At 54.4% G+C, this 965,538-nt stretch overlaps 95 protein-coding genes, 8 long non-coding RNA genes and 4 pseudogenes across 174 annotated transcripts; 44 read left to right on the top strand and 63 right to left on the bottom strand.

Moving 5' to 3' along the window:
* Positions 1-1,248: 1,248 nt before the first annotated feature.
* VPS51 (VPS51 subunit of GARP complex) lies at positions 1,249-6,642 on the bottom strand. The gene is made up of 10 exons (XM_068194440.1): positions 6,427-6,642; positions 5,831-5,960; positions 5,130-5,276; positions 4,730-4,946; positions 3,856-4,585; positions 3,460-3,678; positions 2,919-3,140; positions 2,633-2,754; positions 2,097-2,184; positions 1,249-1,771 (listed from the first exon to the last, which is right to left on the bottom strand). The coding sequence occupies exons 1-10, from the start codon at positions 6,625-6,627 to the stop codon at positions 1,511-1,513; spliced, it is 2,337 nt and encodes a 778-aa protein (XP_068050541.1). The 5' UTR covers positions 6,628-6,642; the 3' UTR covers positions 1,249-1,510.
* A 4-nt stretch (positions 6,643-6,646) lies between these two features.
* LOC137476281 (uncharacterized) lies at positions 6,647-7,427 on the top strand. Its single transcript, XR_011000302.1, has 2 exons — positions 6,647-6,864; positions 7,190-7,427. It is a non-coding gene; the product is annotated as an uncharacterized lncRNA (long non-coding RNA).
* Positions 7,160-10,608, bottom strand: BET1L (Bet1 golgi vesicular membrane trafficking protein like). The gene is made up of 4 exons (XM_068194449.1): positions 10,463-10,608; positions 9,702-9,793; positions 8,963-9,019; positions 7,160-8,738 (listed from the first exon to the last, which is right to left on the bottom strand). Exons 1-4 carry the CDS (start codon positions 10,479-10,481, stop codon positions 8,571-8,573), a joined length of 336 nt encoding a protein of 111 aa, XP_068050550.1. The 5' UTR covers positions 10,482-10,608; the 3' UTR covers positions 7,160-8,570.
* RIC8A (RIC8 guanine nucleotide exchange factor A) lies at positions 10,523-22,624 on the top strand. 2 transcript variants are annotated; one of them, XM_068194441.1, is made up of 11 exons: positions 10,523-10,649; positions 12,086-12,259; positions 14,475-14,522; positions 16,574-17,188; positions 17,529-17,623; positions 18,393-18,543; positions 19,149-19,244; positions 19,394-19,538; positions 19,899-20,043; positions 20,691-20,810; positions 21,557-22,624. In XM_068194441.1, exons 2-11 carry the CDS (start codon positions 12,176-12,178, stop codon positions 21,675-21,677), a joined length of 1,620 nt encoding a protein of 539 aa, XP_068050542.1. In that variant the 5' UTR covers positions 10,523-10,649; positions 12,086-12,175; the 3' UTR covers positions 21,678-22,624. The 2 variants fall into 2 exon arrangements, with proteins under 2 accessions (XP_068050542.1, XP_068050544.1); XM_068194443.1 differs by lacking the exon at positions 10,523-10,649 and adding an exon at positions 11,755-12,002.
* Positions 22,625-23,910: 1,286 nt separating this feature from the next.
* Positions 23,911-29,288, bottom strand: SIRT3 (sirtuin 3). Of its 4 annotated transcripts, none has more exons than XM_068194447.1 (7): positions 29,277-29,288; positions 27,328-27,521; positions 26,807-27,039; positions 26,589-26,689; positions 26,225-26,386; positions 25,684-25,893; positions 23,911-24,418 (listed from the first exon to the last, which is right to left on the bottom strand). In XM_068194447.1, the coding sequence occupies exons 2-7, from the start codon at positions 27,372-27,374 to the stop codon at positions 24,398-24,400; spliced, it is 774 nt and encodes a 257-aa protein (XP_068050548.1). In that variant the 5' UTR covers positions 27,375-27,521; positions 29,277-29,288; the 3' UTR covers positions 23,911-24,397. The 4 variants fall into 4 exon arrangements, with proteins under 4 accessions (XP_068050548.1, XP_068050547.1, XP_068050546.1 ...); XM_068194446.1 differs by lacking the exon at positions 29,277-29,288 and adding an exon at positions 28,730-28,831 and having other exon boundaries at positions 27,328-27,519; XM_068194445.1 differs by lacking the exons at positions 25,684-25,893; positions 29,277-29,288 and adding an exon at positions 28,730-28,816 and having other exon boundaries at positions 27,328-27,519.
* PSMD13 (proteasome 26S subunit, non-ATPase 13) lies at positions 29,257-36,223 on the top strand. Its single transcript, XM_068194444.1, has 13 exons — positions 29,257-29,395; positions 29,669-29,747; positions 30,340-30,374; positions 30,451-30,506; positions 30,856-30,899; positions 31,099-31,185; positions 31,730-31,901; positions 32,406-32,485; positions 32,569-32,694; positions 33,188-33,250; positions 33,950-34,030; positions 34,708-34,824; positions 35,524-36,223. Exons 1-13 carry the CDS (start codon positions 29,301-29,303, stop codon positions 35,617-35,619), a joined length of 1,131 nt encoding a protein of 376 aa, XP_068050545.1. The 5' UTR covers positions 29,257-29,300; the 3' UTR covers positions 35,620-36,223.
* Positions 36,224-37,460: 1,237 nt separating this feature from the next.
* LOC137476280 (uncharacterized) lies at positions 37,461-39,851 on the bottom strand. The gene is made up of 2 exons (XR_011000301.1): positions 38,668-39,851; positions 37,461-37,682 (listed from the first exon to the last, which is right to left on the bottom strand). It is a non-coding gene; the product is annotated as an uncharacterized lncRNA (long non-coding RNA).
* A 1,167-nt stretch (positions 39,852-41,018) lies between these two features.
* PGGHG (protein-glucosylgalactosylhydroxylysine glucosidase) lies at positions 41,019-49,417 on the top strand. Of its 3 annotated transcripts, none has more exons than XM_068194435.1 (13): positions 41,019-41,307; positions 41,728-41,938; positions 42,384-42,819; positions 43,082-43,201; positions 43,404-43,535; positions 43,811-43,922; positions 44,323-44,395; positions 44,842-44,978; positions 45,204-45,349; positions 45,513-45,608; positions 46,396-46,493; positions 48,541-48,752; positions 48,839-49,414. In XM_068194435.1, the coding sequence occupies exons 1-13, from the start codon at positions 41,058-41,060 to the stop codon at positions 48,901-48,903; spliced, it is 2,088 nt and encodes a 695-aa protein (XP_068050536.1). In that variant the 5' UTR covers positions 41,019-41,057; the 3' UTR covers positions 48,904-49,414. The 3 variants fall into 3 exon arrangements, with proteins under 3 accessions (XP_068050536.1, XP_068050537.1, XP_068050538.1); XM_068194436.1 differs by having other exon boundaries at positions 45,216-45,349; positions 48,839-49,404; XM_068194437.1 differs by lacking the exon at positions 43,082-43,201 and having other exon boundaries at positions 48,839-49,417.
* A 1,841-nt stretch (positions 49,418-51,258) lies between these two features.
* Positions 51,259-53,660, bottom strand: LOC137476271 (interferon-induced transmembrane protein 5-like). The gene is made up of 2 exons (XM_068194438.1): positions 52,326-53,660; positions 51,259-51,594 (listed from the first exon to the last, which is right to left on the bottom strand). The coding sequence occupies exons 1-2, from the start codon at positions 52,482-52,484 to the stop codon at positions 51,376-51,378; spliced, it is 378 nt and encodes a 125-aa protein (XP_068050539.1). The 5' UTR covers positions 52,485-53,660; the 3' UTR covers positions 51,259-51,375.
* Positions 53,661-53,951: 291 nt separating this feature from the next.
* On the bottom strand, positions 53,952-55,066 carry LOC137476689 (interferon-induced transmembrane protein 5-like; annotated as a pseudogene).
* Positions 55,067-57,368: 2,302 nt separating this feature from the next.
* Positions 57,369-59,080, bottom strand: LOC137476688 (dispanin subfamily A member 2b-like). Its single transcript, XM_068194986.1, has 3 exons — positions 59,007-59,080; positions 58,133-58,364; positions 57,369-57,677 (listed from the first exon to the last, which is right to left on the bottom strand). The coding sequence occupies exons 1-3, from the start codon at positions 59,063-59,065 to the stop codon at positions 57,489-57,491; spliced, it is 480 nt and encodes a 159-aa protein (XP_068051087.1). The 5' UTR covers positions 59,066-59,080; the 3' UTR covers positions 57,369-57,488.
* Positions 59,081-60,235: 1,155 nt separating this feature from the next.
* B4GALNT4 (beta-1,4-N-acetyl-galactosaminyltransferase 4) lies at positions 60,236-79,483 on the top strand. The gene is made up of 20 exons (XM_068194401.1): positions 60,236-60,596; positions 67,638-67,741; positions 69,310-69,420; positions 69,496-69,591; positions 69,804-69,894; positions 70,224-70,324; positions 70,626-70,693; positions 71,031-71,109; positions 72,353-72,419; positions 73,775-73,918; positions 74,088-74,197; positions 74,434-74,534; positions 74,785-74,867; positions 75,476-76,658; positions 76,766-77,073; positions 77,236-77,389; positions 77,691-77,763; positions 77,857-78,010; positions 78,225-78,351; positions 78,698-79,483. Exons 1-20 carry the CDS (start codon positions 60,446-60,448, stop codon positions 78,810-78,812), a joined length of 3,420 nt encoding a protein of 1,139 aa, XP_068050502.1. The 5' UTR covers positions 60,236-60,445; the 3' UTR covers positions 78,813-79,483.
* Positions 79,484-84,196: 4,713 nt separating this feature from the next.
* Positions 84,197-91,246, top strand: PKP3 (plakophilin 3). Its single transcript, XM_068194394.1, has 13 exons — positions 84,197-84,507; positions 85,495-85,571; positions 85,688-86,394; positions 86,798-86,921; positions 87,064-87,268; positions 87,456-87,630; positions 87,779-87,896; positions 88,129-88,296; positions 88,621-88,806; positions 88,965-89,118; positions 89,314-89,506; positions 89,903-89,990; positions 90,226-91,246. Exons 1-13 carry the CDS (start codon positions 84,288-84,290, stop codon positions 90,259-90,261), a joined length of 2,451 nt encoding a protein of 816 aa, XP_068050495.1. The 5' UTR covers positions 84,197-84,287; the 3' UTR covers positions 90,262-91,246.
* A 405-nt stretch (positions 91,247-91,651) lies between these two features.
* On the bottom strand, positions 91,652-96,764 carry SIGIRR (single Ig and TIR domain containing). Its single transcript, XM_068194393.1, has 10 exons — positions 96,618-96,764; positions 94,773-94,878; positions 94,311-94,497; positions 94,089-94,219; positions 93,800-93,940; positions 93,562-93,705; positions 93,388-93,490; positions 93,158-93,308; positions 92,380-92,560; positions 91,652-92,239 (listed from the first exon to the last, which is right to left on the bottom strand). Exons 2-10 carry the CDS (start codon positions 94,777-94,779, stop codon positions 92,037-92,039), a joined length of 1,248 nt encoding a protein of 415 aa, XP_068050494.1. The 5' UTR covers positions 94,780-94,878; positions 96,618-96,764; the 3' UTR covers positions 91,652-92,036.
* Positions 96,765-98,847: 2,083 nt separating this feature from the next.
* Positions 98,848-115,709, bottom strand: ANO9 (anoctamin 9). Its single transcript, XM_068194407.1, is given in 24 exon segments — positions 98,848-99,304; positions 101,581-101,693; positions 101,790-101,883; positions 101,978-102,088; positions 102,525-102,672; positions 102,903-103,055; positions 103,483-103,649; positions 103,778-103,875; positions 104,039-104,096; positions 104,264-104,375; positions 104,865-104,974; positions 104,976-105,145; positions 105,863-105,967; positions 106,232-106,314; positions 107,184-107,244; positions 107,531-107,627; positions 107,727-107,861; positions 108,561-108,643; positions 108,853-108,911; positions 109,163-109,212; positions 109,492-109,628; positions 109,875-109,991; positions 110,185-110,250; positions 113,908-115,709. Coding segments are annotated over 24 exon segments (2,361 nt in total). The 5' UTR covers positions 113,914-115,709; the 3' UTR covers positions 98,848-99,276.
* MYRF (myelin regulatory factor) lies at positions 112,530-345,493 on the bottom strand. Of its 6 annotated transcripts, XM_068194398.1 has the most exons (29): positions 345,235-345,493; positions 327,780-327,867; positions 326,699-327,025; positions 324,079-324,140; positions 321,372-321,690; positions 320,834-321,006; positions 320,472-320,595; positions 315,308-315,503; positions 314,612-314,688; positions 314,021-314,131; positions 313,657-313,747; positions 312,634-312,834; positions 311,900-312,008; positions 311,343-311,452; positions 310,728-310,888; positions 310,226-310,298; positions 309,567-309,655; positions 309,170-309,238; positions 308,576-308,656; positions 307,369-307,454; positions 307,106-307,267; positions 306,306-306,411; positions 306,133-306,206; positions 305,959-306,046; positions 305,585-305,659; positions 305,359-305,461; positions 304,771-304,845; positions 301,993-304,563; positions 253,427-253,474 (listed from the first exon to the last, which is right to left on the bottom strand). In XM_068194398.1, the coding sequence occupies exons 1-28, from the start codon at positions 345,278-345,280 to the stop codon at positions 304,477-304,479; spliced, it is 3,363 nt and encodes a 1,120-aa protein (XP_068050499.1). In that variant the 5' UTR covers positions 345,281-345,493; the 3' UTR covers positions 253,427-253,474; positions 301,993-304,476. The 6 variants fall into 6 exon arrangements, with proteins under 6 accessions (XP_068050497.1, XP_068050499.1, XP_068050496.1 ...); XM_068194396.1 differs by lacking the exon at positions 253,427-253,474 and adding an exon at positions 112,530-112,551 and having other exon boundaries at positions 306,133-306,411; XM_068194395.1 differs by having other exon boundaries at positions 306,133-306,411.
* PTDSS2 (phosphatidylserine synthase 2) lies at positions 117,819-147,882 on the top strand. Of its 3 annotated transcripts, none has more exons than XM_068194390.1 (12): positions 117,819-118,120; positions 126,218-126,319; positions 130,941-131,023; positions 135,693-135,760; positions 137,326-137,460; positions 138,262-138,312; positions 139,752-139,865; positions 140,508-140,626; positions 141,306-141,420; positions 143,030-143,175; positions 146,018-146,203; positions 146,982-147,882. In XM_068194390.1, exons 1-12 carry the CDS (start codon positions 117,933-117,935, stop codon positions 147,124-147,126), a joined length of 1,452 nt encoding a protein of 483 aa, XP_068050491.1. In that variant the 5' UTR covers positions 117,819-117,932; the 3' UTR covers positions 147,127-147,882. The 3 variants fall into 3 exon arrangements, with proteins under 3 accessions (XP_068050491.1, XP_068050493.1, XP_068050492.1); XM_068194391.1 differs by lacking the exon at positions 117,819-118,120 and adding an exon at positions 119,285-119,310; XM_068194392.1 differs by lacking the exon at positions 143,030-143,175.
* SYT12 (synaptotagmin 12) lies at positions 150,775-159,969 on the top strand. Its single transcript, XM_068194413.1, has 8 exons — positions 150,775-151,110; positions 153,717-153,780; positions 155,052-155,245; positions 155,551-155,943; positions 158,036-158,251; positions 158,339-158,459; positions 158,628-158,761; positions 159,335-159,969. Exons 2-8 carry the CDS (start codon positions 153,744-153,746, stop codon positions 159,506-159,508), a joined length of 1,269 nt encoding a protein of 422 aa, XP_068050514.1. The 5' UTR covers positions 150,775-151,110; positions 153,717-153,743; the 3' UTR covers positions 159,509-159,969.
* IGHMBP2 (immunoglobulin mu DNA binding protein 2) lies at positions 161,955-185,231 on the bottom strand. The gene is made up of 15 exons (XM_068194406.1): positions 185,134-185,231; positions 184,380-184,549; positions 183,941-184,133; positions 183,353-183,450; positions 178,784-178,947; positions 177,924-178,124; positions 175,789-175,936; positions 173,882-174,056; positions 169,100-169,282; positions 168,560-168,678; positions 167,520-167,614; positions 167,112-167,235; positions 164,353-165,216; positions 163,798-163,970; positions 161,955-162,399 (listed from the first exon to the last, which is right to left on the bottom strand). The coding sequence occupies exons 1-15, from the start codon at positions 185,205-185,207 to the stop codon at positions 162,202-162,204; spliced, it is 2,979 nt and encodes a 992-aa protein (XP_068050507.1). The 5' UTR covers positions 185,208-185,231; the 3' UTR covers positions 161,955-162,201.
* Positions 185,260-196,667, top strand: MRPL21 (mitochondrial ribosomal protein L21). Its single transcript, XM_068194424.1, has 7 exons — positions 185,260-185,345; positions 186,548-186,608; positions 187,805-187,890; positions 190,102-190,265; positions 191,916-191,968; positions 195,891-195,994; positions 196,449-196,667. The coding sequence occupies exons 1-7, from the start codon at positions 185,315-185,317 to the stop codon at positions 196,511-196,513; spliced, it is 564 nt and encodes a 187-aa protein (XP_068050525.1). The 5' UTR covers positions 185,260-185,314; the 3' UTR covers positions 196,514-196,667.
* LOC137476240 (ras-related and estrogen-regulated growth inhibitor-like) lies at positions 203,131-209,846 on the top strand. 2 transcript variants are annotated; one of them, XM_068194387.1, is made up of 5 exons: positions 203,131-203,414; positions 205,577-205,698; positions 207,036-207,092; positions 207,817-207,890; positions 208,546-209,846. In XM_068194387.1, exons 1-5 carry the CDS (start codon positions 203,146-203,148, stop codon positions 209,029-209,031), a joined length of 1,008 nt encoding a protein of 335 aa, XP_068050488.1. In that variant the 5' UTR covers positions 203,131-203,145; the 3' UTR covers positions 209,032-209,846. The 2 variants fall into 2 exon arrangements, with proteins under 2 accessions (XP_068050488.1, XP_068050489.1); XM_068194388.1 differs by lacking the exon at positions 205,577-205,698 and having other exon boundaries at positions 203,209-203,414.
* Positions 211,166-214,974, top strand: LOC137476239 (uncharacterized). The gene is made up of 2 exons (XR_011000297.1): positions 211,166-211,241; positions 212,812-214,974. It is a non-coding gene; the product is annotated as an uncharacterized lncRNA (long non-coding RNA).
* Positions 216,034-226,228, top strand: LOC137476238 (SITS-binding protein-like). The gene is made up of 11 exons (XM_068194386.1): positions 216,034-216,200; positions 216,974-217,474; positions 219,430-219,601; positions 220,295-220,499; positions 220,588-220,738; positions 220,827-221,006; positions 221,407-221,675; positions 222,161-222,297; positions 223,326-223,447; positions 224,510-224,689; positions 225,477-226,228. The coding sequence occupies exons 2-11, from the start codon at positions 217,016-217,018 to the stop codon at positions 225,648-225,650; spliced, it is 2,049 nt and encodes a 682-aa protein (XP_068050487.1). The 5' UTR covers positions 216,034-216,200; positions 216,974-217,015; the 3' UTR covers positions 225,651-226,228.
* DNAJC17 (DnaJ heat shock protein family (Hsp40) member C17) lies at positions 229,899-243,868 on the top strand. Of its 3 annotated transcripts, none has more exons than XM_068194417.1 (11): positions 229,906-230,053; positions 231,449-231,518; positions 232,401-232,459; positions 233,194-233,281; positions 233,662-233,744; positions 234,127-234,223; positions 234,598-234,647; positions 235,157-235,234; positions 236,252-236,332; positions 237,208-237,336; positions 239,886-240,152. In XM_068194417.1, the coding sequence occupies exons 1-11, from the start codon at positions 229,976-229,978 to the stop codon at positions 239,949-239,951; spliced, it is 879 nt and encodes a 292-aa protein (XP_068050518.1). In that variant the 5' UTR covers positions 229,906-229,975; the 3' UTR covers positions 239,952-240,152. The 3 variants fall into 3 exon arrangements, with proteins under 3 accessions (XP_068050519.1, XP_068050518.1, XP_068050517.1); XM_068194416.1 differs by lacking the exon at positions 239,886-240,152 and adding an exon at positions 243,660-243,868 and having other exon boundaries at positions 229,912-230,053; XM_068194418.1 differs by lacking the exons at positions 237,208-237,336; positions 239,886-240,152 and adding an exon at positions 243,660-243,868 and having other exon boundaries at positions 229,899-230,053.
* On the bottom strand, positions 239,846-242,723 carry C6H15orf62 (chromosome 6 C15orf62 homolog). Its single transcript, XM_068194428.1, has one exon. It carries the CDS (start codon positions 241,080-241,082, stop codon positions 240,567-240,569), a length of 516 nt encoding a protein of 171 aa, XP_068050529.1. The 5' UTR covers positions 241,083-242,723; the 3' UTR covers positions 239,846-240,566.
* On the top strand, positions 243,772-272,444 carry RMDN3 (regulator of microtubule dynamics 3). Of its 2 annotated transcripts, XM_068194409.1 has the most exons (13): positions 243,772-243,792; positions 249,128-249,338; positions 253,874-254,066; positions 254,809-254,955; positions 258,123-258,381; positions 259,035-259,137; positions 259,942-260,002; positions 266,688-266,763; positions 267,531-267,608; positions 268,823-268,921; positions 269,481-269,534; positions 270,496-270,576; positions 271,177-272,444. In XM_068194409.1, the coding sequence occupies exons 1-13, from the start codon at positions 243,787-243,789 to the stop codon at positions 271,228-271,230; spliced, it is 1,422 nt and encodes a 473-aa protein (XP_068050510.1). In that variant the 5' UTR covers positions 243,772-243,786; the 3' UTR covers positions 271,231-272,444. The 2 variants fall into 2 exon arrangements, with proteins under 2 accessions (XP_068050510.1, XP_068050512.1); XM_068194411.1 differs by lacking the exons at positions 243,772-243,792; positions 249,128-249,338 and adding an exon at positions 252,840-252,978.
* On the bottom strand, positions 244,138-249,758 carry GCHFR (GTP cyclohydrolase I feedback regulator). Its single transcript, XM_068194421.1, has 3 exons — positions 249,613-249,758; positions 248,384-248,478; positions 244,138-244,965 (listed from the first exon to the last, which is right to left on the bottom strand). Exons 1-3 carry the CDS (start codon positions 249,646-249,648, stop codon positions 244,842-244,844), a joined length of 255 nt encoding a protein of 84 aa, XP_068050522.1. The 5' UTR covers positions 249,649-249,758; the 3' UTR covers positions 244,138-244,841.
* LOC137476237 (uncharacterized) lies at positions 282,724-286,800 on the bottom strand. Of its 2 annotated transcripts, none has more exons than XR_011000295.1 (4): positions 286,694-286,800; positions 284,358-284,651; positions 283,889-284,005; positions 282,724-283,176 (listed from the first exon to the last, which is right to left on the bottom strand). It is a non-coding gene; the product is annotated as an uncharacterized lncRNA (long non-coding RNA). The 2 variants fall into 2 exon arrangements; XR_011000296.1 differs by having other exon boundaries at positions 282,725-283,176; positions 284,358-284,435; positions 286,694-286,789.
* LOC137476236 (cobalamin binding intrinsic factor-like) lies at positions 289,491-292,782 on the top strand. Of its 3 annotated transcripts, XM_068194384.1 has the most exons (9): positions 289,491-290,831; positions 290,913-291,095; positions 291,202-291,345; positions 291,419-291,562; positions 291,638-291,813; positions 291,901-292,138; positions 292,248-292,389; positions 292,467-292,585; positions 292,668-292,782. In XM_068194384.1, exons 1-9 carry the CDS (start codon positions 290,762-290,764, stop codon positions 292,727-292,729), a joined length of 1,278 nt encoding a protein of 425 aa, XP_068050485.1. In that variant the 5' UTR covers positions 289,491-290,761; the 3' UTR covers positions 292,730-292,782. The 3 variants fall into 3 exon arrangements, with proteins under 3 accessions (XP_068050485.1, XP_068050484.1, XP_068050486.1); XM_068194383.1 differs by having other exon boundaries at positions 289,491-291,095; XM_068194385.1 differs by lacking the exons at positions 292,467-292,585; positions 292,668-292,782 and having other exon boundaries at positions 289,492-291,095; positions 291,901-292,183; positions 292,217-292,334.
* On the bottom strand, positions 296,375-299,223 carry FEN1 (flap structure-specific endonuclease 1). Its single transcript, XM_068194414.1, has 2 exons — positions 299,129-299,223; positions 296,375-298,245 (listed from the first exon to the last, which is right to left on the bottom strand). The coding sequence occupies exon 2, from the start codon at positions 298,242-298,244 to the stop codon at positions 297,084-297,086; it is 1,161 nt and encodes a 386-aa protein (XP_068050515.1). The 5' UTR covers position 298,245; positions 299,129-299,223; the 3' UTR covers positions 296,375-297,083.
* On the top strand, positions 299,176-299,942 carry TMEM258 (transmembrane protein 258). The gene is made up of 3 exons (XM_068194432.1): positions 299,176-299,320; positions 299,412-299,521; positions 299,678-299,942. The coding sequence occupies exons 1-3, from the start codon at positions 299,195-299,197 to the stop codon at positions 299,802-299,804; spliced, it is 363 nt and encodes a 120-aa protein (XP_068050533.1). The 5' UTR covers positions 299,176-299,194; the 3' UTR covers positions 299,805-299,942.
* A 9,650-nt stretch (positions 345,494-355,143) lies between the features above and the next one.
* On the bottom strand, positions 355,144-409,488 carry DAGLA (diacylglycerol lipase alpha). Its single transcript, XM_068194434.1, has 21 exons — positions 409,333-409,488; positions 406,849-406,938; positions 384,686-384,824; positions 383,839-384,050; positions 381,794-381,895; positions 381,185-381,323; positions 377,815-377,902; positions 374,126-374,260; positions 373,415-373,492; positions 372,401-372,525; positions 371,299-371,455; positions 371,017-371,100; positions 370,820-370,897; positions 366,787-366,867; positions 365,357-365,499; positions 364,013-364,081; positions 363,002-363,074; positions 362,013-362,209; positions 361,065-361,194; positions 360,461-360,642; positions 355,144-359,824 (listed from the first exon to the last, which is right to left on the bottom strand). Exons 3-21 carry the CDS (start codon positions 384,778-384,780, stop codon positions 358,897-358,899), a joined length of 3,096 nt encoding a protein of 1,031 aa, XP_068050535.1. The 5' UTR covers positions 384,781-384,824; positions 406,849-406,938; positions 409,333-409,488; the 3' UTR covers positions 355,144-358,896.
* TMEM138 (transmembrane protein 138) lies at positions 386,511-478,811 on the bottom strand. 2 transcript variants are annotated; one of them, XM_068194431.1, is made up of 6 exons: positions 478,675-478,811; positions 477,663-477,884; positions 477,419-477,590; positions 476,569-476,644; positions 476,364-476,485; positions 386,511-386,521 (listed from the first exon to the last, which is right to left on the bottom strand). In XM_068194431.1, exons 2-5 carry the CDS (start codon positions 477,788-477,790, stop codon positions 476,373-476,375), a joined length of 489 nt encoding a protein of 162 aa, XP_068050532.1. In that variant the 5' UTR covers positions 477,791-477,884; positions 478,675-478,811; the 3' UTR covers positions 386,511-386,521; positions 476,364-476,372. The 2 variants fall into 2 exon arrangements, with proteins under 2 accessions (XP_068050532.1, XP_068050530.1); XM_068194429.1 differs by lacking the exon at positions 386,511-386,521 and having other exon boundaries at positions 476,161-476,485.
* On the top strand, positions 431,831-457,854 carry SYT7 (synaptotagmin 7). Of its 4 annotated transcripts, XM_068194377.1 has the most exons (13): positions 431,833-432,030; positions 441,954-442,057; positions 444,143-444,222; positions 445,524-445,655; positions 446,214-446,429; positions 448,753-449,124; positions 450,827-450,952; positions 453,156-453,291; positions 453,705-453,975; positions 454,302-454,471; positions 454,879-454,993; positions 455,074-455,273; positions 456,079-457,854. In XM_068194377.1, the coding sequence occupies exons 1-13, from the start codon at positions 432,000-432,002 to the stop codon at positions 456,181-456,183; spliced, it is 2,058 nt and encodes a 685-aa protein (XP_068050478.1). In that variant the 5' UTR covers positions 431,833-431,999; the 3' UTR covers positions 456,184-457,854. The 4 variants fall into 4 exon arrangements, with proteins under 4 accessions (XP_068050479.1, XP_068050478.1, XP_068050480.1 ...); XM_068194378.1 differs by lacking the exon at positions 450,827-450,952 and having other exon boundaries at positions 431,831-432,030; XM_068194379.1 differs by lacking the exons at positions 448,753-449,124; positions 450,827-450,952 and having other exon boundaries at positions 431,871-432,030.
* Positions 459,853-461,496, bottom strand: LRRC10B (leucine rich repeat containing 10B). Its single transcript, XM_068194381.1, has one exon. It carries the CDS (start codon positions 461,421-461,423, stop codon positions 460,575-460,577), a length of 849 nt encoding a protein of 282 aa, XP_068050482.1. The 5' UTR covers positions 461,424-461,496; the 3' UTR covers positions 459,853-460,574.
* Positions 462,267-464,271, bottom strand: LOC137476261 (uncharacterized). The gene is made up of 7 exons (XM_068194423.1): positions 463,851-464,271; positions 463,570-463,781; positions 463,050-463,129; positions 462,935-462,973; positions 462,709-462,789; positions 462,562-462,634; positions 462,267-462,488 (listed from the first exon to the last, which is right to left on the bottom strand). The coding sequence occupies exons 1-7, from the start codon at positions 463,940-463,942 to the stop codon at positions 462,358-462,360; spliced, it is 708 nt and encodes a 235-aa protein (XP_068050524.1). The 5' UTR covers positions 463,943-464,271; the 3' UTR covers positions 462,267-462,357.
* On the bottom strand, positions 464,518-466,531 carry SDHAF2 (succinate dehydrogenase complex assembly factor 2). Its single transcript, XM_068194425.1, has 4 exons — positions 466,432-466,531; positions 465,736-465,944; positions 464,905-465,014; positions 464,518-464,824 (listed from the first exon to the last, which is right to left on the bottom strand). Exons 1-4 carry the CDS (start codon positions 466,519-466,521, stop codon positions 464,694-464,696), a joined length of 540 nt encoding a protein of 179 aa, XP_068050526.1. The 5' UTR covers positions 466,522-466,531; the 3' UTR covers positions 464,518-464,693.
* Positions 466,978-474,268, top strand: CPSF7 (cleavage and polyadenylation specific factor 7). Its single transcript, XM_068194412.1, is given in 10 exon segments — positions 466,978-467,291; positions 469,680-469,898; positions 470,341-470,444; positions 470,691-470,836; positions 472,059-472,228; positions 472,230-472,465; positions 472,540-472,658; positions 472,732-472,897; positions 472,989-473,162; positions 473,243-474,268. Coding segments are annotated over 9 exon segments (1,383 nt in total). The 5' UTR covers positions 466,978-467,237; the 3' UTR covers positions 473,158-473,162; positions 473,243-474,268.
* TMEM216 (transmembrane protein 216) lies at positions 468,323-475,925 on the bottom strand. Of its 4 annotated transcripts, none has more exons than XR_011000300.1 (7): positions 475,800-475,925; positions 475,512-475,613; positions 475,337-475,429; positions 474,881-475,127; positions 474,089-474,289; positions 472,766-472,930; positions 468,323-471,895 (listed from the first exon to the last, which is right to left on the bottom strand). XR_011000300.1 is itself a non-coding variant. In XM_068194426.1 (5 exons), exons 1-5 carry the CDS (start codon positions 475,810-475,812, stop codon positions 474,205-474,207), a joined length of 540 nt encoding a protein of 179 aa, XP_068050527.1. In that variant the 5' UTR covers positions 475,813-475,925; the 3' UTR covers positions 473,950-474,204. The 4 variants fall into 4 exon arrangements, 2 of the variants coding, with proteins under 2 accessions (XP_068050527.1, XP_068050528.1); XR_011000299.1 differs by having other exon boundaries at positions 472,766-472,844; XM_068194426.1 differs by lacking the exons at positions 468,323-471,895; positions 472,766-472,930 and having other exon boundaries at positions 473,950-474,289.
* Positions 478,095-481,173, top strand: CYB561A3 (cytochrome b561 family member A3). 2 transcript variants are annotated; one of them, XM_068194419.1, is made up of 6 exons: positions 478,095-478,177; positions 479,715-479,920; positions 479,985-480,193; positions 480,266-480,420; positions 480,634-480,790; positions 480,904-481,173. In XM_068194419.1, the coding sequence occupies exons 1-6, from the start codon at positions 478,110-478,112 to the stop codon at positions 480,925-480,927; spliced, it is 819 nt and encodes a 272-aa protein (XP_068050520.1). In that variant the 5' UTR covers positions 478,095-478,109; the 3' UTR covers positions 480,928-481,173. The 2 variants fall into 2 exon arrangements, with proteins under 2 accessions (XP_068050520.1, XP_068050521.1); XM_068194420.1 differs by lacking the exon at positions 478,095-478,177 and adding an exon at positions 478,735-478,888.
* A 454-nt stretch (positions 481,174-481,627) lies between these two features.
* TKFC (triokinase and FMN cyclase) lies at positions 481,628-485,223 on the bottom strand. Its single transcript, XM_068194408.1, has 17 exons — positions 485,082-485,223; positions 484,806-484,996; positions 484,624-484,734; positions 484,357-484,538; positions 484,208-484,286; positions 484,020-484,109; positions 483,873-483,907; positions 483,692-483,776; positions 483,528-483,617; positions 483,328-483,444; positions 483,038-483,157; positions 482,817-482,954; positions 482,465-482,571; positions 482,278-482,381; positions 482,166-482,199; positions 481,970-482,059; positions 481,628-481,882 (listed from the first exon to the last, which is right to left on the bottom strand). The coding sequence occupies exons 2-17, from the start codon at positions 484,954-484,956 to the stop codon at positions 481,712-481,714; spliced, it is 1,704 nt and encodes a 567-aa protein (XP_068050509.1). The 5' UTR covers positions 484,957-484,996; positions 485,082-485,223; the 3' UTR covers positions 481,628-481,711.
* Positions 485,224-485,849: 626 nt separating this feature from the next.
* On the top strand, positions 485,850-497,639 carry DDB1 (damage specific DNA binding protein 1). Its single transcript, XM_068194433.1, has 27 exons — positions 485,850-486,010; positions 486,638-486,786; positions 486,888-487,004; positions 487,880-488,101; positions 489,301-489,415; positions 489,514-489,611; positions 490,305-490,463; positions 490,828-490,911; positions 491,063-491,179; positions 491,499-491,601; positions 491,697-491,772; positions 491,852-491,960; positions 492,180-492,358; positions 492,439-492,602; positions 492,683-492,790; positions 493,002-493,209; positions 493,305-493,400; positions 493,572-493,683; positions 494,132-494,255; positions 494,492-494,656; positions 494,994-495,088; positions 495,212-495,382; positions 495,854-495,963; positions 496,127-496,296; positions 496,407-496,509; positions 496,731-496,854; positions 497,144-497,639. Exons 1-27 carry the CDS (start codon positions 485,950-485,952, stop codon positions 497,225-497,227), a joined length of 3,423 nt encoding a protein of 1,140 aa, XP_068050534.1. The 5' UTR covers positions 485,850-485,949; the 3' UTR covers positions 497,228-497,639.
* Positions 497,640-498,664: 1,025 nt separating this feature from the next.
* Positions 498,665-505,105, top strand: VWCE (von Willebrand factor C and EGF domains). 4 transcript variants are annotated; one of them, XM_068194403.1, is made up of 20 exons: positions 498,671-499,426; positions 499,923-500,017; positions 500,091-500,180; positions 500,446-500,574; positions 500,661-500,777; positions 500,843-500,959; positions 501,366-501,494; positions 501,594-501,901; positions 501,976-502,069; positions 502,158-502,240; positions 502,439-502,526; positions 502,611-502,720; positions 502,854-502,971; positions 503,357-503,442; positions 503,613-503,709; positions 503,778-503,860; positions 504,011-504,101; positions 504,194-504,276; positions 504,377-504,467; positions 504,572-505,105. In XM_068194403.1, exons 1-20 carry the CDS (start codon positions 498,975-498,977, stop codon positions 504,988-504,990), a joined length of 2,880 nt encoding a protein of 959 aa, XP_068050504.1. In that variant the 5' UTR covers positions 498,671-498,974; the 3' UTR covers positions 504,991-505,105. The 4 variants fall into 4 exon arrangements, 3 of the variants coding, with proteins under 3 accessions (XP_068050504.1, XP_068050505.1, XP_068050506.1); XM_068194404.1 differs by having other exon boundaries at positions 498,672-499,426; positions 502,635-502,720; XM_068194405.1 differs by having other exon boundaries at positions 499,291-499,426; positions 499,881-500,017.
* A 332-nt stretch (positions 505,106-505,437) lies between these two features.
* LOC137476256 (pepsin A-like) lies at positions 505,438-507,845 on the bottom strand. Its single transcript, XM_068194415.1, has 9 exons — positions 507,454-507,845; positions 507,217-507,361; positions 506,916-507,033; positions 506,685-506,803; positions 506,403-506,602; positions 506,166-506,282; positions 505,948-506,086; positions 505,778-505,870; positions 505,438-505,690 (listed from the first exon to the last, which is right to left on the bottom strand). The coding sequence occupies exons 1-9, from the start codon at positions 507,507-507,509 to the stop codon at positions 505,541-505,543; spliced, it is 1,137 nt and encodes a 378-aa protein (XP_068050516.1). The 5' UTR covers positions 507,510-507,845; the 3' UTR covers positions 505,438-505,540.
* Positions 507,846-511,144: 3,299 nt separating this feature from the next.
* On the top strand, positions 511,145-515,899 carry VPS37C (VPS37C subunit of ESCRT-I). Of its 2 annotated transcripts, none has more exons than XM_068194376.1 (6): positions 511,145-511,323; positions 512,743-512,872; positions 513,460-513,564; positions 513,634-513,805; positions 514,024-514,106; positions 514,378-515,899. In XM_068194376.1, the coding sequence occupies exons 3-6, from the start codon at positions 513,472-513,474 to the stop codon at positions 515,095-515,097; spliced, it is 1,068 nt and encodes a 355-aa protein (XP_068050477.1). In that variant the 5' UTR covers positions 511,145-511,323; positions 512,743-512,872; positions 513,460-513,471; the 3' UTR covers positions 515,098-515,899. The 2 variants fall into 2 exon arrangements, with proteins under 2 accessions (XP_068050477.1, XP_068050476.1); XM_068194375.1 differs by lacking the exon at positions 511,145-511,323 and adding an exon at positions 512,358-512,423.
* A 283-nt stretch (positions 515,900-516,182) lies between these two features.
* CD5 (CD5 molecule) lies at positions 516,183-520,950 on the bottom strand. The gene is made up of 10 exons (XM_068194374.1): positions 520,802-520,950; positions 520,225-520,263; positions 519,682-519,963; positions 519,539-519,601; positions 519,121-519,420; positions 517,793-518,080; positions 517,486-517,617; positions 517,043-517,096; positions 516,685-516,789; positions 516,183-516,606 (listed from the first exon to the last, which is right to left on the bottom strand). Exons 1-10 carry the CDS (start codon positions 520,845-520,847, stop codon positions 516,521-516,523), a joined length of 1,395 nt encoding a protein of 464 aa, XP_068050475.1. The 5' UTR covers positions 520,848-520,950; the 3' UTR covers positions 516,183-516,520.
* Positions 520,951-523,420: 2,470 nt separating this feature from the next.
* On the bottom strand, positions 523,421-527,519 carry CD6 (CD6 molecule). Its single transcript, XM_068194985.1, has 12 exons — positions 527,311-527,519; positions 526,082-526,132; positions 525,684-525,992; positions 525,316-525,615; positions 525,160-525,228; positions 524,925-525,062; positions 524,705-524,827; positions 524,525-524,620; positions 524,354-524,434; positions 524,118-524,258; positions 523,709-523,864; positions 523,421-523,627 (listed from the first exon to the last, which is right to left on the bottom strand). The coding sequence occupies exons 1-12, from the start codon at positions 527,363-527,365 to the stop codon at positions 523,530-523,532; spliced, it is 1,617 nt and encodes a 538-aa protein (XP_068051086.1). The 5' UTR covers positions 527,366-527,519; the 3' UTR covers positions 523,421-523,529.
* Positions 527,520-528,483: 964 nt separating this feature from the next.
* Positions 528,484-534,699, bottom strand: TMEM132A (transmembrane protein 132A). Its single transcript, XM_068194373.1, has 11 exons — positions 534,488-534,699; positions 533,467-533,675; positions 532,804-533,391; positions 532,372-532,727; positions 531,790-531,948; positions 531,521-531,713; positions 531,307-531,450; positions 531,031-531,233; positions 530,519-530,795; positions 530,119-530,310; positions 528,484-530,042 (listed from the first exon to the last, which is right to left on the bottom strand). The coding sequence occupies exons 1-11, from the start codon at positions 534,540-534,542 to the stop codon at positions 528,963-528,965; spliced, it is 3,456 nt and encodes a 1,151-aa protein (XP_068050474.1). The 5' UTR covers positions 534,543-534,699; the 3' UTR covers positions 528,484-528,962.
* A 567-nt stretch (positions 534,700-535,266) lies between these two features.
* Positions 535,267-537,506, bottom strand: TMEM109 (transmembrane protein 109). 2 transcript variants are annotated; one of them, XM_068194371.1, is made up of 4 exons: positions 537,369-537,506; positions 536,340-536,567; positions 536,135-536,237; positions 535,267-536,051 (listed from the first exon to the last, which is right to left on the bottom strand). In XM_068194371.1, exons 2-4 carry the CDS (start codon positions 536,550-536,552, stop codon positions 535,681-535,683), a joined length of 687 nt encoding a protein of 228 aa, XP_068050472.1. In that variant the 5' UTR covers positions 536,553-536,567; positions 537,369-537,506; the 3' UTR covers positions 535,267-535,680. The 2 variants fall into 2 exon arrangements, with proteins under 2 accessions (XP_068050472.1, XP_068050473.1); XM_068194372.1 differs by having other exon boundaries at positions 536,340-536,569; positions 537,381-537,471.
* Positions 537,507-537,540: 34 nt separating this feature from the next.
* On the top strand, positions 537,541-541,601 carry PRPF19 (pre-mRNA processing factor 19). Its single transcript, XM_068194370.1, has 16 exons — positions 537,541-537,736; positions 537,879-538,028; positions 538,272-538,348; positions 538,419-538,560; positions 538,647-538,720; positions 538,831-538,893; positions 538,979-539,020; positions 539,106-539,180; positions 539,304-539,379; positions 539,534-539,643; positions 539,782-539,937; positions 540,015-540,084; positions 540,355-540,440; positions 540,667-540,837; positions 540,947-541,052; positions 541,144-541,601. The coding sequence occupies exons 1-16, from the start codon at positions 537,718-537,720 to the stop codon at positions 541,239-541,241; spliced, it is 1,515 nt and encodes a 504-aa protein (XP_068050471.1). The 5' UTR covers positions 537,541-537,717; the 3' UTR covers positions 541,242-541,601.
* On the bottom strand, positions 541,453-546,788 carry ZP1 (zona pellucida glycoprotein 1). The gene is made up of 12 exons (XM_068194368.1): positions 545,836-546,788; positions 545,522-545,643; positions 544,007-545,450; positions 543,764-543,907; positions 543,491-543,675; positions 543,202-543,299; positions 542,909-543,036; positions 542,650-542,839; positions 542,423-542,573; positions 542,097-542,181; positions 541,896-542,017; positions 541,453-541,800 (listed from the first exon to the last, which is right to left on the bottom strand). The coding sequence occupies exons 1-11, from the start codon at positions 545,993-545,995 to the stop codon at positions 541,899-541,901; spliced, it is 2,826 nt and encodes a 941-aa protein (XP_068050469.1). The 5' UTR covers positions 545,996-546,788; the 3' UTR covers positions 541,453-541,800; positions 541,896-541,898.
* A 343-nt stretch (positions 546,789-547,131) lies between these two features.
* LOC137476224 (acyl-coenzyme A amino acid N-acyltransferase 2-like) lies at positions 547,132-549,368 on the bottom strand. The gene is made up of 3 exons (XM_068194364.1): positions 548,691-549,368; positions 547,994-548,196; positions 547,132-547,791 (listed from the first exon to the last, which is right to left on the bottom strand). Exons 1-3 carry the CDS (start codon positions 549,151-549,153, stop codon positions 547,204-547,206), a joined length of 1,254 nt encoding a protein of 417 aa, XP_068050465.1. The 5' UTR covers positions 549,154-549,368; the 3' UTR covers positions 547,132-547,203.
* Positions 549,369-550,418: 1,050 nt separating this feature from the next.
* On the bottom strand, positions 550,419-552,613 carry CCDC86 (coiled-coil domain containing 86). Its single transcript, XM_068194367.1, has 4 exons — positions 552,262-552,613; positions 551,811-551,940; positions 551,407-551,481; positions 550,419-550,797 (listed from the first exon to the last, which is right to left on the bottom strand). The coding sequence occupies exons 1-4, from the start codon at positions 552,462-552,464 to the stop codon at positions 550,678-550,680; spliced, it is 528 nt and encodes a 175-aa protein (XP_068050468.1). The 5' UTR covers positions 552,465-552,613; the 3' UTR covers positions 550,419-550,677.
* Positions 552,614-552,748: 135 nt separating this feature from the next.
* LOC137476225 (membrane-spanning 4-domains subfamily A member 15-like) lies at positions 552,749-555,223 on the bottom strand. 2 transcript variants are annotated; one of them, XM_068194366.1, is made up of 6 exons: positions 554,892-555,223; positions 554,580-554,699; positions 554,311-554,367; positions 553,253-553,408; positions 553,017-553,136; positions 552,749-552,870 (listed from the first exon to the last, which is right to left on the bottom strand). In XM_068194366.1, exons 1-6 carry the CDS (start codon positions 555,045-555,047, stop codon positions 552,862-552,864), a joined length of 618 nt encoding a protein of 205 aa, XP_068050467.1. In that variant the 5' UTR covers positions 555,048-555,223; the 3' UTR covers positions 552,749-552,861. The 2 variants fall into 2 exon arrangements, with proteins under 2 accessions (XP_068050467.1, XP_068050466.1); XM_068194365.1 differs by having other exon boundaries at positions 554,883-555,218.
* A 4,560-nt stretch (positions 555,224-559,783) lies between these two features.
* On the bottom strand, positions 559,784-562,033 carry LOC137476223 (membrane-spanning 4-domains subfamily A member 12-like). Of its 2 annotated transcripts, none has more exons than XM_068194363.1 (7): positions 561,862-562,028; positions 561,535-561,654; positions 561,153-561,209; positions 560,908-561,039; positions 560,456-560,569; positions 560,289-560,372; positions 559,784-560,029 (listed from the first exon to the last, which is right to left on the bottom strand). In XM_068194363.1, the coding sequence occupies exons 1-7, from the start codon at positions 561,949-561,951 to the stop codon at positions 560,009-560,011; spliced, it is 618 nt and encodes a 205-aa protein (XP_068050464.1). In that variant the 5' UTR covers positions 561,952-562,028; the 3' UTR covers positions 559,784-560,008. The 2 variants fall into 2 exon arrangements, 1 of the variants encoding a protein (XP_068050464.1); XR_011000293.1 differs by having other exon boundaries at positions 559,965-560,029; positions 560,456-560,562; positions 561,862-562,033.
* Positions 562,034-565,531: 3,498 nt separating this feature from the next.
* On the top strand, positions 565,532-567,069 carry MRPL16 (mitochondrial ribosomal protein L16). 2 transcript variants are annotated; one of them, XM_068194357.1, is made up of 4 exons: positions 565,532-565,883; positions 566,134-566,199; positions 566,296-566,444; positions 566,537-567,069. In XM_068194357.1, the coding sequence occupies exons 1-4, from the start codon at positions 565,670-565,672 to the stop codon at positions 567,020-567,022; spliced, it is 915 nt and encodes a 304-aa protein (XP_068050458.1). In that variant the 5' UTR covers positions 565,532-565,669; the 3' UTR covers positions 567,023-567,069. The 2 variants fall into 2 exon arrangements, with proteins under 2 accessions (XP_068050458.1, XP_068050459.1); XM_068194358.1 differs by having other exon boundaries at positions 565,718-565,840.
* Positions 567,070-567,537: 468 nt separating this feature from the next.
* Positions 567,538-574,252, bottom strand: STX3 (syntaxin 3). 3 transcript variants are annotated; one of them, XM_068194362.1, is made up of 11 exons: positions 573,985-574,251; positions 572,573-572,650; positions 572,395-572,494; positions 572,226-572,300; positions 572,040-572,107; positions 571,420-571,528; positions 571,158-571,231; positions 570,939-571,073; positions 570,048-570,158; positions 567,874-567,974; positions 567,538-567,679 (listed from the first exon to the last, which is right to left on the bottom strand). In XM_068194362.1, the coding sequence occupies exons 1-10, from the start codon at positions 574,012-574,014 to the stop codon at positions 567,897-567,899; spliced, it is 858 nt and encodes a 285-aa protein (XP_068050463.1). In that variant the 5' UTR covers positions 574,015-574,251; the 3' UTR covers positions 567,538-567,679; positions 567,874-567,896. The 3 variants fall into 3 exon arrangements, with proteins under 3 accessions (XP_068050463.1, XP_068050460.1, XP_068050461.1); XM_068194359.1 differs by lacking the exons at positions 567,538-567,679; positions 567,874-567,974 and adding exons at positions 568,843-568,949; positions 569,437-569,544 and having other exon boundaries at positions 573,985-574,252; XM_068194360.1 differs by lacking the exons at positions 567,538-567,679; positions 567,874-567,974 and adding an exon at positions 569,119-569,544 and having other exon boundaries at positions 573,985-574,252.
* Positions 574,253-574,338: 86 nt separating this feature from the next.
* Positions 574,339-582,737, top strand: PATL1 (PAT1 homolog 1, processing body mRNA decay factor). 4 transcript variants are annotated; one of them, XM_068194349.1, is made up of 19 exons: positions 574,339-574,386; positions 575,621-575,732; positions 575,818-576,029; positions 576,112-576,186; positions 576,764-576,958; positions 577,051-577,152; positions 577,325-577,414; positions 577,550-577,761; positions 577,834-577,920; positions 578,050-578,233; positions 579,214-579,337; positions 579,426-579,523; positions 579,606-579,665; positions 579,773-579,921; positions 580,242-580,401; positions 580,571-580,720; positions 581,114-581,205; positions 581,344-581,493; positions 581,650-582,737. In XM_068194349.1, exons 1-19 carry the CDS (start codon positions 574,354-574,356, stop codon positions 581,669-581,671), a joined length of 2,307 nt encoding a protein of 768 aa, XP_068050450.1. In that variant the 5' UTR covers positions 574,339-574,353; the 3' UTR covers positions 581,672-582,737. The 4 variants fall into 4 exon arrangements, with proteins under 4 accessions (XP_068050450.1, XP_068050449.1, XP_068050452.1 ...); XM_068194348.1 differs by having other exon boundaries at positions 576,109-576,186; XM_068194351.1 differs by lacking the exon at positions 574,339-574,386 and adding an exon at positions 575,007-575,150.
* A 352-nt stretch (positions 582,738-583,089) lies between these two features.
* On the top strand, positions 583,090-589,013 carry OSBP (oxysterol binding protein). 2 transcript variants are annotated; one of them, XM_068194346.1, is made up of 14 exons: positions 583,091-583,414; positions 584,523-584,731; positions 585,319-585,566; positions 585,639-585,837; positions 586,138-586,243; positions 586,323-586,377; positions 586,472-586,603; positions 586,674-586,919; positions 586,999-587,119; positions 587,202-587,305; positions 587,395-587,490; positions 587,573-587,754; positions 587,838-588,058; positions 588,134-589,013. In XM_068194346.1, exons 1-14 carry the CDS (start codon positions 583,107-583,109, stop codon positions 588,274-588,276), a joined length of 2,370 nt encoding a protein of 789 aa, XP_068050447.1. In that variant the 5' UTR covers positions 583,091-583,106; the 3' UTR covers positions 588,277-589,013. The 2 variants fall into 2 exon arrangements, with proteins under 2 accessions (XP_068050448.1, XP_068050447.1); XM_068194347.1 differs by having other exon boundaries at positions 583,090-583,414; positions 587,838-589,013.
* An 841-nt stretch (positions 589,014-589,854) lies between these two features.
* Positions 589,855-592,975, bottom strand: LOC137476218 (calcium-binding protein 2-like). Its single transcript, XM_068194354.1, has 6 exons — positions 592,491-592,975; positions 591,290-591,320; positions 590,949-591,092; positions 590,765-590,874; positions 590,202-590,349; positions 589,855-590,107 (listed from the first exon to the last, which is right to left on the bottom strand). The coding sequence occupies exons 1-6, from the start codon at positions 592,740-592,742 to the stop codon at positions 590,079-590,081; spliced, it is 714 nt and encodes a 237-aa protein (XP_068050455.1). The 5' UTR covers positions 592,743-592,975; the 3' UTR covers positions 589,855-590,078.
* A 642-nt stretch (positions 592,976-593,617) lies between these two features.
* CORO1B (coronin 1B) lies at positions 593,618-597,816 on the top strand. Its single transcript, XM_068194352.1, has 11 exons — positions 593,618-593,714; positions 594,501-594,703; positions 594,785-594,907; positions 594,982-595,111; positions 595,181-595,362; positions 595,581-595,700; positions 595,774-595,878; positions 595,947-596,092; positions 596,177-596,234; positions 596,530-596,814; positions 597,236-597,816. Exons 2-11 carry the CDS (start codon positions 594,503-594,505, stop codon positions 597,356-597,358), a joined length of 1,473 nt encoding a protein of 490 aa, XP_068050453.1. The 5' UTR covers positions 593,618-593,714; positions 594,501-594,502; the 3' UTR covers positions 597,359-597,816.
* A 140-nt stretch (positions 597,817-597,956) lies between these two features.
* PTPRCAP (protein tyrosine phosphatase receptor type C associated protein) lies at positions 597,957-599,395 on the top strand. Its single transcript, XM_068194355.1, has 2 exons — positions 597,957-598,074; positions 598,650-599,395. Exons 1-2 carry the CDS (start codon positions 598,072-598,074, stop codon positions 599,154-599,156), a joined length of 510 nt encoding a protein of 169 aa, XP_068050456.1. The 5' UTR covers positions 597,957-598,071; the 3' UTR covers positions 599,157-599,395.
* Positions 599,396-599,600: 205 nt separating this feature from the next.
* On the bottom strand, positions 599,601-603,517 carry RPS6KB2 (ribosomal protein S6 kinase B2). Its single transcript, XM_068194356.1, has 15 exons — positions 603,395-603,517; positions 602,722-602,756; positions 602,518-602,638; positions 602,364-602,432; positions 602,152-602,299; positions 601,826-601,883; positions 601,648-601,748; positions 601,483-601,573; positions 601,308-601,398; positions 601,097-601,204; positions 600,937-600,999; positions 600,786-600,863; positions 600,603-600,710; positions 600,416-600,528; positions 599,601-600,023 (listed from the first exon to the last, which is right to left on the bottom strand). The coding sequence occupies exons 1-15, from the start codon at positions 603,464-603,466 to the stop codon at positions 599,855-599,857; spliced, it is 1,425 nt and encodes a 474-aa protein (XP_068050457.1). The 5' UTR covers positions 603,467-603,517; the 3' UTR covers positions 599,601-599,854.
* A 1,915-nt stretch (positions 603,518-605,432) lies between these two features.
* On the bottom strand, positions 605,433-612,027 carry CARNS1 (carnosine synthase 1). Of its 4 annotated transcripts, XM_068194342.1 has the most exons (10): positions 611,491-612,027; positions 610,672-610,724; positions 610,022-610,253; positions 609,546-609,940; positions 608,779-609,266; positions 608,377-608,557; positions 607,792-607,877; positions 607,209-607,440; positions 606,855-607,126; positions 605,433-606,763 (listed from the first exon to the last, which is right to left on the bottom strand). In XM_068194342.1, exons 5-10 carry the CDS (start codon positions 609,259-609,261, stop codon positions 605,537-605,539), a joined length of 2,481 nt encoding a protein of 826 aa, XP_068050443.1. In that variant the 5' UTR covers positions 609,262-609,266; positions 609,546-609,940; positions 610,022-610,253; positions 610,672-610,724; positions 611,491-612,027; the 3' UTR covers positions 605,433-605,536. The 4 variants fall into 4 exon arrangements, with proteins under 4 accessions (XP_068050443.1, XP_068050442.1, XP_068050446.1 ...); XM_068194341.1 differs by having other exon boundaries at positions 610,672-612,027; XM_068194345.1 differs by lacking the exons at positions 610,672-610,724; positions 611,491-612,027 and having other exon boundaries at positions 609,546-609,635.
* A 1,957-nt stretch (positions 612,028-613,984) lies between these two features.
* On the top strand, positions 613,985-616,770 carry PPP1CA (protein phosphatase 1 catalytic subunit alpha). Its single transcript, XM_068194338.1, has 7 exons — positions 613,985-614,134; positions 614,630-614,761; positions 614,846-615,076; positions 615,297-615,401; positions 615,489-615,712; positions 616,159-616,293; positions 616,417-616,770. Exons 1-7 carry the CDS (start codon positions 614,080-614,082, stop codon positions 616,525-616,527), a joined length of 993 nt encoding a protein of 330 aa, XP_068050439.1. The 5' UTR covers positions 613,985-614,079; the 3' UTR covers positions 616,528-616,770.
* Positions 616,588-623,089, bottom strand: RAD9A (RAD9 checkpoint clamp component A). Of its 2 annotated transcripts, none has more exons than XM_068194340.1 (11): positions 622,949-623,089; positions 618,657-618,727; positions 618,426-618,560; positions 618,224-618,338; positions 618,025-618,124; positions 617,794-617,903; positions 617,605-617,711; positions 617,469-617,533; positions 617,292-617,393; positions 616,999-617,212; positions 616,588-616,927 (listed from the first exon to the last, which is right to left on the bottom strand). In XM_068194340.1, exons 3-11 carry the CDS (start codon positions 618,429-618,431, stop codon positions 616,829-616,831), a joined length of 918 nt encoding a protein of 305 aa, XP_068050441.1. In that variant the 5' UTR covers positions 618,432-618,560; positions 618,657-618,727; positions 622,949-623,089; the 3' UTR covers positions 616,588-616,828. The 2 variants fall into 2 exon arrangements, with proteins under 2 accessions (XP_068050441.1, XP_068050440.1); XM_068194339.1 differs by lacking the exon at positions 622,949-623,089 and adding an exon at positions 618,806-618,940.
* A 208-nt stretch (positions 623,090-623,297) lies between these two features.
* CLCF1 (cardiotrophin like cytokine factor 1) lies at positions 623,298-631,550 on the top strand. Of its 2 annotated transcripts, none has more exons than XM_068194336.1 (3): positions 623,298-623,483; positions 629,474-629,640; positions 630,067-631,550. In XM_068194336.1, exons 1-3 carry the CDS (start codon positions 623,369-623,371, stop codon positions 630,556-630,558), a joined length of 774 nt encoding a protein of 257 aa, XP_068050437.1. In that variant the 5' UTR covers positions 623,298-623,368; the 3' UTR covers positions 630,559-631,550. The 2 variants fall into 2 exon arrangements, with proteins under 2 accessions (XP_068050437.1, XP_068050438.1); XM_068194337.1 differs by lacking the exon at positions 623,298-623,483 and adding an exon at positions 624,241-624,404 and having other exon boundaries at positions 630,067-631,548.
* A 350-nt stretch (positions 631,551-631,900) lies between these two features.
* LOC137476208 (glycine N-acyltransferase-like protein 3) lies at positions 631,901-633,841 on the bottom strand. Its single transcript, XM_068194332.1, has 5 exons — positions 633,709-633,841; positions 633,168-633,275; positions 632,943-633,069; positions 632,747-632,864; positions 631,901-632,312 (listed from the first exon to the last, which is right to left on the bottom strand). The coding sequence occupies exons 1-5, from the start codon at positions 633,784-633,786 to the stop codon at positions 631,910-631,912; spliced, it is 834 nt and encodes a 277-aa protein (XP_068050433.1). The 5' UTR covers positions 633,787-633,841; the 3' UTR covers positions 631,901-631,909.
* Positions 633,842-633,851: 10 nt separating this feature from the next.
* On the top strand, positions 633,852-636,518 carry LOC137476206 (glycine N-acyltransferase-like protein 3). Of its 2 annotated transcripts, none has more exons than XM_068194331.1 (6): positions 633,852-634,072; positions 634,176-634,257; positions 634,679-634,786; positions 634,881-635,001; positions 635,612-635,732; positions 635,804-636,518. In XM_068194331.1, the coding sequence occupies exons 1-6, from the start codon at positions 633,852-633,854 to the stop codon at positions 636,222-636,224; spliced, it is 1,074 nt and encodes a 357-aa protein (XP_068050432.1). In that variant the 3' UTR covers positions 636,225-636,518. The 2 variants fall into 2 exon arrangements, with proteins under 2 accessions (XP_068050432.1, XP_068050431.1); XM_068194330.1 differs by having other exon boundaries at positions 634,173-634,257.
* Positions 636,519-637,065: 547 nt separating this feature from the next.
* On the top strand, positions 637,066-638,323 carry POLD4 (DNA polymerase delta 4, accessory subunit). The gene is made up of 3 exons (XM_068194333.1): positions 637,066-637,388; positions 637,468-637,579; positions 637,737-638,323. Exons 1-3 carry the CDS (start codon positions 637,151-637,153, stop codon positions 637,759-637,761), a joined length of 375 nt encoding a protein of 124 aa, XP_068050434.1. The 5' UTR covers positions 637,066-637,150; the 3' UTR covers positions 637,762-638,323.
* A 359-nt stretch (positions 638,324-638,682) lies between these two features.
* On the bottom strand, positions 638,683-644,722 carry SSH3 (slingshot protein phosphatase 3). The gene is given in 18 exon segments (XM_068194335.1): positions 638,683-639,395; positions 639,398-639,538; positions 639,540-639,673; positions 639,676-639,802; positions 639,804-640,094; positions 640,146-640,395; positions 640,646-640,846; positions 641,153-641,299; positions 641,380-641,426; positions 641,500-641,628; positions 641,710-641,803; positions 641,925-642,113; positions 642,515-642,580; positions 642,670-642,741; positions 642,805-642,923; positions 643,320-643,485; positions 643,593-643,630; positions 644,566-644,722. Coding segments are annotated over 18 exon segments (2,403 nt in total). The 5' UTR covers positions 644,617-644,722; the 3' UTR covers positions 638,683-639,254.
* A 631-nt stretch (positions 644,723-645,353) lies between these two features.
* ANKRD13D (ankyrin repeat domain 13D) lies at positions 645,354-651,578 on the bottom strand. Its single transcript, XM_068194329.1, has 15 exons — positions 651,394-651,578; positions 650,410-650,545; positions 650,205-650,329; positions 649,623-649,668; positions 649,397-649,540; positions 648,748-648,937; positions 648,419-648,485; positions 648,265-648,346; positions 647,989-648,050; positions 647,782-647,912; positions 647,402-647,559; positions 647,175-647,321; positions 646,781-646,944; positions 646,623-646,702; positions 645,354-646,226 (listed from the first exon to the last, which is right to left on the bottom strand). Exons 1-15 carry the CDS (start codon positions 651,481-651,483, stop codon positions 645,986-645,988), a joined length of 1,863 nt encoding a protein of 620 aa, XP_068050430.1. The 5' UTR covers positions 651,484-651,578; the 3' UTR covers positions 645,354-645,985.
* A 933-nt stretch (positions 651,579-652,511) lies between these two features.
* GRK2 (G protein-coupled receptor kinase 2) lies at positions 652,512-659,766 on the bottom strand. 2 transcript variants are annotated; one of them, XM_068194328.1, is made up of 21 exons: positions 659,442-659,766; positions 658,593-658,669; positions 657,943-658,016; positions 657,606-657,707; positions 657,341-657,415; positions 656,829-656,890; positions 656,557-656,608; positions 656,329-656,420; positions 656,010-656,109; positions 655,858-655,936; positions 655,640-655,770; positions 655,256-655,350; positions 655,073-655,180; positions 654,932-654,998; positions 654,658-654,758; positions 654,501-654,567; positions 654,319-654,414; positions 654,080-654,242; positions 653,863-653,999; positions 653,654-653,764; positions 652,512-653,422 (listed from the first exon to the last, which is right to left on the bottom strand). In XM_068194328.1, exons 1-21 carry the CDS (start codon positions 659,552-659,554, stop codon positions 653,261-653,263), a joined length of 2,064 nt encoding a protein of 687 aa, XP_068050429.1. In that variant the 5' UTR covers positions 659,555-659,766; the 3' UTR covers positions 652,512-653,260. The 2 variants fall into 2 exon arrangements, with proteins under 2 accessions (XP_068050429.1, XP_068050428.1); XM_068194327.1 differs by having other exon boundaries at positions 653,654-653,767; positions 659,442-659,764.
* A 2,150-nt stretch (positions 659,767-661,916) lies between these two features.
* Positions 661,917-694,633, bottom strand: KDM2A (lysine demethylase 2A). Its single transcript, XM_068194325.1, has 22 exons — positions 694,521-694,633; positions 694,172-694,199; positions 692,859-692,963; positions 679,708-679,846; positions 679,028-679,106; positions 677,811-677,857; positions 677,519-677,697; positions 676,662-676,768; positions 676,256-676,349; positions 675,624-675,777; positions 674,811-674,926; positions 674,570-674,696; positions 673,330-673,754; positions 668,631-668,714; positions 666,755-667,021; positions 666,502-666,633; positions 666,334-666,423; positions 665,032-665,744; positions 663,915-664,078; positions 663,499-663,657; positions 663,191-663,406; positions 661,917-663,090 (listed from the first exon to the last, which is right to left on the bottom strand). Exons 1-22 carry the CDS (start codon positions 694,538-694,540, stop codon positions 662,909-662,911), a joined length of 3,627 nt encoding a protein of 1,208 aa, XP_068050426.1. The 5' UTR covers positions 694,541-694,633; the 3' UTR covers positions 661,917-662,908.
* LOC137476203 (uncharacterized) lies at positions 681,439-687,237 on the bottom strand. The gene is made up of 2 exons (XR_011000292.1): positions 687,059-687,237; positions 681,439-686,932 (listed from the first exon to the last, which is right to left on the bottom strand). It is a non-coding gene; the product is annotated as an uncharacterized lncRNA (long non-coding RNA).
* Positions 694,634-695,415: 782 nt separating the features above from the next.
* On the bottom strand, positions 695,416-697,666 carry RHOD (ras homolog family member D). Its single transcript, XM_068194984.1, has 5 exons — positions 697,223-697,666; positions 696,651-696,738; positions 696,326-696,435; positions 696,104-696,238; positions 695,416-695,992 (listed from the first exon to the last, which is right to left on the bottom strand). The coding sequence occupies exons 1-5, from the start codon at positions 697,349-697,351 to the stop codon at positions 695,825-695,827; spliced, it is 630 nt and encodes a 209-aa protein (XP_068051085.1). The 5' UTR covers positions 697,352-697,666; the 3' UTR covers positions 695,416-695,824.
* Positions 697,667-699,124: 1,458 nt separating this feature from the next.
* LOC137476197 (mas-related G-protein coupled receptor member H-like) lies at positions 699,125-700,643 on the top strand. The gene is made up of 2 exons (XM_068194322.1): positions 699,125-700,178; positions 700,502-700,643. The coding sequence occupies exon 1, from the start codon at positions 699,157-699,159 to the stop codon at positions 700,075-700,077; it is 921 nt and encodes a 306-aa protein (XP_068050423.1). The 5' UTR covers positions 699,125-699,156; the 3' UTR covers positions 700,078-700,178; positions 700,502-700,643.
* A 1,107-nt stretch (positions 700,644-701,750) lies between these two features.
* On the bottom strand, positions 701,751-703,270 carry LOC137476196 (mas-related G-protein coupled receptor member H-like). Its single transcript, XM_068194321.1, has 2 exons — positions 703,132-703,270; positions 701,751-702,882 (listed from the first exon to the last, which is right to left on the bottom strand). Exon 2 carries the CDS (start codon positions 702,769-702,771, stop codon positions 701,839-701,841), a length of 933 nt encoding a protein of 310 aa, XP_068050422.1. The 5' UTR covers positions 702,772-702,882; positions 703,132-703,270; the 3' UTR covers positions 701,751-701,838.
* Positions 703,271-703,915: 645 nt separating this feature from the next.
* On the bottom strand, positions 703,916-705,364 carry LOC137476598 (proto-oncogene Mas-like; the record flags this gene model as incomplete). Its single annotated transcript, XM_068194962.1, is given in 2 exon segments — positions 703,916-704,851; positions 704,853-705,364. Coding segments are annotated over 2 exon segments (858 nt in total), but the record flags the coding sequence as incomplete, so codon positions are not given.
* Positions 705,365-707,345: 1,981 nt separating this feature from the next.
* Positions 707,346-709,437, bottom strand: LOC137476484 (mas-related G-protein coupled receptor member A1-like). Its single transcript, XM_068194842.1, has one exon. The coding sequence runs from the start codon at positions 709,435-709,437 to the stop codon at positions 708,457-708,459; it is 981 nt and encodes a 326-aa protein (XP_068050943.1). The 3' UTR covers positions 707,346-708,456.
* Positions 709,438-710,309: 872 nt separating this feature from the next.
* On the bottom strand, positions 710,310-712,423 carry LOC137476190 (mas-related G-protein coupled receptor member H-like). Its single transcript, XM_068194310.1, is given in 5 exon segments — positions 710,310-711,294; positions 711,297-711,369; positions 712,139-712,173; positions 712,176-712,241; positions 712,244-712,423. Coding segments are annotated over 5 exon segments (1,143 nt in total). The 5' UTR covers positions 712,257-712,423; the 3' UTR covers positions 710,310-710,338.
* A 1,139-nt stretch (positions 712,424-713,562) lies between these two features.
* On the bottom strand, positions 713,563-721,799 carry LOC137476192 (mas-related G-protein coupled receptor member H-like). Of its 2 annotated transcripts, XM_068194313.1 has the most exons (3): positions 721,779-721,799; positions 717,400-717,516; positions 713,563-714,712 (listed from the first exon to the last, which is right to left on the bottom strand). In XM_068194313.1, exons 1-3 carry the CDS (start codon positions 721,782-721,784, stop codon positions 713,777-713,779), a joined length of 1,059 nt encoding a protein of 352 aa, XP_068050414.1. In that variant the 5' UTR covers positions 721,785-721,799; the 3' UTR covers positions 713,563-713,776. The 2 variants fall into 2 exon arrangements, with proteins under 2 accessions (XP_068050414.1, XP_068050413.1); XM_068194312.1 differs by lacking the exon at positions 713,563-714,712 and having other exon boundaries at positions 716,402-717,516.
* A 1,030-nt stretch (positions 721,800-722,829) lies between these two features.
* On the bottom strand, positions 722,830-758,501 carry LOC137476195 (proto-oncogene Mas-like). 4 transcript variants are annotated; one of them, XM_068194318.1, is made up of 3 exons: positions 757,694-758,501; positions 731,652-732,503; positions 722,830-724,091 (listed from the first exon to the last, which is right to left on the bottom strand). In XM_068194318.1, exons 2-3 carry the CDS (start codon positions 732,390-732,392, stop codon positions 723,858-723,860), a joined length of 975 nt encoding a protein of 324 aa, XP_068050419.1. In that variant the 5' UTR covers positions 732,393-732,503; positions 757,694-758,501; the 3' UTR covers positions 722,830-723,857. The 4 variants fall into 4 exon arrangements, with proteins under 4 accessions (XP_068050419.1, XP_068050420.1, XP_068050418.1 ...); XM_068194319.1 differs by lacking the exons at positions 722,830-724,091; positions 731,652-732,503 and adding exons at positions 748,061-750,673; positions 750,857-750,972 and having other exon boundaries at positions 757,694-758,499; XM_068194317.1 differs by lacking the exons at positions 722,830-724,091; positions 731,652-732,503 and adding an exon at positions 748,061-750,972 and having other exon boundaries at positions 757,694-758,498.
* Positions 734,910-737,012, bottom strand: LOC137476193 (mas-related G-protein coupled receptor member A1-like). The gene has a single exon (XM_068194314.1). The coding sequence runs from the start codon at positions 737,010-737,012 to the stop codon at positions 736,032-736,034; it is 981 nt and encodes a 326-aa protein (XP_068050415.1). The 3' UTR covers positions 734,910-736,031.
* LOC137476191 (mas-related G-protein coupled receptor member H-like) lies at positions 741,578-747,532 on the bottom strand. 3 transcript variants are annotated; one of them, XR_011000288.1, is made up of 3 exons: positions 746,556-747,409; positions 743,351-743,467; positions 741,578-743,053 (listed from the first exon to the last, which is right to left on the bottom strand). XR_011000288.1 is itself a non-coding variant. In XM_068194311.1 (3 exons), the coding sequence occupies exons 1-3, from the start codon at positions 747,455-747,457 to the stop codon at positions 745,293-745,295; spliced, it is 1,149 nt and encodes a 382-aa protein (XP_068050412.1). In that variant the 5' UTR covers positions 747,458-747,532; the 3' UTR covers positions 744,269-745,292. The 3 variants fall into 3 exon arrangements, 1 of the variants encoding a protein (XP_068050412.1); XM_068194311.1 differs by lacking the exons at positions 741,578-743,053; positions 743,351-743,467 and adding exons at positions 744,269-746,310; positions 747,427-747,532 and having other exon boundaries at positions 746,556-746,655; XR_011000287.1 differs by having other exon boundaries at positions 741,578-743,467.
* On the bottom strand, positions 754,874-755,533 carry LOC137476597 (proto-oncogene Mas-like; annotated as a pseudogene).
* A 3,229-nt stretch (positions 758,502-761,730) lies between the features above and the next one.
* On the bottom strand, positions 761,731-769,595 carry LOC137476198 (mas-related G-protein coupled receptor member A1-like). The gene is given in 4 exon segments (XM_068194323.1): positions 761,731-762,205; positions 762,524-763,831; positions 763,834-764,371; positions 768,883-769,595. Coding segments are annotated over 2 exon segments (900 nt in total). The 5' UTR covers positions 763,916-764,371; positions 768,883-769,595; the 3' UTR covers positions 761,731-762,205; positions 762,524-763,013.
* LOC137476194 (mas-related G-protein coupled receptor member D-like) lies at positions 766,025-778,605 on the bottom strand. Of its 2 annotated transcripts, XM_068194316.1 has the most exons (3): positions 777,063-778,605; positions 772,617-772,733; positions 766,025-767,893 (listed from the first exon to the last, which is right to left on the bottom strand). In XM_068194316.1, the coding sequence occupies exons 2-3, from the start codon at positions 772,620-772,622 to the stop codon at positions 766,973-766,975; spliced, it is 927 nt and encodes a 308-aa protein (XP_068050417.1). In that variant the 5' UTR covers positions 772,623-772,733; positions 777,063-778,605; the 3' UTR covers positions 766,025-766,972. The 2 variants fall into 2 exon arrangements, with proteins under 2 accessions (XP_068050417.1, XP_068050416.1); XM_068194315.1 differs by lacking the exon at positions 766,025-767,893 and having other exon boundaries at positions 770,570-772,733; positions 777,063-777,893.
* On the bottom strand, positions 772,743-775,303 carry LOC137476201 (proto-oncogene Mas-like; annotated as a pseudogene).
* Positions 778,606-781,378: 2,773 nt separating the features above from the next.
* On the bottom strand, positions 781,379-784,976 carry LOC137476199 (mas-related G-protein coupled receptor member A8-like). The gene is made up of 3 exons (XM_068194324.1): positions 784,841-784,976; positions 783,156-783,255; positions 781,379-782,912 (listed from the first exon to the last, which is right to left on the bottom strand). Exon 3 carries the CDS (start codon positions 782,802-782,804, stop codon positions 781,830-781,832), a length of 975 nt encoding a protein of 324 aa, XP_068050425.1. The 5' UTR covers positions 782,805-782,912; positions 783,156-783,255; positions 784,841-784,976; the 3' UTR covers positions 781,379-781,829.
* A 1,756-nt stretch (positions 784,977-786,732) lies between these two features.
* On the bottom strand, positions 786,733-788,013 carry LOC137476684 (mas-related G-protein coupled receptor member H-like). Its single transcript, XM_068194983.1, has one exon. It carries the CDS (start codon positions 787,972-787,974, stop codon positions 786,985-786,987), a length of 990 nt encoding a protein of 329 aa, XP_068051084.1. The 5' UTR covers positions 787,975-788,013; the 3' UTR covers positions 786,733-786,984.
* Positions 788,014-789,918: 1,905 nt separating this feature from the next.
* Positions 789,919-790,977, top strand: LOC137476683 (mas-related G-protein coupled receptor member H-like). Its single transcript, XM_068194982.1, has one exon. The coding sequence runs from the start codon at positions 789,958-789,960 to the stop codon at positions 790,945-790,947; it is 990 nt and encodes a 329-aa protein (XP_068051083.1). The 5' UTR covers positions 789,919-789,957; the 3' UTR covers positions 790,948-790,977.
* Positions 790,978-792,564: 1,587 nt separating this feature from the next.
* On the bottom strand, positions 792,565-798,730 carry LOC137476188 (proto-oncogene Mas-like). Its single transcript, XM_068194309.1, has 2 exons — positions 796,520-798,730; positions 792,565-793,905 (listed from the first exon to the last, which is right to left on the bottom strand). Exon 2 carries the CDS (start codon positions 793,887-793,889, stop codon positions 792,933-792,935), a length of 957 nt encoding a protein of 318 aa, XP_068050410.1. The 5' UTR covers positions 793,890-793,905; positions 796,520-798,730; the 3' UTR covers positions 792,565-792,932.
* A 1,722-nt stretch (positions 798,731-800,452) lies between these two features.
* On the top strand, positions 800,453-801,518 carry LOC137476189 (olfactory receptor 4S2-like; annotated as a pseudogene).
* A 1,349-nt stretch (positions 801,519-802,867) lies between these two features.
* LOC137476187 (olfactory receptor 4D5-like) lies at positions 802,868-805,702 on the top strand. The gene has a single exon (XM_068194308.1). It carries the CDS (start codon positions 804,530-804,532, stop codon positions 805,454-805,456), a length of 927 nt encoding a protein of 308 aa, XP_068050409.1. The 5' UTR covers positions 802,868-804,529; the 3' UTR covers positions 805,457-805,702.
* Positions 805,703-807,826: 2,124 nt separating this feature from the next.
* On the top strand, positions 807,827-812,108 carry LOC137476185 (olfactory receptor 5AR1-like). Its single transcript, XM_068194307.1, has 2 exons — positions 807,827-808,723; positions 810,382-812,108. The coding sequence occupies exons 1-2, from the start codon at positions 808,673-808,675 to the stop codon at positions 811,396-811,398; spliced, it is 1,068 nt and encodes a 355-aa protein (XP_068050408.1). The 5' UTR covers positions 807,827-808,672; the 3' UTR covers positions 811,399-812,108.
* Positions 812,109-816,034: 3,926 nt separating this feature from the next.
* On the top strand, positions 816,035-817,063 carry LOC137476184 (uncharacterized). 2 transcript variants are annotated; one of them, XR_011000285.1, is made up of 3 exons: positions 816,035-816,329; positions 816,615-816,792; positions 816,882-817,063. It is a non-coding gene; the product is annotated as an uncharacterized lncRNA (long non-coding RNA). The 2 variants fall into 2 exon arrangements; XR_011000284.1 differs by lacking the exon at positions 816,035-816,329 and having other exon boundaries at positions 816,557-816,792.
* LOC137476183 (uncharacterized) lies at positions 817,062-819,089 on the bottom strand. Its single transcript, XR_011000283.1, has 2 exons — positions 817,812-819,089; positions 817,062-817,493 (listed from the first exon to the last, which is right to left on the bottom strand). It is a non-coding gene; the product is annotated as an uncharacterized lncRNA (long non-coding RNA).
* Positions 819,090-824,319: 5,230 nt separating this feature from the next.
* Positions 824,320-827,743, top strand: FTH1 (ferritin heavy chain 1). Its single transcript, XM_068194305.1, has 4 exons — positions 824,320-824,570; positions 825,920-826,066; positions 826,507-826,632; positions 827,415-827,743. Exons 1-4 carry the CDS (start codon positions 824,460-824,462, stop codon positions 827,571-827,573), a joined length of 543 nt encoding a protein of 180 aa, XP_068050406.1. The 5' UTR covers positions 824,320-824,459; the 3' UTR covers positions 827,574-827,743.
* LOC137476182 (bestrophin-1-like) lies at positions 825,714-835,527 on the bottom strand. The gene is made up of 9 exons (XM_068194306.1): positions 835,374-835,527; positions 835,108-835,202; positions 834,360-834,593; positions 833,624-833,778; positions 832,836-832,913; positions 831,254-831,406; positions 830,740-830,820; positions 830,012-830,163; positions 825,714-829,731 (listed from the first exon to the last, which is right to left on the bottom strand). The coding sequence occupies exons 1-9, from the start codon at positions 835,523-835,525 to the stop codon at positions 828,552-828,554; spliced, it is 2,280 nt and encodes a 759-aa protein (XP_068050407.1). The 5' UTR covers positions 835,526-835,527; the 3' UTR covers positions 825,714-828,551.
* A 5,096-nt stretch (positions 835,528-840,623) lies between these two features.
* On the top strand, positions 840,624-854,505 carry RAB3IL1 (RAB3A interacting protein like 1). Of its 11 annotated transcripts, none has more exons than XM_068194292.1 (12): positions 840,624-841,231; positions 845,049-845,283; positions 845,469-845,564; positions 847,001-847,078; positions 847,657-847,872; positions 848,721-848,849; positions 849,589-849,717; positions 849,805-849,917; positions 850,219-850,242; positions 851,526-851,625; positions 852,209-852,275; positions 852,627-854,505. In XM_068194292.1, the coding sequence occupies exons 1-12, from the start codon at positions 841,089-841,091 to the stop codon at positions 852,707-852,709; spliced, it is 1,413 nt and encodes a 470-aa protein (XP_068050393.1). In that variant the 5' UTR covers positions 840,624-841,088; the 3' UTR covers positions 852,710-854,505. The 11 variants fall into 11 exon arrangements, with proteins under 11 accessions (XP_068050393.1, XP_068050392.1, XP_068050394.1 ...); XM_068194286.1 differs by lacking the exon at positions 840,624-841,231 and adding an exon at positions 841,309-841,967; XM_068194297.1 differs by lacking the exon at positions 840,624-841,231 and adding an exon at positions 842,058-842,448.
* Positions 854,506-859,486: 4,981 nt separating this feature from the next.
* Positions 859,487-876,254, bottom strand: LOC137476178 (acyl-CoA 6-desaturase-like). Of its 3 annotated transcripts, none has more exons than XM_068194299.1 (13): positions 875,808-876,254; positions 872,266-872,376; positions 871,076-871,273; positions 870,861-870,962; positions 870,237-870,362; positions 868,961-869,021; positions 868,553-868,629; positions 868,291-868,388; positions 867,625-867,721; positions 866,636-866,715; positions 865,474-865,599; positions 864,518-864,591; positions 859,487-860,644 (listed from the first exon to the last, which is right to left on the bottom strand). In XM_068194299.1, the coding sequence occupies exons 1-12, from the start codon at positions 876,012-876,014 to the stop codon at positions 864,540-864,542; spliced, it is 1,335 nt and encodes a 444-aa protein (XP_068050400.1). In that variant the 5' UTR covers positions 876,015-876,254; the 3' UTR covers positions 859,487-860,644; positions 864,518-864,539. The 3 variants fall into 3 exon arrangements, with proteins under 3 accessions (XP_068050400.1, XP_068050402.1, XP_068050401.1); XM_068194301.1 differs by having other exon boundaries at positions 859,487-860,641; XM_068194300.1 differs by lacking the exon at positions 859,487-860,644 and adding an exon at positions 860,918-863,791.
* A 7,792-nt stretch (positions 876,255-884,046) lies between these two features.
* On the top strand, positions 884,047-893,234 carry LOC137476179 (acyl-CoA (8-3)-desaturase-like). Its single transcript, XM_068194303.1, has 12 exons — positions 884,047-884,308; positions 886,245-886,355; positions 886,631-886,828; positions 887,590-887,691; positions 887,823-887,951; positions 889,096-889,156; positions 889,267-889,343; positions 889,826-889,923; positions 890,232-890,328; positions 890,531-890,610; positions 891,004-891,129; positions 891,336-893,234. The coding sequence occupies exons 1-12, from the start codon at positions 884,111-884,113 to the stop codon at positions 891,385-891,387; spliced, it is 1,329 nt and encodes a 442-aa protein (XP_068050404.1). The 5' UTR covers positions 884,047-884,110; the 3' UTR covers positions 891,388-893,234.
* Positions 893,235-901,129: 7,895 nt separating this feature from the next.
* On the top strand, positions 901,130-911,875 carry LOC137476180 (acyl-CoA (8-3)-desaturase-like). Its single transcript, XM_068194304.1, has 11 exons — positions 901,130-903,719; positions 904,109-904,306; positions 905,295-905,396; positions 905,560-905,688; positions 906,829-906,886; positions 907,247-907,323; positions 907,776-907,873; positions 908,167-908,263; positions 908,930-909,009; positions 909,118-909,243; positions 909,553-911,875. The coding sequence occupies exons 1-11, from the start codon at positions 903,543-903,545 to the stop codon at positions 909,602-909,604; spliced, it is 1,194 nt and encodes a 397-aa protein (XP_068050405.1). The 5' UTR covers positions 901,130-903,542; the 3' UTR covers positions 909,605-911,875.
* A 3,794-nt stretch (positions 911,876-915,669) lies between these two features.
* On the top strand, positions 915,670-939,494 carry LOC137476174 (acyl-CoA (8-3)-desaturase-like). Of its 3 annotated transcripts, none has more exons than XM_068194285.1 (14): positions 915,670-916,797; positions 920,118-920,196; positions 921,434-921,557; positions 932,842-932,952; positions 933,695-933,892; positions 934,269-934,370; positions 934,528-934,656; positions 935,520-935,580; positions 936,279-936,355; positions 936,642-936,739; positions 937,380-937,476; positions 937,740-937,819; positions 938,496-938,621; positions 938,869-939,494. In XM_068194285.1, the coding sequence occupies exons 3-14, from the start codon at positions 921,531-921,533 to the stop codon at positions 938,918-938,920; spliced, it is 1,158 nt and encodes a 385-aa protein (XP_068050386.1). In that variant the 5' UTR covers positions 915,670-916,797; positions 920,118-920,196; positions 921,434-921,530; the 3' UTR covers positions 938,921-939,494. The 3 variants fall into 3 exon arrangements, with proteins under 3 accessions (XP_068050386.1, XP_068050385.1, XP_068050384.1); XM_068194284.1 differs by lacking the exon at positions 915,670-916,797 and adding an exon at positions 917,548-917,789; XM_068194283.1 differs by lacking the exons at positions 915,670-916,797; positions 920,118-920,196; positions 921,434-921,557 and adding an exon at positions 931,155-931,409.
* Positions 939,495-943,765: 4,271 nt separating this feature from the next.
* On the bottom strand, positions 943,766-957,459 carry CAT (catalase). The gene is made up of 13 exons (XM_068194298.1): positions 957,175-957,459; positions 953,405-953,576; positions 952,419-952,529; positions 950,930-951,060; positions 950,230-950,334; positions 949,776-949,901; positions 949,169-949,360; positions 948,289-948,441; positions 948,034-948,172; positions 946,881-947,011; positions 946,468-946,575; positions 945,840-945,926; positions 943,766-945,415 (listed from the first exon to the last, which is right to left on the bottom strand). Exons 1-13 carry the CDS (start codon positions 957,238-957,240, stop codon positions 945,350-945,352), a joined length of 1,587 nt encoding a protein of 528 aa, XP_068050399.1. The 5' UTR covers positions 957,241-957,459; the 3' UTR covers positions 943,766-945,349.
* A 4,556-nt stretch (positions 957,460-962,015) lies between these two features.
* Positions 962,016-965,114, top strand: LOC137476172 (uncharacterized). The gene is made up of 3 exons (XR_011000281.1): positions 962,016-962,489; positions 963,514-963,716; positions 963,876-965,114. It is a non-coding gene; the product is annotated as an uncharacterized lncRNA (long non-coding RNA).
* Positions 965,115-965,538: the final 424 nt, after the last annotated feature.

The raw sequence follows: 965,538 nt of genomic DNA, 5'->3' as shown, positions 1-965,538 counted from the left end.
CCCAAAGGGATTCGTCGCTCTGTTCCCCACCTGTGTGGTGGTGCCCATCAGCTGCGCACGGCTGATGTTCGCACAGCTGGGGCAGGAACACCATGAGGGTCTCACTGACGTTCCGCCAGCTGTGGAGAGAAGTGACCAAGGTGTGACCATGTCCCCGAGGACCCGCAAGTGTGAGCCAGCTCTAGGCCTCGATAGGAGAAACTGCAAGGGTTTTGGCAGATTTTTTTTTTGTTGTTTCTCAGTGAAATTCCATCTGTGAGGCCAGATGGGATTTGAGAGGATGTTTTTAACCTTAATCCCTCTTGTTCACCCTTGGCTGTGGCTCAGCATCAGCTCGTTGTCTCTTGGTCTGTTTAGCACTTCCTGTTCAGTGAGCCACTGCTAACCGGACTCTGGCCAACCCAATTTCATTGAACCAAAAATTCCAGCTCAGCCTTCCCATTCCAGGAGTCCGTGGTGGTTTAGTCATTCCTTCTGCACCCAGCCCAGCCCTGTAAAACCCCTGTAGATAAATAACTGTGCTTTGTGTGAGGGGACATGATGCTGTCTGTGTGTCTGTAGCCAACATACTGTTTGCCAGCAAATGTTCTTCAAAAGAAACAAAATACTACATTTTGTTTTTAAATTAAATACAAAAGGGTTTGTATTTAAATACACTGGTGTCTGTATGCTGGGGCTGCTCTGTATGTGCAGATCTGTATCTGTGGAGAGTCTGTGCTGCTGGAATTGCTCTGTAGATCCAGGTCTGGCTGTTGCTGTCTGTACCCATGAAGTGCCTGTGTTTCCACTGGCTGTCCTGTGCATCCAGGTCTGTATCCGCGTGACCGCGATTTCTTGTACAAAAGCTTCTGAGTTGGCCAAACACTGTTGGATAAAGTGAGTTTAATCATTTCTGGGCTCCTCACAGCTTTTTGTTACAGAAATTGAGGGTTTGGAGTCTCGTCTCTTTTGTGCCAATTCCTCAAAGCAAGAATGTCCTGTCTGGGGAGAACTGATCTCCAGTGGAAAATCTGTGTCCCTGAGGGTTCCCCAGCACTTTGTAGCACCCATGGAGGCTTTTGATTATAAGGCTGATTTTTGGAGGCTGATTTTTAAGGTTTGGGGCCCTTGTGGCTGTGGGTCCATTGGGGACATCGCTCAGCACCCAGCCCCTGTCCCTGTGCTGTCAGTCCAGCTGCAGGTGGGACCCCACTGCGTGCAGGGCCAGCTCCCAGCCCCCAGGCACAGAGAGAGACACAGCACTCAATTCAACTCACACATAATTTATTTGTGACAAAGGGGCTGTCTCCAGGCATGAGGGGATGTCACCAAGGTGGGGGGATGTCTCTGTGTCACTGGGCTGGGGAGGCAGTGGGGAAGGGGGGTTTGAACAACATGGTGTAGCCTGGTGTGAAGACAAGGTATCCTCATTTTGGGAAGGACACCTCGTGTATGTGTGGGGACTCACAGGGCCCAGTCTGTCCCCAGAGGCGTAACGGGCCCCAGGTGTGGCACGTCCCTGTCCCTCATGCTACCCGCGCTCGCAGATGAGCTCGACGACGCTGTGCTCCATGGGGACGGGGTCAAGGCAGCGGTGGGCGGCGCTGGCGGCCACCTCATCCAGCAGCCCCTGCACCACGCGCTCGTCGGACGCGAAGCGCCACAGGTAGAGCTGCAGGTAGTGCCCGTCCACCTGCACCTGCTGCAGCCCGAAGCGCCCCAGCGTGCGCAGCCGCACGCACTCCAGCAGCGTCTTCAGGCTGATCTTGATGATCCCCGTCAGCACTGACACCTGTGTGAGGGGACAGCGAGGACACGTGGCACGCAGGCGCAGGGATGGTATCCACACGGGATGTGGGGACCCTTGTCCTGACTGCACTCCGCAGGTAGAGCACGGGGATGTGTGGCACATGGACACCCTTGGCCTGGTTGCTACGCAGATCCCACTCTTCCCCCCAGAGTCTTAGGGCAGGGGACACTGGGGACACCCTTGTCCTGGACATTAGCTCCCAGGGACACCCTGAGCCCTGACACCAGGGACATGTGGCAGTGGGAAGGTAGGCAGTTAGGGACTTCTGGGGATGTTTAGGGACATGGTGGTGTCCCCATGACCTCACCTTGTTAAACTCAACAGGGCTGAAGATATCGATGCGCTCAGAGAAAAGCTTCTGGATGTTGCTGAGCAGGTGGGTGTCCATGGGGGCACTGAGGACATGGACACAGGGACACTCAGGGACTTGACAGAGCCAAGGATGTGGGGATGGGAACACAGGGACCGTCAGGGACCATGGAAAGGGTCAGAGGACACAGGGATGCTTTTGGGGACAGAAAGGTAGGGGAATGTGAGGATGGCCCCAGGACACGGAGACACAAGACAACTGAGGCACTCAAGGATGATGGGGATCACCAGAGGATTCTGGGACAGCTGTAAGAACACAGGGATTGTTGGGACAAACAGGGATCATCATTAGGACAGTCTGGGGATATGGGGACAGCTAAGGGCTGTCAAGACAGCCTGGGACAGTCTGGGATCATGAAGAGGGTGACGGGAAGATGCAGTGGATACTCAAGCAGTGACAGGTGCCTGGGTGGCCCAGGCAGTGACACAGGGAGCCTGGGGTTGCCAGGGTGACCCAGGGGTGGTGGGGCTGACCTGGGGGTGTAGCTGGGGGCATAGCGGCCAGGTGCCCGCGAGCTGCTGTAGACGGAGAAGGCACGCCGGCTGGAATCGCTGCTCTGCGCCCGCCTCACCCCCTCCTCGAAGAGCTGCCCGACCTGTGGGTAGCACCACACCCTCAGCACCCACAACCCCCTCCTGGGATCCCCCAAAGCACCCAGCATCCGTCAAAGTCTTTGCGAACCTCCCACACCCGTCCAGAATCCCCAAAGGGCCATGCAGGGATCTTGGACAACCCCCTCAGCCCCGGTGTCGGCCCAACCTGGACGTCTATGGCGGTGATGTCCTCCACCACACGCTTCATGACGGCGCGCACGTTGCGTGGTTCGACGGTGCCCAGCCAGTCGCGCGTCTCGACGCTCTTGCGCAGCATCTGCGCCACAGCTGCGCCCTGCACCTGCACGTAGTGGTCCAGCAGCCGCTGCGCCGCCGCCCGCGCCTCCGCACACAGCGCCGGCCCCGGCGTCACCGCCAGCCCCGAGTCCTGGGGGACACACACAGGCAGGATCAGCCCCGCACCTCCTCTGCAGCACTGTCACCGCTGGGAATACGAGGGGCATGAGCACATGTGGAGATGCTTCCCCTCCCTGTGACTCTACATCTGATGTCCTGGGGGCACAGGGACACTGGGGACAGGTGGGACATTCTGCCTGAAGCAGCATCACTGCCCCTCTTACAGGTCCTTGAGGCTTCAAGGGCTCTTGAGGCCATGCAGAACCCCCCTGAAAATCCCTCAGGGACATGCAGGATCCCCTTAGGGCCATTAGGACCAGGAGCCCTTAGTCCCCTAGGACCAGGCTCACCTGGGGCGGGAACTGCTCATCCGTGAGGGTGAGGATGTAGCTGATGGTGGAGTTCTCGTAGTCCAGGCAGAGACGGGCGAGAAGCAGCAGCAGGGCCGGGGGGGCAGCGGGAGCTCCCCGCTCAGCCGGGCCATCAGCGAAGCCACGGGCGGTGCGGCACAGCCAGCGCACAAAGGCCACCACCAGTCCCTCACGCACTGCTGTCACGCAGAACTCCCCCTGTGCCACAAACGGGGGGGCAGGTCACACCCCAAAACTGCCTTGTATGGGCTCCAAACTACCCTGTGTGACCCCTAACCTGCCCTGTGCCACCCACAGATTGCTCCAGTGACCCCCAAAATGCCCCTAGCCCCTTCAGCCTGTCCCCCCAAAGCACCCCACCCCGTGTTACCCCACCTTGAAGTAGGGCAGGCTGGCAAAGGCGACGTCCCTGGCAGTGAAGAGCTGCACGTAGGCCAGCACGGCCTTGAGCTGGCCCAGCACGGAGGCGGCCAGCGTGGCCAGCAGGTCGGGCAGGCCGGGCCCCTCTTTGCCAGGGGGCCGAGGGGCAGCCAGCGCCTGGCGCACGTCACCCAGGCAGCCCAGGAAGAAGGTCTGCAGGGCGCGCAGGTAGCGGTCGACGCGCTCGCGGGCGGCCCGGGCCACCAGCGCGGCGGCAGCGTCGGCGCCCGCGGGCAGCAGCTCGAGCAGCGCGCGTAGCCGGCGGTGGAAGCGGTCGAGCGCCCGCACCAGCAGGGACGTGTCGCCCAGGCCGCGCTCCAGCGCCAGCCGCCGCTCCAGCAGCGCGAAGTAGCAGGCGGCCAGCGCGGCGGCGAAGGGCTCCAGGCGCCCCGTGTCCCCGCCGAACAGCGCGCGGTACGAGCCGGCCAGCTGGCACAGTGTGCCCACGAAGGCCGAGCTGCCGCGGTCCACGAAGTCCAGGATGTCGGAGGCGGGCGGAGGCGGCGTGGTGGCCGTGCCCGAGGGGTCGGCCGCGGGAAGCTCGGCCTCCAGCGCCGCCAGCTCGGCCTCGAGGCGCGTGCCCGCCTGACTCAGGAACTCCTCGCTCAGCTCCTCGGCCGGCTCCTCCAGCTGCAGCAGCATCTCCACACACTCGGTGAGCTCCTTGGGGTCCAGCGTCTCCTCCCTGGTGGTCGGGAGGGCCCGGGGTTAACAGTGGCATGGCAGAAAACAGGGAATAAGCAACAGAAGTCATCAGTAGGCTCCGGAGTGAACAGCCCCAAACCCGCATTTCCCGGCGCTGCCTTCGGCAGGCTCCGGGTGAACTCACCGGAGGCGTGTGCGGAGGCGCTGGGCCAGGTCGGCCATGATGGCGTGGCTCTCGTCCTCGATGGCGCGGAAGGAGGGCAGGTGGCGGTAGTGGCGCAGCACGGCGCGGGCGCGAGCGTGGCAGCGCAGGGCACGAGCCGGCTCCGTCCCCGCCCAGCGCCGCAGCCGCCCCGGCACCTCCACCAGCGCCTGCAGCTTCCGCAGCAGCGCCTGCACCCCTGCAGGGACACGGGGTCAGCGGTGGGGACACAACGGGAGCAGGATGAGACATGGCGGTGAGACCACCTGCTGGATCTGCCCGCCAAGGGGGACACCCACCCCGTAGATCCGCCCCTCTGCCCCACATGATTCATCCCAATAAATCTCCTTGGATCTGCCCCCCGGATGGCCCCGCTCCGTACCGGCCAGCTGGGCGCCGCGGCGGTGCCGGTCCTGCAGCGCGGCGCTGACGCGGGCGCTCGAGGCGCTGATGGCCGCCATGTTGGCCGCCAGGTCGTCCATCTCTGCCTCCATGTGCCGGAAATCCACCTTCATCTTCCGGATGGTGTCTGGGAAACACGAGCCAAGTGCCAAGTCCCTCGGCTGCCTGGGAGTCTCCCAGCCCACCCAGGATTAACACACCACAGCCATAACCCCCAGGGAAAGCTGGTTGTCCACTGGCTGTCACTGGTCTCCAGAGTGAACCACCAAGCTGCTCCCCAGGGCAGCTTCCCAGTGCTGCCGGAGCGAGCACCCCCAAATTCCCATTTCCCACGGCTGCCATCAGCGGATTTCAGAGCGAGCACCCCCAAATCCCCATTTCCCACAGCTGCCATCAGCGGATTTCAGAGTGAACACCCCCAAATCCCCATTTCTCACGGCTGCCATCAGCGGATTTCAGAGCGAGCACCCCCAAATCCCCATTTCCCACGGCTGCCATCAGCGGATTTCAGAGTGAGCACTCCCAAGTCCCCATTTCCCACGGCTGCCATCAGCGGATTTCAGAGCGAGCACCCCCAAATCCCCATTTCCCACGGCTGCCATCAGCGGATTTCAGAGCGAGCACCCCCAAATCCCCATTTCCCACGGCTGCCATCAGTAGGCTCCAGAGGGAACAGCTCACCAGTGGCGGAGATGAACTTGTTGTAGTTCTCGTAGAGCAGGGTCTGCATGTCACTGTCCAGGGCGCGGATCTCCCGGCCCAGCGCGGCCTCGCGGGCCAGGAGCTGCCCCAGGGGACACTCGCTGCGCACCTGAGGGGACAACGGATGCACATCTGCCCCTGGATCCCTCACTGCCCCCTCTGGAGCCCCCTAATTGCGCCCTCCATAGTCAGTCTGGGACCCTCAGCTGCCCTGCAGGATCCCCAATTGTCCCCCCTGGATTCTCGGGATATGGAGGTGTTCCCCAGGAGCCCCCGCTGCCCTCCGGGGCTCCCCCCCGCGCAGGGCTAACTGCCCCGATCCAGCTGCTGCCCAGCACCTCAGTACCCTTCCCACACTGTGGGAACCGCTGTGCACAGGGAAGCACATCCATAAGCTGCTCGAGAGGGCTCTTTCTGGGATCCCCTCAGGATCCTGGGGGCTCGAAGGTTCTGGGGACCCTGCGGTCCTCCCCCACCCATCGAGATCGCTCGTGACGGGGACCTCCCGGGGCCCATCGGAGTCCCGGAGCCCTCGCCAAGGTGGGGGTGCCCGCGGGAGGGGTCTCCGTGCCCACCTTGGTCATGAACACCTCCGGGTCGAAGTGGGGCCCGTTGATGTCGGTGGGGTCCGGGACCGCCTCGGCCTCCTCGGCAGTGGACGGGCCATAGTAGCGCTGGAGCGGCCCGTGGGGACGCCGCCACCCGCCGCCCCCGGTGCTCCCGCCGGTGGCCTCGGGGCTGCCTGCGGCCCCGCTCCCCGTTGTCACCGCCGCCATCGCGCCGCCGCTTCCGCCCCAGCAGCCACTTCCGGCCTGTCCCTTACGTCACTTCCGACGCGACGCCGGGTTGCCATGGCGACGGGAAAGCTGCGCCGGACATGGCGGGGCCCAGTTACCTGGGCCTGGGGTGGCTGCCACGGGGACGGAGACAGCGCGGCCCGTGTCATGCTGCGCCATGGGGACAAGAACTCTCATGAGGACGCTGACATGAATGCAGACACCGACCCTCGAGGGGTGAGCGGCCGCTGGCACCCTTAACCCTGGGCCCGTGTCTCTCACTGTCCCTTTTCACCACTGTCCACCTGTCTGCAGGCCTCCCTAGTGTCCCTGTGAGTCCCCGTGAGTCCCCAGTGCATCCTCGTGCTCATCTCCCCGTCACACCGGGTGGGGTCCTGGGGACCCCCACCCCACCCGAGGGTCCCACTCCAGCCCCGGGGTGGCTCCGGGTGACGCTGGAATTGGGCTGTGAGGCCGCAGGTACCACCAGGTGATCGGCCTTGCACCTTGCACAAGGAACAAACGTCTGGGCTAAAAGGTCTAAAATCAGCTTTATTTACAGCAGGAAAGGCAAAACAAACCCTGCCACGGTGAGGGCCGGGCTGCTCTGAGGGCCTTTCGTTGGGAGTCACCTGCTCCAGGAATCACAGGCCACTGATTGTTCCCAAGGGAAAGAGCCCAGAGCTGCCACGTTGCACTAGGAAAGCAGGAAGAGCCAGAAGAATTTCCTGCTGCCTCCTTTGTCCTTGCCTTTCCTGCACGTTTTTTCCCAAATGTGGAAAAGAGCACACCTAATCCAGCCAGGGTGTGTTTTTGTGAGCAGTTTGGTACATGGGACAACATTCCCTTCATAGCTGTGGACCCGAGTTAGCCCAAGGGCAAAGGAACACCCAGCCACCCATCCATGAAGAGTGTTTGCTGGAGAGTCTAAATCAGAGGAGGAGGAATGCCTGAGCCCTGGCTGTTACAGGAAGAGAGAAGCAAATAAGCAAACACACCCCCCAAGGTAAGGCAGGGGTTCCTTTTGTACCTTCTAAATGCATAAACAAATCAGCAAATCCCTCCTTGACCCCCCCCCACTCCCGATAGCACGGCGGGGGGAATTCCACCTCACTTTATTGGCACTACATCTCCCCAAAGTGCTCTAAAACCAGGATGCCACAGTAACCACAATTAACTGCACCTTCTGCCACCAGATTTCTTTACCCCGATTTAGTAAATTAATTTGCACATGTGTGGGAAGGTTCTGGAAGGTTCCACACAAGTGCAAATCCATGTGGTTATGGACTCCCTTCCCACAGGGTCCAGCCCGGTTTGCCCTCCAGGATGATAAAGACAACCGAGCCAGGATTTAATAAAAGCCCTGCTCCCCTGCATCTCTTCCCTGCTACAATGTGAGAGTATCCAGGCCCAGATCCATTGCTAATTCCACCCGAATTAGCAATGCACAGGTTTCCTTTCACAGGTTTCCTTTCAGCCCAGGGATGTGGTCTGCAAGTCCCAGGGAAATGGAGAGTGGCCACATGGAATGTAAGTCACACGTTGGTACTCCCAAATCCCCTAAGTCAGCATCCTAAATCCTACAGCTCACGAAGCGCAGCTGAGTTACGGAGTACCCACAAGTCCCTGGATTTGTTAGCTCCTGGTTTTCATTGAGGGAGGTGATGTGGAAGAGGCCCTTAGAAACAGCCCACAGGATGCGGACAAGGCAGGAGGTCACGACCATGGTCAGAGCCATGACCCCAAAATCCCGATAGACATGAAGATCCCTTCGGAGCCAAACTTGTTTTGGAAGAGCTGTCTGGGCCCAGCCAGAGCGATGACGAGCTGGAAGGAGGAAAAGTCACTGGGAAGGTGGAGGTGTGGCTGGAGGCTCCTCTGGAAAACGTGTGGACAGGTCTGTGGACGGTGGGGTCTGGCCTGTGCCACCTCCCAGCCCGGGCTCAGGTCCCTGCCCGGGACACCAGGTAGTAGAGGATGAAGAAGATGAGGATGAGCGCCACGGACACGGCGAGGAGCAGCCGGCGGTTGTCGCGGCCGGAGCGCGCCATGCCGGAGAAGCGCTTCACGCTGCCCGTCAGCAGCCCTGTCACGCTCAGGAAATCCGAGTCCTGGCAGGAAAAGACACCTTGGAGGCCTTGCAGAATCACAGGACTTCCTGAGTTGGAGGGACTCACAAGGATGAGCCAGTCCAGCTCCAAGCCCTGCACAGGACACCCTAACAATCCCAGTGCTGATATAGGGCTTCTCCCTTAAGGGCTTTTGCTGTCCCCCCTGTCATCCCAATTCCCTGATTTGCACAGAAAGCCCCGTGTCCCGTTTGCCAGGTCCTTACCATGCCATCCAGGTAGCGGTTCTGTTCCTCAGCATCCTTGTCAATATCCAGAGCCAGCTGCAGGGCAAGGCAGGAAATGGGCATTAATGAGCTTTTAATGTCCAGAGGACCTCTAAAATCTGAAATGCAAATTATTAAAACAAGCTGCTCCTTTCCCAGCTGCAACAGACACACAGGGGCTTGTCTGGTGCAGGAACAAGGAAAATGGCATTTCCCTGTCAGGCAGGCGAACTTTTCCAGCTCTGAAAATAAAGCCTGGTTGTCTAAATCTGCCAGCTAGAGAGGGGAGTTTAAACCCTGGGACACAATGGCAGGAATTCACCCTGCCCTTTTACACAGTGAGTCTTCGACTTCTTTCATGGTTTGTACTACACGTTTAATAATAATTTAGAGGTTAAAGCTCTAAATCAAAGTATTTGATGTGAATAGGAGCAAACCAGCTTTAAGAACAGTTACACAGAGACACAGGTATTTTCCAAAATTAATCTACCTGCCTTTTTTCCATTAATTTTTCCCCGAGGAGGTGAGCTTAGCAACACCCCTGTGTTCAGGTTGGACAGGGCTTGGAGCAACCTGGTCTAGTGGAAAGTGTCCCTGCCCATGGGAAGGGGTGGGACTGGATGAACCTTAAGCTCCTGTCCAACCCGAACCTTTCCACGGTTCTGTGATCCCCTGCAGGACTCCCAGGTAATCAGAGCCTGTCCTTCACCTCAACACCTGCTGTGACCTCAGCACTCACCGACTTCAGCCTGGTGACCTTGCTGGCCAGGCTGTCGGCCATCCGCTTGTTCTCCACATCCAGCAGGTCCTCCATGGCGCTCGGACTCTGCCCTGGGGAGAACGAGGAGGACACATCACCCCTGCCCTGCCACAGCACAGCTCTGTTCCCATCACAGCCCCTCCTCGCGTGGTTTGCGCCGCGGAACCTTCTGAAAATGTGACCAAAACAGCACAGACTTCCCCCAAACAGGCCAGGGCGAGAACCCAGACTTGCACCCTGAACTGCCACCACAGCCCAGCAGCGGCTGTGGGGGTTCCATGGCCAGTGACCTCCAGGGGTGAGATTTGGGTGAAACCCAGCAAATCCGGGGCCCTTTGCCCCTCGGCCGTGTTGGGGTCTCTCGGCATTGCCCCCCATTGTGGGGCAGTTGGGCTCCGGGGGGGATTAGGATTTCCGGGGCAATTAGGGGCTATGGGGGCAGCTGGGGGCTCAAAGGGGTACTTAGGGTTTATGGGGGGCGCTTAGGGGTTCAAGGGGACAATTAAGGGTTAGAGGAGGCAATTCGGAGTTCGGGGGGGGCAGCCCAGGACCCCAAAAGGGGACCAGGTAGTCAATTATGGCTTGCGGGGGGGGTTATTCCCGGGCTATAGGGGAGAAATCGGGGCACTGCAAGAGGCCCCGTGGGGTTCAGTGGGATCGGGAGTTCCTCCTCCCTCTGACCCGCTCCAGCTCCTTCTGCCCCCCAAACCTGTCCCTGTCGCTGTCCCTTGTCCCCTCACCTCGGCCCCGCTCCGCCATGGCTGCCCCGGCCCGTCCCGCCCCGCCGGGCGGAGCCGCCACGAAATGTCCGCCCGCTCTTCCTCCTTCTCCTCCTCCTCCTTCCCCCCGGCACCGGGACCCTCGGGCCGCTCGCCCGGGCCGGGGCGGAAGGGCTGGAACCGCCCCCCGAGGGATCCCGGTCCGCAGGTACGGCCAGCGCCCTGCCCGGGCACAGGGGCGGGACTGGGGGCTGGAGGAGAAAACAGCGCCTTGGGGACAAAACCGGGGGGGATTGGGGACAAATACAGGGCTCTGGGGACAAGAATAGGGGTCTGGGGACAAAAAGAAGTTTTGGGGAAATAATTAGGGGTTTTGGGGGTGGGGAAATAGAGGTTTAGGGGAAAAAAATAGGAGCTTGGGATAAAATTAGAGGTTTGGGGGGGAAATAGGGTCTTGGGACAAAAATAGAGGTTTGGGGGGGTGGGGGAGTAGGGGTTTAGGGACATAAACAGGGTTATGGGGACAAAAAAGGGGGTTTGGAATCTACCCAAATGGTGAGGGAATGAGGTGCCAATGTGAGGAGGCAGAAGGAGTATGGAAATGGGGATATGCCCAATGATCCATTGGTTAATGTCATCCCTCCAAAACCAGAGGTGGATCCCCTCTATCCCAGCCCCTGCGCATGGGGATGCTGTGTCCCTGCCGCGGGCCAGCCCAGCCTCCTGTCTCCACAGCTTTCTGCCTTCCAAAATGCAGGATCTGCCTCTTTTGGTCCCCGCAAAAAGCCCCTCTGGGGCTGCGTGGGCAGGAGGGGACAGCCCGTGTAATTCCCAAACCCCGGGGGCCCTGAGCCTGGGATCCCGGCGTGTTGAGGTTGGTGTGACCAGCTCAGCCTCATCCTCATGGCAACACGGAAGCCGAACACATGTCCGTGCTCAAATCTGCTGGATTTCCCCCCACTGCGAGTCATGTCCCATCTCCCTGGGCTCGCGGGGCTCCGTGAGCCGCTAAACCGGTGCCGTGTCCAAAATAATCCCGCGGTGCTGCGCATCTGTTCGCTGGCAGTGTCGGCAGGGACATCCTCTCCCGGGGGTGGCCGGCTCCGGACGCTCCTTTTGGCCGCGCCTGCAGGGATCGGCCATAATCCAACCCGCCACCAAACCCTCCTGGGTCTGCTTCCCACCACCTGCCAAGGTAGCTCCGCCTGCAGCCGGAGGACGCTCTCCCGCCTGGCTGCCTTGTCGCTCCATCCCTTGTCACTCCACGGCGATGTTTCTTGTTTTATTTGTTATTTTTCCCACTGTGTGGCAGTAGAAATCAGGGCAGGCGGGGAGGAGGAGGAGGAGGCAGGGAGCTATTTCAGGGAGCTGCTGTTATCTGCTCCACGTTAATCTCCAGCTGGTGGGGGGAAGGTTTTCCCTGAGTGCTTTCCTGGGAGGGCATATATTCAACATTGAAAAGCAAAGCGAGGAAGAAGAGGATTAGCAGGAGAGAGAGAGGAAGCTGGCTGCTGGCTTTGCTCGGGTTATCCATCTGCTCCACTTTTATGGATGCAGCAGTGTGAGCAATATCACTTGGGATTTTTTTTGTGTTGCATTTTTTCCCTCCTTGTTCTCTCCACCCCTTTCTCTCTTCCCGCTCAGAGGTCTGTGTGCTGAGCTGCTTTTCCATCACCCTGGAAATCCCCTCGCTCCTCTTCCTCTGGGCTGTGTCATAGCTGAGCTGTTGGGATAATGGAGCTCCAGGCTGTGGTATCCACGCTGGAAAGTGGGGAGCAGGACACGGTTCTCAAGGTGCTCCAGGTCTACAACCAAGAGGTGAGTGAGCATCAACGCTTCCCTCATCTCAGGAACTCCTAAAAAAATTATTATCCAGATCCCAAATAAAGCCTGGCCAGGAAATAAGAGTCAAGGTGAGGACCGAGTAGGAGTATCTTTTATGTTAAGGCAGTTTTGGAGGTGCTGACATAGTCCAGGGAGGAGCTGCAGGTGAAACGGTGTTGGGATTTGCAAGTCAAAAGATGATTGGAGGTGACTGCTGGGATCTCGTATGGGCACGGCTCTGAAAGCCGTAAATAATGAATGTAGAATATCAAACCCCAACGATCTGGAAGCAGAGATGGGAGTGTTTCTAGCCTTAAAGTAGGAAAAGATTATCCGTGGTAGTAAATCTCTGCTTGGAGAAAGGCGACTGAGGGGAGACCTCAGCCGTTTACAGCTTCCTCCTGAGGGGCAGCGGAGGGGCAGCTCCAGTCTCTGCTCTCTGACCAGTGGCAGGATCCAAGGGAACAGCTGTTGAGGTTTAGGTTGGATATTAGGAAAAGGTTCTTCCCCCAGAGGGTGGTTGGCACTGAACAGGCTCCCCTGGGAATGGGCACAGCTGCAGTGCTGCCAGAGCTCCAGGAGCGTTTGGACAGCGCTCTCAGACACAGAGTGGGATTGTTGTGGTGTCTGGGCAGAGCCAGGAGCTGGACTGAATGGATTGTGTGGGTTCCTTCCAGCTCAGGATATTCTATGGCTCTGTGAAATACAGACTCTAGTTGTCAGAGAAACTCGGAGGTTTCCCCTGAGAGGGGCTGGCCCTGTGGATCACTCTGACTCACTCTGCACCATGCTGGAGTAGGTGGAAGCCAGCAGGGAAAACCTGAGGAATATTTTGCAAGAGTGTGAGAGAGTCAGTGTGTGGAACTATTCCTAACAGTCAGATTTGGAATGGGGAGATATTGGCCAAGAAGGAGCAGGTGTCTGTTAAGGACAGCACTGAGGATTAACAGCACCAGCAGCAGGTGCAAACAGTGCCCCCAAACCACGATATTTCCTGTTGGATTCCCACAGCTGGGTCCTTCCTGGGGTATCGAGCCTAGGGAGCTTCAGCTACAGGGGTTGCTGGCCTGTCTGGAGGAAATGGAGCAGTCAAAGAGGATTATGAAACTGCAGATAAACCTGGCACAGCCTGGCATTGCTTCTGCTGCAAGACTGATGGTTCTGTATGCTTTTCCTGCGGATTTGTTTTAATTCACTATTGTGCACGCAGTTTTTGCTTGCTGGGAACATAATACAGCTAAAGCGAAATCCCAGGTGTGGCCAAAATATCCCCGAATGGGATTACAGCCTGAAAAGAGGATGTGCTGAGGGATGAACAAGCAGCCTGCTTGTGGAACACGGCGGTGCCAGGACTGAGCCATCAGCTCCTGGTAGTGTGGATGGATCAGCTCATGGAGCTCACACTCAGTCTGGCTGGAGTACACCTGTCCTGCCCCCACACCTGGGGCTGCTCCAGGCACTGTGTCCATCGCTGCTTCCAGGCTGAACAGAACCAGTTCTATCCCTGGGCTCTTGGTGACTGCACACACATAATCAGTGTTTTATGGATTTTAAACGTTTTTGTTCTCCAAGCTGGGATCAAACGCTCTCTTGGTGTGAACAAGGATTGCCTCAATCACTGGGAGGTTCTGCTTCTCCCCAGGCACCTGTGATCTCCAGTTCCATGGGAACAGGTTTGGTCAGGAAGGAGACTGTCAGTGAAGAACAAACAAAATAGCAAGAGAAACACAATGAATAGAGATCAGGAGTGTTTGTTAGCATGGGGACAGGATGGAGTGTGGAGATAAAGTCCCTTGTGTTTAGAGAATCACCTGGATAACCACGAGGATCCATTCCCATGTACCAAGGAGACAAGACTTCTTTTGGTCAGGAAAAGGAATAATAAATATCAAGGGGAGACGTGTAGGCACAGCTCAGTGGTATCACTGAGCAGGGGAATTACCAGCTCTTACAGGATATTGGGATTGGGATGAATACCCACTGTGCTGCTGCAGTATTTAAACTAAATCCATCTGTCAGCTGGCCTGTGGCATTTCACTGGTGCTGTGGAGCCAGGGGTGATGCCCATGATGTGGGGGGGACTGTCAGGACATGGTGTGTTTGCTGTTGCAGCATGTTTTGGACCTGCTGCTTTCCAGCTGAATGGCTCTGCTCTGGTCCCATGGAGTTAACCTATTCCTCTTTCTGATTGATTTTGTTTTTCCCACAGAAATCTCAGTGTTTCATCTTCGAGGATGAGGAGCGGGAAGAGAGGAAGGTAGGCACACGCTGCTTGCTTTCCTCCTCTGGTCAGTGTGTAAATCTGCTGCTCTGTACTCATGTCCAGCTGGGCTTGGCAAGCAGCTCCCACAGGAGAAGAACTGAAAGTTTTCCATTAACTTGGTTAGGGAATTGTGTGCTTGGAGTGTCTGGCTCTGTTCTTTCCATCAGTATTTGGTGGTTTTGGATAAAGATCGGCATCCAACTGCCACTAGCAATGGTTCCATGATCCATATAGTCCCAGTTATGGATGTGATCTCTGGTGCCTCTGGACAGGGATCACAGCAGTGCTGGCTCCGGGGGAGGGTGAGGGGCTCTGCTGGGAGCCAGCAGTGGGATTTGCCAGGAGCTGTGTACTAGCAAATCCTTTGAGCTGGTGTAATCTGGCACTTGGAGGGAAGGAACACTCTGCCTGCTCATTCCTGCTCCTGCCTGGCTGTTCTAACATAAGAATGCCTGTTTTCCCTGGGTTATTTTCCAGCTGGCTCAGTTCTGTGGTCAGTTCACTGGTGGGTGGTGCCAAAGCCTGTGTTAGCACAGCAAGTGCAGGCCAGGCGACCCGGGTGGGGAGTTGGACCTCCTTTGGCTGTGCCAGGGCCAGCAGCTGCCACATGGAGCGTTCCAGGCACAGCCTGAAACGTGGGACTGGATCTGATGAGATCTGAGCTCTTTGTCTTGCACTGACCCGCTGTGTGAGCTGGGACAGTCACACAGGACGTGGCTTCAGGCACAGTGTCCCACTTTTGGGATGTATGCCATGAAATATGAGAAGAACATCACCACTACTTCCTGGTGCTTGGGTGTTCAGATGGTTCAGCTTCCGGCACACACCCTGAGATCTCTTTCCCCTGAGCCAGCCTGAGGCTTTGGTTGCTGGGACTGTATCTAAAACTCTGTCTCCCTGTGAGGTAGGAGAAGAGGAACAGCTGTACTTCATCATTTCTCCAGGATATGAGTTTGGGGCACACCATGGGCCTCTGAAGTTCAGTTTTGCTTCATTCCTTCCCTCGGTAGTTTCATTTCACCAGGGTAGAGTGAGGTTGGATATCAGGAGGAATTTCTTCCTGGAAAGGGTGGTCAGGCATTGGAAGGGGGCTGCCTAAGGAGGTGGTATAGCCAGCATCCATCTCTGGAGGTATTCAAGAAATAACTGTTCCATGCTCTGCTCTGGTTTTGAAAGTGCTGATTGGTCACAGGTTGGACTTGATGGTCTTGGAGGTCTTTTCCAAGCTGGATGATTATGATTAATGACTAATGATTATGATTAATGATTCCAACCTTAATGATTCTCTGATTATTTTGAAGTGTAACCAATGAGGCTGTTAAGCCAGTTACAAACCTCATTTTTTGGGTTCTTTCACTTTTGTAACATCACAGAAAGACACGTGCTCTGAGCTGCGTTGTGTTTGAGGTCTGGTGGGCTCCCCCAGCAGTGTGTGTGGGTTACTGGTGTGATGAGAAGTGTTGCCACACGTGGTTCAGCCTTGAGCTGCCCGTGTCTCTGAGGCCTTACCCGTGCTTTCGTGCTGCTCCGTGACTCACCGTTCCCCGTGAGCTTTGCAGCCCCTGTGAATTGTGTTAGTGGGGCTCTGCCAGTCTGTACTCGTGGAAGATCTGGGCCAGTAGGTCTCCAGACAGCACTGAAATTAAGGAGATGCTGCTTATTTGAATCTCCTGAGATCTCTTCACCTTTTTTCCCAAGGCATCAGGTGCTCTCCTCACCTCCCTTGGGTCCTGTGTCCCTCCCTTGTGCAGTGGGCAGGTCAGCCCTGTCAGTCTGAACCATCCTCACCAGGGCAGAGCTACAACACTGACCTGTTTGTGCTCTCCCTTTGCACCCAACACCCTCTGCAAGATGTTTTTTCCTGGTTGTTCTTGCCCAAACTGGTCAGGATCAATGCCAGAGCCAGACAGTTCCTGAGTACTGCCAAGTGCACACTCGAGCAGGCCCAGGTGACACTGCTGTTGTCCAGGGCAGAACGTGCCAGGGCCGTAGGGAGCCCTGGGAAGTGTCAGTATCCAAGGCATTGCTTGTTTCCAACTGCACAGAAAATGGCCCAGCTGCTGATCAAGTTCCTGGAGAGGGAGCTGCAGCCATCCTGCCAAGTCACCTGCCTGGAGAGCATCCGCATCCTGTCCCGGGACAAGCACTGCCTCGACCCTTTCACCACCAAGGAAGGCCTGAAGACCCTCTCCAGGCACGCTGGCATCGATTACTCTGAGGAGCTCATCCGGGAGGTCCCAGACTTGGATGTAATCCTGGAATCCCTGAAATGCCTATGCAACATTGTGTTCAGCAGCACCATGGCGCAGGAGCTGACGGCGGAGGGACGGCTGGTGGTGGGGCTGGCCCGGCGCATCAAGCTCTACAACGAGCGGAGTCTTCCTCATGACATCAAGTTCTTCGACCTGCGCCTGCTGTTCCTGCTGACGGCCCTCAGGGTGGACATCCGGCAGCAGCTCGCCCAGGAGCTCCGGGGAATCAGCCTCATGACAGACACCCTGGAGCTGACCCTTGGGGTCAAGTGGTTGGACCCCTACGAAGTTGCCACTGAGGAGGGACTTCTCCCACCTTTGCCTCGGCAGGAGGCGGAGCGAGCCATGGAGATCCTCAAAGTGCTCTTCAACATCACCTTTGATTCCAGCAAGAGGGAGGTGGACGAGGTGAGCTCCTTGGTCCCGTGGCATTCGTGTGTCTCTGGGCTCTGGCTTTGCAGGTTTTCTCCTCCCTTGCAATTTCTCGTTTCCCAGACTGATCCTTGTGCACCCTCAGGGTGGTGAGGGACTCGGGTATCTTTAGGGCACTGCCTCTGTCCAGTGCAGTATTGTCCCTTACTTTGCCTGTACTTTTAGCGTTCCCAAATGGAGAATTGAGAGTCTGCTTTCCCTGGAACGCCCTGCAGTCCATGATCAGGCTGCTGGAGGGGAAAATGGGCTGTAGGCTCTGGGATGTGTGGGATCCCCTTTGCTGATTGAGGTGTTTCTTTCTCCATGTTGGAGCCAGGAAGATGCTGCTTTGTACAGGCACTTGGGTGCCCTCCTGCGCCACTGCCTCATGATCTCTGCCGATGGTGAGGACCGCACCGAGGAGTTCCACAGGTCTGTGTTGGGAAGAGCTGTGCCAGCTCCCCCAGGCACATCCTGCAGGACCTTGGGCAATTGGGAGGGACTCTGCAGACCAGCAGCTTTTGGGTTTAGCCTAGGGATCCCTCACACTGCTGAAGCTCAGAAACAGGCTTTCCTGCCCTGGGAATGCCATATGGGAATGCCATGGCCTCCTGACCCCTGAGATCTTGTTTCATGTTCTGTGTCAGGCTGTCCCAATGGTGACATCCACCTCAGTGGGCGACTGGCCAGGGAAGAAGTGTACTGCTTTAAAACGTCCATGAGGTGGCCTTAATTAGTCTTAAGCCATGCTGAGAAATTGGCTGTGTCATGTTGCCAAGCATTATTGGTGCAGGGGTTTCAGCTTGGAGCAGGTGACACCACCTTGTCCCCAAGACTACATAGTTGGGGGGATCCCAAGCAGCGCTGGTGTGGAACATCAGGATTAGGAGTGGCCAAGGAGACTCCAGAGGCAGACCTTGGACCACCCAGATTGGTCCTGCTTGGCTCTGTGTGACATCTGTGGGTTCTCAGATGTCACTAAAGTATCTCTGGACTCTCAGCATATAGTTAGCTGCCCAAAAAATATCTTAAGTTATCCCCTTTCAGTGGTGTGAGGAGCTTGAGATGCTCCAGGAAAACTTGGATTGCCGGGTCCTCACACTCCTGCAAGTTAATGACAGGCCTTCATTTCTGCAGAGCTGAAGGACTTCTGTGAGCAAAGCTCCACCACTGTGTCTTCTCTTCTCTTTCACACGTGCAGCCACACAGTCAACCTGCTGGGCAACCTGCCCCTAAAGTGTCTGGATGTGCTCCTGACTCCCAAAGTGCAGCCTGGCTCGCTGGAGTACATGGGCGTCAACATGGATGCGGTCAGCATCCTCCTGGACTTCCTGGAGCGGCGCCTGGACAGGGTGAGTGGTGGGGCTGCTTCTTCCCACGGGTCCAGGGCACCTTTCCCTCAGCCTGGAAGAGCTTGCTGGGAGCAGCATGCTTGGTTTGAAGTTAGCCCTTTGTGGGAGGGACAGGTTTTGGCAGAGCTGTGGTTGGTGGGACTAAACCAACATCCCTGAACTGGGAAGGTGACTGCCATTGCTATTGAGGACTGCAGGCAGTGAGATTGGTGGAACAGTGGATGATTAGCTGATAATTAACAGGGTGATTGACAAATCAGCCCTGTTTCACTCAGCAGTGATCCAGTGGGCAGTTCTGGAAACCAGAGTTCCTGTTATTTTTAAGCTGACTACAGTTTTCAGCCTCTGGAGTTGTTCCAAAGGGCCTCCAACTTTTACCACTGCACTTCTCTGCCCTGGATGCCCTGCTTAAATATTTCTGGCACTGCCTGTGCCACAGCAAGTGGTGTGGGGAGGAAGGAGGCACTGAATGCCTGTGGCAGAGATTGGGAAGCTCCATGTCCCTCCATCTCCCTGATGGTCTATGCTTGTGTTCTCCAGCATGAGCCAGACAAGCTGAGCTCAGCACGACTGACGTGCTGCTCCTTCTGGGGATGTTTCTGCAGGGCCACAAGCTGAAGGAGAGCTTGACCCCTGTGCTGAACCTGCTGACGGAGAGTGCCCGAGTCCACCGGCAGACCAGGAAGTTCCTGAAGGCCAGGGTATGCTGTGCTCAGCCCCACATTCAGGGGTGCTGCCCTGAGGGGAGGGGAGGGGAGCAGAGCCCTGCTTGTGGCCACCCTCCAGACGCCTCTGCTATGGGTGGCTTTGGTACCCACAATGACCTGTCACCCTCACTGTGGCCCTGCAGGTGCTGCCGCCGCTGCGGGACGTGCGGAACCGGCCGGAGGTGGGGAATTCCCTGCGGAACAAGCTGGTGAGGCTCATGACACACATCGACACCGACGTCAAGCACTGCGCCGCCGAGTTCCTGTTCGTGCTCTGCAAGGAGAGCGGTGAGTCCTGGGGGGCTTCCACAGGGAGACCCTGAGATTGGGACCCTCTGCAGGGCTTCTGCCTTCCCTCAGGACAGCCCTGCTGAGTAGGGATAAGGGGAGAGCTCCAGGAGCTCTGTGGGAAGGAGGTGGTGTCTCTCAGGCCAGCGGTGAGGGACAAGCTGTGCTGGAGGACACCCCAGCACCCTGCTCACAGCCTGGCCCACATTCAACTCCCATGCACGGGCCTTGCTCCCTGTCAGCACCTCCTTGTCTCCACAGCCTGGAGACGTGGCAAAACCATGCTGCTGGGGCTGGTGGGAACACAGGGCTGCAGGCAGGAGGGGAGCACAGGGTGGTCTCTGTCCCTTCTCCTGGCAGTGTCCCGGTTTGTGAAGTACACGGGCTACGGGAACGCTGCAGGGCTGCTGGCGGCACGGGGCCTCATGGCCGGCGGCCGGGAAGAGGGGGAGTACTCGGAGGATGAAGACACGGACACGGAGGAGTACAAAGAGGCAAAGCCCAAGTAAAGAGATCCACTCCCCATCTAGAAATCCCCTTCTCCCACACCTTCCTCCCTCCCACTCCTGATCCCTCTTCATCCCTTTTCATGCACCTGCTGCCATCTCCCTGTTATGCTCTTCCACCCGCAGCAGAGGTGGAAGAGCCTGTTTTTCCTACCCCTCTCCAGAGCTCAGTGTTGCTACACCCAGCTGGTTTTTGGTTCCTCTTTTTCCCTTCCCTCTATTTTTTTTCCTTTCTCCTTTGTAGTGGGTGGTATCTTGAGGGTGGGGGTTCCCATGGCCACCCATGCATCCCCCACACACTGTTCAGTGTCCCTGCAGGTTGGGTTTGTTGGGATTTTCTCCATTAGCTTTTGTCTCCTGCCTTGAGGAGAGGGAGGAAATGTCACCTGCCCTCATGTACCCCATTTCCAGTGGCACTGTGGCATTGGCAGGAGGGGATGTTAGAGAAAAGGGAGGTGTTTGTAAGGATGTAGGTCAGAATCCCTAGTAGCACTGTGATGGCACTTGGGGCTCAGGGCACGAGCAGCGGTGACAGCCAGTGCTGCTATGCCATTCCTCTGCTCCATGAGGCTCAGAAGAATTCCAAACAGCCCTTTGTCTCCTGCTGTCCCTGCCCTGAGCCCTGGCTTCACTGCTCTCTGTGCAGCATCAACCCTGTGACGGGACGTGTTGAGGAGAAGCTGCCCAACCCCATGGAAGGGATGACGGAGGAGCAGAAGGAGCATGAAGCCATGAAATTGGTCAACATGTTTGACAAGTTGTCCAGGTACTGGGACATGGTGTGTGTCAGGGTTACATCTGTCACAAACCTTCCCTTGGCTGCGTTCCCAAGGCCTGGAGGGATCTGGGAGTGGGAGTGGCAGGGGATATAGGGGGCAACTCTTCCCTCAGCAGGGCTCCATGATGTGCAAGGGAAGCACTGCCAGCTCCTCCAGCTTTGGCATGATGGGACACTGTGGAATTCCTTGCTGTGCCTGTGCTGTTCCCAAGCTCGCCAGCTTTGTCTTGGTGCTTGGAAAGGACAGCAGCCTCTGTCCTGGGAATGCAGCTCGGGGGGAAGCAGCATTTTATGGAGAGACAGTGGGGACAGATGGCAGCCAGTGCCACCAGCCACTTTTCCTGTTGGAATGCTTTCTCCAGTTATCTCTGACCCACAGGAGCCCAGATGAGTTCAGGCTTTCAAGAGTAGGAGGGAAGTAAGTCCATCCTATGTTGGAGGGAAAGGAACACGGACACCACTGTTAGTTTTCCTCTGGGAATCCTGAACCACACAGAAGAGGACTCTAGAAAGGAGCCTATTCCAGGGAATAGGATTGTGCTTCCAGGCCATTGCTTCACCATGCTGGAAGTTTTAGGGCTGGGACCGTGCCCACTTCTCAGAAGGGATCTTTAGCGGTGCCAGGGGTGTTCCAGGCCATTTCCGCAAGCCCCACTTTTGCTGCCATATTCCTGGTTTGTTCCCATGCTGTGCTGCAGCTCTGCCTTACCTTTCCCCTCTTCTCCTGGCTTCAGGGAGAAGGTGATCCAGCCCATGGGCATCACTCCGAGCGGCAACCTGGCACCCATGGAGAACGCCATCCGCAACATCGCTGACGAGCGCTCGTCCTCCGACTCGGACCTGGGGCTGGACTGACCCAGCTCCCGCCCCAGCCACGGAGAGCCGGGCTCCAGCCACTCTCCCTCGGAACTGGTGCTGCACCCAGGGGCTGGCACTGCGCCAGGACTCTCCCTGTGGGATCTGGATCCAGCCTGGACCCCTCACAGCCCACCACATGGAACACCTGCCTCCTTCCCAGCTCCATAGCCACCTCTCCTTCCAGAGGTCTCAGTGACCTGGCTCCACCTCGGTCTCTCCTGTCAGCAGCCTTGAGGACTTCACACTCCAAATTGCTTCCAGGACTCTCCAGTAGGATTTTTTGGTTTTAAATATGTGCTGTTTGGGAAGAAGGGTCAGGGGGAGGTTCTTCCTGCCACTCTATCAGGGTTCAGTGATCCTCGGGGCCTCCTGTGTGCACATGGCTGTGTGTGTGCCCAGCCCCAGAGTGGGGGCTGCTCCCCAGGAATGCCGTGGGAAGGGGGGCTGCCAGAGAGGGGGGTGGGCCTCCAGTGGGAGTGGGATCCGCAGGCACGGTGCAGGCGGCTGTATCCATGTCCGTGCACACCCAGAATGTGTGGGTGAGCAGAGCAGAGCCAGGGAGGCCTTGGAAGCTTCCAGCATTCCATTGGCCGCAGGAAAGAGCGCGCGGGCAGCTGCTGGGAATGCTCTAATGTCCCTTCCCTGGCACCGGGCACTGTCCCTGTCACCACCCAGCTGGGTTTGGGCATTCACCTCTCCCCACCTCCCACTTTCCAGACAAAAGGCCAATACCTGTGCTCTGTCCTTGGCTCATCCTTGCTGTCCCCAGGTCGCTGTGTCCCCCAGGGGCTGCAGCCAGCCCGGTGTAGAATTGTCTTTATTTTTATTCCTGTTTTCTTTGGAAAGAAAATCTTCTCATCTGTCTCATGTATCCGAGTTCCCAAACCTCCCATCACGAGTAGGAATGCATAAGTGACGCTAGAATAAAGCCAATCTGATATGTAGGAGTGTGGCAGTGATTCCTCCCAGCAAGGAAATCCCCGTGGCAGAGCATCCCAGGTGTTTCTGCCCATGTGTCCTTAAAAGCTGGGGGTGTTCCTGAACATGGTCTAGGAGGTGAAGAGCTGGAGGGAAGCTTTGCTTGGTTTTCCAGTTTCCGCTGCTGAGGCCCCTCGAGTGCTGTGTCCAGCTCTGGGCCCCTTGTGGCAAGGAGGATATTGAGGGGCTGAAGTGTGTCCAAGGGAGGGAACAGAGCTGGGGAAGGATCTGGAGCACAAGGAGCTGAGGGGGCTCAGTCTGCAGAAAAGGAGGCTCAGGGGGACCTCCTGCCTCTCCACAGCTCCCTGACAGGAGGGTGCAGCTCCCAGGGAGCAAGGGATGGGACAAGAGGAAACAGCCTCAAGCACTGCCAGGGGTGGTTCGGGTTGAACATCAGTAAGAATTTCCTCATGGAAAGGGGCTGTCAGACATTGGAAAGGCTGCCCAGGGAGGCAGTGGAGTCCCTATCCCTGGAGGTGTCCAGGGAAGGCCTGGATGTAGCACTCAGTACCCTGGGCTGGTGACAAGGTGGGGATCAGTCACAGGTTGGACTCTCTGATTTTGGAGGCCTTTCCCAACCTGCATGATTCTGTGTTTCTGTTTAGTTCCTGACTGACCCCCAAGTGCCATTCCAGGCTGCTGGGCTGAGGACAGCCCTGCTGTGTCACAGTGTGAGATTTTAGGCCAATTGCATTTTCTCTTTTTAAACTAGCAACCCCCCCACCCCGTCCAGCCCTTCTGTGTGCAGACACAGACCCTGATCCCTTCCCAGCTGTTGAAGCTTTCCCAAGCTTTATGTGCAGAAGGAGAAGGGGGGTTTGGTGTTTTTAATGCAGCTGCTTCTGATATTGTTTCAATTTTCCGGAGTGCTTTAATCCCTAAGAACAGCTGCCAGGCCTGGCCTGGAATGCCCTGGAGCAGGGGCTGAACTTGGCACTAGGTGTTTTGGGAGGAGGTGTTCATAGAATCAGGGAGCTCTCTTTTTGGGGGCAGCAGGGCATAGTTAAAAACTAAGTCCCCACCATTTCCAGTGTGGATGTGCCACAAGGCTCTGCACTGTGTTGTGGCAGGTGTGGGACAGAGCAGGACGTGGCTGCAGCCCTGTGACACTGCCACCCCCCAGAATGGCATCTACAGCAGGGAAAGGCACTTGTGTGCAGGGGAAAAAAGGGGGAAAAGGTACTAAAAAGCAGGTGAAAAAAGCAGTGGTGGGGACAGAAGGTGTGACTTTAGAGAAACCCCTCAGGTGACATCCAGAAACGAATTGTCTCTTTATTATTAAATAATTTACACTCCAGTGATTCAAAAATTCCCCAGCAGCTTGAGCTGGAATGGGAATGGGGGGCAGCCCCCCCCACCCCTGGTTTGTCCCCTGATTAGCAGAGATTTTATGGAAGACTAAACACAGCCTGCAGCAGCTGAGGATCATGGCCAAGGGAACAGTAGCTGGGGAGGAGCTGTGACAGGAACTGGATGCTCAGCCAGTGGGAGCTGGAAAACACTCTCCATTCTGTCCTGGCCTGACCTTCATGGCATTCCAGCTCCTGCTCCACGGAACCAGTGCCTCTGAGGGGCTCTGGGATGGATGGCTGGGAAGGAAAGAGTTCCAAACAGCCACTTGCAGACACAGAGCTCGTTGGATGTGCTGGCACGAGCCCCCAGGCCCTCGGACACTTGCTGGTGACACTCATGGCTGGACATCCTCAAGTGATGTGCTGAGGGGTGACAGGAGCACCCTACTACTTGTCCTTGGCATCCAGCTGGAAACAGAGACCACAGTGCTTGCCAGGGAGCATCCAACATTCCAGCCCCAGCACCATCCCCACAGAATCCTGGAATCCCAGCATGGTTTGGCTTGGAAGGGAACTTAAAGCTCATCCAGTCCCACTCCTGGCCATGGACAGGGACACTTTTCACTAGTCCAGGTTGCTCCAAGCAACTGGTTTTCCTCCATCACTGTTGCACCAGCATTATCCCTCAGGGACTCAGCAGCACAAGCATCAAGCCAAGGGCTGGCTGGTCCCCAAAATGTTGGTACTGAAAAATCAAAAACTTATCGAAAAGGCTAAGAATTCCTACTCATTCCTGCTGCATAATCTGGAGGAAGTAAGAACAACCTGGATGTTACAATTGGAATCTTGAAGCCAGATTTTATGAAGTCACGTTTGGACAATGTATGCCTAAAAAATACAGCTGTGTTTGATGTCAAATGTGGAAAAAACCTCCCAGTGGTCTAAAGGAATGTAGTAATTAACATCAGCACTGAGCTCCAAGTAATTACAAACTTGTTCCCCTGTAATTTCTCACTCTTGAAGATCCCAGAGGGTTAGAGATATGAGAATGGTGGGGAAAAAAGTCAATTTAAGGATTCATCACTGCCAAATGGAGTAGGAACCCCATTCCCTGTCTGGCCATGGCAGCACTGGTTGGGTCTCAGCACAACTGGAGCCTCCCTTCCCTTTCCTACTGCTTATTGCTCCAGAGGAACCTGTGGAAGTGGAAGCACAGCCATGAAGGGACTGTAGGGGTGAGAGTTTCCAGCCCCTCACAGCCACGGGAAGTGCTCCCTGTGGAACATCCCAGTTCTGTGTTGAGGATCTGCTGCCTCATAGCCTGGCAGTGCTGGCCAAGGGCATTTCCTGTCTGGTTACTCCACCCCCCTGGCATGTGCACCTCCAGCTACAGCTACAGGGTTTGCCTGAGAACTAATCACACACCAGGTGATGTAACTGGAAGCTTCTCAGTCCCTGAGAAGGTCACTGCTTTCAGCCCAAATCCTGTCCTTTTCCATGTTCCTAACTCATCTGGGACTGGCAGATCCACGTCTTTCCACAGACATAGTCACAGCGCAATGCCCTGGCACACTGGTTGTGAAACAGCACTCAGGTTTGGGTTGGAATGGGGATTTTTTTGCACTTTTCTGTGCAATGTGACCCCAGCAAGCACAAACCCACTCCCGTGCATAACTCCAGCACAGGGAACGCAGGGGCTGAGGGGGAAGCTGGGGGTCTGAGCCTCTTCCCACCTTCTCTTTCTCCTTCTGGATCAGTGTTTGCATCTCATCGTTCCAGCCTAGCAGCTCCACCAGCTTCTCGACGCCGCCGACCACGTCCCCGAGCTGGGCCACGTCGTTGTGGCGCTGCTGCCACGCGAAGGGGCCCACAAGCTCCCGGTTGATGAGCACCCGGGGCACGGAGCTGCGCACGGCTCCGGCCAGGCTGGCAAAGGGCTCCACCTGAGGGGGGAACCCAGGGGGCACAGGGACAGTCACCCTGCCAGGGGCACCAGCTCCCGGCACTCTCGGCTTGGAACTGCTCAGCCACCCCTGCTCTGAACTGGTCACAGTATCACCAGTTACCCAGTGGTCTTTCCTCAGCTCTCCAGGTGCCCACCTGGTTTCCAGAGGGTCTCTCAGAGCACCTCCCCCCTATTTCTTACCCTCCACCTCAAATTTCACCTCCCTAACCCATTTTCTTGCCTTCTCTAAGCCTTCTCTCCCCTCAGGAGTCCCTTCAGGCCCTGTTTTCCATGTGAGTTTTTCCCAGGGGTTTCCCTTATTCCCAGACCTCCAGGGATGTCCCGATGACGAAGAGCAGGTCTGCCATGGGGAAGTCAGTGAGGTGCAGGAGGAAGCGCTGTGGGAGCTGCTCGCCGAAGAACACGATGTCAGGCTTGACAACTCCGGTGCAGACAGGGCAACGAGGGATCCTATCCCCCATGACATCTCCCTGAAAGGAGAGCCCCCAAACCTGCCTGTCACAGGGGTTCAGAATCACCACGTGTCCTCAGAGCAACGCCCAACCCCAAACCTGGTCTCCTCCATAAACCTCTTGTCCCCAAGGGCAAAAGAACAGGTTTGGACCTGTCATTGCTGTAATAATTAATGCCTCCTTGTGTTAATTGTGTTGATGCCCGGCTGGGCCCACTCACCCTGAAGTCCTCTCCAGGGAAGTTCCTCTGACACACCGTACAGGTGGCAGTGGCAAAGGTGCCATGGGCTTCCACCAGCCTGTCAGGAGGGATCCCAGCCACTGGAATACAATGTGTGGGAAAGGACTGAGCCAGAGCCTCCCTGTGTGCATCTCCCCAGTCCCGCTTCTCCCCTCAATTCCTGGTGCTGCTGCTGGAGATGGGAAGAGGGAGCTCACCTCTCTCCAGCCCGTCGATGTTCTGGGTGTAGAGGCGCAGGAGCAGCCCCTTGTCGTGCAGCAGCCGGAGGAAATAGTGGGCGAAATTGGGGCGGTAGTTGCCGGGATAGAGCTCCTTGGCCAGGGTGAAGAAGGGCTTGGGGTTGACGAAGAAATACCCGAGCTCAAAGATGGCCTCGGGGTAGGGGATGTTGTACTGCTCCAGGTTGCTGTACAGGCCGCTCCCGGGGGACCTGTGGGGACAGGGGGCAGCTGAGAGGGGCTGCAGTAGGACCTGGGCTGGAGACAGAATCCCAGGATCAACGAGGTTGGAAGAGACCTCCAAGTCCATCAACCTGTCCAGCCTGTGATGCATCATCACCTTGTCAACAAGAGCACTGAGCGCCATGTCCAGTCGTTCCTCGGACACCTCCAGGGATGGTGACTCCAGCACCTCCCTGGGCAGCCCCATCCAATGTTTAATCACCCTTTCCATGGACAAGACCTCAGCCCTCCAAGGACACAGAGGATGAAGGCATCACCTGAAATCCGGGATGCCGCTGGGCGTGCTGATCCCAGCGCCGGCCATCACCACCACGCGCCGACATTCCTTCTTCTGGAGCAGCTTGGCCACGTCCTTCAAGGTGAGCTTCTGCTTCCCCTCATCACCTCCCCACCTGCCCAAAATGGCTCTGGTAGCTGTGCTCAGACAGAAGGGCCTGGAGCCTTGGATCCTGCTCGGCACAGGGGGAAGCACAGCACTGAGAGAACTGACAGTGACTTTGGTTCAGGGGGGAAGAATTACCCAAAAATTCCACAGAAAGCTCTTCTCTGGGCAGGACTGTGCTCGGGCTTCACTAGGAGAAAGCTTGGCTGTTAGTCCAACCCAAACCCTGGAGCAGACATGTCCCTCAGCAATTCCTTAAGTGGATCTAAAATACCAAATCACCAGTATTCCTGTGAGGGGGTATTTTTGGACAGGGATGGACACAAGGCTGGACCCACTGGGAATCACCAGTCTCGGTGTTGATTTACACTCCTCTGGGATCCAGGAGACCCTGCTGTGTCCTGACTTCAACAAGTTTCTCTCAGGGTGATGTGTCACCCTGCCCAGGTGAGCACAGACACTGTCGTGTCCCTGTTCCCCCCTCGGGCTCTGTGTGTCCTTGTCCAAAGGAATCACAGCTCTGTGCCCAGCTGGGCTGGGAACAGCCATTATCATGTGGGAACAGTCATTAGCAGTTCGGGAACAGTCATTATCAGCAGGGAACAGCTTCTCCCAGAAAATTAGTGCTGCTGGAGTAGGGCATTGTGCACAGTCCAGACCAGGCATGGGGAGAGCCAGGAGAGCTTGGCAAGCCCGAAGAGCAAGGACAGAGCTGGAAGTGTTTCCAGGCCTCAGAGTGGTCAGCTCTGCCTTCCTTGGGATGTGACAGTTCCTTTGCAGGGGCATGACAATGCTTTCCCAGGGATGTGACACTGCACTGGCTTAGCCTGCTGTCACAGAGACGTGGCTCTGCCTTCCAAAGGATGTAAGACTGCCTTCCCTGGGATGTGTGACACTGACTTCCTAGGGAGGTGTCCCTGCTCTGCCTTTCCCTGCTGTCGCAGGGATGTGGCTCTGCTTTCTCAGGGATGTGACCCTGCCTTACCCTGCTGTCAGAGGGACGTGACACTGCACTGCCCTTCCCTGCTGTCACAAGGATACGGCTCTGCCCTGTCAGACCGGGTTCCCAGGGAGCTGAACTCAGAGTCTTGGAAAAACACTGAGCATTTCCCTGCTCTCCGGGCTCCCAGGCCAGCCCTGGCTCCCGGAGCGCTGTCCCTGCTTAGACGGGGACGGGACATGCTCCATCACGGGAGCACATCCCATCCCAGCACCGATTCCCATGCTCCCCTTCCCGCAGGGATGTTCCAGCCCCCAGCCGGGCATTCCCCACCTACCTCCCGGTTCCGCCGCCGGCCAGCCCCTTCCCGTCCCCGCCGCCCCGGGCGGCCCGTGCCGCGCTGCCGCCGCGGCAGGGCCCGCGCTCCCTCAGGCTCCTCCAGGCTGCAAGAGAGCAGAGCGGTGCTGGGGGCGGCCCGGGGGTCCCGGGGCTCCCCCCGCCCCCGGCGCTCACCGGCCGCCAGCAGCGCCCGCGCCCCGCGCTCCATCGCCGCTACCGCACTGCCGCGAGCGCGCGCGCCCGCGCTCCCGCCGCCCGCCGCCGCTCACCCCGCCCGGGGTCGGTCCGGCGGTGCGGGCGCGGGGAGAGGCGGCGGGGGAAGGCCCGGGGGTTGGCGGCGTGGCGGCGTTGCCGTGGCGACCGCGGGGCGCGGCGGGACCGGCGCGAAGCGAGTGCGCGGCGGCGGCGGGCGCGGGGCGTTACGGTACCCGGCGTGCCCCGCGCGGCCGGAAGTGAGTGCGCACGGCGGGGACGGCGCGGCCTCCTCGCTCCGGTCCCGTCCGGCCCCGTCCCGGTCCCGGCCCCGGCCCCGGTCCCGGCTCCGTCCGGGCCCCGCCGCCGCCGCCATCATGAAGGACGTGCCGGGCTTCCTGCAGCAGAGCCAGAGCGCGGGGCCGGGCCAGGCCGCCGTGTGGCACCGCCTCGAGGAGCTCTACAACAAGAAGTGAGCGGGGACGGGGTGCGGGGGGATCGCCCGCCCCGGGTCCCGGAGCCCGGCGCGGCCGGGCCCGCCCGGCGGAGGAGCCCGGCCGGGCCCGCGTCCCTTTAGCCGCCTCGTTAGTCGCCCGGGAGGTGACTCGGCGGTGTTTGCCCCTGTCAGGGGGTCCCAGCCCCCGGGTCGCCCCCGATCCCGCCCTCGTCAGCCCCTGCTCGGCACGTCCCGGGCTGTGGCACGGTTTGGCGGCGTTGGGCTCACGGGGCTGTTCTGTGTCCCCAGGCTGTGGCACCAGCTCACTCTGCAGGTGCTGGACTTCGTTCAGGACCCCTGCTTCGCCCAGGGAGATGGGCTCATCAAGGTGAGCGGACTCTTCCCGGCTTTCCTGTTTTTTTGTACCACGGAAAACTCAGCCTGCGGCTTCTCTCTTTCTTCATTCTCTTGGAGGATTACTGACCTGGGTGGGCTCAGCTCCTGGGGTGTTTGCACTGGTGACTGTGTGGAAATCCTACTAAAGTTAAACGTCTTGGGTTCAGAAGCTTCACAGTGATTCTTTACTTCACTTACCTAAAATTTTTACGTTTAGGAGTTGCAGGGAGATTTTTTTTTTCCACTCCGTGTTTTAGCAAGAGGTTTGCAAGTGCAGGATGGGTGTTCACTGGAAGAAGCCTATCAGGATACAGTTAGATAAAACAAGCAGTTCTGGGTTCTGAACAGTGCTGGAATTTCTGTATGGGATCCCCGATTTTCTGGAAAAATGATAGGAATGAGGGATTTGAATGGTGTGGGTTGGAAGAGACCTCGAGGGACACCTTCCACTAGCCCAGTTGGCTCAGAGCCCTGTCCAGCAGTTCCAGGGATGTTCAAATGAGCTGGAATAGAGAGGAAACATGGTGAGGAGCTCTGGACCGGGGTGTCCTTTGCCATGAGTGTCCCTGTCCTTGTCCCTGCAGCTCTACGAGAACTTCATCAGCGAGTTTGAGCACAGGTGAGTTACTGGGGGGGCTTGGGGGTCACCTGGGGGGCTTGGGGGACCCGTGCTGACTCTGAGCTGCTCCCTGCAGGGTGAACCCCCTGTCCCTGGTGGAGATTATCCTGCACGTGGTGAGGCAGATGACAGGTGCGTGTCCTCCCCTCTTCCCTGTCCTGTTGTGACCTCTGGAACGTGGCCAGGGATGGGTCAGTCTTGGATGGGAAGTTGTTGTGATGCTGCTGTGTCGGGAAGGGAAAGTGCTGGCTTACAAAGCTTAAGTTATTGTTGATTCCTGGAGTAGGAAGTCCACAGATTCCCTGGAGAGGTGGTTGGTGAGGAAAAGCCCAGCTTACCTGGCAGCAGCTGCTGCAGGTTGAGGGTTCACCATGGAAAACCCATATTCCAGCCATCAGGAATCCTGTCAGAGGTGGATTAGTAGGCGAGATTTAGCTCCATGAGAGCTGCTTATTTAAGTCTGTTTTTCCCTCTACTCCAGATCCCAATGTGGCCCTGACTTTTCTGGAGAAGACCCGGGAAAAGGTATGTTGGAAGTTGCTCTTGGGCACTTTTGCCTCTGAGCAGGCCAAGAGTCACTGGCATGTGTGTCACCTGTGCTGGAGAGCAGCACCTTTCCACGGGGATTTGGATGCAGGAATATGGTCACAAGTGGCATTTGTCCAGCCCCTGGAGCACACCTGGCTGCAGGTGACACTCTGAACAGGTCCCTGTGTCCCTGCAGGTGAAGAGCAGCGACGAGGCCGTGATTCTGTGCAAAACAGCCATCGGGGCCCTCAAGCTCAACATCGGGGACCTGCAGGTCACCAAGGTGAGGGGTGGCCTGGGATGGGGAGTTTTGGGGTGCTGTGACATTCCTTGGTTATTCCAGCTCCCAGCCCTGAGGGGCCGTTGAGCTTGCCAGGACGTGGGAGCTGCTCATGGTGACCTGTGGTGTTGTTGCCTGAGTGAAGCACATGGGGTTTGTCATCCTAGGCTGGTTTTAAAACCATTTATTAAACCCAAAATTATGTTTTTCGGGGAGGGCAGCTTTGGTTCTCTTAGAGCAAATGCAGAGAGATGGGTTTGGGTGATGGAATCCTGGAATGGTTTGGGTTGGAAGGGATCTTGAAGATCACCCAGTCATGGGCAGGGACACCTTCCACTAGCCCGGGTTGCTCCACCCTGGCCTTGGACACTGCCAGGGATGGGGCAGCCACAGCTTCTCCGGGAAACCTGTGCCAGGGCCTCAGCACCCTCACAGGGAAGGGTGTGGGAGTGATGGTGGCTTTGCTCGGGATGTCACCGGGGATCCCTTGGGAAAGCTGCCATCCTCAGAGCTGGGAGTTGTAACAGCCAGGTCTTATCCTTCCCAGGAGACCATCGAGGAGGTGGAGGAGATGCTGAACACCCTGCCCGGGGTGACATCAGTGCACAGCCGCTTCTACGACCTCTCCAGCAAGTACTACCAGACCGTGGGGAACCACGCTGCCTACTACAAGGATGCACTGCGCTTCCTGGGCTGCATCGAGGTCAAGGACCTGCCAGGTAACTCCTCTCCAGGGCAAATCCCACCTTCCATGCTCTGCTTCATCCCCCCAACCCAAACAAGTGCCCTGGCTGAGGTTTTCCCTCAGTGTCATTTTGGCTGTGCTGTGGTGGATCCGAGGTCTGGCTGGACTGAGGAGTGACCCCTGAGGACCTGCTCCTGAGTTGTACTGGGAGGAAAAGGGGCAATGCCCCTGCCAGAAGGACAAGTTTGTTCCAATTCCCAAAAATCTTCACTCTAGATCCAAAAAGCAGCTCTTTTGTGCTGTGGTTACTGCAGGCTCCTGAATTTCAGGCACCATGGAGGAAGATGAGGGCTGGGAATAGTTTAATATAGGTGAGGGATGGCTTGATAGAGCTTAAAGTGGTGCTTTATCCAAATTGTTTTTGGCTTGGGTTTTGTCATCATCCCAATTATTTTTGGTTGGGGTATTTTTTATCCATAGTGGTTTTGCTTTGGGTATTTTTTAATCCAAATTATTTTTGTTCTGTTTTTTTTTCCAGTATCAGAGCAGCAGGAGAGAGCCTTCACCCTGGGGCTAGCCGGGCTGCTGGGAGAAGGCGTCTACAACTTTGGGGAGCTGGTGAGTGCTGCCACATCCTTTCATCCCTGGAGCCCCAGGAGCAGGTTTTCCCCTGCTGACACCCTCCTGCCTGTTCCCTGCAGCTGATGCACCCCGTGCTGGAGTCCCTGCGCAGCACGGACCGGCAGTGGCTCATTGACACCCTCTTCGCCTTCAACAGCGGCAACGTAGAGACCTTCCAGGCCCTCAAGTCGGCCTGGGGGCAGCAGGTGAGGGCTCTGGGACTGCTGAAGGCCCAGGCTTGGGATTTCCACCTGACACTTGGAGTCTGTGTACTTTTTCTTAATCATCTTTGTCTCATTCCTGGCTCTGGAGCACTGGTACAATTCTGATCGGAGCCTAGGAGTGGTTATTCCATCTTGATACACATAACTAGTTTTCTTTTGGCTTCCCTCTGGAGTTCTTCCAGTGGAAAACAGTGGTTTTCCTTCCTGTTCTGGGAAGTGTGGGAGGAAACAGTGATGTTGGATGTTACCTGCACTGGCTACACCAGGAATCACTGGCATAGCAATGGATTTGTGAGTTCGCTGGCACTTGGATTGTTTTCTGGAACCATTCCTGGCCGGTGGGTGGGCTGTGGTAGCCTTCTTCCTCTTAAATTAACCCTCCCAGGGATTTATTCCTGTATGTAAAGCTGTTCTGCCTCAGGATGGGGAGAAAATGTAACCCTGACCTGATTTGGTGCCTTTTCTCCCCTCACAGCCCGACCTGGCTGCAAACGAAGCGCTCCTGCTGCAGAAGATCCAGCTGTTGTGTCTCATGGAGGTGAGTTGGGATGTGCTCAGTGTGTCTGGTCACTCACCTGCAGGAACTCCTGGATACAGGAATTTCAGTGTGGATTTGACCTGTAGATGGAGCCACAGGCAGGTGCCATGAGGGAAAACACCTCGCTGCTTGTCCCTCGGTCCAGGGGGGCTCTAGCGTGGAGTGCCACGACCAGGGGGAGTGGCTTCTCTGACAGAAGGTTAGGTGGGATATTGGGAAGAATATCTTCCCTGTGGGGTTGGTGAGGCCCTGGCACAGGTTGCCCAGAGAAGCTGTGACTATCCCATCCCTGGAAGTGTCCATGGCCAGTTGGACAGGGCTTGGAGCAACCTGGGATAGTGGAAGATGTTCATTCTGTGATATGGAGGAGGAGGAGAGCAATCCTTCAGAGATGGTGTCTGCAGTATGTTCCGGGATAAAAAAAGACTTTTAGAACACAGTTGAACATCTGTTTCCTGAGGACTGCAGGTCCTTTCCCTGATGGATAATCTGAAACAGTGCCTTCCTGTCACTGGAAGGCTCTGTTGTCACCATACTAGTGTAAAACATTCTTGTTTGACTTATTCTGATTAAATCTGAGAAATGCAGTTGCCAGTGCAGAGTGAGACTGGGCAGGGCAGCTTGGGGGAGGCTCTGTGAGCTGTGGGAATCCCTAAAACCCTGTGGGGGTTGTTTTTTTGGTTTGTTCCCTGGATCCAGATGACTTTCACCCGCCCAGCCAACCACCGCCAGCTCACCTTCGAGGAGATTGCCAAGAGTGCCAAAGTCACCGTCAACGAGGTGAGTTTGGGGTTAGACACCCTTAGTAATGTCCAGGTTCTGGAGCTCTGAGAGTGCCTGGATAGACCTGAACCACACAGAATCCCAGAATCATTCAGACTGGAAAAAAACTCCGAGATCATAGAGTCCAACCTGTGCCCAGATGAGTGCCACATCCAGTCATTTCTTGGACACCTCTAGAGATGGGGACTTCAACACCTCCCTGGGCAGCCCCTTCCAATGCCTGACAGCCTTTCCCATGAAGAAATTCTCCCTGATTTTCCACCTGAACCTCCCCTGCTGCAGCTTGAGGCTGTTTCCTCTTGTCCTGTTACTTGGTCCCTGGGAGAAGAGACCAACTCCCACCTGCTGCTTGGGGACAGTTGGGCTCTTTTGGCTTTTTCCAATTGCCTTGTTCTTCCTTGGATTTCAGAGAAAAGAAAATAACTCTAGTTTTTTAGGGGGAAAATAACTAAAAAAAAACCCCTAAAATCCAATTTTAGGGAAAAGTTTTAGGGAGAAGAACTCTTTGCCGAGGTGCTGAGTCTCGAGGCAGTTCTGTCACCTGAAACGGGACAGCTGTGAGAACTGCTGCCCTGGATTCTGAGGGGATCTCATGTGAAGATGCCAAGTTTTATTCATCTCAAGGGGGAAAAGGGGTGATCTGGGTCATTTCCCAGGGCTGTCTGTGTCCCCAGGTGGAGCTGCTGGTGATGAAGGCGCTCTCGGTGGGGCTGGTGAAGGGCAGCATCGACGAGGTGGACAAGAGGGTGCACATGACGTGGGTGCAGCCACGGGTGCTGGACCTGCAGCAGGTAATGGCCACCAGCTCCAGCTGGGCCAGGGAGAGGTGACCTGGGAGTGGCACCAGAGCCAGGATTAGTCATGGCTTGGGAATGAGCCTCCTTGGGGGCTTTGCTTTGCCCCTAGGGTGTTTCACCCAGAAACCTTCCAGGAGGTGGGACAGGACAGGGCTGGCATGTCCCTTGTGAAAGCCACACAAACACCATGGAACGCAGAAGCCATGGCTGTGTTTTCCAGAAGGATCCAGGCTTCATTCCTAAATGCATGAAACAACCTCTGGGAGTTTCAGGGATGTAGGAGGCACATTTGTCTTAGGAAGAGAGAAGTCCAGGATACAGTGATACTTAAGGAGACTGTGCAGGGTGTCTTTACCTTCAAACCCAAAAATCAGTGCCTGGAATTTCAGCTGCAGACAATTCCTTTGGTGCATTTCAGTTTAGCCCAGCTGGTAGAAGCTGTTAATCCCAGAATCTCAGGATGGTTTGGGTTGGGAGGGACCTTAAAGCCCATCCATGGGCAGGGACACCTTCCACTAGAGCAGGTTGTTCCAAGCCCCATCCAACCTGGCCTGAAACACTTCCAGGGATGGGGCATCTCCCTGTCTCAGTGTGTGGGGCTCTGAGGGATGTTGTGAGCTCTCAGGTGTGAGAAGGAGCCTGTGGGCATTCCCAGGAGCTGAGGCACTCTGTCCCTGTGGCCTTGCCTTGCAGATCAAGGGGATGAAGGATCGCCTGGAGTTCTGGTGCACGGACGTGCGGAGCATGGAGATGCTGGTGGAGCACCAAGCCCACGACATCCTGACATAGAGGAGAGAGTGATTCCTGCTGCTCCTGAGGCCGGCAGCACTCAGAGCACTGACTGTACTGAATCCATGGAGGGGTGGGTGGGCAGAGCAGGAGCAGCCTGGGATGTGGCGAGCAGGAGGACGAGGACGTGGCCTTTTGCTGTGTGACCCTTTGGTGCTCGAGCCAAGCTTTCCCTCTGCTGGCACGAGTGACTCTGATCCCTGATCCCAGAGCTCTGTCCTGGGGGGGATGGATCACTCCTGATCCCTCCTGCCTCCAGCTGTTGCAGGAGGGTGGGATCCTAGTGCAGGATCCAAGGGGTCTTGGCCTTAGGGGACACAGCCTGTCCTGCTGCCTCTCCCCCTGCCCCTGCAGCAGCCTGAGGCAGCATTCCCCAAATCTTCTTCCCCAAATCCTCTTCCTCCCCTAGCCCCGCTTCCCTCTGCCCCTCATCTGCAGCAGAGGGAGTGTTTGCTCCATCCAAGGGTTTTCCCGGGATTCCTGGTTAGTGGGTGTGTCCGTACACTTGAGGGGGTGGGTGTCTTTCACCAATGCTTTGTGCTCAGGTGAGGTGCAGTGGCATTGCCAGAATAAACGTCTCTGCCTTCCCTTTTTGGGAATTCTGTGTCATCTCCGTCCCTGGCAGCTGAGCTGCTGCTGATTCCTTTAAAAATGTGTTTCCATGGTCAGACCTTGCCCCTCCTGGGATTCAGGAGCTTTCCTCACCAGTTTGGTTCTCTGGTGTCATTAGCAAATGGCACTGCTGGAATTTTTGTACTTTTCCTGCTTTTCCTGCCTTGACTGAGGGTGTTAATCCAGCAAGAGAAAGAAGGTAGCATGTGGCTGATGCCAGACTGGTGCAGAGATGCCTCACACAAGGGAGACAAACTTTGGAAAACAGGACAAAATGGAACTGCTGGAGTCTGTACCTGCTCACCCTCCTGGTGCTCTCCAGACCCCTCTGGCTGAAATTCCCTCCTGGATGGGGGTGGTTCAGTGGCCAGTGCCTGCCTCTTCCCTGCCCAGCCGCTTGATTTGACTTGCCCAATTCCTGCTGGATCCTGTCTTCCAAGGCTTACTCCTGGTTCCACTTTTACTGACTTCAGGAGAGCGTGTGGAAGAAGTAGGTGTTCCAATCAGGAATATATTCCCTTTATGTCATAGCTGAGGACAGGAGAAGGCTTAAAGGAGCACAGTCTCCTTCCCAGTGCCATGTCAGATCTCATCCTCATTCCCAGGGCTGTCACTACACCTTACGGAACAAAGGAAACTCCACTGGAGTCACTGAGGTGTGGGCTGCTGCTGCTTGAGATCAGCATCCAAAATCTGGAATGTCACTGTGGGAAGCAGTACCAGCTTCTCCCAGGAGCACAGCTCCCATGCTGTGGAAGCACTCTCCTGGCTGTGAAGCTCTGAGCAGCTCCTGGGAATGAGGGTCAGATCTGTGGACCCGTGACAGCTCCAAGAGGCTTTTCCAAGACACCTGGAAGTACCCCTCGCTACCCAAACCTTCCACGTGCTGGCTGCTTCCCTGGCACAGATAATTTGGGATGTGGTGGCTGGAGAGGCCCTTCCTGCAGGGCAGGGAGGGGACAGGCGTGCAGCCCCCAGTCCGTGGCACCCTTTTAATGTCACTCCCAGCCTTTGGGTGTTTTCCTGCTGGGAATTTACCTTGGAATGCCTTCCGTGCTTGTGCTGGGAGAGGTGACTGGGTGCACGCAGCGCTGCAGCTGGTAGAGGCTCCAGAGGGAATGTGCCTTCCCATTGGGACCTGCTGGCAGCCCTTGAGGGAATGCTGCCATCAGGGCAGCGGGCACAGATCCGGTTTGTTCCCTACAGGATGGAGCAAACCCAGTGAGGCCTTGTTGAATGCCAAGATGGATTTTAATGAGCAGGCTCGGGGGGTTCCATCCCGGCGAGGCTCTGTCCCGAGGCCTCTTCCCTCGGGATGCTCTCGGCAGGGAGCAGGCTGCTCCTGCCACTCCTCACTCGGGCCTGCTCCTGTAGTTGTAGATGTTGCTCAGGACCCAGGCTGTGGGCAGCAGGAAGGACGAGAACATCAGGGTGAGGGCGATGACTTGTTCCTGAGGGGGACAAGGAGCAGGAATCAGCGGGATGGCTGCGCCACAGCCATGGCGCCCAGGGCTCCCGGGATGGCTGTGCTGCTGCTGCCATCCAACACCGTGCCCAGCTCACTTCCCTGTGCTCTTCCCAGTCCTTGGTACCCGCCCTGGGGCTGTGGAGGGAGGTTTGGGGAGCAGAGCCGTTCCCACTGGCAGTGGATGGAGCTGCTGCTCTCCAGGTTTGTTGTTCCTCTGGGACACTGGAGCAGTGTTTGACCTTGAGGCTGTGGCTGGGGCCTGCGGTGCTCCTGACTTTCAGGTGACTTTGGGATGGGAATTGCAGCCAGCAGCAGCCCCTCATTTCCCCAGTGCAACCAGGACAGCATTAACCTCCCACACTGGCACCTTCCTTTGATTTATTTGCCTGGAAAAAGCCTCTCCAGGCTCCTGCAGCTCCTTTGTTGAAGACCTTGGAAAGGCAGCAGAGGGAAAACCCCAAATAAAGGGGTGGAGGGAGAATCAGGCACGATTTTGGGGGAAAGCTCCTTTTTCCCAGCTTGTTTCACCCGGCCCAGGAGGGTCTGGTTTAGGGGGGACTGTCCCCACAGGGGGAGTGTCAGAGGGACCTTGGGCTCTGCGGTGACAGCAGCCCCTGTCCTTGCCTGTGGGGTCACCCCTTTGGGGTGGCTGTCCCAGGAGAGGGGGACAGGGTCTGGGTCTGGCCCTGAGGGACCACCAGTGTCACTGCTGCGCCTTGCCCTGGGCTGCAGGGACCCCCAAACCTCAAAGGTTAAAAAAGGGCCTGAAAGGACAAAATCAAATGGAAGCAGGAGCCAGCGAGGGGGGAGCAGGACACGGACACCGTGGGGGTGTGAGCACATTCCTTCTTTTCCTTCCCCTCCCCTTTTGCTTCCACCCCCTTCCAAAACAAATTGGCCCTGACACAGAGGGTTTGGGCCCCTCCAACCGGGCTGCTCCCACTTTTTCAGCCCCCCAGGATACTCACACCGGCAGAGAGTGGGTGCTCAGCGGGGTGGGAGCGCAGCTGTGCCCGGGGGACCTGGATGATCCTGAGTGCAGCTGCCAGGAGCTGGGAGCCCCTCTGGAAACCCCTCATGGCGCTCTCAGGGCGATCCCGCTGCTCCTCGCTCTGCAGCTGCCCAGCTTGTCACTGTCACTGCTGCCACCACCCCCTGCCACTCCTTGGCACAGCCCCAGGGGCGCAGGGAGGAACAGCCTGACACAGACAGGTTTTCTCAAATTGCTCTCTGCTTAATTTTTCTTCCCTTAATTGTTTTGGGATTTTTTTTTTCCTCCCTCAGCACTGCCCAGGACTCTGAGACCAAAAGCTGTCCCCAGCCAGCACAGGGGGACACTGAGATGTTCCGCTGGAGAGCAGAGACCTCTTCTTGGATGGGGCCTTTTCCCTTAGAGCAAAACCCCTCCTTGGAGCAGAACTCCTTTCTCCTTGGACCCCCTCTCTGTGGGCTTTTATACACTTTCTAACACTCAAAGCACCATTCAGTGGGAAAGGACTTTCTGGAAAGGGCTATTTCCAAATTCCTCTGATAAGGGGAAGGAAATGGGATGCCTGCCACCGGGATCAGCTGGGGAAGGAGCTGCTTGTTCCTGTGTGCTGGTGGTTGCTGGAGGAGGATTCCAGTGCCCCAGAATCCCTATGGATGCCCACTCTCCAGGGGATGGATATTCCTGCCCTTGCCATGGACTCAGCCTGTGCTGGAATCAGCAGCTGGTTGTGAGGAACCAACCAAAGGGGAAATTAATCCTGCTGGGCCCAGGTGGGATTAGACCCTGGAATACCAAAGGAGTAGAGCTGGGAGCAAGTGTTACTGCTGGCTCTGCCCTTTGTCAGGGTGTCCCCAAGGCGTCCCTGGGGCATTGGCAGCTGCAGGACTGACCCAGCCAGGCTCCATGGGGGCTTTGCCATGGATTTACAGCGGAGGACAGATGTGTGATGTGTTATGCCAGTCCTGTAAATGCTGGATCAGGCAATAAAATAATCCCGGTGAATGCCGGGACCGGTGGCTCGGAGTGCCCAGTGGCACCTGGCTGCAGCTCCAGCCCTGGATCCCTGACCCACCAGGATGGGGCCAGCTGGAAGTGGCTTGGAAAGGCATGCCAGAGCCAAAGTCCAGATGGAATTTTTGTCCTCCCTGGAAAGAGGCGAGGGGAAGGGCCAGAGCGTGGCTGGGAACACGGGAGGTCAGTGGGGTGTGCTGGCTCTCTGCCAGCGGCTTTGGGATCATAACTCATCCAGCTTGGTTTTCCTCTTTCAGTTCCTCCTTCCCAGGCACAGGGCAGCCCCGGGACTGCCGCGCTCCCTCCGCGAGTACTCAGCTCAGCCGAGCAAACACCTGCGTGTCCAGGATCATTTTTCCAACTATTTCTTTTTAAGGAGTCGAAAGAAAAAAGCGATTTCCTTCCTTCTTTCTCGGTTGGGCAACTTCCGTCCTTCCCTGGAGCAGCCTCTCTCCGCCTGCACAGGCTCAGCCCGGCCTCGGGACAGAAGGCAAGACCCACCTCCTCCCTTCCGCACCCTGGGGTTTGGGCTGGGTCGGGATTTTTCACTTTCCCGAAGGCAGGATTTTCCTCACAGCTCAGTCTCGGTGAGGAAACCGAGCTGAGCTTGAGCTTTCCTGCATCCGGCTACTGTCAGGGAGGGATTTGGGGGCTGGGCACCCTCCTTGCCCCTGTGTCACCCCGGCTGGATTGCCAGCTCAGCTCAGAGTCTCTCTGAGCCTCATTTCGTCATTCCTGTGTTTTTCCTGTGCCCGGCATTGCCAGGAGCCTGCTGCAGCTGCCTTTTGTCAGGGGCAGCTTACGCGTGTCGGTATCTGTACATATCTTTAGTCTGTCATTATATAGATGTTTGTACGTGACACATCAATATAGTTTTATGTATAAAAAGCAGAGTAGAAAGGTCCTGCCCCACGAGGCTGAGCTGGAGATGTGGGATTGAGGAGGAACCGAGGGGTGCAGTGAGCTGGGAGAGGGGGAAGTATCAGGAACTTTTCAAAGTGTCACGGAAGCAGCACTTGGAGGAAGAGGAGACCAGATGGGGAAGGTGGCTGTGTGTGTTGGGAGAAACTGGTGCAACCCCATCCTGCAGCAGAAGAGGAAGAGGGAGGAGGATGAAAAGTGATGAAGCCTGTGAGCTGTCAGGATTTGGGACAGCTGGAGATGGGGTGAAGGGGCAGAGGGGATGCACCCCAGGGCTGGGAGGAAGCTGGGATGGGGGAAAACCGCTGGAGGTGACCAGAGGGGACACTAAAAGGGGCAGAGACCGCTGGTGGCAGGCGGGGGGTGACAGGGAGCTGACTTTGTCCCCTCAGCCCTTGTCCCATCCCTGCGGCTCGACAGGTGGGGCCTGCGGCCATGGATGGTGAGGGCGACCCCGGCGTGTTCACAGCCACGGCCCTGCCCGGGGACCCGCGGCTGCTGCCCACGGTGACCAACGCCTTCCTGGGCACCCGCGTGTTCCGGGACATCCTGCACGCCGCTGGCGTGTACAGCGGGGCCGCGGGGGACACGCACCGTGCCGATGTCCCCAGCCCGCTGGGGCTGCACGTGGCAGTGCCTGGAGCCTGCAGCCCGGCCGAGAGCTTCACCCTCAACACCTGGACAGGTGAGCAGGGAGCCGGCACCTTCCCTGGGGGCTCTGCCGGAGGCTCGATTCTCTCTGCTTCTGCTGCCTCTTCTGCTCAGTCACATCTTCCTTCTCCTCGTTCTCCATTCGCCTCGGGGTGCTGCTCCTCTGGAACAAGCGGAAAATGCCCCTTTTGTGTGGGAATAAGTGATTTTCAGGCTGTAGCTCTATCCCTGCTGGGGCCAGGCTCGGCACGCACTCTTTAATCACGGAGCCTGGTAGAATGTTTGATGGCACAGACCATCCCTCAGCAGCTTGGCCAGGCTCGCTGTCAGCGGTGTTGTCCAGTCCACAACTGGATCTGATCTTGGGAAAAGCAATTCCTTGGCCAGTAGGAAGCAGTCGATAGGGCAGAATCCAAGTGTTTCTAAAGGCTGGTGGCTCTGGCTGTGCTTGCAGGGACCTTCAGCCATACGATTCAGTCCCCTGGCTACACGGCCACCCACCAGCTCTACGCCCACCACTCCCTGGTGCACCTGATGGCCTTCAGCGTCACCATCCGGCGCTTGGATGGCTCCACGCATCCCATCACCGTCCAGCTCCAGAGCCTGTTCGTGCCACGGAGCCAGGACCTGCACTTGATCCCAGGCCCAGACTTCCAGGGAGCACAGTGAGTGTGGGGAATGGGGGTCCCTGCCCTGAGCCCACCCTCTGCGGGCTGTGGCACAGTGCCCTGCTCTCCCCTGGGGAATAAACTGCAGATGTAAGGCTGGAGTGGGGCTGGCATGGTGAGGAGTGTGGAGGCTTCTGCACGCCTGCTTCGTCCTGGCAGGTCTATAAAAAGACCCCTGAAATTAAGCATAGAAAGCGTTTTTATTACTTGCAACTCCAGAATTATGCCTCACACTGATGTGTGAGAGCAGTGAAGGTGACGGAGGCTAGATGTGATTCCAAAGAAGTGAGGTTGGGAAAACAGAAGATTTGTAGGAGATGACCTCTAGAACAGGATTCCTGGGACCAGAGGCCGTTTGCGATGGCTTCCCACTGCCAGAGGGTAGGGTTAGATGGGATATTGGGAAGAAACACCTTCCTCAGTTGCTTCCCGTCTCCCACAGCTACATCTACGGGCAGACGCTGGTTCCCGAGGTGGAGGGGGGCCCCCGTCCCACTGTCCACATGCTGTGGACCCCCATCCCACGGTCGCTGACGCTGGGCGGGGAGGAGCGGGAGCGGTGCTGGCAGTTCCTGACGGCCGTGGCCGGGAGCGAGGAGGAGGCGAAGCGCAGCTACAGCGCGGGGCTCTCCCTGCTGGCCGCGGGCTCCCTGCACCGCTCCCACGTCCGCGCCTGGGCAGCGCTGCGCCGGGGCTGCTCCGTGGAGCTGGACGGGCCCCTGGCCCTGCGCCAGGCGCTCCACGGCTGCCTCTACTACCTGCTGAGCGCCATCCCGCCCCGGGACAGCCCCGGAGTCCCGTTCCACGGCATCAGCCCCGGCGGCTTGTCCAACGGCACCCGCGGCGAGGACTACTGGGGTCATGTCTTCTGGGACCAGGTGAAGGGGGCCGTGCTGATCTGGGGGCTTGGCACGGCGAGTGGGATGGAGGAGACTCCATCCTTCCATCGGGATGGAGCAGACTATCCTTCAGCAGGGATGGAGAACGCTCCATCCTTCCACTGGGGTGCAGCAGGCTGTCCTTCAATAGGGATGGACAGGACTCCATCCTTCCAGCGGGATGAGGGTGTACTTGAAGGGTGGAGCTGGCGGGAGCATTTGGATGCTTTCCCCCAGCCAATCCCGCCCCGCGGCCTCGCAGGACACCTGGATGTTCCCGAATATCCTGCTGCTGCATCCCGAGGCTGGCCGCGCCATCCTGCAGTACCGCATCCGCACGCTGGAGGGCGCCAGGCGCAACGCGCGGGAGCAGGGCTACGAGGTGGGACAGGGACACCGGGCCAGGGGACACCGGGCCGGGGCGGCAGCGGCCCGTCCCCAGGGGACACCGGGCCGGGGCGGCAGCGGCCCGTCCCCAGGGGACACCGGGCCGGGGCGGCAGCGGCCCGTCCCCAGGGGACACCGGGCTGTTTCAGCGGGGTGCAGCACCAGGTGATGTGCTCATGGATGCCTTCTCTCTGCAGGGCGCGAAGTTCCCGTGGGAGAGTGCAGCCACTGGCAGGGAAGTGTGTCCTGAGGAGATCTACGGAGCCCAGGAAATCCACGTTACCGGGGATGTCCTGATGGCCTTCGAGCAGTATTACTGCACCACGCAGGTAGAGGGAGGGTGCTCCAGCTGATGGCCCGGTGGCAGGACACCTGGACACTGTCACTGTCCCTTCCCTGAGGAACTCTGCTCTCTCTGCCCCGCAGGCTCCCTCCTGCAGCCCTGCCTTCTCTGTCCCTGCTCCTGTGGGCGTCTCATCATCTTGTTGGCTCAAACCAGGCCAGTCTTTCCTCCTGCTCCCTCTATCTCCTCAGAACTACTCTCCATCCTCCTGCTGACTTTGGGTCTGCTGGAGTCTCCCTCATGCCCCTCTTTTTCCCCCAGGACCAGAAGCTGTTCCGGGAGGACGGAGGCTGGGAGCTGGTGGAAGCCGTGGCTCACTACTGGTGCAGCAGGATGGTGTGGAGTGAGGAGGAGCAGCTCTACCACATCAGAGGTACCTCTGCCATGGGAATGGCATGGAAAGCACAGGTTTTGAGCCACCTGGTCTAGTGGAAGGTGTCCCTGCCCATGGCAGAGGTGTGGAACTGGATGAGCTTTAAGGCAACCCAAACCACCCTGGGATTCCATGATTTGAAGGTCCCCTTCAGGATGCCCTAAGGATGAGGTGCCTGCATGCACCAGCCAGAGCTGCATCCCAGGTTGTTCCGGCTTCAGCACCAGCACTGTGCGTGTTCTCCACTGAGCACCCCGCTGGGACTGTGTGAGACCCTGCCAGCAGGATTCAGACGGGCAGGAGGGTCCCCTTCCCCCAGCCGTGTCCCCAAGGAGGGGCCTGGAGCCACGGCAGCCCCTGGGTGTGCTGGGGTACAAAGTGTCCCCTCCTGTGTCCGCAGGTGTCATGCCCCCAGACGAGTACCACAGCCAGGTCGATAACTCTGCTTACACCAATGCCGTGGCACAGCGCAGGTAATGTTTGAGTGACCCCTGGGAGCATGGCCTGGCTCTCTGCTCTTCCACCTGGCACTCTGCAGGGATGGGAGCAGCGGGGCTCCCGAGGAGATCCTTCCTCCCTCTCCTCCCACCCCTCTCCCTGTCACCTCTCTGCAGTCAGAGGAAGAGTGGGGGCTCCCCTGGCTCCCCCAACCTGTTCAGTGCCTATGTGAGGCTGAGAGAGATGTCCATTCACAGCAGGGCTTCTCCCTTGGCATTCCATGGGGTGTCTATGCTGTTGGCCAGCTGGAGACATCCACAGCCAGGGAAAGGAGCTCCCGGCTCCGTGATGGAAGCTGTTACCCCGGCTCAATCTCTGCCCCTTGTTCTTCCACTGCAGCTTTTTCTTGCAGCTCCTTCTGTCCCCTCTCTCCTCTCACCATCACCCATCCCTGACATAAAAACTTGTTCCTCCTTTCCAGCTTAAATTTTGCCGCTGCCCTGGCTCGGGACCTGCTGCTCCCGGTGCCAGAGGAGTGGGAGGACCGTGCCAGGAAAATCAAAGTGCCCTTTGATGAGGAGAGGAAATACCACCCTGAGTATGATGGCTACAGCCCAGGTGAGCAGGGAGGCAGTGGCAGGAGCCCATGGAGCTGGCCATGGATTACACTTTTAACCCTGGAAGGATCAGAGTTTCAACTGGTTCAGACTTGGGAATGGCAGGAGAGTCTCTGCTGTTGCCGCAGTGCAACAAGCTGGGCTTAGGGGTGGTTTTCCTGCCTCACTGGATTGTTTCTCACCAGTGGGCTCAGAAACTTAGGAAATTTGGAAACTGTCTGAGCAGCCCTGTCCCCAGGTGAGCCGGTGAAACAGGCAGATGTGGTCCTGCTGGGGTTCCCACTGATGCATCCCATGAGTGCCGAGGTCCGGAGGAACGACCTGGAGATGTACGAGCCCGTCACCGACCCGGCCGGGCCAGCCATGACCTGGGTGAGGAGAGGGCAGAGCCCAGCGTGGGATTCACCCCTGGGAGGGGGTGCTCCATCCAGGGGACAGTGCAGAGCTGGGATGTGCACTGGAAATGTTCACTCTGGACGGAGGGGTGGGGAGGTGCTGCTGCTCCACCGCACTGTCACCATTCCCTCTCTTGCAGAGCATGTTTGCCGTGGGCTGGCTGGAGCTGAAAGAGCTGCAGAGAGCCCAGAGCCAGCTGGAAAAGTGCTTCAGCAACATCACGGAGCCTTTCAAGGTGAGTGGCAGGGCTGCAGATCCCTCCTGCTCCCAGGCAGGTGACAATGGGATTGAAACCCACAGAACTGCCTGGAGCATCTGTCTTGGTTTGGAAAGACAGGTGTCTGCCAAGGAAGGTAGGAGCTTCTCCTGAAATGGAAAAAATGTAGACCCCGTCCTTCCAAATTGTTATAAATTTGAAATTAAGGGAGGGTATCAGGCAAAAATGTGGGAGCAGGAATACCAGTTCTTTATTAGGGAAGAAAATAAAAAGATAAAATAAACAATGTAGTGAACCAAAACACCACTGACAGAGTCAGAATACAACCTGACACCCTGGTGGACAGGGTGTTGGCAGCAGCCCAATTGGAACTGTGGCTGCAGTCCTCCTGGAGTGTCAGGTGTGGTTCTGTTGGAGCAGTGATCCTGTAGAAAAGGGTGCAGTCTTCCTCTGAAGAGGCAGTGGAAGAGGCAGCTGTTCCTCTGGGAAATCCAGTGGAGAAAAGCCGTGCTGGTGTTCCAGAAACTCAAGATCACGTCCAGGTCGGAATGCTTGGCTCCTCCCTCCGGGCGGAGCCTCTCCCAGTGGGATGTTCTAGTTCTTATCAGTCCTGCAGTGACATTCAGTAGCCCATTATCAACAGATGTCTCCCCGGAGGGAGGATTGGTTGTGGAGGAGATAAGGAAAACTGCCCACTTAACAGAAGACAACTGCCATACAGATGGCAAATGGAATACATCTTGCCTCGAAATCTGGGACAGCATCCCAAATCAATTCCTGCACCATCTTTCTCCTGTTGGAGCAGGTCTGGGCGGAGAACTCGGATGGGTCAGGAGCTGTGAACTTCCTGACAGGGATGGGTGGATTCCTGCAGGTCATCCTCTTTGGCTTCACGGGGTTCAGGTGAGACCTGTCGTGTCACTTTTATCTCCCAGGCTTGTCCCTTAAGATGTCCCTGTTTGGCTGGAGTGAAGTTGGGAACAGGTAAAAGGCTCATGACAGGTCACATTTGGGAAGCAAAGTGCCATTCCCTAAGCCTGTGCTCTGCTTCAGCAGCAACATCCTCCAGTCTCCTTTGGACGTGGTGAGGAAACACCTCCTGCAGCCTCACTGTGGCCTCCCTGCTCACATGGGGCTCCGGGAGCCTCCCTGGAGTGAAGTGCTGAGCAGGCATCGCCTCAGCTTTAAAATATCCTGGGAAAACATGGAGCTGTTCATGTAATTTCAGAGCTGTGGTGGTGTCCACCTTGGAGCCGCTGTCTCTTCAGCCTATTCCTGGTTTAATTGAGGCTGGATCAAGCCTTTTGGTTCCCAGTGAAAACGTCCAGCCCTAAGTACGTGTTTTCACTCCACGTGTGTGGCCGGAGCTGCTGGGAAACCTGCCCCATTCCCTGGTGGAGCTGGGTGTGAGCTTCTGTATTTCCAGCTGGAAATCTGGGCTTTGGCCAAGCTGGGAGGTCCCTGGGCACCCAGTGTGTGCCATGTTGGGCCCCTCGTGGCACAGCCTCAAGCCACAGCTTTGGAGCTCTGGCCAAATTCCAGAGGTGGTGACGACGCTGTGCAGCCACACTCCTGCCTTTCCTGCCGTAGGACACGGATCCTGTGCAGTGCTGGGGCTCCCCAGGCCCCCAAACCTGCCTCGAGCCCCCTCCAGTCCCTGAAGCCCTCTCAGCCTTCTGGAGCTGGTGGTGGAGAGCTCTCGTGCGCCAGGATTTGGGCCGGGGACAAGAGGGGCCGTTGTTTTCCCTCACCCAAAGCCAACGCCCACACAGCAGCTTGGCTTTGGCTCAGGGTCAGGGGGAGAGACGGGATGTTTGTTCCATTGTTTCTGGGGAAGGAGCAGACTTGGGATGCAGAGCAGACTGGGTCGACTGATGAGGCAATTAAAAGATGGTTTATTGATTGCAAAATCAGTCTCATGGGAGGCTGAGACCGTAAGGTTGTGACATTCAATGCCATTGCATCAGAAGCCATTTAAATTTTAGTTACAATGTCTTTATATTTCTTATCATATATTTATTATCATATCCTATATATTTCTTAATCAGATGCTTCTACAAAGCTCACTAGCATCTTCATAAACCAGCAATTCATTTGCCATCATTGCAACAAATGATGGCAAATTGTAGCAAATTGCTACAAATCATTGCTACATTTTACACAATTCTGCCACAATGTGCTTCTTTTTGTCCAATCATATAACTCTACAGACACTGCTGTATCTTCTGCTTTTTGCCAACTCTATAACAAGTTCTATTGCTAGACTTTAAAATTTTCTACTATCTTGCTTAACATATTTATTCGCTTCCATGAGGCACATTTCCACCTGCTTGAGGCATATTTCTGCTTGAGCTACAAATCTTTATTCTTACTTCGTGTCTGTTTCACTTTTCTGTTCTAAACCTTCAAGCCTTCTCCAAGGCCTTAGGTCAAACACTGCATCCATCCCTATGTCTGAGCCTTGGGAGCCCTCTGTGCCTGCATTTCCCACAGAGCAGCCGTGCTGAGCTTCCAGCCCTCCATCCCGAGGGAGTGGGAGCTGAGGTGGGTGTCTGAGGGTCACCTGCTGTGAGAGGAGCAGGGCATTCCCCAGGTTCTGCCAGCACAGTTCTGCTGCTGGAGCCAAGCTCGGAACCGGAGCAGGGAACTGAGCTGTGTTTTTGTAAATGTGAAATCTGACCTCATGGAAAACCCAGGCCCCAGCTGTGGAGCTGGAATGGGACAGGAATGTCTTGGGGTGGGCTGTGGAATCACAGCCTGGTAGTTACTCACCAGGTGCTCCATCAGTGTGTTCAGGGATTGCCCAGAGATCCTTGGATGCACTGAGGACCCTTTCAGGCTCCTCTGGTGTGACGTGGTGATGCCTGGAGAGGTGGCTGCTCCCCAGCCCTGAGCTGGGCTCCTCTGTGGCTCCTGCTGTTCCCACCCTGATGCACTCCTGCCTTTCCAGGATCACGAGGTCTGGCCTCCTCTTCGATCCCGCCTTTCCCGATGATATCACCAAGCTGGAAGTCTCCAGCGTCTCCTACTTGGGCAACAAACTGGAGTTCACCATCACCAGGGAGGAGATCAGGATGGAAGTGACTGAGACCTCCCAGGACCCTCCAGCATCCCCCCTGGAAGCTGTGCTGGAGTCGGGACAGCGCTTTCCCCTGTGGGAAGGTATGGCAGCAGCGCCTGCATCTGCTCCCTGAAATAATTTGGGAAGAAACCGTTCCCATATCTCACACAAAGCTTTTCTGTTGCAGGTCAGAGTGTCTCCTTCCCCACAGCGCCTGGATGGATCCAGAGGTCACCCAGCAGGACCCCCTGAGCCCTGGCTGATCCGGGTGTTGCCCACTGCAGCAGCAGATCCGGGATGTTGGTGGAGGGGGAAGGTAACAGTGGGTGGAAAGGCGGTGCCAGGCTGTGCCAGGAGGCCTTTGCCCCCCCAGGACTGTGTGTGTCACCTGTCCTTGTGGCCCCAGGGGGTCAGTGGCTGAAGCTGTCACCATGGCTGGAGCTGTCACCACACCTGAGCCCTCCCACTCCCCTCCACACATCTCTTCCTCGGTGCAGGAGAGGAAACCAAGCCTGAAAATGACCATTTCAGACGTGTTTGCTGAACACCCAGGAGTTGTTTATGCTCTTAACATGTTTGTGTTTGTAAGGAAGCCCATTCCTGACTCCAGGATCCCGACTCCAGCTCCTCCAGCATGTCCTGCCCCGGTCCTTGCCTTCCCCATGTGCTGCTCCGTGGGCTCAAAGGGTTGTGGAGGCTCAGACAGTGCTGTTTCACCAGATTGTTATGTGTATTTTGGATAATTCGTGCTGATGGGAAATAGATGTATGAAATATGTTATATTGGAGAGAAATATTCCTGTAAGTTTTCTTAAGCACTCAAGCCGGGACAGGAAGGTTGCTTCACAGTATTTCGAAACGTGTTTCAAAACCGCAGCTGGCAGCAGGGAGAAAAAGACCTAATTTGCAAGGGAATAAATAAATAAAGTAGCTTGGAGATGGGTGCTTCACCAAGGTGATCCGAGGAACACCCAGGCATGAATACTCGATGAATATCTCAGATTGAGATAGGCAGAGCCATCAGGAAGACGCATCTCAATGCCGAGTTCCAGTAACTATGATTGGCATACATGGCTTCCCAGACACGGTTTTGTTCAGCTCCACGTGGAACCGAACAGGTTTTGTTCAGCTCCACATGGAACCGAACAGGTTTTGTTCAGCTCCACGTGGAACTGAACAGTCGGTGTGAACATAGGAGACCCTGTGCTGTAGAGGTCGGACCTGTCTCACCCAGCGCCGATCCCCCGGCTCGGCACTGTCCTTTTGATTGTGGCTGTCTTGGACCGAATCTCGGTCGCAAAATAAAAAATCTATTTTATGAATTATTAAATTCGGCTTGATCATTTTTACCTATAACAAGATTAATTATGTTTTGGCACTAAATATTACTCCAAAATATGCAGCCAAAAGCCTTTTCACCCCGTGTGAGCAGCACAGAGCTCCATTCCTGTAAATTGGTGTGTAACATCCCTCACATGTTTTTAAACCCTTATCTACACTATTGCCTCTCTTTTCAAGCAGTTCTGGAGTTAAATCCTTTCTCGCTTGGCCTCTAAAGGGCTGCAGGAAGCCTGGACACCAGAGATCTGTAGCATTATCCTGTCAGATGGTGACAAGGGCAGCATTTTTCCAGGCCTGAGCAACTTCGGGGCGAGCAAAGAGCTGCTGTGAGTTTGCTCAGGGCGTTTTTGGTGTCCCAGAAATCCCAAGGAATTCCGGTGCCTGCACAGGGCGGGCACGGTACCCCCAGCCCCTCACTCTGGGCGGCACAGCATCCTCCCCTCCACACCCTCCCTGTCCCCGTGCAGGGCAGCCCTGGGTGGGAGCAGGGAATGCCGAGGGCGTTCCCTGCCCGGAGGGGTCTGTCCTGACCAAGCCAACCCCAGGAATCTCGGCTGGTTTATAAAAAGCCCCGCGGCTGCTCCGCGCCCCGAAGCATCTGGGAGCGCTTAGGGCTGGAGCAGGGACTCTCCCGCTGCCGTGTAATTACTTGGGTCCTGCTCCGGCCTCATCAGAGCCGCCAGCCCCTAATTAGCGGCAGCTCTTGGCGCGACAAAGGGACCGTGCTGTCCCCAGCCCTGTGCACTGCACCAGGATTGGGATTCGGATGGGGCTGGGATACAGCCCCACTCTGAGCCAGGGCTAGTTGGCAGTAAAGGGGGTTTATCCCCAGAAAAGGGGTCCTTGAGCCCCCAGATGAGCTCTCTCCAGCCCAGGCACGGAGAGCAGGGAGGAGTGGGAGTGCTTCCCAACTTTCCCCCTGTCCTGACTGGGACTGGCTGGGGATGTCTGTGTTGCTGTAATGAGTTTGCAGGTCTCAGCTCTATTTGGGGTGGGGAGGGGACACCCCATTTGCTTCATCCCACGAGGCCCAGGCATGTCTCTGCTTCCTCCCTTCCTCAGTCCTGGGGGTTCCAGTGGCCAGAGGTGGCCCTAAAGGCTGTGGAAAAAATGGAGTCTCCTGGCTGCCAGGACCCCCATCAGAGCCAAAAATCCCAATTTATGTTTTCCCTTTGGCACCCCCCTGCCCCTTTCCACACGCAGAAACTCGCACTGTGTGAAGCATTTAATTATTTAAATAGCGACCACGGAAGCTGGGGCTTCACATGGGATAACGGGATGTAAAAAAACCCACGGGATAAACAAAAATAACTGGAGATGGGGGAGTGGGATGGCAGAGAGGGGTGGTGGCCTTTTGGCGGGGCCACCAGCCCTTCTCCCTGGGTCACTGGTCCTCGTCGTCGCTCTCACTGAACTGGTAGGTGAAGAAGCCAACAGACTCCTGGGCCAGCTTGGAGAGGTGGATGACCCCGGTGACAATGAGGGCACCGAGCAGGAGTGGCAGCACCACGCTGCCCGCCGTGGCCAGGGCGTTGTAGCACCGCGCCTTGGAGCTGAAGTGCCGAGCAGCTTCCACGTCCCCGGATACTTTCCGGTCCCGAGCCTGCAACAGCCGAGGAGAGACCCTTCCCTCAGCCCCTTCCCAAAGCCCCTTCCCACAGCCCTTCCTGCACCCGCTTCCTGCAGCCCCATCCTGCTCCTGGGCTTTGTCCCCCTTGCAACCCACAATTTATCCATCCATCCATCCATCCATCCATCCATCCATCCATCCATCCATCCATCCATCCATCCCAGGCTGTTCCTGCTCCCCTCCAACCCTGCATCCTTTCCCCCTTGTGTTTTCCTTCCTGCTTCATCCAGAGCCTTTCTGGCTCCAGCTCTGCCTGTGCCCATTTTTCTATCCCAGTCTATCCCAGGCTGGGATTTTCCCTCCTGCTTCCTCCGGAGCCTCTCTGACTCCAGTCCCTGCTTGTCCCCATCTTTCCAGAGCTGGAGCTGCTCCTGCCGGTGGTGGGGGGGGGGAAGGGCAGAGGAATCACGGTCCCCATGGCAGCTCAAGCCATGGGGATCAAGCAGCTGCTCCTCGGGTGGTGGGCAGGGGGCTGAGGTTATCTACGGCTGTCCCACAACCTCCGAAATCAGTGGCAGGAAAAGCAGGGAGGATTCACCGGCGGCAGGTGTCACCTGCCTGTGGAGAGTGTTGGGATCTGCCCGCCCCAGCCCACCCGGGATTATCCCAAGCGCTCGGTGCCTCCTTGGGCATCCCTCCCTCGGCGTCTGCGTGGGGAAGGACTCCTGGAGCCCACGGGCGCTCCGGTGCCGCCGCTCCAGTACCTTGACGGCGAAGGCGAGCGCCACGAAGCCCAGGCAGCAGAAGTTCATGTAGAGGGTGTTGAAGATGGCCCAGACCAGGTGGTCGCGGGGCGCGGGGGCGGCAGGGGGCGGCCCCCGCTTGGGGGGCGGCCGCTCCTCCCGCGGGTACGAGGTGTCCATGGCCACGGAGAGGGGCACCCGTGCCTCCGGCAACCTCGCGGGAGCGCAGCTGGAGCCCCTTTTATATCCCTGCTCCGCTAAATATAAACCTGGGAAATTACAGCCCTAAGGGATGTGGTTGTCCCACAGGCCGGGCTGGGAGAAACGCTGGGGTGGCGAGCCCACGGGCTTTTAATAGCCAGCATTCCTCCCGGGATGAGGAGCGCGGGTGGCTCCGGCGTGACTCTGACACCGCAGGAGGGTCACTCCAAGGCGGAGCGCAGGACCGGCACGGCGCTGGCTGGCACAGGTACCTCCGAGCCCACCCTCCAGGTGTGCTGGGCAGGGCAGAGCCCCCCTCGGCAGCACTTCTGGGCTGCCGGATGGATGAAATGGGAAGTTAATATGGAAAGGTGGAAGAGCCACATCCATGGCGCTCCCCGGCAGCGGGGGGGACACAGGGCTGCAGGGTGGAGGGCGTGGGCAGCCAAAACACGCGGAGGGGCTTTAATTTCCTTTTCCTGCCATCTCCAATGTGAAAAACAAGTTTATTTTCTCGTGAAAATTTAAAAAGTTGAATAAAGGATAATAGGAGATAAGGAACATAGAGTAAAGATTGTGGCTGCGTGTGTCTTAGAACTTAGTTAGGAGCACGCTGTTATTTTCGGAGATACTTCTTAAACACCTTTTTCCTCATATCAACCTGTTGTATATTTATAGACTCTTATTCATGGCAAACGCTTTTCTTAAGTGAGTTTACATATTTTAAGAATTGTTTAGTATGACTTTTTTGGTTTTACTTTCTTAGAGAATGTGTATTTTTTGGTTGTGGTTTTGGGGTTTTTTTGTTATTACTTTTAGTTTTGGTTCTGTCTACAGACGGTGAGTGTTGATAGTTGGTATATCTGTAAGCAGCTGTCTTTTTTATATGTTTATTGGGTGTTATCTAAGCAGGCATTTTAACACAAGCACACTTATATTAGCTATTTTACTACTACGTCTAAGCTTAATTAACAACAGAAATAAAACCTGTATCTTTATAACAAAGTTACTTTAACACTACGCATATAAAATCCATTTCAATATCTGCGAAAAGCTGATGTTATAATATGTATCTATAACATCCAAGATGTTGGGAAGAAGCTTCCCTGGGCTTTGGGCTGGAAGCGCTCTGCTCCGCGGCAGAATGGAGGCGGGGGGGGGGAGCAGGAGGAAGAGGGGGAGGCCACAAAGATGCCCGAGGACTCTCAGACATCCTGCGGTCAACGAGGCGACAACGAGGGGGTTCGGCGGGACGAACTGTATCGGTGGCAATGGTGACCGACAGGTGTGTCACAGGTGTCACGAAGCGCGTGAGCAGAGCAAAGCGGGAGGGGATGGGGGCTGTCCTCCGCGCCCCGGCCTGGCCGCCCCGTCCCCTCCCGCGGCCGTGCGGGGACACCGGCGCTGCTGGCAGCGAGGGGACCGGGGTCACTCCCTTCGCCTTCGGGCACATTTTGGAGGCAGGAGGAGGTGAGGGGGAGCACCCCGCGGGTGGGGCCAGGCGGTGGTCAGATGGCCCTGAATGTGGAGATGAAGATGGCCGTGATGATGATGAAGATCACCAAGGCGACAGTGACCACCACGGAGCAGACGATGTTGACCACCTTGGCGCGGTCGCTGTGACGCCGGGCACCCTCCAGGTCCCCCACCACTTACAGTCACGGGCCTGGGGGGCAAATGGGGGGCAAACGGGGGGCTCGGGATGTGTGAGGCACCGACTGGGGGGCCAACCCACTCGGGGTGGCCACGAGGTTGTGCTGGGACCCCGGGGACGTGTCACCCAGGGCACGGGGCGAGGCCACCGGGCGCTGCCCCGCGGTCCCGGCACTCGGGGGGTGTAGGCTCAGGGGGGGCACACGGCATTGGGGGGTGCCACGGTGGGAGAGGAGATCTGGGAATCCGAGGGTGGGAGAGGCGTTTGAAGGGAGGTGGGCAGGGGGGAGCGGGCCGGGGTGGTGCCTGGGAGGGCTGGGGGGACGGGACTGGGGGATCCCGGGGTGAGGGGAAGGTGCGGGTCGGGTTGGGTCGAGGGGGTGTCGGGTTGGGTGGGAGGTCCGGATATGGGGAGGGAGCCGGGACACGTCGGGGGTCCCGTGCCGGGCTGAGTCGGAGGAGGGAAGTCCTGGGAGGGGTTAGCTGGGGGTCAGTCTGGGTGGGGGTCCCGGGGCCGATCAGGGCTAGATGCGGGGGCCGGCCCCCCCCTCACCTTGATGGAGTAGACGAGCCCGGGGAAGCCGAGGCAGCCCAGCCCGCCCAGCGCGCAGCACATTGGACACCGACCAGAGCACGTAGTCCCGGGGCTGCGGGTCGGACCGGGGGCCGGGGGCGGCCGCCCCCCACCCGGAGGACTGCAGTGGGATGGACACGTCCGCCTGCTTGGGCTCCATGACCGGGAATGAATGCCTGGAACGGGAGCGGAGCGCGCTCAGGGCGGGGGACCGGCCCCGCACCGCCCCGCAGAGGGAGGGGGGGCACGGCCCTCTGGGACCCCAACCCCACGCAGTCTGGGGGTGCAGGGCAGCTCTGGGGACTCGTGGGGGGCTTAAGGGGACTTGGGGGAACCCTAAGGTCTCCGAGGGGACTTGGGGATGTTGGAAGTGATGCAAATTTTAATTTTTTTAATGTAACATTAATCAGGAGTTTGTTCGCCTGTGCCAAGAGGGAGGGGAATTCAAGTTTTTCTTCGAAAGATTCTGTCCACTGGGAGAGGGCTGTTGATCTGAACATCCACAGATTAAGAGAAGCCAGAAGACCATTAGCGGACATTAGGGAGTATTAGCGACCATTAGCGACCATTAACCAACATCACCTCCCTGTCTGGGAAATTAATCAGTGAGAGAACCGAAACATGAGGTTCGAAGGCGAAGGGATCAAGAACCATAGGAGATCGAATACTAAGAATTGTAATTCTTAAGCGTAAGTGTAATTCTTAAGTGTAAGTGTAATTCTTAAGTGTAATTTAAGACGTGTGGACGAGAATTTCTTTGGGGTTTTGTCTGCATAGATATGGGAAACTTCAGCTAAGGAACTTTCTGTGGATGGGAATGTTTTCCATGGCGCCTGCTGGCCAGGACAAAGTAATGCCTCGTTCTCTGTCACGTCGTGCTGAAGGGTTTTTATTCTCCTCCCGAGTTTCGCTGACAGGCGGGTTGCGGGGAGCTGTCCATGGCAGCCTGGAGTGGTCACAGGCAGGAGGGAGGCTTTGCCGGTGACTGTTTTGGGCTGGGAAAGGGTCAATTTTTTCCGTGTTGGCTTGTGTGGGGCTACCCTTTGCATTTTTGCTGGAAACCGTTGATAAAAACGGGAGAAGGAGTAAGGGGATCTTGGAGCAATGGCCTTTGTTGGCCTGAGCTCCCATTGGATGTGCTGGGTTTCCGCAGGCCAAGCCTGGGGCTGGCCAGGCAGCAGATTCCGTGGAGGAGGCGCCCGTGCAGCGAGGAGCCCGTGTTTTCCAGGAAAAAAGCAGAGCAGAAAATGATTCAGCAGAGGCTCAGTGCCAGGGATCCTGCAACAAATATCCGCTGTGTTTGTGAGTGGGATTTCTGACATCTTACGAGTGTGGTGCCTTGGCAGGAGCCCGATGTTCGTGGGGAGAGGAAAAAACACGGTTTTGTTCCCATCCTTGTGGGGCCCCAGCCCCGAGGACCGGGCCCTGCCGAGGGCGAGTGCAGAGGGGAAGGGGGAAGCCAGGCCAGCAGTAGAGCTGAGGCTCTGCCAGATGGGGTGGGGCCAGGATCTTCCGTGTCCCCGCCGGGGCCTCTCCGGACTCTGCCGGGGCCGGGCAGGGAGTGGCAGCCCCGAGGCGCGAGAATCGCCGCCCTGCCAGCCCTGCCAGCCCTTCCAGCGAGGGACAGGGACCGCTGGTGCTTGGTGTGGCTTCCTCCAGCCGTAGTTCCCTCCCCTGTGGGATGAGGAAAGAATCTGGAGCATAAATGTGAGGAAACTGCTGGGCTGGGATGAGTTTGATAAGGAAAGTAAAGGCTGCGCATGCCAGCAAAGCGAGACACGGAATTCATTCCCTGCTTCCTGGTGCAGGCAGACGGGGCAGCTGTGCCCAGGAAAACAGGGCTCCAGGCAACTGGGAGGGGGGCTGTGAGGATCCCACAGCAGGATCCCAGCTCACCCGGCTGCAGGGGGAGATGTGGTGGGGCGATTGGGGATGGAGCCACAGAACCCACCGGCCCCTTCCCTCTGGGAGCCTCTCCAGCGCTGCTGACCCTGCTCAATCCCATTCCAGCTCATCCTGCTCAAACCCTTTGCACATCCCGCCCCACCAAAGCCACCTTGCCCTCAGCTCTGCTTGCTGCCAGCCCTTCCTGAGGGCTGGTGAGGATGGGCGTGCTCCTGGTGACACCCCAGCAAGGATCAGGTTCCACCCTCAACCTCGGTGTGACCCTTCCAAGAGCTTCACACCCCATATGGATGCAGTATCCAGGTTCATGGCACCTGGGGTGGCCCCTGAGCATCGTCTCTGTGATGAGGGACAGTTTCCATCTCCCCCAGGCACATCCCACGGGCTGACATTGTTTCTTATCCTGTCAAGCTGTTGTAGAACAAACCCCAAACCACATCCTCATTATATGAAACCAAGACGGGGCAAAAGTGAAAGAAACCTTTATTTCAGGGGCCAGGGTCTGTGTGAGCCGGGTGCTCCTTCTCAGAATTGTTTTGATGCAGCTGGGGTTCCACGCCCGGAGCAAAGCAGCAAGCAGGCTGTGGCAGGGTCGGGGGTGCTCAGCTGCTCTCTGGGGAGCAGGGTCCATCTCAGGACGCCTCCAGCGAGGGCAGCCATCAGCGAGGGCTCCACAAAAGCTCCGAGTGGGGAGGGAAGAGGGACAGGACAGCAGCAGGAGCCGGGTGAGGCATATGGATTGTCAGTTTGCAGTTTCGGTGGCAGGAGGGCACTCCCCGGGCACTCCCCGGGCATGCCCGGCTCCAACTCCGGGCAGGGAGGGAAGCGCAGCCCGCGGGGCGAGGAGGGCACTAAGTGGGGCCGTACCCGTACCCGTACCGGGGTGGGTTTAAGACCCCTGCGACGGCCAGGGAGACGACGATGATGACGATGACGACGATGAGGATGTTGATCACCAGGGCCGTGATGTTCAGGCACTTGGCCGTGGAGCCGTAGCTCAGGGCCCCGCTGTAGTCACCCAGCACTTTGCGGTCCCTGGACTGGGGACAGGCAGAGCCACAGTCAGGGGGCTGGAGGGGGACACCCCATGGGGCTCAGGGCTGTGGGAGAGGTCCTGGAGGTGCCAGACGGGGCTGAACCCCCCCAAAACACCAGGGATACCGTGAGGTGCCCACTGCCCACCCCAAACCCCTGTCATCTCCAGAGCTTCCAGCCGGGACACTGTGGGGTCAGTGGTCCATGAAGTGGGGACTCCGTGGGGTCTGTGGGGCACCCTCTGGTCTGGGGTTTGTGGGGTCCACGGGACACCCCTCAGCTGAGGCTCTCTGGGGTCCATGGGTCACCCTGGCACCGGGAGCTCTGCGGGGTCCACGGGGGCTCTGCGGGGTCCATGGGGCATCCCGGGCTGGGGGCTCAGTGGGTGTCCCTGAGGTCAGGGACTCAGTGGGGTCCCCGAGGCCGCCCCCACCCCCGGTCTCCCCCCCGGGCTCCCCACCTTGACAGAGAAGATGAACGCCAGGAGGCCGAGGCAGCAGAAATTGCCGTACAGGGTGGTGAAGAGAGACCACACCAGGTGGTCCCGAGGTGGCGGCGGCTGCAGCTGCTGCGTCTCCTCCACCAACACCGTCGTGCTCCGGGGCAACTCATCCATCTTCACCTCCGCCGGCAGCATCTCGTACGGCGGGAGCTGCTGCATGCCTGCGTCTGGGGGACAGTGGCGAAGGCACCTGGGGAACGTGTGGTGTTTCGGGAGGTGGAGGCTCCGCGGGGCGGGCGCAGCGGCGGCGGTTTCGTTTCCTCGAGATTTAGGACGGAGCGGGAATAGACCGCCCCTCCGGACGCCCCTGTAAGGGCAAGGAGACTCCTCCTCGGCGGCGGTAAAACCCCGGGCTCCCTTTCCTCGTTCCCTGCTTTGTCCCTCTCTTTACGCCTCTCCCCGCTTTCGTTGCCCCTTCATTGCCGGCTTCCTTCCTTGTCTCTATCTTTACCTGCTCTTTGCCCCCTTTTTGCTTCACCGTTTTCTTTCCCTTTTCTTTCTTCAGCTCCTTGATTCCCTGTCCCTTTCCTTGTCACCTTTTCTGCCTCCTATCCTCCCTTCATCCTTTAACCCATTCTTTCCTTCTTTATTTTTACCACCTGTGTTGTCCCTTTCTTCCTTTTCCCCCTGTTTTGTCTCTTCTTTGCCTGCTTCTTTCTTTGCCCTGTTCTTTCCTTCCCCTTTCTTTTTTTCCTCACTTTCCCCCCTTTCTTTGCCCCTTTTTTCCCTTGGCCCCTTCATTATCCCCTTTTTCTTTCCCCTTTTTTCCCACTCTTCCCTCTGTCCCTAATCCCTGTGAAATCCCCAAATCCTGCTAGACCCCCAAGCCCACCCCCATCTCCCACAAATACAGGGTTGAGGCCAGTTGGTGCCACTTTTTGGGGATGCCATTTGGGGTCCCGGGAAAGCTCCAGCTGCTGCCGAGGGCTGCGCGCCCTTAAAGGAATCCCCCTCTCAGGCTTCACGGTGTGAGAGTGATTGAACTGTGTTAATGCATTGGAATCCGCAGGATACGTCGTCCTGGAACCTTTTCCTGGCAACTCCGGGAATGTTTCTGATTAAATAAACCGAACAAGTAGGGACCCGCCCTGGAAATTGGGATTTGGTTTCTCGGAGTCGCGGCCCAGGGCATTGGTGTCCTCTAGTTTTCCCAGCAGTGAGTGTATTTCTTCATTTAATAACGGATTTCTCCCGTGGTTTTGCCCCTAGCCTGAGCCGCAGCAAGGAAGGGACGCTGTCTCAACCTGTGCGATGGGAGAGCAGGGAAAAAGTCCCGTTGTTTTCCATCCCTGAGCTGCAGAGGGAGGAACCAGCCCGCACGTCAGTGCACGGAGCTGTGGCCGGGGTGAGCACAGGCGGCCGAGGGGGGCACAGAGCCGAGCCCCCCGGGGTCTCTGCACCCAGCGAGGGCGATCCTGGGGATCTCGGCGCCCGGCAGGGAGGATCCTGGGAATCCAGCCCCCATGGGACTCGCAGCGAGTGGGAGTCGGGGGATCGCAGCCCCCATGGGGTCCCTGCACCCAGCGGGGGCATTCTCCCAGGGATCCCCGCACTCATCTTCCCGGGACGATCCCGGGGATCCCGGCCCCGATCCCAGGGATCCCCGTGGCTTCCGTGCCTGCGGGTAGCGCCCCCCTGCGGACCGGGCCGGGCGCTGCAGCCCCCGGCGCTGCCGGGCGGGAACGTACCATCCTCGCCGCGGGGGGGAGAGGTCGGGGAGCGACCCCACCGAGGCCCGCGTCACCAATCGCGCCCACCCCTCCGTCCCCTGGGCACGGATACCCCGTTAGGTTCCGCCTCGCCGCCGCCCCGCTCTCCCGCCGCGCAGGGCCGGGGGCAGGGCCGAGGGCACGGCTCCCCCCCGCGCCCCGCATGGCCGCGCCCGCGGCGCCCCGCGGGGATGCCGGACCGTTGGCGTGGAGACGCGCGGCGCCTCGGCAGGCCCCGCCCCCGCGCGCGCCCATTGGCGGAGAGCCCGCGGCGGGCGCGCTGCGATTGGCCGGCGGGGCCGTCGCTCCTCGGCGGGGGCGTGGCCGCGCGCAGCGCCCGCTCATTCATTCCCCCCGCGGGCGCGGCGCGGGGGGGGCGATGCACCGGCGGGCCCGGGGCCGCCGAGCCCCGCACCGAGCCCCGGCCCCACGAGCCGCAGCCGCCCCGCGGCCGGCCCGGAGCGCGCGGGCTGGACGGGCGGGGGACCCCATGGGCCGGGGTTAGCCCGGCGGTGGTGGTGGCGGCGGCGGCGGCAGCGGCGGGGGCGATGCGGGCGGCAGGATGCCGCGGCTCCCGGTGAAGAAGCTCCGGAAGCAGCTGAAGCTGCTGCTGCTGCTGGCGCTGCTCACCTCGGCCGCCTGGTTCACCTACCTGCACATCAGCCTGGTGCGCCAGGGCCGCGCCCTGCGCCTCCCCTTCGCTTACGGCAAAGGTAACGGGGGGGGGGGGGGTGATGTCCCCGGCAGCGCTCGGAGCGGGGCCTCGGGGGACTTTGGGGGTCCCTAATGGGTGGTGGGTCTCCTCTGCCACTCCGGGGTACCGGAGCACCTGGGGTTTGGGGGTCCCCAGGGAGTGCCTGGGCTCCCCCCCCGCACTCGGAGCACCTGGGGTTTGGGAGTCCCCGAGGGGTTTGAGGGTCCCCCTGCCACGCTGGGGACCCGGAGCACCCCCCTTTCCAGCGCTGGGTTTCTGTCCCGTATCACCCGCGTGGGTTTGGGGCGAGCGGGACCCCTCCGTGGGCTCCTGGCGTTGGACCTTCGGGAGGAGGGGACACCCAGGAGGGCTCCAAGCCGGCCGGGGCGTTCATCGTCCCCCCTCCAGCCGCTCCGTCCTCATTTTTCCACCCGCTGCCTTGGCTGAGATGACAAAGAGGCCATTTATAGGCGCTCGCCGCTCTGGAAGGGACAATCTCTTCTTTTCCATCCCTTCCCAGCGTTCCCATCCTTTCCCAACCCTCCCCATCCCAACGCTTTCTCAGCCTGTACTTCTCTCCTGTAAAAAAAAAACAAAACAAAATTCCTTTCTTCTCCCTCCCTCGGATAGCGGCTGGGATGGATTCTGGGATGCTCCTGAAAAAAAAAAAAAAAAAACAAAATTCCTTTCTTCTCCCTCCCTCGGAGAGCGGCTGGGATGGATTCTGGGATGCTCCGGAGGGGCAGGTGCCCTGAGGCTCGCTTCGTGTCCAGTCACTCCCGGTTTTTCCGTGGCAGATCTCCCTGGGCTGCCCGGGGAGACAAAAGCCACTCGGAATATTTGCCGGGAGAAACTCGAGCCGTGGCGTTCTCGCTGGGACCGACCTCGCCCAGCGCGTTTAGTCCGAAAAAATGAGAAGGGGACGGGATTCAGTGCCTGTGGAGGGAGGGAAAGGCTTTCCCGAGGGGGTCGGAGCGGTCCCGGAGGTTGGCAAAGCCTCTCGGCTGGAAAACCCAAAGTTTCCGAGCGGAGCAGCAGCATGATCCTGCAAATTTTTGGGCCTTATGGTAAAATCGGGATAATGCGAATGAGCGAGGCAGGAAATGAGGCTGCTGAGGGAGGGGGGGGCACCGGGGGCTGCCGGTTCCCTGCGGGATCCTCCGTGCTGGGAAAGCCGCGGGGTCTGCCCGCTGTTCCCGGGGGTTTTCCCCTGTGTTCCCACCATCCTCCCGAGGCGCTTCCCCCGGCCCCGCCGCTGTCTCGGTGTTCGGGACGGCCATGTCTGGCCTCGGCCAGGGGGAAAATGGCTTGGGATCGCTGTCCCCATCCCTGGGAATACCATGGATCGGGGTCCCCGCGGGTGTTGGGGGGTGAGCCGTGGTTTTCCTGCGGGGAGGGTGCACAGGGAGGGATGTTCCCAGGTGCTGAGCCTGGCAGGTGCCTATCCCTGCTCTCCCTGCGTGCCCTGCATCCCAGCCGGCTCTTCGGGATGCTCCAGGGGAAAAGCAGAGGTTTTGCTGTGGAAGGGAGGGGGTGCAATGGCTGCAAACTTGGAATGAGGGGAGCTGGGCTTTGGTGGAGAGCGGGGTCTCTGGGAGGTGGGAAGAGAGATGGGAAAGTACATTGGGTGGGGGAAATGTTGCCCCTTGCCGTGGAGAACATGGGCACCTTCCCTGGCTGAGGTTTGGAGAGGTGGGGGATTCTCCAGGGAAAGCTGGATTCAGCTGGGATGCTCCTTGCACTGGGATTTTCCAGCAGGCACCTAAAACCCGGGTGAAGGTATGGGAAAGGCAGGGTTTAGGTCCCACTCGGCCTTTTTGGATGCGAGGTGATGGAACAGGGTTGGATGGAGGTTGGGGAAGGGTTTAGGCCATGCAGAGATGGATGCTCATCCTGCTGCTGCCAGAGTGGGAGAGGCAGGGAGTGTTTTAGATGGAATGGAGTGAAAAAAAACCCCAAAACAAACCAAAAACCCCCAAATAGATCATAGGAAATAAACCATGTTAAGGAAAAAACTTGTTGCCAGGGTCTGGGGGAAGAGCATCACCCCAAGGGTCTGTGCACCAAAAGGAGTTTGGAGATGACTTTTGGGTTTGGCCACCATGAGCCAGGACCTGTCTGCCTGTGCCAAGGGCACTGCCTGCTTAATTAACAAGGAAAAAGGTTAATTACTCATTAAACAGGATGTCAGTGAGCAGCTGGACGCTCTGGAGGCTGCAGGTGCAGGGCATGAGGATTTTAGGTAGTTTTGGGGGCTGTAAAGTGGGGAAGACCCAGCCAGGTGGGGTTGGGAGCACAGTGGGATTATCCCAGGGCTCCCTGTGTCCCCTTGGCCCTTGGAGCATCCAGGGGCTGGGCTGGGAGCTGTGCTGGTCCCTGATAAAACACCTTCCCCTCTTCCTCATCTTCTGCAAGTAGATAATTACCCTTCTCTGCCTAATTGAACACACGGATTCCTCACTGGAAATAATGAGGCCATTGTGGTGCTCTCCCAGCTGGAAACCGGCACTGAGGCAATGGGGTGGAAACGGGGATGAGCCAGGTAGGAAGGGAAAGGATGAAAAAGGAAAAGAGAACTGGGAAAAAATGATAATCGAGCCCTAAAGGGGCTTGCAGTGGGGGTGTGGGCCTTGGGGTTTGCTGGGATTTAGCATGAGGTTTTGGGGGATTGGGTGAGCACGGGATGGGTGCTCAGGGGTGCTAAAGCCAGTTCAGGGATGAAATGGGGCTCTCTTTGCCTGCTGGACATGGCATGGCCTGGGCCATGGTCCAGAGGGCTCCCAAACCCCCTGATCCCAGCGGTGGGATGGACGCTCTGTGTCCTGTCCTTGCTGTTTTCCCCCCAGAGACCCGTCTTTGGGGAGGGCAGGAGGGAGAAGGTTTGGGATAATGTGTCCCTCTGGGATCCATCTCTGCAGATCCTTTGATTTGAACTGGGAGCCTGGAATGCTGCAGCCTGCTGTGGGGCTCATCCTTTTTGTCAGGGATGCCGGGAGCAGGTAGGGAAGGGGATGAGGACAGCCCTTTGAAGATGAAGGGCAGTGGGATTTGGGACTGGGCTGGGAGCTGCTTTTTCTTCTGCTGGCATCACCCCACTCTCCTATCCCTGCTGGGAAAGGCTGGTTCCCCTGGATGGACCCATGTGGGGTCCTAGTGCCAGAGAAAGCAAGCCCCATCCCTGCTGCTGAAAGGAACGTTTGGAGCTGGGGGAATGGGCTGGTTTGGGTGTCACTGAGCTCCTTTTTCCACATGGGAATCCCTTCCCAGACTGCCCCAGGCTCCATTCCCTGCTCCTCTGAGGTGCCCAATGGGAAAAATTTGGCAACTGCCTGGTTTGGGTTTTTCAAAGGCAAAAATGTGACTCTGCAGAGGCACGAGTGGCTTTGAGCCACCCCAGGGTGGCACCTACCCCCAGCCTGGCTGTGACCCGGCCCCCTTGGCACCCGAAGGGTCCCTTGAAGCCAGGGGAGGTGAGAAATGGCTTTTCCCAAGCACCAGGAGCTCTTGGTGTTGGTGTTTGGAATCTTTATCCTTCCCAACACTGCCCTGGATCTCCCCTCCATCCCTTCCCTGTGCCTGCAGCCGGGGCTCTCCAGAGCTGCTCCTTGGGAGGGGCTGAGCAGCCCCCTGGGGTGGCAGTGGCCTTGGCACTGGCAGGACACTGGGATTCTGACTGGGTGAGGAGCCAGGTGGGAGCCAGCTGCTGGAAGAGGCTGGGAAGCTGGATCTGGGATGGTGACCCCACAGGCAGTGCAGAGCTCAGAGGCTGGAATGTTTCTGGGGTGAAATGCACCCTAAAATTCCCAGCATTTCACGGTGACCTTCTCCAGAGGCCGCATCCCAGGAAGCCAAATCTTTGTGCTGAGGGCTGTGAGTTGAGCATCATCCCTGTTGGGATGGAGTAGGGTCTCGTGGGAGCTGCTCCAGCTCTCTTTGGGGCTGGAGCAGGTGGGACTGAGGGGCATTGGATGCGCGGTGAGGGAAATGCGGGAAGTCTGGGAGCTGTCCAATCCCGGGAGGGATTTCAGATGCTGATTATGAGCATGGAAGTGTCGGAGCTGCCTCTCCTGGTGGGTGTTTGTCAGCTGGAGTGGTCTCATGGCAGCTCCATCACCAGCCAGAGCGATTCCGCATCGATTTCCATGGCTCCAGCTGAGAGGGCTGCCACGGAGTGGGAAAACAGCAGCAAAGGAATGGAGGAGGCAGCAAAAATCCCTCTCACTCCTCCAGTTCCCTCAGCAAGGCAGTGACAGGTGCCAGCAGGCAGCAGTGCCGAGGGAGGCAGGGCAGGGCTGTCCAGGGACTGGTCCCGTGTCCCCATTTGTGGGGTGGTCACAAACCCCATTCCCCTCGGCCCCATTGGTGCCACCAGCTGTCACCCAGCCCGTGCCACCACCCTCTGCCCTGGGGTTGTGGCTGGGATTTCTGTCCCGTGTTTCTGTGGCACTGACAGGGGGATTTGTGGTATTGATTCCTTTCTGGCTGACTGTAATTACTTAACACCTCATTAGGAGGCTCCTACAGGGATGAGGAGGAAAATTTGGGAATGGAACCTCTGGGTTTAAGGAAGGCGCCGCCACCACCACCTCTGCTGCAGCTGTGTCAGGGTTTAAATGTCACCTCCCCCCTCCACATCGCAGGGCTTGGAAAAGGGCCAGGAGAAACCCCGGCGTGGAAGAAAAGGGCTGTGTTTGGAGGAGGCAGGAGGGGGGATGTGAAAGGCTCTCTGTGCTCCCCAGCAGAGTTACAGGGCCGGGATAACGGGATTCGCTTCTCCCATGGGAGGCATCGCTCTGTGCCCTGCCTGGGTCCCTCGTATCCCTGGCCTCCTCTCCAGGATGAGGATCCTGGCTCCCTGTCTGGAGGCTGCTGTGACTCAGAGCTGCTTTGTGCTTCCTGCCCCCTCCTCGCTGCTCCCAAAGCATCAGCATCGCTCCAGGGAAGAGCTTTTAGTGCTTCCATCCCTTCCCTGAGCATCCCCATCCCACAGGCAATGGTCCCTGCTTGTCCTCAGACCTTCCCCTATCCCTGTCCTGCCCTCTCTGGTCCTTGAGAGAGGCTGCCCGAGGGAATGGACACAGCAGTGCTGCTCTGCATCCCGGTGGGATGCTGGGAGGAGCTTGAATCCTTCTTCCTCCTCTTCTTCTCCTACCTCTGAGCTGCTCCTCCCGCAGGGCTGTGGTTGGGACCCAAGGAACTCGGGATTTTTGGGAGCAGTGATGCTCATTGGCACAAGGCAGTGCCCTTCCTCACCCTTTAGCCCCTGGCACTGGTTCCCAGAGGTCCCCACAGCCTGACCAGAAGCCACTTTCCAATATTTAAATTGTCAGGGAATTGCATGGAAGCCCAGAAGCCTTTTCTGGAGCGTTGCTGGTGCTTTTGCCCCTCCCTGGATGTGGGAGCCCCTTGGAAGGGATGGGGAGCAAGCAGGGGGCTCGTGGCTTTGGGACCTGAGAGCTCCAAGGATGAGCCTGCCCAGCTTGGATTAACTCCTGTTTTTTACCCACTTTATATCAAATAATGTCCCACCAGTTCACAGCCCTGACATGGAGGAGGATGAAGCAGGATGACCACATCCCGCCATCCCTGTGGATGCAGCCAGGGATGCTGCTGGCTCAGGTCGCCCTCCAGGGAATTTTGTCCCTGGCAAATCCCACAGGATCCCACGGGAGGCAGGTTTATCTCCTCCAAGGCCGGGAGAGACTCCCTGAGCGGGTACCACAGAGCCACTCCCACCTCCCAGCCCTGGGCTGGTTCCCTGGGAGCGCTGAGCTCCTCGTGGCCGTGATGGATGCTCAGATCAGTGCGGTGGGAATGCCGCTGTCCGTGTGTGCCGCACTGGCTCCCGTCCCGCGGCTCCCCATCACCCTCCTGCCGAGGGAAGAGGGATGGCTGCGGGAATGAGGCTGGGCAAGGGGAGGGAGCAGCCTGGGGAGCTGCCAGGAGCGAGCTGGGGCTGCCAGGGGCTGAAGAATGGCCGAGAGCAGAAGAAGGGGCTTTAGAGCTTAATTTCCTGTCCCTGCCGTGGGGATGGGATTTGTGCTGCCATCTCCAAGGAGACGCCGGCTGCGCGGCCGCTGGAATACTAATGGTGCGGGAGGCGTGTGGCGGGGGGCTCCGGGCGCCCCGAGCCCCTCCCTCGCTCTGGCAGTTGCTGAGGCTGTTCCATTTTGGGGAGTGGGAGCCCCCAGGACTAGCTGGTGGTGGGAAGGAGGGTGTGGAGGGACAGGGACATCTTTCTGTACCCTTGGGAGCGGGTCCGTGACCCCTTTCCCGCAATTCCCACGGTGGGGGGTCGCTGCTCGGCGCACCCTCATTGCCACGCGGGGGTGGCTGGTTTTTGGGGAGCCACAGGTGTTTGTGGAGGTGGCTCTTGGACACCCACCTCTCCAAGCATTGCCTTGAGCTTCCCTTGACTCTGGATTGAACTGTGAATCCCCCTGGGTTTTGGGGGTGGAAGAAAAAGAGGATGTCCCCCCACAAAGTAACATTTTCCAAGTCTGTGCCGTTCTTTTAGGGGAAGTGGGGGTAGCTTAAAATTCCCTGCCCAAGGAAAAGGTGCTGCAGAGGGGAGTCAAAAGCTGGGGATAATTAGCTCAGCACAGTAACTGAGCTGATGGGTCTGGGAGCAAGGTTTTGATGTGAGTGTGATTTTGAAGAGGGGCATGGTTTGAGGGGATGGTATCTGGGAGGGTTTGGGGCTGGTGTGCTCTTGGCAGAGCTTCAGGAGAGCTGGGATGTGGAGGGGCAGGAAGCAGGGATGCATCCCAGAGGATGGAAGGGGAGCAAGACCCCAACAGCTTGTCTCAGCATCTCTTATGTAGAGGGCTGGGAGCTGTGGGGTGTAATTAAACCTGCTGCTGACGAGCTGCCGCAAAGCTGCTTAGTGCAAATGGAATGAGGGGAATTGCAGCCAGGGTCCCCCCGTGTCACCCCCCTTTCCGTGTCCCTGTCCCCCAGTGCCAGCACCTCCCCTTCCCAGTGCTGGGGAGAGGGGTGTCCCCAAAAGAGGTGCTGGGGTGGGGGGCTGTGGTGTGACCCCCCTCTGCTCCCCCGGCAGATGGAGAGAGGCCGGGGGAGGTGACGGATCCCGGGAGGCGGCAGGCGGCGGCGCGGCGCGGGAAAGCCGAGGATTCCAGCGAGAGCCGCGAGGAAGATCCGATGGTAACGGGGCGGGAGGGGGCTTGTGGAGGTCACTGCTCCCGGGGCAGAGTGCTCCAAGTCTTGTCCAGAGAGGGGATCCAAGGGTTTGGGGGAACATCAGAACCTCTGCTTCTGCCCAGCAGCCCTGACAGTGGATAAACCCTCTCATATCCCATTGAATCTGGGTGGGATATCCCCCCAGTGTCCCACACTGTGCTCCATGTGTCGCAGCTTCCCTGGGAAGGGCCCAGCTTCATCTGCTCTGCAGTTCCTGCTTTTCTGGGCAAAGCCACCTGCTCTTGTGTGTCCTCCTCTGTCCTGGAGTGGAGAGCCACCCCAGGTGGAGCCTCCAAGCAGGAGGCACTTGGAATTGTAGCCACTAGGACACCCTGCTGTGCCCTGTCCAGCAGGTCACCAAGGCCCCGTTGAAGGCCCTGCTGTCCCTGTCCAACCTGTTGTCACCAAGAGGCCTCATAGCAGGGCAGCCAGGTGGGATGGCAGGAGGGGGACGCCACAGGGTATTCTCTGTCCCCTATCCCAACAGTGGGTCATCCTCAGAAATAAGGGACAGATGGACAAAGGAGGAACCTCAGTGCCCAGAGGAGGCACAGGCTAGTAAGGACAGAGGGCACAGCAGGAATTGCATCTTGGCTTTTCCTGGCAGGAGGGAGAATCCTTCCAGTGAGCTTGGCACAAACCCCTCCCTTGTGAGGTCTTCCAAGGGCACTGCTCCCTCCTCCCAGGCTCTAATGAGTTTATTTAGGCAGTTTGGTAATTATTTCCCTGGCACTGTGCATCCAAATGGGCTGTGCTGTGGTGACAGTTCTGTGCCTGCCGTGGGGGGTGGAGGAAGAGGGGGATGATGCTCTGGGGAAGCTGAGGAAGAGGGGAATGCTTTGGAGGGACCCCAGAAGTACCTGGCTCTTCCTTGTCACCCATTAGCGAGCTGGAGGCAGGTAAATACTCACTTAATCTCTAATTTACGAGATACAAGCCATGGGATTAACCTAATCCCCTTTAAAGGAAGAGGGGGAGTGGAGAGGCATCCTGCTGCCTTTGTTCAGGATGTAGAGATCACCTTTGTGCTTTTAGAGAGAGAGCCCAAAATTCTAGCAGCCCCCAAGACTGGCCAAACATTTTGGATGAACAGAAAACTCCAAACTGTTTTGGAGCAGTTTTGGCAGAAGAAGGGAAACAAGTTTAGCTGGAACATTTTGAAACTGCTGCCTGGGACACCTTGCCAATATTTTTGTGCCTCCTCCTGCTTTCCTTTGCCGTGAGCCGTGAAATCTTTCGCCTTGGTTTGGCAAGGCTCAAAATGAGGTGTTTAGATCGTGGAATCCTGGAATGGTTTGGGTTGGAAGGGATCTTAAAGCCTATCCAGTTCCAGCCCCTGCCATGGGCAAGGAAACCTCCTGCTAGCCCCGGTTGCTCTGAGCCCTGTCCAACCTGGCTTTGAACTTTTCCAGGGATGGGACAGCCACAGCTTCTCTGGGCAGCCTGTGCCAGGGATGCACAGAGACATACCACAAGCACAGGATGTGCTGGCCCTGATCACCCATGCCACCTCTCCCTCTGTGCCTCCACAGAGCGACGGGCAGGACGTGGATGGCTGGTTTTCCAGAGGCCAGCGTTCCAACCGAGCCAGCGCCCACCCCAAACTCAACCTGACCAAGCAGGCCTTGCCCTGGAATGAGCAGGTGGGTGTGGGAGCAGCCTGGGAGGGGATGGAGGAGGAGGAGGAGCCCCACTCAGCTCCCTCTCTTCTCCCACAGTACAAAGGGAAGGCAAACCTGCACGTCTTCGAGGACTGGTGTGGCGGGGCCGTGAGGCACCTGAGGAAGAACCTCCACTTCCCACTCTTCCCCCACGTGAGTCCGGGGACCAGTGCTCAGGAGTTGGTGGGAGGGTCCACCCATCCCTCCCTGGGTCTCCACTGCTCCTCAGGACCTTGGCTTGCAGGGTTTGGCTTGGGGAGGTGATTCCCAGCTGAAGGAGAGGTGGGTGGTGATGGGGCTCCCTCTGTGGGTGTGGGAGCCTGGGATAACGTGGAGGAGGTGATCCACGCCCGTCTCCTCGGCAGACCCGCACCACGGTGAAGAAGTTGGCTGTGTCTCCCAAGTGGAAGAACTACGGGCTGAGGATTTTTGGCTACATCCATCCCTTCAAGGATGGTGAGTGACGGAGCGTGGCCTTTTCCCCCACGCAGCAATGCGGAGACGCTGTGTCCTTCCCCTTCCTGGCCACAGGAGGACAGAAAGGCTTTTGGAGATGGTCCCCAAATCCTGGCTCCTGGGCAGGAGGGTCCTTCTGGAGCAAAGACCCTTTTTCCTGTGTTTTTGAAAGGAAGCAAAGCCCTGATCCCATCCAGGACAGAGCCATGACATGAGGTCTGGGGTGGCCCCATCCCTGTTCCCCATGTCACCACCAGGCAGCAGGACCGAGCGCACGCCACCAGGGTCCCTGTGTCCCTCGTGGTGACCCTCTCCATGGCTCTCTGCAGGGGATTTCCAGTTTTCCGTGGCATCAGATGACAACTCAGAGTTCTGGCTCAGCTCCGACGACAGTCCCTCCAATTCCCGACTGGCCGCATTTGTGGGCAAGGTATGGCAATACCTCTGCATTGCCCTGTTCCAGGGGGAAGGATCCATGTGTGGCTGTGCTGGGGGCAGCTCTCCTGCCTCTCTGCTCCTTTGGGAATGCCAGGCTGTTTCAGCCTGCTCCCATCCCTGGCCAGGCCTGGCTTGGCTTCCAGAGGAGCCCCTTGGTCCCTTCTTGCTTGGAGCTGCCAAAGACCAGGAGATTTAATACTTATTCCCAGATTTTCTTGGGGTTAATTCCTGTAATGGGAAGCTGGTGGGCTTTGGTGTGGTGTCCTGCTGCTCTCATGCTCCTTTCTTCCCAGCTGGGCACCGAGTGGACGGCGCCGGGAGAGTTCACCAAGTTCAGCTCCCAGGTCTCCAAGCCCCTGCGGTGAGTGTCTCCCTGGGGACCATCCCATGGGCCTGGAGTCTGGGACACACAGTTGTTGCCTCTGACCTCCCTGGGCTGTGGTCCTTTCCCAAAAGGCATGTGGGGCTGGGCTGGACCCCAGATCCATGGTTTGAAAGGGCAGGTGACGAGGTGGGGCTGGGGATGTCACAATCTTCCCCCAATCCCATAAAACCCCTCAGCAGTGGGATGGGGGAGCAGACACCTTCCTCAGCTCCCTGTCTGCTTGCCTCAGGAAGGTTTCACCCACCCGTGGGCAGGAAGGGAAGCTTTCCCAGGCTGGCCCTGGGCTCTGACAGCTGTGTCCCCTCCCCTGCAGCCTCATGTCCTCCCGACGTTACTACTTTGAGCTGCTCCACAAGCAGGATGACCGAGGCTCGGACCATGTGGAAGTTGGGGTGAGTAAATGCCCACCCCCCATGCCAGGCTCCTTCCAGGACCAGAGAGCCAGGGCCAGGGCTTTTCCCATGTGTGTCCCCCAAGGGCTTTATCCTGGAGCAAAGCCGGGTTTCCCCCTCCAAGGCTGCCAGTGGGGACAAGTCACTGTCACTGTTTCCCTGGTCATTCCAGCACTGGGACTCATGGAGTGCTGTTCTCCTTTCCTGCTGGTGGTCTTTGGGCAGCCGAAGGCCCCGCTATGGACTCCCATGGGCAAGAAGAGCCCAGACAGGCAGGTCCCACCGTGCTGGCTGCATCCCAGCAGTGGGAGAGAGGTGGTCGAGGTGATTGAGCAATTCTCTGTTTTCTTCTTTTTCCCCCTTGGAATTACCACGGGTTTCAAATCTGAACTTGCCTGCCCTGGCAGCACAGCCCTGGCAAAGCCTAGAGCATGTGTCAGGGGCTCAGGCTGGCTGAGGGGAAGATGTTGGCTCGTTAGCAAAGGTTTCCTTTCTCCCAAGAACTCATTAATCACTGGAATCAAACTGGTGCCAGCAAAGCATCAGGGAGGCAGGCAGGCAGCACCCCTTCCTCGCTGACTGCATCGCTCCCTCCCTCCCTCCTCCCCATCCCCTCTATCCCGATAAGATCTGCATTTCTTTGGGCAAAAACAAATAGTGGGGAAAACAAATAGATGGGGGGAGATGTTTCTGAGACGGGATGTTTTTGCTGGAGGGAGGCAGCGAAGCCTTTCAGCCATGCAGAAAAACCTCTCAGCTGTGCAGGGAGAGACAACAACAACATCCACAACAAAAGCAGGACCCTGATGTGTCTGCCCCGGGGGCATTGAAGGGCTTGTCCCGACAAGGGCTCCAGACTGGCTTTTAAAACGCTGGAGTTAAATCAGGGCAGGCAGCTCTGGAGACCCTCTTAAATCAAGGCAAACACTTCTTTTTAAAGCACTGGAGTGAGGAAAGGAGCCCTTTGGTCACAGGACTTGTGACAGTCCCAGAGGGAACCAGCATGAGCCTGTATCCTCTCCACAGGAGCCTTTTCCTCTCTAACCCTGCAGGGATCCCTGCTAATCCCAAACCCTGCAGGAAATGGGGCAGGATCAACTCTCTCTCTTGCTTTTCTTTTGCAGGGAAGTTTCTGGGAGCTGTGGACAGGGAGGACCCATCCTGGGGTGCTGGGGTTGGGCAGCTGCATCCTGACCCCTGCCACCCCTTTGCTCATTCGCCATCTCCTTTTATTTTTTCCCAGTGGCGAGTTTTCCTCCCTAGCCTGAAGTTTGAGGTGATTGACTCTGCCTACATCTCCCTGTACACAGGTAAGGGTCGGGTGCCTCCTGCAGCCACAGCCAGCAGGCTCTCCAGGGGCGGCGTGTGCTGGGAGAGATGGGAAAGAAAGCAGAACCTGGGAAACTGGGTCCTGGGGGCACATCTCAGCCTCTGAATCCCCCACTGGATTTCTGCCTGCTGTAAGGAGGGATGCAGGGGCTGCAGTGGGTAGGAGTGATGCTGGGAGCAAGAAGAGGTGCTGCTAAAAATGGGATGTGGAGTCAACACACCATGGAAGCACAGCTCTGCTGGTGCTCCAGCCTCGTCCTGCCTGCCAAGACCCCTCTGGCTCCAGGGCCTGGCCCTGAGTTACGAGGAGCTGTCGTGGAAGCGGGGATGGATGGCACAAGGTTTAATTAAATCTATAGATCTTCTGCTTCCTGCCCCTGCCCTGGCAGCAGGAAAGGCCTTGATGGATGGGTCCTGCCCTGGCGCTCCGCACGGAGCGGGAGCAGCCATCATTCCTGCTCTGGGAGGTGTCGATAAGGAGGAGGTGGCAGGCAGCAGGCAGGATCCGTGGGGAGAAGAGGGATGAGGGGTGCCAGTGGTGCTGAGGCAGGTGCCCATGAGACGGATGATGTGCAGATAAATCCCTGTCCCTCAGCACTGGCTCTTCCTGCCTCTCCTTCCTGCTTCCCAGCTCCCTCAGACCCAGCAGCACCCTGAGGCAAAGCCATGTCACCGCTGGGGAGCCCATCCCTGCTGGGGGCTGCCAACAGCAGGCAGAGCTCCTTCCTTCCTTCTTCCCATCCTTCCTTCCTCCTTCTGGACTTTTCCAGGGGCTTCAGCCTAACCCCAGCCAGCTGCAGGGACACATTTGGGAAGCCTTTCCCTGCCACAAGAAGAAGAATTTGGGGCTTGGGAAGGGGGATCCTGCTTCCCTGTGGCTCTGCAGCAGGGAAGGGAGCACCCATGGGAGGCAGCTTGGAGCATGGCCGAGGTGACAGGAGCAGGGTGACCTCCTGTGGGAGCCTGGGGGCTGGTTGGTGGCCAAGGGTGACACATGCCACCCTCATCCCTGGGTAGGAGGCAAACCAGCTCGAGTTGCAGGTACCTGCAGGAAGGACATCCAAGGTTTAACCCCTGTGTGTCCTTGGGAGTTACAGCCCTGAGCATCCCCTCGTTTTAGAGGCCGTGGTAATTGGAGCAGGAGGCCTGGCTGGGATCAGCTGTGCCCTCATCCTCATTAGTGGATGCAATAATCATGAGGCTGATTAGTCACAGGGTCTCAGAGATGGCTGGGAGGGCAACATTGCCTTCCCCAGCAGCAGGAGGGACTGGGAAAGGCCCCCTTGAGGATGCCCCCGGTGTGCCCGGGGGGGTTCAGCCTGGCCCTGTCCCACAGATGAGTCATCCCTGAAGATGAACCATGTGGAGCACATCCCGCAGACCTTGGCCAGCCACAGCGGGAGCCACCTCTGGGAGGCCCAGCAGGACGAGCACGGGGCCGACATGCTCAAGGCCGACCCCAGGGACACGTTCTTCCTCAGTAAGTGCCTGAGGATGCATCCATGCTGATCCCTGGTGGGCTCTGGGGGAGGAAAAAGGCTGCTGTGGGCACCTGGGTCATCTCTGCCACCCTCTGCCCGTCTCTTGAGTGGAGGCATCTCTGCTGGGGTCTGTGGGAGCATGTTGGGATGCTTTGGGCTTCTCCACAGCCCCTGCCATCGAGGCGTCCCGCGTGGAGAACGTGCTGGTGCCCTGTGCCTACAGCCCCACCTACGTGGTGAAGGATTTCCCCATCGCCCGCTACCAGGGCCTGCAGTTTGTAAGTGACTCCCTGGGGACAGGGCCACGCTCCCACAGGGACATGGCAAGGATGTTCCCCGGGTAAAATCCAGCAGGAAGCATCCCTTGCTGGAGGGTCGGGCCGGGCTTGCACGGCTCAGCCTGAGAGGGTTGGGGTTAAATCCCTGTGTTTGAGGTGCTGGAGGTCACTTTGGTGTTGGTGGTGGCCTCGGGTCCCCAGCTCCTCGGTGTGACGTGGCACCGTTTACCCGCCAGGTCTACCTCTCGTTCGTGTATCCCAACGATTTCACACGCCTCACTCACATGGAGACGGAGAACAAGTGCTTCTACAGGGAGTCCCCCCTCTACCTGGAAAAGTAGGTACTGGGGGCTGGGATTTTGGGGCGCTGCGCAGAGGGGGCTGATGTCAGCAGTGCTGAAATGATGCATCCTCAGCCACGTGTCCCTGTCCCCCGTGGAAGGGCCACCCTAGGCTGGCTCTCTCCCCATCTCCCAGGCACACAGCAGCTTGAGGGCTGGCAGTGCCCCTGGATTTGGGAACCTCCCTGCACACATCCCCTCACACCTCCCTTCTTCCAGGCCCTCACCCTCCCTCTCCATCCCCAGGTTTGGGTTCTACAAGTACATGAAGATGGATGAGGAGGAGGAGGATCCGCGGCAGCGAGCGTTTCTCTTCCTTGGCCCTGACAGTGAGTCACCGGCATCGCTGGGCGCGGGGCCGAGCTCCCGGCGTCCTCGCTGCTGGCAGCTCATCCCTTCGGAGCTGTGGCTCATTGGGATGACTCCAGCAGCGCCAGAGGCTGCAGGAGGGCTGGGCTGTGCAGAGCAGCACCCCTCCAAGCATTCCGCTTGGCATGACAACAGGGTGGTGTGGGGTGTGGGAAGCAGGACACTGGATTGGGATTTTCTCTCCCTCCAACATCTGTTAGGTTGGCCTCGGCAGTGGGCAGCAGGAACCAGACCCAGTGTGGAGTCTGGGGATGTCCATGGAGCCTGGGGGTGCTCCTGGGGAACCAGAGGCTGTTCAGAGCCTGCCTTGGTCAATTTGCATCTTGGCAAAGCCCTGGCAGGTCGGGTCTGCTCCTGGATGGAGTGGGATTGGTGCTGAGATTTGAGGTGGGGATAAGTGGCAGCAACTGGAGCTGCCAGCCCTGTGCGGGTATCCCTGTGTGGGCATCCCCTGGTGCCCCAGCTCTGCTCCCTCACCTCAGCCACTCACAGGTTCCTCTCCTGCTGCGATCAGGCTCTGCCTCCTCGTCTTGGCCTCAGGGTATTAATCTCTGCCTTCGCTGCCTAGATTTCCTGGAGGAGGAGGAGGAGGAGGAGGAAGGAGTGGACAGCCCTGAGCCCACAGACGCCCCTCCTGAGGCCAAGGAGCAGAGCTTTGGGCCGGCGCCCAGAGCCAAAGGGAAGGATCCTGCGCCGCTCACCGGGGATTACGGAGATGACCTGGACTCTTACAGCTTCCGCCGGAAGCGGGGCCGGGCGCAGGCCGAGGCAGGCACCCCTGGGCAGCTGGGGACGTGGGGCACATCCAGCCCACCGGCCGCTCTCCAGGGGGATCCCGCGCCGGAGTGGGGCCCGGGCCGGGCGCTCCGTTGGCTGCCCCAGGACGAGGGCGAGGAGGATGAGCTGGGACTGTCGGCATCTCCAAAGCACCTGGGCCTCCAGCCCCACCTCTCTGTGCCCATCTTTGGTGGCAGAGCCAAAACGCCGGGTCCCGGCAGGCCAGCAGCTCCCAGCGAGGACAAGAAGCCCCGGAAAACCCAGGAGAAGGTCTACGTGACCCGGCTGCAGCCCGGGAAGCGCAAAGCTCCGGCCCAGGAGCCGGCCTTCCCCGGCATTTTCCTGTATCCAAAGCCTGTGAAGAGAGTCCACCTCCGCTCCAGGACCCCACAGAAGCATCCCATCACCCCCAGCAAGCTCCGGGCCATCCCCGGCCGCCGCAGCCCCTGGCTCCTGAGCAACATCTCCAAGGAGAGGGACCCTGCCAGGCGGAAGAGTGGCAGGAGGTGGGATCGGCCGCCCAAGCAGCGGGTGCTGCCTGGCCTCCTCGCCCTGGGGACTGAGGGACTCTTCAGCCACGAGGACACGACCCCTGCTCCGGGCAGGACGGCAGCCACTGCTGACTACAACTCTTCCGAGGCCACTCGCTCCGAGGGGACGAGGGTGACATCCTTTCTGAAGGTGTCGGAAACGACGGCGTCACAGCAGGAGGAGGGAAAGGGCCAGGAGGAGGAGGAGGATGAGGAAGAGGTGTCAGACTATTCCTACGAGGCGGGGGAGCTGCAGCAGGGCTGGCTGGAGGACTCCATCAACTGGCAGCGGACGTTCAGCGTCAGCTCCGTGGACTTCGAGCTGCTGCGCTCCGACTGGAACGACCTGCGCTGCAACGTGTCGGGAAACCTGCAGCTGGGCGAGAGCGAGGTGGTGGACGTGGTGGCCCAGTACATGGAGAGGCTCAACGAGAAGAACGGGGGGTACGGAGGGAGTGGGACACTGGCGGGAATTCAGGGGGTTGAGTCCTGGATCGTGGGAAGCAGAGCTCAGGATGACGGCGATTTCAAGGCTTCTCTTTTCCTGGCAGGATCTACACCCTCCTGAGGATCATCAACGTGGAGAAGCGGCGGGACACGGCGCGGGGGAACCGGTACCTGCTGGAGCTGGAGCTGGCGGAGCGGGGCCAGCGCACGGTGCGGCTCTCCGAGTACGTCTACGTCCTCCTGCACCAGGGCAAGCAGGACGACAGCGCCGAGGCCAACCCCGACGGGCTGGCCCTGGGGGCCACCGAGCCCCAGCCCAGTGCCTGGAGCATCCTCTATGGAAAATCTGTCCTATGCCAGCCGCTGCGGCTCAGCTGGAGGCAGGACGTCATGGTGCACTTCGTGGTGCCGGGTAGGTGACAGCAGGACGTGGCTCTGGCTCTCCGAGGTCTGTGCTGCTCCCTCAGCATCCTCCAGCGGGATGAGGGTGTCACCTCCCCTCAGAAGGGGTTGGTTTGGCTGGGGGGAGGTGCTGTGGGTCCACCTGAGAGCCTGAAGGACGTGTTTCTGGCAGTGAAGAACCAGGCCCGCTGGGTGCAGCAGTTCATCTCGGACATGGCCGGCCTCTACGGGGCCACGGGGGACGCCAACTTCAACGTCATCCTGGTGGACTTTGACAGCGAGGACATGGATGTGGAGAAGGCCCTGCGGGATGCCTGGCTGCCCCGGTAACTCCCAGCCTGCAGCTTTGGGCTCTGGGGGCTCCCTGTGGTGGGACAGGTGCTCACACAACCTGCTGCTCCTTCCCCACCTGCACAGTCCCTGCCTCGCTGCCCCTCCCTCCTCCTTTTTGGGGCATTAAACTACTTTTCCATGTGGATTTGGGGGTGCAGACTCTATGGGGGGGACCCTCATCTTGAGCTGTAGCACCTGGGCCTTCCTCAGAAGGCATCTTTCCCCATGCGGTGTCCCCTCCTGGCTGTGTCCCTGTCTGTCCCCAGTGCTACCTGCCCTGTCCTCTCTCCCCAGGTTCCAATACCTGCGGCGCACGGGGAATTTTGAGCGCTCTGCTGGGCTCCAGGCCGGTGTGGACATGGTGGAGGTGAGTGGGGACAGGGACCAGCTCTGGCTGTGGCTTCTCTCCTGGGGCTCTTCCTCTCTGATTCCCCTGACCCGTGTGTCTGTCCCCTCCCAGGACGAGCACAGCATTGTGTTCCTGTGCGACCTGCACATCCATTTCCCTGACAACATCCTGGACAGCATCCGGAAGCACTGCGTGGAGGGGAAGCTGGCCTATGCTCCCATCGTCATGAGGCTGAGCTGTGGCAGCTCCCCCCGGGAGCCCAACGGTGAGCAAGGACCTCTTTCCAGCTGGGAACACCCCCAAACCAGGCCATCACCTGGGGCACCTCCGCAGGAGGTGGCATGGATGGGGATGGACCTGGGCTGGGGGTTGGGATGGGGAATCCCCGTGGCTCCCAGGTGGTGGGGAGAGCACAGAGGAGATGAGATGGGCATTTGGGGGGTCCCCCACCCCTCATCTCATTGCTCCCCCTGCTCCAGGCTACTGGGAGGTGAACGGCTTCGGCCTCTTCGGCATCTACAAGTCAGACTTTGACCGTGTGGGAGGGATGAACACGGAGGAATTCCGCGACCGCTGGGGCGGGGAGGATTGGGAGCTCCTGGACAGGTGAGCCGGGGGTCCTGCAGCCCATAGATCCCCAGGAGCAGGGTCAGCCACATGGATTTGGGCACATCCATCAAGCTGGCTGGGGGCTGGATGATGGGGCTGTGAAGGGGAAAACTTCCCTTTGGGAAGGCCAAGTCCATTTGTCCACCCATCCGGAGCTTTGTCCCTCTGTCCATCCATCTCTTGAGCCCCATCCCTTCCTTCCTTCATCCCCTGAGCCCTGTCCCTTTATTCCTCCGTCCCTTGAGCCCCATCCTTCTTTCCTCCGTCTGCAGGGAGCCCTCTCCCTCCATCCCTGACCCTTGTCCATCCCTCCATCCCCTGAGCCCTTTCCCTCCATCCGCAGGGTGCTCCAGAGCGGGCTGGAGGTGGAGCGCTTGCGCCTCAGGAACTTTTACCACTACTACCACTCCAAGCGTGGCATGTGGAACACCCGCAGCAAGAAGCCCTCCAAGGACTAGTGCCCGAGCCCGGCCCGTAGCCACCGACCCCTGGCACCCGCCTGTCCCCCACTACCACGGTCACCGTGCCACCACGGGGGGCACCCAACACCCGCCGCGGTTTTCCTGGGGAAGGGGAGAGGGTTGGGTGGTGGTGGTTTTGTTCTCAAGGGTCTAATTTAGTCGGCAATGAATTCATTAACTCCTTAGTGCCGGTGGGTCCCGGGGGCTTTGCTGGGTCCTGGAGGGCTGTGCCAGGCTGGGCACACCGGAGGTGGAATTGTGGCATCAGGATCCCTTTGCAGCCCCTATCCTGTGTTGCCCCTCCCTAAAATACCCAGTACCTTGTCCCGGTGTCAGGCTGGGGAGCTGAGCTTTGGGGACGGGCTAAGAACCCCCTGGGGCTGCCCAAAGCCTCCTGTTTCCCTTCCAGGACTCATGAAGGGAAGGTGGGTCTGGCACTCGGGACACGCTGTGGGTGGGGGGCAGAGCCCTGAGGCTGGCACTGCCCGTGCCGGGGGGGGAGCTGGGCTGGGTGGGACAGGCAGAGCCTGGAGCAGGTACGGGCAGATGACATTTCCAAGCTAATTTCTGTGAAATTATGAGGTAGGAAGCTGTTTTCAGGAAGTTTTTGTCTGTTTGGTTTGGTCTTTTTTTTATTCTTAAAAAATTAAAATCAATGTATTGGCTGAGATTTCCCTCTTCTCCATCACCCCCACACCTGGACAGGGATGCAGGGCATGGGAGCCAGGTTGGCCTTTGTGCCCTGGTCCCCGAGGGTCCCCTGTCTGTGGTGGGAGTGGGCAGCAGCGTTCCGTGCTGTTTCCATGCAGGGAGGAGGAGGAGGCAGCACCCTGTTTGATGCCCGGCCACACGCCCGGGCTTGCTGAGCCTCCACCCCACACCTGGGCTCCACCCAGCTCCAGGGGGGGATGCCCTGGTTCCCTGTGCTCCTGCATGTCCTGGCACACTTGTCCCTGCCCACCCCTGCCCCAGCCCTGTGCTGGTGCTTCCCCTCACCTGTGTCTGTTTGTGGTGGGTGTCTCGAGGGTTTTGTCGTGTCCCACCTGCCATGGGCTCCTGCTCCTCAGCCAGGTCCCCTCTCTCTCAAATGCCCTGTGCTCCTCTCTGAAATAGTCTTGGAGTTCCCCCCTCCCGAGGTGTTTCATTCCCCATTTGCATCCCCCAGGCTCACTCCAAGCATCCCGAGTTTGAGGTGAGGGCTCAGCCACCCATGTGCCATCTGCAAACAGCCACAGCTAGGGGCTTTTTGTCCCAAATTTGGTACCTGTGGCCCCAGGCTCTGTTGGGAAGGGACCATCCTGGCAGGCAGGAGTTATTTCTCCCCTCTCCTTGCCCTGCTCCCTGTTTTTTTTGCAGCACTTTGGGAACGCTTTGTTGTGGGTGAGGGCTGTGCCCGCTGCGCTGGGAGCTGCTCTGTGGCTGGGCAGAGCGGGTGGCCCCACGGCCCCCGGGCCACCAGTCCTATCCCGAAACCAGCCTGGCCTTAGGCACAGCTTTTCCAGCAGCTTCCCAGCCGGGAGAGCTCCAAAAGCCACCGCCATCGGAGCGGGCACTGGACCCAGTCAAATCCAGAGCTGGTGCTGGGAGGGACTGGTGCCAGCAGTGCCATCCCCACTGGTGCTGGGGACAGTTTGGGGCCAGCTGATGGTGTCTGCTTGGGACAGGGCCAGCAGCACAACGCCGGAGGGTTTGTTTCTCCGGTGGTGGCTGAGCTGTGGCCACGGGTTGACACAGGGATCATGGGGATTGCAGGAGCCACAGGGAGCCTCTCCCGGGCCAGGTGTTGGAGGTGACAGCAGGGTGCAGGCAGGTCCCCACTCCTGGAGGATCAGCCCTGGCCCTCCCAGCCCCGCGGGGACACTGCAAGGGTGTCGGGGCTTGTCCGGGGCGCGGAGGCAAACTTCAGCCTGGAGTTCCCTCGCTGAGGGGCTGCTCCAGCCGTGGGCCTGGGAGGGGAGGGAGAGAAGGCTGGGGGGAGCACAGGGACCTCCTGACACCCCCGGGCTAAGAACGGGCCGCAGCAGTGGCCATGTGGAGGGTCCTGGCACCTCCTGCCCTGCAACGGCCTTTGCTGGGGGGCTTCCTCCTGGCGTTCCCTGGTGAGTGTGGGGTGTGGTGGGGGGCCTGGGTTAGTGGTGGTAGGAGCTAAGCGGTGACCCCCCCAAACTGGTTTGGCCCGTTTCAAACGCTCCCTCTCAGCTTATCTGGCTTCAAAGGGCTCCTGCTTCATCCCACGCACACAAACACGCTCCCTGAGAACCAGGGGGAGCCCCCTGCATCCCAAAAAATGTCGGTGCCCCCCAAACTCTGCCTCTCCTCCATCTTGTCCTTCTGACACCCCCAAACCCTCCCTGTTACACTCATGGGTGCCCCGAGCTGGGTGTTCAAGGGGCTGTGGCGGGAAGGACACATTGGATCATGGCCATGGTGGCGGTGGGGATCCCTGGGGACTCTGTAGCATCACGAAGGTGGCTGAGACGTGGCTCCGCTGTGGGGCCTGGCCCCCCCCGGACCCCTGGCCGTGCTGAAGATTTTGAGGAGCCCCGGTGAGCCCCGAGATCCCAGCCTCGGCGGGGAGGTGAGCGTGTTCCATGCAAAACCCCGGCGAGGAGACTGGTTGGGCGAGGTGCGGGGCGGGCCCGTGCGCCCCACGCCCGCCGCAGACGCCGGCGCCCACCCGCACCCCGCAGCACCCAGGGGTGCACCTGCCCGCCCGAGGATGCTGCAGGACAACGGCCCTGCGGGGCCACCCAGCCAGGTACGTGCCAGCCACTCCCGCGGCCACCGTCGCCACCGTCCCCACCGTCGGTCCCTGGGGAGAGGCGGTGTCACTCGCCCTGCCACGCGCCCTGTCCCCTTCCGCTGGCCCGGGTGGTGCCGGGGGTCTGGGGCTCCAGCACGTGGGTCTGATGGCTGTCCAACAGCGGCCAGCTCTGGCCAGGAGGCTTCTCCCTCCCTCCCTCCCTCCCTCCCTGTGCCTCGGTGTCCCCAGCGTGGCTCCTGGCACGTGCGCGCGGTGTCCGCGCTGCGCGGAGCCACGGCGGCCACTCCCCGCCCCAACACCGGTGGCCCCGGCGGGCACGGCCAGCCCTGGGGACCGGGGCGTGGGGATGGGCACTCGGTGCTGCTCGCGGGGTGGGAGAGGACGCGGCGCTCCCAGAAGCCGGGACTCCCCGGGAATATGGCTCTGTCACCCCGCGGGGGAGTGACAGAGGTGCCTCCAGGCTGGCGGTGGTCAGCGGCTGCTTTAGGGACCCCGGATTGGGTTTATTTCACTCTGTGTCATTCCAGCTGTGCTCGGATCCCCTCGGGAATCCCTCAGTTTTGCTTCAAAAGCTTTCTTTGTGCTGATTTGCTGTTTCTAAGCCCCCTGGTGTATCCCCCTCCTATCCGACCTTCCCTAGTTAACGAACTGCTTGATGAGGCAAGCGCTGCCCATTCCAGCTCCAAGCAGTCCTTGAATCCCCCCGGACCCCCGAATTTCCAGTTGTCAGCTGCAGGGCAGTGTTATGGTGGGGGAATGCGAGTTTGGGAGGGAGACAGAGCTGGGGGAAGGTGGGGGTGCCAGTGGGCTCAGGGTTGTCCCCGCAGCCCCTCTGTCCCCCGGAGCTGGGGGGCTGCTGGGATAGCCCTGATCCCCCGGGATCCAGGCACGGGGACGGCGGGCAAGTGTTGGCTTGCAGAGGGAGCGATCCACCCCCTCCGCCCGCTGCGGGGGGAACCCATGATTCATCCGGGCTCCGAGGCTTGGGAGCGCCCGCCGAGCTCTGCCAAGCTCGGTGCGCCCGTGGGGTGGTGCCGCGGTGGGAGAACGGGGGGGGCCTCAGGGGTTTTCCTGGGTGCTGTACCCCAAAAGACACAGGGGTGGCCCCTGGGCAAAAGGGGACTCCCACAAGCCCCAGATTTGGGGAGGTGGGTTGCCCCCATCTTGGTCCTCAGCACATCGGGATGGTGCCACCAAGGGGGATTTGGGGCGGCCACCGGGGGACTGTCACCCCAAACTGCTGGCCCGCAGCTCTTGCCACCCCGCCCCTGCCGCGGCTCCTGCTGACGGCGGCACATTCCTTGGGGACAGCCGCCCTTTTCACCCTCGACCGAAGCACGCACGGTGTCACCGCCGGGTGTTGTAAACCCGGCCCAGCAACGCTGCTGTCGCTGCCGGAGCGGTGACGCCAAGCGCTGAGCCGGGGCTGGCCACAGAGCCAGGCCCGCGTGGCCACGCTCACCCCAAACCACCTGGCCGGTGACACGGAGCCACCGTGACCCCGAGCAGGGGCTGAGAACGGCCACAGCTCGGGTCAGGAATGAGCCGCTCGGTCAGCGAGCCGGGGCTGCGGGACGGCAGCGTGGCCGGGCAGCGGGGGGATTTTGGGAGCTGATCCCGAGCACAGCGGGACAGGGGGACGTGGTGTCCCCAGTCTGGCTGCAATGGGGCGGCTCGGCAGCTGGGGCGAGGCTAATTAGTACCTGTGGTGGCAGCGGGCCTGAGTCACCGCGTTCGTCACCGCGGGCCCACGGCGTTCAGCCGCCCCTTTTTTATTATTGTTGTTTTTTCATTCCCCGGCTGATTTGAAAAGCAAAGCAGGGAGGGCTCAGCCAGGAATTACTGCAGGGAGCCCCCACTCCAGGCTGGACCCCTGTGCCAGATGAGGGTCCAGAGTGCTCCTGGAGAGTGGCTTGAGTGATCTAGGGGTCCCTGTGGAGGTGGCCTGTGGCTTTGTGGTCAGGGCTGGTTGAGAGGTCTCCCTGGTGGTCTGGGATGCCCCTGGGACCCCATGTGGGGGTCTGGGGCTCACTGGAGTGACAATCTGGGAGTCCAGAGTTGGACAGAGAGGTCATATGGGGCTCCAGAGAACTGTCCTCAGAGGTTTCCTGGGGGTCTTGAGCTCATTGGAGGGACATTGTAGGGGTCTGGGGCTCAGTGGCAGGGCCATGTGAGTCTCTAGAGGTCAGTGGGAAGGTTCTCCAAAGGTCTGGGGCTCTCCTAGGAGACCACATGAGACTCCAGGGCTCACTGGAGGAACAATGTGTGTGTCCAGGGTTCAATGGCAGAGATGAATGGCGAGGCTTTGTGGGGGCTTATGGTTGTTCTGGGGGGTTTCCTGGGGGTCTTGGGCTCATTGATGGGACAGTCTGGGGATCTGGGGCTCACTGGTGTGGCTGCCCAGGAGTCAGGGGGTGACTGTCTGAAGGGATCCTGGCTTTTCCCAAGGTAGGACCCCCAGACCCCTGGGCCACCCCATCCCCGAGGTCACCCCTGGGCACCTCCACCTGTGGTGGTGACAATGGTGACGGTGTCAATGGTGACAGTGGCCCCGGTGGGGCCCCCTCCTTTTCCTGGCGAGGCGTGGCGGCGGGGCGGGACGGACGGGCCGGGACGGAGCCTCCCTACGGCTGGGGAACGCCGGAACGCCGCCACTGCCGCCGCTCACCTGCGCAGGGCGGCCGGGCTGGCCACGGCCCTTCGGCACCATGCAGGAGACTAACGCCTTCCTGCTGTCGGCCCTGCAGCCCGAGGCCGGCGTCTGCTCCCTGGCCTTGCCCTCGGACCGGCAGCTGGACGAGCGTGGCCGGGAGGCGGCCGAGGCCCAGCGGCTGCGCAGCGCCCGTGTCCAGGAGCAGGTCCGCATCCGCATGATGCTGCGGGGGCAAGCGCCCGCCCGCCCCGAGGAGCTCGCCGACGGCACCAGAGGTGAGAGACCCCCCCGGGAGCCCCTGGGAACACGCGGTGGGACGGGTGGTGGGAGCCCCTCGGACCGCACTGGGCTCTGGGCACACCCTGGCAGCGGGTTGGGGGGTGCCCCCCATTCTGACCGAGTCCCCCGAACGCCCCCGAGCACCCCCGGCGCTGGGACCAGGGGTAGCTCAGCCCCAGCGTGGGCTCGTTTTACCGCACTCGGAGTCCTGCCTCAGTTCCCCCAACTGCCCTTGGAGGGCTTTGCGCTGGTGGGGTCCCACACCCCGCAATGGGCTGGCAGGGGGGAGGATTTTAGGATTTTCCCGCCCTGGCAGAGCCCCCCCAGCCTGAGCGGCGGCGCTGGCCGGGCTCCAGCTCCTCCATTTAACGTCTGCGCCGGCGGCCTCCGCCCTGCCGCCCCGCCCGGCACCGCCGGGATCCCCGAGCCCCGACCCCCGCGCTGGGGACCCCAGTGGTGGGGACAGACCCCTCTGACACCCCGAGGGCTGCCCCAGGCGTGAGTCACGCTCCTGGCACCGCCAGCACTGGCGGCGTCCCTGTCCCGTCCCTGTCGTGTCCCGCCGGCGGCCCTGGGGCGGTGGCAGGGCAGGTGGGCAGCGTGAGAGGTGCCATGGGGGGCACTGGGGTTCCAGGTGCCGTTCCCAGGGCGGGGGAGCCGGGACTGGCTGTGGGGGATGCCTGGGCTGCTGATCCAGCTGCGGCAGGGGGGACTGGGCTGAGCCGCGGCATCCCCGCCAAGGTGGCAATTAGTGCCCTCGCCGTCGGGGCACGGGGCAGGGCGGGGAGGCCACTTCTGCTCCCCGTGGCCAGCGGGCAGGTGAAGGCGGCCTCCTCCCACCCCTCTGTCCCCCCAGCTCTGCTTGCGGTGTCCCGGTTCCCGCAGCAGGTCCCCCTGGGATGAGCTGGGGCGATCTTTGATCTCCAGATCCCTCCCTGCCCAGCCCATGTACTTACTCTGCCTCCTCTGCGGCCGTCCTGCAGGCGGTCAGTACAGCTCGACCCTGCGCTCCTCCTTCAGCTCCCGCTCCCAGAGCAATGGCGTGGACCCCAAGGCCTCGGTACGTACCGGGGCTCTGTCCCCCTGCCCACCGCCTCGGCTGCGCTGAGGAGAGCTCTGCGCTCCCCTGGTGGAGGTGGAGGGACCTTCCATTCCTTCCATTTCCCCCCCCTGCAGCTGTACCAGCCGCTGGCCAAGAAGGATTTCGGCACGCTGCGGGGCAGCGGCTGGTCCTCGCGCTCGGCCGTGGACCTCACCCCGCACAAGCGCATGGCCACCATCAGCAACGGGGGCCTGGCCAAGGGCCGCGCCTACGTCGCCGGCTACGCGGCCTCGCAGGCGGCCACCGCCTCACCGCGGCCCAGCTCCTTCCACGAGCGCAACTTCCGCTGCCGGCAGAACCTGGACACGCTGTCGCTGCGCTCCCTGCGCCTGGCCGACGGGCCCCTCCCGCTCTCCGACGACCGCTACAGCGTCCTGTCGGAGCAGCTGGATGCGCCGGGGCAGCGGCAGCTCTACAAGAGCCAGGCCGGTGGCGGCTTCGGCCGCTCCTTCACCTTCGAGCGGCAGCTGAGCGCCGGCACGGCTGCCAAGGCCGCCTGCGACTGGCTGGATGGCGCCGAGGGGCCGCCGAGCCGCACCATCCGCGCACCCGCCATGCGCACGCTCCAGCGCTTCCAGAGCAACAACCGCTCGCGGCTGAGCGCCGGCTCCTTCGGCACCGTGTCGGCGGGAGGCGGCGGCGCCTTCCTGGGGCTGGGGGAGCACAGCTCCCGCGCCCCATCCGTGCGCAGCCTGGCCGAGTCCGGCCACCACCTCACGGAGCCGCGCGCCATGGAGATGTACAACGGGCACAGCACGCTGCTCGGACACCACGCCAGCGGGTGAGGGCCAGGCTGCTCCGGGGCATCTTGGTCCTTGTCCCCACTGTGGGAGGAGTGTGTCCCACCCTGCTGGAGGAGGGCGAACCCCTCCAGCTCTCACTGGGCACAAGGGATGTTGGGAAGAGGGGTGGGATGGTGGGCACAGCTTGGTCCTGTGGTGATGGACCACAGCACAGGCTGACTTCCAAGTGTGTCCTGCCCCGACCCTGGCACCTCCATGGACACATCCTGAGACATGGCAGGAGGATGTTGCTCATCCCACTGGGAATGGAGTCCCATGCCCAGAGCGCAGTGGGAAGGAAATGGGTTCATGTGACTCCTTGGACATGGGGGACATGGTGGGGCGCAGAGGTGGAGGATCCTGTGGGATGCTCTGCTGGGACTCACCCAGCTGTGGTTCCAGGTTTGACGACATTGACCTGCCCTCAGCAGTGAAGTACCTGATCGCCAGTGACCCCAACCTGCAGGTGCTGGGCGCTGCCTACCTGCAGCACAAGTGCTACAGCGACAGCAGCGCCAAGAAGCAGGTGAGCCCCAAGAAGGTTGGGAGAAGAGGTTTTCCCAGTGGGAGCAGGGGTTTTCCCAGCCCCTGTGACACCACGGGCAGGTGCAGGGGCTGGAGGGAGCCCTGGGAACGCAGTATGTCTGACCCCCCGGGCTGTCCCCCAGGCCCGCAGCCTGCAGGCCATGCCCAAGCTGGTGAAGCTGTTCAACAGCCCGAACCAGGAGGTGCAGCGCCACGCCACCGGCGCCATGCGCAACCTCATCTACGACAACGCCGAGAACAAGCTGGCGCTGGTGGAGGAGAACGGCATCTACGAGCTCATGCGCACCCTGCGGGAGCCCGACGATGAGCTCCGCAAGAACGTCACAGGTTGGGGACAACAGTGGGGTGGGCAGGGTCCCCCTCCCCTGAGGGTGGCCTATACTCCCTTCATGTGAATGGAGCTCCACGGGGATGATCCCTTTCCTTGGTTGTACCAGCACAAGCCCCCCGGTGGGGGAGTTGGGGTGGGTGTGCTCTCCAGCTGTTCCAGTACTGAGGGTCCCCCTCTGTGCAGGGATCCTGTGGAATCTGTCCTCCAGTGACAACCTGAAGGATCGCCTGGCCCGGGACACACTGGAGCAGCTTACAGACCTGGTCCTGGTCCCTCTCTCTGGGCTGGGGGCCTCGGGTGTCATCCAGCAGAACCCCTCAGAGGCAGAGATCTTTTATAACTCCACGGGCTTCCTCAGGTATCTGCTCCAGGTCCTCCCACTGGGAGCAAAGTTTTGGAGGGAGGAAGAGACAGGAGCACTGTCTGCAGGGCTCTTTTTTGGGCTCAGGAAGGGATGGCTGTGGGGGATCCCCTTCTCTCCATGACAGAACCCTGTTCCCATGCAGGAACCTGAGCTCTGCCAGCCAGCAGACCCGGCAGAAGATGCGTGAGTGCCATGGGCTGGTGGACTCCATGATCCATTATGTGAACAGCTCCCTGGAGGTGGGGAAGTCGGAGGATAAGGTGAGCCCCCGAGCTGGTGGTGGAGGGGCTGAGGTGCTGCTCCCCCATCCCGTTGTGCAAAGGCACATCTTGGTGTGATGCTGGGAGAACCAGTCCAGCTCCACGGAGTTCACCAGCTGGGCTCACTGGGCACAGCCGGTGTTACGACTCTGCTATGGAGCCCCTGTGCCAGCTGGACACACCCTGCAGGTGGCCCAGGGATGACACCCTTGTGTCCCCTGTGCCCTCCCAGAGCGTGGAGAACGCTGTCTGTGTCCTGCGCAACCTCTCCTACCGCTTGTACGACGAGATGCCCCCGTCCTCGCTCCAGCGCCTCGAGGGCCACCGGAGGAACACCGGTGGCACGGTGACAGGGGAGCTGGTGGGCTGCTTCAGCCCCCAGAGCAAGAAAGCCCGGGAGGTCAGTGGGGGCACATCCTGGCCGTGTCACCGGGGTGGGGCTGGCACTGGGAAGCGCTGGCAGCAGAGGTGATGCCAGGGCGGAGGTGGACGCCGGCCTCAGCTGGTGGGTGGGACACACGGGTGAGCTCAGTGGAGGGTGAATCAGGTGTTTGGGGTGAATCAGGGTGCTGAACCCCTGGTTTTCCATGACATGGGGCATGATGTAGCCAGGGTGACCTGCCCAGCAGTTCAGGCCAGGCAGGTAGGGAAAAGGCAACAACTGGCAGGGAGGGACACTGCAGAGGGGACATCCCTGGAGTCTAACAATGCCCCTGTCCCGCAGCACTACCTGAACGCGGACATCGTCACCTTCACGGAGGTCTCCAAGGATCCCAAGGGCATGGAGTGGCTCTGGAACCCTCAGATCGTGGGCATCTACAACCGGCTGCTGCAGCGCTGCGAGCTCAACAAGCACACGACGGAGGCGGCTTCGGGTGCCCTGCAGAACATCACGGCTGGGGACCGCAGGGTGAGACCCGGGGAACACCGGGGGTCCCACAGCCTGCCCATCACAGCCGTGCTGGGAGGGGGGCACCTGGGCAGGGTTCATCCCGTCCTGCTCCCAGTGAGTGGGAGGAGGAGGAGCAGGGAGCTGGCGGAGTCTCCAAGGGGGTGTTTGCCTTGCAGTGGGCGGGTGTGCTGAGCCGGCTGGCGCTGGAGCAGGAGCGCATCCTGAATCCCGTGCTGGACCGTGTCCGCACTGCCGACCACCACCAGCTGCGCTCCCTCACCGGCCTCATCCGCAACCTGTCCCGCCACGCCCGCAACAAGGACGAGATGTGTGAGTGCTAGGGGTGAACCAGGGCTGGGGGGTGCTTCCCAACCTTTTCCTTTGCCTCCCGTTACCTCCAGCTACATCCCAACCCCATCCTGCCTGCTTCATCCCTGCTTGCAGCTGAGCCTGCGGGCTGTTCCCAGACATGGCTCTGTCCCCTCTGGCTCTGGCCACCAGCCCTGATGTGCCCTTTGCCCACAGCCACCAAGGTGGTCAGCCACCTGATCGAGAAGCTGCCAGGGAGCGTTGGGGACAAGGCCCCGCCCGCCGACGTCATCGTGAACATCATCGCGGTGCTCAACAACCTGGTGGTGGAGAGCCCCATGGCCGCCCGCGACATCGTCTACTTCGACGGCCTCAGGAAGCTCTTCTTCATCAAGAAGCGACGGGACAGGTGGGAGCTGCGTGTCCCAGCTCACACCTGGGCTCCTGTCCTGCTCTCCTCTCCCTCCCTGCTCCAGCACAGTGGAAGAGGCTCACAAGTTCCCTTTCTCAAGCCTTGGTGTTGGGACGCTCCACACTAGCTCAGAGTGGCCTTGTGGCCACCTGCCAGCCCTTTGTCACCCCCTAAGGACACCCCACCATCACCATAGCTGCCTGTTCCCATCAGGGAAACCCTCCCTGCTCCTGCCTATTATTGTGGGATCCAGCCATTCACCTTCTGCCTCTCCCCACCCGCACTAAGCCCCCAGTCCCTCCAGGCCCCTCTGGGGTGGTCTCCTTGGGCTGATGGGCACTGTCCCATGCTCAGTGGTCCCCAAAACCTCATTGCATCCTGTCCCTTTCCCAGCTCGGACAATGAGAAGTCCTCCCGAGCCGCTGCCAGCCTCCTGGGAAACATGTGGCAGTACACCAAGCTCCACCGGGACTTCAAAATGGTACGTACCCATTTCAGAGCCCCCTGCAGCCAGTGGGAGGATCCCTAGGGAATCAAGGCCAGGGGAGTCATCCAAATGCTTCCCAGGATATGGTGGGGTCCCACTCCACCCCTGTTTTTCTTCAGGTTTGGGGACAATCCCAGAGCATTGTCCCTGTGCGGGTGGGGTGGGGACGGCGTGGCCCATCAGTGGAGCAGAGGGGCTCCGTGTGCCTGATGGGGCTGTCTCCTTGCAGAAGGGGTACCGGAAGGAGGACTTCCTCAGCCTGTGAGGACACCCTGGGAGCTGGAATGCCTCGCTGGGATGCTCCGTGCTGCCAGCCATGCTGTGGGGAGGCTGCTCGCCGCCAGACCCCCACTCTGTAGCGTAATCCCTACATCCCATGCGCCTCCCCCATCCGCCAGCTCCCCTTTCCTAGCTGGAGGACACTTGTCCTCCCTCCTGCCCAGCCTTAAAGCCAGTGGCTGCTTTTAGCTCTGCTGTGGGGCCCCACTGGGACCCCAGTTAGGGGGGGCTGCCCCATGGCACCCCTTGGGGCCCCTCCCCACACTCAGGCAGCTGTTTGCAAAACTTGGCTTGTCCTGGCTTGACAGGGGGGCAGGAGCTGTAGGGAGTTGGGAAGGTTCCTGTAGAGCAATTCTGGGGCAAGGGGGCTTCTGGGGGTGCTTCATCCCAGCTCCCTGAGCTGGGGGTGTCCGTGCCCTGTGCCAGTGTGGGATGAACTGTGGGTTACACTGTTGTTCTGCCCTGGCTGGGTGGGGATAGAGCTTTGCATGGCTTGGGGGGCTCTGAGGTGGCTTCTCACAGTTTATGGGGTGGCACAGTGGCCGCAGGGAGCTGGGAAGTGACGCTGTGACAGCGCTGCATTCCCTCTTTGCTGTGGAGGGTGGCCAGGGGGTTGTGTCTGATGGGGCTGCCTGTGTCCTCACTGCAGGAAGCCTGGGAGGGCCTCAGGCCCATCTGTCACCCTGTGGGGACTGTCCCACTGTGGCAGAGTCGCTCCTCACCAGCTGCTGCCAGGGCTGGGCCCTGCTGGCGCAGCAGGATCCGGGCAGGGCCGTCCGGGTCGTGTTTGCTGAGCAGCGTCGCCCCGTGGGTGGGGAGATGTCCCCGGTGTCCCTGGTGCTGGGTGCAGACGGGTCCAAAGCTCTCTGTGCCACAGTGGTGGCCGGGACGGGACACATGGGTGGGCTGGGGGTGGCTTTGGGCTGCCGGTGGATTTGGGGCTGGGGAGCCCCCACGCTTGGGTGGCACAGGGCACCCCGGGGAGGGGCACGATGTAGAGTAGGTAGAGGGGTGGGAGGATGGGGGGAGCGGGCGGAGGGGCTGGAGCGGCCCCCACGGTGAACGGCACCGGCACGGACCAGGCTCGCGGTCACCGGGTGTTTGTCTCTGCAGCTCTCTGTGTACAACCCCCCCACCCTGTGTACCCCTGAAATAAAGGCCTTGAGTGATGCCCACCTGCACCTGTGTTTGGATGGCACCTGGGAGAGGGAGGACAGTGTCCTTGTGACACCAGCACAGGGTGAGGCTCTGTGCCTGGCATGGCTCAAGAGTTAGTGTGGCAGGGACACTGGAGTGGGAAGGACAGACCAGAGCACTGCCTGTGGTGAGGAGACACCCCCCCTGTGTCACCTGTGTCCCCTTCACGGACAGACCCAGTGGGTGCAGCAGCCTTTTATTGTCACGGGGGTTTCCATATGGGACAACGGTGCTGCCACCACTCCTGTCAGGCACTCCCTGGGGCTGGGGCACGTTGTTCCTTGGAGAGCATCACCCATTCCAGTACTTGTCCATCATGTAGGAAGAATGTCCCTGCCACCCACGGCAAGGGAGAGGGCCCAGCCACCTGGGTGGCACCCAGGGGTGGCACTGAGGTATTACAGGCAGGGTGCTCCTGGTGATGGTTTTCCAGTTTTCCACTTTGGAGCCAGCTCCTGTTTTCCCAGCACAGCTGTGGCTCTGATCCCACCACAACTCCCGGGCTCCTCGGCCCTGACCTGGTCCATGTGTCCCCACAGGGCTGGGGGACACGCGTGGTCCTGCTCAGATGTCATCCTCCGTCACCAGGCAGTAGAAGTCCGTGCGGGCACCGTAGTTGCGCGATCCCAGATCCGAGACGTCGAACTCGGAGCGCTGCCCGTCCCGCGGCTGCGCGTCCTCCATCCCGCTGGATGCTGGATCCCCGGGAGTGCCGCGCCCACCGAGGCGGGGGGGCGGGGGGCTCCCGAAGACGCGCCCTCGGAGGCCTGGCAGGAGCAGGGAGATGGGTTTAGGTGGAGGGGGAAGGGGCTGGACCCACTCTGCCGCCACAGGAGTGGGAGGCAAAGCCCAGGAGTGACCTCCAGCACGCATCTGTCCCCTCGGGAGAAGCAGCAGGGACACGGACCTGTGCCCAGGTCCCCGTCCGGGTCCAGGTCTCCCGCGTTGTCCAGGTAGCTGCTGTGCAGGATCAGCATGGGGTCCTTGTCCTCCTGCAGCTGGGTCTGCGGGTCCCCCACGCTGCCCGGGAAGGACACCTTGCGTGGCAGGGCCAGGCACAGCTCCTTCCAGAAGTCCGATGATGGGGTCTGCAGGAGCCCAGAGGGGATGAGCAGGGCCGGACCACCAGAGCACGGCCTCAGAGGGTTCCAGGGGCTCGGCTCGCTCTCCCCGGCGCCGGGAGCTCGGCCAAGGTGAGGGCTGTGCTCCGGCGTGGCACCGTGCCCACGCGCCGGCGGAAAAAACCTGCCTGACCTGCTGGAACGCTCCCCAGGGCTCCGGCTCCCAGCCTGGCCCCAAAATGGCCGGAGTGGCCCCGGGCCAAAGCTCCGCTCGGGGAGCTGAGGCTGGGGAGGCCCTGGAGTGTCACGGGGTCCTGACCATGCAGGTTTGGGGGGTGAGCTCCCAGATCCGGGGCTCTTCTGGTTGGGTTTTTAAATGTCCTCCAAAAGGCGAGTGCCCCAACCTGCTCTTTAGCACTGGCGCCCGGGGCACAGCCCCAGAGGGCAGCAGGGAGGTTGACCTAAAATGGGGAGCTGGGAATGGAAGGGGGTGCTGGTGGGTGGGTCCTGCGCAGCTCTCACCATGGGGCAGCCCCAAAAGGCAGCAGGGAGGCTGGCACTGTGGGGTGCTGGGGAGGGAAAGGGGGCTCTGGGTGGGGGGTCAGGATCCTGCTCGGCACTCACCATGGAGCCGGCTCTCCACACCAGCAGGGTCACTGCACTTCGGTGCTGCTTCAGGAGGTTGATGGCGGGGTGAGTGATCTCCCGGTACTGGCTCTCAAAGACGATGAAGATGGGTTTCCTGGAAAGCTCCAGCAGCCTCCAGAGCCCTTCCCTGTGAGACAAATGGGTGACAGGACAGTGAGGGACCTGCCAGCCCCTCTCCTCTCCTGTGGGAGCTGCTGTGCTCCTACCTGAAGCTGCTGTTGCACCACTCCAGCTCCAGGTACGCGACTGAGAGCACCACGATGAGGCGCCGGCACCGGCTGACATTCATGATGAGGTCAGCTGACGGCTCTGTGGGTAAAAAGGGTGTCAAGCCCCCAGGTCCCTGTGCCACCCCCTGCCCAGCCCTGCCTGTTGCCTACCTGAGTTGGGCAAGATGTTCTGCTCGTCCAGGAAGAGCTTGTAGCCATGGCGGTTTTCCAGCTGCGGCTTCATGATGAAGTGGATGAACTTTCGGTCATCAGGGGCAGTGGCATGGGAGACGTAGGCATCGTAGAGCTTCCCATCTGGGGAGATCCACGGAGCAGGGAAAACATGGGAAGGGCTGTGTGAGCCTCAGACCGCGGGAGGCTGTTCCCAGTGGGAACACCTCTGGCTCACCGTTGATCTCCAGCTCTCCGTAGCGGTCCCGGTACCAGAGGAGCACATTCAGGCGGCACTGGACATAGAGCACAGCCAGGAGCACCAGGAGCACCAGGACCAGGAGGGCTGCCAGCACCGCTGGCACGTGCCCCACCGCCTCTGCCAGGACGGGGAAGGGCACGGTGAGCAGCATACCTGGGTTTGGTGCAGGTTTGCACCTCGATGTGGGAGAAGCAGCAGGGCTGCACTCTCCTCAATCCCCCCGTGCACCTGGGCTCTCCATGGGATGCCCCCTCCCTGTCCCTACCTGCTTGCCGCAGGGTGAAGGTGGCTGTGGCGTTGCTGACCCAGCAGGCAAACACCCCGAAATCGGCATCGTGAGTGAGGTTGAGCTGCAGGATGCTGGCCAGGAGCTGCTCCGAGGAGTTTTGGCCAGACCTGACAGGACATGGGGGATGCTGTGGGTCGGGCTGTGTGGTGACACCCCCCAAAAGCAGGTGGACAGATGTCCCCAGGGCAGGCTCCTTACCAGACAGTGTCCTGGCTGCTCCCACTGCTCAGCCACTGCCCATCCTTGCTCCAGGTGGGAATGGGCTGGCAGCGCTTGGTGCCTGCCCAGCGCACGGTGCAGTTCAGCTCGACCCGGCTCCCTAGCACCAGGTCCAGCGTCTCATTGGCAGCCGGCACCAGGATTTCGGGGGGCACGCTGCAAAGGTCTGGGGGCACAGAGGGAAGGGGATTTGGATGGGAAAGCTGATCCAGCTCCCCTCAGGGCACGTGACTGCTGTAGCCATCCTGGAAAAACAAGCTCTGCCTTGGGGGTCTGGCAGTGAGTGGTGTTCGTGGCTGTTTAGCAACATGCAGAGCCGGTTTGGGGGACTGGGAAGGACCCTTGGCACCCTAAGAGGTGACACCAGAGCAGGACTCCCGGCTGAGCTTGCACAGGGATCCTTCCCAGCTGAGAACAGGGGAGGATTGGGATTTCACCTACCTGCCATGGTGTGTTCAGGTGACAGGCGCGGGCGCTGCCAGCATCTCACGTGGCGTCTTTTGTGGGGGACAAAGTCCACCTGCCTCTGCCACAGGGCAGGCTGGGCCTGGGACAGACCGGGAGTAGCTCGGTGAGTGCTGGCACAGGGAGGGCCTGGCCACCCTCATCGGCCCCCACAGCAATTCTGACTGAGGGTGGTGGGTGCTGCTCCACGGTAAAGCCAAACCACGTCCCACCCACAGCCAGGTGGCCACTGTGTCACCTGCCCTCCCTGCACTGGCTCCCAGCCTGGCTTTCCCAACCGTGAATTTTTGCGTGGGAGGTGATTAATGACCAGCTGGGGGTTGCAGGATTAAAAAAAAAATGTAGCTTCAGCCCAAATCCAAAACCAAGGTGGGGAAATAAGCTCAGCCAGGGGAGACCACAGCTTTGGGCGTCTCACTGGTACCTCCTTCACCTGCCAAGCCCCTGCCTGGGCTGCAGAGCTGCCTCCAGCCTGACATGCCCTTGAACCTGCTAATTACCAGCGCTCTGGTTTGTTTATGGAAATGCAGCCTCCCACCTGGAGAGCTCCCCGGTGGGTGCCGCGTTCTCGGCGTGTTGGGAGCTACCTCGTGGCTGTGCCCAGGGAGTGGCACAGCTGTGCAGCATTCCAGGCAAGTGGGGAGCACAGGGATGGCACACGGGGACCCCCCAGTTGACATCACCGGTGGTGTCACTGCGATGGCCCCGTGGGAAGAGGCGGATACTGGGAGCAGAGCCCAGCAAGGCTGGGCTCCTCTGTCCCCACACACCTGAGGCGGGTGATGCGGGTGCTGGGGCTGAGGTGGAGTCTCAGGGACGTCACGGTGCCAGTGTTTCCATGGTAAACACTCGGACTAACTCTGGGAGTCAGGAGGGGTGAAAGCCTCTCCCAGGGCTCCTCTTTGCCGTGGAGCTCCAGCACTCCTGGCTGCGCCCTGATTGTGGGTGGGAGCAGGGCTGGTCCCCTCGTGTTTGTTGGTGTGGAAGGGGAAGGGGAGGTCTGTGGTGCTGCCTGGCTTGGAGCAGGGATGCAGGCACGGTGCTTCCCTCTGGAGCAGCCTAGTGCCAGGCGTGGGTGAAACCAGGGATCAAGGTACGCGAGAGACGCCCAGTAGGTGTTCAGCTTGACCAGCTGGAAGTGATTTATACCTAAAGGATTAACTGAGTTTCTCCATGGTCAGGGAAGGAAGAGGACGGGATGGAGACGAGCCAGCCCACCTGGATTTCACATGGAGAAAGGGTGGGAGACGCTCATGAGGATGGCATGGGGCTGTCTCTGCCTGGCGTGATGCTCCAGCTCTGCTCCTGGATGGGTCACTCCTAAGCCATTTCCTCTGACGGTCGGAATAAGGAAGCTCCAACAAGCTGCAGCCTGGCCAGGGGCTGTGGGGAGGCCCCAAAAGCCCCGGAGCCCTTTGCTCCAGGGAGGGACAGTGCTGGATGGCTGGAAGTGGGTGCTGGGGCTGCCGAGGGCCAGGGAGGGAGGAGCACCGGCTAACGGGCAGCAGTGGCTCCCATTTCCCACATCCTGGCGTGGGGACACCCCGGATTTGAGGCAGAGGACCGTGTGGACGTTGTGGGGTGGTGAATGATGGCTGGGCGCAGCATTCCCTGGAGCACGGCCATGGGGAAAGCGAGCAGGGCAGGGAGGCACCGTGGCCAGGGAGTTGTGGGGTGGGTGTGCCGAGGCAGCAAGCGGGACGGAGAGCGAAGGAGAGCCAGAACGGGAATGCACAGGGAATGGGGTGAAGGTGAAATCCTGCTGACCTCATCTGAGGCGGCTTCAGCATGGAAAGAAAAGCAGAACAGAGCTGCATTTACCTTTGGAGCTTCCCCAGCCGCAGGCTTCCTGCTCGTCGCCTCCCGCTTGAGCCGACCCGACCGGCCAGATCAGTGCTTGGAATTTCTTTTTTTTTCCCCTTCTCTTTTAATAGTTTATCTATTTCTCCTCCCAGTTCAGCTCCTGCCCTCGGCCGGGCGCTCCTGCTGCCCCAATCCCCGGGCGCCAGGCCCGTGGGAAGGGCTGGCTGTCCCTCCCTCCCACTGCTCCACCTCCACCTGAACCTGCGGGTGAAGAATTCAACAACTCCGGCTTCAGGGGAGGGGAAAAGAGACGAGAAAAGAGGAGGGGGACAGCAACTCATCCAGTAGGTGTCACAAGGCTTCGGGGTCAAGGCTGAGCTCCCTGGTTTCCCAGGTTGGAAGCACCCACAGAGGTATCAGGGCGAGAAGAAACCGGCCATTAGCTGTAGGGTCTCCTGTTTGTTTCCTTCTCCTCCCTTTCCTCCTCTTTGTGCCTTTAGAGCCTTTTTGCCAGATGAAGCTGGTGCTGGAGGTGGTTGCTCCAGCTGGCACTGGCTGTGGGGAGCCAGATCTGGCCGTGGCCACTGGTGGAGAGCAGATATCCCCTGTGCTAATGACCATGGAGGTGATTAGAGCCTTGGCACACCCCGGGCATGGAAGTGGTCACAGCAGCACCAGCAGCCTCTGGACAAACATCAGTCTGAGCTGCAAAAGCATCAACCAGCACGTGATTTGAGGTCAAGAAGGGAAGAAGACGGCCACGGGTGCAGTGTATGTATTTATGTATATTCAAATATATATATATAGTATTATATTTAATAATACATAAATATATATAGATGTATATTGAATAACTATGTATATATAAATAAATAGGTACAGGTCACAGGTAGGACTCTGAGCCTGTTCCCATGGAGAAACACCCTGACTCTGACTCCTCATTATTTAGGATATAAGCCACCAGTGCTGTTGGCTTGTTGTGGGAGGGAAAGAGACAGATCTCTGTTGGCATCTCTGGGGAGAATCCTCTGCTCCTGGGCCCCACAGCCACTGGCTGTGTGTGTTTTGGAGCAGCCTTTTTTGAGGGCTGCACACTTCTCATGGACACTGTGATGCATCAGCTGGAAAATCCAGTGTAAATCTGTTGGATTTGTGGGATGGTGAAGGATTGCATGGAAGAAGCCCAGGTCCTGGGGATGGCAGGGGTGTGGGGAGGCTTGTGAGCAAACCAGGAGCTGGTAAGATCTTTCTTGTCCATCAGGGTTATCCCTGTGGTAAGTTACATGGAGGAGCAGATCCAGTTTTGGCCACAATGGTGCAAAAACAGGACAAGCCTGAGGGCTCATCAAGCTCCTTTCCATTCCCTCTGGGGTTGTTACTGGCTCTTCATGCTCTTGGGAACGAAGTTCTGAGGCTGAGTTAACCCTGGTGCCTTTCACTGCAGTCCTGACTGGAATGTGTCACCTCCAGGGCACAGCCCCCAGGACTGACACCTTGGCAAGCGTCTGTGGCGGGATCCTCATGGGACACGGGCAGTGCCAGGGTGGTGTTGGGGTCACTACCGGTGGGAAAGGAGGGGAATGCCCCCCCCCCCCAGTGTTCTGCCTCTGGGATCCCCTGTCGGAGCCCCCTGAGCTGTGGCACATGTCCAGTCCTGGGGTGTCACCCCGTTCCTGCTGCAGACAAACTCATTCTGTCTGGAGTAGGGTGGCCAGCCAGTAGTGATGTCTCTAAAGGAAAAGGTGGGATAACTTGTATAATTTGGGATTTGCTGTGTTTTTCCCATTTCCCCCATGTATTTCCATTATCCTGGCTTGTTTACTGGGCTGTGTTCCCATTGTGCACAGCCAAATCCAGATGTCCCACCAGCCAGCTCCCACACACAGTGCTCCTCTGAGTGCCCTCAGAGTGAGCACTGCAGCTGCCACCTACTGTGATTGTCCCCTCTAAGACAAGGAACGGTTTTGGGGGATGATTGGGGATGGCAGAGGATGAAGGCAGGAGCAATGCCAAGCAGTGCGTCCACGTGGGTGTTGTATTTATTTACTGATGGTTGGTGGCAGCTGAGCCAGGAACAACTCCCAGGACCCGGCTGAGCCTGGAGCTAAACGCGAGATAACAACGGCATTTTCCCAAAGACCGTGGAGCTGCGTCCATGGAGACAGCAGGGCGGAGCTGCAGCCGTGTGGGAGTCATGCCGGGAGGGAGTTCGGTGAAAGAGGGACTCAGGTTCCCCAGTGGTGCGACAGTGGAGAGGTCACGGAAGGCAGTGGAAAAAGAGGCCAAAGTGCAACAAAAGGGCTGGAGAGGGAGCCTGGAACGAGGTAAGTGGTGTTTCCTGTGCTTAAGGAAGTGAGTGACAAGGACCCAGGTGATCTCCTGCAGCACAGCACCTGGGTGCTGCTCTGGGATTGTCCCCAGCGCCGTGGCTCTGTCCCAGCCACTCCCCATGCCGGGGAGGCGCATCCCGGCCCTGCCACAGCACCCTTCCTTCCCAAGTCAGAAAGCAGCCTGCTCCTGTGAAGCCACCGTCTTGTCATCACTTCCCAGCTCAAGTCCAGCTCGGTCCTGGGTGGGACATGTGGCACCGTGTCGTGGGGTTCATCTGGCACCCCTGGCACTGCCAGGCTGGGAAAGGGGCTGGAGTCCGTGTTCTCCTTTTCCTTGCGAGCGGTGGCTACACCTCGGTGGAGTATTCTGTCGTGCTGGGGAGAGAAGAGAGAGGCGTTGGGAGGTGTGGAAAAACACTCCAAGTAGGAACAAGGCCTCTTCCCCAAAATAGATGGAGAAAGAATGACAGGCTGTTTGTGGGAAAGCCCTGATTGTGGGAAATCCCAGTCGGTAGGAAGGCAGAGATGGAAAGCTGTGACAGTGTGGTGTTGTGGGTTTTTTTGCATGGCCTGGTTTTTGGTACTGTGGGGGCACAGAGGTGACTTCTGTGAGAAGCTGCTGGAAGCTTCCACCATGTGTGGCAGAGCAAATCCCTGATGGCTCCAAGATGGACATGCTGCTGGCCAAGGCTGGGGCAATTAGAGATGGAGGTGTTGATAGATAACGTATTTAAGAAGAAAGTCAAAACAATAAGGGGCACAGGTTTTTTTGCTAGCCAGAGAAGAGGAGGAGATGAGAACATGTGAGGGAAACAAGATGCAGACACCAAGGTCAGTGCAGAAGGAGGGGGAAGAGCTGCTCCAGGCGCTAGAGCTGAGATTCCTCTGCAGACCGTGGTGAGGCCCTAGTGAAGCAGCTGTGGCCCTGCAGCCCATGGGGATCCACGGGGGATGCAGAGATCTATCTGCCGCCTGTGGGGGAGATGAGCAGGTGGATGCCTGGAGGAGGCTGTGATCCAGTGGGAGACCTGGTGGAGAGAGGGGGCCCTGCTTCCAGGCTGGAGCAGCCTGTCCTTGAAGGACTGACCCTGTGGAAGAGTGACCCACACCGCAGCAGCTTTAGGACTGTGCGCCCATGGGAGGGACTCATGTTGCCGCAGTTTTGGGACGATTCCTGCTCGTGAGATTTGAGTCATGGTGGAGAGGATTGCAGAGAACTCTCTCCTGTGGGAAGGGACCCCATGGTGTAGCAGGGGAAGGACTCCTCTCCCTGAGCAGTGGAAGAAAACCTTGGGTGATGAACTGACCAAAATCCCCAGGCCCTGTCCCCTGCATTGTTGGTGGGAAGGAGGGAAGGGCTGGGGGAAGCAAAGGTGTTTTTAAGGGCTTATTTTACTTCTCATTATGGTCCTCTGATTTTGTTAGTAATAAATTCACTTTGTACTTCTAAGTTGAGCCTGTTTTGCCCTTGGAGTGTTTTCTCCTAGTCCTTATCTGAACTCATGAACCCTTTGTTAATTTTTTCTCTCCTTTGCCCAGCTGTGGCAGGGGAGGGTGAGTGAGTGGCTTTTGTGGGTGCCTGGAGTTTGGCCAGTTGTTAAACCATGACACTGTTTGAATGATGTTAGTGGGGGTGTATATTCTATTTGCCATCTGTTAGAGGTGGGGCAGTTATCTTCTGTTAATTGGGCAGTTTTCCTTATCTATTCCATAACCAATCCTCCCTCCAGGAGATATCTTCTGTTCATGGGTCATGGAATCTCATTGCATCACTGATAAAACTAAAGCATCCTGTTGTGAGAAGCTCTGCCCAGGGGGAGGACCCAAACATTCCTACTTGGATATAATCAGAGATTTAGAACACCACAGCAGCCTTTTCCCACTGCATTCCCAAAGGAGCAGCTGTCTTCTCCACTGGATTCCCAGAGGAGGACCAGGCCTATCTACGCCACCACTGAACCTTCAGAGGAAAACTCCACACTCCTAGAGGATCCCTGCTCCAACAGAACCACAGCTGTCACTCCAGGAGGACTGCAGCCACCAGTTAATTGGACTGCTACCGACACCCTGACCCACAGGCTGTCAGGTTGTATTTTGACTCTGTCAATGGTTTGTTTTCTTGTTTGTACTATTGTATTTGTATTTTTAATTTTCCTAGTAAAGAACTGTTACTCCTATTCCCATATCTTTGCCTGAGAGCCTTTTAATTTCAAAATCATAATAATTTGGGGGGAGGGGGTTTATATTTTCCATTTCAAGGAAGGCTCCTGCCTTCCTTCGCAGACACCGTCTTTTCAAACCAAGACACGGGTGTTTCCTGAACCCTGCAATCTGCTCCCATCGGGATTATGGGTGGCAGCTGGGATGGGGTGGCCATGGAGAGGGGTCAGGCTGAGCCCTTCCCAGAGCAGGGCTTAGTCAGTATGGGACAGCAGCACTGGGCCAGCTACAGTGGCTCTGTTTCCTACTGAAATACTTAATCCTTTTTCTTTAAGCAAAGTTTAGATGGAAAACCTGGACCAAGTCCTTCCCTGGGCAAAATCACTTCTTGTTTTAACTTGGAGCTTTTTTTTCTCTAAAGGAAAAGGGGCTCCAGAGCAGACAGATCCTGAAACCTGGCAACTCCTGGCACCTTCCAGGGCATCACCCACCTCAGTTCATTACGGAGATTGCTGTGTTTTTCCATCAGAATTTTATTCTTGACCTTCTGGGGGACATCGGGGATGTACCAGGCTGCGATCAGCTTCACGCACAGAGCCACATGCTGTGGGAAGCAAAGGCAGTCAGGGTCTCCCAGCCTGGGCATGAGGCACAGATCTAACCCCTTTCCCAGCCCTCTCCTGCCTCCCTGAGTGCTCACCTCGAAGACGATGAGGAAGGCGAGCCGGGCTGCGAAGATGTGCCAGAACTGGACGGTGTAAGTGTAGTCGTCAGCATTCCGGTAATCCCGGTACCTGCAGCACAGCTCCGTTGGTGCCAGCCCAGGCCATGCCATTCTGGCTTGGATGTCACGGTGAGGGACAGGGGGTGGCAGGGGGCTGCTCTTACCTGCACTCCTTGATCTGCTCCCCTTTAAATTCTGGCAGCACCTTGGTGTGGGGCTCGAAGTCCTGGATGCGGAATACGGAGAGGCTGTTGTTGATGTACCCGGTGGAGCAGCTGTGGGGAAGGACCGGGTTGAGCACGGATTGTACCTCCTGTTCTGGGGAAAGCAGAACCCACCTGGGGCTCTCACTGCCCACTTTCACAAAGCCTGGTGGAAATGGAGGGCTCAGAGGCTTCTGTCCAGTTTGAGTGAACTGGATCAGTCAGCCAAGGCTTGGAGAAATGGCGGGGGGCAGGAGAGAGCATGTGCCTGCATCCTGGGAATGCTGTAGCTCTCTGATGTTACACACTGCCCTTTCCACTCAGTTCACCCACCACAGGGATGATGTGATGATGCCATGTGGGAATGTTCCCCTGCTCCCCTTTCTCTGCCACCCTGCACTGGGGGACAGCTTAGCTGTCTTGTGCTCCTGCAGTGGTGGCACTGAGGCAGAAGAGGACAGGGCTGTGGAGATGCTGTGGGCAGGAACTGTCTCAGAACTGAACTCACTCCATGCTGGTGTGGTTCTCCCTCATGCAGGGGCTGTACATGTACTTGTAGACCTGCACGGGGATGAAGTCGGAGGTGATGGCAATCACCAGCCCGTTCCCAATGACAGCCAGGATGCCAATGGCCTCGAGGACCTGCAGCCAGATCCCTGTGGAAGAGGAGCAGCCAGTGAGGTCCCTCTGCCAGCTCACTGCCACCATTCCAGCTCAGGGACAGCTTTAGCATGGCCAGGTCAAGGAAGGAGCCTCCAAGCTGCGCTTCAACCTCTGTCAGAGTCTGAAGCAGCTTGTCCTTCTCCGACTTGTGGCTCTCCCTGTGCTGTCCCACGGCCATGGGGTGCTTAGGGGCTCAGCCTGGTGCTGGCAGGACCCCTCTCACCGATGTCTTTGGCCTTCCTGGGCACCATGCGCCGGCGCAGCCGCATCATCTTGATGGCGTCCATGTGGATCTCGATGACATTGTTGATGAGGGCCAGCAGCGGGGCCAGGGGAAAGGCTGCCACGAAGATGGTGGTGAAGCTGTACTGGATCACTGTGGAGGGGCAAACGCCAGGTGCTGGTGTGAAGCCACGGTAGAGGGGACGTCCCACTCTGCTTGGGTTTGTCCTGCTTTGTGCCGTGGGTTGGAGGGGTTTGCAGGGGTGGAAGGGGAGATACCCACATCTTGGGGATGCCCAGCTCTCACAGAGCTGTCAGAGAGTGGGATCTGTGGGGATAGTTGAGCCAGCCAGGCATAGGCACACCTTGGGGTTACAGCTGTGGCCCAGGAAGGAGAGGAAGGTCTGAGGCAGGGCCAAAGGCTAGCACAGTTGCTTGCTCTCTGTTTTGGGAATGATCTTGGTGTCCCAGGGCTCTCAGAGCAGGGCTGGGTGTGGAGCTGTGGCTCCTTGCCTGTGTATGGACTCCCTAGCATCCATCACTCCCCAGCCAAGGAGTGCACATGGATCTGCCCCACGTACCTATCTCCAAGTACTCGTTGAACAAGCTGAAGACGTTGACCTCGTTGAGTTCATAGTTATTCAGCCACTGCCTTTTGCAGGGGTCCTCTGCCTCCTCCTCCTCTCCTAACACAAGACTTCTCTTCTTGGGGCGCTTTTTCTTCTTCCGTAGCTGATGGGATATCAAGCTGCAGTGGGAGAGAGGGATTTGTGTGGTCCTCCAGGGCTGGGCTGCTTCCAGCACATCCCTAGAGGAAGGGGAAAAGGAAGAAGACCAGGGTTCCTCTCCCTGTCAGGGTCAGTGTGGGCAGCTTACGGGATGAGATACTCCATGATGTTGCTGATGGTCTGCTTGAGCACCATGATGACAGCCATCTGGATGAAGAGGTCGGTGATGCAGCCGCTAGGGTGGCACTGGAGGGGACAACAACACAGGGGTTGTGCCCTGCAAGCAGGGTGGGTGGGCTCCAGGGCCCGTTTGGCAGGTGCTATGGGAGAGAGCTGAGCTTCCCAGAGGCTCCCTGGGCAGCAGGGAAGAGGAGGAGTTGTCTGTGGGGTGAGAGAGTGGGTGCCTCACCTCCTCCAGCCTCCAGTGGCCAGCGATGCGCACGTAGTGCCCTGGGTGGCCATTGATCCTGAGCAAGGAAGCAACAGTGATACCCATGGGGTCATGGCCCTTCTGAGTCCCAAATGGGGTCCCTGTGCCTGGTGGGGAGGGCAGAGGGGCTGGGCTGTTCATACACCCTGAGGAGAGTCAGGAACACCCATCCCAAACCCTGGCTGCCCTGTGTTCTCCACTCACCGTCCCAGGAAGAAGGCAATGTAGATGAGCGAGGAGAAGTTTGTGAAGAACTGAAAGAGGAAGATCTTCACGGTGAAGTTGTTCTCCCGCTGGGAGAAGGTCCGTGGTTTCTCTAGGAAAGGAAGCAATACCCAAGGGCTTGGTCATAGAGCAGTAGGACGACCTTGCCCTGCTCCCCCAAGGGTGCCACAACATCTCTGAAGGTCCAAAGGGCATCTACCATTCATGAAGTCTTCCCTGCCCTCCACCTGAGCCTTCTGATGGAGGTGAGGCCACCCAAGCAGGGAGGTCCCTCGGAGCCAGGAGCTGAGGGAGAAGGGGCCTTAGAGCTGAGAGGAAATCCATGTTGTGACCTCTCTTGGAGCTGGGGGGGCTTCCTGCTCATGCCACGTCTCAGCCCTGTAGGGCAACTGTCTCTGCAAAGCTGGCTGTGGGACAGCATGTGGCCCACAGGTGAGCGTGTGCTGGGGGGCTGCTGGCCTCCCTGTCTGGAGCTGCCTGGGAACTGCCTTGTGCTGGTGGAGGGAGGGCAGGGGACGGGAGGCTGGCTGTGCTCAGAACAAAAGGGTGCTGCAGGTGGGACAGACCCCATTTCCCTTACCCAGGTCACAGAGGAAGAGGGCCACGTGCCAGTTGACCTGCAGGACAGAGAGATACGATGAGCAGGGGCGGTTGGCCGTGGAGAAATCCTGCCAGGCAGGCCGTGTGGCTCCTCACCTTGGTCATGATGACGATGGTGATGTAGTGCAGCACGGCCCCTGTCATCACAGCCACGATGTCGGCGTGCTTGCTAAGCAGGTTCACTTCGCTCTGCGTGAACAGAGCCATGGCCACCGCCCGGTAGATAACGAGTGCGTGGGCAATGCCGATCAGCACCATGATCTGTGGAGAGGGAGAAGAGGGGTCAGGAGCCACTGAGGGCATGTGCTCCATAACAGCTGATGGTCCCCTCAGGAGGGACCTGGTGGTGGCCTCAAAGGCAAACCAGCGCCCTTCGGTGGAGGTGGAGGCCGACAAGTTTGTGAGGTGGGTGTAGTGATGGGACAGGGAGTAACAGGTATAAACTGAAAGAGGGGAAATTTAAGCTGGGTGTTAGGAAGAAATTCTTCCCTGTGAGGGTGGGGAGATACTGGAACAGACTCCCCAGGGATGTTGCAAATGTCCCAACGCTGGCAGTGTTCAAGGCCAGGTGGGACAAGGTCTTGAACAACCTGGTGTAGTGGGAGATGTCCCTGCCCATGGCACGAGGCTTTGGACTAGATAAGGTCCCTTCCAACCCTTAACATTCTGTGATTCCAGGATTCTATGTCTCCACCTGAACCAGCCTCCATTGACCCACAGCAGGCACAAGTACATTGGGATTTGCTTCTTCCTGCTCTCTGTGTCACTGCCTTGATCCTCACTGCAAGACCAGAGCCTTCAGCCCACGTCCCTGAAGGGTGGGTGGCCCCTGCCATCAGCACAGTGAGGTGTGAGCATGAGGAAGCCCCGGAATCGTTGTGATGGGCATGGAACTGCCCTAAAAACCTGATCTGTGCCTTTGCTCCTTTGGTCCACGTGCCCTCGAAGCAAACGTTCCTGTTGTCACCTGGCACATACCATTAGCAGGGCCAAGATGAGGACAATGGTGCTGCGGAAGTAGGAGTGCTGGTATGGCCGGGGTTCGTGCTGTGAGTTATTGATCAGCTGCAGAGCCAGCTCCTCCTTAAAAAAAAAAATAAAATATATATATTAAAGTTAAAAATGGGAAAAGAATGGACCCAGCAGTGCTTTGTGCCCCTTGTGTCAGTAGACATATGGATGAGCAGTGCTGGAGAAGGACAGGGGTGAGCACCCAACCCACAAGAGCATGCCCAAGCCTGATTGAGTTCAGTCTGGGCAAGGAACCCCTCTAATGTGTCTTTTATAGACCCAGGTGACTCCTGCCCTGAAAGGGGAAGCACCAAGCATGAAAGATTATCTCCTCACCTCTTCCTCATCCCACCCGTACAGGTCCCAGCTGGTGGCCACATTGGCTCTCTCCCTCTTCCACAGCTCCAGGAATACAGTGGCTGGATTGGGAAGGAGAAAGTGCAGTGACACTTAGGAATGGCTCTGAATGCCACCCCTCTGTCTCCCAGAGAGTCACATCACATCCAACCTGATGGCAAACCAGCCTGGACTGCCCTTGGTCCATGGACAGGCAGTCCCCTCTGCGCCTTGGTGACCTGGAAGGGCCCTGGACAGGCAGCAGTGAGGGAACAGGGATGGTGAAGGTGAGCTTTCACTGGCCTGGTCTAGTGTGTCCACAGGCAATTTGGGATAAATCACTTTTCAGGTGGAATGGGTGTCCTGCACTGCACCCCTACAAGGCTACACCTCTCCAACTCCAATTCCAACGACCCCTTATGTTAATTGGATGGACACTCCTGATTGTGTCCCTCTGTGACCCAGCCCACAGACACACTCAGGACTGTGCCATGGCTTCACAGGTGGGACACCCGGCCCACTCCTGAGATGGCAGGTCAGGGAACGGGCTGTGGAAAAGCCAGATGAGCGTGTAACTGAGGCAGTGATGGCATCCCATCATCCCACAGCCAATCCCACGAGGCCCTGCAGTGGTTTGGGAAGGTGGAGGAGGAGTCTGGAGGCCACTCCTTCCTGTGGTTGTGGCCATTTATAGGCAGCTGCTAGAAAATTGCCGGGTGCCTTTGGGGAGGCTATGCTGAGCAGAAGCTTCAGGTAAGGAATATTTTGGGAGCTGGAGGATATCACCAGGGTGGTTTTGTCTCTTGCGGTGTCTGGAAGGGGAGCTGTAGGCTCTGGAAGCATAGGAGATATAAACCCCTCCCAAAGGGTGAAGTTACGTTGGTGTTAGTTTTTCCACCTTCTGCTTCCTCTCCCAGCCACATGTACTGGGCACCCAGGCATGGACACCTACCCCAGATGGCCATGAACATGGCAAACACCACCGTGGCCTCATTGTCAATCATGTGAGTGACCTGGAAGAGATGAAGGAAGAGTGTGATGGGGCACTGAGGTGCAGGGGCTGTGGTAGCTTGGGGTCTTGGCATTTTTGTCTCCCCTGACGCAGGTAGAGGTGCTACAGGAGGGCAAAACACAGGAAGGTGATAGACACTGGGGCTTGTTACTGGTAAAATATTCCGTGGTGGTGATGGAGATGGTGATCTGGGGTGGAGCTTCTTTTTAGTGGTGCAGGAACAGCATGAGGTGGGAGTGTTTCCCCATCCTTTACCTTGAGCCTGCCCTGGAAAGGGGGTTCCCTACCTTGGCATAGGTGCAGGTGTCAGAGAGGACCCAGAACGAGCAATTCTGGTCACAGAGCGGGCACATGATGGTGTTGTTGGCATCACAGATCTCCTTGCTGGAAGAAAGGAGAAGAGAAGCCAAGGGGGACAAGGGTGCCTCAGAGCCACCTGCAGAGCTGGATGGGATGTGCATTTGGCATTCCCAAGGGCCTTACCTCACCTGGCTGGAACTGAAAACAGTAGCCCCAGCTGCGACGGTTGCCAGCCCAGCCAGGGCAGCGAAAATCAGCAGGTAGGTGTACCACCCCAGCCAGGCGAAGTACAAGGCCACCTTCTCTCCAAAATAGCACCTAGGAGGAAAGGTGAGGTGGGAGTTGCAGCCAGAAAGGAGATCAGATTTTGGGAGTCACTAGAAAATGCCCGTGGTGGCAGTATCTCAGTTTTTATGGTGTGGGGAGCAGGTTGGAGTCATGGATAAGAAATGACCTACAGACTGAGGGAGTGGGAGCCCTGTATCCCGTGCCAGCTGTCAGAGGTGCACCACTGTTTTAAGATCTCTCCTCTCTACCAGAGCCCCTGGCAGGTTTATGAAGTAACACATTCTTTTTGCCCTCCTGCCCCTGCCCACAGAGTTAGTTTACAAAACCAAGAGCTGTGCTCTCTCCTGGGATTTTGTGTGGTTGTAGAAGTCCCATGTTGCCTTTACTGCCCCGAGTTCAGCCTCGGGCTGGCTGTGCAGCACTGATGCTCCATTCCCACCTCTCCTGCCTTCTGAATGTGGCTGAAAACCGAGCAGATTCATTACATTCCTCACAGACACGGGGGTTGTTTCATGCTGTAGGATTAGCAGATGGAGCTTGGAGCCACAGGGATAACCCTCAGGCTAAGAGCTTTGGATGCTGCAGAGGCAGCCCAGTGCTTGTGAGAAGAGCCAGGTTCAAACTAATGATTTTTAAGACAATGCAGGAACCTGGCAAAGGGCATCGAGCTCTCTGGGTTTCAGGTGGGACCTCTTGGTTAGAAAGATCTGCCTCTTGTGCCTGTGTTACCTTATCTCCTCAATTGGCTGTTCCTTAAATAGAACTCTCCAGCGAGCCCACTTCTTCTTTAGTATTTCCCTTATCTCTTCTTTCTGGAGAGCAGAGAAGTTGGTTGGATGCAGGAACATCAGGGCACCCTTAATGCCCTGCCCAGCTCCAAAACAGCTGCCAGAAGCTTTGCCATGCCCTTCACCCAGTGAGCTCCTGGTGCAGCCTCAGTCACCCACAGGTCCCCCCCACTCCATCCTCCTCTTCCATCTCTCCTGGATTTTCCTTCCAGGCACTGTGTGCTCAGCCTCACCTTGTGCAGGGGAAAGGCTGCCTCAAACACCTTCTTCTTCATCAGGTCATGCAGCTTCTCTGGGAGCAGAGCAGAAGGGACAGGGTTAGACTTAGGGTTTTGGGGAGACAGAGCAGAGGAACTCCTGGTCCCTGCAGTCCGAATTTCCCAGCCTCTGGATGCAGCAGCAAATTGACTTGCCTGAGCTCCCCCCTTTTCTGTTCTCCCCAGGATGGCAAGGCAGCTGGGATACCAGTGCCCAGGATTCTTGGGCAGGATTCTTCCTGCAGATCCAGGTTGAACATCACCCCTGTGATCCCCATTCCCTTACCTAAGTCGGACGTCACAGTGTTCTGCAGGATGAAGTGCACGACCCGTATCCTGAACAAGGAGAAACTCTGCTTAAAGGCTGCTCTGGGATACAGACTTGTGTTGTGTGGCTCAGGAAAACAGGGCAGAGAAGGCAGAAGGTGTGCACTAAAATCCAGGGAAGCAAGGGAGGGAGAAATGTGGGCAGTGAGAAGCCATCAGTTTTGCACGTGGGAGGTGAAGGATGGTTCTGTGGAAAGTGAAAAGCCTGGCACAGCTGTGAACCGAGCTGGAAAATGGATGCTGGTGTGGAGAGCAGTGAGTGCAGGAGGAAATCAGCTCAGCACCCACCTGGTGGTCACTGGGACGTCCTGGTAGGCACTGGAGTTTTGCTGCCTGCTGTTGGGGTTCGTCAGGAGACACTGGTATTTCCAGAAGATGTGCTGCGGGGCACGGACTCCATAAAAGAGCTTTGTGTCCTCAATTTTCTGGTGAGGGGAAGAAGAAGGGCTGTTAAAACAGAGCCAGAGAGGCAGGAAAGGGCCAGAGCTGGAAGGGCTGGGGGCTGTGTGAGTCCTGGGGCTGGGGTCTTTCTCTGCTGGTTGAGCAAGTGGGTTGTTTTCCTGCTCTGATGTGGTGAACAGCTCAATGATTCAAGCCTCTCCCATTTCCTGGGATGCAGGAGCCCAAGTCAGGCCAAGTATCTGCTGCCTTTTCCTCCCAGAGCCCCTCACCTTGATAGTGAAGCCCTTCTTGCTCAGCTCATCCAGGAACTTCTTCCTCTTGATCTCTTTCTCACTGCCCATTTCGTGGATGTCACTCACCAGGACAAAATCCCACTTCTCTTCATTCTGCCCACAAAACCAGCAGGGAATTACTAGGGATGGAAAGCTGAGACTCTCCTTCCCAGCTCCAGCCTCTTGGAGGTTTGGACCCTCATTGTGGCTGTGTAGAGGGGAGCTGGGAATGAGCAAGGGAAATGGGGATTTGTCCCTCTCTGAGCTGGGCTGGACTCGCTGCAGATGCAGAAGGAGCAGAGCTTACCGGGGAGGCAAAGGAGTCCGTGTCCTCAGCAGGAAATTCCCTGCAGGGAGTCAGCAGAATTTCATCCTGGTGAAAAGAAAACCAGTGGAAGGAAGGCTTCAGCAGGCTCCCTGGGAGATGCCATGTTTTCCTCTTCCAGCAGCCTCCAAGAGCTGCCCAGGGAGGAAGGTAAGAGCAGGCTTGTGTGAAGCCTTCTCCCACATGCTCCTGATCACCAGTCTGGGGTCTTGCCAAGCCAGCCAGGGATTAGGAATGCTGCAGGGACTGCTGCCCTGGGAGGGTGTGCAGCCTCCCCTAGAACTCATCGTGCCCAATGGTGCCCTGGGGCTGTGAGGGATCTGAACCAGGAGAAAAAAGCCTCTCTCAGCTCTTTCACCTGATGCCCTGACATTGGTACTGGGGAAGTGTTCACCTTTCACCCTCTCTCTTCATGCTAGAGTGGATTTTACAGTCTTCAATCAGCCTTTTCCATTTGTCAGTTGTTCCTGTCAGATAGGGCACTGTTGGCTTTTTGGGGAGGGTGGGGAAGTAGTTGTAAATTCCAGTAAAGGGAGAGTGGACCATGGACACTTGGAAGCTGGCACAACCCTGCTAAAGCAGGTGAAAAAAGTCCTTGGAAAGCACATTGGATGCTTCAGGCTGCAGCCAAGGGACAGAGTGGGGAGGATGAGCTGCTGATCATAAAATCATAGAGTATCCCAAGTTGGAAGGGACACACAAGGATAATTAAATCCAGCTCCTGGCCCTGCACAGGACCACCCCAAGCATCCGTGTGCCTAACAGTGTTGTCCAAACACTGCTTGAACTCTGGCTTTTGCCTGTTCCCCTCCTGTGTGTGTGGCTCTGGAGAGAAGAGCTGTGCAGCTCCCACTTCCTGGTTACAGGTAATTACACTCAGATATCCCAGGGTGTGGATGTGGGGGAGCACATAATGGAATGGTTTGTGTTGTAAAGGACCTTCATGCCCATCCAGTCCCCCCCCAGGGACATCTTGCACTAGACCAGGTTGCTCCAGCCTGGCCTTGGACACTTCCAGGGATGGGGCAGCCACAGCTTCCCTGTGCACCCTGTGCCAGGGCCTCAGCACCCCCACAGGGAAGGATTTCTTCCCAGTATCCCATCTAATCCTGCTTTCCTTCAGCTTAAGCCATCAGCTGCCCCTGTGGGGGATTTTTCCACCCTTTGATGTGATTTGTGGTGTGTCCCCACAAACAGCTACGCCACTGTTCCCGAGGGAAGGTGACACAGCACAGCAGCGGGAAGGGGAATGGGAATTTCCAGGGATGGGAATACTGTCACTTGGTGTCACCAGAGACACTGTGACCTAAAAGAGCAGCCAGCCAGACGAGTTCCTCTGGCTGTAGTCTTGGCAGCAGAGCCATGGTGGTGCAACTGTGCCCTGATGTAAGATCTGCATCCCGAGCTTTCACTGGAGAATGAGGCCATGGGAGCAGAGAGGTCGGGATGAGGAAAGGGCTGAAATATTCTGCCAGATGCTCGCTCACATAGATCAGCCAAAGCACAAGAGCCATGAGGAGACTGGCTGACAAGAATGAGAAGCAGGAAGGCTTGAGAAGAGGGATGCTCTCCCCCAGGGGTGCTTTTGGAACAAGAGCCAGAACTTCTCTTGGATAAAAGGTACCCCAGTTTATAGCAAGAGACAGAGGGAGGGTTCTTGTGCTGTCATCTGCTCTAACCAGGTTTGTGGGGGCAGGATTGGGTGCAGCAGTTCCCTGTATCCCAGTCTGAGCCCCTCTCTGGACACAGGGGAGGGGGTGGGAACCTCTCAGGGATCTGCCCACTGCCAGTGCTCTGATGCTGGCATGGATCTGGCCTGGCACACTCTGCTGTTGTGTTGGCTCATTCCTGCCTGGCTGGTTTCTCTCAGCCTCCATGTGCACCAGCCTCATCTTGCAGCAATTCCCTGCCAGTGCCACCTGTGATCTTGTGGATGGATGTGGAGGGGAAGTCATCCTTAGGGTATGGGAATGTTTTAGGCTATTCCTAATGCCACCTTGGCACACTTGGCACGCTTTTCCTGCTGCTGCTGTCTCCAATAAAGCTTAAGATGAGGTGAAGGGACCTGCTGGCATCACACCTTCTGTTCCCAGGTGGCTCCCAACTCCAACACCTGTAGGGACAGTCCTGCTTGGGCATGCGAGCATCCCAGCCAGCACATCCACTTCCTTGGGAAGAGGCTGAGAGGTTACCAAGGTGTGGCTGCTGGGGCTCAGGCTGCCATGCAGATGCCCAGCTTGCTTTTGGGGCCATATGGGGTGTGTATAGAATCCCAGAATCCCAGAGTGCCTTGGGTGGAAGGGACCTTAAAGCCTGACCAGTTCCACCTTCTGCCATGGGCATGGACACCTTCCACTGGCCTAAGTTGCTCCAAGCCTTCCCAGACCGGCCTTGGACACTTCCAGGGATGGGACAGCCACAGCTTCTCTAGGAAATCCATTCCAGGGCCCCACCACCCTCACAGGGAAGGATTTCTTCCCAGTATCCCATCTAATCCTGCCCTCTGGCAGTTTGAAGCCATCCCCCTTGTCCTGCCGCTGCAGTTCTTGATGGGAAGGCAGGGATGTGTGGGCAGGGATAGCTTCAGCAGGCAGGGACTTTGGATCACTGCTACTCTCACAACTAATTGTTTTTTCCTGGGAATTAGGGACGCTGTCTGACAGTGGCTGCTGTGCTCTGGCCTTGCGGGGCAGCGGGATCAGGTGCAGGTAAGGCCACCTGGGCTCTGCAGTGGTTGTACGAACCCTGGGCTCTATCCCTGCTCTCGGGAAGGACAGTTTCAGTTTACTGCTTCCTGCCCTGTGGTTGGAACAGGATGTGGAGGTGCTGCTGTGCAAAGGTGTGGAAGTGATCAGCACAATGGGAAGCAGGAATTTCCAGGTTTGAAAAGGGTTTCCATGCCTCCAAGGTGTATCACTGGTCTTTGTCCCCAGCCAGGTAACCTACTGCCCTGAGTGTTCCTTCTGGGAAATGGCCACAGGCACCCTGGGGCTGTGTGCAGAGTCACCATGTGAGTAACTCAGGACAAGGACCTGGATAGGATCTGGCATCCTTGTTTTCCTTTCCAGTCATGGATTGGTGTGGGGTTGGGTGGTTCCCGTCACCCACACTGAGATGATCAAATTGGTCTTATCTCCAGGATGTTTCTTACACAGCTTCCCTTGGAGCACTTCCACCTTAGCCCGTGGCTTCCTGAGAAGTGGGACAGCCTTTGCTCGGAGAGGCAGACCTGTATCTTTTCTACCTGCCCTGAATTTGGAGAGTTTGCCTGGCTTTTCCCAGGAAAAACCCCCGCATCTTTTCTTCCAAATTATAAAAGAAAAAGATCACAGCTCCCCCTCTGTCCTTGCTGTATTCCAGGTGCTCCTGGAACACCTGGGGCTGTCACCTCTGCAGTGCTCATTCCTAGGTTTACATAAGCTCCATCCATACCGTCCTTCTCTGCTCCATGCTCTGGCACCTTTGAACTCTGGGACCAACATGTGGGGCCAGTGTGACCCCACTGCACCTTGGGATGTTGCATGGGACCGGCAGCACATCCTGCTTTCCCTGTCACACACTTTGTAGGAATTTTGTACCTTAAAGGCTGAAAGCAGGTGAGTGGTAGAGATTGGAGGTTAGTGTAACCTGTGTTTCCAAGCCACAGGTGCTCAGAGGTGCTGAAAAGCAGCATCCTGGGAATATCGGGGCAGTTTCTGTTCCTACCTGCATGGTGAAGCGGAGAGCCTTCCTCGATGCCCCTCTCTCCCGGAGCCCCTCGGGGCAGATCCCTAAGGAGAGGGCTGGTGTGCAGGATGGGCTGTGGAGGCTCCTGGGCTCTCTCACACTGTGGTTTCCTTCCCCAGCTCCTTCGCCTGTGTTCTCAGAGGTCTCATGTGAGCCGAGTGGTGCCGTGCCTTCCGCGTGGCACTCGTGCTTGCCTTGGGAGGGAGCTGCCTCTGCCTAGCAGTGGGCAGATATCGGGAGGAGGTGAGGCAGCTGCCCTTCACCCTCGCCCAGAGGAGTGGCAAGCCCAGAACCGCCCCGTGCAGGTAACAGTGCCGAGCTCCTGCCAGCTCCAGGGCGCTGCTTTCTCCTCTGCCCCTCCTGGTGCCAGGGCCGTGTGCGGTGCCCTGTGACATCCCCAAGAGGTGCCATAAAATGGCCACGAGGAGCTATTAACAGAAGCTCTGGAAAGCTCTAGAAATCTCCTCTTGACACCTCACTGGTGGGTAAAACAGCTGTGGGAGTCGTGTGCTGTTTTCTTCCCATGTGTAACAGTGCTGTCAGCCTGGCCATGAACACTTCCATGGCTTCTCTGGGCAATATGTGCCAGAGCCTCACCACCCTCACAAGGAGAATTTCTTCCCAATATCCCATCTAACCCTGCCCTCTGGCAGTGGGAAGCTATTCCCCCTTATCCTGTCACTCCAGGCCCTCGTCCAAAGCCCCTCTCCAGCTTCCTTGCAGGCTCCCTTCAGATACTGGAAGGGGTAATCAGATTACTCCAAAGCCTTCTCTTCTGCAGGCTGAGCAATCCCAATCCTCTCAGCCTTTCCTCATGGCAGGGCTGTGCCATCCCTCTGATCAACTTGGTGTCCCTCCTCTGGACTCTCTCCAACAGGTCGATGTCCTTCCTGTGCTGGGGACCCTGGGGCTGGATGCAGAAGTTCAGGTAGGGTCTCACCTGAGCAGAGCAGAGGGAAAGAATCAACTCCCATCTGGATCTATGGCTTGGAACAGGGAATAACTCTTACTATAAAAAGTGAGTGAAAATGTTATGTGTAAGCCAGATCTATTTTTGAGGGGAGGGGTAGTTGCTTTCATTTACAAATAAGAAGAGCGTTTCCTGGGAATAACAGGAGGGTCAATAACTGCTCTGGATTCCCCTGTGCCCTCCAACAGCATTCCTGTGGGCTGCTATAAAATAAACCAAGTCCTGGGGGTGGTAATCCATCTGTGTTCTACTAGGAAAGGCAGCCAGCATTTCCAGAGTGGTGCTCCCAGTCAAGCCCCCATCATCCTGTGGCTTTGCCCAGTGCCTTGAACAGGTGCCAAACCAGACCTGGCGATTATCGGGGGGAAAGATAGAGTTATCTTCCCAATATCCTGCTGTGTGTGAAACCAAGGTGTGGGCAGACCTTTAGCCTTCCAGGGGTGATCCAACTGCTGGGAGCGGAGAACAGGCTGTATCTCTGGGAGAGAGTGTGTGTTTACCCAGAGAGAGTGAAGCCCTGCCAGGCGGTGCTTTCCACCTGACGGCAGGGCAAAGGCCTTTGCAATGGGAGCGCTGCCGTGTTCCAGGGAAATGGGGTAACCTGTGGGAGGAACAGCTGTGGCACTCCTCCCATGCTCCTGCTTCTCCTTCCTGAGAAGGGCTCAGCTCTCCAGACAGCCCAGGAGGTCATGCACCCAGCAGCAGTTCCCAAAGCCCATGGATGTCGCAGCCAGTGGGGAAGGTGAGTCTGTGCCTGCAGGTTGGCTTTGGCTGAGGTATCTCCAGCCCCTGCAGGATATTTCATGGAGACTACCATGCTGCTGCTGCTCCTGTTTAGTAGGAGAAATTTGGTTTTGCTTGATTTAGCTGCAATTGCAAGGCAGGTGAGCAAGTTGATGCCAGTGCTTCCCTCTCCTCCTGTGTTTGCTGCTCTCGGGTGACTGGGGCTGAGTAGGCAGCAGGAAAAGCTGAAACTGGGGAGGGAGCCACATGATCGCTGGGTGAGCAGAGGAAGTTACTTAGGATGTGATCAGCTCTGTGGCTGCTGGGTTGGTCACACACCTGAACCCACTGGACTCCAGCCGCCTTGGGCAGTGATTTGACCTGCACTGAGCGTTGGCAGGAAAGCTCCAGGAGCATTCCCTGAGCTGTTAGTCCTGGCTGGGTGTGGAGATGGTAATTCCCACCTGAGGAGACCGCTGAAGGGTTTTGTGTGTGAAACCACTGTGGCTGGATAGAGGCTGCCTGTCCACCTCCGGCCTGGCAGCAATGCTTCTGGACAGGGAGCTCCTCTTCTGAGGGTGCAAAGGCACTGATTCAGGATGGTGCTAAAATGGCAGCAGATGTCTGTGTTCTCTCAAAGCTGGGGTGTTTTCACCCAAATCCTGGTCTGTTTGGATCCGTGGGTATCCCTGGAGCTACAGTCAATATGTTAGGGCAGAGGATGTGGTTTGGGGTGAAGCCCTGCTTGTAATTAAAGTACTGGGTGCTCATTCCAAGCAGGGAAGGCTTAGACGGGATATTAGGAGAAGGTTCTTCCCCCAGAGGGTGGTCGGGCACTGGAACAGTGCTCCCCAGGGAACGGTCACGGCCCCAAGGCTGCCGGAGCTCAAGGAGGGTTTGGCAACGCTCTCAGGCACGGAATGGGATTGCTGTGGTGTCTGGGCAGGGCGGGAGCTGGACTGGCTGATCCTTATGGATCCCTTCCAACCCGGGATATTCTGCGATCACTTGGAACAAGGTGAGTGCCTCCAGCTCTCACAGAGCATCGTGGGATGTGCAGCAGAGTGTTTCAGGCTGGATGGGGGATTGCGCAGCAGACAGAAATGTCCTTTATCTGTCCCAGAACGCTCTTCTGCTGGGGTTTGCCCGCTCCTCGCCCAGCCCGCTCCTGCCCTCCTGTGGCCAGCTCCGTAATTCCACAGAATCCGAGAATCCTGGAGTGGTTGGGATTGGAAGGGACATCAACGCCTGTCCAGGGCCACCCCCTGCCATGGGCCCTGACACCTTCACTATCCCAGGTTGCTCCAAACCTTGTCCAGCCTGGCCTTGGACACTTCCAGGCACGGAGCAGCCACAGCTTCTCTGGGCAGCCTGTGCCAGGGCCTCACCCCCGCACAGGGAAGGATTTCTTCCCAATGTCCCGTCTAACCCTGCTCTCTTTCAGTACTTCACAGAACCATGGAATAGCTTTGGGTGGGAAGGGAGCTCTAAAGGTCATCTCGATTATTTGCTGTCCTGTAAAGGTTTCCTCTAATTTCCTTCCCTGTTTCATGTCTCTGCTCCCACAGGACTTTGCCTTCCCTCCACACAGTATTCCTGGAGCATGCCAAGATCTTTCCAGGAAGCCGGGGCTCCCTGCCTGCCATCTGGGATCAGCATGGCACATTCCGGATGAGGAGCCTGACCAAGGTAGTTTGGGAAGGGCTGAGGAATTTTGGAATTCTTCAAATCCAAGGGCACAGGGGCACCCTGCAAGCACCCCCAGCCCTTGGCCAGACGCTCCGGGGGGGAACAAAAACTTTCGCCGAGCAAAACACGTTTCATTTCGCCAGCAAAACGCACATGGTTAACAGCTACCGACCATTTCATGGCACAAAGACGCGGGAATCGGGACAGCCGCGGCGTCGGGCATGGGGTACCCAGCGTGGGGTACTCGAGAGCCGCACGGCAGCCTGGCAGGGGACACTTTGGTGGAGACCTTTTGTTTAATTGCCCCTCCCTGAGGGGCTCGGGCTCCTCCTCATGGCGCCGCCTGGCGGTCACGCGGAGGGGGGGGGTAAGGGGGGGGGTAACGGAGGCCACGCGGTTGCCACGGCAACGGGGGGCGGGGACGCCCCGCCCGGCCCCGCCCTCCCCGGGCCCGGCCGCCCCGCGCACGCGCCGACGCGGGGCCTCGCGCGCGCGCGCGGCGTCACGCCTCCCGCCCCGCCCCGCCCCGCCCCGCCCGCCGCCGCCCCGGCCCGCGTCCCCCGCGGCGGCCCCTGCCCGGCCCCGCTGCGTCCCCGCCGCCGGTCCCCCCCCCCGCGCCGCCATGAGGCGCGGCGAGCGGCGGGCGCACGGCGGGAACGTGGGCAAGGCCGCGCTGGAGGAGCAGCAGCCGCCGCCGCCCCCCCCCGCGCAGCCCAACGGCGGCGCCCCCGGGGCCGAGCGGAACGGCGCCGGACCCCGCCGCAGCACCGAGTCCGAGGTGTACGACGACGGCACCAACACGTTCTTCTGGTGAGAGGCGCCGGGCGTGGCCCCCGTCCCCCTCGGGGCTCCGCGTGGGCCGGGGACGTCCCTAAGGAATGGGATGTGGAGGGGCTGGGGTATGGGATGTGGGGGTCCCTAAGGAATGGGCTATGGAGGGGGCCCCCAAGGAATGGGATACCCAAGTTATCTGCTGCCCGTTATCTGCTGTTCATGTGCCTCTTCTGTCGCCGATAGCGGTGGTGGAATCAGCTGCAAGTGTTTCCCTGGTGTGGCCCTACTGCTAATTGTTTCCTGGCAATGTAACGGGAATTCAGGGCTGGCTTTTGGCGGTGGCACCTCTTTTCCCAGTGCTGGTCCCCACTTTTCCAGCAGCAGGACCCTTAGGGCTGAGCCCGACGGCTTGTCCTGCCTGATGGGTGCTTTGGAGGTGTTTTCCAATACCTTGGGAACCCACTGTGTTCGGGCAAGCATTCCTGCCTAATTCCAGTTATCAGCATGGTTTATATGGACTCCACCTCCTCTCCTCTCCCTTCATCTCGGAAGAGGCTTTTTCCTCTTTTCCTCCCAGTGATCCTGGCAAAAAGCTGAAGTTGTCGTGCCCCACTCCTGCTGGGCAGGCGTTGAGTATTTTTGAGTGTCTCAGTCCATAAAACAGGTGCTGGTGTTGGGCCAGCGGAGAAAATCAGCTTTTTGTTAATTTCAGTCCTTGCAGGAAGAGGTGTGTTCGTACCTGGAAAAATGCTCCTAAATCCCGGCCTTGCTGGAGATGTTCCATAAATCCCCTCAGCAGCACACGTGTGTGTAGGCAGAGTTTTTTTTCTGTGTGTTAAACACACGTCCCTTTCCATGAAGAAAACCAAGCCGACACTGAAGACGCGCCTTTGGAATTCGAGCCGAGGGAGATGGGATTTGGCTGGAGCCTGGCATGGAGGAGTGGGAGGGGAGGGCACTTGGCTCTCACCCTGCCAATCTGGGCAGCAGCGGAGCCGAGGGTGTTGATCCCCGATGAAGGAGGTGACATTCCTGCCAGTGCGAGCTGCGGAGGAACGCTGGGATGCTGCTGGATCTGGCGTGATCCCTGCGGAGCCCTGGCACAGTGCGGGTGTAGCCGAGGGACGTTGTGGTCTCGGGGACAAAAGGACCTTTCCTGGTGGGCACACCACGTGCAGGCTGAGCGAATTGTGGGATCCCGGTGCCAACCTTTAAATGGAAAATGGGTAAAGCTGTCCTTTCCTTACTCCCTCGCTAAGATGGCTCTTGCCAGCTGTTTTGTGAAGCCTTAAAATACCTGGCTTTGCTGTAGAATCTCGCCTCGTTGCAGCTTTTGGTGCTGGTGACAGGGCTGTCACCCCAGAGTAAATGCTGTAATGCAGTTAGTGTGGCCACATGGATTGTTCTTTTGGAAATCTGGATGTGCCTTGTTCTCCCAGGAGCTGCCCTGTGTCAGGTGATCCCTTCCAGGAGGGCAGCGTGGACAAGTGTGTTTCTTAACTTCCCTATTTATCCAATTTTCGTTTCCCTAGTAGCTTGTGCTGCCAACCAGGAGTTTAAACATCTGGAAAAGTTCCAGTGTTTTTCCTCACGTTACTTTTGCCCTGTATGTGTTAGAGTATCCTTTGGCAATGACTCAGTTCCTACCGTGTCCAAGAATAAAGATTATCCAGAGGAATGATTTTCTTCCTGTGACCCCTGGGACTCCTCTCATGCTGGGGAGGTGGCCACAGGAAAGAGAGATTTTTAAGAGTGGCTGCCCTCTGACTTTGGAAAAACACAGAATGCACCTTTTCTTTGGAGTTCAGGAGTTAGGGATAAGGTTACTCTCGTGGCTCACTCCTTTTGGGAAAATGAGAGGATTTGGGATCTGTGGACACAGAAATCATTTCAGAACTAATTTAATTTGCAGAGGTGATTTTCCTGCTATAAATGTGGTACTTGAGAAAGGTGGAGCTTCCTAGCTGGCTTCCTGCTCTTTAAAATCTGTTTGGAATTTTGGAAAACCACTTGTATGCCAATATCTCTGGTCTTATTCCATATAAATTACTTGGAACTGGAAAATGCTCCCTTGTGGGAACCTGCTCAGTCAGCATAACCTGGCAGCTCCCTTTGCCATTAGGAAATGCCAAGGGAAGGGAACAGGAGGGAGCTTTCTGAGGCGGATCCATGGTTTCTGTATCATTTATCCCTGAACTAATTTCCTAGCGGAGAGCTGGGAATGCCAAGCTTTCCTGGCAAGCCATTGGAACGTGTTCCCTGTTGTTTCCAGCACCTTGGATTGTTCTTGTCTGTGTGCCTTCAGCAGGAGCTTTCACACTAAGCCCTGCTTGTTCTGGGGTCATTTAGTTGGATATTGTGTATGATGTTCTCCTAAAATTTCTGCAGGTATTTCATAGCTTGTCTTTAACCAAAGAAGATTTTCCAGGAAAACGTCCATCCAGTCTTGATTTGAGGGTGTTGGGAGGTGCCAGATGCACTTTTACCACCACATTGTGACTTGGTGGGTTAATTGCTCTTTCAAAGCCTTACATTAATTTGGATTTCATTAGCTTTAATGTCACCTTTTGATTATTAACGTGTTTTATCTCTCACACTAATAATCTCACGCTGCCAGCACGTGGATGTGATATTAATTCCCGAAGTCATGGTGCGGCAGCAGGGATCTGTGGAGCTCAGGACGTTAAAATTACTAAGAAAAGAACTAAAAAAGAGGGAATGGCAGTGACTCTATAGGCTAATGGCAGTGTTTGTAGGAATTATTTCCACCTTTTTGTGCATAAAGCGTGGAATTTGCAGCTAAGGTAGAGGCAATCCCTGCTGGCGTGTTCCACTCGGTGTGTTCAGTGTTGTGACTCTTCCCAGATGGCCTGGGAAATGAGGATATGTGTGGGCAAACCAGCTGGTGTTGGAAATAAGGGATTGCTACTCAACCCACAACATTCCTTACCCATTCCTTGTGGAGATTGCTCTTATCTCTGAAATACCTGGGATTTGCTAAGGGTGGTCTGCAGGAAGAGGTAGGGATTTATGCAGAAGAGAGATTAGGGAGATGGAATATCTACAGGCTGGCAGGAGCTGCTCCCTGTGCCCTCTCCTGAGGGGTGGCCATGGCACTTCCAAGGCAGCATTCCTGGAGTTTGCTGGGAGCTGAATGTGGGACTTTTCCCTGCTTTAGTGGTGCCATGCCGAGCCACGCTGCCAGCTCAGGATTCACCGCGCTGGAGAAAAGGAACATTGCTCCAGAGTCCTGGGTCACCCTGCCATGCTTTTCCAGCCTGTGGGAATGCCATGGGCAGGGACCAGGGACATCCAGGCCTTGTGCAATCCCACTAAGCCACATTTGCCAGCTGGTCATGGATGAGAGGGCCTGTGCCTTGGGAATTGCGCCATGGGAGTGGCATTGCCCTTCCCTCAAAGGAAGGGGCTGCATAGTTCTGCCAAGTAAGCTGGAAATGCAGAAGGAATATCTTTGTGGAGAGGGCCTGTCAGAGTTCAGTGCCCCACCTGGATATCAATCAGGTCTCTAGATTGCCTTTTTTTTTTTTTTTCTTTTGTAAACACATTCCCAAAGTTGTAAGGAGAAGAGGGAAAAATGTTGTGCTCTAGGAATATTACCTGTAATTCCCTGTCACTTGTCTCAGTAGAACTGCCCTAAACTAACTCCCAAGACACACATTTCCATAGGTTTAAGCAAAAAAGTGTTTAATAATCGAAATAGGGCATTTGTGGAACTTGCAAGCTCTGTGGAACTGATGGAAACTTCAGGAACTTTGGGAACTCTGTCTTTCCTCTTGATTGGAAGGAAAACCCCAGATTTGCCAAAGCTTTGCTGTTGACCTGTGGTTCTGGGTCTCTGGAGGTCTGTGCTCCTGGGCTTCTTTGGGGAGATGGCAAGGAAAAGGCGCGTTGCTATTTTGGAGTGTCACAAGTCTGTACGGAAATTTAATCGGCGTCGGGTGACTTCAGGGATGTGCCGAAGATGTGCGACTGCTCTAAGAATAGGGGCTGTTTTTTATTGACTCTGAGAGTTTAAACAGATTTTAAAACATAACTTAGACCTTAAAAGCAAACCACATTTGTATGGTTTGGTTTGACTTGAAGTTTTCCAAACCGTCTGTCTATCCCCAACAGTTTGCCTGTTAGTTACAGTTTTTATTTCAAATGTGGTTGGTTTTAAATGAGTATTAATTTTTGTTGTATTTTCTTGTGTCCTGTTCTTCACACAACCTTCTGCTGCATTTGGAGGAAAGGGTTTGTTGTACTATTTGCCATATTTTCCTAGACTTTCCAGGTGATGTGTTGGTTTATGGAGGGTACAAAGCTTTGACATCCATTTAAAAATCTCTTTCAGGAACGGTTTAATGAATTTTCCATTATTTGGAATAAAGAATTAAATAATGAAAAAGTCACTGATGGGACTAATTGGGTTTGCTGACAGATGCTTTCACCAGCAGCCGCAATTAATGCAACTTTTTTAACCCAAGGGGCAAACTGGACTGGCTCTCCTTTGGAATTTTGTTCCACTTAAGAGGACTGACCAAAATATTAATAAATAAATTCTTTGCATTGTGTTCCAGTGATTGTTATTGTGTTTAATGGAGTTGTTGCATCACTGGTGACAAACAAGCCATGGATAACAAGGGTGCGGTCCCTGCTTAAACTGATTTTAATTTGTGGGAGATTGAAGGAGGCCATGGGCCGCCTGCTCCTGGGTGTTACTCTCTCCTTTTCACCCAAAGATCTGCCAGAATCTCCCAAAAAATGACATGTTTAAACAATTTCCTTACATCGTTTCTGTCATAGACCTCAGCTGGAAAATAAAAGCGCTTGTAGTCATTTTCTTGACAGACTTGCAGCGTCTCAACGTGACAGGAGAATGACCTTGCATGGAAAAGAGAATTTGGGATCAAACTTAATCCTATTAACTAGGAAAAAACCCACTTTCTTGTGATCTGCAGTGCAGGAGAGCTTCACTTGCTCTCACTTGGTGTTTGAATTAGCAGGGCAAGAGCTTGTGTGAAAACAAACCTGATTTATTTCATTTCAGTCTCCCAGGGCTTCAGTGGGGAAAGAGCCAAATGTGTGGTGCAGAAAGGAAGAAGAATAAGCCACTTAATATTCCAGCTTTTTAACAGTTTGGGATTTGTTGTGAGTTCTCTCCCTGGCCTTAGATTTTTTTGTTCTCAGGTAATGTCAGGCCCTGCTTTGCAGAATTTTTGATGTGAAACCTCCCATATCTGGCTGCAGCTTGTACCCCCTTTGCTTCGGGCATGTTGCCCAAGCTCCTCTGTGTAATTCTAAGGGGAAGATTCCTAGCTTAGCTCTTTTCAGCCTCCCAGGCTCCAGGCCAGGAGAACATAAGCCTTTCCATGTAATTCCTGCCTTGCTTACCTTGCTGGGGTGTTCTTAGCTTGCCTTCCCCTGGTGTGTTATTTTAAAGTGTGTATGGAGATGAAAACAATCCCCTTGTGCCGTTAAATTCATCCTGGTCTCCCAGATGAGCCCTTCCTTAAGAAGAACTGTTCCTTTTTGTGGAATTTTATTTTAGTTTTAAACTCCTGAGCTGTGAGAAGACATGGTGTACATCCATATTTCCTGGCTTGTTTTCCTCTTGGAAGTGGATTTGTGTGATGCTATGCTCCCTCTCATTGCTGTGTCACTGCTCACAGCTCTCTGGCAGGGCTGCCAACTTGCTCTTTCCAGAAGTCAAGACCATCTCCAGAGTCTTTCATCCCAGCTCCTGGAATTCACGCTGTGCTGGAGGCACCTTTACCTTGAAAACCTGCTGGGAGGGAATCTGGCAGCATCTGGAGATGAAAGCTGAGCTACAAGGGAAGTGATGAGAGAGCAGCCTCTTGTTTCTCCCTTAACAGGGCAGCTGGTTGGGTTTCAGGCTGGTGGCTGTGGCACCAAAGCTAAATGGGAAATGGGATGCATGGGGCTCCCCAGCACCGACCCTTCCCTGTCCTACAAGATCCTCATGGGGAGGAACGCAACTGAATCACCCTTGTGCTGGGAGAGGGGCTCTCGAGGTGTTTGTCCAAGGAGGGATGTGTAACAACAGATTTTTTGGCAATTCCTGGGATCTCAAGGCATTGAAATAGCAGCTGACTTGGTGTGGGTGTTCAGGTGGTGAAACAGCAAGGTGGGATTCCTAGATTTGTTTTTGTAGCTTCTTCAAAAATAACAACGGTGTAACAATTAGATATAATACATAATATCCACAACTCTACAACAATACCTATAACTATGTAACAACATAACAACATAATGATAAGTTTCAAAACCAAGCAGCAAAAGAAGGCTTGAGATACCAAAATAGCCTGGAGTTCATGTAACCTTTCTGGTGTTGGCCGTAGAATCCATTCATTACATCCACATGTAAATGCAGCGAGCAGGAGCGTGGTGTGATTGGAGCGTGGGTTCCTTGCTGCTGTCCTGCCTCCTGGGAGAGGCTGGGTTTAGTTCTCCAGCTCCTGCAGGATCCAGGGCAGGCCCCACGTGAGCTCCGATGGCTGAATCACCTGTCCTGCCACCTGGGAAGATGCAGCTGCCAAGCAGGAGCTTGTGGCTCCCAAGCTTTTCCCTGGTTTTTGGCACACTCATTCCTTGCTAATTCTGGAAGCACTCGTGGGTCCTCGTGTTCTTCTGCTGGAGCTGGTGGTCTGTGTCCTCAGGACCACGAGGAAGGAGAGCCTTCAATGCCAAACTCTGTTCTGGCAGGGGCAGAAGAGGATTGTGTCTGCTTATGAGGTATTGCGTGTGTGGGATTGCAGGGATGCTGTGGAGAACGTGGGGTTTGCAGTAGGATGGAATTTTTGTTCACTAGCACCCTTTCTTGGACTTTCAGAGCAGTTTTAGATGGATTACCGTGGGGTTGTTTAAAGGGAAATGAGTGGATGGTTTGGAAATTCAAAGGTTTATTGTGCACCATGCAACCTGAATATACAAACCTTGGAATGACTTGGAGGTGGGATGTGAGCTGCTGTTACAAAAGTATAAAGAAAATGGAAATAGAGCCAAATATGTCACATACAGACACTTCTTTTACAAGTTTACTCTTCCCTTAAGCTTCCTTTTTATACATTTTTTTAATTAGTTTGTGTTGAGGAATGTTGTCCTCTAAACCAAAACTCATGGTGTGTCCTTTGGCCTTATTTGAGTTCCCATGCTTCCCAGCTGGGGCCAGAGGAGTTTTCCAATGAAAACAGTAAGTGGCTTCTCATTAGGAAAGGAATTTTCAACTTGAAGTAAGAAAAGATGCAGGCATTGTAAGAATATTGTCTGTGTGGTGATCAGTGGGTGTAGAGTATGGGTGTCACCTGGCTGGGTGTGGTCTGCTCTCCTTCCATAGAATCACAGAATCCTGAAATGGTTTGGGCTGGAAGGGACCTTAAAGTTCATCCAGTCCCAAGGGCAGGGACACCTTCCACTGGCCCGGGTTGCTCCAAGCCCAGTCCAACCTGGCCTTGGATGCTTCCAGAGATAGGGCAGCCACAGCTTCTCTGGGCAACCTGTGCCAGAAGAATTTCAACAAAATCCATATAAACCTCTGGGCTCCCATGGATGAGGATGTTTTACTGCTATGGAACAGCCACCCAGCCTTGCTGTCGTGGCTGTTCCCACAGAAACCCCTTGTGCTAAGTGCTCTGAAACTGTAGGAATATCCCTGGAAATCTGACATATTGAGGTGGCATCAGAGTTCTTACAACAGCAACTGTTCTCCTTTAGAGATTAAAAAAAATAAAATTAATGACTAGTTTTTCTTGTGTAATTCCCATGTCTGGAGTGAATTCCCTTTGGTTGCTCTCAAGGGCCTGTTCCCTCAGCTGCAATTTTGATTAGTAGGCTGTGAAATAGAGCAGCACTGTCAGGTGTGGACCTGCCAAACCTGGGGAGACACCTGGAGCTGTTTAGATCCGGGTGTTTGCACTGGGTGCTGTTTTTTTCCAAGCTGCTGCTGATCACATGCAGTGCCACTGTAAGTTCTGCTCTCTGTGCTCTGCAGTACAGAAAACCTCAATATTCCTGACTGCTGGCCGTGGTTTTGGCCTCCTGAGGCTGCACTGGCAGGGCGAGATGTGTGTTTTCCTGCTTCTTAATGTCAGTTTTCTCTGTTCTGAATTTCAGGAGAGCTCATACCCTGACAGTCCTGTTCATCCTCACGTGTGCGCTGGGCTACGTAACCCTGCTGGAAGAGACTCCCCAGGACACAGCCTACAACACAAAGAGGTGAATATCTGAGGAATATCTGAATATTCCCAGGTGTGTTTTGGAAAAGGGACCTCCAGTAACCCCTGCACTCCCTTGTGGAAGTGCCTGTTCCCTGAGGAAGTTACAAAACCAGTCATAAGTCTGTAAGCTTCTCTGATGCTGATCACTGAATTCAGTTTCTAATCAGTTCAGTGTCACTGTCAGGTCTGTGGCTGCTCTGTGATGTGATTTAAAGCAAAACACAAAAAGCTTGCTAAAGCCTTCTGGCTGGGTTTCTTTGGCAAGGGTTCTGCTGCTGTTTCTTAAAATAGCCTTTTCTTAAAAATAACATTTCCTTAAAATAACCATAATTTTAAAATGCTGGGAGCTATGACTAAATTTTTCTGGCTCAAATGCTTTTTGTCAAATTCTGTTCAAGATTTCAATACAAGTCTTTGTTTGTTGTTGGGAATTGCTGTGAGAGCGTGTAGCCCAGGGTGAAGCTCTGGGGAAATAAGAATGAATCTTACATGTGTGGTCAATTCCTACTGTAATTTAAACTGATCCAGTGTGGTTGATTTTCTCCACTTATTTTAAAATACAACAGGGAAGAAAAAGGAGGTAAGAAAGTGGTGTTTTAAAAAGCAAAATATGTTTTAAAGCTATGCTGCAAAGCGTCATTGCTAGAAGGAGGAAAATAATTGTTTTCTACCAGTCTGGTTTCTCAAATATGATGAAATTTTTCCCCTTGCTGTTGAAGGGTTTTTTTTTTTCCTCTTTTTTGTACATTTCTGAAGTGACTCAGGATATAGCATCCATTGTCTTGGAGATGCAGGAACTGGGGTATTTCCTGAGGTAATCTTGGCTGTTGTTCTGGCAGTTACACAATGCCTGGGGGTAATGGAACTCACACTGTGCCCCACTGAGAGCTGGGATTTCACACGTGGGGGTGACATGGGACAAGCTGGAAGGTGTCTGGAGCTGGGAAAGGTTCTGGAAGACTGCTGTGTGAACAAATGCCATTTTATTCCCAGTCATAATGAGGGAGGCCAGGCTGGAGGGGTGCTGTGGCCTGGAATGGCCACTCAGAATTGGGAAGGGGAAAAGCTGAAAGAGAAGTAATCATGCATCCTTAAGGAGTAATACAGAGCTAAGGTGACTCAGTGGAATATCTCATTATTGAGCTTAGAGCCTCGGCTGCCTTAATCAAAACAAACCCAGGGAAGATTAGTCAGCAGGTGGATCTTTCTCTCAGGAAACACGAGTTGCTGTGTGCTTATCCAGTGCCCAGTTGTTAAAATCAATTTACAGCATCATGCCAGGGAAGGGGCAGCAAATGGGCTTTGCTCACTCCTGCAGCTCTGCAAGGTCTTGGCACAAAAATCCTTGAAAAGCAGCATCCTGAGGCTTGAACATGATCTTCCAAATATTCCAGGTTTCATGTATCTCTGAACAAAAGAAGGTATTTTGTCCAGAGCAGGGTAAGATGGGCACAGTGTGCATCAGTGTATCCATAGCCGAAATTATCACAGATTATTTATTTTTGCATCCATAATTTAAAATCCCTTATCCTGCCCAGAGATCTTTGTCAGTCCCGGAGTGGAGCTGTGTTGTCCTGCGGTTCCAAGCCCCACCCAGCACGAGGCTGTCCTTGTGTGCTGGTATTCCTCGGGAACACTTGGTGCCTAATGACCAGGAGGGGTTTTGTCACCAGGGAGCAGAGTCTGGAGCTGTCCCGGGCTTTTATTTCCACCTCCTGCACACTGACAGTGGAGCAGTGTCTGGGGTAGGTGCAAAGCCTAAGTACACACTTCCAAAGGCTCCAGCCTCCTTTGTTTCCATGCCCTGGCTGAGGTGTCCTTGTGAGTTGCAGAAGATGCTCAGAGCAGTAAATTGAGATGAACTTCCCAAATTTGCTGGCTCTGGAGTTGTGGGATGGTCCCACCTTCCCCCCTGTAAAATCAGGATTATGTCACCTTATAAAATGCTCCATCCAGTCACTGGCAGGAGCAGGGTGAGAGGTGGATTCGTGGAATCACTGACAGGAGAAGTGATGGACAAGACCCAAGTGAGAGCAGGAACCTCTGAGCTCACGGGGTGTGGTCTCTGTGGCTGAGATTGGTGTTTGCATCTCTTACAGGACTTTTTCTGCCCTGCAATAGGGCAGGGCAATGCAACAATTAAAGGAGGATTGTTTGGGGTTTTTTTAAGATAAGGTTGCAGGAGCTTTTTATATGTAAATGTAGTAGGAGTTCATTGGGATCACCCACGTGGTCAAACTGCCCCTGATGTAAGAACAGTGGAACATTTCCTTTGTTAGGCAAGGAGAGATTGTGCTGTGAACCTGTCTGATCCATGAGAGCTTTATTCCCACAGTTCTTCCAGCCATGGGATAGCTCATCCTGACTGACAGCTGTGACATTCTCCTCTGTTCAGCCTGGACTGAGCTGCAGCTCTGAATGTAGCCAAATAAATACTGAGCACCTCCTCTGCATACCATGGAAGAAATCCACAGCTCCCAAATATTTTGAATGCTGAGCAGGCTGTCTTGGGGGAAAAAAAAAAAGTTTTTTTTTTTTCTATAAAAACACTTGCAGGTTTAAAAACACCGTTGTGCTGCAGGGTTGTATGTTGAATTTCTAGCTGGGAAATGTCTCTCCTGAGATGCTTTTTACACAGCTCTTGGCAATCCCTGTTTTCCATGGGGACACATCCAGGGATATATGGGTTTGCTTGCTGATCTCCTGCTGCTGTGGCTGAGCACCCACAGGGAAATAGAGGTAACAGGAGGCCAGAACCCTGTTCCAGGGCTTGTGGTGCCCCGAGGGGATTGTACCAGCTGTGCCAGCATGGATCCAGCCCGGGAAGGGACAGGGAGTGGGAGCTGGCTCCTTGAATCCCAAGACAAAGGGCCATACACAGCTCCTCATTGTCCTGTGTGTCTGAATCGACTCTCAGCACAAACAAGGGTTTGTTTGTGCTGATGGAGCTGCTGCCAGCCTCTCCTTTTTTTTTTAAATACGGTTTGATATTTTTTTTAAATTTGCTAAAATGAGTTTTGTGGGCACACTTTGCTATTTTGTGCCTTCCTGATTTGCTGCTCAGGGCAATCCATTGGCTGTGTCCAGCCAGGTGAGGAGAGGAGAGCCCCTCTCAGGTGCTGGAGCATTTCTGCCTCAGGCCAGGCTGCTGCTTAGGCATTGGAAGCTTCCTAAGGAGGTAGATTTATGAGGATAAGAGGTAAAATTTAGTTACCACCGAGGGAAAAAAAAAATGGAGCTGGTGTGGTTATTTATGCAAATTTGTGATTTGCTTCCAAACTTCCTGTGGTGAACTTGAAGTAAGTGAATATATCTGGATCCCCAGCATATTTCAGCACAGCAGCTCTGGGGCCAAGAGTGGGTTTTAGAGGAAGGAGAACAGCTAAGCTCCTGTGGTGTTTTGGATCCAGGAGTTGAATTCCACCTTTGGGAAGACAGCCCTCCCAAGCCCAGAGCAGTGGTCTGGACCCCTCAGTTCATGGCTGAGCTGGGATGGGGTTGTCACACCACACAGGACTGAAGCTTCCAGATGCAGCCAGGGACTCAAAAGGCAGAATATTCTCATTATTGGAGGTCAGCTGAAAGGGTTTTGCCCTCCAGATCTTTGGAAATCCCCATGGAACTGTCTATTCACAGACCCGTTCAGCACCTATTTCTGGTGTGCTTCCCAGTGTTTAAAGCAAGCAAAATTACTGAGTTACATCTGTTAACTAAACCCCATTTTTGTTTTCAGGAAGCACAAACACTTATGCTCAGAGGTGAATGTTACAAAATAGCTTCTGTAAATCCTTTAGTCTTTTATTTTGAAAGGTTTTTGACATGTTTAAAGCACAAACAGTCTCCTGTTGCTTCTGGCAACAAAATTTTCTCTCTGGCAACAAAATTGCTGGGTATTTTGTGCGACTTCTGCAGACTGAGCCATTTTATTTGCAGTCAGGGTTGCATCATTTTCTGAAAACAGGGAATGAGCTCTTTCCCAGTTGTCCATCCTTTCAGCCAGCTCTTAAGCAGGTGATACGAGACAGCAAGCAGGATCCAGTGGGAGTTGAGGTGCAGTAAAAGGAGCACTTTTGGATTGATTTATGCCATTTAATCCATTAAAACCAAAGGAACATGCCCAGGGTCGTAGGTCTTTGGTATATTTGGGCTTCTGGTCCGATAATTTATTTTTATTTAAAATCTCTGTTGTGTTCCTTAGGCTCTGTGTTATGGTTCCAGCTCTTGAAATAGCAGCAGTGCTGGGGTGGTCTGGAAAGCTCCTGCTTGTCTTTAATTGGTTAAGAAGCTGTTTTGGAGTGGTGACAAGTCTGACAGCTCCTTTTTAAATTCCATGGAAATGTCGTGGAGCAGTGAGAGCTGTCTCACTGCTAAAATCCTGTGTGTCTTTGTGAGCCAGTGGGAATAAAAGCTGCTCCCAGACACAGGGAAGTGTTTGACTTGCTGTGATCCTCGGCCTTTTTTTTGTCTGTTTTTTCTGGATGGTGACTGGATCTATTTAAGAGGGACACATTCAGCAGTTACAGAACAAGTTCTAGACATTTCTGACATCAGAGAACATAATTTGCAGTCTCAGGAGGCGGATGAGGCAATAAACCAGAGTGTTCTGTTTTTCCTTGCAGAGGAATCGTCGCCAGTATTTTGGTTTTCTTGTGTTTCGGGGTGACACAAGCTAAAGATGGACCATTCTCAAGACCTCACCCAGGTAATTCACCTTGCTGGGCTCACTCAAATCCTCCTGAGGAGCTGCCTGGTCTGTGAGGGAGGTAGATGTTTGTGTTGCCTGGAGAGCAGGTAAGTTGTAATTTCAGTAATCACGGGTTCCTCAACACTGCACACTGATCATGCAGGCTCCTCCATAACCACCCTGCTGAGCTTCCATGGAGCCTGGAGATCTGTTTGGACCTCCCTGGTTTGGCTTCTTGTTGTTGCTAAAAAGCTCTGTGAGAACTGCCAGGTTCTTAAACCTGAACTTCCCCTGTTTATCCTCATTTTTTCATCCTCTCTGTGCTGGGACTACACTTGTGACCTTTTATGCAGTGCAGGAGCACTTCCTTAGCTCCATGTCCCTTTTCCATGGGAAATTAGAGGCCCTTGATTTATGATTTTAAAGGTTTCTTGTAAGACTGGAAGTCTTGAAAGCATTTGAAAGCACAACACAAACCTCTTCCAGGTAATGAAATAGCAGGTGAAACATGAAAATATTTAAATGGCTTTGGTCTTTTGCCTGTTTTTAGATGTGAATTGTTGAAAGAGGAAGAATTAAGGGAATTCATATAGGCTTAAATAATATTCCTGAAGGCACTGGGCTCTCCTACAGCCAAATAAAGCTGGGTTTTATGCCAGAAATTTAACCCAGCAGCCACCCCACAACCCTCAGCCAAAGCAGGCGTGGTTCCAGAGCGGTGCCCTCAGCACACCTCTGCAAACCTGGGGCTTTGCTAAATTTGCCTTTCTTATTAAATAGCAGGTTTTGTTGTTTCCTTCTGTTCCAGTTAATTGTGATTCCTTCTGTAAAATCAGTTGCTGCTTTTGAGGACACCAGTGACACTTGGGTACACCTGCGTTTTGGGGGTTTGTCTGGGCTGGCTTTATGCCCTAGAACAAAGCAGGGAAGTTTGGCTTTTAGTCTTGCCCTCAGTGTAACATTTCCCCATAACATTCTGGCTTTGTTTTGAGCTTTCTGCTTTCAAATGTCCTCTCCAGAGCTGCAGGGTTATTTTGGGGATTTTTGTGATAATGTGATGCTTCCCAAATTCCTGATTCCAAAGCGTGAAGCTGTGTTAGGAGCTCTTCTGTCGCTCCAGTCGCTCAGGATCATCTTCTCTGCTGTGCCTGCCTTCCCTCTGCTCCTGCTGTGTGTCATTAACCTACTTTTCATTAAGGCCATTAAAGAAACTGATCCCACCCACTACCTTAGTGGTACCTGTCCAGACTGGTGGCTTTATTTCTTTTTTTGGCTGCCTTCTCAGCATTCCCAGCTTTAGCCAGGGACTCATCCAGCTTTGCCATTTCCCTACTGATTCCACACATGTTTTTTGCAGTTTAATAATTTGCTACATGGACAGACACCAGTTGCCTCCCTGCAATTCAGAAATGTAGGATTGTCATGAAAATAAGTAGGTATGATTGTTCAGACAAAACTTCACCAACTTGCCCTGCTTTTATCCCATTTTCCACTGGCTGTGGTTCTATCCAAACCTTCACTGCTTTAGCCCCAGGGGAACAGTACAGAGCAAGGGGCAGATCTTAAACTCTGCTTGAGGATCCATTTGTTTATTGGTGGGTGAACAGCCAAATTTGGGGAGCATTTCCTGGTAGAATTAATCCTGGATACAACCAGCATCAGTAGCCTGTCTCCTTAGGATTTACAGATAAGAGCTATTCTTCCTTCTCCGTGCCAGCTCCTTTTCTGGAGCCTGCTGTTGTAGGAGCCCAGGGATGCTTTATTGCCTCTGTCAAGATAACATGTCCACGCTGTCATTCCAAAGAAATTTTCCATGACAGTTATTAATGCCCTGAGAAGCAGCTTTTAATATTCCCAGCCTTTGCCAGGAGTTATTTTGACTTAATACAGGCTGTGTGACAGGATGAGCTGTTGGGGGAGTAAAATGTGAGGGTCTGGAGTAACCTGTGGGATTGAGGGCTGGGATAGTTGGGAATGTGCAGGCAGGGACCAGGCAAGGGCAGCACTGGTGACACTGGAAGGAGCAGCTCCAGGACAAGTGTTTTCCTTGGGCAAACAACCCAGATTTTTGTATTTTTTACTCTTTTAGTCCCGCAGGCAGAGTGGGCCAGACTCTGAGCAGAAGTAGGGAAAGAGGCTGGGTGGATTCAGCTTGCAGGGATGTTCATGCCCTGTTCCCAAATCCCTGCAAGACAGCAGTTTAATGTTTGATCACAGGAATCACTGGGTTATCAGGTGTGTCAATGATTAGTGGAGACCTCCTTGCTCAGGAGGAAAGCCCTGATTGGAGGGAGGCAAAATGACAAGTGAATTAAGGGAAAACAAGTGTTGGAGGTGTGCCAAAAGTAACCTTACAGCTAAAGCTGAGCCTGACCCAGCAGGAGAGAGAATGGTTTTTGTACAGCCTTGAAAATATTTGGGGTGCAGGTACTGAGTGTGTTCAGACCCTCTGGGGGACCTCTGTGAGCTGGGGAGAAACCACAGCACTAAATCAGAACCAGATCTCAATTTTTAATTACCTTTTTTTGCTGAGCCTGCTCTGCAGCTGCCACCGCTCTGTGTACAGAGGGGAATAAAATCTCAGACAAGGATTTAGGTTTCTCTGCTTTCTGTGTCTACATCACTTTCAGGACCAATCTGTCACTTTGCTGACTGTGAGCAATGTAAAATCTCTGGTACAAGGTCTATGGGTTAGAATAAATGTCATTTTTAGGTGTCTGGCAGTGACATTTGAAGGTGGGAGAAGTGTGGTGATAAAAGGTCAATTCTCCCTGCTGGCTTGAACATGGGAAGAGGCTTCTCTCTTCCAAAATAATCCTGTGACAATGGAGGATTTTTTTTTTCCTGAGATGCATTTTGGATAGTCAAGTGGGTGAAAGCTGTCACAGAGCTCTGAACTGCTGTTCTGCAGGCCACGCCAGCCTTTTTTATTTTCCCTTTTTCTTTTTTATCTCCCAGAAGTGTAAAATAGGTGATTCTGATGAAATTAATTTAACAGGTTTGCTGCAAAAAGGTTTCACCTTTCTCATTGTGGTCTCTTTTAATGATGATGTCAGAGGCTGCTTTTAAAAATATGTGGAGTTTGATGGTATTTTTGATTTTGGGTTTTTTTTTTTTTTTATTATTATTTCTTTGTTGTTTTGGGTTTTTGGATTTTTAAAATAATTTATTTCCTGCTTGAGGCTGAACTGGATACAGACATGTTTTGGGAGAAAACATCTTTTGAGGAGTTCAGTGGGGAGTTGATTTGGGGTTCTGAGCTGATAACTCTGTTTGTAAGCCTCTGTTTGTTTCATTCTCGTGTAATTTATGCCTGGCCCTGCTTTGAACATCAAAGTGCCTGCATTGCCTTGGAATTAACGGAGAGAAATTCCCAAGGCAGGCCTGAGGGTCTTGGTTTCCTGGCAAATCCTGCTGGGATTCCTCTCCATCTCCCCCATTGACCTGAGGAAGGAGAACTCCATTTATAACCAGGAAACACCTGAAGGCAGGTCTCATCCCGACGGTGCTGCGTGACGTTTCTGGCATTTCAGTGTCCACCCAGCATGTTGTGAGTTTTCCTGAATTCCCTTGTGTGGAATCTTTGGATCTGGGTAGGGAAAACTGCTGGAGCTGTGTCTGTACCCACCCTGGCTCTGCCTCAGCCTCTCAGGGCAGGAAACAGAACCACTGAGGAGTTCAGAGCCCAGAAGTCACTGCACGGAACAGCAACCAGGCTCTGCATGGATCAGGGGCATGGATGAGCCCGTGGAGCACAACACCCCCATCCAGGATGGCCTGTGACCCGAGGGCTGAGCCGGTCAGGAGAGCTGGAAGTGTGCAGACACTGTAATTTGGGCACCCTTTGGATTCAGGTGTCGCTGGGTGTGTGCAGATCTGTAATCACACGTCTGGGGAGGGCTCCCAGCAGCTGAGCTTTGCATGGCATTTCTTAGGGAGAGGCCTTGCATCCAGCACCTGCTGAACCTTTGGTCTGCTTGGTTTTAATTTCATTGCAAGTAAAAGTGGGATTATCTTTGGGGTTTTGAAATGCTTTCTGCCCCGTGGGGACACGACCTTGTCCTCAGGCCGAAGCTGGGCTGCCGAACGCGACTCCGGCCTGCCTTGGGTGTGTCTGGTGCAGCCAAGGTTGGACAGGTCAGGGCACCTGAGACCAGGGAGAACGGTCAGGAAGGATCAGGTTCTCCTCCAAGGACTGCTGGAAAGCATTGCAGGTGGCACATTCCTTTCCTTCCACTTCTTAACTGCTGAGTTTGTTGGGTTGAAGTGTTCTGGATCTGGATCCCTTCTCCCAGATCCGGGTTCAGTGCCTGAGCAGTTCCAGCAAACTTAACACAGCAGCTGTGTGGCAGTTGGAGCTCCTTGCTGGTTGTATCCCTGACGGAGGGTGGGGAGCACTGTGCTTGGGAGCTGGGAATTGTGATTCTCTGGTGGGAACATCTCTTGAAATGGAATTGTTTCCTGAGAAGCTGTGGCTGCCCCATCCCTGGAAGTGTTCCAGGCCAGGTTGGGCATGGAGCAGCCGGGGACAGTGGAAGGTGTCCCTGCCCTTGGCAGGGGGTGGAATGAGATGGGCTTTAGGTCCCTCCCAACACAAAGCTTTCCAGGATTCTGTGATACTGAAATAAATGAATAATTAATTTACGGTTTGCTCCAAAGCTGCTGACATCCCTGTGTCTCTCTGCAGCTTACTGGAGGTTTTGGCTGTGTGTCAGCGTGGTCTATGAGCTCTTCCTCATCTTCATCCTCTTCCAGGTAAGTGACTGACACCTCCAGCTCCTAAATGCCACTTCCATGTGGGAATCAACTCCTTTGTAGTGTTTTATTTCCTGCTGACTACAGGAGATGCTTGTTTTTGTGAAATGGAATCAGTAGGTGTTTAATGAGACTATGAGGCTGAGGGAAATGATAATATAAAAATATTTCACCTGCTCTGACCTCCGGTCAACCTCAGGCCAGGGTAGACACCGTGTTGAAGTGGTTTTGGATGTGCTGGTGAGGGAGTTCATGTTCAGGAGTTGGTGTTTCACAGTCCAGTCTCTGCCCTGCTGGGCCATGTGTGACTCAGGGGGAATTCACCTGGTTTCACCTTTGGAAATACCTTTTACCTGGAGTGACAGGTTCTTTGTAGGTGTGGGGGTTTTGTAATAAACCAAAACTTCACACCCAGCTTTGTGTGGTGGCAGGAGCTGAGGAGGAGGCTTTTCATAGAAAGATGTGCCCTTGGTGCTTCCTAAATTAAACATTTTACCATATCTTGTCCTTTAGCAAACAGAGAACTTCCCCCTGACTTTTACAAATCTCAGAAGTTAAAATTAAATATTTTGAGACAATATACTCATCAGACAGCTCTTAAAATAATTTTGTGTGAAAGAAAGGTGAGGAATGCTTTTTTGTTTTTAAAGTTTTGCTTCTAGAGGCCATGTGAGCTTGAGAAAGTGGGACTGGTCACCCTGTTTTTTTCCAGCCATCCTTGAGCATGATATTCCTGAGTAGCTGCAGTCAGACTGAGTAATTCTTATTGGTTGTACTGGTGTTGTTCTGAATTCCAACAGAAAAGCCTGGGATGGCTTTTCTTCCCTGTGGCAGCGTGTGGTGTCAGCAGAGATTTAGTGGTTAAGGAACTCCCTGCTGTTGCTCAGCTCTTTACTAAAAATACATCATTGCCTTGCCCAGGTTTAAATAAGGTTAAATTCTGCTGAGTCTGCAGGTGTCTGAACTTCCTGACAGCAAATCCAAGCTTGCTCGTGGCTGAAACTTGTCCCAGAGTTCATGTAACTTCTGCAGTTTATTCTGTAATTTTATTATTGCTTTGTTAATTCATTTTGGCTTTGTCCAGCTTTCCTGTTCCAGGGTCGAGCCTTGACCACAACACTGAGTGATTCCATTGGGAAATAAATGCTCAGCAAATGTGTGGCTGATTTAGTGACAGATGAATTCACGTTTTGGTCATTTCGATAATTTCTTTTTGCTGTTTGCATGGGACCTTACTGGAAATGAGTGTTGGGACGAATGAGCTGTGTGAAGCTTCTGGGAGAGATGGGGAGCACAAAGGAGTGACTTGGGGTAAAGTGTTAAAGATCACTGATTTTTTCATCTTTAAGGTCATTCTGTAGTCATTTTTTCCCCTTAATATTTAAGATTAAAGGCTCCAAGTCAGGTGTGTGTGTGGGATGCTCAAGGCCTGGCTTTATTTCAGGACTTGTTCCTCAACAAATTTGAAAAAGGGTTCATTTGAAGATCAGTGTTGGCCTTAATGCTGTTTGTGCCTCCTGTGTGTGAATCCTTCAGGGGATCCCAGTTTCTGTGTTCCCTTGCAGACCGTGCAGGACGGGAGGCAGTTCATGAAGTACATCGACCCCCATTTAGGGGTTCCTCTGCCAGAGAGAGACTATGGGGGCAACTGCCTGATTTATGACCCTGGCAATGGAACTGATCCCTTCCACAACATCTGGGTAAGGAGTAAACTCACTCATGAGGCTATTTTTTGGGTAAAAAGCTGCTTAATTGAACTCTTCAAAGTGCAGTTTGAGTCTGGCTGAGTACTGAATCAGAGCACAGCCTGTGACTGACTCTCCAGCCTCTTTAGTTCTCTTCTCTTGACCTTTCTTATCCATCAGATGGGGGTGTGTCTCTCTGGATCCCAATTATCTGATTGCCCAGGGCTGAACTGTTCAAGGCCTCTTCTTTCTCAGCTCCTGGGTGTCAAATTTTCCCCTCTGAGTTTGGATTTCTTGGTGTGCTTGAGGAGTCTTCTCCTCAGTCACCCCGAGGCACAAAGCCCTGAAGCTGCACCACAGAATCCCAGAATGGTTTGGGTTGGAAAGATGATGTAACCCCACCTCCTGCCATGGGCAAGGACACCTTCCACTAGTGCAGGACTTCTCTGAGTCCTAAAAGCCATCAGGTTTCTCACTGGCAGAAGTTCCAGGGCAAAGGAATGATGTTATTTACAGCTCCCTGACTGCATGGAGTGAGGAGCACCCACTTTGGTTCTACCTTGTGATCCTTTGGGTCTACCCTGTAAATCTTCATTGCCTCAAAAACTGGAATAACTGGGATCTTAAAGAGGTAGAGGGAAAGGCACTGTGTCCAGGGACTGGCAGGGCTAAGATTTAAGGAGCTCTACTAAATTCCTTCCTGACGAAGGAGTGCAAGTATTCATGTGTGGAAAAAACAGACATTTATTGCTGCATTTTTATTGGAGGAAAAAAATATAAAAAGGCTGTGACCTTCACTCTCTTTTTGGATTTCAGGACAAGCTGGATGGATTTGTTCCTGCTCACTTTTTTGGGTGGTACCTGAAGGTAAGAATGGCTCGTTTCACCTTGGTAACTCTGCTTTTCTGCTCCCAGAGCCTCACTGCTGCTGCTTTTGTTGTGCTAGGCCGTGGTCAGTTAAACTAGGCTGTTTGTAATATATGAAAATACATATCAATATGTGAAAAGCCTTCTTTCCCCTTTTTTTTCTGTCTCCTGCCCATGTTAGGCCACCTCATTTCTTTCCAGTGTTTTGTTGCATCAACAGGCTCCTTCCTTTCTCCACAGGGATTCATCCTGGGGTCAGATAAATAAAGAACTTAATTCCTGTAGCAACAGAAATGCTGGAACAACCTTTGGAAGTGGAGTGTGAGGCTGGCAGTGACAGTGATATTCCCAAAGGCAGATGTTGTTTCTGCTGCTTTCCCAGTGGCATCAGATCAGGATTTTAAACCATTAAATGGGCAGTGGTTTAATTTTTGTTACTTTTTAGTCGGTATCAAGCAACTGCAGAAAGAATTCCAGCTGTGCCTGTCTCTGCCAGAACATTCAACAGTGTTTTGCTGATTCCTTTGGTCTAAATATTACCTTTTTGAACCCAAGCAGACTGACTAACTCAGGAGATTTTGCCCCCTGCAGACCTTGTTTGGGTTTGCTATTTAAGTAACAAACTGACAGAGCTTGGCTGTTCTACAACAAGCTGGAACTGTTGGTTTGTATTTTCATTTAAAGGTGCACATGTGTTCTGTGAGTGGTGCACCTCAAAACCAGAGGTTGAACTTGCTGGGCCTAGGGAAACCTGGACTTGTTCTTCTAATGAACTGAATTCTAAATTTGGAAAACTTGGATCCTTTTCTTCCAAGAGAATTGTGTTAGAAACTGGGCTGTCCACCTGGAAGGAGACTGGCTGCTGGATTTCCTCTGGGCCATAGCATATTTTTCTCTTAAATATGTTAAATATTAGCCTATTTCTCTATTAAAAGCTGCAGGTTGAGTGTGTTATCTCAATAAACAGAGATGGGCTTGTGTTTCCCAAATCTCAAAGCACCAGTATGGCAATATTGAGAATGAATGGGCCTCATTCATCAGAAATTATTGTGGCTTTGGAGTCGTTTAGAGCCCATAAAAGGCTCTGCAAAGCCTTTTCAGAACACTGTAAGAATGATGCTGCCTGTGGTGGTTGAGCACCCAGTAATTCCATGCATTTAACTCATTTCCCTCCTGCTGAATCCCATTTTACCAGAATTTATAATAATCTGTATTCCTGTGCTGGTTTTGGCTGGGGTGGAGGTGATTTTCTTCAGTGTCAGTCCTGTCTCTTGTGCAGGTAATGCTGATAAGTTGAGAGGCCTGTGAACACTTAGACCATCATATGACAAATATAAAATCGTCCTGAGTTTCCTGATCTTTTTCTGGATACTGGAGACAAGATCTACAACTGTAGATGTTTTTTAGCAGCTGTTTGAAAGACTTTTTTCTCCCTTCAGACTCTGATGATTCGGGACTGGTGGATGTGCATGATTATCAGTGTCATGTTTGAGTTCCTGGAGTACAGCCTGGAGCACCAGCTCCCAAACTTCAGTGAATGCTGGTGGGATCACGTATGTACTGCAGGGATCAGGGTTTATTTGGGAATACAGATTTTACAGGGAGGGCTAGGAAGTGATGAGAGATGAATTGTATCCCGTGTGTGACTGCTCCCTGTTGAGTTTGTGACGTGCTTGTCACCATGTCTGTAATTTCGTGTGTTACAAACACTTGGACATGGTTAAATATTTGTTTGGGTTCGTTTCACACCAGAGGGAGAATCTAAAGCTGTACCTGAACATTTTCAAATATTTGCTGATAAAGCAAATAAAAGCAATAAAGTCTGAAATTCAGAGAAAGGCAAAATTGGTGTGAGCTTAAAGGGACACCCTTTTAAAGTTGTGTTTTATTTTCCTGTGAGGTGTAAGTTGGTGCTAGAGTGATCAGAATTCCCTGCAGTCAGGGCACACAGCTCTGGGTCTGTGTTTGGATGGATTTTGGAAAAGACCTAAGCTTGCACTGATTTGCTCCATGGTTGTATTTCCAAAAGTCAGTGCATCATTAGAGACATCAAGCCAAGCTTTTTAGCCTTCAGGAAACCTGTGAAATTAACACTCTGTCGCACTCCTTGGAATGCAGAGCTCTGCCTGTAGTGATTCCCTTTCCCAAGCTCTAGTGTTCCTTTCCCAGCATCATTCCTGTGTTTCTCCTTCCAGTGGATAATGGATGTGATCTTATGTAACGGGTTAGGAATTTACTGCGGGATGAAGACCCTGTCCTGGCTTTCCTTGAAAACCTACAAGTGGCAAGGGCTCTGGAACATTCCGACCTACAAGTAAGTTGGGGAGGAGGGAACTCCACAGGCACAGCACAAAGGCTAGGCCCCTGTATAAGAGCTTGGTTGTTCTGTTTGGGTTAATAGGGATTAAAGAATTCCCAGGTGTTCAGGTGACTCCAGGATCCAGTGACTTATTGCTGCAGGGAGGTTTGTTGGAGAGTTTTATTCACCTTGTGAATAGGATTGTTGGAAATACACCTGCGTGTCCCAAACATTGCCTGATGGCTGGGAGTGAGGGCATCCTGTGGAAGCGAGCTTATTTGATGAAATGGTTTAAGGAGGTGCAGGAATCCAAGTTGGCATCGTACTCTCATTCACAGCAAGGATCTGTTTGGTCTTTTTGCATTCCCTAGTAACCAGAACTTCACAGGAACTGGGACACTGGGAATTAAAATTTAATAAATCCCTTGTAGTTGTGTACCAGTAATGACCCATCGTGCTCTGTAGTGTCCTTGCTGAGCAGAGCAGAAGTGCTTACAACAGTGGGTGTAGTATATTAAAGCTTAAATTGATAATTAAAATAACAAGCTTAGAGCTAATCTCATTAAGTTGTGATTTTAATGGAGTAAACGGAGGCATTTTGCATATCTGAACTGGTGTCTCAAATGGAAATGCTGGCAGATGCCGCTTGCCTGCTTTCCCTTCAGGCTGCAGTGGTTATTTTGCTTTTTTCCAGAGGCAAGATGAAGAGGATTGTGTTCCAGTTCACCCCCTACAGCTGGGTGAAGTTTGAATGGAAGCCAGCCTCCAGCCTGCGCAGGTGGCTCGCAGTCTGTGGCATCATCTTTGTGGTGAGGACACCTCTCTGGCCCTTCTGTCCCCTGCTTCCAGGTTCTGTGACTCAAGCTGCAGCTCTGGGGATGTTCCTGAAGCTGAGGCCAGGAGGGATCCCTTCCCAGTCCTGCAGAACAGGGGATTGTGTCCGTGTCTCTGGGACAGGTGACAGATTCACTGCTTGCTGCCCACTGTTGCTGGTAATGAGAGCAAGATAAACTGGGATCTTCAAGTTCTCAGCAAGTTGCTGCTCCCCAGAGCACTGGCTGTGAAAGTAGCTCAAATCCCTTGGTTTTATGCAGGTACAGGTCACATTACAGCTGGAAGGGGCTGTATCCAAGGCCTCGGGCTCCTCTGAGCTCACTCCTGAAGCACAGACCTGTTAAAATCATTAAATTCTCCTAGATTTTTTTTTCTTTAACATTTCACTGCACACACAGCACCTGAGTGGGTGGAATGGTTTTATGCTGGGAATGCAGCATCTGAAATTCATACTTGTGCCTGTGAAACTGAACTTGTTGCCCATGTGACACTGATAGGGAGGGTAAATTGGGCAGTTTAAATGCCTTTTCCCCACTTCTGCCCCTTTGGCAGCCAGGGGACTTTGGCCTTTGTGCCATCCATGGGATGTCACTTGGCTCTGCTCTGAGCAGCTCAAACTTATCTCAGCCCAGCAGCTGTGAAATTTAACTAAATCCATCCCCGTGACACTTGTGGTGATCCAGAGGCACTGGGCATGAACCAGGTTCGGTGGCACAGGACAGAATTCTGTGTTTTGCCAGTACAAACTTTCAGCACCTGATTCTTGACACATTGGACAAGCTCACATGGCACACCAGGCCTGCTTTGTGGGAGGACTAAAAGAGCATTTATAAAATAGATGTTTCCCCAAAACCTTGCTGGTTGCAACCTGAAGAAATTGGGATTTAGGTGCTGCTGCAACGGAGATCCCAGTGAATTTATACTGGACTGTGGGATTATGTTTCTTTTAGCACATCCCAGCTTCGGCTGACAGGTTCTAAGCAGCTTCAGGTTCTGGCTCACTCCTTGGGCTTCAGCAAGGCTTAGTGCCCTTTGTTATCACTTCTTTTGAAGTGACAGTCTGGTGTCTCTCTGCTCCCTTAAGCACATTGCCTGCACATTTCTGGGGAGAACATTTTGCTCTTAATTTATAATCAACTTTGCCAAGTTGGCTTTGAGGGTGAGTTTGCATAATTGAGAAGAAACAACCCAGCCCAGCCCCCCAGGATGTGCAGCTCGTGCCTCTTGTTATGGTGGGGCTCCCTCAGCTGGATTTTAAAGGACAGGGAAAGGAAACACTGTGCTTTTGGGATTTGCCCTCAGTGTTTGTGCAGATACTTTGGGCTGTTTGTTTGAAATTCAAAAACTTGCTTGAAATTTGAGGGTACTGCTTGTCCAGCTTTTTGTCGTGATTTTTAGTGCCTCTTCCAAAGTAGAGGAAATGTTTAAAAACCCAGTTGGTTTTGGGTTGGTGCCTGGTGGTTCACTCGGTGATACTGAGCAGGGCTGAGAAATGCATAGGGGGAGCCATTCAGGGAGAGAGGGGCATTCCAGGCTCCATCCAGTTGTGTTTTCCAAATGTAATTCCAATGTCCCTTCTCCCAGTTTTTACTGGCAGAGCTGAACACGTTTTACCTGAAGTTTGTGCTGTGGATGCCCCCTGAACACTACTTGGTGCTGCTACGCCTCGTGTTTTTTGTCAACGTGGGAGGAGTGGCCATGAGGGAGATCTACGACTTCATGGACGACCCGTAAGCCCCACCTCTCTGTACTTCCCATGTCGAGCTCCACGTGCTTTGTTTTGAACTTGCTCCAGCTTGCTGGCATCCATCTCGGGCACCAGTTCAGTTCAGCTTGTCAGGGACAAAAAGGCCTAATCCCAAAGCATCCGCTTCGTGTTCCTTTGTTTTGGACGTACCACTCTCACTCCCTCTGGTCAGAGAGCAGCTGTTGTTAAGGGCGTTGTGAGTGCACTGTGTTAACCTCAGTGTCTGGTAAATGATCTGTCTGTGGAGAAGGGAATGTGGAAATGAGCTGGAGTGCCCCTAGCTCGTGGGCAGAGGAGCGCTGCGCTCCGATTCTAGACCGAGAGCCAGGGACTGCAGTCCTTGGATGGGCCCAGACTAAAAAAAATGTGATTCTTAAAGGCACTTCTTTCCTTGAGCTGTCTTCCCCCCGGCCCTCTGGGGCTCTCCTGGCATCCTCTTGCAGGTCAGAGGCCCTCAGTAGCAGGATGTGCTGCAGGCGATGCACCACACACAGCAGTGCATGTATTTGAGACTGTTCCCACCTCAGCATCATATTTGTCCTCGCTGCTTTTGTTTCTGCAGACCATGTGAGAGCTGAGAAAGCTTTGTTCTCAAAATCACCTTTTCTTTTAATGTCACAACCTGCCTGAGCCCACATCCTCAGCCTGAGGCACCGCCTGGCTTCCAGGGGTGTTCATTGTCTGTCACTGACCAACGCAAAAAAGTGTCTGTGTTCAGAATTTAGGGTTCCAACATGGTCTGAAGATCAGTTTCCCTTGCAAGGCTTTGACTCCTAGAACTGGGAAGAAGGGCCAGCCCACATTGCTTAGTCGGAATTCAGGACATTCCGCAGGGGCAGGATGCCCTGCCCTTGGTGTTGGACCTACTGGTTTGGGACGTGCCTCCAACTCACAGGTAAGAAGAGTCTCTGCCTTGCTGCTGAGCTCCTCTCCTTAGCACCATTCATCTTCTTGTGTTGGGGTTGGAAAAGGTCCTTTGCCCTCTGTCCAACCACGTGGCATAACACTGGAATTTGGGAGAGCCATCCCTGGCCAGTGCCTTATCCCTGGCTCCGATTGTTGCTGTTCTTTCCGTGAGCTGGAGCAGCTCATCCCGAGCTGCATGTCCCCATCACTGCCACCACCTCCTGCCGTGTTCCCTGCTGGGGGAGGTGACTGCCCCCACATCCTGGGGTTCCTGGCTCTGCTTGATGCCCCCCAGAGCTGAAATGAGGCTGCTCCTGCAGAAGGGCAGATCTGAGCACCTGCTCTTACCTGGCACCTTCTCTGCAGAGGGTTTTGTAATTCCTTCCTTCATTCCAGGCCATTCAGGCAGAGAGGATCTGTCCCCATCTACCAGCATCACTTGCACATCATTTCAAGCCAAGGATCCTTCAGGATTCTTCCCATGGTGTTGTGGGGGAAGAGCAGGGGAAGCATGATTTTCTCTGTGGTTCTGTTTACAAAAGTCAGTGCATTATTCCTGCTGGGAAGAGCAGGCTGTACCAGAGGCTTCTGGCTTACATCACATGGGAAACCTTGCTGACCTTTTCCTTTTGGGAACTCTTAATGCTCAAAGATTGGAATATTCCATTGCCCTTCCTTGACAAAAACATGGCTCACTGCCTTGTCTGGTGGTGATGGGATTGTCTGGGATGAACTGATGAGGTCTCTTCAGCCAGCCCTGCAATGCTGGGTCTAGAAAGCAGTAAAATTCCAATGTGAAGAATTCTTTTTCCCATCCAGCATTCTGAGTATCCGCAGGCAGTTGTGGGGCTTTGCTTGCAGGACCTTGGACTCAGCATGGTGACAGTGTAGTGCCTGGAATTGTGGTAGTCCCCGAAGAGGGGTGAAGCTTTCTCCAGCCCTCACACACCACACGCTGCCCTCGAGTTCCTGAGGACTGGATGTGTGAAATGTTCCTGACCAGGAGTGTCTTGATGCATTTGAAGCATTTGACCTAGTCACACATTCCTGATTGGAGTCTTCCTATCACCTCCAAGGAGTCTGCATCAAGGCCAATTTTTATCTCCTTCATCACAAGAAAAGTCTTTTGCATCTTTCCTGAATATTAGGGCAGGAAACCAGCTCTCTTCCTTGGCAGCCTTAGGGGCTGCCCAGCTCTTGTGTTGGGGTTATTTTGATTCTTTTGTCAGGAAAAGGATGGCAGAGGAGGAAGCAGCCCAGCAGAGCAGAAAGCTGCTCTCATCATCCCAGCAACTGGAATTCCCTGTGAGAGATCTGCTGCTTCTCTTTTCATCTCTCTGCCTGTGGGTTAGGGCTGGTCTCTGCCCATTTAATCTGTCACCCCCTGGAGCAGTTTCTGCAGCCCATTTATCCGAGCTGATCCAAGCAGGATACCTTTTAAGAAGGAATGCACTCATCCCCTCTTAATCAGCATTCACCTACATTTGATTTATTCCATATTTTTTCCTAGTGTATTTGGATGGTTTGGTGTAGCTTGAACTACACTTTGGTGTCAAATATGGCTCTGGGCCTCATGTGTGGCAAGCTCCTGTTTGGAACCATATCCTGAACATCAGCTGGTCTCAGGCTGGTCAGAGAATTGTTTCATGTGCATTTACCTGGGAATGGGGACACTTCCCTGCATTGTGTGGTGATTAAGTTTAACTTTTTTTGCTTTTAGAGCCTCTGAGAGGAAACTGAAGTAACACCGACATGAAAGTGTCTTAGTGCAGAGCCTTAGTGCATGTGTGATCTGAACTACACTTGTAGGACTGTGCAAAGCTGAATGAAATCACTGCCCCAGCTGTCTTTTTCTGCAGATTTCTCCACATCCCAAATTTTACAGCAATGAGATGTTTTTGTCTGTGTTTCTCCTGCAGGAAGTTCCACAAGAAGCTGGGCCAGCAGGCCTGGCTGGTTGCTGCTATTACTGCCACGGAGTTCCTGATCGTTGTCAAGTACGATCCCTACACGCTCACCCTCTCCCTGCCCTTCTACATCACCCAGTGCTGGATCCTGGGGATTATCCTGGTGCTCACCTGGACAGCCTGGCGCTTCTTCATCCGGTGAGTGGGGCTGCATTTGGGGCTGGCCAGGGTTTTAGGAGGATTTGTTCAACCCCCATCCTCAAATGTGCTCCCTGGGACTGCCTGGGGAAGAGAGCGCAGCTCTCCTGGGTGGGTGCAAGTTCTGAAATAAACAGGGAGTTCCCCGGGCCTGATCCTGGCAGTTTCCTGTCTGGATCATGGAAAGCAGCTGCACAGGGCCTAAGGAATTATCAGCCTTCCAGTATTGGAAGGGACCTACAAGGAAGCTGGAGAGGGACTCTGCATATCAGGGGCTGGAGGGACAGGACAAGGGGGAATGGCTCCGGACTGACAGAGAGCAGGGTTAGGTGTGGTGTGGGGAAAAATGAGGGTGCTGAGGCCCTGGCACAGGCTGCCCAGAGAAGCTGTGGCTGCCCCTGGATCCCTGGAAATGTCCAAGGCCGGGTTGGATGGAGCAGCCTGGGATAGCAGAAGGTGCCCATGGCAGGGGGTGGAACGGGATGGGCTTTAGGATCCCTTTCAACCCAAACCATTCCACAATTGTTTGAAGTGCAGTGCTTTGTGGAGGGGGCAGCAGTGGCTGCTCTGGCAGGATTGGCTGTTGTGCTCTGGAAGAGGTGGGAAGAACCAGGGCACCAGCCAGAAACACAAACTACCAGTGAATCAGTGCCATGAGCAATTGTAGAAATGCCCAGCCAGAGGCTCCAGTGAGTTGTTATCCCCAGGAAGCTCCGTGCAGAGAGGTTCCCTTGCCGTCCTTCCTGCAGGCTGGAGCTGTGTGCTGTGTGTGTTGCAGGGACATCACCCTGCGGTACAAGGAGATCCGGCGGCAGAAGCAGGAGCACAGGCACGAGAAGGACAAATGCCTGAGCAACGGGGATGGACACTCAGCCCTGCTGGATGAACCCGACGGGAGCAAACTCCGGGAGAGGAAGCTCTGAGCACGGACACGGCGCTGACAGAACTCGTGGTGCCCGAGCGGGCCTGGTGCACAGTCCCGACCTTATCCTACCTAACTCCTAATTGTCATTGTTAGCGTTCCAGCGTGTGGGAATCTCGCGGGGGAGGATGGCACTGACACAGACCCCTTCTCTCCTCGTGCCACGGGGCAGGGCTGGAGAAAGTCTGTGTGGAGGGAGGTCAGTGCTGACCCCGCACACGGGGCAGGGCTTCACCGGGTGCTGTGTGTCTTCCTCGGAACCAGGTGTGGAGATGGGGCTCAGAGCACGGCACACAGGGATCTGCCGCTCCATTCCCAGGGAACTGAGAGCTCCATGGGGTGTTTGGGCATTAGGAACATTTGTTTTGGAGTGTACAGAGACCAGGCATGGGAAATGAATTCTGTTCTTCCTGCTGGAACTACCTGGAGCTGTGGAGGAGGATTGGGTGAAGCGTTCAGCGAGGTGACCGCGGGTACACGGGGACGTGTGGCCAAGCTGCGTTCCTTGCACAGGATGTACCACACTACACTGCTGTTCCAGCCCCTCCACGGGGCATCCCTCTGACTTCCAACGTCCTGGAGCGGCCTGCGGCACGTGGGTGGTGTGCCCCAGCTCTGGGGAGACAGACAACTTCTCCTTAGCTCTTATTTTTAATTTCTCTTTTAGTCTCGGTCATCTCTTAAATGTAAGGGAAGGTGAAGTGAGAAAGGTCAACCTGCCTTTGCTCTGCAGAGTAAAATGTGTCACAAGCAGAAACCGGGAGTGTCCCATCAGTCCAGAGTTTTTTGCTTTATCCTCAGCTGGGTTTGCCTCCTCGCCACAGGGGCTTTGCTCTGGGGTCTGACAGGGGCGCGTCGGGCTCTGCCCCCCTTTGTCACTGCCCTATTCCTTCCAGGATAGCTCCAGAGTGAGGGGTTTCTGGGAAAGCTGATCCCTGCAGTGTCACAGCCCCCATCTCTGTCCCCCTGCCACCAGCAGGCCCAGGCCAAGCATGTCCCTGGCACAGCACAGCCAGGGAGCATCCTGAGCCAGGCAGTGTTTCTGCTGGTGACTCAGCATCCTGGAAAGGGAACTGGAAGCCTGGGCTGCTTTGTTTCCCCAGGTCATTATTCCAAAATGTGAGAGCTCCACTAATTCACTGGATTCTGTACCCTCTGTTCTGAGCCCTCGTGTCGCTGCCCCGGGCATTGACGTCACCCTGTCACTGCTTAATCCAATCTGGCTGTTTTTCAGGGAAGTGTTTATCCAGGAGAAAATGACACAAACACCACAGTACAATTCCAAGAGTGCTACTACAAACTTCTGGAGTGGCAGGAGCTTGCGGAGCTGCTGCCCGGCACACGTCTGGGTTTTTAATCTGGTTGTGTCTTGTGCGGGAATGACAGCCAACATCTGCATTTCTCCCAGCTTTAGTGTCTCAAATGCTTTCCACCTGTAAAAAGTGGGCAGTGAGCAGCTGGGAAGCCGGGAATCCCCAGATGGGGAGGTGGCCAGGTGACACAGGGGACTTGTCACTGCACCCCCCTCCCACCAAAGGGCCACTTACCTGCCCTGGCAGCACCTGGTGAGGAATGTCCAGAAAGATCTGGGAGCTTTGACCTCATATGTGAACCACTGACTCATCTGTCTGCATCCAGGGGATCCCAGGGACAGTCTGGATCCTGTCCATGTAGTTCTGTGTGCTAGTTTGTCCCTTGGGACAACGTGTGCCTGTGGGTCCTCTCTTGTCACCTCACAGACAGAGCCAGGGGGCTGAGGGGGCTTGGGCTGTGTCTCCTCCAGCACACAGGATGGGTGCGTGGATGCTGGGCCTTTAGGTAAGGAATGTGTCCAGGTTTTCAGGGAAAAAGGTGGGCTCTGGTTATTGCAAACTCGCCTGGATTTAGGAATCCTTTTGTCATCGTGTCAGAGCAGTGCTCAAAGCAGCCTCATGGGGAGGAGGTGGAAGGAAGCCAGCAGTCCTCATGGGAATAACGTTTGGTGTGGTCTGAAATGGGACCCTCCCCGTGGGAGGGCAGAGGTGGCCAGCTCCTGCTTCCACACACAGGAGAGTCCAGCCCACCTGGAGCAGGTCTCCCACCTGTGGTCACACCGATTTCATGAAGAGCTTGGCCAAAGGTAAGTGTTGGCTTTAAAAAGGAGGGGTTTTTAATTGGTGAGTTGGTGTCTGTGTGAGGCTGGATGAATCCAGGTGCCCAGCTTGGAAATTTCCAAACCTCAACCTGATCCAATCCCATCTGGAACATCTCTAGGGGTCACTTTTGCCCAGAATCTGCAGTGGTGAGCCCTGAGGTGCCATGCCAGGAGGGTGCTGGGTCCTGGGCTGTCCTGGGCTGTAGAGGGACATCCTGCCACATCCCTGGGGATGCAGAGGAGCTTTGGGAAGTGGGGAAGGACCATGGCCTGCTCTTTTCCAGCTGTACCCAGAGGAAGAGCCAGGAAGCCTCATGGGAAGGAGCCTTGGCTGCAGGAGGAGGCAGCTCTCCCACCCAGGCAGTGTTTTGGGTACAGTCAGAACTTGCTGTGTTTTCCCCCTGAAAGTGAACTTCTACCAGGAAGATCATGGGAGCGTCTCCCAGTGCTGCCCTCCCTGGATCTTTCCAGAGCAGGGAGCCTGCAGCCAGCGTTGAGCTGGCCCTGTGGCTGGATGTGGGTGTTCCTGGGAATTACAGGGCCTCTGGAATGTCACGATGCTCCGTGGCCTCTGACCCCAGCTTTTCTCAGGTTGTGTGGGTGTATTTTCCCCACAAAATCGCAATTATTCCATTTTCTCCAAGCAAGGTGTTTCTTCTGCTGTCTGAAACTGCTCCTTGCTGCCCTGGAAGTCGCCTGACATGAAGGTGAGGTGGCTGAAGCCATAGATATGAGGGCAGGGAAAGGGAAGATCCCACAGGAGGGTGTGAAGGCACAGTCTTTCCAATGGCTGTGGTGTGGTGTGCGTGGAGCCAAACTGTCTGAGGGGTTTGTGGGGCCAGATCCCAAAAGGTTTCACTTTCTGCTGCAGAGAGAGAGGATCTGATGGTTTTTCTTAGGAAGATCCAAAGCCAAGACCTTGCTGGACAGCCCCAGGTGTCCCCATGGCCAGGAGGGACACAGCTGGAAGCTGTTTGGAACAAGGGAGAACCCAAGGATTCGGCTTTGGGGTGGTGATCCAGAAACCCCAAGGGGCTCTGCAACCTTTGAGGGACAAGGGGAGGGGACATGGGACCCCATGGAGAGAAACCCTCGTCAGGGTCCATAGGGAGGAGCAGCTGGAGATGCAGAGATGCGGTGGGATGGACCAGGGAGTCCCTGGGACGTGGGATTTGGGGAAGCCTGGTATGGCCAAGCCCACAGCAGAGGGTTTCTGCTGTGGGATGAGGGATCTGGCATTGTCCCTCCTCACTCCTGGCTGGGATTTGGGGTGCCTTTGCAGGGGTTTAGGGTGAATTTTCTAGGGATTTTTCTTTATGGCAACTTCCTCAGGAAAGCTGGGAGCCTGACAGGCGAATCAGAGTGAGAGACCCCCGGGGTCCCCAGGCTCTGCCGGGGTGGGGGGGTTCGGGCTGGGCTGAGCCAAGCCCCGGGGAGGGTCTGGCGGGCGCTGAGACCGCCCAGCCCATGGCACGGATGAGCGGCGGCTCCGCCCCGGGCTGGGCTGGGCGAGGGAGCGGAGCCGCTCCCGGTCCCGCACCGCCGGGAAGCATCCCGGCTGCGGGGGGGACATCCCGCATCCATCCCGGGGCTAGGCTCTGGACCCGCAGGGACCCCCGGGCAGCGGCGGGGGGCCGGGAAGCATCCCGGGGTTGGGCAGACCCGTGGATCCCGGGGCTGCGCTCGGGGACCCCCGGGCGGCGCGGGGGGCTCTGCCCGGTCCCCACCGCCGGCCGGGCCGGCCCCGGGGGTCGCAGGGTCCCCCCTCCCCCGTAGGAGCGGACACAGCTCGGCGGATGCCGGGGCCGCCCGGGGATCCCCGCAGATCCCTGAGGATTTATACCTGTCCAGGTAAAGCGCGGGGGACGCCGGTTTGGGTGGGATGTGTCCCCTGCGGGGGGCTGGGGGAGCGCGATGGGTGAGAGCAGAGCCCAAATCCTTCTGTTTTGGCAAGTTTGGGATGCCTCTTTATTGGTGCCGGGAGCAAACTCCATCCCGCTTCTGTGCCCTGCGGGCGGAGGCCAGGCAGGGCTGGAGAGGGGTGGAAGGGGCTGGCACAGCAGCGCTGCAGGACCGGCACCACCGTGAGCTGAGTTTAGCCCGGGCTCAGCACAGCGGCCTCGGGTGCCTGGGGCAGGACAGGGAGGGAGGATGAGCACGGAGATCGCCGGAACCTGGACTGGGACATTTGGGGACTGCAGCGTGCTCGGGGGGGATGCCAGGCTGGTCCAGGTGCTTTGGGAACAGCAGTTGGGATTTCTGTGCCTGTGGCCTTGGCAGCAGCGAGGTGACAACCCCATGAAGGCTAGGGGACCCCCTTTTCCAGGGGGGACAGGTGGCTTTGATGCTTTCTGTCCCTTGTTGAGCTGTTTTATTGTCCTTCCAAGCAGGAAAAGGAACCTGAGCTGCTGTTTTATTGTCCTTCCAAGCAGGAAAAGGGACCTGAGCTCTGCAGCAGCTCCCAAGGAAAATGAAGCTGCCCTGGCCCTGGCATTAGGGTGTTGGGGTGGATGGAGAGGGCTCTGCACCCCTTTCTGGGGCTCTGCACCCCAAACCAGGGCTCTGCAGCCTGATCTTGAGGTCTGTGGGTGAAAAATCCATCAATCCCTGTGCTGCCTGCAGCGGGAGAGTGGTGCCTCTTCCCTTCCCAATGCCTTCGGCTTGATTTCCCAGGGATTTGAGCAGCAGGTCAGGGAGATGTTGGAGTAGCTCGGTGCAACGCTCCAGGAAAGAGCTCAGTTAACAAAAAAAAAAAGCCATAAATCCTTCCCCGAGCACCTCCACCCCCGTTTCCTCGCTCAGGAGAGATTGATGCTGTTTTCCTAATAGGAAAATACCTCGGGGTTTCATCCCAGTGCTGAGCACTGCAATCTCTTTCCAGGTGATTCCTTGGAAATCTGCTTAACTTGCTGCTTAGAGCTCATTAGAGAGGGAGGTTTTGGGGAGAGAAGCTCTGAAAGGAAAGAAAAATTAGAAATTCCTTCTAATTTCCAGAGGAAATTGGGAAGAGGTGGAGGGGGGTTAAAGGGGATGCTTTTTCCTCCTGCAGGGAAAGTCAGTCCTGAAAACTTTGCTATTCTCGTATTAAAAATAGTTGGGAAGCAGGGAGAGGAACAGAGGGCCTTGCTTGGGCACAGGGGCTTTTCAGGGCATAAAAAGAGGCAGTTTAGGGTAAATCTCCATCTCATTGCTCTGTTAAGATGTCAGTTTTCAGCACTAAACAGCAAAGTGGGCCTTGAGCTCAGCTCAGCCCATAACATGAGCTCAGCACGTTCCCAGCCAGGGTAGGACTGTTTTATCCATTGCACAGGGAGATTTGTGCCAAAGGGAGGAGGCGGGGAGGAATTGGGCATCTCCCAGCCCCATCCCAGCATCGCTGTCACTTTGGGTTACATTCAGGGCTCCCCTTCCTCCTGTTATCCCAAGGATGGGCCGTGTGCCCCTGCAGAGGGGGCCAGGCCAGCACAGCTGATATTCCATGCCATGAAATTCCCACTTTTGACTGTTAAAATCCAAGCTTGGGTGGTTTTGGGGGGAGCTGATCACCGCCACCTCCCAGTGCCTGAGGCTGTGAGCACCCAAGGGGAGCTGGAAGGTGGGGCCCAAATATTGCAGAACCATCTGTCTGAGGCCTATCCAGCTCCTTGAGTGGGCTTTGGGAATTCTGGAGAAGGGCTGGGGGGCTCTGAGGGAGGTGTGTGGGGGTTTAGGTGCAGTGCTGAGGTTGGGTTTCTGTGGGATCCTGCCAGCTCTCCATGGTCTGTGATTCCCCAGCACAGATGTCAGGAAACAGATTGTCCTGGTCAGTTCACGTTGGATTTGCTTGTTGGGTGTTTTTGGGGATCCTAAACCCCCCTTTTTGTAGCAGGAGTAGCTGGCTTGGATAAATCCCCCTCAGCATCCATGGTGCCTGTGCTGGGATCTGCCTGGGAGAGCAGCTTCCATTCGACTTGACTGGGAAAAACCCTTTTTGGGGGGAAAGGCGACAGAGCTTTCCCGCTGCAGGAGCTGATTCCTGGGGAACAAAATCCCCTAAACTCCACAGTGACCCCAAAATGGGGGAATAGGGCTGCCCCTCTCGGCTGGACCCAGGGCAAAGCCTTGGGAGAGGCTGGGAAACTGCAGGAGGCAAAGGAATATTTCAGCCGGAAGAGCAGCAAAGGGTTTTGAGGGCTCCTAGAGGGGGTATTCCACACGCACAGAGGTTGGGAATGTCGCCTGTTAAAAGGTTCCCGTGTAAATCGAGCGGCTCTGCCCCTTCCCGAGGGTTCCCGTCCCTCCTTCAGCTCCTGCCGGTGGCTGAGAGGCTTCAGCGCGTTTGCTCAGTGCCTGCAAGAGGAGCCAAGGCCGGGAGCGATGGAGGGGGAGAAGTGATGGAGCATCCCTGCTGGAAAATCACAAGGCATTTGATTTGAGTTCTCCCCGTTTGTCGTAACGCTGTGTCTCGCTCATTCCAGGCTGTCCCCTCGCAGGAAGCGTTTGCCATGGACACTGGGCACGTAAGCAGATCCCGCTTCAGCGGTGAGTCCTCCCCAGGGAGCCCGGGAAGGGTTTGGGGCAGAGATGCTGGTGCTCACACTGAGGTTTTTTTGGGGAAGGGTTGGCTGGCCCTCGCTGCTTTCCATGTGGGGAACCCTCTGCTCCATGTGCCCGCTGGGTTTTGTTTTCTAAAGCAAGGGTAAAACCCTTAAAACCTCCAAGTTTTCCAACATGAGCGCTCAGCCCTCGGAAACGGGCAGGGATGAGGGGGAAGCCAGTCAGTTCAGCTGGGATTTGCACTTGGAGTTCCTCAGAGGTAGGAGCCAGTAAAAGATTATTCTGCTATTTTTATTTTCATTCCCAATTTTGCCCCTCCACCATAGCAAGAGCCTGGGAGCTCTGGCACGGGAAGCCTCCAGCTGCTTCCCATAGCGTCCTCAGCCAGGATGCAGGGATAAAGCAGAGTCCTTTAGGCTTTGGGTCGGGGTGGATGAAGCGGGACCCGGGTCCCATCCCAGTGTTGAACCTCGGAGGTCCCTGTGGGCTGCTCCCGGGATCCAATTCGCTTTGGATGCGAATACTCAGTTCCTTCTGCTGTTCCCGCTGGAGGAGGGCTGGGGGGAGCAGCAGGTTGTCCCTGCGCTCGGATGCGATGTGGGAGTTCAGCCTGGCTTTGGGCTTTTTCCGGCTCCGAAGGAGGGAGCGCTGCGGCGTGGTGATGCCGGAGGAGCGCTCCGGGATGAGAAATCCTCTCTTTGCCCCTTTTCCCGTGCCGCACGGGGCGCTTGGTGCCCGTTCGGCGCGGGAGTGATGGAGGCTGGTGCAATGCAGCAGGAACCGCTCGCAGCCGAGCCCGGCGCTCCCTCCCCGCTCGCTCCGGCGGCACCCGCGGGGCTCTGCCTGTTTCCAGCAGCTTTCCGTTTGGTTTTTCCCTTCTCCCGGCTTTTCCTGGCATCCCCAGGCAGCAGCTGGGCCGAGGGCGATGCAGATGCGCGCTGGGCACATCTGTCAGTGGGACAGAGCAAAGGGACCCCCGGCACCTGGGGAGTGGCACAGCCACTCGCTAGGAAGCGGGGCTGGGACACAGGAGAACTTCATCTCCCGGGAAAGCCGAGCCAGGGCTGTCATGTTTTGGCTGGCAGAGCCTCTGCCTGGCCCGTTTGCAGCCACCCGGGTGGGAGCTGCGGTTTATCGGCTCCTCGGCCCATCCCATCCTCGGAGCTTGGAGCCGAGTTCCCGGCGTGGAAGCAGCCGAGGCTGGAGGCTCATTCCCGGGATTGTGACCAGCTCACGGAGCCCCCTGTCCCCTGCAGTGGCCTCCAGCCCGCCGCGGTGGGAGATCGGGCTCTACGCCGCCGGCGCCTTGGCGCTGCTGGGAATCGCAGCCATCAACCTGTGGAAGCTCTGGCGCTCCGGGAGCTACCCGGCCCCTTCCCCCTTCCCGAACTATGACTACCGGTACCTGGAGCAGAAGTACGGAGCGGCGTGCCCGGACATCAGGAACAAGGTAAGGGGAAGCTGCGTCTGTCTCCTTCCCTTCGCAGCACGCGGGATGCTGGAGGGGTGGGAATATCTCCTGGATCCCCTCGCGGGGGGAACTGCCACAGGCAGCAGCCTGGTGCTGCTGGAGCTTTTGGGGAGATCGCTGGAGCTGGGAGCTGCGGGAAGCTCCGGGCTCGCTGCCGCGGCAGCTTGAGGCCAGGCAGGGGCCGGGATGCATCCAAGGAGGCGCCGGAGAAGCCCAGCTGTCCGTCTCGGCACGGAAGGATGGGATGGGATGGATGACAACGCCAGCTTTCCTTTCCCTGGCAGCGAGGGCTGGCCCCGGGCTCGCAGCGGGCGCCAGGTCGGAGCTCTTCGTCCCGCAAGAGCAGCCTGAGGGCAGAGGACACCTTGGAGAGCATCCAGGAGCTGGGCAGCCTGGAGCTGATGGGCAGAGACCTGGGCCTGGCCCACTACGGCCCCCTGCGGAAATCCATCTCGGCCGACTCCCTGAACTCCATCTCGTCCATCGGGAACAACTTCGGGCAGGATTTCACGGTGGGGCAGGTGGAGGTGTCCATGGAGTACGACGGGAGGGCGGCCGCCCTGCACGTGACGCTGCTGCAGGGCAAGGACCTGCTGGAGAAGGAGGACGCCCGCTTCGAGTCCTGCTTCATGCGGATCAGCCTCCTCCCGGCCGAGCAGATCGTCGGCATCTCCCGGGTGAGCCCCTCCTTCCCAGCCAGACCCCCCCACGGAGCCCTGTGTACGCGTGGGTCACCCCGGGGTTCTGGGTGGCAGCGTCCCCTGGCCACATTCCCCACGGGAGTGGTGGGGTTTGGGAGCAGGGAGGTCTAAGCATGCCAGAATCAGAAATGGTTGGCACAGGATTTGGGGGATATCAGCTCCCCAGGGCAGTCGTGGGGTTTGGGTGCATGGAATTCCAGGCTGGATGTGGTTGACATGGGATTTTGGGGTGGGTCTCAGCTCCCCACAGCAATGATGGGATTTGGGAGCAGAGGGCTCTGGATTGGCAAAGGATTTTGTGGGATATCCCAGGCGGGTTTGCACATCAGAAACCCGGCAGAGGCAGGAATGTCGCCCCCTTGGCTGGGATTCGGGCTGACTTTGTCATCTCCGAGTGTGGCTGGTGGCAAGTTTTCCTGCTCGACTGTCCCTGCTGTGGAAAGGATGCTGTGGCACGTGGAGGAAGTGGCCTGGGGTGGGATTTGGGTGGCACTGGCAGTTTGGGCAGGTGCTGCTGGTGTCTTGCCATGGCCCCACAGTCCCCTGAGTCCCCACAGTCCCTCTCCTTCTGACAGCAGACCCAACACTTTTCCCTTCCCACAAAGGACGCGGCAGTAGAAAATCCACGTGGCAGCAGTGATAGCCACAACCAGGGTTGGATCTGGGGCAAAATCTCCCTTTTTAAGTGCCTCAAAAGCTGCTTTTGGAAAGCAGGAGCCTCAGTTTTCTTCCAGCAGCTCCTCTATTGCAGAGTCAGTTGGATTTAATCAGGATATTCCAGCAAGGAGTGGGAATTTGCACCCCATTAAGGCACTTCTCCACTGGGGTGGAGGTGCTGTTCCATCCACACAAACCGGCTGCTGCCTCCAAAATATTTCCACAGTGCCCTTTTAGACAATTTTTCCATCCAAATCTCTGACTCTTTATTTATGCTCTGGAGATATTTATTATTTAGTGTCATTATTTATAATTCACCAGTACAATTTATCTCCTTTGCTGCCCCAAGGCCACGGATAAAGGCCCAAGCATTTTTTCCCCCCAGTGCTTCTGGAGGGTTTTTAAATAGCAGCTCCTGTTTGGTTGTACTTCTTCCAGAGCTCCCAAAAATACAGCGTGGGCTGCAGACAGACAGTCTGTAAAATCTGTAGGGCTTTAAAATCTGCTCTTCACACAGAGGAACTTCAGTCCCCCAGGAACTCTGGAGGTTGGTGGTATCCCGTGGGAGAGCGTGGACTAAGAAAGCAGGAATGGCAGGTGCTGCCTTTGTGTCCTTTAATCCAGGGATGGGGCAGGGTTAGGAGCAGTGAGACAGGAGAGAGTCCTTGGAGGAGATGAACCCTCTCCTGGGGGGCATTTGGGGTGACAGAGCCCCACAGAGAGGTCCCTACTCCACCCAGATTTGGGTGGCTTTGGGGAGCTGGTGGTTTCACTTTGCTTCATGCTATCCAAGGCTGCAGCTTTCCATCCCATGGGACAAACCCCTTGTTTGCCTGTGACATCTTGAATGCTGAAACGGGGCTAGAGTAGGGGACAAAACAATCCCTAAATTCATGACTTCAGAGCATTTCCCCTCGGCCAGTTCTTTGGGATCAGCACCAGCAGGATGAGCCATAGGAGCTGCTGCTGCCTCTGCTCCCAGGGAATGACCTGACACAGGGACACCATCAGCCAAACAGCTCCATTCCCACTGGGCACATTCAGGAGTTGGTTCTGCTTGGAGAAGGGCAGGGGGTTACACCTTGAATCCATAAATCCTGTTGCCTGATACAGCCAAGCTTGATGTGCATCCGCACTCCCAGAAGCTTGGGATGTATCTGAGAGCACTGGGCCAACGCTGATTCTCTAATTGACAGAATTAACAGGGACTGGGGCAGGTCACAGCCCTGATTTTCACCCCAGTGGCCGAGCAGTTGCTGTGGTCAGGTCAGGAATAAATCATCCCGATTGGATGGGGCGTGCCCTGGGGGTGCCCTCCCTGCGCTCCCGGCAATCCCCACAAAATGGGGCAGAGACGGGATGCAGCCCCAAGCCCCAGGGGTGCCAGGGCTATGCCCCCTTCCCACGGCAGATCCAGAGAAGCTCCTACTCCGTGGCCTTCGACGAGCGCTTCTCGGTGCCGCTGGATCCGGCGGCGCTGGAGGAGAACAGCCTGCGCTTCTCCGTCTTCGGCATCGACGAGGACGAGCGCAGCGTCAGCACTGGCGTGGCCGAGCTCAAGCTCTCCGACCTGGACCTGGCCACGCGCCCCTTCAACGCCTGGCTCTACCTGCAGGACACCAACAAGGTGAGCCAGGAGCGTCCCATCTCCCAGCTGGGTTTTGGGACGTTGTTGCTGTGTCCTGGACGTTGTGTCCTGACTTGTGTCCCTCAGGCGGTGGACACGGTGGGGGAGATCCTGCTCTCCCTGAGTTACCTGCCCACGGCTGAGCGGCTCACGGTGGTGGTGGTCAAAGCCAAGAACCTTGTGTGGAGCAGTGGGAAGGTGACCGCAGGTGAGGGGGGCTCCGTGGTGGGGTTTGTCCTGATTCATCCCAGTTGCTAAACGGGAGTGGCTCTCCATGAGGACAGACCTGCTGGGAAGGGACACCGGAAAGGGTCCCCTGCTTTCTCCACATCACTGGGAACACGTGGGACTGATCCCTCTCCTGCCCTCCGAGCAGATCCCTTCGTCAAGGTGTACCTGCTGCAGGACGGGAGGAAGATCAGCAAGAAGAAGACAGCGGTGAAGAGGGGAGACACCAACCCCGTGTTCAATGAGGCCATGATCTTCTCCGTGCCCGCCATCGTGCTCCAGGTCTGGCCCAGCCCGGGGGGCTGGGGAGGGGGACACATCCCAGTGCTCCTCAGGCTCCCCAAACCCACTAGTGGGGAGCTCCTGGGGGTGTGGGGTTTGCAGGTGTGTGTGGGTGTGGTTTGGGGTGGATGTATGGGGGTTGTTTGAGGGACGTGGATGTGTGGGGGCTGTTTGGAGAGGTGTGGATGTGTGCAATTGGCTGCCGGAGGGGGGATGTGTGTGGGGGACTCTTGGGGAGGATATGGATGTACGGGTTGGGACATGGCAGGGTGCACAGGGATGGTTTGGTATGTGGACGGGGCAAAGATGGGTTTAGGGGATGTGGGGTAAAAAGAGGGGGATGTGTAAGTGTGGAGGTATACAAGGGTGGGTATTTAGGGACTTGGGGGGCTCAAGAACAGGGGGTGGGTTTGAACAGGGTGGGGGCACAGAGGGCCGTGTGTATGTGGGGTATGGCAGGCTGGGTGGTGATGCAGGGATGTGCTGGCTTCGTGGGTGCATGTCCCCTTGGAGAGGGCACAAGGACACGTGTCTGGCTGGGTCTGTGTGTGGTGACAGCCCTGTGCCCACCAGGAGCTGTCCCTGCGCGTGACGGTGGCCGAGAGCGGCGAGGACGGGCGCGGTGACAACACGGGCCACGTGCTCATCGGGCCCGCAGCCAGCGGCATGGGCACCACGCACTGGAACCAGATGCTGGCCACGCTCCGCAAGCCCGTCTCCATGTGGCACCCGCTCCGCAGGAATTAGGCCGGATCCTGGGGACAGCGGGCCTGGAGTAGGGACTTGGTGGCACCCCACAAGGCAGAGCTGCTGTGGGGCCCAAAATACCCGGAGCACGGACAGAGCGGCTCCGTGGGCACGTTCCGGGTCACCCCTGGATGCGCTGGGCCAGAGCTGTCAGAAAGGACCCAAATGGACCAAAACCAGCAGGAACCTCCTCGAAGCGCGGCTCACGAGTGCTCCGCGTGCTCCCAACGGCCTCGAAATCCGTGGAATCCTCAAATGGGGACTCTGAGCGAGGGAGAGGGGGGATTCCTTTGGAAGGTGGTTTTTGGGTGGGAATCCTGAGGGGGTGACAAAAGCCAGCCTGGCATTGGTGGTGATCCTGAGGGGATCTTTTGTAGTGACTTTGGTGCGCTGTGCCAGGGTTGGAATGTCTCCAGCGAGAATGGAAAAAGGGAGCAATAACAGCAGAAAATCAATTGTTACATACAGCTTCTCCTCCCGTCTGTTCCCTCACGCAGTAAATCCCTGCCCATCTCCACTGGCTGCATAGGCAGGGATTGGTTTCCAACCTCTTGGGTTTGAGGTCAGATCCACTCTGGGAATCATCCCCTGAAGGTCCAGTAGGATCAGGGACAGCTTTTCCCACCCCAGACACTTTTCCAATCCAAACTCACCCTCAGAGAGCTCAGGACAGCACTGCAAATTCCTGCTACTTAACACAACTCTCACAACTGGGGATTGTTTTTTCCAGCCCCTAATCCTGGACTTGGGCTGTGACTTATCCTATAACTCATTTTATCCAAGATTCGGGCATAGAGAGGAACATCTTGGCCTTGTGACCCAAGGCAGGTGGGAAAGGACCCTAATTTTATAATTTTAAAGCCCAACTCCTGTTTCAGGAGGAAGGGAGAGGAAAAGCCTGTGTGGATCCTCTCTGCTGGTGGGCTCTGGCCCAAGCCAGGTTTGGGATTTTTGGGGTGCTAATTCCCACTCTGGTTTGTGGAAGGTGATGGAACCCCTCATGGCACAGGCTGGAGAGCAGAGGATGCACCGGGACCACATCCCTCCTTGCCTAGAGCCTTGGCTTTTCCCTGCCTGCAGGGTGCTTGTGGGAAGCCAGGCTGGGAAATCTCAGGGTGTCTGGGGCCCCCTGTGCCATGAAATTGGCACCATGGGATGAGCATGGGCTGGGATGTGGCTGCTTGGATGATCTGAGCAGGGAAAAAGGTGTGAATGAGCCATTTATCTGTTTTTCCCTGATTAAAAAGTAACTCCAAGGTGAGTTATCCCCTGAGCTGGTGGCACTTTTCCCTTGCTATCTGTCCTGCCTGACCTTCCCTCTGGGACATGGCTGTGATGTCCCTGTTCCACCATCCCACTCTGCTCCGGCTCCTCCCCATGCCTGTCTCCACTCACTGATGCCCAGATTCCCTTCTCCCACACTTCCTCCTCCCCACCTCTCCCTCTAGGAACCCCCTGTCCCACCTGTTGCCAGGGGAGCCAGTGCCATCCCTCCATGGGTGATGCACAGCACCAAGGCACAAGCTAAGGATGGAGGGGTTTGAAGGATGAGGAAGTTTTTGTGGGAAGTTGTTCACAGCCAGTACTCACAGCCCATGAGGTTTTGGGGAAAATTTGCTTATTAGCTATCCCAGCCAAGTATTTGGGAAGAGATGGACACAGAAATCCTTGGTTGTCTGGCAGCTCCTGCCAACTGCTGAGCTTTACTTGGGATGAGGTGAGTGACTTCCACAGGTGCTGGATTCTGGATTGTTTAGCCCCAAAAGGATAGGGAATGTGTGGATTAGGCATTTTTATAGTGCTCCTCTCCAGCCATTCCTATTTGGAGGCACCCCTGCACCTTCTCCTTCATCCTGGGGACAAAAAATGCTGCTGGAGCCATTCTGGGGGCGGGATGGATGGACCCTGTGTGAAGGATTAGAAAAGGGTCCAGGATGAACACAAGGCTCCCTCCCACCTGTAAAGCTCATGTGGCTGGACCTGCTGTCACTATGGGCTTTCCCAGTGGGAATCAGCCTCCAAGGAGCTCTGTGGGAAGGACAGGACAGGTCTGGGAAGGGACAGGCAGCAGTGAGGAGGGAGAGACCTCCCAGTGGCACAGGAAGGCTCTCCCAGGGAAATGGTTCCATGTGCTGGAGCTCCTCATGGTACCAACACGGTTTGGGCTCGAGACCACCCCTTCCCATCCCTATTCCCATCCCCAGGCACACCTGGAGCAGGGCTGAGCCCCCTGCTGAGCCCCTGGCCCAAGTGGGGAGGGAATGGCTGCAGTGTGGACAGGCTGGGTCCCTCCAGCTCTGAGCAATGCCAGATTGCTGGGCTGGGACGCATCCATTTCCTCAGCCACCCTCCCTGGAGAACAGGGTCACCCGTGTGACCAGGGTTTTCCGTGCCTCCCCTGTTCCTGCTCCCGAGCATCCATCGTGTGCTGCCACAGGGACCGATGTGACAGTGACACCTTTGGGTGTTTAATGCTCATTTTACCAGCGTGCTCTGGACCCTGAGTGCATCCATCACCGTGTCCATATGAATAACAAGGACAATGCAGCAGCTCTCCCTCCCCTGCCTTAGCCCTGCAGCTCGGGAAGGCTCCCAGCTCCAGGTTTTCCCCCCTATTCCACCCAGGCCCAGCACAGCAGCTTTGCCCTGGGGGGGCTGAGGCTTTGAGGTTAAAAAAGCAGAATTCGGGTCCCTCATTTCTCCTTGTCTTTCTTTTTGCCCTTCCTCTGGCTCGTCAGCTCACTGAGCTTCTGGTCCAGGCGCCGCTGGAGGTGGGCTCGCCTGGTGGGATCCAGGGATTTGTCCTTGGAGCCGCTCCCAGGGTACAGGATCCCCTCGCGGCTGATCCGCTGCCGTGCCTGCGCCTTGGCCTTCTCCCCGCAGCCATGGACCTGCGGGAGAGAACGGACACCGGGCACTGGGGCACGGATCACCCACGTGGCAGCCAGGGGCTTGCACTCCTTGAGCCTGGAGCTCCTTTTTGGCCTGCTTTGCATTCCCCTAAAATCATCTCCCATCATTTACAGCCATTATTATCATTATGTTATTATCATTATTATCATTATTACTGTGCTGTTACATTGCTTTATATACTTACATATTTTTATAATTTCAATTATTCATTATTTTATTCATTCATTATTATTCTATTCTTTATTTATTATCTTTGTTTACTATTCATTCTATTTATTTTTGTTTCATTTTATATTTAGATTCTATATTTTTATGTATTCTTCTACTTTTAGTTTAAAATTAGTAATTAATATTTGTTTTTCTGTGTTTTATTAAATGATCATTTATAGCTCCTCTCACACCGAACTAAGTATAAAGATCCAGGTCCTGGGCTCTGAACAGCAGGCAAATCATCCTTTGGGATGGTTCGAGTGGCTCCTTCCACCTCCTTTCCAGTGAACTGGGAAAGGAGTTTTGGGGAGCAGGAGACTTTTTTTAGCCATGAATCTGCTGCTTTAATGAGCCAAGTCCAATGCTGGAATTATCTCTCGCAGGTGAGATCCTAAAATCTGATCCCTTTTCTTGGCCCATCCCAAAGTCATTTATGTTTCCATGGAGTGAGGTCCCAGCCTGTTCCCTCGGAGCTGTGACAGCCCTTCCCAGGGCTGACATGGATTTGAATCCCTACAATTGTTGGGAGCCTTTGTTGGTTACCATTCAGCAGGGAGAGGCCATTCTGCAGGGAACAGATCTCCCTCCCCCTGGATGCCAGTGACCATAAATACAGCTACTCCTTGCCATGGAAACAGATAGCTCTTGACAGAGGGAAAAGCTTGCCAAGGATTTATAGGGCTGCTGAGCTCCTGGGTGTTCCACAGGGTGAGGAACAAGGACACAGGGAATTCTGAATTGCTGGCCAGGCAGCACTGCACCATGCCTGACCTGTCCCCAGGATGCAGAGACAATCTGCAAAGGGCTGGGATCATCCTCAGAATGCAGAGGGAACATGCAAAGAGCTGGGAATTGAGTCCAGGCTCGCTTGAGCCTGAGACTCGTGCTTCTCCATTTCTGCTCTCTGCCTCACCTTATCCACAGGGCCTCAGAGTATAAGTGCCAGAAAAGGGTAAAGAAGGGCACAGAATGAGAGGAAAACAGAAAAGCCCTCAGGAAGAGGTGAGCAGAGCCCAGGTGGCAGCACCTGCCAGCCCTGTGTACCTGAGCTCAGCACAGGCTCTGACAGGGAGGGCTCTGCTCAAACTCCCTTCAAGGAAACCCTCCCTGCCCGGGGAGCTCCACGGGGAAGATTCCCAGGCTAAGCCCATCCTCCCCCTCCTTACCTCGGGGATGTGGTGGCTGAGGCAGAAGAGCCTCTGGCAGTGGTGGCAGAGCTGGCCCAGGGTGGTGACAGAGGCCTTGCAGCGGAGGAAGCCACAGGTCCTGTCAGCTTCGATGGCAGCGGAGATCAGAGCGTCGAAATCCTCTCCGGCCGCGCTCCCGATCGCCGGCTTTCCTGGGAAAGGTGAGCACACACCCGGATTGGGGTCTGGGAACAAACCCACCCTCCTGCAGCCACAGGGCAGCCTCTGTCTTTACATCCTTCAGTGTGGGCCAGGTACTTCCCTCCGCTCCTCTCCCTACTCTTGGGAGCCTCCCATGTGATTGCTGAGACTCTCCTGGGAAAGGGTGTCCAGTGTTTTTCCTGGCTTAAGGAATGTGCCTCCAGGTATCCAAACCCCTCTACCTGGATGCTGCAGCCAGTTCCCACCTCCCTGCAGCTTTCCAAGAGCCACGTGCTCCACGCCCAGATCCCAAGGTCTGGAGCAAACCCACCAGGATTAAGATCCATTCAAGGAAGCACATTAATTGAGCTGGTTACAAAAAGCTTCACCCACCTTTGGCTTCGCTTTTGTCCTTTTTCCTTCTGCCACACCTGGGCTCCTGCACCTTCCTGGCCGCCTCCTCCCGCCTGGCTTTCTCCCTCTGGACTCTCTCCAGGTGCAGGGATTTCAGGTCCACTTTCCCCGAGCCCTTGCTGCCTTCCCCCTGTTCCACAGGGCCAGGGGTGTTCCCGCTGGGATGCTGCGGCTTGGGAAGGGGCTCGGAGGGCAGCGGGGACTTGGAGGGCAGTGGGGGCTCAGAGGGCTCGGAGGGCAGCAGGGACTTGGAGGACTCGGAGGGCAGTGGGGGCTGCTTGGGGAGTCTCTTGCGGACACTGATGTACCTGTCCCGGCCCTCCCCGGAGCTCAGGTGCTGCAGCCCATACTCCTCTGCCAGCACATGGACCAGCATCCGCTCGTGGGAATTCAGGGATGCCGGGAAATCCAGCTGCGCCTCGCTGCTCGCCAGGAAGGCCACCAGCATGGCCCTGAACCTGTCCCCACCCTCCTTTGACCCTGAGCTGTCTCTCCCAGCTGCGGCCGTGCTCGGGGAGCTCCGTGCTCCCGGTTTCTGGCTCCCCGCTCTGGCTGCCGCTGCCTTGAGCTTCCCAGCCGGAGCCGGCCGCGCTTTGGGGCCCGGTGGTTTGGGGCCCTGCTGGCGCTGGGCCCAGCCCTCCCCGGGGTAGTTTTGGGGCACGAGGTCATCCAGGTACTCGAAGGCGGAGCGCACAAGGCCGTGCTGGGACAGGTGGTCCAGCAGGCGCCGCAGGAAGGGGCGGCTGCCCACGGTGTGGCTGTCACACACCACGGCCACCTGGCGCCGCGCCCGCGTCACCGCCACATTGATCCGCCGCTCCTCGGCCAGGAAGCCCACCTCACCTGGGAAGACAGGAGGGAAGGGATGCCAGAGGGGATAGGGCTGCCTCCAAGAAGGGGTTTGGTCCAAGGGATCCAAGGATTTATTGGCTGGAGGGTGAGAGTTGGCGTTTATGGGGCTCTGGTCCCTGCTCACACCTGTTCCTCTTCCTACCTGTGTTCCACAGGCTCCACACTGAGCTCTTGGGGTTGGGAAGAGGACGGAAGGCACATGGAAAGGAGAAATATCTCCCTGCCTGGCCCAGGACACAAGCTCACCTTGGAGCTGGGAGCAAACACAGGATGGAGCAGCATGGAGAAGGCTCACCCTGCTACACAGGAGGGACTGCAGGTAAAGAACTCCCCCCATCCTACAGAGCTCCCCCCTGCTCCCAAATTCCCTGAGGGTCTGTAGGAACAGCCATTTGGGAGCTCGGGGAGGTTTTGCTCTGCTCACAGACAGCATGAGAGCCGGCAGTGCCGGGATGACTCAGGCAGGATCAGGCAGCGAGAGCGGAGCGTGGGTGGCTGCGAGCTCACAGCTGAGGGAACAGCGAGGAGGCCAGGCTGGAAGAGATTAATGCCTCTGCCAGAGCAGTGCCCAGCCTGGCTCTGCCTCAGCAGCCTCATTCGTGCTGCCTTTGAGGGGACAGGCTGAGGGGGAGCCCCTCTCCCTGCTCTGCAGCTCAAAGAACAATTCCCAGTTTCTCTGATGAGGTTTAGTCCAGCTGCAGGGGCAAATCCAACTCCTTTGAATCCTGTAAGGGTTTGGGTTGGGAAGGACCTTAAGGCCCATCCAGTTCCACCCCCTGCCAGGGATACCGTCCGTTATCCCAGACTCCCAAGCCCTGTCCAACCTGGTCTTGGACATTTCCAAGGATGGGGCAGCTACAGCTTCTCTGGGCAACCTGTGCCAGGGCCTCAGCACCCTCACAGGGAAAAATTTCCTCTTAAAGGAATGTTTCCTGCTGGATCAGGAATGGCTGCAGAGGGACAGGTCAAGAAGAAGCCTCCCTGTGCCCTCAGGAAAGCAATTCCTGCCCCACACCTGAGCTTTGCCCTCTCCCTTTGCAGAAGGGGCTGTGGGACACTCACCCTCCCAGGGCCATCAGCACAGGGGTGAGTCACTCCTGGATCAGGACTATGCTTAGTGCTATCCCCACCTCTGTTCTCCCCACAAGGCTGCTTTTCCTCCTCTAGGCTTGGAAAAAGAGGCACCTCCTCCTTCCATGCATATTTCCCCCCTTTTTTTTCCCCTTCCAGCCCTCAGCATTTCACCTCCAGCAGCACAGGTAGGGCCACAGGGCTGTGGGTTTGGAAGGGGAATTGATCCCAGCATGGAACAGAGGTGATCACAGAGTGATCCTGCTCAGCCAGCTCCACCAAACCTTTCAGCTCCCTGCACAGGAGCCTTGTGCCCCCAGGGCAGTAGCTTTTTTTCCAGCTATTAACTTTCACTGCAGCTGCTGATAGCAAAGAACTTGATTTTCTGCTCTAGATTTTGCTCCCAAATGCAGTATTTTCCATGCATGGCTTGGGATGCCAGCTCCTGCTCGCTTTCTGCAGGGAACTCACCCAAAATGGGCTCAAAACCCAAGAAATTACCCCCCAACTCCTCAATATGTGGGGCTAATGGGATGTGACATTCTTAGGGCCCTAGTTTAAATAATTTCTGAGGCCTCAAGGGCCAGGAAACCATCAAACTGAGCAGTCCTGGACCTGCTGTACCACGGGAGCCTCCTCTGCAGCCCTGACAGCACATATATTCATTAATTAAACAAAAAAGCCTGAAAAGGGAGGGTTTGCCAGTAAATCCATCCAGAGCCAAGTGTTAGAGCACTGCAATTAAACCACAGCACTTTGCTACATGACTTCCTCGCCATTCTCCAGGGAGCAACACTCCAGCAGCTAGGTCTTACCTTTCCTGTTGGATCTGACAAAGGACAGGATCACTGCCTCCTTCTCCCTTCCTTGGAAACCATCCACTGATTTAATTTCCAGCTCGGGGTGCCTGTGGCAAAGGTGCTGTCGGAGCATGTCCACCTGAGAAACAGGCCAAGAGTAGCTTTTAAAGGAAATACATGCGTGAAAAGGATTAAAATGGCAGGGTTTTGGGGGAAATACCTCCCTCCCAAACCCACAAGGATGAGCACTGGCATCTCCTGAGGCTGTGAGTGGAACACCGCACTACCAGCTCTTCCCTCCACGGCCCCAAGCCGCTCAAAGGTGCAGGAGTTGGTCCCAAATGCTGGTTAAATTTGGCTCTGCAGGTCTCTGGGGTCTCTGTGTGCAGGGAGAGGGGGGATGCCAGGAGAGGGACAGCTCACCTGGAGGTTGTAGGGGGCCACCACAGCGATGTCCTTGGCCTTCACACCAGCGTCCACCAAGGCCTGGACGTGCATCCCCACCAGCTGGACCTCCCCTGGGACAGGAACAGAGTGTGACAGGGGATAGAGGCCAGAGGAATGTGCCCACCTCCCCCAAAACAGCAGGAAAGGCTGCCACAAACTGGTTATCCAAGATGGTGCCTAGTTCAGAAGGACCTAAGGGGAAAAAATTATATGAATTATGTCATGGTTTATTGGCTGGGCTTCTGCTTTGCAGCAAAACACAGCAATAAACATCAGGACTCTGCAGTGAGCTGTGCCAAAAGGCTGCCTCCCAAATTTGGGGAGATGTGCCTCTAATCCTCTGCTCCAAATCCCTGAGTTCTCTCAGACCAGGCTTTTTGGCTTTCTGTGAGGGAACAAGAACCTGTTGTGTTCAGCAGGGCCCTGGGAATGGTGCAAAATAAAATGAGGCACTCAAATGATGGTGGGGGTCAAACAGAAGGTAAAAGATATTTAAACTGGTAAAAACTGCCCTTGTATTTTCCAGTCTGACTTTGCACTCAAGCTCTGTAATGAAACTTATTTTTTCAGGTGAAAGCAGCAGAACTCTGTGTCCCAGGAAAATCCATGCAGAAGAGCCAGACAAGATTTCATGGAAAGGAGCAGAGGACTGGGAGGCAATTCTGAGCTTTATCCATGGCCTTCCCAAAACAGGCCTGTGCTCTGCCTGCTGCTATTTGCCCTTCCTCGGCGTAAAGCACCTCCACAGGGATTCTCCACCCTGTCCCAGCCCTCAGCACGGAGAACTGTCCCTGCGAGGGGACACGGCAGCCAGAGAGGTCACCCACAAGCTGGACACTGTCACCAGAGCTCCAACACAGCTCGGAGTCCCTGGAGGTTGAGGATTTATGGAGGGAAGACCACTCAACTAAGCAAAGCTCTCTGGGAGCCCACCTTCCCCAGGGAGACATCTCTGGGATGTGGCCAAGCCTGTGGTGGGCTGTGCACCTCAGTCCATCCATTCTGGCCAATGGTACCTGGATTCCCCTTGGACTGTTCATCCTCCACTTCCAGCTCAAACAGGCCACAGCCAGCGGTGTCTATGAGCAACAAGGGAATGCCGGTCTCTTCCGTGTCAGAGACACCTGGCAGGTCCCTGCACAAGGTATTTGGGAAAGGGCCAGTTACCAACACTAATGTTACAGCAATATCCACACAAGCTGTGGCTGCCCCATCCCCGGAAGAGCTAGGCTGGATGGGATATGGAGCAGTCTGGTCTAGTGGAAAGTGTCCCTGCCCGTGGCTGGGACTGGGTGGACATCCAACCTTCCAAGCCAAACCATTCTGGGATTCCACGATTATCATAGCAAAGGAGGACACGGAAGACAACTCTGCATCGCTTCCGGTTACAGAGCAAAAAGGACAACCCCCCCCCAGGAATGTCTCCTCAATGAAACAATGGCTGAAACAAAAACACTGCCCCAACCTCAGGAGGAGCGGAAAACTCCGCAAGGAAGGGACAAACAGGGATGAAAAGGACATTTCAGCTCCTGCAGCAGCGGAGAGCAGGAACCCACCTGAGCAGGTGCTGTGCCACGGAGGGGTGTGCGCTGAGACGGCCGCCGTAGAGCTCCGAGGACGCCCATTCCATGATGTGCTGGTGCATGCGGTACTGCACCGTCAGCATCCGCACTGCCTGCTCCCCGTAGTGCCCCGCCAGCCGCTCCATCAGGCTCAGGGACAGCCCCTCGGCCGCGGCCCTGCAGGGAGAAGCAGCTTAGAGTGGGAGTGTCCACCCCCCAGGGACGGCCCAGGGCGGGATGGGGCTCAGCCAGCTCCTCCAGACACACGCAGTGCCGAGGGGGTCAGTGGGAATGCTCTGGGAGCAACTGCGCTCCAGCCCTGCTCAGCATCTTCGTGGGGCTCCCCTGCGGTGGCACTGTCACCCCTGTTCCACCTGGGTGCCAACAGTGCTGTCTGTCAGACCAGACTCCATGAGATCAGAGAAGTTTGGACACGGATCCTGCCCCTGTAACTCAAGCAATTCCAACAGTATGGCCTCAGGAGTCACCACCCCTGGAGGTGTTCATGGAACAACTGGATGTGGAATTCAGTGCTCTGGTCTGGTTGACAAGGTGGGAATCAATCACAGGGTGGACTTGGTGGTCTTGGAGGTCATTTTCAACCTCAGTGATTCCATGATTCTGTGATCCATCAGTGTAAGGCTACACTGGTGTTACTGCAAGCTCAGCCACAGCATCAGCATCACCCAGTGCATTAGGATCGGAGCTCCACCCCAAATTTTGGAATGCCTGGTGCTCACACAGCCAACCCTTGCTGCTTTCATCAAGACGCCCTCTGCTCCAGCATTTCCATCCTTCCCTGACCACTCACCCTGGACTAAGGCACGGATGCACCGCTCTCATTGCTTTTTCACCCATTAAATCCCCATCACATCCAGCAGCACCCCTTATTCATACATGTGGCACAAATTAATCAAATTCCTACAAAATTCAGCCTTTCAGGAGCCTGTTTGCTTCCTCCTGGCCTCACAGAGGGTTTGCTGAGAGGCACCATCTGAGGAAGAAGGATGGAAATCATTGCCCTTGGATTCTGTGAGCGTACAGAGATTCTTCATACTGAGGCTGACACTGAGGGCTGCTGGCGGCTGCCAGACACAAGGAAGCAGCATGAAGATGATGGAATGATGACAGGGAACAGCTCTGGAAAATGTTTTCCATCGAGCTCTGGGGCATAGCACGCATCCAACCCCTGCTGGGGGAATTCCAGCGCTACACGGCCCCACAGCGAGCGGATTGTTGTGGCACCAGCCAGCCCTGCCACGCTCACCACGGGCACTTGGGAAATGTGACAACAGACTGCCAAGTCATTAAACCTACAGAGGGGACAATTAAGGACAAATCTTTCCAAGAAGCCGAGCCTCATTAGCTCTCCTCGCTGAATCATAGGATGCAGCACACAGGCAAAAAGAAAAAAAAAAGGAATAACCTCTGGATGGACAGGGCTGCAGGATGTGGGAGGCAGCAGTTTGCCAGAGGGGGGCTGGGGTAGATGGGATGAGAGGACATAGCAAGATGTGGGGTTGGGGGATGCATTCTAGTTATCAGGAATTTGATTCTCCCAGCTCTGCCCTACCCACGGAGCCTGGATCTCCTGGACAGGAAGGAAATTCAGCAGGGAGAGCTGCTGGCACTCAGGTGCAAGCATATGCCTGAGACAGCTGTTAAACCTCAGAGCAAGCCTCAGGAATGATGCTGCTCCCTACCCTTCCAGCAGCATTCCCACCGCAGGGATCTGCAGGAGGTTATATGCTGAATTAATAATGAGGAATTAATCTGCTTGGGAATATTTCACCTGTTAATAATTTTCTGTTATTTTACCACTCAATTAATTCCTATGGTGGTTGATTTCTCTGCCAACGAAATCCTGAGTGCCCTGAGCAGATGTTTCTTACCTATTGATTGCTTTAGAGAAATACAATTGGGATAAGAGGTTGGACAGACAGAACCATGCATGGGATGCTTGGGAATATCTTCTTTAAAGTACCTAAAGTACAGCTGGGAAAAGCAGAATTCCCAAACCCAGCCCACAGCAAGCAGGATTTGTTGCTAACATGGTTTCACCTTGTTTTGCCTGCAGGAAATGCTGTGATTCGCCAGCCTGCCCTGTACGTGTCCAGAATGATCAGTACTAGGAGAAAAACAGGAATTGTTTCCCATGGAAGGCTGGAGCTGTGTCTTCAGCCATGGCATATTTTTTTCTTATTCATCCCTGTGACAGGAGATGCTGGTGTGACTGATCCCTGCAGTACACACTGGATTTGGCTGGAAAAGCTTGGAGTAGGAGGTCACTGTGGTTTCCCACCTCAGGAACTCCCCATTAATGGAGTTAATTCATGGATGTGCACCAGGACATTCCAGCTGTGGAGGCTACCAGAGAAACGCAAGGCCTGGCACTTCAGTGACAAAGTGAAAGGAAGTCCATTCAGACATGCCATGGCAATCAGCACATGGATTTGGGATGGTGCAGACATCCAGACTGACCACTGACAAACAAGATGGCAAAATATCCCTGTGTTTGTCCAGGAAACGGGTTGAGAGCAAGAGGTTTGATAAGCTTCTGCCAGTATCTGAAAGGAGTTAAACCAAATTAATACATCAGAGCTCTGATGTGTAGACAAATTCATTGGGAAAAGGATGGAATGAGGGCTCCAACAAGGCAAACAAATATTCCTGTCACACTGCAAGAAGTGCCCTGGCATGAAAATGCCCACAGGGACAAGGACAAATTGGAGGAGGAGGACCTCCAAGCTGGAAGCTGCTGCCTGTGAGCCTCAGCTGGAGCTGCCATGGGAGGATTGGAGGGGGTTGGAATTTGCCAGCATGGACTGCAAGGTGTGTGTGGGGATGCCCTCTGCATCCTGGGAGAGCTCCAGGTGTGTCAGAAAGCAGGGAAGAGGAGCAGCTTCAGACCCTGTGTCAAACACTCCCTAGGCCTCATGGGGTCACTGCTGATAGGAACAGGTAAATGCTGATTCCATGGAGGAAGAAGCAGGTGACAGGAAGGTGGATAGAGTCCCACAGCATTCCTGCTGGACAGAGGCTTCCTGCCTGAGCAGGGCTGACTTCCCCCTGCTGTAGTAACAGCCGAGCCTCCTGCCAGCCTGGATTCATCCCAGATAACTTCAGACCCTTCCCTGTGGCCCCAAAAATAGGAGCCCACCCACTCCAGGCCCGCTGTCATCAATGGAGAAGGGGAAGGTGGGTGGAAGGGTTGGAGTCCTCTGCATGAATCATCCCTGGAAATAGCTCCTTGCTTCCCCTGAAGCACAGAGGAGGTGGCAGGTGATTTGGGGCCTTTGTGGGAGCTCTGGAAATACCCATGGAAGGAGGTGGAAGGGATCTGCCACTGTGCCACTTCCTGGGCCTGCAGGGAATGTGGAAAGTCCAAAACAGGGCTCTCCAGCATCCCATGTATTTCCATCACAGTTGTTCAGGCTGAAAAAAATCTTTAAGATCATGGAATCTGATGTTCCCCAAGGCCACCAAGTCAAAGTTGATGGAGAGAAAAGCACAACTCCTCAAGCGGGAGCAGGAGAAGATCCAGGAGGAGCTTTTTGCTGCCAGCTCCAGCCAAGGCTCCTGGCAGCAGCCACCGTGACAGAGCAGAAAAAAAGCAGCTGCTATAATGTTTCTGGAGTGAAGAAAAACTGCTTTTGTCTCAAAAGAGGGAGCCAAAAGGGACACCAGCTGAGTGTCAGCCCCATTCCAGAGTAACAGAGCTGGGATTTTTACTGTGTTTTCATCTGACAGTCTGGGGAAAAGCCAGACTGAGGCTGCTGAGGTGCATCCAGCTGGATGGGTACTATGGAGCATTATGGAACCATCATTGAAGTTTTTCTGGGGGAAAAGAGGAACTTTATGCACCACTCACAGAAAATAATAATAACTCTGAAATTAGAAGGACCAAGTGGCCAATTTCTTCTTGCTATCAACAAGATATTACTCCAAAATGTGCCTTGCTTGGAAAATCCAGGCATGGAGAGCCGGCCTGCAAATTCACAGGGAATAAACAGCAGGACACCAAGAGTGGAGGGCTCTGGAGAGGCTTTGGAGCTCACCAGTCTGGACACTTCCAGGCAGTTGAGCATGTGTTTATCACCTGCCAAGATCTGCAGAACAGCAAGCTTTTGGGCACCTGAGAGAGGTAAAATGAGAGGATGCTGCAGCCCCTGAATGTTGTCCTCACTATCTCTGGGCCGTGTGCTGGGAGCTGCTGCCTGCCTTGGATCCTTCATTTCCTGTGTTCAACATCCAAGTGAGGTGGTGGATATGTGTCTGGTTCATTATTTTCTGGAAGCAGGAGAGGATGTTTATGAAGTCAGGCCTATTTCTCTGCTTCTGTGGTTCAGTAATTCCAGATCTGGAGCTGCCTAAACCAGATAAACATGAGCATATTTATGTTTTAAATTACTCAAAGATTCCTCAGTACTCTTTGCAGCATCCCCCTGGAAGCACAGGCAATTTGCACTATCCACAGATCTTTTCCACAAACTAACTGTTCTTATTATCCCCGTTGTAGGGACTGGGAGGTTTTATAATCCCTGAGGTGTGTGATAATGCAGCATCTCACTGGGCCAATTCACATATTAATACATTAAATATATAAATGTGAAAACCACAGAAGCAGAATTAGAGGGAAGACTTGGATTAGCCTGAGGATGAGCCCAAATGCATTCCACAGAGCCTGCAGGCAGCACACATCTCCACCGTGTGAAATGTCTCCCATCAGCAGGATTCGGAAGCTGCACAAAGAACAGGAGGATCCAGGATTTTTACCTGTGGGAGATGATGGTGGGGGGCAGTTGCTTGTGATCCCCAGCCAGGATGCACTTGGGAGCCTTCAGCAGAGGGATCCAGCAGCTGGCTTCCAGAGCCTGGGCACACTCATCAATCACCACCAGGTCAAAGTGGGTTTCAGGCAGCAGCTTCAGGGGGCCATCTGAGGAAGCACCTGGTGGAAGGAGAAGGTTCCCAAGTGAGCAGGGAAGCAAGGAAGAGCGAGGAACCTGCTCTGGAAACAAACCTCACAAGCTGTAATGGTGATTGAGGCAAGTGAAATAATGTTTCTTTGCAGAGATGTAGGAATTCAGCCTTGCCAAACATGTATCCATTGATATGTGTAAGTCAGGATTGTTTTTGCCAGTTCCTTTTTGTCCTTTTTTTCCCCTGGCATCTGGGCCCAGAAGCTTCCAAGTATCTTTGGGAACAGCAGTAAAGCCCAGATGCCAAAGAGAATAATATGTGCTCCAGTGCTTCATCTGGAGCAGAGCAAGGAACACCCACCTTCCTGCTGCCTCCCAGTGCCAACAGAACTCCTCATCCCCAGCACCCAGAGGGTGAGGGACTGGGGATTCACCTGTCTGGTAACTAAGGGACACCCTGAGAGGGGGAGATGGGCTGACTCTGCTCCTCCTCGTGGCACTGGGGAGAGGGAAAGGAGACTGGAACCAGACAGCCACATCAAGGGCTAATTTTTAACATCAGAAGTCCATTTGTAACATTTGTCTCCTTACAGACACCCTGCTCTAACCCAGACCTACTGATGCTGATCCATACATTGATCAGAAATCTGAATTCCAGGGGCATCCAAATCTCCCTGCAGTTCTCAAAGAAGAAGGATGCAAAAGGAGGAGGGCAGGGTGAAGAAGCCAGTCTCCCAGACCAGGGGATTTTTATTTGCAGAAATGTTTTTTCCAAAGCTCCTGTGATAATGCAGCTCTGAGAGCAGGGATTTGGCTTTGCCACTGTAAATCCTGCTGCCTCTGCAGCTCTGCACGACTTCAGACATTCCAGTTTGCCACCAAAGACACTGTTTTCCTTCCAAAACTGTTTTCCAGCCTGTATGAATCTGCTCTGGTGAGTTATAGTCGTAACTCGACTTCTGCCACTTGCACAGACCCCCAGCTGGCTGGCAAGCTCCACTTCCAGGGAGAATCATAGCTGATCAACAAAAACACCAGTTTTACTGGGAGAAGGAAATCTCCCCCTTTCTTTCAGGCAAGTAAAAAGAAGTGAGAGGCCAGCTCCCAGGGACTAAGACACGGAAGGATTTATCTGTCCACTAACCTTCATTCCAGTCACTTGCTGTTTTATGACCTAAAATTATTGATGTTTCCTTTCAACAAATGACCCTTGAGCAACCACATCTGAAGAGTGTAAATGGGCCCTGGAGTATGAAAAACCTGAGCCAGTAAAGCCCTTCCACATATGCCAAACCTTCCCACCTGCAGATGCCTTGATGGACATGTGGACCTGCTCCCTAAAATCCTGTGTCACAGGCATTTGGGTGAGTGCAGAAGCAGCCACATGCAGCCTGGGAGCAGACTCTGGAAACACGTGCTGGGTTTCATCAGTCCTGGAAAGGGTCCAAGCAGGGAAGCAATCCCATGTGATTTATGCAATGGGGAGCAGATTGCACACCTCCAGCAGCACTTGTTTACTCACTGCACTCCCAGCTCCTACTCAGAGCTAACAGGGGCCCTTCCAGATCCATCTTCTGTGCTCAACAACATCCTGTGCCACAGTGGAAGCTGGGAGAATCCCACTGGGGAGGCATTTGGGAGACTTTGCTGAGCTCCCAGGAGCTGGGAGCAAGTGTGCCAGCCATCCCAGGATAGCAGCCTTGCAGAGAAAGAGGTTTACCTGGCAAAGGGAGGAAAACACTGAGCAGGAGGGTCTCACACCTGTGTTGGTGGCAAGGACAACGCTGGCCTGGCTGAGGGCTGCAGCCATGGCAGCCTCTTCTCTCTCCTTCAGCTCCTTCCTCAGGGTCTTGATCTCACCCAGAAAATGGCTTCGCTCTCCCTTGTCTTGGGCCTTTTTGGTTTTTGCCTAGAAAACAGAAGAATTTGGATAGAGCCAACTGCTGGTACTCAGTTCTGTCTGTGTCTGTGACCAGCCAAAGCATCTGGGCATGGAGCAGGGAGGAATGTTTGGGAAGAGGGGTCTTGTTCCTCTGCTGGGGGAGAGTCTGGGATTTCCTATCTTGTTCTGAGGAAGCAGAACCCTCCTGGAAGCAGGAGGGCTCCCCAAGCCCCAGCAGCAGCTCTGCCACCTCAAACTGGCCTCTCTGAGCTGCTGGAAAGGATCCAGAGCAGCATCCAGACATGCCCAGGGCTTTTTTTAGCAGGTATTAAATGTATCTACCACACCAACCCACCAGCACTGGGCACCAGCACTACCAGAGCAGCAGCCATGGGGACCACGGCTCAGCTACAGCTCACTGAGCAATCCCAGATGGAAACTGGGATTATTTCCCTGGAGCTAAGGCTGGGAAGGATGCAAAGGCTGCAGACAGAAGCTGTTACAGGCAGCCAAAACAGTAAGACAGGCTGGCTCCTATAGTCATGCCATGAATGGATGGATACATTTTCCAGGGTCTAACACGGATCAGCTCAGCCCCGTTTTGGTTGAACTCACGGGTATTTAAAACTATGAAACCTCCATGTGTCTGTCAAGAGTGGTCCAAATGGGCTCAGGAGTTCCAGGTGTGGGATCACAGGCCCTGAGGATGTGGTCAGTCTGGATGTCACCCATTCCTAGTTAGGGATTAGGAATATCAGCTCTAATCATCCCCACCTGCCTCACAGGGGCTCTCTCATCCACCCATTGGTCTGGGAGTCTATTTAAGGCCAGCCCATGGAGTGAGCCTGGATTCTTTCCTGGATTCCCTGCCTCATCCTCCTGGACTGCTCCCTGATCCCGCTCAGCATCCCTGGAGCTGGACTGGCCCTGGACCTGCTCTGCATTTTGTTCTCAGGTACTGTGGGGCTGAAACCTTGCTGGGGCAAGGAGTATCCAGAAGCTGAGGTCCTGGGAATCTCAAAGCCAGGTGAGGGAAGGAGGCGCGAAGGGGTAGGAAATGCCTCAAGAGGGCACAGGTTTTCATTTCTGTTACTGCTCCTTCTGTGGGCTGGGGTGAAGCGGAGGAGAGAGAGGAGTCAAAACATGGAGCTGCAAAAGGAAAAAATTGTTCCAGGGAAAAGTAGGGAATGTAGCAGTGGAGAAACAGAGGCAGGAGGAAGAAAAGATGGGTCAGGACCTTGGAGATGAGCTCTCTGCAGCCAAGGGCAGCTTCTGTGACGGGCACTTCCCAAGGAGATGAAAGTGAAAATTAATCACCAGTGAGAAAGATGGAAAATAAATTAAGAAGCAAAAAAAAAAAAAAAAAAAGGCTTTTGGACAGTGCTGCCACCAGAAAAGGGAAGGAAAATAGGGAAAATAACCTAATTAGCATCAAATCCTCACCCCAAGTACCAGAGCTACGCTGTAAGAGAATGTTAGGAAAATTAGGGTGAGAAAGAAGAAATTAAGGATGAATTTTAAAATGTGCTCTGCTTTCTACTTGAGGTGGCTGAGAGTGGGAGGAGTATCAGGACAGGCAGACAGCTTGTTAGGAAGTGAATTAATGATGGGAATGTTTCCCTGGTAAAGAGGCGGGCACAGATCAGGCCAGATAGGTGATGTGAGGGGCAGCAGCAGGGACTGGAATTTTCCCCACTTCCATGAGGAATTCAGGCAGGAGAGGTTCTATCCTCCAGCACATGAAGATCAGAGAATCCCAGAATGGTTTGGGTTAGAAGGGACCTAATGGATCATCTCATAAGGGAGGGACACCTTCCACTAGCCCAGGTTGCTCCAAGCCCTGTCCAGCCTGGCCTTGGACACTTCCAGGGATGGGCAGCCACAGCTTCTCTGGGACATCCGTTCCAGGCCCTCCCCACCCTCACGGGGAAGATCTTGCCCCGATATCTGCCCTTCTCATGGGATCACTCCAGGCTCCACAATTCCCCCCCACCTCCCCCGCAGGGCCACGCACCCAGGCCTGGTCGATGTCCCTCCTGATGTCAGCCACGAGGTGGGCGCTGTCCCCGCGGGCCAGCACGGCGTCCAGGGAGTGCTGCTGGATGGGCTGCAGCAGGCGGGCGGGGTGTCCCAGCCGCAGCAGCCGCGCCCTGCAGCCGGCCAGCCGCTCCACCAGGTTATCCACGGCCACGTTGGACGGGGCACAGCACAGCACCTGCCGGGGACAAACACTGCCTTGGCACCTCTGAGGGCACCCAAAGGCCGCAGCAGGGGGTGTCCAAGCAGAAAGGAGTAGAGAGAGGGAGACCAGAGTGTTTCTGTAGGGTCCCCAGTGATCCCCAAACCTGAGCTCTGTCAGCACCTCCTTGGAGCTGCTGGGGAACTCCCTGGTTCCTGCAAGCCAAGCCAGGCTCTGGATTAGCACAAATCCAACAGGAGCTGCTCCAGCCCAGGAGTGTGCAAAATAATCACAGAAACCTGGAATGGTCTGGATGGGACCTTAAAGCCCATCCAATAACCCCCTGCCATGGGCAGGGACAGCTTCCACTATCTCAGGTTGCTCCAAGCCCCATCCACCTTGGCGCTGGACACTTCCAGGGATGGGGCAGCCACAGCTTCTGTGGGCAACCTGTGCCAGGGCCCCACCACCCTCACAGGGAAGGATTTCTTCCCAGTATCCAACCTAAATTTCCCCTCTTCCCATCTGAAGCTATTTCCCCTTGTGGTACCACCCCAGTTCCTGATGGAAGAATCCCTGCAAAGCTTCCTTGTAGGCCCCTCCCATGACTGGAAGGCTGCTCTGAGGTCTTCATACAAGGAGAGGTGGTCACTTGAGGTGGTCCCTGTCACCACAGCCCCGGCAGTGAGCCTCACCTTCAGGCCCTGCTGCACAGCCTGCAGGATGATCTCCACCAGGGTCGTGGTTTTCCCTGTGCCCGGAGGCCCGTGGATGATGGCGAGCTCCCTCTGAGCCAGGGAGAAGGACACAGCTTCCCTCTGAGACTCATCCAGGGAGGCATTGAAGAACTCCAGAGGCTCTGGGGAGACAGCAGGAGAGTCACTGGGACCTCAGCCCCAGCTGGGAAGAGGCTGAGAAGCACAAATCCAGAAATACATGGTGCTTTCTGCAGCCGGCCCAAACCTATTTGATAACGAGGAGAACCTCGGGAGGAAAGCACTGAGGGGGCTGTAAGACCCCAGAAGGTAAAAATAAGCTTTTTATGCTTCCAAAACAAACAGGCTCTCTCCCCATCCTGCATCCACACTTCCCATCCCCTCCCCAGCCCTGATACTTGGCCTTCAGCCAGTCAGTGGTGGAATTCCCAGAATTTAAGAGGTATTTAGCTGTTCCAGCATCAAACAGGTAGATTTTCCTGGCTCTGGAGGGAGCTCTGTTTTGCAGGGGATTGTTTTGCAGGAGAACTAGCATCTTCAGTGAAATCTTCAGTGAAAACTGGGGAGGAAGTAGCAGATCTGGCAAACAAATCCCTGCCAGTGAACAAACCCAATGCAGCACCAGTGAAAAAGCAGAAAAACCTACAGAGTCTTTGAGCAGAACAGAGCAGCCCTGTGGTGGTCAGCCAAGACTGGGAATGAAGGCAGGAAAAGGTACAAAGAGCAATTTAAATGATAAAACTAAAATTAGTTTCTGCTTTAATAAGGGAGGAAAAAAGAGAAAAGAATATGCAAATCACATTAGAAGAGAATTGGTTTCACTGCAGAGACTGAATTCTCAAAAGCTGCTTTTTAACCTCCCAGATTTATCTCATTTAGGCCCAAATTCATTCTCATCCCCCCACAATCCTAATGCTAATCTCCCTGTTCATTATGGGAGTTAATTACAGCAGGGATGATGACTCATTACACTGAGGTTTCCCGAAAATAACGTTCCCACAAAAGCTTATATAAGACACATCTCTGGGCATCCTTCCCTGCTGGGCATCATGTGGTTCATGCTTCCCTTTGCATTAAGGGCTGGGTGAAAAACATGGGAGTTTCTTCTGGTTTTAGACAGGTGAACCTGCATGTGGCCTGTGGCTTTTGAAGCAGCACCACTAAATGAGGTCAAACAAAAGATGTTCATTGAGAAGGTGATGATGAAGAGAAAAATTGGGCTGAAGGTGCTTTTTGCTGTCACTCTGCCTCTTGGTTTATATGTAAATTTTGGGTGAGTGTGTTAATGACGAAGACAAAACCAGGAAGCATCCCAGGGGCTGGGGAAAAAGCAAGAATAGCTTCAAACCTGAGAGGCTTTTCCCACAGCGAGCAACAGCTGGGATGTGGGAGTCATTGATGCTTCCTTGCTCAAGGATGAGCAAAGGAACTTCTCCAGGCCTGTGCCCACCCTCATCCTTCCCAACCACACGCTGCCAGGAGCTGCTGTGTGGGAAGGCCGGCAGTGTGCCTCTCCTGGGCTGGCCACACTGGTGGGGAGGAGGGAAGAGCCTCTTATGGGATGCCGGGGCTCCTCCAAATTCTTCTCCCTGCAGCAGCTGGGCTCCAGGTATCCTCACCTGAAAAAATCCCTGGAATGTGTCTCACTGGTGGCCAGGTAATTGTGCACTGATGCACAACTCCATTTATTAGTGTTGAAAACCAAATTTTCTTGGCCATCCAGGCTGGTGCCCCAACATTCCTAGGACTGAGATGCTTTTCTGCACAGTACCAGCAGCTCTGGTGAGGCAGTGGGTTGAGGGGGGTGATATCCAAGCCCAGGAAAGGGGTCTTTGCACCAAAAACGGACAGAAACAGCCCTTCCTGGGAGGAAGAACCCAGGTTTTCCAAAGCTGGAAGCCCTTTCCAAGGTGTATTTCTGACCAAGAGCAATTCAGACCCCCATGCCCAGCAGCTCCTCCCTGATACAACCTCACTGCAGCCTACACTGCTGGGCAAAATCCAGCTGGGTACTTCAGCCTGGATCAGAACTTCCCCTGGTCTCCAGAGGAAATGTCTGACCTGCTTAGTCTTCCCCAAGAATCTCAGAGGCTTCTCCATGGTCCCTGTGATGACAAGAGGTGTCACAGGGCAGAAGGATAAGGAGCACTTCAGGTTCTTTTTTGCAAGAGACTTGTGCCAAAAAGCCAAGGAAGTGTTGCTGGAAATCCCTGGTGCTTCCTCAGTGCTCTGCTGCCAGGTTGGCTTTTTCTGGGGACATTCCTGCCTTTTTACCAGGATTGCTTCTTTCCCTTTACAAATGTTTTGGCAGCCATGGGCAGAGTTGGACACAAGCCAGGCCTTCTGGAGCCAGGAACAAAAATGATCATTCCTGACTTTCTCCAGCCCAGGAGGACAGGAGAGAGCTGGCAGCCACCACCTGCACAGGTACAGCAGAACCTGCTTTCCAAAGGGAAAAGGGACATGTCCCTCTTGGATGGCCAGGAGGAGCACAGCAAGCAGAACAATGCTGGCCTCTGCTGGCAAAAAAGCCTCTCCACTCCCCTCCATTCCCAAAATGTAGGGGTGCAGGGATCCTACATGGATGCTGGGAGCAGGGGAAGATTGTTTGGAGGAGATTTCAGGGGTGGAAGGTCCAGCAGGGTCACGGGTGCAGATCAAAGTGGAAGGGAGACAAGGAGGGCATTTTTGATGGGTGAGCACTTGGATTCTGCTTCCCAGGGAGTCTGATAAGGGCAAAATTCCTGCTCAGTTCAGAGTCTGCCCTTTCTGGAAAAATTGTTCTCCTACTTGGAGCCTTCCTGGAGATAGCAAGGTGAGGTGTGGAAGTGCTTTGTGCCAGTCCCAATCTTTGCTGCAGATTCCAGCTACCCACTGGAGATCCCTTCCTCTCCTTTTGGCTATTCCTTAGGCTATTTTTCCCACAGCCCGTTCCATGTTTTTGTCTTATGCCAAGGGTACTTATTGTTGCATATTTAAGTGTTTTGAAAGGACTTGGGCTTTGATGTGCTGTGTTGGGCTGCTGCCGTCTGGTAATTAATTACTGAAATGCACAGTGGTGTCAGAACCCACCTACAAGATTCCCTGATTGAAAAATCAGGATTCTCATCTTTTCCCCCACCAAAAAAAAAAAAAAAATCAGATTCAGGCTTCTGCTGCTGCACACTGCACCTGCTGGAGTAGATTTTGCCCTGTCTCCCACCCATGGCTCCCTGGTTTCTGCAGGAAGCGAGCTCCTCTCACATCCCCGAAAGGTGTTGACACAGATGTGTGTCTAGACAGCCAATTTCAGGAGCTGTCCAGGGCTTATTGACTCAGCCTGCTGCTGATGGGTTTGTTTGAAATCAGGTAATGGATGGGATGAGACAGATCCCCAAAGAAACCAGGCTAATGGGTGCTTTGTCATGGAAGGAGAGGCTGTGACATGGAAAAGCTGCCTGAGTGCTGTGAAGTTTGTCTGGCAGAGCCCTTCAGCTCGGGGCACGCTTATTCCAAGTTATTATCCCTTAATTCCTGGCTGGTACAACATCTCTCTAGCTGGGGAGAAAGCAGCTCTGAAGGGAGGAGGTAACTGCAAGGCCTTTGAGTTCACGTTGCACCTCCTCTGTCTGTCTAACGTGGCTCAATCTATCCATCAATATTCCCAGTGCTGAGCAGATGGAAAATTCATCTCTGCCCAGCCTGGCACAGCTGAGTGATGTGGTGAAAAGGAGCTTTCCTTCATTAGAGGCAGTTCTGCTCCCTCAGGGGTAAAAGCACTGTTGAGGAAAGTTGATTGATTAAAATTTAATTCTTTTATTTAATATTAAAACCTTGAGTGCACCAAGGTTCCTGGGCAGCCAAAGGGCTAAAAGGTTTGATTCAGACTGGGATCAGTGCTTAGAGAAATGGGGATAGGACTCATTTACAGCCATTTTTTATCCCTGGCACATCCTATCAGAAGTCAAGCCTGGCTGGAGGGGATGGGAGAGAGGCAAACCATGGTGGGCAGCCAAATCCAGGAATCCAAGAAGACAAACAGTGCAGGGAGCTGTGGAGGGGAGGAAAATGGGCAGAACCCTGGCAGGGATGGATGGCACGAGTGGGGACAGCAGCCCTGAGCTCTGTGCATGGCTTAGACACAGCCCACCCTGCCGGGCAGCCCAGCCCTCCCTCAGCCCTCATTCCCTGACTTTTGCACCCTTCCTTTCTGTCAAGGGATAATATCCATTAGCAGGTGTTGATATCTGACACGGCTGCTGATCAGAGGCTTTGCTCTCCCCAAAAGGTGAAGCTGTGTAATTTCATCTTTGTTTCTTCTAAAGAAGCACAACAGAGTGGATACTACTTATATCCAGGTTTTTGTCAAGGCTCTTTCCATGAGGAAAGTGTGCCCAGTATAAACCAGCATGAACACAATGCCACCGGTTGCAGCACCACTGATGACTCTCATTGAACGTTGGGGCAAAGTGGCTGCATGTGTGGATAAAAACAGGGATCAGAACTATTTGTGTTCTCGTGGGCAATTCCCAAGGATGCCCATCAAGCCTGATAAAAAAGGATCCTTACTTGTTTCAGGGAATGCCCTGGGAGCAGAGGCAAAGAAGAGGACGTCGATCAGGTCGGAGGCTGGGCCACCCCGGTACTGCTTGAGTGCAGTTAGAGCTCTGCCAAGGAAGGGAAGATCCAGGTTACAGGCACAGCAGGAATTCTTTGGAGACTCCCAAGTGCCCAGAGACAGGCTGAACTATTCCAAAGCTGAACAATGTTACCCCACAAGACTAATCCCACACAATTCCTGCATCTCCCAACCCTTGCACACACATCCCTGTGCTGGTCAGGCTTCCGCTTCCCATTGTCCCTGTTTGGTACAGCCAAATGTGCTTTTTTGGGATGTTTATCCAGCAAGGAGCTGTTCACTCCTCCTGCCAGGATGGAAAAGGCCCTACACAGAACCCAGAGTGTTCCAGAGGGACCAAAACACAGCCTGGAGAGGGAAAGGGAAGAGCAGGACCAGCCAGCAGGTGGGTAAACTGAGGCTGTTGTGAGGCTCTAGAATGACAAATCCAAACGGGGAAGGGACTGGGAAGAGCTTTTCCAGACTAAACTTGGCTCTCCTCATCCTGCTGGGCAGAGTGAGCCTGGGTGAGCCCTCACCTTTTGAGCCTGTTGTAGGTGACGTCGTTGGCCAGCTTGAGCAGGCGGAAGGAGCGCTCGTGGTCCACGGCCAGCTCCCCATCCCGGGGCTCCTCCAGGGCCACCGTCACTGCCTTGGGGGTGACACGTGTCACCACGCCCGTGCACAGCGGGTCCCCCTGCCCAGCCGACTCGTAGAGCCCCACGATGTCCCCTGCAAAGGTTGGAAGGGAGACAGTGAGGTGGGGCAAATGCGTCGCTGCCCAGGGAAGCTGCGGCTGTCCCATCCCTGGAAGCGTCCAAGGCCAGGCTGGATGGGGCTTGGCGCAAGCTGGGCTAGTGGAAGGTGTCCCTGCCCACGGCAGGGGGTGGGACTGGATGGGCTGTAAGGTCCTTTCCAACCCAAACCATTCTAGGAGTGTATGATCTCTTTCTTTGGAAAGACAGGAGTGTCACTGACCGGGCCCAAAGCTGTTGGAGGGCAGCTCGGTGTCCGAATCCCACTTCCTGGGCTGGAATGTCACGAGGAGACGCCCGTAGAGGCCGGTTCTCTGGCTGCTGACCTGGAGCTTGAGCAAGCAGACGCCTCTCCGCTGCAATTCCTTCAGGGAGACGCTCTCCTGCCATGCCCTGGGAGCCACACACAGGTGGGAACAGCACGGGGTGAGGCTGGGGTCACAGCTCCAGGGGACAGAGCGGAATGACCTTATCCTGGCTCCCGGCACCTCCATCCTCACGGCTGGCTAAGTGTCTGTACCCCCAACAACGGCATCTAAGAGGGTGACTCGGTCCTGTGGGGGCGAGCCCAGCAGGATTCCCCTGGGATCAGAGCCCCCAGGGGTGACAGCGGGTCCCAGCTGAGGGTCCCTCAGTGCTCCCCAGGGCTGACAGCGGGTCCCAGCTGAGGGTCCCTCAGTGCTCCCCAGGGCTGACAGCGGGTCCCAGCTGAGGGTCCCTCAGTGCTCCCCAGGGGTGACAGCGGGTCCCAGCTGAGGGTCCCTCAGTGCTCCCCAGGGGTGACAGCGGGTCCCAGCTGAGGGTCCCTCAGTGCTCCCCAGGGCTGACAGCGGGTCCCAGCTGAGGGTCCCTCAGTGCTCCCCAGGGCTGACAGCGCTGCCGTGCCCCCCCCCCCCCCCCTCACAGCCGCACGTGTCCCCGGCTGTGGCCGCCCCGTAACCGCCCGGCGGTCGGTGCCGGTGCCGTGTGTGCCGCACCTGCTCTGGGCCAGCTCGGCCTCCCGCTCGTCCCGCAGCAGCCCCAGGTGCCGCTCCGCCGCCTCGGCCGCCATGGCCCCTTCGGCGCGCCAGGCCCCGCCCCCTCGGCGCCCCAGGCCCCGCCCCCGCGGCGCGCCAGGCCCCGCCCCCGCGGTTCCGCGTCCGGCGCGAGGTCACCGCGATGGCGGCGGCGCGGGCGCGGCGGGCGGGAGGTGAGCGGGGAGCGGGGACGGGGACAGGCAACAGGGAGGAACAATCTCTGCCCCCGCCGCTGGGAGGGAAGGCAAGGAGGAAGGAAGGAGCTCTGCCTGCTGCTGGGAAGTGGGGAAGGAAGGAGAGGAAGGAGCTCTGATTGCTGCTGGAAAGGACGGACGGACGGACTGGGCTATTGCTGCTGCTGGGGGGAAGGGAAGGAAGGAAAGAAGGAACGAAGCAAGGAACCCTGCCTGCTGCTGGGAAGGAAAGGAAAATGCTCTGTCTGCTGCTGGGGTGGAGGGAAGGAAGGGAGGAGAGGAAGGAGCTCTGCCTGCTGCTGCTGGGAAGGAAAGGAAGAAAGAATGGAGGAAGATGCTCTGCTGGGAAGGAAGGAAAGAAAGAATGGAGGAAGATGCTCTGCTGGGAGGAAAGGAAGAAAGAATGGAGGAAGATGCTCTGCTGGGAAGGAAGGAAAGAAAGAATGGAGGAAGATGCTCTGCTGGGAAGGAAGGAAAGAAAGAATGGAGGAAGATGCTCTGCTGGGAAGGAAGGAAAGAAAGAATGGAGGAAGATGCTCTGCTGGGAGGAAAGGAAGAAAGAATGGAGGAAGATGCTCTGCTGGGAGGAAAGGAAGAAAGAATGGAGAAAGATGCTCTGCTGGGAGGAAAGGAAGGATGGAGGGGCTGCGCTCTGCCGGCTGCTGGGATGGGAGGAGGGAAGGAAGGAGGCTGACAGTAGGTCAGGGTTCCCACTGCTGCCTCCTGGCCCCTCGGTATCCCTGCCCTGCACCTGCAGGATGAGCTCCGGAGCTCTTCCAGAGGCCTAAGGGATCTGGGTCTTTCCCAGCATCAGCCTCGGAGCAGCCCGAAAGCCAGGGAGCGTTGACAGAAAGGAGAATCAGCTTTACACAGTTCTCTCCACCTTGGCATAAACACTTCAGCAAAATCCAAGGGATGGGAGGGAGTAGGGACTTGACCAATCTCCTCAGGGGCTGGGAAGGGGCTGCCCAGGGAGGTGCTGGAGTTCCCATCCCTGGAGGTGTCCCAGGAATGCCTGGACGTGGCACTCAGTGCTCTGGGCTGGGTGACAACGTGGTGGTGACCAGTCACAGGTTGGACTCGATGGTCTTGGAGGACTTTTCCAGCCTGAATGATTCTGGAATTCTGCAAAAGCCCAGCAGCTGCTGCCTGTGTTTAATTCTCTTTTTTCTCCCTTTCAGCCTCGCTGCTTTGGGCTGCGGTCCGGCACCGGAGTTCCCAGAGCTCATCCCCACAGGCAGGGTAATGTCACACATCCGTCACTTTGCCTCTTCCCCCTGGAATGCTGGCCTGCTTCAGAAGGCTGGGGAGGCCAGCTGGTTTTCCTCTTGGAAGGAGACTTGGCTGCCCCATGGTCACTTTGGCTGCCCCATGGTCACTCCCCAAAGTTTTGGGCTCTGCCTACCTTCAGTCACCTTTCCCAGAAGGATGCTTCTCTTCATTTTTTGGGTTTTTTTTTTTGTCCCATCCCTGGAAATGTTCAAGGTCTGGTTGAACGGGGCTTGGTGCAACCTGGTCTGATGGAAAATGTCCCTGCCTTGGGTTGTGACTGGATGAGCTTTAACATCCCTTCCAAGGCAAACCATGCAGGAATCCTGTGACACCTCTTCCAAAGGCACCTTCAGGCTTTGCTTTTTCCAGCCCTTTGGGACCTCTTGTTGTGCCTTCATTCCATTCCCTGTGCCGGGATCTCCTGCAGGACTGAGCTGCTGCTGGCTGTGACCAGGAGGGGACACTGCAGGAGCAGAGAATTCCTGCCGGGGAGGATGGCAGGATGTACTGTTCCCTCTTCCTGCTCATCCTCAAGGATCAGAGATCCTTGGATCTCTGCCTGGATGATGCAGCACCCAAAATCCTCACTAAGCTCCGTGAGGCCTCGGTGCCTGTGGCCATGTACTCACAGGTGCTTGCAGTTCCTGTTGAATTAAAGCCCTTTGGGATGTTTGGCTCAGGGTTGCAGAGAAAAATCAGTCATTGCAAAGGATTTTGAGTCCATTTTGCTTTTTTCCACTACATCTCATGTTTATTCCTGAATACTTTATGCATTTGGTGTATCCTGTGTTGCTTAGGCAAAGTGTGGATTTCTGCATGCAGGAAAACCTGAACTGCCCACTGCTGAGAGGGATGGTATTTGCTTTTTATTTTGGGGTGATATTTGCAAAATCTACTAAGTTTTCAGATTTCAGAAACCACAACCTTTCATGTTCATCTCATGGAGTTTTCCATGGCAAATCTCCCTCCTCTTTACATCGAAGATTGCTTTTGTATTATTGTAGATTCTTGCCTAATTGTTAACTGTAATCTGATGCCTTTTTGGTTGGATGTTTGTGAGTAATATCCATTTCTACTCCATCTCCTTTTTCCTTCTTTCCTCTCCCTGTTTTCCATCTCTTGGCAGTATCTGTTTGCTGCAGTGCATTTTACCTTGTCCTTCACAGACTTGTTGCCAAAACTTCGCTGACTTCGCCCCCATGGCCTGAAGTGAAACTTCCAGATCCAGTGGAAGAAGCCAAGTATCATGCAGGTAAAGGTCTCAAATCTGGTCTTCCAGCACTGCCTCGAGGCCTGATTGGGCATAAATGTCTTCAGTTGGAAGTTTGTGTTCTTCACTTCCTTTTTTTTTAAATTTAATTTCTCACGTGTTTTCGTGTCGCTGGTGTTGTGCTCTAGCTGCTCTCCAGGTTTGGGAGATTTGGGTACAATGTGATTTCTCCTTAGTTTAGGGCAGCTTGACACACTCCCAGAGGAACCTTACCTGATGTGATATGTGGCATGAAACGATACGTTAAAAAAATTAAAGCATGAGAGAAGCATTTTGGGCAGGAGAAGTGAGTTATTTTCCATTCACTAGCTAAATCAAAGCCAGCAGGAGCAGTTGGATGGTGGGCACACGGAGAGCATTTTGGTGCATGAAACAGAACATCCAGCCAGCAGGAGCAGTTGGATGGTGGGCACAGGACAGACCCGCAGAGGTGGGACGCAGCATGACAGAACATTGAGGGTCGTGTCCCTGTCCCCTCAGCTTGTCAGGACTGCTGGGTGAGAGGAAACAGCCTCAAGCTGTGCCAGGGAAGAGTCAGGTTGGACATCAGGAGGAATTTCTTCCTGGAAAGGGCTGTCAGGCGCTGGAAGGAGCTGCCCAGGGTGGTTTGGAGTCCCCACCCCTGGGAAAGTCCAAGGAATGACCAGACCTGGTGTTCAGTGCTCTGGGCTGGGTGACAAGGTTGACCAGAAGAGCTGAGCTCACCTTCCTGCAGACGTCGCCCGTGACGTGGCTGGAGTGTGTCCCTAACTGAGGGATGTGCTTTGGAGAGAGCCTCCTGCTCCACATCTCCTGCTAGCCTGTTTTGACCCTGCTTTTTCTCTGCTCTGTGATAAAAAGTCAAGTATCAGTAATCTCTCAAGTGACAGATGGGTGCCTGTCCCTGCGTGTGAAATAACCCAGCAGTGAACCACAAACTGCTCCCTGCCAGCCCTGTGGGGAGCAGGGTCCCATCCTTGGGGATTGGTGCCATCCTGCTCCCATGCCATTGCCTCCTGCTGCTGCTGAGCACTGCATCCTTATCTCCTGGCTGTGCTTACCCAAAGGGAGCAGCAGCAGGAGCTTTCCAGTTTTGCCTCCTGCTGGCCGTGGAAACAGCCCCGGATATTTTAGGATGGGTCTCTCCACATGGTGCTGAGATCCAAGCCAGCAATCACTTGATGTTTCCTGGCACTGGAGGTGTTGGAAGAGGTATCAACAACTCCTCATGCTGGTGGGAAGTGCAGCAGCTCTTGCCTTGCAAATAATTTGTGCTCCTACCTCTACCTTTGCGTTTGTATCCTAGGGCTTGAAGCTTGGACCTTTTCCAAGCATTCCTGTAAGGATTGGGTTGGGTTTGCCTGGCTGTTGGATTCCTGTCTGTCCCAAAGGGATGTTCTGTTTGCATTCCAAGAAAGAAAACAAAAATGATTCAGCCGCTTTTTAATGTGTTCTTCTGAGCCGCTTAGGAGGGTGGGAAGCTGCTGTTTGGCAGTGGGATGGTGTCAGGGAGCAACACCTTTTGGTGTTCCCATAAAAACTGGGGTTGGATTCACTGCCCAGGAAGCTGATCACAGGGAATGGAGTTTGTCCATGCGCAGGACCTGGTCTCTGGGATCTGTCCTGCTCCTGGCAGCACTCTGCATGCATGTGAGAAGAGGTTTTTCTGGGAAAGAGCGAGGGACAGGTCTCTCTTGTCCTTGCTGCAGGTACAAGTTCTGGGGCCAGGCTTTGCCATGTGCTGGAAGCCTCTTCCCTGGTACTCTGCCAAGCTCTTCAGGATGTTCCTGTGTGCTTTAGGCACCACTCAGAGCCCTGGGCTGACTGCATATGACTTGGAAATGGAGGGAATTTCCTCCAAACACGGGGTGCATGCACAAGAGCTCTTTTCTGGAAAGCTTTATATGCAAGTACAGTATATTTTGGGATACCTAAGGAGTGGGCTGAGAGTCAGCAGTGTAGAGAAGCTGCACAGTGTATACAAGATGTTTACTTATGTCTGGCTTTGCCAGCACCTAAAATACAAATAAATCATTAATTTTAAGAAAGGGAGGCTCACACATCTGGGAAGCAACACTGCTGTTGATCCTTGCTCAAAGATTCCCAGGAGATAAGAGTGCTGGGGGGGAGAGCAGGATGGCTGGGTGAGTTTTCCCAGCCCTTCCTGGCTCTCTGGGTGTGCTGCCCTGATCCTGGCCCGCTGTTTGCCAGCAGAAGTGGTGCAGAAGGTGAACGGGCTGATCTCGGCGGGGCAGTACGGGCGCCTCTTCGCCGTCGTCCACTTTGCCAGCAAGCAGTGGAAAATCACCAGTGAAGACCTCATCATGATGGACAATGTCCTGGAGGCTGAGTGTGGAGACCGAATCCGGATGGAAAAGGTGAAAAAGCCAGAGCAGATTCCCTGCAAATGTTCCTGGAGGCAAAACCCATCACTGGTTTTAATGCCACGTCCCAAAGTGCTCCTGGGGGTCTCCCACCTTCATTCCAGCCCTTTGTTTTGTTCCAATTCCCTTAGTTTTGTTCCAGGTTCAGATGTTATTGTGATTTCTGTTCAACAGGGCTGGAGTGAGTCTTGCCAGACTCTGTGGGGAGACAGATTTTTGTTGTCCTAACTCCTTCCAAAAAAAGAAAATGACAGTTGTTGTTTCCAGAGCCGGCAGCGAAAGCCTGTGTTTGCCTTGAGACTCCAGCACCCCAGATTACAGAATCATTTAGGCTGGAAAAGACCTCTAAGATCATCGAGTCCAACCTCTTAATTCCTTGCAGGTCTCCCAGAGGGATTGTAAACTCCTCAGGGCTCTGCCAGATCCTTATCGTGCTGCGCTGGGTGGAGGCAGAGGGATGGGGCACGGAGGGGAGAATTGCCAAGATCCAATTAATATCTTTATCCTCAGCCTTGGACAGCCAGCAGGGACTTGCAGAGGCTCATTAATCCAGACTGAAGGAAAATATTGTGGAGTGGGATTCTGTTGGCTTCACCTTCGTGTTGTTTGTTAGAGCTAAGCAAGTAATTAAGGAGAGCTGCGGAGTTTTTGTGCTTGTCCATTGCATTGAAGCCCAGTTTTGAAGCAGCTTTTTAGGGATGTCCTCAGCTGTGTCCCACATCCCTGTGTCCAGCAGAAAAGAGGGATTTCTGTGGTGTATCCAGCTCAGAATGCAAAGGTCTAGGTGGGAGTGAAGGAGAAAATTTGCCTGAACACCAGAGCCCTTTAGGTTGGTTGGTTTTTTTTTTTGTTTTGTTTTTTTTTTTTTTTTTTTTTTTTTTGTCTAAAACAAAAGCCAGGACTTCTCATGACCAATTCTGTGTGGTTTTTAAGTGCTGCCAGAGGATTTGTGAGGCAGCCCTGGGAGAAGTGACTCCGGATGTGGCACCTGGAGGACATGGTTTAGGGAAGATTACGGGAGTGCTGGGTTTGATGGTTGGATTCCATGACCTTGAAGGTTTCTTCCAAACTCGATGATTTCAGTGAAATGCAGCCTCTTCCTACTGTATCCTCTCTTATCCTGCCTGTTCCTTTGGATGTGGCTGAAATGCCCCAAAACAGCAGGGGCTGATGAGCCCCCAGATGTTCATTTCTTTATTCCCCATCTGGAGGCCTTACAGAGGAGAATGAGGGAATTGTTTATCCACTGGGATTTGTAGCAATTGCTGTAAAAATCCAACGGTTTAGGAGCTGCCATTTGTCCAGATCCCACACGAGGCACGTTATTCTTCTTCTCTGATTGCTTTTCATATTTTTTATGGCTGCTGGTAAGCCAGGACAGAGAGGTTCAGTGTGTTCTGATCATGGAGAAAGATACTTCTGCAGCCTGTTGGAGTGGGATGAGCTCTCTGGAAGAGTAATGGCTCTGTCTGCAGCCTCTTAGCAGCTTTCCTCACTAACCCTCCAGTTAGTGTCAGGTTTGAAATGTGGGAAGGCCTGGTTTGAAGCAGTTCGACTCCTTTATGGCTGTAGAATTTGAAAGGTCTTGTTTGCATTTCTGCCAGGACAATGAGCAGTGATTTGTGCCTGATTTATTTCCCCCAGGTTTTGCTGGTTGGTGCTGATGACTTCACGCTCATTGGAAGGCCGCTGCTGGGGTAAGATGCTTCATAAAGGAATTATATGACATTTTTGTACTTAATTGTGGCTTCAGGGCTCTGCAGTCCCTGAAATTGGGATTTAGCAGCACTAACTTTGATCCCAGGCTTTTGAAAGAATCACCAGTAAAACAACTCATCAGCCTCTGGTGGCTCTCCCCCACCCCAGTGCTGGGAGGGCAGCAGGTCTCAGCTCTGAGGTAGCTCAGAGTGGGTGTTCACCTCAGTGGGATCTTTTCCTTCTTGCACAGACCCGCAGGACACGTTGCTCTTCAACATCTCTACCCTCCTACCATGATTTTGGTGGTAGTCATCTTGAAATAAGCCAGAAATCCTTTTCCTTAGTCCCTTAAGTTGGGTTTTAACCCTTTTCCCTTTGCCATTGACTTACTCCAGCAAGCCTTAACCCTAATTTCAGTGTTCCTTATTTTCCCCTTCCTCTTAATCACACAATCCAGCAGTCACAGAATTTAGGAGAAGTTGATCCCTTGGCACTGCCTCCATCTCACTGCTGTAGGACTTGCTGTACAGAGCCCCTGGTTCCTCAGCCTTTTCCTTCCCAAAAGGAAGGGAGGTGTGGGCCAGGTGTTGCTGCTGGTGGTATTTAGGAGTTATTTGTGCAGTGGTAACATGGTTTGAGTGGTACCTGCCTCGGGTTCCTGTGTTGGACAGGATTTTGGGAGCTGCCAGTCCTTGTAGCAGCACTGGAAGTGGATCTGGAAGAGCAGATCATCAGGATTCTCTGAGTTACTGCCAGATATTGCCTGTGGGGAAGGCTTTAGGAAGGGGAATCTCATTTTTAGGACTAGAAAGGGGCTTTTAGTTTTGTGATGTGCCATGTCAGGCAGCTAAGGAGCAACTCCCTTCCCCAGCTGATCCAGGGGCCCTGGGGTGGTTGTTGGCAGCTCTTTGTGCTGGATTTGGCACGGGGATAGCCAGGAGCTCCAGGACAGGAAGAAAACCAGCTGTTGGCTCCTGCAGGTGCTTTGAGGGTGTGGGAAGTGTTGGCAGCTGCTTGAGGCAGACCAGGCTGCACATCTGGCCTGGCCTCCAGGGCCTTTGGCTGAAGGGAGTCAGTGGGAGGAGGAAGAGGCTGGCCAGGAAGAGTGAAGGCTGAGGGGGAGATGCCATCACCCTCTGAGCTGCGGGGAGCCACCCAAATCCCAGCTCTCCGATAGGGGATGAGGAAAAGGAGAAGGGGGATGGGAAAAGGGTGTCACCAGCAACGTGCACTGCAGTTCTCTCACACAATCCCCTAACCCACAGACATTTTGGGGAGGAGAGGAGGGGCTGGATGAGAAGAGAGGCAGTTCTGTGTTCCTGTTGTTGTATAAATAAACACCCGGTGAGTGCTCGCAGCCCAAGACGCTTCACCGGGGCCGCTTCCTGTGGGCTCCCAAACGTGTCCTGTTTGGGACAGCTGGACAGGCTCTGTTCCTCTGGTACCTCCCAGGATGACACTTCTTTAAATCCTAACACACCACATCTGCATGCTGGAGGCTATTCTGGGAGCTTGTGGCTGGCTCCTGCCCTGGAATCCGCTGGGCTCCGTGTTTGTCCAAGTCGCTGCCAGCCCCGGCTGGCACAGGGGCTGGAGCCCGCGTTAGGCATGAGTGCAGGGAAAGTTTGGCTTATTTCTAGACAAAACAGAGCTGATGGGAATTTTCCCTCTAGGAAAGCTCACTGTTTCTCCTGCTACCTGGCCCTTTTTGCAGTGGAGGTGCCAAAGGCTTTGGACCTGTTCTTGTCCCTGGCAGCTGGGCTGGGATTCAGCCCTGCGGGGAGCGAGCTTGGCAGCTGGAGCTGTGATCCAAGAGTTATCATCCTCTGGGCTTGTAGCTTGCCTGGATCTTTTTTTCTGCCTCTTTATAGCACCTTTCAGCCCAGCTCAGATCCATGAGGTTCCAGCCTGAGTTGTTCTCACCCTCTGCAAAAATCCAATCCGTGGAACATTTTGCTGCTGAAGGCAGCAGGCCCAGCTGTGTCGGGCTCTGGGAAATGTGTGACCCCCTTCTTATTTTTATGGACATTCCAGTCATACCTAAAACGTTTGATAGAGATTTTTATTTTTTCCTTGGGCTCTGTTTTGCTGAGAACTTGTCCTGCCCACGTGCTCTTCTCCAGCAAGTTGATTTCTGTTGTGCTTCAGCCTCCTGCCAGCAGTTCCTAGAGCTGAGTCCCACAGAGAACCCATCAGGGCCCTGAATCCAGGAAGTTCAGTCCCAAATTGGTGGTAAACCATGGCTGGAGTGCAGTTTGCTTTCTGGTTTCTCCTCCCTCAGGGTTGCAGGGTTTGTGTGTGGTTCAGTGGTGCTGGATCTGGAGCAAATCCTGGAGCTGGGATGTCGGGGTCACACAGTGGTTTTGTAAAATCTCTGTTGTTTTATATCTCTTTTCTTCTGAGCTGGTCACTAACTGCAGATAAATCAGTTTCCTCCAGAATCCGATCTCTGATTTAATCACACCCCCAGGGTGGATTTTAAGAGATGGTGGCTGTCTGAAGCCTTTGGCCTCCCGGTGACCTTGCTGGAGCAATTTCAGCTGGATGGGCTTCCCCCTCTGCCCCCCTCAAGTGCAGACAGAGCCGTTTGTCAGCAAAATGGTCTTTAAATGTCCTCCTGTGGCAAACTTAACGAGCTTTTAATGGAATTCTGCAGTGCTGTGCATGGAAGAGCAGCTCCTCCTCCTTCCCTGTAGCTGCTGACTAAAAACCCCCTATCCAAAGCTCCTGTCTGGATCCTGCCTGGGGGTTCTCACCTTCTGAGAGTCTTGAAGCATATCAAGGTTGATTACAGTTGTTTTAGCAAAACGTAGTAATTGAATGTAATTCTCCCCAAAATTGCGTGCCCACAGCAGCAGCAGCTTATTGCAAGCCTTGCTAAATGCAGGCTGCAGTGGAAAATTGCTTATGGTTCATTAAAACAATTAATTAAAAAATTATTGGGAAAGTTATAGTGTTTCCAACAAGGTGAGATTTTCTTCCAGCTGTCTGTGATACTTTAGAGGGGGAGGAAGGATTTCTTGGTGACCAGGAGCAGGGATGGGCTCATCCTGTGCCAAAACCAAAGCAGGACACATGAGATCACCTGGAGGTGCCGGGGGAATTTATCTTGCCTCAATCTTACAAGTTCCTGCAGGTCCCTGTCTCTGCTGCCTGCTCTGATGGAATGAGCTCATCCCTCACATGGCAGGGAAGTTGTGATCTGTCACATCTCCTGAGCCAGGTACAGCACCTGGAGGCTTTTGGCTGTGCCTGGGCAGGTGGCCCTCCTCCCACGGAGGATCTGGAATTCCCAGGATGCGTTATCCCTTTGTCTCTTCTCCCAGAAACCTGCTGCCCAAGAGTAGGTCGTTGTGAGAATCAGAAAAACAGAAACTTCCACAGACACGAAAAAATTTGATCTACAGCCTTCAAAGAAGCTTAGATTGATGTGAAAATGCAATGCACAGATATTAAACAGAAATTTAAAAAACCCCTTATGTTTCTATAGTTGTAGGTGAGAATATACCTTAAGTAAGTGAGAAACTGTACAAGACAGTGAAGAGTTTATAATATAAGGGTGTAGTTGTTTAAAGTTATAATAAAAACATATGTGTGCCTGTCAGTTAGAAACCCATTGGATAAAAGAATCCAATGCAGTGCAGCAGAAGTAAAGGTGGTAAGTTAGAAAAGTAAAATAAACCCTGTGGCAACTGTCTATTGAGTTAGAAAGTTAATATATTGCCTTGTAACAAAGAAACTTGTGACTGCTCTTGAGCTATGGCCGAGTACTTACTCCTCTGAAATCTCACAGCCTCTGAGATTGATGTTTATCTGAACAAGAAATCATTCTTAGCTTGAAAACAGTCCCTTCTTTTCTAGCAGTGACAATGATAGGACGTAAATAACTAAAACCTGGTGCTTCTAACCCTCCTTTTTAAGGAAGGACCTGGTCCGTGTGGAGGCCACGGTGATTGAGAAGACGGAGTCGTGGCCCAAAGTCAACATGCGCTTCTGGAGGAGACACAACTTCCAGAGGAAGAAAAGTAAGGGGGAAAGGACACATTTCCCTCCCTGCTGGCTGTGGGAGGGGAGGTTTCCCAGCACAAGGACCTGAGGAAGGGGCTCATTCTCCATGTCCCCAGAGCCCCTCGGGGGCCAGCCCCTCTCCCAGGCGCACCCACAGAGGATTTAATATTCCCTCAGTGTTCCCTAAACTTCCTGGGCAGGAAAGCAATCCCAGTCTCTTCCCAAAGCCTTGAACGTTGGATCACAGCTCCCAGCAAGCCCAAACAGGTCCCTCTGAGAGAGGGAAGAATTATGGCTATTTTTATATGGGATGGATGGTAAAGCCCTGACCAGGCTGCCCTCTGGGACCTGCTGTCCTTGGCATCTCTATGGAATGCTGGGTCTGCCAGCAGGAGCCCTGGCATGAGGTAGGCACCAGGTTTATGCTGTTACCTGATTTTTTTTCCCCCCACCCTTTTCCTTCTTTTTCAGTCATTACAAACCCCCAGACCGTCCTCCGGATCAACACCATTGAAATCTACCCCTGCTTGTCCTGACTGGGGAGGTGTTCCTGGGAATCATTGCTGCTCCAGGCAATTGTGGAAATAAAACTGCCTCGGCACTGGGAATTTCTGGACTTGTTGCTGTGGTGGGAAATGGAAATCTCTATATGCTTTATTTTTAAAATAATGAATTTTTTTTTAAAGTGTTGCTTCAGCCTTGCTGGTGTTTATTTGCCAGGAGTTTTAAACTACCCAGGATCCATTGCTGGCTGTCCAGCCTTTTTATGCCTAATGGATCCTTTTGCCTCCGCACCTCTCTGAACTTTAGGAATTCAGGAAATTCTGGTCATGTAATTCCTGGCACTGTGTGGCTCCAGGGAATATCCTGGGGTACAGCATGGCCCTCAGCCCGTGAGACTGAAGAGAACAGGGAAACCAAGTGACTGCAGGGTCTCAAATCTACTCCCAAATCGTGCCAAAGGTGAAAATTCATCTTAATGATTACCACTGGGAAGTGGAGCTGAAAAATTCCCCTCTTGAAGGTGAGCAGTAATAAATTGTGTGTGTGTAACTCCATCAAAATGAGGCATTGGTGGCTCAGGAGGGATTTTATGCCTATTTCAGAGTTGAGTTTTGACCTGCTGAGTGTATTCCATGTCTAGATCCTGGTCTTTTCCCTCTTCTGTGGCTGCACATTGAGCACTGTCCTTTCCTGAGCAGCACATACAAGGCCAGGTGGATCCTGCTGAGGTCTGCTGCTGTTTCTGGGCTGGATATCCATCAGGAGGAGAGTTTCCTGAAGTTTCCTGGAGTTTCTTGTACTGTGGGGCTCCTAATAGCCACCATGGGAAGGAATAACGGGCCCTGCTCACCCTGTCACTTTCCTAGAGAGTACCTTGCTTCACATTGGGAGTAAAACCACATTTGGGAGTCCTTTGCACTCCCACCATGGCTCCTCCTGGGACAAAGATTGCCACAGCCTTTTGCTGAGGGAAATGGGAGTTTTGTTCCCTCTGGAGCTGGCTCTGGCTGTCCAATCTCACAATTCCTTTGGGAGATCACTTCAGGCACCACTGTGGTGGCTATGGCTGCATCTCAGCTTCAGCTGGAGAAGGATCCAGGTGTGCCAGGGTTGAGCAGGTTCTTCAGCCACTGGAGACAGCTGGATCTGCAGGGGTGGACTCAGCCCTCCCCATTTCAGATCCTCTGGCACAAATAGCCCTTGGGCAAGCTGCTCTTTCCCTGCTGCTGAGGTTAAACACACTTTTTAGCAGCTGGTGGAACGTGGAGGCAGGGACAGCCTGGGTCTTCGCATCCTTGTTCCCAACCTCTTCCCAACAGAGAGGGTGGGGAGGCCCCTCCAAAAATCATCTCCCACCTCTTCCCCTTCTCCCACAGGTGATTGCAGTTCCATTCTGGGACCAGCAGATCCCAGCAGCAGGCAGAGTGTGCCGTGGGCTGGCACAGGGACCACAGCCTCCGGATGCAGACTGCTCCCGGTCCACAGCGGAAGCGGCATTGCCAGCCGAAAGAATTGGACTGGAAACCCTCAGTGCCTCTGTGTTTGAGTGCTGAGGCTAAGAAACAGCATGTCTTGGCTTTCAGGGGATGTAGCAGGAATGTTCTGTCCTTCCCAAATAGGAAGAAACACTTGGAAATAACACGGGATTCAGGGCTCAACAATACGGAGGGCAGAGGCTGCTGTGGAGTCAAAGGAAAAGCAAAGGGCTTAAGTTCTGTAAGTCTGATCCCCCAAAAAGCCCTTGGGAATGTAGTTCTGATCCTAGTGAGATACTACACAAAATTAGTGTGGTTTCACAGCATTTTGGGGGGACAAAAATTGAGGAAGGGAAAATCCAACCAGTATTAGGAAGTTTTTGGTTTAAAAAAGTTTGTAATGCAAAATAGGGAGGTTTTGTTGGAATTATTTATTCAGACAGAGGTAAAAAGGGATTATTTTAATGCTTTCTTCAGGAGAATTTGAATCAAAAGCTTTTTTTCATTCCAAGTGGAAGCAGGAATGCCCAACTCTTAGGGATGAAGTCACAGGTCTCCACGGGGCTTCAGGGGGATGATCCTTGTCGCCCTTCCTGGTGCTAAATAGCACTGAGATAGTTTAAGAGCAGGAATTTTTCAACAAAATAGGTCGAGAAAACACAAGGATTTTTTTCCTTAAGTACTGATTCATGGTGGAAATTTCTCTGCCAGGACCAAACAGATCCGGGTGGAATTTGAGATGCTTTGCCCAGAGCTGAAGATGCACGTGGGTCAGACAAGAAGCAGGCCTGGGCTCCGGCCACCCCTGTGGCGTCTGTCCCCCCCGGGAGGGAGGCTGGAGAGCCGGAGCAGAGGGCATGTGCTGGGAATTGGGAGTGAATTCCAGCGCTGATCCCTGCCCGCTGGCCACAAAGCCGCTGCCTGTGCTGCTCCTGCTGTGCTTTCCAAGAATGCCGGCAGGGCTCGGCGGCAGCAGGACAGCTGGCTCCGCAGCCCTGACATTTCCCATCATAAGGAAGCGTTGTTTTCTTGCCAGCTGCAAGGTTTGCTCGGGAATAGCTGGCGGGAATGATTCGGGAGGTGCCCTTGCTGCTCCGTCGGCTCCCCGTGGCATCCCTTGTTTGGGGCAGGAACGCCAAGCGGATCCCCAGCCCTGCTGCTCCCTGGATCCCAGGTGTGTGTCCCCCGAGACCCTTCCTTGCCCTCCCCTCTCCGGGAGAGGTTGAATCCCTGATTTCTGTGTGCCATGCACTGATCCCAGCCCTGACCTCCTCCTCTGGCCTTTCGAGAGTGGCCTATGGCACCGGAATTCCTTTGTGGCTCCAGGTTTTTCCCTCCCCCTTAGCTCCAGCTGCTTTAAGAGCTGCTTTGGAGCGAAGTTTCCATCATTTCAAAGGCTGGTGCGGTTCCAAACCCCTCCAGTGCTCTGGATGTTGCAGCTTCGAGGGGCTTGGACTTGTGTTTCACATAAAATCCTTCTTGTGGTTGAAGGTAAAACAGCCCCACCCTGATCATCCCACAGGATCGCTTTTTGCAGCATTTCTGGAGGTTTAAGTTACTTCCACGATGGGATTTGTCTTCCTTCCCCCAGCATGGTGCTCTGTGTTCTAAAATCAACTTCCCAAGCAGAGTCATTCCCGCAGCGGGAAGCTTCCCGCCGTGAGGAGCTGTTTGTGGAGTCTGATGGAGCCTGACAGACGGGGTCTGTGGCTGTGTCCTCCTTCCCAACAGCCAGCTCCTGCGGGAAAACAAAGTGCAGGACACTCTCTCTGGAAGCCACGGGGCAGCAGAGGGATTTAGCAGCTCCGTCAGGACATTCGGATCGCATGCTCTGCCAGCCATGAGCTGCCGGTGTTTATCCAGTGGCAAAGCTCTGGGGACATGTTGTTCAGGCCCTGGGGTGGGGAGGGAAGTGCTGTTAATTTGCCCCTTCCCTGTGTTTTTTATCCCTCACAGTTTTGGGAAGGAGTCCTTGAGCTCTGACATGGAGCCAGATTTGTTTTCTCAGCGTGATCCAGCCGCGTGTCAGAATCCATTTCAGCTGTCTGCACAGGAACAGGACATCAGGAAACTCTCTTGGTTGGATTTCTCTTGCACCAGAGGTTTTATTATCTCCTGTGACTTAAAAAACAGCCTTTTATTTAAAAAAGAAAGGGAACGTGTTCCCAGTGGGTCCGTGCTGATGCAAATCCCACACGGAGAAGTCTGGCTGTGGCCGGCACGCCTGGACATGAGGCATTTCATCTGTTTTCCCTCTCCCTATTTCTAGCAAATGGAGAAGCAACTGGGATCTGTGTCCCTGTGCCTTGTCCTGGGTGTGAACGCAGAAGCTTCACAGCAGGATTGGTGTCAGAAGGAACAGAGTGAACCAAGGAAGGTGAGGGGCTGAAGGCTGGGAGGACTCTTGGGTGTGCTGGGTTTGCTGCAGCAACCCAAAATATGTTTATGGGCATGCTTTGGGTTGCTGCAGCAAAGGGCAGTGTGGCTTTGATTATATCCTTGGAGAGCGCTCCCTGATGGAGCCGTACACGGGAATGTCTGTGAAGTAATTAATGAGTGGTAATTAAATGTGGTGGATGAGCTGGAAAAGGGTTTGAGCCCTTCAAATGGAGGCTTGGGAGAGGAGCTAAGCCTTGGGGAACCAAAGTTTGAGATACCTCAATCATTTTTGAACGGGAGTTGGCTCCAGCATGGATCCGTTGGCATTCCGTGCCTTTGGATTTTCTCATGGAGAGAAAAGGGACTGATGTTCCTTTATCTTCCTTTCCTAAGTAAGAAAACAGCATTGCCCAGTTTCAAAAGCCTCAAAGTTCAGTTTCTGGGCAGCTCTCAAAGCAGCTGACGATCCAGTAGGGAAGTGGTTTGGACCATGGAACAGGATCCCCCGATCCGAGGCTACGGCCTGAGGGATTTGGCTCTTTGCTCTGGGCCAGCTTTTCATTTCAGCTGATTTTCTCTTTGCAGGGCTGTGATTCATGGGAGCCTCTGGCTTGGTTCCCAGAGCAGACTCCTTGTGTCTTGGAGGACCGGCAAGTATGGAAGAGCCTGACCACAAATATTTCACCAGGACACAACACCTCCTGCACCTTTCCCACCTGGCTCTCCTGCAGAGCGCTGGAGGTGGATCATGCAGCGATCACCGGTGATAAAGTCCTTGTTTCCACTGTCACCCAGCCAAATATTCCCTGGCAAACGTGGGACGTGGTGCTGAGTGCTCCTGTGGGAACGTGCATGTGGTTTCCACCACGCCAAGGAGAGTTGGGCCTGAGGAGCAGAAGTTTCTCCCAGCTGTGCTGTCAGGGACACAAATTCCCCAGCTCTGGGACTCGAACTGACCCTTTTCCTAAAGAATCCAGGGATATATTTTTCTGGAGCAGCTGGTATTGGATTGGAAGGTCACAGTGCTCATGGAAGTGGTGGGAAGGGAGCTGATTTTCCTAAGGTGACATTGGAAGTCTGTGGCATGAGTGCAGCCGTGCTTCCATTTTAATTCCGTCCTTCTTGTCCCTTTATTCCCTCATCCCCAAGAATCCATGTGCTGTTAACACACTTGGAATTAAGGCAAGTGTGACTGCCCAGCTGCCAGGGTTGTGCTGCCAAGGTGCTGCACCTGAGGCAAGCACAGCAGGAACCTGGAGCAGCAGGAATTGTTACTCTGCATTCCCCCAGCCAGTTCCTGCCTTCCAAAGTGCAAGGGTCGATTTTCCATGAAATTTGCCCATTTGTTGTCACACAACTCGCAGGAAAAGGATTTTCTCTGTGGCTTCTCCCTCATTTGCCTGGAATCAGGCAATGTATTAAAACTGGTCATAGAGAGGATCAGGCAAGAAGAGGACTTGATTGCAGACATCTCATTTCCGTAGGAAATGGGGCTAAAAATAGGGAAGGAATGTAACGGAGACTTCTTTTTCTTGATGCCCCCCCGTTCTCCAGCTGGGAATCAGCTTTTGTCCCAAAATCTGTTTATTGCCTCACTGTAGTTTTCTGGGCCCCAGATGTACCCAGGAGTCTGATTTTTGCCTTTGGAGAAGCCGGAGCAGGGCTGTTTCCAGGGGCTGATGCACAAGGAAGACACACATGATGGCAAGATGGATTTCTGGGAGAGGTCTGCTGGCTCTCTAGGCTCTCTACCACAGTCCCTGTGTTACCCAGGGGCTCCCTCCAGCACTGATCCTACTGGCAGCAGCTGTGATCCCGATAACCCTGTGGCTGGTTGAGTGCCGGTGTCCCTGTCGGCACTGTGACATTCCCTTTGGACACCTGATAGGGGCTATAAATACCAGGTGGGTTCATGTTCCCTCAAGCACCGAGTGGGCTGTGCCAAGTCACCCCAGATGGTCAGGCTGAGAGATCCCTGTGCCAGAGAAATGACTGCAGCCTTTGGAAAAGGGACTGAGTCCCTGATGTGGGCGTTTGAAGGCTCCACACCCTTGGCCAGGTCCCTTCTCTCAGCTTCTTTTTTTTGCAGCACTGGTGTCACCTGGGATCTGTGTCCCACGGGTCAGAAGCGTTCTGGGGTCTGATGGACAGAGTCAAGATGCTGCTCAAGGTGTTCCCAGGATGCCCAAGGCACATCCATGCCAGCTCCAGGGACTGATGCGCGTTCCCTGCACACCTGGGGACACCCTTACTTAACTGCTGCTTAACAGCCTGGTGGTGCTGCTGCCCCAGAACACACAAAGTTCAGCCCCAGGCCTGGAGTGGAGTCCTTGCTCTTGGATATCCATGGGGATTTAGTTGCTGGTTTGTGCTGAGCCAGGATTCACTCCTCGCCCTGCTCGTGGGACAAGGGGGAAAGCCGGGGCTACGTCAGCTCCTCTTGTCTTTACTAACTTGTCTCGTGCACAAACGTGGGGACAATTTTGATTTCAGGCAGCGGTTTGGGGACAGGCAGCACTCTGGCTGTGTTGCTGTGCCTGGGGAGGTGTTGCACCACTTCCCTCTTTCCTCATTCTTACAGACTCAGGGAATCCCAGGAAGGTTTGGGATGGAAGGGACCTCACAGCCCATCCAGTGCCACCCCCTGCCATGCACAGGGACACCTTCCATAGCCCAAGTGGCTCCTAGCTCCGTCCAACCGTGGCTTTGGCCCTCTCGGGGGAGCAGCTTTCCCGGTCCGGGAAGCGCTGCCCGGCGCTGGTGCGTGCGGGGAAACTGAGGCACAACTCCCGAACCGCCTCCGGGACAGGATGAGGACCGCCTCCGCTGGCCAGGGAGGAGGTGGAGGTGGAGGAGGAGGAGGGCATCAGCCGGGCCCGCCCGGGGCTGAGCCCAGCCCGGCCCCCGGGGCGGAGCCGGCGGAGCAGCGCCCGGCGGAGCGGGGAGCGGCGGATCCCGGAGCAGCCCCGGCCCGGCTCCGGGATGAGCTTCCCGCGGCCCCTGCGCCGCTCCGTGAGCCTCAGCCCGGCCCGCACCCTGCGCCTCGTCGTGCTGGGACAGAGCGCCGTGGGCAAGACAGGTAGGATGGGGCTCCCCGGTATCCCCCCGGTGTCCCTCGGTATCCCCCGCGTCCCTCTGGCATCTTCGTGCATCCCTCTGCTACGCGCCGGCACCCCTCTGGCATCGCCCTGGCATCCCCCCAGCACCCCCGCGGTATTCTCCCTCCCGGCCAGCGGGACCAGCCTTCCCATGTCCCATAGGAAGCCGGGACGAGGGACATTCTCCCGGTGCGCCCCCAGCCCGTGGGGTTTAAGGGCACTGAGTTTCCTTCCCCTCGAGTTTCCCACCTGGACACTTTGCACCGGGGCTCGTTCCCCTTGCCCGAGGGGTCCCCGGCTGCGTGGGGGCACGGCGTGGACATCACTGACCAGGAGAACTTTCCTACGAGACGGGCTCGGGATTGGGTTTTCCCGGGTGTGAGGAGTTCGCTGCTCATTCCCAGCGCCCACAGCAGCTGTGCGGAGCCTCCTCCGCAGCACCGGGCTGTTTTCCTTCAGGAAAACTCCCTTTCCCTGTGCCTTGTTCAGCGCTCTCCGTCTGTGCCTGCTGAGGTGGGGGTTTGGGATACTGTGCTGGGAGTATCTCCCTCATCTCCCTCCTTCTCCCCATTCCTTCCTGGGGATCATCCTTCCCTACTTCCCACTCCTCCATCCCGAGCTGTGAGCACCTGGGGGCAAAGGTGTCCCCTGTAGTACTTGGAGTACCAGGACTGGGGTCAGAGGCAGGGAAAAATGTGGATCTACATTGCAGTGATCCGTGATCCATGCAAAGCCTGGTAGGACGCAGCTATGCTGCCGTGCCTTTGGGGACAGGGAATGTCCTGCCCCTCTGGAAAAGGGAAGGCACCACAGCAGTGGCACCTGTGCCGGGCTGTCAGAGCCGCTGGAATTGTGTTTCCATGGACAGCAACCGGCATTAATGAAAAATCCTAATTCCCTGATTAAATTGAAGGAAGCAACTCCCAGCTCTCCCTGAGCAATGCTGGAGCACGGGATGGGGCTCAGCTCCGGGGTACCCAGAGCCCCGGGGGGGAGCCCCGGGGGCGTTTGGCCCCGATGGAGAAATTGGTTTTATGGGGTGTACGAAGCCTTTGGCTCGCCCCCACCCCAAACCCATGTGTCTCCCTGCTGCTGGCCATCCCGCCCAACACACAGCAGATTCCTGCCAGCTTTGGGCCCCTCCTGTGGGCAGGTGCGGGGTTTTTGTGCCTCCTCCTTAGGGTGGGATCATGCCCAGGATCTTTAAAAGTTCCTGCAGTTAGGGTCGGCTGTGTGTGCCTCACAGCAGTGGGGTTTGTGACAGTGGGACAGTGACACAGGCCATAGAGTCGGGGCACAGGGGGGTAATGGATACGTGGCTCGTGCAGAGGAGAGCTGGAGCCTGCCAGGAACAGGAGCAGCCCCCGGGAATGGCAGGCATGCAGCCCCCCTGAGTGTGTCCCTCCCCATCTGTGTCCCTTGGGCGCTGTTCCGCACGTCCTCCCCTGCCAGGGGACATCCAGGGGACATCGTGTCACCTTCCCCGGGGGCTGTGCCCCAGCTGCTGGGTCCTGCTGCCCGCCAGCCCCTGTGCTGGGGACGAGGACACCTGTCCTGCTGTCCCTGCCCAGCTGGCAGGTGACATCCCAGGTGATGGATAGAGCGTGGGAGAGGCGAGGAAGGAGCCAAGAGCAGCAGCATCATTGCTTCAGCTCCTGTGGGGAGAAGGGGGGAGGCAGCTGTGTCCCCAAGGTTGGGGGTGGCATCTCTCCTGGCCAGGGTGTGAAGCAGAGGAGGCTGAAGGTGGATTTCATCCCTGAGCTGCCAAGCTCCCATCCTGGCAAGGCCCCACTCCAGGGCATCCCCAGGAGGAGCTGCTGCAACCGTGGGATACATGAGCCAGGTTGGGAGAGTTGAGGGGTGGGAACAACCAAAGGGCAAATCCCATGTGGGCAGCTGCAAAAGGGAAAAATAACCCTTGATTCTCAGCAGGAGTTTGGGGTTTTTTGGAGCAGTTTGGAAACCTTCAGGATCTGGTGACCCGAGGTCTCAGACCCTCCGAGCAGGGGTGGGTTTGGGTGCAGCCGTGTGGTTTAAGGATCAGGGCTGTGTGAATCAGCAGCGGGGGCTGGAAATCCAGCCCAGCTGGGGCTTGTGCTGTGCTCTGCTGCTGCTGCCCAGCGTAAACTCTGCCATAATCCAGAGCAGAGCTCTGCCTGCAGCACGTGGAGCAAAGATGGATCGGTGCTGGGGCCATTCCGCAGCGGCACAAACAGGGCAGCGCGTGGGCACTATCCCGAGGTGCCCAGCCTGACTCCGCCGCAGGTAAATCACCCCCTGAGCTCCCACCCCACATTTAAAGCACAATTAACCCTTTCAGCTCCAAGGAAAGCCCTTCCCGAGGTGACTGATGTTCAGGATGGGGAGAAAAAGCTCCTTATAAGGCTGGGTGGCTGCAGCCGCTCCGCCTGCGGCCACTTCCCCCACTGGCAGCTCCCCTCGTGTTCCTGCGCTCCAGCCAATTTTTAATCAATCTAATTGGCTTCTCTTCTCATCCCACACCATGTGCTCCAGCTTTGGGTGGCTGCCTGACATATGACACACAATCAGGTGCTTTCTAGAGACCGAGCCTGCCTGTCCCGCTCCCCCGATAACTCTGATGCCTCTTTGAAGGTGTCTGTAGGTGCCTCCTGTGGGATCCCTGGTTGTCTTCTCAGAGCAGTTTGGCTAAATTATCTGTTTTTTTCTTCAAACCCCTTCCCTGCTATGCAGGTTTTAAAGCTAGAGACAGATTGGGGGGGGGGGGGGAGGGATGAGAGGATGGTGAAGCCCCCGAAGAGGAGCCAAGCAGGTGTGAGAGGCAGGAGAAGTTCCTGCATCCCTCTTTCCCTTTCTGTGGTTATTTAAGCCTGGTCCATGTGAGGTGACGCAGTCCTGGGATAAACACACAGATCCTGATCAGCTTGGTGTTGGTCTGTGAGGGCAGGACAGCAGCAACATCTGCTGGTGGGCAGCTGGGACAAACTGACCCTGGGTTGCAAGGGAAAAGGAGCTCCAAGTGTTGCTCCAGCTTGGTGTTGGCTTTTCATTTCCACTTTTTTTTCTGGAGGGGTTTTCATCACACCCTGGTTCTGGTGAGGTTTATCGTCCTGTCACACTCCTTGTCTGTTTTCCCTTCCTTCTCTCCCTCCTGGCTCTTTCAGGGATTTCCCCCCCCCCACCTGTTTTTTTCCCCGTTCCACTAATTTCACTTTCCACTCCACTCCAAGCCAGCTCTCAGCCTCTCCACCAGCTTTCACTCTTATCTCCATTATCATCATTTACACCTCAAAGGGCTCAAGCACCACTTCCACTCTCCACTCCTGCACTCTCTTCACCCTCCCAACCATAGCTTTGTCCAGAAATTCCCTCTCCAGGCATCAGCACTGCATTTCCCAAGCAGCTTCCTGGAAAAGATGTTAGGGCCAAAGGCCCCAGGGAGGGTTTTGCCAGGGATGTGGGCTTTGCCTCGCTGGGCTTTGGTGCAGGGAGATGCGTAATCAGATGAGGGGATTTAATTGCCTGAGCTGTGGCTGCTCCTGCTGCTCCTTTGCCCTTGCAAGGAGGAAAAATAAGTCCAGAGGACTGACAACTCCAACAGGGTTTGTTGTGTTGTTTTCCAGCGCTGACCGTACGATTCATCACCAGGAGATTCATTGGAGACTATGACCCAACCCTAGGTAGGAAAACTCCTTTTCCTTGGGGCTGTCACCATGGCAGAACCAACTCTGCTCCCAAATTCACCATATTCCCTCTTCTTCCTCCTCAACCAGACAGGCAGCCCGTGGACATCCTGACACCTCCCTGGGTCCTGCATGCCTTTTTCCCTTTCTGGTGTTATTTAGGCAAAATCTGTTGGGATGAGCCATCAGATTGCACAGGGAAGTGCTGCAGGCTCAGTCATGGGGTTATGGAATCATGTAGTATCATAGGATCACAGAATCATTTAGGTTGGCAAAGACCTCTGAGAGTCCAACCATCAAACCAACAGTGCCTCCTCAGTTCCTCAAATTCCTTCCCAATCCACTGGGAGGTGGCTTTTAAAAGACAGGAGGCATTTAAGCCCCTGGAGCCTGTTCTCTCCTGAATGCTAGGATTTTGGATTTTGTTGTTTTGTGGGTTTTTTTGTTTTGTTTTGTTTTTGGTTTTGTTTTTGGTTTTTTTTTTTTTTTTTTTTTTTTTTTTGCATTTGGGTTGTTTTTTGAGCACTGAAGCCATATCCCTGCTGGAATGTCCCAGAAATATCCCCTCCTCCCTCCTGTGAAGCCCCTCTCCCTCCCTTGTTGCTCCCACACTTTGGTCACTGCTGCCCTCTCGGCCACCCAGGTGACCAAAGCCACCTGGGCTGTGGCTGCTCCCTGGGGGTTCTCTCACACCCCTTCCTTCCCTGTGTGTCCTGCCCAGAAATGATCTACAGGCACGTGGCTGTCATCGATGGGGAGATGGTGCACTTCGAGATCCTCGACACAGCCGGACAGGTGAGCTCAGCCCGGAAAACAACACCGAGCAGAGAGGCCCGCCAGGGAAGGCAGTCCCTGCTCTTCCACTGGCCTAATTCCTGGTGTCTGGGACTTCATGGCGGCTGCCTCAGGAAAAGGGTGTTTTGGTGAATTTATGTCTAACCTCAGTTCCAGTGTGGCTTCAGGTAATTGTTCCCCCATTCCCATGTGGGGCATAGCTGTGCTTCCTGTGCCAGTGGAGCATCCCAACAGCTCAAGGGAGCACTGATTCCCCCAGCATCCCTGCCAGGACAGGGCTGATGGCTGTCCCCACCTGCCACACTGCCTAAGCCATCCCATCCCTGCCCTGGGCTGCTGGTGTTACCACTGCTGTCCCTTTTCTCTCCTACAGCTCCAGAAGAGTTTCCTGGTGCTGCTTTTATCTATCCAAGGGGTTTCCCTTCAAGGAAGGGGATTCATTATATTCCATTTCTCTTCATACGCCCACATTCTCCTGTGGGGGGGGGGGGGTGTGGGAAATGAGCCCCATCAAAGAGCTGGGCCAGGAAAGCAATTTGGGGCTGCTCCTTCTCAGCCTTCATGGAGACGGCGGCGGCCTCGGGAGGTTTGCCGGGCCGCATCCAGCAGTGCCGGCATTCCAGCGGTGCTAACAGGAGCCTGTGTGCCCCGGCAGGAGGAGGACTCCCTGCAGATCGAGGAGAAGATCAAGTGGGGCGATGGCTTTGCCGTGGTGTACTCGGTGACCGACCGCTGCAGCTTCGACGAGGTGATGCGGCTCTGCTTCCTCATCAACCACCTGCACGCCAGCCCCAAGCGCAGCGGCGCCGCCGAGCAGCCCCCCGTGGTCATCGTGGGCAACAAGAAGGACCTGCAGTTCGACAGGATGGTGTCCACCGAGGACGGGGAGAACCTCTCCAAAGCCCTCAAGATTCCCTTCTACGAGATCTCCACCCGGGACAGCTACGAGGAGCCGGTGGCGGTGTTCAGCAGCCTCTACCAGGAGCTGCTCAGGCAGGGGCACTTCTCCCCGGGCTCCTTCAAGAGGAGGACAGTGTCCAAGCTCATGGAGAAGATTCCCAAAATGCAAGCCAGCTCCACCCTGAACTCCGCTGGCCGGAGCCTCAGCTTTAACTCCTTCAGGGACTACATTCCCGAGTGAGCGCCCGGCTCCAGCCCGGGATGGGGGCGGCTGCTGGGGCTGGGCCGGCTCTCAGGAGGGGAAGGGCAGGAGTGGAGAGGGTGGCACTGGGGTACAAAAGCCTGTGGGTTCTTCTTACAAGGAGCTTGGTGCCAGCAGGGAAGGTTTTCTTCATCCATCTGATCCCTTTGTTCCCTCCTCCCCCTCTGGCCTAGCTGAGGTGGCCCTGGTGACTCCAGTGGTATTGGGACAACCCTTGGAGGGAGGCTCAGCCGTGTTTTGGTGGGGCTCAGACCCAGCACAGACATGTCTGGGGGGGATGTCCCCCTCCCCTGAGCTGGCTGGGTGTGTCTGCACCCCAAATCCAGCACCCACCGTGCTGGGTGACCCCGAGGGCCGTGCTGGCTCCCGGGCTGGCAGCAGCCATTCCCTGGGGATGGAGCCTGCTTCCTCGGCATGGCTGGTGAGTAAAACCCCTGGATCCTCGAACCCTTCCAGCCCATCCAGGCTGTGGTCAGTAGCATGGACACAACGGAGCCGATTCCAGAAGCTGCTTGCAGGTCCCCCTCTGTGTGCCCATCAGCTGTCCTGTTCCCAGAGGGAAAACCACCATGGCCTGAGGAGTTGTTTTGCACAGGGATGGGGCAGGAAAGGCGTGGGAAGGAGCCGGGCTCATGGCTCATATTCCTCCCTCCCTCTGGGTGTTGGGGCTGTGTGGCTGGTCGGGGTGGCTGTGCTGGGACCCTGTGGTGTGACTCCCCTGTCCCCTCTGTTGTGACCGACCCCATTGTCTGCTGCCGTGTCCTGTGACAATAAAAGCCGAGTTCCCAACCACCTGTGGCACTCCCAGGATAGGTTATTTTAGGGAGCATAAGGGAAGGAGTGCATGGTGTGGGATCACCCTTAAGTTAGGGCTGGGCATCCCCCTTATCGTCCCCCCAAGCCCAGGCACCATGCGCCCTCCTGGCTCCCTCCACCCCTAAAAGGGTTCCCTGGAGGATCACAGCCTGGGAAGCCACTTATCCCACCTCCCCAACCTGCTGCAGAACCCATCCAGGCACCCTTTGCCCTCCTACAGCTCCCAGAGGTGTTTCCTGGTACTGCTTGTGTCTGTCCAAGGGGTTTCAAGGATTCATTATATTCCATATCTCTTCATACACCCACATTCTCCTGTGGGGGGGAAAAATGAGCCCCACCGAAGATCTGGGCCGGGAAAGCAATTTGGGGCTGCTCCTTCTCAGCACCTTGATTAAAATCCCAATTTTACTGAATTAAATTTAATTTAGTGAATTAAAATTCGCTCAGAGCTCTGTGCATGGGCAGAACCCAAATGGGGTTAAAACGCCTCAGGGGGCTGGACAAGGAGGGGGGGGGGGTGTTTATTTTTAGGGGGTTTATGGCATTCCCAAGGGAGTTGAACACTGGGAGTTGGGATAGGGGTTTGTTTTCCAGCAGCTGGGGTGGGTGTTGCTGCCCTGGCTGGAGAAGAGGCAGTTTGGGAAGTGCTGGGATGGGGAGAGAAGAGCTCAGGAGGGATTAAACTCCACTGGGACGCTGAACACACACTTGAGCCTGTCAAACGAAGGATTTGGGTGCTCTCATTCCACGTTGCTCAGTTCCCAAATATCCCCAAGGCTTGTCCAAGGGGATGGATTTAGCTGCTGGCTGGAGCCGGGCATGGCAGAATCCCACAATATTCAGCAGGAATTATTCCAAGTGATGGATGAGACAGGAGCAGCTCGTGAGCAGGAAGCCAGGCCAGCCCTGGAACAGCATCCCCAGTGCTCCTGGCAATGGAGGAGCACTCGGCACGGCCGGGATCGCTGTCCTGGAGTAACCCCGGCCCTTTTTTATATCCCAAGGAATCCAGAAGGCTCCGTGTGGTCGCTGCCGCAGCCCCTCACCAGAGCTCCTGGCCCTGCCTGCTATAATTAGCACCAAACCTCATTAGGAGAGGCAGGGGCAGCTCTTCAGGACTGGTAATTGCTAATTACTGGAAGCCTATAATAGCTCTCCAGGGGCAGTTTCCTCTCCCTTATAAAGGAAGGTCTTGAGAATGCAGCATTCATTGGGGTGGGGAGAGGTTTTTTGTGTGGGGGGGAAATTCTGAGGGGCATAAATCCTAAATTCCTGTGGTGAGAGGTCTGCAGGGGTTGGGCAGGGGAGAAGGAAGAAGAGGAAGGTCTAAGCCTTACTTGGAGCAGAGCCTGGAGTTTCAAAGCCCTGGGCAGGTGAGTCCAAGCCATGTGGAGGAAGGAAAGGAGATGCCCAGAGCCTCCGTGGAGGCACCCGTGGTTCCGTGGGGATGTGGGATCTGTAGCCTCCTCCCTGCCAAGCAGGGCAGTGCCACTAAAACAACACTTCAGGGGGGGGTTTGGGAATGAGGGCTGGGGTTTGGTTTGCCTTGGAGGCCTCCCAGAAGAACCACAACTGTCCTTGGGGAGCACCAGGTGCTGCAGAGAACTCCCCCAGGGAACAGCGATGGATGGAGCCCGTGCTGATCCCCTGGGTGGATGTTCCTGTGTGTGGCTGGGAAGTGCCACCTCTCTGGGGACCAGTGAGTGTCCTGAAGGTTGTCCTGCACCTTTCCAGCCTGCAGTGGCTCAGCTCCATGGAGAGAAGCTGAAGAATTTTGGTCTCATCATTATCCAAACAGCATCTCCAGGGCTGGGATTGAATTTGGCAGCAGGCAGGCTGCAAATCTGCTCACCAGATTTCTGGGAAGCTTGGGAGAGGCCGATGAAGCAGAAAGGTCCTTTCCAAGAGCTCCCTCACTGTGCTCACCCCCAGCAGCTCCCTGGCAAGCCAAACCCCCCGACTATCCCCCTTTTGTCCCCTCTGCCAAGGGGTTTCCTGGAAAACCAAAATCGTGAGCTGAGGTTGTAGGGTGCAGCTGTTCTCTCTTCACAGCCACAGCTTTTATCATCAGTTGTGCTTTGTTTTCATTTAAAAACTAGAGGTTTGGGGCATTTTGAAGGCTTCTCCTGGAGGAGCAGCACATGGATCTGGCCTCAGCACAGCCCTGTTCCTGGGAGTGGTGGGGACAGTGGAATTGCCAACAGCCCTTTTCAAGTAGGTGCTGCCTTCGGAGATCCCAAAACAGCACTTTCACCCCTCTCTGAGGGATTTGAGCTTGGAGCAGGAACACTGAGGCTATCTGGGTGCTGCAACAGTCCCTGGATTTAAGGTACCTGGGCTGGGTTTGGAGGTGCAGGGGGGTGAGTGCCCCATGAAGGGGGTTTTCCTCAGCACGGGGGGCTCCTCTCTGCCCAGATTAAAAAATTTACTGAATATTGTGCTTTAGGAACTTGGGTTTGGTGCCCCCAAAATATTAGGCTTTGCCTGAAGGGAAAAGGGGGGGCAAAGGGCACACAGGGGCTGTTCCCATCCCATCAGAACCAGCCAAAACTGGCAGCTGGAGCTGGTGACTTTCCAGCTGGAGAATTATCCATCCATGCATTATTTCAGGTACTCCAGGCTGTTCCCCAGCCCAAAATCTGCTGCTTAACATGAGACCCTCCTGAAAACGTGGATTGGCTGTGGATGGACTCCAGGAGCTCCCAAATCCAGGCATTCCTGGTTCAGGGCACACAGGTGGGACGGGAAAGGACAATGGTAATTTCCAAGGGCTGATGCTGTTTACAAGGCCACGTTGTCAGTGCAAGTCCTGCTGCTTGTTTTTTCCCTTTATAAAATAGCTGTGGAGTTCGAGGAAATCTGGGCTGAGATTTGGAAATTTAGGAACCAAATCGCTCTTTTTTTTTTTTTTTTTTTTTTCCTCTCCTTTTAAGCTGAGCTCAGCTCCAACAAGGAGTCCAAAGCTCTCTAAGGCACGGAGAATTCCAGCACAGCCAAAAGCTTTTGCTGGCCCTGAAAGGCAAGGCTGGGAACTGCAAGGGGAAGGAAAACCCAAGGAGAACAGCCACCATGGCACATTGGCTGGTTTGTTCCCAGGATGGACTCTGAAGGTATCTTTTTCCTTTGGATAAACTCTGGGAGGGCAGGAAGATGGGATATCCGTGTCCATCCATGCTGCCAGCTTCAGGGAATCCACTCTGGCTCATCACTGTGTATCCCAGCTTAGAGATAACATGGATAAATGGATAAAAATGAGAGGTTGGTTTAGGCTTTTGAGGCACCGTGGGATCCGTCCCCACATGGAGAGTTTTAGAGTGAGACTGCTCCCCACTGAGGAAAATGGAGGAGAAATGCCAAGTCCTGGAAGCACTTTGCTCCTCCCACCAGTTTTCCTTTGCTCTTGGCCAACCCATACAGCTTTCCTGTATTTTTTTTTTTTTTAACAATAATATTTAAGAAATCCCAAACCAGAAACCTCAGGAGGGTCTGGCTGGGAAGCTGTGGCTGTATTTGCTGGTGCTTAAAGGCTGTAGGAAAATATTGATGGAAAGGGCTGTGCCTTCCCAAGTGCAACCCCACAAAAGTGGAAAATCCCTGTGGCTCTCTGTGCTCTCCCTTTTTCCAGCCAGCCCAAAAGGTGATGACAGAGCTCTGGAAAGGAGTGTGATCCACAGAGTATGCAGTGATGGAAGCCCCTCTTAGGGGACAGTGATCCTAAATCCCAGTGGGAATAACCCTTAGTCCCTGTTTTCTGGTGTTTCACCAAAAAGCTTGGACTTTCAAACTCTGGCTATGGATGCTGGTGAGTTAAATGTGTTTCCAGCTTCCCACTCCATCCCTTCCCTGGGCATTAGCCACCCATTGTCCACATCCCATGCAGCCCAGCTAACCTGGAGCATTGGCAAACCCCTCAATCCTGGAATGATTTGGGTTGGAAGGGGCCTTAAAGCCCATTCAGTTCCAACTCCCTGCCACGGGAAGGGACACCTGCCACCAGATCAAGGTCCCTCAGCAACCTTGGAGCTTGGAAAGCCCCACTGGATATAACAAAGTGACCTCAAGGTCTTTTCAACCCTGAAAAGTCATGAAGAGGGAAAAGATGTTCCATTTTGCATAGGAGGGTATTTTAAAATGTTTTTTAAAAAACCCTCTGGAAGCAGAGGAGCAGGACACCCTTCTGGAATCCAGGGAGCCACCCCGAAATATTTTTTTTTCCCTGTGGCCAGTCAAGGCTAAGTGGTTTTTGTTGGCAGTGGGAGGAAGATGAAGGGAGGTTTCACTCTGCTCGTGGGAGCCAGTTCATGCTGAGATTTGTGATGGGCAAGAAAACTCATAGATCCATTCCTCCTCCCAAAAACCAGGAGTTCTGGGAAGGTGGGAGAGGGCTTGGCCCAAACCCCCAGGCCACATGCAGAGTTGAGTGGGGCCCAAACTTGGCCAAATATTGAGTTGCTAAAAGCTCTAGCAGGATTTTTTCCCTGGGATTTGTGCTGCTTTTTAAGAAAAGGTTTTTCAAACCATCCCCATTTCCTGCTCTCCCACCTAAGCATGGCCCCCTGTCCCTGCTTATCCCACTGCATCCGCGCCATCCCGGGTTTCCCTAATCTTGCCTTGGGGGCCCCTCTGCCATTCCATGGATGTGATTTAATCTTGTACCATGTGACAGAGCTTTGCCTTCAGCTGCTGCAGCCAAACAACCTCATCAGCATCACCCCCTCCCAGCCCATTTTGAGGTGGGAAACAAGGAATTGCCAATCCTTGGGCAGATTTTGGGTGCTGCTGCCACGTCCCTTGCTCTCCCTTGGACAGAGCATTGAACTTTCCCAGTATACCAGGATCCCAGACCATCCCAAAGATCCCTTTTTTCCTCCCCTCTGCCCTGTTTCTGCAGGTTTTGCAGCCAAACCGAGCTCTCCCTGGGGCACATGGATCTGTAAAGCCTCACAAGTAATTCCATTGGCTCCCGTGATGCCGTGGGTGAGCAGCTCTGAATCACCACAGGGTTTATTCACTTCTTGTTCCTCCTTTCCAGGTCATGAGGAGTGTTGGGCCCCTCAAGTGCCTCTAACACCCCTGGTGGAAGGAACTCTCCTCCGTCCTTACTTTTTTTTTTTTTTTAAATTCCCTTTATTTTACATAGATTTGGGGTCCCATGAGTCCATCACCGACAGCTTTGCTATAACCTCTCCTGACTCCATTCCCAGGGGATTCCCAGCCCATTTGAGATGGACGTCACAGTCTCCTGGCTTATATATACTTGTTCATCCTTTCTCCTTATCCTGGATCCACCTCCTCTCCCGCTCTGGAGTCCCTCTTTGTCCTGTTGCAATCCACCATTTTCCCCTCCATCCAACACTGGATAATGCCCCACCTGCAAAGAAAAAATAATCCTGGAGAGGAAAGGCCCCATCCAGGGGCTTATTTGGGCCACAGATGAGAATTTTCTTAGTGGATCTGGCGGTCCTGGGACTCTGCTGAAGTCTGGGGTGAGCAGAGCTTTGGCCTTGGGATTGCTGGGGTTTTGCCTGGATGCAGGATGGGGAAACACTTTTAAATCCCAAGTTTTTTTATATCTTGGCAGCCACCAGGTTGTAATATCACTTTGAAAATCCAGGTATTCCCTGATCACCTGTAGATATGGTGAAATGACTGTGAATGGGGACTGGAGCGTGGAAAAGTCAATGGAAGTCTCAGATTTCCAGAGTTTTTGCATTGGTGGGAATTACAAGTGTCTTGGGAAGTGTCTCCCCAGTGGTTTTGGGTGCAGGCAGCACCCTTAGCTGCAGCCCTGGAGTTAATATAAGGGAGGGTCCAGTGGCTCATGTGAAGTAGGAACAGGGATAAAATCCCCCAAAACTGGATAATAAGAGCAATAAAAGCCAAAGCAGGAGAACGAGGAGGCTCAGCACTCCCAGGGCTTCACGTGTGGATCCACAGGTGTGGAGCAAAGACTCAACCAGAGCCACCTCAGCAAAAAAAAAAAAAAAAAAAAACAAAAAAAAAACCTTTAAAATTACTCCCTTATAGGTAAAAGCCTTTAAAAATGAATATTTTCAATGCCCTGCCCCTACTGGGGATGCAGCCACCTGTGGCTATGTGCAGGCTGCAGGGGAGCAGGCAGGAGGGACAGAGGGAGGGAGGGAGCTTGGCTTAAGTAACGCTCCTGGGTTGGTCTGGATCAAGTTCCTTCAGCTCCACGGGTCTCAGACTCGGCCAGGAGGGAAAACTGCCCTGGGAAAGAGGAGGAAAACCTGCCCGTGGTGGGAAAGCCACTGGGAAAAACATCGAGGACGCTTCGGGGGCTGTGACAGCACCTCCGAACCTATTTTTAGGTAAGGGGGTGAGGGGGGTGTAGGGGTGGCTGTGCTGTGCCAGGGGAGGTGGCACCATTCCCAGCTTGCCATCAGGCAGTGGGATAGGGCCTGGAACACAGGGACAAGCCAGTGCCACTCCATGAAGCTGTCCCCACAGGTGACCCCTCACCTGAAGGAACAGCAGGTGCCCGCTCCCTTGGGCTCAGCCAGCGCCCAGACCCTGCCCACGGGCGGTTTTGCTCTGTGCATCATCCAAACGCTTTTCCAGCGAAGAGAGAGAGGAGATGGAAAGAGGATGTTGCATCCCCTCCTTTCTCGACCCACCTTGGGATGTTTTCCTGCACCCCTGGCTATTTGCTGCTGCTTCCAAACCGAGCAGGGAAGTGATGCCAAAGCCCACGGAGCAGCGGAGGCTGGAGCGCGGCCCCGATTCCCACTGTCCGTGGCCCCATCTCCCTCCCGGGCTCTGGGCCACGTGTGACACCTCCTCCTGCTCGCTGTCACTGGGTGCTGCTGGCTGTGCCAAGGGGCTGAGCCCCTGGGTTTGGGGGCTGAGCCAGCGTCACCGAGCCTAGCAGTGGGATTTGTTGTGGAGGAGGCTGTGGAAGGGACTCCCTTACCTTGGGATCAGCACAGAGAGAAAAGAGTTGCAGCTTTTCCTCTTTTAAACGATTTTAAAAATTTCCTTATATATACATTATATTCATTAGGTTTTTGTGCCTGCTTTTGGAGCTATCCCAGAAGATCTTTTGGAGCTATCCCAGAGGGTTTTCTTTCCTGTGCTGCTGCAGGAGGGGAGAGCAGCAGAGCCGCGGCATCCCTGCGATCGCACCATGCCCCTGTCCCGCCACACCGGCCAAATCCCGGAGTCCACCTGGACTTTGGGCTTCAGGGAGATGACGGAGCCCTGGAAAGGCGCCGTGGGCTGCCTCGGCGTGGCCGTCTTCTTCGCCATGACCATCGGCATCATCTCGTGGCAGGCGCTGGAGCAGTCCCCGGAGGAGTGGGTGCTGCGGGGCCGGGACGCGGGGATGCTGTGGGAGCGCGGCCGCGGGGCGCTGCTGCTGCGGGCGCTGCCGGCCGGCCGGCCCGTGCTGGCCATCGCCGTGGGCAGCGTGCCGGCCACCGAGCCCCCGCCGCCCCGGGACCGCTGCTGGCACGACGGCGGCCAGTTCTGCTATTCGTGGGAGGAGGACGCCGAGCTCCGGCTCTCCCTGGAGCCGCCGGCAGCCCCCGGAACCGAGTGCTACGGCGTCCGCTGGACCCCGCTGCGCCCCGACGTGACCCTGAAGGTAACGGGGACCCCTCCGTCCAGCTCCGAGCCCTTTGGGATCCAACAAGGGAGGCTCCGGCCTGACCATCATCCCCCAGCTCAGTTATGGGGTCGCACTGTGGCCGTGGTTCCCTGCCTTCCGCAGCCGGAGGGTGCCGGGTGGGGAAAACCTTTTGGAAGCATCGTGCCCTGTGGCTGAGCCCCGAAATCCTGTGGCGGTGCCATGCTGGTGACCCCGGGGTGGGAGAGCTGTGTTTATATGGAGACAGAGTAAATACCCACTGGAGATGACAATGCTGGCGAGAGCCTCGGGAAGGTCTCTTCCAACACAGACACAATGGGCAGCTCCCGCGGGATGGGAATAATCCGTGTCCGCTGCTGCAAACATTTTTGGTATCATTCCCTGTTTTCTCCCTCAGTTAAATAAAAGCAGACTCTGGGAAGGAGCCTTAGGAGGGGACGGAGAAACGCTGTCAGAGCAGGGTGTCCAGTTGTGGGGAGCCCTCGGAACAAGGAGGGAAGTGGGATGGGATTCTCTGGGATGGAGGATTGTCCCCCTTTAGCCATAAATCACCTATTGGCACCGTTTTGGGTGGGTGGAAGGTGTTGCCTGAGCACAAACCCTCGGTCTCCTCCACTGACATTGGTGTGAGGCATTTGAGAGGATGAGCGAGACAGAATAGGCTTTCCCCCACTTTTTAAAAAAAAAAAACCCAAACCATTGGAAAATATGATCCAGTGAAATCTGAGTTCAGAACAGACTGTTTTCCCTCTTTCCCAGCTGGTGTAACGAGTTCAGCTGACACCTGGTACAGCTATTCTGAGCCTCCAGGGTTTCCACTTTAATAATTTACATCTCCTCTCCCCACCCCTTGGAGAGACTTAACCTCTCTGCGCCCCCGAGATCAGGACTCCAGGAGGCTCCGAAGCCTTGGGATTGGGAATAAACGTGGGGTGGGTTGAGTGGGGGGGCTCTGGGTCCTCTCTGCCACCTCAGACCCCCTTCACGGCCCCAGATCTCTGGGCTTTCGGGGAAGCCCATCCTGCCTGGGAAGTCACGAGGATGCTAAGTCCTGCTGATCCCTTGATTTGGCAGAAAGGGGAAAGTTTGAGGAGCTGTGAAGTGAAAACTGATGATTTCTGGCAGGAGGAGGGTCAAAGATGGGGATGTTCCCCATCCCACAGCCCTGTCAGGCCTATGAGAAGTGCCCAAATCCCCAAACTGAGTCTCTTGAGGGAATTTCTTGTCATCAGCCCTCGGGAAAGAGGGAAGCTGTGCCTTGGGAGGGAGGATGTGTCACCCTCAAGATGCTGGTGCCATCAAGGTGAGGGCTCAAGATGGGGCTTGTGAGAGCTCAGGTGGGGACAGCTGCACATGCAGATTCACTCCAGAAACTCTGGGGAAGGCGGGTGGAGAGCTTAATGTGTTTTTAAGGTAAAACAGGGGAAAAAAAAAACAGAGAAAAAAAAAACATTGAACAAAAAGTACCAACCAAATAAAAAACCTGACCAAACCAAAAAGAAAACCTCACCAAACCAAAAAAAACCCCAAACAAACCAATAAACCAAAATGCATAGATTTTCCAGTTGGGTTTCTGAAAGTGTCCTCAGTGCATTTTAAAGCTGTTTCCTTGAATGTCCCCCTCTGTTGTCCTGTCCCACAGCCACTCACACCTGCAGAGTCTCTTCACTCTCACCTTTGCAGCATCTTTTCACCTGCGACTCAGAGGTGTTTGGTAACTGTGGTGGGGTACAGAAGCATGATTGTCGTGGCAGTTTGGTTTTATTTGTGCTCTTCCAGCAAAAACTGGCAGGCTTTGGGAAGCACGTCTTGCTTTTCCTTTGTTTTTGAATGAAACCATAATTTTACGCTGTAAAAGAGGACACCTTCCACTAGCACAGTTTGCTCCAAGTCTGGCTTTCCTTCTCCCCCTGAGTTTTCCTCACTCTTTGATGATGCTTTCCTGGCTGCAGGATTGTTTTTCCATGGCCAATGTCTCCTGGTATGGAGGGCCGAGCATCCGTGCCCAGCGCTGGCCCCTCAACGGCGCCGAGAGCCCCGCGCAGCCCTTGGTCAGCGGCGACCTCAGCGCAAACCCCGCCGGCTTCGGGCCCATCCTGGAGAGGTACTTCCTGGGATCCACAGGTAACCACCTCCTTCCCTGGCCAGGGTCCAACAGCTTCAATCCCTGTGCTTCTCTGCCCCTCTCCTCACCTCTAAAGCAGTTTAAGAGCAGCGCAGATGTCTCTGGGAATAAAATATCCGGCAAATGGATCCCACACCGCCTCATCCCTATGGGAAAGCTGATACTGAAGCTGAGTGCCTGAGGATGGGGTGGCCCAAGTCACTGCCGGGACATCCCGTGCTCTTGGTGTGCCTGGTTTGTTTTAAAGCCCAGGTCTGTGCCCATTGCTGCATCCCCAGCTCCACCGAGCAGCTTCGTGGCTCCCTGATGCCGCTCTAGGACGCAGAATTCAGGCAGGAGTTCAGCTGCTGGTGTCATTTTTTGGGGTATATTTGGATTATTCTGCAGAACATTAAACTTCAGGTATTACCCCAAATTAATCCAATTGACCTGCAGCTGCCCTGCTCTGCTGAGGCCGCTGAATGCTGAGCAAAAAGGCCAGGAAAGGGAGAAATCCAACCCTCGAAAGGCATTTTGGACTCTACAAGGGAATAGCAGGAGCAGGGTGGGGATGGTTGGCACAGCTGGATCTGTGGTGGGATCAACCCAGATCAACCTTGGCACCAGTCAGGCTCTGCTCATCCCTGCGGCTCCCAGGACCGGGAGCAGCCGGGTGCTTGCTGAGACACCATTTTCCCACTCTTCCCCAAAAGGAGTGACAGTGACAGTGGCTCCCGACGTGTCTCTGCTCTTGTCTCTGGAGAGCCACCAGCAGTTCTGCCTGGAGACGCCGGCGGGACGAGCGGAATCCCTGCACTACCGGCTCTGTGTCAGCGCCGACGTGGTGGCTGCCCGCCGGCACACGGCCAGCGCTCCGGTGGGAGCAGCTCGGACGCTGCCGGACACCGCGCTCCTGGGGTGAGCGCTCCTTCCCCGACGGTGGGAACCCTTCCGAATATCCTGCTCGCTCTCCCAAGCATCTCACACGGGATTTCCCACCCTGCAGGTCTCCGATCTGGCGCTACCACGGCCCGGAGGGTTCTGCCGCCAAAATCAAGCGAGGCCTGAGGTCGCTGGTGAGGAGGCTGAAGCGGCATCGCCTTCAGCAGGGCGTCGTGGCCTTGGGGGAGCACGGCACCGCCGTCCTTGCTGCCACGGTACGGCCGTCCTGCCACCCTCCGGGCACTTGGGGAGCGTGGTGCTCCTCTCCCACAAACCCCTTATTCCTGCCCTTCCCGCCCGCAGGACCTCGTGCCCTCAGAGCGCAGGAAGAGGCAGGCCCTGGCGCTGGTGGAACCTCTGGAGCTCTCCATCACGCTGTCCCCATACGCTGGCATCACCTCCCCGCTCTTCCTGCGCTCCCTGCGTGGTGGCGAGGCCGCGGGATACTGGCTCAGCCGCCAGCCCCGACCCGGGGCCAGCTCGGTATGGGGACCCCCTCAGCCCCCAAACCAAAATTAAAGCTGAATAAACCCCCTCAGGTTTATTATTTTATCAAGAGACACAGCCCGATCCCACTGTGCTGGGACACAGCAGGGCTGGGGGAAGCAGCGTCTCTCCTCATTCCTACAGAAGCAGCTTTAAAATTTCCACTTCCAGTGTTCAGAAGATTCCCCTGCTCCACTTTGTGTGGTCATTTTAATGATCCCTTTTGCCACCAGCTCAGGGATTTTTGGGGGGTTGAGGGAGAGTTTACCCCTTGATGCGCTGCGTCACAACAGGGCAGGGTGGGACGGGGGCAGCATGGCATCCCCCAGCCTTGCACCCCGGAATCAGCAGGACATTCTATGGATCTGACAGGGATTTCCATCCTCCCCCTCCACAGATCCCGCTGCTGACCACCTGGAAAGGGCAGCTCTGTGCCCGCCTGAACGTCACCAGCAAGGCAGCGCTGGGCTGGTACCTGGCTCGTGCCCGGCACCTGCGGCAGGTGCTGGGGGCCACCTACATGGCCTTTGAGGGAGTCGAGGGCAATTCCTTCCTGGAGCAGGATGTCCCTGCTCCCGCTGAGCTGGCGGGTGATGGATACACCGAGGTGCTGGCGGCGGCGCTGGCGACGCTGGGCAATGGCACCGTTATCAGCGCCGGGAGCAGGTGGGTGGGCAGCAGGGAGAGGCCTCGCTGGAGCTGACGGGCACAGGAGCTTGCTGGGGGACGGTGGAACTGGTGCTTGGAATGCGTTCTTGGTATTCCCAGATGTTTCTTGGCACCCAGGGAAGTGAAGAGGTGAGGAAGTGGGATAGGGCAGCGTGCTGGAGTCAACGATCCTTGTGGGCTATGAGGATGATGCAGCCCCGGCACAGGGTGCCCAGAGAAGCTGTGGCTGCCCCATCCCTGGCAGTGTCCAAGGCCAGGTTGGCTGGGGCTTGGAGCAACCTGGGATAGTGGAAGCCCTCCAGTCCCACCCTCCCTGCCCATGGCAGAGGGTGGGACTGGAGGGTTTTTAAGGTCTCTTCCCATCCACAACCATTCTGGGACTATAACCTGGCCCCAGTGACTCCAAAGCCAGCTGGGCATCATGGAATTTCACCTCCTGTGAGCCCTTTAAGCACCTTGAAGGGTTTGTGCTGTTTCTCCAGATCCAGTCACCTCCCGCTGTTCATCCAGATGAGTCCCCTGCACTCTGACTGGAGCCACGCTGGGCTGAAGGGACTCATCCCCTCTGTGCTGCACTACAGCCTCCTGGGCTACAACTTCTTCATCCCTGATGCAGTAGGTAAGGATTGGTTTTCCATTTTTCCCTATTTCTGGCTTCTCTGTGGTGAATTTTGCAGCTTTTTTCCAGGCACAGGAGGTACACTTGCACCTTAGTTGTGCTATGAGAAGGCTTGGAGTGTTTTGCTCCCCAGTTTTCTGTTGTGCTGGCTTGATTGGGATGAATGTTACCAGGGAAGAAAGTGAGGAACTAAAAACAAAAGGACATGCTGTAAATATTGCCAGGGAGCTCCAGCAGCAGCCAGGTCTCTGGGGATGCCCTTCCCAGAGTTCCACCACAGCCCACCCCTGCAGGCTTGACTTGGGCTAAATCCCACCTGGCACAGGCAGGATCTGCATCCCCAGGCTCCTGGCTGGGGAACGGATGTTCCTAAAACCCCAGCAGCTCTGCTCCAAGTCTGCATTTCTGCTCCAAAGCAAAATGGCTGCAGAAATCCTGAAGTAAAAGCATTATAAAAGGGCAAGAAACAGACTTTAATCAGGGCCAAGTGAATCCATTTCCCTTTTTCTTGGAGCTGATGGAGTCAGTGGTGGTGAAAACATGCCCTGAGTGTGCAGGGGCTGTGCAGAAGTGTCAAACATGGAGAGCTGAGCTAAACGACAATCCTGAAATAGGGGTTGAGAGCAATATTTCAATTTGGCCTCTATTTTTAGCCTGTTTTCCTTAGAAAATGAGGCTCAAGCAATCCCAGCACGGGAGTTTGCTTCCCAAAGAGGTGCTGGAGCCCTTGGCTTGTGTGGATGGGAGCGCAGATCCTCCTGCACACAGAGGGCCGGGCAATTCACTGCCAGGGGTTGTGTCCCAGCAGCCTGGGAGCTGCAAGAGCTGGGAAAAGCCTCTGGAAGAAACAGGAATTTGTGGATGGCTGGGTGAGCCCTCGGTGCTGGGGGGTTTGTGCCATTTCCAGGGAAGCTGTGCCAGGTTTTCAGAGCGATGGTGATGCTTTAGGCACTGGGAGGAGCTCTGAGGTTTCCCCAGAACCTTTCTATGCCATGGGAGGTCCTCACTCCAGCCCCATGTTCCCACAGGAGGGAGCGTGGCTGGAGCCACCCAGGGGGACACGGAGCTGTTTGTGAGGTGGCTGCAGATTGTGACATTCCTGCCCGTGATGGCCTTTGGGACCCCGCCCTGGCTCTGCTGTGATGCCTGGGTACGTATCCCACACTCCAGAGGGGGACACCAGGATTCTGACATGGCCAATGCCCCCAAAAGCCATGGAAGGCCTGGCAGGGATCTCCTGCCAGCTGCTGTCCTCAGCTTTCCACTGAAGTGGGAATAAATCCATTATCAATGGCTTTAGATTCAAGTACCAATGGATTTAAATCAAATGGATTTGTGTCCGCTATCAATGGATTTAATTCTATTTCAATTCAGTGGATTCATATGCATTATCAGTGGAATTTAAATCAAACTGATTAAGGTCCGTTATTAACAGACGTAAATCCATTCAAATACAATTAATTAATATCCATTATCGATAGATGTAAATGCATTTAAATCCATGGGTTTATATGCATTGTCATTGCACCTAAATTCACTTAAATCCAATGGACTCATATCCATTATCAGGGGGCTTAAATCTATTTAAATCCAATGGGTTTATATTCATTACCAATAGGTGTAAATCCATTTATATCCAATGGATTCATGTTCAATATAACTGGACTGAAATACATTTAAATCTCATATCTATTATCAATGTATTTAAATCCAATGGATCCACAACTATTTTCAGTGTAATTAAATAAATTTAAATTCAATGGATTTACGTTCATTAACAACAGATTTAAATCTATTCAAATCTAATGTGTTTATATCTGCTATCAATAGATTTAAATCCAGCTGATTTATAACAATTACCAATGGATTTAAAGCCATTTAAGTCCAATTGATTTAAGTCCATTATCAATGGATTTAAATGTATTACCAATGGATTTATATCCAAATCAACTAATATCCAAATATATCCAATATATCCAATTAATCCAATTAATATTCATATCAATTTATATCCAAATCAATTAATATCCAGTATCAACCCCATTTGCATCATAACTTGAGCAGGACATTCAAATTCATTCAAATTCCCATGGGAATAGAAGTTTTACTTTTAAATATTTTTTTTTAATTTATTGTTGGGATTTTTTTCCCCTTGCCTGCTTTGCTGTTTCCTGGATGTTGGGCTCCTCATGGATTTGTCTCCCACCTGCAGGTCCTGAATCTGACCCGCCAGTGCATCCAGAGGCACCGAGACTTCGTTGTGCCACTGCTCCTAAAATACAGTGAGGAGTGGCAGAGTTTGGGATACCCCATCTTCCGTCCTGCCTGGTGGCTCAGCCCCACGGATCCAGTTGCATTCACCATAGAGGATGAGTTTCTCATTGGAGATGAGGTGGGAATTCTGCATTATCCCTGTAAATCCAGCACTGCCCAAGCACAAACCAGGACTTGGATTTAAACAGATTTAAATCCAAGCCAAAGCAGCTGAGTTTTGTGGGTTTGGGGTTTTTGCTTTTTGGAAAAGCTTGGCTTTCCTCATGAAACTCTTATTTAGGACCCTGAAACCTTCTATCGGCTTTGGAAGTGAAATGATTTAGCAGGAATAAAGAGTTTCAGAATGCTGGGAACTGCTTTTGGGAACTGCTTTTCCCATGAAACAAGGGGGGAAAATGCTCCCTGAGGGTGGAATTACATTGGCTCTATCACTGGGAAGGAAGTTTTGCAAGAAACGCATTTCTGATGGGGTTTTTGTTCTGGTTTTTGAAAATATAAACTGGATGGAATCTTGGGGCAGCTGCAGGCAGGGATGATCCCAATCCCAGTCAAAGGAATGTCACTGCACTGCATTAATGTTTCTAAACTGACAGAAGGCAGGGATAGATGGGATTGGGAAGGAACTCCCAGTGAGGCTGGTGAGGCCCTGGCACAGGGTGCCCAGAGAAGATGTGGCTGCCCCATCCCTGGACTGTCAGGGCCAGGTTGGATGGGGCTTGGAGCAATCTGGGCTAGTGGAAGGTGTCCCTGCCCATGGTAGGGAGTGGGACAGGATGGATTTTAAGGTCTCTTCCCACCCAAACTTTTCCAGGATTCCCTGATGACCATCTCATCCCCACACGCACATCCTAGCTAATCCTCCCTCTGCTGAAGTTCTTTTTTCTTTCTTTTTCTTCTCCCTGCAGGTCCTGGTTGCTCCAATAACAGAAAAGGGACAAACGTGGAGGGATATCTACCTGCCAGGAGAGGGGCACCTCTGGCTGGACACCAACAGTGCCCGAGTGTTTGATGGTGGCACCACGCTCAGGAATTACTCTGCCAGCCTGGCCGAGGTGCCAGTGTTTGTAAAGACCTCCTGAATCCAGGCTGAGCAGCTCTGGGACAGAGACCTCCGAGGGCAGCACTCTCCTCAGACTTCCAGCCTCTTTGCACTTTTCCCAGATCCTTTTTTTTTTTGTTTTGTTTTGTTTTTTACTTCAGCAGAAATTGTCAGAATTTTCTTACTCTTTATTATCCTAAAGCAGTGGCTCTGCCACCAACATCCATCCCCACTGAATACTGCATTTTTTTCCAGGGTTTTCCCAGTGAAATGTTTGTGTGTGTATGTTCAGGTGGGCATATCCAGCATTTCCAGGTCCCTGGCACCATGCTCAGAGAGGCAGGGATATGATTTTCCACGAGATAAACAAATATCGGCTCATACCTGAGGGAAAGTTTTGTATTTAATGAAAAAATTAAATCTAGGGAAAAACTACCAGGATAGTTTTGGTGCTGTGTGTGGCCACCTCCTGTGCTGAGCAATCCTTCTCCCACCCGAGGCTGTGTGTGGTTTCCAGGTAGCAAGAGCCCACCTTCTGAGTATATTTGGGAAAATGAGTGGATTCCAGTGTATTTAAAGCAGGTTTCTGTGGAAGAAAAATAAACTTGATCAAGCAGAGGAGTGGCTCTACCAGAGCATGATGTGGATATCGAGGATCCTTGCCCACCTCCTGTGTGCCCAGGCTCCTGCTTTTCACCATTTGTTGAATTTTATGGCTTTTTAACAATTATTTCTTGCAGTGCAAGAGGGATCCACTGTGACCAGGCTCCTTCCATCCAGCAGAGAATGTATCCATAGGCAAAATCCACATCTCACATGCTGAATATGCATCTAGGGAGATGATCAGCTATGCTGATACCCCAAATTGGAGATCAATGGGACACTGCAGGTTAGTGGGGTGATTCCAAAGGCTGGCATTTGGGGACAGGGACTGGATGACAACTGGGAGGGAAGTTAAGGGCAAGTTTTGGCCCTGGAGCTGGGCTTGGGCACCTCCAGCACTGATTTGTATCAGCCACACCTTGGGTTTTTGGGGAAAATATTCCTGTACCAAGCTGTAGCTCCGCTGAAAAAATGCTGAGGGGTACTAACTTCTCCCAGCAAAGCTTCCCTGGATAAAACTGTAGGCAAAATCTAAGTCAGGTTCAGCCATGGAATGGCTGTAAGGGCATGGAGAAGGGAAGAGCCCCTCAGCTCCTTCCTTGATCCACAGAGGCACTTAACGATGCTGGGGAGAGCTCACAGAGTGAAAGGATGAAACTCATGAGGGCAACCCAAGGGCGTGGGATGCTCCAAAATATCTGTGGAGGCTCCTGAGGTGGCAAAACCACAAAAATAACAAAAGGGGTGCTGGCTCAAGTGGCATTTGTTTATTTGCAGCAAGTCAAGCCCTGGAACAGGATGTCCAGGTGGGATCTGGTGGCTCCATCCTGGGACATCACCAAAGCCTGCCTGGACACCCTGGGCTGAGCCTGAGCATGGCAATTCCCATTTTGGGAGGGTGGGCTATGTGTCCCTGCACCGGTGCCGGCTCCTCCTTGAGGAGCCCAGGATGTTCCGCTGGGACCTTGGAGCTCGTTCCTGGTCATCATTCCAGCTCCTCCACTGCCTCTGCCTTGTGGAGTGGTTGTGGGGCGTTCCCTGGGCAGCTCTCTGGGAGTTCTGGCTTCTCCTGTGGGATCTGCCCCGGGTTCGGCTCCAGTCTTCCCACTGGTGTCTCTCACTCCTCCTCGAGGGGGTGTCACACTGGGGCCTTGAAGCACGTCTGTCATCGGCATTCCAGCTCCTCCAGCACCTCTGGTTTGTGGAGTGCTCGTAGGGCACCGTTCCCTGAGAGCCTGCCTGGGAGTTCTGGCCTCTCCTGTGGGATCTGCCCCGGCTTTGCCTCCTTCTTGTGTGCCGTTGTCCGGAGGAATCAGAGTCTTCCCACTGGTGTGTCTCACTCCTCTCTGAGGGGACACCGTGTTGGGGCCCTGGAGTGTGTCTGTCACCAGCATTCCAGCTCCTCCAGCGCCTCTGCCTTGCGGAGTGCTCGGGGGAGCCTGTCTGGGTGTCCTGCTCTCTCCTGGAGGGCCTGTCCCAGCCACGGAAACGCTCCCTGCCCCTGCTCCACCTGCGGCAGCCCAGTGACCGTTCCCGCTGGCTCCATGACCTGCGGGACCTGCGCCGGGATCGATGTCCCTGCGAGGAGGCTGGGATGGCACACTGAAACCTCAGAGTCTGTCCCTCTTCAGCTGTGTCCTCTCTTCTCTGCTGCTGCCACCACCTCCTCCTCGGGGAGCCGCTGCCTCGGGAGTGCCAAGACTGCCGGCGGCCATCGCGGGGCCACCTCACGGATCTCCTTGGCCTCCTCTCCCAGGGCCCGCCGTGCCCGGAGTGTCCGGAGCAGCTGCGCGGCTGCCGCGCCGAGCGGCCGCGCCATCTGCGCTTCCTGTCGTAGGCCCGCTCCTGCACCTCGTGGTACAGGGCCACGTGCTGGGGGTAGGGGTGGCGCGTGGGCCGCTGGCACCGCGGGCACACGGCCTCGCCCAGGCTCCAGTCCCACAGGCACAGCTGGCAGAAGCAGTGCCGGCACGAGCTGGAGCACGCGGTGCCGGCGCCCCGGCACTCCGGGCACGCGGCGTCCTCCCGGCTGTCGTCCTGCGGCGCGGCCGGGGCAGCCTGGCTGGTGCTGGCAGCAGAGGTGCCCGGCTCTGGAGTGTCCTCCCTCGATGACATCTCGCCCTGCAAGAGGCACAAAGTCTGTTTGCAGGTACCTCTCCCCGAAACCCCGCAGCTCCTTGTCCCGCACCTCAGCAGCGGGGCCGTGGTGGGGCCGGACTAGCGGTGCTTGCGTCCCACGTGTCTCACCATGGGATTGCGACTCTGGGCCCCCGTCCTGCTTCTGTGACGTGGCCCCTGTCCTGTGGCTGCTGTGAAGTCACTGATGGTGCCCTCACAAAGGGCCACTGTTGAGGCGTGGGACAGCCCCGAAGGGCTGAGGCGCTGCGCTTGGGTTTAGGGACAGGCGTCGGGATAAATGTCGCGTCTTGCAGGGCAAGAAGGTGTCACAGGAGGGGAACCCAGAGGGGAACCTCAGGCGGAGGCCACAGGAGGTGCCCAAGGTGGCACCACGATGGCCACAGGTGGCCTTGGCACAGCCAGGGCTACAACTCATCAGGAACTGCAGGGTTGGGACAAGGGGAACGGCTCCAAAATGGAAAAGGGGAGATTTAGGCGGAAGACTGGGAAGAGATCCTTCCCTGTGCAGGGGTGAGGCCCTGGCAAAGGTTGCCCGGAGCAGCTGTGGCTGTCCCATCCCTGGAAGCATTCCAGGTCAGGTTGGACAGGGTTTGGAGCAGCCTGGGCTAGTGGAAGGTGTCCTGGCCCGTGGCAGGGCGTGGGACTGGATGATCTTTAAGGTGATCTTTGAGCACAAACCACTCCAGGATTCTCATCAAGAAGAAGGAGGTGGCAGTGGAGCGGGGCTTGGAACAGCACTGACGATGACTTGAGTCTGCACCCTGAGAGACGAGGCTCTGCTTGGGTGAGGCTCCGTGGGGACACACCAGGAATCTTTCAGTTTATCGCACTACTGGATAAGAACACCTCTCTGAAGCAGTTCATTTTTCTGGAATCACGGCTATCCAGTTTTCTTCATGATCGCAGGTTGATCTCAGATTTGTTGCTATTGTGGATAAAGTAAGTTAAGTAACCTTCAGCCACGAGGACACAAATCCTACTTGAATAAAGGAGTTAAGGGCTGAAAAATTCCGTCTCCTGCATATGGGAATAATTGGATCGGCTTTCTTCTACAGTGCTCCCTCCTTAGAGCAGAAGGGGGAAAGGGAGGTGTCTTAGATCAATAAGACAAGAATTTCCCACGGAGCTGTGCCTTGGGCTGAGATGGATGCTTTTTGGGGACAACAGAAACAAGTATGTTTTTCGGAACAGGCTGTAGCTGGGCTCGCACCTCCCCCCACTGCCGCAGGCTTCCCGAGGAGGTGGTGGAGTGCCATCCCTGGAGGGATTTAGTGCGTGGATGTGGATCGGTCTGTGGCACTTGGGGACACGGTCAGCGGCGACCTTGGGGGACAGGGGGACCTACGCGCTGTTTTCCCGAGGGTCTCCGTGCCCGCGCACGGCCCCACGGGATTTGTAGTTTTCCTCTCGCTTCTCCCCGCTCGCAGCCGCCGCTAAAGAACTACAACACCCATCATGCCCAGCAAAGCGCCGCGCACCCTGACGGTTCCCGTCCCCGGGGGCCGCGCGGTGCATCACGGTGCTTGCAGTCCAACCTTCCCAGGCGGCGCGTGGCGCGGCGGCGTGCGGGGACTACATTTCCCAGCGACCGCGGCGCCGGGAGCGGAACCGGGAAGCGCGAAGATGGCGGTGGATAAGGAGCTGCTGGAGCGGGACCTCTACGGGCTGCTGGGGATCGGCGAGAAGGCATCCGAGAAGGAGGTGAGGGGCGCAGGGGGGCTCAGGACGGGCTCCTTCTCTCCCCTCCATCCCTTTCCCCGTGTCCTCGGGAGCGGTGGGTTCCCGGCGCGGCGCTGCCCTCCAGCGCCGAGCTGAGGGGCTGCTCCAAGCGCGGCTGCGGGACCGGGGCTGTCAGACGGAGAAATCCCGTTTTTACCGATGTCGGGGCTGTAATTTCCCGGTGTTAGTGGAATTGGCCTCGTTCCCCCAGTTCACCCCTCAGTCCTGCGGGGCGGAACCCGCCTTTGGAGGAGGAGAGAATTGCGGAGTGTGTCTGGGACGGGTTGTTCTCGCTTTGTTTATGTGCTTCCAGAAGGGGGAATTCCCGTGCTGACCCAAAAATCCTGGTGTCAGACGTTTGTCCGAGCGCCCAAAAGTCACGCAGTTGATGTCGTGGGTTCGGAATTACACGTTGGCGGTTTTTAATTGAGTTTACTTGCTTCGTCGGTGCTAAACACGGGAAGGAAGCTCCGAGAGAGCTGCAGAGGGGACGGGGAAGAGCAGGGTAAAAAGGGAACGGCTGGCACTGCCAGGCAGCGGGCTGAGATGGGACAGGGGGGAGGAATCCCTGGCTGAAATGGGAAGCTGGAGGATGGAGCCCGCCCAGGAGACGCCTCTCCCTCAGCTGGACTCTTATGCAGGAGGTGGGGTCATCTGCAGGGCTTTGCCTGCACCTTCCCAGTCCCGGGAGCTTTGTCCACCAGGTGGGGCCGGGACACAACTTTTCCCACTTGTTGTAGCAGGGAATTGGTTGGGAGTGGGATAGAGTGGCTTCCTTTTTTCCTTCCTCCCCTTTTTTTTTTCCCTTTCCACTTTTTTTCCCCTCCATTTCCCCATTTTCCATTCTCTTTACCTCTTTTATTTTTCTTTTCCACTTCTCTTCCATTCCCCATTTGTTTTCATTTCCCTCTTTTTCTTCCTTTCCCTCTTTTTAGTTCCCTTTCCCTCTTTTTGGTTCTCTTTCTGGGTTTTTTCCCTTCCCCCATTTTTATCATCTCCCCCTTTTTTCCCCCCTTCTCTTTTTCCTTTCTTTTCCCCTCTTCTGTTTTGTTCCTTCATATTTTTTCCCTCTCCTCCCTTTTTCCCCCTCTCTCCTTTTTTTTTTTGTCTCCCCTTTCTCCTTCTCTTCTTTTTTTTCCCTCTCCCCCCTTTTTCCCACCTCTCCCATTTTTTTTTACCTGAGGTTTGACTGCTGCAACGCAAGACACTTGGAAGTAAAAAACAGCTTTTAAAAGCTCCAACTCCTTCCAGACACGGCCATGTCCTGGGCTCAGCAGGTTACCCTTGAAGACAGGGATTATTTTGGGTTTCCAAGCTGCTTTTCTTGGCAGAGACAAAGCAGTTTCCCCCCAGTAACACCCAGTGTGGCCCCTGCAGGTGAAGACAGCGTTCCGGCAGAAGGCCCTGACCTGCCACCCGGACAAGAACCCGGACAACCCCCGGGCAGGTGAGATGGGGCAGCTCTTCTTGCTGGAGTTTTCACTACTCCAGGCTCCTGGAAGTGGCTCTGCTTCCCTAAGTGCTGAGGGAATGGCTGGGTGTGTGTCCCTGGGAATGCAGACAGGGCTGGGAGTTGCTCCTGTTGGTGTTAACTCTGCTTTTTAAGGCTGAACGATCCCTGCTGGGTTTAGAAACACCAGCATTAAGTCAGTGCTGGAATTACACTCCAGACCTTCCCAACCTTTGCCTGTTTGGACACTGCTTTGATCTGTATCTCTCACAGTCCAAATTTCACCAGCACTCCATAAGTTCTGTTATCTGTGGGCAGGGCAAGAGGGAATTTCAGCTGCCTGCAGCGAGTGATTGCTGTGGATGAATGTCATAGAATTAGCAGTTACTTTGTATTTTGTGTGTCGAGACTGAGAATTCATCTTTATAAAAAATAAATAGTTTGCCAATGTTTGTAATGGGACAAGAGGAAAGACTTTTAAAGGATAGATGGCTGTAATGCAGCAACTTCCAGTACAACATAAGCAGGACTTCTTGTTGAAGGAAAAGGACTGAGAAGGAGAAGGAAATTGTGAAGCTCCAGCTAAATGTGGCATGAAGGAGATATTGCCACACATAATAAAAAGAATCAGTAAGAAAAAATGAGTTTGTGTTTTCCAAGATTTCTCTTAAAATGAAACAATCCCAGATTTTTTACTCTCGAGTCTGTGTAACACCTTTGAGCTGAGGTGGCCCTGGATAGAGGCTGGCTTAGAAATCTCTTGGAGAGGTGATTTTTGTTCCTTGGAGAGACCTTCCTGCAGGAATTGTCTTTCCTGCTTCTTCCCCAGGTCCCTCACCTGGTTTCCCTCATCTTGCCCTTATTTCTTCTTGTTCCCAGCGGAAATTTTCCACCAGCTGTCCCAGGCCTTGGCCGTGCTCACAGATGCAGCAGCCAGGGTAAGGATGCTCCTTTGGGAAGGGTGGGATTTTGGGGTGGTGCTGGGAACTGTAATCCTGCCTGTCCTGCTCTCTGCTCTGAGAGAGGCTCCATGAATACAAATCTCAGCTGTTATTCCCCCTGGTTCTCCATGAGATCAAATCTCAGGTGCCAGGTAAAAGCTTGGAGAAATGTTGTGTTTGGGATTTGCTGCTGGGAGCAGCTCTGCCCTGAGATTCTGCCTTTAATAACGTGCTGGACTGGGCATATCCCATTTAATAACACCATCCCTGATTCAGGAACACCAAATTCCCATGGCAAAATCTGCCATTCCTGTTGAGTCAGGGGCTGACAAATCAGTAATACCTGGATGCAATTCCTGAGACTCCAAGCTCTGCTGTCTGTGGGACACAGGAGAGCTTGGATCCTTCTGAGGCTGTGAGGAAGTGGCAGAGAGCCCACTGCCCAAGGCCTAAAAGAACCTGGAAATGTCCCTGGAAAGAATAAAACCAAAAAATTAGCAAGGAACTCTTTCCAAATTAGCTCAGGAGAGGGAAAAGTGTTGATTCCAGTCAATGAAAGCCAAAAACATGAACTCCTCTTTTCAGGTACTGGCAAAGCTTGTAATCCAAGAAGCAGCAGATGCTTCAGCCCTGCTGACAGGGTTTCAGTCCCTGATGTTGTTGTATTCCCTGTTTTCCAGTTTCTCTCCTGGTTTCTGTAGTTTCCCACTGTTGTGCTGGTTCCTTGGCAGGCAGCCTATGACAGGGTGAGGAGAGCGAAGAAGGAGGCTGCAGCAAGGACACAGAAACTCGATGAGAAAAGGAAGAAAGTGAAGCTTGGTAAGAAAATCAAACCCTCACGTTCTCCTGCGGTCTCCCCTAGCTGGCTGTTTGCATTTCTCCTTCCACGGGGGTCAGTCCATGGGGGATGACTCTGATTTCTTCATCCCTAGTACAGTCCAGTAGACCTGGAATCTCCTCCCACAGCTGTAGCTGGGGTGGTCCTGCTCTGGAAGGAGGGAATTCTGTGCTGCTGTGGGAATTAGGGGGTTGAGGACTGTTAAGGCTCCTTTGGTGTGTGGGGCCAGGGGAAAGGCAGCAGAGCTGTCAGGATATTGGTGTAGCTGCAGCCAAGTTTGTGATCTATCCATCTTCCTGTGGCCAGCAGGGAAAATTCAAGTTCTCTTTGGATTGTTTTAATTTTGTTTCTTTCTCTGCAGATCTTGAAGCCAGAGAACGGGAAGCCCAGTCCCAGGAGAATGAAGAGGAGGCGATCAGGATAACGAGATCATTAGAAGAAGAAGTAAGGATAAATTCTTAGTTCTCTCTGCTATTTTTGAGAAGAATTATTTCCATTCATTATGAAATCCATGGGATGAGGTGCAAAAAACCTCTGGAGAGCAGCCCTTCAGCCTTTGGGATTAAAAGGCTCTGTGAATCAGAGAATCCTGGAATGGTTTGAGTGGGAAGGAACCTTAAAGCCCATCCAGTTCCAGCCCCTGCCATGCTCAGGGACCCCTTCCATCAGACCAGGCTGCTCCTTTTGGAGCTGTACCAAGGGAACTGGCAGGAGGGGTGTCCCAGGAGATGGGTGTGAGGCCCAGGCTGTCCTTGGAAGTGTCCAGGTGACATTCCAGCCCTGGCTCTGTGCCCCAGGTGCCCATGCTGTGTTCCCTGTGCCGTAGATAATCCGCCTGCGTGAGGAGGGCTCCCGGCAGCTGGAGGAGCAGCAGAGACTGGTCAGGGAGCAGATCCGCCTGGAAAGGGAGCAGCACAGCCGAGGTGAGCACAGGGGAGCACCTGCAGGTGGCATTGAGCTCTTTGGCACCTGTCCACCCTGAATTTTTCCAACCTTCTTGCAGGGAAAAATGCCTCAGAACACGTCTCCTGCTTGTGTTTTTGCTGACCTGTTTCTAGCCTTGATCGTGGCAAGTCTGTGCTTCCTAAAAGGGAAAAATGCTGCCATGGAGTATTCAGTCTGTGCTGCAGTTCCTGTTGCACGAGATTTTTGGGACTGGAATGGTGCAGTGGAAATCCCAGATTGTTTCATCATATGTATGTTCTCAGGAAAAACAAAAAAAAGCAAAATGAATTTTCACCCATGAATTTCATGTCCTTTCCATCTTTTTTTTTTTTTTTTCTTTTTCTCTCTTTAGGCAAGCAGGAAAGAAACGGAGTAGAAGGCAAAATAACTCCTAAGCTCAAGGTAAGACATCCTTTTAAAGCTGTGTTTTGGTGAAAACTGATAGAACATGGTGGAAAATAGAAGGGACATTTCAACCCTGCTGAGCTGGCACATCCTTTTTTGTACTGGAGATGAAATTCCTCCATGGAATGTGCACCATCAGGTGAACAGCTCCTGTCCTTGCTGTTAGAATTCCTTCCTCAGTCACCTTTTCTTTGTCTGCTCCAGATTTCTGAGTCTGGGATTGAGTTGTCTGTGCTTTCAGCACAGGGAGACATCTGCTAATTACCCTGGCAGAGCCATTAGCATCCTTTCAAGTGCGATCTTTTTTTATTCCAGTGAGCAGCGTTTCTCCCTGTTCCCCAAACAGTTTGTTCCCTGTGCTCACTCCCATGCTGAGATCACTGTCTTGGCAGGCCTGGGAGTGTGGCTGGAAATAGCAGACGTGGTGAATGTGCAGGGGGGTGGGAGCTGCTTGAGCTGGCAGTGCATCCAAACGGGAGAAGTTAACTCCTGCCGTTTGTTTCCAGCTCAGGTGGAAATGCAGGAAGGAAGATGAGACTGGAGGGGGATACTCCAAAGATGTGCTGCTGCAGATCCTGCAAAAGGTCCTGTCTGACACTCTTCCCTATTTATTACTGGGTCTTCCCCTGATCTCAGTGCTGTAAGAATAGTGAACTCTGGGAAGTTGCATATCACAGAATCATGGAATGATTTGGGTTGGAAGGGACCTTACAAAATATTCCGTTCCACCCCTTGCCACAGACAGGGACACCTTCCACTTGACCAAGTTGCTCCAAGCCCTGTCCAACCTGGCCCTGGACACTTCCAGGGATGTGGCAGTCACAGCTCCTCTGGGCAACCTGTGCCAGGGCCTCAGCACCTGCACAGGGAAGGATTTTATCCTAATAATCTCATCTAAACAGGTAATCTCGTCTAAACAGCTGGTTTAGAGCCATTCCCTGTGTCCTGTCACTCCATGCCCTTGTAAGCTGTAAACTGGAGTGGCTCATTTCCTTACCTGTTCAGCTTTCTCATGCAGTTTTCAGAGCTCATCAGCATGATCGTGGAGTCATTAAGGTTGGAAAAGATCTCTTAAATCATCAAATCCAACCTTTGAACCAAGTTGGATCCTTTGATCCCTTAGCTGGGAGCTGTTTCCCAACTAACAGTTCTGGCTGAAACAGAGCAACTGCAGACTCTTCCCACTGGATGCTTCCTGCCCACTTAGTCTGGCTCTGTGGTTGTGGTGCACTCACCCTTCACTTCAAGCACTCCACATCCCTGCTGTGGGAAGTGCAGAGGCAGGCACAGACAAAGACAAGCCTTTGATCTGATCAATCCCACCCTGGCATCTTTCTTTTCCCTCTGAGCTCTGACTCTGAGCTCAGCAGCCCTCTTGCACTGGGGCTTGCTGGGAGCCAAGTGTGTAGCTCCATGCCTTCCCAGATTATTTCCTGGAGGGACAGAAATGGTGGGATCGGTGGAAGCAGGACAGAAATGGTGACAGCTCGAGCCTCGTCTCTGTGAAAACACATGTTTTCTCTTTGTGTTCATTTGATAACTGAACTTGACATCTCTCCTGGCTCTGTAATTAACTTTCCTTCCTTTCTTTCTTCCCACAGTATGGTGATGTGCTCAATTTGTTGATCTCCAGCAGGAAGACTGGGAGTGCGGTGGTGGAATTTGCCACGGTGAAGGCAGCTGTGAGTGTGCAGAGCCCCCGCTGGGTGTGCTGGGGGTGGCACAGGACAGGTGACAGCCAGGACACTGCCCTGTCATTAAGGCAGTGGAGAAGGGTAATGAGAGTCAAAAGGCACGGAGGGAGTGGCATAGCTGGAGGCACAAACCCAGAGATCAGGCACATAAACAGGTTGTGCGTGGAACAGGCTGAGGGAAGAGGCACTGCCTTAAAAGTCAGGCACTGCGTACTTACTCAGCTCTCTCTGAAGATGAAATGCCTTGGACTTGGGCTTATGTGTTTTGGAGGTGATATCAGGCATTTGCAGTGAAAAACAACCCAGAATGTCTCGACTCACTATGAGTTATAACAATTCATGTGGCTGTGGGAGCAGAAGTCATCAGTTACCCTAAATTTAGTAGCTCCGTGAGCTTGGGTTGTATGAGAGTTCCCTTGTTAGCTTTTCTTTCACTCATATCCAAATGATAAAAACCCCCAGAATTGTGTGTGACCTGTATATCAAAAGTGCTGGCAGGAGTATGGACCATAAAGGTGCTTCTCATGTAGGACAGCTGTGAAATCTGAGAGTCATGGAATGGTTTGGGTTGGAAAGATCCTTAAAGTCTTACAGAGTGGAATCATAGAATGGTTTGGTTTGAGGGGACCTTAAAAGACCATCCATTTCAAACCCTCAGCCATGGGCAGGGACACCATCCGCTAGCCCAGGTTGCTCCAAGCCCCATCCAGCCTGGCCTTGGACACTTCCAGAGACAGGTCGTGTTTGTGCCCTACTTGGCCTTGAGGCCATTCTGAGGTGGGAGCATGATTCTCAGGGACTTGTGAGGGAAGGGAGTGGGATCTGAACTTCAGGTGATGATGGAAGGATGTTTTCCCTGCCAGGAGATGGCTGTGAAGAATGAAGTTGGTCTGCTAAATAACCCCCTGAAGATTTCCTGGCTGGAGGGCCAGCCCCAGAGCCAGCCCAGCACCATCCTCCCTGACAACACCAGCCAGCCCAGGACCTCACAGGTGAGGAGAATGGGCTGTGGGATGGAAATCTGGTTCTGTAACAACCTAAATCTCAGAGTGCTGTCACATAGAAGCTCTTGGGGCCAGGCCTGGCTTTCCCTGCAGCCCTTTCTGTGCTGGATCAGTGGCTTTCTAAAGGACCTCCTGCCTGGGCAGCAGCACACTGGAAGCTATTTGGATCTTCACACATCCCCTTTCTCCCAGGTGAAGAGCAAGGATGTTCCTTGCTCAGCCCAAAGCCTCCAGTGCCATTCTGATGGGATTTTTGAGTATGTCTTGACTGTTGGAGTCCTGTGAGTGAGAGCTGCTGAAAGATTCATTTAGAGAGTCTTGGTTGCTCACTGCATTTCCAGGAGGAGGATGTTTCAGTGCTGGAAGCAAACCTCTATTCTTAGGGTCTGCAGGTGGGAGGAGACAGCAATATCAAGCTAAATACCCTTTTGTGTGTTCACTCCCTAAATATTTTAAGCTTGTGAGATTGTTCAGTGCATTCACTCTCTTGATGTTGCATTAAGTATTTTATTTATATTATTTGTAATTATGCATCAGAACACCTGATTGTTATCCTGTCCATGTAGGACCAGGGAGAGTCCTGCAGCCACAGGAGATTCACCAGAGTGTTAGGAAGGGAACTGGGGCAAAAAGCAGAATCCAAAGCATGTTATTTGAGAATTTCTCACTAGCAGAGAGTGAGAACTGACTCATTCCTACCAAAGGGGGTTGCTGGTGCAGCTGGAGCTTGGTAGTGGGTTCCAGCCTCTGTGGGTTCAGATCCCTGAGTTTGTCTTGGCCTGTTTCCATGCCCAGAGCTTGTTAGTGTGGAAGTGCAGCGTCTGCCTGCAGTGCAGGATTAGTGTGGTGGGGCAGCAGGGAGAGCAGGAAAGCAGCACACGGTGCTGGTGACTCACCTCTGCCCAGCACGGCCTCCTCAATCCCACCTGGCTCTGGGAATGCTGAGGAGGTGCTGCCAGGGACCTGCATCCTTCCCAGGAGCTGCACAGCTGGTGCTTTGCTCCTTTCTGCTGCTTTTAGCTGTAAGAAGCTGCACTTTCTGGGATTGCACTGCAGCCTTGCATCTCCAAGCTGCTCTCCTTCCTGTTTTTCCTTGTTCCTGCTCCAGAGCCTCCCCAAATCCTCCTGCTGCATCCACTAGGATGCTTCTAAAACCCATAGAGTGTTTACAGCTCCTCTTGGCTGATCTGCTTCCAGCTGACTTAGCTTGTGCTCTCCAGTTCAAGAGTGTGCAGCGTGAGCTCCCAGATCCCTGTTCCCTCTGCCTCTTCCCTTCACACCCAGCCTGGCTTCCGAGCCACCAGGCTCCACGTTCTTGCTTCCAGGCTGCACTTACCTCATTCTGATTTAAGCTGCCCTTGCTTCCTATTCGCTTCCCCCGCTCTGTTTTTGTCTGAATCCACCCCCGTTTTGTTCCCACTCTGTGCAAAAGCAGCTCCTCTGCTGCTCTGCTTCAGGAAACAGCCCAAGCCTGCAGCGTTCTCATGGCAACACGCTCACTACTCATCCTCTGCTCCCTGCCTGGGACCTCCCTGCAGCCAGGTACTCCCTGCCTGGGAGAGCCAGCCAGGACCTGAGAGCCAAAATCTGCAGGTAAAGGACAGCCAAGACCCCAGCTAGGGGGTTTGGAAGCAGTTCCCAGGTGGAAGCTGCTTGTCTTCCATAGCCTCATTGTCTCTTACAGCATGAGGTGCACATTGTCCAGCAGTTCCTGGAGAGCTGCTGCAGCCAAGGAGGCTCCAGTTCCCCTTGGAATTCAGAAGCTGTGGCTTGGACAGTATTACTCCAGGCTATTGAGAGCAGTGGCTGTGTGATGGTTCAAAGCACACAGTGGCTGCAGAGAGCTTGTTTTGCCATTCCAACAGCATGCAATGCTTAGTTTTGGGAAGATTTTCCCTGCTCCTGCAGTGGAATCTCCCTGCCAGGGCTGCTCAGCCATTCAGTCCTGAGAAAAGACTCCTGCCTGGTGTTCATGTACCTGTTCTAAGCTTCTTCAGAGGTTCCAGAGGGTTTATTTCCTATTATCTGACTTTGGGAGGTGAATCTCGCAGGGTAAGAGGCAGCTGTGCCTTCCCTGGAGTGTACCTGCACTTTGCTGTGGCCACTTCCAAAGCTCCTGGTTATTTGGGGGCATGGAGGTTTTATTATTGTTGTTTTTTTAAAAGAACCCTAATAGTAAAAAAGGTAAGAACTGGTAGTTTCTTTTAACAGTTTGTCCTAGTGTCCAAAATATTCTCAGCCCGGTAGAACCTTTCCCACTGTCCAGCTCAGGGTGGGGAGCTGTTCCTGTCTTGCCCCGAGCTGTGTGAGCTCTCCTCAGGGGAAAATCAAGTCCCAGCAGCTCTGTCCTTCCCTCAGAGCCACACAGGTGTCCCTCCCCCCATCATAAAACCCTGCAGTGCCAGGGAGGATGGACCTGGGCCACTCCAGATACCCTGTGCTCCTGGTGCCTGGGATTTCTGAGGCTTGTTCCCAATGAAATGAGGCAACCAGACACTTCCAGTCACAGATACATTTATTCTTCTATGTCTGTACAGCTGGGAGCTCAGTGCATGCGTAAGGCAGCAGTGTCAGAGACATCTTTTCTCCTGCCAGGAGGATAAATCCACTGCTGGTGCTGTATCAGGAGCCTACTTGGATGCTTACCTGTTTCCAGGCTGGGAGTGCCACCTGCACTGGAGTTAAGGGAAAAGAAACCCACAAGGAGGAAGAGAAAAAACGGAGGAACAGCTTTGAGCTTTCACATCCAAACATGGTGGGAGGAGAAGCCCCAGTTCCCGTCTCTCAGCCCTCAAAGCTTTGGCTTCGGAGTGCAGTGCTGCTGCCTCCTTGCAGGCTGCCTGCTGTTCCACAAGTAATCCATGATGAATCCCTGTGTGTCCCTGCCCCACAGTGTCACATCCCCAACATAAGTCTTTCCCAAAAAATGCCAGTCTTCCCTGAGGATGGGACACGCAGTCTGGAGTGGGAAATTCCCAGGGTGGAGAGTGGAAAGTTGCCCACAAGACAGCAGACAGTGCTCTCACCTGAGCACAGAGCCTGTGAGCTCTGCTCCAGAGGATTCCTTGGCAAGGACAGGGATGGTCTGTGGTGGGCGAGGCGAGGACAACGAAACAGGCCACACACAACAGGCATGCTCCAGTATCCTTCCTCCTGCTGGAATCGGAGGAACTGGCAGCAGCAGTGAGTAACTGGGATGTGACGGACAACGAATACCTTCAAATGGCGTAATCCCTCGGGTTCTGTTTCCTGAGGGTCTGCAGCACATCCTCGAGGAGCGATAGCCCCAGATCCACTTTGAAGGACAGGAAGGGGTCAGCCAGGTCAGGTAGAGTGGTGCTGTTTGGGAGACCTGCCTCTGAGGTGCCGTGGTCCGTAGCCTGGTCCTTGTGCGTTGGAGTGGCTTTGTGGTACGGAGCAGCGTCGGAAAAGGAGAGGTCGGAGTGGGAATCTGTGTGATCGATGATGTTGGGGCAGCTGGAACTGTCCAGGTACAGCCGGGGAGGCTTGGGAGGGGCTTGTGCCTTGGCCAGGTTCTGCTCGCTCTGACAGGACAGGTACTCGGACTTGTCCTTCAGATCCCTCAAGCATTCCCTCTTCTGGCTGTCCGTGTCCAGAGTGTGGCTGTTCTGGTTCAGGATGATGACTTGATTGCCCAGCTTTTTGTGCCTCCTGAGGGAGAAGCGTCGGAAGAAGGTGGTGGACTTGATGGACCCCCTGCGCCAAGTATCCATGGTGAGGAAAGGCGGCGAGGAGCAGGAGTGCTGACTCCTCACAGGCGGGAGCCGAGGGATTAGCAGAGAGCCACGCAACAGGATCAACCTCTTCCTGCCCCGTTCCCAGAGCTACAAGGAACACAGAGAGGCTGGTAGTGCAGGAAATGCAAACTCCACGCTGTGGCAAGGAGCACTTGGCTTGTCTTGGATCTCTAGGAGTCTCCCCCTGGAGTGGAGAGGAGCAGTGGTGTGTGAGCGAGCTCGTTAAACGTGTGCTGCGGCTCCGGGCTGGAGGGGAACAGCAGAGGCACAATCACCATGAGAACAGATCTAATCTGGCATCTAGAACAGAAGGGCACTCGGGTGCCATGGTAACCAGGCACCTTCTGTGGAGGGGCACCACCAGAAAAGCGCCGTGGGTGGCTGGGAACGAGACGGTGACTCAGTCCCACCGAAGGAACCCAGGGAATACAGGAGAAGGGGGATGTAGAAAGTGACAATGCAGGAGACAACGTTGGGAGAACGGAGTGCAGAAGAGACTTACACACTGTTGGAGCAGCCCGGAGTCCAGGAGCAGAGAGGAGAAGCTGCTGGAGCACTTGGAGACCAGGATGAAGAAGCAAGTCCAGGGAGAGCTCAGCCAGGAGTTCAGGAATTCAGCCAGGTTGGACCCAGAATGCCAAAACTCCCAGCGCTGCTGCCGCCGTCCCTTCATGTGCCACCCGTCACTGCTTCCCGGGCTGCGGCTCCCTGCGTGGATGTGTTTGTTTTGAGCCAAGCCCTTGCTGAGTCAGCCACGTCAGGAACTGGGTTTCACTCCACTGGTAATTGCCAGGATTGCAGGAAGTAGGTGTGTGGAGTGGTGGAGCCTCAGCCCACGCTCAGGCACCCGGGAGCACGTGCTGGGAGCCCACCTGGATCAGGCTGTTCTCCCTCCCGCTGCTCTGAGGGCTCCTTGTGTCAGCAGAGCTCCCAAACCAGGATGCAAATAATCTCCTGGCTGTTTTAAATTTCAATCCCAGTGTGAGGTGGGGCTTCAGGTTTGTGTGGGTGATTCATCTGCATGAGTCTCAGGCAGCCTATTCCATTCAGCCCAACAAATTTCTGGGGTTGGTGGATGGGACTTGGAACGATCCCGGCTGAGGGCTGATACCATCAGTGCTTTCTCAGACACTGCTGCTGCCAGTACCCAAAGGTCATTTTGCTCAGGTGGCTCCTAAGACACCAATTAGACTCTTAATTTCCCTCTTGATGTTCCTTATCTGTTGTGGGCTTTCATTGTGTCCTTGCAGCCGGAGGAACCACTTTGCTGGCACAGGATAAGGAATTGCACTCGTTGTGTTTCCATGCAGAGCCTTATTTAGGCATTCTATTGCCTTTGTATCCCTCCTGCTTCCTAAGAAATCCTTCAATATCTGGAGAAGCTGTGGCTGCCCCATCCCTGGAAGTGTTCAAAACCAGGCTGGAGCAGCCTGGGCTAGTGGAAAGTGTCCCTGCCCATGGCACGAGGTCAGAACCAAATGATGTTTGAGACCCCTTCCCACCCAAACCATTCTGGGATTCCGTGACTCTCTGTGATCACCACTTAACCCACTTCCTAGAAAAAGGAATAGGAGGGTTTTTTTTTTTCCATTCACCTTCTGTCAAGAAACTCTTACTTCCACCTGAACTATCAAGGAACGAGCTCGATGTTTCCAAGCCTTGCAATGCTTTCATACATCCAAAATAGCACGGCCACCTACTAGTGTGGAATGGCTTTGGAAGCAGCGCCAAAGCACCGGAGCAGCTGTCATCTGCTGCCCACATTCATTAGGCAGAGTCTGCAATCAACTGCCTTGACGTGACAGTTGCTGCCACACGCAGCAGGGAGGCTCTGGGAGCTTTGGAAAACTGTTCCATTCCTGTGTCAGGTTTGGAAACATCCCTGGTGGTTTTCTTTCTGCAGCTGATTAGAATCGGGGAATTGTTTGTGGTGGAAAAGACCTCCAGGGTCATTGATTGCAGCTGTTAGAATCATGAAATGGTTTGGGTGGGAAGGGACCTTAAAGTCCATCCCAGGGCAGGGACATCTTCCACTATCCCGGGTTGTTCCAAGTCCTGTCCAACCTGGCCTGGCACACTTCCAGGGATCCAGGGGCAGCCACAGCCTCTCAGGGCAACCTGTGCCAAGGCCTCAGCACTGTCAGACAGTTGGAAGTTAGTCACTTCCATGACTCATCCACAAAGGTTTGATTTTTTTATGGCATTAGCCTTTGTAACAGGTGAAGTGTACGCTGGACTTCGGGCAACAACACTGTAGGTGCAGGGTGATCTTGTCATCCAAAATAATGCCCCATCCAACCTCATGGAATGCTGGCTCTGTGTCTGCCCTGCTTTCCTCATCAACCACACTTATTGCTGGTTATTTTTAATAATCATTTTAATAACTTCTCCTGGTTATTTCCTGTAGCCAGGCAGCTTTCACCCGCCTCACCCAATTTCTGTGGGATCAAACTGTTTCCTGCCCAGAACGCTAGTGTTGTGAGGGGGATCTGGGGAAGTCTGGGAGTCTGTGCTGCCCCTGACAGGTTGTGTGTGTTTCCTGCTCCTTCCCAGGCGTCGGTGGTGTCAGAGCGGGACTACGAGAGCCTGGTGATGATGAGGATGCGCCAGGCGGCCGAGAGGCAGCAGCTCATCGAGCAGCTCCAGCGGGAAGACAAGGAGGAAAAGTCCCACACTTAGCATGAGAGTATGGATTCTTCCCATCCCTCCGTCCCCTCTGAGCTGTTTCTTAATTTAAGTCAATAAACCTCCTTTTTTCTAAAGGTATTGTGGGAATAGAAACTCCCAGGGACTGCAGCCCTTATCACTTTCCAGGTCTGGGGAAGGAATGGCTGCCTGAGGTTCACAGAGTGCAGGTGTTACCCTGTCAGTGTGTGTGCCCAGAGCAGCTGCCCCATCCCATGGGACAAGGTGTGAGAGGTGCCATCAGAACACCAGACCTTGGAGCTTTTAATTCCTGAAAGCTCATTCAGGAGCCGTGCATCCAGAGGGATTTGGCAACAGCTTTTAACAACCCACAGAAGGACACTGGTCTCTTTGGAGCAATGTTTTATTGGTGTTACCCCACAGCAGAATCTGTGCACAGTCCCAAACATTCCAGCAGTGTTGGGATTAGAGCCCTCACCTGGAATAGTCACACAACAACATTTTCTGTGTTATTTTGGGAATCCCGTGTTAGGCTTGGATGGCAGTCTGGGATCTGGAAGTTCAGTGGTGCTGCTGAGATGGAAACAGGCCTTACTGCCAAGGGAAGGGATTCTCAGAGCCCTGGGAGTAGGTTTAGTGGTTCCCTCTTGGATTTCAGGAATGAGATGGGATGGTGCCCATGCTTGCTGTCCCTTCCTAACCCCCTGGCTCAGGAGAAGGCACGGAGCTCTTGGACAGCCTGAGGAGGCAAACAGGGCTGTTAGTGAGCTTCCTCCAGGGCATGCTGAATACATGATTAAAATGTAAAAAGCTGGAATTTGCCAGACTGCCATCCCGCTGAAGGCAGAGCTGGAGCCATCTGTTCCCTCTGCTTGATTCTGGGCATACCTTCCTCCCTCTGCTCTTGGGAAACGCAACAGGGATGGCAAAATTCCACTGGGTCCAGCTCTGCCTCTGTGCCGTTCCTCCCCCTGCCCGAGTGCCTGGAGTCTGGGACAGGAAGGAATTAAGGGGGGAAAATTTGCTGCCAGTCCTATAAGATGATCTCCAGCAGGATGTTGTCCGGGTGGAATGCAGGATTCTCCCTGGCTATTCCCTGTGGAGGCACCAGACCAGAGTCTGGCCCACGCCGGTCATGCTGACCACGCGGTAGCCAAGGCTCTCCAGCTTGTCCAGGACCACACGCGGAGCGTCGTTCACGTAGTACTCACAGCTGCACCCAGGAAAGATGGGAATAAGGTGAGCTGGGGGAGGAGGAGATGGGAATTTCCTGGTGGAAGTGAGCCTGCCTCACTCCTGATCCCTCTAAGACCAGCGGCCACACCTGGCACAGGTGTGTGTGACACAGGGCCTTGGTTAACCCCGGGGGAAGGCACAGCCCGCGGTGCCAAACCACAGGAATCCTGTCCAGGAGGGAAGGATCAGGTTGAATGGGAATGTGGCTCAGGGGCTGGTGTCCAGAGCCACATGCTGCTTGGTAATTGGGCTGACACTGCAGCAGAGGGTTCACAGGTAAACACTGCGAGCACGTTTTTAGCATACCTGGGAATTCATGGAGGAGGAGAGGAATGAGTCAGGTGTTTCTAAGAAATGAAATCCCAGTGTTCTACCCATGTCAGAGTATGTCTGTGAGTTGGGTGGGTTTGAGAGACTGTTAGAATTTGGGGATTGGAACAAAGTGATGCTTTCAGGCAGGTGGGAAACCTTTGGAAAGCCAGTAGTCATCCATCCTGCGTGGATGTGCCAGGCGAGGTGGAGCCCAGGCTCTTCTGTTCCAGCAGTGCCTGGGAGCTGGTACTGGGATCCTTGTCCAGCTCTGATTCCCTGTTGGTTTGTGCTGGCTCTATGCATGGAGCAGAAGCTGTCCCACATTCCTACCCCTTGATCCCAGAAGCTCCAGGGCTGTGACACTGCTCCCCAGTGAAGGGACCAGGCACAGACTGCGCTGAATTGGGACAGCCGAGCTGAGCTGGCCAGTGGGACCTTTGGATGTGCCAGCCTCTCCTGTGACATGACTTTTGGGACAAGGCCCAGAGCAGCTCGGCTGTAGCTGACTCGCAGTGCCGGATAAGCAGATAATGATGGGCTGCAGGATCACTGGGGATCCTGTTTGGGCACCTGAACAAAGCTTCTCCTGCTTTTCCTACTAATAATGATAAAGAAATCCAAAAGCCTTTCCAAAGCTTCTCCTGCTTGGATTTCAGACCCATGCTGGAGCTGGGAGTGCTTTAAAGCACGAAATAACCTGAGATGTGAAAGATTTTCCAGTTTCTCAAGACTGTACTTGGCTGTAATTATAGATGTGGTGTAAAGATAATGTGCATTATTATAAGTGTCTTTGAAGTCTGTTCTTTCTCCAGGAGGGTTGCCACATACCCTTCAGATTCGCAGTGGGAGCTGGTAAATATTATTCCCACTATTCAGAGGAAGTTGCAGAGGCAGGGATTTGTAGAAACCTAAATAAATGGAGTATCTGAGCTAAAAGCAGGAGGCAAGAGTTCCCAGGGCTTTATCCCAGCTATGTGTTGAGGGAAATGAAGACTACACACTGTGGGTATCAGATCTGCTGCCGTCTCCGTGTGCATCCAGTTGGGATGGAGGGGCTGGGATATCTGCAAAGCCTTTTCTTCCAGGTAAACCTCACCCCACCCCTTGCCCCACCTGGCTGCCCCAAGGGCTCTGACCCCGAGTGAGAGGGCAGGGACCACATCCCTGCTCCCCACACCTTGTGGGACTTAATGAGGGGCCGTGTGTCTGTGCAGAGCTGCGGAACAGGATCCGTGTGCTCCCTCATTACAGGGATTTCAGCTTCACCTCTACATCCCAGTTTCCAGCAGGTCTGTGCTGCTCGGGCTTTTCCTTCAGGCTCCCTTCAAAGTCGTGGCTGAAGTTCTGGGGCCCAAGGTGCTACAGGAAGGGGGTTTGCAGCATCCATAGCCAGGCTCTGCTCATGAAGGAATTGGGGATGGAAAATCCTGCTCGGCCACGGTGCAGATCCTGGAGCTCCCAGCCCTGGTTGGGATTCTGGAGGAGGTGGCCAGGCTCGCCCCCGCTGGCACGTGGCTGTGCTCCGGGGGGTGCCAGCAGCCACATTCCAGCCAGGGGACTTCCCCCACTGCTCCAGGCACACACGGGGAGGGGAGGACGTGCTGTGCCGAAGGGATGTGCCGCAGGGACACAGCGGAGCTCCCAGCTGTGACACAGGCTGGGAGCAGGTGGGGCAAGAGGAGCTCAAAACGCTCCGGGACACAGGGAGAGGAGAAAGGTGGTGAATCCACCTGGGAGATCCCATAGGAAGCTCGTATCCTTTCCCCAAAACAAGCAGAATGTGGTGCTTCTGTTCCTTACAGTGCTGCAGCTCCCCCAGCTGCTGGGCCAAGCACCACAGAGGCTTATATCTGTCTTTGCCTGTCTTTTCCACCTGAACCCCAGGGATCCTTGACCAAATCTCTCAGGATCCAGCTCCTTCTTGGAGCCTGTTGTGTTTCTCTCTGTCTCCCATCCCGTTGCATAACTCCGTGCTCCACACTGCGAGTGGCAGCACGACTCTGATGCTGCTGCCAATCTCTGCCCCACCCACGGGCTTGGGAATAGCAGCACGGAGGGAGATCTGTCCAGCAAACCCCCCAGGAATGCAGCTGGGACGGGGGGGGCCTCTATACTTATATTTTATCTCCTTACTATTGACATTTCCCACCCCACTCAGATTTTTAATGCTGCAGCAGCCGAGGATCCAGCCCTTGGTGTTGGCCAGGCTGAGTAGGAAGGGTTTCCCAGCTCCATGGATGGAAGCTTGGGAACATTTGGGATGAGATGCACCTTCTGTTTTAATGCCTCATCCTTCTCCTCCTCCTCCTTTTCCTCCTTCTCCTAATCCACACCACGGCACATGGGACACAGCAGGAATTGAGCTGCTCCTCTCTGTCAAGTTCTTTTGCATTTGGGGGTTTGGTGCTATTGTGGTTTGGGTTTTTTTTCTCTCTCCCCCCTCCCCCCCCCCCCCCCCCGGGAAAACCAGGAAGTGGGAGGAAAAAAAAGGAAAAAAAAAATGGGCCAAACCATGAGGAAGATGGTGGTCACCTCTCTGAGTGGCACTTGGCCAAAGGCTGGGGTCAGAGGGGGCGTCAAACTCGGCGTGGTCAGAGGGGGGACAAATATCCACGGCTTGGGAACATGCCAGTGGAGGAATTGGAGTCAGGGGTGGCACAATGGGAAGCAGCTCCAACCAACAGGGCTCAGCTGCCCATGGAAAAGATTTGGGAGCTGTTGGGAAGGGCTGGCTCAGGTGAAACCTCGAGCTGCACTGGAGAGCGGGATGGGATGGACAGACAGGCTGCAGCTCGGAGGGATGGGATGGACAGAACTGGGTGAGCATTCTGGTGTCTCAGCACCAAGAAAGGCACAGGCAGAGCAAGGCAGGGATGGCACCGAGAGAGGGGAAAGGGTCAGGTGCTAAAACAGGGTCAGAGCAAGGAAAGATAAAGAACCAAGTGAAGTATCAGGCAGCATTTCCTCGTTAACAGGATACATGTGAGTCCTGGGATTAACTGTACAGCTGGAAGGTGCTGTAGGGAATTCCGGGAGTGAAAATGTTCTGCATTCCTTGGGAAAATAACGAGAGGAGGACTTACAAGTTGTTCCCCAGCGTGGTCCTCTTTGTGGCCCCCAGGATACTCATCAGGTGGGGATCCGAGTGCTCGTCGCCCACCATGGTGGGGCCAGCCTCCTGTGGGACAGGACAGAGTGCTGAGTGACACGCGGTGACACGGCCACCTCCTGTTCCCAGCACAGCTCCAGTGAGAGCCCTTAAGGAAGGGAATTGCCATCAGCCCTCCCTGGGAGGAGGGGCCCTCAGTCCTGGCCACTGCCAGGAAGGTGCAGCTGCTCACCCGGGAAGGTTCCAGCCTCAGGTCAATGCCAAGTTTCATGCTGGAAATGTTTGCTTCCAAAGTCTCTGAAGGGCAGACTGAGCCCTGCTGCTCCAGGCTGTTCCCTCCAGTGCCATAATCCATGTGTCCCTTCCTGTACCTCATCCATAATCACTCAATCAACTTGATTGAGTGATCCCAAATGCCACTGCCAGCAGGTGCTTTGGTGCTGCAGCATCCCCACACATCCCCATTCCCAGTCCACTGCTGCTTCCTCTGGGACATCTCCAGTGGCAGTAGCAGCAGCGTCCATCACAACTCCCTCCCTTTGCTCATTTGCCGTTTTCACTGTCCCTACTTCCTGCCCCAAACCACACCAGCAGATCCAGGATTTCGGGAAAAGGGAAACCTCAGATAAACACCCAGCTGTGAGTTCCTAGAGCCCTGCAGGATGTGGGTGCTGCCAGTGCCGGGGAGTAACGTTTGCTTTGTGGCTTTATCTGATAGGGACAGGCAGCAATGCCACCAGTGCTCCTGGACAATGATCCCAGCCAGAGATCCCAACCACTGCCCGGCTCCCGTCTGCCCCAGCCATGCCCACTCCCTTGGCCGCCTTTTCCACCCTGGAACGGCTGTGAGGGGACGAGGGAAAACCAACTGCGAGGACAAGAGGGGCCGTCCCTTTGGCGTTCCTGGGATCCTGCCAAAAGTTTCCCAAGTGAGTCGCTGTTTGGGACAGGAGGCTTTGGGGGCAGCAGAGCCGGGGTGGGGGCTCTCACAGGCCGCTGGAGCACAGCCTGGCCGTGCTGGGGTCCCTCAAGTCTGCATCACCCCCCGACCCCCCAGCAGCAGCAGGGCCAGCCCATGCCGGGATCACACCGGGACACCGGTGACGGTGGCACCGCGGGCTGAGCGGGTCTCACGGCTCGCCCCGGTCGGTCCCTGCCCGCCCCCAGAAATTCCCCACTCTCGGGGGTCCCGCCGGGACTCACCAGGCGGATTTGGGTGCTAACGAGCAGGTACGGCATCTCCGCTCCGCCGCTCCCGCCGCCGCTCCTGGGGGACCGTGCCCGGGGCCGCTCCCGGTCCCGCCCCGCCACCACCGCCCCCGGGCAGCGCGGGGGGAAAGGCTCCCGAGGGGCTCGGGGGGGCTGGGGAGCGGGAGGCACCCGGGGGGCTCCGACGGATCCCTCGGGATCTCGGCGCTGCCGTCCCAGTAAGGGATGGGCAGGAGGTGGAGGGCTGGAAGGTGATGGAGCAGGAGGGGACAGACAGAAGGTGATGAGCAGGGAGGAGACGGACCAGGAGATGATGGACTGGGAGACAGAGGACAGGAGATGATGAGCAGGGAGAGGATGGACCAGGAGATGAGATGCAGGGACGTGGAGGACAGGGAGATGATGGATAAGGGAGACGAAGAAAACGGAAATTAATAGCAGGGAGATAAAGGAGCGGGAAATAACAGCAGGGAGGTGAGGACTGGGAGATGGTGGAGCAGGAGCCAGGCAGGTGGGCCCTGCAGAGCATTCCCACTCCCACCCTGCAGTCTGACCAAACATTCCCCTGAAGCAGAATGTTCAGCATTGCCAACATTTTTTGGGAAAAATCTGTTTTTCTACTGGCTGTTGAGTTATTATCTGAGAACACGGGGGATTTAAATCCCTTCATAATTGGAGAAGTTCCCTTTCCTGAGACTGGGACCAGCAGAGGTGCTGCATATCCGTTATTATTGATGTGTTATTAATTATTAATTGTTGTTGTTGTTATAATTGTTGTTGTTATTGACATTGTCATTGACCCGTTGGTTGGGTTTGGTGAGATACAAGAAACCCCGGAGGCTAATGGTCTCCTCTTGCTAAAGCACATCCCACAAATCCCAGTATGTCCATTAGGAGCTCCCCGTGGGATACCTCCCACCATGGGTTAAACATCAGCTTGTTCTGATCACTCCTATCCTCAGCAGAGCCTCCTCCCCAAGTCCTGGAACAGCTGGAATGTTTGCTCATTGCTCTCCTGTCCCAGTGCAAACCTGTTGCCCAATGAAGCAAGGGCACATTTCACCCAGCTGGGTTGGATTTTGACAGAATTCCCATAATCCATTACCCCTTTGGACCTCTGCTGGACACGTGTGGTCTGCAGTTACGCAGGGAATTATATGGATATGAAACCCAGACCTTTCCAGAAATTAAAGGAAAACTAGCCAGGGTTCTGGCAGCCTGCCCAGCTCTGGGTCTGACTCTTATGTGGCTCTTTTCTGGGGAAAAAAGATAGGAAAGAAAAAGGAGGGGAAATGAGAGCAGAGCTATACGTAACATTTTAATATTGAATTTCTTGAGGAGATACCGCAGTGTGGGAGGCAGACAGATCTCATCCATCATCCCAAAGCAGCTTATCACCCTCTGGCTCCGAGCTGGCTGCTCCCAGCTCTCCTGAGCCAGCACTGGGCTGGCTCAGAATTGCTCCCAATAATTCAGATAAAGGGAAGCAGAAGGTTCTTTGGCTCTGCCAAATCCTGCTGTCACCCAAACCCCCAGGAGTGGGGAGCACAAAGGGCTTGGTTTTCCTCTCCTGACTGGCACCTTTCCATAAGGAATCCTTTGGGTCTTCCAGAAAAAGGTATTTCTAGTTTCAATGATTCTGGGGTAAAGAAGTTCTTCCCGGGGGATCCCACCAGGAATGGAACCGCCCACCACATTTCCTGTAGAAGGGAGAATTCCAACCCCAAATGCTTGGGATGATTGTTTGGCCACTCCTGTCTCCTTGGCCTATTCCACCTAAAATCCATTATCTCATCCCCAAAACCGCTCCCACAGCCAGCCCCATGCCCAGCTCCCTCACTACAATAACCCTGTCCCGCTCAGCTCCCTTGGGCACCCCAAATTTCCATTTTTGGGGGCACGTTTGTCCCTCACTGCTGGGAGCCGAACACCAAACCCAGTGGGGTTTCCTCCCGCGCGTGGGAGCGCCGATGAGCATCGGGCTGTGTGGGGATACCTGGCCTGTCCCCTGCCCAGCCGGGCTGTCCCCTGCCCAGCTGGCCTGTCCCCTGCCCAGCCGGGCTGTCTCCTGCACTCCCGGCCTGTCCCCTGCACTCCCGGCCTGTCCCCTGCATTCCCGGCCTGTCCCCTGCACTCCTGGCCTGTCCCCTGCATTCCCGGCCTGTCCCCTGCACTCCTGGCCTGTCCCCTGCATTCCCGGCCTGTCCCCTGCACTCCTGGCCTGTCCCCTGCACTCCGGGCCTGTCCCCTGCCCAGCCAGGCTGTCCCCTGCATTCCCGGGCTGTCCCCTGCCCAGCCGGGCTGTCCCCTGCACACCCGGCCTGTCCCCTGCACTCCCGGGCTGTCCCCTGCACACCCGGGCTGTCCCCTGCACACCCGGCCTGTCCCCTGCACTCCCAGCCTGTCTCCTGCACTCCCGGCCTGTCCCCTGCATTCCCGGCCTGTCCCCTGCATTCCCGGCCTGTCCCCTGCACTCCTGGCCTGTCCCCTGCATTCCCGGCCTGTCCCCTGCACTCCTGGCCTGTCCCCTGCATTCCCGGCCTGTCCCCTGCACTCCTGGCCTGTCCCCTGCACTCCGGGCCTGTCCCCTGCCCAGCCAGGCTGTCCCCTGCATTCCCGGGCTGTCCCCTGCCCAGCCGGGCTGTCCCCTGCACACCCGGCCTGTCCCCTGCACTCCCGGGCTGTCCCCTGCACACCCGGGCTGTCCCCTGCACTCCCGGCCTGTCCCCTGCACTCCCGGCCTGTCCCCTGCACTCCCGGCCTGTCCCCTGCACTCCCGGCCTGTCCCCTGCCCAGCCGGGCTGTCCCCTGCACTCCCGGCCTGTCCCCTGCATTCCCGGCCTGTCCCCTGCATTCCTGGCCTGTCCCCTGCACTCCCGGCCTGTCCCCTGCCCAGCCGGGCTGTCCCCTGCCCAGCCGGGCCGAGGTGTTGTCCCCACGGCGGGACAGCTGCCGAGGTGGCCGGAGGTGACAGCCGGCGGCCTCGGGGGGTTTTTCCCGGGACACTCCGCGGATTCGGGGCCTGGGCGCGGGGCCGGCTCCGTGTCCCCGTCCGCCTCCAGGTGTCGCCGCCCGCGCGCGCCCCGCGGTGGGCGTGGCCTCGCCGTCCCGCGCGGCGATGACGTCACGCGGCCATACACCACCCCCGCCCCGCCCCATTGTCGCGTCTCCGTGACGTCATCGCCCCGCGCCGCTGGCGGTGCCGCGCGCCCGGAGCGGCCATGGCGGTGGCGGGGCCGGGCCGGGCCGGGCCCCGGCTGGGGATGGCGCTGGGGCTGGCGGCGGGCGCCGGCCTCTGCCTCGGCGTGCTCTGGGTCATGCGCCGCCGCTCCAGGGAGGCGGCGGGGCGGCCGCGCCGCGGTACGAGCGGGATCGAGCGGCGGGGAAGCCGGGTCGGGGTGCGGGGAATGGGGCTGGAATAGAGAGGAGTGTGGCTAGAGCTGGCTCTGGAATGAGGGAATGGGGCTGGAATGGGAAGAGTGGAGGGAAACGCGATTAGAGTAGGAAGAATGGGGTTGAAACGGGGGCAGTGGGGTTGTAATGCGGGAAATGGGGCTGGAAAAGGAAGAATGGAGCTGGAGTAGGAGAGAATTGGGATTGAATGCGGGGAATGGGATGGAAGGGGGGAATAGGGCCGGGATGGGGGGAAGTGAGGTTTGGGGTGTTGGGCTTTCAGAAAGTGCTGATTCGGAACCCTGAACTTGCTGCGTTTCATCCACGACTGTGCAAAACTTCGGGAACAGAAAAGGAAACCGTGGTTTTCAGTGATCACAGAATCATGGAATCCTGGAATGGGTTGGGTGGGAAGGGACCTCGAAGCTCATCCAGTCCCACCCCCTGCCATGGGCAGGGACACCTTCCACTAGCCCAGGCTGCTCCAAGCCCCAGCCAACCTGGCCTTGGACGTGTCCAGGGACGGGGCAGCCGCAGCTTCCCTGGGCACCCTGTGCCTGGGCCTGAACGCCCTCACAGGGAGGAATTTCTTCCAATATCCCATCTAAATCTCCCCTTTGTCCTGTCACTCCAGGCCCTTGTGAAGAGTCTCTTTTCCATTTTTCCTTCAGGCTCCTTCAAGGGCCAGTTGGGTCACTGCAGATCCTTCGCTTTTCCAGGCTGAACAATCCCAACTCTCCCAGCCTTTCCCTGCAGCAGAGCTCTGATCCCCTCGGTGTCCCTGCCGACAGAGCCGTGGCCACACTTCCCTCCCCCTGGAATCTGGGGGGGATTCTAAGGGCCTCCTTGTGCTCTGCTGCAGGCCAGGCCGTGCCCGGGGCGCTGCTCCCGGCGGGCACGGGCGATGGAGCCGTGCCCAGCTCCCTGCTGAGGCAGGACGAGCTGCTGGAGCGCCTGGACTTCGTGGTGAGGAACGTGGCGGAGCTGAGGAAGGAGGTGGAGGAGCTGCGGAACAGCCTGCAGGACCTGGCGGTGGACATCGTGGGGGAAGTCAGGTGCTGCAGCAATCCCTGCCTGCACCGGGATTCTCCTGGGCTGGGAGGGAGCTCAGAGCCCTCCCACCCACGGGCAGGGACACCTTCCACCTGCCCAAGCTGCTCCAAGCCCTGTCAACGCTCCCAAGGGATGGGGCAGGCACAGCTCCCCTGGGAAATCCATTGCGGTGCTGCACCAGCCTCACAGGGAGAGATCCGTTCTCTGCATCCAAGCTGAATTCCCCTCTTCCGCTCTGAACCCGCTCTGTCACTCCAGTTCCTGTTGCAGAGGCTGGATGAGCAGCACATCTGCGGATCCTGTATGGATTGTCCATGGGTTGTCCACGGAGGAGGATTTGCTTGACCTGCAGATATATTATATTAGATACATTATAGTATATAATATATTATATATCATCATAATTATACATAATATATACATTACATATTATACAATATGCATTATATATTATATAATAATGCAATCATAATACATAATATAATAATACATTATATGATGTGATCTATAACTATAATTGCATATACAACACATTATATATTGTATAATTATATATTATATGATAGATGCCATATATTACATATTATACAGAATACAAAATTAGCTCCACTCGAGTTTGTACAAACACCTCGTGAATTCTTTGCCTAGAAAGGGAGTTGGGTGGAGTCTGCTGGAGAGGAGAAGGGGAATAGCAGATATTTCATTGCCAAATATTTATTTCTCTTCCTTTTTCTTTCCCTCCAGGACCCACCTGGAAGAAACCCAGCGTGTGACTCGCCGGAGGAAGTTCCCCTTCTCCAGGGACAGAAGTGACTCCACATGCTCCAGCTCTGTTTATTTCACAGCCAGCTCAGGGAATCCCAACACAGATGATGGAGAGAGTGAAGGGGGGTAAGCAGAGCACTGGGACAGATGTTTCAGGGGATTTGGTGCCACATCATGTTTGGAACATAAAAACAAGGGAATTTTCTTCCCCTACAACCTGTTTTAACTTGTTTTAATTTGCTTTTGTTCCAGTAAGTGTGTTACTGCCAGGGCCAGACTGAGAGATCTGGAATGATCCTGACTTTTGAAGAAATCAAAAAAAAAAAAAACAAAAAACAAAACATTTTTGAGGGGTTTTAAAGAAGTAATTTGATTAAGGAACCTTGCAGAAGGAAGGGAAGTACAAGTCCAGCCTGGCAATGGAGTGAGAGAGTTTGGAAATCAAATTTCCAGGCAATATATATTACATTAAAACAATCAGATCATCGAAACAGCAAATATCCTGAGGTGGAAGGGACCCAGGAGGATCATCCAAGTCCAACTCCTGGCCCTGCACACCACAGAAAACTTCTGTGTGGTGTGAGAACATCATTAAAAATGCCAATGTAGCTGCAGGTTTATTCCTGTTAGACAGCTAACAAGTTCTCCTGCACCTGTGACTGCTCATTTTCTGAGGAAATGCTGCTCCTTTGTGCCTGAATCTGACCACTTCTGTTGCCTGTGGGGTATGGAAGTGTGTCCCAAAACAGCTGGTGCTGCTATGTACATTTTCCCAGAGCAGTTGGGATGAAATACCATTTAAAGAGGGATTTTAGAGCTGTGGGAGCATTTCAGGGGGAATTTGGGCAGCCAAATGACCTGGGGGCTGGTGCCAGCTGCCATTTCAGCAGGGATTTGTCCTGCCAGGACAAAGCACAGGGATCTGGGACTGCCCTAAGCTCCTGTTTGTCTCTAATAACTAGAGCTGGTGAGGGTGATCTCATTGGGGTTGTAGAGCTTCATTCAGCTCAAGTGGGTGTTGGGATGAGAGGGAAATTAAGAAGGGAGTGATTCATGGTGGTGTAATAGGGTAAGGAGGCTGCAGAACAGATTTTAGAGCTGTGGAGTTGGTTCTGAAGGCAGGACTTGGGTGTTTGGATAACAGCAGATGCACTGAGTCACCAGGGGGACAAGGGTTTGTGTAGAACTGCTGGAAAAAGGGGGTTTGGCCACACATCCCAGCCCTGGCTGTCAGAAAACTGTGAGTTCAGATGACAGAAAATTGTGAGTTGTGACAGAGGCTGAGAATTCAGGGTTGCAGAAACGACACCTCCTCGGGGGACAGGGGTGTATTTTACTGCAAAACCCCATTAATTTATTGGGAATCCAGTGGTGGTTGGTGGAGTCCTTACCTTTTAATTAACATCTGTAATTAGCTGTAATGACCACTCTGGGGATTGGTGGATTAGCAGCTCTCACCTGATTTAAAACTGGAATCTCAGGTAATGCCTCACTCTGATCCTACACAGAGAGGTGTAAAAATATCAGTCAGGCCAGGACCAGCTGCCTGTAGTGTGCAGTGTCATCTGCTAGGGATGTAAATGTGCTTGACAAATAACATTTTCAGGGTAGGAAATGTAAATTTTGGGAAAAACCACTGAAGCTTTGAAGCAGGCACCGGGAGGAGGAATGAGCCTGTTGCCAACAGATGGATTTCAGCTGGGCTTCCTTGCTGACAGCTGAAGTCTTTCAGTGAAATTCAGAACAAAAACCCCCCACATCAGCTTTATTTTGTGAACCACCAGCTTCTCCAATTTCAGACACAACTCCCAAAAAATCTCCCAAGAGTTTTCAGGGGGGTTGTGCTGCTTAATTTCCCAGTGGGGTTTTCGGTTTCTTCACCTCCTCTTTTTTCCTTCAGGGTCGCCATATGAAAGTATTCCAGAGCTTTCCATCATTGTAAACTCAGGAAAACAGGCTGATAACACCTAAATCCCAAAATCTCCCTGAAAACTTTGGGTTTCCTTGTGTTTTTGAGCTGGCAGAATCTCGTAGGGGCTGTCTGGCAGAAAACACTGTTGGTTTTTGAGCTGAAGGGCTGAAATCTTGCCAGCTGCTAGTAAAATGTTGGGGGTTAGGATGGGGAAATCAGGGAATTCGAGGAGTTTTTGTTTAATAACTGGAAATGAGGTGGTCTAGAGAGCTAATAATGTCATTAATATTAAGAAGTGTAAATAAATGAGGATTTTAATCTGAGGCAGAGCCATGCCAGTGTCACCTACCCTTGCGTTGGTTATCTATTAATTCAGTGTCATCTCCAGCCTGGCATCCTTGCTTTCCTGCCTTTGCAGTGTGAGGCTGATGCTTTATTTCTTGCCTTAAAATGTTTCAGGACAACGTGGTGGGGTTTTGAAAGTCTGGGTGAGGGTTGGAGGCTGCAGTGAGGGAGCAGAGAGGGGAATTCCTGAGAATTAGGGATGGTTCTCAGGAAGCTTTGATAGCCAAACGTGTCTTGTTATCTGTGTGTGGGCAAAGCCCTGTCACTGCCTCCTTCAGATAGGGGCTGTGGTCACATATCTGTGTCCCCAGACAAAGGCAGGGCCACAGGGCTGTCCCTGGGAGGAGGAATCAGCCAGGACAGAGGGAAGCACAGCTGGAAGTACCCAGTGCCCCCAGAGTGCAGGGAACTCAGCAGAACTGCTGAAGTTCTCTTGGGCAGATACTGACTTAAATCAGCAAAGCCCCCGTGTTCAAATGCACATTTTGAAATGACTGGCTGATTTGTGCCTGTTTGTAGTTAAGAGCTTGCAGGTGAAAGTGAGGGGCACAGATAGTCTTGTTTGGAAGGGAATCAGCTCTGTAAGTAGACTCCCTGCTGCTGTGGTACCACTGTGTGCCCTGGTTTAAATTTTAAATTCCCAGCTTGGGTGCTGGGGGAGCTTAATTTTCTCCATTTTCAGGAGCTTTGATCTGAGCTTTACAGGATCACTGAGGTTAGGAGGAGCTGACAGAGTGTGCAGGGGAGGTGGGGACAGTTAGAATCCTGGAATGGTTTGGGAGAGAAGGGACATCAAAGCTCATCCAGTGCCACCCCCTGTCCTGGGCAGGGACACCTTCCATAGACCAGGTTGCTCAAAACTGACTTGGCACTTAGCTTTGTTGTCACCTTCATCCTTCAGCTTTCTGAGGGTGATAGGAGAAATGAGGTTGTGTGAGACACTTGGGTTGTGCAGTTTTCTCTGGGATGAGCTAAGATACTCTTTCTCTCCTCTCCTCTCTTCAAACTGCTTTGGTGATGTTTTTTTCCCCCGAAGTTACACCACGGCCAACGCCGAGTCCGACTACGACCGGGAGTCGGAGCGGGAGAGCGAGGACGAAGTGAGCTGTGACACAGTGAGGACCGTGCGCAGGGACTCCCTGGACCTGGTCCCCGAGGATGAAAGCCCTCTGCTCCTGGATTCCTCGCTGGAGGAGGGGCTGGGGCAGCTCCTGGAGCAGGCTGACCGCCTGCACAGCGGCGATGAGCAGGACAGGAGAGAGGGCTTCCAGCTGCTCCTCAACAACAAGCTGGCGGTATAGGTGCCTTGTTGTATTTTCCAGCACTAGGGGAGGGTCAGCGTGGATGTCAGGAGGGATTTCTTCACTCAGAGTCCAACCTGGAACTGATCCCCGGAGCACTGAGTGCCATGTCCAATCATTCCTTGGACACCTCCAGAGATGAGGACTCCACCACCTCCCTGGGCAGCCCCTCCCATTGCCTGACCACTCTTTCCAGGAAGAAATTCCTCCTGGTGTCCAGCCCAAACCTGCTCTGGCACAACTTGAGGCCATTTCCTCTTGTCCCATCCCTTGCTCCCTGGGAGCAGCGCCTGGTCCCCCTCGGCTGTCCCCTCCTGTCAGGGAGTTGTGGAGAGGGAAAAGGTCCCTCCTGAGCATCCTTTTCTCCAGGCTGAGTCCCCCCAGCTCTGTTGCCTTCCCTGGACGTGCTCCATCCTCCCCTCACTGCCTTTCTGACTTGAGGAGCCCAGAGCTGGGCACAGCACTGGAGGTGCCCCTGCAGGGAACTCTTCTGCAGCACTGACTTCTAAACTTGCACTCGCTGTGCTTCCACTTTGCTTCCTTTGGAATTGGGGCATTTTAAGGCTTAGAAAAATCCCTGCATGACTCCTGCTGTGTTTTGCTGCTGACCCGATGTGGGCTGTTTGGGATGTTTGTGTTCCCTGCAGTACGCGGGGCAGCGCGAGTTCCTGTGGCGCCTGGCGCGGGCGCACTGCGACATGTGGGAGCTGACGGAGGACGAGGACGAGAGGAGGTCCTATGCCACAGCGGGTAAGGGATCCCCTGCTGCCCCAAAGGAGGGCTGGCACTCAGCTGCACAACCCCTCCACCTGCCAGCAGGGCCGTGGAGTCACTGGTTTTCCCTAGAATCTGGTTTTTAGGGGAGTGGGAAGCAAGGCTTTAAATGAATTTTTTGTGTTTAAAAAGTGAGCTTTCTGAAAGAGTCTAAATAGAGACCTACTTAGAGCTGGGAAAGATGTTTCTCAAACCTGTCATCCATTTCTTTGTGATACTAAAATCAGTCATAAACATGAAATAAACAAGCTTTGCTGTAGCACACTGGATTTTCTCTGTTGCTAGCACATGCAGATATAAAAACAATGCCTATTTTTAAATTCCCTTTAACTTCATTCCCTCTTTGTTCTTTACCACCTCAAAGGTGTCTGCAAGATTTTAGGTGAGTCAGAATAGAACAAAAATCATCTTCATTACAGTTAAGATGTGCAACAAAATATACTAATCTAAATAATTTCTGTCTTGTTTATTATGCACATAACTAAATTTAGTTAATACTGTAGCTAATATAATTACTCTTTTCCGGGAATCAGTGGAGCCATTTAAACATGGAATTCTAAGTTTTGTATTGTCCTTTTAGCCATCAGCAGGTGCTTAGTTTTCAGCCTTTTGAACCTGCCAGAGGATAAAATTATGTATGGGATGTTTCCAAGCCAAATGCATTATCAAGCTGACAAATACATGACTTTTATGCTGTTGTGTTACTCTGACAGACTCAGAGAAAGAAACTGGGAGAAAAAGCAACTGGATTTCTTATCTCTGACTACTTTTTTGTTCCAGGGAAGGAAGAGCTGGAACTTGCCTTGCAGAAATGGGATCAAAGTGCTGAGTGCCACCAGTGGTAAGTGACTTTTTACTTCTTGCTTTTAAGAAGCCTAGGAAAAGGACCTGGAGGTTTTTGTGAGCTGAGCTGCAGTTAAAAAATAATAAATACAACCCCCCCCCCCCCAACTTATTTGCTGTTACTTGCACTGTGCCACACTGGTGGTGTTTTCCCATAAAAAGCCATTTTTAGCAGCTTTGCTTAGTTGGTGTAAGGAATGACTTGACAGACAGTAGGTTTGGTTGTGATGGTAGGAATAAATTTGGGGTAACTTACAGCAACTTAATTATGAATTTCTCTTTGAAGAGTTCTGGAGGAAAAGCTCCCAAGTGGAGCTGCTTTTGAGGCAAGAGGGGATGTGTTTGACTCCATCAGCCAGGCCTGCGAGTGTGGGCTTGGTGCTCTGCCAAATTCCTTGTTTTCCACTTAATTCTGGAGGAAGGAGATCCATTACTCTCACCAGACAGGCTTTTAGAGTCCCCTGGAAGTGTTTTCTGGCACTGCTGGCTCTGCTCTCATCACCCTGCAGGGCCCTTGGCTTGGAAATGAAGGGACACAGCAGCACATGGCTCTTTTCTATTTAAACAGAGATATTTTGTGTATTTGTTCCATGCTAAAAGAAGAGATGATCTGCAGTTCAGCCAAGCAGTTGTGACCAACATTTCTGCACAGGGTTTCAGGGAGGAGGCAGGAGAGGAGGAAGGCTGCCTTCAGCAGACTGGATGAGCAGGCTGTGCTTCCAGCTCATGTGTGGAATTTTTAAATGCCCTTTAATAAATCACTCCAACAGAGAGTTTGTGGAGTGGCACAGATATTTAGAGATAAGGGAGTGTGCTTTTCTGTTACTCTGGTGAATTCCTCTGTGAATGGTGTTTGAAGGATTGACAGCACTTAAATTAGAATAAAAGGGATTTTTTTTTTTCTTCTTTAATGAAAATTATTGGGAAAGGAGGTTGCTGAGTGTCTTTGCCAAACAAGATCTGTGCTCTTGTAACGAGTAAATGTGCTTGAAGGATTGTTTTGAACTACTGGCATCTGAATAATGCCGTTATAATCTTAAACTGTGTTTCATCTGTTGGTAATGAATTACTGCTCTCAATTAAAGCTTTGATTGGAAGGAGGAATTTGAGAGCAGGAAAATCTCCAGCAGATCAGGGTGCTGAGCTCTTGTCTGCTGGCTTAACATCTTTGACTGAATGGGGTTCAGTTGCCAGAGTGAATCTTAAAATTTGTATTTTGCAAAGCCAGGTTCTACTCCAGTGTCCAAATATTGACAGTTTTGCCTTGGAATTCCAAGTCTGGGACAATTCTCAGCCCCTCAGACCCCTTCCCCTAACAGGGATAAGGCTCCTTCCTGCACATCTTGCTTTTAATTCTCCAGGGCAGCTGGAGGAAGGAAGCAGCAGAGCAGCATGTGGGAGGTGTGGGATTTCTTGGGGATGAATATGTAGCTCCCTTTATCAGCACGCAAATTACTATTTTCTGCCACGAATGGAACAGGAAATTATTCCCTTCCCAGCTCTGAAGTGGTCACAAGCTGGCTTAATTGCAGTCTGTCTTTATGCTAATTGAATTTACCCTGGGGATAAAAAGCAGCAGAAGTTTTAAAGCTTTTTTTGGGGTGGATTTGATGCCCCAAATGTTGGGGGAAGCGATCAGAGAACATTGTTCACATTTATTTAAATTACAGTTTTATTCTGTCATATTTCTCTCTAGTGACTAATTTTCTTGCTGAAGAATCCTTTATTATCTTCTGTCACAGGGGAGTAATTTATTATGCCTCACCACCCATGTTGTCTTTGCAATATTCTTCTCCCTCTTCCTTGTAGTAGTTTTTCAGACAAAAGTGGAGGGATTCAGTGCAGGACACAAGCTGTGGGAGTGGCATGGCTTTGTGCTGGTGTGGTGGTCCTTTGCATTCTTTCTTCTACACACAGCAGTCACCATCATCTTTCTCTCTTCCACTGCATCTGGAATGGCCACTTTAATAGAAATATTCCCAGTTCTTTTGCTGCCTCTCCACACAGGCTGTGTGAAGCTGATGGTGCAGGTCTCCTGGGCTGCGTTTTTTCTCTGTGTGTGCATCATTTCTTGTTCATTTTCTCTTTTATCAGTTGCCTCTTGAAAGTTTGAGGATTCCTTCAGATGAAATTGTGCTGTTTTTTTGGTGCTTATTCATTGTCTTTTGTGCTTGTTTTTTCCTCCTGCTGCCCACATCATTCCCAGTTTGTGAGGTGCCAAGGAAGACAAGAGGTACTTTGCCTACAGTTATCATTGCGAGGAAATAATTCTCCCCTCAGTGCCTCATTGTTGTTCAGTCATCACTGGCATTTTAAAGAAACAAAGAAAGAAAATAACTGGGGAAGGGAAGGATTTCTGCTGGGAAATCAGTGCTGGCTACAGCTCCTTTCGGGCTTGGAAGGACTTGGCAGCAGGAGGAAAAGTGGTTTCTCAGGAGTGCCAGGGAGAGCAGTGTGGGGCTGCGTCTGGCCTGGCTTTGGGTTCTGCCCAAGCACACAGGAGAGGCTTTCATGGCTCTGCTCTGGCCGGCGAGTGTGGACAAAGCTCTCCTTGCAGCTGTTGCTGTTGGAAGCTGGCCGGTGCCAAGGGAGCCGTCTCCAGGCAGAATGGAGCAGGAATTTGGTCAGGGCTGCACAGACAAGCCAGCCTTGTGCAGAGGGACCGACCTCTGCCCCTGCTGCCCTTGGGAGGTTCCCTTGGGAAATGTGGGATTTGTGTTGGGCATTAAATGCATTTAATGCCTTCAGAGTTGATCTGTGTATGGGAAGTGAGGGATTCGCAGGGAATGATCTTAGAGCCTCTCTGCTCCTGAGTTACAGTGACCTGGCTCTTACCTTGGATTTAGACACCAGAGACTTTCTCTGCTTTGATTGTCAGAGATCCCTGAGCAGGTAGAGCTTTTGTCCATTTAAACTGATTTCTCTATGAGCCGATTTCAGCTCCTGAGTAGGACAGAGCAAGTTCCCAAGTCTGTACTTGGATGGATGCATGCATGCATGCATGGATGGAGCATCAGTGGCTGCACAGACCTTTCCGAAATGAATTGAGAAACAACTGTGGCTTTCTAGAATTCCCAGCCCATTCCCTATGGGTGTTTTCAGCACAACTGTAAGCACAAGGCAGCAGCTTTAGGGATCAGGAAAGGAGAGCAAGCTCTGGATTTGCCTTGGCTTCCATTCCTCTTGCTAAAAGTAATACTGGAAATGCAACCAGAGGGATTTCAGAGAAACCTGAGGAAAATGGTGCAGGTGCTGTGTCAGGAGCTGTAGTTTGAGTTGGACATTTTGCCCTGGAAATGAAGCACTGCCTACTGAAAGCCCTCACTGTGGGAGGAATCATCAGCTCCAGCCCCCTTGGAGTTATCCTGTGTGTTATGGAGAAGTGGGTTGGGCTTGGATGAGTCTCCAAAATGTACTCTTTCTCCTGGAGAGTCTGGCAGTTTGGTGGAACATCTTGATCACCAGCCCTTTTCAGTTCCGTGGGTACATCTGGCTGTCCGTGGGCAGATCCTGGATTTTGGAAAAGTCACAGCATTCCGGATATGCCTGGAGATGGCCTTCATTTAACACCTGGCAGTGCTTCAGCATTTCACTCTTGCTGCATCACTGCCCAGATCTGGCCAATTCTGAGCCAGGTTCTGGATTTATGAGCTGAGCATTTTCTGTTCTGCAGGCAGATTAAACAGGGAATTTGCTGTCAGTGTGATATGGGGCAGGAGCAGCTCTGGGAATAGGTGTTAGGAAATAGTTCAGAATGTAGTGGAGGGAAAATAACATGGAATTAGAGCAGTCTGGATGCATTTCCCTGACTTGTCTGCCCTGGAAGGTGAATTCAGAAATGTGAACATCCAGAATACAGGAGCTCTCCTAGATGGATGTTTGTGGGCTGTAAGGAAGGGGGAGCATCAGCTTTTCCCACTATTTCCTTCCATCTTGTCTCCCCATGGAAGAGCTAAAGCTTTTTTCCCCAACCTCTTCAGGGTCAGCTGGTCATTAATTTCAGGTTGAGTCACTGGGAGTTCTGCTGTCTCTCTCAAAGCACTAATTCCCAAATAAATTCTTACTTTAATTTTTGGTTGTTGCAGTCTAAATACCTGCTTGCTATTTCCCTGTCCCCTTACTCAAGTGCAGGGAGTCACATACATCTACCCAGTGCACAGGAAGCTGAAAAACTGGGAATGCTCACAAAATATTGGAAAATCGTCTTTGAGGTGGTTAAAAGAGCTAAGAGCTGTGTTTGGGCTAGCAGAGCCCCCTGACTTTAGAGGGGAGGTGCTGGAGGCTCTGTATTCCATGGCAGAGTCCTGCTTCCAGGGGAGTCAGAGTGCAGAACCCAAAAAGTCCTTCACAGTCCTGAGCTCAAATCCTGGGGATTTAAGCTGGAAGATCAGGCTCTCTCAGCTGGGGGTTCTACAGAGTTTATTTTCTAATAAATGGGGAAATCCTGAGCTGAGATTCCAGGGGGAACTGGTGTGTCAGCAGCTTAATGAGAAGTCTGGCTACTAATTAATCAAGGGATATCCTAAGGAAAGCTCTGGATGGATCTGAGCAGTATTGCATAGGGCACCCACTGGTTACAGGGGATGAAAATCCCCATCATCATTACTTTTAATCTCTCCTGGTCCTGCTGCTCAGCCCTCTTGCACCTCCACAGTGCCTCTGGTGATGCTCATCCCGAGGCATCTCATGGAATGAGCTGGAATAAACCACTCCACCCTGCCAAGCTGAGCAAGCAGGGGGAGAACAGCAGAAAGCAGAGCCTAAAATCCCAGAAGTGCAGAGCTGTGGGTGTGAAAATCCCCAACAGTCCAGTGGCCCTGAACCTGGGATCAGCAAAGCTGGGTTGAGAAGAATCATCTTTCCTGGGAATACAGTGAAAATCATATCAGGCATCTCTTCCCATATATATTTTTTTAGTTTATTTCATGGCACCAAAATAGGACTGAAATTTAATTTACTGCTGCTTTTATGGCTTTTTCATCAACGTTTTACCAGGCTGTTAAAAAAACCCTGCAATTTATATTTGACATGAGACAACTGTGTGATTTATTGTCTAGGAATATTTTATCTCATGATCTTAGAAAATAAGCTTTTTATTGGCTTGTATTTCCAACCTCTGTCATGTTGTGGTTAGGAATGTTTAGTCCAGGCTGGTGTTTGTTGGGAAACAAACTGGAGAAGATCCTAAAAACACTTACTCCATCATCTGCACACAACAGAGTGGGGCAGTGGAGCCCCAGCAGCAGGAAAATATTTTTTTCCAGCTGGCAGGAAAAGTTTTTTGTCCCATAACCCACTGATCTGGTAATCCTTGCCATTACCATGAAAAATAAGAATTTTAGAGCTGATCTAAGAGCCTTTCCTCAAGAATGTTAACAAATTGAGGGAAGAGATTTATGGCAAAATGCTAAATCGTTCGGGAATTGTGATTCTGTGCTGTCACTTACACACTGGAAATTGAGGTGTGAGGGGATTTGTGGGATTTTGTGACTCTGAGGAAAGTGTAGTTGGAGATTTAAAGGTCTCCTGACAGATTCCTGCACATCTGCTGTGGTTAATGATCCTGAAGGATGCTTTGGGATATCGATGTTGGTATCTGTGGCAGCACTGGGGTGTGGGTGTAGGAAAGGGGATTTTTATTTGCATCTTTCTGCTTTCCAGCTTTATTTTTTGCAAAAATGGGCCGTGTTATTTATTTGTCTGTCTGTTCCACTTGATGTTTTTTGAGCCAAACTCAGAGAAGGGATGGAAATGTCCTCCACTCCCAGAGTTCTTCACCCAAGCAGGATAGGAGAGGCCAAACTTCCATCTGCATGTTCTGTCCCACTTGAGAGCTTTCTGATCTGTTGCTGTTTCTTGGGAAGTGATGCAGGGAGGGAGGTTTTGAACCACTGTGATGCAGGGAGGTGAGGTGGGAAGGTGCAAATCCACAGGGAATTGATCTTGAATTTCATGGCTCGTGCAATAACTGCTTTTGCTGGGGCCTTGCTTCTCAGGCTCACAACTCACAGTCTCTTACTGGACAAAAGTAAATGTCTTTGCACTTTCCCACTGAACGTGTCATTCTGTTTCCCAGCTGCAGGATGCAGGTAGGTTTTCCAAGTATTTCCCTGGAAGTAGAGCCCTGTGTGCTGCAGCTGGGCTGCTGTGTAAGGAGGTCGCTGCGCCCCGTAGTTGATTAGAGCTGCTCTTAGTCTGCCTCTTGCTGCAGTAACTTCACTCTGTACTGCTCTGGGTTCTGGCACAGCTCTCCCTGCTCAGAGAAGCAATTCCAGGTGTGGAAGTGTGCTGCTCCTGGTTTTTAGCCATCAGTGCAGTGAGTTTGTGTCGCGCCCAGCCCCCCTGGCTGCCTCGTCCTTCGAGCTCATTCCTTCCTGGGTGCTGCATTTTTGCTGCTTCTGTCTCTTCCTGTGAGAGATGTGCTGTATTCCTTGTTTTCCCCACTAAGGGGTGAAGCTTTAATGCACTTCACAGAATCCTGGGATGGTTTGGGTTGGAAGGAACCTTAAAGCTCATCCCATTCCACCCCTGCCATGGGCAGGGACCCCTTCCACTACCCCAGGCTGCTCCAAGCGCTGTCCAGCCTGGCTTTGAGCACTTGTAGATCTTCCTTCTGCAGCCATGAATGGCAGGTAAATGTGGATTCAATCCCAGCTGGCTCATGCAGGTGTCTCCCCATGCAGGTTTGCCATCCTTTGTGGGCAGGTGTCGGAGCAGGAGAGCATTTCCAAGCGCATCCAGGCTGGATATGTTTTCAAGGTGAGTGGCCAGGAGGTGCTGGGCTTTGTCTCAGTATCAAACAACACTAATTTTTGCAGCAGGAAATCGGGAAAATTGGCTCCAGTTCTTCTTAGGGAAGCAGTAGATTTCAGAGGTGCCATGAGTGGGTGGTTTGGGGTGAGGAGGCTGATTCCAGCCATGCCTTTTGGGAGTGACCGGGCTGAGTGCAGTTTTACACACTGTAATTGCAGAAAAGAAAAGAAATCTTGCAAATGAATTTAGGAAAAGGATGAGACTTAGAGCTTGAAACATGGAGTTATTATGTGGTGACAACATGCAGCACCAGCTTGTCTGCAGTCTGTGCCTGTGAACGACCCACACCCTCCCAGGAAGCAGTTACTGCTCAAAGAGGATTTCATTTGCCTCAGATTCCTTTTTTTTAATCCCTCGTATTATTACTGTTGTTATGGTGCCTTGTGGATGTTCCAGGGGAAAAGGATGTACATGGAACAGGCCACAGGTTATTGTTTCCCCATCGGCCTTTGGCATGATTAGTGAGGTTATGGCAAAGCTCTGGAGCAGGAATAAAATGCAGCGCAGCTTCTGTGTGTATATGTGTGCAGAAATTCCTGTCCCTGAGGCTGGAGAAATGCTGCTTTTCCTTGCTCACTGAATGCAGTCTAATTTTACTGTTTGTGACACTTAAATTGTGGATTCCTTCCTTTCCTCTTTCTCCACCTGCTCTGGTGGATTTTTTATTTGCTTTTGACAAAGATGTGACACGTGCTGGTGATGCTTTCCCACAGGAGCACATTGATAAAGCCATTGCCCTGAAGCCACAGGACCCACAGCTCTACTATCTGCTGGGCAGGTGGTGTTACCAGGTAACAGAATTTATCATCACCTCCTGGGCAGGCCTCTGAAGGGTTCAGAGCTCCAGCCTTGGCTTTTTAGTCACTGCTGGTGGCATGGGAAGGGAAACGGCAAAGGGTGGGTTAGGAAAATCCCAAGCTGCAAACTCCTTTCCTGCTCCCCGTGCTTTGCCTGGTAAAAACAACCTTCCTTCCATCCTCTGAGCACGCAGGGATGTGGTCAAGGCCAAGTGAGGAGCTTCTGCTCACAGTGTTGGTGTGTGATGTGTTGCATGTGTCCCCATGCCCCTGCCACACACGGAATTGGAGGCACTGGCAGCACGTGCCAACTGCTTATTACTTCCTGACAGGGGAAAGCTTGGAGTCAGATGCCAAGCTCTCAATCAGATTTAAAGCCTAAAAAAGGAATAAAAGTCTGCAGTGACTGCTGCTGTTCCATTTGTGCCATTGGAAAGCACTTTGTTGGGAATGGAGCCACGGTGCAGAGATTGTAGCTGGGATAATTGACAGTGGGAATTACAGAGCAGCCCTGAGCTGAACTGCTGGGAGCTCCTGGCTCTTGTCCTGTGTGGAAAAGGAGCCTTCCTTCATGCTCAGCCTGGAGCTGCTGAAGCAGTGGAATGAAACCACGGATGGTGAAGTATGGTAGTGCTTCATCTAGTCTGCATTGTTAGAATTTTACAGGATAAAACAGGGTATTGTCAGAGGGAGGTGGTGGAGTCCCCATCCCTGGAGGTGTTCAGGGAATGCCTGGAGGTGGCACTCAGTGCTCTGGGATGGGTGACAAGGTGGGGATTGTCACAGTTTGGCCTCCATGGGCTGGGAGGGTTTTCCCAACCTAAATGATCCGTGATTTTCTGGTGGGAAGGCTTCAGCCTGCCTTTCCCAAGGAATCACAGGGTGGGGGAGGAGCAGGATCTTGTGGAGGTTTAGGCTGGGAGAAGGGAGAGCACAAGTGGGGACCGGTGTGGCTGCAGCATGGCAGGTTGGGATTTGGGGCCATCCAAATCCCAGATGTATGGAACTGCAAAAACTGACCTGGGACAAGGGAAAGCAAATCTGGTTAAATTCTGTGGCTAGACTTAGATACTCCATGGGAATATTCCAACACTGCCGAGGGGTTTGGCTTCCTCCCTGCTGCAGGAGCAGCTCCCAGGGGCTGGGCAGGCCCTTGTTCCTGTGCTGGTGTCGGATGGATGGGCCGGGTTGCCCTTTTGTCTGTGCAGGTTGCCCACCTGGGCTGGCTGGAGAAGAGGACGGTGTCGGCGCTGTTCGAGGCCCCGCCGACGGCCACGGTGCAGGACGCGCTCCAGAACTTCCTGCGGGTAAGGAAATGTGGGAATGTGCCAGGAAGGGGCATCACTGACCTGCCCAGCTCACAGGGATGGCACTGGGCTGCTTGGATCCCTCCTGGTGCTTCCCATGGCCTGAGACCTGGGTGGAAGCAAAGCTGGTGAGGGGGCAATTTGAGAAGTGTCCATTCCAGAATAGCCAGACAAAAGAATGGGACGTTGAAGATGTCAGAATTGCAGCCCAAAGTGTTGGGAATTGGTTAGTGGGGGTTGGTTTTCCTTTCTAAGGCTGCACAGCAATTCCCTGCTCAGTACTGGATACATCTGGGCTGTGCTTCCAGGGTCTGGGAGCTGGCAGCTCCTTCCTCAGAATATTTTACCTAAAGCCTGGCTGCCTTTTCCATTTCAAACTTTTCCAGACAACGTGCTTGAAGGTATCAAGGGCATAGTGCTTTATGTATTTATTAGGATTCTCCTTCCTGCCATCTATTTCTTTTCCTTTAAAAGCTGCAGTGAGCCTGATGTAAGAATTAACTGTGTCCTTATCCTTATGTCTGCTCTTCCCTGTCACACCCTCCCTCTGTTCCTGTAGGTCGAGGAGCTGAGCCCAGGGTTTTCCAAAGCAGGAAGAGTTTACATTGCCAAGGTAAACTCACTTCTTGTTTGTTCAGGGGGTAAGAAATATTTGTATTAAAAATGATCTTTGGCTGTAAAGTGCTGACCAGGTAGAAAATACTCCATGCAGGAGCAAATTTTTTTAGGATGGTAGTATTTTCTTTTATCCTTTACATCTTTTTAGGCCAAATCACCTCGTGCAGAAGTTTTAAAATTCAGGGGCTTTGCCTTTGAGTCACCCAGTGGAGCATCCCTGGTTTTTAACAGATGAAATTCTGTATAAAGCAGGAATGGTGACTTGGCAGCCATGGGCTGGAGGTTTAATCCTTCCCTACCACGACTTCTGTGGTGATAAAGCCAGAGAATCATGGAGAGAAGTAAAGGATAAAGGATTTCTCTTTCCCTGTCCAGCATGGGAGTCTTGAGCCCTCTTGCTGAGGGGTTTTTAGCACCCACTTCCTTTTTCTGGGTGTATTTCGTAGTCTCCAAAATACCTCCAAGACTCTCTGGGCACCCAAGATCTTCCTGTTCCCGGAGGGATCACTGTGCCTCAGCTTCTGGTCACGTGGAGAATATTTCAGATCTATTTTGGGACCAGACACTCCTGTAGATAATATTTATTACATTTTCAGCAGGCTGGGGAACAATGTACTCCCAGGAGAGAGGTTTTGTAGAGAAAATGGTGTGAGGAAGAGGGGAAACAGCAACTGAAAATCAAAGTAGAGCTTTGAAAAGGGTGAAAACCACAACGACACCTTAAAACATCCAAGCAAAACCCAGTCTCCTTCCCCACAATGAAAGAGAGTCAAATATAATTTAGTATTCCAAGATCTGGTGGTGCTTCTGACGCCTCGTGGCTGAGGGATACTGCAGGACATGCCAGTGCAAAGGGGGAAGAGGCAGAAACAGCTCTTCTTAGCAGTTGCCCAGTTCCATTTGCTGCCTGCTTTCTCCCATTTAACTCCTCTCCCATGGCCATTTTCCCTCCCCAGTGCTACAGGGACCTCGGGAACGCCTCGGCGGCGGTGCTGTGGATGGACCTCGCCGCGGAGCTGCCAGGGTACACCAAAGAGGTAACACTCAGCAGGAGCAGAAATGGATTCTGCACCTCTGCTCCACTCCTGTGGGATCCCAGCTGGATCACTGCATCCACAGGCAGCCAATCCAGAGGAGGGACAAATTGGTTGGAGGGATGGAGCACCTCTGCCGTGAGGAAGGGCTGAGAGAATTGGGATTGTTCGGCCTGAAATAAAGAAGTTTGTGGTGCCCTAATTGTGGCCTTCCAGTGACAGGAAAGAGGGAGAGAATTTACAAGGGTCTGGAATGATAGGAAGAGGGGGAATGGCTTCAAACTGAAAGAGATTATGCTTGGATCAGGTATTAGGAGGAAATTCTTCCCTGTGAGGGTGCTGAGGCCCTGGCACAGGTTGCCCAGAGAAGCTGTGGCTGCCCCATCCCTGGAAGTGTCCAAGGCTTGGAGCAACCTGGGCTAGTGGAATGTGTCCCTGCCCAGGAACTGGATGGGCTTTAAGGTCCTTTTCAACCCACACCATTCCAGGACTCCATGATATGCTAAAAGCTGGTTTGGGGTTGGAGAAAAAGAAGGGAAGTGGTGTTTTTTTATTTGTTTTAATCAAGCTGTACATTTTTGAATTTCCCTCTTGCATTTCCAGGATGCAGAAAGCGAGAGGGAACTTGAGGAGATGCGCTCAGTCTTAGAGAAATAATTTTGGAAAAACTCATCCCACTGCAGAGACAGTAAAATTCCAAATGGATTTCATGATCCTGACAATTACAAGTACACTTCATGGATAAGCCACAAGAGCTTACAGGAAAACACCCAGCAGCACATCCAGGAAAACATCTTGGAATTAATGGGATAAAATAGTGATTTATTTTCCTTTGCAGAGCACTGCATGTGTTTGATTTTAGGATCCCTAAAAATGTTACATTCCTGGAAAAAAAAAGGGGGGGAAATGTGGGGGTTTATAGGTAGAGTTTGTGATATAAAAACATTTGTGAGTTTTTTATATATATATATATATATATATATGTCAGATACACGTGAGATACTTTGTGATATAACTATGTATTATATATATTTTTATGTATGTGTGTATAAATATATATATATTTATTATATATATATATATCCACATATATATTTTATATCACACTCTTTGCCTGGCAGAAATCCTTGCTGGTGAGCTCCCAATTCATTCCTGAGGAAAACTTGATCCAAATTTTTTTCCGGTTCATTTGTATTGTCTTTTCCATAGTAATTAATGGAATCAGTTGTAATAACTGTTTAATGGCTTTTGTGGATGTTTTGGGGAGATCAGTTTCCAAGTGGAACCAAGGAACTTCTCTGCACAATCCAGACTGGATGTTAAGAGGTTCATTAGTCAAAGAAGTGAGGAATAGGATTGTAAACTTCAGGATTTTCTCCCAGTGATGTTTCTGTCTTCCTTCACACGAGGCTGAAAACTTCTGTCCTTCCAAACCGTGCTGCTGTGGTTTAGATGCAATGACTGAGTTTGGGAAGTAGTTCTTGATCAGAGAACAGGCCACAGGGGTGGGAATGTCCTGTGGCTAAGATGCTGTTTCGCTGTGATGATCTTCTGCCACTGACCAGATTAATTCTCTTCGAATTAATTATCTCCTGGACTAACGAGGCGACGCCGAGGAGGTGAAGCCGACACTGACATTCCTCTTGCTGCTGCTGGGGACCAAACAGGAACAGGGAACTGTGCTGGATGCTGACACAGATGGGGAAGGAAAACGTGCTGTGGAATTCCCCACATATTTATCAAGGCTTTGTTGATATTCCTTAAAATTCCAAAGGCAGCTACTGAGCACTAATTCCTGAATGTCTGTTTCATGCTGGGGTGGTTGTGAGGGGTAAAGTGAGGAGTACGTGAGTAAAACATTCCTTAAATCACCTTTTTTTTTTTCCCTTGCACTGTGGTGGGTTTGTTTCTTCCTGAAAATAACACTGAAGGGGGAAAGTGCAGCAGACTCCAGCATTAAAACTTCCTGGATTGCAGGTGTGGGTGCTGCAGGGCTGGGTGACAGCCTCGGGGCAGGCACTGGCCAAAGCAAAGATGGGGAGGTTCGGGAGGATTTGGAGCCACGGGAGGAACTGGCTGGAGTGCTGGGCCTGTGCTCATGCCAGTGCAGGTGTGGCCTTTGGCTCCGTCAGGAATGTGGTGGCAGCCCCGGAGCAGTGGGAGCTGAGAACTGGGGCAGTGGCCGAGGCTGAGGCAGGGCAGGGCAGTGTTTACCTCGGGGGGTTGGCCCCACACGCTGAGTTTCAGCAGGATCAGGGTCACAGCTGCTGCACTTTGTGCACCCAGGGAGTTTCTGTCCCCCCTGGAGATTTCCTGCCGGGATGTGGCAGCGCAGGGGGCAGAATGAAACCCGCAGCTCCCGTGGCCATTGCTGGCCCTCGTCCCTCTGTTGTGCCATCAGACTGTGGGAATGTGCTGCTGCCACTGCCACTGCCACCCCAGCTGGGGGCTGTGTCCTCCTGGCAGCCCTTCCCAGCCCCAACACGAGCTCCAGCGGTGCCTCTGTGCCGCGTTGGGAGCCTTTGCTGGGAATGTGCCTCATCCCTGGGAGTATCCTTTTGTTCCAGAGCAGACAGACTCCAGAGCTTTTGGGCTTGTCAGCTTCAGAGTTTGATTGCCAAGGTCCCTGAAAGGAAGAATGACAATGAGGTTTGTCCAGGTGGTGCTTTCAGACCCCGCCTGACAGTGTTTGCTTTTGTTGGAGGTGGTTGTGCATTTGCACTGCAGGGAATGAATGTCCCCTTCCCAATTCAGCCCGGCAGATCCCAAAGGCTCTTACAGGAATATTTATCCTTTACTTCCCTCTGTGATAACTTAATCTCCACCCTGCCATGAGCCATTCCTTGAGTTCTCCTGGAGAAAACCTCGCAGCAGAGGAGTTTGCAAAGGAGCCCAGAGCTGTGTTTGGAGCAGAGAGAGCTGAGAGCTGCATCTGCCTGTGCTGCCCCAGCCTGGCAACATCCACACGGAGCAGCCTGGGCAGATGGGATTTGATGGAGCAAAATCCCATCATGGAAGAGGTTTTCTCCTGTGCAGATCAGGCATGGGGCAGGCAGTGAACTTTGGAAATCAGCTGATTTCCCCAGAAAGCATCACTCCCATCAGCAGGAATGACAGGACCTGTGCCCACTGCTCAGGATTCACCCAGCCAAAATCAAGGGTAAAGGTTGGTTTGGGTCTGAGAACTTGAAATAACTTTGAAAGAGAAGAAATCACCTTTTTCTTCTGCCTTTCTTCCTTTCAGGTGCTGGAATTGCCTCTGGATGTGTGCTGAGCTCTCACTGCAGGGAACTGCCAGGCCTTAATGGTTGTGAGTTCATGTTCTTCTCACTGGGGAATTAATAATTATTAATTATTAGTTGCAGAAATGTTTTCTGAAACCTTCCCCCCTTGCTGGTAGATCTTCTCTTTCTGCCTTTGAATTTACAACTGTTCCCTGCTGTCATTTGCCCTGCCTGAATTCCTTGCAGCTCCTAGCTGGGAAAACCTGGGATAACTCAGAGGGGACAGAGGTGACATTTGTAGCTGAAAACCTGGGGCAGTTGAGAGGGGACACAAGAACTGCTTGTGCAGGAAAATGTGAGGGGATGTCAAGGGGAGCAAGGTGGCACTTTTGAGGGAAAAGCTGCGGTGATGTTTAGGGGAGAGAATGCAGATTTGTGGAGTAGAAAAGAGCTAATCAATATTGTACCACAAGGAAAAATTTTGGGAGTAAAACGCGATGTAATCTGTAAGGGACAGAATGAATGTATTGCAGTAAAAATGAGGTATCAGTAGTACACAAGGAAAATTTCAGAGGCAAAACTTGACAAAATCTCAAGAGTAGAGAATGAACACTTTGAGGGGAAAATGAGGTGATGAGTACTGAGCATGTAGGGAAAATCTGGGGGCTAAATCTGAGCTAATCTCTAGAGGAGAGCATGAACATGCTGAGGTAACATGAGGGAATCAGTTGTGGGCAGATGGAGAAATTTTTGGGTAAAAATTACATGGAATAATCTGTAGAGTGAACATTTTGAAGTAAAAATTAGGTACACCTGGAAAATTTTGGGGGTAAATCTTGACAAAAGCTCCATGGTAGAAAGTAAATCTTACTTTACTTAAAGTAATGGAAAAATGAGGCAATCAGTAGTGGACAGGTAGGGGAATTTTGTGGGGCAAAACCTGAAATAATCTAAAGGTTGAGAAATAATATTTTTGGGTAAAAACAAGGCAATAAGTTGTGGACAGTTAAGGAAGATTCTGGGGGTAAAACTTGAGGTAATCTCAAGGGAGAGTGTAAACACTGACAAACTGAGGCAATCACTGGGGGTAGGCAAGGAAATTTTGGGGGTGAAACTTGGGAAGATCTGTAAGGAAGAGAATGAACACACTGAGGTAGAAATGAGGCAATCAGTAGTTAACATTAGGTAGAATTTGGGGGGCAAACCCTGAGGTAATTATGTAGGAACAATAAGTGGTTTTGGGAAAAAATGTGACATAATTTGTAGGGGACAGAATGAACATTTTGGGGATAAGAGACATAACCTGTGTAGTTTTGGTTTTAAAATCTAGTTGGCAAAGAGGGGACAAAATGGACATTTTGGTAATAAAATCTGAGGTAATCTGTAGAGGAAACAATGGATATTTTGAGGTGAAAAGGAGGTAATCAGTACTGGGCAGGTAGGGAAAATTGGGGGGTAAAATGTGAGATTATCTCTAGGAGAGAGCAGGAGCATCCTGAGGTAAACTGAGGGAATTGCTGTGGACAGGTGGTTAACTCTAGGGATAAAACTTGAGGGAATCTCCATGGTAGAAAATGAATATTTTGAGGTTAAAATTAGGTACTTAGCAAAGGAGAGGTATGGAAAACTTCAGGGATAAAATCTGAGATGATCTGTAGCACAGAGGATGAACTTCATGGGGTAAACTGAGGTGATCAGTTACAGACAGGTAGGGAAATTGCTTGGTGGGGGGAACTGAAAGCATCCATAGGGTAAAGAAGGAAAATACTGAGGTGGAAATGAGGAAATAGGGAATGGATAAGTAGGGAAAATAATGGGAGTAAAGCTTGTGCTAATCTCCAGAGTAGAGAAAGAATGCTTTCTTGCAAAAAGTGAGGAAAACAGAAGGGGACAGACAGGGAAAATGTGGGGGGAGAACTCTCAGGTAATCTCCAAGTGAGGGAAGGACTGTTTTGAGGTAAACTCAGGACTCGCTGTGTCCTCCTCCTTGGCAACAGCCAGCAGGGAAGGGAGAAGAGGCCTCGAGCTGGAGAGGGGCAGGAGAAAGGCACTGTGGGCAGAGGAACCCCCCTGGTGTCACCAGGGCATTTGTGGGGAACAGAATGGACACTCTGGGAGCAAATGGAGGTGATTGGATTGTCCCTTTGGGGGATGCTGGCATTTAGATAATTCCATCCATTTGGCTGCTGAAACTTCCCAGCCAGGGCTTTGGCTGACAGGGCAGCACAAAGATTGTTCCCTGTGTGGTGCCCAGATTTGGGATTTAGCTTGGCTAGTCCAGATGAGTTAGAGCTATAGCCCTGAATTCCTGCTGGAATAATCTCACAGTGCCTCATGCAGCATGGATATTCCCACACAGAGCTGCCTATTTAACTCCAGCTGTGCCAGGAACCAGCAGAGGTTCCAGGAAAGCTCAGTGGGATCAGGACAAGGACAGGTTGATATTCCACAGCATTTCCTATTTATAACCCTTTGCTATTTATTCATCCCCCAGCCCCACCCATGTCCCTGGGGGCAGCTGACAGAGTTCCCTGGAATTCAGTGGTTCCACCCCCTGAGCTCGGGCTCCAGGTGATGTTTGGAAGCAGCAGAAGGCGGTGGCCGGACGCGCTCCCGGCCGTGCTGAGGCAGCCCCTGTGCCCAGGGGAGGACATCTCTCCCTGCAGAAGCTGAGCTCGTTCCAGAGCCTCGGGAGTGGCCTCTGGGAGTTCTTTTCCCTGAGGAAAGGGATGCACATCCCTGCCTTCAGGGCACCTGCACTGTGACCCACCTGTGAAAGCTTCCCAGCAGTTCTGCAGCTCCAGCTGGCTCCCTGAAAAACTCCAGACTTCATCCAAACCAAACTTCATCCAACTCCAACCTTTTACTTTACAGCATCTCCGAGGGCATTGCTTGGGATTGAATTTCTGTGAGGGAAATTCCCTTGGCTGTAATGCTGCTGCTGGAGGATGTCCCCAGGCTGGAAGGGAAGGGATTGGGGTGGCTGGGACATACCTGGTGGGTGTGTGGGAGCTCCAGGAGGCGGGCACGGGAATTGCTGTCTGAGCTCCTCTGCAAAGCCAACATGCCGACATTCCCAGGCAATGCCAGCTGTTCCTTGGGCTATTTTTGGGATGTCAGTGGGCTCTGTCCGGGCTGCAGCATCTCCAGGTGCCTGTTCAGAGCAGCCCCTGGCCGAGGAGCCGCAGGCAGCCCTTTATCTGTGCCCATCCCGGCGCTGCCCGGGCATCCCAGTGCCCATCCCTGGGATGTGTTTGGCACGCTGCCTGCCACGGGCAGGACACTGAGGCACAGCTCCTCCCCTGCAGGTACCAAGGACAAGAGGGGCTGCTTCCCTTCCTGGGGCTCGGCCTCCTCCCGCCCCGCGTTCCCGGCCAGCTGGGACGCACCAAGGGAACACCGAGGAACATTCCTGGCAGGGAGCAGGAGTCCCCGAGGGCTCCGTGCAGCTCTGGGCCCGAGAAGAGCCCCGGCCTCAGCCCCCACCGTGACTTCGGGCTGTGAACACTCACCTGCAGGAAACGCCCCTCTGCAGGGGGGACCAGCCCCGACACTCTCCAGAACTTTGGCCATGGACCAAGGGAACCCTCAGGACTTGTCTTGCTCATTTCTCCCTGGAAAGGGACATGGCACAAGCACCTTTGCAGCCATCAGGGAAATGCTGGAAAGGGCAGAAAATCAGGGTTACTGCAAGAGTTTTGTGCTGTCACACAACTGCTCACCTGTGTTGTTCCACAGTCAGATGCTGGCCGTGGAGCTCTGCCCTGTGGATGTTCCAGGGGCTGGCTGGTGTGTAAAGGAGCATTAGCATAACAGAAGGAGGCATACTAGCATAGGAATTCCCTTGCTGGCACTTGGCATTCCCATCCCAGGCAGGACATTGCCATGACCTGACACGGGCTTGGTTGGAGCAGGGTGCTGAAAATGCCCAGGCTGTGGGTTCAGTCCCCAGATGAGCCGTTCACATAAGGGCTCAGCTTGGTGCTCCTTGTGTGTCCCTTCCCACGCAGGATATCTGATGACCTGGAAATAAAGACTAAACAGTTTCCACTGGCTTTTTGAACCCAGAGGTTTTTGCATTGGAGAGTGCGAGCCACAGGGAACCTGGGGGGAGGAAGGAGAGCATCAGGTCTCACCTGGGAGGTGTCAGATGAGCAGCCCGAGCAGAACCGAGCCCCAGCGGGGCCCCCGTCCAGCACCAGGCACAGCCGGAGCAGGAGCGGCAACGCCGGGCTCGGCCCCAGCGCCCGGCCCGGAGCGGCTCCTCCGGCCCGGAGCGGCGGGCGGCGCTGAGGGGTCCCGGGGCCGGCACGGGCGGTCCCCGCGCCCCGCCCGCTTCCAGCCGCGATCCAGCGCCTGCTCCGGGAAAGCGCCGCTCTCCTGCCGGGCCCGGCAGCGGCACAGCCGCGGCTCCCCGCGGCCGCAGCGGGACCTGCCCGGAGCACCGGCGGGGCCCCAGCTCCGCGCCGGCCGCGGTCCGAGCAGGAGCGGCAGCGCCGGGAGCGGCCCCAGCGCCCGTCCCGGAGCGGCTCTTCCTTCCCGCCTGCAGTGAGCCCAGTCCCTGTTCCAGCCGCAATCCCGCGTCCGCTCTGCGGCCCCACGGCTCGCAGCCCGGGACCCCCAGCAGACACCGGCAGGACCCAGACCCGAATTCCCTGGCCCGGGTCCCGTTCCCACCTCAGCGCCTCGAGCTCCTCGCAGCGCCGGGAGCAGCCCCCGATCCAGGGCTCCGCACAGCGCTCCGAGCGACGGCCCCGCCGCATCCCGGGATGAGCACCCACCGCACAAAGCGGAGCGGGCGCGGATCCGCCGGGATTTACGGGAGCGGGCGGGGCGGGGCGGGGCCGGCCCAGGTGTGAGGGGCGGGGCCTGCTCAGGTGTGAGGGGCGGGGCCGGCCCAGGTGTGAGGGGCGGGGCCGGCTCAGGTGCGCGGCCCCAGCGCGGCTGCGCGGGGCGGGACCGGGGGGATTTAAACCCCGGGAATCGGCTCAGGAGCCATTTGCCCCCTCGGCGCTCGGTGGGGAAGGTTGCGGCCGTGCCGGGCTCTATATCTTTCTATCTCTCTATTTCTTTTCTTTTTTACTTCTCTTTACCTCTTTTCCTCTATCCCTCCCTTCCTCCCCTCCCCCACCCCCCACACCCTCCCCCCCCTACCCCCCCCTCCCTCTCCCCCCTAGCCCTCCCCTCCCTCCCCCCCTGCCGGACCCCCCCTACCCCCGTCCCTACCCCCCTACACACCCCAACCCTGCCCTACCCTTCCACCTTTCCCCTGCTTCATCCACGCTTCCTTCCCCCGCCACCCCGGCTCCCACCTGCCTCCTCACCCTGCTCCCCTTCCCCCGAATTCCTCCCCACCTGCCCTGAATCCTTCCCCTCCATCTTTCACATTTCTTTCCCCTCTTCCTTCCCCTTTTCCTCTTCTTCCCTCTGCACCTTGACCCTCCCAGCTGTGCTCCATCCTCGTCCTCCGTCCTCCACCCGTCCTGCCCCCCTCCCTGCTCCCCTGCACACCTCGACCCCCCCCCCTGCCCTCCTTCCTTGGCCCACCCTGACCGCCCCCGCTGTTCCCCTATTCCCGTCCTCTGTCCTCCCCTCCCTCTTTCCCCCGCAGCCGCGGGGCTCGGGGCGCCGGAGAATAAAGCCCAGAGGGCCGGAGCCCGGCGCCCCCCGCTGTCCCTGGAGCCCCCACACGGGGCCGGGCCCGCTCGGCGGGTCCCCCCACACCGGTCAAATACACCGCCCGACACCGCCGGGGCTCCGGCCTTCCCTACATCACACTGGGGGCTCCCGGGGAAGGGGTTGGGGGGCTGGGGTCGGGTGGGTCAGGGAGGGCCCCCTCCTCGGGAGGGGGTCCGGGGGGGGTTGGGTTGGGGTGGGATGGGACCCCTCCGGAGGAGGGGGTCCTGGGGGGGGGGGGTCGGGAGGGCCCCCTCCTCAGGAGGGGTCCTGGGGATGGGGAGGGGTGGGTTGGGGGGGGGAGGGCCCCCTCCGGAGGAGGGGGTCCCGGGGGGGTTCGGGGTGGGCCCCCTCCGGAGGAGGGGGTCCGGGGCAGGGGGGTGGGGCGGAGGGGGGCATTCCCCCCTCCAGTCCCCGCCCCCCTTCCCCGGATCCCCTCCTCCGGACGGGGCTCACCCGGGCCCCTCCCCGGGACCCCCTCCTCCGGACCGGGGCCCGGGGGAGGGAGGGAGGGGGCGGGTGGGGTGGGGGGGCAGGCCGGGAGGGGCCGTTTGTTTGTGCGGTGATCGCTGTGTGTGCTCACGCTGCAGAGTGACGTGACCCCCTCCGCTTCCCCCCCACCCCACCCGCCCCCCTCCCTCCCCTCCCCCGGGCCCCGGTCCGGAGGAGGGGGTCCCGGGGAGGGGCCCGGGTGAGCCCCGTCCGGAGGAGGGGATCCGGGGAAGGGGGGCGGGGACTGGAGGGGGGAATGCCCCCCTCCGCCCCACCCCCCTGCCCCGGACCCCCTCCTCCGGAGGGGGCCCACCCCGAACCCCCCCGGGACCCCCTCCTCCGGAGGGGGCCCTCCCCCCTAACCCACCCCCAGGACCCCCTCCTCCGGAGGGGGCCCTCCCCCCCTAACCCACCCCTCCACCCCCAGGACCCCCTCCTGAGGAGGGGGCCCTCCCTAAACCCCCCAGCCCGGGACCCCCTCTTCCAGAGGGGGCCCATCCCACCCCAGGACCCCCTCCTGAGGACGGGGCCCTCCCTCAACCCTCCCCCAGGACTCCCTTCCTGAGAAGGGGCCCTCCCTGACCCCCAGCCCCACGCCGCCGGGGAGCCCCCACTGCGCTGTGGGCAAAGCCGGAGCCCCGGCGGTGCCGGGCGGTCCTTGAGAACCGCACTGGGGGAGCCGCCGAGCGGGCCCGGGCCCGTGTGGGGCCCAGCGAGGGCGGGGGCGCCGGGCTCCGGCCCTCTGGGCTTTATTCTCCGGCTCCCCGAGCCCCGCGGCTGCGGGGGAAAGAGGGAGAAGGGGACAGAGGAGGGATCAGGGATGAGGGGGGGACGGAGAGGGGTTGGGGAGGTTGGGGAGGAGGGGGAAAGGGAAAGGCCGGCTGGGGAGAGGGATGATGGACAGAGGAGGGGTAGAGGGGGAAGAGAGGGGAGTCGGGCTGGGGAGAGGGTGGGGAGAGGGCCGAAAGGAGGAGGGGACGTGCAGGGGAACAGGGAGAGAGGGCAGGGGAGGCTGGGGAGAGGGGAGAGGGCGGGAGGGGGCTGGGAGGGAGGGGGGATGGGGGGAGAGAGAAAGAGCTGGAGGGGTAGAAAAGAGGGGATAAGGGGGGGAAGGAGGAGGAGGATAAGGGCAGGAAAAAGAGGGGAAAGGAAGAGGGGTAGAGGAGGCCTCTCCGAGCCACGCCGGAGAGCCCGGCCTGCAGCAGCCTGCCCGCGCTCTGAGGGAGCAAATGGCGCCCACCGGGCGATTTCCGGGCATTAAATCACCTCGGCCCCGCCCCGCGCAGCCGCGCTGGGGGCCCGCGCACCTGAGCCGGGCCCGGCCCCGCCCCGGGACCGCCCCAGAGCCCGGGACCGCCCCAGAGCCCCGGGACCGCCCCAGAGCCCGGGACCGCCCCAGAGCCCGGGACCGCCCCAGAGCCCCGGGACCGACCCCGAGCCCGGGACCGCCCCAGAGCCCGGGACCGCCCCAGAGCCCCGGACCGCCCCTGAGCCCGGACCAGCCCCAGAGCCCGGGACCGACCCAGAGCCCCGGACCGCCCCTGAGCCCGGGACCGCCCCAGAGCCCCGGGACCGCCCCAGAGCTCCGGCCCCGCCCGGCCCCGGGGCCCCGCCCTGCCCGGGATGGCGGCGGGACCATCGCTGCCGGCCCCGCCCCTCTCACCTGGGCCGGGCCGGGGGCTGCGAGCGGCACCGGGACCGGGGCCTCGGCTCCGGGTCCCGCCGCTGTCTCTGGGGGGTCCCGGGGCGGTGCCGCCTCTCCCCGCCGGGTGGGCTGCGGGGCCCGGCCCTGCAGCACTGAGTTGGGCTTGGGGCCGGCACCGGGACCGGCACCGGACCGGCAGGAGCGCTCCGGGCCGGGCGCTGGGGCACGAGCCCGGCGCTGCCGCTCCTGCTCCCGCCCGCGGCCGGCGCGGGGCGGGACCCGCCGGGGCTCCGGGCACGGCCCCGCCGCGGCCGCGGGCAGCCGGGGCTGGGCCGGGCCCGGGCAGCCCCCGGGATCCCGAGCTCGGCCCGGACGCGCCGGGCCGGGCTCCGCTCGGAGCCCTGAACCCCTCCCGGCTGCCCGCGCCGAGCCCCAAACGCGGCCCTGGGGCTCCCGCCGCCAGCCCCGCCCGCGGCGCTCGGTCGCTGCTTCGGAGCTCTCGCTGCGGCCGGGGGAGCCCGGGCTTTGGGCTGTGCCTAAGGCTCGGCTCGGAGCTCAGAGACACGGACTCGCCCTGGCCGAAAGAGCCCGCCTGCAGCACCAAAACACGGCCTTAGGGCTTTCAGTCAAGCCCCGCAAAACGCTGCACTTCGGCTTCTCTCGGGGAGCCCAAACACTCAGCATTGGTCTCCTCCTCAAGCCCTGCAAACACAGCATTTAGTCCCTGTTCCTGAGCCCCAGCTCTGGCCGTAGGAGCCTGCTCTCAGGACTCCAAGATGCTCGATTTAGTCTCTGCTTTAAGCTCGGAGCCTGATTTAGCACCCCCAAAACGCAGCACTGGCTGTCTCTTTGTGAGCCCCAAAACTGCCCCAGTCCGCTGCGTTCAGAGCCCCCACAAGTGCCCCGGGCCATGGGCGGACCCAGCTGGGCACCAGCAGCAGCTCCCTCGCCCCCCGTGGGATGGGGAACACATCAGAGACAAAAATCCAGCTCAGAACACTTTAATAATGGAAACCAGTCAAATACAATCATTTATATTAATGACAACACATAATAACAGTGAGAGCAACAAGAGCACTGAGAACAATAATGAACAGGAAGGGCAGAGAAAAACCCCTCCACATCCCCCTTTAACATTATAAATCCAGAACATAATCCAGAGCACCACAAACTCCCCATGTGGGGGATTTCCATAGTCCTGTTAATTTCTCTGTGGCCTATCCTGGGGATCTGTGGACTAAGGAAGGCACTGGCTGCTCCTCTGGGCAAGAAGGGAACGGCTCCTGTGCTATTCCCAAAAACAGAACACCTGGAATTAGTGCCCTGGGAGCCCAGCCTGGTCCTTCCAGTCACTGGGGGTCACCCAGAGGGTCTTTACCTTTATAAAGTGAAAATGACATCCTGGTCCAGTGCATTCCAGCAGGACTGGACACTCCTGGCCACAGTGACCACTCCATGGAAGCTGGACCGGTGACAATCCAGGAGGATTTTAAGTTGGATTCCTGCAGATTTCATTGTGCAGAAGCTCCAATTCTTTTTGGCACCTCTTGTTTAAATGTTTCCCTGCTGGAAGAGGTCAATTAGTCTTTTTCATGCCCAGATTGCCAGAGGCATGGAAAACCAACCAGCATTCCCTGCACATCTCCATCACTTCCACGTTCACCTGCAAGGAGTGGCCAAAGGACAGGAGCCAGCCCAGGACAGGCTCAGAGATGAGGCTTCCAGCCCAAACCATTCCATGATGATTCCACAGTCTCTCCCTGCATTAATTTTGCATTGTTTCCTCTCAAATTTAGATGAGTTATTAAAGGAATCACTTAAAAATTATTCCAGGAATGAAATAGGGAGCATCAAACATTCAACAATCATTCCCATGTCCATCAAATCATTATTAATTGGGAGCCTATTCCCTTATCTCTGTCCTTGTTTAGCTTTCCTGGAGATCCTTAGGATCCCACAGTTTCTCAGAGACATCAGCTGGGATTACTGGAAGGTTTGCTCTGTCAGAAATCCAGGGGGGTTTAGAACACTTGTTCCTCTGCATCTTTATCCCTTGCCCAGGTTTCCCCCAGAATGGTGTTGTAGGAAATGTTTGGAATTACTAGAAATGCATCAGGTTCTAGTTGAGAAGCCCTCTGCTTCTCAACTGTTCCAAAATTATTGGAATTACCCTCAATGTGCCCTAGAACACTGCTGTGAAAACACCAATCAGAGGAACATCCTGAAAAGAGAAAACCGCCTCCAGCAGCAGCAGGAATGATCCCATTTCTGTTCTTACCTGGTCTCCAGCTGCTCCTGCCAGAGCTCCCAACAGCCACTGCCATTCCTAAACAGGAGCTATGGAAGACGCTCCTGCTGTCCATGAGGGTGAGGAGGCAGTTTGGGATGTTCTTTGCTGTGCAATCAGACAAGAGCGTGTCAATGATCTTGTGGTCCCTTCCAAGCCAAAGCAGCCCGTGATTCCATGGTATGATCAGCACCTCTCCCAGTTCCATTCCAGAAACGTCCTCCCACTAACCCCCTCCTCTTTTTGCTCCACATCAGGGATGTGCTGCGAGTGCCACAGGCATGGGATGCCTCAGCATTCCCTGGGGATGCCATTCGAGGCTGAACTCGTGGCCTCAGAGCTCTGCACTGACTGCTCAGCCCCAGCTCCAGTTGGGAATGTCTCAAAGAGCAGTGTGGGGTGTTTGCTCCCTCTCCCACCCAGCCATTGGGACAGCTCACACAGAATGTCACTGACTTACCGGGTCTGGAATTCCTGGCTTGAAAGGCAGGGGGTGGAATATCCTGTCCTGGGAATATCCAGGATACCAGGAGGGTCCCTGGAAGCCACAGGTCAGGGGCAGAGTCAGATGAACAAACCTGAACTGCTTTTCAGGAGATGGATCCCCAGCCTGTGTTTGCAACAACTCCAAAGCTGTTCCTTCCACTTGGCACAGCCAGGGAAAACATCCCCATCATGGATTTCTGACAGGAAAAACCTCACAGCTCCAGGATACTTGGGTCCTCCCAAAACCAGGTCAGCACTCCAACAGGCTCTAAGGAATAAACAACAGGAAAGACCATCTCAGCCTGCACACCACAAGCTGGGCACCACATTCCTCACTGGAACTGGGCTGTTCCCACATCTCTGTGACAGTTGGTTGGGAGCATCCCCATTTCCTCACTCCTCCATTCAGAAAGAGACATCAGAGCCCTTAAACAACCAGTGTGCAATCCCAACAACCCAGGGAAAACCTCCTCACTCAGGGAAGAAATGTAATGCCCAGTTTTGGAAAAAAAAACAAATAGCAGGACTGGAAACATTTCCAGGCATGGAGCCTCTCAGCTCTGGAAATGCAGCTCCCAGGCTTCTTCCCATGGAAGCCCCAAACTTACCCCTGACTGGGCTCAGGGAGAAAACCCCACCCATTTCACCAGCCTGGTACAGAACAAATCCCATGCACATCCCAGGAAGGTGTCCCTGACCATGGCAGGGCAAGGAAACAGGATGATCTATAAGGTTCCTTCCAAATGGTCCAAACTCCAAGACCATTCCAGGAGTTTAAGGCTACTTAAACTTGATTTGAGCCACTTCTCAGCTCACAACTCCTTCCCAAGCCTCATCCTCTGGGCTGCCTTTCCCAGACCTTGCTGGGAAGGGAAGCAGTGGCTGCTCTCCCCAAACACACCCCTGCCGGTTGCTGTGCCCTGCCCCAAAACACCGGGTGACACGAGGGGCTGATCCACTGTCTTGGCTGTTTTCCACAATCCAGCACTTCAGGGACTCCAGAGTCTGTCGGAACCCAGAATGTCCCTTGGACACTCTTGGATGTTCTGGGCCCAGGTCAGAAGCATTTGAGACCCTGGAATGCAGCCACAGACCCCTGTGGCTTTGAACCTGATCCATGGAACAATTTACCAACCTTGCAGGAAGAACAAGAAATCACAAAAGTTTAGATATTATAGTAGAAGTAGTCACAAAGTGAAAGGAAGAATCTTTGAGTGCTGTACAGGGGGGTTTTAGGCCTTGTACAGAGGGTTCTGAGTTTTGTGCATGGGGGTCAGAGGTTCTAAGATGGAGGGATTTGGGTGTGCCCTGTCCTCTTTCCTTCTTCTTCCTAACCTCCATGTTCTTGGTGATGTTGGCACTCACAGGTTGGTTTAGAGTAGAAAGTCACTGTTCAATGTAGGTGATGGGCATTGGGGAAAAACCATAAACATTTAACACGTAATGTATGATATAAAAGAGGGCACCAGCCCCCTGGGAGTCAGTGTCTGCCCTTGCCTGACTGCTGAACGGACCGCAGCAGCTCAGGGAGAAATCTTTTAGATAACACACAATAAACTACCTTGACACCGGACGACAGAAGACTACTGAGTCTTTCTTTGAAGGCACAGGTTGGAGGAGAGACTTTTCCATCTTTCGGGGTCACCCCAATCTGGGGGTGAGCCCTGTCAAGAGTCCTGACAGGATCAATCAGTTCCAGGCACTGGCTCAAAGCAGCTGCTGTGCTGGAAGGGGCAATTTCAGAGGCTCCTCTCCCCTCAGCTGGGAATTCAGTACTGCAAAGGGCCTGGCAGTGATTGAGGATTTATCTGTTCCTATGGATTAATCCCCAACATTCACTGCAAAGTGCTGCTGGAGCATGTCTCCACAGAAAAAAGCTGTGCCCAGTCCAGAGGGTCCTCAGTGGGGTCCCTGCCCAGTTCCCCAGGATGGATGGAAAGCTGCTACTGACAGGCTGGATATCAGGAGAACTTCAGTAATTTGCTGAAAGCTTCTAAAACAGGGACTTGTTTCCAAGTCTAAGGCAGCTCAAATCCAATAGCTCGCCAGGATTCCTAATAAAGTGCTGCCCAAATATATCCGTGTGCCAGAATCTCCTTTTAATCTGATTTTGGGGAACAGCTGCCTGGGATTTTAGTTAAAATTTACATCAGCTTGTGACAAATCAGACAGAAAAAATACCCAAAATCTCAAGGTTGATTAAGCATGAAGAAAAAAAAACACAGGAGCTCAATTCCTGCACAGCCCAGACCTGACACTTTGGCTCATATGGGAAATAGATGGGAAGTGCAGAGCCAAGTTCAATCCTACCTTTAAGGAATTCCCAAGGAGCTGATGACCCTCCAATGAAACCCAGGCTCTCCTGCCTGTGCCATTGATCCAGGTGAGCACAGGTGCTCCAGCTGGGAGTGACAGTTTTTGGATGGCAATATCTCCTGAACTTGTGCCTTCCCCAGCTTTGGTGGCCGCTGTCTCCATCCTCCCACACCTCCTCATCTTCCTCCTCGGCAGGGTTGGCTTCCTCATCCTGCAGAGCCAGCACAGGGACAGTCACCAGCCTGCTCATCCCCAGCCTGGGCAGCAGGGACGGGCTGGTGGCACCCTCTGGATGTCACCCCTCTGCCTGGCGCCATCCCTGCTCCGCAGCTCGTTCCCATTCCTGGCTTGGCAGCTCCTTCCAACGGGGTGTTCAACCACAAACGTTTGCTCTGCTGCGTTTTGGGACAGCAGAGACTCCCCCGAGGCAGTGGGCAAAGCTCCTGTTCCCACATCCTCTGCCTCCCACAGCCCTGCTGGGGCTGGACAGAGCAAAGGAAACTCCTCAGTTCCTGCTGGAAATTTCCTCCTGTGCCCATAAACCCCGAGAAATTGTGGCTGCTCCATGCCTGGAAGTGTCCAGGGCCAGGCTGGATGGGGCTTGGAGCAGCCTGGCCTGTGGATGGAATGGCAGGGGATGGAATGAAATGATCCTTAAGGTCTCTTCCCACTCAAACTATCTGGGGATTCCAGGATGATTCCATGATTTCTCCATGCATCTATTTTGTATTGTTTCCTCTCAAATTTAAATTCCCAAGTTTAGATGACTTATTAAAGAAATCACTTAAAATTACTCCAGAAATAAAAAGGGAAGCATCAAACATTCAAGAATCATTCCCATGTCCATCAAATCATTATTAACTGTAAGCCTGTTCCATTATCTCTGTCTTTCTTCTTCATTCCTGGAAATCCTTAGGATCCCACAGTTTCTCAGAGACATCAGCTGGGATTACTGGAAGGTTTGCTCTGTCAGAAATCCAGGGGGGGTTTAGAACACTTGTTCTTCTGCATCTTTATCCCTTACCCAGATCTCTTCTAGAATGGTGTTGTGGGAGAAGTTTGGAATTCCTAGAAATGGACCAGCTTCACATTTTTCCCCTCTGCTTCTTAACTGTTTTAAAATTAGTGGAATTACCCTCAATGTGTCCTAGAACACTGCTGTGAAAACATAAATCAGAGGAACATCTTGAAAAGGGAAAACCGCCTCCAGCAGCAGCTGGAATGATCCCATCAGACAAGAACGTGTCAATGATCTTGTGGTCCCTTCCAAGCCAAAGCAGCCCGTGATTCCATGGTATGATCAGCACCTCTCCCAGTTCCATTCCAGAAACATCCTCCCACTAACCCAGGAGGTGTTTTTCTGCACCACACCAGGGATTGTGCTGCCGAGTGCCCCAGGCAGGGGACGCTTCAGCATTCCCTGTGGTGTCTCAGCATTCCCTGAGGTGCCTCAGCATTCCCTGGGACACCTCAGCACTCCCTGGGACACCTCAGCACTCCCTAGGATGCCCCAGCATTCCCGGGAGCCCCCAGCATTCCCGGGAGGCCCCAGCATTCCCAGGGATGCCTCAGCATTCCCGGGAGGCCCCAGCATTCCCGGGAGGCCCCAGCATTCCCGGGATGCCGCTCCACGCCGATCCCGCGGTCCAGCGCCGTCCCGGGCTGCAGTGCCGGGCGCTCCCCACGGGGCGGCAGCACCGGGCGCTCCCAGCCCGGCCGGTCCCGGTGTCTCGGGGCCGGTCCCGGCTTTAACCCGCCCTGGCCCGGCGGGGCCGCGGACACCGCGGGCAAAACCCCCCCTGATCCCCTTGATTTCACCCTCCAAGGCACAGGATCACAGCATTTCCTGAATCAGAAGGGACCCACGGGAAGCATCGAGTCCAAATCCTGGCCGCGCACAGGACCCCAAGAATTCCCCCCTGTGCCCGGGAGCCTTGTCCAGACCCCGGCTCCTTCCCCAAGATCCTGAAAACACAGCGGGGCTGGGAGAAGGATGACGACGGGGTTTTTAAATACATATCTCGTTATACGATCGTTCTATAGATCCGTTATGTGTCCTTATCGGTAATCCTGCAATCAACATGTCCCTTACATCTCGCTACACATCCTTACACGTCGCCTTCACGGCGGCGGCTCCAGTGACCGACGGAAGCCCCGCCTGGCCCCCCACTCCCATTCCCGCAGTCAGACCAGGTTTCCTTCCCGGCTCCAGCCCCGGATTCCCGCGGCAGTCTCAGGTGTCTCCGTCCATAAAGCAAATTATTCACAGCAACACAGAGCCAGCCCGCGCTGGTCCCTCCGGAGAGCACCGACCACCTCATCCTTACCCCAAACTGTGCATTCTCCCCTGTGCCGGGACACCCATCCCTGCACCGGGACACCCATCCCTGCACCGGAACACTGCACCGGGACAGTCATCCCTGCACCGGGACACTGATCCCTGTGCCGGAACAGCGATCCCTGCGCCGGGTCACCCACCCCTGTGCCAGGACAGCCATCCCTGCGCCGGGACACCCATCCCTGCGCCGGGTCACCCATCCCTGCGCCGGGACACCCATCCCTGTGCCAGAACAGTCATCTCTGTGCCGGGTCACCCATCCCTGTGCCGGGACACCGATCTCTCCACCGGGACAGCCATCCCCGTGCCGGCACACCGACCCGCGAGGCCCCCGCCGCCAGCTCAGGGTTCTCCCCGTTCCCCGCTCACCTCCGAGCCCGGCGCCGCCGCTCCCGGTGCCCCCGGCCCGGCGCCGCTGCTCCCCGGGCTCCGCCATTGCCGCTCCCGGCTCCGCGCCTGCGGCGTTTCCTTCCAGGAGCAGCCCCGGCCTTGGCCCCGGATAGAGAAATGTATTTGTATTTTCAAACCCTCTAGCTCCGTAATCAGAATTCTTTACAGGGTATATCCTGTCTATAACACAGCAGACACAAGGTTTTATTTCGGAATCAGTTTTTAAATGCATTTAAAATTCTCAGAATATCCAAAAATGGGAATATTTGCAGTTTTCAGTATTTTACACACAAACCCCTCATGATTTTTCAGGCATTTTGCGGCTGTAACCTCCCTTTTTTGGAGGGATCTCACTCGGGCCCCCTCGTCCCTCACTCACCTGGTCCTCCACCACAATGGGCTGTGCCAAGTGACACCATCATCCTCCAGACTCCCCCAGCCCTTTTTCCTCCCCGCCCATAGAAGGCACAGGGAATGTCCCTGAGGATGGTGCCTTGTCCTGGATTGTCCCACGGGACACTGCAAAGTGCTTGAGGAGGGCAAGCTCTGCTCAACAACCACCAAACCTCCCGGATGCATCCGCACTATTACCATTCTGAATCCAAATCTAGTAAAGAAAAATTCCCTATTCCAGTTAAATCCAGCACAGCAACCAGCACACCCTGTCCCTGCTCCTCTCACAGCTGGACACCTCCAGAAGGATTCTGTGAGGGACAGGGCCAAAACTCCTACTTACAATCCCAAAAATGAACAGGCTCTGCCTTCCCATCACCTCTGAGCCAGGAGACCTTACGGCAGCAGGATAAGAAACCAGTTAGACGGGAATTTCTCTCCGTTATCCTGAGCTGCCTGTGCCTGACGCAGGCACTGTCCTTGAATTGCTTTCCAAGCCGGGTCCAGTATGACCTTCTCCAATATTTTTCCTGGTAAGAAGTTAGATTATCAGGGCTGGAGTTTCCTGGAAAAGTCCAAGCGGGATACAGCTGGAGAATGCCCAGCCAGCAATGGAGCTCCTCAGGCTTCCAGGACCTTGGGTGAAAGATTGAGGTGGTGCCTTCTGGGACATACTGGGATGAATCCCATACAACATCACAGCCTCATGGATACTGAAGTGGTCCAAGTGGCCCCCAGTGATCTCAAGTGGAAAATCACCGCCCTTCCTCCCCCACTGGACACGCAGATAAGCCAGCGGTGCTTGGCAGAGCCAGGGCAGCTGTGGGAGGGCAGGTGATGGGACAAGGACACTGGAAACAGCTAAAAGCAGAGAGGACGTCCAGAGAGCCGAATTCCCACAGGACTCTGCCACCCTGAGTGGGTCAGCTGGCTCCAGAAGAATGCTTGGTGTGGCTTTGGGCATTGGGGTCCTGCTGGCCCTGGTGGGCTGCACAGCCACCGAGGGCTGTGGTGAGTGTCAGCCACCCACGGAGAACCAGGAGAGAACACGGATGGGACACAGGATCCCGCTGACCTCCCCTCTCCTTCCAGTGGCCCCGCAGGATATGGTCTCCCAGCTACTCCAGCGCTTGGAGGGATCTGTAAATCTCGAGGAGGCGGCGAATCCCAGTGTCCTGCTGGCCATGAACCTGGCTGGGGGGGACAGTGAGGGTCCTATCCACAAGTGGCTGCTCCAGGAGATCAAGGAGGAAGCAGTGAGGAGAGCTCAGAAAGGTAGGGAGGGAAAGGAGGGAAGGCACCAGCTCCTGGGGGACCAGATTTCCACCAGTTCTTGGGGTGCCCAGCCCAGCACAGCCTGGCTGCCCCCTTGTCCCCACAGACATGACCTCGGGACAGGTGGCTCTGCACGTCCTCGCCCTCCTCTCCTCCTGCCAGGATCCCCAGCGTGTCCATGCCCTGGAGCAGACCCTCGACCTGATCCGTGTCCTGCAGCAGAAAACAGATGAGGAGATGGCCAAACTGGGTTTGTTGGGACTTGGGGGCCTGGGGGTGTCACTGTCCCCACACCTTGTCATCTTGCCACTCTTTGCTTTCAGAGGCCGAGGGGATTCCCAAAACTACCCTGTACAGCGTGGGCCTGGACACCCTGGCCCTGTGCCTGGCTGAGGCGGGTGGCGCTCAGGGGCCATCGGTGGCCCTGGCCAAGCAGGTGCTGAGCCCTGAGAGCCACATCTCAGTGGGTAAGGAACTCTGCTCCCACAGTTCCACTCCTGGGGTCTATCCTGAGCCTTGGCAGTGACTCCAGGATCCCACAGACACCCAGGCCATGGTGGCACTGGCGCTGGCCTGTGTCTACAACTACGTGGAGCTCCAGGACGTGCAGGATCTGCTCTGGGAGGCACTTTGGACAGTGAGCAACAGCTTCCTGGATGAGCAGGAGAAGGGGAATGGCATGATTGGGAATATCTACAGCATGGGGCTGGCTCTACAGGTAGGGGAGGTGCCAGAGGAGTGTGGCATCACAGCCACCTTGGTCCCACTCCCAGATGTGTCATTCCATGTCCCACCTGCTCCACAGGCACTGGAGGCCACGAGGAAGTTTTACGCCCCACGGAAGTGGGACTGTGCCCAGGCCTTCTCCGTGGTGTATGCCCACGACTACCAGCAGCCCATGGCCATCGCCCAGGTGCTGCCAGCCCTGGTGGGCAGGTCCTACCTGGATGTGGCTGGCCTGGACTGTGCTGCCACCAAGAATATGTCCCCAGGCCGACAGCTGCCCCTGTCCCCAATGCTGGGGACACACGGCATTCCCAGAGGTACGCCGATCCCACCTGGAGTCGCCCAGACCCCGCAGGGATGATGTTCCCACCCTGTGCCTGCTGAGGGTGTGCCAGATGCCCACCCTGCCGCTCTCTCCCTGCACAGCCCCCATCCAGGTGCATTACTCCATCACCAACACGCTCCAGGGAAAACACTTCCACTACACCACCTCAGTGACAGTCCCAAGTGGCTCCACTCTGCTCCAGGTGATGGAGGTGGCAGCAGAGGAGAACCCCCAAACCTTTAGGTGAGAGCTAGGGTGGCTTTGGAGGTGGGAATTGGCATTTCCCCAGCCAGGCCTGAGCCTCCTCAACTCTCCTGCAGCTTCCAGACGGAGCAGACATCCTGGGGTCCCTATGTGACCTCCATCCACGGGCTGGCTGGCAGCACGGAGGACAGAACCTACTGGCAGTTCCTCAGTGCTGGGGATGCCCTCGATGAAGGTGGGGGAGGGGGTCAGGATGGTGCAGGGGAGCCAGGGGTGGGGATTTCCATGTCCCAGCCTCACACATCCCTCTGCTGCAGGGGTTGGCACCTACAAACCACACGATGGGGAGCACATCCAAGCCATCTTCAGCACCTACTGACACCACCAAGACACCCTGCACCCCTCCACGGAACAATAAAGTGCCATTCCAGCATGTCTCTCTGTGTGTCTGTGTGTGTGTGTCTGTCTCAGGAAGAAAACACAGCTCACATCCCTTTTGTCTTTCTTACTGCTTAATTCCATGAGCTCAGCTCCTCTCCTTCTCTTCCCCAGCACCACACACAAGCACAGCCTCACCCAAACTTCATGGAGTCAATTCCCTCTTGGACATCAACAAAGCCTTTCCCCAGCAGCCACAGGCTTGTTCCTCCAGCCACATTGCTGTGCTTCAGTTCAACCTACTCTGATCCCCACACAAACTCTCATGGCATTAATCAGATGCAATTATCTCCGTTTGATTATTACAATCCCAATTAGCACCAGCCTCAGGCCACCAGTTGCATTTCCCCCCCGGAAATCCACAGGTGGTGGCCTGGGGTTGCAGCTGATTTTAATCCCCATTCTGTGACTCCCTCTCTGGCCAGGAGTCACCAGCACCTCCCAGTTGGGTCCCAACTGCTCTCTCCCAGCCAGCCCCATTCCCTAAACCCACTGGGCCTTGTCCAGCCAGACCATCAAGCCTGGACCTGCTCCCAGCTGGACCTGTCCCACCCAAACCATTGTACGATTCCACAGACACTGTCTCCAGGAGCTGGGAGGGACGGGATACAAACTCTTCCCAACAGCCCGAAAACCAACATCCACCACCTTCCATCACCTCCGGTACATGTGGTCTTATCCCAGACATCAAACCAGTCACACAGAAGCATCCTGTCTGATTCAACCCATGGTGACGGTGCCACCCTCCAGGTCCTTCCCTGACCACACAGATAAGCTGGCACCATGTGGCAATGCCACAGCAAGTGTAGGATATCAGCTGCTCCACTGGAGATGACATTCCTGCCCTGTGCTGCATGGGATGTCCCAGGTACCCAGTCTGCCCCTCTTCCCCTTGCTAAATCCCATCTTGATGCAGTTCTCCATCACCATCATGCTCCATGGAAAACATGCTGCCCCGCCTCAGTGGTTTGGTTGTTTGCTTTTAGTAGGATTCACAGGGTTCATTATCTTCGCAGTGTGTGGCACAGCCCTGGGTTTGGATTCGGGATGGGAATGCTGTGAATAACACAGAGACAGTTTGGCAGCTACTGAGAAGAGCTTTTCCTCCTCCAGCACTTTGCAGCATCCCATGGGACAATCCATGTCCCTGGCTCTGTAGCCAGGAGGTGAGACCATCATCCTCCTCTTCATCACTGTGTCCTACTACTTGCCTGATAATCTTTTCATCTGTTCTGCTCCAGAGGGCCACCAGTGCCCGCCAGCCCCTTGCCCCTGGAAGCATTGGGGTGCCCTGGGGCCATGAGCGCTGGGGTGAGGCGGGGCTGTGATGTCACACAGGTGTCCCACCCGCAGCACTGTGACATCAGCACGGTGTCTCTACAGGACACACGACACCACCCCCTGGCTCCCAGTGTGCCCACGAATGGACACGGATGAAGACATGAGTTTCCTGCTCCCCACGCTTGTCCTGCTGGTGGCCAGTACGGCCGTCCTGCTGGCCACCCGCATTTGGAAGATGCGGAAGCGCCTCGGGAGCCGGGCCAGGGGGTCGCGGTGCTGCCGAGCGGTCCCGGGGGCTCCCGGTTCCCCCCCGGCTGAGACCCCTCGCCACGGCCCGGCTGCCCCGGAGAGCCCCCTGTACATCCCCTGCGGCTGCGGCCCCTGCTGCACCCCCTGTGTGACAGCGGCCCGGGAGCTGCAGGACCTGGTGATGCCGCTGTGGCCCGAGGTGTCCTTCCCACGGGACTCGGAGATGTGGCAGCTGTTGTGGGAGGACCTGGAGCAGCTGCTGGAGCAAGGCCAGCTGCCCTGCTGCACCTCTTCCAGCTCCTCTGGGAGCCCCCAGCCCCCCAGGAGCAGGCGCCCAACAAGACCCCTGATTCGTCGGAAAACATCTGCTGCTGGAAAAGGCTCAGTCCTCTGCAGAGCCCAGCGCTGGTTGAGATCCTCCACCCTTCCAAGAATGTCCATCCCTCGGAAAGGCTCCTCCATTCCCATCCAGACCCTCTGTGACCTGTGTTGTGCTCCAACTGGAACTTGGCCTGTTCCTGCCAAGAAGCAAGTGGAAGTGTCCTGGAGCCGCCGGTGCCCAATCCACGGCTCCCAGGATCCTGCGGCGGAGCCATCTGGGCAGACTCTCCGCACACTGCTGGACAAGAGGCTCCAGCGGCAAAGACAGCAGTTCCCATGTCAGGGCTGCTCCCTGGAGCTGGCTGTGAAGGACAAGGCTAAGGAAGATCTCCACACCTGGGATATTTATAGCAAAGGTCTCCATCCCTGCCAGAGCCTCCATGAGATCTGCAGGAGTCCAGATGGAGAAGCCCACATGGACAGGTCTCCCTGCTGCCTCGGAGCCATGGCTATCCACAGAACTCACCAGATACCCATGGCCAGGAAAAGCCTGGACATACAACTGGGAGCCCAAGCCATTCCAGCAAAGCATTCCCAGCAGCAAGTGTCCCTGAGCCGCTGGTGCCCAATGCACGGCTGCCAGGACACTGCAGCAGTGCCACAGGAGAAAACCCTCCGGGCAGTGCTGGACAAGAGACTCCGGCGGGAACGGGAACACAAGGGAGCTCTCAGGAGATGGCTGGCACAGCTCAGGATGCAGCTTGTGGCAGCAGCTGACACACTCCGTACCCTTCTTTGTGCTGGATAAATTTGGGGTTTCTCCAAAAGCTGTCTGAGAGTTCCCACTGTTCTACTTTTCATTGGGACAGGGTTCCTCTTCCCAGGAGCTGGCACATACTGGGTTTGGATTCAGGATGGAAATGCTGTGGGTAACACATGGGTCATGGTCCAGCCAGACGGAGAACTGGGATGAAGAAGTTGAAAATTCATTTAATTAGAACTAAGAGGTGGAAACGGGGAAAAGGTGGAAACATATTCCAGTCTTCCCATGGGGAGACCGCCCACACCTGAGAGCCCGAAATCCCCTGTGCCCTCTCTGATTGGCTCTGCTGGGTCCCTAGCTTCCCACAACACTTGCTCCCAGGATAAAGAGTGGAACTGGAATTCATTAATAATAACATCAATGTCAGAAGCAGTGAGAATCTTTGTTTGGAATGAGAAATGGAGGAAAGACAGAGTGAAATTCCACGAAGCACCAGCTAGGGAGAGTGTGGTGGAAAAGCAGCTTTCAGAACTGGTAAATTTCCCAGACTTATTTCCAGATATTATTATTTTAAAATAATTTTTTATCTCTCCGCCACAAAACCATTTCTGTACCTGTGAAGATACTTGGAGATAAAAGTTTAAAAACTTCTGGGGAAAAACCCATTATGGATTGAAACATGGAAGAGAACCCACAGCAAGGAAACACTAATCCCAAATTTAGCAAGATTAATGCATAATAAATATTAAATATTTATTTCCCCACAAAACAGGCCAGCTTCTTATTTTCCAAACTAGCAAAGAGCGGGCTCATGGATTTTTGAGGTCTACAAAGCATCCAAAGAGCTCAAAATTGGAATTCTTTGTGTTCCAGACTGTGTATTGTCAGCTGTTAAGGAATCACCCCTAAAACTGGGATTTTCTTTTAAAAACACAGTTTAAGCCACTTCTCTAGAGAAAAAGAAACAGTGTCTTTGTGTTCAAATTTTATTCTGAAAACAAAACTCATCCTGTGGCTCTGACAAGCAAAAAACTATAGAAAAAACACAATAAAATAAGAAATAAAAGGTTTTAATTCCCACCCTGGGACCTGTAAGTGTGTATACAACACGGAAAAATGTCTCTGGAATTCAGGGACTAAATAGGCTGCAGTTCTAGGCTTATGGATATTTTTATTTTTAAGCATTTCTAAGCAAATTTCAGTCTAGGAGAGCTGCAAACTGGGCTCAGCTTTCCTTGGATTATGCACTAAAAGTGGGCTAGGACATTGCTGGAATTGAGACCACAACTGGGTTTTGAAGAAGAGGAGTGACTATGAAAAGGGAAGGAAAAACCTTAATGAACTCTCGTTAAAGGGTGAATTTTACCTCATTACTTGAAGCCTCCTTCCCAATTCCAGCTTGCCTTCCACTCCTATCTTTCCAGTTTCTGCTTGCATCTACCTTTTCTGGGATGGATGGGATCAGGCTGAAATCTGATTTATCCTGAGTCTGCTCTGGAGGTGTTCAGCTTCGGAATTTTGAAATCTGGGCGTGTTTGCGCCCAGAAGCTGTTCCACTCTGCCGGCCTCATCCGTTCCTTCCCAGCACTAACACGCAGCACTGACACACAACTGTCAGTCTAAAATTCCTCATTAAGCCCCCAAGAACCCAATCCCAGAGGTCTGTGGGCACCCAATCTGGTTATTTTGCCTTTTTAGTCTTTGTGGCCGCGGTGCCGTTGGGCTTGGAGTTGGTCTTGGCTTTCTTCTTGGCCCCTCCCTTGGGCTCCGGCTCCTTGCGCTTGGCCGAGGTGATGGATCCGGTGACCTTGAAGAAGTCGTCGAGCCGGCCCTGGGTGCTTCCCTGGCGGCTCTTGCTCAGCCTCCTGACCCCGTTGCGGATGCGCTCCTCGTTGAACTGCTTCTCCCCGCACATGAACTGCACCAGCTGCTCCTCGTCCGGCTCGCTCCACTTCAGCTCCACGGCGTCGGGATCGATCACGTCGGGCTCCAGGAAGAGCTTCTGTGCCTCCCTGTGCAGCCAGTTCTCGGGCAGGGGGTACTTCTTGGTGTCGAGCTGCTGCACGATCCTCTCGATGGATTTGTGCTCCCGGATGAGCTCCACGGCACGCTTAGGCCCGATGCCGCGGATGCTGGCGCAGTAGTCGCAGCCCAGCAGGATGCACAGGTCCACAAACTGCTCCCAGGTCAGCTGCAGATCCTGCAGGATCCGGTTCAGGTGGAACTCCTGGATGGGCAGCTTCTTGGTCTCGCTGGCCGTGAGGTGCCGCATGAGCACGGGGCTGCCAAAGGTGAGGCAATCCATGTCCTCTGTGGCGGCGGCATACACCTTCCCGGCCTTCACCAGGGCGGCACAGCTGGCCTCTGCCTCTCCGGGTGCCTCCACGTAGGGAATTCCCATCAGCGTCAGCAGCTTCTTGCACTCCTGTGTGTGCTGTGGGGTCACCTTGACCAGCCTCTTGCTGTACTTCTCGATGTTCTCCTCCTCCCCGGCCTCCTGCGCTTCCTGCAGGTGCTTCTCCGCCTCGGCGCGGCGCTCCGTGCGCTTGGCCAGCTCCCCGGATTTCAGCTGCGGGGGCTTCCCATCGAACACGTACACCGGCTTGATGCCGTTCTCCACCATGCGGATGGTGCGGTAGAACATTCCCATCAGGTGGCTGGTGGTCTCTCCATCCTCGTTCTGGAGCACGTCAGCTCCCTGCCGCACGGCGATCAGGAACTGGTAGATGCTCATGGAGGCGTCGATGGCCACTTTCCGGCCAAAGTAGGCCTTGATGTCGTTCTCCCGGATGGCTCCGGGAGCCACGTCGGCAATAAGCTTAGCCAAGCCATGGATTCCCATCCTGGGGAAGGGAAAAAGGGGATGTTGAGAGTGGGCTCTGCATGAGGAACGCTGGGCCACCCCAGGAGGGGGAAGCAAAGAGGGCAGTGCTTCCCCTGCAAACCATCACTCCAAGGGCTGCCTCAGGCCACCCTTATCCCTCACCGCGCCCCTCTCGGCCCATCATTACTACCCTTCCAACCTCTGCCCCTCCCATCCCAATCCCCCTCCCCAACATTCGACTATATCCATCATTACAACCATCTAGACAGCATCACCTCCCCATTCTTATCTCCTTATTTCCCAGCTCCCCAGCCCTGCCATCAATCCCTCCTCCCTCCCCCTCAGGGTCCCCGTTCCCCCTCAGCCGCCATTACCCCTCAGGGCTCCCGTTTCCCCTCCGATCCCCGTTCCCCCTCAGCCGCCATTACCCCTCAGGGCTCCCGTTTCCCCTCCGATCCCCGTTCCCCCTCAGCCGCCATTACCCCTCAGGGCTCCCGTTTCCCCTCCGATCCCCGTTCCCCCTCAGCCGCCATTACCCCTCAGGGCTCCCGTTTCCCCTCCGATCCCCGTTCCCCCTCAGCCATTACCCCTCAGGGCTCCCGTTTCCCCCCCGATCCCCGTTCTCCCTCAGCCGCCATTACCCCTCAGGGCTCCCGTTTCCCCTCCGATCCCCGTTCCCCCTCAGCCGCCATTACCCCTCAGGGCTCCCGTTTCCCCTCCGATCCCCGTTCCCCCTCAGCCGCCATTACCCCTCAGGGCTCCCGTTTCCCCTCCGATCCCCGTTCCCCCTCAGCCATTACCCCTCAGGGCTCCCGTTTCCCCTCCGATCCCCGTTCCCCCTCAGCCATTACCCCTCAGGGCTCCCGTTTCCCCTCCGATCCCCGTTCCCCCTCAGCCATTACCCGGCCGCTCGCGCGCCGCCGCTCCCGCGCTCCGCCGCCTAGCCCGCCGGGAGCCGCCGCCGGCCAATGGGGAAGCGGCTCGCGCTCGCCGCGCCTCGTTCCCGCCCTCACTTCCACTTCCGGCGGCGGAGGGGGGCGGACGTGCGGCGGCGGGAGCGGAGCCGACGTGTCGCAGCAGGGACCGGCGACATGGTGAGGGTGGGGATGGGGGGGCCGGGGTTTGCCACAGGGGGCCCGGCCCGGTGGCAGGCCGGCCCCGCTGAACTCCGGCGTGTCTCCGCAGGAGCTGGAGGCGATGAGCAGATACACGAGCCCGGTGAACCCGGCCGTGTTCCCGCACCTCACCGTGGTGCTGCTGGCCATCGGCATGTTCTTCACCGCCTGGTTCTTCGTGTATCCCCGCGGCTGAGCGGGCGGGGGGTGCCGTCCCCTTGCTGTGCCTCTCAATCCCCTGGGGATTATCGCCCTAATTCCCGGGGGCAGGGGAGCGGGTGGGGGTCCCCTCGCCTTGCCGTGCCTCTGTTCCCACCTTAACCGCCGGCCTGGCAGCTATGAGGTGACATCCACCAAGTACACCCGGGACATCTACAAGGAGCTGCTGATCTCGCTGGTGGCCTCGCTCTTCATGGGCTTCGGTGTCCTCTTCCTGCTGCTCTGGGTCGGGATCTACGTCTGAACCCCCCGGGGAGACTGGATGGGGGATTCGGGAAAGCTCTTTTTATATTTCTTTTGTATTTCAAGGAGAAAACGCCTGTAGCAGGTGTGGTCTGCGACAGGCAGTGACCCACAGGTGAATAAAAGTGGCTCTGTGACACACCTGCCTGGCGACTGCTGGTTTGTCTTTTTTTTTTTTTTTTTTTGGATAGAATTATGGGAAGTCTAAGGCTGGAAAATCCCTCTAGGATCACCCAGTCCAACCACTCCCAGCACTGTCAAGGCCACCACTACCCCATGTCCCCAAGTGCCACAGCCACACTGCTTTTAAATGCCTCCAGGGATGGGGACTCCACCTCTGGAGCCTGTTCCAGTGCTCTAAAACCCTTTCCATGAAGGCATTTTTCCTAATGCCCAACCTAAACCTCCCCTGGTGCAGCTTGAGGCTGTTTCCTTTCATCCTGTCACTTTCCCGGGGAGAAGAGACCAATCCTACCTGGCTGCACACTCCTGTCAGGGAGTTGAGCAGGGTGAAAAGGTCCCTCCTGAGCCTCCCTTTCTCCATATTGGCACAAGATCCAGGTACTTTGGGATCTGCCCAGTGTTTTCCCAGCTTTCTGTGCTGTGTGTGGTCACAGGTGTTCCAGTGCCACCTTGTGTCCTGGTGCAGCCAGGCTGTGCAAAATAAATCCTAAATCTGCTTTTAATCCCTCAGCTTTCTTTGCCGTCACAGCCCCTCACCCTTTTTCTGGGAATGCTGTGCCTCTTCTCATACCTAACCAGGAGTTTTGTGGTGCTGGATATGCCCTTCATTAATTCCTGAATTATGTGCCTGGCCTAGAAACAAGGAATTGATTTATGTGTCTTTAGGAGGGAGATTGGAATTTTAGCCCAGCTTTCAAACCATTCCACTTCCAAATCACAAATGCAAGCCCCAGTTTCCTATTTGGGAAGGCAGGTTTCATTCTGTGGACTTTTGAATCCTTCTGGATCTGAGTCTGCCCTTTGATGTGAGCGATGAGAGGTCAGAGGCAGGTTTTCCCTTCTTTTTCCTTCCTTTCTTCTTTTTTCCCCTCATTATTTCTTCTTTCTCCTTTCTTTGTACTTCTGCGTTCTTTTTCCTTTTCCCCTTGTCCATTTAACCTTTCTTTTCCCTCTTCATTTTCTTCATTTTTCTCCTACTTCCTTTATTTTCTCTTCCTAATTTCTTTCCCCTTCTTCCTTTCTTTTTCCTCCTTCCTTTCTCCTTTTTATCCCCATTCCAAAGAACCATGACTGGGCATATCCAGAAACTTCCACTGATTCAAGACTTGCAATTCCCTCCATCCCGTGGGCAGTTTTACTCAGCCATTCACCTGAGTTATTCCCTAGAAAGGGAGGAAAACACCAGGAGCCATCCTTGGATACAAAGCAGTATTTATATATTTTATTCATATGGGCACATTTACCTCCAGCATAAAACAAAGTCTAAATAAGCAAAACAAAACAAACAAACAAAAAAAATCCGGGGAATCCGGAAACTCAGCCCTCAAATTAAGCAAAATATAAATATAAATCAGGAAGAAGAGAGGGAAACCACGCTTGTTCCCCACAAATAAAAACCAGGAATCAATAATAACCTGCTACAAATGCGACTCTACGAACTGGCTGGCAAAATACAGTGATTAAAGCTGTGGCAGCAACATTTAAACCAACAAAATTAGTGCTTTACGTGGTGGGTTTTTTTTCCTTAATTCTTCCAGTGGTGCCATAGTCTCTATTTACAGGCTTTAAGCTCCAACAGTAGGACAGAAGTGTTGGGAATTTGCTTTTGAAACAACTCCCAAACAGCCTCGTTCTCCACCCTTTTGTCTTCCTTCCTGCCAGGAATGTCTCTTTGCTTCCCTCTGGATAGGGAGGGATTTCCCCAAGCTGGAGAGGTCGGCTCAGAATTCCCTCTGTCCCACGCAGGGAAAGGCCTGATTGTGAACTCTCTTGGTACTGATTGGGGACAGGGAAGGGGCAGAGATGTGTTTTGGGAGGGAAATCCATGCAGACAGCTGTTTCCATGGGCCTGGAAGCAATTCCATGACTCCTTCATTTCACAGTTCGGAACCCCTTTGGAGCTCGTTGCTGCCTTGCTGGGAAGCAGCTGATGGATGATTTTTATCATGGAATCCTGGAATGGTTTGGGTAGGAAGGGACCTCAAAGCCCATTCAGTCCCACCCACCTTCCACTAGTCCAGGCAGCTCCAAACCCATCCAACCTGTCCTGGAAGACTTCCAGGGATAGAACATCCAAAACTTCTCTGGGCAACCTGTGCCACTTTAAGACATAAGGTACTATTGACACAAAAAACTTCATCCCGAATCCCCGTCCTCTCCTGGTCCCAGGGATTTCTGCCAGCTCCATGTGGGTAGGGCTGCCTTTGGCACTCTAGGAATTGCCACATCCCAGTTAAACCACCCGGGTACCACATCTGAGGCAGCATTTGGGAATATATATGGGAAAACACTGTTCCTTGGGGCTGTTCCATAAGGAAAAAGGCAGTAGAGATGTTTCCAGGCACTTGGTTGGTTTGGAGTCTCCCTAAATCCCATGGCTGAGCATCCTGGGGACACCTGAGAGATCCCAGCTCCTCCTGGGCCACCACTGATTGATTCCTTCCCTCAGGAGTGGGGTGGAATGTACTGGGGTGTCTTGGCTGAGGGTGGGGGGTGGTGATTGCAGGCTCTGGCCCCCTCAGCATTCCCTGTTTCCTCTTCCAGGGGCTTTTATCCCAGCTTGGCATCACTCACCTGAGGAAGGATGTGCCAGCCTGAGCCACTGATTGCCAAGGGAACAACAAACCTGCCAAGGAAGTCACTTCCCAGTTTAAAACCAGGAAAAACTGCTCAGGGCAGGTGGAGGGAAGAGCACTCAGCTACATCCGGGTGTTTCCTTCCTAATTTCAGGGAAAAACAGAGAATCCTACTGAGCATGGAGCCCCCCTGCTTGTGCATAGGTATTCCCAAGCCTTGGGGCATCCTGTTGTCCCACCGACCTTCCCAAAACTAGGTTTTCCAATTGCTTGGCTGCTCGGAATGCCCTGCTCACCCACTACCGCCTGCTTCCCAGGATTCAGTGGATTTTAGTAACTGTAATTCAGTGTTTCCAGGCCTCGAAAGCTCCCTACAAACAGTTTCTTGGGGGCAGATGCCAAATCGAAGTGACGTCACCAGGAATTTCAGGGCTGCTTTGTTGGGATATGCTCAGGAGGGGGATGATGGGAGATAAAAAACCAGATGTGCCCAGGAACCACGACTTTACCTGGATAAAACCCATCTTTGTTTTTCTGGAGCAGATTTAGAGTGTCCTTAGGCTCAGCATGTGGCATTCCCCTCTCACTTGTTTCCTCAGGGAAATCCATCTTGGAATAACCTGGAGGTGGCTGAGCCTCCAGGAACGCAGCCAACTCCTCTGTAGCACGAGGAGCAGGACAGGGAGGAGGAAGCACAGGGAGCCACTTGGCTTTCCCACAGGACACATGTGGCTCAATGGGGCCAGAAGGAAATTCCTGTTTTTTTTTTACGGCTTAAACCCCACAAGAATTCAGTAGTTTGGCAAGTTAAGGACTTGTAACAGTAAAATGTCCCAAATCCCCCCAGCGTAACTCTGTGAGGGCAGGGACAGCCTGCAGCTGCTGCCATCCCAACTTCTGGGAGAACACCACTCCTCTCCTGAGGCAGAGATCCCGCCTGGACACAGATCCTGGTGTTCCCAGGGACTTAGCCTTGCTCCGCAGGGCACTCCAGGCTTTGCCAGTGCTGCACATCTGGGCAGAGGTTGGCACTGGCTCCAGAGCCGACCAGGCAGCTCCGCACACACCGCTTCCAAGCGGATCAAAGCGGATCCTACCACACTTAATGTGGGTAAGTCCTGGTCATTTGTCACCCCTGGCTTGGGGACAAGTGTCCTCAGGTGTGGCATGGCCTCAGCAGCAGCTTGAGTCGGGGTTTTATCCATCCAGACCTAGATATCCCCCATGGATATGGGATTTAAGAGCACAAAGAAGAGGGGGGATGACGACAAAGCTGCTCCTTCTCCAGTTGTTCCTAGAGGAACGTGTCCATTGGCAGGTCCGGGAGTCTCTGGGAAGTCTGTGGGAAGTGGCCCTGGGCCAAGCAGAAGGAACAGCAACTCCAGTGTAGAACTTCCAGTAGGTCCAGGCACAGCCATCCTTTCCAGGCCAAACTCCAGCATTTGGCTCTTGGAAAGGGCTCCAGTGTTGAAGCAATTCCAGTGTTGTGAAGAACTGATGTGGGACATCTGGGAGCACCGGGATGGGGCTCCTGACCATGGAAGGAGCATCCCTCTGAGATGTGGCAGAGCTGTCCACGCTCAGTCCGGTGTGATGCTTCCAAATCCAGTGTTGGAAGGGGAAGGGGAAGTGATGGAGGACACAAACATCCCCATAACGGAAGGAGAGGGGTGTGGGATGCTGGGAATTGGTGCAAGGTCCCCCCAGGAGCCACCACAAGGCTGGTGGTGGCTTTTAGGTCTTGTCTGTCCTGAGCTTCAGTGTCTCCAGCCATCATCATTCCAGCTCCGGAGCTGCCGCAGGACACGGGGATGAGGTGGGGCTGGGGGCCAGCGGAGCAGGGAATTCGGGAGGCTCCCAGTGGCACCAGTTCCCCTCCTGTCTCTGAGCAGAGGGCACTGGTGCTGCCGGGACTCACTCACAGAGCCAGTAGAACTGGAAGTAATAGTCAGTGAAGAGGTGTCCCAGCTGCTCTAGGGAAGTGCCGCAGTCGGCTCGGCCCTAGGGATGGGAAAAGCAGCTTAGAGAGAGAGAGGGGTGCGACTCCAAGGGCGGAATTCTGCCTGGATTATGGCTGGGGCAGGGACACATCATCCTCCACCCACAGGACTGTGGGAAGCTCCTGGTGCTAAACCTGCATTTCCCACCTTTCATAAATCCCACATTTCTCTCCTTCCGCGTGGCCCTGGACAAGCTGCAGGTACTCACCGGCTGTGCCACTCGGAAGTGGTAGGAGAACTCCCGGAAGGACAGCATCACCAGAGGCCAGCGGTGCGTGGTGTCCTGGGGAAGGAAGGGGAAGAGCTGGCATGAGATCAGGGATAAGCTTAGGGGATGTTCTCCAGGCTGGATCTGTGAGGAAATGCACAGCCTTGTGCTGTCAAGTGACCCCATGGATGTTTCCTGGAGCACAAGTGGGATGAGGAAGGGCTCTCGGATCTGGGGTGGGGCTCAGCCTGGAGAAAAGGAGGCTCCAGAGGGACCTTCTGGCTCTGCATAACTCCCTGACAGGAAAGGGCAACCAGGTGGGATCAGGCTCTGCTCCCAGGGAATAAAGGACAGGATGAGAGGAAACAGCCTCAAGCTGTGCCAGGGGAGGTTTAAGTTGGGTATTAGGGAAAATTCCTTCATGGGAAGGGCTGCCCAGGACAGCAGTGGGGTCCCTGGAGGAATTTAAAAGCAGTGTGGATTTGGCACTTGGAGACACGGCGGCTTTGGCAGTGCTAGGGGAATGGTTGGACTTTTCCAAACTCAATTATTCCATGTGTATTTTGTGAGCTGTTCCCTTCTCCCTACCTGTGCATCTGTGGAGTCAGTGGAGCTGTTGCCACTCACAGCGTCCTGGCAGGGATCACTGGAGACAAGGTCACAAAGGGAGATGGACACAGTGGAGGAGGAGCTGGGAAGAGAGGACACCATGAGAGCCTGGGAGGGAGAACAAGTGTCTCCTTTGCCATGGAGACACTGTGGCCACGTCAGGCACTCCAAGGGCTCCCAAAGGACATGAACCATGGGCACTCACTTCATCTCTAGGGTCAGGTTGGTGTTCACGGCCGTCTGCTGGCTCACAGGGATGCGGTAGCTGAAATTCCCAGTCCTGGGAACACAGAAAGAACATTAGATGTCACCAGGCTGTGGGAAGGCCAGGACAGGACTCAAAATTTCTGGCAGGCTGAGAACTCAGAGAGGAGAACTTCCCAATGTCCCAAGGACAAACCCATCACTAAACACAAACCCTGAGGGAAAGCTGGGAGCACCAGCTCCTCTTCCCATGGAGCAGCATGAGGTGATGGCAGGAAACACTCAAGAAAATCTTGGAAAAAGTCCCAGATTTTCCTATTTGCTGCTCCTGCTAAAGTGCCACCAAGGTGCCACCAGCCAGCCCTTCCCGCTCACCTGCAGGCGTCGGCAGCGGCACAGTACTGGGAATGAATGGCCAGGTTGATCTCCAGGATCCGGATGGATTGCAGCACCGGGCTTGGCCCTGCTGGGCAGACAACAGGGTGTTTAGGAACAGCAAAGGGTGGAAAATCCTGAGGCTGGAAGGGAAAGAAGATGGGATGCACGTACCATCCGTGCCGGGCTGCTCTGTGCGGGGCCGCTCGCTCACCGGCTGCCGGAGGCTGCGCTGCTGCCGGGAGTTGCTGCGGGAGAGCGAGAGGTTGGAGATGTACTTGGATTTGCCCTGGATGTGGGAGAAGGGGGAGGAGGGGCTGGCATTGGGGCTGCCGAAGCTCTGAGACCTGTCAGGAGTCTTTGGCCACTTGGTGTAGGAGGTGGATTTCCCGGTGATGCCCCTGGATTTGGCTTTGATATTTGTCACTGGCAGGAGGGAGGGCTGGCTTTGGTCTGTGGAAAAACAGGAGAGAAGGTTGTGCTGAGAGGCAGAGAAAGGCTGGGAGCACTGGGATTGCCCTGTCCCCATGTCACCTCCTGATGCTCCCTAGGTTGCCCAGAGAAGCTGTGGCTGCCCCTGGATCCCAGGAAGTGTTCCAGGGGAGGTTGGACAGGACTTGGAGCTACCTGGGACAGCGGAAGGTTCCCTGCTCATGGCAGGGGTGGAACCAGATGGGCTTTAAGGTCCCTTCTGACCCAAAGCATTCCAGGACTCTGTGTTTCCATTCCCTCCGTGCCTGATGCAACTGGTGATGGAATGAGGAGGGAATGAGGTCAGACCTCAAGGTAGGGCTGCTCAGGTGAGCTGTGCCTAGTGTAGCTTCCCATGATTTTTTGCTGGCAACAGGGGAAGTTCCAAATCCTTTCCCCACATCCCCCGGGGCAACAGGATCCAAACTGCACCACATGGGCAGAGAAGGATATAAAGTATACATCCAAGGATAAGGATAGAAAGAGTATCAGCAATTGGAGAGCTTCCAAAGGAGTGGAGTGAGGATGACAAAGGATCTGGAGGGGAGAGGGAGCTGGAATTGTTCATCCTGGAGAAGACTGAGGAGACCTTCTCACAAGGAACACAAAGGAGACATGAGGTGACACAAACCTTGGAGATGTCCCAGCATTTCTGGGAATCTGGGCTGGCCCTCACCTGTCCGGTTGGTGGCATGGGCAGGGCTGGTCTCCGAGGGGACAACGGAGGAGATGCCAGTGGGAGCAATGGAGCAGCACGTGGAAAAACAGGGAGGGCTGAAACAGGCCAGCACACCGTGACCGGGAATGCCAAGGGCTACTCCATGTGTCTCATCTGGGACTGCAGGGACACAGGGGATAAGTCAAAGGATGGAATGGGAGCAGCACCCGATGTCCTGCAGCCCTTCCATGAAACCAGAGCCATCCAAATCCATCACCCACCGTGCTCTGGGGGGGTCCTGCTGCTGGCTCCATTGGATGTGGCTGTGGATCGTACTGTCTGCGTCTTGTCAATGTTCTGGCTTGACCTGGAATGTAGGAAAAGATGCTGGAAAGCTCCTGGATGTGGACAATGGGGTCACTTGTAGGTGGTGAGAAAAGCAGCTGCAGCAGGAGGATGGGAAGAGGGGCATGGAGTAAGTGGAGATGTGGAGAACAGAGTGATCTGGGAAAGGCAGGAGAAAGGCACACAAGCCATGAAGACAGCAAGGAGAGCTCAGAAATTCCACAAGGAATCGTGTGGCAGTTCCATGTCTGGCAGGGAAAAATCTCAGCTGGTTCAGAGGACACCAGCAACCCTCCTGGAACATGGTGCACATGGTGGATTTGACTCCCATCAGGAATCTCCTGGGTGGATTTAGGTGCTTGGAAATCAACAGTCTTCAAGCTCTCACCACTCCCTAAGGAATGTGCCCCTTATCCCTTGAAGACAGACTATTCCTCACCTTGCTCCTTAGAAACACAAACAATCCCCCCTCCACCAAATTCACCCCATGGAATTCCAGGTGTTTCACTGCAGCTATTCAAGACCTGAGCTGAGGACACCACAGGCATCTCCTGAGGGTAAGGGAGATGGGAAAGGGAGGGAATATTTCTCCCAGGTCTGCAGAACAAGGAGCACTTCTGGACACCTGTGTCCATGTCTTACCTGTCCTGGAGCATCACTCCAGGTTTCTGTGGGATTAACAAGCTTCACTCATTTAGAGGAATTAACAAACCACTTTGTCATCTCCAAGATTTGTCTAAATAGAGGGATTTCATTTCCAAGTGAAAGGAGACTCAATGCCAGTCTTCCAAAGAGAATGTGGGCACAAGCCTCTGGAGCTTCACCTTCATCCCAGTCTAAATCCAACCCTTATCCCTAAAGCTCCTCCACTGCCTCATCCATTTTCCTTACACAGCTTTATCTTGCTCCTGCTCTCCCTGCAGGATTCAATTTCTTTATTTAACCTTTAATTAATTGATTTTTCCATCTCCTACTCCTAATTTCCCTTCCCTGACAAGACCCATAACCCTTCCTCCTGGAATCCCACTGGAAGTCTCACATCCCTTTCTCTGTTTTCAGTTTCTTGGTCTTTTGTGGTGCAGGGAAAAAAAGAGGAGACGGGATGAATGAATTAAATAATGAAATAATGAAACAGTCACATACCGTGGACAGAGAGCAACTGGAATTCCGGGACCCCCATGCCGAAAGAGGGCCAGGAGACAGGCAGTGGGTACAGCAAAGGAGCTACAGGACAGTGCAGGGAGACAAGGAGAACAGGAAAGTGGGAAGATGACCAGGAGGACAGGGAATGAAAGAGGATATGGAAGATAATGGGAAGGAAGAGACAAAAATGGGGAAATCAAAGACAAAGCAGAAGGAAAATGGGTTGGATGAGAGAGGTAAGGAGGAGGGGAGGGAGAAAAATGGGAAAGGGAAAAGAGAGGGAGAAAAAGAGACTCATTATCAGGTTATACGAGCTTCCAAAGTTGATCCAGCCCTGTTGCACCAGTGCGATGAGGCTGTTTAAGTCCAGCTGGAGGCATCCAAGGAACATTCAGCACATCCTAACAGGAGATTCCCTTTTCCTTCTCTATTCCTCACTTCTTGCTCCAGATAATTCAACTGCCATCAGACTGGGATGTGTGGCTGTGCTTGGCAGGGTCTGCAGCTCTAGAAGTGTGCTCAGTAATCCCAGTTTCTGTGCTCCAGCCTCTCCCAGGTGACCTCATCCCTCCCAGCAATTCCCAAAATACCCACCCATCAATGTCCACGAGATCCTCCTCGCTGCGCAGGCTCAGCACGTAAAGCGTGGACATGGACACCACGCTGGAAAAGAGAGAAGGACAGGGTGAGGAGGAGCAGGGATCAAAGACAGGGCATGGGATCGATCCGCTTCTACAGGATTCCAGCCCAGGAGAGATGGATGCCCCATCCCTGGAAGTGTTCGAGGCCAGGCTGGAGCAACCTGGGACAGTGGAAGTTCCCAGTTCATGGAACCAGATAAGCTTTAAGGTCTCTTCCACCCCAAAGCATTCCAGGATTCTCTGGAAGAAGCCACAGATCCACAGTCCCTCACTGCATGCTCCATGGACGGCACGGTCCCAGCGGATGAGCCGGAGGGAGCCGATGCAGAAGCCCAGGAATGGGATCTCACCTGAATGCCATGATGATGACCAGGGCAATGATGGTGCCCTGCAGGAAGCGCTGGCTGATGCAGGCCTGCTCCGGGACAACCGACGGAGACTGCAACGGAAAAAATCCTGGATCAGCTCAGGGCCCCCTGGATCAGCTCAGCTCTCTCACTGCTCTGCTCCTTGCACGGATCTCCCCCAGCCCATCCTGAGCTCTCTTCCTGCCTCCCTGAAAATCCTGAACTCCCCAAGTTTAGAAGTGATTTGATGTCTCCATTAGGAGATAGAAAGGGAAGATCATGGGAAAACTGAGGTTGGAAAAGCCCTCTAGGATCACGGAGTCCAACCCTACCCCCAGCACTGCCAAGGCCACCACTAATCCAGGTCCCCAAGTGCCACATCCACATGGTTTTTAAGTCCTACCAGCAGTGGGGACTCTGGAGCCTGCTCCAGTGCCTGGCAGCCCTTTCCATGAAGAAATTTTCCCTAATATCCAGCCTAGACCTCCCCTGGCACAACCTGAGGCTGTTTCCTCTTGGATAAGGCAGGGAGGAGAGCCCAGTCTCCTGGCTCCAACCTCCTTCCAGGGATTTGTGGACAGTGAGACTCCCCCTGACCCTCCTTTTCTCCAGGCTGAGCCTTCTCTGCTCCTGGCACTGCTCCTTTGGGATCCATCCCTTACCTTGCTGGCGACTTTGTGGGGTCTCTTTTTGTGAGGAACGCTTCCTGCCCGGCTGAACTGGCTCCCAGTTTGGCTGCAAGGAGAAAGGAGAAATGGAGCTAAGCTGGGCAGGGATAGCTTTCCAAGCCATTCCCAAGATAAAATGGGATTTTCTGGGAGGGAAAAGATGTTTCTGTGGTATGACAGTCACAAACCCTTTTGGCGCTTTGCCCCAAAACTGGCATAAGCAAGGTCAGGATGGAGATTTTGGAAGCATGGAAAACTCTTTGCCATGAGAAAGCCACTGACTTTAGGGAATCATGAAGACCATTTAATCCTGGGTGTTGTTGGGCTGGTCCTGTGGGAATTCCAAACCTCCTCAAGCTCAGCTCTTTAAATCCACTCCAGGCCAAGCAACACCAGCCAACATCCCAGTCCTTCCTCATCTCCCTGTTCCCAATCTGAGCTGCCCCTTGGAACTTCCGGGGATGAAAGGGGACATTCCCTGTGGCTCCATGGGTACCTGAAGGCTCCAGAGCTCACAGTTGACTTCATGCTGTCCAGCCTCTTGAGCTTGGCCAGCTTGTGGCTCCACCTTTCCAGCTCATCAATCCGTGTCTCCAGGTTATCTGTGAGCTTGCACAGCTCCTTCACGGCTCCCACGTTCTCCATGAAGATCCGCTCCTGCCAGGGAATCAGGCCAGCAGGCTGAGGCACACCTGGATCTGGATGATCCATGCCCTCCATGTGTGCTGTGGGAGACTGCCCCCTGGATTCCCAGAGCAGCAACCAGGCTGCCACAGGCTGGGAAAGGTCAGGAAACCAGGTGCTCCAGGTTATCCTGACATAAGCACCTTATCTTATCTAGGAAGGGGAGATTAGGACTGGGAGCCTCCCTGCAGGAAGCTGCCAACAAGGAGCCCTTCCCGAGGGAGAAGCTGCCAAATTTCACCAGCATCAGGCTGGTTCCTCCCTGCCGGTGTCCGATATCCACCCAGGACTGCTCCCGACTTCTGGAAGACCAGCCAGGTCTGAAACTCCTCTGGGAGCATTTCCCAGGCATCCCACTTTCCCGCTCCCATATCCAGCTCCACAATTCCCTCAAGCCAGGCTCCCCAGCCTCCTGACTGCCACCAACCTTGTTCACCACCAGGAAGTTCTCCAGGGTTTTCCCATTGGAAAAGACCAGGTCCCCAGTGTCCTTCACAGCTTCTGGCAGAATCTCCTTCACTTCCTGAGCGATGACACCTGAAGACGTGGAGATGGAACAGTGGGATGGGATGGGATGGGATGGGATGGGATGGGATGGGATGGGATGATCCTGCACCCCCTGGATGCCCTAGGAGTGACACCAGGATGTCCCTTCCTCATTCCAAGCTCTGCAGGGCTCCTTGGAGACCCTGAAGGGCAGAGGATGGTCAGACAAAGCTGCTCCCCAAATTCTATGGATAAGGATCATCACCCCACCATAGTGTACTTAGAGAAACCTTCTCCCTGTAGGAAGTGCCACCTTCTCTCCCGCTCACTAAAGAGGGAATTTCATTAGATTCCTTAATTTGGGAGGTTAGAAGGTCCCTCTTGCCCACCCCACACCTGGGGGGCTGCTCTGGTACAGAACTGGGTACTGCTCCTGGGAAAGGCAGGGAATTCCTGTGGGACATTCCTGTGTCAGAGGCGTATTCCCATGGGATGTACCTGTCTCAGAGGTGCTGTCAATGCCCACCGTGGCTGCAAACTCGGGTTTGTAGTTGTAGTGCACCAGTCTCATCCTGGAGATCCGCTTCAGCTGCTCCGTGGTGTCCACCTGAGACAAAACACGAACATAGAATTCCCAATGGGATATTGCTTCTCAAATCCCCACCCCTCTGCATCCAAGCAAGACAACACACTATGGCCCATGGGAATTCTTTTGGGAGATAGCCCTGAACCCTGCTATGAGCAGCCATAAGGACAAACACTGGGATTAATGTCTAGATCGGGACAAGATCCTTGGATAGGGAAATCAGGAGACTGAGTTTCCTTGCAGAACTAGACACAGGGAAGAGACAGTTCCTAAAAGCAGGTGACATGATTATATCCAGCTTTTCTGGACAGGCAAATCCAGCCGAGAGGAATTCAGAGCAGAGCCAAGCCTCTCACCCAGGCTCTGGCAAGGCTCAGTGTTGTACCTGCCACAATGACCTTTTTTACACTTATTTTCCACCTTTTTCCCACTGTTTGCTACTTCTGGCTAACCCTGGAAGAGTCAATATTCCCTACAACACGGTGGACTGGCTGTGCTTGGAACAGAAAGAATCCTAAGTCGCTTCCCTTCCGCTCTACAGTCATAGGATCATGGAATATCCCTAGTTAGGAGGGACCCACAAGAATCATTGGAGTTCTTCAGACTCCTGGTGATCCCAAGCCCACCCTGCTTTCCAGGTTCTCACCTCCTGGATGTCCTCTTTCACTCGGACATCCGAAGGGTGCATCAGGGACCCCATGACCTTTACGTTGCCATGGACCACCAGGGCTTCATCCGGGCGGTCCGTGTTGATTCCCACGCGGCCGTGGTGGAACACGGTGTCTGGGAGCTGCGCCCGCTGCCAGAGCACGTCACTGTCACTCTCAAACTGCCCCGGGTTGGAAGCCTGTGGAGAAACGGGACAACAGGGACTGACTGAAAAGCAGGGAGAGGAGGAAGGTTGGCCCTTCCTGCTCCTCTCTTCTCCCTAAAGGAATATCCTTGCTTCCTTCAGCTGCTATCCCAGCTATCAGTGTTCCAGCCACTCAGGACTGTAGGAAACCAAGTGACATGGATGATATTCCTGGGCCCCAAATTCAAAGCATTCCAGGCTGCCCCCAGTTCCCTGAAATTCTGTGCTGGGCATCCTGGAAGCTGCCTAATCCATCGCGGACTTCTTGTCTGAGGTCCATGTTTGGGTTTTACTACCTGCTTTCATGTTTTGGACCTGAGTGCTCTAGTGAAACCATGGGAGAACCTGGGAATGGTGCCTTTCTTTTCCTGCTCCTCTGCCTTGGTATATGAAAAAGTGATGCTCTGGGAGAGTGCCCAATTTTCCTGCATCTTCTTGTTCCTGCTGCAGAGTTTCAACAACACTCTCCCTTCATTCCCAACAATTCCACTGGACACTGATCCCATCTGGAGAATGGGATTCCTTCCTTATCCTGTAACAGGTGCTTCAACCAGGTATGGAAAGTCTGAAGCCAGAACCCAAGTGTGGACAGGGAAAGCCACAAGCAAGGCAGGGAGAGCTTGGAGGAGGTGGGAAAGGTGGGAAATCAAGTTGGGAGAAGACCTCTAAGAAAATCAAAGCCAACCCAGCACCTCCACCACATTCACCACCAAACCACGACCCCAGGTGCCACATCCACACATTTTCTGAATGTGGAATGTGGGAAACAGCCCAGGATGGTGCAGCAAAGGAGTGTGGGAGGAAACAGGGATTTACCCGGACGATGATCCGCTCTGAGATGTGGGCTGCCAGCGTGTAGTTCTGGTTCTGGGCGTGTGCCTGCAGGGCCACCACCAGCATGAAGTACCTGTGGAGGTACACGGCTCAGGGACACATCCTGTGCTGGGAAGAGCCGGATATCCGTCCCCTCTGGAGCACTGGGCACCACGGTGGGCTCACAGCACCCCCTTTCCTTGTGCTGGGTGTCCCCAACCCCTCCCAGAGCAGGGACACCCTTCTGGTGTCCGCAATCCAAGCCCTATTCCCACATCCCACTCCAGCCACTCTGCCCAACCCAGGGACAGGCAGATCCACAGGATTCTCAGGATGTTCTGGAGGAGGCCCCCATGTCCTCCCTCACCTCTGGTCTGGGTTGGGTTTGCCTTTTTTCCTCATGTTGTTGGCCGTGGTCTCGCTGAAGTGCAGCCGCCCCACAGTGACCTTGGTGACCTGCTCTGGGGGGAGGTTCACCCTGGAAGGAAAGGAAAACAAAGGAATGAGTGAGGATGGTGGCTATCTGGGAATGGTGCCTATCTTTTCCCACTCCTCTCCTATCTCTTCCTTCCTCAGGTGGGAAGTACAGTTTTCCTGCACCTGGAGACCTTGAACCCAACAACACTCTTCCCTCATTCCCATCTGGACACTGGTCCAATCTTGGGGCCTGCCACACATACTTCATGCCCTGAAGAACCAGGTATGGAGAGGCTGGAGCCACAACCTGGAGAGGAGAGCTTTTTTGGGAATGGCCATCTCCTGGCCTGCTCCACCAGTCTATGACCTGGGCACAGAGCAGGGTTGGGAATATAAAGAGAGGAAAACAGAAGAAAACTGGAGAGTGTGACACTCACACAATGGAGTGGGAGACCTCCAACTCCACCATTTCCCCACCTTCTCCTGCTGTTGCTCATTCCCTGGAAGCACAGGATGCTCATTCCCACAAGGACACACTCACGTGACGGGGTTGAAGGGCCGTTTGCTGCGGTCCGACTGCGACTGCTCGATGTTGATGGACTGGTTCAAGGCCTCGAGCTGGAGAGAAGGATTTGGGAATGTGGCACAGATCACAGAGACCTTCCCCTTTCCACCTCCTCCTTCCCAGCTCTCTGCCCACCCTTGCGTGACAGGGTACATCTGACTCTGAACACCCAGCCCGAGTGTGGGCATTGTCCCAAGTGTCAAAAAAGTTGAGGGTGGAAGCATCTTCCTGATGTGCCTTTATCCCTCCTGAGTCAAAGGTGAGGGGGAAGCAATCCTGAAGATAGCCAGACTGAGCCCATCTTAGGACTTGTATTTCAGTGGCTTCAGGGGATGTTTAGATCGGATATCAGGGAAAACTCCTTCATGGAAAGGGTGGTCAGACATTGAAACAAGCTGCCCAGGGGCAGTGGTAGAGTCACCATTCCTAGAGGGATTTAAAAGCTGTGTGGACGTGGCACTTAGGGACATGGATTAGTGATGGCCTTGGCAGTGCTGGGGGAAGTGTTGGACTCCATGATCCTAGAGGGCTTTTCCAACCTATCCAATTCCATGATTGTGTGATTCCACACATTCCTCTACCACATGAAGAGGTGCTGTTACCTGTTCCCAGTCACCTCCCAACCCCTCTTTTCCCAGCTGGATTCACCACGGTCCCTCAGCTCTCGCTTACCTTCACTCCGTGCAGCTTCAGGTAGAAGCATTCCAAGGGTTTCAGGCCCTCGGGTGTCTTCACGTACTTGGGATCACCGAGCATTCCGATGTACACGGTGACCTGGAAGTGGTTCTTTTTCTGGCACACGAAGGCGTCATCTCCCACGGAGAAGTTGAAGCCTTTGTCGGCATCCACGCGGTATGTGAGCATCGGGCTGGGAAGAGGGAGCAAGTGAGAACAGGAATTTCCCACAGAAACTGTGGATGTCCCATCCCCGGAAGCGTTCCATGCCAGGCTGAATGAGGTTTGGAGCAACCTGGGCTAGTGGAAGGTGTCTGTGTTCATGGATCATCACTGGATGATCTGTAAGGTCCCTTCCAACCCACATCATTCTACAGCTCTTCCCATTCAACTGGGAATGAATATGGAGATCCCAAGTTCCAAAGTCTGTCCAAAGCCTGGAGCATTCCTTTAACGTGGCTCACTGGGAGTAGCAGCTCAGACTGACCCACACCTTGTGGCATTCCCAATGTTACCTTCTACCAGCTGTAGCCTTGTACCCCGAATTCCTGCTGAAATCACAACCACCTGCTCTGGCTGCTCTGGAAAAGCTTTCAGCTCTCCCAGTGGACACGTCTGGAGGAGGAGGAGAGGGAGGGAGGAGGAGGGGTCCTGGCTGCTCCATGAACACACACCAGCTGGAAAGGTTTAATCTACATCTCCTTAATGGGCTGGTTTCCATGGGAATCAGGGAAATATGTGGCCTTTGCAGTGAGTCCGTTTTCCTCACTATCCATAAAGCCCAGTCCTGGGCTGGTGGGCCCTCAGAAGGGGGGGAAGGAGCTGCCTCTCATCCCACAGAGCACCCAAATCCCATTGTTTTTAATTAAGGAACAAGGGATGAGATAAAGGGGGAGCTCAGCCCAGCCTTGGATCTCAGGCTTTAAAATTATGGAGTACTTTTCCCCCAAAACCAAACCACTTCTGACTTCCACCTCCAGAAGGACTGGAGCAATGGGAGGGGAGGTGGACAGACTGACAGTAAGAAACATGGCAGAACTCAGGAGACTCTGGGATGCAGGAGACAGGGATTCTTCACCAGTATCCCTCATTTTTTTCTGGAATAAAACCATTCTCCCCCTGCTGTCACCTGAGGAGTTAATGTGGATGAGAGCTGGGGGTGATTCCAGGTTGTCATGAGTTATTCTGGGATAGCCACGAGGAACTACTCACTCCTTACACCCCAGGGAGTCGGGAATGCTGTGCCCTGCTCCAGACACAAACCAGGCGGTGGGAGCAGAGCACTACCTTAGCCCAGAGGCACGAGAGGAATTCCCCAACCTCCTCCCAGCCTCACCCCTGGATTTTCCATCAGGATATTCCTGACTGGGACACGCAGCTGAAGCTGACCCAAGCAACCTCATCCCAAGGGGATCCAAGTGAAGCCATTCCCAGCTGTTTTTATGGCTCCTGAATGTTCATCACTCTTCCCACTGTTTTTTAACTGGCAAAGTCAAGGAGAGGGAGGGTCTGTCTGAACTTCTAAACCATGGATGCTTCCCAAATCAGAAAACTGATGGCTGCTAAATGTGTGCTGACAGAGGGGAGACAGGCACACTCCCCCTCCTCTCCCTTCTGGAAATTCCAGGTCTTCCAAAATCCCCTTTCAGAGGTTCCTTTTCACTGATTTTCCCATTTTCCCAATGGCTGTAGCTGATGCATCCTCCAATTTGGGATCCCTGCACTGGGATTGATCAGAAGGAAGAAGCTGCTTTCCATGCTGGCTTTTACAGGGACAGGGCAGGGGCCAAAAGGGCAAAGTGTCAGGAATAAAAGGTCTGGGGTCAAATGGATTATTTGATCCCGAACATCCCCACTGACAGGGGCAGATTAAGGCAGGACAGAAGGGCAGGATCAGAGGAGGTTTTTCCCAACCCCAGTGAGGGCAAGGGGTAACAAACTCCCCACAGGGAATTGTACTGGGAGTTGGCCAAGAGCAGGACAGCAGAGGGATGCTCATGTTCCCCCATTCCTTCCTTCCTTCCGTCCAGGTTTCCCCATATCTAAACTGCTCCTAAAACATAATATTGGGAGACCCCTAATCCAAAGACATTCCCTAATTCCATGGATTCCCTGATTTCTTTTGCTTCCAGGATACAAACTCCAGCTGAGCAGCAGGACACTGTCACCTCTCCCACACAATCCCACCTGTGTGTCCATACTACGTATTCCCTTCAGCTTCCTGGGATACATCCATGATCCATCACCAACCCCCCCATATCACATACCCCAAAACACATCCAGCACATCTGGACCACATCCCACTGGTTTCCACTCCCTTGGTGAGATCCAGGATGTGCAGCACAGCCAAGTTTGGAGCTGTTTATCCGGACACTTCTATCAGTCAAGGGGTGCAACCCCAAAACCCCAGGATTAGCCCCCAGAGAGCACCAGTTTGCTGGATGGGAAAAAGAACAGCACCTTCCCATTTTCCCAGCTCCCAGTTCCAAGGCTCTGCCCTCAGCACAGAGATATTTCCATGAAGGGCTGCACTATTCCCAGCTGCCTTCCCTCAAACTGGGAGAAGGAGGAGGGAGCTGGAATTTATCGGAGCCTGCTGTCAGGGAGATGAATGGCTCCTTCTCCCAGGAGTAAATTAGGGAATTGCCCGGTTCCAGGCCTCTTTGGCTCTGCTGCTGGAAACCGGCTCATCCCTGGAAATGTTCACTGAGCCTAAAACCACAAAATCAGAGCAAAAGGCCAAAAACATTGTATGTTATCCATAAAATTAATCCAGGGATTTCTGTCTCCTTCAACAACACAGATTCCTTGGCAAAACCTGAGACATGGGCCTGGAATGGAATCTAATCCCTACCCCATCCCTTTATGGAACCTAATTTTTTGTGTGCAAAGGGAGGAAAACATGGAATAGCATTAATTGTACTTTTTGCCCTGTAATCGCTCCCAAGAATCTGGTAAGAACCTGGACAGCTTCCCATGCTCTCCCTCCTTCACCTCCTCTCTGGACTCTTTTCTTAGGATCAAGAGCAGGAAAAATCAGATAATTCAGATGATTCACATTCCTGAGGCTGTGAAAAGGTTTTGGGCACCTGGATCACAGGGAACTCAAACAGCATATCGAGACTGGGGACAGCTTCCAGCAGAAACCAGACTGGGAATGGCTGCTCCTTGGAAGCTAAACTGGGGGAATAACTATGGATTCGCATGTGGATGCTGATCTTTTGCTGAGGGCACCCAAAAGCAGAAAGGAAGGAGACAATCCCCACCTGCCAAATTTGAATTAATCAACCTAAAAAATGTTATTATAGGAGCAAGGAAAGATGGACATTTTTGTGTGTTTCTCACAGATTATCCCAGGAAAGTGCTGCACCAGGAGAATGAAGGGATATTCCATTTAAAAAGAGATGTAGGTCCAGCTTGGACAGGAGCAGGAAGAGTCCCCTGAGGTAACGTGGAGGTAAAAATTAATTAATCAACCTTTAACACTTAATTCTGCTCAAATCCAGCACCACAACAAAGCCCACGTGGCTTCCTCAAATCCCCATGGAGTCACCTCAATGGAATTTATTCCTTACACAACAGGATGACGACCTCAATGCCCCAAGAGTGGGTTTGCTATGGCTTTTACCCTAAATCCTGAAAGTGGGAATTAGGGAAATGATCCCAAGATCCAAAGAGCAGGGCTGGTTTTGTAGATGTTCTCCAGCAAGTCCTCTTTGTCCAGCATGGAGTTTGCCTCTGCCAATCCACCTGGGGACAGCAGGGTACATGGAAAACCTCTGGAACTGGGATAGAAATGCCTGGAAATGGCATGGGACAGGCTGTGATGTGTTTGGGATGGAAAATAATTTTCCCAGAGCAGAAAGCGGTGAGAAGGAAAAGGGAGGCTGGAATACCAAACAATAAGAGGTGACATGTCCAGACAGAGGTCAGAGGAGGTAGCAGTGGAACTCCTGCACATGGAAGATGGATGTGGGGGCAGGATCCGTGGGAGATCATCCCATCATCCAGAGGGAGCAAACTAGTGGTGGAGAGCAGGGAAAGGTGCAGGATGGCTTTCGAGCTGCTGATATTCTTTTATGGAAATGGCTTGGTAAATCAGAAGGAACTGTCTTCCCAAATTATCCCTCTCCTGCTGTGGGTGGGAAAACAGCCAGAGTCCAAAAGAGGCAACTAGCTCCAATAGAGAATTCCTTGGTCCGGCACTACCATGAAACAGGGGATAAAGACTGGATGAGCAGATCTGTGTGGGAAAGCTGGGACTCTGCCCCCCCCCATCCTTGGAGTCCTTGGCTCCCATTCCCAGACAAAGTGTGATCATAGTCCCAGGTTATCCACAGGTACCAGAGCATTCCTTGCTCCATGTCCCCCACAGGACCCCAGCTGATTGTGTGGAAAGAGGAGGGATGGAACTGGGAGGGAACAGAGGGTCCCTGAGAGGTTTCTGGAAGCCATCCCACTGCTTGCCAGCTCTTTGTCACCTCCCAGGAATGCAGGGAGGATCCAGAGTGGTTTCCTCCTGAGCACTCCTCCTTCCCAGTGTGCTGCCTCCACCCTCTACTGCCTCAATCCCAGCCCACCTTCCCAATTCTCTCTTCCCTGTCTTGGTCATCCCAGCCTTCCTCTCTGGCCTGTCTGCCACTTCCTAGATTTCCTAAGCCCCTTTTCTCTCTTTCCTTCCTCCTCTGTTCCCCCAGCCTCCTCCTCCCACTCCTCCTCCAGCTCCTTTCCACACTGCTCAAGCTGCCCTGAAGTGGCTCTGGATGACCTCCAGCCACCCACACTAGGAATTCTCAATCCTAAATTTAAAATCCTAGAAAACCTAGGGATGGGGAAAAGGTGCTGCTCACCCCAACTTTCCTCAGGACAAGGCTGGATTTGCCAATAAAGCCTTCCATGGTGAGCAAGGTCTGAGTGGCTGCGGAATTGGCACCAAACCTGCTGAAATGCCTTCTGATATTCCTTAATTACCCACAAAAAGTGTGGAGGAGTAACATTCCCAGTAGGGAAGGGGCAATGGGGAGCATTACCTCCACCACAAATCCCAGCCCAGGGAGATCCTTATCCCATATTTCGAGTGGGATGCTCCCAACCCCAGTGGTTTGCCACTTGCTTGAGGAATGTGAATCCCACTTTCTCCAGTGGTCAAGGAATTACTCACAGCTCCTTGTAGTTGGCATCGTACAGAGTTGCCCACTTGTTCTGCTGGTGTGGCTGCCACTTGATGGACTGGAAGTTGGGATCCAGGTAGGAGCCATTCAGGCTGTCGTTATCCTGAATCAGGCCTGTGGGGAACAGTTAAAATGGATTAAATTCCGATTTTACTCACTGGGCTGAGTATCCAGAGGGGTGGGAGCCCAAGGAAGCAACTGGCACTGCCTGAAGCTTCCCTCCTGACTGCCAGGGCAGCACCAGATCCAGGGTGAATCCCAAAGGTTGGCAACCTCTGGCAACCATCTTCCTTCCTCCCACGCCCCTGGCCCGGCGGGAGCGGGGCTGGAATTCAGGGGATAATGGGGGTACCTGGAGAGAGCGCTCCCGGCTGGTGCCAGGGAGGCGTCTGGACGCGATCGGGATTGAGTGGCACCGATCCCATTCCCGGCTCCTGCTTGATCAGCCCGTTGAGCATCTGGGCATTGAGGGTGTTGGGGGGGGACTCGGAGTGTTTCCGCTTCTTGGCGGGATGCACCGGGAGGCTGTGGAGACCGCGGGAAGACTCAGCAGGGAACGGAGAGTCGCGAGGTGACAATCCACAGCCCGTGACCAGGACAAGCAGGATGTCACATGGAAAACACAACATTCCCCCAGTGCTGTCCCACCTTATCCCACACTGCTGAGTCTGGGTCACTACTCATGTGCTGAGCCACATCTTTAATTCCACAGAATTCTATAGTGGTTTGGATTGGAAAAGACCTTAAAGTCATCTGGTTCCAACCCCCTGTCATGGGCAGGGAACCTTCCACAGATTTCCCTTGTTTGTTTCTACCACCAAACCCCACACTTCAGGCAATCCACACACCTCCAGCTCCCATTCCTCACCCCCGCCATTCCCAGGCCTTACTCTGCTCCGTGCTGCTGGAGGAGCTGGTGCAGCATCTGGGATTGCTGGGCATGGTGGAGCTCGGCAGGCGCCATTCCTGGCCCGACACTGTACGGAGGCATCAGGGGCTCGGCCTTCAGGAACATATCCCGCTGCAGGCCAGGAAAGTGGGAATTGTGCTGTGGCTGGAGGGGGTGAGGGGGCGGTGGGGGTGGCGGGGGGGGACCCTGGAGGTGAGGGGGTGGAGGAGGAGGCGGCGGAGGAGGCGGGTGCTCCAGGCGGGAAGGGGGAGTCATGTGACACATATTTTCGGGAGTCATGGTCCGGAGGAGGTGAGGATCTGGAAAGGGAGAAAGAGCCAAAGTTAGGAGTGTCCTGATCCCAGGTGTAGAACTGACCCAGTTATCTTGGATTCTCAGGCTGGATGATGCTTGGAACAACCTGGGCTAGGGAAAGCCCATGGCAGGGGGCTGGAATGGGATGAACCTTTAAGGCCCTTTTCCACCCAAACCATTCCAAGATTCTATCCTTCCGTGGGACAATGAGGGAGAAGAGTCAGTGGAACTACCTGAACATCGCCAGCACTTCCAGGGAGGATTTCTGAGGGGGCACTTTAAACATTTTAACTGAAACCAGGAGGAGACTTTGATCCCTGAATTTAAATAAATAAAAGGGACATTCAAATGTGATTCCACCTTTCTGCTCCTCCATTTGGAATGGGATACTAAAGCCATTCTATAATTAGGGTGGATTTGACTACACCAGCACCAACAGAAATGTTTTGTGTATGAAGGGACATGCAAATCCATGTCCCTTCCTGCCCTGCTCCTCAACACCTCAACATTCCAGATCCACTCCCTTCCATGGGCAGGGACACCTTCCACTTTCCCAAAGAGGTTGCTCCAAGCCCTGTCCAGCCTGGCCTGGAACACTTCCAAGGATGAGGCAGCCACAGCTTCTCTGGGAAATCCATTCCAGTGCCTCACAGGGAAGAATTCCTTCCCAATGTCCCTCTGGTAGTGGGAAACCATTTCCCCCTGTCCTGACATTCCATGCCCTTGTCCAAAGTCCCTCTACAGCCTCCTTTTTCTTCACCAAGACAAAGCCCATCTGTTTTTCCAGCCTTTCCCTGATATTTGCATCAACCTGTGCCTTCAGGTGTTTCTACAGAACACCACAATCCCAGCAGGAATGAGGGACTGACTCCTGGGACGTGAGGAAACCCCGGAGTAGGAAGAGAAAGTGATTTTGTTTTAAATGCAAGACAAAGCTTCTTCATGCTCCAGTGTGGAAAACCGGCCGGAAAACGCATCCAGGGACCGGCCAAGCCAGGCACAGCTTCTGGGAACACCAAGAGGGACAGCAGGGAAGGACCTGTTGGATCTTTCCAGGCTGAGCTGGATGGACTTTGGCCTCAGAACACCCAGGCAGGGGTTGAGTAATGAGGCCAAAGCGCTTGACCAGGAATGGGAAAACTCCTCCTGTCAGAAAGTCTGGAAAATTGGAATGTGTTTGCACTGGGTCCTCCTGCTGAAGGCTGCCAGAGCAGGGCTGCTTTCACCCATCCTGCTCCCTTCCAAGGTTTTCTGCTTCCCGCTGGGACCTCTCAGTGCCTTTTCCACACACATGGAACCGGATTCCTCTTTTCAGGCTCAGTCCTGGGACAGCCTTCCTCCGGGAGCTGCCTCAGGGACAGCCCAGCCAAGGACAGGCAAGTGATGTGCTTGCCCAAGGCATTCCCAAACCCAGGGAAAATCATCTCCAGGAATGTGATCCCAGCTTTGTGGGTGCCCTCCAGAGCCTCCTCTCCTTCCCACTGAGCTCTGAGCACTCCAAAGCTGCTCTCCCCATGGTGAGTAACCCGGCCTCTTTGTTATATTTAAGGAAGGGCCAGGAGGAATTCCAGGGATTTTTTTTAGCAAGATAAACAGAACTCTTGACCTCTTCCATAAAAAAAAAAAAAAAAAAAAAAAAAGAGGAGCAGGCGCTGTTCCCGGTGGGGACTGGGCTGGAGCCTGGGGAAGAGGGTGCTCCTGCTGAGGGGGAAGGGAGACCAGGACAACCTTCCCTCCTTCCTTCCCAAGGAGTTTTTCCATGGTAGAACAGTGAAGGTCACCAGAGGGACCAAAGAACCCTCGGTGGCTTTCCTGGGAGAAGCCAGGAGTACCTTGCAGTGACCCTGGAGGGGGTCCCAGCTCCCTGTGCCTTTTCAGTGGGAGCAGAAGATCCTCGGGATCAGCTGGAGGGGAGGGAGAGGCTGGGAAGGAACTTACTGGAGAATGGCGGGTTCATGGCTGCTTCCCAGAGCCAGGTTCCATGTCAGGGACGCGCTCCCGCTCCGTGTTCCCGAGGCAGAGGGCAGGATGAGGCGGATGGCAGGTTCCACATCCCACCCTGCCACGATCTCCCCACGCCCACGGATTCCCACCACGGATTCAGCGTCCGTGGATCCTGGATTCCCACCACGGATTCCGTGTCCGTGGACTCCCAGCTCTCCTTCTGTGCCGGTCCCTCTCCCCTTTTCCACAGCCGGGAGCGGAACAATGGGCGAAAGCTGAGGGATATTTACTAACTGATAATCTCCCCACGTAGTGCAGCCGCCTGTTTTCTCCTGGCTGATAAAGATTGCAGAGCCAACCACTTTCACGGAATAAAAAGGGGGTGGATGCTGGATTTGGGGCTTGGATTAGGATTTTTTTTTCCCCTTCTCCCTTTTTGAAGCACTTACCGTTCACCTGCTGAGGGGAGTAGGCTTCCGATCCGGAATCTGGGGGAGAGTCTGGCAAAGTGCTGTGGAGCAATGGGAAAAGAGAAGGGAAAGTCATTTTAATCCAGCTTCCAGCACAACCAAGAGGTCCAAGTGGATTCAAGCACCCTCCAGGATCTGGCAGGGGAATCCCAGGTGCACCTGCAGCAGATCCTGGACACCTGAGTGCGTCCAGCTGGGATTGCCATCACTGTCACTGTTTCCACTGGAGCTCGGGAATAGGGACGTTTTGTTGAGCTGACAGTGAGAATTACAGGGAAAAGAAGCCAAACAAATTTATCTGCTTCCCAGGGAAAGGTGTGCTTCCCATGGAAATGTCACTGATTAAGTGGAATGCACAGAGCTCTCTCCCCATTCCGGGAAGCTGTTCCAGGCCAGGTTGGAAAAGGCTTGGACCAGCCTGGGATAGTGGAAGGTGTCCTACCCACAGCAAGTGCTGGGACTGGATGGGCTTTACGGTCCCTTCACATCCAAACAATTCCATGATTCTATGAAATGAGAGGCCCTGGGAGATCTGGGAATCCCATGGATGGATTTTGCCCATATAAACCTGAGCACCACCACAGTTCCTGCTGTATCCCTCTGGATATATTCCAACATCACCAGGAGCAGGATTTGGCCCCGACTGTGAAACACAATCCTAAAGAAAGTGGGAGTTCCCAGCTGCCTTTTCCAGCACATCCATGGCTAGGGATGGCAGGACGAGGTCATGTGTGGTGGCACAGCAGGGACAGGGAGGGAGACCATGGCACATTCCCATTTTCCATGGGAATTATTTTCCATTCACCCATTCTACCCCATCAGCTTTATGCATGTGAAATAATCCCAGACAAATTACAGTGCTTCTTGGATGAAAACCAGCCAAAAAGCAAATGAATTTTGGGAAAGGGAGGAAAAGCACAGGACACGCTGCACCAACTCTGCTCCTAACAGCACCCACAATTCCAGCTGGGAACCACAATAAAGGATCTTCCTGGACCAGAGAAGCCCAAGGCCCATTAATTGGATTATCCATGGGAAGTTGCACACAGCAGGGGCTGGAGAGGGATGAGGTAGGTTGATCCCAAAAAAACCCCTCGCCATACTTTCCTCATCCTCCACCTTCCCTTGGAGCACCTTTCCACCATTCCCTTCCCATGCCTGGCTGGAGCATCTATTCCCAGCCTTATTTCCAGGCTCCTTGCCATGCGGGACCTGAATTCATACTGTATTTCCTATGGATGCACCAGCAAGCCAAGTCCTGGCCAGTAACAAAAGGGAACAGCACAATTCAAGGAATCCAGGAGGCTGGAAAAGGTGGATACTGCAGAATTCCCACTGGGAGGTGGCGTGGCTGTGCCCAGTACAAGGGAAGGGTTTGTTGGTATCCACCACATTATCCCTGAGCACATGATGGGATGCTTGGGCCAGGAAGTGGACTCCATTATCTTTGTGTGTCCCTTCCAGGATATTCCATGATTCTCCACTGTAAAAAGCCTGGCACAAGGGGGAAGAGTTATTCTGGAATGCTGAGGGAATGCTGCCATCAAAGCTGATCCAGTTCAGCTACATCCAAATGAGGTCTCCACCTCTGACAGCAAGGTGTGATCCTTACTCATGACATTCTGCAGAATTCCAGATACATCCAGAAGAAAAGGACATAACAAAGCATCACTTCATGCTTTTGATTCCCCCCAAGCTCCAGGCATCCTTCTGGGATCACTGCAAGGGAAAACTCCCTGGTCTGGGAATAAAAGAAAGGCAGATTTTTTTTCTTTTAGCTTTCTGGGATCTCCTTCCAAGTTCATCCAAAGGGTGAAAGTCATTGGCTGAGTGTTCCCAAATTTGGGAATCCCCACATTGTGCTTGCTGGCAACAGTAGAGGGCACAAGGCAGAGGGAGAAGAGCCAGTCCTGGAGCCATCCTGGGCTCACTGTCCTTACATCCATAATCCCATGGGAGAAGGCTGTCCAGGGCCACCACCACCCAAATATCCAGGTTGGAGCACAGTACAGCACCTTGGGATGTTACTGTCCCCTTCCTTCCATCCTGGAGAGCAGGAACCACATCCTTTCTCCTCTCTGGAATAAATCTCCAGCTGGGTCCATCAGCAATCTTAAAACCTGCCCTTCCTCTTCCCCAGAGCTTGTTGAAAAGGACACATCCACCTCAGATCCATCTTCTCCTTCTCTGGAGCGAAGCATCTACAACATCAGGCCATGAGAAAAACATCTCCCTGCCCAGTGTAGCAAATATCCTCTGGGATAGTCATGGCAACACCCCAGAGACTTAATTCCATCCCAGAGACTGAATTTTGTCTTGATCCAGTTTATTCTGTGTCTCTTTCTCCTTCAAAAATGCTCCGATGTTCTCCCACCTGCAGATGTCCAGCAGAGGTATCCAGTACTATATGATGGCATGGGGGATGGTCCCAAAAAAACTCTTGGGAAGCTTGAGGAGCTCCACTCATCCAAAACCAAGGACTTACCACAGAGCCATGCTGCCACATGTCACAACTCTGTGGGACCCTCTAGGTGCCACCAGCCTGGAGGAGCCTCCATGCCAGCACCCACCTCTATCCCACCATCCCATTCCCACTTACCCAGGTGCGTAGGAGGCCTTGGGCTCTGATTTGATTGGAGGGACCACGTTGTTCAGGCAGTGGCCACCCAGGAAGCCCTTGGGCACCACCATCCCATTGTTGTTGTTGCAGTTGAGGTGAGCTCCGTAGGCGGCTCCACATGGATTGGCCAGGAGAGGACCATGCCGGATGGGAAGCTGGCTGCCGGCAGGAGGGAGGTGGAGGGGAGTGCTGGGAGAGGGATTGCTCACGCTGCTGATGGAGCTGGCAGGAGGTGCGGGGATGCCGGCGGAGCTGGAGGGCTGGGGGTGTGTGTAGCTGGTGGGAGCAGGGATCTCAGGGAAGCAGCTGAGGGAGAAAACGGGACAACATCAGGGCAACAGGTCAGTGGGACTGATGGAAGAGTCCAAAATCCACCCAGGAAATTTTGAAGTGGACAGCAACCTCAAGGAATGTGTAGCCAGCAGGATCTGCTCACTGTGCTCCAGTTTTACAGGCCAGCTATAACAAAGATCCCCACCCTGCTCCCAGGTTCTCTTGGTGCTCTCCAGGTCTACTCCATCCTCCTTCCCAAAGCGGGGGTACACAGGGAGATCCTTCCCTTCTCCAAACTCATGTAGTCCTGGGGATTTAATCTGAGCTCCCAGTGCTCAGATCAAGGAAGTGTTTATGGTGCCCTTGGGGGGGCTAAAGAGAGGGAAAAAAAAGACTAGGAAAACTTGAAGGTAAGAAGCCAGGAAGAGACAGGACAAAGATCTGGGAATGATAAAGGAGCAAAGAGAAATCCAGGAAGACTCTGGAGGGGCAGAGGTGATTCCTAAATGATTCCTTAAATTTCAGGGCTGCTAACTGCTCAACAGGTTTCCAGAGAAGCTGTTGCTGTCTCATCCCTGAAAGTGTCCAAGACAGGCTGGGCAGGGCTTGGAGTAACCTGGAATAGTGGAAGGTGCCCTGCCCATGGCAGGGGTGGAACTGGATGGACTTCAAGGTTCCTTCTGACCCAAAGGTTCCTTCCCACCCAAACCATTCCAGGATTCTGTGATATCTCCATGGAAAACCACAAGGACCACCGTTCTTGCTGCAGAGCAAGGGAAGCACTTACATCTCTGGAGAGTCTTCCTTGCTGATGTACTCTTCCAGGATGCTGGTGTCAATGTTAGATGGTTCCAGAGCTCCATTAATGTCGTGACCTGGAGGGGAGAGAAGGTGGAGGCATGAGCCAGGAGAAGGACAGGAAAGGGCCTTGGAAACACCACAGACCCTTACACAGTCAAGGAACTGATCTGAGCTATACGGAATAACGGAATGGGTTGGAAGGGACCTTAAAGATCATCTCATTCCAAGCCCCCACAATGGGCAGGGAAGACTCACTAGATCAGCAGATCCCTGGGGATTGGCAGCTGTCCATACCCACTGCATCCCAGTGTAAAGCCTCATCCCAGGAGATAAGGCACGTGGGATAAGCCAGGGCGGGGACATAGACACATGGTGGGAACCAGATCCTTTGGGATCCCTTCCAACTCAGGACATTCTGTGATTCCCCTTGGACCTTTTGCAGAACACTGGAATTCTCCACCACAACCTGGATCAACTCCTGACCTTCCTCCCTCTCCTCTGCTCCATGGGCAGGCAGTGGATTTCCCTGTCCTTTCTCCAGAGGGCTCCTCCTCCCCTCGCTGCCCTGTTCCAGGGAAGCTGGGCAGGGTTTTGTTGACAGAAAATCCTTCCTTTATCTGTCTCTCCCAAGTGGGAGTCCGGAGGCCGCCAGGGCCGGAGCCAGCCCACGGTGCCAAAGGCACTGCCAAGAAAGTGGAAGAGAAGATCCATCTCCCCCTGCTCCGATAAGAAAGTCAGTGAAAGACCATCCTGAAAGACCCCACGTGAAAACCCAGGAGAAGCCCCTGACCGCCTGGATCCCCCAGGTTCCCGGGAAAGGTCACCCGCTGATCCGCAAAGGCCGGCCCGGGGGGCTCCACTCCACCCCGGCCAATTGCAGCTCTCCCTCTGCAAATCCCTTTCATACCAAGACAGGCAAATCGGCAGAAATAAATCCAGCTAGGAATTCTGCCAAGCGGGCAGGGCGTGTGTGGATACAGGGATCTCTGCCTTAGAAACCTTGGCTAGATGGGGGGAAAATCCCGGGTAACTGCTCATTTTTGGGACATCTCAGTGGCAGAGCCCAGGGACCTGGGGGACAGGGTGAGGATGTTCTTGCATGTGAACATGGGATCCGTCTGGAGCAGGTACACACGATGCTGCTCCCAGGTGAGCACTGAGGTGAGGATGGAGCAGGCAGAGCCTCCAGGATCTCTAGTTGTGCCAGCACCTCCAGTATGGAGTTGCAGATCCCAGGGGAGCACAGGGGTGGCTTCTGTCCCTCCACTGTGACAGCCACATCCTGTCCTGAAGTTCCTGGGATGTGGTAGCTCCACCCTCTTGTCCTTGGAGTTATGGGAGCTCATCGATGGCCATCCATGTGTCCCTCACTCACCCCTAAGGATCTCTGCCACAGCCTGCTCCCAGCACTTCACCACAAACACATCTCCCAAGGCACCTCTTCAAGCCCTCGCCATCATCCCATAACATCCCGGAAACCTCCTGCCAGGGATGAGCACTCCAGGAGGGTGGGAATCCTCCCCATGCTCTGTTGCCTCCCTCTTAGCCAAAAAACTCCTGGGCTGTAAATCACAGGATGCCTTTGGCAAACACCCACCCCAAAGGCCATCAGGAAACTTGTTTTCATCCCAAGTTTCGGCACTGGGATCCATGATCAAAGCAGCAAAAAGAGCACTTGGCCAATTTTTGTGACTCAGCCTGTCCAAGAAAAGTCCAACCGCAGCAGGTTTCCCTCACACCTCCAAACTCCAGGTGCTCCTCCATGGTGGAAGAGAAGCCCAGGAACACTCCAGGAAGGATGGGAAGCTCTCTATAGACAGAAGGATGCTGCGCTTCCCAATTTTCTGAGGGCGCTGAGGCCCTGGCACAGGGTGCCCAGAGAAACTGTGGCTGCCCCATCCCTGGAAGTGTTCCAGGCCAAGATGGATGGGGCTTGGAGCAACCTGGGCTAGTGGAAGGTGTCCCTGCCCATGGCAAGAGGGCAGTACTGGATGAGCTTTACGGTCCTTCCAACTCAAACCATTCCATAATTCCTTTGCTTCCTTGAAGTCACCTTGGGGAGGGCGAGATAAGCCCAGTGACGCGAGAGGTGTGTCAGGGCTGGAGGGGAGATGTGTCTGCCCACCAGAAATCAAGGACCTTCCTCTGCTCCAGGACAGTGGGATTTGCACAAATCCAGGGATATCAGGGCAGGGACAAGGAATGTCCCACCGCCCAGAGCTTCCATGCAGCCGGGCTCTTACCAAAGCCAGCTTAGGTGATTAATGAAAAGCTAATACTGCTCCATAGTCACGAGATCCCAACGGCACCAGCATTCCCTCCCCCTCCCAAGTGGGGATTAGTGGGAAGCCACTGAGGAGGGAAAGGGAAGCTCAACACCCACATGGCTCCACACGGGACAGGCTCCCACATCTCACCCCAGCAAAGAAAGATGGAGGAGCCCAGGGAAGCACTGAGCTCATCCATCCCAAACCTGCCAGGTCCCTACCTCCCATCCTCCTCCTGTCCCTAGCATTGCCACCCTGCTCTCCCACCATGTCACCGCTCCACTTTCCAACCCTTCTCCAGGAAAAGAGCCATGGCAATCCCAAAAAACCCCAACCTCTGCCTGAAGAAGTTAAAACCCTCAGCACCCTCCTTGTGAGCGGAGCTGGGCGGGCTGAGGCCCCCGGACGTGTGAGAATGTCAGGAATCCCAATGTTTGGACTGGTTTTCTCTGCCTTCCTCAAACCTCCAAACACGCTCCACATCCCAATGGAGGTGCTTCTCACGCCGCCGCCTCCTCCCTGCCCCTGCTCCGACCGGCTCGTCCCTCCTGGTGGCACCTTCCCAGCTCCTTGTCCCAGTTTTGGGTGCTCCCAGAAATGGGCATGATGCCATGGGGCTTAGAAAGAGTTAACAGAGCCTGGCCTCTGTGAACTGTCATATTTACAGGTCTGAGGGATTTAACCTGGAATTTTCCTGGAGTGATAGGCTGAGAAGTTTATGGAATTTCTATTTATAACAGTCCCCCCTCCCTCTTCAATTCCTACTCTGTTGCCTGTCTTCAAATCACCCATAATCCTGCCTGGGTCACCTGGGGGTGGGAGGAAGGGAGAGAGCTGGAGAACTTCATCCCGGGATGTGCTAACACGAACCAGATGTGGGAAGCTGGAGATGACGACGAGGTCAGCACTCTGCAGGGGCTGGGGAACATCAGCCAGGGGTGGGGGCACACTGGGGAGGAGGAGGAGGAGAAGGGGCAGGAGAAGAGGCTGTGCCAAGCCCAGAACTTCCCAGTGCCACTGGAGACAGGTACCAGAGAATTTTCAGGGAAAACTGAGGCTTGGAACAGCCTGGGAGGTGATAAAATATCCAAACTGGTGCACGGTAGAATAGGATCAGGAAACCCCAGGAGCTTCTGGTTCCATGTGGTCCCCCCTCCTCCTAATGGTCCTCCAGCACGTGCTGGAGCAGCAGTGGGATACACGGATGAGCAGGACACACGGCACGAAGCTCCACCAGGAATTACCTGGGATGCCACAGCAGTGCCCATGCTTGGCTAGGTGGAGAGCCCCAGCACATCCCTGGGCTCATCCCTGTGTCCGTGCACCAGGGCTTGGTTGTGCAATCCTCAAGCCAGGCTGCAGCATCGGCACATTCCCGGGGCCCCGCGCCGCTCCTCACCCCCTTCTCCCTCCTGCCGTGTTTATCCTTCGGCCCGGGTGGATTGGCTGCTGGCCTGGCTGCGAGCACCAGGAATCCGGGCCATGGCAAACAAACCAAACACCGCCTAAGCCCGGGGAGCTGCAGGGCCAGTGCTTGGCTTTGGAGCTTCTTCCCATCCTGGACAGCTCTGCCACACAGGGAGAAGCTGCTCCAGCTGGGAATAGCATCCCTCCTATGCCTGCCACATCAGCAAATCCAGAGACTTGGGCTGCACACCTGGACTAAGCTGCTTCCATAAGGAACAGCAGGATGATGTCCCTATTGCCCCCTGTGCCCAACTCTGGGCTGCTTCCATCTCCTCTGGTGACCCTGGAGGAGCCCCTGGCTCCCCCTGGATCCTGGCCAGCATTCCTGCTTAATTAATGCTCTTTATTACCTGACTGGGATGATAACCAGCCCACAAACAGGGCTCCTGTAACTGGAGCAGGACACGGAGCCAGCGCTCCCACAGCTCCCCAGAGACCACCCCAGAGCAAAGTCCCAGCTGCCCAAGGCATTTCCAGGGGATCCCAAGCCTTTTCTCTGATCCACAGCCCCTCCTCATCCCATTACTGTCATCCTTTGCTCTGCCCAGGAATATCATCCTTGAGCAGTTTCCTTTGGATTAGGACACCTTTGGTCCCCACATTCCAACCCAGCCCATGTCCCTTCCCATCACAAAAGGTGGGACTGTCACAGGCAATGCTGAGGTTCATCCGCCCCCTGTGTCCCATCCAGGATTGTTCCCAGTACCTGACTCCCTCCTTCCTGGGAGTTCTTGGTGAGCTCCCAGCCAACATCCCAAATTCAACCCCTCTGCATTCCTAGAGAAACTATCCCATGCCAGACAGGGCTGGAAGCAGGGAAAGCAGTGATCAGGGACAGGGATACAGGACAGCAGGATTTGCCCAAACCCCCATGCTGAGGGAGAAAAGAGCACCTACAGAGTGTCCAGGAAGACTCAGGAGCAACAACCTGGGTAAGAGTGAGCCAGCTCCAGAGGCAAAACACTTGGAATAATGAACTGGCCTGGTGGGAAGTACAACCAAACCCATGGCAGGGGGTTGGAACTGGATGATCTTCAAGGTGCTTTCCAACCCAAACCATTCCAGGATTCCCTGAATACTCAGTGTCCAGAGGCAGCAGCATCTCCCTGTTCCTTGGAAAGCTCTCTCTGCTCCTACATAATCCCACAACTCCTTATCTTACATCCACAGATTAATACACTTGGCAAAAGCACCTTTGGATGAGGTGGACAAGACCCTGGGAAACATCCCAAACTCAGGGATAAGGAGATAAAACCCTTCATTACCCATTCCCAAGAGGACAAAGTGTTGGTGGGAGTCATCCCAAGTCACAGGAAGTGTGAGGAGCCAGAGGAAATTATCCTGCTGTGCCATGGCAGGCCATGGGCATGTTCCTTGGGAAACTGCAGGAAAAGGAGGCAGAAAGGATGATCCTCCCTCCCAAACATCCCTGAGCCCTCCCTCTGAGCACCTTCTCTCCTCCAACCCTCCTGGAATTTCCCCTCATCTCCCATCTCCCCTCACCAAAGCTGTTCTCCCTCCTGCGTCCCTTTCTCCTGGCAGCTCCCCACCCTTGTCCTGGCCTTTCCCCCGCCCTTGCCAGCTGTGAACCTTGGCATGGATGGAGCCATTGTCCTGGGAGAACGGGGGCCGAGGAGGAGGAGGGGAAGGTGTGAGAAGGGACACAGAGACGCGTTTGTCCCTGTCCCCGCGGCCGTCAATGCCGCACTTGTCCATTCATGCTCTCCGAGGGCAGGAACAGCGGCTCCATTTGGGAGGCTCCAAGGTGCCTGCCCAGGGGGGCACATTGCCCTGTTTGTTTGGAGACAACGCCTTTATCTCCCTTCCCGGGATGAGGGTGTTGGAGCAGGGACAACAGGACCGGAGGAGGTCACTTCATCTGGCGGCTCCCGCTGTATGAGGCTGGGGCCTCATCCTTGGGGACAACAGGGATGGGGAAAAGCTCCTGAGGATCCCTTCGGCTGAGGCACCTCACCTGACCTTGTTTTATCCAGACTGCAGCTTTGAGGGGACAGGAGGGACATTTTCCATAGGATAACATGATGTGGATGAGCTCCTGGACACTGCTGTGGTGGTGAAGGTCCATATCCATATCCCACACCATTCCCTCAGAATTAATTATTGCCAGAATGGATAAAAACTTAATAATATAATTAGCAGCTACATACCAGTACCAAGAAGAGACTCCATCCAGCTGCCCAGAGCCTTCCCATGCTTGGCAATGACCAGGAGAGGGAACACTCAGGGAACCACAAGGAGTTGACCAAGTAGATGGCAGATCCTGAGCTGTGATCCCGCTACTCTTCTAGTTCCAAATAAGGAACCCAGGGATGCAGTCCCTGGACACTGACCTCACTGAACGGCAACACTGTGGCTCTGGAAAGGCTCTTAGGGAATCTGGAGAGCCAGGATGAGCCATGATCAGCCCAACTCTAAGACATCCACACCACACACAGAGGGAACTTGGGATAGCTCAGGATTTGGAGAGGTGCTGCCTCTCCTGGAAACCCCTCCAGCACAAAACAATCCTTAGGAGGGAGTATAAGAATGGAACAGCACCAGGGTACAGGAGCAGAGGCAGCCAAGCATCGCCGGGAACACCGTGTCCAGATCGAACATATCGTTCCCTCCCTTCCAACTGGGAGGCACCAAGGTCTGGCCAGGCTGGACAATCTCCAGAGGAGACTGGGAGGAAAAAGCAGAGCCATTTATCTAGATGGGACTTTTTCCAGGGCTTGGGAAGGGCCATCCCAAGTTTTATGCAACTACCACGGGCCTTTCACAAGGAGGAGCATTGGGTCACCAGGGTTTTCTTGCTGCTCACATAGCCGGGACGTTTGCTCCGGAGTTGTCTCCCAAGAAAATCATCACAAGAGGTGTCAAAAGCTTCCTCAGCCAGGTGACACAAAGCTCTCAAGAAGAATCCCAGTTTTCCCAGGATCTAACATGACCAATAGAAGTGTGACAGGTCCACGGCTGTCATTTCTGTCTCCATAAGCCTATGGCAGGGGGTGGAATTGGATGGTCTTTAAGGTCCCTTCCAAACCAAACCAAACCATTCCAGAATTCTATGCAATTGAACTCACTTTTGAAACCCCAAAATTCCCCAGGGATTACTGCCATGCTGGCTATTCCCACATCCACTTTTCACAGGGAACTGAGGTTTCTTTTTTTAAAAAAAAAAAACCCTTGTTTGCCTTTTCTGACCCAACTCTGAGCCATCTTGGAACATATTTCCTGCTCCAGGGATTTAGCAAACACTTCCCAGACAATACAGCCGAGATACCAAACGTGCTGCTTGGATCCCGTCCATCCTGCGTGCTCCCTGGGTGTTCCCAGGATCACTTCAAAGTGCTGGGCTGGCTGGAGGAGCCCAAATCCAGAGGGAAGGAACCTGGCATGATGCTTGAGGATGTGCCATGGGGAGGAGAGGATCAGGAGGTCGCTTGGGAAGGTGGGAATGAGTCATGTCCAAAATAAATACCAGGCACAAGGATTTTCCTAGCAGAGACCCCCAGGAAGGGAACGGGATCAAAAACATTCCAGGGGGACCTTCTTGGTCTCCACAACTCCCTGAGAGGAGCCAAGTGGGGGTCAGGTGCTGCTCCCAAGGAACATGGGACAGGACAAAAGGAAATGGCCTCAAATTGCACCAGGGGAGGTTTAGGTTGGATATTAGGGAAAATTCCTTCATGGAAAGGGTTGTAAAGCATTGGAACAGGCTCCAGTGGTGGAGTCCCCATCCCTGGAGGGATTTAAAATCTGTGTGGATGTGGCATTTGGGGACGTGGTATAGTGGTGGTCTTGGTAGTGCAACACCAGGGGAATGATTGGACTGGATGATCCCAGGAGGCTTTTCCAACCTAAATCACTCCATGATTCCATGATCTTGGCTCACATGGGGTGAAAGAAACTCCCAAGATTCCAGGCCTCTTGTTTCTGCTCAATCGCCACCACAAGGGATTATACGGATACAAGGAAGGAAGAGATGGCAAAGCCCTTTTCTCCTGGCAAAACCGGGATGGTGACCTCAACCTGATGGATAAACTCTCTGTGGCAGTGGGGAAAAACCTTCAGAGTTAATCCCTGCTGCAACACAACTGGCAATGAGGGAAAAACACCTTAACAACATGAGAACGGGGAATGGTTCGACTCTGTGATCCTGCAGGGATTTCTAACTTAAGCCTGACTTTTTACAGGTCGGATATCCTGTAAAAATCTCTCTCAGTGATCATTCCTGACCTGTTGCATCCACAGATGCTCACTGGATGTCCACACTATGTGTGCTTAAAAACCAGGAAGTAGGAAAGGTCCCTACCTTGACATTTCACAGCCCATCCTGTTGGACTGGGTTGAGTTTGTCCAGTTCTTCTTCCCGAGAACACCAGCACAACTTCCAGCACCCAAAGTCCTCACCCCGGGCTGTGAAAGCTGTTCCCAGCCTGCAGGTCCTCACAGGGCTGTTCCCTATATCCCTCTGGCTCCTCAACAGTGTGAGTGAATTTTGGAATATCATTTATCACCCAGCATATGTTGGGTTGGAAGGGACCTTAAGGATCATCCAGTGCCACCTTTTCCATGGACAGTGACACCTCCCACAAGTCCAGGTTACTCCAAGCCCTGTCCAATCCAGGCTTAGCCTTCCTTACACATCAGCCTCTCCATTCCAATACCCCTTCCCAAAAACTGAATTAAAACAAGACAGAACAGAGGGAACATGGACAGGTAGGATTTCCCCCTGCTCAGAACTCCTCAGATTTTAGAATAGATGGGATCTCATCTGGGAAAACCCCCCATGTCTGTTCAGGAGAGGAGCATTGACCACATTATCAGCAAGCAGTCTACTGTAAAAAGGTTTGATGGCCCTTATAAAGCTCCGTTTTCCAAGTTTTTCTTTACTTAAGCAGGTGTTTCATTCCCAATAAAGTCAAAGCATCCTTTTTAATGCTTCCACGAATCAATGTCCATAAACCTTGGCTAGTCATAACACAGGAGATAACCCAAGATCCAGCAGGCTGATAAGATGTTTGCTTTCTTGTTTATGTGGATTTCGAGCAATTGGCACTCAAGATTAAAAGCCATAAATTATGTGGATGCCCCAACCCCTGGAAGTGTTCAAGGCCAGGCTGGACGGGGCTTGGAGCAACCTGGGATAGTGGAAGGTGTCCCTGACCATGGAACAAGATGAGATTTAAGGTCCCTTCCAACCCAAACCATTCCAGGATTCTATAAATCAATGAATGAAACTTCCAGTTCTTTGGATATCCCACATGAGTCTTCCAAAAATCCTGTCCCACACCCACCCCATGCCCTCTGCATTGTCTCCTCCACACCAAACTACTTGGGTAGGAAAACCAGAACAATTTGCCACTCCATAGCAAAGTTGGGGTGATACCAAAGACTCTATGGAAAAAAACCAGGGAAAATCAAATCAACCCAGGCAAAAATTCCTTTAATGCCTGGTTTTTACACCCAGGCTGGATCCAAGCACTCTGAGGCTGTTTAAAACTCTAGCCTTGGCTTTTCCAACCAGTTCTCCTCCCAACTACCCCAAAACACAGGGAAATACACAAGTGTTTGCACTTGCGAACATTTGTGGACAGGGAATTCCACAAGAACGCTGTCCCCTCCATTTGCAGCTGGGCCTGGCCACTCTTCCCACCTTTCCCTCTCCCTGCTTGGAGTAACTGCCCAAAAGCAGCCAAAGTTCAGTGAGATAAGTGGCGGACCCTGAGTGTCACGTTACATTTTCCCTCGGGAAGAAGGCCTTTCCTTCAAATGTGCCTTGAACATGCTCCAGGTGCCGCTGGGAGCCGGCCCAGAGTGTAGGTTCCTGGGCTGGCCACATCATCCAGCACCACTGGATCAGGGAGAAGATGCTATGGATCGGGGTGGAACTGGATGATCTTTAATGTCCCTTCCAACCCAAAGCATTCCATGATTACATGTCCTGCTGTGCAGGAAGAATGGGGAGGAGGAAGGTCTGTTGGATAAGCAAGAGCATGCCAAGCATGCCAGTCAGTTGGAATAAAAGGATATATCCATGAAAATAAAAGTGAGAGCCACCAGATAGCTAAGCGTGATATCCAATCATAGAATCCTGGAGTAGTTTGGGTTGGATGGGACCTTAAAGCTCATCCAAGTTCCATTCCCTGCCATGGGCAGGAATACCTTCCACTAGCCCAAGTTACTCCAAGCCCTGTCTAACCTGGCCTTGGACACTTCCAGGGATCAATCCACCCTCCACTTCTCAGAGTTCCCATTTACCCTCCACAGCAGCAGGACACCTCCCTGGCTCTCTGCCACAGTCTTGTCCCTATCTGTCCATCCCTAGTCCTGGTATTCCTCTGAAATGCCCCATGTTGAGGGTTGTCCCTCCTGAATGATGCTGGAGCATGGGATGGGCACCCAGAAAGCACTGGCTTGGCCCCAAAAGCCACGAGACTGTTCCTGTTTGTGTCTCCAGCCACAGCTGCTCCCTTGTCCTCTGGCACGGCACACGCTGGTTAATCATTCCTCAGGCACATTCAGTGTCCCGGGATTCTTATCGGAGAGTGCAAAGTCCAATCAGCAACACCACTGGAAAGAGGCAGGAGGGTTCCCTGGCAAGGGTGGCAAAGCTGTGCCGGAGCAACGCCATCCTCAGGCTGGGATACACAAGAGGGATCCAAGGCATGGGCTGGGAAGTGCCCATGGGTTCACTTGCACCTTCCTAGCACAGCTCCCAGCTCCGGATCATGGAGTCCTGAAATGGCTTGAGTTGGAAGCAAATGTAAGGATCATCCACTCTCTGCCATGGGCAGGGACACCTTCCAGTACCTCAGGCTGCTCCAAGCCCCATCCACCCAGGTGTTGGACACTTCCAGGGATGGGGCACCCACAGCTTCTCTGGGCAACCTGTTCCACCACCCTCACCACAAGATCACTCCAGCCATTCCCACCAGGAGAAATCCATAAGGCCCCTATCCAGAAGAAGGAAAGCAGAGCAGGATCCTATCTCTCTTCCTTGAAATAACCATGCCCAGGAGCCATTTAATTCCTTCTTTCTGGCAGCTGGGATGACTCTGTCCTGATAAGGGTGAAGCAGAGGGAAACCTGTCCATCCAGCATCCCACGGCTCCTCCTTGACCAGGATTCCTTTCCCATCTCCGTGCATGCAGCAGCCCTTCCACACCCCATCCCACACACGGGCTCAGCCAGATCTCTGTGTCACCATTTCCATCCTGGTCACACCTCCAGCATGACTCCCTCTGATCCGCCCCAACTGCCACCTCTTCCTGAAATTTCTCCCTGTCTGCGTCCAGGCATTGTTCCCAGGGCACCAGCCTATGGAAGGGGCATTACCCAGGACACGGGCAAAGTTCCTCCTCGTGGAGCCTCGTGCTGACATCACCTTTCCAAATCCCAGCCTGCCCTTTATCAGGCTTTACGGATCCACCCTCTCATGAACAGCTCTCTGGCCTTACTCCGCCTGGATGTCTCTTGCTCTTTTCCCAGGATTAAGGAGTTTTGGGGTCCAGATAAAGGAGTTTTGGGGAAATGGGAGGGAGAAGCACCAGTGAAACCATCACAAGACCATGCCAGCAGTGGCAGAGTTTGGCACCAGCCTTTCCCTGAGGAGTGGACGAGGATGAGTCTTTTGGCTGAAGAGACTCCAGGAATCTCCTATTGGGATGGACGTGGCAGCTTTCCCCCAGTGTCCAGGAATGACATCTGGGTGTGGTGATGAGCTCAAGGGAATGTTTTTGTCTCTTCCCTGCTCTGCTCAGGCCGTGGGATTGAGCTGGACTCAGCAGCATCCTCACGTCACCTGCTCCTGTTGAGGGCTGACCAAGCAGGACGGGCAGGGAAACTTCAAACAGAGGGAAGAGAGAGGAGAACCAGGGAACAATCCCATTGGGAAAATAGATGGAAAGGCAGAGGGGGAAGCAAGGCAAGCCATGGAAGGGCTGGGGGGGTCTGTGCCGTTACCTGCTCGGATCCAGCGCATCCTGAGCATGGTGAGAGCCGATGTCAAGCTCCCGCCGTATCCCTGCTCTCTCCCTGTGTCATTATTCCCTGAGCTCAGCTCCTCCAGCTCCCAGGGCTGCTGCTGCCTGCTGGTTTTTCTATTCCCTCCGGGAAGAGTGGGAGGGCTGGGGAGGCGGCCGGGCGGCCGCTGCTCCGCACTGGGATTTGGGACCGCGAGGGGATTACCCACAGGGATGGTCATGTGTTTGTGCTGTACCAGCTTCCCCGGGCCCATTCCGGCACGGGCTGACTCCCGGCTCCCAAAGAACTCCGGGCAAAGCCTCTTACCTTCCCGCGGCACCAGCCAGGCCCCGCAGTGACTGTCACCTGCGCCGTCACCTCATCCCCAAGCCGCTCCTCCCGCAGCCAGGAGCCCCCCGGCAGGGATCACGCTGGGCTTTTCCAAGGTGTTCTCCCCCTGCCACAGCAGCTCCGTGTGGGAAAAGCTCTCTCCATCATCAAGCCTCGGAAAGGGATTTGGGGGCAGGCAGAGGGTGACGAGTGAGCAGGAAGCCCCCAAAGAGCCATTTTTTTAAGGCATTCCATGAAAAGTGATGTTCTGATCCGTGTAGTTGCACTTCTATGTCAAGCCCAGGAAACTAAAACACGGGACACCAGGACAGACCCCACCAGGTTCCACTGCCCTCCTGCCCTTTCTGCTCCCAGTTTTCAGCCTCAAGACATCCCAAAGCAACAGGAAGACTTTGGGAGTAGCCCCTGGATTCTCATGGATATGCTGGTTTACACCAGCAGGAGTCTGACCAGCAAATTCCTTCTCCACTCATTCCCACCACCACCACCAAATCCCCCTTATGGCCCAGCCTGGGAGACAAGGGGCAATCCCAGCTGTCCTGGGGTCACCTCACTGCCTCAGCTCCAGTATTCCATATTCCTTCATCCAAGGAAAACAGGAAAATGTTCCAGACCTCTTCCTGCAGAGTGACACTTCCTCCTCACAAGCACCAAGTGCTCCATAATCAAAATCATCAGGAGTGTTACCAACACCAGGAACATGGGAACAGGCTGTCCAGAGAACTTGTGGGTGACAGAGGGAGGGTTTAGATGGGATATTGGGAAGAAATCCTTCCCTGGGAGGGTGGTGAGGCCTTGGAATGGATTTCCCAGAGAAGTTGTAGCTGCCCCATCTCTGGAATGTAAGAGTAGGTTGGCTGGGGCTTGGAGCAACCCGAGATAGTGGAAGGTGTCCCTGCCCATGTGGGACTGGATGATCCCTAAGGTCCCTTCCCACCCAAACCATTCCAGGATTCCATAATCACACATATCCAAACATTCCCATAGGCAAAACCATCCACTCCTAGTCACTCCGAGCTCAGAGATTCCTGTGCACACACAGCCCAGCAACCCCTGCACAGACTGCTCCACAGACAATATTCCCAGTGTTCCAGCCACTTATGCTCCACGAATACCTGTGGAGCTGTTGGATAACCTTCATGGAAACCTTCCCCTTCTGCTGAATCAACTCTTGTCTTTCCCAGCTCCACCTCGACCCCAAACCTGCTCAACTTCCAGCACTCGCTCTCTTTTCTCTGCTCCTTTCCCGAATTCCCGCTTCCCAGCCCCCGCTGGCCCCTCTCTGAACATCTTTCCCGCTGTACATTCTTCCCCAAGCCCTTATCTCATAAATTAGCCGGGAGAGGGATCCCAAATAGCTGAGCTGTGGCGTAAGCGTTTCCCTGAGGCAGGGGCGGGCGGGAGCAAGGGAAAGGTTGGGAGCAGGATGCCAGCCAAGGGTCAGACGCTGTCAACTCCCTCCTTTTCCTTTGAATCCAAACACAAACGCACCAGGAACACTCCCAAACCCATGGAAATCTCCTTTCCCTCCCCTGCCAGAACCCTCCGGCATCCCACGCTCACTGCTCCAGGGTTTTTGCCTGAGCTCTCCTCAGCAGTATCGAGCTGGACACCTCCAAATACATGGATCAGCTGTGCTAACACAAACCATGGAGTTTGGGAAGATTCCTGAGTGGGAAGGGATGATCCATGAAGATCATCCACGTCCAACTCCTGGTCGTGCACAGCACAACCCCAAAAATTCCACCATGTGCCCGAGGACAAGAATCTTCCCAACACAGGAGAAGCCCAGCTTGTGGACACTCAATATGGAAAGCCAGGATTGCATTCCCAGCACATTCATCCCAGGAAAGTGTGAAGTTATTTCCAATGCATCTTTTCCCTCAGAGACTTTTCCCTAGCCTATCCCAAATACCAAAGCGAAGCCTGGGATCCTTCCCATCACTTTTCTGCTTCTCCATCCTCACACGCCTCAGATCTCACCCTCAAAGAGCAGACAGCCATATTCCAGGGAAATAAGGATATCTGGGAAAACAAGGATATCCATGGAAGTAAATATATCCAGGAAAACAAGGATATCTAGAGAGACGAGGATATCCAGAAAAACAAAGGGTACCCAGGAAAACAAAGATATCCATGGAAATAAATATATCCAGGAAAACAAGGATACCCAGGAAAACAAGGATACCCAGGAAAACAAGGATACCCAGGAAAACAAAGGGTACCCAAGAAAACAAAGGGTACCCAGGAAAACAAAGGATACCCAGGAAAACAAAGGATACCCAGGAAAACAAAGGATACCCAGGAAAATATGGAAATCCTGCCTGAGCAAACACCAAGGAAAACTTAGGAAAATCCAGGTCCACCTCTCACAGCTGAGAAAACCACAGGCACCAACCAGACCTGAGATTTTGGGAATATTTGCTTCCCGAAACAAGCCTGGCTCTGCAGAGGGGACCAGCCAAATTCCAGGATTTGGAATGACCACAGGCACTGATTCTTCCCCAGCTCCATCAGCACAGCCCCCACTCCCAAACGTCTCCATGAGGAGCTCAGTTAATCCTTGTCTGACACTAGGAAATACCAAGGGCTCAGGGATTCCTCTTAAATTTTCTGGGATTGCTTACAGCAGGCTCAGATCCTGGGAAAATCAGAGTCAAGCAAAGGAATGAGAATTCCCAAATTATTCCGGGCTTCTCAGCCTGCAGGAAGAAAAATCTCTACGGGGTGGGATGATCCGTAAGAACAAGAAAATATTTCACTGCAAGCGACAAATAGGTTGGAAAATGATTTCTTTATGATGGGAATTTAGTGATAAATTTTAAAGGCGTTATGGGATAATTAATTAATTCCTGTAAATTATTAAATTCTAACAGATCTATTGTTTACCACATCCAAAAACCATTAATTCCTCAGGAGGGCCAGTTTCCAGAGTAAATCCAACTCCATGCTATGATTTAAGGCCCTGACCTTCACTCCCAAAAAACCAGAGGATCACTTTGGCCTCAGAATTCCTTGGAGCGCAACAATTAAACCTGGCACAAGAGGGAAAAACTGAGCAGCAATTCCTGGTGGCAAAACTTTCTTCTCTTCCCTCTCCCCCTCCAGCTCCGTGTCAGAACAGATGCTCTGGAATAACAGCAAGAAAGGGATCGAGCTGCCCAAACAAAGTTGTGCTCCATGGAATATTTGGCTCAGAGAGGTTTTAAGAAGGATTTTATAGCTGAGGGTAAGAAATATCCTTCAGGCACAGTTTCCTTGATCCTGGATTTTTACAGGGACGGGATGGTTTTGATTCAAGAGAAAAAGAAAGAAGGAGAAAGAGATAAAAGAAGGGAGAAAGGAGGAGGAAAAAGGGAGAAAGGAGGAGGGAAAAGGGAAAAAGGAGGAGGGAAAAAGGGAGAAAGGAGGAAGAAAAAGGGAGAAAGGAGGAAGAAAAAGGGAGAAAGGAGGAAGAAAAAGGGAGAAAGGAGGAGGAAAATGGGGGAGAAAAGGAGGAAGAAAATGGGGGAGAAAAGGAGGAAGAAAATGGGGGAGAAAAGGAAGAAAAAAGGAAGGGGGAAAATAGAGAGGAAGAATCCCAGGATGGCTGAGGTTGTCAGGGATCTCTTGGAGTCATCCTGCTTGAGCAGGATCACCCCCAGCACCCGGAAAGAACAGGAAAATAGTAAAAGAAAGAAATCTCCATGTTATAATAAAGATGCTGTGGGGAGAGGGAGACATTCCATGTCTCCAACTGAAGAGACAGAGAGCTGATCCATAAATAACATTGGGATGCTGAGCCAGAGCTCTGCAGGACTTCCGTGAGGTGCTCAGCACCCCCAGGATGGGAAGTGGCAGAGGAGGATGTAGGAGCTTGGCCCAGTGAAATCCTAAAACCAAAGGAAACCCCAGAAGGCTGCAGGGAACATGGGCTGGGAGTGGCCAATAAGAGCCCTCGTGGTGAGGCTTCCCATCCTTGCTAATCCTGGGGCTCCTGGGAATCTGGGATCATGGCTGGAACTAACAGGGGGTGCTTTTTCCTCTGAAGAAGAGATGCCTTACTGAGTGGTCACATGGATGCCAGGAGAGAGGGAAGCAAGGAGGAAGCAGTTTGAGCTTCCACTCACTCCCAAGAACATCTTCTGTTCCCACTTTCCAGGACAAATCCTTCTACCAGCCAAAGAATCCACAGGGACACCACAACTACCCCAACTGCCTCTGGGGGCTCTGGCTGCTCAATCCCACTGCTCCAAAGGGGATCCCAGCTCCAGAGCTGACCCATGGATTGGGATCCACCCCAGGACCTGTTGGGGCAACGGAGCCTCGCCAGGATGGGCATGTTATTCCCTCAAGCAGCACATCCATGTGCCAGGGGCTCATCCCAAAGGACATAGCCCATGGCAACTAAACCTTGGCCTGGCAAGCGACCCACTGGAAAACAAGGGAGGGAAACAAAGCAATGAAGGGGAAAGAGAAGGAACCAGCCACTCCACAAGGAAGAGCGGAGCGTGCCAAGGCCAGAGCATGGAAGGGAACACGGAGCCGAGGCAGAACAACAATGGGATCAGGCTCCCAACACATGCCAGTTGAGCCATGAGCAACCACATTTCATCCAACAGAGGCCAAGTTCTCTTCCCAAACACTTTTCCAACCCTGGTGGGAAGGAGAGTGATCCACAGCCACGCGGTGTCCACAAGGATCCAGGCTCCGGAAAAGATCTGGGATCCATAGGCCAGAGCCACTGCCGTGAGCCTGCTCCTGCTCCAAGGATGGTGAGGGACATTCCAAGGTCCTTGTTGGGGTTGCGGTGGGAATCTAAGGCACGGCACAGCACAATTCCCAGGATATCCAGCTTGGCACCCACAGCGTGCACTGGAGGATGCACAACTGTCCCTGGATTGTGCCCTGGGACAGGGATCTGTGCCATTCCAGAGCTGGCTAGGATGGTATGGAGCCAGGCTGGGAGAGCTGGGATTGTTTAGCCTGGAAAAGGGAAAGCTCCAGGGAGACCTTGGAGCCCCTTTCAGTGCCTAAAGGGACTCCAGGAGAGCTGGAGAGGGACTTTGACAGAGGGCCTGGAGTGACAGGACAAGGGGGAATGGCTTCCCACTGCCAGAGAACAGGGTTAGACTTGATGTTGGGAAGGAATTCCTCCCTGTAACACTGCTGAGGGCCCGGAATGGGTTTCCCAGAGAAGCTGTGGCTGCCTCATCCTTGGAAGTGTCCAAGGCCAGGCTGGCCGGGGCTTGGAGCAACCTGGGATAGCGGAAGGTGTCCCTGTCCCTGGCAGTGGGGGGGCAGTGGAAGAGCCTTACGCTCCCTTCCCACCCAGCCCACTGCAGGGCACGCCGGGGCCGATCCCGGCCGGTCCCTGGCAGTCCGGGCCGGCGCTGCCCCCGTTACCTTCAAAGAAGCGCTGCAGAGCCTCCGTCTCGTCCACCACCTCCATGGCTGGGCCATGCACGGGCCGGCCCCGGCTCAGTCCGTCCGGCTGCAGGGGGGCATCGCCCCGGCCCGGGGGGCCCCGCCGCGACCCCCGAGCCCCGTCCGAGCCCCGTGCGAGCGCCGAGCCCCGCTCTCAGCGCCGGGCTCCCGGTGCCGGTGCCCAGCGCGGCCGCCCGATGCCCATCGGCGTCCGCCGAGCGCTGCCCCGGACTCGGGCTGCTGCGGCCGCTCCTCCCTCCTTCCCTGCCGCCCTCCCTCCTTCCCTGCCCTTCCCCGCCCGCTGCTCCTCCTCCGCCCGGCACCGCGCTCGGGGCACCCCCGCCGAGCGGGGTTGGCAACGCCGCCGAGGCGCGAGGTTGCCGAAAGTCACCTGAAAACAGCCGCGAGGCACCGGGAGGAGCCTCCGAACTAAGGATCCGGTCACGAAGCGCCAAAAAGCAGCCACAAGCCACCAGAAAACAGCCCCAAAGTCACAGGCCACCCAAAACCAGCCCCAAGTCACAGACCACCAAAAACCTGCCCCAAGTCACAAGGCCACTAAAGCCCCAAAAGTAGTCACAAACCACCAAAAAACAGTCACTAAAGCCCCAAAAATCCGGCACTAAAGCCCCCCCCCCCCAAAACCGGCTACTAAAGCATCAAAACTCGGTGCACAAAGCACGAAAAAAAGGAGCCATAAATCACCAGAAAACAAAACAAAAACAAGGCTCAACCAACCAAAATCTGTCCAGCAAAACTGCAAAAAACGGCCACAAAACATTAAAATTTGCCCACAAGGCACCAAAATGCCTCACAAAGCACGAACCTCCCTCACAAAACACCAAAATTTGTGCACGAAACACCAAAATCCCTCACAAAGCACCAACCCTCCCCTCACAAAACACCAAAATTTGTCCACAAGGCACCAAAATCCCTCACAAAGCACAAAACACCAAAATTTGTCCACAAGGCACCAAAATCCCTCATAAAGCACCACGCCCCCCCTCACAAAACACCAAAATCTGCCACAAAGCAAAGCCACGAGGCACCAAAAAAATCAGCCAAAAGCCGCCAAAAATCCAGCCACAAACCGCTGGATAAAAGCACTGACAAAGCACCAAAATCCAGCCACAAAACACTCAAAAAAAAAAAAAAATCAACCAAAAAACCAAAGAGCCCCAAGCCACCAAAATCCAGCCACAAAGTACCAGAATCTGTCCATAAACCACAAAACAAAAAGCTACAGAGCACTAAAACATGGCCACAAGTCGCCAAACGTCACAAGCTACCAAAATCTATCCAGAAACCACCAAAAAAAACCAGCCACAAAGTACCAAAATCTGTTCACACCCAGGTGCCAAAAATTGTGCACAAAGCACCAAAATCTCTCACAAAACACCAAAATCTGCCACAATGCAAAGTCACAAGACAGCAAAATAAGGCAGCCACGAGCCACTAAAATCTAGCCAGAAATCAGTGAAAAACACCCTCAAAGCACCAAAATCTGTCCCCAAAGCCATGACACCAGAAACAAGCCACAAATCATCAAAAATCCAGCCACAAATGACCAAAATCCATCCAGAAATTACGAAAACCCAGTTACAAAGTACCAAAAACCAGCCACAAAACACTGAACCCACCACAAATTACAAAAATGCAGCCACAAACCAGCAAACTTGTTCATAAAACCAGCCCTGAGGCACAGAATCCAACCACAAACCACCAAAATCCTCCCCAAAATTCCAAAACCAGCCCCAAATCACTGGAATCCTGTTTTTAAAAAAAGACACATATCACTGAAATCCAGGCACAAATTACAAAACCAGGAAATCCCAAAAATCCAGCCTCACATTCCAGCCACAGACCACAAAACCAACTGCAAATCACCAAAATCCAGCTGCAGATCACCCTGTAACAGCCCCAAATCATCAAAATCCAGCCCCACATCATCCTAAACACCAAATACAGCCCTAAGTCATCAAAATCCAGTCACAAATCAGCCTAAACAAACCCCAAACACCAAATCCACCCCTAAATCATCAAAATCCATCTGCAAACCACCAAAACCCAGTCCCTAATCCAGCCCCAAATCACTAGAATCCAGCCCTAAATCCACCAAAAATTAGCCCTCAAATCACCCTAATCCAGCTCCAAATCACCCTAAACCAGCCCTAAACACCAAATCCAGCTGCAAATCACCCAAATCCAGCCTCAATCACCCGAAACCAGCAGCAAATCACCAAAATCCAGCCCCAAACACTGAATCCAGCTACCAATCACCCTAAACCAGCCTCGAGCACCAAATTCAGGCCTACATCATCAAAATCCAACTGCACACCACCAAAATCCAACCTCAAATCACCCTAAATCAGCCCCAACCAGCAAATCCAGCCCTAAATCATCCAAACCTAGCCCCAAATCACCAAATCCAGCCCCAAATCCCAACCCCTGCCCCCTCAGGGGAAGGCCCAGCTGTGGTTTGTTCTCCCCAGATGTTCCCACAATCCCCAATAACGCCCGACTCCCCCCAGCCCTCCCACCCCATAATGACTCCAATCAAATAAATAAGGGCCCGCTGGGAATAATGTCCATGAAGTTCCGAGTTCTCGGAGCGCCGGGGCCCTGCCAGCCCCAAACTGTGGGGCCTTTCTGCTGCGGGCCAGCCAGGGCACAATGAGGGATTGTCCAGCCCCACATCCCAATTGAGAAGGGCAGATTCTCCGGGATATATAAATATATTTATCCCGCTCCCACAGCTGTGCAGTGACCAATTCTTCTCCCGGGAGAGGAGGGGGATTGAGGATTGGGGACAGTAATGGGTCTATTATTTCGGGATGGAGAGAACGAGCCCTTTTTTCTCCTCTCTCTCCACATTAAGACAATTGTTATTCCCTGCTCCCCTTGTTCCTGCTCTCAGTCCCCTGTTTCGGGCACAAGCTGCGTGGGAAGGAAAGGAAATTAAAGGAAAATGGATTTTTTCCGGGACGCCGAGCGCCAGCCCAGTCTAAACCCTGTTTGATGTTTGTCCCTATTATTTCAATTAAATAAAGATTAAACCCAGCACTAAAGTCAGAATTGGCCTGGATGATCCTTGGAGGCCTTTTCCAACACTGGATATTGAATCCTAGAATGCATGATTCTCTCATTTAGAATCCTGGAATCATATCCCATACTTTTATGGATTCATAAAATCATCATTTGATTCCTAGAATCACATTCTATGATTTAGAGTCCCAGAATCCTGGAATGGCTTGCCTTGGGAGGGAACTTAAAGCTCATCCATGGAATTCTTCAGCTGGGAATAGCCCTAGGCCATGATGTCCCTGTGTCACTCACCCTGTAGGACACTGGGAAAATCCCATTTGGGACTCACCTTCCTTGCAGAAAGATCCCAGCATCCAAAGGGCAGATTTCCACACCATTCTGGCTCATATGTCCAACATAATTGAATACCTGGTATATGTGCTTGACTGAGAGCATTCATCTTCCTCTTCCATCCTTGTCATTCCCATTCACTCCCAAAAATTCCCTTGTACTCAACTTTGTTTGCACTAAAATCCTTATTTTTATATGGTAGGATGACTTTAACTTGGGATAACTCAAAGCATCAAGTTCCTTCCTTAATTTCCTTCTCCACTGAAGGACAGATTCCTAGAACTAATCTTGAGAGACAAGGATCATGGAATCCTGGAATGGTTTGGGTGGGAAGTGACCTTAAAGCTCATCCAGTTCCACAAGTTCCTGCCTGTGATGGCATTGGACCATATAGCCGGAGAAGGATCAAAAGATTTAGGAAAGGATCCTGAGCCCAGATTTGGATCCCTCTGGATTGACCATGTTGGACTTGGCCTGGGATTCCCCCTCCGAAAGTGTAAAATCCTGTGGAGCAACTAATTTACAAGAAAAATAGGATGCTTCCCTCCTTTCCTTAGGGACAATTCCCACATCCCAACATATCATGAGACAGCTCGTGAGTGCCACACACCCCTTACCAGACAGGAAAATCCCTTTTGGAACAGCTCATTAAGGATTCAAATTCTCAAATTTGAGGGCTTTGCCCTCACAGAGTGGCTGCCATTTCCAGAATGCCCTCCTCTGGACATATCCCTAAGGAATCTTTGCTTCTTCCCAACTTTCCTCCTTCTCTGGTGCCTAAATCAAGGTGTGGATGATCCATCTCCTTCTCACCTGAGTCTTCCTTCTGCCTCTCAGTCCTGCTCAGCTCCCATTCCCAAGGAATGCTGCTCTTTCCCTTCCCAGACCTGATTAAAGGGAAAAGACCCATTGGAGAAACACACCAAGGGATGTAGCCAACCTCATCCATATGGGATGGTCCAGCTCCCTTCCTGCAGTGAGCTGGGAATGCAGCACTTCAGGGATGGACCTGTGTGATCCCCAAAGGATCCCAGAGAGCTCTGAATCCCAAAAAATCAAAGATATTGCTTTGATCCATAGGGAGGCAGCTCCAGTGGGTCCAAACCCAGTCCCTCATTGGTTCTCCTTTCTCCTGCCCTTCATGTTTCCCACATTTCTCCCCCTTCTCAATCCCCTCCGGGTCATGCTCCCTGCAAACCCTGCTCTCCCAATCCCACATGGCTCGCCGGCAGCACAAGCCAGGAAGGGGTGGAGAGATATTACTCGGGATATTACTCATGGAAGGTGTGGCCGGGGCTCCCTTCGGCGCCGAATTTCAAAGTCCAGTTTCCAACAAAAGAATAATTCAGGAATTTCCCCCTCCCCTACCCTATCCCTCCCCACATCCCAACCTCCAGCTGAGATTCCCAGGCATGACTGGAAAGATTTGGAGTCTATTTTTAACATTTTTCCACCAGATCTGAGCACGGACACCTCAGTCTCTGGAAGGGCACTGGAATCATTGATCTGACTCACATGAGGCTCAGCTGAGCAGGGATCACGGATCCAGGATCATCCAACAGATATAAGATCTATTTCTCCTGGTGGGATCAGGTCCCAAAGAAGCTGCTGTGTCACTGTTGGAGATGCTGAAATACTTGGAATCTCCTACTCACAAACCACCTCAATCCAGGCACAAATTCCCCAAATCCCAGATGGTTTGGGTGGGAAGGAACTTCAAAGCTCATCCTATTCCATCCACTGCCATGGGCAGGGACACCTTCCACTGTCCCAGGCTGCATCAAGCTTTGCCCAACCTGGACTTGACACTTCAGGGATGAAGCAGCCACAGCTTCTCTGGGAAATCCTTTCCAACCCCCAGGGAAGCTCCCACCCTGCTGGAGGCGGAAGCAGAGCTCCCTCCGTTATCTCCTCCTGGCAGGAGACCTGTGCAGATCAATCCCTTCCTGGTTATCCATTAACTCCAAAGGGTTCATTCCCAAGACTGAGAGAACACCTCCATTGATTTATAAAGGAATTAAGGACCATCCTCAGGAAGGAGCACACATGTCCTCTGAGACCTCAACACCCCGGGAGACGTCTGGAACTGGAAGCGTGAGGACTCAACCCAGGCCTGGAGCAGGGAAGTGTCACCCACCCACTCCTAAGGACATCCAGGCTCCATGGAAAACCCCTGTCCACTCTCCCAGGACAAACAAGGCCACAAGGGCTGCATGTGCTTTCCAAGGAAGTTCTGTGGCAGGAAGGATGAGTACAGATTGCTGGAAAATCCAAGGAGACATTGCTGAGGAGGCAGGAAAATGCAAATGCTGCTGGAACAGGCCAGGAATTACAGCTGGACCATCATCCTCAGATCACCGTTTCCTTTCCCTCTTTTCCAATGGAAATACAACCTGGAATCCTTGGAGAAACCCTGAAGAACTATTTGTGCCATGCTGGTTTCCACTGAATTAATTAACAATTTGATCCCAGCTTTAGTTAATTAAATATTCACATTACTTTCCCTCATTTTCTTTGCTTGCTGGGGAATGCTTCAAAAATGGTTGGAAAAATTAGGGGTTTTTCTGTAGTTCTGGATATTTTCTCAATGGATTGGAAACCACTTTTCTCAATAAGCTGGGAGTTTTTTCCCTAAGGCCACCAACACACCCAGCACCAGAGAATCTCCTTGGAAAATACGACTACATCCCTAAGGAAGGCTTTTAATAGGTTTTATAGCAGCATCCCCCACTCCTGCTGTGTCCACATCCATACATTTTCATCCTTAAAAACTGAATTAAAGCAGCCTCTCCTAAACATGGATTATTCCATGTTTATCCAAGGATAGCAGCCAGAGTTGGATGTTTTCCTTCCCCAGGAGAGGAAGGGTTTCCAGAAGAGCCAATATCCTTTTATGAGGCTGATATAGCTCTGGGTAGGGAAAAAAATCCCACAAAACCATCCCAAAACATCAGGCACTTCAACATTCCAGCACTTTTTATAGGCATTTTTATAGGAACTCAGTAGTTCAGCCACCTTTGAGCTCTTAATTCCCTGATAGTCCCTTCAGGAGCAGCCATAAAAACAATTCCATGCAGCCATTAATAGGATTACACACTTCCAGGCATTCCTTTTCTCCCTGGATTTCTTCTAGCTGGTCAGCAAGCTCCAGGACTTCTCCTGCCCTTATTCCCCAACCTTGTAAGCCATAAATGCAGCTTTTCCCTTTTCCAGAATATGAATTATATGGAATTATTCAGCTGGGAACAGCTCTCAGGCAGTGAGATCCTGCTTTACAACTCCAGAGCCGTGTCCTGTGGGACACTGGGAAAATCCTAGTTTGGACTCACCCAGCTCACAGAAGGATCCCAGCACCTTCATGTTCTTCCAAAGGGGAAATTTCCACACTGTTCAGGCTGGAATATCCAATAGATTGAATATTTAGGATATATCCTTGACTGAGAGCACACATGCTCCTCTTCTATCCCTGTCATTCCCATCCCCTCCCAAAAAAACTCCCTGTTTGCACTAAAATCCTTCTTTTTATAGGACAGGTCGAATTTAACTTGGAATAACTCAAAGCATCCAGTTCCTTCCTTAATTTCCTTCTCCACTGAAGGACAGATTCCTAGAACTCATCTCAAGGGACAGGGATCATGGAATCCTGGAGTGGTTTGGGTGGGAAGGGACCTTAAAGATCCAGTTCCATCCCTGCCACGGGCAGGGACACCTTCCACTACTTCCAGCCTGCTCCAGCCTGGCCACGGGATGGCAAATCCACAACCTCTGGATGTTCCCCCAAGTGTTTTCCCGCTTCAAAGGCTGAGATCCAGAGCTGGAGAAGAAACAACCAACCCCCAGTGATTCCCTGGATCCTTCCCAAGAGCCGCACACCCAATTCCTGCTGTCCTTCCCACCTCTCCAACTCACTCACCACCCTTCAAGGAAGAAACCTCAGGCAATTCCCCACCATCCATGTCCAGGACATCCTTGGGAACAGTCACATACTCCAGCCATGCTTCCAACATCCATTTTATACAGAGTGCCATAGAATATACAGAAAATTTATATACATCCATGTTTCTGGAATTAGGTTATAATTCATCCGGTCTTTCTTTACAGCGGGATTAGTTCAGATCTTTCGTACAGAGGTACAAAAAAAAGTCACATGGAGAATGAAGGGCACATGAGGAGTGCTTGAGTTTCCTTGGAATCTTCATGCTGGGGCAGCTCAGAGCAGGGATTCAGAGGGCAGCATTCCCAGGATGAGCATGGGGACGCAGGATGCTGGGCTGTTTCCCCCCCCAGTTGCATATCCAAGTGCTTCAAGCCCTGCCAGAAGCAGTGGGAGTGCCTCAGAGCTCCCTGGAAGGGCTGGTTCTCCCAAAAAAGGCCAAAGGCTTCAGCTCTAAGGAGTCAATTAGGATCCAGCAGGAAATGAATCCAGAGGTATCCCGCTCTGAGCTGCCCCAGCACGAGATGGGACACAGGTGACAGGCAGGAAGGGCGTTTCCAGAGAGGCAGAGCCAAAGGAAAGGGGCTTGCAGGGCTCAACATTCCAGACAGGGAGGCACAGCCCATCCCCAAGTATCCCTGTGCCATTAGGAATTCCACTTAGCGCCAGGACAGGAGCTCGAGAGTATTCCCTGGATTTGTGGAAGGAAAGGTGGGAAGCCAGAGCTGCAGGTGAGGCCACTTTGCCACCACCAAGCGCTGAGGACATCCCGGGAAATGAGTTAGGACCCAAAGGGTGTGGCAGCATCCTAGGAAAAACCCCTGCCAGGATCCCCTTGCACACAAACTTCCCAAAAGTGGATATCCCGGCAGGACAGGCCCGTGCCACCCCCACCTGGGACTTCCAACTCTGAGCCATCGGAACTGCACAAAGCCCGGGATGGGAAGCAGGGAAGTGGAATCCAAAGAAAAACCAACGTCAAGGCTTGTTCCTGTGCTGCAAGGATTTTCAGGAATCAAGAGGTGAAGACAGGGAGAGGTTCCCCTCATCCCACAGGTGTGCCGGGAAGGTGGGAAAGCCAGGGCACGCAGCATGGTGTGAAACAGTGACATCAGAGGGATTGGACACAAGAAGGAAAGCAGGAAAAATTCCCAGGAAGCTTACCTTTGGAAGGGGGCTGCTCCAGAGCCAGGGAGAAACTTGGTGTGGGCTGGAAGAAATCACCTGCCTCAGGTCAAGATTTGCTTTTGGCACTTGGATACAACCTCAGGCAGCGGGGAAAAGTGGGAAGATGTGGGAAATCCTGGCTGAGGCAGAACAGGAGAGCTTGGGAGCAAGGGCAGCTCCTACCAGGCTTTGGCCACACTTCCATAGTCCCAGAGAAGTGGGAAAGTAAGGTGGGAGATGTCTGACCCCAGAAATTGGGACCTGAAGCCAGGGAGAACAAAGGCACAAGAGGTATGAACTCAAAACACATGAAAAAAACAATGGGAATGGAGACAGCAAAGCACTTGGAGGCTGATGATGATTCCCTATGACAAAGCAAGGAATTGCCCTAGACCTTGGCTATTTGGAATTTCCAGCCCTTAAGCAGCTCCTTGGAGCAGGAAGAAGGGGAAGGACATCAGTGACTGCTGATCCAGCCCCTTTCCCATCCCTCTCTCCCATCCATAACACCCTCCTCTCCTTCCCTCCTCTCCTTCTTCCCACAGCTGCCAAGGATGGGCAGTGTTTGCCTCCAGCAGGATCCATGCAGCATTGCTTCCTCCACGCAGGAGCCATGAGAGGGAGCTTTGGCACAAGAAATGAGGCTCTTCCTGAAATCCAGCAGCTCTTCCCAAAAATCAGCACTGCACAGACTCTGGGAACAAAGCAGCAAGCCCAGTTCCAGGCAGTGCTTTCCAACTGCTTCCTTGAGAGGAATTTCTCAGCAGAGCAATCAATGCAGAGGTGCTGCTGGCATTCCAACCTTCCCTTTCCTGCAGCACTGTAACACTGCAAGCAGGGAATCACAGAATTCCAGAATCATTTGGAAGCTCCCACCCATTTCCGTGGGCAGGGACATCTTTCCCTAGCCCAGGTTCTTCCAAGCCTTATCCATCCTGGCCTGGAATATTTCCAGGAATGAGGAATCCACATCTCCCTTGGCAATGTTTGGATGTTACTCAAAGGCTGCAGTTACAACCACGATCCCTAAACCCATTGGAATTAAATATTCCTGCTCCCATCCTGCAAAGCAAGAATGTCCTACTGCCAAGGGAAGAAAATCCCAGAATGGATAAGGATAAACCCAGCATGGAGGGGAGCTCCAGCCCAGCAATTCCCAAGGCAAACACAGAAGGGCTCTGCTGCCCAATGGAGGCTCATGGATTCAGCCTCAAAATACAAATCCAAACACACCCATTCCAGCAATAATTAATCTCACCTAATTCCCATTGCCAGGAGTAATCCTGATTATTCCTATGTCCCAATTTGTAAATGAAAGTTGTGTGGGTGAGTGCATGGAAATAATATCTGCCTGCAGGAAAAGAGCAGCAAAAGCTGGGACAACATCAAAGTGCATGGAGCATGTGTTACTGATCCTGTATCCCCACGCTTGGAGCTTTTCCTCCTTCTTACGTGCCCTTGGAAACAGATTTCCCACTTTAATCCTGCATGGGACCATCAACTATTCCTGGAATCTAACATCCTAAAAGAATAGAACTGGGAATCACTGGAATTCTATAACCACACTCCCCACCCTCTGCCAACCCAGCCCTCTGCAGAGACCAAAATACCTCCCACAAATCCTGTTTGCTTTGGAAAAAAGTTCCTAAGAAGTTCCAAGAATCTCATTTAACTGCTTTGGAATTGTTTTCCCATGTTTCCCATGTGCCATCACCACCCTGAGAGAAGGGAGGGATGAGGTGGCTCCTGAAATAGGTGAGAAGAAGAGGGAGCAAATAAAAGAGGGAAATTTTAGGAGGAAATGAATAGTCCAAATAGACAAGGCAGCCCCGATGGAGAAGAAGCAATGATAAATATTGGAAAAGGGCTGGTATATCCTCAGCACTGCAGAATCCTTCCCAATTTTTTGGCACTGCTGCAATGAAAGCAACAATAAAATCAATTTACTGGTGCAGAAGAGCCTCAGCTCCATTCCTCTGCCAAGAAACTCTTGACATAGTTTGTGTTGGAAAGAACCTTTAAAGGTCACTCAGTCAGTCCAAGGAAGAGAGATCAGAATGGATTTTAAGGATGAGGCATGGAATGGGTGACCTGTTGGCCAGTCTGGGATCTGAGGTGTCAGGCACTTCCAGCACTGCCTCTGCACAGGGTGGAACATCCTGTTGGAGTATCATGGGAATATCCGAAGATCAGAAGGCACAAAGCTGAAGAGGAAGAAGCGGAAGCCAAAAGATTCAGAAAACTGGAGGTGCTTCGTATTCCCAAAGATAGAGCAGGAAGAGAAAGCAGGAAGTGTGTACACTACAGATGAAGGAGGTAGCTGCAGCTTCAACATTTATCTCAGCATTCCAGGTGTGCTTTTCCAGGAGGATATGGGAGAGCAGCCTTTCCAAATGCCCAGACAGCAAAGGAGTGATGGGAATGGAGAGACAGAATGCTGGGGATCAAGACACGGAGACATTTAAAGCAGAAATAATTCCAAGAATGTGGATTTCATTTGGGTGGATTGGGATCAGATCTGTTTGTCAACAAAAACAGAAATTGTCCATGAGGGGATACAATGAGAACCTTTGAGGGGCTCTTTTGTGCCTTTACTCCTTGACCTGTGGCAAGCCCAGCTCCCAGGAATTACGTATTTCCAGGTTTTCCTAAGTCCAGTAATCACAGAGTAAAAAAAAAAATGGAGCATTCCAGACTGCTTCCTGTCAGGGCAAGGGAAGGCCATTCTTATGGGATACAGTTCCAATGGCACAAAGAAGGAAACAGTCACCCAAGGACTGAGTCTTCCAGGACACGGCAGAGGAACATCAGGGAAGGGACTTTCTAGTGCAACAATTGAGCCATGGAACATCAGCAGGTTCCCACTGGAATAATTTTAGGAGGGAGGTATCTCACTTTTCCTCACCTGGAGGCACCTCCCACCAGTAGTTCCATCTAATCCCAGGTATCCATGTTGCTCCCAGGGATGGAGATGATCCTTTTCCTTAGTGTTTTAAAGTGCTTTGCAGATCCCAAGCTCTGCCTTAGTGCTAAGGGTTAATTCCTGCTGGGAATAAGGGCAGGAATGAGCTCCTTATCCCAACTCCTGGGCCAGAAGGGGAGCTAGCCCGCTAGCCCCAGCCTCCCTGACCCTCAGCTCCCCTTTTCCCCTCAAACCTTCCCAGATTTTTGTGCGTATTCCTGAAACATCGCCTCAGTAGTGTTTCCTGAGTGCAGGAATTCCTCCTTACCCTGTGCTGTGCTCCCAAACCACCTGCTCCCTGCTCCTTTTTTAAGGACCTACAAAAACAAAAAACTTCTGGTTGCTCAGAATAAAAGGATTTTTCCTTCTCCAAATCCCTCTGAATCCAGAAGGGTTTCCTCCCTCTAATTCCACTCAGGCAAAGGTCACCTTTGGAACCTTAAACCACAGGGATAATGTTTTCCTGGCCGCTTGAAGCGCTTCTGAAGGCTCTGAAACAGGTAAGGAGCAGGGGCTGGCGCATCCCATGCTGGATGGAGTGGGATATCAGCACTTGGACCCAGAATCTAGTGGAATTCCATGCGCCCAGGATTATTTACATCAATGCACACAGGTTAGTTATAAAGTGCTCCTCAATGGCATTGGATCCCACTGGCTCCCAGGAAGCACAGCCCTGACCCATCCTGGTGCTTCCACAGCCCACACAGAGAACAGGAAGCCCGGGATTTGCCAGGAGCTGAGCTCCTGGAAAGCACAGCGTCCTCCTACAATGGAAATAGCGCTGCTAAGGAGGGGAAAAGGGAGCAACCACAGGATTCTAAGGAAGTTAAACCAGGAATTTCTTTTCCAGGGAGGGAGGATGGAGCTCTGGGGAGAGCCATCAGTAACTGCTGAGCTTTGAGGGGAAATTGTGGCAATTCAAGGCCTTTTCCAGGTCCCAAAAATGTTTCATTTCCTAGGATAGGTAGTTTTCCTCCCGCTCCCATCATTGGAAAACCTGCCCGGAGAGGTGGAGCAGGCTCCTCTGGGCCTGGAGGCTCAGGTAGTTTTCCTAACTTGCTCAAGCTTTCCTACATGGAATTGTGCAGGTGGGGAGAGGGGGCAGGCAGTTACCCCCAAATCCAAGCCACTTGGGAAGCAGGGGGCTTGGAATTCTGCCTGCCCATCCTCTCTTCCCTCAGTCCCCAGCGGGAACAGCACGGGAAGGAGAGGATGACCATGGATTTTCCTTTGGAAAAGCCTCCCTATTTCCTTAATAAATACCTTCCAACCAGCTCAGCAGCTCTGTAAACATACAAGAGATTGCAACACTGGGAAAAAGTCCATCTTTTCCCTGAATTCCCAATGACAGAGGCTGGCACTGATCCGCGGATGCTGCATATGGGTGGTGTGAGGACCCCCAGGGATCCAGGAGAGACTCCCAGACTCCACAGGGGCCTGGAAAATAATGCCAGGTGCATTTTGCAGTTGATCCATCCACATCCATGCAGCTCTGAGATGAGAATCCTGGCAGTCCCACGGCAATGTCGCCAGCTTGGAGGGGTCCAGGGAACCGAGGAGTGATGGGAGTGATATCCAGGAGAACTTTCTGCCAAAGGCAGAGGGATTGAGCTCTTGGGAACAGCGTCCTTTCCTCTCAGGAGTGCTCGGGAGAGAGAAACCATGGTGCCAGCCCCATTCCTGCTGCGCCTGGCCGAGAAGGGGAGACTAGATTAGGGGGTAATACAGCCCCAATGGCTTTAAAACAGGAGTGTCCTACAAAAGCAATCCCCATGGAAGTGTGCCGAATTGGATCTTGGGCCGGATCCGTGGTAGTGCAACAGGGCCCAAAGTCTCAATCCGCTCATTTCCCAAAACCACCAGCTCGGTCCCGAGGAGAGGGATCTGGCCCGGCTCCCTCCTGCTTCCATCTATCCAGGTATCTCACTCCCAAACTCAGCAGGTGCCCCAGGGCAAGGAATCTGCCTCTGGAATGAGACAGGCTGAGGTAGGGAACTTTAGTGCCTCAGACCCTCTCAGGCCCCGTGGGGCAAAGCTTCTCCCAGCTCCAAGCACAGGATTCCAGGACAATCCATCCTCCAGACACCACCACTGGGTCACCCCAGAAAGGATTTTTCCAGCTGTCTCCTCTGATCCCAACTGCCCGATGACAGCCTCCTCCATGGATTATCCCACTGGGATCATTCCACCCCTTTCCCCTGCACTAAAGGGCCGAAATCATGAGGTCGTCCTGCTTGGCAGGGCTGGTTACGTGTCCGGAGGGGGTGGAAGTCCGGATTTTGTCTGTGGCCAGGCATTCCTGGCTGCTCACACCCGTGGGAGTGATATCCATGAGTTCTCCGGATGAGCTAAGGGGGAAGGAGGGTGACACAGAGATTCCCGACGAAGGATCCGTCGAGCCCGCAAACAACCTCGGGGGCTTTGGGACTAAGTTAGGCTCATACTGTGCCCTCAGCAGGATCTCCTGGTCGCTGACGGATTTGGGCATCTCCGCAAAGTCGCTGGAGCTGTCCGATACCATCATGCAGTAAATGTCCTGGAAGGAGCTGCTTTTGCTGTCCAGATTGAAGAGGCTGTCGATGAACTCGGCGAATTCCAGCACCTGGGGACTGGGAACGTCGGCCAGGCGGCCGTTGTGGAGCGGCGGCTCTTCCCGAGGGGACGAGGACGCGTGCTCCCCGTCGCTCCCGGTGCCCTCGGCGCTGCAGCGGCGCTGGGGGGTGGTGCCGCCGCTGTTGAGGACGTTTTCCGGGGGCTGCGTCTCCTGGGAATGCTTGGAGAGGCTGTCAGCAGCCAGCAGCTCTGTCCGGGAGCTGAGGGAAGGGTTTTCCTCAGGGATAACGGGGTCTATATAAAAGCAGTGAGTCTCATCCTTCTCCATGACCGCATGGAGGCTGGGGGAGCCCCGGATGCTCCGGAAACCAGAGGAGCGCCGGGAATCGAAGCTGTAGATGGATTCGTTGTCCGAGAGGCTCTCCATGGTGGCCAGAGGGGCGCGGCGGTCCTGAAGCTCCACAGAGAGACGTTCCTTAGTGTCCAGGAGAAGCAGCTCCACAGGATCCTTCTGCACAGGAGAAAGCGGCTTCGTCTCATAGAATCCCTCCAGGCTGATTTCCGAATGGGATTTGCTCCTGCAACGGGAAACAGAGAACATGAGGCTGCAGAATTCCAGAACACCTGGAGGATCCAATGGTTCCTCACACCGCTCCTTCAAACAGAGGCATCCACAACCCCGGGGAATCTCTTCTCGCTCCATCCTCCCAGATGGAAATATCACAAATGGATTCTCCCGCTGCAAAGTCCACTTCTTGCCCTTCTCCCTTTTTTCCTGGCTCACTAAATCCTTCTCTCCTGTCCTGAGAGGCTGTGGACTATCCCTGATGGTGTTCCAGGTTGGACGGGGCTTGGAGCAACCTGGGCTGGTGGAAGGTGTCCCTTTCCCATGTCAGGGGGCTGGAACTAGATGATCCTTAAATCCCTTCCAAACCAAACCGAATTTTTGCTCCAAGTTTTACCTTGGGAAAACCCCACCTGTCTGGATAAGGAGAAAAAAGGAAGTCTCTTCCATACCTTTTCCTGACCTTGCTGCAGTCAAATTCCTAAGCAACACAAGGGATTTTTCCCCCTGACATTCCTCAAGACATCCTGAAGCTTTAATTCCCACAGAGGCCCATGAATCTGTCTTTCCCACAAACATGGATCACAATGCTCCAAGAGGAAGAGGCCCCACACCTGGAGCCAATATTCCATATAAAATCTCTCCTTACTTGGTACTGCTGTTCCTTCTGTCCACTGGGATGGCTCCAGTTCCAATCTGCACGGAGGGACAGCTGGGCAAGGGCTGGCTCTGGAATATCAGCTCCGGGGTGAGATCCACTTCCGTAGGACTCACCATCACTTTGGCTGCAGAAAGCAGAGCTGTTTTCCCCTTGTTGTAGTTCTCCAAGACCTGTCCAAGGAAAGCAGAGGAACAGCAGGGATTGACTGGAGGCTTTCAAACAGCTGGATTGGCCTCTTTCTTCCCAGAGCCTTCTGGAAGCACAGGGAGATAAAGAATTAGATGGATAAATCCTGACACATCCCTGGATGTCACCTGGGCTCCAGTTTAACGGCAGCTCCTGGAATGAACCATCACCACCCAGCCTCACATTATTCTGATGCTAAATTTGGAAACAGGAGCTTCTGGGACTGTGGGAATTCCATTCCCAGACCTCATCACAGTCCACTCCAGTACACTGTGCACGACTGACCAGGAGCATCCCCTTTCCACCTCTTCTCCAAAATAAACGGCCTGGTGTATTTAACCAGCAGCATTCCCAGGCTAAGCCTGCCTGTCCCAGTGGTTTTTGGGGTGACAATTCCCTGCCTTACCTTGTTGAGCCCTTCCATGACCACGTAGGGCAGGTGTTCGTGCAGCATGGCTGGGGAGATGATCACCTCATTGAAGGCCTTGTTGTCCCCCCAGATGGCAAAGTAGGTGGGATCCTCCTGCTCACAGCAGCTGGAAAAGGGGTGCAGACAACAGGGAAAATGGGAGGGAAGAGCAGGGCGGTGTTTTGGCATGTGAAAACAGCAGGATGCAGAGGGAGAAAAAGAGGAAGAACAGAGGGAGGAGCTATTAAAATACATATTGCTCCAAAATCCTGCATTATCCAACAGGGACATGATTATCCATGGGCTAATCATCATCTAAAGAAGAAAAGGACTTTGGACAATGGCCTGGAATAATGGAAAAAGGGGGAGTAGCTTTAAGCTGAAAGAGGATGGGTTTAGATGGGATATTGGGAAAAAATTCTTCTCTGTGAGGGTGCTGAGGCCCTGGCACAGGTTGTCCAGAAAAGCTGTGGCTGCCCTATCCCTGGAAGTTTTCCAGGCCAGGTTGGATGGCCTTGGAGCAACCTGGGATGGTAGAAGGTGTCCCTACCCATGACAGGGGCTGGAACTGGATGATCCTTAAGTCCCTTCCAACCCAAGCCATTAGAGCATTCCATGTGCTGGTTTAGATTAGATATTGGAAGAAATGCTTCCCTGTGAGAGTGGTGAGACTGGAAAATTGGGATGGATTTCCAAGGGAAGCTGTGGCTGCCCCATCCCTGGAAGTGTTCAAATCTAAGTTGGACTGGGTTTGGAGCAACCTGGTCTGGTGGAAGGCATCCCTGCCCATGATCTCCACAGTCCCTTCCAACCCAAACCACTCCATATCTCCGCCAGCACAGACACAACCGCTGTCCCCATGAGACAGCTGGGAAGAAAACCCCCTTCTCCTTGTGTCAGGGAGAGTTTTCCACCAGGAATTCCACCAGGAACTGCAAGACTCACCAGCACTGCTCAGCAGGGTGGTTGTGCACCACGTGGATGATGCGGCCGGGGGGGTACAGAGGGGTGCTGGCACTCAGAGCAATGGTCAGGTCACTGGGATGTGTCCAGAGCCGGTTGCTCGTCACCGAGTTCTCCTCTGGCTCCTCAGGAAGCTCGGATTTGGGAATGCACTTGGTAGCCCCCACAATGATCCGCCACTGTTCCCACAAAGAGAGAGAGAGAGAGAGGAGGAAGGATTTTAAGGAGAGAAAAGCAAAAAGAAGCATAATTGCCTTGTAAGGCTTGAGAGGTTTAAAGAATTCCAGAGGCAGGATATTCCCTGTTTTCTTTCACACAGGAGAGATTTGCCTAAGGAAGGAGTGTGAAACACCAACAGAGGTGTCCAGGAAAAACACAGTGACACTGGGAATAAATAAGGAACAATACAAGGACAGGAAAACAGGGAAGCTGGATGCAGAAATGATCCAAACGTTTCTGAAAAGTTGACTTTCATTTCCCAATTATATACCCTCTCCAGGTAAATTCCATCGTATATTATCTCTAAAAATCTTCTTATTTTATGGGTTTTTTCCATCTTGGTGCAATGGTAAGGACTGGGGAGGGACAACTTCCCACATTTCCTATCTCCAAGACATGAGTAGACCATTTATCCTGGAACAGCATCACCCCAATGCTCCGACAAGCACAGCAGCTGCCGTACTTCCAGCCTGTTCCCAGTTTTAACTGGCCAGGAAAATCCACACTTGGAATACAGACTTTAAAAGAGGCTCAGACAGAAAATTTGCTGCTCAGTTATTTGGGATCTGTGATGGTGACGTTTCAGCAAGTGAGCCAGAATGATCCCACTGAGCTCTCCAGCTCTTTCCATCATTCCTCTGGTTCCCTAAATAATGATCTTGAGGAGACCTGGAGGAAATCCACCCTTCCTGCCAGTAAAATTCCCCATCCCTGCTCAGAGATGTCTCCAGGTGTTCGTTCTTCCCTCTTACCTTTGGTTTGGTGCTTCTTTGGAGAACATCCAGAAGCTGCCGGCGAAATCCCTCCAGCTGAGAGAGCCCAATCCTGGAAGAGAGGAAGATGTGACCATGGAAAAGAGGAAGATGTGATTCTGGAAGGGATTAAGATGTGATTCTGGAAAAGCAGAATTGAGTCAGGAAACACAGAAAATTATGGTGGAAGAGGGGGAAATGTGTTCACAACACCTGGGCAGGGAACAGGACAAGGAGGATATGGAGCACAGAAAATAAGGCATTGTGTTTAAAAGGACACTGTAAGGATACAACATGGAGCAGATGGATTCAGAGGTGGGCTGTGGCATCACCCAGAAGCAGGAGCCAGGAGTGAGAGGCCCCAGGGAATTACTGGGAGAATAACCAGGATAAGGTCAGTGAACAGGGAAGGAGGGAAGTGACGACGAAGACGGCAGAGAACAGGTGAGTTGGAGAAGTGTCCTGGAGCTGAATGACACCACTGAGCAGATGACAGGATGGACAGGATCATGGCATCCAGGTAAATCCCAGCTTGCCTGGCTCCTGTCCCAAATCCCAGCTCAGCAGAACATATCCCAGGAGATGAGGAAGGTGAGGAATGCCAAGGCACAAGGAATGAGATGGTTTGGAGGTGAGGTGACATGGAACAGGGATTTTGGGACAAACTGGTCCAAATGAGGTGGCAGCACATCCAGGACAGGGCCAAGATAACACAGGAAATCAGGAAGGTGGCACACCTAATAGTCTAGGTATCACAAAGAGGCATTCCAGAGGTAGGACATTCCCCCTTTTCTTTCACACAGGAGGGATTTGCCCATAAAAAACCCAACAAAGGTGTCCAGGAAAAACACAATGACACAGGGAATCAGGAAGATAAACAGGGAACAACAAAAGGACAGGAAAACGAGGAAGCTGGAGACAGAGACGATCCAAGTGTTTTGGACAGGAAAGAGATGATTTGGGACAAAACAGAAGAGATTCATCAAGGAATTGAGACACTTCTCCACTTGCCTGGGCACCAGATCTTTGCCAAGCACCACTGCAGTCACAAACTCCTTGGAATACTCCATGGCATCCTCACTGGAAGAGAAACAGGAGCAAGAAGCAAACAGTGTTTCATTCCCAGTTCGGTGGCAGGGAAACCAGGGGCACAATCCCCAATCCAAGCTGCTCCAGGCTTTGGGGATTTGTGCCTTGTGGAAGAAGAGCCTGATCTCCACATCCCATGGCCCAATCATTTCCCTGCACATGACTCTGGATATAGCAGGGAAAGGAAATGCTTGAACTCAATGCCTCATAGTCATTTTCCAATAGTTTAGGAATGGCAGGACAGCCAAGGAAGAAGATAATTCGTGCTCCTGAGGCTACAATGTAGGATGAAATACCCCAATATTTGGGGGAATTCAAATGGCAAATTTCTGCAGCAACCTGACTTCCAAGACAAGAAGAAAGAAATCAAGATTCCCACTCTGAGTTTCCTGGAGATATTCCCAATCAGTTACCACAGGCAGAGGCTGCCTCACTGACCTAGGGATAATCCTGGGCATGACTCAAGTCAGGAGCTACCAAGGGATCCAGAAGTGGAAGTTTGGAGCAGAAGGTTGTACATCTCTCATGAAATATCCTCCTCTGCAGCTTTGTGGCTGCAGAAGACCAGGGAATACTACAGCAAGGAATGCCAGCATCCAGATTCAGCAGCAGGATGGTTTAAAACCCTTGGCTGCTCTTGGAATAGGACGCAGGAACTACCACGAGAAGCTTCTCACGATCCATAGCTGATTCCAAGGATCCCCAGACAGACATCCCCTGATGTCTGTCAGGACCAGAAAGACCTTCCCTCACTTCCCAGCTATCTAATGGGATGTTTTGTTTGGGAATGACATGACCAGAAGGTCTGTTCCCATTCATAATGGAGGGATTCACAATTAATCTCTCCCTGGTTTTGCCCCATGGCCAAGGAAGGTAAACCAGAACAATCCCTGTGAGCAATTTTAGGCTGCAGAATGGTAGAAATCACACCCCAATTCCAATTTCTTTGGAAAAGGAGTTCAAACAACTGGATCAGCTGCTACAGACACCTGCATTTGGTCAAGTATCTCCCTTATTTCCATCTATTCAGTGGGAGTGGGCAGAGAGTAAGGAAATTGCACCCATTTCGTATTAAAATTAGAGCCATGGATAATTCAGTTATAAACCAGAATATCTGGGAGAGCGGCCATCTGTGATTCTAACTTGAATACCAAACTATGTCCCTGAGGAAACACTCAGCTTCTCCAGGCTGCCTTGTCCATTTCACTGGTCCCTAGAGCCTCGCAAGCAGGATCCAGTGTATCCCAGGTGTATCCCAACACCTACCTGAGCAGCCCACCTGGGGGGGAATAAGCAAAGCACTTCAGGGATGGATACTGGGGACGCAGCAGGAAGGACAGGATGGCAGCTGTGCCAGCTCCAAGGGAATGCCCAACCACAATCAGGCCGTAGTGTTTTGTTCCTCTTCCCTAAAAAACATGGAAACAACAAGGAATTGAGGTCAGGCTGGAAATCAAATTTAATTTATCCCCCAGATCTCTCCCTTTCCCCAGTTTTGGGGTCTGTTTCTATATATGAGCACTCCAGATTCCAGCTGAATGGCTCCTTGCTTGCTCCGAGTCACAGAATCATCACGGAATCCTCGAACGGTTTAGGTTGGAAAGGAAGGGAGAGATCATTCCATTCCACCCTCTGCCATGGGCAGGGACACCTTCCACTAGCCCAGGCTGCTCCAAGCCCCATCCAACCCATGTTGGAACACTTCCAGGGATGGGGCAGACACAGCTTTTCTGGGAAACCTGTGCCAGGGCCTCACTGGAGGCTGGAATTCGTTCACTTCTTGAATTCTACATTTGGCCTACTGGGACTTTCCTGAAAGAAAGAAGGTGGGAAGAAAAAGGAAAGGCATGCCAGCTGTTTGAATTATTTAGGATTTGATGGGAGCTTTTTGTCCCTCCTGATAACATCCAAGCCCACACAGAAAGTGTCTCTAAACCTCACTGGATGCTTTTCTCTGGAATATCTGTCCTTGGCAACTGTCAGAAACAGGTCCTGGGCTGGTGGGACCTGGGATGGCACTTATGGACCTAAAGCCAGGAAATATTCCTCCTGAGTAACAGGAACAATTCCCATTTTCCCTTTCGAGGCAGAGAGGAATGAAGCTCCATCCCAAAAAGCTGGATGCTGGTTTATCTCTCCCTCCATCCACCAAATATCCCGAGGCAGCACTTCAGCAACTATTTCCAACATATAAACCAAGGTAAGCTGTTTCCCAACATCTCCCTTGAGTCCTGTGACATCTCCCTGCCACCAGGAATGTGCCCACAGGGACAATCAGCACCACATTCCAAAGAAAATCTCCATAAAAATGGGATTTTAGTTCCTGCTGATTTGGTTTTAATGCTCCCTGTCTTTCACTGCCACCATGTGGGACTTCCTGCCTCAGGAAAAGGAAAATAATCAGGAGCTCTGCAGTATTGGTGCTTCCAAAATAAAAAAGCCTTGCAGGAAGTCTGGATGGGGCTTGGAGCAACCTGATGTTGTGGAATGTTCTCTGCCCATGGCAGGGGGTGGAATGGGACGAGCTTTAAGGTCCCTTCCAACCCAAACCATTCCATGAAATGAGTAACTAGCTGGAAATCCAGGAATTAAAGGAAGAGCTGAGAAATGAATACAACTCAGAGACACAGAGATTCCCTTAAAACCCAGTTTATAATGGCTATCTCATCCTCTGTCCAAAGACAACTCGTACTCACCAAATCCCGCCCAAAAGCTTGGGACAGCACCATCTCCTGCTCCAGCTTCTTCTTGATGTACTCAGCAGACAGCACCATTCCCTGTGGGAAGCAGGAAGACACAGCAGGATGTAAATGGGATCTCAACATCCAGCAGGCAGAAGGTGAGGAAGCTCTGGAATGTCCCTCAGCATGGATCAGCATGGAGGGAGAATTGATTCCCCTCTGCATTTCCCAAGTTTTGGTGTTTAAGGAGTAATGCCAGTTCTTAATCAAGGAACACTCCAAGGGCCTATTTCTGGGCTTTTAGAGGGAAAACTACCCCAAATCCAATTAACTTAAACACAGGATTGTGGATTTAGTACTTAAGGCCAAGGGACCTGGGGCAGAGCAGAGAAACAGACTTGAATATTCTAAATATTGGTGGGTTAAAAGCCAAATTATCCTACTCCAGGTAAATCTGGGAAGGAGTTTTCCATTTTAATCTGGGAATAAAAGTGTGAATCATTCTAATAGAGATAATAATACAAACATCAAAGGGAAAAGTGGCAGCACTAGGAATTAGTTCCTGCCTTCTCCAACCATCAATATTTAGGGAATTTGGCTGTCAGAGGGCACTCACCACAAATTATTAAATGTTTTTATTCCCTAGAAGTCAATGAGAGCTGGAAGATGGGAAAGACCTTATCTGGGTCTAAACATTCCTTGTCTCTGCTGAGGAGTGTTTATCTGTGTGGTGATTCCAAATGTAGTTGATGCAATTCCAAGTGCAGTTATAAACAAGCAACTGGAATTTGGTTTGTTGTATAAATTCCTGATGATGCTACAGTTTAATTCAGTGGGAAGTGAGCCTGAACTCCAAAACATGGAGGGAAATGGGGCAAACCATCTCCTTGGCTGTTTTTCTTTAAATCCCTATCTTAAAATGGTGTAAGTACAATGGGAATGTTATCAGGGGCTCACTCTCCATCTTAAAAATATGAAAGGATTCCTGGCTCCAAAAGCAAAGAAAAAAAAATATAAATAATAATATATAAAGCCTCAGTTATCCTGGAGAGCTGGATTGGGGGTTGGAGTTAAACACAGCAGGATAATAAGAGGGGAAAATCAGGGAAACATCAGAGGGAAATGAGAGGAAGAGCTGAGGGGGAAAATGGTGGAGGGAAAATGAGGGGGTGAGAATTTGGTGGGAAAATTGGGTGGGAAAATCTAAATCAGGGATAAATCAGGAATAAGTCAGGAATAACAGTGCTGACTGTCTTGCATCAATATCACCTCACCAAGCCCCCAGAGATCAAGTTTTATTCCATTCTTATGGAATTTCTTGAATCATTTCAAAGAGGGGCAGAAAGGCATAAGAGAAGCCAGTGAGGAAAAGAAAGCAAAGAACCATGGATTTTTCCAGGTTCTCAGTATCCAAAATGTCTTTGATCCCAATCTGGATACTGGAGAGGGGAAGCAGGACAGTGGAGACCCCACTCCACGGAAATGAGATATATGGGATGCTGCCACCACCAAAAAGCACCACAGTGGTTGTGCCTTATCCCAGCTCCCAGCAGCTCCCCAGCTTCCAGAAGAGTCTCCATTCCCAATCCTAATGAGAAGTGAGCAGCAGGCCACTGATCTAAATTCCCACTGTGTGTTTGGGATTCTATTTTTAGAGAGCATGACCCAAATCCACGGTGATGTCACTGCTGGGATGTTACTCAGCCTCTGAGACATGTTTTTGGTAATTATAACCTAATGGAGACAGGGATTTTAATTATTACAGAATGAGACTGCAAACTTTCATTTAGATTTTCCATTGGAAAAATTCCCTAAAATTCATGGAATCCTGGTTTGGGTTGAAAGGGACCTTAAGGATCATCCCATTCCATGGACAGGGACATGTTCCATTAGCCCAGGTTGCTCCAAGCCCTATCTAACCTGGTCTTGGACACTTCCAGGGATGTAGCATCCGTAAATTCTCTGGGAAACAAATCCAATTTCAAGTTAATAAAACTATTTGGATGGGATGTAGCAGGGATGTAGCACCCATAACGTCTCTGGGAAACAAATCCAATTTCAAGTTAATAAAACTACTTGGGCTTAATTTTGCAAGTTCACACGTAAATAACCGAATGGATCAAGGATTTAGAGAAAGGGTATGGAAATATTCTGCATTGTTTTGCATCCCAAAGGCACAAAACTGCTCAGGGATATTTGAGATTTGGGGGGAAAACCCCCAGAAGGGTCTATTTATGAGAGAAAAATGTTGGAAATTCTCATTAGCGGGATCATGGCTGAGCTTCCAGGACTTTCCAGCAGCTCCTTGTCCTCCTGGTTGGCTCAACACCAGGAAACAAAGCTCTATAACATCCTATTTTCAATAATTTTGTCCTGGGAGTTCAACAATTAAATCTGGATTCACCCCTTTGGCTGAGGATTATATTTAAAATTAACTTTGCTATAAGATCAGTGGACTTTATTGCAAAAATAGTGAAGTTGGATTCTTCTTTGAGTTATAATCCCCCCCTTTTTTTTTTTGCATTCTAATCCCTAAACTTTAGTTCCAGCTCTATTTTTTGATTGAGAATAGCTCAGAGGCCTGATAAATATTTTTTTTTATTGTGACATTGGAGCTGTGGAGTGATAAAAAATTTCATGTAAACATCAAGACTTGGAATTTTAGGATGGCTGACAGACACCCCCAGGGATGGGTGGGACAAAATCAGCAGGAAAACACCCCAAATGAAACAAATCCTGGGAAAGCTCCCATGTAGCCACGTCCTTGTTTCCAAATTAAATGTGTAAGTGAGACACTGGATTTGTTTGGATATTAAACTTGACTCCTGGACATTAAAAATGTATTTAAAATTCCATTATCTCCTTTAGTTTTCCCTCAGGAATCAACAGCACATTATTGTCTGCAGATTAATATTGATAATAATTCCAGAGAAAGTGAATATTTCTCTCCTGGCAGCAATCCCAAAAAAGAAATAACACAAAGGACAAATAAAAGCTCTGTCTGGAACAAAGGGAATAAACTGATAATGTTTCATGGAAGTCACCAGTGGAGGAATATTTTCATATAGAGATCAAAAGCAAAGCAGATTTCTGCAAGGATCTATTCCTGGATTTTCATTGAATCATGGAATTCTGGACTGGTTTGCATTGGAAGGGACCTAAAAGGCCATGCCTGTCCCATGAGCAGGGACACCTTCCACTAATCCAGGTTGCTCCAAGAGCCATCCTCCAAGGTGTCCCAGCCTGTGGCAGGGATTGGAACAGGATCTTTAAAGTCCCTTCCAGCCCAAACCGTCCCAGGATTCCATGATTCTGTTTCCTAAAGCAGAGGGAAGAGGTTTGGTATTCCAGCAGGACACCATGAGGCAAGCTGGAGTTCCCAACTCACGTCTTCCAAGGACTTCCAAGCTCCACATCCCACCTTGAGCAACACCTCATCCCCCCCAGCAGCACTTCGAGCAACTACTCTGTTCCTTCCAACGTTCACTCTGGTTTTCCTTTCTCAACTTGGCACTGCAGCTTTGGAAGCTGCCAATTTCCTGATCATCTTAAAAACTCAGCACATTGTTTCTTTGCCAGACAGGGGCAAAGGTCAGCTCTGGAATAAATGGATTTAGCCAGCCCAGAGCTGCTCACAGACACAGAGCACCCATCTAATTTAACGGATCCGAGTCCTGCCAGTATCCTTTGAGGACATTCCCATCACAGCAGAATTTTAAGCACATTCTCAGGCTTTGATTGAAAATTCCTTAAAGGTTGTTGGAAGAAAAAGTCATTTGAGTGGCTCCAGGAATTTCATTGTGGGTCTCCACGATGCCTTTCCAAATTTGGAATTCTCTAATTGTACGGAGTTTTTAATTACACGCCCAGTGATTTTAACTGCTCCCACTAATTATTTAACACCTGAAAGCCCTTTCTGTAACTTCTTTTTCAAGTAATTAAGACTATTCAGGGGTTTATAATTTAAAAGTGAAATAATTTTAAAAATCCACAGGGTTTTGTTTGGTTTTGGGTTGGTTTGGGATCGTTTTCCCTTTGTATTCCCCACCTTGTGCCCCAGCCATGTTCCATGGTGCCCCTCAACCGGCAGGCGCTCCGCATCCCCCGTCAGATCCGTCAGGGCATCCTGGAAGAAAAGCAGTCACCTTGCTTCAGGTGAGTCAAATCCAAGTCAGGATTCCAAACTGGGAAGGGCTCCAAGTCCTTGGAATATCCACCAAGGAGGCCACTGCATATCCCACTTACTTTTGGGGACAGAGTTCCCCGGATGCTGATGACCACCTTCTTCTTGTCGTGGTCCACAGCCACGTAGAAAGGGGTTTCATAAACCTGGAAGAGATCAGGAGAGACATTCCTGTTGGATTATCCTCGGGCAAAAGGAGGCAGAGTGCGTGACAGGATTTGTGTGCAAATAACAGAATTTTTTGATGGAAATGGAAGAGAAAAAGGCTTCATTTCCCTTCTTTGTCCCACTACAGTCGGAAGCGGGTGAATCCCCTTGGGAAGGGGGTCTGGGATTGTCCTTACAGCATCGTGGCAGGAAGTGTAGACGATGTCCACGGAGGTCATGTTCTCGTCCAGGAAGTGGCGCCGGATGGCGATGGCATTGCAGCCACAGCAATTGTCCTCCTCGATGGTGACGCCAGGCGCGTAGCGCGGGCGCGACGGACACAGGCAGCAACATCTGCAGGGAGGAAGCACGGCTTTGAGGGAAAAAGGCTGGATTTAGAGTGGCATTCCTAGAGGAAAGGGAAAGGCGGACCCTCCAAACCTCATCCCAATGGCAGCAAGTGCCAAGTGAAAGATAAAGCCATGAAACAGCCTCAAAATCTGGGATCAGGTGCAGTTTTCCCTTTGAGCACCAGAGAGAGCTACAATGCAGCCAGTCCCCAAGGAATCCAAGGATTGTGGGGTGGGATGGCTCCTCAAAGGATACTATCCTTGGAAGCGCAGTTTTCCAGTGCTTCAATGTGGAAAAGCCAACACGGACCGAGCTCCAGATTTATTTATAGGAAAAAAACGGGTTTAGAATAATCTCAAAATAAAAAGAGAAGCACAGGTTGATTTTCCTTCTTTCTCTCTCACAAATAAAAGTATTCCCAAGGAATCACATTCCTCCCAATAAGGCAAGGGAATGCCAAAAGCTCATTCCCAAATTGAATCCGGTGACAGAATTCTGGCAGCTGGAAACAAACCCTTGCACCAGGGCAAAAATTCTGAGTTGGAAAACTCCAATTAATCTGAGGGAGCACAGCCCAAGCCAGGCAAATTTTGGAGGTCTTTTAATCAGGACCCAAATGTCAACTCCCTGATTTTTGAGCTCCAAGAAGCTCTTTTTGGACTTGGTGTTGTGCCAGGTGAGTTGTCTCCGCTGGCTGTTCGATGCTCCAGAGAGGATGGAGCAGAGGACAGGCTGGTTTATGTACTAGGAACTGGAAGGGATTCAGAAAGCCTTTGGAATATGAAACCCAGAGAGATGGAAAGAAAAAACACAAAGAGGAAAAGGCCGAAAAGAAATCGAGCAGGGACGAAACACCAAGGGGATGAAATAAATGTGGGGAAAAACAAAGGATGTTCCTAAATGTGGGAAAATCAGGCAGGATAAAAAAGGAAGAGGGTGGACACTCACGAGCAGGATCTGGCCAGGCGGCAGAGTCCACATGTGGGCTTCCTCATGAGGTAAATGGGCCATCCATAGGCAGCCAAGGCGAAGAGCATGTAGTAACACACCTCCCGGTACCGCTGCATCTCTTGCTGGAAGACACGGGACTCGCTGAGCCTGGAATCTCTTGGAATTCCCCCCCCATTCCCTTTTTCCATAGTCAGGCACGTGCCGAGCGCCAGCCCCCTCTCCCAGCTGTGCTGCGGTGACTGAGGAGAGCGAGGTAGGGATGCCAGGCAAGAGCCACCCCCTCCCAAAGATTTCTCTGCCTGATTTCCTGAGGAATTCTCAGGGTATCCCACCATGCTGCCAAGGAAGCTGCTTCCTGCAGATTTGGAAATGAGCTCCCTAAATATCCCCTTTCCAGCAGGCCAGAGGATGCCTGGAGAGGGCCAGAAAGCCAATTTAGGGTCATGTGAAGCAGTTGCATCCTATAAAAGCTCAGTTATTCTGGAGAGCTGGATCAGGGGTTGGACTTAAACACAGCAGAATAATCAGCGGGGAAAATCAGGGAAACATCAGGGAGAAATTGGAGGTAAATTGGAGGAAGAGCTGAAGGGGAAAATGGCAGGGGGATAATGAAGAGGTGGAAATTTGGTGGGAAAATGAGGTGGGAAAATTGGGCAGGAAAATCAAAATCAGGGATAAATCAAAATCAGGGATAAATCAAAATCAGGGATAAATCAAAATCAGGGATAAATCAAAATCAGGGATAAATCAGACAAATCTAAATCAGAGATAAATTAGGGATAAACCAAAATCAGAGATTAATCAAAATCTGGAATAAATCAGGGATAACAGTGCTGACTCTCTTGCAGCAACGTCACGTCATCAAGCTTCCAGAGATGAAATTTTATTCCATTCCCATGGAATTCCTTGGATTATTTCAAAGAGGGGCAGAAAGGCATAAGAGAAGCCAGTGAGGAAAAGAAAACAAGGATCATAGGTGGGTTTGGAGGATCCCACATCCCAGGGACTTACCGCATTCTTCAGATCCAGGTATTTGGTGTTCCTGGTCACTGGCATTCCAGACAGGAAAGCTAAAATGTCATTGTTTGCCTGGAAGCCACAAATACACAGGAAAATTCTGTGTGACAGCAAGACAAAAATCCACTCTCAAATATCCCAACTAGGCCCCTCAAATACTTCCAATGCTTTTATTCCTGATTTTATGCCTGATTTGAATCCCAACTCAAGGGGGGAAAAATTATTAAAATAAATCAATTTCCTACTGGGCTGGCAATCTGCAAAGCTCAACAGCAGCTTGGAAAAATGTGAAATTTTCCTGAATCCCAAATCAAGGGAAAAACTCTAATAAAATAAATCCATTTCCTACTGGCTTGACAATCTGCAAACCTCAGTAGCGGCTTGGAAATTTAGGAATTCTTCCCCCTGCAGATTGCTGCAGTCTTCTCCATATCTTTGTACAGTGGGAATAATCTTCCCATTCATTTCCAAGTACCTACAACCCCCTTGGAGGCCCTTTTGGGATCAAGAGCTCCTCCTGTATCACCTGTCTGGAGAGGGTCAATCCAGACTCCAGACTTGACTCCGCACCAGCTGATCCCTTTGAGAGGGAAAAACTTGGGAAAAGCTGCTGAAGTCGCCATTATTTTTCTCTCCCACCTCAGCGAGTGAGAACAGCCCAGAAATGAGCTGGGCAGCTGGGAAGAGATTCCCAGGTTTTCCCACCTCATCCAGCACGGCGTTGCGCTTGGCCCGCTGCCGCTGCCGCAGGAGAACCAGCCCCGCAATGATGTCAGAGGGGACGATGTCCAGGTCTCGGAAAAATTCCGCAAAAAGGTAGGCGATCTCGGAGTAGGCGTCCTGCAAAATCCAGGGAGAGAGGGGTTGGAGGAAGAGGAGGAGTTGGGGTGTGGGAAGCCTCAAAACAGGACACAAAGTGAGAAGTGGACTCGTTTCTGGAGCTCAGCCTCCGAAACAGCCACAAGATTCCTGCAGGGAGTGCCAGATCTGGATTAATCACATGATTATTGTGTCTTGTTTATTTTCCACAGTCCCACTCGGGGGCTGGATTTGTGCTGTGTGTGGGCACCTCGACATCCAAACAGCTCGCACAGGACAAAGGGAGGGAAAGGGAATGGTTTTGGCTTTCTCTATTAAACAAAACAGAGAAAATGTGATGAAAACCAAGCAAATCCAAATCCAGTGCTACCTCAGAGTCATCCTTTCTCCTCTAAAGCAGAATAAAGGCCATTCCATGAGGAAAAACCACTAATTTTGTCCTATGTAAGAGTCTCTTCAACTCTAGCTTTGTCCTGGGATCCTTTTTCCCATATTCATCCCAGACTTGAGATACTCTTGCCCAAACTTAACTCAAACCTGGGAACCATTCCCCAAATTTACCCCAGACCTGAGACCCTTTTGCCCACATTTGACTTACCTGTACTGATTCCAGACCTGGGATCCTTCTGCCCAAATTTATCCCAGGCCTGGGATACTTTTGCCCATATTGCCAGGCTTTTCCAGGTTTACTTTGGATGACAACCAAGCAAAAAGGCATGAAAAGTAAAAACTGAGACACCGAATGCAGAATTCCCAGGAATGAAGGTGACCAAACCCAAAAAAGGAGGGACAGAAATGGAAGTGACCTGAGAGGGTCAAGCAAAGGCTCTGGAACAGAGGGACAAAGATATTTTGAGGAAAAATGTCCTTTTCCCACTTTTTGCTCTGTGCTACAGGAGGAAAAAAACAAACAAACAAACAAACAAAAAAAAAAACACCAAAAAAAAAAAGACCTTACAGGAGAATATTTTGGGAGGCTGGAGAGGGGCTGGAATGTGGGTCAGTGCTGACCTGTCCTTACTCCAGCCTAAAGACAAGGATGATCCAGAGGCTGGAGCAACAACACGTGGAGCTGTACCACCAATGGTCCATCTTTGACTCCTGCCATCCAAAACTTTTCCTACAAGGTTGATCCCAGCCTTACCTGAACCTTTATCCTGTGTTTTCATAGTATCCTTTATCCACCACCAAAACCCACAAGACTGGAGTGCTGTGGAAACCCTGAGCACTCCAGGACAGGATTTCTCCTCTCCCTTCTTTGACCATCAAGACAGTAAATCCCTTCTCTTCCCTGCAGGAATGACCTACATCCTTTTATCCCTGCCAAACTCCTGGCGTGTGGGATGACTTTCTGTCATTTTTCACTTCCCTACAAAAGCCAGTTAAATCCCCATTAAGAACTGGGGCTCCAGGTGCCAACTCTCGGTGCCAGCAGTGCCTTTGGAAAGCCAACGGCATTCCAACTGCAGTATCCTTGAAATCCTGACCTCATCAATCCTAGCATGGCTCCTGTGAGCTCACAAGAAATGCCAAGAGCCTCCAAAGGAAACAGGACAAACACCCATTAATCCAAAGTGGCAGCTACAGCCCTGGATGCCCTGACAAAAAAAAGCCCTGATGGAAGTTCAATGCATATTTTCCGCTCCAAAGGAACAGCTTTTTGTGGGAACACCTGACATTATTCCTGTTTGTCCACCTGGAGTGCTCTGCTACAGACCCTGAAATCTCTGAGGCTTCAGACTTCACTCCAGATCCTTTCCCCAAACCCATGTCCATCCCATAAAACACTTTTCCGGCCCAGAGGACAATGATCCTCCGCTGTTACTTTTTTTTCTTTCCATGGAGTCTGGGATAGGCAGCAATGGATTCGTTTCTGATCCATTACGTGCTCATTCATTCCACACGCTGCCATGCCAGGACACAACATCAGGGCTTGTTCCTTCAGAGAAAAGAGGCTGGAAATTGCTCAAAAGCTGGATGTAAAGTGGAAATTCAACAGCACAAGGAATGTGAGGCATTTGGAATCCACTTTTATTCCAAGCTTAAAAAAAAAAAAAAGAGAAACAGTCACTGAAGAATGGAAAGTTTGTTAAAAAGAACTCAAAATATTCTGAATACTTTGCAATCCTGAATAAAATGGGAGTTGTTCAGGGTATTCAGGTGTCTGTCAGGGCTCTCTCTCCCAGGATGCCACATCCATGCTGTGCCCTCAGGACAGAAGTCTCCAGCACCTGGGCAAGGTGACCTGGATGGGCTCTAAGGGAGAAGGGAAGCACCTCTGCTCTGCAGCACCAAGGAAAAGCTGCTGTGGGAGCTGCCAGGGCACAAAGCTCCTTTGGTCTCTGTTTTCCAGATGGATTTCCAGATCGATCTCCCCAGCAAAGAAGCTGGGAGCTGGCAGGCCTGGGCTTGAACTTCCCAGAAGGATATTCTCAGGGAACATGGTGGCATTTCAGCCAGGGAAAGGGATCCTGGGAGGGGCAGCATTCCGGGACATGGTGCTGGATTTCTGCACAAGGCCTGTGACAATTCCTGCAGCCTTCCACACTCTGGAAGCTGCACCAGTGGATAATTCCACAGCACTCCCTAAGAAATGCTGTTAATCCAATTCATCACCTGGGAAGAACAAACATTCACCTGACTCTCCTTTATTTTTCCACTTTCCATTTGGAGATATCAATCCCAGTCTCATTTCTCTTCCTCTCCACGTTCACATCCCTTCCAATGTGCTCCTTTTCCTGCTGCATCCTTTTGGAGCACGAACTCTGGGCTATATTTAGTGAGGACACGGCGGCTGTGGTTGGTCCCTTGGTGTTTTCCCTGTCATTTTCCGTGCCCTTCTAACTGGAGTTAAACGTCTGGGTGGATTTTTTTGGCCACTGCTGGTTTTGTTGGAATGTCCTTGATAAATCCCAGCTTTTTCCCTGAGAGGTTGTAACTAATTCAGAGCTCAGTGTCTGCAAGTACACAAATCTCCTGATTTTTATGGCTTTCTCCTCCCTTTGGGAACAATTCCTTGGTTCTGCTGGTTCCTTCAGGAGTCCTCAACTCCTCAGAATTTTAGCCTAATTAGTTAAATCAAAAGCAGATTTTTCCAGTGCCAAAGTTTGACTTGCCTCTCCAGCAGGTTCTCAGGAATGCTGGTGAATCCCACCCTCAGGCACAAACCTGCTCCTAGTGATTCTAAGGAGAATGGAATGATAACTTTTGCGGAAGGAATTTCAAGGCCTTTTTTACCCTTCCCTGCTAGAGAACAGCAATGGAAAATCCCAATGGCAGCACATGAAAATTCCCTGTGATCTTCACGTGGATCTATGGATTAGACAGTTTTTCATTGTCAGGAGATCCAGAAGGATTTTGGTGATTCTTTCAGGTTTTGTTTTCCCATTTCCAAATTCTCCTCCTTAAGGGTGTAAGACTGATGGAAATAACAGAAGAAAGTGCTCAGGAAGGGGCTGATAAAAGGAAATGGGAGCTGCCCAGGAAGCGCTGCCAAATGTGATCCTAACCTGAGGGAAAACAGGGATTTCTCCCACTGATATTGTGATTCCCAGCAGGAGATTTTTGGTACCCACCGACTGGGAGTCCTTTGTCCGTGTGCAGCAAAGGAACACTTTGAGCCTGCGTGTCCAGCTGCTGGCTTGTCCCTCTTCCAGGCGGTGTCTGGGAATAAAGGGGAGAACAGGAATGTGAGGAGAGGCAGAACACAGCATAGGATCCAACACGGAGTGGCACAGCCTGTGCTGTACCTGGAAAAATGGGATAAGGTTCCCCCAATCCTCCTTTCCCCCAGGCTGAGCCCTCTCAGCTCTCTCAGCCAACCCCTGGTGCTCCAGCTCCTGCCTCAGCTCCATTGCCTTCCCTGGATATGCTCCAGAGAAGTGTGAATCCACAGGACCAAGCACTGTGTTTGGATACCTGGTGTCCTGCCTGAATGGGATGCATGGAATGAAGCTCCTGTTGCAATTTGGCAGCTGCTCCACGTGCCAGGATGTGCAAACACTCAGAAGGGAAAAGTTACCTCAGGATGAGGGAGTGGGAATGGCACAAGAGACCCTAAGCATTTCAGACATGCAATTTTTCCTAGTCACAGAATCATGGAATGCTTTGGGTTGGAAGGAACTTTTAGGATCATTGTGTTCCACCCCCTGCCATGGAAGTAGGGACTGATTCTGTGCCAGAGTGCCAAGATCCCTGAAGTCCACAGCTCCCCGCTTTTTTCAGAGAAACACAGATTCAGTCCAGGTCAGAGCAATCCAAAATAAAACACCACTCCATTTTCTGGCAGGGTATCCCATCAGGATAAGCCCAAGCCCAGAAAGTGGGTTACACCTGGAATGAAAAGATGCTGGCAAAGGAATATTTGATTGAAATGGAAGGAGCAGATCCCGCAGGGATCCATCAGCTCCTGCCTGAGTATCTGAAAACAGCTCTCCATAACCTTTCAGAAGAGGAATGGGAATGGGAATATGAGTGGCAGCAGGGCTTTGCTCCACCAGATTCCAAAGAATTCCAGAATTTCCCTAGTGGGTTTCAACAACCAAGTGCACTCTGAGCTGTTTTCGCTCCATCTTCTCCCAAATTCTTTCTTCCTAACACCAAACTTCCACACGTTCAGTAGGAGCTCCAAAGCTCCTTGAAAAAGTCTTGGCACAGAAAGCCAAGCCTTTTATTGGGTTGTTTCTTTTTCCCAGCCCACACACACCACGATGCCACTGGGAAAGGAAAACTACCATGGGACACAATCCAGCCAGGCAGAGAACTTCCTCATCTATTCCTTGGAAAGGATTTCTTTCAGCAAGAGGGAGAAGTTGGGAATGTATCATTTGGAAACAATTGTTTGAGCAGTGAACAGTCACATTTGATGTTTGTTTTTCACATCATAGCCCACAGCGTTTGCTTGTTAACAGCTGTTAACATTCCCCTTCCAGAGGGAAAATCCATGAACAGCAGGAACAAGCTCTCCATAAATGCTGCAGGCCTGGAGGGAAAAACCCGGCCAAGGGAGAAAGGCCTTCACTCAGCTTTCTGGGATCTCAAAATTCCCCACAGAGGAGACAATTTTGGGGTTGGCTTGAATTTGCTTGTGCAAGCTGTGGAGCTCAGATTTGCTTTGGAAAAATCATCACAGAATTCTGGAATGGTTTGGGATGGAAGGGACCACAGAGCTCATCCAGTTCCACGCTGTGCCATGGGCAGGGACAGCTCCCACTGTTCCAGATTGCTCCAAGCCCCATCCAGCCTTGAACATTTCCAGGGATGGAGTAGCCACAGCTGCTCTGGGAAAACTATTCCAGTGCCTCACCACTCTCACAGGGAAGAATTTTTTCCTTGGATGCAGTACTACATCCACAGTATCATCCTTCTTATTTTCCTGAGAATGTCCTGATTCCAAGGAGCAATCACCATGCTAGGCACTAATTTCAAATATTCCAGGCCACTGTACCATATTGGAAAGGTCAGGAGGAATGTCTGGCATTCCACAAAAAAAAATTCAGGCTCCTTCCCACAGAACTTGATGCACTATCCTTAGAAAAGCCTAGTTTTCCCTCAAAAGGGACCTCATTCCAAGTCATCGTAATACAGAAAATACACAAACCCAGTGAAAAATGGGAAATTTACAGAATGGTTTTTGAAAGCCTCATTTTTTATCCCTTGGATCCTGATGCCCTCCAGAACCACATTCCTCAAGGACAGTCACATATCAAAGGAAACAAAGCCTGTTTGTGTTGTCCCCTACTGGAAAAAGTCCTTCAGAAAAAGCTTTGCTTGGTGAAAAAAAGCCTTTTCTCTCCCCATCTGGGGAGCTCCAAGATGAATCAATTCTTAATTAAAAGATCTGACTGCCAACACAAATGGAATTGTTCCTTGGCCAAGACTAAATAGGAGAAACCTCAAGGCAAAAGGTTGCATTTTGGAGAGGAAAATAAAGGAAGAAAGGGGATTTGGAAGGAGATGCTGCCTCGAAGTAAGGAAAATTTAAGCACACACTCACTGTTTCCACAGAAAACACTGCTATGGGATATGGACAAACAGGTTGTTGTGGTCAGCAGGGTCCATGAGGATCCACAAATCCAGCAATTAAGGCAGAATCCACCTGGATTCTGCATGGCTTTGCCTCCTTTGGATGTAGGTGCCCACACACAGCACCTGACAGGGAGCTGCATCCTCCCAAAATCCCCTTCAGCAGAGCAAAATGGTCCCTGCAGCAAGGCAAGGAGAAGGGCAAGATCCCAAAAAAGCAGGATACCCTTCCAGAAACCTTGCCCTGGGAAGCTGTGGTTGCCTCATCCCTGGAAGTGTTCCAGGACAGCTTGGACAGAGCTTGGAACAACCTGGTATAGTGGAAGGTGTCCCTGCCCATGGCTTAAAGGGCTTTAAGATCCCTTCCAGCCCAAACCATCCTGGAATTCCCTGGCTTGAGGAGGATTTTGGGTGCCTGTAGCCATGAGGACACAGCATTGGTAACGCTGAAACCCTCCAGTGGTTCTTTCCTTAAATCTTTGTGTCCTTGAATAGAAGGGAAATTCAGTCTGCTGTGAAGACAAGCTGGGGGAGCTGGGAATGCTCAGTCTGGACAAGAGAAGGCTCCAGAGAGATCTTAAAGTGCCTAAAGTGGATCCAAGAGAGCTGGAGAGGGACTTTGGACGAAGGGCTAGAGGGACAGGACAATGGGAAATGGCTTCCCATTGACAGAGAGAGGGCAGGGACAGATGGGACATTGGGAAGAGACACTTCCCTGTGAGAGTGGTGAGGCCCTGGAACAGATTTCCCAGAGAAACTGTGGATGCCCCATCCCTGGAAGCATCCAAGGCCAGGCTGGAGCTACCTTGTCTAGTGGAAGGCATCCCTGCACATGACAGGGGGTTGGAATTCAATGACCTTTAAGGTCCCTTGCACCCAAGGCACCCCAGAATTCTGGGATCCCATGGAATGCTGCCTTACCTGAGGTTGTAGGTCCTTAGGTTGCGCTGCCGGCGCTTGGTGGCACGGAGCTTGACGAAGGTGCGTCCCGTGGGATCGAAGACACACAGCACAGTGATGCACACACTCAGGATCACCACCCAGTTGCACACCACCATTCCTGGGAGAAAAAAAAAAAAAAAAAAAAAACAGGAGTCACGTGCTCTGGCCTTTACTTCCCACCCCAAACTCCCACAGCAAAAGGAAATCCTCTGGAAAGGCTTTTAAGCCACAGCTGGATGAGTCTTCCGGCTGTTTTATGGGGCCATTAAATGCTCCCTGAGTATCTGGGACTGCACCATTAACATCATCCCCACCAGGAGACTGGGAAAGGCTTCCAGGAAAACAGTAAAACCATTCTGAAGGGAAAAAGCGGAATTTACAGACTGCCCTTCCCTGGGAACACGGATCCCTGCCTGAGTGCCGGCAGCACGGGCGGATGAATGGAACGACTGTTCCGAGTAATAAACAGGAAAACAAGCCCCACATTGACAGCTCCCATCCACTGCACAGAGTCAATCGGCACAGGCGGGAATGAAGGATGCCCGCCAATCCGTCGGAATGCTCCCAGGCCACATTCCAGCTCCGTACCTAGGGTGACACTCTTGGCTGTGATGTCGTTGCAGGAGGTGTAGTACTGTGTCAGCCACACGATGCCCACGATGGCGTACACAAACTCAATCACCAGGATCGCTGGAAAAAAAGGGAACAGCACAGATGACAGCAGCCTTTTTTTCCCTAAGGATGCTCTCCTCTCCCCATTTTCTCACAAGGAATAGGTATAAAAACGCTTTGGAAGGGGATGTAAGATGAGTCCAAAGTGCGACATGTTCCAAACTACTCCAAAAAAATGGGATCGTGGAGGGGTCAGTGCCCTTGGTTGTATCACAGGTATGAATCAGAGATCTAGACCTTCCTCCCACGCTGCTGGAAAGACTCCCTGAGGCAGCAGGAATGACAGGACCCAAACCTTAACTACCTCAGACAGCTGGCCTGACTCACGGATCCAAAATACGTGAGTGCGTGGATCCAGGATTAATCCTGCTCACTATGCTTAGCAAACATTCTCAGCACCTTTGCAGCCCTTCCCTTAACAGTTCCAAGGAGACAAGCGCCTAAGGAGCTCCTCAGTTTTGCATGTGACTCTGATAGCAAACTAGAAACTGGGGATCAAGAGTGCTTCCCTGGAAGAAAAAAGGTGGGAAACTGCTCTGAAGTGCCCATCCTCCCACTTTCTCCCCAGAATTCCAAAGGACACGTGGGCAATCAGGTGTGGAGAAGGTGAATACCTTGCTTGGGATTGCCTAAATTTTGGTAGAACTGAGACTAAATCCAGCCTGGTTTATCCCACTCACCCTCCTTATCTCCTGGCATGGAATCTTTCCATAAGTAGCTTCACTACAGACCTGGAAAGACCAGTTCCAGGAGACAGAGCTTTCCTGGGCAAGGAATCAGGGCTGAGACTGATTCCTGATGAACCCAATTTATGCCTGAGTTAGGTTTTGCTTGACTTGCCTCCTCTCCCCTTTGCCCGCTGCAGGGCAGGAGCAGGGATGAGACATTCCCAGGTTCACATTGGAGTTAATTCCCTAAATTCCTCTGCATTAAACAGCACATGCTTAAATTGGGATAGTCACATGGACCTTGCCCACGCACTGGTCACGCTCCCACTTCCATCAGCACAACTGATCAACCACCAGGAGCAAAATACACAGGAAAAAGGGAATACAAGACCCAAAATCCAGAGGAAATTCCTCTCCTGAGCACACAGAGAGTTTAAGAAAGAAGAAGGGATGTTTTGGGGGACAGGAAAACCTTTCTTTGGATTCTCCCTGCCTCCTCTGCCCCACTTAGTCTGGTTTTAACACAAACTGCCAGGCTCTCCATGCTTCCCTAGGGAGACTGGCTGGGAGGCTGGACAGGGAGATTTGTTTGCTGTTTGTGTTAATGACTTGCACTGAGCATTCCAAGTCTTCCACACTGAGCTTTCAAGCAAGGTTATATCCCTGTTTCAGTGGATTCTGCAGGAAAACAACCCAGCAAAAAGCAGGGATGCAAACCCACAGGATGATTTGTTTGGAATGGGTTTGGCTCTGCATCCCCAAAGATTTTTCGCTTAAAACCTTCATTTGGCACAGAAAAATCTGATTAAATTTCTGTACCTGGAAGGCAACAGAACCTAGGCAAAACAAGCTAAAAGGGAATGAGGGATCAAGGAATAATTCTCTTCCCTGCTCTAGTTTTTGGAGAGGGAGCGAGACAGGAATTGCTTATAGGAAGAAAAAGGGAGTGAGCAGGTGGAAAACCTATTTTCCTCCCAGTGCCTGGAGGGATGGATCAGGTGAGTCAAGAGGCAACTCCTCAGGGTCAGAACCTTTGGGATTTATACCTCTATCCTTGCAAAACGTAGTGGGGAAAAGAGAGACAGAAGGGGAGCAGATTCCATGAGAGGAAAAGGAGGCTATTTGGGACATCGCCCGCCAGTCTGACAGCCGTGACAAGGCGCAGCCTATGGATTCATCAGGATGCATGGCACATCCTGGCAGCCATCTGGCTGTGCCAGAGGAGCCGTGCTAGGCAGGGAGAGGAGGCTCCAGGGAAGAGCACACAGAAGCGCGGAGGCTCCGGCCGCTTACCCAGTCGGACATAGAGGACGTACTGCATGGAATCCCGCGGCTCCGTGTACAGGATGCTCCCGCGCATGCTCAGCCAGATGATGGCCAGCTCGGCGATCATGCAGCTCAGCAGGATTCCCAGGTAGCCCCGGCCGTGGTCCACCAGGTTCAGGGAGCACGTCTCGTTGGGATTGTACACCAGCCCGAAGAGCACCACTGAGAGAATCACAAACCTGCCGGGCAGGAAAGCCAAGGGAAACCATGGAATATCCCACAGCTGCTTCCTCCCTCAGTGTCCCACAGCTCCTTACATTAATCTTCATTTGGGCCCCAAATCCCCACAAGCCATCCAGAGGCCCTGCTACCCCTGTCAGAACCATTTCATCCATGCCACATTATCCCAGGGGATTTACCACTCCAGAGAAGTTGTGGCTGCCACATCCCTTGGAAGTGTTCAAGGCCAAGTTGGACGGGGCTTGGAGCAACTTAGTGGGAGCTGTCCCTGCCCATGGCAGGGGGTTGGAATTGGATGGTCTTTGAGGCCTCTTCCAACCCAAACCATTCCAGGATTCCGTGCTTGTTTTTCCTGAGCATCTGTACAGAAACTCAGCCCTAAATTCTAGTGGAGAATCCTGGGTGGCACAGGAGGATAACAAGAAGCTCTGGTCAGGCTCTTTGGAACTAGGCTAGACCTCGGAACAGAGCTAAGCTACAAAAAACAGAAGCTGGAAAAATATTGGTGTTCATCAGGAATGCCCCAACCAAACTTTCTGGCCCCATGTAGAAGCGTGGGGAGAATTTCCATGCCAGAAATAGCCAGAAGAATTCCTGGGTGAATTCCAAGCATCCTTGTGCCCTTCTCACTTACCAGGTGGTGTGAAGGAGGAAGAGGAAGACGGCTGGCAGAACCAGGTCATCGCTGCCCACAGACCAGCGCCGGCGGAACACGACAATCCCTGGCATGGCTGGCGGGTCCCGGGAAGTTCAGCAGGCACAGCACTCACCTCCTGAAAAAGAATGGAAGCAAAGCTGCTGCTGAGCCTCTCCAGCCCCCTCTGGAGAGCCCCACAACCTAGGAGCCATCCTGGTTTATCCCAGAGCTGCTTCTTTCCAGCACCAGGGGGCATGGCATGCTCGGGAAGGAGGGCTGGGAGTTGAAGGAGTGGGAAGTATTAGGTGAAGCCGGTGTGTAACTCATCCAGCTCCACTTCATGGGATTACCTGGAATCCTGTTAGGCTGTGATGGTGAGCAGCCACCGTGGGATTTGGGACAGGTCACCCTGGCCTCAAATCTCTGGAAAACCCTATTACTGTGTTTTTTCCATGCACAAACCTCCTGCCAGGCTGTTGTTGTCAAACAATTCTCCCCCCCACAATTGACTCAGGAAGCCAAAATACCCATTAACAGCCAGTGGCAGCATCTGGGGAGCTATGGACTGGCTCCCAACAGCACTTCCAGTGAGGATATTGACTCCTAGGAGATCTCCCCCTGGACCAGCAGGAGCATCCTGCCAGCTCCACATCTCTGTTGCATCCGCACCAGCCCTGACAAGCACAACCAATTCCAAGGTGGAAGACTGAGGAGCTGCTGTTCCTCCCTGGGTTTTGTTTGTGCTCCTATTTTTAGGGCTTCCCAAACCCTTTGGAAAATAGAAACAGGAGTGGTGCAAAGTCACGAGACTGCACAGGGTGCTTCAGCCTCCTCCAACACAGCCATCCCACTCCGTCCCAGCTGGCCGTACTCCAAGCTGCTCCAGAGGGACTCTGGCAGCACACCTTATCCCACTCCTGCCTTCCTGGCTCAACACATGACCCGCTACCAGGAATTTTCCTTGGTTTTGCCAAATCCAGGATGGTGTCTGCACTCTGGCCACAGCCACCAGGGATTTCTGGATTCGGGGATCAGTCCTGTCCCTCTTTCCATGCCCTAATCCCTGTCCCACCTCTTACCTGTGCTGCCAGGGAATGCTACACCTCACCTGTGCCTCTCTGCTCCAAGCTCTCCCAACTGATCCATCTCAGTTCCCAACTCCACCAACCTCCCAGTTCCCACATCCATGCACTGCTGCTGGAGTGCTCCACCCATGGCCTGCGGTGGCCATGCTGTTCCAAAGCTGCACTTGCAAATCCATAAGTGCTCTTGGATTTTTGCCTCTGTGAGCCCAACAGCACACTGCCAGGTCAGGACAAAGTGTCCTCATCCATTTCTTACAACAGGATTTCCAACAGCATTCCCAAGGGAATATCACCTATGATACTTCCTGTACCAGGCAAAAAAACCCCACACTTGGATATGATGCCCCTAATTTAATGCTGTGGGTAAAACAAATTAGAAAGGGGAGGACATCCATAGAACTTCAGCGTCGTTTGGATACGAAGGGAGCTTGAAGATGATCCAGTTCCATCTCCCTGTCATGTACTGGGACACTTCCCACAAGTCCAGGTTGCTCATGATTTAAACTAAGCTGAACCTTCCAGATAACACAAATGTCAGGTCTGAGACAGCCCATGGCACCAATTCCTACTCTGTCCCACTAAATTCAAACCAGCAGTCAGGTATGGTTACCCCACCACTTCCCAGAATATCCCAAATCCAAAGTGTCCTCTCCTGTGCCGACACCCACAGGCACAAGAATGGATCTTCCAACACTTTTCACCCATTACTGAAAAACTACACAGTCCCCTCAAATTCCAGGAGATTCCATAGTTAACAGGGTGCACCCAGCCTGTCACTCAGTTGAAGGAAATGCACCGTTCCACAAACAAAGCAAATGCGAAATTCCAACGCCATTTGGATTCCCACTTCCTAAGCGCAGAATAATCAGAGCACTGGGTACATTCCAGCTCTACCTTCACTCCTCTGGCCATCTGGAGACTCCCTCCCAGCCCCATTGTGCCTGTCATTCACCACCCAGGATAGCTGGGATATCACAAACCCTGGATACACCTCCAGCACTTCCCAGCTCAGCTCCGTTCCCGTCATCATCCCTCGGCTGCATCCCACCAACGCGCTTTCCGGAACTCTTTCACCCCTCCAGTTGGGCTCTCCCAGTTCCCACCACCCTCTCCCAGTTTGAGAAGCAGGATATCAATGACAGCAACAAATATCCAATGTGGATTCCTTATCCACAGCAACAGATGGGGACAGAGCAGAGAAGCCTGTCACTCATTGTCACATATGGGAATACTCACTGTGGAACTGTCACTCCACTTACCAGGCTCCCAGGGCAGGAACATTCCCAATTTGTTCCTCAATTTAAACTAGGAGCTTCAGGGCTTTGCCCCTGCTTTGGAAAGGAGGGAGATGATGGAAGGCCTGAGACTAGAAAACCCACCAGAAAAAGCTCTCACTGTGAGGACTCTTCAGCTTCATCCCAGCACAGCATATCCCAGGAACTGTGTTTTAAGATGCTGAAGATACGATCCAGCAGAGGAACTGGGAGGAACCGGAAGGCTGGAGTGCAAAGAGCCCTGAGACCACTGACCCTGGCTCTGCGACAGCAAGAACCCTCACACTGTCCCTAAAACTGCTGCAAAGAGCCAAACATTCCCAGGATCTTGAAAGCTGAATCCCAGTACAAGCAGCCCCAAGCTCCCAACACTGAAATAAGGGAAGCACATGCACAAGGAGTCCCCTCAGAGCCGGGCAAGATCTAGGGAAGCAGGAATCTTACATGGCATGAGGTCCAGCCGCTGCGCATCCTTCTCTCCCAGAAGGGGATTTCAGGAAAAGTGCATATCCAGGGAAACAGGCATCACAAGCTCAGGAGGGAACAGCAAACTCTTCCTGCAGCCATTGAAAATCCCACTCGGCAAAGGGAAGCACGGCGTGGGAACTGGGATCTGCCTGCCGACAGAGCCGGGCATCATCCTCAGAGCAACTCCCTCCCTGCACCTCATTTATCCACCGGGAATGCCGAGAGCCAGAGGTCGTGACTCCCCCCTTCCACACCCCCCAGCACCCTCTGGAAGGAAGTGACATCATCCCTATTCTGAGGAGATTGTACGTGGATTGTGGGAAGGAGGACTGGGAGCGAGAGCGGGCGATGCTGTCAGAGATGCAGAGCCAGGAGAGGAGGAAAACCCTCGAGCGGCACAAACCTCCTCCCTCTTCCCACCGAGAAACCGGGAGCGCTGCCGGGAGCCCTCGGACACAGCCACGGCATCGGGCTGGGAAAGGCTCCTGGCCATGGACTCTCCAGCGAATGGCCGGGGGAGGGGACTTGGATGGGACACAAAAGGGACACACAGAGGGGGCCACCCTAGGCACAGAAAGGAGAGACTGTTCCAGAGGAGTCTCTCCCGGCCTTTCCAGCCGTTAATTCCTTGTGACATGCTCTGGGCTATGACAGGATGTGGGGGAAGGGGAGAATTAGCTGTCTGTAGGGAAAGGCTTAAGGAAAAGAGCAAGGGAGAAAAACGCTAGTGAGACAACATTCCAGCTAAACCTCGGAGACTTAGGCTAATCCAACAGCCCATCCCATCTGACATGAGCCTCCTTAGGGAGAAGTACACCAGGAAATAAAGCTGAAGGAAAAAGGCTGTGCCTGGATCCTGCATGCCAGGAACCCACCCACACCACAGCAACACCCCCAGAGTCACCCACTCCCTCCACCCAAATCCAGGCAGGAATTGCTCCAAGCTCCCAGAATCGAAGATTCCCGAGGCACCCACACAGCCCAATGCTCCAACCCCCTGCAATCCTCATCCCTGCATCCACAGGCTCACAATCCCCTGCAATTCCCTATCCCTATATCCAAAGGTTCACAAACCTCTGTAATTCCCCATCCCTGCATCCACAGGCTCACAACCCCCTGCAAATCCCCATCCCTGCAATTGCTCATCCCTGCATCCACAGGTTCACAACTCCCTGCAATTCTCCATTCCTGCATCCATAGGCTCACAACCCCCTGCAAATTTCCAATCCTGCATCCACATGCTTACAACACCTTGCAATTCCCCATCCCTGAATCCACAACCCCTTGTAATTCTCCATCCCTGCATCCAAAGGTTCACAGCCCCCCGCAATTCCCCATCCCTGCATCCACAGGCTAACTCAGGATTCCCACTTCCATCACCCCAAAACCTCCCCTGGTTCCCAAACTCCTGCTGTTCAGAGCAAAATATGGGAGGCCAAACCCAGGCTGAAATCGGATCTGCTGGGAGTTTTTTCTCCCTCTGCCAGATCCCTGGGGATGTCTGCATGGAGGAAGCCCTGTTATCCCAATATTCCTTCCCTACACCTTTTCCCTCAGGCACCTGATGGCACTTTCGCAAGACCCAGGTATGACAAAGCAATCCCATCTCATCTCTGCCAGCACCCTCTTCCAGCTGGCCTCTGCAAATTCCAGAGTCCTCCTGGGTGACTCAGCCAAGGAAATTATCTCAAAATAAGCCAGATGTTTGCCTTCACTGCTCAGGGCTACAGAATTCACCAAAAAAAATGGATTTGTAGGTCTCGGTGGATGGTTCCAGGTGTCGCTAAAGGACAGAGCCCTCTGTTGTTCCACAGAAATCCAGCACCATGTCCTGGAATGCTGCCCCTTCCAGGATCCCTTTCCCTTGCTAAAATGTCACCATATTCCCCAGGAATGTCCCAACCTGCTGTCCTGCTGGGAAGTTCAAGCCCAGGCTTGCCAGCTCCCAGCTCAACTTCCTGGGAAATGCAACAGGAAAACCAAAGCCAAAGGAGCTTTGTGTCCTGCCACCTCTCACAGCAGCTTTTCCTCAGGAGTGATTTTCTGCTCCAGAGCAGAGGTGCTTCCCTTCTCCCTGAGAGCACATCCAGGTCACCTTGTCCAGGTGCTGGAGACACCTGTCTTGAGGGCACAGCATGGATGCTGCATCCTGCTTTTTCATTCTGCAGGATAACAGACAGTTCACTTCCCTAACCAACACAACTGTGGTCCCATCAAGTCACCCCAAATACTTCCTTCCCTCCCCAACATGTGCCATATGGAATACGGGCTTCCCACTCCAGACTGGATCATTCCCTTGCAGCTCCCACAACCCTCTTGCTCCCACCAAGCACTTACTGGACTTGACGGAAATCATCAATTCCAGCTTGGAACCAACCCCATCGGGCCCCGTCCAGCTGTTCTGAAGGGTTTTAAATGAGGCTCTTTCTGTTTCTGAGTTGGTTTATTACAATCTGGGAATTGTTCTTGCCTTCCAGGGAGAAGGGGGATGGGTTATATCTATACAGAATGTCCTGAAGCTGGCCAGAGGAATTTGCATGGAGCAGCTCTGCTCTGGAGCCAGGCTGGGAGAGCTGACATGGCTCAGCCCAGAGAGAAGGCTTCAGGGAGCCTTAGAGCCTCTTCCAGTGCCTAAGGGCCTCCAAGAGAGCTGGAAAGAGCCTTTGGAATAGGGCGTGGAGGGACATGACAAGGGGGCATGGCTTCCCATTGACATGATGTGGGTTTGGATCCAATATTGGGAAGAAAACCTTCCCTGTCAGAGTGGTGAAGCCCTGGAATGGGTTTCCCAGAGATGCTGTAGCTGCCTCAAACCTGGAAGTGACAAGTCCAGGCTGGACAAAGCTTGGAGCAACCTGGGATAGTGGGAGGTGTCCTTGTCCACAGCAGAGGATAGAATGGGATGAGCAAGCATTCCATGTCCTTTCTAAACCAAACCATTCCAGGACTGAATACCAAGAGGGGACAAATTCCATGGCACCAAAGGAGGGTGAGTCCTTTCTGCCTTTTCCAAGAGGCAGGAAGTATCTGCTGCAAGCAGTGCCTGCAGGAACTGCAGGGACAGCTCTTCCCAGGGGGAAGAAGGCACAGCAGCTGCCGGAAGCCTGTGAGAGCTCTGCTCTCGCTGGAGGTGATTAAGGGAACAGACCCCTACTTTAAGGAATATTCCATGGATTTATGGAACATTTAAGAGCCATATTTTTAAAGAAAATCCCAGGCAGAGATCACTGGCAAAAATCAATGGGGATTAGAATTTTTGGATATCTTCATGGCTACTTTGAAGAGTCTCCTTGATAATCTCCCATTTTCCAAGGAGAATGGAATAAAATGAGTCAGCGGCAAAGCCAGGGAATGAAGCTTGGAGACAGGAAAGGTTCGAACAGCCTCCTGTGGCTTGGCACACTTTGGATGTGGCTCCCTCAGGATAAGGCCGTGGCACCACAATCACCTCCACAATGTCATCAGGACAGAACTAATGGGATCAGCTTGGATCTCCAGCACTGCCCACTGACACAAATTCCCAAAACTGAGATTCAACCGACCTTCAAAACACAGGGAACAACAACTTACCTGTTTGGCCCACCAGTTTAACCCTGAAATCCTGGAATAAATTCCCTGTAACTGCAGTGGTGATGGACACAACATTGGTGTAACCACTTCCCAGTTGGCCCAGCACTGATCCATCTCCATCCCGCCTCATTCCTCCTTCAGACTCCTTCCCAAAGCCCCTTTGCCATAAACACATCAAGGTGAATGTTCTCCTTGGTTAAATCCATCCCCTTTTTCCTCAACTCCAAACACTCTTCTGCCCTGGGTAGAAACAGGTCTCATGAATCCCACATTTCCCTCAAATATGCATGACATCTCCTTTCTGTTACATTGGGAATGATTAATTTTTCATAAGGAAGACTCCAGAATGCATCTCCTTGGCATGGACTTGACGGCAGCAGTTTTCAGGAAAAATGGGACTATCTTGCAAACCCTAATGGATTTCGTGCAAGAGGATGGGCAAATCCCAAAGGTGCCACTCCCAGCACTTGTTCCCAGTTAAAAGCAGAATAAGGGATTCACTGAATCAAAGAGAAACAAGGAAATTCTCCACTTTGGAATGCACCGCCTCTGAATAACTAGGACTAGTTCTGAGACTGTTCCCAGGGATCCCAGTCCTACAAACCAGTGACACTGCACATCCCAATGGTTCTCCCCACTGGATATCCAGTGACATCCTTGCACCATCCCATGGGCCGGGATTTGTCCATAGCATCACCATGAAGGCTGGAAAAGCCCTCCAAGATTGAGTTCAACCACTCCTTCAGCACTTCCAAGGCCACCTCTATCCCATGTCCCCAGGTGCCACATCCACATAGCTTTTAAACCCCTCCAGGGATGGCTCCACCACTGGAGCCTGCTCCAATGCTTTAAAACCTTTTCCATTGAGGAATTTTCTCTAATATCCAACCTAAACCTCCCCTGGTGCAATTTGAGGCCATTTCCTCTCATCCTGCCACTTATTCCCTGGGAGCAGAGCCTGATCGCACCTGACTCCACCCTCCTGTCAGGGATTTATGGAGAGTGAGAAGATCCCTCCTGATCCTCATTTTTCCCTTGTGCTCCAAACCCTTCCCTGGACATGCTCCAGCACTTCCATGACCCCCTTGGTGAAGAATCCACAGGGCTTTATTAATTCCAGACCTCAGCAACCATCCCTGGGCATAAAGGAAGAGGTTTGTAGGGATAAGTCCATAAAGGCAGGGATCACTGTGAGACATTCCAGCCTCCCAAATGAAAGGGAGGATGATGCTTGGAAAGGGATGGAAAAGCCTCACTCACACTTCCAAGATTCCCAGGACTTTTCTCCTTGACCTCGACAAGAGCACACCTTAACTCCAGAGATCCAGACTCATCAGCTTATGGAAAATCCAAAGCCAGCACAAACACCTGGCCAAGAAACAAGGGAAGCCACCACTTTTTCAGGAATCTGGGAGTGGAGAAGGAACTGTCACACACAATCCCAGTGTGCTGCCAGGAATGGAGTTAAAAACAACCCCCAATCCTTGTCTCAATGCCGGCAGCTCCGCACTTCCACCCACAGTTTGTGCCAGCAGAGCCCACGGGCAGCTTCCCGACCACTCCAAGCTCCAGCAAAAATAACGGCCAAGTTGCCAGGGGGGAAAATGTAATAAATTCCAATTAATTTGGGATTTGAAATATAACTCCATGTTCTACAGGGGAATAAAATCCCCTACAACAAGGAAAGCTTGGCTGGAATGGGGCAGGGAATGCAAAAGGAATACCTGGATGAGGTGATGGATACAGTAATAAATGCTTCCAGCATCCCAAACCTGCTCCCAGGTGTGGAACAACAGCTCCCTAGATATATTTACTGGGAATCACCGGTCCTTGGTTTTGTTGGAATATCCCACAGCTACACACAGAACTTGGTAATTCCTGGTTGGAAAGCACATGGCCTCTGAGTTATTTATAGCCAAAACTCCAAGGGCTGGATGAAGCCAGCCAGGGCAAATCCAAGAGGTGACCAGTAATTACACAAGGAGCATTTTGGATGGAGCCTCATTTCTTTAGGAAAAGCTATTTTCCTCTACAATCCTGGCAAATTCCTGACAGTTTACTCCACCCTGGAATGCTTATCAGCTCAGCCTCCTTTTCAAAAAGGCAGAAAAAAAAGCAGAAGGAGCAAAAATCCAGGTGAGATATTGAATTCAGAGGCACATCCCTGCTCTGGCACATCTGGAAGTGATGCCTTCGGGAAGAGGGAGGAGAAGCCCAGTCATTCCCAAAAGGAATTGCCTCTCTCCCCTCCTGCAAGCAGCTTCTTGGCTCCCTAGTTTACACTAGTGGGCAAACAGTTTTCCCAATAACTTGACTCATTGCTTCAGGAATTCCCTGGGGATGAGTCACATGCAGGGAAAGCCACCGGGAGCGGCGCCGGGACCACCGCTGCCAACACGAGGAGAGCGAAAGAAGTGGGAGAACACAAAATCCCTGCCAAACTCGGGAAAACTGTGTGGTCAACACCATTCCTTGGCACTCCTTCCCTGCTCCCCCCTCCCCACAAATGTGCTAGAGAGGAGAAGCGCATCCGGAGAGGCGGCTCCAGGCTCCGGAGCCATGGGAATCGTCAGGGAGAGGTTCCCTCCACGTGCATCTGCCGGCATAGGAGGGAATGCTGGCTCTGCTCATCTCCCAAGAATGATTCTAAGGAATTTAAAGGAGTAATTATTTCCCTCCCTCCTGGCCCTGAGGGGAAAAGAGGGACACACGTAGAGGGACATGTAGAATTCCAGGGCCTCCAGCTTCTTACTCCACTCCCTGCTCACTAGCATTCCCAATTTAGCCTTTTTTCTGTATCGCATCCCACAGCTTATCTCAGGAGTTTTCCTCTTCTCATATTCCATGACTAAGTGGTTAGGTAGGTACATGCCCAGCTGCAAGTCAAAAATGCTGGGAATCAGGGCCATCTGGAAAGGTTTTTTGGGAATCGAAACCCAAATGCGTCTTTTCTCAATACAATTTGTCCTCATTAAACAGGGATCCTGGATCTGTGACACTTCCAGGCTCAAAAAGCTTTGGGAATGGCTTCAAACAGCCTAAACCTGACCTGGACATGACCTATTCCCATTTTTCTGATGCTGCCTGTTTATTTCCCTCACTGTGTCCCTGCTTGTTTCCTTTGCTGAGGACATGCCTATATCCCACATTGCTAGAAAACAGCCTGCAAAGAGGTCATGGAGGTCATACTTCCCAAAGTCCAATGAAAATTCCAGTGGAAGCCACCAACAGCCTATTTGAGGACCTCATCCTGTGGGAGTATGTTCAAGAGGGAATATTCTCGAATACTGTGAGTTCCCTGAAAAGGCCATGTCTGTGCTTTGCCTTTTCCTGTAACTCCCCAAACACTCCCAGATTCCCACTTTCCAATATCTTGGAAAGCGTCAATCTTGCACCTTATTAAGCACAATCTGCTTCTTGGCCCCAGTTCCAGATTTTTCCTAGCCTTCAGTGAAAACAAAACCAACATCAGGATATCCTGCAATTAGTTATTTCTGCAATCTCATTTGACAAACCAGAACCTACAGGAATATTTATGGATTAAAAAAATCAACCCTGAATTAATGTTTTTCCAGCAAGATCCTGTGAACTAATCACTAGCATCCAAAGGATTGCTGCTATCCAAGGGATTCTTTCCACACTGAATGTATCCACTTTTACTTCCATGTTTACCCTGGAAGCAAGGATCAAACACCAAAGTCCTGTCTGGGGAACACCTGTACAAGAGGGAATTTTAAATGCACAACAGCAGAGAAGTGGGAATTTCAGCCCGGAAATGTTCTTGGCTTGGATATGGACATGGACAACATCCTCTTTCCCTTTTTCCTAAGCTCAAAGGGAACATTTCAAGCCTAACTCTGGATTTCCAGCTGCAGCTTCCCAAGAAATGTGGTTCTGCCCTCCCATCCCGTGGCTTCCACCTCAATGCATGGGAATAGCCCTGGTAGTAAAAGAAACCATCGGGCTGAGCATTCCCAGCAGAAGAATCCTGCTTTATTCCCACTTGGAGAACTATTTTCTAAAGGAAGCTGCCAGCTCTGCCCCAGCTCCCATAAAACTGCTAATTACAGTGCAAATCCAAAGAAACCAGGAGCAGGGAAGGAGTGAGGGAATGAGAAAAGGAGAGGCAGATTCCAGCTCACCCAAATGACAGCTTGGGAAAACTTTTCCTGCATCAGTGCTTGCTCCTAAGAATAAATCACCTCTTCCAGTGCTGCAGGACCCCAAAATTCCAGTCCCCATGGAGACCCTCAGAACAGCTCCCTCCTTTCATACCCCAGCAGCTCCTCTCTCATCCCATCCCAAAAAGGCCCATTGTCCATTAGGAACATGGAGCTCACCGAGGAAGAGCACATGGAAAACCACCGACAGTCCAGCACCAATTCTCATGCAGCTCCAACTCTCTCCCAAGTTTATGGAACTAAGTCCCAAATTGCCACCCCGTGGAAATCAAATCCTGGGACTTACCAGCCTGCTTTTCCTCCACCTGGTGCTTGGGATGAAGATGTTGGAATCACCACAGGGAACAAACAGCACTGGTCCCACACCTCTCCAAACCACCAACAGACCAAATGCTTCCTTCTCCTTTTCCTAGGAATTCTTACCCATCCAGCGCTTCCCTAATGACAACCAAGCAACCTAGAACTGCAATCCTGGGCTGAATCCTGCCAAGCTGAACCCTCCAGACTCTTCCCGAATCTCAGATTTGTGATGGAAAGCAGGAATCCTCTTTTTCTTTTGCTTATGTAAGCAAGGATTAATCAAGCCCAGGCTTCCCTGATCCTGTGTCATATTTAAGCCTAAAATACATTTATTTTTCCACATTCCCTTCTCCTTGGACACTCCAGGAGGTGCATTTCCAAATCCCAGCACACACATCCCTCCTCCTCACCACCCACAGCCTGCACGTGGAGCTGATCCACAGTTTCTCCAGGCCCTCGGGATCTGTGCTCTCCTGGCAGCCACAACACCCATCCCTCCCCAGCAGGGATCCAGCCCTGCCCACTGCTCCCCAGGGAGAGCCAGGAGACAGGGATTTAGTTTCAAGCTCAGGAATTATTTAATTCCATAAGGCAGCTTTACATCTCCTCAATTTCTACAGGTTTTCCAGCTCTGACTTCTGGAATTACTCACACATATTTACTCCAACTTTTTCCTGCTGACACAGATTCTTTGTGCCTGTTTCTCCCTGTGGATTCATCACCACAGATCCTGGAGTGGGAACTGCTGATTCCCATATCTACACTCTGATACCCAGCAAACTCGGCGCCACAGGAAGCACGGCCACACATTCCTGGCTGCAGCCATGGCACCAGGAATCTCCTCCTGTTTCCATGCTTATTCCCCTACTGACACTCCTGGTGTCTCCTTGATACAATGGCCTTGCTCAGCCTGGAGAAGGGAAGGCTCCAAGGAGATGTTGGAGCTTCTTCCAGTGCCTGAAGAGACTCCAAGATTGTTGGAGAGGGACTTTGGATAAAGGCATGAAATGACAGGACAATGGGAATGGCTTCTCACTGCCACAGGGTGGAATTAGACGGGATATTGGCAAGAAATTCTTCCCTGTGAGGGCGAGGAGACCCTGAATTTCCAGAGGAGCTGTGGCTGCTCCATCCCTGGAAGTGTCCAAGGCCAGCTTGGCTGGGGCTTGGAGCAATCTGGGCTAGTGGAGGGTGTCCCTGCCCATGGCTGGGGGATGGAACTGGATCACATTCCAGATCCCTTCCAACCCAAACAATTCTGGGATTTTTCTTCCTGTTACCACCACTCTCCACGTTTCCATACCCTCTTCACTTTCCCTCGTTATCGGCGAGCCCTTCAGCAGAGCTTGAAAGGAGCTTGGAAATTTGTGACTCCAGGGACACTGTCCCTGCCCTCTCAGCCACCAGCTCCAGAATTCATTTGGAAAAGCCAGACAAGAGGGAGGTGAAAGGAGGCGAGGCAGAAGCAGAGAGTCCACGTGACAAGAGCGGAGCTACAGCCGAAGAAATCCCTGGAAAAGCATTCCTTGGCTCCAAGGAGCTGTGCAGGCACGAACTGAACGGCACAGATTGGAACTGACTGTTCCTAACACTTGGTTATGCCACAGAAAACCAGGAACAATCCTTCCCAAGCGAACGGGGAGCAGAAAAGATGAACGGGCCACATGTGGGAATGCACCAGCTCCAGAGTTGGGGAATGCCAGACTATGGTAGGAGGTACTCAGAAGCAGCAAGAGATGATCCAGAACCTAAATCAACCACGTGATTCCTAAAATATAGATAGGAGGGTCCTGAAAATGAGATGAATGTGCTCCTCCTAAAACAATCCCTAATTCCAGATGGCTTGGGTAGGAAGGGACCTTGAACTCATCCCATTCCAGCCAGCCCCTGCCATGGGCAAAGACACCTTGCACTATCCCAGGTTGCTCCAAACCCTGTCCAACCTGGTCTTGGATGCTTCCAGGCTATGGGGCAACCACAGCTTCTCTGGGAAATCCATTCCAGGGCCTTGCTGTCCACACTGGGAAGCATCTCTTCCCAATATCCCACCTATCCCTGCCCTCTGGCAGTGGGAAGCCATTCCCAGTGTCCTGTCACTCCAGGCCCTTGTCCCAAGTCCCTCTCCAGCTCTCCTGGAACCCCTTTAGGCTCTGGAAGAAGCTCCAAGGTCTACCTGGAGCCTTCTCTTGTCCAGGCTGAACATTCCCAGCAATCCCAGCCTGTCCTCAATCCATGTCTGAATTGAACAGGAAAAACATCACCTTTCCTGCAGCACGTCCCAGGGGGATCATCCTCAGGGCTGTACCTGGATTTCACACCTGGCTGCTGGACATCCTGGATCATGGCCAGGTGATCCCAATCCCTCTCTACTGAACTCAATACCTCTGCAGCTTTTGGAAAGCAAAGGAAAGCAATTCCATTTTTCCAAAGACAAACTGAGCTCAAATCTTGTCCAGGGAAGTTGGTAATCCTCAGAAAATGGGAAGGATCCCTGCTCCAACACCACAGGGATGTATTTTGCAATTGATTTCCCCTCCTCCAGCAGACATGAATTCCAAATGAATTTCACACTTGAATTTCTAATCCTAACAGGATTATAAGGAAAAATGCTGTTCATTGGGATCTACTTCAGGACAAGTCCCTGGCTCCCAGCCCAACCAGTTTGAGGCCGCTGGAAAAGAAATTCCTTTTTCCTCTCATTCCTGAGGCAATGCGTGGCCACCCTGGTAATTAAACTGAGTGCCTTTGCAGAGGTTCCTTCTGCAGGATTTGTCCAGGTGTGGATTTTCCCTGCTTTCCTTTAATTATCTTATAATTAACCATGAAGTATCCAATCATCCAGAGCGTTTTCAATTAAGCTTCAAAAAGAAATGCCTGGAAGAGCTTTTGGTGGGAATGTTCTAATCAACTGGGAAGAGATCACAGGCACCAGAGTTGGGGTTTGGTGACTCATTCCGTTATTGTTGGGGCAAGTGAACTTCCAAAGCCAGAAAAAAATTCCTTTATTCCATCTTTTTCAGTTCACATCCTCATCCCTGATCAGAGCTCAGAGACCCGAGAGCAATATGATATTGTAATTAACACAGTTGATTAAAGAATAATAATTAAGCTCTGAAGGATCAGGAATTATCCCTGCCCAGGTCCAACTCTTCTCTATCCCAGTCCTGTGCCTCTTTTTGCCTCAGTTCCTTCCTTCAGCCTTAAATTCTGAGCACAGGCACAAGCTGAGATCTCCTACAGTTCCTTTCCAGGCAGCAAGGGAAAATATTCCCAGTCTTTTTGATAAGGAATAAGAGGAATTTTACCAGCATCCTTGTGGAGATGTTTTGGGATCACACAGCCCACGGGAGAAGCAAATTGTCCTCAAATGCCAGGCTGAGACCTCCTGCGTGTCCAACAGCACAGACAAACGGATCATGGAATTGTTCAGGTTGGAAAAGCGCTCCAGACCATCCAGTCCAACATTCCCCAGCAATGCCAAGGCCACCACTACTGTCCCAAGTGCCACATCCATGCAGATTTTAAATCCTTCCAGGAATGGGGATTCCACCACTGGAGCCTGCTCCAATGCTTTGCAACCCTTTCCATGAAGGAATTTTCTCTAATATCCAACCTAAAACTTCCTCTGGCACAACTCAAGTGTCACTTGTCATCTGACTTGTCAGATGGCTTTTTTATTCAAAATACCAAGAGAATTCCAAAGGTCTCTTGGAGAAGGGATCTCTTGAGCGCTCCTAACAGCCCCCAGCATTCCAGGAGCTTCTCACACACCTTCCCAGCCATGTTCCTGACAGCCATTTCCACATTCTACAGACAACACACCTTCTCCAGTGAGGAAAAAAGAAATCAGTCGATGTCTTCAATTGCTGACATTCCCATTTTTGCAACCTCCCATGGATATTTAAGGATTTATAAAGGTCCCATGGATATTGAATGATTTTATTTTCACTGCAAAGAGACAAACAGCGGAACAGACAGACCCGGGGAATATACAGCTCCAGCATCCAGCCTGGAATTGTCCAGCATAGGATGAACCCAAGCATTCCTTAAGCTGGAAAAACTCCATGCCCACAGGTTTCTTCCTCCCTCCACCATATTCGTTGCTCCCAGCTGGGATCAGTGTCCAGCAAAAGATCAAATTATCCTTCTGGAGTAAGGGAATCAGGTTAAGGAATGACACTAGGAATAATTCTCCCCTCGTTACATGATTTCCTGGCTGGAATTTTCAAGGTGTTCCAGCTGCCAGTCTGAAGCTGGAAAAGGGAAAAAGGACACTGGGATGACCCTGTCCCCTTCCATGAGGAGGTTTTAAATTCCAGCACCAGTGGCCCACACATCCTTTCTTCCCTCTCTCCCCGATAAACCAGGAAGGAGACAACACAGCAAAATGGAAAGATTCTGTGTTTCCACCAGGAAAGCAGCAGGGGGAGGGGGAAGGACAATCCAGGCTCTGAAATGTGTTGGGATAAAATCTCACCTCCACCCTCATCCAGCTCTTCCCAAGTCCACCACAGGATTTAGCATTACCAGGATGGGAGCCAAAGAATCCAGAGGTAAACATCCAAGAGAAAACAAGGAGGGAAGGGGTTGGAATCACTGGAAGAGACCAGCAGGAGCTGCCTCTTTAACACCCCTCCCTCAGCTGCCAGCACCCAGGAATCCCATTCCTGCTCCGGGCTGCCAGCAAGGAATGACCTCTGGAGAGCACAGATCCGTCCACCAGCAGCACACAACTCACCCCTTTTCCCTCCTACAACGATCCAACACCCCCATTTCAGGGAAATCTGAGGCACAATTCCGTGATTTTCTGCAGGGAAGAACAGAAGCTCTGAATCCCCCACGTTTTTGGGGTGGGCTTTTCCCCCGCTCCAGGAGGAAGATGAAATCATGTTCCCAAAATAGTTCCAAGGAAAAAGGCTCCAAGGAAGACAGAGCTCCCCTTTAACCAGAGAGCTGAAACTTCCCTGCCCTCCAAAGGGATGGATGAATTCAAATTCCACTCTACAGCATTGGAAACATGGAAAACTGAAGTATTAAAGTACCAAGTCATAATTAATAACAGCTACTAATTAATGGAAAATCCAAATTTAGGGGAAAAAAAAAAGACAACCCCATTGTTACAAAATAAGGGATGACAACCTTCAGGCAGAAGTCCCAAATCCCAGATTTATGAAAAATTAAGGGATTGGATCCCTCAGGCAAGAGTCCCAGATGCGCTGACCACAACCCAGCCATGGTGCAGTGGCAGAAGAACCCTTGGGAAGCTCCCACAGGGAAAAAAACTGCACAGCTGCCTCAGTCAGGATCCCAACACACCGAAACCCAGGCCCCATTCCACAGCAGGTGCCCGTTTTCCATTGGATTTGCCTGGAAACTTGTTTAAAAAGCACAGTTCTTCCTTAACTGTGACCTCTCATCTTTTTCCCGTTTCAATTTTCTAAGTGAACTTTGGGACTGCAATTACTCTTCCCTCACACAACGCAGCTGTTTTCCTGAATTTCCCCCAACCTTCCTGAACACACACGGGGCGATATTCCCAGGAAGCGGCATGCAGACAGTACTGGGCAAAGTCCCATATTCCTTGGGAGCTACTTAAACAACAGCTGCACTGGGAAAAAAGAAACCAGATTTCTCTGTCCTGAATATCTTATCTACTTCCAAGGAGGTGGGAAAAGCAGATTCAGGAATAGCTTAGCCTGGAAAACTCATCCCAAAGGGGTTCCTAACCCTGCTCCACAAGCATCTGGAATCCAGGGTGGTCTTTTTGCTGCCCCCCTCCCTAAAAAAAGGAGCTCTGAGTCAGCAAAATAACAGCAGGGCGGATTCGGGCATCTCCTTATCCAACTTGTAATTAACTCCAAGGCCACAGAGCAGCCTGGAATGGTAAAGCTTGGCGTCAGGAGCCAACTGGGAGAGAAGGAATCTTGGTTTCCCATTTAAGTCAGAAATTAAATCCCTTTCCTACCTTTCCTGACAAATCTTAAAAATGAGAACTCCAAGCCTTGCAAATCCCTGTTCCCATAGGAACATGAGAACTTCCAACATCATCTCCTTTTCCAAGAGCAGCAATGTCTAATGGAGCCTCAGCAGCTGGAATACTGTAAATACTGGGAAAGGTAAAAGGACACTTCTCTCATTTCTCCTCAGGGAGCAGCAGCCACAGCCCCAAGGGCCACCCCTTTTCCCCTCTCCTAATGGGATTTGTTGCTTTTTCTCCCTAAAAAAAAACAGAGTTTCAACAAAAACTCCAATTTGAAATGCAAATTCCTTGGGAAACCCTTGCAGTCAGGTGTAAGGAGCTGAGCAAAGACCAGGAGAGCTGTCTAAAGTACAGAGCAACAAATGGTCACGTTGTCTGGGAACAGGATCTCCCGCTTCTCCAGGCCTGGACAACCAGGAATTCCAGTATCGCACCCTCTGGCACAACACCTTTTACCTCTGGACACTGAGGCAGAAGATCCATCTGCTTTCATTCTATCCATGTAAAACTTCCAGGCCCTGACACACTGGAATGGTGAAAGCATTCCAGAAGGAAAAGGGAATTTGCTCCCACTCTCCACCCAAAAACTTCTCTAAAGGTTTAATCAAACAGCACCTGCTGGAAGAAGGGAAAGGCCAACTCACTGTTTTTCAGGAATGTTGAGCCCTTGTGCTCCGGAGAGGAGGCTCCAGGGCTGTGTTTTCCATGCCAGGCAGGAGGGAGTGTTTTGGCCCAGCCCCAGGGAACTCAGAGCCGAGCGGTTCGCCAAACAAATCCATGTTAACACTGGGATTTTGGTGTCATAAATCAGGTGCTTTCAGGTGAAAAAGTTCCGGATTGTTCCGACCACACCCTTCCACGCTTTTTGCACTCCAAAGGGCAGCATTTCGCAGCTCTGGCACACACAAAGCAAAATCCTGCAGCTACAGGAGCAGGAACCAGGATGTTCTTCCCATTCCATCTGGTTTCCCAAACCCCCCCAGTCTAGGCTTTCCTGGAATGAGAAGCCTCATTTCTTAGCAGTGGGAAGTGCCTCTTGCTCTCCTCAATCCACATCTTACTTCCAAGTGTTGATCAATTAAGAGTTAACAAGGAAAGAAAAAATAGGAGAGCATCTGGAAAACAACAGAATAAACACAATGGCAGCTGGGAACACCAAGGACAACAGAAGCTGGATTCCAGTGATCCCTGTGGGTCCCTTCCAACTTGGAATATCCTACGATTGACTTGTCCATTGCACAACATCCCAAGGTTTTAAGAGGATAATTGGCTGAGGACAGTCCAGGATCCTCAGTGTTGGAGAGATTCCCACGTTCCCTTGGGTGACTCCGCCTCCTCCTCAGCTTGCCCAGGTGACACCTCCCCAGCACCTCGTCCACCCGGTTGGAGCTGCCACGGAACGCTGAACTAATCCGACCCTTGGGATGAGCATCCAGTGAACAAACACAGCGCATTCCCTTCCGCTCTCCTGAGCCAGAAGGATTTGGGTGAGCCCGGAGTCATTAAAAGCCACCTCGGATCAGTTCCACTGCCTGAATCCCCTCAGTGTATCCCAAAAACTCGGAACCACGAGCCCTTACTGGGCTTGCAGATGTCGCAATTCCAAAAGTTCACTTCCCTGTCTTGTCACCCCCACAAGAGAAGGAAAATCTGGCAGGATCATCCCCCTGAGGACCAAACTAAACCTTGTGTGTCCCAAAGAATCAAGGCTAAATGTGAGAATCCTTGGAGTTCCTACCCAGAAATGGCTGGAAAGCAGGGTTCCAAGCCATTCCAGGGAACAAACGTGCAAGGAGCCAGCAAATCCATGGACACAAAACATGGGTTATGGTATGAAGGACATGAGAAGAGTTGGGAACATCAAACCCCTCAGGAGCCGAGCCTGCACATAGAGAATCATGGAATTGTAAAGGCTGGAAAAAACTTTTAGGATCATCAAATCCAACAATCAACCCCCTAACTCATGTCTCCAAACATCACATCCACATGGATTTTAAATCCCTCCAGGAATGGGGACTCCACCAGCCCCTGCTACCCTGGGCAGCATCATCCAGTGATGATGCTTCCAACCCCTTCCATGAAGAAATATTCCCAATATCCAACCTAAACCTCCCCTGATGCAACTTGAGGCCGCTTCCTCCTGTCATTTGTTGGGAGAAGAGGCCAATCCCACCTGGCTCCCACATCCAGTCATGGAGGTGTAGGGAATGAGAAGTTCCCCCAATCCTCCTTTTCTCCATGATGAAACACATCCTGCAAACTCACACATTAGATAACAGAGAAACTTCCAACTTCGGCATGCTCCTGATTTCCCTCCCCAAATTCCTGCTCCCCACCTCACAAGGGAATTTCACCAACTCTGCCAGTATTCCCAGGAGGCTCCACACTTACTCAGCCGCCCATTCCTGAGCATTTTCTGCAGCTTCCCACGTGCTTCCCACCTCTCAGCTCGCCTCTCCTCATTCCTCCGCCCTCATCCAAGGGGAACACAAAGTCAGAGCAAGGCCCCAGAGAGTCCCGAAATTCTCCTTGCCAGCTGGGATTCCATAAGGCAAAGAGTTACATGCAACAAATCCCTTTATCTCAGGCTCTATCAGGCCTTGGAATAACCATGGATAACACTGCATTTGGGGATGTGCCCATTTCCTACTGAGTTAAATTTGATTATGGCATTGGAGGTGTTCAAACGAGCTCAGGGAGAAAATATGATCCCCTTTTTTTTTTTTTTAAGGGCCAAAAGACTCTTTTCCAAAAGCAACACATTGATCCAGGAATAGCCACAAAATTTAGAGGGAAAAAGGTTTTCCAGACAAAGCAGCCTGTGGCTTCCCACAGAAGTTTTAACACCACAATTCCACAAAGGGAAAGGGAATTTTGCCCCTGGATTTGTCAGTGAATTTTGAGGAAAGCTCTAATCCTTCCAGTTTTGGAACATGGATGCCTCTTTTTCCACTAGAAAACAAGGGAGAACTGACAAAAGTAGAGGAAAGAGCAATCCCAGAGAGCACACAATCTCTCCAGGAAATTTTCCAAATTTTCCCTTATTCCCTACTCTATCCAGGGAAGAAAGTGAACAGCACAAATCACAAATTCCTGCTTTTATGGGAAGTTTTTCTCCTTTCTCTGACAGGGCATTTGTTTTCCCCTCTCCAAGGAAAAATCCAGTTCATCCCTGAATGCTCTCATTTAGGGAAATGCTCGTTGTCATTAGCGGATGCTCTGGTGCCATGGAGATGGTGACAAACAACTGAATCAGCCGGAAAAAAAAAACGGAAAAAACCCGGAGTCACAAAAAGGGGAACGTGCTTCCAACGTGGCCCAGAGGTAAATGAACAACATTTATAAAATCTGGATATCACCAAGAAAGAGGGTGCCCAGGAAAGTTGTGGATCCATGGAAGTGCCCAAGGCCAGCTTGGATGGGGCTTGGAGTAACCTGGGATAGAGGGTGAATTTTAAGGCCCCTTCCAACCCAAACCATTCCAGGATTCTAATCAAGGGATCCAAGCAGAACAGGATAAACTTTTTTTTTTTCAGGACAATCCCCAGCTGGCTGAGATGCTGGAAGCTCCCAAGCAGCACCTGCCTTGTTCTGATTTTCTGGGAGGTGAAACAGTTCATTTCCCACAGGAGAAAACAGCACCAATTTGCAGGATCATTTAGCAGACCCAATGGGAAAAGCCAAGCCTCCAGAGGCTCCCAGTTTGGAGCTGAAATCCATATTCCAAAAATACATCCAGGCTGTGTCAACACCAGGGATCTGGGCTGCAAAGACAAGCCATGACAGAATAATAAATTTCATCCCAAAGGATGCAGAGCTGTGGAAATTCCAACTTCCAGCAGACATGGAGCAGCAGGACACATCCAAATAGGAACCTTCCAGGGAAGAAAAGCACCTTTCAGGGAAGGAAGGGCTGAATTCCATCCCAACCTCCCCATTTTCTATTTGCTGCACTGAACTATAATAGGAATGTCCTGAATTTTCCTGTTTCTTCCCATTATCCAGTTCAAATGTTTTAAGGTGGCCTGAGGGATTCAGCATTTTATTCCAAAAGAACAAGGATAAGGATTCTGTCCTGCAGCCTGCTTGGATGTAAAATCAGGATCACTCAGGTCTGTGGGGATGACAAAACCTCCAGGCCAAGAAATCCCAAGGAAACATGTTCCAGAGGAAAAAAGTAGTGGAAAATGCTCATTTAAGGTGGCATTCCCATATTTACTGATGGCTATGTGTGAGTTGCACTGGGATATTTGCCACTGACTCCGAATGAAATGGCAAGTGAAAAACACCAGGAAAACTTGGAATTGAAGGCTGTAAATTATATCTTGTATCCTAATTGCAGGGAAAAATTTCTATTGAGCTCAAAGCCATCCCTGAGGAACCCACTTGTTTTAATTCCACACCAAGGGAACATGCAGGAACCAAAATCTCAGCTGGAAGGGAACAAAAAGCCAGGAATTTTCATGCAATTCCACAAATCTTTGAAGAGGAGCTCAGAAGTCATCTCAAAGAGAGGGAGGAATGCCAATGGATGGGGCAGGATGAGGATTTTCAGGGATCTGCTGGAGCACAAGGGCAGTTAAGGAAGGATTTGAGTTAAAGAAGAAACCCCCGGATTAAGAGCCCGGGGCAGAATTCTTGACAGTCTCTGCCTGCCATGCAAATTTCCAGCTCCTGCTACAAGGAAGAGGAAAATAATCCAAAGCTTTTTTATTTCATCTTTCCAAAGAGATCCAGAGGTAATGGAGGGGAGAAAGGAAATAAAAGGAAGAAGAAGAAATGCCTGAAGGTACAGAGCACATTTTTCCTGAAACTCTGTGGGAATTACTTCCTCTATCCAAAATCCCTTCTAGGGTCCGGCAGCATTTTTGTCTGTATTTCAGGGCAGCATATTCCTCAGCAGGGCAAACTTTCCCACTTTTCACCAAAACCTGGAAGACCATTCTAATTTCTTCCATTTTCAAAGTTCCAAGCTGGACAGGTGCTGCACCTGGCAAATTTTCAAGGATTTTTTTCTCTGATTTCTCCTTAAAAATCCACACAATAAGGTATAGAAACACACCTAAATGAACAGTATCATGTATAAAATAACAAAAACATCAGCTCCAACTGGCCTGGAATGAAGAGCCTGATTGACTCCCATCTATCCCAGCAGGAAGAAACATCCCGGCGCTCTCCACAGATCCCACAAAAGTCCATTTGTCACACTTCCCATGGCACAAAGGCTACTTTCATCCGCTCCCAGCTCCTGAAAAACTCCAGCCCAGAAGCCCCAAGAGCAGATTAAAATAGTTTCACTCACCCCATCTCAACTGCTGCGTCTTTAACTGGAAATTCCTCCAACTCCAGGGCTCAGTCCAGCTCGGGATGTTCTCATTCATCAGCTGGATCACTGTAGGGAGCAGAGGTGGAACCAAGGGTCATCTATTTGGGAAAGATGGAAAGGGAAGGGAGGAAAAGCAGGGTGCAGGCTCCCCAAAATAAAGCTGTGTGGTCTAGGGGAGGTATAAAGGCTTAATTCCCCCCGCAAAAAAAAGCCTTTAGACAGGACAGGGATGTTTGGGACAGAAGAGAATTCCTGCTGGTTTAGTTCAAGGAAGTTTCATAAATGACAGCAGGGCCTGGGAATGACTGGAAGCTTCTCCAAACTCTTCACCATCCAAAGCTGAGCAGCTTCCTGAGCTTTACACCCTCCAAGCTGAACACTTCTCCTCCCTACATCCTTCCAGCTGCCTGGAAAAGACCCCCCAAAAACCAGGATTATGCCACTTTAAGGAAAAATTTCTAAGGCACACAAGCCATAAATCCTGATTTTGCAAATCCATACAATGATACGGCAGCTCCGAAATCCAAGTGACCTCGTTTGGAGCAGCCAGCTCTCAATTAATTAACTTCCAAGGGGAGGGAGAGCACAAGGAACAGGACTGAGATTCCCACACAAAGTCCATAAAAAAACCCCAAGCAGAGGGTTTTTTTTTTTGGTTGCTGTAATTGTTTGTCCAGGGAATTTTAACAAAGTTTCCAAAATGTAGGATTTTTTTTTTATTCCTCACATTTTTGGTCATTGGGAGGAGCATTTTCACGCTTCTCGCTTTCCCTCCTGGCACAGCACTTCCCTTAAATCCCATTGCTGTACAACTGCTCCTTCCCAGCCCTCTGGAAAGGGAACGGGTGGACACAGCCACAGAAGTTTCCCTTTCTCACAGCCCTTTTCCCAGCAACCACAGAGGGATTTACAGCATTCCCTGTCTCCAGGATTCAGATCTGGCTGTGCAGGTAGCAGGCAAAAAGTGCCCAGTGCCTTAATTTAAATGGGAATTCAGGTCAAATCAGGATTTTTTTAGGTCAGCACTGACAAAGTCAGTACCTGCAGTACAGAGTCCATATCCTTAAATCCCTGATTTTGACCCTCCAGAGTAAAATTTTGGAAAGCAGAGCTGCCAACTCCCAAATTTCCAGTTTAAATTCCCATTTAAAGGGGGAATTTTATCCTGCTCCTTGCTGAAGGGTTTTGGCTGCAGAAATTCCAGGTTATTTGTATCATTTGCCACATTACAGTTGCTTTTCCAAGTCTCTTGTCCCTGTTGGGCATTCCCGACACCCTCAGCCATTCCCAGTCCAAGCTGGCACTGCTGGAATTTCTCCAGCAGCTTTAAGACCCCCTTGCAACTTTTATGACCCTGAAAACCAACACCTGGCACAACAAACACCTTCCCCCAGCTCAGGTTTCCAACTTGGAAAGCTTCTTCCAGCAGTGTCCACAGGATACACATCTCAGCCAAGCCAATGCCAGAATCATGGAGAGTCCGAAGCTTTCCAAGAGCCACTTCCCACAATTTCATTATCTCCCATTTAAGAACACTCAGCCTAACCACAAAAACTTGGATGCTTCTCCCTGTCCAGCCAGGAAGATGCAGCAACTCATCCCCACTAAGCTTCATCCAGGGGGGAGATGAATATTCCCACCTTGGAATACTCCTTTCCTTTAAAACCATTCCCGAGAGTTTTGCTGCTTTCATGTCCCGGGGTTCTGTATCCCACCTGGGTGAATCACTTTGTGATTTGCCACCTGGAGCAGGCTCTAAGGACCACGGTGTGCACCAGGCTCGGAAATCCCCATTCCCATATTCCCAGTGCCAACTGAAGCCTGTCCCAAATACACCAGCAGGTACTAATTCCCAGAAATGGGCACAGCAGGAATTCTGGCTGAGCAGCCTGGCAGCATCCCAGCTCCAAGATCTCGGAGCGACATCTCCCTTACTTTTACAAGGATATCTCACTTCTGCAGCTGCCCGCGATCCTAAATTTGGGAATTTTACGGCCGCGGCTCAGCATCCGCCCGCGTTGCTCAAGTCAGGTACCATTCCCTGCGGGAAGTAATAAAAGCTGGGAGCAAGAATCCCTGTGTCACACCCACACCGCAGCTTCTTCTCCCTGGACATCCAGCAGCACCGCTCCCGCCTCCCACCGCAGGATCCCGAATCCCAAACGGCGGGATCACCTTCACGCCTCGCACCTGCCCGGGGCAGGATGGCGGCTTTCCAGAGGCGCAGGTGGAAGCCCACCGCTCCCCACGGGGCGCAGGCCACATGGAGCGGGGCCCTCCCGGCGGGAACGCCGCGCTTCCTGCGCGATCCAGACCCCTCGGGCGGCGCGGGCCTGCAGCCCAGCGGGGCGGGGGGCGGTGGCGGGCGCACCCCCGGCCCTGCCAGCGCCCTCCCGGCTCCCCCGCACCTGCCGCAGCGCCGGCCCCCGCTGCCGCGCCATCCCCATCGCCGTCCCTCACCTCGCTCCCGCTGCCGCCGCCTCGGGAGCGCCGCGGCCGCCGCCGCCTCCTCCATGCCGGGGGCCCTGCGGCCCCCGATTCTCCAACGCCGCCTCCGCCCTGCCGGGGCCGCCCCCGCCTCGCCGGGGCCGCCCACTGCGTCAACTGCGTAAGGGCCGCTACGCAACCTGCGGTCGCCACGGCAACGAGGGGTGCGGGGCGCGGCGGCGCCGCCTGGTGGCGCCCGGCGGTAGCGCCGTGGGGCGGGGCAATCCCGGGCCGGCCGCGGGTTCCAGCGGGGAATTCTCGCTGGGATGCAGGAGAGCCCCGCCTGCTGCGGGCAGGGGCCTCTGCTGGGCTGGTGGTCGCCTGCGCTACCGATATTATCACGTAAGGATCCCACTAGAATCACGTAAGGATCCCACAAGAGCCAATTCTCTTGGAAAAGACCTCCAGGACCACCGAGTCCAACCTGTGACAGTCCCCAGCTTGTCACCCAGCCCAGAGCACTGAGTGCCACATCCAGTCATTCCTTAAACACCTCCGGGGATGAGGACTCCACCACCTCCCTGGGCAGCCCCTTCCTGTGTCTCATCACCCTTTCCATGAAGAAATTCCTTCTGGTGTCCAACCTGAACTTCCCGTGGCACAAGTTCGGGCCATTTCCTCCTGTCCCATGCCTTGTTCCCTGGGAGCACAGCCCAGCTCCAGCCTGCCTCCCCTAAGGGAAGGGAATTCACGGAGCAATAAAAACTCCCCTCAGCCACACCTGAGGCTCTCCCAACATCCCTTCCCTCCGGAAAACTGCCCAGCACAGCACTGTGGTCTCCCTCGTGGACAGGGCCTGGCACACTGCTTTCAATGCCCAGCATGGAAAAGCAGTGCTTTCCTATCAGGGAAAAACGTTCCCAAGAAAGATGGAGAGAGCCTATGCACAAGGATATGGGGTGACAAAAGGGAATGGCTTCCCAATGACAAAGAACAGGGTTAGATGGACTATTGGGAAGGAATTGTTAGACCCTGGAATGCATTTCACTGGAGAGCCATGGCTGCCCCATCCCTGGAAGAGTCCCAGGCCAGGTTGGACCAGACTTGGAGTAACCTGGGATAGTGGAAGGTGTCCCTGCCCATGGCAGGGGGGCTGGAACTGGATGAGCTGTAAGGTCCCTTCCAACCAATCGCCCTCTTCACAAAAAAACCCTCACGAGGATGAGCACACCACAACAACCATCCCATCTGGGAGGAAGGACAGCGATTCCCTTTGAACACAGCAGCTGCCATCATCCAAGGACACAACTTAGATGCTCCTACTGCAAAAAAAAAAAAAAAAAAAAAAAAAAAAAAGCATTGAAAAATAGAGGGAAAAAAATAAATCTCTGTCCCAGAAAAGCTGATCCAGCAGGGAATAGCAGCACATCCTCGCCTGCCCATTTCTCCTTAAAGCAAGTGGAGCAGCCTGCAAGTGGTCTGCTGGGTGATATCACCGTACCTGGGAAATAAAACAGCCTGACAGGGGCGGAAAAACATTCAGGAAAGGCTTTGAAGCTCCAGAATTCATTTGTGCCAAGGCCTTTGTATCCCGTTCAGGCAGAAAAATCCCACTCACGCTCATTCCGAGTCCCTTTATCTCCCCAGACAGGTGCAAAGTGGCTCCGGTTTGGATGAAAAGCTGCTGCCAAATTTAGCATTCCGACAAATCGTTTCATCCAGCCCGTGGCACTTCCAAGGTCTCCCTTCGGCATGGTCCGCTCCCGGCTGGGCAGGCACACCTGGAAGCCCTGAAACCTGGAGCAGACAGAGGGAAGAAGCTCAAGAAGACTGGAAATTGTTCTTTTATTCAGGGAAATACAATCGGAAGCCATCTGAGGCTTTCCAAGGGGTGGGATAGAGCACATCCCAGCCCAGATCCTGCCAATTAAGGGACACAAGGCGATTAATCTGCTACAGCTCAGGATTTCTGCATTCCAGCAGCTCCAGCTGCCCGTTTCCAGCCTGGCTCCACCGAATTGCAAGGGCCAGGCTGCATTTATAGCCCAGCTCCAGCGTTGGGATTCATCCCAGTGACCCCCAGGGCTCCGTTCCCTGACTCCTGTATGGCAGTGACACCATTTACAGGCAATTTCGGAATGTTTTGGATAAACTGGATGCCTAAAGCACTAAGGGAAGGATTAATGCCCTCAGAAATCCCATTTTCCCCCTGCTGTCATGACACAGAGGGCGAGTGGCGAAGCATTTAAGGGAATTAAGGAATTAATTTGAGCCTGTCACAAAAGACGTGATTTTCCGTGATTTTCCCATGGATCTGTCCCCACCTCCAACCTCTGGAGCAAATCCATTCATTTCAGAGCTTCCCAACCTGTGGGAAAGGGTTGGGTCTGGGTTTAAATGCCTGGGGCAACGGCATGGCCGATGTACACACATTCCTGGGAATCCTACAGCTTCAGAGGGAAGCAAGGGAGAGTTAGAGCATCCCAGACATCCCTCAGCTGGGTTATCCCTGTGGGTAACTCGGATGCAGCATCTCCATCAGGGCATCACCAGCCATTTCACAAGGAAACCTCCAAAGACCCCCTGGCTTAAGGAATTGTTATTCCCTACTCACCTCTGGATGGATCTGTGCTCTTTGTGCAGGAATGACCTGGGAATATGAGGAAAAGGGAATTCTGTGGTGTTCTTCCATCTGGAGCATCATTCCTCAACACACGGATATGGCACAGGGCTGTTCTACACCACAGCCTTGGAATTCTCTATATCAGCCCCCGGGATAAGTCTGGACCACTGTAGGCAGCCTTGGAGCTCTGGAGATCCCTGGAATGTGCCAGGAAAGATTCAGTCAACAAAGAGCCCATCCAGCTGGGTGTGCTGAAAAAAAGCCAACAGATTCCAGGGTTAAGGATTCTCCTAAACCTAAAAGCAAACCAACCCCTCCTCCAGGGAATTTGGACAAGGAACAAGGCTCCAGGAATAGCTGGGAACATGGGAAGCTTTTTATTATTATTCAGTTTGTTGTCATTGCCACCGCCCCCAGGCACAGCACATCCAATCCCGCTGCTCCAAAACCCTGCTCCTGTTGGGCTCCCAGTCGGAGTCAGATGCTCCGTTACTCCCAGGGTAACGAGCCCCTCTCCTCCTCCCCCATCCCAACCCTGCCAATTTCCCTCAGCTGCTCCATTAGGATTACAATAAATCATAGGGAAATAGCGTGAACAAGGCTGCGAGTGCAACAGTCTCCCTGGCACAGGGATTCCAACATCCAGGGTATCCAAACCACCTCTTCTCTCCTCAACCCCTGCAAACACCAGGCTGGGCTCCATCACCCCTGGAGCAGGCACAGGCTGTTGCAGCTGGCTGAATTCCAAGGAGTGACAGCAACAAGGGTCCTAGGAAAGTGATTTTGTTGTTCTCAAAGGGGACAGGCCACCAGGGAAAGGTTGACAGCAGCATTATCCCGACATTTCCTCCAGGGGAAAAATTCCAGCACCTCACTCACTGTCTCTCACTCACTAGGGAATATCAGTTATTGAATAATTGAGGCTGGAAAAGGCCTCCAAGATCATGGAGTCCAACTCTTCCAAGGCCACCACTAACCCATGTCCCCAAGTGCCACATCCACACGGGTTTTAAATCCCTCCAGGGATGGGGACTCCATCCCTGGAGCTGGTTCCAATGCCTGACAATCCTTTCCATGAAGGAGTTTTCCTCCATACCCAATCTAAATCTTCCCTGGCACAAGCCGAGGCTGCTCCCACTGTGCAGCCAACCATAATTCCACATGAAATTCCCACCAAACCACACAGTTGCCAACCAGAATTTGGGAAGCACTTTTAAAAACCACACCAACAGGCATCCCTGTGCCCCATTCCCATGTCACCAAGCAGGAAGTGCCTGTGTTTGCTTCCATCCCCGTGGTGGCTGTGCCTTCCCAGCCCTCCCTCCCTCCCTTCCCAGCGTGATTCCTGCCTTCGATTCTCTGGAGACATCAGCCTCCATCACCTCCTACCAAAGCGTTGCTAATCCAGTGCCTCCAGACTGTTCCTGCTCCTCAAATCCTTCATTACCCCAGCAGATCTCCCCAGAAACCTGCTCTTCCCAGATGCCCCCCAAGCCAGCACCTCCTGCCTCAACCCTCCATGTCATTCCCAGCCCCTGGTAAGCTCCCAAAGCAGGGATGAGCAGCTGGCAGTGTCCCCCCAGCAGGAGCAGCTGCTGCAGCTCTGCAGAGAAACAGCATCACTCAAACCTTCACTAAAAATCATTCCCTAAGGGAGAGGCTTCTCCCGCACTCTGGATGTTCAGAAAAATCTCCCCCTCCAGCTGCCTCGGCTTTCCGTGGCTCCTCCAGCTCCAGGAAGGGATTTGGGGAGCCCAGGCTGCTATCCCACCCCTGAGCCTGAATCCCTAAAAAGCACTTAATTCAGAAGGGAGACATCCCCGTCAGAGCCAAACCTAGGGAGAGCAGGTCCAGGGATAGCTGGAAACCCAAATTCAGGCTCAGGCTTGTACACTGGAGGCTGGAATGCCAGCCAGAGGCAGAGCAGGAATTGGGAAAACTCTGTCAGGCACCCGAAGGGATCAGACATGGAATTCTGGAATGGTTTGGGTTGGAAAGGGCCTTAAAGATCATCCCATTCCACCCCCTGTCATGGGCAGGGACACTTCCTACTATCCCAGGTTGCTCCAAGGCCCATCCAACCTAGTATTGAACACTTGCAGAGATGGGGCAGCCACAGCTTGTCTGGGAGATCCATTCCGGTGCCTCACCACCCTCATTATTTCTTCCATAAATTCCCAAGTTGTGGGCAGCACCAGGTCCCACTGCAGGTAAGAAGGGCAGAGCAAGGCTGGCACATTCCCAGCTCCTTCCCTTGGGCACAGCTCTTCCCATTCCCACCTGCACAGGCTGGTGACCTGTCCCTTCCTTAGGAACCCCCTTTCCATCCTCAAAGCCACTTTCCTAGCAGGATCCCTCCCTTTTCCAAGAGGTTCCCACGCCGTGGGCTCGCTCTTGGCACGTAGTAAACACACCCATGCACACATGGATGGGTTTGACTCCACAGAAAAAGCCTGGAGAGGATTTCTCCCACAGGTTGCATCCTGGAATTCGGCACAGCCCTCACTGCTCACGATTCCAAGCACAAACTCCTCTTTCCAGCTGCTTTGCTAAATTGGTGCCAGATCTAACTCTGGAAGCCAAGCCTCGGAGACTTGCTATCAATCCTGCCAGCACTTCCCCCTCCCAAGGACATTATCCAGCATTATCCAAGCTGTGACTCCTCAGCCCAGAAATTTCTCCCTGGGAAGGAGCCATTGCCATGGAAAAGGACCATTAAATAACAGATCACTGGGGTTTCTCACCACTGCTCAGCAAAGCTCAGGGCATCTTCCTGCCTGGCAGCTCCAGGTGGCTTTTCCTTTGGGAAAAATGAGAGGATAAAGCAGTGCTCCAGGCTGTCGGGATATTTGCCAGCATCCTCCATGCTCCCCTTTGGACAAACCCATCTTTCCAAAGCTTTTTCACATCAGGTTGTGAAAGTCTCGTTGTTCTGCAGGGAATTAATAACAGAAAAAGTGTGGAAATGAACCCTAAAGGCTTCAAGGGGAAGAAAATGCAAACCCCCGAGCTCCCCTGAGTCCCCCCATCCTCCCCTGAGGATGTGCTTGCAGCACTGGCAGCCACTGGAATTCCCAGCTCCATCCCAGCCCTGGCTAATCCAGGTGCAACAACACCGTGTCACTTTTCTTATCTGCTTCACCTCCGCCAAAATTCCTTCATGTTATTCCTCCTCCCCGCCCACCTTTTGAATGCCCTTGGCTCCATCCTCCTTCAGGAGGAGAGCTCCAGCCCAGGAATGAATCAGGACTTTAGCAGGAGCTTTAGGGATGTGGGATGCCTTCACCCCCACAAGCAGGAGCACTGGCCTTTTCCCAGGGCTCCATGGCACAAACACAACTTCCCTGGCTGAGACTCCAAACCACAGGAATTTACCCGGAGGATGAGCTGCTTCCCGATTTCCAGGAGCCTGCTCACCTCCTGTGACAGGAATGGCTGTGGCAGGACAGGGAAATTTAAGGATCAGCTGTGTTGTTCCTGTCAGTGCTCCAGGGAAGCAGTGTTGGAGAGCTCTCCATCACCAGGCAGCACCTGCAGCCTCCCAGGCTCTCTGGAAAGCCTGGAATGCTGCTGTCAGATGTGGGCACAGCACGAAGGATGAGGATGCTCCATGGAGGATTTGATCCCTCCCCGCAGGCCACGTCTCTGGACATCAGTTGGATGCGACTGGAGAGCAGCAGCTGGAGCCAAGGCACTTGGATAATTTCATTAGGTCAAATCCCTCCCTCCTCTGCTTCCTCAGGATCCTGCTCTTGCTTCTGGAGGCAGGTGGACTGAACCAAGAGGTTTCCCGTTAAGGATTCCTTCCTGGCTCTGCTCCTGGCTCCTTTCCCACTCCTCACACCAGGCTGCAGAGCCATTCCCCGCTTCTGCCGGACCTCAAAGCCTTGTCTAACCCACTTGGCTTCATCCCAGCTCCAAACTGCCGGAGGGGGAAGCTCAGCTCTCACCGGGAGACACCGCTGCCCGTGGAGATCCCAAATCCTAAATTGCTGCACAGCTCCTCCACAAAGTCCTGGCAGAGACCTTGGGATCACAGCCCAGCAGGCAGACAGGAGAGGAACCTCAGAGCAAAGCAGAGGTTGGAGACCAGTAACCGGGAATAATTATCCTAAGGAGAAGTTCCCAGCTCCCTTCTGTACAAGTCCATGAAATATAGCAGGGAATGTTATCTTAACCCAGAGGAGAGGAGGCTCAAGGGGGACTTTCTCCCTCTCCATGATTCCCTGATGGGAGGGTGGAGCCGGGTGGGGGTCAGGCTGTGCTCCCAGGGAACAAGGGCCAAGACTCAAGTTGCCTCAGGGGAATTTCTCTTTGGATTTTAGGGAAAATTCCTTCATGGAAGGGTTGAATCAGCCTGCCCAGGGCAGTAGTGGAGTCCCCATTCCTGGAGGGATTTAAAAGCTGAGTGGATGTGGCACTTGGGGACATGGATTAATGGTGGCCATGAGTCTGGGTGGCTGAAGTCAATCCTGGGGAGGTGTTTTCCAGCCTGAACAATTCCTGAAGGAGAGGAACTGGAAAAGATCACGCTGGAAATAAAAAAGCAGCAGGCAGGAAAGTGAGCAAACAGCCCCTGTCCAAGCTTTGTCCAAGAATTCCTGGGAGAGGAGCGTGCTCTGATGTCAGGACTCTGTGCCACAGTGACAGGAGATGGGAATGATCCAGAGAGGCAAAAAGGGAAGCGAAAGAGGGTCTGCCAGGCAGGATCAGCCTCAGACACTTAATGAAGGAGAAAAGGACGGATGGTTGCTAAGGGAAATGGGACAGATGGCTGGCACCAGGAACTTGCTGACTCTCGGAGACTCCAAACTCTTTTTTTGGGAAGTGGCAGGGCTGAGCAGGCAAACACACAGCGGCCAAGCCCAGATGACCACTTCCCCTTCCCCCCCGCTCCGAGTGTCAGGACGGATCACGTCGGAGCGGAAAAGGTCACGGAGGCAGCGGGAGCCAAGGCGCATTTGCGCTTCTGCTCATCATCAACGCTCCCCCCGCCAGCCCTTCGGCCTCCCCTTCTCCAGAGGCCACCGGCACCATCCCACAGGCAAATCCCAGCAGGCCCCGGGACAGTGACCGGGCAGAGCTGCGGCTCCCAGAGAGGGAAAACCGCAGGATGCTGGCTCTGGAGCTGCTGTCTGTGAAATCTCATGGCTCCTGGACATGCTGTCTCCCAGATCCGTTTACACCTCTCCCTGACATTTAAAACCATCTGAGCCTTTTGGCTTCTGCTGCTGTCATCCCTGTGCCAGGGCTTTTCTGGCTCTAAAAAAAGCCTGGGAGTTGATTTCCCGGCAAACGCAGCCCTCCCAACAGGTCTCCAACCGCGGTGGCAGGGCAAAGGAAAAGGGGGAGAGGGCGGGAATCGCTGCTGCCATGGAGGCGGGAGACCTGCCAAGAGTCTGTCAAATCCTGACGGCCACAAACAAGGCTCTGAAAGCAGGAGCTGGGAAGAAAAGAGGGGAAAGAATCCCTTGGCAGCAAAGGTGGTGGAGCTCCAAAGCTGAGGCACGCAGCACTGCGTGCTCATCCAGGCTGGGATTTCAGGGATCCAACGGGAAGAGCAGGGGATTTGGGGAACGTCTGCCCACCTCGGGCTGGCCCCAGGCACTGCCACATCCGTGGGCATAAAACAGAGGGACTTGGGAAGGAAGCACCTGAAAGGTCTCCAAGAGAGATGGAGAGGGACTCTGGACAAACTGGAGTGACAGGACAACAGGAATGGCGTCCCACTGCCAGAGGGCCGAGTTAGATGGGATATTGGGAAAAAATTCTTCCCTGTAAGGGGAGTGAGGCCCTGGAACGGATTTCCCAGGGGAGCTGTGGCTGCTCCATCCCTGGAAGTATCCAAGGCCAGGTTGGCTGGGGTTTGAAGCAACCTGGGATAGTGGAATATGTCCCTGCCCTTCCAACCCAAACTATTATGGGATTCTCTGAAGGGAAAGTTCTGGAAGCAACAATTATGTCTCCCCTGTCCCACCTGTTCACAGGCATCTCTTGGATTGAAATCACCCCAGAAAAGTCCACTGCAGTCCAAAAAGGAGCTGCAGATCCCAAAATTCAGTGACCAAGAGCCCACAAGGAACCTTCACTGGGCACTCAGTATTCCCAGTAATCCCACATCCTACAGAAACTGGGGGAAGTCCTGAGCAGCAAGGACAGGATCATCCACTCCCCAGGATTGCTCTGTTCCTGCTGCCAAGAGGAGGAGGAGGAATTTGCTCCACACAGCTCCAGCCACAGAGCACCTCCACAACCCTGCCAGGAGCAGCCAGTGCTATGGAAAACATGGAAATGCCTGGATACTACTGAATCCAAGGATCACAAAACAGTTAGGGTTGGAAGGGACCTTAAAGATGGCTGAATTCCAACTGCCTGCCATGGGCAGGGACACTTTCCACTATCCCAGTTTGCCCCAAGCCCTCCTCAGCCTGGCCTAGAGCACTTCCAGGGCTGGAGCACCCACAGCTTCTCTGGGAAACATTACAAGGCAGCTGATGCTCCACAGAAGGATGGAAGGACACTGGACATACCACCATCACCCTCTGGACTTCCTTTGGGCCACCAGAGATTCCCAGGAAGCGGAGAAGATGAGGAGAAGTGCCAGTGCCAGCTGGGAGTTGCTCTTCCAGCCCATTCTGCTGGCTGTGTGGGCAGCTCCACCTTGGAGCCACATTCCAAGGAGCAACAGCTCCCAGATTCCGTGCCAAGCTGCCACTGGCTGCTGTTGAGATAAACCCACACAAACAAATAGATGCCAGGAGAAGTCAGGAAGATATGGAATACAGCAGCATGGATGGGCTGTCCCAAGGCTGGCTGCTCTCCAGCTTGTCCCTCCCAGTGATCCCAGTATTTGGAGATGTCACCAAGCACAGATTGTCCCAGTCCCTCAGAGCAAGGAGGAGTTTTTCAGAGGGTCACACCCCCTCCTCTTTGCCAGCAGCTCCAATTCAATTCCCATGGAGTTGGAATGCCCAGGGACTGGATGGTAAGGGTTGAAGGGGAGCATCCACCTCCGGGTAAGGAGGATTCTGGCTCTCCCAGAGCCAAGGGAACAAACCCCATAGACACATCCTTGTCCCATCCCCATCTGTCCCATCCTTGTCCATCTGACTGGTGGAATCTGTGGGAGCAAGGCCAGATGGATTTGTGTCACCCAGGCCACTTCCAAGTAGGACACAAAGCTGAAGTCCCTCATCCCAGGACACTGACACTGAACATCCCCCAGGAAAAAAAATTGCCTTCAAATTCAAACTAAGTATTCCAGGAGAGGCTGATCCCACAGACATGGACAACACTAAACACAGACCCTAAAAAACCCAAGGATGCTCTCCCAAACTTTTTAAACCCTTTGCTTTCCTCTGCATCCACAAGGAATTCCATGCCCTCTGTCCCTCCTGCCAGGTGCTAATGAGGGTTCCCCTTCCCCTCAGGCAGCAAATTCCCTTTCTGGGGGAAGAGGGCCAGGGATTTGTGCCGTGTCCACCCCTGGCAGGCACAGAGCCAGGGACACGCCGGCATTCCAGATGTCCGGCTGCCGGCACAGTGACTCCGGCTGCGCCAGGGCTGTCCTGCAAATGAGCCCGGCAAGACACAAAGAGCCTGATTTCCCAAATTAAGCTGCTGGAATTACTCATCCCAAAATCAGCAGCATCAGCTGCTCACAGTGACACCAATTACACGCAGTCACTGCCCGGTGCTGCTTCCCACTCATCCCAGCACATCCCTACTACAGGCATTCCTAAGGCATGCAGCAGTGGAGAGCCAAGCAGGAATTATTTTAAACCAAAAAAAAAGGTGGATTTAGATGGAATATTGGGAAGAAATCCCTCCCTGTGAGGGTGGGGAGGCCCTGGCACAGGTTGTCCAGAGAAGCTGTGGCTGTTCCTGGATCCCTGGAAGTGTCCAAGGCCAGCTTGGATGGGGCTTGGAGCAACCTGGGATAGTGGAAGGTGTCCCTGCCCATGGCAGGGGGTGGAAGGAGATGATCTTTAAAGTCCCTTCCCACCCAAACCATTCCAGGATTCTTCCAGCAGAAGTGCCACCAGCTTGGGACATGGAATAGGCATGAGGTGACAGGAGAAGCTGGGAGAGCCCCGGCTCTCTCCACTGCTGGACATGGTGAGGACACACCTTGCAGCCCCCCAGAGCAGCCATGGATCAGGGGGAAGCTGGGCTGGAGCAGGCAGCTCCAGGAAATCGCGTCACCGACGCAGAGCGGAGCTTTACAAGAGTCTCTCCTCGAAATGGTTTTTGCTGGATCACCAGCCCGGTTTTCAGGGACACTGACTCATCCTCAGGAGTGCTCTTGCTGTCGGTTGCACTCCAGATCAGGCAGCAATTCCTGACACACCTCTCAGCTATGGGCGAGCATCCCTGAATCTGCTAGCTGGATTCTTCTCCTTGACAGAGGCCAACTGGGATACCCAGAGCCAGGGAATCATGGAGTGGTTTGGGTTGGAAGGGACCTTAATGCTCATCCAGTGCCACCTTCTGCCATGGGCAGGGACACTTTCCACTATACCCCAGGTTGCTCCAAGTCTTGTCCAGCCTGGCCTTAGACACTTCCAGGGATCCAGGGACAGCCACAGCTCCTCTGGGAAATCCATTCCAGGACCTCACCACCCTCACAAGGAAAAATTCCTTCCCAATCTCCAATCTATACAGGTGCTGTGGCTGTGGAACACATTCCCCCTTGTCCTGTCACTCCAAAGTCCCTCTCCAGCTCTTAGAGACACTTTAGGCACTGGAAGGGGTTCTATGGCCTCCCTTGAGCCTTCCCTTCTCCAGGCTGGACACCCCCAGCTCTCCCAGCCTATGTCCATCCCTCTGGCATCTCCATGGCCCCCTTTGGCCTCTCTCCAGCAGCTCCACATCCTCCTTATAGTGAGGCACCCAGAACTGGACACAGCATTCCAGGTAGGATCTCACCAGAGCAGGAGAGAGGGGGGAAATCCCCTTTCTGAACCTGCTGGCCATGCCAGGGAAAAATTAATGTGGGAAGAAAATGGAGGAAAAATCCTGATCCATCCCCAGGGCCCACTTGCCCCCCCAACCATGCTCCAGACACAATCCAGGAAGTAACTCACCTTCTCCCAAAGCACTTCCAGCAGCTCCAGAGCCTCAGTCCACATCCATCCCACCAGCACAGCAAGGAGCCCACCAGAACTTCCAAAGGGGTAGCAGCCCCCCTTAATTCCCCTTTTATCCCGCCTCTGCTCCAGCTGTGAGGCCAATGGGCAGCACCTGGGATGAGCAGGGAGGGAAAACAGGAAAAGCTTTTACCAAGGGCAGAACCCCAACATCTCAGGAATAAAAAGTGTTTTGGGAGCCTCCCACTGTTTCTGGCCTGTCCATCCAAACCTGACAATGCCATGCCTTCCACCTCCTCAATTTCCTGGGGATAATGGGCCCATCCATCTTCCCCTCCCACTCAGGGGTGTCCAAATCTCCTTCCCGATTCCCGCGCCCCAGCCCCGTGTGGGTGCAGCTCCAGAGGCTCTAATGAGGGAGCTCATTTACCGTGACCTAAATATTCCCTGTGCTCTGCTCGCCTGCCTCGGCACCTCTGTAATCCATGGAACAGGAGTGGGATTTCTGCAGGGGAAGAGGGTCAGCATCTCCCCATCCCAGGGTTCCTCTGGCCATCCCTCTTTCTGCTCCCTGCATGAGCTCCTTGTTTGGGGCAGCCCCAGATTCTCCTCCTTCCCACATCTCTTTTTCCCTCTGGGAAGCAATCCCAAGGGAAGGAGGGGCTGGGACTGCTGGCAGCCACCCCATCCCACTGCCCAGCAGTGCTCCAGGAGTGGTACAATCCCATCAGGGAGTTTCCTCCTTCTGGAAACCATGGCCAGCAAGGAACAATGGATGGGGTGACTGCGGTAGAATATTCCAGCACAGCCAAGCTCCCTTCCTGCTTTTCCAAGGCTGTTTCCCTTGGGAATGCGTAGCTAATTTAGCCAGAGGTCGGGCTCCCTGGGCCTGGGCTGAGGGAGGATGCAAATGGGACAGTTTGCTATAAAAAGCCATCAGCAGCTGCTTTTTTTGGAAGTCAGGTATTGATTTTTCCTTGTGGAGCTCTGACTGGAGGGCACAGCATGGAATAGGGGTGGGACCCTTTCCTGAATAACAGAGCTGGGAGTGATCCCAATGGTGGCACATCCCACTTGGATCAGGTGTGAAAGGTGATGAGCGAAGCACAGCCCCACCATTGGCTCCAAAAACGACCCCAATCCCACACCTGCTCCCTCCTTTCCAGACATCCCTGTGATACTGCCAGGCCCTGCTCCCTAAGAGGGTTTCCTGGATATTCCCACCACTTTAGGGACATCTCCCATGGAGGAGCAGCAAGCTGCTGGGCTGGGGACACAGTGCTATCTATTTGACCATCCATGGAAAGCTCTCTGGAAGTGCAGCTGCAGCTGCCCTGAGGGTCCTGGATGTTCCCATTCCTCCTCTCTCCCTCTCATTTTCAATACCTTTGCCAGCAAAAGGAAAAATAAAGGAATTGCTGCTCGCAGCAGAAGTGATTTTCCACTCCCGCCTCTCTCCCACACTTGGATCAGCCAGGACCGTGGCCTGAAATCACATTCCATGCATTAACATCAATCTTTCCCAGAATCCCCCCATCCCGGTGGCGCGCCGGGACTTTCCGGGGTGGTTGGTGGCTCTGTGCGGAGAGTGGTCCCCGCTGGAGGTGTTCCCATGACAAGTGAGCCGGGATGCGGCCCCGTCCCATCCCGGGTGGTTGCGGGAGCAGGGAGATTCGTTCCATCCCGGAATTCCCGTCGCCCCATGTTTCCCGGGATGCTGGGACGCTCCGTGGCCCGGGGCTCTCCCGTGTATCCCGGGCCTCTCCCGGTAGTTCTCCCCGGGAGCCACGAGGAGGAGCTTTCAGACCGCACCGCCGCATCCCGGGGCTACCGGCGCATCCCGCCGCGTCCCAGTGCTCCCTCTTCCCAGACATCCCAGTGCTCCTGGAGCAGCCCTGTATCCACAGCGATCCTGATGCTTCCAGAACTCCCGGTCATCCCATCTGTTCTCAGGGTTCCCGGTGTTCCTGGAGCATCCCTGTGCTTCAAAGGGTCCCAGTTCCAATGCATCCCAATGCTCACAGTGCATTCCAGTGTTCCTTCTTTTCCCAGAGCTCCCAGTGCTCCTGGAGCATCCCTCTCATGAACCCTCATGTTCCCAGTGCTTCCAGTAAACCCCTCTGTTCCCAGAGTTCTCTGTGCTCCTGGTGCATCCCAGTGCTCCTGGTGCATTCCAGTGCTCCCACCACTCCCGGTGCTCCCAGTGCTCCCAGTGCATCCTGGTGCTCTTCCCAGGGATCCTGATGTTTCCAGTGCATCCCAATAGTCCTGTGTATCCCAGTGCACCCTGGAGTTCCTCATGCTCCCATGCCAGCAGTCCCAGTGCTCCTGGTGCCATTGGTTCCCCTTGGCCCTTCACACCCATTCCCAGGGCTGCATTCGAGGGATTCCATTCCCCAGCTCCATTCTCTCCACCTGGGGACCCACATCTCATCCCTGTGGAAAACCACTCAGCAAGGGCTGGATTCAGAATGGGATTTTACCAGAGTTCTCCAGAAGCTGCTCCAGCTCCTCCTGTCTCGTGCTGCTGCCCTGGGGCTTCCACATGGATGTCTCCTGTGTGCTGGGATAGTGGTCCATCCCATTCTTTCCCACTCCTTCTCATCCTATCTTATTCTTTCCCATCCTTTCCCTTCCCATCCCTGGTGAAAGTGTTGGCATGAGGGAAGTGGGAGCATCTCCAAGATGGGCGCCCGCATTCCCGCTCCTGTCCAGCCCCAACCATCACACCCCTCCCTGGGATTTGCACTTCCAGCTCCTCCAGGATGGATCCCCATCCCATTCCTGCTGGCAGCCGGGTTGTCGGATCCTCCCTGGCACTGCCAGTGGAGCCGTTCTAAATCCAGCACCTGGGATTGGGGTGGGAGGATTTGCGTCAGCCAGTGACACTCGGCTGAGGAGGGGGATCCCGGCAGGATGAATCACGAAGGGAGGAGTTCCCCAGATCAGGATGGGGCCCAGAAGGGGTGAGACACTCAGGATGAGGCTGGAAGGAAGGGGAAAAGGAGCCTTTGCTGTTCCTGGAGGAAAGACAGGCTGGGATTGTGAGATGTGCCATCCTCCTGCTTCCTTCCCGCAGCCCCCTGGGATGGAGAGACTCCCTGGAGCCCAGCAAGGCTGAGCTCAGCATCAGTGCTTCCCTCTGCACTTCCCAACTGGAATAACCTGCCCTGGGTGTATTCCTGCTTATCCATACTTGGAACCCCAAAACATCAGCAGTGGATGGGAAAGCTCTGTTTGGGCTCCTTAGATGGGCACAGACATCCCATCCCATCCCATCCCATCCCATCCCATCCCATCCCATCCCATGCCATCCCATCCCATCCCATCCCATTCTTTTCTCATCCTATCCCATCCCATTCTTTCCCATTACTTCTCATCTGTTCCCATTCTTTCACATCCCATTCCATTCCATCCCATTCATTCCCATCCCTCCCCATTTCACCTCATCCATTTCCATCTGTTCCATCCATTTTCATCTATCCCACCCAATTCCTGCCCCTTATCCCACCCCATCCCTATCCCACTCTCCGGGGAAGGATTCCCTCCAAGTGTGGGCAGAGGCCACTAACGAGGGCAAGACCCAGTGGTGCCCAGTTAAGTGCTGGCACTGTCCCAACCCCTCCCACCTGAGTCTGGAGTGCCTCCATGCCCAGAGAATTCCCTGCAGGAAAGCAGGGAATAGCAAATTCTCCCACTAGGCTAATGCCTCCCAATGTCCTCCTCCAGTTCGTGTCTCATCTTCCCGATAAAGCCCCTATTGAGCATCATGGACACACCCCAGCCACAGGGATGGCTCTGGAGCCTCTGGAACACCAAGACTTCCCTCTCCTTCCCAGCTCTTGGAGAGGAATCAGGAAGAGCGACAGGCACTGCTGAAACGCTGCGAGTCCTCATCCAGGCAATGAAATGGCCCGTTCCCAAAATACCCACAAGGATCACACATCCAGGGAAGGCAGCAGGTGCTCGACAGCGCTGGCGGGATCCTGCTGCCTTCCAAATCCTTTTTGGGAATTCAGACAGCCTGCTGTGCCATGGAATGTCTCCATACCCATGTGGGAATAACGGGTAGGGGCAGGAGAGCGAGTTCTTCATCCCAGCGCTCCCTGCCGCGGCTGGAATTGCTTTCCCGCACTGCGCTGGAGAATCGGGAAGCCCATCTGGCACTCTCTGTGCCAGAAGCTGGGAATCTGTGAAGCGTGCCGGAGGTGGCCGGTGCCGGACATCTGCTCCCGGCCTCAGGGAGTGTGGGAGTGGGAGGGGACCGGCAGCGGTGCATGACTCCGGAGCCGCAGGCTGCTGGAAGCGTGCAGGGAGCTGATAGTCCCAACATCTGTCAGCAGTTGGCACGGAGCCGGAGCCAGAGCTGGAGCTCTCCCGATCCAACACAGCATTCCTGGGATGGCTGCTGTGTTTGGATCAGGGCTGAGCACTGGGGACTCAGCATGGAGCAGGACCAGCCTGTCCCGAGGAGCCTTTTCCAAGCTGCAGGACACAAATCCTCCCATCCCACTAAATTGGGTGCCAGAGGATCTGGTGATGGTGTTGAGGAGGGATCAGATGGGATTGGGATTGCTGTGTGACCTCTTTTTGGCGGAGAGGATGGGATGAAGTTTCTATTGCCCTGTGAGGTTGTGGGAGGCCCTGGCACAGGTTGCCCAAAGAAGCTGTGGCTGTCCCATCCCTGGAAGTGTTCCAGGACAGCTTGGATTGGTCTTGGAGCAAGTGAAAGGTGTCCCTGCCCATGGCAGGGGTCTGGAATGAGATGACATTTAAGACCCTCTCCAACCCAACCATTCCAGAATTCCATGATCTTCAGCTGTGGTGCTCACACTGAGAAACTGGCCCCTTCCCAAGCACCTGAAGATCCTGGAATCCCAGAATGGTAGGAGTTGGAAGCAACCTTAAGGCTCATCTCTGTCCCTGATTACATGGGAGGTGTTAGAGGGGCTTGGCACAAGCTGTTCCCAACAATCCTTAGCCATTAAATCCCTTCTCCCAGCCATTAAGTGCTTCCACAAGCAGTTGTTTATCTCCAGGCCAGGATGTCAGGTGGGTTCCCACCTTGGCTCTTCCCATAGCTGGCATGGGATCAGCCTCCCTCCTCCTTGCTTCTCCCCCCGCTCTGATCCTGCCTTTCTGCATCCATCACTGGCAGGTGCTGGAGGCTTTTCCAGCCGGATTTGCTGCAGAACTCATGGGGCTGTCCTGGACTTTGCTCCGGCGCCTGCGGCAGGACAGAGATGTTTGGATAACAAGCGGATGTGGCAGCGCTGGCCATGGATCATCACCCCTGTGTCATCACCTTCCTGCGCTCCTCCACCCCTGGCTTGCCATGAATTCCTGACATTCCTGGTTTTCCCAGAGTCCTTTGTGCAGCCAGAGTTTTTTGGGATATTCAAGCAGCGCTCATCCTATCTCCCTGCCCAGCCCGAGCTGATGGGTTCTGTGGGATCTTCTGCCATGTGCCAGGTTTCGATGCCCACTGGATGAGGATTGGGCATGGCTGTATCTTGGCACCACCCTGGGACCGTGGGATCCCATTTCCAGATGGGATCTTTTCCCGAGATTTTTTTCCTCTGGGCTACTTCTGCCCACCCTGCTGCTGCCTTCAGAGGGAAAATCCAGGCCTCTCCCACGGCTTTGGAAGGAGGGTTCACCCCAAAATGTGTCTGGGGAGGCAATGAATTCGAGGTGGCTGCGTAAAATTTCCCAGGTGTGGGAGAAATCCATGGAGCTGCTGGTCAGGGGAATGAATGCAACAGGAATGTCTCTCTCCAGCCCCTTCCTGTCTGATTTTCAGGCAAATCCTTCATTTTCTATCTGATTTTTCCTGATCCCACTGACCTCATCCCTGCCTTCACAGCCATGAGAATCAAAATTGCTCATCATCCATCCATCCATCCATCCATCCATCCATCCATCCATCCATCCATCCAATGCAGGAACAATTTATCCCTAATTGTACAGTGACTCGGCCTTTCCATCCTCCAAAAAAAACCCCAGAGAGGCACTTTGGGAACTCCTGAGGAGCCAGAGAGCTCGGCTAATAGAGGTCACCGCTCATTACGGAGCCATGCTCCGCAAATTATCCAACATCACGATGTGGAGAGCGGTGGTTTCGGATGCGCTGAGAGCTCCTGGCTCCATGTTGGCAGCACCGGAGCACTTTGGAATGGGAAGGGAAAGGGCAGTGCCTGCGCTGTTCCTTCCCTGGCCAGAGTGTCCAAGGGCAGCTTCTTCCAGCTCTGCCTTTCCCAGGCATCGACCGCCGGCGCTCATGAAAAAAAGATGATCCAAGGCCGGCGCTGAAGGGCTGGGAAAGCAGCGGGTGGGAGGATGGGGTTCAACAGGATTTCAAGGTGGGGGGGGGGAACCACTCCCAGGCTGTATCCCAGCATGGCTCTTCCCCTGGCAACACCTGGAATGCAGAGTGGGATCATCCAGACACCCTGTGTCATCATTCCCAACTTCCCCTGGGACAGCATTCCACCTGCTGGGAGCACCAATCACTCCCAAACCCCTTCCTGGCTGGTTCCGGCCTTCCCAGTCAGGATCCAAAGGCACAGCGGGGACTCTGGGAGTCGGGCCCTGCTGAGTCAGGGCAGCGGGGCTGGAGCGACTCCATCGATCGAAACCTGATCCCAAATTGGCTGCGGAGAAGGACCCCAGCACGACCCGGCTTTGAGCTGCTAGGAAGGACAAATCCTCCTGTCTCCGCAGGATTTTGGGAGGCAGGATCCATGCATCCCTAGCCTAAACCCACTGCAGAGTCTCCTGGTTCCACATGGGGTTCTCCTGCATCCCGTGGCTCGGAGCCAGCAGGAAGGATCCTGTGGAGCAGCCTCAGATCCCGTCTCACCTGCCGAGCAGCTGCTCCTAGGGGCAAAGTCCACGCTGCTACATTCAGCCTCCACCTGCTGCCTTTCCCGGCTTTCCTCGGAGCTTTCTGGGCACCCTGGTGATGCCAGAGGGCCCAGAGCTTCCCTCCCTGTTCCAACAGCCAGGTGATCCCTGTGGAGCCAGGGATGCCTAGCACTGGGAAGGCAGCTGCCTCCAGGATGACAGAGAGCTCAGCCAGAAGAGTTTATAGCCAAAATTATCCCAAAAAGACAAGGAGCATTGGGAAGCTGAGACTCAGACTGGACCATGTGGCACCATGGAGTGGGGATGAGGTGGCAGGAGAACAGGGAATATGTGGCATCCCCCATGGTCATCCACCCTGGCTCGTATCTCTCCATCCCCAGTATTCCACATGAATTATAATCCATGTTCCTGGTTCCAATTCTTTTGTTCTTTTAATACTTTTCTGCCTGGTATAGGAGCAGGAATAAATTCCTTGGATGGATAGTGCAGCTCCAGGGCTGGATGGGTGATGTCCCAGGCTCTCCATCCACATTCCTGGTGGCTTCAGGCTCTATCTGGAAGACCCTAAAATTCCCAACATGTCTTTTTTGGGAGCCACCACACCTTGGCCCCGCCCAGGGACACGCTGGCGTGCCACAGGCATGGAAAACTCCAGCAGCCCCAAAGGGCTGGAGCCACGCAGAGCAAACAGGGAGGATGTGCCAAGGGCAAATAGCGCTGGCCATGGAGGGAATGTCCCTTGGAGCCACTGGCAAATGTGGCGCCGCGTGGCTCTGCCACACGACGGATGCTCCCTCCATAATTAAAATATCCAGAGGATACTCAGTCGCCACCGGGATGATTATTCCCATTCAGTGGGGGAGGCCTGGCTGGGGTTCTGCTGCATTCCCCGCTTCCCACTGCCCCCACGGGCCGGCTTCCAGCCTTCCTTGCGGATCCACAGCCCGCGGATCCACTGCGCTGCTCATCCACGGGCCAGCGAGCTTGTCCATCATTTATCCACTCATGGAATAACACACGGGAGGATGAGCATGCCCCCGGAGCCCATCTCCGCCGCTCGCCTTCCCGTGCCCCCCGGGGGCCTCTCCCGGGATGCGCGCCGGGAGGCGCCCGGGGCAGCTCGGCGGATCCCGCCCGGCCGCCGGACCGGTTCTGCCCCGCGCTGTGTTTGCACAGAGAAGGCAAACACGGTCCTGCTTCCGCAGCGCCGGGAGCGGTGGAGCGGGAATAGGGAGCGATGGGAACAATGGGAGCAGCAGCCGGGTGCCGCTGCCGGCTCATTAACATCTTCATTAGCTGTGACAAGCGCCGGGTCGCCGCCCGCTCATGTCCGACTTGAGGAATAGTTCCCTTCCTAACCCCCTGTAATTGCTCCCGTTAGGCTCCAAAAATTTCCTCGTTTTCCATGGAATTACCCCCGGCTTGGCCTCGGCCCGGAGATTAATTTGGATAAACAGCTCCAGCGAGGGGTAATAAATACAAGGGGAAAGGTTGTCTCCGTTGGGTGGAGAGGGAGAAGAGGAAATATCCATTTTCTTCTCCCAAAAAGAGGGAAATTGAGGAGAAAGGAGCTGGATGACTCCTCCTGGAGTGGTCAAGCAGCAGAAGGTCCCTTTTCCAGGGAGTCCTGAGCGGGCACTTGGGAGACATCCTGGAGACACTGGAGTATCTTCCTGCCCAGCAGGGCCACGTTGGTTTGGGATTTGGTGTGCCCAGGGATTGGGAATGGCAGGGGCTTCAGGCATCCAGGGCTTTAGGATGGCAGGGACTCAGACACCCAAGGATTTGGGAATGCAGTCGCCCAAGGAATTGTGGCACCTAGAGTTTGGAATGGCAGCAGTTTGGGCACCCAGGGATTGGGAGCACCCAGGAATTTGGAATGGCAGCAACTCAGGTTACGTAGGGGTTCAGGGCACCAGGGACTCACCGGGCCCTATTTTGGGCCAACTTTCTCCTTCCACGCTGGCCTAAGAGGAAGGAAAATTCTCCCGGGCAGGTGCTGGGGCGCGGCGGGCGTCGGAGGCTCACGCGTGGCCCTCGCCGAGGCGCCGGGCCCGTGACTCAGCAGCGTTCTCCACCCACCTGGCCCCACTGGAAGTGACGGCGGGAGCGGCTGAGTGGGAGCGGGAGGTTACGGAGCTGCCGGGCTGTCTGTGCGTGCGGGGATGGGGATTTCAGAGCTCGCTGGAGTGTGTGGGAAGCGAGTGGAGAGGAGCGGAGTGAAAGCCAGGGCCGCTGCCAAGGGCTCCATGAGAAGATTCCCACGAAAGGGGCAGAAATCGTTCCAAAGTCAAAATAAAGCTCTGTAGCCACAGGAAGATGCTCCGTCAGCCCTGGAGCACAGAGGGGCAGAGAGGTGCCCTTTTCCCAGCCCATCCGGAGTGCCAGGAAGGCTGGCAGCAGGCTGGCACTGCTCCCCCTCACTGGAAGACTTTTGCCAGGGTGTATGTGCCAGAGTTTGCCTGGCACACGGCTCCCAGCCGGCTTTCCAAAGTGGGATGTGAGGTGCTGGGAGAAGCCCCCATTCCCAGGGGAGGGCCACCGGGATAGAGCCCCTGGTGTGAGTCAGGCACATGAGACCAGATCCCACATCCCTTACCTCTTATTCCCCTGCCAGGGAATTCCACAGCACTGTAAAGTCTCCGTTGCCTCCAGTTCAGCCCCATCCCTCGATCCAGTGCCTGCCAGTTCGGGGTTTTTATAAGGAGGTGTTTCCTGCTTTATTCCATGCTCTAAACCCAACCTAGGGGCAAGGAAAGTCCCATATTAGTTTCCCAAAGAGCTTCCAAACCATGGCTGTGGTGGTTTCCTGCCTTTTCCTGGCCCAGTACGATTCCAGAGATTCAACTTATTCCCAACAGTCTGGGTTGGAAGGGACCTTTAAAGGTCATCTGGTCTGAGTTCCATTCCACAAGGTCAGGTTGGGCTCTGCCTCTGGAGGTTCCCACTAGTCCTGGACCAGCCAGGAGTGTCCCAGCCCCATTGCCCCATCCCGGGATGAGTTCCTGACCCCATCACCCTCTTCCTGGGATGGATCTCTGATCCCCTCACCCCAACAGAAAGTGGGAGCCAGCACGGTTCCCAATTCCAGGAGAAAACCCCCAGTCTCCACCACCTTTCCCCCTACTGTCGCCTCCATCTATGGGCACATCCTGCATCAGCAGGGTCTCCTCCTTGGCCGCGCCCCCTCTCACCCCGGGGACCCCCAGGCCAGCACCCCTGGAACCCAATTGGAGCAGCAGGAATTCGCCGGCAATGGCCTTTGCGCGACGGCGGTGGTGGGGGGGGGGGTGGGGGGGGTGGGATAAGAGGAGCGAGCTCCGCGAAATCCACTCCGTGTTTTTCGGCGCCCGCAGCGCCCGCCGCGCCCGCAGTGCCCCGGCAGCGCCCGCCGCGCCCCGGCTCCGCCAAAACCCGGCCTGGATTCCGGCGGAGCGCGGCACGCGGAGCCTGCGCGGGCCGATAGGGATCCCGCGCGCGGCCCCACGCGTGTGCGCGGGGACCCGGGGCGGACTCGGCCTTCCCAGGGAATGCCACCGTGAGAACACGGGTGGGCGGCCCTGTGTGCCACCGCTGTGCCGGCCCTCCTGTCCCTGCCCCGTGCCACTCGTGTCCCACTCCCCACGCGGCTGAGACGCGCGAATCCGGGGGGACCGCGGCCCCGCAGCCGCGTTACCGGCGCCATCAGTGCGGGCTCGCGGGGGCGTCACCGCGGGCGGTGTCACCATCCCACGCGTGTCCCCCTCTCTCCGTGCGCATCCCAGACCCCCCTCCCGCCCCCCCGCCACTCCGCTCCCTCCTCCCTTCCCGGCGGCTGCAGTTTCCAATCCCGCCAGCAGCGAGCAGCAAGTGGATGCAGGATCGCGCCGCACACGCACCCGCACACACCCGCACACGCACCCGCACACGCGCGCACCCCGCAGCAGCGGGCGGCCAGCACGGGCTCCGCGGGGCTCCCGGCCCCCCGCCGCCGCATGCGGGCCCCCGCCGCCCCGCCGCCGCCCCCCGCCCCGCCGCCCCCTCCCGCAGCCGCCTCCGCCGCCGTCTGATGAGCCACGGCCCCGCTGCACCGGGCAGCCGCCGCCCCGCCGCCCCGCCGCGCCCCGCCGCCGCCCGCCACCATGTACCTGCACCCGGAGGCTGCCAGCGCAGGTGAGCCCCGGGCCGCCGGGGAGGGGGGGACGGAGACACGCAGGACGCGGGGACACGCACCGGGGGTGGCCGACCGCTCGCCGCCCCCCCGGGGATCCGCCGTGGCCGCTGCCCGCTTCCCCCCGCGCCTCCCCGGGAGTTACGGTAGTTTGGGGAGAAAGTCACCGCCGCCGCTGTCACCGCGCTGCGGAGCTGCCGGAGCCACCGATACACCCCGCCCGGTGACACCCCAACCCCCGCGGGGCAGCATCCTGCTCCCCAGCCCCCCAAAAAACACGGGGCGAGCCCAAAATCCCGTTTGGGTGCCGGCGCCCAGACAAGCATCCAGTACATTCCCCCTCTCCTCACCCTGCGGAGCAGCGGGAGCCCCGGATCCCCCCCGGGACACCCCGAGCCCCGGGGGCAGCTTCCCCCTCCCCAGACCCCCTGCAAACCCCCAAACCCCCGGGAGAGCCCCAAATCCCGGCATTCAGATCAGCATCCAGCGGTCAGCACATCCCTGCTCCTCACCTCCCGCCCCCTCCGTCCTTCTGGGGGTCCCCGTACCCCGTCCTGCTGCACCTCCGGAATGACACCGGGACACGCGGGGGTGGGCGGCTGGGGAAGGGGCTTTCTCCGGCGCGGATTTGCTGAGCTCATGCTCCGAAGGCAGCAGTCGGCCCCGCACCAGGGAATCTGGGACGCTGGCGGGGACGTTTTGGGGGTGCCCGAGCCGGTGCGGAGACACAGGGATGCTGCCCGAGCGATGCGGATCAGCGGGGCCTGGCAGCTGTCCCCGGCCGTGTCCCGGGGCCCGGGGAGCGGGCAGAAGGACAACGTGTCCTGCGGTGGCGTGGGGACGTGCCGGCGGGGACGCGGGGACAGCGGGCGCCGCCGGGGAGAGCTGCAGGTGCCAGGCCTGCGGGATCCGGCGGGCTGGGGCGCGCCGGGCACCGCCACGCGCTGTCACCCACGGCAGGTGACGGCGTCACCGCTGCCCGGGAGCTGGCAGCTCCGGCCGAGCTGCCTTCGAGGGGAACTTTGCGCTTGCCCGCAGGCTGAGCGCTCCCACCGGCAGCGGCTCCATCCCGTGCCACCGCGACCCCGCAGGGATGCCCGGAGCGCGGCACGGCACTGCTTGGCCCAAGGTCACCCGGCGGGTGGGTGGCCGAGGGGGGTCGCCAGCCGGTCCCCGCCGGCAGCAGTGTGGCAGGGCTGCCCTTCCCTCCTGGTGTCCGAGATTTGCTCCTGCCTTGTTCCCCCTCCAAACTTTGCACCTGCCCCCAATTTGTCCCCCTTGTCCCTGCCAGATGTCCCCATCGGCGGCCGATGGGCTACCCACGGCTGCTCGTGCCATCGCCAGCTCTGCTTGGCAGGCTGGAAGCTCCCAGGGCAAAGCTCGAGCTGCGGATTTGGGGGGACACACCCCTTGTCCCCGCTTCCCAAACCCCGTGCTCCCCGGCTGCTGGGGCTCCCGTCACGTGGGAGTTTTCCCACGTCACCGGCGGCGGCTGTGCCGTGGCGCCTGGAGCCGTGGGGTGCTGGGGGTGCACACACCTGTGCAAGCACCCTGGCACTGCCTGCTTCCCTGGATGTTCCCACCTTTCCCGGATTTTCCAGACGTGGTGCTGATGGGGCGCCGGGTCTGTCCCCCACCCCGATGGAGGCTGAGGGGGTGCTGTCATCTCACACCCCCGCAGGATTTGGGAAGAGCCAGCCAAGACACATCCCGGGGTGAAGCAGTGCCTGTTGTCGCCCCAAAACCCTGCCCGAGGTGGCACCATCCTCGTCCTCCTTGTCCCCTACTCCGTGTCACCATGCGGGGACAGTGGCTGCGGCCCCCAGCGCTGACTGCGTTTCATGGAGGGAGAAGATGCCGGGAAATTCGGGAAACTTTGCTGCCCAGAGAAAGAGGGATCTGGGGGGTAACGTGGAGCCCAGAGCTGCTGCTGGGGGGGTCCGGTTCTGGGGTTGGAGACGCCCGAGGAAGTCTGGTCTTGGCTGGCAAGGGGTGTTGGGAATTGGGATCAAGCTGAGGTGCTTCCCAGAGCGGCTCCCGCCAGCTGGAGGCTTTTTTTGGGGAGCCTCGGGGGGCTGTGCTGCGGGGGGACCACCAAACGATGTGTCAGGAGAGCCTCGTCCAAGCGCGAAGCAGAGCTTGGGGCTGCCCGCAAAGGTGCCCTCTGTGCCACAGGGACAACGTCCCCCTCGCTTTGGGAACATCGGACAGCTCCCTTTCCCCTGCCAGACTCCCCCCGAATACCAGTCCCCGCTGCTGGCACCAGCTGTCGCCTCTGGGGTGACATTCGCGTCCCCAAAGCCCCATCTCAGCGCAGCGAGCAGGTGCCGGGGGCCCTGCTCCCCACGTCCCCATCTTTCCCGGCTGGAAGCGTTCCGAGCAGAGCCGCGCGGCGGCTGGAGGTGGTGAATCAATAACCAGGCAGCAGCTGCCTGTTTTCCCCCCGCACCGCCTCGGAGCGGGCGATGGAGCCCCTGGTGCTGGCGCGGCCGTGGGAGCAGCTCCCCGGGGCTTGGGAGAAAAGCCGGGCTTCCAAAGGAGCCGGCACACGGCGAGGAGCGAGGCGGGGGCCGGCGGAGGGGCTGGGAGCGGGATGAGGGAGCGTGACGGGCGGGAAGGAAGACAAAGAGCGCAGGGATGGCAGCGCACGGGCCTGGCCGGGAGCCGGGCACCTGCTGCAGCCTCGCGTCCCGCGCGGCGCCGGCACGGAGCGGGAGCCCCAGACCCACCCGGAACCCCCATCCTGCGCCGCTCTGGGGTCCCCCTCCCCGCCAGCCCCTCTGCTCCAGTCCGAGGGATGCTCCTGCCGGCGTCTCGGAGCATCCCCCGCGGCCTCACCCCGGCCCTTTGTCCCCCACGGCGACTCCATCCCATTTTCCGTGGCTGTGGGGAGTCCACGCGGCTGCCAAGCCCCCCACGGTGGGGGTTCCTTGCCCCCAGCAGTCGCCACCAATTCCAACCCTTTCAGCCTCCCCACGCCCGCACTGACGTGTCGCAGGACCCCCCTGAGCACGGCTGGGGCACAGCAAGGATAAGGATTGGGGGGCTCCCTGCCGGGCGGGGAGTCTGGCAGGGAGGTCTTGCTGATCCCCCCTGACTCCGAGGAGCAGGAGAGGAGCTGGAGGCGGCTTTTCCAGCGCCTGATCTCGCGGCTTTTCCGCCTGCCGAGGAAGGAGGGGGGGAGCGGGGAATGAAGACAGATGCAGATAATATCGCTGCCACCCCCCGGCCCCCGGGGGCTCAGCTACAATATCCATTATGGATGGATCCGGCAAGGGAACGGCTCCCGGAGAGCCGCCGGAGCGCGGGGATGATGGGCAGAGCCCCAGTGTCGAGCAGGGGGACGGACCCCTCTGGCTGTGCCTGGCAGGGGGCCTGGGGGACATGTGTGGGGCCAGGCTGGCCGTGGGGGCGACGGGTTGGGATGTGCCAAGCGGAGCATCCCCCATCCCTGTGGGTGCCAGAGTGGCTGTGGCACTGGAGGCTCCGCGCCCGCCTGCCAGCCCCGGGTGCCCCTCCAGCGCCCCGTCCCCTCCTGACGTCCCCGGGCCTGGCTGCAGGAGGGAGAGGGTCACCTTGGGGGGAGTTAATGAGGTTTGAAGGGAAGCGGTCGCGCCGGCGGGGACGGAGCCGGCGCGGCGGCGGAGGGACAGCACAGCACAGCAGCCCCGCTCCCGGCCCTCCGAGGGGGGCACAGCCCGCGGATACACCCCGGGGGGTTCCGGGTATCCAGGGAAGGCAGGGTGGTCGGCTCTTCCCCTGCGGATGGGGCTGTGGGACACCGTTGGCTGCGGGGGGGCGATGGGACCTGTCCCCACTCCACTATGGATGACCATCCCTGCTGCCCCATGGATGACCCTGCCTCTGTGTCCCTGGAGGATGCAGCCCCGGGATCAGGCTCTCCTGGAGGATTTCCAGCACCCCCACCTCCCCCGGGCACCTTCCCGTATCTGAGTCCCCAGTCCTCCCTCTGGGGCCTTTCTCGGCCCTTCATTCCCCTCCTCTGCCTCCTCCCTCCGAGCTGCGTTTCTCCATCTTTCCATGTGCTCCCCTCCAAGCCTCCTCTTCCTCTCCCAGCACCGCCAGCCCCCGGGGCTGAGGGCTGTGGCCGACCCTGAGCATCCCCCCTCTTTGAACTCCCTGCGGGAATCCTGTCCCCACGGTGGCCTTGCTGTCACAACACGTGGAGCCCGGGTGACGTGACTGGGGGGCGCTGCCCGGGGGGAATCAGGGAGCTGGGGAAGCCAGCGCGGGGCTCGTGGAGCTGGGATGGGCTGCAAGGAGCTTGCCCGCCCTTGTTCCCTGGGAGCCGCTGGCTCTCTGCCTTCCCTCTCTCCTGCTGTCACCCGAAGGGCTCGGGAATGATGGAGAGCCCCGGGGCGAGAGGCTAAGTGGCGACGGCGCGAGAGCTGGCAGTGCCACTCGGGATGAGAGCCCAGCCGTGCTCCTCCGTGCCCGCTGCCAGCGCCAGGAGAGGATTCTGCGCCAAGGGAAGGGGGGCTGGGGTGACTCCAGGGTGGGGAGCGATGCCCAAGGGCTCATTTTGGAGCAGGGATGACGTGGAGCACCAGCCTGGCCGGGGGATGAGCAGCGTCCTCTTGGGAGCAGGGGTGGGGATGGGGATGGGGATGGGGATGGGGATGGGGATGGATGCGAACCACGGGAGCAGAGGGGGCTCCGGGGTTCTGGGTGCTCCTCAGGAAGAGAGACGGGGTGGGGACCATGAGGCAGAGAAACCACACGGCTCTCCGGAAATCCTCGGCCAAAAATAGCCCAGCACCAGGGAAGGAGCGCCTTCCCTTGCCAAATTCTCCCTCCATCCCCAGCTCCTGCTTGCCGTGGCCGCAGAGCGGGGACAGGTGGCATCAGGGCTGGAGGGGACACAGGAGGGACTCATCCATGCATGACAGCTGGCAGGGATAGGGGATGCCTGGGAGCATCTGGCTGGAGCTGTGCAGTGTTTTGGGATGGTGCTCACCTGCCCCAGCCCCCCATGGTGGGGCCGGTGTTGGTAGGTTCTGCCACCCGAAGCCCCCCAGGACTGGCAGCTCAGCGTGGGGGAGGCAGAGCCAGCCGGATTGACAGCTCCGGGGGATGGACAGATGGCTGGATGGAGAGGCAGATGTGTACGAGGGATGGATGGATGGATGGACGGATGGATGGATAGAGAGATTGATGGATGTGTTGGAGGGGGATGCACGGATAGACAGACAGATGGGGAGCAGACGCCCGTTCTTGCCCAGAGCACGCCTGGGGTGCTGAGCTGTGGCACCACTCCTCTCCCCCAAGGCTCATCCCAGGATCTTGCTGGGCAGTGGGATGGCCGTGGGGCTTCCAATGATCCCTCACATCTACGGAGCCCCTGGGAGCACGTGGGCAGGTGGCACCGCCGGACCCAGCTGGCCCAGCCCTCCAGCTCTTCCACGTGACACGCCAAGCCTGGCTCGCAGCATTCCCAAAATGCCCACTGGGTTGTTACCAGGGATGGCAGCAAAGCATCGTCCCCCTCCGTGCCCATCCCTTCTCCCTGTGCCAAGAGCTTGGATTCCACGTTCCTGCTGTGCCCGCCGTGGTCCTGGCCGGCTCCCCCCCGCCCCGCGCCTGGGATCCTGCACAGGAGCGAAAGCTGCAAATTCACAGCTTTTCAGCTGCATCCTAAAAATAAGAGGTTTGGGAAATATCAAGCAAATGAGTGGGAGGATGAGAAGAGGAGGAATTAATGGCCTGGCGCCAGGCAGGCAGCATCTGGGAAGCCCCGGCGTGACAACGCGGCCACCTCGCTCGGTGCCGTGTGGCCCTCCACCCTACACCCCGGCAGCACGAGGGGCTGCTCCGACGCCACATTCCTGCCCTATCCCTTCCCATCCCACAGCTCCTCCCCGGCACCACCATCCGCATCCAGGCTCGGCGTCACATCCCGCTCCGGCTCCGCAGCTCACGACGACGACGGAGCACCGTGGAATGTTTGGGGGGGGTGGGGGGCGGAGGGACGCGCTGCTCGCTTGGCACCTTCTCCCGCTGCCCTTTTCCCGGGAATGCACGCGTTTCCGCTGCCGGTTTGGCGGCTTGGCACATGGAGCCGTTTCTCCGCGTGGAGCTGTGGATGTCGGCTTTGATCACCACTTCCAGGGAGCTCAGCGGGAGCTTGGCCTGAGGGGGGTCCCCACAGCTTTGATTTTCCCCCCCAGGGTGCTTGGCATCCATGGATCTTGCCGCTGGAACAGGGTGAGTGGGAGGATGCTCCAGGAGATGGGGCTGCAATACTGAGCAGCTGCCAGGGAGACGCAGTGTCCACAAAAGCTGGGAATTTTGGGGTCTGGATCCAAAAATATGGCCCTGAGAGCCTGGACAGGGCCATCCTCACTGGGACACCTGCAGAGAGGTCGGTTCCAGCCGTGCTGCCACAGGTGTGAGGCTTGTTCCAAAGCCTTTGCTCATCCAAAGCCTCTGGCACTCCACGAAGATTCCAGCCTCTCCATCCTGTGCAGGAGCTATCGTTTGAGAGAGCTGGAACCGTTCCTGGATGCCCCTTGAAGGGGCTTTGCCTTCCCAGCATTGCTCCAGGGCCGTGGGCTTTGGCTGGAGGTGATGAGTCTGAATCCTGGGATTGGCACAGGGAAACAAGGAACTGGGGGGAAATGGGTGGAGCTGCCCGTGAGTCTGATGGTCTCACTGTGCCGGGCTCAAGTGATGCCTGTCCTGGAGCTGAGTGAGCACAGGGCCACCAGCACCACAAAGCCACCAAGGTGTCCGAGGCTGCTGGGGTGCACAGGGCCTCTGGGATGCACAGGGCCACCAAGATGCCAGGGCCACCAAGATGAACAGGGATGCTGGGATATGCGGTCTTGCTGGGATACACAAGGCCACCAAGATGCACAGGATCACTGGGATGCCCAGGGATGCTGGGATGTACAGGATCACTGGCATGCCCAGGGCCACCAGGATGCCCAGGGATGATGGGATGTGCGGGAACACTGGGATGCCCAAGGCCACCATGATGCACAGGATCACCAGGATGCCCAGGGACACCAGGATGCTCAGGGACACTCCTGGGTGTCCCTGGAATGGGCTGTGCCACAGCTCCCACAACCACCATTCCTGCACACGGCGGAGCTGAGCTGCATGTGGGATACGTCGGCATTGGCAGCTCTTCCCAGCTTCGGGCGCATCTTGCCGGATCTCTGGCTCACGCGCCGCTGGAGAGGACTAATCCCTCTTGGATCTCTGCACCTCTCCTTGTGCCGGGGTCGGGTGTGAAGTGTTTCCTCACATCCACAAAGGCCGAAGCTTGCTCGTGCTCTAGAGGCATCTAATCCCGAGCCCGCAGGAGCGGCGGATAAAGGAGGATAGGCACGTGACTGCATCCCTGTCTCCCAAACATTCCCATCTCCCACCCCAAAGTGGGCACTGTGAAGGGTGCACGGGGTTCCCTGCTTGTCCTAGATATGCCATGAAGACCCTTCCCCTGAATCCAGAACTCTCTCCACTGGCACAGGGACCCTCTCCCCTGACATGAGGACCCTCTGCTTGCATCCAGAGCCCTCTCCCCCTGGAACAGGGACCCTCTTCCCTGGCTCACACAGCACCGCACAAATCCCACGCTGGAGAGCTGTGGCGCTAAGGAGGCAGGTAATCCCCTCATCAATAACGGCCTGGAAAAGTGGAATTATATCTCGTCAAGTGGCATTGAATCCTGATGAAAGAGCCGCAGGGATGTTCCAACCCCTTCCCAGCCTCCGCAGCATCCCCTGCTCTGCCAGCACGTGGGACGGGACTGGGACCTCGATCCCTCCGAGGAGGGACGTGTGGCCTGTGCCTTGTGGACCCCCCTTACTGTGCCCTCGGGATGAGGCAGAACCAGCGAAGGGTCGCTGGGATTTAGGACATGGCCGCAGGGACCCCCTGGCCGTGGACCCTCAAGTCCCACCCAGCCGTCTCCATGCTCCCGTCTGGATCCGCGCGGGCGGCCGCGGAGATTTATGGAGAGCGGCGGGGAAGGAGGGCCAGCGGCGGCGTAAACAAGCGTCGTGTTTTCACCTTGTCACCCGCTCCCGGGGCTGTGTCCCGGTGCCACGCAGCTCCACGCGTCCCCCCGAATCCACCCGCTCCAGGGCATTCCGTGCCGAGCATCCCAACCGGCACAGGGACCCCCACACCGCGCCCCAGGGTTGGGGACGCGCCAGGAATTCCGAGTGGCTCTGAATCTTTAATTAATTGAGTGCTAATTGCCTGGAAAACGAGTCATTTAAATCATGCTGAAGGCGGCACAGCCTGGGGGCCGGAATTGCTCCCCTCGCCCTGGGGACACGGCGTGATCCCACCGGGAAGGGCCGGACCCACCCGGTACACAGGGACATCCCCTGGAGCCCCCCAAGCAGGATCCCGCTGGTGAATCCATCAGGATCATGGGCTGACGCCAGGTTTGGGGGTGTGGTGGCACCTTGGCACGGGGAATTTGGCCCCGGGAATAGGCGCTCACTGATGTCCCTCTCTGGACATTGCCACGGCCGTAGTGGCCTCCGCAGTGCCCACCCTTCCCTCGCCCTCTCCTTTGATTCCCTCTGTCCAGATTAATTTGAGGATGAACTTGACCCCGCAAAGACCGAAGGATCTGTTGGAGCTCCGGGCTAAGCCAGAGAGGTCGCGGTGTTCCCAAGCTGGAGCAGGGAGCACCAAGCGGCGGGGCAAGGAGAGCTCATCCCAATTCCCAGCCCGCCCAGTAAGCCCCGGTGCCGCTTGAACTGGTCGGGGTCCCACCCGAGGAGGGGTGCCCGGCGCTCTCCGGCCGTGCCGGCTGCTTCCCATTCCCCCGGCAGCTTATCCAGCCGGGGTTTATAAATGTTGGAAATTAAGGGCTGGTCCCAAATTCCCTCCTAGGCAACAGTTGCTATGTGAGTTTTATACACAGGCTCCTCGTGATCCGGCAGCGATGGAGGAGCTGCCTTTGGATGGAGAGAGTGCGGGTGCTGCAGGGGGGACCTGTCCCCAAAACCTCCCCCACCGCATGCCACCCTCATCTTCTCCTCAAGGAATTTTTATAATTCTCCCCTACATGGTCACCATGCCCTTTCCTTGTCTGATTCCAGCGGGGATGTGGGAGCTCTGGGTGCCTCAGCACGTGCTGGGGGCGATCCCAGAGCCCCGATCCCCCCTCCTGGTCCACTCTGACTCACCCCGGCCTCGAAGCCGCCGGGAATTTTCGTTACAATAACAAGGTCTGCGGGCGAATTAATTATTAACATTTATTGTTTAATATTTATACTGCAGCACCGCTCCCGGCACTGCTCTGGCCTCGCTGCCTCCCGCCACCAGCTGGGGCTCCCGCCACGGACAATCCCATCCCAGCGGGCACGGTGGGATGTGGAGCATCCACAGGGATGCCGTGGTGGAGGCCCTGCCTGGAGACAAAGCTGAGGCTGTTTGGGGTCCCGCTTGAACCCCTCCGAGCCGCCTTGGGTCCATATTCTCATCCCACAGTGGTCATTCTGCAAGATGGGAGCACAGGCATGAGCGGAAGTGCTGGATGAGGTTGATGGCTCCTTCCCACGTTTTTGGGGTCCCCAAGGTCGCCCCCAAGGCCAAGGTGGGGAGGAGTGGGTCTGCACTGCCATTTGGGACGAATCCGTGTGGGACTGACAAAGCAGCAGCCGTGGCCTTTGCCGGCCGTGCTGGTGCTCCCGTGGTGCCAGTGGGGATTAAAGCTCCAGCCTGCGCTCCCAGGAAGCGCTCAGGCCAGATTCTCCCCAGGACACACTCGCCAGGAGCCCAGAAGCCAAGAGGGTGGCCACTGTGACAGGACACTGCAGAATGGAGTTGGAGCCTGTTGGACCACATTCCCAGTGTTTTTCCTCCCTGTACTCTGGTGCACACCAGGAACACCCCAGGATTTAGGCCTGACCCCCCCTTTGTGCTCTGCTCCCCCCAGGGACCCCCTCCCGCGACGTCCTCCTGGTCTCAGCCATCATCACCGTCAGCCTTAGCGTCACCATCGTCCTCTGCGGGATCTGCCAGTGGTGCCAGCGGAAAATGGTGAGTGTCCAGCTTCCTTCCTGCCTTCCTGGCATCCCGGTGTGCTCCCCGTGCCGCCGGCCAGGGGGCGATTCCCTCTTCCAGGGCAGCAGCCAAGCGGAGGCAGCTCCCAGGAGCTGCCGGCTGCAGCTTTTATTTGGGCTTTTCCAGATGTGCTAATGAAATGTTTGGGCGAAACTGTTTGTGTGGCACAAAGGGAAGTTTCCAAATATATGGATATATATTGGTGACGAGCCGGAACGAGCTGGCCCCTGTCCTGCTGGGCACGCTCCTGCCTGGAAAAGCCCTGTGGGAAGGCGGCCAGCCCGTCCCTGGCAGCGCCGGGTGCCGTGAGCCATTCCTGCCGCCCGCTGTGCATCCCTACTTCCCTCCCCGAATCCCACCGGGGGCTTGGGACAGCGCTCCCTCCCGCCCTGCATCCTTCCTCCTCCTCCTGCTCCTCTCCCGGGAGCAGGACGTGCTCGGCCACGTTTCCTTCGCCATCGGAATCGAATCTGGGTCAAGTGCTGCGATGGCAGCAGCGCTTCCCGCCAGGGAGGTGCCCACCCCCAGCCGTGGGAAGGCAGCATTCCCTTGGGAATGGGAGAAGGGGTCCGCATGGCGATGAGGCAGCGGGAGGGCGGTGGGTGGGAAGGGCCCTTCCAGGTGCCACCCAGGGGATGGGGAGAGAGAGCTGGCGGAGGAAAACGCACTGGAAAGGAGGAGGCTGGAGCTGGCAGAGGAACAGACAAGTGTAAATTGGCCGGGAAGGCGCATCCCAACCGGCCCTCGACAGCACCCGGAGCTGGAGCAGCTGTGTGGGAACAACAGCCAAGCCTGGCCGGCCAGCTCTGGGCCATGCCCACGTGGCCACCGCTGCTGTGTTCTCACGAGCCCCAAGCCACCGCAGCCAGGGACACGGATGAGTGCAGGGTTGGGGGATGATTCCCTCTGGGATGGCCTGTGAGCATCCAGAGAGGTCAGGCACCCTCATGACTCCCAGTGGGATTAGTCCATGGGCATCCAAGGAGGTCCAGGTGTTCCCCTAGAGCTCCTGGCAGCATCAGCCCTTGGGCATCCAAGGAAATCCAACATCCCCACAGTTCCTGGCAGGATTAGCCAATGTGAATCCAAGGAGGTCCAGGTGTGTTTCCCTGCAGCTCCCAGCAGCATTAGCCCTTGGGCATCCAAGGAGATCCAACATCCCTGCAGCTTCTGGCAGAATTAGCCCTTGGGAATCCAAGGAGGTCCAGGTGTTCTACTGCAGCTCCTAGCAGGATTAGTCCATGGACATCCAAGTTCCAACATCCCTGCAACCCCCAGCAGGATTAGTCCATGGGCATCCAAGGAGGTCCAGGTGTTCCCCTGCAGCTCCCAACAGGATTAGCCCATGGCTGCCCAAGGACACAGTGCTGAGGGTCCAGGTGTCCCAGCAAGCCAAGGAGATGGCTTCATCTGGATATGAAAAGGTTGGGAAGGAGAAAGGAGAAACATTCCCATTCCATGGGCAGGTTGGGTCAGGCCTGCCTCCTGAGATCCAGGACCAGTGGGATGGAAGGGCTGGTTCTCCACCCCATCCTGCTCCAGCAGCTGTTCCCATCCCACCTCATCCACCTGGCACTGCATGGAGCATCCTCGCTCCCAATTGTTGGATAATTGGCACTAATTGGCTCCTGCCCAGTCTGGCTCAGAGCAGCGCTCGGAACCTGCCGGAGTGCCCTGATTACCAGCCCCAGTTTGGAGCCAGCTCCCGCTTCATTATCCTATGGCAGCACTTCCCTGGTGCTGGGAAAGGTGAACTCAATTATTTTAGGCCCAATTAGGCCTAAAATTATCCACTCCTTCCCAGTGAGGCCATGGAATGGGATGCTGGCGGCTGTGGCCATGCTGTCCTTGGGGTGACGCAGAGCATGAGCCCCCAAGCACCAAGGGATGGAGCTTTTGGGAATTTTGCTGCCTGGATGGGTGGGATGGATCCTGGACACCATAAGGGAAAGGGCAAAATCCAGGTCAAACTCTCTAAATGCTGGCAGCTCCCATCTTCCACTGGAATACTCCAGGAGTCCTATGTGACCCCCTGACCCCCCTCTCCTCTCCTTTCCACAGGGAAAGCGTTACAAGACTTCCCTGGAGACTGTGGGAACTCCGGATTCCAGCCGAGGCCGCAGCGAAAAGAAAACCATCAAGTAGGTGCCAAGATGGGGGGGGGACAGGAAGGACAGAGGTGGCCATCCCTTCTCCCAGTGGGAGAGGGGTTCCGGGAGACTGGGAGAGCTGGTGGGTGTCTCCAGCATTCTTGTGTATCCCACTGAGCTGTGGGCATGATGGAGTCACAGGAACAGCGGCGTAGGTGTCCCCAGGGATGCTCCAGGCCTGGTGTGTGGATTCTGAGCTTTGCCCGGTGGGGCTGGAACAGCTCTGCATCCCACAGGCATTCCACAGAGAAAGGAGACCCGAGCTGGGGCATCCCACAGCACTGGGTAGGGAATGAAGTGGAGGCTGGAAGCTGAGGGCGTTCTCCTGGGCATCCCAGATCCAGCACCGCCTCTCCACACCCTCCGCAGGCCTCCAGGGAGGAGGGAGCTGGACCACCAGGAGGGAAAAGCTCTTGCCTGGAATAAGCCTATGGAAAACTTCCTCCCATGGCTGGCCTGGGTGTTATCAGGGTGCAGGGGCACCTGGACGGCTGCTCCCAGCCAACCAGGATGAGCTGGGAACGGAGGGGAAGGCACATCCCACCCAATGTCATGGCACAGACAGTTTTCCCAAACTCCAGCACATTCCATACAGCCAGGATCAACCTGGAGCTGCAGGTGGGCATTGGAGACTTTTCCAGTCTCCCAGCACCAATGGGGAGCTGCTGGACCCTTCAGCCCCTGGCTTGCAGCTCCAGTGGCTTCCCAGAGCCAGAAGGTCCAGGTTCTGTGCTGGCAGCAGGCCGGCTCTGCAGGAAGAGATCCACAAGGGAAGGGATCCTCAAGGGAAGGGATCTGCAAGAGAAAGGATCCGCAAGGGAAGGGATCTGCAAAGGAAGGGATCTGCAAAAGAAGGGATCCAGAAGGGTCCCCAACATGCAGCAGTGTCATGGTTAACCAAGTGCTTCCAGGACCCGGCTGCTGAGCAGGCGAGGACACATGGATACGCGTGCCGAGGGCGCATGGACACACATTTGGGAATGCCGTGCAGGCACCGTGCTCGCCGACACCTCCGTCACCCCCCCACATCCTTCTCTCCTTCCCAGCCGGTGGAGCCGCCCGCTCCTGTCTCTCCGCAGCTCTTCCCATCCTTCCATCCATCCTTCTGTCCGTGCCCGTGTGTGTGCGTGTGTGTGTGTGTGTTGGTGTCCGAGGGGTGGGCTCCCCGTCTCTCTCCGCAGGATCCTGGCGCTCCGGGGGCGGAGGGCTGCTTTTCCTTCTCTCTCGCAGGAATTCAGCTTCTCTCTCTTGTATTTCCCTTTTCTTTCTCCCCTGGAATCCGGCCGCTGTAGCGATCTAGACAGAGACTTTTGGAATAACAATGACAACACAGTGCAGCAGAAATGGAGCTCCTACCCTCCCAAGGAGTTTATCCTAAACATTTCTCCTTACGCTCCGTACGGTGATCCGCGCCTTTCCCTCAAGTGAGTCTCTCCTTACCGAGTTTGCTCCGTGTAGTGAGTATATGGGCAGCACCCACTCGCCTTCCTCCTCCTCTTCCTTCCCCTTTCCCTCCTCCTTCTCCTCCTCTTGCTCCCGGGCTCCCCGCACGCCACCCCATGGGCCGTCCCATGGAGACGAGCAACCCCTCCTTCCCGCATTCCCGGGGCCGGCCGGGATCTCCCTCCAGGATGGGGTTGCGCGTTGTGGGCACCCCCTCGGCGCGGGGACGGGTCCCCCCGGGGCTGGGCTGCCGGCGAGCGGGACCCTCCTTCCCGACCCCTCTCCCTCCTCCGCCCTTTCTCTTGGACGTTTTGCCGAGGCCCCCACGCACCCCGCGGCCAGGACCCCTTTTTTTTGCAGTGCTGATGTCTCTCTTTCTCTCTCTGTCTGTCTGTCCGTCTCTTGTCCGTCTGCCCCCTCCGGCTCTGTCGCCCTCCCCTCATTCCCTGACGGCTCCCCATGTTTTCCACGTCCATCCGTGTGTCCGTCCGGCTCCCTTCGTGTCTGTCTGGGGGGGTCCGGCCGCCGGCCCGGCCCAGTGGCTCTCTGTTATCAGGGGCCAAACTGACGGCGTCGGCCGCCGCCGGGCTGTCCGGGGACCGCGACGGCCGGCCCGGGGACAAGCAGCGGCTCGGCGAGGATGGAATGAGGAGCAGCGTGTCCGCCCACAGCGAGCCCGGAGCTGGAAAGGCGGCACGGGGCCGCTGGCACACGGTGCAGAGCCACTTGGCCGCAGGGAAGCTCAGCCTGTCCAAGTGAGTGAGCACGGCACGGTCCGGCACGGCACGGCCACGGCCACAGCCGGCGGGCCCGGGCGCCCGCTCTCCGCTGCGGATGCGCTTGGATGGGGGCCACCGACAGGTCCCCGGCGCCACCAGCAGGTCCCCAGGACCACCGTGCCGAGGGAGAGGAGGCGTTTCCCGTTCTCCCAGCGGTGTTTTGGCTCAGGGGCAGCAGAGGAGGCAGCAGGGCAGGAGCAGCACCTTTGGGTGCTGTCCCCAGTGCTGAGGGTGGCCCTGCCCAATCCCGGTGGGAAGCGGCTCAGCATTCCCAGCTCAGCTTCTCAGGGCAGGCAGCGCCACCTCGGTGGTGTCCCAAAGGCAGGAGGTGCTGTCCCATGCTCCCATCGCTCAGGGACAATCAGGGACAGGGTGTGGCATCTTCCCTCCGTGCGCTCCCTTGGCCCCCGGCACAGCCACCGGACCCGGCGCCGGCACCACTACCTGATGCCGAGAAAAGTTGGGGAAATTCCGATCAGATTTAGGGAAAATCCGAGCTCTGCCAGGCTCTGCGAGGCTCCAGGCCGGGGTGGGGGTCTCGGCGAGACCTTTCCCTGCTGGCAGCGCCGTGGCTCCGGTGGGAGATGACGGGGGTGTGCCGGCTGTGGGCTCTGTCCGGCGTTCCCGGTCTCTGCTCCGGTTCTCCGCGCTGGGATGTGGCAGCCGGGGGGTCCCGGCAGCAGCGCCGGCACTCCGGGACAGCTCCGTGACACCGCCCATCCGGCGTGAGGCTGCTGCGCTCCAGTCGGGCACTGGGAAGCAGGAGGGAGAGGCGAGGAAAAGCGGGAGCGGCGCAGCCGTTCCCCCGCTGGGAATACGGACAGACGGATGGGATGGAGCAAGGCGGCAAGGGCAGGGTTAAGGGGACGTGGCGGAGCACTCTGTTTTCCAGCAGCCCCCTGGCGCAGCGCCGCCGGGATTGGGGGTGTCCCGGGGGTCCAGGCCGAGGGTCTGGCCGTGCCGGTGCCAGGGATCCATCCGGGCACGGGCAGGGCGCGGTGCCGCCTGGCACAGCGCTGGAGGAGCTCGCGCCTCCAGCTGGCGCGGGGCCGACAGGAGCCAGATTTAGTTTCCTGTGACTGAGAGGTTGTAAATTGAACTAATTTAGGATTCGATAGGAAAACGAAAGGAGGTCGGCGGCAGTGCGGAGTGGGGGGGAGGCAGCGTCTGGGCAGTGCCTTCGGCCCTGGCCGTGGGGCTCCGTCCATCCTAGCTCTCCGCTCCTCTCCACTCCCTTCCCTCCTTTCTCTCTTTCTCCCACCTTTTGCTCTTTCTTCACCTCCTTTTTTTTTTTTTTTTTTGGTTTTCTTTTTTTTTTTTTTTTTTGGTTTTTTTTTGAGCTGTCTATCCCTCCCCGCTCCTTCTCTGTCCCCGCTGCTGGCATTGCACGATGGCACAGCTTCGCCCCGCGGTCCCAGCCGGCAGCGCCGGGAAGGGGACACGGTCGGGGGCTGCTGCTCAAGGCCACTCCTCGGTGCCAGGCCGTGGTCCCGGGAGGACTTTCGTCCCCCGATCTCGTGGCCACGAGCTTCCCAGGCTGCCGTGGGCAATCCGGTGCGGCTGCATGGGCTGTGCCACGCATGTGCTGCATGGCCAGCGCCGCTTCCTTGGGGCATCCCGCTGCTCTCTCCGCTCCGCCGCCCACACGAAGCCCGTCCGCCCCGGGCCGGGCTGCTTCGCACTCCGTGTCCCACCAGAGCTGCGTCCGTATCGCCCAATCCCATGATCTCCCACCCCGGTTGGAGCCTGGCTTGGCCCTGGGGACGCCTCGCTGGAATGTCACCACCACGGGGGTTCGGCCCCCGCCGCGGCGCTGCGGGATTCCCCCCTTCCCGCAGCGTCCAGCACGGAGGGGATGGGACGCCGAGCCCCCGCGGCGCCGCTGCTGGGTGCTGGGCTGGACTGGGAGGGACTGGGACGCTGGGATGGGCTGGCTGGCAGCACGTGAGCGGGCGCCACGGGATTTGCCTCACGCAGCAGCCTAATTATCCCGCAGAGCAGGACGGCCGGCGTGCTGGGCAGGCGCTGGCGGAGCGGCGGCCGCGGGAGCGGGTGGGCATCCGGCCCTGGCGAGCCCCACGGGAGGCAGGATGGTGGCGGCCCGAGCCCCCCGTGCCGCCGGCAGGGCCGAGCCGCGGGCGAGAGGCGGAGGATCCGGGCGCTGCCCCCGCTGGCTCCCGCCGGAGCGCTCCCTGCGCTGGGGCATCTTCTCTCTAACTCTCTTATTTTCCTTCCTCCAATTTTGCCCCTTCACCTTCTTCTCCTTTCTCTCCTCTCCTCTACCCTTCCTCTCCCTAAGTTTCGAGGACTCCACCCTGTCCACAGCCACTACCCTTGAGTATATCCCCACCTCAGCAGGCGATCCCAAATTCCAGAGGCCCCGCACGCTCGTGCGCCAGCAAAGTCTGCAGCAGCCCCTGAGCCAGCACCAGCGCGCCAACCACAGCCAGCCCACCACCAGCCAGAGCCTGGGCCACCTCCAGGCCCACAGCGGCTCCTCCGCCGCCGCCGCCGCCAACTCCCGGGGCTCCCGCGGCGGCCCGGCGCGCCAGGGCACCGCCGCCGGCTCCAAGCAACGGATGGCCGGGGGCAGGAGCCGCTCCAACCCCGGCAGCTGGGACCACGTGGTGGGGCAAATCCGCAACCGCGGCTTGGACATGAAGTCCTTCCTGTAAGTGTGCGTTCGCCATCACTGCCCTCTGCATTCTCCTCTCCACCCGCCTCCATTCCTCTCTCCATCCCTTCCCTTCCTTTGCTCTCTGCTCCATCACTCTCCATCACCCTCTCATGTGCTCTATCCTTCTGCTCCTTTGCTCTCTCCACCCCTCTCTCCATCTCTCTCCTCTGCTGCCTTGCTCTCTCCATTCCCTCTCCATCCCCCTCTGCTCTGTTCTATCCCTGTGCTCATCCCTCTCTAGAACCCTCTCTCCATCCCTCTCTCCTCTGCTCCTTTACTTGCCCTAGTGCAGCCGCTCATCTGTCACCCCCTTGGGGACATGCTGCCCATGGCCTGCGGGAAGCTCCATGTCCCCCCCGCCTCACGGGGGGCTCAGGGAAGGGGCTCGTGCACTTCCCCAATGTGCTTTGCCACGCCCCTGGCCATCCCCTTCCATCCCCAGGGACGGCCACCAGTGAGGTCCCCAGGGAGTGATGGTGTCACGGTGCAGGTGGCAGAGTCTCCTGTGCCAGGGTGACCGTGAGTTGGGCCCCGATATCATTCCCAGCCAGAGGCCGCGGGATCTTTAATCCGCCTTAACCCCATCTCCTCCTTCGGCGCTGGATTTCCAACATCAAACCCGGGGGACTAATCCGAGTCCTGTGTTGTCACCATATCTCGGCACATGACATTGTCCCTCCTCTGCAGAGCTGGGCCCCCCGGCTCCATCTTCCCTTGGATTCTCCAGCACCTCCCTGGCCACTGTTTGGCCTCTGGCACCCTGGTAAAAGGAATGCTGAGGTCCCAGCTTTGCTTTCTGCAGGCTGGTGGCACTTGGAGGGGGATGCAGGACTGACCCTGCCTCTCCCTGAGTTGACACAGCACTTCCTGCATCAAGATTAGGTATGAGACACACAAATTTGGGTGCCCATCCCACCCCCTTCCCGTTCTGGTGAGAGGGTTGAACCTTCCAGGCACCCGCGGGTGCACTGCCCACGATCCCCTCTCCACTCTACCCTCTCCCAGGCTCCTCCCAGCTCCATTTCCCGGCTTCCCGGTGTGGAGCTGCGGCTCACCAGCCATCCCGAGGGTCACGTTCTCCCTGTTTACCCAGCGCCGGGGCTGGTTCCAGCCTGACTTGGCGGAGAGGGAGCAGCCGCAGAGCCCAGACGTGCCGAGTCAGCGCCGCTTCCCAGCGGCTGTCATTTCCCACCGCCTCTTTCCCCATCCATCGATTTTTCTTTCGTTCTTTCACCCTGTCCACCCTCCCCGGCGCCGCGGCGTAAATGCAGTTACAGAGCCGGGCGAGGACCCGGAGAGGGCAAAGAGCCTGGCCATGGCACCGCCAATCCTTTCCTCCATGGAATGCTGCTGGCACCTCACTGCTGTCACGCTCTTCCAAATCCCCAGCCCCTCCAGGCATCTTTTCCCCCCTTCATTAGGATTTTGGTATCCTCCCTGCCCGGACCGGTGGAGGAGAGGGACAGCGCGGGTATCCATGCCTGCCGGGCTCCTTGGAGCTGGCACCTTTCTCCCCACAGCCCTGTGCACCCATCCTGGCCACCATCACCTCGCAGGAGCCGGTGGGGAGAGCCGGGGTCCCCTCGCCGCCGGGGGTCCACGGGACGCCGCCGGCTCCTGCCGGTTCCCTGCCTGATGCTGTGTTCTCCTCTCTCTTTCTCTCTTTCTCCCGCTGCCGGCGGGGCCGCCCGGGCAGGGAAGGCCGGATGGTGGTGCTATCCCTGGTTTTGGGACTCTCAGAGCAAGATGACTTTGCCAATATTCCCGACCTGCAACCCGCTGGGACGCAGCCGAACCAGGCGAACGCTCAGGGGGACAAGAGGTATGAGCGAGGACGAGGCCAGTCCCGCAGGAGGAGGAGACGAGGGCCTCACCCAGGGTGGAGGAGGAGGAGGAGGAGGAGGCTGGCCTCGTGGAGCGCGAAGGTTGGAGCGGCACAGGGTGGCCCAGCGGGCACCGGGACGTCTGAGCTCTCCCCGGCACCGGCACCCGCGGTTCTGCTTCTGGAGCAGCGGCACGGAGAGGACCCCCATCCCTTCCTCCTCTCTCCTCCCTCCTCCCTCCCCCCCTGCCCCTTCCGGCCCTGGCTGCATGCGGGGAGGGGGGTGGGGGGACACGCTCAGGGACAGGGGGACAGGGGGGGTACCCCCCAAGTGATGCCGCATGGGCTGAGCCGCGTTCCATCCCGACACGCTGCTGCCACCTCCATCCCGGCGGGATGGGCAGCTCCCCTGGGGATCCGGGGACACTGCGGTGGCAGGGGGGCAGAGCGAGCGCCACAGGCCGGGAGGATGTCGTACCCCCCGTTCTCCTCCAGCACGGCACAGCCCCTCGCCTCCGGCTGCTCCCCGCATTCCCGGCGTGCCGCAGGCTCGGCAGCGCATCCAGCCCGGCCACCGGCGCTGGCTGGCAGAGGCAGAGGGTCCGTGCGCCGCCGGGAGCGGGTGTTCATCCCCTCCGGAGAGGGGAGGAGGTGTTAAGCCGGCGGGCGCTGCCTCCCCGTGTGCTCGGCGTGCGGATGAACTGGCACCGTTCTCGCCCGCCGGCTATTTTTACCCTGCTCCGCTTGGTTTCGCTCCATCTTTTAGCACTTCCCTCCCTGGCGTCGCGCTGCGCAGCCGGTCCCCGCCGGGAGCACCGGCAGCCCGTGCCGGCCGCCGGCTGCCCCGTGCCGAGGGGACGGGGACGTGGGACACGGCGGGTGGGTGGCTGTGCCGCAAGACCCCGCTCCCCGCTTGCCTCAGCTCCCTGCCCCGAAACCCCATCCCAGCGCATGCATGGCATTCCCCACCTCCATCCCTCCCGCTCCTCGTTCCCTGGACTCCGCAGGACGTGGCGGGATCAGCCGGCGGAGGGGACGCGCTACGGCAGCCTCGGCTCTCTCCCGCCCCCCGACGCTGCCGACCACCCGCTCTTCTTCCTCAAAACACCTCCTCCATCCCTGTTTCGCAGCTTCTTCCTTCCAGCCCGTCCCCGGCGGCTCCAGCCCGGCGCCTCGGCGTGTCTCCTGTCCCGGCGACTCCGTCTGTCCGTCTACCCGCTCCGCTCCTCTCTCCCATTCCCTCCCGGCAGGCCGGCGCTGGACGACGCTGCTCCTCCTTTCTTTTGCTCTCTCCCGCTCTCTTTCCCGCTATCCGTGACCTCCGCCGGTATTCCCGGCTCCACCGGCGCCTCCTTGCTCAGCGGCTCCTCCACCTTCATTTTCCCTGGTTTTAACCTAATATTGCCTCCCCAGCTGCCTCGGCCTCTCTGGTCCTTTCTGGGTGCCATCCCGTGTGTGCGTGTGGGTGTCCCCATTGGCCCCCCCCGTGTGTCTGCGTGTGCTTGGCGTGGTGGTGTGTGTCCGTGGCATGTTGTGGCTTCCCGTGTGTCCCTGCACCTCTTGGTCCGTCTGGTGGTCTGTCACCGTGTCCCAGCTCGGACAGGAGCCGTGGCGGGGAGGTGGGAGCATCCCAGGCTGCCTGTCCCCTCCGCCACGTTGTCCCCATGCCTTGTGGCAGCGTGGCCTTGGTGCATTCCCGCCTGTCTCCATTGCTGCTCTGTCCGTCTGCCTCCCACCGCTCCTGGCTGCCCACCCTGCCCGGCACTGTGCCCAGGAGCCACCGTGTGTGGGGACAGCCAGGACAGTGATCCCAGGGGTGTCTCAGGCACAGGAAGTGGGGCAGAGGGTAGCGAGCCCACCTGGAGCACCCATGGGTGCCCGGTGCCTACTGGGATAAGGGGGTGTTGGTGTGTGAGGAGCAGCCAGAGTCGTGGGTGCCGTGGGGACCATGCTGTCCCTGCCATCGCCATGGGATGTGGCCAGGGGGACCTGCTGCCATGCCCTAAAGGTGCCAGGCCACCAGCTGGCTCTGGGATCAGGGCTGAGATGCTGGTGGGCTGCAGCCATCGCAAGTCCCAGCGGCGTCCGTCAGGTGCTGGCACAGCCCAGGCTCGGTCTCCGCTGGCAGAGGGTGCCCGGGAAGCCCCTCCCTGTCTCGCCCTCGGCTCCCGGCCCCTCTCCTCCAAGGCCTCTCTTCCTGCAGGTTGCCGGCCGGTGGGAAGGCTGGGAATGCAGCACCGGCACCGGGGCAGCCGCCGCACGATGAGTCCGACCGCAAGACGGAGCCACACTCCTCCGTCTCCGACCTGGTCAACTCCCTGACCAGCGAGATGCTCATGGTGGGTGGGTGGGGTGTGCTGGGTTTGGGGGTCTCCATGCTCGGTATCCAACCCTCCCAGCTCTTCCCTGCGCCATCCACAAGCGCTCCGGCACGTCCCTGCCCCCTGTGCCAAGTCCCCGTCGGCTGAGCCGACGCGCTGCGGACAAGTCCCCCAGGCTGGCACGAGGGAGCGAGCGGTGCTGGACACGTGAGGGATATGCTGTCAGGAGGAATTTGGCTAATTGGAGCTCCCGTTCTGCGGGACGAGTGGCGCCGAGCCAGGAGCCGTCGGAAGCGGTGGGGGCGGCAGGAAGCCGGGGAGAGGCTGATGTCCCCTGACAGCTGGCGGGACTGGGGTCTGGGGGACGGAGGTCGGGTCCCTGCTAGTCCCTGTCACTGCGCTCATCCCCCTCCTCTTCCCCCCTCCCGCAGCTCTCCCCGGGCTCCGAGGATGATGAGGGCCACGAAGGCATCAGCCGGGAGAACCTGGGCCGCATCCAGTTCAGCGTCGGCTACAACTTCCAGGAGTCCACCCTGACCGTGAAGATCATGAAGGCACAGGAGCTGCCGGCCAAGGACTTCAGTGGCACCAGCGACCCCTTCGTCAAGATCTACCTGCTCCCCGATAAGAAGCACAAGCTGGAGACCAAGGTCAAGAGGAAGAACCTCAACCCGCACTGGAACGAGACCTTCCTCTTCGAAGGTATGGATTGGAATGGGCTGGAGGGGATCAGGGTGGGAGCGGAGCCTCGTGGGACACTCCTGGGCTCAGCTCAGCTCAAGCCACCAGAGTGGCCAAGCCACTGAGGCCAGGCTCGATGTGCATCCCATAAAGGGGATGTAGGGGAAGGTTTGGAAGGTTCCGTGCCCCCATGGGCGGGTGCAGATGTGGGAATTAATGTGGCAGCAGCTCCTTGTGCTGTGGGCTGCTCCCCGTCCTCTGCCTGGTGCCAGGGTCTTGCCACCAGGACAGGAAGGGTGGAGCAGTTCCAGGACTCATTTCCTTTGGCTTTTCCATCTCTGTCACAGGGTTCCCCTATGAGAAGGTGGTGCAGCGGGTGCTGTACCTCCAGGTCCTGGACTATGACCGCTTCAGCCGCAATGATCCCATTGGAGAGGTGTCTATCCCACTCAACAAGGTGGACCTGACCCAGATGCAGACCTTCTGGAAGGACCTGAAGCCCTGCAGTGATGGCAGCGTAAGGGCCTGGACCCCCCCATCCCCCTGGGGAGGGGAGGTGACTCCCTGTCTCTGCAGTGTCCCAACAGGACCACCCCCCATCCCAACAGGGACATTTTATGCTTCAACATCTGACGGAGATTTTTCTCTTCCCAAATTTTATATAAAGTAGCCCAAAGTCTCATATTGGGTCAAATCAAACTGTTTCAGATAGACCTAAAATGAAAGTTTTTTCCTTCTCCTACCTCCAGCAAGACCAGAGAATGTCCCACTGGGAGCGGCCCCGTTTCCTCCTGCCCTGATTTTCTGTGCTTTCCCAAAGCCCACCCTTGGGCTGCTCTGGTGGGGGTCCCATGCCAGCACCCTGCTCCCACAGAGGAGGTCTGGGGGGCATGGGTGTCCTCAGGGAACATGTGTGTCCCACAGGGAAGCCGCGGGGAGCTGCTGCTGTCGCTGTGCTACAATCCCTCAGCCAATTCCATCGTAGTGAACATCATCAAGGCACGAAACCTCAAAGCCATGGACATCGGGGGCACCTCAGGTACGTCACCCGCTGGCCCTGATCCCGGGCGACATCCCCTGGCTCCCATCTGGGGCTGAGAGCGGCTCCTCTCCCGCCAGATCCCTACGTGAAGGTGTGGCTGATGTACAAGGACAAGCGGGTGGAGAAGAAGAAGACGGTGGTGATGAAGAGGTGCCTGAACCCCGTCTTCAACGAGTCCTTCGCCTTCGACATCCCCACGGAGCGGCTGCGCGAGACCACCATCGTCATCACCGTCATGGACAAGGACAGGCTGAGCCGCAATGATGTCATCGGCAAGGTGGGTGACACGCCTGAGGGACACCCAGGTGGGAATTGGGGACAGCCAGGCCCAGGGCTGCCAGCGCCTGGTGCCATCTCCAGTGTGGAGTGTGGTGCGAACCCCTTTCACAGGGTGTCATGGCCATAGAGGGCCTGAGCTCTCCCAGAAAGGCAGGAATGGAGGGATGGAGCATGGGGAGCCACACCGGGATGGATCCCACCCCCTGGGATTACTCCCGCAGAATTATCCAAGAAATCACCCAGCTCATCGTTAGCAGAACGATGACAAATGAACGCCATAATCTCCGCCCATGATCCCCAAACGCCGCGCTGGAGTCGGGAAAACACAGCAGTTGGGATAAATCCATTAAATAAATCCCCGGATCATCGCCGCGGGCTGCCGGGCAGGGGCGGAGGTGGCGGTGTCCCCAGTGTGGGCACACCCAAGAGCCCGATTCCGGGGATGGACAGGCAGTGGCCATGATATCCCACTCTCCCTTAAAGCCCCGCCCGTGGCCTGAGGCTCGCTAATCCCTTTTGAACGCATAATTAGCAGCGAGCTCTGCTCCATCCCGGCTCTCCGGCGATGATCTGCGGAGCCGGAGCGGTGGCACCCGCTCCCCGAGGTGGTAGCAGCAGCAGCGAGAGCTGGCACACGCGCTTTTCCGCGGCGCCATATGGAAAATTGAGGGATAAAAATAGCCCGCATCCGTGCCGAGCCCGGAAAAGCGGGGCTGGAGCAGTTTGGGGGTGAAGGCGTCAGCGCCGGGCAGCGGGATGGGGATGGAGAGGCCTTGGCGGCTCCAGGGATGCTTTTCCCGCAGATTTACCTGTCCTGGAAGAGCGGTCCCGGCGAGGTGAAGCACTGGAAGGACATGATCGCCCGCCCGCGGCAGGCGGTGGCACAGTGGCACCAGCTGAAGGCCTGAGCGCTCCCGGACCGCGGGCCCGGGGTCCCCCTTCCCAGCTCCCAAGCCCTTCCCGTGGCGCTCCCGGCCAGGGACCGGCGGGACAGCGGCCTGGCTCGCGGGAACCCTGCGGGAGGACGGGGACGGAGCCCCCCCGAGCCCCCGGGTTCGCCTCTCCCTGGGGTGCGGGGGTGCGGAGCCGCCCCCCGCCCCGGCCGAGGAGGTGCCAGAAGCGATGTCCCCCCATCCCTATTCCCACCACCGGGCAGGACTTCTGCGAGTGCTTCCAGCCCCGCTCCCGGAGCCCCTCGGCCCCTCCCCGGCCTCGCCCCCCCTCATTTCAGGGGGTCAGGCTGCGGGTGCAAGAGGGACCCTCCTCCCTCCCCTTTCAGCTCCATAAAACCTCTCGGAGCCGCCAGCGGAGCCACGGAGCCCCCCCCTGCCCCGCCCCCTCCCCCCGCGCCCCCCTCGAGTCTCCCGGGGCGGGCGGGGGACACTGAGGGGAGGGGACAGTCCCTTTTCCTGGGATCGGAAGCCATGACACAGTTCCTTATCCAAAGCGGGCTCCTTCGTGCACTGCCTTCAGCCGGGTTCGATGCTTTACCTCCGTCTTGGGTTTCGGTGGGAGCGGGGGATCCCTAAGCCGCCCTGGGGACCCCGGTCCTGCCCTCCCCCCCCAGCTCGGGCTGGAAGGGGCCCCTCGGGGGAATGCGGAGCTCCACAGGGTCCCCTTCCAGCCGGGCTGACCCGGGCGCCGGGGCTGCTCCAGGAGCCCCGTGCCCACCCCTGGGGATAAAGGGTGGAGCGAGCGCTGTTGTCCCCATCGAGGGCAGGTGACATTCCCTGGGCTGGTGGCATTCCTTGGGACAGCCAGCCTGGCAGGATCAGTGCCAGCAGCAGCAACCCCACGGAGCCCCGGGATGCACATGCCAGACCCCTTCCCACTCTCTGGGACCCCCCAAAACAGGGACAGACCCACCTGGGAGCCCCACAGGGGTGACAAGGGGGTCGGTGGTGGCTCTCTGTGGCAGACACCGGATCATCCTCAGTCTTCCTGCTCCCCCCGTGGCAACCTTGGCTCCCAGCAGCTCCCACAGCCCCAATTTAGAAGATTTTGGACAATCTGGAGAGAAGTCATAATACTGCTATTACAGTAATAACAACGCTTTTAGGGACATTTGTATTTTTGTCATATTCTCTCTTTTTTTAACATAAAAGAAGAGACTCACATGCCTGGGGAAGAGGTGGCAGGGCCAGGGCTGTGCCAAGCCGGGTGCCCCCCACGGCCCCTCGGGCACCCCGCTTTTCCAGGCTGGATTCCTCGTCCGCGGTCGGGCTCCCCGGGGGTTTGTGTGTTCATTTTTAACTCTAGAGCTCGTAGCCGTGATCTTGTTCAGGTTCTCTCTTCTTCATGTGACGGTAACATCCAACTGGTGTGTAAAATAAAGAAAAACAGGACAAAAAATTAAAAAAAAAAAAAAAAAGAAAAAAAAAAGATAAAAAATCCAATAAAGAGCCCGGCCCGGCCCGGCTGAGGAGCGGCTGGAGCAGGGGGTGCCCGGCTGGCGATGCCAGGGATGGGGCACACGGGTCGAGGCGTCTCCTTTGAAGAATCCTATTTTTGGGGAGTGGGGCCCCTCGTTTTCTGGAGGCAGCCCCTGCTCTCAGTAATAAAGGACAGTCAGTAACTGCGAGCGTGAGTCATCTGTGGGATTGGGGGAATGCAGGGGGTGGATCCTGGGGTGGGAATGGGGGCACCACACATGAGCATCCCCCTCACAACTCCAAGCGTCCCCCTCTCAGCGTTAGCCCTCCCAACCCTGAGCATTCCCACAGTATTATCCCATCCATCACTGAGTATCCCCCCAAAACTCTGGGATCCTGCTGGGATTGGGATCCCCATGGGGGCTTCAGAAACAACAGTGACCCCCGCAGCCTGCTTAGAGCCAAGTGAGTTCTCATCTCATCCAGGTCTGGGCTGAGTTCCTTGGCACAGTTTAGGGACTGGAATGTGGCTCCAAAGGGAAGGAAGAGTCAGGGATCCATATCCTGTGTCCTGGTGCCATGGAAAAGGCACTGGTGGCTGTTAAATAATTCACAGAATGCTGGTCTTGAATAAATAAATGAAACTCCAAACGCAGGGATGGCAGGAGGGCCATCCATGTCCTCCCTGCCCAGGATAAGATCCCTCTGGATCCACCCTTCAGGCCCCGGAATGCAGTGTTGGAGGTAGCAGCAGGGGACAACACTGTCCCCTTGCCACCTGCACCCTGGTGGAGAGGAGGTGGCTGCTGCCTACCCCCGCTCCACCTCCAGCTGAGCCAAACCTGGGGAATTTTGGCATTACCAAGCTGCCGATGGCATTGGTGCCACCAATCCTGGCTCTGCCTGGGCTCTTACACCAACGCCAGGATCCTTTCACCCTCCCAAATCTTTGAAAGCGCAGTGATCCCGGCGCTCCTGTTGCATGGATCCGCAGCGATTCCCAGTCCCGTTGCTTTGTGCTGGCAGGCAGCGGGAGCAGATGGAAATAGCAGCATGATCCCAGCTGCGGAGAGGCCACAAACCGTCGCACGCGGGGCCGGGAGAGGAGGCAGGGATATATATAGGGACAGACGTATGGATGATGCACTGCCGGCAGCGGGGACTCGCCGGTGCCAGCGGCCCCAAAATACTGGAGAGGAGCCGGAATCTGTCAGATTCCCACTGACTGCGGCAGCTCCTGGTCCTGGTGTCACCACCATCGTCACCGGTGCCTGGATCCCAACCCAGCTCCTTGGGAAAAGCTGGGGGGTGAGAAAAGGCTGCAGAGAGGGAGGACCCCCCCCATCCCAGGTGTCAGAGCTCCTGGATCTGATCCTGGCCATGGGGACAGGCTGGTGGCATCCAGAGTCACCTGCATCACAATTCCTGCCGAATGAGTGGGCTGGCAGCGATCTGCAGGGAGCTGGTGGCATCAGATCTTGCCTACATCAGGAGTTTGGAATGCTGAAGGTCTCTGCCAGAGTCAGCACCCTCGGGATCATGGATAATTCCTTGCTAATTAGCAGCAGTGTCTTCCCAGATAAAGCAGCAACACCCTGGATCGATGGCATGAAGGGCTGGGAGACACCCAGAATTCCTGGAGTGTGTTCCTGAGATGTCGTGGGATCCTGGGATGCTCTGCCCTACAGTGACGGGTACCTGGGTGGGAAAAGGGATTGACAGCCTGTACCTACTGGGAAGACCTGATTCAAAGCTCCTGCTAAGCCCCAAATCCCTGAAATTACCCTGGAGGAGCTGGCACCGACAGCCCCTGCACATCTTGCAGCTGAGGGAGCTCCACATGTCCAAAACAGTCGTGGTTCCTGCTGCAGAATAGGAAGTGGAGGGAAAAGCCGTCAGCATCCGCCCTGCCAGTGCCGGAGCGGATGTGGCCGGAGCTCTGGCTGCCTCCCAGCCCCAAACCCAAATCCATGGCCATTAAAAGCGGATGTGTGGTTTGAAACCTCCAATGAGCTGCAGACCTCGGATCCCCAAGCTTTCCACCACACCGGCTCAGCTTGGAGATGGGCAGAGGGAACAGGATTCCTGGATGTCCAAAATAAGAGGAGATGGTGGTTGCAAACCAGTATATGTCACTTGGCTTTAGGGGATCCCAAATAAACCCTTCCCTGAGGCTGGTCCCCACCACTTTTCTCTCACAACATATTCCTTGGATTTGTGTTTTTTATTGCTTGTGTTTGGTCCAAGAGGCACTTGGAGAGAGAAAGAGGAAGGTTAATGTGTCAGCCCTGGATCTGGTGCCCCTTTTGGGACAGACGGTGCCAGGGATGAGCCTCCTCTTCCCACAGAGGCAAAACCCTGCTCAGGTTGGAGACAGGCAGTGCTTTGACCCAGGTGGAATTTCCATCAGCTCCTTCCCAAACCTGATGGCCAGGAGGAGCCTGGTGGAAAATTCTCTCCCCCAGCCCAGTTCCAGCAGCAGGATGGGGTTCTCAGGGTTTGTGTCTTTGTTCCCAAACCTTGGACCTCGCCAGGATGATGGGATCCATGGAATGGATGCATGCAACCAGCATTGCTTTTTCCTGTGCTGCCCATTGGGACGGGAGTAAAGGATTTTCAGAGGCGGAGGAGTGGAAATGTCCCCGTTCTTGTGGGGTGGCAGTGTGGGATCACCCTTAAGGGCAGGGGGTTGTATCCCAATCCAAGGCACCCTGGAGTAGGTAGGATGCTCTCAGGTAGGATAACCATTGGGATCCATGAGCCCTGTTGATCCAGGACGCAACACTGCTGATCCAACTGGATAAGGCTGACCCTTAGACCATTGGTTTTCCTTTGTGGAGGCTGTGAACTTCCTCCTTTCCCAGCCCTAGATGGGAATTCCTTGGAAGACAGGTGGAGGCTCTACACCCCTTCAGGGGGTCAGCGGCTCACGTTTCCTCAGGAGATCCCGTCAGGGCTGCAAATTCCCCCTCCCCATCCTCCGGCACATCCTCGGGGGATACCGGCGCGGCCTCGGTGCCCTCCTCCTCCTCCTCCTGGTGCTGCAGGCTCTGCAGCCGCTCCTGCCGCGCTTCCATGTATTCCTGCGCCCCGTCCCCCACCAGCTGCACTTCATCCCCGACGCAGGGCGGCTGCCGGACGGGATTGTGGTCGTAGGAGAGGAGACGCAGGGAAGCGAGGCCGGTGAGGTCCGGGAAGCTGGCGATGCGGTTGCGATCCAGGTCGAGGACGCGGATGTGATCCATGCGCAGCAGCACGGGCGGGAACTCCTGGAAGCGGTTCCCGTAGAGCCAGAGCCCCCGCAGGCCAGCCATGCGGGGCAGTGCCGCGGGCAGCCGGCGCAGCCGGTTGTCCCCCAGCTGCAGGCTGCGCAGCTCCGGCAGCTGCAGCAGGGCGCGGGGAAAGTGCGCCAAGAAGTTTCCCTCGATCCAGAGGCAGCGCAGGCTCTGGAGCTGGGCGAAGGCGGGCGGCAGCCCCTGCAGCCCGTTGCGGCCCAGGTACAGGTGCGCCAGGTGGGGCAGGTCGCACACGGCCTCGGGCACCTCCATCAGCTCGTTGCCGTCCAGCGCGAGGGTCCGCAGGTGCTGCAGCTCGGCCAGCTCGTCCGGGACCTCCCGCAGCCCCGCGTCGCTCAGGTAGAGCTTCCGCAGCCCCTGCTGAGCCCACAGCTCGGCCGGGACCTGCCGGCCCCGCACCTCCAGCCGCTGCTCGACGCCGTCGGGGCCCTCGGCTGCCGCCAGCCGGGCCCCGCGGCCCGCGGAGCCGCCGCTGCCCATCGCTCACCGGGACCGGCACCGGGACCGGCACCGGGACCTGCACCGGACCCGGCGGGGCGGCGGGGAGGGGACGGGGGAGGGTGACGCCGTGGCCATGGCAACGCGCCGCGGCCAATGGGAGCCCGCGCCACCGGGGTACAGGCCACGCCCCCGTCCCGGTCATGCCCCGCCCCGTCGCTCGCGCCCGCTTAGGCCACGCCCACCGGTTCCATTCCCGCCCCGCCCCGCCGTTCCCACGCCTACCCGGCCCCGTTCCCGTCCTGCTCGTCCCGGCTCTGTCCCCAAACCAGGCAGGACTCCCTCGCACCCCAGCATTCCCAGCCCCTTTCCCAGCAGCTTGGCATCAGCGCCCTCACCCTGAACTGGGTGTGGGGCCCAAAACTGAGTGTGGTGTCCCTGGGCTGCGTGGGAATCCCTAAAGTAGCAGGAGGGGCTCCCTGAGCTGTGTGTGGATGCCTTGACTGGGTGGGGGTCCTTGAACTGGTGGAGATTCCTCACATGCCCTGGGACCCTGCCGGGAGACACACCTTAGGGCACAGATCCCCCTCCCCATGGCCAGGGAAGATATGGATGAAGCCGCTCCAAGTGCCCCCCCCCCATGCCATGGCTGCCCACGCTGCGGGGTCCTTCCTCCTCCTCATCCTCCTGCTTCCCACCATAGCCCTGCCTGGATTTTCCTGCTGCAAATCAGCTGTGTCATCCCAAAGCCGGCTCGGAAAGCTGGAAAGTCGGGCTCGTACAGCCCTCCAGCGGCAGCTGGCCAGGTAACACCCCCCGACCACCCAAACCCCTCCTGCCAGCTTTTGAGATGCAGGAAACCCCCAAAATGAGGGAGCAATCCAATGGCATTGCGCAGGATCTTTATTCCTCCTATGGGGATTTGGGAAAAGCCGAGGGTGGGATTCCCAGGATGCAGCAGCACTTTTTGGGGGGGTCATGTCAGGGGGTCATCGACGCGCCACAGGTTGGTGGGGCGGTTGTTGGTGCTGAAGCCACTGGGACTTGGGATCTGGATGCCCTCCACGGATCTTGGGGCCCAGGTGATTGGAGTCTGTGCCCACCAGCCTGGAAAATCCAGGAGGGATTGGTGAGGGGGGTGTCCACTCCTCCTGGGGGCTGTGATCCCCCCCAGACTCACCGGGCGCTACGGGGGCCAGCGGCGAGAGCTTGGTCAGGTACTGGTTGTGGAGAGTGCTGGATGCCAACGGCTCCTGAGGGATGCAGCGGGTTGGGAGCGTGGTTCCTTGGGAAAAGGGATGGGGACAGGGGACATGGCTGCACCCACCTTCCTGGTAGTGACTCCCTTGGGTCCCACTTGGAGCTCCAGGGGGGCGAAGGGGGCGGGATGGCCCATGGCAGGTTGGGGCTGTGTAGGGACACAGGGATGAGATCCTGTTCATTCCCATGCCCAGGCAGCTCCCGCTGCCTCAGAGCCACTGGGAGCACTGAGCACCAGGACAGGATGTCCCCTGCCCTTGCCACCCTGTCCTTTGGCTTACAGTGCGGCATACGGCAGGAACGGAATCCATCCGACCATCACCAACATCGAGCTGTGGGAGAGGAAAAGTGTCCCCTGGGGTGCTGAGGGGTGGGGGGGACAGGGGACACGGTGGGCACGGGGCTCACGGGCTGCTCTCGCACGGTGAGGTCACTCCTCTGGGTGGTCCCGGTGCAGCCTGACAGCTCCTTCGCCCGCAGTGGGACATCTGTGGGGAGCAGATGGAGCAGGGATGTCCCCTGTGTCCCCAGGCCTGGCATTACCTGGATACACTTGTCCCACTGTGTTTGGGGGGGAGCAGGGGGTCTCCAACATTCCCAAAACCTCCTGAGGTCTGACCTAGCTCCAGGAACACTGACACCCCAAGATCCCTAGAGTTGGCTGTGGCTCTGGGACCATCAATAATCCCAAAACCTTCCTGATGTTGGAGCTGGACCTGGAACCCCCAGGGCCCCAAACCCTCCTGCAGTTGGAGGTTTCCTAGGAATCCTAACACCCCAAAATCCTCATAAGAACAGAGCTTTCCCTGGGACCACCAAGACCCCAGAATCTCCTGGGAATGGAGCTTTCACCGGGATCTCAACATCCCAAAACCCTCCTACTAAGGCTGGAGCTTCCCCTGGGACTCCCAAGACCCCAATATCATACCTGGCTTGGCAGGACTGGCGCAGTGGCTCAGGGTACCATATTCCCCAGATGCTTTTGGGGCTCTCATCTCCCCGAAACGGAGGCGGGAAAAGGAGAAGTCAGTGGGACACCGACACTCCGGCTCATCCACACACTCGGGCAAGATCCTTTGGTAATCCGGGCGCCCAAAGAGCTTGAAGTCCTCAGAGGTGGTGGACACGTCGGTGTCCTGGCTGTGGTGGGAATGGCTGTGATGGAGTGATCCCAAAACGTGCCCCCAGACTCCTGCAGCAGGGACCTACCGCTCCACGTGCGGGGAGATCAGGGATGCGAGTGCCGAGTAGTTGTTGGTGACGTATCCCGAGCCGGCGTGGACGCTGAGGAGGGGGCGCATGCTCCTGTCACTGGGGGGCTCAATCCCCAAAACGCGCCCCTCCTCGAACTTTTGGGGTGACCCCGTGGGCCTCTTCCCAAAGGCCGCCTCGTAGGTGGTGATGTAGAAGCCCGTCAGCTCGGAGGGGGGGGCCCCTCACCATGGGGAACCCCGTCCCCAGTCCCGCGGCGGGCGAGTCCTGCGGCAGGGACGGCATCCTGGCTCTGGGAATGGGCCCCTGGCGGCGGGAACGGCCCGAGGTACGGCCCTACGCCATGGCTGGAGGTGCAGGGCCTTCCCAGAAAGCCCGGAAGCTGTGGAATGTGCCCGTGGAACGCGACTCTATCTTCTCCTGGTAACCGCGACCCGGGAGGCTGTCACTGGAGGGCAGGAGGTCGGACAACCTCCCTGGTTGTTGCTGGAGGGCACCGGGAATGTCCCGCTCCAGCTCCACTACAGCCCCCGCCCCGGGGTTGGGTCACCTCCTGGGGGTCCTGGGAAAAGGGGCAGGTGGGAATTGGGAATATCAGTGAGGTGGCAAGCGCCAGATCGACCTGGGAACGTTCCCGAGGGCCTGACCCGATGTCACAAAGCAGGAGAGGGGCAGGGCCAGCAGCCAGGCAAGGCCAGTAGCCAGGGCTTTATTCAGCATTCCACGAGTGTCCAAAGGCTGCCTGGAGAAGAGGAAAATCTTAGGGAAGGTGGAAACGCCAGTCCAGAGCCCCATGTCCCTGCGCTACTCCAGGGAATGGGGACAGAGGCGTCCCCTCCCTCAGCGTGGTGGCTCAAACAGATATTCCAGGTCCGGCTGCCGGAGCCTCTGCTCCTTGTTCCTGTTTTTGGCAAATTCCCTCAGCATGGCCATCACATCGGTGTCGAATTCCGCCGGCGTGGGCTTCGCTTCTGAGGGGAAAACAGGGAAAAATCAGCTGCGTGCTGTCCCAAAGCACCATGCCGGTGTCCCAGGGTGTGGCCACACGTACCAGTGGCCCAGTAATAAATGTCCCAGTCGTTACTGGGCTCGTTGATGAGGCGGTCGTAGCGGTTCAGCTGCTCCTTGCTCATGCGCGCCAGGTTTTCCTTGGCAAAGAGGCTGGAGAGGGATGGATCAGGATGAGCGGGAGATGAAGGAAGAGCTGGGGTATAAGAAGCAGCTCAATGTGGTCCTGGAAAACACGGACCCCCAGCCTGCTCTCCCTCACCTCAGCAGGCGGGAAAACACCGGCACGGCATTCCCAGAGAAGCTGTGGAATCTCCACCCCTGGAACCCCCTTATCCAGCCTGGTCTAGTGGAAGTCACCCCTGCCCATGGCAGGGGGTGAAACTGGATGATCCTTAAGTCCCTTCCATCCCAAACCACTCCAGGATTCCACGTGCTCGTTCATATGAGATATTGGGAAGACATTCTTTCCTGAGAGGGTGGTGAGGTCCTGGAATGGACTTCCCAGAGAATCTGTGGCTAACCCATCCCTGGAAGTGTCCAAGCCAGGTTGGACAGGACTTGGAGCAACCTGGGATAGTGGAAGGTGTCCTTAAGGTCCTTTCCCACCCAAATCATTCCAAAATTCCACAATTCTATGTGTCTAATCTCTTCTTCAATCCCAAAATCCAACTGGCCTTGCATTCACATGTCCCAGGATTTACATACATACTTCCCAAAGGATTTTGGCTCACTGAGCTCCCCCAGCTCTACTCCGTCATTGCATCCTGGACCAGCAAGATCTAGGAACAACTTATCCCAAGGGCTTTGGCACTACCTCAAAGAACTCTTCCCTGTTAATGAAAGGACCTGGAATACTCGGAGCCAAGCCCACCTGAGCAGGATGCAGTTTTCCAGCATCCCCCTTTTCCTGCTCTCGTACAGCAGCCGGGCTCTCTTGGTGTCCAGTGGCTCGTCCGGACGCTCCTGCCAGGGGGGCAGCGGGATCTCTAGCACGTCCATCCCGGAATCCGTGGGGGAATCGCCCCGGTAGCCACGCTGTGGGATCAGCGGCCACAGGAGATGCCGGCGCAGGCAGCAGAGCTGGAGGGAACAGGGAAAGCACAGGGATATCAGGGCTGGGTGTGCCTGCACACAGGGACCTCTCCAAATCCTACTGGACACGATTCCCAATCCCACCCCTCAAAACCCCGCTGGCCAGACCCCATAAATCCCCCAGATCTCCCTTTTCCCCCCAAAATCCCCTTCTGTCTGCTCAGACTCTCCTCCTCTTTTTCTCCCCTCATTCCACAATACGCTGATTTTCCTCCCGTCCTGCCCTTCCCCCAAACTCACCCCTTTCCCCTACTTTTCCTTCCCCCTCTCCCTCCGTTTTCCTCCCTTTTTTCCCTTTCCCACTTCCCCTTTCTTTTCCCTTTCCCAACGTTTTTTCCCTCTCGTTCCCCTTTTACCCCCTTTTTACCCATTTGCTCCCATTTTAACCTGTTGTTTCCGCTCTCCCTCCGTTCTCTCCCCTTTTACCCCTTTCCCTTCCCTTTGCCCTCCCAGTTTTCCCCCCTTCTCCCCCCACCCTGGCCGCCGCCATCTTGCCGCGCGCCGCCCTGGCCACGCCCCCTCCCGGCTCTATGGGGCGGGGCGTGCCGGAAGTGGGCGTGTCCATGCCCGGAAGTGGGCGCGGCGGCGCTGGCGGTGAGCGCGGGCGGCGCGCGCGGGGCTGGGATCGGGGGAGGGGGGCCCAGGGCGGGGGGCGCGACCTATCGCGACATATCGCGACCCGCCGCCCCCTCCCCTCACCTTCCCGCTGCCCACAAACCCCCCAGCCCGGGCCCCGCCGCCTCGCAGGGCCGGCCGCATATGGCGGGGACGGGGCGGCGCGGAAAGAGGGGGGGGGGGGCAGTGGGGGATCGTGGGGGGCACAGGGAGTTTGGGGGGAAACAGGGATTTGGGGGGGAGACAGGATAGGGAGCGACAGAAGGATCTGGGGGGACACGAGATTTGGAGGGAAATGGGATTTAGAGGGGGACACAGAGATTTGGGGAGCAGAGGGGATTCAGGGGGACACAGGGATTTAGGGGGGACATGGGATTTGGGGGGACACAGGGATTTAGGGGGAAGAGGGGATTTGAGAGGCAGAGCGGATTTAGGGGGTAGAAGGGATTTAGGGGGGCACAGGTATTTGGAGGGAAGAGGGGATTTAGGGGGACACAGGGACTGGGGTGAGGAAGTGGGATTTGGGGCACACAGGGATTTGGGGGGACGCCCCCAGCGGGTCCCCGAGGCCTCACTGACCCCCTGCCCCCCCTTCCCAGAGCACCTTCCGTGTCCTGGCTCCGCCCGGTCCCAGCCCGGGCTCCCGCTTTTCCCGCCTCTGGAAATATGTCCGAGGGAGTGGATCTGATTGACATCTACGCCGACGAGGAGTTCACCCAGGTGAGGGCTGGGATGGGGGTGCAGATCCCCCCCTTTCTTTCAGGAAGAAATCCCAGTGTCTTGCAGCTCATCCCGGTGGAAGATGCAACTGGTGTGGCTGGGAAAAGGGAAGGATCATTCCTGATCATTCCCAAATCTCAGTGGCTGCCACCTCCAGCTGTGATTAAAGGGTTTCCCTGTGGGTTGTGACACGTGGCTGGTCACGGAATGTTTGGGATTTAAGAGCTTAGCTGTGTCCTGGTTGGAAAAATGAGAAATCCCAGCTGGAAGAGGCACTTCTAGGGAATCACACTGTGAGGGGATGCCAGGAGCCAAATCCATGGGATCACCCAGGCTGGAAACCTGTGCAGGGGCTCGCTGTTCCTGTGCTGCTTGTCCCATCCCAGGAATATCTGGGATTCACGGGAGGAAATGATGAAGGAAGGGGGTGTTGGAGAAGCAGATTTTAGGGAGTTCACGGATATGGGAAAGCAAGTGCGAAGGCAGATGTTGGAAAATTCGAAACTGCCGTGGAAAACTTGTGGAGAGATTTTGGCAAGAGGAAATGTCATGGAAACGGGAAGCAAAGCACCTGGAAGATGGGATCACCATGGAGAAAATAATTCCTGTGAACTCCTGGAGTGATCAAGAGAAGCTTCTTCTGGTTATTGGGTGAGAATATCCCATGGAATCTCCTGGGAAGACCAAGTGGATGGAGGATTCTGAAAGCTGGAATGATGATCCAGGCCAATGATTCTGGCATGTTCCTCCCTTTGGGATGTGTGGCAGGAGAACACCTGGAATTAATCCATGCTAGGATCAAAGCAGCGGGGAAGTGCCGTGGTGTCCCTGTGGCACTCCAGGGATGCCAGTGTAATTCCAAATCCCACGTTCCTGCATGGTGATTCCCACTAACAGTGCCCAGCTTCATCCCTGTGCACCTCAACTCAGTGTGCATGGACGGGGAGCAGGAGAATCCTTAAAATCTCCCAAGCTGAATCCCCTAAGTAGCAGAACTGAGGGATTCCAAGGGATTCCTCCTCTAGCCCCTCCTTCCTATTTTTGGTCTTGACTTTCTGAAACTTCCAGGCGGGAATCTTCCAGCCTTGGGCTGTGTCCAAAGGCTCCTGGTGGAGGTGGGAACGTGGGAGTTGGATTAACCAAACACTTGAGCTTTTTTAGGAAATGAACACAAAACTACAGCTCCCTTTTCAAATCATTCTTTTATCAGCTCCAGGGAAAGAGCTGGATGCAAAAGTTCAGGGAGAGGGAAAATGGTTGGATTTTTGGATTCCCAGGTTTCCACGATCCTTGGAAAGCTGCGTGCTGAGCATCCTCCTCTGTCCAGCTCCCAAGAGGATTTTTGCAGTTCCCTGACCCTCAGACTGTCTCCATCAGAAAATATTGTCCAAACTGCCTGGAATTGAAAATTTTGGAGCAGAACCTCTAATTTTTATGGCACACCAGCTCCTGTGGGGTAGATCCTCGTGGAGTGATTGTGTGGGATGAAACACTTGGCACAATCTGAACAAGGAACTGGGATCCATAGTAAACACGGCACTTGCTGGACATTCCAAATTAAATATAGCCTGGGACAGAGTGGGAACTGGGAGGCAGATCTAGGACACGCTGGAATTCCCAGCTCTGGAGCTTCCTGAGCTTCCTCTGCCAAAGGGACAGGTCCAATGTGTGGGACCTCCTACCCTATAAAGGGCTTTTTCCCCAAAAATAAGGGAGGTGGGGTGCTGGGCATGGTTTGAGCGGGGTGTGCAATTCCCAAGTTGGATTTTTGGGAAGAATGTGTTGCCAAGGAGTGATGGGCTCATCCCTAGAGGACATTTGGTTTTCCACCACTGAATTCTTGCCCTCCAAATTGGGAATTTCTTCCTGGTGGCAGCAACAGGGTCTTGTCCTGTTGTGTGGGATCCAAGTGGGCTGGTCTTTGGAATATGCTGGAGCTCAGCAGGGGTTTAGATGAGATATTGGGAAGAATTTCTTCCCTGTGAGGATGGTGAGGCCCTGGAATGGATTTCCCAGGGAAACTGTGGCTGCTCCATCCTTGGAAGTGTTCCAGGCCAGGTTGGACAGGGCTTGGAGCAACCTGGGATAGTGGAAAGTGTCCTATGGCAGGGGGTGGGATGGGATGATCCTTAAGGTTCTTATTCCAACCCCAACCATTCCATGATTCCATGAAAACAGAGCCCATCATCCTGTTTTTTGGGATTGCCCAGGCAAGGGGTGGCTGTAATTCCCAACTGTGCACAGACCCAAACCAAGTGATTTGGGCCTTAAACCTTTGGACTCGGCTTGGAAATTCCGCTTGGGAATTGGGACAGCAAGTTTGGAAACAGCAAAGAAGGCTTCCCAAGCCCTTCCCCAAGCCAGGATCTCATGACGTTTTCCCAGCAGGACCCGGAGTTCAGTAATGCTGACCAGATGGATCTCTACGACGACGTGTTAGCAGCCAGCTCCCAGCCCCAGGAAAAGCGTTCCAGCAGCTCGGAAGCGCCTCCGGAGATCCGTCAGGAGCCGTCTCCCAAGCCCAACAGCAAACCCCCGGCCATCCTGTACACCTACAGCGGGCTCCGGAACAAGAGGGCCGCTGTCTACGTCGGGAGCTTCTCCTGGGTGAGTTCATCTTCCTGGGAAATTCGGGATTCCTGGTGAACTTCTGAAAGGCTGCTGGGCTCTGTAGGGGAGCGGCAGGGATTTTGAGGGGTGTGCTCCTCCTCAGTCTTCAGCTGGTGTCCTGAGCTGGGCTTGGCTTTGTGATCCTCAGGGAAAAGGGATTTGTATCCCTGAGGAGCTTCTGGGCTGGAGTATCTGCTGATGTCCCTTTGAAGCTGTGACTTTGGGCTGCTGCTCCTGAGTCGCCTTCTCCTGTTCAGGGATGCAGGAATGGTTTTGGGAAGGCTCTGTCTTGTCCAGAGAACTTGTCGCTGTTATCCATTCCCAAGGCTTGTTCTGGATGATTTTAAGCTCCCTGAGGAAGTCTGGGGGTGACATTCCTCAGGTGGGTGGGGGACACTGGGCTCAGGTATGAATACCAGCCTGTTCCCTATGCCCTCAGTGGACGACTGACCAGCAGCTGATCCAGACCATCCGCTCCGTTGGAGTCTATGACGTGGTGGAGCTGAAATTCGCAGAGAACCGAGCCAATGGCCAATCCAAGGGGTGAGAGCCAATGGAATTTCAGGTGGGAATGGTGGGAGCCAGGCCCTCATTGCCACATCCATTGTTTTGTGGAGGGTGAGGGAGCAGCTGGCACTTTTCTGGCCTGGCACAGGGAATTCATGGTGCATCCCAAAGAGCATGGGAAAGTGAGGAGGGGGTGTGGAACAGCGGGATGGGATCAGGAGGAGGGTCTGGGGGGGGTCTCTGCAGCAGGTTCAGGGCTCAACCTCCCTCTCTCCCGCACAGGTACGCGGAGGTGGTGGTCGCCTCCGAGAACTCAGTCCATAAACTCCTGGAGCTGCTTCCCGGAAAGATCCTGAATGGAGACAAGGTGGAGGTGAGGCTGGCGACCCGGCAGAACCTGTCGCAGTTCGAGGCTCAGGCTCGCAAACGTGAGTGTGGCGCCGGTGTGAGGCGGGTGGGTGGTTCCATCTCACACACATCCCAAATCCCCCCCGGATCAGCTGTCAGGCCCAGCCCAGCGAGCCCTCGGGATGGGGGGAAACCCTGCCAGGAGCGTCTGGGGGTTGTTTTTCCCATTCCTGAGCCGGATTAGCTCCTGACCCGAGTCTTTATGATCCCCTTTTAGGTGCTCCCACACTGCGAAGATCCCTCGTAGCCTCCTCCTCCTCCTCTCCAAACTGAATGGGCTTAAGCTCTTCAGGCTCTCAGCATAGCTAAGACCCTCCATATCTATTAGTAGCTCCTCTCTGGATCTGCTCCAGAATTTTTCCATCCCTGCGGAGGTAAGGTGCCCAACACTGGAGGAATATTCCAGCTGGGGCCTGGCCGTGGGCGTCCCTCAATGGCAATAGGTGGTCCTGGCCTCACTCCGCAGCGATGCGACGGGATCCGCAGGGATTGTCCTGGCAGGAGCGTGTCCGAGGAGGTCTTGGCCAGCTCTGGCCGTTGTAGATCCCTTGGCATGTTTTGTGCAAGGAAAACTCCCCCTTCCCAGCAGAGTTGCTTTGCTCCCTTCCTTTGGCTCAGGTGCCCGAGGGGATCGGCTGCTTGGTGCTTAGGCTGTGTCCCAACTTGCCCTGCAGTTTTGGTGGAGCAGGGAGTGTTCCCTGGGCCGAGTTCCGGCTGCCCCCAGGGCAGAGTGGAGCTCCCATGCACCCATTGGCACCGCTGGGAGCCGTGGCTCCTGTCACACCCCTTCTGTCTCATCCTCAAAGCCTCTTTGGATAGAGCAAGGCTTCTTCACCCTCTTGGAATGCTGAGTTTTCCTTCCTCTAGCAGCAGCTCCGTTGCTGTCAGCACTTGGGTTCTGTCCCCTTGTGTTCCTCCATGCTTGGGCCTCTCCAAATCCATGTGCGGATCTCAGGCTCTCCGGGTCTTTGAATGTCTTTGGGGATCTCTCACCATTCCTTGTGGCTTTTGGCTCCTGTCCATGTGACCTGCCTGTCTCCAGGGCACTGTGTGGGGTCTTGCTGGAAAGCAGGGCCCATCTTGGAAAAACACATGGAAGCGGAAGCTATGTGTGGCCGGCTGGATCTCTCTCTGGGCACCTCCAGCCCTCCAGGGGTGGGAGGAAGAGGAGGAGCAGGAGGTCTCGGAGACCCGGACACCCTCCAGCTGCACCTCACAGCCCTTTCCCCGTGCCACTTCCAGGTGTGCCGCCGCGGGCCCACTCCCGGGATTCCGTGGATGCGGTGGATGGCCGGGCGACGCCGACGGAGAACGCGCTGCCCCCCGCCCGCATGGAGAAGCCCCCCTCAGTCCTGCCCTTCTTCAGCCGCCCCCCTGCACTGCCCCTCATGGGGCTACCCCCACCTCCCATGCCCCCCCCCGCCTCCCCTGTCCTCCGCTTTCGGAGTCCCTCCTCCTCCTCCTGGAATTCCCTACCAGCACCTGCTGCCGCCGCCGCCCCGGCTGCCCCCGCCCCTGGCCGTGCCCCCACCAGGGGCTGTGCCCCCCGCCCTGCACCTCAATCCCGCCTTCTTCCCGCCACCCACCGCCGCCCTGGGACCTCCTCCTGATACCTACGGCAAGGCCATGGCTCCCTACAACCACAGCAGGTGAGCCGGGCGAGAATGGGGTTGGGATGCTCGGGGAGGATCCCGCTGAACCCCCGATCCCACTGTGCCGACAGCCGGGAGCTGGGCCCGCCGATCCCGGCCGTGAGCGAAGGCGAGTTTGAGGAGATCATGAACCGCAACCGCGCCATCTCCAGCAGCGCCATTTCCAAGGCGGTGTCCGGTGCCAGTGCAGGTACTTCCCGTGTCCCTCATGTCCCCCATGCCGGGATGGATCCCACTCCTGACCCCCTGCTCCGCTCCCCCAGGGGATTACAGCAATGCCATCGAGACGCTGCTCACAGCCATCGCTGTCATCAAACAGTCGCGCGTGGCCAGCGACGAGCGGTGCCGCGTCCTCCTCTCTTCCCTCAAGGATTGCCTGCATGGCATTGAGGCCAAATCCTACAGCAGCAGCTCCAGCAGCAGCTCCAGGTATCCCCCTGGATCCAGAGAACGGGATCCTCCCTGCAGGTGAGTGACTAAAAAAATCACTCTTTGGGTTTTGTCTCCTCTTTTCCCAAAGGAAAAGACACCGATCTCGGGAGCGCTCTCCCAGCCGGTCCCGTGAGAGCAGCCGGCGGCACCGGGATCTGCTCCACAGCGACGATCGGCACGAGGAATATTTCCAGGAGCGGAGCCGGGAGCACGAGCGGCATCGGGACAGGGACAGAGACAGGGACCGGCACCACTGAGACAGGTGGGAAGCTCAGGAGTCCCCTGGAAGTGTGAAGGATGAGGGAAGGGCACTCCCACCATTCCTCTCCTCTCTCCCGGCAGGAATTTGGCAGGAAGTGGTTTTTAATGGACTCATATCTCCTCACCTCGACCAGGATGCAGTGCCTGAGGCTGCTCCGCCCCATCCCGGTCCCTTCCTCGCCACCGCAGCCCCCCCCCGGGCGGGACCCCTGCCCGCACCTCGTGGCCTTGGGAATCCCCCCCACCACTGCTGCTGCTTCCTGGGGCCATCCCACTCTGCTCCGTGGATACTCGGACCCAAAGAGAAATGGTGCTTTTATTCCATGGAGGGAGGTTTGTGAGCCCTTCCCAGTCCGGGGGGGAATGGAGGAGACGGAGCCCTCCCTGTGCAGCTTGGGGGCTTGGAGATGCACAGCTCCCGATCCTGGGATCAGGAGCCATGTGCCATCCTCTGGATTGTTGGGGGACACTCCCGTCCCCATCGCCCTGGTGGGACATTGTGCCACGCTCCTCCTTTGCCCCTTCACCCTCCAGGAGCTGGGAAAAAGAGGCTGGAGCTGGCTTGGGGGTCATCCTCTCTATCCCGACATTCCCCACAGCAGCATTCCCACCCAAACGGCAGCTCCGGCCTCTCCCGCAGAGCCTTCCTTGTTTTAGAGGAAGCGGAAGAGGCAGGGCAGGCTGTGACCCCCTCGTGTCCCCTCAGAATCCCAAGAAGGAGAGGGAGGGAGAGCCCAGGAGGGTCGGGATGAGCCGGGACACACTGGGTGATTTCCAGGGCTGGAATCACACTCGGGTGGGAAAACCCAGGCCCTGGAAGTCTTTTAAGTTGAAATAACCCAAATTCAGGAAAAACCACCCTGATTTTCCCAAGCTCCACGAGGTGGGAGCACTCAGCAGGAGAGCTCCAGGTTTTTTTTTACTTACCGCCACAGATTTTTAGTTTCTTTCCAAATAGTGGAGGGGGGAAAAGATTCCCCCCCAAATTGCAGAGCAAATCCCTGGAAGCCCCGGCAAGGCGCCGCCCCTCCTGCTCGCAGTGATTAGATTTGTCTTTGGATAGGTTGGAATTGTGTAATAAACTCAGATGACGTTGTCAGTCTTTTATACAGCAGTCCTGTTGCCTTCCTACGGTGGGATCTGGGATAATGAGGGAATGGGAGGGATTTGGGGAGGTCTGTGCAGCCGTTGTCCCTCACCCTCTTCCTCCTCCAATGGGCTCCTGTGCTTCCCAAACTGGCTCTGAGGGGTTGGAAGCACCTGAGCATTCCCAGGGGAACCCAAGCTCCCAGGCACCAGGTAAAAATAAATATTTATTGGAAAATAGTGAGTTATTCTGGAAGGTCGTAGAAAAAAAAAAGGATTCTTCATACCTTGAGCTGGCTCAAGCTCTGAGGAGTCCAAGTGGATTGGGGAGTGGGAAAGGTGGGAGGGATATGTCCAGGGGGGAGTGAGTGAAGTGGGAAGTGGGAAAAGGAAGGGATGAATCTGTGTGGCAGCAGGTCCCTGGTGAAGTGGGAAGCAGGAAAAATGGGAGGGATGTGTCCAGGTGGCACCAGGTGAAATGGGCAGTGGGAAGGGTGGGATCCTCCCCCTTCCCGGGACTGGGAAGTGGAGCTGGCACAGGTGATGCTTCCCTGTGTCCCTGGGCCGTGTCCTCAGTAGGGATCCGTGCTGTGGAAAAGGACAGAGACAGGGATGTGTGGGTGCCAAACCAACCTGGCAGCTCCTGCGCCGGCTCCCCCAGTTCCCGGGATGTGGCACCTAGAGAAGGAGAGCAGTGCCAGGAAGCCCAGGAGCAGCTCCAGGCCGTAGAAGAGGAGCAGGATGGCGCTCAGGAACGCTTCCAGGCGCAGGGAATATGTCTGGAGCAGCAGGTAGTACACGGCCAGCACAGCTGCCGGCACTGTAAGTGCCAGGCTGAGGGACAGCGGCACCTTCCGCTGGCACAGGTTCCCCTTGGAGCCTGTGGAACATAGAGTTGGGATCAGATCATGGAAATCATAGGAGGGTTTTGGGTGGGGAATTAAATGTCCCGTTCCCGTGGGCAGGGACACCTTCCTCTAGCCCAGGTTGCTGCATGCCCCGTCCAACCTGAACATCCAGGGATGGTCTTCGGGGGTGTCCCAGGACTCTGCACTCCCTGTGGAGCCTCTGGTACTCAGGGGCACTCACCGAAGAAGATGCGTGTAGCCTCAATGCCGAGGTAGAGGAGGAGCAGCACCACGTCCAGCACCAAGTTGGAGACGGGGTAGGGCAGGAGCAGCACTGCCGGAAAAGCACCGCCCTCAGCACCACATTCCTGCCCATGCCGGCGGGATCGGGAAGAGTTCTGGAGCGAAGGACTCACCTTTGTACACGAACACGAACGCTTCCAGGAGAAAATACGTGGCGCAGTACCAGCCGTTGAGGAAGAGCAGGACCTGCAGCGGAGCCGAGGAGCGATGGCGGCCTGAGGGGACACGGCGCGGCCATGAGGGGGGAGCACAGGGCGGGCATGGCAGCGCAGCCCTCGGAGCCCTGCAGCGCCTTGGCCGCCCCCCTGCCCCGTTCCCAGCGCTGCTCCCAGCCCGAGTTCCTCCCGGTAGCCCCCGTACCCTCCGCTATCCCCCGTTTCCCCCCCCGGTCCTGCTCCCACCCCTGGGCGCCATCTTCCATCTCCATGGGAACCGCCGCCGCCGCGCTCGCCCGCACGGGGGCGCTGAGGGCGAGGGCGCGGAGCGTGCGGGCGGAGCCGCTCTATCGCCCTCCCGCCTGGGCGGTTTGGCGGCGCGCGCGCCGCCGCTCTACCCGCACCTCTCTATGGTTGGAGGACGGATCGCTGCCGCACGGGCTCGCGTCCCCCTCCCTCCTAACCCCGCCCCGCGTATCCACCGGGAGAGAATCGCACACCGCAACACGGGAATGTCCCCGTTTCGCGCCCGCAAGCGCTGCGCCGAGCTGAGTTTCAATGTAAGGAATGCAGCCGTGACACCGGGTGGGCACAAACACCCGGCAGCCTCAGGAAAACACATCCGATTTATTCCTTTAGGGTTTCCAGAAACATTCCAGTGCCAAGCAAGGCTGTGGCCCTGAAACGCTGGGACGCCCCACAAGCCTCCCGCTGACTCCCAAAATCCTGAGGGCTGGTCCCCAGAGAAAGGACGAGCCAGAACCGACCCCGACAGAGCCTGCAGAGTGCGAGGAGACTCCAGGGGATCCCGGGGATCCATCAGCCACGGAAGTGGGCAAATTCCTTGCGGAGCCAGAGGGAATCCTGGTAGAAGAGGGGGTCTCCCAGGTGCACAGCTGTCCGCTTGTAGAAGTAGCAGTAAAGCACGGCCGCTGCAGGGAATTTCGGGATGAGAGAAGGGCCCCCAGCACCCCCAAAGGATGTGGGATCCCACCCTGATCCTTGGAGTCCTTACCCAGCCTCTGGAAAACGAACAGGGTCTGAAGGCCTTCAGTCCAGATGAAGCGGCTGGGGTCACGCCAGCGCAGGTTCTGAGGGGGTTGGAAAACTGGGAATAACCCCTGGAGCAGTTTTGTTGAGCCCTCCCAGACCCCTCACCCCATTCCAAAGGTTCTGAGTGGAATGGAGGGACATCAAGCCAAGAGTAACACCTGGAGAAATTTGGGAATTCCCCTACTCTAAAGGTTAAGCAGCTCAGGGGATTTAGGCATTGAGCCCGGACCTATTCCGGCTTCAGACTGCGGATCCCTGCAAATCCCTGCAAATCCCCTTCCTGGACGGCGTGGGCAGCGCTGGAGCAGCTGCTGTGGCTCCTGACCTCCCAAACATTCCCTGTGCTCCGGGACAGCAGGATGGAGGGAACTTCAGGAAGTGTCCAGGGGGTGGGAACTGCTCCATTGGGAAGGAGCTAGGAAGGAGTTTATTCAGGAAAGAAAAGGGGAAGGTGCTGCCAGGTCAGATCCGGGAGCCTGCACAGCCCGCGGAGCTGTGGGAAGGGAGTGGGCTGCCCCAAGTATAGGGATTAATCCCAGGAAAACCAGGAGCTGCTAGCACAGGCTTTCCCTGGGGAAAGAGGATTTTCTGATGGGTCACGGCCCTTAGGGAATGAGCTGGGATGGGGCTGGGATTGGGCAGGACACTTCCAGCCTGATGCCAACCACAGGGTCATGGAGTGGGACATCTTCCATGGGACATCTTCCATGGGACACCTTCCAGGGGGAGACCATGAGAAAGGACCGGGGGAAGCTGAGTGTCATGGAAAAATCCCTTGGGAGAATCCAGCAGCTGTGCCCACGCCATCCTACCATAATCCAGACGTGGAAGGAGATGCTGAGCGCCAGGTAGGCTGCGGAGAGCAGGATGGTTCCCTTGAATTTATGGAAGAGGAGGTTGACCAATCCTGCCTGGAAAACGTAGGTGTTGAAGAACATGAGGAAGACGATGATGACGTTGAAGACGATGGCGATGTCCTGGATGCTGCCGGGAGAACAGAGGGATTGTGGGCTCCTGGGTCTCCTGGATCTGCTGCCCCACCTCGCCCGTACTCACATGAAGAGGACGAGCTGCACGGCCGGAGCCGTGCGCAGCAGCTCCGAGAAGGAATTCACAAAGAGGTCATAGGAAAGCAGCAGGAACTGCAGGAACAGCACCAGGCTGTAGTTGCTGGGCTGGAGCATCCTCCTTCCTGGGGCTTGGAGCCCTCAGCCCCAGCATTCCCAACGGATCATGGCGCTGGGGGGACTCAGCAGGGCCTCTCCCGACATCCCAAACCTGGAGGGGGAACACGGGGATTGGGATGGATCCCGGAAACCAGGAAAACCCAATGAGCTGTGTCCTCTCTCTCCTCTGGTGTCTTCCTTCCCCCTAAAATCCACCCCCCATCCCCATGTGAGGAAATCCAGGGATGAGGGAGACGTGCAGTCCCAAGAAGCAGTGTCCAAGCAGGTTATTCCTGGCTGTTCCCAGCTCCATGGGCAGTTCTGAGCAGGTTTGGGCATGTCCCACTGTGGGCCCAGGGAGAGGAGTGAGGAGAGACAGACGGGAATTTTTGGACACTGGTGCAGGTACAGTCCTTGTGGGACACATATCCCACGGGAACAGGCCCCTCAGGGATCATCCTGGCTGGAGAGGGACGGAGGGGACAGGGATCCCCCGTGTCCCGGCAGGAAAAGGGCTGTGCTGGGGGCTGAATTCCCTGAGGGGGAGACATGGTGACAGACGGGGGTAAAGGGGCTGGAAAAGGACGGAAAGTGGCTGGAAATGCGGGGGAAGAAAGGCTGGACATGGGAGCGAGAAACTGATGGACATGAGAGGGGAAAGAGCTGGATATGGGGATTAAGAAATCACCCTCTGCCCCTCCAGATCCCGCGTCATTCCGCCCCTTCTCACAGCCACCACTGCGGATCCCCCGGGCCCCCTCTCGCCGCCCTCTCCCCCTGTCCTTGGACCCCTCCCCGCTCCGGGGTCCGCTCCCCCGATACGCCCAAACCCCCCTGAGTGCCGGAGGTCCCGGTCTCGGGGCTCCCCCTGCCCCCGCCGTGCCCCCGCCCCAGGCGCTCACCCGCCGCCGCCATCTTGGTCCCCATGGAAACGGCCGCCAGAACCGGAAGTGAAGGCGGAAGTGGCTGCTGGAGGACCCGCGGGGCCGCTCTGGCCGCCGCTCCCCTCTGTGGCGGTACATTGGGGTGGGCGGGAAAACCATAGAGATGAGCAGGCAGAGCGGCGCTCGCCAAGATGGCGGCGCCCAGTGACGAGGAGGGGGCGGTGGGGCCCAGGTACAGCCCCGGGGTTGGAGCGCTGGTGGGCGGCTCCGGGGTTGAGAGGGGCCGAGGGACCGCGTGGTCTGGGTTTTGGGTGGCGTCAGGGCCGGGCGTTTTGTTCCAGGTCCAGGGGAGCCTCAGGTTTGGGGGAGGCTGTGGAGGCACGTGTCCCCAGATTTCGGGGAGCCATGGCAACGAGTAGTCCAGATTTGGGAAATCCGTGAGTCTCTGTGTCCCAGATTTTAGGGAACCATAGCATAGGGCCGCGTGTCTCCACGCCTTTCCTGTCTCTATGTCCCGTGAGGCAGCTGATTTGAGGGTGTCGGGACAGCCCCAGTCCCCGGAGGGGACAGAAATACCCATTTCTGGGGGCACATGTAAATCACATGCAAATGAGAGCGATCGGGTTCCTGCCAGGGGGATCATGACAGCTGACACCAAGAGCTCCTCGCTGCCATTCCCTGGGGTGCCGTGCCCTGCTCTGCATGTCCTGTTCCATCCCTGGCCTCCTTCCCAGTCCAGGGCACAGCTGGACTCTGGTCACCCCCTCAGGGCTCCCAGTTCCCCTTTCCGCGGTTCCTCCTGGTGATGTTGGAGAGCCCCAAAAGGCACCTCCATCATCCCCAGGTGCCACCATCCTGGATCCATCCCTGCCACCATTCCCAGGCTGGAAAGCAGCTGGGCCACCTTCCGTGGCTGGGAAGCAGCTCCATCCCTGTCACCTTCCCCAGGCTGGGAAACAGCTGCCCCCCCACACCCTCTGAGGCTCCCAGTTCCCCTTTCCGTGGCTCCTCCCTGGGACCGCATCCGGAGCCTGAGCCGGCTCCTCGCTCGCCCACAGGTGCCACCACCGCGCCACGGCCATGCTGGACGTGCCCTTCCTGCCCTTCTGTGCCTTCCTGGGAACGCTGGGATTGCTCTGCGTGGCCATGGTGGGCACCTGGTGCCAGCACTGGCGCGGGGGCTTTTCCCTGGACGGCAGCTCCCGGACATTCAACTGGCACCCGGTGCTGATGGTGACGGGATTGGTGGTGCTCTACGGCGCAGGTGAGCAAAGGGAGCGCGGGGATCCCGGCACGGCTCCTTCCTGACGTTTTCTCCCCCCTCACAGCTGCCCTGGTTTACCGCATTCCCAACACGTGGAGCGGCCCCAAGCTTCCCTGGAAGGTGCTGCACGGCAGCTTGGCTTTGGGAGCGTTCGTCCTGACCGTGCTGGGGCTGGCGGCCGTGTTCTGCTTCCATAACTCCCAAGGGACGCCCAACATGTACTCGCTGCACAGCTGGATGGGGCTGGGAACTGTCCTGCTCTTCTCCTGCCAGGTGGGAATCCCTCCTGGATCCCCCCATCCTCCAGCATCCCGAGTTTTTCACCCTCACCTTCTCTTCCCTCAGTGGGCGGCAGGTTTTGGAGCCTTCCTGCTTCCCTGGGCTCCCACCTGGCTCCGGGCACTCTACAAGCCCATCCATGTTTTCTTCGGCTCCACCATCCTCATGTTGTCCGTGGCTTCCTGCGTGTCGGGAATCAACGAGAAGCTTTTCTTCAGCCTGTGAGAGCCGGGGCGGGGGGGCTTGGGAAGATCCCTCACAGGGATAGGGGGGGCTCAGGATGGGGACTGGGGCTGGATTTGGGAGTGACCAGCACAGAGCAAAGGGAACTGAGCACTTCCTCAGGTGTGTGGTTCCCTGCACAGTTCCCTGCAAGGTTTGAGGGGGGGTTTGGGAACATCCAGAACATTCCCAGCCTCTGTTCCCCGTTCCAGGAAGAACGGGACCATGGCGTACAAGCTCCTGCCGGCTGAGGCCGTGTTTGCCAACACCCTGGGGCTCCTCATCCTCATTTTTGGAGTGCTCGTGGTGGCTACCCTGGCCAGGCCCAGCTGGAAGCGCCCGGATTCCGACTCCCCGGACTCCCGGCAGGTACAGGACGCGCTGGGTGGATTTGGGAAGCCGAACTGGGAATCTGCCCCCCAGCACAGTCCCGAGGGTGGGGGAGGGATTGAGGGATCCCGGCTCATCCCTGTCTCCCACAGCCCCTGCTCTCTGCCGAGCGCTGATCCCAGGGATCTGCCAGCACTCCCAAGCTGCATCCTTGTGCCTCCACGTGCCAGCTCCTGCCTAGATCCCGGGCCATGCCAAACCCCAGCGCTTGCCGGTGCCATCCCTCAACGCCACAGCTGGAGCTGCCGGAGCCTCGCTGGGACAAAGAGGAGCATCCGTATCACTCCCACTCCAGAGGATCCGGCTCAGGTTGGAGCCACTCAGGGACCTCATGGACATGGAATAAAACATTGGCTTCTGCAGGGCTCCAGCACTCAAATCCCTGGGGACAAGGGAGGGCCTGGGAGCTGGGGTGGGAGAGGTGGGAGCTTGGGAGTAGGTCCTGGCCAAGCCAAGCTGTCCCTTCCAAGGGCTTGTCCTTGCTGGCTCCCTGGAGACATGGGACAGCTCCCTGTGGTCACCCCACGGGATTTGGGATCATGCTCTGCCCTGTCCCCGCTTCTTCTTTGCCCCTTTCCCAGAATCGCCCCAGACCCCGTGCCCAGAGCCATGTGAGCTCTGTGGTTTCCCCTCCACACGCTGGGTTTCCTTCCTCCTCCAGTCACAGGATCCCTGTTCCCATCTTCCTTCCCAGCCTGGAGCAACGGGGGGCACCCCCACACCCCCAAATTTCATCATCCCACCCCTCCAAGCTAGCATGGGGGACACAGAGGGTTACTGGGGGCCACATCCTCAGGTTTATTGGGAAAGACATCCTTGAAGGAACAGGGGGGGTTATTGGGATACACGTCTCTATCACTACAAGGGGACACAGATTTTTGGGGATACACATCCCTGTTATTACTGGGGGGTGCCCAGGGGGTCCCGCAGCCCCTCCAGCACCGCTCCCAGCACTGCTGCCACTGCCACAGCCCCGGGGTCAGGCTGCTCCAGCCGGGATGAACGGATGTAGCTGGCTCTGCCCGCCCCAGCCTCCATGTGCCTGGTGGCCTCCGCCGCCGCCTCTGCTCTCTGCCAGGGAAATCAGGGTGTTTCCCAGGATAACAGCAGGGGTTCCCATCCAATTCTCCCACCATCCCAGCTCCCAGCTCTCCATACCTGGACAGCTGCCGCCAGCACTTGGAGCGGGTCGGCACCGGGATTGCGCAGGGAATGCAGAGCCTGTGCGGCTGCAAACAGCGAATCCAGCTGCGAAAAGTGGGAGTTAGTCTGGGAGCCAGGGCTGAGGCCAGGTGGGAACTCCCTGGCATCCTCCTGGAAGCCTTCCTGGCTCCCGGGCTCTCCCAGCACTAACCATTGTCCGGTCTCCTGGTGCAGCTCCTCCGTACCTGTGTGGGACGCAGGGAAATTCAGGGGGGACTGGGATTCCCAGGGGGCACTGGGATTCCACAGCCCCCAGCACTGACCTCTGCATGGCCTCAATCCCGGCGTCCATGGCGTCAGCCCACGCCGGGGAACCGCTGCGGCCACGTAGGCTCCGGGCAGCCGCCGTCAGGAAGAGCCCGTAGAGCTTTGGGAATACCATCAATTCCATGCTGGAAACACGGCCAGGTGTGTTCCCCCATTCCCATTTCCATTCCCATTCCCACTCACCACTCCGGAGGAGCCTCCCATCTGCTCCAGCAGCACATCAGCCAGGGCGGAGAGCAGCTGGGCAGGGGCAGCCGGAGGTGGCCGGGAGCGCATCCATTCCTGGATGGCTGTGGGAATGGAAGGGACAACGGGATGGGGGTGGCCCTGTAGTCCCCTGTCCCTCGTGGGGACAAGCAGGGACAGCCCTCAATTCCATAGAAGCGGCCACTGGATGCAAAGACATTCCAGGATACAATTACAGGAAGGGACCCCCCTGTTTTCCACGGGATGACCTGGGGAACTCCCTGCTCCTGGGAGGTGCCATTGGGGTAGCATTCCCCACAACTCCCTGGATAATGGCCCCCACACCCACCTTGGGCTGCCTGGGCGTGGGTGTGGCCGCAGTCCCCGTCACCCGCTCCCCGATCCAGCTCGTTGAGCTTATCCCGTATATCCAGCAGGGTGCTGCACACCCGCTGCAGGACCCGCTCCACCCGTGCCGTGCTGGGCCCTGCGGAGAGAAGGTGCATCCCTGCACATCCCCAAGGGAAACTGAGGCACGGAGGGGTGCGACACGGGATGGGAGCCTTGTACCAGTTCCAGTCTCATCCTGTGGCTTCCTGGGTGCCTCTGTCGGTGCTGGCACCTCCTCCCTCCGGGTGGTTGCCGGTCCCGCGAGAATGTTGGGCCATGCCACGGCCATGGTCTTGGCATCTGGAGAAGCCAGCGGCGTGTGGTGGCTCAGGATCCCACTGGATCCTCACTGGCACACCCAGGAGCCAGGAATTCCACCCCTGGACATCCCACTGACCTTGTGTCCCATCAGCCAGTACGTGGAAACCTCTGTGCCCCAATCCCAGGCCACATTCCCACCGGGAACTCACCGATCAACCTGACCAGCTCCTCATCCACCAGCATAAGGGTGAGGGAGACTCCAGCCATTTCCATCGCCGTCATGAAGGATCCCACCATGGCCCGGGCGATGCGGATCCCTCTGTTCTCTGCAGGATCCGGGATTGAGACAGGGTCATTCCAGAGCGGCTGGAGCCAGGGAGTGGGATCCCAAGCTTCCCTCTGCACTCACCCAGGCAGCGCACAGCAGCTCCAGCCACAATTCCCAGCTCCAGGCAGGACAATCCACCCAGGTTGTTGACCACGAGCATCACAGAGGATCCTGCAGGATGGGGGGCAGGGTGAGACTGGGATCCAGGGGATTTGGAGGAGCACAGAGGGTCCTGGGGAGCTCACCAGGGGTCAGGGACAGGTGGGAAGCATTGGATGGATCCGTCATGTGCTTCAGCATCGTCTCCACAGCCTTATCTGCCGGCAGCACCTGGAGGACACACGGAGGAGGGGAAGAGCAGAGTGGGGAGGTCTGGGAATAGGCAGATCTGGGAACGGGGAGGATGCAGCAGAATTTCCTCCTCACCTTCATCCTGCGCACTCCAGCCTCGCCGTGGATCCCTACGGAGATGGGGCCGTGTCACATCCCAGCCCTGGTGACGCCTCCCTGGGGGGGCAGGGACATCCGGACCCTCCAGGGACCCCAGAGGGACACCAAGGGGCCGCTCCTCACCCAGCCCCAGCTCCATCTCATCCTCAGCCAGCTGGAACGAGAGCTTGGATCCTGGGATGCTGCAGGGAGATAGGCTGAGACCCAGGGTACCTGTGCAGGTGGGAATGTTCTGTTAAAACTGGGGGGATTTTTGGGATTCAGGGGCTGGGGGACACAGAACAGCATTCCCATGGGATAACACAACGCACCCATGACTTTGGCAGTCACCGTCACCTTCTTCTCGATCTCATCCAAGCTCGCTCCCGCCTCGGCCAGAGCTCCCGCCACCTGTCCCGGGCAGAGCGGGTGAGCGACCCCCCGGAATTCCCCAAATCCCCATAAAGGGTCCCAGCAGAACCTTGTGGATGAGGATGGTGCCACAGATGCCGCGGCGCCCGGCTTTTCCCGGCGTGGTGAAGGCGCAGTCGTCTCCCACCACCACCATGCGCACGTCGGCCCCCTCAGCCCGCGCCCGCTCCAGGGCCATCCCGAAATTCAGCCGGTCCCCGGTGTAGTTCATCACGATCAGGAGGATCCCGGCTGCAGGATGGATGTAGAGACAACGGGAATGATGCAGCACTGGAGAGGGATGAACCCCTAAATTCCACTCCAGTGTGTTCCCAACCTGCTCCGGCCTGTGCCACGGCCCGGATGGCTGCCAGGATACTGCCCACGGACGGGGATGCGAACATGGCTCCGGCCACCACTCCAGTCAGCATTCCCTTCCCCACGTAGCCTGTGGAGAGGGAAGGGGGCTCGTCACCGTGTCTGAGGGTGGGGGGGACAGGTGGGACAGGGGGGTCTCACCTGCGTGGGCGGGCTCGTGGCCGGAGCCCCCCCCCGGACAGCAGAGCCACACGGCCACGGATGGCCTGCAGGTCATGCCGAAGGACCACCCGGTGTCCCTGGAGCAGCCGGAGCCCGGAATTGCAGGCCACCAGCCCGGCCAGAGCGTCATCGGCACAGCCGGACACCGTTGTCACCAGTTTTTTGGGGACCTGTGGGGAAAATGGGGAGCAGTGGCATGGGAAAAGGAGGAATGCCAACCCCACAGGAATGCCAACACCCCTGCTCTGGGCTCACCTCCATGGGAGCGGAGTGCAGCACTCGGATCCGAAGATGGAATCTGTCTGGAAAGAGGGCAAGGTCCAGTCTGAAGTGGACAGCGGTCCGGAGAGTGGGGGCTGGGAAGGGGGCGGGATGGGATGGTGTCTGGTGTGATGGTGATGCTATGGGGAGTGTCTGGTGGGAATGGGGCTGGCATTGGAGTTGTACCCAGACAGGGACACCTCCCCAGGAAGGGAGCTCCTTTTGGGATGAGGTGCCAGGATGGGATAACCTCTAAAGCTTTTTGGGATGAGAGAGGACAGTGACGGCTCTCCCCTCAAAGAGGGACCACCTTTTGAGGTGGGAGACCAGGATGGGACCACCCCCAAACAGGGACCCCTTTTTTTTTGTGATGAGGGGACTCCCACGTTCAGGGATCTCCTCTCAGTGCAGGCCCTGGAAGGATCCACACTCCCCCCTCACAGCGGGGACCCCTACCCCAGGTTTCGGGGGGCACAGAGCTGCGCCCTCTCATGTGGGGCCCTCCCTTCGGGATACGGCGTGGGACCAGGGTGTGACCAACGCGGGTCCCGCGGGCTTTGGGGGAGACCCGCCGCGCATCCCCCTGCACACCTGCCCTCTGCGGGGTCCTCCAGCCGCCCTTCTCGCTGCTCCTCACGGTCCTCCCAGCCGGCTAGAGCGCCTCCTCTCGGCTGCTCTTCGCGGTCCGCCGAGCCGGCTAGAGCGGCTCCTCTCGTCTGCTCCCCCATGTCCTCCCAGCGGGCTAGAGCGGCCCAGTGTAGCCACTTCCCGGAAGTGGTGGCGACGGCGGCGGAGAGGCCGCGCTCTCCGTTCCCCCCCGGTTTCCCCCGCGCCCCCTCCGGGACCTCCCGGTTCCCCCAGCATGTCCTACAACTACGTGGTGACGGCGCAGAAGCCGACGGCCGTCAATGGCTGCGTCACCGGTACCGCGGGCCGGGGGGTGGCGGGAGCACCCTGTTTAGGGGAGCGTGGGAGGGCGATTATGGGGCACCGGGGCGCTGGGGGTACGGGGAACACGGGGGGATGGAGGTGTCGGGGGGCGCTGGGGGTCCCGGCTGGTTTTTGGGGCACCGAGAAGGGATTGGGGGTACCGGGAGGGTTTTGGGGTTCACGAGTGTGTTTTGGAGTACGAGGGGGTTTGGGGGTACCGGTGATTTAGGCTTACCGGAGGGTTTTGGGGTACCGGAGGGTTTTGGGATACTGAGGGATTTTGGGGTAGAGGAAGGATCGAAGTGCTCCTGAAATCCAAAACAGGAGTGAGAGAAAGTGGGATCTGGGGAAGCTACGGGAGCCCCAAGAGCCCTGGGAGTGCTGGGCGTGGTGGGAAGAGACCCGAGGAATGAGGATTCCCGAGGAAAGATAGTGGGAAGAACATTTCTGCAGAAAAACAAGGAGGGCAGGCTGAGGGAAAGCAGTTGCTGAGAGCGTTCTGCACCGTGGAAGGAAGCTGCTGGGATTTTGGGACGCTCCAGGGAGGCTGTGGAAGTGCAGCCTGTCACCCCGATGTGCCAGCTGATCTCTCCTCTGGGATTCCTTCCCTCTTTTCCCAGGACACTTCACCTCTGCGGAGGACCTGAACCTGCTGATAGCCAAAAACACCCGGCTGGAGATTTACGTCGTGACAGCCGAGGGGCTCCGGCCCGTCAAGGAAGTGGGAATGTACGGAAAAACCGCCGTCATGGAGCTCTTCCGCCCCAAGGTGGGTGCTGGCGGAGCAGGCATGGAGCTGTGCCCACCTGGGCGGGGTGGGACGGGAATGTCCACCCCTGGAATTTGCATTGACCGGGTTTTTTTGGGCAGGGGGAGAGCAAGGATTTGCTGTTCATCCTGACGGCCAAGTACAACGCCTGCATCCTGGAGTACAAGCAGAACGGGGATAGCATCGACATCATCACCCGTGCCCATGGAAACGTGCAGGTGAGGGGGATTGCAGCACCTGGGATGGGAATTCCCTTCCCTAGGGATGGTTTTGCCTTCCTGGTGCAGCAGGGTGTTGGACTTCTGTTGTTCTGTTGGTGGTTCCTTGCCGGCTGCTGGATCTGGGATGGGTCTCAGGATGTTTCCAGAGTTAGTCTTGGTCTCTGGAAGGATTAGTGGAATTCTGGGAATGGGTTGGAAATTCTGTTTTGGGTTGGAAAAGAGACCTTAAAGCTCATCCAGTTCCCTTCTGTGGGCAGGGACACCTTCTGCTATCCTTGGTTGCTCCAAGCCCCATCCAGCCTGGCCTGGAACATTTCCAGGGATAGGACAGCCATAATTTCTCTGGGAAATCCATCCCAGGGCCTCATTACCCTCACAGAGAAGGATTTCTTCCTGATATCTCATATAAACCAGCACATGGAATCCTGGAATGGTGTGGGATGGACAGGACTTACAGGTCATCTCATTCCACCCCTTGCCATGGACACCTTCCATTAGACCAGGATGCTCCAAGTCGTGTCCCTATGGATTCAACTATATTCTTGGGAGACCTTGTGGAAAGAAATTAAATTTAAGGAAAATTAAAGCCTTAAACTCCTTGTGAGGCCGAATTTTCCCTGGGAAATGAGTCCTGTGGGAATTTGTGGTGAAGCTGTGTGGTGTGGGAGCTCTGCCAGGTGTGGCAGTTGGAAAGGCATCTCCTGCTTAGGCTTGGTGGCTTCCCAGCTGGAATTTTCAAGCTTGTTGGGAAGTGTGCAAGGAGCCATTCCTCACCTAAGGGCTGGCAACTAACTCCTGTCCCTGTTTTTCAGGAATATTGTCCTGGCACTAATCACCTTTTTCTTTCCCCTCTCTCTGGAATTCTCCCTCAGGATCGCATCGGGCGCCCCTCAGAGACTGGGATCATCGGGATCATCGATCCCGAGTGTCGGATGATCGGGCTGCGGCTCTATGATGGCCTCTTCAAGGTTATCCCCCTGGATCGGGATAACAAGGAATTAAAGGCCTTCAACATCCGCCTGGAAGAGCTCCAGGTCATCGACGTGAAATTCCTTTACGGCTGCCAAGCTCCCACCATCTGCTTCGTCTACCAGGTGCCTGCTTATCCATGGATAACCCAGGTGGAGCCAAGGGCTCCCAAGGTTTTCCAAAGGCTTTTTGGAAGGCAGAGTGAGGGATGATTCCAGCTCCTCCAGGTCCATGTTCCTCCATGCTGCCTTTTTCCAACTCTGGGAGGAAGGAAGCAACACTTTCCCACAGGATTCCTGGGCAACTCTGCCTTGGATCGGAATTTTCCTTGTTATACCCACAGGAGGAGTTTAGGGATCTTTCCTGCAAGATCCACAACCCATAGTGAGACTTGAGCCTTTCCTTAAAAAACAAGGCAGTGGCCTGCTTGGTATTTTTAGGTGGTGATTCCAGGTGTATAAAGAGGATTCATAACCTCTCCCATCACCTGGCTCCTTATGGAGCAAGCATTCCAGGTCTTCTCTGGAAGCTGTTTTGATCCAAAGAGCCTTTGCTCTTCTGACTGAGCAAGGGATAAGCTTACCTTTGTTAAATTCCAGGCTATCCTGAGCTTAGCTGAAATCCCATGCCAGCAGTGGCTCCGTTATTCCTTGTTTGGGCACTGCTGGATCCCCCCAAACTTCCTGAAGGGAGGAAACCACTTTGTCACCACATACCTGGAGTCTGGGGGAGCAGTTGGAAAAGTGCTTTTCCAACTTTAGGGTTCCACAACCCGTGTCAAAACAACTTGAACCCTTGGAGCAGGAGCAGGATGTCGGTTCTGAATCATAAACCTCTGGATTGTTTCAGTCCCTGCCTATGAAGAGGAGAATGTTTCCAAGCTGTTTCCTCGATTCTTTCTCCCTTTATTACCCATTATCCCAGGACTTGGTCTGAATAGGATTGCAGCAGCTGGGATAATTTTTGGGAAGTTCTGAAACTACAGGGAAATACAATAGAACCCCCTGAATTCCTGATTGTTTGCAAGAGCTGGAGGAGGGGGTGATACTCCATTATGCCACTTGTTCCCAGTTTGTCAGAGGAACATAAATTCCAGAATATCAGTTGTAAAACAATGGAAAAATACTTGTCAGTGTTTTCCAGTACAGGGATTTCCTCAGGGGGAAATTATCTATGGAAAAATTTGGGAGAATGGTGGCGTCTGGATGTGGGGCTGGATGAGGAGGTGGAAAGCCTCAGAAGCTCCCTGGAATGGTGTTTTTGCGGGAGATGAGGTGGAATCTCCTCACTTCTGGAATCTCATCCACTTTTGCTTCTCTTCCAGGACCCCCAGGGCCGCCACGTGAAGACATACGAGGTGTCCCTGCGGGAGAAGGAATTCAACAAAGGCCCTTGGAAGCAGGAAAATGTGGAGGCCGAAGCCTCCATGGTCATCGCAGGTTGGGCCTTGTTTGTAAAAGATCTTGCCATGTTTTTCCAGACTGGATGGCTCCTGTTTTCCGAGCAGGTTGTCTCATGTCTGTTGTGCATCCCACAGTGCCGGAGCCCTTCGGAGGCGCCATTATCATCGGGCAGGAATCCATCACCTACCACAATGGGGATAAATATCTGGCTATCGCTCCTCCCATCATCAAGGTGAGGTGATCCAGGACTGCATCCCAAAAAATCCCTCCTTTCCCAGGCCTTCCAGCCAGGAATTCAAACCCCTGTTGTCCCAAGTGTGGTCTAACAGTGCCACTTACTTGGACTTCCTGAGGTCTGGCTTCCTGGTCATTGTTTTTGGAGGCCAAGGGACATCCATGATCCCTGTGTGCCTCCACTTTCTGTAGAGCTCTTGGAATTTTGTTTGGGCCCCAGGGAATGGGATTAATTAGGAATTAGTGCATGGTCTGGGCACAGTTCCAGGGCAGAGCCTGGTTTCATTTCAGGCAGCAGAAAACATGGATGAGCACCTTGGAGACTTGTTAAGAGGAGAAAAGGCTTAAAGATTTTGGGACTGTAATTGGACTTGTGGGTTTTGTGGGAATAACAGGCCACTTCCCACATTTAATCGGAGGAGGAAGCTCCAGTGGCATGGCTGAGGTGCTGCTCCGAGCTGAAAGAGGGCTGGAATTGCCATCCAAAGGTTCTTTTAAGATGGAAATAAGGACAGGCTAGAAATTTTGGAGCAAGAAGTGGGAATATTGGTGCCTGAAGGTCTCAGTCCGCTCCTGGAGCTCTGGAATGGGTGGGATACTGGAGCTGGGAATGCATCGCCTGCACAGACCTTTTGGGGACCAGTTTGGGGCTGTTCCAGTGGAATCCTAGAATTCCCTGCTTTCCCTGCAGCAAAGCACCATCGTGTGCCACAACCGCGTGGATCCCAACGGATCGCGGTATTTGCTGGGAGACATGGAAGGGCGACTCTTCATGTTGCTCCTGGAGAAGGAGGAGCAGATGGACGGCACTGTCACCTTGAAGGATCTGCGTGTGGAGCTGCTGGGAGAGGTAGGAATCACCTGGGCCATCCCTGGCACTTGCCTGGGATTCTCCCAAGTCAGGAAGGGCTCCGTTCAGGAATGAGTGGGAATTTTTGGGAGCTGGAGGTGTTGCTGCTTTGCATTTGTCACAGCCCTGAACTGTTGGGAAAATTCCCTGTGGGCACTTAAACTTATACCTCCTTCCCATTTTTTTTTCCTGGTACTTGTACTGGGAGGAGCTTGGACTCTGTGGGGTTTATGAAGGAATTAATTCCCCTTCCTGTGCCCAGGGTTTTTCTGTTGGATAACAGCTTAGTGGTGGAAGGCATATGTGTGTGTGCCAGGACCTTTCCATACCACTGGTGAGTCACCTGCCTCTTCCCATTTCCCAGACATCCATTGCCGAGTGCCTGACCTACCTGGATAACGGAGTGGTGTTTGTCGGCTCCAGGCTTGGAGATTCCCAGCTCGTGAAGGTACGTGGCAGCTCCTGGTTGTGTGCTCCCACAGGACTCAATTTCCGTCAAAACCTGGAGGTGTGGATACATTTTCCTGTCTTCTCCTTGCCCGCCCTTTTCCTGTCCTGCCTCTGGAAAGACAAAAATTGATTCCAGTATTTATTCCCAGCTCAACGTGGACAGCAATGAGCAGGGATCCTACGTGGTGGCCATGGAGACCTTCACCAACCTCGGGCCCATTGTGGACATGTGCGTGGTGGACCTGGAGAGGCAAGGCCAAGGCCAGGTAACATTCCTGCTTTTCCCTCCTCACTGCTGGGAATTTTTGGCTGAGCATGTCCATAAAATCATAGAATCCCAGAATGGTTTGGGTTGGAAGGGACCTTAAGGATCATCTCATTCCGTGGGCAGGGACACCTTCCACCAGACCAGGCTGCTCTAAGCCCTGTCCAGCCTGGCCTTGGTGGATCTTTCAGGTCCCTTCCATTCCAGGATTCCATGATTCAAGAATGACTTCCCTATTTCCATGAGAAATGGGACCTCCCATAGAAGAGTGGGAGAGCTTCCCAGCCACAGCTGGTAACATCCATCTGCTTTTCCTCCAGCTGGTCACCTGCTCTGGGGCCTTCAAAGAGGGATCGCTGCGGATCATCCGGAATGGCATTGGGATCCATGAGCATGCCAGCATTGACCTGCCAGGAATTAAAGGTGTGGGAGGTGTTCCACAGCCTGAGGGGGGACATGGTGGGCACAGATGAGGTTGACATGTGGAATTGTGAGGAACTGTGGCCTCCTTGTTACAGGATTGTGGCCACTGAGGTCAGATCCGCACCGGGAGACGGACAACACCTTGGTGCTGTCATTTGTTGGCCAGACCAGGTAAAGGTGGGATGAGCTGATCCAAGCTCTCAGCCTCATGTTGGAGCAGGAATTAATGGGAGTTCCCTTCCCTGCTCAGGGTGCTGATGTTGAATGGAGAGGAAGTGGAAGAGACAGAGCTCACAGGATTTGTGGATGACCAGCAGACGTTCTTCTGTGGCAACGTGGCGCATCAGCAGCTGATCCAGGTAAATCTAGCATGAGGAAAACGTGGATATGGTCTCCTGGTGCAATATGGATCGTGGCATATCCAGGACAGAGGTTGGAGTGCTTCCCTGAGTTGATGGAATCAGCAAACAGGATCCTGGGTTCATGTTTCTAAGGGATATGGAAAGAGGGAGGTTCTTTCTGTGCCACCCACCTTGGAAACACTGTTTTCCATGATTTTTCCTGTCTTATCTTCCCAGATCACGTCTGCATCGGTGCGACTGGTCAGCCAGGAGCCCAAATCCCTGGTGAGCGAGTGGAAAGAGCCCAATGGGAAGAACATCAGTGTCGCTTCCTGCAACAGCAACCAGGTGGTGGTGGCCGTGGGAAGAGCCTTGTACTACCTGGAAATCCGGCCCCAGGAGCTCCGGCAGATCAGGTGAGCCCACATCCTAAGGGCTCTTGGCAGGCTGGGATTTGGGATCCAGGCAGACACCTGTCCTCTCTTCTTCCTCCCAGCTGCACGGAGATGGAGCACGAGGTGGCCTGCCTGGACATCACCCCCCTGGGAGACTCCAACGGGATGTCCCCGCTCTGTGCCATCGGGCTCTGGACTGACATCTCTGCGCGCATCCTGAAGCTCCCGTCCTTCGAGCTGCTGCACAAGGAGATGCTGGGAGGAGGTAGGAGCCTCCCAAGAGAGGCAGTGGTCACTGTCCATGTCCTGAGTGACCTCATCCATCCCTTTCCCTGCTTCCCACAGAGATTATCCCTCGCTCCATCCTGATGACGACCTTCGAGAGCAGCCACTACCTCCTGTGTGCCCTGGGGGATGGAGCTCTCTTCTACTTCGGCCTCAGCCTTGAGACAGGTGACCTTTTCCCTTCCTTTCCAGTTTTTTGGGAAAGATCCTCCTTGCTTTCTCAGCCTCATGCTCAGGTGGGATTGGCTGTGGGCTGGGGGATTTCTCCAGCACACTGGAGGAAGTAGATGGATTCTTAAATCTGGTGTGCACTTACCTGCAATCCTTTTTTCCCTGAGGTACTGTGGCATATCCCAGTCCCTTTTCCCTTTGAATCCAGGCTTGCTGAGTGACAGGAAGAAGGTGACCCTGGGCACACAGCCCACGGTGCTGAGGACATTCCGCTCCTTGTCCACCACCAACGTGTTCGCCTGCTCCGACCGCCCCACTGTCATCTACAGCAGCAACCACAAGCTGGTCTTCTCCAACGTCAACCTCAAGGAGGTCAACTACATGTGCCCCCTCAATTCCGACGGATATCCTGACAGGTGAGCCCGCCACGAGTTCCTGATCCTAAGGGATATGGAGGAGAGGGAGGTTCTTGCTGTTTCACCCAGTTTTCCATTATTTTTTTCCCCACAAGTTTGGCCTTGGCCAACAACAGCACCCTGACCATTGGCACCATTGATGAGATCCAGAAGCTGCACATCCGCACTGTTCCCCTCTATGAGTCACCCAGGTGAGGATTCCTGGGATGAGGATTCGTGGGATCACGGTGCTCTGCTGCACAGGACACGGGTTGGGGTGATGTTGCCATCCCAGGAGCAAACAGACAGCTCTTGTTGCTTCCAGAGCTCTTGGAATGGCCTTTCCTGGCTCTCCCACTGACATGGCTGTATTTATCCCACAGGAAAATCTGCTACCAAGAGGTATCCCAGTGTTTCGGGGTGCTCTCCAGCCGGATCGAGGTGCAGGATGCCAGTGGAGGCACCACGGCGCTCAGACCTAGTGCCAGCACCCAGGTGAGATCCCAGGCTGGGTCATCCCTATGCTGTGGGGATCTGAATTCCTGCTCCAGGTTTTCCTTGATGGTCCTCCTTTCCAAAGCTGTGAGTCCAGTCCTGTTCCTCAGCTGGGGAGGAATGGGATGGTGGGATCTCTCTGAGGGGGTGACACAGCCACTGTTCCACCTGATCCCCTTTATTTTTGGGTGCTGCTCCTTCCATGTCCCATACAGGCTTCTGTATGGTCTCCAAGGTTTTCCTTTTCCCAAGGATCCAGCTCTGGAAGCCACAGCTCTGTAAACTCAGATTAACACCATCACTCAGCCCTGCAGGAGCAGGGAGTGTGTCCCTTTACTCATTCCTTCCTCCACCTGTTCTCCCATCCATTTTCCTGCTCACTGGCTACCTGAGGCTGTGCAGACATCCCGAGTAGCATCGGGATGTGACAAATTTTCCTGTTTCCCAGGCCTTGTCCAGCAGTGTGAGCACCAGCAAGCTGTTTTCCAGCAGCACAGCTCCGCACGAGACATCCTTCGGAGAGGAGGTGGAAGTGCACAACCTGCTCATCATAGACCAGCACACCTTCGAAGGTACCTGTCCCATCCCAAAATCCAGCTTTTCCCATCATGGAGAAGCCCAGGGGAGCTTCAGCCAAAGCATTTTCCGGGAGGAACATCAGCCATAAGGTTTAGGGAATACCAATTTTTGATGGAACAAGGTGGTGGGAAATAGGGGAGGGAATCTCTAGGATGTGTCTTAAGCTTTCAGTTTAAGGACTTTGGAATCCCAATTGTTTCTACCTTTCCCACTTTTTTTTTTTTCCCAGTGCTCCATGCTCACCAATTCCTGCAAAATGAGTACGCCCTCAGCCTGGTCTCCTGCAAGCTGGGAAAAGATCCCAACACCTACTTCATTGTGGGCACTGCCATGGTGTATCCCGAGGAAGCAGAGCCCAAGCAGGGCCGGATTGTCGTCTTCCACTACTCCGATGGTAAGAACAAAGTGCTCTCACCTGGAAAAATCCAGCTTTTTCTTGTGGGAGATCAGGGATGAGCTCCTCAAACCCCAGAGAGCTTGTGTCACAGGAGCAGGCAGTTTTTCCCAAGGAATCTGTTGTTGGGGTCTGTACTGTGCTCCCTTTCCCCCTGTCTCCTAGAGAAGCCCAAGAATCCCTCACCAGCCCTGGATTCTGGGATTTGCTTTCCATGTCACTTGTCCCCTTCAGAGACAGTTTTTTTAGGAATCAAAATTCAGGCCAGCTCAGCTGATCCCCCCTGACTTCCCACTCTTTGGATAAACAACCCAAGTAATGCCTGGCTTTATTCCAGGGAAGCTGCAGAGCCTGGCTGAGAAGGAGGTCAAGGGAGCTGTGTATTCCATGGTGGAATTCAATGGGAAGCTGTTAGCCAGCATCAACAGCACGGTAGGCAAGGCCTTGACTTTTTTTTGGGAGTGTATTTGTGGATCTGGATGTCAGCCAGATGTCTGTTGCGGAACATATCCCAGCTCCCGTGTGGAGAATCCGGATCCGTGTCCCATCCCACAGGTGCGCCTGTACGAGTGGACAGCGGAGAAGGAATTGCGCACGGAGTGCAACCACTACAACAACATCATGGCCCTGTACCTGAAAACCAAGGGGGATTTCATCCTGGTGGGAGACCTCATGCGCTCTGTGCTGCTCCTGGCCTACAAACCCATGGAAGGGAATTTCGAGGAGGTACGGAAGCGGTGCCAGGAATGAATTCCGACTGCTCTGGGCACAGGGAATGGTGTTGGAGGGGATAAAAGGAGGAGTTTGGCTTGATTGGATAAGGTTTGACATGGATCCCTGTGGTTTCTGGAGGGATGGATCCCTCAGTTTCTAGGGAACTGGCTGTGGGAAGAGCAGCTGGTGCCTGGTGGGTGGGAGATGCCATCTGGGATGCCTGGTGTCCACTTGGAATGGAGGTTTAAATTGCTGGAGTGACTTTGGCGTAGGCTGCTCCACACTTCTCCAGGATGTTATCCAAGTGCCACTTGGACTAGGACCACCTCCAGGCGTGCCTTTCCTGCTCAGCTGCTTCCTGGAGCAGAGAGGGACATGCTGGATCCCCCCTTGCTCCTGAATATTGGTGTTAGGTGGGATGAGGATGCAGGATCCCAGGCCAAGCCACCTGGACACAGCGTGTCCCTTCTTGGCCCCTTCCAGATTGCCCGGGATTTCAATCCAAACTGGATGAGTGCCGTGGAGATCCTGGATGATGATAATTTCTTGGGAGCAGAGAACGCTTTCAATCTGTTTGTGTGCCAGAAGGACAGGTAAACTGGTTGGGATGGATTGGGAATGGGACAGCACGTGCTGGGAGGGATGGGGTGATGGGATGGATCTTCAGGAAAACTGGAGAAGCATTCCCAGCTTTTGGGAGCAAGGGAAGGTTTTGGAGTGCCCCCGTCCAGGACTGAGCGGTGTTTGGGATTCCAGCGCGGCCACGACGGATGAGGAGCGGCAGCACCTGCAGGAGGTGGGATTATCCCACCTGGGAGAGTTCGTCAATGTCTTCTGCCATGGATCCCTGGTCATGCAGAACTTAGGAGAGACTTCCACGCCCACCCAGGGATCCGTGCTCTTTGGCACTGTCAATGGAATGATCGGTAAGGAGCAGGGGCTGAGGATTCCCTGCAGAATCCTGGAGCGGTTTGGGTTGGAAAGCTCATCCAGCTCCATCCCCTGCCACATTCCCATGACCGTTATTCCCGTGCAGGCCTGGTGACATCCCTGTCAGAAAGCTGGTACAACCTGCTCCTGGACATGCAGAACAGGCTCAACAAAGTTATCAAGAGCGTGGGGAAGATTGAGCATTCCTTATATCCTTTAGCATTCCAGCCAGGAGTTTGTGCTGGGTAGAGTTTACCAGCTGGAGAGGGTGGGAGTGGGTTTCCATTGCCCTGAGCAATCATGGAACAAAAGATGTGAAATCTCTCTGAGACCACAGAGTCCAGTCATTAACCCAGCACAGCCATCCCACCATTAACCATGTCCAGGGCTGGTGTTATTCCCTGTGGATTTGGCTCCTTGACAGCGGCACCTGGAGATCGTTTCACACCGAACGGAAGACGGAACCAGCCACAGGATTCATCGATGGAGACTTGATCGAGAGTTTCCTGGACATCAGCAGGCCCAAGATGCAAGAAGTGGTGGCAAACCTGCAGGTGAGCTTGGGAATGTGGCCTTGGATCCTTCAAGGATCTTGCTCAGGAACCTAGGCTCAGTAAATCATGGAACTGTAGAGTTATGGAATAGTTTGGGTTGGAAGAGACTTAAAGGCACCTCCCAGTAGACCAAGTTGCTCCAAGCCTTGTTTAACCTGGCCTGGAACACTTCCAGAGATGGGAAAGCCACAGCCTGTCTGGGAAGTGTTAAATCCACACCTTCCTGAATGATCTGGAAATGTTTTTTGGCACCTGCCAATGTCTCCAATGCCTTTTCCTCGCTGTGCAGATCGACGATGGAAGCGGGATGAAGAGGGAAGCCACCGTGGATGACCTGATCAAGATCGTAGAGGAGCTGACCCGGATCCATTAGCAGGACTCGGGATTGTTCCCTACCCCTACCCTCCACATGGAGCAAGGGAATCCTTCCCCAGCTGTGCCCAACACTGGCAGCAGCGGCCGGAGGGGGATGGAATCTCAGAGGGGAAGCAGCTTGTTAGGAATTTGGGGAGGTGTCAGTCATCTCCTGCTGGGATTCATGGATTCTGTGGAATTGGCTGGGCCCAGAACTGTCCCTTTCCTTGGGTGATCCACGGGGATCTGATGCCCTCGCCTTGATTCCCTTTTCCCTCGTGTCCTTAGATATTTTATTACTTTTTTTGGCTTTTGGTTTTGCTTTTGATCCTGTTTGTTTTTGGTTTTTTTTTTTTTTGATTCCTTGTGGTTTTTTGGAAGAGGAATCAAAGCTAGAGGAGCAGCCGAGGCTGGAACCGAGCAGAAAAACTCTCTCCATAGGATCCATGCCTTGGTCAGGGAGGGAAGTTCTGGGAAGTTTAGGCTGTTGCTGATTTCGGAGTTTTACCAAATAAAATAGTCCAAGAGGAAATATCTATGTCCTGAGGAATGATGATATCTGTGTCCGAGGGTCTGAGATCTTGGGGACACCTGTTTTCCAGGTGCATTTTTCTGGCTTTTCTTGGATTTGTAGCAAATTTTAATTCCTTGCCTGGTTGCCAGTGGCACTGTGAGTGCCTTGAGAGGCAGATGGTAATGGAATTTTTTGGGAAAGCTGGATTTTCCAGCCTCTGGCTACTTATTAATAGCTCTCGTGGTCTCCCACCTCCTTCACATCTCTCATGGAATTTGGGGGTTATCCTGGATCTTTCCATGTTCTCTCCATCCTGGATCTCCCCTGTAGCCCCTGGTTAAGTGCCCCCCAAGTCCCATTCCATGCGGGTTTTTCTCAAATCCTTCCCTCCCAGAGACAGCTCGTGCTGGAATCATCCCTGGCTCCCGCTTCCATCCCGTATTTCAGAGGAGACCGCAGGGACATGGCTATATTTGGACATCTCTTCCGAGAGCTGGGGGAGCAGGCAGTGACCTTGGACTCTGTGCTGCTGTTTTTATTACCTCGGGCTCTGTTTACCTGCCTGGAGCAGCCTGTTCCCAAATTTTGGGAGGTCCAGGGAGCGCCACAGCCCGGATCCTGGAAGCGCTTTCCTTTTCCCACCAAAACTGGGGGTGGTGGTGCCAATGCAATGTTGGCACCCTGCTTTTTCTGGGATAAAACCGCTGCTGGCTAGGGCTGGATCATTGTTTATCCACTGCCACTGGAGCTGCCTCCCAGGGATTTGGGATCACATTCCCTTAGGACAGGAGCTTCTCATGGCTGCACTGGGTTCCTAAAAAACTGGCAGGACCTCCCAATACCGTGGTTTTTATTTGGGAGGGGGCTGTGTCTTGCCTGGATGATCCCAAACCCTTGGGATCAGGATTTTGGGCAGGATTTTGGGCAGGACTTTGTGGGGAGAAATCCATGCTGGATTGGGAGTTTTGGAGGCCACAGCGTCTTTTGCTCCATTAGATCAATCATTTACCTGCCTCTGACCTTTGCTTCATTCCCTGCCCTGGGATGGGGGCACGGGGCTGGGGGCAATCTGGGGGTCACCAGAGTGGGGTGTCCCGCAGCATCCCTCTCCCTCCTGGATGCATCCCACCATCCCGGCTCCACTTGGCCCCTTTCTCCGCCGCGTGGGTCCCCGTGCAGGGCTGGGAAGGCGGCCCAGCGCCTCCAGGAGAAGGAGGAGGAGGAGGAGGAGGAGGAGGGGTGGGGAGAGGCCATGCCGGATCTTTGCCAGATGTGGGAAAGGAGAGAAGGGGGGACGCCTTTCCCGCTGTTTCCCAAACCTAGGGGGAACCCCGTTCCCCGACGCGCAGCCAGGGCAGGAATGGCCGGGATGCCACCACTCCCCCCAGCTGAACGGGACAACCTTGGGGTGAACCCAGGCCCCCCGTGTGGGTTTGGGGGGGAGTGGGTGGGTGCCGCTGGCGACCCCCCCCGCTCTCGCCCCCCTCCAATCCCGCATTGTTCCCGGCTCGGCGGGAGGAGGAGGAGCAGGGCCAAGGGCCAGCGGGAAGGCAGGCGGGAAGGCGGGCGCCGGGACGTGCTGGAGCCGCCTGTCATGTTGGTGGAGCTGCTCTTCCAGGCTGCCTGTGTGTCCCTGTTCCTCTCCAGCGGCCAGGGCAGGGTGTATCCCGCGAGGAAGAAGCCGGCCAGCTTTGCCGTGGAGAGGTAGCTGGATTCCCCCCTTTTCCTTCTCCCTCTTCCAGCTACACCTGGGATGGGCAGCCTGCCGAGCTCCGGCTACCCCTGCCTCCAGCTGCAGGAGGGCTTGGCCAGAGGGGTCCCAGCCGGAGGGGCTGGCACCCCACAATTCCCTCCCTCTTCCCGGGTCCAGGGGAGCATGACACTGCTCCCCGCATCCCTGTGCTTCTCCCCTCATCCCTGTCCTTCTCCCCACATCCCTGTCTTGCTCCCCGTGTCCCTGTCCAGCTGGGGGATGCTTCTCCCGTCACCGCGTGCTGGGATGTTCAGGATGGCTGGGAAGTGGTTGTCCCCTCTCTGTCCCACCTTATACTACCTTCCTCTGATCCGTGCCATGCTCTGCTTCCCGGTACGTGGGCACATCCTGACCAGTCTGGTTGTCCCCCTCTCCTCGCATTCCTGGGACCTTTGCTCCGTGCAGGGGGCTCAGGACAGGGTGGCCTTAGGCTCTGGTGTCCCACAGGCGTCGCGTGGGGCCCCACGTCTGCTTCCCAGGCTCCGGCAGCGGATGTTGTCCCGGCTGGATGCTGTCCCCAGGCAGCGGGAAGTGCACCCTGCGTGAGTATGGGGGTGTGGGGGGCTTGTGGGGGTCCTGTTCCCATTCCCAGAGCTCCTGTTCCCATTCCCACAGCGCTCTGCTCCTTCGGCTGTGGTGGTGGTTCCTGCATCGCTCCCAACCTTTGCATGTGCCCGGATGGAGAGCAGGGAATCACCTGCCCAGGTACCGAGAGAAGTGGCTATGCCGGATGCCATTCCCTCTCCACACCATAAATCCTAAGGGATGGAGATGGCCACAAACCCGTGGGCACCGTGCCCAACCGTCTTCCCTCTCCATGCCACAAATCCCAGCAGATGGAGGTGACTGTGGCTCCTTGTCACCTCTCCCTGGCACTGTCCCCATCCCTGGAGGATCCATGGAGTGGGATGGGAAGCAGGTGGTCCTGGGGTGGCATGGGTGCCCCGTGGACGCCATGTCGGTGTTCCAGAACCGCCGGGAACTTGCGGAGAGTACGGCTGCGACCTGTCCTGTAACCACGGTGGCTGCCAGGAGGTCGCCCGCGTGTGTCCTGTTGGCTTCTCCATGGCCGAGACGGCCAACGGCGTCCGCTGCACCGGTGAGCGGGAGTGGTATATCCTGATGGGAGTGGGGATCCCAGTGGTGCCCACACCCCAAATCTGACCGTTCCCTGTGTCCCCCTAGACATCGATGAGTGCCAGAGCGCGGCCTGCGAGGGGACGTGCGTGAACACGGAGGGCGGCTTCGCCTGCGAGTGCGGAGCTGGCCGGGAGCTCTCTGCTGACCGCCGCAGCTGCCGGGGTGCGTGGGGTCCCAGGGGGTGGCTTGGGCTCCTGAGGGATCCTGACCCTCATCCCAACCCCCAGACACGGATGAATGCCAGGCCACGCCGTGCCAGCACCGCTGCGAGAACAGCGTGGGCAGCTACCGCTGCTCCTGCCGGCCCGGATACCACCTCCACGGGAATCGGCATTCCTGCGTGGGTGAGCACCTGGATGGGGCTCTTCCCATCAGTACCGGGGGATGGAGGTGGCCCTGAGACCCTGAGCACTGTGCCACACCCCCTTCCCTCTCCACACCATGAATCCCAAGGGTAGAGGTGGTCACTGAGCCCCTGCATGTATGAGCACCAGGCTTAACCCTTATCCCTCTCCATGCCACAAATCCCAAGGGATGCAGGTGGCCATGAGCCTGGGGGCACTGTGCCAGACCCTCTTCCCTCATCATGCCACAAATCCCAAGGGTTGGAGGTGTCCATCAGCCCATGACTACAGTGCTGCCACCTCATCCTCTTCCGTGTGTGGGCCACACTAAGGACACATCCTGGTGCTCTTTCCTGGGCCACATCCCAGGGTGCAGCACCTCCTACCTCATTCCTATATCCCGCAGATGTGGATGAGTGCCGGCGGCCTGGCACGCGCCGCTCCTGCCAGCACAGCTGCCACAACATTCCCGGCAGCTTCCGCTGCTCCTGCCGCCCCGGATACCGGCTCAGCGCGGACAGGGTGTCCTGTGAAGGTATCTGTGTCCTTCTCCTGGCTGGAGGAACAGAGTGGGATGCTCCCATCTCCCTGCCTGCCCCAAGTGATGTCTCTGCCTTCCTGATTTCCTTCCTAGGGTACCCCAAATCTATCCTGGCCCCGTCGCCCATCCTGCAATCCCTGCAGCATCCACCCACCCTTGTCCTGCTCCCTCCTGGTTCTCACCTGCTCCCGAGGGGCTCCCCCTCTCCCCTCCTCTCTGTGGCAGCTCCTGGTACCCAATTCCCTCCCTCCTCCCCAACCCTGTCCCCTGAGCCATCCCCACATGCCATGGGAGCCCCCGGAACCTCCATCCCACCATCCCGTCGTTGCTGGCACCAGGGGATCTCTCGGGAGCCTGGCAGTCGCTGGACAGAGCCAGGCTGCCAGAGCTGCACCTGCCAGGTGAGCATCCCATCCTCCCACCCCTTCCCATGGTACCATCCCGACCTGGCATGAGCTACCACATGTCCTGGCAGGGGGGACAAGTCCTCTGTGACACCGTGAGCTGCTCTGTTCCCTGCTCCCACCCGCTTCCTGCTCCAGCTGGGGGTTGCTGCCCCACCTGCACGGGTGAGTCCCGACCCCCTGATCCCCTCAGTTCCCAGGATGGCCCCCCATGAATTCCCAGGGGGATGCCCCTGACCCCCATGGCTTGCAGGGTGCCTGCACGAGGGGGTGGCCAGGGCCGAGGGCGATGTCTTCTCCCCATCCGATGGGAATTGCACCATCTGCGTCTGCTTGGTGAGCTGGATTGGGATGAGAGAATGCCCCCTCATCCCTGGGAACCTCCCAGACCTGGAGACACTTACCCCTGGGAACCCTCATCCTGCATCCTGGCTCAACCATGGATTGGGATGCCCTGGAGCGGATGACACCCTCCCATCATCCCTCCATGGGGAATCAGGGTCCTCTTTCCCAGCCCCACACTCCCTTCCACAGGCCGGGAATGTCTCCTGCCTCTCCCCAGAATGTCCCCCAGGATCCTGCCCGAGCCCCTCTCCTGCTGACTGCTGCTCCTGCAATCCAGGTGATCCCAGGACTCCTAGTCTGGGGGTGTGAGGATCCCCGGGCTGTGCTGGGGGTTAGGGAAGAGCCGTGCTTGGCTCTCCAGCACCGCTCCTTCCCCTTTTCCCAGAAAAGTGCAATTTCCGGGGACGCACATATGCGCACGGAGCCCGGTTCAGCCTGGATGGGGACGACTGCACCACCTGTGTCTGCCAGGTGGGTCCTGGATGTCCCCACGCATGAAGATCTCCAGGGATACTCCAGTGCTTCCCAGCACCTGCTGGGGGCATCCCAGCTTGGCTCAGGGCTGATGGTAGGGACAGCAGGTGACCCATACCCCTGTTCCCAGGGAGGAGAGGTGGAATGTTCCTTCACTCCCTGCCCCATGCTGGATTGTCCCCAGCACCAGCGGCACCTGGGTCCCGGGCAGTGCTGCTCCACCTGCCGGGACCCTCCAGCCCCTGCCGGTGAGTCGGGATGAAGGACACAGCTGGGAATGGGCAGGGAGGGACAGGGAGAGGGATGAGGGGGAAAAGCTGGGGCAAACGGGAGTGGCATGGTATGGGAAGAACAGCTGGGAGAGAGGATCTGGGGGACACTTGGGGATGGGGAGAGTGGGATGTTGGGACATTTGGGGATGGGATGTGGGGAAGGGCAGGGTAGGATGAGGAGGAACAGCTGGAAACAGGGAGGGTGGGATGTGGGGGACACAGGTGGGATGTGGGGATACTTGATGATAGGAAGAGTGGGAGATGGGGAATACCTAGGAACAGGAAGAGTGGAATATAGGGAACCCCTGGGGACAGGAAGGGTAGGTTTTACAGGACAGCTGGGAACAGGGATCCTACCCAGGTTGCTTCCTGGATGACAATGGCGTGGAGTTTCCCGTTGGACAGATCTGGTCTCCAGGCGATCCCTGTGAGTTATGCATCTGCCAGGTGAATGAGAACCTGCTCTGCTTCATTCCCTCTTCCCTATCCCTGCCCCAGCGCACGGCTCCTGCTCCATTCCTGCCTTCAGGATGCCCGTGGCCTGGCAGGCCCCAAATCCCCCAAATCCAGTGGGTTTGGGAATCCCGAGGTGTCTGTCAGGGTGTTCCCGCCTGCAGGCAGACGGCTCCGTGAGCTGCCAGCGCACGGATTGTGTGGAGACGTGTCCTTATCCCATCCGCATTCCCGGGCAGTGCTGCCCCGACTGCTCCGCAGGTGAGGGCGCGCCCGGAATTCCGGGATTCTGAGCCGCCCGGGGACCGCCTGAGCCCCTCTCCCCGCAGGCTGCACCTACATGGGGAGGATCTTTTCCAACAACGAGACCTTCCCGTCGGCGCTGGATCCCTGCCTGAGCTGCATCTGCCTGGTGAGGGCTGGGCCGGGCATTCCCAGAGGATTTGCGGCTCCCGCCCCGTGGGCTGAAGCCCGGTTTTTGGCTCCGTTGCAGGGAAAAGCTCCGGGGGCGCTCCGGGGTTCCTAACGCCCGGCCCTCGGGGGTCTCTCCCGTCTCTCGCAGCTGGGCTCGGTGGCCTGCTCGCCTCTGGAATGTGCCATCGTGTGCTCCTACCCCTTCCACCCCGAGGGTCGGTGCTGCCCCATCTGTGAGGGTACGAGCTCGGGCGGGTCCCCAAAATCCCCCTGAACACCCCAAAATCTCCCCGAGCCCCCCAAAACCCCCTCTGGACCTTGGTCCCTGCAGACTGCAACTACCAGGGCAGGAAGGTGGAGAACGGCCAGAGCTTCATTCCCGAGGGACAGCCCTGTACCCGCTGCACCTGCCAGGTGAGACCTCCCGTCCATTCCCAGGGGATGCCCGTGTCTGTGGTGCCTGTGCCAGTGTCATTGGATCCCAGCAAGGGCTGGCTGATCCCTGTTTTTCCAGCTTGGAGAGGTGAGCTGTGAGGAGAGGCCATGCCCCCGCTCCTGCTCTGAGCCCCATACACTGCCTGTGGGCTGCTGCCCATCCTGCCCAGGTAATGGGATCCCCGGATCCATCCCCGGGCACTTGGATGTGCCCTCTCTGGACTGGGGGTCCTGGGAAAGAGGTGGGTGCTGACCAAAATCCTCCCTCTGTCAGCCACAGACATCCGGCTCCTGCTGCAGGGCAGTGACCTGTCCCCATCCTCATCCCCATCCTCATCCCACTCTCCATCCTCGCCCCCATTCTCATCCCAGTCCCCAGTCCCTGAAGATTCACCCCCTGGCACCCCTCAACACCTCCGCTACCGCCTGGCCCAGCTCCTGCTTCCCACCACACACCCCCTTGGCCCCTCTCCAGGGATTTGGGGTGCTGGGAAGCCCCCTCTGACCACTCCAAGTCCCTCTGGATACCCCTTGGCACCCGCTGTGCCCCCCGACCCCCTCTGTGAGGCCACAGCCCCCCCCGATCCCACGGGCAGCCCTGAGGTTCAGGGATCCCCAGGCAATGAGGATCTCTCTGCGGTGCCATCGGACATTCCCAGGTTCCAGGTGCCAGGTGTGCCTGGAACGCCGTGAGGAGGAGAAGGAGGATGAAGGAAAGGAGGAAAAGGGGGTCTGCAGGACCAGCAGGCCTGGCCCTGGGGAGGGAGAAGCTGTCCCCCTGCCACCAATAAAGTCACTCTGGTATTTATTCCCTGTCCCCTCATCCCTGCACCCACCAGCATGTGGAGCCCTGGGGCTTGTTCTCTGGGAATTTTGGGATGATTGGTTTCCCAGGATGACGAGGGCAGTGCTGGAGGTGTTCAGCCCCCTCACCCTGAGTGGGGTTTGGGGACAGGAGGGACATGTCCTGCCCCAGGTCCCCAAGGCTGGGAGCTCTTCAGGGATGAGCAGAGCCACATCCAGGCTCCCATCCTTGGGGCACAGGGACTTCCTTGGTGGGTGCAGCTGAGGGTGGCAGCAGGGACACAGCACATTCCCAGAGATGTGTTGGCCTTTCTCAGAGAGACACGGCACAGGGGGGCTTCTCCACACCTTTATTATCCTCGGTGGTGGCAGGAGCACCAGGAAAGGGACAAGCCCTGCCAGCCACCGAGTTGGGAACACCTGGGATTCCCATCCCAGCTCAGGGCAGCCGGGACAGCCCCACCTTGTTGTTGGCCCTGTCGAAGATGACGTAATACTCCCGGATAAAGACATCCCCCAGGATCCAGAGCTCGCCCTCCTCCGTGGGCGCATCCATGCCTTGCAATCCCAGGGTGCAGTACCCATTACTCTGCTCCAAGGACATGGAAGGGGGTGGTCACCAGCTGTTGGATCCCTCCCTCTATCCCCACAAACCCATTCCCAGTGGGATGCTCACCCTTAACACGTAGGCTCTGGGCGGCACTGGGAATTTTTTGCCATTGATATGGAAGATGAGGTTGGGAAGGTTGCTGATGGCCTCACAGCTGATCTAGGAAGGAGGACATGGCAGGTTAGCGGCCATTCCAGCTGGGATCAAATGTCCTAGGGAGCATCCTGAGGCCTCACCTCACCACTGGAGCTAGCACCAAAGTGTGTCATGAGGGTCCGGAAGGCCCGGATAGGAACAGCCAACAGAGTGGTTCCTGTATCCACGATGGCCTGGCATCCCGAGGAACAGGCCACCGGAGTCCCGCTGATGGAGACACTGGGAAGAGGGATGCAGGGTGAGCCTGGACTCCCCAAAACAAAAACACCAGCTTGAGGGCAGGGAATACTGGGAATACCTCTCCATGGTGATCTGCCAGTAGGTTTCAGCAGAGAGCGGGATCCAGGAGATGCCTTCGGTGGTGTAGTAGGGATCGATGGCACCAAAGAGGACAAAGCTCCCACCTTGGCTATCTCTGGAAAGGGAGATCCATTTGGGGTGGTTCCCAGCCCACCAACACCTCCATTCCCACTGGAAAATGGGGCCAGTGTGAGGGAAAAGGGAGAAATCCTCAGCAGCTTTGGCTGGGATTTACCTGCTCAGGTAGACAGAAAAAAGATTCCTATCCACGAGGTTTTCCATTATCATGTTGTCAAAGACAGGGGTGGCTCCAGAGGAGGCAATGCTTGGGAATGCCAATCCCAGGATGCCGTCAAAGGGGGTGTAGTAGAAGAAATCCCCTGGCTCTGTCTCAGCCAGCCCAAAAATCTGGTTGCGGACATTGATGCCAGCAACCTGGGAGAAAAGAGACAGATGTGGATTGGGCACCATCCCATGGGATCCCATGGGATGAGGGGGCTGGAGCGCCTGGCCGTACATTGACGATGTCGTATCCCAGGACTCCGGTCATGCTTCCCGTGCCGTAGGCGATAAACAGGGTGTCATTGGTGCTGAGGAACGTGGAGGATTCCGCAGGATTGAAGCGGTGGTGATTCCCTGTGGGAGTGGGAAGGACAGTGACTACCTGTGATTTGTCCCCTGGGAAAGACTGGGCAGAGCCATGGAGGATTCCCAAAGGACATATTCCAGACTCATTCCAGACACCTACTGCAGGCTGGGCTGGAGCAGAAGACCGAGGGAACCCAGAGGTTGGAGGAGCCGGTGTCAAAGACCACGGTGAATTCCTGGGGTGGGGTCCCAATGGAGATGGTGCCAAAGTACTCTTCCTGTTGGAATGGGATTGGGAAGGGGTTAAGGGGATGGGGAAAGGAGAATGGATAAGGGGCTAATGGAATAAGTTACAGGGATGGGGAAGAGACTAGTGGAATGGATAACAGGCCACTGGGATGGGGAAGGAGCCAGTGTCCCCCTGTGCTTCCTGATCCCAGTTCCCAATCCCAGCCCCTCACATCCATATAGTTCTCCAGGGGCTCCACCGCAATGCCTGGGAAATACTTGGCAGCCAGGTTGTAAGGATGCTGCTCCAGGTAACTCTCCAGCAATCCCTGCTCCTGCAGCCTCTGCCGCAGCGACTTCATCTTCCTCAGGGGCACCCTGCGGACAGGGACCAGGATGCATCACCAGGATGCGCCATTGGGATCACCCCGCATCCCACATCCCTGTTTTGGGGACCCCCTGGGGCTCACCTGGTCTGGAAGCCCTGGGCCAGGCCCACCAGGGCAAGGAGCAGGAGCAACTTCATGGTGGGAGCTCACGGAAAATGTGCCTCCGATCCCGGCCCCGCTCCTTATATCCTGGCTCCGATGTTTGGCCGGAGGCCCCGATAAGAAAGGCAAACTGCTCCTGGGATGGTTATCAAAACGTCCTTAAGGAAGGGGAGGGGGAATGTTAAGCCGGGGGATCCCCCTATTCCTGGGGGGGATTCAGGCCACAGGTATGTTGGGATGGGTGGAAAGCACTCCTGGTTATTCTGTGGAAGCTGGTGGGAATGCAGGGTTGTTTGTACCCTGAACCCTCTAATTCCTTGCTGGAGGGTGTGAGCCAGATGCTTCCAGGAATGGGGTAGCCACAGCTTCCCTGGGATTTCCATTCCCAGGAATGCCTCACCACCCTCACAAGAAAGAATTTCTTCCCAATATCCCATCTAAACCTGTCCTCAGCTAGGAGGAAGCCATTCCCAATTGTTCTGTCACTCCAGGTTCTTTTCCAAGTCCGTCTCCAGCTCTCCTGGAGCTCCTTAAAGTGCTGGAAGAGGTTCCAAGGTCTCTCCATATCCTTCTCCTCTTGCCAAGGCTCCATGACGAATTTTCAGGCTACCAGGTCTAGATTTTCCGTTCTGGGAATCAGCCAAGGCTTTTTCCTTTCCAGCCCCCTACAACACATCCCATCCTCCTTTCTTTTTCCTCAGGGATAATCTGGTGCTCCATCCCTCTTTTCCCAACATTCCCCATCCAGGTTCTTCTTCATTTCACTCCCCCAGTGCAACCTAGCATCATATCCTCAGATTCTTCTATCATTCCGAGCTGGGATGGGGTCAATCCCAAGGGAGGAATGCCAGCTCCAGCCTTAGGGAGCCTTTGATCTCCTCCAGGGCAAGGTGACCGTTCCAGGAGCCATGGATCCAGCACGTGGTGACGTGACCAAAGCCAAGTTGCCCAATCCCACTCCTGTGACCTTCATCCAGAGGCATCCAGAGCTTGGCTTTCCCCCAGCTCGTCCCAGTTTTCCCCCGGTTCAGAGACTTTGGATGTGGGAATGGAGTGACAGGAGAAGGGGAATGGCTCCAAACTGGAAAACAGGATATTGGGAAGAACCTCTTACTTGTGAGGCTGGTGAGGCCCTGGAATGGATTTCCCAGAGAAGCTGTGGCTGCCCCATCCCTGGAAGTGTCCAAAGTCAGGCTGGAGAAACCAACCTGGAATGTGGCCCTGCAGATTTTGTAGTTACCAAGTTTTCCTCCTTTTTTGGCCAAAACAGTAGAGAAAACAAAAATACGAAGTTTTCCCAGAGCTATTTATCCATTGAATTCCCAGAACTGCCATCCCTGGGGATAAGGATTCCTGTTTTCTCAACGGGTAAAAAACCACATTTGCCCAGTTATGGGAAGTTCTAGGACAAGCTTATTGTGCTGCTGGTAAATCCCACCAAAGCAGAACAATGGGATCCAACAGGGGTGGATTTTTGGATGGATGATATCCACAGAAGGAAGAAGCTGTGGAATTCAGGACTGGGAAAAAAATGGGAATTGTTATTTAGCACTAATTAAATCCAGAATAAAATCTGGGAGGATGGAAAAATATCCCCTTTTAGGGCATGAAATGGCTTCCAGGGAGAGAAATCCTGATTTTCTCAACCTTGGTGGGAAATGGAGGGCATGAGATGCTGGATCCTGGAATAATTCATCCAGGTGCTGGGAGCTCACTGGATGGGAGCAGGTGGCCTCCCTGCCACAGCTTTCCTTGGCACCAGAGGGCACCACAGCATGCAGAGATCCCAAAAACCCCCAGCTGGAAAGATGGATCAGGAAGCTTTCCCTCCTGGATGATGCAGCCGGGGCTGGGTGAGGATTCCCAGGCAATAAAACCCTCCCAGAATTTAGGCTTTTACAGGGAAAATTCAGATTTTTCATTTTGTTAAAAATTAACAAAATGTGTTTCCACATTTGGATGTGGAAACACCCCTTGGGATGAATTTAACTTCCATGGGAATCACCCTCTGGATCAAACAGGGATTTTCCAGGCTTTTGGGACATCAAAACTCGTTCTGACAAAACTTCCTTAATTTTATCTCTGCAGCCTCCCCAAAAAAATTCCCCTTATGGAAACAGAGCTTTTCTTGGAAATGGATTCATGAAGTCAACTTTTCCAGGCCCTGTTCCCAGTTTTTCTTGTCCCTTCCCTAAAGGCTTTTATCACCCGGGTGCTTTATCGGAGCTGTCAGATGAAAGGAGGGAAATCTGACGCTCCCGAGGTGTCAGATTTCCGGGATTGGATTAAAAATATTTAATTAACTTATCAAGGAAGCCCAGGGATGTTGGCTGGTCCTCGTGGGAATGGAATTTTGCAGAACAGGACCTCAGGGTGCTCAGGTCACCTTTTCCTACCTGCTGTGGGTGATTTTGACTGGGATTAAGATGCTATCCAAGGGAAAAAAACATGTGGAACCATCTTTTGTGGAAATTAAGGACACTAATGAGCAGCTAGTGGGAATATTCTTCCAAAACCACCTGTTTATCCCAAATTTATTTCTGGATAACACTTTTAAATGGGTATTTTCCCATTTCTTCCGTGCAAATCCAAACACAATTTTCCCTCTCCTCAAACCTTATGTTTTAATATAAAATGTTAATTAAACATTTTCCAGCTTTTCCAGGTCTGTGGAAACTGCTCCGAAAGAAGCCTGGAAAATGTTTTTTCTCTTTGGCAAGTCAAGTCCCTTTGCTTTCCCATGGCACTGGGTTATCAGCCACACTGGGAACAAATTGTCCTTGATTTACCCGGAATTATTTGGGATCATATGACTCCCATTTGTTACACAACAGCTCTCAGGTGATGGGGTCGCAGGTGCCTCTCCCAGATCCCAGCACTTCTGGAACAGCTGGGTGACCTTGCCCAGACTTCCAACGTCTCCCGAAGGAGCAGAAATCGCGGAGCTTGTGAAAAATGCATATTTTATGATTGGCTTTTCGCAAATATTGAATTGAATACTATATGTATTATGTTATATTGATTAGAAGCGCTGTATTAACATTTTAATAGTATGGCAAATGTAGTTTTGTAGTTAAAATAGAACCTATGTATGTGGGGTTTTTTTTTACCAGCTCAAGCAAGAGATGAGATAATGAAGAAACTTCACACAGAGATGACAGTGATGGGGGCCCATAAAGAATTACTGCCTCCTTATCGGAAAAGACAAACATTCTTCCACCTTCTCTCCGTCTGTATGGAACCACCAGGATTAAGGGGAAGAAGTTGACAAAAATCAGAAAAGTTCTTAATTGGCAAGGAATTTATGCATCATGTATGAGATGTATGAATATGCACCAGGCTGTTGCTTTTAAAGATTCCTTTGTCCACAAGGCATGCTTATCGGGCTTAAGTGCCCGAGAGCATCCGGACGTCCGTAATTCTCTGCTTTTTATTGTCTTGTAATTGTCCTAACTCTAAATTTTTATTACAGTAATTGCATTACTATTTTTATGACTATTTTATTATTATTAAACTTTTAAAATTTTAAAAACCAAGTGATTGGCGTTTTTCACAGAGCTCTTCCCCTACCTCATCCTTGCTTGGGTTTTGGGAATGTGGAATTACAGGTGGAAAATGGAGCATTTTCCAAGCATGTTTTGGAAAAGTTGGATTTGTGGAGTGGCTGATGGGACTGGAGCTTTCTCAGGAATATTCCTGTGTCATGCAAGGAGGAGCTAACCAGGTATTCCAGAGGAATTTGCTTTGATCCAGCTGGAAGAACCCGACATTTTAATTAATTTTTGGGATATTGCCGAGGTCTGTATATGCTTCCTAAACCACTTCCAACCTGGCCTTGGACACTTCCAGGTATGGGGCAACTGCAGCTTCTCTGGTGTGAAAAATGCAGATTATATGGCTCTACGCAGATATTTACTATATGTTTTATGCTAGGTTGGAAAGTTATGCTGTAGTAACATTTTAATAATATAGTAAATGTAGTTTTGTAATTGAAATTAAGCTTTAGTAGTTAAAATAGAAAATAGGTGTGTGTGGTATTCTTTTTGCTCAAGAGAAGGAGAAGATAATCAAGAAATTCTTCACACAGAGATAACAATTACAAAAACCCCTAAATCTTCCAGAGGAGAGGAATTTATGGCTTTCCTTATCAACAAAAAACCGAACTTCTCCAAACTCGACTTAGACTTCAAGGCGCCTGGGATTAACAGGAATTCCTCAACAAGTACCGGACGAATTTCTTGTTTTAAATAAAAATATGCATATTCATGAAGTGATTTGTGTATGCAACAGGTTACCCCTCTTAAGGAGGGAATTCTTTTTTATCGGGGTCCTTCTCCTGGCTCACTTTTGTCCAGAGAGAGGTACCCAGCCCGGGCTGTAACTTTTTGCTGTTATTGTCTTTTTAATTGTCCTAACTCTAACTGTTTAATCTTTATTACTTTACTTGTATTAATTTTTTTTCTTTTCAATTTATTTTTAGTAAACTTTTATAAATTTTTAAAACAAGTGATTGGCGTTTATAACATCTGGGCACCTCGTTTTGCCACCCTCACAGGGAAGGATATATTCCCGACATCCAACTTAAACCCGCCCTGCGTCCATACGAAGCCTGTCCCCCTTTCCCTATCGCTCCACGCCCTTCTCCAAAACCCCTCTCCGGCTCTCCCGGAGCCCCTTGCACCCCGGAAACACGAAGGATATAATTCCTAGAGCAGCTACAGCTCGGGGAGAGCCCCGCGGGTAGCCAAAGAGCGATTATTGATTAAAAAATGCCATTAAATTGATCCGCGCTCCCGCCCCCCCCAACATGGCGGCGCTGGGCGGAACCATCCCCCTCACGGCCGAGGGGGGGGGCGCTCCTCCCACCCCGCCCGCGTTAGCCCCGCCCACTTCCGGTTTACACCGGAAGCCGGAAGCTGCGGCGACCGGAGGGTCGCGGTGGCGCCTTGGTGAGTCCGGGGGAGGGCCGGGAATGGGAATAACGGGAATAACGGGAATAACGGCGGGATAACGGCGATAATGGCGCTGCTCCCGCCACGGCGTTCGCTGCAGCCCCGCAAGTGGGCAGCCCTTTGCGTCCACTTTCCTGAGCGCCTGTGGATGCTTCCCAGACCCCACCCCAAGCTTTCCCAGCCCCACCGTTAAATCCCGCTTCTCCCTCTCAAACGCCGCGAAACTTAACTAATATCCCCTAAAAGACCCCAATCAGGTGATTTCTGGCCCACACCTGCAGCGCGGGATTTAATTCCCAGTTTTTCCCTCGGACAGGTTTATCGGGATCGTGGGTTGGGCAACCCTGAGCCACAGCGTGGCTCTTGCGGCATTCCCGGTGTAATATCCTTGGGATGTTCCACCTGGATGAGAGGTAGAAGAGCTTGGAGTGAATAGGAGAGCGCAGGTGTGTTGTGTTTCCTTGGTTTTTAGGGCTTTCCCACATTATTCCATCCCACCTCTTGGAATTTACACCACACACGGGATACTTGCTAAACATATCAGACAGCTGGGAATACTTGGGATAAATCATGGATATGGTGCAGGAAGTCCATAATTTCCCTGATCTTTTTGTTAATTTCACTGAATTGCCTGGCAGGAGGGTGGAATTAGATGATCCCTAAAGTCCTTCCCAACCCTGTGGGCATGGTGGGATATGGTCGGATCCCAATTCCCTTGCTGGGATGGCATGGAGACTGGAATGAGGTGGATTCTGGAATGGGATGGAGACATTCAGCTGGAATTTGCAAGTCGGGGCTGTGGGTGGATTTTTCCTTGACAAAACAGTCTGGGACACACAGAATTCCATCCAAATAGGCTAGGGAGAGGGGGAAAATCTTTTCCCAAGCAGGAGTTGTGGGAATGTTGTTTCTCCCTCTCAGTTAATGGAACCTAGTGCAGCTGCTCCGAGGGCTTTAACAACCCTGAATTTTAGTTGGAAGCCTATTCCCAGCTGGATCTGGGAATTTATTTGCCTCTTTTTCCACGTGCCAGGAATCTGGGAGGATGGATACGCTGAGGAACCGGACAGTGGAGGAGCTCCGGGAGCTGCAGGAGGATTCCCAGGAGATCGAACGCTTGGCTCTGGAATCCCAGGAGGTTTGTGCCAGGAGGTGGCTCCGGGGTGTCCTTGTCCCCTTCCCGTGCTCACCATCCCAAATTCCATAGGTTCAGGAGCTCCAGCTGGAAAGGGAGATGGCCCTGGCTGCCAACCGGAGCTTGGCCGAGCAGAACCTGAAATTCCAGGTGCCGCTGGAGACGGGACGCAGCGACCTCTCCAAGAAATACCAGGAGCTGCAGGAGCTGGCTGGCAGGTGCAGGGAGCAAAAGGAAAAGCTGGGTGAGCACTGGCATCTTTGCCCAGGAAGGATTCTGCTTCCTGGAAAACTGATATCCCTCTTTTTTCCAGCAGCTGGAGAGAGCGAGGATTTTACTCCTCTTGGATTTCCCTCTTTCCATCAGCAGTTCCCAAGTCCTTTCCTGTGGGCTCTTTGCTGGTTTTTCCCTGGTTTCTGTTCTGCGATAGTGATTTTTTCTTTCCCCCTTTGTTATTCCCAGAGAAATTCTCGGCAGCGCTGCAGCCTCAGACTTTGCTGGATCTCCTCCAGGTGGAAAGCCAGAAGATTGAAGAGGAATCTGAGGTGAGTTTAGGGCTTGAATCCATTGGGAATTCCAGTGATTCATCCTCAAAGACTTGCAATTAAGCCTAGTCCCTAAAATCATTGATTATCTTTGGAGTCTCTTGGGTTTTCTCCAAAGAAATGGATCCATCCTTGTTTGTGTGTGGGTGTTGCTCCTTGGGATGTGGCTGGGAGAGACCTAAATCAGGATTTTAGGGAAGAGGAGCAGAGGGGTTGCAGGGCTGGAGCAGAGGGATGCAGGAATGAGCCCAAGGCTGTTCCTCTCTTCCAGAAAATGGCTGAGAAATTCCTGGAGGGCGAGGTGCCCCTGGAGACATTCCTGGAGCAGTTTTCCGGGATGAGGAAGTTGTCCCACCTGCGCCGGGTCCGAGTGGAAAAGCTGCAGGAGATCGTGAGGAAGTCGGAGGGATCCCAGGAGCGCACCAGGGACTCTCAGCCCCCTCCTCCTCCTCCTCCTCCTCACGTTCCCACGGATCCACCAAAACCCTTCCCATCGGGATCTCCGGCCTTCCCTCTGCCCTACAGCTCGGCTCCGACCCTTCCGCCCGGCCCCACTGCCCATGGAGCGCTTCCTCCAGCCCCTTTCCCGGGATCTCCGGTCACTGTGGGACACGTGGCTTCCTCCCAGCCCAGCTCCCAATCCACCTTTCCCTACCCACTTGCTCCAGCTCCCGGATATCCGGCGGCTTCCGCTGCCGACTCTGCGCCGGGGTATCCCAAATCCACCTCGGGAGGCTTTTCCTGGTCTCCGTCCCGGGGCCCACCACAGCCCTTGCCCTATCCCGCTCCCCATCCCTCTCCTCCCCCTGCCAGACCAGGATACTCTCCCTACATCCCACCTGGACCAGGGAGACCTCAGTGTCCGTACCCCACTCAGCCCCCTCTCCCAAATTTCCCGATCCCAACGCAGGCTCCCTATCCTGGGCCTCCCCCACCCTTTGGATACCCCCCACCTCCAAACTCTCAGGGTCCTTCCTGGCCTGGATACTAATCCAGGACTTCTGGGGAGCATCCTGTGCTGATTCCTCCTTCTTTTGGGGACTGAGGAAGAGGAGGGATTCCAGTGTTGCTCCTGGATCCGTCGGTGCAAAGGAATTACACGGGAGAAGTCACGGCTCCGGAGGTCGGAGCGAGAGGCAGAGCCAGACCAGCAGAAATCTGGAGAGGAGAAACCTCTAGGGAAACCTTGGAGCACCTTCCAGTGCCTAGAGGGGCTCCAAAAGAAGTGGACAAGGACTTGGACACAGACTTGGAGTGATGGGATAATGGGGAATGGCTTCACGCTGTCAAAGCGTGGGTTTAGATGGGATTTTGGGAAGGAATTCTTCCCTGTGATGGTCGTGAGGCCCTGGAATGGATTCCCCAAGGAAGTCATGGCAGCTCCATCCCTGGAAATATCCGAGGCCAGGTTGGACAGGGCTTGGAGCAAGTGGAAAGGGATTGGAAGTGGCTGATCCCTGAGATCCCTTTTCACCCAAACCATTCCAGGGCTGTCAGTGGGAGCTGGTGATTCCCACCTGGGCCTGGGCAGCCTTCAGTATTCCCGACCTCCTGTGTGGTTTTTCGGGCTCCTCACATCTCCCTTCTCAGGAAACACTTGGAAACACTTGGAGGGAATGACAAACGATGGAAACGGGATTTGCTTTGCTCAGCACTTTATCCTTCAAATCCTGCCTGTATCCCTTTAAGTTATTTATAAGGAACAGTTACTAATGGACTAGGATGAGGGAATGATGGAAGCAATTCCATCCCTGGGATTAATTAGAGTAATAAAACTGGATGAATTAATTGCACTTCGGAGTCATGGCCCTGCTTGCTTTGGGAAACAACAGAACATCTGGATAAGGATTGGTCCCTTTATCCCTTCCTGGCATCCAACTTCTTTTGGATCCCATCACTGAAATCTTTCACCTCCTCCCCGAACCATCTTCAAGCCTGCCTAAATTCCTGCATTTCTTGCATTTATCCCTGGGATAAAAACCAGGGAAAAAGGTGTTTCCCTGTCTCGCTTTTCCCTCCGGAGTGGGAGTTTGGAATCACATTAGGATAATAGAAGGAAGAGGACAAGGTGTAGTCAGTACAAAACCCCGATTTTATTACAGGTGTTGGTTATTAAATATCTCAGACTCATTCTCAGTATTCCCACCCTTGCATCCCTATACCTTTATCCATCATCCCAACTCTTTATCCTCGTTTGGAGAAGCTGGTGATCCCACTATTCCAAAGGGCTCCTTGCACCCCCACCTAGCTCTTAAATTCCTATAAATAGCTTAAAAAAAAAAAAAAAAAAAAAACGAAAACCTCCTTTTCTCCCATGAGGAGGCTGGGAAGTGCTCCTGGAAGGGTGCTGGAGTGCTGGGATGCCCCCAAAGCTGAGGTGGGAGGTGGGATCAGCTCCTTTGGGAAGCAGGGAATCACAACCTGCGGGCGGAGTGCAGGTCGTAGTCGCTGTCCGAGGAGTTATCCGGAGGGTTGGAACGCTGGCATGCTGCTTCCAGAGCTGTGAAGAACATGGATGCAGCTCACTGGATGCACATCCATGGAAAAGGAACGGGAAGGAGCCCCTTCCAGCACTTACCTGGGTAAGCAGAGAGCTGGGAGCTCTTTTTGGGGGGCTGAGCGTAGTCGTTGTCCCCTCCCTGTCCCCGAGGCCTCGGAGCCGTGCTGGAGCGGTGGAAAGACACTGGAGAAAATAGCAGGATTGGGATTTTGGGGTTGGAACAGCAGTTTGGAGGGAACAAACCCACCTGGGAAGGGGCTGAGTAAAATTGGCCCCTGCTTCAGACCTGCATCTCCTGGATGAATTAGATTCCAAAAGGAAGTGAGATCCAGGGCCCTTGTGCCAGGATCCAGGGGGGAACAGCCCACCCAGACCCCAGATCCATCCCCAGGAACTCCAAATCCCATTCCCAGCTCCCCAGCGAGCTGCTCCTCACCCGTCTGGTTGAGTCCCGTGGGGCCGATCCACTGGCGCTGCTTCTTCTTGGAGACTGAGAGAGAGAGGGGGAATTGTGTCTCCAAGGATCTTGCCGATCCTTCCCACAGCTGCTTCCCCCCCGCCAGCCCCATATGGCATCCCAAATAATCCCCCCCTTTCCCAATAATCCCCCCCCCAGGATCCTCCACCTGCTCTTTTGTGTCCACTTGGAGCTTAATCCCTCTTCCCACTCCCACACTCTGTGTGGGACAGGCTTGGGGACAATGGGGCAGGTCTGGGGATAATGGGACAGGGGGATCTGTCAGGCTGAGCAGCCAAATCCCCCCCTCCAAGGAGTTTAGGGAAGCATCCATGGAGCTGCCAGCCCTGAGCCAGCATGTGGGGATGGTGGAGCAGGAAAATGAAGAAAAGAAGGATGAGGATCCCGAGGTTGTCCCCTACTTCTCTTCATCAGCTTCCGATAAGCAGGAGGGCCACAGATCAGGAAAAGGATGAGGAAAAGCAGCAGGGCCAGGCAGATGCTCACGACGGTTCCAGCAGAGGTTCCAGTGGGAAGCGGCTTTGAGTCCTGGCCTGGGAAGAGCATGGATGTCACCGGATGTGCCCAGCTGGAGGTTGGTGCCGAGATGTGAATATCCACTACCCCACCAGGAACCCAAATCCCACGTGGATTTGGTCCCCCTGTCCCTGCTCGTTCCACAGGTGTGGGAATTCCAGCTCCCAGCACCGCAGGAATCACTTGGCTTACACACAACTCTGGTCCGGGAGCAGCTCCGGATATTCCCAAGTCTGGGCTGGCAGAGGTGCAGGGGTTCAAGCCCACAGGTGACTCCCGTCGAGGGAGGCTCCCGGATTTCCATGCTGGAAGTGAGATTCCCGCAGCCCAGCTCCCGGCAGATCTGCTGGCCACGCTTGTCTCGCTGCGCTGCTCCAGAGTCACACAGATCCCACCACTGTCCCGCATGGAATACCTGGATGTCCCCTTCGCATGGAGTGGGGCCGGCTGCCAGCCTCCGCAGGGCCCGCGGCTGGGAATCTGTGGGAGAGAGGAGCAGAGCCGTAGGGAGAGGGGTTGGATCCATAGGGAGGGGTCAGACCCATGGGGAGGGGTGAAATCCACAAGGAGAGGGAGCAGATCCATGGGAAGACAAGGGTCAGATCCATGGAGTGGGGTCAGGCCTGTGGGAACAGGAGTCAGAACCACAGGCAGACAGGGATGATATCCACAGGGATACCACTGGCACATGCTCCTCCTTCTCCCAGCACCAACTCCTGGCACATGGATGCTCCCAGCATCCCCCCTCATGCCGCAGGGACTGAACCAAACCAGAGCCAGGCATGGAGGAGCTTTGAACTCTTCCCACGGGAAATGCAGCATGGAAGCTGGCTCTGCCAGCTGCCACAGTCCATTAAACCCCCAGATCCCACGGGATTCCAAGCTGGGGCAGATGGCAGGACCCACAAGGAGCCTGCTCCGAGCTTCATGGCTTGGCTCTCTGCGCCATGGAGCTGGCACCGAGCTGATTTCCAGGGAAACACTCATGGAAAATGACAGGGAGAGGCCTGTGGCTGGGAGATGCTCATGGCAAGGGGAAGATGCTCTAGCAGGGACATGCCTGTAGCAGGGAAGAGGGTAATGGAAAAGAAGGGATATGCCTGTGGCAGGGAAAATACCCAGGGACATGGATCTCCCTCCCGAGGCAGGGAGATGATGGGAGCATGGAGATGCCCAAGGTGTGGAAGGTGCTCAGGGAAATGCCTGAGGCGTGGAAGTTGCTCAGGGATCTGCCCACAGCAGGATGCCCACAGCGTGGTGTCTGCCAGTGTTTCCCACCCCCAGCTGGAATTTGGGATGCTGCCATGGCCTATCTCCCTCCTCGGAACTGCCGCGCTCAGCGCTGCCGGGAACTGAGATTTCCTGTTTTGCCTTTGCACCCCAGAGAGGAAGAGCAGGAGTGGGTGGATGGGGACCATGGGGCAGGCTGAGATGGGGCTGGTTCTCTGTTCTGGCCCCAAAATCCCCCCGGGGTATCCCAGTGGAGCCGGAAATCATGGATGCTCCAGGACCATTCTCACCTGAGCAGGTGATGAAGACAGGCGTTTTCCCTCGGGAGCTGGTCCTGTTGAAGCAGTCCAGCAGGGAGCGGCTCCCGCAGGAATCCACCGCCTCCCACCGCACCGGCAGGTGGATCCCTGGATCCGGTTCGCCGTGGCTGCTCCCAGCAGTGCCACAGTGCAATTCCCGGCAGATGGGGGTGACCAGATGTGTCCAGCTTTGCGGGATGCTCGCCACGGCCCCCCACAGCCCCTGCTTGTGCAGCTCCAGGAAGCCGGAGCAGCTGAAATTCCCGTCCACCAGCCGCAGCCTGGGGGGTCCTGGAGAGGGATTGGTGATGAAAGAGGAAGTGCTAAGGATTGGGATGGCTTTTTTTCCATTATTGACCAAGAAGTTCCCAAATTTGAGGCTATGGATTCCTCGGGATGAGGTGCTTACCCGTGGGCTCCGGGGTGGTGGCCGGGGGTGCCGTTGGGGGCTTGGGGGTGGTTTTCACTAGCTCTGGAATGAGAAGAGAGGAACCACGTGGGAATGGATGATCCCTAGGGATTGAGGTGGCCGGGCTGGGGGTCCAGGCTCACCTCTACAGGCAACAATGGCGTGTTCCGTGCAGTTTTCCAGCTCCCAGTGGCATCCCAATGGGTACCTGCACCTCGTGGGCTGACTCTGTGGCCCTTTCCCACCAGGAATGATGAGCTCCAAGGGCTCAGAGGTCAGGGGGCCGCACTCCAGCTGCTGGCAGACCCAGTCCAGGTCATCCACGCTCACGCTCTCCCAGCAAATCGTTCTCCATTGGTTTTCCCAGTTCACCTCCAGTATCCCAGTGCAGCGGCAGCCGCCTCTGGTGAGTCTCAGTGTGGGTTCTGTGGGAAAACACCGGGAAAACACCGTTGTTAGGGGCTTTCCTTCCCTTCCCAGCAGGTTTTCACCCTGGGAATGACGGAAAAGCCCTTGGTGTGGGCCTTGGGAAGCAGCGCAAGGAATGGGAGCGTGGAGGGGTCGAGGGAATGTGGGGGCCTGAGCTGGGACCCCGCGACGCCGCTTCCGGATGATGCAACTCCAGCACCCGCCATGCTCATGGAGCTGTGGAGGCATTCCCAAAGGGCTGCTCCCCAGATTCTCACTTCCAGGGATCCAGGTGGCTCCTCCATGGTCAGGGATAGCTGCAAGAAAGAGCAGAAATGGGGTGTCAATCCCGCATCCCGCCCTGGGGACCCTGAGTTTGGGACAGCGGCTCCACTGCTAGGCCCATTGATGGTTCTTTTAGGGAAAAGGGGGATTTTGTGGAGAAACTGGGATTTTTGGGGGAGAAAGGTGGCTTGCTGCTTCCCCATCCATCTGCTGGGGGATCTTTAGGGCTGAGAAAAGACAAGGGCCCTGCCAATTAACGCTAATTAGCCCTGCTCCTGGGTGGAATGTTCGGGAATGGTGACATGAAGACGGAGGGAAGGATGGGAGCTGGCAGGGAATGAGGATATGGGGATACCTGGCTGCCCTCAGCACCATTGGCTCAATCTTGGGACCCTTGGGACCCCCAGAGTGAGGTGGGTGGGGGTTTGCAGGGTCACCAGGGTGCTTCCCACCCCAAGCCCCAAACTGTGGCTCACTCAAGGTGCTGATCCCGCTGGGAGCGGGAAAACCGGGGCGGGTTCTGCCACGAGGTCTGAGCGGTGCACCAAGGCCAGGGTGCCTGATACTCACCCCACATTCCCAGCAGGAGGCACAGGATGGGCAGCCGGGTTGCCATGGGCTCCGCTGGTGGGATGGGGGCACGGGAGGCTCCAGGGGCTCCGCCGCCTCCGCTGCCCGGCCCGGAGCAGGCAAGGGAGGGGGCCCGGACAGGAACCGGCTGTTTTTCCTCCCTCTGTGGTTTTTTGACGTCACCTCTGGGCCCGTTTGAAGACTCCGTTGCCTCCCTGGGTCCCGCCAAGCATGAGAGGAAAGGGGTGAGAAACATGTGGGCTTCAGCCCCTGCCAAATCCCAGGGTCTCCGCAGCTCTAGGAAAGGGAGCTAGTGAATATATCCAGTGCCGAGGGAGATTTGGGGGTCCCTGAGGCCCCCAGAGTTACAGAGGAGTTGATGCCCATCCTGGCATACCCTAAAACCCTATGATTACCCTCAGGAATGGGATGGGGGAAGGTTTTATCCAGGCACATCCCAGGTTCTGGCATTCCAGGGACACCCTACACCCCTGCAAGGGCACGTGGGCACCATTGATGCTGGACCCGGGCAGGGCAGAGGCGTTAATTGATTGTGCCCTAATTAAATGCTCTGAATCCAGGTCAGGCATGCTAATGAGGCAGCTGATTTCCATTGACTCTGTGGTATTCCTGCTGGAAGGAGAGATGGATGGAGCTTCCCATCCCATCCTGCTCCACCATCCGTGGATGCTCCAGTCCCCAGCCCTGGAGTCGGATCTCAGCATCTGGGTGCTCCCTGTAGCCATCTCTTGTTCCCATCCCAGTTATCCCGGGGCTTCTGCTCATCCTGATGGGAGCAGGCCCCCATATCCCACATGGGGATCCTGGAGCTGCTCCCCACCCACTTTGGCTTTGAAAATTCCCTGGAAAAGGGGTGCAATTCCCATGCCTGCTCCCACAGGAGCAGTGAGTCCTCCCACAAGCCTCAAGCTGCAATCCCCCAAAATCAACCTGAAATTTGGGATTCACTTCAAACATCCCCGTACGCTGTGCCTCTAGGAAAGATCCTGTTATCCAGGGGTGTGTGACCCCCATGGAGAATGGTGTCCAGCCCTTCCCTCAGAGCCGTGACTGCCTCTGGAGATCATGAGATCCCAGGGACAGGATTAGTGTTCGGATTGAGCATCCGCCTTGCCTCGGGCGCTGCGAGTCAGCTCGGCATCCTGAGCGTGCCGTGGCAGCTCGGGATGATTGGAATCCCTTCCCGGGGGGAGTCTGGGGGGCGCTGGGAAGTGCTGACAAGGCTGCTTGCCGTGAGGAGCCTTTTAAAAAGCAGGAGCTGCCTTTGGAGCGAGCGGGAAGGGGCTTGTCGGCTGTCGGATCATAATGATGAGGAAAAGGGGGATTTTCCAGGCAGGAGCAGCTGGGAGGAACGATTGGCACTGATATGGGGATGGTGGTGACACCTTGCCTAGGTGGTCATGGGCTGGGTTGTCACAGTCCAAGGGCACTGGTGTCCCCAGGGAACTGGTACCCCCAAGCTCTTGGTATCTCCAGGGAACTGATGCTCTCTAGGGCTTTGTTATCCCCAGGGAATTGGTGCCCCCCAAAGCTTTGGTACCTTCCATGGCCTTGTTATCCCCAGGGAATTGGTGCTCTCCTGGGAATCAGCACCCTCAGGACACTGCTACCCCTCTCACATTGGGATCCCACCCAGTACATTGATACCCCCTGAATTTTAGGGCCCCTCCAGGATGTCAGGACCCCCCGCAATTCATCGATCCCTCCAGGCCTGTCCATGCCACAGTCCCAGCAATCCCAACATCATCACCTCCTTCCCAGCCCCCCCCGGCACCCGGAGCCCGGAGCGGGGCTGGGGCACCCCCCGTGCCCGCCGCGTGCCCGCTCCGCTCTCAGCCCTCGCCTCGCCCCGTGCCCTTTGTTGGGGTTTTGCTGCTATTTTGGGATTTCCTCCGTTGTCGTGGCTCCTTTGTGCGGGGCCTCTCGCTCAGCAAACAGCTGGAGGATGTCGGGGGGGGGGAGGGCGCACCACATTTTCCACTTGGGGTGCAGCTAAACCCCGACCTCCTCCCCAGGGAGACAGAAATCCGACAGCGGGGCCGGGGCGGGAGCAGCCGGCTTGGGATGGGCGGCAGGGAGTGGGGCAGAGGGGTCCCAGTCCCGGGGTGATGGATGGGTGCTATGCCCCTCCCAGCTGGGAGCACCCCCGAATCCCAAAGCTGGGGTGGAGCTTGGCTCCAGGAAGCTGCTTGGCTCCAGCTTCCTTTAGGGATATGGATGGATTGGGAGGTACTGAAGGGTTTGGGGGCTACATCCCACCCATCCAGTGGGTTTGGGGTGGCACCTCAGTGGCTTCCCTTCCAGCATCTCTGGAGCCTTCCTGGACAGGATTTATGGACAGCATGTTCCCAGGATGGGGACTGTCTCAGAAGGGTGCAGGCAAGCTCTGGGGGGACGTGTGGGACTTCCATGTCCGCCCTTCCTGCAGTTTAATTTCCACCCCTGGTGCTATGGAGCTGGATCCCTGCTGCCCCCTTCCCTGCTCCTGTGGGCTGGGAGTGGGATATTTGGCCATCTTTGTGTCACTTAGTGGGCAAGTGGGAGCACTTGGAGGCCCAGCCTCACTGCAGGGCTGGTGACATCCCTGTGGACAAGGGACACGGTGGGAAAAGCTTTTAATGGCAGAACAGAGGAGATGGCTGAAGAATTCTGGAGGAGATAGCCAGAGAATTCCAGGAGATTTGGCTTCTGGAGTGATGGGACAGGCTCAGTAGGCAGAGTCCTGGATGTCATCGTAGTCGCTGCCCTCAGAAAAGTCGGGATCCTCCCCTTGTTCCCCCAGTGGACAGGATGGATCTGACCAGCCTGCAGAAACAGAGCCCATCAGGAGGATTTGGGACTTCCCGGAACTGCCTGTGTGCCCCACCTCCAGCGCAGGATCCTCACCTGGATGTGAGGAGGGATCTCTGGGGGGCTCCGTCTCCTGCACGTTCTCATACCACTCCCCCGAGGAGGTGCTGGAGCTGCCATCGGGATCGGGATCTGCTGGAGCTGCAGGTACCCAGGGCTGGGAGGGCACTGGGGCGGGCGCTGCCGGGGGAACTGGGAGGAACAGAGTCACTGACTGGCACTGTCCAGCCCTGCTCCCGCTCCGTGGGGTCCCGTTTCCTCACTGAGGTTGAACCCATCCATCTTCCCATCCTCGGGGTCCCTCTATCCCTGCTCCCATCCCTGCTCCTCTGCTTGGGGTCCCTGAACCTCCATTCCCTCCCCATCCCTGTGGTCTCTGAATCCCTTTCTCCCATCCTTGGGGTCTCCCCATCCCTGCTCCCATCCCTGCTCCCCCAGTTCCCACCTGTGCCGTAGCCATGGCTGGTGGCTGCTGGGTGCCACGGGGTGCCATGGGCAGGGGGGGGAATGCTGCCATTCCAGTAGGGCTCCGTGGATGAGGATGAGCTGGAGGAGCTGCGGAGTGCGGGGCCCGGCCTGGCCGGCTCTATGGGAATAAGGACATCAAATGTGGGAACAAACATATTGGAAGAAGGGGTGGCCACCCTTCCATCCATGGGATAGACCCTTCTTGTGTCATACCATCTTCAGGGAGTGGCTCCATCCTGTCCTGGCTAGGTCTCAGAGGGAGAAGATCCTCCCTGGGATGACGTCGCAGGGAGTCTGTGGGAAGGGGAGAGGGGTGGGAACATCCTGGGTGACAGAGATCCCGGGACACGTCGTCAGGGATCCCAGAGAAAGTGGGATGCTCACTGTAGAAGGTGGACAGGGCGACGGGAGGCTTGCTGCTGAACTCATAATATTCTGAGTCGGAATCAGAATCCTTGGAAATGGCTGTGACCAGACAGTCTGGGGAGTGACAAGGGGATGTGGCATCTGTCACCAGCCTGCACCTCTGGCCCCACAGCCCCTGGGAGGACCTGCCAGACCAACCTGATCCTTTGGGAAGGCTGGTGGGAGTCTCCCTGTAGTCGTTGGGGATCGTGGAGCGTGCATTGGGGCTCTGGGAGCTGTGGGTCACCAGGACTGGCATGGGTATTCCCAAGGAGGACATGGCTGTGGGGACAAAGGGATGCACCCACTCCATGGCTGAGCTGAGCCCAAAAAGTGGGGATTGTGTCCTAATTCCGTGTCCAGATCCAGAATCCCTTACCGCTCCTCTTCCTCAGCCTCAGCAGGGCGGCGGAAAGGGCCAGCAGGGAGAGCAGGAGCAGCGCGGCCAGCACCAGGCACAGGACAAAGAGGGGATTGTCCACTGGTGGTGTCCCCAAGGTTGGGGTCCCCTCCTCGGCTGGGACAGAGAATGGACACAGCTCATCTCACACGAATATTTCCTCCTGAGAATTTTACCCTGGTCCCAGGGAATGGCCGAGGGCTCGGGCACTCACCGTGCAGGACAGTGACATTCCTGGGCGTCACCTCAGCCACGGGCGTTGGTGTGTCCAAACCCTGGGAGCCTGGAAAGGGCAGGAACAGAAATTAGATGCTTGGGAGAGAGCAGGACCAAGGCCATACCTCAAATCCCATCGGGAAGGATGCGGCACCATTGCAGATGACCCCGGCAGCCCAGGATTGGTAGCAGGGAGCGGATTTATTGAAGATCCAGAGGCACTGTGCCAGCGAGGGTTGCAGGCTCCCGCAAAGGTACGTCATCTTCCCGGGAAGTGTGTGTCTGAAGGAAGGCCGCTGGAGCATATCCCCGCATCCCAGCGTCCGGCACAGCACCGTGGCCTCCATCCCGTACCAGGTGCTGTTACACACCGTGCTCCAAGTGCCACGGAAAAACACCTCCACCCTGCCGGCACATCTGTCCCGGCCTCCGGAGAGCCGCCACTCCTGGTGTTCTGTGGGAAGAGCACAGAGATGAGGATGCGCCACCCACATCCCCGGCTCCAGAATATTCCAAACCCACCTGAGCAAACCACGCCGGCGTCCTCCTTGTGGCTGCAGTCATGCTCCAGCACGGCCGGACATTCCCAGAGGTCCCGCTCGTGTCCCTCGCATCCCACCTCATCCCGGAGGATGGGGCCATGTCCGCGGCCGAAGGTGGCATTGCCGTGGGCTCTCACGGCGTGGCCGCACTGGAGTTGGCGGCACACGACGTCGGCGTCGGGAATGTCCCAGCCGTCGTCACACACCGTCCCCCATGTCCCCTCCTGCTCCAGCTCCACCCGGCCCTCGCAGCGGCTCCGGCCACCCGCCAACCGGAGCGCTCTGGGACCTGGGAGATGCACTGGGAAAGGTGACCTGGCGTTATCCCAGAATCCCAAAAAGTGAGTGCAAGGATGTCCCTCACCCTCCCACACTCACCCGGTGTCACCGAGGTGTTCCCAGTCGGAGTAGTGGGAGGTCCCATCGTTTCTGTGGGGACTGTGGGGAGAAAGGATAGAGGGATGAGGAGCTGAGGCCCTCAGGATTCCCAGTTTGGAGGAGTGCATCCCAAACCCAATAAATGTGGCCAAGAGGATTCTCCCAGCTGTGAGTGGCACAGTAGGAATCCCTCCAGGCTCTGGCAAAGTGGTCATGGAACTGTTGCATCCCAAAAATCAAACCCTGTGTGCCCCAGGATGTTTCTCGGGGCTAAATCCTGGTGTGGAATCTGCTGGGATAATTTGGCCTTAAATATGGGAATACTGGGACATGACTTGGCAGTGGAAGAGCTGAAATTTGGGATGTCGTCCTGCATTTGTGTTGTTCCCACCTTCCAGCTCATCCCTGCAGACAGAGGGTCTGGACCTGTCTGTACCCACTTGCCTACACCCATTCCAGAGCCACAGGTGAGTGGATGATCCAGTTATCCCTAAAAATGCCACATTTGGCTCCTCCAGGGGGAAGGATTCAGCCCCAGAAGTGAGACATCCAGGGGGCTGCTTGGGTGGGAATCCTGGGAAGTGACACCAGAGCTGGTGCGGTGTGGATTGGAGTTAAAATGTTCAAGGAAAAGGCCAGGGATGAGGGGAGAAGGTGGGAATGATCTGCTCCGGGTGGGGATGGAGGTGTGAGAAGGGCGGAAATGGAGTGATGGGGCCGTTTCCTGATCGATTGGAGGCCTCGAAGCAGCTCCTGGCAGACATTTTGGCAGCCAAACAATCCCAATTCCTGCCAGGGTGGGGAGGACAGGTGGCATCACATCCCAAATCCAGGGGACACATGAGAGACAGGATAGGCTTCAGGCCCTGAGTGTCACCACGTTCCTGAAGGGATTGTAGGTGGGATGGCTTTGAGAGCACCTTTAGGGGCTTGGGGTCCTCTTCTAGGTGTTCCCAGGGTGCTTTTGGGGGCGACCCAAGGGGGCCTTTTAACCTTTAGGAGAATCCCCAAGCCTTAGGATACTCTTTCAAGGGATCCCCTTCCCTCCACCTCAGTGCGTTAAAGGGCAGCATCCTCCACCACTGACACCCCTGTTGGGGACCCCCCAGGACCTCCAGTGCTCCCCATCCCAGGGAGGTGGCAGGTCCCTGCCCCCCAAATCTGTGGCTCCACCGCCCCAAGGTCCCAAGAGAGCGACGGCAGGGGCCAGGATGGGGACAGTGACATACCTTGTGCAGGTGCCACGGCAGCAAGAGACACCAAGAGCAGGCAGAGCCCCCCCATCCCCTCAGTGGGGCAGCCCCATGGAATTCAGGGGTCTGGGATTCAGGGGGTCCCTCTCTCAGCAGCTTGGGGACACGGCGTGGTCGTGTCCCCGCGCTCCGGCAGCTCCGGGAGTGTGGCAGAGGGCAGGAAGCCGACTCAGTGCTGTGGGGTGGAGGAGGGTGATGAGGTGGCTCCATCCTGCCCTGGCAGGGAGGAAATGGGGTTTTGGGGACCCCAGAGACCCTGTGGGGCACGGGAGCCTCGTGGATCTGGTGTTCCCACCCCAGGGGACACAGATCTGGTGGAGCCATCATGATCTGCAGCTCATTTGTGCCTCAGGGTCATGGATTTGGGGTGGTGGCTTGGGGGTACACAGGGCCTCCCGAGATGTGGGACATCTGTGGAGTGATGAAGAGCCAGGAATTCCCCTCTTCTCCCTGTTTTTTGGAGTCAGTATTACCTGCAGCTCCACATCCTGAGTGTCTTCCAGCACACGCAGGATCACCCCAGGACCCTCCTGGAATATTAGGTGAGGGGTAAGGCTGGAATTTCCATGAATGGGGGGTGGGGCATCCCAGGAGACATTGATTCCCACCGTGGGTGAGCGCTGGGGTCCAGCTGAACACCTGGGGACCCAGGATGCTGGGAAGAGGGGACAGGACTCCAGTCACCCCATCTCAGCAGAGTTTTGGGAAGTTTGGGGAAGCTGGGAGCAGGGGGATGGGGTGGGGGATCTCCTGCTGTTACCCAGGGTGTCTTGGGATTGCTGGGACTTACTGGGAAGCTGACAGAGTGGGAATCCCCATGGCACCCCTAAATAAAGGGAGGTGCTGAGGGGACATTTGGGAATGTCGGGGACTGGCCGTGGGGAGGACATGCAGTACCAGGCTGGTGTTGGGGTTGGAAAGGGGGAGGAGGAGGAGGATGGCAGGAGAGGGAGGAAGGAGATCCCTTATCCCAAGGTGACCCCAGCTGGGCCACAGCCAGGCCCAGCCCTGGATCCAATCTCGTGACCAGCTCCCACGTGGAGCCAAGGTCAAGGGCATGTGCCCATTCCCAGGAGCCTGGCACTGCCATGAGGGCAGGGTGGGACCTGGTGTCGGGATCAGAGGAAATGGCATGGAGGAGAATTCCAATTGTTTTTTTAAATACTTTATTTTTGTAACAACGTCAGAATTAAAAAGTTTCCATAAATACGAGCCCCTGGCAGCCCCTTCCCGGGCATTCCCGATAAAAAATGTGTACAAAACGGATGCGTGGCCGGGGTGAAGGTGGGGGGGACACAGGATCCTCCCCGGGATCAGACCACAGGAATCATCACCACCATTATCATCACCACTATGAACACCATGTCGCAATGAGACCCAAAGCAGTAAGATCATCCCAAATTCCTCCCTGGTGCCGCCGGGATCCTGCCCCTGTAAGGATTGGGCTAGGAGAACCCCCCCTCACCCTCTGTGGGCACCTCGGGGTGGTCCCAGGAGGCCACCAGTGGTCCCCGGCCCATCCCGCTGGGAAGGGGGGTCGGTGTCCCCCCAGCACGGCACGGGGAGGAGGTCGGGCCCTTACTGGTTTGCCCGGGAATTTGGGGGGTCCGGGAGTCGCCCCCTCGGGGTCAGGAGCTGCCGCGGATCCTCTCCATGTAGCTCCGGAGCTCCTCGGGATCCCGCAGCCCCATGTCCTCGCACACCCAGCGGATGTCGTCCTCGCTGGCCACCAGGATAGACTGGACGTGGGGGGATGCCGGCGGGGGCTCCTCGGGGACACGGGGGGGGCCAAAGGTGACAAATTCCACCCGCTTCCTGCGGCCGCCGCCTGGAGCCGATCCCTCCTTGCGGGTGGGCGGCGCTCCGGGGGCTGGGGAGCCGGGGGGAGCCCCGTCCTCGCTGGAGCCCGGGGGGCCCCCGCAGCCACAGGGGGGGCCCGGGGATGCCGGGGGTTCCGGCTGCCGGCGATCCGGCTGTGGCCGATCCAGCTGCTGCCGATCCAGCTGCCGGCTCAGCTCCTCCTGGTCGGTGCCCAGCCAGACCCAGTTGTGGGGCTGGGGGGCCGAGGGGGCCCCGCCCGGCTCGGGCAGCTCCTTCTGCTGGTACCGGAGCACGAAGAAGATGCAGTTGACGAGGAAGATGAAGATGGCGAGGCAGAAGACTCCCAGGAGCACGTACATCCCAATTTCCAGGTCAGTCACCCGCTCCGGAGCCTTCACCATCTCCTCCTCCTCTTCCTCCTCCTCTTCCATGCCGACACGGTTGCGTCCGTAGCCTTCCTCATCCTCCTCCTCCGAGGAAGACCCCTGGAGCTTGGTGGCTGCTGGCCCCACGCCCGCGGGGTCCCTCTGTCCCACGGTCACCGCTTCCCCGGACATGGCGCCCTCAGCCCGCGGGAATGGCCGGGGGCTCCCGGGAGAGGGGACCCCCACTTCGAGCCAGGCGGTGCCGGTGGCAAGGGCGGCCGCGCGGTGCCGGCCACGCCGGCACACATCCGGGGGGTGCAGGCTGAGCTGAAGCAGGGCCCCCCGGCCTGGACCCTCGGCCACCACCCACGGGTGGGCAGCGGGGACCCCAGGGGACCCCCTGACGGTGGCGACGGTGCGGTCGAGGGACGTCACGGTCAAGGCCACGTCGTGCCACCCGTAGAGCTCCAGCGGGGCCAGCGTGTGGTCAGAGAAGGACAACCAGATGGACAGGGTCGCTTCCTGGCAGGATGACAAGCGGGATGGCAGAGGTTTGGGGGACACTGGGGAGACTGGGGTCACCCCCCACCCATCTCACCTGCTTGAGGGCCCGTAGCGTGGGTGTCCCCAGGACAGTGGTGGTGACCACGCCAGGATGATCCGGATGTGTCCGCAGGGATAAGGAGAGCCCAGCCACCACCTGGGCGTGGAGCTCTGTCACTGTCACCTTCTCCTCAGAAACCACCAGGGTCTGCTCCCCCAGGATGGAGTTGGAGAGCGGGGAGCGCACCTGGAAGCAGCTTGTGAGTCCTCCAACATTCCTCACGGCCACTGTTTCCTCTTCCCATCCTGTGCCAGCCTTTCCAGCCCCTCAGTTCCCTGCCTCCCTGTATCCTGCCCAGCTGCCACTGGGATAATTTCCAGTCCCCCAGCTCCATCCCTGCAGTCTTCCCACACCCCCAAATCTTCCCAGGATCCCCCAAACAACTCCCATTTACCTCCACGGAGGTGACTCCAGGCTCCCGGCCCACCACCACAGCCCCCGCTTCCAGTGAGGCCACACGGGGGTCCTGGACACGGGTCTGGGCAGCCACCAGGTGGGTGACATCCAGGAGCCACTCAGGGCCGGGCAGGTAGGACAGGTGACGGCCGCCATCCAGGGGGTGGGCCACAAAGTGTGCTAGGACACGGAGCCCCGTGCGCTGGAACTGGGGCCGGCAGCCCCGCGCCCGCCGCTCCGGCTCCTCTGCGGGGTCCTCGGACTCCACCACGGCACTGGGACAGGGGACAAAGACAGGGTGACAAGAGTCCCAGGATGGGTGACAAGGGGGTTCCCCAGGGGCAGGGGAACAGGGATTGCAGGACACGGAGACCAGGATTCCACAACAGAGTGACAAGAATCCTGGGACACAGGAGTGTGTGGGGGGCTCACTGATGCATCCCCACACGTCAGGTCCCGGCCACATTCCCGTCTCCCCCTTTTCCCACCATCCCATTCTGTAGGCCTCACCTGTCAGGCCCCCCGGGCAGTCTCCAGCCACGGAGCTGCTCCAGGATGGGATCTCCCAGCTGGACACGGAGCGGGAGCAGCGGAGCCCAGACGGAGAAGCTCAGCTCCGCCCGCAGCCGGCGCACCCAGAAATCCACACGGGCCCCCCGCGCCCCTCGGCTCTCCTTGCCCCCCACGAACACCAGGTCGCAGGAATCCGACACCTGCAAGGGCACGCAGAATTCCATGGGAATCTCCCAGGGTGAGGCGGGATAACGAGGGGATAGCAGGACTCACCTGCAGCACCTGCTTGTCAGCAGATTCGCATCCTACGGGATCCGTGAGCTCGGACACTCCACCCCCTGCTTCCACAGCCACCAGTTTGACCGGGATAACGCGGGGGATCCCAGTCAGTGGCGCCGTGTTCAGGATCTCCAGCTCCTGGAAGCACAGTGGGATGAGGGGGGGCTTCCCACAGGATGGAGGGCTGGAATGGGGTGGGGACACCCACCTGCACCAGTGGGACAAGGGCACGGACGTCCCGCTCCGACACCTGGATTTCCCAGACCAGTTTGTCCTTCTGTGCCTCGGGATCCTGGCCGGGATACTCCACCTGCCACGTGAGGGGCCGCGCCGGCGCCAGCCCCCCTGTCCCGTTTTCCACCGCCACATCCAGGTGTAGGAACGCGGCCGGCTCGGACACCCTGCAGCACCGCAACGGGATCAGGGTGGAACAACCCATAATTCCCACCGGGATGGGGCTATTGGGATATTCCCTACCTGGAGCTGTCAGGGATGGCAGGGATGTCCCCAAGTCGCCGGCATGTCACCACAGCCGTGGAGTGCTTGGGACCACGGGAACGCTCGAGGTGCACGCTCCAGGCGCTGGGAATTGTGGGATGGGCGGAGACCACCTGCAGGCCCTTCTTGGCCTTGATCCTGTGGGAGCACACAGTGTCACGCGGTGTCACACGGTGTCAGATGGTGTCACACAATGCCCCAAAATGTCACACAGTGTTAAACAGTGTCACACGATGTCAGGTGGTGTCAGACGGTGTCCCACAGCGTCACTCACAATCACCCGGAGTCACTCGCTGTCACACAGTGTCACTCACAGTCACACAATGTCACGCAGTATCAGATCCTGTCGGCTGGCATCAGATAGTGTCACACAGTGTCACAGTCACACTGTCACACAGTGTCACTCGGCGCACATGGTATCAAATGTTCACATACTGCCACAAATTGCCACACAATGTCACAGACTGGCACACAGTGTCAGTCACTCACAGTCACACACTTTCACACAGTGTCACACAGCGTCCCACACTGTCCCGCTGTCCCCATTGTCCCCGCTCTCACCTCAGGGTCAGGCTGTCGGCGGTGAAGTTGTGGCGCAGGGCGATGGTGGCCGTGAAGTGCTGCCCGGGCCGCAGGGGGACATTGGGGACACGCAGCAGCACCTTCTCGTCCAGACGCACCTCCTGCCGCCGCTCCGGCTCTCCTGCCCGCAGCTCCAGCATTCCCAGGATTCTGGGAGCCTCATGCTCCCGACCCCCGCACTCCCCCACGCTGTAGCGCAGCTCAGCCGGTTCTGGGCGCTCCAGAGGCTCCACGGAGTCGGAATCCCGCCGGTGGCTCCGGTGGGAATGGAGGGATCCCAGGGAGAACCAGCGTGGAGGGATCTCCAGCTCCACCACGCACACGCCCAGTGGGGCCTGCAGGGGAGAGGGGGTCCTGGGATTAGGCTGGGGGGGAGCTGTGGGTCCCCAGGGGCCCCAGGGTAGCACTGACCTGCAGGCGACACGTCCCCCGGGCCACCCGCCCGCGGTGGTGAGCGTGGAGGGTGACACAGGGGAGATCCTGAGCTCTGGAGTGATCCCAATCCCTTGAAGAATCCCAGTTCCCAGGGTGGTCCTGTTGCTCATGGTGGTCCTGGTCCTTGAGGTGGTCCCAGTACTTGGGGTGATCATGGATCCCAGGGTAGTGCCGGTCTTTGGGGTGATCCCAAACTCTGTGGTGGTCCTGCTGCTCAGGGTGGTCCTGGTCCCTGGGGTGGTCACGATGCCCAGGGTGATCGCGGTTCCTGGGGTGATCCCGGACCCCAGGGTGGTCCTGCTCCCTGGGATGATCCCAGTCCCTGGGATGAGCCTGACCCCTAGGGTGGTCCCGGACTTCAGGGTGATCCCAGACCCCAGCATGGTCCCAGTCCTTGGGATGATTCAGGGTCCCAGCATGATCCTGCTTCCCAGGCATCCAGTCGGGCCCATGCAGATGGAAGAGGACACGTGCCACGGGCTCAGCAGGGGACACAGAGCTCTCCAGGGATACGGCACGGATGGCCCAAGCTGCTGAGCCGCGGGGGCTTTCCATGGACACCTCCTGTAAGGACACCAGGATGGTGGTGGGGGCCGGGACACGCTGGGGTGGCCCAGGGGACACGGGAGTCCTGGTTACCTGGCGGATGCTGAATGGGGGGTAGGTGGCCTGGACCAGGGCCTGGGATCCGGCACGAAGCAGCAGGAATGTCTCAGAGCGAGTGTGCAGGGAAGAGTTGGGGGCCACGTCCTGATCCACCCTCTGCAGCCGGTAGGACTCGGGCACCCCAAGGACCTCCAGCTCCGCCGGCAGGAACACGGGATCCGGGGGCTCCCCGTCACCCCTCACTGCAAGGACAAGGATGGGAATGGGTGCACAAGAGTGGCAAGTGGGGGTCTTTGTGCCCACCTTTGCGGCAGCACACGGGGTGACCCCTTGCCTGGGCCACCGCATTCTGAGGTCACCCCTGCCATGGTTGCCCCATCCCAGGATTATCCCATCCCTGCATCAGGACTGGGGGGGCCACTCGGTTCCCCCAGTCCTGGCTGTTCCCTGTGGGAATGCATTCCCCCACTGGAACCGTGTCCTGCAGGGTGGGATCCAGGCTCATGGTGCCCCTCTCATAGTGCCCTGATCAAATGGATTTCTCATCACAGGGAGCAGATCCCACCTGGATGCCCGGGCAGGGCTTCCTCACGGCCGGGAATTGATCCCACCTAGGGGATCAGGTGTACGGGGAGAGAGGCCAGGCAGATCCCGGGATCCGGGGGAAAGGAGAGTCCCTCGGGCGGCGGGTTCCCGTGGGGACTGGGAGGAGGTTCCCCCCTCGAGATCCCAGCGGATCCCACGTTTCCTGGGTGATCCCCTCGGGATCCCAGGCGGTGGAGGGGGCACGGATCCTCGCGGAATGGGGGACGCGGATCCCGGGGAACGCGGAGAAGGAGGGGGTGAGGTCGCCCCGGCTCCCGGGATCACGGCGGAACGGAGGGACCTCGAACGTGGAGAAAGGGGAGAATCGACCCGGGTTGCGGAACCACGCGGGAGCGGATCCCGGCAGGACGGCGGGAGGTGTGCCGAGCGGGGTCGGGGTCGGTGCCCGGTGCCGTTCCCGGTGCCAGCTGCCGTTCCCGATGCCATTCCCGGTGCCGTTCCCACTTACCCGGGGCGCAGAGCAGGGCGGCGGCCAGCAGCGCCAGCCGGGGCGCCGAGGCCATGGCCGGGGGCTCGGTCCGTCCGCCGGTGCCGCCGGTGCCGGTGCCGCCGGTGCCTCCTGTCTCTCCGCCTGTGCCTCCCGTCCCTCCACCCCCGCGCCGAGACAATGGGGCCGGGGCGGGACCGGCACCGGCGCCGCCTCGTCCCGCCGGGTCCTAAAGCCCGGCCGTGCCCGGTGCTCCGGCTCCTGCTCCACAGTCCGAGCCACATCCCAACCCACTCCCTATTCCGAGTCCTGCTCCCCGTTCCCCGCCCTGCTCCCCATTCTCATCCTCACCCCATTCCCCATTATCATCCCTGCTCCCCATTCTGACCCTCATCCCACACTCCCCATCCCCATCTCTGCTCCTCATCCTCTTCCTCATCCCCATGCCAATCCCTGCTCCTCATCCCATTCCCAGCCCCAACCAGCACCGGACACCCCAAGCCACACGGAGACCCCTGGAGCAGAGCAGGAGGGTGGGATTCTTCCCTCAGCTGCCATCCACCTTTCCCTGTTCCACCAGGGATACAGGGGACATGGGAAGGACAAGGACATCCCTGGCGAGGGGCACAGAGCGAGCGGGAAGCACAGCAGGAGCAGCTGGAGAGCGGTGGGATCCTGGCATGGACAAACCATCCTCCTTCTCCTCCTCTTCCTCCTCCTCCCTTCCCACCCCGGGGGTATGGACTGGATGGGTGGCTCTGAGCCTGACCCCCTTCCCATGGGAAAGCAGTGGGACCAGGCCAGATAAATCAGTCTTTATTCCAAACCACATTATCAAAACCGTTTAAAAAGCAGCTTAAAACCCAAAACCTGACAGTCGGGGGACCCCAAAACAAGCAGAGCCCCCGGGATGGGGAATAGGATCCCCTCTGCACCCCAAGCCGGCTGGGCTGGGACAACATCCCCAGCGAGCAGGGAATGTGGGAGCTCCTCTCCCACATTTGGGGTGTGTGGGTGGCTTTTGGGGTGAAGGCACTTGTGGCACATGTGGCAAGGCACGGCCCCTGATTTTGGGGTGCTCCTAGATGGATGGGGACCTCCCAGGACCCCTGGGAGAACTGGGAAGCAGAGGAGGGGGTGCAGGGAGCTCAGTGGAGCAGGGGGACACATGCTTGGGATGATGGAGCCAAGCTCTGGGGAAGCTTTAGGGGCGCTCAATCCTCCCGGTTCCGGGGCCCCCCGAACTTCTGGCGCCGCCGCAGCTCCTCCACCTTCCACTCCAGGCTCTTGACGGCCGCATCCAGCCGGGCGCTGGGATCCGGGGATGCCACCAGGCTGCCCAGGAAGGCGTAGAGCACCCACAGGCCCAGCAGCATTCCCGCCTGCACCGTGGGGCTCTCCTGGGAAGCGGCCACATGCAGGAAGGCTCCGAGGAAAAAGAAAAGCTTCAAGCCACGGAGCAGTGGGAGCAGCAGCCCTCGAAGCCGGGCTAGCAACCAGGATCCTGCAAGGGCGGCCACTGCCCACAGGAGCACCCTCTGGACTTCTCCGGGAGCCAGCGCTGCCGCTCGGACCAGCCGGTGGCCTGGGAATGGGATCTGGGAGTCAGCGGTGGCGGTGGCACCAGGAATGGGGCCGGAGCCGTCCCATGGGCTGAGTCCCACTCACCGTTGATGCTGAAAGCGGCCAGGAGATCCCCCAGGATCCCACAGAGTGTGGTCAGGGCTGCTGAGATCCCAGAGGAAACGATCCAGAGGGTGGTGGAGACGCTCTGTGGGGAAAGATGGGATAAGGAATCAGGAAAAGAGAATGTAGACCCCCCCATGTACCTGCACAAGGAACTCCAGGGAAGGTGTGGCAATCAGGATCCCACCTCCGCCACCATCTGCAGGGGCTGGCGTCCCACCCAGTTCTCCAGGGTGTCCCAAGTGGATCTTCCCAGCCGGAGCAGCAGGTCATCAGAGGTGGAGACGTGTCCCCGGAATCCCTCCTGGCCATCCTTGGCTCCATCCCCCGCTGATCCCATGAGGAATGGGATCCACAGCAGCAGGGCCAGCAGGGTCCGGTGCCCCACGGCACTCCCCATCCTGGAACCCGGGATCTGTGGGGAAAGAGAGATGTGGGGGTGCTGGGAGGGGGAAACCCTGCTGGTTTTGGGGTCCACTTGCTGGTTTTGGGGTCCCCCAGGCAGGAGGGGAGGCTGGAGGCCCCAGAGCCCAGTTCCATGCCCCCCCCCGCACAGGCCTGGGTGTCCCGGCTATTTTTGGGATCGACAACAGTCAGCGGGACATAGCCAAGGGCACCGGGCCTGGCTGGGATGGGGGGGCACCCCTTCCCCAAGGAGGGAGCGGGGTGCTCCGGGATGGGACACTGCCACCACTGCCACTCCCGAGACCCCCCCCGTGCTCCCCACTTCTCCCCAATCCCCCTGGGATCTCCCCAGTCCCAGTGCGCCCAGCCCCGCCCAGTTCCCCCCATTCCCCTGGAACCCCCGATCGCCCCTGTGCCCGCCCCCCCGCTCAGGGCCCTCCACCCTTCACGATCCCCAAAATCCTCCCAATCTTCCCTGGATCTCCCCAGCGCCCGCTGGATGCCCAAATCCCTCTGTGCGCACCCCACCCACATCTCCGCGGTCTGCGGGATCCCTCTGATCCCCCCAGGATCCCCCCCAGGCCCCTCTGTACCCACCTCCCACTGTCCCCCCCCACCTCTCAGGATCCCCCCGGTCCCCCCGGGATCCCCCCGAGGAAGCCCCACCGCGGCTCGCTCATCCCGCCTATCCCCCCCTGGAGCCCCCCACCGCCCATTTTCCCTTCCATTTCCCCCCGACTTTCCCCGAATTTCCTCCAATTTTCCCCGAATTCCACCCCCCACCCCGGGGTCCCCCCCGACCCCCCCTCACCGGGGCTTCCCTCGGCTCCGCCGCGGGGCACGCCGGGAGCTGTAGTTCCCGGGGCCGCCGCGGTGCATGCCGGGAACGCGGTCACCATGGCAACAGCCGGAGGCGGGCGGCGGCGCGCGGTGCGCGCCGGGAAGCGCCGTTCCCGCCGGCGGGGGGAGCGCGGGGCATGCCGGGAGCGCTTCCGGTTCCGGCGGCGGCGGCGCCCGCGTGAGCGCTCGGGAGCGGCGCGGGGGCCGCGCGCGCCAACCGGAACCGGAACCGGGACCCCGGACCGGAAAGGAGAACCGGAAACAGCCTCGGCAGGGCAGCGGGGCCGTAACCGGAGCGCCGCGACCGCCCGGCCTCCGCCATGGCGCTCATCTGTTCCAGTGAGTGCGGGGGGGCGAGAGTTACCGAATGGGGGATCCCGGGCTGCGGGGCGGGGACAGCCGCGGTCACCGGGGGATCACCGGGCTGGGAATTCCCAAACCCCCGTACCCATCCCATCCTATCCTCCCCTTTCCCCCGCAGTTTCCAACGAGGTCCCGGAGCACCCGTGTGTGTCGCCGGTGTCCAACCACGTGTACGAGCGGCGGCTGATCGAGAAATACATCGCGGAGAACGGCACCGACCCTGTCAACAACCAGCCGCTGTCCGAGGAGCAGCTCATCGACATCAAAGGTGCCGGGATCGGGAACGGGCATGGGAAAGGTTCTCCCGGGAAAAGCGGCTCTGGGGTCGGGAATGGCGATGCCCGAGGTGTTTTGGGGTTTGCTGAGCTGGGGCCGAGATGCCAAACTCAGCTGTGGAGGCTGGGAAAGGGAGAGTAAAGGAGGGATGGTGAAATGGGAAAGGCAAGGGGTGGGAGCACGGCGATCCACAGGGATATCGGGGACACGGGTGACGTGTCCATCTTTCTTCCAGTCGCCCACCCGATCCGCCCCAAGCCCCCCTCGGCCACCAGCATCCCGGCCATCCTGAAAGCCCTGCAGGACGAGTGGGTGAGTGCCGGGGGGGCTGCCGGGGCTGGCATCCCGCCGTTCCCTGGCTGACTCCGGCGCTTCCCGGCAGGATGCCGTGATGCTGCACAGCTTCACGCTGCGGCAGCAGCTGCAGACCACGCGCCAGGAGCTGTCCCACGCCCTGTACCAGCACGACGCCGCCTGCAGGGTCATCGCCCGCCTCACCAAGGAGGTCACTGCCGCCAGAGAAGGTGACACAGACGCGTGGCGTTCCCAGGAAGGGGTGTTGGGATGTGCTGTATCCCGGTTTTCCTTTAAACCTGTTGTGTTTTTGCAGCTCTGGCCACGCTGAAGCCTCAGGCCGGGCTCATCGTGCCCCAGGCGGTGCCGTCAGCGCAGCCCAATGTGGCCGTGAGTCCCTGCTCCCCATCCTGGTCCTTTTCTTGCTCATTCCCAACCCATTTCCCACTCATTGCTCCCGAATTCCCTCTCTGCATGTTTCTTCTCTCTGTGCCACACAGGGGGCTGGCGAGGCCATGGATCTGGGAGAGCTGGCTGGAATGACGCCGGAGATCATCCAGAAGGTAGGGGCAGCGCTCCATGTGTTCCCCTCTCCATCTTCCCATCGCAGAATTCCCAGTCTGTGCTCACCCTCCTCTTGTTTTCCAGCTCCAAGACAAGGCGACGGTGCTGACCACGGAGCGTAAGAAGGTGAGTGGACTTATCCGAGGATTTGGAGGGGGCTAGGATGTGCCGTGCTCCAACCAAAGCTGATGTTTATCCCTGTTTCTTCCAGAGGGGCAAGACGGTCCCGGAGGAACTGGTGAAGCCGGAGGAGCTCAGCAAGTACCGGCAGGTGGCCTCGCACGTGGTGAGTGTCGGGATGGGAAAGGACTGGGAAACTCCGACATGGAGCTGGGAATTGCCTTTTGATTCCTTTTGGGAGGGTTTTGGTGCTTGTGGCAGTAATTTGGGGTTCTCCTCCCTCACATAGGGGCTGCACAGCGCCAGCATCCCAGGAATTCTTGCCTTGGATCTGTGTCCTTCCGACACCAACAAGATCCTCACTGGTAGGGGAGCTTTCCTGGGGGTTTCCCACCTGGGAGTAGGTCTCCTTCTCTGTGTTTTTGGGAGTTTGAAGGGGGACAAGGGACATAAGGCAGGTGGATTTGGAGTTGGTTGGCCCCACACTCCCATCCCAGTGCTTCCCGCTCGATTTTCCAGGTGGAGCCGACAAAAATGTCATCGTGTTCGACAAGAGCTCGGAGCAGATCCTGGCCACGCTCAAGGGCCACACCAAGAAAGTCACCAGCGTCGTCTTCCACCCATCCCAGGTGTGTCTGGCTCTTTCCTCACTTCCAGGATGCCTCAAATCTGGATATCAGGACCCTCCTCTGGTGGAATCTCCTGCTGGGAGCTCTCGGAGAGGTGAATTCTTCCCATGTGAACCCTCTGGTGTTGTCCTTGTGTAGGACTTGGTGTTCTCGGCTTCTCCCGACGCCACGATCCGGATCTGGTCCGTTCCCAACGCCTCCTGTGTCCAGGTGGTCCGTGCCCACGAGGGCTCCGTGACTGGGCTCAGCCTCCACGCCACGGGTGATTACCTGCTCAGCTCCTCAGATGACCAGGTGAATCCCTCCCCATCCCACAGATCCCACCTTTGCTTCCCACTCCTGTCGTATCCAACGCTCTTCCTCTCTCTCAGTACTGGGCTTTCTCAGATATCCAGACAGGCCGTGTCCTCACCAAGGTGACGGATGAGAGCTCTGGATGTGGTAAGCTTTGGAGTTGATTATCCCCATTCTAGGCATCCCTTGGCTCCTGGGGTTCATGGGAACTGCTTTGGGGGGTCTTGGCAGCCTTCCCAACCTTCCTGAGTCTTCCCAACCCTTCCAATCTCATCAGCCTTCTTGAGTGTTCCCAATTCTCAAAATATTCCCAACTCCCTCTATCTTCCTGGCCCTGTGAGTCTCCCCAACCCTCTTGGGAGTCTTCCCAGCCCTCTGAGTCTTCCCAAGCATCTGATTCTCCTGCTGTCTCCGCAGCTCTCACCTGTGCCCAGTTCCACCCGGATGGGCTCATTTTTGGGACGGGAACGATGGATTCCCAAATCAAGATCTGGGATCTGAAGGTAAGGGCTGACGGGAATATGCAGGAACAGGGGTTTGGGGTTGTCTGAGCTTGGCTTGGGGATCAGTCCAAGGAGCAGGATTATAGGGAATGTTTTTGGAAGTTTCTCCAAAAATCCCAAGATTCCAGCTCCAGAGCAGCCGCTAGTGACACCATGACCGCGCAGGGCGGTTGGGAACGATGCCACATCCCAGCGCTGTGATTCCCTCTCACCACCTTGTCCCCAGGAGCGCACCAACGTGGCCAACTTCCCGGGACACTCCGGCCCCATCACCAGCATCGCCTTTTCCGAGAACGGATACTACCTGGCCACGGCAGCCGACGACTCCTCGGTCAAGCTCTGGGATTTGAGGAAGCTCAAGAACTTCAAGACGTTGCAGCTGGATAACAACTTCGAGGTGTGTCATGTCCCTTTTCCCCCCACGGCCTCTCTGCTCCAGGGGTTGTGGCATCCCAAAAAGGCCATTTGGAGCTTTATCAGTGGCTTGTTGTGATTCTTCTCCGCAGGTGAAATCCCTGATTTTCGACCAGAGCGGGACCTATCTGGCGCTGGGCGGGACCGATGTCCAGATCTACATCTGCAAGCAGTGGACGGAGATCCTCCACTTCACAGGTGAGGGATTGTGGGAATCATGGAAGTGGCTGGGGCGGGAATGGGACAAATCCACTCAGAATTGTGACCATGGATTGTTTTCCATCCCCAGAGCACAGTGGTCTGACCACAGGAGTGGCCTTTGGCCACCATGCCAAGTTCATCGCTTCCACAGGCATGGATCGGAGCCTCAAGTTCTACAGCCTGTAGCCCTGGAAGTGGGGCTGGGATTTTTTGGGATTCGGGGTGGGAGGTGGGTGGGACTATCCAATGTAGGATTATCCAGGTGGGATTATCAAGCTCCCCTGTTGTAGGTTTTGGCACAAGGGAGGTGAGGCATTGCCTTCCCTGTAGTCCATGAATTTATTGTCTAGTTTTTTCCCCAATTCCGTGTGTTTTCCACCTTTAGATTGTTTTGTGCTTGTAACTGGTCTTACAAAAAACCCCAATCCCCATGCTGGTGGAAGTTTGAGGCTGGGATGTGTGGAAGGAGGGAGGGAAGGGAGGACTGTGCAGTTTTATAAGCAGTTACTTAGTTTCAGTATGGAAATAAAGAATTATTCCCTGTCATTCTAGTTGGAAGAGGCTCCTGTGAAGGGCTGGGGTGTAGCAGGGTGGGATTTGGGAGTGTCTGTGGCTGCTGCCAGCTTGAGAATGGGCATGAGAGACCCTCTTCCCTCCCAAAGACAAAACACTCTTAGAGCCGTGATTTGCACTGGTTTTATTTTTCCAGTTTTCCCAGAGACATCCAGCAGCATCCAGGTAGAGGCTGGAGCTGTGAGGAGGAAGAGGGGGAGGAGATAACTTAGGGGGATGAAGGGGTGTTTGGGATGAAAGGGTTTTTAGGGAGCAGAAGGCACTCACCTTTCAGCCTCTCTGCTGAGTTCCCCCTCTCTTGGGAACCTCAGGAAAGACAAGGCATCCCTGGGATGTGACTGTCCCCATGCTGTCACCTGTCCTCCTGTCCCCTGGAGACCTCCGTGCTCCTGTGGGGAACAGCAGGTTGGCTTGGGAAGAAGGGGACATGTAGAGATCTCCCAAAACCCCGGAGGCTCCCAGACTCACGTGAGGGCACTCCCAGCTGGCAGGAGGGCCGGCAGGGCTCCGGCTGGGCCAGGTGGCACACGGAGGCGCTGCAGGAGATGTACACCTGGGAGCCACAGGAATGCCAGTGTCACCTGGGGATCCCCAAAAAGGGTTCCCAAGCCTGAAGAGACCCCCAAAAAGCATCCCCAAGCCTTGAGGAACCTCCCAAAAGCAGTGTGAGCTCCCCAACAAGAAGAGACAGTGGGCAGCAAGGTCAGTGCTGGGGTGGGTTTGAGGATGTTGGCATGAGAGATTCCCAACACTGAGGCATTCCCAACACATGGATTCAGGGGGATCCCCCTCACCTCCCCCTCCAGCACAGCCATTCCAGGGGGCTCCACGAAGGCAAAGGTGGAGATGACAAAGCGCTGGTAGTGGCTCGGGAAGGGCAGCTCCGGAGAGGCCGGACCCATTGGAATCAGCCGTGTCCTGTAGTTGTCCCCTTGGAAGGGACACCTGGGCGGGAATCGAGCACCCTGTGTCAGCACAGTGATGTCCCCTCACTTCCATCTTCCCATCCTTTTCCACTCACCCCTCCACGAGGATGGGCCACTGGAGCTGGGATGTGGCGTGGGAGCCAGGGGAGGCCCAGCAGTGGTGCAGCACCAGCACCAAATTGGGATCCGTCTTCTGGAGCAGCCGGACTTCCACGTAAATGGGGTCCCGGAGCACCCTCACCAGGGGGAAGTCACCCACAGCGTGGTAGGAGCTGTAGGATTCGTCTGTGGGAATGTTGGGAGGGGTTGAGTGGGATGGGGAGCGGGATAGGGAGCGGGATAGGGAGCACTCACCAGTGGCAATCCGCAGCTGGAGCCCCAGTGGACCCGGCATGGCCAGGGGGGCGGCTGTGGGGGGCACGGCCACCTCCACTCCCAAGGGAAGGAGGTCGCTGGAGTTGTAGATGCACCGAGCTCGGAGACTGGGGAGAGGAGGGAGAGAAAGATGGGAGACTCCCAAATCTTCCATCAGCCCCCTCAGCCCAAGTTGTGGGGACACCACCAGGGACGTGGCAGGAGTGAGGGTTGGTTTGATCCAAGGGGGAACCCAGGCTCTCTGCCTCGATTTTTCCACCCTCTTCCCTTACATGTAGACGCTGTCCCGAGTGATGGAGCCACGGGGGGATCCCTGGACATCGATGGTGGAGAGCAGCTGGTTCTCATAGACCAGCATGTCCTCAATCACCTGTGTAGGGAACACTGGAATGGGAAACATCCTGGGGGATGCACGGATCAGGATTTGAGGTAGGAGGCACCATGTGGGTGAGTTCTTTATCCTGAAGTTTCGGAGGGACTGAGAGCATCCTGGGAGCACTTCTATCCTGAAGGGACCCCACTGTGCCCACCTGGGGGTTCTCCGGGGTTTTCCTGCCCTACCTGGACAGTGGTGCCGCAGTGGGTGACCGGGAAGCGGAACATGACGAAGGCCTCAGACACGTGGCGGGGCTCACATCCCGCCTGGCTGCTGGCCAGCCGCACGCTGTCCAGGTTGTACGGCAGGGCCACCATTCCCCGTGGGACCACCAGGACAAAGTGTCCCTCCAGCAGGCACTGCACGGTGGCTGCAATACCACAGAGAGGCTCCATCACCTTGAACACGCTCTCCGGGCGCCAGGGAGGGATTTTGGGACGTGCCTCCGGGTGTCCTACCGGTATTCCCATAATAGCAGGGTGTGGTCCGGTCCATGTCGTCGTAGCAGCATCCCGCCTGCAGGCATGCATCCCGTCCCTGTGGAGCCACGCACGGCATCCGACCCACCGGCACCTGGCACTGCTCCCGTGTCAGCTGCATTCCTGGGGGGAAGCAGAGAGGGGACATAGCATGGAATGTGGGTTGGAAAAGCACCTTGAGGCCGTTTCCCTTTGTCCCAACATCCCATCTTCCTGCCTTACCTGCCCCTGGCGAGGGGTAGAAGAGTGCTGTGGACTGCAGCAGGCTGGGCTGGGAGTGAATCCCAGGATGCAGCAATCCAGGCTGGGGCTGCAGCCCGGGGCGTCCCAGGCCTGGCTGTGGCTCAGCCTGGAGTCCAGGGCTGATGAAACCTGGCCAGGATGAGAGTCCTGGGTGCACCAAAGCTGGGCTGGGATGGCCGGAATGGAGCAGCCCAGTGTGGCCTGGGAACCCAGTTTGGGAGTTGGAGTGATGACTGGGACGAGATATTCCCAGCTGGTTTAGGGGCTGAGCTCCCGGGCGCAGGAATCCTGCTGGAGTCTGGGCACCGGTGGAGGTCAAGCCAGGCTGGTTGTGGGATACAAACCCTGGGCGAATCCCTGGTTGGTTTTGACCCCCAGGAGGGTTTTGGTATACAAACCCTGGGCGGAGTTGCCCTGGTTGGTTTTGAGCACCAGGCTGGTTTTGGGATAGAGACCCTGGGCGAATCCCTGGTTGGTTTTGGCCCCCGTGATGCACCATCCCAGGCTGATTTTGGGATATAGACCCTGGGCGAATCCCTGGTTGGTTTTGGCCCCCGTGATGCACCATCCCAGGCTGATTTTGGGATATAGACCCTGGGCGAATCCCTGGTTGGTTTTGGCCCCCGTGATGCACCATCCCAGGCTGATTTTGGGATATAGACCCTGGGCGAATCCCTGGTTGGTTTTGACCCCCAGGCTGGTTTTGGTATACAGACCCTGGGCGGAGTTGCCCCGGTTGGTTTTGAGCACCAGGCTGGTTTTGGGATACAGATCCTGGGCGAATCCCTGGTTGGTTTTGACCCACAGGATGCACAATCCCAGGCTGGTTTTGGGATACAGACCCTGGGCGAATCCCTGGTTGGTTTTGGCCCCCATGATGCACCATCCCAGGCTGGTTTTGGGATACAGACCCTGGACGCAGGTGCCCTGGCTGGGTCTGACCCCCGTGATGTGCCAAACTGGGATGGTTTTGGGATACAAGCACTGGGCGAAGACTCCCTGGCTGGCTCTGCTCCCCAGGCTGGGGGGGCTGCACTGCTGGGCGGAAGAAGCTTCCCTGGATTTGGGTGACAGGAAGAGCCCCACCAGGCTGGGACAGAAGCCCCAGGTGGGCTGGATTGGAATGGTGCTGGATCCCAGGAAGCACTGAGCTGGGCTGGTACTGTCCCACGGTGTGAACCTGCTCCAAGTGATCTTGGGATGTGAAGTGGGATCCCGCAAGGGTAAGGGAGGACTCAGAGACCTGGTGCAGGCCAGTGTGGGAGATCAGGACTCCGCTGTCCCGGCTCTTCTCCCGGTTTCCATCTGGGAGCATTTCAGAGCCACCTGGCTTGGGGCAGGTCATGTTGATCTCGTAGGAGGTGACCGGGATCCCGCTGGACAGCAGCTCCTCCAGCTGCACCCGCAGGATGTAGCGGTTCTCCTGCGGGGAGACACAAGGGACAGTCACCCCCATCCTGCTGGAGGGGACCGCAGAGGGGACGGGAGCGTCACCTTGAATAGGACATGGCAGCCCTTGTAGCCAGAGGAGAAGATGATGGAGCCATCCTCCCTGGAGTTCAGCCAGTGGAGGCAGATGGAGCAGTTGGCCACGTCAAAGCGGGAGCCAAACTCGTCTGGGGGAACACCATGGACACGGGCGAGTGACACATCCATGCGCATGGAAACCCCCCAGGCAGCAGCAACAGCTCATCCAAGCCATTGGGCTAATCCCATTGGGATATCATCACCATGGAACACCTCGGGATTGAGGGGAATCCCAGAGAAATCCAGCACCCCAAGGGGATCCAGGGAGTCCCCTCACTCACCCAGAACCTTGAAGCGGACAGTACGGCCATGGGGCGGGAAGACCAGGAGCTGCATTCCCAACTCTCCGCAGTCATGGCGGTACTGCAGGAGTGCCACGGTGGCTCTGGGCCACAGGGACAGGAGGAAGAGGAGCAGAAGGAAGGAGCAGCTCCTTCCCATGGCAGTGACACAGATGGAGCACGGGGCTCTGTGGTGTGGATTTATATCCAGATGGCTGGGATGCGGGGGGTGGGGGGGGTCAGGATCAGCTGACCCCGTGGGATGAGCCCTGCCCAGGGCTCCTCGCTCCCGTGCTGCTGGTGACCTCAGTGCCCCAGCCCCGTGGTCACCTCCTGCGGCTGTGTCACGGTGACCAGGGACAAACCAAGCTTATCCCACACTTGGAGGCTGTCCCAGTGAACAGGGAATGGAACTGGGGCCAGGCGGGATGCCCAGCTGGATCAAGCTATCCAGGGGGAAAGGAGAAGGCTGGTGTGTGCCCACCTTCCCGGAGCTAGTGGGGACAGTGGTGACCTCTGGACACACCACTCCTGGAATAGCCACGGGACCAGGGGACACAGTGGCACGGTCCCAGTGACATCTGAGGGACAGGGAATCAGCCAGTTACCCCAAATCTCTGCTGCACCCTGGTTGTGCCCTGCTGGCAGCGCCACAGGGAATCCAAAGTCCTCCATGTGCATTCCCTCTACCTACCTTTCCCCAAGTTTCCCTTCTGGGATTTATCTTTACTGCGGATTAAACCACAACACCTCTGCCCACCCTTCCCGGAGTGACAGTCACGGCCACTCCCTGTCCCACGCCCTTGGTGTGGGAATGGGGTCACGCCAGCTCCCAGGAGCACAGGGATCCTGGTGGGAGGGCGTGAGGAGCCAGGGGCTGCATGCGATTCCTTCAAACCTCCTCTGGAAGTGACGGCAGCCGCAGTGCGTCCCCAGAGCCACAGCTGGGCTGATATTGGCCAATATATGTTCTATATGTGCCCCATATACGTCCTAGATACAAATATATATATGTCTAATATATGTTTTATATATGTGCTATACATGTCCAATATATGTCTGAGCTGTCTGTTCTGTATCCTATATATGTTCCATAGGCATCCAGTATATATCCTATATATGTGTCCAATATATATCTGATGTATATCCAATAGATCTATCCCACATGTCCAATATCTATCTGATATATATCTGATGTATATCACACATGTACCAATACATATCTGATTTATCTCCCAAATATCTCCTAAATCTGTGTCCAACCTTTGTCCCACACATCATCTCCCAGGAGCACAGGCAGGAGACACCAGTGACAATTTATTCCCCGCAGTGACAATCCCGGTGATCCCAAGCCCTTTTCCCCACCCCTCACAGCTTCATGGTGGCAACCGACCCCAGATGGAGCTCCAAGAACTGCAGGATCTCCTGCCAGGAATGCTCCTGGGCCCGGGCATGGGGCTGTGGCTCTCCCCCCCATGCCACTGGCTTGGGAGTGCCCCGGATGCTGGAGTTGCTGCACAGGGGGGATCCGGGGGGCTCGATCAAGTGCCCGGCGCCGGGATAGGACAGGATCCGACCGCTCTCCGGTGGCATCCGTGCCAGGGCCAGCTCGGCGAAGAGCTTGCTGTTGAAGCTCCGGTCGGCCTCTCCCACCACAAACAATACTTTTCCTCGGATCTTCTCCACCGGGATGGCCGAGGCACGGTAGGCGGGATCCCGGGGGTCGGTGAAGATGGCCGAGTTGTCCATGGCTCCCACCTCGGTGAACAGGACACGCTCGGTGTAGTAGGGAATGGCAGGGATGCGGAGCTCCTTATAGATCAGCGGGTTTCCATACAGGAAGCTCGTACCGTTGATCCACACCGTGGCCACCACCTGTGGCAGGAAGGTGGCCATGGCCAAGGCCACCTCCGCACCTTTGGAGACGCCTACCACGCCCAGGCCGGGGCCTCGGACCTGAAGCAAGAGGAAATGGAGCCAGCTGGGATAATACACAGGGATAATACATTTACTGGGACATCCCTGGGTGCCAGGACAAGGATGTCCTCATGGGAGATCCTCCAGTCCCTGGGACATTCCTGGCACTTGGGACAACCCTGGGACATTACCCCTGGTCACCTGGACATCCTGCTCACCAGGATGACACTCCAAGACTCACCTTGGGATGCCGGAGGAGCAGCTCTGCCGCTTCCTCGAAATATTCCAGGTCCAGCTGGGCCAGGACTCGGGGCAGGTCGTCATAGGCGAAGAAGGCGAGGGCCAGCACAGCAAAGCCCCGGCTGGCCAAGAGCCCTGCCCGGAACTCGATCAGCCCCCCCGCACCCCCAAACATGTCAATGACTCCAGGGAAGGGGCCCGGACCTGTGGGAAGACAGGGAGAATGTCAGGGATGGGGAGCCATCAGTGCTGTCCTGCATCCTGGAGGTTCCATGGTTGGGCATCCCAGGGGGCACAAGATCCAGTATCCTGGGGGTCCTGAGGCTGGGCATCCTAGGATCCTAAGGTTTGATATCTCAAGGATCCCTAGGCTGGACAACCAGAGAATCCCAGCTTTGGCTATCCCAGGGGCCCTGAGGTTTGTTATCCCAGGGCTTTCAGGGCTGGACAACTCAGGAATCTTATGGTTTAGCATCCCAGGAGTCCCAGTTTGTTTCCCAGAGGTCCCAATGTTTGGCCTCCCCAGGATCCCAAGGTTCAGTATCAGTATCCAAGGCTCCCGAGGTTCAATATCCCAAGGGAATACTGGCTGGGTATCCCAGCGGTCCCAAGTTTGGGCACCAAAGAGCTCCCAAGAACAAGCATCCTGCAAGTCCCAAGGTTTGATATCCCAGAATTCCCCGCTCCCCAGAGCTCACCAGGAGGCAGGAACAGGGCGCCACGGACCTTTCCCTCACGGATGGGCACCCGCTGCACTCCGGGGCCCACGTACCACCGCTCGGCCTCGCAGGATCCCAGCGGCTGCTCCCGGGGATCCGTGCCCATGCTGAGCCCGTCGAACACTTCCAGCCGGACGCGGAAGGGGCTGCCGGCCACATCCCGCTTGACCAGCCGTCGGAAAAGGGTGTCGGGCTGCAGGAACCAGAAGAGCCCCATGGGCCAGACCCCGGAGTAGCTGCCCCCCAGGGCGGCATGGAGCCTGGGATCCACATCTCCGGCTTCGTCAGCGCGGAAAAAGGCGCGGGATTGGAAGCACTCGCCCTGCTCGTCCTTCAGCCATGCCCGGAGGGTGACAAGTTGGGATGGGGACAGTCCCCGCACCCGGATCTGCACTGGTCGGTCAGCCAGCGAGGACCGCGGTGTCACTGTCACCTCCACCATGGTGCACCTGGGAATGGGAATCACCCCGAGTGTCCCACAGGGACTGCCACACCCAGGAGGGGGCTGGTGGCAGGGTCCTGTCCCCAGGGATCCTCACAGGAGACCCCCAGGATGGAGTCTGTGGTCCAGATAGTTCTGCTGGCATCCCTTCTTCCCTGTCCCTATCCCTCTTTCCCATGTCCCTATCCCCTTGTGGTCCCTTGTCCCTTCTTTCCTGGTCCTTGTCCCCTCCTTCCCTCATCCCAGTCCTCTGCTTCCCTTTTCCCCATCCCCTCCCACCCTCTGACCCCAAACCTCTACTCCAAAACTCACCTGGCAGCCGGGAGAGCCCTTTTCCGTGTGTCTCCCAGACCCGGCATTCCCAGCACCCACCCTCCCCCCTCCTTATCCTCCTCCCCACTCTGGAGCCAGAGCAGGGTGGGGATCCAGAGGCTCCGAGCCCCCAGTCCCGTGTGGTGTGCACCCCGCTCCCCTCCGTGCAGCACGGCAGGCTGGGAACAGGGATGTTGGCCCCAGTCCAGCCCTTGGAGGAGACACGCGGTTCTCCCACATCCGTCCCACCAGGAAATCGGCCCCTAAGGGCCACAGCTTCCCCCTCTCTTACCCCGCTGGGCAAAGCCCGGGCTGTGGGCTCTGCAGAGGGAGAGGCTTGAGGATTCCTTGGAAATCATTAACCCGGGAATGGCGAGGGCAGAGCCCTCCTGCCCCATAACCCCGTGCCTGCCTGGCACCGGCCGCACCCTGAAATTCCTGCCAGTCCCCACTTTCCCTGTGGCACCCCCCCCACCCTGGACACGGATGGGACACACCCCATTCCCCCCCAAAACTGTCACCCCAGGATGAAGCTCCAGGGCCCTACATTCCCATCCCAGGGTTTCCCGCTGATTCCTGCAGTCCCATTTTCCACCCAGTGCACCCCTTTGTTCCCCCATCCCCTCCATCCCAGCTCACAGACACATCCCTCCCCAGGAATGCAGGAAGGGGTGTTCACAGACCAAGAAAAACCAGGAATGTTAAGAAATCCACGTGGATTTCCAACTTCCAGCCCCCACAGAACTCCCAGCGTTGCCCCTCACAGGAGGGTGCGTGACACCGTGTCCCCTTCCTTGCTGACAGGTTGCAGGGCTCATTCCCAACAGCAATTCCCTCTTTGGAGAAAGGGGAACTGCAAGGAATGAGGGGCCAAGGCACACTCCAATCCTAGGAATGCCTTAGGGAAGGCCCCAGCTGGAGCCACCAGTTTCCAGAGCCACTGGAGGCAAATGTTTCTCAGTTCCTATTCATTTTTATAAGGAAAAGGCAAATTTGGGAAAGCAAAGTTCTGTTCCAGCCTCTGGCACCGGCCACATCCTGATTCCACAGGGACTGGAGGTCCAGCAGCTGGTGCCTGTGGAATGCACCCCCTCAGCTCTGTCCTGTTGTTTGTCCAACACTGAGGGTCCTGCCAGCCATTCCTGCCTGGCAAACTGAGGAAAAAGCCCTGGGAAGGAGCAGGATCCTGGTGGCAGTATCCCAAATCCTGCCTCATTCCGTGGCCGTGCTGCGTCTCACGGGCGTCTTCTGGAGCAGGGCCAGTGTATCCCGTTTTTCCACCCGCCTCAGCTGCTTCTTCTTGGCCCTCTTGAGCTTCAGGGGGTTCCGGATCTGGGGAATGGGAAAAGAGAGGAGATCTCACGGAATCATCGGGTCCCAGAACGGTTTGGGTTGGAAAGGACCTTAGGGATGATCCAGTTCCCCCCCTGGCCATGGGCAGGGACACTTTCCACTAGTGCAGCTTGCTCCAAGCCCTGTCCTGGAGCATTTCCAGGAATGGAGCAGAGTGTGGGAATGAGGCAGGATGGGCATGGATGGCTCCCAGCCTCCCACCACCAAGGATTCAGGATCTAGGAGGGGATTTATCCCAAAACTCACCCCATCCTCACCCACAAGTGAGGTCTTCACCACACCCACCCCAAGCTCCCAGGTCTCTTCCCAATGGAAAAGCCATGATTTCCCCACATGGATCCCCACCAATGCAGCATTTTCCTCGCTCCACCACCCCATTATCCTTCAGTTCTGGTGTTCCCAAGCTTGGGAGAACATGGGGGACACGCTTCCAGTGTGCCTGGCTTTACTGGGAATCTCCCAGTCCTCCCAGGATCCTCCAAAGACAGAGACAGGGAGAGGAACTGGAGCAAACTGGAGGCTGATCCATGGGGGCTGGAGGCTGTGGGGTGCTCCCAGGGCTGTTCCCAGCCAGCACAGGGGACTCACCACTTGGACAATCTCGGCTTTCCGCTCATTTTCCAGGCGCCGCTTCAGGTTTTCCTCCCGCCGCCGCTTCTTTTCCTGCGGGAGCAGCACCACAACATTCCCTGCGGATCACTTCCCCTGGGATTAAACCCAAACCAGCCAATGCCCAGCCAAGTGTGAAATCTGTCATTCCAGCAGCTTTTCCACCCCGGGCGAGGCTGGAATTGACCCAGGGAGTTTATTCCGAGTCAGTGACTTGGAGCACGTGACCGCCAGTGACTGGATTTGGCACCAGGACAGGGAATTCTCCATCCCAGCTGCCCTCTTCCTGGGCTCTGCCACAGCTCTGAGGCCCGGGAAGAGGGCAGAGACATGGGACTGTGCTTGGGAAAGACGGGAATTCTCCAGCTCCCGAGCCCTGTTACCTCTTTCTCTCTCTGCTTGGCTTCCTCCAGCTGCCGTGCCAGATCCTGGACCAGCTTCCTCTCCTGCCTCTCCTTCATTTTCCGTGCCCAGGAGCTGCGGAGCGCCTTGTCCTGGATCATGTGGGAGAACCTGCGTGGGCACACGGGAGGTGTTGGATCTCAAAAACCCCGGGGTGCAGCCGGGCCACTCTCGCTCCTCTCCAGAATTCCATGAAACTCCGCCAACCTCGGAGCATCCCACGGCATCCTCAGCTCCCCGGCATCCCCTCCAAGTCATCCCTGTCACCTCTGGATCCTTCCTAAAGCTTATGGATACCTCCGGAACACCCTCACAAGCCCCCGAGAGGCCGCCAAACAGTCCTGTCCCCCTCAAAATTTCCCCGGACCTCATGACTCCTCAAACAGCCCTTCTGGAGCCCAGAGCCCCCCAGGCCCCCGTCTCTCTTCCCACCTCTTCTTCCCGGGATCCTTCCACACCCGTCCCGACTTGGGCTTGCCCCGCGGGATGGCTACCACCGCCTCCTGCCGCTTCTTGCCGCCTTTCCGCCGCCGCCGAGCCGCGGCCGGAGCCGAGGCGGCCCCGCCGGGCCCCTCGGGGCTCGCTGCCGGTCCCGACCCCGGGGTCCCTCCATGATCCCCGTTCTCCCCCTCCATGATCCACGCGGCCCCGCGGCGTCGCAGAGAGATGACGTCAGCGCAGCGCTCCCCGCGGAAGCGCGAAGCCAGAGCGCCTCCCTGGCCGCCATTTTTGTATTGGGCAACGCCCTCCGCGCACGGCGGCGGCCGCCATCTTTGTACCGGGTAAGGCCGCCATCTTTGTGCCGGGCAGTACCGCCCACCACCGTGGCCGCCGGTACCGGGACCCCCCGAACTCCCCCAAACACACCCGGGGCGAGGCTCCCCGTACCCCGAGTAACCTCCGGAGACACGCGCGGGCCGGGCTGGGGGAGACGCCTTTATTGGGAGCCGAACACGCTGAGGGCAGCCCAGGGGGCTCCGGTAGCGGGGACCCCCCCCGGGATGCGGCACCACGTGCGGGGCTTGGCCGTGGCTACAGCGCCTGGGAAAGCAAAAACAGGGAAATCCAGGGAAATCTCTGCGAGGGGCACGGGAACGCCCGGGTTGGGGCGGCTCTTCGGAGGAAGGAAGGGGTGGATGAGCATTCCAGGGATTTCCAGGGATTCCCGTGGATCCCGCCTCCCTCACCAGCTGCGTGTAAGTGTGCTGCCGGACCGTGTCGTATCCGAACGCCAGAACCGCCACGGCCACGCAGAATTCCAGGAGGCTGAGGAGCACCAAGATGGAATCCAGCCCGTTGCTCAGCATCTGCAAGGAGGAGGAGAACGGGAATATCCCGGGATCCACCACCCGAACAGGACCTGGATCCTTGAACAGCCCACCCAGAGACTGGGATTCCCCTGTGCAATCCCGGGTGTCCATACCTTGCTCTCCATGTTGAAGCACCATTCCGGGCGGGTCTGGAAGGGCTCGGGCTTCTCGCAGCCAGGCATGATCCGGGTGATGGCCGTGCCATGGATCCCGGTGGCCACCAGCGTGCCCAGGACAACGCCCACATTGACCACACAGCAGGTCTTGACCTGCGGGAAGCACCCGGTGACACGGACCCCGGGAAGGGCTGCTTCCCACATGGATTATTCAACTGGGATCAGAGATCTGGAGAAGCCACCCAGTTTTGTCCCACTCATCCCACAGTGATTCCAAAGCCATGAGGGTCTCCTGGACCTTTCATCCCCCTCATCCCACAGTGATTCCAAAGCCATGAGGGTCTCCTGGACCTCTCATCCCCCTCATCCCACAGTGATTCCAAAGCCATGAGGGTCTCCTGGACCTCTCATCCCCCTCATCCCACAGTGATTCCAAAGCCATGAGGGTCTCCTGGACCTTTCATCCCCCTCATCCCACAGTGATTCCAAAGCCATGAGGGTCTCCTGGACCTCTCATCCCCCTCATCCCACAGTGATTCCAAAGCCATGAGGGTCTCCTGGACCTTTCATCCCCCTCATCCCACAGTGATTCCAAAGCCATGAGGGTCTCCTGGACCTTTCATCCCCCTCATCCCACAGTAATTCCAAAGGCCATGAGGGTCTCCTGGACCTTTCATACCCCACATCCCACAGTGATTCCAAAGCCATGAGGGTCTCCTGGACCTTTCATCCCCCTCATCCCACAGTGATTCCAAAGCCATGAGGGTCTCCTGGACCTTTCATCCCCCACATCCCACAGTGATTCCAAAGCCATGAGGGTCTCCTGGACCTTTCATACCCCACATCCCACAGTGATTCCAAAGCCATGAGGGTCTCCTGGACCTTTCATCCCCCTCATCCCACAGGGACCCTGACCCCCATCCTGTGCTCCATGTGGGAGAGCTGGGCACTTCCTGAGGGGGAGACTGGCCTGTGGATCCCGTGGGATGAATCCAGGCTGTGGAAGGGACAGAAGGAATAGGGGGACACCTTGTCCCTCCCAGCCTGGATCTTACCAGCACAGGGCTGTCTCTCCTTTCACTTTCCACCAGCAACGAGCCCGAGACCAGGAGCTACTTGGAAAACAGCAGGAATTGGTGTCAGCAGCAAGGCACCCTTCCCTGGCACCCTTCCTGGTGTCCCTCCAGCTGGGAGCTGGGGTTCAGGAATGAACAAACACCCCAGAATGTGGTGGGGGGATGGTCAGTGGAGACCTGGTGACCCTGGGATATTGTCCCAGTCCACCAGGATTCCTTAAGAATGCCACGTCTTCGTCCCAGCTTACCAGGATCCCCAGCCAGAAGAGGACCCCGCTGGCCACAGGGAGGGAAGGGTTCCTGTGCTCCGACAGTGTCAGGATGATCCCGAAGCAGATATGGACAATTCCAGTGAAGATGTGGATGGTCTGGGGAAGGATGAGGAAGAGGGATCCCGATCCCATTACTATGAGACCCATCCCACCCCAATCCCACGTCACAGTGCCGGGAAGGGACTGGGAGAGACACCTGTCCCAACATCCTCTCCACCCAGCCAGGGAAAATATCCAGCAGGACAATCCCTGCTGGGCACCTGGAAGGCCGTGTCTCACCCCCAACACCTTGGGATGAGCCCTCCGGAAGTTTTGTGTTTGGAATGAGGTCCTGGCAGGTGCCTGGGAGCCTGAGGCCAGCTGGGCCGCCCGGGGATCCGTGGCCGGGATCACCTCCGTGATGATCCTCACGTTGCCAGCGTCGGTCACCGTGGTGGCCGCCATGGCCTGGGAACAAGCCCAAGAAGCTGAAGGAATTCCCAGGTGCCTTCCTCCTCACCACGGTCCCTTTGCTGTCCGAAATCCCCAGGAGGTGCTGGCCTGGCAGGGACACACTCCCGCTGCCCTTTGCTCCCTGCGGGAAACTCGCTCATGGAATTCTCGTCAGGGCCCTCTTGCTCAACAAGGCGGCTTTGCCAACGGAGGCTCCCAAAATCCTGCATGGGGAGAGGGAGGGAGGGAGAGGGAACCCCTCCCTGGGCTCTGCGGCCTTGGGAAGGGTTGGATGCTTTTCCCATGGGATGCTCCAAGACCCCCTTTCCATCCTAAATTGTGGATGCTTTGCTTGGGAAACACTCCTGCAATTAGCTTGGTACCTAATGAGGTGTTCATAATCTAACCCTGCCCACTTGCCAGGAAAAACTCACACTGAACAGGAAACTTTATAAACCCTGTTATCAAGGAAGCTCCTTTATTGCCATTTTTGGGAATTCTCCCTCCCTGTGGATTTGTCCCCAATGAGGACACACAGAAGGGATTCAGGGATCCCTGGCCATCTCCGTCGGGAGCCAGAGGGAAAGGAGATGCTGTTATTTATGGTGGGAAATGGGAGCTCAGGCTGGGAATGGAGCCACTACACATGGCGAGGGGATCCTGAGGGATTCAGAGGTCCCTTCCTGCCTCCATCCCTCCCTTCTCCCAGAAAACAGCCATGTCCTTTTCTCCAGGAACATTGGGATACCCCATGCTGACCTGGAGGACCCCCAGGTTTCCTGGATGTCTGCTGTGTACAAAGTAGGAATTTCTTGGTGGAACAGGAATTTTTAGGTCCAGGATTCTGGCATCACCCCAACACCTCGCTCTCTGCCTGGGAAATGACAGGACCCTCCAGCTGACGATTTTAGGAGCAGGTGGAGCAACTTTTGGAAGTTTTTTCCTTCTCTCTGGCTCTAGAGGGAGCCGAGAGGCCGCGTTTGGAAGCCCTGTGCTTCCAGAGCTCAGGAGTGACTTCCAGCCCTGGAGGCTTGGAACAACCTGGGCTAGTGGGAGGTGTCCCTGCCCATGGCAGGGGGGTGGAACTGGATGATCCTTAAGGCTCCTTCCATCCCAAACCATTTCAGGATTCTGTGCCTTCCCATGCTCCCACATATCAGGGAATGGGACACTCCCTCCAAACCAGTCCAAATCATATCCCAAAAAAGAGCTGGAAGAACAGACCTGGAGAGCAAAGAGCAGCAACTCACGTCTCCATCCCAGCTCCAATGGCATTCCTCCATCCCACCCATGACCTTCCTCCATCCTGCATCCCCGATGGAAGCGTGCACTTGGCCTTGTAAAGGGCTGCATCTGGCAGCACAGCTTTCCAGGAAAAACATGGACATGGATGAGATTCAGCCTCTTCATCACATTCCTGATGCCTCAGAGCCTTTAATTCTTACTGGTGCCTCATCCCTCTCAACACTTCAATCCTAACAATCCCAGGGATCTCGTTCCAGCCCCGGAAAGGAACACTTGAGCCTCCGTGGAAATTCTGGGATCCCCTCTTTAGCCTTTAGGCAGCCAGGGTATCCTCCACCATTATCCACGGCTCACATTCCCAGCCAAAACCACCTTACATGGTGGATTTCCTCCCAAATCCGCCTTTCCAGATTCCTACAGCATTCCTGAAGTTCCAGCCTTGCAGGCAGGAACAGCCGTGACTGCCCTGAGCCCCCAAAACCTCACTTTCCGAGTGAGTGATCCATGGAAAAAGTGCTTTCCCCCTTCCTAAACAAACCCCGGTCCAGCTGGGGATGGCAGGAGCCCAAGGTAGGATGTCAGGATTTGTTTTGGAAGAGGATTCCAGAGGAGGTGAAGCTTTGAAGCAGATGCCAGGAAGCTGCAGGGCCGGGTGGTGGAGCTTTCCAACCTTTTCTTTGCAGGAATTTTTGGCTTTGTAGATATATACAACACATTCCTTGGATTTTAATCTTCATTTTCCTATTTTCTAGGACGAGTTTTAGATGCGGGAAGCCTGACTGGATGCTCAGGGGGGGAAATCAGTGAGACCCTCCCAAATTCCCTCCCACCAGCACAGGACAAAATTTATGAGCCTGGTGGAACCAAAATTCTTTTTCCAACCCCAAAATCCGTGAGTGTTTTTCCAAAGAAAATAAATTACAATGGAGAAAAGCTCTCCAAAGAAACTTGCTGCCTCATGGGACAAACTTTATATCCCCATAAAATACCAAAAGTCAACATTTTGCTTTGCTTCCAGGTGTTTCTGCTTCCCACGGGGCTCTTTCCATGCTGATTCCAGAAGGAAAGTCATGTTTTCTGGGAGAGGTTTCAGGTTTTTTGGCTTTAAACATCCAAGTGTCCATCCTGGATTAGGGAATCTGGAACAGGGAGCAGGCAGGAGGGTGGGAGGGGCATCACTGGCTGCTGGGGTGATCCATACCTGGCATTTGGGACACAGTGACATTGCTCCCAAGCCCTGTCCCAGATGTGTCCATCAACCCCTGCACGTGACATTCCAGCCTTTGATCTGCTCATTCCCAGGAAGACTCCTGAGGCTGCAGAAAAGTTCCAGAAAACTTCTCCAAGGCTTCAGTGGCATAGACTTCCACTGGCAATCCTGGAATGGGACCTTAAACACTTCCAGGGATGGGGCAGCCGCAACTTCCCTGGGAAATCCATGCCAGCACCTCACCACCCTCACAGGGAAAAATGTCTTCCCAGTATCCCATTTAAACCCACCCCTGGCAGTGGGAAGCCATTCCCCCTTGTCCTGGCACTCCAGGCTCTTTTCTAAAGTCCCTCTCCAGCTCTCTTGGGGCACCTTTAGGTGCTGGAAGAGTCCCCAGGGTCAGTCTATTCCCGTGGGGAAGAGACATGGGGACATCCCAGTTCATCCCACAGTTCCATCCTTTCCAGCTCCCCCAAAGGTTTTGGTTTTCCATAGGGATCATCACCAGCAGGGACACAAAACTCTGTGGTCCCTGTCACCTGCTATTCCCAACTCCTGGAAATCTCCACTCCCCCTAGATCTGCAAATTCCCACCTAAAAATAAAAATATATTTAAAACCCCCATATTCCCATAGAGCCTTGAACACTTATTCCAGCATTTCCAGGAAAATGCCACATCTGAACACTGGGATACTCCAGGAAAAAAGACCCTGAAGACGGTGGAAGAGGAGGAAGCCTCCCTCCCAGGAAACCACCACACTGGGAAAACACAGAGCTCGGATGGGAGGCAGGATGTCTTCGTGGTGGTCCCCATGGAGCTGGGAGAGGTTGGGATGCTCCGGAGCCACATCTGTAATGGGTTGTGGCCATGGGATGAGCAGAGGCAGCCTGTTCATCCTGCTCCCCAAATCCCTGGGGCTTTTCCTACTGATCGGGCTCATTATTTTTTCAGAGCCGGGAACAGAAATAACTGACAGGGAGTGAATAATCCATGAGGCTTTGGCTGAGCAGCAGGAGCATTGTCAGGGAGTGTGGAAAGGAGAAGGCAAACACTTAAGTCACCCCAAAACCTAAGGGAATGTTCAAGGAGGAGGTCACTGATCCCACTCTGGCACTGGAGGGGAAATTTGGGATGAAGCCTATCCCCAAAAATTGAGATAATTCTCCCCCAGAGCACTGGGAATTCACCAGGATGTTCCCACCCCTTGGGAAACTGGCACTGGGGTCTCTTTCCTCACCTTCATCCCACCTTTCCATTTCCATGAACTTGGGATAATCCTTAAATAATTTGATGCCACTGGATTGTCATCACCACCTCATTAAATCCACCAGCATTCCCACAGATGCAGGATAATGAAGGGTGGAGCCGTAAATGTGTTTGTCAGGAGCTGACAAACCTGGCCCTATTCAAAATTATCCCAGAGCCCTTTTCCTTGCCTGAAAATACAGAATTTTTTAGGAATTACTGCATGGATAAGGTTTGGGAGCACCCCTCAGCTCCATTCCTGCCACCCAGGATTGTGGAGCACATGACACCAGTGTCCCCATGTCACCTCCAAGAGCAGCTCCAGACCCGGGGCAGCTTCTCCGGTGGCGGAAGAACCGGGATGTGCTGGCGTCACTGGCATCGCCGCCGGCTGTCCGGCTGCTCCAGCCAAGCTAAATATAGCGGAACCATACTGGAAGGGGGGGTGGAGGGGGTTTGGGGAGCACAGTTCCCTCGGGAGACCAGGTACCCTGGTTTAGAGGGTGGAGTTCCAGCAGGAGAGGGGATTAGAGGGGTAGAATTCCCTCAGGTGAGCAGGTACTAAGGGGTTTATGGGGACAGAATTCCCTCAGGAGAGGGGTTTTGAGGGGTAGAATTCCCTCAGGAGAGCAGGCACCAGGAGATCAGAAGAGCAAAACTCGCTTGGGAGCTGGTGCCAGGGGTTTAGGGGAGCAGAATTCCCCTCAGGGAAAGCAAGCAGGTACCAGGAGTTCAGGGGGGCAGAATTCCCTCGGGAGAGAGAACAAGTATCCCTAAATCAGGTAGGATGAGCCTCTTTCCTGAGGGGCAGCAGCTCTGTGAGGGGGAAGCGTAGCTCCCACGCTGAAAATTCCCAAATTCAAGAGACACAAGCCCGGAGAGAGCATTTATTCCCAAGAGAAAATGAAGCCAACAGGGGACGAGCCGAGGTAGATGCTCCGGTGACCTGCCCGGCTCCCGGCACACATCGGGGTCACTCCAAACCACCAGGAATTCCTGAACCCCAACATGAGCGAACCCCAGCATCTCACCAAGGATTCACAGGCAGGAATTGCCCAAGATTTCCCCCTTGGAGAAGCCCCTTCCCACAACAACCAGCAAGTGGAGCCCCTCAGACGAGGCCCAGGGGCAGAGGGGCAGGGAATTTGAGGGTGTCCCTGGCTTTTGAGGGGGGACCAGCACATCCCAGCTGGCAGCACAGTGGGAGGAGGATGCCATAGCTCTGGGATTTAGGAGCGATGGAGGCAGGATCCCATTCCAAAATCCTCGATGTCAGACTTCAGGAGCAGCCAGCTGCAAAGAGACCAGGAGGTGTTTTGGAAAGAGGGCAGGATTTGGGGGGGACCCCACCCTCAGCACCCACCACCCACAGGGGTTTGGGATCTCCTCCCCATTCCCAGAGCAGAGGGTTGGATGCTCTGGGATGCTCCCTGGGGATTGGGGTGGGATGTTTTCCCAGGGAGGGCAGAGTGATGGCAGCAGGATGGGACTGTCATCCCAGGAGCCATCCCAATGCTGATTCGACTCCTATCCAGGCTATTCCTTGGATCACCTCGCTGTAGCTGGGAGGCTGAGGCAGCTCCGCCGGTGGCACGGCCAGATCCACACGGGTGGCACTGGGGACGATCAGCATGGCCTAGGAAACACCAGGATTATGGGAGACACTGGGATCATGGGATGCAGTTTTTGGGATCCATCCCTGCTACCACCTCATCTTACCTCATTGGAGCTGAGGCGGGTGGCCCGGCACCAGAAATTGGCGGTAGCCACGGCAATGCAGAATTCCAGGATGGTGAAGATGAGCAGTACAATGGAAATCCCATTCCCTGCGAGCTCCAGGAGGGGGAAAACCCCATCAGTACCCCCCCAGCAGCACCCATGAGGATGAATCCCACACAGGGCAGCATTCTATGGCTCCCCCTTCCTCTCCCTCTGCATCCCTGGCTCCAAGGTCGCACTCCAAGCCCTCCATGCCACCGTTTTTATGGCTCATGGATGCTTCCAGGGGGTGACTCATCTCCCGAGGTACCAGCCGAAAATAGGTCACACCAGCAGAGGAGAAACCGCCACCCCAAAAGGGATTTGGGAAAGGGCACAACATCCCTTGAGGGCTGGAGAAAAGGCCCTGGGGGGGTTCCCAAGGGCAGGAATTCCACCAAGGGGGATTTTACCAGGACGAGATAGCTGTAGTAGTTGAAGCTGGAGCGGTAGAGCCCATTGAGGTTGAGGTCCACGATGAAGGCTACGATTCCCAGGAGCGCGAAGATGGCACTGATGACATTCATGGTCTGACTGCCCTTCACCTGTGGGCACCCAGGGGGGCTTTGGGGGGGGGTGGCAGACCCCCCAAAAACACCAGAGGGACACCCCACCTACCCCATGGGATCATTCCCGGTGTGCTCCTGGGGAAACTCACCGCACATTCCGTGGGGCTCTTCTCGGCACCGATGGAGAGGCACCCGGAGATGATGAACTGCAGCAGGAGAGACAGGGCTCAGCTGGCACTGAGGGCACCCCAAGTACCACGAACCTGCCCAGAGGTGGCACTAATGGGGCACAGGGGACACAGTGACCCCTCCTGCCCTTGTTTTCCAGCTGCTGAGGTCTTGGGAGCTGCAGGTGCATCATTCCCGGCGGGCATCCCTTCCAGCGGGTGTCCCACCTGCTGGCATCCCCCCAAGCAGGATTCCCTTCCCTGTGGGCATTGTTTCCTGGTGAGATTCCCTTCCTGGTGGGCAACCCACCCCCCTAGGCGGCTTTTCCCTGTGGGAATCCCTTCCCAGCCCCCCGGCACGCACCGACACGCCGCCCAGGAAGGGGATCTCCCCGATGACGAAGACGGAGGTGTAGACATTGGTGAGCGTGGTCAGGACGATCCCGAAGCCGATGTGCAGGAATCCCGTCATAATCTGGATGGTCTGGAAGAGCGGGATGGGTGGGAACGGGGTCAACTCAACCCCCCCGCCGACAGAGCCACCCCGGGGATGGGGGATGCCTTAATCCCAGCGCCTCTCCGGAGACACAGCAACCCCTGAGGGATCAGTGGGAATCCCCCAGGAATGGGCTGAGGGGGGATTGTCCAAGCGTTTCTCCCCCCGAACTCCCTCCGACCCCCCCAAACTCACGCCCATGACGCGGTTCTTGCCCTTGGGGAGGGTCTCCGCCGTGTACATGACGGCGCGGCTGCCCAGCCGGAGGCTCCCCATGCCCTGCATGAGGAGAGCGGGGGGCACCGGGACCCCCCGGAGCAGCCCCGGTCCCCACCGGGGCCTCCCCCGCCACACCCCGCCAAGCCCCGCGCCCATTGGCTGAGCGCCGTGACGTCACGGCTGCGGCATTCCCCCCCCCGGGGCACCGCCCAGCCCACGGGGGACACGGGGGATGGTGGGGACAGCCCCCCAAAAGCCGGGGAGGGGCGGGCAGTGGGGCTGCGAAGATGCTCCGTGGGGTCCCCTGGCTCTGTGGGGCACTTCCCAGTGTTGCCCCTCCTTCTCCGGGCAGGGCTCCAGGACACCGTGTTCCCCCCGCCGGGAAGAGCTGCTCATCCCAAACCCACACGCAAGGGACTTAAGGAAATCGGGGTGCCAGCCCTCCCTCGAAAGCCCCCCCCACCCCCCAAGCTGCGTGTCCTCCCTCCTCTTTCCCGCTCCTTCCAGCTCCACGCCGTGTTTACAGGAGCGCAGAAAGGGGAAAAAAAATGTAAAAGAGAGAACGGGAAAAAAGGAGAAGAAAAAAAAAAAAAAACAGAAAAACAAAAAGGAAAAAAAAAAAAAAACCACGCCGCAGCGAATTCCTGGAATAAAAACCCATCAAGGGCCATTAGGCTCCTGCGGCTCCACCCCGCAGAGCGGGGGCACGGGCGGGGGTAGGGGCGGCACCCAGGACGGAGCTGGGCACTGCCCAGGCCTGATTTCCCCTGGATCGCCATCCCCAGGAAGGGGTGGGTCTGAATAGGGTGCATTTGCTCCCTGTTGCAGGAGGGAAGGAGTAGTGGGGATCCCCCACACTGATCCCATACACTTTCCCCTCAAACTGTCTTCATTCCCCATTTTTGGGGTGTCCAGCCCCGAGGAGAAGCAGCTAAGAGCCCCAGGCAGAGGATTAAACCTGAAATCGGGGAATAATGAACACACAGGGAATGAGAGGGATACCACCCTGCACCCCGAAATTCATGGAGGACACCCCTGTACCCCAGCCTGATCCAGACAACACCACACTGTCCTGCTTGGAATCCCTCATGGAGAGATCCCATTGTGGGGCTCGCAGGGAAACTCAGAGCCACGGATCCTGAGAGGAATCTGGGGCTCTGGGAGGCATCCCCATTTCCCTGGAGCAGTAACATTCCGCAGGGATGGAGAAGGGCCTGCTGCCACAGCCACGAGCCCTCTGGCCAAGTGGAGGACATTCCTGCGCTGGATGCTGCCTGGGAGGAGCTGTGGGAAGAAGTGGAATTGGGGCTGGGGGTGTCACCCAGCTCAGAGCAGGTGACAGAAAACCCACAGGGCTGGCAGGGTCCCCTCACTGCCACCCGACACCCAGCAGGGACACACGGTGTGCCCATTCCTCACCTGCAGGGCGGTCCCCACCTCAGCAGGGGCTGCTCCAGCTGGTGTCATCATCCCTGTCCCATCCCAGGTCACCCCACAGCCAGACCCCAGGCCCGGCTCCCCGGGCAGCAGCCGGCACAGAGCCACGTGTGGCCACTGCTGACAGAGACTGGCACGGCGAGCACACGCAGGGCTGTGACAGGAATTTGGGGACCCCCGTGGTCTTTCCCTTCTGCAGGGCAGCCACGGCCCCCAGACACCCCCTCACTGAGAGCACCCCGTGCACGGCTGGGCCTGCAAGGAACAGCACAAAGCACATTCCCCTGGGAGCCTCCATGGGGACAGGGATGGAAAAAGAGGCAGGATCTCTCCCAGCAATGGCTTTAAGACCTGGGAGGAGGGTGCTGGGTGGCCCCATGGGAAGCTGGGTGGGGTGGGCCTACCCCCTACACTCACCTGGGGCTGTTTCCAGAGTGGATACTGGAAACTGACCCTGGATACTCATCCCACCTTTCCCAGGAGGAAACACGGAAAGTCCGTGAGGAGGACAAGCTCTGCTCTGCAACAAGCAAAGCACCCGCATGTGATCCACAGAATTCCCATCCTGACCCCAAAGCCAACGACTGGGAAGAAAGGAACCCTCTTGTCACAGCTGAGACAGCCGCGACACAGAATCACCCCACAACTCCAGAGGGCTCCCACCCATGCAGAGCAACACCTCCCCTCCGCAGCAGGCCTCAGGCATTCACCCTTCTCGCTCTTCTGCCCAAACTTTTGTACCCCTCACGTTCATGCAGTGCCCCTGTGTGCCCTCTGTTCCCTTTGGTGGTTGCTCAGTGCACCTGGGCACTCCATGGCTCATCACCTCCGACGCTGCTCACCCGCTCTTCACAGCTGCAGCCCACTGGGGATGAGGCTGGGCCCATCTCCAATCCCCATCTCCACAAACTGTGTGCCCAAACTCGGTTCTTTGGGGAAATGCTGGTTTATTTATAACAGAGCATCCTCAGAAGTATCTGAGCTGCCAACTGGAGTCTCATCCTGCTTGGAGGAGCCCCCCGGAGATGGGGGAACTCCAACTCCCGTTGCCTCTGGAGGATCTTCTCCGATTTGGAGCGCAGGGCATTCCCGTTGCGCCGCCCCGCAGTGCTGCGGGAGCTGCGGCTCGGGCACCAGCGGCTCCGGGACCCTTCCTGCTGTGCCACTTGCTGCTGGGAGCTCCTCACTGGAGGAGGCCGGGCTCCCAGTTTGACTTCCAGGCTCTTCTTGGCCACGTGCATCCTCAGGGCCGAGCGGGCCCCACTGATATCCGCAGATCCGGAGGAGCTCCGAGCGCTGCCCGAGGCATCCTCCCCGTCCGCAGTCCGGCAGCTCCCGCTGGGGTTCCCGGAGCGGGGGAGGCTCTCGGAGGAAGGGGGCGACGCTTCCCGCTGCCGCAGCCGCTCCTGGGAACACCTCACTGGCACAGGCTGGGCTCTCAGCTTCACTTCCAGGCTCTTCCTGGCCACGTGCATCCTCAAGGATGAGCAGTTTCTCCTCACGCCCGCAGCTGCAAGGGAGCAGCGAGATCTGTCCACGAGGCCTTCTGCAGCCCGAGCCTGGCAGCTCTCGCTGAGGCTCCGGGAAGGACGGAGTCTCCCAGAGGAGCTGGAAGAGGTGCAGCAGGGCAGCTGGCCTTGCTCCAGCAGCTGCTCCAGGTCCTCCCACAACAGCTGCCACATCTCCGAGTCCCGTGGGAAGGACACCTCGGGCCACAGCGGCATCACCAGGTCCTGCAGCTCCCGGGCCGCTGTCACACAGGGGGTGCAGCAGGGGCCGCAGCCGCAGGGGATGTACAGGGGGCTCTCCGGGGCAGCCGGGCCGTGGCGAGGGGTCTCCGCAGCCGGGGGGGAACCGGGAGCCCCCGGGACCGCTCGGCAGCACCGCGACCCCCTGGCCCGGCTCCCGAGGCGCTTCCGCACCTTCCAAATGCGGGTGGCCAGCAGGACGGCCGTACTGGCCACCAGCAGGACAAGCGTGGGGAGCAGGAAACTCATGTCTTCATCCGTGTCCCATCGTGGCTGGGAGCCAGGGGGTGGTGTCGTGTGTCCTGTAGAGACACCGTGCTGATGTCACAGTGCTGCGGGTGGGACACCTGTGTGACATCACAGCCCCGCCTCACCCCAGCGCTCACCCCTTTTGTGACGTCACGGCCCCAGGTCGCCCATCCCGAATCCAAACCCAGCGCTCTGGCAGCTACTGGGAAGAATATGAAACCTATCTCCATAAACCCAGTACACCACCCCAGCACAAAGGCTGGGAGCACATCCAGGCCACTTCCAGCACCTCCCTCGGGACCCTCGGGGGTGTCCCCTGCCGGCGATCCCCGCCCGGTACGGGGCTGGGAATGGGATGCGCTGCGTTTCTCTCCGGAACAAATGTTCCCGCCGCGTTTCCCGGCCGGACAGCGGGCGGGGCGTGTTTGAGGACGGACCAATGGCGGCGCCCTTGCGGCACTTCCGGCGTGTGCCGGCGATGTGGCGATGGCGGCTCCCGGGGCCGCTCCGGGCCGGGGGAGGTCAGGGGGGCTTGGCCGCGCTCCGAGGGGCCGCCCGTGCCTTGTGGGGGGTTCAGAAGGCCGGGGGGAGCTTCCCGGCCGCCTAAGGCTCGCGGGGGGGGGCTAGGGCGGGCCGTGGAAGAGCTGACACCGGGGAGGTACCGAGGGCTTCGTGGGACTCCCGGCTGGGCTGTGGTGGCTTGGGGGGATCTTGAGAGCGGGAAGGGGAGGCCCCGCGGGGTCCCCCCTCCTCTCCTGGCCCTGCCCGAGGCGCCCCGCGCCCACAGCCGTGACCCCCGCGCTCTGTCCCGCAGGTCCCGGCGGCGTCGCCGTTCCCCGGGCGGGGCTCAAGAAGTGGACGCTGCCCCCGGATTACAGCGGTGAGGGGGATGGACGGCGGGAGACACCCGCAAGGGGGGGCGAGGGGCTCTCCCCGATGTGCTCCCGGGGATCCTGATCCCGGCGTTCCCCGGCAGGGATCACCATCCCCGAGAAGCCGAAGCTGAAGTTCGTGGACAAGGTGCCGGCGGTGCCCAAGGTCCAGCGGGAGCCCCGGCGGCTCCGTGACATCCGCGGCCCGTCCCAGGTGGCCACCGACTTCACGCAGGGGCAGTACGGGATCCTGGTGAGCGGGAACAGGCACGGAACGGATCGGGGGCAGCATTCCAGAGGCCGGGATTGCGTGTCCCTGAGCTGTCCCACCGTGTCCCCCCACAGGCTTTGGGCGGGGGGTACCTGCACTGGGGCCACTTCGAGATGATCCGCCTGACCATCGGGCGCAGCATCGATCCCAAATCCATGTTCGCCGTGTGGCGCGTGCCCGCCCCCTACAAGCCGGTGACGAGGAAGAGTCTGGGACACCGGATGGGGGGCGGGAAGGGCCCCGTCGACCGCTACGTGACGGCGGTGAAGAGCGGCAGGCTGGTGGTGGAGGTGGGCGGGCGCTGCGAGTTCGGGGAGGTGCAGCCCTTCCTCACCCGCGTGGCCCAGAAGTTGCCCTTCCCGGCCGTCGCCGTCAGCCGGGAGAGCCTCCAGGAGATGCGGCGGGAGGAGGAGCAGAAGAGGCTGGACAACCAAAATCCCTGGACTTTCGAGCGTGTGGTGACCTCCAATATGTTGGGGATGAGGAAGTACCTGAGCCCCTACGACCTGCAGCTCAAGGGACGCTACTGGGGCAAGTTTTTCCTGAAGCACAGAGTGTGAGGAGCAGCTGGATGGGATTCCTTTTGGGATTAAACTTTTCCACGAGAGCCTGGAGTGGGTTTTGGAGCTGGGAACGCAGGGCTGGGAGCATCCTGAGGGATCCATGGGTCAGGGTTTGAGGGATGAGGATCTTTATCCCAAGGTGGGGTTTGGAGCTGGATACGTGGAGCTGGGGGATAAATGGATTGGGGTTTGAAGCACGAGACTCTCTATCCTGAAGTGGATTTTAGGGCTGGGAGCATCCTGAGGGATCCATGGATCAGGCTGGAGCCAGGACACAGTGTGGGTGAGCTCTTTATTGAGGAGGAAGGCTCCAGCATGGGTGGCTGCACATCCAAGGAGCTCCAAGCACAGGGAGAGGCTCCTCCGGCCGCCCCGCCAAGGCAGAGCCCTGTGTCCTCCCCCGAGAGGGACACGGCCCCTCCGGCCGCTCCGTGCCACCGAGGAGGGGCTGCTTGTCACAGCGGCCACCGACTGTCACCCGAGTGGAGGAGGAGCGAGGGGACCTCGGCGCTGGGAGGGCAGTGGGGAGTGCAGCGGGTGGACTCCACTCCTCCAGGGACACGTGGGATGTCCTCGGGGCTCCGGGGATCAGGGCTTGGCCGGGGTCTCTCCCATGGATCATCCAGGCAGGGGGGCAGGAGGGGGAAAGGCCACCTGTCTCAGGGAGGAAATGAGGTGACGCTCAGGAAGGGGACGTGGCTCTCAGTGCTGTCACCATCCCCATCCCTCCCCAATAGCCACCTGGGGACGCTCAGGGTGAATCCAACCCTGGCGAGGCCCGAACCTGCTCCCTGGGACTGGGATGTACCAGGGACCCCCTGTGCCACCCCCAGCCCTGTCCCTGTCACCTGGAGGGCAGCGGGTGGGGGGCTCAGGCAAAGATGCTCCCGATGCTGGATGCCAGGATGATGGCGAGGATGATGCAGCACAACATGATCATGATCTTCTTCTGCTCAGGGAGACAGGGAATGTGAGGCAGGGACACAGCTGGGGAGGGGACAGGGACAGGGAATAAGAATGGGGCTGGGGAGGGGGGCAAGGAATGGGGAGGGGGATAACAAAGATAGGGGCTGGGCAGCGGGGAGAAAGGACAGAGATAGGGAAAGGGACAAGGACAGGGGCTGGGGAGGGTGCAGGGAAGGTGGCAGGGCAGGTGTGAGCTGGTTCTGTGTGGCACAGGGAGGTGACAGTGCCAGCGTGCCCTGGGACAGGTGACCAAACACCGTGACTTACCCAAAGACTTGGTGGGGGGAACAGTCTGGACAGGGCACGGGAGTTGGGGGTGTCCCCAACCCCACGCTTCCTCCTCGTGTCCTACAGCACCGGGAAATGGGGCCAGTCCAGCCCCCAAATCCCCGGACACCGGGAGCCGAGCCGGAGCCATGCCGGCAGCTTTGGGAGTTCCCGGTGGCAGCACAGAGAGGAGGCGCGGGGCGGGATCAGCGGGATTTTATTACAATGGGAGTTAAATATCCATGATCAACACATCCTCCCGCCCAGACATCAAAGCCAGAGGGGACGGGGACCCTGACAGCTCCATCTGTCACAGCACGGTGACAACAAACCACACTGGTGCCACCAAACCCCGTGTCCTGTCCCTATTCCCACCCTCATTCCACCGGGATGCCCGCGCGGGTGAGTGTCCAGCCCTCGGATTTGTGTCCTTGGCCTCGCTGGGGCTGAGACACCAGTGGCCGCGTCCCCACAGATGGAATCCTGTCCCCTTCCATGGGGACATGAGGGGCAGATCCCAGGGACCAGCAGGACAGGCGGGAAAGGCAGCGGTGCTGGAGCCCACGGTGGGAACTGGGACACGAAGGGCTGGGAGCAGCAGGTCCGGGAGGAGCAGGGAGAGGAGGGGTCCAGGATCAGTGCCGGGGAGGATCCTGCCGGGAGGTGACATCGCTGGGATGGTCGGGAGCATCTGGAGGAGGGAAAGGGGAGCTGGAGGCGTCGGCGGGGAAGGGGACGAGGACTGCAGCAGGAAGGAGGGAGCAGGAATGGCAAAGATGGATGTGGGCAAGAGACAAAATCCAGAGCCTGGAGCAACACGGAGCCCCAAAGAACACAGACCCGCAAGCAACACAGACCCTTAAGCACTGCAAACCCCCAAAAGTGGAGACCCCAAACAGCACAGACCCCTGAGCACCAGAGACTCCTGAACATCACAGGCGCCTGAGCACTGCAGACCCCCAAAAAGCACGGACCCCAGAGCACCGGAAACCCCAAACACTGCAGACCCCCAAGTGCTGCAGACCCTCATAGAACACCCCAGCACCACAGACCCGAGATCACCAAACCCAGAACGCAGAGCCAAGAGCCCCAAATCCCAAAGCACTGGAGCCCCCAGAGAAGGATCCCCCAGGGCTCTGTGTCCCTGCAGTGGGGGTCCCCTGCCCCCCAACACTTACAGACCCCCGCCCCAGGGGCTATTTCATGTTCAGCCCCACCGAGAGTCCAATGATGAGGGCAACTGTCCCCAGCAAGAGCACGGCCACTGCCACCCATGTCAGCAGCTTCTAGGGGAACAGGGGTGAGTCGGGGGTGGTGACACCTGTCCCATGGTGGGGGGCGGGGGGGACACACAGGAACACCGAGGGGCCCTGAAGAGCCAGAGGTGCTGCAGAGCCCTGGGGATAGGGCAGGAGGGGCTGAGTCCTCACCAGCTCATCACATCTGAGGGTGGGAGGGGGCTCAGGGGTGGCAGTGGGACAGAGAGGGACAGAGCTGCCAACCTCCCATGGGTCACTGCAGAGAGGTGGGAGCTGTTGGGGTCAGCTGGGGGAGATGAGGGGTGGTGGAGGGGGGACAGGAGGTGACTGAGGGAAGTAAAGGGATCTCAGGGCTGCTGGAGGATATGGGGAGGTGCTGGGAGCACTGAGATATGAAGGCACAATGAGGGCCAGAAGGGACAACACTGGGGGTACCTCTGGGATGCTGGGGGCTACAGAGGGGACATTGAGGGGTGCAGAGGGGACACTGGGGGCTATGGAGGGGACACGGGGCCATCAGTCTGTCTCACCCTCCTGGCCTCACTTTGGTACTTCACAGCCTTTTTGGTGTCAGCCACGGCCCGTTCCACAAATCCCACGGACTGGTCCATGTTGTTCTCTATGCGGTCGATCATGGCTCCCTAGGGAGCACCCAGGGGACACAGAGAGAGGGGGGGACACTGAGAGCACCCCGGGGTGCTGGCACCCACCCACCTGGCGCGCCTGGCCCCAGCACCGGATCGTCTCCGTGCTCTGCTCCACGTGCTCGGCTCCGCGTTATCCAGCAGCCCACCCTGGGGGAGAAGGGACAGGGTTGGTGGTGACACGGTGACACAGCCCCACAGCGCGTGGCACGCCCACACACGCAGGTACTCACCCATCCCCGGGGCACACAGCAGCTCCTCGTGTGGCATGGGGGACAGAGAGGGGCTGAGAGAGGGGACGGCACCACCACAGGGTGGGGGACACGCCTGTGTCCCCTCCAGGCCACCACAGAGTGGTGGGTGGCTCCGTGGGAACATGTGCAGTGGTCACCACCCCAGCCCATATCACTCCATGCCTGGATCCCCCTGTGCAGGTCCCTGGGACACTCCATGGTCCCGTGCAGGTCCCTGTGACCCCTCACTCGGGTCCCTGCTTGTCCCTGGTCACCCTATGCATGGGTCCCTGCTCATCCCTGTGACCCTGTGCCCAAATCCCTCATGGCTCATGTCCATGTCCCCATACACAGGTCATCCCTGTGACCCCATTGCTAGGTTCCTGCTTGTCCCCATGCTCAGGTCCCTGTTCACACTGCCCACAGGTCCCTGCTCATCTCTGTGACCCCACACCCAGGTCCCCCTGCCTGTCCCTGTGTCCCCATGGCCACGTCCCCGCTTGTCTCCATGTCCGCACAGCCAGGTCCCTGTGTGTCCCCGTACCTGATTCTCCACCAGCATGGCGATGTCCACGAACATGTCGTGGAGCTCCTTGATGCTGCTCTCCAGGCGCACGATGTCCTTGTGCCGCCCCTCGATCTCGCTCAGCGCCTGCTTCGAGATCTGCGAGTCCATGATCTGCAGGGACAGGGACACATCAGCGGGGAGGCCTGGCCCTGTGACACACCCCCGTGTCCCCTGGTGTCCCACGTCAGGGCTCACCCCCGAGGTGAAGATGGAGGGGTTGCCACTCTCCAGCATCTCCTCCAGCTCCTCGTCCGTCGTGTTCTTGCCGGCTGCGGGCATGCACGTGGGGAGAGGTGGGAACAGGCCCCGCCCAGTCCGGGAATAAGGGGCGGGGTCTGTACTGTTTGGCTCCTCCCATTTGACTAAACTTGGTCAAATGGGAGGGGCCTGTGTGAGTTGGCTCCTCCCACTTCCTGGAGGAGGTGGGGTTTGATGCCCACAGGACTGGGTCACGCACTGATTTCCAGCTGGCGCTGGATCCGGCCCTTGCTCCGCTCCCGGAAATCCACCTGCGCCTCGTTGTACTTGGTCATGACGTCCACGAATTTGCGGGACAGGACCGAGTGCTGGGGACAGGGACAGGGACGTGAGGATGGGGACAGGGGCTTTGGGATGGGGACACCGCAGGGCATGGTGTGACGCTGAGGGACTGGACCTGGTCCTGGGGACATGGAACACCCCAGGCATGGCATATCCCCATGGGCCGTTTTCACGGGGGACAGGAGCGAGGACAGAGGTGTGACACTGCCCCGGGGACAAGATGAGGTGCTGGGGTGGGGATGGGAAGTCAGATCAGTGACACTCTGGCATGTTCCTGGTCCCAGGATGGACAGGACAACATGCTGGAAGTGGGGACAGTGGCATGAGAGCCAGGGGACCCCGGATGTCCCCAGCATGTCCCAGCACAGGGTGACAGGACAGAGGGTTGGGGACAGGGCAGAGGGACACGAAGCTTGGGATCACAGGGTGCTGTTGGGGATAGAACTGGGAGACTTGGGGACCCCTGGACTTGCCACATCCCCAGCCCGTGGGGGACACGGTGGGACCTGGGGACACTGGCTGTGGGCCGGAGCTCACCTGGGACTTGCGTATCCGGAGGTCAGCGGAGGATCGTGCCTCGTCCTGCTCGATGTTCCTCTCCATACCTTGAGAGAGACAGACCTCAACCCACCAGGAACCTTTCCCACTGCCAGCCCCCATGATCCCAGAGTCCCAGGGGGACCGGGACACCCGTGACACGGTGGTGGGGACAGGGCCACTCACTCTTCAGCTTGTTACGGACGCTGTTGGCCATTTTCTTGATCTCTGCCGTCAGCTGCTCCAGGTCATCTTTGGTCTCTGTGGGATCACGGGTGTGAGCGACCGTGGGAATGTCCCCAGGGAGGGTGCCCATGACCGGGGGAGGCCGTGGGGACACTGTGACAGCACTCACTCTGCTCTGGGATGGGCGCTGAGAGGATGATGCTGTAGAGCTTCTTGGCTTCCTCCACGTTCTCTGAGATCTTGTCGATGTTCTGCCGGGTCTCCTCAATCTGGGCATGCCCAGGAGGATTTTGGGGGGTTAGGAGGCAACCCGACATCCCCCAGCCCCGCTCCCAGCCCTCCCTCACCTCCGAGAAGAACTCATCCATGAAGGCCGTGTTGTCCACGGCGATCTCCAGCTCCTCCTCATCATCCGCATCCTGCTTCTGTTGGGACACGGCGCTCAGGGGGGACCCCGTGCCCTGCCAGTGCCCCCCAGTGTCCCCCCACGGGTGACAGGGACATGGGGGGAGTACCCATGGGGATGTGGTGGCACAGGGGGGACATCTGCAGCGGAGGAGAGCAGGGGGGGCCTGAGCCCAGCTCACATCTGGCCACACGTGGCTGGGAATTAAGGGATTGCTGGGCTTGGCCAGAGGGAGGGAACGGGGACAGCGATGGGATGGGGACGGGACAGGGTTTATGTCCCAAACCATGGCCCCATGCCAGTTCTGGGGCAGTCCTGGGGGGCCCGAAGGTGGCTGGTGCCCCTCACCCTGGTGTCATGCCCAGGTCTCCACCCCTGTGCTCCCAAATCCAGCCCTTCCCAAAACTCAGCCTCAGCCCTTCTGCCTCCCCTCACCCCCTCAGCTCCACCAGCACCCCGGGGGTGTTGTTGGGGTGTCCTGGAGATGGGGACAGACCCCAGGCTGGGACCCCCCACCCCCTCCTCCTGCTGCTGGAGTAAAAATAAAATTAATCCCTTCTCCCCCCGAGGGCTTTATCAGATGGCTCCATAATCCCGGTAAATCCCTGCCAAGCCTCCCTGCCATGCCTAGGGGCCCAGCCGGGAGCTGGGGGCCTGCTGGGACCCCCACGGTCCCCGGGGAGCAGGGGGAGCCCCCCACGATCGGGGGGAAGTGGGGCCCCACGCGGAGCGGGAAAAGGGAGAAGGAAGCGGCGCCGGTGGCGGGAACACGGGGAAGTGTGGGGTGCAGAGTGGGGTGTGGGCACCCCAAATCCACCGCCACCCCCCATAGGCCGGGGGGGGGCTGCTGTCCCCCCATCACACCCCGTGGCGTGAGGGGATGGGACTCGACTGGGGGGTTCACGTCACCCCAAAACACCCACCGTGCCCCCAAACCGCACGGGGATGACTCCCCCAGTCTCTCCCACCTGTCAGCCCCGTTGTACGGAGGCTCAGGGTCCCCCACCTGCCGTGGGGTGACCCCCGTGACACCCCCTGCACGGGGGGGGGGGGGTCTCCGTGCCATCCATCCATGGACTGGGGTGTCCCCGAGACCCCAGCCCACCGTGGGATGGGGTCTGAGGTCCCCCCATCCCCGTGACACCCCCACGCACCTTGGGGTGGCATTTCAGTGACATCAACTCCGTGACGCCCCCATCCACCATAGACTCGGTTTATGGGGTCCCCTCTCCCCGTCATGCCCCCGCCCACCATGGGGTGGGGTCTCGGGGACCCCCATCCCGGTGTCACCCTTTTCCTGAGGGGCCCCCTGGGGGTGTCCCCTGTCCCCTCCCCACGCCGGGGGTCCCTCACCGCCTTGAGCTGCTCCAGCCGGTCCTTCATGGTGCCCCCAAAGGCTGGGGGGGCGCGGGGGGGTCCCCGTCCTCGCCCAGCGCAGGGATGGGGGATGTCACCCTCGGTCCTCGCCGCTCGGCCAGGCTTCCTACATCCAGGCGAGGTGGCGGGTGGCCCTGTCCCCTGTGCCTGTCGCCAAGGCCGGGGCTGTCCCTGCGCTAATCCCCAGTGACGGGCACAAGGAAGGCGCCGAGGGGAGGGACGAGGTGGAGCCGCCCCTTCACCTGGGACACGCGGGACAGCGGACCCGCTGAAGGCGGCAGCCGGCGGTGGCCCCCGGCCACCCCGGGAGGTGACAGAGGTGGGGGAGGATGTGGGTTTGAGGCGATGAGGAAGCTGATCCCCCTCGGGGGTCACACGGTGAGGTCGTGTCACCCCCTGCCACGTGTGGCTGCAGCGGGAACACGGCTGGGGACAGGGAACACGGCTGGGGGGACACAGCTGGGGACACAGGGGGTGTGGATGTGGGTCACAGCTGGTGACATGGCTGGGCTCGGGGGACACGACTCGGGGGGACAAGTCTGTGGATAGGGGTCACATCTGGGGACACAGCTGGGGGCGGGACACAGCTGTGGATTCAGGACACGGCTGGGGGACACGGCTGGAGACGGGACATGAGCAGGCAGAGGGGACAGCTTGAGGACATGGCTGCAGTCAGGGGACACAGCTGAGGGTCGTGACTGGGGACAGGGGTCCCGGCCGGGAGAGACACGGCTGGGGACGGGGGACTCGGGTGGGGGACATGGCTGCGGATGGGACACAGCTGGGGACAGGGCTGGGCGGGCAGTGCTGGGGCTACGGATGGGGTGACACTGGCTATGGACGGGGTGACACTGGGGGGCACGGCTGCGGGCGGGGACATACGGGTGTCACCGCTGTGCGCGGGAGAAAAAGGGACGCTACCCCTTTAAGAAGCACTTGCGAAGGGGGCGCGGTCCGTGTTGGGCGTGGCCCAGGCTGGCCCCACCCCCCGCGCGCCGGCGGGGGGGACACGGGGCGGTGGCGGAGGGTGACGTCATGCGGCTGCGCCCGCGGCCGCGCATGCGCGGCGGGGCCCGGGGCCTGGTCGGGCGGTGCGGAGCCTGCGGGCGGGGGGCGCCGGCGCCGCCATGTTCCGGTACCCGGTGAGCGGGGAGGGGCCGGGGGGGGTGGGCCGGGGCGGGCGGGGCCCCGCGGGGCCTGCGGGAGAACCATGCCGGGACGGCACCAGGGCGGTGTAACGGGGCGGGGGGGGTATAACGGGCTGGGGCGGGGGAAGTAAAATGAGTTGGGGAGGGCGGCCAGTGAGGGGGTCTGAGGGGCTGGGAGGGGGCTCCGGGGTGGCAGAAGGGGTCTGGGGGGGCCACCGGGGACCTGTAACGGGCTGGGGGAGCGTATTACGGGACGGGTCACTCTGTAGGTCTGGAGGGGTCACGGGGGAGACGTAAGGGCTTGGGGGAGTCACGGCAGAGGGGTAATGGGTTGGGGGGATTTCCAGGGGTGCATAATGGGGTGGGGGTTATCGCTGGCTGGGGGGGTGTACTGTTTAGGTATAATGGGTTGGGGGGTCTTCAGGGAGGTACTGTGGGGCTGACCCCATTCCCGGCTGTCCCAGTCCCTGGAGGACTGCCCGCTGGACGAGGATGAAGATGCCTTCCAGGCCCTGGGGGAGGAGGATGAAGACATCGACCAGTTCAACGATGACACCTTCGGGGCCGGGGCTGTCGGTGAGACCCTGGGTGTCACCCCGAGACCTCCCTGACCCCACAGATCCCCCCCGGCCCAGGTGCCTCACCCTGTGCCCCCTCACAGATGATGACTGGCAGGAGGCCCACGAGCGGCTGGCGGAGCTGGAGGACAAGGCCGGCTCAAGCCGGGAGCCGGACGGTCCCGTCGGGAACGATGGGGACGTTCTGGGCGATCCCGAGGACGCGCTGGCCGAGCGGCTCACGCGCCTCGTCATCGACAGCGAGCTGGAGGACCCGGCCATCATGCAGGCCGTGCACACCAGAGATCCCCCGCAGGTGGGAGCGGGCTGGGGGACCCAGGGGGACGTGGGGATGGACCCCGCGGCGCCATCCTGACTCTCCCTGTGCTCTGCAGCAGCCTGGAGGGCTGAATTCCAGCATCTGGGACAGTTCAGCTGTGCTGCGGCGCATCCGGGGGCCACTCCTCGCTCAGGTACGGCGCTGGGGGCAGAGGGCTCTTCCCTGCTGATGCCAAATGCCTGTGGCAGCCAGCTGGGTGGGATAGACTGTTCCTGGGGTAGTGGAGTGTCCTGTTTCTCTCTGCTGCATCCGTGGCTTGTGGGGGACCCTCACAGCTGTCACCCTGTGTCCCCCCTCGGACCCCGGAGGGCTGGGATGATTGACCTTTGCTGTTCTGCGATGCCTGGTGATGTCTGAGGGATTTCAGGGCTCTCAGCAGGATTTGGGAATGTTCATGACTGGAGGCAGAGGATTTTTGTGTTGTGGTTTCATTAAGAGTCAGGCTTTGAAGTGCTGCGTGTCAACCCTCTCCCAGCCCTTTCCTGGCTCTGCCGGGCTGGGAGGTGACCCAGAATTCCCGCCCCACGCCCTGTTATCCCAAACGGGATGCTCTTGGCAGTCGCGTGTGCTCCGGGAATGCCCAGCGTCGCGTGGAGATCCCAGGGAAGCGCGGTGGGACGTGGAGAGCTGGCAGGAGGAAGGGAGGACACTGACTGTCCTCCGTGTCCCAGCCTGTGACTCCAGGGGGTGTCCCGCCCGTTCTCCTGCAGGAGATGCCGTCGGTGTCCGTGCTGGATTATGCCCTGCCCCAGAGGCCTCCGCAGGCTCGGGATGAGGAGCGGGATCCATCGGAGCGGGCGCTGCCCCGGCGCTCCTCCTCCCCCATCATCGGGAGCCCCCCGGTCCGGGCCATTCCCATCGGCACCCCCCCCAAACAGGCCGCCATCCCAAACTTCAACCAGCAGGTATCTATCTCCTTGCTTCCCGACTTCCCACTGCTCCCAAGGGTGCAAGCTGCATCCCAGGGGGAGTGACTGTGCCACTTGCCTCCTCCCAGATCCTGTGTCCCAAGCCTGTCCACATCCGAGCTACCATGCAGCAGCGTTATCCTGCTCCCTATGGAGAGAGGATGTCCCCCAACCAACTCTGCAATGTTCCGGTATCCAGCTTTCCTTCCTCCATCTTTTTGGGAATTGATGGCCAGCCCTCACAAAACCTCCCTGTGTTCCTGTGGCTCATCCCCACCCCATGGAGCTTGGCTTTCCTGGGGTTTGTCCCGTCTGCCACTCATGGTCTGTGACTGGGGTCCCTTTTCCCAACTCTTTCCCCAGAATTCCTCCCTGCTGGGTCACCCGTTCCCCCACAGCGTCTCTCCCGTTCTCACACACCTGCAGAGAGCCCAGCTGCTTGGAGGAGCCCAGGTAAAGCTCCTTCCCTTGCTTTATCCCACCTTTGTCTCTGTGTGGCTCTGGGACCTGGCACTCCGTGGCTCTTGCTGGCCATCCCAGATCCTCTTCCTGCCTGGCTGACTCCAGGTGTCCTCTCTGTCCCTCCAGGCTGGCCGAATGTCCCCCAGCCAGTTTGCCCGGGTGTCCGGGCTGGTGGGGAGCCCGCTGCCCTCCATGAATCCCAAGCTGCTCCAGGGCAGAGTTGGGCAGATGATGTCCCCGGCCGGAGGGTTCCGTGCCTTTTTCGGGGCTCCCCCCGCCCCGCCCCCCTCGCAGCTGCCGCACCCTCCGGGCCCCGGATCCCACCTGCAGAACCTGAGGTCGGTGCTGTCCCTGTCCCAGCATCCCAGCCGCTCCCTGCATCCCTCCCTGACCATTCCCACTCTCCCCAGGCCGCAGCCCCAGATGTTCCGGCCGGACACGACCCATTTGCACCCCCAGCACCGCCGGCTCCTGCACCAGCGGCAGCAGAACCGGAAGTGAGTGCGGGGACAGGGACGGGGCCGCGCGGCACGGGGACGTGTCCTGCTTCCGGGGTCACCTGTCCCCCCTCTCTGTCCCTTCCTGTAGCTCCGGTGTGCTCACGGGTGCCCTTCTTCTCCTGCCAGCCAGCACCGGAGCCTCAACGGCTCTGGGGCGGACCGAGGGGGCCACCGGAGCAGCCATCAGGAGCAGATCCGTAAGGATCCCTACGCCAACCTCATGCTGCAGCGGGAAAAGGACTGGGTGTCCAAGATCCAGATGATGCAGCTGCAGAGCACTGATCCCTACCTGGATGATTATTATTATCAGGTACTCGGGAGCAGCATCTTCCCCCTGACCATTGGATATTGGGTGGGAAGGAGATGTCAGTCCAGGGAGAAATGCAGTGGGTTGTTTTCCTCCCTGGAAGAGGAAGGCGGAGGGACAGGGTGGGATCAGCATCCCTGGGAAGATCTGACTCCTTCTTCTTGGGCAAGATTTCCAGGAATGAGGAGATGTTGGGGTACACTGGTTTCATAGGTCTGGGATAACAGGAGAGCAGCTCCTCTCCATCAGAAGTGTGACAGAGCCAGGATAAAACCCCTGGAATGAGACAAGTGAGATGCTAAATGAAAAACTCAAGAGAGATCCTTGTCAGGGAAAGGCTGACTTTAGTCTGACTGGGAATGGTGGTGATGAACCCTGTGGGAATCCAAGCAGTGCAGTGGAGAAGGTGGGCAGGGAGGGATTGCTCCTGCTTTTTTCCAGTTCAGGAATAGGAAATGTCAGACAGTGCTGGGAAAAGCCAGGCTTGGAACAGATGGAGCAAGGTGGACTATTTGAGAGTCCCCATGGAGAGAGGGAAATGTCTGGGATGGACACTGGGAGACTGAATGGGGTGGGAGAGCTAGGGCTCCTCTCCTGAGCTGGCAGAGCTGCTTTGGGATCTGTGGGTGTGCTGGTCCCAGTAGAGAAGAGGAACTGGTGCAGGATGTGAGTCAGCAAAGCTCTGCTATTGTGAAACAGGGTGGATCGGGTGGGGAGGCCCCGCCATGGTGCCAGTGGAGCAAGGCAGGCTAGGTGGGATGTCCTGGAAGGACTGGGAACCCCACAAGGAGGGTGGATTTGTCATTGTCCTGAGAGAGAGCTGAGGAGGAGCCTTGATCTCTGACATCCTGAGGGATGGGAGAGGAGGATGGACTCAACTGTGCCTGAAAAGATGGTGTTGAGAAGATGATGGAGCTGAGGAGAGGCAGATGGCCGATGGTTTTTTGGGAGAAGCCTCTCAACATTTCCTCTCCCTGCCTCAGAATTACTTCCAGAAGCTGGAGAAGTTGGCAGCAGCCGAGGAAGTGCACGGTGACGGTCCCAAGAAGGAGCGCACTAAACTCATCACCCCTCAGGTGGCCAAGCTGGAGCACACCTACAAGCCAGGTAAAGCCCTCCAGCAGCCTCAGGGCTCCTTTTATCCAGGGATTGAGGGGACTCATGCCTGGGCTCCCCTGCTCCCTCCTTCCTGCAGTGCAGTTTGAAGGCTCGCTGGGAAAGCTCACCGTCTCCAGCGTCAACAACCCCCGGAAGATGATCGATGCCGTGGTGACATCCCGCAGTGAGGATGATGTGAGTTCCTGGCCTTCCTCCCTTCCAACAGAGCACTGTGGCTGCTTCCCACCGCCCTGATTCCCTCTTCCCTCCCTGGCAGGAGACGAAGGAGAAGCAGGTTCGGGATAAGAGGCGACAGACGCTCGTCACCATCGAGAAGGTGAGTTTAAGGGGGATCCTCCTGGCCCTCAGATGTCCATGGTGGGATAAAAAGTGGGCCAACCCAACCCATTCTATGGTTCCCTGAGGGATCCGTGCTTCCTGCAGACATACAGCCTCCTCCTGGACGTGGAGGACTACGAGCGCCGCTACCTCCTGAGCCTGGAAGGGGAGCGGCCAGCCCTGATGGGAGAGAGGAAGCAGAAGATCTGTGACATGTACGACAATCTTAGGGGGAAGGCACCTGGGCAGGACAGGTGAGTGGGATTTAGGAGCTCCAGCACTCTGGGACCACTGAAACCAGTTTTCCAGGGATCTGTTTGACTCTTGCGGGGGGCTGAAGTAACCTTTTTTTAGCCTTTTTACCCTCACTGTTGTTACAAAGTTACAACTTCCATGCCCTCCTGCTGGCAGAGTTGAGGATTAGGGATGTCATTCCTGTGTAGTTTTTCCCTCCTCAGAGATATTTTTTGAGGCACGTGTATGTTTTCCACCTGGTGCCGGGGCAGATCCAGCCATGGGATGACCCTGGGATGCTCCCAGGTGAGGGTTGACACCTTTCTCCCTCCCTCCTCAGGCCAAGCGATGACCACTTCATGCAGATCATGTGCATCCGGAAAGGAAAGCGCCTGGTGGCACGGATCCTTCCCTTCCTGGCTCCAGAGCAAGCGGCCGACGTGCTCATGGCCACGGCCAGGAACCTGCCCTTCCTCATCAAGAAGGATGCTCAGGATGAGGTGAGGTTCCAGAGGCTGGGAGGGCTCCGTGTGTCTTCAGGGCGGCAGTTCCTGCCTTTCCTGGGAGGGTGCCGGAGGTTTGGAGGAGCTATGTGGGAGAAGGTGTTTGCAATTCCAGACAGGCACAGGGGAAAGTGAGGAGTTCCCAACTGTGTTCCTTTCTCCACAGGTGCTTCCCTGCCTCTTGAGGCCCTTTTCCCATGTCCTTTACCACCTTCCCTTGGGAACAGTCACCAGCCTTGTGCAGCAGCTCACAAACCTACCTCAGAGCGCCGCCGCTCCCACCAACCTGCACCTCACTGCTGTGCTCCAAAACAAGGTGCTGCTCATTCCCACCTCTTCCCAGCCTTGGGAATTGCTCCAGCAGCCTCTCAGCACTGGGGTGTTCCCCTCGCTAATTAACAAGGGTGTCTGGCACATTAATTAACAGTCTGAGGTGGCCCCAGGCTCTGCTTCAGCCTGGCAGCAGCTTCTGGGACAGTCCCGCTGCACTCCATGCTCCAGTCCTGGAACTTGGGTTGGGAATGTTGCTCCAGTAAATCCCTCCTGGGCTGGGAGTGGTCTGTGGTCTTTACTTCCTCCTTCTCCTGCAAAGGCAGACAGACATCTTCCTGCTAGTGCCAGCATTCCAGGAGGGTTGGGAAGTGTTGGGGATTCTCCAGTTCTCTCAAGGAATGCTTGGAGGTGACTGATCCCCTCCCTGTCCCCACAGTTTGGTCTGTCCCTGCTGTACCTGGTCCTGAGCCGAGGGGAGGAATTGCAGAGCTCGGACACGAACACAGAGCTGATGCAGGACAACCAATGGTAAGTCCCTGTCCCGGGCGGGGATGCTGCTGCCTGGAATGTCACCACATCCCCACCCCCTTGGGGTGGAAAAGGCAGCCTCCAGGCTCCTTGAATCCCCACACCTCTCACTGCTCCCTCCTCCCATTTCTCTGGCAGGACGGAGCTGATGCTGATGGCGACCCGGGAGCTCCTGCGGATCCCTCAGGGAGCCTTGGCAAAGCCCGTATCCATCCCCTCCAACCTGATCTCCCTCTTCTCTCGCTACGTTGACCAGCAGAAACTGAACCTGCTGGAGACGAAATTGCAGTGAGTGCCAGCCTTCTTTTCCATGGGAATGTGGCCCTGTCCCACCAGGGGACTGGCAGAAGGGGGAAACCAGAGGTGGGGGTGCAGCTGCAGAAGGACTGGAGTGGGGAATCGCTACCTCCCTCTGATCCCACCACTGATGTTCCCTGGTTCCAGCTTAGTGCAGGGGATCCGGTAGATCTCCGTGGCTCCTCGCCACCACTGGAATGTTCCAGAGGAAGGATGGAAGAAAGGAAGGAAGGAAGGATGGATGGAGGGCACACGGTTCACCCCACACCTCCCCCGACGCCCGGCCTGGCACATGGGGCACATCTGCCCCCCAGTCCCTGGATCAGCAGGAAGAGGGGGATGTTTGGCTGCTCCCCCCTTTCCCACAAAGTGCTGCCTTTCCCTGCTGCTCCCAATTTCCCCCGACTCCCTCTGCACCCCCAAAAACTGCTGTTTCCCCCCCAAACATACACACACACACACACACACACACACACACACTACTGAGGATCCCGGGGAGCGGGGAGCCCCTCGCTCCACATCCATGGCCAGGGGTTCTCCGCTCGTTCCCTGCTCCTTCTCCAGCCCTTCCCACAAGCACTGAGCTCCACTTCCTGCCCTTCCCCACACTTTACACACCTATTTCGCACACTCACCTCGTCTTCCCAAAATTCGGCTCCTTCCCTGCCCCCGGGATCAGCCCGGCAGCTCCGGGGTGCGGGGGCACAGCCGGATCTCTGTCCCCTCCGGATCAGATCCGGGTGGCTTCAGCTGTGCTGCTCCTCGGGAAGGTGGTGGTGGTGGTTGGGGGATAATTTTTTTTTTTTTTTTTTTTTTTTTTTTTTTTTTTTTGCTTTTAAAAAGAAAAAAAAGCCAAGAGATTTGCACATGTAGGGATTTGACACCCCAGAATTCCTCCTGGCATTAACCAGCCCCCCCCTGCTCCCAGCCTTTCCCTGTCCTTTTTCTCTGACAGATCAAATGGAAAGTTCATTTATTATTCTTATTTTATTTTATTGGGGGTTTTTTTTCGGTTTTTCCTGCTTTTTTGCGGTTTTTTTTCCCTTTTTTTTTTCTTTTTTTCCCTTTTCTGCTTTTTTTCTTAATTTCATTTGCTTGAAGTAATTTTTTTTTTTTTTGTTTGTTTGTTTTTCCTTCCCCGTCCCTCCCAGTTTTTGGTTCTGGTTAATGAGAATAAAGTTTCTAAATTTACATTTTTATAGGGTATTGTAAATAAAGATGAATTGTATACGGCTGCCAGCCTGGCCTCTCCCTCTCTGCTCGTGCCGTCCCCGCTCCGTCCCCTCGGGGGTCTCGAACCCGCGACCCCAGGTGTACCTCCGTGGGCAGGGGGCGTGGCTACCCCTCAGCCAATGGTGGGGCGCGTTGAGCGACGCCCCGCCCCTCCGCCAATCGCTGGTGGGTGATTCACCGCTCGGCGTCAGCACGCGCGGCGCGTCGCTCCCCCTGCCCATTGGTTTCCTGCCTGATTGACAGCCGCGGTGTCCGCCCTCGACCAATCACAACGCGCGGCCCGCCCCGCCGGCGCACCGGCCGCCAATGGGGCGCGGACGTGGGCGGGGCGAGTGACGGCAACGCGGCGGGCGGTGGCGGCGGCGGCGGCGATGGCGGAGCTGCGTGCGGCGGGCGCGGGGCCCGGCCCGGCCGCGCCCCCCGGGCCCGCGGCCCTGCCCGCGGCCCCCGGCGCGCCTCCGGCCCTGCCCTCACCGGCGGCGAGCGTCGGGGCGGCGCCGCCACCGACGGCGGCGCCGGCGGCACCGACAGCGTCGGCGAGCGGCGGAGCCGGCGCGGGCGGCGGCGGGGCCGGTCCCGGCTCGGCCCGCGAGGGTTGGCTCTTCAAATGGACCAACTACATCAAGGGATACCAGCGCCGCTGGTTCGTGCTCAGCAATGGGCTGCTCAGCTACTACCGGTACGCACCGGGACCCGCCCCGCCGCCCCACGGGCCCCCCGTGACCTTGCCGCCGGGCAGAGCCCCCGCGGCGGGAGGGAAGCGGGAGTGGACCCCCCGCACCGAGCTGCGGAGCGCTCGGAGCCCCGGTGCCGTCTGGGAAGGAGGGCGGCTGTCGCCTCCCTGTCCCCGCCGTTGTCATCTCCGTGTCACGGGGGATGTCACCTCCCGGTCACCGGGGCTGTGCTTGGCGGAGGAGGGGGTCCTTAGTCTACTCCTCGTCGCCCCTGAGTGCCGGCCGGAAAGGGGGGCGGTTGTCACATCCCTGTCCCCGTGGTTGTCACCTGTCTGGCCCCGGGATTGTCACATCCCTGTCCCCGTGGGTATTTGAGGGTGGGGGGGGGCGGGGGTCTGCAGCCCCCTCAGCCTCCCGCAGCTCCCGGATCCCGCTGTCCCTCCCAGCAGCTCTTCCCGGTGGCCTCGTGTGTTGTCACCCGCGGGGACACCTGAGCTTGGCGGGGGGGGGGCCTTGTCCCTCCATTATTGATGGGGAACCGGAGCCTTCGGCAGCTGCCGGCTCCGGTTACGCCGCTGGCAACGGGGGGGCACCGGGCCGGGGGTGTCCCGGCTGGATGTCACCTCCGTCACCCGGTGACGTGGAAAGGGAGTGCCAGCCTGGCGCGGCCTCTCTGAGACTTCACCCTTGTCCCAGCCCGCACCAGGATCCGGGAAGCACCGGATCCCTGAGGCTCCAGGATCCCTGAGGCCACTCCTGGGGGCTGTGGATTTGTCCCCACAAAGCGACATCCCCAGGCTTGGCCCTGCTCCGGCGCCAGCAAACCCTCCCTATTAATAGCCCTGGCTGCCGGGCTGGGAATGCCGATCCCCCTGCACAGCCCTCCAAGGGCTCATCCCGGCGATCCCAGCCCTGTCCTTCCCTCACCGTGGCCTCATCCCAGCAATCCCAGCCCTGTCCTTCCCTCACCGTGGCCTCATCCCAGCAATCCCAGCCCTGTCCTTCCCTCACCGTGGCCTCGTCCCGGGGATCCCAGCCCTGTCCTTCCCTCACCGTGGCCTCATCCCGGCAATCCCGGCCCTGTCCTTCCCTCACCGTGGCCTTCCCTTGCAGATCCAAGGCGGAGATGGGCCACACGTGCCGCGGCACCATCAACTTGGCCACGGCCAACATCACCGTGGAGGATTCCTGCAATTTCATCATCTCCAACGGCGGAGCCCAGACCTACCACCTCAAGGCCAGCTCCGAGGTGGAGCGGCAGCGCTGGGTCACCGCCCTCGAGCTCGCCAAGGCCAAGGCTGTCAAGATGCTGGAGGAGTCAGGTACAGAATTCCTGGATCCATGGCGGGATCACGGTGCACTCAGGGTAAAATCCCAGTGCTCGACGACAGTGCCCAGGACAGGATCAGTGTCCTCAGAGTGGGATCCCAGTGCCAGGTTCCCAGAGCCCCACAGGTGGCAAGAATCCCAGGCCAGGATCCCAGTACCCCATAGGACCCTGGGCAGGATATTAGCGTTCCACAGGATCACAGTGTCCCCAGGGCAGAGTCCCAGTGCCTCATAGGATGCCAGTGCCTCCAAGCACGATCCCAGACAGCCTAGGGCAGGATCACAGGGCAGCATCAATGACCTTAGGGCAGGCTTCGAGTTCCTCACAAACCCAGTGCCCCCAGGGCAGGATCCCAGTGTCCTGGGCAGCATCCCAGCATATCCAGCAAGAAGGTTTGGAAGGGGATGGCCCTGTCCATGCACGTGTGACCCAAACAGCCTGGCGTGCACAGAGATGGACCATGAGTGTTTGGGAGCCCTCAGGGATTTGGGGATCCTCCCGTGCCCTTCCTGGCAGCTCCACCACCAGCTCCTGGTGTGACATGACAATCCCACATTCCCCGTCCCTTCCCACCCGCAGACGACTCCGGTGACGAGTCGGTGTCGCAGACGGACAAGACGGAGCTGCAGAACACCCTGCGGATTTTATCCAGCAAAGTGGAGGACCTGAGCACCTGCAATGACCTGATTGCCAAGCACGGCACGGCCCTGCAGCGCTCCCTCAGCGAGCTCGAGGCCCTGCGGCTCCCTCCGGACAGCACGGACAAGATCAAGCAGGTCAACGAGCGGGCTACGCTCTTCCGCATCACCTCCAACGCCATGATCAACGTGAGTCCCCATCCTGAGGATTCCACAGTGGGAAAAGCTCCCACTTCCATGCTGAGCACTGTTTCCTCGCAGGCCTGCCGGGATTTCATGCTCTTGGCACAAACGCACGGGAAGAAGTGGCAGAAGTCGCTGCAGCAGGAGCGGGATCAGCGGATCCGGCTGGAGGAGACGCTGGAGCAGCTGGCCAAGCAGCACAACCACCTGGAAAGGGCTTTCCGGGGGGCCACGGTGCTCCCCGCCAGCACGCCCGGCACTGGAGGCTCTGGCAAAGGTGGGGAGGGACAAGTGCTGTGCCCAAGCGTCTCCCAGATGCTTCCCGGGATTTTCCGAGCCAGGCTCAGCTTCTCTCACTCTGCTGATCCCAAGGGATGTGTCTGTCCCATCTCATCTGTGTAGTCGAGCGATTCTGGCATCCACAATGGGGTCCAAACTGACTCCTCTGAGCCTTATCCAGCACCCCTCAGAGCTGAGATGGGTGTGACCCCCTCGCCTTGCTGATGGTAACAGGGCAGCCTTCAGCAGGAAACTGGGAATGATGTCCCTTCCTCACCAGCCCTGTCCCCTTTCCCAGATCTGTGCTGTCCTGCCAAAGGCGACCTGAGTGACGAGGACGACGACAACAACGAGTTCTTTGACGCCCCGGAGATCTTCCCCGTGCCCGACATCATGGGCCACAAGTGAGTTTTGGGGGAGAGGGGAGTCCCCTTGCTGCTCGACCCTGCTCGGGAATGTTCACACCCTTTCCCCTCTTCCCAGGAGAACTGGGAGCAACATCAGCGGCACCAGCAGTGACATCAGCCTGGATGAACAGGTGGGATGGGGGTTTATGGCTTGGGGTGCTCAAATCCATGGAAGTGTTTTGGGGGTCACAGGAACATAACAGCCTTTGTCTCCCCTCTCCCTAGTACAAGCACCAGGTTGAGGACACCAAGAAGGAGAAGAGAACCCGCATTCCCTATAAACCCAACTACAGCCTCAACCTCTGGAGCATCATGAAGAACTGCATCGGGAAGGAGCTGTCCAAGATTCCCATGCCAGTGAGCACAGTTGTGGGTGGGCACGGGGCACCCCGGAACCCCCTTTTTTTTGACCCATTCCCTCTTCCAGGTGAATTTCAATGAGCCGCTGTCCATGCTGCAGCGGCTGACGGAGGACCTGGAATACCACGAGCTCCTGGATCGGGCGGCGCGGTGCGAGAGCTCCCTGGAGCAGCTGTGCTACGTGGCCGCTTTCACCGTGTCCTCCTACTCCACCACTGTCTTCCGTACCAGCAAACCCTTCAACCCGCTCCTGGGGGAAACCTTCGAGCTGGATCGTCTGGAGGAGAACGGATACCGCTCCCTCTGCGAGCAGGTGGGGAGGCTCCTCTCTCCCAGCCTTTCCTGGGCCATCGGGATGGCCGGCACTGAGCTGTCCCCAATCCCGTGTCCAGGTGAGCCACCACCCGCCGGCCGCCGCCCACCACGCCGACTCCAAGAATGGCTGGACGCTGCACCAGGAAATCAAAATCACCAGCAAATTCCGAGGGAAATACCTCTCCATCATGCCTCTGGGTGAGCACCCTAGGAGTGTGTGGGATTTTTGGGACCACCCGAGGTTCCAGGTGTGGTTCCCAGTACAATCTCCCTCCCTCAGGTACCATCCACTGCATCTTCCACTCCTCCGGGAACCACTACACGTGGAAAAAGGTGACGACCACCGTGCACAACATCATCGTGGGGAAGCTCTGGATAGACCAGGTGGGAAGTTGTGTATGGGAGTTCTATGGAAGCGTGGATCCCTGGGGAATGGGGCATGGGTGGGTCTGACTCTCCTCTCCCATCCACAGTCAGGTGAGATCGAGATCGTCAACCACAGGACCGGGGACAAGTGCATCCTCAAGTTTGTCCCTTACAGCTATTTCTCCCGGGATGTGGCGAGGAAGGTAGGGACACGGAGCCATGGGACACAGCGGGCTGCTCATGACTGCGGTGTGTCCTGATCCAGGCTGTCCCCTCTCCTGCCAGGTCACAGGGGAGGTGATGGACCCCTCGGGAAAGGTGCATTTTGCCCTGCTGGGCACGTGGGACGAGAAGATGGATTGCTACAAGGTCCAGCTGGGAACAGGGGACAACGGAGCCGAGGCGCGGCCACGAGCCCACGAGGCTGAGGACAGCCGGGTGCTGCTGTGGAAGCGGAACCCGCTCCCGTGAGTGGGGAAAAGGGGAATGAGGCGGCCCCGGGAGCCGGGCTGCGGGGCTGCGCTGAGCCCCGTTCCTTGCCGTGCCGTAGGAAGTATGCAGAGAACATGTACTACTTCTCGGAGCTGGCGCTGACCCTGAACGCGCCGGAGAACGGGACGGCCCCCACGGACAGCCGGCGGCGCCCGGACCAGCGCCTCATGGAGAACGGGAGGTGGGACGAGGCCAACGCCGAGAAGCAGCGGCTGGAGGAGAAACAGCGGCTCTCCCGCAAGCGCCGCGAGGCCGAGGCCGCCCGCGCCACCGAGGACGGTAAGTCACAGCTGTCAGACAGGGATGTCCCCCCTCGGTGTCCCCCCCAGGCCCTCACCCCGCTGTGCCCCCCAGGGACACCCTACGATCCCTACAAACCGCTGTGGTTCGAGCGGAAGAAGGACCCGGTGACGCAGGAGCTGGCGCACGTCTACAAGGGGGGCTACTGGGAGAGCAAGGAGAAGCAGGACTGGAGCTTGTGCCCGGATATTTTCTGAGCCCGGCGAGGAAGAAGAGGAGGAGGAGCGGCGGGGGGGAGGGATGAAGGCCAAGACCCCCCCGTCCATCCGTCTGTCTTAACCGTGTGTCCCCGTGCCTCGCCGTGAGCGCCGGCCGGGCTTTGCCTTAGCCCATCCAAACTGACCTTGGGGAGCAGGAGCCAACACGGCCCCCCCAAATCTGTGCTGGAGCAGGGGGGGGCCGTTCGTCCCACCCACCTCCTCGGCACCCTGGGGTGGGGGGCACGGCCGCCCCTGGGGGTGGGGGGCCCCGGGGAAGGCGCAGCGGGGCGAGCCCGAGGCTGGCCTTGGTCTCCCCCCCTCCCCTTTTATTCCTGTTGCCCTTCGCCCCCAGGAGTTCGGGTGCTTTTGGGGTCCGGGGGGGCCAGACTGCCCCCCAGCCTGTTCTATAGGTGTATATTATATATATGTAGAGAGCAATCGGGGTCCCCTTCTCCCCCACAGCCCCCAGTTTGGGGGGTCCCCACCCTCCCCGGGATGGCCCCCACGCATGGGGACCCCCCATGAGGTGCCTTCCCTGTAGGTTTAGGGCAGGGGGAAGGCCTGGGTTTTGGGGGGGGTCTCTCCAGGGTGCAGTGGGACCCCTGCACCCCCAGACACTACAGGGGTGGGGAGATACGCCATGGGGGGAGTCTCTGCACCCCTGAATCTGAAACTGGGGCCGTTTGATGCCTTTTAATTTTTTTTTTTTTTTTTTTTTTTTTTTTTTTTTTTTTTTTTTTTTTTTTTTTTTTTTTTTTTTTGTCTCCAGAAAAAGAACTAAATTAAAATCTGTGAATGCCCCAACCCTGCGCCTGCTCTGTGGGGTAGGGGGAGGGTCCAGCCTCTCCCTGTGACTGATTTTGGGGGGTACCCCCTAGTCCTGTCAAGATCTGAGTGACAGCACCCAAACAGGGACTTGAACCCCATTCATGGGATTCTCCAGGAGCCACCTTGTCCACGCCTCAGGTTCTGCTGCCCTGTGACAGGTGGAGCATTGAGGGATGTCTCCTGTGTCCCCCTGTGTTCTCCACCTGATTTGGGGTGCTGGGGACACCCCGGGTGACTTTGGGGGGCCCCTTGACTCTTCCCAGCGACTCGTTTTGGCCCAGGGGTCACCTGGTCACCTGGTGGCATCCAAGGAGGGGAGATCCTGAGTGGCCCTGGGACCCTCTGGGGGCACTTCCATGGGCGGGGATGTCCCAAGGGATTGTGGGGACGCCCTGCGAGTGGCACAGGTCCCCATACCCTGCCCTTCTCCATGGTACGTGCCCTCTGATTGGCCAGCTGGCATAGAAAGTGCGTGCTGATTGGCCAGTTGGTTTGAGTGACAGTTGCGGGAGGGCTGCACTTTCCCGCCCACCTTGAATTTGAGCGTGCTGATTGGCCGGCCGACCGCAGCGGTCAGATCCAGCCAATGGGAGGGCGCAGTGTGGCCCTACAGCCACGCCCCACGGCAGCCCCACCCCTTGTCCCCCGTGGGACGCCGCTGTCCCCACGCCCGGGGTGCCTCGGGTGGCCGGAGGGGGACGCTGACCCCACGTCCGTCCCCACAACCAGCAGACGCGTTCGTCCAGCTCCGGTCAAAGGGGTTTATTGGGCCCCCGGCCTCCGCCCGCTCTGCCACCACAGCCGGTGGCTTTTGGGGTCGGGGGTGTCGCGTCTGCCCCATTCCCAGATGCTCGGCTCCAGCTGTTCCCTCCGAACCCCGATGCTGGCAGAGCTCTCGGGTCGGTTGGCACGGAGGGGCTGAGGAGGGGCTGGGGGGTTCATCCGGGGGTCCCCTCCTGCCGGTGTCTCCGTTACCGGGACGACAGCATCATCACGAACTCTGCGGGGCGAGGAGGGGACGTCAGGGGAGCCGGGGCTCAGCCCCTGCCGCGGCCCCCCAGGGAAGGGGGTGTGTTGGGGAAGATGACCCTCACCGTCGAAGTCCACGTGACCGTCCCCGTTGAGATCCACGTCCTGCAGGATCTCGTCCACCTCCTGCGCCTTCAGCTGCTCCCCGAGCAGCGCCGCGATGGCCTCGCGCATCTCGGCCGTGCTGATCTCCCCGTCCCCGTTCATGTCGAACTGCGGCACCCGCGGGCCGGGGGTCACCCTCCCACCACGGCCACCGGCACCCCCAGCTCCTCGTGGTCACCACCATGGTCACTGTTCACCCCAGTCACTGTTCTGTCCATGCCTGTGGTCACCCCACGGTCATCGTTTCCCCATGGTCATTGTCTTCTCCTGCCTGTGGTCACCACCATGGTCTTCCCATGGTCAGTGTCCCCTCCGTGCCTTTGGTCACCCCATGGTCCCTTCTGTGGTCACCATCTCACCGTGGTCCTCCCACAATCACCGTCCACTCCATGCTCCTATCATTATTGTCCCCACCAGGGTCTCTCAAGGGTCACTGTCCCCACCACGTCTGTGGTCCCTTCATGGCTGTTGTGCCCCTGAGGAGGGGACACCACACCTGCTGTCCCCATGGCGGTGGCCGTACCTCGCGGAAGGCGATCTTGAGTTCCCTCACGCCCACCATGTGCGCCGTCTCCTCCCGCAGTTTTGGGCCCATCATCTGCACAAAGTCCTCGAAGTCCACGCGGCCGCCCACTGCAGCGGGAAGGGGACACCCTCAGCACCCCAGCGACCCCGGGTCCCCTCCCCGGCCCCCCGACCCCACTCACTCCTCATCTTGATGTGCTGGGAGATCTCGATGAGCTCCATCTCGGTGGGCATGTACCCCAGCGTGCGCATGCAGGCGCCCAGGTCCTTGTAGCTGATGTAGCCATCCTGGTCCGTGTCAAACTCCTTGAAGGCATCCAGCAGCTCTGGGCATGGCCACAGGTGGGGACAGGGACATCATCAGGCATGGAGGGTCACATGGGCACCGTGTCACCCCAGGGCAGGTCCCTTCTTGGATGTGGGAGACCCCTCCATGGCCACATCCCCACGGCAGATGCCTCCATGAGGACGCAGTCCCCCCATTCCCCTAGGCCCATGTCCCCACTCCGTCCCCCCTGCTCACCATCCAGCTCCTCCGGTGACAGCTCCCGCTCCTGGATGGGACACACAGAAGGGGTGACAGCAGAATGAGACCCAGCTCCGTGTCCATCCCCCCTCCTTGCCCCCCCAAAACCTCGGTGTCACCTTTGTTAAGCGTGGGCCAAAATTAACTCCAGTGGAGGATTAGTGGGATTGGAGGCAAAGCCCCGCCCTGCCCTGTGCCTGCGCCTCCCACCTGCCCTGCCCCGGTCCCTGTGTCCCTGCTCCTGTCACCCGCCCCAGGGGTGTCCCACCCTGGGACCCCCAGGCTCTGGATGGAATGTGCCGGGTGGCCACAGATGCTGCCAAGGCGGGTTGTACTCCTGAGGTGGAGGGGCAGCATTTTTACCCCCACAGAGCTTGGCTGCCTCTGCTCTAGATGTCCCCTCAGTATGTCCCCTCTGTCCCCAGGGCCCTGGAGTGTCCCCAGCACCATTCCCAGCGTGCCTGTCCCATCTATCCCCACGATTCCAGGCTGTCCCTGACTGTTCCCAGTGCCCCATAGCCCCTTCATTCCCAGGTTTCCAGACGGTCCCTGAGCCCATTCCCACTGTCCCCATGTCCTCATCCCTAGGGTCCCAGAGTGTCCCCAACTGTGTCCCCACTGTCCCCATGTCCTTTCAATCCCCAGGGACCCAGCGTGGCCCCAACCATGTCGCCAGTGCCCAACATCCCCTCCACCCCCAGGGTCCTGGAGCGTCCCAAGCCCATCTTCACTGGCCCCATGTCCCCTCTGTCCCCAGGGTTCTGGAACATCCCCATCCCACTGTCCCCAAGCCCATCCTGACTGCCTCATTGCTCTCTTCATCTACAGGGTCCTGGACTGTCCTTGTCCCCATCCCCACCTTCCCCATGTCCCTTCCATAGCCAGGGTCCTGGAACAGCTCCACTGTCTCCATATCCCCATGTCTCAAATGCTCCACATCCCCTCCATCTGCAGGGTCCTGGACTATTCCTGTCCCCACCCTCACTGTCCCCATGTCCCTATCCCCAATGTCCCCATATCCTCTCCATCCCCAGGATCCCAGAGTGTCCCTGACCACGTCACCAAAGCCCCTGTCCCCCTTCCATCCACAGGATCTTGGACTATCCCTGTCCCCATCTCCCCTGTCCCCACATCCCCTCCATTTCCAGGGTCCCTCCATCACCACCCTCATGCCCATGTCCCCTCCCGGTGTCCCCACCTTGCCAAAGACGGTGTTGAGGAAGGGGGAGTAGGTCTTGGTGGCAGCAGCGTGGGGGTCCGTGGGACCCTTCTTCCCACTCTTCTGCCCGTGCCCGCCTTGCCGGGACTCGGAGCCGGAATTCTTGGGGGCCGGGGCACCGACGTCCTCGGGGGCTTTGGGGGGTTTCTCCCCCTCCTCGTGCCCCCCTTTCCCCTTCTGCGGGGGCTCCGTGCCCTTGGGGGATCCCTTGTCCCCGCGAGAGCGTGGCATGGGGCCGGGGCCGGGTGGGCAGCGGGCGGGCAGGGAGCGGGACCCCGGGATGGCCGAGCCGGAGGAAGGAGCAGGGAAATCCTCTTACACCCCCCGTGACCCCCCCAAACTCCCCCCGCCGTGGGCCCGCCAGGGCAAAGCCAATTAGCGGTGATTAATGGCAGGAAACAGCCGCGGCCACCGGCCCCCGGGCACAGCCACGCGGCCACGGCGCCCCGGCCACCGGACAGGTCCCCACCAGCGTCCCGGGGTCACCACCGAGGCCCTGAGTCCAGAGGTGACACCCACAGCCACCACTGTCCCCAGCATTGCCCAGTGCTCCCAGCAGCGACACCCCAAAGCCACCAGTGTCCCCAGAGCAACCCACATCCCCGGAGGTGACACCGCAAGGCCACCACTGTGTCCCCTCACCTGGCACCTCCTCCTGAGCTCCCCCCACCTCTAAGGTAGATCCATTTATTGTCCCCCAGGATGGGGACTGACAGGGTGTCCCCAAGACATGACTGGGTAGGCACAGGGTGCCACAGGGGGCTTCAGAGGGCAGGGACGCCCCAAAATGAGAGCAGGGGAAAGCCCGGCCCGGGGGGTGACCCTGGCTGCTGTGTCACCCCGGGGTGACACAGCGGGGCGACACCGGTGAGGGTGACAGTAGCCCTGTGCCATTCGCTGCCATTGCCCCTGTGCCACCCGCCACTGTCACCTCTGTGCCACCCTCTGGGTAGACGGCGCTGGGTAGACGCTGTCTACGGGGACCGTACCGCCGGGCTGCCCCCGTCCGTGGGGTGCCCCCGTCCGTGGGGTGCCCCTGTCGCTTGGGCTGCCCCCGGTCCCCCCTCCCCGCCGGTGCCCCCGCCCCGGAGCCGCGCACGCGCGGGGCGGCCCCGGTCACTTCCTGCCCCGCCCCCGCCGCCGCCGCCGCCGCCGCTCCCGCCGCCCCCGACACCGGCACCGGTCCCGGGCTCAGACCCGCCGGTGAGTGCGGGCACCGGTACCGGGCACCGACCCCCGTCCCGACCCGCCGGGCACGGCCCCCGCGGTCCCCCCATCCGCCTTCCCGGGGCAGCTCCATCCCCGTTCCCTGCGTGGCCACCCCCTGTCCCTGTCCCCATCCCTGTCCCTCTCCCAATCCCTGACCCCATACCTAGCGGGGCCACCCCATCCCCTTCCCCGTCCATGTCCCCATCCTCGTCCCTGTCCCCATTCCTGTTCCTGTACCAAGCGCGGCCACCACCGGCCCCATTCCTGACCCCGCCCCCGTCCCCATCCTTTTTCCTGTCCCCATCCTTGCCCTGTCCTCATCACTGTCCCCGTACAGAATGAGACTACCACCGTCCCCATTCGTGGCCCCCCATCCCTATCCTTGTCCCCATCCCTTTCCCTGTCCCTGACCCAATAGCCAGCAGTGCCACCCCTGTCCCCTGATCTGTGGAAGCTGTCCCTGCCCTCCTTTCCATCCCCACCCATGTTTCCAGGAGGACACCCTTGTCCCTGTCCCCATCCCGAATGGGACACTCCCTGTCTCACTCAGAGCCCCCATTCCTGGGGTGCTTTCTGACTTCCCTTCAGGGAGGTGGCAGGGACAGGGTTGTGTCCCCAGTTCCTGGTTCCTGAGAGTGGCTGAGCCACCCTTTACCGGAGTGGAAGACGGTGACAAACCCAGTTCAGGGGACACTCCATTCCCAGGCCACCTCCCTGGTGGCCCTGCCTCCCATTTTGGGGTATCCCAGCACACCTGACCACGGCCGGGGCGCTCCCCAGCCATGTCCTTCCGGAAGGTGGTGCGGCAGAGCAAATTCCGGCACGTGTTCGGGCAGCCGGTGAAGACGGACCAGTGCTACGATGACATCCGCGTGTCCCGTGTCACCTGGGACAGCACCTTCTGCGCCGTCAACCCCTCCTTCGTCGCCATCATCGTGGAGGCCAGCGGCGGCGGCGCCTTCCTCGTCCTCCCCCTGCATAAGGTGACAGCAGGGTGGTGACGCGGGGAAGGGGCGTTTGTGCTGGTGGGGGTGACCCCCTCCCTGCTGTCGCTTTGTCCCCAGACCGGACGCATTGACAAGTCGTACCCCACGGTGTGCGGCCACACGGGCCCCGTCCTCGACATCGACTGGTGTCCCCACAACGACCACGTCATCGCCAGCGGCTCTGAGGATTGCACCGTCATGGTCAGGGGTGGTCCAGGATCCTGGGGGTGGCAGGGGTCACCCCGCTTTGCTCACTGTCCCCTCTGTCCCCTCAGGTGTGGCAGATCCCGGAGAACGGGCTGAGCCAGCCGCTGACGGAGCCGGTGGTGGTCCTGGAGGGCCACTCGAAGCGTGTTGGCATCGTCACCTGGCACCCCACCGCCCGCAATGTCCTGCTCAGCGCAGGTACGGGGGGACACGGCAGGCACGGGGAGAGGGCCGCATGGCCGAGGTGACCCCTGCCGTGTCCTCCAGGCTGTGACAACGTGGTGCTGATCTGGAACGTGGGCACGGCGGAGGAGCTGTACCGGCTGGACGGGCTGCACCCCGACCTCATCTACAGCGTCAGCTGGAGCCGCGATGGCTCCCGCTTCTGCACCGCCTGCAAGGACAAGAGCGTCCGTGTCATCGACCCCCGCCGCGGCACCGTGGTGGCCGTGAGTGTCCCCACCCTCCCGGGGGGCCTGTGTCACCAGGGCACTGCCCTGCACTTGTTCTTGGGGGGAATCCCCTGCTCCCTGCTCCTGTCCCTTGGTACACCCCGTTGTCCTGTGTCCCTTGGGTGTCCTTGTCCCCTGGTTGTCCCTGCTGTCCCCTGTCCCTCGGTGCCTGTCCCTGGGGTGCTGCGGGCACCGGTGACAGCCGTGCCCCCCAGGAGAAGGAGCGGGCGCACGAGGGGGCCCGTCCCATGCGCGCCATCTTCCTGGCCGACGGCAAGATCTTCACCACTGGCTTCAGCCGCATGAGCGAGCGGCAGCTGGCACTGTGGGACACGGTGAGTGGCGCCCCAGGGGTCCCCGGAACCATTTTGGGGTTCCCCGCGTGTCTGACACCTCATCCCACCCCAGGAGAACCTGGAGGAGCCCATGGGGCTGCAGGAGCTGGACTCCAGCAACGGGGCTCTGCTGCCCTTCTACGACCCCGACACCAGCGTGGTCTACGTCTGCGGCAAGGTACGGAGCTCCCCACCCCGCTGGTGGCATCCCCGGAGCCAGGGTCCCCCCTAACGGTGTGTCCCCAGGGCGACTCGAGCATCCGCTACTTCGAGATCACGGAAGAGCCGCCCTACATCCACTTCCTCAACACCTTCACCAGCAAGGAGCCCCAGCGGGGAATGGGCTGGATGCCCAAGCGCGGGCTGGACGTCAGCAAGTGCGAGATCGCCAGGTGGGCACGGGGACTCGAGGGACGAGGTGAGGGACCCCCAGATCCCCCCAAAACCTTCCATGACCCCCTCTGCTCCCCTGGCAGGTTCTACAAGCTGCACGAGCGCAAGTGTGAGCCCATCATCATGACCGTGCCAAGGAAGGTGGGTGGGGATAGGGGAATGTGGGGTTGGGGGACCCAGGGCTGGTGGGAGTCCCCAGGGGGACTGAGAGGGGTCACTGGGGAGGACATGGGGCCTTGTGGGATTCCTGGGCAGGACTTGGTGACTGGGCAAGGGGTCCCTAATCAGTCTGGGTGGGGGTCCCTATGGGGTCTGCGTGTGAGGTCCCTGAGCAGGGCATGGGAGCAGTGGTGGGTCCCCAGTGAGGCTGTGTCCCCGTGGCCTCTCTCTGGGTGTCCCCCTGAGGATGCCACCCCTCTGACGCTGTTGGGGGCAGTCGGACCTGTTCCAGGATGACCTGTATCCAGACACGGCAGGCCCCGAGGCGGCCATGGAGGCGGAGGAGTGGGTGGCGGGGCGCACGGCGGGGCCCGTGCTGGTGTCTCTGCGCCAGGCCTACGTCCCCAGCAAGCAGCGGGACCTCAAGGTGAGCCGGCGGACACTGCTACACGACAGCCGCGCCGCTGCCACCGCCGCCACCGGGGCCACCACGCCACCTCCCACGCCCCCCGTGTCCACTCGCTTCAGTGCCCCCCCGGTGCTCGGCTCCGGCAGCGCCACGGTAAGGGGACAGGGTGGGACAAGGAGGACAGGGGGGACAGGGTGGGACAAGGGGGATGGGGGGGACAAGGGGGACAGGGGGGACAGGGTGGGACAAGGGGGACAAGGGGAACAGGGTGGGACAAGGGGGACGGGGGGGACAAGGGGGACAGGGTGGGACAAGGGGGACAAGGGGGACAGGGTGGGACAAGGGAGACGGGGGGGACAAGGGGGACAGGGTGGGACAAGGGGGACGGGGGGGACAAGGGGGACAGGGTGGGACAAGGGGGACAAGGGGGACGGGGGGTGTGGTCGGTGTGGGTGGGGCGGTACAGTGGGTGCGGTTGCTCTGATGGGCGGTGGGTGGGTGTGGCAGGTGGGTGTGGCCATGGCCAGTGGGTGTGGCTCCGCTGGGCGTGTCCCGTGACGGGGCTGTCCCTCAGGGAGGTCGCCTGGAGGAGGTGCTGCAGGAGGTGGCGGCGCTGCGGGCGCTGGTGGCGGAGCAGGGCCAGCGCATCTCCCGCCTGGAGGAGCAGCTCAGCCGCCTCGAGAACGGCCACGTGTAGGGACCCTCTCAGGGACCACCGCCCCAGGGACCACGCCTGCACCCCAGGGATCCCCCTGAACCATCTCACCCCCCTGGGGTGCTCCCCCTTGCCCCGCTCCAGGCCCTTCTCCCATTGGGGGGCTGGCTGCCCCTCTGGCAGCTCCCTGCTTCCCCCCATTGCCTTACTGGGTGCTGCCCCCCCCCAAATCATGGACCACTCTCCACCCCTGCCCCCATCCCTCAGGCTGGGGGTTGCTCCTGGGATCAAAGATTACCCCCTGCACCCCCCAATCCCTGCGTGGGGTCTCCCCCCTTTCTGTGGGGCAGGGCATGATCTACCTTCCTCAACTGTGAGATACTGTCCCCCCTATATTTTGGGGGCTTTTCCTCCCCTCCTCCTCCTTGTGTCCCCCCTCTCCATTCCAGTGCAGGATCAAAAACTATATTTTCACTCCAAATAAAGGATTTATAAGAAAAGCCATGGTTGCAGGGCCACCTGCAGGGTGCCAGAGCGGGGGCAGGAAGGCGCAGCGGTCACGGGTGGGAGCTCAGCGCCTTGGCAGGAAGTGGGGGGGCACGGGGCGGCATTTTGGGTAGCAGGGGTGAGGGGGGTGCAGCACTCGGCCCCCCCCGCTCTGGCACATCCGCTGCACGGGGGCAGGAAGTTGGGGGGGGCTCCCCCATCTCGGAGCGCGCCCGCGGCATCGGGACCCGCTCTGGCTGCACCCACGGATGGTGAGCACCCCAAAACCGGGCAAAACGGGAGGTTGGGGAGCTGGGAGCCGAGGGGCTGGGGGACGGGTTGGGGGAGTCAGGATCGAGGAGCCAGGGTGAGGTTGAGGGGAGTGGGAGGCTAAGGGGAGTCTGGAGTGTTTGGGGGGATAAGGGGAGCACAGCAGGGTTGGAGGGGAAGGAGCAGGGGGTCCAGGGGAGCATGGTGAGCTTGGGGGTGTCAGGTTTTGGGGTGGGGTTGGGGGCCATGCAGCCACAGTGAAGATTGCGAGTGCCGGGTTTGGGGAGCCTTGGGGCTTTGGCAGGGGGTGTGGGCAGGGGCAAGGCATTCTAGGGGGGCTGTGCAGCCATGTGGGCTGGCAGGATCTGGTTCCTCTCCCCCAGCACCTGCAGGTGCTGCTGCACCCGCCACCCACGGCTTCCGTCCCCGCGGGTCACCTCCCCCTCCCCGGCCTTTGTCCTCTGCCCCTGTACCTTGCCCCCTGTCCCCGCTGCCCTTCGCCCCAGCCCTTCCCTGCGTTCCAGCTCCGGGAAGCCACGTGCCCGGCGCGGTCTAACCCTGCTGCCCTCCCCCGCAGACTGCCCCGCGCTGGCACCCGGTGCTGCCGGGGCCGGTGGGGCCGGCGGTGGCCCACAATGACCGGGTGGTGGCCGTGCTGCTGGGGCTCCTGCTGTGCCTGGTGCTGGGGCTGGCGCTGGCCTGGCACCACCTGTGCCGCCTCTCGGCCGGCCACTACTACCCCCGGCCCTTGGGCCGCCGGGCGCTGGAGCTGCTGCGGGGACAGTGGCAACGGCTGCGCTCGCCGGGGGACCCCGCCGCGGCCCTCGGGGACGGCGACGGGCAGGTGGTCGTGCTGGACGAGGATGAAGAGCTGATGCCCTGGAGCCTAGAGCGGCGGCCGCAGCAGGATGAGGGGGAGGAGGATGAGCAGGAGGAGGCCGAGGCAGCGCCAGAGGGTGGGGAGAGCCCCCTGAGTGAGGGGGAGGCGGCGGGGGGCAGCGCCGAGGCCCTGCTCAGTGACCTGCACGCCTTCTCGGGGACAGCGGCCTGGGGGGACGCGCAGCCGCACGTCACTGCCTTGTGACATCACCGTCCTGACGTCACCACCCTTTGATGTCATCACCCTGTAATGTCACCTCCCATGACGCTGTAGTGTCACCTCCCTGTCGTGTCACCTCCCTGTCGTGTCACCTCCCTGTCGTGTCACCTCCCTGCCAGCAAAGGGACCCCTTCTCTGTCCCCTGCCAGCCCCCAGCCGAGGCTCCTGATTGGCTCTAGGGGGCTTGTCCGGGTTTGGACTGACCAATAAAAGAGCAGCCCTGGGGGCAGGGCAGACAAGGGGGCGTGGTCTGAAGATGAGTGGGTGGGGTCAATTAAAGGGTGTGGTAAGTGGGAGGAGCCTGGGAAGGGGCGGGGCATCGCACAGGGGGTGGAGCCTGGACCCTGCCCTGGTGGGGCAACTCCCCCACCCTCCCAGCTCCCAGTGGGGCCCCCCAGCCCCAGCACAGGGACCACCACAGCCTCAGCAAGTCCTTTAATTGGCACACATCCAGCAGCAGGGCCACGCCCCAGAGGGGCCACACCCCAAAAGGCCACGCCCACGGGGGCACATCCCTGGGGGGCCACACCCCTGGGGGTTCTCCCCGTGCCCCCAAACCCAGCGGGCAGGGGGCTGTGCCGGAGGGGGATGAGCCCCCCGGAGCACAAGCAGCACCGTGGGGTTACCCCAACCCCATGGGGAGCACCAGGCCCCCCACCCAAAACCCCCCACCATCCCTACCCCTACCTGGGCACCCGCCCCCGGCCCCCCTTCTGCTTCTTGGCCCCCCCCGAGGGTTTGATGGGCAGGGGGGCCGTGCCCTCAGGTGGGGGGGCCTGGGGGGGCCCCAGCTCCATGGGGTCGCCTGGGGCCACTGGCTTGAACGCCTCAAAGGGGGAGAACTTCACAGGGCTGGGGGGGGACACATGAGGGGGTGAGTGGGGCACCCACAGAGGGTGAGGAAGGTGGGGCAGACAGTGCCCACAGAGCTCCTTCCCCACCCCTGCAGGCCCCAACTCCCCCCATACTCCATGAACCTCCCCTCCTCCTTCTTCACCCCCCTGGGACCCACCCTGATTCCCTCACCCCACAGCACCCCAAACTGTCACCCCACTGCCCCCACAGTCTCTCTGTATTCCCAGGACAGGGCAGGTTGAGCCCTCCCACCCTCTATGCACCACCCCCCCTTTGCACCCCCAGCACTATCCCCACCTTGGTGCCCACCCTGAAACCCCCATCCCAAAACACCTCCGTGCCACAGCCCCCCACCCCAAAGCACCCCCCAGCCCACTGTGTCCCGGTACCTGACGGGGGTGCGGGGGCTGCTGTTGAGGCGGCGAGGGGAGCGCACCTTGGGCTGGAAGGAGAACCCCTCCTTGATGCTCTCCAGCACAGAGGGGGCCACGTAGGTGAAGCCCTGCGAGTTTGGGGGTGTCACCGGGGGGACTCCTGGGCATGCCAGGGGTCCCCCCTCGGGCTGTGCCCCCCTACCAGGAAGGCCTGGTTGGCGCTCTCGCTGATGGCAGCGTCGTCGGGGCTGTCCACGGGGGTCTGGCGGGTGAAGCGGGTGTCGAACTGGCTCACGTCCTCCTCCGACTGCTGCGGGGAACACAGTGGCTGCTCCCACGGGCCCCCCCCCAAAACATTCCCAGCCTCCCCCCTCGGCCCCCCTACCAGGCAGGGTTTGAAGGGGGGGTCCAGCCTGCGTGCCAGGAGGTCCTCCCAGTTGATGTGGCGGAAGAAAGGCTGTTTCTGTGGGGTTTGGGGGTGTCAGGCAGGATTTGGGGAGTGTCCCCTGGCACCGCCTGCCCACCCACCCCTGTACCTGCACATCGGCCGCGTCACCGGGGCCCCCCCCAACCCGCTGGCTGGGGTTCCGCTTGAGGAACTGGAAGAGAAATAGGGACAGAGATGGGAATGGGGGGGAGGACCTACGTAAATAAAGGTGGGGGGAGGTGGGTGAGGGAAATTTGGCAGGGGGGCACCTTCTTGAGGAGGTCACGAGCGTCGGGTGTCAGGTAGGGCGGCAGCACCAGCTTCCCCTTGAGGATCTTGTCGATGGTCTTCTTGCGGTTCTCGGCAGTGAACGGCGGCTGTGGGGGCACAGTGGGGCCATGAGGAGCCAGGCAGGCCAGGAAGGCTCGGGGTCACCCCGGGATGCCCCCCAGTTCCCAGGGAGGAAGGAGTGGGACTTGCCGATCCGGTGAGCATGTCATACATCAGGGCGCCCAGGCTCCACCAGTCCACCGCCCGGTTGTGCCCGCTCCGCACCAGGATCTCGGGGGCCCTGGGGGGTGCAGGGGGGGCCCTGAGCGGATGGGGGGCCAGGACAGACCCCCCCAAATTCCCCCCAGTGCTGCATCCACCTCACATGTACTCGATGGTGCCGCAGAAGGTGTGGGTGACAGCTCCGTCGTGGATGGACTCCTTGCAGAGCCCAAAGTCTGTCAGCTTGATGTGACCTGAGGGACACGGGGGGGTCAGCGCTGCCCCCAGAGAACCCCCCCAGGCTCCCCAGTTTGCCCCCCAAACCCACCTTGGCTGTTGAGCATGATATTCTCTGGCTTAAGATCCCGGTAGATGATCCCGTGGGAATGCAGGTGACCCAGTGCCAGCGTGATCTCGCTCAGGTAGAAACTGCAGCGGGATCGGGGTGGCTGTGAGTGATGTCGGGGTGCCCACCCCATCCACACCCCCTACCACCACAGCCCTACCAGGCAGTGTCCTCCAGGAAGATCCCTTCCCGCTCCAGCTGCATGAAGAGCTCTCCACCTGCATAGAGAGCCCAAGAGGGACCCTCCTGAGCCATCCCTCCTTAATCACCCCTGGGAACATCTGAGCCATCTTGGGACACCCTTAAACCATCCCTGAACCCCCTAAGCCATCCCTGGACACCCTCCCTGAACATTGTAGCCACCCCAGGTCACACTTTAACCATCCTTGGACATCCTGAGCCATCCCTGGAACCCCTTGAGCCATCCCTGGGACAACTCATAGCCATCCCTGGAGCAGTCCCCGGGAACCCCGAGCCAGCCCGCACCGCTGAGGCACTCCAGGATGAGGTAGAGCTTGCCGCCTGTCTGGAAGGCGTAGATGAGGTCGACGATGAAGGGGTGCTTGACGGCCTCCAGGATGTTCCTCTCTGCCCGGGTGTGTGCCGTGTCCTTGGCGTTGCAGGCGATCTTGGCCTGGGGGGGAGGCGGTGAGCGGGGGGGGTCCCCGGGGGGTCTGGGGGGGCCGGGGCGGCCCTACCTTCTTCAGGACCTTCATGGCGAAGATCTTGCCCGTGTTGGTGCCCTGCACTTTGCGCACCTGGAACACCTGGAAGGACAGGTGGGGAAGGTTGGGGACGCCGTCAGGGAGCACTGGAACCCCCCAGAGTCCCCCAGCCCCGCCGTGTCCCCACCTTGCCGTAACCACCCTTGCCCAGGACTCGGAGCAGCTCGAAGCAGTGCGGGCCGATGTGCTCGGGGCCATTGTTGACGCTGCTCTCGGAAATCTCGATCTCTTCATAGTGTCCCACCGGCCTGGCAGGAGAGGGGGTGAGCAGGGAGAGCCCCCTGCCTGTCCCCTGCTTGCGTAACCCCCCCGCAGGCTGTCCCCCACTTACTCCAGGCCGTTTCCCCGGGGCTCCAGCTCCATCTCCTGCGGGAGGGAACGCGCGGTCAGAGGTGGGCAGGAGGGCAGCAACGGACAGGGGACGCATGGCAAAGAGGGGACATAGGGCAGGAAGGGGAGACACAGCAGAGAGAGGACCCACGGCAGGTAGGGGACACATGGCAAGGAGGGGAGCCACGGCAGGCAGGACACGGGCAGGACACGGGCAGGACACGGGCAGGACACGGGCAGGACACGGGCAGGACACGGCACCGCGGGGCGAGGCAGCGCCGAGCCGGCCCAGCCGGATGTTTTGGGGCCGAGGCCGGGCCCTGCCCAGCGGGAGACGCCCGCTGCCCACCCGGGATCCGCGGCTGATCCCGGTGCCCCGGCGCCCCGTCCCCGCGGACAGCCCGGCTACACCCCTGTCCCGCCACCGGCGGGACCCCTGTAACTGCCCCTGTCGCTGTCCCCCCAAGCCCCTGCCCGCCGTTCCCGGCACCAAGCGGACCCCATGCACCCCCGACACCCCCGATCCCGCCGTCCCCACCGCGCCCCGGTGCCGCTCACCGCCTCCACCGCTCGTCCCGCTCCCGGTGCCCCCCGTCCCCGAGCGCCCCCCGCCCCAGCCCCGGTGCCGGTCGCAGCCCCGGTGTCCCGCCCCCCGCGCCCCGCTGCCGGCTCACGGCGCCCAGCTCGGGCTCGTCCCCGTCGCTGCCCTCCTCGGTCTCCAGGTCGATGTCGAACACCCCCGCCATGACGGCGCCGTGCCGGGACCCCCGGGGACCCGCCCCGATGGCCACGCCCCCAACGGCGGCCACGCCCCCGCCACGCCCCCGTGACACCGCCTTATCGGGACCCGGGGAACTCGCCGCGGTGGCCACGCCCCGGCCACGCCCCTCAACCGACCACGCCCCCCGCGCGTCACCGGGCTGTCCCCTGCGCGGGGGACACGGGGACGGGGGTCCCCGGGGTGGCGCAGGGAACACGACAGAGGCAGCGCGGCCGCTCACAGCCTTTACTGGGGTCCGCGGCCCCGCCCCGCCCCCCTGCGCCGCGCTGACGTCAGCGGAGCCGCCGTGACGTCAGAGGAGGGGGCAGGAAGAGAGGGGGACATCCCGGTGACCCCAGGCGGAGATCCCGCTCGGGGTTTCCGCGGGGCTGGAGGGCACGAGTGGGGCTGCGGGGCACTGGGGTTATTGTGGGGTCACTGCTGTTACTGTGGGGGCTGCGTGTTATTGTAGGGTCTCCGGTGTTATTGCAAGGGCAGGGGCACTACAGGGGCTGGGTGTTATTGAAGGGTCTCTGGTGTTATTGTAGGGTCGCTGGTGTTATTGTAGGGTCAGGGACACTACAGGGACTGGGGTTTATTGGAGGGTTTCAGGCACTGAAGTGGCTGTGTGTTATTGCAGGCTCTCAGGCACTACAGGGGCACCGTGTTATTGTAGGATCTCTGTGTTATTGTAGGCTCATGAGGGCTGTACGATCTGGATGTTATTGTAGGGTCACTGCTGTTATTGTAGGGCCGGGGCACTGCAGGGGCTCTGTGTTATTGGAGGGTGCCTGGTGTTATTGTAGGATCGCAGACATTACAGGGGCTGGGTGTTAGTGTAGAGTCACTGGTGTTACTGTAGGGCCTCCCCAGTCACAGCCCTATATCACATCACACAAGTCTTCCCAGAGGATTTTCTGAGCTGCTCCAGGGAGTCCCTGGGTATCCCTCTGCTTTTGTAGGGTCTCCCCATGTAGGGTCTATTACTGTAGGGTCTCCTCATGCCAGTTTGTTGTTGTGGGGTCTCCCTTTCAGGGCATGCTGTTGCAGGGTGTCCCCACGTGGGTTTGTTCCTGTGGGTTCTCCCCGTGCCAGTTTGTTATTGTAGGGTCTTCCCTTCGAGGGTGTCATTGTGGGGTGTCCCCACCTCAGTCTGTTACTGTGGGGTCTCCCCTTGCTGGTGCGTTATTGTGGGGTCTCCCCACATTTCTTTGTTATTATGGGATGTCCCAGTAATTCTTTGCCATTATGGAGTCTCCCCATAATGGGTTGTTATTGTAGGGTCTCCCCATGCCAGCAGGTGCCAACACACCTCACGCTTCACCTGCTGCTCTCATGGGGTGGCCTGGGTGCCTTGGGAGGTCCTGGCTGTCCCACCCTGGGGGTGGCACGGGGACAGCAGGGGTCAGTGTCCCCCTGTGTGTCCCCAGGCATGGGACCCCCAGCTTCAGGGACAGGGGGTAGAGACTGTAGGGACAGGGCAGGGGGGACAGGGAGCGGGGTGCTAGGGCAGGGCGATGGGGTGCTGGGGTAATGGAGGGATGCCAGGGGGTGGGGTGCCTGGACTGGGAGAGGGGGAGTCTTAGGGTGAGGGGTGCCAGTGTGATGGAAGGATGAAGTGCCAGGATGGAAGGGGATGCCAGGGATTGGGATGTCAGAATAGTGGGGGGCTGCCAGGAGATGGGGTTTCAGGATGCCAGGGAATGGGGCACCAGGAGAGTCGGGGGATGCCAGGGGATGGAGTGCCAGGTTAATAGGGGGATCCCAGTGGATGGGATGTCAGGATGCCAGGGGATGGGCTGCCAGTGGAGCGAGGGGATGCAAGGGGATGGGCTGCCAGGACGAAGGGGAATGCCAGGCAATGGGGTGGCGGGGCAGGTGACTGGGATCCAGAGCGGTACGGGGGTGCCAGGACATGGTGTGCCAGGACACGGGACTGGGGGACAACGCGACGGGGTGCCGGGGGGATGCCGGGGAGGGGCGGCGGGGCGGCGGGAGCGGGTGCCGGGTGTGCCGGGACACCCATTCCCCCGCTCTCCCCGCTGCCTGCCCGGCGCTATTTGAAGTGGGACAAGAAATGTTCCACGGGATATTGCGGAGAATCGATGCCCAGCCCCTGGCAGAGCCCCAGCAGGCGCTCGCAGGCCTCGGCCAGCGTGGCCCCGGCGCACGCCACGCTCAGCAGCGGCTCCTCGTACTCCCCGGCCCCCTCGGGCTCCTCGAAGAGCCGGTTGAGGCGGACGAGCCCGCGGCCGTGCAGCTCCCGCAGAGCCTCCATGCCCCTGCCGCCCGCCAGGGTCTCGCCGTGCTCCGATCCCAGGCACATCACCCCGGCCAGGTGCGTGCGGGGCGCGGGGCGAGCGGGCAGCACGGGCGGCACGCCCAGCGCCACCAGCACGGCGGCCAGCAGCAGGTCGGGGCCGTAGACCTCGCGGATCCAGTCGCGCAGGTAGAAGCCCCCCATGCGGGGGTTGATCTCCAGCAGGCGCGGCCCCGCCGGCCCCAGCTTGAGCTCCACGTTGAAGACGCCGTCGCGGAGCCCGCACGCCCGGCAGCATTCCAGCGCCGCCCGCACCAGCTGCGCCTGCCGGTCGGCGGGCAGGCAGGAGGGCAGGCAGGCCGCCGTCTCCAGGAAGGCGGGGACACGCGTGGGGCCGTTGTCCGACACCCACGCGCCCAGCAGCCGCCCCTCGAAGACCACCAGGTCCACGTCGTGCTCGGTGCCCGGCACGTACTCCATGAGCAGCATGGCGTTGCCCCAGCCCAGCCCGATGCCCGGGTGGTCCGCGTCGTCGCGCAGGTCCCTCCAGAGCCGGGCGGCGTGAGCGTGGCACTGCCCGGCGTTCTCCACCAGCCGCACGCCCACGCCGCCCGCGCCGAACTCCAGCTTGGCCACGGCGGGGAAGGGCACGGCGCCCGCCGCCCGCTCCACGTCGCCGTGGCTCCGCAGGCGGCGGCAGGGCACGGCGAAGGCGGCGGGCGGCGGGCGGCCGCGGCGGCAGCGCTGCAGGTGCCGGTGCGTGCGGCTCTTCTGCTTGGCCACCCGCACGGCGGCGGGCGCGGGGCCGCGGAGCCCCAGCCCCTGGCACACCAGGGCCGCCAGCACCACGCAGTCGTCCCAGTAGGAGAGGCAGGCATGGGGCCGCAGCCCCCGGGAGCGCAGCAGTTCCAGCACCCGCTCTGCGTGCTCCTCGTCCCGCCGGTGCTCCCGGCTGTCGTAGGGCAGGAAGGTCTGCACCAGCCCCGCCGCGAAGTGCTCCGGGTCCGACTCCACCAGGTGGATCTGCGGCCCCAGAGAGGCGTCACCGGGGCTCCGGCGCCGCGGCTGTGCCCCCCCCGCCACCCCGAGCCCGCTGACGGCCCGAGCCCCTCACCCTCAGCCCGTAGTCGCGGGCCGCCTCCCACACGAAGCTCTTGCTGACGCCCCCGGCCCCGATGAGCAGGATGTCCTTGCCCTCGACCAGGTGACACTGCGCCCGGTGCAGCATGGCCTCGGCCAGCAGCCGCGGCAGGTCCCCGCGGGGCTCGCCCACGCCGCGCCCCATGGCCTCGGCCAGCACGCAGGTCTCCAGGCACCGCTGGCCGTTGGTGGCCAGGGCCACCAGCTCCAGCGCGTCATCCACGCAGGCCAGCAGGAAGTCCACGCCTGGGGATGGGAATGGGGATGGTGACGGTGACACCGCGCTCAGCGCCGCGGGCACCGGCGGCGTCCCCCGCGTCGTGCTCACCCAGGATGTCGGTGTGGGCACGGCTGCCGCCGCTCTGCTGCGGGCTCAGCTCGGCCTCGGTGGCCAGGAGGGCGGCCGCGGCGGCCTCGGTGGCCTCCCGCAGCCGCGTGGCCAGCGCCTGCCGCTGGCTGGGGGCCACCACCCCCCACTGCAGCAGGCTGGAGTCCAGGCCCTGGGGCAGCGCCGTGCCGTGACGCACCGGGCTCTCCGCGCGTCCCACGGCGCAGGCCACCTGTGGGGACACGGGGACACCCACGGGTGTGTGGGGACACCGGCTGCCACCGGGGTATGGGGACATTGGCTGCCAACCCATAGTCTGGGGACGCAGCTGCCACCAGGGCGTAGGGACGTGGGGTGACGCATTGACCCAAGGCAAGGATGTGGTTGGCCGCCAATCCTGGGGACACCCAGGGCCACCAGGGCATGGGGACATGGACAGGCACACAGGGCATAGCACACAGATTGCCACAGCCTGGGCACAGGACTGCCACCATAGCCTGCGGACATACAGGGCCACCAGGACATGGGGACAGCCATCATAGGCTGTCCCACAGAGCCGCCGGGGTGTGGGGACATGCCGTACCTGGCAGAGCTGGGGCCGGTCCCCCCAGGACCTGCAGACGAGGGTGCAGATGCGCAGGGCCATGGGCAGCCGCGGGGCTGGGCTGCCTGGGGGGCAAGGGACAGGGCAGGCACGGCCGCCACACGGGGACGGGGTGGCCCTGCCCGACCTCCCACTCCTCTGGGGCGTTTTGTGGCTCCCTGTGGCACCGTGGTGGCCCCGGCCAAGCCCAGCCCCAGGGAGCGAGGGGTCACTCTCATTACCAGCCCCACGGGACTGTCGGGAGTCAAAGGGGGTCGCCCCAACACTCTGCCCAGCCCCAGCGGACCGTGGAGGTCCAGGGTGACTTTCCCCACCTCTCCTCATGGGTCTGTGGGGGTCCAAGGTGGCAAACTGTCCCCCAACCCTAACCCAGGGGACTGTGGGCATCCAGGGTGACCCTCGTGCCCTCCCCCAAGACTCCAGTAATTTGGGCACCCCGATGGCTCCCCCCCACCCACCCTAAGGGACAGACACGTGGCCAGCACAGCTGCGGGGACCCGTGGGACCCCGGGGGACTCTTCCCCCCCTCCCAGGGTGGTGGGCGCCCGAGGGCGGGGACCTTACGTGGGGGGGGCACGGGCAGGCGGGCGGTGGGCACCATGGCCTCCAGCAGGACGCTGTCCTCCTCCGTCAGCCCCCGGAGCCGGGCACCCACCGCCTGCGCCACCGCCGCCCCCTCGTCCTTCCTGTGGGTGCTGCGGGCGCCTGTGCCCCGCCACCGCCACCCCGCCGGCCGCACCACCACCTGCGTGCACCTCCGTGTCACCCCGTGCCACCTGGTGCCACCCCAACAGCCGGCCCGCCATCTGCGCGCAGCCCCGTGTCACCCTGTGCCATCCTACCACCTGCAACCCCCCAGTGCCACCTCATCACCACCCTAACAGCCACCCCACCACCTGCGTGCACCCCCGTGCCTCTCCATGCCCCCCAGCGCCACCCGGTGCCGCCAACACCTCCCGTGCCCACCTGGCCGAAGGGCTCCATGGCGGTGCCCCCCAGGAAGGCGCCCACCTCCTCCTGCACCAGGCTCTGCTGGCCCTGGGGGTCCTCCAGCCGCACCAGCCTCACCCCGGGGGCCACGGGCTCGGCGGGCAGGTCCCCTCTGGTCCCCAGGACAAAGGCCAGGGTGGGGGGCACAGGCAGGTTGGCGCGAGCCGCCAGCACCCAGCGGGTGACCAGCGTGTCCTCGAGCCGGTGGGCGAGCGGGACCGAGCCCCCCGTGGGGCAGTCGAGGTCACGGGCCAGCTCGCCCACCCAGCCGCCCTCGGGGTCCCCCGGCGCGAAGGTGCCCGTCACGTAGTTGGCGCGGCGGGGGGGCACGAAGGTCTCCAGGGCGCTATGTCCGCCCACCTTGAAGGAGACGCCCCGGGAGAGCAGCAGGGACCAGGCGCCTGGGGACGTCTCTGATGGCACCCGGCTGGCCCAGGTGGGGGACAGGCACAGCACCATGGCACCTGCGGGCGGGCAGGGAGGTGGGCGGTGGGCACTCCGCACCCCGCACCCCCTGCCCCAAACTGCCCCCCATGGAGGTGGTGCTGCGGGGAGGGGGGCGGGCACTTGCTGCTGAACTGGTATGTACTGGGATTAACGGGACACGGGGGGCTGCTGCCACCCTGCTCCCCTGCCTCAGTTTCTCTCCCAGTCCTGGTCAGGCAGCACAGGTGGGTGTGGGGACCGCTGCTGTTGGCTCAGGGGTGTCTCATGTGGGGTGAGGACAAGGGGACCGCACCCACCTGGGCAGCGGGTGCCACCCTCCAGCAGGACAGGCAGGAAGGGGGTGGGGGAGCCCAGGATGCAAACGGTAATGTCCAGCGGGCCATATCCTGCCAGGAAGGGAAGGGTTAACAGCCCCGGGATAGGGACCCTGGTACCACCCTGCCCCTGGCACCCCAGTGTGGCTGGGAGCCCCCAAACCCCCTGTGTCCCTAGCCTAGCACCATATCCCCATTGCCACCCTTATCCCTGCCACCCCCGTGTCCCCAGCCTGGCACCGTGCCCACATCACTGTCCCTGCCACCCCCGTGTCCCCAGCCTGGCACCGTGCCCACATCACTGTCCCTGCCACCCCCGTGTCCCCAGCCTGGCACTGTGCCCACATCACTGTCCCTGCCACCCCCGTGTCCCCAGCCTGGCACCGTTCCCCCAATCCCACCCCAGTCCCTGCCACCCCGGTGTCCCAGCCTGGCACCGTGCCCCCCGTGTCCCCAACCCGTGCGGGGCTCTGCGGAGCAGTCCAGCGTAGGGGGCAGCCCCTCCTGGCACAGGGCGCTCTGGAGCCGCTCATAGGCGTGGGTGGCACAGTCGGGGTCCCCGCTGTCCCCGGGCACTTCGCCATCGGGGGCCTCGTCCTCCAGCCAGCCCGGGCACAGCGCCTCGGGCCCTGCCCACTCCTGCTCCTCCGGGCTGGGCACCCGCTCCAGGCTCGGCTGGGACCTCGAGAGCTGCGGGAGCAGGGACAGGGCTGGCACGGGGCTGGCACGGGGGTAAGGGGGTGGTATGGGGCTGGCGTGGGGTTAAGGGGCTGGCACGGGTCTGGCACGGAGCTGGCACGGAGCTGGCACGTGGACAGACCCCGGGTGGGCACGGGGCAGACACGGGGGGGCTGGCACAGGACACAGCGGGCGCCGCTGCCCACCCGTGGGGTGGGGGCGTCGGGGTGCTGGGGGGCTGCGGGCGCCGGGCACGGCGCCACCGCCTCGGGGACAGCGGGGCAGTGCCAGCCGCCGGGGCCGCCAGCTCCCGGACAAAGCGTCCCCTTGTCCCCGCGGGGTCACGCGGCGGGTGGGCACAGCACGCCGCGCTGCCCGCTGCCCCGCGCCAGTGCCCGGCACCGCCGGGATCCCGGGATGGGGCACCCACCTCCGCCCGGACCCCCCACCCGGGGGCCACTCACCATCCTGGTGACAGAGGAGCTGCAAGAGAAGGACAGGCAGAGTCAACGCGGCTCCCAGGGGACCTGCCACCCCTCCCCGGCCACCCCCGGCCGGTGCTGGGAGCCCCAAGCCCAGCTCCCGAGGGGGGACCCGCCCTGCAGCACCCACCGGAGGCTGGCACACTTCCTGGGGCACACCTCGGTGCCAGCTCCAGTGCCTTCATGTTGTCCCCTCAGAGCTAGTCTCAGTGTCCCCAGACTGACCCCTCGGTGCCAGTTCCTGTGGCCCCAGCTTGTCCCCTCGTTGACAGGTCTGGTGGCCCCAGATTGACCCCTTGGTGCCAGTCACGGTGGCCTCAGGTCGTCCCCTCGGTGCCAGCCCCGATGGCCGCGGCACCTCCGGCTTAATGTAATCCTGTGCCAGCTCAGCACAGCCGGGGACACCTCCCCATCCCGGGGGTGCCAAGGTGCCCTGGGGGTGCAGACCCAGGGACCGGGGTGTCCCCACCCCCCCCGGGTGCCTTCGCTCCCAGCAGGTGCCCGGCAGAGCCGGGCACAGAGGGAAACTGAGGCATGGAGCTGAGCGGTGCCCACTGGCAGCCAGGGTGTCCCCAAGCCCGGCACCCGGTGACAGCGTTAAGGGACACACGGCTCGGTGGCGTGGCACAAGGACTCCCCAAAACCCAGTCACGGGGGTGCCTCAAGGTCCGCGCCCCCCCAGCCTCGGGACCGCCCTGTCCCCCTCCATCCCCAGCTGGGAGGTGCTGCTGCTGTCCCCAAGCTGGGACAGCTGTGTCGCCCGGTACCTTGGGGTGGGAGCCGTGGCCTGAGAGCGCGCAGGGGACGAGGGCTCGGGGACGCCTGGCACAGGGGACACCGGCCGGTCTGGCCTTTAAACCCCCCCGCGCCACCCCGGGGTGCCAACCCCCGGCCCCGTGCCCCGGATTAGGCGACACAGAGCCCCATTGTCCCCTCTGCCACCTCGCGCCAGGCGCTGGCACCCCTGTCCGTGTCCCTGTCCCCGTCACTAGCGAGCTGCCTCAGCGGGAGCCGGGGGGTGGCTCGGCCTGACCGGGTTCTCCTGTCCCCCTGTCCCGCGTCCCCTGGCTGGGCACGCCCCTCGTCCTCCCCCCTCCCCCCCGCCCAGTCCCCCTGTCCCCAGCGTGGCGGAGCTGCCAGCACGCACGTCCCCCGGCTTAGTTCCAGCTGCCCGCGGCGTCACTGTCACTGTCACCGTCACGGCCACCGGCAGGCACGGGGCCACCAGCGCGGCTGCCGCGCCGCAGAGTCCTGCACGCGCTGTCACCCGCTCCCTGCCATCCGCACCACCCCCTGCACCCTGCCACCCTCATTGTCACCTGCACTGTCGCGTGCACCCTGTCACCCACAACCCACCACACACCGTCACCAGGGTCTTGTCACTCGCACCTGTCATTCACACCCTGTCACACACATCGTCACCCACACCGCGACACTGCACCATCACCGGCACCTTTTCACCTGTACTGCCACCTGCATCTGTCACCCACGACCTGTCACGCACATCACCTACCTGTCACCTGTACCCTGTCACCTGTACCCTGTCACCCGCACCCTGTCACCCGCACTGCCACCCAGTCCCCATAACCTGCACCATGCCACCGCACTGTCACCTGCACCCTGTCACCCTCACCGTGTCGTGAACATCATCACCCACCTGTCACCTGCGCTGTCACCGGCACCGTGTCACAGGTGTGCACACACACCCCGACCCCCATCCCGCTGCTCCCGCCCCCCCGGCACCGGCACCCCCAAACCCACCCACACCGCCCCCGCTGCCGCCAGCACCCACCGGCGGTGCCGGTGTCGGTGTCTGTCGGTGTCGGTCTGTCCTGGTGTTGTCGCGCCCGGCAGCGGCTCTGCCCGCTCCGGTCCCGGCGGTGTCGGGGTCTGGCGGGGTTTCCCGGTGTCGGTGCCGGTGCTGTCGCAGCCCCAGCAGCGGCTCTGCCCGCTCCGGTCCCGGCGGTGGTGGCGGCGCCGTGTCCTGCTCGGGCGGGGCGGGGCGGGGCGGGACCGGGGGCACCGGGGGGACCGGGACACTGAAGGGGGTGGCAGAACGAAGAGGGCAGCGGGGGCGAGGGTGGCGGAGCCGGGGTGCCACCGCTGGGAGACGGGGACAAGGGACTGGGGTAGGGAGCGGGACAAGGGACGGGGACAGGGACGGGGGTAGGGGACAAGCGACCGGGGGCAGGGACGGGGCCAGCCCGGGGTCACCCGGGGCCGGGTGTAAAACTGACACCGCGGAGCAGAAATGTCAGGGCAGGCCCCGGGAGCTATTCGCGACCTCCCCGCACGACATGGAATGGGACACGGGGAATGGCACGGCGTGGCACGGCGTGGCTCCCAGGGAATGGCACCCAGGGAATGGCATGGCGTGGCAAGGCATGGCACAGCCAGTGTGGACAGGGGACATCCACGACCCCATTCCTGCCACTGCCACCGTCCACGAGCGGTGGCACAAATGTGTCTCCCTCCCCCGTGTCCCCAGTGGGGACACGCCCTTCGGGGTGTCCCCGGGAGCCTCAGCGTGGCAACAGTCTCCCGGCAACTGCCCGGTGCTACTCCCGACGGTGTCCCCAGAGTCCCCGGGTGGGGATATCCCTGGGCTCTACCAAGCATCCTGTCCCCTCCCGTGTCCTCCCGTGTCCTCCCGTGTCCCCGTGCTCCCAGGACCGGGATACGGATCTCCGGATCCCTCCGTGTCCCCTCCTGTCCCCTCGCAGTCCCGGGAACCACTGTCTATGCTGAGGCTGTTCCTCTCCCTCTCTCTCTCTATCGCTGTGCCCCCAGGGCCAGGATACGAGTCCATGTCCGCCCTGTCCCCCGTGTCCCCTTGCCCGAGCTCTACCCCTTGCCCGGCGTGTCCGCCTGCCCGGGTTGTTCTCTTGCCCAGGATATCCCCTTTCCCAGGACGTCCTCCGTTCCAGGGAAGTCCCTTTGGCCGGGACTTTCTCCTTTCCAGGGAAGGCTCTCTGCCCGCGGTGTCCCCTTGCCCGGGATTATCCCGTTCCCGCGGTATCCCCTTTCCCAGGACGTTCCCCCTTCCAGGCATGTCCCTGTGCCCGGGGTGTCCCTCTGCCCGGGGTGTCGCCTTTCCCGGGATGTTCCCTGCTCGGAGCGTCCCCCTGCGGAGCGTGTCCCCCTGCCTCTGTGACACCGCCGAGGCTCCCTGCTGCCGGCCCCCCCGCCACGCCGTCCCCGTTTCCCGCCCCTCGCGGGCCGGGACGCGGCGGCCGAGGGCAGGCGGGGCGCGGGGACAGCCCCGCTGCAGTGAGGCCTCCGAGCCCGCAGAGGGCGCCACGCGCGCCGGGGCCGCGCCGGGCGGGCGCGCGGGGCGGGGCGGCGCGCGGGCGGCCATGGCGGACACCGAGAAGCTCAACCTCGACTCCATCATCAGCCGCCTCCTGGAGGGTGAGCGGCCCCCGCCGCCCCCCGAGCACCGGGACACCCTCCCTCCGCTCGGGGAACCTCTCGGGGCCGGCTCGGGCCGTGGCCCAACGCCGCGGGGGGGTCCCCGGCCCGGGCCTGGCGGGGGCGGGTTAGGCCGCGGTGGTTTGGGGGGGGGGTCAGGGCTGGGAAAGGTTTTGGGGGGGATCCCCATGGGGTCTGGGGAGCTGGAGATGAGTCCGGAGGACGTGGGGGATGTGACGGGGGATCCCGAATGGGTCTGTGGCCCGCGGGAGGAGGCTGGAGGAAATGGGGGCTCCCCAGAGGGTCTGCACCCCGCGAAGGGCGGCACTGGAGGGTCCTGGGGTGCCCGAGGGCTCTGGGGCTGGAGCTGAGCCTGGAGGGCGTGGAGGTTATGGGCAGGGAGGGCTGGGGCAGGTAGAGCAGGGGTTCCTGGGGCGCTCTTGGGGTCCCCGAGCGCTTGGGGATCCCTGATCCTGTTCTCTGTGCTGGGAGCAGTCCAAGGGTCGCGGCCGGGGAAGAACGTGCAGCTGACGGAGAACGAGATCCGCGGGCTGTGCCTCAAATCCCGGGAGATCTTCCTGAGCCAGCCCATCCTGCTGGAGCTGGAGGCACCCCTCAAGATCTGCGGTGAGGCCTGCATGGCTGCTGGGCAGCGCTGGGGTGGCATGGGGGGCTGCAGGGTGCCACTCACAGCCTGTGTCCCCCCCCCAGGTGACATCCACGGGCAGTACTACGACCTCCTGAGGCTCTTTGAGTACGGGGGCTTCCCCCCTGAGAGCAATTACCTGTTTTTGGGGGACTACGTGGACCGGGGCAAGCAGTCCCTGGAGACCATCTGCCTGCTGCTCGCCTACAAGATCAAGTACCCCGAGAACTTCTTCCTGCTGCGGGGCAACCACGAGTGTGCCAGCATAAACCGCATCTATGGCTTCTATGACGAGTGTGAGTGCCCGGGCTGTGCCCCCCAAAACCCCGCTGCCATCCCTGGGCTCCCCCTTTCCCGGTGTCGTCCCAGTGCTTTCCAACACTGACCCCACCTGTGACCTCCTTCCCTCCCCGCCATGTCTTCCTGCCCTTCCTCTGTGTCCTCCTGCCCTTCCATGTCCTGCCCACCCCTACGCTGTCCCCAGGGTCACCTCCAAGCCCCCTTTGTGCCCCGCAGGCAAGCGAAGATACAACATCAAGCTCTGGAAGACCTTCACCGACTGCTTCAATTGTTTGCCCATTGCTGCCATCGTGGATGAGAAGATCTTCTGCTGCCACGGAGGTGGGAATGGCCCTTCCTGGGGTTTGGGAGGGCTGGAGGAGGGGTGGGATCTCCATACTGAGCTCTGGGGGTGCCCCTTTCCGGCAGGGCTGTCCCCAGACCTGCAGTCGATGGAGCAGATCCGGCGGATCATGCGGCCCACGGATGTCCCGGATCAGGGGCTGCTCTGTGACCTGCTCTGGTCCGACCCCGACAAGGATGTGCAGGGCTGGGGGGAGAACGACCGTGGGGTCTCCTTCACCTTCGGGGCCGAGGTGGTGGCCAAATTCCTGCACAAGCACGACCTGGACCTCATCTGCCGGGCACACCAGGTACCACCGGGACCGCCAGATATTGGGGACATGTGGGTTTGGGTCTCCAGTGGGTGTCAGGTGGTTCTACCCCGAGTATTTCCCCTTCAAGGGCAGTGTGCACCCCAGGAGTGTGTGGGTTGGAATTCTGGGGGTGTATGCCCTGGGATTTGGGTTTGCCCTCAGCATTTGGGTATTTGCTCTGATGTCAAACTATTTGCCCAGGGGGGATGAATAGTCACCCTTGGATGTGGCTGTTCCTCCCAGAGGTTGGATAATCACTCTGGAGATGGATATTTGCCCTGGGGCAGTGGGTGTTTGTCCCAGTGGTGGCTGTTTGCTGCAGGGGAGGGTGTATTCACCCTGCTAGAGAGGGCTGGATCTTCAGCCTGGGGCACCGGGAATACTGGGAATACTGGGATCCTGGCCATGGGGGGTGGACTTTTGCCAACCCCATGCCCCTCCAGGTGGTGGAGGACGGCTATGAGTTCTTCGCCAAGCGCCAGCTCGTCACCCTCTTCTCGGCCCCCAACTACTGCGGCGAGTTCGACAACGCCGGCGCCATGATGAGCGTGGATGAGACCCTCATGTGCTCTTTCCAGGTGAGCCCAGGGAGGGGAATCACCCCCAATTCCTGCCGGGAGGGCTGCAGGGAGTTCTGCCCTCCAGGGGAGTGGAGAGCCGGGGCGGGGAGCTCACTGATTTCTTTCCCCCTTCCCCCACAGATTTTGAAGCCGGCCGACAAGAACAAAGGCAAATACGGGCAGTTCAGCGGGCTGAACCCCGCCGGGCGCCCTGTCACCCCTCCCCGAAACTCTGCCAAAGCCAAGAAATGAGCTGGGAGCTGCCCCTGTGCTGCCCACGCCCCCCAGCCCCCCACCCAAGCATCAGGTCGCTTTTCTTTCGACTCGTTTTTTTATTTGTAGGCTCCTGCCCCCCCCCCGCCACGCTCCACCAAAGCAAATCCAGGCCCAGGGCAGGGAGTGCTGGGGCGAGGGGGGAGCCCAGAGCCCAGCCCTGGGGTGGCAGCGGAGGGGGGGGCAGGAGGATTTTTTGAGGAATAAACTTGTAATGGGTCACTGGGGGGTGCCTGTCCTGGTGGTTGGATGGAGGCTGGGGGTGGCAGTGACTCTGGGCTCAGCTTTCTCCATCGCTGTCCTCCGCCAGCACCTCCTGGGTGGTGGCCGGGCCAGGCCTTCCTGGTGTCATCACCGAGCCAAAAAACAGGGAGCGAAACTGTGGGGAGAAATGGAGGGTCAGGAGGAGGTTCTGCCCACCCCCTGCCCCCAGGCACACCCATCCCTCACCTTCTTGTGTGGGGGGGTCCCCGGCACAGCTCCTTCTTCCTCCTCCTCCTCCTCCTCCTCCTCCCCAGGTTTGCTCTTGGCTGGCTGGGGGATGTGCAGGGGGAAGGTGGGGCTGGGGGGCCCCTCTGAGCACCCCTCGCTGGTTTCCATGGCAGCCATGTAGGACTCCAGGTCATCGGCAAAGTCATCTGACGGGGCGGGCAGGTGGGACACGCTGATGGGGACAGAGCAGGATTGGGAATGTTCACTCTGCTCCCTGCCCATGGCCGCTGGAGGGCTCCTCTGGGACTTACCCGTTGGTCGAAGGGGACTGGGAGTTGCTTTCTGCGTCGGAGAGGGTGGCCAGCACCAGGTGAACCTCCAGGACAGTGTCATCCAGGGTGAAGATCACTGGCCTGGGGACACAGAGGGGCTGAGGGGGTGCCAGGGACAGGGCTGGCACAGGGCGGGGACGCAGTGACCGCTCCTACCTGCCGGGCTCGTCGAAGTGGATGGTGAGGGGCAGGTTGGAGGCCTCGGCAAAGCTCAGCAGCCCCTGGGGACAAAGGGGAGGGTGAGGGGGGCCTGGGGGTGACACAGGGCTGGGGGGCTTGGGTGGGGACTCACACGGAATTCCTTGAGGCAGAAGGTGATGTGGGAGCCCGGGGCCACGGACACCGACTGGAACTCGTCCTCAGCCAGCCACAGCTCTGTCACCATCATCTTGCTTGGCTCTGGAGGGGGGAACGGGGTGGGTGGGGGGCTGGAGGGCACCCCGAGGTGGGATGGGGGGGCCCCTTACCCTGCAGGACTCACCTGCCTCGTCCTCCACGTAGTTCCTCAGGCTGATTTTGCCACCAGGGCCAGTCCCCAGTGTCACCTCAGCCAGCGTCGGGGGAAAGTGGACCACGGCCTCTGCCAGCACCCTGAGGGGCACAGGAGGGGGCTGAGCACCCCAAATCCTGCAGGGTTGGCTGGAGTCCCTCCTTCCCTCTGCCCCCATCCCAGTCTGCCCACTCCAGTGCCACCCCCATGGTGTCCCCTCACCGTGCCGGGGCGCAGAGGCGGCTGGTGCAGCGCTGGGTGTCGAACACGGCCTGCAGCCGCTCGCACTCCTGGAAGGCCAGGTTGTGTGTCTTGGTGACACCTGGCGGGGGGGACAGCGGCTCAGCAGGGCAGGATGTGGTGCCAGCACATCCCCCGATGTGCCGTGCCAGCCCCCAGGCCTGTCCCCGCCGGGACTCACCATACTTGCAGTGGAGCTGCAGGACCAGGCGGCTGGCACGGGGCTTGAGCAGGATCAGGCATTTCCCCACCGACTTCTCCAGCGAGGGCAGCGAGCGGAAGACGCCCAGGAAGGACTGTGGGGATGGATACGGGGACCGTCACCTGCCTGGGGCCCCAGGAACAACGAGGAGCTCTGGGGGGGCCCGGGCAGGGCACTGCACCTTCATGTGGACTTTGCATCGGAAGAGCTCCGTGTGGGGCCCGGCGCTGCCCGGCTCGTACAGCTGGAAGAAGGGCGGTGCGAAGAGGAAGGAGGCGAAGGCAGAACGGGAGGAGTTGACAGCACGGAAGGACAGCTGGGGACACAGCCGCAGTGTTGGCACTGCCTGCACGGAGGGAGGGGGGCACAGGTGCCCCCCAGCTCCCATCCAGCCCCCCCCGGTGCTGCATACCCCACTCTCCGTGGGCTCCAGGTAGAGCTCGTCGCCGATGCGGGACAGGGCGTGCACGGCTCGGCCGAGGACTGCCAAGGAGAGGGCGTGGGGGTGAGGCAGGGCTCTCCGGGCGTGCCGCGCTCCCCGGGCCCCCAGGCCCCGCTCACCTTTGACGTTGCCGCCGGCGATGACACATTTCATGGCACCGGCACCGGCACCGTGACCGGGACCGGCACCGGGCGGCACGTGGGGGCTTCGCGCCCGCCGCCCCCGGGCCCCGCCCCCGCCGACAGACCACGCCCCTCAGCGGCGCGTGCGGGCCAGGCCACGCCCCCAGCGGGCTCTGCTCGGGCCTCGCCGCCCCCCCCCCCGCCGCGGTTGTTGTTCCCTCCCCGCCCCGCCGGTGCCGTCTCTCCCCAGCGGCCCCGCAGGGTGTCCCCCTATCCGCCTGTCCCGGCCTCTTCCCCGCCGCGCCCCGCCGGTGCCTTCCCGGCTTCCCGCGCCCGCCCTCCCAGGCCGCCTCCCCATTGGCCGGCGGCGCCGCTCCGTCCCGCCCCCGCCGCCAGCCGATTGGTTCGCGCTGAGGGGGCGCGTGACGCCGCGGCGCGATGCCCTCACGTGACCGGAGGGAGGGGCGTGGCCTCGGCCCCTCGGCTCTCGCAGCTGCCCCGCCGACAAGCCCCGCCTTCCGCAGCGCGCTATTGGGTAGCGGTCGGAGTGACGTGCGGCTCAGCCAATGGGGCTTCGACGCGCCCCTCAGCGCGGCTCCCGGCGCTCAGCCCCGCACCGGCTCCTTCCCGGGGCTTCCCGACCCATCCTGGGGCTCTCCCGGCTCTCCCGGGGTCTTTCTTTCCGTGCTTGTGCCTCCCAGCACCCTGCCCCTCGCTTCATTCTGGGCAGCATCCCGGGCGAGGTTGCCCTTCCGCCGCACTGCCTGCACCTCCCGGTCCCTTTGCCGCTTCCCACGTTCCCGGGGCACGGTGCTCCCCAGGAAGGACTGCAACCCTCTGGAGCTGCTCCAGTGCTTCCCGAGATCCCGGTGTTTTGGGGATCCCTATCTCCCGGGATAGGGGTTTTGGGGATCCATCGGGGAAGTGGAATGCTATAAGTTAATGCTCGATGGTCTCTCTCCATGCTGGAGGTGCTGCTGGCTGTGCATCCCATAGAATCATGGAATGGCTGGGGTTGGAAGGGACCTTTAAGCTCATCCAGTTCCGTCCCCTGCCATGGGCAGAGCCACCATTCACTATTTGCTCCAAGCTCCGTTCAACACTTCTGGGAATGAATTTTTGGGGGTGTCCCAGAATTCTCCACTGGGGGTACACTGTAAATCCTGGGCTGGCCAGGTGTATCCATCCCAGAATAGTTTGGGTTGGAAGGGACCTTAAAGCCCACCCCGGCCCACCCCCCTGCCATGGGCAGGGACATTTCCCACCGGCCCCGTTGCTCCAGTGCAGCCATGAGCCCTTCCAGGGATGTGACACTGGCTCAGCCAGCAGCCTGTGCTTGCAGCCAGCCCGGAGCAACAGCTTCTGGAGCTGCGGCCTCGAGGGAGCCGGGGGATGTGGCTGTGAGGAACTCGAGTCGTGCTCACAGCAGGGTCCTCCAGCCGCTCCCGCCTGCCGCTGGAGCAGCCGCTCCCCAAGTCCCTCCTCCCGGCCTTGGTGGCCGAGGAGCCCGAGCCGAGGGGCCCCGCTGTGGAGCAGGGCAGGCACCTGAGCAGAGGGAAATGGGAAGGGGACTCCAGAGCCCTTTTCCCATGGCTGCCGTCCTCCAGGACATGGTGACAGCCTGTCCTCCTCCTTTCCCTGTCTGGTGTGCTCAGTGCCTTTTTTCCGGGGTTTCGGACCCGGCTGCTGGCCGCATCCCCTCCAGGTACAGGAACTCCTGCCCCTGGGGGGCTCCGCGGCCCAGCCACGTGTCCGGGGCTGTGCTGGGATCGCCAGCACGGCGCTCCAGGGACTCCCGGGCCTGCCTTGGCCTGGGCTCGGCGTCCAGCCAGATCACTCCTGGGGTGAGTCCTGGCTACTTCCCTTCCTCCCAGGAGGAGGAGGAGGACAGGATCGTGTGGGAGCCTCCGTTCCAGCTCTGGCAGAGCAGCCGGGCTCCTCTGGAGCCGGCGTCCCCAGGAGGAGCTCTGGCCTCGGGGCTCGGCGTTTTATGGGGCTGCGGAGAGGACGCAGCTGGCTGTGGTCGTGACACACACACCTCAGCGGGGCCGGGGCCAGGCCACCCCTCCCTCCTCCCACCAGCACCGACCAGGGAATGGGCTGGATACGGGCCGGGAGCCGGAGCCTGGCAGCCCTCGGAGGGCTCCAGCCCCCCCGGGCTCAGCTGCGCCCACTCCGCCTCTCCCAGGACTCCTCCTGGGGCTGGGGACTTCACCCAGGGATGGCAGAGAAGGTGACAGGCGTGTTCCCTCGCACCCGGCGGGCTCCAGGCTGTCTCCCAGCGTCCTTCCCGCTCCCCCGGCTTCCTTCGCGGCACATGGCACGGCGCCCTCGCCCAGGCAGCGGCTCGGGGAGACAGACGGCCACAGCTGGGCTCCTGCTGCCAGCCCGGCAGGAGGGGACACGCCGAGTCGGATGGCTGCTCCGTGCCCCTGCCTGCGCCCCAGGGGTGTCCCCAAGGAGCCGGGCGCTGCCGGAGCGTCTCAGCCCGCGCCTCGAGGGCGGTTTGGGGCTACAGCCGGGATTTCTGGGTCCGGTCAGCCCCCCGTCTCTCCCTCCTCCGGCTGTCGGCCGCAAAGGTCAGCAGTGGGAGGCCGGGCTGGCCCCGGCGCCGCCGGAGGACCCGCGGCCGCGGGGTGGGATGGAGGTGAGCTCAGCTGCCCGGTGACGTGGCCCCGAGGGCAGGGCGGGCACGGCCTCACCCACGCGGAGCCGCTGGGGGCACCGGGCGAGGAGGAGGAGGAGGAACAGGATGTGGGGATGAGGCTTCCCAGCGGCTTGACCTGTCTGTGCCCTGCGCCCGCTTTGTCCTGGGGCGGGGGCTCCGTCCTGGCACGGCTGGCTGGCACAGGGAGAGGGGCATGGGAAGGCGGGAGCCGCGTCTGCCGGGCCACGTTTCCCTCCTCCTCTCCTGTCTCAGGTGTTGGCCCAGCGGGAGCCGTGGCAGCTGGAAAACTCCCCAGCCCCACCGGCAGCGCTGGGTTTTGGGGAGGGGAGAAGGCAGCGAGGGGCAGCCCCGCCGCCTCGGCAGGCTGGAGACCCCCGGGGACGGGCCGGCGGCTTTTCCCAACTGCTCCAGCGCTGCTGGCGGGATCTGCTGGCTCGGGGGGGAAACCAGATACCCTGCCCTGCGGCTGGGGGGGCGAGGGGGCCGGCCCCACGCCGAGCGGACCCCCCCAGACACGCTGCCGGGGAGCCGGGCCGGGGCTCCGTCCAGCCGTGCATCGTTTGGGCAGCTCCGTCCGACACCTCCGCAGCCCCTCCGGATCCTCAGGGCTGCAGAGTGTCCCCCGTTTACCCGGGGGAGGGGATCCAGAGCCCCCCTCGTCACCCCTGACATGTCTGTTGGGCGCGTCCTCATGGATTCAACACCAAATCCGCACTTCCCAAGCAATAAATCAGCCAGCAGCACGTCCGTGTGTGCTTTATCCCTACGGGGGGGTGCCCAAACTGCTGCTAATGAGTTCAGCACCCAGTGTCCGGGTGGATTTGGGGAAAGAGGGTCCTGCTGTGCTCCGAGCAGGCACCCCGTGTCCCGGAGAAAGCCGGGAGGATGCGATCGCAGCCGGGAGGGCTCGGACCTGGCCAGGGCCGGGGTCTGGAGTGGAAGCGAATCCGCCTGTTACCTCCCGGCCCTTCCCGGCGCTCCCAGCGCCTTTGTTTTAAACAAAGCTTTTTTTGGGGGGAGCCAGGACGTTCCTCTCCCCGCCGAGAGAGCCCCCGCGGCAGCACCCACTCATGGATGAGAGGCACGAGGGGAAGGGACGAGGGGCTCTGGCTGTCGGGTAGCCCCCTCCCCTCCGGCCGCGGCTCCGCTTGGCCCTGGGGGTGTCCCCACGCCCCCCAATCCACCCAAGTCACCCCCGGTGGGTTGCGGGGAACGCCGCGGTCATTGCCAAGGGCCCCGCGGGCGCCGGGACGGGGGAGGATAATCGGGAAGAAAGCGGCTCTGGCACCCGGAGGAAAGGGGCTGGGGGGGGGGGGGTCCCTCCCCGTCCCCGCGTGGACCGGGGGCGCCGGGAGAAGCGAAGCCCTCCCTCGGGACGTAGGGTCCCCCGGGGCTGAGCCGCTGCCGCCGCTCCGGGGGGCTCCGGTTGTGCCGCCGGGACCCCGCCGCGCTCCCCCCGCTCCGCCGCTCACCTGCCGCCGTCCCGGCGGGGCAGCGCCCGCCGCGCTGCGGGTGTCCAAGCCGGGGGGGGTCCGCGGCCCCCGGACCCCCTCTCTCGGCCGGAGGGGAGGGGGCTGGCCGTGCCAGCGAAGAGCCGAGGACCCCCCCCTTCCCGCCCCGCCGCCACCCTTCCCGCACCGGCCGGCCCCATCCCTCCGCCACTCCTCCCCTCTGCCCCGGGGGGGGAAGGAAGGGGGGGCAGGCTGGCACCCCACGCCCCCCCCCGGTCCCGGCCCCGCCAGAGGAGCCGCTCCGCCGCACCTCGCCCCGTCCCCCCCGTCCTCCCCTCCCCGGACCCCCCCTCCGTCCCGTCCCCCCCGTGCTCCCCCCGGGACCGGGCTCTCGGCTCTGTGCGCGGGGAGGAGGAGAGGCGAGAGGGCTCGGAGCGGCAAATGGGAGCCGCAGTCCCGGGCCGGTGTGCGGGACCGCTGCCTGCCCGCCCGGGGACCCCAGAGCACGCACCCAGCGCCCCGGCCCCGCGCCCGTCCCGCATGGAGCTGAGAGCAGGTAGGAGACCCCCCCGCCGAGCGGCACCGGCCCCGCACCGGCCCCGCACCGGCCCCGCCGCTGCCCCTTTAACAAAAGCCGGGCGGGAGCCAGAACCGCACGGGGGGCGCAGCGAGGGAGAAAGCGGGGGGTTCCCCCCTTCTTACCCGGCCAGCGGCACCCCGGGGGACCCCCCTCTTCCCTTCCCTCCCCTCCGCCTTCCGCAGCTCCGGGGCTCAGCTCCAGCCTCCCCACCTCTGCCCGGTGCCGGGACCCCGGGGTTGGGGATGGGGAAAGGGGGGATAAAGCCGGGGCGGGGGGGAGAGGGAGGGAATGAATGGAGCCCGCTCTTGTGTACAATTGCATCAAATACATTCTTGAAAGCAACCTGGTTTTGCTTAACACTTGAATTGGGAAAAAAAAAAAAAAAAAGAGGAAAGAAGGAGGCAGCAGCTTGGAGAGGGTGGATGCGAGCTCCAGTTTTTTTTTTTTTTTTGCCTTTTTCCTTTTTTTTTTTTTTATTTTTTTATTCCTGCATTCCTGGACCCCAATCAAAAGAGCAAATCAAGGGAGGTGGAAGGGGGGAACGGCGGCGAGCGAGGCAGCCGGAGCGCGGTGCGAACCCTCCACACCCCAAAAACCCACCCAACCCGCCCCGTTTTTTTTTTTTTTTTCCACCTAACACCCGAGCGAGCCCAAACCAAAACAAATAGAGACCGAGGGAGGAAGAAAAAAAAAAAAAAAAAAAAAAAAAAAAGAAAGAAAAGAAAGCCAGAAACCAACCCAAAAAAAAAAAAAAAACCACCACCCAACCCTGAGCGCGAGCGAAGCAGCGATCCAGGGCTGAGGCGAGCGGGCGGGCTCGGGGAGCCGAGCAAGAGCCGAGCCCCCCAAAATCCCCCTGCACCCCGACTATGCTAAATGTAACCGGGGAGCTCTCAGGTAAGCCCGCGGCGCTGGGTGCGGGGCGGGGGGCTGCCCCAAATCCCCTGCCTGCATCTGCCGGGAGTTTTTCCCCCTTTCCAAACCGACTGCTGATTTTAATTTGATGTGATTAAAACGTCTGTCTGGCTTTGGGATTGATTTAAGACTTTCCCCTCTCTAGGTTGGGTTGTTGTTCTTTTTTTTTTTTTTCCCCCTTTCTCTCGTTCCCTCTTTTCCATGCATGTTTGTGATTACCAGGGAGGGAACCGCCGCTGAGCACGGAGAATTAAACTCCGGGACCGACAGAGGGGAGGAAAAGGAAAGTCCATGGGATTTATGGGGGGCAGGAAGAGTTAGTTTTCCTTGCCCGGGGCTGGATTTCGGGGCTTGACACAGAACGCCGCCGCTGGAGCAGGCGACGTTCCTGCGGGACACAGCAGCGGGGATTTGGGGTGCTGGGGAGGGGACGGCTTTGTTCCCTCGGCCCCAGCGGCCACCGGCACCCCCGGGGCTGCTGGGGGGCCGGCCAGCCTGGCGGCACACCGGGACCGGGGGCTCCTCGCCCGGAAAATGCTGGAAAACACCCTTAAAAGGTCAAAGTGTGGGCGCCGCCAGGCTTCCCGGGGTCCCGGGCGGCGGGACCGGGGCCGGAGCAGCACGAGGCCGGCGCCGGGTTCGGCTCCAGCTCCCGCGGTGCCGGCGTGACGCAGGACGGGCAAAGCGGGGCGAGCGCCGGGGAACCGGAAAAGCGAGGCCGGGATCCTCGGCGGCTCCATCGTCCTCCCTCGCCCCTTCCTCTCCCCCTTCCCGCTGCCGCCGGGCCCGGCGGACGTGGCCGAACCGGTGGCCCGGCCGGTGCCGAGGCCTGCGGGGACGGGCGGGGAAGGGGACGCCGAGGAGGAGCCGCAGGGCTGGAGCTCGGCCGCCGGGACCCCGTTCCCGTTTTGGGACATCCCCACCCGTGGGCTGCCCGGGTGGTGTCCCTGGCAGGGCTCGGGGACTCTCGGCATCCCCGGTGTCCCCGTGCCTATTTAGCAGGCGGTGCGAGGGCACGGTGGCGGCCGCACATCTGGGCTGCATTAGGCGCAGGCTCCGCAGGGAAATGCGGAGGGCTCTGCTTACAGGGCCGCGCTGGGGGGAGATTTATGCCCTGCTAAGTGGCACCCAGCCCCATAAATCATCCCCCTGCACCCCCCGGGGCTGTAGCACCAGCGTCCCTGTGCCACCGTCCCAGCACCACCATTCCAGCGTCGCGGCAGGCTCGTGGGGATGCACTCCTGGATGGGGTATCTGGGATATCTGGGAAGCAGCTGGCCCGGCAGTGTTGTGGCTGCGTGTGGCACGTGGCCTGTGGGTGACAGAGGCGTCCCAGGCTTCACCAGGGTGCTGTGGGGACATCAGGGCATGGCTGTGCCCGCCAGAACTGCCGGTCCCACACTGACCCAGCCAGGCACTGTCGCCATGGCAGGTGATGCCAGCGGTGGCAGCGGGTCTGGAGGTGCCAGGGCGTGTCACCCACGGCTCTGCGGTGCCACATGAGCTGGCACCAAGGGTCCCCTGCCCCACTGGAGAGCGGCCAGCCTGGCTCTGTGCCGGTGAACCCCCAGCACGGTGCTGGGGGGGGCTGCTGGACTGTGTGGCTCCATGACCTACGCCGGGAGCAGCGGGAAGGAATCGAGGTGCCTCACGAGGCCCCCGGGTGCTGGGCATGCGTGTGGGGCAGCGGGGTCTGGTTGGGATTAGGGGCCTGCACCCCCCTTGCCGGCGGGGGTGTTTCCATCGCGCCGCTGGCTGGAGCCGGAGCTGGATGGGAAATCCAGGCTCAGCTAATTACGGCCTCGCTGGAGTCTCCCGTGCGCGGCCGCATTTATAAACACACGGAGGAGACAGGATGTAAACACTCAGCGCCGCGAGCGCAGGCACAGCCCGGACCAGGGGGGACGCGGCGCCACACGCCCCCCGCGCCACCACCCGCTCCTGGCACGGTGGCTTCACCATGGGATGGATGGGGTGAGATGAGATGGGATGGATGGGATGGAGTGCAGTAGAATGGGATGGATGGGGTGGGGACCCCACTGTGGTGGCCGTGGGTGCTGTTGGGGAACAAGGGCACACGTGTTCTTCCTGTCGGAGCTCAGGGAATGCTGCGTCTCTGATATCTGGGTGTGGAACGTGAGCATCCTCGTATCCCCACCGTGCCAGCTCCACAGGGACACTCCTGTGCTGTGGTGTCACCTCCCCAGACACAGCGAGGTTAAATGCCAGCAGTATGGGGACACAGAGGTGTCTGTCCACGAGCCCTTGAGTGTCATCCACTCCAAGCCCCTCAGAGCTGGTGGCCACATTGGACTGGGAAATGGCCCGTGGAGGGTTAAGTGGTGCCAGTTGGTGGCCAGAGCAGTGGCTGGGGTAGTGGGGACAGGGCTGCTTTGTCCTCTGTGCCACAGTCATGCTTGGCCACCGCGAGACCTCCCGTGCTGGCCCCAGGAATGGGGCTGCGTGGTGGGATGGGGCTCTGTTCGCCGCTGGACGCTGGCCCATCAGATACGGCAGCTCCCGCCGAGGCGTCGGGGGCCGGCTCGGCTCCGTCTTCTGCCGGGGGCTCTGGGGCCAGGGGGTCTCCCCTTCCCGGCTGCCGCCCCCACCACCAGGGTTTCGGGAAAGCAGCTCTGGGCAGGCTGTGGTCGCTCAGCCCTCGGTGGCTCTGCCCACAGCATGCCCAGGGAACAGCTCACCGTCTCCGTGGCCGAATTCCTGCCTCGGCCGCTGGCCGGGAGGTCTGGCCAGCACTGCCGCCTGCGCCACTGGGCGGGTGGCGGGCCAGGGGTCCCGGGAGTCACTCCAAAGGCGGGTGAGCCACGTCCCCACTGCCACGTGTGTGATGGGTGTCCGTGGCACCACTGGTGTGTCCAGCGTGGGTGTGCCGGCAGAGCAGGGGTGCCCAATCCCGTGGTCCCCCATCACCCCGGCTCCTCGGGTGTCCCCAGGGCCCAGCGGGTGACCCCGGGCAGGCACGCCATGAGCTGCTTACGTGGGCTGGGAGCATCCTGGCCGCGCTCCAGGGCCGGTTTTGAAACCCTCGGGCTCTTCCTCTCCGACGTCACCGGGATCCAGCTGTGCCGGCTGGAGCCTCCCTCCTCCACTGTTTGTGCCGGTGGGTGCCCGGCGCCAGCCGCTGGGACAGAGGTGGGCAAGGGACAGCGAGGGCACCCACTGTGGCTGGGCCATTGTCACCACTGTGCCGTGGTCACCGTCACTCCTGTGCCATGGTCATTGTCACTGCTGTGCCATGGTCACTGTCTCTGCTGTGCCCCAGTCACTGTCACTGCTGTGTCATCGTTACCATCACTGCTGTGCCCCAGTCACTGTCACTGCTGTACCAGGGTCACCATTGTCACTGTGCCATGGTCACTACTGCCCAGTGCCATCCATTCTGTGCATCCCTCCATTCCCATCCTTCAGACACCCACCTCCATGCCATTCCTCCATCATCCTCATCCTCATGTCTGGGCCACCTGCCCAGGATCTACCGTGGCTCCATCTCAATCTCCCATCCCTGCCATCCCCCCGTCATCCCGCTCCCCGGCTGTGTTTGGTTTGGCACCGGCCAGGCCGGGGCGGGTGTAAATCCCGCCTGGAAACCGGAGCCGGCGGCGGGCGAGGGTCCGGCCAAAGCAAACACCGGGAAGGGGGGGTGTGTGTGCTGTGAGTCACCGCGGGCCCCCCGCTGGCCCCCCCCGGCCCACGCTCGCACGCACGCGGGGCCGGCCGCACGCTCCGTGCGCCGGAACGCACCGGAACGCGGGCAAGCGGCGGCACGTGCCCACCGTGGGGCACCGGGCGAGCCGGGGCCAACTGGGGCTGCCATGCACAGGCATGGGGGACATGGGGGCACGTGGCATCACATGCAGTGTCACAGCGTGGTGTGGTGTGTGCACGGTGTGTCACACGTGGGTGGCACATAACGGAGTGTCCCCCCCATGGGGTATGTGCACAGCACGTTGCACACTTGCCTGGCATGTCCTGTGACTGCCACATATGTCACACGCCCGTGTGGGAGGTGACACGCCTGGGTGGTGTCTCATGTGTGTGGTGTATCACACGTGTGCATGGTGTCACTCGGCTGGAAAGCGTCATGTTCCCCATGCCTATGTGATGCACACACACAAGGTGTATCCCAGGTGTGACCTGGACGTATCCCAGAGGTGTCACAAGTGTCCCGCACACCTCCGGGGTGTATCCCAGGTGTGGCGGTGTCCTGCACACCCACAGGGCCCTTGCATCCCCCACAGCGAGGCTTGCAGTTTGCAGGACACCCACGGCGGTGAGGCCCTTGTGGCTGGAGCCGGGGTGTCCCCGAGGACCGTCGTGCGTCACCGGCGGCCGGTGACGGGGAGCGGTGACGCGCGGGGGCGCGGGGGGCTGCCCGCAGCAGGAGCCCCGCGGAGCCGAGCCGTGCCAGCGGCCGGTCTTTCCCGGGAGGCGCTGCCGGGAAGGCCGGCTGTGGCGAGCCGGGAGTGCCAGCTGGCCGGAGCGTCCTGGCCGCGGGCCGTGACCTTTGCACGGCCGCCGGGCGGCGGGGCCGCGCTCCCGGGCCGCCCTGACGTCAGGCCGATGACGGGGACCCCGCCGGCGCTTTCCGGTGGCTCCGCAAAGGTCACCCCGCGCCCAGGCCGCTCCTCGGAGCCGCGTCCCACGCCCCTCCCCACATTCCCGGTGGCCCCTCGGCGGGGGTCCCCGCTGGGTGCCCGGGCCGCTCCGGCGTTGGCGGTGCCCAAATATATCCCAGGCGTGTGTCCCGGCGGGAATGCCGCGGCCGCGCTGCTCCAGACCATATAAAGGATTGTTGGTGCAGCCGCGGGCGGGAGCGCTCCGAGGGGAGCCGGGGGGTCACCACGCTGAGGTGGGGGGTTCCTGCTGCTCCAGGGGGGTGCTGAGGTGAGGGGAACCCCACCCTGCCCGCCCCCGTGCCTCAGTTTCCCCGCGCTCAGACGGGTGACTCAGGGGTACTCTGCAGGCTCAGCGCCGCACACACGGAGACGGAGTGTCCCTGTCACCCCCCCTGAGGCGCTGTGTGTCCCCCACAGGTGACTCTTGGGGCATCTTCACCTTCCTGTGCGCCGCGCTTTGCAACCTGCCGGCGCTGCCGGCGCTGAACTGCTCCGAGGAGCTGGGCGCCGGCCAGTCCATCCAGCAGACGTACGACCTGACCCGCTACCTGGAGCACCAGCTCCGCACCCTCGCCGGCACCTACGTGAGTTCCCGACGCACCCCCCTCGGGATATCCACCCCGTGCTCAGCTGCTCCCACGCCGGAGGTCACGGAAATGCCTCATCGCCCGCCGGGCGCAGGGCGGCTCCCGACACCCTCCCCTCGGCCCGTGATTCCGTCATGGGCGCGGGCATCCGCCTCTCCCTCCCCGCCGGCGTCGCCGACTCACGCGGAGGTTCCCCGTCCCTGCCCTGACGTGCCCTCGGCGTTACCGGCACGTTTGGTGCCAAGCGGTGACGGTGGCACTGCCCGGGCTGTGCTGGCAATGTCCGGCTCGGGCAGAGTGCAGGGGGACGTGACAAGAGAAGGGAGAGCTGGGATGTGTTTGAACTGGGGGCACGGGGGATGTGCAGGCTGGGGACGGGGTGGACATGGAGACATGACCCCTGGCACCCCCTTTCCCTTCCAGCTGAACTACCTGGGACCCCCCTTCAATGAGCCCGACTTCAACCCCCCGCGGCTGGCACGTGCCGAGCGGGTGCCCAGCGCCACCGTGGACCTGGACCTGTGGCGGGGCCTGACGGACAACGCCCGCCTGGCCGCCAACTACCGGGCTTACAGCCGCCTGCTCTGCTACCTGCGCGTGCTGGACGGGCAGGTGGGCACGGCCGAGCTGCGCCACCGCCTCGCCCACTTCTGTGCCAGCCTCCAGGGGCTGGTGCTCAGCATCGGCGGCGTTATGTCCTCGCTGGGCTACCCGCTGCCCGCCGGCCCCGCCGGGCCCCCCGCGCCCCCCGGTGCGCCCGCGGCCCCCAATGACTTCCTGAAGAAGATGGATGATTTCTGGCTGCTGAAGGAGCTGCAGACCTGGCTCTGGCGCTCGGCCAAGGACTTCAACCGCCTCAAGAAGAAGGTGCCGCCCGCAGTGGTCACCCTGCGGCTGGAAGCGAGGGGGTTCTGAGCACCTGCTGGGCTTCCGAGTCCACAGTGCCACCATGGCCACGCAGGTCCCCTCTTCCACCACCAGTGTGCCTTGAGAAATGGGGCTCCTGACCCCCAAACCACCCCACAACCTCATCATCACCTGGCAGTGCCTTGAAAGATGGGGCTCCTGACATCACGTGTCACTACAGCCACCCTGCAGCCCCTCCATCATCATCATCATCATCATCATCATCATACTGTGCCTTAAGGAACAGGGCTTCTGACCCCAAGTGCCACCATGGCCACCCCATGTTCCCTGTCTACCACCAGTGTGCTTTGAGAAATAGGGTTCCTGACACCCAAGTGCCTCCACAGCCACCTCACAATCCCACTTTCGTCACCGCGCCTTAAGTGAGGGGTTCCAGACCCCAAGTGTCACCCACCATAGCCACCTCACGTCCCCTCTGTCACCACACTCTGCTGTAAGGGATGTGTCTCCTGGCCCCAAGTTCCACCAAAGCCACTCCACGTCCTCTCTTCACCATCAGGGTCCCTTCAAAACTGTGTCTCCTGACCCCGGAGTGCTGCCAAGGCCGCTCCACATCCTTATCGTCACCCAGCTGTGCCTTAAGGGGTGGAGTTCCTCACAGGTGCCACCACAGTCACCTCGCAGCCCCTCTGCCACTATGTTGTGTCTTAAGGGACAGGTGTCCTGACTTCCAAGTGCCCCTCCATGGTGCCCCCAACCCCCAGGGTGCCTGTCCCCATCCCTAAAATCTCCAGAGTGGGTGCAAACCCCGCCCATCCCAAAAAGGACCATCGCCCTCTGAGCATAGGAATAAACCCCGCCCCAGCCAGCAGCAAGCCCCGCCCTGGAGCAATAGGCTCCGCCCCAGATGGCAATAAGCCCCGCCCACTCGCCGTGTAGCAAGCCCCGCCTTCTCCCTGCAACAGGCCCCACCCCTTTCGCCCAAGTCCCGCCTCCCCCATGGTTGCCCATCGGTGGTGGGGCGAGGCCATGGGGCATGGCCGCTGTCCCGGTGAACACCGGTGCGTCTATGAGTGTTTATTTATTGGAGATGTTTATTTATTGGGGTATTTATTGCAGAAGATCTATTCTTGTATGAACGAATAAAAGCCTTTCTCCAGCCCCCTGCCCTGCCTGTGCCGCACCCAGCTGGGGACTGGGGAGAACCGCTCCATGTGGAATTTGGGATGTTCCCATCGGTGCCATCAGTGGGGATCAGAGTGAACGGCTCCGGGCTGAGCTCAGTGTGGGGACTCGGGTGTTCTCCTCTCTCACAGGGTGGGGATCCAGGCCACCCTGGGCCCAGGTAACCCCACCGCCAGGACAGGCCCCCCTCACCTTGGCAACCCCTCCCTGGGCACTACTTTGGGGTGCCCAGGATCAGGTAGAAGGTTCCGGGCTGGGGCACGAAGCCGATGGCTTGCAGGGCGTGGAGCGAGGCCGTGTTTTGGGGCAGCACGGAGCAGTAGATGGGGAAGCCGCGGGCGTGCAGCTCCCGGCCCAGCACGGCCAGCGGGAGCCCGGTGAGGCCGCGCCCGCGCCAGGCGGGCACCGTGTAGCCGTGGCGCAGGCAGCCCTGCCTGTCCAGCAGGCTCCAGGACACCGGGCGGCCACGCGGGCCCAGCAGGCAGGCGGAGGGCAGCGTCCGCACCAGCCCCAGCAGGAACGCCTGGCTGCGGGCATTGCCCCCCAGGGCCCACGTGGCGTTGAGCAGCGGGACGTGGGATGGGGACACGGGCGCCAGGCGCAGGCCCGGGGGCATCCTGCAACAGGGCATGGCAGAGTGGGGAATGCTGAGCCCTGGTCCCAGCTGGGATAACAGGTGGGATGGGATTGGGAACCCCTGTGCCACCCTGAGATGGAAACTGGGACCCTTCTGCCACCCAGGAGTGGGACTGGGGACTCCTGTGCCACCCAGTGAACCCACTCATGTCACGCAGTGATCCCTGTGCCACTCAGGCAAGTGCTCAGGGACCCCTGTGCCACCCAGGGGTGTGCTCAGTGATCCCACTCATGTCACCCTGTGCCTCTCAGGGACGTGCTTGGGGACTCCCGTGCTACCAAGAGAGGTGAATATGACCCCCCCCCATGCTACAAAGAAATGTGGCAGGTCTCCGTGTGCCATCCGGGATGTGACTTGTCCCTCAGTGCCCATGTGCCCCCAGTGTCCCATGTCCCCCCAGTGCCCCTCACTCACTGCCTGCGGGGCTGGGGGGGCTCAGGGCTCATCAGTGCCCGGTACCGGATCGTCTCCACCTTCAGCCCCCTGGCACTGGCCACCTCCTGCACAGCCTCGTCCAGCCCATCCTGCATCCCTGGGACACCCTGTCAGCCAGACAGGGGACCCAGATGGAGGGTAGAGAAGCCCTGTGTCCCCTCAGTGCCATGCTTACCCAGAATCTGGAAGGCTCTTTCCTGGGTCACCGCTTCAGTGCCCTGCAGCAGTGCCTGCAGGGCTCCCTTGTCCCGGTAGAACACAGACAGCTGGTTGGTGTAGTAGTCCCTGGGGTCCCTGTGGTCCTGGGAGGGAGGGACATGGAGCTGAGGGTGGCACCCCAATTGGCAGGCTCCTGGGGTGTGGGGTGCTGCTGCCAGGGCAGGGGCACCCGGGGCAGCACCTCTGGGCGCAGGCGGGTCAGGACAATGCCGAAATGGGGCCAGGAGTCCACCAGCACCTCGTGGGAGGCCGGGTTCCCCCTGGCCACCGTCATCACAGTCCCCAAGACCTGCACGACAAGGTCATTGTCACCTGTAGGACAGGGGAGAGGGGACAAAGGGGTGCCCAGAGTCCCTCTGGTTCCCTCACCAGCAGGGGAGAGGGAGCAATAGTGTCCCTAGGGTCTGCAGCAGGGCAGGGGAAAGGGGACAGAGGGGTCCTTGTCACCACCAGGGCAGGTGGGGCGGCAGAGGGGTCCCAGAGTCCTCATCACTCTGGGCAAGGCAAAGGGGAGAGGGGACAGGGGACAGGGACAGAGGGGTCCCAGGAATCAGCAACACTGACAGGACAAGGGTGAGGGGACAAAGGAATCCCCAGGGTCCTCACCACTGGCAGAGAGGGAAGGAGGGAGGGAGGGAGGGAGGGACAGAGGGGTCCCCAGGGACTCTGTCACCAGCAGGACAGGGCAGAGGGGACAGAGGGATCCTCGGGGTGGCTGTCACCGGCAGGGTGGTGGGCAGGCTCTTCCGCAGGGTCTTCTCCAGGAGCTGCAGCTGGGCTGGGCACCTCAGGATCAGCATGGCTTTGTGACTGTGGGGCAGGTGGTGACACCGAGGATCTGTGGGGAGCTGGTGGCACTGGGGCAATGTCCCAGAGTGTCCCAGCTGAGCACCTGTCCTCAGGCAGCCATAGGGCTGGCCCAGTGCCCAGTGTTCAGCAGGATGGACCCTGCCCGCTGCCCCCCAAGGCAGGGGGCACTCGCTGGCCTGTGACAGCTGGTGGTAACCATTGTCACCGTGTGCCACACAGTCTCCAGACTCCCACTCCACAGTCCCCTGGAACCCACAGACTCAGGACTGTTGCAGGGTGAGTACTGGAGGAGATGGGGACCATGGGGAAAGGGATGGGGACAGGGACAGGGGCCATGCCTGGTGGCCCTGTCCCCCTGTTACTGAGGGTCTCTCAGCAGGACAATGAAGATCCTGACGTGCTCAGCCCAGCTGCAGCACCTGGAGGGGATCCTGAGGAAGAGCCTGCCCCTCGCCCTGCCGGTGATGGGGACCCCACTGTCACCCCTGCCCTGTGCCACGATAGGGACTCCCACCCTGCCAATCACAGGGACCCTGCTGTCACCCCTGCACTGTGCCATGACTGGGACTCCAGTGTCACTCCAGTGTCACTCATCTGTTGCTGTGATGGGGACCCCAGTATCCCCCTTGCCATGAGGGGGGACCCCAATACCACCCCCGCCCTTTGCCCTCCTGGTGATGGGGACCCCCGTGTCATTAGGGACACTTTTGCCACCCTATCCCCACACCTGCCCCCCTCCCATCAGCTCTGACCCCATATCTGCTCCCATAAGCCCCCTAGCTCTGGCCCCACATCTGCCCCTATGTCCCCCATATCAAGCCCCATCCCTGACCCCCATCTGTCCCCTCCTTGTCCCTCATTGCTGACGCCCTTTTCCCCCAGGTCTTCGGGGCAGTGCTGAACATCAACCGGGGCAACCCTGGCCACTTTGAGGTGCTGGTGGACAAGTGGCCTGAATTTGGCGCTGTGCTGGCCCGGCCCAGTGGAGAGGTGGCCAGTGGGGACATGGGGCACTGAAGGAGGGGGGTGACACGGTGCCCTGGCACGTGCCAAGTGTGCTCAGAGCACCCGTGGGTGCCCCCAGGTGCCGGTGAACGATGGCTACTGGAACACTCAGGCAGCGTTTTACCGGGACCTGGGGGCGTACCGGGCGCTGCTGGAGACCCCCGGCTGCCTGCGCTGGGACGCCGCCTTCACCCTCATCGGTGGCCTGGGGACACCGGGGTCCTGGGGTGGTCCTGGGGAGGGACTGGGCATGCTCTGGGCAGCACTGGGAGTGTGGGACACTGGGGAGAGCTGTTGGAGGCAGGGAGGAACTGGGAGGTACTGGTGGAGGGAATTGGGGGATGATGGGGGACACTGGGGATGGGTGTTAGGGTGCTGGGGAGCACTGGAGGCCTGATTTGGTGTGCTGGGCTGGGGTTTGATGGGTGATACCAGTGGGAAGTGTTGGGGTGGGATTTAGGGGTGCTGGGGAGCACCAGGGAATTGCACTGCTGAGCACCCTGGAAGCAAGGGTTCGGGGGTGGTACTGGGGTTGGACTTGGGGATGCTGGGGGCGCTGGGAAGCATTGCAGATGGATTTGTAGGTCCTTGGGGACACTGGGGAGTTCTGGGGTTGGACTTGGGCATGCTGGGAGCAGGACTGGGGTACTGGGCACACTGGAAGCAAGGATTTGGGTGCTGGGAATAGAGGCTGGGTTTGCAGGTAGCCCCTGGGGACACTGAGGAGGACACTGGGGTCACATAGAGGGGCTGGGGACAGGGATGGTGGGGTACAGGGGGAACAGGACCCCCTGACATCCCCTTCCCCAGGGCTACAGGACGGGCTGGCCACGGTGTCCCAGGACCTGGCGGGGAGGAAGGGTGTGGAGCTGGACATTGTTGAGTACTACTCCTACTGGCACCCTGACCCCAGCACCATGCCTGAGCCCCGGTGAGAGCCCCCCACCCTTGTCCCTACACGGGGACACCCCTGAGCCCCCCACTGACCCCTGCCTCGCCCAGGCCAGCCCCTGGGGTGCGCGTGGGCTCCCTGAGCCCCTCGCACGTGGACCTGCTCAACGACACGTGGCCCTACGGGGGGAATGCCCGCAGCCGGCGCTTCCTGGCTGAGATTTTGGGGCGCTTCCCACAAGTCTGCCTGCAGGACGGCAGTGGGCAGCCCGTCGCCTGGGTGCTGACGGATCATTTCGGGACGGGCACCCACAGCTACACCCTGCCCGAGCACCGGCGGCGCGGCCACATGCAGGTGGCACTGACACTGGCGGCGCAGCGGGCACACGCCCGCGGGTTCCCCACGTTCGGGCACACGGCGCTGGGGAACCGGCCCATGCAGCAGCTGCAGGAGCTGCTGGGCCACCAGCGCCTGCCCGGGGTCTGCCGCTACATCCTGCACAATCCCGACCTGGACAGAGACGGGCCCTGAGGGCCTGCTGTCCCCTCTCTGTGCCAGCTTCAAATTAAACAGCTGTGTGGAGTCTCTGGTGGCTGCTGTGGGGTTTTGTGTCCCCCCAGCACTGACCGTTACAGTGGTGACACAGCTTGGTGGCTCACGTGTCACCGCTGAGGTACACAGCTGGGTCCCCTGGGAGTCACCCCGTTCCAGGGCACGCGTCTCGGTTATTCTCAGTTCCCCAAGGGGGGGCTGAAAGCCTCAGGCAAATCTGCACTGGTGGCACCTGCAGTGTTACCCCCTCAGCCGGGGCAGCTGGGGACAGGCAGACACTGGAGGGACAGACAGTGACACACAGGACAGAGTGGGACAGGGCAGAGGGCGACAGTGTCACAGCGTGAGTCCTGGTTTGGGGGTCTGAAGGGGACAGACAGAGGGGTGACAGTGATGGGGCAGTGCTGAGATGGAGGTGACAATGTCCAGGGGGATGGGAGAAACCACAGGGGTGACAGTGCCTGATGTGATGGGGGTGACAAGGGTGACAATACCAGAGGGTAGTGGGCACAACTGGGGGATGGCAGTGCCTGGGGTGACAGTCACTGACGCGGGTGACAGTGCCAGGGGAACAGGGAACACTGGGATGGAGATGACAGTACCCTCGGGGTGACAGGAACTGCCGCAGGGGTGACAGTGCGGCTGCTGGCAGGGACAACATGGGGGGTGACGGCACCCGGGGACAGCCGGGGGGTGCCGAGCGGGGCGGGGGACCGGGACCACCGCGAGGGTGGCAGTGGCCGAGGGCGGCAGCGGCCGAGGGTGCCCATGGCCGGTTCCCAGCCGGGCCCCGCCGCTTCCGCCCGGCCATGGGCAGGGGCGGGTCCCTCCCGGTCCCTCCCGCTGGTTCCCGGTATTGGCGGGTCCCGCCCGGTTCCCGGTACTGGCGGGGCCGTGCCAGCTCCATGTCGCGCAGGGCCATGGAGCAGCCCCGGCGCATCACCGACTCCTTCCCGCGGCGGCGGCGGCGGGGCCCGGGCAGGCTCCCGGGCAGGCTCAAGGACAAGAAGGACAAGGACAAGGACAAGGTGCAGCTGAAGGTGCGGGACTGTCCCCGCGACCCCTCGCAGCCCCCCCCGGACCCGGCGCTCATGGAGATGTTGCGGCGCTTCGACCTCTCCTGGGAATACGGACCCTGCACCGGTTAGCACCCCCGGTTCCCCCGGTTATCCCGGTGGCCCCGGGCTCCCCCCTGCCCGGCTGAGCCCCCGGTGTTCCGCAGGGATCACCCGCCTGCAGCGCTGGGAGCGGGCACAAGAGCTGGGGCTGAGCCCCCCCGGCCCCATCCGTGACGCCCTCTTGGAGCACCGGGACAACCCCGATGTCACCTACAGGTGGGTGTGGGATGGGATGGGATGGGATGGGATGGGATGGGATGGGATAGGATGGGGTGGGGTGGGGTGGGGTGGGGTGGGAGGGTGGTTGGGGGGCACAGGGAATCCTCCCCCGGTGCCCCCCGCCCTTCCCGCTGACCCCGTTGTGCCCCCACAGCCTCTGGCACGAGTACGAGCTCTGAGCCGCCATGCCGAGGGAGCGGGGGAACCATTCCCGACACCCCCAGACCCTATTCCAGGAGCACCGGGTGGATTAAAGCTGGTGTCAGCGAAGGAAAGGGTGCCGTGTGCTGTCTGGGGGGCACGGGTGGGGTGAAGCCCTTGGGGTGCAGGGGAGGGCAGGGAGTTGCATCCCCTCCAAAAAAGCTAGGTGGGGTGTCCAGTAACACAGTTTAATGCCACCCAGCTGGGACCCAGGGAGAAAAACGTGTTCTGGGGTGGAGAAAGGGAGGTGGGATTTTTTTCCCCCAGGAATGGGGTGCAAAAATGAAGAATGAGATATAAAATCAGGTGAAAGTGAGCACAGGGGGCTGAGGCAGGTGGCTGTGGGTGGTGGGGATGCCCTGCAGTGGGGTGGGAGGAGTGACCGTGTCCTGTGGGATTCATATGTTTACTAGCCCTAATGAGCAGCTCCGCTCTGTGCAGAATCATAAATAACAGGATGTGTCTGTTAATTACTCAGGTTATCGATGACTTAATTCACCAGCTCTTTCTGTTGTTTCATCAATAAAATAAATTGTTTCTGTCTGTGGTGGGTCTAGTGTTCATTAAATGCTAGTGCACCCATGAGAATATATTTAGTTATTTTTTGTTGATTGTTTTGGTGCTTTTTATGAACTTTAATTTTGGGGATATGGGTATTTATATGGTGGACTTTTATAGATAGTCTTTTTATCTTGGTAATGATATCTTTTTAATTTTTAGCAGTCTAAATTGGTTTTTTTATGCTGCTAATTAGTCTTTTTACATTTTTCAAGCTTACCTCACAGAGTACTGGATACTATTTATGAATTAGTGTAGGGGTAGTGTTTTGACTTCAATGGAGCACTGGAGCCGGCAATAACCTGGAATAAGGTGGGATGGGGTGGGATGGGGTAGGATAAGGTGGGATGGGGTGGGATGGGTGGAGGGCCACCCACAACTCCCATCCCACTCGCACTGCAGGCTCCCGACCCTCTGGATTGCGTTATCCAGCTGGATCTGGTCCTGCTGTTGGAGCTGGAGTCCCTTGGATATCTTCTACAGACAGGACATAATTCTTCTGCTAGGCACAGGATGGAGGTGTTTGGGTGGACCCCCAAAAAATAAGCATCCTACACCCAGCCAACCCAGGGTTGTGTCCTCCTGGTGGGAAGAAGGAGGGAGATTCCCATGCTCCTTCCTTGGCAGAGGGTCAGTCCCAACCTGGTGGGTGTCCCAGGAAAGGGGGAAGTGTCTGGGATGGCTCCAGCCACAGGAACAGCCCAAGGAGATGGAGATAGACAGCAGCAGCCTCAGGGGCAGTTCCAGCCAGGAACCTCCTTCTCTGGGGGAGTGGGTTTAAGTGGGATTTTGGGAAGAAATTCCTCCCTGTGAGGCTGGTGAGGCCATGGCACAGATTGCCCCAAGAAGCTGTGGCTGCCCCAGCCTCGGAAGTGTCCAAGGCCTGGTTGGATGGGGTTTGAAGCAACCTGGGCTAGTGGAAGGTGTCCTGTGGGTCAGGGGTGACATAACATGAAGGGACGCCACGGTGGGAGGGGGTTGATGCCTTCTCATGGGGTGGCAGGGGGAGCACCCGGCTTTCCCCTCCACCACGTCCACAGCGAGCTGCGGGCTGTCTGTGTGCTTCAGTCCTCCACTGCCGGGCCTCGGGTCCCGCTTCCAGCACCAATTCCAGCCCTGATTCCAGTCCAGGCCTAGGCCGCGACGGTTGCCGTGGCAACCCGGAAGTTATTCTCGCGCAAAGGCCACCGGGAGTTGTAGTTTTCCTCCGTGGCGCACAACGCGGCGCCGCTGGGTCCCTGTGCCCGCCCGGTGCCCCCAAAGCGTTCACTCCGGTCCCTATTGACAGCAGCCCACCCTCCAGATGCTCAGGGTCACAAAGCCATCGGGGCTGCCATTTCCACACTTTATTGCCAGTGCAGGAGCGGTGTCGGTGTTTGTGCGTGTGGGGCTGAGGCACCTCCCAGCCCCAGAGTGTGGGCGGGGCGCAGGCGGAGCGTGCCGGCTCGCCGGCCACGCCCCCAGGCGTAGGCCACGCCCCTCCCCTTGTTGCTATGGCAGTGAGGAGGCGCTGTCCCATGCCTACCAAATTAGGGAGTGGGTTCATCCGTGTGGGCGTGACCAAGTGCATGGGTGTGGCACTGGGTGTGGCCATCGCTCTGGGTGTGGTCACAAAACGGGGCGGGGCCACCATCCAGGCTGGCCTGGCGCACCACCCGGCGCGGGCGAGACGAGGGTCGTGACCTCGGGGAGGGACCCTCTGCTTCCTCCGTGGCCTCAAACACCTGAGGGGGGACAGCGGGGTCATCCCATGCTGCTGTCACCCCGCAGCTGGACCCCCCATCCCGCCCTGAGCCCTGCTCACCTCCCCGGCCAGGGGCTCCCCCAGCAGCTCGGGGGGCTCGGGGGTCTCCAGCAGGCTGATGCTCCGCATGACAGAGCACAGGGAGATGCGGGGGCGCCGAGAGGCCCCCAGCAGCCCCCCACCAGCTGCCTCCTCCTCGGAGGGCTGCGGGGACGCCAGCGGGGACAGGCCACTTGTGTCCCTCGCGGCGTCCTCTTCGGGGTGCGGCGCCTGCTCGGCCGCCCGGGGCTCCCACAGGCTGCTGTGCCGGCTGCCACAGACCTGTCAGTCGGCACCCGGCCACTCCCCTGCTGGGAGCCACACCCATTCGGCAGGGTGGAGTTCCCGTGGGCTCCTCCCCCACAAAATTTCCCACACCTTTCCAGGTAGGGCACTGCCTCAGATGCCCCACCCACTCCCTGCAAAGGGGTGTGGTCCCAACAGCCCCCACCCTCTTATCCATAGGGGTGTGGCTATGCCAGATGTCCCCACCCCCCTGTCCCCACCCTGTCCCCACTCACCTGGCGCTCAGGATGCCCTGGTAGAAGTCGAGCTGGCGCATGAAGCCAGGGTTGGGCAGGACGCCGGGCCGGCAGTGCCGGACGTGCCGCAGCGCCCGCTCCAGGGGCCACCCGAACTCCTTCATGGCGTAGGCCAGCACCGTGGCGGCCGAGCGGCTCAGCCCCATCCGGCAGTGCACCAGCGCCCGGCCTCCCACCGCCCTGTGGCACCCAGCGCTGGCACCATGGCACAGGCACACTCGGGGACAGAGCTCCCAGTGTCCCCCAGCTGTCGAGGATCCCCAGGGCTGCCAGCATCCTCCAGCCATCCCCGTGTCTCCAGAGCTCCCCATGTCCCCAGCCACCCCACTGCTCCCCAGGATCCCATGTCCCAGCACTCCCCAGCTCCCAGTGCACCCCAGCACCTCAGTCATCAAGACCCCTCCCCATATCCCCCTCTCCCCTGCCCCACCTCCAGCCCCTGTGCTCCCGGAGTCCCCCGTAGTGTCACCCCCCGTGCCCACTGACCGGACACGGGAGAGGAAGAGGAAAGTGTCGTTCCAGTGGGGCAGGAGCTCGGCCGCCTCCTCGTCGTACACCCGCACATTCATGTATGTGAACAGTGCCGGGAAGAAGTTGTCGATCTCCCGTGCCACGTTCAGGATGTGGGTGACCCTGCGGTGACACGAGTGACGCCCCAGGGGCAGCCCATGGTGACCCCATGCCACCCCACAACGATGCCACCCCATGCTCACTTATTCTGCTGCAGCTCCTCCAGGTTGGCTGCGTTCCACTCGGAGCCCTGTGTGGTGACGGCGGTGAGGGGAGGGGACGCTGCCACCCGCCCCGCCCGCCGTGCCCGCGCCTCTGCCCACCAGGAAGACGTGTGGGAAGACACGGGAAGGCCGATCCATCTGCGCCAGCACCAGCAGCATCTCGTTGTCAATGAAATCCTTGTGCTCAGCCAGGCTGTGCCCCATGCGCCGCTCCAGCTCCTCCCGCACCTGGGCACCACCCTGGGTGAGGGACGGCCCTGCCCGGCCCATCCCATCCCCAGGACACCCTGCCACCCAGATGCCACCCACCTCCTTGGATGTGACGTTCTCCAGGTCGGCGGTGGCCATCACCTCCCGCAGCAGTGCCCGCACCGCCTGCTCCGACAGCTCCGACGTGGCTGGCCTGGCACCGGCACCGCCTTGTCACTGGTGTCCCCTGCCCCACCCCGACCACGCCCTGCCAGGCGCAGCAGCGATTGGCCAGCAGGCTGCGGGGTGTGGCAGGGGCGCCGCAGTGACCTTACCGGAGAGGCGTGGGCGAGGCGGGGCGCACGGACTCGAGGTCGGCCATGGCCAGCCACTCGTTGAGGCAGCTCTGCTCCGAGCCCAGTGCCGCCGCGTAGCCGCGGGCCCAGGCCAGCGCGGGGCCGCCGGGGATGTGCCCGCCGCGGGCAGCGTCCTCGCAGGCGCGATGCAGCTCCTGCAGCACGGCCCTGCCGCACACCACCTGCCACCCTTGCACTGCCACCGCACCCCGGCACCACCCTGACAGCTGTGTCCCCCTCACTGGCTGTCCCCCAAGTCACCCAAGCCCTCCCCAGCTCCTTCCCCGTGAGTGTGCCCAGGTGTCCGTGGTGCTGCCCATGGTGATACCCAAATCCCCTGTGCCCACATCCCCATGCCCAGGATGGTGACAGCATCTCTTGTGTCCCCAGCAGTGCCACATCCCCCGTGTCTGCTGTGCAGCTGAGATCCCCTGTGCCCCTGGCAGTGCCCATGTCCCCAGTCCCCGAGGTGGTGCCCACCCCACTTGTGCTCACCATGCCATCCACACCCCCCGTGCCCAGGGTGGTCCCCACCGTGCCCCCCATGGTCACGCCCAGGCCTCGCTCACCACATGGTCTGCACAGAGATGGGCTTGAAGATGCGCGTCTGTCCCCCCGACGTCACGCTGAACCCCCTGGGCATCGTGGGCACACACGTGGGTCAGGTTGGGCACCCCGACCCCTCTAAGCCCCTCCCTGTCCCAAAATTCCATCCCACCCTTACCCATCGCCGTCGAGGAACACCTGGGTGTCGCTCCAGAGGGGTAGCACCATGCCCAGGGTGCAGCGGGTGGCCCTGGGGCACGCAGAGGTCAGGGGGTGCCGACGCCTCCCCGGGCGCCCACCGCCCCCCGCTCACCCCTCGTGGGCGAAATCCACTCCCAGCAGCGCCGTCTCCGCCTCGGCTCCCGCCTCCTCCGGCCGCACCAGCAGCAGGTACCGCACCCGCCGCGGCCGCGCCGACTCCAGACGCACCGCCTGCCGGAAAGGCGGGCATCACAGGGGGGATCTGCCCTTCCCAGTGCTCCCTGTGACCGGGAGGAGCATCAGGCCGGGCCGTATCCCCTCCTCATCACTTCTCATTCCATCCCTATCTCCATCCCATCCTATCCTGTCCCCATCCCATCCCTATCGCATTCCCTCCATGTTCCTGTTTCCATCCCAATCCTGTCCTGTCCTATGCTATCCCCATCCTATCCCCACCTTCATTCCATCCCATCCCCAGCCTAGCCCATCCTGTCCCATCCTGTCAATTTTTTCTCCCCGTCTTGTCCCCATCTATATCCCATCCCTATCCTGGCCCTGCTCCTGACCCCATCCCTCTCTATTCTTGTCCCCATCCCCACGTTCCTGCAGGGGGGATCCATGTCCTACCAGCCGGATGGCGTCCTGGGGGCGCAGCAGTTGCATCATGAGGTGCAGGTGCTGCTCCTGCTGTCCCGGGGCCTGGCAGGGGGGCTCGACTGAGGGGGGCTCGGCCGGGGGAGGCTCCTCTGCAGGCAGGAGCCGTGCAGCCCCCTTGACCATGACGAAGCTCTGCCTGGGGGGCAGGAGGGTCCTGAGCACCCAGGGCACCCCCAGAGTGCTCCCCCAAGGGGGTGAAACTGTGTCTCCATCCCACCCTGAGGTTTTGGAACCCCCTCTCACCGTCGCTGCAGTTGGCCACGTCTGGGAGCATCTTCCTCCTGCAAATTGGGAGGCAGTTCCTGGGGGAAATGTGACCCCAGGGTACAGACCAGGCTCGGGGGTCCCACAAGCTCCCACCAGCATGGACACCGCAGTCCAGTGACCTCCTAAACCCACCCCCGCCCCCACTGAATAGTGTGGGCCCCACAGTGGGCATGGGGACCCTTTGGGGGTCCCACTGTGGAGATGGATCCCTGGGGACGCCCCTCGGGATGGCAGTGGGGGTGTCCTGCCCCTGTGCCCCCCATCCCTGGCTGGGTGAAAGCGCTGGAAGGGGAGGCCTGGGATGAACACCCAGAAAGGCCCAGTGGTTACTCCGGGGGGGCGGCACTGGAGGACACTGGGACAGCGAAGGGACTGGGAGAGCGTGGCAAAGTGAGTGGGAGCAACTCGGGACAAACTCTCCCATCCACTCCCCCATATTCCTCCCTTGGCTGTGGGGAAGCCCCAGCCGGGAGTACGGGAAACTCCAACGCGTGCTGAGGGCAACTCGGCTCCCAGTAAACTCCCAGTAAAGTCCCGTCGGAAGCGCCTGGGATGACCCCGCACCGGCAGCGACCGGAGCAACCTTCACCCCTCCACCTCCGCGCTGGCACCCCCCGGGACAGCGGGACCTTCCGCACTGGGACCTTCCGGAGCACCGGGAACCCCCGGGGCACCGAGAAACCCCCGCGCAGCCCGTACTCCCCACACCGGGACCCCCCGGACCGGCCCATTTCCCCAGGGCACCGGGACCCGCACGAGCTCCGGGACGCCCCGGCCCACGCCGTGCCCCCGCACCGGGGCCCCCGCGGGTCTGGTACAGCCCGTACTCCCCCGGGAGCCCCCGTGCCAGCCCGCACCGGCACCTCCCGGGGCTCCGGGACCCCCGCCCGGCCCCCGTGCCGTCCCTGCCGGGATGCCCCGTCCCCGCCCGCCCCGGTGCCGCACTCACCGCGGGGCCCCCGGCGGAGCCCCCCGCCCGCCGCACCGTCACCAGCGCCATGCCCCGCCGCGCCGCCCCCCCGCACCAGGAAGCGCCGCCGCTGCCCCGCCCGGACGGGAACGGGAACGGGAGCGGGAGCGGGCACGGCCCCGGGCACGTCCCGGCACGGCACGGCTCCCGCCGCCGGGGGAACACCGCAGCCGGGACCCCCAGAGCGCCCTCCCCCAGAACGGCACCTCCCCGGTGCCCCGGAGCGCCCCCGGGCCCCACATCGGTGTGGACAAGGCAGGATTGGCACTCCAGCACTTGAGATACCCCCAGATCCTCCGAAAGTGGGAACCATCCGAGGGTGCCTGGCTCTTGGGACCCTCCTCCAGCGCCCAAAACGTGTGATGCCTTCCCCAGATCCCCAGAAACTGTGGACCCCCCGAGGGACCCCGGCACCTGGGACACCCCAGGTTTAGCCAGTGGGAATGCTCCAAGTGTCCCCAGCAGCTCACCCCCAAAGAACCCCTTGTGACCCCAGGGGTCCCCAGCCAAGCCCCCCTCCCTGGGCAGGGGTCTTTTCCCATGTAATATAAACAAAATAAACCAATCCCTGGGCCAGGAATGGGGGCACTGGGCCGGATTTGGGGCGAGCCGAGGAGGAGCAGCCCACTAGTGCCACCCACACGCTTACTGGATGAGCCCCATCACCTGAGCCCCACGCTACCTGCAGGATCCATCCCTTGTCCCAGGCTCCACCCCTGGGACACCCCACCCATCACGGCCCAGGCACAGACACACGTGTGTGTATATATATATATATATATATATAATATATGTATACGTATATGTACAGACATTCCGGGCCCCCCTGCCCTCCACTGCCCCAAAGGACGAGGCCTGGGGGTCCCCCAGCAGTCTCCCTCACACTGCACTGCCTTAAAACAGGGGTCACCTGCATCCCACGGGGACCCCCGGGTCCGTCCTGCCCGCCATGGGGTCACAGTACAACACCAAAGAGGAGGGGGGTCCCTAGGGAGGGGTCCTGGGCACAGGGGTATCCCTGGAGGGGTGGTCCCCAGGTGAGGGTCCCTGGGCTGAGGTTTGAGCCTGGTGGGAGAAGAGCCCTGGATTGGGGGTCCCGGGGGTAGGAGGATCCCTGGATCAAATCCCCTGCACGGGTGTTGTGCCCACATCAGGGGGGTCCCCATCATGGGGGGGCCATCCCGGCACCGGCTGCTCCCCAGGCAGGGCTGTGCCTGCGCTGGGCCACCTTAGTGTGGGACAGTGCCTGCACCGGGGTGTCCCCTGGGTGGGGTGTCCCTATCCCTGCAAGGGGTCTCCCCACGCGTGACATCTGCGTCCGTGCATGCGGTGACCCCACATGGGACACCCCCATCCCCGCCTGGGACGTCCCTGTGCCGGCGTGGCGCGCCCCAGGGCGCTATTTCTCGGTGAGGGAGAGGCGCAGGATGCGCTGGAGCTCCTCGTCCTCCTCACGCCGCCGCCGCTCCCGCTCCTCCTGCTCCCGCTCTGACAGCGCCATGGCCAGGCGCAGCTGCTCCGCGAAGCTGCCGTACCCGGGGGGGCCCGGGGGGCTCCCGCCGCCCGCGCCGGGGGGGCTCCCGGCAGCCGGGACCTCAGCGCTGGGCCCGGCCTGCAGCAGCATGCTCTCCTGCAGCGCCCTGGGGAGGGGACAGCAGCGGGGCCACGGCCATGTCATGGGAGCCACACCCCTTCTAGCACACCTGTGCCCCACCCCTGGTGGCCACACCTCCTTCACAGCCCTTAAATGGCCTGGAGAGCCATGCCCCTCCCCACATGCTCCACCCAGCTGCTAGCCACACCCACACCTGCGGCTGGCCACGCCCATTTTGGCCACACCCTTTGGACAGCCAGAAGCTCCTCACTTTAAGCCCCTCCCCTGGCCACACCCCGACACCTTTAACCCCACTCCTCTAATCCATGGACCCTGTACCTCCCTCACCCTGACCTTTAACCCCTGCCCCTCCCAGTTTGGCCCCGCCCAGGTGAGGTGGGTGTGGCACCCCCAGGCCACTCCCCCCCAGATGGAACCTCACCTTTCCAGCTGCAGGTCCTCATCGTAGGGCGGCGGCTCCGCCCCGGGCCGGGTGTTGGTCAGCGCCTCCCAGATGGTCACCTGTAGGGTGTGGCCACATGTTAGGGGCGTGTCCAGGTGCGTGTGGGGCGTGTCCAGGTGAGGGGGGCGTGGCCGCACCTGGTCGGTCTCGGTTCCGGCGTCCAGCAGGCTCTGCTGGATGGCGAACTGCAGCAGGTCGTCGTCCTCGTCGCGCAGGGGCTCGCTTCGTCCCGCGCCCAGCACCGTGTACCCCGCGGGCACCTCAAACACGCCCGCCTCCACCTCGCATGGGAACGGCCATGCTGCCACGCACGGGGGGCGTCAGCGCCCTCGGGTGTCCCCGTGGCACCCCACAGTCTCCCACGGCATGCCACCTCCATGGCATGCTGCACCCACGGCACCTCATGCACCCCACAGCTCCCCATGGCATCCTGTGACACCGGTGCCACATCACCCCACACCCACCCCGTTCTGTATCCATGGAATCCCGGCATCCCCTGGCCCCAGGCCCCCCCTGGCCCCCCAGCCTCACCTCTGGGCCCGGAGGGCTGGGTGCCAGGGGGGTGGGCGCCGGAGGGCTCCTGAGGGGCGCAGATCCGCACGGAGCCCAGGGGCTGGTCACACCCGCACAGGTTGCTGAAGGTGATGCGGGCATTGAGCACGTGGAACAGGGGGATCTCTGCAGGTACAGGCTCAATTAAGGCTCCAATGAACTCCTGCCCCTATTAATCCCACCCCAAATTAAGCTTTTCCTCTCACCAATCTTGACGGGGAAGCCAGGGGGCAGCTTGAGGGTGATGAAGTCGCGCAGTTTGGCAAAGTGGGCGTTGGAGATGGCCATGAGGTCGATGATGGGCGTCACCTGCTCCGCCAGTGACAGCGGGTGCTGCTCGCACAGCCACAGCGTCGCCTTGAACCTGCCCGGGCACCACCATGGGCACGGGGACCTGGCGGGGCCAGTGACACCGGCACCACCCCAGTGCCACCGCCCTGGCCACACCCCCGAGGTACGAGGTACGGACAACAGTGGCATGGCCCCGAGGACCCTGTCACCACCCCTCGGGTCCTGATGCGCAGTGCCACATCCCGAGGACTCTGTCACCATCCCGTATGTCCTGGCCCTGGGGCGGTGGCCTCACCTCTGCACCTTGCTGGACATCTCGATGGGGCGCCCAATGTTGCGGGTCTCCAGGTCGAAGTGGGGGTCGAAGTACTCCTCGGGGGTGATGGCCGTGGGGTTGGTGGGGCTGGCAGCCTGCAGGACGGGTGCCTGGGGGGACAGCAGCACTGCTCAGCCCCCCTGGAGACCCCCAGCTTCCCCAGGGACCCCTGGGATGGCCACTCACCCCGTTGTGGGTGCCGTGCTGCTGTGCGATGCCCAGGAAGGAGTGGAAGGGGGTCTTGGAGCCTGGGGGGAGACGGGGTGCAGGGTGAGGTGTGGCCAGTGGGAAGGACTCCCAGGGCTGTCACCGGTCACACCCCTCATGGGTGGCACACTGCACACCGTCCCATGCCTGTCATATTATTCCCCCAGTTTCCCACACCTGACACCTGTGCCACCCAGGAAGGGTGGCGTGTCCCCACCGTGTACAGGCCCCATGATTGGCTGACAGGGCTGTCACCTTTGCTGCGTGACTTGTCCTGGTCAGAGAGATGCTCCGTCCTGGTCTTGGTGACCAGCTCCACATTGCTGGCACTGTACACCTGTGTGGGGACACCGTCAGGCCTGCCACACTCCAGGGTGTCCCCAGAGTCCCTCCCTGTCTCCATGCTCACCTTGGCCTCATAGCCGCTGACCACCTCCATCTTCTCTGAGCGCCAGCCCCAGATCCCAGACTTGTTCCTGGGGGAGCGGGGAGGCCTCACCCTCTTGCGCCAGTGCTTCCTTCCCCTTCACCCGCACTTCCCCCTCGCGCGGCCCCTTCCCCTTCCCTTCCCTTCCCTTCCCTTCCCTTCCCTTCCCTTCCCTTCCCTTCCCTTCCCTTCCCTTCCCTTCCCTTCCCTTCCCTTCCCTTCCCTTCCCTTCCCTTCCCTTCCCTTCCCTTCCCTTCCCTTCCCTTCCCTTCCCTTCCCTTCCCTTCCCTTCCCTTCCCTTCCCCTCCCACCTCTCGAAGGCAATGTTCCGGGTGTCCAGGTGTGTGGAGACGATGGGCGAGGTGAGCCGGCCGGCCACGTGCTCCTCGGTGGGCTGCATGGCTGCCAGCAGCAGCTCAGGCTCATGCAGGGCCAGCGCCAGCGTCTCTGTGTACACCACCTGCTTGTCGTGGTCCACCTCCATCACCACGGCCCCCTCGTCTGCGTGGAGACACCGCAGGGGTCAGCACCCAGCCCTCCGTGGCAACCCCAGGCCGGGGGGGCACTGGGGGGCTGGGGGTCCCTCGGACATGTAGGAGCTGAGGTGGTTCCCTCAGGAAGGGGGAACTGAGGTTTCCTTGGGGAGATCTGGGGAATTGGGGATCCCTGGTACCATGTAAAATAATTGAGGTGTTCCCTTTGGGAGGGGGGAACTGGAATCCCACGTGGTCCCCTAGAGGGGATTTGGGAGGTCTTTATGGGAGTATTTATATTGCAGAGGGTCTGGGGGCTCTCCAGGGAAGTCCCTGTAGGGAGTCTGGGGTCTCTACAGGGGTGCACTTATAGTGCAGGGGGTCTGTGGCTCCCCACAAAGACTGGAGGGCAGGTCCTTACGGGGGGGTGCGGGGGGCCTGGGGACTCCCCAAGGGGACAGAGGGGCCGCGGGGGGTTGGAGCTGACCTTCCCCCTTGAAGATGTAGCTACGGCGGCCGCGCTGCCACGTCATGTGCTCGAAGCCCAGCAGGGTGGTGTCCACCCGCAGGCTCTCGCCGCGCTTCCACACGCGGTACACGTCGCTGGGACACACCTTGGACACCAGGGGCACTGCGGGTACAGGGACCCCTCAGCCCCGCGGCCAGGGGGCCCCTGGGGACCCCCTTCCTCCGCCCAGCCCAGCCACGCTCACCCCAGCTCGTGAACTCCCACTTCATCTCCACGTAGAAGTCGGATGCCTGGAAGGGATGAGGAGCATAGTGGGGGACGTGGAGGGGCTGGGGACTCCCTGCTGGGGTCACTGGGGAGGGGGGAGGAGTCTGGGGAGAAGGGATAGGGGTCCCTTTGTGGTCCTGGGTGGGGATCAGAAAGAGTGGGATCATTAGTGCCAGTCCACAAGGAAGGATAAGCAGTGAGTCCCAGAGGAAAAGGATAAGCAGGGGGTCCCCAGGGATAAACAGAATCAATGGGGGCTTCTGGGGAGAACTGGGGGTCCCTTCTCAGACCACTGAGGATGTGGGAAGTCAGGAGAACAGGGGTGGGGATCCCTGCTGGGGTCCTGAGTGGGGATCAGGGCAATGTGGGCAAGTGGGGTTGGATAGGCAGGGTGTCCGTGGGGAAAGAGTGGGATCATGGAGGAGACAAGGGGTCCTGGGGAGACTTGAGGAGTCTCTGCTGGAGTCACTGGAGGGGTGGGGAGTCTTGAGCGAAGGGATGGGGCTGGTGGGTCCCTGGGGAGCTCTGGGCTGCAGGGTGCAGTTCTGGGGGGCTGTACCCGCCGCAGTTTGCTGAGCAGCTCGGGGATGCCGGCGAGGCGCCGCGTCGCCCGCTGGTAGTCACGGTACTGGAGCACCAACTGCACCATCTCGGGGTCCCCCGTGCTCACTGCCTCCTGCAGCACTGGGGACACGGGGTGCCATCAGCTGGAGGCCGCCCGCACCCCTGGATGGTGTCCCCAAGTCCCCGTGGTGTCCCTGTACCCGTCCATCCATTGGCATTCTCCCGGCCCACGTTGGCATTGTGCCGCAGCAGCACCCGCACCGACTCCAGGTGGCCCAGAGACACGGCCAGCTCCAGGGGCGTCCGGCCACGTGGGTCTGTCAGCTCCACGTCGTGCTGGAAGGGTGGTGGGGTCACTGCCCCCTCCCTTCCAGCACAGCGCTCCCCCTGTGTCCCCCATGCTCCCGAGGCCTGGTGCTCCCAGCCCCCTCTTCTCCCAGTGCAGCTAACCCGATCTCAGCGCTCCCAGCTGCTTCCAGGCCTTTGGTGCTACAGTCCCTTATTATCCCAGTGTCACCAGTCCTTCCAGTGCCACCAGTTCTTCCAGTGCTCCCAGTCCCCTGAGTCCCAGTCTCCTCTGGTACTCCCAGTCCCCACACCATTCCCAGTCTTCCTCCAGCATTCCCAGTCCCCCCAAATGCTCCCAGTGCTGTCCCCCCCACCCAGTGCTGCCAGCTCCCCATGCTCCCAGTCTTCCCAACCTCCCTCCAGTTTCCCCAGTGCTCCCAGTGCTCCCAGTCCCCTGTGCCCCCAGTCCCCCCCAGTGCTTCCAGTCCCTCTGCAATGCTCCCAGTCTTCTCCCCAGTGCTCCCAGTGCCCTGTGTCGCCAGCCCTCCCTAACGCTCCCAGTCTCCCTCCAGCGCTCCCAGTCCCTCAAGGCTCCCCGTCCCCGCAGTGCTCCCAGTATCTCCCAGTGCTCCCGGTCCCAGCAGTGCTCCCGGTCCTTCCAGCCCTCCCAGCATCCCCCCTCCCCCCCCCACCTTCGCGCAGAGCGTTCCCGGTTTCCCCCGGCGCTCCCAGTCCCCCCCAGCATTCCCAGCGCTCCCAGTCCCCCCACCCCCGCGCTGCGGGCCCCGCCGTTCTCCCTCCCATCCCCTCCCCTCCCCTCCCGCCCGCTCCCGTTCCCGGTGCCGGTGCGTGGGGGGGTGCCGGCTCCCCGGCGCCGCTCCCGGCGCCGTTCCCACCGTCCCCGCGCGCAGGGCGCTGTCCAGCGCCTGGTGCCGGTTGTGCCAGACGAGCCGGTGCAGCGGGAAGGTCTCGGCGGGCCGGGCCATCCCGGCACCATGTCCCCGGGGCCGCCGGGGCGGACGGACCGGGCCGCAGCGCGGGGCCTGCCCGCAATGGCTGCGCGGGGGCGGCGGCGGCGCAGCGCGGCGGCGCGGGGCGGGGCCGCACCGGGCACCGGGAACAGGCAACGGCACCGGGAGCGGCGGAGGGGAGCGGGAAAAGGGGACGGCACCGCCACCGGGAACGGGCATTGGCAACGGGCACGGGCACCGCCAAAGGGAACGGGAACGGGGCTACGGGCACGGGAATGGCATTGGCACCGGGCACAGGAACGGGCAGCGGGAAAGGGAACGAGGTATCGGGAGTGGGGCACCGGAAGCGTAATCGGCACCGGGAACGGGAATAGGAGCAGGCACTGGGAACGGCAGCGGCACCGAGAACCGTGACTGTGGGCACTGCCACTGCAGCAGCACCGGGAATGGGACTGGAACCGGCACCGGACACAGCCCGGGGCCGCCCTCTCTCACACTCTCCCAGCGGGGTTAAAACCAGGGACCCATTTTCCCCCAGCTGACCTGCGGTACCGGGGGCTGCCCGGGGCTCCCTGACCCCTTTTACATCATAACATCAGTGGGTACCTGGTGCTCAGGACCGTCGTGCATCCACTGCTGGGTTTATCCCATCCCATCCCATCCCATCCCATCCCATCCCATCCCATCCCATCCCATCCCATCCCATCCCATCCCATCCCGGCTCCCCAGGAATGCCGGAGCACCGGCCCAGCTGCGCCTCGCCCTGACGCGCTGCCCGCAGGCAGGGTGTGGGCAGGAGAGGTGGCACCTGCACTGCCTGATGACAAGTGACAGCCAAGATCATCCCTGGGGACAGCCCATGCTGGCCCGGGACGGCCATCCTGTGGGGCTTGGGGATGCTCCGGGATGTTCCCGAAGTGCTGATGTGTCCATAGGGGGACATACAAGAAGCTCCCACACCACAGGAGGTGACAAGGACTCCATGCCACCCTCAGCCGGCACGGAGCCATCTCTCCCTCCGGCAGTAAGGTGGAGCCGGATGATGTTTTTCTATCTTTTTATTATAAAAACTCTTTTTTTTTTTTTTGCATTCTCACATCCCTGCTCATGAAAACCTCACTCATCCACTGCCCCAGCTCTGCCCTGTGCCCACCCTGCCTAGTGCCGCCCCAGCAACCGGGAGCAGAGCGACCAGAGACCAATATTTACAGATGCTGCCAGGGACTGGGGGGGCAGGGGGCACCCCTATGCCCACCCGTGGCTGATTTAAGGGGGTCCCAACTGCTCCTTTCTCCTCAGGAGGGAGGGCAGGGGGCTGGGGGTGCCCTGGGAGGGGCAGGAGGGGCAGCGGCAGAGGCGGGGGCGCAGGGGACCCGTGGCACAGTATTTACAGGGGGTCCCCCTGGGCACACACTCACACACAGCCACACACGCACACGAGGGGGTGTCACCCACGGGACGGACACAGCCGCGCAGGGAGGGGGGACATGCCGGCCGGGGGTCCCCGCCGGCCCCTTTGGCACACACAGCACTGGGAAGCGGGCGGGAGGGACGGGGGCTGCCTTCATCTGAGCCGGAGAGTTCCTGGAGGACCGGGGGGCACACCGGGGAGAAGGTGCCAGGCCGCGTGCCCGGCGCCGGCGGCGTCACCGCAGCCGCGCCCCCGGGTGACACCGGCACCGGGCGTGTCCCCCCACAGCCCCCGGGCACACGGAGAGCGGGGGGACACGCGGGAACCCAACCCAATAAATTAGAGGTGGGGTGGGAAGGGGGAAGGGGGCGCGGGGAGGGGTCAGAGCCCGTTGGGGGAGCGCTGGATGAACGGCACTTTGCTGAGCTCCACCACGGGCGAGCGCGGCTTGTTCTGCATGCGGGGCACCCGCTGCAGCAGCTGCTGCGCCTGGCGCTGCGCGTCCCGCAGCTCCTTCCGCCACTGCACCAGCTCGGGGTCGCTCTGTGGGGCAGGCAACTGGGTCAGGAGGGGGGACAGGGCAGGGCACAGGGAGGTTGGGCCTCCCCATGGTGCCAGGGCTGTAGGGGTGCCCCATGTTTTCAGTATTGATGTCCTGGCATGGCTTGAAGGACTAAACATGCAAGAGGCGGCTAGTAGCCAGCAGGGGGAATGGCTAGCAGGCAGCAGGAGGTGGCCAGCAGCCAGGGGGGCGGGGGGGGGGGGGACACTCACGTCGCACTGCAGCACGAACTGCTTGCCCCCGCGGATGCGGAGCAGGATGCACTTGCGCTCCTTCACCTGCGTCTCCTCCACCGAGTCGATCTCCTCCATGGTGAGCAGGGACTGCTGGGGGGACAGGCTCAGCCCGGTCCCCGAGCCCTCACCGAGGTCCCCCCAGGTGTCCCCCAGCCCTCACCCCCCCCGTGCCGTGCCCCCCTTACCGGCGACTCGCCCTCCCCGCGCCACTCCAGGCGGTTGGGGAAGAGGTAGAAGTAGCGGCGCTGCCACTGCGTCAGGAAGGGGTTGCCCAGCTTGGCCATGTAGCCGTGCATGATGCAGTCCTTGCCCATGGCGTACTCTGGGATCACAGGGAGGCGGGATCAGCACCCGGGGTGCGGCCAGGGGTGGTTCAGGGTGGGGGTCCCCGGCCTCACTCACCCTCCTCGTGGCCCAGCTGCTTGTTCTTGGCTTTCTTTCGAGCCTCCAGCTTGTCGGTGTCGGCGTTGACGGCGTCAAAGACGGTCTCGGTGACCTCCTGCTGCCAGCGCTCCGAGATGGTGAGCGGGAAGTTGCGGTACAGCTCCTGGTCGCTCTCCAGCAGCTGGGCAGGGTGGGATGCTCGGGTGAGGGGCTGCAGGACACCCCATACCCCCACACTCGGCCCCCGTGCCCGGTACCTTGATGCCCTTGGTGTCCTCCTCGTCAAAGGAGCCGATGTCGAAGGCGTCGGCCGCGTTCACCTCACCGCGGGGCGGGACGAGGGGTGGCGGGTACTGTGGGCAGCAGTGGGGGTCAGAGGGGTGACTGCCCACATCTGTGTCCTTGTCGCTGTCCCCAGCCATGGGCACCCACCCCTCACCTTCTGCAGGAACACCATCTGCCAGTCCAGGCCCTTGAAGAAGGGCTCTTCCTTCACCTCCTGCGCCCTGTGGAGGAGGAGGGCGGGTGAGCGTGGCCGCAGGGGGACTGTGCCAGCACACCTTGTGTGGCCTCCCGAGGGCCTCGGGGACGCTCACCCTCGCCCCATGCAGCCCAGGCGCCGGTTGACATCCCGCTGCAGCAGCCCCTCGAGCAGCGAGCGCAGCTCTGGGGAGAAAGAGTCCGGCAGCTCCACGGCCTGCGGGAGATTCCATGAGCACACTGGTGAGCGGGAACAGGGACACACACTGACACACAGATGGGCACAAACATGTGCTCCAGGCAATGACCAGCTGTCCCTGACTCACTGTGTGCCTTCCAGAGCAGGGGTGCCCACGCCCTACCCGTGGCTCCCTCAGTGCCCCCACTCACCATGGTGAGGGTCATCCGGTCAATCTCGTGCTTGTCCTTCGTCTTGTGCTGCCGGAACGGGCTGTGCCTGCGGCGTGGAGGTTCAGGAGGCTCAGCAGTGCCCAGCTGTGTCCAGCTGTGCCCAGCTGAGCTCACACTCACCCCCGGAGCAGCTTGAAGAGCATGCAGCCCAGCGAGAACCAGTCGGCGCTGCTGTCGTAGGCCACCCCCTTCTGCAGCACCTCCGGCGCCATGTACCCGTGGGTGCCCCTGGGGAGGGGGCACAGGGGGGTCAGGGGCCGCCCCGGGAGGGGGCAGGGCGGGCAGGGGTGTGGGCACACTCACACGCTGGCGTGGGGCTTCTTCTTGGAGAAGTCGCAGGCCAGGCCCAGGTCGGAGATGCGGACGTGGCCGAACTCGTCCAGGAGGATGTTTGCTGGCTGCGGACACACCGGGGGACACGCTGAGCCCCAGAGTGGCCCAAGGCTATGGGGTGGCAAGCCGGGGGGCTCTGTAGGATTTGGGGGTGTCTCAGTGCCCCCGAAGGCTCAGGGCACCCATGGATTTTGCTGCTGGGGTGCCCATTAGACCTGAGGGTGCCCTCTGGGCTGGGCGAGTGCCCACAGCGTTCTGAGGGCTCCTGCAGGGTCTGTGACACCTGTGGGTGCCCACAGGGCTGTGGAGGGGTTTCTAAAGGCCTGGGGATGTCCTGCGGGTGGGGACGGTCACCTTGAGGTCACGGTACACCACAAAGCGGCTGTGCATGTGCTCCAGGCCCAGGATGATCTCGGCCGCATAGAACCTCATCTCTGCCTCCGAGAAGACGCCGTGCTGGGACAGGTGATAGTGCAGGTCCCCCCCTGTGGGGACAGGGACCGGCTGTCACACGGAGCAGGTGTGAGCAGCGGGCTCTGTGCCCCGGGAGTGGCTCAGGGCCGGGGTCTCACCGTTCATGAGGTCGAGGATGAAGCTGAGCTTGTCGGGCGTGTGGAAGGCGTAGGACATGCACACGATGAACGGGCAGTCCTGGCGGGAGACATGGGGTCACCCTCCCTTGTCCCCGTCCCCTGTCCCCAGCCCAGCACCCGTGTCCCCTCACCCCAGTGCTGACGAGGGACAACATGATGCGCTCGTTGAGGGCCAGCGTCTCGCCCTGCTTCATCTTGATGCGTTTCTTGTCCAAGCACTTCATGGCGTACCTGGGGGGGGGCACGGAGTCCCTGCAGCCACCATGTCCCCTCAACAGGGCCAGCACCCAGCTCCCGTCACAGCCGTGACGGCCCTGCCAGCCCCGGGCGCCCGCAGCCATGACAATATTCCCGCAGCCCCCCGACATGTGTCACCACAGCAATGCCACTGGGACCCCCCAGCACGCCAAAACCCCAGGTGGCCCCTCTGTGCCGGAGCATTCCCGTTACATTTTGCCCGTGTCCGCTTTCCGGCAGCCGTAGACCTCCCCGAAGCCGCCGCGGCCGATGATTCGGTGAACGCTGAAGTCGTTCATGGTGAGCTGGAGGGGTGAGGAGGAGACTGGGATGAGCCTGGACACCAAGCCCTGCCCCAGTTTTCCCAGGTGAGGGTACACAGAGGCTCGCTGGAAGCACATCCCCCTCCCTGGGAGGTGAGGGGCAGGGATTCCTGCTCACATGGATGTTCAGCTCCACGTTCTTCCACTGGCAGAACCGCGTGAACTTGTCACTGCAAGGAAGAGCAGAGAGGGCAAGAGTGGAGTTCCCGGAGAAACACGGCCTTCAAAGACTCCCTGGATTTGTCTGGAGACAGGGAGCACCCCCCCCAGGACACTTGGGAAAGGAAGAGACCCCCGAGTCCCCAGTGTGGGGACCCCTGGTTGCTCTCCGGGCTGGGAGACAGTGGGATGGGACACCCCAATCTGCATGGGAATTTCCTCCCAACTCACCTCTCAATGAATTTCTGGAAAATGCCCCCACGCAGGTTCTGGCAGATCTCTTCAATGTAGGGCTGGGGAGGACACAGGGCTCAGTGCTGGGTCCCCAGGGCCACCCAGATCCCATCATTATGTGGGGTCTCCTCCACCCCCGGGATTTCACATCCCCCCACTGCCACTTCCAGGCTCCCGAGGATGCTTCTGCCACCTCAGTCTCTGGGGACCCCAACATCACCAGCCCTGGGGACCCCTAGAGTGACATCCAGGGTCCCAATCACCTCCCTCTGAGGACCCCCTGCTACCTCCAGCCCCCAGTCTCCCATCACCCCATGGGGACTACAAGCAATTCCCCTTCACTCCCAACATTTTAGGGACCCTCTTACCATCCCTTGGGGTCCCCATTCCTCCTGGGACACCCCCCTCCCACTTTCAGGGACTCCTGTCACCCCCAGCCCCCTCTAAGGATTAACCCTCTGAGTGTCACAGGTGGCAAGGATCCCTTCCCTGTCCCAGGTGATGCCCACCTGGAAGAGATCTGGGGGCACCAGTTTCTTGCTCAGGCGGCTCTGGACGTGCTCCGTGGCGCTCTTGGAGAAGGGCTGTGAGGGGAACAGGACCGTGTCACCTCGGGCAGAAGGGACAACGGCCAGGCAGGGATCCACAGAGGAAGCCCTATCCATAGGGCTGGGATGTGGCTCCCAGGATGGAGCCTGTGGGGGGTGTGGAGCTGCCCCTGAGGACACTGGGCACAGTGGGGACATCCCTCCCACCCCAGCGCCCGGCACTCACGTGGGAGCAGGCCAGCAGCTCCTTCATGATGTAATGGTCGAAGATGTGGCGGCTGCGGGCGGCTCGCTCCTCCTCCGAGTCCAGCTTCTCGTACTTCTTGATCTGGAGAGGGCACAGCTCCAGTGGCACGGGGGCACGTGGAACGCTGGGAATTGTGGCCCCTCTGGGTGCCATGTCCCGTGGGAGGGGTTATCCCATGCCCTCAGACAGTATCTCCCAGCTCCCTGGACAGCGTCACCTCGGGTGGTGCCCTTGGCACCGCGTCCATGGGCCCTGGAGGTACCAACCCCACTCCTGGCGCACGCAGGGAGCTGTCCCCTGGGTCCCCCTCTCTCACCTCCTCGTAAAATTCCATCAGGGGCTTGGCCTCCTCGGCCTGGTTGAAGGCGAAATCCCGGAAAAGCAGGTAGCCTGCAGGGGTAGAGTCACAGGGTGAGAGGTGACAGCCCCTCGGCCCAGGCCAAGGGACACAGGGACATCCCCTGGGCCGTCCCAGCCCTGCTGCCACCCCAGTGCCAGGCTTGGGGAAGTGCCAAGCAGGGACCAGTGAGGACTTGGCAGGGTGACAGGGTGACAAGGACACAGGCGGAGTGGGGAGCAGCGCCCTGGGACAGCGTGGGGCAGCGAGGGGGCTGCTGTGGGGCACAGTGGGGGCAGGGGCACGGGCGGGCACACGGAGCAGGGCGGACGTGCCCGGAAACCGCCGGAGCGGCAGGAGGAAGTGAGAGGCGCTTCCTGCCCCAGACGGTTTCTGCTGGCGTGGGGGGAAGTGACAGGACAGGGGACACAGGGTGGGGAACGTGGCGCAGCCCCCGGCAGCCCAGCCCAGCCTGGCCCCACAGCCCCCCTGCCATTCCCGTGGCCACTATCGCTGTCCTGGTGGCCACCAGTGCAGCCCCCCAGCCCACCCACGCTTGCCCCTGTGCTCGTGGGTGCTGGCCCAGATGCCCCCTCGTGTCCCCCACAGCCCCCGTGTCCCCAGCTCACCGATCTTCTGTGCGAAGATCTTGTCAAATGTCACCTCTCCCCGGTCCTCCAGGTACTTCTGCATGACGCTGCGGATGCTGGGGACACAACGGAGAGGCTCGGCCGTGCCCCTGATGGACCCCTGCTCCCCATCCCTCCTCTCCTCCTCCTCCCGTGTCCCCATGCCCCGGTGGCATGCATGTCCTACCATCCTGTGTGTCCCCACCCAAGTGTGGCACGTTGTGGGTGCCAGGAGCACAGCGTGTCCCACGCACTGGAGCCCAAAGGAGGGTGGGGACAAGTGTCACCCCTAAAAGAGCTTCACAGGTGCCTGGCAGTGAAGGCACAGGAGGGCACCAGGGTATGGCAGGGGGAGAGGGGACCGTGACCCTCTGCACACCTGGGTACAGGGGTGTGTGTGTGTGTGTACACATGGGTGTGACACGGCGGCGACAGAAGGGACACTCAGCTGGGTGGGACAGCAGGATGTGTGTGTGTCTGTGTGTCTGTGTTTGTGTGTCCCTGTGTCAGGCAGGAAGTGTGTGTGTGTGTCCATGTCCGTGTGTCTGTCTGTGCAACAGGCATGACACTTGTGTATCCATATCCGCGTGTGTGTCCATATCCGCGTGTCCATATCCGTGTGTGTCCATGTCCGTGTGTCCATATCCGTGTGTGTCCATGTCCGTGTGTCCATGCCCGTGTGTCAGGCCAGGTGTGACCGGCACACACGTGTGCGGGAGGTGTCTGTGACCCGCGGGCGCGTACAAACAGGGCCGGGAAGGGGTGACCGAGGGACCGGGGGTGGCGGAGCCGGGGGCGGACGGACGGACGGACGGACGGACAAGCGGAGGGGCAGCGGCGGGGCCTCACCTGGGCTCGGGCAGGACGATCCTCTTGCTGGCGCGGGCGGCGGGCGCGGCGCGGCTCTTCTCCATGGCCATCAGGTAACTCACGTCCGCCAGCACCGCCTCCAGGTCCGCCATCGTGCCGCGCCGCCGGCCCCGCCGCCGGCGCCGCACCGGCCCCGGCCCGACCCGACCCGACCCGCCGGCCCCGGAACCGGAACCGCGCCCGGAAGCGGAACGGGGCCGGAGAGGAGCCGGGCGGAGGAGCGGGGAGCGGCCGGGAGGGGCTCGGCGGCCCCGGGACGCGGGCGGCGGCAGCGCCCGGAGCGGCGGGAGCGGAGCGCGGAACGGGGCGCGGCCGCACCGGGGCGCGGGGCGGGGACAGCGGGGCTGGGCGGGGACAGCGCCGCCGCCACGCCCGCCCGGGAGGGGCCGCGGCACCCGGTGTGTGTGGGGCAGTGGTGCGTGACACTGCGTGTGTGACGCTGGGTGTGTGGCACTGGATGCCCGTGTGCCAGCGTGGGGGTGTGACACCAGGGGTGTGACACCAGGGGTGTGCCGCCGTCTGTGTGCGTGCCATTGTGTGTGTGACACTGTGTGAGAGACACCACGGGTGTGCGTGACAGTGGCTCTGTGTGTGCGTGACACCGTGTGTGTCATTCCGTACCACAGCGTGTGACCGCATGTGCCATGCATGGCAGCGGGTGTGACGCCGTGTGCACGGTCCCTGTCCCCGGGGCCACGAGGGGACACCTGGAGGGGACAGGCAGGCGGTCGGGGCGCTCAGATTGGTTTGGCTCCGGTGCATCACCGGGGGAGGCACGTGGTGGCACTTGGGGACCAGGGCACAGGGAGGGTGACAGTTGTCTCAGCCACCTGTGGAAGATGATGTCACCTGCCTCGCCATGCAAATGTCACAGCCCAGCCGCCGCGGGGACCTGGGCCGTGACATCCCCGCAGAGTGGGGGACGCTAAATGTCACCCTGGTGGCCCAGGAATCCACTGGGAGAGGGCAGGTTTCCCAAGGGATGTGGAAGACAAGAGCCCCCCAGGCCTCTGGAGGACCTGTGGCCCTGGCAGGAGGTGATGAGACACAGGGACAGCTGCCACCACCCGCCAGGAGACAGTGGGGACACCAGGACAGCTGCCACCACCGACGGTGCTGCAGTGTCCTCTCGAGCAGCTGAGAAAGCTCCAGTGCTGGGGACAGGGGGGGAGCTCACACTCATGGATTTTAGTTGATCTTTTTTCTCTTTCCTTTTTTTTTTTTTTTAAATTCCAAAAATCCACCCCCAAGAAACAAAATATTTCCCGTGGGAGGCTGGGGTTTTCTCTCCCTCCACAACAGCTCGCCCAGCATGGTGCTAATATGTTATAAGCAAAGAGCTTCTCTGAAAATCCAGCATGGGACAAGGCTCAGGAAGCAAAAAACCCCAAAATTAAAAAAAAAAAAAAAAAAAAAGGAAAAATAAAGAAAACCAAACCCACTTGCCAAGTAGGTGCCCTCCCTCTGCCCCAGCCAAGAACCTCCAAACCCAGCTGAGAGAGTGCAAGACTTGGTATACTTTTACCCTTAATGCTTACATTTAATTTTAAAGCACAAACATCAGAGATGGACTCTAAATCGCCAACAAAAAAATAGATATTTACAATATTTCTCCGGGGAAGGGAGGGAAGGAGCAAAGGAGGGAGGGGGGGATTGAAACGAAACAAAACCACAACCAAACCCTTAAACAAGTGACTTTGCTTGCAGGAGTTGTCTTTAGGGAGCAGGCTGGGTTGGTTTTAAATCACTAAGTGATTTTTATTATATATAATTCTCTTTTTTTCTTCCTCGTGGATTTGCACCACGCCGGGGTGGTGAGGAGGGTCGCACGCCGGAGTCTCTGCGGCTGGAGGGTGGGGGGGACACGGCGGGAAGGGGGTGCTGTCCCTGCGGAGGAGGGAGCACCCGGCCCTTCTCAACCCCAGCTCTGGAAATTTTCTTTCGCGTTGCAAAACTCAAAAGGAATCCAAAGGAAAAAGAAAAGCTTTAATTCTTCCGACGTCTTTCCCGGGAGCCACCGCCGAGAGAGGCCGAGGCCGAAGGCTCCTCCTCTCGCCTGGGGCGGGTTTCCTGCTCCGAGCCCTCCGGCTCCTCTTCGGCCGCACTGCCCCGTGTCACAGGCACTGCGGGATTGTCCCCTGGTGTCCCCCTGGCGGGGACAGTCCCCGCGGGCCGCCTCTCCTCCTTTATTGCTTCTGAAGCAGCAGGGGGGTGCGGGCTGCCCCCCCGGGGACCCCTGCGGGGCTGGGGACCGGTGGTGGCACGGAGGGGACACCCCGGATTGTGCTATCGGTACGCTGCCAGGGAGAGAGCAGGGTGCTGACACCGTGGGGACAGAGAGGGGGAGCGTCCAGGCACAGGCAGGACAGGGAGGGAAATAAAATAGTGACCCAGAAAAAGAAGATTCCAACCTTTTTTCCTTTCGTTTTTTTTCTTGTCTTTTTTTTTTTGTTGTTGTTTTGTTTTTTTGTCTTTTTTTTGTTGTTTTTTCTTAAAGTGCAAAAAGCTCTCTGCTGCCCTAGAGAGAGGTTCTTTGGACCAACCATTCATTGCAAAGGAAAATCGGCAGCGAAAAGGGGGTGGGGGGAAGGAGAGGACGATGCCAGTTCGGTCCCAGGCCGCGGAGCAGCCCTCGCCCCTCTGGCCCCAAGAGTGCTTCGTGGTGCCGGGCACTGGGGAGGAAGAGGAGGCAGCTCCCGTCCCCGCCCCGTGCTCACTCACCCCTGGCTGATGCTTCCCGAGTCCTCCCTGAGCTCTGGTGTACCTGTGGGTTCTCCCCTGCTCCATCCCCTCGGACACACGAGTTATATCCCCCAGCCCCTGCTCCCGGGACACCCCGGCCACGGGGCTCCCGCCCTGGGTGCCCAAAGAACCGGCCAGATGTGAGGGAGGAGGCGGGGCATGGATAGCAGTCCCTGCAGCCAGACGAGGGGAAGGGAAAGGCAAAGGGGGGAGAGCGCAGGGAAGCGCCGAGCTGGTGGCGACACAGAGGGGGACGGGGTGTTCTGGCTCTGCTTCCACTTCCTCGGAGAGACCTCAACCCTCAAGCTTTGTGCTACCGGGGAAGTGACAAGTGTTTCAAGGCAAGGAGACGACGGGGAGGAGGGGAAAAGCTGGGGGGAGAGGGTGCCCCATTTCTCTGCACAGAGGCCTCTGTTACAGCCCCCTGCCTCGGGAGCGGCCAGCCTCCAGACCCAGGCTCCCTGCCATGTGCCCGTTCCTCCTCTGGTACTGGCCAGCCTGGCGGGACATCTTCCTCGGCAGAAGTCCCGGGGAAGGAGGAGGAGGAAGGACAGTGGAGCGAGGCCAGCGAGGGCCCTGCCTGCCGAGTCAGGTGGGAGGCAGCGGCAGGACACGCAGGGCAAGGGGGGAGGTGGAGGAGCGTCTCTCCAAGAGGGGCGGGATGGGCTCTTTTCCTTCTCCTCAGTCTGCCCCGGGGAGGGTCTCTAGCTGATTTTTTGGATCAGCTTCTCATCGGACAGGCAGTAGAGGCTGTTGATGGACAGGTCCGAGATGAAGTGCTCGCAGGCTTTGCGGGTGATCTGTTTGCAGCCCCGCAGGTCGATGAGGGTGACGTTGGAGATGCGGCGCAGGTACAGCAAGGCCTGGTCCGTCAGCTTATTGCAGCCTGCGGGGAGAGCACAGGGAGTGTGAGGGGGACACCTCCAGCAGCCAGCACCGGGAGGAGGAATGGGAAATCCTGGAGGCACCCGGAGCAGGGCACGCACCTGCCATGTTGAGCTCGGTGAGGGAGTTGCGAGTGGAGGAGCCCACGGCGGTGAGGAGGTTGGCCGACTGGTCCGTGAGGTGGTTGCAGTGGCTGAGGTCGAGGCGGGAGAGCAGGGGCATATGGCGGATGATCAGGCGCAGCGTGGCGTCCGTGATGTCCAGCCCGGCGAGCCGGAAGTCGATCATGTTGCGGAGTTTGCTGCGATTGTCCTGACCTGCACAGGCAGAGGGAGAACCAGAGTGGACAGACTGCCCTGGGGACCTTGCCTTGTCCAGCCCAGGCAGCCCCAGGGCAGCAGCAGCTTACTGGGTTTGTCTGTTGGAGGCGTAAGTAAGTCCCGGATCTGAGGGTCCTTGATTCCTACTGCCCACCGAAGATCGAGGGTCCTGAGAAGGGGGCAGCTAGAGGTACTGAGGGCACAGACCGCAGACCAGGAACAGCCTGCTAGGATGAGGTCTTTCAGGCCTGGCAGAAGGGAGGCAGGTAACAAGTTAGACGAGTTTGGTCGGTTCCCAGGCATCCCAGATCTCCACCATCTTTTTCCAGGCACATGAGGATGTAGGTCCCCTCCTCGCCTGGGGTAGGACACTTGCTGGGTGATGGGACCCAGGCACCCAGGAGCTCCCAGGCTTGCGGGGTGTCTCTCCCCATGATCCAGCCCTCAGGAAGCCTTGGAACAGGCTGGTGGCAGAGGAAGGGACCCCTCCCCAGCCCACACTCACCTGGCAGCCTGTTGACGAGCCATGTAAGCTGTTTTTTTGAGATATTGGTCCAGCTGAGGTCAAGGCTGACCGGCTGCCTTTTGATGATGCCACTCAGCGCCTGTGGGGTGATGGACTTGCACCTGCTCAAGTCTATCTTTGTCCACAATCTCTTGTCACAGCACCTGGGGACAAGGACAAAGCTGAAAGTTGAGTCCCAAGAGCACCATGGGATAATAGACAGCCAGCAGGTTGCCTGGCTTCCGAAAGGAGCCCAGCCCTGGCGTGGCCCCAGAACAAGGTTGCTCCTCCTGGTTTCCATAGGTTTCCCCAAAGCATGGGAGGCTGCTGAAAGTGTCAGCCCATCCTGCGCAGCCCCAGCGGGGTTTTGCTGCCACAAAATAAAAATCCAAGTTGCAGCTGCAGGCTTGCTTGCCCCACTCTGGGTGTTTCTCCTGATCTTAAGGATCCTTACTCCCAGCAGGCAAAACACTGTGTGTCCCACCCCACAGCCCCAGCAGAGCTTGCTCCTTCGCCAGGAGCAAACTCAACCTCTCCCATGGGAGTTTGTGGAGAGCCAGGACCCCATGGCAGCTTAGCTGAGTCCCTGAAAGTGCAGGCGAGGGGACACTCCTCCACCACACCACTGCCACCAGCTGCTGATCAAAGCAGGCAATCCCTGTTGCTCGGCTGTTAGAAACCTCCCAGTTTCCATTCCGTCTGTTCCCAAGCCCTCCATGCACAGCTGTCTCGGTGCCAGCATTGTCTTCGGGCCTGCTGTCCCCCGAGGCGTTTCCAGCCAGCAAAGCCATCCTGCCTCAGCCTGCCTTCCCTGCCTGCTGGGAGGCGAGGCAGCAAGGGAGGCTGGGAAGGGCAAGCACCATCAGCATGATGGGCGAGGGAAGGGCACTGGCACCTCTCAAGGACATAGCAGGGGACAGCTGAGGGGCCAGGAGGAAGGCAGAAGGGAACAACAGAGCTGGGAACACACATGGCAGAGGCAGCAGGGCTGGCTACAATGACACTGCCTGGTTCTGGGGAGCAATGGGAAGGCACTGAGGCGACATCCTTCGCCCCGCTCCCTCTGGGTGTCCACCACAGATGTACCCCCAGCCCCAGGACGAGTCCCCACACTCACCACTTGTACCAGGTCTTGCACACCCGCATGCACTCGCAGAGCTCCCTGCGGGTGAGGTAGCGGAACACGGACATCCAGACCTCGCGCTGGACACAGCTCTCCTCGCCCTCCTGCGCCCGGCCCCCGCGCCCGTTCAGCCGGGCTGCCCCCCCCTCCTCCGCGTTCTCGTCCTCCTCCTCCTCTTCCTCCTCCTCTTCCTCGGCGGCCGCCTCCTCGTCGCCCCCGCTCCGCAGGGGTATCCTGGCAGGCGCGTGGCGCATGACCACGCGCGGCGAGTGCTGCAGGTTGGCCGAGGAGGCCGTGATGGCTTGGAGCTTGGGGACAATCGAAGTGCCGTGGACATCTTTGGTGGGGCGCTGGAGCGTCACGGTGAGGTAGGAGCCGTGCAGCTTGGCCTTCTCCACCTCTGACAGCTCCTTCTTGCCGCTGGGGTTGTTCTCCTTTTCCCGCACCATGGTTCTCTCCGTGGCCTGGAGCCGCAGCAGCTGCCGGCGCTTGAAGCGCTCATCCCGGCTGGCGCTGTGGTGGTCGCTGGGCCCGGCCCCCGGGGACGAGCGCGTCACCACCCCGCGTGGGGACGCGGGGTCGTGGATCAGCTGCAGCATCGGGGTGGGTGAATTGGGTGGGGGGGTCAGGGGCTCCTCGCAGCTCCGCAGGGGCCGCAGCACCTTGGCTTGCGCTGTGTCGTCATCGCTCTCCTCCACCTTCCGCTTCTGTGGGGAAAGGGGGTGGCTGGTTAGCGGGAATGAGGCCTGGGGAAGGCTTTTCACTTCTCTTCCTCCCCAGGGAAACACCAGGACCTGCACCAGCAGTGCCCAGTGAAATCATAGAATGGTTTTTGGGTTAGATAGGGACACCTTCCACTAAGATCAGGTTGCTCCAAGCCCAATCCAACCTGGCCTTGAAGACTTCCACCCCTAGAAGTCACAGCTTTTTTGGTCAATCTCTGCCAGGGTCTCACCACCCTCACAGTAAGTAACTTCTTCCTCACAGCTCATCTAAGTACCATGAGGACCAAAGTCCACCCACACCGGCAACAAGCATTTTCCTAACCCCTTCTCAAAAGGGGCATCCTTTGAGGCTGGGGGTGGCTTCCACTCTGTGCCTAACAGTCCAGTGTCTCTTACAGTGGAATATCTCAGGATTGCATTGCAGCAGGATGTGCCCAAGCCCTCAAGTGCTGTACCCCCATGATTTTCATTCTCACTGATCACTACACTCCCAGCCCACGCTGGTTAAATACATCCCTGGCAGGATGCAGTGGGAGGGATGCAGGACACAGATCCTTGCCTTGCTCCTTACCTGGCCCTTCTCTGTGTCGTCACCTTGGTAGCACTTGGGGCACTCCCAGCAGTTGGGGAGCTCATCATTGAGCAGCCCTTCCCCATCCATCTGCAACAAGAGGAGGGGGTCAGCAGCAGCCCAGCCCCACAGCAGAGCCCCCCTTTGCCCAGCACGTGCCCTGCTCACCTGCAGACAGCCAGGGTGAACGATCTCGTTGCAGATACAGCACTCCATGAGCTTCTTCTCAAAGTCCTGCGAGTCCTCGTTCTGATCCACCTCCCCGCAAAGTGCACACGTGACCGAATGAGGCAACCTGGGCTACAAAGGAAAGCAGGGCTGACACCAGGGCACGGTGGGACAGCCTTCCTCCCTTCCTTCCCTACTACCTGAACCATGGACTAGCAACCAGCTATCCCCCAGGAATCCAACTTGGACTCACCGCCAAGCACTGCCGGAGGACACAGGACTGCTTCATGCGGCCGGGCCCGCCAAACTTCTTCATGTCCCTGCAGTAGTGGCACATGCCACACTCGCCCTGCATGCAGGCCTTGCATTTCCGGCACCGCACCCGCCTCCGCCGGGCACCCGACACGATGGGAGACACCGTGGACCTGACGGGAGTCGGGCGCGGTGCTGGCTTCATGGTGTGCGGCTTGGTGATGGGGATGGTGGGAAGGCGCACCCGCAGCCGGGCCTGGAGCTTTAGCTGGCAACAGGGAGAGAGGGAATTGGGTGAGGAGAGGGAGGCGCTGCGTTCCGCTGGGATCTGGAAATCTCTGCTCCCTGGATCCCGCACTACGACTGCAGATAACATGCCAGAGAGCAGCTCTGCTCCCTCAGCACTCCGCAGGCAAAGGTGCCTGGATCAGCGCTGACCTGCCACTTCTCCTGGAGCACACTCCCAAACTCCTCACACCACCCCACACCAAGAGCTCCCCTTCCTCTCACCCCCTGCTAGGGCTCAAATGGGTCTGGAAAGGGCTGCTGAGTCCCAAAAGCATCCCACAGCATCCATGCTTTCCTACCAAGGCAAGGAATGACAAGGTCCACCCAGGCTGTCCTCTCTGTGTCACCCTGCCAACTGCACAAGGGGACAGCTCTGGTTGCTCTTTCCAGAGCTCAATGGACATTGGGAACACCCACACCCTCCTTGTTTACAAAACAAGGTGCAGGTAGGACAGCACAGCTCTCCAGCTGTCACCGTGCATCCCATCAGCCCTCACAGGAAATCTGCTGGCTGCAGCATCCTTCTGAGACTGGCTGTGCTGGGTTGTGCACCACAGCTGATGGCTTGGGGAAGGGCAGGCTCCCAAGGATGGGCCTGGGGATGTGCCAAGCCTCTGAGTGCTGTAACCCAAGGCATGCACACATCTCCAGGTCACTTCTCCCAGAAAAGCTGCCCAAGATACTTGTGCTGCACAAGTATCACTGTGGATCTCCTGGGCAGGGCAGGCAAGCAGAGAGGCACCTCCAAAGGGCAGTCTGAGAGGGTCATTTGTCTCCAGACTCCCTAACGGGGTGTTACCCACCCTTCCCAGTGTGATGGGGTCCTGCTTTTCCCATAGCCTGCCTGTGAGCCCATCTCCTGGCAGGAAGGAAGAAGTGACCTCTGGGAGCCATCCTGGCAGGCCACAGGAAGGCAGACTGCAGAGGGGAAGTCCGGCTGCTCTGTGCCTCCATCTGCCCAGCGAGCTCAGCCTGGGCTGCAGCCCAGCTGTGGGCCCTGGACTATGAGCACAGCTGGACAGGGAAAGGCAGGGATGCATGGAAAGCTCCCATTGCTGAAGAGCTGGCTGCTGTCCACAGGGAGAGACTCCTGAGAGAGAGCTGCCTTGCTTGGCGTTGTGAGACCCAATCCTACAACAGGGACAGGGACACAAGGGACACGTTCACCTCACAGTGAGGGGCTGGACTGCTCTTGACCATCAACCCCACACCTACCACAGTGAGGCCTTCCCTGATACACAACATTCCTCAGGCCATCCAGGGTTCTCCCTGTCAATCCAGAGAGCTCCTAGGAGAGCAGGATCACCCCTTCCTCCCACAACAAGGCTCCCTGTTCACCAAGCACAACCAAACGGGGGAGAACATGGAGCAGCCAAGGCTGATCTGGTTACCACCCATCAGCTGAGCCGGGATAACTGGCATGGTGGGAGATCTCTGGGCTTGCCCTCAGTGCCGTGGAGGTGGCTGCACCCACATCCCACTTTGGCACTGCACCTAAGGCGGGTATGGAAGCGGTGCCACCTCACCCCAGGCCTGGCAAATGACTCAACACGTGACACCCATCTGGGTCCCCTCCTTGCAGCTCCTACCTTATCTCTCTTGGGCCACTGGACGATGGGGACGCCTGTAAGTGCCAGTTTGGGGTCGCTGTTTGCGTATTCTTCCAACAGCAGCTAATGGAGAGAGGTGGGGGGAACACAGCAGAGAGACAAAAAGCACAGGTGTGAGCAGAGGGAAACATGGCTCCCGCCAGCGAGGCAGGCTCTGACCAGATGCCAAGGCCAGCATGCTTCAAAGGCGGCTGGGAAGGAGCCCTCCTCTCCCCACGCCCGCCAGCAACCATCCCTCCTCCCCACATGAGACAGACAAGCTCTGTCGAGTTGATCTGCACCAGCGCTTTCATCAACTGCATTTCAGCCACGAGGCCCCACGCTGGGTGGTGGTAGAAGTGGAGAGCACCAAGATTCGGCACCGTGGGGGGATTTTGGGGGGACAATTCGTCAGCATTACCTCCCCAGCTGCTCCCCAGACACGGGGCAACCTAGAGGGTGCAGCAGCAGCGGGATGTGATGCCCCAGCACCCCCTCCGTGGCCTGGCACAAGCTGCCAGTAGCTGAGAGCTGCTCCCCCGCACTGCCTTGGGGTTTGGCTTTGACTTGGAGGGAAAGATCCCTGGGCAACGACTGGGCTGGCACGCTGCCCTCCGGCACAACAGCCCCTCGCTCCCGGTGCATGGGGCTCCTGCGCTCAGCCCGGTCCTTTCAGCACCCTCCAGCGCAGCCCCCTCCCCACATCCACTCCCCACCGAATTTGTCGGTTGCAAAGGTGCTTTATTTACTTGACGTTGCCATGGTTACGCAGGCAGGAGCCTCCTGCCGGCATCCTGGCGGGCGGTGCTTCCCGCTGCCAGGCAGGGCCAGGGCAGGGGGTGCCTGGCGTGCCCCCCGCCCGGTTTTCCGGGTGTCTGGGGAGGCAGGAAGCCGCAGTGTCCCTTGGGCTCCCCGGCAGCGCAGCGTGCCGCCTTCAGACCTTCCGCCTCCCCACGAGCGCACGCCGAGGGAAAAGGTCAGGGCTCGGAGCTCCCACACGGACATCGTGGGACCGGAACCGCAGCGTCCGCCTGCCCGTGGCACCGGGGTCGGGGCAGGGGTGGGGGCGGCTCAGGCACGCTCCCTAACAGGGAGCTGAAGGACTGCGGGGGCTTCCCGGTCCTGCGGCTGCATCTGGCTCGGAGCCGGGGTGGGCGACAGGCCGCTAGTCCCCCGTGTCCCGTGGCGCTGTGGCCGGCGGGACGCGGCAAAGGGGACCCTGCGCACACGCGGCCGGAGAGCGCCCGGGCAGCGGTGCCGGCGAGAGCGCCCCGGGAACGGGAGAGGTGAGCCCAAGCACCGGCCAGGGACCCCTCCGGGGAAGCAGGAGTCCCCCCGCGGTCCCCTCCCACCCTGTCCGGGACCGGAGCGTCCCCGCGTCCCCTCCCCGCGCCACGAGCATTGCCAGCTGCCTGACCTTGCGCCTCTGGAGCTGCCGAGACTCTGGGGTGAAGTTTGCCGAGCCCTCTTTGTTTCGGTGCCCGCACTGTGAGGGCTGGGCCCCCCTCCCCTCTGCCCGGACACCTCCGGGGGCTGGCTCAGACCCCGGCCGGACCCCCGGTGTTCGGGGACATGGCTGGGGAGCAGCTGCGCCCCCCGCGCCGAGCGCCCCCGGCTCCTCCCCGCCCCCAGCAGCCGCACTGGCGGCCGCGTGCTCCTCCCGAGCCCTTGGGCAGCGGCGGCGGCAGCTTCCTGAGCCGGAGACAATGCTGCTGCGTCACCCACATGCGGTTCCCAGCAATGCTTTGCAACGGGAAGATGGCAGAAAAGAAAAAGGGAGCGAGGAAGCGGAGGGCAGAGCCGCGCTGCTGCAGCGCCGGGAGGGGCCGGGACGGCGGGGATTGGCGCAGGGTCCGGGCGGCGCTGCCCACCGGCCGCCCCGGGATCCCTCCCTCTCGCCGCCGCCGCAATCTGAGAGGCCGGGGCCGGGCTCCCCGGGGCCGGGCAGAGCGTGGCCGAGAGCCCTTACCCCGTCCCGCTCAGGCCCAGCCTCCCCGGCCCCTTTCTTTTGTCTGCTCTGAGGCGGGTTTGGGATCGGGGAGACCCCGCTGGAGAGAGGGGGGCTTTGGAATGCAGGCAGGGTCATCCCCCTTGCAGCTCCCCCCAGGGTGTGCACCCCCACACTCCCGACCTGGAGGGACAAACATCCCGCCAGCCAAGTTTGGGAGCAGCTACATTCCCAAAGGCACCGGGGACCAAACCGCTAGAGGGGGACAGATCCATTCCGGGCGATCAAGGTGTCCTCAAGCAATCCCAGCCCCCCCCCACGACGCCCCCCAGATACACATCGCAATTAAAATGGAGGAAACTCCTGAAATAAAGCCAAACAGCACAGGGGAGCAACGGCTGCTCCCACTTCTGATGCATCCAAAGCATCTGCAGGCAACTCCAGCTTTGTGTTCCCAGGAAGCCAGTCAGTCACACGCTGACCTGGCTCCCGGACTGTCACCAACTGTGCAACCAGTGACACCCTCCGGCCCCTGGTATGGGCTTTCTCCGACCCGCAGGCAGGAGCGTGACCAGTGCTGCCATCCCACCACGGGAGACCTTCCTGGCACAGCTCACAGGCCACCCTGAACTTCCTCACCCATCCCTGAGGATACCATCCCCAGTCCTCACCAAATTCTCTCTCTGCCCATTGCCCAGTCAGGTAGTGGCCAATGCCACACCAGAGGTTTTGAGATGAGGCCCTGGAGACAGGATCAGCACTTCAGGGAGAGGCTTATCTTGTTTCTACAATCCTTAGTGCTCCAACAGCTCCATGCACAGCACAGATATAACCCGTTTATGCCAGGCCACAGAGGCCTGGCTTTAGACCTGCTGTCAGCTGCCTCATGAGCATCCTCCTGTCAAAACCAGTCATGAAACTGCCACAGAGAGGTCAGAAATCATGGATGGAAGCACTCAAAAGACAACAGGACCTCTCAGAAATTCCCTCTTTGTCAATGATCCTTCCAATGACCTCCATCACACTCAGAGTTTTCAGACAATTCCTGCCACAGAGATGAAAGCAAACACTGTCACATCCAAAGGGTCACATCCCGCCAAGTGACGCTCCAGGCTGAACTTGTGACAGGATAGGATACATATTTCTCCACATGACCCAACACACAGACACCCTGCAATCCTGATCACCACACAAGAGGCTGTGGGAAAAGGCAGCATTTTCCTGCTCCTGGAGTGCCTGGGGTGGCAGAGGGTGGCACTGGATGGGCTGATCAAGGTGGCATGCCTGGATGAGAAAACGCCACGTTCTGACCATGGGGAGCACAGACCAAAGTGCAGCTTTCCATCTTGGCCAGATCCCAGCTCCACCAATGACCTTACCTGGTGACACAAGGGCAAAAGTACCTGCTGCAGATTGGTGGCCCCAGTTAGAAGTTTTAGCTAGAAATGTCTTAAGCCCTTCCCAGGCTTTACAAGCCAACTTCTACTGGCCACTTCCATCACCTCTGTGGAAAATGGGTTTTGAAAGTAGAGCTTTGCTGTGGTTGGACAAACTTGTCCCACTTTCCCCAGCCACTGCAGGCTGTGACTAAGGACCTTGATGCCTTGAGGATGCCAGTCCTGAGGGATGGAGTCCTGCAGCTCAGGATACTTCCAAACCTCCAAGGACAGCCAGCTTAAAGGAGCACATCCTCAGGGAAGCTGTCTGGGACCACAAAGACTGTCACCTGCAGCTCATCTGCGAGGTACAATTGGACACAGAGGCCTGGTCACACCAAATCCACAGGCACACCTTTCTTTGATCAGGTCTCAAACTCCAACTGAACACCAACAACCTTTAAGGCTCTGCCTTCAAAACACCCAGCGCCAGTCTCCTTTCGTCAGCCCAAGGGTGAAACACAGAGCCCACAGCTCAGGTTCCTCCAGAGCACCATACAGGGCTCAGAAACACACATGCCACATTCTCAAAGGTCACAGCACACACAGGATGCCTGAAAAGCCACAGAAAACCAAAAATTCAGCCCCTAACAGCACCTAGACTCTTTCAGCCAAGACCCCAGAGCCACACCCTCTGCTTCAAACACAGCAGAGCTCTGGATTTACCCAAACATCTCACAAAAAACATCAGGAGACAGCACCTGGAAATAAAATCAATGGCAAAGACAAGGACACATGCATGGCTGTGTCTGGATGTCAGCTTTGGTACAGGCAAGCAGCTGTACAGAACACCAACAGCATGGAGGGGAGCAGAAGGTAACTTTTTAGGGACTAGAATGGATTTCTGGGGATAGAGTGAAGCTGACATTCCCACTTCAGTGCTGAAACAGCTAGAACACCAAAGCTCATTGGGTCAGCTCAACAGATGAAGGCAAATAAAATCCAAACAACCCTCACCAGCCCAAAATAACTGACTCTCATAACTTCAGGTCACACCCTGGGCAAACAACTCAAAGGAACAAAGCCAAATCCACCCGGGGCAAGGAAAAGGCTCCAACTGTCACAGAGTCCACAGCCAAAACTGGAAGTGAACTGCACCAGCCACGAGCACTCCTGCACTAAGCCTTAAGGGATCCAGCCAGGGCGCAGCCACCCTCCTGCTTTCACAACCCCAAATCCCAGGGATGTCCCTCAGGTGTAACATCAGCCTCACAAAGAGGAAGAGGAGGACACCAATCCTGCCCCAGGATAGGGGTAGGGTGAGGATGAAGCCCAGTTTCCTCGTGGGAAGTGCTTTGCACTTGCTCAGGCCTACCTTGACATCAGCGATGAGGGCGTCCTCGTCCTCAATGCCGGTGGGGACACACTTCTTGTGCAGAGGGAGTGACTCCAGCTTGTCCACAAGACAGCGCAGCCCCTCCAGCTCAAACTGGGTCAGGTGCACCTTCCTGCTCTTGCGGGGGCTGCCGCCGCTTGGGTCCCAAGCCTGGGTCCCGTTTTGGGAGCCCCGGCTGGAGTCAGAAGAGTCTATGGATGGGGTCTTCTTGAGCCCTGGCAGGCTGCTCTGGCAGCTCTTGCCCAGTTCGTCATAGTCCATGTTGGCACCATTGGCGATAGGGCTGGTGAGAATGGACCTCCTGGTCATGGGGCGCCGGGATTCTTTCCCTGCTGCATCCTCATCATCCTCCTCCTCCTCCTCCTCTTCCATGTTCACCGAGTCCGAGGAGCTCAGCTCCATATCTACCATGATGGAGAAACAGGGAGAGCAATCACAGGAAGTGTTCTGTTTAGTGGGATCCCCCCAGTCATGAGGGATGCTGGAGCAACAGATTTGTATGAGGTGAAAGGAACAGAGAAGCTGGAAAAGAACAGCTAAACACTTCCCCCATTCCTGGCTTGTCTGTGGGAATGCAGGGCACTAGATATGGAAAAAGGTCCCAGAGGAAGAAATAGCAAATGCCCTAGACTAAATTTCATGTCATAGACTTAATTTCATGGAATTGGGTTGGAAGGGACCTGGACTGTCCTCTAGTCCAGTCCCAGTGCCATGGGCCTGGATATCTTCCACTACAAAATGTTGCTCAAAGCCCTATTCAACCTCATTTTGCTTTGGAGGGCTGGGGATCTTCAGCTGAGGGCTCAGGACCTTGATGCTGCCTTCATGATGTGATAAAGAGGATGTGGACTCACTCATGACCGTGAGGTCGCCGAGCCCTCCAAGTAACTGTGTCAGCCCCTCAAACCCTGTGTGCAGAAGGCCCTGGCCAGCAAGAGAGAATTTCTGCCCACAGCACTGTGGTGATCGTTGCAACTTCTCCCCCATCTCTTCTGTATAAGGCTCTGAACTGGTTGTGTGCTAGTTTCACAGCTGTGAGGAACCTGGGCTGCTGCAGGGCTATAGGAGGAAGCAGAAGTCTGGCTGGTTGTGACTTCATGCCCAAAAAAATCCCCACCCAGCCCTCCCCTGCTTGGCACGCTGCTGAGCCAGTGCCCCAGCAGGAGGGTGTAAGAAGCCAGTTGGATTGGGGTAAGGAAGGAATAAGGGCTGGACGTACCCATGCTGAGGGATTCCTTCTGGAAGTCCTTGGTCAGGTGGGAGCGGCTGGTGATGCAGTACACATAACGCTCCAGCACGTACCAACACATCTCATAATAGAAGGGATAACGAAATTTATTTGGGACCTGCAAAACAGACAAGAGGATCTGTCAGGCCTCCTTCCCACTGCTGCTCTCAGATGACAGATGCCACACCAGGTGTGGCCCAGTGTCCAGCACGGGTCTCCCACAGGTCCTTACCCGCGTGCGGTCCTCGATGCTGTAGATCCGGAGCTGCATAGGGATGTTGAAGCTGTGTAAGAAGTTGCCGCCAAAAACCAGCGTGTCCATGGGAGTGTACACAGCATGGATCCAACCTTGGGGAGAAAGAGTTGGAAGAATTCGTCTGATCCATCTTGCACAGCTTTCTGTCACCCTGGTGTCATCCTAGATTGTTTCCTAAGTGTGTTAGGCCTAGCACCAAGGGAAACAGCCTTCTGAAGTCTGTTCCAACACTCTAAACGCCTTCAAAATAACCCAAGTTCCACTCCTTATCTCCAAGGCTAAGCAATCCAGCCAAGTCCAACATCCGGGGAATTCCAGCATGGGTTTCCTTAAGGCAAAGCCACTCAGTTCAGAAGAAGTGTCAGTTGTGATAACAGGACTCAAATTAGTGAGTTGTGCAATCCCTGGTGTTTTCTGTTCCTGGTCCTGCTGTATACCACAGCTCTGCAGTGGTGACACAGACACCTAGGAAGCTGAGGAGCTGCCTTGGGCCAGCCTCTCCTGAACCTACACTGTTCCATGTGTCAACATGACAGGATCTGGGAAAGCCTCCTTTAATAATTAATCAAATGTGATGTGAGCCAGCCACAGCTTTCCTAACACTTGCGCTGGATTCACAATGCCATCACAAGCTTGTTTTGGGAGGTGGCAAGCAGGAAGACAGAGCCACATCACATCTCCCTCTTCCAGTGACTCATAAGGGAGCTAAATCCTGCCAGTGTCCCAGGAGTTTCAGTGTTGCCACAACCCTGGCCAAGACCAGAATGCCCCTTCCCACCCTGAGAGTACCTGAGGGGATGACAAATGTGTAGCCCTGCTTGAGTTCGATGCGTTGGCACTCTGACACTCTGTCCCCAAGGAAAATGTCTCCCTGCTTCCCTGAGAGAAGCCAGTTTTCATAGAGCTCCAGGTTCTGGGGTGTGGGAGGGATCAGCCAGAAGATCTGCAAATAAAGACAAGACACTCATGTAAGTCATCACACAATAAACAGCTATGGCTTCTTCCCAATATCTGAATCTCTTCCTTGCCTCTCCCCCTGAGAACTTCCCAGCAAAATGACTGGAACAGCTGCCCCCCTCGAGAGGACACACAAGGTCTTTCCCAGCCTGACACACTGAGTGCTACAAGTAGCCTGAGCTTGGGATGCTTTTTAAGTTTTGATTTACATCAGTGTCAAGAGATACAGAGCCCAGGAAAGCCACCAGAGTGACAAGGAGATTTACCGAGCTTGATTTACCATGTTAGAGCTACACCCGAACTAGGGATTGGCACCCGTCTGGCTCCGTGCAATATAGGTAAGTTTAGAGTGGAAAGATTGCAGTTTGCTGTCTGGGACCTGCATCCTCAAGGATTTACACAAAAGCAGACCAACAGCCACTTTCCTAAAGCACCTGTAGCTGTCCCAATAAGCACCGTCCTACCTTTCCCCCTCGGTGGATGTGGTACCACACAGAAGTGCCACCAAAGTCTACGTGGAAATCCGTGTAGCAGCCCTTGACACTCATCAAACAGTATCTGGTGGAAAACAAGATGAGAAGGTGAAAATGAATGGTGATCCATACTTTGGAGCAGAAATAACATTCCAAGGGAATGGGTCCCCCAAACCCAGGCCAATGGCTCAGAGCAGTGTCCCAAGCCACCCAGCCCCTTTTCCACACAGCTAAAGGGGATTCAATAAGTGACTGCAGTGGCCTTACAAGTGTCACCCACAAAAATAAGCTGGGAGACTGCTCCTCCTCCTTCCCCTTGGTACACACTGCTGCTCCCTTGGGCAGTTTTGTTGCAAGAGATTGTTTGCTGCCTGCCACAGCTCATGGATTCACTTACTTCTGCACCTTTGGATACTGCATCTCCAGGATGGCATTGGTAGACTCTGTCTGACTTTCCTTCAGGTGCCTGGGCCACATGTTATCAACCCAGTCGATCAAATCCACCTACAGCAGAGAGGTAGGAGACGTGAGCAGAGAAAAAAAGGGGCACAGCAAAACCTTTTGCTACCCCAGGCTGGCAAATCCCTTTTTGGTCCTTCTCCACACCCAGAAACTTTCCCAGTGCTACTGGGAAAGCACATAAAGCACTTAGGATCAGGTGTTCAGATGCCAGCTCTGGACTTCCATTAAAAATATGCCAGACAGCATCTCCTACAAGTGAGATTCAACTCCCTAAGCTTCAGGAGATCCAGAGATGTCAAGGTTCCCTCTGCAGTTAACAGAGAAGTAACTGGCCCCACACAGCTGCCACTTCCACTCTGCTGACTGCAGAGGTAGCTTGAAATGTTCAGCCCATCCATCCCACCTCCCACAGCTCATCTTCCCAGCACAAAACAGCTTCTGCCCCTCTTCCAGCATACCTCCAGTCTTAGCCTCCTCTGCCCTCAGAGATTTCAGCATTTTGCATCAGGAATCCTCCCTGCCACACTGTGCAGAGTTCAGACTTCCATGTTTCTGACTGCTGACAGTCAATGAACAGGCTATCTCTCCACAGAGTGACATGCCAGGGACTTGGCCATGGTCACCACAGCCCGACTAGGCGATCAGCTTCAGCAGCTTTCAGACTGACATCCCTGCTGAGCCCATGTGTGTTCCGAGCAGCCCCTCTTTTACCACACCCCAGTGCCAGGCTGCACCTCGCCTCCAGATTTCCACAGAAAGCAGATCCCTCCCTGAGGAAGAGCCCCCACTCACCGTAGCAGGTCTCTGCACCAGGTTCTCCAGCTTGGTATGGCTGAACTCCAGGCTGATGACATTGTAGAGTTTCTCCCGCTCCTCCTCTGGCGTTTCGTAGTAGCGCGCCCACTGCGCCATGGACATCTCGATGTCCCGCTGCGTGTTCACATCCATCACATCCACTATCCGTCGGCTCCCTGCCACGACAGACGTGTCACTGAACTGTCCCTGTGCACCACGGACTCCAGGAGGTGAGATCCTCAAAGACCCCAGCCACACAAGCGAGTGCAGGGTGGCTCTGGACACTTACCCACACACAGCCGCACATCGTTCACGCTAAAGTCCGGATCCGGCATCCTGTGGGACAAACATCTGGCTAAGAAGACCATCAAGTGCTTCTGGCTGCACATCCTGTGACCCAGGAATTGGCACCCTGAAGGTACATCTGTGCTGCTTTGGTGTTGGAGAAGGCCTAGGATCTCTGGGGGCACAGGACTGGGATGAAACACTAGGACAAACTCCTGGCTTGGGAATAAGATGTACCATCGCCAGAGCTGTTGTACAGTGACTTCTAGCAAAGGAGCCAGGAGGCCTTGAACTAAGCAATCCCAGCTCTCCTTTTAAAGGCTGCTTGTGTGAGTTATGCCAATCCAAAGGCACGGCCGGAGCAGGACATGCAGTATATTCCACTGACACAGCAGAACCACTCCAATGTTTGTACTGGCACCCTTCTCTGTACAAACACTGCTGTCACAGGCAGAGCAGGCTGGCAGCCATTCGAGCAGCTCTTGACACAGAGAAATATCCAAAAGCTCAGGAGAAATCCAGTTTCAGTCAAACTGTAATACCCAGTATTAAATCTCTATCCTCCCAAGTCACCCAGCAGTTAAACTGAGCCTGGCACGACTTCCTACCCAATTCACCCCAGCATAGAACATCCTGCACTGGATGAGACGTCACCCATCTGTTCACAGCCATGGAACCTCAGGGCTGAGGGAATTTGGAGCAGTGCTGCTGATACTAGCTCTGAAAATTTGTGAGGGGTCATTTATTCCTCTAATCAGCCCCAAAAACACTGACCCAGTTTACACTTAGAGATGCAAACCTCAATGAATGTACTGCAGCAAGAGAGGCAGACAGCAGCTTAGAAGTTCGGAAAATCAGGTTGGAATTCTGGAAAATGCCAGAAATACTACAAATTGTTTGACTCTCTGGCAATAGGTGCCTATGTTACTAGGAAAGAAACCCAGCCAGATGTTGCATCAGAGCAGCAGTGGGACTTTCCAGACATTTGGTGGAATTCTGATCACCTACAGCCAATTCAGTCCTCTCATTTTCAGTCCAAACAGACTAGGAAGAACAGGATAACTGAGCTGGAAGGTATTTCTCTCTGCCCACTGCACATAAAAACAGCGTGGACACGACAGTCAAGCCAGCCTGGCAGAGCCAGGATCAGATCCCACACAGTATGGAGAGATGAAGGAATTGGGCCAGAGTCACCCACCACTCCGTGCTCCCAGCACTTACTTTATCCCCAGGCCGTCCGAGCTCCTGAAGATGAGCGGGTCCCTCAGGCCACCCCGCTGGATGTACTCAACTGTGAAGTCTGGTGTGGGGAGACAAGAAGAGGGAAGGTTTAGGAGAAACTCCTTCAGAGTATTACAGACATGCTCAGGTTGAAAAGGATCTCTGGAGATCCCTAGTCCAACCCTGCTCCTCACTTTTCTACACTCCTTCAGAAATCCTGGAACTCTTTTGCAGCAGTTCTGAGAGGCAGCAGGGTGTGTGCTGCTGACAAGCCTCAGACAGGGCCCCTAAGGAGGGTTTGCTCCAACAGGCTGCTCCTGACAGGTGAACAGCCTGGATTTTGGTGCTTGCTTCCCTAGGAAGCTCAGAGCCAAGCAAGAGATGCCTTGCAGAAGTGCTCTTCCCTCCCAGTAAATCCTCATGAGGGGCTGTGTGATGAAAAGCCATCCCACGGAGCCATGTGCGTGCTGAAAGGAAGAGGAGACACCCCACACAGTCCTTGAATTAAGGATCTGGTAGACACGTGGCTGCAATTACAGGTGCTGACCCAGGCAAACCCTCCCATTCCTGGCTGCCACGTGTCCCAGCAAGCTGCAGACTGGCTCTGTGCTCTCTGGAATGAGCAGCTTCCATGCCATTCCCCACACACACTCTCTGGGACCAGCAGCCCCGAGACAAACCTTTGCCTTCCATGAAGACCACGAAAGTGGAGTTGAACTTGTTGGTGGACAGCTTTTCCTCGAGGTCAAACGTCCTCTTCCCTTCAATCTCATCATCGGAGATGCCGTCGTCCTCATAACGCCGCCTCATCGTGCCACGCTGAGGGGGGAACACCAGGAAGGGAGAAGTTATGGACCAGGAGGAACAACCAGAGCCTTATTCCAACCTAACACAGCTCAGCCACGGCCTCTTTGGGAGCCCAGGTCTGTCCTGAACCCAAAACATACCACTAAAACATCAGCTTTGCCCCTCCTCCATCCAGATTTGTGCTAATTGGGCTGTAAGAGAGACAGATAATCACTCCTAATGAATTCTAACAAGGAAATACAGGAGGAGGGGAGAGAGTTTAGTGTAACAGAGGCAAAGAACAAAGAATCAGTTCCCCAGTTTTACAGGTGCAGCGGTATTTTGTCGCACTGGAGTAAAGGCACTTGTGAGTTTAAATCTCTACCAGAACACCAATGATGAAAAAAAAAGATTCTCAAGTTTTCATCTTTGGCTGTGCCTGCACACAAAAGTTGATTTATTCCCTTGTTCGTGTGGGGAAGAATAGCATAGTGGAAGGAACACTTTTCCTAGAGGGCCTTGTAAGCACATCTGTACAGGGATTCCTGACAGACATCCTCTTCTGGCATTGCTGGATCTGGAAGAAATTACTGTCCCCAGCTGCTGGCCACCTGGCCAGAGAGCAGAGCCCTGCGTGGGAATGCTCCCGAAATCTCCTCAGATAAAAGGCAAACCTGCTCTGAATTAGCCAAGCTGCCTTCGCCTAATTAGGGATGTTCCCATTATCAAGCACACCAACCGCTGTGCCAGCAGACAGCCAGGGACAGGATGGGGCAGGAGGTGACACAACTGCTGGCACCTGCCTGCAGTAAGGAGGGGCAGTGTCACATCCCCAGCAACACCACCAGAAGCAGCCTGCGATAACCTCACTGGAGAAAGAGGAATGACTCCCTCATACAGAAGTACTGCTTTAAATATTTTTTTTTTTAAATTAATTAGATGAACCAGTGGAGGAGCACGTAGGGACACACAGAAAAAAAGGCTTTCCCCCCATCCCCCTCCAACATTTAATTTTAACTCACAGTTTCAAGCAGGCTGATGGATGCACAAGGAGTTCCCCCCGCCATGAAGACAGAGTCACTCACCCATTGTTAACAGCCCATTGACGGTGCTCAGTTTCCAACCCCCTTCCCAAAAACCTGAGCAACAGGGACACAAACACCTGATCAGCCAGGCACAATTAGCTGCTCCTGAGTGGGGCACTTCAGGCAGAGTCTTCAGGATTGGGGCCATTGGACAGACCCTGGTTGAACAAGAATTAAACAATCTGGAAGAGGGCTGCTGTCCTTTGTCTTAAGCCATCCACTAAAGATGAGTGGGATCTCCCCGTTTTTAACAACAAAGAAACTCACTTTACTTATGGGTTTTTACAGAGACACTTGTATAAAGGCAGGAAAATGCATTTTAAAAGCACAGACATATGGGAGTGGCACCAGCAGAAAGGACCTATTCATCGGGAACACTTGGAATTTCACACTGCTAAAGCTGGGCTGCACTCACCAAAAACTGGAACTCCCAAATGTTCACTGTGCCTTTAAACTGAGACTGGCCCCTCCAAGGAGATGCATCAGAACTTGGAGTTAGAGATATAGAGGTGTTATAACTGTGTTATAATGGATGATTAGCCCACCTCATAAAGCACTTATCCTTAAAAATCATGGAATCCATGAAGCCTGCTTGGTACTCAGCCTTAAAATGAGGGCACAGAGCAGAGAGGGGTCTGCCCTGTGCAGGATTTAGGGACAATGAGCAAACCTCAAACTCAGCTTTTCCTGAAGAACCCAGCACTTTGGGGAAAGGCCTACTTCAACCTATTCCTTACTAAACCACAACCAGAGAAGTTCAAGACACACCTATGCCAGGCAAGGATGTGAATCACCTTCCAGCATGACCAACGTTTCACGCTTCCCAATCCGAGTCAAGTCTAGGACTACAGATCCCAGCAGGCAGCTCTCTGTCAGAGACAGGATGTGCACAATGAAGAGGCGGATTCTGCAGTCCCTGATCTCACCTGCTTTGGGATCAAGTAGGTCTTGCTCATTGCCAGACCAGGCTGCTTTTCGACCTGCTCCCTTACTCCAGACACTCACTTTTAGGAGGAAAAGCAGCTTCTTTGCCTTTGCTGGATTCAAAACCTCACCTTTTGGGAGGAAAAGGTTTGGCATGGAAAATCTAGCAAGAAGAGGCTATGTCCAAACCAGTCCCTTAATAGATTATATTTTACTCCATTGGCTACACTTAACCAGGAGCAGGGGTTACTGCACTGGGCTGGAACTAAGGTGAGTCCCTTTGAGGATGAACCTCAGGATATCCAGGCTGGAATGCAGCTCCAGCCACAGACACGATGACCAGGCATGGTCTGTCCTTCTGGAAGTGGCACCAAGCCAGGCTCTGGATTGTGTAGAGCAGCTCATTCAACAGAAATGTGACCACGTGGCTGGGCCAGATTCGGATCCTCTTGGTGCCATGGGTGGATGCTGGAGATGCACTGTGGGATCAGGGCCCTGTTCAGACTCTTTTCCCAGATCTCCTTCACAGCACAGCCTCCAAAGCAAACAGGTTGGAACCCTCAATCCAAACCACTCCACGATAAGGCAACCACACCACAGCACAGAAGTTGCAAACACCAGGAAACAGGCAGGAACACCTTAAACTTGAATCCCATTGCAATGAGGAAACAGGGATGCAAAACACAGAAGGAAGGAGACTGTGTCCTCCAGTGGAGCAAATTCCAAAGTCTGTTGCTCCTGTCATCAGCAAAGCATCAGCCACAAACCCCCTCCAGCTCGCAGGCAGATCAGCTTTGCCTGTTCCTGTGGGCAGGGAAGAGTCGTGGCTGAGGACCCAAAAGCACAATGCAAACAGCTCCCATCCCTTTGGAGGCAGCCGGGGCCACACTGCTTTCAAGTCATTGTTGTCTTGGGAGGGTGGGGAAAAACAATATTTCAGGGCCCCAGAGCAGGCAGGAGGAAGGAAAGGCTTCTGTGCTTTCAGGCATGTGTTATGGGAGAGGCAGCATCTGCGGGAGTTTTCCCCTCCTGGAGTCTGCAGCTTCCTCACAGCACAGTGACACAAACCACAGACCCCATGTCCCCAAATTGAGTCTCTGTATGACGACAGATGTGCTCAGTGTGTTATATGTAACAGGTATAATTCGCAGTGGATGCTCCAAAACCCCTTTTCTTCTCTGGTGTGCCACACAGGAAATTGCTGCCTGGATAAATAACTGGCTACAGGTGACACCTGCAAAGCCATGACAAGCTAATGCCAACCTTACCTTGCCACTACTGCGCACACAGAGCTGTGCCAATCCTTCTGACAACACCAAGTTTGACTTCTTCCCAGGAAGAGCTGGCTACCCTAGTCCCACAGCCTGTGCTAGGGATGGGGCTTGGCCGAGTATCCCTTTCCAGCACATTTCTACGGCCCATCCAGAGAACATCAGCAACTCACAGTTCTGGGCTCTTAGACTAGAACTGCTTCTTCCTGGGAGTGACTCCACTATTGGGAGACCTTCCAGTATCAGCCAGTTCAGCCAGGGACACACAGCTTCCCAAAATGAGATCAGCAGATGTCCCCAAAACTGCCACCTGTGACAACATTCTGAGTGAAGTTCAGCTCCAGTGAAGCAAGGGCACAGAGTCAGGCACATTACATTATCTGTAGGACAACCTCAGCATTCAGTATTAAGCAGCAATATTTAAATATTACTTTGTTTTTCCAGCTTTCTCTTAGAATTCAGGCATTCTTCATCCTGCTGAGAGTTTTACTAAGGAAGAACTGACAAGTGGTCCAAACCTTTTTTCTCTGTGTCAGGCAGGGTCAAGATAAAGGCACTTTATTCATCCTCCAAGACCAGACAACCAGCAATTCCCACCTAAGATAGTTGTCCTTCACCATTTCTTTCTGACCCTCCTGGGTACCATTCAATTAATGGAAGAAATAGGAAGCATGAATATTAACCTGCTGACAGCTATCCCTTCAATTCTCATTCTTTCACCTGCATTCTCCTTCACCCAAGGATTCCAGGGAAAGCACCTCAGGAATCTCCACAGGGGCACTCTCCAAAATCCTTCCTTGGAAACCTCTTTTCAACAGCAAGCACTGCCTCCATGGAACACAGCTCCCTCCAACAGCAAAGGAGCTGACAGTCAGCTGAAGAGAGCCAGAAAACTCCTCTCCTGTGAGGTTTTTCTGAGGGGAGAATGAGTACAAGGTCACATTTGAAAAAAAGAACAAGCTGTCCTTTCGCTGAAAGAGCCTCATGTATTTAAAGAGTGAAACCAACACACACCACAGTATTTTAGTCACTTCCTGTCCTGTCTGCTGCCATCCCCTCCCTCAGCTCCATCTCCCAGTCACCAGGAACCTCTTCCCGCTATGCCACAGCTCCTTCCCCCTCAGGAGACCAGAGCACCCCTCTCACTTTTCATCTTTCCAGAGCAGCTTGCCCATGTGAAGCCTTCCACAACCCTCTTCTACTCCTTTGACAGGAAGAATGCAGGAAAGTTTCGCCTCCATTTCTAATCCCAAACTCCCCTTGTTGCAGGTTTTAACTTCTCCCTGGCTCCCAGTGTATCCATAGAACAGCGTGACCTACAAGGGCATTTAGTCTTCACCCCACCCCTTTGCAGGTTTACTCTGCTGAAATGCACCCAAATTGATAATAAGTCAACCAGCTCAACTCTCCTCAGTTAAGGAATTTAACTTCTCACATATTTTTACAGCAAATAACTGTGGCTCTTGCCTAGATAAATCCAGACCTGCAACACTCAATCAAATCTCTCGATGGGTGTTCTGATCTCCAGCAAGTACCTGAGGCAAGTCCAGAATTCTGCCTCTGAGACCTTATGCTGAGAATCCCCAGCAATTTTAGCAGTGGTAAAGTGGAAAGAGCAACTTCCATTTCTCCAGGAAGACACATGGCAGCCTGACAGGAGGATGGACATGCAGGGAAACAGCCAGGCTGTGATCAGACAGACCCAGGGCACAGCAGGTGCCAATGCCAGAACGGGCTATGCAGGGAAGATCCTCCTTTGCCAGTGTTTCCAGAGTGTGAAGAACTAAGGCACCAAGATTATGACACCCAATCAGCAGCCTGCCAGGTCACTGCTTATCTTAAGCACAAAAGCTTTTCCTTTCTATACCCCTCTCCCCTCCAAGCCTGCACCTCCCACTTCAGCTCCTGGGCTGGGCTCTAAGCTCTGGAGCACAAGCACAGCACAGAGGCAGCAGGTTCCTGCCCTCTGTGTTTCTCCCACCTTCAATCTTGGACTCCCCGTTCCCCCAGGTATGGGAGGCACCACTTAGGATCTAAAGAACAGGCACAATTCCCTCAAGACACCCAGGACAAGAGGAACCACTGAGCTGAACTCACGTTTAATGCCCCTCACCACCTCCCATTTCTCTCAAAACCTGGAAAGCAGGATGGGTGTATCCCAGGTGGCACATCCCTGGACAGACTCAAAGCACCAGGCTGAGGAGCAAACAGGATCTACACAAAACTGGAGCCCTTCCAGGGTTCCCAGCTCCAGGAGGGATTCCTATCACGAGCAAGGCTGGCAGCACTTCAGAATAACCAGGGAGAACGCTTTGGTTTGCACTTTTGGGTTACAAAATTCTATGTACATGAAGAGCAATTTGGGGAATTGGAACAAGGCAAGTGTGGAGGGAGCACGGAGGGGCCAAGGAGAGCTCCACAGCTGCTCCCAAACCACACACTGACCAGCCACAGCAGCAAAACCATGAAGCAGAGGAACATGCTAGATCAGATCACAGATGGGCAGATCTGGCACCAGTCCCAAAAAGGAAGCGTGCTCCTACAAAAGGCTCTGACTCCTCACTCCAGTCACCTGCAGCCTCTATCACACACAGCCACTGTCCCAAGGGGCTTCAACGGCACTGCTAACCCCCAGACTGCCCATTTCCACCACCAGCCATGGCATTGGGACAGATCCTGCCTGGATTCCACGCAACCCTAGAGAAGCTCTTGAAGGACCATCAAACCCTCCACAGCATTTCAAGGCTGAACACTGACCCTCAGTGCTAAAAGCTCCCTTCAACATTCAGTCCTCTCATTTCTGGAGAGGACTGAGAAACCCATTGAATTAACATCCCAACCCTTCCCAATCAGAAAAGATCCAAGGGAAAAAATCCTGCGTGCAGCCCTTTCCCTGTCAGGTGTCCCCAGCATGTGCCCTATGCAGATGAGCAGTACCAGCTCTGGTCCTCTTTTTGCTTTGTGCAGGAAGGCAACAGAAACCCCCTCAAATGGAACAAAATAGACAAAGAAAATTATACACATTTAATCCATATTCCCACCACTGAGCCCACACAGACCAGGAGGCAGAGACCCAGGGCAAGGGACAGACAGAGCCATATGAACTCAGAGGTGCCATTGATCAGCAGTAGCAGGTCAGTCCTGAGTGACTTCATTCCTTGCTGGGGACCTCTCTATCTCCAGCACACTGAGAGATCACAGGACTAGCTTGGATTTTTTTTTATCAGGGAAGTGCTCACCCTCCACATTTCTCAGTGTCCCAACCCAGCTCTGCCAAAACCTGTTGCCAGTTCTGTCCCATCCCTGGACCACAGGAGTACTGGAATAACAAAAATGCAGGAAGCTTTGAGGTTTGCACTGCAATTCCTGCTCAGCTGACACTGTTTTTTAAAGGGAACAGCAGCAGGCTGGCTGCATTGCAGGCTATGGGGCTGAAGATGCTCAGGGAGAGGGAAAACAAACCAGGGCCATTGGGAAGAACATGGAAAATGTGGGAATCCAGCTACTAGGAAGGATATTTCCTCTGGACTCTGTGCTGTTACACCATCCCTGCACACACTCCCTCCCCCTCTCCTCCATAAGGAGCCCAGCACTTGTCCCTTCCTTACTCCAAATGGGGCAAAGGGGCTCAGTGACACATGGAAATATTTATGCACAGCAAACTAAAGACACCGAGGCAACTTGACCTTAAAGGAGCATGCACTGCCAGCCCTCTCCTTTCCACTTCCAGCTGCTTCTGCTCTATCCCAAGATTACAGCTCCCAGGAGCCAGGGGTACATGGTAAAACAAGGAGGACTTTTCTCTAGTGGCATTTTCTCCCAAACTCTGTCAGGACCAGCTGAAACACAACAGGATTGTGCACTCAGCTCCCAGCCCTGAGGACCAGCATGAATAAAGCTCAGGGAGCTTCCTCCTTGACCTAAAAGGTGTGTGGGGGCAGCTTTAGTAAAACTTGTTCGTGTACCAAGCAATGGCTAAACTATGGAAAATTCACTACCCTGCAACCCCGAGCAGATCTCAGCCCAACAACTTCTCTGGTTCAAGTTCCTGGAACTTCCAGAGGGATTCAAAATCCCTGGAAAGCCAGCTCATTGCTGTTTACTCCCAGTGCTGTTGCTACAGCAACAGAGATGCACAAGCATGGACACAAGAACAAGAACTCCTATCCAACAGCTCCCTCTCCTTTCCCCCCATCATGGATTCTCAGGATACACTTTGCCACCAGGTTCACCTGAACCACCTCAAGTGGCAGAAAGCAACACCCACAACCAGCTATAAATGTTCCCCACCTGGTTGCCAAGAACTGGGAAAAAGAGGTAAACAGGGAGCATCAGCAGCACAGGGAATGCAGGCCCCTGTGGAAAGGGAGGAACAACACCAATGTTGTCGTTCCTTGGCCATCATTTCCTCCTCTGGAAACAGCAACACTCTTCCCTCAGCAGCAGCACCAGAGATCTCATCCTGAAGGGAATTGCTTCCTTTATACATTTTCAGAGGACAAGATTACTGCAGCACCTTGTTTCTCCACCTTCTGAGCATAACATCACTTTCCCACATGTGCCCTTTCTCCCCCAAACCTAGCCAGTGACCTGTAAATCTGGGTGGCTCCTGACATAACTAAAAAGGCATTGGGGACACAGGGACCGCTCTCCTGACTTGTCAGTGTCACCTCCAGCTGGGATAACCCTAGGAAAACTTATTCCTGGTTATTACAGGAACATAAATTAAGCCTGCAGAGATTGTTTGGTAACTCACAAGTAGCTTGAAGTGCTTCTGTGGTGTTTGGCTCCTTGCTTAGTCAGCACTGCAGCTTCCAGGACACAGCCAGGCTTGGGACACTAAGAATCCAGCAGATATTTACCTCCTGTATCCCTCTCTGCTGACAGGGAACAGCATCCACTTGGTTTCAGGTACGTGTTCTCCCAGGGACCAGCACAGTCGTGCATCTGGCAGGATCTAAATGCTCACAGGGATTTCTAAAGCTTTCCAAGAATAGCCTTCAGTTGGCTGCTAGCTTCCACCAAAGCCCTGCCCAGACCAAATCTGAACAGCCCCTGAATTATTTAGAGCTCATTTATTACACCTGGGTCATTTGGAATGACTCATTTGTAGTGCCTCCAGTTTGAGGCATATGGGAGAGATTAATTACCCCCCTTGCCTGGGTCCTGTCTAGACTGGGCAGTTGAGGTGTGTCCACCAGACCAGGGACATTTGGCCAGGCTGGGTTTCACACAGGGCACAGAGGAACTCCAGGAAGGTGCTTGGCTTGACAGGAATTACCAGTGTCACATTTCAAACGTGGGCAAGAGGGAGCAGGTGATGTAAAAACACCCAAATTCTCACTCACCCAGTGCCCGGGGCTCATCCCATGCTCAGTGTCTGCAGGGAGCAACACAGACAGGGTCACCCCAGCACACTCATGAGTCCCCAGTCAGTGGGAGCAGCCCTGGGAAAGCCAGCATGCAGCAGGACTGGCCTCTGTCATCCCCCAATACCTGGGGGTGACGAACACCAGCAATCTCCAAGGATCATTACCTGGCAGTGAGCAGCTTTATAGGACAAACCAGAACTTGGGCTGAACCTGATGGGATTGCTCCTTGCATCCCACTGTTGGGATACTGTGAAACACTCAAGATGGAGCAATTCAGGGAAGGTAGGAAGCTGCATCTTCCTCTTTCCTATCTTACCTGAAAAAGGCAGCCTACAGCCTGCTCTCCCTGACCTCCCCCTCTCAGCTTTGAGGCCATTTATCTCTCAATTCATTAATATCCTATGAGAAAAACAGTCACAAGTGTCCTGCCAACATGTGTGGGCCTTCCTGATCCCATGACTTGTGTCCTGAACTATCACCCCATCCATCCTGCAGAAAGGATACAAACAAGTTGGAAACCACAAGATTCCAGCTGCTGGGACACTGGTCAGAGCCAGCAGTGCCATCCCTCAGGCATGGGCTGAGCTGGGATCACTCCACAGCACGCAGGGCTGTAAAAAAAAACCTTGTCTGCACAGTCCCCAGGCTTCATCCCCCAGCTGATGGCTCCACATGCTGCAAAGCCCATCTGAACTCTCTCACGGGATAGCATGGACACCGACATGTAAGGGCAGGTTTGGTAACTGCTGTTTACAGGAGAGGCCTCGGCTTCTGGCTGGTAGGGACAGGCAGAGCCTCCTCTCAAATTTCACACAAGGGTCTGACCAGAGGGCAGAGCAGTGCTAAAGCAGGACACAGACTGCCTCAGACCATGGGACAGAGCACTTCACTCCCCAGCTCCCCTCTCACCTCCCTAATTCTCCAGCACCCACAGCACTTAGGTCTCCTGCTCCATGAGCCCATTTCCCTTCATGGGTGTCATAACTCTTCCCACAGTCAAAATAAGGGTGACACTGCACCCAGCCCGGGATGGTCACTCGGGCCCAACATCCCAGCACCCCCAGCAGCAGCTGTGGCTCAGCCCACAGAGCCCCCAGGGAGGGCGAGGCTCCTCCTTGGGCTCTCTCCAGCAGCAGAGCCAGTTTAAGAGGTTCTGACCCCACCCTGTCTCCCCATCTCAGACTTCCAGCCCTGTCAGGTTTGCTCACAGCACAGACAACAGCTGGGACTAGAGGCCTCCCCCCTGCCAACTTCCATCCAGGGCATGATCCACAATTGCCTGAGGCAGCGTTCACCTCAGGGCCATCAGCTTTCTGAGCACTCACTAAGGGAGGGAGAAAACCTCTTCAACCAGCTCTGCCACCGGGGCAATCCTAAATGGGAACCACACCCTGAGATACAGATTGCTGGGAAGGCTGTGATGAGTGGGATTTGTCCTTTGGATAATGGCACTCCCCTGCTGTGCTCCCAAGTGATCCAGTGTTGCTGCCCTTCATTTCTCACCCTGAACATTGTCACTGCAAGCACATGGCAGCACTGTGGTAATGTGCTAATCCCAGTTTGCAATTCACAGGGCCTTGCTAGTCTCAGTTCACAGCACAGGCCTGCCAAAATGAGCCCTGGAGCAGGCAGAAGGTGAGATTTCCTCACACTTCCAGCACCCAGGAATATGGCAGGACTGCTCTGCAGAAGGACAGGCAGCCTCTGTGAGCAGCAGGCCAGTGGATCTTTTTCTCCAGAGCCTTTAAGGAGTCCAGGCTCCTCGTGGGGAGCCCAACAGCCTGGTGTGACATGGGCTGGGTGCAACCACCCAGTGACAGCCAGCAAAGACTTCCAAGTCTCAGAGAGGGACTGTGGCATTGTTAGTGCCAGGGCTGGACTGTCACTCAGGCTCAGGACACAATAGAGCATTTCAGCTCCTCAGCTCAGCAGGTTAAGGGCCTGGAAAACACACAACTCCAGCTTGAAATGCTGGCATCTCGGCCCAAGCCCCAAGAACTGCCTCGTTAAGGAGCTGGGCAGAACACTCACACAGAATTAGCAGGAACCTACTCCACAGTGCCTGCAAGTCCCATCTCCACTGCTCCCAGTCTCTGGGTGAGGAGCATGGATATCCCATAACTTGCTCCTCTGTGTCCTCTCCACACTCAGCATCACCCCACTGCCTGTGTGAGCCTCCCAGAGCTCAGCAGGACACAGCTTCCCCTACAGATGGCCTTGGATGGGTGCAAGACATCCTCCCAGTGACATCCCTGAGTCCAGAGCAACTTACCCAGGCCTGTGTTATCCTGGGACCCATGGATGCAGAGCCTGAACTAGGAAGAAAGTACAGTTAGGGCACTACAACCCACCTAATCAAAGTGTCATTGTGCCACACAGGCATGTGTGATCTGGTAGAGAATTCCTGCAGGAACATGACCACACCTGAAGCAGAGGTGAAATTCTCCAAACCCGGATCTTTCACCGACACTGATACATTCATTCACAACACAGACACACATCAGATTTTTGTTGAAGCAGGGGAAATCAACATTAGTGCAAACTAAATAAAATAACACAGAACACTCAAGATTTCCTCTATGTCCTGATAGTAACTAGTCAGGAAAAAGATGCTGTCAGTGTGATTACCTGACACACCAGAGAACAAACTGCCTCTGCCATCTCAGCTGGTACCGTCAAACCACACAATTAATTCAGCTCCTTCACCACCATAAACTATTCTGGTCCAGGTTGTTTGGCCTGTTGTAGAACTACTATCACACCTGGATTGGTTTGTTTAAAACACATTTATTTTTTGCTAACTGAGCCCCAGTCACATACTAGCTGACAGCAGCAGAAACTCACTGTACCACCAGCTCACTGCTTCCCTACTAGGAATTTCTCATTTAGGCCTACTAACCCACCTCCCAAGTCCAAGGCATATGTGGGATATTCGAGTAAGTCAAATCATACTCTAAAGAAGAAAAATAATCATCTTTCAAGGTTCCTTCAGCAAGACAGTGTCACTGACACAGCAGGAGCACATAATGAGCCTGAAGTTTCCAGGAAAAGCATGGCAGGAGGTAGGAGCTAAGCCTCATCCACCACACAGGGGTCATGCCTCCTCCCTGGGCCGCAGGCCAGCACAGACAACACACACACAAGAGGCCACACAAGTCCAGGTGAGCCTCACCCTGCTGCCCATGTGCCTTCCCAAACCCCTTAAGCACGGAGCTCATCAGCCTGCAGGCATTTATCCAGCTTAGCACATTCTGCTGGAGCCCAGCCCACCTGCACCAGGGCACCAACTCCTCCTGATTTTTATTTGAGAGATGATAAGCATTTTTAAACTGACAAGTTCCTGGCTGATAGCCCCCTTCACCTGCTATATTTTTATCCAGATGTTTTGGGTTAGTCCTGGATCACTCCCCAGTCAAACCAGCACCCTGAGCTGCATCCTGCACAGCTGTGGGAATAAATGTGTCAGGATGAAGGAGGAGGTGGGACCGCTGCTGATGCCAAATTAAAACATCCACCGGAGCACTTGGGAACTCCCCAGCACCCAGAATTGCTCATCTTGAGGACAAAGCTTAATGCCAAGAACCACACAGCCTCACACCAAATGATTCCAGAGAATTAAAGGATAAGGATTCACCTTTACGGGCAGCACCTTGAAGGTGAGGATACAGGTACTGCTGTGACTCAGAGAGGGACTCCACCACAGATCTGCCACTTGCCCTCCCTGGGGGCTTGCAACTGCCTCAAAGCAGCGTGGGAGACACAGCAGCTTCCCTCCCTCCCTGGCATCTCTGGGAATATGACCTCAGACTCTTAAGAGCAGTTGCTCCCAAGCAGTTCCCAGTTACAGCTCAGTTTCCAGACCACTGGATTCATGCAGTCCCAGCACACACGCCAGAGCTCCTGACAGGGCCTGACTGGGACCTGAATGCTGGAACAGCTCCCTTCAGAAGAAAACACTGGGAAGAGGCACAGGAAAACTGGAGCTTGAAGCTGGTGCTGGTTCCCTCAGCTTTCACAGCCACTCAAATCAAGATTGGTAACACACAGTGTTTCAGGTCCTCTGCTTGTCACAGATACACTGAACAAAACCTGTTGTGACAGAAAATACACTGACACCAGTTTTTGGTTCCTATCCCAAAGCTCCTTCCCTAGCTTCAGCCTCCAACCCCCCTTTCCAGAGCTCAGCAGCCAAATTCCCTTCATTAGGACAAACTCAGTGACACAAAAGGACCCACAAAGCCACCTAAGCCAAGCCCACACCTCTGTGCAGGCTGCATCCATCCACCACCAGCCTGTTGGGGTTGTTCAACCCTGTTGCCAGGAAAAGCCTTTCCCTTCTCCAGCTGCAACAGAACCAAGACTGGAATAGGATTGTTTCAAGGCCACTACTGACCAGTCTTTGGCTGTAACGGATCCGTTCTTCCTCGGGCTCCATCTCTGACTCCTCCGAAGAGAGCGAGAAGGACACGCCAGGACTGCTGTCGTCGTCCTCTTCCTCCTTGGAAGCCAGAGGCAAACAGTGAAAAAGGGCACAGGGACGCCCACACCCTTCACTTCCCTTCTCCTTTTGGGGCCAACACCACCCCGCTCTGGGGGCTGAGAGAGTCCAGTGGACGAGCCAAGCCCATCTTTTAAGGCTCCTGTTCTAACTTAGAATAAATGTCAGGGTAAACAACTTCACCAACTCTTCTGTAACGCAAGAGGAGCTGCAGGTCCCCCACCTTGGCTACACACTACCACCAGCAGCTCCCCTGGCCCACAGTGGGATAAAAACCAGGGAAGGTACTGTCAAACCCTGGCTTCTCCAAAATTAAACACTGGAGAGCCAACTTCTCCAAACAACACAATCACTGTCCTCAGGATATCCTGTACCGTGGCACCTGGGAGAAACTACAGTGGTACAGGACAGCTCCCACGAGCAGGGAAGATATATGGGATCTCTCCAAATACAACAACCAAGCAGGGAAGCAGTTAGGGATCTAACTCCTGGCTGGAGGAGACCTAAATGCTGAGCTCTCCAAATGTGCCACCTTGTGACACCACACACCAACCTGGGAAAACCTCCCAGGGCGTCAGATGGCATCTACACTTTTTTTTTTTAAAGGGACAGAAACCAACCAAAGCCTGGGTATGGCACGGCTCTTAATCCCCAGGACTATGCCTAAGTCAGACCTTCGGCGAGGAGAGTCGGGGAATGGGATCGAGGAAGAGGATCCGCCACCGGCCTCGCAGTGTTAGAGAACCGCTACGACCACGGAGGGAGAACTCGCTCCATCCTGCTCCTCCCCGACCCCCGGCTTCGACAGCACAGCATTCCCAGTCCCGCCAGCACCTTGCCCACCCCTGCCTCCCTTGGAACCACGGCACCAGGACTCCCGGCTCGGCCGAGGGAGGCAGTTTCCCCACACTTGCTGAACTCTGTTTATAAACAACCGGACAACCGGAGCTCAGCGCGCCGCCCCGCCGCGGAGGAGGGGGCCACCCCCGGCCCGCCGGGCCACCCCAGCCCGGCCCCGCCGGGGCAGGATGGGAGGGAGGGAGCGTCCCCGGGGAGCTGTCAGCCGGCACCCGCCGCCCCCTCCCCAACTTCCCGACGCGGCCTCCCGGGGCCCGGCAAGGGGAGACCCGCCCGCGCCCGCTCCCGCCCGGCCGGGCTCCGAGACCCCGCAAAAACTCGGGGTCGCCGCTGACCCCCGCGGTGCTCACCAGGTCTCTCCTGCGCCTTTGTCCTCTTCTACCGCCGGCACGGGGGGGGGAACAGAAAAGACGGAGGAGGAGGAACCCCCCGGTCAGCAGCGATCGCGCCGCGGCCCCACCGCGCCCCCGGCCCCGCCGCTCTCGGCGCGGGCAGCAGGCGCTGACAGCCCCGCCGACCGCCCCCCGCCGCCGCGGCCCGCGTCCCCCCGCCACCGCCGCCTCCACCACCACCGCATCCCCCCCCCCCCCCCCGCCGCCGAGTTCCGGGGCTCCGCCGGCGCCGCCCGCCCCGTCCCGCCCGCGCGGTGCCCCCCCGGCGCCGCCGCCCCCCGGCCGGGACGCGGATCCCCCTCCTCACACAGGAGCCGCCGCCGCCATTTTGAACCCGTCAGAGCCTCACATACACACCGACGCGGCGCGCACGCGCCGCACGCACGGGGCCCTCCCCCCCCCCGCAACCCGCGCGCCGCGCGTGCGCCGTGCACTCCCCAGCCCGGCCCCGCCCCGCTCCGCCCTGCGCGCGCGCGGCTCGGGCCCGGCCACGCCCACTCCAACGCAGGCCACGCCCACCGCACGGCCACGCCCCCACACAGTGTGACCACGCCCCTGGCGGGGGGGCTGGAGGCGGGGAGCCCCGGTGGGATTTTGGGGGGCTTCGTGGCCCAACGCGCCGCGCCGCCAGGTCCTTCGGTGTCCCCGCGGGCCTCGCGGCTGCCTGCACGGCTGTGCACGCCTGTGCGGGCGTCTGAATGCAGAGACACCGGCACGCACCTACTTCCACCCGGGGAACTCCGTACAGCTCCTTCGTTATACACTACAGATATTAACAATGTTTTTATAAACTATACATAGCTATATAGATAGTTATAACCTAACTATATGCAGTGATATATAAAATAAATATAGCGATATGGATAGTTATAAATTAGCTATATAGTTAGATATACATTATATGGTAATATGTATAGAAAAACATATATATATATATATATATATATATATATATATATGTAAAAGACTATACATATGGTTATAGACCTGTATGTGCAGCACAGACCTGGACACATGCTCACATACACCTCAACACAAAATCAGCCGGTGACCCCATCCCGGTGGTCTCTCATCCACCCTGGGCCCATGGCAGGACCCCAACACCCACACCATGTCCCTGACGCCCACCCGGAGTCCTCGATGTCCCCAGGCCGTGCAGGGGCTGCTCCTGCCCCAGGGACCGTTCATGCCGGTGAGTTTTGTGTCACTTTAATGGCAGAAGATCGCCCTGCAGTCACCCCGTGTCACCCTCCGGCGCTGGCCTGCCAGCGGGAAGGGGAGCCCCCAAATCAGTTCTCTGCCCCCAGAGCCCGGCTGGCAGGGCGTGCTGGCAGCCATGGTGGCACAGGATGCTGGGATTCCTGGCGGGACAGGGACAGGACGCCGGGATCCCCAGTGGGGAAAGGACAGGACTCTGGAATCCAGGCGTGACAGTTCGTGCCAGGAAAGCTTTCCTGCTGTCACCCCATGGTGACCAGCGGTGCCAGCCCCGGGTCGGGAGGGTGGCAGCAGCATTCCGGTGGCGGAGGCAGAGGTGTGGCAGCAGCCGTGGTGCGGTCGGAGCTCGGGGACAGCAGGAGATCCCGGGGGGGCTGTGCCGAGCCGGGGGGCTCAGAGGATCACGCAGACCCTCCTGGGTCCCGCCTTGCGCTGCCTCCGGCGGGCGGCATTGATGGCGGCACTGCAGGCTGTCACAAAGATGTTCCCGACGTTATCCTGGTACCTGGCCGAGCATTCCATGTAGGACACGGCGCGGACCTGCCGGGCCATGGCCTCTCCCTGCGGGGACACACAGAGTCAGAGCCCCCCGGGACTCTGCTGTCGCACTATTCCGTGCTGGGGACCACCCCTGTCCTGTCCCGTGCCGTGTCACTGGGAGGTGACACCCACCTGCTGGCGGGAGACGGGCTCTATCCGTCCGTCCTTCAGCTTCTGCAGCACCTCCTGGTCCTGCCGCAGGTCCGTCTTGCAGCCCACCAGCAGCACCGGGACCCCCTTGCAGAAGTGGTTCACCTCCGGGTACCACTGTGGGGGGACATGTCACCCCGGGATGGGCGCGTGCCACCCAGGGATGGGGACGGGGGACAGGCAGCACCCCCGGGGTTGCGTTACCTTTGTTAGGATGTTGTCAAAGCTGTTGGAGTCGGTGACATCAAAGCACATGAGGACAACGTTGGCGTCTGAGTAGGACAGAGGGCGAAGCCTGTCATAGTCTTCCTGTCCTGCCGGGTGGAGAAGGAAACCATTACACACCAGCCTGGGACCGTGAAAGTGACATCTGTGGGGATGGCTGTGGGTTAACCCCCCTCTCCCACAGTCATGGGACCCCTTGGACAGGACACTCCTCCAAGGCATGACCACGAGTGTGGGACACACCGAAACGCCCGGGTGGGAGAGCGGGGGGCACAACTGCCCGCCCTGTCCCCTCCTGTCCCACCTGCTGTGTCCCACAGGTGGATCTTCACGGGCTTGCCGGCAACCTGGAGGGACGCCGTGTACTTCTCGAACACGGTGGGGACGTAGACCTGGCAGGGGACAGGGATACAGGTCACACAGGCAGCTTTGGGGGCAGCGACAGAGGGGGCCCCAGTGGGGACAGAACAGAGCACAGGGAGGGAAGCAGGGAGTAGGAAATGGTGCTTCCTCCCTGGGGCAGTGGGATGGGAACCACCCTTGTCCCCCATCCCAGAGCACATGGATGCCCCAGGAGGACCTGGGGATTCTGGACAGGGGTTCTGGGGTCTCTGTGGCTGCCCTCCTTCCCTGCACTCCCTGAGTCCCTTATATGCCCTCACAGAGGGACAAACCCTGTTCCTCCCCATGACCCCCCAAGAGAGGCAGAGGTGTCACAGACCCCCATCAACCCCAGGATGGGCCAGCCCCTGTCCCCATGTCCCACTTCAAACGGCCCTGCTGCTGCCACCGTGTCCGTCCCACCGCCCTTTGCCCCTCACCACTCCCGCACAGGGACAGTGTCACCCAGCCACCAGAGGACAGGCATCCCGGTACCTTGGGGAAGTCCCCTTTGGCGAAGGCCACCAGCAGTGACGTCTTCCCGCAGCCGCCATCCCCCACGATGACAGCCTTGACCTCGGTTTCGGGGGCTCCTGGGCTCTGCTCCCCACGTTCCCGCTGCATGGGGGCGTCCGGTGAGGCCACGGAGCTCGAGTGGCCTCGCGGGGACAGGGATGGACAGGAAGGCGGGAAGCACCCGCCCGGTCCAGGGTGCGGCTGTCACCCGCCCGCCGGGCCCGCCCGCCACGGGGCTGGGGCCGCGGTGGTGACAGTGGCCGGGACACACGTACAGGTGTCCTGGCACACAGGTGACCTTCTCCCGGCAGGTCCTCGCGGTGCAGAAGCGTCACACTGCCACCTGCGTGTCCTGCCTGCCTGTGTGACGCTGCCTCGCACTCCTGCCCGCTGCCCCTGGCACACTCTCATCCCCATCCCACTCCTGATGCCCGTCCCCATCCCAATCCCACTCGTGCAGCTCCCCCTGCACAGCGCGGCCCCCGGGGATGGGACCCCTGTGCCCTCCCCGACGCCCCATTCCTGCCTCCGAGCCTGGGGTTTATTGCCCTGAGCATCCGCAGGAGGCAAAGTCCAGGGGTGGAGTGAGGCACGGGGGGGTGACTCACTGCCCTGGCCCCGCTGTCACTGCCACCCCTGCTGTCACACCCGTGCTGTGCCATGCTAAGCCCGGTCCTGCTGGAGTGTCTGTCCCAGGCACCCAGCTCAGCAGCACCTGCGTGAGGGGGCAGCCACCAGCTCCTGTCTTTTCCTAGTGGTTCCAGCATGGGTGGGACAGGCTGTAACACCCTGCTTTGCTCAGGGACATGCCATCCCAGCAGTGATGTCCCCCATGCCCCTGTTTGGATGTCCCCAAGACCCTCTCCCATCGCCTCTTCTGCCACCCCAAAACTTTGGAGAGGGTGAATTGGGTGCTTCTGGTGTAGGGTTGCAGGGAGGGATGTGGGGTCGTGTGTGCTGTCCCCTGCCATCCCCCATCTCCCACCAGCCTCTCCAGGCTCTCTCAGTGGGCACCAGCCAGTCCAGGAGGGCTCTGGAGCCCCCGGACCAATTGGAGTGAATCCAAAGTGATGGCTCAGGCAACGAATTCCATTTTCTCACCCAGGCCCAGTGCAGGATGAAGTTGGAGGAGAGGGATTCCCATACTGGGAGGCTGGGAGGCAAATGCATGCGGTAATGAACAATCTCAGAAGGATGCCAGCATCGGGGCAGGATGGAGAGAGAAGGCTGGAGCAACATCAAACAATCAGGAAGGTGGCAATTACCAGTCTAATGAGACATCAGGTTGAATCCTAAAAGCATCAAGATTCTTTCACAGCGAGATGTAACTGCTGCAGTGTTCGTCCTCTGGGTATTTGCTCGGACAAAACATTTCCTTTCCCGCAAGACCAACAGAATTTTGACGGGAGAAGAGGCAGCCTGTGTGCAGCTGCCCAGTGCTCTCAGTGCCTGACCCGTGATTGTGCAGAAACGCCCCAAAAAGCAGCTTTATTTGGGGACAAATAGGCTGCTTGGAGCTTCTGAGGACGTGGAGACCCCAGTTTTCCTCACTGGAGAAGACCGTGGCAAGGAGCACCTGAAGGAAGGAGCGTGCCCTGCTCGGACACATCAACAGGTTGGCCCCAAGGAAAGGTAGGGGGTTGGGACCAGAGTCCAGCCCTGGGCACTGCTTGTTTCTCCCTGGATGTCCCCAAAGCCCCTCTCACTACTCCCATGGTTGTCCTTAATCAGGATGACTGGATTGCTCCAACCCTCCCTCTGCCCTTACCTCACCCCCAGCCATCCCATGGCCCCCCTGTCCCCAGCCCTGTTGTGCCACCTCACCAGGATCCCCCTCCCTGTCACATCCCCTGGGGTCCCACTAACCCCCCTCTGCTTTCACCACAGCTGGAGACCACATCCCACCTTCCACCATGGAGCTGAACCAGACCTCCCCACCTCCCTCATCTCCCGTGATGGACACTGAAGGAGATGATTCCTGTGGGATCAATGTCACTGATGTGGCCATAGACGGTGTCACGCTGCTCATCTGCCTCTGTGGGCTGGCTGGGAACGGGGCTGTCCTCTGGCTACTTGGATTCCACATCCGCAGGAACCCCATCACCGTCTACATCCTCAACCTGGCTGTCGCCGACTTCACCTTCCTCCTCTTCATGGTCCCCTCCTCGCTGCTCTACCTGCTGGAGGACGTGTCCTGCTCTACTGTCGTGTCCCTGAAGTACCTGAGGTCCCTTCTCCTGCTGTCGCTGTTCTCCTACAACATGGGGCTGTACCTGCTGACAGCCATCAGCATTGAGAGGTGTGGTTCAATTCTCTGCCCACTCTGGTACCGCTGCCGCCGTCCCCAGCGCCTGTCATGGGTGGTGTGTGCCCTGCTCTGGGCCCTCTCCATCGCTGTCATGGTCGTGGTGACCTCCCTGTGCCTGTCACACAAGCATGAGCACTGCCGGGTGGCTCTCATCTCCATGTACGCCCTCAGCTTCCTCATCTTTGCTCCACCCATGGTCATCTCCAATGTGATCCTCTTCATCAAGGTCCAGTGTGGCTCCAAGAGACGTCAGCCTAAGAGACTCTACATTGTTATCTTCCTCACAGTGCTCTTCTTCCTCATCTTTGGAGTGCCCCTCAGCCTCTGGAATTTCCTCCAGCAGCTCAACCACACCATTGTGTCCTCCCAGGTGGTTTTGTTGATGCTCGCCTGCATCAACAGCAGCATCAACCCCTTCATCTACTTCTTGGTGGGGAGCTGCCGCAGGCGCTTCTCTGTCGTGTCCTTCCAGGTCGCCTTCCAGAGGGTCTTTGAGGAGACAGGGACCACCACAGTCTCCAACTGAGAGGCCACTGTGGTCCCACTGGCTGTGCTGTCCATGCAGGCTTCATGCTCAGCTGCCCACCCTTGTTCCCAGCCAGGCCTGCAGGTCATCTTCTTGCAGCTGTTAGTGAGGATGCATCCCAAAGCTTTTCCATCCCTTTTCCTATCCCACTGACCCATGTTGTTGTGTCTATTCCTATCCCTGTCCCTGTCCCTGTCCATGTCCCTGTCCATGTCCCTATCCCTATCATTGCATCCCCATCCCATCCGCATTCCCACCCCAGTTCTATCCCCAAACCATCCTCATCTCGGCTCTCCTTCCCTGTTCACTGTACCCATCCCATCCCATCCCATCCCATCCCATCCCATCCCATCCCGTCCCATCCCGTCCCGTCCCGTCCCGTCCCGTCCCGTCCCGTCCCATCCCGTCCCGTCCCATCCCGCAGTTTTCCCAGCTGCCATCCGCTCCGAGCGCGGTCCATCGGGCTCTGCTGCCCTCCTGTGGGAATCTTTGGGATTGCCGGCATCCGGACCTTTTCCGATCCCCTCTGACATCCCAGATTCCGCCCCCAGGGCCGCCTTCCCCCCTGACAGCCCCGCTCCGCCCGGGATCCCCGGCAGTGTGTCCACTCCTGGCTATTCCACGCTCCTTCGCCCCAATAAACGCTGATGGATCCATCCCGCTGTCGCCTCTTGTCCATCTCCAAGGGAAGCTGGGGGGCGGGACACCGCGGGTGAAGCTCTGGAGGGGAATGTCCCAGGGAAAGTCCCCGAAAACCGTGTGAGGCAGGCTGGGGTGAGCAGCCCATGGGGAGGGACTGGAGCCTCAGGCATGGGGCTGGGAGGGATGGGAAGGACAGGTGGTGGGTGGGCTGCATGGGGAGTGGGATGGGAGGTTGGTGTGGGAGGCGTGGGATGTGATGGAGCTGGTGGGAAGATGTGGTGGGAAGGTGTGGGATGTGGTGGCGCTGGAGAAAAGGCGTGGATGTGGTGGGGCTGGTGACCTCAGTGAAGCCACAGGCAGCAGGCTGATGCCCCACAGAGCCCGTGGTGACAATCACAGGTGTCACCCTGCTCCTGGAAGGGGGTGGCTGTGCTGAGGACCACGGCCTCCTCCTCTCATTGCTGCTGCACCATCGGGGCCTGCTGAGGGGGCAGCAGAAGGCAGCAGAGAGGAAGAATTTCTGAAGGCTGAGAGACCTTTGCACCTGGCTCACAACATTAAAAATTAAAGATCTTTGGGGAGATCGTTGCTGTGACACTCACACAGCACTCACAGGGAATGCTGATCCCCATGGCCATCGTGTCCGCGCCGGCTCTGCCGGTGCCAGCCCAGCTCTGGGCACTGGGGATCATGGCTGCTCCAGGGAGCACAAGCCTTTCCTTTCCTTCCAGCCACATTCTCGGCTGGCAGCAGGAGCCAGAGGAAGCTGGGAAGCTCTGGCAGAGGGGGCGGGCGAAGGCAGCTCAGGGTTCACAGTGCTGTTTGTTGATATCAGACCTAAGTGGGATGCAGGAACCAGGTGACAGGGGGAATTTCCAGGTCACAGCTGTGTTGGGAAGGATCCGTTTGGGGAACAGTGCTTTAGGACCCATGAGGGAGGAGGAAAATGCTCCCTGCAGAGCATCCCTCACACGTGGTCCTTGGCACTGCCTCTGCTCCCTTCTCCTGCAGGAATACAGCACGACAGGGAAGGTGATACTGTGGGTATTTATTAATCAGGTGATTCAAGGAAACCCTCAGCCTCTGCACTGAGGTCCTTCAGCAGAGCAGTGGAAGGGATTAAGAGGCTGGGAAGGCTGTATCCATGGCAGGATCATCGCTGTGGGCAGTGTTTTCTTCTGGATCCTCAAAGACCCTCCTGAGGGAGAGCCTGAGGGACCCCAAGGAGCAGGGCCTCCAGCACCTCCCCGCCAAGAAGTAGATGAAGGGGTTGATGGTGCTGTGGATGCAGGCGAGCAGGAAAACAACCTGGGAGGACACAGTGATGTAACCAAGCTGCTGCAGGAAATTGCAGAGGCTGAGGGGGAGAGCAAAGAGGAGGAAAAAGAGCACAACAAGTAAAACAACAATATTGAGTCTCCTGGGTTGTTGCTGCTGGGAGCCACACTTGATCTTAATGAGGAGGACTGTGCTGGAAATGACCATGGACGGGGCAAAGAGGAAGAGGTTGAGGGCATACATGGTGATGAGAGACACCTGGCAGTGCTCATGCTCCTGTGACTGGCACAGGGCAGTCACTGTGACAATAACAGCAATAGAGAGGGCCCAGAGCAGGGCACACATCACCCATGAAAGGCGCGGGGGACGGCGGCAGCGGTACCAGAGTGGACAGAGGATGGATGTGCACTGGTCGATGCTGATGGCTGTCAGCAGGTACAGCCCCAGGTTGTAGGAGAACAGCAGGAGCGGGAAAAGCGCCCTCAGGAACACGAGGGGAACGACTGTAGAGCAGAACAATTCCTCCAGCAGGTAGAGCAGGGTGGAGGGGACCGCGAAGTGGAGGAAGGAGAAGGTGGCGAAAGCCAGGTTGGTGATGTAAAAGGTGGTGGGGTTCCTTTGAAGAAGGCAGAGGACAGCCCCATTCCCAGCCAGCCCACAGAGGCAGATGAGCAGTGTCACACTGTCTATGGCCACGCTGGCGACATCTATCTCACACAGATCGTCTCCTTCAGTGGGTGGGATGGCAGATGGGGACGCGGTGGTCACCTCCATGGATGGACGCTGGGCAGGCAGTGGGATGTAGCAACTGGCTGTGGTCAGAATGGATGGGGAGTCAATGCTTGGAGAATCTGGGAACAGACCATGCGGCTCCTCAGCAGCTCCCTGCAGTGGGAAGGATTCAGTGGAGAGGAGTGAGACATGCAGGGGATGATGGTGGTGGGAATTAGTGGGGTGGGAGAGGGAGACAGGAGAGGGTTGGGATGTTCACCAGGAGACACAGAAGGAAAGCTCAGGGCAGAGGAGAGGGGAGCTAGGAAAGGCCCAGCAGTCACCGGGAGAGGGTGGCAGGAACAGAGCAGCTGCTGGAGGAGAGGAAGGTGGGCTAGGGAGGAAGGAAAACATTCCACTGACCTGTTCCCTGTGGGGCAGCAGCAGGCAAAGGGGGCTGTGCAGATCAGCGGCGCTTCCTGGTACCTCTTGCTCCTTTGGAATCCATATCCTAAAATGGCTCCTCCCAGGTCAGTGACATGGAGGAGAAAGTGCCCAGATCACCAGGAGCTCCCCATTCCCATCCTGCTGGCTCCTCTCTTTGCCCTGTCCTGATGTTGCTTCCCAAGACTCGGTGGAATCACAGGGGAGTCGGAAATTGCACCTTTGGCTACGTCAGAGCTCTGCTCCTACAGACATTTATCATGATTTTTTTGGGTTTTTGTCCAATAAGGAAGTTGCTTTTGCCTGACACTCCACAGAGTTTTGCAATTGGCTCATCATTTCCTCTTGACGAGAAAAACTCCTTCCCGGCAGAATGTCCCATTCTCCAGCCTCCTCCCCTCTCCCGAAGGGCTTCTACCATTCGTCATTTCCCTTCCCTGGGGGGTCATCGACCCTCCAGCAGCAGAGGGATGCTGGTGGCACTGGAATGCCGGCAGTGCCGGCAGTGCTGCTGAAGCCGCTGGGTGCTTGTCAGAAGCATTTCGCATTCTGGGAAGAGCTCTGGGATCATTGCCAAAGCCTGCCCTGCGCCAAAGGACGCTCAGCTGAGCGTCCTCGCCCTCTCCCAATCCTATCCTCATCCCGGCTCCCCTTTCCTGCTGCCTGGCCCAATCCCATCCTCATGCCTGCTCCCCATCCCGCTCTCCATCCTCTGCCCATCCTCTCCCATCCCGCAGCTTTCCCGGCTGGCGTGGGTTCCGTGTTCCGAGCGCGGCCCGTCGGGCTCTGCTGTTCTCCAGTGGTGACATCTGGGATCGGCAGCATCCAGACCCCTCCGACCCCTCCCATCCTCTCCTGAACATTCCTGACCATTCCTGACCCTTCCTCACCTCCTCGGAAGTCCCAGACCACCGCCCCCGCAACCTCGCTCCGGTCCACCTTCCACGCCGACAGCCCCGCTCCGTCCCTGCTCCGCCCGGGACTCCCGGCAGTGTCCCTGCCCCTCCTGGCCATGGTGTTCTAGGACCCGGGAGGGAGGAGGAAAGCCCTGCTCCCGTGTGCTCCCTCAGAGCATCCCTCCCACGTGCCGCTGCCCCCTTCTCCGGCAGGATTACACCGCGGGAGTGTTCCAAACGAGTGTTTGAGATCGCTGAAAAAGTCACCACCAAGGGCATGAGTAAAAAACACATTTAATATTAAGCGGCAGCACAACAGAATTCTTTGGCCAGGAGCATTTCTTAGATCTCAGTGTGGACTGGAAAGAGGGTGAGGATGCACCAGCACAGGGAGTGTGATACTGTGGGTATTTATTGATCAGGCGGGTCAAGGAATCCCTCAGCTGCTGTCCTGGGGTTATTCAGTAGTGGAGTGGCAGGAATCAAGAGGCTCAGAGCACTGTGTCCATGACGGGATCATTCCTGCGGGCAATGTTTTCTTCTTGACCCCAAAGACTCTCAGAAGGGCCTTCCTTAGGGACCCCATAGAGCAGGGCCTCCTGCTTCCCACCAAGAAGCAGATGAAGGGGTTGATGGTGCTGTGGACGCAGGTGAGCAAGAAAACCACATGGGATGACACAATGCTGTAGCTGAGCTGCTGCAGTAAAGTCCAGAGGCTGAGTGGGAGAGTGAAGGGGAGGATGAAGAGCACAGTGAGGAGGATAATGATTTCGAGTCTCTTGGGTTGCTGCTGCAGGCTTGACTTCACTGAAGAGAATTGTGCTGGAAATGACCATGGCTGGAGCAAAGAACAGGAGGTTGATGACATTCATGGAGATGAGAGACACCTGGCAGTGCTGGGGCTTGAGTGACTGGCACAAGATAACCACTGTAACAAAGAGGAGGGCCCAGAGAAGGACACTCATGAACCCTGATAGTTTCTGGGGACAGTGGCAGCGGTACCAGAGTGGGCAGAGGATGGATGTGCACCTCTTGATGGTGATGGCTGTCAGCAGGTAGAGCCCCATGGTGTAAGAGAACAGCAGGAGCAGGAAAAACAACCTCAGGTGCTCCAGGAGCATAATAGTGGAGCAGGAAACTTCCTCCAGCAGGTGGAGCAGGATGGAGGTGGCCACAAAGAGCAGGAAGCTGAAGCAGACGACAGCCAAATGGAAGATACAGACTGTGATGGGTTCCTGCAGAAGCTGAGGAGGGAGGGAAGAGCCCCGTTCCCAGCCAGCCCACAGAGGCAGATGAGCAGCATCTGTGATATCATGGCCACATCAGTGATATCAATCCCACATGTATTATCTCCTTCAGTGGGTGAGGCAGGAGATGGGGGCATGGTGCTCACCTCCATGGAAGGACGCTGGGCAGGTGGTGAGATGTGACCCGGGCTGTGGTCAGAGTGGATGTGGAGTCAGTGCTTGGAGAATCCAGGGATGGACCATGCAGCTCCTCAGCAGCTCCCTGCAGTGGGAAGCATGCAGGGGGAGCAGTGAGATGTGCAGGGGAGGAGGGCGGTGGAAATGGTAGGGTGGGAGAGGGAGGCGGGAAGGTTGGGCTGTTCAGCAGGGGATGTGGAAGGAAAGCTCAGGACAGAGGAGTGAACTGGGGAGAGCACTGCAGTCACCGGGAGAGGGTGGCAGCAACAGAGCAGCTGCTGGAAGAGAGGAAGGTGGGGTAGGGAGGAAGGAAAACATTCCACTGACCTGTTCCCTGTGGGGCAGCAGCAGGCAAAGGGGTCTGTGCAGATCAGCGGCGCTTCCTGGTACCTCTTGCTCCTTTGGGATCCATGTCCTAAAGTGGCTCCTGCCAGGTCAGTGACATGGAGGAGAAAGTGCCCCGATCACCAGGAGCTCCCCACTCCTGTCCCACCACCTGCTGTCCGTGCCCAATCCTGTTGTTGCCCCCATGACTCCATGCAGTCATGGGGCAGTCAGAAGTTGCAACTTTGGCTATGTCAGAGCTTCACTTCCTCAGAGATAATTATCCTGGGTGGATTTTTTTTTTTTTTTTTTTTTTTTTTTGCTACAGAGGTAGTGACTTCTGTCAAAAGCTCCAAATGAAATACTTTGGCTCATAATTTTATCCTGATTAGAAAGACTCCTTCCCTGCAGATTGTTTCACTCTCCAAATGCCTTCCTCTCCTGAGAGGTGTCTACCATTCCTTGTTTCTCTTCCCTGAGAGGTCATTGTCCCTCCAGCAGCAGAGGGATTCTGGTGGCACTGGAATGCTGGCAGTGCTGGTGAGTCAGCTGGGTGCTTCTCAGGAGCAACTCCCATTCCAGGAAGGGCTTCATGATCATTGCCAAAACATGCCCTGGGCCCAAGGAAGCACAACTCAGCTGCACCCATGCCATCCTCATCCCTGCTGTCCATCACCATCCCATTCCCACCCTGCTCTCCATCCTCACCCCATTCTATCACATCCCACAGGTTTCCCAGACAGCGGCTGCTCCCCCACTCTGAGCATGGCCTGTCAGGCTGTGTTGTCCGCTGGGATGGCTGGCATCCAGAGCCCCTCCAACCCCCTCTGACCCTCTCCTGACCCCTTCAAAATTGCCTCCTACACGCCAGACTGCTCCCCGGGCCCGCATTTCCCCCCAACAGCCCCGAACCTGCTCTGCTGCAGCAGGGGCCCCAGCAGTGTCCCTGCTCCTCCTGGCCATAGTGTTCTAGGATCCAGGAGGGAGGAAGAAAGCCCAGCTCCAATGTGCTCCCCAGGAGAACACAGGACGTTAAACATGGCTGGAGCCAGTGCAGAACAGTTAAGCCTGCAGTGGTTTTGGTACAAGTTCTGTAACAAGAAGCAAGAGCACATGGCCAAAGGAAATGTTCAAGGCCAGGTCACCTTTAATATCACAGCACTCAGTGAATGTGACCACAAGAGACCCCTCTGAATGAACCTCCAGGACCAGGAAAGGACATGGAGAAGGAGGTGAATTCATGGAAATGAGTCCTAGGAAAGTGATGTTTATGCAATTGATAAGAAAGACACTTTAATGACTCTGTGTGGTTACGATGGATAACAAATATGCTGTAATGTCTCACCACACACAGGACAAGGAGAGATCCTTCTCTGTGTCCTGTGGAGGTAAAGATCCTTCTCTGTGTCCTGTGGAGGTAAAGAATTCTTGCTTCCTAATTCTTCCCATTGTGTTGGAAAGTATATTCTGGCTAATTTTGGTATCCCTCCCAATTCCCCTCTCCGCTCCTCTCCCCATCCCATCCCATCCCATCCCATCCCATCCCGAAGCCACTCCCTGCCTTAAAGCGCCGCCCGTCGGGCTCTGCTGCCCTCCAGCCAGGACTTTTGGGATAAGCAGCATCCAGACACTTCCCGAACTGAGCGAAACCTTTCCAGAACCCTCCGACCCTTCTGGACCCCTCTGACAACTTCCAAACCCGCCCCAGTGCCGCCTTTTCCCCTACGACAGCCCCGTTCCTGCCCTACTCCACCTGGGGCCATGAGCAGTGTCTCTGCTTCTCCCAGCCATTCCTGCTTTTGTACCTCGAAATAAACAATTTAGCAAGGAAATAACATGAACTGCATTTGGCTGCAATGGTATCTCATGCCTTAACCTTGCTTCCAGGCCTGACCCACTCAGATGTCTCAGGCACCACAACACCTGAGAGAGCAGCATTTCCCCCACGTTTGCCAGAGCAGATGCACACGTGTGTGCACACAGAGAGGAAGAGTCAGTGCAAGGTCCCTGTGAGAAATTCCCCTGGGAGGCAGTGAAATGCTCCCTGCGGATCCGTTTGCATCTCCTCACTGTGCCAAGGCTTGGGCCTCGAGCACTGGGGGATTGGCCCAGGAGCCGTCGGCGTTCGGGGATCACCCGAGGGCAGCAGATGGGAGAGATCCCAGCTCGGAGAGGCCCCACTGCCAGGGAGATTCTGGTCAGCGCTGCTGGGCCCAGGAGAGCTCCAAGGGTCTCCTTTTGGACCGCTGCTTACAGGGCCCCAAGGGATGGGCTTCAGCCACAGCAATGTTTCACCCTGGCCACACTTTGGGCCGGCAACTTTCTGTGAAAGTGTGAGAGCAGGGATGGTGTGGCATTCAGGGAAGTCACATAATTCCCAAGGCTGTTGACAAAAGCCCAGGAGGTCGTTGGCCAGCAGCAGTTGCTGGGAGCAGAGGGTGTTTCTGATCAGCGCCAGAGGAGCTGAGCCCAGGGGCTGCTCCTCAAGGCTGAGGCCTCCCAAGCACGTATCAGAGCCCAGTGTGGCCTGGAAAGGGGGTGGGGGATGCACCAGCACAGGGAGGGTGATCCTGTGAGGATTTATTGATCAGGTCACTCAAGGAATCTCTCAGCCACTGTCCTGGGGTCCTTCAGCAGTGCAGTGGAAGGGATCAACAGGCTCAGGCCTCTGTGTCTGCGGTGGGATCATTTCCACAGGCAGTGTTTTCTTTTGGCCCCTCAAACACCCTTTGGAGCTCTTTCCTTAGGGACTGCATGGAGCAGTGCCTCCTGCAACTCTCCATGGAGCAGTGTCTCCAGCAGCTCCCCATGGAGAAGTCTCTTTTCCAGCTTCCCACCAAGAAGTAGATGAAGGGTTTGATGCTGCTGGTGATGCAGGTGAGCAGGAAAACCGCCTGGGAAGGCACCACCATGTAACCGAGCTGCTGCAGTAAATTCCAGAGACTGAGGGGCAGGCTGAAGAGTGCAACGAGGACAATAACAATGTCGAGCCTCTTGTGTTGCTGCTGCTGGGAGCCAGGCTTCAAATGAACGTAGAGGATTGTGCTGGAAATGACCATGGGTACAGCAACTAGGAAGAGGTTGAGGGCGTACAGGGAGGTGAGAGCCACCCAGCATTGCTCCTGCTCGTGTGACTGGCACAGGGAAGTCACCGTGGGATTGACAGCAGTGACAACAAAGAACAAGGCCCAGAACAGGGTTTTCATCACCACCCACAGCAGGCGCTCAGGAAGTTGGCAACCACAGAAAATCAGGCAGAGGATGGACCTGCACCTCTCAATGCTGATGAATGTCAGGCGGTACAGCCCTATGTTGTAGGAGACCAGTGACAGCTGGGAAAGCAAGCTCAGATACATTGGGGGCATTATAGCAGAGCAGGAGACTTCCTCCAGCAGGAAGAGCAGGGCAGAGGGGACCATGATGATGAGGAAGAGGAAATCAATGCTGGCCTGATTGAAGGCCACAAAGTAAGTGATGGCATCAATGTGGAGGAGCCAAAGGACAGCCCCATTCCCAGCCAGCCCACAGAGGCCGACGAGCAGCGTCCCAATGTGTGTGGCCACGCTGGAGACACTGATCTCACACTGACCAGGTCCGTCAGTCGGTGAGGTGAAAAGAGAAGACACGGTGCTCACCTCCATGGATGGATGCTGCGCAGGCAGTGGGATGTGGCCCCTGGCTGAGGTCAGAGTGGATGTGGAGTCAGTGCTTGGAGAATCCAGGAATGGATCACGCAGGTCCTCAGCAGCTCCCTGCAGTGGGAAGGATTCAGTGGGGAGGAGTGAGGTGTGCAGGGGAGGAGGGCAGTGGAAATGGTGGGGTGGGAGAAAGGGGTGGAAGGGTTGGGCTGTTCCACAGAAAATGCAGAGGGGAAGCACAGGGCAGAGCAGGGAGGACTTGGCAAGGGCACTGCAGTCACCGGGAGAAGGTGGCATGAACAGAGCAGCTGCTGGAGGAGAGGAATGTGGGCTAGGGAGGAAGGAAAACATTCCACTGACCTGTTCCCTGTGGGGCAGCAGCAGGCAAAGGGGTCTGCGGAGATCCCAGCTCGGAGAGGCCCCACTGCCAGGGAGCTTCTGGTCAGCGCTGCTGGGCCCAGGAGAGCTCCAAGGGTCTCCTTTTGGACCGCTGCTTACAGGGCCCCAAGGGATGGGCTTCAGCCACAGCAATGTTTCACCCTGGCCACACTTTGGGCCGGCAACTTTCTGTGAAAGTGTGAGAGCAGGGATGGTGTGGCATTCAGGGAAGTCACATAATTCCCAAGGCTGTTGACAAAAGCCCAGGAGGTCGTTGGCCAGCAGCAGTTGCTGGGAGCAGAGGGTGTTTCTGATCAGCGCCAGAGGAGCTGAGCCCAGGGGCTGCTCCTCAAGGCTGAGGCCTCCCAAGCACGTATCAGAGCCCAGTGTGGCCTGGAAAGGGGGTGGGGGATGCACCAGGACAGGGAGGGTGATCCTGTGGGGATTATTTGATCAGGTCACTCAAGGAATCTCTCAGCCACTGTCCCAGGGTCTCTCAGCAGTGCAGCGGGAGGAATCAACAGGCTCAGAGCACTGTGTCCATGGCAGGATCCTCTCTGTGGTCAGTGTTTTGTTCTGGCTCCTCAAAGACCCTCCTGAGGGAGAGCCGGAGGGACCCCATGGAGCAGGGCATCCGGCACCTCCCTGCCAAGAAGTAGAGGAAGGGTTTTATGCTGCTGTTGATGCAGGTGAGCAGGAAAAAAACCTGGGAGGGCACAAGGATGTAACCAAGCTGCTGCAGGAAATTCCAGACGATGAGAAGGAGAGTGAGGAGCACAGTGAGGACAATAACGATGTCACGCCTCTTGGGTTGCTGCTGATGGGAGCCCCACTTGGTCTTTATGAAATCGATTGTGCTGGAAATGACCATGGGCGCAACAAAGAGGAGCAGGATGACGGTGTACATGGAGATGAGAGCTGCCCGGCAGTGCTCCTGTTCATGTGACGGGCACAGGAATGTCACTGCAGGAATGACAGCAAAGAGAGCAAAGAAGGCCCAACGCTGGACACTGTTCAGCACCAAAAATATGCGCAGAGTGAGTTTGCAGCGGCAGCAGAGCTGGAAGAGCTTGTCCATATACTCCACAGGGCTCCTGGGCATCAGCCAGTACAGCCCCCAGTAGCAGGAGATCACTGAGAGCTGGAAAAGTAAATTCAGGTACAGCAGGGGCACGATAGGAGAGCAGGACATGTCCTCCACCAGGGAGAGCAGGGTGGAGGGGACTGTGAGGAGAAGAAGGAGGAAGTCAACGACAGCCAGATCAAAGATTTTAGAGTTACAACTTTTCAGCTGGAGGACCCAGAGGACAGCCCCGTTCCCAGCCAGCCCACAGAGGCAGATGAGCAGTGTCACACTGTGAATGGCCACGTTGATGACATCTGTCTCACACAGATCATCTCCTTCAGTGGGTGAGATGGCAGGTGGGGACACGGTGCTCACCTCCATGGATGGACGCTGGGCAGGTAGTGGGATGTGACCCTGACTGTGGTCAGACTGGATGTGGACTCAGTGCTTGGAGAATCCAGGGATGGACCATGCAGCTCCTCAGCAGCTCTCTGCAGTGGGAAGGATTCAGTGGGGAGCAGTGAGATGTGCAGGGGACGAGGGCGGTGGAAATGGTGGGGTGGGAGGTTTGGGCTGTTTGGCAGGAGGCTGATAAATAACATAGAGAATAAAAATTTTCAGTTCTTCTGAAGCTGTTCAAAAGTAAAGTGGCCAAAAAGATAAAAGGGTGTAAAGACTGGCACACAGGATGATAAATGTGGCTGGAGCCAGTGCAGAAACAGATAAGGAGACCTGCTGTGGTTTTGGGTCAAGTTCTGGAACAAGAAGCACAGCGCATGGCCAGAGGAAAAGTTTAAGGCAAAGTCACCTTTAACATGGCAGCAGTAGGTGAATATGACCACCAGAGAGACCCCACACTTAATAAACCTCCAGGACCATAAAATGACTTCCATAATGAGGTGTATGCATGGAAATGAGTTCTAGGGAAGTGGTGTTTATGTATTAGATAAGCAACACTTTTAGATATCTACATGTGGTTTTAATGGATCAATATTGTGTTGTAAAGTCTCACCACAAATGCAATACAAGAAGAGATACATCTATGACCTGTGCAGGTAAAGAATTCTGCTTCCTCATGCTTTGCATTCTGTTAGAAAGTTTGTTCAGACCCATTTCAGTATTGGGATACAGCCGGAATGCAGAGGAGAAGAGAGAGGACCTGGGGAGGGCACAGCAGTCACTGGGAGAGGGTGGCAGGAACAGAGCAGCTGCTGGAGGAGAGGAAGGTGGGGTAGGGAGGAAGGAAAACATTCCACTGACCTGTTCCCTGTGGGGCAGCAGCAGGCAAAGGGGGCTGTGCAGACCAGTGGCACTTCCTGGTACCTCTTGTTCTTTTGGGATCCATGTCCTAAAGCGGCTCCTGCCAGGTCAGTGTCATGGAGGAGAAAGTGCCCAGATCACCAGGAGCTCCCCATTCCCGTCCTGCTGGCTCCTCTCTTTGCCCTGTCCCGGTGTTGCTTCCCAAGACTCGGTGGAATCACAGGGGAGTCGGAAATTGCACCTTTGGCTACGTCAGAGCTCTGCTCCTACAGACATTTATCATGATTTTTTTGGGTTTTTGTCCAATAAGGAAGTTGCTTTTGCCTGACACTCCACAGAGTTTTGCAATTGGCTCATCATTTCCTCTTGACGAGAAAAACTCCTTCCCGGCAGAATGTCCCATTCTCCAGCCTCCTCCCCTCTCCCGAAGGGCTTCTACCATTCGTCATTTCCCTTCCCTGGGGGGTCATCGACCCTCCAGCAGCAGAGGGATGCTGGTGGCACTGGAATGCCGGCAGTGCCGGCAGTGCTGCTGAAGCCGCTGGGTGCTTGTCAGAAGCATTTCGCATTCTGGGAAGAGCTCTGGGATCATTGCCAAAGCCTGCCCTGCGCCAAAGGACGCTCAGCTGAGCGTCCTCGCCCTCTCCCAATCCTATCCTCATCCCGGCTCCCCTTTCCTGCTGCCTGGCCCAATCCCATCCTCATGCCTGTTCCCCATCCCGCTCTCCATCCTCTGCCCATCCTCTCCCATCCCGCAGCTTTCCCGGCTGGCGTGGGTTCCGTGCTCCGAGCGCGGCCCGTCGGGCTCTGCTGTTCTCCAGTGGTGACATCTGGGATCGGCAGCATCCAGACCCCTCCGACCCCTCCCATCCTCTCCTGAACATTCCTGACCATTCCTGACCCTTCCTCACCTCCTCGGAAGTCCCAGACCACCGCCCCCGCAACCTCGCTCCGGTCCACCTTCCACGCCGACGGCCCCGCTCCATCCCTGCTCCGCCCGGGACTCCCGGCAGTGTCCCTGCCCCTCCTGGCCATGGTGTTCTAGGACCCGGGAGGGAGGAGGAAAGCCCTGCTCCCGTGTGCTCCCTCAGAGCATCCCTCCCACGTGCCGCTGCCCCCTTCTCCGGCAGGATTACACCGGGAGTGTTCCAAACGAGTGTTTGAGATCGCTGAAAAAGTCACCACCAAGGGCATGAGTAAAAAACACATTTAATATTAAGCATCCACACACTGGAGTTCATTGGCCAGGTTCACCAGATAGGCACACCAAAAAAAAAAAAAAAAAAACCCCAAAAAAAAAACCCACCAAAAAAAACCAACAAAAAAACTTAATAAAGAAAATCCAGTGAATGAAACAAGAAATATGTCACTTTTATGGATGCAGAGAAACAGTCAGTGCAAGGTCCCCGTGAGAAATTCCCCTCAAAGCCAGTGAAATGCTCACTCTGGATGCCTTTGCAGCTCCTCACCAGGCGAAGGGTTGGGCCTAGGGGAGTGGAGGGATCTGTCCAGGACTAGTGAGCATTCAAGGATCCTCCGAGTGCAGCAAATGGGAGAGTTCCTGGCTCAGGTGACTCAAGGAAAACCTCAGCCACTGTCCCAGGGTCCTTCAGCAGAGTAGGGGAAGGGATCACAGGCTCAGATCCCCATGTCCATAGCAGCAGCATTGCTGTGGGCAGTGTTTTCTTTTGGCTCCCCAAAGATGCTGAGGAGGGCTTTCCTTAGGGACTGCATGGAGAAGTGCCTCCTGCAGCTCTCCATGGAGCAGTCCCTCCCACAGGTCCCCACCAAGAAACAGATTAAGGGTTTGATGCTGCTGGTGATGCAGGTGAGCAGGAAAACCGCCTGGGAGGACACAGTGTTGTGCTGCTGCAGGAAATTGCAGAGGCTGAGGGGGAGAGCAAAGAGGAGGACAAAGAGCGCATTTAGGAGGATAGCAATGTCAAGTCTCCTGGGTTGCTGCTGCTGGGGGCCAGACGTGACCTTAACAAAGAGGACTGTGCTGGAAATGATCATGGCTGAAGCGAAGAGGAAGAGGTTGAGGGCATACATGGTGATGTGAGCTCCCCGGCAGTGCTCGTGCTCCTGGCAGAGGCACAGGGAAGTAATGGTGACGGTTAAACCGACAGACAAGGCCCATAAGAGGGCATTCACCACCTCCAAAAAGCACTGGGGATGGTGTCTGTCGCACCAGCATGGGCAGAGGATGGATGTGCACCTGTCAGTGCTGATTGCTGTCAGCAAGTACAGCCCCAGGTTGTAGGGGAGCAGTGACAGCAGGAAAAGTATCCTCAAATAAGTCAGGGGCATGATGGTGGAGCAGGACATGTTCTCCAGCAGGTAGAACAGGGTGGAGGGCACCATGAGGAGGAGGAAGAGGGACTCGGCAAAGGCCAGGTCGAAGATGTAGAGCGTGATGGAATTCCTGTGGAGGAGGCAGAGCACAGCCCCGTTCCCGGTCACACCACAGAGGCAGATGAGCAGCAGGACACTGTCTATGGCCATGCTGGTGAAATCTACCTCACACAGAGCATCTCCAGTGCGTGAGATGGCAGGTGGGGACACGGTGCTCACCTCCATGGATGGACACTGGGCAGGCGGTGGGATGTGGCCCTGGCTGTGGTCAGAGTGGATGGGGAGTCAGTGCTTGGAGAATCCAGGGATGGACCACGTGACTCCTCAGCAGCTCCCTGCAGTGGGAAGGATTCAGTGGGGAAGAGTGAGATGTGCAGGGGAGGAAGGTGGTGGAAATGTTGGGGTGGGAGAGGGAGGTGGGAGGTTTGGGCTGTTCAGCAGGAGACTGATAAAGAATATAGAGAATAAACATTTTCACCTCCCATGAAGCTGCTTAAAGACTAACCAGGCAGAAAGATAAAAGGATGTAAAGGCAGACACGCAGGATGATAAACGTGGCTGGAGCCAGTGCAGAAACAGATAAGGAGGCATGCAGTATTTTAGGGGCAAGTTCTGGAACAAGAAGCAACAGTGCATGGCCTGAGGAAATGTTCAAAGTAAGGTCACCGTTAATATCACAGCACTCAGTGAATGAGACCACCAGAGACCCTCCTGAATGATCCTCCAGGATCAAAAAAATGATTCTAGTAGGAGGCTGACAACTGGAAATAAATTTTAAGAAAATTATGTCTATGGTTAGACAAGAAAAACTTTTTAATATCTATGTGTGGTTATGATGGATAAAACCTCTCTTGTAAAGCCTCACCACACAGAGAACAATGAGAGATACTTCTGTCTGTCCTGTGCATGTAAAGAATTCCTGCTTCCTATTGCCTCCTGCTGTGTTTAAAAGTTTATTCAGGTTGATTTCAGTATCACGCCAAATCCCCAGCACTCTCACCATCCCATCCCATCCCATCCCATCCCATCCCAGCCCATCCCATCCCATCCCATCCCATCCCATCCCATCCCATCCCATCCCATCTTGATGCTTCTCTCCATCTCTCAACACAGCCTATTGGGCTCTGCTGCCCTCCTGTCAGGACATTTGGGATCAGCTGCATCCAGACTCTTCCTGACGTCCTCCAGACCCTACCAGAACCCTCTGACCTTTCTGGACCTCTCTGACAACCTCCAGACCCGCCCCAGGGCCGCCTTTTCCCCTACGACAGCCCCGTTCCGGCCCTGCTCCACCTGGGGCCATGAGCAGTGTCTCTGCTTCTCCCAGCCATTCCTGCTTTGTACCTCGAAATAAAAAATTTAGCAAGGAAATAAAATGAACTGCATTTGGCTGCAATGGTATCTCGTGCCTTAACCTTAAGACGGGAGAGATCCCAGCTCGGAGAGGCCCCACTGCCAGGGAGCTTCTGGTCAGCGCTGCTGGGCCCAGGAGAGCTCCAAGGGTCTCCTTTTGGACCGCTGCTTACAGGGCCCCAAGGGATGGGCTTCAGCCACAGCAATGTTTCACCCTGGCCACACTTTGGGCCGGCAACTTTCTGTGAAAGTGTGAGAGCAGGGATGGTGTGGCATTCAGGGAAGTCACATAATTCCCAAGGCTGTTGACAAAAGCCCAGGAGGTCGTTGGCCAGCAGCAGTTGCTGGGAGCAGAGGGTGTTTCTGATCAGCGCCAGAGGAGCTGAGCCCAGGGGCTGCTCCTCAAGGCTGAGGCCTCCCAAGCACGTATCAGAGCCCAGTGCGGCCTGGAAAGGGGGTGGGGGATGCACCAGCACAGGGAGGGTGATCCTGTGGGGATTTATTGATCAGGTCACTCAGGAATCTCTCAGCCACTGTCCTGGGGTCCTTCAGCAGTGCAGTGGAAGGGATCAACAGGCTCAGGCCTCTGTGTCCATGGTGGGATCATTTCCACAGGCAGTGTTTTCTTTTGGCCCCTCAAACACCCTTTGGATCGCTTTCCTTAGGGACTGCATGGAGGAGTGCCTCCTGCAACTCTCCATGGAGCAGTGTCTCCAGCAGCTCCCCATGGAGAAGTCTCTTTTCCAGCTCCCCACCAAGAAGTAGATGAAGGGTTTGATGCTGCCGGTGATGCAGGTGAGCAGGAAAACCGCCTGAGAGGGCACAACCGTGTAACCGAGCTGCTGCAGTAAATTCCAGAGACTGAGGGGCAGGCTGAGGAGTGCAACGAGGACAATAACAATGTCGAGCCTCTTGTGTTGCTGCTGCTGGGAGCCAGGCTTCAAATGAACGTAGAGGATTGTGCTGGAAATGACCATGGGTACAGCAACTAGGAAGAGGTTGAGGGCGTACATGGAGGTGAGAGCCACCCGGCATTGCTCCTGCTCGTGTGACTGGCACAGGGAAGTCACCGTGGGATTGACAGCAATGACAACAAAGAACAAGGCCCGGAACAGGGTTTTCATCACCACCCACAGCAGGCGCTCAGGAAGTTGGCAACCGCAGAAAAACAGGCAGAGGATGGACCTGCACCTCTCAATGCTGATGAACATCAGTTGGTAGAGCCCCATGGTGTAGGTGAACAGTGATAGCTGGGAAAGCAAGCTCAGATACATTTGGGGCATTATAGCAGAACAGGAGACTTCCTCCAGCAGGAAGAGAAGGGCAGAGGGGACTGTGATGATGAGGAAAAGGAAATCAACGCTGGCCTGGTTGAAGGCCACAATATAAGTGGTGGCATGAATGTGGAGGAGCCAAAGGACAGCCCCATTCCCAGCCAGCCCACAGAGGCCGACGAGCAGCGTCACAATGTGTGTGGTCACGCTGGAGACACTGATCTCACACTGACCAGGTCCGTCGGTCGGTGAGGTGAAAAGAGGGGACACGGTGCTCACCTCCATGGATGGACGCTGCGCAGGCAGTGGGATGTGGCCCCTGGCTGTGGTCAGAGTGGATGTGGAGTCAGTGCTTGGAGAATCCAGGAATGGACCATGCAACTCCTCAGCTGCTCCCTGCAGTGGGAAGGATTCAGTAGAGAGAAGTGAGATGTGCAGGGGCGGAGGGTGGTGGAAATGTTGGGGTGGCAGAGGGAGGTGGGAAGGTTGGTCTGGTTTGTATGATATTAATAAATGAGAGAGAAGAAACATTTTCACCTCCCCTGAAGCTGTTTAAAAACTAACTGGGCAGAAAGATAAAAGGATATAAAGTTGTGAACACAGGATGATAAATGTGGCTGGGATTAGTGGGGAAAGTGATAAGGAGGCCCACAGTATTACTGGAGCAAGTTCTGTAACAAGAAGCAAGAGCACATGGCCAAAGGAAAAGTTCAAGGCAGGGTCACTTTTAATATCACAGCACTCAGTGAATCTGAACACCAGAGACCCCTCTCAATGAATCTTGAGGACCAGCAAAGGATGCCCAGCTGGAAGAGGTTGCATGGAAATGAGTTCTAGGAAAATGTGTTTATGTACTAGATAAGAAAAAGTCTTTAATGTCTGTGTATGGTTATACCGGATAGAAACACTGCTGCAGTGTCTCATGACACACACAGAAATGAGGAGAGATCCTTCTGCATGTCCTGCTGCCTAATACTTCCCTTGGTAACAGCATTAGTTGGTGTTAGGAACTTCATTCTGTCTCATCTTGGTATCACTCCTCTTCCCCATCTCTGCTCCCCATCCCATCCCATCCCATCCCATCCCATCCCATCCCATCCCATCCCATCCCATCCCATCCCATCCCATCCCATCCCATCCCATCCCATCCCATCCCATCCCGCTGCTTTCCCAGTTGGAGGCCATTCCCTGGCTGCAAGTGTGGCCTGTGGGGCTCTGCTGCCATCCAGTGGGAGATTTGGGATTGGTGGCACCCAGACCCCTCCTGCCCCCTCCAGCCCCTGCCTGCCTGATGCCTTGGGGTGGCTTCCTAGAAGAGAGGCTAGACAAGGTGAAGAGAATGAAAGTGGGTATTCATCAAAAGCCTTCAAAAGGTGCCCCTTGGGCAGTCAAAGCCTCTGAGAGGGGCTACACCCAAAATGGACAATGGTCACGAGGTTTTCAGACCGATCTAAGTCTGGTCCATTTACAAATCAGGGGGGAATCCCCCAGTTACAGCTTCAGGTAATGAAGTCATTTACCCCCAGTTTGCTCCCCACCCAAGTCACTTTTGCCTACACTTTTTGGGGCCTGAGGCAGGAGAGTGTGCTTGAATTTCAGGCCTAGAGGGATTGTTTTGTCTGACCAAAATGGGAAGACAGTTAACTAACACTTTCCATGGTGTTTAGAGTTATGCACTAATGCAGTACAGGATTTGAAAAATATAAAGGCTAAAATCCTAAGGCATCCAGCCCCCCTCTGACATCCTCTAGAAATTCCCCCCATGCTGCCTTCCCCTCCAGACATCCCTGCTGCTCTCCTGCCCCATACGGGATCCCCAGCAGTGTTTCCACTCCTCCTGGCAATTCCATGCTTCTCCACCCCAATAAACACCAGTGGAGCCATCCCTCAACTGCCTCTTGTTTCTCTCCAAAGGAAGTTGGGGGGCTGGACACCAGGGATGAAGCTCGGGAGGGGTGTCTGCAAGAGAAACACTGCCTCAAAACCTCACGAGGCAGCCTGGGGTGAGCAGCCCATGGGGAGGGACTGGAGTCTCAGGCATGGGGCTGGGAGGGATGGGAAGGACAGGTGGTGGGCGGGCTGCATGGGGAGTGGGATGGGAGGTTGGTGTGGGAGGCGTGGGATGTGATGGAGCTGGTGGGAAGATGTGGTGGGAAGGTGTGGGATGTGGTGGGGCTGGAGAAAAGGCGTGGATGTGGTGGGGCTGGTGACCTCAGTGAAGCCACAGGCAGCAGGCTGATGCCCCACAGAGCCCGTGGTGACAATCACAGGTGTCACCCTGCTCCTGGAAGGGGGTGGCTGTGCTGAGGACCACGGCCTCCTCCTCTCATTGCTGCTGCACCATCGGGGCCTGCTGAGGGGGCAGCTGAAGGCAGCGGAGAGGAAGAATTTCTGAAGGCTGAGAGACCTTTGCACCTGGCTCACAACATTAAAAATTAAAGATCTTTGGGGAGATCGTTGCTGTGACACTCACACAGCACTCACAGGGAATGCTGATCCCCATGGCCATCGTGTCCTTGCCAGCTGTGCCGGTGCCAGCCCAGCTCTGGGCACTGGGGATCATGGCTGCTCCAGGGAGCACAAGCCATGGGTGTGTCCCCTCTGAAACCAAGATGTTTAAGTCTATCAAGAAATTGTGTTGGACTAATAAAAATTTTGAGTCAAAATTGTGAACATATGGGAAATTTATTTGCCATAGACGTGTTCAAGGAAACAATAATTTTTTGGCATTTTTATAGACTGTAATATCCAATATTTTTTTATAGATACTCCCAAATGCACTCCCAAATTTTATTTCATGGTGTAGGTGTGTTTTTTTTTTTTTCTTTTAATTATTACCCGAATATGCTGTCTATCTTAGTTAAATGGATAACCCAGGTTTTTTCCAGCTAAGCAATGTTTTATTAAATTTGATGTATTGGTTAGACAATTACCATTGATTAAGTTTTCTGAGGTGTACAAGCCTAGGAAATGTCTCTCCTATTGCCATTGCAATTTATCTCTTGCAATTTATTAATTAAGTCTCCTGGTATGTATAGGCTTCTTAATTCCTAATTCTCTCAAGATATAATTCTTATTCTAAGACATCCAATTAATTTCTAGTTATATGTTAAATGTTAAAAAATACTTTATTGAATTTTGTTCTCCAACTATTGAATAAGTTCTCTAAGGACTATGGGTCGATAGAGTTTTGTACTGACACTCAGGCAAGTCAGATCTAAATCAAAATCAGCTAAAAAACCACAGTCAAATATGCTCTGACTAATTAAACATAATTCATTATGAAATTTCGAAACAATCACAAAATTCCTGGCTAAATTCCTGGCTAACCTGGCTAATTCCTGACCTCTCTGTCCCCTCCCTCCAGCCACATTCCCGGCTGGCAGCAGGAGCCAGAGGAAGCTGGGAAGCACTGGCAGAGGGGGCGAAGGCAGCTCAGGGTTCACGGTGCTGTTTATTGATATCAGACCTCAGTGGGATGCAGGTACCAGGTGCCAGGGAGAATTTTGGGATCACAGCCCTGTTGGGAGCGATCCTTTTGAGGCTCTAGGACCCATGAGGGAGGAGCAAAGCCATTCTCCAATGTCCTCCCTGCAGAGCACCCCTCACACATGGGCCCTTGGCAATACCCCTGCTGCCTTCTCCTGCAGGAATAAAGGTGAGAGGGTCATCCTAGGTCACTGCCCCATGGTCCTGCACTGGGGCATTTGAAGGGTTCAGCAGGCTTAGTCCCCTGTGTCCCTGCTGGCATCATTACTGTGTGCAGTGCTTCCTTCTGGCTCCTCAGAGACCTTGTGGAGGCACTCCCTGAAGGACTCCCTGCAGCAGCGCCTCCAGCACTTTGTTACTGAGAAGCAGATGAAGGGGTTGATGCTGCTGTGCATGCAGCGAACAGGAGAACAACCTGGGGGGACACAGTGGTGTAGCCGATCTGCTGCAGGAAATTCCAGAGACTGAGGGGGAGAGTGAGGAGCACAGAGAGAAAGACAATGATGTTGAGCCTCTTGAATTGCTGCTGCTGGGAGCTACCCTTGAGATGAATGAAGAGGATTGTGCAGGAAATGACCACGGATGGAGCAAAGATGAGGAAGTTGAGGATGTGGAGGGAGATGAGAGCCCCCAGCAGCCCCCTTGTGTTCCTGTGACTTGCACAGGGAAGTCACCGCAGAAATGGCAGCGATGGCAGTGATGGAAAGGGCCCAGAGCATGGCACTCACCAGCACCCATGGCAGGTGCTGGGGAAGGTGGCAGAAGAGCCCACGTGGGCAGAGGATGGACCTGCACCTCTCAATGCTGATGGCCGTCAGCCGGTACAGCCCTAGGCTGTAGAACATCACAAAGAGGAGGAAAAGGAAGCTTATGTCTGCTGGGGACATAATGGCAGAGCAGGCCAAATCCACCAGCAGGAAGAGCAGAGTGGAGGGGACCATGAAGATGAGGAACTTGATTTTGGCCAGGTCAAGGATGTAGGCAGTGATGTGTTTCATGGTGTCCCTCTGGATGTGGAACCTGAGGACCCAGAGGACAGCCCCATTCCCAGCCAGCCCACAGAGGCAGATGAGCAGTGTCACACTGTGTATGGCCACACTGGGGACATCTGTCTCACACAGACTGTCTCCCTCAGTGAGTGAGATGGCAGGGGGGGACATGGTGCTCACCTCCATGGATGGATGCTGGGCAGGCAGTGGGATGTGGCCCTGGCTGTGGTCAGAGTGGATGTGGAATCAGTGCTTGGAGAATCTCGGGATGGACCACAGAGTAGCTCCTGCAGTGGCAAGGATTTAGTGGAGAGAAATGAGATGTGCAGGGGAGGAGGGTAGTGGAAATTGTGGGTTGGGAGAGGAAGGTGGAGGGTTGGGATGTTCAGCAGGAGACACAGAAGGGAAGCACAGGGCAGAGGATGAGGGAGCTGGGGAGGGCACTGCAGTCACTGGGAGAGGGTGGCAGGAACAGAGGAGCTGCTGGAGGAGAGGAAGTTGGGGTAGGGAGGAAGGAAAACATTCCATTGACTTGTTCCCTGTGAGGGAGCAGCAGGCAAAGGGGTCTGATGAGCTCCAGATGAGCCGTGCTGCCTGGTACCTCTTGCCCTTTTGGAATCCATATCCCAGAGTGGATCATCTCAGGTCAGTTACATGCAGAAGAACATCCCCAGATCTCCAGGAGCTCCCCACTCCTGTCCCTCTGTGCCCTGTGCTGGTGTTGCTCCCCAAGATTCAGTGGGGTCACAGGGCAGACAGAAGTGGTTTTACAACTTTGGCTGGGTCAGAGTTACATAGCCTTAGAGTTTTTGGCACAAATAAAAAAAAAAAAAAAAAAAAAAAAAAAAAAGAAAAGGCTTTTCCTTGTGAATGGCTCCTCATTTCCTCCTGATTAAAAACACTTCTTCCCAGAAGAATGTCCATTCTCTGACTGCCTTCCCTTTCCCAAAAGGGGATGGTTTCTACCATTCCTTGTTTCTCTTCCCTGAGGGGTCATTGTCCCTCCAGCAGCAGAGGGATGCTGGAGGTACTGGCTGCACTGGAATGCTGGAAATGCTGGTAGTCTTGATATAGCAGCTGTGTGTTTCTCAGAATCAACTCCCAGTATAGTAATACCTCCATCATCATTGCCAAAACATGCTCTGAGCCAAAGGATGCTGAGCTGCTCTCCATTCTATCCCCACCCCATCCTCATCCCTGCTCCCCTTCCCCAGCCCCACCCCATTCTCCATCCACATCCCATCCTATGACATCTCTCAGCTTTCACAGACTGCAGCCACTCCCCCGTTCCCAGCGTGGCCTGTCAGGCTCTGCGGTCCTCCAGTGGGGAGATTTGGGGTTTCTGGTACCCAGACCCTCTCCAACCCCCTCTGACACTGCCCTGAGCCCTCCAAAACCGCCTCCAACAACCCAGACTGTCCCCAGGACCCCCTTTTCCACCCAACAGTCACAATCCTGCCCCGCTCCACCCAGGAACCCAAGCAGTGTCTCTGCTCCTCCTAGCCATATTGTTCTAAAACCCAGAAGGGAGGAGAAAAGCCCAGCTCCCCTGTGCTCTTGAGAAGAACACAATATGATAAACGTGGTTGCAACCAGTGCAAAAACAGATTAAGAGGGCTGCAGTGGATATGGGGCAAATGCTCCCTGCGAATCGGTTTGCATCTCCTCACTGTGCCAAGGCTTGGGCCTCGAGCACTGGGGGATTGGCCCAGGAGCCGTCGGCATTCAGGGGTCACCCAAGGGCAGCAGACGGGAGAGATCCCAGCTCGGAGAGGCCCCACTGCCAGGGAGCTTCTGGTCAGCGCTGCTGGGCCCAGGAGAGTTCCAAGGGTCTCCTTTTGGACCGCTGCTTACAGGGCCCCAAGGGATGGGCTTCAGCCACAGCAATGTTTCACCCTGGCCACACTTTGGGCCGGCAACTTTCTGTGAAAGTGTGAGAGCAGGGATGGTGTGGCATTCAGGGAAGTCACATAATTCCCAAGGCTGTTGACAAAAGCCCAGGAGGTCGTTGGCCAGCAGCAGTTGCTGGGAGCAGAGGGTGTTTCTGATCAGCGCCAGAGGAGCTGAGCCCAGGGGCTGCTCCTCAAGGCTGAGGCCTCCCAAGCACGTATCAGAGCCCAGTGCGGCCTGGAAAGGGGGTGGGGGATGCACCAGCACAGGGAGGGTGATCCTGTGGGGATTTATGGATCAGGTCACTCAGGAATCTCTCAGCCACTGTCCTGGGGTCCTTCAGCAGTGCAGTGGAAGGGATCAACAGGCTCAGACCTCTGTGTCCATGGTGGGATCATTTCCACAGGCAGTGTTTTCTTTTGGCCCCTCAAACACCCTTTGGAGCGCTTTCCTTAGAGACTGCATGGAGCAGTGCCTCCTGCAACTCTCCATGGAGCAGTGTCTCCAGCAGCTCCCCATGGAGAAGTCTCTTTTCCAGCTTCCCACCAAGAAGCAGATGAAGGGTTTGATGCTGCTGGTGATGCAGGTGAGCAGGAAAACCGCCTGGGAAGGCACCACCGTGTAACCGAGCTGCTGCAGTAAATTCCAGAGACTGAGGGGCAGGCTGAAGAGTGCAACGAGGACAATAACAATGTCGAGCCTCTTGTGTTGCTGCTGCTGGGAGCCAGGCTTCAAATGAACGTAGAGGATTGTGCTGGAAATGACCATGGGTACAGCAACTAGGAAGAGGTTGAGGGCGTACATGGAGGTGAGAGCCACCCGGCATTGCTCCTGCTCGTGTGACTGGCACAGGGAAGTCACCATGGGATTGACAGCGATGACAACAAAGAGAAAGGCCCAGAATAGGACACTCATCATCATCAAAAGCAGGCGCTCAGGAAGTTGGCAACCACAGAAAAACAGGCAGAGGATGGACCTGCACCTCTCAATGCTGATGAATGTCAGGCGGTACAGCCCTATGTTGTAGGAGAACCGTGACAGAGAAAAAAGCAAGCTCAGATACATTGGGGGCATTATAGCAGAGCAGGAGACTTCCTCCAGCAGGAAGAGCAGGGCAGAGGGGACCATGAAAATGAGGAAGAGGAAGTCGGTGATGGCTTGGTTGAAGATGAAGTCGGTGATGGCATTAATGTGGAGGAGCTGGAGGAAAGCCCCATTCCCAACCATCCCACAGAGGCCGATGAGCAGAGTCACAATGTGTGTGGTCACACTGGAGACACTGATCTCACACTGACCAGGTCCGTCGGTTGGTGAGGTGAAAAGAGGGGACACGGTGCTCACCTCCATGGATGGACGCTGCGCAGGCAGTGGGATGTGGCCCCTGGCTGTGGTCAGAGTGGATGTGGAGTCAGTGCTTGGAGAATCCAGGAATGGACCATGCGACTCCTCAGCAGCTCCCTGCAGTGGGAAGGATTCAGTGGAGAGAAGTGAGATGTGCAGGGGCGGAGGGTGGTGGAAATATTGGGGTGGGAGAGGGAGGTGGGAGGGTTGGGCTGGTTTGTATGATATTGATAAATGAGAGAGAAGAAACATTTATCACCTCCCCTGAAGCTGCTTAAAAACTAACTGGGCAGAAAGATAAAAGGATATAAAGTTGTGAACACAGGATGATAAATGTGGCTGGGATTAGTGGGGAAAGTGATAAGGAGGCCCACAGTATTACTGGAGCAAGTTCTGTAACAAGAAGCAAGAGCACATGGCCAAAGGAAAAGTACAAGGCAGGGTCACTTTTAATATCACAGCACTCAGTGAATCTGAACACCAGAGACCCCTCTCAATGAATCTTGAGGACCAGCAAAGGATGCCCAGCTGGAAGAGGTTGCATGGAAATGAGTTCTAGGAAAATGTGTTTATGTACTAGATAAGAAAAAGTCTTTAATGTCTGTGTATGGTTATACCGGATAGAAACACTGCTGCAGTGTCTCATGACACACACAGAAATGAGGAGAGATCCTTCTGCATGTCCTGCTGCCTAATACTTCCCTTGGTAACAGCATTAGTTGGTGTTAGGAACTTCATTCTGTCTCATCTTGGTTTCACTCCTCACCCTATCTCTGCTCCACTCCCCATCCCATCCCATCCCATCCCATCCCATCCCATCCCATCCCATCCCATCCCATCCCATCCCATCCCATCCCATCCCATCCCATCCCATCCCATCCCGCTGCTTTCCCAGTTGGAGGCCATTCCCTGGCTGCAAGTGTGGCCTGTGGGGCTCTGCTGCCATCCAGTGGGAGATTTGGGATTGGTGGCACCCAGACCCCTCCTGCCCCCTCCAGCCCCTGCCTGCCTGATGCCTTGGGGTGGCTTCCTAGAAGAGAGGCTAGACAAGGTGAAGAGAATGAAAGTGGGTATTTATCAAAAGCCTTCAAAAGGTGCCCCTTGGGCAGTCAAAGCCTCTGAGAGGGGCTACACCCAAAATGGACCATGGTCACGAGGTTTTCAGACCGATCTAAGTCTGGTCCATTTACAAATCAGGGGGGAATCCCCCAGTTACAGCTTCAGGTAATGAAGTCATTTACCCCCAGTTTGCTCCCCACCCAAGTCACTTTTGCCTACACTTTTTGGGGCCTGAGGCAGGAGAGTGTGCTTGAATTTCAGGCCTAGAGGGATTGTTTTGTCTGACCAAAATGGGAAGACAGTTAACTAACACTTTCCATGGTGTTTAGAGTTATGCACTAATGCAGTACAGGATTTGAAAAATATAAAGGCTAAAATCCTAAGGCATCCAGCCCCCCTCTGACATCCTCTAGAAATTCCCCCCATGCTGCCTTCCCCTCCAGACATCCCTGCTGCTCTCCTGCCCCACACGGGATCCCCAGCAGTGTTTCCACTCCTCCTGGCAATTCCATGCTTCTCCACCCCAATAAACACCAGTGGAGCCATCCCTCTACTGCCTCTTGTTTCTCTCCAAAGGAAGTTGGGGAGCTGGACACCAGGAATGAAGCTCGGGAGGGGGCATCTGAAGTGGCTGCCTGAACTCGGGCTAGCTCTTAGAACTCTGGTGCCACGCCAGGAGTGGGGAACTGCCTCCTTATGGGGATTTACCAGGGGCAGAACCTTTAGATCCACTTCCTCTAAGGTGCCAGACACAAACCATGACAGGGACCAGGCAAAGGAGGGCGGAGGAGGCTCTCCGTCTTGAGATTCCACAAGGAACAGCTTAATCCAGGTGAAGGGATCAGGACAAAAAGCCTCTAGCTCTATTGTGCAAGGGGTTTTGTGCAGATACAAGTCAGGGGGAGGATACAATCAGTTAACCAAGAGCGAATCCTTAGGGGAGAAGTGAGGGGATTTCATCAAGTGTCTGGGACCAGTTGGGGTAGGAGGGTGGAGAGGATGGGTCACATGGGCCAATAGGGCTTCAAGGAGTAGGGGAATTCCAAGGTGTGTTGCAGACAGGGATTGGCCCAAGGTTTAAGTGGCACAGAAGGTTCAGTAATCAAGGGCTGGGTTGCCTTGACAGGCAGGGAAAGAGCTGGAACAATAGGCAGGGAATGGCATAAGGGACAGCTTTGAGGGAAGATAAAACCCAGGAGTAAACCAACTCGGGGAGGACATGGGGGTACAACAGGATGAACCACTTAACAAGGAATCAATAAAATAAATTCGAACTGCAACAGGTGTCTGCAAGAGAAACACTGCCCCAAAGCCTTACAGGATGGCCTGGGGTGAGCAGCCCGTGGGGAGGGACTGGAGCCTCAGCATGGGGCTGGGAGGGATGGGAAGGATGGGTGGTGGGTGGGTTGCATGGGGAGTGGGATGGGAGTTTGGTGTGGGAGGCATGGGACATGATGGAGCTGGTGGGAAGATGTGGTGGGAAGGTGTGGGATGTGGTGGGGCTGGAGAAAAGGTATGGGATGTGGTGGTGTGATAAACGGGCCAGGAGACCAGCTCCTTTTTAATGTCTTTATTAAGTGATCGGCTCTGGGTGGGGGCCCGAGGGGTCGCGCACACCGCCTCTGCTCCCGTTGGCGAGACAGAGGAGCAGATGAGCAGTTTTGCTTCACAGCAGAACTGGGGCTTCCATCCTCATGGGCATGCCTAGGAAGACATCTTCCAGCTCGTTGGCTAGGGTCCTCATTCTAGTCCAGTTCTACTTAGGTGATGTTGACGTTTAAAACCTTGTTGGTGGAGTAGAGGGACTTCCCACCAGTAGGTCCAGTCACTTAGTTCTTCAAATTTTGGGTTGGCTCATCATTTCTAGGGTCTTTTGTTGGATTTTCTTGAGCTTTTCTTAATTTGCATATTCCTGGGAATGTTTCCGGCCACCATTTTGGGGAGCAGCAGAGGCAATACCTGATGTAATGAACAAAGTTTCCAGGTGTTCCCCAGAGAGGCAGGCAGGGCCTTCCTAATTCCTGTGGCAATGCTGGAGTGACTGCTGGCTACCGATATCGAAATGTTAATTAGCTAATTGCTCTGTTTGTTTTCTCTAAACTACCTAGAGATAACCTGCCTCCCCCCACCACACCGACATTCTGGGACTAAAATGCAAATAAGAAAACCCCCTGGGATCATGGGAGTATTTTTTTGTGGATAAAGACACCCCTAAATAAAGAACTAAACACGGTAGAGGGGGATAGACAAATGCCCTAGTTGAGAAAGAGGGAAACAAATCCCCTGATTGACTTTTGTCCGTCACCATCACCAAAGAGACTAGACTAGAGTAGGCTGAGAGAAGCGGAGATCAAAAAGACAGAGGCCCCTGGGGCCGCCACTAGGGAAGAAGTGGGGACAGCTGTTGTTCTGGACTTCAGCAACAGACTCTGCACTCTACACCTCCTCACCCTTTGGCCACCGGTTGTGCCACAGGGAAGAAGAAGGGACAGCTGCTGCTTTGGACTTCAGTGTGCATGCCTCCTCCTTCCTTTCACTTGGGAGAGCTACAACGATGGTTCATTTCAGTCGAGATTCAATAAGGGTACAGGTAAGGGGGGGTACAATCAGGGTGTATGTAAGGGAGTTAACAGTGGGGGTACAACAAGGGTTTAACAGTTATCAACATAATTAGCTTATTACGACTTTAAGTGCATTAACAGCTCTAACCACATTAACTTGTGAACTTGTTCATAAGAGTGGGGCTGGAGAAAAAGTGTGGGATGTGGTGGCGCTGGAGAAAAGGTGTGGATGTGGTGGGGCTGGTGACCTCAGTGAAGCCACAGGCAGCAGGCTGATGCCCCACAGAGCCCGTGGTGACAATCACAGGTGTCACCCTGCTCCTGGAAGGGGGTGGCTGTGCTGAGGACCACGGCCTCCTCCTCTCATTGCTGCTGCACCATCGGGGCCTGTTCAGGGGGCAGCTGAAGGCAGCGGAGAGGAAGAATTTCTGAAGGCTGAGAGACCTTTGCACCTGGCTCACAACATTAAAAATTAAAAATCTTTGCGGAGATGTCTGCTGTGACACTCATGGAGCACTCACAGGGAATGCTGATCCCCATGGCCATCGTGTCCACGCCAGCTGTGCCGGTGCCAGCCCAGCTCCGAGCACTGGGGATCATGGCTGCTCCAGGGAGCACAAGCCATGGGTGTGTCCCCTCTGAAACCAAGATGTTTAAGTCTAACAGCAAAAGCACATTAGACTAATGACAACTTTGAGTCAAATTTGTGAACATATGGGAAATTTATTTGCCATAGATATGTTCAAAGAAACAACACTTTTCAGGCAATTTATAAAATATAATATCCAAGATTTTTTATAGATATTTCCAAACGTGCTCTCAGTTTATTACACCATGGTATATGTGTTTTCTTTCTTTTAATTACTAGCAGAATATGTAGTCTCTCTTAGTTGAAAGGATAATCCAGGTTATGTTCAGCTAAATAATGTTTTATTGACAATGTTGGCAGTGCTGGTGAAGAACCCCCACGCCCTGCCTCTGTGCACTGTCAGTGGGAAGGAGGGAGGGGTTGGGGGAAAGAAAGGTGTTTTAAACTTTTATTTGACATCTCATTATCATCCTCTGACTCTGTTAATAAAAAATTGACTTAACACCATTACATTTGAACCTTTTATTTTCCTATTCTTGGAGGGTTTTTTCTCCCAGTTCTCCTCTCAGTTCATGAGGCCTTTGTTAATTTTTGTCTCCTTCTCCTCTGCCCAGCTGAGAGCAAGAGCAGGCGAGCGAACAGCTTTCGCGGGTGCCTGGCGTTTGGCCAGTGCCAAACCACAACAGGCTTGCAACCAGGTTATCAGCATCAGAGGCCACATTTCTTACTGCCAATACTCTTGATGATGCAATTAAAGCTGTTGGAGACCAGAATCTGGGGTGCTGTCGTGCCCCATCCAGCTCTTCACCAGAGCTCATCCTCCTCCTCCCCAGTCTTGGGAATACTTGTGGTTGTTTTTCCCTTATCTCACCCCTTTGCAAGCAGGGACACCTTCCACTAGGCCAGGTTGCTTCAAACCACCATCCAGCCTGGCCTGGAACACTTCCAGGGATGGGGAGGCCAGAGCATCTCTGGGAACCTGTGCCAGGGCCTCTCCACCCTCACAGGGAAGAATTTCTTCCCAATATTCCACCTAACCCTATTCTCCGGCAGTGGGAAGCCATTCCCCCTTGTCCTGTCACTTCAGGCCTTTGTCTTTGTCTTTGTCCAAAATGCCTCTCCAGTTCTTGGGGCCTCTTTAGGCTCTGGAAGGGGCTCCAAGGTCTCCCTGAAGCCTTTCCTTCTCCAGGCTGAACACCCCCAGCTCAGAGACCTCAGTGAAGCCAGAGGGAGGGGGTTGATGCCCCGTGGAGACAACGGTGACAAACACACATGTCACCCTGCTCCTGGAAGGGGGTGGCGGTGCTGAGGACCACGGACTCCCACTCCCCTTGCAGCTGCACCATCCGAGCATGCTGAGGGAGAGGCGCAAGCCAGGGGAGAGTAAGAATTTCTGAAGGCATAAAACCACTAGCACAGAAATCAGTAAAACCCAGGTTTAATAATAAATAACAGCACAGAAAAGTGCTGTCCCTGTGTGTGTGTTTGTGGGTGTGTTCAGCTGTGCATGACAAAAGGACAGTGAAGGTAAGGATAAAAAGGCAAATGGCCTAAAAGCTTTACAGCACTCAAAGTTAACAGTACTTCAGTTATACATTAAATTTAGCAATTCAGCAGAGAAACAACCTTTAACCTTATTTATGCCTGATACTTCCTTGCAGGCCTGACCCACTCAGATGTCTCAGGCACCACAACACCTGAGAGAGCAGCATTTCCCCCACGTTTGCCAGAGCAGATGCACACGTGTGTGCACACAGAGAGGAAGAGTCAGTGCAAGGTCCCTGTGAGAAATTCCCCTGGGAGGCAGTGAAATGCTCCCTGCGGATCCGTTTGCATCTCCTCATTGTGCCAAGGCCTGGGCCTCAAGCACTGGGGGATCGGCCCAGGAGCCGTCGGCGTTCGGGGATCACCCGAGGGCAGCAGACGGGAGAGATCCCAGCTCGGAGAGGCCCCACTGCCAGGGAGCTTCTGGTCAGCGCTGCTGGGCCCAGGAGAGCTCCAAGGGTCTCCTTTTGGACCGCTGCTTACAGGGCCCCAAGGGATGGGCTTCAGCCACAGCAATGTTTCACCCTGGCCACACTTTGGGCCGGCAACTTTCTGTGAAAGTGTGAGAGCAGGGATGGTGTGGCATTCAGGGAAGTCACATAATTCCCAAGGCTGTTGACAAAAGCCCAGGAGGTTGTTGGCCAGCAGCAGTTGCTGGGAGCAGAGGGTGTTTCTGATCAGCGCCAGAGGAGCTGAGCCCAGGGGCTGCTCCTCAAGGCTTAGGCCTCCCAAGCACGTATCAGAGCCCAGTGCGGCCTGGAAAGGGGGTGGGGGATGCACCAGCACAGGGAGGGTGATCCTGTGGGGATTTATTGATCAGGTCACTCAGGAATCTCTCAGCCACTGTCCCAGGGTCTCTCAGCAGTGCAGCGGGAGGAATCAACAGGCTCAGAGCACTGTGTCCATGGCAGGATCCTCTCTGTGGTCAGTGTTTTGTTCTGGCTCCTCAAAGACCCTCTGGAGGGAGAGCCGGAGGGACCCCATGGAGCAGGGCATCCAGCACCTCCCTGCCACAAAGTAGAGGAAGGGTTTGAAGCTGCTGTTCATGCAGGCAAGCAGGAAAAAAACCTGGGAGGGCACAAGGATGTAACCAAGCTGCTGCAGGAAATTCCAGATGATGAGAAGGAGAGTGAGGAGCACAGTGAGGACAATAACGATGTCGCGCCTCTTGGGTTGCGGCTGCTGGGAGCCGCACTTGGCCTTAATGATATTGATTGTGATGAAAATTACCATGGGTGCAACAAAGAAGAGCAGGATGATGGCATACATGGATATGAAAGCTGCCCGGCAATGCCCCTGTTCGTGTGACGGGCACAGGAATATCACTGTGGGAAGGAGAGTGAAGAGAGCAAAGAAGGCCCAGCGTTGGACACTGTCCACTACCCAAAACATGCGCAGAGGAAGTTTGCAGCGGCAGCAGAGCTGGAAGAGCTTGTCCATATAGTATACAGGGTTGCTGGGCATCAGCCAGTACAGCCCCCAGTACCAGGAGACCACTGAGAGCTGGAAAAGTAAATTCAGGTACAGCAGGGGCACGATAGGAGAGCAGGACATGTCCTCCACCAGGGAGAGCAGGGTGGAGGGGACTGTGAGGAGAAGAAAGAGGAAGTCAACGACAGCCACGTCAAAGATTTTAGAGTTACAACTTTTCGGTTGAAGGACCCAGAGGACAGCCCCGTTCCCAGCCAGCCCACAGAGGCAGATGAGCAGTGTCACACTGTGAATGGCCACGTTGATGACATCTGTCTCACACAGATCGTCTCCTTCAGTGGGTGAGATGGCAGGTGGGGACATGGTGCTCACCTCCATGGATGGATGCTGGGCAGGCGGTGGGATGTGGCCCCTGGCTGTGGTCAGAGTGGATGGGGAGTCAGTGCTTGGAGAATCCAGGGATGGACCATGAGGCTCCTCAGCAGCTCTCTGCAGTAGGAAGGATTCGGTGGGGAGCAGTGAGATGTGCAGGGGACGAGGGCGGTGGAAATGGTGGGGTGGGAGGTTTGGGCTGTTTGGCAGGAGGCTGATAAATAACATAGAGAATAAAAATTTTCAGTTCTTCTGAAGCTGTTCAAAAGTAAAGTGGCCAAAAAGATAAAAGGATGTAAAGGCTGGCACACAGGATGATAAATGTGGCTGGAGCCAGTGCAGAAACAGATAAGGAGACCTGCTGTGGTTTTGGGTCAAGTTCTGGAAGAAGAAGCAACAGCGCATGGCCAGAGGAAAAGTTTAAGGCAAAGTCACCTTTAATATGGCAGCATTCAGTGAATATGACCACCAGAGAGACCCCACCCTTAATAAACCTCCAGGATCCTGAAAGGACTTCCATGATGAGGTGTATGCATGGAAATGAGTTCTAGGGAAGTGGTGTTTATTTATTAGATAAGCAGCACTTTTCAATGTCTACACGTGGATATAATGGATTAATGTAAAGTCTCACCACAAATGCAATACAAGAAGAGATCCATCTATGACCTGTGCAGGTAAAGAATTCCTGCTTCCTCATGCTTTGCATTCTGTTAGAAAGTTTGTTCAGACCCATTTCAGTATTGAGATACAGCCGGAATGCAGACGAGAAGAGAGAGGACCTGGGGAGGGCACAGCAGTCACTGGGAGAGGGTGGCAGGAACAGAGCAGCTGCTGGAGGAGAGGAAGGTGAGCTAGGGAGGAAGGAAAACATTCCACTGACCTGTTCCCTGTGGGGCAGCAGCAGGCAAAGGGGTCTGTGCAGACCAGTGGCACTTCCTGGTACCTCTTGCTCCTTTGGGATCCATGTCCTAAAGTGGCTCCTGCTAGTTCAGTGACATGGAGGGGAAAGTGCCCAGATCACCAGGAGCTCCTCACTCCCATTCCTCTGGCTCCTATCCATGCCCTGTTCTGATGTTGCTCCCCAAGGCTCAGTGGAAACATGGGGGAGGGGGGGAGTGAAAAATTGCAACTTTGCCTACTTCAGAAATTCAGGTCCTCTGAGTTATTTATCTTGGATGTGTTTTGTGTTTTTTTTTTTTTTTGTTTTGTTTTGTTTTTTTTTTTTTTTTTTTTTTTCCTACAGAGAAAGTGGCTTTCTTCAGGTGCTCTAAAAGAAGATTTTTGTGATTGGCTCCTCTTTCCCTCCTGATGAGAAACCCTCCTTCCCTGCAGAATGTCCCATTCTCCAACTGCCTTCCCTCTCCTGACAAGTTTCTCGCATTCCTCATGTCTATTCCCTGAGGGATCACTGTCCCTCCAGCAGCAGGGGGATGCTGGTGGTGCTGGATGTGCAGGTGAGGCAGCTGGGTGCTTCTCAGAAACAACTCCTGTTATGGGATGGGCTCCGAGATCATTGCTAAAACATGCTCTGGGCTGAGGAAGCACAGCTGAGCTGCTGAGGAAGCTGAGCTGCTTCCTCCTCCTATCCTCATCTGATCCTCATCCCTGCGCCCCATCCCCATTCCCATCCCTATCCCCATTCCCACCCCTATCCCTACTCTCCATCCTCACCCCACCCGATCACATCCCTCAGGTTTCCCAAATGGAGCCGTTCCCCCACTCCGAGCATGACCTGTCAGGCTCTGCTCTCCTCCAGTGGGGGGATTTGGGATTGCCGGCATCCAGAGCTCCTCCAACCTGCTCCGACCCTCTCCTGAACCCTTTGAAACTGCCTGCAACACCCCAGATTGTCTCGGGGGCCCCCGCCCCACCCCAACAACCCCGATCTTCCCTCACTCCACCAGGGGCTCCTGGCAGTGTCCCTGCTCCTCCTGGCCAGAGTGTTCCAGGACCCAGGACAGAGGAGGAAAGCCCAGCTCCCCAGGACTCGGCAGCAGAACACAGAATCACAAATGTAGCTGGAGCCAGTGCAGAAACGGATAAGGAGGGCTGCAATGGTTTTGGGCTAAGTTCTGTAACAAGAAGCAAGAGCACATGGCCAAAGGAAAAGTTCAAAGCAGGGTGACCTTCAATATCACAGCACTCAGTGAATGTGACCACCAGAGACCCCTCTGAATCCTCCAGGACCAGGAAAGGAGTTGGAGAAGGAGGTGGATGCCTGGAAACATGTCCTAGGAAAGTGATGATTATGTATTAGATAAGAAAGACACTTTAAAGACTCAGTGTGGTTATGATGGATAAAACCCCTGTAGTAAAGTCTCACCCCAAACAGAAATGTGGAGAGTCACTTCTGTGTGTCCTGTGGAGGTAAAGAATTCCTGATTCCTAATGCTTCCCATTGTGTTGGAAAGCTTCTACCAGCTGATTTCAGTATCACTACCAATACCTATCTCCACCCCTCTCCCTATCCCATCCCATCCCACCCCATCCCATCCCATCCCATCCCATCCCATCCCATCCCATCTCATCCCAAGGCCACTCCCTGCCTTGAAGTGCTGTCCATCGGGCTCTGCTGCCCTCCAGTCGGGACATTTGGGATCAGCAGCATCCAGACCCTTCCCGAACTCCTCCAGACCCTACCAGAACCCTCTAACCCTTCCGGAACCCTCTGTCAAATTCCAGACCTGCACCAGGGCCGCCTTTTCCCCTACGACAGCCCCGTTCCTGCCCTGCTCCACCTGGGGCCATGAGCAGTGTCTCTGCTTCTCCCAGCCATTCCTGCTTTTGTACCTCGAAATAAACAATTTAGCAAGGAAATAACATGAACTGCATTTGGCTGCAATGGTATCTCATGCCTTAACCTTGCTTCCAGGCCTGACCCACTCAGATGTCTCAGGCCCCACAACACCTGAGAGAGCAGCATTTCCCCCACGTTTGCCAGAGCAGATGCACACGTGTGTGCACACAGAGAGGAAGAGTCAGTGCAAGGTCCCTGTGAGAAATTCCCCTGGGAGGCAGTGAAATGCTCCCTGCGGATCCGTTTGCATCTCCTCACTGTGCCAAGGCTTGGGCCTCCAGCACTGGGGGATCGGCCCAGGAGCCGTCAGCGTTCGGGGGTCACCCGAGGGCAGCAGACGGGAGAGATCCCAGCTCGGAGAGGCCCCACTGCCAGGGAGCTTCTGGTCAGCGCTGCTGGGCCCAGGAGAGCTCCAAGGGTCTCCTTTTGGACCGCTGCTTACAGGGCCCCAAGGGATGGGCTTCAGCCACAGCAATGTTTCACCCTGGCCACACTTTGGGCCGGCAACTTTCTGTGAAAGTGTGAGAGCAGGGATGGTGTGGCATTCAGGGAAGTCACATAATTCCCAAGGCTGTTGACAAAAGCCCAGGAGGTCGTTGGCCAGCAGCAGTTGCTGGGAGCAGAGGGTGTTTCTGATCAGTGCCAGAGGAGCTGAGCCCAGGGGCTGCTCCTCAAGGCTGAGGCCTCCCAAGCACGTATCAGAGCCCAGTGCGGCCTGGAAAGGGGGTGGGGGATGCACCAGCACAGGGAGGGTGATCCTGTGGGGATTTATTGATCAGGTCACTCAAGGAATCTCTCAGCCACTGTCCTGGGGTCCTTCAGCAGTGCAGTGGAAGGGATCAACAGGCTCAGACCCCGGTGTCCATGGTGGGATCATTTCCACAGGCAGTGTTTTCTTTTGGCCCCTCAAACACCCTTTGGAGCGCTTTCCTTAGGGACTGCATGGAGCAGGGCCTCCTGCAACTCTCCATGGAGCAGTGTCTCCAGCAGCTCCCCATGGAGAAGTCTCTTTTCCAGCTTCCCACCAAGAAGTAGATGAAGGGTTTGATGCTGCTGGTGATGCAGGTGAGCAGGAAAACCACCTGGGAAGGCACAACCGTGTAACCGAGCTGCTGCAGTAAATTCCAGAGACTGAGGGGCAGGCTGAAGAGTGCAACGAGGACAATAACAATGTCGAGCCTCTTGTGTTGCTGCTGCTGGGAGCCAGGCTTCAAATGAACGTAGAGGATTGTGCTGGAAATGACCATGGGTACAGCGACTAGGAAGAGGTTGAGGGCGTACATGGAGGTGAGAGCCACCCGGCATTGCTCCTGCTCGTGTGACTGGCACAGGGAAGTCACCGTGGGATTGACAGCAGTGACAACAAAGAACAGGGCCCAGAACAGGGTTTTCATCACCACCCACAGCAGGCGCTCAGGAAGTTGGCAACCACAGAAAAACAGGCAGAGGATGGACCTGCACCTCTCAATGCTGATGAATGTCAGGCGGTACAGCCCTATGTTGTAGGAGACCACTGACAGCTGGGAAAGCAAGCTCAGATACATTGGGGGCAATATAGCAGAGCAGGAGACTTCCTCCAGCAGGAAGAGCAGGGCAGAGGGGACCATGATGATGAGGAAGAGGAAATCAATGCTGGCCTGATTGAAGGCCACAAAGTAAGTGATGGCATCAATGTGGAGGAGCCAAAGGACAGCCCCATTCCCAGCCAGCCCACAGAGGCCGATGAGCAGCGTCACAATGTGTGTGGTCACGCTGGAGACACTGATCTCACACTGACCAGGTCCGTCGGTCGGTGAGGTGAAAAGAGGGGACAGGGTGCTCACCTCCATGGATGGACGCTGGGCAGGCGGTGGGATGTGGCCCCTGGCTGTGGTCAGAGTGGATGTGGAGTCAGTGCTTGGAGAATCCAGGAATGGATCACGCAGGTCCTCAGCAGCTCCCTGCAGTGGGAAGGATTCAGTGGGGAGGAGTGAGGTGTGAAGGGGAGGAGGGCAGTGGAAATGGTGGGGTGGGAGAAAGGGGTGGAAGGGTTGGGCTGTTCCACAGAAAATGCAGAGGGGAAGCACAAGGCAGAGCAGGGAGGACTTGGCAAGGGCACTGCAGTCACCGGGAGAAGGTGGCATGAACAGAGCAGCTGCTGGAGGAGAGGAATGTGGGCTAGGGAGGAAGGAAAACATTCCACTGACCTGTTCCCTGTGGGGCAGCAGCAGGCAAAGGGGTCTGTGCGGAGATCCCAGCTCGGAGAGGCCCCACTGCCAGGGAGCTTCTGGTCAGCGCTGCTGGGCCCAGGAGAGCTCCAAGGGTCTCCTTTTGGACCGCTGCTTACAGGGCCCCAAGGGATGGGCTTCAGCCACAGCAATGTTTCACCCTGGCCACACTTTGGGCCGGCAACTTTCTGTGAAAGTGTGAGAGCAGGGATGGTGTGGCATTCAGGGAAGTCACATAATTCCCAAGGCTGTTGACAAAAGCCCAGGAGGTCGTTGGCCAGCAGCAGTTGCTGGGAGCAGAGGGTGTTTCTGATCAGTGCCAGAGGAGCTGAGCCCAGGGGCTGCTCCTCAAGGCTGAGGCCTCCCAAGCACGTATCAGAGCCCAGTGCGGCCTGGAAAGGGGGTGGGGGATGCACCAGCACAGGGAGGGTGATCCTGTGGGGATTTATTGATCAGGTCACTCAGGAATCTCTCAGCCACTGTCCCAGGGTCTCTCAGCAGTGCAGCAGGAGGAATCAACAGGCTCAGACCCCTGTGTCCATGGCAGGATCCTCTCTGTGGTCAGTGTTTTGTTCTGGCTCCTCAAAGACCCTCTGGAGGGAGAGCCGGAGGGACCCCATGGAGCAGGGCATCCAGCACCTTCCCACCAAGAAGTAGAGGAAGGGTTTCATGCTGCTGTTGATGCAGGTGAGCAGGAAAAAAACCTGGGAGGGCACAAGGATGTAACCAAGCTGCTGCAGGAAATTCCAGATGATGAGAAGGAGAGTGAGGAGCACAGTGAGGACAATAACGATGTTGCACCTCTTGTGTTGCTGCTGCCGGGAGCCGCACTTGGCCTCAATGAAATCGATTTTGCTGGAAATGACCATGGGTGCAACAAAAGAGGAGCAGGATAAGGGTGAAGACAAAGATGAGAGCTGCCTGGCATTGCTCCTGCTTGTGTGACGGGCACAGGAATGTCACTGCAGGAATGACAGCAAAGAGAGCAAAGAAGGCCCAGTATTGGATACTTTCCACCTCCCAAAACAGGCACCGAGGAAGGTCATAGTGGCAGCAGAGCTTCCTGAACTTGCCCATATACACCACAGGGCTCCTGCACATCAGCTGAGACAGCTTCCAGTAGTAGGAGACCACTGAGAGCTGGAAAGGGAAACACATATATCAAGGGCATGATAGGAGAGCAGGACATGTCCTCCATCAGGACGAGGAGGGCAGAGGAGTCAGTGAGGAGAAGTACAAGGAAGTCTATGACAGCCACGTTAAAGATGCAATAATTACCTCTTTTCAGACTGAGGAGGCAGAGGACAGCCCCGCTCCCAACCAGCCTACAGAGGCAGATGAGCAGTGTCACATTGTGAATGGCCTCGCTGGTGACATCTGTCTCACAGAGACCGTCTCTTTCAGTGTATGTAGTTGGCAGGGGGGGACACTGTGCTCACCTCCATGGATGGACGCTGGGCAGGCGGTGGGATGTGGGCCCTGGTTGTTGTCAGAGTGGATGGGGAGTCAGTGCTTGGAGAATCCAGGGATGGACCTCACAGCTCCTCAGCTGCTCCCAGCAGCTGAATCCCAGGGAAGGATTCAGTGGAGAGAAGAGAGATGTGCAGGGGAGGAGCGTGGTGGAAATGGTATAGCATGAGAGGGAGGTGGGAGGGTCCGCTGGATCCGGGGTCCCTGGGACACCCCATGGCCACTCGCAGATGGGCGACCCATTCCAACTTTATTTTTCAGTGCCCGCCCCCACCAGGTTGCCAGAGTCTCGGCAATTCCTCTAGCTTTTCGCCCTGCCCCCGCTCCACCTGGCCATGAAGCCTCGGGATCCCGCTCCTCCTGCTCTGCGAACAGGAGCAGGATGCGCAGGGCGCGGGCAGGGGAGGTCTTCCCAGGAATATAAAATTCCACCCTGGATTTGGGGCTCTTGGCACCACCCATGCCTGCCCAGTACAAGGGGCTGCTCCTCGCCCCCTGACCTGCGGCCCCACCCCCATCCTCCCCAGCCACGGGACCAGCAGCAGCGATGCTGCTGCGGACCAAGTCGGTGCTCCCTCCCAGTGCCTCTGCCTCAGAGGGACACAGCTCAGGGCGGTCTGGGGGAAGCAGAGGGGGTGGTGGGCTGGGTGCAAGGCTCTGAAACAAGTAGGCTGGACAGACTGATGAGCGGAGCGGAGGGCGCAGTCTCCCCAGGCGCAGAGGCGGGAGCTGCTGTGCCCTACGGGCGCTGCCCCCCGAGCGAAGCGGGCGGCTGCGCGGGGGAGGCGAGCGGCAGGGGCGCCACGGTCACACGAAGAAGTGCCGTGGCCGTTGCTCTCGGCCCCGGCGGGGGCGGCGCTGGCGGCATCGGCGACTCTGTCGGTCCCGGGGACGGCGGCGGCGGCGATCGGCTCGCTCCGTCCGGAGTGGTGGGTGGAGTGAGAGGCGGTTGCGCCTGTCCCATGGGCAAAGCCGGAGCCCCCGCGGGCGGCGAGGGGTGTGCCAGGGGGATGGATCAAAGGTCCCATTGCCGTCTGTGCGGGCTCCATTAACGAAGGAGCCGGGGGGGCAGCAGCCCCCACTGCGTCATGGACTGCGGGCAGCGCCGGCCCCCCTGCCAGCTTCATTCCGGAGAGGGGGGGCTGCGGAGCCGCGAGCGGTGGCGGCGCCCGCCGGGCCGGGGTCGCCCCGTGCAGTCCCTGCAATGTCGGGTGTGCCGAAGCTGATAGTTGTGAAAGGCGGATGGCGTCACCAGCACCGCGCTCAAGGCGGGGTGAGTCTGCCCAACTGACCGCGGCACGGGCTGCGGTGCGGTCAGTGTCCGATCAGTCGGCAAAGGATATTTCGGCTGAACGCGGTCACGCGGATGGGGATACTTGAGCTTAATATAAGTTCCCGGTGACATATAAAGTCCGCGGGGCGTCCCGGTGTCTCTCGCAGCCCCACACTGCGCCGGGGCGGGGCTGGGCACCTGAAATGTCCCAGTCGGAATCGCTGCCTCTCGGGGTCTTGCCCCGTAGGGCTGTGTAGATGCGCTCCTAAGACTGTGAGCAGTGCGAGCGCTGTTGCGTCCCCCTTGTCCATGAGGCAGCGTCCCAAATCGTGCCAAACTCTACGATCAAAGGCGCGTCTGAGATCCGCAGAAAATCCATGGTCCCGAGCCCAACTCAGGAGTCCGACGAGCTCGGCCTCAGACACTGGGACCCTTAGGTGAGGGCTATAACCCTGCCAGGAAGACAGAACCAGCCGTTCAGCTGCAGAAAGATGGTTCCCCATTTTCAGGGAAACTCTCCCTCAGCAAACATTTACTTCAAGAGACAGACAGTCCACTATTTCAGGGAAAACCGTCCTGCTCAGTTCTCAGCTTCTAAGAGCCGACCCGCGGTCCAAACAGGACCAAGTCTTCTCTGAAAGACAGGGGTTTCAGCATTATCTCACTCAAGAGGGCAAAGGTGTCCGACTGGAGTCTCCAGACTCCTGGTGTTCAGCCTCGGCTGAGAAGTTCCCCCCGTGATCCGTCAGGGTCCTGGGTCTTCAGCCTAGGCTGCAGTACCACGTCGGGTTTCACCAGATGTCGCTGTTGAGGCAGGGACGGGAATGAAAATGACTCCAAGTTCAGAAGGCAAAGAATGATTCGTTTATTGTTCATTTATTATTATTCGTTTATTTGTTTATCAACCTCAGTACCAGGTAAGATAATGGAACAGTTCATAGACCTCAGTACCAGGTAAGATAATGGAACAGTTCATAGACCTCAGTTCCAGGTAAGATAATGGAACAGCTCATAGACCTCAGTTCCAGGTAAGATAATGGAACAGTTCATAGACCTCAGTTCCAGGTAAGATAATGGAACAGTTCATACTGAGCGCTATCACACAGCACTTACAGGATGGCCAGGGTATCAGACCCAGTCAGCAGGGGTTTACGAAGGGTAGGTCATGTCTGACCAACCTGGTCTCCTTCTGTGACCAGGTGACCCGTCTGGTGGGTGCAGGAAAGGCTGTGCATGTTGTCTATTTAGACTTCAGCAAGGCCTTTCATACTGTCTCCCACAGCACACTCCTGGAGAAGCTGGCAGCCCACGGCTTGGGCAGGAGCACTCTTCGCTGGGTTAGGAACTGGCTGGACAGCTGGGCCCAGAGAGTGGTGGTGAACGGTGCTGCATCCAGCTGGGGCCAGTCACCAGTGGTGTCCCTCGGGGGTCTGTACTGGGACCAGTTCTATTTAATATTTTTATAGACAACATGGATGAGGGCATCGAGTCCTATATTAGTAAATTTGCAGACGACACTAAGCTGGGAGCTTGTGTTGATCTGTTGGATGGAAGGAGGGCTCTGCAGAGATACTTAGATCGGTTGGATGGATGGGCAGAGTCCAACAGCATGAAGTTTAATAAGTCTAAGTGCCGAATTTTACATTTTGGCCACAAAAATCCCCTACAATGTTACAAGCTGGGGACAGTGTGGCTGGACAGCATTCAGGCAGAAAGGGACTTGGGGGTGCTAGTCGACAGCCAGTTCAATATGAGCCAGCAATGTGCCTTGGTGGCCAAGAAAGCCAATGGCATCCTGGCCTGCATTAGGAATTGTGTGACCAGCAGGAGCAGGGAGGTCATTCTTCCCCTGTACTTGGTGCTGGTGAGACTGCATCTTGAGTGCTGTGTCCAATTCTGGGCCCCTCAGTTTGGGAAGGACGTTGAGATGCTTGAGTGCGTCCAGAGGAGGCAATGAGGCTGGTGAGGGGCTTGGAATACAAGCCTTATGAGCAACGTTTGAAGGAGCTGTAGTTGTTTAGCCTGGAGAAGAGGAGGCTTAGAGGTGACCTTATTGCTCTTTACAACTTCCTGAAGGGTAGTTGTAGTCAGGTGAGGGTTGGTCTCTTTCACCAGGCAGTACAAGGGGACACAGAACAAGAGGACACAGTCTCAAGCTACTTCAGAGAAGGTATAGGTTGGATATTAGGAAAAAAATTTTCACCAAAAGAATAATAAGGTACTGGAATTGTCTTCCCAGGGAGGTGGTAGAATCATGATCTCTGGATGTGTTTAAAAAAAAGACTGGACATGGCACTTGTTGCTATAGTCTAGTTGAGGTATTAGGGCATAGGTTGGATTTGATGATCTTAGAGGGCTCTTCCAACCTCATTATTCTGTGATTCTGTGATTAAAAGTACATCGCTCTTTTATAGAGAACATCGTGAAGACTAATTTCATTGGTCTTAAAGTAAAAATATTCAACACCATTGGTGCACTATGAATAGCCCATAGTGGTAGAACATATCTATAAACAATATGAATAGAAAGAAAGATAATAAATGGTTTACATTCCTCTCGGACTTTTCCCAGGCTTAGCCTGGTAGAAATCTCTCTCATTTTCTCTGACTGAACTGAGAATATCTATGGGATTGTACTGGAAACGTGCATGCATGCAGCCAAGAGGAGCATGATGATGGTGTTCTCATGGAGATGAGAATGCCCGGCAGGGCTCCTGCTGGTGTGATGGGCACAGGAATGTCACCGTGAAAATGACAGTGAAGACAGCAAAGAAGACCCAGAATTTGACACTGTTTGCCACCCACGTCAGGCGCTTGCGAAGCTCCCAGTGGCAGTAGAGTCTCCAGAGCTTGTACATATCCAGCACAGTGCTGCTGCGCATCAGCCAGAACAGCCCCCAGTGGTAGGAGATCACTGAGAGCTGGAAGAGGAAACACAGGTACAGCAAGGGCACAACAGGAGAGCAGGACATGTCCTCCACCAGGAGGAGAGCAGAGGGGACTGTGAGGAGAAGGAAGAGGAAGTCAATGACAGCCAGGTTATAGAAGGCAGAGTGATGGATTTTCAGGTTGAGGAGGCAGAGGACAGCCCCATTCCCGGCCAGCCCACAGAGGCAGATGAGCAGTGCCACAATGTGAATGGCCACATTATGAACATCAGTCTCACACAGATTGTCGCCTTCAGTGGGTGTGGCAGGAGATGGGGACACGGTGGTCACCTCCACGGATGGACGCTGGACAGGCAGTGGGATGTGGCTCCCAGCTGTGGTTAGAGTGGATGTGGAGTCAGTGCTTGGAGAGTCCAGAGATGGACCATGAGGCTCCTCAGCAGCTCCCTGCAGTGGGAAGCATTCAGTGGGGAGCAGTGAGATGTGCAGGGGAGGAGGGTGGTGGAAATGGTGGGGTTTGAGACGGAGGTGGGATGGCTGGGCTGTTCAGCAGGAGACTGATAATGAACATAGGGAATAAACATTTTCACCTCTTCTGAAGTTGCTTAAAGACCAAGTGGCCAAAAAGATAAAAGGATGTAAAGGCAGGCACGCAGGATGATAAAAGTGGCTGGAGCCAGTGGCAAAACAAATAACAAGGCCTCTGGTGGTTTTGGGCCAAATTCTGTAACAAGAAGTAAAAGCATATGGCCAAAAGAAAAGTTCAAGGCAAGGTCACCTTTAATATCACAGCACTCAGTGAATAAGATCACCAGAGACCCTTCTGAATGATCCTCCAGGAGCATGAAAGGACTCCAGGTAAGGAAATGGATGCATGGAAATGAGTTCTAGGAAAATGGTGTTTATGTACTAGATAAGGAAAACTTTTTAATGTCTATGTGTGGTTATGATGGATAAAACCCCTGCTGTAATGTCTCACCAAACAGAAATAAGAAGAGATCCTTCTGTGTGTCCTGCTGCCTGATATTTCACATGAACTTTATTCCCTCTCATTTTCGTATCACTCCTCATCCCCATCTCTGCCCCACTCTCCATCCCATCCCATCCCATCCCATCCCATCCCATCCCATCCCATCCCATCCCATCCCATCCCATCCCATCCCATCCCATGGCTGCTCTCCAGCTCAGAGCACAGCCTGTTGGCTTCTGCTGCTCTCCAGTGGGGACATTTGGGATCGGTGGCATCCAGATTGCCTCCAACCTCAGCCCTCTCCTGATTCATCCTAACCGCCTCCATTGCCCCAAATGTCCCCAGGCCACCTTTTGGCTCTGAGAGCCCTGTTCCTGCCCCAGTCCACCCGGGACTCCCGTCAGTGTCTCTGCCCCTCCTGGCCATGGTGTTCTAGGACCCGGGAGGGAGGAGAAAAACCCAGCTCCCACATGCTCCCTGCAGAACCTCCCTTCCTCATGGCCCTGCTCCCTTCTCCTGCCTGATTACACTGGGGGAGTGTTACGAATCAGTGTTTGAGAACACTGCAACGGCAGTTGTGGGAGGGCTGCAAGGGCATCAGTAAAAACCACATTTAATACTGAGCATCCACACACCGGAGTTCATTGGCCAGGTTCACTCTAGCCCTGACCAGACAGGCACACCAAGGGAAAAAGCTCTAAAAACAAAATCGAGAAATATGACACCTGTATGGATACAGACATAGAGTCAGTGCAAAGTCCCTTGTCGCTGTTGAGGCAGGACGGGAATGAAGAACTCCAGTTCAGAAGGCGAGAAGGAAACCTCTTTATTTCAAATGCACCACTCTATTTATTTAGAACATCGTGCAGACTAATTTCATTGGTCTTAAAGCAAAAACATCTCACACCATTGGTGAGCTCTGAATGACGCACAGTGGCAGAACATATCTATAAACAATGTGAACAACAAGAGAGCTAGAGAATTATTTACATTCCTTTCCAACTCTCTCCCAGGCCCAGCCTGGTTAGAAACCTCTCTTTTTTTTCTCTGACTGAACTGAGAATATCCATAGTCCCTGAGAGCAATTCCCCTCAAAGGCAGTGAAATGCTCACTCTGGATGCATTGGCAGCTCCTCACCAGGCGAAGGGTTGAGCATTGAGGAGTGGGGGTCCAAGACCTGTTGACCTTCAAGAATCCTTCAAGTGCAGTAAATGTGAGAGTTCCCAGCTCAGGTGACTCAAGGAAACCCTCAGCCATTGTCCCAGGGTCCTTCAGCTTGGCAGGGGAAAGGATCAACAGGCTCAGACCCCCGTGTCCATAGCAGCCCCACTGCTGCAGGCAGTGCTGTCCTTTGGCCACTCAAAGATCCTCTGGAGGCAGACCCTGAGGAGACTCCGGCAGTGCCACCAGCAGCTCCTGACTGAGAGGTAAATGAAAGGTTTGATGGTGTAGTGGATGCAGATGAGCAGGAAAACAACCTGGGTGGACACAGTGGTGTTACCGAGCTGCTGCAGGAAATTGCAGATGCTGACCGGGAGATGGAAGAGTTCAGTGTAGAAAATAATGATGTCGAGTCTCTTAGGTTGCTCCTGCTGGGGGCCACGCTTGGCCTTAATGAAGAGGATTGTGCTGGAAATGACCACGGCTGCACCAAAGAGGAAGAGGTTGAGGGTGTACGTGGAGATGAGAGCCCCCCAGCAGTGTTTGTGCTCATATGTCTGGCACAGGGAAGTCACTATGGGATGAACAGCGATGACAGAATAGAAGAAGGCCCACTGCAGGGCTCTCATTACCACCCACAACATGTTCTGGGGAAGGTGGCAGGGGTAGCAGTGTTCGTAGTGGAGGGACCTGCATCTCTTGGTGTCGATGAACATCAGCTGGTACAGCCCCATGTAGTAGGAGACCACTGACAGCTGGAAAAGGAAGCTGAAGTACACAGGGGGCATGATAATGGAGCAGGACATGTCCTCCACCAAGAAAAGCAGGGTGGAGAGGACCATGAAGAGGAGGAAGAAAAAGTTGTCAAAGGCCTGGTTGAAGATGTAGCAAATGGATTTCCTGCTCTGGACCCAGAGGACAACCACGTTCCCAGCCAGCCCACAGAGGCAGATGAGCAGTGTGACACTGTGTATGGCCACGCTGGTGACATGTACCTCAAACAGATCGTCTCCTTCAGTGGGTGAGATGGCAGGTGGGGGCATGGTGATCACCTCCATGGATGGACGCTGGGCAGGCAGTGGAATGTAGCAACTGGCTGTGGTCAGAATGGATGTGGAGTCAGTGCTTGGAGAATCCAGGGATGGACCAAGCAGCTCCCTGCAGTGGGAAGGATTCAGTGAAGAGAAGTGAGATGTGCAGGGGAGGAGGGTGGTGGAAATTGTGGGCTTGAGAGGGAGGCAGTAAGGTTGGGCTGTTCAGCAGGGTATGTGGAAGGAAAGCATAGGGCAGAGGAGGGGGGACCTGGGGAGGGCACAGCAGTCACTGGGAGAGGGTGGCAGGAACAGAACAGCTGCTGGAGGAGAGGAAGGTGGGCTAGGGAGGAAGGAAAACATTCCACTGACCTGTTCCCTGTGGGGCAGCAGCAGGCAAAGTGGTCTGTGCAGATCAGCGGCACTTCCTGGTACCTCTTGCTCTTTTGGGATCCATGTCCTAAAGCGGCTCCTGCCAGGTCAGTGACATGGAGGAGAAAGGGCCCAGATCACCAGGAGCTTCCCATGCCCATCCTGCTGTCTCTCTCTGTTCCCTATCCCACTGTTGTTTCCCAAAGACTTGATGGCATCATAGGGGAGTAGGAAATTGCATCTTTGGTTACATTAGTTGTGAGTTTTGTCAAAACTCCACTCAAGGACTAGAATGGGTTGTCTTTTCCTCCTGATTAGAAACACTCCTTCCCTGGACAATGTCCCATTCTCTGACTGCCTTCACTCTCCTGACAGGTTTCTACCATTTCTCCTTTCTCTTTCATGAGGGGTAATATTCCCTCCAGCACCAGAGGGATGCCGGTGGTGCAGGTGGCACCAGAATGGTGTCAACGCTGCCAGTGCTGGTGGAGCATCTGGGTGCTTCTTAGAAACAACTCCCTTGCTGGTAAGAGGTCTGGGATCATTGCCAGAATAATCCCTGGACCCAAGGAAGCATGGCTGAGCCAAGAATTCCCATTTTTTCATTCAAATGCAGGCTCTCACTGCCCAAGGGAAGGACAGAAAACAGTTGCTCTGTGTTGATTTGCCACAGCCTGGTTTTTTGGTAGTGGGGGAGAGCCACGGAAAGGGGCTCCTGTGAGAAGCTGCTGGAAGCTTCCACCATGTCTGACAGAGCCAATTTCTGACGACTCTGAAGATGGACATGCTGTTGGCCCAGTTAGACAGGTTGGTAACGCCTCAGTGATGCCATATGCAAGAAGAAAATCAAAGCAGCACACGCAGTTTTTACCAGGGATGGCAGGCACCGCTGCTGGGGCCATCCCGGTGTGCTGTGCAGTGATGCGCCGCAGCCTCTGCCATCTTGGTGTGGGCCATGGCAAGTCTTGTGGAGGGCAAGACCTGAGTGGAAAGAGAGAGGAAGGTTCCTTGCTTCCAAACTAGAGCAGCCTGTCTTTGGAGGACTGTACCCCGTGGAAGAGTGACCCAAGCCATAACAGTTTTGAGAAGACTGTTTGCCCGAGGGTGGGATTCACATTGCAACAGTTTTTTCAGGACTGCTGCTCATGAGATTAGAGCCACACTGGAGAAGTTCATGGGGAACAATGTCCCGTTGGAGAAACCCCATGACACAGCACAAAAAAACTCCTCTCCTGGAGCAAACAGAAGATTGCGAGTGATGAACTGACCAAAAGCCCCACGCCCTGCCTCTGTGCACTGTCACTAGGAAGGAGGGAGGGGGGGAAAGAAAGGTGTTTTAAACTTTTATTTGACATCTCATTATCATCCTCTGACTCTGTTAATAAAAAATTGACTTAACACCATTACATTTGAACCTTTTATTTTCCTATTCTTGGAGGGTTTTTTCTCCCAGTTCTCCTCTCAGTTCATGAGCCCTTTGTTAACTTTTGTCTCCTTCTACTCTGCCCAGCTGAGAGCAAGAGCAGGCGAGCGAACAGCTTTCGCGGGTGCCTGGCGTTTGGCCAGTGCCAAACCACGACAGGCTTACAACCAGGTTATCAGCATCAGAGCCCACATTTCTTACTGCCAATACTCTGGATGATGCAATTAAAGCTGTTAGAGACCAGAATCTGGGGTGCTGTCGTGCCCCATCCAGCTCTTCACCAGAGCTCATCCTCCTCCTCCCCAGTCTTGGGAATACTTGTGGTTGTTTTTCCCTGATCTCACCCCTTTGCAAGCAGGGACACCTTCCACTAGGCCAGGTTGCTTCAAACCACCATCCAGCCTGGCCTGGAACACTTCCAGGGATGGGGAGGCCAGAGCATCTCTGGGAACCTGTGCCAGGGCCTCTCCACCCTCACAGGGAAGAATTTCTTCCCAATATTCCACCTAACCCTATTCTCCGGCAGTGGGAAGCCATTCCCCCTTGTCCTGTCACTTCAGGCCTTTGTCTTTGTCTTTGTCCAAAATGCCTCTCCAGTTCTTGGGGCCTCTTTAGGCTCTGGAAGGGGCTCCAAGGTCTCCCTGAAGCCTTTCCTTCTCCAGGCTGAACACCCCCAGCTCAGAGACCTCAGTGAAGCCACAGGGAGGGGGTTGATGCCCCGTGGAGACAACGGTGACAAACACAGATGTCACCCTGCTCCTGGAAGGGGGTGGCGGTGCTGAGGACCACGGACTCCCACTCCCCTTGCAGCTGCACCATCCGAGCATGCTGAGGGAGAGGCGCAAGCCAGGGGAGAGTAAGAATTTCTGAAGGCATAAAACCACTAGCACAGAAATCAGTAAAACCCAGGTTTAATAATAAATAACAACACAGAAAAGTGCTGTCCCTGTGTGTGTGTTTGTGGGTGTGTTCAGCTGTGCATGACAAAAGGACAGTGAAGGTAAGGATAAAAAGGCAAATGGCCTAAGAGCTTTACAGCACTCAAAGTTAACAGTACTTCAGTTATACATTAAATTTAGCAATTCAGCAGAGAAACAACCTTTAAGCTTATTTATGCCTGATACTTCCTTGCAGGCCTGACTCACTCAGATGTCTCAGGCACCACAACACCTGAGAGAGCAGCATTTCCCCCACGTTTGCCAGAGCAGATGCACACGTGTGTGCACACAGAGAGGAAGAGTCAGTGCAAGGTCCCTGTGAGAAATTCCCCTGGGAGGCAGTGAAACGCTCCCTGCGGATCCGTTTGCATCTCCTCACTGTGCCAAGGCTTGGGCCTCGAGCACTGGGGGATCGGCCCAGGAGCCGTTGGCGTTCAGGGGTCACCCAAGGGCAGCAGACGGGAGAGATCCCAGCTCGGAGAGGCCCCACTGCCAGGGAGCTTCTGGTCAGCGCTGCTGGGCCCAGGAGAGCTCCAAGGGTCTCCTTTTGGACCGCTGCTTACAGGGCCCCAAGGGATGGGCTTCAGCCACAGCAATGTTTCACCCTGGCCACACTTTGGGCCGGCAACTTTCTGTGAAAGTGTGAGAGCAGGGATGGTGTGGCATTCAGGGAAGTCACATAATTCCCAAGGCTGTTGACAAAAGCCCAGGAGGTCGTTGGCCAGCAGCAGTTGCTGGGAGCAGAGGGTGTTTCTGATCAGCGCCAGAGGAGCTGAGCCCAGGGGCTGCTCCTCAAGGCTGAGGCCTCCCAAGCACGTATCAGAGCCCAGTGCAGCCTGGAAAGGGGGTGGGGGATGCACCAGCACAGGGAGGGTGATCCTGTGGGGATTTATTGATCAGGTCACTCAGGAATCTCTCAGCCACTGTCCTGGGGTCCTTCAGCAGTGCAGTGGAAGGGATCAACAGGCTCAGGCCTCTGTGTCCATGGCAGGATCATTTCTGCGGGCAGTGTTTTCTTCGGGCTCCGCAAACACCCTGTGGACTGCCTTCCTTAGGGACTGCATGGAGAAGTACCTCCTGCAACTCTCCATGGAGCAGTGTCTCCAGCAGCTCCCCATGGAGCAGTCTCTTTTCCAGCTCCCCACCAAGAAATAGATGAAGGGTTTGATGCTGCTGCTGATGCAGGTGAGCAGGAAAACTGCCTCGGAGGGCACAACCGTGTAGCCAATCTGCTGCAGGAAAGACCAGAGACTGAGGGGCAGGCTGAAGAGTGCAACGAGGACAATAACAATGTCGAGCCTCTTGTGTTGCTGCTGCTGGGAGCGAGACTTTAAATGAATGAAGAGGATTGTGCTGGAAATGACCACAGGCGCAGCAAATAGGAAGAGGTTGAGGGCATACAATGAGGTGAGAGCCACCCGGCATTGCTCCTGCTCGTGTGACTGGCACTGGGAAGTCACCGTGGGATTGACAGCAGTGACAACAAAGAGGAGAACCCAGAACAGGACAGTCATCATCACCAACAGCAGGCGGTCAGGAAGTTGGCAACCACAGAAAAACTGGCAGAGGATGGACCTGCACCTCTGAAAACTGATGAATGTCAGGCGGTACAGCCCCATGGTGTAGGAGAACAGTGACAGATAGAAAAGAAAGCTCAAATACATCAGGGCCATTATAGCATAGCAGGAGACTTCCTCCACAACGAAGAGCAGGGCGGAGGGGACCATGACGATGAGGAAGAGGAAGTCGGTGATGGCCTGGTTGAAGACGAAGTCGGTGGTGGGATTAATGTGGAGGAGCCGGAGGAAAGCCCCATTCCCAGCCAGCCCACAGAAGCCGACGAGCAGAGTCCCAATGTGTGCGGCCATGCTGGAGACACTGATCTCACACTGACCAGATCCATCGGTCGGTGAGGTGAAAAGAGGGGACACGGTGCTCACCTCCATGAATGGATGCTGGGCAGGTGGTGGGATGTGGCCCCGGCTGTGGTCAGAGTGGATGGGGAGTCAGTGCTTGGAGAATCCAGGAATGGACCACACAGCTCCTCAGCAGCTCCCTGCAGTGGGAAGGATACAGTGGAGAGAAGTGAGATGTGCAGGGGAGGAGGGTGGTGGAAATTGTGGGAGAGGGAGGGTTGGTCTGCACAGCATGGGATTGATAAATAAGAGAGAATAAACATTTTCAACTCCCCTGAAGTTGCTAAAAGACTAACTGGGCAGAAAGATAAAAAGATATAAAGGTGTGGACCCAGGATGATAAACGTGGTTGCGATTACTGGGGAAATTGATAAGGAGGCCCACAGTATTTTTGAAGCAAGTTCTGTAACAAGAAGCAAGAGCACATGGCCAAAGGCAAAGTACAAGGCAGGGTCACCTTTAATATCGCAGCATTCAGTGTATGCGTCTACCAGAAACCCCTCTTAATGAACCTCCAGGACCATGAAATTATGCTTAGTGGGAAGTAGATGCATGGAAATGAGTTCTAGGAAAATGGTGCTTATGTACTAGACAAGAAGAACTTTCTAATGCCTACGGATGGTTATAATGGATAAAACGCATGTTGTAAAGCAGAGATCCTTCTGCATGTCCTGCTGCCTAATACTTCCCTTGGTAACAGCATTAGTTGGTGTTAGGAACTTCATTCTGTCTCATCTTGGTATCACTCCTCTTCCCCATCTCTGCCCCATTTCCCATCCCATCCCATCCCATCCCATCCCATCCCATCCCATCCCATCCCATCCCATCCCATCCCATCCCATCCCGCTGCTTTCCCAGTTGGAGGCCATTCCCTGGCTGCAAGTGTGGCCTGTGGGGCTCTGCTGCCATCCAGTGGGAGATTTGGGATTGGTGGCACCCAGACCCCTCCTGCCCCCTCCAGCCCCTGCCTGCCTGATGCCTTGGGGTGGCTTCCTAGAAGAGAGGCTAGACAAGGTGAAGAGAATGAAAGTGGGTATTTATCAAAGGCCTTCAAAATGTGCCCCTTGGGCAGTCAAAGCCTCTGAGAGGGGCTACACCCAAAATGGACCACGGTCACGAGGTTTTCAGACCGATCTAAGTCTGGTCCATTTACAAATCAGGGGGGAATCCCCCAGTTACAGCTTCAGGTAATGAAGTCATTTACCCCCAGTTTGCTCCCCACCCAAGTCACTTTTGCCTACACTTTTTGGGGCCTGAGGCAGGAGAGTGTGCTTGAATTTCAGGCCTAGAGGGATTGTTTTGTCTGACCAAAATGGGAAGACAGTTAACTAACACTTTCCATGGTGTTTAGAGTTATGCACTAATGCAGTACAGGATTTGAAAAATATAAAGGCTAAAATCCTAAGGCATCCAGCCCCCCTCTGACATCCTCTAGAAATTCCCCCCATGCTGCCTTCCCCTCCAGACATCCCTGCTGCTCTCCTGCCCCACACGGGATCCCCAGCAGTGTTTCCACTCCTCCTGGCAATTCCATGCTTCTCCACCCCAATAAACACCAGTGGAGCCATCCCTCTACTGCCTCTTGTTTCTCTCCAAAGGAAGTTGGGGGGCTGGACACCAGGGATGAAGCTCGGGAGGGGTGTCTGCAAGAGAAACACTGCCCCAAAACCTCACGAGGCAGCCTGGGGTGAGCAGCCCATGGGGAGGGACTGGAGCCTCAGGCATGGGGCTGGGAGGGATGGGAAGGACAGGTGGTGGGTGGGCTGCATGGGGAGTGGGATGGGAGGTTGGTGTGGGAGGCGTGGGATGTGATGGAGCTGGTGGGAAGATGTGGTGGGAAGGTGTGGGATGTGGTGGGGCTGGAGAAAAGGCGTGGATGTGGTGGGGCTGGTGACCTCAGTGAAGCCACAGGCAGCAGGCTGATGCCCCACAGAGCCCGTGGTGACAATCACAGGTGTCACCCTGCTCCTGGAAGGGGGTGGCTGTGCTGAGGACCACGGCCTCCTCCTCTCATTGCTGCTGCACCATTGGGGCCTGTTGAGGGGGCAGCTGAAGGCAGCGGAGAGGAAGAATTTCTGAAGGCTGAGAGACCTTTGCACCTGGCTCACAACATTAAAAATTAAAAATCTTTGGGGAGAACTTTGCTGTGGCTCTCACAGAGTAATCAGAGTGAGAAATGCGGAGCCCCATGGCCATCGTGTCCATGCCGGCTCTGCCGGTGCCAGTCCAGCTCTGGGCACTGGGGATCATGGCTGCTCCAGGGAGCACAAGCCATGGGTGTGTCCCCTCTGAAACCAAGATGTTTAAGTCTAACAGCAAAAGCATTTTAGACTAGTAACAATTTTGAGTTAAAACTGTGAACATTTTGGAAAGGTATTTACTAAAGACAGGTTCAAATAAACAACATTTTTCAGGCATTCTTATGCACTATAATATCCAAGATTTTTTATAGATACTCTCAAAAGTACTGCCAATTTATTATTTCTTGGTATGAGTGTTTTGTTTCTTTTAATTACTACCAAAATATGTTGTCTCTCTTAGTTTAATACATAACTCGTTTTTTTTTCCAGCTAAAAAATGTTTTATTAACTTTGATGTCTCGGTTAGACAATTACCATTGATTAAGTTTTCTGAGGCTTACAAGTTTAGGAAATGGCTCTCTTATTGCCATTGCAATTTATCTCTTGCAATTTATTAATCAAGTCTTCCGGTGTGTATAGGCCTCTGAATTCCTAATTCTCTCAAGATATCATTCTCATTCTAAGACATACAATTAATTTCTAGTTATATGTTAACCGTTAAACTGTTAACTGTTCTCCAACTATTGAGTAATTTCTCTAAGGTGTATTGGTCCACAGAATTTTGTACTGACACTCAACCAACTCAGATCTAAATCAAAACCAGCTAAAAAACCACAGTCAAATATGCTCTGACTAATTAAACATAATTCATTATGAAATTTTGAAACAATCACAAAATTCCTGGCTAAATTCCTGGCTAACTACCTCTCTGTCCCCTCCCTCCAGCCACATTCCCGGCTGGCAGCAGGAGCCAGAGGAAGCTGGGAAGCGCTGGCAGAGGGGGCGAAGGCAGCTCAGGGTTCACGGTGCTGTTTATTGATATCAGACCTCAGTGGGATGCAGGAACCAGGTGCCAGGGGGAAATTTGGGATCACAGCCATGTGGGGAAGTGTCTGGGTCGAGTTGGCAAGACCCCAATAGTGTGAAAGCCCTTTTTCCCTAGCCCGGCAGCCAAAGAAGAAGTCTGGTAGGCGTGAAGCTGAGTTTTCAAGGTTGTTTATTCTTTCTTATCTAAAATATTTTCTTTCTGACCTGCCAAGGTCCAGCTAGTACAGAAGCCATGGCAGTTTGCCCCGAGCCCTGGGCGCCTCCCACATGATATACTCAAAATTCCGTGTACCATGTTTACAGTTCCCGTACCAATACCCAAAATCTATGTTGGACAGTGTGTCCCTATCCTAGACCAAGAGAAAAGTGTCACTATCACACCGAGACATGGAGGACAAGAAGGAAGAAAAGGCTAGGGCACGCCCAGATTCCTCCATATTGTATCCCTGAATTACATTCTAAAAATCCCCAAAAGTCTACTTTTTCACCCTGTGCCAATTCCCTTATTACACTACTTGAGCCCTTTTGGCATGTAATTCCTCATACAAGGTCGGCAGCCTCTCCCATGGGCTAAAATCGAAGCCACAGGTGTTTTTGACTTGCTCCCAAGGTCCCTGAGCCCCCTGCCAGGGTCTCAAGACATCCAGAGCAGCCAAAATGATGTTCTGGACTCCGACAGGGAAGGATCCGTTTGGGGTACAGTGCTCTAGGACCCGTGAGGGACAAGCAAAGCCATGCTCCAATGTGCTTCCCTCAGAGCATTTCTCACACATGGCCCATGGCAATACCCCTGCTGCCTTCGCCTGTAGGAATACAGAGCAGGAGAGTGATATCATGGATATTTAGTAATCTGGTGGCTCAAGGAAACCCTCAGCCACTGCCCCATGGTCCTGCACTGGGGCATTTGAAGGGTTCAACAGGCTTAGTCCCCTGTGTCCCTGTTGGCATCATTACTGTGTGCAGTGCTTCCTTCTGGCTCCTCAGAGACCTTGTGGAGGCACTCCCTGAAGGACTCCCTGCAGCAGCGCCTCCAGCACTTTGTTACTGAGAAGTAGATGAAGGGGTTGATGCTGCTGTGCATGCAGCGAACAGGAGAACAACCTGGGGGGACACAGTGGTGTAGCCGATCTGCTGCAGGAAATTCCAGAGACTGAGGGGGAGAGTGAGGAGCACAGAGAGAAAGACAATGATGTTGAGCCTCTTGGATTGCTGCTGCTGGGAGCTACCCTTGAGATGAATGAAGAGGATTGTGCAGGAAATGACCACGGATGGGGCAAAGATGAGGAGGTTGAGGATGTGGAGGGAGATGAGAGCCCCCAGCAGCCCCCTTGTGTTCCTGTGACTTGCACAGGGAAGTCACCGCAGAAATGGCAGCGATGGCAGTGATGGAAAGGGCCCAGAGCATGGCACTCACCAGCACCCATGGCAGGTGCTGGGGAAGGTGGCAGAAGAGCCCACGTGGGCAGAGGATGGACCTGCACCTCTCAATGCTGATGGCCATCAGCCAGTACAGCCCTAGGCTTTAGAACGTCAGGAAGAGGAGGGAAAGGAAGCTTATGTCTGCTGGGGACATGATGGTGTTATAAACAAGTTTATAAGTAAAGCTTATGTCTGCTGGGGCCCATAATGGCAGAGCAGGCCAAATCCACCAGCAGGAAGAGCAGAGTGGAGGGGACCATGAAGATGTGGAAGAGGAAGTTGGTAATGGCCAGGTCAAGGATGCAGGCAGTGATGGATTTGATGGTGTCCCTCTGGATGTGGAACCTGAGGACCCAGAGGACAGCCCCATTCCCAGCCAGCCCACAGAGGCAGATGAGCAGTGTCACACTGTGTATGGCCACACTGGGGACATCTGTCTCACACAGACTGTCGTCTCCCTCAGTGAGTGAGATGGCAGGGGGGGACATGGTGCTCATCCCCATGGATGGATGCTGGGCAGGCGGTGGGATGTGGCCCTGGCTGTGGTCAGAGTGGATGTGGAGTCAGTGCTTGGAGAATCCAGGGATGGACCACACAGCTCCTCAGCAGCTCCCTGCAGTGGGAAGGATTCCGTGAGGAGGAGTGAGGTGTGCAGGGGAGAAAGGCAGTGGAAATGGTGGGCTGGGAGAGGGAGGTGGGAGGGTTGGATGGTTTACCAGGAGGCTGATAAATAACATAGAGAATAAACATTTTCAGTTCTTTTGAAGTTGTTCAAAAGTAAAGTAACCAAAATTTAAAATGATGTGTTATAGATGGATTATGAGATGATTTGCTCTTGCAGGTAAGGGATGAATACTGTGTGAATATTAAAAGAAGCTTTACTGATGGATAATTATGTTATTGTAGTCTGTTATTTAGCTGTCCCCTGTTCTCCCCATAGTCCTTTTCCCCCTCTCTGTACTGTTGCCATCAGAGATCTTGAGTCATCCAGGACAGGTAGAAAGAAGGCCTGACAAAAGCTTGTTGCTGGGGTGGGGGTGGAGGGGGGGTGCAGCATGACAACACATGACCTGTTGCAGGGACATTCTTTTTTCTTTCAGGATTTTTCATAAAAGAGCACAGAAGAAAGAAAGAGAAAACAATTTCAATTTCTGCTCCTTGTTTATCACATGTGGAATGTGTTTAGAGAATTGTTTACCTGGGGTGATTGCTTAATTGGATTCTAGTAAGGATTGTTTGAGGCTGATGGCCAGTCAGATCCACCTGTGTCTAGACTCTCACAAGAGGGTCATGAGTTGTGAGTGAGTTAGATATGGTAGTTAGAACAACTAGGTTTGTAGTTTAGTATCTCCTTTAAATAGTATATTAATGTATTATAGTATAGTTATAGTAAAGAAATCATTCAGCCTTCTGAACTTCATTTCTTCCCCCGGGTTTGCCTACATTTACAATACTGACCCTCCAATCGAGCTGCAGGAAAGCAGGCTCCACCAATAAACAGCAAAGAGCTGACTGACAGACTTTGGGAGGGGCCAGCTTTAGCTGATGCAACCCCCCGGGGTATCAGAGGTGAAGAACCCATCCTGAAGTCGAGCCAGGCACGTGGTAGGAAGCCACGAGGGAAGCTCCCAACCTGTTCCACCTTATTTAGACCTTTTGCTGTATTTTTAGTTAAGGTTTAGGAAAACTTTAAAAATTTTAAACAGTGGGTGGTTGTTTCTCACAGGATGTAAAGGTTGGCACACAGGATGACAAATGTGGCAGGAAACAGTGCAGAAACAGATGAGGAGACCTGGTTTAGGGGCAAGGTCTGAAACAAGAAGCAATAGTGCATGGCCAGAGGAAAAGTTCAAGGCAAGGTCACTTTACTATGGCAGCAATCAGTGAATATGACCACCAGAGAGACCCCTCTTAATACACTTCCAGGATCCTGAAAGGACTTCCAGGAGGTGGTGGATGCATGGAGATGAGTTCTAGGAAAATGGTGTTTAAGTATTAGATAAGAAAAACTTTTCAATGCCTACATGGGGATATAATGCATTAATATCCTGTTGTGAAGTCTCACCACACACACAATACAAAAAGTGATCCTTCTGTGTCCTGTGCAGGTAAAGAATTCCTGCTTCCTCATGCTTTGCATTCTGTTAGAAAGTTTGTTCTAGCCCATTTCAGTCTTAGGATACAGCCGGAATGCAGAGGAGAAGAGAGAGGACCTGGGGAGGGCACAGCAGTCACTGGGAGAGGGTGGCAGGAACAGAGCAGCTGCTTTGGGAGAGGAAGGTGGGGTAGAGAGGAAGGAAAACATTCCACTGACCTGTTCCCTGTGGGGCAGCAGCAGGCAAAGGGGTCTGTGCAGATCAGCGGCGCTTCCTGGTACCTCTTGGTCCTTTGGGATCCATGTCCTAAAGTGGCCCTTCCCAGGTCAGTGACATGAAGGAGAAAGTGCCCCGATCACCAGGCGCTCCCCATTCCCGTCCTGCTGGCTCTCTCTGTTCCCTGTCCCGGTGTTGTTTCGCAAGGCTTGGCGGGAGAATCGGAAATTTAATCTTTGGCTTTGTCAGAATGTCACTTCCTCTCAATTATTTGTCTTGACTTTTTTTTCTGCCAGACAGGAAGTAGCTCGACTTGCAGATTTCTTTGAGTGGCTCCTCATTTCCTCCTGATTAGAAACACTCTTCCCAATGGGACATTCTCCAAATGCTTTCCCTCTCTCAGCAGGTTTCTACCATTCCTTATTTCCCTACCCTGTGGGGTCATTGTCCCTCCAGCAGCAGAGAGCTGCTGGTGGTGCTGGTGGCACTGGAATGCTGGCAGTGCTGCTAGTGCTCACAGCACTGGTGAAGCATCGGATTGCTTCTCAGAAACAACTCCCATTCTGGGAAGAGGTCTGGGATCATTGCCAAAACATTCCCTGGCCCCAAGAAAGCCATCTGAGCTGAGAATTCCCATTTCTGTCATTCCAATGCAGGCTGACACAGCCCAAGGCAAGGACAGCACTCAGTTGCTTGCAGCCAGGTTATCAGCACTTAGAGCCCACCCTAATTACTGCCAATCTCCTTGATGATGCAATGAAAGCTATTAGGGACCAGGTTTTGGGGTGCTGTGATCCTCTTTCCAAACCTCCATTTGAGCTCCTCCTTCTTCTCCTCAGACATGGGAACATGTGTTCCCAAACAAACATTTGTGTTTGTTTTAACCTGACCTCACCCCTCTGGACAACCTGTGCCAGGGCCTCACCACCCTCACAGGGAAGGATTTCTTCCCAGTATCCAATCTGAACCCATCCTCTGTCAGTGGGAAGCTGTTCCCCCTTGTCCTGTCACTCCATGCCCTTGTCCAAAGTCCCTCTCCAACTCTCCTGGAGCCCCGTTAGCTCCTGGATCATGAAGTGTTTGCCCTTGAAAGGATTGGGCTGGTGAGGGGATGTGAGATTCCATAGCTGGGGAAAGAAACACGGTGTCAGTGGGGAAGAGAGGTGACAGTTCTGGTCCCAGGGCCACCACACGTGCCAGTTTCCAGCAGGAGCATCCCAGATCCCTGAGGCAGATGTCGGCCTGGGTAGGAATCATCTCACCTCAGCTTTCTAGGGATTCCTTGGAATTCACTGTAGGCTGCTGTCTGACTGCCAGAGGAATGTAGTGGGTTAGGGTTAGGATTAGTGTAGAGGATGACTCAGATTAAACCTGCAAGTTTCTAAGGATTAAAGCCAAGAGAGCAGCATTGATTTGCCTCTTCTCAGCAGAAATTACATCGCTGAAATCCTAAAGCATCCCTCTTTGTGTGCATGTGCTCCAGCTCACGCACAGAATTGATTATTGCGTGAATCCTCTTGGAAACTGCGTGGTGAAGGTCCAGTGCCACTGAAATTGCAGCATGCAAGTGGCAAATTTAGGTTTGAACCAGAAATCAAAGTTTCACAGGACATTTGTATTGCAGTGTCCTAAGGATCCACCCCAGAAAAGAGAGGAGACAAGTTCAGACTTTTAAAAAGACAAGGTCTTGGGATTGGGGCTCCTTTAAAAACGGAAGAGGAAGCTGACATGGAGGCAAACTTCTTTTCCCTTATGTCTCCTTGCTGAGGCTCTCTCCTGTTCCTTTCCTGGACAGAGTCAAGGGCAGATGGGAAGCAGAGCCCTGATCCTGTCCCAGGCTCTGAACTAGTTCCCTGTTTGTGAGAGCCCTGGAGAACACGAGCCAGCACGGAGAACAGGGGGCTGTGGCAGGAGCTGGGACAGAGCCCGTGCCGGACGCTGCTCGGGCTCACCCCGTGGGCTTCGCTCCCCTTTCCCAAGTGACCATTCCAGGGAAGCTCCTGAAGATCCCGACCCAGGGACAGCAGCTGGTGTGTGTGAGGAGATGTGAGTGCACTGCGGTGAAGTTCTCCAGGCTGTGAGAGGAAACGAGGTCAGACTCTTCTCTTTCAGCTTAATCAGTGCCCCCTCATTGGGTGGAACCTGGTTATTAACTCTGGGGGGAGAATTGAGGTCTGTAGGGTATTAAAAGCAGTAACTTCTGTGGGAAAAGGGAGGGAATATTCAAATGAGCATCCTCCTAAAGCAATCCTCCAGCAGCTCAGTGACATCAACTGACACCTGAAAGTGCAGGTCAGATCCATCCCAAAGCCATTTGCTCTGTGATATCTCCATGGGCAATCCTCTCCTTCTCCAATTGTTTTCCTCCTCCACCTCTGTCCTGCCCACAGGCAGGAAGGAGGTATCTCCCTGGCTTTTGTGCCAGGCATGCCAGACCAGGCTCCCACATCCTACTTGCCTTCTGTCTTTTCCCACACCTCTCCCTGTGCTGCTCCACATGGAAGCTGTGGGCGGGAAAAGATGGGAAAAGCCATGTTTGGGGGAGATCAGCATTGCTATGGTGTCTCTTTGTGTCAGCCCTCCAGTAGTGTGAGAGCAAGGAGAAGCAGCAGAGGTGTCACAATGAGCACATTGTCCCCTGCCACAAAGGGAACCAGCCCTGCCTGCTGGAGCCAGACTGGTGGGAAGGCATCCAAAGGAAGCTGGAATGAGGAGAACCACGACAACTGGACTGAGTGTGACAACAGGCACTGGAGCAAAGTGCCTGTCACGCTGCTGTGGCTGTGCCTGTGTGGAATGGTGGGAACAGGGCTGTGCTCTGGCTCCTTGGCCCACAGCAGTGCCCACCCTCTGATTTACTTCCTGGCTGGGAGCTGTGCAAAGGAACTCACCCCCTCTGTTGGTGTTGCCTTCCAGAGGGCTTTTGAGGATGTGCCAGAGCCAGGGAATGGGGACAACACAGTGGAGTCATCATCAAGTGGAATTATCATGAAGGAGAGTCAGCATAAAATAGAATCAAAAACTATCCAGAGTTGGAAAAGACCCACAAGGATCATGGAGTTGAGCTCCTGGCCATGCACAGGACATCCCAACAATCCCAGCCTGTGCCTGAGAGCATTGTGCAAATGCTCCTTGAGCTCTGTCAGGCTGGTGCTGTGTGCAGCAGGGGAGCTCCTGCCTGGGGTGGACGCTGAATGACGCGAGGAATCCACAGGGAATGGTTTGCGTTGGAAGAAACCATAGAAATCATCTCATTCCATCTCTCCCTCTGCAATGTACAGGGACACCCAGGAAACCCTTTGCTTTGAAATCTTTCATTTTTTGAAAGGAAGCTCAGGTAGGGAGAGGCCTGGGTGACACTGGAGGCAAGGAAGGTGCTGGGAATTAGATAAAGTGCATTGGAGGATCATGATCCCCCTGCACTTGCCTTGGGAGAGACCCCTGCCTGTCTGAGATGTTCTTCCCTGAACAAGAGGGTGCACCGTGGAAAGTTTCTGCTTTGCAATAGAAAGGAAAAAGGGAGGCAGGGAGAGAAAAAGCCTCTCAGATGTCAAAGTCTCTCTCTTCTGCTAATTATTAACAACTCTGTTAATAAATGCTCCTTAGGTGTTTGACCTCACGTGTGTCTCCAAAGCCTGACTCAGTACCCATGGCTTTCACTCTCACTTCCCTTTCCAGAAGCATTGGCATATTGTTTTTCCCTGGATTTAAGGCAGTGGGAAAAGGAGGGACAAGTTCCCCTTGAGCAAGAGATGTGGCTGCTGCCCAGGCCTCTCCCAGGAGAAATGAGGAGATCCTGGCACTGCCAACATCGTCCCCGTCATTGCAGGCACGTGCCTTAGGAAGGGCTCTGGTATGAGACAGGTACTGCCCTCCTCACAGACAAGGCAGAGGCTTTAGAATAGGATAAAATAAGGAATTGAGCCATTTTGGACACTGTTTCCAGTGACAGGCTCTGCAGTGAAGCCTGGATGTTGTTTATCCAACAACTTCTTTGGTCAGTTTTGCCACTCTGGAATCAAAAAAAGACATAAATGCAAACTTAATTTAGGGCCAATTACAGAATGCCAAAGATCTGTACAGCCTGGACTGTGGCTGAAGCTGCTATACAGGGTCGCTGTTCAGCTCCTCCTGAGGACGGCCCGATTCAGGATGGAGGTGGTCAAGGCCTTCCTTGGACCTTGATGCTGTGGAAGCAGAGGATGGCCCCATTCTGCAGAAGAGCAGCATAATCCCCTGATTTCTGTACAATTAAATGGTCCAAGCATCTGGTGATGGGAATTTCCATGTTTCAAGCTCTTTTTGGTCGCAGGCACAAGGGTTCAATACAATACCCATTTGATCCTGCCATTTACCCAGAAGGTTTTAATTCTGGAATTAAAGAATGTGAGAAATTCCCACTGAAAGGATAAGGGAATGTTGCTGTCCCTCCCCAGCTCTGCAGCCCTACCTGGTGTCCCTTCCCATCAGCTGGGAATGCAGGGCTGGCTCTGCCAGACAGAAGGGGATGGATGCTTCATGTGATCCTGTGGATATTCTCAGTTCAGTCAGAGAGAAAAAGAGAAGATTTTCTAACCAGGCGAAGAGCCTGAGAGACACTTTGAAAGGAATGTAAATAATCCTCTAATCTATCTTGTTGTTCACATTGTTTATAGGTATGTTCTGCCACTGTGCGTCATTCACTGCACACCAGTGGTGTGAGATGTTTTTACTCTAGGACCAATGAAATTAGTCTGCACAATGTTCTCTATAAATAGAGTGGTGCATTTGAAATAAATCCGTTCATTCTCTAGCCTTTGACTTGGAGTCTTCTCATTACTGTCCTGCTCTACAGTGACATGATCCCAACCCCTCTCCTGCCAAAGAGAGGCACAAGGCCCATAGGGATTTGGGAAATCACTGCCATCCTGTGCTGGGTTTGTCCCAGGGATTAACATGTCACATTCTTTGCAGGCAAGAGATCACTGAAAACACCATGAAACTCACCTGTTGAGCCAAAGGAGATGGAGTCCATTCCCTGGGGCCGAGGCCATGAGGGTCATTCCATGGGGAATAGAGCTGGGGAACAGCACTGAGCCCAGCTGCACTGTCTGGAGCCATGTGGATCCAGGAGGGAGGAGGAAAGCCATGCTCCAATGTGCTCCCTGCAGCGCATCCCTCACACACGGCCCTTGGCAATGCTCCTGCTCCCTTCTCCTGCAGGAATATACCACCACCACGGGGAGGGTGATCCTGTGGATATTGATTAATCAGGAGGCTCAAGGAAACCTTCAGCCACTCTCCTGGGGTCCTCCAGCAGAGCAGAAGAAGGGATCAACATGCTCAGAGCGCTGTGTCCCTGGGGACATCATTTCTGCGGGCAGGTTTTTTTTTCTGGTATTCAAAGACCCTTTGGAGGGAGAGCAGGAGGGACCCCATGGAGCAGGGCATCCAGCACCTTCCCATCAAGAAATAGATGAAGGGTTTGATGCTGCTGTGGATGCAGGTGAGCAGAGAAACCACCTGGGATGGCACAATAGTGTAACTGAACTGTTGCAGGAAATTCCAGACGATGAGGAGGAGAGTGAGGAGCACAGTGAGGATGATAACGATGTTGCGCCTCTTGGGTTGCTGCTGCTGGAAGCCGCACTTGGCATTATTGAGGAGCATCGTGCTGGAAACGAACATGGCTGCAGCCAGGAGGAGCAGGATGACGGTGTGCATGGAGATGACAGCTGCCTGGCAATGCTCCTGCTGGTGTGACGGGCACAGGAATGTCACTGCAGGAATGACAGCATAGACAGCAAAGAAGGCCCAGTATTGGATGCTTTCCACCACCCAAAACAGGCGCCGAGGAAGGTTGCAGTGGCAGCAGAGCTTGCAGAAGTCACACATATCCAGCACAGTGCTGCTGATCATCAACCTGAACAGTCCCCAGTAGAAGGAGATCACTGAGAGCTGGAAAAGGAAACTCATGTACATCAAGGGCATGAAAAGAGAGCAGGACATGTCCTCCATCAGGAAGAGGAGGGCGGAGGGGACCCCAAAGAGGAGGAAGAGGAAGTCAGTGACAGCCAGGTTAAAGATGCCATAGTTAAGGATTTTGAGGTTGAGGAGGCAGAGGACAGCCCCGTTCCCAGCCAGCCCACAGAGGCAGATGTGCCCACACTGGTGACATCTGTCTCACACAGATCCTCTCCTACAGAGGGTGACGGGGGAGGTGGGGATGCGGTGCTCACCTCCATGGATGGATGCTGGGCAGGCGGTGGGATGTGACCCTGGCTGTGGTCAGAGTGGATGTGGAGTCAGTGCTTGGAGAATCCAGGGATGGATCACGCAGCTCCTCGGCAGCACCCTGCAGTGGGAAGAATTCAGTGAGGAGGAGTGAGATGTGCAGGGGAGGAGGGCAGTGGAAATGGTGGGGTGGGAGAGGGAGGTGGGAGGATTGGGCTGTTCTGCAGGAGATGCAGAAGTGAAGTGCAGCACGGAGGATGGATGACCTGGGGAGGACACTGCAGTCTCCTAGAGAGGGTGGCAGGAACAGAGCAGCTGCTTTTGGAGAGGAAGGTGGGGTAGGGAGGAAGGAAAACATTCCACTGACCTGTTCCCTGTGGGGCAGCAGCAGGCAAAGGGGTCTGTGCAGATCAGCGGCGCTTCCTGGTACCTCTTGCTTCTTTGGGATCCATGTCCTAAAGTGGCTCCTGCCAGGTCAGTGATATGGAGGGGAAAGTGCCCAGATCACCAGGAGCTCCTCACTCCCATTCCTCTGCCTTCTATCCATGCCCTGTCCTGATATTGTTCCCAAAGGCTCACGGCACACATAGGGGAGTGGGTGAGTGGAAAATTGTAACTTTGCCTGCTTCAGAAATTCAGTTCCTCAGAGTTATTTATCTTGGTGAGTTTTGTTTTTGGTGGGTTTTTTTTTTTTTTTTTTTTTTTTTTTTTTTTTTTTTTTTTTCTCTACAGCGGAAGTGGCTTTTGTCAAAAGCTCTAAATGAAGTTTTTTTGATTGGCTCCTCTTTCTCTCCTGATGAGAAACCCTCCTTCCCTGCAGAATGTCCCATTCTCCAACTGCCTTCCTTGTCCTGACAAGTTTCTACCATTCCTTGTTTCTCTTCCCTGGGTGATCACTGTCCCTACAGCAGCAGAGGGATGCTGGTGGTGCTGGTGGCACTGGAATGCTGCCAGTGCTGGATGTGCAGGTGAGGCAGCTGGGTGCTTCTCAGAAACAACTCCTGTTCCGGGACGGGCTCTGAGATCATAGCTAAAACATGCTCTGGGCTGAGGAAGCACAGCTGAGCTGCTTCCACCAGCTATCTCTATCCCATCCTCATCCCTGCTCTCCATCCCCATTCCCATTCCTATCCCTGCTCTCCATCCTCACCCCATCCTTTCACATCCCTCAGATTTCCCAGATGGAGCCGCTCCCCCACTCCAATCACGGTCTGTCAGGCTCTGCTCACCTCCAGTGTGGAGATTTGGGATTGCTCGCATCCAGAACCCATTCAACCTGCTCCGACCCTCTCCTAACCCCTCCGAAACTGCCTGCAACACCCCTGACCATCCCTGGGGCCCGATCAGCCCGGAACAGCCCCGATCGTCCCCCACTCCACCAGGGACCCCTGGAAGTGCCTCTGCTCCTCTGGCCATAGGGTTCTTGGAACAAGGAGAAAGGAGGAAAGCCCAGCTCCCCAGGGCTCAGCAGGAGAACACAGGATGTTAAACGTGGCTGGAACTAGTGCAGAAACAGATAAGAAGGCCTGCAGTGGATTTGGGGCAAGTTCTGTAACAAGAAGCAAGAGCACATGGCCAAAGGAAATGTTCAAAGCAGGGTCACATTTAATATCACAGCACTCAGTGAATGTGACCACCAGAGACCCCTCTGAATGAACCTCCAGGACCAGGAAAGGACATGGAGAAGGAGGTGAATTCATGGAAATGAGTCCTAGGAATGTGATGTTTACGTAATTGATAACAAAGACACTTTAATGAATCAGTGTGGTTATGATGGATAAAACCCCTCTTGTAAAGACTCAACATAAACAGAAATATGGAGAGTCACTTCTGTGTGTCCTGTGGAGGTAAAGAATTCCTGATTCCTAATGCTTCCCATTGGGTTGGAAAGTTTGTTCTGGCTGCTTTCGGTATCACTCCCAATTCCCATCCCATCCCCTCCCATCCTATCCCATGCCTGCTCCCTGCCTTGAAGTGCTGTCCATCAGGCTCTGCTACCCATCCAGTCGGGACAATTGGGATCAGCAGCATCCAGACCCTTCCCGAACTCCTCCAGACCCTACCAGAACCCTCTAACCCTTCCAGACACCTCTGTCAAATTCCAGACCTGCCCCAGGGCCGCCTTTTCCCCTACGACAACCCCACTCCGGCCCTGCTCCACCTGGGGCCATGAGCAGTGTCTCTGCTTCTCCCAGCCATTCCTGCTTTTGTACCTCGAAATAAACAATTTAGCAAGGAAATAACATGAACTGCATTTGGCTGCAATGGTATCTCATGCCTTAACCTTGCTTCCAGGCCTGACCCACTCAGATGTCTCAGGCACCACAACACCTGAGAGAGCAGCATTTCCCCCACGTTTGCCAGAGCAGATGCACACGTGTGTGCACACAGAGAGGAAGAGTCAGTGCAAGGTCCCTGTGAGAAATTCCCCTGGGAGGCAGTGAAATGCTCCCTGCGGATCCGTTTGCATCTCCTCACTGTGCCAAGGCTTGGGCCTCCAGCACTGGGGGATCGGCCCAGGAGCCGTCGGCGTTCGGGGGTCACCCGAGGGCAGCAGACGGGAGAGATCCCAGCTTGGAGAGGCCCCACTGCCAGGGAGCTTCTGGTCAGCGCTGCTGGGCCCAGGAGAGCTCCAAGGGTCTCCTTTTGGACCGCTGCTTACAGGGCCCCAAGGGATGGGCTTCAGCCACAGCAATGTTTCACCCTGGCCACACTTTGGGCTGGCAACTTTCTGTGAAAGTGTGAGAGCAGGGATGGTGTGGCATTCAGGGAAGTCACATAATTCCCAAGGCTGTTGACAAAAGCCCAGGAGGTCGTTGGCCAGCAGCAGTTGCTGGGAGCAGAGGGTGTTTCTGATCAGCGCCAGAGGAGCTGAGCCCAGGGGCTGCTCCTCAAGGCTGAGGCCTCCCAAGCACGTATCAGAGCCCAGTGCGGCCTGGAAAGGGGGTGGGGGATGCACCAGCACAGGGAGGGTGACACATTAGATGTTTATTTATCAGGTCACTCAAGGAATCCCTCAGCCACTGTCGCAGGGTGTCTCAGCAGTGCAGCAGGAGGAATCAACAGGCTCAGACCCCGGTGTCCATGGCAGGATCCTCTCTGTGGTCAGTGTTTTCTTCTGGCTCCTCAAAGACCTTTCTGAGGGAGAGCCTGAGGGTCCCCACAGAGCATGGCCTCCAGCACCTCCCCACCAAGAAGTAGATGAAGGGTTTGATGGTGCTGTGGATGCAGGTGAGCAGGAAAACAACCTGGGAGGGCACAAAGATGTAACTGAGGTGCTGCAGTAAATTCCAGAGGCTGTGGGGCAGAGTGAAGAGCACAATGATGCAGATAACAATGTCCAGCATCTTGGGTTGCTGCTGATGGGAGCCAGGCTTGAAATGAATGAAGAGGATTGTGCTGGAAATGACCATGAAGGCGGCACTGAGATTTAAGGTGTATATGGAGATGAGAGACACCCAGCAGTACTCAGATAGATGGAACATACACACACAAATCATTGTGGCAATGACTGTGATGCCAGTGATGGGGAATGCCCAGAGCAGGGCATGCATCACCTTCAACAGGCACTGGGGACGGTGGCAGCAGTGCCAGAGCGGGCGGTGGATGGACCTGCACCTCGTGATGCTGATGAATGTCAGCGTGTACAGCCACATGCTGTATGACAGCGGTGACATATGGAAAAGCAACCCCACGTACTGCAAAGGCAGGATTATAGAACAGGACACATCCTCCAGCAGGAAGAGCAGAGTGGAGGGGAGCAGAAAGAGGAGGAAGAGGAAGTCCAAAAAAGTCAGGACAAGGATGGAACGGGTTCTGCTGCTGGATGAACAGCGGGAGCCAAGGACCCAGAGGACAGCCCCATTCCCAGCCAGCCCACAGAGGCAGATGGGCAGTGATGCACTGTGTATGGCCACGCTGGTGACATCTGTCTCACAGAGATCGTTTCCTTCAGTGGGTGAAGCGGGAGGTGGGGACACAGTGGTCACCTCCATGGATGGATGCTGGGCAGGCAGTGGAATGTGTCCCTGGCTGTGGCTAGAGTGGATGGGGAGTCACTGCTTGGAGAATCCCGGGATGGACCATGTTGCTCCTCAGCAGCTCCCTGCAGTGGGAAGGATTCAGTGGGAAGGTATGAGATGTTCAGGGCATGAAGGCAGAAGAAATCGTGGGGTGGGAGAGGAAGGTGGGAGGGTTGGCTTGTTTGGCAGGGGATTCTTGGGGTCTGTGAGTCGAGGTGACCCCAAGATTGTAAAAGTCCTTGTTCTCTTAGCCCGAGCAGCCAAAGAAGGAGTCAGAATGCATAGGATCAGCTTCTCAAGGTGGTTTATTTTTCTTTATCTATAACATTCTTTCTCTGACCTGCTGAGCTCTGTCTAGTAGGTCAGCCATGGCATTCTGCGTGCTGCCTCGGGTGGCAGTTACATTTTATACTCAAAACTGCGTGTACTCTGTTTACAATAACGTGCCAATATCTATAATTTATGTTAGACAGTGTGTCTCTACCTTAAAGCAATAGAAAAGTGTCACTATCACACCAAGACATGGAGGACAAGAAGAAGGAGAAGAAGGTCAGGACATGCCCAAATCCCTCCATCTTGTCCCCTGAACCCCATTCTAAAAAACCCCAAAATTCCACTTTTTCACCCTGTGTTAATTCAACTACTACACTACTCAAACCCTTGTGGCTTTTAATTCTTCATACAAAGTTGGCAGCTTTTTCCATGGGCTAAAATCGAAGCCAAGGGTGTTTTTGACTTCGTGCCATGGTCTCTGAGCCTCCTGCCAGCGTCTCGAGACAGCCAGGGCAGCCAGAGGGATGTCCTGGATTCTGACTGGGTATGCAGAAGCAAAGCACAGGGCAGAGGAGGAGAAAACTGGGGAGAGCACTGCGGTTACAGGGAGAGGGTGGCAGGAACAGAGCAGCTGCTGGAGGAGAGGAAGGTGGGCTAGGGAGGAAGGAAAACATTCCACTGACCTGTTCCCTGTGGGGCAGCAGCAGGCAAAGGGGTCTGTGCAGATCAGCGGCGCTTCCTGGTACCTCTTGCTCCTTTGGGATCCATGTCCTAAAGTGGGCCTTCCTAGGTCACTGACATGAAGGAGAAAGTGCCCAGACCACCAGGAGCTCCCCACTCCTGCCCACCTGGCTCCTCTCTGTGCCCTGTCCTAGCATTGCTCCCCAGGGCTCGGTGGAGACATGGGGGGAGTCGGAAATTGCATCTTTGTCTACATCAGAACTTCACTTCCTCCGAATTCTTTATCTTGGTGGTTATTTTTGCTACACAGGAAGAGGCTTTTGTGAAAAGCTCAAAATAAATATTTGGAAATGGCTCCTCAGTTCCTCCTGATGAGAAACATTCCTGCCCTGCAGAATGTCCCATTCTCCAACTGCCTTCCGACTCCTGACAGGTGTATACCATTCCTCATTTCTCTTCTCTGAGGGGTCATTGTCCCTGCAGCAGCAGGGGGATGCTGGTGGCACTGGAATGCTGGCAGTGCTGACAGTGCTGGTGAGTCAGCTGGGTGCTTCTCAGAAGCAAGTCTGATTCCAGAAACATCTCTGGGATCAGAAACTCCCCTTGGCCCAAGGAAGCACAGCTGAGCTGCTCCCTATCCTATCCTATCCTACCCTATCCTATCCTATCCTATCCTATCCTATCCTATCCTATCCTATCCTATCCTATCCTATCCTATCCCCATCTCTGCACCCCATTCCCACCTTCCTCTCCATCCTCCTCCCCATCCTATCACATCCTACAGCTTTCCCAGACAGCAGCCACTCCCCCACTCTGAGCGTGGCCTGTCAGGCTCTGCTCTCCTCTGGCTTTGCTGGGATCCAGACCCCCTCCAACCCGCTCCGACCTTCTCCTGACCCCTCCAGCCTGCTCTGACAGCCCAGAACCCACCCAGGGCTGCTTTTTTTCCCCTGACAGCCCCACTTCTCCCCCACTCCACCCAGGACCCCCAGCAGTGTCCCTGCTCCTCCTGGCCATAGTGTTCTAGGATCCAGGAGGGAGGAGGAAAGCCCAGCTCCAATGTGCTCCTCAGGAGAACACAGGACGAAAACGTGGTTGGAGCCAGTGCAGAAACAGATAAGGAGGCCTGCAGAGGTTTGGGGCAAATTCTTTTACAAGAAGGAAAAGCACATGGCCAAAGGAAAAGTTCAAGGCAAGGTCACCTTTAATATCACAGCACTCAGTGAACACGAACACCAGAGACACCTCTGAATGATCCATGAGAACCAGGAAAGGACTTCGAGACTGAGGTGAATTCATGGAAATGGGTCGTATGAAAGTGGTATTTATGTATTAGATAAGAAAGACACTTTAATGACTCAGTGTGGTTATGATGGATAAAACACCTGTTGTAAAGTCTCACCATAAACAAAAAAAGGAGAGATCCTTCTGTGTGTCCTGAGGAGGTAAAGAATTCCTAATGCTTTGCAATCTGTTTGAAAATTTATTCTGACTGATTCTGGCATCACTCCCACTACCCATCTCCAACCTTCTCCCCATCCCATCCCATCCCATCCCCTCCCATCCCATCCCATCCCATCCCATCCCATCCCATCCCATCCCATCCCATCCCATCCCCTCCCATCCCATCCCCTCCCATCCCATCCCATGGCCACTCCCTGCCTTGAAGTGCTTCCTATTGGGCTCTCCTGCCCTCGAGTCGGGACATTTGGGATCAGCTGCATCCAGACTCTTCCTGAACTCCTCCAGATCCTACCAGAACCCTCTAACCCTTCCAGACACCTCTGTCAAATTCCAGACCTGCCCCAGGGCCGCCTTTTCCCCTACGACAGCCCCACTCCGGCCCTGCTCCACCTGGGGCCATGAGCAGTGTCTCTGCTTCTCCCAGCCATTCCTGCTTTTGTACCTCGAAATAAACAATTTAGCAAGGAAATAACATGAACTGCATTTGGCTGCAATGGTATCTCATGGCTTAACCTTGCTTCCAGGCCTGACCCACTCAGATGTCTCAGGCACCACAACACCTGAGAGAGCAGCATTTCCCCCACGTTTGCCAGAGCAGATGCACACGTGTGTGCACACAGAGAGGAAGAGTCAGTGCAAGGTCCCTGTGAGAAATTCCCCTGGGAGGCAGTGAAATGCTCCCTGCGGATCCGTTTGCATCTCCTCACTGTGCCAAGGCTTGGGCCTCAAGCACTGGGGGATCGGCCCAGGAGCCGTCGGCGTTCGGGGATCACCCAAGGGCAGCAGACGGGAGAGATCCCAGCTCGGAGAGGCCCCACTGCCAGGGAGCTTCTGGTCAGCGCTGCTGGGCCCAGGAGAGCTCCAAGGGTCTCCTTTTGGACCGCTGCTTACAGGGCCCCAAGGGATGGGCTTCAGCCACAGCAATGTTTCACCCTGGCCACACTTTGGGCCGGCAACTTTCTGTGAAAGTGTGAGAGCAGGGATGGTGTGGCATTCAGGGAAGTCACATAATTCCCAAGGCTGTTGACAAAAGCCCAGGAGGTCGTTGGCCAGCAGCAGTTGCTGGGAGCAGAGGGTGTTTCTGATCAGCGCCAGAGGAGCTGAGCCCAGGAGCTGCTCCTCAAGGCTGAGGCCTCCCAAGCACATATCAGAGCCCAGTGCAGCCTGGAAAGGGGGTGGGGGATGCACCAGCACAGGGAGGGTGATCCTGTGGGGATTTATTGATTAGGTCACTCAAGGAATCCCTCAGCCACTGTCGCAGGGTCTCTCAGCAGTGCAGCAGGAGGAATCAACAGGCTCAGAGCACTGTGTCCATGCCAGGATCATTTCTGCGGGCAGTGTTTTCTTCTGGCTCCTCAAACACCCTTTGGAGTGCCTTGCCTAGGGACTCCACAGAGGAGTGCTTCCTGCAACTCTCCATGGAGCAGTGTCTCCAGCAGCTCCCCATGGAGCAGTCTCTTTTCCAGCTCCCCACCAAGAAGCAGATGAAGGGTTTGATGGTGCTGGTGATGCAGGTGAGCAGGAAAACCACCTGGGAGGGCACAACCGTGTAACTGAGCTGCTGCAGTAAATTCCAGAGACTGAGGGGCAGGCTGAAGAGTGCAATGAGGACAATAACAATGTTGAGCCTCTTGCGTTGCTGCTGCTGGGAGCCAGGCTTGAAATGAATGAAGAGGATTGTGCTGGAAATGACCATGGGTACAGCAACTAGGAAGAGGTTGAGGGCGTACATGGAGGTGTGAGCCACCCGGCATTGCTCCTGCTCGTGTGACTGGCACAGGGAAGTCACCGTGGGATTGACAGCAGTGACAACAAAGAACAGGGCCCAGAACAGGGCACTCATCACCACCCACAACAGGTGCTCAGAAAGTTGCCCAGTGCAGAAAAACAGGCAGAGGATGGACCTGCACCTCTCAATGCTGATGAACATCAGCTGGTAGAGCCCCATGGTGTAGGTGAACAGTGAGAGCTGGGAAAGCAAACTCAGATACACTGGGGACATTATAGCATAGCAGGAGACTTCCTCCAGCAGGAAGAGCAGGGCAGAGGGGACCATGAAGATGAGGAAGAGGAAGTCGATGCTGGACTGGTTGAATGCCACAAAGTCAGTGATGGCATTAATTTGGAGGAGCCGGAGGAAAGCCCCATTCCCTACCAGCCCACAGAAGCCGACGAGCAGAGTCCCAATGTGTGTGGTCACGCTGGAAACACTGATCTCACACTGACCAGGTCCGTCGGTCGGTGAGGTGAAAAGAGGAGACACGGTGCTCACCTCCATGGATGGATGCTGCGCAGGTAGTGGGATGTGGCCCCTGGCTGTGGTCAGAGTGGATGGGGCGTCAGTGCTTGGAGAATCCAGGAATGGACCATGCGACTCCTCAGCAGCTCCCTGCAGTGGGAAGGATTCATTGGGGAGAAGTGAGATGTGCAGGGGAGGAGGGCGATCGAAATGTTGGGGTGGGAGAGGAGGTGGGAGGGTTGGGCTGGTTTGCATGAGATTGATAAATAAGAGAGAATAAACATTTTAACCTCCCCTGAAGTTTGTCAAAGATAAGTGGCCCCTTAAGTGGCAAAAATATAACAGGCTGTAAAAATGTGGACTCAGGGTGATAATTGTGGCTGGAGCCAGTAAAGGAACAGATAAGGAGGCACACAGTATTTTTGGGGCAAGTTCTGTAACAAGAAGCAAGAGCATATGGCCAAAGAAAAAGTTCAAGGCAGGGTCACCTTTAATATCACAGCACTCAGTGAATCTGAACACCAGAGCCCCCTTGTGAAGGATACTCCAAGAGCATCAAAGGACTCCCAGTAGGATGTGGATGCATGGAAATGAGTTCCAGGAAAATGGTGCTTATATACAAGATAACAAAAACATTTTAATGTCTATGAATGGTTACAGGAGATAAAAACGATGTTGTAAAGTCTCACAACACACAGAAATAAAGAGAGATCCTTCTGTGTGTCCTGTTGCCTAATACTTCCCTTGGTAACAGCATTAGTTGGTGTTAGGAACTGTATTCCAGCTGATTTTGGTATCACTGCTCCTCTCCATCCCATCCCATCCCATCCCATCCCATCCCATCCCATCCCATCCCATCCCATCCCATCCCATCCCATCCCATCCCATCCCATCCCATCCCATCCCGCTGCTTTCCCAGTTGGAGGCCATTCCCTGGCTGCAAGTGTGGCCTGTGGGGCTCTGCTGCCATCCAGTGGGAGATTTGGGATTGGTGGCACCCAGACCCCTCCTGCCCCCTCCAGCCCCTGCCTGCCTGATGCCTTGGGGTGGCTTCCTAGAAGAGAGGCTAGACAAGGTGAAGAGAATGAAAGTGGGTATTTATCAAAAGCCTTCAAAAGGTGCCCCTTGGGCAGTCAAAGCCTCTGAGAGGGGCTACACCCAAAATGGACCATGGTCACGAGGTTTTCAGACCGATCTAAGTCTGGTCCATTTACAAATCAGGGGGGAATCCCCCAGTTACAGCTTCAGGTAATGAAGTCATTTACCCCCAGTTTGCTCCCCACCCAAGTCACTTTTGCCTACACTTTCTGGGGCCTGAGGCAGGAGAGTGTGCTTGAATTTCAGGCCTAGAGGGATTGTTTTGTCTGACCAAAATGGGAAGACAGTTAACTAACACTTTCCATGGTGTTTAGAGTTATGCACTAATGCAGTACAGGATTTGAAAAATATAAAGGCTAAAATCCTAAGGCATCCAGCCCCCCTCTGACATCCTCTAGAAATTCCCCCCATGCTGCCTTCCCCTCCAGACATCCCCGCTGCTCTCCTGCCCCACACGGGATCCCCAGCAGTGTTTCCACTCCTCCTGGCAATTCCATGCTTCTCCACCCCAATAAACACCAGTGGAGCCATCCCTCTACTGCCTCTTGTTTCTCTCCAAAGGAAGTTGGGGGGCTGGACACCAGGGATGAAGCTCGGGAGGGGTGTCTGCAAGAGAAACACTGACCCAAAGCCTCACGGGGCGGCCTGGGGTGGCATCATTACTGTGTGCAGTGCTTCCTTCTGGCTCCTCAGAGACCTTGTGGAGGCACTCCCTGAAGGATTCCCTGCAGCAGTGCCTCCAGCACTGTGTTACTGAGAAGTAGATGAAGGGGTTGATGCCGCTGTGCATGCAGCGAACAGGAGAACAACCTGGGGGGACACAGTGGTGTAGCCGATCTGCTGCAGGAAATTCCAGAGACTGAGGGGGAGAGTGAGGAGCACAGAGAGAAAGACAATGATGTTGAGCCTCTTGAATTGCTGCTGCTGGGAGCTACCCTTGAGATGAATGAAGAGGATTGTGCAGGAAATGACCACGGATGGGGCAAAGATGAGGAGGTTGAGGATGTGGAGGGAGATGAGAGCCCCCAGCAGCCCCCTTGTGTTCCTGTGACTTGCACAGGGAAGTCACCGCAGAAATGGCAGCGATGGCAGTGATGGAAAGGGCCCAGAGCATGGCACTCACCAGCACCCATGGCAGGTGCTGGGGAAGGTGGCAGAAGAGCCCACGTGGGCAGAGGATGGACCTGCACCTCTCAATGCTGATGGCCATCAGCCGGTACAGCCCTAGGCTTTAGAACGTCAGGAAGAGGAGGGAAAGGAAGCTTATGTCTGCTGGGGACATGATGGCAGAGCAGGCCAAATCCACCAGCAGGAAGAGCAGAGTGGAGGGGACCATGAAGATGAGGAACTTGATTTTGGCCAGGTCAAGGATGTAGGCAGTGATGTGTTTCATGGTGTCCCTCTGGATGTGGAACCTGAGGACCCAGAGGACAGCCCCATTCCCAGCCAGCCCACAGAGGCAGATGAGCAGTGTCACACTGTGTATGGCCACACTGGGGACATCTGTCTCACACAGACTGTCTCCCTCAGTGAGTGAGATGGCAGGGGGGGACATGGTGCTCATCCCCATGGATGGATGCTGGGCAGGCAGTGGGATGTGGCCCTGGCTGTGGTCAGAGTGGATGTGGAGTCAGTGCTTGGAGAATCCAGGGATGGACCACACAGCTCCTCAGCAGCTCCCTGCAGTGGGAAGGATTCCGTGAGGAGGAGTGAGGTGTGCAGGGGAGAAAGGCAGTGGAAATGGTGGGGTGGGAGAGGGAGGTGGGAGGGTTGGATGGTTTACCAGGAGGCTGATAAATAACATAGAGAATAAACATTTTCAGTTCTTTTGAAGTTGTTCAAAAGTAAAGTAACCAAAATTTAAAATGATGTGTTATAGATGGATTATGAGATGATTTGCTCTTGCAGGTAAGGGATGAATACTGTGTGAATATTAAAAGAAGCTTTACTGATGGATAATTATGTTATTGTAGTCTGTTATTTAGCTGTCCCCTGTTCTCCCCATAGTCCTTTTCCCCCTCTCTGTACTGTTGCCATCAGAGATCTTGTGTCATCCAGGACAGGTAGAAAGAAGGCCTGACAAAAGCTTGTTGCTGGGGTGGGGGTGGAGGGGGGGTGCAGCATGACAACACATGACCTGTTGCAGGGACATTCTTTTTTCTTTCAGGATTTTTCATAAAAGAGCACAGAAGAAAGAAAGAGAAAACAATTTCAATTTCTGCTCCTTGTTTATCACATGTGGAATGTGTTTAGAGAATTGTTTACCTGGGGTGATTGCTTAATTGGATTCTAGTAAGGATTGTTTGAGGCTGATGGCCAATCAGATCCACCTGTGTCTAGACTCTCACAAGAGGGTGACGAGTTGTGAGTGAGTTAGATATGGTGGTTAGAACAACTAGGTTTGTAGTTTAGTATCTCCTTTAAATAGTATATTAATGTATTATAGTATAGTTATAGTAAAGAAATCATTCAGCCTTCTGAACTTCATTTCTTCCCCCGGGTTTGCCTACATTTACAATACTGACCCTCCAATCGAGCTGCAGGAAAGCAGGCTCCACCAATAAACAGCAAAGAGCTGACTGACAGACTTTGGGAGGGGCCAGCTTTAGCTGATGCAACCCCCCGGGGTATCAGAGGTGAAGAACCCATCCTGAAGTCGAGCCAGGCACGTGGTAGGAAGCCACGAGGGAAGCTCCCAACCTGTTCCACCTTATTTAGACCTTTTGCTGTATTTTTAGTTAAGGTTTAGGAAAACTTTAAAAATTTTAAACAGTGGGTGGTTGTTTCTCACAGGATGTAAAGGCTGGCACACAGGATGACAAATGTGGCAGGAAACAGTGCAGAAACAGATGAGGAGACCTGGTTTAGGGGCAAGGTCTGAAACAAGAAGCAATAGTGCATGGCCAGAGGAAAAGTTCAAGGCAAGGTCACTTTACTATGGCAGCAATCAGTGAATATGACCACCAGAGAGACCCCTCTTAATACACTTCCAGGATCCTGAAAGGACTTCCAGGAGGTGGTGGATGCATGGAGATGAGTTCTAGGAAAATGGTGTTTAAGTATTAGATAAGAAAAACTTTTCAATGCCTACATGTGGATATAATGCATTAATATCCTGTTGTGAAGTCTCACCACACACACAATACAAAAAGTGATCCTTCTGTGTCCTGTGCAGGTAAAGAATTCCTGCTTCCTCATGCTTTGCATTCTGTTAGAAAGTTTGTTCTAGCCCATTTCAGTATTGGGATACAGCCGGAATGCAGAGGAGAAGAGAGAGGACCTGGGGAGGGCACAGCAGTCACTGGGAGAGGGTGGCAGGAACAGAGCAGCTGCTGGAGGAGAGGAAGGTGGGGTAGAGAGGAAGGAAAACATTCCACTGACCTGTTCCCTGTGGGGCAGCAGCAGGCAAAGGGGTCTGTGCAGATCAGCAGCACTTCCTGGAACCTCTTGGTCCTTTCCAATCCATATCCTAAAATGGCTCCTCCCAGGTCAGTGACATGGAGGCGAAAGTGCCCCGATCACCAGGCGCTCCCCATTCCCGTCCTGCTGGCTCTCTCTGTTCCCTGTCCCGGTGTTGTTTCGCAAGGCTTGGCGGGAGAATCGGAAATTTAATCTTTGGCTTTGTCAGAATGTCACTTCCTCTCAATTATTTGTCTTGACTTTTTTTTCTGCCAGACAGGAAGTAGCTCGACTTGCAGATTTCTTTGAGTGGCTCCTCATTTCCTCCTGATTAGAAACACTCTTCCCAATGGGACATTCTCCAAATGCTTTCCCTCTCTCAGCAGGTTTCTACCATTCCTTATTTCCCTACCCTGTGGGGTCATTGTCCCTCCAGCAGCAGAGAGCTGCTGGTGGTGCTGGTGGCACTGGAATGCTGGCAGTGCTGCTAGTGCTCACAGCACTGGTGAAGCATCGGATTGCTTCTCAGAAACAACTCCCATTCTGGGAAGAGGTCTGGGATCATTGCCAAAACATTCCCTGGCCCCAAGAAAGCCATCTGAGCTGAGAATTCCCATTTCTGTCATTCCAATGCAGGCTGACACAGCCCAAGGCAAGGACAGCACTCAGTTGCTTGCAGCCAGGTTATCAGCACTTAGAGCCCACCCTAATTACTGCCAATCTCCTTGATGATGCAATGAAAGCTATTAGGGACCAGGTTTTGGGGTGCTGTGATCCTCTTTCCAAACCTCCATTTGAGCTCCTCCTCCTTCTCCTCAGACATGGGAACATGTGTTCCCAAACAAACATTTGTGTTTGTTTTAACCTGACCTCACCCCTCTGGACAACCTGTGCCAGGGCCTCACCACCCTCACAGGGAAGGATTTCTTCCCAGTATCCAATCTGAACCCATCCTCTGTCAGTGGGAAGCTGTTCCCCCTTGTCCTGTCACTCCATGCCCTTGTCCAAAGTCCCTCTCCAACTCTCCTGGAGCCCCGTTAGCTCCTGGATCATGAAGTGTTTGCCCTTGAAAGGATTGGGCTGGTGAGGGGATGTGAGATTCCATAGCTGGGGAAAGAAACACGGTGTCAGTGGGGAAGAGAGGTGACAGTTCTGGTCCCAGGGCCACCACACGTGCCAGTTTCCAGCAGGAGCATCCCAGATCCCTGAGGCAGATGTCGGCCTGGGTAGGAATCATCTCACCTCAGCTTTCTAGGGATTCCTTGGAATTCACTGTAGGCTGCTGTCTGACTGCCAGAGGAATGTAGTGGGTTAGGGTTAGGATTAGTGTAGAGGATGACTCAGATTAAACCTGCAAGTTTCTAAGGATTAAAGCCAAGAGAGCAGCATTGATTTGCCTCTTCTCAGCAGAAATTACATTGCTGAAATCCTAAAGCATCCCTCTTTGTGTGCCTGTGCTCCAGCTCACGCACAGAATTGATTATTGCGTGAATCCTCTTGAAAACTGCGTGGTGAAGGTCCAGTGCCACTGAAATTGCAGCATGCAAGTGGCAAATTTAGATTTGAACCAGAAATCAAAGTTTCACAGGACATTTGTATTGCAGTGTCCTAAGGATCCACCCCAGAAAAGAGAGGAGACAAGTTCAGACTTTTAAAAAGACAAGGTCTTGGGATTGGGGCTCCTTTAAAAACGGAAGAGGAAGCTGACATGGAGGCAAACTTCTTTTCCCTTATGTCTCCTTGCTGAGGCTCTCTCCTGTTCCTTTCCTGGACAGAGTCAAGGGCAGATGGGAAGCAGAGCCCTGATCCTATCCCAGGCTCTGAACTAGTTCCCTGTTTGTGAGAGCCCTGGAGAACACGAGCCAGCACGGAGAACAGGGGGCTGTGGCAGGAGCTGGGACAGAGCCCGTGCCGGACGCTGCTCGGGCTCACCCCGTGGGCTTCGCTCCCCTTTCCCAAGTGACCATTCCAGGGAAGCTCCTGAAGATCCCGACCCAGGGACAGCAGCTGGTGTGTGTGAGGAGATGTGAGTGCACTGCGGTGAAGTTCTCCAGGCTGTGAGAGGAAACGAGGTCAGACTCTTCTCTTTCAGCTTAATCAGTGCCCCCTCATTGGGTGGAACCTGGTTATTAACTCTGGGGGGAGAATTGAGGTCTGTAGGGTATTAAAAGCAGTAACTTCTGTGGGAAAAGGGAGGGAATATTCAAATGAGCATCCTCCTAAAGCAATCCTCCAGCAGCTCAGTGACATCAACTGACACCTGAAAGTGCAGGTCAGATCCATCCCAAAGCCATTTGCTCTGTGATATCTCCATGGGCAATCCTCTCCTTCTCCAATTGTTTTCCTCCTCCACCTCTGTCCTGCCCACAGGCAGGAAGGAGGTATCTCCCTGGCTTTTGTGCCAGGCATGCCAGACCAGGCTCCCACATCCTACTTGCCTTCTGTCTTTTCCCACACCTCTCCCTGTGCTGCTCCACATGGAAGCTGTGGGCGGGAAAAGATGGGAAAAGCCATGTTTGGGGGAGATCAGCATTGCTATGGTGTCTCTTTGTGTCAGCCCTCCAGTAGTGTGAGGGCAAGGAGAAGCAGCAGAGGTGTCACAATGAGCACATTGTCCCCTGCCACAAAGGGAACCAGCCCTGCCTGCTGGAGCCAGACTGGTGGGAAGGCATCCAAAGGAAGCTGGAATGAGGAGAACCACGACAACTGGACTGAGTGTGACAACAGGCACTGGAGCAAAGTGCCTGTCACGCTGCTGTGGCTGTGCCTGTGTGGAATGGTGGGAACAGGGCTGTGCTCTGGCTCCTTGGCCCACAGCAGTGCCCACCCTCTGATTTACTTCCTGGCTGGGAGCTGTGCAAAGGAACTCACCCCCTCTGTTGGTGTTGCCTTCCAGAGGGCTTTTGAGGATGTGCCAGAGCCAGGGAATGGGGACAACACAGTGGAGTCATCATCAAGTGGAATTATCATGAAGGAGAGTCAGCATAAAATAGAATCAAAAACTATCCAGAGTTGGAAAAGACCCACAAGGATCATGGAGTTGAGCTCCTGGCCATGCACAGGACATCCCAACAATCCCAGCCTGTGCCTGAGAGCATTGTGCAAATGCTCCTTGAGCTCTGTCAGGCTGGTGCTGTGTGCAGCAGGGGAACTCCTGCCTGGGGTGGACGCTGAATGACGCGAGGAATCCACAGGGAATGGTTTGCGTTGGAAGAAACCATAGAAATCATCTCATTCCATCTCTCCCTCTGCAATGTACAGGGACACCCAGGAAACCTTTTGCTTTGAAATCTTTCGTTTTTTGAAAGGAAGCTCAGGTAGGGAGAGGCCTGGGTGACACTGGAGGCAAGGAAGGTGCTGGGAATTAGATAAAGTGCATTGGAGGATCATGATCCCCCTGCACTTGCCTTGGGAGAGACCCCTGCCTGTCTGAGATGTTCTTCCCTGAACAAGAGGGTGCACCGTGGAAAGTTTCTGCTTTGCAATAGAAAGGAAAAAGGGAGGCAGGGAGAGAAAAAGCCTCTCAGACGTCAAAGTCTCTCTCTTCTGCTAATTATTAACAACTCTGTTAATAAATGCTCCTTAGGTGTTTGACCTCACGTGTGTCTCCAAAGCCTGACTCAGTACCCATGGCTTTCACTCTCACTTCCCTTTCCAGAAGCATTGGCATGTTGTTTTTCCCTGGATTTAAGGCAGTGGGAAAAGGAGGGACAAGTTCCCCTTGAGCAAGAGATGTGGCTGCTGCCCAGGCCTCTCCCAGGAGAAATGAGGAGATCCTGGCACTGCCAACATCGTCCCCGTCATTGCAGGCATGTGCCTTAGGAAGGGCTCTGGTATGAGACAGGTACTGCCCTCCTCACAGACAAGGCAGAGGCTTTAGAATAGGATAAAATAAGGAATTGAGCCATTTTGGACACTGGTGACATGGGACAGGCTCTGCAGTGAAGCCTGGCTGTTGTTTAATCGAGAAATTCTGTGGTCAGTTGTTACAGTTGGAACACTGCGACACGGACCCCCTTACGCATCCAAACGAGATCACTTTATTGTAAAAATTGTCCCCTTTTTAAATCTTTAATCTCAACCTGACAGAACTGAAACCAAACCAAGGCCGCACAGAACTTAACAGAATAAGGGCACCCATTGGCTGGTTCAGCTGCAGTGCTGCTGTCCACAGCAGCTGGCATTCCCATCAGCTGGGAATGCAGGGTCGGCTCTGCTGGAAAGAAGGGGATGGATGCTCCGAAGGGGAAGGATGCTCTGTGTGATCCCAACCTCTTCTCTCCTGCCATAGAGAGGCAACAGCCCGGCAAGGATTTGGGAAATCACCACCACCCAGTGCTGGGTGTGTCCCCACGGCTTAACATGTCACTTTCTTTCCACGAATGAGATCTCGGAAAACACCATGAAACTCACCTGTTGAGCCAAAGGAGATGGAGTCCATTCCCTGGGGCCGAGGCCATGAGGGTCATTCCATGGGGAATAGAGCTGGGGAACAGCACTGAGCCCAGCTGCACTGTCTGGAGCCATGTGGATCCAGGAGGGAGGAGGAAAGCCATGCTCCAATGTGCTCCCTGCAGAGCATCCGAGAAAAATCACCCTTGGCAATGCTCCTGCTCCCTTCTCCTGCAGGAATATACCACCACCACGGGGAGGGTGATCCTGTGGATATTGATTAATCAGGTGACTCAAGAAAATCCTCAGCCTCTGTGCCGAGGTCCTTCAGCAGAGCAGTGGAAGGGATCAGCATGCTCAGACCCCCGTGTCCCTGGTGGCATAGTTTCTGGGGGCTGTTTTTTCTTTCTGCATCTCAAAGACCCTCTGGAGCGAGTCCCTGAGAAATTCCACTCTACAGTGCCTCCAGCAGCTCACCATGGAGCAGTGCCCCCTGGAGCTCCCCAGGGAGTTGTCTGTCCTCCAACTCCCCACCAAGAAGTAGATGAAGGGTTTGATGCTGCTGTTGATGCAGGTGAGCAGGAAAAAAAACTGGGATGGCACAGTGATGTAACCAAGCTGCTGCAGGAAATGGCAGAAGCTGAGGAGGAGGGTTAACAGCGCAGTGAAGTGGATAACGATGTCGCGCCTCTTGGGTTGCTGCTGCTGGGAGCCCCACTTGGCCTTAATGAAATCGATTGTGAAAGAAATGGCCACAGGTGCAACAAAGAGGAGCAGGATGATGGTGTACATGGAGATGAGAGCTGCCCAGCAGTGCTCCTGCTCGTGTGATGGGCACAGGAATGTCACCGTGAGAATGACAGTGAAGAGAGCAAAGAAGGCCCAGTATTGAACACTTCCGACCACCAACCACAAGCGCTCGGGAAGGTTGCAGCGGCAGGAGAGCTTACAGAGCTTGTACATATACAGCACATTGCTGATGGGAATCAGCTGGAATAATGCCCAGTAGTAGGAGACCACTGAGAGCTGGAAAAAGAAATGCTGGTACAGCAGAGGCAAGATAGGAGAGCAGGACACGTCCTCCACCAGGAAGAGAAGACTGGTGGGGACTGTGAAGAGAAGGAAGAGGAAGTCAGCAACAGCCAGGTTAAAGATGCGATAATTACCAGTTTTCAGGCTGAGGAGCCAGAGGACAGCCCCATTCCCAGCCAGCCCACACAGGCAGATGAGCAGTGTCACACTGTGTATGGACACAGTGGTGACATCGGCCTCACACAAATCATCTCCTTTAGTGGGTGAGGTGGAAGATGGGGGCACAGTGGTCAGCTCCATGGATGGACGCTGGGCAGGCAGTGGGATGTGACCCAGGCTGTGGTCAGTCGATGGGGAGTCAGTGCTTGGAGAATCCAGGGATTGAGCACACGGCTCCTCAGCAGCTCCCTGCAGTGGGAAGGATTCAGGGGGAGCAGTGAGATGTGCAGGGGAGGAGGGTGGTGGAAATGGTGGGGTGGGAGAGGGAGATGGGAGCATTGAGCTGTTCCCTGGGATGCAGAAGTACTGGACAGGGCAGAGGAGGGATGTCCTGGGGTGGGCACAGCAGTCACTGGGAGAGGGTGGCAGGAACAGAGCAGCTGCTTTGGGAGAGGAAGGTGGGGTAGAGAGGAAGGAAAACATTCCACTGACCTGTTCCCTGTGGGGCAGCAGCAGGCAAAGGGGTCTGTGCAGATCAGCGGCGCTTCCTGGTACCTCTTGCTCCTTTGGGATCCATGTCCTAAAGTGGCTCCTCCCAGGTCAGTGACATGGAGGAGAAAGTGCCCAGACCACCAGGAGCTCCCCACTCCTGCCCAGCTGGCTCTCTGTGTGCCCTGTCCCGGTATTGCTTGCCAAGGCTCAGTGGAGTCACAGGCCAGTCAGAAATTGCATCTTTGGCTACATCAGAACTTCACTTTCTCAGAGTTCTTTATCTTGGGTTTTTTTTTTTTTTTTGCAACAGAGGAAGAGGCTTTTGTGAAAAGCTCAAAATGAAATATTTTGCAAATGGCTCCTCAGCTCCTCCTGGTGAGAAACACTCTGTCTCTGCAGAATGTCCCATTCTCCAACTGCCATCCCTGTCCTGACAGGCTTCTACCATTCCTCGATTAAATTCCCTGAGGGGTCATTGTCCCTCCAGTAGCAGAGGGATGCTGGTGGCACTGGTGGCACTGAAATGCTGGCAGTGCTGATGAGTCAGCTGGGTGTTTCTCAGAAATAACTCAGATTCCAGGAAGAGCTCTGGTTTCATTGCCAAAACCTCTCCATGGCCCAAGGAAGCACAGTTGAGCTGTTCCCTATCCCTATTCCTATCCTATCCTATCCTATCCTATCCTATCCTATCCTATCCTATCCTATCCTATCCTATCCTATCCTATCCTATCCTATCCTATCCTATCCTATCCCCATCTCTGCACCCCATTCCCACCTTCCTCTCCATCCTCCCCCCCATCCTATCACATCCCACAGCTTTCCCAGACAGCAGCCGCTCCCCCACTCTGAGCGTGGCCTGTCAGGCTCTGCTCTCCTCAGGCTTTGCTGGGATCCAGACCCCCTCCAACCCGCTCTGACCTTCTCCTGACCCCTCCAGCCTGCTCTGACAGCCCAGAACCCACCCAGGGCTGCTTTTTTTCCCCTGACAGCCCCACTTCTCCCCCACTCCACCCAGGACCCCCAGCAGTGTCCCTGCTCCTCCTGGCCATAGTGTTCTAGGATCCAGGAGGGAGGAGGAAAGCCCAGCTCCAATGTGCTCCTCAGGAGAACACAGGACGAAAACGTGGTTGGAGCCAGTGCAGAAACAGATAAGGAGGCCTGCAGAGGTTTTAGGGAAAGTTCTGTAACAAGAAGCAAGGGCACATGGCCAAAGGAAAAGTTCAAGGCAAGGTCACCTTTAATATCACAGCACTCAGTGAACACGAACACCAGAGACACCTCTGAATGATCCTTCAGGATCCGGAGAAGACTTAGAGAAGAAGGTGAATGCATGGAAATGAGTCCTGGAAAGGTGATGTTTATGTATTAGATTAGAAACACACTTTAATGACTCTGTGTGTTTATGATGGATAAAACCCCTGTTGTAAATTCTCACCACACAGACATCAAGGAGAGATCCTTCTGTGTATGCTGTGCAGGTAAAGAATTCCTGAATCCTAATGCTTCCCATTGTGTTAGAAAATTTATTTCAGCCGATTCAGTGTCAATATATAGATGGGATGCCCAGGGCAGAGGAGGGAGGATGTGGGGAGGGGGCTGCGGTCAATAGGAGAGGGTGGCAGCAACAGAGCAGCTGCTGGAGGAGAGGAAGGTGGGCTAGGGAGGAAGGAAAACATTCCACTGACCTGTTCCCTGTGGGGCAGCAGCAGGCAAAGGGGTCTGTGCAGATCAGTGGCGCTTCCTGGTACCTCTTGCTCCTTTGGGATCCATGTCCTAAAGCGGCTCCTGCCAGGTCAGTGACATGGAGGGGAAAGTGCCCAGATCACCAGGAGCTCCCCATTCCCGTCCTGTTGGCTCCTCTGTGTGCCCTGTCTCGGTATTGTTTTGCAAGGCTTGGTGGGGTCATAGGGCAGGTGGAAGTGGTTTTACAAGAATGGCTACGTCAGAGCTCCACTCCCTCATTTCTCTTGATTTTTTTTTTCTTTGTCACAAAGGAAGTGGCTTTTTTAAAAAGGTCCACATGAAGAATTTTGCAAATGGCTCTTCCTTTCCTTCTGATCAGAAACACTCCTTCCCTGCAGAATGTCCCTTTCTCCGACTGCCTTCTCTCTCCCAACAGGTTTCTCTCATTTCTCTTCCCTGAGGTGTCATTGTCCCTCCAGCAGCAGAAGGTTGCTGGTGGCACTGGAATGCTGGCAGCGCCGGCACTGCTGGTGAAGCATCTTGGGTGCTTCTCAGAAACAACTCCCATTCTGGAAATAGCTCCAGAATCATTGCCAAAACCTCCACTGGGCTCAAAGGACCACAACTGAAAAAATAATTCCCATTTCTGTCATTCCAATGCAGGCTGACACAGCCCAAGGCAAGGACAGCACTCAGTTGCTTGCAGCCAGGTTATCAGCACTTAGAGCCCACCCTAATTACTGCCAATCTCCTTGATGATGCAATGAAAGCTATTAGGGACCAGGTTTTGGGGTGCTGTGATCCTCTTTCCAAACCTCCATTTGAGCTCCTCCTCCTTCTCCTCAGACATGGGAACATTTGTGTTTGTTTTAACCTGACCTCACCCCTCTGGACAACCTGTGCCAGGGCCTCACCACCCTCACAGGGAAGGATTTCTTCCCAGTATCCAATCTGAACCCATCCTCTGTCAGTGGGAAGCTGTTCCCCCATGTCCTGTCACTCCATGCCCTTGTCCAAAGTCCCTCTCCAACTCTCCTGGAGCCCCGTTAGCTCCTGGATCATGAAGTGTTTGCCCTTGAAAGGATTGGGCTGGTGAGGGGATGTGAGATTCCATAGCTGGGGAAAGAAACACGGTGTCAGTGGGGAAGAGAGGTGACAGTTCTGGTCCCAGGGCCACCACACGTGCCAGTTTCCAGCAGGAGCATCCCAGATCCCCGAGGCAGATGTCGGCCTGGGTAGGAATCATCTCACCTCAGCTTTCTAGGGATTCCTTGGAATTCACTGTAGGCTGCTGTCTGACTGCCAGGGGAATGTGGAAGATGACTCAGATTAAACCTGCAAGTTTCTAAGGATTAAAGCCAAGAGAGCAGCATTGATTTGCCTCTTCTCAGCAGAAATTACATCGCTGAAATCCTAAAGCATCCCTCTTTCTGTGCCTGTGCTCCAGCTCACGCACAGAATTGATTATTGCGTGAATCCTCTTGGAAACTGTGTGGTGAAGGTCCAGTGCCACTGAAATTGTGGTATACAAGTGGCAAAACTAGATTTGAACCAGAAATCATAGGTTTTGTCCTGCAGGGTCCTAGAAATCCACCTGTGGAATGAGAGGGGGAATTTGAGCTCCTTCAAAGACAAGATTTCAGAATTAGTGTTTCAAAGAGGAACCTGGCACAAACTGCTTTTTCCAGAAGGAATGAGGAGCTCTTCAAACTGTCAACAGACAGCTCATTTCAACCATTGCAGGCACCAGCCTTAGGAAGAGTTCTGGAATGAGACAGGTACCTGACCTCCTTACAGACAAGACAGAGGCTCTAGAGTGGGAAAAAATAAGTAATTGAGCCATTTTTTGACACTGTCTACAGGTGACAAGCTCTGCAGCTAAAGCTCAGATGTTATTTATTCACCAAACTCTGGGGCCGGAGTTACCACATTGAAAAGAAAAAAAAGGCATAAATTGGAATCTGATTTAGGGGTAGTAACCAAATGAAAATGATCCGTATATCAGAGTTTATTCCTTGGGGCCAAGGCAATGAGGGTCATTCCATGAGGAGTACAGGAACAGGACTGAGCTCAGAGCCATGTTTTCCCATCTTTCTGGCTGTCTCTGAGGTGCCACATCTCCACGTGCCTCGTATCCAGAAGTGCCTCACACAGCTGTCACCTCCACCACAGTGTCCCCAGGGCCGTGGCTCCCCTCGTCACTCCCGGCTTTCTCCTCAAACACCCTCCGCAGAGCGACTCTGACGGAGCGCTGGAAGCGGCGCCGCCGGCAGCTCCCCACCAGCACGTAAATCACCGGGTTGAGGGAGCAGTTCAGCAATGCCAGCAACAGGGAGGGGTCTTCTGGGAATAAATGACCAGAATCAGGGAGATTGAGGAAAACCTCCATGCAGAAAGGGATGCCGAAGGCAAAGAACAGCAGGACGTTGAGCAGGATGGCCACAAAGAGCTTCCCTGGCTGCTGCCTCCGGGAGCCACAGCACAGCTTGAGGAACAGGAACAGGTTGGAAACCAACATCATGAGGGAAAAAATGACGGAAATGGTGAGGGCTACACCTGCAAGGACAGTCTCAGAGTCTTCAGTGTAGGTGTATGTGAGGTAGAGGGAGGAAACAAAAACCCCAGCGAGGGCCCAGAGGGCCCCGCTGACGACGCCCGAGAGGTGCCGGGGGCGGTGGCAGCGGTACCAGATGGGGCAGAGGACGGAGACGCAGCGCTCCATGCTGAGGGCTGCCAGCAGCCCCAGGCTGCTCAGGTCAAACAGGTGGCACAGGAACCCAAGGACAAACACAAAATGCCTATAGTGATGAATAAAAGGAAACAAAGATGTGCAAAATGCTGCTAAGGTCAGAAAAGCCAACATAAGCAGGAGAAACAGAAGAAGCAGGGAGAAGTCAGCAACAGCCAGATTTAGGATGTAGACAGTGAAAGGGCTCTGCTTTGTGTGGAAGCCCAGGAACCACAGGACCACCCCATTCCCTGCCAGCCCACAGAGGGAAATCCCCAGGCACACCCCTGCAAAGACAATCAGGGTGTAGGGAATGCTCGAGCATTCAGATGTGATAAATTCCTCCCAGTCCAGAGAGCCAGAAATTGTGTTGTTCAGGGTGAGGTTTGTTGTGCTGTTCTCCTCCATGGTGAATGATCTTGCTCCCAGCAGCTGCCTTCTCCTTTTCCCTCCACCTCCTAGGGAGAGATGGGGAACCAGAGGGAAATAAGGAACATCAGCATTCCCAGCATTTCCCATTTGTCCACACAGCCTGACACCAGCCCCAGGAAGAACCCCCACCCCTGCAGTGCCCAGGACAGGCTCCCAGCACTCCAGCCCTGACCCTAGACAGGAATCTCCCACCAGTCCATCCCTGGACTCCTACCTCCAGTAGGAACAGCGCTGTCACAGCAGCACCAGGAGAAAGGATTTGAGGATGGCTGCTGGAACCACTGGCTGTGCTTCAGCCTTGTCCCTTGTGCCTGGGTTCAGCCCTTGGCCCAGAGATCACATCCCATGGTCAGAGCCTCCCCTCACAATCTCCCCACATCAGTGACAGCTTCCCCTCACATGTCCCAGGGACAGAGACCTTATCAGGAGGAGGTGGCCACATCACCCCCTTCCTCTGCCACTCTCCAATGTCATCCCACCATGCAAGGGGCTTTTGGCTTTCACTGCATGTGCCAGATGGTCCATTCATCAATGCAGAAGGGGATATAAATCATTCCCAGGGATTGAGTATGGTAGATGGGTGAGAGAGATGACGCAGAGACCTTCAGGAGTGAGAAATCACTCATATGCAGACATGCAACAGCACAAGTTGCTCAGTGTCTCCAGGGACATGTAACTCGTGCTCAAAGACTTCTTCCAACTTCTGGGAGAAGCTTCCAGGAGTTGCACCTTTTTCCATCTCCCTCTCATGGATAGATGCTGAGCTTAAGTTCTCTCCTTGTTTCAAGACTTCCTCTAGCTCCAAATCCTGAAGCTCCAGGCTGGACACCCTGGACACCACATGGACCTTGTGCAGTAACACATGCATCAGTCCTGGGGATGACAAGCACAGCATACAAGGAGATTCCAAAGGAGATGGAAAACACATGAAAGAGGGGCAGAAAATAAGCAATAAAATGCCAGTCCGTGAGCTGTGAAAGGCTGAGGTTGTGTGGCAGGAACCACTTGGAGATAGGAGTGCTTTGGCAGTACCATGTACCCCACAAACCTAATCTCTGAGGAGAACACATGCCCAGCAGGGCTGATGATTGGGATTAGACAGGATGGGATTAGAGGCTGTGGGCAAAGCCCTCGTGCAGTCCCATGTCTGGGTACTGGTGATGCTTATCCCCATGGCTGCTGCTCAGGGGCTCTGTTGGCAACTAATGAGGTCTGGAATTTCTGAGGGGTTTAGAAAACCCTGTAATAGTTGAACAGATCATAGTGAAGTATCCCTTCCATGGACAGGATCTGCCCTCACCAGAGGAGGGTTTTGACCCAGGATTCCCAGCACCTGAAGGGACATAATATTATCTGTGCTGTCCTTTCATTTTCATTGTTTTAGATTCAGTAAATGATGTTTAAAATTCAAAAGTCCAAGTCTCTGCATTAATAGGATGATAACAGATCAGCAGCTCCTCATGAAGAACTGGAGGGAGGAGAGGAAGGCAGTGACACGGCCATCTCCTCCTGATAAGGTCTCTGTCCCTGGGACATGTGAGGGGAAGCTGTCACTGATGTGGGGAGATTGTGAGGGGAGGCTCTGACCATGGGATGTGATCTCTGGGCCAAGGGCTGAACCCAGGCACAAGGGACAAGGCTGAAGCACAGCCAGTGGTTCCAGCAGCCATCCTCAAATCCTTTCTCCTGGTGCTGCTGTGACAGCGCTGTTCCTACTGGAGGTAGGAGTCCAGGGATGGACTGGTGGGAGATTCCTGTCTAGGGTCAGGGCTGGAGTGCTGGGAGCCTGTCCTGGGCACTGCAGGGGTGGGGGTTCTTCCTGGGGCTGGTGTCAGGCTGTGTGGACAAATGGGAAATGCTGGGAATGCTGATGTTCCTTATTTCCCTCTGGTTCCCCATCTCTCCCTAGGAGGTGGAGGGAAAAGGAGAAGGCAGCTGCTGGGAGCAAGATCATTCACCATGGAGGAGAACAGCACAACAAACCTCACCCTGAACAACACAATTTCTGGCTCTCTGGACTGGGAGGAATTTATCACATCTGAATGCTCGAGCATTCCCTACACCCTGATTGTCTTTGCAGGGGTGTGCCTGGGGATTTCCCTCTGTGGGCTGGCAGGGAATGGGGTGGTCCTGTGGTTCCTGGGCTTCCACACAAAGCAGAGCCCTTTCACTGTCTACATCCTAAATCTGGCTGTTGCTGACTTCTCCCTGCTTCTTCTGTTTCTCCTGCTTATGTTGGCTTTTCTGACCTTAGCAGCATTTTGCACATCTTTGTTTCCTTTTATTCATCACTATAGGCATTTTGTGTTTGTCCTTGGGTTCCTGTGCCACCTGTTTGACCTGAGCAGCCTGGGGCTGCTGGCAGCCCTCAGCATGGAGCGCTGCGTCTCCGTCCTCTGCCCCATCTGGTACCGCTGCCACCGCCCCCGGCACCTCTCGGGCGTCGTCAGCGGGGCCCTCTGGGCCCTCGCTGGGGTTTTTGTTTCCTCCCTCTACCTCACATACACCTACACTGAAGACTCTGAGACTGTCCTTGCAGGTGTAGCCCTCACCATTTCCGTCATTTTTTCCCTCATGATGTTGGTTTCCAACCTGTTCCTGTTCCTCAAGCTGTGCTGTGGCTCCCGGAGGCAGCAGCCAGGGAAGCTCTTTGTGGCCATCCTGCTCAACGTCCTGCTGTTCTTTGCCTTCGGCATCCCTTTCTGCATGGAGGTTTTCCTCAATCTCCCTGATTCTGGTCATTTATTCCCAGAAGACCCCTCCCTGTTGCTGGCATTGCTGAACTGCTCCCTCAACCCGGTGATTTACGTGCTGGTGGGGAGCTGCCGGCGGCGACGCTTCCAGCGCTCCGTCAGAGTCGCTCTGCGGAGGGTGTTTGAGGAGAAAGCCGGGAGTGACGAGGAGAGCCACGGCCCTGGGGACACTGTGGTGGAGGTGACAGCTGTGTGAGGCACTTCTGGATACGAGGCACGTGGAGATGTGGCACCTCAGAGACAGCCAGAAAGATGGAGACCAGGGCACTCCATTGCAGCGTAGCCAGGCTCAGTCCAGCTCCCCAGCTGTATTTATTCCCCTTGGAACTACCCTCACTTCCCCATCCACTGGGAATAAACCTATTGATGAAGCAAATTCTGCAAAAATGGGCAGAGCAAGGGTTGTTGGCTTGGTGATGGTGGGATTTGGGGTGTAAGGGGTCAGAGATGGGTGAAAATTACAATTTGGCGAAAAGGGAGAGGAAAAAAAGGGAGAGAAAGAGAGTGAACGAGGAAATAGAGAAATGGGGAGAGAGAGAGAAAAAAAGAAAAAATAAAAAATACAACAAAGTAAAAAAGGAAATTAAGCAATAGATTGAATAAGAGAGAAACAGAAAAAATAAGAAAGTACGGGAGAAAGTAAAAAAATAAAGATTTAGAATGGCAAAGGATTTGCTTGGACAGGACAGATGAAGAAGGATATCCCTGGTGTGCTAAATCCCCATAAATAGTTGGGTCAGTCACACAGGGGCTGGTCCTGCTCCCTCTGCAATCATTGGAGGAAAAGTTATTCACCTAAGCACACCAAAAGCCACCTGGAATTAGGTGTTATAAAATAAACTTGGCTTTTCTGTCCTTTTTCAGTAGACACTGACTGAAAGGTTCTTCCTGTGCCTTAAAAAAAAAAAATATTTATCTGTGTTTGCATTCTGTGTGTTTTTATCAGCTGATAAATCAGATAACAACAAAAACAACAACAAAAACAACTTTAAATACAATTTTTATCCCATTGGGGAAAAAAAAAAACGCAACAAAATAGAGAATTCCAGTCTTTTTAACAGTACAAAAATGTTTTGTCACAATGATAAAACCATGTGAGATATCAAAAACAGAACATTTTGAACATTAATTGTGAGGTTTTTCAAAGAAAATTACCCACATTGACTTTTTCTAATAATTTTGGTTAAGTAGTCTGATAGCACAAATAATCCCATTTTGCCCCTCAAAGGATTTGGTTTAGAGTATAATTTTTTGCAAATCATGGTATTTATTTACCTTGTTCTGTTTTCTGTTTTTTCCCACTATCCTTTGATTTATTTCTATTTGTAAAGGAGATTTAAAAGCTATGGATTCTGATCTGTTCTTTTAAAGGAAGAAATTACAACCCAATGCATAATGTAGCTAAATGCAGAGACTCTGCCAAGGGCTGGAGGAAATTAAAATAACATGCAACAATATAATATAAAATAGTAATCTCCAGTCACGTATTGCTTTGAAATACAAGACAAGCGAGGATGAAACTCAGTGAATACATTTTTAAAGCAAGTTGGAAGGAGTTGGAGCCATTTTCTGCTCCGTGGTGTGGAAACATCCCTGGTTCAGAGAAAAAAATGACTTGGTGGATGTGAATCTTTTCAGTCCTTGAAATGCTCACATTAGGAAGCCCAGAATAGCTCTGTGACCTACAAAAGGCTGTGTGTGTGCTCAGACATGGGGATTCTAAGTTAAGAGGGATAGATGGATTTACCTTCCAGGAATTTTATGTCTGCTTCCAACAGGAGGATTGCTGGTACTGATCTCATTTTCAGAGATCTGAGTGAAAAGCAACACAGAATTTATGAGTTTATGAATGACAAGGATTTATCCTGAGCAGGATTTCTTTGACAAAATTCAGACATTAAGACGTTTCAACCTTATCAAATGAATATTATTTAGTAGTCACTGGAAATAAACAGGAACTTTTAATATGTCCTGAATACGGGTCAGGTAAATTCTATGGTCCAGCTGCTTATGTGCCATATGGGGCACTGAAAACAATGACCCAAAGAGGGTCTTAAAATAATGTAGAGTTAAAATAATGACCTAAAATATCTACAAAGAGGGTACTGAGGGTCAGGTGAGATGAACCTTCCCCAGAACCTCAGAGTTCTTCAGTTCTGCCAAGACATTCCAGGCAGGATTTTAGGAAGACATGGTTACCGTGTCCCGCGTTTCCCGCTCATCTCTCTCATCCGCTGAGTCTTGGAAGGCCCTCTGGAATGCCAGCCTGAGGGTGAGCCTGAATTTCCGATCCCTGTAGCTTCCCACCAGGAAGTAAATGACAGGGTTGAGGGTGCTGTTGACGCAGGACAACACAAAGCCAATCTCTGGGGAATACATGAACTTGTGGCCCAAGAAGTCCAGGAAGATGAGGACACTGAGGGGCACGGCAAAAATGAGGAAGAGGAGGATAGTGAGCATGATGATGATGAAGAGCCGGCCCGTTTGGAAGGGCTGGGAGCTGCACTTGACCCGCAGGAAGAGGGTGAGGCTGAAGAGCAGCATGAGGGGCGCGCAGACGAGGAAATCCAAGGCTCCGATGGCGATGAGCAGGCGGTGGCAGACCCTGGGAGAGGGGCGAACGGTGCACAAAACATATCCCAGAGTGTTCAGGAGCAGGGACAGGGCCCAGAGCAGGCTGGACACCACAGCAGACAGGTGCTTCGGGCGGTGTGTCCGGCACCAGATGGGGGACAGCACGGACAGGCAGCGCTCAATGCTGATGGCCGTCAGCAGGTACAGGCCCGTGCCGTACATGAAGAGATCCAGGAAGAGGAATATCCCGAACTGCACCCCTACGTTGAACTGCATCAGGTACTGCACGGTCTCCACAGCAATGCACAGCAGGTACCCGAAGTCGGCGGCCGCCAGGTTCAGGATGTAGACGGTGAAGTGGTTCCTGCGGATGCGGAAGCCCAGGTACCACAGGACCAGGCCGTTCCCCACCATCCCACAGGCAGCACTCAGCAGGCAGAAGCTCTCCATGAACTTGAGGACAGTGTAGGATGGCTCGGGTTGTCCCACAGCCCCGCTCTGGTTGGTCCCAGGAGCATGGATGGCTGTGGTTGGAAGGAGGATTGGTGTGGCTGAGGGTCTCATAATAGGTGATTCAGACCTGGGAGCAGAGAGGGGCAAGGTGGTAACTCCAGGGTGATTTTTCTAGAGGGATTCCTTGGTTTGTTCCAAGGCTTTTAGCTAGAACTTGACTTCATGGAATCTCAAAATAATTTGATTTGGAAGGGACCAAGAGCCTGGAGTAACAGGACAAAGAGTAAAGGCTTCACACTGACAGAGTGTGGGTTTAGATGGGATATTGGGAATAAATTCTTCCCTGGGATGGTGGTGAAGCTCTGGCACAGGTTGCCCAGAGAAACTGTGGCTGCCCCATCTGTAGAGGTGTCCAAAGCCAGGCTGGAGCAAACTGGGATAGTGGAAGGTGTCCCTGCCCATTGCAGGGGGTTGGAACTGGATGATCTTTAAGGTCCCTTCCAGCCCAAACCGCACTGGAATTCTGTGATTCCATGAGAACAACTGGTTGTTTTTTTACATTGATGAGTGATTTCTGTTTTACTGAAGTGCCATTTGATGTGGTTCTCCTGGGTCCCATGTACAGTAACAAATAAACATTTTGGTCTGGCAGAGCCCTCAGCTTCTCCCTCAGAAACTGCAAGAACCACGTGTAAGAAACCACAGATTATCTTGTCCTCACATGACATAGAAGTTGTGGCTCTGATAACTTTTCCACACCACTCCATGAGTTAAGTCACTGTTTCCTTCCCTGTGGTACTGAGATCTGATTGAGAATCTTGGGGGTGAAAAAAATGGGTTTAACACCTTTTTTATGGCCTGATGAGAACAAATACAGTGGTTCTTCTGCTGTCTCCCAACCAGCTGTTAATTTGGACATGGAAGGCAGAGAAGTTAAAAAGAGGATAGGAACAAAAATTGGGGTTTCCTGGGAAGATGTGAATCACTGAACCATGTAGCCAGCATGAATCCTCTGTTCTTTCTTTGTGGTGCAGCAGCACACATGGAGACAGACTTCCAAAAGCACCCAGAACATGACAGACTGAATCACTGCTGTTCCATCCCAGCACCCCAGGCACGCTGACCCCATGGACAGAGGGAAAAGAAGTGTGTGGTTCAGGGGATTTCAAGGCCAGGTTGGAGCAACCTGGGCTAGTGGAAGGTCCCCCTGCCCATGGCAGGGGGTGGGACTGGATAGGCTTTAAGGTCCCTTGCAGCCCAAATTTTTTAAGAATTCTATGATTTCCTTTAGTGTTGATTGAAATCAGGGAAATTCTGGCACTGTAGAGCTGGATGACCCCATCCTCAGTTCTCATAGCACCTCGAGCACTTCTAATATGAACACTGTGGAGAGCAGCCCTGTGGCTGCTCTTCGCTCACAGCCTGCGCCAGGGGTGGCCACAAATGATCATATTTTTTCAGAAATTAGCAGAAACAGCCTCAAGTTCTGTGCAGCTTTTCTGTTGCAAGAACAGAGGAAGGCCTGCTGTTAAGTGGTTTCCTGGCTTCTGTGCAACCAAATTTCCACTCAATCTGAAGAGAGTGTGAACATTTGAGTGTCACCTAAGCTCTGTCTCAGCTCACTGCAGCCTCCACAGGTGCATCTTTCTCCACTGGAGATTGAGGGAATGACGGGTGATAATTCCCAGTGTTAAATGGCTTTGTGGCATTGATCATGTCATATAATCATGGAATGGTTTGGGTTGGGAGGGATCTTAAAGCTCATCTTGTTCCAACCTCCTGGCACAGTCAGGGGCACCTTCCACTATCCCAGGTTGCTCCAAATCCCTGCCAACCTGGCCTTGGACACTTGCAGGAATAAGGCAGCCACAGCTCCTCTGGGCAACCTGTGCCTCACTACCCTCACAGGGAAGAATTTCCTCCCAAGATCTAATTCAAATCCACTGTCTTCCAGTTTAAAACAACTCCCCCTTGTCCTGTCACTCCAGGCCCTTCTCCAAAGTCCCTCTCCAGCTGTCTTGGAGCACCTTTAAGCACTGGAAATTGCTATATGTGCATAAAGACTGCCAGGAACAGAAATGGCTGCAATGGGTCAATGACAAAACATCAATAGTTTTGCCTTCTGCTGTAATAGAAGTGATGAAATCCTTCTCTTACTTCTGCAGACCGTGGATAAGAACACTGCAAAAGTCACTCATGATTCTCATTTATTTATCATATTCCCTTGGACAGACTGAATTCCTGTTTCCAGGACACATTCAAGACATGATTCCACTTCCTTATGTAACTAATAAGTGAAAACTCTCCTCAAATAGCAGCAGCCTGAGTCCAGGTGATCTTTTTCTCCCTTGAGATTAAACATCCTCCATGTGATTTGCCTGCAAATCCTGCCTGTAGTTCCTGAGTCAGAACAACCCTGACACCACAAAGGTGTCTCAGACAATAGACAGAAAGTTCTGCTGTTTTAATGCCAGGTCTCTGAGTAATGATTTTTTATATTACAGAAGTGCATTTAGAGCAGTTCAAGAGCACTTGTAACGGGAAAAGAGTCCCTGGAATGAAGCTTTCCTTATATTGAAAATTAGTGTCATCGATTCCTGACCTACAGCAAATTTCTGTCCAGCAAAGGAAGTAAATTTTTGATCTTTTTTCCTCCATTGTTTTTGTTTCACTTCCCTTCCCTAAAGCCTGACAGAAACCATCAGAGTGCAATGTCAAAGACCCATCTCTGAATTTCTCACCTTTTTTGCGTTCCTGGGAATTTCAGTGCCTGTGCCCGCCAATGTTGTCCCCTGGATGGTGTGACATAGGGTGCAGCTCGAGTCCTTGTGTCATCCTGCAGCGCTGGGCTGGGCACCCACTGTTTAAAAAGCCATGGTGTTTTCAGCGTGACCCTCCAGGCAGCCAATCACTTGTGGGGGAAATAACTCCTTTGTGTGGGTATGATCACTCAGATTTGAACTACTTCCCCCTCCCCTCTTTGCAGTGTCATGGAAACATTATTTTTTTAGTACTTCTCCCTTCTTCAGCCATTCTTGCAAGAACTGTCCATACAAACTTTGCACTGGTGTTGTGTTGTACTTGAGGTCCTGAGATGCTCTGGTTTCACAGCCCCTGAAGATGAGGTTTTAGTGCTGCTCAGGTAGAGAAATTTTAAGTCCTCTCCCATAACATCTTTGCTGGAGGTTTCACAACCTCCCTGAGCACTTCTCATTCCCTCCTGTCCCTGCCCAGCTGTCACGCACCCACCACCACAGTGGGTCCTCCTCTGACCCACAGCCTCTCCCAGCACAGTTCAGCACCTTATAGAGTCCCTACTGCTTCATCCAACCTTGCACCCAAACTTCCCACCTCAGCAGTTCCAGATGGCCAAACCCTGCTTGTGCTGCCCTCAGCATGGAGCTCTGGGCTCAGGACCTCTTTCAGTGCACCTTCACATCCCACAGACTTTCAGCATGGTCCTTCAACACCTCAGGCATGTCCGATTTCACAAAATCCCTCCGGCCCCATGCCTTTCACTTCCAGTTTCACAACTTCCCCCTGAACAGAGCTTGAGGCTCTTCTTCACCTTGTGTCTCCTAAACAGACAGAACCCACCACCACCCACCCACAACATCCCAGTCCTGTCCATGCACACTCCATGTCCATGAGCCACCCAGATCCATCTGCCAAAGGGAAACAGAAAACACCTTTCTCCTTTCCTGACATCCTTACAGGGAACTATTTTATCCCTTAGTCCCTTGGGCCAGGGAAGTAAAGGGACAGGAGTGTGATGCCACCCAAATCTCTGCCATGTGTGTCAGTGGGCACAGGAATGGGCGGATCCAGCTGAAATTTGCTTAGCAGGTCAGAAACACATTTGTACATCTTCAGCTTCTGTTGTCGTCTGTTCTTCCTCTTCCTTTCCCAAAGACTGTAAGACAGTTTTTACTTTCTTACCCAATCCTATTTCCTATAGTGGTTACTGGCAACCCTCATTAACCTGGCCAGGACTCCAGGCTATGGTGTAAAATGATATTTAAATTAAAAGACTACTTTTATTCATAGCACTCTTTAATCTCCTCATTAATTTGAGGGTTTCCATTTTCTCTGCATGGACTGCTGGCATTCCATGTTGGGAGACAGTCAAAATGCCTTTGTTATTGAGCCATTCTGAATTTCAGTAAATGTCAGCAAAACAAAGAGATGGGCAGTGGATGAAACTATTTATTGATGCACCTAAATCACAACTTGAAAGTACACAGTACACCAGAGCAGTGATGAGTTGGAATTGCAGTAATACACAAATTCATTGAATTCTAGAATGGTTTGGGCTGGAAGGGACTTTAAAGCTCATCCAGTTCCACCCCTAACCATGAGCAGGGACACCTTCCACTATCCCAGGGTGCTCCAACCTGTCCTGGAACACTTCCAGGGATGGGGCAGCCACAGCTTTTCTGGGCAACCTGTGCCAGGGCCTCAGCCCCCTCACAGGGAAGTATTTATTCCCAACATCTCATCTAAACCCACCTTCTGTCATTTGAAGCTGTTTTCCCTAGCTGAATAGGTGACTAGATCCATTTCTTTCCAGAGGAAAGTGGAAAAGGCTCAACTCACCTGATTTCCACAGATGTACAAGAGTTGACTTCCTCCCCTCCCTTAGTTTCCCAATTTGTAAAATAAGGATTTTTTTTTTACTTATTCTTTACTTCACCGACCTTTGCTGAAACATTGCAAGTTCTTGCAAAAGGCCTTATTCCCTGAGCTACAAGTGATGAAATTTCATAGAAAATAGGGACTTCTAGGGTCATCGAGAAGTGACCCAAGCCACCTTCTGTGTCTCTTCTACTTACTACTAGAAACCTCCCAGATTTTTTTTTTTTTCATGAGGGCTTGTGGAGATTTTCTGGAATACACAGTGATTTAAAAATCCTCACAATTTTATTATTACTCACAGTGCCATAAAGCCTAAGGTTTGGGAAACACACAAAGTGTGGACTTTCAGAGTCTGGGAATGTTAACTTGACCAGGTCACATCACATGCTTGCCCAGTTTAATATTCAGCTAATCTATTGGCTATTATTTCCAAGAATAATGGAATTGTTACTGTTGGAGAAGCCCTCCAAGCCTAACCATTCCCCAGCAGTGCCACCACTAACGCATGTCCCCAAGTGCCACATCCACATGTTTTAAATCCCTCCAGATTGATAGTGATTGCACCACTGCTCTCCGTAAACTGTGCCAGGGCTACACCACCCTGTGAGTGAAGAAACTTTTCCTAAAATCCAATCTAAACTTCCCCTGGCAGGAAGGGATTCATTTCTTCTCCTCCCCACCCCTGAGCATTCACACCTCCCTCCTCCAGCCCCAAGAGCCCTTGAGCTGGGAGATTTCCTTGGAGAGGATGGAGTAGGTCTGTGTAAACAGGGAATTAAGCCCTGGAGGAGGGAGATTTCCTTGGAGAGGTTTGAGGAAAGTTACTTAAACAGTTTTTTTCTCTCTGCTTGCTGGGCTGTGTGTGCACCCTTCGGTGCCCATGCTCTCTCTCCAAGCAGCTCAAACATGGGCAGAAAAAAGACAGGATACACTTGGTGATACAGGAGCGCAAGGAATTAAATGAGGTGGGATTAAAAGAGGCACCTCCTAAGCAAGTGTTAGAAGCTTTTCAGAAGCAGTTCTATGTTCTTTAAAGCCTCTACCAGGAAAGGGAGATGTTGGGGACATAAAATCTTATAGCTCTTACACAAAAATTAGATCTCCAAACACAGAGGAGGTAAGTTTTCCAGGATTTTTCCCTTTCCTCTTTTCTTTCCTTTTCCTGATTTCCTTTCCTCTTTCCCCCCCCCCCCCGCCCTTCTTCTTGACAAATGCAAAAATACAAAAATAAATTTCCTCTGAAGCTGTCAACCATCTCTGGCTCTCTCTGGCTGTAACCATGTGCAGAACTGGTTTTGCTGTCCCAAATCAGGTTACTGAATTCTTTTTCAATTAACTACCTGAGATTTTTAGGGGAAAACCCTTGCAATAAAAGGATGGTACAATGCCTTATCTTTTTTTTTAAATTATAACAGTTCACATTGTATTTATTTCCTATTGAAATTGATTGCACTATATCATGTACCTCTAGTCAGTGACTGAAAAGATGATTTTAGAGGTAAGGCCTCCCTTTTATCCCCTTTCTTGAGTATGTTTTACCTCCTGCCAGTAAAACTGCAAGCACAGGAGAAATCACAAACTTTCCCAACTTCCTCTTTAGGATTCACTTTTTTGAATTTAAGAGCAACTTTGGTTTTTCTACATTTCAGCATTTCCTGTGGGTGCCTGATCAGCTTTTTGCCTCTAAAGGAGTTTCTGATTTTGCTCTATTTTAAAATCATAAAATAGGAGCCTGGATCAGATGGATCCAATCCCAAAGGGATCATCCAGTGGGTAGCATCCCCGCCCATAGAAGTGGGGTTGGAACTAGATGGTCTCTAAGGTCCCTTCCAACCCAAATGATTCCAGGAGTCTGTGATTCTATGGCTGTATTGCATACAGGGCAAATTAAATATGTAGAGGGGGAAGAACAACAAAAAACCAGACAAAAACCAAAACAAATTTAAAAAGCACTTCATAAACTTAATTCTAATCCTAAGTATTTCTTACAGAGAATGCACTTCTGATAAACAATTAATTTTTAAGAATTAAAAAACTTTCCACATTTCCAGGCTCTGCACTGCACATTGCCCAGTAGACTGGCAAGGAAAACTCCAGCAGCATGAAGGAATTTATCCTCCTGGGCCTCTCAGAGAACCAAGGGGTGCAGAAAATATATTTTGTGGTGTTCCTGCTTTTCTACACACTCACAGTGGCAGGCAATTTCATAGTTCTCACTGTAACGAGCAGCCAACACCTCAGCTCCCCCATGTACTTCTTCCTCTGCACCTGTCCTTTGTAGATGTTTGTTACTCCTCTGTCACAGCTCTCCAAATGATTTCTGGCTTCTGAGTGGAAAATAAAACCATCTCCTTTGCAGGTTGCATAGGGCAGCTCTTCGGGCTTCATTTTTTTGGCTGCACAGAGGTTTTCATCATGACAGCCATGGCCTACGACTGCTGCATGGCCATCTGCTGGCCCCTGCACTACCCCGTGCTCACGTCCCGCTGCCTCTGCGGCCACATGGTGGGGGTCTCCTGGGTGGGGGGCTTCCTGCATTCCACTCTCCAGACCCTTCCCACCACCCTGCTCCCTTTCTCCCAACAAAGTAACCGACTACTTCTGTGATGTCCACCCCCTCCTCCCCCCGGCCTGCAGTGACACGTGCGCGGTGGCCAGCAGCAGAGTCATATCCCTATATCCCTGAGCTGCTTCCTCCGCCTGGTCACGTCCTACGTGGTCATCCTGGTTTTCCTGGGGGGCCAAACGCGGGCAAGGTGGCACAAGGCCCTGTCCATGTGCGGGTCGCACATCACTGCGGTGGTCCTGTGCCTTGGGCCCAGCATGTTTGTTTACACCCGCCCGTCTGGTGACCTGTCCGAGGACAGGAGCGTGGCCGTGTTCTACACACTCATCACACCCATGCTCAACTCCCTCATCTACACCCTTCAGAATGGGAAGGTGAAGGGAGCCATGAGGAAACTGTGCCGGAGGAAAGTGGGAAGCGGAAATGGGAAGGGGTAGGGGTGTGGTCATGTTTCCAAAGGATCGGAGAAAATCAAGCACATTTGGCTGTAATTGCTTCTGTGACAATGCCCCAAAATGTGCCTTTCAAAGAACAGCTGGCTGTTGGGTCCTGCTGTAATTAGGAAGGCACTAGAAGTTCTTTTCATGATGGGAGAGACTTTGGGAAATCTGGCAGTCCTTCCTATTCCTTGTCAATGAGCACAGGCACAGACCACGGCCTCCTTAGCAACTGCAACACCAGTGCTTAAATACAGTTTAAAATAGTGAAAATGTTGTCCAGGTAGAGCACCCAATAAGAAACAAAAAACCCCTGATACTAAGAGCTAGTTGGGTGGTTTGTTGATGAAGGAACAGGAGGGGAAACTTCTTCCCTTCCTACCCTACTTCAGCAAATTCTTTCTGCCCTTTTCCAGGTCAGGCTGGATGGGACCTGGAGCAACCTGGTCTGGTGAAAGATGTCCCTGTCCATGACAGGGGGTTGGAATGAGATGGTCTTTAAGATACCTCCTAACCCAAACAGCTATTCTGCAATTCCATAATTATCCTATAATTCTATCTACTTCACCTATCTCTGCCCAAGACAGCACGAAATAAAATAAATGTATTTTTAAACGCTTTGGAGGTGAGAAACAGTGGGGTTTTTTTAGAGATCTCACTTCTGGGTGCTGCTGAGCAAATATTCACCCACAGCTTATGGAAGGTGTCACTGGAAACAGTGTCAGGCTCCCCTACATTTTGCAAAGAATTCTTACAAGAATTTAATATTTGAGCTCAAAAGTTGCTTCTGTGCATTACTGTGTCAGTAAAAATACCTGGAGAGTGAGGAAGGCTCACCACAAACCTTTGTGCATTTTTTGAAATTATTTCCTGAGTTACTTCTTGTTTTAAAGTTGTAAGTCAGGTGTCTAAGAGATAACATCAGTGATATTTTTGCTTTGTGCTGTCAACATGTAAGTTAGTAAGAAGTAAGATTGTAGATGAAAAATACTGGCTTAAGAAAGAAAGCAAAATGTGTATCCATTTACATGAATTTATATAAATGTCCTGTGTAAGAGACATCTTTACTCTGATGTCTCTCTCCAGGGATTACACTAATAACCACCCAAGGAACAATTTTAGCTCCTTGCCCACTGATGATTTCTGACAAAACTCCCTTTGCCTCTGGGATCTCATTACTCCTGATAGTCTTGTGCTTCTGTTGTGTGATTTACTTTAACTATTTCTGCTACAGAAATAATTGTACTTGAAGATGCTCCTGGAGGTTGTTTATTTTGTTGTTTTTTTTTTTTTTTTCAGAATGGGAAATACAGAAGGTTGGGCTGTTCTTTTCTGGGCTTAGAGTTGGCAGACATACAGAGCTGCTTTCATAACTTCTGAGCAGCACCTTGCAGAGAGTTTCTGATGGAACTGAGGGGAATGGATGATTTCTGATGGAACTGAGAGTTCTGATGGAACCTCCTAAAGTGGTTTGGGGAGGTCATCAGAGGAGTGACAGGAAGTGAGCTCTGTGGAAGTGTTATGGCATTGTTCCTTTGTTTTGCTCAGGCCCCACTGAAATCCTGCCTTTGCAAAGCAGCATTGCTGGTGAGTGACTTTTGGGAGCTCTATTTTATGGTTTAGGAAAAAAAACCAAAATCAGTTACAGATTTAGAATCCCAGAATGGTTTGGGCTGGAAGGCACCTTAAAGCTCATCTTGTTCTGACCCCTTGCCATGGGCAGGTCCATTGACCAGGTTACTCCAAGCCCTGTCCAGCTTGGTCTTGAGCACTCTCAGGAATATCACACACTAGTGATCTTGGTGTTCTGCATGGGAATGCTGTGAGGATGGATTTGTGGGTGTTTGTCAGTAAAGCAGCAACATCTTGTTCACTACCCCAGTGTCACTACAGGTGTATTTATGGAGTGTTTCACACCACAGCCAGGACCTGGATATTATTTCTATCATCGTCCTCAGCTAAATAATCAGGGTTTGTTATTACACATGTCAGTGACATATTCGGGCTTGGACTTCACTGCTACTCCTTCAGACAAGCATTGGCTTTAAACTGAAATTGTCCCAAAAAGACAGCAGAAGAAATACAGTGGATATTCAACATACCAGAGGACAATGTGTGTGTCCTGTTAATGTCCCCTGTCTAATGATTTGTCCTTTTAGATCTTTTAAGGCGGCTTTATTCAATGCTGTTAGCATCATAGATGTCTGGTTTCTTACTTGTAACCTCCTGCTTGCTGAGTTATAAACTCCTCGGCAGAAGTGAGCAGAGAAGGAATTTCCTGGAGGGATTTTAAATGGACAAGTGCATTCCTCTGCTGTCCCACTTTAACCTCCACAGGACAGTGAGTGTATTTGTCTACTGAAAAACTTTAAAAATTCCTCTAAATAATATAAAGGTAGAGAAACCATGCAGGGTTTTGCAGCTTCTGCTCTGTTAGAACCCCCAATTTCTCCAGTGAGGAACTTCCCAGACCTGGTTTCTGTGCATGTATTCCCAGTTTCAGGGTGGATAAGCTAACTGGAGAGCCCTTTCCTCAGTTTAGAGGAGTGTCATTAGGATCAGAACATGGAACAGCTCATGCTTGAGAATGGCAGCATTTGCTTGTAGTCACTTCAAATTTCCAGCAGCTAAAAGGACAGCACAGCGTTTTTCCAGCATTCATAGCTCTTGTTATCTGAGATCAGGGTGTGCTGGAATCGCCATTCCTGAAGGGATTTAAAAACAGTATGGATGTAGCACTTGGGGATATGGTTTAGTGGAGGACTTGGCAGTGCTGGGGGGAGGATTGGACTCAATGGGGGCTTTTCCAACTTTAATAATTCCATAATTCTGTGATTTCTCCCTGACAGAATGGGAGCACACCAACCACAATGCAGAAAAATAGTGGTCAGAGTGAGTTCAGGGGAGAAGGTCAGTGTGGAGGGGCAGGCTAGAGACCTGAATATGGACAGAAGAGGGGGTGAGTATTTCTGTCATTTGTGACATGACACTGTGCTTTTTGCAGCAGCAAATGCATCCTGCTCACATCATCCATGAGCCTTGGAGCTGTAGCACATTTCCTTCCCTGCCTGGCCACTCCCCCAACCTGTGCCATGGGAGCCTGAGCTGCAGCAATGGCACAGGAAAACTCGTCCCGGGTGACTGAATTCATCCTCCTGGGGCTCTCCGACACCCGAGAGCTGACACTCCTCTTCTTCACCCTCTTCCTCCTGGCTTACGCCATGGTCCTGCTGGGCAACCTCCTCATCATCGTGACAGTCAGGACTGACCCCAAGCTCTCCTCGCCCATGTACTTCCTCCTCTGCAATCTGTCCTTCATCGATATCTGCTACACCTCTGTCACCACCCCCAGGGTGCTGGTGACCCTGCTCTCAGGGCACAAGGCCATTGCCTTTGAGGGCTGCATGGCCCAGCTGTTTTTCCTGCACTTTGTGGGTTCCTCGGAGATGTTCCTTCTGACGGTGATGGCGTTCGACCGCTACATGGCCATCTGCAGGCCCCTGCACTACACAGCCATCATGGCCCGCGGGGCCTGCTGGGCCCTGGTCACTGCCTGCTGGGCCGGGGGCTTTATCCACTCCACTGTCCAGACTGTGCTCACGCTCCAGCTGCCCTTCTGCGGCCCCAACACCATCCACAGCTACTTCTGTGACATGCCGCAGATCATCCGCCTGGCCTGCACCGACACCGCCCTCACCGAGTGGCTCATGGCCTCCAACAGCGGCCTCATATCCCTGGGCTGCTTCCTGGTTCTGGTGGCCTCCTACGCGCTCATCCTGGCCAAGGTCCGGGCCCGCGTCTCCCAGCGGAACTGGAAGGCACTGTCTACGTGTGCCTCACACGTGATGGCCGTCACCCTGCTCTTCATGCCCTGCATTTTCACCTACCTGCGGCCCGCTGGGACCTTGCCCACCAGCAAGTACGTCTGTGTCATCTACACGATCTTCTCACCCATGATGAACCCCCTCATCTACACCCTGAGGAGCAGCGAGGTGAAGGAATCCATGTGGAGACTCTGGAAGCGTTGCAGAACCTTCTGAGACAAGTTGGGTTGGCAGAACCCTGGACTTAGACCCAGAGTTACACCTGGAGTCACGTTCCTACCCTACTCGTACACAATAATGACTTAGTGGCTAAAGCCCACAGACTTCAAATTATGTACAAATACATTTCTATACACATATAACTGTTAATATTAAAAATCCATGCTGAAAACCCCAAACTTCCTAAGCACTTTCGCTCGTGTGGGATCCTAATTTTCACATAAATAAATGAATCCAGGGTGAGGCTTGTCTCCCTCTCTGACATGGTCTTCCTGTGCTGTGACAGCAGATGGCAGAGGCACATGCACTAAGTGTCTCCAGATTCACCCACCGACACTGGAAGACAAAGACGGCGCAGATTCTAGTTGTAGGGTTTCCTTTAGATATATAAGAATATTTTCAGTCATAATTCTCTCACAGAAGTGAATTATTAAAATCATACAAGGCACAATATATAGAGGAAGGAGGAGGAGTAGAGATGGACTCCAGACAAGGGCATGACGGCAGGACAAGAGGGAATGGCTTCACACTGACATAGGGTGGGTTTTGATATTAGGAAGAAATTCTTCCCTGTGGTGGTCTGGCATGGGTTGCCCAGAGAAGCCATGGCTGCCCTGTCCCTAGAAGTGTTCCAGGCCAGCTTGGATGGGGCTTGGAGCAATGTGGGATATCAGGGATAGTGGAAGGTGTCCCTGCCCATGGCAGGGAGGTGGAATGGGATTGTCTGTAAGGTCCCTTCCAACCCAAACTGCCTCTGTGAGGGCAGCCGTTACGTCACCAAACCCATCAGGGATAGAAATTCAGTGGTTGCCATGAGCGGAACACCATCAATTTCTTTGTGTTAGAATGATTCAGGGTTAGATTCATCCCACCTAAATAAAATAATGGATTCACTGATGTGGGAAAAGCACTCTAAGATCACCAAGTCCAACCATTCTGCAGGGCTGCTAAGGCCACCACTAACCCATGTCAAGTGCCACATCCACACAGCTTTTAAATCCCTTCAGGATTTGCGACTGCCCTGGGCAGCCTGTTCCGGGGCTGGAAAACCGTTCCCATGAAGGAATTTTTCCTAATATCCAATCTAAATTGCTGCACAGGAAGTGAAAGGATTTCCACTTTCCCTGTCTCTCCACACAGTCTTAAATTAGCCCTCACTCCCACACCTGTAGGAAGAGGAGGATCAGAAGCACCAGTGAGTCATTGATCAACCTGGTTAAGAGAGATTTCCAAACATCTCCTGTCCTTGTGCAAATGAGAATTCTTTTTAATAGTGAATTTCTACTCGGGATCATCACAGAATGGTTTGGGCTGGAAGGGAGCTTTTTTTTTTTTTAGTATTAGAGAAAAATGTTGAAAAATTAAAACGTTCTTTAGTCAATTAGGGTAAATTTCAATAGAGAAAAATATGTATCACTGTGATAATTTTTTTAACATTCCAATAGAGCTTTTATAAATATTTTATTTATAAACCAATGCAAGGCAAATTGGAGCTCTGGTCCAGTTATTTTGCTGGTGTCTATTTGTTCACCAGGTATAAACTGGGGACATCAACAGTGAACTGATTCTAAATAATTGCTCCAATTTTGATAAAATAAATAAACATTCCATTTCTGGGAGCTGGGATTTCAATACATGGGGCTTGGAGCAACCTGATCCAGTGAAATATGTCCCTGCCCATTGCAGGGCGTTGGAATGGGATGAGCTTTAAAGTCCCTTCCGACCCAAACCATTCTATGAAGACAAACAATTTAATGTAATTGATTTTTCTCCCCTGGAAACATCTTGGGATGACTTTAACAAGGCCTCAGAAGACGCTGTTAAAAAGTTGGTGCCTAACAAATTGCAAAGGTGCAGTTTTAGCAGCTGAGTTTTTCCCTGTGTGTAAATTGGCTCCACTGTGCACCATTAAAATCCAGATAAAAATTATCAGCTCCATGAGCTCATCCTCAGATTTATTGCCTTCACCTAGAGGACAGTGAAAAATGGCTTCAAAGGGAAAAAAAAATCCTTTGAGTACTGGCAGGATCTCTACAATGTTTTGTTGAATCCCAAGAAGCCTGAAGAGATCCCAGGCTAATCAATTTTATTTAAAGACTATGGGACTGAAACACAAATGGACATCAGAGAAAAGGGAGCATTTTCAGCAGACACTAAGCAGTCTGGGCTCATCATAAGCATTCCTAGATGGAAATCTCAAACAATGACAAAGCTGGGTAGTCCCAGAAGTGGACAGAAGTCAAATCACTTTGGTTGTATTACAGTGAAGACGGCAGGGAGGGGTGGGCAAGAAGGGTCTAATCCAGCATATCACCAATTAGTGCACATCTGGATCCTACAAATGGAGATATTTTTGTTGTTGTTTGTCTTGGGGTGGTATTTTTAAAATAAAATTTTATCATAAAATGTAATACAATATAATTTTTTATTTATTTACCCTGAGGCAGAACACTTATCTCAAAAATTATCCTGTGTTTCCACTTCTAATAACCCAGCTAAGATTATCCCTGCAAATAAGACACTTAGGCGTGGAATTGAGAGCCTGGGTGACTGGCCTCTTGATGAGGCCAATGCATCCCACCCCAAAAAAAAACATTTAAGATTTATGAGGGGAACAGAATCACAGAATGGTTTGGCTTGGAAGGGAGAGGTGAGGGATGGATCTCTTTGCTGTATCTCTTTCTGGCATCTCGGTTTGTTGCAAAATTCTTTATTGCAAAACTCCATGTGAAATGTGATGCCTGATGGTCCTTGGGCTAACTGCAGCACACAGGGAAAGGTCTGGGCCATAGGAATTTTTTCTTGCCACAGCTCTGCGCTCCCATGGCAGGACAGGCCTGTGCTGTGTGACCCTTGGGGAATTCCAGTTTACAGAGTCCTGGAATGGTTTGGGTTGAAATGGACCTTAAAGTTCATGTTGTTCCACCCCCTGCCATGGGCAGGGATGCCTTCCACTATCCCAGGCTGCTCCAAGCCCCATCCAACCTGGCCTTGGACACTTCCAGGGATCCAGGGACAACCACAGCTTCCCTGGGCACCCCGTGCCAGGGCCTCACCGCCCTCACAGGGAAGAATTTTTTCCTAATATTCATTCTAAATTCCTGATCTTTTAATTTAAAAGCAATCCATCTTGTCCTATCACTGTTTGCCCATGTAAGATGCAGAATCTTTCATTTTCCAAGAGTTTGCAAACACAGCAGACAGGCTGGAAGAATGATGGACAGCCAGAGTCCTTCATGTGAACAGTGCAGAATTTATGGCCAGGTATTGCTGGAATAGGAACAGGCCTGTTCCAAGTCCTGGACATCACATGGGAAGTGGCACTCCCATAAATCACAGATGGATGTTTAATGGGACCAAAGGGGAATTTTTGTTAGCTCTTCAAAATAGTGCTGGTAATTTTGGTTCCTTTGATTTCCAGCCCCTTTTGGAAATGTTCTGAAAAAACCCTCATACATGCAATTAAGGGAGCATCCAAAAAAACTGTCAGACACACTTGTCCCCAGACACTCCTTCATATTTATAAAACCTCATTAAAGAAGAGAGGTGCCTACTCCTGCAGCCAAGCCAGCCCTTGTGCCAGTGCTGGCAGGTGTCTGTGTGAATATTCCAATGCTGCTCTATTGGGATTCATCTCTTCTTTATGAGTGAAATAATTTTTATGTCACATGTAGAAAGAAGAAAAAGGATTGTTTTGTTTCCTGGATACAGACAACTATAAATCACCTGTAATTAATTATGTGCGGCAGTGAGTATTTCTGTGTTGTTCCTGTGCTATTTCACCTGAATGAGCTTCCCATTTTATGAACAAGTGATGTCCCTTTTATTTCTGCTGAGTTTACTATTTCTTATGTAGTTTAAGCCCTGACTTTGCTCCCTCTCAAGCTTCTGGGAGAACATGAGACCACAGAGGAGCCTGGCCAGATGGAATATTTCATCAATCTATTTATCTCTGCATCTCTTACAAATGAGAACGTGGTACAATATTCCCATCATCTCAAAATCAATCCCAAAGTCTCCCAAAAAAGAGGTATTTGGACTGAACTTTGCTTTCCCTTGCTATAGGGCTGGTATGTAAATCCTTACTGTAAATACTGAACTACATTCCATGGAGCAATGTGGGGAAAATGGGAAGATCCTTTAATGCCACGTTTAGACTTCTTTGAACTGGGGAAATGGGATGGGGGGAAAGTCCAGATAGATGCTAGAAGTACTAATGGTATTATGGAAGTCTGTAGGGTAAAATTTATAGAAAACTATGGGGTCTTTAATGGGATGCCAAATTGTAACTTATTTTTATGATAGAATCATAGAATGATTTGGGTTGGAAAGTTCCTTAAAGCTGATTCCAACCCCCTGCCACAGGCAGGGACACCTTCCACTAGACCAGGTTGCTCCAAACTCCATCCAAAAGCTGAAAAAAGAACCCCAACGTGCATCTCTGTGCTGATTCTGAGAGACTTAATTATTTTCTGACAGCATTACTCCCTTAAAAAGTAAGTTTCAGCTTCTGTTACTAATCTAGACCCTTTTAGTGGTATTATTAATACTAAGTAATTGATGTTGAAAGGAATTTTAGGGATCTATACCACACTCCCCTTGCTCAGAGAACCTTGACAACCCTGTTGCGTTGCCTGGGGCTTTGTCCAAGCTGGACACCACAGGGAAGGTAACTTCAACTTCCAGCTCTTCAGTCTGAGGTGGCAACTTGCAAAAACTAACATTTTGCATTATTCACTGTGAAGTTTAATACCTACATTTTGCCTTTTGCATTAGGAATATGTGATATGTGGGTAAAATTTAGATTTTGAGTTTGCCAATGCTTGGAAATGGTTTTGAACTTCAAAATGGACCTAAAAAACCCGTCGCAATCTTTAAAATGGGGATGAAATTGTGATTAAGTTACACCTTCTTTATTCCAGGGAAACCTCTGCCTCGTTCCCACAATGAGACATAGGATGCAGAGGGTCAACCTCTCAGCAGTATCCGAATTTGTTTTCGTGGGCCTCTCTGATGCTCCAGAAATCCGTTTGCTTCTCTTTGTGTCGTTTCTGCTCATTTATTTGGCCACCATGGCAAGCAACATCACTCTCCTCATTGCCATCAGCACCGACTCCCACCTGCACAGCCCCATGTACTTTTTCCTCAGCAACTTATCCCTGCTGGATCTCTTATGTCCCACCATCACCGTGCCCAAGATGCTGGGGATCTTGCTGCTGGAGCACAAAGAGATTTCTTTCTCTGGCTGCCTGTTCCAGCACTTTTCCCTCATTGCTGTGGTGGGCACGGAGATTTTCCTCCTGGCTGTGATGGCCTACGACCGCTACGTGGCTGTGTGCCACCCCCTGAGGTATCCGAGCATCATGAGCACGAAGCTGTGTGCTCAGCTGGCCCTGGGCACCTGGGTAACAGGGCTTCTGAACTCCCTGCTCCACACCTCTCTGGTTTTCACACTCTCTTTCTGTGGTCCTAACAAAATCCAGCAGTATTACTGTGACATTCCTCCCGTGCTGGCCCTCTCCTGCTCGTCCACCTACAGCAGGGAGTTGGTGATCCTGGTGGTGGCTGGGGTGCTGGGGAGCAGCGCCTGCGTGGTCACTGTGGTCTCTTACCTCTATATCCTCCTGGAAATCCTGGCCAGGAAGTCCCCTGGGATCTGGCACAAGGCTTTCTCCACCTGTGGTTCTCACCTGGCCGTAGTTTGCCTTTTTTATGGCACCACCATCTGCACCTACGTCCGCCCTTCCTTCACCTATTGCCCGCACTGGGACAGGGTCGTGTCCATGCTCTATGGAATGCTCACCCCGCTCCTAAATCCCATCATCTACAGCCTCAGGAATAAAGAGGTAAAATGTGCCCTAACAAGAGTGATCAACCAGGTGAGAAGGGCTTTAAGAAGACAAGAAAACCTCGCTCAGTCTCCACCATCGGCTGGGTAGAAACTACAGTTTGTCACTGTTCCTCTCTAACTTTCTGACATCTAAAAATTAGGTGCTGGAATCCAAATTCATTATCTGGGCTCCAAACTCCTCCTCTGGGTTAAAAACTCCTTCTTTTGGCTCCCTCTGCAGTTAGAAGGGAGAGCTGTTCACTTCCAGAATTGCATGGCACAGCTTTAGGTCATTTCCACAGGAGGAGAAGAGTCCAGCTGGGAATGCTTTTCTCCACTGAGTACTGAGGAAGCTGAGGTAAGCGCAGGCAGGTGTTGGATGCACATTTTAGGGCAGGAATTCTGGGAACTGGTACTCAGGCACACATAGATACACCATATGAAAGCAGTTTATATCCCTTTCAAAATTAAACTCCAAATATAATAAATTATGTTTAATGGATCAGCCCTGAAATTGCTCTCCTCTCTCTCTCTCTCTCTCCTTGTTGGGTGTCTGTTGTTTGCTGAAATCGCCAGAGTTCCATCTCTGGAGCAATGTTTGGTACTACATTTTACCTTTTTCCCATTTTTTCTGCTTGATGCATCAAATCCTAATGGAAAGAGAGGTGATGCTGCTTCCTGCAGCTCATCCCTCTCTTCACCACCTCTTCTTCTTTGTAGAGAAGTAATAAATAACCTGTAAAAATGCTGAGATTATACTCACTTGATTGACCCCCAAAGTTTATGATGAAATAGGTATTATAAAATCTCTTTTATTTAGCTACAAGTGGCTCTGAATTTTGAAATACTTTCATTCTGTGATGAGACTTTGTATTAACTGTAGCTTAAGGTGTCTGAAATGCAAGAAAATTCATCAGTGTGAACGAGATTACAACTGTGAGCAGGATATTTATTAAGAGAAAAAAATTCCTTGTTCCAGCTCTTTCAGGGCTCTGAATGGCAGCACAACCAGGGCACAGGAGCTGGATTTGTCTTTATGCACAACTTTACTCCTGACTAGAACCCCTGGAACCTGGAATCTATTCCAGGCTATTGTTGGCTCCCTTGGGATGTCTCAGGCACTTCCACAAGGTTCTGAGGGACTTCTGCCAATCACAAGTTGTTGTCCAGGGGCAGCTGCTGGTGCAGCTGGTGAAGGATAATGATGTAGGATCAATTATCCTTCAAATTCGTGCCGTAACTTCTGCACCAACCAAGTGGAGGACTGCAGAGGTGTTGGCCAAGCCATGAATTCTCCAACCAAGCTGTGGAGAAGTTGGGACAAACTGAACTGCTTTGGAAGTTTTCATTTTCTTTAAAAAGGAGGAAAGTTTCCTTCTCCTCAGTGCCTGTGAAATTGTCCCTGGGGACTTGTTAGAAGGATGAGGGAGGTCCACCAGGAGCTTCCTAAGAAGTTTCAAGATCATTAGAGGCTTCTTCAGGATGCCCAAAAGGCCTTGTTAAGATGAAGGGTTTTGGGTGGTTGCTCCCTGCAGGATTGTAGAACGCTCCTCTTTCCAGAGGTGATGGAATCTAAATGTAGCTGTGTGGAGAGATGCCTAAGGATGGACATCAGTCTGTGTGCAATTCCAAACCCTGGATGCCTTTTAAAAGAGGCATCTGAATTCCAAGGTACCAAACTAGAGCCTGGTTTCCAATGTGTGTCCAGATGGGAGATTTAGATGCCTCTCCTGGCTTGTGAAAGTAGAAAGGCTGGATTATCAAGTGTAATTCTGCTACAGTTCCCTCCCTCTCCACCCACCCCAGCCATGTCTTCCCAAAAAGATCCACTGTAAGGAGCTGCTTGCTGCCAGTGGACCAAACAAGGCTCACAGCAAAACCTGGGATTGAGTCTTTTGGTAACTTGGCAAGGAATATGTTCCTTCTTTTCTCCTTCTTCCCCAGAGCTGTGGCTGCCTCATCCCTAGAAGTGTTCCAGGCCAGGCTGGATGGGCCTTGGAGCAACCTGGTCAGGTGGGAAGTGTCCATTAGAGGTTCACTCTTTATCATCAGCTGTATCACCCCTTCATGAATCGAGGTGTTAATCCCTAAATATTCCTCAAAACCAAGACATCCTCTTTCATTTTCCTGATGTCCAGTAACCTCTGAGACGGGAAGGAAACAACTGTGATTTTCTTTGGCACCACTGGAAAAATTTAGCAGGGAAGGATCAAAATACACTCACCCAGTTTCTGCTCCTCTTTTCCCTGAGTGTCTATTTTTGGCTGCTCTCAGAAATCAATACCCCTGGACTGACTCATCAGCACAGAGATCCTCTTACATTCCTAGAGGTGGAGCTGCCCTGTTGGAACGGGGGTGGAAGCACCAAGTAAATCGAGGAAAAATACTCTGTCGATGAAATTCCCATATGAGTGATCCTCTGTGCATTTACACTTTGCTTTTGCCACTGAAAATCAGATTTCACCTATTATTTAGCTAATCTCATGTAACTAGTGAGAGACCGTTTTCATTTATCTAGTCCTAAACATAAAGGATTCCTGAAAATCTTGATGTGCCTTTAAAAAAAAACAAAAAAAACCAAACCAAACCGAAACAAAACAAAACTTTCTTTTTCCTTAAGCAAAGTCCAACTATATTATTTATGTGTGGATTTTATTACTTGCAGTGAAACCAGGGCAGGTTGTCCTCTCTCTCCTTTTTTTTTTTTTAAAGGTGCTGCCAGATATGAAAATGTGCAACATAAAAGAGGATGTGAATGATTTATTTTTCTCCTCTAAAAATAGCATCCACTTGTGAAATTCAGGTTGGGCTACGGTTCTGGCTTTACAATTCCCAGGACTTTGGGAATAAAAAAACCAGTTACATTTGGCGTGCCAGTGCTATTTTCTCCTCCGTTTCCTCCCTTTTTTTAAATTCTTATACAAAAAATGGATTCATAGAATCAAGGCTCGCTGTGAAGAGATTTTGTCCTCTCCGTGGCCACCCTTTAAATACTTGGCTTTAAATGGCTTTCAGATGAAGGAGGGAAGGATTATACTGAATATTGGGGAGAAATGTATCCCTTTGGGGGTGGTAAAAATCTGGTTGTTTATTAATCCCAGTTTAGACAGCTTTGTGTTATCTCACTCAAGGGTAACCACCTACAATTTCTGAATTTATACTGCTCACCCAGGCTTCCTTTCTCTTTAATTCCTGCCTAGAATTTATCCTGGCATCAGCAGAAATGTGCATTAACTTTTGCAAAATTAGGGTTAAATTATGTGCTTTTTCTTGTAAGGTTAAAATAACACCCAGAATTCCTTTCTTAGCAGACTGAGTCCAATTCAAATTCAAGTTTCAGGAAAAAAAGAAGTATGAGGGGAATTGCTTGGAAAATCTAAAGATATTTGGGTATGAATAATTATGGCTTGCTTTCCATCAATTACTTAAGAATTAACCACCCTGAGGAAAGTAAATGCACAACATTTTTATGAGAAATCCCAGAATCAGATGCAACATTTAATTTTAAACTTGAAAAATGAAAAGCTTTTGTACAGGGAAAATACTTCCTTTGTTTGCCAGCTCTGCTGTACCCTCTATAGAGAAAGGAATATAATTTTTATATATTTTATCATATTTTTATGGCCTGTTCTGCTGTCACCAAACATCTTTCAGGCCTGTTCTCACCCTGCTTTCTTGATGATTTCACCACTTTCATATATTTTTCCATTTTCTCTTTTTGCCTTTAGACCACATGCCCTTGTTTCCCCTCCCACAACATAATTAGGTTTTATTTCTGCTTAATTGTGCTACAAAATGCTTGTTGGTGCTTATGGGAATGTCCAGCCTGAAGAAGGGAAGGTTCTAGGGAGACCTTGGAGCCTTCCAGTGACAAAAAGAGCTCAGGGAGAGCTGGACGGGGACTTTGGACAAGGAGTGCCAGGACAAATGGGAACGGCTTAAACTGACAGAATGTGGGTTTAGATGGAATACTGGGGGCAAAAGACTTTGGACAAGGAGTGCCAGGACAAATGGGAACGGCTTAAACTGACAGAATGTGGGTTTAGATGGAATACTGGGGGCAAAAGACTTTGGACAAGGAGTGCCAGGACAAATGGGAACGGCTTAAACTGACAGAATGTGGGTTTAGATGGAATACTGGGGGCAAAAGACTCTTCCCTGTGCGGGTGCTGAGGCACTGGAATGGATTTCCATGGGAAGCTGCGGCTGCCCCATCCCTGGAAGTGTCCAAGGCCAGGCTGGATGGGGCTTGGAGCAACCTGGGACAGTGGAAAGTGTCTCTGCCCATGGAAAATGATGGTTTTTAAGGTCCCTCCCAACCCAAAGCAGTCTGTGACTCTGATAATCAGGACTTTTATAAACACTGGAAATGGCGATTTCTCAGAGGAACCAAATGTTGGGGGTATGCCCGTTCCTTATAAAACTTAGGATGCAACTTGACTCTTCTGTTGCAACACTTGATGCCTGGCACAGTTCCAGTGGGATTATCTCAGTGTGTGCTCTGTGCACAGCCCCAGGCACTGCCCTCCCTCACTCCCCCGCCTGAGGGGCTTTACAAAGGAACAGCGCCCCCACGGCCATGACACCCACCCGCGCCTCCCGCTGACGTCATCCCCACGCGACACCGACGCCAGATCCCCCCTGGCGCTTCACCCCGGCAGCGCTGTGGGATTGCGGAAACCACCCTGCAGGTCCCCGAGTGTCCGTGAGGCGACAACAGTGGTGGAGCCGCCCCGCCGAACCGCGGAGAAGCCGCTGGTAGGCACCGCTCCGCCGTCGCGCCGCTGGGACTACAACTCCCGGCATGCCCCAGGGCAGCGGCTCACACAGCGCGCTGATTGGCCCGCGGGGGCAGCGCAGCGCGGGCGCCCCCACGTGGCGGCTCGGCGGGGCAGGGACCCCCGGGATAACCCGGGACAAACCGGGACAAACCGGGACAAACCGAAGCAACTCGGCTGCCCCCCGCTCCCGTGCCACGGGCCTCGCCCGGGCTACCTTGAGGGACCCCGTGCTGAGTCTGGTGGCTGGGAATGGGGCCAGGTGCGACCCTCCCCTCCCCTCCCCTCCCCTCCCCTCCCTTCCCTTCCCTTCCCTTCCCTTCCCTTCCCTTCCCTTCCCTTCCCTTCCCTTCCCTTCCCTTCCCTTCCCTTCCCTTCCCTTCCCTTCCCTTCCCTTCCCTTCCCTTCCCTTCCCTCCCCTCCCCTCCCCTCCCCTCCCCTCCCCTCCTCTCCCCTCCCCTCCCCTCCCTTCCCCTCTGATGTTCCCTGCCTGGAAAAGGCAGATGGCTCCAGATGCCTTTCTTCTCTCCCTCTGCCCCTCTTCCAGCTCTCTACCTGTCTCCTGATACTCTGAAGCCGGGATTTTCCCTCGTCTCCCTATTCCTCATGGTCGCCTCCCTCCCCTCTCCCTTTCCTTTCCCTTCCCCTCCCAGATCAGTGAGCGGGAGGAGCTCTGGGACACAGCAGGGAGATTCCTCCCTTTCCAGGCAGCCTCTGGCAGGCAGGTGAGGTGGAATTGTCACTTGGAAAAGTGCTGGGAGCTTCTTCAGTGACTAGCTTCAAACAGTGCTCTCTTTGTTGACTGTAATCTTAGTGCTGGAACACGATGGGAATGTTAACAAAGTTCCTGGAATCTTCATGGAGAGAGCTGTAAAGGACAGCATCCCTCACAGAGCAACTGAACTGAAATTACAGCTGATTAACCTTTCATTTATTCCGTGATTTATGGTGTAACACAAGTTTTTCCAAGTGAAATAAAGATGCTTTTTAAATGAATCATGACGTTCTTAGTTTGGTTCTTGTAGATCCCAGGCAAAGCACGTTGTCTGAAAATGGAATGTTACCTCATTCCCAAGGAGGGGGATGAATAAAAGTCATGTGATGGTTGGGAAGAGATCCCACCCACTTCCCAATTCCTCACCTTCGAGGTTTGGTTGCTTTTGGACGTGCTGTTGCTCAGTCCTCATCCTCCCACCTGACAGGAAAGCGGGAACTGCCTGAAACAGAGAGATCCGTCTGGTTTTGGTGGAGGGTGATGTGGGGAAAGGGGTAGAACTGTCTTCTCCAATTACTCCTGGAAAAAGCCACTTCTGAAGGACCTGGAAGAAGAAGAGAAAGTCTCCAGCTGATGTAAAGTAATGGTGGTGTCACTTTCTCTTCCTGTTCCTCAGCCTCTCTGCACCGGTGCTTCTCACGCTGGATGTGGCTGTAAAACCACAGATTCTTGTAAAAACACAGATTCTCAGTCCTCTTCCTCCTTCTTTTCCAATCTCTGCAATTCCCAGTTGTGTTCCCATCCTTGTCACTGTAGGCCTGTGAAGTGGTTGTGTGACAGTTTAGGTTGAAATAACCGAATAATTATTATTAATTAATAATTATAAATCTATTAAATTGTATTATACTATATATTATATAATTAAGAATAAATATTTCCTGAAATAAGTTCAGGAAATGTTCCTTTCTCCGAATTGAGCTGCTTTCCTGGCCTCTGGAATCCAGCAAGAAGGGATTGAACCCTTCCCACCTGAGGAATTTTGTGGTGACAACATTTTTCACAACAGCAAGGCTGGTGATTTGAAAGAGAAGGATTTCCAGCAGATAACTCTGGAAGTGGATGTTTTCTCTTGTCCAAGGCTGACAACCTCCCTGTTCCTCTTGAAATGCTTCTATTTATGTGGAGGGAAGCAGGGCCTGGTGACTCCAGAGCCGATCAGAGTAAACACAGGCAGGGAATAAAGTGGGAATTGCCTTTTCCAGGCAGAGTCCACTGCTAGTTAAACCTGCCTGAGGCAGGATACAGGCAGGAATTCCAATAAAAGCCTGCTAGCTTTTTTTGTGTGGTCACGCTGAGCCTGCTGTTCTTGATTAAACAAAGTTCCCTGGATGAAGTAACAATGCTGCAATTCTGGCTTCTTTTTTCTTCTTAGTCAGAGATTGTTTTCCCTGGTGACCTCAGAGAGATCCTCGTGGTTTTGCCTCCCTCTGCTCCCTCCCAGGCTGCTGTTTCAGCTGGTGTCAGCCCATTGCTCAACCTGCACCTCCTGACTGGAGAAATGCTTTGTCAGAGATCTCTTGTTCTGGGTCTGAATGAGCATCCTCCCTGTCCCTCGGGGTCTTGGCATCTTGGGGAAATTCTCTGTGATCACCCTTTGCCCTCAAGTTACTGAGCTCCTCCGTGTGTCTCTAACTCTGGAGCTTTCAGATCCATCCCGTGGCCAAAAGAAACTGGTCAAAAATGCTGTTTTCTGCTAAGTTCACGGCCTGCAGAGACACTCTAAGAGGTCAGCAGGGTGGCTGGAGACGGGGAAAACAGACAGATGTGTTGTGTGGTGTCTGTGGGAGGAATGCAGCCTTTTTGGCTGTGGGAGTGTTTCATCTTCTTTCCTCTGGGCCTGCAGTGGGTTGTGTCCCTTCTCAGAGGCTTTTAGAAGGAACCAAGAGCACCAAACAGCAGGCAAGGAAAGGCCTGGCCTGTGCTAAGCACGTATGAAGCGGAAATCTTTTTTTGGTTTTTGTTTTTACTTGTCAGACTGGAAAGTTCCTGATTTGAGTTTCAGTCTTGGTCATCGCTGCCTATTTAGACAGGTTTGTGGCCATGCATGACTGAGCAAGCAACTGGGTGGAAGATTCCTCAGGCCAGGCAGAGCATTCCTCTGGCTGCTGTCTGAAGGCAGTCTGAGGGCTTTGCCTCCGCAGCTTTTAGTGGCAGCATCTTCCCAGAACACTGACCACGACGGCCAGGGTGCTCTCCTGGGGTTCAGGGTTGTGCCCAGCCCAGCAGAGCGTCTGGAACAGCCCCGTGGGACTGTGTCCCTGCTTTATGGCCTGCTGGAGCACTGATATCTGTGGGCACGGCCCAACATCTGCAGAGCTGCACACGGTGACTTCAACACGGTCCTGAAGGCCAACCCGACCAAAAATGTCACAGCCATTTCTCGGCCCAACAGAGATCATTTTCCCTGGTTTATTTCTCTCTGTGCAATTTCCTTGTTTTTTTCCCCCCCAGTTTGTTCAGTGTGCAGGGACAGCACCGCTGGATCTCTTCTCCACCTTGAGGAAGGAGCTGTGTCCAGGACAACACTCCACACTTCAGCACTGCCTCGCTGCTCCACAAGCAGCACAACTATTTTGGGCCAGACTTGAGCCCCTTGAGCTGCTTTTCAGTATTTTTACTTTGATGCCAAGGGCCTGAACGTGTCTTAGGAGGAAGTTGCACCCAGCAGCAAAGGTGGATGTGGGTGTGGACCCTGTGGAGTTGTGGCTGCACCTCTGCATAAACCACGGGAGCGTATTCAGTGTCCCCTCCCAGCACAGCACAGCAGGAACCAGCTTTTCCCAGAGAAAGCTCTCCCTGTGCCTCCCCTCTGCTGAAAACATCCCTCTACATCAACTGAATTCCTTCACTTCTTCTGAGCCATGGAATGAGTTCCTGGAGAGACCTGCTCAGCAGTTTGGGGGTGCCCCCACCCATCCTGCCCAACAGAGATCAGCCATGCTTGTTTTTGTGGTGTTTTATCAGGCTGCTGCATGTCCTTTAACTGCCAGCTCCTTGTAAAAGCTTGTTTCTTCTCCTCATGCTTGAAAGCATTTGCTGCTCGTCCCTTTTTGGGTGGCTGAGTATAAAAAGGAGCCTCCTTTGAGAGATTTAGTGTCTGCTCAAACTCAGTGCTGCACTAAATCCAAGGAACAACTTTGTGCATCCTCACAAAATTACCTGATGGCCTCAGGGGGGACAAACCTGTTTGTCTCTCTGATTCCTAAGTAAAACTTCTTTACAAAAAAAAAAAAAAAAAAAATTCACCTATGTGTCTAGAATCAAAGCTGCCTGGTGATCCATGAGGGCTTCAACACTCACCAGTGTTTTCCAGGGGAATTCATGCTCAGAAGGAGGTGATTTTTGTGGTGTGTGGAGAAATTTCCCCATTTTTGTTGACTTTACCTGGGCGGTCTATTTGCAATTTTTGTACAGTATTTGAATAAAAAGTTAAATACAACAGAAACGGGACAGGAATGATCCCCACCCCCTTGTTTTTAACATTGTGAATCAGAGAGGGGAAAAAAAAAGGTGGATGGCACCATGAGAAGATCATGACAGTAGAGCAAATGTTGTGGATTGTGGCCTGTGGTGGAATGTCAACATCAAACTTATTGTGGCTTTTGCAGCTTGGCAAATCCGTGTTGTGAAAGCTCCTCTACATGCACCTGGGGCACAGGCTGCCTTTGGAATCAGGGATGGAGCTTTTCCCTCAGAGATGGAGTCAGTCTGAAAAATAGTTTAAAAAGGGATGATTCATCCAAGTAAATTCAGCAGATCCTGCTTCTGGCTGTGCTGACAGAATTACTATATTATTAACATTGTTCTTCCTCACTCTCTTGGCTCTAAGTGTATTTTTACAAGGCTTGTAAAAGAAATAAAAATGAATTAAAGGGTGTTCTGCGCAAATTAGAGAATTGCAATCTCCTACAGCATTTTGTTTAGACTATGTGTAAAAATACTCCAGAGAGAAAAAAAACCTGTGTCACAACTTAGAAGAAGTTTGTCTGTCTAAAGAGGGTTTTATACTCCTTGTCTATAAAATTGTGTAGTACAAAGCTACAGATTATTCTGGGTTTGGACTTTTTTCCTGCATAAAAAACCAGCTTCATTTTCGATCTCCAAAGCAAATTTCCCGGCAGAACTTCAAACATCCTTTGTCTGTCTCCCTTTGGAGCCAGACAGAGCCAGCAGCTCTGTGTACCCCAGGCATTTGCATTCTGTGCTGTAAGTACCCGGTGAAAACTTGTTGCCTAAATCCCGGGTTTCCCACTTGGAAAAATTCGGGCACCTAAAAGAAACAAACTGAAAAGTTTTCATTGAGTGTTTTGCCCAAGAAGCGACAAGGAGTTTTCAGTTAAACTCCCAAAGCAAGTGGAGTCCAGATGTTTTTAGTAAACAGCTTTCAAAACTCACAGTTGACACCAGTGTCAAATTTCTAGACGCATGATCAACCTCGGAGCCAAGTTTAGAGTTGCTTTTGTGTTTGCATAAAGCCTGGAAGCTGAATGACACTGAAGTTTGTGGATGGAGTGGAGGTTCTCCATAACAAATATTTGACTGGATGCAATTTCTCTTATTTACAAGACTTTGAGCTTTGGGGGGAAAAAATAAAATAAAAAAAAGGGTTACTGTATTTTTGTTGATTTTACATTTGAGGCATATTCAGCACTTTCTTGCTCACTGGAATTGGAACAGTTGTTGATTTTTAACTGGGATTTGTTATTATTCTGGCCATTAAACCAGCACGGCAAAATCAAGTGTTCTAAAGCTAAAGGTGAACCATTTCTACAGGTGAGAAATGAAATTTATGCATTCCTGGGCATTCTGGCTGTCTGCTCACACCAAGGCAGCCCTCTCCCTGAAGGTCCAACTGGATGCCTAAGCCACATGCCAAGGTTTTTGCTCAGAGACTGTATCAGCAAAAATCTGTCTCAGAATTTACTTTGGGCAAATACTGTCCAGTATTTGTTTAGGAGTCCTGTTTTCTGCCCCTTTGGAAAGGTCATGCATGAGAAGGGCACGGGTAGAGTCAGGATAAATGATATCAAAGTGGGGGTAGGAGGCACGGAAACTTTTCCTTTGGGTATATCTTGATCTCTGACCTAATAACCTTCTGTATCATGAGCAGACACTCACCAAAGAAGCTCTGATTATTTTTGCATGCTTAAAACTCAGCTTTACTATCCCTATATGGGCAGATTTTGGGGTCTGTGCCCTGTGTACAGTAGCTAAGCTGTAAACAAGAGAGCTTGCTCCATTGTTCCTGATGGGATATCATCCAAAGGAAAACAGGGATTGTCTTCAACAATTTGAAGCTTGTGTAGGCAGACAATACATTGTTTTTGCATGTGGGCAGCATGAACATGCCTCTACTTCAGCCCAAGAAAGCAGCTGAGAGGGACATGAATTCAAAATCCACACACGCCGCCGCTGCCGAGAGGATAGGGCAGGCCCTGGGCAGCTGGGAATGTTGAGGGGTAAAAAAGTACTAAAATAAGGAAAGAATTTCTCCCTAAGCAGTAAAGAATTTTTTTACTAAAGAACTTTACAGGCATTCTTGGGAAGAAGCCTGCTAAAAGTATCACCTTACTCAGGCTGGGCTTTCCATCAGGTGACTTTCACATTTAGGAGGGAATTCTTCCCTGTGAGGGTGGGGAGGCCCTGGCACAGCTTTCCCGGAGAGGCTCTGGCTGCCCCTGGATCCCTGGAAGTGTCCAAGGCCAGGCTGGCCGGGGCTTGGAGCAAGCTGGGATAGTGGAAGGTGTCCGTGGCCATGGCAAGGGTGGAACAGGATGATGTTCAAGGTCCCTTCCAACCCAAATCATTCAGGGATTTCATTATAAATGCATTTTCACCAAGAGCAGCACAAGATAAAAGGAGGCCTGAACTGAGCCATGAGTATGGTTATGAAGTAGAGCCAAAATTAAAACAGTAATTTGGGACAGGAAAGATCTGGGCATGGCTGAACCGAATTCTGTATGAGAGCAGAGTGGTGAATTCTTCACCTTGGTTACCAAGACATGACCCCCATGGCTGTGCAACCCCGTGTTTTCTCTCCTGACCATGTAAATCTGCTGTCATCAAACACAAAGTGCATTGTGCAACTCCAGAAAGCAGAATTTGGGACTTCCCCAATCCTACTGACGTGTGATCACGAGTGGCACAGACTGTCCGAGCTGCAGAGGAAATATTCCCGTTACAAACTTTGCAAATATGGATTTTGTTTGATGTTCCTGTTGCGAAGACACTCCACTGTGAACGCAGAAATAAAGAAAAAAAAATTAAAAAGAGTCTGCCCAGCAGCTAATTTTTTTTTCTTTTACATAAGCATTTATGTGGGAGGAGAACAGGAGATTTGAAATGTACCTGGCAGCCTGCTGAAGCATAGGTATGACCCACGTTATCTTATAGATCTTAATTACTTGTGATGGTTAACCGACAGGAGCAGCAGAAAACCATGAAACAAAGGGAGGCAGAGGCTCCCTGTTCCCTCCAGGGCATTTGGAGTGTCTGGAAAAATGCTCTGGTACCCTTTACCCACACACAGGCACTGGTGCAGTCACGCGTGGGACATCCCACAGTGCCGGGAAGGGTCAAAGACCGGATAAAAATGTGTAAAAGGAACTAGTGAGAGGAAAACAATTATTTAATCTGAGTTTATGGTCTGAGTACATACAGGAAAAAAAAATTAATCTGAGTTTGTAGGCGCAGTACGTAGAAGAAAAATTATTTATTCTGAGTTTACAGGCTCAGTAAATTGTATTTCTGGTGGATTTCAGCAGGAACATCGGCTTGGGAAAAAACAGGGTTGAACGTGGGCTTGGGAAAAGTCGAGTTTGGGGATTTAGTGCTATGGGATGATCTCAGTTTAAGCATTTTCTATTCCCTTGTAATCTGGTTAAATTTTAGGAAAGCAGATACTAAGATAATCCAGTGCTTATTGTAAATTAATGACTGAACTGAATGACGGAAGAACCTGATGTTTATTGAAAATTAATGATGGCACACACCGAGTGACTGGGATAGCGCTAAAAGCAGCTGAAATAGTCATCTCGTTACCAACAGGTTCAGCTTTTGACATTTGGCCTTCAGTTTCTGGGCTGAACTTGCATTTTAGGAACTTTTTCTTCTCACGGAGAGGGCGCTCAGGCATTGGCACCAACCGCGCGGGGCAGCGGCGGAGCCCCCGTCCCCGGAGGGATGCAGGTGTGGGACGCGGCTTGGCGGCAGGCTCGGCAGCGTGGTGGACGGGAAGTGGCCGCATTTGGTGATTTTTTGGGGGATTTCCCAACACCGGCCGGTCCGGGATGGACGGCGCGCGCGCGCGGCGGGAAACGGCGGCGCGCGGAGGCCCCGCCCCGCTGTGGGCGTGGCCTGGGCGGGTGCTGAGTCACGCCGGGCCAGCAGAAGGGCGCCGGGACGCCCCGCACCTTCCTGGGGGCGTGGCCTGGCTCGCGGCGCTATAAACGGCGCGTCGGCGGGCGGCCTGCCCTCACAGCGCGTCGGCGGCGAAGCGAAGCGGGTTCCTGCGTCAACAGTGCTTGGACGGAACCGGCCGCGCTCGGGCCCGCCGCCACCCCTCCTTCACACCACTGTCTACACAGTCACCGCAGCACCCACCGGAGCACCCCAGCCATGGCAGCGCCCCCGTCTCAGGTGCGCCAGAACTACCACCAGGACTGCGAAGCCGCCGTCAACCGCCAAATCAACCTGGAGCTCTACGCGTCCTACGTGTACCTCAGCATGGTGAGGGCCGGGTGAGGGAAGGTTCTTACGAGGGATAAAGGACCTACAGGAGGGCCTTTCTCGGCGGGGGGTTCCTGGGCGCCGGGCGGTGCCTGCGGGCCCAGCTCCTCCTCCTCCTCCTTTTTCTCCACCTCCTCCTCCCCCCGCTGCATTCAGGCCCGTCGGGGCCGTCCCCTGGGTGTAGGTGAGGCCCTTTTATCTCGCCTGCTCCGCGGGCCCTGCGGCCGTTGCCCTTGGCGGCTCCGTTATCAGCCGCGCTCAGCGCCTCTGCCCTTGGGGCCGGGCTGGGTAGCGGGAGGTGCCTAACGAGGCTCCTGGCACCTTTCCCGCAGGCGTGCTCGCCTCCCAGGCTCGGATTTTCCTCCAGGAATCGGTAGGAATCCATGGTTTTCTCGGGCGTTGTGTTTACATGTCTCCTTTGGCCCGAAGCGCCCGTTATAGCCGTTCCCTGACCTCTGTGCAGCAATCCTGGTGCTTTGGGCGTGCTGGGACATTGAGACACCCTAGGGACACTGTGCTGTGTTGTGGCACGTATTTTGTGGCTTCTTTTCTGTCTTAATTTGGTTCTGAGCCCTGTTTTGAGCTTCTGTTGGTGGGTGACAGTGGTACACAAGTACCGGTGCTTTGCCTTGAACCTCCAGACCGCTGCTCTAAGAGCAGAGAGTTATATAGTAGGTTAGTAAATAACTGGCAGTTCATACAGAATTTACCATTGAATCCTGGTTATAGCTCTGATCAAGGAATAAACATGTTGTGTCGTGGCTTCTGACTGCTGTTACAGGTTTTTTTTGCTTTCAGAAAAGTAATTTAATTCATATTTTAGTTGCTGTTGAATTCATATTGTAGTTCAGTTTATCTCTTGTATTTTAAATGTGACCTTTTTTTTTTTTTCCCCGCAAAAGAAGTAGAAAGTGTATTCCTTAGTCTAATCCCTGGAAAGCCTAGGGAAGTAATAGAGCTTTATTGCAGGAGCACCTAAAAGTTCTTGGCTCACCCTTACCTGATGTTGCAATTCATGACCCTGACTTGCAACGTGGTCATTGTAAACAAGCTCAGGCAAACAAAGGGAAGATTTCTCCTTGAAAAAGGCCTTTCAAGGCTGCAGTTTAATGGTGTTCAGAACAGGTATCTGTGGAGTTAAAGGGTTTCGTTGTTTTAGAACTGAGCCAAGGACACAAACACCATTTGTTTGTGCCCTTGGTAGGGGTACAGGTTAAAATTTAATCCTAGCTGGAAAAATCGAATGATACTAAGGGCAGAGTTGTTCCACACTGCCTTTCTGGCCTGGGCTTGGACTGTAGCCATCCTGAAGCAGAGGTTTAAAGCCTGTGAACTCTTTTATTTTTCAGTCCTACTATTTTGACCGGGATGATGTGGCCCTGAAAAACTTTGCCAAGTACTTCCTGCACCAGTCCCACGAGGAGCGGGAGCACGCTGAGAAGCTGATGAAGCTGCAGAACCAGAGGGGTGGGCGCATCTTCCTGCAGGATGTCAAGGTGAGTGGGGGGCTGCCCCCCAGCTGGAAGGGGATGAATTTTCCTCTGGGTCCTCCCCAGAAGGAGCAGCAGCTGACACTGGAGAGGCACAGTAATTTGAGATGTGGAGCAATTTGATTGTTTGTGCTGATTGATTAATAAAAAAGTGTAAGGTGGGGGTGCAGAGCCCCCGGTTGTTTGCTGTGGGGTGAGGGCAGAGAAGGCAACTTGTTCATCACCATCATTAAGTTTAACACAGAGCAGATGTGCTCTGTGCACTGTTTTGAGAAGTGGGACTTTAGGGTTTACTCAGTTCTGTTCTGAGGGTGCACTTCAAACTTTTGACTTTGCATAAATACCTAAACTTGGTCTGAACAGGCTTTGAGAGTGATCTAGAGGCTCTCCACCCTGCTGGTCTGTGGGTTCTTACAGAAAACATGTCCTGTGCTTTCCCCTTGCAGAAGCCAGACCGTGATGACTGGGAGAATGGCCTGACTGCCATGGAGTGTGCCCTGCACCTGGAGAAAAACGTGAACCAATCACTGCTAGAGCTGCACAAATTGGCAACCGAAAAGAACGACCCACATGTAAGTGCATACTGAGGGTCAGCGTGGCTGTCCAAGGATGTGCCTTTGGGGCTGAGCTGTGTGTCCCTGGTGGTGTTAAAGGTGAAACAAGGTGTGAACCAGGGGTGCAGCCCTTCCAGAGCCCTTTGGTGGGGCTGTTGCTGTTCTTCCAGGAGCATTTTTAAAGTGACAGGGACCTGCTTTATTCCATATGAAGTGTCTGTGAGCAGTCTCTATGGAGACCATTTCTGAGGGGGTTGAGTTCCATCTTTTTAAGGCTTTTTGTCACAAGGTTTTTTTTGCCACAAAATTCTAGAGTTGGTTTGGAATATTAAAAGCCCTGGTCTTTCAGAACTGTGTCTGAAAACATGGAATTCTTTGCTGATGGAAGTTTTTGGCAAGGCTGGATTGAGATTACTTAATATCAGGAAGAGATTAATATGTGTGAGAATCCAAGCACTCTTGGGAGTGTCCCGCCTAAGTTAGAGGGACTCTTTGAAACAAAACCAGTGGTGTAAATCCCTACTGCCGTGTGTTTGCTGTGCGGTGGGAGTGTCTCAGATCTGTTCAGGAGCTTGGCTAATGCTTCCTGCCGTGAGGAAGAGGAGAGGCTTCCTGAGCTGCCTGGCTCTGCAGGGTTCTGGAGCAAGTGAGCCTACCTAAGCCTGGCTCACTTTGATCTTGTTCTGCAACAAAACTAGAGGCTGCTTCCTCTCAGCTTGAAAATTCTGCATCCTCTCCTTTCCTTAGAGAGCCTCAGTAGGGTTTCAGGCCTGAATTTAAACCTCTGGTCTCCCTTTCAGTTGTGTGACTTCATTGAGACCCATTACCTGGATGAGCAGGTGAAAGCCATCAAGGAGCTGGGTGACCACGTGACCAACCTGCGGAAGATGGGGGCCCCCAAGTACGGCATGGCAGAGTATCTCTTCGACAAGCACACCCTCGGGGACTGTCACAGCTGAAGCCTTGCCAAGAGCCATGCTGTGGGTTTCAGTGGGACTCCTACTTACTGTCCAGCCGTGCATGCAGCTTCAGCTACCTAGATAAACAGTTCCATACTCTGTACCAAATATCCCCCGTTCTCTTTGTGTTTTATGTACTGCCCTCCAGCCAATAAAGTGACTTGGTTCCAGCTGGCTTTTCCTCTTTAGTTTGGAGGGAGAGTAGGCAGCTGTAGTGAAGGCAGTGGGAGGTAAATTTGTTGTGCGATATGGGGGATTTGCAGCTGCTGCTGAAGGCAGAAGTAGGAAAACCTCTGTGGTTTCTTGAAATTCCTTGCAGGGAACTAAAATGAGGAAACAAAACCAAGGTCCTGGGCTTGAGCCTCGCTTTTTATTTTCTGAGGGTGGGCAGTAAAAATCAACTGAGTGGTGTCTGCTGTCATCCAGCTTTCTCTCAGCACTGTCAAATTCCTGGTGGGAGATGTGGAACTCCAGAAGGAAGCAATGTGCTGGGCAGATGCTGCAGCTGCCTGTGCTGGCAAGCCCTTACCTTGCCTTATCCCAGTACTGGAAAACATCAGCCAGACAGGACTGGAAGAGGCACTGTGGGACTGCATCACAAGTGATGGGACTTTCTTCAGTCCCTTACTTTTCCCTGGACTATCTTGTTAGGAGTGCAAATCCTGCTTGAGAAAGGACTCAAGTTCTCATTCTTGCTGTGAGGAGGAGGGGAGTATCCACATTAACTGCTCCTATTTTGGGGCACATCAGGCTATTACCTGCAATATTTAACACTCAAAGTCTTGTTCTTTTGCTATGGATTAGGTTTTTTGGTGCTTTTGTTCTTGTTGCATCATGAGTTGTGCCTGCTGCTGTAGCTGAGGCCAGGAGCAGTGTGTCCTTAGTGCTGGTTTCAGCCCAGGCTGAGCTCCAGCTGCGTGTCCAGCACCTCTGTTTGGGTGAGTGCCAGGATAAGGCAGGTATCCCATGGATTCCCCTTTAGCTGTACTGGTCTATCTGCTCCTCCCCTGGGCTTTCACTGGCCTCCATGATCACCTCCATCAGCCCCACATAGTCACCCTCTGCTAGGGAGATTCCAGAGTCGTTGGGGGATGGACTCTCTGCTCTCCTGGGCTCTTTGGGAGCTGGGGGGTTGGTGTTTCCATTCCCAGCATCTCTCATGTTCCTGGAAACCTCTGTGTGCTGGTCTGGAGTGCTGGCTGCATCTTCCAAGCTCAGGCTGCGAGCCTCAGGGCCCAGGTTGCCCTTGTGGGACCTTTCTAGTGCTGGAGAGGTGACAGGAGTGAAGGAGAAGCAGAGGGAGGCGCTGCCTCCGGGGGTTTTGTTACTGGGGGTGTGAAAGGCACCGGAATGCTCCGAATTGGGAGTGGCTGAGGCTGTGCTTTCCAGGTTTAGCCAGGGTGGGCATGAGGCTTTGGAGCTCTTCAGGCTTTTGAAACTGCTGTGCTTCTCATGGTCAGGGGGCTCTGGAAGGAAGGGGAATTTGGGGCTGTTGGATGCTGTTGACTGTGCTCCTGGGCTTCCCGTGGTGGCAGCTTCCCTGGAGCTGCTCTTTCTTTCTTCTACTGTCACAGCCACGGAGTCGGAACCTTTGCTCCGCTCTGTTGGCCAAACAAAGGTTTCCTTTGCAGCAGAGCCCAGGGAGCTCTGGCTCTTGTCCACGTCGCTGGCCCTGGAAGGGGAGGCATTGACAATGACATCCCGAAGGGAAGTGGAGCACGCAGCAATGCTGGACAGTGCTGGTGGCCTCTTGCGCCCTTGGCGTCGGGAAGGGAAAATCATGGGGATGGAGCTGATGGGCGTCTGTGGAGCGCTGTAGAACCCAGGCCTCTCGTAAAAGGGGGTGGACATGAAAGCATCAAACTCCCTTAGTTTTCCCTCTTCGCTCTCCCACTGCTCCTGGGAGTCTCCCCTTGGCTGACTGATGCCACAAGGGCTTCCGGCCTTCCCCATGTCCTGGTAGGTATAATGGGAGAAGGGCGACGCAGGATCTCCTCGCCGGCGCAGCAGGTTCATCCGGGAAGAGGACCTGGAGAAGTTCGGGGACTGGACACCCAGGAGGCGGCCCAGGTGTCCCAGCAAGGGAGTGGAGTGGTTGGCCTCCTCATTCTCTTTTATCTGCTCCAGGGGCTGGAACTCCATCTCTTCCTTCTGCATGCTGGGAAAGGCAAAGTGGACTGTTATATAGCCACAGAGGGAGGGGAGGGATCTCCTGGAGAGGCTGGCAGCACTGGGAATGCTGCTTGCCAGTGGCAAGGCTCTCCCTGTATTGCCATTAGCCCCCCAAAACAGGGATGCACATCATACATGTGAGTGAGGAAAAGAGGTTAGATTTATCCTTTTCCATGCAGAATGTTGGCTGTTGTGGAAGCTCCTCAAGTGTAATGTCCTACATAAGACCTGATCCAGGTGTTGTGACACTTTGTCCCTGCCCTCACCTGATGTCAAAAGTGGAGCCCAGGAAGGACGGCCGCTTGTACTCGGCGGTGGCCGCGGTGTAGGGTGGCTGGGGATCGGGCTCGTTCCAGTACAGGTCCTTCTCCAGAATGGGTAAATCCTGGTGCATCTCATCCACTGCCATGAGGGAGACCTGCGGGGAACAGCAGGAATGTCACATGGGGTGAGGAGTGTTTTGTGTGCCTGTTATCGAGGGACAAAGGAACACAGAGCTGGAGGAAGTGGTGCAGCACAGAAGCCAGGCAAGTGGTTGGGGTTGCTGTGGTTTCCTGTCATTTGGGTTGTTTCTCACACAGAGATTTGATTAATTGGAAGGAAAATGGTGCTGAAGGAGACAGGAAAGCAACAGACTCACTAGGACAGAAGGGTGGGAGTTATTGCATGGCAGAAAGAAGAGGAGGCAGTTTTAGATGGACACAGGGTACGAAAGCAAGGAGGGGCAGGAATGATGTGTCATTGAAAGGCAGCTGAGGCCTGAAACAAGCAGCCTTGATCTATCCTGTGTGCCAGAGCATGGATGAAGCTGCAGGCAGCCTTTGTGTACAAAGATATGCCAGAAGCCCCAAATTCCCTGCTGTGGATTGGGAGGATCTCTCCCATTGCAGGCAGGGAGGTGGAGGCAGAGGTGTTGCAGGAGAACTTGGTCACTGTCCTGCCTTGGTGTTCCTCATCAGGTGAGGCTCACCTGGTGAATCTTCCTCCCCTTTACCTGCAGGTTCCTGTCAATGAGCCAGTTGGCTTCAAAGTCATCATCGTCCTCCCCAAAAGGGTTGATGAGCTGCTCAGCCACCTGCATGTGGAGAGCACACAGCAAAGGTCACCATTGTCATCCCTGCCCCTTTTCCTGCAGGGAGAAGTCAGGTGTGATGTCCCTTAAATTCCAAGCCGTATTTTTCTTCCCAAAAGGGGGTAGGTTAAAAGTGGAAGCATCCCAGGGGCTGGGAGACATTGGAATTTGTAATTCCCCCCTGCTCACACAACTCTACTGCAAGGAAGAGCTCCTTTTTTCCCTCTAATAAGGACCAAAGCCTAGGAAAAGTGCAGCTGGTGTCCAGAATGAGACAGTTGGAAAATTAGAAAGTCCTGGCACTTCCTCAGCCCCTCTTGGCTTCCTGTTTTTGCCCATAGATCAAAGAACACTGCAGGGGTCCTGGTGAGCTCACACTGGGAAAAACCCTTGGCTGGGTCAGATTCCAGCTCCAGCCATGTTTTCTTGGACTTACCTTTAACCAGCCAGCATAGAAGAAGAATTGCAAAAACGTAAAGACAGGCACAAAGAGATCCAGCTCATGGCCAGGATACGCTTTCTCTGGATCCAGGAATTGCCTCCCGATCAGGCAGGCCAGGAAGAAGCTGTAAACAGCCACGGTCACCACCTGGGAAGGATGCCAAGTGACACACCAGGGCAGCGTGAGTTCCCAGCATCTCCCTTCAGTTCCACCCCACGCAGCTCCAAAGCCAAGCTCTGTAGCCTCTGGGCAGCCTTGGATTCAGTTCTGACAGGCTTTTTGCAGGAGGATGCATTTCCCTGCAGAAAGCTACATACATTCCCTTTTCCCTGAGCTTTTACCTACACTGGGTGCTGTCCCTGGAATGATACCTGTGCAGGTGTCACAGGCCAGTGGCAGCAGCAATCACATGACATCCCGGATGGGCGAAAGCTGTCTCATGGCTCAGTCCATGCTGGCAGGCTGCTTCCAAGTCCAGTAAAGGAACCCTGGCATTGCTATTTGCTCCTTCCTTCCTTCTCCTTATGCTGAGCTTTTATTAATATTTGCCTGCCTGGATTTCAAGCTATGCTGAGCTTTGTGCTTTTCCCTGTCACCACAGGACTGGAAACTTCCCCTTTTCAAGTTAAAAGTAACCAAGACTCTCACATGGTCCCTTGATATAAACAAGGGGGTTCAAAACAGGAATACACTTTCCAACATGTTCCCCATTAACCTCTGGCACTGCCAGAGCAGCAGCAACAGCTCCTGCTCCTGTTTCATGGTGAAGGGCATCCCTGTTATCTGAGCAGCTGGATTGTAGGAGACAAAGGAGCAAGGTGGTGCCAAAGTGTCTGCCTGGGCTGATAAACAGCTGAGTACACGCCTGGCACAACCTTCCTGGGATCTTGCCCGGGATGTGATCCCTGCAAGGTGGTGCAGGGTGTGTGTCTGTGTGTTCCTGTGTTTTCCATGGATCTGTGGGGATTTGTTACCCCTGGATAGAGGTTCTTTCTGGAGAGGTGGATGTGTCTGAGTTAGGGAAAGGAGGCTGGGCTGGGTGTGTGTTGAGGTACCAATGGAAGAGATGACGTGTGCAGGTGGGGGTGAGGGATTCAAGAGTATCCTGCATTTGTCATGGGTGGGTCAGGTATGAAGCACTTCTACATAGATAGGCTGAGACAGCTGAGGTTGTTCAGCCTGGAGATGAGGTTTTGGGGAGGCTGTGACCTTCCAGTACCTTAAAGGAGCTTATGGAAAGGAAGGAGAGGGACTTTTTACACAGGCAGATAGTGACAGCATACAGAACAATGGTTTCAAACTGATAGAGGGCAGGTTTAGATTAGATATGAGGAAGGAATTCTTTACTAAGAAGGCGTGAGTCCCTGGCATAGGTTTTCCAGAGAAGCTGTGGCTGCCTCATCCCTGGAAGTGCCCAAGGCCAGGTTGGTCAGGGCTTGGAGCAACCTGGGATAGTGGAAGGTGTCCCTGCATGAGCTTTATGGTCCCTTCCAACCCAAACCATTCCAGGTGTGGGTGTAAGTGGGGATGTGCACGGGCAGTGGTGAAGCAATGAGTGTGGGGATTCCCTTCTCACCTGGGTGTAGACCAGGGGGATGCTGATCCAGTCATATCCGTAGAGTTTCCCACATTGGCTGCGCAAGGTGTTGAGCTCCTGCAGCAGGGAAAAGGGAATGGCATGTCAGGATGACTTCCCATCTCCTTACAGAACCTCTCCAGCACCACTGTCTTCCATTGCTCCAGCCTTTTCCTTTCTACTTACACCTTCTCTCAGTGGGGAAGGGGGGCTCAGTCTCAGCCTTGGAGGAATTCCCTGCTGTCTGGGTGTCTCCCCCTGAGCCCAAGATCCCTTCCTAGCTCACTACATAGCAGAGTTTCTCCACAAAATGAGCAGCCAACAGGTGAGGCCAAGAATGCCCTCAGGAGCATCCTTTTCTCTCTCCTGTCTATAGATAAGTATCGCAGAGGGAGATTTCTCTCTCTCTGGGGAGATGAATCCTGCTTCAGGCAACAGAAACCATGTGACTTTCTCTGCACATGAATACCAAGAAGGATGAGCTGCTCCAGAGCCTTTTTCTGTGCAGCTGGGCAGGGATCGTTTCCAGGTCTCGCCTGTGGAGCATGGCCTGTTGCCCGAAACCATCTAAGAGTTTTTAATAGCAATGTTTTCTACAGGACCTCAGTTGCTGAGGATGTTTTTGACCTCTTCTAGACTTCCAGATATATTTTTCCTTGTGGCTTTCCATCTGGATCCTAGAAACCTCCACAGGCATTGACTGTTCTGGAATGTGTCAAGGACCTGCTTCACAGGTACGTCCCGTTCCCCAGGATCTCAGAGACCTGCCTGTCCCCTCTGTCACTCACATTCAGGATGCCTTGGAGCAGCACGCTGTCCCGGATCCTGCCGTCATTCCTCGCCTTCACAGCCAGGTTGGAGAACCACACACACGGGATCCAAAACTTGTTGTGGGGGGAATTCAAGCTCTCAAACTTCTTGTGCTCTTCTGGTGTCATGAGGCCTGGATGGAAAAGAGCAGCTAGGAGGGGGATGGACATAGAGAACAGAAGGAACTGAACAGGTCTGGAATGAAAACATCTGAATCTCAGGTGGATGCCTCAGCTCTCCCTAAAAATCTCAGTAAAGACTCAGAATTTGGGGAGACATGCAGAAGGACAAGTCTCCGTGTTAAACATTGAGTCATAGAGGTGGGATAATGGGATTTCACTTTGGATGTCTGCAGCATGTCAGATAAGAGCCATCAGGGAGATAAAGCACTGCTGAGGGTGCCGCTGCCTGGTGTCCATAGGTACTTGTTGAGAATGGGATAATTTGTGTCCCTGAAGTGCCTTTTCTTTATAGGAGACTAACAATATCACATCACTGTGGATTGCTGAGGGAACCCAGACAATGTGGGCAGACTGGGAACTCTGCTGCACCTTGAGAAGCATCTCCCAAGAAGATGCAGTCTGCCCAGCAGTTAAGTTTGGAGACTTGGGGTTCAAATTCCCACCTGGCCTGAGGGAACAGCACCACGCCATTTCCAAAGAACCTTTCCCAGGGCCCCCTGCCCCTAGAGGAGCAGCAAGGAGCAGCGCTGACCTGCCCTCACGACGTGCTCCATGCTGGGGAAGCGCTTGTAGACAGCGGTGCTGACGGAGCGCAGGATCAGCACGCTGACCAGGTTGCTGTAGCGCATCAGGGTGCGGCGCAGGAGCCTCCCATACTCATCCTCCCCATCCACGTTGCAGGACACCAGGTTCATGATCCGGTCTGGCCATGGGATGCTCTCGTACTGGGCCCACCAGCGGGACACCACCAGGGCTACATAGAAACCTAGAGGGGAGCTGACAGTCAGGCATCTGAAAAGAGCTTTTTCTTCCTGGTCTGTCTGATCTCCTTCTCTTCTCCTGCTCACACAGGGATGGGTGCAGGAATGTCTGGAGGGGAATTCAGTCCTCCATGCTAAAAGGAGGCTGGATTTCATACTTCCCTTCCAACATAAACCGCTCTGATTCTATGAAGCAACTTAAAGATGATCTCATTCCAACCCCCTGCTCTGGACAGGGACATCTTACACTAGACCAGGTTGCTCAGAGCTCCACCCAGTGTGGTCTTGAAAACTTCCAGGGATGAGGCAGCCACAAATTCCCTGGGCATATCTGGTGCCACTTGGAGCTTGTCCTCCTGTGCTGGGGGACACTCACAGCTGTGACAATAAAGGATATATCCCACTTGAGGAGTTTTACAAAGGCAGAGGGAGGAACCTGCTCTGCCAGCAGAGCTCTGCTGAACAAAGAAGAAGTGCTGTCCTATTCCCCTCCCTGCTGGATTCCAGACAGCTCCTTACCCAGCACGAAGGACACAGGGATTAGCTCAGCGTAGCTGTTACAGTACAGTGCCAGCTTCTCGAACATCAGCCTTTGGCTCTCGCTCAGGATCAGCCTAAAAGGGATAAACAGAAGCAGTTCTCCCTATCCCTTCTCTCCTTTCTCCCCTCCCCTTCCCTCCTGTGAACAGAGTCTGGCAAGTGCCTGCCCAGCAGGATCCCTGCCCCAGTTCTGTGTTTCTCCCATGTCCTGCACCAGGCCAGGCTGTGGGTGTGACGTTGCTCACCTGTAGACAAGGCTGATGGTGAAGTAGAGCGAGATGAAGATCAGGAACTCGGAGTAGAGCAGTTTGTAGATGCTGCCCTTCCATTGGAGCAGGAGCTGGGAGAAGGTGCCCAGGCGGGCATCAGCCACACGGTTGGTGTAGGTCACTGTCATCACAGCTCCTGTGCAGGCACATGACAAGCAGGGCTTGGAGCTTCAGCAGGAGGAGACACAGGCACATCCCAAGTGTCCCACCAGCAAGATGGAAAGGAAGGAGGAAACAGAATGAGCTGAGATCAAAAGCCAGGTAAGATGCAGGCAGCAGCACAGAGAACTGGGAGGAAATTGACAGCAGGCAATTAATTTGAGTTTACCATCTTTTCTCTGTCCTTGAGCTGGTTATAGTGACCAAAGATGTATTTTCTGGTGGATCCCTTTGTTTTTAGTGTTTGACTTTTGTCAGCATTCGAGTGGGGCTGGTTGGTTGTAGAGGACAAAGCCTGCATGCCAGTCCCTTCCACAAAATACTTGCGGTAAGATTAATCTCAGGGTCACAAACTGCAAAGTTTATGCTTATCCCAGTAATTTTCTTAATACAGTTCTTGTTCCAAATATCTTTCTATATACCTACTTGCTGGGAAACATCTTCCTAAAATACTGCTAGGAAAAAAAAAAACCAACCCAACCCCAAGGAAAGGAAAAACCCCAGAAAGATTTCTTGGCACTGATCCAGATGAAGGCATCCCAGCAAGGATAGCTGTCTGCACTCTGCTGGTCCTAGTACTGTAGGCAGAGCAGCCTTCCCTGTTGGAGATCTGTAGGATGGAGTCTGGCCAGGCTTACAGGGCTCAAATTCCAGCAGCTCTACCTCCCCTCTCCTTCAACCATATGTTGCACGATAAATCAGAGTGGCTAAAAAATAGGCATTCAGGCTCCTGAAATGCTCCCCAGACATGCAGCATCCTCATTTCACTTCTAGTCTAACTTGCATAAATAATTCTTTATAATCAATTAATAATCAGACTCATAGTTGCATGAACCTGAATTTATTTTAAAAACACCCCAACAAACAACAAGACACCGGTGTTATCCATGCCAGGCAGTTTGGTGAATGATTTCTTGGGTTAGAAATAATTATCCAATGTGAAAACTATTGGTATTTCTAAAGCCTAACATGTCACTAGGCATTTCTATTTAACAGAGGTAATAACATTAATGATTATGGGACCTTAGGCTCTTCCCTGAATGATGGGGATGAAGGAGCACTTCAAGGCACAGGTCACACCCTGAAGCAAGGTAAGTTTGGGCCCACATTCCTCATTTGCTTCTCATTTAAGCATCCCAGTGAAAGATTTACATTTAGGTGGGGACAACTCAGGTCCCAGTGAGCTGCTGCTCTGAAGAAAACCAGAAAAGTCTGGATTTTTGGCTATTTCAACCAAGCAGCATCTTTGTACTGGGTTTGGCTTTTTAGTGCTGCTCCTCCTTGGGGTTTCCCTGTCATAACTTAGGTCCCTGAGTCCCCTCTTAAGGGTGATATAGAGGGGCAGAGCTGTCCCTGTCCCCACTTGCCCATTTCAGTAAATCTTTGTTGCCATTCCATATGGATTTCTGGGCACAGAACTTGGAAGAATAGGTTTTAACTGCCCCAGAGGTTGCATGCGCAGGCTGTCCAGAAGAGAAAAGCATGCCCAAAACCCCATACATTTTTGGGGCCCCTTACACAAAGCTGCATCTTTTCTCTGGACTTTAGGGCTCGAAGGCACTCAGGGATGTTCTTTGTTGCGTAATTCAAATACACATTCCCTTTTTTACCAAAGAAGGAAAACTCCAGCTCTTGGCCATGTAAACAATGGATGTCGCCCACCTCTGCTCCGTTCTGCTCCTGTGTGGGATATGGGGCTTTTCCCAGTGCTTTTCCCTCCAGCTCTGAATGGTTAAAGCACCTCCCTGCCCACCTGCCAGCCTGTGCTGGGCTGCCCTGGGATGTCACTGGGCCGCTGGCACATTCCATTTGTGGCTGAGGTCCGTGGTGGGAGGTAGCTCCCTGGCACACCGGAGTCAAGATGGGCAGGAAGACCCCACCCAGGGAGCTGCTGCCTGCCACTGCCTGCAACCCCTGCTAATCCCTCTGGACTAACCAACACACTTGGAAGTCGACTGACCTGGAATTCAGTTGTGGGACCCCACAGCAAGCAAGACTCTGGGACATCAGGTGCATCACCCACCACAAACAGACCCTAGCAGGTATTGCGAAGATGGACAACGAGCAGACAGGGCAGAGGGATAGAGCCAGAGGAGGTCACAGATAGGCAGGAAGATGGATCTCTGCAGGAAAGAGTGATTCTCCTGCTGCTGTTAGGAGGACCAAATACTCACAGTCATGGGCTCCTGAGCCGTGCTGGAGGCTGGGGAGGTTTGGTCCTGCACGTGTCCCTGCTGGGTCCTTTGTGGCCCGGGCCACCACCCGCATCCTCGTGTCCCCTTGGCTCATGGGGGGATTGGACCTGCCCCACACGGTGTGCTAAGGAGCCCAAGACCCACTTGGGAGCCGCAGCCGGTCACTTGATGCCGTAATCCCTCCTCATTACAAAAGAGACTCTGTTGTCTTTTGCCCTGTTCCCTCCTAATCTTCTGAGTAAGCTGTGTGTGTTTATAGAGGCTGCCGGAGGAGGGGGAGGCAGGGCTGGCTTCTGCTGCTGCTAACTCCTGGCACAGCCATGGTGGCTGCCAGAAGAGAGGCATTTTTCCTCTAATTCTTTCCTGTTTGGTCCCTCTCTCTGTGTCACAATCTTACAGGAACCCCAGGAGATTATGCAGGGCTGGAATTTTCCACCAAGACTGTAAAACACGGCGTGCTTGGGGGCTGCCCTCTCTTCCCCTAGGTCAGTGAAACACCTGGTCCATGCTCTGCCTGGCTCTCACAGCATGCTTCCCTGTCATCCCTCACTGTCCCTGGATGAGTTTGCCACCTCTTCTGGCTGTGGTTTGGATGCTGAGGATTTCCACTCTGCCACTGGTTCTCTGAGACTCTTTCCATGTGTTCGCTTCCTTTTGCTCTTGCTTTTCCAGCAGTGCTTGGAGAGCTGTCACTGTGCCTCCTTGCATGACATCCTGGGAAACATTGGTCCTTGCCTTGCCCTCAAACTTCCACCAAGCCAGGGAACTCCTTCCCTCTGTTTTCCCAGGGTCCTTAGTACCATTTCTGCTCCTTCCTAATTGTGACCATGCTTCCTTTCCACCACCTTCTCAATGCTTCTGGTCAGGTCTTAAGGACATTCCCCTTCCATGAGGCTCTGAATCAAAATCTTTTCTTAATGAACTGGTCTTCCATTGTTTAGGCAGCCATGGGATGCTGTGGAGGGGGAGCACAGGTTTGATCCTTGCAGGTAAGAGCAGCTGGAGACCCAGGCTCCTGTAATAACCAGCTATCTCCGGTGCTTTGTCTTTGACCCTTACTTAACCTAAGCAGTTGAGATCAGTTTGTCCCAGCTGTAGTTTTCTCTTTCCTGTGGCTGATCCTTGACAAGAGGAGTGGGTTGTTTCACTGCTCCTCTGGAGCAGGTGCTGCCTGGCATCTGCCTGATGTGGGATTTCTGGTGCAGTCCTGGGAATTGCTGCCAGTGGCAGGGATAGCATAGTTTAAAATGTGGGATCAGTGCTCTGTGAAGGGACATGAGAGCAACAGGAACCGTCTCTGAAGGGAATGTAGTCCACTTCCAGGGCTGGAATTGCTGAACAGGCAGGCTGAGATAGATCTTGAGGGTCTTAGTGCCTGAACCCTCATCCCCACACACAGCAGGGAGACCAAAATGCTTCAGGTGAGGCATTTGCTGCAGCTGTTGGGAGCAGTTTGGCTGTTCCTGGGGACGTGGAAAAACAAACCCCTGAGTGTCCTGCTATTTGTGGAGGGATGTGCTGGCATCTGGGGGCCTCTGCTGCCCTCCTCTGAGAGCAGCTCTGCTGGCAGCTTATGTGCTCCACAGCTGCCCTTGGGACAGCAGGAAATATGTGTGGAATTTAATATTAAAGTAAATAACTGAGGGGCTACCAGCGTGGCAGAGCTGCTTGGATCTCTTTCCACATCTCCTGTGGCCTCAGACCCTGAGGAGAAGGATGGTCTGAAAGCCTGCCTTGCTCAGCAGAGCAGGAAGCAAAGAGCTGCTGACATACATCCTCAGCCTCAGAGCCCTGGAATCATCCTCATTTTCTCCATGCTAGAGATGTAGAGATTGAATTGCTGTCCTGGGAGTTGAATCCCTGTTTTGGGAATGCCAAAGGGCTACTCTCAAGGCTGAGTTAGCAGCAGCTGGCTGGGAAATGCACAGTGCCTTCCTTGCTCTCTTCCAGAGAACAGTAAGTGTTTTTAGGGACAGTGGGTCCCAAAGCTTGGTGAAATCCCTTTCCCTTCTCCAGTTTCAGTGCTGGGATAGACACAAAGGCAGCTGACATCAGAGGTGTCTCTCCAAGCTACATTCTTCCTTGAAATCTAATGTAATTTTAAAAAATTGAACTGGAAGTGTCTGGGGAGATGCTGTTTTTCATGGACAGGATTTACTCAGAGGTTTGAGCTGGCCAGAGATGTTTGAAGAGGATGCAGTGACCCTGCAGTGCTTTTGTGAGGACCCCCAGGCTTGTTCCCCTTATGCTGCAGAATTCTTCACTAATTCTTGCTGCCCTGGGAGCTGGGGGTGCCTGTCCTTGTGCCAAGCTCCATCTGACCCTTTGCATTTGGCTTTTAGGGGCTTGGATGGTGACAAATCTCTCACTTTGCCTCTGATGTTGCACAGTTCAATGCATACAGCATGAAAATGAGGGAAGGGTCCTTAGTGAAGTTCCTCTTCTCTTGCCTTAGGAATTGTGGTGGGGATTAGGTGCCAAAGTGAGGATCAAACGTGCTGGTGCTGGAAATCAGAGACCCCAGAGAAGCCTTGCTGCAGCCCTTGCAGCCAGCTGAGCAAACATGTAGCACAGCCAGGGAGCCAGCCAGGAGGGGCTGGATGGAGCCTGGAGTTTCAGGCCATTTGTTCTCCTTTCCATGGCAATACCATCCAGTTTGAGTTTGCTGGGTAAGGGGTGTCAGCAAGTCAGATTCTGCTTTCCAAATTCGAAGATAATGCCTGTTCCTTCTCTTCCCAGCCTCTGTCTGGCTTTTTCTTTTTCTTCTCCCTCTTTCTTTCGCCATAATTTCCCTTCCTTTTATTTCTCCTTTCTCCCTTTTCCTTTCCTTTCCTGCTTCTCTTCTGGGAAGAAGAGGAGAGCACATGCCACTCTCCCCCTTATGACAAGTTACTTTCTCAAGTGGCTGGGATTCAGCACATCCCTCTCAAAGCTTCCTGTCAGCACTATCAGTTCTCATCCTTCCTGCCTTTGTTGGCTCCTGGAAGCACTTCTTCCTTTCTAATCTGAGGACCCTCGGTTGCTGATGGCCAAGCCTTGGTAGTTAATAATTACAAAGACTAATTACATCTGGTGCTGCTTTGCAGAGCTGAAGATCTTTCCCCTCCTCCCAAAAGTTCCCTGAAGATAGCAAAGGTTGCAGCCAGAGACACAAACATCCCGGACACTCTGTTCTCAGACTTCAGAGCGTGGGCTTGGCCTGTGCTGTCCCTGTGGATCTCAGCCATGAGGTAGGGCAGGGCTGGAGGTGACACGGACAGCCAGGAGATGCTGGGACAGAGAATTGCTCCCTGTGTGGTATCCAGAGCAAAATCCTGCAGTAGACACCAGGATCACCATGTCTGACTCTCCTGCCTCTGGTGTTGGGTCTGTCCCAGAGGCAGAGAATGGAAAAGCTGAGAGCAGGGAGGGAGCCGTTGCTGTGTGTGAAGGCTCCAAAGGAGTACGGCTGCCTGGAGGGAAGCCCAGGGCAATGGCAAGGTAGGATGGGATGAGAAATGTTCTCTGAGGGGAGGAGCAGTTTTTGGTTCAAAATTCCAGTGCAGTCAATCCACAGGTGGCAATGGGATCCGCTGTGGGACAGGGGTGACAGCAGGAGTGGTTTGCCTGTTAGGTTCTAAGCCCAGTGCTCCCCTTGAAGTATAAAAACCCTGAACAATCAGCAGCCGATTTCCCCCCAGCCAGATTTACCCCATCCTTCCACCTTCCTGCGTTTTCATCCCGGGTTTCCCCTCTGAATTGGCTTTGTGTGGCACCGTTTTGGTAGCGGGGGGCTACGGGGAAGCAGAGATACACCTGCAGCCCATGGAGGAGCCCACGCTGGAGCAGAGGCGTGCCCGAAGGAGGCTGTGGCCCCACAGGGCGCCGGTGCTGGAGCAGGGTCCTGGCAGGACATGTGGAGAGAGGAGCCCACGCTGGAGCTGCCTAATCCTGAAGGGCTGACCCTGTGGAAGGGACCGACGCTGGGGCAGTGCATGAAGAGCTCCTTGGAGAAGGAGGACTTCTCCCGTGGGAGGAACCCCACGCTGGAGCAGGGACGGAGTGTGAGGCATCCTCCTCTTGGGGAAAAAAGAGCAGCAGAGACAGCAGCCCCCATTCCCCATCTCGCTGTCGGGAAGGAGGCGGAGGGAGCCAGGAGCAATTCCGAGCCGGGGACGATCAGCAGAGCGGAGGGACGGTTGTGGGACATTTGCTTGCGCCTCCTCACTGCCCCGCGGTGAGCTGATGGCTGACAAACCCCGCTGTCTCCCAGCTCAGCCCGTCCCCTCCCGGCCGTGCCGCTGTCCGCAGTGACCCCTCGGGCCCCTGCTCAGGGCGCAGCCGCGCCGGCGTCACGTGGGCGGCGGGGCCGCGGCTGCTGGGGATCGGCTCCGGAGCCTCCGCAGCCGGTCCCGCTCTGGCTCCTCCGGGCACGGGTCCGCCGGAGCCTCCGCTCCTGATCCCTCCTGGCTCGGCTGCGGCTCCTCCGGGCACGGACCCGGCGGCGGCTCCGGTTCGGGTCTCTTCGGGCACGACTCCTGCTCCGACTCCTCCGGGCACGGCTCCCGCTCCGGCTGCGGCTTCTCCGGGCGCGTCTCCGCTTCTCGCTCCGGCTTCTCCCCCGGGCTCCCGCTCCCGGTGCGGCTGCCCCGGCCATGGGGGCTGTGGCGCCTCCGCCGTGAGCAGCATCAGCAGCGGGACCCAGCGATGTTGCGGGGGTAGGTGCGGGTCTGGACGGGCAAGGAGTGGCGGCCGTGTGCCGGGGCTCTGTCTCTCCCTAGAATCCTGGAATGGTTTGTGTTGGAAGGGGTTTTAAGGTTCATCTTCTCCTGCCACGGGCAGGGACACCTTCCACTAGACCGGGTTGCTCCAAGCCTTGTCCAACCTGGCGTGGACACTTGCAGGGATGGGGCAGCCACGACTTCTCTGGGAAATCCATTCCATCACCCTCACAGGGAAGAAGTTGTGTGGAAGCCAAGTAAGGAGATGGAATACAGAGGCAGCAGCATCCCCAGACACAGGACTTGACATTTTATTGCTGAGGCAAAGACGAGAAACACCAGTGTGTGTTTTGCTATAATATAATATAATAACATTAAAATATAATAAACCACTGCCAGATGCTTTGCCAAATATTTGAGGGATGCTGCTGAGCATACATGGGATGATGAGCCACTCTGGAGTGATGCTGGTCCATGCTGGTGCAGGTCAGGCTTCCATCCCCGTGGGGATGGAAAAGTCAGGCCCTGCTCCCAAGCCTGGGGGTAAGAGTTTAACCTGGAGGGAGCTGGCGGCTGCTTGCACGGGAAACAACCCTGTCAGATCAGTGCTGCAGGAAGCATGTGGGGCCCACTGGAAAAAGTGCAGATCCTGCACATTTTTTTGCTTTTTCTACAGAAACCAACTTTAGAAGGTTGTGGAGTGCTGGGGATTTTTTTTTTTTTTTTTTTTTTTTGCCTTTCTTGTGTCGGTGCATGACTCTTAGGGTATGATCCATTTTTCCTGGAAAGACAGCTACCAGTCAGCAAGAGGGGGAATGTTTCTGGTGGTCCTTTGGTCTCTGGGATTGGATTTCAGAGCCCCACCTGGACACTGAGCAGAATCCAGCATAGCCAAGCATTCCATAGGGATTCTGTTTGCACGGTGTGGAGAAAGAATGAGCTATTCCATCGTAGGTGATTTTCCAGGATATGTTTTTGGCATTGTAGAGTATGGGTGGGACTGTTTAATTCCTCCATATCCTCCAGTTTTCTTCTGTAGTGTGTGGAAATACGCTGAAATATCTGTCTCCTGAGGCAACTTTCAGCTGAGAATTAAAGAGTCATAAGGGAACAACATTTTTTTTCCTTCCTGTGGGTTAGATTAAGTGTGTTTCTATCAATAGACTGGTAAGATGTCCCCTGTCCTTGCTGTTTCTTTTATTTATCATTTCTGTCCTCTGTGCTCTGGTTTCCTTTCTCCTTTCTGGTATGAATACTTCCCAGTGTTCAGAGAGTTCTCTATGTGTGCTTTTCCACATCCTTTCCTATGATACCTGAGCTGATTTAGCTGGGAGCTGCTGCTTCGTTCCCTCTTTGGAAGGTGGCTGTGGACAGCTTGAGGGGCACAGAAAGGGAGAAATTAGAGTGGAAAAGGTGATAGAACACTCTGGGACTGAAGAGATAAGCCCAGCCTGTGTGGAGTCAGAGCAAGGGGAAAGAGCGTGGCCTGGCTGGAATGCAGGAGAGGAAAACACAGAGATGGGGCAAAGGGATGGGGAAAACGTGAGCCTGAGCAAAAAGAGGTGATGGCTGCTCTGCAGGAGGAGGTGGTGGGTGAGGAGCACGAAGAGCTAGGAGTGTGGGAGGAGGTGCACGAAGAGAAGGGCACCAGAGCTCAGCCAGAGCTTGTGAGCCAGAGATAAGCAGCAGCAGGTTAATCTGTAGGGCAGTGTCTGTGTCTGGGCAGAAAACTTCCACATGGGGAAGGCTTGGACACTGCCCCTGCCTTCAAATGGAGGGAGATTCCATGGAGAGAGTTCAGCGAGGAAGAGGAGAAATGCAAACACCACAGTGACAGCTGTACCCTGCATGCAGGCACTCAAGTGATGCTTTCCATTCCTAAAACTTCCCCAGCATCTGTGGTAATTTGGAAGTTGACAGAGCCCTACTGAGCAGTGAGGTGCAGTGTCCTGGGTGACTCCTCTGGTTTCTTCTTTCTAGGACATCTCTGCTTGCTGGCCACTGAAACTAAAAAATAGGGATTCAACTCAGCTTGGGGAAAATACACTGGTTTAGAGAGCTCTGTGGGGGATTTTGGTGGGAAAATAGGTTAAAAATTGGTTAAAAAATAGATCTTTTCCCTCGGAAGCAGGATCAGGGGGTAGAGGAAGGCTGGGTTGGCAGCACAGAGGATTGGGTCTTTATATTAAGAGTAAGAAAGCTGTATTCCTTATTCTTTTTTTTTTTTTTTTTTTTTTTTTTGCTACTTCAGTAGGGAAGTCTAACCTTAGGTCTGCTGGGTGTATTCTGGAATCCTAAAAATCTATCTGCAGGGTGTTTCTCTTAGACAGCAGGTGAGAATGGGATCCCTGGAGGAGCTGTCCTTAGTTTTCATGGTTATGCTGAGTTAATAAGGACACCCTGCCAAAAGGGTAAAGCACTTCCATAGGGATGCAGGGCAAAGGAACTGGTGCAGCTGTTGCTGCCCAAATTCTTCCCCATAACCCTCCCTGCCTCATTCCCACTGCCCGTGCCTGGGGCTGGATGTGTTGTGAGTGTTGGAGGAAGGCTCTGGATCATCCCCATGCTCATTTTCCCTGTCCTGTTAACCCCCCCAGCCAGGTCAGTTTTGAGGAAGAAAGCCAGAATCCACCCGCTGTGGGACACTGGAAGCCCCTGATGCCATCCAAAGGTGACAAAGAGGAGCCAGAGAGTGGATGCCAGGATGCTGGGGGTGTGCATGAGCCCCAGTCCACGGAGCAGCTCAACGTGTCCCGGCTGCGCAGCTCCTCGGTGGAGATCCGGGAAAAGGGCTCAGAGTTCCTGAGAGATGAGCTGCACAAAGCACAGAAGGTGAGCCCTGGGGTTTTGGGGAACTCCTGGGGAGGGTGGCACAGGTTGGAGCAGAGGGGGCTTTCCTAGAGGTGGTGACAGGAATCTTGGGTCAGGGATCAGGTGCTGGGGTGGAGAGGAAGGGCTGTGATTGACAGGCTAGGGCAGGGCATCAGCATTCCTGTTCCTCTCCATTTCCTTCACAGGAGCTGAAGCTCAAGGACAAAGAATGTGAGAGATTGTCAAAAGTCAGGGAACAGCTGGAACAGGAACTGGAGGAGTTAACAGCCAGCCTGTTTGAGGTACCACCCTCTTCCTTTTCCCATCATTTCTTAAGCTAAGCTCCTTACATCCAGCTCCTTTAAGACAGGCTTTCTCTGGACTTCCAGGCATCTCCTCCCACAATTTCCTCCTATCCCCTATTGTTTTTTCCCACTTAGAGAAGCAGAGCTGGCCAGTGCTGCAGGTGGAGCCTTTACCTGGAAGCCTTTACCTTCCCCTTCTAGGAACTGTGGAGTAGCATAAAGAGCACAGTAGTTATGGTTCCAGAATGTGGGAATGCCTGGAGCTGGAGCCGAGCACAGCTCCCTATCCCTCTCCATTCCTGCTCTGCAGTCTGGGCAGCTGCTCTGCAATAGCGATGGTTCCCTGGCTCATCCCAGCCATTGCTGGGGGTGGGGACATGCTGGATGTCCTCATTCACTCTGCTCCAGTGAGTGTCCAGAAGGTCTTTTGGTTGTTGGTTTGGTTTTGTTCTGGTGGTTTTTTGTTGTAATGTGATTCTTGCCAAGCTGTATACTGGCAAAATCCTATTCACCAGAAGCTCTAATGTCTGGATCTGACTGGATAATGAGGAAAGCCAGAGCCCATCTGTACCTTTGAAACGTAGGGCTGTGAGAGCCAAGGGAGCACCCCCTCCTAAAATTTTGTCTGCCTGAGCACAGGGTGATCTTGGAGATCATGTAGCCAAGGGCTGTCCCCTTCCTTTGCTGGTCTTGGCCAGATGCTGTTTCCAGACTGCAGGGAGGCCCCAGCTGGGCTGTATCCTGCTCCTCTCTTCCTGTGGGAGAAGCTTCTAAGCCAGTTTCCACCATTTGGCCCCCACCTGAGCTCCAGCTCCTCCTGTGTCACAGCCGTGCCTGAGGCAGTGGGGACCAGCTGCTCTGAAAGGGAAGCAGGAGCAAAGTGCAATAACAAGGCAGGCAGGAGCAGTGTCCTCACCAAGACATGGAGTGGTGAGTGTGGATCAGGATCAGAGCCAGAGGCAGCAGTCAGGGTCAGGAACCAGTGCAGGGATCACCCAGCAAGGCTGCAGTGACTGCGGGAACCAGGCTGAGGTGAGGCTGGAGTCACAGCTGTTGGAATAGGGGCAGGCACAGCTGTGGTATGGAACAGGTGGGTTCTAATGTTAAAGCAATTCCCAAGGGCAAGGAAAGGCAGGTCCTTGCTTCTGGCATTCTTCTCAGCAGCCCCTATCAGTGAGAGATGACCTTGGCCAACCAAACTCCTTAAGTTAGCCAGCTACACTCCTGGAAAGGGGATGTACTCCAGGCTCTGGCACTGGGAGCCTTCTATGGGAAATTCTGAGGGAAGTCTCTGCTGATGGAACAAAGCCCCTAGATGTGGCAGGGATGTCTGTCTCCTTGCCTGGAACATGTGATGTGGCAGGTCTGGGACCTGCCTTGTTGGCTGTGTGAGCTGGGGTGCAGCAGATGGATTAAAACACTCTCTGGTGCAGGAAGCCCACAAGATGGTGAGAGAAGCCAACACCAAACAGGCTGCGGCAGAGAAACAGCTCAGGGAGGCCCGGGGCAAGGTGAGTGCGTGACTCTGTGACTTCATTTTTGGGTTTGGTGTGGTGGCACCTCTGCCCAGCCTGGCCACAGGCTGTTTGCTGGGTGAGCAGAGTGAAGTGCAGCTTCATCTCTCTGAGATGCTGTGGTCCCTTTCCAGCAGACACTTGAGTGAGAGGAGAAAGCCCTCACAGACATACTTGCATTGCAGTCTGCTGCTGATCCAGCTCTCACTAAGGAAATGGATCCACAGAGAAATAATAAGTTTAGTTGTCACAGCTCTGGGATGGAAGGATAGAGCAGGAATCTGGAGAGCTGGAATTTTCTGACATGGCTGCACCACAGGGCTGCTCAAATGGCTCCATCTAGAGGAGAGATAAATTTATCTGGAGTTATTAGTTCTGAAAAGAGCCTGGGAAGAAAGAGGTAGACTCCCAAACAGCTGCTGTTTAAAATTCTGGATGATGGTGGCACATCTGAAGGCTGGGGAGAGGCTTTGTGGCTGGACTTGTAGCTGCTTCCCTGTGGTTTCAGTGTCTGATGGGGTGCAGCAAACTGCAGCCCAGCAGGTGCCGAGGGTGACTCTTGCTTGTGTCCCCAGATTGACATGCTGCAGGCAGAGGTGACAGCCCTGAAGACACTGGTGATCACATCCACGCCGTCCTCCCCGAACCGGGAGCTGCACCCTCAGCTGCAGAGCCCTTCCAAAGCTGGCTTCAGGAAGGGCCACGGGCGGAACAAGAGCACCAGCAGTGCCGTGGTGTCAGCTGCCAGCCAGAATGTGGCTCCAGAGCCCATCAGCCGCGAGTGCAGAGAGGTGCGTCAGGGACATCGGCTGCATCGGCCTCGGAGCCGCTGCTCCAGCTCAGGCTTCCCACAGAGCTCTGTGGTCTCTCTCAGCAGCTGTTTGTACCCTGTTCCCTAAATTTGTGCTGAGACAGGCGCTGGAGGGCTTCCTTTTGGGGAGGTTTCCTCTTTGTTGGGACAGGAAGCAGTCGAGGGATCACTGAGGGGCAGATCAAGGGGGTGCCAGTGCCGTGAGTGGATATCGAGAGCTGCTGAGCAGAAGCCAGTTCTGCTAGCCAGATGTGGACACAGCTGTCCTGGGAAGAAAATAGGAGGCACTTGGTCAGGAAAAGTGAAACTGAAGAAGAATGTGCTGCAGGAATATGTCTCACTAGTGATTTTTTGGGAACTGTGGTCTGTGTCGTGAAGAATTGTTGAGGGAACACAAAGGCTTGTTAAAGATTTGCATCTGTTATTTCTTCCTGGAGGCAACTTCCACAGGTTGCAGATCTCCTGGGGTTTCAAATCTCAGGGCTCAGCCTCCAGAGTGCCCAATGTTATATATCAAGGATGGGATGTTTTTTTGTCCCTCAGAATCTGTATGTGAGAGGTGATAAAAAGGAACCTGGCATTCAGAGCATTGGTGCTCTATGGGAAAGATCTTAAATTGGGCCTAAAAATGGTAATTTCTGTTCCATTTTTGCACCTCAAGCCGAAGTCTAAAGATGTGGCTTGTGGCCCTCTGGTGCATTGAGGGCCATGCTCAGTTGCTGCAGGGGAGGACTTGAGCCTTTCTCTGTATCATATTTTTTAACTCCCTCTTTGCCTGTCTCTCTAAACCTCTTCCTTCACTGTCTGTCTCTCCCTCTGCCCTCCAAGTCTGGTTTCCCTGCTCTCCTCTCCCTGCTCCTTTGCATCCTCCCTGGGAAGGCTATCCACATCACCTATGAGCCAGGCTGGCAGGCCTTGGGAGCAGATGCTTCCTCCTTCTCCTCTTCCTCACGGCAGGTAACCAACCTTTGGGAATGGGTGGGACCCACCTGCCTCTCACACTTCCAGCCTTTCAGTTCCAGCTTCCTTTTATGCTAATCTCCATTTTTTTTTCATTTTGTTTTTCTCCATTTTTTTCCATCTTGTGGCTCTGAAGCTGTTGCTGGTCCCAGGTGAGCAGACTCCATGGCACAGAGGGGATGTGCTGGAATCTGGACTTTTCCAGCTGTGTTCACTTATGTTCTTTGTGTTGCTCAGCTTAGGTTGTTTTTTTTTTTTGTTGTTTTTTTTCCTTTCAGAAGCTTTTGTTGGGCTTGTAGGAGCTGCTCTGTCAGTCAGGTTGGTGCTTTGCCCAGTGTTCCATCTGGGATTTAAATGCCAGATCCCACAGAATCTCCTCTTGCCCCTCATCATTCCTGCCAGGGTTGAGCATGCACTTTGTCTATTCAGTGCTTGTGTGGTGGCTTTCCTGCAGCCACAGGAAGGAGGAAAGACCACCTGGAGGAAGATGGGATAGAGAGGTGCCTGCAGGCTTCTGGCACACACAGCCCAGGGTGGCTGTGTCACTCTGGCACAGAACTGCTGCTGGGGGGGGACACGAGAGATCCTTGGAGTCAGGCAGCTTCCCTCAGATACTTCTGTGATGTCTGAGCCTCTCCAGCTGCCAGAGCAGATGTTTCATGGGTTTCCTGCATAGTGTCAGGTACTTTGTGACACGGTATTCCTCTCTCTTCCTGCTCTGGGACACTCGCTGCAGATCGACTCCATTTTATTTGCTGAGTTCCAGGCCTGGAAGGAATCTCCAACTTTGGACAAATCCTGCTCCTTCCTGGACAGAATTTACCGAGAAGATGTAGGACCTTGTCTGGACTTCACCAAGCAGGAGGTGAGTGCTGGAGAAGCAGGAGCAGCTGGCAGCTCTGGAGTGTTACCTTCCTGGAATTCATTCCTGCTCTCCCTTGTTTTGCTGCAGCTGTCGGAGCTGGTGCGAGTGGCCGTGGAGCAGAACACCCTCACCATCGAGCCAGTGGCTTCCCACACTGTCCCTGTGGGGAAGGTGGCAGCAGAGGAGTGTGGTGGCCCCAAGTAAGGACCGTGTCTCCCTGCCTTGTCCCCTCCTTGCTGCTGGTTTGTCCCCTGTCATGGGGTGGTGTGACAGGCAGCTTGGGGCTACCTCCCATTAGCAGGAGTGATGTGATATTCCAAACAAAGAGGAAGGATTTTATTCACATATTAAATTTAAGTCCTTTCTTACCTTCTGAGGTGTCCCTGTGACAGAAGGGACATGCAGGTTTCCTACCACTTTCCTGCAAATTATTCCCCAAACAACCCATCCTGTGTTTATCAGTTTCCTTTTGGTTTTTTAATTTTTTTTTTGTCTTCACAGTGGCTTCCGGTCACAAATCCTAACGTAAGTGAAATATTTATTATTCAGCCAGTGATCAAAGGTCTCTGGAGCATTAACAAGTCACTAACTCAGTGCTATGTGGCAGCTTGGAGGCTTTTGCTGAGCTGACCTAACTCTTTAACTCTGTCTAAATTCCTCCCGGGCAGGATGGGAAGGAGCCCATCGGCAATAAATGACCCAAAAGGAATTTGTTCCCTTTTTTCTCAGAAGCAAAACACTGATTTTTATGGCAATTTTTGTTTGGTTGGTTGCGTTAGCTGTGGTTTTACACCAAATGGTACCGATCAAGCAAGAGTCACTCTTTTCCAGGGTGTTGCAATGCTCAAATATGTGGGTCCTTACAGGTATCTTGTTTACAAAGTTTTTGGTCATCCTGCACCTCCTGGGAATTCAGTCTTCTTAGGTTGTGTTAATATTTAGTAAATGATTACTTCTCCTTGCATCTGGACACTTAGAACCCGTGCTTCCACTCTTGGCTAATGTTTGCCTTGAGAGCAGTGGAAAACAAGCCCAGGGACAAGCTCAGGAGCTCTCCGAAACATCTGCTCCCCTCTGCTGTCACCTCCTGTGGCTCCCCAGAGAAGGTTTTTTGCAGTTTGGGAGTAATGTTCCTCTTCCTACTGAGTCCCTGAGGAACATGGTGATAACTGTGCACTAGAAAATGCTGCTTTATTGCTTTAAGTGGTGATGGGAATCATCTGCCTTGGAAATAGCAGGAGAAAAGGGAAGAAAAAAAAGGACTGCTTCACCCCTTGCTGATGATTGTATGGAAAAGGCTGTTTTCACCCTCTGAAATCTCAAAATTGGGGAGCCAAGCTCCTTTCCTGTCTGCCCAAGGAGAGGTTGGCTTGTTTTGAGTTCTTGGTATGTGCAAATCCTGCTCAAATGCTGGCTTTACCTGTTCTGAGGCCAGCTTTGGTGCCCAGCCAGCATGTTTGCATCTCACCAGGAAAGCTGATACACCTGAGCCTGCCCTGGAATGTGGAGGACATGTGCAGAGACCAGGGGACATTGAGGCTCTGCTCCAGCCTTGCCTCTTTCATATTTCCTGTGGTTTCCTCTGGGGCTGTCTGATGCTTTCACCTAAAGTCTCCTAAACTTGCCGTTTATGGAATATTTCCAGGAGCAAAAGAATATCAGCCAAGGGTTTTTGTTTTTTTCCATTCTTCACAGTGCCTGACCCAGGGGTGGTTTCTGATCTCTCACTTCCATCTCTCCAGGTGGCTGAATTTCTGGATCTGTGCTGTGCCACTGGGTTGCTGAAGTGTCTGTCCCTTTTCCTGCAGGAAATGTGCTCTGAGCGGCCTCCCCAGGACCTGCAAGCACCGGATCATGCTGGGGGATTCTGGGAATTACTACTACATTTCCCCTTCCTGCAGGGCCAGGGTGAGTCCTTCACCTCCTCAGGGTGCCTTGACCTTCCAAAATTATTCCATACCCTGCAGTGGATGAGTTCCTGAGGGTCAGCCCTGGTATTGAGGAAAAACTGTGGGATTTGACGTCATTCCTGTGGTTGAGGTGGCTCTTTAGTGGTGATTAGGGGGCAGATCGAGCTCTTCCTTCTGCTTTCAGATAACCTTCAGTGTGTTCGTTTGCCATGATTGCATTCAGTACAGAGCTTTCATTGTTTGGCTTTATTGTTATTATTTAATTCCCCTTTGTAAAACACAATGATTTTCTGCTCTTTGGAGGCTGTTGCTGTTCCAGTCAGATCTGTGCCTGGCTGTGGGAACAAACTGTCCTTTTTGTGGAGGGGAGGGAGAAGGTGGATCGTTTGTTAATGTTGCTCTAGGGGCTCTAGTTCAGTGGAGGATTTTAGAAGTTAATTCTTTCCTGAGCTGCATTTTTGAAGAGGTGATCCCACAAAAAGTTGGTTTTTGTGAATGGGTTTGACTCATTTTCATCACTTGCACCAAAGTAATGTTTCAAATCTTTGTTCTTTTTTTTTTTCTCCCCCTCTTTCCCTCAGATCACAGCAGTGTGCAACTTCTTCACCTACATCCGCTATATCCAGCAAGGCCTGGTGAGGCAGGATGGTAAGAGCTGGCTCCAGGGGGATGCTTTCTGTGGAGACAGCTGGGAGGAATTGGAAGGAGCTGTTTGGAGTGACAGGAGTGGGGTCGGCTGGGGGTGTCTTTGAGAAGCAGATAAATGACAAAAGAAAGGCATGAGGGGAGGAGGGGAGCATCTTTTCCTTCCTTATCACCTTCCTGGGAGCTTTGCTCAGGGGTGGAGCTGGTAAGGGATGACCTGATACCCCTGTCCTGCGTCCATCCCCTTTGGAAATGCTGGGAGCCCAGCAGAGCAGGAGCTGGTGGCCAGCTGTGCCCTCCTTACTGAATTTTTGGTGTTTTTTTCCCCTTCTCTGCCCCTGTTGTGCTTTGCAGTGGAGCTGATGTACTGGGAGGTCATGCGGCTCCGGAGGGAGATGTCTCTGGCCAAACTTGGATTTTATCCCAGTGAGATGTAAGCAGAGCCCTGAGCGTGGAGGAAACTGCTCCTGGAGGAAGGGCTTGGAGTGCAGTGCCTGTCCTGCTCCCTCCCACCTTTCCTCTGCCTGGAGCAAGGAGCAAGAGGCACAAGTTCCACCTTCAGCTGTCCCACTCCTCCAAGTGTGACTGGAATGCAGCAGCCATGCTGCCTCTGGAGCTGGGCTGGCCCTGGCTGCTCCAGGATGGCCATCCATGGACTCTGGAGTCTCCTATATGCAGTGTATATCCATTTTTAAAAAACCTTTTGTTTTTATATGCAGCCTGCTTTGGCATAACCCAAGGCCAGGCCTGTGCAGGGTGAGAATTCTGGACCTTCCTCGTGAGCCAGTCTGTCAGGACAGATGCTGGCTGTCTGTTCCACTTGTTTCTTTGGGATGGAGGGGGTGCTGTCCCCGAGGTCCTGCTGACCACAGCAGCCCTGAAAATGCCAGCAGAGCACAATAATCCTGAACAGTTTGTTTCCAAGTACTTCCTTGTTCCTTTTCAAGGAGCCTGCAAGAGAAGCTTGTTGCCAGCAGAGTCACAAAGAGGGATTTGTTCCTGTTTTTAGCTGGATGTTTGGCACTGGGTTATGCAGGCTGGGGAATGGCTGGAGCTGTGCACCTGGGGCCTCCAGCAGAAGAAAGGGAGCAGAGAATTTCCCTAACTCCCAGCAGGCTGCAGGGTTTTTGCCCTTGGACCAGGGAATCTGCTGGAGTTGTCAGAGGCAGATGCAGGACCCTGTGACAGTCCCTGGTGTGAAGTCCCCCATGATGCTCCTAAAGACAAACCTCACCCACAAACAAGTCTTGGAGCTGTTCCTGCTCTTGAGGGAACTTTGGGCAGTCCTGTTTCCACTCTTCAGGCAGAACCCATGTTCCCAGGTTGAGTTCTTTGTGTCTCCAGGAGGAGCATGCCCAGGCTAGGCAGTGCCAAAGCCCAGAGATCCTTCCCAGTGTTACATCAGACCTGGAGATGCCTGTCAACTGGGAATCACAACTTTTCCTGGGCTGCCATTCCCTGGGGAGGGAATCTGAGACCTCTGTGTGTGCACATGAGGAATAAGGCTGAGGTTCCTGCCTGCCCCAAAATGTGCTGGGAGGGAGGGATGTCACTGGAGCTGTAGGAATGCACAGGCCTGACACGTCCTGAGCCCAGACCCAGGTTTATTGAAGCCATGACAGTATTTTGTAGCTAATTTAACCATTTTTTCAGTGACTCTGGAATCAGCTCAGCCATCACCCACTCTGGGGTTTTCACTTCTGACAAGGTTGTCACCCTGTCCCTCTGCCACCCTCAGAAAGCTGGTGCCCATCCTCAGCTCCATAATTCCATCCTCTCCTGAAGGACATTACAGTAGGAACTCTATTTTCTTCCACTGAGCTGCTGGGTTTTGTCTAGGGGAGAGAGAAATAACACAGCTTTGGTTTTCCCCAGCTGTGGATTTCAGCTCAGGTGAATTCCACCCCTGCATCTCTTCCCCCATCCTTTCTATCTGTCCATGTCTTCCCGTGCCATGAGCTGCTACACTGCACAAATGTTGCAGCACTGGCAATGAGATGATCTCTCTGCCTAGGAGATGTTTTGGTTTCTGGGATATTTTTCCCCCTTGGTGTCACATTGAAAAGCACTTTGAGACAGAAGGAACTGGAGCAATGCCTTGTCTGAGGTTGTCTTGCATTTCAAAGAAAGCAGAGAACAATTTGTGAAGGAAAATGAAGTCACTCCATTTAGCAGCGGGATTGTTGCACCCTGCTCTTTCATAAAGGAAAATAAACATTTGCTATTAACCTCTTCAAGCCTGGTTGGAGTTGGAGGGTTGGGGTGCTTGGGGTGCAAGAGAAAATCCTACAGGATGGGGTTTGGGGTGCTTTTATTCATCAGAGCAGGTACCTGCTCTTCCTGAGGCAAGCTGAGGCTTCTCCTGCTCGCTTGTGTCTCCTTTAATTTGCTGACTTGAAGCACTGCACAGGAGCTGGGTAATTAGAGGATCTTCTTCCTTCCTCTTTCCTGATCAGTCTCCCCCTTCTCTCAGCAGGCAGAGGTTTTGGGTCGCTCTGGCTTCATTAACACCACTTGCTCTCCTCCCTGCTTGGTTCTGCACATTATCGTGGAAGATCTCATCCTCTCTGGGAGATGACAGCGGGAGAGCTGTGTGCAGAAAGGGATTTCATTTCATTTTCTATTAAAAAGCCACGCAAGAATATGGTTGTGCAGCAAGTCAGGCAGCCACGAGAGGGCACAGGCAGCCCAGGCAGGGACTGTCCTCCCTCCCTCATTCCCTCCCTGGGAGAATGGAGCATCTCCAGGTCCCACCCGCTCCTGACCCTCCCTGCAGCCTTTTGACAGGGAAACATTCCTGCAGCTTCCCTGTGCTGCTGGGAAAGGGAATTGGGCAGCTGGAGAGTGGAAAGGAAGGACTTGGATTTCTGTAAGGGTTAGTCAGGTGAGACACTGGGAATGCTTTCCTATGTCTGGGTCTTCCGGTGTAATGTCAGCAGGAATTGCTGTCAGAAATTTCTCTGGGACATTGGCTCCTAAGCTTCTAAGGTATGAGAAGATATCATGTCCCCTGTTCCCACCCTTTTCCACCAGAACTTTCCTGCTGGTTTTCCCCTCATAAATAAACCAGAGTTTCAGCAGAGTCTCTGGGTCCTCTGGTACCTCCTGCAATCTTCCTTGCACCTATTTGCCCCCACAAAAGGTCTGCCAGCCTGTCCTGGGCTGAAATAAAGAGCTTCAAAGGGACGGGAGTTCAAAAATCTGCTTTTATAGATGCATTTGACTTCCTTGATTTTGTTTTCATCCCTCTTTCCTTCAAGTTTGGGAGAGAAAAGGTATATTTGGATGATGGTGGAGGTAAGTGTTGTGCACAGTGAGGTGCTTTTAAGCATTTGGATATTACTATTTGAGAAACTGGGATTTAGACCAGAGGGATTTGCTTGCTCCTGGCAGTTCCCTGTGTCTGCTGGCAGTGTCCTCTCCCTGCCTGTGGAATTACTCCAGGCTTGCTCAGGGCTGTAAATCAGGCTGTCTTTGTGCAGGTCAGGCTGTCCCCACATGCCCACACACAGAGATGAATGGTTCCTGTTCCCAGGAACCAACAAATGAAAGATGTAATTTTTTTTATTATTATTTGCTCCAAGTGCAATCAAAGAAAAGAGAGAAGATAAGCAGCTGGATTCAGAAAAGTCAGAACTTTCCATGCTTTCCTGACCTTCCTGTAGGATGAATCTGTCAAAGCAGAGAGGATTCCCTGCAGAACAGGCAGCACTGGGCCAGCCATGGGGAAATTCCAGTCATTTTGGACATTCAGGGAGTGTGGCCCTGCCAGGAAAAAGATGTTCTGGCACAACTCTCAGTGTGCACGTGGCACCCACGGCTGGGGCTGGCCAGCTCTGCCAAGGCAATCCATTCCTAATAGGAACAAATCCCTGTGGTGCCACCAGTGCTGGGAGCCGAGGGGTCGGATTTGCTGTTTGTCATGTCAATATTCCCATGTTTGTGCAAGGCTCACTGGGCTGAGCTGGAAGGTTGACTTTAGCTGAGAAGGCAGACTGAGAAGGCAGCTGGACTTTGTGTTGGTTTATATAACTTCCAGAGAATGTTTCACCTCCTTTGGGAGTGGATTAGGAGGGAAAGGGAACGTGGAGAAAATGATCAGCCTAGTTGTGGGCTGGATGTGAGGGGAAGAAGGGAAAATGGCTTTGCAATGGTGTTAAGATGAAGGAGGGTAGATTTGGATGAGATGTAAGAAGAAATGCTTCCCTGCGAGGGTGAGGAGGCCCTGGCACAGGTTGCCCAGAGAGGCTGTGGCTGTCCCTGGATCCCTGGAAGTGTTCCAGGCCAGGTTGGATGGGGCTTGGAGCAGCCTGGGATAGTGGAAGGTGTCCCTGCCCATGGCAGGGGTTTGGAATGAGATGGGCTTTGAGACCCCTTCCAACCCAAACCATTCTGGGATTCTGTGATAAATCTGAGCTGCCACTGGTGTTCTGGCTCAGGAGATGAGATAGCACTGGCTGGAAGGATGGACCAGAGGGACAGCAGGGAAGGTTTAGGAAAGAAGAGGCACTCCTTAGCTTTTGTTTGGCTTAATTTTGAAATTATTCCCCTTTACATCAGCTGCACAGGAGAAGCTGAGTCACTGGCACAAATCTGGTTATTTACAAGTGACTCCAGTGATGGAAAAGCCATTTGTGCAGGAGTAGAATCCCAAAACAGCTCCCCATGGGGCTGTGCCAGAGAGGGGAGCCAGGAGAAGGAAGCTGAAGGTGGAGGTGTTCCCCAAGAAGCTTTGCAGTGGAAACCCCAGCAGTCAGTCCTGTCTGTGCTCCTGAGCTTTTAACTCTGCTAATGCTTCCAGTTTCGGCTCCCTCTCTGGTTCTGGGGCTGCAGGCTTCCCTCTGGCAGATATAGCCATGGCATTGGCTCAAGGACAGCTCCCTGCCCTTAATTCCCCTTGCTCACTGTGCTAATTCTGCTCTGTTAATCACCTTAGAGTCGATTAAAGGTGCTTCATGCCAATGGACACTTGTGTGGGTCACAGCTCAGTGACACCTTTGCTCTTTCTGCATTAGCACCTGGACAGAGGTGACTTGTCCCTTGCCTTTGGTGACCTTTCCCTTTGTCAGGCCACCTGTGCCATCTGGCAAAACCAGGAGGAAGGAGGGAAGTACCAATCCAACTTTCCATCAAACAGAGGGCAGTGATAAATAATGTCTCAGGAAACCTGGAGCAGTGTCTGATGATCCCACGGTGCTTTCAGACAAGGAAAGTTTTGCAACCACCCCAAAATCTTGGCAGCTCTGACAGATGTTAGTCCTTAATAGGAGAGGGAAACTGGATTTCAAATCTGATTAATTTCACACTGGAATGATGTGTATGTGGAGAAGACCTCGTGGGCTGTGTTTGAGTAGTGCCTGAACCAACTGAGTTGGGAAAACTCAAAAAAAAACCATTTTTCTGTTGTCAGCAGTTGGGCATCGCTACTTTCTCCTCCTCGTGCTGGTTTTAAAGGCCTGGGTTTACACATTCAAAATACACAAATGAGTTAAACCCTCTCTTTTACTGCAGCATGTGGGACTCATCCATGTGCCAGCACCACCACATCCAGAAGAGCTTCGCTGAAACCATTTACTAAATATTTCAATAGAGACTTTTAAAACTGTTCCTCTCTGTTTGGAGAGACATTGCAGAAAGGAAATTGCTTCTTAATCTCTGTCTGCTGTTTGGTGTTTGATTCATTTGTGCATCATGGGGCAGAGCAGGCTCAACATAATTTTGCTTTTAATTTTTATATTTTATGCAGACAGAAACGTTCCCAGGGAATGGTTTGGGCATCTGTAAAGATGATCTCCAGCTCCTGACTTGCCCAGAAGCTCCTGCTGCACCATTCAAGCCCAGACATCCTGTTACTGTGGAATTGTTGATTTTCTGCAGGGATGTGGAGGAGAGTCATGGTGCTGGAATGCTGCTGGAACACTGTGGCTTCACCATTCCTTGCCCTCTAGTGCTGTTGGATTCCAGTTCATTCACATACTTTCACCAAATCAGGTGTTCAGTTTTAGATTCGGTGAACTCCAGCATGATGGGGAGACAAGAATGAGCAAGGCATGGAATTAGAGTTGGCAGCAGCATTTTGATTTCTGGTTACACTTCCCCCTCCCCAGGCTGATGGTGAAGCACAGGCTGTGCTGTTTTGCTCCATTTGGGGTGGTGAGCTTGGCCTAAAGGTTTGTGGACTTGCAAAGGGTGATAATTTCAGCTCTGAGTGATTTGCCTGGAGGTGCTGGACCAGGAACTGGCCCCAGCTGAGAAACCAGCAGCATCTTCAGCTCAGAACTCAAACTTCCAGGTTTTATTAGGCATCTGTCAGCAATAAGGGAACAAAGCACACAGAGAAAGTGCAATATGGCTCCTATATTTTATAGAACAAACAACAGCTGCTTAATGAAGGCCAGGCTAATTGAGGCCAATTAAATTAATCAGGCAAGTGAATCAGCCACACCCATTCTGAGGAGGATGGGTGCAATCACAGGCAATTACTGTGATTAATCCTCTCATTGTCATCCCCACAGCCAGCACCTGGCCAAGAAGCTGGGGAGTTACCTAACTGTGCTCAGGAGGATGCTGCAGGCAAAGGTGGTGCTTCCAGGTGAGGATCCTTCTTCTTGGCCTTTTCCCACTCCTTCTCGAATTTCTGCTGAGCCTCCCTTGACCTGGGAGCCTGGGCTTGACCTTCAAACCTCAGAGGTTGGCAGAAGGTGGAAAAGCTCTGACACAGAGTATTTTAGAACACGTCCTCATTCACACCAGTGAAACTTACATTTGTACCCTCCAACCTCGGTGGGGAGGTAGATAACACCTTTATTTTATACTATTATTTATTTATATAATTTATACTTATTATATTTTATGTTCTACTGTGGGGGAATTATTCACTCTCACTCTGGAATTCTGGATTTTTCCCTTCATATTCTTTACATCATGGTTTCCAAGTGGATAAGTGTGTGGCTGGAAATGTGATTGGAATATTCACCTTACAGCTGCTCCAACAATGTCCTGTTCTGTAGAAACTCCAGGACAGAGGGATGGTGTAGGGAGGACTCAGTATGGAAGTGTTTCTATGTGATATTTGAGGAATTTAGGCTAATTTTTCAATAAAATATATATGATAACATGATATAACCCAGCACAAACACTGAAAAAAAAATTGAGGGTCTTTCAGAGGCTGAGCTTGCTTTTTTTTTTTTTTTTTTTTTTTGGTTTGGTTTGGATTTTTAATGGAGTTTTAAAAACTTGTTGCAAGAAGGAAGCTCACAAATATGGCTGCCCCATCCCTGGAAGTATTCAAGGCCAGCTTGGAGGGGATAATAAAAACTGTACATCTGAGCACCATGAAGCTGTTTCTCCCCATGATGATGCCACACACAAATTATGTTGTGAAGAAGTTTCCTGAAACCTCTAGAACTGGGGCCCTGCAGGGTAAGTAAAACATTATTTTTTAAAAAAGCAATATTGTTCATGGGTGAAGCTATTGATTTGTAACAGTTGATTTTTGTGTAAGAGCCACCTGTGTTTGCATTAGGGGAACCTGTTTGTTCTGGGATGAAATGAAAGCCCTAAAAACGCGGTCATTTTCTGCTTTGAGTTCTGTGGCACCTGCTTTTGGGCAGGATGAGTTTGCCTATGGAGCAATTCCTTTGCACTCTGGCAAGCTCCAGTGTTGGTTTTAGGGGACAGGTAAGGATAATCTGGCCATCGCTTTGTCTCCTGACCTTGGACAACCTGTGAGTTCCCTTTGTCTGCCCCTTCACCTGATGGGACAGGTTTCAATGGGTTCACCTGGCAGAACCAGCTCTGTTAAAGCTTGTGGGCTGACCTCAAGACAGTTTTGACCTAAAATCCACTGCTGGTGTTGACCCAAAACCCACCAAAGCATTGGAGGGAGCTGTGGGTTGGAAAAGCTGCTGCAAGGTGCTCACCACACCCCAGGATGAACCATGAATGGGCACAAAAATGGACTTTAAGAAAATTTTAATATGCTTCTGTGAAGTTTTCACAACAATTTTGTTCTCAGCTGCTTCCTCAGACTGTCTGGAGGCCGAGTTTGAGTGGCCAGGCAAATCTTTGACAGGAAAATCGCCTTTCCTTTGGTGTTTGTTCCAGGATGAGGGGAAGCAGCAGCATTGATCATAAGATTGTGAAGGCCAATAAAGAAATCCATCTGTGCTATTAAAGTCAGTGGTATCAAAGTAGTTCCACTAATTTCACCACGTGAAATGGAAAAAGGACTTTCCACACTCACTGGCTAACAGCTCCTGCATAAAAAGCCCCAGGAAAAACAAGGGAAGCCATAATAAGCAAGTCTGATCCCAGGTCCTTTATTAGTTTGCTTCCACAGTGTTCTTGGCTTGGGATCTGATTTTGAACTGCTAAAAAAAAACAGTTACAAGGTTAAATCTGAAATTGGAGCTTGAGTCACCCTTTTTGTCAAATCCTACCCTGACTCTACAATTCTGAATTTGAACATGTTTTTGATCTCAGAGCACAACCTGGATGGTGACATTTCCACCCTAGAAATGTCCTGACTTGCTTAGTTGGCATCTCCATGCTCACCTGCTTGTGGGTTTGTATGGCAGAAGGCACTCCAAGAGGGAACAAATTCCCTGAGCACCAGTGGCTCTGGAAAAAAACTACATAAAGCATTTGTATGGTCAACAGATAGTTATGATTTTATTGAGTGGTAGAATACACAAGGGGAAAAATTGTTCTTTTTGAGTTACTGGATTTTTTTTTTTTAAGAATTAAAAAAAAACAGGAGTTGTCCTTTAAGGAATGTGGGTTTGCTGTTTTAACACTGGAAATGTTAGGGCTTTGTTCGGAAGGCTTTCTTGGGAAAGCATCTACTGAGGAAAAGGATGTCTTTGCCCTAATGAAGATCTCAAATCTAGCCAGAGAGCTCAGCCCCCCTGCAGCAGGGAAGATGGTGCCTGGATATGGGTCCTGACAAGCCTCCCAAGCCCTATTTCAGTGAGCAGATGGGATCTAGACTCCTCAAATCCATGCTTGGAGGGAAAACTCCAAGGAAAGTCCCCTAGGTCCCATAGTGCCTCTCCCTGGAAGCTGGGGGCCGTGAGTCCCTGGTCCCAGAGCTGTGGGAGGGGGAGGCTCAGTGTGAGATCCAGCTCACTCCAAGGTGCCTGTGGCTGTCACCAGTCCCTGCCACCCCCTCCGAGCCCCAGCTCTGCCCAGTCCTGCCCTGTGTCTCCAGCACAGCCCTCCAGGCAGATTCCAGCCATGCTGGGAGATCATGGGACACCTGATTCCAAATTTCTCCTCCTTCATCCCTCAGTATTTTTTCTCCAACTCTCATGCATCCCTCCCCAACCCCTGACCTTCCCAAACTTCTCCCATCTCTCATTCTCTTCCCAAAGCATACCCAGAGGCTTCTCTTAGCTGCTGTTTGTGCTTTTCTCTGGCATCCTCAATCATCCTGGTCCTCCAGCTCCTACTCCAGTCCCCCACAGTCAGTGGGGAGAACAAATCCAGTCCTTCCCTGGCTGTTGTTTGATTCTCTACTCTGAAACCAGCTCTGTGTTTCCAGGTCCCCATTGCCATGTGTGTATCTGGGTTCAATAAACCCTGGCAGGCTCCCAGCACCTCTTACTGGCTGAGGTTTTTTGGTTTTTTTTTCGTGTTTGTATCTCATTACAGTGCAAATGAATGACCTTTATCAAGAGAGAAAGTGGACAAGATTTCACCTCATTATTTTCAGAGAAACTGGTTAGTTAAGAGTCCTCAGAAAGCTGGGCAGAGGTGTGCTGAAAATTCTGCGTTTCAGTCATTTTGATGGCAGATTTTAACCTGCTCGTGTCCCACTCATTGCTGCCTTGTTGCAGACAAAGCTCATGGGAAATTTATATCTATCTACATTTCCAGTCTTACTGAAAGTTCTGGAATATCTCCAGATAAACCTATTTTTACTTGGAGAACAATGATAACAAAGCAGATGGATCCAGACTTCCAGGGCTCTTTGTCAGAGTTCTCTTTGACCTGCTCCAGTTAAAGAGTGGAGAGCTTGTAGAATCCTGGAATGGTTTGGGTTGGAAGGGGCAATAAAGATCATCCAATTCCACCCTCCTGCCATGGACAGGGACACCTTCCCTAGACCAGGTTGCCCCAAACCTCATCCCACCTGGCCTGTAACAGTTGCAGGGATGGGGTGTCAACAAGGAATCAAGGCACATAAAAACCAGCTCAAATTCCAAGAAAGATTGGATTTTTTGGAAGGGAATGAAAAAGCTATATCAGTCAGAGAGCCTTTGCCTGAAAAAATAATAAGTTTTTTGGGGGAAAAAAAATGCCCATTTGCCTGACAGCTGCCCTTTCCCCAAGATCAGTCCAAACAGCTTCCCAAGAAGAAAAGTGAGAAGAAAAGGGGGCAGGGCTAAGGAGGAAAATATTTGCTCTGGAAATAAGACAAAAAAAAAAAAAAAAAACCAAAAAAACCAAGGGCTGTAAGAAGAATAAGCTGGATATTTAAAATCTTGCACTGCTGATGCCACTGTGCTCATGGTCATCCTTGCTGGAGCACAGTGAGGTACATTCAAGGAAGGGATGCACAAATGAAGGCAGTCCTGATGAGGTTAGCCAAATTCCAGGAGAGCTCCTTACTACCTGCCTGGGAAATCACAGCGTTCAGAAGGATGTTACTTACTTAGCTTTTCACCCTAAACATTCCTGGTGGTACTTGGGTGAGCAAGACCCCCAGAACAAGCCCTTTACAAACAGTAAGCATTGCTTGCTGAAGTTGCAAGATGCTGAATTCCCCACTGCAAGCAAAGATAAAATCTCATTTTATTCTCCAAAGAGGGTGGGGAGGGAATACATTTTTTTTTTTTTTTTTGCAATGCTGGCAACAGTCCCAGAGTCTTCTCTATTCATGATGAAGCACCTTGCTGATTCTGTGGGATGCTGCTAGGAGTCAGGGATTTGACAGAGAGGATCCAGTTTCAGAGCTGAAGGAAGTAATTGAGGCATGCAAAGTAACCAGAGTCTCCTTCCTGGTGTTTCCAGGGAGCACCGAGGCAGGTGCTGGAGCTGGAGGCTGCTTTTGGAGCCATGGCCCTTTGTCCCAAACCAAATATCTCTTCTGTAGTGTTGCAGCTGAACCTGAAACCCTGGATTTATTTGGGGTCAGGTCACCTGTTCCAGAAGCACCTGGAAGCTGTCCAACCATATCTCCTGATAAGCCATTAGTGAATTTTGGTAATTAGGTGGTGGGCAGAAAATGGAGTTTTAGACAACTTGTAAGAGCGTTCTCCAAAGGTCTCACATCAGCAGCACAGCCTGGGCTGGGCTGATTCCGGCTGGGATTGGAGCAGCTCCTCCTTTTACAGGGAGAATTCTTTTCTCCTGCGATTGTTCTCAAGGGAACAGTGAACAGTGTTCTGTTGGTGCTCCTGGCCTCGGGCAGGCAGCAAGAGGCTGGGTGCCTGCCTGGCATGTGCAGACAGGCAGAACTCTGGGTTTCTTCAGGGCAGGATGGTGAAAAGGCCATTTGTGGTTCCCCAGGAACACTGAGGAGCAATTAGTACGTTTTGCTTGTTTGATTGTTTTGGTTTTTTGTGTGATTTACTGACAATTCCTGTGCCAGACCTGCTGCTCATTAAAGAGAAAACAGACCCTCTCCTAAAGGAGACATTTTGCTGTTTAAATCCAGAAATCTTCTACAGACCCCTGGGACGAGGGGCTGATCCTAAAACACGGCTATGTTAACCCTGCTGTGGTTAGGGGTTAGCTGTGCAGGGCTAGGGTCACAGCATGCACTAAAGGGATGCTGAGAAGGGGAGGAGGCAGGGAAAGGAGGGAGCTGGGTTCTGGACAGGGCTGGAAGCACAGTCCAGCAGCTGCCACTCCCGAGGGATGTGATTCCTCTTCCACACAAACATGGGAAAGAGGCATGAGCTGACTGGGGTGTCCTTGGATTGCAAACATTCACTGAGGCCCAAAAACCCTTAGGTGTGAATCAGGGTTTGTGTGGTTTAGGCAGAATGAGAACAAATCTTGTGAAAAGAAGGTCAAGGTCAGATATTAATGCCCCTTTTTGAAACATTTGCACCGCTGGCCTTGCTTTCCACCCTCTGGAGCACATTTAAAATCTCTCTGGATTGAACATGGCCTGCACCAGAAGCAGCTGGCAAGGCAGAAAACTCCTCTCCAACCCTGGACTGAGACTGAGATCTGAGAGTAAAAGACAAATGTGAATCCCCCCCACATCCCCCCCATCCCTCCCGGTCACTCACACCTCCCCAGAAAGATTCATGATCACTTATGGAGATAAGCATCCAGCCAGAGATCTCCAGATTTCTTTAGGGACCTGTGGGAAGAAAAGGAGAAGTTTGGGAATCTTGCTTCTGTCGTGTTTTTCCTGCAATGAAGGCTGTTACTGAATTTAATATCAATCATAGGATCACACTCCTAAAACCCACCCTCTGTCAGTGTGCAGCCATTCCCCCTGGTCCTGTCACTTCAGACCTGTGTCCAAAATCCCTCTCCTACTCCTTTGGAGCCCTTTTAGGCACTGGAAGGGGCTATAAGTTCTCCTGGGAGCATCCAGGCTTCACTCCACTGTGTCTGTGTGGCCCTGTCCTTACCAGATTTGAGGACAAAAGCAGGTTTGGAACCAGCTCTCCTGCCCACTGTGGCCACCCCACCTCAATCTGCCCATGCTCAGAGTGCTTTGTGCAGGAGGTGCCTGGACTGCAGAGCTTTCTCATGTTCCCTGCCATGAATTATTCCCCTCAGAGGAACTGAGACAGCAACGTTAACACCGAGGCTGCTGACAAAGACTGTTAGATCCTCTCCAGCTCTACCTGTAGGGAATTGCCTCTTGCTGCTGGCAGAGCTCTCAGGGGACACAGCAGGGGCTGTAACCTGACCCATTTCCCTTTGATTCATCTCACTTTGCAGCAGGAGATCTGCTGGCAGCTCCCAGCAGCAGGAGCCACCAGCCAGCAGAACAGGGTGGTATAAAAATTAGGACTGGAAAAGCCTTCTAAGATCGACCCCAGCACTGCTGAACCACCATGTCCCCAAACGCCACAATCAGGTTTGTACCTGTCTAAAGGTCAAGTGTTTGGTACTTTGACAGCAACAACACAAATTTCTGAAGGGACTGCCATGTCCTGGATCCTCTGTGCTAGAAAATATCATGTGTCCCTGGAAAAATGAACTGCAGGTGGGCTCAGGAGGGCCTTACCCAACGATGTCTACGAACGCTTTCCCGAGAGGCTTCTCCTCGTAGTGGACTCCGTACTTGGCACATAATGACTTCACCAAAGGCTTTACCTTCCAGAAGTTGTGCCGTGGCATTGTTGGAAACAGGCTGGAGAGGAGAGAGAGAAAACAAAGCTGATAAAACTCTTGAGACAAGCGACAAGGGATGGGCATTAGGATTTGCATCCTCAGGGGCTCATCGTTGGTGCCTCCTCTTCAAGCTGCACAAACAAAGGAAGGGAGGCACAGAGACATCCCTGCTTTATGCTCCTCTGTCTCAAGGAGGTGGTGAAAACCGATTTTCCTGTCCTGCCTCAAAGGACTGCTCAGGACACACTGAATGCCAGTTTGTGCAAAAAGAGACACGAGTGCAATGAAAGGGCAGCAGGAGTGAGGGAACAGCCTCAGAGATGGCCGACCATTCCTCTGGGAATAATTGCTTCTTGCTGAACTGAATTCTCAGTGACCTGCTTTTTCACTTCTGGAAGCAGGTAAAGAAGGATTCTGGGGGCACCTTGCCCTATGTTCTTCCATGGAGATTTCCTAAGCTGGCTCCCAAACCAGCCAGCCTCACCCTAAAAGCCATTTCTTTTACATTTGCTGTTGCCATTGGCAACAGACTGTCCATATGTCCCTGTTTCTATATTTTTTCTGGAATCTGGTACCTAGCATCCTACACAGTCCCACACTCTGTAAAACACTGGGGTGCTTTAGGGGAGGGGAGTTTTCGGAGGTGGATGCTTGGGATTTGAGCCCACAGCCTTTGCAACTGGTAGATGCATAATGACAACTCCTAATTAAACCTTAAATTAAGGCTGTCAGAGTGAAAGCTTTGAAGCAAGAGAGAAAAATGTCAGGCTGTAATGGAAGCAGACTATCATGGAATGGTTTGGGTGGGAAGGGATCTTAAAGCTCATTCAGTTCCTGCCCCGCCATGGGCAGGAACACCTTCCACTAATGCAGGTTGCTCCAAGCCTCATCCAACCTGGGCTTGAGCACTTCCAGGGATGGAGCAGCCACACCTTCCATGCCTGTGTAGTCTGGGACTCTGTTTTCTTGGCATACAATCCTTCTCCAGCTCATAATTCCCTCCCTTGGGCTGTGACAAGCTGGCAGTGCCCTCGCCATCCCATCTCTGTACTCACTGGTGCTCGATCTGGAAGTTCAGGTGCCCAGTGAACCAGTCGTTGAAAAAGGACTGCTCAATGTTGCAGGTCGCTGCCATCTGCCAGGGAGAGAGAAAATTGTGAGGGTTAGGGATGGTTCATCCCAAAATCAGGGTGAAATTCCTCTTTCCTGAGCTCTGGGAATGCACAGCCTGCTGTGCTGGGCCTGCTGGGTGCAGCGAGGGGAGCTTTAATCCTCCCTCAGGGCCTCAGGTAATCAAACTCTCACTGGTGGTGAAGTGATGTAGCAGCCCAAGCCCAGATTCCTAAATTTCAGCCTCTCCTGTTGGAGATCAGACGGTTGACAGCAGTACAAAGGTAGAAAACTGGAGGAAAATGCATGGACCCAAAGCTTCCCCATCCCCGTGTAGCTATTGCCCAGTTTGCCTTAAGTGTGATATTCTGAGAATATTTCTTAGGTATTCCTGCCATTAATGATCATAAAATTAGATATTTTTTCTTAAAATTCAACCAAATTTTTGATAGGTTTCCTCCCTCACACATTTTCCTTTCATTTGCAGGGGGATAGAACTGCCAAAATATCAAGAAGATGGCTCTAGAACAAAGAAGAGGAAAGGGAGAACTCAATCACTCATCTTCCAGAACAAAAGGACAAAGGCAGTCTCCAAAATGAAGAGTCGACATTTTTTCCTCAGCTGTTTTATTGCTGGGATCTACAGGCCTGGCCAAAACACCCAGGAATGTTTTTTGGATTTGCAATCACATCCAGCTTCATTCACCACAGGTAACCTTTTGATTGCCAGAGGAATTGCAGAACTTTGTAATTCCTTGTCTTTGCCCAGCAATGCTGGCTTTGGGAAGAACATGTTTATGGGAGAAGTCATGGACAGGACACTCTATCCTAGTACGGGGTGATGGTAACACTGGGGGTGGTGGTAGCTCTCACACTCTTTGAGTAAATCCCATTTTGGGGTGAGTCAGGGGTGGCTTTCCCCCCTCCCAGTTACCTGGGAGCTCAGCCAGTCTCTGTGCTTCTCAGAATCAATTTCCATTGGAATGTGATTCATCTGGGTGACCCACACGAACCAGTGACTCTCCAGAAACCTGCAAAACCAGGAAAAATCATGAAAATTTCTACCACACATGGAGATACCAGGTAATTAGAGTGGGGTTTGCAGGGAGCAGCAGAGACTTGGATGGATGTTGACAAGGAATTGCCTGGAATCATCTTTGTTCCAGGCTTGTTTTTCTGCAAAAGCAGATGATCCGATATTGCAATTTTGCCTTTTTTTTTTCTTGCACTTTGAGTTTCATCAAATATTTTGAGAATAATGGGCTAGTTGTGATAAGTTTTCTAGCTTGATTTCAGACTTGGAGCATGCACAGAATTACCTCCCCAGTCTGCTGGGAAGATGGTGGGATGAGGCACTCTGGGAAGGTCCAGCCATGACCGAAGTGGGATCAGCAGTGTGTGAGAACAGGGAATGAGGAAAGGCAGGAGAATCCCGGTAGGACCATCACGGGGCAGGGGAAGATGCAAGAAGAGTGCCAGAGGAGCTGGAACTTGGAGATGCTGACAGGGAAGTGAGGCAGTGGGACACAGCAGAGCAGAGGCCAGGCTCAAACGGCACTGGAGGGATGGGAGAGCAGCAGGGATGCCCTGGATCCCCTACCTGACAAACGTGAGGAGACACAGGGATCCCAGGAGGCCGTAGAACGGGATGTAGGTGATGAAGTAGCGCAGGTAGTAGCTGATGGCCCAGGCCAGGTCCTGGGGAACAGAGAAAACACCAGGCATCACTTTGCCCATCTCAGATAACGTGTCCTTGCTGGTGATGTTTGGAACACTGGGTAATTCCTGCCTGCCCCCTGGCCTCCCTCTCTACTCCAGTTTCCAGCCAGACCCCATAAGGATGGAGGGAATGTTTCACTCACCGCCCAGAACCTGCGCTTGATCATGGTCGAGATGATTTGGATTTGGAAATACACAGGGATGAGCAGAGGTGGGAAAACTGCAAGGCAAAGGGAAATGGTTTGGCCATCAGAGGGGTGGGAAGGTGTGTGACATGGGGGACTGCTTCCATGGAACTGGGAACATGCAGTTTTTCCATGGAGCCTCTCACATGGAGGTCATTCCCAGCCTCAGCTGTTTTACATTCCCTTGCTCTACAGGGCAGTGTTCCAGGGGCTTGGATATCCCTGAGCTGATTTTGGGACCTGCACAGGGTCCTGAGGAAGGGTGGGATGAGTTGGGATTTGAGGAGTTGCTCTGCTCAAACAGTGAGGGCTGGAAAGGACATGTGGCATTCCAGGAAAAGGGAAGAGAGGAGAGTGGATACTCACTGAGGAAGAAGTACTCATGCTGGTGGTTGTAAGGCAGGTACTTCAGCTTCTTCTTGCCATACTGCAGGACGCAAAGAGACAGCTCAGCCTGGGACCGGTACATTCCCAGGTAAAAGCAGATTCTCTGCAATAATTCTTAGTTTATTGACCGGGGAGTTTTGACTGAATTCCCACCAGCAGGTAAGAAGAGATTTGGAGTGATTAAATGTCCTAACTTTGTCATTGTGTTAGGTGTAAACTCAATTTTTAAAGATAGTTTCTATTTACTTCATGGAATTTTCATGCACTTCACCTTCTGCCATCCCTGTGTCTGTAAGAAGAGCTGCCAGCACCTCCATCTTTGCTAATACGAATATGATAGGCATAAAGTCTGATTTTTTTGGAAGGGAAGGCTTGTAACACCAATAAATCAGGTACATTATCCCCTCTGGGCTGAGCTCTGCAAGGCTGTGTGCTTGGCAACATTTGGAAAAGGATTTTTATACCAATGTGAGAATATTGAGATAGACTGATTCTGGCCTAATATCAGATATTTTGAGGCAGAAATCCAGTTTTTCCTTGTTACCACAAATGTTTAGGTTTTCCTTTAAGTAGTAGAACCATGGTCTGCTTTCTTAATAATACAAAATCTGGCTGTGAAACCGTTTTTAATGTTGTATTTCCCTGTGTTGTCTTTGTTGCTTGTCCATTTTCTTGGGGTTTTGTTTTTAAAACTAGAAATCCTTGTTCCACTGTGAAAAACACCATTATTTAAGTGCTTTGGGTAGGTTTTCATAAACAGGCAGTAAATATTTTGGCTCTGGACAGGTAGATAAAATTAAAATTACTCGATGCTGGAAGATATTTGCTATGGAAATTGAAGGTCAGTTTTGAGTGCTCCTGCTGGAATACTGAGGAACACTGTATTCCCCCCTTATGCTGGTACTTCAAGCCAGCAGCATGAAGTGGACTGTAGTGGCTTTTTGCTTTCTCTCCAACCCCACCTGCATTATTTTTCCCAAGGTAACCCAAGACACTTTCTCCTGTGGTCAGCACAGGAAATGGATTGGGAATTAGTAGTCAGTGCTGCTCCTCAGCCCAAGGGTTGGCTCCAAACTCCTGTCAGACCACATAGCCAGATGAAATCCCTGGATTAAGCATTTCCTTTCTAGCATTCCTGGAAGTCCTGCCTGTGCAAGTCATGTCTAACAATGGGAGCCAACTCCTGGATTTGCGCAACCACTCTCCAGGGCCCTCTCGGACAGTAGTTTTCCGTGTTTTCCCCACTTTTCCTTACCTCGACGGGCTGTGTGTCTCCCAGGACAAAAATGTGCAGCATGTTCACATCTGGGTCCTTTTGGAAGATGTTGGGCTTGGCGTGGTGCTGGAAATGGCGGTGGTTCCACCAGTTTGCAGAGGCACCCTGGGCAAGGAGAACAAGGAGTTTTCATCCGTGGAGAGCTGCTCCCAAGGTGGGATTACCCAATCATTTATAGGAACTAAAGTGGTGTGACTTAAATTGTGGCCAAAGTAGGATTTGCTTTGGGAAGAGCAGCAAGCAGGGCGTGGTGGAGTTGGTTGCTATGAGACTGCTGCTTGCAGAGAGATCCCTAAGGATGATGTGTATTGAAAGAACACGGAATAAACACACTCTGAGCGAGTTACAGGTCACTGTGTCTTCCCAGAAAATCCTGAGTTGGAGTTGAGTTTGAGTTGGAAGGGACTTTAAAGCTCATCCAGTCCCAAACCCCTACCATGAGCAGGGACACCTTCCACTAGCCCAGGTTGCTTCATGGGCAATGGTCACCAACTTTTTTTGTGCCTCTGCTCACTCTGGGAAGGTTGAGAGCCTCCCTTCCCTACTCTGCCCCAGCCAAAGTGATGCATTCCCAGAATTCCCTGGCTCCATAATTCCTTTTACCTTCAGGTGTCCAATGACAAACTTGTGGACGACGTGGTTCCAGGAAGACTTCTTGAAGACAGAGAGGTGTCCAAAATCATGTTGCAGCCACCCTGCCTGGGCCTGGGATGAGGGGAAATCAAATAGTTAGAAAGCTATTGGGAATCAGAGCTAAGCAGGAAAGAAATGGAGATGGAGGGCAAACTGGGAGTGTGAGGAATATCTCTCTTTATCACCTGGGAAGTTGTAAGGATGCAGGCAAGGATGAGGGTTGTGATCCAGCCGGTCCCAAAGTAGGAAATCATGAGCCAAGCCAAAACTTCCATGGCGATGATGTGGCCCAGGTAAAAGGAGAAGAACAAGGGGCTGGCTTGGAACAGGTTCATGTCCTCCGCTGTCTTCCGCAGGGTCCGGAAATCCTCCACCAGCTGGGACTGCAACAGGACAGGCAAGAGCAGGGTGAGGCTTGGAAGTGAGCCTGACTGAGTTGTGAGATGGATGGAGGAAGGATGAGCTCCATGCTAAGGAACCTGGCTCCATATTCTAGCTTTTTGCCCTGTATTCCTATGAATAAATATCCTGGCCAGTCTGAGCCCACATCCTGACCTTTTGGACCTGGAGCCAGGAGAGCTCTGTTGAGTGTCACATCACCTGATGGCTCTTGTCTGAATGAGCTTCCTGAGCACTAAGGAGAAACTGGAGCAAGAGGGAATTCAGTGCTATTGTGCCTAATTCCAGAGCTCTGATAATGAGCACCCACTATCACCCATCATCCATTCAATCTGTGGGCCAGCTCCTGTGCAGCCATCCATGAGGGGCATTCCTAGGTCACTGGGGGCCAGCGTTGTCCCCTCTATTATGAGTGACACAGATATATCACAATCATGGCCAGCCACAAACAACGGGGCAGGATTGAGTTTCCTGGCCAGAGCCAGTTGTGCCATGCTCTGGGCCTGAATAATGGATGAGCAGGGATACAGAGCTGCCCTGAGGATGGGCAGTGGCTGCTGCTCCTTAGCAAGGCCACCAAAATGGGACATCTGGGGACTTGTGTTTTGGAGCTTGGTCACCAGCAAAAGAGCGGCAGAAGGGACCACAGTCACCAGGGCTGGTGCACATTTCCCATTCCACATGTCTCAGTTCCCATTTCCCTTCAGGATGGGCTCAGTCCAGCCTGAGTGCCTGGAATGGGCTGCCAGAAATTGGCTGTTGGTGGCTCTGGGGGAAAGAAAAGGTTTGTACAGCCAAAAGTGTCACCCCCTTTCCACACATATTTGAATCCATGATAGGATGAAAATACTCTACATGGAGATGCTCAGTCCCTGAGAACTCCTCTCCCTCTCTGGAGAGCATCCCAAGAGGGAAAGAATGGTGGGAGCAGCAGTTCAGGGAGCACCTGAACCCCAGGTGAGGAACAAATACTCACATTTTTGTTTCGGTCCTGGCTGGGCTCCCCTGGAGCGAGTTCTCCAATAAGCAGTGGTTTGAGAAACTTCTGCACCAAGGTGGGATTGATATGGAAGGCCTGGAATGCATCCTGGAGTGGAAACAGGAGGAACTGTGTGAGATCCAAGAGTAAGATGTTCTTCCTATTCACTGTGTCATTCCCACCCACCTCCAGCAGTTGTGGAACCTGTGGAAGAGGGGGCCAGGTGACATCCAGCTCTGTGATCACTTTTTGGGACATTAATTCCACTAAAGCCTGATGAATTTGCTGTCCTGGGAACGGTGAGACCTGGGATGGCATCCAGCCATACGGTGAAAGGCACCTCGAGAAATTCTTTCTAAGCAACTAAATACTTAAATCCTGTTAATTCCCATAGAAGGTAGCCAGAGGGGAATTTGTGCAAATCCCTCCTAGGATATAAATACCCTTGGAAAGTCTGCTCCTGGAGGCAAGTCAAGAGAGGGGCTGACTGTGGTGGCTGAAGCTGGATGTGACTGCAAACACAAAAAATATTCTTAGGTGTTTTGGCCAGGCCTGTAGATCCCAGCTATGAAACAGCTGAGGAAATATTGGTGATTTTTGAGAAGAATAATGCTTTTGTTTGTGGAGTCATTTTGATCCTGTCATTCACTAGTTTATCTGGCTCTTCTTTTTCTCTATTCCTTCCTCTTTCCACATATTCTTGTCCACCTGTATCCCACTGGTGCCTGATGCTTGTAGTGAGATCTTGGCCAGATCCTTTCCCATGGCACAGCTTGAATTTTAAACCCAAGGACAACAGCAGGGACAGAAAGCTGACCCACATCAGAAACCCTCACTCTGTCCTTGCCCTTTCCTCTGTGCACAGAACTGGAGTCAGCTCTTGGAATAATTCACCTGGGAGAACAGGAAAGATTGGTTCCATGAAGTGCTAAGAGAGTATGGGAAAAAAATCATTAAAAACAGGAGTGAGGGGAACCATGCTCCAGCCTTTCCACCTTTGTCCCATTGCCTAACAATTGTAGGGACCAACTAATATTTCCCTCCTGGCTCTAAAGACAAAGGGCAGACTGGAAAGTGCTGCCTGTGTCCAGCTGACCCTTCTGGGAGCTGCCCTCAATCTGGAGTTCAAGAATGCCAGGTGATGACCTCGGGCCCAAAGTCCACTGAAATCAGTCATAACTTGGACCCATAAGTGGGTCACTGAAATGTTGACTCTGGTTCACTGTTTCCTTCTTTGGAACAATTTGCAGAAGATGTGAAAGAGGAAGGAAAATCAGAATGAGGGGGGAAGTGAATAGCTGACTGTGCCTACTGCAAGGCTCTGCAGTTTTGGGTGAAAACAAAAAAAAGGGGAAGACAGAGGAAGAGAGAGGGTGACACATAAGAAGCATTAAAAATGTTGATTCTGTATTATTTTATCTGCTGGAAATAAAAAAGTCTTTGGAGGTCTGGGTGCTTACTGCCTGGAGATCCTGCAAATGATGGAAGGATTGGATTTTTGTTATGTTTATCTCATTAAGGTCCTGTACTAATAGGTTCCAAATATAAGATAGCACCTGAATTTTGGAATTGTTCTCAGTTCTCTACTGCAGGAGATAAAAAGCTTAAGGGAAAAGATAATCCTTGGGAAAAGCTGTGTGATATTGGCACTTGACCTCCCAGCTTTGTGATCTACTGACCAAATAAGCCAAAGTGTTTTATGGGATATGGGAGTTATTCCAGCTGCTTTTGGTGAGGAAAAAAAAGCTTTGTATAATTGAGATATGAGCTGTACTTGAGCATTGGGAGTACTTAGAGCAGTCAGCACAAGGATTTTCTTTTACATCCCTGAACACTTCTGGTACAGAGACACTGCAAAGAGTCCCTGCCTTTGTGTTCTGTGCATGAGGTGACACCAGAACAGGTTGGCCCAGACTCAGATGTTGTGTTAAAAAAATCAGAGACCCATGGAATGGTTTTGGTTGAAAGGGACTTCAAAAATCATCTCATTCCACTCCCCTGCCATGGGCAAGGACACCTTCCACAGACCAGGTTACTCCAAGCCCCATCCAGCCTGGCCTTGGACACTTCCAGGGATGGGGCAGCCACAGCTTCTTTGGACAGCCTGTGCCAGGGCCTGAGCACCTGCACAGGGAAGGATTTCCTCCTAAAATCCAATCTAAACCCACAGAGGCTTCTTCCCCTGAATGAGCGAGGGTTTTTTGGCTGTAAATGGTTGTTCACCACAGGGAAGCTGCAAAACTGATGCCAATCCTGGTTTAGTGCTCGGAGTGGTGATTTAAGAATTTCAGAGCATTTTTAAGGCCATGCCTTCATGGAGCGTGGGATGCAATGTAGCCTGGGGAGGTGAGAGGAGAACCAACAATCCTGGAACCACCAGCCTGTGTTTCAGCCTCCCTTTCAAGGCTTCTGCAGTAACAGATGCTTTTTGGTTGCTAATGGAGATACTGGAGTTAAATTCTTGGGGATAGGAGTCAAACTCCTCCAGTTTCAGCAGCTCTGTGTTTAAGCAGTTGAAAGCAAAACCTGGCCCATCTTTCTGAGGGAGAAGGCTGTTCATTCAGAGGATTTACTGAAAAGGGACAGCAGTGTCGGAATGCAGCTCAGTGCTTCAAGGAAAAGAATGGAAAATAACCACAGGATGCAGGGAAGTGGGGGCTGATGGAAAGGGAAGGTTCTGCCAAAAAATTTTGTCGCACACGGAGCCTGCTCCTTGCTAAGGTGTCAGGAGCCATGGGAGACCAGCAGTTCCTATTCCTGCTTGGTCTCTGCACGTTTTAGGAAGAGCTCTGAGGCTGCTTGGATTTCATTAACACGCCCTGAAGGGAGAACATGCTCTCTGGATGCACTTCTGAGGAAGGTGGTTTTGAGGGAAACTCCAGACAACAAACAATTTATTTCTAATTTGTTCCTGTTTCACGGTTGGGGTTTTTGTTGTTGTTGTTGGGTTTCTTATCTTTGACTGAAACCTGAGAGGTGGCTGAACCCAGCGAAGGAGAAGCTGGAGCAGCAGCAAATGGTTTGCTGGTTTTTTTTTTTTTTTTCTCTTTTCTGTAGCAACCTGTAACCAAATTCTCCAGAGAATTTTCTCCTGGGGAAAAAATGCTAAAAAGCTCCTTGTTTTAAAGCCTCCTCACAGAAGCAACTTTGAGACACAGTCTGGCCTCCGTTTAACCCTCCCTGTGCTTGGCTGCGTGACTCTGCATGTCACAAGCTGCACCCTGGAAAAGGGGAGATTTGGGACACTTTGCTCCTGAATTCAGGGCTCGAGGCACGGCACAAGCAGGAGACAAAGGCAATCCTGGATTGCAGGATTTAAGCAGAGCAGGATTTAAGCAGAGCAATCCCTACCAACCCATCGCGGGGAACCTGCATCCGTTTGAACCGAGCTGGGAGCAGCGAAAGGGCTGAGCCGGGTGTCCAGCAGGTGTTGGGGAGATGGGGACAGGGGACAGCAGGCAGCTGGCTCCCTTCGGGGAGGGAAGGAGCTGTCAGAGGATGCTGCTGGAGCCGGGAGAGCCGCGGGGGTCGGTCCTTACCGTGGCATCTTCGCCGGCGCAGTGGCTGATGACTCGCTGGCCCCCCGGGTGCCTGTTTGCCCACTTGGTGATATTATAAACCTTTCGCTCTATCACCAGCCACTTGTCCGTCCTCAGGTTGTGCTTCTGGATCTCCTCCCAGGTGTAGAAGCGGATCTGCGCCGCCGGCTCCCCCGAGTCCCCCCCTTGCTCACCCCCTTTCCCCATGGGGCCACTCGGTTCTTTGTCTTCTTGACCAAAGGGGGACAGGAGGGGGGAGAACCTGTCCCTGCGCCGGAGGGGAAGAGCTTTCCTGGCGGGATTGAACTCAGCTGATCCCCTGCTCTCTCCCTTCGCCTTCGCTCATGTCCTCCCTTCTCTTTGTTTCTCGCCTCTCTCCGCCTGCTCGGAAGTGCCCCCTAGGCTGGCTGTCCCCGCACTGATGCACTTTATCCTCGCACATAGCCCTGTGTTTTGAGGGAAGCTCGGCCCCTTCCACCCACACGCCCCCTCGCACCCCCCTCTCGGGCATCCCCCCCGAGCATTCTCCTCCCTCGGCATCCCCTCCCTCTCCCAGCATCATCCTTTCTCCCAGGCATTTTCCTCCCTCTCGGCATCCTCCCCCCCCCCCCAAACTCAGCATCCTCCTCCCCGCGGGCATCTCCCCCTGCCCAGCATCCCGCCCCCCTCTGCCCGCCATCGCCCCCGCTCCGCTCCGCCCGGTCCCGGGGCTCTCCGGCGGGATCAGCCGAGCCCCAGCGCCAATCCCGGCTGTCCCGCCGCCCTCCCTCTCCCGCCCATTGGCCCGTCCCGATCTTTCGAAGCGGCTGCGGGCCGGGGCCGCCTGGGGACGGGAGCCCCTCGCCTCCTCCTCCTCCTCCACCTCCTGCTCCGAGCTTCGTGTCCTCGAGATTTTTTGGCTCCTGATGTAAAGAGCTGCCCCCGCCGTTTGTTTTTTGTTTTTTTTTTTTCTTCCTTTTCCCGCGTTTTCTTATCTTTCTCCTTCTTTTTTCCTCCCTTCCTTTTCCCTGTTTTTTTTTCTTCATTTCCTTTTCTGTCCTCTCCTCCTTCCTCCCTTTTCTCCCCCTCCCCTTCCCCACCTTTCCCACTTCGCTCCTTTCCCCTCTTTTTCCTCCCTTTATCCCCCTTTTCCTCCTTCTCCTCTTTCCCACTTTTCCTACCTTTCCCCCTTTCTCTCGTTTCCACTTCTTCCATCTTTTGTCATCTCTTTCCCCTTTTCTTCCCCCTTCCCCACTTTTTCCTCCCTATTTCTCTTCCCCCCTTCTCCCTTTTCTGCCTTTTCCTCTTCCACTCCTTTTCCCTCCTTTTTTTCCCTTCACCCCTCCTCCTGCTTCCCTTCTTTCCACCCTTTTCTCCTCCTTCCCCTCTCCTTTTACTATTTTTTACTATTTTTACTCTTTTTTACTTTTTTTTGCTTTTTTCTTTTCCCCCTCTTTTTCATACTTTCCCCCCCTGTTTTTTTCTCCCTTTTCTGCCTTATTCCCACCAGACTTCTCACCTCACTATTCACTGCTGAGCTCTTCCGCCCAAAATCTGCATTGTTTTACTCTGTTTTTGCCAGGCTTCTGCTGGTGGCTGCCAGACTTCACAGCATTGCTGTGGCACAAGCAGAGCTGGTTGAACTCTCCTGCCCCAGGCCATGCTTTTATTAACAGGTGGGATAATGCCATCTTTGCCATCTTTTCCTTGCCGTGGGGCACTTTATTGTACACAATTCCTGCATTAGGTTATGCAAGGTGTGGTGTGGCAAGGACAAAAAAAACCACAGACCTCTTTCCCTGCGGCTTTGTTTACCTCTGACAGGACCTGTGGCCACTTTCCAGGACCAGGCAGGTGTGATCCCCAGCTTTCCTGCCAATAAGAATCTTTTCCTGTGATTATTTTGCATAAATAAGTGGGAGGATTATTAATCCTTTCTGGAGTGGCAGAGGCTGGGCCTAAGCAGGTGAAGGAACCCACAGCGTTAACCATAGAATCACAGAAGGATTTGGGTGGGAAAGGACATTAAAGCTCATCCAGTTCCACTCCCTTGCTATGGACAGGGAAATCTTCCACTGTCCCAGGTTGCTCCAAGCCCCATCCAAACTGGTCTGGAACACTTCCAGGGATGAGGCAGCCACAGCTTCTCTGGGCATCCTATGCCAGGGCCTCAGGATCCTCACAGGGAAGAATTTCTTCCAATCCAAATCTCTCCTCTTTAGGTTTGTGCCAAGCCATGCTAGAGCTTTCCTCTGTTTCTGCCTGGTGTTAATGCTGCAGGATGGCTTCAGCCTGTTAAACAATCTTTGCCTGTGGTGTGGGGTGAGGAAAGTCAGAAATGACAGGAATGTTTTGCTAAGACTTGCAAGTTTTATTTAGTTTGGTTCAAAATAGCCCTGTGACAAGGATCAGACTAAATTACAGCCAGACACCACATTAAGGTGGACCTGTAACATGTTGCTTGTGAGGAGGGAAAGGTTTGCTGAGTTCTTTGAATTTGGGGATTTTAGTCCTGTAGGTGTGCCTGGATATGTACAACTCAGGAATAAATCCTTCCCTGTGAGGGTGCTGAGGCCCTGGCACAGGTTTCCCAGGGAAGCTGTGGCTGCCCCATCCCTGGAAGTGTCCAAGGCCAGGTTGGAGGGGGCTTGAAGCAGCCTGGGATAGTGGGTGGTGTCCTTGCCCATGGCAGGGGGTTGGAATGGGATGAGCTTTAAGGTCTCTCCCAACGCAAACCATTCCTGGATTCTATGTTGATTCTATGAAATAAGCTGAAAAGGAGGTTGGTCCATTTTGGAATTCACCTGTAGATGGACAAAGAAGTAAAATCAGCTCCCAGAACTCCCTACCTGGATATTTCCCATGGAAAATTGCACTTAATGACAAGTCATTGAAAGATGCTTCTAAAAAAAATCCCTACTGCTCTCAGCCTCCTGCAGCACAGCCAGCCAGTCTGTCAGGCTTCAGGCAGGGCCTGTTCCAAGTTTTCTTTGGCTCCTGGGACACAAAACAGCCCCAGCAAAGAGAGGAGAACAGGCTCTGCTCTATGGCCAAGTGGGTGAAAGGCTGCGGTTGCTGCCCGGTGTAGCTTTAGCAGCACAAAGAGCTTGTGTGAGGGACATAAAAGCGCTGAGTTTAACCAAAGAGTCACGAGATGTGGGCAAAAAAGGTGAGGAAAGTGAAAGGGAGCAAAGTATGGGAAGGGGGATGTAGAAGTGGAAGAGTTTTGCAGCACACATAGAAGTGGCTCTTCTGCTCTTCAGCTAATGAGGCAGTGAAGGATATCTGATTGGAGTAGACTGGAAAGGTGAAAAAGCAGGGAAAAGTGGTAGCTCAGGTATCTTTAGACCGGAAAGGTGAAAAAGCAGGGAAAAGTGGTAGCTCAGGTATCTTTAGACCGGAAAGGTGAAAAAGCAGGGAAAAGTGGTAGCTCAGGTATCTTTACACTGTCTCATGCATTGGTTTAATGTAAAAGAAGTTCCTTTTCCCTGAGGAAAGCGCTTTAAAAACGTAGCAAAAGCACAATATTTTCTGTGTTTGTTGTCTCATCCCTTTGTGGAATTTCATGTAGGAGGCAAGGTCTGATACGTTTTTGGTTTTTTTTTGTTTTGTTTTGTTTTTTTTTTTTTTTGCAAGGTCTGATAAGTTTATTTTAATTTGGTTTTTAGAAAGGACTTTGACAGCAGGACGCAGACTGGCACCAGCACATGGAAATGCTCTGCAGCTGTGCTGCAGTCTTCATGGATGCAGGGAAAATCCTCCTTTTCACCCAGTTTATAGTATGAGATCCATCACTTGGTAAGGCCAGATGGCTCCAAGGCATGTGGTGGGAAAAGGAGGCAGCAGGAAGGAGCAGTGAACAAGGGAAAGACACAGAGCAGCTTTCTGAAGGGGAAGAAGGCAGGAACTGAGGATCTCGGGAGAAAAATAGAGTGAACATCAGATTTAGTTGCACCTTTAAACTTTTGATACTTTTAGTAGTCTTTTTTTATACCTTTTTTCCTTTCTGCCAAATAAAAATACATGTAAGGAGAGAAAGGACCCCAGGTTTCCCCTGTCTTTCACAAGAGGGAAAGGCTGAGGAGCTCTGAACATAAAAATAGATATTAAATTGAATAATAAATTCAAACATAGTGGGAAACAGCTGGGCAGGGAATGGAGGGCTGGAGCCTGAGGTGAGGGAACCCAGTGATTAGGTGGGAATGCTGTATTTAAAATAAACTGCTACCAAAGATTTCTTTGATATTTTTTTACTCTGACATATTCCACTTTTTCTCTAGTCCTGGGAGAGTGGCTGAGAGCTGAGGAACTTTGCAAGGGAAACAACAACAAAGGAACAGAAATCCCCATTGTGTGGCCATGGCTGGCAGGGATTCCACATTCTGCAGTGGATCTTGGGCTGCCCGTGGGTTTATCAGGGTCAGGGCACAAACTGCCAGGGGAGCAGGGGAGGGAGTCACACTCAGAAAGCAGCAAAGCAGCAGACACTGCAGCAGGGCAGGAATAAGGACAGAAATGCTCTGTTCTGATGCTGCTTTGTTATGATTTCTAGTCAAAGTCCTGCTGGTATTCCCACGTTATAAATGGATCATTTCCTTTTTTTTCCGTACTCAGGTTTTGCTTTCCAAAGTGTAGAACTCTAAACAATCACCACCTGACTCCCTCAGTTGCTAATCTGATTTTATGACTTCTGAAGGACAAAAAAAAAAAAAAAGCTTATTTTTATCCCCTCCCTTACACAGAGTAATTCCTGGGTGCTTTTCCTGCCAAGATGCAAACTCCTCACAAATCTCAGTCTTTTTTGTATCTAAATTTTAACAGTCAGTTGAGTTATTAGAGTAGAGCACTGAGCAAATATCCCATGAAGTTACACTCTTTGTGTGGAAAATCAAGACTTTATTGTGGGTGTGAAGTGTTAGCAACCCTAACAAAGAGTTCTGGGTACAACACTAATTTAGGCCAACTTATTCCAGTATTCCAGCTCATTCCCAATAATACAACAAGAATAAAGGGAATGTTTCCAGTTTCTCCCTCTTCTACTGGTGTTACACAGAACCTTGCAGTGGATCCTAAGCCTGGTGTAGGAATGGTGTTACAGGGAGCTGTCAGGCTCTTCCCTGGTAGTAACACAATGACTGAATTAGTGGTTTCCTGCTGCATTTGCTTCATCAGCGTGGCTGTTTTAATTGCACTGATGACAGAATCTTGTAAATCATGCCACCACAATTCCCCTGTGCCTAGAATCCTCAGCTTTTCTTAGGCTGAATCAAAGCCAAGAACTGAGTCTTCTTTTAGACTCTGCCCTTTTAAACTGTTTTTCAGCATTTGTTATTTTCCTTTTATTTCTTTTTTCCTGTGGTTTCAGACCTCACCATCCATCATTGTAACTCGTTTTCTCTAAAAGGAGAACATCAGGCTGCAATCCTTTCAACCCATCTCCCTCTTTCCCTGATTACTGGTTTGGTCACCAGATGCCCAAATATTTAGTGATCCCTTACCACCCAGGTCACTTGGGTATTTAAAGCATGTTCCAGCCAAAACATGGTAGTGAAATAAGGAATTTTAATATATTTTCTCCAAATTCTGGTGATCCCCAGTCACCAGATTTGCAGGCTGATCAGAGGAGTGAACCAAAGAGCATCTCTTCCTTCCATTTGGATTTTTGGTGGTTCGTGGTAGTCTGGGGAGCTGGGTCACAGCATGATGGTGACAGCAGATACAGAGGTGGAAGCAGTGAAGGTAAAACAAGGAGTCAGGGCACTGAAGGACTTATTTTACCTGGTTAATTGTGTTCCAGCAGGGATTGATGCCAGGAATCCCAGCTGGATGCAGGATGCTGGTGAGTCTATAACAGCAGCTGATTTTTTTCCTGTCAGTTTTTATGACAAAAGTCCCGTTCTTGTCTCTGAGACACCCATTGAGATCCCAAGCGGGGCAAGGGCAGGGCAAACAAGCACTGCTGGCAACTGGCAGGACACAGAAACCTTCCCTGCTTAGGGCTGGTGATTCCAGGAGCCTCCATGGCTTGTCTTGAATCATCTGCTGAGGGGAAAACAATCACAGCCAGGGATTTCATGTCAGAAGGAGCTGGGAAGAAAATTCCAAGGCCTGTTGTTTAATTTGTGTTAATAAGGCATTAACAGCCCTTATAGCTGCTGAAACCAGAGGAAGCACATGAAGTGAACAAGAGTGGATTTTATCAAGTTTAGTGGTGCTTTTTGCCTGTTAAGATCTCTCAAAGCAAGTATCCAAAGATATTATCCAAAGATTTATCTCGTGTAGGAAGATGGAATTTATTTGCTTTTAACAAATTCAGGAAAAAGAAAACTGATCTCTGTGTGTCCCCCATATTCATGATAAAAGGTCATAAATATAGACTAAATTTAGGATAAATATTCTGTTGTGCAGTTAATGATGGGGGAAAATGGAATTTGAAATAATTACTGCACTGTTCTGAATATAATTATGTTTAAAAAGATACTAAACATCTATTCATGTTTATTAATACAAATTGCTGAAGGGAAGGAAATAAAAATGTTGCATCCAGTGCTTTGCAGGCACAGAATTCCAAGATGCGATGTAGCCATCAGGTGATGCGGCCCAGTGGCTTTTTGTTTCTATGGTTACCTTCAACTGGATTTGCTGTAACTAGGTCAGATTGGAAGGTGTGAATGGAAACAAAGAAATCTGGGATCAATAAGGAGAGTTCAGGGAGATGAGTGTGGGGAGAGGAATTTTAATTTGTAACTCATATGGATGAAGTCCCACACAGGGGGATTGGTCTGTTTTAGCATCATTCAGTCTTCCAGCGTTATTCTGCTGTCTGAAGAATCATCTGCAGGGGTTTGATGTGATTTACCTGTGGCAACACCTTCCCTCCCTCTGGCTGCATATCCAGGCATGAGCAGCCAAAAGGAGCTTCAGCAACAGGAAAGGCTGAGGCAGTCGGAAGGGAGAGGCAGAACAGATGGAAAAGAGGGAGGGATCTGCTGCAAAGGAGAAACAAAATCAAGGATAGGGAAGATATGTCATAATCAGCATAGAAATAAGGAGAAACAGGTTGTAAAAGTGGTTCAAAAGAAGGAAGTTGAGTGTGAGGAAGGGAAACTTCCTGTGATGCTTTAAGATTTAGCTTTCATATTTTCCAGATTCTGTACTGCATTAGTACATAACTCTGAACTTCACATAAAGTGTTAGCAAATTCTCGTCACAGTTTCCTTAGACAAAACAATCCTTTTCCAGCCTGAGAACCAAGGACACCGTTGTAGCTTCAGGCCCAAAAAGTGTAAACAACAGCAAATTGAGGAGAGCAAACTGGGAGGATGGGACTTCATAACCTGAAGCTGTGGTTGGACAATTAACCCCAATATGTAAATGGACCAAAACTTATAAAAGTGTGAAAACTCATGACCATCTTGGGTCCATCTTGGGTAGAGACACATCCGGGCTCTTGTACTGCCCAAGGTGTATCCTTTGAAGGCCTTTTAAGAAATACCTACTTTATTCTTTAACTCTGTCTAGCCTCTGTTCCAGGTAGCCTCTCTAGGCATCACCTGGAAGGACAGTGGAGACCGCTGGGGGTCGGTCTCTCCCCCAGGTAACAAGTGACAGGACAAGAGGAAACAGCCTCGAGGTGTGCCAGGGGAGGTTTAAGTTGGATATGAGGGAGAATTGTTGTCAAGGGTTAACAAGCCCTGGAACAGACTGTCTGGGGCAGTGGTGGAGTCAGCTGGGGGGATTTAAAAGCCGCGTGTATGTGGCATTTGGAGACGTGTTTCTGTGGGGCCCAGCAACAGGACGAGGAGCAAAGGCTGTAAACTAAAACCCCGAAGTTTCACCTCAGCGTGAGGAAGAACTTCTTTACATTGAGGATGGCAGGGCACTGGGACAGGCTGCTCAGGGAGCTCAGGAAGGATGTGGAGTCTCCCTCTCTGGAGTCCCCAAACCCACCTGGATCCTGTGCCACCTGCTCCAGGTGACCCTGCCCTGGCAGGGGGTTCAATTGAATGATCTCCAGAGCTCCCTTCCAACCCGAACGATCCCGTGGTTCTGTGACTGATGGGCTGGGCAGTGCTGGGGGCCTCGCTGCTCTAAACGAAATGATCCCGGGAGCCATCCCAGCCCGGACAGCCCGAGTTCCCGTCCGTCCCGTGCTGTCACCCCGAATGCCCCAGCATCCCGGCCGCCCCTGTCGGGCCCCGGGGGCGGGCGCACGGCGAGCGCAGCCCAGTGGGCGGGGGGGACCGGGGTGGGCGTGGGGGCCCCGGGGAGGCGGAGCCGGGCCGAGCCGAGCCGAGCCGAGCCCGGGCGAGCCGATCCCGGCCATGGAGGGGTCGGAGCCCGTCCGGGGGGAGATGCGGCGCTTCACCTGGGAGGAGATCGGGCAGCGGAACGGGCGGGGGCCGGCGCCGCAGGAGCGCTGGCTGGTGATCGACAGGAAGGTGTACGACATCAGCCACTTCTGCCGGAGACACCCGGGGGGCTCCCGGGTCATCAGCCACTACGCCGGGCAGGACGCCACGGTGAGCGGCCGGCTGCGGCCCCGGCAGCCCGGCAGGGAGGGCTGGAGGAGGGATGAGCGCGGAGCAGGATCCCTGGGGCTGGGAGCAGGATCCCTGGGGCTGGGAGCACGCAGGGAGCCTGTGTCGCACGCCTGTGCCACACACGCGTACGCCGGGCGCGGTGTGCAAGGGAACACACAGCGCGCACGCTCCGCCGGGAATTGTTTGGGATTGTTGTTACAAGGAAGCGCTGCTGAAGGAATGACTGAAAAACCGCAACCGGGAAGGAAAAAAAAAAAAAAAATCCCAAATCCCCTCAGTACTTTTTGCACACATAAGAGTACCGGGTGCTGCCAGCCGTGTGGCACACGCGGTGACAGAGTTGTTGTTCGCGGCGCGGGTGCCTTCGCCCCCCTCGAACTTCCCGAACCCAAGAGATGGCACGAGAGCAGCATGTCACTGAAAATCGTATTTCAGTCACGAAAAAGGAATGAATCACTCGTGTCTGAGTGCCAGCGGCTGCTGCAGAGCGGAGTAAATGCTGCCGGAGTCGGGTGTGGGGTGGCTTTGCCAGTGATGTTTCTTTCTTTGTCTGCTTGTGCCTTTTCCATGAATTTCTCCAAATGCGCGTGTTTGGACCCAAGGGTGGATATGGGGTGGGAATCTCCCTCTAGGGTGGTGTTGATGGACTGTGTTTCAGTCAGGATGGAACTTGAGATCTCCACGTGAAGATCTTATCGTAGGAATATCATTTAGAGCCAAAAATAACAAGAGAATTTGCAACATTTCGTGAGGGCAGGGTGCACATGTGCGTTTTCAAAGCCCTGCCACTGGCACAGGTTGCCCAGAGAAGTGGTGGTGCCCGATCCCTGGAAGTGTTCCAGGCCTGGCTGGGTGGAGCTTGGAGCAACCTGCAAGGTGTCTGTGCTAGGGGGGAATGAGATGAGCTCTGAAGGACCTTTCTTACACGAACATTCTGAGTTTCTGTGAGCAGAAAAGGGTCAGCCCATGGATGGAGTAGGGCTGCATGGTGGGATTGCAGCCAGCTGCATTCTTTAGGTGATGGTGATGATATCAGTGCCATTGCTGGCTGCAGTTGAACTGCTGACCGCTCAGAAACCCCTGCCAAGTTTTATTTCCCAGTGGTTTTGTCCCTGGGGATCAAAAGAACGACACTCCACAAAACCAGGACAAAATGGGAAGGAAGAACTCCTCTGGTTCACTGTTCTGATTTCTGGAAGGTGCAGTCAGCTGTCCCCTAACTCCAGCTGGGATTGCACTCCAGGTTTTACAGCCTTCGTGGAAAGGATTGGTCTAAATGTGTGGTACCATCCTCCCCTGTTCTGTCCACATACTCCTCCCCATTTCCCCCCCCTTTTCTAATGAGAAAATGCAAATATTGGTTCCCGTCTCTTTTTCCCTCCTTTATTCAGTGACCCTGAGCAGGGAGGATGCTACAGCTTACCTAGAGCTGGCAACACCAGCCAGTTTTTTTAACCCCTTTCCTGACTAGAGATCTTTTAAAAGCACATTTTAATTTAAAAGCACACAACGATGGCCTAGTAATTATAGTGATAAACAATGCATGGTTATAGCAGAAAATTAAAAAAACCCACATGCTTAGGTTGAGGGAGATTGTAAAAATGCGCTAATTTGGGCATCAGGAGAGAAATGTGGAAAGGAGGTAAATGGGAGATCAGGAATTAGATGTCAAAGTGCCATGCGTGCCTGCAGGATTTGTAATTTAGATATAGGGACAGAATCTGTCGTGATAACAGCCAGTAGTGGGTTTTTTCACCTGGTTGCCATGGAGATTGACACCACATTTAAATAATAACAGTAACTGATTTCCCCAACAGGAATCTTTTGAATGGTCCAGCATATCATGGAATAGATTTCTTTTGCTGCCGCCTGAATGATGGTTTTTCTTCATCCTGTTCCTCTGTCTGCGTTTCAGGATCCTTTCATTGCTTTTCATCTTGACAAAGCACTGGTAAGGAAGTACATGAACCCTCTCCTGATTGGGGAACTGGCACCAGATCAGCCCAGCTTTGAGCCCAGCAAGAACGTGAGTGTCATAAAGACTTGGCTTTGGGGTTGAAATTGTACTGTTTACCTTTTCTGACTGTCAGGCAGAACTCCCTGTACATAAGATCATAGGATCTTCCGGAATCACTGTTGGCTGAAGCTTCATTTCACATCATTATTTGTAATTTTAGCAAAGATTTGTCTCCAGGTGGCCCTCAGTTTCCCCCCTTTTCATCCCTGAGAGGGAAAACTATGTTTCTATTGATGTTCCTGCGGCGTTTTCTGACCAGTGGATGCTTTTGGGTCTCCCCACAGAAAAAGCTGGTGGAAGATTTCCGTGAGCTCCGTGCCACCGTGGAGAGGATGGGGCTTCTCCAGCCCAACCATGCCTTCTTTATCCTCTGTCTCTGCCACATCTTGATGCTGGATATTGCAGCCTGGCTCATCATCTGGTATTTTGGAGCATCCTTGGTGCCTTTCCTCTTCTCTGCTGTGCTTCTGGGCACTGTCCAGGTGAACAACTACACAAAAATAACCCCAAAAAGCCAAATTTGGGACTTGGGTGCTTGTTGCCATAAGCAGGGGACAGATCTTATCATCATGGACTTCCCCAAATACTGCTTCTCTCTGGATTCCACCATAAGGCAAAACTACACATGCTGCTGTGGTAGAGCAGGCTTTGCCTCACTTTTTCCTCCCCATACTCCATCAAAGCCTTCCTTATTCCAGCCTTCCCCACACGATGAAAGCCATGCTCCGCTCCTGAGCTCCATGGTGCCAGAGCTCCGTGGCAGTGTGCAGGAGCCAAGCCACTGTGTTCCCATGGGAACTTGCAGGGAGTTAAAAGAGAGGGCAGAGCGGCTCTCAAAGCCCCAGCTATTCCTCCCATGGCCAGCTGATCCCCTTGGAATTACAAGTACTTGGAGGAGGCAGCAGCAATCTGCTCCTTAAAGGACACTTTGTTGCTGATTTCAGAGCAGTTTTGTGAGGGAATAAATGCTGGTTCTCAGCTCTGTGGCTGTTTTTTTCCCATGACTTTTTTTCCCTTCCTCATGGAAACAACTATCCAGGACTAAAAGTCATTAGGCAGAGTCTGGAGTGCACTGATGTGTAGTGAAAAAGGAGTTGGGATTGGGCCCTGGCAGTGGAAGAGCTTTTGCTATCCAGGGATACGTCGTGAGGAGCGTGGGAGTGGGAGATGAAAGCCTTTTTCAGACACAGATCCTCCTGACAGTTCTTTTTCCCCAGCAGCACTGTTGTTTTCTTAATTCCAGGCCCAGGCTGGCTGGCTCCAGCATGATTTTGGACACCTGTCAGTCTTCAGCAAGTCCAGGTGGAACCACTGGGTGCACAAGTTCGTCATCGGCCACCTCAAGGTGAGCACTGGCTGTGGGGAGGGGCTGCCAGAGCCCTGCTCTGCAGCCAGAACCAATCCCAGGATAAGGAGAGAGCTGAGGGCAGAAGATCCACCTGCTTTAGGGAACTTTCTTCTCATCCATTCCCACAGGGAGCCCCGGCCAGCTGGTGGAATCACCTCCACTTCCAGCACCACGCCAAACCCAACTGCTTCCGGAAGGATCCCGATGTCAACATGCACCCCTTGTTTTTTGCTTTGGGGAAAACCCTCTCTGTGGAGGTGAGACCTGAGGGGAGCTGGGAGGTGACAGCAATAGGATTCAAATTTGGGAAGCTGCAGAGAGCTTGGAGACTGGACACTAATTAGTTTGATTTCATATAGTGCTACTTTGCCTTTCACTAGTCCTTAATATTCCTCAGTAATATTCCAGCAATTCTGAGATCTTTATATTCTTAAAACTTCACTCAGAGTTATTTTTGCAGTGTCAGAAGATAAGAATGAAATATTTGCCATGATTGCAAGTTCCTATTTCCCTTGATGAGAGAATTTCAATTTTATGATTATCAGAATTACAAGTTGTTCTCTTTTGCCAAGATCAGTGTGACTAATTGTAGTGATCTGGGGATGGAAGCAGCAGATGACAAGCCAGGGCTGTCTGGAACTTTTACAATTCCTGATCAAAGAAGCTATTTTGGTGGTCTCAGCCTGGCAGTGGGTGTCACAGTGGTGCCCATCTGGAGTCCAGCTCTATTTCTGGTGCAGCTCTGCAGTTAAATGAGTGGCTTTAGCATTTGTTGTCCTTTAAAAAAAAAGCTATGTAAATTCATAGTGTCACTTAAAATGCTCTGATTTGTATTGAAATTAAGGGATGGGCTATTGGGAATTAGTTTGAACATGTACAGGGATATTATGGCATTCCTTAAGGAAGCCAGTGGCTTGATCTGTTATGTTTGTACAGCAAACATTGAAAAATGAGCCACCTCAGAGGGAAGATAATCTGTTCACCCTCATTCCTGTGGACAGTTTCATGCCTAGATACTCACTTCTCTGTTTTCCAGACTAATTGCAAGGAGATGGGAGTTCCACACACTGCCATCTTCATTTACAGTATCGTAACAGTATCATAGCTTGGGGTTTTTTAATTCTGAAGCTCTGCTTTGTCAGCAAACTGTTTGTGTGGGTTTCTATTTCAGCATTTTTAGGCAGCTTGTGCCCTCTGTAGGGGCAGAGCTTCCTGTGCAGGTCACTGTGTGTGTGCAGCACTGCCCAGCCCCTTCTGCACCCAGGGCAGGGTGAAAACTCCTCCCGGCCGAGGTTCCAGGGGATGGTGGATGCTGCCTTGGTTGGATAGAACATCTCCTGGAAGTTTAGGAGTGTGTACACAGGTGTCTTCATGGCCTGCGTAATTTCTGTATTTTAACAGCTTGGTGTGCAAAAGAAGAAATTCATGCCTTACAACCACCAGCACAAATACTTCTTCATCAGTGAGTAACCTCCCCCTCTGCAGTTCCATGGCCAGAAGTCACTCTGCCCCTTGTGATCTCATTCCACCCCATCCTGTTGGGGTAATTCATGGCTCTGTTTGTCCCTCCAGTTGGTCCTCCAGCGCTGGTGCCCCTTTATTTCCAGTGGTACATCTTCTATTTCGCCGTGCAGAGGAAGCAGTGGGTGGTGAGTCAGCTCCACGGGGGCCAGGGGGGCTTCTCCTGGGTTTAGGGATGAATTCCAGTGCCAGATTTACTGGGAGTTTTATGTGTCTGCAGCAGAGGATGTGGGTGTAGATTTGGGAATGATGTTTGCCAAAGGGGGATCTTCCATGGCCTTTCTTTGTGAAAGATCCTCTGGGTAACAAAAGATGTTCTCTGGTGTTCTGGGTTTTGGTTTTCTCACTGCTTGGTTCCTCTTTAGATCCAGAGGAAAACGTGGTGCTTTAGAGCATGTCCTGTCTGGTGTTTGTCCTCTGCTGGGCTCATGGAACCAGGATGGTTCCTGAGCACAGGGAGTGGCTGGTGTCAGGTTACTTTGTGATGAAGCTGGGGAGGAAAAATTGATCAGTAGAAGACATTACAGGAGGTTTTAAATGGAATGATGGTAAATTCAGAAGTCAGAAAATCTTCCTTCTAATGAAGTTTTCCCTGTCCCCTGTACTACAGGACCTGGCCTGGATGCTGTCCTTCTACATCCGATTCTTCCTCACCTACTTGCCCTTCCTGGGCGTGAAGGGTACCCTGGGTCTCCACCTGTTAGTCAGGTATCATCCAACTTAAAATTCCAACATTTTCTCTGCCTAGTTTGCATCAATCCTTTGTGTCAGCTTTTCTCCAGCCCCCTGGTTATTTTTCTCATCACTCCCTGTTCTTCTCTCTCCTGATCCTTTCAGTGGGATGGGTGGTTTCTTGTCAGGCTGCAGAAGATGGAAGGTGTGTGTAGGTCTGATCTGTTTTGCTTTCTGGTGTTTATTTTGTCAGGCAACAACCAGCTGGTGTGTGCACAAGTGTTTTGTGTTGACTTGTCACATCATGGGTGTGTGATCTGTGATGGGTTTTTGTTTTTACACAGGTTTATAGAAAGCAACTGGTTTGTCTGGGTCACACAAATGAATCACATCCCCATGCACATTGATTATGATAAGAATTTGGACTGGTTCTCTACCCAGGTGAGACCTTATTTATGGAGATCTGTGACAGTTCTGGGTGTGTAAAGTCCATCTATCTCAGCCTGGCCACCTCGTGTTGGCTGGAAATAACTCCTGGAGCTGTTGTGTCCAGCCAGAATTCCTGTGGGGATGAGAAACCTGTGTTTGAGAGAGGACATTGCTAAAATAATACTTAAAACAGGACTTTTTTTTTTCCTTTCAGCTCCAGGCAACCTGCAACGTTCATCAGTCCTTGTTCAATGACTGGTTCAGTGGCCACCTGAACTTCCAGATCGAGCACCAGTGAGTGGAAACAGGGGTTGGGAATAGTTCCAAGGCGTGCTAGATACACGAGGGCTGAAGAGCCTCCAAGGTTCCTCTATCAGCTGATTCAGGAACAAAAAGATAATGTGGGTTAATTTTGTGCTATTTGTGTGGGGGCGGAACAGGAACTCTGAAAAGAAAATTTCTGGAGCACCAGTGAGCACCAGCACCACTTCAGATCTAAGCTGCATGGCACAGAGGGGAGAATTCCCAGCACAGGCACTGAAGGGACACAAGAGGGACCCTTGCAGAGCACCCATGGCTTTGGCACAAGGGGAGCTCGGGGCACTTCCAGAATTAGGCATGGCAGCAGGGCCAAGATTCCATGTGGTGGCCAGGGATGCCATTGAATCAGCACCTCCTTTCCCACAGCCTTTTCCCTACAATGCCACGGCACAACTACTGGAAGGTGGCCCCTCTGGTGAAGTCCCTGTGTGCCAAGCATGGCATTGAGTACCAGTGCAAGCCTCTGCTCACAGCCTTCGCAGACATCGTGCAGTGAGTATTGACCCACTGTGTTCCCAAGTCAAGGGTTGTCAGTGCTGTGCAGTGAAAAGGGGAGGGACATGGACAGGGAGGGGCAGCCTCTAAAGGTCCCTTCTGACCCAAATCACTTCATGGTCTCCTTTGCTTCGTCTGTAGAATTCTCCCCACGAGGCTCTGGATGGAACATGGGGTTCATTCCCTCGTTTCTCTCTTGGCAGCTCTTTGAAAGATTCAGGGGAGCTCTGGCTCGATGCTTATCTACATAAGTAAGCAGCAGTGGATCCCTGCAGAGGAATTCCCCAGCTTTGCTGCCTCCTGTGGTGATCACCCTGAAGATCTTGCACTGAGGAGAGCTGACTAAGCCAGATTCGGGGAGGTGGTGCTGCTTAATTCCATGGATGAATGTAATTAATATGATTTTTCCTTTTTTTTTTTTTTTTTTTGTTAGTGTTTTTTTTTGGGGGGGGTTGTTTGTGTTTTTTTTTTTTTTTTTTTTTTTTTTTGTAATATGTGCTCTTTAATTTTTTCTTGTGCTTCTTTCATTCCTCTTCTCTGGTGCTGAGTTCTGGGGAGAAGCTGGATGGAGGAGGTTGTGTCCCACCAAGCTGGGTGCAGCTTTGGAACTGGGAACAGATTCCTTTCCATCTGCTGATCCTTCATTTGCTGAGTATATAGGAGGGAAGCTACTTATCTAACATAGGCTTTTTGGGGTGGCTCTCATTGTGAGTGTAGTAAGAAAGTTGAGACAGCATGAAATCAAGCAATGTGGGAATTAGGCAAATGTGGAAGCTCTAGGGAATTGGATAGGTTCAGTATTTTCAAACCCCTGTTTGTAATAGGGAGCTCCCAGTCCAATTTGTACATATGTGGGTGGGATGGGGAGGTGCAGGCAGCAGTTCTCTAGGAACAGGATCTAGTTAGAGCCCTAATTGAGGTAGGGAAACAGGAAAGTGGAAGTTTTTTCATATGCCATATTCTGTGGGATTGCTGCCCTCCACATCTCTGGAAGCCTCTGGGTTATTTGGCCACTGGTGACATTCTGTGGGGGATCTGCAAGGGGTTTCCTCCCTGCCAGAGTTTGGAGTGCTATGAAGCCATTACTGAGTCAGAAGAGAGAGAAACCTGTCCCATCCATACCCAGGATCCCTACAAGAGTGACTAAGGAAGCAAAAGCATTCCAGATCAGGTTGGACAAGGCTTGGAGCAGCCTGGTTTAGTGGAATACAATAACCCATGGCAGGGGATGGAATGAGCTGAGCTTTAAGGTCCCTTCCAACCCAAACTGTTCTACAATGATTCTGTGTGAAGGGTGATCATAATCACTCTGTGATTGCCTGAAACTTTGGGCTTTTTTGGACCTCTGGATGATTTGTTAAAAGGAGAGAATTCCTGCCTCTTGGCCCATGCAGAGTGAGGCACTCCTGCCTGAGCAGCAGACAAATCTAAGGAAGTTAGAAAGGTGGTGGGGGTCAGACTGCTGTTTAAAAGTGTTTAACTTTTCATTCAGCTGCATATCTACAGGCACACCTCAGCCAAAACGTTGCTGGTCTCCCTCTCTTGATTGATGTGCCTTCCAAACACACCCCAGTCCTGTGGGATTTACTGAATAGCCTTGCTGCCTTTCCTGGGGCCTTTTAATTTACTGCCCCAACGTTACAGATGCCAAACCAGGATGTAGCACCTGCCACATCACTGAGGAAGGTGCTCCATCACCCTGGTCCCCCAGGGATTGGTGGATTAGAATCCAGGAGGGATGGGTTGATTTTGAGGAATTTTTTCCCAATCAACATCCAAAATGAGGATGAGGTGTTGATGGAATGGAAGAAACAGACCTTCTCAGGCCAAGAGTGTTGTTAAGCACAGGATAAAATTGTAATGGGAATAATAATACAATCATACATATATAGTATATATAATATTGTTATTGTTATAATATAATAATATATTGTTATATAATAACAATACATAATACAATCAAATACCTGTTGATTAAGACCATAAAGGAAGTGGGCCTTAGTTATTGTTTTACCTTGGTTTTTTTCCTGATCCATTTCTTTCCCTCGTATTACAACTGTGGATGGAGGAAAGTCTATTAATAAAATTCCTTATCTTACCAATTTGTGCTGTCATCAGAGTAAAATATATCTGTGCAAGAGTCTTCACTCTGTAAAAGGTGGAACAAATGGCTGTCCACAGCTAAAGAGAGAGAACTTCATAAACCTCTTTTTCCAGAACGTGCTTCTCCTGTGTTTTTTCTGCCACAGTAAGGAGGGAACATCCACCATACAATAAACCAAATGCCTGGATAACCAGGAAAAATAGCATAGATGAGCAGATTCACAATCCTGAAGGGTAACACTGGAAAGGGAGCTGACTCAGCATACCCAGATATGAATGTGCTGAGTTTCCTGGAAGTTTTCCAGGCTTGAGAAACACACTGAATTATATGACCTTGGAAGAACACCAATCCCAACTTTGCCATCTAGTGGAAACCTTTTGGCCTTAAAAATGGAACCTGAATATTGTGGGACAGCTTGAGAAACACACTGAATTACATGACCTTGGAAGAACACCAGCCCCAACTTTGCCATCTAGTGGAAACCTTTTGGCCTTAAAAATGGAACCTGAACATTGTGGAACAGCCACAGGGTGGCAGTCAGACATCAGAAGGGGAGGACATCCCAGAGGATCAGAAGAGAAGGATCAGCTCATGAGAGAGGCCTGGCAAGGGCATAGAGTGACAGGACCAGGAGGAATGGCTTCAAACTGAAAGGCGGGAGGTTTAGATGGGATATTGGGAAGAAATTCTTCCCTGTGAGGGTGGTGAGACCCTGGCACAGGTTGCCCTGGGAAGCTGTGGCTGTCCCTGGATCCCTGGAAGTGTGCAAGTCAGGGTTGGACTGGGCTTGGAGCAACCTGAGACAGTGGAAGGTGTCCCTGCTCATGTCAGGGAGAAGATGATATTGTTCCTGGAGATGTCAGGGGTTCATAAGACTATGAAGACTATCCAGTTAAGTGGAATATCATTGGACAAAGAGGTGGCTCCTGCCTGGAATAAATCACTTTTTCCAAATCAGGGAGGAACATCTTCAGCAATGGAGCAACTGGAATTATAAAAATATCAGTGTGATGTTCGTACAGTTAAGGGTGATGGGGCAACTGAAAGAGGAAAATGCTGTAGTTTTCCACTTGCCAACACCCACTCATCTGGACTTGTTAAGTCTGCAGATTTGCAGTCCTTGCCCAACTTGTGGATGTGTTTGTATCCATTATCCCAGATTCATGAAGAGGGGAATGGTGCTCTTTATGGAATTTTCCCCACCTTTAGAAAAGTAGGGGAAGTCAAGCTGATGGTAGAATCCCACAGGACAGATGATGAATGCAGCTGAGTCGCTCATAAACAGGAGGATTTGCTGCTTCCCAAGGTTCTTTTACAAGGAATATAAAGAGATTTCCTAACAGGTCAGGTGTAAAGGACAAGTGCAGTAATGCAACACTGCTCATGGGTGGGAAAGGAAGAGGATTACACTGGAAGAGATTTCTCTGGGATTTGCACCTCCTGCAGGGACTGGTATTAAACATTCAGAAAATGGGGAGGAATTTCCACCAAGAATAGTTTTGAAACAGCAGCAAGAAATTATACACCCATGACAGCTTATATGAAATGCTGCTTATGATGGTGCCCCTTAGGCAAAATTTCCAAAGGTCTGATTGATCCATAGTAATCTCCCTTGACTTTGCTCCCAAGAAGCAGCCTGGCTTTTTGATTTTTGCAGCTCATCATTTAGGTTCTTATCAGTCTGGTGATTTTTTTTTTTGTGAGAGAATAATATTGTTGGTGTTCCCTGAGCCAAATAAAAGGAGAGGCAGGACTTGATCAGAAAATGAGAAATTTTAGAGCAGAGAATACTTCAATCTGTCAGTAATAAAGAAATATTCAGCAGCTGAAGTGTGGATCAATACCAGTCCAAGATACAGTGTAAGTGCAAATCTTAGTACCAAGGTTAATGAGCCCAATTAGCAGAAGCAGTGCTAGATTGTCCTCTAAGGGTAATATAAAAATTCAAGAATAACTCAATTTTATAGATGATAATTCCTTGTATAATGTTTACTTTGACTCAGAAAGAGATCGGGGCAGGCCTGTGGGCAGTATTATCCTAATTAGGTTGCCTGCTGCATAATAGACCTTTTCAGATGAGCACTAATCCATCATTTAGCTGCAGACCAAGATAGAATGATAACTTCTGGCAAGAAGGGGTGCCAATGTTCCAACAAGTGAGCCTGAATTCCTTTCCAGGTTCATCTCCCAGCCGGTTAGGAAAAAGAAACAAGGCGAGGTAAGAAATGCTGGGTGTTGCCCAAGTAAAATAAAAGGTGAGTGGAGATCTGCAATGAGCTCAGGTTTGACGTTTTCTTTGTTTTGTTCCCTCTTCTCCCCTCATCCAAGAGGAAGATCAGAAACATGTGAGACTAAAAAGCCACAGACATTTCTATCTTCAGCAAATATTCCAAAGTTGCCAAAATAAAGGAGTACGTATAAAATTATGGGACTTAGCTCCCTAGCAGTGAGGGGAGAAACAAACTCATGAGAACATTTTTGAGGGATGAGGGACAACCTGTGAGGCAGATTGGGAATAGAAAGAATAGTGAAAAGGTCATGGAACGACAAGTAGGAGTTGGAGTTGCTACTTGTAGCAACTTCAACAATTTTCTAATTGCTAAAGTGTCAAAGGAAAATGAAATTTTGCAAAATTAGTAGCACAATATGCAAACTATGAGTGGTCCCCTTGGCAGGCAGGGTAGGATGTAGAAGTTTAAGGATGAGGGACAGCTCTGAGGCAAAATATTTACATTGCCCTAAGAATATACCCCAAAATATGTGGCTGAGGAAGGACAGAGGCAGATGGTGAAGGCCAGGGAAGGAATTATGGTCAAATATTGGCTGTGCCACGTTTACTGCAGAGGTTGGAAGTTGGCCTGAGGACCACAGGAAGGCCAGACAGAGGAAGGTGCTCTAAGTGTAGGCCATGGAACCAGCGTGGGTGTTTTAATCCTGGCTTAGACCACTTTGTTCCTAATTAAGGTTGCACAAACCACATACTAAAACTAACTTTCGAGCATGGGCACCTTTTGTGGAGTTTCTCTTCTGTGGATGACCAATTTCAGGCAGCCAGAGCATTCAGAAGTTTGTAAGCAGCGCGGGCCCTGCACTGGGCACAGAAAATGCAACAAAAATGCTGCCTGGTCTGAAAAAAAAACAACCCCAAATATGCAACAGTGAGAAAACAAAATGGGTTTGTTACAGGCATTTAACAATTTTGACTTAGATCATGTTGTGTCTTATTCTTTATAACAATACAGAGCACTTGGGAGAAGAGAACTACAGAATTTATAACTTTAGATCAGCTTAATTTAGATCTTAAAGCCACAGAAGAGACCCTGGGATTCTGACTTTCATGAAGCTGAAGGGTGCAAAGGGTTTATTTCATAGAAATTGCGAAAACATGTATATAATACGTGTTTTAATGTAATTTATTGTTCTGTGGGGAGATTTAGATTAGAAGGTTCAAAGGGCTTCTTACAGAGCCTAATTTTAGCCCTCATTCTAATTAACATCTTGGGGTTTTATTGTTTACTCATAAAATGCAACCAAAAGCTGAGAGGAAAAGTGTGGCTTTCACAGGTGATTTTTTTCCTCTTTTGCGAAGGGTGTGAAGATGGTTTTCACAGAGAAAAAAACCCTGTGTTAATTTACTATTGATATCTGGACTAAGGAATGAAACAAAATTAATAAAAATTTTAAATATCTGAGCAAATGAAACTCCTCAAGGCAGGGTTTCCATTGCAGACTTGACTCTTGTCTATAAAAAAACCCCTTGGTTTTGCTTTAGGTTTCTCTTTCCATTTCATGGGACATGGTATTCGTGGTAAGTAGCTCCATCTGAGATGCAGGGTGGTATTTCATCAACCCAGAATACACTAAAAAAGGGAAAACCTAGTCCTTTTCTCCTCCTGACTGTCATGGTGCCTTATAATGTTTTTATCAAAAGCAGTAAATTACTAGATTCTTTTTTCCTTTCCAAAACAAAATTTTGCCAACTGCAAAAGTTTTTTATCGCTTGAAAAGGTTGCAGAGATCTTTCTGAATGCAGCCTTTTCCTGAATTATGGATTCCTCATTAAGTTTTGTGCTGGAGATAAAATAATTTTAATTATTTCTATTTCCTGGCTGTGTTTGGGAAAAGGCACATCATAGTCACAGAAAAGGGAGTCTTGAAGGAGAGTCCATGAAATCCAGGAAGAAAAACAGCCTTTGTGCACAGGAATGTGTGTGCTGACTGTGGCTGGATGCAGGTAATTTCCTTGGAGCCACTGTAGGGCAGAGCCTTCCTGAACCCTCCACAAAGGGCTCGGTATCCTGTGAGCTCCATTCCAGAGTACCTTGAGGAAAAACTCTTCAAAGTAAAGTTATGTTATATAAATTAGGTGGTACCTGCCTCCTGATGCAGAGACATTTCAGATCATCTCTGCTTTGGTCAAAGATGCTGTTCCATGGCTCCAAAGCAGCCAGGACAGGGCAGAGAGACTCAGCTCTGCTTCCAGAGGAAAGTGCAGATGTACTTGTAGATGCTTATCCAAGGCCACACTTTTCCAGTTTTTTCCACTGTTGACACCTAATTCTGGAGACCTGTTCACGTGTTCAACCCACAACTGTCTGTGTTCTATCTAACAACTCTGGTGAGGCTCTACACTTCATAAAGTAGAGATTCTCCACCCAGTTTTGCCCAGGAGCCCCACTTGGGAGGTGTTCCCACTTGCCAGGCTCCATGAAAACCCTTTAAAAACTAAGACAATATTACTCAGAACCTAAAGATCCTCTCTGGAAAAGAAGATTATCTTAGAAACAAGATCACAGGATCATTAATGCTGGAAAAACCTCTAAGATCATCAACGACTTCCAAATGTTCTGGGGTATCTCAGTACCAGATTTATTTCTGGACCATTTATCTCTAGTGGACTGAGTGTAAGCTGCAAACATTTACGTGACAGACGATAAAAGGGCCGAGGCAGCAACTGCCAGCTGAGCAGTCACGTAGTGTCCTTCTGGAAATCTGGGAAACTGTGTCAAGAGCCTGTGCAAGGAGGCTCTGAGTCATGGGAGCAGGGCTGTGGAGCAGCCCTGTGCACGTGTACCAGCTCCCGCGAACACAGGACGCACTTTTTGGCAGGTGTGTGGGCAGTGGTTGCAGAACACTGAGTGTGGTGTAAATTTACTCTGGCAGGTTTCTCAAAGTTTCTCTGGGTGAGCAGGACCGTGCCTTTCACTGTCTGAACTTTTGGAATCATTTTGGTAACCTGGATAATATAGACAGAGGCAGCTTCTGCTTTCACACTGGGAAGGGATTTTAATTGAACAGAATATCAGTGGGCGATACAGGCCCCTCTGCATGGATCTGACGCTAAATAAAGTCGGACAATAAAATATTTATACACACTGTTCATACAGAGGACAATCATCTTAGAGTTCCCAAACTTAATTCCACCAGTTTGGTGGATGCTGGCATCCACAGTGTTAACAGTGAAAGTCACAGCTACTGACTCTGGGTATAGACAGAGACATCCCATATTTGTTCACTCCAGTACATTCCTGGCTCTTTATCTTGCATCTCCTCGTAGACCAAAACCAAACCTCGCATTTTTATCTCCTCCTTTTGAAGTAGCTGCTACATGTACAAGTCTGAATATAGGGCCATGGGAAGGGTTTTTTGTACTTTCAGCCAGCTATGGAGTAACTTGATTTTTTCACATGTGCACAAAACCCCACATCTGCAGGAAATTGCGCAAACTGTTGCATATTTCATTGCCACCACCTCAAGTACTGAATATTGATTTAGGTAAGACTCTGTACATGTACATAGATCATGAACACATCATTAGCGTGGACACTTACAGCTTTTATTTAGAGCAAGATAAAGAGTTACAAAATACAATGTGACAGCAGGGTAGAAATTATTCCTTCCATTCTTTTATCACTTCTTCTGATGAATAGCAGCATTCTCTTTTACAACATCTCTTTTAGCAACATTTCTCTTTTACTTTGGGTGGTTCACCAATTGCCACATGTCAGGCACTTTTAAATGGCAGTTTGGGGCTTGACTGAATAATTTGCAAGATGCTACATGATTTGAAGAATTAGAATTGCATCATTTAGAGTTCCATGTCAGCCAGAAAACTGCCCACTCTGTGCTTAGGATAGAGGGAAAACGCCTCACTCTGCTGAGGTGCGTTGGTCAAGAAAGTAGTTTGGCTTTTTTACCTTTATCTTTCTTTATCTTTCTGTCCTGAAGTCTGCAGCTTCACCTGAGTGTTTTCAGTCCTTCTCAGAACTGGGAGTTCACACTGGGAGCTCCACAGTTTTCTTGGAATCCCAGAGTATGAATTGTCCGGGTAGCTCATTGTCACGAGAGACAGTTGAGACCTGCAGCTGCCCAGCTTCAGGCAGGGACTGGGCATCACTGCAGGCCACATCTGGAGTTATAGACCTAAGAAATTCAGAAACATAAATAGAACATTTGGGCAAGGGGGAAAAGTCAGAATTTAACTCAGTATTGCATTACAAAGGGGTATGATGGAAATACCCCATCTCTACCACCCCAGACTGTACCATGTCTGCCTGCTGCTTGTACCTTCCTCAAAAGCACCCAAGGCTTGGAATTTTGGATTTAAAAAATCCCAACCAGGATTAAGACACTGCTAGATCTCAAGCAGGGCAATATTTAATTTACATTGCTTAAATTTTTCTGCAAAATTGATGCGAGTTCATAGGAAACTTGACATTGCCTTGTCACTGCATTTTATTATAGCTGAGAACTCTTTACCTCTTTATTGCACAGGAGACCTTCACTATATCAGAGAGGCATAGACTTGGTTTCTGCAGGAGTAGTGTTTAAGTAAAGTTAGTTTTGTCAACATTGCCTTTAAGCATAGGTTTCTGAATTTATAGCCAAAGTTGGTGTTAACAGTTATTGCTATTATTATTATTGTTGTTGTTATTTTTATCACTATTATTACTACTGCTATTACTACAAAATATTTTAATGTTATAGACTCATGAATGAATTACTTGAACAATTAGGTGGTTGCATGGCCTCAGGAACATACAGGAAATTCTGAAATCAACTGTATGCAAAGTATTATCAATATAGAAGCCAAATTAACTGAAAATAAAGAATGCTTTCTTAATGTGTTCTTTCTTTACTCTGATCTAGTGGTATTTTAATCAATTATTTAGTTGAGAAAGGCACATTAATTCAGAATGCCAGAGTCAAGAAAATTTCAAAGACCAAGAACAACCTGAAGGATTTGGGTGGTGATGAGGCCATTTAGAGGTAACAGGTGGTCTTCCCAAATTTCTGTCTTTATTCCTGTTTGTGTTCCGTGGAGCAGTCAGACCTTGCAAAGGCAGCTCAGAAAGGACAAGAAGGAGCAGGGATTTTCCTCACGGGTGTGTCCAAGCGTCTGGAAGAGGAGGGAACTTGGGATGGGTGTGTTTGGGCGAGGAGAGCCAACCAGCCCTTGGAAGCGCAGGGAGTGGCTTGGAGTGGGGCTGTATAACGGGCAGGCCAGGATGGGCCACCCTCAGCCTGGACACGGAGCTGGCACTGGAGAGTCCCAGCACGGATGGCTCCACAGACTGGCCCCAGCGAGAAAGGGACGGGACCTGTTCCAGCCTTTCCACAGCTTTTCACTTGGGAAGAGATCAGGATCCACAACGGCCGCGGGCAAAGCCGGGAGCAGTGGCTGGTGGTTGACAGGAAGGTTTATGATGTCAGCCAGTTTTCCAAGAGCCATCCCGGGGGCAGCCGGGTTATCAGCCACTATGCCGGGCAGGATGCCACGGTAAGAGCTGGGAAAGTGGCGGAGGAAGTTGATTCCAGTGGCAGGGAAGGAGGACGTGGTGGGGAGTCCTGTCTGGTGGTGGTCATCACTGTGCTTGGTCAGAGAGCGGACTGAGAAAGCAGCATGAGGACCTTGGGCTGCAGGACATAAGGAAAAGTCGTACAAATATATTTGATCACAGATCTTCCAGAGATTCCTGCAAAAATCTTTGATCTAGAGGATTTATCTAAAATCATTTGGTGCTTTTTGGCAGGAATGATAAATTCTAAGCAGATCTCCCAGACTATGCTGAAAGGAGACGCTGAATTTCTGAATAGGCAGAAATCTGAGAATTGGAAACATGAGCATAAACTTGTGATGTGGGAGATTTAATTCTTGTCACGACAAGACTTTCTGACTTGAAGAAAGTTGCTTAGCCTGTCTTGATTCCTCAGGTTTCAGCGTGTGGAATGGGATAGCACTTCTAACTACGAGCCCAAAATGGACCAGATCAGTTACTTTTCACATTTCATCCCTTGCACCCTGGGGCAGAAAAATACCTGGTGATCTCAGAGGAAGCAAAAGGGGAGGCTTGAGTCTTGTTTGGTTTCTCCCAGGTTCACTGACCTTTAGAGCATAGGCCAGCCCAGAGATCCTAGTGGTATCTCCTGCACTTTCTGCCACTGGACTTTTACAGAAGGAGTCAAGGAATGCAGAATGCATGGAATGATTTGTCCCCAAGCTATGTCCTCCCAGCTCCTGCAAGGACTGCAATTTACATCATTGTATTTATAGACACCCAGGGGCTTTAACCGCACAGAGAATGTGTTTAAAAATGACCTTTGATCTTACTTGCTTTTATTGTAGCAATAATTACAATCTGATTTTACTTGATCTTAAAGGTATTTTCAAACCTCTAGGTGTACTATATCCCTTTGAAGACAGGACCACAACCAGCAGCCAAAATCGTGGGTTCAGTGGGGGTTTGTGTTGCATCCTAACAACACTTCGTGTCTTGCCTTTGCTAATCCTAATCACTCTTTTTGCTTTTAAAGTGCTGCTTGTTCACATATTCAAAGAAATCCACATAGAAAAGTAGGACTGGAAGGTGTCTCAAAAAATTACTGGTGCAGGACTTTACCTAAAACCAGGATCCAGGATTTTTTTTCCCAACAAATCTTGACTGCTCTAGAACTCATAATAGTCTATACATAGTGAGAATTTTCTTCCTCTGTGGTAATTGTTTTGAAAATACAAGGCAAGGCCATTACAGAGCATTTAATTGATGTCAAATGTTGTGAGTTATGTGTGTTGTAGGTGATAGTTCTTAAAGTTAATCTCTAATCTTAAAGTTAGTGTGATGCTAATCAGGGCCTAAGACCAGGGAGGAGGAAGAACAGGCAGGACTGAGAGGCTTTCAGTGATAGAATCTGTGATACTGATCTCATGGATAGGAGTTTCTGCTTAAAAGGATTCTGGTTCCTGTTTCCAAACTGCAGTATAGATTCTTATGGTTTAAATCAGAATTCCTGGCAAGATGGAGGGATATGAAAATGTATAAAGACCTGGAGGATGAGGGGCACAAAATCGTGATGGAAAGATTTCCCCCAGTCCTCTTGGTCCGGACAGAGTTGTTCATTTGTCACTGTGACAAAGGGTCACTAGATGTCTGTAAAAAAGCTCAAATGTCCCAAAAGTCACCCTGTTCTGGCTTTTTCTAGACTACAGTACTCAGAGAGAGACTGTCTCCAGCCAAGAGGCTCCAAGGAAGTCCTCTGCCCTCTTCCAGGGATTTGATCCTGACCAGACCTGTGCAGAATATTTGGGTTGTGCTCATCCCTGCTGATTTTCAGAGCCAAAATCAGCAAAAACAGACTGTTCAAAATGAGGATTTTGTTCTATCTGCTCTTTCTGGAAGAAAAAAGGGTATGGCCAGCCTCTCTACCTTTCTTCTGGAAAATCCACTGAGGATATGAGTTAAAGAAGAGTTTTGATTTATCTGGAATCTCATCCTTTTTCCATTGTTTATATTTGATTTGAAACCGTGATTTGAAATGGTACTTGGACAGGCACTTTTGTGTCATTTGTGTTCCCACGTCCCCAGAACATCAACTTGTTCTGGAAATTGGGAGGGAACTGTAAGAGACACCCAGTTTATGCTGCTGAATATGAGGCTTCAGCATCTATTTTGTATGGCCTTAGTGTTGCACAGACAGGATTTCAAAGTCTCATCCCAAGCATGGCAGAGACACACCTCATTCCCTGCTCCTGGGTCCCATCCATAGGGCAGGGCTTCTGGCTGGAGCCTTCTAGGGACAGACTGTGCTGAAGCAAGCAGATGAAGGAACAGGTTTCCCTCTGCAAAGGGTTTTTCATCAAACCCTTTCATGTTTATTACCAGCCTCACCCAGGGGCATTTATGAAATCTGGGTGCTTGAAACTCCTCCAGCTTCCTTGGGCCAAGCTCCAGTAAATGGGAAAGAGTGACAGGAGAGATAAAAATGGACAAGGGGAGCAGGATTTTGTGTTATAATCCAGACCTGGGGAATGAGAAGCTCAGCTCTGGTGTTCGGTCATGTGCCCTCTCTCACTCCCTCCCTTTGTGTTCCTCAGGATGCCTTTGTGGCATTCCACAACGACAAGTCCCTGGTGAAAAAGTACCTGAAATCTCTGCTGATTGGGGAGCTGGCACCTGATCAACCCAGCTTTGAGTCTAATAAAAAGGTGAGTGCCCTAGATTCCAGTGGTGGGAATGGCTCAGGGTTCAGCATGGAAGGAGAAGGAAAACAGGAGAGGTAGCAGGAATCGTCTCTGAGGGAGCACGCCTGGTGCTGTGGGTGGTGATGGGCAGGCACGGAAACATGACCCCTGGGAGCAAGGAATGAGCTCCAGAGCCCCAAATCCTGCTCTGTTCTCCTCGCTGGGATGTCTCAGAATCAAAGCAAAATCTGTTGACTTCATGCTTGTTTTGGCACAGAGCCCCTACTCACAGAACATCTCCTCCAACTTCTGTGGCTGTTTTGGGGTTCCTGGCTTTGCTCTATGATGTTTTCAAAGTAAATAGTGCATTAATATTCACTTTACCCACAGAAATCCCTTTTCTTTACCCACAGAAATCCCTCTTGGAGGATTTTCGTGAGCTGCGCTGCACCATTGAGAAGATGGGACTTCTGAGGCCCAATTACTTCTTCTTCTTCCTGATTTTCCTTCACCTCCTGGTCCTGGATGCTGCATCCTGGCTCGTGGTCTGGTACTTTGGCATATCCCTGGTGCCTTTCCTGGCTGGCATGGTGTTCTTCACCACTGCCCAGGTAAACTGCTGACGGGTGCTGAATGCTGCAGACACCCTTGGCTCTTCCAGCTGGAGAGGGTTAATGGAATGCTCCCATCCCATGCATTGCCTCTCCTTAGATCCCATTATCTGGCTGAAGATGACAAGCATGTTCTACGTCACAATTTTTGTTGCCTACAGCTGATCTCATTTTGCTGACAGGCTGCTCCCTCGGGATGGTGGGGTTCTTGTGGAACTGGCTCTTTCACAAGATGGGATGAGCTGATTTAATCACTTACCACAGGAAAAAGAAGGAATATTTCATTCTCACCTGCATTTTTTGGCTCTCTGTTTCTTCTGTCAGATGGCTCTGGTATTTTTTGGGTCCTTTATGAGTCCCCTCTAGCCCTGAATACTTTTCTGCTGGATTAGTAAATTCAGCCATATAAGCAAAGGATCCATTTCAGTGTGGGTGTAGGGAAGGAGGGAATAGGGATTTGTAGAACTTAGATGGGAGAAATTAAAGGGTGTGGCAGAGGGAGGAAAATTAAGATTTTCTTATTAGCACTGAATGCTTAAGTTTGCTCAGATACCCCTGGAGCAGGTGCAAATGAGCTAATTTATTTAATTAATCTGTTTTAATTGCCTAATATCTGCTAAGGCAGATATCCCTCAAAGAGCAGTCTTCTATTTCCATGGAAATATGGAATGCAGTGAAGCCACAGACTTGCTGTGGCTGGTTACTTGGAAATTAATTATTCATGATGGTAGCAACAGAATTCCATGCTGTGACAGTGAAGTTAATTGCAGTGATGCTTTGCTGCTTTCCCTATATTCCAGATAAAACTAATATCTGGAATTGAGCAGCTCTAGTGAACAGTGGCCTGGATGAAAGTTCCCAGCCCTGTGAGTGTCTCTTGACACATCAGAAGGAGGATGAAACTCACACTATGAAGTTACAGAGACTCACAAGGCAAATTATTGCAATAAAGCAGTTCTCTTTCCTCAGTGATCTTTTTGTCTCCCAGATCCAGATGGGCTGGTTCCAGCATGATCTGGGGCACTGCTCTGTCTTCAGGAAGCCCAGGTGGAATCATCTCCTGCAGATGGTGGTGATAAGCATGCTGAAGGTAGTGGTGGGAATGTTCTCTGGGGCTGATCGGGACTAAGCAATGGATGGGAGTGTCCCTAAATCCAGGCAAGGTCTCCTGTGAGGGAATTGCAGTAAATAGAGATGGGATCCTTGATATTGCTCCAGTTTGAATCCCTGGTGTCGCCCTTTTCCCCATGCAGGGGCTGCCTGCCAGCTGGTGGAACCACCTGCACAATCAGCACCACGCCAAGCCCAACTGCTTCCGCAAGGACCCTGACCTCAACATGCATCCTCTGCTCTTCAGCCTGGGAAAGACCCTCTCCATGGAGGTCTGCAAAAGCAGATTTAGTGACAGAAAGCTAGAGTGTGATATGTATCTAATATATAATAATGACAACCACCCAGATTGTGCCTTGAAACAAAGTGGTTTTTAAGGTCTCCTTCCAACCCAGACTATTCTAGGATATTACGATAATTCCCGAAGTGTTCCAAGATCTGAGAGTCTCATGTTATTGTAATGCTGAGGCACCCGCTCCTGAGAAACAAAGGCTAAAAATCGGTGCTTAAGTAAGGGCAAGCACCTTGAAGGCAGCTCCAGGGGTGAGTCAGCCCAGCTTGCATCAGAGAGGGTTAGTGAGTCACATGTTCCCTCTGGATCCTCCTGGCTGCCAGAGCTGTTGGGCACCCAAATCCTTCAGGGCTGGTGGAGCTGCTGCACGCTGAACGCAAATGCAGCGAATGATTTCCTAATCCTGAATTTTATGGCTTTCATAAAAAGAGAAACTATGAATAGATGCTCCGTGCTTCCATTATGGTTTCTGACAGCATCAGGATAGGCAAGGGCTCATTTGCCTTTTCCTTGTAATTCCTTTTACTGACGGGGTGATGAAACTACCTTGTTGCCAGATACAATGGCCTCTTAAAATAATGCCTCTTTCTCTTTTACCTGCTGAAGAAACTCTCCAAGGCACATGGAAAATTCCAGCTCTGTCCCAGACAGATTCCTGCAATGGGAGATACAAAATACTTATTGATAGAAAACCACTGGCTCCTGTTGGGAAGGATTTTGTCAGGGATTTTGGGAAAGATCTTTCATGTAGGAGTATGAGCATCCAGAGCAGGTTGGCTGTGCTCCAGTGGGTTTGATGGAGTGAAAATGTAGGAAATCAGTTCTCATGTCTTCCTGCTTTTTAACAGGACCAGAGTTAGGCACACTATAGATAAGCAAATTGGATTTCAGGGGTTTTGTTTATGCAGTTTATTTGTTGCTTCAGTGTTGATCCAGTGCAGACTAGAGCTCTGGAAGTAGTTTGCTTTAGTTCCTTATTATTTTGTCTTTTGAAGAATTATATTACAAAAGTTTGGGGTGATGTTAAGAAACTTTTTGTGCAATTGGTGAAAAAATACAAGATGAAGAAATAAACTTAACTGTGATTTTGTGAATATTTCATTATTTTTTCATTTTTCAGCTTGGAAAGCAGAAGAAGAAGTTCATGCCTTACAATTACCAGCACAAGTATTTCATCTGTGAGTATCCCCTAAAACCATGAGTGCATCTCCTCCCCCAGAAAATAAGGGTTTTTAAAGATATTCCCATTGAAATGAGAGCTCCAGGAAGCTTCCTTCATGTTAAAGAAGGTCCCTATGAGGAGGAATTGCCCCTTAAGTCTCTGTTTGGGTTATGAGATGTAGATGGGGGTGTATCAAACAGATACAGGGATGGGGAAGAAATGGAGAAGTGATGAGAAGAAAAAAGGAAGAGATTATGTGGGTGCATGGAGGTTAATATGAGTGGAAGACAGCAACTTTTCTTCCACTGGAAAAAAGAATCATTTTTATGATGCAGTGAAATTACAAATATCTTTCTTTTTCTGTTCTGTCCTTCAGTGCTGGCCCCACTGGCCCTCGTACCCTTCTTCCAGCTGTCAACAATCTACTTTGCAATCAAGAGGAAAAAGTGGTTGGTAAGCACTGCTTTCCTTTCTGGAAAACTCCAAAAATGTCACTGTATCCACCTTCACCTCCTATTGGGCAGGTGGTTGAGGGGTAAGAGAGAGAAAGGATAGAGAAGGCTGATTCTAGGCTTGCTGCAGCAAGAGAAAATAGTTTAGAAGAGGTTTTTAGCCTTTCAGCAGATAAATAAAAGTTACCACGAAATTCCCAGACCCAGAGTGTGATGGCAGGGCTGTTGTCTGCAGTTATTGATGGTTAAGCAGGAATATTTCAGGGACGCAGCCGCCTTATGCAGATTGGAGCATACTCCTGATAAATCAGAAATTTGCATATCAGACCATTTTTTAAGCTGCAGTTCAAGTAAAAGGGAGAGGATGGAGTGGAGGCATTTCATCAACAAAGGCTGATTTTCATCCTGATTTGTTTGGGGTTTTTTTGTTTGTTTGTTTGTTTTTTTTTACAGGACCTGATATTGGTTGTGACTTTCAACATTCGAGTCTGCCTCATGTATGTTCCTTTAATGGGATTTAACAACTTCATGGTGTACTACTGGCTGTCCAGGTAACTCAGAGCAGACCCAGAGTCCCCATAATTAATATTTGTAATCAATATTGAGCTTCAAAAGAAAGAAATGAAAACTAAAATTACTATTTTCTCAGAATTTAATAGTCCAGAAGAAACAGTTTAACTTCAGGGGGGTGGTGGCTGCTCAGGGACATCTGCATCTAAAACTTGAGTGGTTTTTAAACTCCAGAAGTGCTTTTTCACTTAAGAAGAGACTTAGCCAAGTGTTTTGGTGTTAAATTTGGATGGGATTAGAGATATGACAAGAATTTCTGGGTTTATCTGCCCAGGTACCTTGAGAGTAGCTGGTTTATTTGGGTGTCCCAGATGAACCACATCCCAATGGACATTGATTATGACAAGAACAAAGACTGGGTGTCTACTCAGGTGAGAAACTCCTTTTTTCTGGAATACTGGGTCTGCTGGTCTAAATTATAAAACAAAGACAACGTTGTTATTCTCTTAGATTAACTGTTAATGAGGTTTGCCCTTCCATTCATTCAATAAACATGTCTGTGATATTCAAACCATTTAAAATTTTAGTTGGAAAACAGGAAATCTAGATTTAAAAAAATCTTGTTTTTTCACTGAAAGGCCTTGGCATATTTTTCACAACCCCTTCCCCTCCCTATTATAGAAAAGTACTGGTGGTATAACAGCCAATTTCCTTTTTAGGCAAATTAAAGGGAAGCAAAGTGGGATAGCTTTCTTTTTACCCTACAGGCTGCAAGTTTACTACAGATAAATCTGACTAAATTGCCTGATAAAAAAGAATATGTAAATAGAGCTTTGCTCACATCTATCCTGCCTCCAGCAGTATAATCCCACATAGTGGGTTTGCAGCAATTTCCTGTTTTATCAAGGATAAAAAACTCAGCCTGGCTAGTCTAGACTGTGTTGAATTCCTCAGGGTAATGATGGCTGTAATCCCTTACTTTGCCTTGATTTTTATGCTAGACTAGGGTGGGCAGCGATTGCTGGGGCTTCAATTGTTGGACTTACAGGTAAATAAAATCGAAATTATCTGAGGGTTTTGGGTTTTTTCCCTCCCAGCTCCATGCAACCTGCAACGTGAAGCAGTCTGTGTTCAATGACTGGTTCACTGGGCACCTGAACTTCCAAATCGAGCACCAGTGAGTATCATCCTTGGGGAAAAAATGGGAATAATCTGAGGCAGGGGAATATTTTGAACAGGGAGAAAGCTAAGCTTTGCAATAACTCTCCCTCATCCCATTGTGCAGCCTGTTCCCCACAATGCCTCGGCACAACTACTGGAAAGTGGCTCCCCTGGTGAAAAGCCTCTGTGACAAGCACGGCATTGAGTACAAAAGCAAGACTTTGCTGACAGCCTTTTTAGATATTTTGCAGTAAGTATCAATTAACAACAGGATTTTGCTCTGCGGTGGCAGGTGAGAGACACCCAGGCAGTCATTTCAAATCAATGTTTATGGAGAGATCAAACCTAGAGTTTATTTAGACTTTTCTAAAGTTTCAAAGTTTCAAAGCTTGTTTTTCTCCTCCTTAAATTCTCCCAGCTCAATGACAGCAGTCAGACTTTGCTATGTGGTGTCCATGCAATTTAAAATCCATTTTTTTATTTCTGTAACTGCAGTTGACCTTACACAAAGTTGAACTCTGTCTCCTCCTAAGTGATTTTTTCCCTTCTGCTCCTGCAGTTCCCTGAAGGAGTCTGGGGAGCACTGGCTAGAATCATATCTGCATGGATAGAAACTGGCAACTCTCCAAGGGAATCCCTTCACCACACAACTGCTGCCAAGAGCCAGGACACATCATCCCTGTGCATGTCCTCAGGCATGGGAACTCAGGAGCTGGGCAAAGTTAATTTCAGTAAGAATGAAATGGGAAAGTACCTTCAAGATACATTTTTACCTTGTTCCCAACCATGAATCTCTGTTTTTTCCTGCTCTCAATCTCAGAATTTAGAGATGGCCTTTTAAACTTGGGGAGAAGTAGCTCTTGAATCAGCTTGACCAGTTTAACTTCATTGGAAGCGCCAGCTCCTTGCTCATGGAAGAGGTTTGAAAGGAAATTCTTCGAGTCATAGAATCCTGGAATGGTTTGGGTTGGAAGGGACCTTAAAGATCATCTTGCTCTACTGCCTGCCATGGGCAGGGACACCTTCCACCAGACCAGGTTGCTCCAAGCCCTGTCCAGCCTGGCCTTGAACAGTTCCAGGGATGGGACATCCACAGCTTCCCTGGGAAACCTGCTCCAGTGCCTCACAATAAAGAATTTCTTCCTAATATCCAATCTACACCCACCCCCTGTCAGTTCAAAACTGTTGTCCCTCATCCTGTCCCTACAAGTCCTGATAAAAACTCTCCATCTTTCTCACAAGCCTCTTTCAGTATTAAGGTCTCCTTTGTGTTCTTGGCTCAGTGAAAAAATGCAGGAAAAGTATAGGAAGTCGGGAGACATTAGGCCAGGGGGAATTTCTTTTAAAATTTTCTTGAACAGATCAAAATGTACAAAGACCAAGGTAGCCTCTGGGGCGTGTCCCCATTGCTCTGGTCACCTTGCTGTGACTGTTAAGAGTTGTAACAGGCTCTGTTCCTGGATTGCATGGGCAGGCAGATCAGCTGGGGGCTGCTGACACCTGCAGTCGCCAGTGTGAACCCAGTGTGTATGGCATGTGGTATCTGTGGGCATAAATACATGTCTGGGTTTTAACTGAGTGCTGACTGTGCTGTCAGATTGGATTTCTGGTGCAGACCAGCTTTGAATCAGGCTGAGAAGACAAAGCACTGAGGAGTAGGTCCAGATTTCAAGGGTATTTAGGGTACTCCTGCTTTTATATATATATATATATTACATTTTATCTAAAAGTTTACCTCTTGGTGGTTTAGTACAATTAGTTTTACGAGAGAATTATGAATAAAGTTCTTGGTCATGATTTTTAGATTGAAGTCAAAGCCTGTTTTAGAAGGAGCTCTGATTTATCTTGCTAATTTTGAAAAGCAATTATGATTCAATGACATTTCCTAATGCCACTTAGAGTAAAATATATTCCATTATGGGACTGTCAGAATCCATGTAGTACTGTACCCACCTCACTGACCCAAAACCAGACAGGTTTTCATGGCAAGAACCTGTAGTGGCAAATAAAGAGATAATTTGCCCCTAAAAGCAAAGACCACATGATTCCTCTCCTCTGCCTTCACACCCAGAACTTTCAGTGGAAAAATCACCCATAGGAGGAAGATGTGGGAGATTTCAAAGCAGCTCGCTTGTGTTGCAATTTGCAGACACCAACACCCCTCTTCTGGTATCTCCAAAAGATCTAGCCCAACAAAAAAAGCAGAAGGAGTTTGGAGTTTTTATTTTTGCCTTTGTTTTTTTTTTCAGAACATCTCAGTTTCTTCTTTTTATTTATATTTTTATGCGTAGGTGCAGGTACCAATAACACTGTTCTGGTTCTATCATAATAATGGCTGACAGATGTCTTTGAAAAGGGTCCTGTTTAAAAAAGTAGTTGTTAAAAAGTGTTTAAAATGTAGTTTGGAAATCCCTACTAACTGGTCCCTATAGCAATTAAGGGTTCCCAAATCCAGAGGTGGTTATAATGGTGATATCCATAATTATTTGCTAAAGCAGAAACATGATATAATTATTTAAGGGATAATACTGTCTTAAGATGAATGCAGGGATTTCATGGTACTACATAAAGACATTTTAAAATTGCTGTCCTGCTGAAGGTAATATAAATATTAAGGATTCCTCCTTTTTTTACCAGTGAGACTTGAATGCTGTGCTGATCCTGTGTCCCCCTGAAATCAATACAAGGCTGAATCAAGAAGGCTCTTTGTGCTGTCAATCTCATAAATTAAGCTGATCATTTGTAGTGTTTAATTAGAATTCTGCTTATTTGAATGTCATTATTATTGATTCTTTTTTCAATCTGGTTATAATTAAAATATTTCTGTCTCTATTTGTCCCAGCAGGCTGCTCTCTGTCGATAATAATTTCTTTATCTTTTTAATAAAGGTTATTCACAGTGGAGCTGGTTTACCTTGGTTAAATTCTAACATGGTTTACAAACTCCGAGGGGTCAAGTGAGAAGTTTAATATTCCCTGAAAGACAATATTTGCCATCTGAAATACCTGGAAGAGACAAGGAAATTAGGGAGATGCTTTGGAGAATCCTCCTGGTTGCTGGAATTTGTGCTGAGATGCTGCTGGAAGTGATTTCCCTTATCCAGGTAGAGCAAAGGCTCTTTCGTATCTTTTTGTTCTTCCCTCAGGTCCCAGATTTAAGGATGCAATTGGATAAGATGCTTTGGGTGGAATCTGATGAAGAGGATTTTGAAATGGATAGAACAACTCCTGCTCTGTGTGGCAGCATCTCAGTCCAGCACCTCTTTTCCTGAGTGTAAAATTATTCACTTAGGTACTGATTCCTCTCACCAGCCACCCCTGCAAAAAAACTCCTTCAGTTTTATAGCCTAAAAACTCTTCAATGATTGTTTGGAGAGCAACTTGTAGTCTGACTTGAAGGAACTTGCAGTTTGTGTGTCCATAAAGAGAGAGCCAGCCAGAAACAGAGGTTGTATTTACACTGATCTCCAAAAAAAAACCAGGTGACTTTATTCCAGCTTGCCACCTAAAATGGAATTTCCTTTTCCTCACGTGCTGCCCACAGAAGGTGTGTTCTGCTATTACTCCCCAGCCCATAGTGCTGAGCTGTGCTCCCCTGCAAGTACAGAGCTGCCTCTGTCTGAGCAATTTTCCTCTTATCACCCACCCAAGGGTGGGGCATGCTTGGTTTTCCTGGCTGCCAGCCCCCTGAGGGACCTCATCCCATGGGCATGCTTGGATCACACTCTTAAAGGCAGGACTGTGCTTTCCAGAGGATATTTATGGCTGTTTTCTCTCCAAAATGGAGCTGGGAGAAGCAATCCCACATCTTTTGTAAATAAACTTACAAGGACAATATGGTACCTAAGGTTTCATCTCAGGCTGTGGCCCTTCAGTTCAACTTGTCCCTCAGGAAATTCCTCACCTCCTCCATGGATTGTGGCAGGTTTGCATCGAAATATTAATTCTTTCACTCTGCTTCAAGTCTTCTTAACTGGTGAATGGTGAGGATGTTCCTCACTTAAACTCGGCCTCCCAAGGTTATTTTTCTATTTTCTCAGAAAAATAAAAATACATCTTCCTTATATTCTCTTATTCTTGGTGATAGATGATGAAAAATCAAGTGAAATAATCTTTACTGATTTGTCCGGTCACTAAATTCAATCTAGTCTGAAAAAAAATTATTTTTCCCTAAAAGGTCTATATTCTCTCTTGGAAGTAACACCTGAAAACACATAAAAATAGATGTGAAAATACACTTTTTATGGAGGGTTTAGGTTCTGGAAATGGTCTAGAACTCTCCCTACTGACTGTTCCATCCTTACAAATATTTACCACTCAAGTCTTACTTACCCTATCTGTGTATTTTATCTGCAGGGTGGTTATGCTTAGAAGGGTAAATATTTTTATATTTGAGATTTTGATTTTGTGGGTTTTTTTTCCCCCATTCTAAAAAAAAAAACAAAACATGCTCAGCCACCATGCTATCTTTTTGTGCCGATTAATCCAGTTTATTGATTGAAAGTGTTGACACAAAGGTGCCCACTGGATCTGTTATTCCAATCTGTGATGGGTTAGAAGAGATTCAGTTTAAATGTATTCATGGAATAAAAACAAAGACAATTTTAAAAGTACTATCCCTTGCTTTTTGGGGGTTTTAATAGCACATAACACCTGAAAAATCCAGCAAGAACATCCAGAATCCAGCCCTATGAGAAGATTATTGAGCAAGAACAAGCTAATTATGCAAATAAAGTCCATATTCCCTGCAAGAATTGCAGCACACAGCGATCTGTGTGACCTTCATTTTCACTCTGACTCATAATTCCACTTTTGGGAGCAGAACTGTGCACACCAGTTGGATCTCAGTGAAGGGCTGGGGTTTGCTTACGTGGGCTTTTCTACCCATTTACAACCTGTTGGATCAGTGTCAGCTTTAATTCATGGTCTGCGGGGTATCCAGAACAGCAAACAGGCAGGAGAGGGCAAAAGAGACCACAACAGATCAGAGCATTATCCCAGTGCCCAAAAGTGGAGGCCTGAAGAAGGAAATAAACCCAGCTTCAACAGGGATTAATTACAGTGTTTATTTTATTATCCTACATGGGCTGAATCCACAGGGACTTATCCCATGTGGGAAGAGGCAGCTCTGACCACAGTAATTTAAAGGGTAGCTCTTCTCAGGAATTACTCATTCCACTTCCACAGATTTATTAGGACCTTTGGAATTGCATCCTCATGCCAGAGGTCCCAAATATTCATCTAGCCTTTTTCTGTTCCTCTGGAATGATGAAATAGCCTAAAACTTTTTGACCTGTTACAACAGTGGTTTTACCAGGCTTTGGCTCCCCATGAAGCTGAAAGAGGATTTGTCTTTTTTATTTTTGTCTTTATTTTCATGTTGAAGTGGGTGTTAGATCTACATATACCATGACAAAAAAAAAATCAAACAAAAAACTACAAACCAAACCCCAACCCCACATAAAAATTACATATTAAAATATCTATGCCATTTAAAAAAAACTCAAAATAACCAAACTCCAAACTAAGATTCCCTGCATTCTTTGTGTTATGTCAGGGAGAGAGGAACCAATCAATTTTGGAATGTTCTACCTGGACTTTTTTTCAGAGATATAGATGATACAAACTCCAGCTAGGATTTTCTGATGCTGTGTTTCAACACCCCATTGTGAAGCTCCAGTTTGCTGAATCAGAAATCCATCAGCCATGCACAGCAATGAGCAGAGCAAAGCAAAGCAGGCAGGGACTACCCAGCAAAATGCTCATTAAAATTATTTAAATATCAGCTGTGGGACATGAGCTAAAAGTGTGATATTGCAGCACACAAAATTTGCTCAATATAAGTGGTGGTGATGTAAGATTTTTAACCCTAGAATTGAAGTTGCAAGCTTTGGGTGTGTGAGAATGAAAGAGATGCTCTCAGGGTAGTTTTAAACCCTCTTTTATTAACCCACTTTTCCTTTTTATTGCTCCTACCAGCTCTTGAATGAAAAAATCCCCAGAGTAAGAAGGTGAGACGTGCAGACAGCCAGTGAGGTGAGAGAAAACTCTGCCAACGTGACCATCCACCCAACAGTCCTGAATTCTGTGGTCTCTGGAATGAGGTGAAATCCAGTAGTGTCTAAGAAAGTAGTTGGGAAAGTACTGAAGAAACTTTTCCATGACTCAAATAAGGTATTCCTGGAGCTGTAATTTACAGTTTGAGCACCTCTCTGAAATGTTTCCCCTCCAACGAAAAATCTCAACTCCTTTTTGTCCCTTTAATCCTTTTAATTCCCTGCAGCATGGCCCTGACTTCCTCATTTTGACTGCTTATATTTAAAAATACTTGATGATGAAAGGCCCTGTGTTATATCTTTAACCAGCATCCCCTTTTTTCAGTATAAACTCTTAATTTGCATCCTTGCTACACTCCCCAATCCAAAATCTGAATATCCCTGGATAGTTTCACTGCCTGTGTGAGTTATCTTGCCACCTCCGTCTCTCCCTAATAACACTTTGGGAAGGGATTTAACTCTGGGCTACTCTCTCCAGTTTAGTTACTCCCGGGATTCTGCCACTCTTTCAAAGTTGGTTTGAAATAAATATGGGGGGGAAGCAGTATCCAGAGTAATACCCGGATTTAGGCAGCTGGGCTGAATAAAATCTGCTGGTATTTCTTACCAGTGACTTAGAGAGCAGAGGAGGAGACATCCCAGCTAATGTCCTGCAAATTTGTTGACAGTGTGCTAAAATAACAGATATCATGCCAACAAATCCAAGTGGTTGATTTGTCCAGGGAGCTGCACAAGATCCCAGTTTCACATCCTTGTATTCCTTGAATTAAGGTGCCTTTCAGGCCTTGTCAGCACCAACTGGAGTCCTTTTATGTAGCCAGGGCCTCACTGCCCTCACAGGGAAGAATTTCTTCCCAATATCCAATCCAAACCCACCCTCTGGCAGTTTGAAGCCATTCCCCAGTGTCCCAGGAAATAAAAACCTTCCATTTTTCTCTTAATGAAAACATGGCTTTGGAAAAAAAAAAAATCTATATAATACAGTTTGCTTTGGTGCTGCTTCTTCAGGGCTGCAATCCCTGTAGAACAGAAGATTCCTGGAAAAGGGATTCTCTCTTGACTAACAAGCTCTTAAATATGACCTCAGCTATTAAAAGCAAGTTTGAGGCACAGCTGCCTCGTTCATGCAGTGTTTTATTGTCTGCTGTCACTCTTCAGTTGCATGAACCAGGGTGTGCCCGGTGTTCTTGTCTGAATCTGTTGACAGCAAGATAATCCCTCTTGTCTCTGCAAAGAAAACCTCTTAACAAGTTTCCCACTGGAAGACCTGGCAAGCCCAGAACTCATCTCCGAGCTCAACTTGGCCTCTGGGTCACTGCTTGACGCTTTTAGCATCATTCCCATCTGGAACGGGGAGTAAACCTTGCCTGCTGCAGGTGTGCTGGTGCTTACTAAAGCTGAATATTGGCTGCAGCCATGTGCTCCTCTCATTGGTAAATGCATCCAGGTGACCATGGAATACATGCCAGGATTATACTTTGCATTTTCTAAAATCAAAATATGAAATCACTGATTTTGGAGCGTAATCCTTGGTTACTGGGGGTGTTTTACCTCAATTCCGAGGTCAGCAGTTCCCCTTATGACTTGAAATCCAATAAAAAGGTCTTAAAATTTTATTTTCCAGATGATTTCAAAGGAGTGTTTGACTGAATGTGGATCCGGAGAAAACCACTGTGTTTTTCTTCACTCCCTAGGAAGAGGTAGCTGAGTTTCTAATTGATTGATATTCGGACAGCTAAGGAGAGGAAGGTTTGAGAGACTCGAGAATTTAATCAGTTGGAGGGGTTCTCGAGGAAAAAAAACGGGGAAAGGATAAAGAAAAACGATCTAAGTTTGCCTCCCTGTGGCAGAATCCCGCTGTTGCACCTGGGAATGGGCCAGTTTTCCTTTTCCAAGCTTGGATGAATTCCTCCCTGGAACAGCTGTTGTGAATAACACAGAAATGTTATCCAAATCACAATAACAAATGACAATATAAAAAAAACCCTCAAGTATAGCTGCTCTGAATAACAAAGAAATGTTATCCAAAATCACTATAACAAATGACAACATAAAAAAAATATATCTCTCTCCTGGGTTACATTTGTATTAGGTGTATTTGATAATGAAAAGGTGGTGCAATTGTAACAATTACCTTATGGCAGCTTTGCAGCTGGAGCTATTTAATCAAAGCTCTGCTCTGGGAGTAAAAGAATCCAAATTATCTCCAGACAAGAATTCCAACTTTTAAGTAGCTCATGAAAGAGAGGAAAAATGAGATGAAAACTCTAATATTTTTTTGGTAGGTTATTTTGAAATAATGATGGCTATAGAAGCCAGGACTACACAGGACTCAAAATTTACATATTTCACCCCAAACCTGAATATTTTTGAGAAGACATTCCATCTCCTGAACAAGAAGGATCATTGCCCACATGAAATTTCAGAGTGTGAAAATCTGGCTCACTTGTTTTCTCCACCAAATTGTGAGGGTTTATTCATAAAGGAGAGGCCTTGTCTGCCTGCAGCCACGAGCAAGTTCAGGCCGTGGCCTCACATTTAGCGCTGCTTTTCCACGTGAAGTGCAGGCCTGCTCCTCAGCACCTGCTTTTTGGGCATAGCTTTGGATGCTGTGAGGGCTTTGCCACTGTCCAGGAGGACAAATGTCACCTTTGAGGTGATTTTCTACCACAACAAGTGTTTGCTACCAATTTTTGGGGCCTCGTTTTCTGAGGGGGAGAGCCTCGGACTTTGGATGACAGGTCAGAGTCCTTGAGTTCCCTTCTCCTCCAAAACCTCTTCTCCAAGGAAAGGAGCATAGGAATAGCTGCATGGCCTCTCAAAAAGCCTTTTCTTTCAATCCATCTTATAAAAAGTACAAGGGGATGGGGTTTTTCCATTGCTTGCTCCCTGTAATATTCTGTGAGAGACCGGTGAGAGCAGTGGCTGGGCCTGACTCAGCCTTGCATGGTTAAACTCATTCCTTTGCTTCCCTCAGCAGCTCCCCAAACCCTTTCATGCCTTTTCCAACGGGAAATTTAATTTCATTGTGTCCCTGATATAATCCCTAAAGGTGCAAATTGATTGCTGAGCCTGTTATCTTTCAATTGGTTACCTTACCGTTGTCCCAGGACACGGGGAGATCCCGCTATGGTAAAGGCTGTATTTCCAGATCCCAGTTACCCTGGGATAATCCCAGCTGCTCTCAAGCTTTCTGCTCCATGCCCAAAGGACAGGACTTGGAGTGTGTGGAGTGCTTTGGTGCCTCCTCAGGTTTGCAATCTGTGAGCAATCAGGACACAAACAAAGGTTTTGGGTTTAGCTGCTCAGGGCTAAGATTATCCAATTAGTACTTGAGAAGTATCCCACAGGCATAGCCCAAAGCCTCTGTTTGTCTCATCGAGGATTAGGAGCAATTAAGGGAAGTCAAATGCAATACTAGCACAGCATCCACTAATATCCACCTTGCTGGGCTGGAGCAGATAATTTATAATGCAATTTCCTTCCAAGGATAACCGTCCTGGTGGCTCATGGAACACCTAGAGAACATCCCATACTAGAAGAACAAAGCATTCCAACCAGTTAAGCTATGGAACGGTAATCCATAAATCCAAATAAAGATCTGGTCCCTTAACAGACTTGTCTCAGTTAGGATCCCTCAGTTTAAGGATGTAGAACTGAGAGGAGAAGAACTGCACATGAAATTTCACCTTAAATCTACAGTTTGCCTGGTTTTTATTCTCATATTATAATTTTTATTCTCCATTATTATTATCATTTCCCCAGTTACTTTCTGAGTCGTTGCTTCCCTCAAAAACTGCTTTATCTGCCTCAGTTCTAACATTTCATTACCTTTTAAAGATACCTTTCCCCCCCTAAAACTTTTAGCCTTCTGATTTGCTTAGGTACTTTTAAATGATGCATACTCTGATAACTCTTATGAACATTTATTCTTTGTTTACTGACTCATAATCAGAAAAACCTTAAGTAAAAAACAGCTGGTAATAAACTGTATTTTTACCAATATTTCTTTCAATAATACATGTTCGTTTTTTATTGAAGAGCATAAAATAATACTCTAAAAAAACCAAGGGAACATTAAATAATCTGGTCAGCATTAATAATCATTAGTGATGGCATGTTTTTAGACTTTGAGCAATTGATTATCTACAAGAAATAATTAGATTCTTGAGATAACTTATCTAATGACATCGGAAAAGGATAATGATAAACCATTGCTGATGCATGAAAGCTCTGCAGGGATTGTGCAAGGAAATATTTAAATATTTGTTATACTTTGTGAATGTTTTTCTTCTACTAAATGTTGGAGACCAGTCAATCTTTTCCTTAATGTGTGTTCCTTAACAATTTTAATGCTATAGACTCTTTAATTTTTTTTTTTTTTTTTGAGAAGATAGATAAAGGTTCTGCCTTAAAAAATAAGACATTTTGACTATAGGCAGGAAGAATAAAAGAAACTTTGAACTGAACTGCTGGTTTTGTCCCTGAGCAGGAGCAATGACACATTTGCCCTGTGTGAGGATGTTTATGAGGTAAAACCTTCCTAAAGGAGGCACTGCAATGCAACACTCATCTGTGCTTAATACCCCTTTTGTTGAGTGAGTGAATTCTATTATCTGCTTTTTATATGTTGGACACTACTATGAAAGGTATATTTAATTTTTTTTTAGGGCTTCTAATTTCAGTTAGGCAGGAAGTTTCCATCAGATGCTGTTATTACACATATGCAAAGGCACAGGTTTCGATTGCCTGAGTTGTAGCCTTTATTTTACAACACTGAAGCTGCAGTTATTAAACCACTGTGGTTTCCAGAGTGAGCTGCATTTGTGCACCTGGGGATGTGAAGTTAGTGTGTCCTGTGCCTATGTCACCGATGCAAATTTATGTTTCCAAAAGCAATTGCAAGCCAAAATATAGATAAACTAGACACTTTATAGATTGTTCTAGATAAATTGTTTTACAAACAAGAATAGTGAGGTTTACATAGCATTAACTTTCCATTTCTGCTTCTTTGCCCTTTCAAAGTAGAACTTTCCATTTCTGCTGCTTTGCCCTTTACAAGGATGCAGGAGGAGGAAGACCCCAAAAGAAAGGATGGGTTGTGATGAAATGTGGATCCAACCACTCCAGGTGAATCAAGGCAGTTAGGTAAGCCGGGTGGTGCTGGGCACAGGTTGAGCAAGGAACTGGTCCAGGTACAAAATACAGTTCCTCCCTTTTGATCTTGATAATGGCTCCTGAGTGACAGGATTAATTATATTCCTTGGCTCCACTCCCCCTCGTTTCCCTCCAATAAAAGTGACAAGATTGTCCTCATGGAGTGAGTGGGTGTCTGGGATTTTGTAAGACAATTTTAAGTGTGGAAAACACCAGTTATTGCTTGAGACTGGCTGAATAACTTGACTGGGGTTTTTTTGTTGTGTCTCCCCTGGGGAGAATAAAGGAGAATCATTTAGGCTCATTCTGAAAGGTGAGGAAGTTGTAAAAGTTAATTGTAAGAGTGCAATTCTGCAAAGGGGCATTTTAATTATTTGATTTTCTATTTCAACTGCTTCTGCAGACTTTTTCTGAAAGCACAGTTCCTTAAAGAACTCCATTATTTCGCTTATGAAAGAGAAGATGAGCTAAACTGCTCACTGTCATTAACAAAGGGAAGGAATACAAAGAAATGCTGATTAGAACTCAAGTACTCCAGTTTTCTTTAAATCTAAAACTTGTGCTGCCTGCAGCAATGACTTTTTAGAAAAATGACCTTGTCAACAATAGCACTGAAGGACTCCTCAAATCAGATTCATCTTGTCCATCTTTATGGAGTCAAGCATCTTGTCTAAGCTGCTGCCTGGGTTTTCCTGTCAATTGAGAGAGATAATTATATCTGGATCTAATTTATGCTGTCCATTTCCTTACATGATAATAGAGCAAGAACACATAAATCATTTACATTATGCATTTTAAGACAGCTAAAGCTAAGTGATTAAATTCATTTACTGTATTTTAAATATTCTGGTGCCCACACCATTCTGTTTGGAGACACAGGTGACATGAAGCATTTTCTGTACCTGTGCCACCACACAGCATAATCCTTAAACATGCAGTTGATAAAAGGGGGTGAGATTGTTAAAGGACATTATATTCTTCATGTAATCATGGAATGGTTTGGGTTGGAAGGGACTTTAAAGCTCATCCAGCTCCATGGACAGAGACACCCTCCACTTGAACAGCTTGCTCCAGCCTGGCCTGGAAGACTTCCTGCAAACAGCAAAGGTGGGGGAAAAAGAAAGAAACAAGTATGAAAGGACCAATCATATTTTCAGGTGACATTTGCAGTATTTTTTTCCAAACAAAAAGTCACTGCAATTTATATTTGTGTGTTTAAATTTTGCAGAATAATGTGATTTCCAGCTGGGTATGAGCCTGTTAGTGCAAAGAACTGCAAAGTGCTTCTCAGCAGGTGCAGTGAAAGACACACGAGTTGTGTCCAAATGTTACAGAAGAAGCTTCTGAGGAAGGTAATGTGGAGGGTTGTGCAATGTGTTTTCACCCTGATGGCTGATGGGGCCTGCCTGTACATGCTGACACACCTCAGGTGGGAGGGCTGGGTGGATCTTTACTCAGGAGCTGGAATGAGTTTGGAGTTTTCCCCACACACTAAAACAGACAAAGCTTCCTACCAATGGGATCTGTGAGTCTGTGTAGGATGTGGACACAGCTTGTAATGTGCAGCAAATCCTTGCTGGCTCCTTGATCTTCCTCATCTCCTTGTGCTTCCTCAGCTCTTGAAATCCACAATTCCTCTCTTTTATAAGAAAAGGAGGGAATGCAGCGACACAAACATAAGGAGTGCCCCTCTCTGCCTTCCTTTCCAGGAGAAAATGTGCTTTTTCTATGGACACCATCACAAGTTTCTCTCCAGATTTGCTTTAAGAGCATGACTGTAAAAGGTCTTTTCCAACCAAAATGATTCCAGCTTTTTTCTGCATTTCCCCATCCTTGCCAGTAGTGTGATGGCAACATAATCACCACCTTTATGAAATCTCTCTGCTGACTTTCCACCACGAGTGAGAACCATGTTTTACCTTCTATACCAGCTAATTGTGGATGGGTTTTGTTCCTTTCTTTTCCTAATTCTTGACTTTATAATTGAGATTTATTTTGTTCCTTTTCCTTCATAATTCCAACTCATTTAGAGTTGCTAGGCTGTTCCTTTGGCCTTTTCCAAACACTCTCGTCACCCGTATGTCACCCTCTGGAGATTAGGAAAGGAAGTAATTATGGTGCTGATATACAGGAATAAGTAATTAGGAATTATGCAACATTAATCCATCTCTACCCCACAGATTGGCAATGTGAAGTGGAAATCAGCTCAGAATATTCCAGGTACACTGGAGAGTGAGAGGTCAGCTTAGCAATACTGTCATATAAGATTATTTGGATGAGCCAAGGATTTCTGAGGGATTTCTGGCTTCCTCTGACCCTTATTCTAAAATAAAGTGTCTCTGTTTGCAGGAGAAGAGGGAGGAAGAGAGGGACTAGTAGATTTGGACATCTCTGAAATAATGTATAGAACTGGGCATAACCTTAGTTCTGTTTTCACTTTGCAGGACCAAGTTTGAAACTGCACAATAGTGCAGTTGTGAAATACTTTCACTGATTTTCTGCTGTTGGTAGGACTGGTAGGACAAATAATCTCTAAATTAATCATGATAACATGAGGGAAAGTCGTGTGGATTGATAAAGCTTTCGGTTGCTTTATTTATTACTTCTTGCTCTAACAAGAGAGTAGTGTCTTCTGTGGGAGTGTGTGATCATACAACTGGTTTTGTGTGTCATTTTTATGTGGAGCTGGTCTGTCCTTCTTTATTCTGTCTCCCCTTTCTGGCCTCTCTTGTAGGTAATTGCTGTCATGGTGAAGTCTGAGGTGTGAGAAACAAGGCTGATGAGAGAAATCACTTCCCCAGAGATTACAAAATCCCTTGTATTATGCAGTAACTTCAGCATCTGCCACCTCCATTACTCCTGTACCCAGCATTTTCTTCAGCTTTTTTCCCATTTATCACACTAACAGCACTAGAAGTTATCCCAGGTCTACATTCCCCAGCCACATTCTTTGTAGCTTTTGTTCAGGTTCTTCTCTTCCCTATTTTTGTGCCATAGCTTGGCTCAAACAACTCTCAAATATGTTTTGAGTTCCCATGGAAGCGTCTCTATGTTGACATCCTTGCCTGCCTTGTTCAGACATGCAGAGCCATATATTTAGTACCTCGTCAGCCCTGAATTTGGGACTGGAAATTTCTGTTTTGTTTTGGGTAGAAGTATGGTAATCTGGTGCTTGGAAAAGCCAACTGGGATGAAGAAAATAGGAATAATGCAGGGTTTTCCTTAGAATGTCAGAGGTTAAAAGTGAGGGGAAGTTGGTAGGAGGCGGCTTCCATGTTTCCAGATTTCTTCGAGGTGTTAAGGGACCTGTGGGAGCAGTACACAGAATCACACAGGATCACAGAATCACTAGGTTGGAAGAGACCTTCAAGATCATTGAGTCCAACCCATGCCCTAACACCTCAACTAAACCATGGCATCGAGTGCCATATCCAGTCTTTTTTTAAACACATTCAGAGATGGTGATTCTACCACCTCCCCAGGCAGACCATTCCAGTACTTTATCATTATTTCTGTGAAAAGCCTTTTCCTAATATCCAACCTGTATTTCCCTTGATGCAGCTTAAGACTGTGTCCTCTCATTCTGTCAGTTGCTGCCTGAGAAAGACACCGACCCTCACCTGACAACAGCCACCTTCTAGGAAGTTGTAGAGAGTGATAGGGTCACCTCTGAGTCTCCTTTTCTCCAGGCTCAACACCCCCAGCTCCCTCAGTTGTTCCCCACAGGACTTGTGTTCCAAGCCCCTCACCAGCCTTGTTGCCTCCTCTGGATGCTCTCGAGGGTCTCAACGTCCTTCCCAAACTGAGGGGCCCAGAACGGGACACAGCACTCAAGGTATGGCCTCACCAGTGCCGAGTACAGGGGGAGAATGACCTCCCTGCTCCTGCTGGCCACACTGTTCCTGATACAGGCCAGGATGCCGTTGGCCTTCTTGGCCACCAGGGCACACTGCTGGCTCGTGTTCGGTCAGCTGTTGACCAGTACCCCCGGTCCCTTTCTGCCTGGGCACTGTCCAGCCACACTGTCCCCGGCCTATAACACTGCAGGGGGTTATTGTGGCCAAAACGTAGGACTTGGCACTTGGACTCATTCAACTTCATCCTATTGGACTCTGCCCATCCATCCAACTGTTCCAAGTCACTCTGCAGAGCCCTTCGACCTTCCAACAGATTGACACACGCTCCCAGCTTAGTGTCATGTGCAAATTTACTAATGAAAGACTCAATGCCCTTATCCATGCCATCAATAAAAATATTGAACAGAACTGATCCCAGCACAGACCCCTGAGGGACGCCACTGGTGACTGGCTGCCAGGGGATGTAAGCACTGTTCACCACCACTCTCTGGGCCAGCCATGCAGCCAGTTCTGAGCCCAGCACAGAGTGCTCCTGTCCAAGCCGTGGGCTGCAGGTTCTCCAGGAGTGTGCTGTGGGAGACAGTCAAAGGCTTTGCTGAAGTCCAGGTACACAACATCCACAGCCTTTCCTGCATCCACCAGGCGGGTCACCTGGTCATAAAGGGAGACCAGGTTGGTCAAACACGACCTACCCTTCCTAAAACCCTGCTGGCTGGGTCTGATACCCTGGCCATCCTATAAGTGCTGTGTGGTGACACTCAGTATAAACTGTTCCATAACCTTACCGGGTACTGAGGTCAGGCCAAGTGGCCTATAATTACCAGGATCCTCCTTCCCACCCTTTTTGTGAATGGGGGTCACACTGGCCAGCTTCCAGTCATCCAGAACCTCACCAGTGAGCCAGGACTGCTGGTAAATGATGGAGAGCGGCTTGGGAAGCTCATCTGCCAGCTCCTTCATCACCCTGGGGTGGATCCCATCTGTTCCCATAGATTTATGAACACCCAAGCAGATCAGCAGTTCTCTGACTGCCTCCTCCTGGATAACAGGGGTCTCATTCTGCTCCCTGACACCATCTACCAACCCAGGAGGACAGTTGTCCTGAGGACAAGCTGTCTTCCCACTTAAGACTGGGACAAAGAAGGCATTAAGCACCTCTGCCTTCTCCTCATCTGCAGTTACTGAGTTCCCTCCCACATCCAGTAGAGAACAACGATTGGTCTTACCATTCCTTTTGCCATTAATATGTTTGTAAAAACATTTTTTATTATCCTTTACAAAAGTTGCCAAATTAAGTTCGAACTGAGCTTTGGCCTCCCTAATTTTTTTCCTATTTGCCCTAGCAACCCCCTTAAAAACTTCCTGAGAGACCTGACCCTCCTTCCAAAGATGATACATCCTCTTTTTATTCCTAAACTCCTTTGAAACCTCGTTGCCCATCCAGGCTGGACATTTGCCTCGTTGACTCATCTTTCAGCACACAGGGATGGTCTGTTCCTGTGCCCTCAAGATCTCTGTTTCGAAGCACATCCACCTTTCCTGGACTCCTTTGTTTTTAAGGGCTGCTCCCCAAGGAAGTCTCTGAGTAAGTCTCCTCAATAGGCCAAAGTCTGCTCTCTGGAAGTCCAGTGTAAAAGTCTTATTGATATTCCTCCTGATTTCACCAAATATTGAGAACTCTATAATTTCATGATGACTATGCCCCAGGCAGCCTCCAACCAACACATCTTCCACCAGCCCATCTCCATTTGCAAACAAGAGCTCTAACATAGCCCCTCCCCTGGCGGGCTCACTCACCAGCTGCGACAAAAAACTGTCCTCCACACACTCTAAGAACTTCCAGGACTGCCTCTTTTCTGCTGTATTAAGTTCCCAGCAGATGTCTGGTAAGTTAAGGTCACCTACAAGAACAAGGGTTGGTGATCCTGAGACATTCTCCAGCTGCTTATTAAATAAGTTGTCCACCTCTTCTTCCTGGTTGGGTGGACAATAGCAGACTCCCAGTAGGATGTCAGCCTTGTTGGCCTTCCCCTCAATTCTTACCCATAGGCATTTGACTTTGTCTTCATTAGTTTCAATACCCATGGTATCAAGAGCCTCCCTAATATAAAGGGAGGCTCCACCCCTCCACCTCTTCTCCCTTTCGGGTCTCTCCTGAAGAGCTTGTAGCCATCCAGTGCAGTGCTCCAGCTATGTGAGTCAACCCACCACATTTCTGTGGTGACTACATCTTAGCTTTGCTGTTGTGCCACGGCTTCCAGCTCCTCTTGTTTGTTACTTATGCTGTGTTCATTGGTATACATGCACCTCAGCTGGGCTACTAATTTCACCACTAATTCGGGCTTACCACCCTTGGGCCTGCTTCCAGACATCCCAGCTGCATCCCCTACCCCCTTCAAACCTACTTTAAAGCCCTCTGAATGAGTTGTGCCAGTTCATGAGCTAAAATGCTTCTGCCCTTAACAGAGAGATGGAGCCCATCCAGTTCCAGCAGGCCAGGTGCTGTAAAAGTTGCCCCATGATCAAAGAACTCAAAATTCTGCAGATGACACCAGCCCTTGAGCCACTTGTTGATAATGTGCACTCTCGTACTCCTTTCATCATTTTCCTCTACCTGAACGCTACCTGTGCTTCTACCCTATCAACCTCTTGACCTAGTGCCCTGAAGTCCCTTTTAATTACCCTGATGCTCCTCTTTTCAATCCCACCACTGCCAGCCTGGAGTATCAGCAGTGGGTAATAATCAGAGGGCTGAATCAGCCCAGGGTATCTCAGTGATATCCCAGTACCAGGGTAATCTCAGTGAGACCTGCCTCTCTCTGGGTCTGGTCAATGGGTCATGGGGCCCTCTGTTCTCCTCAGAAGGGAGTCAACCACAAGGACTACCCTTCTTTTCTTTTTAATGGCAGAGGCAGTGATCTGTCTGACAGATGAAGTGTAATTGGGAGGCTCTCCAGGCAGATAATTTTCTTCTATGTCATCTGGCTGACCCTCTAGATCCAGGGGCTCATACCTATTCTGAAGTGGCACCTGGCTAGGGGGTAGGGGTCAGGAGGAATTTTTATTATTACCTCCCCGAGCAGGGACCCATTTCCACTCCCCTTCATCCACCAGGTGTCCTTCTATTGCCTGACAGTGGGAGGCATGGGAGTCCTCTGACTCCTCCCTTAAGGATGGATGAACTGAACCCCACCAATCTATCTCCCTTTCACTTTCTATTTCCCAACAAAAGGAGATCATTCACCTGTTCACACCGCATGCAGGGTTCTTCTGCAATGCCCCTGGAAACCACTGCTAAGCTCAAACAGCAGAGGAAGGGGTGCGGACAGACACATCCTTTTTGAAGGGTTCTGTTTCGCTACATACAGTTTCACTAACTGCACCTTTTGATCGTGTAAAAACCACTACTAACAAAAAAAACCCAAAACCAACCAACCAACAGAAACACAACAAACTAAAAACCCCAACAGCAGGAGGAAACCTGCAACCCTGCCAAGCCCCGGTTTGCCCGCTCCCGTTCGCCGCGCTCCCTAGAGCCGCCTTTAATCACCCCAGCGCTCGCGCTCGCAGGAGGAAAGCCCTGTCCTGCACCTGTGTGGTTAAGCTATCAAAACAGCATTAGCTCTACCAGTCCTCAGCAGCAGAACATCAGGACTCTCAAAAGCCCCTGTCATGGTGTCCCTTCCAGTTTGCTGCAAACTCCAAGGACTTGCTCACATCCTGCTAGGAACAATGAGGAATTAATAGAGGACGTTCCTCTAAGGAGTTGCACCACATGAAAGAATAAGAAAAGAAAAAGAAGGAACAGGGGTGATACAATTTGTATTCTTCTATAAATTACATTTTTATGACTAAGTGGTTTATTTATTTATATTTAATAATTTATTTTATTTATATTTTTATGTTTTACTCTGAGTTACTCAGCTTAATTAGTGCTTCTTTTATTTTTTTTCTTTTTTCCTCAAGAGGTGAGTGATGCTCCAAGCCTGGCAGTGTTTAAGAAGCATTTGAGCAATGGTAGAGGCTTTAACTTTTGGTCAGGCATGAAGTGGTCAGGCATGATATTTGTAGTGATCTAAATGATCTAACTGATTAACTGATAGACCCTTGCAACCAACTCAACTGAAATATTCTGTTGTATTCCATTCTGTTCTATTTTCTCCTGCCTCTAAGAGAGAGGAGATTCCTGCTTGTTCATTTATTAAGGTGCTTGACCTCCTCATGGCTTTGGTGTCAATCATCTAATCAGTGTTTCTCTCCAGAATCTGCCATGTTCATGACTTGCAGAAAGGGAGCTAATGGAGTTCCTTTGGCAGTCAGCAAATATATTAATCACTTAGGAAGTGCAACAGCTCAGTTTGGAAAAAATCAGATTTTAATCTGCAAAAAAGTCCATTTAGCTTTGCCCCAAATATTTTTCCCTTTTTTCAGGCTTGATGACATATGTATTAAGACAGAAGTTCCAGAAAGGACCATCATGCAGCTTTGGTACAGTGCAAGGAAAGGAAGACTGGATTACAGGAGCATAAAGATGTGGGATGTGTGAAGGAACAATGGTTATCTGGTAGCTATCGAGTCATAATTTGATGCTTATCTTTTTAGCAGTTGACATCTTCATTGTGCAAAGACAGATTGCAAAACCAATTAGTGCTGCTTAATGTGGGTAGAAAACTGAGAAGCTGGAACCTTGGTGATGTAAGGGCTGTGGTGCAGATTAATGAAGGGTTTGTTCCCAAATGGATTGTCCCCCTTGGAAGGACATGCTGCTACAATGGAACTGGTTGCTGTTATCAGCATTCCTATCAGAGCAGTGTCTGACACGGTGATAATGTCATGAGTGTCCTGCATGTGGCAGGCAGCTCCTTCTCGAAGGAGGTTACCTGGCTCATCCTGAGGTAATGAAAGCTTCAGTTATCCAAGGGCTTGACATAAATCCATGTAAGGTCTTAAAACCTCGCTACCATTTTGTGTGCTTGAGGGCAGTTTTTTAAAAATCTAAAACTCCAGCTAAGCTTATGCCTGTCTCCTGACATCCCCAGGTTCAAGCCTTGTCCATCCTGGCCTGGAACACTTCCAGGGATGGGAAAGCCACAGCTTCTCTGGGCACCCTGTGCCAGAGCCTCCCCACCCACACAGGGAAGAATTTCTTCCCAATATCCATCCCATCTAACCCTGCCCTCTGTAATTTTGAAGACATTCCCCCTTGTCCTGTCACTCCAGGCCATTGTAAAAAGTCCATCTCCAGCTCTCTTGGAGGCCCTTTAGGTACTGGAATTGTGCACAGAAATTGTCATGTTTGGGGTTATTTTGTGTGCTCCATACACTAAAACCCTCTGGGGAGGAAGCTTTTGCCTGCTTGACTTACTGACCCAGTGAGAGCTATTTAACCTTGTGCAGTATTTTAGGATCAGAGAAAGGTTGGGCTGATGATCTTGAAGGTTGGACTCGATGATCTTGGACGTCTTTTCCCACCTTAATAATTCCATAAAATAGCTAAGGAGGTATGACCACGGGACAAGAAGGGGGTGGATTCTTCCTTCTTTTCTGCTGAATATTCAATATTGAGTATTCAGTGTAAGAGGAGAAGCTAAAAGGAAGGAGTTGTGCTGCACTCCTGAAGGTATGTGCTGGTGTGCTGGAAGTGGTTTATCTCAAATGTTATAAAAACACATTCTGCAAATAGCACCAAATGTGAGCCTAAAGGGATGGCAAAGCCCAGGAATCAGGAGGAAATGGTGCCTACTGTGACAGGGGACAAGCAAAGGAACAGGTTGATGATAACAACTATTAAACTTCTTTTTAATGCACCTTATTGCACTGGCTGTCCCTGGGAGCTGGGCTGAGAAACCAGCTTTAGGATTTTCACACCTTCCTGTAAAGGAGAAGAGCCAGAAGTATTGTGTAAACAGTTTGATTGAGATAACGAGATGAGATTTCTTCTTTTGCATCAACATTTCTTTTGGAAATCTAGACTGCAGAATCATTTTCAAGTGTGAGCTTTACCAGCACAAGTAGATTCAAGAGCAAACAAGCACTGAGGGAAAAAAAAAGGGCAAATAGATGCATGAGAATTGTTATAAATGTAAAGAAATCAGTTCAAATTAATTAATCATCAAAATATTGTATCTCAGATAAATGAATTAATGTACTTTGAAAAGCCTGTCCTAATTGTGGGCTCCTCCATCTAGGTTGTTGCTGTTGTGTGTTTTAACAGTTGGTTTTCTACAGGATAAAGAAATCATTCAGTCAATCACAGTTTTAAATTTTCAAGATTGGGTCTGTTTTGACAAGAGAAAATTATGTGGATGCTGTGACTGTTTAGAGGGAAAGGAAAAGTGGCACCAAGAAAGGAAAGGAAAGTGGGAAAGGAAAAGTGGCAGTGGTTGTTCTGCAATTAATGCTCATTTCCTGGAGTCCCCAAATCTAATTAATAATTTTACAAACACAAAGGGGGCAGTGGGAGGGGAAGAAACAGCAGTTTCACAACCTGCTATCAGAACCTGGTACAACATTCCATGTGTGCCTTCCCAGGTTTATCCCAGGTAACAGAAGTACCCAGGGCAGAGCTTCGAGGATTATTCCTGCCATGGGCTTTGTGGGAGCTCCCTGCTTGCTGTGAGTGTTGGAAAACTGGACTGAAATACAGGGTTTCATCAGGTGCTACTGATGAATTTTATACTGAGTTTTCTGGAGATTGGGGTGGTTTGGTTGTTGGGTTTTTTTTAGTAGGACATAAGAATATGCTTAATTCATGTTCCATCCAAAGGGTTTGTGGACTGCAACGTCATTCTGGTTAATCAGCAGAGTATTTTAAGGGAAGTTTTCGCTGTCTGAGCCCTTCCTTGGAATAGAATGAACTTGCTGAGGACTCCCCCTAAGCAGTCAGGTACCCCCCACCTGAGGGTACTACCTGAGGGCTTTGGGCACTGGGGATGCAGAACCAGGGTGGGAAATGGGCAATTTTGGGAGGCAGACCCAACCTCGAGGAGCTGGAGGGGGAGGGTGGAGGAGGCGGGGAGCAGCGCCGGGGCGGCTCCCTCCCTTAAATGCCACGGCGGAGCGGGATACGGGGCTGCAGCTGCGGGCGGGAGGAGGGCAGGAGGCTGGATGGCACCGCCGGGGGGCGGCGGGGAGGTGCGGGATGGGGACAGGGACAGGGACAGAGACCCCGCAGCGGGGATGCGGCGCTTCACCTGGGAGGAGATCGGGCAGCGGAACGGGCGGGGGCCGGCGCCGCAGGAGCGCTGGCTGGTGATCCACAGGAAGGTGTACGACATCAGCCACTTCTACCGGAGACACCCGGGAGGGGCCCGGCTCCTCGTCAGCCACGCCGGGCAGGACGCCACGGTGAGCGGAGCGGGGATGCGGGAGCCGGGATGCGCCGGAGGAGGGCGTCCGGGAAAAGTCGTGCGGAGAGAGCTTGGGAGTGGGAATCGGGGTGTGGGACAGAGTCGGGGGAGCGAAGTGTGACCGCTCCGTGTGAGCCTCGCCATCCCCATGCCATGGGAAAGGGCAGATGAGGAGATGCAGCCCACGGGAACGGGATCGGAGCGGTTGTTCCAGCTAAATCAGAACAACAGCTGGAGTGAGAGCAGAGGAGCACATGGAGATGCTCAGAGGACTGGAGCACCTCTACTAGCTGGGAGTGTTCAGCTTGGGGACGAGAAAGCCCCAGGAAGAGCTCAGAGGACCTTCCACTACCTAAAGGGCTCCAAGAGAACCGGAAAGAGACTTTGGACAAGGGCCCAGAGGGACGGGACAAAGGAGAATAGCTTTAAACTAAAAGAGCATAGATTTAGATTGAATATAAGGAAGAAGGTTTTGATGATAAGGGTGGTGAAACACTGGCATGGGTTACCCAGAGATTTCCCATCCCTGGACACCTCAAAGACCAGGTTGGATGAAGCCATCTGATGTAGCTGAAGATGTCCCTGCTCATTGCAGGGGGGGTGGACTAGAGGAGCTTTAAAGGTCCCTTCCAACCCAAACCATTGTGTGATTCTTAACTCTTCAGGATTCCTCTTATTGTCTGGTCTTGCTTGTGCAGTTGCTGTGAGTTGCAGCATTTTTTTCCATATATAAGGGATATTTGAGGCTCATGGAAATCAAAATAATTTTCTTTCCATCAAGTTTAAATTTCAAATTGTGTATTAGTTGAACTTTGCATTGTGTAATTTCATCACTTATTTCTTGAATTACTACTGCCAGATTTCTTTTATTTTAACTTGCTGGAAAATCCCAGACAATGGATGAACCAGATATTTTGTTTCTGGGATCTGAGCCAGATTCGTAGGTAGCTGGTTCCACGTCCAAATCATTAAGCCCTGCAGGATGTGAGCCACTTTCATGTCTGTCCATCTTGCATTAGGTCCATTGCTTAATCCTTTGGATGTATATTATGAAAAATTAAGACATTATCTTTAGTTGACCTAGAAGATTTTAACCAAAAGCAGAAACTCATGAAAGGTGGCAGCTCAGGAGATGAGAAGCACAAAAGACTTTCAATGAGCAAAGGAACCTGAGGAATGAAAAAAATGAGTATAATTAATGCCAACATTTTAGAAAGGGTGACACTGCACACTGAAACTGTGGAGTCCTCTTGGTGCTGCATTTGTTGTGGTGTTCTCTCACAAAGGATAAAAAAGAAAGGGTGTCTTCCACCAGACCAAGTTTCTTCAACCTGGCCTTGGACACTTCCAGAAATGGAGTGATTCAAAAGGCTATTAAAAAAAATTAACAAAATCTGGATTTCTTTTCCTTTGTTGCTGTGCCTTTGCAGGATGCCTTTGTGGCATTCCACGTCGACAAGGTGCTGGTGAGCAAGTACTTAAAGCCACTGCAGATTGGGGAGCTGGCACCAGACCAACCCAGCATTGAGCCCACTAAAAATGTAAGTCTGTCCTTACAAAGCAGATAAAAGGAGACTAAAGGGAAATATTCTGAGATTACACCTTGTTCTTCTCTATCAGCATAGCTCCTGGAGCAATAGGATCCAGGTTGCTCACATTTTTTGGGCTACTACTTAAAAACAATGTGTAAATATGAGTCTAAATCTACATTCTGTGGTTGAGAATGAAGTTCCCGAAGATGAATTTTTCTTATCACAGCCTCTCTACCTAAATAGCAGAGTTACCACCTCTCCTTTCCCTTGCTTTGAGGAAGAGCTAACCAAAAGGAAAAGGAATAGTCTTGGAGAATAAATATTCTCCTTCAGCTGTAGGTGCATTTAACTCTCCCCTGTTAATCCTGGGAAGGGAAAAGTGAGGATAAATATAAGGAATAATTTCATGCAAAGACGTACCACAAGGTGGCATGGGAAGTTCATGCACACAAAGTACACCTTCCACTAAACACAACTTCCAGCTGAGCCCTCTGCTGCTTGCCAAGATTTGACGGAAGAAGCACCGAGGAGGATTTGTTTTAGGGATTGGGATGCAGACATTGTGATGGCTGCTCCCGGCTCCTCAACAAAAAACTGTAGCAGAGCAATGATAACGTTTATTAACCCCAGCTCTTGCCCTTTTGGCCAGATCCTTTGTTCTTTCTCCCCCCCATCAAAGTGGTTTTTGGGTTATGAGGCTGCAGTGGTGCTCTCTAAAACCAGAGAATTGTAACCCTGATGCTTCCCCCAGGAAATGCTGGTGAAAGATTTCCGGGAATTGCGCGCTACAGTTGAAAGAATGGGACTGCTGGAGCCAAACCAACTCTTCTTCTTCCTGCTCCTGGTTCACATCCTGCTCTTGGATACAGCTGCTTGGCTCATCCTCTTCTACTTTGGGACATCCTTAGTGCCCTTCGTTTTCTCCCTGCTGCTGCTGACCATTTCCCAGGTGAGCAATGAATTCCATGGCGTGGACTTGCATCACCCTATGCACACACACACATGTGAGCAGTTTCTTGGTCCTTTGCTTCCTCACTTGGCACAGTTTCACTTTGTCATAAAAACACAGACACTACCTGCATACCAAGAAGAAATTCTACATGTGGGGAGCTCACACTAAACTTAGTTTGGGATTCTTTCAGCAAGATATATTCTGGGGGAAGCCTTGGGACTGTCAGGATTCCACAGTCCCTTTCTGCTGGTGACTTGGGAGCAGTGTCTGGAAAATAAGTCTTAATATTTCAAAGCAAAGAATGAGTGTGGCACCATCCCCATCTCAATTCCTCTTTTTCTCCCCTCCTAAAGTTTTCTTTTTTCTCCTTCAGGTCCAGGCTTCCTGGTTACAGCATGATTTAGGACACCTCTCAGTATTCAGAAAAACCAAGTGGAACCACTTGCTACACAAGTTTGTGATGTGCCATTTGATTGTGAGTCCCTGGAAAACATCTGAGGGTTTTCCTGTAGAAATGTGTATTCTGAAGACTCTGTGGAGCATGTACAGCACTGGGGGAGGGATTAGGGGCAGAAGTAAAGGGAATTCCGGCTTTGAAAATGCTTTTCATGCTTTGTTCTTCCCTTGAACAGGGGGCCTCAGCCAAGTGGTGGACTCTCCTGCACTCCCAGCACCATGCCAAACCCAACTGCTTCCACAAGGACCCTGACATTGATATGCACCCCTTCCTCTTCACTTTGGGGAAGAAATTCTCTGTGGAGGTCAGTGAGTGGGTGTGGGATGTTTAAAATTAAGGTGTGATGGCAGTTTCTGTAAAGAGGTTTATTTCTCCACAGTTCACACTAAGTCCTTGTAAGAATGTCTCAAACAGCTGATACATTGATGTAAATAAATTAGACATGATGTAAGGGCATTGCATATAGGGTGGAAAATCCACCAGCACATTCATGGTTGGAGAAACCTAATGACCTATAATAACAACTCAATAATTAATGATCATTAGATAACTTGTAAGCATCAATCAATGCAAGGCATGGCTACATGCAGCCTGGAATTATTATTTTAATATTAATGTGTAAGGCTCAGTCAAAGGGGTGGCTTTGATGTGTCCATGTCTTCTAGGAGAGTTTGCTGTGACAGGAACAGCAGGACTGAAAAACCCAGGGCTATTCCTGGAACTCCAGTTGGGCAGAATTTGTTGGACCATGTAGGATATTCTCAGTTTGTCCTCTTTGGACACTGCCATGAGTGACAACCTAAGAGTGCTGAACCCCTTTTGCTGTAGATCCCATCAGTTCTTGAGACCCCATCACAGCAGCTACAGCAGTGAAATATTCTTCTCCATGCCATCGTGGAACTGCCATTTAAGTTCAGAGAAGAAATAAGGGGAAAAATGAGAGAAAATACATATTTCTGACTACTAACATAACTTAGCCTTGATATATCTAATTCTTCACAAAATGAATAATGAAAAAAGGAATGAGGGTTGTGGGAAGTGTGCAAGAAGAATCCCTCTGGAAAATAAATGGAAAAGAGAAAGAGCAAGTTACCTGTGAAAATTGCTTGGTCTCCACTAATTTTTTTTCCTGTTTTTTTTTTTTTTTTTTTTTTTTTTTCCCCACAGCTTGGGATCAAAAAGAAAAAATACATGCCCTACAACCACCAACACAAATACTTCTTCATCAGTGAGTATCTCTATCATCCTGCAATTCCCTGAGAAGTATTAAAGGGGCTTGGAAATTCTACTTTTTACCTGGAGAACTTGAGAAAAACAATGGTGCCTGAGTCAAAGAACACAATAAAAAGCCAAAATAATTACAACCAGATTTTTGGAAGAGTTGAAGACCTAACCCATCTTATCCCAGATCTCCCACATCCTCCACAGAAGCTCTGGGTTATGATATCATACCATATCTTTCAGTAGTATCAAAGTCTGTGGCTTTCAGGGTTTTTCTTTTGTTTGTTTGTTTGGTTTACTTTGGTTTCTTGAGTTTTTAAGTGCGACTGAGATGTCCTTTTGGAAGGCTGAATTTGAGTTCATCAACCCCAAATCCCTGATAGAAAAGGGATTTCATATGCATTGCTGTTGTTGCCCTGCTTTGCACTAAGGAATAAGGAGCCAGATAAGCTTTGGGCTGTGGAAGCCACTTCTCAAAATAATAATTTGTGGCTGTTCCTCAGTCAAGAGCCTAAGATGAAATCTGAAGGTTGTAAGAACTCTCAGATTAATGGACAGACCTAGAAATGTTTCAAGGCACTAAACCATCCTAACATCCTAACCTGGAATGTTCTTCAGATTGAGCAGGAATTCAGGACCCTTCCCTCCCAGGCTGATGTTGTCACTCAGTCTATGATGTCACCAGTGATGAATTTTTCTTTCCAGCTCTTCCTCCCCTCCTGTTCCCCACCTACTTCCACTGCCACACATTCTACATTGCCTACACAAAGAAGTACTGGGTGGTGAGTACTGCTACTTGTGTGACCAAAAGGGGTCAGATGGGGACCTCCAGCCTTCCTTTTGAGCATGCAGCCAGCTCCTTGCTGGCAAGAATGCTCTCACCTCTTACAGCAAGCTGTGAGAAAGTATCATAGGCTTGTGTTGGATTGCTCTAGATTATTCCATTCAGAAAAAGACTGTCAAAGCTGAAAGTAAATTGTTCATACCTATAGTATGACGCTTTAAAAAACAAATAAGCAAATGTAATTAATAAAGACATGCTTTTCTTGTTGTCTCTGGTTTTGTTAGGACTTGGCCTGGATGCTGACCTTCTACATCAGATTCTTTTATACTTATGGATCTTTATTAGAAACAAAGAGTCTCCTGGCATATTATTTTATATTCAGGTGATGTGTCTTTAGAAGCTTCTTCAGCCTTTTCTCTATGCATTCTTTCCATCTGTACCTGCCTGCCTTTCTCTGTGTTTATATTTCCACATTCTCCTTTACCACCTAATTTTTTGCCTACTTTTTAATTAATAAATTCTTTAGTTCAATTGCCAGTGCAAGTTTTGTGTTGCCCCATTAGCTGTGGCAACAAAGAGAGTTCACTGAGTGCTGACCAACTTGAGAAATATTTACCTCATATAACATTCAGTGCTTTGGGTGCTGGGTCTGCTGCTGCTCAAAGAGAACATTTAACCAAAACAGCTTAGCCTGGGCTTGCAAATGCCCATGTATTATCCAGCAGCACTGACTTGAATGGCCAGCACACTCGCCCCTTGGATCATTTCACTGATTCTAATCAGTTTGAGCCTTGGCTACAGATAAAACAAGTTGAACACCAGTCAGTGTTATAACAAAACATATGAAATAATCATGAGTTTCATAAGGAAATATGAAACTTCCAGGGTTTGGAAGTCCTTCCAGGTGCTGGCTTAGCAAGGCTAGTGTTCAGTCATGTTTTTAAGTCTGGCTTTGCCATTATTTCAATGGCTCCTCGCTGACCTGCTCACCCAGCACTGAATTCTCTTATCTCGTTGCACAGGATGCTGGAGAGCAGCTGGTTTGTCTGGGTCTCACAGATGAACCACATCCCAATGGATATCGACTACGACAAAAATTTGGACTGGATGTCTACTCAGGTAAAAGATTTTTTCCCTTTTTAGGAATTGTGGCCATACAGGTACAAATTTTAACCATAAGCAAGTCTCCTGTTGCATTAAGGGGGAAATCTGTTGGTGGCTGGGAGGTGAAGGTCAATAGGCTGATGGCTTCAGTCATGGAAAAGGTAAAGAAGTACAGCAATGACACTCGTGGGCAATCCAAAATGAAATCCAGGTCGAGCTCTGGTACCTTAACATACTCTGACCTGTCTCTGACTTTGCTTTCTTCTCCCCCCCTGTAGCTCCAGGCAACCTGCAACGTGGAGCAGTCACTCTTCAATGACTGGTTCACAGGGCACCTCAACTTCCAGATTGAGCATCAGTGAGTACTCACCCCAAGAAGGAATTTTCTTTCCCCTCCTCCTTTTTAAAAAATATTTTTCCTTCTCTCTCTCTTTTTCCCTCCTTATTCTTTTTTTGCTCTGAATTCTACAAATAGTTGTGGGGTACCAATGAGTTTGCCTTTAAAACTTGAAACTCTTTTAAGAGAATCATGTAATTCAAAACTTTCACTGGATCCACAGGATGACAAGAGAAAATGGAACAGGGGCAGGATCCATGCAAGGACAGTAATACAGTCAATCCCAAGTAGTAGGTTTTAAGGATCAATGGAAATGTCCTGATTAAAGCACCTGGTTTTAGTCTTTAAACAGGAGTTTAAAGCCACCTCTGCTGATTTTTTTTTTTTGCTGTTACTCGTTAGAGTGAGATATGCAAGGATGAAGGATGGGCTCATCTCCTCCTTTGTGCTACTTCCAGAAAAAGGGAGGGAGGGGAAATAATTTTTTCCATAAACATCATTTAATTTAGAGACAAACTGTGTGGAAAAGAACAGAGGGGAAAGCAGGAATTTCCTACCAGTTCCTTGTGCTAAAAGCACAGCAGGGGAAAGAAGAGCTAGGAGCAGCTACAGACCCTGCTCATTGTGAGCTTGGTGATTCCTGGGAAGCACTAATGGCTAGGATTTCCTGTGAAGCTTGCCTGTCTCCTGCTCACAGCCTGTTCCCCTCCATGCCACGGCACAACTACTGGAAGGTGGCCCCTCTGGTGAAGTCCCTGTGTGCCAAGCATGGCATTGAGTACCAGTGCAAGCCTCTGCTCACAGCCTTCGCAGACATCGTGCAGTGAGTAAAAATAAACCCCCAAACTGCAGGAGGATGCAGGAGAGACTGGAATCCTAAAAGCAAGAGCTGCTCTCCTTTTACCCTATAGGCACATGGTGACTCTTGGGGAGAGATCTTTGTGGGTCTCTCCCAGCTCAGCTTATTGTGGGATTCTGGGAAATGAGCACAGACAAAACCTCATTCCCTTGTCCCAGCAACACTCCCCTGAGCAGTCCTGTGATATGTCCTCTCTTTCTCTCTCTCACAGCTCCCTGAAGACCTCAGGAGAGCTCTGGCACGATGCCTACCTGCACAAATAAAGGACAAAGCTTGGTGCTACCATTCAGAGCCTGCCATGGCTGCATTCCCAGCAAGCTGAGGGGCAGGGATCACAAGGGACTCTCTGGCAGAACAAAGTGAGTAAGGACTGAGGGATAAAATTCCTATAGAGATGAAGCTGCCTGAATTTTTCTTCTGGTTTTTCCTAGGGTTATGGTTCAGATATGTTAAGAGTGGGCAGGGCTGGCAGAAGGTGAATTGTTAGGAGAGGAGGGAGCTCTTTGCTGACTGAGTCTGAGCATTTCTGAGCCTGAGCATGGGCTCAAGTCAGATCATGGACTGATGGAGCTGCATACACTTAACTTCATGTCAGAGGCCTCTGATCATGGGTTTTGTGGTTTTGTTTTTGTTTTTTTGTTTGTTTGTTTTCCTCATGTGGAGGGTTTAATGCTTGATACAGCATTTGCTTACTTGAATTTGAAACTGCAAAAGATTTTGGATTAACATGGTGTTCCAGCAATGTGCTTAAACTACAATAAATTAGGATAAACTACAAACAATACTTAGACTGTAGCAAGTGCACATGCAGTGAATAAAAACATAAATGTGTTTTCATTACAGTTCTCTAGAGCATCCTCATTGTCACAAGGCCAAGAAACACATGGGGTTAAAACCAGTTTAAGGCCTCTGCTCTTTTCAAAATTTATCTGGTTTGAGGGGTTTTTTTGTACTTTGTGTTCGGCTGAGACATGAGCACACTCCACGTACACTCCCCACCTATACAGGACTAAGATTGGACTACAGAAAGGTAAACCAAAAGTAAAATAAATCACCTACAGACATCTGGTCAAATCCAAAACTTGCTGTTGCTGCTAAACCAAGATCAGATCAGATTTTGGCTGTGCCAGGCAGAAGGTGAGCCAGTGAAAGAAGCTGGTCCAGGTACTTTGAATCACCTTGAGAGACAATATCTTTCCATTAATTAGTAAGAATGCCTTTTTTTTGTCTCAGGTGAGTACAAACTCAGACCCTGAAATAAAAGACCAGCTTTTGGAAAGGAGAGTATGGGAACAACAAAATTCATTTGAATATTAGCAGTTACCACACTTTTTTTCACCAATTCAAGGTTAATAAACAGAAAACTCCAGAGGTAAAAAGATATAGAAAAAGTCTCTGATGATGTAACAAATGGGCTTTGTACTACTTGTGCAATGATTGGCTGAATTACTTAAAAACCTTTAACCCCGCAGAGTCAGCCAGAACAAGGGAAGGATTTGCTATTAAACCATTTTTCCTGCCTTGGAAAAAGTGCAATTATGTTTAGAGGTTAACAGCACAAAGTTCAATACTTGACCCACAGGAGTAAATGAAGCAACTCCCAAAAGCTCTGTGGGAGAATTCAGAAATAAAGCAGAAGTCACAACAGTATCATTTACTCACAAGCACATTTCCACTACTTTAAAAAGCCTTTTAAAATTACATTAATCAGCCTTTGAAAATTATTTATCAGGTAGATGAAAGGTCTGATTTTGAAGATCATAATTTGATTTTTGGACCTTTGACATCATTGGGCTCCTAGTTCAGGACCCCTGCTAGTCAAAATGCAATTAAAAAAAGAGCTGTGAATGTTCCCATTGTTTGAGGACCCAACAGTGCTCCAACGAGGACAGGTGTGCAAGAGGATTGGGCAACACTGAGATGAAGGGCTCTGGCTAAATATGGAATAAAGCCTAAGCAATATATGGATCAATGCCAGAGCAAAGAGGAGCAGTTGCCAAGTCGTCCCTGGGTTATCTTTGAGCAATCTTACCAGTATCAATCTCAGATTAATAGATGCCTGCACTCCCCTCAAGAAAATACTGGATAGCTGGATGAGATTTTACAAAGAAGATATCACTGAAAGGCCCAAAGAAGGAAACACATACAAATTAGTCATATAACCCAAAAGGAAGGCATAAACAAACAAAAAAACCCAAAAAAAAACCCACTCCTGCAAAAAAGTTACGATACGTGAAAACAGTGGAAAAAAAATCAGCACCAGCAGTAGAGTATCTTCCTTAAATGTGAACAATGATTAAAACAATACAAAATATTAACTGGCTTACTCTAAAATACAGTCTTGATTCCTGCAACTCTAAAGGGCAAAATTTCATTCTTTTCTTACACTAGTATCTTGGAATCAGAGGTTCAGGGAAGACAGTTCCTACTTGAAATAACACTGAAAGTTTGAATTTAAAGTGAAGTATTTTTCCAATAAAATCTCTTAGGAAAAGTACTGAGTGGCTAAAGCACCTTGGACTCTGCACACACACAATAAATTAAAAAACATTCTCCATTCCTGATTTTCCAGCTTCCCTCCACAAAGTCAAGAGTGTTGTTGAGACCTTGTAGAGAACACAGGAGCTATGATAATGCAGAAATTCTGTATTTTCATTAGGTCTGGGGAGCACTGCAGCTGTAACTGAGTCTGTAACCAGTACCTGCCATCACCCTCCTTCCTCAATAAATCTTACAACATGTAAGCACAAGGTCAAAGACTGCCAAGTGTGGAAAAGAGAATCATACAATAGTTTGGGTAGGAAAGTGTATCCACTTCTGTGCCAATCCGGAATCAATAATCACAGGGACAAGGATTTGTTGCACTGGAAAATAACCCAAACCAAACAATTAAAAAACCCCAAAGTTCCCGATCCCAGTCAAAGTTTAAAAATGGGGAACCTGAGAGAAACAAGCAAAGAATAAATACTGAAATTAACTGACACAGCAAATCTATATAAAGCATTTCTGTGGTTCATCACATGCTATAAAACAGGAAAGGAAGTTTTCCTTCTGACTTGGTCCATTAGAGATTTACAGTATTTGAACTGCTCTGAATAGCACGATGTAAAAATATTTAGTGGGTTTTTTCCATTAAAAAAGTAAAACTGTCAGTTTATCAAGCTTCAGTCTGTGATCTGAGAACAAATTTCAGCCCAGCTCTTGAGGGCCTGCAGTGCAAAGAGATTTCCAGCTGCTCTGGGTTGAAGTTTGACTTCAGGTGGAATTCCAGCATGACAAAGTCCAATCTTTCAGACTATTAAACCACACAGGCTTTGCTCTGTAATCCAGGCTGCAAAAATGTCATCATTAACAGTCAGCTATCAAATACTTCACTTATTGTTATTTTTACACCGCTGCCTCGTTGTTCAGCTTTTGCTTTCCCAGACTGTGTAACAATGCATCACTTTATAACCTTTTGAAAACACATGGTTTTGGGAGTCTTCTTCATCTTACTGATCCATCCCAGCTGGAATCATCCTGAATGCCACAAACCTGGCAAAACTGCCTTAAATTCATTTACAATAATCAAAATAGAGCCTCAGTTCTTTTCCCAATTCCATCCAAAATGACCTTAGGCCCGTGCTGAGGTTTAATCCTCAGTGTCAGAGTTGAGGTTATGCTCAAGTCCACCTCTGCATGCCTGACCTGTGTCATGACCACACAGCTTTGACACCAAACATCACTTCAGACTGAGCTCTGCAATATTACCTGGGGGGAGAGGGGCAAAGGTCAGGCTTTACCATGCACTGCAGATCTCTGTGTAATTTGTTATCAGCAGGAGATAAGAACACACAACCCGTGAGTGGATCGATTCACTTCTGCAGCCCTGGGCTGGAGCCCCACACCCCACAGCAATCTGAACTCAGTGTGGAGACAGAGGGGCTCATCCAGTCCAACCCCCTGCAGGGAACAGGGACATCTCCCACCATCCCAGGCTGTTCAGAGCCCTGTCCAACCTGGCCTTGAACAATTCCAGGGATGTGGCAACCACCACCTCCCTTGGAACCCTGAGCCAGGGCCTCATCACACTCATAAAACATTTTGTGAGAAAATGGCAACTCACCTGACTGCAAGAATTCATGGATCAGATCTCCAAAACAGAGAACAAACAGCCTTTTTCTGCAAGATGAGCAACAGGTATGGAATATTTGGCAAAACAAAGTGATTGGTTTACTGGAAGCTGAAATTATAGATACTCAAACACTGCTTAGCAGGCAATTCCCATCAATGAGCTGCACTAAGGAAAGGAAATCAGGGCTTTTTCCAACATCTCTGGAGCACTGGAAAGTCTGATCCAAACCTACCTCACCTTTTTATTCCCCAAATAACATTTAGCAATGCCATGAACTTCTCCTCATCTCCTGGCACAGATCACTATAACAAATGTGATTCTGAAATTTGCTCATGGTTTTTGGATATTCAAGTTCAAATATTCTGGGGAATGGAAAATAACCTAGGAGCTAAAAGACGAGGTACTGCCCATTAAAAGCAGAGGTACTGCTGGAGAAGCTGTAATTTCCCAAATATTAGTTTCAAATTCATTCCCAAATCCACTGCTGGACATGTGCATCTAAAATAAAACAGTAATAAGAAAATGTTGAGCAATTCTCCTTTACAGATCACTGAAATCATATTGGAACAACCTGGCAAAGGAATGTTTGATTTTAACTGAACAGAATACTAAAACAAAACAAAACTGCTGTTCTGTCATGTCAAGCGTCTCTTTATTCTCACAGTAAGGAGCTGTAAATGGATTTACTGTCTTATTTATTTGAAGAATAACATTATTGTTCTTCCAGTTTTGCCTGATGCTCTCCATAGCTTTGGGAAAAGATAAGTTTTCTGTACAGTAGTCACAGCCAGTTTAGCGTAGAACACAGGTCATTTAAGTCCTTTAAACACAACTGTAGGGTTGAAACATGAGTTTTTAAAACAAAGGCAGCTGCAAAAATACATCCAACCTACACCTTCTGCACCACCTCCAGAAAAACAGATGAAAGGATGTATGAACTTCCTAGATTAACACAAGGTATTTGAAGAAGAGCACAGAAAACATGTTGCCAAGAGATTTTTCATTCCATTTATTTCAGAAATAAGACGACAATATAAATCACCTAGCAGACACAACCAAAATTAGAAGATCAGGCCCCTTGTTTACTCTTTTCCAAAACTCATTAGGATTCTCTGTTCCAGTACAAAATATTCCCACTTAATCATGTAATCCCACATGCCTGATCAGGTAAAAAGCCAATGGAAGCCTAGAATACAGTAGGTTACCAGTTCATACTATTTTACTGCACCTCTACCCCAGCTGATTTTTCACAATAGGTTGGAGATAAATTAACTGCAGAGCAAGTAAAATTCTCCAAAATTTAACAGAATAGCATTTAGTATCTACGCTTCTTTACCTGCCACCATTCCTGGGAACTCACACTTTATTCAGGAAGTAATCCTAGTCAAAATACAACTCAAGGCAGACCCAGAGATGCAGTGATTATTGACAAATCACCCCCAGACTGCTACGATTTTAATTTTTTACATTTGCCCGAGTTAAGAGCAGTAGCTGGGCTCTGAAATGCTTTGCATTTAGCTTGGACAATAATTATCACGTAACTGGGGTCCCAAGTTTTTTTTGCACAATTTAACCAAACTGCAGATGCTGGGTAACATTACAACATGCCTCAAATCAGGTTTTAGACATATTTTCTAGATATCTACAGTCATACAAACAAGCTGCTTTAATTAAAGGATCACCCTGAAAATTAGCCCTGGCTTGATAAGAAATAGGAACAGCATATTATTGCAGTAAAATAAGAATTTCAGCAACCACTGGGAATGGTTTTGAAAGTTCTTGAGCTTGAATTTCAATATTAATGCATTAGGTTTATTTCTCTAACATGTTAGTATTTTTCTACTTATTCTTACAGATTAGAAAGAACAATTTACTCCCCTACCTCTGAAATGCCTATAAGGTGTAATCAATTTAGTTGAATAGTGCATGGAATAAGAAAATATCCTTTGCTACCTCCCTTATGTCAGTTTATATCCCAACACAGCATTAGTAAGCAAAGACTATCTTAAAATATATATTGGGAATAAAATTTAACTGTGTTCAGATTAAGCTTTGTAGTTTGCTTTGTCTCTACCATAAGGAACGAGACATACCAACATTTTACTCAAGGTAAATGATACTGGGTATCATTTTACATCTGGAAGGCCAAAAATTAAATTCAAGAGATGTGTTTACAAATACAGACAGAGAATTATTTTATTAGAAATACTGAACAACATCAACTTCTCAAGCAGTTTCTCCATGAGGGCAATCATAGTGCCATTATAGAAATTCTACTGTGTGACAGAAATTTTGATTAAATTTCTATTTGCTCCTAGAAATGAAGACAATTTCTTATCCATGAGTTGTTTAAAAATCCCTTAAGTTGTTATCAAGCAGTAAAGCACTAGTGTTGAAAGGCACTAGGATTGGAGCTTGTGTTACCTGGTTTCCAGTACAGACAGCACTTGAGAGCTCAGTAAATCACACCTATAAAACACTCCTGTGCTTGGGCCCAAGTCTGCTACATTCATTAAAGTGTTGGAAAAGTTCTTGTGCAGCTGGAAGGACGCAAAATTCGGAGCAGATCTCTGCAGATTTACAGGTTGGATCTTTCCTTGACAGACGTACGAGTTGTGGACTGTGTGTATGTTCTAATTACATCCTGAAAATAAAGTAACAGAAAATCTCAAAGCAAGTTCCATTTAAAGTAGAGAACTGCATGAAAAAATTGAATCAACTGAGTAGTTGTTCTTTGGAGCAAGCACTGAGCCCAGGAAAGGCTTGTGGTAATGTTTCATTACCATCTCAAAGGGTGGGTAACCAACCTGAACACATTTATTATCACATAGTTACCTTCCAGAAACCCTACAAACTCCAACTGAAACAAAGTCTTTGTACATCACCAGTTAATCAACTTTAATTGTTATAAGAGGGATCTTTTCTTATTTTGCAACTCTACAAGCACTGACTTCTGGCTTGCAGCTCAAACGGGGATCAAGACTAATTTCTCGCTTCATTGGATTTACAAGAGAAGCCAAAATAACTTACAGCCAGGCAAAATGCAGCTACAAAAATCATCACCATACCTTTTTCCCACCCTCAGCGTGGTATTTGTCCAGCAAGGCCTGGATGCAGGCTCCATAATTAGGATGAACATCAGTGAAGTTTTTCACCTGCACAGGAAGACAGTTCAGAAAAGGCAGCAAGAATTTTTTTCCTCCATTTCAAGAGAGTTCTTTACCACATTTCCTGGGCTACAAGAAGTAGGTATCAGAAGGAAGAAAAATTTAATTCTGATCAGTTATAAACAAGCTATGAACATCTTCAAACACAATTTCTGTTATGCCACACAGAGCTCATTCCCGATTTCAACAAAGTTGCTCTGGGAAGGATAAGGATCCAATCCCTCGTTGGCCCTCACTGCCTTCTCCTTGTTTAGAGCAAAACCTTACTCTGGCAGTCATCTAATTTTTAAAACACCAAGCTAAACATATGTTCAACACCTATGCCATTCTTCCCCCAGGAAAAAGTTACTTTAACATATTATATATTCATGTTATAGTGTGTAAACAGGCACGTATTTAAGTATGAGAATTCCTGAGTAAAAATACCCAGCCTTTTCAGAGAATTCCTGATCTTCCTTTCCAGAAGCCATTATGACAATCTTACTAAACAGATAGGAAACCTGGAATAAACTCAAAAGAGGGCACTTACAGCTCTTTTCTGAATGAAAAGTTGGGCATCCTTCAGATGATCTGCTATGTTTTTACACAGCCTACGCCGCTCTTCCTCGTTCAGCACTTTGAGGTAGAATTCTCGCACCTGGCCATTGGAAATAAAGGTTTATTTTGATAGTCACAAAAGTGAATAAGAATAGTTTCACTTCCTAGTCAAGCAACACTTAAAATACTCAAAACATTTAAAAGGCAGCCAATCTGTCAGGGCTTTTCTCTAGCAAACATGCCAACAAGTCCTTCCCCAGACACTAACGGCAAGAAAACAAGTCAGAGCCTCTACCTAACAATGCCCAAAATCTGAATTTCAGATTCTGTGAGAACTCACACTAGCACACACCCTACACACTCCTCACGTGTGCCAAGCAGCACAAAGGCTTTCCACACCCCCACCTGGGTCACGTTGTCCTCATCGGCACTGTTGAAGCGCTGCACATCCCCTGAAGCAAACATGTGGCTCTCCTTGAGCTGGGGCTGATCCTCAGGACCAGTGAAGCTGTTTGGGTAATAATTTGGGGCACCACCTGGGAAAAAAAAAAATCCCCATACCAAATCAATCAGATGGCAGCACTTTCAAGTAAGTCAGAAGACAGAGGATATTATTTGCTTGGAGGAATCTAAATCAACTACTCAGATAGGATTCATTTTATTAAAAACAGCTGACAGCATTTTTCTGTCAACACCTTGAAGCCTATACTTAACAACACCTGCTACAAAGAGAATTTCCACAGCTTTTTTTCAGGGGATATTGATTTGTTTAAAAAATAAGAAAACCTGGCCACTCTCACGACATTATTTCTCAATTGTAATAGACAGTCATGGTTGAAGTTTAAGGCAGCATAAAATACAATAATTTACATTTCTGAAGTACTACAATGCTTCCCTGTGTAGGGGGTGTATTTTAAACACATCCTGAACGAAGAGAACTGCATAAAAATAAACTCTTTATCTGTTCTGGGACAAAAGCAGCTGTCCTCAAGTTCCTGTTTTTTCAAATATTTCCCTCTCCTCCCTCAGCAAGTGTCTGAATTCATAGCCCAGAGGAACACATATTTTGGCATGAGCCACAGCTTAAGTACATCCTTGTTTACTCTCAGGTGGAAAACAGCCACTATTGGGCAAACCCTGACAGAACAGAAGCCACTCAATAGAGGGGAAGTGACAGCTCTACTCTTGGCATTTTCACTTTTGTCTTTCACAATCTCTCAGAAATCTGAAAGCAAAGCAGTTTAGCGAAGTGGACTGAGCCAAGTCAGTCTCTAAAACCTGACTGCGGGTATTCTCCCACAACCTGCTTTCCTGTTAAAGGCCTTTTTATTAAGTTTTAAACACATTCTAAGCTTCACTTGGTTTTTATACTTTTAAACAAACTCCTCATCCCGTGTCCAAATATCCCAACTTTCCTTTACTGGACTGACAGAGAAGATATACAAGCATTCTACACAAGTATGTAAAGATAATAAACATGGCTCTTAAGCCCTCTGTGAACTGAACGCTGCAGCCCATGCCTAAGCATCATTATAATGAATGCTGTTTTCCTGGCTACCTTGGTTGTCAGAAACAGTCATTGGCCCATCCCTCTGGTAGTTGGCCACCCTGGCTCTGAAGGGACAGTTGACAGGGATCTGGAGATAGTTGGGGCCCAGGCGGTGTCTGTGGGTGTCAGGATACGAGAAGAGGCGTCCCTAAAACATTGAGCACAAACATAAACCACCACTTGTAAAACACTGGGGCATACCAAATCAAAGCTTTCATAAGCAGCAAAGTAATCAATGCTCCTCAGGTCACACCTCCTGTTTACCTGCAGCATTTTGTCAGGGCTGGGCTCAATTCCAGGAGGCATGTTGCTAGGGTCATAAGCCATCTGTTCCACCTCTGCAAAGTAGTTGACAGGATTCCTGTTCAAGACCAGCTTTCCCACAGGGATGAGAGGGTAGTCACCATGAGGCCAAACCTGTAAGACACAACACAAATCCAGTAAAATCAACATCATTACAGTATTATGCAGCTTAACTACCAGGCAGAATTCACCCGATTTCAGTCTAGGTTAAGAAAATACATTACCGAGTTTCTTTTCTCTTAACAAACATTGAGGAATATCTTATTTTAAGAAGCCTTTTGCAATTAACACAGATTATTAATGCAACTTACTTCATCATCCCAGCATAATCTCAGCACATGATTACTTGAACGAAATACCTGCAGGCCCTTGAAAAGCTGCCTAGGGAAGCAGGGCATGGGTGGAACGGGTGGCACAAATGTTTTCAGCTCCTTCAAAATGCTTAACTGGCCTTTTCTTTGCCATCTGAGCTGCGCTTTTAAGTTCAAAGGTCTTTAGCCACTTGGGGAGAACAGTGTTAGAGGTAAAAGAGAGTTTATGCAATGCAAGTTTATGTTGGCATCTTTCAAGAAGGCCTTCTTAGGAGCAGTTATTGGAAGTGGGACAAAATGACACCAGCAAGGCTTAGGGTGTGACTCTGATCTGCAATCACACTTCTGAAGTGCCATAGGATCTACAGGCCTGGAATCAAGCCCTATCCTATTTCCCTGAGGAAGAGTAAAATCAGATATAACACAACTACAGTTTCGTCTCCAGAATCGCTGGCTCATCATGGCTCTACAATAACAAATACATTTAAAAACTACCTGAAACTGAATATTCCCAGAATTATCAGACATACCTTAGTCACATCAAAAGGATTAAATGGGAACTTCTCTGCTTCTTCAAAGGTCATAACCTGAATGTAGAAGGACCATGAAGGATAGTTCCCCTTGGCAATTGCATTGTAAAGGTCCCGTATGGCATAATCAGGATCAGTAGAAGCCAATCTTCCTGCTTCTTCCACAGAAAGGTTTCTGATGCCCTGGTCAGTCTAAAAGCAACAAAAGCACCAGTTAAAGCATGCTGAAAGTACTACAGAGTTCATCCATTAGAATTAACTTTAACAAGATTTATAATCCAAGAAGGAGATTGTCCAAGTTCTAACTTCCAATAAACTTGAGTTTAGATTTATAGTACATTCAACAGCTGCCTTCCAGACAAAAATCAGTTCACTGATAGCACTCCATTAACAAGAGACAGATGCCCAAAGAAGAGTTTCTTATAGTAAATGATTACTGTGTTAGCAAGAAGAAAGATGCTTCTCCTACTGGTTAAAGGTATGAAACTGATATTAAACAAGGACTCCACACACCTTTGAGCCTGAATTAAACTTGGCAAGTCACAGATCTTTATGTTTTTTTATCCAATATGATGTATAGTTCAAATTAAAAAAAAAAAATTAATACCTTGGCATGGAATTTGCAGTAAACTGCTCTTCCATCAGCATTAACCAGTTTGAAGGTGTGTGATCCATATCCATTCATGTGGCGATAGCCATCGGGAATGCCACGGTCACTGAACAGGAAAGACACCTGAAGAGAAGGATCAAACACTATTAATGGGCTCAGCATATCAAAGAGAAAGTCTTCACTCCAGACTAAATTTGTTTATTGTATTAATCTGCATCACTAGGAGCTATGTTAATGTTGTCATGAATTCCTTGAGGAATTTCTACTTTAGGTGTTAATGAAATAAAACTGACTCGCCCTGTAAGCACAGGTAAGTATGGATAATTTAAAATCATAATTATATAAAATATAAATAAGACTATGTAGACTTCTAGATCGAACATGGAAAAGAGAGAGTTAAAAACACGTTTAGAGTCATGACACGTTTATCTTAATCATACAAAAAGCTTACTTGATGCAAAGACTCAGGGCGAAGACTCCAGAAGTCCCACACCATGTCTGGATCCTTCAGATGAGTCTGAGGGTTCCTCTTTTGGCTATGGATGAAGGAAGGAAACTGATTTGTCCAGAAGTGGAGGAGGAGAAAGAGGAAAAAAAAAATTAAAGACAAAGCTATAAGATCACTGAGAAAAAAATCTTCTACTGCCATACCCTTCCTGCCAAACAAATTAATTCACAGACCAGTCAATAAAATTAGGGTAATGCCAAACATTCACAATTAGAAAAAACAGATAAAGAATGCTTTCATTTTGTGGTTGATAAGGTGAGAGATAAAACTGTTCAGATTTGTGTATCTCTGTTTATGTGACTCACAAATGAATACAGAGATACTATGAAATATCTGTGCAGAATTCCTGCACTCAAGGAAAGCCCCTCTGCTAGCTGCTGTCAAACTTATGCTAAAGACCAAAAACCCCAGATTTAAAAAAAAGAACTGGCAAGAAGCTTTTGAAGTGAGAAGTATGAAACCACGTAAGTTATCAAGCTTTAGTTCTTTATTTACTTTTGTTAAGAACATCTTTCCAAGTAAAAACAATGTTCAGACAATGTGACAAACAACCACGTTTTTGCTTCTGAGGGAAGCCAGAACAAGATGTGAATGAACTTTTGGGCTTTCTCACAAAGTACCCTCACCTTTTGTGCTTACTCACCAACATTGCATCCCGAATAAAGAAGATGGGAGTGTTGTTTCCCACAAGATCCCAATTCCCATCCTCCGTGTAGAATTTCATGGCAAAGCCTCGGGGGTCACGAACTGTGTCAGCTGAGCCAGATTCTCCAGCTTGAAGAAATACATGAACACACAGAAGTGTTAGGATAGAAAATGCATATAAATACGACCTGAAAATAGGCCATAAAATCCTAAAAGGGTTCATTGCAGTCTTTTCCATACCAAGGAATTGTAGGAATATTTTCAACAATACTACAGGCACTGAGAGTTTTCAAAGTGCAAACCCAACCAAACATTCAGGCCACAGTTAAAAAAAGGAAAAAGAACAAGTATCCACTTGAACCAATTAAGAGTGGAATTTGCATTATCACTAAGAGAGACATCATCAGATTTTAAGGCTGAATCATCTAAACCCATATTTGTTTCTGTGCACCAAATCCCAGTGGGAAAGCTCTCATCTGGAAGGTAGCAATCTAACCAGTGTGCCTAATAAAACACTGTGGAAGAGCTGTAATCCTTTTAATTCTTTCTGCTTCACCCAGGATGGGATTTTCCATGGGAATTTCGACCAGAGCCCAAGTGCTTAGCACAACACCTGAGCAGAAGTGTTCCAGAAATGCTCAGAACAGCTAATGTTAAATTGTGATGAAATCAGTAGGACGCTCATTCTCTCGTTAAAAACCTTGTGTAGTCCAGAACAGCAGGGAGGAAACGTGTCCAAACAGGGCAGGCAAAGGGAAGGGAAGGATGCAACAACCCGCTCCAGCAACAGTCCACATTTCAAACTCAACTCTGTGTCCTTACCCTGTACAACACTTAGGACACCCTAAATCCTAAGAGATTTAAGACTGGAAACAGCCAATAGGCCAAAGTCAGCAGCTCCCTGAGCCTTGCTGGACTACGTTTTTCTCTCCAATACTTCCAGAATCCTCACACCATGAGGAATCCTAATGAATCCTCATTAGGATTTCTTTTCTTTTAAATACATCCACACCATGAATTATAATTTTTCTATCAGACAAGCTATTGTTCACAATTGGCTTCAACTAATAGCATTTAAGATTTTGCTAGTTTGTGAACTCCAGCCTTTTAGAAATCAAAGTTTATTTATGGAAGATTGTTTTTCTTTTCCTGGTATTTAGTTCACGTCATTCATCCCCAAAACATTTCTGCAACATAAGAGATCATATATATTTAACTTGCAAGTGTTGACTGTGATCCAACCAGAAAAAAAGCAAGGCTTCTGTCAGAAAAAAACAGCTCAGGCTGCCCTCCCTCTCACATTTCAGACAGAAAAGTGTCTCCAGAGAGCTCTGACTGAAAGGGGCAAAAGCTGCTTAAGGTCTTTCATGTAAGTGAATTTCAGAGAAGATGAAGCAAGCATTGCAGACACCCTTAAGTGTCCCACAATGCAAACGCTGCTCTCAGGGCACACATGCAAAAGACAAAAAGTGAATTTAGAGCCTTACCAACAGTGGAGAAGCGGATGGCAAGTGGAGTCCTCTTCCCAATGTGCTCAAACACTTTTGCCTTACAATACTGGGTGATATCATGAGTGACTTCAAAATAGCCAAAGGCTCCTGAAGAACAGCAAGTTCAAAATATCAGATCTAGGTACCTTCCTCCCATTCCCAGCTTGTCTGTTGTTAACATGCAATTTTAAGTCCAAGGGAAACACGGAAGTACACCAGTTTAAGCAATGCTCTAAACGTTCCATTTACTTTCACAAAATGAAACTGATTTAACACAAACTATTTACTTATTCTCTCCTCCTTAAATGACTGCTAGCAGCTCCCAGCAGTAGCACAGAAGACGCTCTTCTGCCAAGATCTGTGTATTTATCTGGGAGCAAGGCAGGCATTTCTTTAATCCTGCTATGAGTTGCAGAATTTTTGGTGCATCTGTAAGCTGGGTGAAGCAACATAACCCTTTCCACCCCCACAGAGGAACTTTTCCCATGTACAGTCGCATTTTAAATACAGCCCCACATTTGCTCCTTCTAGGCCAATACATGACAAAAATCAAGGTACTAATTCTACCTTACTAAGATCAATGATATTTTAAGGTTTCGGGTTTCTTAATTTAAGTACTAGATGATCAGCTTGCTTTGGCAGACATACATTAGAAGACGAAGCCAAATTCTCAATTAAGTAACATGCAAACAACATTAAATAGAGATGGGGAGGAACAGAAGAAGCAGAGACTACAGCAGATACAGTAAAAATTGAAGGACTATAACCACATTTTCTCTCATTTTTGTAAACAGCTTTTCAAATGCTTCTTGTTTTGGCACTGAATTCTTTTAAATCAGGCCTTACCACTGTTGTTTATATAGATTTATTATAGCTAGTAACACTAAATTATAAATAACAATGTAATTGATGTGTCACAATCTACATGTTAACTGAAAAGCTCTTTAATTCTACACAGAGAAAATATGTGACTTTAAACATACCCGCCCCTTTTGCATGCACAACTCTCTCAGGAATCCTCTCTCTGTCAAAGTGAGCCATCTCATCAGTGAAAACAACATCTTGGACAAGAAGAGGTCCACGTGGCCCCACTGTCAGGATATTCAGCTTATCCCCAGTGGGGTTCCCAGCACCCGTGGTCAGGACATCTGGTTTCTGGAAGCAAGAGGAAGTTATTTTCAACACTAGAAATTAAAAACCCTCTGGATCTGAGCCACACAATGTGCATGACTCTTCAACCATTACATGTCACAGAACAGATCAACAAGAAGTGGCAAAAATCACTTCAGATTCTGGGGGAAGTTACAGAACATACAGACGTTTACCTAAATCACAGAGCTAAGTTTTAGGACAATTTAAGGAGGGGAGTTGAAGTCATGTAAAATCCAGGAAAGTTTTCCATGGTTCAGAAATGTTTCTTCTCAAGACTACTGATCTTGCTTCAAGAAAAATATGGGATGGAAAAAAAAAAAAAAACTAGAACAGGAGCAGCTGCTGGAAAATAAGGGAGAAAGGAGAAGAAGAAGAAGAAGGTAATGTCAGTACAGGGGTAGAGACATAAGGAACGAGGTACAGCCAGACTAAAATGGGGTTTCCTTAATTAGTGCTGGTCTGGAAGAGTTATGGAAAATAACAGAAGTAGGAACACCTGAGGAATCATCATTTTAGGTTCCTGCACCATGGAAGGACTAAGATTAACACAAGCCCTAAGAAGCTCCACTGCCAGCAAATGTCCTACAACTTCAAGAAACACCTGCACTAGAACTGAGTGCACTCCTATTTTCTCACAAAAAGATTCCAGTAGAAAAGACTTTATCTGCATCACATGTGGTATATGCTCCTCTAAGGCAATATTCCTATTTTACTGGGTGCTGTGGAAAATGTGGTGAGAAAAGCACATCAGCTCCAGAGACCTGATGGTCACAGTTTTTATTTTTTCCTGGACTACATTTATTGTTAGGAGCCTTGTAAAGGACTGAAAAGAACACAAAAACAAATAAGGACAAAGGAAAAAATAAAGAAAATAAAGACAAAATTTGCAACAGGGCAAGGTCAAGTAGAGTCACAGATTCTGACCAGCTAACAATAAATCCACCACATCTTGCACTAAACTGACATAATTCCATATGGGCTCTCTATCCACACCATCCTACCTGAAGCATCCACACACCTGAACCATGCCAGCACAAACTCCCTCAGCCCTTCCTGATGAGTTCTCCTACTTTAAAGTTCTATAAATGAAAGGGAAGGTGGAGAGAAGGAAGAAGCAATTTCCGATGAGAAAAGCATTCATTATCCTAACAGCGACTGCATGGGGTTCCAATTCTTACCCTAAGTTCTGCTTTAAGGGGGTTAATTTCTGCAAACAGACAAAATTCCCATCTGATAGAAAACTGTCCCCCCCAGGAAGCAACCCACAAAGGCAAGGAATGAACAATTATTCACATCCACACCCAGAGCTCTGGATGAGGCAGAGAACACAGGGAGTTCCAGACACCTTTGTTTCACTCAGGTCTATGAATAACCACACAAAAGACATTTGACAGGGTAAGTGCATTTCCACTGTGTTCCTACTAATGTGCAACACACGCTACTCCAGCTGGCTTGAATTCCCAAAATATCCACGTTCTTTATTCCTCCTTCACCACTTCATTAGCATAAAGCTTTAAGTATAAGTCCAATTCCTTTGGGATGCCTGGGATCCTTACCTACACTGAAATCTGCACAAACATTTTAAAAGATAATAAGTAACTGGTTACAAACATAAACATGATGTTCAGAAACTTACAGGAAAGTTAAATAAAGCCAAATTCATATTCCAAGTCAAACAAACAAACAAACATATGCTTAAATCAAAAAAGTAATCTATAGCTTCTCATGGGAAATATCCAAGAGTAGAAATTGTTCTCAGTATATTTTCTACTGCTTATTTATTACAGACAAGACTATTCTATAACACCAATATTTAAGGCCACTAGAAGTAGTTGCTAAAACCACAACTTGTTGACATTAAGGCTATAAAAAAAAAATTAACAGCTTTGTGGCTGCACAGTCTCCTTTGTGTGGGCAGACTTTCTAGGGTTCACATTAGAAGTAAAGAATATTAATTTACTTAGTGGAAGGAGATATTCACTTTAGTTTCAGGATAATGTTATGTGAGGCACACAAAGCAAGTTCCAGAGAGGAAAAAAATCCCACACCATAGTTTAAAGAAGAACGCTCATACAACTTTTGGACCTGAGTTTGTTTGATGCCTGTGTTTTCATCTGCTTGGGAGCTGCACACAGCCCAAACCTTGCTAGGTAAGAACTTTCAAATCAGTGTTTCATTACAGCACTAACCTGCCATGACAAAAAGAAGGGAAGGAAAGCCAGGAGAATTTTAGCTGCTGTGGTAAACAGCACACATCAAAGTACACACTTCCAGGCATTACTGATACTTTGCACCTTATACAACTCACTTTAAAATTCTAATAAGTCCTCCCTACTTTCTATCTTAAAGTCTCATGACTCCTTATGCAACACAGACTTTGGGTTGCCTCCCAAAATCCAAATTAACCTTGGCCTCTTTTCAAATGCTGCTTTGCTACAGAAAAGCCGACATCCCTACAAAAATAATTACTCATGGATAAAAAAAGAACTATTATGACACATGCTAGGATATGATGGAGTCACAAGTCATCAGGTAGTTTTCACACTGTACCTTTGAGAACCGAGAGAAAAAATAAAATTAAGACGACTTAACAGCTCCAGTGGGAACTGAGACATCCACTTGCATCTTGCAAGACTGCCACTTAAAACCAGCACAAAGTGTATTTAGTGGCAAATACACACTTCTGTCAGAAACGACATGTGGAAACCATCACAGTGATTTGATGAAGAGGGGAAGAGAACTCTTGAAACATTTACACATTAACCTAAATATCTGGGGTCTAGTCTACATCTTCAGATGACTGAGTGCCATGTTGTTGATTACATTCCCTTATGATTTTGGTCAACCACTTGTGCCAATCCACTTCATAGGATCATAGAATGGTTTGGGTTGGAAGGGATCTTCAAGGTCATTGAATTCCACTCCCCTGCCACGGCCAGGGACACCTTCCATTATTCCAGGTTGCTCCAAGCCCCGTCCAACCTGGCCTTGGACACTTCCAGGGATGAGGCAGTCACGGCTTCTCTGGGAAACCTATGCCAGGGTCTCACCAGTCTCACATGGAGGAATTTCTTCCAAAATACTCACTTGCGTCTGGTCACGCTGAGTTGGAAAGGAGCCACAAGGATCACCGAGTCCAACTCCTGGCCCTGCACACACTGCTGAACGTGCTTTATCCTTTCTATTATTCCCTAGTCACATATCCACCGGGCTCTAAGGCCGTGACAGCAAACCGAAACGCAAACTTCTGATTTAAGACAGAAAAAACTCGCCCCCATCGCTGCCCGCGGCTGGGGCGCAGCGCAGCCCCGGCGCTGCCTGGAAGGAGCGGCCAGGGCCAGGCAGCGCTGACCGCCCCTGTCGCCCCGGGCCAGCTGGCAGCCTCCATCCCTCCGTGCCTCGCTGTTCCCGGGCACAGCTCCAAGCCATGGCGGCGAGGCCGGGACGGGGCGAGGGCGCCTCGCCCTCCGCCGCTGCCCCGGGGACGCTCGGAGCGCCGCATCCCGCGGAACGCCGCGGGGCTCTGCGCCCTCCGGCGCCGCGGCTCCCCGCGGGATGCGAGGCACGGGGGTACCGGGGAGAGGCGGTGCCCGGCGGGTACCTGCGAGCCCCGCTGGCTCTTCCACTGCTTCAGCTGGTTCGCGGCGTCGTCCCGCCCGTCGGCCATTTCGCGGTCTCCGGCGACCCCCGAGGCAGGAAGGGCGGCGCGGAGGGGAGCGGCGGGGCTGTGTTCGCTCCCGGCGAGGAGGCAGCAGCGGCGGCGGGGAGGTCAGGCCGCGGCCCGGTCGCGCTGTCACCCCGCGGGGACCCTGCGCCGCCGCCGCGTCCCGCCCGCAGCAGCCGCGGCTAGCGGGAGGCACCGCCACTATAGCTCCGCTCCCTCCTGCGCCCGCCCCCACTGCCCCCTCGGCCAATAGGACCGCGGGCAGCCGCCACCGCGAGGTCTGATTGGTCTAAAGGCACGTCAATCGTGAGCGCGGTGGCCACGCCCACGCCTCACGTTGTGGGGCAGCGGCCGGCGGCGCTGCCGGGTTCCTTTGGAATTGGAAGGAAATTCACCAGTGGGCAGCTGCCAAAGCGATTTTTCGGCTCTGATCCCATCGTTAAGATGCCGGAGCTTTCTAAAACTGCTGCTGTTCAGCAGTTGTAACAGAGGAAGTTACAGGTTCGACGCCGTGAAAGCTGCACGTTCTTACGGAGTTTCTGAGGCAGGGTTTGTTTCAGCGGCGAAAAAAATGTTTGTAAATTGCAAAATCAAAGCGACCGGTATATAACTACATAGATTATATAAGTATATAAATTGCATCAGTGTATAACTGTATCCGGGCTCATTCTTGTATTGGTGCCTGAAATGGGGTACAGGTGGTTCACTAACTTTGGTCATAAGCACTCCATAGTAAAGAGCATTTCTTGGGTGACTGGAATTTAACCTTAAAAAACACCCACTTCTGAATTTTGTGCTTATACTTACAAATTATGAGTAAATATGACACAAGTAGCTTTGATAACACTGCAGAAGATCCCTGGCTTGGTGCCAATGCTTGTACCAAGGGTGATAAGAGTGGTAAAAAGCTGGTCATTTTTTCTATTTCTGAGGTAAAACCTTTGAACAACTCAAATAATCCATCTTAAACTTCTTATCTGCAAGATTATATCTACATTCTTTCTCTTAATAGATACAAAGAATAGTCTAACTCATTTTTTCAAGTAGACAATTGCTTTATCTGGTATGTATTATTATGGATTAAAGGGTTAAAACTCACAAATTTAAGTCTGTACTGTACAGGGGATATCATTACTTCTATTCCTTTTCTTCAGAAGTAAGAACAGCAAACTCTCTTTTTCTGCCTCACCCTTTTTTTGGGACTTTTTTTCATGTCTTGAAGCCTCATAATCTTTTCTGCTTCAACATGATAACCAACATCACAAAGAAGGGCAAGGAAGATTGCTTATGTTTCTCATATTTTTATATAAAATATCCATCAGCAGACCACACCTACCACACCTAGATTTAACAATGGGATTGCCCACATAATGTTTTCTTTAAATCAATAATTGCTGTTTCAGTTTGCTTAACCAGCAAATTGGGGGAAATGTGAACATTTTCATCAACAGTCAATATTTGCTTTTCCTTTGCAGTTTAACACTTTAAATTTTAAGCAGCCCAACATGTTTAGATAAACTCGCTGCTCACAAATCTGTTTCAAATTAAGAGTAACTTGCAAAAACTTCTTTCCTTTCCTATGAACCCTTCTTATTATATGCTAGAGGAAAGGATATATGTACACACATATATATATGGACACATATGCATAAAAAACAAACAAAAGATTAAATATTGGCTAAGGAAATATGCAAACCTCAAACCAAAAGCCAGGAGAGAGAGGGTGGCAACACCAGTGGCACCTATTGCAAACACTGTTTGCACTTCAGCTTAACTAAAACCAAGTGACTGCATTTCATAAGAAAGGTCACAGGCAAAGCTCAGTGTGACACAAATACTTTTGTCTCTCATCTTGCTCTGATTTTATGACTTTTCAGGAAAAAAGCAGCGAATGTTGGTTTAAATTCCACAGGTATCTGGCTGTGGGTGTCTTCGTTTTTTTTCCTTTTCCCCCCTTCTCCTATCCTGTTATTTGTTTCCTGCAGCACCTTATTTGCCTCCTGTTATATATCTGCATTAAGTAAACAAACTTCAAACAATTCCAAATTAATCATCTTTATTTACCTGGGGAGACTGGTTCTCTGCTGCCACATGACTTTCTGAGGCATGATCCAAACCACACTTTACCCTTAATTAAGATTTGGGGAGATTAAAAGACAGAGTGCTTAGCATTTGTGTTTTGTGTTGTATTTAAAGTGAGTTTAAACACAAACTACAAGGTCAGTGTCACACATGATTGTGGTGTAAATAGAGTTTACACATAGCTCAGTGATTTACACCCAAGGGAAGGATCTAGAATCAGTTGAGTAGCAGGTCAGTAGTGCCTCTTGCTTTGCTAATTAAGTTCCACAGGCACCCCAAGCTTTCATCCTACATCTATCAACCCTCTCTGGCTGCCTTGGTCCCTACTTCCTCTGTGATTAAATCAGTTGTAAATGTTCCCAAGCTCCCTACAACAACATCTGTACACCCTGAGTGCCTCTGCTGCAGAGCCAGAGAATTAAACTCCAGCACAGAGATGGGGGACAAGATGACTTTTAAAATAAGAGATCAGAAAAGAGACGCACAAGAGAGAGTGTGCTTACTTCTGCATTAAACTGATTCTTGATGAGAACACTTATCACAGGATTGGGAGGCTTATTGACCCTTCTGCTAAAGATGTTCAAACTTGTATCTTCCAGAGGATCCAAATTATGGATCTAGAGATGAGGCTTGGATATGTTTTCTACTCTGAGCTACAAGGAATAAGGTCAGAAAAACATAAAAGCTCTGGTTCAGGCTCACATAATAAAAGTATAATTGATGTGACTGAGTGTATTTTCAGTCACAAGCTACTGCACGTGGACTAGTTCTGAAATAATAGAATGACTCTATTCTCAAGACCTGAAATTTTAATTGTCCTTTATCAATATCTAATATTTATATATTTGCAGTACCTCGGGAACCTTTTCCACTCATTATTCTGCTGTCATGCCTGGTGTAAACATCAGAGCACAGAAAAAGCATGGAAAGAGCAACAAAGAATAATAACAGGGCAGAGGATTGAGGGGTGGGTATGGCAACTACAGACAGAAGTAGGTTACTATTCTATTTTAGAAAAAAGCAGAGATTTATGAACAGAAACAACAGATAATGTTAGTTTTATTGCGATAAACAGAACATTCTGCCTGTGCTGATTCCCAACACACACCCAGGGCAATTTTCTATCTCCAGCTGGCAATTACACAGCCATTAAGCTCATGCTGTGAAAGGTGAGCCAACCTCTGGGTGACACGTGCTGAGGTGTTGGACATGGTCTGTGGTGAGCAGAAGAGATGGGATAAGGGATTGGTAATGATAAACTGGGGATCTCTGTATCTGTAAGATAGGTCTGAACACATTTTGCAGCTTTGATGATAAGTTTGTGTCGTGGTTTGACATGGAAGTGAATTTTTTTCAGGAAGTTGGGTCAAACCAATCAGTGGTCAAGTTTGGATATTGGCACCTGGAGTGACCACTGAAGGTATGGATACGCCTCTGAGAACACAGGGGGTTAAAAGCAGGAACTCCCAAGAGCTTGCTCTCTTTGGTTCCAGTCAGGGTGCTGTGCAGACCTCCCCTGCCCAGCCATGGGGCTGGGCAGGGGAGGGGAAGCCATGAGGCCTGGTCGAGGTGAGCCGAGGGGTAGAAGGACTGGAACCGAGCCAGCTCCTGTGGACGGAAGGGTGGAGAGAAGCGGAGATGCCTTTGTCGTCCCCCCTCAGAGGGAAGAGACAGAGAGTCCGGACAGCACCTGTAACTTTGCCAGCGGAGGAGAAGGAGGGGGGGGAAGGTACCCAGCCTTGGCCTTGGGAATCGGCTGCTGGGCAGAGATATCAGCCGTCCAGGGAGTCTGAACTTTTAACCCTTTCCTAGGAAATGAAGGCTTTGTAAAATATTACTCCTCCTTGATTTGAAGTAAAAGAGAGACAGTCTGGGATCCGAGATGATGGAAGAGGAAATTTTTGAGTTGGGAGGAGATGATGGAGTGGCTTGTGGCTGGACTTTTCTTGTTAGCCATAGACTAAACCAAATTCTCCTGACAGAGACTGCATTTAGGGTGATGCGGTGGTGGGCCAAGAGACCTGTTTCAGTGATTACCAGCAGAGGAGTGGAGAGAAGAGAGGAAAGTTGAGGAGGGTGTGGAGAGGCCCTCTGTCTTCAGAGAAGAAGAGAAGAGGAAGATCTCTGTTCTTGGACCCTCGGCCCCAGGGGGAAATGGAGGGGACTGTAGTCCCGAGATGAGATGCTGAACTGTTGTCTCTTTTGGTCCTTGGCAAAGTGTCCTTAAAGGAGCCCTATGAGCAGTCTGTCCATGCACAGTGGTGAGAGCACTGTGACATGGAAAGGAGAGTGTCACCATGGCAGATTTTCTCCGGGCGGTTGCCATGTGTGACATGGAAACACAAGGGTGGCAATTGTGTTTCCTGGGGGTCTGTGGCACAGGAGAGACTCCTGTCTCCCTTGATATACTGAGTATTGATTATCTGAAGGGTGGCAACTTGATCAGGATCCTGGGTGGTGTCTCATCGTGGGTTTGTTTGGAAATTAGGTGGGAGGAGGAGGAGTGTTTTAGGAGGTCTTCATCATGGATTTAATGTTTGTTGTTTTATAGTAGTAGTAGTTTAATAAAGCTTTTTTCTTTTGTTATTGAGCTTGGGCCTGCTCTGCTCTGTTCCTGATCACATCTCACAGCAATTATTTGGAAAAGTGCATTTTCATGGGGGCACTGGCATGGCGCCAGTGTCAAACATTTTGTCACTCAGTAACTTGCACTGTGCATAGCCTTTTTAATTCTGTGTTTTCAATCATCAGATCTAATGGAAAACATGGAAAACACTGAAATACATCTTCAGATGAGATGGGCTTTAAGGGATCATTGAGGGGACAACAAGGTAAGCAGGCAGGAAGTCTGGCTTTTATGGGAAGTAGCACATTGGACAGAGTGAGATACTGAGATGCACAGAAAATGTGAAAAAATCACCTAAAAGAAAATCAGGGAAAGGAAGATAGGAAACTTTGCTTTGTGTTTGTCATTTTTCACCCTCCTCTGATGTAGTTATTAGGGCAAGGTCTTGATTTAAATTACTAGAAAAAAAGATTTGCCTCAAATATAGAAAAGTTTGTTAGAATATTAATAATTTATATGTTTCATACACGTTTTTCTTTGCTTCTCTCATTCTCGGTGAAGAATGACTTCAGTGATTTTGAAGCAGTTGTCTTCAACCTTTGAGGTTTGTATGGGGTTAGTAAATGCCAGTGGTCCTAGACCTAGTCTTTTTTTACCAAAAATAGAATTTAATTAATCTATATTAATTGTTTCTAATAATATATTTCTTTTCATAAACTACTCATGATCATCATTATGAAGAATTTGTGTTTCATATTTAGTGCTGGAGAGACAGCTGCAATCTGCTTCTTGAGATCAGTGAAGGAACAAAAATAGAGTAAGAAATGCAGCACTTTTCAGGCTGTGAGGTTTTCAAACATCTTTAGCATCCTGGATACCTCAGTCTGTGTTTTTACTCCTCAAAGCTGCATCATTAAAACGATTTCACATCACAGGCACACAGTTTTCTTTTTGGTAATGCAGATTTGATTTCCTTTCAAGTTAGAGCACCCACATGAATGTTTTTCTCTATTTGTTCTCTGTGTTATTAGCAGCATTGTATGAAGCATCTACCCAGTGGCAGTTCATAAAACCTCTATTTTGGAACCTGATTTTGCCCATTAAAGCTTCATTCTGCATAAGAAAAGATTTAAAGCTAAACACAGCCATATTTTGTTCTGTTGTTACAATCAAAAGCTCTTAAGCTTTTAAATGGGTCAACCCTCAGTATGACCTAGTCACATGTTCTTTAAATTAGTCAAGTGCTTAATTAGCATGTTGGATGTTTGCATGTATAAATATAGATGTTTGATTCTGGAGATACCTTGATACTATAGGTGTCATTTCATGTGTTCCAATTCCACAGAAAGAAGGGAATCCTAAATGAATGGAGCTTGAAGCTGCAGAAAATTAAAGGCAATTAAAAACATTGTCTGCCTAGCAGGACTGGAAAAGCAGGCTATTATTTCATTGCCAGGAAAAATCAGAATTTTAACATTTTGGAGATATGTGTGTAGCTAAATGCATCAGTAGGGCTCTAGGCTGATACATAGAGATTATTGATATAATTCATTATCACCAGTGATGATGGATTTCAGCACGGCTCAGTTAGTTTGGTACTAAACAGTGTTAAAATTTGTTCTTTACAGTGATGATTTCTAAATTTCCTTGGGAATATGGGATCATGGCACTGACTGGAAAATAAAATATCATCATAGAGAGCTTATGGGGAAAAACCACCAACAACAAACACAGCAGCCCGTGGAATGGCAACAAACAAGGTGAATTTGTGGCAACCACAGCAAATATGTTTGCTGGAAAACAAGGAAAGGCAAACAAGTGGATTTATGAGGTACTGAGAGAGGAAATGTCACTGTCTTTGAAAGCAATAGGAGGTGGAAATTCTCCAGACTTGATGTACTCACCAAGGCAGAGCTGAGAGGTTAGAGTCAGGCAGCCAGTGGTGTTTAGTTGTCCTGAGGAATGCTGGATTGATCCCTTTCTGTTTCAGTGAGTTGGGAAAGATGGGACACCCTGCAAGCAGAGGGACATCAAAGGCTCTTAGCAGGTGACAATGGTGGCAGGCACACGTGGCATTTGTGTGCCAGGGCATCAGCAAGCACTCCACATGGGTAGTAATCCACTCTGCTGACTGGATGGGTCAGCTTCACATGGAATTGCTGCAAATTCCAGTGTAGAGATGGCCTGCAAGATCCCATTAAAATAGCATTTTCTAGGTGTTTATAATCCAAATATAGTTTAAAATATTTTCTCTTTCGCTTTTTTTGGTCCTGAAAATACACACACACACTTGAATATATTTAGATTGATTAATTTGCAGTGTCTCTAGCTGATTAATAGATGCTAAACATAACTGAATTTTTAAAGATAATTTCAATGAATTGGGAAATAAAGGCAGTTTGAAAAATCTGCTTTATTCTAGAAGATGGATGTAGCTGTCTCTTGAGGTGCCCTGTTTAAGAGCAATAACAGCCATTTAGGTTTGTCCCTTGAGATGGTAGCAAATAGAGCACAGGGAATAATTAATCCTAGAGCACCAGTACACTAATTAGTATTGCTGGAACTGATAGGAGTTTCAGTACCTTTGAAAATCAGTTTTTATTTTGATGTGAATATTTTAGCCTTTTTTTCTTTTCACTTGAAGTAGCTGCCATTCTCAGTCTGTTTTCCATTATAATAAGAGACATCTAAGGATTGAAGAGTGGCAAAAAGTAAACCACCTGCTTAAACACCTTCATTCTGACAACATGAAAGGCTACCAAAAAATCCTGGGGTTAGTGGGATATTAGGTAAATATAAAATAACTCTTCCAGCTCTGTGTCTGCCATCTGGCCAGCAGTTTGCTGGTGCCCTTTGCCCTAGCTATCAGCATTTGAGTTGCTGCTCCAGTCATTGCCTAAAAGCAATTAGTTCTAGATCATTATGGGTTGCAAAGATGGCCATTGTTTTGTTTAACATTTACACAACTGCCAGGGACCTGCTTCTGAATTAAAGTCCTGGACAAGCCCTTGGCTGTTTTGAGCACAGGTAAGTGCATGGAAAACAAACAGTGGATTTTTTCCTACTCTTTAAGCCCAAGTTCTCTTCTGTACATTTGACCTCATTTTTCTATTCACAGAAAATTCATTGCCTCAAATAGGTACGTTGGAATTATGGAAGCTCAAAATATTAAAAAAAAAAAAAAAAAAGCAGAATAATTCCATAATTGCAGTGTCTTTAGTTAGACATTTAGTCCTAAAGGCTGCCAGCTTTTGATGTGTTTGAAGAGCTGTGTTTCTAAAATGTTCATCTTTTTTACAAAAGTTGCTGAAATAATTATTTTGACCTTTCATGGAAACTGTAACATTAGTGTGTTATGGGTTTCTTTTTTCCCTGAAGGTTGATGCTAAGCCAGGTTAATTGAGATGTTTCTTTCCAGCTACTAATTGCTACCTACATCCTGGTTGGATGTTTCCAAGATATTTACAAGAGGTTTACAAGCTCTTTACACTGCCAAGAAACCTATGACGTAGGGATAAAAATGAAATGCATAACTTCCAAACCACCATCAGCATTCCTACCCAGCTTTGGTTGCATTTCCTATTTTCCTTGGATTGAGGGCAGTGGTTGAACAGCACAATTTGGTCTTGACCTGTAATGTGGACTTCCAAAAG

The sequence above is a fragment of the Anomalospiza imberbis genome, chromosome 6, assembly GCF_031753505.1.
Source record: "Anomalospiza imberbis isolate Cuckoo-Finch-1a 21T00152 chromosome 6, ASM3175350v1, whole genome shotgun sequence".
NCBI lineage: Eukaryota > Metazoa > Chordata > Aves > Passeriformes > Viduidae > Anomalospiza > Anomalospiza imberbis.
Note: the sequence above shows the minus strand (reverse complement) of the source record. Positions and strands in the feature narration are given on the sequence as shown.

Bases quoted from the DNA above. Each gene is read 5' to 3' on its own strand.
- LOC137476261 (XM_068194423.1), bottom strand. From the start codon at position 463,942: ATGCGCCCCCTCCTCAGCGTCCACGCCGGCTCGGGATACGTCACCAAC. The intron at 463,782-463,850 runs GTAGGTCCCTGC...TTCCCACCACAG, and splicing joins ATCTCCCCGCACGTGGAGCG to CCAGGACACCGACGTGTCCA. The intron at 462,974-463,049 runs GTGAGCCCCGTG...CCTCTCCCACAG, and splicing joins TCACCGTGCGAGAGCAGCCC to CTCGATGTTGGTGATGGTCG.
- ANKRD13D (XM_068194329.1), bottom strand. From the start codon at position 651,483: ATGGCCCGGCCCGCCGAGACCTTCCCGCTGCACCGGCTCGTCTGGCAC. The intron at 649,541-649,622 runs GTGAGCGTGGCT...CTGTACCCGCAG, and splicing joins GTGGGAGTTCACGAGCTGGG to TGCCCCTGGTGTCCAAGGTG. The intron at 648,051-648,264 runs GTGACAGCCCTG...GTCTCCCCCCAG, and splicing joins GGACAAGTCACGCAGCAAAG to GCTCCAAGACCCCCTTCCAC.
- LOC137476684 (XM_068194983.1), bottom strand. From the start codon at position 787,974: ATGGAGGAGAACAGCACAACAAACCTCACCCTGAACAACACAATTTCT.
- VPS51 (XM_068194440.1), bottom strand. From the start codon at position 6,627: ATGGCGGCGGTGACAACGGGGAGCGGGGCCGCAGGCAGCCCCGAGGCC. The intron at 3,141-3,459 runs GTGAGCCTGGTC...TGTGTCCCCCAG, and splicing joins ATGAGCAGTTCCCGCCCCAG to GACTCGGGGCTGGCGGTGAC. The intron at 2,185-2,632 runs GTCAGCCCCACC...CCATGTCCTCAG, and splicing joins GCCCCCAGCTACACCCCCAG to TGCCCCCATGGACACCCACC.
- STX3 (XM_068194359.1), bottom strand. From the start codon at position 574,014: ATGAAGGACCGGCTGGAGCAGCTCAAGGCG. The intron at 571,529-572,039 runs GTGAGCTCCGGC...CCCTGTCCCCAG, and splicing joins TCCGGATACGCAAGTCCCAG to CACTCGGTCCTGTCCCGCAA. The intron at 569,545-570,047 runs GTGAGACAGACT...CTGTTCCCCTAG, and splicing joins ACCAAAGTGAGGCCAGGAGG to AAGCTGCTGACATGGGTGGC.
- PATL1 (XM_068194348.1), top strand. From the start codon at position 574,354: ATGAGGAAGCTGATCCCCCTCGGGGGTCACACG. The intron at 574,387-575,620 runs GTGAGGTCGTGT...CGGCTGTCCCAG, and splicing joins TCCCCCTCGGGGGTCACACG to TCCCTGGAGGACTGCCCGCT. The intron at 576,030-576,108 runs GTGGGAGCGGGC...TGTGCTCTGCAG, and splicing joins ACACCAGAGATCCCCCGCAG to CAGCCTGGAGGGCTGAATTC.
- CLCF1 (XM_068194336.1), top strand. From the start codon at position 623,369: ATGGGAGCCGCAGTCCCGGGCCGGTGTGCGGGACCGCTGCCTGCCCGC. The intron at 623,484-629,473 runs GTAGGAGACCCC...TGTCCCCCACAG, and splicing joins CCGCATGGAGCTGAGAGCAG to GTGACTCTTGGGGCATCTTC. The intron at 629,641-630,066 runs GTGAGTTCCCGA...TTTCCCTTCCAG, and splicing joins GCACCCTCGCCGGCACCTAC to CTGAACTACCTGGGACCCCC.
- TMEM138 (XM_068194431.1), bottom strand. From the start codon at position 477,790: ATGCTCCAGCCCAGCAACTACAGCCTGGTGCTGTTCCTGCAGTTCCTG. The intron at 476,645-477,418 runs GTAGGATGGCGT...CAACCCCCTCAG, and splicing joins CCTTCCACGTCTGGATTATG to AACCTGCGCTGGCGTGACCC. The intron at 476,486-476,568 runs GTAAGGACTCCA...AATTCCCTGCAG, and splicing joins GTTCGTTTTCCAGAGGCTGG to CGGCCGTGCTTTACTGCTAC.
- FEN1 (XM_068194414.1), bottom strand. From the start codon at position 298,244: ATGGGAATCCATGGCTTGGCTAAGCTTATTGCCGACGTGGCTCCCGGA.
- BET1L (XM_068194449.1), bottom strand. The intron at 9,020-9,701 runs GTGAGTGCTGAG...CTTGCCCTGCAG, and splicing joins AGGTCACCAGGCTGAAGTCG to CTGGCTCTGGATATTGACAA. The intron at 8,739-8,962 runs GTAAGGACCTGG...TTTTCCTGCCAG, and splicing joins ACCGCTACCTGGATGGCATG to GACTCGGATTTCCTGAGCGT.
- SIGIRR (XM_068194393.1), bottom strand. The intron at 93,706-93,799 runs GTGAGCCAGAGG...GGATCTCCCCAG, and splicing joins CGGAGAGCTGGAGATCAACG to ATGGGAAGCTCTACGATGCC. The intron at 93,491-93,561 runs GTAGGCAACAGG...TTTTACCCACAG, and splicing joins GAACATCTTGCCCAACTCAG to AGCCGTCAGCTGACCTCATC.
- LOC137476240 (XM_068194387.1), top strand. From the start codon at position 203,146: ATGAGGACCGCCTCCGCTGGCCAGGGAGGAGGTGGAGGTGGAGGAGGA. The intron at 203,415-205,576 runs GTAGGATGGGGC...GCCATAATCCAG, and splicing joins GAGCGCCGTGGGCAAGACAG to AGCAGAGCTCTGCCTGCAGC. The intron at 207,891-208,545 runs GTGAGCTCAGCC...GTGCCCCGGCAG, and splicing joins TCCTCGACACAGCCGGACAG to GAGGAGGACTCCCTGCAGAT.
- TMEM109 (XM_068194372.1), bottom strand. From the start codon at position 537,456: ATGGTGACCGCGTTCCCGGCATGCACCGCGGCGGCCCCGGGAACTACA. The intron at 536,570-537,380 runs AGGGAAGCCCCG...CTCTTTCCCCAC, and splicing joins CGTGCCCCGCGGCGGAGCCG to AGATCCCGGGTTCCAGGATG. The intron at 536,052-536,134 runs GTGAGTGGGACT...TCCCATTCCCAG, and splicing joins GGCCGCTTTCAGCATCAACG to GCCACCGGCTGGTCCGAGCG.
- FTH1 (XM_068194305.1), top strand. From the start codon at position 824,460: ATGGCAGCGCCCCCGTCTCAGGTGCGCCAGAACTACCACCAGGACTGC. The intron at 824,571-825,919 runs GTGAGGGCCGGG...TTTATTTTTCAG, and splicing joins CCTACGTGTACCTCAGCATG to TCCTACTATTTTGACCGGGA. The intron at 826,067-826,506 runs GTGAGTGGGGGG...TTCCCCTTGCAG, and splicing joins TCTTCCTGCAGGATGTCAAG to AAGCCAGACCGTGATGACTG.
- LOC137476206 (XM_068194330.1), top strand. From the start codon at position 633,852: ATGTCCCAGAGTGTCCCAGCTGAGCACCTGTCCTCAGGCAGCCATAGG. The intron at 634,787-634,880 runs GTGGCCAGTGGG...GGGTGCCCCCAG, and splicing joins TGGCCCGGCCCAGTGGAGAG to GTGCCGGTGAACGATGGCTA. The intron at 635,002-635,611 runs GTGGCCTGGGGA...CCCCTTCCCCAG, and splicing joins CGCCGCCTTCACCCTCATCG to GGCTACAGGACGGGCTGGCC.
- LOC137476188 (XM_068194309.1), bottom strand. From the start codon at position 793,889: ATGAGACCCTCAGCCACACCAATCCTCCTTCCAACCACAGCCATCCAT.
- GCHFR (XM_068194421.1), bottom strand. From the start codon at position 249,648: ATGCCGTACCTGCTCGTTAGCACCCAAATCCGCCTG. The intron at 248,479-249,612 runs GTGAGTCCCGGC...CCTGTCCCACAG, and splicing joins TTAGCACCCAAATCCGCCTG to GAGGCTGGCCCCACCATGGT. The intron at 244,966-248,383 runs GTAAGTCCTCCT...TCCTGGGTGCAG, and splicing joins ACCACGCTGGGGAACAACTT to CTGTGAGTACTACGTGAACG.
- LOC137476191 (XM_068194311.1), bottom strand. From the start codon at position 747,457: ATGGCCCCAGCAGCGGTGCCTGCCATCCCTG. The intron at 746,656-747,426 runs GTAAAAACTGCG...CTGACCTGGCAG, and splicing joins AGCGGTGCCTGCCATCCCTG to GAGCCGCTTTAGGACATGGA. The intron at 746,311-746,555 runs GTCAGTGGAATG...TTCCCACTGCAG, and splicing joins TGCTGCCCCACAGGGAACAG to GGAGCTGCTTGGTCCATCCC.
- LOC137476174 (XM_068194283.1), top strand. From the start codon at position 931,170: ATGGCACCGCCGGGGGGCGGCGGGGAGGTGCGGGATGGGGACAGGGAC. The intron at 936,356-936,641 runs GTGAGTACTGCT...TGGTTTTGTTAG, and splicing joins ACACAAAGAAGTACTGGGTG to GACTTGGCCTGGATGCTGAC. The intron at 938,622-938,868 runs GTGAGTAAAAAT...TCTCTCTCACAG, and splicing joins GCCTTCGCAGACATCGTGCA to CTCCCTGAAGACCTCAGGAG.
- LOC137476223 (XM_068194363.1), bottom strand. From the start codon at position 561,951: ATGCAGGGCATGGGGAGCCTCCGGCTGGGCAGCCGCGCCGTCATGTAC. The intron at 561,040-561,152 runs GTGAGTTTCCCC...GGGTGCCCACAG, and splicing joins AGAGCCCCACGGAATGTGCG to GTGAAGGGCAGTCAGACCAT. The intron at 560,030-560,288 runs GTGATCCAAGGA...GTCTCTTTGCAG, and splicing joins AGCCTCCCAGCTACAGCGAG to CTGGCTGCTCCTGAAGTCTG.
- SDHAF2 (XM_068194425.1), bottom strand. From the start codon at position 466,521: ATGGACACGCCCACTTCCGGCACGCCCCGCCCCATAGAGCCGGGAGGG. The intron at 465,945-466,431 runs GTGGGGGGAGAA...TGTTCCCTCCAG, and splicing joins GCAAGATGGCGGCGGCCAGG to CTCTGCTGCCTGCGCCGGCA. The intron at 465,015-465,735 runs GTGGGCTTGGCT...ATCCCTCTCCAG, and splicing joins GAAAACTGCATCCTGCTCAG to CCTCTTTGCCAAGGAAAACC.
- CYB561A3 (XM_068194419.1), top strand. From the start codon at position 478,110: ATGTCCCACTGTGGGCCCAGGGAGAGGAGTGAGGAGAGACAGACGGGA. The intron at 480,421-480,633 runs GTGAGAGCCGGG...TCCCCGTTCCAG, and splicing joins GAGAAGCTTTTCTTCAGCCT to GAAGAACGGGACCATGGCGT. The intron at 480,791-480,903 runs GTACAGGACGCG...TGTCTCCCACAG, and splicing joins ACTCCCCGGACTCCCGGCAG to CCCCTGCTCTCTGCCGAGCG.
- LOC137476688 (XM_068194986.1), bottom strand. From the start codon at position 59,065: ATGGCATCCCCAAAAAGTGGCACCAACTGGCCTCAACCCTGTATTTGT. The intron at 58,365-59,006 runs GTGGGCTTGGGG...CACGTTCCCCAG, and splicing joins TGTATTTGTGGGAGATGGGG to GTGCCTTCGCCACTGTCCCC. The intron at 57,678-58,132 runs GTGGGGAGCCCG...GCCTGTCCCCAG, and splicing joins CGTTCATCTTCTCTGTCAAG to TCCAGGGACCGCAAAGTGCT.
- RIC8A (XM_068194441.1), top strand. From the start codon at position 12,176: ATGGAGCTCCAGGCTGTGGTATCCACGCTGGAAAGTGGGGAGCAGGAC. The intron at 17,189-17,528 runs GTGAGCTCCTTG...TGTTGGAGCCAG, and splicing joins GCAAGAGGGAGGTGGACGAG to GAAGATGCTGCTTTGTACAG. The intron at 19,245-19,393 runs GTATGCTGTGCT...GTGGCCCTGCAG, and splicing joins GGAAGTTCCTGAAGGCCAGG to GTGCTGCCGCCGCTGCGGGA.
- LOC137476196 (XM_068194321.1), bottom strand. From the start codon at position 702,771: ATGGAGGTGACCACCGCGTCCCCATCTGCCATCCCACCCACTGAAGGA.
- CAT (XM_068194298.1), bottom strand. From the start codon at position 957,240: ATGGCCGACGGGCGGGACGACGCCGCGAACCAGCTGAAGCAGTGGAAG. The intron at 951,061-952,418 runs GTAAGGCTCTAA...TATTTCTTCAAG, and splicing joins CATCCGCTTCTCCACTGTTG to CTGGAGAATCTGGCTCAGCT. The intron at 946,576-946,880 runs GTGGGGGTGTGG...TCCAATGGCCAG, and splicing joins ATGAGGACAACGTGACCCAG to GTGCGAGAATTCTACCTCAA.
- KDM2A (XM_068194325.1), bottom strand. From the start codon at position 694,540: ATGGCGGCGGCGGCTCCTGT. The intron at 677,858-679,027 runs GTAAGTGCTGGG...TTTGTCCCACAG, and splicing joins TCGGACGGCCTGGGGATAAA to GATGCCGGATCCGGACTTTA. The intron at 674,697-674,810 runs GTAAGGACCTGT...TCTGTTTTGCAG, and splicing joins GCATCGAGGACCGCACGCGG to GTCCCAAATAAATTTCGTTA.
- DAGLA (XM_068194434.1), bottom strand. From the start codon at position 384,780: ATGCCAGGGATTGTCGTGTTCCGCCGGCGCTGGTCTGTGGGCAGCGAT. The intron at 384,051-384,685 runs GTAAGTGAGAAG...CCTGCCCGGCAG, and splicing joins TTCCTCCTTCACACCACCTG to GTTTGTGATTCTCTCAGTGG. The intron at 360,643-361,064 runs GTAAGGCAGGGA...TTCCTTGGACAG, and splicing joins TCATGGAAGGGCTCAACAAG to GTCTTGGAGAACTACAACAA.
- LRRC10B (XM_068194381.1), bottom strand. From the start codon at position 461,423: ATGGGCAGCGGCGGCTCCGCGGGCCGCGGGGCCCGGCTGGCGGCAGCC.
- LOC137476484 (XM_068194842.1), bottom strand. From the start codon at position 709,437: ATGGAGGTGAGCACCGTGTCTTCTCTTTTCACCTCACCGACTGACGGA.
- LOC137476224 (XM_068194364.1), bottom strand. From the start codon at position 549,153: ATGGTGGAGGTGACAGTGACACCGCGGTCCTCGCTGGCTGACCGACCA. The intron at 548,197-548,690 runs GTGAGCTCTGGG...GTCTTCCCACAG, and splicing joins CGCCCTGTTCCTGCCTCCTG to GTCCGGGCCCCTTCCCTGGA. The intron at 547,792-547,993 runs GTGAGTCTTGGA...CTCTTGCTTCAG, and splicing joins TGCTCCTCCGGCATCCCAAG to GTCCGAGGCCCCGGCCTGGG.
- C6H15orf62 (XM_068194428.1), bottom strand. From the start codon at position 241,082: ATGGATACTTGGCGCAGGGGGTCCATCAAGTCCACCACCTTCTTCCGA.
- PRPF19 (XM_068194370.1), top strand. The intron at 539,644-539,781 runs GTGTGTCTGGCT...GTCCTTGTGTAG, and splicing joins TCGTCTTCCACCCATCCCAG to GACTTGGTGTTCTCGGCTTC. The intron at 540,838-540,946 runs GTGTGTCATGTC...TCTTCTCCGCAG, and splicing joins AGCTGGATAACAACTTCGAG to GTGAAATCCCTGATTTTCGA.
- DDB1 (XM_068194433.1), top strand. From the start codon at position 485,950: ATGTCCTACAACTACGTGGTGACGGCGCAGAAGCCGACGGCCGTCAAT. The intron at 491,602-491,696 runs GTGTGGGAGGTG...TCCTTGTTACAG, and splicing joins TGACCTGCCAGGAATTAAAG to GATTGTGGCCACTGAGGTCA. The intron at 492,603-492,682 runs GTAGGAGCCTCC...TGCTTCCCACAG, and splicing joins CAAGGAGATGCTGGGAGGAG to AGATTATCCCTCGCTCCATC.
- DNAJC17 (XM_068194416.1), top strand. From the start codon at position 229,976: ATGGCGGTGGATAAGGAGCTGCTGGAGCGGGACCTCTACGGGCTGCTG. The intron at 233,745-234,126 runs GTAAGGATAAAT...CCTGTGCCGTAG, and splicing joins CGAGATCATTAGAAGAAGAA to ATAATCCGCCTGCGTGAGGA. The intron at 237,337-243,659 runs GTGAGGAGAATG...GCTCCTTCCCAG, and splicing joins GCCAGCCCAGGACCTCACAG to GCGTCGGTGGTGTCAGAGCG.
- LOC137476195 (XM_068194317.1), bottom strand. From the start codon at position 750,862: ATGGAGGTGAGCACCGTGTCCCCTCTTTTCACCTCACCGACCGATGGA.
- SIRT3 (XM_068194447.1), bottom strand. From the start codon at position 27,374: ATGGCCGGCGCTGGGATCAGCACGCCCAGCGGCATCCCGGATTTCAG. The intron at 26,690-26,806 runs GTGAGCTCCCTC...ATTGTATTCCAG, and splicing joins CATCGACGGGCTGGAGAGAG to TGGCTGGGATCCCTCCTGAC. The intron at 25,894-26,224 runs GTCTGGGAATAA...TTCCCCCCTCAG, and splicing joins TCATCGGGACATCCCTGGAG to GTGGAGCCCTTTGCCAGCCT.
- LOC137476199 (XM_068194324.1), bottom strand. From the start codon at position 782,804: ATGGAGCTGACCACTGTGCCCCCATCTTCCACCTCACCCACTAAAGGA.
- TMEM258 (XM_068194432.1), top strand. From the start codon at position 299,195: ATGGGGAAGCGGCTCGCGCTCGCCGCGCCTCGTTCCCGCCCTCACTTC. The intron at 299,321-299,411 runs GTGAGGGTGGGG...GTGTCTCCGCAG, and splicing joins CAGCAGGGACCGGCGACATG to GAGCTGGAGGCGATGAGCAG. The intron at 299,522-299,677 runs GTATCCCCGCGG...CCGGCCTGGCAG, and splicing joins TTCACCGCCTGGTTCTTCGT to CTATGAGGTGACATCCACCA.
- CCDC86 (XM_068194367.1), bottom strand. From the start codon at position 552,464: ATGGAGGGGGAGAACGGGGATCATGGAGGGACCCCGGGGTCGGGACCG. The intron at 551,482-551,810 runs GTAACAGGGCTC...CTGCTCCCGCAG, and splicing joins CCAAGCAGAGAGAGAAAGAG to GAAAAGAAGCGGCGGCGGGA. The intron at 550,798-551,406 runs GTGAGTCCCCTG...CCCATTCCCCAG, and splicing joins AAGCCGAGATTGTCCAAGTG to ATCCGGAACCCCCTGAAGCT.
- CD5 (XM_068194374.1), bottom strand. From the start codon at position 520,847: ATGGCAACCCGGCTGCCCATCCTGTGCCTCCTGCTGGGAATGTGGG. The intron at 516,790-517,042 runs GTGAGGAGCAGC...TATTTTCTCCAG, and splicing joins CACGGGACTCAACCAGACGG to TGTCTTTCCACCGCTCCAGC. The intron at 516,607-516,684 runs GTAAGTGCTGGA...TGTTCTTCACAG, and splicing joins CCAGCTCTCTGCTTACCCAG to CTCTGGAAGCAGCATGCCAG.
- PTDSS2 (XM_068194390.1), top strand. From the start codon at position 117,933: ATGAGGCGCGGCGAGCGGCGGGCGCACGGCGGGAACGTGGGCAAGGCC. The intron at 138,313-139,751 runs GTAAGAATGGCT...TTCTCCCTTCAG, and splicing joins TTTTTGGGTGGTACCTGAAG to ACTCTGATGATTCGGGACTG. The intron at 146,204-146,981 runs GTGAGTGGGGCT...TGTGTGTTGCAG, and splicing joins GCCTGGCGCTTCTTCATCCG to GGACATCACCCTGCGGTACA.
- LOC137476238 (XM_068194386.1), top strand. From the start codon at position 217,016: ATGCCCCTGTCCCGCCACACCGGCCAAATCCCGGAGTCCACCTGGACT. The intron at 219,602-220,294 runs GTAACCACCTCC...CTTCCCCAAAAG, and splicing joins GTACTTCCTGGGATCCACAG to GAGTGACAGTGACAGTGGCT. The intron at 223,448-224,509 runs GTACGTATCCCA...TCCCACCTGCAG, and splicing joins GGCTCTGCTGTGATGCCTGG to GTCCTGAATCTGACCCGCCA.
- LOC137476225 (XM_068194365.1), bottom strand. From the start codon at position 555,047: ATGGCGGCCACCACGGTGACCGACGCTGGCAACGTGAGGATCATCACG. The intron at 554,700-554,882 runs GTGAGACACGGC...ATCCTTCCCCAG, and splicing joins CTCATCCCAAGGTGTTGGGG to ACCATCCACATCTTCACTGG. The intron at 554,368-554,579 runs GTAAGCTGGGAC...TTTTCCAAGTAG, and splicing joins TCTTCTGGCTGGGGATCCTG to CTCCTGGTCTCGGGCTCGTT.
- MRPL16 (XM_068194357.1), top strand. From the start codon at position 565,670: ATGGGATGCGCTGCGTTTCTCTCCGGAACAAATGTTCCCGCCGCGTTT. The intron at 566,200-566,295 runs GTGAGGGGGATG...GTTCCCCGGCAG, and splicing joins GCTGCCCCCGGATTACAGCG to GGATCACCATCCCCGAGAAG. The intron at 566,445-566,536 runs GTGAGCGGGAAC...GTCCCCCCACAG, and splicing joins AGGGGCAGTACGGGATCCTG to GCTTTGGGCGGGGGGTACCT.
- CORO1B (XM_068194352.1), top strand. From the start codon at position 594,503: ATGTCCTTCCGGAAGGTGGTGCGGCAGAGCAAATTCCGGCACGTGTTC. The intron at 595,112-595,180 runs GTACGGGGGGAC...CGTGTCCTCCAG, and splicing joins CAATGTCCTGCTCAGCGCAG to GCTGTGACAACGTGGTGCTG. The intron at 595,363-595,580 runs GTGAGTGTCCCC...CGTGCCCCCCAG, and splicing joins GCCGCGGCACCGTGGTGGCC to GAGAAGGAGCGGGCGCACGA.
- MRPL21 (XM_068194424.1), top strand. From the start codon at position 185,315: ATGGCGGCGGCGCGGGCGCGGCGGGCGGGAG. The intron at 185,346-186,547 runs GTGAGCGGGGAG...TCTCCCTTTCAG, and splicing joins GCGGGCGCGGCGGGCGGGAG to CCTCGCTGCTTTGGGCTGCG. The intron at 186,609-187,804 runs GTAATGTCACAC...TGTCCTTCACAG, and splicing joins AGCTCATCCCCACAGGCAGG to ACTTGTTGCCAAAACTTCGC.
- TMEM216 (XM_068194426.1), bottom strand. The intron at 475,430-475,511 runs GTGAGTCCTTCG...CTTTTCCGGCAG, and splicing joins GTTCGTGTTCGTGTACAAAG to TGCTGCTCCTGCCCTACCCC. The intron at 475,128-475,336 runs GTGAGTGCCCCT...TATGTTCCACAG, and splicing joins GGCTACACGCATCTTCTTCG to GCTCCAAGGGGAACCTGTGC.
- PKP3 (XM_068194394.1), top strand. From the start codon at position 84,288: ATGCAGGAGACTAACGCCTTCCTGCTGTCGGCCCTGCAGCCCGAGGCC. The intron at 85,572-85,687 runs GTACGTACCGGG...CCCCCCCTGCAG, and splicing joins GCGTGGACCCCAAGGCCTCG to CTGTACCAGCCGCTGGCCAA. The intron at 86,922-87,063 runs GTGAGCCCCAAG...GCTGTCCCCCAG, and splicing joins ACAGCAGCGCCAAGAAGCAG to GCCCGCAGCCTGCAGGCCAT.
- RPS6KB2 (XM_068194356.1), bottom strand. From the start codon at position 603,466: ATGGCGGGGGTGTTCGACATCGACCTGGAGACCGAGGAGGGCAGCGAC. The intron at 601,574-601,647 runs GTGGGTTTGGGG...CGTGTCCCTCAG, and splicing joins TATCATGCTCAACAGCCAAG to GTCACATCAAGCTGACAGAC. The intron at 601,399-601,482 runs GTGAGGTGGATG...TGCACCCCCCAG, and splicing joins TGCGGCACCATCGAGTACAT to GGCCCCCGAGATCCTGGTGC.
- LOC137476218 (XM_068194354.1), bottom strand. From the start codon at position 592,742: ATGCCACGCTCTCGCGGGGACAAGGGATCCCCCAAGGGCACGGAGCCC. The intron at 590,350-590,764 runs GTACGGCCACCG...CGGGTGCCGCAG, and splicing joins TCAAGATCGCCTTCCGCGAG to TTCGACATGAACGGGGACGG. The intron at 590,108-590,201 runs GTGAGGGTCATC...CTCGCCCCGCAG, and splicing joins CGGTCACGTGGACTTCGACG to AGTTCGTGATGATGCTGTCG.
- POLD4 (XM_068194333.1), top strand. From the start codon at position 637,151: ATGTCGCGCAGGGCCATGGAGCAGCCCCGGCGCATCACCGACTCCTTC. The intron at 637,389-637,467 runs GTTAGCACCCCC...GGTGTTCCGCAG, and splicing joins GGAATACGGACCCTGCACCG to GGATCACCCGCCTGCAGCGC. The intron at 637,580-637,736 runs GTGGGTGTGGGA...GTGCCCCCACAG, and splicing joins AACCCCGATGTCACCTACAG to CCTCTGGCACGAGTACGAGC.
- GRK2 (XM_068194327.1), bottom strand. From the start codon at position 659,554: ATGGCGGACCTGGAGGCGGTGCTGGCGGACGTGAGTTACCTGATGGCC. The intron at 657,416-657,605 runs GTGAGTGCCGGG...TTCCCCTCACAG, and splicing joins AGCTGCTGGCCTGCTCCCAC to CCCTTCTCCAAGAGCGCCAC. The intron at 654,759-654,931 runs GTGAGTGGGGGC...AATCTCCCGCAG, and splicing joins ACCGGATGACCCTCACCATG to GCCGTGGAGCTGCCGGACTC.
- PPP1CA (XM_068194338.1), top strand. From the start codon at position 614,080: ATGGCGGACACCGAGAAGCTCAACCTCGACTCCATCATCAGCCGCCTC. The intron at 614,135-614,629 runs GTGAGCGGCCCC...TGCTGGGAGCAG, and splicing joins CATCAGCCGCCTCCTGGAGG to TCCAAGGGTCGCGGCCGGGG. The intron at 615,402-615,488 runs GTGGGAATGGCC...CCTTTCCGGCAG, and splicing joins GATCTTCTGCTGCCACGGAG to GGCTGTCCCCAGACCTGCAG.
- LOC137476193 (XM_068194314.1), bottom strand. From the start codon at position 737,012: ATGGAGGTGAGCACCCTGTCCCCTCTTTTCACCTCACCGACCGACGGA.
- LOC137476256 (XM_068194415.1), bottom strand. From the start codon at position 507,509: ATGAAGTTGCTCCTGCTCCTTGCCCTGGTGGGCCTGGCCCAGGGCTTC. The intron at 507,034-507,216 runs GTGAGGGGCTGG...CCATTCCAACAG, and splicing joins CCCTGGAGAACTATATGGAT to GAAGAGTACTTTGGCACCAT. The intron at 506,804-506,915 runs GTAGGTGTCTGG...CCACTCCCACAG, and splicing joins CTGCTCCAGCCCAGCCTGCA to GGAATCACCACCGCTTCAAT.
- LOC137476179 (XM_068194303.1), top strand. From the start codon at position 884,111: ATGGAGGGGTCGGAGCCCGTCCGGGGGGAGATGCGGCGCTTCACCTGG. The intron at 884,309-886,244 runs GTGAGCGGCCGG...TCTGCGTTTCAG, and splicing joins ACGCCGGGCAGGACGCCACG to GATCCTTTCATTGCTTTTCA. The intron at 889,157-889,266 runs GTGAGTAACCTC...TTGTCCCTCCAG, and splicing joins GCACAAATACTTCTTCATCA to TTGGTCCTCCAGCGCTGGTG.
- VPS37C (XM_068194376.1), top strand. From the start codon at position 513,472: ATGGATACGCTGAGGAACCGGACAGTGGAGGAGCTCCGGGAGCTGCAG. The intron at 513,565-513,633 runs GTTTGTGCCAGG...CAAATTCCATAG, and splicing joins TGGCTCTGGAATCCCAGGAG to GTTCAGGAGCTCCAGCTGGA. The intron at 513,806-514,023 runs GTGAGCACTGGC...TGTTATTCCCAG, and splicing joins GGAGCAAAAGGAAAAGCTGG to AGAAATTCTCGGCAGCGCTG.
- LOC137476180 (XM_068194304.1), top strand. From the start codon at position 903,543: ATGAGAAGCTCAGCTCTGGTGTTCGGTCATGTGCCCTCTCTCACTCCC. The intron at 906,887-907,246 runs GTGAGTATCCCC...TCTGTCCTTCAG, and splicing joins CCAGCACAAGTATTTCATCT to TGCTGGCCCCACTGGCCCTC. The intron at 909,010-909,117 runs GTGAGTATCATC...CCCATTGTGCAG, and splicing joins AACTTCCAAATCGAGCACCA to CCTGTTCCCCACAATGCCTC.
- LOC137476185 (XM_068194307.1), top strand. From the start codon at position 808,673: ATGATGGACAGCCAGAGTCCTTCATGTGAACAGTGCAGAATTTATGGC. The intron at 808,724-810,381 runs GTATTGCTGGAA...TCTTTATTCCAG, and splicing joins AGTGCAGAATTTATGGCCAG to GGAAACCTCTGCCTCGTTCC.
- TMEM132A (XM_068194373.1), bottom strand. From the start codon at position 534,542: ATGGCCTCGGCGCCCCGGCTGGCGCTGCTGGCCGCCGCCCTGCTCTGC. The intron at 533,392-533,466 runs GTAACCAGGACT...GTGTCCTTACAG, and splicing joins CCCCATTCAGCATCCGCCAG to GAGGTGTCCATGGAAAGCCC. The intron at 531,234-531,306 runs GTGAGTCCTGCT...GTGCCCTTGCAG, and splicing joins CTGACAAGCAGGTGCTGCAG to GTGTCGGATTCCTGCGACCT.
- LOC137476194 (XM_068194315.1), bottom strand. From the start codon at position 772,622: ATGGAGGTGAGCACCGTGTCTCCTCTTTTCACCTCACCGACCGACGGA.
- ZP1 (XM_068194368.1), bottom strand. From the start codon at position 545,995: ATGGGAAGGAGCTGCTCCTTCCTTCTGCTCCTCTTCCTCCTGTCCCTG. The intron at 545,451-545,521 runs GTGACGCTCCCG...GTCTCCCCGCAG, and splicing joins GCTGCCATGTCCTATTCAAG to GAGAACCGCTACATCCTGCG. The intron at 542,574-542,649 runs GTGAGTGGAAAA...ATTCCCGCCCAG, and splicing joins TGGCCCATCCTCGTGGAGGG to GTGTCCCTTCCAAGGGGACA.
- CARNS1 (XM_068194341.1), bottom strand. From the start codon at position 609,261: ATGGTGCTGTGCCTGTCCCCCACCTGGGCCAGCCGGGTGCCATCAGAG. The intron at 608,558-608,778 runs GTGGGCACGGGA...AGGTGCACGCAG, and splicing joins CCATGGAGCCCTTCGGCCAG to GTGGTGGTGCGGCCGGCGGG. The intron at 607,127-607,208 runs GTGAGCACGACG...TCCCATCCCCAG, and splicing joins TGCCCACACCGACATCCTGG to GCGTGGACTTCCTGCTGGCC.
- MYRF (XM_068194396.1), bottom strand. From the start codon at position 345,280: ATGGAGGTGGTGGACGAGACGGAGGCTCTGCAGCGCTTCTTTGAAG. The intron at 314,132-314,611 runs GTGAGTGTGTCC...CTTTCCTTCCAG, and splicing joins CGGCCCTTCAACCCCGTCAC to GGTGAACCTCCCCCCAGAGC. The intron at 310,299-310,727 runs GTACCCATGGAG...TTCTCCTTGCAG, and splicing joins GTGAGCTCTGGAGCCTTCAG to CCAAACTGGGAGCCAGTTCA.
- IGHMBP2 (XM_068194406.1), bottom strand. From the start codon at position 185,207: ATGGCGGCCGAGGCGGCGGAGCGGCACCTGGGGCTGCTGCGGGACGAG. The intron at 175,937-177,923 runs GTGCGTGGCCCT...TCTGTTTTCTAG, and splicing joins GGGACATCGACCAGGCCTGG to GCAAAAACCAAAAAGGCCCA. The intron at 167,615-168,559 runs GTACCATTGGCC...TTCCTGTCCCAG, and splicing joins ACAGTCCAAGGGGAATCCAG to GGGAGGTCCAGCTGGTGGGG.
- VWCE (XM_068194403.1), top strand. From the start codon at position 498,975: ATGCCGGATCTTTGCCAGATGTGGGAAAGGAGAGAAGGGGGGACGCCT. The intron at 500,018-500,090 runs GTGAGTATGGGG...CCATTCCCACAG, and splicing joins CAGCGGGAAGTGCACCCTGC to CGCTCTGCTCCTTCGGCTGT. The intron at 503,710-503,777 runs GTGAGGGCGCGC...CTCTCCCCGCAG, and splicing joins CTGCCCCGACTGCTCCGCAG to GCTGCACCTACATGGGGAGG.
- RAB3IL1 (XM_068194286.1), top strand. From the start codon at position 841,645: ATGTGGAGAGAGGAGCCCACGCTGGAGCTGCCTAATCCTGAAGGGCTG. The intron at 845,284-845,468 runs GTGAGCCCTGGG...TTTCCTTCACAG, and splicing joins AGCTGCACAAAGCACAGAAG to GAGCTGAAGCTCAAGGACAA. The intron at 847,079-847,656 runs GTGAGTGCGTGA...TTGTGTCCCCAG, and splicing joins TCAGGGAGGCCCGGGGCAAG to ATTGACATGCTGCAGGCAGA.
- OSBP (XM_068194347.1), top strand. From the start codon at position 583,107: ATGGCGGAGCTGCGTGCGGCGGGCGCGGGGCCCGGCCCGGCCGCGCCC. The intron at 583,415-584,522 runs GTACGCACCGGG...CTTCCCTTGCAG, and splicing joins GGGCTGCTCAGCTACTACCG to ATCCAAGGCGGAGATGGGCC. The intron at 585,838-586,137 runs GTGGGGAGGGAC...CCCCTTTCCCAG, and splicing joins CACTGGAGGCTCTGGCAAAG to ATCTGTGCTGTCCTGCCAAA.
- RHOD (XM_068194984.1), bottom strand. From the start codon at position 697,351: ATGCAGCGGGAACGTGGGGAGCAGAGCCCAGGAGCCCCCGAAACCGAG. The intron at 696,239-696,325 runs GTAACGCAACCC...GTCCCCCCACAG, and splicing joins TTGACAACATCCTAACAAAG to TGGTACCCGGAGGTGAACCA. The intron at 695,993-696,103 runs GTGGGTGTCACC...GTGTCCCCGCAG, and splicing joins AGCCCGTCTCCCGCCAGCAG to GGAGAGGCCATGGCCCGGCA.
- RAD9A (XM_068194339.1), bottom strand. From the start codon at position 618,839: ATGAAATGTGTCATCGCCGGCGGCAACGTCAAAG. The intron at 618,728-618,805 runs GTGAGCGGGGCC...TCTCCTTGGCAG, and splicing joins CGCCGGCGGCAACGTCAAAG to TCCTCGGCCGAGCCGTGCAC. The intron at 617,712-617,793 runs GTGAGTCCTGCA...TCCCCCCTCCAG, and splicing joins CTACGTGGAGGACGAGGCAG to AGCCAAGCAAGATGATGGTG.
- LOC137476187 (XM_068194308.1), top strand. From the start codon at position 804,530: ATGGCACAGGAAAACTCGTCCCGGGTGACTGAATTCATCCTCCTGGGG.
- RMDN3 (XM_068194409.1), top strand. The intron at 259,138-259,941 runs GTAAGGGATCCC...TTTTTGTTCCAG, and splicing joins GAGGTCCTATGCCACAGCGG to GGAAGGAAGAGCTGGAACTT. The intron at 268,922-269,480 runs GTAAGGAAATGT...CTGTTCCTGTAG, and splicing joins CGCTCCAGAACTTCCTGCGG to GTCGAGGAGCTGAGCCCAGG.
- LOC137476197 (XM_068194322.1), top strand. From the start codon at position 699,157: ATGGAGCTGAACCAGACCTCCCCACCTCCCTCATCTCCCGTGATGGAC.
- B4GALNT4 (XM_068194401.1), top strand. From the start codon at position 60,446: ATGCCGCGGCTCCCGGTGAAGAAGCTCCGGAAGCAGCTGAAGCTGCTG. The intron at 72,420-73,774 runs GTAAGGGTCGGG...CCTGTCCCACAG, and splicing joins CTACATCTCCCTGTACACAG to ATGAGTCATCCCTGAAGATG. The intron at 77,074-77,235 runs GTAGGTGACAGC...TGTTTCTGGCAG, and splicing joins GGTGCACTTCGTGGTGCCGG to TGAAGAACCAGGCCCGCTGG.
- SYT7 (XM_068194377.1), top strand. From the start codon at position 432,000: ATGTACCTGCACCCGGAGGCTGCCAGCGCAG. The intron at 442,058-444,142 runs GTGAGTGTCCAG...TCCTTTCCACAG, and splicing joins AGTGGTGCCAGCGGAAAATG to GGAAAGCGTTACAAGACTTC. The intron at 453,976-454,301 runs GTATGGATTGGA...TCTCTGTCACAG, and splicing joins CGAGACCTTCCTCTTCGAAG to GGTTCCCCTATGAGAAGGTG.
- LOC137476271 (XM_068194438.1), bottom strand. From the start codon at position 52,484: ATGGACACCTCGTACCCGCGGGAGGAGCGGCCGCCCCCCAAGCGGGGG. The intron at 51,595-52,325 runs GTACTGGAGCGG...CGGCTGTTGCAG, and splicing joins CGCTCGCCTTCGCCGTCAAG to GCTCGGGACCGGAAAGTATC.
- TKFC (XM_068194408.1), bottom strand. From the start codon at position 484,956: ATGACGCTCTGGCCGGGCTGGTGGCCTGCAATTCCGGGCTCCGGCTGC. The intron at 482,572-482,816 runs GTGGGTGTGGGG...CCATTCCCACAG, and splicing joins CCACGCCCAGGCAGCCCAAG to CCATCCAGGAATGGATGCGC. The intron at 482,382-482,464 runs GTGAGTGGGAAT...GTATTCCCAAAG, and splicing joins TGGGAGGCTCCTCCGGAGTG to CTCTACGGGCTCTTCCTGAC.
- SYT12 (XM_068194413.1), top strand. From the start codon at position 153,744: ATGGACACTGGGCACGTAAGCAGATCCCGCTTCAGCG. The intron at 155,944-158,035 runs GTGAGCCCCTCC...TTCCCACGGCAG, and splicing joins AGATCGTCGGCATCTCCCGG to ATCCAGAGAAGCTCCTACTC. The intron at 158,460-158,627 runs GTGAGGGGGGCT...CCCTCCGAGCAG, and splicing joins CAGTGGGAAGGTGACCGCAG to ATCCCTTCGTCAAGGTGTAC.
- LOC137476683 (XM_068194982.1), top strand. From the start codon at position 789,958: ATGGAGGAGAACAGCACAACAAACCTCACCCTGAACAACACAATTTCT.
- CD6 (XM_068194985.1), bottom strand. From the start codon at position 527,365: ATGGGGGGGCTCTGCCTGCTCTTGGTGTCTCTTGCTGCCGTGGCACCT. The intron at 525,229-525,315 runs GTGCCGCATCCT...TGCCCTTTCCAG, and splicing joins TGCCGGGGTCATCTGCAATG to GCTCCCAGGGTTTGGACACA. The intron at 523,628-523,708 runs GTGAGGATCCTG...CTGTTTCTGCAG, and splicing joins AGATCCCTCCTCACATCCAG to GCTGGTCAGATCCATCCTGT.
- LOC137476178 (XM_068194299.1), bottom strand. From the start codon at position 876,014: ATGGGGAAAGGGGGTGAGCAAGGGGGGGACTCGGGGGAGCCGGCGGCG. The intron at 868,630-868,960 runs GTGAGTATCCAC...TTTGCCTTGCAG, and splicing joins GCATGAGTACTTCTTCCTCA to TTTTCCCACCTCTGCTCATC. The intron at 864,592-865,473 runs GTAAGGCCCTCC...TTCTTCCCACAG, and splicing joins GCGTTCGTAGACATCGTTGG to GTCCCTAAAGAAATCTGGAG.
- LOC137476236 (XM_068194383.1), top strand. From the start codon at position 290,762: ATGCTTGGTGTGGCTTTGGGCATTGGGGTCCTGCTGGCCCTGGTGGGC. The intron at 291,346-291,418 runs GTTTGTTGGGAC...CTTTGCTTTCAG, and splicing joins TGAGGAGATGGCCAAACTGG to AGGCCGAGGGGATTCCCAAA. The intron at 292,139-292,247 runs GTACGCCGATCC...CTCCCTGCACAG, and splicing joins GACACACGGCATTCCCAGAG to CCCCCATCCAGGTGCATTAC.
- PGGHG (XM_068194435.1), top strand. From the start codon at position 41,058: ATGGATGGTGAGGGCGACCCCGGCGTGTTCACAGCCACGGCCCTGCCC. The intron at 44,979-45,203 runs GTGAGCAGGGAG...CTGTCTGAGCAG, and splicing joins GTATGATGGCTACAGCCCAG to CCCTGTCCCCAGGTGAGCCG. The intron at 45,350-45,512 runs GTGAGGAGAGGG...CCTCTCTTGCAG, and splicing joins CCGGGCCAGCCATGACCTGG to AGCATGTTTGCCGTGGGCTG.
- LOC137476182 (XM_068194306.1), bottom strand. From the start codon at position 835,525: ATGACAGTGACCTACACCAACCGTGTGGCTGATGCCCGCCTGGGCACC. The intron at 830,164-830,739 runs GTAAAGGGGAGG...TGTTCCCCGCAG, and splicing joins TCATTGACAGGAACCTGCAG to GTCTCCCTCATGGCAGTGGA. The intron at 829,732-830,011 runs GTGAGGGCAGGG...TGCCTTTCCCAG, and splicing joins GGCTCCACTTTTGACATCAG to CATGCAGAAGGAAGAGATGG.
- LOC137476208 (XM_068194332.1), bottom strand. From the start codon at position 633,786: ATGCTGATCCTGAGGTGCCCAGCCCAGCTGCAGCTCCTGGAGAAGACC. The intron at 633,276-633,708 runs GTGACAGCCACC...CTTGTCGTGCAG, and splicing joins GCCTGCCCACCACCCTGCCG to GTCTTGGGGACTGTGATGAC. The intron at 633,070-633,167 runs GTGCTGCCCCGG...CCTCCCTCCCAG, and splicing joins TGACCCGCCTGCGCCCAGAG to GACCACAGGGACCCCAGGGA.
- PSMD13 (XM_068194444.1), top strand. From the start codon at position 29,301: ATGAAGGACGTGCCGGGCTTCCTGCAGCAGAGCCAGAGCGCGGGGCCG. The intron at 29,396-29,668 runs GTGAGCGGGGAC...CTGTGTCCCCAG, and splicing joins GAGGAGCTCTACAACAAGAA to GCTGTGGCACCAGCTCACTC. The intron at 32,695-33,187 runs GTGAGGGCTCTG...CTCCCCTCACAG, and splicing joins AGTCGGCCTGGGGGCAGCAG to CCCGACCTGGCTGCAAACGA.